The sequence below is a fragment of the Saimiri boliviensis genome, chromosome 7, assembly GCF_048565385.1.
Source record: "Saimiri boliviensis isolate mSaiBol1 chromosome 7, mSaiBol1.pri, whole genome shotgun sequence".
NCBI classification, from domain to species: Eukaryota; Metazoa; Chordata; class Mammalia; order Primates; family Cebidae; genus Saimiri; species Saimiri boliviensis.
The window spans coordinates 52,702,587-53,856,019 of record NC_133455.1 but is presented as its reverse complement, the minus strand read 5'-3'; the positions used below and the strand labels follow the sequence as shown (position 1 = coordinate 53,856,019).

Genomic DNA, 1,153,433 nt, shown 5'->3' with positions numbered 1-1,153,433 from the left:
ATGAACATAGCCTCCAAGGTATATGGGACTATCTGAAAAGACCAAATCTACATTTGATTGGTGTACCTGAAAGTTACAGGGAGAATGGAACCAAGGTGGAAAACAGTTTTCAGGATATTATCCAGAAGAACTTTCCCAACCTAGCAAGGTAGCCCAACATTCAAATTCAAGGAATACACAGGACACCACAAAGATACTGCTCAAGAAGATCAACACCAAGACACATAATCATCAGATTCATCAAGGTTTATATGAAGGAAAAAATGTTAAGGACAACCAGAGATAAAGATAAGATTACCCACAAAGGGAAGCCCATCAGACTAACAGTGGATCTCTCAGCATAAACCTTATAAGCCAGAAGAAAGTGGGGCCAATATTTAACATTCTTAAAGAAAAGAATTTTCAACCCAGAATTTCATATCCAGCCAAACTAAGCTTCATAAGTGAAGGAGAAATAAAATCCTTTACAGAGAAGCAAATGTTGAGAGATTTTGTCACCACAAGACCTGTCTTACAAGAGCTCCTGAAGAAAGCACTAAACATGGAAAGGAATAACCAGTACCAGCCACTGCAAAAACATACAGAATTGTAAAGACCATTATCATGATGAAGAAACTGCATCAACTGATGGGCAAAATAACAAGTTAGCATCATAACGGCAGGATCAAATTCACACATAATATTAACCTTAAATGAAAATTGGCTAAATGCGTCAATTAAAAGACACAGACTGGCAAATTGGATAGAGTCAAGATCCATTGGTGTGCTGTATTCAGAAGACCCACTCATGTGCAAAGACACACATAGACTCAAAATAAAGGGATGGAGGAAGATTTACCAAGCAAATGGAAGGCAAAAAAAGCAGAGGTTACAATCCTGCTCTCAGATAAAACAGAATTCAAAGAAGGGCATTACACAGTGATAAAGGGATCAATGCAACAAGAAGATCTAACTATCCTAAATATATATGCACTGAATACAGGAGCACCCAGATTCATAAAGAAAGTTCTTAGAGACCTACAAAGAGACTTAGACTCCTACACAATAATAGTGGGAGACTTTAACACCCCACTGTCAACATTAGATCAACAAGACAGAAAATTAACAAGGATATCCAGGGCTTGAACTCAGATCTGGACCAAGCGAACCTAATAGGCATCTACAGAAGTCTCCACCCAAAATCAGTAGAATATACCTTCTTCTTAGCACCACATCACACTTATTCTAAAATTGAACACATAATTGGAAGTAACACTCCTCAGCAAATGCAAAAGAACAGAAATTATAGCAAACAGTCTCTCAGACCACAATGCAATCAAATTAGAACTCAGGAATAAGAAACTCAATCAAAACCACATAACTACATGGACACTAAACAACCTGCTTCTGAATGACTACTGGGTAAATAATGAAATTAAGGCAGAAATAAAGATGTTCTTTGAAATCAATAAGAACAAAAGATACAATGGACCAGAATGTCTGGGACATATTTAAAGCAGTGTGTAAAGGGAAATTTATAGTACTAAATGCCCACAATATAAAGCAGGAAAGATAATGCTGACACTTTAATATCACAATTAAAAGAACTAGAGGAGCAAGGTCAAACAAATTTAAATGCTAGGAGAAGACAAAAAATAAGAGTAGAGCATAACTGAAAGAGATAGAGACATGAAAACCCCATCAAAAAATCAATGATCATGTCATCTGCAAATAGAGACAATTTGACTTCCTCTTTTCCTAATTGAATACTCTTTATTTCTTTTTCTTGCCTGATTGCTCTGGCTAGAACTTCCAATACTATGTTGAATAGAAGTGGTGAGAGAGGGCACCGTTGTCTAGTGCCAGTTTTCAAAGGGAATGCTTTCAGCTTTTGCCCATTCAGTATGATATTGGCTGTGAGTTTGTATTAAATAGCTTTTATTATTTTGAGATATGTTCCATCGATACCTAGTTTATTGAGAGTTTTTAGCATAAAGGGCTGTTGAATTTTGTCAAAGGCCTTCTCTGCATCTGTTAAGATAATCATGTGTTTTCTGTCTTTGGTTCTGTTTATATGATGGATTATGTTTATAGATTTGCATATGTTCAACCAGTCTTGCATCCCCAGGATGAAGCTGACTTGATGGTCATGGATAAGCTTTTCAATGTGCTGTTAGATTCGGTTTCCTAGTATTTTATTGAAGATTTTTGCATCAATGTTCATCATGGATATTGTATATTTAGAAGACCCCATCATCTCAGCCCAAAACCTTCTTAAGCAACTTCAGTAAAGTCTCAGGATACAAAATCAATGTGCAAAAATCACAAACATTTCTATGCATCAATAACAGAGAGCCAAATCATGAGTGAACTCCCATTCACAACTGCTACAAAGAGAATAAAATACCTAGGTATAAAACTAAAAAGGGACATGAAGGACCTCTTGAAGGATAACTACAAACCACTGTTCAAGGAAATAAGAGAGGACACAAACAGAGGGAGAAACATTCCATGCTCATGGTTATGAAGAATCAATATCATAAAAATGGCCATGATGCCCAAAGTAATTTATGGATTCAATGCTATCCACATCAAGCTACCATTGACTTTCTTCACAGAATGGGAAAAAAACACCTTAAACTTCATATGGAACCAAAGTGGAGCCTGCATAGCCAAGACAATCCTAAGCAAAAAGAACAAAGCTGGAGGAATTATGCTACCTAACTTCAAACTATACTACCAGGCCACAGTAGTTAAAACAGCATGGTACTAGTACAAAAACAGAGATATAGACCAATGGAACAGAACAGAGGCCTTGGAAGTAATGCCACACATTTGCAACCATGTGATCTTTGACAAACCTGACAAAGCAATGTGAAAGGGATTCCTTGTTTAATAAATGATGAGAAAACTGGCTAGCCATGTTCAGAAAGCTGAAACTGGACCCCTTTCTTATAACTCACAAAAATTAAATCCAGATGGATTAAAGATTTAAAGATAAGACCTAATACCATAAAAACCCTAGAATAAAACCCAGGCAATGCCATTCAGGACATAGGCATTGGCAAGGACTTCATGACTAAAACACCAAAAGCAATGGCAACAAAAGCTAAAATAGACAAATTGGATATAATTAAATTTAAGAGCTTTTGCACAGCAAAATAAATAATCATTAGAGTGAACTGGCAACCAACAGAATGGGAAAAAACATTTGCAAGCTACCCATCTCACAACAGGGTAATATCCAGAATCTACAAAGAACTAAAAGTTACAAGAAAAAAACAAATAACCCCATCAAAAAGTGGGTGAAGGATATGAATAGACACTTCTCAAAATAAGACATTTATGCAGAAAACAAACAAATGAAAAATGCTCATCATCACTGGTCATTAGAGAAATGTAAATCCAAACCACATTGAGATACCATCTCATGCCAGTTAGAATGACAATCATTAAAAAATCTGGAGACAACAGATGTTGGAGAAGATGTGAAGAAATAGGAACATTTTACACTGTTGGTGGGAGTGTAAATTAGTTCAACCATTATGGAAGACAGTGTGGTGATTCCTCAAGGATCTAGAACTAGAAAAACCATTTGACCTAGCAATCCCATTATTGGGTATATACCCAAATGATATAAATCATTCTAGTATAAAGATGCATGCACATGTATGTTTATTGTGGCACTGTTTATAATAGCAAAGGCTAGGAACCAACCCAAATGGCCATCAATGAGAGACTGGATAAACGGATATATAAACCATGGAATACTATGCAGCCCTAAGCTGGAAACCATCATTCTCAGCAAACTGACACAGAACAGAAAACCAAACATGGCATGTTCTCATTCATAAGTGGATGTTGAACAGTGAGAACACATGGACACAGGAAGAGGAACATCAAACACTGGGGCATATTTTGGGGTGGGAGGGGCTAGGGGAGAGATAATAGCGGGTAGGGAGATTGCAGAGGGATAACTTAAGAGAAATATCTAATGTAGGTGACGGGGGATGGATGCAGCAAACCACCATGGCATGTGTATACCTGTATAACAATACTGCACAACCTGCACATGTACCCCAGAACTTAAAGTGTAATAAAAAAAAGAAAAGAAAAAAAAAATCAACGAATCCAGGATCTGGCTTTTTGATAAGATAATCAAAACAGATCACTAGCCAGACAAATAAAGAAGAAAAGAGAGAAGAATCAAATAGATGCATTAAAAAATAATAAGGGGATATAGCCACCGATCCCACAGAAATACAAACTACCATCAGAGAATACTATAAACACCTCTACAGAAATAAACTAGAAAATCTAGAGGAAACGAATAAATTTCTGGACACATATACTCTCCCAAGACTAAACCAGGAAGAAGTTGAATACCTGAATAGACCAATAACAAGTTCTGAAATTGAGGCAGCTATTAATAGCCTGCCAACAAAAAAAGTCCAGGACCAGATGGGTTCACATTTAATTCTACCAGAGGTACAAAGAGGAGCTGGCACCATTCCTTCTGAAACTATTCCAAACAATAGAAAAAGAGGAAATCTTCTCTAACTCATTTTATGAGGTCAGCATTATCTTGATACCAAAACTTGAGAGGAAAATAACAATAAAAAAGAAAATTTCAAGTCAGTATCCTTGATGAACATCGATGTGAAAACCATCAATAAAATACTGGCAAACTGAATCCAGCAGCAAATCCAAAAGCTTATCCATCATGATCAAGTCAACTTTATCCCTGGGATACAAGGCTGCTTCAACACATACAAATCAATAAACATATTCACCACATAAACAGAACCAATGACAAAAAACATGATTATCTCAATAGATGCAGAGAAGGCCTTCGATAAAATTCAACAGCACTTCATGTTAAAAACTCTCAATAAACTAGGTATTGATGGAATATATCTCAAAATAATAAGAGCTATTTTTGACAAACCTATAACCAATATCATACTAAATGTGTAAAAACTGGAAGCATTCCCTTTGAAAACTGGCACATGACAAGGATGCCCTCTCTCACCACTTCTATTCAACATAGTATTGGAAGTTCTAGCTAGGGCAATCAACCAAGAGAAAAAAAAAATAAAGGATATTCAATTAGAAAAAGAGGAAGTCAAATTGTCTCTGTTTGCAGATGACATGACTGTACATTTAGGAAACCTACTTGTCTCAGACCAAAAGCTCCTTAAGCTGATAAGCAACTTCAGCAAAGTCTCAGGATACAAAATCAGTGTCCAAAAATTACAAGAATTCCTATACACCAATAACAAACACAGAACTAAATTATGAGTGAGCTCCCATTCACAATTGCTACAAAAAGAATGAAATACCTAGGAATACAACTTATAAGGGATGTGAAGGACCATTTCAAGGAGACCTACAAACCACTGCTCAAGGAAATAAGAGAGGACACATACAAATGCAAAAACCTTCCATGCTCGTGGATAGGAAGAATCAATATTATGAAAATGATCACAGTGCCCAAAATAATTTATAGATTCAATGCTATCCCAATCAAGCTACCATTGACTTTATTCACAGATTTGGAAAACACTACTTTAAATTTCATATGGAACCAATAAAAGAGCCTGCATAGCCAGATAATCCTAAGCAAAAAGAACAAAGCTGGAGGCATTACGTTACCTGATTTCAAACTTGAAGCTACAGTAACAAAAGCAGCATGGTACTGGTACCACAACAGATATATAGACCAATGGAACAGAACAGAGACCTCATCTACAACAATCTGATCTTTGATAAACCTGACAAAAACAAGCAATGGGGAAAGAATATGCTATTAATAAATGGTGTTGGAAAAACTGATGAGCCATGTTCAGAAAGCTGAAACTGGATCCCTTTCTTATACCTTATTCAAAAACTAAGATGGATTAAAGACTTAAATGAAAGACTAAAACTCATAAAAACCCTAGAAGGAAATCTAAGCAATACCATTCAGGACATAGGAATGAGGAAAGACTTCATGACTAAAACACCAAAAGCAATAGCAACAAAAGCCAAAATAGACAAATAAGATATAATTAAATTAAAGAGCTTCTGCACAGCAACAGAAACTATCATCAGAGTAAACAGGCAATCTAAAGAAAAGGAGAAAATCTTTGTAATCTATACATCTGACAAAGGGCTAATATTCAGAATCTATAAAAACTTAAACATATTTACAAGAAAACAAACAACTCCATCAAAAAATGGGTGAAGGATATGAATAGACACTTCTCAAAATAAGACATTTATGCAGAAAACAAACATGAAAAATGCTCATCACTGGTCATTAGAGAAATGCAGATCAAAACCACATTGAGATACTATCTCATGCCAGTAAGAATGGTGATCATTAAAAACTCAGGAAACAACAGATTCTAGAGAGGATGTGGAGAAATAGGAACACTTTTACACTGTTGGTGGGAGTGTACATTAGTTCAACCATTGTGGAAGACAGTGTGGCAATTCCTCAAGGATCTAGAACTAGTAATATCATTTGATCCAGCAATCCCATTATTGGGTATATACCCAAACGGTTATAAATTATTCTACTATAAAGACACATGCACAGGCATGTTTATTGTGGCACTGTTTACAATAGTCTTTGCAAAAAATAAAATAGTATTTACAATACTATTGGAAATAGTATTGTAAAAAATAACCAACCCAAATGTCCATCAATGATAGACTGGATAAAGAAAATGTGGCACATATAAACCATGGAATATTATGCAGCCATAAAAAAGGATGAGTTCATGTCCTTTGCAGGGACATGGATGAAGCTGGAAACCTCAGCAAAGTGACACAAGATCTTCCTCAGCAAACTGACACAAGATCAGAGAACCAAACAGTGTATGTTTTCACTCATAAGTGGGTGTTGAACAATGAGAACACATGGACACAGGGAGGGGAATATAACACACTGGGACCTGTCAGGGGTTGAGGGTTAGGGGAGGGATAGCATTAGGAGAAATACCTAATGTGGATGATGGGTTGATAGGTACAGTAAACCACCATGGCACGTGCATACCTATGTAACAAACCTGCACGTTCTGCACATGTACCCCAGAACTTAACATATAAGAAAAAGAACCTTAAAAAATTAAAAGACTAAAACCAAAAAATTGTGTGTCTGTGTATATATACATATATATATATATATATATATATATATATATATATATATGACTAAGTAAAAACATAAATAATCTTCAAAAACAAATATACTGTAAAAAATATCTTTGATGTAGGAAAGAGAGAATAAGCAGACTAGATTTTTTAAAAAGTTTGCATATAATATAGGAAATGAGAGCACTGACTTTGGTTCTTCCGCAGTAGTTTGAAGCCCAGTTCACCTATTTACCAGCTGTATAGTACAACTTTGAGAGAGTGTTTCAACTTCTCTAGGCTCAGTCTCATTTTGTAAAATAGAAATTAAAATATTACCTACCTCATAGAGTTGTTCTAAGGTTTAATTCAGTTCATATTTATCAAGAGTTTAAACTGGAACCTCACACATAATAACCACAATACGTGTTTGTTAAATAGATGAAACCACTAAGAAAATGATTTTTTTAAAAACCTACTAGAAAAATGATAAAGCACTCTTAGAAAAAGGTCACGTGAGTAGTTAGTAAAAATACAAAGACATGCTCAACCTAAGCTAGTAATAAGAAAAATGCAAGCTAAAACTCTATCAGACTGACAATAAATTTAAAATACTGACAATATTTTGATATCTTACATATTTTCTCAGATGGAAGAAGAGAATAGTTTGGAAGTGACTTTGGCAGTTTCTATTAAAATTTAAAATAGTACAAAATTTTACTACCTAAGGGAAAAACTGGCACATTAAAAAGTACGAAGATACAAATAGCAGTATAATTTGTACTAACAACAATGAAACCAACTCAAACGTCCAAATGGCAAGATATAAAATGGTACATTCAGGATATTACATACTGTGTAATCTGGGGAGATGCTATTCACATCTTTAACATTAGAATTTAACTTAATGAGAAAAAAATCAAGTAAAATTAAACTATAAAACCTCACTGATTAACATGAAGGAGGACTTGTTTAAATAAAAAAACTATACTACAAACACTTAACAGTAAAGATAGACTTTCTCCTCTAATGCCATCTCAGTTAAAATAGTTATGTTAATATTGACCTTATAAAATGTTTATAAAGTTTATCTGTAAAAAACACGAATAAAAATAACCAAGATAAAACTTCTAAAGGAAAATATGTTTGGAGGGTGTGCACTGCCAGATATTGAAATGTATAATAAACACACAACAATGGAAACAGTAGAGAGGAGAATGATATTGTCTGTTAACTGCATTAGTTTTCTGTTGCTACTGTGACAAATTACCACACACTAAGTGGCCTAAAACAACACAAATTTACTGTCTACTAGATCTAGATGTCAGAAGTTCAAAATGGGTTTTCTGGACTAAAATCAAGTATTGGCATACTGTGTTCCTTCTGGAGGCTCTAGGGGATCATTTATTTCCCTCCTTTTTTGGGTCCTAGAGTCTGCTTAATTCCTTGACTCTGGATCCCTTCAACATCTTCCAAGCAAGCTGCTTCAAAGCTAGCAGCATCGTCGAATCTCCATGGCATCATTTTGATGCTCTGTATTTATTCTCATAGCTTCTCACACAGGGCTCATCTGAATAATCCAGGCTAATCACCCATCTCAGAGTCTTCTCCTTTCCTTAATCACATATATAAAGTCATTTTTACCTTTTTCTGGGATTCCTGGGATTAAGGGTGAACATCTCTTGGGGTCATTATTCTAGTACCTGCCAAATTATACAACACAATTTATGTGTTTTTTAAAATGTTTTTGTAAATAGCATATGACTATGTACATAATATAAAATATAAATATTAAATATTGTAAGTTTCATATTAAACATAAAATATGTAGTATCCCTCACCCCATCAAGATAAAGGGCATTCCTCTCATCCCAAGAGTTCTATCATGCACCATGTCAGTCAACTTCCTCTTCCACCATCCCTACAAAAACAGTGATATTCTGTCACTGCAGATTAAATTTGTCTTTAACATTTCATAAAAATAGAATCATACATCATGAACTCTTTTTTATGTCTTGTCCCTTTTATGAAGCAGACTGTTTTATAGCTTAACTATTATTACATGTATCAGTAGTCTGTTATTTTTTATTCCTGAATAGTATTTCATGGTACAGAATTATCATTGCTTACTAATTATGACAGGCAGACTTCTAAGAATGGCTCTCAAAGATTGTCACTCTTGTAAAAATTCCCTCCCTCCTCTTTGAGTGTAAGTGGAACTTCAACATATGAGGAGATGTAACTGTTACAATTATGTTGCATTCCATGGCAAAAGGGCATTCTTTCTGAGAGTCAAATTGAAGCACAGGAGTCTTTTAAGTGGAGGTTTTTAATGGCTGGTTTACGGAAGTCAGAGATTTAAAACACAAGGAGGGTGTACTTATCATTACTATCTTTAAAGAAGAAGTAGACATATAGCATGGATTTAGGGTAGCTTTTAGGAATCAACAAAAATCCGAAGTCAAAAGCTAGCTAGGAAGGAAAAACCTAATTCCTACGACTACAAAAAACAAAACAAAACAAAACAAAAAAACCAAAATTTTATCAGCTTCTTGAATGAGATTGGAAGCAGATTCTTTCACAGACCCTTCGGATGAGAGTCCATCCTTGATTTTGGCTTTGTGAGACCTTAAGCAAATAATGTAGCTAAGTCTGTCTGGACTTCTGACCTACAGAACTTTATCATAATATATGGATAGATACTGCTTTACACAAGAGTTTGGGGTACCTTTTATGCAGCAATAGTAAACTAACATACTCATTAACCTGTTAATGAATATTTGAGCTGCCCTCAGTTTGGGCTATTATAAATAAAGGTACAATAAACTCTAGTTTAAATCTTATTTTCATTTTTCTTGGGTAGATGTGTAGAAATAGGATTGCTGAGTTACTCTGTAACAGAGTATGTTTTTCTCGATAAAAAATTGTCAATCAGTTTCAAAAGTGGTTGCATTGTTTTGTATCCCCATCTGCAATGCAAGAGGGTTCCAGGTATTCCGTATCCTGAACACTACTTTATATTGTCACTGTTTTTATGTTAGGCTTTTTTGTGGGCATGTTGTAAGAATCATCATGGTATTCTAGAGGAGGAAAAGTTTACCACACCCTCTTAGAGTTTCTAAGTAGGCCAGAGGATTTAGTTGACATAAAACAGATAAACAGGAAAAAAAACTCTCTAAAGAAGATCTATTAAAATATACAAAATTTTACATGTATGTGGGAGTGCCCACAGGAAAATGAAGACCCAAACAAGCAGTTATAGCCAAATATTTACATACTAAATTGGACCAAAAGTAATAAATTGTGAAAACCTGACAAAACACAGGGACATGGGCTAGGATATTTAATTATGGAGAAGTGACTAGAGATACTGAGAGTTAATTTACAAAGGTTGCTTTGTGCAGATTTTCTTTGGTCAGGACTCCCCATCTTTGGTGATAACAGTATATTTCTTCCTCCTGACATAGAAATACGATCTTTCACATGGGGATTTCATCTCCTGCTTTCAAGAAGAAAAACGAGGATCAGAGTGCCCCCTTCTTGCATCTGCTATTTTCTGAAGTGCATTTAACTCAAAATGAGTCTTAGGTCAAAATGGAATAAGTAAAAATTCTTATGTCAAAATGGTCCTGGCATATTTGGCCACTTTTCAAAATAATTACTATAAATATTTAATTTTAGCATCTTTTCCTGTACTTACTGGACATTTGTATGTTTTATGAACATATAATTTGATATTCTTTTATTATTGAATTATGAGTTTTTATATAGTTTTACTACATGACCTTTGTCAGATGTATTGTGAATGTAATTTTTCAGCTTCTAGCTTGCCTTTTTTTCTTAATGTCTCCCAACAAGCAGAAATTAAAAACTTTAATAATTTAAATATTATTAAAGTCAAATGTATTTATTAATAAAATCATTTTTTTCATTTTTTTAAATTTAAGGTTAGTATTTTAGTGTATCCTTGCCTTAGAAATCTTTGCTTCCCCTAAGACTAAGAAGATTTTCTTCTGTATTTCCTTCAAGAATTTTTAGAGTTTCACAGTTTATATGTTTTACAGTTAGTGTGAAATTTAGTATCTTTTGCCAGGTATATTAGGCAGGATTCTAAGCCTTCCCTGAAGATTTCCCACCTCCCTGTGAACTTGATATACTTTACTGCTGTTATTAAGTTATATATATGGTACAGTTGACTTGAAAATAAATTACTTAGTGAGTCTAACCTGATCACATGCACACGTTAAAAGCAGAGAGTTGGTTAGTGCTGCCAAGGTGGCCAAATAGGAACAGCTCTGGTCTGCAGCTCCCAGGGAGACCAATGCAGAAGGTGGGTGATTTCTGCATTTCCAACTAAGGTACTGTGTTCATCTCATTGGGACTGGTTAAAGAGTGGGTGTAGCCTATGGAGAGCAAGTAGAAGCAGGGTGGGGCATCACCTCAACCAGGAAGTGCAAGGAGTGGGGGAACTTCCTTTTCCTAGCCAAGTGAAGCCATGACGGACTGTGATAACCAGCCTCGGTACTATGCTTTCCCCACAGTTTTTGCAATATGCAGACCAGGAGATTCCCTCATGTGCCTACACCACCAGGGCCCTGGGTTTCAAGCACAAAATTAGGTGGCTGTTTGGGCAGACACCAAGCTAGCTGTAGGAGATATCTTTTTTCCCATACTCCAGTAGCACCTGGAATGCCAGCAAGACAGAACCATTCATTCCCCTGGAAAAAAAGCTGAAGCCAGAGAGCCAAGTGGTCTTTCTCAGCAGATCCCATTCCCAAGAAACCCAGCAGCCTAAGAACCACTGGGGTGAAGTTCTAGCTTCAGGCACAACAGTTTGAAGTTTACCTGGGATGTTCGAGTTTGGTGGGGGTAGGGGCTTCTACCATTACTGAAGTTTGAGTAGGCAGTTTTCCCCTTACAGTGATAAGGAGACTGGTACGTTTGGACTGGGCAGAGCACAACACAGTGCAGCAAAGTGGATGTTGCCAGACTGCCCCTCTAGATTCCTCCTCTTGGCAGGGCATCTCTGAAAGAAAGGCAGCAGCCCCAGTCAGGGGCTAATAGATAAAACTCCCAACTCACTGGGACAGAGCACCTAGGAGAAGGGGCTGCTGTGGGTACAACTTCAGTGGACTTAAATGTTCCTGCCTGGTGGCTCTGAAGAGACCAGTGGATCTCCCAGCACAGCACTTGAGCTCTGCTAAGGGACAGACTGCCTCCTCAAGTGGGACCCTGAGCCCATGCCTCCTGACTGGTAGCCACCTTTCAACAGGGATTGATAGACACCTCATACAGAAGAGCTCCAGCTGGCATCAGTCTGGTGTCCGATCGAGATGACACTTCCAGAGGAAGGAGCAGGCAGCAATCTTTGCTGTTCTGCAGCCTCCACTGGTGATACCCAGGCAAAAAGGGTCTGGAGTGGACCTCCAGCAAACTACAGAAGACCTGCAGAGGAGGGGCCTGACTGTTAGAAGAAAAACTAACAAACAGAAAGGAATAGCACCAACATCAACAAAAAGGACATACACACAGAACCCCTATCCAAACTACACCAGCCTCAAAGATCAAAAGTAGATAAATCAATGAAGATGAGGAAAAAACAGTACAAAAAGGCTGAAAATTCTGAAAACCAGAATGCCTCTTCTCCTCCAAATGATCACAACTTCTCTCAGCAGGGGCACAAAACTAGACAGAGAATGAGATCGACAAACTGACAGAAGTACACTTCAGAAGGTTGGTAATAACAAACTCCTCTGAGCTAAAGGTGCATGTTCTACCCAAATGCAAGGAAGCAAAGAACCTCGAAAAAAAAGCTTAGAAGAATTGCTAACCAGAATAACCAGTTAAGAGAGGACATAAATGACTTGATCGAGCTGAAAAACACAGCACAAGAACTTTATTAAGCACACACAAGTATCAACAGCCAAATTAATCAAGAAGAAAGGATATCAGAGATTGAAGATCAACTTACTAAAATGAGGTGTGAAACCAGACTAGAGAAAAAAAGATTGAAAAGAAATGAACAAAGCCTCCAAGAAATATGGAACGATGTGAAAAGATCAAACCTACATTTGACTGGTGTACCTGAAAGTGATGGGAGAATGGAACCAAGTTGGAAAACACACTTTAGGATATTATCCAGAAGAACTTTCCCAATCTAGCAAGACAGGTCAACATTCAAATTCAGAAAATACAGAGAACACCACGAAGATACACCTCAAGAAGTGTAACTCCAAGAAACATAATTGTCACATTCTCCATGGTTGAAACCAAGGAAAAAATGTTAAGGACAGCCAGAGAGAAAGGTCAAGTTACCTAAAAGGGGAAGCCCATCAGATTAATAGCAGATCTCTGCAGAAATTGTATAAGCCAGAAGAGAGTGGGGGCCAATATTCAACATTCTTAGAGAATTTTCTACCCAGAATTTCATATCCAGCCAAACTAAGTTTTATAAGTGAACGAGAAATAAAATCCTTTACAGAGAAGCAAATGCTAAAGGATTCTGTCCCATGATGCCTGCCTTATAAGAACTCCTGAAGGAAGCACTAAATATGGAAAGGAAAACCTGGTACCATAGACTGCAAAAACACACCAAAATATAAAGAATAAAGACATTATGAAGAAACTGCATCAACTAATGTGCAAAGTAACCAGCTAGCATCATCATGACAGGATCAAATTCACACATAGCAATATTAACCTTATATGTAAATGGGCTAAATACCCTAATTAAAAGACACAGGCAAATTGGATAGAGTCAAGACTCATCAGTATGCTTGTATTCCAGAGACCTATCTCACATGCAAAGACAGACATAGGTTCAAATAAAGGGATGGAGGAATATTTACAAGCTAATGAACAGCAAAAAAAAAAAAAAAAAAAAGGAAAAGGAAATAAAAAAATTCAGGGTTACAATTCTAGTCTCTGATAAAACAGACTTTATTTATTTTTATTTATTTTTTTTTAGATAGAGCTTCACTCTTGTTGCCCAGACTGAAGTACAATGGTGCAATCTTCACTCACTGCAACCTCTGCCTCCTGGGTTAAACCAAATCTCTTGCCCCAGCCTCCTGAGTAGTTGGGATTACAGGCATAAGCCACCAAACCTGGCTAATTTGGTATTTTAGTAAAGACACGGTTTCTCCATGTTGGGCAGGCTGGTCTTGGATTCCTGACCTTGGCCTCCCAAAGTGCCGGAATTACAGGCATGAGCCATCACACCCAGCCTTAAAACAGAGTTTATACCAACAAAGAACAAGCTGAAATTACAGGCATGAGCCATCACACCCAGCCTTAAAACAGAGTTTATATCAACAAAGAACAAAAAAGACAAAGAAGGGCATTACATAATGGTAAAGGGATCAATACAGCGAGAAGAGCTAACTATCCTAAATATATATGCACTCAGTAGGATCACCCAGATACATAAACCATGTTCTTAGAGACCTACAAAGAAGCTTAGCCTCCCACACAATAATAGTGAGTAAATTTAACACCCCCACATCAATATTAGACAGATCAATGAGATAGAAAATTAACAAGGATATTCAGGTCTTGAACTCAGCTCTAGACCAAGTAGACTTAACAGACATCTATAGAACTCTTCACCCCAAAACAACAGAATATATGTTCTTCTCAGCACCACATAGCATGTGTTCTAAAATCAACCACATAATTGGAAGTAAAACACTCCTCAGCAAATGCAAATGAACAGAAATCATGACAGCCTTTCAGACCACAGTGCAATCAAATTGGAACTCAGGATTAAGAAACTCACTCAAAACCACACAACTACATGGAAATTAAACAACCTGCTCCTGAATGACTACTGAGTAAATAATAAAAATGAGGAAGAAATAACAAAGTCTTTAAAACCAGTGAGAACAAAGACACTACCAGAATCTCTGGAACACAACTAAAGCAGTGTTTAGAGGGAAATTTATAGCACAAAATGCCCAAATCAGAAAGTGGGAAAGATCTAAAGTCAACACTCTAACATCACAATACAAAGAACTAGAAAAGCAAGAACAAATTCAAAGGCTAGTAGAAAACAAGAGATAAGTAAGATCAGAGCAGAACTGAAAGAGATAGAGAAACAAAAATAGCTGCAAAAAAGAATTAGATACAGGAGCTGGTTTTTTTAAAGATTAACAAAATAAACAGACCACTAGCCAGACTAAGAAGAAAAGAGAGAAGAATCAAATAGACACAATAAAAAGTGATAAATGGGGTATCACTGATCACACAGAAATACAAACTACCATCAGAGAATACTATAAACACCTCTACACAAATAAACTAGAAAATCTAGAAAAAATGAATAAACTCCTGGATACATACACCTTTAGAAGAGTAAAGCAGGAAGAATTTGAATCCCTGAATAGACCAATAAATAGTTCTGAAATTGAGGCAGTAATTAATAGTCTACCAAACATTAAAAAAAAAAATGACCAGAAGCAGATGGGATTCACAGCTGAATTTTGCCAGAGGTACAAAGAGGAGCTGGTACCATTTCTTCTGAAACTATTCCAAACAATAGAAAAAGAGGGACTCCTCTCTGACTCATTTTTTTGAGGCCAGCATCATCCTGATTCCAAAACCTGGCAGAGACAGAACAAAAAAAGAAAATTTCAGGCCAATACCACTAATGAACATCAATGCAAAAGTCCTCATTAAAATACTGGCAAACTGCATCCAGCAACATATCAAAAAGCTTATCCACCATGATCAGACTGGCTTCATCCCTGCGATGCAAGGCTGGTTCAACATATGCAAATTAATTGACATAATCCATCATATTAACAGAACCAATGAAAAAACTACACGATTACCTCAGTAGATGCAGTAAAGTCCTTCAATAAAAGTTAACACCCCTGAATGCTAAAAACTCTCAATAAAATAGGCATTGATGGAACATATCTCAAAATAATAAGAACTATTTATGACAAACCCATAGCCAATATCATGCTGAATGGGCAAAAACTGGAAGCATTCTCTTTGAAAATCAGCACAAGATGAGGATCCCCTCTCTCACCACTCCTATTTGACATAGTATTGGAAGTTCTGGCCAGAGCAGTCAGGCAAGAGAAAGAAATAAAGCTTATTTACCTAGGAAGAGAAGAAATCAAACTGTCTCTATTTGTAGACAACATGATTGTATATTTAGAAAACCTTATCATGTCAGCCCAAAAACTGTTTAAGTTGATAAACAACTTCAGCAAAGTCTCAGGAACAAAATCAATGTGCAAAAATCACAAGCATTCCTATACACCAATAATAGACGAGCAGAGAGACAAATCATGAGAGAACTCCCATTCACAATAGCTACAAAGAAAATAAAATACCTAGGAATACCAATTACAAGGGACCTGAAGGACCTCTTCAAGGAGAGCTACAAACCACTGCTCAAGGAAATGAGAGAGAATACAAACAAATGGAGAAACTTTACATGCTCATAGATAGGAAGAATCAATATTGGGAAAATGGCCCAAAGCAATTTATAGAGTCAATACATATTGCCCACAGCAATTTATAGAGTCAGTACTATTCCCATTAAGCTACCATTGATTTTCTTCACAGAATTAGAGAAACTACTTTAAATTTCAAATGGAACCAAAAAAGAGCCCACATAGCCAAGTCAATCCTAAGCAAAAAAAAAAAAAAAAAAAAAAAAAAAAACCACACACAAAAACAAAACAACAAACAAACGAAAAAAAAAAAATAACAAAGCTGGAGGCATCATGCTACCTGACTTCAAACTATACTACAAGTATACAGAAACCAAAACACCATGGTACTGGTACCAAAACAGAAACAGATATAGAAAAATGGAACATAACGGGGCCTCAGAAATAATGCCATACATCTACAACCAGCTGATTTTTGACAAACGTGACAAAAACAGCAATGGGGAAAGGATTCCCATTTAATAAATGGCGCTGGGTAACTAGCTAGTCATATGCAGAAAACTGAAACTGGACCCCTTCCTTACACCTTGTACAAAACTTATCTCAAGATAGATTAACGTAAGTTCTAAAACCATAAAAACCCTGGAAGAAAACCTAGGCAATACCATTCAGGACATAGGCATGGACAAAGATTCCATGACTAAGACACCAAAAATATGGCAACAAAATCCAAAATTGACAAATGGGTTCTAATTAAGCTAAAGAGCTTTTGTACAGCAAAATAAACTATTACCAGAGTGAACAGGCAACCTACAGAATGGGAGAAAAGTTTTTGCTATCTGTCCATCTGACAAAGGGCTAATATCCAGAATCTACAAAGAACTAAAACAAAATTACAAGAAAAACAATCCCATCAAAAAGTGAGCAAAGGATATGAACAGACATTTCTCAGAAGAAGACATTTATGCAGCCAACAAACATGAAAACAAAGCTCATCATCACAAGTCATAGAGAAATGCAAATCAAAACCACATTGAGATACCATCTCATGCCAGGTAGAATGGAGATCATTAAAAAGTCAGGAGACAACAGATGCTGGCGAGGATACAAAGAAATAGAAATGCTTTTACACTGTTGGTGGGAGTATACATTAATTCAACCATTGTGAAAGATAGAGTGAAATTAGTTGAACTATTGTGGAAATTCCTCAAGGATTCAGAACCAGAAATACCATTTGACCCAGCAATCCCATTACTGGGTATATACCCAAAGGATTATAAATCATTCTATTATAAAGACACATGCACAAGTATGTTTACTGCAGCACTAGTTACAATAGCAAAGACTTGGAACCAACCCAACTGCCCGTCAATAACAGACTGGATAAAGAAAATGCGGCTACTATATACCATGGAATACTAACAGCCATAAAAAAGGATGAATTCATGTCCTTTGCAGGGACATGGATGAAGCTGGAAACAATCATCATCAGCAAACTAACACAGGAACAGAAAACCAAACACCGTATGTTCTCACTCATAAGTGGGAGCTGAGCAGTGAGAATACATGGACACAGAGAGGGGACTATCACACACTGGGGCCTGCTGAGGGATTGGGGTAAAGGGGAGGGAGAGCTTAGGACAAATACCTAATGCATGCAGAGCTTGATAGGTTGATAGGTACAGCAAACCACCATGGCACATGTATATCTATGCAACAAACTTGCACCTTCTGCACATGTATCCCAGAACTTAAAGTAAAATAAATAAATAAATAAGAGGCAGAGACTTTTCTCTGGTAGAGAAAAGCTGAGGAAGTCAGAGGGCATCATTGTGTGAGCAACTAGCGGGGGATGTGACTTGAGGAAGGTTCTCCTTTGGTGAGATGAATATGACGATGAAGCAAGGGTTGGAGACTGACCTTCAAGAGCTGATTCTGTTCACTTCTTTTCAGACAAAGAATCTGTTACCCCAAGAGATAAATGAGCTTATCCACTGTCACAGTGCTATTAAATAACACTGATTACAAATTCAAAATCATTTTTTGCTGATTACAAATAATGTCTTTCCATTCTGCCACATTAGCTTCCACGGGTTTCATCTGTCAACTCTGATGTCTAAGATGCGATCATCAAGAGCTAAACATAATTAAATTTTTTATAATATCAGACTATTGCACAGTGCAGTGAGATACTAAATTAATATTTGAATACCTAAGAAAGAGTGAATAAAAGAGTCTAGAAACTCTGTTTACTAAGTTTTAAGTCCCCATATTGCCTACCATATGATGTTGCACACTCCTCCACTGGCTCTGAGTTTCCTGTTAGAAAGAGATAGTTAAAACATTTTAAAAAAATTACATATTAATTAACTCTCTTTGTTCTTTAAGGTATATATTTATCACCTGAGGCTTTGGTTAAACTGCATATTTGGATTTCATAGTTTAAAGATAGGCCTGGGTCTGCATTTCTAATAAATTCCTTGCCAATGGAGATGCTACTATTCCACAGAACACACTGAATTAGTGCATTTGTTAAAAAAAAAAAAAATAGGGAATTTGAATTTGACATAGAGTATAGTAATAGCCCAACAGAAATAAAGCCATTCAGTGGTCCCAGTGATACCAGTATACCCATGTAGGAAGAGCTCCAAATATTCAAATAATTTATTTATATAGATTTTTTGAAACTCACCTATAAACACCAAGTTTCACTAGAATGAAATTGGTGGTGGCAAAAGACCTATTTATAGTACCCTGAGATGGTTAGGACTTAGGATCATATGAAATATAAAGTTAACCTTCAGAGAAAGGAACCTCTTGTCTACTATCAGTTTAACTTTTCAAAGTTTTCTACTAGAAACTTTTAAACTTTTCTACTATCAGTTTAACTTTGAAAAACAAACAATATTCATTCATCTGTTTCACGGCTGACTTTTAATGACAAAGTTAATAAATTGCCAATTTGTGATATAATTAATAGCTTCTAATCCTTAGATTAGACAAAGATTAGTTTACAAGGAGTTCATTAAGCTGTTAATAAATTCAATCCCTAGATTGTGCTTTTAGTTTGAAATGCAATATGGATTTCCATCTCTCATTTAATCAAATGCAGAAAAATGCTGCCATACTTGAAAACTCTTGAATATCTTTTTTGGTTGGTTGATTTTTTTAGACAAAAGTCTAGTAAACTGATGTACAAAGCATTCTTAAAACTTGCAGATTTGTACAATGGAGTGTATTTTTCTTATTTTGATGATATATTTATTGGAATATATTGGTTTTATGGAAAATGTCCTAGGAGATGTAAATATACATTTAACATAACATCTTCAATGACAACATCTTAAAGTTTCAGCTGAAATGTACTATGATATGAAGTTTTATTATATTAAATATATTCGTGCCGGGCGCGGTGGCTCAAGCCTGTAATCCCAGCACTTTGGGAGGCCGAGGCGGGTGGATCACAAGGTCAAGAGATCGAGACCATCCCAGTCAACATGGTGAAACCCCGTCTCTACTAAAAATACAAAAAATTAGCTGGGCATGGTGGCGCGTGCCTGTCATCCCAGCTACTCAGGAGGCTGAGGCAGGAGAATTGCCTGAACCCAGGAGGCGGAGGTTGCGGTGAGCCGAGATCGCGCCATTGCACTCCAGCCTGGGTAACAAGAGTGAAACTCCGTCTCAAAAAAAAAAAAAAAAATATATATATATATATATATATATATATATATATATATATATATATTCGTGAATACAACTGTATACATTTTTCTCTGGAAACTCAAATCCTGAGTCTCTCAAATTGATGCAATTTGATTAGTCTCTTAGGGAGAATTGAGGGCTTAGGTCTTGCTGGGACAAGAACTGTCTCTGGGGAGAAAATTTGACTTACATAGGAAATTTAATATAGAAGAACTTGTTACTTGAATGAAGATTTTGTTTACAAGCAGTGCCTCAAAAATCCAGGTAGAGTGTTATTTAACAAGAAATGAAATTTTAGGAAGTAGTTTATGATGTTTAGAAAGTAAACAAAGACAGATAATTTCTCTTATTTGATCACTCTCCTTCATGTCTTTGTCATGTTAGCTTTCTATTTATGTTATTAAAATTGAAGTTCAAGAATGCAAATTAGATTGCCAGGGATGAAAATGTATTTTTAAATTAAATTTGAACTCTTGGTTCAATTTATTCTCTTAGCATTTGAATAATTAATATTCCTTTTTATGACAATTCTCTTGAACATGGCAGCTGACATGTCTAAGACTGTAGTTTTCTCCGACTCCTTTAAGAGTTTTTAGGTCTATTTAGAGATCATTTCGCTCATTGTCACTAAGTGGCAACAAATGCCCTAATGGTAATTTCCCATTAGCCTTATCTTTAGTGGGTCAGTGCAGTACAATTCAAATAGCAGTTTTAAAGTCAGAATTTTATAAATTTCCCGTTTACCAACCGCATGGACTCAGATAATTCTTAATTGCTTGGTTGTATCAATTAGTAATAATGATACATACTACATATGTCTTACATAATAATGAAGACTATGTAAAATTGCATATGTAAAAGGACATCTATAAAACACCTAGCACATTTTCTGATCCATAATGATGTGTGACCAATGTGCTTATAGTCTCCCTCTTTTTCCTTTTGTTATTTATTTCCCTTAAATTTAAGAAGTTCTTACTAAGATAACATATTAGTTGTCAATAATCTGTATTTGGCAAAACACTTTGTAGGTTTATTTTTTAGTCCCTCAGAATATACTTCCCATTCTATAGCAAAAGAGAAACAAAACCTGATCCAAGTATGAATCATGTTAAAAGAAAACCATGTTCATGTGAGGGATGGGACATTCACAAACTTCCTCAAACACATTTACTTTATTTATGAACATAATTTTGAAATATTTAGCTTTTCTCTTTTAATCTATTTTATTGAACAGATGTTTCTTAGTTGTTTTGATGTCAATTCTATTCACATTTTTTCTCCCACTTATTTTGAAATAACAGTAAACTTGTCTCAATAATGGAATTTTTTTGGAATACAGTACCTATTTAATAATGCTATTTTAATGCTAAGAAAATATTTTCATATAGATCATTGGTAGGTATGTACAAGGATCATCAGAAGAACACCTAAATAATGGCCAAGTATTTAGTAGAAGACAAATAGACTAGTGATACAGATTTTCATCTTGCTGTAGCATATTTCTATTTAAAACGCCATTAGGAACCATTCCTTCATAGGTCCCTTGGAACCACAAAAATTAATTGATGTGTTATTTGGAAATTCATTCATTCAAAAATATTTATTGAGTCCTGACTGTGTGTCAGATACTGTTGGAGCACTTAGGATACATCAGTGTCTGAAACAGACTATAACCTGTTATAAAATCTATGAAGCTTACATTTTGCGGGATAACAGTGAGATAAGCAATAAGCAATAAAAAAAGTGACAGATGCATTGAAAAAGAAAGAACAACACCAAGGAGTGTACACAAACACTGTAAAAGCAGGTGGGCTGCAGTTGATCAATGGATGATGACTTTAAGATTATATTAAACAATATACTAGGAAGTCAACAAATGAGACCAGAACTAGAAGACTATTCAAACACAATGGAAAAAAAAAATCATTCCTTAGTATGCCAGTTCATATACTCAGTTGAAAACAACTCAGAAATTTATTAAGGTACATTAGGTAGCCCAAAGTATCTTCTAGCGATCCAAAACTCAGCCAGGAAAAATTCCTAACCATTTCATGTGATGTGTTGTAGAAAAAAAAAAAATGCCATCGCACACAACCAGCACACAAATAGCACAGTTGTTGGAGTCAACACAGTTCGTACTGATAATACTAATAGACTAACCACAAACTTCCATCACTACTACCTTCAAAGGGTCATACTCCTTCACCACCATGCTCATAGAAAGATGGATTCTGTGCATGCCTCTTTGTTTCTCCTGCTTGTCCCATAAGGGTTCCCATTGTTTCTTCTAGCTGCCTCAAATAGTTTAGTCTAGTTGGCAGAGCTACTTCCCTGTGCTCTATCTGCAAGTGGGGCTGGCACAAGAAATCCTGGGATCTACCATAGCAGGATAGGACTCAGAGCGTGGGAAATGCCCTGAATACCCAAGAGGCATTTAAATGATTTGGGGCAAGCCAAACATGACAAACATCCACTACAGCTGAAAATCACTCATCTACTTTTGAGTCATATAATTTTTATGTTTTATCTTATGCTTAATTATAGTTCCCTCCTACCCCAAACTCATAATACTGTATCTCTGTATATTTCAATAGCAAGGTTTTAGAATATTTGAGTTTTCAGGGAACATGGATTTTTCTTTCACAAGGATAAAGATACAAAATCGGTTGATATTAATGATGACAATAGTTTTCATGGTTATATTTGAATATCTAGAAAAAGGTGAGGTAATTTTTCTTGAGGCATACAAACCAGTGGTAGGTTAAACAAAAAACTCTAGAGTTTGATAGGCTATTGAAAGTAGGTGCTCAAGTTGAACAATCTCCCTTTTAATATATTCGTTTCTTCATAAAACAGATTAATAATATATTCCTCTCGATCAAAATTTATACTATTAAACAATCATTAATTGGAGCATTCTTTTAAAAAGTACATAAAATTATTGTAAAAGTCAGTTATAGAATTATATACTATAAACCTCAAAGTAGGTATATTAGTTATGATTTATAAACTATGTTTATTCATTTATGAATATTTTTCTATTCTCAAAGACCTTAGCTTTTTTCATCACTTACTTCTAATTTTAATTATTTTTATCTGTAAAATATCATGAATTCTTAAATATAGTATGCGTTTAAATACCTACATTTATAAAGAAGTCAAGTGGATAAGTAATAGGTTTTATCATAATGGTTTCACCTCATTTAAGTGAAATGAAACTGAGCCAAAAACAGCAGTGAAATCTTTGTTGAAGACAATAGCAGAACAGTTTGCATTATATAGATCATCATTAAAGTAAGGCAAGAAGGGAGACCAAGACTGTAAGTCAGCAGTGGAAGAGTGGTATATGTGAATATGTTGAAGAACTGCAGGTAAATCACATTGGATGGAGGCAGATCATTAAAGAATAAACTGTTTAGTACAAAATGAACATACTGAAATATGGAGTATGTTTTTTGAAGACAAATTCTTCTATTTCATTTCTAAGCCCAAGCCCTTAGGGGGTGCTTTTGTTTCCTGCAGATTCACCCCTTTGCTCTCTAGGTTATTCAGGCCATGGCACCTGACTCTCCAGAAAGGGGGAATTCTAATTTTGGCCTTTGAGAGACTGTAAAGCAAATACTACTCACTTCCATAGATTTATTACTGGATGTTTCTATGCAAGACTGGCAGAAAATTGCGCCATGCATGAGTTCCTTTTAAATTATCCAGACTACAACTTACCACAATTGAAACGACTTTGCTGCAGTTGCCAAGGATATCTGGACAAGCCACATTTCCATATCTTCTCACAGGGGAATGCTGACACATTTGTCACTTCCTAAATCAATCGGTAGCCTTGTTGTTTTGCAAACTTTACCAGTGGCAGATCTACTCTCCTGAGAGACACTAAGAGCCTGGCTGAGAAGGGTGGGCAATCTGCAGAGATATGTACCACAGCCAGTTCTTCCTAGAGCTAAGAAACTTCAAACACTATTATGATTCAATGTCTTGGACTGTAAGCAAAGGAAGTTTCAGAATAAAGCATCCTTATATGTTTGGCAGTATAACAGATACAACATGCAGAGAGATTAATCTGGTCATTATCCAAAGAATGGAAAGGAAGAGAGAGCCTTGCCTGTCACACCTTTAACTGTGTCAAACACAGTAACGAAATAAAACAACATCAATTTATTTGGAAAACAATTTACCATTCTTAGTGTTTTCTCACATGTATCAGGTCATTTGACTAGAACAACCTTCCAAGTTGAGGCAATATAGTATGTGATTGAGCACAGAAGTGAGGATCATGAAATATAGGTCTAAGTCATAATTATATGTGTGTGTCATTAGCCTCTGTCACATTACCTACAAGATAATGTGAGGATAAACGAGACGATGAATGAGCAAGTGCTTTGTAAAAGGCTCTACACATAGAAAGTGATGCTTTTATCATTGAAGTGGACAATACCCTAGTAAGCGAGGGTGGATACTATGATTTATCCAGCCTCAGACTTAAGTGAAGATTCCCAGAAATATTTGAAGAAGGAAACCCAGTTAAAAAAAAAATAAAAATAAAAACGCTCTGTGGACACCAGGGTGAGGTTTTGAACTATTCTTATTCAGGCTTTAAACAAAAAGACGACCCTTGAAGCCTGGAGAAATCTAGGACATCTGAGTTACATAAGCTACTCTTTGAAATGCAACAATTATTTTTGGTCAGATAACACTAAAGGAAAGTTTTTGTAATTCTGTTGTACGTGGAACAAACAGTACCTGTTCAGGTACTGGGAATTGAATGATGCTTCTCTATTTGTAGAAATAGAAGCTATGAGGTGGCAGTTTTGACACGATTATAAAGCTATGAACACAAACAGAAAGAGATGATTATCTGACAGTAATTTTATTTTCAGACCTGAGAGCAGTTGAGTCTCAATTTCTCATGAAAATATTAACTGTGTATGCATTCACATGCCCATATATCACCAACGGAAAAAAAATGCTTACTATAGAGCAATGCTTAGGAATTTGGATGAAATTGTGAACACTATTGAAGCTGCTCTAATTTTAAATTCCCTCTTGCAGCTGCAGCATCCTGCCCTAATCTCTATGAATACAACACATCCATTTAAATAAAAATAGTTATCTGCACCATGCTTCCCTTTACCAGCTGCAGAACTATCATAAGCCTTTGTTTATTCTCTATTATAGATATAGAAATAAAGTCATTTAAAATTAAAATAGTAATGTCCCCTTTTCTAGTCCCTAGATCCTGTCAATTTTAACCTAATGTAAATGAATGTGACTGGTTTTATATTTAACAAACCAATAAATCTGTTCTTTTTGTGAACTGGAAAGGAAACCTTTTCTGAGCAGGGGGCTTTTTCTCTGTTGTTCACAGGTTTTTTTCTACAGTCAATTGGCTAGTTAACATCCTTTATAGTAGTTCCTAAACACCCTAAAGCCTTTCTTTCTTCTTATCTTTGTAAAATGTCTTCCTCTTTCTCCTATTCATCTCTGGAAAATCTGTCTTAACAACACTCCATTACATGGTTACTGCGTAGAGACAGAAATCACTTTAGGTGCCTCTCTTTTGTGCTCCCAAAGTACTATAAGCCTCTCTCTACAGGAACATGCATTTCATTAGAGCTCAATTTGAGCAGAAGTCCTATCTGTATTTTCCCCAGCATTGTACCCTTGGCACAGATCACACAGTAGATGCTTGATAAAACAGTTGGACAAATAGAAGATGGGAAATGAGTATGTCATCTACTGTCTTGCCTGTCTGCTCTAATGCCTAGTACTCTGCTAGCACAGAGAAGGTGCTTAATAAGAGATACGTGTTGGCCATAAGAGAAAGACACTGTGAGGGCACAAGAAAAGATAATTCATCCATTATTCTCATTGTCATTACAATAAAGTTACTAGTACCAATGGCTGTTAAAGTTCGTCTTGGTTCAACCCTTGCCTGTCTCCCCTGCTTCATCTTTCACCTCTTACCAGAAAAAAAAATCCATTCATTATTCTCATTGTCATTAGAATGAAGTTAGTAGTACCTATGGCTGTTAAAGTTCATCTTGGTTCAAACCTTGACTCAATCAAGGCACAAGAATATTAGACATTAGTAAAATCTTTAATACACATAATATGCTTTTCAAAAGTCTGATATCCTGCAGATGAGTTATAGATTTATGTGCATGGTATAACACTTCTCTCTTCTCCTCCATTAGTCTGTAACAGTTAAGACCCAGAGATTTGTCGTTGTTGTCTCCTTATATCAATTAAATCCTTCAACAAGGATATCAAGGTATTTACAAGGGAAAATGTTGTTTAGCCCACTGGAGTTGAGAATGTATAAATTTAATGTCCACATCAATAATCACTGTAAGCTTATATTGTGGACAAATTGAATAAACTAGATGCTTATTGTTTTAATTAAGCTCCAGGGCTATTCCAATTAAGATAGCTGTAGAAAGATATGCAGGGAGAGAAAAATGAAAGTGGGGATTTTGAGTGTCAGAAGAAAAAAAAGGATAATGAGGAAACTGAATAATCAATTCCATATTATGTAACAAAGTCCGTTTGAGAAGTCAGATTGCAAGAACGATTTTTCTCAATTTTCTATACTGCAAAAAGCATACTACATGGTTTAATGAGCTAGGTCTCCTTTGTGCCTGGGGAACAACCTATAGGCAAGACTAAGAGCTGCTTAGTAATCCTGCTGTGCAGATACATGGAATGTTAGGAATACAAATTAAAATGTTACACAAAAGGTGCTGGTGAGTCAGTGAAGTGATTGAAAAGAAGAGATTAATAATGTGTGATTATTTTGTTTGAGATTTAAGCTGGTTGAAGTCAGGGATAATTAATGATGTCTCAGAAAAAGATTTAGACTCTTTTACAGATATAAAAAAATGACAGTATTCGTATTCAGATCAACCACATATTAAGCTCCTACTGTATGTCAGTTCAACTATTGCTTTTCTGTATTTTACTCTAATCTTCTCACAATCTTATGAAGTTCAATAGATATCATTATTATTATTATTACCATTTTAAAGATGAGAAAACTAGTAACTGCCCCAGTGTTATACACACATTATGGGTCAGAACTGGAATTTTAATCCAGGACACTGCATTCCAAAGACCAGGCAATTTTATAGCCACAAGTCATATACTATTTAATTTATTATTCCTGACAATAATCATATTGAGTCAGTGCCATTGTCCTCATTTAATAGGTGAGAAGATGGAAGCCCAGAAGAGTTCAGTAACTGACATAAGGCCATACCCTCGATCAATGGTAAACCTGGAATTTAAACCATGATCTTTTTCAGTCTCGGACGGTCTTTTGTCTTTTAACTTAGCTTTAATGTGGTAACTCTGTCCCACGCTTCAGTAACATTGTGGGTTAAATGGCAAAGAAACATTCATTTTTATATAATTAAGGAGAGTTATCTTAAAATGAGTAAATACTGTATCTGCAAGTTGTGGCTACACATGAAAGATCTCTTAAAGTTAAGCTCATAGACAGGCTTACATTTCAGTCTGATTTTGCTCTTTGCAAGTAATCTCCACTTTAAGCATTTGAAATAAGTTGGTGCTGAGGACAGTTGGGTCAAGTTGTTGAAATTTTGACTTGATTTATTGATTAATTTACAATAGAATCTCACCTATTTTAACTAAAAAGATCTGCCTTCTTTCCAGCTATATCACTTTCTAAGCATGTAGCATTTGGGAAGTTTCTTAATCTTTTTATGCTTCATAATTTATTTATGATTCTTAGACCAGTGTTGGTACAAAGAAAAGGTTCTTCTTTTTCTTAAACCCTCCATCATCTCAGATACTTACAGATGAAAAAGATGAAACATTTTATGTGGTCTAGTAAGTTAACCTGACTCTTCAAAGTGTTTTTTTCAAAGATTCTGCTGAATCTTTGAACTTGTAAAGGGAAGCCCAGACCTGAATTGACAGCAGGGTCATTGGAGAGTCAAATTTCTTGACATGAGGAAATGAGAAGGATCCTTGGGAGTATCCTTATGAGGTTTATGTTTGCATGTTTTTGCTTTTAACAGAAAAGAAAAGAGGTGAATGAGTTACATAGAATCACTAACTCTGGCAGTGGCCTAAGCACAAGAAATAATGATAATATTCAACTGAAACGTGTTGTTGTCCCTCTGATGTAAACAATATTGATTTCCCTCAAATTTTAGTCACACAGAAACCTTGGATAAATATAAGTGGAATATAGATATGATGAAAATGTGCCATTGAGCTTCAGAGAAGAGACTGATGACATCTACATGGGATTCGAATGACTAGTAAATATGATGGGAGGACACAGGCATAGGACATTACGGGACAGGAATAGACTGATGAAAGCAATGAAAAAAGGGAGTGTATACAAAAAAAAAAAAATACTTTGCTGTTAGTGAGAACTGGAGTGCCTAAAAAAAAGTAATCAGAATTAAAATCAGAAAAATTATGTAGGAAATACTGAATACCACGCAAAGACATTTGAGTTTGTCCATATTTCACAGAGAACCATTGGAGATTTTTAAAAAAACAACTGATAGGGTCAGAATTAACTTCCAATATACAAGATGATGAAATCTTAGAGGTCAACTGTATACACAACGTCTGTGGTTAACATACTGTATTATATACTTAAAATTTTGGTAAGAGGGTAGATTGAATGTTGTGTTATTTTCACTTCTACTACTAATAATAAAGAGGGTAGAAGGAAACCTCTGGAGGTGATATATAAGTTTACAGCATAGATTGTAGTACTAGTTTCATGAGTATATACAAATCTCCAAACTCAACCAATTCACATATGTTAAATATGTTCTGCTTTCCAAATGTAAATCATGCCTCAGTTAACTTTAAAAAGAGTTAAATTTCAATAAGATTAAACTGACAATAAGGTTTTGAGTGGGTTGGAGAGAATCTGGATAAGACAAGTTATAAAACTGGAGCAATCGGGGGAAGATAAAGAGAATACCAACAAGTACAAGATGCAAGAAGGAAACGAGAATCAGAATGAGAACCAGCAGGACTTGGTCACCAAGTAGAAATTGAAGGTAAAGAAAGGAAGGGGTAAGAGATGACTTAATCCTGGTGTCAGTAAATAGAATTAAGAAAGTCAGAAAAAAGTGAACAGGATTGGGAAAAGGGAACTGAGTTCTGTATACACTGAATCTAAGGCTTAAGAAAAATACCAAAGTGAAGAAATCTAAGATAAATTAGAAGTATAGTCTGGACTATCAATTTCTTTGCCGAGGAGCACAAAAAGAGTTTCTTCTCCTTAGAGGTTTTTTTGAGGGTGTGTGTGTGTGTGTGTGTGTGTGCGCGCGCGCGTTTTCTGGAAAAGATTCAGTTTGCCGTACTCAAAAAATACAAATGTTTACGAAGGGCAAAGAACAAAATTATTTTAAAATAATGGTATTATATAGCTGATCAGTGTGATTGAAAAATACTTTTAATGATTACAATGCAAATTTTTCTATTCCTAAATCACAGACATCTCTCATATATATCTGTTGGAAGGCAATTTTAATTCATGCTTGAAAATGGAATGGTCTTCCATCTGAAACTATTTCAAACAATAGAAAAAGAGGGTATCTTCCTTAACTCATTTGAGGAGACCAACATCATCCTGATACCAAAACCTGGCAGAGACACAACTAAAAAAGAAAATTTCAGGTCAATATCCATGATGAACATTGATGTTAAAATCCTCAATAAAATACTGACAAACTGAATCCAACAGCATATCAAAAAGCTTATCCATCACAATCAAGTAGGCTTCAACCCTGGGATGGAAGACTGTGATTCAACATACATCAAATCAATAAAGGTAATCTATCACATAAACAACCAATGACAAAAACCACATGATTATCTCAATAGATGCAGAGAAGGCCTTCAACAAAATTCGACAGCCCTTTATGCTAAAAACTCTCAATAAACTAGGTATTGATGGAATGTATCTTAAAATAATAAGAGCTATTTATGACAGACCCATAGCCAATATCATACTAAATGGGCAAAAACTGGAAGCATTCCCTTTGAAAAGTGACACAAGACAAGGACGCCCTCTCTTACCACTCCTATTCAATATAGTATTGGAAGTTCTGGCCAGGGCAATCAGAAAAAAAAAAAAAAAAAAAAAGAAAGAAAGAAGAAAGAAAGAAAAGAAAAGAAATAAAGGGTACTCAATTAGGAAAAGGGGAAGCCAAATTGTCTCTATTTGCAGATGACGTGATCGTATATTTGGAAGACCCCATTGTCTCAACCCCAAATCTCCTTAAGCTGATAAGCAACTTCAGCAAAGTCTCAGGATACAAAATCAATGTCCAAAATTCACAAGCGTTCCTATACACCAATAACAGACAAACAGAGAGCCAAATAATGTGTGAACTCCCATTCACAATTACTACAAAGAGAATTAAATACCTAGGAATACAACTAAAAAGAGTTGTGTAGGATCTCTTCAAGGAGAACTATAAACTACTGCTCAAGGAAATAAGAGAGAACACAAACAAATGAAAAAAACATTCAATAAACATGGCTAGGAAGAATCAATATGGTGAAAATAACCATACTGCCCAAAGTAATTTATAGATTCAATGCTATCCCCATCAAGTTACCATTGACTTTCTTCACAGAATTGGAAGAAGTCACCTGAAGTTTCATATGGAACTAAAAAAGAGCCCACATAGCCAAGAGAATATAAGGGGGAAAAGAAAAGTAATTGGAGGCATCACACTACCTGACTTCAAACTATACTGTAAGTGTACACTAATCAAAACAGCATGATACTGGTACCAAAACAGAGATATAGACCAATGGAACAGAACAGAGGCCTCAGAAGTAATGCCACACATTTATGACCATCTGATCTTTGAAAACCTGACAAAAACAAGCAATGGGGAAAGAATTCCCTATTTAATAAATGGTGTTGGGAAAACTGGCTAGTCATATGCAGAAAGGTGAAACTGGATCCTTTCCTTACACCTTAGACAAAAATTAACTCCAGATAGATTAAAGATTTAAACATAAGACCTAACACTATAACAACTCTAGAAAAAAAACTAGGCAATACTATTCAAGACATAGGAATGGGCAAGGACTTCATGACTAAAACATCAAAAACAATGGCAACAAAAGCCAAAATAGACAAATGGGATCTAATTAAACTAAAGAAACAGCAAAAGAAACTATCTGCACAGCAAAAGAAACTATCATTAGACTGAACTGGCAACCAACAGAATGTGAAAAAGTTTTGCAATTTACCCATCTGACAAAGGGCTAATATCCAGCATCTATAAAGAACTAAAATTTATAAGAAAAAACAACCCCATCAAAGAGTGGGTGAAGGATATAAACAGATACTTCTCAAAATAAGACATTTATGCAGGAAACAAACATATTTTTAAAAAGCTCATTATCACTGATCATTAGAGAAATGCAAATAAAAACCACATTGAGATACCATCTCATGCAGTTAGAATGGTGATCATTAGAAAATCAGGAGACAACAGATGCTGGAGAGGATGTAGAGAAATAGGAACACTTTTACACTGTTGGTGGTAGTATAAATTAGTTCAACCATTGAGGAAGACAGTGTGGCGATTCCTCAAGGATCTAAAACTAGAAGTACCGTTTGACTATCAATCCTATTACTGGGTATATACCCAAAGGATTATAAATCATCTATTACAAAGACACACACATGTTCATTGTGGCATTGCTCACAATAGCGAAGACCTGGAACCAACCCAAATTCCCATCAATGATAGACTGGATAAAGAAAACGTCACACATATACATCATGGAATACTATGCTGCCATGAAAAAGGATGAGTTTATGCCCTTTGCAGGGACATGGATAAAGCCAGAAACCATCATTCTCAGCAAACTGACACAAGAACAGAAAACCAAACAGTGCATGTTCTCACTCATAAAGCGTGTTGAACAATGAGAACACATGGAAACAGGGAGGGTAACATAACACACTGGGACTTGTCGGGGGTCGGGGGCTAGAGGAGGGATAGCAGTTGGTGGGGGAATAGGGGAAGGATAGCATTAGGAGAAATGCCTAACGTAGATGACGGCATGATGGATGCAGTAAACCACCATGGCAGGTGTATACCTATGTACCAAACCTGCACATACTGAAAATGTACCCCAGAAATTAAAGTATAATTAAAAAAATGGAATGGTCAGAAATGACCATTATGACTCTTAAAATCTAAATCTCCTCTGTTATAAGACTTTTATACTGTGCAGACACTTTCTATTGTTAAATTGCATCTTTTAGTCAAATCTTATTTGTGCCTTACTATAATCCATAGATCTGCTTTTGCATTAATTGCCTTCAAATTTCTATTTCACTCTTAAATTCAAATTTTCTGAGATTTACTGCCAGAATTTTCCCACTATTTCTTGACATGTTTTAAAGATTTTGATTCATTTTTGTATCATTGTATTTATAGCATACTTTGGCATAACATTACTTTGATGTCTGCTTGAAATCAGTTGGTACTACACAAATTTAGTGGAGATATTAATGACAAAATCCAGAAAAATTCTTTTAACATTTTGTCTCAGAGGTTTGAGGGTGTAAGGTAAGACTACTTAAGAAACATTAAAGTGATATTTGGGAATGGTTTTCTTCTTATGGAGATCTGGCTTTAGGTATACATGGTAAACTATTAAGTTGATTTAAGTCTTCAGCATAACAAGTGTCTTAGTCACTTTGAGTTGCTATCACAAAATACTGTAGACTGAGTAGCTTATAAACAACATAAATACATTTCTTAAATTTCTGGAGGCAGGAAGTATGAGTTCACTTGGGTGCCAGCGTTGCCTGGTTCTGGTGAGGGCCCTTTTCCAGGTTACAGATAGCCTTCTCTTTTTATCCTCATATGATGGAAAGATGGGTAGAGAACTCTCTCCAGTCTCTTTTATAAGGACACTAATCCCTCCCAAAAGTTTCACCTCTGAGTGTCACCACATTGTGTGTTAGGATTTCAACATATGGATTTGGGGGAGACACAAGCATTTAGTTCACAACATCAGTCTCCTCCTTTTCTGTATATAGCTTTATGTTTTTTTTATGTGTTAGACAAAAATGTAGCAACTTTATTTGGAAGTTAACTGTTAAGGTATATATAAATATACTGGAAATATTCTAGTCTCTTCTAACATCTACTTATAATTTGCTTTTCCTTGAACACAATTCTACCTGATCATGTTCAGTTTTTGTTTTTGGTAGGTTTTTTTTTGTTTTGTTTTGTTTTTATTGGCCACATTTGAGGCAATACTGTCCTTCACTTTCCTTTTTCAGAAATTAGTTATTGCTTAGGCTTCAGTGATGCTGAACACTGATGATTTTGCTCCTATCACTGAACAACCTGGTGAACACCTGGTTGATGTTCTCTTTTCAATCTACATACCAATGAAATGTATCAACTTCCATGGCTTTACCTAGTCTTCTATAGGGATTCACCCATTTTCCTCCTTGGGTTATATATTCTACGTAGTCATTCTTCACTTTTTATATTTATTCTATAACCAGATTCTTCCCAATCTATGTCACAGGACTACTTCCTGTGTACTTTTCACAGACCCCATTACTGCTATTATAGACTACACTACTATCTTCACTTTGTAAATTGTTGAAATAAACTTCTATCCTATCTCTCATTACCTACCTTCCTATGCCAAAGATGTAGTCTAAGGCACACATGTGAATATGTACACTTTTTCCAATACTTTCTTAGCATGCTAGCCAAGGCCCTGAACAAACACCATAAACTCCTTTTCAGAGTAAACCCAAATCCTCTCACCCTAGCAATATGTACCCTTTACTAATGAGAGTACACCTTGAACCTTGTTCCTATTCCTTTGTTCATGCTTTTTCATCTATGTATTTCCACTCACTTATATAAGTTCATACCCATTTTTAAAAGCATAGCATAAATATCACCTCCCGTAGCTTTCTTTGCTTCCTCTGTTGGAATCACTTTTTATCTTTCTGTGTTTCCATAGCTATGTGTATTCACCTCAATCATAGAACTCATCACACTTTTTTAAAGGAATGTGTTTTGACACCCAGCTGCTTATAGAAAACTGAGAGCTGCTCACAGATAGATATGCTTTATTTCCCTGTGACCTCAATGTCAGATATAGTCCTTAGTAGACTCTCAATAATTGGATAATGACTTTTTCACTAGAAGAGGCACAGGAAAACCATCTCAGAATGAGAATGTGGAACCAGACCCAAGAGGATTAAAAGTTATTTAACTTTAATATTGTTTACATAAATATTACTACGATCAAGGAAAATGTCATTAACAGGATTGGGTTGGGGGAAGAAAGCCTCGACTCTTCTGGAGTGCTAGTTGCCATTGAGGATGTAGTCCTAAGTTTATTGGTAGGTAAAATGGGAGCCAGAGTAAACAGATGAAGGTAGAAGTTAAAGTAACAAATCAGTTTTGGCAATAGAAGACAGCCTTTAAATTTTAAAAGGCTACTAGTAAACCTGAGATATCTTGAAATTCAGGACATACACACTGATCCTAGCCACCCACTCAATGAGATCAAGCCTCTTTGCATTTACACATCTCCTTTCCCTGTAATATTTTAGTCTTATTTCTTCTTTGTTCTTCCTGTTTGTGTTCACATAATTCCTCTAGATATAACAAAAAATGTGTATGAGGTGGGAAGGGAGTAAGATTAAGAAGATCAACTAATAACTTCTTGAGATATATATGCTTTTCTCAGATGCATGTTTATTCTGTATCAGAGATAGTAGTGCTGGGTACCTTGCCAGGTCAACCCCCAAACCTCAGTGGTTGAATATAATGGAGGTTTACTTCTTGCTCACATAAATTCCAGTTGGCACTGGGGGGCAGTAAGTGTGTGTGGTATGTGCAGTGGATGGGATTTCTGCTCCAGACAGTCATTCAGGAACCCAATCTGTTAGAGATTTTGCTTTCTTCAGCATAGACCTCAATCAGCTGGACATTTGTAAGTATAATGTAATCTAGAAATGAAGTCTAGCCATATACACAGGAGAAAAGAGAATAGCTAATCTCTGCCACAATACATAAAAGTGATGCCACATAGAGTGGCAAGAAAAAAGTTTGAGCTATTATATCTATAAACATCTACACATATACCTATATGTGTATGTGTCTATATGTGTATTTACATATAAAGCAACAAAAGAAATTCGGACAGAATATTTTTTAAAAGCATAACAATATCTAATAACATACTTTTTGAATGTCTCCATATGACATCAATAGGCTATGCTTCAGTAAATTCATTTTATAGTTTGGAAGCAATGACTATTATATTACATATTTTTTTTGCTCATTCCTCTAAAAAAAGAGTAGTGAGAACTTTAAATCACACTTTCCTAAGGATTCAAAAGTAAAGTGGGTGGAAGTGATTTACACATCATATAAATAATCTTATTTGTGTTTTGAGGCACTGAAAACAGTATAAAAAAGCAATACAGACATCTTATTGAGGGAATATAAAAAACCTTATTGTGATTGCATGCATTGCTGGAGCATTGAAGAGTAAATAATACAGATTTCCTTGACGTTTGCATAGCTGAGGCTGCAATTCTACAATGAGCCATTATACAGAAAAATTAATTTTTCAAAATAAAAAATGGCTTTGTCTAAGTCTAATAAACATAATATCAGATTAACCTATTTTTGTCTTTCTAGAATACATTTATGTGTACATACACATATATGTAAATATATACACATGTGTATGTGTATGTGTGTGCATGTGTGTATACATACACATACATATATGTATATATGTATATATATTGTTTTGATATATAAATGTTGTTAGACATATATGTATATATATATTGCTTCAATATATAAATGTTGTTAGACATATTTGGATCTACTAGTAACTACATATATATACACATATATACACACATATATACATATATATACATACATACACACATGCATACACTCACACTACCTTCTTAATTGTTGTATCTCAACCCTGGGAAATCAGTAAGCTCTAGTAGGAGGACCTAGCATCCAAGTTTGCAGTTGATGAAAATGAAACACAGGCCTCAGACTATTTTTCTTAGAGGTAAGTAGAGGGAAAGAAGCCTCAACGTTTTTATTTTCTTCTGCTTTGTTTTGTTTTGTTTTTAAGTATAATCCCAGGACTTGCTCTACTGTTGTAGCAACTTCTCCACACACCACACATACTGAATCACACATACTTAATCATACTGTGATTAATCATGTCCCAATTGCTGTAAAGGCATTTTCAATAACTGTGATTAAATATGTGTGGTGTGTGGGGAAGTCTCTACAACAATAGAGCAAGTCCTTGGCTATACTTAAAAAAAAATCCCAGATTTATTTATTTATTATTATTATTTTTTATTATTATTTTTTTAAGTAGAGCAAGTCCTGGGACTATACTTTAAAAAAATCTGGGATTCCAGATTTGTTTATTTTATCTCTGCAACAAATCAGCAGTATGACTCAACTGGGCCAATCTGTGTGTTCCAGAACTGAAAGATGCTTGCCTTCAAAGTGGACTTCCTCATGCCTTTCCTGTCGGTAACTCTCTCTGCATTCAATATGTCAACCTCAAGTTAAATTGTACCCCAACAGCATAAATGCATTTGATGCCTAGAGTGGTGAATGTCAATTAGTTACAAGTATTGAAAAGGCTCCTGACTGGCAAGTTACATTATTTCTGAATGAGGATTTCCAATTGCTGTAAAGGCATTTTCAATAATGTCAACAGGTGGCAAAACTTTTGAATTATTTTGGCACTTATCTTTGCCAGCATCCCATTAGAACCCTAGGCTTATCTACAGTGTCTAGCAAAGCCTGTGTGTCGCAAAAATTTTCTTTCCTTTTCCCCCTCTTTTTTATTCTCACTGAAAGTAGTAATATAACTAAGTATAATATAACTAATATAACTAAGTACAAAGAAAACCTTTAATCACTTTCAAGGAAGGGCTTAAAAAGTCAAAATAACTTAGAGCAGCTTCTCAAATTTTCATGGACATAAAAGTCAACTTTCACCTTTGTGAAAAGGTGCATTATGTATGATTCAATAGGTGTTGAAATCACCTTAGATTTTATATTTCTAATAAGATCCCAGATGATGCTGTTCTTTCAGGTCTACTAATAAAAAATTGGAGTGGCAAGAAATAATGTAAGTGACCTCCAAGGATAAAACTTGGGCACCAGCCTAAAACATATCCACATATTTAGGCCTCTTATTTGCTGATTAGAAGAATAAGATCCAATATATTGTTTCAATATATAAATGTTGTTAGACATATTTGGATCTACTAATAGCTACTCATAATTGCTGAAAGCCTTAATCCTTGGCAATTAACAAATTATGACAGAAAAGGTCAGCAGTCCCAGGAATGCAGCCTGGGGAGCTTTACTCCTAAAGTCTGGAGAGCAAATGGAGCAAACTAGAAATTTGGTATAATAATTTACTTAATGGCTGTCTTATGGAAGAACCACAGTGAAATGTAGATCTATTTGTTCATCCCTAGAATTTAGCATAGTTTCTGTAAATGCTAAACAATTTTTTTAAAGTATGGTGATTTTTAATTGTCAAGATATGTTAATAACAGAAGGCCTTTTTCATTGGCCTAAGTGGGCTAGAATAGGTTACTGTTCCTGCCAGAGATATTTCCCCAGAAATCTCACCAGAGATATACGTATATTAAATAAAATATGTGCTTTACATCTTAGCTAATATGAATAGGTTGGCAAAAGGCTCTTATTGGAAATTATGTGTCCTCAAGAAATAATGCAAGGAAGAAATCACTAAATGGTAGCCAGAGAAGATAATTAATTAGTGGTAAGTTAAAAATAGAAAAAGGTAAAGTAGAGAATAAGATAATAAATTAGAATGAAATAAATGTAAAAAGTATTATGTCTGGCATAAACTACATATTAAATACTTTAGTAGATGAATGAACAGTTGTGATTTTTCTCCATAAAGTTGAATCCATCTTTTTAGAGAAGAAACTCACTAGTTTTATAGTAGAGAAAGCAAATAAATTTGACTTCAGGAATAATAAATATGTATACAGTGTAGTGTGTGTTGTTTCAGTGCAAAAAATTAGATAAGTAACTGCAAACAGTATACAAGAGAAATGTTCTACTCATAACAGCACACTTAAGCTACTAAAACTTGTGTTACATCATAACAGGTTCAAATCACCTAAAGTTTATAAAAGACCATGCACTTTGAGACACTCTGGGACACCAAACTATTACTGGAACTAAATAAAGACTTTCCTGAGCAATGAACCATGGAAGCTGTTTTAATTAACTGTGTTCAAACATATAGACTCATCTGAGACACCTGAAATGCAAATTTTTAATCCTTAATTTACATAATCACCATGAACTAATTCTAATACTTTAAATCCCTTGAAATTTCCCTTTGCCCAAGAGGTTAATAAACTATTTTTAATCTCTGGTGTTCTTTATTACTCTTTAACAGTTGCTGGATTGGCCAATTTCCAGAAAGCTGTATCTTTGCTAAAGAGGAAGAAGGTTTATCCCAGCATCAGGCTGGGAATGGTGGCCCACACCTATAATCCCAGCACTTTGGGGGGCCAACGTAGGCAGATCATTTGAGGTCAGGAGTTCGAGACCAGCCTGAGCAAGATGATGAAACCCCATCTCTACTAAAAATACAAAAGTTAGCCAGTCATGGTGGTGCATGTCTGTAATCCCTGATACTCAGGAGGCTCAGACAGGAGAATCACTTTAACCTGGAAGGCGGAGGCTGCAGTGAGCCGAGATCACACCACTGCACTCCAGCCTGGGTAACAGAGCAAGATTCTTTCTCAAAATAATAATAATAAAGTATCAATTTAGTTGACAGTGGTCAGAAGGCAGAGATCAACAAATTTGTTGATGTATCTAACGTGGGATTTGAAAAAATGAGAGAAGTTAAGCATCACTCCAAGATGTTGGGGCTTAGCAAATAGAAAGTTGGAGTTGTCTTGGATGTGAGGGTGACCTGGCTGCAACATCCATAACTCCATTGATTGCCAGGGTTGATTCGGCGGATCTGGCTGGCTAGGCGGGTGTCCCCTTCCTCCCTGACTGCCCCATGTGCGTCCCTCTGGAAGCTGCACACTCAGTCGAAGAGGACGACCATCCCCGACAGTGGAGGACCGGTCTTCAGTCAAGGGTATACCAGTAGCTGCACTCCCCTGCTAGAACCTCCAAACAAGCTCAAGAAAGGTATGCGACATTATCAAGGTCATTCAGGTATAGAGAACCAAAGAGGAGATGGAAGTAGCAACTAGAATTCAGATATCAACAGGAGCAGAAAGATATAATTTTTACATTTAGAGCACACATTTTAATTAATGTTAGCCTGGTAGAGTAACATACATTCAGCAATGTTAAATATAAGTACAGTTTAAAGAATGAGTATACTGCAAATATTAGTATATCTATCACCATGGTATGAAACTGAACATTTTCAGAATTCTAGAAACTTCTCAAGTGCCCTTGCAGATCAACACTTCCCTACTCATCCCAGAAATAATTACTATCCTGGCTTTTGGGATAAGGATTTGTTAGTCTAAGTAACTTAACAGCTCCTAAACTATGTAATCATTTTGCTTGTTTTTGAACTTTACAAAAACAGTCATTGGAATGAACTGAATCTGTGTGTCTCTTCACATTTATATGTTGAAACCCTAATCCCAATGTCATAACATTTGGACATGGAATTGTGGAGAGTTAATAGGGTCATGAGGTGTAGCACTAATCTCTCATAAATGGAAACAGTGCAGTTAAAAATAAGAGGCCAGAGCTGGCTAGCTCTCTTTCCACCATGTGAGTATATAGAGAAACTGGCAGTCTTTAACCTGAAACAGGCTACTAACCTCTTGACCATGCTAGCACACTGATCTCAAACTTTCCAGTCTCTACAACCATGAAAAACAAACTTCTGTTATTAATAAGTCCCCTAAGATATGGCACTTTGTTATAGCAGACTGAACTGATGAAGACATTACTATACTTTTCAGCATATTAGGGTGAGAGTTACAATCAACTGCATCAAACATAGATATAGGACTAAGAACTGAAACTGAACATTGTCAACATGAGTTAGTTGTTTGTACCCAGGAAATCTCTGCTTAGGAAAGATAAAACTATACATTAATAATGCCACTGCTTGCTTCAGAAAACTTATGTAAAAAAATTAGACAACTTCTCAAAACTTAATTCAAGATTTTCACTTCGTTATGTCTACTAATACACAAGTATGATGTCACAGGCTTTGCATAATTCCAATTCATTCCCTAACTCCAAAGCCTCACCTTAAACTACTTATGTCAAGACCTCAAAAGACTTCTGATTTTCGCCTTCTGAATCACTGCTAAGCCCTTGCTAAGGTGGTGCTTTCCCTTACTGCAGTTAAATTCCAGTGAATTTAACTTTTGTCATTAGCATGCTCTCTGGTAATACATTAGGGAGTTCACCAAGGTAGGGGAACTTCTGGGAAGTCTTACTGAGATCCATACAAGATTTCCTCACTACCATGGTCCAAATACCTTGATTCAGAAATATTGTCCTCTACGGAGGCCTTTTAAATCTCTCACTCAGAGGTCTTCTCAGACATAATTGTGAGATCATTCTCACAGTGGGGCACAGCACTGATTTCTGTTCTTTGAGCTCCAAATGTTAAATTTATTTTGTATCCCAACAGGTAGGCTATCCTTATAGAATCTTTTGGTTTTCTGATCAGATTTGAAAACTCTCATTCTTGGTGGAAATTTACCATTTGATTACAAATATTACTGTGTGTATTGTCTGCCCATGGCAATTTACATTGTAAATCTATAAAAATGATTCTATATGGACAGGATGGGCATAAGCTCAGCAAATATGTCCTCAAACCAAGTCCTGAAAAATCTCTTCAGAACTTTCACGTCTTTATAATAAGACTCTCCTCCATTGTCTTTGTAACCGATTTGTTTAGTTTTGTATTTGAAATATTTATGCGGCTCTTGATTGGTGATAGACAGTCTGTTGGTTAATTTCTGAAGACACATTTTTGTATGGGCACAATTCTTAATGATTGTTGCAATTCTCCTGGGCCACTCACACTGAGGTCTTTAATCTACATGGAGCTGGTTTTTATGTAGAGTGTAAAGTAAATATTTAATTTCATTCTTCTTCCATATGTATACATAATTTCCCAGAAAAGTCTGTGTTTGCTACTAATTCAAAATGTCATTCTGTCATATGGTGTATCCATATATGTGTGCATCTCTTTCTATTGTGTTCTTCTTGTCTTTTTGTGCAGGCTAAAACAACCACCACACTGTTCCAATCATATTTGATAATAAGCATTTAAATATATTAATATAATTCTATCTAACTTGTTCTTCATGAACATTTTGGCTGTATAAGCCCTTTTCATTATTTTGTACATTAAAAAATAAGCTTGTAAAGTTTGACCAAAATAGTAAAGATTTTGATTGGGATGGCACTGAATCCACAAAATCTGGGAAGAACTTACAGTCTTATGATATTAGGTATTTCTGTCATAAATATGGTATAGATCTATATTTATTTGGGTCTTCTTTAATGTCTCTGAATTAAATTTTAAATTTTATGTAAGTATTTTATATATTTGTAGACATAATCATGGGTATCTTATATTTCTGACTATAATATAAAAGGTACTTTTTCCAAATTTTTTTTCTAATTAGTTGTTAATGATACTATTAAAAAGCAACAAATTTTTATATTTTGATTTTTCTCTAGCAAACTTGTTAACCTGTCTTGTTAATTGTAATAATTTACTTGTAAATTCCTTTTATAATATAGATCACAGTTACTTAACAGGTACAATCTCTAAACAATTGGAGTTTTGTTTTTAATTTCTTCATTTATGTATTGTTTTTGTCCTATTTGTAGCAAGGACCTCCCAGCTAAATGGTGAATAAAAATGTTCCTGCTGGCATTTATTTCTGGCCTTAAATAAAGAGATAGCTCTCAGTGTTTCACTTTTAAGTATGAAATTTGTTCTTAATATAGTGAAGGTACCATTTAGTGGGTTAAGGGAGTTCCTTTCTACTCAAGTTCACCAGGAATATTAATTGTTAATCATGAATGTAAACTTTTATCAACAACTCCTCTCTTCAAAGTATCACAAAAGCTTGACTTATTTTCCATGCTTTAATATCTGGTAGTCTCTGAGTATCTGATGGTCTCTATCTTCAAAGTATCAAAAATTTGACTACTTCTTGCCATCACCAACTGTGATGAGGCACCAGGTTAAAGCTATTATCATCAACCACCTGATTATTCAAAAACCCTTTATCCTACTTGGACTCTGCTTTCATGCTTTTACAATCAGGACAACATATTTAACATATAAATAAATCAGTCCACATGACCTTTCAGCTTAAAACCCTTCAATTGCCATCCACCTCACTTAAGGTTAAAGGTTAGAGCCCTGACCAGGACTTTCAGGCTCTTCAGGATCTCCTACTCCCTCCCTCTCCTACCCCATGTGTGACCTCTCTCATTTCATTCTCTTACGTTCTTCCCTATCACTCTAGACTCTGGCACATTCGCTTTCATCCTGTTCTATGAATATTCCAGGCTTGTCAAGACTTTGATACTACTGATAAATCAAAATGTCTATAATCATTTTGAGATGATTTCAGTTATACTATTGTATTGGTTCTCGATGACAGTGTCATTTCTTTGTGTGCGTGGTTAGTTTTGACCATGAGCTGTTTATCTTTTTTGGACTATTATTTTTATGAATTCTTTGAGGTACAGAATGAGGTGCATTTCACCAGGGGCACTTGCATTTATTTTCTGACAAGCAACTCCAGCACTATTTCTTTAGATTTCACTAAATTAAATTTGTAACTTGAGGGGGTTTTCAGAGTACATAGATTATCTCATACAGATCCACAAAGAGCCATCCAAGGGACTTTTACCCTTTTCTCTCTGCTTGAAGCCAAGGTGTTTTTAAAATTCAGTCTCTCAGAGTAGAGATGGGAGAAGGTTATTACTGGTTTATCATTTCCCTACAAGGGCAGACATTTGGAGTTCCAGCTTTCTCTTCTATCCTACCCTAAGCTTGGCCAGTCAATGCATTTGATTTTGACCTTGTTCCCCAACAGGACATCATAACTAAAGCTCCATTTTTCCAGTGTGGCATATGTTCTCAGTAAATGTGGTTTCACAGATATGCTTACCCCTCTTGGTTCCCACTTTCCTTGGATTTACTATGTTGTCATGTATTTAATAAGTTAAAACAATATTAAAAGCATTTTAGTTGCTTTCAACACAAGAGATAGTTCAAATAACTTACCTCATCAACAAGAGATAGTTCAAATAACTTAGCTCATCACATCTATTGAAGTAGATTTTAAACATCTTTTTTTTCAAATATGTCAAAAAGAGAGCATAAAAATATTATAAAATTTTTTTAAAATAAGGAATGAAGAAAAATCACCTAACAATGTACAATACTAATACAACTTATATTAGCATTTCAATTCATACCATACAATTTCAATTCATGTGTTCAAATAGTATTTTCAAATTTTAAGCACAATGCTGCATTGTTTTTATCATGTAGCACCTTACTAGAAATAGTGAAACTTGACGCTATATTAATAAATCATTTCCCTATTGTAGTGTTACGAACTCAAGAAACTGCTTATCTCTACGTGATCACTTTTACTATGTGATCTAGAATAAGCCATACAAACTATTTCTCAGTTACCTCATTGGTAAAGCACCCAGAATTGCTATAAGATGACTTAGTAAAACAATTTACCATGTAAATCCCTTAAAACAACATTTGTCACATAAGAGGAACTTAGCGAATGTTTAATTATATCTTATATTCTAATAGTCATTTATTTATTCCAAATTAATAATCATAGTTAATATACCAAGCCTCATAATGACCAACTCATTTATAATTATTTTTACTGATGGTTTACTTCAAACAATTCTAAATTGCTTTAATTAGTATGAGCAATACTATGATGGGCATCATTAAATACCAGCTCTCGAGGGAGGATCTAAGATGGCCAAATAGAAACAGCTCTAGAGTGCAGTTTACAGCAAGAACAACACAGAGGGTGAGTGCCCACCATATTTCCAAACAAATTTTCACTGCCCACAGACCAGGAGATTCCTGGGCCAAAAAGCACCATGAGTTTTCAGCATGGTGCTGTCAGTGGGTGCTAGCTTGGTGCACAGAAACTCACACAAATCTGGGCGGCCATTTCAACTGGCACCTGGAACATCTGGGAGACAGAGCCATCCATTCAACTGAAAGGGAGGGGGAAGAGACAGGGAGCCAGGTGTGTACCACCCCCACAAAACAAGTAATCTGAAAAGCTCTGGATTGAAAGTTTTGCAGCAAGCACAGCTGGACCCAGGATGGTCCAGCTCAGTGGGAGGAAGGGCAACCACCACTACTGAGGCAGTCTGCCACTACCGAGGCAGTTCACCCAGCAGCTGGGCAGAGCCTGTGACAGCTCAGCAACACCTCCTCTGGCAGACTGACTAGACTACTCCATGTGGTGCAGGGCATCTATGAAAAAAGGCAACAGCACCACAGGAACTTATAAAGAAAGTAGACCTTCCTAGGACAGAGTACCTGGGAAAAGAGGCAGTTATGAGTTCCACTGCAGGAGACTTAAAAGTACCTGCCCAGCAGCTCTGCATGGAACCATGGAACTCCCAGCACAGCACTTGAGCTCCTATAAAGGACAGACTGTCTCCTCAAGCAGCTCCCTGACCCCCATATACCTAGAGACACCTCAGAAAGGAAAGCTCAGGCCGACATCTGGCAGGTACCCTTCTGGGATGAAGATACCAGAAGAAGAAACCAGCAGCAACCCTTACTGTTCTGCAGCCCTCGTGGGTGATCCCAGGCAAGAAGGATCTAGAGTGGACCTCCAGCAGTTTTGCTAAAGAGGGTCCTGACTGCTGGAAGGAAAACTAAAAAACAGAAAGTAATAACTTCATTATCAACAAAAAGGATGTCCACACAGAGACCCCATCCAAAAGTCACCAACTACAAAGACCACAGGTAGATAAAGCCACTAAGATGGAAAGAAACCAGTGCAAAAAGGATGAAAACACCAAAAACCAGAATGCCTCTCCTCCTCCAAAGCATCGCAACACCTCAGCAGCAAGGGATCAAAGATGGATGGAGAGTGAATCTGATGAATTCACAGAAACAAGCTCCAGAAAGTGGATAATGAACTTCTCAGAGCTAAAAGAACATGTGCTATCCCAATGAAAAGAAACTAAGAACCTAGAAAAAAAGGTTAGATGCGATGCTAACTAGAATAAACAGCTTAGAGAAGAATATAAACGACTTGATGGAGCTGAAAAACACAGCACAGGAACTTCGCAAAGCATACACAAGTTTCAATAGCTGCATCAACCAAGCAGAAGAAAGGAGATCAGAGATTGAAGATCCACTCAATGAAATAAAATGAGAAGGCAAGATTAGAGAAAAAAGAGTGAAAAGAAATGAACAAAACCTCCAAGAAATATGGGATTATGTGAAAAGACCTAATCTACATTTTATAGGTGTACCTGAATGTGATGGAGAGAATGAATCCAAGCTGGAAAACACTCCTCAGGATATTATCCAGGAGAACTTCCCCAACCTAACAAGCCAGGCCACCATTCAAGTCCAGGAAATACAGAGAACACCACAAAGATATTCCTCAAGAAGAGCAACCCCAAGGCACATAATCATCAGATTCACCAGGGTTGAAATGAAGGAAAAAATGCTAAGGGCAGCCAGAGAGAAAGGCTGGGTTACCCACAAAAAGAAGCCCATCAGACTCACAGTGGATCTCTCGGCAGAAACCCTACAAGACAGAAGAGAGTGGGGGCCAATATTCAACATCTTTAAAGAAAAGAACTTTCAACCTAGAATTTCATATCCAGCCAAACTAAGCTTCATAAGTGAAGAAGAAAGAAAATCCTTTATGGACAAGCAATTGCTGATAAATTTCATCACCACCAGGCCTGCCTTACAAGAGCTCCTGAAAGAAGCACTAAACAAGGAAATGAACAACCAGTACCAGCCACTCCAAGAACATACCAAATGGAAAAGCCCATCAACACAATTAAAAAAAAAAAAATGCATCAACTAACAGGCACAACATCCAGCTAGCAACAAAACAGCAGGATCAAATTCACACATAACAATATTAAAATTAAATGTAAATGGGCTAAACACCCCAATCAAAAGACACAGACTGGCAAATTGGATAAAGAGTCAAGACCCGTAGGTGTACTGTATTCAGGAAACCTATTTCACATGCAAGGACACATATAGGCACAAAATAAAGGGATGGAGGAAGATTTACCAAGCAAATAGAGAGAGAGAAAAAAAAAAAAGCAGGAGTTGCAATCCTAGTCTCTTTAAAGTCCATAAAATGGATTTTAAACCAACAAAGATCAAAAGAGACAAAGAAAGGTATTACATAATAGTAAAAGGATCAATGCATCAGGAAGAGCTAACGATCCTAAATATATATGCACGCAATACAGGAGCACCCAGGTACATAAAGCAAGTTCTTAATGACCTACAAAGAGACTTAGACTCCCATTCAGTAACAGTGGGAGACTTTAACACTCCACTGTCAAAATTAGACAGATCAATGGACAGAAAATTATCAGGGATAGTCAGGACTTGAACTCAGATCTGGACCAAGTGGACCTAATAGACATATACAGAAATCTCCACCCCAAATCCAAAGAATATACATTCTTCTCAACACCACACTGTACCTACTCTAAAACTGACCACATAATTGGAAGTAAATCACTCTACAGCAAATGCAAAAGAATGGAAATCATAACAAACAGTATCTCAGACCAGAGGGCAATAAAATTAGAACTCGGAATTAAGAAACTAACTCAGAACCACACAGCTTCATGGAAACTGAACTGGCTCCTGAATGTCAACTGGAAAAACAATGAAATGAAGGCAGAAATAAAGATGTTCTTTGAAACCAATGAGAATGAGGATACAACATATCAGAATCTCTGGGACACATTTAAAGCAGTGTCTAGAGGAAAATTTATAGCAATAAATGCTCACAAGAGAAGCGAGGAAATATCTAAAATCGACACCCTATCATCAAAATTGAAAGAGCTAGAGAAGCAAGATAAAAAAAAACAAGCAGAAGACAAGAAATAACTAAGATCAGAGCAGAACTAAAGGAGATAGAGTTATATATATATATAAAAAAAACCTCCAAAGTATCAATAAATCCAGGAGCTGGTTTTTTGAAAAGATCAACAAAATAGACTGTTAGATTAATAAAAAAGAAAAGGGAGGAGAATCAAATAGATACAATAAAAAACAATAAAGAGTATATCACCACTGATTCCACAGAAATACAAACTACCATTTTTTTTACTACAAACAACTCTATGCATATAAACCAGTAAACCTGGAAGAAATGAATAAATTCCTGGATACTTGCACCCTCTAAAGCCTAAACCAGGAAGAAGTTGAAACCTTGAATAGACCAATAACAAGGGCTGAAGTTGAGGCAGCAAAGAAGTCCAGGTCCAGATGGGTTCACAGCTGAATTATACCAGAAATACAAAGAGAAGCTGGTACCATTCCTTCTGAAACTATCATTTTATGAGACCAACATCATCCTGATACCAAAACCCAGCAGAGACTCAAAACAAAAAAAAGAAAACTTTAGGCCAATATCCATGATGAACATAGATGCAAAAATCTTCAATAAAATACTGGCAAGCCGATTGCAACAGCACATCAAAAACTTATCTGTCATGATCAAGTAGGCTTCATCCCAGGGATGGATGCAAGGCTGGTTCAACATATACAAGTCTATAAGTGTAATCCACCACATAAACAGAACCAAAGACAAAAACCACATGATTATCTCAATAAACGTAAAGAAGGCCTTTGACAAAATTCAACAGCTCTTTATGCTAAAAAAAACTCTCAATAAATTTTATTGTTTTGAGATACATATCAAAGGAACAAATCTCAAAACAATAAAAGCTATTTATGACAAACCTACAGCCAATATCATACCGAATAGGCAAAAACTGGAAGCATTCCCTTTGAAATCCGGCACTAGACAAGAATGCCCTCTCTCACCACCTCTATTCAATATAGTACTGGAAATTAAGCCAGAGCAATTAGGCAAGGGAAAAAAAGGGTATTCAATTAGGAAAATAGGAAGTCAAATTGTCTCTATTTGCAGATGACATAATTGTATATTTGGAAGACTCTATCATCTCAGCCCAAAATCTCCTTAAACTGATAAGCAACTTCAGCAAAGTCTCAGCCTACAAAATCAATGTGCAGAAAACACAAGCATTTCTATATACCAATGACAGACTAACAGAGAGCCAAATAATGAGCAAATTCCCATTCACAATTCCCACAAAGAGAATTAAATACCTAGGAATACAACTAACAAAGAATGTAAAAGACCTCTTCAAGGAGAACTACAAACCACTGCTCAAAGAAATGAGAGGACACAAACAGATGGAGAAACATTCCATGCTCATGGTTACAAAGAATCAATATTGTGAAAATGGCCATACTTCCCAAAGTAGTTTATAAATTCAATGCTATTCCCATCAAGCTACCAATGACCTTCTTCAAAGAACTGGAAAAATACCACCTTAAACTTCGTATGGAATCAAAAGAGAGCCCGCATAGCCAAAACAATCCTAAGCAAAAAGAACAAAGACAGAGGCATCACGATACTCGTTTCAAACTATACTACAAGGCTACAGTAATCAAAATAGCATGGTACTGGTACCAGTACCAAAACAGAGATATAGATCAATGGAACAGAACAGAGCCCTGGAGGCAATGCCACACATCTACAACCACCAGATCTTTGACAAACCTCACAAAAACAAGCAATGGGGAAAGGATTCCCTGTTTAATAAATGGTGTTGGGAAAACTGGCTAGCCATGTGCAGAAAGCAGAAACTGGACCCCTTCCTAACATCTTACACTAAAATTAACTCCAGATGGATTAAAGACTTAAACATAATACCTAACACCATAAAAACCGTAGAAGAAAACCTATGCAAAACCATTAAGGACACAGGAATGGGCAAGGACTTCATGACTAAAACACCGAAAGCATTGTCAACAAAAGTCAAAATAGACAAATGGGACCTAATCAAACTCGAGAGCTTCTGTACAGCAAAAGAAACAATCATCAGAGTGAACTGGCAACCCACAGAATGGGAAAATTTTTTTTCAATCTACCCATCTGACAAAGGGCTAATATCCAGAATCTACAAAGAACTAAAACAGATTTACAAGAAAAAAACAAAGAAACCCATCCAAAGTGGGTGAAGGATATGAACAGATACTTTTCAAAAGAAGACATATATGAGGCCAACAAACACATGAAAAAAATGCTCATCATCACTCATTATTAGAGATATGCAAATCAAAACCACATTGAGATAATACCTCACATAAGTTAGGATGGCAATCATTAAAAAAATCTGGAGACAACAGATGCTGGAGAGGATGTGGAAAAATAGGAACACTTTTACACTGTTGGTGGGAGTGTAAACTAGTTCAACCATTGTGGAAGACAGTGTGTCGATTCCTCAAGGATCTAAAAATAGAAACTCCATTTGACCCAGCAATGCCATTACTGGGTATATACCCAAAGGATTATAAGTCATTCTTTTATAAAGACACATGCACATGTATGTTCATTGCAGCACTGTTTACAATAGCAAAGACCTGGAACCAACCCAAACACCCACTGACGATAGACTGGACAAGGAAAATGTGGCACATATACACCATGGAATACTGTGCAGCTATAAAAAACGATGAGCTCTTTTTCTTTGTAGGGACATGGATAAGTCTGGAAACCATAATTCTCAGCAAACTGACACAAGAACAGAAAATCAAACACTGCATGTTCTCACTCATAGGCAGCTGTTGAACAATGAGAACACATGAACACAGAGAGGGGAGCATCACTCACTGGGGTCTGTTGTTGGGGGGCCAAGGGAGGGACAGTGGGCAGGCGGGGAGGTCATGGAGGGATAACATGGGGAGAAATGCCAGATATAGGTGACGGGTGGGGTGGAGGCAGCAAAACACACTGCCATGTGTGTACCTATGCAACAATCCTGCATGATCTGCACATGTACCCCAGAACCTAAAGTACAATTAGAAAAAAAAGAATACTGTAAGGTTTAAAGTAAAAGGATGAAATGAGGAATCAATTTCAATCACTGTACAAAAGAAAATTTAGGTATTAGTCAATGGTACAAGGGCCAACTCATTAGGAAAAAATGCATATTCCAAATTTGTATGTAGCTAATAGCATCCAAAATATTAAAAAATTTTGACAGGTTAGAACTACCATTTGTCCAGCAATTCCACACCTGGGTATCTACCCAGAGGAAAAATTATTGTATTAAAGATACGTTCATGTGTATGTTTATCACAGCATTATTCACAATATTAAAGATATGAAATTACTGAAATGTCCATCAATGGATGATTGGATAGACAAAATGTGACATATACTACTTAGCCATTAAAAACAGCTTTGATTTTTTTTTGTTTTTTGCTACAACATGGGTAGTACTGGAGTCCATTATTTTAAGTGAAATAATTCAGAAACAGAAAGTCAAATACTGCATGTTGTCACTTATAAATGGGAGCTAAATAATCTGTATGCATGGCATAAGGTATAGATTTACAAGGGTGGGAAGATAGAAGGAGTGTGAGGGATGAGAAGTGAGTACAATTCACAGTACTGTGGTGATGGTTACACTGAAACCCAGATTTGCCCACTATGCAATATATCCATGTATTAAAACTGAACTTGCCCACTTTAAATTTATGCAAAACAATTTTGGCAAGAGATACTGTTTGGGTCTGTGTCCTCACCCAAATCTCACCTTGAACTGGAATCCCCATGTGTCAAGGGTGGGAACAAGTGAAGGTAATTGAATCATGAGGGTGGTTCCCCAATTCTGTTCTCATAATAGGGAGTGAGTCTCATGACATCTGACGGTTTTATGAGTATCTGGCATTTCTCCTGCTTGGCACTCACTCCATCCTGCCACCCTGTGAAGAAGGTGCCTGTTCTTTGCCTTCTGCCATGATTATAAGTTTCTGGAGGCCTCCTTATTCATGCTGAAATGTAAGTCAATTAAATCTCTTTCCTTTATAAATTAAAAAAAAAAATACCAGCTCTTATTTCTTTAGAAAAAACTCTCAAAACCTTTTTACCAGTACATGCATGTATTTATTGCTCTGATTTGTAATGCCAAATATAAACACAAAAAATTATATTGGACTATATAAAGTGTCTGCCTAGTTTAAGTTTTATAATGCTTGATTACTGCTAGACTAATATTTAGTTTTCATTTTGACTTGTGTGTGATTACCTGTAAAAATAAATTTTCATATGCTAGTTTATCCTTTGTATTTCTGCTTGTGAAATGTATCTATTAATATATTCTCATTTATCTTTTGAAATAAGATTTTTTTCTATTGATTTTTTAAACTTTTTATATATTAAAGAGATTTTTCCTACTCTGGCTTTTAATTCTGTTTTGTGTTTTTGCATGTAGAAATTTACACTATTTATATCTTTATAGATATTCTCCTTTGGGATTTCTTCTCTTTCTAAACTTAGAAAATTTTTACTTTGAAGCTATTTGATAGACAGTATTTTTCTTGTTTGGTTAAAGTTTAGTGTTTACATTAGCTATTTGATTCAAATTCTACTTATTTGGTATATTATGCTATGGAAAGAACCAAACGGAATCTTTTCTCATTTGCTAACTATATACTATTAATTAAGTAACTACTTCTTCATTGATCTTAAATTACTTTTATTATTCATTGTGCTAAAACATAAAATGTGATTTTTTTGTTTGTGTTCAATGTAAACTAATAAGTTTATGATTTCTATCTATAAGGTATATTATATTTTTATAAAGCAAAAAAGTCCTTCTTTAAAAACAAATTAACAAGAAACAGATTTGGGAGTTACCAATATATTTCAGCTGAAAGATAAGTATCCTCATTCTCTAATAGCTGTCAAGTGGGAAATTTATCAGCTCATCTAGTTCATCTCTAACGTTACGGCCAATTGGATTGGAACATAAAGAAGAACTCTCACAATTGGAGCTTTTCAACTGGAATTGAACATCTCAGGAAGCAATGAGTTCCCCTTCACCAACTACAGTTGAAGAAAGTAGTTAAACGAAGGCTTGCTGCCAATTTGAGAATTTCTATTGAGTTCTTGTTTTAGTTTAAAAGACTTCAAGGTCCATTTCAGCTTTAAGATTGCATGCTTCTTTGAATCCATCTGTGAATAAGGTTTTTTTTCACAGTGTAAGAGTTAGAAGTAGGAGTATTGGGTTAACTTTTGAGTAGCTCTTAAACCATAGAGCAGTTAATTTGTTTCATTTAACATCTATTTGAATGATCAAATTTACAAAGATTCTCAGCAAGTTTAATGTCTACACTTACTGTACTCTGTCTCGTAAGTATACAATGAAGTTCTAGCAAATTGAGTTCAGACCTAAGAGAAACACAGGGGCTTATTTAGAAGCCTCCAGGTGGTTTTAGAAGTTGAGTAAAACAACCAGCTAGACTTCCCCAACAGTGGCTTCATGCCATTACTCAGAGGGTACAAAAGATATTACTTACTTCAAGGAGGATAATGATGATGAATCTATAAAACCATATATAAAAATGGCACTGAAAGCAAAGCTATGTCTCATCCATTTGGATATTGAGGAGACAAACATATTATAGAATTATAGGTTATTTTAAAGAAAGATGTATAAGACAGGAAATCAAAAGTTTAACAACATATGACCTGATAGAAGCAAAACTACAAATTTTTCTATGAAAGATATTCTTTCAACAAATAGACAGGCATCATTATAATTAATATAACCATTAAACCTATATAGATGTACTTAGGATTAAAAAGTTTGGTTTCCCTCATAGTTTAAAAAACGTTGATAGAACTGTAACCTATTAATATCCTTAATGTCTTTTCTGTGATAATCTACATTAGTCTTAACCTTAATCAAAATATTCAAGCAGGTGATTTTCTTTACGAAATTGTAATACACTGATAGCATTACCTGTAGAGCAAAGAGAATGTTATAGAAATATACCTCACAGAAGAGTGAAACTCAAGACTTTATAGAGAGTCTTAAAGGAGGCTCGGTCTTGAAATTTCTGCATCCTTGACAACAATAAACTATTTATACAGATCACAACTAATTGCACATTTTGGTACTTCCCATTCTCCTGCATGGCTGCGAACACAGTCTGAGCTGTTGACATGGCACAGATGGTTCACAGTTCCTGGAACAAACTCAGAGGAATTTGTAATGAATGATCATCATTTCAAAAATGTTGCATTTATTTTCTCCTTTGCTGGAATCATTTAGGACAATAATTTTCATTGTAAAACCCAAATGCACACACATATACAAAGTAGCATCACACATTTGAAAACATATTTTACAAAAAAAATTGACATCAAAATATAAACAAAGTGTATCTTAGCATGATTAAATATTTTATAAGAAACAAGACGAATATTTTCCTGTGTCTCGCTTTACTAAAATATTCAATGAGAAGGATGATAATACCCACCTCACTGGGTATTGAAAAAATGAATAAACAGAATACCTAAGGGTTATGTTAAATGTTAACACATGTTTTCATTATTATTGCTTAGAGATTAATTCAATGAGATCTATTTAGGTTAAATTTCATATATAAGTATAAATTTGTAATAATGTAGGGTCTCAGAAAATGATGTCCCAAAGTGTAGCTCCTTGATATGCTGAGTTAACTTTAAACTGAAGGGACTCAGGAAGACCTCAGAGGTGGCAGTCTCTCTGACCTTCTCCTAGCTCCTTTTTCTTGCACACTCCTTTATCTTCCAACATGGATCATAGAAATAATACCTTCTTTTCCCTAAGGCAAGTCACAGAAACTATCCTTGAATGCAAGCTATAAAACCTAATAATCACTCTTCGACCTGCCTCCCCTGAAAGTAGGTCATACGACCCTTGTGTGACAAGTGTACTGTCCTATACCTCAGGGGAAAGGATGCTACACAGAGAAGCTAAGAAGAATCTGAACAAACAGGTTTTGCTTGGTTTACCCCAGTTTATTACCATTATATCATATTCTTTTTGTCCAATCAAATTTCTCTGCAAATATCCATGTGTTTTATCAGATCCACCATAAAATATATACAGTATTCCCTGGATCTGTGTGTCTTCATTTCTAAAGTGTCCTATGTCATGTGAAACTTTGTGAAATAAATTTACTTTTTTTGCTCCTATACTAAGCACACTGGTAAATGAGAGAATATATATGTAAGATAAAGACATGAGTTTAACCAGTAATAAGGTCAACTGTGACATCAGAACAGATTGATGGTGGTAGTAAGTTCCACACTGGCAGTGCAGGACAATTGAGGAAAATGATTTGGGAGACAGGTTTAAATATATCCATGTTGCAGGGTCCCCTTGACCAAAAATACTCCACATTCGCATAGTCCGAACTTTCCCCCAGAGTACTCCCTCAGGTACTCAGATGTTCTATCACTACAGCAAAACTTATTTGGTTCAGAAGCTTTTAAAACAAAAGTATTGTGGATAAGAGAGTAAATAAATGATGGGATTCATTTTTCTATTTTTTAATCATATTTGTTTTCTAGCATCTTTTAAATCTTTAGTAGCCTTTCTTAGCTCTAGGCCTTTGAAAATACAATTCTCTGCTTGGAATGCACATTTTCTCTCCCTTCCTGTTGACTACAGAATTTATCTGAAAAATGTACTCACCTTTGAAAACACAGCATAAAATTACTTCCTCTGTGGACCTTTTCCCAAATCCCCCAGAATGGTGAGCTGCCTTCCTCAGGGTTTTCACAGGGCTTTCCTTTAGTCTTTTAATGCATTTAGGAGACCATATATTATAATTTGTCTATACTTGAGAGTAAGTTACATAAAAACAAAGACTGTATCTTACTCATATTGAATTTCCTAAAATTCCCTTATCTGAATTGTGTTTCCAACAGATGTTTTTACTTCGTTTGACAGATATAATAGTTTTATCATAATAACATAATCTGCTAAAATTAGCATAGAGACAAACATAACTGCAGGAGTAAGACAGGGAAATTAGAAATAATGAAAAATTGTTAGAAATGGTAGTTCTAGGAAGGCATACAGAAACAAGACTCCAGTAGCCTCCAGTTGAGAAAAGGGGTTTCCAGGTGATAGAAACGGCTGTAGACTTTTAAGAGAAATCAAAAGCCAAACTGCCGACTTGTCAACTCTGCTCAAGGCAGACTCTGAGAAGAGGGTCCTCAAATTTTAGTTGTGCTTTGAACTCTATCTTCTCCAAAATAGCCACTGAAGCACATTGTAGTAGTCTTTATTGAATTTTATTATTTCTCTCTCTATCTTACTCATTTTACTCTCCAGCAGTTTAGTTAATGTGCTAAGTTCAGTTTTTAAGTTGTCATGCTTTTTACAGCTAACTTTTCCTTTCCAGGGAAATTTGCATAAAATTTTCAAAACAAAACGCTTACTTTTATTACTATTAGTTTTAAGACATGGATTTTATCAAATGGAAGTTCTGTACCAGACTGTACTACATCTGACTATGAAGGGGGAGAATCATAAAGTTGTGTAAGATGTCAAAACATGGTACCTGCTTCCAAGGAACTCTCAATCTTATGAAACACAGACACAAGGAACTCATCACACTCTCCCAAGAAGAAAACTTAGCATGCCAGAACTGCAGTCCATCCCTTTGGCGTCTAATTTTACTTTTTGTATGTCTGACAATGTTTATTGAAACACTGGACATTTGCCTGTCTCACATGTTAAACTGAGATGTCTGGGCACAGGCTTTATCAACTTGACTATTAACAAAGAACAAAGAATGTTATTGTCCAAAAGATATGTGATTTATAGTTATATATCCTCTCCATGTGGAAAGGAAGGGGAATAAAAATTTAGAATCATAAACATCCATGGAAATTGATTTTGTGACTAGGGTGGGGAAGAAAGCAGGATGTAGGATAATTCTCAGGTTTGTGGCTTAGAAAACCAAAATGGAAGACCTTGCTATGTACTGAGACAAAAATTTGGGCCATGTCTCAAGAAAAGCTATGTGAGTTTAGGCTGGCATATATTTGATGTCAGTTATCTTTGGGGTACTCAAGGAGAGGTGTATCAGGGAACAGTACAAAATCAATAAATACTGAGTCAGTTGAATGACCAAATGAAAATCTTATACAGTAGATGCTGAGCAAACAGTGACTATAATTATCATATATGAGACTGGAGCTTAGCAGAAGGCCAGGGAAGATAATTATACATATAATTATTCTATGTATGGATTAGCGTAGACCATTCTATAGAGTTTATACACAAAACTCAGGACGTTCTTGAGAAATAAAAATTTTAAGGAGTAACCCTGAAAGGAAAGGAATCTATGCTATTATGACACTCAACTTTGCCTAGCTGTTCTAAGTTCATCAAATCTAAAACTTTTAATTTCAGAACTTATTCTTGGTGATGCTCCTTCCTTAGCCATTAACACCAGATTCAGCGCCATGAATTATCCCTTGATATGCATTGTTCAAGCAAAGCTAGGTCCCACTCAAAACTGGAGTTTTCTCCTTCAGGCAGCCTGCTGTTCATCTGTCTTCTGAGTTGCAGAGTTCCAGCAGCAGCATTCGAGAGTGCCATTGGCTCTAGCGGGGGTAATGTAGAGCACAGACATGAGCAGCTGTTTTTTCCATGCATTCCTGTATATAGCAAGCTGTAGGTGTTCCTTCTATTTGGATTCAGCTCACAACTTACTTCTGTGCTGCTGCTATTAAAATGGGAGACAACCATGACATCTTTAGATGGGAAAATCTGATTTGTTTTATGCTATTCTAGATTAAAGTTTCTAATTAGACTCAGGGAAGGTGACAACATGGTGGGTGTGTGAAGCTGCCTTCCTGCCAGCTGAGTGTATCTCCTTTTTGCCTGTGGGGAAGGGAAGGTTGTGCTTTGCTTTTTAACACTGCATGACAGATACTTTCTCAGGTTTTCTGTCAGCAGCTGGCTATTTGGTATATACTTATGTATTTTTCAATCAGATGACAGAAATGTTTTGAGGGGCTTCTCCAGTCACAACCAAAATAGTTTTTCTAAATATCTGATACCAGCAACAATAACACTCATATTTTATGACTGTAAGTTTCTATAAGATTTAGAACATGAAGAAGGAAGAGAAAGTAAGAAGGGAGGCCTAATAAGGCGTTTCTCCCTGTGATGTAGGTAAAACGGGATTGTGGCCTGCATTAAATGGGTGCAGTGCTATTGGAGGAAAATGAAAGGATTTAAATACCTAAGGACCTATGAATTACGTGACATGGTGCTAGATTTGTCTTTATAAAGACAGACACTAGAAACTGTGCTTTATATCTCTCTCTCCACCCTGTGGAAAGATGACAGTGTGGATGTGGTAGACCATGTGGAGATACAAGGCGATGACAGTCATCTCTAAACCAGGAGAAGGTCCTTCACTAGATGCCAAATCTTCTGCACACTGGATCTTTGCTCCAGAATGTGAGAAATGCATTTTCGGTTGTTTATGACACCCAGTGTATTGTATTTTTGTTATAGTATCCAAAACTGACTGAAATACAGTCTATGCAGAAATTTTACCATGAGAGAAGACTGTTAGAACTCTGAAGAATACTAAGAATTAAGGAATAGTAGAGAGAAACTCATTTATCTTTAAAGAAATTAAGGCCGGGCGCGGTGGCTCAAGCCTGTAATCCCAGCACTTTGGGAGGCCGAGGCGGGTGGATCACAAGGTCACGAGATCGAGAGCATCCTGGTCAACATGGTGAAACCCCGTCCCTACTAAAAATACAAAAATTAGCTGGGCATGGTGGCACGTGCCTGTAATCCCAGCTACTCAGGAGGCTGAGGCAGGAGAATTGCCTGAACCCAGGAGGCAGAGGTTGCAGTGAGCCGAGATCGCGCCATTGCACTCCAGCCTGGGTAACAAGAGTGAAACTCCTCCTCCTCAAAAAGAAAAGAAAAAGAAAAAGAAATAAAGTAAACTGAAGAATTAAAAGTAACCTTTGGGTTTAGTACTAAAGAACTAATTGATTGCCTTCATACGGGGAAATTCCATGGAATATTGGCAATGAATTGAGTTTGTAATAGATAATATGGCTTCCATCATCATCTATTTTGGAATGGCTATTGCCTTTTATGCTAGTTAAGAGTAGTTGTCTTTCTCTCTCCATAATTGCTCAGCATTTACACTTCAAGTACAGAGCTCTTACTAAATTTATTCCTAAGGGAATATGTTTTCCCATAGGACAGGTCTTCTAAAAATCCTATCTTTTTATCTGTGGCTGTTTTTTCCTTCTGATTTGTGCATTCCTTTTCTATCAGTTCAATTTGATTTATAGGTTTTCTGTCTAATAAGTATGGTGGAAAGAGAGGAGTCCAAGCTGATCTACAAATGACTTGTTCATTGTCATGGTTTCTGAAATTTTGAGTTGTAATGTCATAGACAGCTTTACTGTAGAAGCTCAGTATTTCTCTGTCTACATTTTCATCTCACATAAGTGTAGGCTATGCAAATATATCACAAATTGTTTAGCCTAAAAACAGAAAAACAGAAAGGACTAGCACCACCATGCCAGTCACATCTGAACCAAAATAAAAAAGTATCTTCAGTAATCTTGACATTTAAAAATTCCATCATCTACACAACTAGGCTCAGAACAAATTCATCACCAAATGTCCTGTGAATGGAGCTGGAGAATCTGATGCAAGGAATAATAAGGTCTGTATCAAAGAGCTAACAAAGCATGACAAAATCATCAAGGTAAAGATTTACTGGCAAAGATCGCCAAAGAGCAATAATCTCTGTCCTTGATATGCAGCAGGTGTGCATATTGGACAGGAATTAAGTCATCTTCTGATGCCAGCAAAGGGTCTGGCCCCTGCAATGCTAAAAGGGAATGCTGACTTCCCTTAGATCCCTGGAATGTTGCTAAATTGAATTTGGACTGCCATTGTAGCAGATAGAGCCTGAATTATTTGTAAAACTTCAATTATTGTGGGCATACCATGGGGCTTGAAGAAGAGATTATTGGGCTCCTAATGTTGTAAATTTAATTTTCTTTGTGAACACCTGCTAAAGGACTAAATCATTTGCCAGTGTGAAATACATCACACTGAAAGTTGATTTTATATTTATTCTCATGGATCCATACTCCTTAACAAGTCTGCCTCAGTCTGCAGAGTCAGAAATGAATTTCATAATGGTTTTTACAATAGTTGAATCTTTTCAAGCTATAGAGAATTATTAGGTATTTTCAGGTTACACATACCAGTCAGAGTGTTGATTAAAATGGAGAATGTTTTTAGGGTTTTTCTTTTTCTTTTCAAATTGTCTCCCTTTGTAAAGTGTCTTAATTATAAAATTATCATGTGCAACCATCACACTTTTACCAAAGAAGTCCCAGTTGCTTCCTCCCTGACAGTCTCTATGAATGGTGCTGATAATTAATAGGTAGAAAATCAACTGTCCTCCTACTGCAAAAAGTAGGACAGAATTAGGGCAGAAATAGTTTTGAGGGGAGACATAAGAACTTTTTATTGCTGTTTGAAAGAAAAATATAGTTTCTACTTCGCACTTTTGATATTTTCCTAAAGTAAAAATTTAGAAAAATAAATTATTAATACGTGTATTAATGTTTGTACTTAAAATCTGTTGGAGTAAAGTAAAAAATTTATACATCTGGTAGCCTTAATAATACAAATAAACTTAGGAAAAAATTTATATTTTAAATATACAGTGGAAAAATCCCATGATCTGTAATTTTTTTTTTTACAAAATGAAGTTAATGAATGCAAATCTAACTTAGTATTGTCACAAGATTTTAGTTTACTTATTTACTTTGGGATACATCTGACAATAAAATAATATGTTTTGGGAATAAAACAAGGAAATCTATTTCTAAGTTGAAAGTGATCTTTTAAGTCATCATTTCGGGAATACAGACAGTTTGGTGATACTTCTTTGGAAATACCTCAGAATCAGCCTACATTATAAAAATTCAGATTTTATAATGTAGCATTAATGTAGAACCCTAAACTGTATTATCAAGATTTGTCATATTATTCATTTAATTTGAGAAAATTCTGTTTACTTATATAAACAAGACTACTGTACTCCCCAAGTACCATATTCAGTGTGGCCTAATTGGATAATTCAGAAAATTTGCACCTCCCCTTTCCCCTCCTTAAAAAAGTGTCCAGACTTCAAATTACAAAGGCCAAGTCAGTCAAACTTAACTCAAAACAAATCAGGATTAGTGTTCATTTTCAAGCAGTCTAACATAAAGCAATGGACACTGGGGCAGGACTCCTACGTCACAGTGTTTCTCGAGGTTCAGCAGAAGGGTAGTAATGATTCTTGGAGCTCTACCTACCTTGATGCCCGTGTGTATACATGTCTGTCTTCACAATTAGCGTTTAAGCTTTTTAAGGGCATAGGTCATGTTTCATTGAAATTTATATCTTTCATGTAATCTGAGTGGTTTTTGTATTTGCTTACATTTAGTTTTAAAATCTTGGGGCATATCAGAATTTACATAGATCTAAGGACAAGGCACAGAGAGAAAGAGAAAGGTGGGAAGGTTGTGTTGTGTCGCACCTTATAAATGTATACAGGCTGTTTTTCTAGGCAACCCAAATTAGTAACAATTCTTTTCCTAAAAGAGCTATGTTATTTGTAGTTGCTACTGTCACCATTTAAAAAGGAGAGGGAGCTCTTAGAAGATCTTTTAAATTTGTTGCAAGAAAGTCACAGAAAGCTACCTTTTAATGTCTGTTAGCTATAGCCGAATGGAAGACAGGTGGTACACTGACCAACAACCAAAATGAATTACGGATAAACTGAGAGCCAGTAAACAGGAGGAGTTAAGAAGATGAGCATGTACATGCCAAAGGGAGAGGGTAGAGAAACCATTGCTAGCAGTCTCGGAGCTCCTGATTTCCACGATTTGACAAAACAGGGATCTACTAAGAAGGTGTGGAGCTGCCCACCACCTTCATCGGGTTAGAGTTCTTTATACCATGAAAGTTGTGCTAAGATGGAAATAGAAGCATGAATTGTTTATGTGTAAGTGACTTCAAGCCGAAAGCAGAGATTTAAAATGCTCACGCAGAGGAAGAAATAAAAATATCTATCAGAGAGTCAAGTGGCATTGACAGTGATTGAAATATGACCAGGTTTTCAGTTTTCAATTGCAGAAAGGAGAAGAGGGAAATATCTGGAGTAAAGAAAGGAAAAAAGCACACAACTCTCTCTTAGAAAAGCCTAGTAATGAAGTGCTAACGTTTTATTATTTGCCACCAAACTCCTTAATTGAATTAGAATAGTTACCGGGTTTCAATATTTACTTTTTATTTGAAATTAAATGTTATCCATTCCTTTAATTTTCTTATCGTTTAACCTCTCTTATTTTCAAAACCACTAAATTTTGATTCTTTTTATAGAAAATAACTGGGCTCACTTTAGCTTTTGTAGCTCTGTTATAGCAGGCTGAAAATGGATTATGAAGATGTTTATTCATGAACAACCAAATACCTCATTCTTTGCTGAAATTACAGCTTTAGTTAATTAATTACATTCCAGGCATTTACAGTCCTTCTGTGGGAGGAGCACAATAGCACAAGTTGCTTACAGGAGCAGCTTCAAGAATATCATGCTCATAATACTCACACATTATAAGGATGTCAACCATTTAAAATGTGTGTTTCTTTATTACTCACGTTAATTTGCTACCTTCTTTAGCTTATCCCTCTGGGATCTTTGCCAATGTATACCTAAATGACCAGAAGTTCTCACCACAAATACTGAATGAAATAGTTCTCTCTGAAAATATCATTGTTTCCTAAGCTTTTAGTTTCCAGTGTGTGCCTGAATTATTCACTCTTTACCTTTGAAACATTCTCTTACTTTCAATTTATGTCAACAATTCACCTTTCCTAGTCAATCTCTCTTGTCTCTTTTGTTGCAGCAACTGTCATAGTAGAAATGGTGGATATAAGATTCAAGATTTAATTTCCAATTCCATATGCTCTTTGACCACATCCTAAGAAAGCTGTGAGATTTCAGTGTCCCATTTTTAAGCAACCGTCTGTTATAAACAAGTTTGGCAGATGGCCACAACACCTGGGACAATTAAGCCCAAGGGATGGTTTAGTAGTTTCTAAGGCAAGCAGAATTTTCCATCTGGTCAAATGGCACTTTCGGGGTTTAAGCAAGCTAGTGTTGGCTGCTCAAGGTGTATTCCTTTCACAAGCCTACTCTTCTGTCTCCAGATACTTACTGGCTGCCCCTCTAGAAAGCAGAGAAAACAGGAAAATATTTACTCTCTTTTACAGCTGTCTGACTGCTGTGAATGGATAACTTAGCTCTGCTGCATTTATCCTTAAGAAACAAGATCAGACAGTTTTCATGAAATTCCACTCAGATTTTAAATTCATGACTTATTTTGGTTTATTCTGTTCTGGAATATTCCAAAGTCAGAATTAAATGCTAAAGAATAAATTTGCCCATTTAAAAGATATTGGTGCACTATGTAACAGATTGTGGCTACCAACGTTCTGAGTCAATCTTTCCCCTCCAAATGCTCGACCTTCCCCTACACATATTGAACCCACTAATTAATTTTGTATGATGGAATCTTACCAAATTGGTATGAGGAACATATTATCTGGAATCTATGAAGGTTTCTTTCCTATGAAGGTTGATGTTCTTATAAAACACAAGAACATTTTCACAGAATGTGCAGGGTTTTGTTTGCTTGTTTCTGTTTGAGAATGCACAGTAAGTTGGCTAGTACACGGAAGCTCCTACATTCCTGCAAACTTCAGTCAAATTGCCATGTAAAGTCATTGCCAAGTTTTCAGAACCCAGTCTGGACTGCTATTCCAATTCACCACTGTTCCGCCTCCATAGCAGATGGCGTTCGCTTATGCAGGGGACACAGATGAAACGGCGTGGTGAAGGTGTCATTCCACTGCTAAGGTTTCGGATTTTCTTGCTCTGAAGAATTCAATGCCAAAGAGTAACAACTTCTTCATCTTCACTCTCTGTCCTCAGCTAGTGTCCATCTTTTTCCCCCATTTCCTCCATTCCACTCACTCCCCCAAATCACTTCTGGGTTACAACTCTTCCCCTCTGGACTTTGTGTTATTTTGCAAGTACATGGATGTTTTGCTGATAATTCCTGAGTATGCATTTTCAGTCCTGAACCTCGGCGCCTTTCTGGCTTTCATATGTGGACAACCTTATGGTGTAACTGGAAGAATCTCCTAAACACTAAGACTGGTTGATATCTGTCCAAAAGTTGAAGTAGCATAAAGAAGTAAAGGAGTTGGCTCTTGGATTCAGATGAGACTCAGATTTGATCTTGACTCTGCCACTTGCTATCAGTGTAGCATTGGGACATACATTTGACCTATGCTATTTGTAAAACGGAAATAATTATTCAGAAACCTCACAGGGTTCAGAGAATTAAATGAAACTGAATTTATGTTTGGTAGAGTAAGTGACACATGATTATGCTCTTCTCACTGCTAATTTCCTCATCGTCATAAGCTCCCAGCATTAGAACTGCTGCCTTTGCGCCTTTGCCTTCCAAATCAAATCCATCATCATGTTCTATTATGATGTCCCTTTATTTTCTGCATCCAGGTTACAAGCTCGGTCCAGACCATTGTCTCAAATCTGTATTTTGTATCTAAATTTCTTTACGTTGTTCCATTCCTTTAACATAATTAATTTTTCTTTCAATATTGAAAACAGGATTTTAATTCAACCATGTGCCATAGAGATTGCTGGGCCACATCTTCATTAGAGTTGCTTGACTTATTTGTAAAGGCATTACTATTTAAGGCTTGAGCTCTGGAACCAGACTTACTCAGTTAAAATGCCACCTCAATAACTTACTAGCTATGTAACTTTAAATAATTTACTAATGTCTCTTTATCTCAGCTTCATCATCTCTAACAAGGATATAATAACAGTATCTTATCTCATAGTGGTGGTTGTAAGAAATAAAGGGCATAATGCATATAAACCTGCTTAATATGTAGAAAGCACTTGTAATTTTGTTAATCATTGCTATCCTCAAATATTTGTTTCAGCATCGGCCTCCCATTTTGAGCATCCACAGTGACAACCCCTTCATTTTATATCAAAATGAAGCTGCTGCATTCTAGTTCTTCATTCACTTCCTTTTCATCGGTTCACAGTAAGTTCTTCGACACATGCCTACATCCACACATTCAGCCTGCATATCGACTCACTTACTCTCCTCTCCACCACGGTCCTGAGGCCCCTAGTCATCTGCGTGATTTCTGCCTCGGTAAATCATTATACATATCCATGTTGCTTCATTTTCATTTGATATACCTTCAGATTTAGTGCATTTGCCTAAATCATTCCCACTTTTTTTTCCTAATTTCAAATATCCTGCTTAGAATTCCCTTTCAAGAATCTTTCCCTTTGTATGTGCTTCTAAACAAATCATTCTTGTATTCCCTCTGTCTTCAGAACAATTATGTTCTGCTTGGGCTATATTGAATCTGTTACTCCATTAGCTGGCTTGCATCTTTCTACTCCAGCCATACTGGTCTCCTGCTGTTCCTGAAACATGCTAAACACCAATCCATCTTAGGGCTATCGCTCTGGGTTTTCCCTTTAACTGAACACAGTGCTTTTCTCTAGATATCTGCATGATTTATGCTCTCACTTCATTCGGGTCTTTGCTCAAATATCACCACTGCAGAGAATCACCATGTCACCCTTACATGATTTCATTTTTCTTTCTAGCATTTGACATACGTAGCTCTTACGTTCATTTGGTTATTGTTTGTTTCTACCACTAGAGGGCAGAACCACTATCTGTTTTGTTGACTGTTCTATTCTGGGCTCCTAGCATAATGCTTTTTACATAGTAGACGCTCAATATTTTTGGAATGGATAAATGAACACATTGTAACGTAGCTTCACCTCCTAAAATAATTCTAAATACTTAAAACGTAGGGACTATGTATCGTATTTTTGTAACATTCTTCCATATATTTTGATGGAAAAACATGCTGGTTTTAGAACAAGATCGGCCCAAATCCCCAAATTCTCAGTTATTGCCTGAGCATATTCCAGTAATTTTCTCTCTAAGCCTCAACCTCCCTATATATAAAATAAGCACAGTAATACTCATTATTATGGACAATTTTATCTGTTAACTATGGTTCCCAGTTGTTTGGTGAAACATCAATCTAGATGCTGCCGTGAAGGTATTTTTGGGATGTGATTAACATTTAAATTAGTAGGATGTTGAGTCAAGCATTAACCTCCATAAAGCGAGTAGGCCTCATACAATCAGTTGATCTTCAGAGAAAAGAAAGTTAAGTAATTTTGCCTCAAGACTGCAACATAGAAACCCTGCTTCAGTTTCCATTCTGCAGATTTAGCACTCAGGATTGCAATATCAACTCTTCCCTGAATTTCCAGCGTGTTGCCTGCTCTATAGATTCCAGACTTCCTGTCCCACATAGTTGCATAAGCCAATGCCTTAAAATCTCTGTGTGTGTGTGTGTGTGTGTGTGTGTGTGCGCGCGCGTGCGCGCACGTGTGCACTTATATACATATATACCACATCATATTGATTATTTTTCTCTGAAAAACCCTGACTAATAAAACAACTTTACTTGAAGTTAGGATTAAATGATGTAATATGCTTTAAACTCTTATTAAATAGTAGCAATTATTATTACATGGTCAGTTAATTCTTTTGCCAGGTTATTATGTCTGTCAGAAAGCAAGTGCTAAACAAATATTTGATGAATGAATGAATAAATGAATGCCAGAAAGTGGACGTCTTCTGAACACATATTATTCCATATTACTGTAAAAGTTCATATGATTTGGTCAGCTTTACTCATTTCTGAATATTATTTGAAGCAGAACGTACAGCACATTGCATTCCCTGTGAAGGTCTAAAAATGTTATATACATATGCAACATTATTCACTGAAAATAAGTCAGAATTTCTTTTATGATAGCAAAAGTACTGTTTGAGAATGAAAGTCGGATGCCAAATCACTCCATGAATCTTCCAGCAGCTTTGAGATAAGCATAATTTTATATATCTGAACACCCTTCATCAGAGTGTTTTGAACGCTAGTTAGCTAATTGGGGCAATGTTCTTTGGGGAAAAAACATACAAATGTTGAGTATTTTAGTTCGGATGGAAATGGGAGATGGTAAGGGACTGAAAAAAATATTTAAGGATCTGGAAATTAAGTATACAAATTTTAAAAATATATAAATTCAGATGGTACTCTGGTGACAATGTATTATTTTCTAAATAACTAAAAAGACTGAAACAGTCACTGCTGAATTTTAGCAGATTTGTATGTATTGCAAGGTATTTGGCAGTATACCTTGCAATATATAGAGAACTCAGAGACCTATCAGATGTCCTCACATTTGGGGTCTCCTTAAAGATATCAACTAGAAGACTAAGGGTAGACTTATCTGGGAGGGAAGGCAAGGCAAGCCCCAGGAGGGTGATAAGGGTCTTCAAGTGCCAACCAAGCATATTCTCAAAGCTTCTCCTCTATAGAGACATTTAGGGAGTGGATAAGAGGAGAAGATAACGACTGAAAGGACAAAAACAGGATGCTAGAAACTAAGTAGCTTATCCTCAGTTTTGCCTAACTTCTCAGCCAGAGTCCTTCAAAAGAAAATTATATTTTTTTTATTTCTACTAGAATTTTTACTGTGGTAAAAATATCCTGAAATTCAGCAGCAATGCTTGTTATCTTCCAGCCTTAATTTAGAACATGGCTCAACCCTGTTGCCCCTGTCTTTCCAATGCCCTGATTTTGTATTTGGGGATAAATGCTCTAAAGAGAAGATATTTGTTAATTGAGATCACAACCTGCCTAAATTAGGAAAATATCTCTACTACTTTTATATCTGCTTACATCACAGACCTACTCACCGGAATAACCAGATATTTAAGCATTTTTAAATGCTTATTTAAAAGTTTATTTTAATACTTTTATATTATACTGAGTTTGGCTTATTTTAACAGATGCTGAAGTCAGCCTACCAGTTCCATGGGAACTTTAGCAATAAGACAGAGGAAATATCTGGATTTCAATTCCTTTCTCAGTATTTGAAGTCAAGCCATCTACAGGTATTGACCTCTAGATGTGTTCAAGCTGTCACTTTTTTTTTTTTTCATGAAAGTTACGCAAATTAGAACATCAATGCATTGGAGACATCTGAGAAAAAGAAAGAACAAAATTAAAGGAAACAAAACCAGTTCATGGACTTCTGCCCCATAGAATCCTAGATTCCCTAAGTGGCATAAAATGCCTTGGGGCAGTGTGTGGCTGGCAAAGTAAAGTGATGTTTTGGACATAAATTGAATCCCTTGTTTTGAAAAGAAGTAAGATTTTCCTAGAGCAACAGAGCTTGCAAAAATGAAGCTCTGGAAGAGGAACCATATTTAAAATTCACAGTACCTGTGTAACCATGTCTTAGCATTCCAGAGTTTTCTCTCACATTGTCTCTTGGCATAATCAATGCTTATTTCACTTGTAGTAAGCCCATGGCTTGGAGTGTACCACTCAAGAGCACACAGGGACTGGCAGTGATATTTAGGAAGAGCCATTCAGGAATCTGTTCTAATCAAAGTAATCCGTAATTTGAGGGATTCAATTTCTAAATGCATGCCAATTATATTTTAATTATTCATTAAGCAAAATGGAATTTGTTACAAATGACTGTTGTATTGATATACACAGGTCTAACATGCATTCGAGCTGGTAACACCATTAAATAAGCTGTGATACAGGTCTCAGCCTGTGAATTTTTCTTTTCTTTTTTTTTTTTTTTTACATAGAAATAAAAATAGTTGTCACCAAAACTTTAATCAGAGGAGAGGAACCTCCCCACTGCCTGCCTCAACCTATCTAGTTTTATATCTCCAAGCTACATTAATATGTACATAGACCTTTTAGAAAGTCTTTTAGACCTTTTTAGAAAGACGTGCTATCAAAGTTAAAAATACTTACCAAACTAGATTTTAAAAAGAAAAAATGCATGTTTTTACTAATTTATTGCTTATTTTCAATTTTGATAAATTTAAGATATATAATTCTCCACACAGCTTATCACAGTGCTCCTTCAAATGTTTTCCCTCCCAGAAATATGTGTGTGTGTATATATGTGTATATATATACTATATATTATATACACATATACACACATATATTTATATTTACATATAATATAAATTGTATGTACACATGTATACATTCATATATCACATGTGTGTATATATAACATACACACTTGTCAAATTAGCATTCACCAAAACACATGCAAAAAATTATCTTCATGAAACATTTTTATGCTTCCAAGTGAAGTGACAGGTCCGACTTCAGAAACCTGTCACTAAAGAGCTAGATAGCCTGGCAGTGCTTCAGATTGGCAGCCAACATGTTGGCCTCAGGTTTTATTGTCCAAATCTGCTCAGTGAAACCCCACAGCAACAGTGGTCATTACCAATAAGGCTACTAGATATTGTCAGAGAATCTAGAGACCATAAATCGGCAAGCTGTATGCATAAATTTGCATATGGAATTAAAAAGATCTTCACTCCAAGTGGGAAAATTAAGTGACTTCCTGAAAGCAGAGTTCTTATGTTTAATCTCAATGGTCATGTCGTGACATCTGAAATTTACAACACATTGTGTCATGATGCTTTAGAAGGAGTATAGTAGAAATGTCTATTTCTAGTGACTAGCAGGGAGTCAAGCTTCAGATCATGCATGCAGACACAAATGGGCAGAAAATATTGCTGCTGTTCCCATTGGCTCCTTTTGCTACAGGATGAACAAGATTAAAAATTTAATTTTATATATCTGATTAATCTAGTAAGCACAGTTCAATCTTGGCTAGAGGTAGAGAAAGATTTCGACAAATCTTTCTGACTCCTACTATTTTGTAATTTCTTTTCTATCATACCACTTTAATATAATAAACCATAATTAGAATGAAATAAAGAAGAGAGAGAAAAATCACATGATGTTGCAAGTATTTAGTAGAGCCTTTTCTGACCCCACAGAGCTGTGAGAGATGCTCATGGAAGCTGAAAATAGCCAAACAGCCAATGACTTGTGGTTTATACTACTCCTGAGAAAAACTGCTTTAGAAAAAGGCTGGCTCTGGCTTTTTCAACATATAAACCTAATCATATTAGTTTCATATGCAAAAACAATTTAATGAAACTCTTAAACACTCACTTCCCATGGGCTTCCCATATATACATAGAATTGAATTAAAGATTTTTGAATATTATTTATTTTCAGTCATTTTCAACTTAGCCAAATCAAGTAATATTGACATTTATAAAATATAACTCTTAATCATTAGAATGATTAAAAATGACATATTGTATTAGAGTTCCTCAGAAATACACAGCCAATAAGATAGACAGACAGACAGACAGATAGATAGATAGATAGATAGATAGATAAGAAAGATGATTGATTGATTGGTGGATGAGAGGAGATTTAATAGCATAATTAGCTCATGTGATTATGGATCCTGAGAAGTCCCAGAGTAGGCCTCTGCAAGCTGGAATATGGGGAAAGCTGATAGCATGGTTCAGCCCAAGTCGAGACGTCTTAGAACAAGCAATTCCCATGGTATAAATCTCAGTCCAGATCTGGAGGCCTGAGAAACTTAGGACCTCCTGGTCCAAGTTCTGGAGTCTAAAGCCCCAAAATCCTGGAGTCATGATGTTCCAGGGCAAGGGAAGAATGGTATCCCAGCTCTAGAAAAGACGGAAATTGCATGTTTTCTCTTCTTTTTGTTCTATTAGAGACCTAAGCCAATAGGATGTTGCTAACTCGCACTGAATGAGGGAAGATCTTCCTTAGGTAGTCCACTGATTTAAATGCTAATACCTTCTGGAACACCCTCACAGGCATACCCTGAAATAATGCTTTACTACCTATCAGGGTGTATCTTAATTTAGTCAAGTTCACACCTAAAATGTACCATCATACATATTATTCTAAACAATGCTCTATATTCTTTATTTTATAATTATAGACCTTAATTTAGTCATTTAACACATACATATTGAAAATGAAGTATGATCTAGGCATTTTGAAAAACTCCGGGAATAGGCTTTGCTGTTCTGCAGCCCCTGCTGGTGATTCCCGTGCAAGCAGGGTCTGGAGTAGACCTCCACCAAACTCCAGCAGACCTGCGGCAGAGGAGCCTGACTGTTAGAAGGAAAACTAACAAACAGAAAGAAGTAATTTCAACATAAAAAAAAGGATGTCCATTGGAATAAAATTAATCCTGAATAGATCAATACTAAGTCCTGAAATTGAGGTAGCAATTAATAGCCTACCAACCAAAAAAGAGTCCAGGACCAGACAGTTTCACAGCTGAATTCTACAAGAGGTACAAAGAGAAACTGGTACCATTCATTCTGAAATTACTCCAAACAATAGAAAAAGAGAGAATCCTCCCTAACTCATTTTCTGAGGCCAACATCATCCCAATACCAAAACCTGACAGACACACAACTAAAAAGGAAAATTTCAGGCCAATATCCCTGATGAATATTGATGGGAAAATCCTCAATAAAATACTGACAAACCAAATCTAACAGCATCTCAAAAAGCGTATCCATCACAATTAAGTCGGCTTCATCTCTGGAATGCAAGGCTGGTTGAACATACTCAAATTAATAAACATAACCCATCACATAAACAGAACCAAAGACAAAAACCACATGATTGTCTCAATAGTTGCAGAGAAGGCCTTTGACAAATTCAACAGCCCTTTATGACAAAAACTCTCAATAGACTAGGTATTGATGGAATGTATCTCAAAATAACAAGAGCTATTTATGACAAAACCACAGCCAACATCATACTGAATGGGCAAAAACTGGAAGCATTCCATTTGAAAACAGGCAAAAGTCAAGGATGCCCTCTCTCACCACTCATATTGAACATAGTATTGGAAGTTCTGGCCAGGGCAATCAGGCCAGAGAAAGAAATAAATGGTATTCGATTAGGAAAAGAGGAAGTCAAATGGTCTCTATTTGCAGATGACATGATTGTATATTTAGAAGACCCCATCATCTCAGTCCAAAATCTCCTTAAGCTGATAAGCAACTTTATCAAAGTCTCAGGATACAAAATCAATGCAAAAAAAAAAAAAAATCACAAGGATTCCTATACACCAATAACAGACAAACAGAGGGCCAAATCATGAGTGAGCTCCCATTCACAATTGCTAAAAAAAAAAAAAAGAATAAAATATCAAGGAATACAACTAACAAGTGATGTGAAGAACCTCTCCAAAGAGAACTACAAACTACTTCTCAAGGAAATAAGAGGAGACACAAACAAATGGAAAAACGTTCCATGCTCATGGTTAGGAAGAATCAATGTCATGAAAATGGCCATACTGCCCTAAGTAATTTACAGAGTCAGTGCTATTGCCATCAAGTTACCATATGGAACCAAGACAGATGAGACAATACCAAGCAAAACAAACAAAACAAGAAACAAAGCTGGAAGCATCAGGCTACCCTGACTTCAAATACATGGCTACAGTAATCAAAACTGCCTGGTACTGGTACCAAAATAGATATATAGACCAATGGAACAGAACAGAGGCCTCAGAAATAAGGCCACACATTTACAACCATCTGATATTTGACAAACCTGACAAACACAAGCAATGGGGAAAGGATTCCCTATTTAATCAATGGTGTTGGAAAAACAGGCCAGCCATATGCAGAAAGTTGAAACTGGATCCCTTCCTTACACCTTATACAAAAATTAACTTCAGATGGATTAAAGACTTAAATCTTTAATACATAAGACCTAACACCATAAAAACATAAGACCTAACACCATAAAAACCATAGAAGAAAACCTAGGCAATACCTTTCAAGGCATGGGCAAGGACTTCATGACTAAAACACCAAAAGCAATGGCAACAAAAGCCAAAATAGACAAATGGTATCTAACTAAACTTAAGAGCTGCTGCACAGCAAAACAAACTATCATTACAGTGAATCAGCAATCAACAAAATGGGAAAAAAATTTTGCAACCAACTCATCTGACAAATGGCTAATATCCAGAATCTACAAAGAACTTAAAACAAATTTACCAGAAAAAAACAACCCCATCAAAAAGTGGGCTAAGGATATGAACAGACAATTCTCAAAAGAAGACATTTATGTGGCCAACAAACATATGAAAAAACGCTCATCATCACTGGTCATTAGAGAAATGCAAATCCCAACCACAATGAGATAGCATCTCACGCCAGTTAGAATGGCGATCATTAAAAAGTCAGGAGACAACAGATGCTGGAGAGGATGTGGAGAAATAGAAATGCTTTTACACTGTTGGTGGGAATGTAAATTAGTTCAACCATTGTGGAAGACAGTGTGGTTATTCTTCAAGGATCTAGAATTAGAAATACCATTTGACCCAGCAATCCCATTACTGGGTATACACCCAAAGGATTATAAATCATTTTGTTATAAAGACACATACACATATATATTTATCGTAGCACTGTTCACATTAGCAAAGATTTGGAACCAACCCAAATATCCATCAATGATAGACTGGATAAAGAAAATGTGGCATATATACATATACACCATGGAATACTATGCAGCCATAAAAAGGTCGAGTTCATGTCATTTGCAGGGACATGGATTAAGCTGGAAACTATCATTCTCAGCAAACTAACACAGGAACAGAAAACCAAATACCATATGTTTTCGCTCATAAGTGGGAGTTGAACAATGAGAACACATGGACACAGGAAAGGGAACAGCACACACCAAGGCCTGTTGGGGGGTGGAAACCTGGGGGAGGGATAGCATTAGGAGAAATACCTAATGTAGATGACGGGGTGATGGATGCAGCAAACCACCAAGGCATGTGTATAACTATGTAATATACCTGCATGTTCTGCACATGTACCCCAGAATATAAGATGTAATAAAAAATTAAAATATGAAAAATGGCAAAGTATAGAATGTAGCACTTACTCTCTTCAAAAGAAAATGCTCAAAGTTAAAGGAAAGCCTATAAATTAATGGAATATCATACATTTTTAAAATACATATATTAGAGCTACATCATTTGACATTAAAAAAAAAAAGAAAAAAGAAAAGAAAAGCTTCAGGAATTCAAAAAGTATTCTCCCCAAGTAGTTCAAAAATCTTAGTGCTTAGAACAAACTGTAAATCCAGTTTGTCACAATATTCCTCATAGTTGCTGTTGCATATTTCATGGAAAAGCTGTATACATGATGTCAAAAGCCTCAGTAGGGAAATCAGTGGAACTGAGTTCGAACACTGACTCTGCTTCTGCTGAGAAGCCTTGGATAAGCCAGGGAAGAGTCAAACTTTTAATCTCATTTATTCATTTATGACATAGAGATGCAATAATACCTATCACTTGGGGTTATTGTAAGAATGAAATGAATTAGGATCATTTCAAATTTCTAAGAGTGGCCTGCATTGAGTTGATATCACACATGGTAGCTGTTTTCAAAGAATTAATGGTCAAATGAGGCAGCTCTTTTTTCCAACAGTTTTAGCTGTCACATAGTTCTGAAGTCTGCCTCCCTGTAAATTCCAGCCATTGGAACTCATTATGCCCACTGGAGCAGATAAGCTTAATTCCTTCTTCCACATGAATACCTCTAAGATATCAGGACACAGTTTCCAGCCATCTATATTTGTTCCCAACTGAGCAACTGCAATGAACTTTTGTTGTTCCTTAACTATTTTTACTTAAGTGTAATGAATATATTAGAACCTTCAAAAACTATTCACACTAGAGTGGAAATCAGAAAAGAATGAAACATTTTGTACCTAATTCAGACCTGTTTAGTAAAAGAAACCAGAAAATAACATATCCTCCAAGTTTTACTTACAGGATAAACTCTCATAAAATGTTACCAAGGTGTTCATCTCCTAGCCCATCTACAGACTGCTGGCTGAGCAATGTTCTTTATACAAATATATTATTTTACTCATCACCATATACAAAACTTCTTAGCTTAGTACAGTGATCCACAGACTTTCAGTCTCTTGACCACTTTACCACTGTAGAGGCTGAAGGAAAACTTTCCTTTTACCTGGTGAAGTTTCATTGAAAAAAAAAAAAAATCAACCCACGAAAAGCAGATTAATTGGAGAAAATTTGGATTAATTAGATTAAAAGGAGAAAAAATATTTGATCATGTACTTTTATGTGACATAGGAACCTTCGTAATGAAGATCTAAAGATACAGGACAAATTGTCCACTTTCATGCTTAGGTTCAGCTAAGTATGGGCAGCTATGTAGAAATACAACTGGACTAAAAAGGGTATAATTTGAGGCTAACAGACTGGGGAAACCCCCAGGTGGCCTCTCTGTCTAGACTCTTCTTGACCTCTATGTGCAGCACTCCTTCCTCTGGGTATGGGACAGGACTCTCTCTGGAATGGACATCTTATGTCCTTACAGTCGATGTAGGTCAGATAATTTCTTTATGGCTATTTTTTTTACACAGAAAGGTGGAGTGAAAGTTAGAGTAACATTTTTTAGGTTTTTAGGCTGGCTTTGGGGAAAAGGGGTTCTGTTTACTATGACCTGCCTTAGTAGGGAAGGATTCTAGTTTCTATGGCTAACCTTGAGGATTAGAATGGAACTGATAGAGAAGAGGGCAGGAGAAAATCAGAAACAAACTTTTCCCTCTGAGGCCTTAATTTGGTGGTATAGTTTTCTGAGTCCTAACACCACCAAAATCTTACTGATAACCCCCAAAAGCTTTGCTTATATAGGTTAAATCTATGTTTATCTGCTGCATTAGAAACTAAAGCTGAGGTGGGTGCAGTGGCTCATGCTTGTAATCCTGGCACTTTGGGAGGCTGAGGCAGGTGGATCACTTGAGGTCAGGAGTTTGAGACCAGCCTGGCCAACAAAAAGCCGTCTCTACCAAAAGTATAAAAATTAGCCAGGTGTGATGGCATAAACCTGTAATCCCAGCTACTTGGGAGGCTGAGGCAGGAGAATCGTTTGAACCTGGAAAGTGGAGGTATCAATGACCTGAGATCATGCCACGGCACTTCGGTGTCAGAGTGAGACTCCGTCTCCGAAAAAAAAGAAAAGAAACTAAAGCTGAAATATTAATTTAAAATAACAATAGCTTTGTTGTGTATTCATACAAATAATATTTTTAAATGAAAGTATCTTCTACAAAACAAAAAAAGTGAACAGAAATCAATATTTTTGTAAACCTTTTTGATACTTAAAAGTCAACTGAATTTAGCTTCTGCAAGTAATCAGCTGTGATACGTTGTTTTAGTTGAAGCATGTAGCAAAAATCATGTCGCTATGTAGTTACAGAAATCTTATGTAGTTGGAAAAAAAAAATACTTTTGTCATCTCTTTTAGGTAATTGTGGATATTCTTTGCCACTGCACCAAATCTCAACAAATGGTAGTTTCTCACAGGATCATTGGAAGATATAATCCAAAATATCAATGACATTTTCGCTCTGTCAAGTTAAAATCCATTGGGCTAACTCACACTTTAAAATAAATTTTATTTATGTATTACTTTGTAATATTATGCTTTGATTATATGTAAAATGCTGGTTCACTAAATACCAATATTCCAAATGTTGATCCATTTCATTACACAGTATTTTAAAAATTCACATTCATTGATAACACCCCAAGTCTCAGTAGAAAAGTTTTAAATAAGAAGTTGTCAAGCTCACAGAAGCAGATATACGTTTTCCAAAATTCTAATTTTTTCTTGAAAGTTTGAATTTTAGCATTGGCAACAATTATTGTCAGCTGTTTTTCTTGCAGTTGACAAGTTTACTGCATTTATTTTCATGATAACGTCTGCCAAATATGCCTTAGTATTCTAAAACCAGCTTCGACATTACAGACTACCCAAAAGAGTCCTGGGACACAGGGATCCACAGACTCTGAGAACTGCTGCTTTGGCTTTCAACACAATCCCCACAAGTTGCAGCCTGCCTTCCTCCCTTGCTGTATCTCTAATCTGCTTTGGCTTTCCCACTACTTCTCTCTACAAGTCCTGAACTCTAATGTCTGAATATCCTGGGTCCCTCTCACACTTCTGCCCTGCCTTGAGTACCCTGTTAAAGACTCATTTTATTGGCCAAAATTCATGAAACCTTTCCTGAATCTTTTCATGTGTTTATATTAACAATTCTAAGAGTCTCTGCTGTACACCCATTGTACTTACTTTTAGCACAAACCTTCCACAATCTTACAGCTTTTCCTTTTAGGCAATTACTCAAATACAGGGACTCTGTCTTATTACTATGCATATCAAAGAAAATTCTAGCTCTACCAATTATTAGGTGGAACAAGGTTCTTAACTACTCTATGCTTCTGATTTTTCATCTGCAAAATGGAGCATTTATTACTTAACTCAGAAATATTGAAGTTAAAAAAGAAAATGCATGTCTGTCAAAACATTTAGTAATATACAATCATTTCTCTAAACACAATAACAAAATATTATAACCATTAATATATTCTAGTAATGTAAGTTTATATAATTTATAAAACCATACAACTTGTTTTTCCCCAAAGCAAAATAGAAGTATCAATACTTTTTGAGGGACTATCCCAATGATGAGATAATTCCTGTTTCAATGTCAAAATAACTAGACAGATTCGAGTCTATGATCCATGAAACTGAGTTTACAAAGGTTTCTTGTCTTGCAGTTTTCTATCTATTACTTAAATTCTAGAAAATAGTTTATTTGGTTAATGTTTTATCTTTCACGAACTCCTGTGGTAAACAAACACACTAAGATGTATTTACAGAAACTGTCAGTCATGAATTCTTCTAACCCTCAACTTCTGCTGTTTAAAGGTACATGCCTTAAACTACACAATTCTGCTCTCCTGGCAGGTCTTCTGACCAGGAATGTCCAACTGACCGGGAGGCAGTAAATCCAAAGGAAATTCAGTGACCTCTGGCTTTACGGCCAATGACGTGACAAATGAAAATATTTGAGCTAGGCTGACCAAATTTGCCTGGTAAACTGAGTTGGGAAGAACTGAGTTACAGCCCTGTATCAGTCTGTTCTCATGCTGCTAAAAAAGAAATGCTGGAGACTGGGCAATATATAAAGGAAAGAGGTTAATGGACTCACAGTTCCACATGGCTGGGGAGGCCTCACAATCACGGCAGACAATGCAGGAGCACGTCTTACACAGAGGCACGCAAAACGGCTTGCTCCGGAGAACTCCTATTTATAGAACCAGCAGATCCCGTAAGAACAGCGTGGGGGGAACGGCTCTGATGATTCACTTGTCTTCACGTGGCCCTACCCTTAACACGTGGGGATTGTTACAGTTCAAGATGATTTGAGTGAGTACACAGCCAAACCATATCAAACCCTAAGGTGAAAGAATTGCTAGGAGTATTTTCATGACTCCCCACCTCCAAATCTATTCACCTGCCCACCTGTGTGCCCATACACTCTGCCTCACTTTCTTTACCACAGGTGTCCCTACTAATCATTCTTACTTAAAGCTAACCCGTGGGCTAACCCATCCACTGCTGCATTCAATCCTATCCTCTCACATTTATTCAAGAATTTCAGTCTAGCAATTCTCTCCTTTTTCTTCAACATCATTTTCCCCTCTGTTAAATCATTTTCATGAACATCTGAATGTGCTGTAATTTCTATCTAATGATAAAACAAGTCTCTTGACTCCACATTTTTTCTCTAACTACTATCCTATTTCTCTTTTTCCTTGTGGGACAAAATTTCTGGGAAAAATAATCTATAAAAGATGTTACAACAGAGTTCTCTAATTTCCCAGGCCCTCAAGCTTTTAACCCACCACCCCAGAGGGGAACTTTTAGACTTCCTCTTCCTCTACACTGGCAGTCAGGTCACTCTTTTTAAATACGTACTTTCTTGTTCTGCAGGAGAAAATACTCAGCTGAGTCTCCATTTCTTGAATTTCTTTTCAAATTTCTCTGTTTCCTTCTTGTTCTCATGTATTAAGTCAGTTTTTTTTTTTCTGTGTATATTGGTTCTGTTAATATATTCATCTAGTCAATTTTATATAACATCTGTATGCTGATGATTTCCATATATTTAATCTTCAGTTCACACCATTCCCCTTATCTCCAGATTTCAAAGGTCCACCTGAGTGTCTCCCTACTTCTGCCCTTATGCCTCCAAACAGCACTTATATCAATGCAAAATTCAGAGTCATCCTTTTATAGAGTTGGTCAAAGAACTCTTTCTCTGAAGGTCTCTCATACAGAGTAAAAGTCAAAATCTCTGTGGTGACCCAGAAGTTTCTACATGATCTGCTCTATCTCTTCCCTCTTATTTCTCCGACTTACCTGCTATTCTTCCCCTTAGCATGATTCTGATACAGAGGTTTTACAAATATTCCTACCTCTGCTTGGAATTCTCTTCTCTTAGGTATTTATTTGACTTGCCTTCACGTCCTTCAAAACTTTGATCAAAGCTTACTTTATTAGTGAGGATATCCAAGATCCCCTTATTTAAGATTGCACTCCCTACCTTCTCAACCACTGTGGTCTGCACCTTCTTCAGACTTGCTGTGTTTTCTACCCTAACACTTAACCCAATTTGATATACTCTTTGTTTAAACTTCATTTATCTTTTCATTAACTTCGGCTTCTAGAATATGTTTCATGACATCAGGGTTAGTTTTAATGCTCTCCCCAGCTTCACTAAACTAGACAGCTTTTTTCCTGACTTTAATCCCTGGCCTCCCTTTTCACAGAACGTTTACTTTAGAAAACTCGCAATTGTAAATTGTTTCTCTGCCCCTTTTAGATGTAAATTTTCTCTTAGCCTCTGGCGGGTTTTATAACCCAGGAAATTCTTTCTCAAGGACCTGGGAGCCATTCCTTTGAAATGTAATCACCAAGAAAGATACAGCCTCTCTTTCCCATTCTCTGTGGGAGGGTAGGAACCTAACTTCGATAAGCACCAATTAACAAACACAGATGGCCTAATTACATTGACCAACCTCTTCCCCAACACCCTCTAGTACTTTTCCACTAGCTTACCTAAATCCTTAACATTGAGAGTTTTACCTTAAAAATTCTCTTGCTTTTTGTTTTAATGATGTTTAGTGCCCTTCTATACTGAAATCTCTCTTCCCTACTCCAGTGGCATGAATAAAATCTGATCATTTTTAGTAAGTGTCCAGTGCAATTTTTCTTTAACTTTCCCTGTGAGGAAAAGGGTACATGCACATAGTATATGCTCAAAAAATGTTTGTTTAGTGAGTGTGTAAATGAATGCAAAGCTTTCTGGGAGCTAAAACTTTTAGAGGGTAAGACAGAAACACAGACAACATGGATCCTAGCAAAAAGAGGAAGAATGAAAAGCATATGCCTGAGAATAAAGAGAGGGAAGAACAGCGAAGGGAAAGAGAAGCAGAGACTGTGGGCTGCCTCTGTTGGTTCCTGTTCTAGTATATACATTTCTTTACAATAAATCTGCTTTTTCTTAAATATGGTAGAGTAAATTTCTAAATTTCTAATCCTTGTCATTAGATAAGCCTAATTAGACTTTTCTATTAGACTAAAATCTCCTATTTAAGACTTTATCTTTGAATCTGGAATGCCCGGCATGGCACTGTACCTAATACAAATCAGGCATTCACTAGCAAATTTTTGAAAAAAAAAATCATCTTTCCGTTCCACCTTCCTCATAAATGAGACTTCAAACAGTTAATGAGATTATAGATAAGAATATTCTATGTGATTGATATTGGAGAGATTGTTTTTCCTCTAGATAGAAATACAGTATGCTCCCTTATCTGCTAGGGATATGTTCCATGACTCCCAGTGTATGACTGAAATCATGGATAGTACTGAATCCTATATATACTATACTTCTTCCTTTACATACATACCTATGATAAAGTTTAATTTATAAATTAGGTATGAAACCACCTTTGCAAAATTATGACTAAGACAGTGAAAGAGCTCTAACCTGACTGACTCCATCTTACTTACACCCTTTAAGCAGTCTTTGTTCCTTCCCAAGTGTAGGTTAAACTAACTTTGCGAAGAACTTAGTTTACAATTTAAAACAAAGATGATAACAGCCCTTTCCCAAAACAAAACCTCCTTCTTGCCTGGGCATTAAACTGCCTTCGTAAGACTTACAAATTAGCCACAAGTTTAGAAATTATGGTTTAGGAGTCATGCAGCTGGAGGCCTCAAGATTCTCACCTTCCATAAACTGCTCCTAAGGTCAGTGCTTGAGATATTTTGCAGATCCTGCACTTGATGGATCAGCTGGCACCGCCCAGATTGATAAACTGGCTCATCTGATCTTGTGGCCCCCACCTAGCAACTGACTCATCTCAAGAAGACACCTTCAATTCCCTGTGATTTCATTTCCTACCTAACCAATCAGCACTCCTGATTTACTGGCTTCCCCCAACCCACCAAGTTGTCCTTAAAAACTCTTTTTCCCCCAATGCTCAGGGAGACAGATTTGAATAATAATAAAACTCTAGTCTCCCACACAGCTGGCTCTGCATGAATTACTCTTTCTCTATTGCAATTCCACTGTCTTGATAAATTGGCTCTGGCTAGGCAGTGGGCAAGGTGAACCTGCTGGCTGGTTACAGGCACAACAGAAGAGTAACAAAAATAACTAATAATAGAAACAAACAATTATAACAATATACCATAAAAGGTATGTGAATGGTGTCTCTTTCTCTCTCTCAAAATACCTTATTGTACTATAACAAGGGTAACTGAAACCATGGAAAATGACACAGCAGATAAAGCGAGACTACTGTACCATCTTCAAATACCAGCAGAAACAAATCAAAGTCCTTTTGAAGCTGGTAATTATTAATTGAGTCTAACACCAATTTTCAGTTATTAGAAGTCAGACTGGAGGCAGTTTGGCAAACTCCTAGGCCTACTAGAGAAAAATACATTTATACTTGAAGTTCCCATTTTATTATCATTTCTTTAAATTTTGCCAACGTAGGATGGCTGGGTTTGCTGGCAAATTCAATTAGAGATCTCAAAGCCAATAGTCAATATGTAGAGAGTATAGAGATAAATGTTTGCTCTTTTCAAATGACTCTGCTACCCTCTAGCTTTTCCTATTTCAACCTTCCAATCAGACACTTTCTTAGAGCTGAGTGAATTGCCTTATACTATAGTTGTCAGAAGGCAGCAGATATCCTTGTACTCTTCATATATATATATATATATATATATATATATATACACATACACACACACACTCATTTTATATATACTTATATTTCTTTCTTAACTTCTATAAAAAAACAAAACTTATCTGAAGGATTCACAAGTCTCCCATGCTAATTATTTTAGCAACTTGCCTGGTAGAAGATAGATTTTATGCTTCTATTTATTGATCTATTTTAACTGAAAAACTCTTTGTATGAAATAATTTCTTTTTTAAATGGTCAAGTGAGATGTAAGGAAAGCATCTGCCTTTGACTTTTACTCAGGGTTGCTTTAGGACCAGGTCTAAAGGAATGTATATCGAATGATTCACGATAAGACTACAGATACGGAATTTGCTTCTTTTTCTAAGGACCAAATGTCAAAGCACAATCCAGATTCTTAAAGCAGTCTTTAGCCATAGGGTTCTAAAAAAATGCTCTATATTCAATTCTCAGCAGATGAGATCTGCCCTAGCTAAATGCTAAATAAAAGCCAAGCACAGACTACATGAACAGGAGCCGGAAGGGATATGTTGTTCTATAAAAGGGTCAAATACATGGTTCGAATCAAAGTCCCAGGGCATACTTGTTTCTAAGAAGAGGGAAATATCTGTACTGAGCACTGTGGATTGTCTAGTGGGACTACAGCATGTTTTATCGGACCTCTATTATATACAGGATTCACAGAAGGTTGGAAACATAATACATATAAACCACCCACATGGGTGCATGCACACACATTCGCTTAATCATGTAACAATCTGCTTTCATTTGGCAAAAGCAAAGCTATTTAATGGTAAAGACTGAATGACCTCTCAGGAGACAAGCTTTGGAACATCATTTATTAATATTACTGTGAGATGCTAAAAAAATGCATGTCTTTTATACTCTATGGGAAATGTGATCAGATTGTAGCAATAAGAAATGGGATTTTCCCTATCATGACTGCACGCTCTTATTTTTCTTGCTTGTTTTATTTTAGTTCTTAATATTTAACATTTATTAATATATGTGCACAACTAGGTAGGGCCTATAACCTGCTGAGACATACTACATCTGCTCTTGCCTAGCAGGATTTCTCCTGACATTTCAAGTAAACTATGTGGATGCGTTTTCTACTTTTTAATTTTGGGGGAAATTACAGGAGAGCTAATCCATTGTGGTTTGACTCAAGATATGCATAAAGAAAAAGTCTCACAGAAAATGTCTTAGTTAAAAACATTAAAATGACTTATTTGTTGCAATTATGATTAGAAAGGGTTGAACTTAGCTGTGATAAGTGCTTTTTAATAATTATTTTAATAAACTGCACCATGCTGGAAAGTATGGTAATTGGGTTTAGAATATTATTTGTAATCCTGATTAGCATTCTGGAAATAAATGAGTCATGAGCAAGGTGTGAAGCTATGGAGACACTAACAAGCTCTAGGACCATATAAGTGGAGAGTGAGAATGTGGGCAATAATCTACAAATTTGCATACCGGATATCACACAAAAAAATACTGCTATCTTGTTCTTCTCACTGATGGAGTATAACATTGGTTCAAAAATCAAAAGTCTGCTAAATTCCTCCACTGAAGTCAAGTAGATAAATCACTTCATTGACTTTCCTCCTTGACACCTTGCTTGAACTGCAAGAGTTTCTTTTCGTATTCTTGGTAATTCTGGGACCTTTCTTAATTTAGGGCTTCTGTCTAGGCTCCTCCTCTTCCTGGTCAGCTTCTACCCTGATCTCTTCATGACCCCCTCCACTCATCATTCAGATCTGGCATAACTGTCATAACCACATTGTGGTTTTCCTTGATTACACTGTCAAGGCATGCTTCCCCTGTCAGTTTCTGTGCCTCTTCTTTGTGTATTAGTTTCATCAGCACAATTCATAATCACATGCTTATCTATTCATTTATAGGCAACTCTCTTTTCCCATTCTAAGTTGTAAGCTTAATGAGTCATTACATTAAAAATCCCAGTATGTAGTCAGAGCTCAATAAACGGTTTGAAAGATAAATGTGGAAGAATGAAAATTTTCGTGAGAAATTTCAGAGATTACAAGATTTTTCTCATTTATCAATTTCAACATTTTTGGTAGTTTTCAGAAATTTTGTGGGTTTTTCTGCTTCTTGAGCAGCAACTTTACATATTCTTCCAGTCCAAAGGAATAGAGCTAAAATCCTAAAGTAGCATCAAAACACTGGTAAAGCTCTCATAAAGATCTGTATGTGTATGTATATATGTGTATTCATATATGTGTTTATGTATGTATATGTGTGTGTTATTTATATGTTACACACACACACACACACACACACACACACAGGACCGATATCTCTCACTATATACAAAAATAAACTCAAAATGGATTAAAGACTTCAATGTAAGACCCAAAATTATAAAAATCCTAGAAGAAAACCTAGGAAAAACTCTTCTGGACATTGGCCTACGCAAATAATTTATCACCAAGTCCTCAAAAGCAAATATAACAAAACAAAAATAGACAAATGGGACTTAATTAAACTAAAAAGCTTCTGCACAGCAAAATAAATGATTAACAGAGTAAATAGACAACCTACAGAATGGGAGAAAATATCTGCCAATTGTGCATATGATAAAGAGCTAATATCCAGAACCCACAAGGAAGTCAACAACTCAACAAGGAAAAAATCAAAAACAACCCCATTAAAAAGCAGACAAAAGACATGAGCAGACATTTTCAAAAGAAGACATACAAGCCTCCAACAAACATGTTGAGAAATGCCACCATCACTGGTCATCAGAGAAATGTAAATTGAAACCGCAATGAAGTAACCATCTTACACCAGTCAGAACGATTATTATTAAAAAGTCAAAAAGCAACATATGTAGGTGAGGATGCAGAGAAAAGGAAATGTTTAATGCACTGTTGGTGGGAATGTAAATTAGTTCAACCTCTGTGGAAAACACTATGGAGATTTCCCAAAGAACTAAAAATAGAACTATGATTATACCCAGCAATCCTACAACTAGATATGTACCCAAAGGGAAAGAAATCATCATAACAAAAAGATAACTGTACCCATATATTTATTGGAAGCACTATTCACAACAGCAAAGATGAACTCAACCTAAGTGTCTATCAACAGATGATTGGATAAAGAAATGTGGTATATATATTTACCATGGAATAGTTCTCAGCAATATAAAAGGATGAAATCATGTCTTTGCAACATGAATGAAACTAGAGACCATCATCCTAAGTGAAATAACTAAGAAACAAAACGTCAAATACTACATGTTCTCACTTACAAGTGTGAGCTAAATAATGTGTGCACATGGACATAGAGGGTGAAATAATAGACGCTGGAGACTCAGAAGAATGGGAGGAGGGTGAGGGATGAGAAATGACTTAATGGGTACAATATACACTGTTTGGGTTACAGGTACACTAAAAGCCCAGACGTCATCACTATTGAATGTAATTGTGTAACAAAACTCCACTTCTATTCCCTAAGTTTATAAAAATTAAAAAGAAAAACACCTGCACACACACATAAATAATAAACACTAAGTGTACACTAGTAAGAACAGTAACCATAATCATGTCTTACTAAGCACTGTGGAACAGCAAACGTTTGTGAAAAAAATACCCGCCACAGGGCAGGAAAGAAAGTGCCCCAGAGAAAGAGAAAGAAAGATAGTTAGGATTTATCACTCCAGTCACTTTGAAATAAGCGGGAAGAGGAGCACACTTCTACCTGACCTGCATCTTTTACTTTTTGAAAATTCCATCCGTCACAGCTGTGATCCATCACAGAGCAGGAAATATGATCAACCAGATTCAAATTTCTCTATTTTGAAGTAGAACAAGGGAAGGAAGGAGAGATGAAAAACAATATTCTCTTGTAGAGTATGTCTAGCAACCCTCTTGCACTTGAGGAAATGCAGATGAAAAATTATTTATGCTAAATCATGTATCTATTTGTTCATTCTATTTTCAAATCCAGTTTTCCTGCCTTCATAATACAATCATGTCTGATACCACTATAGAAAACGCTGGGTGGAGTCCAAACGGATACAAAATTCTCAACATAAAAATTATTTAGAATATTTACAGTAACATTGTTATTAAAAAGATAAGGTGGCTATTGCAAGGATATTTTTGTATATATTGCAACAAAAGAAAGTGCAAAAATGCACTTGTTACCTCCAAGTCCTTGGTGATTAATGTTTGAGGATTTGGCAAGCAAGGAAGATGCGTCAAATAATATTGTTTCCTGTTTTGGAGCCCTCCATAGAACAGGAAGTCTCCACTTACAGGTATTCCATGCCTGAGGATAACTGGAAACTTCACAGAGTTTGGCCTTGTGCAGCAAAGCATTTGAAATATTGATTTTAAAAATCTAGACATTGAGGTATTATTTAACTAAATATCTCACCTTTACAGAAATATATTTTATAGAATGATGTTTTCTTGATGAAACCCATAAATTCAGAATATCCTGCTATTGAAAGGTGTCTGGAATTTCAGAAACTTTAGAAGTTGTAAAGTTTGCACATCCCAGTTATATAGGATATGCTTTGCTTTTGATATTTTTTTGTATAAGTTTATCTTGTCACTTCACTATCCTTTATATTTTATAATGTAAGTCTAAGTTACAATTTTGTTACACTTCTGCCTTTTTCTCTTTTATGGTAAATGCTTCATAATTCTTTGTAAAAATCCAATCATTTCACTTGTCCATATAAACCATTTGCTCAGAAAACGCTATTTGCTTTGAGAGCCCACATCACTCTTAAAAAACTTTGCTTGTCTCTCCCAGTAGTTAAAGATAAACTGTTATGCTTCTCAGAAAACAAAGCTGCTGAAATCCTAGCTTGTAAGTAAAATAGTAGGACACTGTGACTTTCTGATCTGAATGATAATTTCAGCACACCTATTTAGATAGAGTACATAGCATCTTGGATAATTGAAATGAAATTTCAAATGTTAAAGCAGTTGAATTTCAGCAAAATTTTGAAGAAAATTATGTAAGTTTTTCTATAAAGAAGAAAACTAAATTCCATCTTTAAATAGTCTGCTCTTATAGCAAAATAGGATTAGGGTGAGATAGTGAATAAAAAAGCAAAAATAAGTGATGGTGCCAGTTTTAAAAATCAGCATGTTATTGAAATATACAAACAGTTGCATAATGTCTAGAAGTCACAACATAATTTTTTCTGGAAATAAAAGTGACCTCTTGGCTACCAGACCAGCCTTTCTGGAGGCAAAAACTGGAAGGGTTTATGCGTCTGTTTTCTTATGCTTGTTTAAAAACATGATGCTAATTTATAACTAAATTTATAATTGCTCATGAGGTTAAAAATAAAAGTAGATTATTTCTGTTCAAGAAACATATGTTGGATTATACAGAAATTTTCAGACCTGAAATGGAAAAAAATAAAATACACAACACAGATTATCTATTGACAATGGGGAACCTGACATCAAGGGTTTTGGTAAGAGTCGTTGGTTGCAGTAAGAAGTAAATGCAGATACTAATGGGGAAGAATATACCCTGTAGTGGTATCAGATAGGGTTAAAATAGCAGGAAAGAGTTTCACTTCCCTTCTAATTTGGAAAAAATAAATGATGAGTGAGTTTGGCTGGGACAGATCAGAATTCAACAGAAATAAATGCAAAATAGTCAATGCATAACTTCAGGCTTATTGAGAGCAATTGCAGTCAGATCTGGATGATAGACTCCTATCTCAAACTACTAGAGATGTGTGACCTCACAGCCACCATCCAGGGAAGTTGCAGAGAAAGACAATGGCTAAACAGTTGGATCCAGGTTTGCTATGTCCCTGGATTTAATACAAATGATGGTCTAATATATGAGTTTCGCATCTAATGGGAACAAAAATAAATACATATGTGTGTTTTTCAATTTTTTTACAGACTTGTATTTTTAATTCTAGGATACTGGTGTATAAAAGCTAAATCAATAATAACTTTTTTCAGAAAAAAAGTTATATTTTACTTTCAAGACATAAGGTATACCTCTTATTTAAGAAACAATAAAATGTGAAAAACATGGACCTTAAAAGCTACAATTTTTTATTGTTTATTTTTTGAGATGGAGTCTCACTCTGTCACCCAGGCTGGAGTACAGTGGCATCATCACAGCTCACTACAACCTCCACCTCCTGGGTTCAAGTGATTCTCCTGCCTCAGCCTCCCAAGTAGCTGGAATTCTAGGTGCCCACCACCATGCCCAGCTAATTTTTGTATTTTTAGTAGAGACAGCGTTTCAGTATGTTGGCCAGGCTGGTCTCAAACTCCTGGCCTCAAGTGATCAGGAGGTTCTGGGATTATAGGCATGAGCCACTGTGCCCGGCCAAAAGGTACAATTTGTTATTTGTTATGACAGGAATTCTGTGCACAGTAATAACACCATCTAATGCAAATATAAATTGTAATGCAGATTATATCAATAAGATTTACACACCATATTTAATTTTTTCTTTGGATTTATGAACTATATTCAAAACAAAAATCCTATTTCTCTTGATAGAATAATTCCTTTCCATTCCCTGCTACCCTTTCCTCTTGGTTTCCACAACAACTCTGTTACTATGCCCAAGAACAAGTGCGAGGAAAATGTGTTCCCTCAAGAATGCCTAGCCTCCTCCATTTTAAGAAGTCAGAGAATGTGACTCTTTCTGGGACAACTTATACTTTCCAGAACACATTTCCCCATAAAAAATTTGTCTTCCCTTTGCCAAAAACCCTGTGCTCAAATGAGAAAGGGGATGATCTTTTTGGTTTTCGCATGGGCATACAACAAATGAGACGTAATGAATAAAAGGGTTTTCTTCTCATTTTTGATTTTCTGGAAAAGTTTATGTAGAATTATTCCTTACACGTTGGGTAGAAATCACTAGCGAAACTATATAGGCCTGAAAGTTTTCTTTGTGGGAAGGTTTTTAACTATTAACCTAATTTATTTAAGAGATTTAGTGTTATATATGTTATCTATTTCTTCTTGAAAGACCACTGGTAGTTTGTGTTATTCAAAGATTATGTATTCTCATGGGTGCAAAATGCAGTTAGATAGAAAGAGTAAGTTCCAGTATTCAATAATATGGTAGAATAACTATAGTTAATAATTTATGGTATATTTCAAATTAGCTAGAAGATTTGAAATGTTCTCAACACAAAGAAATGACAAATGTTTGAGATGATGGATATGCTAATTACCATAATTTAATCAATACACATGTATCAAAATATCACATGTACCCATAAATATGTACAATTATTATGCATCAATAAAAATGTGAAAAGAAACATAAACATGGTTTAACTTGGAGTGATAAGGTGATGAGCAATTTATGTTTCTTTTGTTTTGAATTCTTCCACCAGGGGACTTTCAAAGTTGTGCAATAAGAAATGGCTAACCCCTCAAAAAATATGGTCTTTGTTTTCTAACTTGTCAAACTTACTGGAATAAAGTTGATGAAAATATTTCCCTGTTATCCTTTTAATGTATATAAGAATTGTACAAATAGCCCTCTTACATTTCTGGTAATATGATTTTTATCTTATTCCTTTTATCCTTATAGTCTGGCTAAAGGCATATCAATATTATTTTTATAAAAAACAATTTTAATTGCTTAATTTTATATTTATTTTTGTTATTTTGTGTTTTATTTTATTACTTTTTTATTTAGGTTTCATTTGTCCTACTTTTTCTAGCTTCCACATATTGAAATTTAGATTATTAAACTTAGAGTGTTTGAAAGTTAGATTATTAGAGTGTCTATATTTTCTGACATAAGTATTTATTGCTTTAACTTTTACTTAAAGCACTATTTTAACTTCATTAAATACATTTTGATATTTATGTTTTAATTTATTCAGTTCAAACTACTTTCTAATTTACCTTGCAATTTTTAAATTTGACCCATAGTTTATTTATAAGTGATTTGTTTAGTTTCCAAAGATTTTGGAATTTTACAGTTATTTTTTTCAGTTTTCAATTCCATGTTTAATTTCATGTGGTGAGAGGACTTAGTAGTTCTAATTTCAATCCTTTTAAATTTATTGAGTTTATAGCCCAGAATCTAGTATATATTAGTGAATATTTGTTTGCACATGGAAAAATGTACATCATGCTGTTTTAGATCTAATGTTCAATAAATGTCAGTTAGGCAATGTTGAAGAAGTCTTATTCAAGACTTCTATATGCTTACTATTTGCTTACTTTGTTTAATTAATCAATGAAGCTTTTGCAATCTCTAACTATAATTGATTGTGAATTTGTCCATTTGTTCTTCCTGCATTATCAGTTTTTCCTTCTTGTTTTTGGTAGCTCCATTATTTGGAGCTGTATGTCCTCTTGATTAATTGACATATACTTCATTATAAAGTGTTCCTCTCTATCACTGGTAATATTTCTTGTTCCAAAATATAGTTGGTTTGACATTAATATAGCTACCAATGCTGCTTTTTGATTGAACTAGAACTGTATATCTTTTTCTCATATAGTCTGTGTATCCTCCTGAGGTCTTCCCCATATTCATAGAGGCCAGATTGCCAGGCCAACTTGGAGCCCTTGGGAGGCTTGCAGGAGACTTGGGCTTAGGGCACCTTCTAGTGCTGAAATGGCTGCGATGGTCACAGTCTTAGGGAACCCAAGTCAGTCTACTTAGAACTTCTGAACTGGCCTACTGAAGAAAGACAGAAGCAAAGTCAGACTCTGAAGAATAAATAAATATATAATAAATATCTTCAGTACACAAAAGTCAGCTCCATTTACAAACATCAAAAAAAATATAGAAATTGACATTACCAGTCTGACAAAATAAGGTGTCAATAAATAACCTTAAATGGATAAAGGCATAGATCTGTCAAAGAATTCAAAGGAGCTACTTAAGGAAGCACAGCCATCTTAAAGAAAACACAAAATTACAAATTTATCAGAGAAATTTAACAGAAAGGTTAAAATTATTTTAAAAATCAAATAGAAATCCTGAAAATGAAAAATACAATGAACAAAATAAAAATGCAACAGAAAGCATCAACAGCAAAACTGGTCGAACAGAAGAGTCTATAAACTTGAAGACAGATTATTTGAAAATACAAAGAGTACTTAAACCTATTCGGAGTTTTTTGAGCTTTCTGTATCCAGGATTGTCGCATAGGTACACACATGGCAGTGTGTTTTGCTGCCTCTACCCTCCCTGTCACCTATATCTGGCATTTCTCCTCATGTTATCCCTCCATGATCTCCCCGCCTGCCCACAATGTGTGTATGAAAGCATGGAAAATGCAGATTTTTACACTTAAATGATTTAGACACATTATCTTGGGCTTCTGGTTATGAGTCTCATGAAGGGGAACATGGAGGATAGAATTGAGAGAAGAAAAAAGGAAGAAAACAGAACTATATAAAAAAAGAGCATCAAAATTGTACATATAATTCTGTTCATGTAAAACTCTGTGTGTGTGTGTGTGTGTGTGTGTGTGTGTGTGTGTGTGTGTGTGTTTAAGTATATATGTGGATAACAGATCATTAGAGGTACCAAAGGTAGGGTTAAGTTTATGTCTACTGACTAGTAGATAAAGGTATGACAATATCAGACAATCATTCAATATTGGTTGTCTGACAGCTCTATAAGAGTGGAAATGGGAGGCAACATTTAGCTTTGTCTTTATACTATTATTTCATGTATATTATTTTGATCCAGAGACTTATTCTTCCATTCTTACATACATTCATGTATACATCATTCATACTCACAAAAGAGAAGCTGTAAATAATTATTTTTACCAAGCACTTAGAACAGGTACATAAGCCAGCTGACTGAATTTTCATATAATATGATTTTGATGAACCAAAGGAAATCTTATTTATATGAGAAAATATACGTAAATATTACATGAACATTTTCTATATCATCACCTATAATCTTTTTCATAGGTTTGATCATTTCTTTTCAGTTGGATGTACTTTTCAAAGAAGCTAATCAGTAACATATCGTTTATCAAGCTTTGAGATGATTATCAAATAGAAGACATGAATATGAGTCATAAAATATTAGTTTTATAATATTGAATACAGTCTAATTATCTCTGTGTTCGCTTCTTTCCTGGAAGCATGTTTTCCTTCTTACAAAGTCATTAATTTTCACAAGTACGAATCTAAACTGTCTCAAATTTATTTTCCTCTTGGTATTCCACACTCCCATGAAGAGGATTATCTAATTTGATGACATGAGAAGAAGAACCTGAATTAATTACTTTCTAGACAAATACAATAATAATGTATTTAGTTGTTTTAAGGAATAAATAAAACCTCAGATATGTGTAATGGAAATGAAAAATATATTCTACTTATCATGTTATTCCTCTTCCTATGTATAGTCATTTAAGACCTATAGATATTATTACACAAAATAAATATACATTGGCTAACTTTAATCAAGGAGAGCATAAAGAAAATGATTTCTCTTATAAGTTAGAGTGTACAAAATTGTTAGACATATAGCATTTAAATCTTTGTACCTTAATAACAATTACTTTCCAATTTGTAAAAGTATATGAACGGAGTCTCCAGTATAAACCTTATAGCATGTATTTATATTAATTTCTAAAAAGATGATAGCTCACTAAAAAACATTCAGGAGGTTATGTATACGGCATCACTTTTCTTTTCATCTTTACTATGTATGTTATTAGAAAACCAGTTTCCAGTTGGATTTGCTGATTCTATTTTTATCATGTTACAAGTAACTGCTTTTTTTAAAAATATATTTTTATTGTACTTTAGATTCTGGGGTACATGTGCAGATCCATGCAGAAAAGTAACTGTTTTTATATACTGATGTAATTATTTTTTTAAATTCAGGGTCACCAACAGTAACTATCATGAACAATAAAATATAAGCAATGCTCTCTGCATGGTGCTGTGTTAGGAAAGAATCTTAAATATGGGTACACAAGTCAGTCCTAGAAAATAAACATATTCATCAATAGTAATATAAGTAGATAACTGACCTCCATCACAGGGAGAAAAATCCTTTCCCCTATTCTCTCCCAGTGCATGCTCTTGGGAGGAAATGTTTCCCCCATGAAACAGAGTAAGTAGGGCTCTGATGTCAAAGAATCTATTGGTAAATCCTTGTTAACATTAACTCAGTGGGAGGACTTGGGCAAATCTCAAAATCAGTATCATTTTTCTCCTTTCCTGAAAAATGGGAGCAAATATCAACCTCACAGCATTAGAATTTTTAAACAATGTAATGTATCTACATACAAACACATTATGTCTTTCTGTCTTAACTAAGTCCTTTCTCTACTCCATTTATACTTGTACAAACTTTCCCATTTCTCTGTACCCCTTTACAGCAGCACTCCTTGAAAATGATTTCTATGTTTAGTATTTTCAGTTACTCTCCATTTTCTCTTAAATTCTTTCCAGTAAGGCTTGAATCTTTTTCACAGAAACTGCTTTTGTCACATGGGCAATGATGGCCAAATTGCTAAATGCAGTAGTCAATGCTCAGCCTTCATCTTGTCACAGTTGGTTTTTTTCCTATTCTGGAAACACATTTATTTACCTATTATGACACCAAAACCTTGTGTCTTCCTTCCTACATTACAGACTGCTTATGCTTAGTATCTTTTGCTTATTCCTTTTTATCTTAACAATTTCTTAATTTTGAAGTGCTTCCAAATTCAATTATTGGGCCTCTTCTCTGTCCACCCACCCTCTTGCTAATCACACCCAGTGACATAGTTTACACATAGTTTTTATGCTGCCAACTCAATTTTTTTCTTTGTAGTCCGTGTTCGCTTTTGAGCTCTCTGGATTTGTATATGCAACTGCTTTCTGGACATCTCTAGTTGGGTATCTAATATGTATCTTAAACTTAACCAGGCCAAAAATGTACTCCTGATCTCTCTTCTTTGTCCAGAGTTCTTTCCATCTCAGTTAATAGATGCACCATCTTTCCAGTTGCTCAGGCCCAAACATTAGAAGTCACTATTGACACATCTAATCAATTGGAAATCCTTCAGCTCTTATGTAAAATATAGCCAGAATAGATATAGCATCACTTCTGCTGCTACTACTCTAATCCAAGCCACCGCCTTTCTCTACTAGATTATTTCTGTATCTTCCTAATTGATGTCTCCATTTCTACTTTTGGCCCACTACATTTCTTCTTAATCAGTAGTATAGTAATTTTTTAGAAATGACAATCCAGATTATGTCATTAATCTGCTCTGATCTCTCCAATAACTCCTATATCACTCAAAGTAAAAAATAAAGTCTTCAAAATAGTCTTCAAACCCTACATAATCTGGTCTGACATTAATTTTTGGACTTCCTTTCCAACCACTGTTTCTCTTTCTTACATATTTCCATCTTTGTTGGCTTGCTTGTTGTTTACAGATATCTCTACAATATTCCTATCTTAAGATTTTTATATTCCTTTATCCATTCCATGGAATGCTTTTCCTCTAGATATTGGTATAACTTTTTCCCTTATCTTCTTTGTACCCTAATTTTTTAAACTTACTCTTTAAAATTGCAAATATTAGCACTTCTGCCCTGCTTGGTTTGTTTTTATTGCAATCAGAACATTATACATTGCATCATTTATTTTTCACAACTAGAATGTAAGTGCTCTCAGGGTAAACAGGTGGTCTGTCTTATTCACTGTTATATTTCTAGAACAGTGACTTATATTTAACATGTGATTAATAAATATTTATTCATGAAATAAAATGAATAAGCAAGCACTTTGTGAAATAGAAAGCAGTATAAAAATAGAGGTTATTATGTTTATTCCTGGTACTATAGGAAATACTATTAAAATCGCTAAGCATCCATGTAACTAAGTAGTAAGAACATAACTACCCTTGTCTACTATATTTGTTCAATTATTAATAGCAGCCGACCTTGCTTTTAGAATATAAACATTTTGTGAGCAAAGACTATAAAAAGCAAGCCAGGTCAATGTCAGGCGACAGTATGATTAGGTGTTGGTTTTACCATTGTGCCCCATTAAGTAGGAATTTATTAACAAAAAGTACTAAAAATGTAAGACAAAGCTTAGAAGAAACAAAACTAAAACTTACAGTAGGTTTAGGAGAAGAAATGAATGAGCTTCCTTAAAAGTTATTAAAACTAAACCTTTCAGAAAAGAAGCTGCACTGGTTATGAGATTGTGTAGTATTAGTGCAGTCTGAACCACGTTCATATGTTTACTGATTGTTTCTTATCTGTGGCCACATGACTCTAAACTCATTTTTGTCAGATATTATGTACTTAACCTTAAATAAAGATTTAAAGGTAAAGTTTGAGGGACAGACATCCATTATGCTGTATTTTATATTTACTTTGGAAGCCTCAAACAAAAAATTTCCCTGACAGAAGATTAGCTATAACATGATATTCTGAAATACAGTGTAATAAAGTTACTGTTGTAAGAATGAGGCTTGGAAGAAAAGATCCACAGTATTTTCTTCTTTCTCACTGTAACCACAGCAACCTTAATTGTGACTTTGTATTGGATGCCTTCCATAAACCACTTAGAAAAGAGAAAAATTAGACATGACACCCTTCTCTCTATCTCAATTCTTAGTGCGTTAGTCCTGCAGCCATAGCTTTCCAAGGCTGGAAATGTATTGCCACTGTCTTCTCACTATTTCCACCGACTCAGTTATCTCCAACTTCCATGATGCTGCCAGAGCGATTTTTCTAATACATGTATCTGAGCTTGCTTTTTCTCTGCTTTAAGGTTTTTTGTTTGTTGTTTGTTTTTTGAGACAGAATCTCACTCTGCCGCCCAGACTGGTGTGCAGTGGATCAATCTTGGCTCACTGCAACCACCGCCTCCCCAGTTCGGGTGATTCTCCTGCCTCAGCCTCTCAAGTAGTTGGGATTACAGGTGTGCACCACTATGCCCAGCTAAGTTTTGCATTTTTAGCAGAGACAGGGTTTCCACCATGTTGGTCAGTCTGGTCTTGAACTCCTGACCTCAAATGATCCACCCCACTCAGCCTCCCAAAATACTGGAATTACAGGTGTGAGCCATCATGCCCAGACCACTTTAAGTCTTCAGATGTCTCCTATATCACTCAGGGTGGAGGTCAAGGACATACATGAGTCTAATTCTCCAATTTGAAGGTGGCAATGATGATAAGAACGACAATAGCTATCATTTATTAAGCATCTTCTTCAGCTAGATACTATAATATATTTTAGATTCTATTTCCTTTTAACCTTCACAGAAACCCTAGAAAGTAATTATTATGCTCTCCTTTAAAATAATAAGACTCAGATACATTAATTAACATGTTCAAAGTCACATAGCTACTTAGTGGTGGGCAGGAGCTATGAGACTAGGCTTATCTGACTTCAAAGCTCATGTTCTTTCCTCTACGATTGTAACTTACAGCTTAGCCAGATGAATGCATGTGGAGCTCCCCAGATGCTTCTTGGTATTCCTACTCCCTATGCCTTTGTTCCATTTGTTCTGTCTGAAAACTGCCTCTCCTTGATCACTTGGAAAATCATTATTCATCGTTCAAACAACTAAACTCTCCTTTCTCTCTGAAGCTCTCCCTGCTATACTCCTTGCTTAGAGGCACTTAGGTAGGTAATCAACTCTGTCTAATGCCTTTAGTGAATCCTGTATGTAACTCTATTACAACACCTAAATTATCACATTAATGACTAAGGCTTGCATATCTGACTCAATTTTTGCACTATAATTTATCTTATGTGTCATAAGAGAAATTACACATTTTATGCATTTTCTAAAATTAATTTTAAGTAATTCCAAAAAATTATAATCAAAATATAAGAAAAAAAATTTTGGAAAAAGTTTCAGATTACATGTTTTGTGCATTGTACCTCCTGCTACTGAGAGATATTTGTCTATATTTAGTCATGAAAACTCCTATTTGTCTTTTTTAATAGACTCATTTAGCACCTCTGAATTGAATTATTCAAGGCTCCCTTTCCCTGCTGGTCTGTGCTAACCAAGATGTTTCTCTTGTGTTGTTGTTTACCCGCATTTGCTTTTGTGGCTAATGATGGGCTAGAGATCTACAGTCTTCCTGTTGCTTGACTCTAATCTCATTTTTATCAAATAGTAAGTACCAAATCTTAAATACCTGATTAAGTGTAAGGGTTAAAGTTTGAGGAACAGGCACTCATTATATTTTATACTTACTTTGAAAGCCCAAAGCAGAAAACATCTGTATTGCTAAGGCCAACTGTTAAGCTGGCTTCACTGGGGAAAAGAAGAAATGGTATCGTTTCAGTTAGCACAGAAACTTCCATATAAACTGAGAGAATATGTGCATTACTGTACATAGCATGTTGCTCATGTGTGTATTATCTTTTAGATGATAAAGGCAGAAATAACGTTGAGTACCTCTGCTTGGTTATGCTCAGTTGCCTGCTCCTTAGATACTAGGTCTGTGATTATAGTAGACACGTCCTGTTTTTGCTGACCTAACTGTGAATTTCCATTTTCTCTTTTTTTGTTGAAAAGAAGCTTAAAGTTCCTAAAGTGTAGGCACAAGAAGAGAGCAAATTATCTTGCCCCTGAGATTTGGAACAGAAAGGAATAGACACTGTTACGAAGAAGGCCACCTAGTATGACTAGTAAACTTTAGGTTATGATCTATCTTTTTTATTTTTATTTTTTGTATCCTAAGTTTAAAAACCTATGCAAAACTGCTGAGCAAATGGTAAAATATTTAATACATAAATGAGACTCACATTCTAAATCCTGCTGTATACAAGGAAGAAAATACTAATATTTTATATTTAGCATTTTTCAAACTATTTAGGGATTATCTAGACAGATATTTATAGTCTTGGATATGATGCATGCACTTAAGATATAAATTGTAATAGTTTATGAGTACTTACTATGACCCTGGCACAGTGCTACCTCTTGTAATTAGTAAAACAAATAAAATTAATTTCTTCCCTCAACAATCTTGGATTGTAATTGATGAAGCAGACATGTATATAGATAATTATGACACAATGTAGAGAAAACTGAAGTATGATATCTTATTATTATGATGATCAGTGCCTCCAGAATAATATTGAAAATAAAAACTAACCATGTTACACTTTAATTTCAAACCCTAGAATATTTCCTCTATGTTTAATGGATAAAGGTCAACTTCATCATGATGTCTTCTGTGATCTGGACCCTGAATACTTTTCTAAACCTATTTCTTAAAAGAACCATTTTAACACCCCATACTTCAACCTTATCAAGATATTATGCTTGCATCTTCTCTTGTTCTGAATGTATTTATATATGAAACTATTAGACATATCAGTATATAGTGGCTATATATGTGTGTGTACATGCATGATGTGTGTTTATGATTTTTTTTACTCCCCAACTAGATTTTAAATGATCAGAAAAACAAAACCTAGATTTTGTTTGAATGATCAGAAAAACAAAACTTAGATTTACTGTGTCCTGTTCCAAAAGATAACAGTACTAACTACACATGAAATCACTACAAATTTTTTTTTTTTTTTTTTTTTTTGAGACGGAGTTTCGCTCTTGTTACCCAGGCTGGAGTGCAATGGCGCGATCTCGGCTCACCGCAACCTCCGCCTCCTGGGTTCAAGCAATTCTCCTGCCTCAGCCTCCCAAGTAGCTGGGACTGCAGGCACATGCCACAATGTCCAGCTAATTTTTGTATTTTTAGTAGAGATGGGGTTTCACCATGTTGACCAGGATAGTCTCTCTCTCTTGACCTCGTGATCCGCCTGACTCAGCCTCCCAAAGTGCTGGGATTACAGGCATGAGTCACCATGCCCGGCCTGGAATGTAACATTTTAATAAGGTAGACATGTTATCTAATCACATGCATACCTCTTCTCAAACATGTCTGCTTTAATTGGCAAAATAAGACTTGACAGCCAAAGGAGGATTGCTAGTCAAAATGTATCACTTATAACCACCTGTTCTTTAAGAGGCAATTAGTTACATAAAATATAACACATTGTAAAAATATACCTAATGTTAGGGTGATAGATTTCTGACATACATACCAAGTTTTCTATTTCTTCCATTACAAAGATTAAAATAGGCACTCAATGCATCAGAATAATCTATTTGTAAACACATGAGAGATAGAAAATTTAAAGTATATTCAAAGTGGCATGATAATTGTGATTGTCCTTAAAAGAGTAAAATAGTAAGCCTTATAAAAATCTTGAAAGAAATATACCTTTAGGCAGGCATTCATTAAACTAGTATTTTATTTCATAATGTATTCAAGCTAATACTATCTCTGACAGTGGACATATTTTAGAAAAATCAAAACAGTTAAAGGACTTAGCAGTTTTGGTAAGTATAGTCTTAAATCTGCCATCATAGCAAATGTCAAAACATTCCCAAAAGATTCTCATCTTACTTGAGAAAATAAGAAGATTTGAACATATGTTAATGAAGTGTTCACATTCAAGCCATTAGGTGTTTGAAGTACTTTCTTTGCAGGGAATTGTGGTAGATCAAGTTAAAACAATATTTATCCTAAGTTATTTAGATGAATGTTATTTCAAGGATCACCTGTAGATAAGTAATGATAGAACAGACTGGTTTTAGGGGTTGTTGTGAAAGAAAAAAGGTAAAAATAGAGTACTTCAAAATACTGAATCTGAATTTTACAAATATAGTCCTACTTGTTTTGACAGTTGTGAAATTTGTAGTAACTGTTAATAAGGTCATCCTAAATCAGATACAGCTTTTAATGTTGAATGCAGTATTTGTAATTTGTACATATTAGATATTAGACAAACTGAAAGAGTGAGTTTGTACTTTACATGTTCGGGTTGACTACACTTTCGAAATAACTTTTATCTTGTATTATTGTTCTGTGATCCTTTTATTTTTATTTAAAAATGCATTCTATGGTAACATTTAAAAGAATCATAATGGATATTCTTTGGGCTGTTTTTACAATTTCTATTGTATTTTTAAAATATTCACAATAATTTAATTGACTGTACTTATGCCTGTCTCTGAATTGAGAGCAATGGTGGACTGAGTTCTGCACCCCTGCCCCATTCTTTCTTCCTCTCTTATTTCTTTTTTTCTTTTTAATGAAGAGTTAGGGAATATCTACTTTGTGTCACAAACTGTAATAGGTGTAGGGTTATTGACTATAAAGCAAACACCATTATTTACCTTCTTGGAACTTATAGTACAGAAGAGATAAACTAAAAGTTTATAATGCAATGCAAATATAATTCTCACATCATGCTATACTATAGAGGCAAATTAATATGATAATTAATACAAGTTATAGCTACCAAAGTAATCCACTAATATTCTCTAAATTAGCTTATACACTATGTTATTTAACTATTATTTGCAGTCAAGAGAAAGTTCAAGTCAATTTTCTTTCAAAACAAAGGGTTAAATTAGCTCTAAAATAAAAAGTCCAGAGGGAGAGTGTATTTCCACCAATGCTCTCACCTCTGCTTTATTCTTTGCTAGCATCCTTTATGCTGCTCTTATTCTTGGCCTGGAAGCATCACATCAGACAACCAGAGATGAGAGGAACGCTTTTAGAAATCCTAATCAATTTTTGTAATTCTTAGTAGTCTAAGCTGTATTAAAAATTCATCAATAAAATGCAGAGCACAACAGCAAAGAAGGGAGGTCCTTGGAAGCTAATAGAGGTAGGCATTCTCGACAGAAAAAGAGGCAATAGAAGTTGAAGAGGCTATCAAGATCCATTCTTTGCAGCATACCTTGCAGTTCACTGAACATCAAATAACATCATGCTACAGTCTAGCTTTGAAGGTGGGGAAATGAAGATCAATACTTTTATAAAATATTTGGTTTTATGGTCCTCTTATAGAAAAAATAGTGTACTTATATTATATTACATGTTTTCCAGTAAAGTTTTCACCATTTTTAAACATTCATTTTTCTCTCCACAGTTTCTTGGCAGGCATTGTAAGTAGAGAAACTCTGACATTGGACTAATAGAAGACTTAACCCAAATCAAAACTTGTTGATACTAGTACCTTTCATGATTACGTATGTTTTACATGTTTGTATGTGTTGCAATGTTGTCCAAAATCTCATTGCCACATCTTAATAAAAACTGGAAATGGAGAAACACATCCAGTGCTTTATTCATAGTAAGTAAACAATGTATTTTTCTTGTTGACGCTGACATTTTTGTTCTTGCTTGGTCATAAAGTAACTGCTTTTTACTAATTTTCTTAATTTTTATGTGCTTCAGTTTCTTGATCTCATAAATGGGGGCAATGAAGCCCTGCTATTAAACTAAAAAAAAATTGCAATGAGAATAAATCATATTAACAGATATAAAGTGACATGCACAAATAATATACAAATATGAATTGGTAATATTATAAAATAATAAATAATTTCTAAAACATGGCTATCAAGTGCTGGGAAATGTTTCTCACATACACCAAATATTATATATTATAATCATGGAATTTCTAAAATTAGCTTGCAAATAATTGACACAAATATCACTTATCTTTTGTTTGTTCCCCCTCAATCTTATTATAAAAAGATTCACTCAGTAGTTCTAAATGTGTAAGTTAGAATTAAATTCAGTATATTTTCAGTGCAAAATATTCCACTCAAGGTTCCCAAAATCACTTCTTATCTATGCACAAGCAAGAGCAGCAGGAGGCCATTTCTCACTGAAGGAGTGAGGACAGGAAGAGTCATTCTAGTGGAGAATTTTTCCTAGGTCAGATGCCATATGGTTCTACTGTGACATTTGAAAATGCAGCAATTTGTTTTATATTCACTCAGCTCTTTCTTTTCTGGCATTGAAGTGTTATATTCATTTCCCTAAGGAAGCAACAGGAAAATGAACTGTAACAAATAATGTTTATTTCTGGAATGAACCCCCTCAAGTCCTAGAGAATGGCCTGGGATTAGAGGAGTCACTGATATTCTTAAGATCTCTAGTCTCCACTGAACAAAGATGAAGAAAGCACAATGGTTGTTATGAACAACAATTATGATTTTAATATTAAAATTGTCTAATTGAAGTGGTTTGAGTTCTTTGCAGAGATAACACAAATTTTGACAAAATAAATTCATAGGGATAAATGTAGTTCTAGAAAACATTAATGAAAAACCTACAAAAAGACTAATTTCGTCTTCCTCAGAAAACGGCTTCAGATCAGATGGTTAATGTTTTTTAATTGATCTTTGACTAGAACCCTGGAGCATAAATCCAATTAAGATTTGCATGGATACATGCTTAAAAATCAAATAAATTTACCTTATATATGATCACAATGAGAAACTGTTCTCAAATTTTAAAAACTGAATGTAGAGAAATGTATGTCTTTATATTTCTCAGTTATGAGCTGCTTAAAGTAATTTTTAATAACATTGCTTGTTATATATACAAAATGTTAGTATATATGACTATAAACAGTTCAGTTATAATTAAAACTATACTACTAAAAATTCATTGTAAAGGTAATATATCCAAATTACTCTCCTATGAAATGAATTTTTCTCATTTTTTCTTATGTTTTTCTTAAAGATCGAATTATTACTCTTCTCTCAAGTACAAATATAATATCATTAATTAATTTTTAAGGAAGTAACTTATTTAATAGAGGTAAAGTAACTTTCAATACAAAGTTGAAGCACGTGGCCTAATTTAGTCAGTTAGTAAATATCATAAACCAAGAACAAGTATTCAAACTCCCAGTTTTCTGTTCTCTAGTCTACCATATGTTGCCACCCATAGAACAGAACTAGAAATAATTTAGGTCTTCCCCAGTATTGAGTTCCAAAATCAAACCAGTAATAAAAGCACAATAGTTTTTGTAAAAGACATTAGTTGTTGTAAAAACCATTAGTAATAAAAGACCTACTAACTGAAAAAGGCCCCAGACCAGATGGATTCACAGCCAAATTCTACTAGATGCAAAGAAGAACTGGTTCCATTTCTACTGAAACTAATCCAAAGATTGACAAAACCAGCATCAAATTGTTATCAAAAACCTAGCAAAGACACAACAAAAGAAGAAAGCTACAGAACGATTTTTACATAGATGCAAGATTCTCAACAAAATACTATCAAACTGAATTCAACGGAACATTAAAACCTTAATTTATCTGATCAAGTAGGCTTTACTCCTGGAATGAAATGTTGGTCTAACACAGGCAAATCAATAAATTTGATTCATCACATAAGCAGAATTAAAAACAAATCCATAGGATCATCTTGTAGATGCAGAAAAACCTTTGATAAAATACAACATCCCTTCATGATAAAACCCTCAAGAAACTACATATCAAAGGAACCTACCTGAAAATATTAAGAGCCATCTATGAAAGACCCAAAGTGAAAATCATATTGAATGGGCAAAAGCTGGAAGATTCCTCTTGAGAACTGGAGTAAGACAAGGATACCCACTCTTACCTCTGCTGTTCAACACAGTACTGGAAGTGCTAGCCAGAGCAATTAGGCAAGAGAGAGAAATAAAAGGCATCCAAAAAGGAAAAGAAGTCGAACTATCTCATCACTGATGATATGATTTTATACTTGGAAAACTCTAAGGACTCTGACAAACAGCTGCTAGAGCTGATAAATGATTTTAGCAAGGTTTCAGGATACAGAATAAATGTATAAAAATCAGTAGCATTCCTATACAACAATAACATTCAAACTAAGAGCCAAATCAAGAATACAATCCCATTTCCAATAGCCACACAAAAAAATAAAATATTTAGGAATACATCTAACCAAGGAAGTGAAAGATCTCTGCAAGGAGCACTGCAAAATACTGCTGAAAGAAATCATAAATGATAAAAACAAATCGAAAAAAAATTCCATACTCACGGATTGGAAAAATAAATATCATTAAAATGGCATATGCCCAAAGCAATCTACATATCCAACATTATGTATATCAAGCTATCAGACATTTTCCAAGGAATTGGAAAAAATGATGCTAAAATCCATATGGAAGCCCAAATAGCCAAAGAAATTCTAAGCAAAAAGAACAAAGCCAGAGTCATCATGCTACCCTGCTTCAAATCATACAAGAAAGCTGCAATAACCAAACAGTCTGGTCCTGTTACAAAAACACAGAAACCAACTGAATAGGATATAGAACCCTGAAATCAAGCCACACACCTACAGCCATGCAATCACCAACAAAGTCAACAAAAATAAGCAATGGAGAAGACTCCCCATTCAATAAATAGTGCTGAGATAGCTGGTAAGCTGTGGGCAGAATCATGATACTGGACCCTTACTATTCACCATATATAAAAATTAACTTAACATGGATTAAAGATTTAAATGTAAGACCTCAAATTATAAGAATCCTAGAAGAAAACCTAGGAGGTACCATTCTGGACATCAGCCTTGGAAAATAATTCATGACCAAGTCCTGAAAAGCAATTACAACAAAAATAAAAATTGACAAGTGGAACATAATTTAACTAAAGAAATTCTGCACAGCAAAATAAACTATCAAGAGAGTTTGAACTATTAAACTACCAAGAGAGAACAGAGGCTCTCTGTTTAAATAGAGAACCTACAGAATGGGGAAAAATACTTGCAAACTATGTATCCAACAAAGGTCTAATCTATAAGGAACCCAAATAACTGAACAAGCACCCAAATAACCCTATTGAAAAGTGGGCAAAAAACACAGATACTTCTCAAAAGAAGACACACAATTGGCTAACAAACATGAAAGATGTTCCACATCCCTAATCATCAGAGAAATGCGAGTCAAAACCACAATGAGATACCATCTCACACCAGTCAGAATGGCTATTATTAAAAAGTCAAAATACGACAAATGTTGGCTAGGCTACAGAGAAAAGAGAACAATTATACACTGTTGGTAGGAATGTAAATTAGTTAAGCCACTGTATAAAGCAGTTTGTGGATTTCTCAAAGAACTTAAAACAGAACTACCATTTGACCCAGCAGTACCATCACCTGGTATACATGCAAAAGAAAACAAATCATTCTACCAAAAGGACACTTGCACACACATGTTCATCACGGTACTTTTCACAATAGCAAAGACATGTAATCAACCTAAGTGCCTATCAATGGTAGATTGAATAAAGAAAATGTACATATGCATTGTGAAATACTATACAAACATAAAAAGAAATAAATAATGCCCTTTGCAAAAACATGAATGCAGTTGGAGGCCATTCTCTTAAGCAAATTAACACGGGAACAGAAAACCAAACACCATATGTTCTAACTTTTAAGTGGGAGCTAAATATTGGGTACTAATGAACATAAAGATGGCAATAATAGACACTAGGGGCTACTAGAAGGATGAAGGAGAGGGAAGGCGAGGGTTGAAAACTAATTGTTGTGTATATTATGCTCACTACTCTTATGATGGCATCATTTGTGCCCCAAAGCTCAGCATAACACAATATACCCAAGTAACAAATCTGCACCTACACACCTGAATCTAAAATAAAAATTGAAAAAAAGGTCATCCTTCCCTCAATATATGAATCCACATTACGGCAGCTCAAGAAAAAGGCTTAATCCCAGAAGAAATGTCCTTTTTCTTAGGCTTCTGTAATCAGTTCAAGAAAATTTGGTAACTTGGTACACTGTCACTCTTTTTGTTTTTAAATGGTTCTAGTTAAGTTCTTTTTAATATTAAAGTGACAACTTCCATTTATTACTTGTGCATTTGTAATCTGTACAAAAAGAAACACATACTTTCTCTTCCAAAAGGTTAAAGTCAGTTCTTGCAATACCCCTACTCCTCACAATTTGACATCTTCATTTTTCAAGACAAAACAATTCCATAAATCATTCTTTATCCATCAGATGTAGAGGAGTCTCAAGTAAAATCTGTTGAATCTAAGTGATTTGTTTACTTGGTTTACTTCATGATTTCTTAATTATTTAATTATTTAATTGCCCACCTGAAATATTACACCAACAGTAAAAACAAAAACATAATTCTTACACATTTTGACTAATAAAGGTATGGTAATATTTGCGCTCACTTTTCTTGGTTTTGTTGTAAGAAAATAAATGTTTTTGCCTGATACCTTTGTGATCACTGACGTACATCTGCCAGATGACTAGCTGTTCTTACAGAGGTGATCTTTCGGCATAAAACAGAGAAGATTTAGATATGAAGTGACCACAGGACATATTTCTTTTAAATTCATCAGTTATATTATGTCCAATACCTCTTAATATTTACTATTAATATATTAAAGACATTCTACAGTTGAAGACCATTATAAAAGGCATGTCTCACAAGGTTTGTTGGTCGCTAGCTTGCTTCTGTACACCCAGTTTATTATCTCTCACATCAACTAATATTATTAGAACCTAGACAGCTTGTTTTCCTCAATTCATTCTCCACATTGATTATTGGTTTCTTTTTAAAATGCACCATCTTCTTATGTTTTTGTTATAGGTAGAACTTCAGCTAAACTTACCTAAAAAATAAATGGGACTAGGCGCAGTGGCTCAAGCCTGTAATCCCAACACTTTGAGAGGCCCTGGTGGGTGGATCACAAGGTCAGGAGATTGAGACCATCCTGGCCAACATGGTGAAACCCTGTCTCTACTAAAAATACAAAAATTAGCTGGGTGTGGTAGTGTGTGCCTGTAATCCCAACTACTCAAGAGGCTGAGGCAGGAGAATTGCTTAAACTAGGGAGTCGGAGTTTGCAGTGAGCTGAGATAACACTACTGTACTCCAGCCTGGTGACAGAGAGAGACTGTCTCAAAAAAATAAAAATGAAAATAAAAATAAATGGAATTCATAGAATTGGCCAGATTGTGTAGTGCACTGAATGTCAGCTCAAAGAATAAGAGAAATCACATAGATAATAATGGAAGGTCACTGAAAGTTTTAGAGCAGGAAAATAATGATAATTTTTTTTTATCCAGGAAGATCGTTCTAATAGTGCCTGGAAGAAAAAAGAAATTCACAAAGGATAAACTGGAAGCAAATCAAGAGAAACTTTTCACTTTTCTTTTTCCTCTATTACTGACATAGTAGGGCAAAAATTATTTTTAAAATTTCCATTTGCTAGTTTATGAAACAGGTGTGGTTATACTATTTTTCAAAAACAATTATTTAGATTTAGGTGATGTTTCAAAACAAAAGTTTTGACACCTTCAAAGAAAACAAAAATTATTGTGAGAATACAATGAACTAAAATGATTAATATCATTATGTAAATACACACACTTAATGGTTTCAACATTATAGTTTCTCAAGTACTCTCTTAGAATTAAAAACAATTAAAATCTAATAATGAAGTCTATATTAATGCTTTGATTAAGGTATGTGACATTTACCAGGCATAACCTATTGCTTTGTTGATGGTGACTGGCAGGAGAGAAGTTATAGGGTTGGTATGGTAGTATAATAGAAAATAACCAAGATAATGAAATATTGGCTGTACAGCTTTTAAAAATTGTCATTCAATTATTGATCACATCAGTTTAATGTAAAGCAATGCACAACATAGTCACAAAACCAATTCATACATATAGAGAAAGCCAGTTGCAAATCATTATTTCAAACATTCAGTTGTTAACTCAATCAGCTTTGGCTAAAGGATCTACTGTATTACAAAGGCAATTAATAACTACCACGAAATAGCCAAATGTTTTGCATACTTTTCTATTAATATGTGTCAGCAAATACTTTGACAGTGTTATCTACATACCATTATCCATAATGAAGTCACCTGTAGGATAGTAAAATATTCTAGTAATAAGAAAAATGCATGTCACAAATCATTAACCTATTGTTTTAAATGTATTTTATAGATAGGATTACAGAAATTGACAAATGATGACCATTCTTTCAACTCTCTTAGTCACAGTGACTACCATTATTTTTGAATAAACTTATTACTCAAGTTGAATAACAGCAGAAATTCAAACTTAATGCCAATATTAGTATAAAATAAACTTTCATCAATAAATATAATGTATTGATTTGTTTTGCTTAAAAGTGACACTATCAATATAACCAAAAGTTCTCTCTACACTCCAGTGTGTGTGTGTGACCAACAGCTGACACATTCATGTGACCCTATGTGTGTGTGTATGTGTGTGTGTTGGACTTAAGATTAACAGAAGATGCAGGGCTTATATTAATTGTGATGAAAATATTAGTACCTCGAACTCCAGGATTGTCTCTTTTCATCATTATTATCCCAGCTGTTATCCCCAGTGAGACACAGAGTAGAATCATACAAGATTAATAGCCAAAATATATAAGGTCCTCAAACAACTTAACAGCAAAAAATAAACAGTTCAATTTTAAAATGGGCAAGTTATCTGAATAAACATTTCTCAAAATAAGACATACAAATGGTCAACAGGAATATGAAAAATGCTTAACATCACTAATAATCAGAGACATGATCATCACAACCACAATGAGATATATCATCTCATCTCAAAATGGCTTCTATCAAAAAGACAAATAATAAATACTGCTAGTGAGAATGAAGACGAAGAACAACACTCATACACTGTTGATGGGAATGTAAATTAGTAGAGCCACTATGGAAAACAGTAGGGAGGTTCCTCAAAAACCTAAAAATAGAACTGCAACTTTATTCAGCAATCCCACTGATGGGTATATATCCAAAAGAAAGGAAAGCTAAATATCAGTGAAATATCTGAAATATCGTGATTATTTCAGAACTATTCACATAGTCAAGTTGTAGAATCAACCTGTGTCCTCAGTAGATGAATGGACAAATAAAATGTGGTTCACATACACAGTGGAATATTATTCAGCCACAAAAAGAATGAAATTCTGTCATTTGCAACAACATGAATGGAACTGAAAGTCATTATGTTAAGTGAAATATGCCAGGCACACAAAGACAAATATATGATCACACTCATATTTGGAATCTAAAAATGTTGGTCTCCTGGAGATAGAGAGTACAATGATCATTACCAGAATCTAAAAAGGTAGTAAAAAGGAGGGCTGAAAAAGGATAAAGAGGTTTTGTTAATGGGTACAAAAATATAGTTAGATAGAAGGAAAATAATCTGGTGTTCAATAGCATAACAGAGTGACTATAGTCAACAATAATTTATTGCATATTTCAAAGTAACTAGAGGAGTAGATTTGAAATGCGCTCAACCAAAAGAAATGGTAAGTGTTTAAGATTATAAATATCTCATTTGCCTTGGTCATTGCACATTATAAGATTGTATCAAAATATCACAGGTACCCATACAAATGTATAACAATTATTTATCCATAAAAATTTAAAAAGAAAGATATCTGTTAAATGAGTGAAAGGAGAATATTTCATTTTTAAAAACATATTTCTAAAATAAACAGTAGTATTAGTTCCTGTTGGGGTTTGCACTTCATTTCTTAATACAATTTCAAAGGAGAATTTCATGAATGTTTTAGGCAAAAATGGCTTAGTGCATATGTTGACAGAACAATATCATTTGTATATGTAGGCTCTCATAAGTGTACTTTGTAAAAATAAAGCCTCATTTATATTTAAACACGTAACTAGTCTTTAATCTACACTTTAAAACGATTTTGTTAAATGCCTTATAAAAGAAAAAGCAATGATCTGGCAAGAAACAATAAATTACTGACTCCATCTGGTGAAATAACCAAAATACATTCTTAAACATAGATATCTGACTTGTAGTCAAGATTTTGGTGTCCAGAGCTGGCCAATTATTCTTCAGGATGCCTTAAAAGGCAGAAATTAGTTTCTCAATTTGTTTCACCAATGTATAAACACTCAAAATTTTCCTACTTATAATAAATTAGATATGGGTTTTGCTATAATTTCTAACAATTTTAGAACTTGTCCATTTACTTAATCGCTAATTTAATAAATAAGTATAGAGCCATCACTCAGCTTGATGCTGCATATTCAAGAATAAGAAGGTCTTTTGGTCTAGTTGGAGGAGACAGGTAATTAAATAGCAATTTTTGACCCTAATCAGAAAGATTTGTGCCTGAAGAAAGGAGAATGTAAAAGATGAGTGGTGAGGGCCTGTAAGAACTGAGGTTTTAAAGGTTACAGGAGACAGATCATAAAAACCATGTAATTATTTAGGTAGTTTTCAATAACCAGCAGGTTGCAGAAAATGGCATGACAACTAGTTTAAGAAATAAAAATATTGCTATGGCAATGGTGTGGATGATAAGCGAAAGGGAAAAAGACTGGAGGTAATCTGACAAATTAGAAGACTATTTTGGTAGATAAGTTAAAAATGATGGGAGCTTTACTTAAATAGAAGCTGTGGAAATGCAGGAAAGAAGATGACCATGATAGATGACAAGCTGATGTGATCAACAGTACTTGATCATCATTGGTGGTTGTTGACAAGGAGGAATATAGAATAACTTGGGACAAAGGATAAATGACAAGAGCATTCACTAAGAAGAAGATAAAAGACAGTAAGTTTTGGAGGAAAAAAAATGTATCCACTTTTAGACACATTTAAGTTGCCAAATCACAAGTAAAGATTTCTGAGAGGCAGCCAAATGTATAACTCTGGAATTCAAAGAAGGGCATGGCTAGAAATAAATTCATAAATCATCAGCATAAATGATAACCAGAGAAATGGGAGTGATGAGGTGATATTGGAAGAATGATGAAATGCCATCTATTTTTGGTTTTGTTTTTGTGAAAAATGTCAAAAAAAATCATGTAGAGGTCAGGTTTTAGGAAAGTTACGTGTTACAAATACCAGAACTACTCAAATGGCTTCTGAAAATCTATACAGATATTAAATGTTTAGAGGATTGCAGAGAGATTGCTAGGTATATTTGTTCATCAAGTAGCATGCAATTGCCTGTTCCTTCCTTCAGGTTTCCTCCTTACTGCAGTACAACAGTCAAGTAAGACTATCCTGAAAGTTTCAAGGGAAACTCCCTTACCCTAGCTTCTAATTGGAAATGGATTTAAAAGGTCAAAAAATGTTAAAAGATCATTGACTTATTTTTATATTTGCATAAAATATAATTATCCATGCCCTATACAGCGTATATGAGTTAGAATTTGTCTAGCTGCAAATGACAGAAAACCAAAATCAAAGTAGCTTGGCTGGACATGGTGGCTCATGCCTATAATCCCAGCACTTTGGGAGGCTGAGGCAGGTGGATCACATGACATCAGGAGTTTGAGACCAGCCTGGCCAATATGGTGAAACTCCAGCTCTACTAAAAATACAAAATTAGCTGGGCATAGTGGCTCATGTCTGTAATCCCAGCTATTTGGGAGGCTGAGTCAGGAGAATCACTTGAATACAGGAGGTGGAGGGTGCAGGGAGCAGAGATCTGCCATTGCACTTCAAACTGGGCAACAAGAGCAAAACTCTCTAAACACACAAACAAACAAACAAACAAAAAAGTAGCTTAAACAATGAACTGTATTGACTTAATTTCCAAAAGCTCCATAGTAGAAAGGTTTATCAGAGGCTTAGTGATAGCGACAAAAACCATGTGTTTTCCATTTATATGCTCTGACCTTGGCTTCCTCCTGACTCAGGTTCTTCACATGATTCCTCATTGTGGTGAAATGGCTGCCAGGAGCAAACAAGGTAACATGCTTCCACGATCACATCAGAAGTGTAAAGAGAGGGGCTTTCTGAGCCTCTCTTTTAAGTATGAGAAATATCACTCTTACAAACCCCCAACAAACCTCCTTTTGTGCGTCATTAATCAGCACTGGATTACTTGAAGGGAATTACTATTAGACAAACCATACCCACTTAGGGTTCATAAGTGAAATCAATCTTCCTTGGCCAATGTCCACTTTGTTCTAAATAATCATAACCCTAACACATTTAGAGTGATTTAGTAGCAACAGTATTTCATATGATTATTACATTTAATGGTCATAATATAATACCTCAGTTTAGATGACCTGATTCTATCCATTTGCCATTTAAGCAATGGAAGTTTCTAGAGAATATTTTTGTAGTTCAACAAAGATAAAACCTGATTCCAGCTTTGACTGCCTCCCAAGCTATTAATCATAACGTTTGATTTAATCTCAAGAAAAATTCTTTTTCTGCCTCATTTCCCTTTTGGTGATGAAGATATTGTTTCCTTCCAAACAATTGCCCAAGGCCGGCTTGGTGACCTCAAATCCTCAGGTGTCGGAGGAGTGTCACTCAAATAAGAAATCTCTTCTTTTTCATTGTGACCTGCTTCCATCTCATAGGTTCAGGAGATTATTATGAAATCATCTGCTGCAGCTAAACAATGTGAATTCTTGGAATCTCTTGTACCAAACAGGACACATGGCAGCAGTTATGCTAAGAAGCAGGCACAAAAAGAATTCTCTGAAGGCTTTTGGTATATAGAGGTGGCCAGAAAGAGACATGAGGCTGAAGCTACTGGGACTGCATTTGTTTCATCAATTAGAACTAGCAAGGTGGATCAGAATTTAAACTTAGGCTCCTTTATGAAAGCAAGTCTTCTAGTTTAGCAAAACTACTTGTGGAAGGCAATCTTTTTAAGATCATGAGATAGTAGTGAAATACTATGCTTTTTCACCAGCTGTACATTAAGCAAAGTCTCAAAAAAGAAAATTTTTTATATCTGACCTGAGAAAAATGGATGTAGAGTTTTTTGTGAAATGTGTCTCTTCATTAAAATATTTACACCTGATGAAAGGGACCTGAGAATGAAATGACCAATGCTGACTATCAATGCCCTTATTTGAAGATGCTTTTTATATTCTAATTTAATCAGTGACTAATGTCATTAAATTATCTGACCAAACATCCATTTATCAAAAATTTAGATTAAAAAATCTTTAATTATAATTTTAATTGAGGTTGTTAGGAAATGATGACAGGAAAATTTCAACCAGTAAGCATATACAAAATTCCTATTTGGGAAGGAAATAAAACAGAAAATAAACCAATATCAGAGAGGAAGATGAATACATTATTTTTTTCTCTCAATAAATATATTTAAATATAAATATCTAATGGAAGTTATGTTCATTCATTTACATGCATTTATTTATTTATTTATTTAGAGATGGAGTTTCACTCTTGTTGCCCAAGCTGGAGTGCAGTGGCATGATCTTGGTTCACTGCAACCTCTGCCTCCTGGGTCCAAGTGAGTTTCCTGCCTCAGCAACCTGAGTAGCTGGGATTGGAGGTGTGCACTACCACTCCTAGCTAAATTTTGTATTTTCAGTAGAGAAGGGGTTTCACCATGTTGGTCAGGCTTAGTCTTGATCTCCTGACCTTAGGTGGATCCGCCTGCCTTGGCCTCCCAAAGAGCTGAGATTACAGGCGTGAGCCACCTCACCCAGCCTAATTCATTTACTTTAAAAATATGTAAAATATATAAAATGCATGCACAGATGAGATGTGAGTCATCATAAAATGGCATAAAGTAGAATAGAGAACTAAAGATTGTATGTAAGTGATTAAAATACTGTGTAAAAAGTTTAAAATCCTGTATAAAAGATGTCAAAACAATGGTATTATCAAGGAAAAAATAATACATGGAATCAAATATTAGGGAAAATTTGATGGGAGGTAGACTCTGAGCTGAATTCAAGGTTAGATAGACAAAATGCATTTATGAAAATAAAGGGTACTTTCAGAGAGTAGGAACAGTAGAATGAACAAAATAAGAAAACAGAGAATATGAAAAGCTAGAAGCTGGCAGATCAGTTTGGCTAAGGGAGGATTTTTCAGGTTAATGACTGAGCCCTTGCTCCTTATTGAAGGAAGGATCTGACCTCATCTAAGAAAGTTTTTTTTTTTTTTCTTTTTCTTTTTTTTTTTTTCTCATCTGTGGCTTAAGAGGTGGTGAATACGTCCCAGGATCAAGTGTGATCTCCGTCAGACACATAGACAAAACCCACAAAGACTTTTGGTCTGCAGAATGAAAGGGGTGTTCCAAGTAGCTATTTAGCTGAGCTGGAACCAGTTGCTAGGGAAACTGGGTCCAGTATTTTGCATGGGGGCGGATTGCGTGGGGTGGAATCGAGAAAAGCAGGATGGTGGGAAGTGGTCCTGCCATGGTGTTTCTGAAAATCCATGTATCTTTCCTCCGGTGGATTCTATTTGCTCTATCTACTTAAAGAGTTTTTTTTTTTTTTTTTTTTTTTTTTTTTTTTTTTTTTTGAGACGGAGTTTTGCTCTTGTTATCCAGGCTGGAGTACAATGGCATGATCTTGGCTCACCGCAACCTCCGCCTCCCGGGTTCAAGCAATTCTCCTGCCTCAGCCTCCTGAGTAGCTGGGACTACAGGCATGCGCCACCATGCCCAGCTAATTTTTCTATTTTTAGTAGAGATGGGGTTTCACCATGTTGACCAGGATGGTCTCAATCCCCTGACCTCGTGATCCACCCGCCTCGGCCTCCCAAAGTGCTGGGATTACAGGCGTGAGCCACCACGCCCAGCTACTTAAAGAGTTTTGTTAGGAATATTGGATTGAAAAATAAAGACCATTTGTGGAAAAAAGAAGGCCTCATGTCACTACAAATGAGCATGTAACTAGTATACAATTGTTCTTTCATCTTTAACAAGAATGATACATTGCACATTCTTGCACAGATACCTAGCTGAAGAGTTTAGCCATCTCAATTTTTGGTAGCTCTTGCCACATTGTCTTTCAAATAATAAGTATCAATATAAGCCTTTTACAAATATACAAGCAAATATATAAAGCAGCCTAACCACAACTTCTTTGCTCATTATGACTTCAACAATAAGGATTTAGCTATCTACGCATAACTTTAAAATATTATAAATAATATTTTCTGTATGAAATCTGAAGAAATGAACAAGTATTTTCTGCATGGAGTATATGCCAGACCATCTTTTTCCTTCAGTTTCCATTCCTTATTCTGCTAAAGCAGACACATTCATTAGAAGATTTGGGCTGATTGCAGTTAAATAGTGTAGTGCTGTTGTGGTGACTCTAAGAATATGCAGAGTTGGCTACATTTGATAAAACTGGTATTCTAAACAACAATAGTAAATTTCATGTTACTATTCCAAATTCAATGTTATTTAAGATATATTTCTAAATTATACACTTTAAATAAAATACATCTGTGGACCAGATTCTACCAGCAACCATGCTGGTTTTGATTCAATTCCCGGTGGTGATTCTTGGAGCCCAAACTGGTTCTGACTAATTCACACCCTAATCAACGACCCAGATCCAAAAACCCTTGACCACCAGACAGAAGGGAAGTTCTAGAAAACTTCTTCCATGACTGCAAAGAGTCAAAAGGGATCTCCTTTGAAAATACAGTAGTGCATCTATGTATTTTATATTTATGAGATAATTTTCATTTAAAAATACAAATCTATTACTCTAATTTTCATAATCTATATGTGTGTAAATCTTGTATCACAATTGTATTGTATAGATAAGAAATTTAGAGGCCTAGAAAAGTAACTTGCCCCAAGTTTACATGTAAGTAAGAGGTAGAGTATGCCTCTAAACTGCAGATCTAGTATTCTAAGATACCATAATTATTCCTGTGAATGCTTGAACTGATTTCTAGAGTGAAATTCTTTGGAAAAATCCTAGATGACACCTCAGGCTTCTCTGTGTAGCATGTCTGAGTATCAGGAAAATAAAAGGCCTAAATGGTCCAGCTCTGTCACCTTAGAGGCAGGTCTGACTGACAACCTTTCAGGGTAATTCATTGACCCGACATGGACACTGGAGTGTTATGTAATGTTCACTAGGAAAAATGAACTAAAAATAGCAAGGATTCAACATTTAAAATGTGTATTCCTGTGAAAAGTGAGAAATAACAAGCAAGTTACTAGGAACACGAAAGTGACAAATGTACATTTGAAAATGTCACAGTCCTTTGAAAGAGCAGTTACAGAACTTTGTAGGAGTTACTTGAAATTAGAATTTTTGTGAACAATAAAAATAAATTCCAGGTTGATCGATAAAGACAAACAAACCTTTTAAAATTACATTGTAAAAAAAAAAACAAGCACTTAACATATCTAATCTCGTTTATATAATCTTGTCGATTCTGACACTTCTATTTATCCTAGGTTCACAAGTAATTCTAAAACTATTGATCCCTAACATCTGTAAAATTAGTTTCACTGCTGATTGAATTTACTCAGATCACCTTTATCCTCTTATTCACCATTCATATCCCTTGCCCACCTTTCAACATCAAGAGGAATCAGTAAATACCTAAAATGAATTTAAAAAGTAGAATCAAAATTAACTACATTTGTTTCAGATTACTTTATATTTAAAGCCAATCTCATTTGTTTTTCAATATTATCACAAACCCATTTAATATTTAATATACATAAAAAGATATTTATTTAATTACCGTATGCTACCTACTATAACAAACCATCGTAAAATCTTAACAAGTTAATAAGTAAAGTTAAAATTTTTTATATGTCATAGACTGTTGTGGATTAGTGTCTTTTGCTCATGTCTTTCCTACTGAGGGCTTCTGGAAGCAGTTGAATTTCAGTTTCTCCATTTGAGAACTAGAATAAACAGGCAGTTACTTCTATTGGACAAAGAGCTTTCAATCCATCCTGTCTGACCTTCAAAACAAATTCCCACTTCCCAACAGGTCTTGGATCATTGTTTTTCATGCCATGAGTTGTGCATGGTTTATTTTTTAAAAATCTTGAAATCTTAATGACTTAATACAGCAAAATTATAATTTTTTATGTCATGATTTAATCCAAACAGTCAGAAAAAAATATATAATTTTTTTTCTGACTGTTTGGATTAGTGGGGAGAGTGAAGGCTATGCTTCACATGTTCATTTAGGGATCTGGACTTATTAAATCTATGGCTACAACATCCTTCAAGGCCTTGGAGTCTTCCAGAAGGTACTTTATATGCAAGTAACAAACCAGGAAAGAGGGTGGGCACAGTATCTCAGGCCTGTAATCCCAGTGCTTTTGGAGGCAGAGATAGGATGACCACTTGAGCTCAGGAATTTGAGACCAGCCTAGGAAACATGGTAAGATCCTATCTCTCCAAAAAATAAAAATAAAAAAAATGAAAATTAGGCAGGTATGGTGGCATGAGCCTGTAGTTCCAGCTACTTGGGGCACTGAGGTGGAGGACTGCTTAAGTCCAAGAGTTTGAAGCTACAAGGAGCCATGATTGCACCACTGCACTACAGCCTGGGTGACAGATAGATCCTGTCAAAAAAAAAAAAAAAAAAAGAGAGAGAGAGAGCTAAAGAAAAGCAAAGAAAAGCAGGAAGGGAGGAGAGAAAGAAAGAGAGAGAGAAAAGAAAGAGAAAGGGTGGGAAGGAAAGAAGGAAGGAAAGGAGAAAGAGAGAAACAGGGAGGGAAGGAGGGAGGGAGGGAGGGAGTGAGGGAGGGAGGATGAAAAAAAGAAAAAAAGTGCGAAAGACAAAGTGCATGAATGATCACATCAGGAGATGTTTGTCAATCATGCCTGAAAGTGGCACATTTTACTTTTATCTAAAATATGTTCATTGCAAAACTTAATCAAGTGGGCTCACCTAAAACATACAGAATATTGAGAAATATAGTCTAAAAGCACACTAAGGAGAGACTCAAACAGGCTTAAACTTTGTGCTAACAATTTCCACCATACTTAACTACTTGGAATATATTTCTCAAATATCTGTCTCATTATGATTGACTTTTAATAAGCATTAATAAAGTCTTTTTTTAATTATGAGGAAAGACATTCTACAAAAATATATATCACTGTTTTTTTCACCTGTTGTAAAACAACTGCTAGATTCTCTAAACATTAAAAGCAACTTGCTTTATTATAATATATTATATATAATATATAATATATAAAAGCAATTTATATTTTGTTGTCATTACATTAAGAAAAGATATTAAATAAATGGAGTGTGGCAGGGGAAATGGTTATATAAATTATGATCTAGTCACATGGCAATACTTATGCATGAATTAAAGTGATATTTGAAAAAATATTTAATAAAGTGGAAAAATGAGGCTTATTTTTTGTTAGCAGCTTTCCTAAGTTGTAACTAGCATATATCATACATATTTAAAATGTACAGATTGATAAATGTTGATTATATAAATGTACCATGAAACCATCACCACTATCTAGGCAATAGACAAATCCATAACCCTCAAGTTTTCTCTTGCCCATTATAATTCTTTTCACCACTCCTGCTTACCCCAGGCAACAAGTTAACTACTTCTGTTACTCTAGTTTGCATTTTGTATGGTTTGCTATTAAAGGAATTAAATAGCTGTGCACTTTTTGTCTGCCTCTTTCACTGAGCATAATTATTCTGACATTAATCTATGTTGTATCACGCATCACAGTTTATTATTTTTTACTGTTGAGTAGTATTCCTATATGTGAGTGTACTACATTTTATTGATTCATTGATCTGTTGAAGGACATCGGCCTTACTCCCTGTTTGGGACTACTGAAAATAAAGCTGCTAATAACATTCCTGTACAGGTCCTTATATAGATTTATGCTTTTATTTCTCTTGGATAAATAATTAAGAGTGGAGGACTGGATCGTATGGTGAAGATTATGTATAACTTTTTAAATGAAATTTACCAAATTTTATTCCAAAGTGGTTGTACCGTTTTATATACTCATTACTAGTATATGAATTTCCTGTTTATCTGTGTCTTAGTCAATTCTAGCTACATAAAAATACCATAAACTGTGTGGCTTATAAACAATAGAAATGTACTTATCACAGTTCTGGAGACTGCAAAGTCCAATATTAAGGAACTAACAGATTTGATATTTAGTGAAGCTTCTGTTTCCTAATTCACATACAGCCATCTTTTCACTGTGTATTCATACGGTGGAAATGGGGAGACACTTCTCCACAGTCTCTTTTATAATGGTGCTAATTCATTCATAAGGGCTTCACCTTCATGATTCAATTACTTTCCAAATTCCTTACCTCCAGATATCATAAAATTAGGGGTTAGATTTTAACAGGTAAATGTTGAGGCGAATGCAAATGTTTAGTCTACAGAAATCCACATCCTCACTAACTTTTGGTATGGTCCATCTTTCTACTTTTAGCCATGCTAGTAAGTTTGCAGTGGTATCTCATTGTGGTTTGCATTTCTTTGAAGACTAATAATTTCAGCATCTTTCTGTTTCTTTTTCCTGTTCAAATATCTTCTTTAGTCGTATCACTATTCAAATTTTATATCTATTTTTCAATAGAGTTTTAAGAGATGGTCCCTTCCTTTGGGCCCTGGGCAGTGGCTCCAACCCCTTTAACTGAAGAGGTAGCTCAGCACCCTGTACCTGTGCCCTCTGGTCCTGTGGTATCAGTGGCAGTCCTTCCAGCCTCAAAGCCACCCTTGGAGTGACTCCTTCCTTTTCTCGAAGAACAACATATTTTGTCAGCAGAGCAGCTCTATTGGTCCCTGTCATGCCTGTATAATCCCAAAAGTTAACAGCCTTCATTTCACCCGGCTTTAGTCTGAGCTGACAATATTTCTGCTTAGGTGGTTGACTGAATCTATGAGTTGCATACTTAGCTCTCTGGCAAAAGTTTATGCCTCTACACCTTGGCCCTGTTTCCAGAGCTCATTATGTGGATAGTCTGAGAATCTTCCAAATCATCAAGCTCTGGTTCCCTTTTGCTTAATAGTTCTTTATCAATGTATCTGTTTTCTCTCACATATACCATAAGCAGCAAGAAGAAACTAGGGCACATATTCAACAATATTCCAGGAAATCTCTTCAGCCAAATATCCAGGTTTATTGCTTATAAATTTCCCTTTCTGCTCAACAGCAGAAAATAATTCAAGTAAGATCATTGCTACTTTCTAACAAGAAAATATATTTTTCTATATATGTAAATACATATGGAACTTAAATGACATTATACTGTACATAAATTTCTCATTTTTTTCTTGCCAATAAACTGCAAACATTATCTTTATATATATGTGTGTATACATATATACACACATGCATAAACACACATACCTACAAATATATAATTATTTTTATTGTTTACATGTTATTTTTATATTTGGTTTTATGTTCTGTCTCCATCCCTTAACACTTCTGTGATCTTACAAATATCTACATTTCTCTATATTTCAGCTTCCTTAAGAGACTGATGGTAAAAAAAAAAAAAAAAAAAAAAAAAAAAAAAAAAAAAAATACTAACCCCACAAATTGGTTGTGATCATTCAGTTATGTCCCCAGTGAAGCAATTGGATTAATACCAGATGGATGATAAGCACAAAATAATTGGTAGCTGTTATTATTACTTCGAAGATTGTGTTCCAGTTTGTACAGTTGTAGCCAGAACCTGGGCATGAAATATTTCTTTTTGCATTAAGAGTGAGGTATTCTTTCTATATCTAGTCTCTCTACTCTACTTTAAATCCTCATTTATCCACTGCTTTAGCCAGTCACTCAGATTATTATAAAATTTACCTCTGACAATGTGGAAGAGTAATTACATTCTAAATTACATGGTTGTCACTTTTCACTGTCCTCGCTACTTCTGTCTTCATCCCCACTCCACTCAGCACCCTCTGAAACTGACAGCATCTGACACAGTGCCCAGAAACATCTTGCTATAAAGTAGCTATGCCACTTCCCTTGGCCCAGATCTTCAATCCTGTAATATGACACCCTCCGAGGTCTCCATCCTAAAAAGACCAATATTTTTTTTAAGTTCAAATTACAATTTTTAATTCATTTTTTTTATTGTTGGTTGGTTGGCAGAGAAGGAGAAAATGAAGTTGACAGGAATGTTAAGAGTGTAAAATCTCAGGCCGGGCACGGTGGCTCAAGCCTGTAATCCCAGCACTTTGGGAGGCCGAGGCGGGTGGATCACGAGGTCGAGAGATCGAGACCATCCTGGTCAACATGGTGAAACCCCGTCTCTACTAAAAACACAAAAAACTAGCTGGGCGTGGTGGTGCGTGCCTGTAATCCCAGCTACTCAGGAGGCTGAGGCGGGAGAATTGCCTGAACCCAGGAAGCGGGGGTTGCGGTGAGCCGAGATCGCGCCATTGCACTCCAGCCTGGGTAACAAGAGCGAAACTCCGTCTCAAAAAAAAAAAAAAAAAAAAAAAAAAAAAGAGGGCAAAATCTCAGAAGGTAGTAAAACATTGTTTTTGAGAACAGAGTAAGAAGACATTAAAATAAATAATAATAAATTAAAATTAATTAGTAAAACTTTGATTTGTCATTAAATTTATCAATTTGATTCACGAGCTTTCAGCCAAACAAGTTGTCAGTGAAGCAAAACTATATAGGCTGATTCATAATCTGATAACCTAATCAATAATCAAGATGTGAATTTTTTAAAACATCTACAGTTTAAATTATCTAGTAAGAATTATTTGGAAAGGAATGGAATATGACTTGATATGGTTAATCTTTAGTCTCTACTTACACAAATATGATGCTGTTTAAATATGTGACAAATTTAGAGAAGAATGAATTCAGAGAGTATTCTCTTCATTGTATTTGGTGTTTATGAAACTGGCACATGTTTTTAAGAAAGAAGATGAGATTTTGCTCTGTTTTTGAAACCAGATGCAAAACAATTTGAGGTTAAAATTGCACTGTGCTCCTTGGGTTTGGGGAGAATTTTTCTTTTTTTTTTTATTGCATTTTAGATTTTGGGGTACATGTGAAGAACGTGCAAGATTGTTGCATAGGTACACACGTGGCAGTGTGATTTGCTGCCTTCCTCCCCTTCACCTGTATCTGGCATTTCTGGGGAGAATTTTTCTAGAGAAGTTTGCTTTTGAGAAGTTGGCTACATAAACGTGTTTCCCCTTGTCCCACAGCAGCAGTTAAAAATCCATTCAGAGGTTTTAAGCAGAATTCGCTTGATTGTAGGTCAGTACCCGGTGGATAAATCACAAAATTGCTTCAAATAATGTATGTGATTTGCTTTCTTCCTGCTTAGTAGAAGCTCTGAACTGAGCGAGCATGAAGTAAGAATTGTTTCCTCACCCCTAAGGTTAATGCCCTGTCACAGCTGAAGTCACTGTCAAGCAAACACAAAGAAGTAGCTTAAAATGCAACTGTTCTCATCAATCTGCCACAGGCAGCAGAAAACAAATGGTTGTGATCCCCATCTTTGCCAGTGGCAGGGCATTTGTTAAAGTACAATGATAAGAGAAAAGAAAGGAACAAGAAATCCCTTGGCAAAGAGCTTGAATGAAATATGCCACAAAAAGCACAGGGCTTTTCGAAAGCAGTCTTTTGTAATCACTGAGGCATTTTAAGGTGGCAAAATGTAATTTTGTTTTAGTGTATGTGTTAGGAGTAAATGCTCCCCTTTATAGTGTTAGACTGTTGACCCCCTACCATAGGAATAATCTTTCTCAAGCACCATTTTCATCATGCCATTCCTACTCAAGGGCCCTTAGGGAGAGCACCCTACTGTCTACCATATTAAATCCAAACTCTTCAGCTTGGCTTGCCCAGAGGTCCTCCTTCAGCTGATCTTTGCCTCTGCTATACCAGCAAACAAGCCCTCTTAAGTCTCTTGAAATAGATTGGCTTCCTTTTCTCTGCATATATTTTTCATAGAAACTAACTATAAAATTCTCCTCCTTATTCTCCAGCCTTGAATGTGCTCCTTATCCACAAATGTATGCCCTTCCACATATAGCCTTATGCTATGGCCCTCTGAATTCTTTAAGACTAGCTTTGAAATTATATTCCTCTATTCAATTCTACTTTGCATAATTTTTAAGTATGCATTCAGCATCACGAATTTCACTTCTGTAAGTTTGTTGTCCAAACCAGAGTCAGAATGATGCAGAGCAGGTTCTTGGCCTCACTGAGATAGGAATTGAAAAACTAGCCAGTGGTAATAGAAGGCAATTGTACTGAGGCAGTAGCAGGGTTACAGCTCCCTTACTGCTCCTGCAGAGCAGGGCTACCCCACACATAGTGTGCTGAGAGTAGCATCCAAGGTCAACTTTGTCAATATATTCATTTTTAATGGTAATACTAATTAAGAGGCGAGGTATTCAGAATTAGCTAGAAAATGAGAATAACTTCTGGGAGTTGCCATGACAATAGTAAACTGGTCATGGTGCTGGTGGGCCTGTATTATGATCAGTGCTTTTGGTGCCTCTTCCCAGCTTCTGCCAGTCTTCAATATGATCGAGTCCCACCTGTCTCCTACCTCAAAAACCATAGCAATGACAGTATTTTTTACATATGTTTTTCCAATGACTTGATAATCATGCATCCTTTTAATTATTCAATAAGTGCTTATTACTTGACTATGCATTGAGTACTGCCAAATTCTGAGTCCAGAAATGGGCAAAAAATGATTCCAATTTGGGGGAATATTTAAATTCTATTTTATTTCAATGAAGATCAAAGTACTGTGCATCCAGAAGAGGGTCAGGTAAGGCTTTCTGAAAGAAGCAGCCTCATTTCATGTGTGATTAAACTAGGGATAATCACAAGGAGTTTCCCCAAAGGAGGAAACAAGATTGAGAATCTCATTAATATAAAGTAATGAAAAAATTTTATAGAAGTTAGAATATAAATGTGGTTCTTATAAACTTCACCTTTAACTCAATATTAGCACAATCTCTTTTTTTTTTTTCTGTCACAGGCAGGTATGCTGAATGAAAGTTTATTTCAAAAATTTGAATCCTATAAATAAATAGTATGATAGGTATTGAATGTTATAGAGTTATTTAGAATTTACCTGGTTGGTGGTCTTCAAAACTAAATAAATGCAATGACTCTCCTTTGACCCACTCATATACCTTTTCCCATTATTCTAAACATTTTAGCAACATTCTGGACTATTAATCGCTTCATCATGAAATTCTTTCTTATACCAACTCACAATACTCCTGTACATCTCTTACCTTACAGACAACTTAATGTCTTTGTTTCCCTTTTATTCCTTGTGAAAGTAAGGAATTTCTGTGTTTTAATACTTATGGTATTTTTCTCTATTTGTTCTTACCCATTTATGGTCTGTGGAGAGGGGTATTTTTCCTTTTCCCAGCTCATACTCAAGAGAGGAAAAACTGTTTAATCATTGAGAATTTGAAACACTCATTGGGTCACCCCATGTGCAGCTTCCCTTTTGCACTGCCCACTGCCAGCCTTCTTGGAGTGAAGAGTGGTAAGCAGGGCCTAGGTCTCCATGGCAGATGTCTCGTCCTGCATGCTTCCATTTCTGCCTCCTCTGAGTATATAAACAGGGGGATAAGTTTATCTAGCATCCACTCTTCAGATTCAGCTACCTTGTTTCCCAATGCTTCTCTGACCTTTTAAATCTTATTGATTACCTGGATCCATGCTTGATGCTGTAGCTGGAAGACCAGGGCTAAGTTTCTTCAATGGAAGAAGCCTTCCCCTCTCTCTTTTCTCTTGTTTGGTAGGGCAGACTCTCTAGGCCAGCTTAGAATCAGATTCCTATGATATAACACAACATCAGAACTGCTACTACTATTATGTTATTGAGAAATAAAGTATTTTAAAGTGAGAAAAATCTTACATAATAAAACTAAAGTTTTGGCTCACGGCTGTAATCCCAGCATGTTGGGAGTTCGAGGCAGACAGATCACGAGGTAAGGAGATCAAGACCATCCTGGCCAACATGGTGAAACCCCACCTCTACTAAAAATACAAAAATAGCCAGGCATGGTGACATGTGCCTGTTGTCCCAGCTACTCAGGAGGGTGAGGCAGGGGAATCACTTGAACCTGGGAGGTGGAGGTTGCAGTGAGCTGAGGTTGCGCCATTGTACTCCAGCCTGGTGACAGAGTGAGACTCCGTCTCAAAAAGGAAAGAAATATTAAAGTTTTAATATACAGACTTTTTAGTCTGTATGGATAGATAGATTATGTCTAACAACATAGTTTGATTTTTTTCCTTCTTTCTTTCTTTAATCACCTGCAGGCCATCTTCAAAACTAGATAAGATTTGTATTGGCGGTGAATGCTGGGAAGATGGCTGCCTAAGAACAGCTCAGGACTTCAGCTCCCAGTGAAAGTGCAGAGGGTGAGTGGATGCCGAATTTCCAGATGAACTCTTATTGCCCACAGACCAGGAGATACCCAGGCAGAGGGGTCGCCAGCGTCGCAGTCCCAGCCGGTGCGGCTGTTTTGGCCCCCGCGGGGCTGATTCCGCCCACGCAGCTGCTGTGACCACGCCCTGTTGCTGCGGTTCTCCGTACAAAAGCCACTGGTCTGGGAGCCCTCTTAGCTGGCGATCAGAGCCCTGAGATGGCAAAGGAGCCGGCGCCGCAGTTCGAGCTGACTCCGTGAGTCGCAGCACGGGAGATCCCGGCGCCTTTTCAACAAGCGACTGGAACACGGGGTCCTTCAACTTAAAAGAAAAGACTCTGAGTCAGGGAGCCAGGTGATCAGGCTCGGTTGGTCCCACCCCTCCACCCCCAACAACAACGAAAACAAAAACAGTAATTGGAAACCCTCTGGGTTGAGCCCTTCAAACCAAGCACAGCTGAACCTGGACAGTCTGGCTCCGTGGGGGAGGGGCTTCCGCCATTACTGAGACTCTCCACCGCTACGGAGGCAGGCTGCCATTGCCGAGGCAACCCGCCGTTGCCGAGGCAACCTGCCAGAACAGAGAGAGTTCACCATAACAGAGGCGGGGCCACTGTTGCCGAGAGTTCTAACTACGCCCATATAAACAGGACTGCAGGGAAGAGCTCAGGGCAGCTGGGCAGAGCCCACAGCAGCTCAGCAAAGCCCCTGCGGGCAGGCAGTGGCTAGGCATGCTGCTAGCTGGGCAGGTCAGACCTGAAAGAAAAATCAAAAAAGGCAGTAGTGCAACGGAAACTCATAAAGCTCCAACTCCCTGGGACAGAGACAGACAACAGGTGGATAAACCCACAAAAATGGGAAGAAACCAGCGCAAAAAGGATGAAAACTCCCGAAACCAGAACACCTCTCCTCCTAAAAGGGATCACAACTCCTCACCAGCAAGGGAACCAGACCGGATGGAGAAGGAGGGTGATGAAATGACAGAATCAGACTTCAGAAGGTGGGTAGTAAGAAACTACAGTGAGCTAAAAGAACATGTTCTAACCGAACGCAAAGAAAATAGGAACCTTGAAAAAAGATTGGACGAACTGCTGACGAGAATGGACAGCATAGAGAGGAGTATAAGTGAATTGATGGAGCTGAAAAACGCAACACGAGAACTTCGTGAAGCATGCACAAGCTTCAACAGCTGAATTGACCAAGCAGAAGAAAGGATATCAGAGGTTGAAGATCAACTAAATGAAATAAAAAGAGAAGGCAAGAAAAAAATGCAAAAAGGAATGAACAAAATCTTCAAGAAATGTGGGACTATGTGAAAAGACCTAATCTACGTCTGATAGGTGTACCTGAATGTGACGAAGAGAATGAATCCAAGCTGGAAAACGCTCTTCAGGATATTATCCAGGAAAACTTCCCCAACCTAGCAAGGCAGACCAATATTCAAATCCAGGAAATACAGAGAACACCACAAAGATATTCCTCAAGAAGAGCAACCCCAAGGCACATAATCATCAGATTCACCAGGGTTGAAATGAAAGAGAAAATGCTAAGGGCAGCCAGAGAGAAAGGTCGAGTTACCCACAAAGGGAAGCCCATTAGACTCACAGCAGATCTCTCAACAGAAACCCTACAAGCCAGAAGAGATTGGGGGCCAATATTCAACATCCTTAAAGAAAAGAACTTTCAACCCAGAATCTCCTATCCAGCCAAACTAAGCTTCATAAGTGAAGAAAAAAATAAAATCATTTGTGAACAAGCAAGCACTCAGAGATTTCATCACCACCAAACCTGCTCTACAAGAACTCCTGAAAGAGGCTCTACACATATAAAGGAACAACCAGTACCAGCCACTCCAAAAACACACCAAATGGTAAAAGAGCATCAACACAATCAAGAATCTGCATCAACTAACCAACAAAACAGCCAGGTAGCATCAAAATGACAGTATCAAATTCACACATAACAATACTATCCCTAAATGTCAATGGACTAAATGCCCTAATCAAAAGACACAGACTGGCAAATTGGATAAAAAGCCAAAACCCATCAGTGTGCTGTATCCAGGAAACCCATCTTACATGCAAGGATACACAAAGGCTCAAAATAAAGGGATGGAGGAAGATCTACCAAGCAAATGGAGAGCAAAAAAAAAGCAGGAGTTGCAATTCTCATCTCTGATAAAATAGACTTTAAAGCAACAAAGATCAAAAGAGACAAAGAAGGACATTACATAATGGTAAAAGGATCACTGCAACAAGAAGAGCTAACGATCCTAAATATATACGCACCCAATACGGGAGCACCCAGATACATAAGGCAAGTTCTTAATGACTTACAAAGAGACTTAGACTCCCACACAATAATAGTGGGAGACTTTAACACCCCATTGTCAATATTAGACAGATCAACCAGACAGAAAATCAACAAGGATATCCAGGACCTGAATACAGACCTGGAACAAGCAAACCTAATAGACATTTACAGAACTCTCCACCCCAAATCCACAGAATATACATTCTTCTCAGCACCACATCACACCTACTCTAAAATTGACCACCTAATTGGCAATAAATCACTCCTCAGCAAATGCAAAAGAACAGAAATCATAACAAACAGTCTCTCAGACCACAGTGCAATCGAGTTAGAACTCAGAATGCAGAAACTAACTCAGAACTGCACAGCTTCATGGAAACTGAACAACTTGCTCTTGAATGTTGACTGGATAAACAATGAAATGAAGGCAGAAATAAAGATGTTCTTCGAAACCAATGAGAACGAAGACACAACATACCAGAATCTCTGGGACACATTTAAAGCAGTCTCTGGAGGAAAATATATAGCAATGAGTGCCCACATGAGAAGAAAGGAGAGATCTAAAATTGACACGCTATCATCAAAATTGAAAGAGCTAAAGGAGCAAGATCAAAAAAACCCAAAACCTAGCAGAAGACAGGAAATAACGAAGATCAGAGCAGAACTGAAGGAAATAGAGACACAAAAAACTCTTCAAAAAATCAATAAATCCAGGAGCTGGTTTTTTGAAAAGATCAACAAAATAGACAGACCACTAGCCAAATTAATAAAAAAGAAAAGAGAGAATAACCAAATTGATGCAATAAAAAACGATAAAGGGGATATCACCACAGATTCCACAGAAATCCAAACCATCATCAGAGAGTATTACAAACAACTCTATGCACATAAACTAGTAAACCTGGAAGAAATGGATAAATTCCTGGACACCTGCATCCTCCCAAGCCTAAATCTGGAAGAAGCCGAAACCCTGAATAGACCAATAACATGGTCTGAAGTCGAGGCAGCAATAAAGAGCCTACCACCCAAAAAAAGCCCAGGTCCAGATGGGTTCACAGCTGAATTCTACCAGACATACAAAGAGGAGCTGATACCATTCCTTCTGAAACTATTCCAGACAATCCAAAAAGAGGGAATCCTTCCCAAATCATTTTACGAGACAAACATCATCCTGATACCAAAACCTGGCAGAGACTCAACAAGAAAAGAAAATTTCAGGCCAATATCCATGATGAACATAGATGCAAAAATCTTCAATAAAATACTGGCAAACCGATTGCAACAGCATATCAAAAAGCTCATCCACCATGATCAAGTAGGATTCACCCCGGGGATGCAAGGCTGGTTCAACATACGCAAGTCCATAAACGTAATTCACCACATAAACAGAACCAAAGACAAAAACCACATGATTATCTCAATTGATGCAGAGAAGGCTTTTGACAAAATTCAACAACCCTTTATGCTAAAAACCCTCAATAAACTAGGTATTGATGGAACGTATCTCAAAACAATAAAAACTATTTACGACAAACCAACAGCCAATATCATTCTGAATGGGCAAAAACTGGAAGCATTCCCTTTGAAATCTGGCACTAGACAAGGATGCCCTCTCTCACCACTCCTATTCAATATACTACTGGAAGTTCTAGCCAGAGCAATCAGGCAAGAAAAAGAAATAAAGGGTATCCAAATTGGAAAGGAGGAAATCAAATTGTCTCTATTTGCAGATGACATGATTGTATATCTGGAAGACCCAATCATCTCAACCCAAAATCTCCTGAAACTGATAAACAACTTCAGCAAAGTCTCAGGATACAAAATCAACATGCAAAAATCACAAGCATTCCTATACACCAGTAATAGACTTAAACAGAGCCAAATCAAGAACGAACTGCCATTCACAATTGCTACAAAGAGAATAAAATACCTAGGAATACAACTAACAAGGAACGTAAAGGACCTCTTCAAGGAGAACTACAAGCCATTGCTCAACGAAATAAGAGAGGATACAAACAGATGGAGAAACATTCCATGTTCATGGTTAGGAAGAATCGACATTGTGAAAATGGCCATACTGCCCAAAGTAATTTTCAGATTCAACGCTATTCCCATCAAGCTACCAATGACCTTCTTCACAGAACTGGAAAAAAACACCTTAAACTTCATATGAAACCAAAAGAGAGCCCGCATAGCCAAGTCAATTCTAAGCAAAAAGAACAAAGCAGGAAGCATCACACTACCGGACTTCAAACTATACTACAAGGCTACAGTAATCAAAACAGCATGGTACTGGTACCAAAACAGAGATATAGACCAATGGAACAGAACAGAGGTCTCAGAGGAAATACAACATACCCACAACCATCTGATCTTTGACAAACCTGACAAAAACAAGCAATGGGGAAAGGACTCCCTGTTTAATAAATGGTGTTGGGAAAACTGGCTAGCCATGTGCAGAAAGCAGAAACAGGACCCCTTCCTGACACCTTACACCAAAATTAACTCCAGATGGATTAAAGACTTAAACATCGGACCTAACACCATAAAAACTCTAGAAGAAAATCTAGGCAAAACCACTCAGGACATAGGTGTAGGCAAGGACTTCATGACCAAAACGCCAAAAACAATGGCAACAAAAGCCAAAATAGAGAAATGGGACCTAATCAAACTCCACACCTTCTGCATGGCAAAAGAAACAGTCAGTAGAGTGAATCGGCAACCAAAAGAATGGGAAAAAAATTTTGCAGCCTACCCATCTGACAAGGGGCTGATATCCAGAATTTACAAAGAACTAAAGCAGATCTACAAGAAAAAAACAAACAAGCCCATTCAAAAATGGGCGAAGGATATGAACAGATACTTTACAAAAGAAGACATACAGGAGGCCAACAAACATATGAAAAAATGCTCATCATCACTGGTCATCAGAGAAATGCAAATCAAAACCACATTGAGATACCATCTCACACCAGGTAGAATGGCGATCATTAAAAAATCGGGAAACAACAGATGCTGGAGAGGATGTGGAGAAATAGGAACACTTTTACACTGTTGGTGGGAATGTAAATTAATTCAACCATTGTGGAAGACAGTGTGGCGATTCCTCAAGGACCTAAAAATAGAAATCCCATTTGACCCAGCAATCCCATTACTGGGTATATATCCAAAGGATTATAAATCATTCTACTACAAGGACACGTGCACACGAATGTTCATTGCAGCACTGTTTACAATAGCAAAGACCTGGAACCAACCCAAATGCCCATCGATGATAGACTGGATAGGGAAAATGTGGTACATATACACCATGGAATATTACGCAGCCATCAAAAACGATGAGTTCACGTCCTTTGTAGGGACATGGATGAACCTGGAAACCATCATTCTCAGCAAACTGACACAAGAGCAGAAAATCAAACACCGTATATTCTCACTCATAGGCGGGTGTTGAACAATGAGAACACATGGACACAGGGAGGGGAGCACTACACACTGGGGTCCGTTGGGGGGAATGGGGGAGGGGCGGGGGGTGGGGAGGTGGGAAGAGATAGCATGGGGAGAAATGACAGATACAGGTGAGGGGACGGAAGGTAGCAAACCACACTGCCAAGTGTGTACCTATGCAACAATCTTGCATGTTCATCACATGTACCCCCAAACCTAAAATGCAATAAAAAAAAAAAAAAGATTTGTATTGGCTACAGAACTGAAATATGTAACATTTTTGGCTTAAATGTTAGTGTTGGGCATTTAAGTTGATGGCCTCATTTTGGAAGCCGTATTAGTCAGAATATTTCAGAGAAACAGAACTGTGTGTGTGTGTGTGTGTGTGTGTGTGTGTGTGTGTGTGTGTATACATACATACACATACAGAAGGAGAGAGATTTATGTATTGGGTCATGTAATTATGGTGACTGACAAGTTCAAAATCTGCAGGGTGGATTGGTGTGGCTGACAACTCAGAAAAGAGCTAGCGTTGTCATTCAAGGCCAATGCAGTGGCAGACTGCTACTTTTTAAGGGGAGGTCAGTCTTTGTCCTATTTAGGCCTTCAACCGATTGAATGAGTTTCCACATTGTGGAGGACAATATGCCTTATTCAAAATGTACCAATCTAAATGTTAATCTCACCCAAAAAACACTCTCATAGAAATATCCAGAATGATGTTTGACCAAAATCTGACCACTGTGGCTCCACTAAGTTGACATATGTAATTAACTATAACAGACATTAAAAGTTTTCTACTTTTCCTTATTTTAAACTTCATTAAAATTTAAGGAGGTAACTATGTCCAAAACTCATCTTTTGAATTCACATTACTTGAACACAGATTCATGAATTAAAGCCCCCCAACCACTGCCACACCATTATAGTCACCGTATACCCTAACACTGGCTCTATAGTATTCATTACTGTGTTCCTAATTATGGTTTATGAACAAATATACATTGAGTGCTTAGAAGGTGCCATGTACTGCTCCAGGTGCTGGCCATAAGAGCTGGTTTTTCCAGAACTTACATTCTACTGGGGACCATAGACATTAATAAATAAATAAGTGAACATAATATAAGGCAAAGTAACAATAACTAGTATAAGGAAAAATAAAGCAGCTTACTGAGAGAGAGCATAGCAGCAAGAATTATATTAAATAGTGTGGTCAGAGAAGCCTCTCTGTGGATCTGATGCTTCTGTTTCAGCAAGAACCTTAAGTAGCATTGAGTCAAATTACGCAGATATCTGGGGCGAATGTATTCTATTGAGAAGAACTAGTAATTGACAAATCCTGAAGTCGCAGTGCCTTTTTATGTTCACAGAACAGCAGAGGCCAGTGTGGCCAGAGCAGAGTGAAAGATGGAGGTAAGAAATGAGGCCAAGAGGATCCAGGAGCAGGTTGTCATTAGAGCATTTCAGGGACCCAAGCTATCTATTTAAGTGCAATACTACAGTAAATTTACAAGAGGAAAAAAGAGAAAAGAAATTTTGAATCTTATTTTAAAGGATACAATTTTCAAGTGTAAATGCCTGTCTGGGTTGGCCAGATAAAATGCATAAGCTCATGTTGGTAGAAATGGGTGATCTGGAGAGTTAAGACCTTCTAAAAACTGAGTCTAAGCTATGGCTAGGTAAAATCACGCAGAAAATTCAGACTATAAGTTATGAATTTGCAACTTCTGATAAAATTGATTGCTGCATAAATTATTATGTGAATTGGGGAAGGAAGCGGGCATTCTAAAAATCTCTTTTCTATACTGAGTTCTACAGAAGTTTTCACATACTATCTCATTAAATCCTCAAGATAAAATTATATCATAGGTACTTTTCAAAGAAGAACATAGCCAGGTCAGAGTCACTTCCTAACTAATTAGCAACAGCCATGGGGATAAATTGTAACTCTTAATTGACACTTGGTTTGCTACACAGTTAAGTCAATGAAATGGATGTTTAAATAAGACTCATCCAGTTTTGTCAGAGCCACCCCAATTTGATATAAATCAGGTACCAGACTTATTGCATAGATTATTATGTATAACTTTCAAAAATATTTTCCAAGAACTAGTAGAATGCTATTAAACTCCTCACATACATCAAAGGTATAAAGTGATTGAGGGTAAGAAGGTTATTTTGCAAAGAGGATGTCTTTCTTGTAAACTATGTTGTAAGCCCTACTCCCAGAAGAAAAAAAGGGTGGGGCAATTAGGCTATCACCAAAAGCCTAGGAAGAAAGAATGGCTTTCTTCTCAGAAGAAAGGATTAGCCCAAGAAACATTTGTCTCCTGAATCCACTTTGGAAAATCTCAAAAGCTAGAGATGCCTTAATTGATAGCAGGGTGAAGTAGAAGTTGCTGCTGCCATTATGTTGTGGAAAATAATGAGTAGATCAATTGTAGCCACATGAATGAGCACAGTGACATAGGTTGTATTTGAGCCTGTACAAAAAAGATGGGCAACTCAACATTGTAGAAATGTATTGACCATATGAACACTAAAAAATGAGCTGACGGAATACCTTTTTCATCAAAAGAAATGCAGGTGAGATGGTCCCTGCATTTCCTGAAGAACATGGAAAAGTTTTTCCATATGTGTCAGTTTAAATATTGTCCAGGCTAAGAGAACTTGAAGCCAGCTTATGCCATTAGAGCCAAATAAGAACATAACTACCCCTTATAACTCCCTTCTTTTTATCCCCAATCAGGGAAAGGACAAACTTCCCCCATGACAATAATGTTACTGTGTAGAACACACAACTAAATGTTATTTTCAACAATAACTTCAAAAACTTTCAGTAGGAATCAAATCATTTTTATCAAATTAGTATAATTTAACTCTTTCATAACTTGTCTCTGCCTAAAAGTAAAAATTTTCCCAAACGCTTGCACAGGCTTTCCCTAAGCCAGAAGTTGGCAAACATTTTCTCCAAAGGACTAAACAGTAAATATTTTATACTTTGCATGCCAGGTGGTCTCTGTCACAACTATCCAGTTCAGCCCCTGCAGTGTGAAAGCTTCAATAGACAATACATAAATGAATGAGAGTGGCCGTGTTTCAAAAAGGCCTTATTTACAAAAACAAGCAGTAGGCTAGATTTGTCTTATGAGCCACAATTTGGCAACGCTTGCCCTCAGTTGTAGAAGCAATCATATCCTTCAGTTTTATGTGTGTATTCTTCTTATAATATATTTGAAATAGTGAGGAGCCCAATTGCTGAGTCAAAAAAGTTGTAGCTGCTTAGTTTCGCATTAATTACAACCTTAACATTACTTGGTTAAACTCTGATTTGTTTGTTCTATTATTTCAATGGTAATAATTTGAAGGTAATTTATTTTGCTCCTTCCCCATAATATTTTGTTTGACCTGTATTGTTTCCTATGATTTCATTTGTATAACTATTTTCTGCTAACTCAACTTTTTATTGTTCTCATTACCACTGAAGTAGATATCCATTTGAATCAACGCTACACTTCTAAATCAACATAACTTTAGATTTCTTACATGAGTTATACTGGTAGAATAGTCAAATATATCTCCAAGCATCTTTATGATTTGCTAAGTAATTAATTGCTGAAAAGGGTCACTCTGTTCAGTAAAATTTTTTCATGCCTAATGATGGGAAGCTTTTACTTCTGGCTGTTTGTCACATTGGCCTGACTGTCTAAAATCAAGGAAACAAATAATAGTTATACTAGTGGTTTTTTTAAAAAAAATAAGCAAAAGAAACAAGTTTAATTCCTATCATTTGCAACACTGACAATCTTAGTTTTATTAGTTTATTAGGTATTAGGTATAGAATCTAGTTAGGCATTTGATTAACAGATATTGAAGCTGTTACTCAAGGTAGAATTATTTACTATACAACTTGGTGGATGTAACAGTAAAATCATCTCAGAAATACGTCAAGCAGATAAAGGCAATTAGCAAATCAATCATTAACAGAGTATTTAAGCAAGTTATTGGAGAGGAAGATTATTTTCTCAGAAAGTAAATTTCTAACGTGCTAGTAACTTATCCTTTATTCTAGAGAGATCAAAATATATAATAAAGAAAACAAAATGAATTAATAAATTGTTTATTTGTTTGTTTAAAGGGAGGAACCTACCAGCTTGGATTTGTTATTATTGTACTGTTATTAACATTTGTGTTACATAAAAATTTTAAAAATAAATAATTGATAAAATTATTCAATATAATATTAAAAGTTATAGATACCATAAAGAAAAAGAAACATTTGTGTTATAGTAAAATGTTTTTATTTTATTCTCAAAAGTAAATGTTAGGTCTAAAGCCCACATTGTGAGAATTTTAAGAGACAAGTGTTTTTCCATCAGTACTATGGCAGACTACTTTTCTAAAAAATATTTTTTCCTTTATAAACTATTTAGAAATATAATAATCTTCCAGATACACAATTGAGTTAATAGGAAAATAAGATAAAAATATTTAGGGTCCAAAATCAAAGAAGAGTCAGGAAACCAGAGAGATCATTTGGAACTGAACCTGCATCTGCTCCACAGGTCAGTATAAATCTTGGAAACCTAGAACCGTTGCCTCTAAAGTTCACTCAGAGTCAAAATAAAAACAAAAAGAAAGCAAAAAAAAAAAAAAAAAAAAAAAAAAAAATAGCACTGCACCTATGCAAGGAGGATAAAGCACTGAGGTTCCTAGGGTCCTTGAAAGACCAGAATCAGTGAAATGAAAGATTGAGAAACAAATCTATTTATTGCCTTAAGGAGCTGACAAGGAAAAAGTGTGTGTGATTTGCAACATGGAATAAAAAAAGAATTTCTGCGAATTAAAACCCATAGTAATACTCTGATGCAAGCTTGAAGCTTACATTTATATTACCTACAAAGTACATAAAATTAGAAAAATAAATAAATAAATTATAGTGGATACAATTTAGTAGCCCCAGGTATGTGGCAGAAGTAAAAGTAAATCTTTTCTCAAGGGATATACCTACATGCTAGATCTCAAAGAATTTACACAAAGTCCCATGAAACATGGGTTTACCACCCAAAATTACAGAGAACATAAAGAAACAGCCACTATGAAAGGAGTCATCAGAAATATCAGACAGTATAATTAAACCTGCAAAAAATATCGCATAATTGAGTATATCAGAAAAAATGTTAAACATAAATATACACATAAAAAAGAAAAAAACTATAAATGTAAGCAGATGGATCTGAAAAGAACAAACGAGAAGTTGTAGTAATAAAATTTCTAATTTTGGAAATTAAAACTTAATGAATAAATAAAATATGTGTGACCTAGCTGAAGATAAAGTTAGTGAACTGGAAAATTAAAATGAAGAAATTACATAGGACATAACAAAGCAAAGCAGAAAAAAAAAAAGAAGAAGAACTTAACCTAACTATTATGAACATGTATTCCTCTCAAATACACTTGGAACAATGCAAAATATTCTCTAAGAAGAGTGTAATAATTTAGAAAATAATAAAAGCAATTTAAAAAGAACATCTGAAAATTTAAATATACGCTCTAAAGTCTTACAACAGAAAATATTCTGAACTATACAATTATTTATAGCAAACCTATAAAAATAACTGAAGTGGAAAAAAAAAGAAACCACACTTTAACCACTTGCATTGAATAAAATTGTGAGACAAGCATTAAACCAAAGCACTTAGAAACAGGCCAAGTTTGGGGGTGTACACCTGCAATCCCAGCACTTTGGGAAGCCAAGATGGGAGTATCACTTGAGGTCATGAGCTGGGAACCAAACTGGTCAACATAGTGAGACTCTGTCTCTATAAAAAAATTAAAAATTTAAGAAATTAGTCACATGGTGTTAAACCTATAGTCTTAGGTATGGAGGGGGCTGCTGTGGGAGGAACCCTTGACTACAAGATTCAAGGCTGCAGTGAGCTATAAAATAAATTCAAATAAAATAGAAGAATTGAAAAAATGAAGATAAAAGCAGATATTAGAAATTAATAAAGCCATAACTTTCTTTTTTTAAATGAAAAGACTATCATAATAAATGAATTTTGACAACAATGATCAAGGAAAAAAAGAGACATGAGTAAATATTGCTTAAAAAGGAAAAGGAAAATGTAATAGACTAGCTTCTTATCTTACACTACACACATACACACAGATGCACATGTATCAAAATTATCAATTGATTAACATATGAATAAAAATGAAATTTACAGAAAACTCGTGTAATGGCTTTTGTTAGGAAAAGATTTCTTAAGACACAAAAACCAGTAACCATGAAAGAAAAGATAAATTTTGCTGCATTAGGATTAAAAATTTCTATTTATAAAATGTGACCATTACAAGATAGACAGAGAAAAAATATGTCGCAACAGATCCTACATTGAATTTTACATTCCAGGTACATTGGATGATGGTCCCTGTAATGGACAAAGGTTCAGTACCTAGACTTTATAAACACTATCTCCAAATTAATAAGAAAAATAAAAAATACGTTGGAATTTGATCAAAAGATAAAAGATATTGCCCCCAAGCCCAAAATAAGAAAATAAAATTTAATTAATAACAAAGAAAATCCAAGTTAAAACAACAATAATATATAATTTTACACTGAATTTGTTGAAGAAAAGTTCCATGATTCAAAAGAATGAATAAATTAAAACTACATTGCTGATAGGAATGTATTTGGTACATCCTCCTTAGAGAAAAAACTGACTACTGTCTGGTAAATAAGAAGTGCATACGGCCTATGAAATCACACTTTTAGGTTCTAGTCCAGAGAAAGTCTTTAACAAGGTGCCATGCATGATTGCACTTTTATAATAGCCATTATAAATTAAACCATATTTGGCCAGGCATCATGGCTCATTCCTATAATCCCAGCACATTGGGAGGCCTAGGTGAGAGGACTGCTTGAGCACAGGAGATTGGTACCAGCCTGGGCAACAGAGTAAGATCTTATCTCTATGAAAAAAAAAATGAAAAAATAAGGTGGGAGGATTAGGCTGCAATGAGCCATGATTGCACCACAGCACTCCCACCTGGGTGACAGAGCAAGACCTTCCCTCAAAAAAAAAAAAAAAAAAAAAAAGTATAAGATATTTACATAATAAAATACCATATAAGAGTGCAACTAAATGACCTACAATCATTGATGAATTTCCCAAATGATACTAAACATTATTGCTTAGGGATAGTAATAAAGTACCAAAGAATTACAGATAAAACATTAGATTGGTGCTTTCTTCTGTGGAATAAAGTATCAAATAAGAGTATTACACAGGGACCATTAACTCTGCAGTAAAATTGCCTGATGCATTCACTATATTATTTATATATTTCCCATTGTCTAAAAATTTGTGAGTAATATATACAAAAGAAATAGAAAAGATCTACTACATATTTTAATCTCTTTTTCACTAGTATTATATGGCCTACCAGTATACCATAATCTGTTTTCATCTCCAGAAAAATCTTGGCTGATTACCTTCTGGAGTAACTACTCCACTATATGAATGTTTTGTCTATATAGTTCTATTTTTACTATCTTATTTTTAAATTGTTCCAGAATCACTATGCTTCTTGAGCAAATAGTATGAAAGAAAAAATGTCATGTTTGCTATAAAATAAATACTAAAGAGCACTGTCACTATCTTTCAATTCTTTTTTTTTTTTTTCTTTTCTTTTTTTCTTTTAATAAGTTTCAGAGAGCATTTGGTATCAAGAATGGTTTGGACTTTCAGCTCTACAAGCAGTTTGGCTTTTTAGAGAAATTCTTAAAAGTCCAAAAGCAAAAAGGTCCAAAAAAAAAAAAAAAAAGATTTAGTAGAGTCCAATTCAATCATTCACTATCATTAGGTGAATTACAGAATGTATGCATAGCACATCCTGCCTCCATTTAATTAAAGGTCGTAAGTATATTCAGTGATATAAGCAAGAAAAGAAACTTGGTTGCTGTCGGAACTTAGGAGATATGATATAATTTTCTTTGAAAAAATATATAGAGAGAATACAGGCAACTAGAAACCATGAAGGTAAGAATAAGACATATGTAGGCTAAACTGAGGAATTTGGCACTAAAAAGGCACTAAATGTTGCCACCTAGGTGAATAATTACAAAAAGCTAGACAGAATAAACCTTAAACAAGTATTTTTAATAAAATAGCAGTGTCACTAAAGTTGTAGTAGGGAAGAGGTTATCTGTGGTGTATGACTCTTAGGAGATGATAAAACCATTTATTTGAAGCACAACATTCAAAGGAATTATGAGATTTTTGTACAATAAAATTATATTTGAGTTAAATCCTGAATGGAATGAATGAGGTAAGGAAATGAACCTAAACAAAGAATATCTTAGACAAAGGAAATAATACAAAGTCTGAGCCAGAAGCACTCCTGGTGTGAATATTTACTACACACAATAGCATTTTAAAGGCTCTGGTAAGTCCATCTTTCAATTATCATTTTAAAGTGTGCGTATCTCAATTACTCTAATTTGTTTGATTCCAAACTGTGTTTGTTATTTTAGAGTTGTTTTTCCTTAATCACCTGTTGTGCTATGCTAGGCATTTCAGGTAAGTGTCTCCATCATTTTGCAAGTTTTTCTTTTTTTTTTTTTTAAGGTAAAATATAAATGCAAGTAAAATATCAATGCCTAGTGTATTCCCTGGATCATTGTAGTAAATTCGTGTAAAGTACTTAAAATACCAGATGTTATGATAGTTTCATTAGACTCACGGGTACATTTTTTAAAAAATTTCCACTGGTATTGCCATTACACTACTTGAATCAACCTTAACTGGGCCCAGATTACCTCAAACCAAATTGGTTTCTGTCTTCTGCCCCTCTGGTTCCATCATTTAAAAATCTCTGCCAAAGTAATTTTATAGATTTAATCTTGTTTCACTTTTGGTAAAAAATTGCTTCTGTATTGGATACATAATAAAGTTGAAATTTTGTTATCTAATATTCAAAGTTCTTTTTCTGATTGGGCTTCAATCTACTTTCCAAAATTATTATCTCCCACATTAGTCCCACTTGAAATTTTCTACACACTTCCTGTTATGTGTTCTGTACCACCTAAAATAATATTCCCCTTCCCCAACAGAAATGCAATCCATGCTATTTTAGTTCAAAGCCCATTTCAAAGCCTATGATCTATAAGGGAATTTCAGCACCACTGAATCTCACAATTGTCTCCCTTCCCAAATTCGATGACATTAGTTGTCTATACCACTAATGTGAGACATTATATAGATAATTTGTTTATTTTATAATTATCCTAGTTATGGAGATGAATACATAAAAGTCATACTTATAGAATCATGGGCTTCTGAAAGGCAAGAATGTTTTATTTCTTTTATCTATTAGCACCAGTAGTTATCAGCTCATAATAAATACCCAACGAATATAGGTACAGAAATTGATAAAATGCCTAAATATAAAGTATAAATACACTGAAACTCACAAATGTCTCCTTCACCAAAAATCTATGTTATAAGTTTTCTTCAACTAAAATATTAAGTGAATGCTTTGCAAATTTGACTGTATCCAGGTTTATAGCAGAAAGCAAAATTGAATAATACTTGATGCAGAATCTAAAATTCTCATTTCTCATTATGTTTACTTCTAAGAATATAGCATAAAAGGAACATTTTTTTTTTGTTTGAAGCGAACTACAGCTGTGCTGTGAAGAGAGTTCTTTATAAAGACTGTAGATTCTTACAACTTTGGTTTAAAATGTGAGATAGGAAAATGTTGGATAGTTGAGGCCATGCTTAATATATTTCTATTGCAGTATCCTTTAAAAGCAAAAAAAAAAAAGTGCATTTTTTGTCCTCTGTAAAAGTCCTTATTTATATGATACAAGCACTCTGTTCTATGCTGAAACTCTTCAGAGGAGTAGCATCAAAGTTCTCGGGGAAGGATTGTATATGTGGGTCCCTTCCCTAGAAGAATGGTTGCTGATATGGCTACTACTTCTACATTTCAAGTTTTTAAATTCGCTTTTTTTATACTGTAGCATTGATACTGCTTGATTTAAGTCTGGTGCTTTGCCAAGTGTGTTAATTTTAATAAATACTTTGTGAGTTTGATTAAAGTGAAAAAAATTATATAAAGACAATTAATGATTTTGCTAATATAATTGTGCTTATTCTATTCACATTGTTAGTCAATGTTTGGCTTGTTCTACAATACTTTCCTATTTTCTCCTCTTATTCCCCACATACTTTATAAAATGTGCTTTGTATATATTCTCTCTTTCCCTACACATACATATGTATAGTAGATATATATGTATATAAACACACATACCTATGTATATACATAGATGTGTGTGTATATATATGTATTTGCACATACATACATACCACTATGCAAATTATCCCCACATGTAGCATATATCTAATTTTAAATACATATGACACAGAGTTAGTTTAGCAACATAAAGTCACATTTACTACTATTGCATATGCTATCACCAGTTCTCATTTCTGATAATTAAATAAAACGAGGGATAAAATCTGGCCCACCAGCTGTATTTAGAAGTACAATTTTATTGGAACACAGCCACACTTATTAGTTTATATATTGTTCATGGCACTTCACTGCTGAAAGCCCAAATTGATTAATTGCATCATGGAGCAGATAGCACCACAAAATCTACAATATGGATCATGACCCTTTACCTTAAAAGTTGCTGACACCTGATTCAAAATAAGAAACAAACATGTTAGTGGTTTGCCTACTTCTTGACACTCAGGTGTCGTAGGTCCATTGATAGTCTTCTTCTTGATGTCTCCCTTCAGTTCAATAGAATATTGTTTGTCACCCACTCTTTTGTTGTCTGAGGCATTTAGTTTGAGATTATCTCCTCTTGAAAATATGAAAAACGTTATAAGGAGATCAAACAAGGTGTAGAAGTTGAGCATAATTCAGAATTACTTTCTTCTAAAGTTCTTTTGATTATGCAAGGCCTAATTAGCAAGCTAAATCATAACACGAAGAATGTGTTTGCTTTGCAAAATCAAATCAATTGCACAATTTATGTTCCCTGCAGCTGCTACTTCCCATTTTTATAGCAGCAGATCCATTCCAGCTGTGGTTATGAGCAGCTCTTCCTTCTACTCTTTGACAGCTGAGATGTTTCAAACTCATCAATACAGATACCAAGATGCCAACAATCAAAGCTAGTAAGCAAATTTCTTTTAAAGAAATCAGTGTTTTGAAACTGAAAAATGACTAAAACTTAATATGTGTTTAGCAAGCCTGAGGAAATAGAATAATTCATAGTATTAGATATTAATGTATCAATTTCAAGGTTAATTCCATTAACCTGAGGATTTAGTCATATTAATATTTGTATGCATCTCAAACCTGACACGTAAAATTTGTGTTTTATGATAAATTCTAAAAATTAACATTGTATTATTTTTATAGCCTATAACCATAAGCAACTAAAGAGAGGATATACCTCATTTTATAGAGACAGCTTTTGTTAGCAAGAAACAAACTCAATTGCTAATTCTCAGTAAATTTTGTTGACTGTCATTTCCAAGCATTTACATCTGTGTAAAGTCTATTGTGTGGGTTTTTGCCCAATCTTATCAATGTGTGTTTTGCTTAATAAATCTCTGGCAAATTGTTATGTTCTACTTTTTAATTCTATCAACCTTTTTTTTTTTGGTATTATTATGGCGTTAACACCAGAGTAGCACAAACAGCAATATTAAACAATTCTGGAATTGTAAGAATATGAGTTATTTCTAAGCAAAAGCATTAGATTAGAATTCCATGTAGTAAATGCAAATGAAATCACACAATTGCTTAGATAATAAGTATAATGTATCCCTATTCACAGACCACTAATTCTCTTTATCTTTTCCTATGTGTTAGGAAGTTAGATGGATGTTGAGAGTTTAGCCAAAATTATATTTTATACTTTAGTATAAGCATATTGTTGCTGTACATTTGCTAATTTTCATTTCATTTTTCTAAATTTCTCAAGAGAACATATAATAGTATGCAAGATTATTTGAAAGTCTAATAGAGTTGGAGCTCATGTATTAGCCTAAAATTTTTATTTGTGCAAGCAGCAATTATCTTTGAACCACTATATTTATTAAAAATTTAATTCAAGAAAGAATACTCATATGACATGTCTTACAATACCATCAGCACAAGTTAAGGAAAAGTTCCTGAGCTCCTCTCAGCACCTGAATAGTGCAAGAAGAGTTGTATATATGAATAAGAGAACCGTTTGACGGGGGTACCTAGGAGTAGGGATAAATTCCATTGTATTTATTCACCATTGCTAAAATGTATTCCTCAAAATAGCAGTATCTAGTGTCCCGTTATAAAAATATTTTTAGAATAGTTTTCATAATTTAATAATTTTTAGAAAATATTACATAGTGTTTCCCTTTGACATTAAGTGTTCATTTGTATATTAAAAGCTCTGACAAATCCTAACACAGAAATCCTACATTTGTTTTGTTTTATTTTATCTTTCATTCTCCAATGCCAGTTGATAATAAAAAAATTTTTTAAGTAGCAACTATTGACATGCTTTGGGAAAAATATGTTCCAGAAAACACTTTGTGAAAGATACAAATAGGTCTTTGAAAAAAAAAAAGATGAAAACCCACATGGAGATATGGAGATGAGGTATACAGTTCTTATGTCATACTGGCCAGTCTCTCACAGATGCCTTTTTAGGGAGATGCCAATTCTAGGTTCACTTAGGTATTCTTTGCTCAGAGATGACCTATGCAAAAGAAAACTCTCAGAAAAGCACTGGAAGCACAGTGACTCTGCCACTTCTTAGAAGAATCTTCTACAACCATCATACATGTTTCAAGGAATTCTCCATTGTTCTCTATAATACTTTCTGGAAATTTCTATCTGCTAAGAACAATAGGCTTCCTACAAACCACAACCCTTATCAAAACATAGCCAAGGACCAATCATACCATTTAACAAGTGAACCAGAACAGCTGATAAAACACATTTCTTCCCCAACTAGTGGCCTTTGGCCTTTTGGTAATTAAACAAACATTTGTGGAATCTTTACCATATATATATTTATTTCTGTGTTAAGGTTGGATATAGAAAAATTATAAAGGAAAGGCTTTAAAGGAGTAACAACCACAACAAAGTATGATAAATGCTTTACAATAGCATAATTAAAGCATAATCGGTACACCAGGGTGTTGGGAAGATTACATTCTGCTTGTGAAAGACAGATGTAGAAGATGGACAAAATTTTATAGAATAGGTTACATTTAGGCTGGGGATCAGAAATAATTTACTCCATGAAAAAGAACTTGGAGAGCTGCTACCTAGTACTGCACAGAGCCACACTATTAAGTTGGGCCACAAATTGTCAGGAACAACTCTAGCAGGATTGGGAACAACTCTAGCAGGATTGGGAACAACTCTATCAGGATTGGCACTGTGTTACCTACACCAAGCAATGGTCTTGAGTAGTAATGGCTCCTGAGATGCTCATTCAATGAACATATTTGAAAATTTCCTATATTTAAGTCATATATGCAATGAATCCATATCCACATTACAAGTAAAGCTCCCTGGTTAATCTCTAGTTTGCTAACTACTGGAAATATTTTCTCAATGTGTTCTGTGGATTTTGTACTTTTTCTGTTGTTTCTAGATCCCTCAATTTAGAGATAGATATGGGATAGGTAAATGAAGAAAACTTATATACGCTATTATCTCCTTTTTTAGGAAATTTGCACATGGGTGCTGAGATGGCAATAATGCATTTCATTCTTCAACTCTTTCATAAGTAAAACCTTGATACTTACTAAAGAATTTTACTTTTTCATAAGTAAAACCTTGACAGGAAAATGCAGCTCCACAAGTGAGCTATACATATTTAAGTAGAGTAATATAAAAATTGAGAATTTATCTTTAAATTCAGTAATATATGTGTATGTGTGAATAAATCTAGAAAAAAATTTGAAATACCCATACATATAAGCATACATAAACACACACAACCATTATTAGGATGAATACTTTGTTTCCCTTCAAAGCACAGTTCAAAAACAATTTATTTAGGTTAGGGGGTTCATCTTTGTAAAATTTCAACTTATAAACAATGTCTCACCTATCCCGTGATCCTTAACATAATAAACTAGACCTGCTGCACAATTAAAACATGGTATCTGTGTTGATGGACACTTTGCTCTCAAACGTTGCAGAAACACTGTGTAGTATGGTACAGTGCATACTATCAGGGAACAGAAACATTCTGCACAGATGTTAACAAGCGTAGAAGTCATACACCATCCCGCACCAAATTCTTAGCAGTAAATGTGTGGCTGCCTTCTAGGCTGACTGGTCTGCCTTATTCCACACACACATACTCACTATGATACACTCTCTGATACTCTCTGGGAATTTTTACACACACCTCTATCCAGCCAAATATCAGATAATTTCTGAACTTCTCTGACCTTCTAAAATTTTTATTATTGTTATACTTTAAGTTCTGGGGTACATGTGCAGAATGTGCAGGTTTGTTACATAGGTATGCATGTGTCATGGTGGTTTGCTGCATCTGTCACCTTATTTACATTAGATATTTCTCCTAATGCTATCCCTCCCCTATCCCTTTTATGTATTTTTTAAAGAAAAAAATTACAATTTCTTAATAATCATCTACTAATTAATAAAGTGGCTGAATGTACCAGTGGCATTCAAAAACAACTACCCTACTAAGAGGAGAGTACCTGCTACATCTTAATTCATTTTGCTTATACTTGAAGGTTACTGTATTCAAGTGGGAAAAGTAAAGTGAAACAATAGTTGATTACCAGATGGCATCATTGAAATTATAGAAAAGGAATCTTAAAACTTTGCATGATACTGTGTACTGACTGGAACGAAGTTCTCAATACTCTCATGTATTCCACTTTTGTTTAAAAGTTACTGTTCATTACTAGAATGTAAAGATAGTTGCACCTGAGCAGTTGAAGACAGCTTTTCTGGAACTAAAATCTTTATCATTTCAAAAAGTCTGCTTCCTTATTTTTGTGTTCTTTACATAATATACTTTCATGAATTAACGTATAATACAAAGTGGTGACCATTTTCTCCAGCTCCTTTTCATTAGATTCTTTCAGACAGGATTCTTAAGATGCAAGAACTCATCCTGAACACCTGAGATATAGCTCCAGAGCAGCTGTTGTTTGTTAAACTTCCTCTTGTTTTCTGATTATTACATTTCAAAATTAATAGTAGCCTATCATATTTCTGATCATGATTCCAGTAAGCCTTCACAAACACACATACAATTAATAGGTTTCCATTTTCATGAGGCTGCTAATTTTTCTATTCTAGTACTCACTGTAGTCATAACCAGGGTCATTGAGGAATGGTCCATAACACTTACCTGTATAGTATTGGGTGATTAGGAGAAAATGACTACATATTGTGAAATTCATAACAGTAAAGAAGATAGAAATATGTCTTAGAATTTATAAAATAGGTTGACAAAGATTGTCATATTCCTTCCTCCTGAAAAACCTTGGAAGGAAATAAGTTCAAGAAGTATCAGTTGATCAAAAAATAAAACTTTGATTCTACAATTAAAATATTCTTATTAAGGAAGAATTAAGTTTTATCCAAACAAACTAAAATGAAATTTTAATTAAGATTCTCAGATTTGCACATGCTATTTACAAACAAGTTACTATATGTAGAATATAGTTAGTTAGGACCTGTGGTGGTCTAATCTTTGGAGTCTGGGTTTGAAATTCTCTCTTCTCCCCAAGTCTTTGACCTTGAGTAAGTTACTTAAGCACTTGAAGCATCTATGTCTTCCTCTATAAGTGCAAATAACAAAATTACCTATCTCAAGGGTTTTTGATGATTAGACTGAATAGTATTATAAAGCAATTATCTCAATGCCTTCTTTGTAATAAGTATTTTATACTGGTAGTCATAAAGAAGTAGGAGAAGGGGCACTTGAAGAATAATAATTATAAAAATAAACAAAAATAAGATAAGAAACATTGAAGCATCAAAGATGGTGAGATTTTGAAAATATTCTACAGAAAATACAAGGCCGATAACTTCGTTCATGTTTTAGGGTCAAGACTCTGCTGACCACTGATTTAATATTGTAAGTATCCCTCTTTCACCTTTAAACTTCCTATTCCACTTCCCTTCTTAAACTTATCCATCAATCAATACTAGACCAGTTCCTGCCTCACGATAGGTGCTAATATTTGTTGACTAACAAAATGAATAAATGAATCAAATGAATGATTAAGTGGAACAAAGATGAAATAAACTCGTTGGCTAGGGTAGGTGCTATAAAGTTAACTGATAAAAGAAAGCATATTTACATTTATCTTTTTCCATAACAAAGAATGTTTTCAAAATAGAAAGGAAAAACTAAGTATTGAAAAGGAGATTAATCTTTGCACAAATGAGGACAGACCAATCTGTGCTGGAGTGAAAATAAAGGCTTCAATTTTACAGTCCAAAGTGGGCCTGAGATTTCTTGGCAGGAGACATGGCTTTATGTGCTCTATGTTGTGTTGCTGGTGTCTTAACCACAGGGTGATCAAGTTCCCTATGAAAGGGAAGAGTAGAGAATTGCACAAAGATTTTATGCCCAGAGTTATATTTCTACTTCTCTCTCTCTCTCTCTCTCTCTCTCTCTCTCTCTCTCTCTTCTTTCTCTCTCTCTCTCTCTCTCTCTCTCTCTCTCTCTCTCCCCCACACACACAGATTACAGGTAATGTCTCACCAGTTACTGGCTTTTAAAACATAGTAACATGGTTCATATGATGCAATCACATAACTGCAAGGAAGGCTGGGAAATAGTCCTCTAATATGCCCAGGAAAAGGAAATGGTTTGGTGAAAACTCCATACTGTCTCTGACACAATGGTCAAAATACATAGTCATTTTAAGTGAACATGAGTTCCAAATTAACTGTCACATGGAAGGAATCTGCATGTTTAATTGTAGAATCACTAACAGTAATTATATTTAAACTTTGGCCAATAGAATTAATGTCAAAAAATTAAGGTGGAAAATGTTTCCTCAAATTTTGTTTTTAGCAGGGTGAAAAAGAAGCTCTAAAAGACTTCAGACTGAACAATATGTAAGTTATCTGTATAACTCTAGAAAAGATGAAGAATCAGATGGTTTATGAACTTCCCAAACAGAAGTAAAGAGAGCTAGGAGTTAATGTGGGTTCACTAAGGAATCACCAAGTTGGCAAAATTATCAAATTAGGTCATGACCTAAGATGGCCAAGGCAGACAACAATGGAGTGAATAAAAAGGTAAAGATTTACACTCTGTGAATTTGCTGAAACAGGGAGACAAAACTATTATCCGATGTGAAAAGACAACAAGTCTAGTGGCTCATGCCTGTAATTCTGACATTTTGGGAAGCCGAAATGGGTGGATTACTTGATGTCAGGAGTTTGGGATCAGCCTGGCCAACATGGTGAAACCCCGTCTTTACTAAAAATTACAAAAATTAATCAGGTGTGGTGGCATGCACCTACAATCCAAGCTACTCAGGGTGGGGAGAGGTGCTGAAGCAGGAGAATCGCTTGAACCCAGGAGGCGGAAGTTACAGTGAGCAGAGATTGCACGACTGGACTCCAGCCTGGGGGACAGAGTGGGACCCTGCCACACACAAAAAAAAACAGAAAACAGAGATATTCGTAAACTATCAACTCAATGTAAATCAACAATGTGAAAGATATGATAAAGAGATTAATCTGGGGCCAGGTGCAGTGGCTCACGCCTACAATCTCAGCACTTTGGGAGGTGGAGGCAAGAGAATCACTTGAGGTCAGGAGTTCAAAGCAGCCTGGCCAACATGGTGAAACCCCCGTCTCTACTAAAAGCACAGAAATGAGCCAGGTGTGGTGGTGCCCTCCTGTAATCCCAACTACTCAAAAGGCTGAGGCAGGAGAATTGCTTGAACCCGAGAGGTGGAGGTGGCAATGAGCTGAGATCACCCCCACTGCACTTTAGCCTAAGCAACAGAGCAAGGCTCCATCTCAAAAAAAAAAAAAAAAAAAAAAAAAAAAAAAAAAAAGAAGAAGAAGAAGAAGAAGAAAAAGAAAAAGAAAAAGAAAAGAAAGTTATCTGTTCTCAGACTACTATATAGTGGTAAAATAACACTGAGTTCAATATAAATTGTTTACTAGCTCTACAAGAACACTGCAAGCCCTGTCATGTCAAAATGTTATTCCATTTAATTTTTCCAACTAGCTGAATTTGTTATTTTTCTGTTAAAACCTTTCCTCTGTAATCACAAGCCTGATTAATGATCTCACTATCCTACAACTGAAAACATGGGAATTGTTTTCCCTTCATTCCCATTTCACCTTTATATTTATGGGTCACCGTATCCTTTGATTACATTTCCTGTCTCCTGCCCTCCTTGCTTTATTTTCTTCTGCAGTATCACGGTAGTCTGTTAAGTAGGCTTATTACTTCCAATGCCAACTCTCTGCAATTTAATCTCCACACTGCTTGTAGTAATATTTCTAAAACATGATCTGACTACGTTAGTCCCTTACTTTAACTCTTTCACTTGCTCTCCATTCTCTGTAGGATCCATTCTGAATTCCTCAAAACGGCATGCAAATTATTGCACAGTATAGTATTATTCAAGCAGTAGACTATTAGTATCTACTAGCTGTAAACCAGGCGTCCCTAAACTATGGCCCGCGGGCTGCATGCGGCCCCCTGAGGCCATTTATCCAGCCCCCACGCCGCCGCACTTCAGGAAGGGGCACCTCTTTCATTGGTGGTCAGTGAGAGGAGCACAGTATGTGGCGGCCCTCCAACGGTCTGAGGGACGATGAACTGGCCCCCTGTGTAAAAAGTTTGGGGACGCCTGCTAAACTATCAATTAGTGGCTGTAAACTAGATTTACTCTTTTAGGACCAACATTTAAAAAAATAGAATATACTGGAATAGAATTATCCAAATGCATTATGCATAAGGGAAACTATAATTTTGTGGAACTTGAGATACGCACAAACACACACACTCAACCATACATAGATAATGCATATACTAATTCATGACATAAAATACATTTCTTACTGTGGATTGAGATTTCTTAAACATTGCTTTGAGAGATGCTTGCAGAGTAATTAAGAGGAAGATGAACAGGGCTCAAAACTTAATTCTTCAATTTGCTAGTTTTGTAACTTTTGGTAAACTATCTAACATCTCTCTGATTCAGTTCCCTCATTTTTAATGACACTAAATAATGTCTATATTTAGTGTTATTTTGAATATATGAGAATATATATATATATGTGTGTGTATGTATATATATATATATTTATCTCATAGAAAAAATGCCTGACTCGAAGTGTGTATTCAATAAATATTAACTATACTGTGGGAGGTTTTATTGTTTTGTTACTTTTTTAATGAACCCTGATCTGGTTTGGTTCTGTGGCTGCACACAAGTCTCACCTTGTACTGTAATAACCCCACATGTTGTGGGAGGGACCTGGTGGGAGGTAATTGAATCATGGTGGTGGGGTTTTCCTGTGTTGTTCTCATGATAGTGAATAAATCTCATGAGATCTGATGTTTTTATAAAAGGGCATGGGCACATACCCTCTTGCCTGCCATCATGTAAGACATGACTTTGCTCCCTGTTCACCTTCTGCCATGATTGTGAGGCCTCCCCAGCCATGTGGAACTGAGTCCATTAAACCTCTTTCCTTTACAAATTACCTAGTCTCAGGAATGTGTTTATTAGCAGCAGGAGAAGAGTCTTCTACTAGCTCTATATCTTTACCTCTTATGCTTCTCTACATCACATGCTTCACTACAGTTTATTTGAGCTTACAAAGACATACTTAACATTCTTTCCATGCCCCATCAAGTTTAGCACCTCGTATATGAAGAAACTTGGCAGAGAGAAATTGCATACTTTCCCCAAGTTCACAGAGCCAGTTACTCTTAAGTCCTGAAGGCTAGTCCTACTCTGGCTAGGGGAAGACTAGCAGGGGTTGGGGGGATTGGAAAGGGATAGCATTAGGAGAAATACATAATGTAGATGACGGGGGCATGGATGCAGCAAACCACCACCACAGCACGTGTATACCTATGTAACAAACCTGCATGATCTGCACATGTACCCCAGAACTTAAAGTATAATGATAATAATAATAATAATAAGTACCAGGCTATACTGCCTCTATTACCTTTGCTTGTAATCATCACTACAACCATCTACACGACCATTCTTCTCACTCATCTTTTTTGTGCATGTACTTATTGAAACATCCAGTTACTTCATTATATATCTGTCTTTCACACTGGATTTTATTCCCTGTGCTTGAAATGCCTTTTTCTCAAAAGTTTTTTTTGTTTTAGGAAAGTCCTACACACCATTCTAGGCTCTGCTCACAAGTTTCCTCTTGAATGCAACTCCTAGCAAACACAATTAGTTACTATTTCTTTGTATTCCAAAAGTACTTTGTGATTTCTTTCAAAGCATTTTTCAATTTGTGTTATAGAGGCCAAAAGTCTTACGAGATGTTTTCCAAAACAGGTCATTGTTACCAAATTTTGGGAAATACTGCATAATGTTCCTTCTTTGTCTTTGAAAAAAATAAAAAAATATATTAATAGTTTAAGGGCTCGGAGAAGACCTGGCAGGAAAGTGGTAATTTTTCTTTCCTTTAAACCATTGTCCTCAGATTTTAAGAATACATTTTGAGCCACACTTTTGGTGTAATACTTATTAGAGAAACTCTTTTAAAAAAGACTTCACTGTTAGCACTTATTTGACTAAGTTGAAATCATTCATCCATGCATGTAATTTCCACTAGAGTATTGTAGTGGAAATTTATTGTTTTGGTTACCCAATATTAGGATGTTCTTATTAGTTGAAAAATAGGGATTTATTTACCACCATTGCAGAAAATGCAAGGATATTCATTCCTACTATAGCAACCAAAGTGGCTGTCAGTGTCTAGTACTATTGGGATAATTGTTTTCCTGTGTCACTCAGCTTTTATTGCAGAACACCCAATCAAAAAATCTCAGTGGCATACAACAAAATAATTTGCTTCTCACTCACATGTTGCTTATTAACTGGAGTTCAGCTGATCGAGACTGGCCATAGCTAGACCTGGCTCCAGGCCATGCCGAGTGTTTAAATCTTGTCCATATGGCTCACATTTTTTTTCTGGGGAACCAGCAGCAAACCAGGGGCATGCCCATTCCAGACACATTCAATGTCTTTGCTATTTCATGCCCACTGAGATTCCATGGTTCACAGCAAGTCATATGGCCAAGCACAAAGTTAAAAGGTTAGAAAATACCTTTTTTTCTATTATGAGACTATGATAAGACTGTAAATGTAAAATTACATTTTACATTATCTATTACAAGAAAAGACAGAATTGAGAGTATGATCTGCCATATATTCTAAGCATATATTTTTGTTGCTAAATCCTGATTAATCTTTAAATCTTACTGTTGCTACTGGAGAGTGCTTCTCAAGTCTTCCTGTTAATTTGGTGAGCTGCTTCACACCTCTAGCAAACAGTTACCTTTCAGGTTATGTACAATCATATGAGCACCTGGGAGAGGGTTTTAGGGCACAAAGATGATGTCCTCAAAGGACATCAGGAGGCAGTAGCCTAACTTATACCTGAGTATAACCAAATTCTGATTAATAAATATCCATGATACTCTCATCAAATATTTTTTGTAGGAAACATTGATCATTGTGCAGGATAGGATATTTTTAGAAATGTAGTTTTAAAATAATGAACATTATCTGTGTTAGGACAAAGAATTTTTTTTTCATTTTGAATCACTACTTAGTAAAATATTTTAAGCAAGTTTTCACCATAATATTCACTTTTACAAATATAAAAGATATAAGCAAAGGTATGTTTATTAATCCATTCTCATGCTGCCATGAAGAAATACTTTAGACTGGGTAATTTATAAAGAAAAGAGGTATAATTGACTCAAACTTCCACAGGGCTAGAGAGGTCTCAGAAAACTTATAATCATAGCAGAAGGGAAAGCAAACATGCCCTTCTTCACCTACTGGCAGGAAGGAGAAGAATGAAAGTAGTGCAGGGGAACTGCCCCCGTGATTCAATCGCCTCCCACGAGATCTCTCCCCCAACACATGGGTGTTACAACTGAGATTACAATTCAAGATTAGATTTGGTGGGGACACAGCCAAATCATATTATTCTGCCCCTGGCTCTTCCCAAATCTCATATTATTACATTTCAAAACTAATCATGCCTTCCCAAGAGTCCCCCAAAGTCTTACCTCATTACAGCATTAACCAAAGTCCAAGATTTCATCTAAGACAAGGTAAGTCTCTTCTGCCTATGAGCCTGTAAAATCAGAAGCAAGTTAGTTACTTTCTGAATACAATGGGGGTACAGGTGTTGGGTAAATACATCCATTCCAAATGGGAGAAATTGGCCCAAACAAAGTGGCTACAGGCCCCATGCAAGTCTGAAATCCAATGGGATCGTCTTAAAGCTCCAAAATGACCTCCTTTGACACCATGTCTCACATCCAGGTCACACTGATGTAACAGGTGGGCTCCCAAGGCCATGGGCAGCTGCATCCCTGTGGCTTTGCAGGGTATAGCAGCCCCTCTCCCAGGTGCTTTCATGGGCTGGCATTTAGTGTCTGTGGCATTTCCAGGCATGCGGTGCAAACTGTGGATCTACCATTCTAGAGTCTGAATGACAGTGGCCCTCTTCTCACAGCTCTACTAGGGAGTGCTCCAGTGTGGAGACTTCAACCTTACATTTCCCTTTCACACTGCTTTAGCAGAGGTTCTCTATGAGGGCTCTATCTCTACAGGAAACTGCTGAAGCAACTGGAACACAGCGTGCCATATCTCAAGGCTGCACAGAGCACGGGGGCCCTGGGCCCAGCCCACAAAAGCATTTTTCCCTCCTATGTCTTCGGGCTTTTGATTGAAAAGCTTTTCTTTTCAATTGCTTTGTCGGCCTGCAAATTTTCCAAACTTTTATGCCCTGATTCCTGTTGAATGCCTTGCCCCTTAGAAATTTCTTCTGTCAGATGCCTTAAATCATCTCTTTCAAGTTCAAAGTTCCATAGATCTCTAGGGCAGGGGCAAAATGCCACCAGTCTCTTTGCTGAACCATAACAAGCATCACCTTTGCTCTAGTTCCCAACAAGTTCCTCATCTCCATCTGTGACCACCTCAGCCTAGACTTCAATGCCCATATTGCATCAATATTTTGGTCAAAAACATTCAACAGGTCTCTGGGAAGTTCAAGATTTTCCCACATCTTTGTCTTCTGAGCTCTCAAAGTCTCTAGGAAGTTCCAAACTTTCCCATATTTTCCTAACTTCTGATTCCTCTAAAATGTTCCAACCTCTTCCTGTTACCCAGTTCCAAAGTCACTTTCACATATATGTGTATCCTTAGCAGCACCCCACTCTGGTACCAATGTACTGTATTGGTTTGTTCTCATGCTGCTATGAAGAAATACCCAAGAATACGTAATTTATAAACCAAAGAGATTTAATTGACTCAAAGTTCCACAGGGCTGAGAATGCCTCAGAAAACTTATAATAATGGAAGAAGTAAAGCCAACACAGCCTTCTTCACATGGCAGCAAGAAAGAGAATGACTGAAGTACAGAGCAAAGGGTAAAAAAGCCCTGCCAAAAACCATCACATCTCATGAGAACTTACTCACTATCATGAGAACAGCACAAGAACCTGCCCTCATGATTCGGTCACCTCCCACAAGGTCTCTTCCCCAACATACGGGGATTATAATTCGGATTACAATTCAAGATGAAATTTGGGTGGGACACAGCCAAACTATATCATTATGTAGGATTTTTAGTTGTTATTCTTTTCCCATTAGAAACCAAATTTGGGGAGGCACATCCAAATACTAACATTGGTAAGTAAGATATAACTGAGTGGCGATTGGCAGAGGTTTTTCTTTAATTTTCACATAAAGGTAATATTCCTCTTCATTGCTAAATATGTAACTGATACCTTATGAGTTTAATATTTAAAAGAATACTTCTCTACCTCAGAGTTGACTATATGTATTAGAAACAACAGAAGGCTAGTTAACAATGAATTATGGAAACCAAGGCCTAGAAGGAAGATTTCTAAATTATGTGGGAAAAACAAACAAACCTCATGATCAATCGATGGGAATTATTATCACTGTTCTTTATTATGGTTAGAAAGTTGACTATTACAGTTAATGCACCTGCACATCTGTGACTGCTGGAGGGAACTGAGTAAAAGCACTACTGTCTATTCAAAAAGAAAACAGCATTTAAAAATACTTTGTAATGCCAGATAATAAGTGGATATGATTACAAGCTAATAGACTTCATTACAGTACATGGCACCACTTTGGGTTCAGCCTGATATTCCTCTTCTTACCCTCCAGATGCTACTCTACTACTGATTTGTCTATCTCCTTGTATTGTTAGTGTGCAGTTTCACTGTATTTTGTGTGTTTAATTTTGTTCTAATTTTTTTGTGAATTATGGTTTAAGTTGTTATTCCATATCTGAAAAGTAAGTACAAAATCAATGCTTTATAAGCTCCGGAAAAAAATATTGACCAACTCATAAGGAGATGCGTCTTTGAGAGATATAGTCAGTGGCCTACACTCATGCCACCATCACCACAAAACAGCACTGCTTCTCCAAACTGCATTTTTTTTTTTTTTCTGAAAGAGTAATTCCTTGTGGCAAGTTATATGCTCCATGAAAGCTGTATTGGTTAAGGTTTGTGCTTAACTGCATGTAACAGAAAATCTAAACATATCACTCTTCTAGCATACCTCCAAAGTTGTTGCCAAAAGTAAATTCAGAGTAATTCTGGTCTTGGAGGTGGAGATGAACATCTCCAGAAACAGACAAGAAACCGAAGGCAGAGGATAAAAGCAGCAAAACCCAGTGGGTGGCTGTGCTGTGGATCTAGAATTAGGAGGTGGTGGCCAGAAACTTGAATTCTGTGGAGAACTACACCATCCTAAAAGTAATCTCGTAATCTAGCACCCTGAGTCCAGGATCTACTTCTAGGCCTGGGACTTAGACAGCTTGCTCTCATTAACGTGTGTAAAAGATGACTTAAACGAACAATAAATTTTTCATGTATAGAAAGACAAACATAACCAGCCATTAGAATATAATCTGACCAGGCTTGGTGGCTCACGCTCATAATCCCAACACTTTGGGATGCTGAGGCACTTGGATTGCTTGAGCCCAGAATTTCAAAACCAACCTGGGCAATATGGCCAAACCCTGTCTCTACCAACAACAACAAAAATATTAGCTGGGTATGGTGGTGTGTGCTTGTGATCCCAGCTACTCAGGAGGCTGAAGTGGGAGGATCTCCTGAACCCAGGAGGCAGAGGTTGCAGAATGGAGGCTGCACCACTGCACTCCAGCCTGAGCGATAGAGGGAGACCCCCCCCCACTGCCGTGTGTATTTTATATATATATATATAGGGTCTCCCTCTTTTGTGCATATATATATATATATACACGTGTGTGTGTGTGTGTGTGTATCTGTGTGTGTCTGTTTGTGTGTGTATAATCTTATTGAACTATGGATCACCAGGTGGCTGTGAGAGTAGAAGTATTTGAATTGCCAAAGAATAATTATATAATACAGAGTTAAATAAGCAAGGAAGACTTTATTCAAGATAATTGCAATAGTGGAGAGAGTTCAATCTCTCTTCCTTATTTCCACTGAAACAAAAACTGGGAAATGACAGTTTTTTGTTGTTTGTTTACTTTTTAAAAGGTGATTGATTGTGTAGCAAAGGTTAACAAAAGATAGACTATATAAGACATTTTTATAGTTAGAAAATGAAATTTTCTAACTATAAAAATGTCTTATATAGTGCTTAAAAGCTCTCCCACCACTGTATATGTGTGTATATATACAGTGGTTAGGGGCTTATAGTTTTGAAGAAACCTGAAGTTTAATCAAGCTGAGAGAAACGTTAAGATAATCTAAGTGGATTCTACTGATGTTAGAATTTCTGGACCATGGTGACTATAAAAAGCAGATCAAATTTAAACTAACTTTTAAAATTTTTCTTTAAAAGACAGGTGAACAGTCAATACACACCCTTATTACCTGTACCTCAGGGCAGACTACTCTCAGTGCCCACCAATTGCTATCCTACTGTGGGTGAGATTAATTTATAAACTTGTCAATAAGAATTTTAAATCTATTATTGAATATTCTCAAAGATACATATGAAGTCATGACAATGAAATGAACACAAAATTACAAAACAAAGTAGGTAGAAGTAAAACAAGAATAGGTGTACAGGCCAGGTGTCATAGCTTATGCCTGAAATCTCAGCACATCGGGAGGCTGAGGCAGGAGGATCAATCACCTGAGGTTAAGAGTTCGAGAACAGCCTGACCAACATGGCAAAACCCTGTTTCTAATAAAAATACAAAAGAAATTAGCCAGGCATGGTGGTGCACACCTGCATTCCAGCTACTCAGGAGGCTGAGGCAGGAGAATCGCTTGAACCTGTGAGGGAGAGGTTGCAGTGAGCCAAGATCACACCACTGCACTCCAGCCTGGGTGACAGAGTGAGACTCCATCTCAAATAATAATAATAATAATAAATAAATAAAAGATGTACAGTATATAAAAAGAAGCAGTTAGATGTATTATAAATGACAATGATATTTCTTGGAATAAGTATTCCATCAGGCTCAATTCTAGAGAATTGGTGAATTGAAGAGTAGTACTATTATTGAGACTCAGAAAATGATACCCCAAAATGAAGGCTGCTTCTAATGATGCTGCCTCTCAGGCCCATTCTTTCCCAAGGTTACCCTCCCCCAGGTAGGTCATACGAAGCTGACTCCCTTTTCCCCAAAGCCAGCCATAAAACCTAAAAATGTTATTCTAACTATTCCTCTATCTTTTTGTGTAAAAACTGACCATAAGGAAATTATCTGACCTACATTGTTTGATCATAAGATTCCATTTAGGAGATGGTCCTGTGACATACCTAGAAGAAGAAGTACTGCACAGAGAGGCCAAGAGGAACCAAAATAGACAGGCTCTGCAGGGTTCCTTCACTCAGTCTATTAGCATTAGTTCATACCACTTTTTGTCCAATTATATTTCTACACAGCTGTCCATACTTCATTGAACCTAATGGATAATTTCTTCTGAAGTTCTGTATCTTCATTCTGAAAGCTCCTATGTTCATGTTAATAAAATTTATATGCATTTTCTCAGATTAATTGTCTTTTGTGGGTTAATTTTTCAGCTAAACTTCAGAGAGTAAAAGGGAAGTTTTCCCTTGGCTTCTGCATTGTGATACTACTAGATATTTGGCACAAAGTGATAGAATAGTTATTTGAAAGGTAGCTTGTGATATTCTAATAAATACCTAACAGGAATTCTTGAAAATAAGAATGGAGGAAACAGTAGAAAAGTAATCATTAAATGGCAAATAATCACCTTTTTTCACAAATTAATGACACACATTCTCAGATTAAAAGTTTACTCTAAGTTTTTTGCAGGATCAGTCAAGTTAAATTTACTTCTAAATGTTGTATTGAAATCTAAGAACATCAGATACACAAACAGAAATGCTTAGAAAGTTACCAGAGTAAATTCAAATGACTTCCAACAAAAAACAATTACAATCAACACATACCTCATTAAAAACAAAAAGAAATATCTAAAAGTGCTGAAGGATAATAGTTGTAAAACTGAGAGATTGTAACTTGGTAAGTTATAAGTTATGTGCACAGGTAAAATAAATATATTTTTAGTCATATCATGTCCAAGAGAGTTAACACACAAGAAAAGTGAAACTGGGAAATAAGAAACAATGTTGAGTACATAATTGATAAAATATCTTGAAAGTTAAGTATAAAATAGTGATTTTTAAAGTATAGCTAAGATTTAGAATATAACTGCAAAAATATTTCTGTTCTTGTACACTGTGAGAATATAAAACAATTTAAAATACATCATCACATTTTAAAATTAAGCAGTCCTATTTCAAGAGGTAACCAAAAGTTAGAAATACAATATATAGCTCCCAGAGCAGCATCAGAAAAGCAGGAAGAAGGGAGATGACAAAATTTTATCAAACCACCAGAAGAAAAAAAAAAAAAAGTCCATATGTTATTAATTAGTCACCAAGATAGGTAAGCAATAAACTCACTTATTAAAAGAGTGGTGTAGATGATTAGATTAACAATCCAGCTGCATTTTACTTATGTTTAAAAAATCCAGGATAATTTATATTAAAACTACAGGAAAAGTTCAATATAATTACTAGGTCAAAATAAACAATTAATAATTTTTCTGTATACCAGTAAAGATCTAACTAGGAAATATAGTTTTAGAACACTGTTCATAGACTCTTACATTTCTTAAAAGTAAATCCAGCAAAATATGCAAGGTTACATGAAAAAGTTATAAAATATTAGAAGCATAACAGCATTCCAATACATGGAAATTACAATATAGTTATGAACAGAAAGACTCAATATCTTGAAGATGCTAATGTGCCTCAATCTATAAATGCAATGCAATGCAGCTAAAAAAAACACACAGGAATTTTCATTACTAGAACAAGCTGACTCAAGAAAGTATTGCCATGTATAAGAACAGCTAAAGTAATTTTTAAAAACAACCAGATAGAATAACTTTTTTCCTGAAAAGCATCAAAGTATGCTGTTAAAGTGTCATCATAATTAAAACAGTTTTACTTAGACAGATACACTGAAGGAGCAGAATAGTGAGACCGGAAATAAACCCTCATCTGCATGGGAAGTAAAGTGTGAATCAGCATTACCGATCGGTATAATGCTAAAAATGAAAAAATGGTTTACTCAAGAAAATATTGCCAATGGTAATTTACCAAATGGAAAAAAAGCATTAAAATAGATTATAATCTTGTTGTAAACCTGTTTGCATACACAAAATTTGTAACTGATTAAAAACTTCGAAAAACATTGAAAATTTTAGAAAAAAAGGATAATATGTTTATGATTTTAAGAGGAAATGTCTTCTCTTAAAAATTCTTCAGTAGCAAGCATCATTTTTAAGAATTTTAACCACAAAAAAGTGTGAAATAAGAATTAGAAGTTTTTAACCAACAAACAAAGGAAGAGCATCCAGAATAAATATAGAACACTTTCCAATTATAAACATACAGACATGCCCCCAAATAAGAACATTTCCAAAACGGACAACAATAAAACAAATTGACAATCCATGTAAGCGAAACATAATTGGCCAACAAATACCTAAAAAGAAGCTAGGAGCTAGTCACAAAAGAAAAAACTATTTCACCCATCGAAGTGGCAATGTATAAATTGCTAACAAAAATAAGTACTGGTGACAATAATGGAGAAATACCTTTATTGCTGATGCATGTGTTCATTGATAATTTCAAGGCACAAACAGACAAACTGGTAAATTGAAAAAAACCTATATCTTCCTACCTAGCAATTCTATTTAGAGGTGTACTTCTGAGAAATTCTCCAACTCACGTACATGTAGAGACATATTACAATGCTTATTACAGTATTTTTTATAGCAAGAAAAATTGGAAACTTGTTGGGCATGGTGGCTCTTTGTTGTGATAGTAGCACTTTGAGAGGCTGAGATAGGAGGATAGCTTGAGCCCAAGAGGTTAAAACCAGCCTGGGCAACATATTGAGACCCCTGTCTCTACAAAAAAAAAAAAAAAAAAAAAAAAGTCATGTGTGATTTGTGCCTGTGATCCCAGCTACTCAGGAAACAGGTAGAAGGACAGCTTGAGCCTGGAAGGTCAAGGCTGCAGTGAGCAGTGATCATGTCACCACACTTCAGCCAGGGCAACAGAACAAAATCCCAACTCAAGAAAAAAATTGCAAACACCCAAAATATCTATTATCAGAAGACGAAATAAGTCAATTTTGTATATTTACATATAAAGATATTAAACAGCATTTAATGTGAGTAAATTACAGTTAGAGTTATATATGTCAACATCAATAGATCTCAAAAGTATAATATTGAATAAAAGAAATTGATTACAAAGTAAGTGTAATATAGTTCTTAAATAGAAATTGAAAACATGCCAAATTTATATCTTGCTTATGAATTCTTTCATATGTAAAATAGCATGAAATGATGAAAAAAAATTTTAAAAATTCCACTTGGGAAGGAATAAGTCATTCAAGGAGAATTACAGAAAGGCTTGAAGAAGATTTGTCATTGTTATGGGTTGCCCTTTGTTCCTCCCGAATTCATATGTTGAAGTCCTAAGCCCCAGTACCTCAAAATATGACTTTATCTGGAAATAAAGTCGTTGTAAATGTAATTAGTTAAATTAAGATGGGGTTATAATGAATAGGGTGATCTCCTAATCCAATGTAACTAGTGTCCTTAAAAAAATGAAAATTTTGGGCAAAGACGCATGCACACACACACACACACACACACACACACACGCACAAACACACACACACACATGGAGAATGCCAATTTCACTTCAGCAAGCCAACAAACTACCAGCAACTAGGAAACCGGCCTAGAGAAGATTCTTTCCGAGCACCTTTAAATAAGAATCGTCCTGCCGACATCTTAATTTCAGACTTCTGATTTCTAGAATCATAAGATGACAAATTTCTGTTGTTCAAGTCACTCAGTCTACGGTACCTTTTCAGGAAGCCCTAGTAAATTAATACAATAATGCTTAAATTTTTCTTTAAAATTATCTATGGCAACCATTATATAAATTTTAAAATTGATGTAGATTTATTCTCTATGCTTTTTTCTGAACTTGAAGTGTTTTTTTATTGCATTTTAGGTTTGGGGTACACGTGAAGAACATACAAGATTGTTGCATAGGTACACGCATGACAGTATGACTTGCTGCCTTCTTCCCCTTCACCTGTATATGGCATTTCTCCCCATGCTATCTCTCCCCAACTCTCCACCCCGCACTGTCCCTCCCCTATTTCCCCCTGACAGACCCCAGTGTGTGATGCTCCCTCCTTGTGTCCATGTGTTCTTATTGTTCAACACCCACCTGAGTGAGAACATGCAGTGATTTTCTGTTCTTGTGTCAGTTTGCTGAGAATGATGGTTTCCAGGTTCATCCATGTCCCTACAAAGGACACAAACTCATTGTTTTTTTATGGCTGCATAGTATTCCATGGTGTATATGTGCCACATTTTCCCTGTCCAGTCTATCATCGATGGGCATTTGTTTTTTTGCTATTGTAAACAGTGCTGCAATGAACATTTGTGTTTATGTGTCCTTATAGTAGAAAGATTTGTCATCCTTTGAATATATACCCAGTAATGGGATTGTTGGTTGCTGATTGACTCTAACGACTGTTTCTTTTGTGTGCAGAAGCTGTGGAGTTTGATTAGGTCCCATTTATCTATTTTGGCTTTTGTTGCCAATACTTTTGGTGTTTTTGTCATGAAGTTCTTGCCTACGCATATGTCTTGAATGGTTTTGCCTAGATTTTCTTCTAGGGTTTTTATGGTGTTAGGTCTTATGTTTAAGTCTTTAATACATCTGGAGTTAATTTTAGTGTAAGGTGTCAGGAAGGGGTGCAGTTTCTGCTTTCTGCACATGGCCAGTCAGTTTTTCCAACCCCATTTATTAAACAGGGAATCCTTTCCCCATTGCTTGTTTTTGTCAGGTTTGTCGAAGATCAGATGGTTGTAGATGTGTGGTGTTGCCTGTTCCATTGTCTGTTCTGTTCCATTGGTCTTTATCTCTGTTTTGATTACTATAGCCTTGTAGTATAGTTTGAAGTCCTGTAGTGTGATGCCTCCTGCTTTGTTTTTTGTTTTTGTTTTTGTTTTTGTTTTTTTTCCGCTTAGAATTGACTTGGCTATACAGGCTCTCTTTTGGTTTCATATAAAGTTTAAGGTGGTTTTTTCCAGTTCTGTGAAAAAGGTCATTGGTAGCTTGATGGGGATAGCATTGAATCTGTAAATTACTTTGGGCAGTATGGCCATACTTAAAGTTTTTATAATTTTGAAAAGTAAAAGAAAAGTGAATCCAATCTAAGGGCATAATTAATAAAATGGAAAAGTTGAACTAAGGTGTTCAACTGAGGAAGCTAGAATATGAATACTAAAAAGTCAGCTTTACGAAAAGCAAGAGCAAAGCTGTAAAATTTGTACATACAGAATTAGTAAACAGAATCACAATACAATCGATAAAATTATTATGGTTTTTTTTTTTTTTTTGAGATGGAGTCTTGCTCTGTTGCTATGCTGGAGTGCAGTGGCATGATCTAGGCTCACCGAAACCTCCAACTCCTGGATTCAAGCAACTCTCCGGCCTCAGCCTCCTGAGTAGCTGGAATTACAAGAGTGTGCCACCATGCCCAGATAATTTTTGTATTTTTAGTAGCAACAGGTTTTCACCATATTGGCCGGGATGGTCTCCATCTCTTGATCTTGTGATCCACCCACCTAGGCTCCCAAAGTGCTAAGATTATAGGTGTGAGCCACCACACCTGGCCAAACTATTATTTAATTTTTTTTATTGCATTTTAGGTTTGGGGGTACATGTGAAGAACATGCAAGATAGTTGCATAGGTACACACATGGCAGTGTGGTTTGCTGCCTTCCTTCCCCTCACCTGTATCTGTCATTTCTCCCCATGCTACCTTTTCCCACCTCCCCACCTCCCCGTCCCTCCCCCATTTCCCCCCAATGGACCCCAGCATGTAGTGCTCCCCTCCCTGTGTCCATGTGTTCTCATTGTTCAACACCTGCCTATGAGTGAGAACATGCGGTGTTTGATTTTCTGCTCTTGTGTCAGTTTGCTGAGAATGATGGTTTCCAGGTTCATCCATGTCCCTACAAAGGACGTAAACTCATCGTTTTTGATGGCTGCGTAATATTCCATGGTGTATATGTACCACATTTTCCCTACCCAGTCTATCGTCTATGGGCATTTGGGTTGGTTCCAGGTCTTTGCTATTGTAAACAGTGCTGCAATGAACATTCGTGTGCATGTGTCCTTATAGTAGAATGATTTATAATCCTTTGGATATATACTCAGTAATGGGATTGCTGGATCAAATGGGATTTCTATTTTTAAGTCATTGAGGAATTGCCACACTGTCTTCCACAATGGTTGAATTAATTTACACTCCCACCAACAGTGTAAAAGTGTTCCTATTTGTCCACATCCTCTCCAGCATCTGTTGTCTCCAGATTTTTTAATGATCGCCATTCTAACTGGTGTGAGATGGTATCTCAATGTGGTTTTGATTTGCATTTCTCTAATGACCAGTGATGATGAGCATTTTTGCATATGCTTGTTGGCCTCCTGTATGTCTTCTTTTGTAAATTGTCTGTTCATATCCTTTGCCTATTTTTGAATGGGCTTGTTTGTTTTTTTTTCTTGTAGATCTGTTTTAGTTCTTTGTAAATTCTGGATATCAGCCCCTTGTCAGATGGGTAGACTGCAAAAATTTTTTCCCATTCTGTTGGTTGCCAATTCACTCTACTGACTGTTTCTTTTGCCGTGCAGAAGCTGTGGAGTTTGATTAGGTCCCATTTGTCTATTTTGGCTTTTGTTGCCATTGCTTTTGGCAATTTGGTCGTGAAGTCCTTGCCTACGCCTATGCCCTTTGAAATCTGGCACTAGACAAGGATGCCCTCTCTCACCACTCCTATTCAATATAATACTGGAAGTTCTAGCCAGAGCAATCAGGCAAGAAAAGGAAATAAAGGGTATTCAAATAGGAAAGGAGGAAATCAAATTGTCTCTATTTGCAGATGACATGATTGTATATCTAGAAGATCCCATCGTCTCAGCCCAAAATCTTCTGAATCTGATAAACAACTTCAGCAAAGTCTCAGGATACAAAATCAACGTGCAAAAATCACAAGCATTACTATACACCAGTAACAGACTTAAAGAGAGCCAAATCAAGAACAAACTGCCATTCGCAATTGCCACAGAGTGAATAAAATACCTAGGAATACAACTAACAAGGAACGTAAAGGACCTCTTCAAGGAGAACTACAAGCTACTGCTCGACGAAATAAGAGAGGACACAAACAGATGGAGAAACATTCCATGTTCATGGTTAAGAAGGATCAACATCGTGAAAATGGCCATACTGCCCAAAGTAATTTATAAATTAAACGCTATTCCCATCAAACTACCAATGACCTTCTTTACAGAACGTGAAAAAACCACCTTAAACTTCATATGGAACCAACAGAGAGCCAGCCCACTTAGCCAAGTCAATTCTAAGCAAAAAGAACAAAGCAGGAAGCATCACACTACCGGACTTCAAACTATACTACAAGGCTACAGTAATCAAAACAGCATGGTACTGGTACCAAAACAGAGATATAGACCAATGGAACAGAACAGAGGCCTCAGAGGAAATACAACATATCTACAAGCATCCGATCTTCGACAAACCTGACAAAAACAAGCAATGGGGAAAGGATTCCCTGTTTAATAAATGGTGTTGGGAAAACTAGCTAGCCATGTGCAGAAAGCAGAAACAGGACCCCTTCCTGCCTGACACCTTACACCAAAATTAACTCCAGATGGATTAAAGACTTAAACATCAGACCTAACACCATTATTTAATTTTAAGAAGCAAACTCTGAAAATTCAATTAATTGGAAAGATTTGTAAGCAGAAAACATAATAAAAATGGATTATGTCAAGTTTTACAGAGATTTTTAAGGAATAAGGATATAATTAGCAAAGTTGTATTCTAATATACTTTTTTTTTTTTTTTTTTTTTTTTTTTGAGACAGAGTCACACTCTGTTGCCAGGCTGGAGTGCAGTGGCATAATCTTGGTTCACTGCAACCTCTGCCTGCTGGGTTCACACGATTCTCATGCCCGAGTAGTTGGGATTACAGGCAGGTACCACCACACCCAGCTAATTTTTTTATTTTTTTTAAATAGAGATGGGGTTTCACCATGTTGGCCAGGATGGTCTTGATCTCCTGACTTTGTGATTCACCCACCTTGGCCTCCCAAACTGCTAGGATTACAGGCGTGAACCACCATGCCTGGTCTCTAATATCCTTAAATATCTTGAGAAAGAAGATGGTTTCTTTTTTTAACTGTAAAATATCTAATATACAATTTTTTAAAACTATAAGACATCTGATGTACATCCAGGAGAAAAATATTAAAGTCTCACTTTATAAATGTGTAAAATTTATATCGTATTATTTATGAAAGAGAAAATATGTATTTTTTAAAAATAATAAAAGCTAAACATCACCTAAATGCAAATTAAAATGATGAAATATATTGTCACCTATAACCCTTTGCTTCAATAAATCCTATAGAGGCATGGAAATCTTAGATACTGTAGTTGGTTGAATCCTTAAATGAAAGGGGAAATGATAGAGGATTTTTATATTACAAAAGTAGAAACATTATCCTGGAAAAGTTCTCGGTACACTGTTTTGTAAATTCATATATATATATATATATATATATATATATATACACACACACACACATACACACAGATAAATATATACATACATATATGTGTACACATGTACGCATCTATACATGTGTATATATGTATGTACATATACCTATATATATACATATGTATATATGTGTCTATATACATGTTTTTGTGTATTATGTACATTTATATGTATCTATGTGTGTGTGTTGCATATATATGTATGTATATATATATGTGTATATATATATGTGTGTGTATACCTATGTATACACACAAATGGATAATGATGGCAAAGTTGTAGGTAAAATGTAAGTGTATTACACGGTTGGGCAGAACGTACATTGAGAAACTCTTAGAAAAATGGTTTTGAAAAGTTATCAAAAACCTTCAAAATATTCTTTTTTCAATAAATCTATTTCATGTAATTCAGTTAGGGAAATAATCAGGAAGTTAAAAAATGTTTTTGTCAACTACAGTCATCATCTATAATAGTAAAAAAACAGAAAACAACTAGAAAATTACTATGTAAATTATGGTGTAGCACATTATTCAATCTTTTAAATAAACTTGATTGAGAGCTTTAATGATATAAAAATGCTTATGATATAGCATGAATCAGTTCTTCTAACTTTACACAGAGAATGAAATAAAGTATGTGAACAATAATCAGAGAGGGAAAATACATCAAAATATGAAGAATGCATATCTTCAATTGGCCTAATGATCTATTTTTATTCTTTTGTTGATATTGGCATAGATATTTTATATTTTGCAAGTCTTCTTGAAAACAATGTATTATCTTAGAGTTATGAAACACACTTTTGAAAAGGTGACTTTTAGTTTTTCATCAGTGTTAACCTTTGTCGTGTTATGAAATACTTCAGGAAATATTGTTAGGTAACTGCACTGCAGTAGGCAAAAAGTTGTTAGGAGAATGAATTTGACAGCAACTCTTCAGACATGTTAGTAATCTAGTTAACATAAAGACATAAAGCAATAAAAAGTAATGTTAAGAGCTTATCATCTCTTACCTGGATTATTACAACAGACTTTCACTACATCTCTGTCTCCCGTATCCCACCCTTCAGTTTATTTTCTGCACCGTTGCCAGTGTCTAAAGCACCAATTTGATCATGCCTTCTCCTTGCTAAACTTATTTGGCTCCCCTTGGCCTGAAGCACTGATTCTCAACCATAAATGCACATTAAAATCACCCTGATGAGGCTTCTCTAAAGCTTCAGTGCCCAGACCTTCCTCCCCATCATAAAGCCTTTGAGTTGCTGATTTAACTAGTCTTAAGTAATGCCAAAGCACCTATGTTTCAAAGCTACCAGAATTAAGCATCTTAGAATGACATATAATGTCATTCTAGGGAAAGGCTGTGGCTATTTTTCCAGCCATCTCTTACTACTTTTTCTAAGTAGACTCTGAATTTTAGCCGGTTCTTTGAAAATATCATAATATTTCACAATTCTGTGTTTACCTATGATTTTTCTTCCCATTGTTACCTGGAGTTCTCCTACTTATCTTTCAAAATTCTATCCAGTCACTCACTGATAAAGCCTTCTCTGTCTTCTCTAAGTTAGAGGTAGGTACCTCTATCCACAGTAGGGGAAGAAGGAGCCCATATACAGCAAAACATGGAGAGATTGAGTCCTGCAGCACAGTGTGCTGCTACAAAAAAGTGGAAGGTGATAGAATGATAGAAGATTTTGATATTTCAAAGGTAGAATCATCACTTGATAGAGCCCTCAGTATACTGTTTAGTAAATGTTCTTTTATGTTTGTTTTTTCCACACCATACTGGAAGCTCTCTGAAGGCAAGGATTTTATCATGTTGATCTTTCTGTATCTTAGCACTTAGTCCAACTTCAGGCATTTTGTAGGTACTCCAGCAATGTTTTTAAAAGTAAATATAAGAAATAACCATTAATCCAGTGTATAATAAATGCCAAATGTATGGTACAAAAATATGGTAGGAATTTGAAGGAGAGCAAAATTTCTGGGCAAAGTCTTCATTGCATCACAGTACAAGGGGAAGCTTTGGGTTCAGTTAGAATAGGGTGCCTTTTACTAGATGGGTAACTATAAACAAATGACTGAATCTTTCTAAAGCTTCATTTCCCCAAGTGTTGTGAGGATAGCCATCTTGATTTCACAGGTTGTCTGGACAATCTGTAACGGGCCTGGCAGATACAGGTGATCAGTGAATGCTAGCTCCTGTTCCTCTTCTTATTGTTTATTCCATTGTAATTCACACCTTCTCTATAAGCTATATGCTCCTTGGAGGCAGCGACAATATGTTACTTACAAGCACTATTTCATAATATAGAACACTACTTACCACAACAATTTTTGGAAATAAAGAGAAATTATACAAGGTTGAAGGATGGGTTCCTTTTTTTTTTTTTTAGGTGGAGTCTCATTCTGTCACCCAGGCTGGAGTTGCAGTGGTGTGATCTCGGCTCACTGCAACCTCCACCTCCCAGGTTCAAGAGATTTGCCTCAGCCTCTGGAGTCACTGAGATTACAGGGGTCCAGCACTACACCTAGCTAACTTTTTGTATTTTCAGTAGAGACAGGGTTTCACCATGTTGGCCAGGCTGGTCTCAAAATTCTGACCTCATGATTTGCCTGCCTTAGCCTTCCAAAGTGCTGGGATTACAGGCATGGGTTGCATTTTTTAATATATAAAATGCAGGCTGGAATGCATTTTAATACATAAAAATGTAGCAAGATAGTGAGAAGAAGTAATATTGACAATGAAGGTGAAAAAATAAAGTGTGGAGAGTAAAATGTGGAGGTCCCAGAGGAAAAGTCAACTCAGTGAAGGAGATGATTCAAGTAAGAGATCTAGCAGAAGAGTGTTCAGAAAAGAAGTGGTAAATCCTTGTTGTGAAATTATAAAAAAAAGAAGAATTTGAGCTATTAATCATTATATAACAGGGAGCCATAGAAGTATTTTAAGCAGAAGTGTAACATGCTCTTCAGCTCAAGGTTAAAGATTATTCCTAGGATGTGTGGAGGGTGAAAGGGAGGTAAAACAGATTTTAAGCATTGAGAATACTTGCAAGAATTATCATTAGTATTAATTATTGATATTATGTAGTCCTGAAATAAAGTGGCATCAAAAGAAATAAACATGAAGCATTGGACAATTAATATTACATTTATAGGGAAAGACATAAAGAACATGCAAAGTAAGAAAATTGAAAAATAAGCTTCAGAACTGAGAGGGAAGATCAGTTCAGCATTAGACATGTAGCTGTTGTATATCCAAATAAATGACCAGTAGGCATTTGGGGAGGAAGAACTAGATGGACTCTGCAATTACGCAATTATTACCTAATTAATAAGTTGCAAGATAAGAGTACGTGAGGACACTGACTCAAAATGAAAAAGACAATGGAAGCAGGCCAAAGTATATCTTTCAGGAGAACAAACTAATAGATGTTAGGAACCAATATAAAGCATATAACCTTTGTGTGTTTTGCCGAATTCTGATCTTTGTTTCATTTTGTAACTAGAAACAATGCTTCAGGGAAAAGCTGAGTCCCATCTTTGGGTCCATTTAAGGCAATCATTTTAGAAATTTGATAAATGATTTCCTATCATGTATAAGAACATGCTAGAACATGGAATTCTGCCATGATGATCCATGATCTACTTTCCTAAAACTAGAGTGATTTTTTAATATTCATATGGATAAAAGTTCATAATGAGTTAATGATGTTCCTTAAGTTTATCTCCTATAAAATAATTAGAATTACATAGAAATTTTGCCATATGCTTTATAATAATTCTTAGTTAATTTCCTTGGATATAAATGAAATTAAATGGCAGCAATATTATCATTTTAATCTGAAATAATTATAAATTATTCAAAAAGTACCATTTTCAGCATTCCTCCATCTGTGCCTTTGATCTGGAGGAATTGATGGGCATTCCATCCTTTACAAATTAATCTCCAATTAAAAGTTCCTTCTTGGGATGTGGGTGCTGATAACTTTAATAAAGAACCATGAAATGAATTATTTCATTACTACTTGGATATAGCAGACTTTCATAGGCTTTCAAATGTAGGGATTTTTAAAATAAAATTCAAAGTAACCCAAAACAACTGGATATGTTACTTAAAAGTATGTTACTGAAATGAAAATATCTTTTCTGTGCACATGTTCATGTCAGCTAAAAATTAAATGCATAGATATTTCCTACTGAATAAATACTCTAGTCTGTCATTTCTTTTTCTTTTCAAAAAGATTATATCCTTTTAAAAATGAAACATCCTGTGTAATATTGGAGTGCTTTTTATAAAAAACAAACAAAAGGGCAATGGAAAATTACAAGCTTGCAAACATAGGTTATACAACACAGAAGTTTCTTAAATTTATAAAAAGTGGTAAAGGAAGAAAGAGAGAACATTTTCTCTGAATTGTACCATATGTGCAAACTCAGTTTCGTGGAAAACTGTCTTAGACTAGAAGCTGCTTTGACAAACACAAAGACTCCTGCTTAAACGCCAAGAGACTCTGGCAATCTACTCATAGTACTGCAGTTAGCTGACAGACAGATGTTAAACAAAGCTCCTTCACTCCGTGACTTCCTATTGATATGCTTCATAAACACCTTTCTTCCTAAAACAATAGGCAAAGAACAACCTGGAAGCCTTCTTTGCAATTCACATATGATAATGTTGACAGTCTTAATCCTAGCTCCTTAAGGGTGTTTGTCCATCAACTATCAACCTGTAAAATACACAGTTTACATCATAAAATTTTTGCTTCCACACATGCAAGTCACTGGTGAATCAGTAAACAAGAAAATTTCCTATATTTTGAGAGAAATAGTAGAAACATGAATAAAAGCCTTTCGTAGCAAGATCCCACTTGAAAAATGTTTGGGAACTAAGGTGAAACTAATCCTCATTAATGATTTTAATTAAGTCTCTAACCATCGATTTATTTTCATTGCAGTTAAGTGAACAGATAGATGCCCAGAGGCGGAGACTGTGCTTGTAAGTACTGTGGCTATGAGATTTGAGAAAGATTCCCACAAACCCCGCTCTGTGCTGGTACCTTCCACTTCCCTTCGAAGATGGTCTTCTCAGGACTGTCCAACTTACTCAGTGTTTAATGGGCCTCTACTTTGAAAATGATGTTGCAGGGGATCCAAGGAATCATCTTCCTCACATCTTACCTGGAGAAAGTCATGTTCTATAATAGATTCTACGTTTATCCAAGCACAAAGGAAAAATGATTTTCCATACTTAAGAAAGCCATCGGGATGGAGGATGGTAGGAATGAGCAAGAAAGATGCACTCACGCCCTCCTGGCGTGACATCAGTGTAGGAGCCCACAGAGCTGAGGCCCTTAAGAGGAGCTCTCATTGTCACTTGCCTCCCACACATTTCTAAATAGTTTTCTTGCATATGCAAAGCAGATATCTTTCATTTTTTTCCCCAAGAAATAAAGGTCAACTATGCTGGAGACAATATAAGTGTTCTTAGGTAACTGCTTTTTGATAAAAGAAAAATAATTTCATATATATATTTCTTTTATTTTTCTTAAAACTTTTACTTCTACATCTGAGAGATGCTTGACTTCCGAGCAAACTTAAAGCTACTAGGAGCTGAACCAGTTAAACAGTAGAATATGTAGAAGCATTTCTGTTTTCTTGATTTTATATTACTGATCTAATTCACCAATACCTAAACTTAAAATAGAGAAAAATTAGTAACAGGAGAAATATTTTTTGGAAATATTTTGCAATACATTCTATAAAATCCCCTAACTGGTAAAAGATTAGCTGGTCTTTAAAAATTGGGGGGAAAATCAGAATTGGGAAAATAAAATATCTCCATAGAATCAAAGGCAACTGTCCTGTATTCCATAACTATGTAAAGCAGGATTAAAAGCAGACTAGAGTTGAGTTTGAAATAATTGATCCATACCCTTGAGATACCACTACTGAATATTTATCAAATGTTTTATCTCTAAAGGGTACATTGATTTTTTCCTGAAAAATTCAGTAGCATCATCACCAAGCAGACTAAAATGACAAACTAGCAAAGGCCAGACTATTGTTTCTCTCTTCAAAATCCTAAGTGAACGCTGACTCTCAAAGTAGTCACTTTCTCCTTAGTCTTAGAACTTTGTAACCTGAACTTTTCCTGACACCATGAGGACTACAACAGCACTGCTTTACACGGTTACCAGTGCCTTCCTAATTGCTCATCTAGAATCTGACCCTAAAATAACCAAATCTTTGGGGATCAAAGCAAGTTTGAGGTACCCCTGAAAATTAAAGGTGAAGTGAAGAATCAAGAAAAGTTGAGAGGGATAACCCTTCCTACCCAATCCCTTTTATACAAGCTCTAGAAAGGTCGTCAGTACTATGAACCAAGGACTTGCAATTCTATTGGCTGTTATGCTTATAGGATGAGTTTTGTTTAAAAAGGGGTAAAAATCCAAGGGTATATAGGAATGCTGTCTCTTCTCTGGAGCAATGCTTAGAAGGATGTTGGGAAAATAAAATGAGGATAAAGAAAATTGTTTTCCTGTATAGAAGGCTAGATATTTTATTGTCTATCTTCTCTCTCTCTCTTTCTCTTTCTCTCTTTTCTCTTTGATTCTCATACTAACTTCAAAATAGAATGGATCCTGAAGGTTTTCTCAAGGCCTTGGGAAGGAATGCTCTGTCTAGTTTTCCATCTATCCCACCCCACACTGTTTGTTTGTTTGCCTGTTTATTTATTTATTTTTGTAAGAAGACAAACAAGTTCTCTCAGGGAAGACCATTTCCTATGGAACTGCCTTGAGGATTGAATATAAAGCCTCAGCGTGGAACAAAAACCATTATTCTCCATGATTATTTTTCTGTTGGGAAGCTTATATAGATGTGTAGTTAATTTAGAACAAGTCTAAATAGTACCATTTCATTGAAACTTCAGCTTCCTCATGATGACATTTGTACCAGGAACCTAAGCCTACAAATAGCACCTGAAGCCAGCACAGTCAGAGACCAAGGCCCACAGTGAGTTACTGGTTATCACTGTTGTTATTCAGGGTCCAGGAACTCATTAGTCAGGAGGTCATGAATCCTGCCGGGGCTTCACTGCAACAGGGCAGCACTGAGTTCAATGTGAAGTCCCCCAGTTGCTGCCCTCTCCCTCTCCTAAGTGCATATATTTCTCCATACCACTTGGCTGCTGCAGGGGTGTGGGGGGAAGGGATGGCAAAAGCACTTGAAGCTGGTATCTCAGTATAGCACTGGCCCCCACCAGTCCACTGCCCTTGCACCTCGCTCAGCACTAGGACTTGCCTAGGAATTGCACTCCCTGTGTCCTAGGCCTGAAAAAAATGTTCATTTACAGTCCCAGAGCACTCCAGCTTTCAAGCCAGGTATTGCCTTCCTCGCTATAGCTATAAAAGTCAGAGGCCGGGCGTGGTGGCTCACGCCTGTAATCCCAGCAGTTTGGGAGGCTGAGGCGGGCGGATCACGAGGTCAAGAGATCAAGACCATCCTTGCCAATGTGGTGAAACCCTGTCTTTACTAAAAATACCAAAAAAATTAGCTGGGCGTGGTGGCGTGTGCCTGTAGTTGCAGCTACTCGGGAGGCTGAGGCAGGAGAATTGCTTGAACCCGGGAGGTGGAGGTTGCAGTGAGCTGAGGTCACCCCACTGCACTCCAGCCTGGCGCCTGGTGACGAAGTGAGACAGTCTCAAAAAAAAAAAAAAAAAAAAAAAAAAAAAAAAAAAAAAAAGTCAGAGATGGCATATTCTTTCAATGGGAGGCATTTTGCCTCTATTAATAATTTGTTGTTTAGTGTAGCCATCTTCATCAATTCTCTTAGCTAGATCTTCTGGTTAACTTGCTCCAGCTTCTCCATTGGCACTTTCTGCTTTACCTTGCACTTTGATGTTATGAAGATGGTTTCTTTCTTAAACCTTCTGAACCAATCTTTGCTAGTTTTAAATTTTTTTATCCAGCTTCCTTGCCTCTCTCAGCCTTTATAGAAGAGAAAAGAGTTACGGCCTTGCTCTGAATTAGGCTTTAGCTTAAAAGTATATTGTGGCTGGTTTGATCCTCTATCCAGACCAATAAAACTTTCTCTGGATAACTGAGAAGTCTGCTTCATTTTCTTATTATTCCTATATTCACTCGGTGGGGGGAAACTTTTAATTTCCTTGAAAGACTTTTTATTTACATTTAGAACTTAGCTGTTAAGTGCAAGAGGCCTAGTTTCAGCCTATCTCAGCTGACGACATGCCTTCCTCAGTAAATGTAATCATTTCTAGTTTTTTATTTAAAGTGAGACATATGTGATTCTTGCTTTCACTGGAATATTTAGAGGCCATTGTAGAGTTATTAATTGTCCCAATTTTAATAGTGTTGTGTCTTAAAGAATAGGAAGGTCTGAGGCAAGAGAGAGAGACAGGGAAACAGCTGGTTGGTGGAGCAGTCAGAACACACACAACATTTATCAATTAAGTTATTCACTCAAAGCAATTACAATAGGAACATCAAAGATCACCGATCAGAGATCATCATAACATATATAAATAATTAATAATTTGAAATATTGCAATAATTACCAGAACATGATACTGAGAAGTGAAGTGACTGCATGCTATTAGAAAAATGGCATTGATAGACATTCTTGACACATGGTTGCCACAAACTTTCAGTTTGCAGGAAACTGTCTGTGATGCATGATAAAGTGAGGTGCAATAAGGTTAAGCATGCCTGCACTGAATTAGGCCCTGAGAAAATGTAAGATAATACTACCCACAATGAAATTACAACCTATTTAAGAAGATTAAACATACACATAAATATAATAAATAGTATTAATATTAAGTGGAATGAGAGAAGTAAACAAGACTTAAATCCTTACAGTTTCCCTGAGGAGGAAAATATTTTTTCCATTTAGGGTTATGGAAGAGGGTTCTAAGAAAGAGTAGACTTTGAGCAGAGTCTTGATGAATCAACATGATATCAGCAAAGTTCACATTAATAGTTATTTCTTGTCATAAGAGTGATAGAGGAAAGGTATGTAAAGTTGAAACTTATGAGTATACTTTAAAAATGGAAAAAGAGTCTAGTTTGAGAATACTTAGTGGAAAGACAGGATTATAACTCTAAACATGGAATGGCGTCAGTTCCTGAAGAACTCGAGTACTCATCTGAGCTCTTCGTATTTTAGTCTGAAGAAAATGTGGGTCTGGCCATGATTTTGGAACAGAGGTTCAAATTAATGACACAGAATGTTTCATTTGACAATGTGTGCTTACTATGACTTCTGAGACCACTATTACTTCCTAAATCTAGTATTAGGAGAAATACCTAATGTAGATGATGGGGTGATGGTTGCAGCCAACTACCATGTCACGTGTACACCCATGTAACAAAACTGCATGTTCTGTATATGCACCCCAGAACTTAAAGTACAATAAAAATAAACAAGAAAAAAGGAGAGCCTCTTTGTTTGCTCATAAATGTTTCCATAGTACTTCCAGAGTAATCTCCACATAACACAAAATGGACCATGCCCTCTCCAAACCCTTCAATGGTTCCTCAATATTTATGGGATGAAGAAAATGACTTTATGTGACTTTGCAGACCTTCCATAGCTGGGATCCTACCTCTGCTTCAGTATAATGTTGTTTCACTGTCTACATGAAGAGTAAATGATATATTTGGGAGAGAATGTAATAAAACAAAGGAAAATTGAAGTTGACATTATGCTGGGTGATGCTAAAAACAGTGGTAATTATTTAAATAACTAAACTAGAAGAAAGAAAGATGATCCATTAGAAAAAAGTGATAAACATTTTGTATTTCCACTTGTTGAATGCGAGAAACTAAAAATTTACTAGGCTCAAATCTTTTCATATGCAATTAATATATGGGGTCCAGAACTCATCTGTCAAAGAAGTAGATCTAGAAATTCAGCATTGATGATTTTCTGCATAATGATGAAAGGGAAAGTTACACGCTTATTAAAATTGACAGGGGGCCAGGAATGGTGGCTCACACCTGTAACCCCAGCATTTTAGAAGGCTGAGTTGAGAGGATTGCCTGAGCCTGAGAAGTTAAGGGTATAGTGACCCATGACTGCACCATAATACTCAAGCCCAGACAGCAGAGCAAGATCCTGTCTGAAAAAACAAACAAACAAAAATTTAAAAATTGTCAGAGAAATTATGTAGAAAGTAAGAGGAGCCAAAGATTGATTGACTATAATGTGTACAATTAGTGAATGGATGTAAGATGTACCTAGGAAAACAAACAAACAAAAACAATCTCCTTACCAGAGAGGATTTCTCTAACAAACCTCTCTAAACTAGAATGCTACACACACCACACACCTCCAGGTATGCACTCACTAGCAAACACATACTACTCCACCTCCCATCTCCCTGCCCTGCTTTATTGTTCTTAGATGAACTTTTCACCATCACTTATTTATTCTTACCATGTGTAATATATGCCTCCCTTCATGATAACAGAGACTTTGCTTTATTCTCACAATATTCCTTCTTCTGGAAAAGTGCTTAGTGCATGGAGAGATTTTAATATATCATTGTTAAAATGGCCAAATAAAAAACAAAAAGCATAAACCTAGATGATACTGAAATCTTTTCTTCTATTTTTTTTTTTTTTTTTTTTTTTTTTTTAACACGGGGTCTCACTCTGTTGCCCAGACTGGAATGCAGTGGCTTGATCATGGCTCACTGCAGCCTCCTGGGCTCAAGCAATTCTCCCACCTCACCCTCTCAAGTAACTGGGACTACAGGCATGCACCATCATGCCCAGCTAACTAAGACGTTTTCTAGCAATACTATTTCAGCATTTGGGAATGGAGAAAATGAATAATTCACACAGAGTCACTCAGGATTCTGCATGGAGAAATTCTTAAGAACTATCAGAGATATTGTTGAAAAGATGGGTAATGAAACCAAACTAAGTAAAGAGGCAGATAAGACTAGAAGGGGATGATGGGCTTGGAGAGAAAGGAGATTGAAGAACTTGAGACCAAAAGAAGAACAAAGAATAGCATTTGTAAGCATGAGGACATGAGAAAGGAGACAGTAGGTAGACTGATTGTAGTGAGGTACAAGACATGTTAAATTCAAGACACTGCTTTAGCTCATTTTTCTTCCTCCAGTGATTTATTTTTTAACTATTTCTCTGTCTTCAACAGTTTCTTACTTAAATGAAATATATTGAGTGTCTGCCTCTAAAGAAGAATTCAATGAAATTCAATGCAAGTTAGTTACTATCTTTTATGTATATTTGCAGAGGGCTTCTCCACAAGTTTTCTGACTTACTTCTCTATATTACTCAAGATTTATAATTCTAATGCTGACCTCAGGCATCTCAGATTTAACTTACTCAAAATAAAATTTAGCAGTCTTCTTCAAGAAAAAGTTTTGTTCTTTCCCGGTGTCACAGTAACTAGCATCGTCTACCTAGGTATACAAGTTAAAGGATAAGAATGATTTATTATTTTCTTTTTTGGCCATAGTCATACTCAGTCACCATAGCCTACCAGTTCCCATTCAGAAATCTCTCCAAAATTGGATCCCCATTTACCCGTTCTACTGCCTATCTCATTTAGGCACCCACCATTATTCTCATAAACTATTAGAGCAACCTTTTGTTCCAGTCATCAGCTGTATATACATGTCACTGTCCACATGAAGAATAAATGATGTATTTGGAAGAGAATCTGATGAGCATTTTAAAATGTGAAAACTTATTTAAGTACATGGAATTCAAAGAAGGGAAACTGCAGTTGACTTTATGCTGGATCACTCAGAACCCATTTTCTACACTGTTGTCATTACTATTTTTCTAAAATTTCCATCATGTCACTAACACAAGATATCTGATGGCTCCCAATTGGCCATGGGATAAAAACCATTATTTCATTTACTGTATTTACTCACTGTGCCAGTGCCAAGGGACTATGATGAACAAGGCGGTTGTGATCTGCCCTTCCTATCTTAGCTTTCCTTTACTTCATGCTCATTTATAGTACTTCATTGCCATGCCCTCTCTTTTCTTCATGTTGTATTTATCAATATCCAAGAACATTCCAGGACTTTGCACAATTTATTGTCTTTGTACATGCTGATCCCACTATCTAAGAAATGGTACCTGCCAACATTCAAATGAGAAATGTCATAAATTCAAATATACGTACATACAGATATATAAATATATATGTTTTACAGAGTGAATAGCCTTTGAGATATTTCTCAAATAACCAAGATATTTTTTTCTTATCTATCCCACGACTCTACTTATGCTATTATAATACATAATCATGTTTATCTTTCTCTTTCCACTTTAAATCTCCTGCCAAAATTTATTATACCCAAAGTCTTACACAGTGCCTGACACAAAGTATACACTGAATGAATGGGAAGCATATGAGTATAGTGGTGATAGGATAAAGCCAACAGAAAGTGATAAACACAGATTTTGGGGAGAAACATCACTAATTTGAATTCTAAAATCACTGCTGCAATTTGGTTGTAATACTTGAGCTAGTCACCTAACGTTCTTTTTTTTGTATGTGGGTTTTTTTTTTCTTATTATGATAGAAATCTTGCCAACGGAGTCAAAAAGAATAGTGTTATGAACCATTGCCATGCATTCATCACCCATTATCAGTAATTACGAATACATCTAATCTTATTTAATCTACACTCAATGTATTTTTTCTTCCCTTCATCTGAAGGGGTGTGTGTGTGTGTGTGTGTGTGTGTGTGTGTGACAGAGTCTCTGTTGCCCAGGCTGGAGTGCAGTTGCACAATCTCAGCTCACTGCAACTTCTGCCTCACGGGTTCAATCAACCACCGCCTCCTGGGTTCAAGCTATTCTCCTGCCTCAGCTTCCCAAGTAGCTTTGATTCCAGGCACGCACTACCACCAGCCTAATTTTTGTATTTTAAGTAGAGTCAGGGTTTCACCATGTAGGTTGGGCTGGTCTTAAACTCCTGACTCAGGTGATCCATCCACCTTAGCCCCTGAAAGTGCTAGGATTACAGGGATGAGCCACCTTGCCTGGCTACCCAATGTATTTTGAAGCAAATCTCAACTTCATAAACTTTAACTCACAAATACTTTAGCATGTATCACTAAAAGATAAGGATTATCTATGTTTTATAAGACCTTATCATGTCTCAAAAAATTAATAATTTATTAATATCATCAAATGTCCATTTAGTTCAGATTGTCCCAATTATCTCTAAATAGGCATACATGTTTTCTAAACCACTAGCTTGTTTGAATCAGGATCCTAATGATTTTCACATTTTATGTGTTGATATGTCTTTTAAGTATATTTTGATTTGTAAGTTTCTTCTTTTTCTCCTTTATATCCTCCTCCCTATTTATCTGTTGAAGAAACTGGACTTGTAGAGCTGTGCTTCTCAAACATTAACGTAACTGGGAATAATCTACGGGTATTGTTAAAATGCAGATTCTGACTCAGAAGGTCTGGATTGAGACCAAAAAGTCTGCTTTTTTTTTTTTTGGAATTAAAAAAAAATTATTAATTTTTTTCTGCAAGAAACACATTTCAAGTATAAAGACACACATAAAGGGATGGAAAAAGACATTCCATGTCAGTGGAAACCAAAAAGGAGGAAAAACAGCTATAATTATATCAGACAACATAGATTCCAAAACAAAAACTGTAAGAAACGACAAGGTCACTATATAATGGTAAGGGGGTCAATTTAGCAAGAGGATATAACAATTTTAAATATACATGCACCCAACCCTGGAACACCCAGACACACAATGCAAATATAATTAGAGCTAAAGAGAAAGACTCCAAAACAGTAATAGCTGGAAACTTCAACATCCCACTTTCAGTACTGGAAAGATATTTCAAACAGAAAATCAACAAAGAAACATCATACTTAAAATGCACTGTAGACCAAATGGATCTAATAGACATTTACAGAACATTTCTTCTAATGATTATAGTGTAAATATTCTTTTCCTTAGCACACAAATAATTCTCAAGGACAGACTATATGTTAGGTCACATAACAAGCCTTAAAATATCCCCCCAAAATGAAAATAATATCAAGCATCTTCTCCAACCACAATGGAATAAAACTACAAATCAATTTACAATAGGAATTTTAGAAATTATACAAATACACGGAAATTAAACAATATGCTACTGAATGACGAGTGGGTCAAAGAAGTCTGCATTTCTAATAAGCTCTCTTGTAATGCCAAAGCTGCTAGTCCATGGGCTGTATTTAAGAAACAAGACTGTAGAATATCTCACATTCTGGATTTTGCTTATTTCATCTTCTTAATCTAATCTGCCATGTTATTCAGTACTTTGTGACACCCTGTAAAACAATAAACCTAGAGTTGCTGGGTACAGTGGCTCACATCTGTAATCCCAGCACTTTGTGACGTTGAGATGGGCAGATCACCTGAGGTCAGGAGTTTGAGACCAGTCTGGTCAACATGGTAAAACCCCATCTCTACCAAAAATACAAAAATTAGCCACGTGTAGTGGCATGCACCTATATTCCCAACTACTCAGGAGGCTGAAACAGGAGAATCACTTGAATCTAGGAGGCAGAGGTTGCAGTGAGGCAAGATGGCATCATTGCACTCCAGCCTGGGAGACAGTGAGACTCCATCTCAAAAAAATAAAAATAAAAAACCAAAAAACCCTAGAGTTGTTGTTCTTGACATTGGCCTCACAATAGAATCTGCTGTGGTACATTAAAAAATCATCATGTCCAGGTCAAACTTTACACAGGACATTCAGAATAAAATTCCTTGATTTTTTTTTCTTTACCAGTTTGAAAAACAATGAGTTATTTTCCTAGCATCTTTTAAAGTATTTTACTTAAATGTACTTATTTACATCAATATGTTCCCTATTTATCTATGTAGACATCAAATAATTTTAATAGAAAAGGAAATACATATCTTGTAAGATACGTATTGATGAACCATATAAATACAAAATATATTGCTTTCTTCTTGGTGGTGGTGATGGTGCTTTTTTTTTCTTCTTCTTTTTTTTGGGGGGAGGGGCAGGGAAGGTGTAGGGGCTTTTGTGTTCTCTACTCAGGAGCCCTAAGAAAACAAAAGTCTCAGTGAAGATTTGCCATCATCAGCCATAAGTACATCTTGTAATTTGGTACTTATATCTCTGCAAAGGCCTGGACTTCCCCAGACCTGGGGTTTTGCCTCCCAGCTGCAGGTATGGTTTACTCCCTGCATCCTACAAGCCTCAGGCAGTGCCAGAGCTGTTGTGGCTCTCTGCTATCACTAGCAGGATGAAGGAAATTATTTTCCATGCGCCCAGAACTTCCCTTACTGTTCTCCATTTTGAGGCTGAGTATAGATTTTTATCAGAAACAATCAAATAAAATATTTATTTTCAAACGGTGCTGCTTTTCTTTGCAAAATTCCACAAAGCAAGGAAACGGTGGGCTTGGTTACTCGCTCAGAATGGAGAGAATAGGTAGAAATATGGACAACAAAATAAACTAAAAGTTTTCCTTGTGACACTTAATTATCATTGGCACAGGTAGCTTGTCTACTTTTTCACTTTCTTAATGTAGTTTGCAAGAAAGCATTTAACGTTGAAACCTAGTCTTAAATTTTACTTTATAGAAACATAACTAACGATTTCATGGATGTGGATCATTCAATGTCTATATTTATGGGTCACTAAAAATTTATAGTTAATCTGAAAACCTTTAGAAAATATTTTCTTATGTTTATTTGTCTATTACAGGGCTAAGAATTTTGATCTGCAGTCTGTCTTCTAATCAGAGAGTTTATATTTAAACAAAGTACTCAAAATAAAAATAATCCACTTGAATATAATGATCAATTTGAGTGGGCTCTTTGTTTTTGCAATTTACAATGGGATTTTAAAAATAAAACATACACAAGATCAGGGTACTTTGGAATATTTGTGTAAAGTAGTTCTGACTTTTAAACACAGAAGCTAAAAATATGATGAAAATTAAAAATATTGTCAAAAAGTAAACTAAATAATGTGATTGGATGGAGGCTAATTTTTCTTCAACTTCTGCTGTTGATTTATATCTATTTTCCTTTCATCATTGTATCATGGAATACATTGAGGAGTGGGTGCTTTGACATCTACACTGGTATTATAATTATTACAATTAGCATCACACTAAATAAATTACAAAATGCATGTGAGTGTATATGTACATGTATACCTACTTGAAAACTCATTAAAACCTTACAACACCCCTGTGAGACAGGTACTACTTATTAGGATCATTTTATTGAGATGGAAAACTGAAGTTCAAAAGGATAAAAGCTCATGGATAAAAATCAGTCTTTTGCAAGCTAGAACTCAGATTTTCTGATTGCAAATCATACTAGATGATATTTGCTCTGAGAAGTATAACTATGTTTAAACCAATTATATATATGATTAGGTATTCAAAAATGACTTGCTAATAATGTTTAATATACAAATAATTGTGCATTTTGATATCACATTAAGAACTTAAAATACTGTTATCACTTTGATACTTTTTTTTTTCTTTTTTTGCCTGTGAGATGGAGTCTCACCGTCACCAGGCTGGAGTGCAGTGGCGCAATCTTGGCTTACTATAATCTCTGCCTCCTGGGTTCAGGAGGGAACCTCCTTTGCCTCAGTCTCCCGAGTAGCTGGGATTACAGGCAAGCACCACCACGCCCAGCTGATTTTTTGTATTTTAGTAGAGACTGGGGGCGGGGGGGTCACTGTGTTGCCCAGGTTGGTCTTGATCTCCTAACTTCGTGATCTGCCCACTACTTTGATATCATTTTAGCCTGCCAAGAGTGGGTGAGTTAGTACTTGAACACCCAACTGACAAGTTCATAAGCAGAAGTCTAGTAAAGTTACAGATCAAAATTACTAATTCATATTGCAGCAAAGCCAGAAAAAGATTCTAGTCCTTCTGATTCCACTAGAACTACTTTACTTATAAATATTTATCTGAATTAAAATTTAGCAACAAAATCAAATTTAGTCACTTATACTCATTTCAGGACTACAAAGCTGTTTAAACTACTGTGGAGGGAAAATATGCATATGAATGAGAGAGTGAATTTTCTTTTAGAAAAAGAAAACAGCTATGTTTGCAACTTGCAATTATACAAATCTGCTACACTGTTTTATATGTACTGCAGCTAACCTTTACCCTACTAATTGGTTTAATCCTTTTGCTCAATATTTAACCATAAAGCAAATTATAAAATAAACATTTTGTGCAAATGAGAACAGACATATTTTGTTTCCAAAGGTAAGGATGTTAACTTGCTTACAAATTATTCTCTGAGATACATCCTACATCATTAAGACTTTGACTGTTATCAACATCATACTTCCAGGATTTTCTAACTCTCAGACAAATTTTGCACAGAGAAAATGAACATATTGTGCAGTAGAGTCCCTAGGGCCCCTCAAGCCACACAGCTGTAAAACGCTCTTCTTTTGAAATGAGTTAGGCGAAAGTAGAAAGGTTTATATAGGACCTTATATGAGATAATTCGGGACAAAAGTCATTTTCAGCCCAATTACCACAAGCTGAATTGGGAAATCTCTCTTGATAACTTTATCCAAGAGACGAGTATTTGGAAACCCAATGTTTAATGGAAATTGAGGAGAGTGCTGATACTTAAACAGCAAAATATTCAGCCAAATCTCACACTAAAATTTTAAGTACTTCTCATGGAAGAAAGTAACTGCATAGCTTACAGTGACACGAGAGGTTCAATGTGAATCAAATATGTTTTGAAGATTATAAAAGTCTGCTGGAAGCTTCAGACAGCCTGTCAGAAAACTAACCATGTGACTAACCAGAGGTAGCATCAGAACTGCCAGTTTCCCAAGCAGGAAAGCCTTCCAAGAAGCCATATGCCACTAGAAACGTGTCTGTCAAAATTAAGCCTCTGTATCTAATGCTTGATTTCAGCTAAAAGATATCATAAAATGCTTCAGCTTTCTACTGAAATTCTCTTTCCTTCAATGAAAATGTTATTTAGTGCCCAGTGGGTATAATGAGTAGTATGAATTATTTTTAAAAAGTCACTAAGAAACAGGGATCTTAAACTTTGAAGCAAATAACCTTATCGAAATATAGTGGACAGTGTTATGATACACAACACTGCCCCAAGCCTTCTTAGTTCCTTCAAGGTCTTAATTCTTGAATAATGAAACCCAGGTATAAGAAGGATACTGAAAATATCTTGCATACAGGTACAAAATATAAATATGCCTATGTTTCCAGGGCTGTTTGAATGTTAACAGGGACCAAGAAACCTTAAGTCAAAATAATGACACTCTAGGGAATTACCTTCAGGCACCAGTGACTGGAGGGAGAAGTATATTTCAGGGCACTGGTCCCTGTTTAGCATCCCAGAAATCATAGGACCTAATAGATGAGTACTCAACTATCTGCAAGTTTATTCCCTAATTAGACTGTATTAGTCTGATTGCCTATAAAACAAATATTTCTTTTGCTTCAATAATAATAAACAAAAAAATAACAGTAAAAATATGATTAGCACCGTAGGGTATTTATGCATCTATTATTTAATCTCAACAACCTTGAGTTACGAAAAGAACTTATTTTTATATACTTTTTTTTCAGAAGTGAAAAGGCAGACTTAGGAGGTCTAGATTAGTTGCTTATACATGACAAGTCTTATGAATTAGAATAAACTTCTGAGCTGATGAAGCTGAGTCCTCATCGATTATGGTAGTGTGTCTAATGCCATGAACATTTTTATTCAATAAAAAGTGATATTAGTAGCTATTACTACACTGGAAAGTGCTATGAGCATGAAATGTGAGAAAAAGCAATTTCAGAGAACGGCAAGAAGACTATAATAAAAGGGATTAGTGAAATTAAAGGAAATAATGAAAGAAATGAAAATAAAATCAAAGGTAATAATAAAAATATCCACAGATACTCTAATAGCATGTTTCTGTTATTTGAAAAGGGGAGAAAATTGATTATGAATATCATATATAAAGATTTTTCTTGACCCATCTCAATGAGATAAAGAATTTAAATTGTGAAAATTATGAGAATCTTCTAAAAGATTCTTGACCAAAGCACCCACAATCTTGACCAAAGCACATTGTAAGTTGCTGCCAAATGATTAGAGGGAGAGGCAAGAAATCATTTCTGACCACGAAATAATTTCTGCATGAACACATAAAGTTTCTGCCTAAAGATCAAGCCTGTGAAGATGATTACCTTGATTTCATTTTATAATATTCTTCAATAATGACCACCAATGAGACATATCCATATATCCAAATAAAACTGGGGAATGAATGGAGTACTCAGAATAGCTAGACAAACCACTTGAAGCAAGCATTAGCAATAGAATGCTGAGCAGGGTAAATTATTATATTTATTTATTATATATATTTCAGGGCACTGAAATAAAAGGTTTGAAAAATTCAGACTACTTTGGATATTTTTGATAACCCACTTCCTATCTAGTTTCTACCATATTCCTAACAAATGTAAAATATTATTAGGATAAATCCTATTTCTAAGCCTTGATAACAATGTAATACTATGGAGGAGAGATTAAGGCAATAGAAGTTCCCACTTCGTTTTTCCAATGTGCTCTGAGGTAAGCTCAAATGTGCAATATCATTAGGAATTATGACAATATGTTTCACAAAAATTGAACTAAATTTATGTAAACATGATGAAAAGTACACATTAGGAAACTGTTTCATATTAGATAAAATGAGCTCCTCCATTTTTACCTTCACACTTATCTAAGATTTGGGGTAAACTTAAGGCTTACATTAAATGAGAGCCTAATTGGTTAACAAAATTATTGATATTGCTCATTTTCTGTTGTGCTCATGCCAGACTCTTAAGGGAATAATAAGATTAGTTTGATACAGAGAAATAAAAGGATTTCTGAAGGTTAATGAAACCAAGGATAGCAGAGAAGGAAGATGTTAGTTCTGACGCACCAGCTGCGTATTTCAAGTACAGAAGCATCTGTCTCCTGTCTGTGGGCCTATTACTATTAAATTTGTCAAAGCAACAGCACTTAATGGAGCCTTGTGTATTTTTTCAGGGAAAGGGCATTTGTTTGACAAAGTCAAAAAAGGATTCTTGAGTTTATGGAAAACTTACACTTTGAAAACATAGTTTCCTCTATACATTCTGAACTTAGGTCTTTTATTTCTTGACTTCATCAAGTCTTATAGACAAGCTTGGCCAACGTAGTGAAACCCTGTCTCTACAAAAAATACAAAAAATCAGCCAGGAGTGGTGGTGGGCACCTGTAATCTCAGCTACTTAGGAGGCAGAGGCAGGAGAATCACTTGAACCTGGGAGGCACTCTAGCCCAGGACAGTGCAAGCCTTTGTCTTGAAAAAACAAAAACAAAAAAGTCCTGAACAGATCTGTGTGCAGATGTTCAGGACAATCCCATTAAGAATACCACATGTAAGAAACCACACAAATAAAAGAGTAAAAACTCCACATGGCCAGGCTATACAATTACTGAACACACACAGTATTTCTTAAGTTTTACATCATTTGTGGGTACAGTTTGTGCTACCCCAAAACAAGTTCAATGTAACATAAAGGATTACTGATCATAAGTCACCACGGAAAATATAATAATGATGAAAAAGTTTGAAATATTGTGAGAATTACTAAAATGTAACACAGAAACTCAAAGTAAGCACAGGGTTGCCACAAAACTTCAGTTTGTAAGAAACACAACATCTGCAAAGTGCAATAAAGAGAAGCAAAATAAAAAGAGGTAGACCAGTATACCCAATACTTTAAATGTTAAAAAAGGCATAAACAATAATCAGTAGGTTTCCTACATACTGGGGAGAATATATATATTTCCTATGAGAAAATTTGCTTCTTCATATTTTCCTGATTAGATTATAGATGAAAATATTTTGGAAAGTAACTTTTTTGACCATGTATTTCTAGGAAATTCTCCTATACAAAAAAAAAAAAAAAAAAAAAAAAAGGTAAGTATAGAAAAAAGCAGCCTTAAACACATGATGTTTATCAAGCTTTATCTATACAAGTGAAAGACAGGAGGCAACATAAATGTTTAATAATACTAAATGGGTAAATATCCTCTTGATGTAAGTCACACTACTATAAACAATGATGGTTATGTTTATTCAAAATAATATAGAATGTGCTTATGTTGCTAGGACAAATTTTTTAAGTATACCAAATTATTTATATAATAGCAACAACACATTATTTAACATAAATCAAACCCTAAACATAATCATAGAAAACTAGGATACATATCAAGTATCAATTATGGCTATTTTTATGTGATGAGAAAATAGTTGTTTTTGTCTTTATTTCTTTAATTGTCTAGGTATTTTTTCTCATAATATCTTGCATATATTTTATAATGGAAAATATTTGACCTTTTAACTCAATGAGTGAAACAGACAATTAGACTTATAAAAGAAAGAGTGATTAACGCAATTATTGCCTGCAATCAGTACTCTGGGCATAATAGCTTTTATAACCTACTCAATAAATGCACAATCATAAATGTCTTTGTATGTTTAGCAGTTCTTTAAACCCCATTTAAGTATACACCCCCTATATATTTTATTTTTAACTGGTTCTATTGCTTTTTCCTATATCCAAAGTTGAAGTTCAGAGCTTTTAAACTATTACAATAGGACATCATCATCATCATCATCCTTATCCTTACCACCATCATCCTTATCATCATTATCATCATCTCACTTTAGGCAGTTAACACAGATACTCAGAAAATATCTATGTGTTATTCCAGGCTAGCCCTCTAATAAATTCAAAGATTTCTCATGTGCTTTTACATTTGGTGAACTATCTTAGACAACTTTGTTTTATAGTTCCATCCAAATTTTTTTTAGGTCAACTTATTCCATAGACAGAATTCTGTTTCTTTAAGTCTCGAGCTGTCACCCAGGCTGGAGTACAGTGGTGCGATCTCTGATCACTGCAACCTCTGACGCCTGAGTTCAAGCAATTCTCTAGTCTCAGCCTCCTGAGTGGCTGGACTACAGGTGTGTACCACCATGCCCAGCTAATTTTTTCGTATTTTTAGTAGAGACGGGATTTCACCAGGTTGGCCAGGATGGTCTTGATCTCTTGACTTCCTGATCTGCCCACCTCAGCCTCCCAAAGTGCTGTGATTACAGGTGTAAGCCACTGTGCCCAGCAGAATTCTGTTTTATATTAAAAATATGCGTGTCTGCCAGGCGCAGTGGTTTGTGCCTGTAATCCTATCTCTTTGGGAGGCTGAGGCGGATGGATCACCTGAGGTCAGGAGTTCGAGACCAGCCTGTCCAATATGCAGAAACTCCATCTCTACTGAAAATACAAAAATAAGCCGGGCATGGTGACATGTACCTGTAATCCCAGCTACTCAGGAGTCTGAGGCAGGAGAATCGCTCAAATCTGGGAGGCAGAGGTTGCAAGTTGCAGTGAGCTGAGACCACGTCACTGCACTCCAGCCTGGGCAATGGAGTGAGACTTTGCCTGAAAAGAAAAAAAAGGGGGGATGTCTCATTGAAAGACTCAAAACACAAACAATCATTCGTCATTTTAAGAATCCTTGACCCAATAGCCACTATGCATTTATCCCTCATTTTCTTACTTTATAATGAATAATTATCACCTGCATCCTGGAGAAAGACTTGATAAGAAAAGCTAATTTCAAAATATGCTATAGGATCTATTTGTTCAATACTTCCATTTTTATTTTTATCATTTCTTTAATTATTATAGATCAAGCTCCTGATTCACATCTTGTTTTAATCAAATCTTTTAAAAAATCCTGATATCATCAACAGAAGAATAAGCCAGATTCTATTTAATAATAAAATTACATTGTTATCGATATACAAAAAATTGAATTATGATTCTTTCTACTGTCAAGTAACATACAATGATGCAGTCCACTCTTCCATTAAAATTTCACATTTGTTTGTTTTTAAACCCAAACGCTTTTATGCTCAGCTTGATGGCAAATTATCATATGATTAAAATGAAAGTACCCAATGCTTCTACCCAAACCATTATTGACCCAGACATAAGTCACATACCAAGGAAAATGACCATTACATTAAATTCATGAAGATCCTAGACTCTAAGGTCATGTCTATCTATATGATCCTCTGAAAAGTGTTATCCTGGCTACAAAATCAATTTGTCATGCCTGTTCTCATTGGGAAAGCAATCAATTCTGAGGCCTTTAAGCTTTAACTGTCTGATACCCAGTAGCATAGTCCCATTATGTCTTCGTCAAACTTGTCAAACATGAGTAATCACTTGTACATATGGAGATTGCTTAGTCTTACCTCAGGCCATATAAGTTATATGTATAAGATATAAAAACTGTACAATTATGAAACAGGAGACTACTGTAATATCTAATGTAATGAAAGAGGTTAAGATTCAAAGAAAAGCTTGATTGGTCCTTTTGTTCTGTGTTGCACCTTCAGGTCTCCAATCTATTCTTCACCCTGTTCAAAGGAAGAGAGCTGGGAGAGGAGCAGGTACAAACTCCCTCAAATGACACTAAATTCTGGCTTCAGACTCATGAAGAGAAAAGTCCTCTGGGGATACAATAGCCAATGAGAAGAATTTGGGTAAATATCATCTAACCAAACTCTTGCATTCTCTGAAAATGTTAACAGTATAGTGGTCACAATCAAGTCCTGCATTCTCTGGCCTTATTTACCACAATTATTAATGAGCTAACCCTGAAAATACTCTATCTGACATAAAAGGGGTAAGGTTCCTTTAACACAAAGTGTGTCAAAGAGAGGGCCCAAAGTATTATCCTGAAACTCTAAGGAGACTTTCAGTATGGCCTAATGCTTCTCTCTCAGGGAGCAAGCCAGAAGCACTGCATTTTCTCTAAGAACCTCTAACCCTCTTAGCAGTCTATCTCCTGGGCCTGGCCTTTTGTTTGTTTGCCTTAAGCCTAGACCTGATTTAGTTAAAAGCAGCCTCAGCCAGATTCTTGTCATTCAGAATCTCTTCCTGAGCTGTTTTTATTTTATTAATATCATTAGCCTGTTCCTAACACCCTGCAAAGACTTTCTCAATTATCATGTTCCTCGTATATCAACATTTAAACTCCAAGATCAAGGTATAACAAGCTACTTTGGGATGCAAAGTACAACAAATATACAAATACATTTATTATACTTAAATGTATTTAAAAGTCACAACAAGCTTGCAATTTAAAAGAAATGTATTGGGAGTTCTTTTATAAGGCAGAAAAGGTTGAAATAAGGAAGTGAGAAAATGTGTATTGGAGTAAGCATGGGTTGTGAGTTATCAGAGTCAGATGTGTGTCCCAGCTCTCCGAAAGGCTTATTGTATAATCAGGCAAGTAAATCATTTAACCTTTTAACTTCAATGTTTTGTTCTTTATAACTGGAGTGTTGGATTATATAATCTCTATGTTCCCAGTAGCTTTAAAATTTTACTAAATTATGTTTGAATTAACCACCTGTGTTATAAGCATTCGGCTTCTGCTGAGCTTACCAACACAAATGACCCCCTGCATATGCAGTGTCCACTTCTACCCATGAACTACTTCGCACACCTCACATGCCACCCACACAAAAGTTTTAGGCTTTTGCTCTAAACAGACAATTGTAACTTAGGCAAAATGAAACATTGTCTGATTTTGCCATCTTCTGTATTTAGGCAAAATAATTCCTTAGCTTTAAATGGTAGGATAATTTTTTCCTTTGTCACAGTTACTGTAAACATTCAATAAAATAATGCATACGCTGATGGTAGTATATCTGGAGGAAAAAAAAGAGATTGTTTTTAACATTTAGATAGAATTAGAATTGCCTATAAGCCATTGGTTATTCTGGCCTCAAATCATGAGAGATACGTAACTAATGCGAAATTGTTTGTAGTCACATAATTTATTGATCTATCTTTTGCGTTTTCCGCTTTACTCTCCCTCATCCCCAGCAAGTCTGTGAATTTATCCGTAGCAGAGCCCATGCTCATAATTAAATTCACTGTCGTGTCTGCCATGTTTGGCAGTGTATTTTGCACATTTTAGGGCTTCATGTTTGATGAAAGTGATGGTAATTTTGGTGATAGACAAGAAGTAGATTCAGAAAAATTTAGAGAGAGCAATTAGAAGGCATTAAAGTAATATAAAAGAAATGTTCGTAACTTAGAAAACAACATTAGCAGTGAGGATGCAGTTATGTGGATGGATTTGAGAGGCATTTATAAGGTAGAGTCATCAGTACCAGCTAATGAAGTGGATGTGAGGGGGAGAGAGAGAACAGTCAAGGACAATCACCAGCTTTCTAGCTTGAATCGGGTGAAAGGTGGTGTCATTTACAAAGAAGAGTGGAGGTTTTGCACATATTAAGTCTGAGATGACTGTGAGCTATCCAAATGTCAAACAGATGGTTGAATATGAGAATCCTGAAATCAGAAGCAATATGAGAGCTTTAGAAATACAGCATTAAGATTATAAATTACAAGTGAAGTCATGGAAGTCCATGGAATTCCCTAGATGAAAAGACATAGAATTGTGAACCTAAAAAAGAATCCTGATAATTTCTACCATTAAATGACCTAGTTGAAAAAAGTAAACTTATAATGAAACCAAGGAATAGATGACAGAGATACTGGAGCAAAGTCTGGAGAGAAGATATTATGAAAACCAAGAGCAAAAAATATTTCTAGTAAAAAAAAAAGTTACCAGCTGTATCATATCCCACTAAATCAGCCAAATCATAAAGAACATTTTCAATATTTATACCATTTTTATATTATACTATTGTAAATTGTTTGCAAACTACAGAAAACTAAAAAGGAAGAAAATAAAAACACTCATAATCCTATAACTCTGCAATAACTCCAAATAACTTGGTATTTAGCCTAGTGGTACTTCTTTGATATACACCTCATAGCTATTTTAAATACTGCAATCATAGAATATTATTTTTCATAAAAATAATGTTACTATAGCTATATTTGGCATAAAGTTAAATCAGTCATTGAAAGCCTCTTATCTGTTTTAGGCACAGGAGATATCAGGGCAATCCCAATAATGTGCAAACTGGTAAGGTATGAGTAAATACAAAATAATTAAAAAGATATCAATGAAATAATGGAAAAACAAATAATTAACTAAGGAAAAGCACCATAAAGGGAGAAGTACTCTTCTAAGATCATCATAAGAATTGACTCCATTTTTCTTTGCAACCATCCTATGAAAGCAGCACGATTGTTTCCCTAAATTCATAGATAAGAAAACTGAGACATAGATGATTAATAACTGATCGAGATCACACAGCTATTATGTGATACAGCTAGTATTCAACCAAAACAATCCGATAGCAGAGACTGTGCTCTCCATCACCATGTGATGCTGCTTCCGATAGGACTTTATTTAGCAGAAGGTATGCACAAAAGCTGGAAGATAAAAGTCCATGATCTATTCAAAGAGCCAGATGTTTTCTGTAGCAGTACAGAGTGTCAGTATAAGATAGTGGAAGAGCTTAGCCTGGGAGAATAGGTTGCAGTTAGATTATAAAAGCATTTATGCTGTATTAAGGAATTTGGACCTTATCCTTGAGGCAAGAGGGAGCCACTGAATGGTGTTAAGCAGGAGGAAGACAAATTCTGTGTGGACTTCCAATTCAAAATATTGCCATCCCAGTTATAGTTTTAATGTGTCAGAAATCACTTGTTAACTTTCTCTTCACAGCATTATACTTTAACTTGTCTTTAGAAGCACAGAGGTATTAATAAGAAAATTAACAGTAATAACAGCTTAGATGGAACAAAAAGCCTGTGCCTCACTCCAACGGGCAGTTGGGAGAATGCTAGGACATGTACCTTTGTTTAGATATAAATAGCTTCAGAGCATTTATGACCAATTGGAAGGGCCATCTTCCTCCTGTTGTGTTGCCCAGGTAGCAACTGAAGAAGGTGCAGGCCAATGAGACATTAACATTTAAACTTAAGAGGATACAACTGAGTAAGTCAAGGAGCACAAATTTACTACTGGAGGTAATAGCTCTGATTAAGCTATATATTTTCTAGTACTTTGCTACAAAGTCATTTTTTACCACTTTATGACCACAGCCAAATTAATGGATTCTTTAACTTCATTTTTATGTTTTATAGAATACGCATGATGTTAATAGAAAATACAGAATTTCAAATCAAGGATATAACTTAACATATCAATTTCCAGGTCCACAAAATATTTTTAATGCACTTAGGAATCTGTCAGTTTTTCAAGGTGTTTGATGTAATATAGAGCAGGTGTTTTGGAGATGTGAATATAGTCTTACATTTTAAAATTGATGTGAAGACTATGTGACCATAAGTCTTACATTTTAAAATTAAAGGTATCAATTTAATGGATATAAATGGTTTTCTATAGGAAAATCTTTTCCTAGAATTATTAGGTGGTTAAAAAAAAAAAGTAGGTTGAAGCTTTAGACCTTGATTTTTATTTCTTCTTTTTAAATGGGAGTGCAGAGAAAACCAAAGTGACTAAAAGATATGAAAAAAAGGCATAAAGTGTAGAGCTGAATCATTTTCAGAGCACTGGTAATAGGATTTGTTCATGCTCTATTTTAGCAGATGAACATGGAAGGGACAGGCGATGTTTTCTTATTTGGCAAATTAGACCATTTCCTTTCTTAGTTAACTGTAAATAACCCGTCAGATTTTATGAGCTTCCTTTTGTGTTGAAGCTGAAATTTGTAGAGCTATGGACTCTGTTATTCTGCTTCCTAGAGACCAAAGGTAATTAGTCATGGTTTGCAAAAATCCAGTCTCACAAGCAGAATATTAAATTAAGGTGAATAACTATGCCCCCACATTTAGGAAATTTAAGCAGCAGAACAAATAAAAAGGGAAAGGAGTTTTACTCTATTGGGTAGATTAAAAGCTAGCATTGAGCCTTGAATTCTAAGGCTGAGCTCTGCCTCTCCTTTGTTATCTGTTTACAAGAAACCGTTTAAGCTTGAAAAATCCTAGGCAAAAATCTCACTTTATCTCTTTATGCTCCCCTCCGTCTTCCTTCAACACACTATGCCCTCACACTCCAACCTCCCACCATCAGTGCCTCTTTTTTTTAATCTGATTCACATAAAGGTAAAAATAAGCTGATATTGGTGGGTGATGTGTAGAATAAGCAAAGTTAATCCCCGAGGAATAAGTTTCTAACAAAAAACATTAGGCTATATAACTCTTCAATCAGCACACTATTTTGAAGCTTATGAATCGAGGTAGTTTTCCCAGGTCTTACTGAATGGTAATTAGACAGCATGACTTTGCTCTTCCTGAACTTGAATCCTGGATTCTCTGTATACATATACTTGGACATAGTTACAAAACCCCTTGGGTATAATACTTCATCTCTCTGCTTTAACTTTTCTCATCTCTACAGCTGAAATGACAATAATAATACCAGCTTCATCCCAACCACCCTATAATACCTCCTGAGTAGCTGGGACTACAGGTGCATGCCATCATGCCTGGCTAATTTTTTAATTTTTAGTGGAGACAGGGTCTCCCTGTGTTGTGAGGGCTGGTCTGGAACTCCTGAGCTCAAGTAATCCTCCTTGATTAAGAAGATTGTCCCAGACCAGGAGGTATTACAGGGTTGTTAGGGGGAATAAAAGAGCTACAGGTGTCTTGGCCACAACAAGCACTCAATAGTTGTGAGCTGTCGTTTCCTTATACATTTTCTCACTGTCCTAAGGAAAAAGATAAAAGCTTGGCATCAGTTTTGTTAGCAATTTGCCAAAATCATTATTATTATTATTATTAAGAGTTGGGCAGCATGGTGGCACACACCTGTGGTCTCAGCTACTTAGGAAGCTAAGGTGGAAAGATCACTTGAGCCCAGGAGTTCTAGGGTCCAGTGAATGATTTGTGCCGCTGTACCCCAGCCTGTGTGACAGAGAAAGACTCTCTCTCTCTCTCTCTCTCTCTCTCTCTATATATATATATATATATATATATATATATATATATATATATATGTCAAACTTGTCATTTATAATTTGTGGGTTAAAATATTTGCAATTTGTTTTGCCAGACTTACAGTTTTTGTAGCACTCGCCTTCTCCTCCTCCTCCTTCTTCAACAGAGTCTTGCTGCTTTATCACTCAGGCTAGAAGCTCATTGATGTGATCTCGGTTCACTGCAACCTCTGCCTCCTGAGAGCTCACGTGATTCTTGGGCCTCAGCCTCCCAAGCAGCTGTGATTACAGGCATGTGCCACCCTGCCCCTGGCTAATTTTTGTACTATTAGTAGATACAAGATTTCACCATGCTGTCCAGGCTGGTTGTTAACTGCTGGCCTCAAGTGATCCATCCATCTCTGCCTCCCAAAGCACTGAAATTACAGACTTGAGCCACCACACCCAGCCTAGTACTCCCCTTCTTACAAAGAGGTTGGTAGTAGTAGGATTGATATATCATGATGTAGTAGAAAAATGCTTGGACTTACAAGACTTTGCTTCAGATCCTGGCTCTGCCCCTTAAAACCTTAGCAGTTTATTAAATATGCCTGAATCTTATCTTGTCCACTTTGTTGAGTCACGGTGGTATAGGGAGGAAATTAGTTACCAGATTAATCAAATAGCATATTAAAGAGGAAGAATAAGGCTTGTGAATGTATACAAATTCAGCCATGGTAAGATGTCTTCATCTCTACTTTTCAGAAAATATAAGTTTCTACCAAGTAATCCATTAAGTGTCTTAGTCCATTCAAGATGCTATAACAAAATATCATAAACTGGATTATTCATAAACAACAGTAATTTATTCCTCAGTTCTAAAAACTGGGAAAGTCCAGGGTGAATGTACCAGCAGATTTGATGTCTGGAGAGTGCCTGCTTCCTAGATTGCTGTCTTTTCACTGCAACCTCACATGATAGAAGGGAAGAGGGAGCTCTCTAGAGTCTCATTTAGAAGGGCATGAGAAAAAGAAAAGAGAAAACAGCTCAGAGCAATCTGGGCTATGTGAGATATGCAGGTTCACATGAGTGTGGGACTTCAGACTTCAGTCATCTCGCCCTTGCCCCTGCAGTGGCCCCATTATCTTCATGTTGCTAGAATTTGTAATACAGTGAGCAATGTATAGTCAATCAATAGCTTATGTTATTTCAATATAAATTTTTGGCAAATACCTCGGGAACTGTCTCTTTTTCTTTTTCTTTTAACAGTTTACTGGCAACTGCTGCTAATCAGAGTTTATATTCAGGGCAATAGAATCTATGCTTCTGAATTGTTAATTCTCAAGATTGGCCCAAGTAAACTCTCTACTTATATTAATTTTTGCCTGAGCATTTTCCTTTTAGGTTGACATATCTGTTGTAGCTGGTAGGACTCAGAGTGACTCCCTCTGACTATCCGGTACTTCTCTCTTTTTTTACTTTTTGAGACAGTTTCACTCTTGCCACCCAGGCTGGAGTGCAGTGGCATGACCTCGGCAAACTGCAGCCTCCGCCTCCCAGGTTCAAGCAATTCTTCTGCCTCAGCCTCCCCCAAGTAGCTGGGATTACAGGCATATACCACCCATACCTGGCTAATTTTGTATTTTTAGTAGAGTTGGGGTTCTACCATGTTGGCCAGGCTGGTCTCGAACTCCTCATATCAAGTGATCTACCCACCTTGCCTCCCAAAGTGCTGGGATTACAGGCATGAACCACCGTGCCTGGCCTGGTATTTTTCATGAAAATGACACTTGGAACAGCATAAACTCTTCATCTGCAGAAGTTTCATTGGGTATTTCAGGTCAGTTCTCCTGAATTCAAACCCCCAACTCTTTGATCGGAGATCTAGACTTTATTAGAACTGTTTTCAAACCCTCTCTTTTCCTTAAGAGTGAGACTTTTGGTCTCTGTCTTTAGACTAGAGATTCAGGTAAAGAGCTCTGCAGAGAACCAGAGCTTTTTATTCTGCCTGTGTCTCACAGCAGACATTTAGGTCAAGGGTTTGGCAAGTAGGCACTGGTGGTTTCATTTTACTTAGCATGCTTTTAAGATTGCAGCTGTTTTCTATTGTTTGAAACTTCAGACTTAGCTTTTCATTTGTGACCAACTACTCTTAGTTTGTAACTGAAAAGTGTGCCCCCATTTGCTCTTCTCCATAAGCATAACATGAGAGTCTTGTCCTCCATACCTTGAGCACTCTGCTACTGTCTGGCAGTTAGAGGTAGTCCGAGATACATCACACCTCAACCCTAAATATACTTGTGGCCTCAATCACTTTTGAAAAGCTTCTGAATTATGAAAAATCAAACTTCAAAATCTAAACACTTAAAAAAAATTAGATAAATTTATGTATAACATTATGGGGCATCCTTTTGTAAATAGGAAAATAAAGCCACTTAACCCTGAATAGTCATAAGAATCAGAGCCATAATATAGATTCGTTGAAATGTCTGAAATAATTTATTTGCACACACATTTAGAAAAACTGGTTTTAGAACCAAACTTAATTAGAGACCTAGTTCATATTTGTCCCTCCTAAAATCTGATAAGAGATTTGAAAAGATTTTTTTTTTTAAAGCTCTATGAGAAGTCAGCCTAATTAAAAGCTGATTTTAGGCTCTAATTTTAAGATTCTTCTGCTTTTCTTCTCTTGGATCCTGTTTCTGGGAAATTTTTCTTTTGACTAAAACCCCTTTTAAATGTTTTTCACTGCTCTGTTTGCTTACTATTGAAACTGCCTTTGCAAAATTCTGAGACAGTGAAAAAGATTTAACTTACCCAACCATCTTGCTTCTAAACTCCAAGGCATCTTTGTAAATTCCTGGGAGTAGGCTGAACTAACTTTGGGAGAAACTTAGTTTATAGTTTACAGTTTAAACAGAGATGGTAACAGTCCTTTCCCAAAGCAAACCTCCTTCTTATTTCAGGACTTGATTGCTTTCATAGGATAAACATTACCCACAAGATTAGAAATGATAGTTTAGGAGTCATGCAGCTGGAGGCCTCAAGATTCTGACCCTCCCTAAACTGCTCCTAAGACCAGTGCTTGAGATATTTTGCAGACTCTACACTTGATGGAGCAGTTGGCACCACTCAGATTAATAAATTGCCTCATCAGATCTTGTGGCTCCCACCCAGGAACTAACTCAGCACAAGAAGACAGCTTTGATGCCTATGATTTCAGCACTCCTGGCTCACTGGCTTCCCCCAACCCACCAAGTTATCCTTAAAAACTGCTCCCCAGGTCAGGCACGGTGACTCACACCTGTAATCTTGGCACTTTGGGAGGCTGAGGTGGGTGGATCACGAGGTTAGGAGTTCAAGACCAGCATGGTCAATATGGTGAAACCCCGTCTCTACTAAAAATACAAAAAATTAGCTGGGAGTGGTGGCTTGTGCCTATAATCCCAGCTACTTGGGAGGCTGAGGCAAGAGAATCACTTGAACCTGGGAGGCAGAGTTTGGGGTGAGCCAAGATTGTGTAATTGCACTCCAGCCTGAGCAACAAGAGCAAAACTCTGTCTCAAAACAAGACAAACTAACAAAATAACAACAACAAAAAACCCTCTGCTCCCTGAATGCACTGGGAGACTAATTTGAGTAATAATAAAACTCTGGTCTCCTGCACAGCTGGCTCCCTGTGAATTATTCTTTCTCTATTGCAATTCCCCTGTCTTGATAAATTGGCTCTGTCTAGGCAGTGGGAATTGTGAATACCTTGGGCGGTTACACTCTCTTGTTGGCATGATTTTTGCTGAGAAAAATGTAAAAGTGTATTGATGTTTTTTGTTTGTCTGTTTGTCTTTGAGATGGGATTTTGCTCATTACCCAGTCTGGAGTGCAATGGAGTGATCTCGGCTCACTGCAACCTCCGTCTCCCAGGTTCAAGCAATTCTCCTGTCTCAAACTCCCTTCTAGCTAGGATTACAGGTGCCCTCCATCACACCTGGCTAATTTTTGTATTTTTAATGGAGACAAGGATTTACCATATTGGCCAGGCTGGTCTCAAATTCCTGACCTCAGGGGATCCACCCCACTAGGCCTCCCAAAGTGTTGGAATTACAGGCATGAACCACTGTGCCTGGCCTGTACTGATGTTTTAGAAAGCTATCTCCCAAAATTAGTTCCTCTAAGATTTGTTCTTCTATTTTCTTTCCCCACTTCCAAGCTTCTCCTTCCTTTTGTCATTTTGATACCACATGAAGAAATCTAGAGGAGGCAACTAATAACTCTTAGGTACCTTGAAAAATAGAGAAGAAATCACCACTCACTGCTCCCCCCTACTCTCCTCCCCGCCCCCCACTTTGTGAGGTTTTCTGTTTTCTTTGTAAAGTTTGAAGAGTTCTGGGGAGTTTATTCTCAGTTTAAAAATAACTCTGCTCTATTTTGCACTGTTACCTGATCTCCAGGGATTACTTTGTATTGTAAGTGATAACTTGACTTTTTTGTGTGCAATGGCTGACAAGTCACCTGTGAAAGTAGCATTTTTGAAAATGGCTGACAGTGGTTGCAATGAATGGATGTAACTGCAGGGGGGTGGGTACCTATGTCTTTGTGCACTTAGATAAGAAAGGCACTGCTTAAACACTTATAGAAATGTCTTTTTAGTGGCATGTACTACAAAAGCTTGTGTAGCCCAGTCTCATGGCCTTTCCCTCTTTTTGCAACCCAAAACTCAGTGTAAAAGTGGGATCCTTGATTTTTAAACATGTAGATTATTTGCCTTCCAACTGTACCTACTTTTCAAATTTAAATATTAGACCCTGGAAACTATAAATGCTTTCTTTGCCCTATACATTAAAGTGCTCCACCCTAAAGTTAGTAATCTAATAAAGAAACAAACTAAGTTGAAAAGATCACCTATCCAACTAGATTGGTCTCCAAAATATGACTTTCAGGCATTTAGCTGGTTATTTTGAAGCTTTTTGTAAAAAAGAAATTTCCAACTGTAAAGGAAATCTCCATTTGCAATAGCATTTCCCTGCACCCAAGCCATTAGAAACTTCGTTGTTTTTCTTGTTGTTGTTGTTGTTGTTGTTGTTGCTTTTTTTGAGACAGGGTCTCACTATGTTGCCCAGGCTGGTCTTGAACTCCTGAGCTCAAATGATCCTCCCACCTTGGCCTCACAAGTGCTGGGATTACAGGCATGAACCACCACGCCCAGCAAACCTAGAAACTTACAATGGGAGAGTCTTTGGTTTTAAATTTACATGCCAAACTTTACCTCAGTTTAAGCTACTTTTCCTCACAATTTTGTTTTGACTGTTCATTTCTATTTCCACAAATAGAGGTGTTGGTGTTTAGATCTAAGTTCTACCCCTATGGGATGTAAATTTTCACCGGAGTCATGTCTTTGGAAATGCAAATTTAGGGTTGCCCAGCTAACAATTATTTAGAGCAAGCGTCATGCAGCCCCCTAGGCCATTTATCTGGCCCCCCGCCGCACTTCAGGAAGGGGCACCTCTTTCATTGGTGGTCAGTGAGAGGAGCACAGTATGTGGCGGCCCTCCAACGGTCTGAGGGACAGTGAACTGGCCCCTGTGTAAAAAGTTTGGGGATGCCTGATTTAAAGCAATGGCATAGGTAGTCAAGAAATTGGTAATCTAAAGGGGAAAGGAAATTATTTGAAAATTGCCAAATGAAGAACCCTACATAACTATAAGATTTGCTTCTGTGTTCCTATATGTCTGTTTATATAGGTCATGTATATAATATTTCACTGCCAAAATACATGAAAGAACCCTAATTAGTTGGCTTTAAAAAATAAAGAAAAAGTGCTTGAATCGAATATTTTATCAGAAAAATAGAAACCGATTCAAACGTCTTTTAGTTCACATGACTGGTGAATGTTTGGTAAATAAAACTAGTTTGTTGGTTTAAGGAAAGCAGCCGTGCCTTCTACCAGTAAAAATATGTATGCATTTTAACTTCAGGGTTTTACAGGCTGTAGAAATGATTAACAAAGAAATAACTTGAGTTAATGTCTAGCTTTTTCAAATAAACTATTCAAGCATAATTGTTAAGAATTAATAAATTGGCAGGGTCCAGTCCCTCACGCCTATAATCCCGGCACTTTGGGAGGTTGAGGCGGGCAGATCACCTGAGGTCAAGAGTTAGAGACCAGCCTGGCCAATGTGACTAAACTTCATCTCTATCAAAAGCACAAAAATAAGCCAGGCATGGTGGCAGGCACCTATAATCCCAGCTACTCAAGAGGCTGAGGCAGGAGAATCACTTGAACTTCGGAGGTGGAGGTTGCAGTGAGTCAAGATTGCACCACTGCATTCCAGACTTGGCAAAAAGAGTGAGACTTCCTCTCAAAAAATAAATAAATAAATAAATAAATAAATAAATAAATAAATAAATAAAAAGGGATAAAAGCTTTTACATTACCTATTCAGTTTTAAAACTCTTTTTGAATAACTTAAAAAGTTACGTTAAATTAAGTTTAAAAAGTCATAAAATGGTGGGGAATGGTGCCTCATACCTGTAATCTCAGAACTTTGGGAGGCCAACATGGGTGGATCACCTGAGGTCAGGAGTTTGTGACCAGCCCTAGCTCTACAAAAACAGAAAAATTAGCCAGGGTGTGGTGGCATGTGCCTGTGATTCCAGCTACTCTGGAGTCTGAGGTAGGAGAATCGCTTGAACCCAGGAGGCAGAGGTTGTAGTGAGCTGAGATGGTACAACAGCACTCCAGCCTAGGCAACAGAGCAGGACTCCATCTCGAAAAAAAAAAAAAAAGATGTCATAAATTGTCTGAGTTATTTATATGATATAGAAAATCTAAATATATTAAGATCTTTAAATAAACAAAAATTGTGAAAACATCTTTCTAGAAATTATGGAATGATTTTATCTATAAATTCTGATATAAAACAGTTCACAGTTCAAAATTACCTACTTTTGGGTTTTTCATTGGAAGATAGGATTACTAAGAGTTAAAACTGCAGTTAATATGTGTAATTAAAATTATGTATAAAAGAAACAACTTTATATAGGGTGTATAAAGAAAGTAATATGTAAAGAAAGCTGAAGAGAGATTAAAGTTTTTTGCTTTTATGTGAGAGACAACTGTGTGTTTGAAATTATAAGAGGAAAAGGGAAGTACATTTTATTTCTAAGATAGAATGCCAAACTAAAAAGGAAATATAGGATAAAACTGATGGTTTAAATAATTTGTAGAAAGTTTGTGAAAGATTAATCTTGTGAAAGGTTCAGTATGATTCAATTGGCTAAAATTACAAGATGAATAGTTTTTCTAAATATTTATAATTAATATCAACATCATGCTGACAGAGTCTGAGAGCCTGTGTTAGAATAATAGGATTTTCTTAGAGTATTGATCTGCTCTTTAATTGAAAATTATTAGTTTTGCAAGGTTTGTGAAAATCTTATCTTTTTTGGTCAAAGCTAGTTGAGATTGGATGAATTTGTTTACAAGTTTTTGCTAATATGCTGATGCAAAGAGAGAATTTGGTTTTCTCTTTTGTACAGAATTTTCACATAATAGTCATAAGCGATCATAAAAGACATTCACCTTTTGAGTAAACTGCAAAATAAAAAATAAAGTGAAAAAGACAGATTCTATTGATCTCCTGCTGTCTTTATTAGGTATTTTGATTGTTTAAAAAGCTGATTATTCTATCAAAGATAAAAGTTTTTGAAGTATCATTTTTGTTAATTGAATCACTATTATTTTAGAGTGACCTAGGATCCTACTTTTATCAAGTGTTTTAAACCTTTAATATTTGATATGTTTCCAAAAATAAAATTTTAAATTCTAAAATTAAGTCTTTTCTAAAACAACCCCTGGAAGACCAAAAGGCTTATTATGCTCTTATTAGGTTCTTATTAGACTTATATGGTATGTTAGAATCTTATTAAAAACATTGTCAAATAAGAAATTGTGTTTAATTGAGTTATATTTTATGGATGTTATTAATGTGTTCCAAACTTTTATTATATTCCTAAAATTTTGATATGACTATATATGTTGTTAGACATTAGTATAGTTATTATTAGAAATTGTTATATGTCACATAAATGACCAAATTTTCTTGTTAATGGTGGTTTACAATTGGCTACAGTCCAAACTTTGCCTTTTTTTTTTTTTTTTTTTTAAGGAAATTCATAGTAAAGGACCCTGAAATGTACTCTTGAATACAAGTTTTAAGTTTGGAGATTATATAATAAACTGATTCATTCATGAAGCTTGTTAACCCAACATCAAATGGAACAAAAATTAATTACATGAGACTAAATTGATTGGGAGTGACATGATTTTTATAGCTTTTCATTTGAAACTTTGCTGATTATTTTTATATTTTGTTTTCCAGAGCCAGGAAAACATTTTCAGTTGAGCTATTTATAGCTTATAACTATTGTATAAAATATATCTTTGTGAGCAAAATTGAAACATTTGCCTCTATCTGATTTTTCCAAAACTTGGAAACATTTGTGAGCATTCTGATTTTATGATAATCCAGTTATTTGCGTAAGCTCAACATGAAACTGTTTTCTGTAACAGGACATAATTGGAAACACTGGTTGTTTTATCAAGGCCACTTGACATGACTTTGATAAAAGTGGCATATTTTCTGACCAGACTGCTTTGAAGAATTGAAGTTGATTTTTATAGACCTGATAAAAAGCCCTGTGTAAAGCCAGGTGTGGTACCTTGTCTTCACAATTCTCTTTCAAGTTTTCTGAACTTGCAGTAAAATAGACCCAGAAAGCTCTAATATTTTGGGGACCTAGAGAAGAGAAGAATTTACCCAATTCATATAGTACAAGTACAATTTAATAGTATATCTGGGCTTGGGTTCCTAACATTGAGGCTTTTAAAAGTTGAATTTGAAATTCCCTATAAAAATTTTTACAACGCCAACTTTAAAAGTATATATGATCAATCACTCTTCTTATTGAACCTTATGCAAATAATCAGGCTAAGTATAATACTAATACTTATTTTGCAAGTAAATTGATTCTACTAAGATTTATTTTTGGTGTAAATGGGAACTAGAGAAAATACAATTATGTGCATTTGTTAATAAATTTCAGCCCTAATCATTGTTTTTGAATTTTTATTATTTTACTTAAATCTAATCTCCAGTGGAGTAGATGTATCTCTCATTGTTTTACTTCTTCTGAGAAAATAAAAAAAATGTGAAATTCCAAGACTAGAGATGATTTAACAAGCAATAGCAATTATATAAATCAGTGGCTTGACTGAGGGCTATCCAGGAATGAGACTTCCCAATACCAAGCGATCAGAACCTCTATCTCTATAACCTAAGAGGAGATTTATTATCGATGCTTCCATGGGAAGATTTTTTTTTTTTAATCAGTGGAAGGGAAATAAGAAAAAAAAATAGCTTACAGCAGTTTGAATTATATGGGTTATGGACACCAAGGGAGACAGGAGTATAGAACTTTAGTCATGCCCCTCCATTTCCATCACCCATGCCTGGGAGAAACTATTTAAAAGAATTGTTATTCCCAACTAGCTGCCTCAGCAGTTATCTTCATGTTCCTGGAATATGTGATACAAAGAGCAATATATAGCCAATCAATCAATCATTTTGTTTTGCAGATTCTTAATAAACAACTCAGGAACTTCCCCTTCTTTCCCTTTAAAACTCCACTTGTAACCGATTGCTGATCAATCAGAATGTATATCCAGGGCAACTTGAATCTATGCTCCTGGATTGCAATTTTCAAGCTTAACCCAAATAAACTGTCTACTTATAGTAATTTTGCTTCAGCTTTCTTTTAGGTTGGCAGGCATTAATCACATTCCTGAAGGCAGTGCCCTTGTAACCTAATCACTTCCCGAAGACCCCATTTCCTAATATCATCATCTTGAGGGTGAGGATTTCACATATGAACTTTGGCAGGGCACAAACATTCAGGCAATAACAGTGCTAATCTGGGCTGCATGGACCCTGCTTTCCTAATGTTGGTTGGGAAGATGAATCAGCACATGTGCAGCATTGACTATCTCTGCTTGTTTCTCCCTTGGCAGCTTTTACATCATTTCTGATTTTCCTCCTATCTTAGTGGTCATTATATCTCAGGTTGATTTTTATTGTCTTATCTTTTTATAACTCCCTCATTTAAAAGTACAGGTTTAGTATTCATTCGTTGCCCCACTGTTATTCAATTGCAACATTCCACTTGGATAATCCCAGTAGATTCAACTACCATTTGTAAATGGGTTACTCCCAAAATACACCTATCTCCAGTCTAGCCTTTTCGGCTCACTTTGGACTAATCAGCTACTTTCTATAAACCTCCATGAGATATTCCTCAATCATCTGACACTTAGCCCAGCACTGAACTTAACCTAAATCCCAGGTGAAAAGAGTTGTTTTTTACACTCTATCTTGGAAAATGACAATACTATAAACCCAGTCACTCAAGCCAGAACCTAAAAGCCCTCTTAGAAAAGTGCTTTGTATGTAACCTTCATTATCACCATTTATGTCTATTCTTCCTTAATATTTCACACATATCTCCAATCCACTACCCTAATTTAATCTAGCCTCTCTGGTTTCTTGATTGATTGAATATAATAGCCATAAAGTTGTCTCCCTACATTTGATATTCACATTCTTAAGCCTTTCCTCGCTACGACCAGTGATCCCTCCGATGGCAAACTGAACTGGTCTTTCTGCTTAAAAGTCGTAAGAGCCTCCCATAGCTTTCAAGATAAAATTTGAAATATATAGGCCAGTACTGGGTATTCACACTCTGGCCTTGACTTTTTGTCTATCATTGGACTATGCATGCAGCATCCACATTTATCACTCCGAGGTCACAGGACAGTTTCTGACACAGACATCAAGATCAGCAATTGAATTAAGGCAATGCAACGAATTCCACTTGAGACACTCTCTCTATTCCACCAAATTACTTCCAGAAACAGAGGAAGGAAGTAAAACTGGCTTTCCAATATTTACGAGTAGCTGGCCATGGATGTGGAAAACACAGTGACATAATGCATAAATAATGCTAGTTGGAATCTACAAGCTGGTTTGAGCTAGATAGAGTAGAGAGTACCCAGGCTAATTAGTAGTACCCTTTTCAGACTTGAATACTGTGAGTATAGAAATCATCTATTAATGGACTTTGTATACATGGTGGTTAATATAATGACTAGCACACGTTAAGCACTCATCAAATTATCATTTAGGGAATAAAAGAAAAAGCAGTGGGGGAGGATGTAAGTTGGTACCTCACTTCCTACATTTCTTTCTTTATGATAGTATTTGATGTGATAGAAGATGAAGAGAGGAAAGGAAAATTTTCACCAGAATTTTAAAACATTTATTGAGGTAGAATTTACATATGGCAGTGCCTCCTTTTCTGAGGTTTCATTCTTCTTCAGTTTTTGATACCTGCAGTCAACCTCAATCCATACATAATACAGAGAAAATTCCAGAAACAAGTAATTTCTATGTTTTAGATTATTTGCAGTTATGAGTAGTGTGATGAAACTTTGTGTTGTCTCCCTCTTTCAGGGTTTGGTTCCAGGACCCTCCTTGGTTATGAAAAGCCAAGGATGTTCAAACTCCTTATATAAAATGGGGTAGTATTGGCATGTAACCTATTCACATTCTCCCATGTACTTTAAATCATCTCTAGATTACTTATACAGACACAGAGTGTCAATTATAATAGCCTAATGCTACATCAAAATGCCTACATCATTCACATGACTTCATCTCATTATGTAGGCATTTTATCATCTCACATTCTCACAAAAAGAAGGCTGAGTATAGTGCAGTGAGTTAGAGAGAGATTACATTCACACAACTTTTATTATAATATATTGTTATAATTGTTCCATTTTATTATCAGTTATTGTTGTGAATCTCTTAATGCACCTAATTTATAAACTAAACTTTATTACAGATATGAATGTACAGCCTTAATGTCACTTTTTTTGTTGTTTGTTTTTTGAGATTTAGTCTCACTCTATTGCCCAAAATGGAGTGCAGCAGCACAATCTCAGCTCACAGCAACCTCTACCTCCTGGGTTCTAGCAATACTCAGCCTCCTGAGTAGCTGGGATTACAGACATCTGCCACTAAATCCAGCTAAATTTTGTATTTTTGGTAGAGATGGGGTTTCATCATGTTGGCCAGGCTGGTCTCGAACTTCTGACCTCAAGTGATCCAGTCACCTTGGTCTCCCAATGTGCTGGAATTACAGGAATGAGATATCGTGTCTGGCCCAGTCTTAATGTCACTTAACAATAGAAATACATTCTGAGAAATGCAGCAGTAGGTGATTTTACTGTTGTACAAACATTGAAAACTGTACATACATAAACTGAGATGGTATAGCCATTATACAGGTAGTCTGTATGGTACAGGCTATTTATTGCTCTGAGGCTACAACCTGTACAGCCTGTTGCAGTACTGAAAACTGCAGTCATTTATAGCACAATGATAGCATGTGTGTATCTAAACATAGAAGAAGTACAGTAAAACATAACACATGAGGCACTCACCATGAATGAAACTTGAAGAACTGGAAGTTGCTCTGGGTGAGTGAGTGAATGAATAGTGAGTCAATGTGAAGACCTAGGACATTACACTATATTACTATAAAATTAGTGAACACTGTATACTGAAGGCTACACTCAATTTGCAAAACAATATTTTTCTTTCTTTAATAACAAAATAATCTTAGCTTATTGTAACTCTTTTACTTTATAAACTTTTTCATTTTTTAAGCTGTTTGGCTTTGTTGTAATAAAACTTAGCTTTACATTTACATTATACAGATGTAGAAAATATTTTTACTCTATTTATTCTATAAGCTTTTTCTATTTTAAAAATATTTCTTTATTTTTACTTTTTAAACTTCTTGTTAAATAGTAAGACACAAATACACACATTAGCCTAGGCCTACACAGGGTCAGGCTCATCAGTGTTAATGTCTTCCAACCTCCCATCTTACCCCACTGAAGTTCTTCAGGGACAATAACACTCATGGAGTTGGCATTTCTGTGATAATAATGCCTTGATCTGAAATACTTTCTGAAGGACCTGACATCGGCTGTTTTACAGATAATGTTTTTTGTTGTTGTTGTTGTTGTTGTTTTCTAATAGGGAGAAGGAGTACACTAGAATAAGGATAAAAATATAGTATAGTGAATATCTAAATCAGTAACAGTCATTTATTATCATCAAGTATTATGTACTGTGCATAATTGTATGTGTTATACTTTTATACAAGTGGCAGCACAGTGGGTTTGTTCGCACTGGCGTCAGCACATACACATGAGTAATGCATTGCACTACAACATTACAATGGCTATTAAAATCACTGCTAATAGGAATTTTTCAGCTCCATTATAATCTAGGGGATCACCGTCATATATGTGGTCTATCCTTGACTGAAACTTTGTTGTACAGCTAATGACTACATAGAAATATATAGGGTTCAATACTATCTTCAGTTTCAGGCATCCACTGAAGGTCTTGGAAGATACCCCCATGAATAAGGGGGTACTATTGGGCAGTAAATGCACAATTTTTAACTGTACAGTATAATGCCTTTTCGCAAACATATATTTCCATGTAACCACCTCTCCAATCAAGGTGTAGAAAATTTCCATCGCCCTAATTCTTTCACGATCTTTTTCCATCAATCCTTCACCTCAGCCCAAGCAGCCATGTTTATTTCTAACACCATAAATTAATTTGCGTGTTTTTGAGCCTCACTTAAATGGAATCATTCAATGTACACATTTTAATTTCTGGCTTTTTTACTCATCATAACCTTTTAAGAATTGACCGATACATTTCAAAGTTTCAATTGTAAGTCATTTTTTATCATTCAGTAACGTTTCACTAGAATAATGTAAATATACCCAAATTTATGTATACATTCACTTGTTGGTGAACATTTCCACCCTCCAGCACTCCATAACTCAGTTTTTGATGATTATAAATAAAGTTGCTGTGAAAAAACTTACACAACTATTTCAGGTGACATATGCTTTTATTTTGTGGAAGTAAAAACTTAGGAGTAGAATTGCATTGCTTGTTCATATGGTAAATATATGTTTAAATTGATAAGAAATTGCCAAACTAATTTCTAAAATAGTCATTGATTTTATGGCAGCAGCTGCTCCAAATTTTGGTAATACTTGAAATTAACGGTGTTTATAATTTCAGCCATTCTAATGAATTATAATTGTAGTTTTAATGTGAATTTTCCTGATTATTTGTGATGGTGACCATCTTATATGTTTATTGTCCATTATATAATTTCTTTTATAAAGTGTCTCTTCAAATCTTTTACCCATTTTTATTGTTTGTTACTTTGTTTTTGAGTTATACATGACAGATTATTTAGATAATGAATATTTATAATACATTTATAATACAAATATATATGTATTTTTCTGAATAATATTAGGGGATTGTGGGTTTCTTTCCTTAACAATATCTTTCGAATAGTAGAAATTTTTAATGTTGGGGAAGTCCAATTTATTATTATTTTATATTTTGATTAATGCCTTTTTGTTCTAAGAATTCTTTCCTACCCCAATATTATCAATACATTCTCTTACTAATTTTGAATTAACTTTTGTGTATGTATATACATTAGAATTAGATATGGGTTAGAATTAGATATGACTTAGTGTTCATTATTTTCCATGTGGATATCCATTTGCTCAAGATAATTTGTTGAAAATTTTTCTTCCCTCACTTAATGGTTTTGTCACTTTGTCATCTATTGACCATATATGTGTTTGTATATTTCTGGACTCTCTATTCTGTTCTACTGTTCCATTTATGGTTCCTTACACCATGCCACATAATTTTGATTGCTGTAGGTTAATAGTAATTTGTGACATTAAGTAGTAGACATCTGTCCAATTCATTGGGATTATTTTGGCTATTTGGTGTACTTTGCATGTAATAATTTCATATATGTTAGAATCAGCCTGTTTCTACTAGGAGAAGAAGAGAAAAGAGAATAAAAGAGAGAGAAGAGAAGAGAGGAAAAAGAGAAAGGAGAGGAGAGGAGAGAAGAAGAAGGAAGAGAGGAAGGGAAGAAAACTTGCTAAGATTTTGATTGGTGAAATTGACATCTTAACAGGTTGAATCATCAAAAAAATTACAATATTTCTTCTCTTGTTAACTATAGTTTCTCTCTAGTATTTTATATCTTTTCAGTGTGGAGATCTTAAACATTGTATTAAATATATTCCTTTTTTATTTTAAAAAACAGAAGAGGTCTTGCTTTGTTGCCCATAAAATAATGAAGGAATATATTCCTGGACCCAGGCAATTCTGCTTTGACCTCCCAAAGTGCTGGACTTATAGATATAAGCCATCACGCATGGCCTATATTCCCCTTTTCATGATATTATAAATGATAGAAGTTCTAAATTATATTATCTAACCATGTTGGTTTCCAAAAATTATGTTGATTTTTATAGATCTTGTAAACCATGTAACTGACAACTTGCTTAGTAATTCCATCTTTTCTTTTCCTTCTTTTTTGTTTGACAGGTTCTTTTTTATTATTAATTCAGTATGAATACAGTTGACTATAAAAAAATAAACATTTCACTTTTTCCTTTCCAGTCTTTACTATTTTTAACTGTTTTACTTGCTTTATTGCACTGATTGGTAACTCCAGTGCAGTATTATTAGAAATCATGAGAACAAATCTTAGCTGTTTTTATTAGAAAGGAAAGCATTTTATTCTTTAGGTATGATGCTAACTGTAATTTTTTAAATAGATGACCTTTGTCAGATTGAAGAATTTTTTTCTATTTCTATTTTATTGAAATTTTTTTCATGAATAGATATAAAATTTGATCAAATGCCATTTTTGCACCTATTGAAATCTCCATACAGTTTCTTAAATGTTTCATAGAATTCACCAGTGAAACCATTTGGGCCTAAAGTTTTCTTTTTTTTTTTTTTTTTTTGTGGGGGGGGGGCCTAAAGTTTTCTTTGCAGTAAAGTGTCAAATTATGAGTTCAAGTGACTTAATGGATAGAAGGTTATTAAGGATCTCAATTTGTTATTGGATTAGTTTTGGTAACTTGTGCTTTTCAAGAATTTTGTCCATTTCACATGAGTTGTTAAATTTACTGGCATAAAATTATTCATAATGCCCCAACGTTATTTTTGAATGCCTGTGGAATCTATAGTAATTGCTTCCCTTTATTCTTGATATTGACAATTTACGTCTTTTCTCTGTTTTGTTGTTCATTGTAGATAGAGTTTCCTTAACTTTGTTTCTCTTTTTCAGAAACAGGTTTAATTTCATTGATTTTCTTTATTTCCTGTTTCTATTCCATAATTTTCACTTATTTTTAAAAATTTTCTATTCTGCTTGCTTCAGGTTTAATTTGGTCACCTTTTGCTAGCTTCTTAAAGTGGAAACCTACATAAAAGATTTTAGAGCTTTCTTCTTTTTAACAACTATAAATTTTCTCTCTAGCAGCTGTGTAAAATCTTTCAGCATACTCTGTTCAATTATGGAGGCTGGTTTTTCCCTGTAATTTAGTTTGTCAAGATTCCATTGCAAAGGCTGTTTTTTCTTAAACTCACACAAAAAAAGTATGCTTATTATTTTTTCTTAATTTTTCTTGATTTCAGCATGGGAGAAATGATCTTTCAAATTCTTCTACATCTGGCCTGATGCAGTGCCTCATACCTGTAATCCCAGCACTTTGAGAGGCTGGAGTCTGAGACCAGTGCAAGCAACACGGTGAAACCCATCTCTACTAAAAATACAAAAAAAGTTAGCTGGTGGTGGTAGTTTGCAACTGTAGTTCCAGCTGCTTGGGAGGCTGAGGCAGGAGAATTGCTTGAACCTGAGAGGCAGAGGTTGCATTAAGCCCAAATACCATTGCACTACAGCCTGTTGACAGAGTGAGACTCTGTCAAATAAAAACAGAAAAAAACAAAAAAAAAACCAACAAACCTTCTACTTCTAACCTGGTTACCTGGTAGTGAAAGCTTTATTTAATGACTTTAAAATACATAACCTGAACATACAGAGGTTCTGCTAAAATCTAGTTTATGAAACATTCATATATTCTTAACATCTTTCACCATTTTCCTGATTTACTCCTAAGTAGAATCCTGGCATATTAATTTTAAATAATCTCAGAAAAATTACTTTAAAATACACAATGATAAATATTAGAGATGTAGTTAGAGGCTGAGCTTCCCCAGGCAAGGAAACAACCAGTTATCATTTAAATTCATTTCTCTAAATATGCTACTAATTTTCTAACTTCCAAGGTAGGTTACTCAAAAGAATCTCTTTCACATCTTTTTATTTCTGCTTTAAATTTTTTTAAGTAAAAAATGCACTGTATAGTGATTGTTAAGCATAAAATATGCTCAAAGGAGAAAGAAAGAATGAAGGAACATTTTATGCTATCATAAGACTCATTCAACAGATACTAAATTCTTTCAGGTAAATTTTCTTTTTGGTCTTTTCAATAAATGACAACTATTACTTGTATTTTAGAACATGTAACATGTATATTTCAATATTCAGAGAAATTGCCAGGGATCTCTAAATGGTCACCTTTTTTTTTTTTTTTGAGACAGAGACTTGCTGTGTTTCCAAGGTTGGAGTACAGTGGCCTGATCTTGGCTCACTGCAACCTCTGCCTCCTGGGTTCAAGCAATTCTCTTGCCTCAGCCTCCCAAGTAGCTGGGACTACAGGCACATGCTACCATGCTTGGCTAATTTTTTGTATTTTAGTAGAGATGCAGTTTCACCGTGTTGCCCAGGCTGGTCGTGAACTCCTGAGCTCAGGCAATTGGGCTCCCAAAGTGCTGAATTACAGGCATGAGCCACTGTGCCCAGCCAGGGTCACCTTTATCAGTGTGGATTAATTATATCAGATCGCCCTACTGTTAGAAGCTAAAGCCAAACCCACTGGATGATTTTTTTCAATAAATTTCATTTTCTTCTAACAACCACTTTCTCTCTGGTTGCATTAGAGTAAAACATAGTTAAAGAAACCACGTTGTGAAGAGAAACCAGGAAAAAGCTTTGCTACAAGGCAGAAGCTAATTCACTATATTCTGTAGGGACTGATATTCATCTATCTTTCAATAAAAGCTAATGATTCAATAGGCCCAATGCACTCAGCTAATCTAGAAAGAAGTTGATGCTTGGGAACAGGTATTCAATCAAGATTGAATCAAGATTCATGCATAAGTGCTATTACTACATATAAAATATACTTACATCTACTTGATATAAGATATGACTAATTTAAGAAAATAACCAACTGGCTTTAGCCTTGGCAACATTGAATAGACATTTGAAAATGTGATGCTACTGAATATATTAGTTTGGGTAATATAGCAAATGTTAATCTCTAATTAGAAAATAAATAAATAAATCTGTAATCTGGAAATCAGCTGTGCATTCCCAAGGTCCCTTAAAAGGTTGAAAATATTTAAGTGATGCCATTTAAAAATAACTCAGTGACTGCTGTTTACTCTTCAGTATTCAGATATTTTAATAAAATGAAATAAGCTTCCCTGTGAAAGGTATTTTTGCTGAACATTCCCAAGGGCAAGAGCAATTTCCTTTTTAAATGAGTAATATGTTGGTTAAAGGCACGACTATGCTATGCATATCAAGCTCTGTAAGTAGACAGGAATTCATGAGCAGAGAAAGAAAGCAAGTGAGAGAAATCAGGAGCATAAAATTCTGAGACAATTAAAGTTCTTACAAAGGTAGGAAATATAAATAGTAGTTTCTACATGAGGAACCGCACGACTTGGGGATAGCACTGGGTAATCAGTGCAAAAATTAAAAGTCTCCTGAAATACATTCTTTTTACTTAATTATATACTCTTTCTTTAGATGGTTAATTTTAGTTAGCACAGAGAAAAGATAATGTTAAATTTCTCACAAATGCATGATGATTAGGTGTTTAAAAATGTGATTTTTATTTATCAGATACTGCCAATATAAAAATCACATGCTACTGTTTCCATCATTTCAGCCACAATAATGTCAACTTTCAATTTCATTTGTGATTTTGTTTTGCATCTAAAGGCAAAAAGTTAATTTTTAAAAGGGGTACAATGTCCTCATGATGTGTTAAATGCAATTATATTAATGTATAGTTATGTGGGATTTTATGTAAAGCACATGCATTTAATTGATATATATTCACTTGACAGCTTACTCACAAGTGTTTGAGTATTCTCTGGAATTTGAGTATAATTATATATATTTAATTTTAATGGTATACTTACGCTGAAACTATTTTAATATTGGTCTAAGCAAGTAGAAAGTGTACCTTTGTGAATTATTTCTTAATGTAACAGAAATTAAATTAAACCCTAAGAGTTGTATTACATATTGAACGCCCATTGTGAAAACTCTCTACTAGGATTTAAATGTGAACATTGGAAAAATGATGTGTGATCTCTATGATCTCCTAAGCCTTTTCTTCTTTCAATACTTTATGTGTTTGTACCTGTAACTTATTATAAAGGATAGAAGTAGCCCCAGTATCTTAATGCAGGGAAGTCCTGTGTGAAAATTATAGATTACCAGAATCATCTCTAGATAGCTGTGACCTTTGAGGCATTCAGAAGCATCAGGAAAAATTGATAGTTTTTTTTTTATTATTATTTAAGGTTAAAATGCATTGCTTATTTTCTATAAAATTTAAAGAATGAACTTTAGCATTCTGTAAAAGCTTTGTTCATCTATAATCCAAAATGGTTTGCAAAATAGTAGCTATTTGGCTTGGAGGCACATCTTTTTTATTTGCAAATCCTAGGATGAAACTAAACAACCTCACAACAATTACTGACCACTAAATACATGCCAAGAATTCTTCCAAATGCTCAAATATATGAACCCACGTAATCCTTACAACAATTATTTGTGATAGGTATTATAATTGTTGTTATACTCATTTTTCACATGTGAACAATTAACTTGCATGAAGAATAGTAAGTAGCAGAGTGAAAATTCAACCCATTCTGCATCCAAAGTCCACACTTATAATTAACATGCTACAGTGTTTCTATGTAATAAATAAATGTTAAATTGAACCCTATCATCTATAGTTCTACATCACTGATTTTTTGGTGGTCTGCAACAACTGAGACCTGCTTGAAAATGAGGTCATAGGAACCCAAGGTCTTTTCTTTCCAGACCTTTATTTATTAATGTATTCATTTAAATATTAGCCAGTGTCTTAATCTGCTTGGGCTCCTATATAAAAATACGAGCCATAGACTGGGTGGCTTAAACAGCAGATACTTACTTTCTCACAGCTCTGAAGGCTGGGAGTCTGAAATCAGGGTACCAGCATGGTCAAATTTTGATCCCTCTTCCTGGCTCACAGGTACTACCTTATCACTGTGTCCTTACATGGCTGAGAGAGAACGCTGTGGTGTTTCTTCCTCTTCTTACGAGTGTGCTAACCATTGAAACCTAATTACCTCTATAAAGGCCCACTGTCTGATACCACTACATTGGGGTTTAGAGATTCAAGTCATACATTTCAAGGGTCACCAACATGGAGCCTATAAGAGCCAACCACTGTTCTAGGCACTGGGGATGCAGTACTGAACAAAGTAGACAAAAATGCCTTGCCCACATGGAATTTAAGAGTCTCATAGGGAAGACAGTAAGATAAATGAATAAAATAAATATGCTATTTGATATTAGTAAGTGCTACAGCAGAAAAAAAGAGAAAAGGAATGCTAGAAAATATAATGTGCAATTTGGATAGGATGGTTGAGAAAGCCTTTCTGAGAATCTTGGTTGACTCAATCTGAACAGGCTATTCTGGGTGAAGGCCAATGCAAAAGGCTTGAGGGGAGCACAGGGGGCCTGTTCAAGACAACAAAGCAGGTGGCTTAACTGGTGTGAATTAGACAGAAAGTGTAAGGGATTTGGTTAGAGAAGTAAAAGAAAGGCCCAGACCATGAAGGTCATTGCAATTCATAATATGAACCTCATATTTTATTTTGAGTAAAATGGAAGCTATTGAAGGACTTTGAGCAGAGAAGTGGCATGATCTGAATGTTCATTTGAACAGAAAAATTCTGGCTGCTCTGCTGAAAATAAACTGAAGATAGGAACAAGAGCTGAAGCAGAGAGACCAGTTAGGACGCTAACCTGTTAAATCATTAAGAGATTAGGCAAATGGGTGCTAATCATGCCTCATATGAATTGACCACATGTTTTATTTGTTGCAGAGAGAAAATGTGAATATGATTTTAATGCTAATTTGGGAAGACGTCCAAGAAAGTTGGCATAGTGCACAATGCATTAATCTCTCTCAAACTCTGACTGAACAAAAACAACCTTGAATTGGATTTAAACTACATATATGACGAAACTAAACTGGCAGCAAAGTCCATATTCAACATTCTGAAAGTAGTCTGCTAAAAAATATAAAAAGAAGACATAAATGAAGTATTCGATTATTGCAATAAATATTACTTGTGATACTAAATGTGAAAATGAGTTTAAGAGGTAGATGAGAACATTCTGAAGAATGCTACTAAATTCTCTATCCTGAAGATCAATAGTGAGAAGTGTTTGTGGATACATTTGCATTCTGTAGAACAGGACGGATAGTGAGCAAGAAACCTCTTGACCATACAAAATAACTTTGATTCCTAATGTAAAAGAAAAGGGAGCAGATTGTAGCAATAGCCAGATCAGAGGAGAAAAAAGGGAACAGAAGGTAGAAACATTAGGGGTCAACAAAAATATCCTGTGTGTAAATTCAATAGCAAAATTCTGTGGGCCACAGATATTCAAATTGGATGTAACTTTTGTGAAGATTTGTATTCACTTTTGGAAGTCTAGAAATGCCAATAAGAGATGTGGTTCAATAAACCTCTAGGAAAAATCAGCAAAAAGTTGTCTGCAAACTACCCTTTCCCCTAGTACCCACTCCTCCAAACAGCTAAATAAACTTAACAATAGGACAAAGGTTAAAATTATCAACAACACTGAGCATTCCAATATAAGATATTGAGTGATATGATGGAAAGAAGAAAGAAAGTCCAAGAGAATTTCTGCACAGTGTTTGGAAACAATTATTGGCCTTAGTGAAACTGTCTATGCTAAAGCCAAGATTACTTTCATACTTTAATTGATACAAACGTTTTTCAAGATAGTGAAAGAAGATAAAGTTGTACTCAAAGCATACATAAGTCAGCTTTTTGAATTTTAGAAAAGAATTGCTTACTCTGGCTAGTAAAGATATCAAGGACAAGATGCAAAACACCAAATAAATTATCAATGGAAAAGAAGCTACTACAACTAATAAACTTGATAATTTAAAAAACATATTGAAAAGAGCAAAAACTTACTGTTAGTGTTTCTTAAATGGCATACCAGACAAATGAGAAGAGTACAAATAGAACACTAAGAAAAAGGGGAAGAAATTAATGTTCTCAATACAAAAACTTGATTGAAAAAAATTGACTGAATAAAGTTAAACAAGTAAGGAATATTTTATTCAAAGATACTGCAAGAGGGGAATAAAAACCAGAATGGAATGTGACCTTAACTCTGCTAAAAAAGGAGCAAGAGAATTTTTAAGTTCTGGAGTATGGAGATCATAGTCTATCTGTATATGCTAATTGGATCATCCAAAAGAAAAAGTAAGTTTTCTCTTATCTTCATGATGGGAGACAATTACACAACTTGGGGAAAGACAAGCTAGTCTCCTACCTTCCTACAAAGATTGGGAGACAGTGGTTCTATCTCTTTTAATGATTACATATCAAAGGGATGGCTTCCAGGTCCATGAGAAAGACAGTACTGCGTTGTAACACAGGCAGTAAGATTTTTTAAAGATTTAAATTTCAAAGAATCAGAGAAAGAATTTACAATGAAAAAAATTAAGTAAATATTTTAAGAAAAAGGAAAGAGCTAGTGACTGGGTTGAGGAGAAAATATCAGGAAGAAACCTGTTTAAAGTATAGTCAAGTTTAGGGCAATGTTGAGCCCATGTTGATCCATATAGATGATATAATTAATATGGAGGCCAGACAATGAAGCTTCTATGCACAGATAAGCATAGAAAAAGCTTTAACAGACAAAAAGAAAGAATAATTCCTGAAATTAAATAATACCTGAATCAGTACATCAAAATATGACTGTTCTAGAACAATTTAACACCAAGGTTTATCTTGATGAATCAACTAAACTTTGAGCAAAAACAGTTGTCAGTTCCTACAAGTTGCCAGGAGCAGTGGGAGCATGATGAATATAATACAGTTCCAAAGAGACAAAATATTTATCCAGGCCACCTTCAGACCTCTGACATCAAAAGGTATAGTCCAATGTTATGAGTATTTCCAGAGACTAGTAGATTGCAGAGAGCAATAAATGTCAAGACAAATAATTTTGGTTTTATTTTATGGAAAAAGTCAATTTTACCAACTGGAAATTCCAAAATCAATGCATGTTACAATGTCTCTTCACTCCATCTTTTAAGATTTGGTTAATACATTAACATATTAGAGTCAAGAATTTCCACACAAGCATATGTAACTTTTGATAACAAATATTTTCCAAATTATTTGACTGCCAAAACATGTGTTGAGGAGCAACTTTTAACGCTGCATAAATTATAGTAATGTTCCCTCAAAATACTGCCTTAGGTCATTTGATCAAAAGATCGACATAAACAGATGGGTGTTTGGGGGAGACTAACACAGTAGTTTTGAATAGAATGGATTGAAAGCCAGGAGCACTCACAAACTGGAAAGCCATTGAGATGACTATTGCAATAAACCAGACAGGGGGAGATGGTAGCCTAGAGAGTTATAAAGAAAGAATTGCTAAAATGCTTTCCTGACTTTCTTTTGCTGAAATGCCCTATTCTCTGGTCTCCAGCATGGATTCTAAAGAATTGCTTTTTTTAGAAAAATAACTTAAACAAGGATAATATGGTACTAGCATTCACTACTTGAGAATCTGTAATCACGAGTTTTCCCCTTATGTCTTCAATATTCTCACTTTTGTTATTTGAATTGACACACAGTCTTTTAAGAATAGATTAACTAGTTAAAATGAATATAATAATCATTTTATAATAAGCAATCAACATTAAAAATCAGTGTTGGTAAGCTCTGCCCACATATGCCATCTCTAAAACTTGCTGATTATTTTAATAAAAAAGGTCAAATCCCACTGATTTACCTGGAATTCCCAGATCATGCTGTCACATAGTAACTCTGTCATCTCTGAATTATGTTGGCATTTACTTCCTCAGTTACTGAAATACATCTTGCCTTAATTTGTTTTCTTTTACATGTTTATTCTTCTTACTCATCTATATTGTTACCTACTCTATGGAAGGAATCTTCTTTTGCTTTTTATTCAGTACCATCTTTTAGTACTGAACCTATTGCACAAAGCACAAAAAAGTAATAATTGATTATTTTACATACTCTACTTCCCCTGATTTTCTATCATACATTAGAGAGATGATGAATTTCAATAAAGTACTTTCTGTACATTGGAGAGAAATGGAATGGAATAGGGTACTTTCTCATGTATGAAAAGTTTTTGCCATCCAAAAATATAAACTCAAAGCATAGTTATATACACAGTTAGTTGGAAATTATAATTTTTGAACTTTCTATTACATTTATTACAGATGGTTCCTGATATAGTTTGGATGTGTGTCCCCACCCAAATCTCACATTGAAACATAATTCCCAATGTTGGAGGTGGGGCCTGATGGGAGGTGATTGGATCACTGGGACAGATTTCTCATCAATGACTTAGTACCATTCCCATTGATACTGGGCTTGTGATAATGAGTAAGTTATTATGAAATCAGTTCATTTAAAAGAGTGTACCATCTCCCCCCAGTTTTCTTGCTCCTGTTCCCACCCTGTGAGATGCCTGCTACCCCTTTACTTTCTGCCATAATTGTAAGCTTCCAGAGGCCTTCTCAGGAGCTGAAAAGATGTGAGCATCATGCTTTCTGTATACCCTGCAGAATCGTGAGCCAGTTAATTCCCTTTTCTATAAATTACCTAGTCTCAGGTATTTCTTTACAGCATGCAAGAACAGTCTTATACAGTACCAGACTTACAAGGTTTTGACTTTGTATCTATCAGGGTAGTAAATGCAGTTTTGACATTTTGACAATGGGTTTATTAGAAGGTAACATCATTGTAAGTAAAATAAACTTTGTATATTTCAATGTAAAACAAGATAACTGAGAATATATCATCAAAAACATTTCACCTTAGAGCTTGTATGGGACCAAAAGTTAATATTCATTTTCTTCTAGGCCATCAGAAGTGAATACAAATCAAGCAATAAAGTTGCCTACTTACCTTTTTAAAAAATATCAATTTTTTATAATGATATAGTATAATTTCTGGAGCCAATGAACTCAAAAAAATTTAGTTTTAGGGAAAAACTAGGCAAAACCATTCAGGACATAGGCATCGGCAAGGACTTCATGACTAAAACACTGAGAGCACTGGCAACAAAAACCAAAATAGACAAATGTAATCTACTTAAACTCCAGAGCTTCAGTATAGCAAAAGAAACAATCATTAGAGTGAACGGGCAACCAACAGAAGGGAAAAAAAAATTCTGCACTCTACCCATCTGACAAAGGGCTAATATCCAGAATCTGCAAAAAACTAAAACAGATTTACAAGAAAAAAAACAAACAAAACCATCCAAAAGTGGTTGAAGGATATGATCAGACACTTTCCAAAAGAAGACACTTATGAGGCCAACAAACATATGAAAAAATGCTCATCTCTGATTATTAGAGAAATGCAAATCAAAACCACATTGAGATACCACCTCACGCCAGTCAGAATGATGATCATTAAAAAATCTGGAGACAGGCCGGGCGCGGTGGCTCAAGCTTGTAATCCCAGCACTTTGGGAGGCCGAGGCGGGTGGATCACGAGGTCGAGAGATCGAGACCATCCTGGTCAACATGGTGAAACCCGTCTCTACTAAAAATACAAAAAATTAGCTGGGCATGGTGGCACGTGCCTGTAATCCCAGCTACTCAGGAGGCTGAGGCAGGGGAACTGCCTGAACCCAGGAGGCGGAGGTTGCGGTGAGCCGAGATCGCGCCATTGCACTCCAGCCTGGGTAACAAGAGCGAAACTCCATCTCAAAAAAAAAAAAAAAAAAAAAAAAAAAAAAAAAAAAAAAAAATCTGGAGACAACAGATGCTGGAGAGGATGTGGAGAAATAGGAACACTTTTACACTGTTGGTGGAAGTTTAAAGTAGTTCAACCATTGTGGAAGACAGTGTGGCACTTCCTCAAGGACCTAGAAATAGAAATTCCACTTGACCCAGCAATCCCATTACTGGGTATATATCCAAAGGATTATAAATACTTCTATTATAAGGACACATGTACATATATGTTCATTGTGGCACTGTTTACAATAGCAAAGACCTGGAACCAATCCAAATGCCTATCAATGATAGACTGGACAAGAAAAATGTGGCACATATACATCATGGAATACTATGCAGCCATAAGAAATGGTGAGCTCATGTCCTTTGTAGGGATAAGGATGAATCTGGAAACCATCATTCTCTGCAAACTGACACAGGAGCAGAAAATCAAACACCACATGTTCTCACTTATAAGTGGGTGTTGAACAATGAGAACACATGGACACAGGGAGGGAAGCATCACATACTGGGGTCTGGTGGGGGGTACAAGGGAAGGACAGTTGTGGGGTGAGGAGGTCAGAGAGGGATAGCATCGGGAGAAATGCCAGATGTGGGTGACAGGGGGATGGAGGCAGCAAACCACATTTCCATGAGTGGACCTATGCAACAATCCTGCATGATCTGCTCATGTACCCCAGAACCTAAAGTATGGTTTTTAAAAAATTAGTTTTAATCACAGCCTATGTTTTACTAGCTAATTGACCTAAAGTCTGCCATAACAAAATACCACAGGTTGGGTAGCTGAAACAACAGAAATTTATTTTCTCACAGTTTTGGAGGCTGAAAGTCCACACTCAAAGTGTTGGTACATTTGGTTTCTCCTTAGACCTTTTTCCTTGTCTTGCAAATACCTGCCTTCTTGCTGTTGTCACACAATTTTTCCTCTGTGTTCATGTGAATTCATGGTATCTCTTCATATTGGATTAAGGCTCGCATTTATGGCTTCATTTAACCTTAATTCCTCCTTTAATGTCTTATTTTCAAATGAAATTATATTGAGAGCTAGGACTTCAACAAATGAATTTGGGGGAACATCATTCAGTCCCTAATAATCAACCTCCTCCATGAGCCCCCCACTTTATGTCCTCTCTCATGCAAAATACATTCACCCCTCCCAATAGTCTCAAACATCTTAACTAATTCTGGCATCAGATCTAAGTTCAGAGTATCATCTACACATATAAGTTAGGTAGCCATGAAACTTGAAGTATGATTTATCCTGACATTAAATTCCTCTCTAGCTCTGAACCTGTAAAACTCAGTAAGTTATATGCTTCCAACATATAATAGTGAAACAAGGATAGGATAGACATTCCCACTCAAAGGGAGAAATTGAAAAGAAATAAGGGGTTCCAGGTCCCCGGTAAGTTCAAAACCTAGCAAGGTAAACTCCATTAGATCATAAGGCTCAGCATAATCCTCTTTTTCTCAATGCTTGTGGCAGCATCACCCCCAATGCCCTAGAAGATAGAACTACCACAATCATTCTGTGCAGCAAGGTTTGTTCCTGAGGCACTAGCTGGCAGTAGTATGGCCTGCTGAAACCAAGAATAAAACAGGCTTCACTTCTGAAACCAAGAAGAAAACAACCTTGCACCCTCTGCCTCCCTAGGCCCAAGCACTCAGGTCCGGTGGTGGAGATTTCAGAACTAAAGATCTCTGAATCACCTTCTGAGTCATTCTGTCCTTTTAGTGAAGGATGGTGCACATTTTTAGACAAATAGCTCTATTGCCCCATCCCTTGGAATCAGAAGACTGCTAGCCTTCTTTTATTTTGTTCTGTTTCTGTTACCTTTTGTCCCAGCTGGCAATGTTTCTATAAACCTATCTCTGTTCCTAGTTTCTGCTGATGAAAGATTAAACCCATGAGTCACACCCATCATCTCTTTATCAAATGATTTTTCCAGTCACCTGCCTTGGAATTCTCTGCAAAATACACTTTCTCCTTTTTTGCAATATACATAGGTTGGGAAGTTTTCAAATCTTTACATCGGACTTCCTTTTACTTAAGAATCCCTTCATTTTATCTCCCTCCTCTTACATTTTACTATAAGCAGTAAGGAGAACAAGACAATCTTCAACACTGCTTAGAAATCTCCTTAGCTAAATATCCAAGTTTACCTTTTGTCCCAGCTGGCAATGTTTCTATAACTATATTTCATTTTTAATTTTTGCTTTTCTTAAAATATTAGAAAACAATTGAGCCAAGTTATTTGCCACTTTATAATAAGGCAAGCCTTTCCTCCAGTTTCCAATGACTTTTTCCTCATTTCTATCTGAGACCTCACCAGAATCACCTTCAATGTCTATATTCCCACCAACAAGCTCTTTAAGACAATGTAGACATTTTTCAACATGCACCTCAAACCTTTTCAACCCATCACCAGTTCCAAAGCCACTTTTACACAGTTAGATATTTGTTACAGAAGTATCCCACTTCACAGTATCAAAATCTGTATTAGTCAGGGTTCTCCAGAGAAACAGAACGAATAGAATATATAAATAATGAATTTGTTATAAGAAAATGGAGGCCAAAATCTGTAGTGTAGGCCAATAGACTCAATACCCAGGAGAGTGAATTCTGTAGTTCCAATGAGAAGATGGTGGTAGCCTGGAGACCCAGGAGACCCAACAGTGCAAATGAAATCCAAAAGCAGTCTACTGAATTCCCTCTTGCATAGGGAGGCAGGTCTTTTTGTTCTAGTCAGGCCTTCAATTGGTTGGATGAGGCTCATCCATATTATGAAAGGCAATCTGCTTTACCCAGAGTCCACTGATTTAAATGCTAATCTCATTCAAACACAGCCTCCAAGTTGGCATATAAATATAACCATCAAAGAGTTAGATTATGTTCATTTATCTTGATTGTGCTAACGGTTTCGTGGGTGTACATAAATATGAAAACTTACCAAATGATATATTTTAAATATTTACAGTTAATTATATGTCAAATGTACTTCAATACAGCTGTTAAAATATTATGAGAAACAAATAAACTAGTCTTTATGTTAAAGAGCTGTTAAAATATTATGAAAAACAAACTAGTCTTTATGTATATACAAAATAACCATATAACTTACTGATAAAGATCACTATAATTTTTCAAGGAAAATTCATAAAGTACAACATTGGTAAGAAAAATTAATGAGAAATTTGTTTAAGAAAACTGCATCCCTAATGAACGGGGTCATCTAAGGAGTAGGGATTGGCCACAAAAGATCAGCAAGTTTGCATTTATCTTTGTATTCACTTGTCATGCGATATATATTACTCAAAAGACACATCTGAAGTCTAATCCCCAATTAAGAAATATTTTTAAAGTTTGCCTCATTGATTTTTACCTATTTTAATTAAATTTGTTTGTTCCTTTACTTTCTTAATCCAAAGTTTTAAAAACTATGTTTTACATCTGTAGTAATTGAATCATTTCTATTTAGTTTGAACAGATTGGTGGTTTTACAAAATAACTCTCTAACAAGAGATAGTAAGATCAATACATAGAGAAGCTGGCACCAAGTGCCACAAGTCAAAATGTAATGCAAAGTAGATTCACTAAGTATCTTTGAGATGTAAGTTGTTAAATTCTGTGACGTTCTTCTAATTCACAACTAGCTGTTTCTCCCAAGTTGTATGAAGCTCTGCCTGCTGTTTGTTTATCACTCTGAGCAATATACCCGCCGACTGTTAATAAGTCTTTTGACTTGGTATGAAGTGGGTGCTTACACAAGTGACAGGTCTGAATTGCATAGCACAGTAATTAATATGCACTGATATAGTCATTAGGATGCAATTAGTAAGTACAGTGAATTTAAGGGAAAAAATATCGTCACTTGGGGAGCTCTCTGTATCCGACTCCCAACAACAAAAAGAGTTTTGTATTTGTCCGTTAATTCTTCTTTTGAATTGTCTGTTTTTGGTTCTGAGATATTACTTATAAACTTATTACTATTTAAGTCACACACCTACTTATTAGGGGAATTAGGGGATTATATTATTTTTCATAAACAGAAGGTTGCATTCACATAGAAGAGTAAATAATTATGTGAATGAGATATAAAGTATTTTATCAATAAATGCAGCACATGAAACTTTCCTTCTTTTGTAGACACTACCTACTTTGCTTTTTAAATGTCATCCACATTTATCAAACCATGTGGTTCTTGACATTTAGGATTTTTAAAAATCAAATTGTAACTGAAACTTTGACAACAGTAGCTAATTATCAAGGGAGTGAAGAGTTGTTTTTTTTTTTTTTTTTCAAGCAGTAGGCTATGGTAAAAGTGTGAATTATCATCCATTTGTGATACTCTTTAGCTGATAATTTTTGCTCATTATCATAATGTATTTAATTCTTTCTTAAAGCACTTAATAGTTCTTGGAAAGTTCCATGGAAAGTTGTAGGAGTTAAGTTAAATTTATTAGCCAAGTTATTCTCCCAAGTCGTCTGTGTACATCATATTAGAAACTTGTTGGCTGGGCATGGTGGCTCACACCTGTAATCCCAGCACTTTAGGAAGCCAAGGTGGATGAATCCTGAGGTCAGGAACTCGAGACCAGCCTGGCCAATATGGTGAAACCCTGTCTTTACTAAGAATACAAAAATTAGCTGGGTGTGGTGGCTGGTGCCTGTAGTCTCCACTACTTGGGAGGCTAAGGCAGGAAAATTGCTTGAACCCAGAAGGCAGAGGTTGCAGTGAGCCAAGATCACGCCATTGTACTCCAGCCTGGGTGACAGAGTGATACTCCATTTCAGAAAAGAAAGAAAGAAAGAAAGAAAGAAAGAAAGAAAGAAAGAAAGAAAGAAAGAAAGAAAGAAAGAAAGAAGAAAGAAAGAAAGAAAGAAAGAAAGAAAGAAAGAAAAGAAAGAAAGAAAGAAAGAAAATTGTTCTGAAAATCTTCCACAAACAAAAAGTTTTACTTGAAGTATTTAATGAAGATAATTATTTCTTCATAAAAAGTGAATTACAACAAATGTTAAAATGTGTTTGATTATTCAAATTTATTTCTTAAAAGCCACATTTCAAAGTATTCTAATGACTAGTCAACACTTTATTAACTTTAATGTTTCCACTAGATATATCTTTAAATTATTTATCATCAATATTATAATTATTTTTCTGCTCTCAAATCAGTTTATAATAATATCCTCCAACATGTTTAGAAATCTCATGGACCACATCTGAGGGGGAATATTTACTGGGAAAATTTTGGTAAAAATAGTGGATTTATCAAGAATTGTGAAGGGATTACGATTTTACCCTGTTTCAAGGAAACAAGTTAGTAGACCACAGTTTATATTGCAAAATATAAATGAGCAAGGAAAACATCAGTTCACTTTTTGAGTACAGTATATCAAGATAACAAAACCATATAAAAATATCGCAAGAAAATAAATGTACAGACCATTATCCCTCATGAATATAGACACAGAAATCTTCAAAGAACAGTGGTATTCAAAATGTATTTCTAAATCAAGAGCAGCATCTCCTGAGAACTGATAGAAATGGAAATACTTGACCCTATCCCAGGGCTGTGGAATCAAAACCTTCAGAGTAGGGAGGGTAGCAACTGGTATAAGACATAAAACTTCTGGATTAGAGACTAATAATAGTTTATTTCTCATAGCAATGGCTTTAGACAGAGTATCATTAATTTTGCTTTGTTTCTATGAGACTTGATTCTTATATGGCAATATGAAAAGGACCAATGGACATCTGCATAGGTAGTGGGTTGCATCATAGGAGAAGAACACTGAGGTTAGAGAACTTGAATATTTTATAATGGGCAGTAATTGTGCTTGGCCTGTGCTCTGGAAGGAAATACTATCTTTATCTTCTAAGTTTATTTGCTTCTCTGAAAAATATAGTCTGGTTACATGGTTGTCAAGGCTTCTGACCTAAAGGCAGTCTATTTCTGAGAAGAAACATGAGAGATTCATAAAGAATTGTCTGTCAGTAATATTTTTTTATTTTTATTTTTTCTGGATGTATCTTTATTCACTTTACATAGGAACTCCTGTAATGAGTATTTATCACGTGACTAAGAGGAAAATTTGTAAAATCTCTATATATTGAGACTTATCAAATCACATATTGATATAGTACCAATTCACTTATCATAATTTAGGAATGATGTGTAAAAATCCTAACATTGCTACATCAAGGGAAATTTTATTGCTCTGAATAGTATGTAAATCAGCCATCTTTCTTTGGTTTAAAAATTCTGGCTTCTATTAGCAATTCTCTTGTTTAAGAAATCCAATTCATTTTCTTTTTATTAAAGATGTTATTAATGCAGTTTTTCATGTGTAGTAAATATCAAGACTCTAGGATTAAAAGTGGTCAGTGATAGATAAAACAATGGATAGAAAAGGAACAATCCAAAATCTACCACCATCTGCTCCTCTATTAATGGACTACACTTCATAAAGGCTCTGCTAAAAATTGTTTAAGCTGATTAAGTTATCTTAGATGTGAATCTTTAGAAGAATGCTTTTATTAATTTTAAGATAATGCTGAGCAGCAGCTATGTAACTAGAAAAAAATGAAGCTGAAAGAAATTGTATTAAAATCAAAACATAGTTTACTATAGACCCAAATAATAAGGTATAAATAAAAGCTAAAATAGACATTGGGAAAAAATAACAGAGCCTGAAAATGGCCAATATTTGATATTTTGGGGATAACCACAGGAAGTAGGATTTAACATTGTGCTAGGGACGGAGTAGTTAGTACTTTGTTTTAGAAAGCTTCAGAGTTTGCTGCTTCTAATGATATGAACAGATGTGCTTCTTGTCATAAGATTTAACCTAAAATTCAGTATTCTCCTGCCTTAGTCTTGCCCATAAAATATAATAAAGTAGTGGGTACCACAAGGAATACCAGCACTGAGCCATCACCAGAGAGTGGTGTTCAAGCCAAACACGCTAATGCTGGGGAAGACAACTGTCCTTAGGATGCTTGGTCAAAACCTGTGCTCAATAAGTGCGGTCCTTATTAGGTGGACTTAAAAAGACTCAGTTGGATGTTCTCTTGTGGAGATTTTCAAATTGAGATACACACAAGTTTTAAATAGATGACTATTGATTCTAAGAAAAATGAACCATGATGAGGTTATTTGAGTTGTCATTTATCTTGAATCACAGTAAAACTTTTTTTTTTTTCTGTTCTTCTTGAGTCTGGTATTTATTCAAGGCATGGAGCTGTAAGTAGGATCCAGTAACTACACAACTAAAGATGCCTTTCTATGCTCACTCCCTTCTCCCTGCATTGATAGAATACATCTTCACTACCTAAAATAAACTGAGTACATATATTCCCTTCAAGGAGGAAGAGTTTCCTTTGTACACAAACATAGGATTTAATTATGAGCACAGTATATAGCTTACAATAGGGTTAATGTAATGACAATTATGTGCAAAATTGCTTATGCTACATAATGCAATTTTCTATGGATATCTCATGGAGAATTCATTTGTAGAAATTAGTGAAATTATGTGTGACTAACGTGAATAACGTCTGTGTTGACCAAGTGTAGTCCAGACTTTTATTACCTGGGTTATTGTCTATATCTATATAAGTTTTTCTAGAAATACATTTAATATTAATTTGAGATAATTCTGTCTCTGAATCTGAAGTGGCTCAAAATTTAATTTTAACCAAGGAACTCTTATAGATGGAATTTTTTATAGCTCTGGGAATTCCATTTTTAATTTTACTTTTAATTGCCTAGAAGGTAAAATAGGCTTTTTCCCTTTCAATATAGTTTTCAAAATGCATTCAGTATAGTTTTCAAAATGTATTGCCAATTTGACCCCAAAAAAGTCTTGTTGGATACTCTATATGACCCTATGTCTTTCTGTTCTTTCTCTATATATAATGCTTTGCCTATATTTACAAAATCACTGCAGCAGCTATGTATCCTGTAAAGCTGTAATCTACCTATGCTGCAGTCTATTGCAGAGAGTGGCAGGAAGCAGAATTTATCCTTCTGTGACTATTTCTGAGAAGATGGTTCAACTTGAAAATACTTCCTGTGTGCATGAAGGTCTGATTTCTCGTGCATCACTATTTTTTACAAATCTAGTTTCAACGCTGTCTCCTAACCTTCACAGAACTGGTTTTATTAATTATTTCAAGATCAATGGTGTGTAGACTACATACGTATCTATTTAAAGGTAGTCCAATAAGGTAAAAATTTAGTTGTAAAACTGCTTTGTAAATATCTGGGGATAAAAGGAAACATATGAGTAAATCTACTAATGTTAAAAATTACTTTTCTATGTAAGATAAAATTGAAGGTTTGATATTTCGTTTTCTTAATACATTTAGGGAGTACAAGAACAGATTTCTTATATGTATGTATTGCATAGTGGTGAAGTCTGGGCTTTAGTGTATCCACAAGTGAATAGTGAACATTGTATCCAATAGATAATTTTTCAACCCTTACCCCCTCTCAACTTTGTAAAAGGAATTACTAGCTATTAGGTTAGTGCAAAAATAATTCCTGTTTTGCAATCACTTTTAACGGCAAAAATGACAATAACTTTTGCACCAACCTGATAGATGATCTTTAAGGTTTCTAATAGTCCTAGCACTTTAAATTCATAAGATCATTTTAATGCCATTCACTAGCCAGTATATGAAAAAGAAAAAGAAAAAAGAAAAACCCTTCTACTAACCACTTCAAAGCTCTATTTTATTTTAATATTACAGGTGAACAAAGAATATGAGATAATTTGTCATAGGAAGGATCTGTTCACCTCTCTATAGCATGGCTCTAGTCCACAGACACCTGATGGGCCTCTCTGGACAAAACATTTATCCACAAAATTCCCAGATTTTTACTTGAATCTCTCTGTGATTTATGAAATTAGTTTATCCAGTCTACAAATGATTTGATGGGAGAAAGCGACCATGAGAGAGGAGAGGAAACTGATGATTCCAAAACAGATGGTGGATTCTACTGTTATCTTGGAGACAGCGTCTCCCTGTTTTATTTTGTTTCTTGATATGTACCCATTTTTCTTGCAGAAGAGCACACATACTGAGAAATGAGCTGAATGTTTATTATATAACAAATTCCCAGAAGAGGAAAGACTAATTTTATGAGTGGGTGTTAGATATGGGGTGAGGAGTTTGGGTAGTTGGAGGTACTAAGACATATCTCTCTGCCTATACATAGATGCATTGATAGCCCCTTCTCTTTTCCTGTGTATCTATGGAGAAATATTTGTTGGCTAAAATGCAGAGAAAAAAAAAAAAAAAAACAGATCAGTATAGGATGGTTAGCCCTGTTCCCTGGTAATCTGAAGCATTCATCAGAGCTATCATTTAAAAGTTCTTCATGGAGAAAGTGACTAAATGAGGCTTGAGAAAGTAGGCTCAAAGAGAAAGAGAAGAATTAAGTTTTTATCTAATAAATCAGCAGCTGGGGCCCAGAGCAGTGGCTCTCATCTGTAATCCCAGCACTTCGGGAGGCTGAGGTGGGTGGATCACCTGAGGTCGGGAGTTTAAGACCAGCCTGACCAATGTGCAGAAACACTGTCTGTATCAAAACTACAGATTTAGCCAGGCATGGTGGCACATCCCTGTAATCCCAGCTACTCAGGAGGCTGAAGCAGGAGAATCACTTGAACCCAGGAGGAAGAGGTTGCAGTGAACCGAGATTGCACTCCAGCCTGGGCAACAAGAACAAAACTCTGTCTCAAAAAACAAAACAAAACAAAACAAAACAAAACAAAACAAAACAGCAGCCAGCCACAAGTCTAAAACCTTACCCTTTCCTTATCTTCAGAATTTGTAATAAAGCCACAAACATTTGAAATGCTTGAAGCTCTTGTCATGGCCAATGATAGGAATAGTTGAGTGACAAAGAGTACACATGAGTCTTCATGAGGTGGGAACTGAGACCAAAGGAGTTTTGAGGAGTTAAGTTTGGATGCTTACAGGTGTGGCAAGGGAGTCGAGTGTTACAAAGATGTTATAACTTGTGATTTGAGGGATGCTTATACATCTCAAACTTTATGAGGCCTCAGATGACCTAAATACATTTAGTCTGCCCAGTTACATAAACACATTTAGTATACCCAGTAATTATAATACTACGTAATTCATAAACAGAGTGATGTAATTTATTTTTGCACTGGGAAGTATCCCAGAGACCATCCCATAGCTGAGGGAAGTACAGGACTCCACTCCCTCTGCATCTCAAATTATTCCTTTCTTTATACTTCCTTAAATAATACATTAAGACAAAAGGGTACTTCATAGTGTTGAGCAATTTAGCTGATTTTATGTATTCGAAGCACAGTTGACCCTCCCTATTTATGGGTTTCACACCCATGGATTCAACCAACTGCAAATTAAAAAAAAAATTAATGGATAATTGCCAAACATGTACAGACTTTCTATAATCATTATTTCCTAAACAACAGTGTAACAACTATTTACATAGTTTTTACATTATATTGGGTATTATAAGTAATCTACAAATGATTTGAAGTGTACAAGAGGATATGTGTAGGTTATGTGTAACTATTATGCCATTTTCTATAAGGAACTTAAGTATCCATGGGTTTTGGTATCCGCAGGGATCTTAGAATCAATCTTCTATGAATATTAGGGAATGACTATTCTTAGAACTGTTTGTAGCACAAAATAAGGATTCCATGAATTTTAGGTGTTGTTGATATTATCTAATCTGTGCTCTTTTGTAGTACTCACAGATTAATAATTTGAATCAAATGAAAAATCTTTACATCTTATAAAGTGCTTTTTGTTATATGAATAAATAAATGTTTTGATCAAAATATATTCTAGATTGTCATAGAGGCATTGTTAGGAAATATTTTATTTTTTGTTAGGGTAAAGGAAGCATGAAAGCATAAACAACACTAAAAGCTAACCAACTAAAAAACTCAAATACATACTGAAAAGTAGAGTGACGTTTCAACAACAAAAAAAATCACTTGGTTTAACAATTTCATTTTGCAAATGAAGAAACTGAGGCCCAGAGAGTTTGAGATTCCTTCTTAGAAACAAAGTGACAAAAAAGGTCCTAGAACTGAAGTATTTTAATCTCTAGAAACTTTGATTACTACGCCACATACAAACTGCAGGGAATTAAAAAGGGATCAAATGACTTTTGATTCAATGGAGAAAAACACACCAAAACAAACAAACAAGAAAATGAAAGAGTATTTCCTGTGTGAGATATTAAGTGGGAGCAGGGAGCTTCCAGGGGTAGTTAATTAATAACCTCTTTCTGCTTCCCTAGACCCCCATTAAACATTATCCTTGTGGCTGATTTTTCAAAAAGTTAAATGCAAAATCACAGGACAGTTTATGTATTTTGATTCCACATGTGCCTGTGTGCACATACAAATGAGACATCTGCATAGAAGACACAGCAAATGAGAAAAGTTGCTTTCTCTGGAAAACAGCATAGTGGTTAGAGGAAAATGCAGTTATTTTAACTTTATACAATTATAGACTGCATGTATTTTTGTAATAGTATGTCACACTTTACTATTAAAATGATATATAAACTAACACAAAATGCTAGTTTTGTCTTTCACCCTTTGACTCCGAAAATATGAAATTTCTTAACAACACCAACTATCTTTAAATTCATGCAGACACAGCTACTTCTTTGCTCTGGACCATCTATCTTAAATCAGAAGACAAAAATCATGTTATTTATTATTTTATGTCTCCTTCTGACTCAATTGGAATATTTATTATAAATCCCTTACCAGGAAGACTTTTACAAAAGAAAGAAAACATGAAACTCAGTCTAATGTGAATACTGAGATTTATTACAGCAATAATAAACATTGTACAGCATGATTTGCTGTATTTAGTTAGGATGTGATCATAAACAAAGAACTGATCTCACACAAGCCTACTTATACTTCCTATGAATCCAGAGAGACATTGTAAAACAGCAACTACAGTAAAAAAAAAATTTCAGATTCAGTGTGTCTTTAATAACATATTGTAGTCTTGTGATCTCCAAGGAGCCTTTAAAAAATAGATTTTCTTTATGGCAGGCTTACCTATGCAATTCTTTTTTTATTACAATTACCTTCCCATTCTTTTTTAAATCTTTCAAAAGCAGTAGCAACTGAGTTAACAAAACAATTTCATTCCTATTTTTTTATTATGTATTTATAAATAACTTTGTATTCTCACATTTTATGACTAACCTATATATGTGCAAAGTAGAACTGCTATGCAGCCTATGTGCATAATGTACAATCATTTCAGAAGTCTTAGATGTTAGCATGTTTGAATATTTCAGAACCAGCAGAAAAACAGCCACAACCCTGAGTTCCCTCAGTACCTCCCCCAGTGTTTTGGTCATCCTGTCAACACTGCAGCAAGATCTAGAACTAACATTTGAAACAGTGGGGAATCCCTAGGACTCTGCCTTAGCCCCTGTTGATTTGTGACATAATCCTTGTTAAATATTTTGAATATCAAAAGATGCTGATTTGAATTTAAATGTACATTGCATACTATTTTTGTTATAATTTTTATAAGAAAGTAGAAGGGAAAAGTTGCATTTAAGTCCAAGAATGTGAGCTATACCTTATCACATTGACCTATCTGGTTGGGCCTAACTGGGGATTGTTTCCTGGAATAGTTGGTGGAGATCAACTGATGATTCCTTGGACACCACAACCCAGTTTTTGTAAAAAATGCAAGATCAGGAGTTAGACTATCTGGATTTGAATCTTGGTTTTGTCATCCCACTAACTGAAATCTTAGATGATTTTAAACTTATCTATCCCCTATGTAATGACAATCATAAAGATTAATGTTTATACATATTTGATAGCATATTTAAAGCATATTTTATACAATTAACATAAAGCACTTATAAAGGTGCATAAAAATATTATGTTCAATAAATATTACTCATCACTCTTGTGTTGATGGTCATTATCAGTATTACCAGGTCATAGTGCCATCATTCAGCAAGCCTGAAAATTTTTAGTGATTCATAAATTTAGACCCAGTTTTTAGAAACAATAAGTGTTTTATACACCCTATTCTGGCGGAAGCACCCCCAAAGTAAAACTTATCTTTCAGTCTACCAAATAAAATCATTCTCCAGAAAGGCACTTATCAATTAACCTTTAATTTAACAAAGTATAATAATGGTATGGTATTACAATAATTCAGTTACAATTCTATCTCTATACTTAGCCTCCTTCTTGTCTGTTCCTTGAAAAAAGAGAATATAGTTGACGAACTTTTGCATTCTGCACAGGTAGAGCACAGTAAGAAGCAGAACTACCTATATCTAAGTCTACTATCTTGGTTCCTCACAGCACTCTAAATAGCAGCTATCACTATTTCCATTTACGATAAGGAAAAGGATGATTAAGAAAGTTAAATAACTTTTCTAAGATTACAGAACTAAGTTGCATAACTGTATTCCAACGTCAAATATTTATGCCATTTGTAAAAGTGTTTAATAAATAAATAGCCATGATGAGAGCTGGATAGAATGATCTATGGCAACCCTACTGCAGTATATCTTCATAATCTTAGGATGCATTTTTAAGCAATGTTTAAGAAATGGAGGCTACTTTTTTTCACCTCAAAATTAACTCATGTGAAAACTATATACATCACAGTTAAAAAGGTTTGTCAATACAAGCATATTTTATACTTTCAAATTTACAATACATTACTGATAAAATCCATCATTGAGAATAAGTGAAGCAGTTTTGGGTAAAAACAAACTTTTCAACTAAGGGGTTATGGGTGTCAGTTGAATTTGTCACCCCTGACATCAACTTCATTTTTTCACTTGCATTCACAAGAAAAACGTTTGTTATATCTTTATTACTTTTGCCTATGGAAACAGTCCTTCAAGTAGGTTTTGTAACCTCAGGTTATCTTGCACTAAAATGGATCTAAAAACCTGAAATAGAAATAGAATGATACTATAGTTTCCAAGTGAAAAATTAGCCATACTTAACAGATAAATTTTTTGCTTTAATAGTTCTTATTTATTTATTTATTTTTGAGACAGAGACTTGCTCTGTCCCCCAAGCTGGAGTGCAGTGATGTGATCTCTACTCACTGCAACCTCCGCCTCCTGGGCTTAACAGATTCTCGTGCCTCAGCCTCCTGAATAGTTGAGATTACAGGCATGTGCCATCACACCAAATTAATTTTTGTATTTTTAGTAGAGATGGATTTTCACCATGTTGGCCAGGCTGGTCTTGAACTCCTGACCTCAAGTGATCCACCCACTTTGGCCTCCCAAAGTGCTGGGATTACAGGCATGAGCCACTGAGTTTGGCCTGTTTTAATAGTTTTTAAATAAAAGAAATATTCATAAATTATAAAACCTTTTTAAAAATAAAATCACCTAAGAGATTAAATATTTATTTGACATGTAACAACTCACATATAAAATGATGAAGATTCATCTAACTTTTACCTGGCGGTATAGTTATTAATCTTCTTTGCTTTGCTTTACTTTTTTTCCCTTACCTTCTCTTTCTTTAATCTTTCCTTTTATTCTCCTTGCCTCCACCTTTTCGAGCACCTAATTGTGCTCTATTCTTTCTAGTGCTCTATTCTATCTTTGGAATAGTCTTGACAACTCAGCAATTTCTGATGGTGCTGAAAATAATGCATCTCTCTGATAAATATAAGATTTAATTAAAACCAAGAGAATAAGTCCAAAGGAAAAAGACTTGAATGTCAAAGTGAAAATGATTTCTTTTCTAATTCTGAGGCTATCTTAGTTTATTGTTTAATTAAAAAAAAATCTCAGATGCAATAAAATGGGAGCTTCAGCATGTATTATAAATGACTCTGCCATTTAATTTGTTTTATCTTTACCTTGCTTCTCAAACAAAAGAAAGATTAAATCACATAATTAAATCAAACCTAACTACAAAGTTTGAGCTAACTCATACTACATATGCCCTAAAATGACCAGGGCTTTGTACCTATTTATATCATGAAGATAACATTAGATGACTTCTCTAGTTTAAGGCAAACATTCAGCATGGAATTAGGGAATGATTATTATTCATGGAAAAAGTCCACCTTGCAAAACAGAGTGGCTTCCCAAATTGATACTATTAATTGTTGCTTCAAAACAACAACAAGAAAATAGTTAATGGTTCTGCAATTGCATAATTTTTCCAGTAAAATTAGCTGGTGCAAACTCTTAAATTTCTGAAATATTCTGCTGTTTGAATATAAAACATTCTCTCAACTGCCAAAGTTCAGCTTCATGCCAAGACAGTAAAGTGCTAAAAATTAAATGCCATTCTCATTTTAAACAATTGAAAAGAAAAGCCAGCTCATATTGAATAAATTTAACAAAAGACTTTGACATCAGAGCATCACTGAGAAAAATCCCTAAACAAAAGCATGTTCAATGTTAGTCAGTAAATCCTTGAAAAGCCCTAACCAAAGAAAAAAACATATTATAGTACTTTAATATACTGTAAAGTATTTTCAACTTACACAAAATAGATTAAAAGGGGTTGAGCTGTAGGTGTCTTCATGCAAGAGTTTGTCTTTGAAAACAACCAATGAAAGACTGACATCTCTGTAAAACTTACCTTGTCACAGAAATTCAACATTGTACAAATCTAGGCTACTTAAACAGATTGTAATTCACGAAGATTTTGATTCAGCTTGACTCTGTAGTAAGAAGGATATGCTGCTGTACCATGGTTGTTCATCAAACAGTTCTCTTTGCCCTGCCTAACAACAGTTTGTCCATGGCAATGCAATTAGTACAGAGCCATGTGAGATCAAGGAATGAGGAATCAAGCTACAGTGCTTCTTCAACATTCTTTGCACCATGCAGTCTCTCCCTATAATCTTGTATTTGAAAATCAATGGGTAGAACTAAATTATTAAATGGCTAGCCTCAAAAATTTACAATTACATTAGAATCACTAATCAGTCCTGACAGTAGCTTAATCTCAAACGGAGTGTTACTCAGCTCCAGACAAAAGGTATTGAGAGAAACAGACTAAGTTGCAAGTTATTATGTATTCCCTAAGTTCTCAAGGTTTGTTCTCATAAAAGCAAAACCATCAGGCACTCCTTTTTTAAAAATTTTGACCTAGGGAGGCTATATACGAGTCAATCATTTTATATGTTTTTTATCTTTTGCATCCTTTGCAAATCATCTTCTTCATTTTTTACATTGGCCATTAATTTGTTCATTGTCCTTAGAGACAGCATTGAATACCAGAAATTTCAGTGAAATGTTTAATAAGAAAATCTAGATTCCTGTCCCAGCTGTGATACTTATAAGTGGTATATCTTTTACAAGGCATTTGACCTATTTGAGGCTCAGTTTTCTCTGAAAGATAAACAGGTTGGACCAGGTAGTTTCTACGACCTTTTCTAGGTTCAAATCATCATAAACTTCTGATGATAGTTTCTCTAACATAGGGTGATAGGGTGTGTCTGACATCTACCTAGTCACTCAGCTCCAAACCCACCTTCCTATGCTCTGGTTCTGTGATGCTTGGGGCTGGGACTCTACAAACCACAATTCTCCTTTGCCATCTGATTTTCTCTTAGATTTTGTTATTAGGAAGCACTAGAGGGAGACTGCAAGGCTGAAGGAAGGAAATGGGACTTGCTCCTTTCTGTTTGCTTCTTGTTCCCTGAGCAGTATCTATTAATTATAAAGTTGTCCCAGAAATTGGTTTCTGTATCCAGCGACTTTCAACACTCCTACTTCTTTTTCAGTCCTCTATCACCATTTAAGCCATTTGTCTATATCATATTCTGCACTACCATTTCCAATTCTCTGTCTGGACCTAGACTGGTACTGAGAGCATGGTGCAAGGGGTAGAGCCACAAGGATCAAGAGGTCATGAATCTAACTTATTTACTTTATTATTCACTGTTGCATTTATGTTTTACATTACTAAAATAAACTCTCAATACATGCTGACTAAGTGAATATGAACTTTTAGACAGGTAACCTTGATTCAAGTTCTAGCTTTACCACCTAAAAGTCCTGTGATCCTGGGAAACTTTTCTAAAATTTCTGATCATCCTCAATTATACAATCTATAAAATATACAAGTAAAAACTGTGTTTAGTACTTTCTGATTACTTACAAAAGAAAAGTTTCTTTTTTTATTTTTTATTTTTATTTATTTATTTTTTTTTGAGATAGGGCCTCAGTCTATCACTGAGGCTGGAGTGCAGTGGAGTGATTATGGTTCACTACAGCCTCAACCTCTTGGCCTTAAGCAATCCTCCTCTCTCAGACTCCCTAAGTGCTGGGATTACAGGTATGAATCACCATGCCCAGCAAAAATTTTCTTTTGTAACATACCATCCTTAGCAACCAGTAGATGATCTGGCTCCCAGTTGATTTTCAATAAATGTATGTTGATGAATAAAGTGAAGTGTGAATGTAATAAACAATAGCAATTTTTAAAATTGCTAGAACATGGTAGGTATTTGACACATTTTGAGTATATCATCATTATTATTGTTTTGTGAGAGTCAGGTTTCCCCAAAGAATAGAAAGTGTGTGGGTAAGGACTGTATTTTACATATCTTTCTGATGTCAACACCTAGCATAGCACCTTGGCATTATTAACATTTATGAATAAATTATTAAAGCATATTGTGAATACTGCTCAACTACACTAAGTACCTCAACCTGCTCTCAGTTGTAATCATCAATATTTTTATTACTTTAGCTGCATTGCATATGGACATGGTAAACTTTTGCAATTAAGAGCTTAGGTTTCTTGGGTTCAAAATCCATCTCTACAAATTACTAGCAGTTAACATCTCTGCTCCACACCTTTCTCATATGTAACTGAAGATTATAATAGTACCTATCTCTTAAAGTTAACTTGAAGATTAAATAAATTACTGCATTGAAAGCTTTTAGAAAATGTGAAACACATGATAATCATTAATAATCGTAGTTATTGTATAGAAGCATTCACTTGGAGCAGCTGATAGGTTATTTCTGAAATAAGTAAGGTAGATATAAATTATCAATAAACCAATTACTGAGCTTATAAGAGTATTCAGTTGATCATACAAAAATATATTGATACTCATTTTTTATAATATTATTTTATCAAAGGATGGTGAAGGGGTAAAAAGATAACCTTAAAAATATCAGGTTCATATAACACCCTGAAAACTGGAACATACTACCTGAATCCAAGAATAAAAAAATATCTAAAATTATAATTCTCATTTTTCTACAGCTTAAAGATGAGACATAAAATAAATGTTATAGTTTTAAAAAATGCTACCCCTGCTGCCTCTGAACTCTGTTTACCTATTTCTTTATCTACTTATAAATACTTCTTAGCACCTACTAAGTGTTATTTATTTTGCTTGTGAACATACAAAGTTGTATCATGACCTAACAGAAAATCGAAACAGAAACTTGCTAGCCTTTTCTTCTTCTTATCCTATACATCTAACTGCTCACTGTGCGCAATAGAAGAATAAACAAAGATGGCCCTTTTACATTGTTTATTTATTTTACATCTAATTTTCAAGTCTCTATGGTATACTAGGCTTTGTGCTTGGTGCTGATATTAAGACAGGTAGAATAGATCTCTGATCTAAAATAAGTTTAAGGGTATTTTTTTTTTAGCAGGAAAAAATGTATACAATTCTATGGCTGGGTGAAAATATCTCTACAGGGTTTTGTTAATACAAGATATAGGTGTGCTTCAGAGCACAGTGCCTCACACATGTCATCTCAGCACTTTGAGAAGTCAGGATGTGAGAATTGCCTGAGCCCAGGAGTTCGAGACCAGCCTGCGCAGCAGAGCGAGACTCCATCTCTACCAAAAATTAAAAAAAAAAATTATCTGAGCATGGTGTTGTGAGCCTGTGGTTTCAGCTACTCAGCAGGCTGAGGTGGAGGAATTGCTTTTGTCTGGGAGGTTAAAGCTGCAGTGTGCCGTGATTGCACCACTGTACTCCAGTCTCACATGCAAAAAAAAAAAAAAGTAATAGTTATTTGCTGTAGAAATTTAACACATTAAATTTACTTGTAACATTGTGTATACATTCATTTAAGGTGGTATGAGATAATTTGTGCTCATGACTAGCCAAAGAGGACAGCAACATATAAATGGCCTCTACATCCTCCAGCCCAAAAAGTGAGTAGAGGTGGAGCAGAAGCATGGTTTGAAAGGTGCAGAACTAGAAGCTAGTCTGTGAAAAATCCTTCCAATCTTACAGCTCATCCACAAAATAACTTGACAGCTTTCCAAAATTAGACAGTGATTGTAAAAATCTGTGTGGTATTGCCTAACATGGCTTCTAAATCTAAAGCAACTCTTTCTTCCTTTCCCCTTTCCTTTTCTTTCTTTCCTTCCTTCTTTCTTGTCAGAGTCTTACTCTGTTGCCCAGGCTGGAGTGCAGTGGTGCAATCTTGGCTCACTGCACCTTCTGCCTCCCAGGTTCAAGCGATTCTCAAACCTCAGCCTCCCGAGTGCCTGGAATTACAGGCACCTGCCACTACACCCAGCTAATTTTTGCACTTTTTGTAGAGATGGGATTTCACCATGTTGGCCAGGCTGGTCTCAAACACCTGACCTCAAGTTATCCACCTACCTTGGCCTCCCAAAGTTCTAGGATTATAGGTATAAGCCACCATATCCAGGCTAAAGCAATTACTTGTAAACTCTCAATAAAATATTCAATCTTAAATCATAGAGGAAGAACTAAATTGTTTTTAAAACTTACCTCTGTAGAAAGTGATTTAGGAAATCCCTGTTCTAGGAAAAGCCAATCAGGAAGTCTGCAGCCAAGGTTTGTAGAAAAAAAAAAATTATAAAGGTAATCAGTTAATGAATACAAATATTACTTTATTTTTTAAACCCTGTGAAACCATGGTCTCAACTGGCTTTTAACTAATTTTACCTTATTTTTATTTCTTTTTTATTCTTAATAAACATATACTTTGCATCTATTTTTAGCCCAAATTGTTTTTTTATAAATTCATTTTTTCCTGTAACTGCAATAGGTGGTTAGTGTGTGTGTGTGTGCATGCCCATGTTTTTAAGCCCCTCAAATTGTCTAAGTTCAGGGTCCCTTTCCCTGAATACTGTTGTTATCTCCGGTTTACAGGAGAGAAAGCTGAGTCATGGAGCCAAGTCACACAGCCAGTAAGTGGCAGAGTAAGATTACAGCTAGGATGTGCTAAGTATGATGAGAAATGCAAAGGTTACAACTATGAAGAAAAAAAAAATCCAAAGCAAACAGCTCAAACAGCTAATGTGAAGGAGAAAAGTAAAAAATACCTAAGTATTTTAAGGTCTGAGAGGTGCATGTGTCCTGAGTAGATTGAGGGGTAGAGAGGAGAGCTTCAGAAGTTTTGAGATTAAGGAGATGCTCTTGACAGTCTGGGAGGAGGTAGGGAAGTAAAGCCAGAGAAGAGAGAAGGAAAGAGAAAGACGAAGATGACCAGAGAGCAAGAGTCAGAGAAAATGAAAGTTCTGGTTTGACTGAGCAATCTATTAGGGTTCCACCTTCAAAGAATAGACGCCTACTTGAAAGTTTGTTTTTGAGTTTGTGTGTGAGGAAAATATGTGAAGTATCTAGTGAAAATGTATTATTTAGCTCTCTTAATGTTAGCTTACAGTTAAAAAAAATTATAAGAATAAAGAACCTTGAACAAAAAAGATGAAATAAAAACCGTATTCCAGGTCTGAATAAAATTATATATTATTATTCCACACATAGTAATGTACAACAAAACAACACTATTACAGTTTAGAGAAAGTTTTAAGTTAAAGCTCTTGACTTCAGGGAAGCTTTATTGCATGCTTTGGCTCTGTGTCCCCACCCAAATCTCACCTCTAATTGTAATCCCCATGTGTTGAGGGAGGTGTCGGGTCTGTCCTGTACCCTGGCCAACAAATGAAACGAGTCCTTAGACACAAGTATGCAGTGTAAGAGCAGCTACATGACTACCTGGCCCAAGTGGCCAGAGAGCAGCCCACAGAAGCCAGAGCTGCTTGCCTTTATTCAGTGCAGGCACCATGCTGAAAACCTGGAGCAAACATAACCTGTAGGTAATTAACATTTTACTGTTCCCCTTTCAGGGAACCTCACACATGCAGATGATCAAAGATTAGTTCCTGGTCAAGAAAAGTAAATAAACCTGTTAAAGATAAATTCACCTATACTCCCTTGTACCTACTCCTTGCCCTCTGCAGCAGGGTTACAGAACGGCTGCCATTAAGCTATTCTCTCCCCGGGCTCTGCAAAACCCTCCATTTGCACTCTGATGGATCCCTGATCCGTGGCAGGGAGGGACCTGGTGTGAGGTGATTGGATCATGGGGGTGGTTTACCCTATGCTCTTCCTGTGACAGTGAGAGAAATCTCACGAGATGTGATGGTTTAAAAGTGGCAGTTTCCCCTGCACTCTCTCTCTCTCCTGCTGCCTTGTGAAGATGGTGCTTGCTTCTCCTTTGCCTTCAGCCATGATTGTAAGTTTCTTGAGGCCTACCCAACCATGTGGAACTGTAAGCCAATTAAACCTCTTTTGTTTATAAATTACCGAGTCTCAGGTAATATCTTTATAGCAGTGTGAAAACAAACTAATATACTTTATTTGCATTGAAATAATAAAAAATAGACTTTTAAAATAAAAAGGCTTTAATCACTTAATTACATTTCCACATGGCACCACCAAAACAAAGGTAATCTGCAGTTGTGAAATATTTTATCTAGATTGTTTATATTTGCATCTGTTTGTTATATATTTCCACCAAGTCAGAGTATGTAAAATGTAATGGGGGGTGGAGGGATGGTGGTGGGGAGGACGGAGCATTATCTGACGTCTTCCCCGATGTGCCCAGGTCCTTTGGCCTCTCTTACCCCAGGAATAGGGAAGGGGTCCTGGAGGCCTGGTGAGCTTACCATTTGAATAAATATCACAGACTCAAGGAGTTTAGCAGTGAAGTGATTTATTAGGCAGAGAGAGAGAGAGAGAGAGAGAGAGAGAGAGAGAGAGAGATCCTCCCCCATTCCCACCCCCCACCCCCCCTTCCCCTGCCCATTCATGTTTTTCTCATCCAATGAGAGGAGTTCTTTTAAAGGTACTCTGGAGTGATTGATCTTTGACTCTGATACTGGATTGGCTGCTACCTTCACAGCAAAGGCCCTTCCTCCCAGAGCTTTTCATGGGCTTTTTGAACAAAGAAGCACGCCTGGAATTTCTACCTAGCCTGCACTAGGAAAGTCAGACAAAGAACTTTACCTTCCTAGACGGATGTGTGAATGGAGGCATGACACTGGGAAGTTCTTGCCTTTGAAACCATGCCCCTTGTGTACTCGGTTTTCATTAACACAGCCCCTCATAAAATATCTGTCTTAGCCAAAGGTTGAGCCATGAACCAAAAAGCTGTTTGTAATATTGATAATCATTCCTTCTCTCATCTATTGAAAAACTGTTCAATGCAAATTGTGTTCTGAGCACTGTGCTTTGCACCAGGCAAACAGTGGTAAGGAAGTTGAGGAACAATCACTGCAATCAAGGAATATACAGAGTCATAGGGGAACAGACATTAGTCAAATAACTACATAAATGAATATATGAATTCATTGTGAGATAAATACTTTCATGAAAAGTAATAAAAAAGGAACATTCCTGAGGATGTGTCTTTTTGAAGCAAAAGTAACGTATGGAGAATGTTATACTCAAGGGATTCAGTTATGTTAAGTTTCCCTGTGCCTTAGCCTAAGAACTAAAGGAAGTATTTTAAGGGTGGAGAATGGATAGAAGAGGAGAAAAGTGTGAATGAAGAAAGAGTAGGTATAAGTGACAACTGAAGTAGGACAGAAGACAAATGGGGTATCATGGGTTAGATAGTAGTGTTGGAGATTTGGAGAAATAAATATGTAGGAGATAAAATATGAAATATTTATTGATTAATTAGACATGAGAGGAGTGGTGAAAATGAGGGCAGACTCATGAATAATTCCCAGATTTCCAATTTATGCTTCTGGATCGATAGTTTGACTTATTAAGATGTAAAACACCAGAAATGATGGAATATATAGGGTGGGAGGATGGTAGTGATAAGGAAAGTTACTGGGATTACATTGGGCCATTCCAAAGATCTACTGCTAATACAGCATTATTCTAAGACTCAAAGCTGTATGCTGAGTCTTACAATTACCTCTAATGATAAATAGCTATAGAGGTATAAATTGCTTAGTAGTGAGCAGTATTTCATCTTCTTCACAGATAATTCTATAATAGGACCAAGGGAAGTATTACAGCACAGATTACATTTTGTTCTTTAATTGGGTAGCTTCTTCTGGCTCATATAATTGTTAATTTGGTATCAGAATAGAAACAGCATATGTAAACATATACACAAGCACAAAGATGGCCTTCGAAAAATCTATGCTAAATGTTTTTTCTCTATGTTATTCCTAAGTAGCCTTTCTGGAACATGTAATCAGTTTAGTATAATCAATTTATTGATCTCATCTCTCAACATAATTTAAACCAGAGTGAAAATATTTAACAACAACACAACAAAATCTGGTAAACTTTTATATTTTGTCAAAATGTATATTTCCAAAGAGTACCATGGTTAAAAAACATTCTTGCATATCCCAAACTGCATTTCTACACAATTTGCATTTTAAAATTTTTTTGACAATTGATGGTACATAAAACAGATGAGATTTATTCATATTACATTTTCAATAGATTTTTGCTTCCATCAGAAGATAATAAATTTGTTAATATGTTATCCTGAATATAATCCTAATTATTATAGCCTCATAACTTTGTAAATTTATTTTCATTCTTTGTGGATTCTAGGAACAGATGTTGAATACACATCAGATCTTGATTGAATCATCTTATTCCCACAGTGTTAAAAATGCAACGGCTCTTGGAATTTAAAAAACTAGAGCTAATTTCAGATGAGAAAATCAAAGACCAGAGAAGTGAAGCCATCCTTGTACAATCACATAGGAAGCTCCTGACCAGAGGAGGACTTAAGTTTTAGCCACATGCATCCAAGGCAGTGTTGTTTCCACATCACTATGCTCTGCTTCTCCACCAACTGGCTCTTTTATTTAACACCTACCAGGTGCGATATAAACTACTTCATAGTACATCCAATGTTTAGTCATCTCTTATCATCTCACTTTTATAGATGAGGAACTTGAGGCATAAGGAAATTAATAACCCCAGTACAGGGTCACTCTGAATTCCAACCTATGCCAACTGACTTCTGCATTAGTGCAGTTAATCAATACACTATGCTGCCTTTTAGAAAGGCTTTTGAAAAAAAACAAATTTGACAATGCTTCTTCTTTTTTAATGATTTAAGAATTAATTTTGTATAAATATATAAAAATGTGTACTTTATTTTTTATGTGAATAACTTATTTTAAATATTTTCAAAGAAATATTCTCTTGCCAAATTCTAAGAAATGATTATGAAACCTTAGTCAATAATATCCCATAAAGTTAATTTAATATATTTACTTCTTTATATGCTAACGTTAATTATATTCTTTGGAGGAATTCTCATTAATATGACTATTGAGTCAAGTGTAAAGTCAGCAGAGAATCTCCTAATAGTATTCAAAAAGAATAATGTAATTCAATATAGGTTCCAGTCTGGTTAGTTTCCTTCTTTTTCACAGTGAGGAAGTGGTAAAGTAGTAAAGAAAGTCCAAAATGCCTTCACTTTCTTATTATAAGCTTATCATAATGTACTTATTTGCACAAAATTCTGCCCTGCTTTTTTTAAAGCTTTCTGTTTAAACATTTGCTTTTAAACACCAATATCTATTCTCATCAGATGTGATAGAAAAGAATACTGAATGAACTGAGTTAAGCACACTTAATATTTCATGGGATTTTCTACCTTGATATTCTCTATAGACATTAAATCTTTATTAGAACTAGGGAGAAATGTATTAAACAAAGAGGAAAAACATTGTTGAAGTAGGTTCTAGGTATTTTCACATAGGTTGTCTTATTTATCTTTTATTACAGCTCAGAGATAGCCATTTGTTTTCTTTATTTTACAAATAAGAAAACTATGACAGCAAGACCAAAAATACTGTTCAATATGGAGCCAATTATAGGCAAATTCATGGCCCAGATTCAGAAATACCTAAACTATTGCTGAATCTTTTCTCAGTAGTTTGTATCAAATAGCCTGCAAGGGTAAAAAGAGGAGAGACAGAGAGAGAGAGAGAGAGAGAGAGAGAGAGAGAGAGAAGCAAGATGGAAAATTTTGCTTAAAGAATCAGAAGTATTTTATTGAAAGGTAGGTAGAAGGGAGAACTGAGGTAGAGAACAGTATGGATGTATGGTAATAGCTTGGGAAAGAGGTTAAAAAGAGAGAGAGAGAAGAGCCAGGTACTGGGCAGGCAGAACAGGGACAGGGATGGGGTAACGGAGGGAGAGGAGAGAGAAAAGTATTTTCTAGAAGTTACTCTATGGCATAGGTGAGAGACAGAGAGAAAGAAGATTCTGAAGAAGATGTAAAAAAAAAAGTTTTCAGAATTTACTGTCGTTGGAGTATCTTTTAAAAGCTAAAGCAAAGATGTATATTTTCTTCTGCTGGAATTATGTTACTTGTTTCAGAGTAATTTCGCATAAAATCTGGAATGCATGGGACCTCGATTTTATTAGTATTACAGATGAATGATCTATACTGATAAATTTTATTCATAACTATTCTTCTGTATTACCGTCAGTCTTTTTCCGTTCTTTCTTACTATGAGGGAAGGGAAGAGAAGAATATAAAAGACTTAAAAACATGTAAAAACAGTTCTTTCCACTCTAGGAATAAATACAAATATAACATGTTAGCATTTAGCATTTTTGCTAAATTGAAGTAAGTTGAGTTTTGCGATGTTGCGAATCATTTAATTTAGGCACTAGTGACTAAAAGTGTGATTTTTAGCTACTGCCATACACCTAGATGCACATGGAACGTATGCTTCTCTTATGCCCCAATATTATTTTTAGACATTCATCACTACACTGCTATGCTGTTTTTCTCTACTTTCCTATGTGCATTAATTATATGTCCATTTTGGAGTCCAAAATATCCTGATTTTGTTCATTTACCTACTTAACAAAAACGGTAAATATCTACTTTGTTCCAAATTCCAAATGAAGAATTGCGTCTTATGTCCACGATTTTTGTGCTGCTGCCTGAATGGGTGTGTCATGTATTACGGACAGAGTAATATAATTACAGTAGATCTTAGGAGTCCCTTCCTTCTCCTAATGCAGGACTACCTACCATGTCACCCTAAGGAGATGGTAAAATAGTTTCAGGCCAGGAAGGTATGTTCTATTTTTAAGCAAAAATTATAAAATAGCTATTAAAATCTTACTCCTTTTCATATCAAACTGCCTCTCTAGACTAAAGCTTGAAAGTGGCTTAGAAATTTAAAGAGAAATATTCTGTCTAAAACAGAAATGTAAAAGGTTGAAAAATCCTTCTCCATTTGTAAATTATATGGGGGATAAAAAATATGAGTTCCCCATCTGCCATCAGCTGACTTTTGGCCCCTTCTCATTCAGTGTGTCCTTCTCATTCAGTTTTGCTCTCATTCAGTCGCAAAACACCCTTTCTCTCCATCATTGGAGGATATCTCAGGGTACTAGCAACCATCAACTCTTATTTATTTATTGAATTTATTTATTTGATGGAGTCTCCCTCTGTCACCCAGACTGGAGTGGAGACTCGGCTCACTGCAACCTCTGCTTCCCAGGTTCAAGAGATTCTTCTTCTGTCTCAGCCTCCTAAGTAGCTGTGACTACAGGTGACTATCACCACACCCAGATAATTTTTGTATTTTTAGTAGAAACAGGGTTTAACTATATTTGCCAGGCTGGTTTCTAATTCCTGAACTCGTGATCTCCTTACGATGGCCTCCCAAAGTGCTTGTTCCTGGTACAATCATTAACTCTTAAAGAGACTTATATTTGAAAAAAATCTCAAAAAATATAACAGTGCCTAGGAAAGCATAAATTACAAAAATTACCTCAAAAATTTGTTAAATGTTCATGTTAATCATTAATAGACACCTAAAATACAGATCAAATCAAATTTTTATAATAGATAAATATTTGGGTATTTGAAATTTCCAGAATAGTAACAAAGGTTAAATCCTCCCCAAATTATTTTAAAGCTCAAAATGGTTTGTATGTAAACTTAAAATGTTATACAAAGAAAAAAGTACAGTTTACTATAACTTACAGAAGGATAATCTTGTGGGCACAGTGGCTCACGCCTGTAATCCCAGCACTGTTGGAGGCCAAGGCAGATGGATTACCTAAGGTCAGCAGTTTGAGACCAGCCTGGCCAACATGGCGAAACCCCGTCTCTACTAAAAATACAAATATTAGCCGGGCGTGGTGGCAGGCAGCTGTAATCCCAGCTTCTTGGGAGACTGAAGCAGGAGAGTCACTTAAACCCAGGACGCAGAGGTTACAGTGAGCTAAGATTGCACAACTGCACTCTAGACTGGGGGATACAGAAAGCAAGACTCTGCCTCAAAAAAAAAAAAAAAAAAAGTCGGGGGGAATCTTGAGGAAAAATCCTTAAGAATTTCATACAGCAGGATGAAATACCACAAAAAGTTGTGTTTATTCCAAGGAAAGAAGGATAAGTAAACATTAAAACATATCTTTTTTTAAATTATACTTTAGGTTCTGGGGGTACCTATGCAGATCATGCAGGATTGTTGCATGGTACACACATGGCATATAATAATATTTTTATTAACTCCATTGTACAAAGACCTGTATGAGACTTTTTAAAAACTATAATCAATTTGAATCATTTAATGAAATTTAACATCTTTTCCCTAATCTCAGAAGCACTCATAATCTAGTGTTTCCCAAAACATACTTCCTGTAACATGAATAAAAATTTTCCATTTGGACCAACAGTAAACATCAACTTTAATGGTGAAATTCTATAGCAACGCTATCCAATAGAATTTAGATCAATATTGATAATGTTCTCTGCACTGTTCAATATGGTGGCACTGGTCAAATAAGGTTGTTGATCCATTTAAATATTAATAAGAATTTTAAATTGCATTTAAGGTAACATAAATATATATGTAAATGTCACATTTCACTTAGTGGCTATTATATTGGAAAATGCAGGCCCATATACAAACATCTTAAATTCATGAATAAAACAAAGATAAATACTATCATTTCAGGTTTTTTTTACCACATTCCCTAAAAATTTCAGACAATGCAATGAAACAAGAAAATATGTATAAAAAGAGTTGTTAAAGTGAAAATAAAAAGATGAGAGTTTAACAATGTGATGCTTGTATAAGAATAAACAAACCAACAAGATGGAATAGGAATTTAGGAAAGAATATAAGGATTATGTAATAGCGGTCATAACTAATAATGAAACTTTTCATTGGTGAACATACACTAAGTAGCTCAATAAATGACATTAGCAAAACTGGTATTTGGAAAACCATTTAATATACTTACATCACATTTTATAATGAAATATGCAGATGAGTTATAGACATAAAACTTAAAATCTATAAAAGTACTAATTCAAAATATATTTATAGTGCCAACTAAGTATCAGGAACTCCTGTGTTCTGAGGATACAAGAGTAGATTTGAATAGATCTAACTCTTTCCCTTATTATATTAACATCCAGTTTATCTCAAAACAAGCAGCAATATTATTAAGAGTACCCACAGATCTCATTTTGGCATGCTGGTTTTCTGAAAAAAAAAATGCAGAATTTAAAAGGAAAAATATAAATAGATATTCACTTCTATTTTATATAAATAAAATCCCACTAGAATAAAAGCTCCTTGGAAAACAGACTTTATTTTGTTTACTATTGCATGTCCTTGCTAAGAATAGGGTATAGCAAACAGTGGACATTCAAAAAGTCTTGAAGAGAGAAAGAGAAAGAAGAAGGAAGGAAGTAAGAAAGGGAGGGAAGGAAGGAAGGAAGGAAGGAAGGAAGGAAGGAAGGATGGATGGACAACATGGTTTTTCTATTAAATCTTAAAATGCTGGATTATGGCATTGATGTTAAATTATTTGATAACACTGATAATAATGTAAGAACAGATTTAATGAGATTTTTCTTACCCCTGGGCCATTTCTAATGCAAATTACATCACTTAGGCCTACACAAGATTGCTCCAAATATTTAATAAGGTGTGTTGGAGAGGATAAAGAATCTTTTAACATTTTTACAAAAGCAAATGTATTTCAAGACTCCCTACTGCTATTAATTACCAATTTCATGTCATTCTAGGCAGTGACTTGCAAATCAGTAGGAATTATAAGTATCTAATATCATTATATTAGAATTGAAAGAGTTTTGTACTAAATGGGGAAAAAGAGAGGGAAAGCAAAATTAATAAGTCAGCTGACGGTTTTGGTCTCAAGACGAACTGATTCCTGGAGAAACAAAGGTCTAGTGACCATGCAGGTGACACTGAGAGCAGGATTCCTGTCCCTTGAGCTATATTACAGGGAAAGAAGGTGTGCTTTAAAGTCAGATTGATCCAGATTCCATTTTTTTTTTTTTTTTTTTTTTTGCTGAAAGTACTAACTTTGTGACCCTTCAATTCTCCAGGTGTAAGTTTTTATGAAAATAATATTTTACTACACGTTGGATCCAAGATGGCCATTTAGGAACAGCTCAGGATTGCAGCTCCCAGTGAAAGCACAGATGGTGAGTGGATGCCACATTTCCAGACAGATTTTTATTGCCCACAGACCAGGAGATGGCTAGCGTGGCCATTTCGGTTCCCGCGGCTGTTTTGGCTGGCACAGCTACTTTGTGGCACCCCAGCACAGCAGTTCTCTGTACAATATACACTGGTCCGGGTGCCCTTTTAGCTGGTGATTGGAGCCCCGGGAAGGCACAGTAACCCATTCATCTGACTAAAAAGGGATCTGAAACAGGGAGCCAGGCCAGGAGATTCCCGGGCAAAAACAAATAAACAAAAAGTCCCATGAATCTCAGCATTGCTGTTTAAACTGGCACAGTGAGTCACCCCAGGGGAAATCACACAGATCCCGAAGCCCTTTCAACAGGCAACTGGAACACCTGGGAGAGAGTCAACCATTCAACTGAAAAACAAAAGGCTCTGAGGCAGGGAGCCAGGTGATCAGACTCGGCTGGTCCCACCCCTACAAAAGAACAGCAATCAGAAACTCTTTGGATTGAGAGTTTCACAGCAAGCACAGCAGAACCCGGGATGGTCCAGTTCTGTGGGGGAGGGGCGTCCACCATTGCCAAGGCGCTCCACCACTATGGAGGTAGTCCGCCATTGCCAAGGCAACCTGTCATTACAGCAAGAGGCCACCATTACAGAGGCGGGCCACCAATGCTAAGACAGTTCTAACTACACCCATATAAACAGGACTGCAGGGAAGTTCACACGAAAGCTGGGTGGAGCCCACAGCAGCTCAGCAAAGCCTCTGCAGGCAGACAGTGACTAGGCTGCTTCCTTGCTGCACAGGGCAGCCCTGAAAAAAAGGCAGCAGCACAGTGGAAACTCATAAATAAAGCCCTAACTCCCTGGGACAGAGCACCCTGGGGGTGCGGGGAAGGTGTTTATTAGTTCTGCTGCAGCAGACCTAAACGTACCTGCCCAGCAGCCCTGAATGAAACATGGACCTCACAACTCAGCACTTGAGCTCATGTAAAGGACAGACTGTCTCCTCAAGCAGCTATCTGACCCCCGTATATCCAAAGAATCACCTCCTAAAGGAGAGATCAGACTGACATTTAGCAGGTATTCTTCTGGGACAAAGATAGCAGAAAAAGAAACTGGTAGCAACCATTACTGTTCTGCAGCTGCTGCAGGTGATCCCCATGCAAGCAGGGCCTGGAGTGGACCTCAGCAGTCCTACAGCAGAGGAGCCAGACTGTTAGAAAGAAAACTAAGAAACAGAAATAACTTCATTATCAACAAATTGGACGTCCACTCAGAGACCCAATCTGAAAGTCAGCAACTACAAGGACAACAGGTGGATAAATCCACAAAGATGGGAAGAAACCAGTGCAAAAAGGATGAAAACATCCCAAACCAGACCACCTCTCCTCCTACAAGTGATCACAACTCCTCATCAGCAAGGGAACAAGGCTGGATGGAGAATGAATGTGATGAAATAGCAGAATCAGACTTCAGAAGGTGGGTAATAAGGAACTTCTGTGAGCTAAAAGAAAGTGTTCTAACCCAATGCAAAGAAACTAAGAACTTTGATAAAAGATTTGACAAAACGCTAATGAGAATGGACAACATGGAGAGAAATATAAGTGAATTGATGGAGCTGAAAAACACAATATGAGAACTTCACAAAGCATGCACAAGCTTCAACAGCCAAATTGACCAAGCTGAAGAGAGGATATTGAGGTCGAAGATCAACGCAATGAAATAAAACAAGAAGGCAAGATTAGAGAAAAAAGGGTAAAAAGGAATGAACAAAGTCTCCAAGAAATGTGGGACTATGTGAAAAGACCTAATCTACGTTTGATAGGTGTACCTGAATGTGACGAAGAGAATGAATCCAAGCTGGAAAATACTCTTCAGGATATTATCCAGGAAAACTTCCTCAACCTAGCAAGGCAGGCCAATATTCAAGTCCAGGAAATACAGAGAACACCACAAAGATATTCCTCATGAAAAGCAACCCCAAGGCACATAATCATCAGATTCACCAGGGTTGAAATGAAGGAGAAAATGCTAAGGGCAGCCAGAGAGAAAGGTCAGGTTACCCATAAAGGGAAGCCCATCAGACTCACTGCAGATCTCTCAGCAGAAACCCTACAAGCCAGAAGAGAGTCGGGGCCAATATTCAACATCCTTAAAGAAAAGAACTTGCAACCCAGATTTCCATATTCAGCCAAACTAAGCTTCATAAGTGAAGGAAAAATAAAATCCCTTGCAAACAAGCAAGTACTCAGAGAGTTCATCAGCACCAGGCCTGCTTTACAAGAGCTCCTGAAAGAGGCACTAAACATAGAAAGGAAAACCAGTACCAGCCATTCCAAAAGCATACCAAATGGTAAAGAGCATCAACACAATGAAGAAACTGCATCAACTAACAGGCAAAACAGCCAGCTAGCATCAAAATGGCAGGATCAAATTCACACATAACAATATTATCCCTAAATGTAAATGGGCTAAATGCCCCAATCAAAAGACACAGACTGGCAAATTGGATAAAAAGACAAAACACATTGGTGTGTTGTATCCAGGAAACCAATCTCACATGCAAGGATACACAAAGGCTCAAAGTAAAGGGATGGAGGAAGATTTACTAAGTAAATGGAGAGAAAAAAAAAAAAAAAAAAAAAAAAAAAGCAGGAGTTGCAATTTTCGTCTCTGATAAAATAGATTTTAAAGCAACAAAAATCAAAAGAGACAAAGAAGGACATTACATAATGGTAAAAGGATCAAAGGATCAATGCAACAAGAAGAGCTAATAATCCTAAATATATACGTACCCAATACAGGAGCAACCAAATACATAAGGCAAGTGCTTAATGACTTACAAAGAGACTTAGACTCCCACACAATAATAGTGGAAGACTTTAACACCCCATAGTCAATATTAGACAGATCAACCAGACAGAAAATTAACAAGGATATCCAGGACTTGAACTCAGACCTGGAACAAGCAAAGATAATAGGCATTTAAAGAACTCTCCACCCCAAATTCACAGAATATACATTCTTCTCAGCACATCATACCTACTCTAAAATTGACCACATAATTGGAAGCAAATCACTCCTGAGCAAATGCAAAAGAACAGAAATCATAACAAACAGTCTCTCAGATCACAGTGCAATCAAGTTAGAACTCAGAATTCAGAAACTAACTCAGAACTGCACAACTTCATGGAAACTGAACAACTTGCTCTTGAATGTTGACTGGATAAACAATGAAATGAAGGCAGAAATAAAGATGTTCTTCAAAACCAATGAGAATGAAGACACAACATACCAGAATCTCTGGGACACATTTAAAGCAGTCTCTAGAGGAAAATATATAGCAATGAGTGCCCACATGAGAAGAAAGGGGAGATCTAAAATTGACACTCTGTCATCAAAATTGAAAGAGCTAGAGGAGCAAGATCAAAAAAATCTCAAAACCTAGCAGATGACAGGAAATAACTAAGATCAGAGCAGACCTGAAGGAGAATGAGACACAAAAAACCCTTCAAAAATTAGTAAATCCAGGAGCTGGTTTTTTGAAAAGATCAACAAAATAGACAGACCACTAGCCAGATTAATAAAAAAGAAAAGAGATAATAACCAAATTGATGCAATAAAAATGATAAAGGGGATATCACCACAGATTCCACAGATATTCAAACCATCATCAGAGATTATTACAAACAACTCTAGGCACATAAACTAGTAAACCTAGAAGAAATGGATAAATTCCTGGACACTTGCTTCCTCCCAAGCCTAAACCAGGAAGAAGTCGAAACCCTGAATAGACCAATAACAAGGTCTGAAATTGAGGCAGCAATTAAGAGCCTACCACCCCAAAAAAGCCCAGGTCCAGACAGGTTCACAGCCGAATTCTACTAGACATACAAAGAGGAGCTAGTACCATTCCTTCTGAAACTATTCCAAATAATCCAAAAAGAGGGAATCCTTCCCAAATCATTTTATGAGACCAACCTCATCCTGATACCAAAACCTGGCAGAGACTCAACAAGAAAAGAAAACTTCAGGCCAATATCCATGATGAACATAGATGCAAAAATCTTCAATAAAATACTGGCAAACCAATTGCAACAGGACATCAAAAAGCTTATCCACAATGATAAAGTAGGGTTCATCTGAGGGATGCAAGGCTGGTTCAACATACGCAAGTCCATAAACGTAATTCACCACATAAACAGAACCAAAGACAAAAACCACATGATTATCTCAACTGATGCAGAGAAGGCCTTGGACAAAATTCAACAGCCCTTTATGCTAAAAACCCTCAATAAACTAGGTATTGATGGAACGTATCTCAAAATAATAAAAGCTATTTATGACAAACCCACAGCCAATATCATACTGAATGGGCAAAACCTGAAAGCATTCCCTTTGAAATCTGGTGCTAGACAAGGATGCCCTCTCTCACCACTCCTATTCAATATAGTACTGGAAGTTCTAGCCAGAGCAACCAGGCAAGAAAAAGAAATAAAGTGTATTCAAATAGGAAAGGGGGAAGTCAAATTGTCTCTATTTGCAGACGACGTGATTGTATATCTAGAAGACCCCATCATCTCAGCCCAAAGTCTCCTGAAACTGATAAGCAACTTCAGCAAAATTTCAGAATATAAAGTCAATGTGCAAAAATCACAAGCATTCCTATACACCAATAACAGACTTAAAGAGAGCCAAATCAAGAACGAACTGCCATTCACAATTGCTACAAAGAGAATAAAATACCTAGGAATACAGCTAACAAGGAACTTAAAGGACCTCTTCAAGGAGAACTACAAGCCATTGCTCAAAGAAATAAGAGAGGACACAAACGGATGGAGAAACATCCCATGTTCATGGTTAGGAAGAATCAATATCGTGAAAATGGCCATACTGCCCAAAGTAATTTACAGATTTAATGCTATTCCCATCAAGCTACCAATGACCTTCTTCACAGAACTGGAAAAAAACACCTTAAACTTCATATGGAACCAAAAGAGAGCCCACATAGCCAAGTCAATTCTAAGCAAAAAGAACAAAGCAGGAGGCATCACACTACTGGACTTCAAACTATACTACAAGACTACAGTAATCAAAACAGCTTGGTACTGGTACCAAAACAGAGATATAGACCACAGGAACAGAACAGAGGCCTCGGAGGCAACACAACATATCTACAACCATCCGATCTTTGACAAACCTAACAAAAACAAGCAATGGGGAAAGGATTCCCTGTTTAACAAATGGTGTTGGGAAAACTGGCTAGCCATGTGCAGAAAGTAGAAACTGGACCCCTTCCTGACACCTTACACTAAAATTAACTCCAGATGGATTAAAGACTTAAACATCAGACCTAACAAAACCTAGGCAAAACCATTCAGGACATAGGTGTAGGCAAGGACTTCATGACAAAAACACCAAAAGCATTGACAACAAAAGCCAAAATAGAGAAATGGGACCTAATCAAACTCCACAGCTTCTGCACAGCAAAAGAAACAGTCATTAGAGTGAATTGGCAACCAACAGAACAGGAAATACATTTTTGCAGTTTACCCATCTGACAAAGGGCTGATATCCAGAATTTACGAAGAACTAAAACAGATTTACAAGAAAAAAACAAGCCCATTCAAAAGTGGGCAAAGGATATGAACAGACACTTTACAAAAGAAGACATACAGGAGGCCAACCAACATATGAAAAAATGCTCATCATCACTGGTCATTAGAGAAATGCAAATAAAAACTACATTGAGATACCATCTCATGCCAGTTAGAATGGCAATCATTAAAAAATCTGGAGACAACAGATGCTGGAGAGGATGTGGAGAAATAGGAACACTTTTACACTGTTGATGGGAGTGTAAATTAGTTCAACCATTGTGGAAGACAGTGTGGTGAATTCCTCAAGGACCTAGAAAGAGAAATTCCATATGACCCAGCAGTCCCATTACTGGGTATATATCCAAAGGATTATAAATCATTCTACTATAAGGACACGTGCACACAAATGTTCACTGCAGCACTGTTTACAATAGCAAAGACCTGAAACCAACCCAAATGCCCATCGATGATAGACTGGACAGGGAAAATGTGACACATATACACCATGGAATATTATGCAGCCATCAACAATGATGAGTTCGTGTCCTTTGTAGGGACATGGATGAACCTGGTAACCATCATTCTCAGTAAACTGACACAAGAGCAGAAAATCAAACACCACATGTTCTCACTCATAGGTGGGTGTTGAACAATGAGAACACATGGACACAGGGAAGGGAACACTACACACTGTGGTCTGTTGGGGAGAAATAGGGGAGGGACAGCGGGGGGGTGAGGAGTTGGGGGGTGGCATGGGGAGAAATGCCAGATATAGGTGAGGGGGAGGAAGGCAACAAATCACACTGCCATGTGTATGCCTGTGCGACAATCTTGCATGTTCATCACATGTACCCCAAAACCTAAAATGCAATTAAAAAAATAAAAATTATAATAATAATACTTTACTACAATAGTACAGCTGTTTAATATAATGATAGAAAGCACTAGCACTGAGCTTGATGAATAGTGGGCACTTAATAAATGCACAATTCAACATGGAGATCATCTATCCTTGCTCAGTATCTTGGTACACATCTTAAAAATGTTTTATTCCATGGTCAGCAATTTGCATCGTTGTAAAAGAAGAGTTTTACATACACCCAAAATGTCACTAGTGATACTTTTAAACAACAGTGTTTATTGTCACAGAAACCTCAAATTTGCTAATATGATTAGGCTTTTTAGTGCCCTGGACTCTTTTATTGAAAGTTCTCCTGTTTTTGTAATTCCGGTCAATGAAAGCGGGAATATTTCTTGTTCTTCAAAGACCAGTTGTAGATAAATTACAAGTAAGAGACCACACCTAGTCTGATAGAACTTTTTCAGTCTAAACAGAAATCTTTTCATGTAACCTAAGCTCCATAAAATAAGTGAGCTACATTTAATTCATAGATGTTTCTCAGCAAGTTTCGATCTGCACAAAATCCCTTTGAAAAACTTTCATATTGACCTTGACTGACTTTTGCACTATTTCTGTCGCAGACCCTGATTAATCACAGGGAAAAGTAGGTTGGGATTGAAAAATGAAAGATGAAGTAGGACTAGAAGGACATTTTGGCCTAATTTTACTTAAAACTGCTATCCCCCAGCTTGCAGGAAAAATGTAAAATGCCAAGTATTCCTTTAAAAAAACATTTCAATGGAATAAAAAAATATGATATGCTAACTTTTCACTGAGATGTTAAGAAAGTAAACTTGAACATTATAAATGATACTGGGTGGTCCTTGACAAGCTCTTTTATCTCCTTTGCAGGAGGACAAGATTAGGAAACCTTTATTTGATTTTGAGAAGCTCTGTTTCATTTCAATGTAGATTCAGTTTTCTTTTAAGATTGACAATATGGCCTAGCTTTACAGTGCATTTCTTCCAAAAGCAGTGTACTGAAACAACATTGCAGTATTGATTCATTCTACACGGTTGATAGTGTGATTGTATAATTAGAAGAACTGTGAAAACAGCTTTCACAGCTCTGCCCTTGTTGAAGAAATAAACAGCTCCATAGGCTGAATCTTTAAAACATTAAAAGATTTAAAAAGCAAGTGCTGCGTTTGTGATTCATGCAGCCCATAATAATTAGGCTTACAATTATTATTTAGTTACACAGAAAGATACTTGAGTGAACAATAGAAGGCTTAGCTATTTCTTGACTTACTATAGGTAACAGCAGAAGTTAATGATTAATGCTTAAAACAGTAGTTCTCAAAATTTGGCATGTATATAAATAACCTTAGTATCTTATAAAATTTCTATTCTCTGGCCTCCCTTCCTGATTTTCTGTTTTAATAGACAGGGTTTGGGTCTAGGAATCCACATTCTGAATAAAGATCCAGGTTATTTTGTAATGAGTTCTCTTAAGATCACATTTTGAGAAACACCAGAGTAGAACAAAACCTCTCTCTTATATTGGCTAAAAATATTTGTCTTTCCTTCACCAAAGACAACTTTTTAATTTACCTAAAATATAGATTTAGTGCATATAGATCTACACTGCAAATAGGATCTAGTAAACAACCCCCCAAATATATATTATTATATGTATATACATGTATAAAATAAGATATAGTAAGATATAGCATAAAATAAGATATAGTAAATATATATACATGTATATATACATGTATACATATAGTAAATATATATAAAATATATAAACTTTATATACACATGTATATATATTTACTATATCTTATTTTATACTATATCTTACTATATCTTATTTTATATACGTACATACATCTAATAATACAATATGTATACAATGTAATATGTATATACATGTATACATAGATGTCTTAATATATTTATATACATGTATACATATATCTAAAGTTACATATTCTATATAAATATATAAAACATCTTACTGTATCTTTTATATATATACTGTATCTTATACTATATATATATATATTTTTTTTTTTTTTTCTTACTGTATGTATGTACTGGGGAAAAATCCAGTGACACAGAAATCACTGAGGACATGAAATTATTTCATCATAGCAATGAGGAGACCTAAGACCTTAATCAGAAATCCAGGAAATACCAGTGAAAATCAGATACAGTGGTTTGGAGGGGTTTCTTCTAGTTTCAAGTCTGACACATAAAGAACTTCAAAATCATCACTCCAGTCATTATAACAAGGATACACAGAAATCAGCAATTATTTGGACCCATTAGAGAAATTAGGTTTCAGGGTAAACTGACACACTGAAACTTGGAGAGACAGAACAATATAAAAAGTCACATCAGAGATGAGTTTACTTGAGGTAGAAAACTTGGAGCCATAAATTAACTGGTAGTAACACTTGAACAGTAATTTTGATGAATCACTAGAGGTTGTGTGAGTGAGCATGAGAATGGGAAACTCTTTGGGCTACAGTCTCAGCAGTTCTCCCTTCCATTGTGGGCTTTACTTCTAGGAACCTTACTAAGTTCTCATATTGAAGATCAGAGAAAGATACCTGCCCTAGCTCTGGCAAAGAGAAGAAACAATAAAATACAGAACAGATTATTCAGGAATGGTGGGACAATTTAAAAATATGTGATACATATGCTTTTGAAATGCAAGAATAAAGAGAGGCTGGAGCAGCAGAACTATCTGACTTAATAATGTCCAAGAACTTTCCAACACTAAGGAGAAGCCCCAAGAACAGTAGAATAAATATATAGATACTAGCAAGTTAAAAAACTGATGCATTTTTTAGTTTTTTTTTTTTTAATTGGCAGATACTGTTGTATATTTCTATCATGTATACGTGATGTTTGAAATACATATACATTATGGAATGGTTAAATCTAGCTAATTAACAAATGCATTACTACACATAATTTTTGTGGTAAGAGCACATAACATCCACCATCTTTACATTTTCTAAGAATGCAATATATTATTAACTACAATCACTTTGCTGTACAATGAATCTCTTGAAATTTCTAACTGTAATCATATATCTCTTAACTGACACCTCCTCATCCTCCCTTCTCCACTAACCACCTCAGTCTCTGGAAACCACTGATACACTATTTACTTCTATACTCAACATTTTTAGATTCCATATATGAGTAAGATTGTACAGTGTCTTTCTGTGCCTGCTTTATTTTACTTACCAAAATGTCCTCCAGGTTCATTGCTGCTGTTTTAAATGGCAAGATTTCTTACTTTTTTATAGCTGAATAGTAGTCAATTGTGTGTATATACATTTTCTTTATCCATTAATCCACTGATGGACACATGCTGATTACATATCTTGGATATTATGAATAGTTCTGCAGTAAACATGAGAGTACATATATCTTTTTGACAAACTGATTTCCTTCCTTTTGGCTATATACCCATGGGTGGGATTGCTGGATCATATGGTAGTTCTATTTTTAATTTTCTGAGGACCTTTTATACTCTTTTCCATTATGGCAGTACTAATTTACAAACCAACCACAGTTTATGGGGTCCTTTTTCTTCGTAAACTCATCAGCACTTTCTTTTGTCTTTTTGGTGACAGCCATTCTAACTGAAGTGAGGTGATATATATGTAATATGCATATGATTTTCAAACTGCAGAAAATCAACCACAAACTGAAAGTCTTTATTGAAGCCATAGTATAAAAACTCTTTGTTCCTCTCTGGAAGAGAGGAACAAAGAGGAAAGTCACAGTGGGCTTCAGACTAGAAAGTAAGAAAGTAATGAGTGGAATGAAACATTTAAGGTGATTCGGGGAAAGACCTCACCAACTTAGAATCTTATAGACAGCAAAATTATCTTTCCAAGTGAAGGGAAGTACAAAAATTCTAGGAGACCTGCTCTGCATTGAATGCTAAAAACAATTCTTCAAGCAAAAGGCAAATGATGTAGGTCAGAAATTTGAATCTATACAAAGGAAGAGTACCAGACAAAGAATAAAGAAAGGTGAAAGATTTTTACTTTTTATTATTAACTTAACTAAAATATAAGCCTTTAACTAAATTAACAATTTACCAATGTGCCAAATGATTGTAGAATATGGATAAGTGACTGATAGCAATATCGTAAGATATGGGAAAGAATTGGGGACATAGTATTCTATTAATAAGATTCCTCTTCGATAGGTGAAGAGTATAGGGTGATTTCAGAGTATAATTAAATTAGTTAAACATGGAGCAAATATATATAATAAATTCTAGAGCAACCTCTAATTAATGTGTTAAGGAAGGGGATTAAAATGGATTCATCTAAAATATTCACTTAAAACCAGAAGAGGCAGAAAAAAGGAGAACAAAACAAAAACACCATGAATATAAAACAGTTACAAACAGGTAGATATTAATTAAACTGAATTAATAACTAAAACTAATTACACATTTTCTAAATGTACTAATTAAATAACAGAAATTTCCCAAATGAATCAGAACACAAGACCCAATTGTGTACTACCAGAACATGCATTGAATATAAAGACTATATAAAGGTAAAAGCAAAGGGAAAGAGAAAGATGTGTTATATTCACAAGAATCAAAATAAAGCAGTAGTAATTAGTTTTATATCACAAAGATTTCAGAACAAAGAAAAATATCAAGGATAAAGAGTGGGCATTACATAATGACAAAAAGGTTAATTCTCCAAGAAAGTATAGCAATCTTAACTGTATATGCACCTTACAACAGACAAAATTTGTGAGGCAAAAATGGATAGAACTTCATGTTAATGTAAACAATGGGGTACAGACCCCTAAATCTTCTTGCCTTCATAATAATAAGCACCACCAAGAAATAACTGGCAAAAGTTTTTAAAGTCAACCTTTCTAGAATGCTGGAAACCAACCAGAGTGTGGAAGAAACTCAGGGAGCATTCATTCAATAAACAAACCAAACAGTTAAATCTTGGAAATAACAGTGATTTTTGTGACATTTATCTTGCCCTAGTCTCATCTCTTCTTTCCAGCTATGCAGTAGTTTTAAAAATTAACACCCCAAATTCCTAATGCAGCCTGGAAGTTGTCTGAGGAAACAATTTGTCTACAGCACTTTAAAAGCCTTATGCCAAAAAAAAAATTGTCATTATTTAACCTGCCTGGGGTTCCCTGGAAGACCCTAATGCAAAGCTGCTTGTATCTTACCTAACAAAGCATATCCCAGTGGAAAAAAGCCCTTTCTCCCACAGTTGTTTTTTGAAAATAATTACAGCAAGCATTTTAACTTTATAACTGTCTGGAGTGGTGAATGACAGTGCAAACAATAGACAAACTGTAAAGTTTCAGAGGAAAACCCAGAGAATAGTGTGCCTAGAGTCATTTTGAAAAATTCTGACATGTCCTTAGTAATTTAAAAATTCACATGTGTGCTTGTATACGTACTGAGGACTGTGTGTGCATGCCTAGGAAAAACGTGAGAGACCCTGAACATTCACCTCCAGCTAATAATCAGGCAGATAGTGAAAAATAAAGGCTAAGATAGAGATGGCAACTGCTTACCTGAGAGTTGAAGGAATGCACTAACATGTACAGAGAGCCTTTAGCAAATATTGGGATATTAATTGGTTCCAAGCAATAAAGAAAATGTCTGTTTGATATTAACTGACTAGTAAATTAATTGAGCAGAGATTTTAATGGTCATAACCATAAAAAATACATATTTTGCAGAATTAATTCAGAATTATCACTAAAACAAATGTAAACTGCAGTAAACAGCAACAACAGCAAACTATGGTGAAAAGAGAGAAACTGGTTTCAAAGATTTGCCACATTATAATATTTTAGATATCCAGTGTTCCATATGGAATTATAACACATAAAAAGCAACAAGAAAGTGCAGCTCATAAACACATAAAAGTTAGTAAATAAAAACTGTTCTTGTAGAAGCCCAGACAGTTGACTTACTAGACAAAGACTTTAAGACAGCTATTTTAAATATGTTAAAGAGCTAAAGCATGCTTCTTTTAAACATGGTTTAAAGAAGCACAGGAAAGTATGAGAATGATGCCTTATCAAATAGAAAATATTAAAGATACAGAAATTATTAAAGGAAACCAATATAAATTCTGGGGTTCAATAGTGCAATAACAGTAACTATTAAACTATGAAAAAAAATCACTAGAGGAGCTTAATAGCATATTTGAGCAGACAGAAGAAGAAATCTGGAAGATTGAAGTTTCTTTTTTTTCTTTCTTTCTTTCTTCTTTTTTTTTTTTTTCTGACACAGTCTTATTCTGTCACCCAGGGTAGAATGCAGTGGTGCGATCTTGGCTTACTGCAAATTCCACCTTCTGGGTTCAAGTGATTCTCCTATCTCAGCCTCCCAAGTAGCTGGGATTAGTAGCATGCACTCCCAGGTGCATACTGCCATGACTGACTAATTTTTTCTATTTTAGTAGAGATGGGATTTTAGCATGTTGCCCAGGCTGGTCTCAAACTCCCCTTGCCTCAGCCTCCCAGAGTTCTGGGATTACAGGCATGAGCCACTGTGCCTGGCTGGAAACTTGCAGTTAAATGAGATTGTTCAGTTTGATAAAAAGAAAAAAGAATGAAGAATAATAAACAGACCCTAAGAGACCTGTAAGATACCATCAAACATATCACAATAGGCATAATGAGAGTCCTATGAGGATAGAAGAGAAAGAAATGGGCAGAAAGAATATTTAAAGAAACAATAACCAAAAACTTCCTATATTTGATGAAAACATTTTATATTCAAGAAGCTCAAGGAACTCAAGTAGGATAAACTTAAAAGATCCTCTCCTAACCACATCATGTTCAAACTGTCAAAAGCCAAAGGGCAAGAGAGACTCTTAAAATCAACCAGAGAGAATGACTCATCACATATAAATTATCCTCAATAATATTAATAGCTAATTTCTCATTAGAAACCATGGAATCCAGAACACAACTGTGTAACATATTCAAAGTGCTTTCAAAATAAGTCAACCAAATTCCAATAATTTAAGAAACTGTTCTTCAAGATTAAAGGAGACATAAGAATTTTATCAGGTTAAAATAACACTGAGAGAATTCATTGATAGCATTGTATCAACATTATTCATAATAGCTGAAAAGTGAAAAACCTCAATATTCATCAACTAGTGAATGGATAAATAAAATATGAAATATTCATACAATTTATTGTTATTCTACCATAAAAAGTAATCAAGTACTGATATGTGCTACAGATGGATGAACCAAGAAAACATTATGCTAAGTAAAATAACCAGACGCAAAGAATGACAAATTACATAATTTCATTTACTCAAAATACCCAGAATGGAAAAACTTATAGATATAAAATGTAGGTTAGTGATTGTGAGGAACTAGAGTGTGAAGTACAGAATAGCTGCTAATGAGTACGTGGTGTGGTTTTTTGTTTGTTTGTTTGTTTTTTGGTGTTGCAGGGAGGGGTGATAAAAATATTTCAGAATTAAGTAGTGGCTACTATCATTGCACAATTTTAAATATAATAAAAATCCCTGAATTATATACTTTAACTGGTATATTTTATGGCATATCTCAATGTAAAAGTCTTGCTAGAACTAAAAATAGAAATAAATTAATCCACTCTTAGAGACTTCAATACTCTCTATAAATAATTGATAGATGAAGCAGGCAGAATATCAGTAAGAATGTAGATTATCTGAACAGCTCAATCAACCTATTTAATCTAATTACTATTTATCCCAACAATAGCAGGATGCATATCTAAATTATTTACTAAGTGAATCACAAAAAGCTAAAATAATCAAAGCTATGCTAAGCAAAAAGAAAAAAAGTGGAGTAACCACATTATCTGACTTCAAATTATACTACAAAGTTATAGTAACCAAAATGGTCATGGTACTGGCATTAAAAAGACACATAGTCTAGTGAAATAGAATAGATAGTCCAAAGATAAATGTATACATCTACAGTAAACTCATTTTTGACAAAGGTGTCAAAAACATATGCTGGTGAAAGGACAATCTCTTCAATAAATGGTGCTGGGAAAACTGGATATCCATATGTAGAAGAATGAAACTAGACTCCTATGTCTTACCATATACAAAAATTAAACCAATATGAATTAAAGACTTGAAGCTAATACCTCAAACTACGAAACTGCTAAAAGAAAACACTGGGGGAAACTCTCCAAAACATCAGAGTGGGAAAAGGTTTCTTGAGGAATAACCAGCAAACACAGGCAACCAAAGTAAACATGGAAATATGGGATCACATCAAGTTTAAAAGCTTCTGCAGAGCAACCCTTTGCGGAGAAAATATTTTCAAACTTTCCAGCTGACAAGGAATTAACAACAAGAATATATAAGTTCAAACAACTCTATAGAAAAAAATCTAATAACACAATTACAAAATGAGCAAAGATCTGAATAGACATTTCTCAAAAGAAAGTATACAAATGGCAAACAAGCATATGAAAAGTTGCTTGACATCACTGATTATCAGAAAAATGAAAATCAGAACTGCAATGAAAGGTCATCTCACCCCAGTTAAAATGGCTTTCATCCAAAAGTCAGATGATAACAAATGCTGGTGAGGATATAGAGAAAAAGGAACCCTCATACACTGTTGGTGGGAATGTAAATTAGTACAACCACTATGTAGAACATTTTGAAGATTCCTCAAAAATTAGAAACAGAGCTCCCATATGATCCAGCAATTCCACTTCTGGGTATATACCCAAACGAAAGGAAATTGTTATATTAAAGAGATATCTGCACTCCCATCTTATTGAAGCACTATTCCCAACAGCCAAGATTTGAAAGCAACCTAAGTGTCAATCAACAGATAAATGGATAAAGAAAATGTGGTACGTATACACAATGGAGTACTATTAAGCCATAAAAAGAATAATATCCTGTCATTTTCAACAACATGGATGGAACTAGAGTCATTATGTTAAGTGAAATAAGCCAGGCATAAGACAAACATATGTTCTCATTTATTTGTGGGTGCTAAAAATCAAAACAATTGAACTCATGGAGATAGAGAGTAGAGTGGGTTACCAGAGGCTGGGAAGGGTAGTGAGGGGTTAGGGATGGGGAAATCAGGATGATTAATGGGTACAAAAAGATAAAAAGAATAAATAAGACCTAGTATTTAGTAACACAACAGAGTGACTTGGTAAAAAAAAAAGTGTACATTTAAAAATGACTAAAAGATATTAAAAAGGTAATAATTGGATTGTTTGAATCACAAAGGATAAATGCTCGAGGTGATGGATACCTGATTTATCCTGATGTGATTATTATGCATTGCATGCCTATATGAAAATATCTCATGCAACTCATAGATATATGCACCTATTATATGCCCACAAAAATTAAAAATTAAATGTTTACCAAGATAGACAACATTTGGGCCATAAAGTATAACTTCATAAATTTAAAACCATAAAAATGATACCAAGCATCTTCTCAGACCACAGTGGAATTAAACTATGAATCAATAACAAAAAGATAGCTGGAAATTTTCTAAATATTTGGAATAAAACAACATACTTCTTAATTCATTAGTCAAAAAACAAGCATTAAGAGAAATTTTAAGAATATTTTAAACTCCATGAAAATGAAGTAAAAAAATTGTGAGAAGTGAAGAGTGTAGAGGAAAACTTATAGAACTGAATTTATGTACTTGAAAAAAAAGATATAAATTCATTAACCTACATTTCTAGCTTAAGAGCCTAGAAAAAGAAGAGTAGTTTAAACCTAAACAAAGTGAAACAAAGGAAGTTTAAAAAAATTAGAGCAGAAATCCATGAATTTGTAGACCAAAAATTAGAGAAAAACAATAAAACTGAAAGCTTGTTATTTGAAAAGGTGAATAAAAATAAACCTTTTGCCAGACTGAGAACAAAGGAGATAATATACAAACTGCCAATAGCAGATATGGAAGAGGGTTATTACTACTGATATAATAAACATTGAAGAATAATAGATACTTTCGCAGGCACAAATTTGATAACACATGAAATGGATCAATTACTTGAAAAATACAAACTAAAAACACTCACACAAGGAGACATAAGTAATCTGAATAGATCTATATCAAAGCAATTGGATCTATAATTAACAACCTTTCAAAAAAGCACAAGGGCCAAATAATTTTACCAATTAATTCTGCAAAACATTCAAGGAAGAAATGATACCAATATTCCATAATCTCTTTCAGGAAATAGAAGCAGAAGGAGTATTCTCTAAAGTATTCCATGAGATCAGCATTACCTTAATAACAAAATTTGCTAAAGACATTATGAAAGAAGGAAATAACAGGCCAATATCATTAATAAACATAGATGTAATAATTCTCAATATAACATTAGTAGATGTTAAAAAATGCATAAAAAGAAATATATACCAAGACCAAGTGGGATTAATTCCAAGTATTCAAGTCTGGTCTAACATGCAAAAATCAATCTACCATACCAAAAGGCTAAAAAAAAAAAAAAAAAAAATTCTGTCCCATAATTGATGCAGAAAAAGGTTTTGACCTTTTAATGATCAAATGTCCAGCAAACTTCTAATAGAGAAGAACTTCCTAAAGTTAATTTTTGAAAAATTTTATTTAAAACCTACAGCTAACATAAAATTTAATTATAAGAGAAAGATATTGAGAAACCTCTGGTATTGTTAATAACACAAAGATATCCTTTCCCAGAATTTTTATTCAGCATCATACCTGAAATTCCACCTAGTGGAATAAGATATAAATTAATAAATAGCATAGAGATGGAAAAGAAAGGCAAAAGAAGTTCCGTTCCCAAATTGCATGATGGTCTATGTAGAAAGTCCCAACGAATATTACCAAAAAAAGAAGAGTACTTAGGTACTAATCTGAAAAAATATGTACAGGATCTATATCTATAAAATTGCAAAATACGAATGCAAGAAATCAAAGATGAATTGAATAAATGAACTACTTCTTGTTCATGGATCGGAAGGCTCAATGCTATTAAGACACCAATTCTTCCCCTATCAGATCTTTACATTTAATCAAAATTCCAGAAAACTATTTAGTTGACAAGCTGATTCAAAAGTTTATATATAAAGGCAATACCTCGGCTAGTCAAACAATATGAAATGACAACAAAGTTAAAAGGCTTACCCTACCTGTTTTTAAATCTTACTATAAAGGCTGTGGTAATCAAAACAGTGTGATAGTGGAGAAAGAATACAGGTAAATGAAACACAATGAAGAGCCCAAATTGACAAACTCACAGTATACTGACTTCGGAAAAATGTACAAAGTCATTTCAATAGTAAAAGGTTAATATTTTGCACAAATGATGCTGGAACAATTGACCATTCATATGCCAGAACTTAGATGCAGACCTTACACCTTTCAAAAATATGACTCGAAATGGAGCAAGGACTATAAAATACTGAACTATAAAAGTTCTGGAAGAAGACATAGGACAATTATATAATCTTGTGTTTGATTCTGAAGTTTTAGATAAAATATGAATAGCCCAATCAATGAAACAACAACAAAAAAATGGACTGAAGTGAAATTTTCCGCTGTGCAAAATTCACTTGTAGAAGGCTTAATCATCTCAAAGATGTAGGGTCCTAATCTCTCAAACCTGTAAATATTACTTTATATTTGGAAAGGGGCTCTTCACAAATGTGAGTAAATTAAAGATATTGAGAAGGTAGACCTTAAACGTAATCCCAAATGCCTCTATAAAAGAGATGTAGAGGCTGGGCACAGTGGCTCATGCCTGTAATCCCAGCACTTTGGGAGGCCAATGTGGGAGGATCACAAGGCCAGGAGATCAAGACCATCGTAACCAACATGGTAAAACCCTGTCTCTACTAAAAATACGAAAATTAGCTGGGTGTGATGGCACGCACCTGTAGTCCCAGCTACTCAGGAAGCTGAGACAGGAGAATTGCTTGAACCCGGGAGGTGGAGGCTATAGTGAGCAGAGATGGCACCACTGCACTCCAGCCTGAGTGACAGAGTGGGACTCCATAAAAAAAAATGTAGAAATAAATTGTATACAGACAAAAATGATCACAGTATAACCACAAATGCAGATATTGTAGTAATGTGGCTATAAGCCAGGGAATTCCAACAGCCTCTAGAACTGAAAGAGGACAGTAACAGGTGCTTTCCTTGAGCATCTGGAGGGTATGTTACCCATCCAACACCTTGCTTTTGGCCCAGTGAAGTTGATTTTGGAATCTGATCTTCAGTAATATGAGAAATTATATCTCTACAATTTTAGGCATTTGTGATAATTTGTTACAGCAGCCATAGAAAGTGAATACAACACAGTTGTCAGAATGAAAAAAGCCGAAGACTGGGCAGAATATTTTTAAAGTGTGCATCTAATGATGAACTTGCATCTGGAGTACATGAACCCCTTATAACTCAATAATAATAACCATCCAATTAAAAAATGGGCAAAAGATTTGACCAGACAGCTTACATACATATATATACACACACTTATATATATGTCATATATACATATATGTGATATACATATACATCATATAAGTATTTTAAAAGGTGCTCAATATCATATACTGTTAATAAAATGCAAACAAGGACTGGGTGTGGTGACTTATGCTTGTAATCCCAGTACTTTGGGAGGCCGAAGCAGGCAGATCACCTGAGGTCAGGAGTTTGAGACCAGCTTAACCAACATGGTAAAACCCTGTCTCTACTAAAAAAAACAACAATTAGCTGAGGGTGGGGGTGCACAGCTGTAGTTCCAGCTACTCGGGAGGCTGAGGCAGGAGAATTGCTTGAACCTAGGAGGCAGAGGCTACAGTGAGCCAAGATTGCATCACTGCACTCTAACCTGGGTGACAGAGAGGGACTCTCTCTCAAAATAAATAAATAAATAAAAGACAAACAAAAGTATCAGTGAGAAAATACTACACAGTTATTAGAATGGCTACAATAAAACAAACAAAAAAACCTGTCAATACCAACTTGGTAAGGATACGGAGCAATAAGAGTTTTCATTCGTTACTTTGAGAGGAAAAAATGGTACAACCACTTTGGAAGACAGCTTGGTAGTTTCTTACAAAGTAGAACATAGTGTTTACGTATGATCTAGCATTGTACTTCTAGGTATTCACTCAACTGATGTGAAAACATATGTATATATAAATCTGCATGAAAGTGTTTATAGCGGCTTTTTTATAATCACTCAAAACTGTTAGCAACCAAGATATCCTGCAACTGGTGACGGATAAGCAACCTGTGATACAGCCATATAATGGAATGCTTTTTTGCAATAAAATTGAATGTGCTATCAAGCCACACAAAGATATGGATGAATCTTAAATACATATTGCTAAGTGAAAGAAGCCAGCCTACAAAGGCAATGTATTTTATTATTGCATTGAAATGGAATTCCTCAAAAGGCAAAACTGTAGAGACAATAAACAGATAAGAGACTGTCAAGGGATTGGAGGAGTGAGGAGAAATTAAATAGGTGAAGCAAAGGTGGTTTATTTTTGTTGGTGAAACTATTATGTGTGATATTGTAATGGTGAATACATTACATTGCACTATGCTTTTGTCAAAACCCACAGAACTTTACAGCACAAAGAATCAAACTTCATGAATGCAAACCTTAAAAATATTTTAGAAGTCAGAGGATTTCAGGATAGGATGCTAAACATGACAAAAGGACCTAATTATTTTATGAAAGTATGAAGCAACTACACTTAATGGGGTAGGGAAATAAAATGCTGACCTAAGTAGCTTTAGAAATGAATGGAGTCTTAAAAAAAAAAAAAAAAAAGACAAAAGGAGCTATACATAGCACTGTATTTGATAAAGTTGGTTTCCAAAGGGTTACTTGTTAGTGATTCTGAAATTATATATATTGCAATCACACAGTGTAGTAAATGGAAAAAGTTGGGAGTCAGTTTTCTCACTGAGTGGGAGCAGAGGGTAGAATAACTCATGTGCTAATGGACTAAAGTGGCAATATCAGTATCAACTCATATCTTGCTTAATGTCAGTAGGCATATTTACATCTAGAAATATTTGTAGATATGTATATATACACAGGTTAATATACACATATTTGCTTTGCTTTCTCAGCTGAGAGTGCTTTTAAAGAAATAGTCAAATTTTTTTTTAATTTTTTTATTGCATTTTAGGTTTTGGGGTACATGTGAAGAACATGCAAGATTGTTGCATAGGTACACACATGGCAGTGTGGTTTGTTGCCTTCCTTCCCCTCACCTGTATCTGTCATTTCTCCCCATGCTATCTCTTCCCACCTCTCCACCCTCCCATCCCTCCCCATTTCCCCCCAACGGATCCCAGTGTGTAGTGCTCCCCTCCCTGTGTCCATGTGTTCTCATTGTTCAACACCCGCGTATGAGTGAGAACATGTGGTGTTTGATTTTCTGCTCTTGTGTCAGTTTGCTAAGAATGATGGTTTCCAGGTTCATCCATGTCCCTACAAAGGACGCGAACTCATCATTTTTGATGGCTGCGTAATATTCCATGGTGTATATGTACCACATTTTCCCTATCCAGTCTATCATCGATGGACATTTGGGTTGGTTCCAGGTCTTTGCTATTGTAAACAGTGCTGCAATGAACATTCGTGTGCACGTGTCCTTATAGTAGAATGATTTAAAATCCTTTGGATATATATCCAGTAATGGGATTGCTGGGTCAAATGGGATTTCTATTTTTAGGTCATTGAGGAATCGCCACACTGTCTTCCACAATGGTTGAATTAATTTACACTCCCACCAACAGTGTAAAAGTGTTCCTATTTCTCCACATCCTCTCCAGCATCTGTTGTTTCCAGATTTTTTAATGATCACCATTCTAACTGGTGTGAGATGGTATCTCAATGTGGTTTTGATTTGCATTTCTCTAATGACCAATGATGATGAGCATTTTTTCATGTTTGTTGGCTTCATGTATGTCTTCTTTTGTAAAGTATCTGTTCATATCCTTCGCCCGTTTTTGAATGGGCTTGTTTGTTTTTTTAATTTTGATTTCTGAACTTCCTTTTGAAATTCAAAACATTCCTATTGTTTATCAGTGTGATGTAGCCCTGATTATTGGCTTTATTTACACCTGAATTAACAAAATAAGAAATCTTAAACAAAAGAGTCTATTCATTCAGCTTGTCATTCACTCGTTCAAAAAGTAATTACTATGTGTTCATTGTGAACCAAGAATGTTTAACACTAGGAATATAAAATCAATAATATTATTGACCTCATGGATTAATGAAAAGGCCATTCAATAAATCTAATAATGATATATGTACTATAGATTTATATCATTGATATATCAAAATATTTCTAAAACAAGTAAAAGAAATATGTTCTTATCCTGGAACATAATTTCAGAGAAAGAAAAAATTCATTTCTTGGCTTGGTATTTGACAATTGCCTACATATTTTTTCTTTTAACACCCAGCCTGATGGTTGCAGTGTCTTCATTAATCCAATTTTGCACTTAATTCAACAAATACTTATTGATGTCTAACATAACATATTCATTCCCTTGTTTAACATTTTTGGAAGGTAACTATAAACCTGTCTCTAGGAATTTTCCAGATGAGTTAGACTATTACTTATCCTTAAATAGGCTAGTACAATGGGAGAGAAACACAATTTAAAAAAATGCGCTATGTCAAGATATGTGCAAGGCATCATGGGAATATAAGGCATTCCACTTAACCTAGCCTGAAGGGCAAAGCAGATTCCTGTTAGATACATTTTTTGAACTGTCAAACTGAAAGTTTAAGAAGGCACATGGGCTCCTGAAGCAGGCAGAAAAAAATATAAAAATTGAGAAATATACTACATAAAGAGCATAAAAACTAAGAAAATAATAAGGTGAACACACAGGGAACTACAAGAAGTTTAGGGTGTCTCTTAGGTCAGGCAGAAATGACAGGAGATGAATCTGGAGAAAGAGGAAGAACAAGATTGTGGAGAGTCTTACGCCATGTTATAGAACTTGAATTTTATTCTGTGGAATGAGGATAGCACATGAGCTTTAAGATGGAAAATTATATGAGCAGATTTAGAAATGAAAGATGTATTCATCTTGAAAATGTTACAGCCTCAGAAATCAACTTTCTAAGAGATCGATTGTGCTTAGTCTTCGAAGAAACCTAGAGTTTAGGGATAAAGAAACAAATTCTTGACATTATACCAGTGGCAAGGAGAGATACCAAAGATTCAAAGAAAAATAAATACAGTGAGAGTTCTTATTCTAGTAAATTTTCTCTCTCTCTCTTATTTTATTTATTTATTTTTTTGTATAAGAAAGTTGGAACTGTGAATTCTGAGTTCTGAGTCTGATCTTTAGAAATATCTATTTTAAGAACTGGAACATTTGAAGAGCAAGACATCTCTACAGCAAGTTGGCATATGTAGGAGAACTATATTTTGTATACTTTTCATGATCTGAGCAGGATCACTCTAATGGTCACAAGCACAGATTATTATATTGACATTAACCTTTTGGTTTATTCTTGTTAAGAATGTACCTTTTGGTTGGCATTGTAAAATGCTTAACACATGAAAGCACCTTCCTTTGGAGTTGCTACAGTGATTACAGAAAAACATAACTTTCCTCTTAGTCAGCCAAATGAAGCAAATTATAGTGAGAGCTGCAAAGAAGAAAATTACATGTTGTCAATAATTTGGGCAATAGAATAATAATTTTAATAAACATTTTACCTATTAATTTTGTCAATTGCTTTCTTCCTATGTGTTTCTGTTGGATGACTAATACTTCCAATGGTCTAGACAGGCTCAAATTAAAAGTTTTCTTCTTTAGCAAAGGTTTTCTTGGAACTTTCATAGCATTTAATATTTTTATTCATTTTTCAAAAAGTATAATGAAAGTGGCTAGTAATAAACTCGAAGTTGTTGAAAAGGGAGATAATTTGAAAAAAAAAATCTGACAGTGCACTTAATCTCAGATTTCAGGTGTCACAGAATCACTTATGAAGATTATTTAACATATAATGCCACTGGCTACATCTCCGTGGATCTCAAGAGGGTAAGTAACATTTACATTTTTGATACAGACATTTCTGATGTACCCTAAAAACCTGAGAATCAAGGTTAGAAAATAATACAAACTTCATGTATCAGTTTAGAAAACTGACTTAAAATTTTATACCAAGAATAAGAGTGACTCTTTCCAGCATGCTTACACATAAGTTTTAAAATGCTGTTAAATTCTCTGTTAAAATATGCATGTCATCTACAATTAAAATTTAATACAAGGTGCTATCTATGCATTAGCAAGCTGCTTAAGCTACTTAAATCTTGGGTTCATCTTCTATAAAATGATCAATAATAGTATTTCTATCATAGAGTTGTAAGGATTAAATGAGATAATATGTAAGATGTTGGGCATTGAGCATGGTACAGAGTCAGCATTCACTGAACGTTACATATTGATTTTATCATTACTATTTTTGTATATATATGATGATGATGGTTCTTATTTAAGTTACAAAATATAACATACAGTAAAAATTTGTAACTTCTCACTCATAAATATCAGAATTGGTTTTAATTGGTTTCTAGAACTCTTATATCAGACTAGAAAAACCAGAACATGTAGAGTGAAAGGATTCAGACTTTTTGTAAATAACTAATCTTAGTATAACCTGGCCAACTTTGAGAAGGAAAGCAATACAATAAGAGAGAGAGAAAGGGTACAAAGGAAATAAGTTTGCTTTCAGGACTGTTCCTTTTATCTATTGCTGCATAACAAACCACTCTAAATTTAGTTGTATTAAAACAACATTTTGAAAAAATTGTCTCATATTCCTGCATTTATTGGGATCAGCCAAATTTCTCTTTGTTAGGATTTATCACGTGATGGAAGTCAGTGACTGGAACTGGAGACATATCAAAGGCTTTTTAAAAATACTTTTTAATGTTCAACATAATTAATCATCAGATATGCAAATCAAAACAACATTGAGATGTCATTGTATAGCAGTCTGAATGGCTTTTATATAAAAAGTCAAAAATATTGGGAGACCAAGACAGGAGAATCACATGAGACCAGAAGTTCAAGACCAGCCTGGTCTACAGAATAAGACCCTACTTCTATGAAGCGTTTAAAAAAAAAAAAAAACTAGCCAGGCTTGGTGGCATGTGCTTGTAGTCCTAGCTACTTGGGAGTCTGATGCAAGAGAAAGAAGGATCACTTGAGCCCAGAAGTTCCAGGCTTTAGTGAAATATGATTACATTACTACACTCTATTCTGGGTACAGAGCAAAACCCCATCTCTAAAATAAATAAAAATAGAAAAACAACAGATGTTGGCATGGATGTGGAGACAAGGGAATACTTACACACTGTTGGTGGGAATGTAAATTAGTTAGTTCAACCTTTATGGAAAATGGTATGGAGATATCTCAAAGAACTAAAAATAGAACTACCAATTGACCCAGCAATTCCACCACTGGGTATCTACTCAAGGGAAAATAAATTGTTATATTAAAAAAGATACCTGCCCTCAAATGGTTATTCCAGCACTATTCACAACAGCAAACACCTGGAACCAATCTAAGTGTCAACCAATGGTTGACTGGATAAAGGAAATATACAGACACTATGGAATACTATGCAGCCATAACAAGGAATGAAATCGTATTTTTTGCAGCAACATGGATGGAGCTGGAGGCCATTATCCTAAGTGGACTAACTCAGAGGCAGAAATCAATCAAATCTAATATCACATGTTCTTATTCATAAGTGGGAGCTAAACAACAGATACGCATGGACATCAAGATGCAGGTAATAGAAACTGAGGCCTCCAAAAGGCAGGGGAGTAGGAGGAAGTGAGGACTGAAAAATTACCTGCTAGGTGCAATATTCAATATGTGGGTGATGGGGACACTAGAAACCCAATCCCAACTCTGATGCAATATACCTATGTGACAAACAAGCACATGTACCCTCTCAATCTAAAATTAAAAAAATATACATTTTCTGTTGTTTTAAAAGTTTCATATTTAGAAATTATTACAAAATAGTTTTTTACATCACATACCCTGTTTTCACAATCATTAGCAATTTACATTAGTATGGTACATTCATCACAATTAATGAACAAATACTGATATACTGTTATTAACTGAAGTCCATACTTTATTCAAATCTCTTTAGTTTTACCATAATTTTTTGTTTTGCGATTTCATCCAGGATAACACATTACATTAACATGTTAAATTATATACTATCTTAGACTGTTTTCTGCTGCTATAACAAGACACTACAGACTGAATAATTCATAAAGAAAGGAAATTTATCTCTCACAGCTCTGTAGGCTAGGAATTCCAACAGCCTGGCACTGGCACCTTGTGAGGGTTGTCTCAGGGAGGAAAGGTAAAGGCAGAAGTGAGCACACTAGACAGAGAAGTAAGACTGACTTATTTTTTTTTATCAGTAGTTCACTCCCTCATAACTGACTCACTTTTGTGATGATGGCATTAATCCACTCAAGAGGGCAGAACCCTCATGATCTAATCAGCTCTTCAAACCCCTACCTCTTAGTACTGTTACAAAAGCAATTAAATTTTGACATGAGTTTGGTGGGGACGTTCAAACCATAGCACATACATAGTCATTTCTCCCTAAACTCCTTAAACAATCTTCAGACTCCCTTTGCATTTGATGAACTTGAGAGTTTTTAGGATTAACAGTCAGGTCACTCATATAATGTTCTTCAATTAGGATTTGTCTGATATATTCCTTATGATTTGACTAGGAGTATGTGTTTTTTGGGGGAAGGCCATGGAAGTAAAAGGACGTTCTCATCACAAAATGTCAAGGGAACAGTCTATCAATATGGCCTCCCACTGTTGATTAGCTGTATTTATTTTCTATTACTGCTGTAACAAGTTATCAACAAATTTAGCAGTTTAAACAACAGCAAAATCTTACATTTTTATAGGTTACAAGTCCAACATGAATCTCATTAAAATCAAAATGTCAGAAGAACTGTGTTTTCTTTCAGAGGCTCTAGAATAGTGTCAGGTTCTAGCCCAATCTAAGGTCCAAGGGGAGTTGGTGGGCAGGAAGCTGGAAAAACACTCAAGGAATCATAGGCAATTTCAACATGACTTTATTATCTCTATGTGCATTAGTGGTATGTACAGAGTCAGCAAAGTAATTATATCCTTTGCAGACAATAGTGGCTCCAAGCCAAGCACAAGCTCACGCGAGTGGTCACTTAATGTGCCCCACGTGGTGTGGTTACATAATGTGCTGAGTTGTGTACCTGTGCTCCAAACCTGCTGAGTCATGTTGTACAGGAAGGCTGCTTGGCCTACTCCTGACTAAAGTTCAGCCATTTCCCTTACAAACAGCACCCATGTTTTTCCTTTTCTGGCTTCAGGAGGCTACCCTCTTTCTCCCACCATCAAAATTAGCAGTGCTGCATCTCTCTGTGTCTTTTCCATTGTCACATCTCCTGACTCCTCTTCTGTTTCTTTCTTTCATTTTAAAGGTCTTTGTGATTACATTGGTCCCTCCTGAGTAATATAAGGTAATCTGCCCATTTGAAGGTCAACTGATTAACAATCTCAATTCTTCAATTCTTTCTGCCACCTTAACTCTCTCTTGCCCTGTAACAAACATATTCACATGTTCCAGGGACTAAGACATGCACATTGTTGAGCCAGTATTATGCCTACTGTCATAATCTTGATTACCTGGACTGAGGTAATATTTTTTACGTTTCTTCACTTAAATGCATTCTTTGTTTCCTCCCTTTCTCCACTGTACTCTCTAAAAGAAAGTCACTATGAACAGGCCACAGTTAAGGTGTGAGAAATATATACTCTACTTCCTTAAGAGCAGAGTAATTAAATTATTTATAAGTATTTGTCTGTTTTCCCCCATTTGTTTATTTTTGAATCATTTTTATAATTATAGATGCATGAATAGTTATTTTATGCATTGAGTTATGATCAAACACTACTTAGTTTACTTTGTTTTTAAAGTTTTTTAGCTTGATTCTTGGGAGTCTATTCAGGTGTCTCCAGTAACCCTTTTACATGCCCTCATAATACAGAGTTTCTTTTTATTTTTGGAGCACTTTCTCCCTTTCTAGAATTACGTAATGCTCCAGCATCTTCACGTATACTTTTTGCTCTAGTCCAAGAATCAGTCATTTCTCTAAAAAACTCTTGCTCCTTTTATGAAGTCCAAAGTCTGAGTGGTAGGTATATTTTTTGCTATTAGAGTATCATTGCTTTTAGAAGCTTTCAGCTGATAAAGCAAAGAGACATGTGTATGTTAAAACTATGCATACACACATATCTATAAATATTTTATATTTAACCACCTGCATCTATGTTAAGCTAATGATGAGTTAATACTGACATCTCCAACTCTAATTGATTATTACATGGATAATGCTATCTTTTTCCCTTGTGTATTTATATTATCCAGCTCCAATAATTAGAAATATGACTCTGTATTAGTTCATTTTCACACTGCTATAAAGAACTACCTGAGACTGGGCAATTATAAAGAAAAGAGTTTTAATTGACTCACAGTTCCACATGGCTGGGAAACCTCAAGAAACTTATAATAATGGCAGAAGGCAAAGGTGAAGCTGGCACAGTTTTTTATGATGGTAGGAGAGAGAGTGCTAGGGAGGAAGTGCCACTTTTAAACCGTTAGATCTCATGAGAACTCACTTACTATCACAGAACTCCTCTCCCATGATCCAATCACCTCTCACCAGGTCTCTCCCATGACATGTGGGGATTACAATTCAACATGAGATTTTGGTGAGAATACAAATCCAAATCATTATCAGACTTTCACCGTCTTGTTCCACTTTCTTCATTGTTCAATTTCTCTATACCATATATAATGGTTTTAGAATTGTTAATGCCTATGCCCATGGAAAATAATTTTATCATCTAGAGTGCAATTTTTTCTTTTTCTTTTTCTTTCTTTTCTTTCATTTTTTTTTTTTAGGCAGAGCCTCACTCTGTTGCCCAGGCTAGAGTGCAGTGGCATGATCTCAGCTCACTGCAACCTCTGCCTCCTGGGTTCAAACAATTCCCTGCATCAGACTCCTGAGTAGCTGGGATTACAGTTGAGTGCCGCCATGCCTGGCTAATTTTTGTATTTTACCAGGTTGGCCAGGCTGATCTCGAACTTCTGACTTCAAATGATCCTCCTGCCTTGGCTTCCCAAAGTGCTGGGATTACAGGCATGAGCTACTGCACCTGGCCCAGAGTGCACTTTTTTATGTATACTTTATTTTACCTTCAGTCTAATAATCTCCACTTATATCCATATATCAGTGCTTTATTCTGACACTTCATTTGGTGAGGTTATTTTATGTATTTCTAATATAGTCATACTCTTTTATTCCATTTAGTATTTTACCCCGCAATTCCGTCAACCCCTAAATGATTTTTTAAGCATTGGCATACATAAAGGTTAACTCTTTGTACAGTAAGGTTTATATGTTTTAACAAATGCTTAATGTCCTATACTTACCATTAGATTGTCATATGGAACAGTTTTCCCACCCTAAAAATACCTTCATGGTTTACCTATTCTAACCACTGCCCCCTGAACACCTGGCAACCAATGATAGGTTTGCTCTCTCTAGTTTTATCATTCCAAAATGTTACATAAGTTGAAATCATGCAGGATGTGGATTTTCCAGATTGGCTTATTCCCTAGAAATATGCCTTTAAGGTTTATCTATGTCTTTGACTTAATAGTGCTTTGTTTTTAATTGGTGAATACTGTACCATTACATAGATACAAATCCACAAAACCACAGTTTATGTATTCACCTATTATTGCAGAACAGCTCGGTTGCATCCAGTTGTTGACACAAATAAAGTTACTGTAAACATTGATGGAAGGTGTTTGTGTGAACATGCATTTTCAAATCACTCAGGTAAATACATAATGGCACACACATGAAACTGTACAGTAAGACTATGTTTAGCTTTATAAGAAACTTTTAAGCCATTTTCTATAGTCATGCCATTTCTTATCTCCACCAGCAATAAATGAGAATTTGTATAGTTTTGAATCCTCACAAATATTTATGTTGTCAGTGTTTTTAGATTTTTGCCATTCTAATAGACATGTAGTGCTATTTCAATGTTGTCATAATTTTCAATTTCTTGATGAAAAATGATGTTGAGCCTATGAGGAAGGAAGAAGTGTAATATTTCTACAAGTAAAAAGAATGTTAAAGTCTTGGACAACAGTCTAGGACAGGGAAAGCCAAACTCTTTCTGTAAAGGGTTAGATAGATACTTATACTTCTGGCTTTATGGATCGCATGATCTCTGTCATAGCTACTCATCTTTGCTTTTGTTGTTCAGAACAGCCATGGTCTATGGCTATTTATTTTACAAACAAATTGTAAAATTTATTTACAAAAACAGGCAGTGGGCCAAATTTCACCCATGGAACTCGTTTACAGACCTCTGGTTTAGAACAGTAATATAAGCAAAGTTGAAGAGGAAGAAATTCACAAGTGCTATTTTTGAAATAACTAATTAGGGCATGTTGGCTAGAATAATGGTTTTGGGTAGGAGAAAATGAGTAAGACTGAAGAGAAATCTGTGAACAGATAGTGTAAATTCTTGAGAAAAATCGAGGGCACAGAATTTATTATGTTAAAAAACTTACAACGTTCAAAAACAATTTATTACATATTTATCATTGAATAATAATATAACAATATAAAGAGCATGTTAAAATCTCACCATAGTATCATTTCTTTAATGCAGTGGCTCTGTGTTTTTTTGTACTTTCACTGTGTGTTCCCAGAGCTTTCTGACTTTCTCATGCTGCCATACAGTAATCTGTATATAGGCCACTTGGTCCCCTGCATGGAGACCGAGACCTTCTAGAAGTCAAAGAGTTTAACTGTTTCTGTATCCCTGATACTGATCACAGCATCTAGCACCTTAAAAAATTGAAACAAAGTCAATATACATACATATATACAAATATATATATATGCATATGTACATAAAATGTGTATATTCATATTACCAATGCTTCTCCACTTAAGGTGGGGTTACATCTTGAGATAAATCCATCATAAGTCAAAAATATTGTATGTCAAAATGCATTTAATACCCTGATCAGTCCATCATAAAGTAAAATAATCACAAGTTGAACTGTTATGAGTCCAGATGCTTTTTGACTTAGTCTTACAATGAGGTTACAACCCCCCAAAAATCTGTCATCAAGTACAAAAATTGTAAGTCAAACCATGAGGATCATCATAAATTTTCATGTCTGTATATACATTGTTATGTAAATGTGTGTAGTTTTTACTGGAGGGATGCCTACTTATGGTTAAAAACTAGCAATAAAGAATATACATAATCAAAAGTAAAAGGTCTTCATTCCACAAACACAATGTTATTAAGAATTTATATATACTCTCAGACATTATTCTCTGTTTACCCTAACTTCATGTCCATATAATATTTAAAAATATGTGAACCAGATTTTACACAAAATATATTTTACACATTTAAGTTCAATGTAGCATAGTAAGCGTAATTCATATTATTGAATAGTGAATGTGATTATTTTTGCCATTTCTGCACCAAAATTAATTGAACTGATAAGCCCTAATTAACCTAATGATTCTTCTATTATAGAGCATTTAGTATCCTTCCAATTTTTGCTATTATTAATAAAGCTTCAACAAGAGTCTTTAAGGCTATAGCTGTATACAAATTGAATTAGTATTTTAAAATACATTTCCAAGAATAAGATTAGTGAATCCAAATATGTATTCCAAGTCACCAGTTATGCAAATGTGACTTTATACTAATATCAGCATTGCATATATACGTATATGTATACACATACACACATATACGCAAATATATATATTTAAATTCGTCAATTTATATAAGTAAAATTATACCTGATTATTACTTCTTCTTGTGCTTATTTGATTAGTAGTGTATATTTATAATGAATTGATTTCTTATTTGTGGTTTTCATATCATTATCCCATTTCTTTATTGCTATCTTAATGTTCATATAAATGTGAATGGACTCTTCATGCAGTATTAACCCTTTTAGGTACATGATTAAGCTTTTTATCATTTGACATCCTGTAAGTGATATTTTTGTAGCATCCCTTAAAGATTTTACATTGTATTTTCATTGTATGTTTCTGAATAGTGATTTGGTGTATTCCTGACCTACTTCCTCACTAATTTGATACTAGGGGACTGTAAATTTATTTTCAAATGATTGAGTTTTTGTTCGTTAAATATATGGTTATATTACTTTAAATACAGCTAGTGCTCGACTTACGACCATGATTGGTTCAGACAGACCGGTCATAACACAATTTGGTCGTAAGTTGAGTAGGCTATATGTACAGTACAGTACTGTGAAATGATGTTATAAAAATCTTTAAGTCATATTTTATCATAATTTTCTTTCATTATTGTTATATATCATAATTTTCTTTGTTCATTTTATGTCGTTTGTATCATCTCTACACCATTTTGTTTCTTATTTTTACATTCGTCAGGTTTAAGTAAAACACTGCATTACCAGTACAACTGGTTTAATATTTGCAAAACATACAAAATTACAAAATACAGGTACATACAAAAATACAAAATACAGGTGTAAAAAATACCATAGGAAACATTTTCCCAATTGTAAAACATATCAAAATATATAAACATGTATAAAACATTTTATTGGCCACTGCTGCTTGGCTGCAGATTGTTGATGTTGTCATCTGAGGCAGCAATTTCTCCATTTCATGAATGGGCCCGCTTCGTTGCTTTGTTATAACTGTTGATAGCATGGGCACAGAACCTTTCACAGCTTACGAATTCTTTCTTTATCTTTCAAAATCGTCGACACAGTCGAGTGTGATAACTTCGTATCACGTGCGATCACATTCACTTTCTTTCCTCCTTTGTACTGCTTAATTACCTTCATTTTCGTGTCGAGATCGATGGCCTTTGTTTCCTTCTTGGCAGGCTGAGGTGTAGACAAAGACAGTTTCCTCTTGGTAGACATCTTGGGAGGGGTTTGATGAAAAATATCCAAGATATAAAACACAAATTGCTGTACCGAGTCTGGGATAACAGTTGAAATGGTTCACGCGGAGATGGTAGTGCTGCCGGAAGCTGGTCCGCACTGTCATATGCCCAGCTGGGCAGCGTTTGCACTGCCAGACGTGGAGCAGTCATGGCTAGCAATTGTGGTTGTAAAGTCGAATGGTTGTAAGTTGCATAGATCATAAGTCGATCAATACCTGTATACATGGCAGTCAGGAAAAATACTCTGTGACACAGAATATTTTCTGTTTTTATGCATTAATCTAAATCTCATGTGTAGATTATTTTTTGACAAATTTTTACAAATATCATTTGGTCACTAAAGGTAATGTCTATTAATTATCTTATTATGGGGACTGTTGTTAACTTAATTTTTGTCTGATTTCACCACTTTGATCAATCGTAATGATAAGAGATCTAAAATAGCCAAAATGTCTCACTTCAATTGTTTTTTCATATACGTTTTTAATTATCCCTTTATTCCTCTTTTATGCACATTTAGCATTGTTTGGTATAACTAGATTTAATGTTTCTATGTTTTAATTATTTTCTACTCATAACATTATTTAACAGTATATAAACCACAAATTTTGGAACATAGAACTTGAAAGTTCTAAATATATCTACCGCTAGAGAAAACCAGTGTTAACCATTTGGCGTACAGTTCTTCCATTTCTCTTTCTTTTAAATGTACATAGTAATGTTTGTAGAGCTATATCTTTTTTACAAATAAAACTGAGTTTATATTCAACATGCTCATTTTTTTAAATTGCAGTAAAATTTATATATGTACAATGTAGAAATCTTGAATGTACAATCCTGTGCATTTTGATGAATATCTATGCAACTGTGTAACCAATGTTGCTGTAAAGATTTGCAGCCAAATGTCTTTTAACAAAGGTGCCATGGTTTCAATGGGTTCACTTGTGGCAAGTAAATCTCTCCCCACATACTCATTTATACTACCATAGATAACATTGTGTATACTTAAATTTCATGTAAATAATATTATACAACATGTATATATTTGATCTGATTTATTTCACTCCAATGTTGTTTTTGAGATGCATATATATTACACGTAGGACAGATGTATCAGAAACTCAATTTTTCCTATTGTTGGAAATAGTTACACAATTGATATAAAATGGTGTTTATCCATCGTTCCAACAAAAGATATATGAGTTTTTTCTACGTTTTGGCTATCAAAATCATTAGGAAAAAAGTAACTGCCAAACTATTTTTTCATAATGATCTTGCCATGATACCCTTTCATCTCCAACATATAAATATTCTCTTGTTCCACATCCAAGGGAACTTTAGTATTGGAAATTATTTTATTTTAATTATAATAAAATACATATAGCATAAAAATTACCATTAGTGACATTTAGTTGTCTAACTATTGCTGCAATGTTGTCTAACTATTGCCACTATCTAGTGCCAGAGTATTGTCATTATTCCAAAGGAAAACCCCATACCCATTAATGAGTAACTTTGTCTCCTCCGTGCTCTAGATAATGATCTGTTTTCTGTTTCTGTGTAGTTTTGGCAGTCTCTAATTTTAGCTCTTCTACTAATGAAGTGACAGCTCAGTTTGCTTTAAATTTTTATGGTTTTTTTTTTTTTGGTGAATAATGATGTTAAATACCCCTTTTTATGCATATTGGCCATTTGTATACATACTTGTATAAAGTGACTGAGTAGTTTATTTAGTTTGGATACAAGTTACAGGGCAGGTCAAATATGTCAGGGGTCCCCAAATCCTGGGCTACAGACTAGTCCATGGCCTATTAGGAACTGGGCCACACAACAGGAGGTGAGCTGTGGAGAAGCAAACCTTCATCTGTACTTAAAACTACTCCCTATCACTTGCATTACTACCTAAGCTCCACCTCCTGTCATAGCAGCAGCATTAGATTCTGAGAGGAGCAGAAATCTATTGTGAACTGAGCATGCAAGTGATCCAGGTTTCATCCTCCTTATGAGAATCTAATGCCTGATGATCTATCAGTCTCTCATTACTGCCAGATGGGAACATCTAGTTGCTGGAAGAAAAGCTTAGATCTCCCATAGATTCTATATTATGGTGAGTTATATAATTATTTCATTATATGTTACAACATAATAATAACAGAAGTGAAGTGCACAATAAATGTAATATGCTTGAATCATCTGGTAAACATTCCCCCACTGCTCAGGTTTGTGGAAAAATTATCTTCCACAGAACCAGTGCCTGGTGCCAAAAAAGTTGGGGACCACTGAAATACGTGTATTCAGAATATTAATCTCTAAGTTTGTAGCTTATACACAATTTTCATTTCTTTTGATGAATGAAAGTTTTAATTTAATATAGTATAATTTTTCATTTTTTAAGATTGTTGCTTTTTGTATCTTTTCTAAGAAATATTTGCATATCCCAAGATCATGAAGGTATTCTACATTTCCTTCTAGAATTAGAATTCTTTCATATATACATTTTTAAACCTCACAATACTGTTAAAATATGGATACTAGCCAAAGCAATCTATAGATTCATTGCATTTCTTACGAAAACATCTATGATATTTTCACAGAAGTAGAAAAAAAGTTCTAAAGTTTATGTAGAATCACAAAAGACCCTGAATAGCCAATGCAAATTTGAGTAAAAATAACAAAGCTAGAGACATTACACTGTCTGACTTCAAAATACACTGCAAAGCTATATAATCAAAATAGCGTAATTGAAAATAGACACATAAACCAATGGGACACAATAAAGAACCTAAAAATAAAGCCATAAATTTACAGCCAACTGACGTTTAACAAAGGTGCCAAGAATACACAATGGAGAAAGGACACTGTCTTTAATAAATGGTGTTAGAAAAACTGGAAATGCACCTACAGAAGAATAAAATTAAACCTTTATCTTACGCCATATACAAAAATCAACTCAAAATGGATGTCTTACATTTAAGAGCCAAAGCTGTAAGGCTATTAAAATAAAACTAGCTGAAAAGCTTCATGACATGTGTCTGGGCAATGATATTTTGGATATGACCCCCAAAGCAAAGGCTACAAAAGCAAAATAGACAAATGGGATTACATTGAACTGAAAAGCTTCTGCACAGCAAAGGAAACAATCAACGGAGTAAAAAGACAGCCTATATAATGGGAGAAAATACAAGCCATACATATGATAAGTGGTGAATATTCAAAATATAGAAAAAACTCAATTCAATAGCAAAACAACCTGATTTTTAAATGGTCAAAGGTCCTGAACAGACATTTTTCAAAAAAAGATATACAAATGTCCAACAGGTATTTGGAAAAAAATGTTCATTATCAAGAAAATACAAATTAAAACCATAATGAAACATCACCTTTCTCCGGGTAAGACAGCCATTATCTAAAAAACAAAAGATAGCAAATATTGGAGAGGATGCAAAGAAATGGGAATTCTTGCACATTGTTGGTGAGACTATAAATTAGTATAGTCATTATGTGAAACAATATGGAAGTTTCTCAATAAACCAAAAACATAACTATCATGTAATCCAGCAATCCCAACTGTGTATTTATTTAGTGGAAATAAAATAATCACATTGTAGATATATCTATGCTTCCATGTTTACTGCAGCATTATTCACAATAACCAACTTATGGAATCAACCTAAAATGTCCATCAACAGATGAATGAAGAAAATACGGCATACATACTCAATGGAATACTGTTCAGCTAAGAAAAAGAAGAAAATTCTCTCACTTGGGGCAACATTAATGAACCTGGAGGATATTATGTTAAGTGAAATAAGCCAGATACAGAAAAACAAATATTGTATGATGCGCATTGATTCTAAAAAATAGAACTTAAAGAGAGTAGAATGATGGTTAACAGGAACTTGGATTGTGGTGGAAAGTTTGGAAAATGTTAGTCTAAATTTACAAACTTTAAGGATGTTAGGAGTAAGTTCAAGAGATCTATTGTACAGCATGGTGACTATAGTTAAGAACAATGTATTATGTTTTACATTCTAATTTTTAAAATTATGTATTGCACTCTTGAAAAATTTTAAGGGAGATCTTATGTTCTCACAACAAAAATTTTAACTACGTGAGATAATGTATAGGTTAATTAGCTTGATTTAGCTTTTCCACAATATATACATATTTGAAAATGTCATGTTGTTCACAGAAAATATACAATCCGTCAATTTAAAAATAAAATGAAACTTACAATAGTGTAGTTCCAATTAGTCCATTCTCGTCATTGTGTTGTTATATGTTTTATTTCTACAAAGGTTACAAACTTTTCAATAATGTAGTTTTTTATTTTTTAAATAGTCAAGTGACTTTTGAAGAAATCAAGAGAAGAAAAAATATATTCCCACATATATTCCCCCCCCCCCAAAATATATTTACCACTCTGGTGCTCTTCGTTCTTTCTGCAGATCTGAAGTTGTATCTGGTATCAGCAACTTTCAGTCTAAAATGCTTTCCTTAGCCTATATATTTTAATGTGTACTTCAATAGTAACTAATTATCTCATCTTTTATCTGGAAATTTTAATTTTCATTCTGATCTTTGAGAGATATTTATAGCACATACAACATTTTTGGATTTTGACTGTTTTGTGGTATTTTTGGTCCAGCACTTTAAAGATATCATTACATAATGATACCACATAGACAATATCACTCTACTATCTTACAGCCTATATTTTTCCTGCCAGTCAAAAGTCAGCTGTGATGGTTTTCCTATTTTTCTCTATTCAGTGTATCTTTTCCTTTATACTTAATTTTCAAAATTTGGCTAAAATATAGTATGTATGATTTTCTTTGTATTTATCCTTCTTTGAGTTCACCAAGCTTATTCATCTACAACTTGATATTTTGAACTGAATTTATAGAAATTTCAGATATTATTTCTTCAAACATATTTTTCTTTCCCATTCTCTCTCTATTCTCTTTCTTGGACTCCAGCGTGCAATGATAAACTTGCTGACATTGCCTTATGGTTACTGAGGCTGTATTCCTTTGTTTTTCAACCTTTCTTTTCTCGGATCTTCTCATGGAATTATTTTTTTTAGTTTGTCTTTAAATTCTGACCTTTTGTTTTTTAGTCTCAAGTTTGTTATTATACTCATTTAGAACATTTTCAAATTGTCATATATTATAACTTTTAATATTAAAATGTTCATTTAGTCTTTGTTTATGTTTCCTATTTCTCTATTGATATTTTCTATATATTAATTATTTATACATTTTATTTAAATCATTGAACATATTACTAGTAGTTATACTGAAGTCTTTGCTAATTCCAACATCTAAGTCATTCTGGAGATCTGTTTTAATTAACTTCTGTCTTTATTTCTGGCCACATAGTCTTGTTTCTTTATACTTCTAATAATAATTGTTTTAATTATGTTCTGGACATTGTGGTTGATAGGCTGTAGAGAATCTGAATGTTGTCTTCCTTAAAGAATATTACATCTTATTTATTTGGACAAATAAATTACTTTAACACTACTTTATCAATTACACAATTTGATAAGCCACAAATTTGTCTATGAGATTCCTAGTAAACAGAGGAAAGAAGAAAAGTGAACACAGTATCCATAACGGTAAAAGAAAATCCATATATTTAGGAGAGATAATTATTTTTGACTTGCCAGAATGGTGTTTGTGTGTGTGTGTGTGTGTGTGTGTGTGCATGTGTGTGCGTGCGTGCACGTGCACATGTGCGTGTATGTGCATGTGTTATTGGAGTTTTATTTTTCCTTCTTTGTGCATATCCTTCACAGTTCTCAGCCAAGGACATGAAGGGACCCCTATCAGAGTTCTGTGACCATGTCTCTGTCCAGTTGTCTCCTATTTGGTACCTTACCCAGTACATTCCAGCCACCTCAGCACCATTTCCGATATCTGCCTCTTCAACTTAGCAAAACTTCTGTGCTCTGCTTGGCTTCTATATATTTGTATCACCACCTAGAAAGAGACCACAGGCAGAAAGCAAGGGTAAACGTGCTGTTTACCTTATGTGTCTCTCTTCTCTTGAGAATCAGAGTTTTTCACTTCCTATGGTTAATGCCCATTGAGTATATTATCCAGGTTGCGAATTGTTTGTAAATGAAGGGCAAATCTAGTACTAATGGGTGAGAGAAGTCTTGACAGTTTACAATCACACTGTATTGCAAAATAATGATAATTTATATTCATAACAATATTGCTCTCTCCTTCAATATTTTTGTTCTAGAGTAACATATTTACCTTAATTTTTAGCCTTGTATATTTTTAAAAATATTTTTCTATGAAGCATATTGTTTGTTAAAAAATCAATTTAGAAAGCACTTGAAGGGCCGTAATTAAATTCTGTTGCAATAAAATGTTAAAAAATGTTGAATATGAGTAGTAAGTTAAAAAAATTAGGGTGACTTGGGAAGTAGTGTTCACGGGACTGATATAACAAAAACCTAGTGAAGGCAATATATTTTGTAGGTTACCGCAAGTTCCAAATAAGATAGTGACATGGAAATAGAAAAAATTAGGTGGTAAGAGATATGGAGGTTCTGATGACTCAGTGTACAGTATTTCAAAAATCTGTTTTATATATAGGTTACAGAATTGTGAACACTAATGTACAATAACATGAATTACAAAATCAAAGATAACAAAAAAATCAAATTGAAGTCAAAATGCTCAAATCCTAGACCACAAGTTCAAGGACGACAAATTTGTCTATGAGATTCCTAGTAAACAAAGAAAAGAAGAAAAACACAGTATCCATAATGCTAAAAGAAAATCTATATATTTATGAGAGCATCATTAATTTATTAGTTAGATAGTTTGTTTTTTTCTGCACCAGTTAAGAAAAATTTCTCTGTTGGGTTCTACCAAAAGTAATATATTTCAGCATGCTCTCTGGAAAACCTTTATTTTAACAACAATGATATGTTTGTTCAAGTCACAAAATTACATATTCTGATGTGTGGAGGTAGTGTGCTTTCCTTCACCTTGCTCATCCATTCCAAAAGAAGTATATTCACAAATATTATGTTTTATTATAAAAAGATTGGATGGTATAATGGTCTGGATCTGCAGTCCTTTTCCTTGATATCACTCATCAGTGCTCCTTAACTTTGCATTTTTAATCATAGTAATTCTTTCTTCTATGTGTAATTCTGCAGAACATGCAGGTACATAACTGAATGAATGAATGAATGAATGAATGAAATAGGAGAAAGAAAAATACATCAGTTCTAGATGATAGCCTTCTATATTGGAAACAAAAATCTATTTGTTGCAATAACATCCATCTACCAATGTGCCCGTTCGTCAAGTGGGAGATTTAGGAGCAATAATCTTCTAGAAAATACTGGATCAAGGCTTATAATTGACCTTTTTGATATTTGTTCGAGTTCAGTCTTCCTGCTTTCTATCTTTCTTTAGACTAAAATGTTGGATCTATGCTAATCTCAACAGGAACTTTTCAGCTTTAGCCTTTCCAGATATAAGAGATATTTGCGTAGTGTGAACTTTATATTTGTTCTTAGGATTCCTCAGATAAATGTCATTGATGTATTTAAGAATGAATAAAATCCATCTCATAAAACTGACATGGAAAATTAAAGAAAAAATGTGATTTTAACTCTAAACTCAAAAGTCACTCTCTTATAAGAACAAGAAAAAATTTAAAACTTCCTATTTCTATATATGTTTGGTGATGATCCTTAAATGAATAATCCTACATTGCAAAACAGTAAGAATACTGATTTTGATTATTTTATTTGTTCATGAACTTCCTTCTTTGTTTTACTATCACACATAAGTATGAGTTAGTGTTGTTATGACAACTCAAATTAGAAACAGCAAAAAGATCAGGTAAAAAAAGGAGATGAAGGACTTCAGTAACTGGAGAGAGGTTTTCACACACCTTTTCATCTGCAACTTTCTATATAAGATTGTGCTTCAAATGATTTCCTGCTCATAATTATAGAAAATAAATAAAACCTTTTCAGAGCAGATTACAGTGAAGTTTATGTCATGATAAAGTGACTAAACAAGAGACATGGAAAGAGGCAGAAAGTATAATCTAAAACAATTACTTTAAGTGGATTTATTTATTATTATTATTTGAGATGAAGTCTCACTCTGTTGCCCAGGCTGATCTTGGCTCACTGCAACCTCCACCTCCTGTGTTCAAGCCATTCTCCTACCTCAGCATCCCAGGTAGCTGGGACTATAGGCATGTGCCACCATACTCAGCTAATTTTTGTATTTTTAGAGACGTTGTTTCAGGATCTTTTTTTTTAAGGAAAAAGAAAATAAATTTGAAAAAAACATTTATGTGTATTGTGGGATTAAGTATGTGGCTCAAAAAGTCACATTTTCCCCTTACTAGAAGAATAAATATTCAGGGCCAAAATTTATGGAATCTACATGAGAAAGCTGAGTAAATCAAATTATTTCCCAAATTCAAGAACAGAACTATATTAAAACTTAAAGTGTTCTTGTATACCACAAGTTTTTAAATTTTTTTTATCTTTTTTTTTCCAGTTTTTCTCTATAAATCACCATCAGGGTAGGATCAACCTCCTTTTTGATCATCAATTTTTTCCCAATACTCGGAAGAATACTCAACAAATATTGTCAGATTAAACAAAATATTTGTCAACTATAACAAAAATCTTAAAGTTTTATGTCACCATATTCTGTGTGTGTGTATGTGTGTACATATTCATCCCATGTTCAGTAAGACTACAAAGGTGGCATGTTTTCTAAGCCCTTGAATGGCTAGAAATTTCATTGTCCTCTAACATGGAAGAAACTTTTTTCTAAACTTCTTGGGTCCTAATTGTCCAGTACTCTTTCACTATTAATCCATTGCCCTTTGACTTTCTATTATGTATGGTATAAAATTCAAACTGCTTTTTTAAACAAAATGTTTATAGACTAGGGATCTCATCTCTTCTTGAAATTAAACCCTTCTACTGGATATGTCTTGATAAGGATCCTATTTGACTGAGTTTGGGAGTAGTACAGTGATTCCCTTAAGTTATATAATGAATTACTATTTTAAAAACATTTTTCTTCACTTAAAAAAATACTGTTTTTGCTCTTATTTATTCTTCTGGAGAAGTCAGGCAAAGCCACAGTCCACTCATATATCTGAGAAAGGTAAATCAATGTTTATTGTAAAAGCCATTTAATTTTGGGTTCTTTGTTATTCACCATTATTGAAAAAAAAATAAAAAATAAAAAAAATAAAAAAAAAAAATAAAACCCTGATCAATATATTGAAAAACTTATTCATTGAGAAAACACCAGAGGCATTTCTTTAAAGTCTGAAATGAAAAGATACCACTGTTGTCATTACTATTTAACATAACACTGAGCTATTAACCAATAAAATTAGATAGAAGAATGCAGTTCACTGATGGGTTTTGGCTTTTTATCCAATTTGCCAGTCTGTGTCTTTTGATTGGGGCATTTAGTCCATTTACATTTAGGGATAGTATTGTTATGTGTGAATTTGATACTGTCATTTTGATGTTACCTGGCTGTTTTGTTGGTTAGTTGACGCAGATTCTTGATTGTGTTGATGTTCATTACCATATGGTATGTTTTTGAAGTGGCTGGTACTGGTTGTTCCTTTATATGTGTAGAGCCTCTTTTAGGAATTCTTGTAGAGCAGGTTTGGTGGTGATGAAATCTCTGAGTACTTGCTTGTTCGCAAAGGATTTTATTTTTCCTTCACTTATGAAGCTTAGTTTGGCTGGATAGGAGATTCTGGGTTGAAAGTTCTTTTCTTTAAGGATGCTGACTATTGGCCCCCACTCTCTTCTGGCTTGTAGGGTTTCTGCTAAGAGATCTGCTGTGAGTCCAATGGGCTTCCCTTTGTGGGTAACCCGACCGTTCTTTCTGGCTGCCCTTAGCATTTTCTCTTTCATTTCCATATCAATTATTTTTATGTCTTAAAAACTGCTCGGTTTAAATAAAAATACAAACACATGAATTGTTCAGCTAGGAAACCCACACATAAGCAGAGAAATAAGAAAATTTTAAAAATAATAAAACAATTGTAAGCAATATTCATTGAATAGATGATATGAAGTTCTTAATTCTTTCATCACGTCTTTCATCACAAATGTTTACATTAGACATGCCAAGACATTTGTGGTAATTTTGATAAAATCTTTAAGAAAGCTTCTCACTCATAGGCAGGTGTTGAACAATGAGAACACATGGACACGGGGAGGGGAGCACTACACACTGGGGTCTGTTGGGGGGAAATGGGGAAAGAACAGAGGGGTGGGGAGGTGGGGAGAGATAGCATGGGGAGAAATGACAGATATAGCTGAGGGGGAGGAAGGCAGCAAATCACACTGCCATGTGTGTACCTATGCAACAATCTTGCATGTTCTTCACATGTACCCCAAAACCTAAAATGCAATAAAAAAAGAGAGAAAGAAGAATGCAGTTAGAGGAATGAGAATAAAAATTGAAAGTAGTTTTACAGATGACATGATTTTATATCTGGAAAATCCAAGAGAATCCAAGAAAAAACTACTACAAACAATAAAAGAGTATGGTAACATAACAAGAAATTATCACATAGAAATCAATACAATGAATGACTAATTAGAAGCATAGCAGAGGAAATCCTATTTTCTATAGTAACAATAACAAAAAACAACAGAAAGTCATAAAAATGTTTACGTACAAACTTAATACAGCTATGCAAAATTAAATGAGAAAAACTTTAAAATCCAATGAAAGACACATAATATATTTAAACAAGTAAAAAATGTCAGTCCTTTCTCAGTTATAAATTTGCATAATTTCTGTAAAAATGACAACAGGCATATTTTTCTGCATTGACTATAAAGTTCATATAGAAAAATTAACAAGCAAGAATTACAGGGAAACTCCAGGAAAAAAAAAAAAAAGACTACTGGGAACTCAGTCCTCCCACATATTTAAAAAAATTATAAAGGCCCTATAACTAAATGTTTTTTATTGGTACAGATCTACCAATATAACAGGGTCCAAAGCCCAAAAGTAGATCCCGATGCATATGGAAAAGTAATATACAAAGAATAGGACATTTCAAGTATGTAGAGAAATAAGAACTTTTTGGTAAGGATTATTAAGGCTAGTCATTTTGAAAGAAATAATTGAATCTATATTTCATATCATACTGCATTGTAAGTTGCAAATGGATGAGAAATGTACATGTAAACACTAAAATCATCACGTTCTTAAAAAACAATAGATAAATTACTTGAATACTTGATGTAGAATACTTTTACTATGATTAAAATAATTAATAGATTTGCAAATTAAAAGTTGCATTGCAGAAAACACCATAAACAAAATAACATACTGACTGAGAAATAATATTTAAGGCATAATACACACAAAATTTAATTGTTCTAATATACAAAGATGTTAAAATTTGAGGAAAATAACAATAAATTTTTAACTGCACAAAACACATGAACAGGCTATTCAAAGCAAGAAATAAAAATGGTCCTTAAAACGTTGAGAATAGATGTTCACCCTTACTCATGGTAATATAAATGAGCATTAAAATTATATCTCTCAACTATTTATCAAAAATCTAAAACTTTGACAACAGACTCAGTTGTATGGAAACAGTAATATTCATGCATTGCTTATGGAAATGCAACAAGTTTTAATGCTTATGGTGAAGAACACAGCAATATCTGGAAAAATTTTAGGGAATTTATTACTCTTTCACCCAATAGGCCACTTGTAGGAGTCTATCCCAAATATATACCAGCAAACATATACAATTACTTAGGCACAAAATTATTATTTGTGGTAATATTTGTAGTGGCACATGATTGTAAACAAATATATCTCAATATAGAACTGATTGGTAAACTCTAATCACCTACATAATGTATTATTAGATTGGGGCAAAAGTTATTGCCATTTTTGCCATTACTTTTAATGTCAAAAACTGCAATTACTTTTACACTAATATCATAATACTACACAACTACAAAATGTGAAGAACATATCCCTAAGCTGATATGTAGTGATCTGCAGTATATAACATGGAATTTTAAAAAAAGCTGAGAAACAGTGTACAAAATATGCTCTTTTGTGTAAGAAAAAGGAAATAAATGAATGCATGTTTTCTTACGTTTCTAAAAACATTCACCAGGTGGATAAATTTTAAAATAATAAAATAAAATATATTTGATACCCTTAGAAGAACTGAGGAAATAAGGTCAAGAATAAAAGATCAGACAATAAAGTATCTATTACAATACTGTTTTTGTTACAACTCTTACATTTCTGGACTAAGCATAACATCGCTGGAGAAAACAAGGAAAAGGCATCTATCCCTACTTTCTATAAGGTAAAAATGTTTGCATCATGCTTAGGTCAGAGTACATTTCGTTTTTAGTTGAAATATTATTGACACTATAGCTACTGAAAATTCTTCAGAAAGTACCAGTATTTTGACGATGAGTCCTGCTTTTTTCAATCTGGCAATTTTCTTCCTTTTTTTCTTTCTATATCTTTATAGGGATCTTAAAGGAAAAGAAAATTCAGAAACTGCATTAGACTGCTCACAAAATGTACACATTAACTAAATTATGGAATTGTACTGTTAGTATTTATTATATTTCTAAAATCCAACAAGGTATGTACTACTTAGTCTTCTTAAAATGATTTGGCTAATCTTATTTGTTTATTTTATTCAGCTGATATATTCCAATTCAATCCTGCAAAAGAATAGAACATTTTCCACTTGAAGTTTTACTTAAAATTGCTTAACTCTCTAATTATTAAAGAAGACTTTAAAGAGTTCATTGTTCTTGCAAGTCCAGATCGTGGTGTACCTCTTCATTTCTAAGGTTTATAGCTCAATATTTTAAAATAACTTCCATAATATAATTTTATAATAATTATTGTTAATTCTTTTCTCAATATTTCATATTTTTGTACCAGTTTTTATATAGGACAGCTATTTATTGTGGTATATTTAGTTTTTATCCAGACAGTGCTATCCAGTTAATTCAAATAAATGAAAAGGCATGTTGTCTGTAAGTATTTATGATTATGATGTGAGGTTTTCAAAAGTTATAACCAACATATCTGATTTGTGGATTATTGACCTAATAAAATATCAGGCTAGTAATTCTTTTCTCAATTCAAATTAGAATGAGAATGCCTTCAGAGTTGCATTTAAATATGATGCTGGCAATTCTTTGAATTAAGAGATAACTTATCTATAGTTTAATATTGGAGATTTTCTGATATTCTATTCTTTGGACCCACTTTAAAAAGTGGGAATTCCAGCAAATCTCTTAAGAACACATCTCAATAATTAATCAACCTAATTATCAGGAAATGTATGTATAACTCATTTGAATCCCTAGTGCTTCACTTCAAATCAACTACATCTAATATATCCCTCAAGAATCAAGGTAGTTCATTATCAACATTTTTCTCTATAGTAACCCAGCTGACACAATATTGGAAAGAATTATTATATCTGATCTCAGCCTCCTCTCTGCTTGGATGAAAAATAAATAAAACTTACTTCATATGTTACTTATATGTCTCTGAACCATCACCAAATTTTTCTTGGATAATTTTTCAGAGCAAGGTAAATAGTCATATTCTTTCCAAATGCCTTAGTGATCTGTATGTGAAATGTTACCACAGGGAAATTTCTAAGTGATAGCAATAATAGAGAACTTGAATAATGAGATCAGTTAATTTGAAAATCCATTCTATTTAAACGTGTGCATACATGAGTTAAATGTTAATATAGCTAAAAGAAAATCTAGGGATGCTAAATTTGAGTGGCTTTTATAATGCCAATAAAAATATCTTACTAAAGGGAGAATGTCTATTTTTTGGTGGAGTAATTTCAATGCAGGTACAATAACTAAATAAAAAAAGAGAACTATGAAGACATGGACTTTAATAAATAATATTCTTAATAATAATTTAAAATAATTTACTGTAATATTTTAATAATATAATTTATATATTTATATTCTGTTCTGAACTTCAAATAACTAAGGAGAGTTGAGAATTTCTATATACATATATATATATAGAGAGAGAGAGAAATATATATATATATATAGTGTGTGTGTGTGTGTGTGTGTGTGTGTGTGTGTGTGTGTATGGAGAAAACAGGTGAAATTTAGACAAAAGTAATTTAACTTTTAGGCAAGTTGCATTCTTTTAAAATATCATATTGGATTCCTGTAATTGACCTGCATCTGAGATTAAGCAATTTGTAAGTAAAAGATGTAGATATCAAGAAACACTGACTTTATCAGTGAATCCCAGGTTAATTTTGTTCTAACTCTCTGTGTTCGTTATTCTTCATATGAAAGTTATTACTCCTTCAGTTATTCTCCTATATGCTTCAAAAATATTCAGTGAAGAGTATGCTAATTTGAACAAATACATCATGGGATAGGGTACAATTACTGTTATTACTTCCAATTCCTTATATAACTATATTTTTATGCATAAAAAATGTTCAAGTGTACTCTTGGCCTGATGCTGCAAATAATTTGGTATTAATTTTTAACTTTATTACACCAGAAAAATGTTAATCAAATGAGAATATTCTAATTTTACTCTAAACAATCATTAGGTAAAAGAAAATTATTGGGAAATGAGATTTCTGACTTGAAAGTAAATACGCTTAGAAAATTCGTTTAGTTATATTAAAAAAATGTTAAGTATGCTGCATAAAAGGTTAAATTTGCCCATAAAATATAACCATGGATTCTGATTACTAAGGATAATGTTAGATGATTAGTCAAAGGTAAATATAAACATTGGAAAGTATATATTAATTAGAATGGACTTTGTTCAATTAGTAGTTAAATGCATAGCAGGGCGGTAAAAATACAGATTATGAATATATGACTATTTGGTCTGATGTTCTCACCTTAGAAAATGAGGTAAAACTTTTTTCTAATTATCAAAGAGCACTATTTTTGTATGCAAAGATTGGGAAGCCCAACACACACAGACACACACACACACACACACACACACACACACACACTTGGTATATTGCTTTCAGAAACAATTCTCAAGACTTGAGACAGAAACGTACTTTGTTTTAATTCATTGCTAGTTTTCCTGCTTGGTTTGGTAGATTCTAAATAAAGCTGATTTCATGAATAAACATATGTATTTGTTAAAATCAGCTGAACGTATTTTTGATCAGTGCAGATTTTAAAACTAACTTTAATAATGAAACACTTAGGGTAATATTAATCTTATTTCAAAATTTTATTTTTATTTCAAAGTTGTTTAGCTTTATTTGCCTTAGAAACTAAAAATTATAAATCTCTGAATCATATTATTTAACTAAAATTTTCAATTTGATGAAAGCAATGACTTATTCTCTTGGTAGTTTTCTAAATATGTGCATTTTGCTTCAATATTTATCTAGAGAAGCATTTTATAAGTATCCCAGGACTGTCTTAATCACTGGAAAGTAGTAAGTTAAATATAAACTCCTATCCTAAACTAACATTGTTCATCCTGGGTCCAACTCTGATAGACAGCTACTCCTTCTTCACAGATTGTCAGTGACCTGGCAAGACATGCAGAAGTTCTAGCAATCAAGCAGAAGAATTAGGTTTTGAACTCCTAAACACTGAGTGTACAGTGATCACCCATCATGATTAAAATAAAAAATCTTTCAAGTGTCACTAATTTAAATAGGGCTTTGTTGTTTTATAAAATTCAACAGACCATTCAGAATAGCTGAATGTTTTTTTTCCCCTCTTATTACAGCACCAGTAGTCTAATTCAGCCATTATAAAGCAATTCTTCCTATTTTCCTATGGCCTAAGCAGAGTTGAAATATGAGGGGAAAATGGATATTATTGATTACTTTTGCTTTTTGTCCTTCTAATTTGGGTTTTTCAGTGAAAATGGAGTGGGAGAGCAGTAGTTAGTATGCTTTTTATTTAATGATATGGATGAAGTACTGATATAACTGATAGTTAATTCTGCTTTGAAATGTAAAAGCTTGTCTCACAATTACAGGCCATTTGTTTTTTGGAACAAACAAGTGAGAGTATAAGGGCAGTTACAGGTAATTAAGGCTGATAGTAAGGATACATTTAATTGGTTTTCCTGATTTCCAAAACAATGCATTTTCACCTCTAGACTCGCCGGCTTCTGATAATAGAAGGAAAGAAAGAAAGAAACAGATGGCATTTATCTGGCACATAGATATTTTACATGAACCTTGAATATTTGCTCATTCAACACAGATTTATTGAGTTCTCACATGACAATTGCTGTTAAAAAACACTTGCCATATAATAATGAACAATACAGATAAACTTCTTACTCTTAAGGAGTTTATAATCTATAAGGAGAAGACGGGAATTTAACAAACAAACTAGAAAAAGTTCTACATAGATGGACTTCTAATTTTGTCTAAGATGTGATAGCCTGCAACAGAAAAATGCTCCACTAAAGATCAAAAAGACAATCCTGATAAAATAATTTTTACACTATAGGAATTAGAGAACTACTGAGATAACCAGAATTAGGGGGATGTAATCCCTGAAAAAACAAGCAGTTTCAAGCTTAAGCAAACCAAAATTTTGTAGCCCGTTTGCTTAGGATTCTAAACACAGGCCATAAACTAATGAACACATCATAGACTCAGAGAGAAGGCCTCTATTACTAGATCAAGAAGGAGCATGTAGCTATTATTGTTCCATGGAGAGACACAAAATAAAAACTTAGATTGTTAGTAAGATGCCAATACCATCTCAATTTTCACACAGTATATTTGCCAAATTTTAAAACCACGTAAGATGCAAGATTGAGAAACCAAGCATAAACGCTAAAAAATTAAAGAAACTTTTCAACAGTCTCCATGTTAAACAAATCAGGATTAAGTTTCAGAGCTCATCTGTGAACACGCCAAGTGTGGCTGGAGAGTTACATCCAAGAGTATAGATAGGTAAGCCACAAGTAGACAAAACCTTAGTAATACTGAAATCCAGCTTTAAGCTCAACCTTGATTGGATTACAATAACCTATCTGCATTCTATGTGTTTAGCAATAGAAAAATTAAACACATTTTGGAGAATCTCCAACTCCTTAACAATTTTTCATACATAATATCTAATAACTTGTAAAATCATATGCTCTTAAAAAGGCAAAGCTCCAGCCAAAAGGAAGAGAAAAAGTAGATAAAAGACTCACAAATGACATTGATTTTGGAATTAGAAGACAGGAGTTAAATATAGCTATGATTAACATGTTCAGGAAAATAGAAGACACATTAGAAAAATATTTTCCTGAGATACTTGGAATTTATGCTGTCCAAAACAAAAATTAGTTGAATCGGCTTTAAAAAAAAAAAAAAAAAAAAAAAAAAGGACCAGTTACCCCAGTGGGAAAACTATTCAATTTCGTCATTTTCTACAACTACTACAGCACATAAGATCAAAGGAGCAGACCGTGTGACTTTTTAGATCAGCTCCACACTATATGAAAATGTTTTCAGAAGTTCCTGGATCTGTAATCCCCAGGAGTGAAAATAGAAGAAGGACACAGCAGCAGAAAATTAGAGGAAATGAATCCCACAGAAGCCTCTACATCCGCAGAGGAAAGAATCAAGATCATAAAGTCCAGAAGGCACTCGACTCCTATCTTTTGCACCTCAGAAATATGAGAACCTTTTGCAAAAATCCTTTTGCTCACTTAACAGAATTTCTTTGCTTCTACTGTTTTGTACTTGTAGTGTATGAAATAGCTTATGCTTACATACACTGAAAATGATGATAGTTGTATGTCTATGTGTCTTTGAAGGTAAAATGGAGCTCTCAGCTAACCTAAAATATACGTGCTGCGAGACTTTTGCCAAGATGGCCAAACAGGAACATCTCCAGAGTCCAGTTCCCAATGAGAGCAACACAGAAGATGAATGATCTCCGCATTTCCAACCGAGATACCAGCTTCATCTCAATGGAACTGGTTGGACAGTGGGTGTAGCCCAAGGAGGGAAAAGTGAGGCAGGATGAGGCACTGCCTCACCAAGGAAGTGCAATGGGCTGGAGGGCCCTCCTCCCCCACCCAACAGAGGCCACTGGGGACTTCTCTGGCCATTCCAGCACTCCAGTTCAGATACTGTGCTTCTCCCATGTTGTCTACAGCCTACAGACTGGGAGATTTCCACTGGGCCAGCAAGTGCTGTGGGTTTTCAGCACACAACTGGGCAGCCATTTCAGCCAATGCCCCAGGTTTCCAGCACAAAGCTGGGGAGCAGTTTTTGTTGGTGCCTGAACTGCCTGTGAGGCACAGCTGCCCTTTCCACGGAAATAAGTGGGGCTGAAGGCAGGGAACCTAGTGATCTGGCTCAGTGGGTCCTACCCCCACAAAGACCAGCAAACTGAAACTCACTGGCTTGAGAGTTTTGCAGCCAGCACAGAAGTTTGAGCTTGATCTCAGTGGGGGTAAGGACGTCCACCATAACCAAGACAATTTGCCATTACCAAGACAGTCCACCATTATTGAGGCAGTTCTAACCTTACCTGTGTAAAAAAAAACCTTCCCAAGGCCAGGAGCGGTGGCTCAAGCCTGTAATCCCAGCACTTTGGGAGGCCGAGGTGGGTGGATCACGAGGTCGAGAGATAGAGACCATCCTGGTCAACACGGTGAAACCCCGTCTTTACTAAAAATACAAAAAATTAGCTGGGCATGGTGGTGCGTGCCTGTAATCCCAGGTACTCAGGAGGCTGAGGTAGGAGAATTGCCTGAACCCAGGAGGTGGAGGTTGTGGTGAGCCGAGATCGCGCCATTGCACTCCAGCCTGGGTAACAAGAGCGAAACTCCGTCTCAAAAAAAAAAAAAAAAAAAAAAACAAAACACCTTCCCTCTGTGAAAAAGTTGTTTACACAGTAGCTGGAAGGAGCCTGCAGCAGCTCAGCAACACCACTGCAGGCAGACTGTGACTAGACTCCCTCCTTGCTGACAGGGCATCTCTGAAAAAAGGCAGCAGCCCATCAGGGACTTATAAATAAAGCCCCACCTTCCAAGACAGAGCACCTGGGAAAAGAGGCAGCTGTGAGTTCCACTGAAGCAGACTTAAACATCCATGCTAAGCAGCTCTGAAGGGAGCAACAGATCTCCCAGCACAGCACTTCAGCTCTGATAAGGGACAGACTGCCTCCTCAAGCATCTCCCTGACCCCTGTATACCCGAAGAGACACATACAGGAGAGCTCTGGCTGACATTTGGCATGTACCTGGGACAAAACTATCAGAGGAAGGAACAGGAAGTAATCCTTGCTGTTTTGCAGCCCCTGTGGGTGAATTCCCGGCAAACAGGGTCTGGAGTGAACCTCCAGCAGACCTGCAGCAGAGGGGCCTGACTGTTAGAAGAAAAACTAAAAAAAAAGAAATAGCTTCAACACCAACAGAAAGGATGTCCACTCAGAGATCCCATCTGAAAGTCACCAACTTCTAAGACCAAAGGTAGATAAATCCACAAAGATGGGAAGATACCAGTGCAAAAAGGGTGAAATCACCAAAATCCAGAATGCCTCTCCTCCTCCAAGAAATCACAACTCCTTACCAGTAAGGAAACAAAACTGGATGGAGAATGAGTTTAATAAATTGACAGAAGCAGACTTCAGAAGGTGAGTAATAACAAACTTCTCAGAGCTAAAGGAACATGTTCTAACCCAGTGCAAAGAAACTAAGAACCTTGAAAAAAGGTTAGATGAAATGCTAACTAGAATAACCAGCTTAGAGAAGAATGTAAACGACTTGATGGAGCTAAAAAATAAAGCACAATAACTTCACAAAGCATACACAAGCTTAAATAGCTGAATCGATAAAGCAGAAGAAAGGATTTCAGAGATTGAAGATCAACTCAGTGAAATAAAATGAGAAGGCAAGATTAGAGAAAAAAGACTGAAAGGAAATGAACAAAGCCGAGGGATTTGGGATTATGTAAAATATGGGATTATGTGAAAAGATCTAATCTACATTTTATAGGTGTTCCTGAATGTGCCTGTCACATTCAGGAACACCTATAAAATGTAGATTAGATCTTTTCAGGGAGAATGAATCCAAGCTGGAAAACACTCTTCAGGATATTATCCACGAGAACTTCCCCAACTTAACAAGGCAGGCCAACATTCAAATCCAGGAAATACAGAGAACACCACAAAGATATTCCTCAAGAAGAGCAACCACAAGGCACATAATCATCAGATTCACCAGGGTTGAAATGAAGAAAAAGATGCTAAGGGCAACCAGAGAGAAAGGGAGGGTTATCCACAAAGGGAAGCCCATCAGACTCACAGTGGACCTCTCTGCAGAAATATTACAAGCCAGAAGAGAGTTGGGACCAATATTCAACATCCTTAAAGAAAAGAACTGTCAAGCTAGAATTTCACACCCAGAAAAACTAAGCTTCATAAATAAAGGAGAAATAAAGTCTTTATGAACAAGAAATTGCTGAGAGATTTTATCACCACCAGGCCTACCTTACAAGAGCTCCTGAAGGAAGCACTAAACAGGGAAAGGAACAACCAGTATCAGCCACTGAAAAAACATACCAAATGGTAAAGACCATCAACACAATAAAGAAACTGCATCAACTAATGGGCAAAACAACCAGATAGTATCAAAATGGCAGGATCAAATCCACACATAACAATATTAACCTTAAATGTAAATGGACTAAATGCCACAATCAAAAAACTCTGACTGGTGAATTGGATAAAAAGTCAAGACCCATTGGTGTGCTATATTCAGGAGACCCATCTCACATACAAAGACACACATTGAGTCAAAATAAAGGGATGGAGGAAGATTACCAAGCAAATGGACAGCAAAAGAAAAGCAGGGGTTGCAAACCTAGTCTCTGATAAAATGGACTTTAAGCCAACAAAGATCCAAAGAGAAAAAGAAGGGCATTACATAAGGGTAAAGAGATCAATGCAACAAGAAGTATATAGATTCACCAAATACAGGAGCAGCCAGATACATAAAACAAGTTCTTAACAACCTACAAAGACACTTAGACTCCCACAAAATAATAGTGGAAGACTTTAACACTCCACTGTCAATATTAGACAGGTCAATGAGACAGAAAATTAACAAGGATATGCAGGACTTAAACTCAGATCTGGACCAAGCAGATCTAATAGACATCTACAGAACTCTCCACTCCAAATCCACGAAATATACATTCTTCTCAGCACCACATTGCACTTACTCTAAAATTGACCACATAAGTGTTAAGTAAATCACTGCTTAGCAAATGCAAAATAATGGAAATCATAAAAACCAGTCTCTCAGACCACAGTGCAATCAAATTAGAAGTCAGGATTAACAAACTCACTCAAAACTGCACAACTACATGGAAACTGAACAACCTGCTCCTTAATAAGTACTAGATAAATAATGAAATGAAGGTTGTTCTTTGAAACCAATGACAACAAAGACACAATATACCAGAATCTCTGGGACACATTTAAAGCAATGTCTAGAGGGAAATTTATAGCAATAAACACCCACATGAAAAGTGAGGAAAGATCAAAAATTGACACCCTATCATCACAATTAAAAGAACTACGGGAGCAAGATCAAACAAATGCAAAAGCTAGCAGAAGACAAGAAATAGCTAAGATCAGAGAAGAACTGAAGGACATAGAGAATTAAAAAAAAAAAAAACCCTTCAAAAAATCAATGAATCCAGGAGCTAGTTTTTTGAAAAGATCAACAAAATAGACAGCCTGCTAGCCAGATTAACAAAAAGGAAAAGAGAGAAGAATCAAATAGTTGCAACAAAAAAGGATAAAGGGGATATCACCACCGATACCACAAAAATACAAACTACCATCAGAGATTACTACAAACAACTCTATGCACATAAAGCAGTAAAGCTAGAAGAAATAGATAAATTCCTGGACACTTACACTCTCCCAAGACTAAACCAGGAAGAAGTCAAATCCCTGAATAGACCAATAACAAGGACTAAAGTTGAGGCAGCAATTAATAGCCTACCAATCAAAAAGAGTCCAGATCCAGACAGGTTCACAGCTGAATTCTACCATATGTACAAACAGGAGCTGGTACCATTCCTTCTGAAACAATTCCAAATAATACAAAAAGAGGGAATCCTCCCTAACTCATTTTATGAGAGCAATATCCTCCTGATACCAAAACCTGGCAGAGACACACCTTAAAAAGAAAATTTTAGGCCAGTATCCATGAAGCACATCAATGCAAAAGTCTTCAGTAAAATACTGGCAAACTGAATGCAAGAACACATCAAAAAGCTTATCAACCATGATCAAGTAAGCTTCACTCGGGTATGCAAGGCTGATTCAACATACACAAATATATAAATGCAATCCACCACATAAACAGAACCAAAAGAGAAAAAAAAACTACATGATTATCTCAATAGATGCAGAGAAGGCCTTCAACAAAATTCAACAGCCCTTTATGCTAAAAACTCTCAATAAACTAGGTATCAATGGAATGAATCTCAAAATAATAAAAGCTATTTATGACAAACTCACATCCAATATTATGCTGAATGGGCAAAAACTGGAAGCATTCCCTTTGAAAACTGGCACTAGACAAGGGTGCCCTCTCTCACCACTCCTTTAAAACATAGTCTTGGAAGTTCTAACCAGAGCAATCAGGCAAAGAAATAAACTATTATGCAATGTAAAGATATGGAAGAAATTTTACACCCATTACTGTGTGAATAAGCCAATCTGAGAAAGGTTACATATTGCAGGATTTTAACAATATAACATTCTGGAAAAGGCAAAACTGTGGAGGCTAAAAAGATCAGTAGTTGTCCAGAGTTGAGTTGAGAGTTGAGGAAGGCAGAATTAGCAGACAGAACATAGAGAATTTTTAAGGCAGTGAAAGAATTTGGTATGATACTATTATGGTGGATACATGTTATTATGCAGTTGTCCAAAACCACAGAATGTATGACAGCAAAAGTGAACCCCAATGTAAACTATGGAGTCTGGGTGATTATAATGTGTCAAGCCAGTTCATCAGTTGCAACAAATGTACCATATTAGTGGGAGAGGCTATGGTTTTGTGGGGGCAGGGGTATATGGACTATCTCAGTACCTTCAACTCAATTTTGCTGTAAATCTATAACAGTTCTCAAAAATGAAGACTATTTTTAAAAAGTCCTGCCCTCATGGAAGTTATGTTGCAGTGGAAGAGAAACAAAATTTTCTTTAAAAGAGAAAAAATATAGTACGTTAGATAATGTTAAATTACATGTGGAATAATTAAGCCAGGGGGAGGCAGAGAGATTCTGTTGAGACCATTGAAATGTTAGGTGACAGTAGGGGAAGCTTCATTCAGAAGGGGATTTTGACAAAGGACATGGAGGAAGTGAGGGATTGATCCATACAGATGGAAGGGCATTACAGCCTTGGGGTGTGAAGATCAAAAGTCTTGAAGCAGAGATGCGTCTGGCTTGTTTCAGGAATAACAAGAAAACTAATGTGTCTAAAGTGGTGCACAGCATGGAGAATGGGTGTATGGCCAGATAATTTTGGGAAGTGTATCAGACTACATGTGAGTAACTCACAGTAACATAATCTCAGAGGCATAAGGCAATAAAGGTTGAGTTTTTACTCCTGCTGCATATATATATATATATATATATATAATTATACTTTAAGTTCTGGAGTACATGTGCAGATCTTGGAGGATTGTTACATAGATATACACATGCCATGGTGGTTTGCTGCCTCCATCTCCCCATCACGTACATTAGGCATTTCTCCTAATGTTATCCTTCCCCAATTTTCCCATCCCCTGGTATCCCTCCCCTGGACCCCCGCCCCCCAACAGACCACAGTTTGTGATGTTTCCCTCCCTGTGTTGATGTGTTCTCACTGTTCAACACCCACTTATGAGTGAGAACATGTGGTGTTTGTTTTTCTGTTCTTGTGTCAGTTTGCTGAGAAAGATGGTTTCCAACTTCATCTATAACCCTGCAAAGGACATGAACTCATCATTTTTTATGGCTGCATAGTATTCCATGGTGTATATGTGCCACATTTTCTTTATCCAGTATACCACTAATGGGCATTTGGGTTGGTTACAAGTCTTTGCTATTGTAAATAGTGCTGCAATGAACATACATGTGCATGTGTCTTTATAACAGAATGATTTATAATCCTTTGGGTATGTACGCAGTAATGAGATTGCTGGGTCAAATAGAATTTCTAATTCTAGGTCCTTGAGGAATCACCACACTGTCTTCCACAACAGTAGAAATAATTTACACTCCCACCACTCTCCTTTAATGTATGATTATTTACAGGAAAATGGTTTTGTACTAGAAATGTGTTCGTGTGAGTTCACTTCTTAAGTTTGTTTTTTGTCTAAGAGCTAAAAGCAGGAACTTTGAAAAGATGGAAGATTTAATTAAGAGATGAGCATGGGAATAGTTGAAAGAGAGAGAGAAAAGTAATGTGGCCAGATAACTCAGGAATCAATTTTTTCAGTCCTGAAAGCCTTTATGGCCAAAATATGCTAAGGACTCAGTACTGCACCAGCTTTCTAAAATACAAATATCTCCAAGAATGTCAAATTCTGGGTTAGTGAGTTGGATCTTGGCATGAGAGTCTGTTGGTTTTAGATGAACAAACAAGGTAACACTCATCTTACTAAATAGTTTTAGACTAAATTCATATTCATTAGATAAACTTTGCGGAATTCTTATTATGTTCTAGAAAACCTACTAGACATATTTTCTTTAATTGTGTCATTCAATCTTCATAAAAATCTTGAAAGAGACAGAGCCGGGGTGAAATTCAGTTCTGCCTGACTATGGAGCACAGAGAGTTTGTCAGATACAGTCTTTTGATGGGCAGCACAATGTCCCAATAGGCCACTGAGGATGGTTTTTGTTTTTGTTTTTGTTTTTGTTTTTTTTTCATTGGGAAAAGAGGTAGAAGGAACCCTCTTCAGTACCAAAATCTATACACAAAAACCTACAAACATATTATTATTTCTATTTTTTAAAAGGAAGTTTATTAGTCTTGAAATGGCTCAAATTGCAAATAAACAAATTGGATAGTGGTATCAGCCTAAGACACGTGATGTGTCTTTGTCAGTTGGCTTCATAGCACCTCAGTACCCAGGAGAGGAAAGATATCAAAGCAAAGTCACCATGTTAGTAGTTAGGACCCTTAGTTAAATAAGACTGTAATGAGTACACAAGGAGATTGCTGGGCATGCTGACCAGTGTTCAATTGGTTAAAAATTCTGCACATGGCACAGCCTATGAGAAATATGAAAGATGTACATCTCAAACCCTTTAAGAACAAATATTTAACATGAGAAGCTGGATGTAATATCTAAAGAGTGAGTTCCTAAAAAGTCTATATTAATTTTACACACACACCTGTTACCTGGAATGCCTGAACTCATCTTTGACCTGCTGAAAGTAGGACTGAGCAAAAAGAAAAAAAAAAAAAAACACTTTGCTGAATCATCTGTCCTAGCCCCACTGCAAAGAGGAAAAAAAGAACCTGACAGTGGCATATTTCCCACAGAAATTATGTCCCCAAATAATATGCTAGAATTCTTCCAGCAGGAACACAGTGGTGACACAGCCTAATGTTTGGTCAGCGTGTGTCAAACGTATTTTCTGCACTGTACCCAGGTTTGACTGCTTGATGTTATGTAGCTCCAGTGTTCTTCATTATGAACATAAATAGACAAGAATTACTCCTAATAATTCCTATATCAAACTCTAACTTCATGAGTACAAACTTAGAAATGAACAGATGGCAAGCATGAATATTTTCCTGAAGTGTTCTAGTGCAAAATGCACTAGCACTATTGACATTTTCTTCCTCTTCCATACTCCCAGGAGTTTAAAAACTTAACACTTACATGCTCACCACAGGAAGAAAGTGATTTCCAGGGACCAGAATCTTAGAGAAAAACAGGGTTCTTTCAAACACGACTGGTGCTGAACCCCCACGGTCCAAAATTCTCTTACAAGTGCATGCCGGTCCTTCATTTTAGAAAAACTTGTAGTTCATTAAAAGTGATCAAAGAGCTCTGGAATATTATTTTCAAGAAACAGAGTATGGCACACATTTTAAATTTGAACAGACTCCTAGCAGACAGTTACTTCTCAGAAATCTTCAGTACAAAACTACTCCATGCTGGGCATATGTTTTCTCACCATGACACATGAGGCAGTGGAACCCTGGTGTCAGTAGGAACACATTCAGAGTGATATAACTGGATATTTTTCAGTTTCTAAATTAAGGTATATTCAAAAATGTCCATGAACAAGTTTACACCAATTTTCTAAGTTAATCACCAGGTAATTAAAGCAGATTCACAGATGAATTGCTGTCACATTAACTACATGCAACAACCATACCAATAACCTTTTTGCTAAATTTTGCATAACAGTGGTTTTAAAAAAGTGGTACAGTTTAACTATCATATTCACAATTGTCATTTTTTAAAGTAGTAGAAGACCAAGACATTTTTAAATGATATAAAAGTTAAACTTTATAAAAAACACAAGAGAAAGTCACCTTTCCTCCCATTCCCCACCCCTTTCTCACCTCTTTATTTAATATTTCAAGAAAGATTGCCAGAGAAATACAAGCTCACATGCTACATTTAGGACCATGATAAATTTTGGCAATAATGAAATAAGTTGAACTTTGCTCTTTGGTGAAGCCACTTCTTTTTAAAGTCAACTTGGCTTTTATTGCAGTTCCAATTTATGCTTTACAACAATTTCCAAAATGTTGAAGTAATTTCAGTTCAATTGAGCCTTCAATGGCAATGTTTATAAGTTATATTTATTAGTATGGTCAAGATAAGAGAGGAGTTTGGGCATTGATTATAAAATGCAGCATCTTTCTCTAATTCTCTTGGCTGAACTTTTCGTCTTCTTTTTTCCATTCTTTTCTTTGCTGTCTTCCATGTTTCTCACCCAAATTTCTCTCATTAAATCAAAAAAACACCTTGTCAGCATTAGCTTGTGTTTTAGCAGATGTTTCCACATAGTTAACGTTCCACTGGTCAGCTCTGCTTTTTGCCTCTTTAACAGAAGCCTGCCTTTTATCTTCCAAATCTGATTTGTTACCAACCAGTAGAAATGGAATATTCTCATCTTCTTTTGCTCTTAAAATCTGCTCCCTGAAGTCAGCTGTAGCTACAAAGAATTCCGTTTCTGTAATAGGGAAGACACAGAGGAACCCCTCCCTGCTTTGGAAGTAGCTGTCTCTAATTGCAGCCTAGTCCTCCTGCCCAGCTGTTTCTAAGATATCGATCTGTACTTCGTCTCCATCCAGTGCTATTTTCTTCCGATAGCTGCCTTCTTTGGTAAGCTCATAGCCCTCCACAAATTCATCGTCCATGAACCTTAGAGTTAGAGCTGCCTTGCCCACACAGGCACTGACCGCCGTGATGCCTTTGTGTAAGGCCAGATTATTCTGACTCTTAGGCTTCTTTGCGGCCGTCTTGTGTTCCAGTTCTCACCAATGGGTTAGGAAGAATCTGCACCTCCAGCCAGTCCACCGCCCCGAGGGCTTGGGAAGCAGCGGGTGCATAGCTGCGGCTGGTGGAGCTCTGCCCTTGTCACCTGGGAGGCCCCGCACTGGGAGCAGCCAAAGGAGGAGTTTCTATTATTCCTATTTCACCTATGATGAATGTGATCCTCAGGTTGTCAAGGTCACTAAGTTTTTAAGAGGTAGAACCGGAATTCATACCCAGATAGTTCTTTTGGTGTAGTGCTTTTCAAATATTGTGCATGAGATTGACTAGGATGTATTATTAAATGCAGATGTTTATTCCATAGGTCTAAAGCGTATCTGAGATTGTTTCTCACAAACTCCCAGGCGATCTCGGTGTTGCTGCTGGTGTACTCCACTTTGAGTAGCAAGGTCCTAAAAAGTTGAATGCTGAGATATAGAAAGGATGACAAATACAAGAGTAGACTGGTTGAGCATTCGGTATCACTACAAAAAGAGTAATTAGGCTCTTGTCTTCTTTTTTTCTCCTACAAGGTGCAAATCTCAGTAAGCATCAAGACCATTTATTGCATATCCTCTAACATAGAGAAACAATCAATAGTTGAACAAAAATAATGGTATAATGGACATAAGCAACCAGACCATATAATTCTCTTCTAGGGAAGCGGGGGTGGTGGCAGAGAGCCCTTGGGTTTCAGCAGCCTTTTACCTATAGTTTCTATATCAGTTAGCTGTGAATTTGACCACACCTTTTCCCCTATAAACCAGGGTGGTGCTATGTTGACTATTGAGAAAGGAAGTAAAATGGAAAAATATTCCTTTTCTTTTGTTTTGCAGAAATTCAGCATAACTTGCAGGAGAGTGCCTAAATCATTTTGCTTGACTGTGTTTAAAAATTTTGCATCTTGATTAGATGTCACTCCTTACCTCAAGAGAAAACAATATATTAGGCCAAGCAGTAATTCCTCAAGGGCTTCTAAGTGTTCAAATGAAGGAAAGAGCGGCTCATCTCTTTCTTTAAATCAGAGCTAGAAATCATTAAACTTAATCAGGAAGGCATTTAAAAAGCCAAGAAAGGCCAAAAGCTGGGTCTTTTGCACCAAACAGTTGGCCAAGTTGTTAATGCAAGGAAAAGATTATTGAAAGAAATTAAAAGTGCTACCCGAGTGAATCCATGAAAGATTAAGGGGGGAAAAAATAAGCAGCAGCCTTACTGCTTAGCTGGGAAAGTTCATTTTTATTTTTATTTATTTATTTTTATTTTTAGTGTTCTGGATAAAAGATGAAAGCAGTCACAATAATCCCTTGCCAAAGCAGAATTCAGAGCAAGGTCCCAATTCTCTTCTATTTTATAAAGGCTGAGAGAGGTGAAGAAGCTGTAGAAAAAAATGTTTGAAGCTAGCATAGGATGGTTCATAAGGTTTAAGGAAAGAAGCCATGCCCACAGCATCAAATGCAGGGTAAAGTGGCAAATTCTAAAGGAGAAGCAAAAGCAAATTGTCCAGATCCAGCTAAAATAATTGATGAAAGTGGCTACAACTAAACAACAGATTAATGCAGATGAAACAGACTTTGGGGGGAAAAATGCCAACTAGGACTTTCATAGCTAGAGAGGAGAAGTCAATAGCTGGTTTCAAAGTGTGAAAGAACAGGCTGACTATCTTGTTATAGACTAGTGCAGCTGATACTCTAAGTTGAAGGCAGTACTCATTAACCACTCCAAAAATCCTAGGGCCCTTGAGAATTATGTTAAATATATTCTGTCTGTGCTCTATAAATGGAATGACAAAGCCTGGATGACAACACATCTGTTTATAGCATAGCCTATTAAATATATTAAGCCCACTGTTGGGACCTACTGCTCAGAAAAAAGATTCCTTTCTAAATATTACTGCTCATCAACAATGTACTTAGTCAACCAAGAGCTCTGATGGAGATGCACAATGAGGATAATATTGTTCCCATTTCTGCTAACAATACCTATTCTGAAGTCTGTGAATCAAGAAATACATTTTGTAAGGCTAGAGCTGCCATAGATGACTATGGATTGATCTGGATAAAATAAATTGATAAACTTCTAGAAAAGATTCACTATTTTACATGCCATTAAAAGCACTTGTGATTCATGGGAGGAAATAAAAATATTAACATTAACAGAAATTTGGAAGAAGTTGAGTCCAATCCTCAGGGAAGACCTTGAGGAGTTCAGACTCTAGTGAAGGAAGTAATTGTGGATGTAGTGGAAACAGCAAGACAATTGGAAGTGGGGTCTGCAATGTTACTTAATTGCTGCAATCTCAAAACTTGAATGAATGAAGCATTATTTCTTATGGATGAGCAAAGGAAGTAGTTTCTTGAGATGGAATGTACTTATGGTGAAGATGCTGTGAATATTGTTGAAATAACAAAAAGGCCACGCACGGTGGCTCACATCTGTAATCCCAGTACTTTGGGAGGCCAAGGCAGGTGGATCACTTGAGGTCAGGAGTTCGAGACCAGCCTGGCCAACATAGTGAAACCCCATCTCTATTAAAAATACAAAATTAGCCAGGCGTGGTGGTGTGCACCTGTAATCCTAGCTACTCAGGAGGCTGAGGTGGGAGAATCACTTGACCCTGGGAGGCGAAGGCTGCAATGAGCTGAGATCATGCCACTGCACTTCAGCATGGGCAACATAGTGAGACTCTGCCTCAAAATAAAAAAAAAATAGAAATGAAATGAAAACAAAGTATTTAGAATGTTCATAAATTTAGTTGATAAAGCAGTGGCACGGTTGGAAAGGATTAAATTTAAGTTGAAAGAAGTTGTGCTATGGGTAAACTGCCATCAAACATCATTACATGCTACAGAGACATTTTTCATGAAATGAGGAGTCCATTGATGTGGCAAACTCAATGTTGTCTTATTTTAAGAAACCTGGCCTTCTGCAACCACCATCCTGATCCGATCTGTCAGCAGCCATCAGCTTTGAGGCAAGACCCTCTACCAGCAAAAAGATTACAACTTGCTTAAGGTTTAGATAATTGTTAGCATTTCTTAGCAAAAAATATTTTTAAATTAAGATATGTACATTTTTTATATATAATGCTACTATACACTTGGACTAGAGGGTAGTGTAAACATCACTTTCATATGCACTGGGAAACCAAAAAATTTATGTGACTCACTTTATTGTAGTTGTCTGAAACTGAATCCACAGTATATTTGAGGCATGCCTGTACTATGAATTATACTTTGCAGTAATAGTTAATGAACATTTGCAGTATAACATATTCATGACATATTACTTGTGTTTCAGAAATTTTATTAAATTATATTTAATTGATTTGCATAATTAGAAAGTTATTCATTTGATAATAGCTGATGATCCATAGTATGTTAGAGAATAATTTTGAAGAACTCAAAACTGATTTTTGAGAGCTTTTACATTATATTAGCATTTCAGTGACACTTTATTTTAAAAATTGTGTTGAGTTGCCTTCACTGGTTACTTAACAATGGACATAACCAAAGCTTTTAAAAAGCCTATATACTCTTGAGAAGCCAAAAGCAAAATTGATACAAATAACAAACCAAACATATGGTGTTTTGTTTGAATTGTTTTTAAATTAAGGACTGTATTTATACTTGCTGCGTTTGAGTTATTCATATGCAACTGAGAAATTGAATTTTATTTTCCTTCATTGGTTATTATGATCAAAACTACAAAGTTATTATTTTATTTTTAATTATCTATTTGCTTTCTACATTACATTTCTCTTGAAGCTTATAGAATTTACCATGCCAGTCTTCTCCCCATGGTGACAGTCTCATTTTCTAGAAATTCTGAAAACACATGAACCATATTTCTTTGTAAGTTTAAAATGTTATTTTATTTTGATTTGCCATGTGAAATATCACAAATAATAGTAATAACAATCCCATTTCTATGGAAATGTTGTTGATATTATTTAATTAATCTTGCCAGATGCTGAACGATTCATGAACTATGGATCACCAAGCAAAATTCATGAATACTTGAGAGATTCTGTTTTGTTTTTGTTTTTCTTTCTTTAAGTCAGAAATTGGTAAATACCATCAGTGACAAATATTATTCTATCGAATTCAAACTGGTTATGAAATATTTCAGTTTTTAAACTCATCCTGAGTGCACTCACAACAGTGAGAAAGATGAGGTGTGACTTCAAGGTAATGAAATTCATTTTCTTAGATGGTTTGTAAAACCAGCTCTTGAACACAATTCAACAAGAGGAATTCCAAAAGTGTTTTAAGCCATGGTAGCATCTTAGCATCATTATAATCAACATACAGTCTTCCAGGGCAATTTGTAAGAAGGTCAATACTCATCATGGTATTTGTTAATAATTGTTTTTGTTATTTCATTGTCATACTTTGTAAGTTGGTATAAAGGGACTTTGAAACAGAAGAAATTCCTCTCAGCCCTTGGAGAGCATGGCATAAGGAGCCCCTTTCACATCTGAGTATTAAAAAAAGAAAAGTCACTCACCTTGTGTATCCGTATACATCCATATCCTGCTATGGATACATTTTTAATTGTTCTCCTTAAAATCTTGATCCAAAAGCCTTTGAAGTAAGCAGCTCTCTACTTTTATCCTATTACAATTGAACAGCCTCTCAATCCTGCCCTGATTTTGAGAGAGAGGGGAAGAAAAGCATTTGGAAATTGTTCTGAAATATACTTCTACTACCATTTTCCTATGGGTGATCTTACTAGCCTGTTAAACATTTGTAATCACACAGAGCTTAAAATATGGAAGTGCAAACATGTTAGCACAGTATGTAATCTCAGTGCTCAGAAGGGATCCGGCACTCATGGTGATCTTATTTCCAGAACTCTAGCTGCACTAGCTCTCCAGGGAGCTAAAGCTGCCAGTCCACCCTCCTAACTCCCTTGGAGGAGAATAGGTGGTGGCAATAATTCGTGTGGGCGGAAACTGAAGAAATGGAAGAATATAGTAGGAGAGGAGGGGAAGGGAGTACATGCATGACAGTGATGGAATAAATGACACAGCTTGAATTCAGTGATGCTTGTGTCCCTGTTTTTAGACTAAGGATGTGTATAACTTCCCCCTCCCTCTTTTTCAATTAGCAAAATAATCCTTATTAAGCACCTGGCTGCCTTGCTTCTAGACCACATCAGTGTTTGTCTCCTTTCATACATCATTCTAATACAAAATATGAATGCAGGTTCACTGCTTTAGAGATTCACTGGGAGTCTACTGACATTTTTCCCAAGCACGAGAACACTTAAAAATACATCTTTGTATCAGAATTTCAAGCACTGGAATAATAAAGGGATGATGACAAGAATGAGCAAATGGTTTAGGAGAAAAATCACAGTCTACCTACAAAGTAGCAGTTTTAAAAATCCTGTTTCTAGCACAAAGTCATGATTAAAATGAAATGATAGATTATGTTAATTAAATGTTATGTTTTCAGCTTTTCTCTCTCTTCCTCCAAAGAGGATAGGGGGAATATGAAATGTAACATGATTTGTTTGGGATGACATGAATAGTTCAATTACACAAATATATTTCTGGTTGGTTTGGCAAATATTGAAAATTTTGTTATATCAACATATTAGTATGCCCTTTTCTTCAACAACACAGATGTTTAAATCCCCTTTGACTGCTCATGCAAATTCAGCCTAACCACCAGTTCTGTACCTTGTTGCAATTAGCTTTAAAAACACAATTCCCAAGGTACACTGTTTAAGGCTGGGTGGAAAGGTTGCTCTTAGTATTTCTTACACACAGTCAGATAGATTATTGTTCATGTGAAAGCCTGTGAACCCTCCCACCCAGGAGGGTGATCTATCCACAGCAGTGATGTTTCTGACTGTAGCTACATTCTTCAGAGTATTGTTTGCTATTATTACCCATTATTTTAGCTCAGACTGTACATAAAGCAAGATGGGAAGATGTGGAAGCTTTAAATTCTGTTTCTTTTGGTTCCTAAAGACATTCACAAAAGTGGTAGCTTAGCCAGTTCTGTGTGTATGGCCTAAACCGTGAATCAGAACAAATTACTTTATACCTCTCTTTCACTTCCGTGTATGTGAACGCTTGCATACAAAAAGAAGGGACGACACTATACAGGAAGGAGGACAGGCACATATAAACATAGAAAGGTAGACGAGATAAATGAACTCTTTCAGGACACCTGGTAACAGAAAAATTATCAGAGTGCAAAACTGATGTAATTAAACAGTGTTGCATTCAAGAAAATGTTGAATTACATGTACGTTTCAGGATCTCCACTCCAAGTGTAGGTGTAGATACCATCTTATTGTACTTTTGATAAGTGCTTTTTACAAGTTTCATGTTTCAAATGTGTTCTAAACTCTATACTGCAGAGCTAATGTGAAAATAGCTTATTCTAAAATTGTACTCCTGTTACTGTATGTATCCACTTTTGAAAATAATTAGATAGCTTAATATCTTGAAAACTTATGTTGAAAAAAAATCTCATGAATAAAATACTTAATAGGATTGCCATTTGACAATGTGTGATAATGAATACCAGTATCACAATAACATTATCAAATTGTAATCTCACATTTGATGAAAAATATTCCAAATGCAAACTAGAGATCGTTGACATATCTTATTATTTTAGCTGTATTGTACACCATCAAATCATCAGACATTCTGATAAAGATGACTCAGTTAAAGGTCTGGCTCTTTATGTAAAAGCTTTTGGTTTATTTAAATTCTTAAAAATTTAATAGATAACTTGAGATTCAAATAAAATATACTGCAGTTTTCAAAGTAGTTATCTATTTTAAACACTAAAGACTTTTTTAGCTTTAGTCAGGAAGATATTTTGTGAAATAATATATATTATTGGTTAAAATCAAGAGATACGAATTCAGGCCAACCTGAATTTTACCCTATATTCTTCTATCATTTTGTTGCTTTTGGGGCCTGGACAAATAATGAAGTCACAAAGTCTTGATTTTAAGACTTATAAAATGTAGATGACAAAAATTGATCCCATAGGAATTGCTCTGAGGATTTAAATAATATAAGTAAGTTGTTAAGAACAGTACCTGTGACATGAGTTGCTATTATTATTACAAATCAAAGGTAAAGTTTAAATTGCTGTGGATTAAATAGCAATCTCATTAGAGAACATCAGAATGATTGCAAAGTCACTATAGAATATCGTTATTCTGCGTTTGGGAAATTACTAAATACCTCTTAATAGCCAGTGCCCAGATTTTTAGGATAGCCAAGAACCAAAGTTACAAAACCTTGAGGAAACCAGATTATCTGCTAAATACATGCATTAAACTAGCTGGTCTCAACTATCAACAGTAGTATTGACCTAAATCAGGAAGTTTAAATAGTTTATGCTCAAAAGAAGATTAAAGATATCTAAGATGTAAGGGCAATCACGTCAGTCCAAAAAACAATTTTATATTCATGAAATGAAAGCAAAAATGTCAGAGGCATTTGAGATGAGGTTTTTCCCTCCTCCAGTAGAGAAAGTAAAAAAAAAAAAAAAAAAAAAAAAAAACGCAGAGAAGAGGAGAATCTATGTATTACATGATTCAGCAATTCTTACTGGAAGTTTTTCATCTTTTGGTCAGTACATCAAATGATCTCAGGAACTACAGAGGACTAAATATACCCATTGTTCCTGCTGTGAAAAAGACAGAGTATGATTAAGCTCTCATAACACCCAGGTCCACATACCAGACTCGGCTCACCCAGGAATGAGTCACTCACTGCTCTGATGGACTGATTGCCCTGGGCTGAGCCAAAGCAGTGATTAAATAGCTTAGAGCATTGGAGCTGAAGGGAACCTCTGCACTAATTCTCCTTCATGATTAAATGAAAGCCGATCCTGGAAGATATCCAGTGATGGCTGGGATTTAGGAGGATGGTCTTCTGCAAACCAACCACAGGAACTGATGCCAACAGGCTCTCTGAGCAGATGAAGTGCGGGCTGGGGAGCTCTTGGGCTAATTTGTTTTCCATGTATAGTGAATGTTTTCAAACATAAATTATTAATTATACTTTAAAAGTTGACTGTATAAAATGAATTTTCAGTTAACCTACACTCCAAATGGTCTACAACAAATAACTAAAATACCAAACATTTCTTTACTCAACATATGACTAAGTTATTCCTTTAAGTAAAACACTACTCTTTTTTTTTTTCCTGGACTCTGTATTATAACATTTAACATTTATTTTTCCCATGGGAGAACATTATTGTAATGATCCAGAAAGACCCTTTCTAAGCTACTCAAAATAATATATTCTAAATTAATTGTTCAATAGTTTATGGTGAATGCTGGTTAGTTTCATTGGTTGAACTTTGTGATGCTGCTGCCAGGGTCACTGACTTATGTCCTGTGTATCCAGTTGAGCCACAGATATCCATTCACTGCATTTCCAGGTTATTCATAGATATTCATGCACCTCATGTCGAGGTGAGCCATAAGTATCCATGCACCACATGTCCAGGTTATCCATAGATATCCATGTACTGAATGTTCAGGTTAGCCACAAATATCTATGTATTGCATACACAACTATTCATAGAGAAAATTCAAGTTCCATCCCCTCATTTGTGTGCAATTTCACATCTGATATGAATTTTAACATGTCCACCACCACTTAGATACATTAAATATGTGAGAAGAACTTGATTCAATACATCACCACTGTGAAACTGCTCAAAGTGAATATATTTGGGAGAGTTATTAGTTTAAAATGCATTTACAAACAGTGACTCAAATGCATAGATGGATACTGGACTTCTATAAGTTTATAAGCAAAAGCAGATTGAACTAACTGACTTTCCATGCAGAGTATCTATTGTTATCATGGTGAATATGGTCATTAAAAATGCATTAAACAAGTGGAATTTCATTTTCAGTTATGAGGTAATGGGAAATGTATTTCTTCTTCTGGTAGAAATAGGACTATAATAAAAGAAACAGTTCATCATGCTTAAAATCTTCCATTCTGATACTGTTCCTCTCATGCGTTCATGGTTCTGTTTCTCCAATTTGATTCAAGGATTCTTGAGCAGTGAGCTCAATACCGACAGACATAGAGTTGAATTCAGAGCAGCCTTCATACTCTGGAATCCTCATTCTAGCTATCTCATTCGAAAAATGTGTAACTCTTCTGAGTCTTGGCTTTCTCATTTGACAAAGCAGTTTGTAAGCCATAGGGTGCTTTTTAAAAGAAAGCAGTAGTAGTCTCTGAAGTCCCTCATCATGTCTAGCAAAATCCCAAACACTTGGTACATGAGGACACATTGCTAAACCACCTTATTTATCCTTTCTAATTTCATATTTAAAATTAAAAATGGCCTTATATTTATGTTTACCTTTAAAAAATCAAGAGTAGATGTTATATAATTGGCCAACATAAAAAGTACAAGATAGAATAATAAGAAAGATTAAAAAACATATTTCAATGGTTAATAGAAATTAAATATTTATTTTATTTACTGTAGTCACATAAAGTTTTTAAAGGTTTTTGAGCACTATTTTACTTTTTGTGAGAGCATGTTTTGACAACCCTGAAGAACTGAAAAAAAAAAAAAAAAAAAAAAGACCTCACAAAATCCAATTAAATTTTCAGTAAAATTTACAAACAGATTTTCTTCTCTTTTGGTGTCTTTCAGCACCACACAGTTTATTTTCCATCACATACAACTCTATCGAAATAAGTTTTATGAGTGAGTTTGCATGCTTTATGTCAATTACTGTTTCTGTCTGCTTATTCTATTTAACTGAAAGGGTAATCTTAATTGGCAGAAATTTATTTGTTAAAATAATTTATTAATTTTTTCTAACATTTTTATCCTTCCATGAGAACTACAAAATGGGAAAGAACAGAGATATTTTTATTCTATTCATGCCTCATCACATAGTAAAATATGAAAGTCATATTAATTTGCACATCACATCTAAAATGCCACACAAATTGCATAACCATATGGAAGATTTACCATCTGAATTAAAATATATTAACAAATTGAAATATTGAAACTATAAATGTTTTTTAAACTTAGTGAGATGTTTAGTTTGTAATGTAAAAAGAATTTAAAAATTAAATTTTAATTCAACTCAGTGAAATACAATAGAGGCATATTAATATTTTTAATTTGGGACTTCTGAATGTATTTATTTGGTGCCACCTTTAATTCCTGTTTCTATTTTTTCGTATTTTTAAAACTTACTCTTTTACATTATGTGTTCATCTATCTAACTCCCCAGCAAAAGCCATGTCTTTCTCATTTGGTATTCCCATGTGGCCCATTATATTGTGCCTTACATAGTATAGGAGTAAAGCCATGTTTACTAAAATAAAATAAATAGTTTAATAAATAATATCATGAATATATAATTGACTATTTTTAGATATTAAAACTATGAAAAAATATTTAATAACATGGGAAAATATTCACAAAATAATTTGAAAAGATCTAAAGCAGGATATAAAATTTGTGTAATCATAAACATAATCCCAATTTTACGTAGAAATGTGTATATATACACCAAGAAAAAAATGTATGTATATACACCGAGAAAAATGCTGGAGGTTAATACACTACAATCTTTTTTTTATATACTGAGTGTGTTGGGAGCTAGAAGGTGAGATTAGAGATATCTTGTTCCTTTCTCATATATTTCTGTATTTTTCAAAATGTCTACAGTGAAGGTAGGTTCATTGTACAATGAATATGCACTTAATCATGTCTCAAAATAGATTTTGAATAATAAATTTATTTTTTAAATGAGTAGAATTTAGCATTAAATTTTTGAGGGTCACTGTCTTACTTTGTCCATTTCCAATCTGATGTTATACCCAGAGATAATAATGTTACTACTATACCAGGACAAAAAATACACTGAGTCCTTCAGTTACTATCATAAATTGAGGAAAGATTATTCCATGTTCTTTTAATTATACATTCAACTTAAAATTACATATAATAAATAGAAAAAAATAATAAAATTTATGGAATATTTCAGTATGAATAGCAATGTCAATAAAACTTTATTTTAGGGTTACTGGTGTCCTGCTTCAGTAGTAAAAAAAAAAAAAAATTGTTTTTTGTTTTTGTTTCTTTTTGTTTTTACAGGGTTGATAGAATATGAAAGAGAATAATATTTTTTCTTCGATCTTTTAAACTTTAATTTGGGTTTTATATAAGTTCACAGAACTTCAATTTTTATGTATTTTTTCACTTTGAAAGTAATAAATGTTGAAAGGTTCTATAAAATATAAGTACTGCTTGATACACTGATAAAATAAAGCTACAAAGGAGCATACTGCATAGATAAGACCCAATTGAGCATGAGTTTTAATGATAATCTTAGCTGACACTTACCTAATACTGTCTCTTACTTTGTCATGACACTATTACAGGTACAAGTTTGAGTGGCCCATAAATCAGAGATTCTCTAATTCTGTCTGAAAAATCAAGGCTGATTTATTTAAATTTATCTGAAATCCTAAGGCTCTTAAAGAATGGAATATTAATAGAGATACATGACTCTCTAAGAGGTGGCAGACGTTGTGTTAAGGTCTATAAATGCTCTTAACCTGCTTGGACTTTCATCAAGGTTCTCTATTTCAGAATAGGATGTATAAGAAAATAATCTGTACTTTATCAAAAGTTTCAATATATCATGTTTCACCCATAAAATTTCTCTTAAACTGACCTTGAGAAGCTTTCTAAGAGAGTGCTTTTTTTTTTTTTTAATGTGAAATCTTCCACTTAAGACAGTGTGGCGATTCCTCAAGGACCTAAAAATAGAAATCCCATTTGACCCAGCAATCCCATTACTGGCTAAATATCCAAAGGATTATAAATCATTCTACTACAAGGACACGTGCACACAAATGTTCATTGCAGCACTGTTTACAATAGCAAAGACCTGGAACCAACCCAAATGCCCAACGATGATAGACTGGATAGGGAAAATGTGGTACATATACACCATGGAATATTACGCAGCCATCAAAAACGATGAGTTCACATCCTTTGTAGGGACATGGATGAACCTGGAAACCATCATTCTCAGCAAACTGACACAAGAGCAGAAAATCAAACACCGTATATTCTCACTCATAGGTGGGTGTTGAACAATGAGAACACATGGACACAGGGAGGGGAGCACTACACACTGGGGTCCGTTGGGGGGAAATGGGGGAGGGGTGGGGGGTGGGGAGGTGGGAAGAGATAGCATGGGGAGAAATGACAGATACAGGTGAGGGGACGGAAGGCAGCAAACCACACTGCCAAGTGTGTACCTATGCAACAATCTTGCATGTTCATCACATGTACCCCAAAACCTAAAATGCAATAAAAAAAAAGAAGAAGAATTCTACCCAGGAGGCAGATGGTTTTATCTCTTACGTAAGTGGAGATTCTGCTGGTTAGGTAAATTTTCTAGTCTGTTTTATTGATCAGTGCCAGATCCTTGTCTCTCAATTTACCACTCTAATAGTATTTTCTCATTCAGCATACACAGTTAAGAGGAAAATGACATATACTTGCATATATTAAATTATTGCCATCCTTTATTAGATTTATATCTAAATGTTTTCATTTTAAAAACAAAGAATTTATGCCTTTCAAATAGCATCCAAAACAAATTAATGATTACAAAACTTAAATTTTAACATAAGCCTTAAAAAAATATGAGGTTGAATGGTTACCTGGATAATACGTCTTTATGGTTTCTCGGTTGCCTGATACATTCATGTCTAAAATTTTGATTCAAATTTAATATATCTTACTACACAATATTTTTTTCATATATTTATATATTTTTAATTGTACTTTAGGTTCTGGGGTACATGTGCAGATCATGCAGGATTGCTGCATAGGCACATACATGGCAATGTGGTTTGCTGCCTGCATCCCCCCATCACCTATATCTGGCATTTCTCCCCATGTTATCCCTCCCCAACCTCTTCATCCCACGTTGTCCTTTCACTAATGCCCCCCAATGTGTGATGCTCCCCTCCCTGTGTCCACGTGTTCTCATTGTTTAACACCTACCCTTGAATGAGAACATGTGGTGTTTGATTTTCTGTTCTTGTGTCAGTTTGCTGAGAATGACGGTTTCCAGATTCATTCATGTCCCTACTAAGAACGTGAACTCATCACTTTTTGTGGCAGCATAGTATTCCACGGTGTATATGTGCTACATTTTCCTTGTCCAGTCTATCATTGATGGGTGTTTGGATTGGTTCCAGGTCTTTGCTATTGTAAACAGTGCCACAATGAACATATGTGTGCATGTGTCTTTATAATAGAATGATTAATAATCCTTTGGATTATATAAAAGTAATATATATAATATATATAAAAGTAATATATAATATATATATATATATAAAGTAATTTCAGTTGCTTTGTAGTTCACTTTGTGTCTCAGTGAAAACAGAATATACTAACTGCAAAACTTCCAGAAAGCATTGTTTTTTCCTGCCTCTAATTGTACCTTTAAAACTTCAGTCCATAATTTATTCTTTTGAAGAAAAGTACCATTTATCATATAGTTGTTAAGATTATGTAGTAAAGTAAGGTAAAATAAACAAGGTTTTTAAATCTGAAATTATCAGCAAGATGAAATTACAGAATTCACAAAAATCACCTCTATCATGAATTATTTTTTAGTAAAACAACTCCCAAAAACTTATTTTCACGAAGACTTAAGAAATACTCTAGTTGTAGTCATCCTTCATAATAGTTACAGGGACTTAAAGTCTTCCCTTTGTAACAACACTATTTTAGTGCTGGGACATTTGTTGACTCCCTCCCACAAGGTCAATGTTGTATGAAAAATGGAAAACACTCAAAATAGAGAAAACCTCACAAAGCTTATGGGATTGTGTTTTGAACTAGTCTATGTGTTTTGTGTCTGGGGACGGGGAGGAAGGGCAGAGAATAAAATATTGAGCATGAGGCATGGCAATATCGTAGAAAGATAAAGGAGAAAATAACTCTTGGGATTCAGTTTCTGCCATTGCCTTGCAGAAAAAAAATGTGTGCCCCCTCCACTGGCCATAATTTGGAGCACCAGTCAGGTGTTTATCAGGAGTAAAATCTGAAGCCCTATGCATCTGAGAGTCTGAGTAAAACAGGTGAAAATAACCAACTTTAGGCAGCGCTTTCACACCCCTTTTTTCTATACTTAGTGGACTGATAAATTATATTCTAAAGAGGGTCTTCTCCTAATGATCTTTTGTAGGGGTGGTGGTAAAGGCAAAACATTTTCTGATTTTAGGAAGTGAAAAAGGGAATTCCTGTGGTCTTCTGATGACTTCAATCTTTGTCCTAGAGCTCATTTTTGCTCCCTATTCCTTCAGCTCCTCAGAGCTGTATTGATCTTTCCAAATTGTCTGCAAATAGCTAATATTCTCACGGGCCAATAGGTTTACTGGGTAAAATAAAATAAACCCACTCTTCTCCCAACACAACATGCTTACATAAACTGTTCTTCACTGTGAAGAAGTTAATCTTGAACTAATAGACAAAATAACTCAAAAACTTTTCTTTTTAGATGGAGTCTTGCTCTGTCGCCAGGCTGGGGTGCAGTGGCGTCATTTCGGCTCACGGCAACCTCCACCTCCTGGATTCAAGTGATTCTTCTGCCTCAGCCTCCCAAGTAGCTGGGATTCCTGGTGCACGCCACCACGCCTGGCTAATTTTTCACATTTTAGTAGAGATGGGGTTTCACCATGTTGCCCAGGCTGGTCTCGAACTCCTGAGCTCAGGCAATCCACCCACCTGGGCCTCCCAAAGTGCAGGAATTACAGGCATGAACCATGGCACTCCACCACCCAAACACGTTTATCTTCCCATTGTAGAATTATCTGTTATTGTAGGTCTATGAAAATGTTATGAAGTTTATCAGCAACAGTAAAAGGAGCACATAGAAAGCTGTTATGAGAAGAAAAGATACAGTAAGAATCAAAACTTTTTAGCTGAAGCAACACTCCCAAAACATGCCAACCATGAATCAGAGGAAAACTTACACACATCAACATAAACTTAATTAAATCAATTGTTAGAGATAAGATACATCACAATGAAGTAGAAATTCTTAAAGTAAAATGAAAAATATATTATTTACTAGATTAACTGAAGAAAAATAAGTCAAATCTGAAGTAAATATTAAAATAAGAAGTGGTCATAGGAGAATAAACATGATTGACTACACAGTGATAGATACAGAGACAATACATGCAAAAAGCAGAAAATAAAATTTCCAAATATAGATTAAAATATGAAAAAAGATATAGGTCTAGAAGAAGGGCACAGGAGATCTAACATGTCTATAATTGGAATTGGAATATGTAAAACTAAAACAAAATAGTACAAAAAAGCTAAATGTTTTTAAATGTCCTGAAATTAAAGAAGACCTAATCTTTCCATTAAAAGGGTCCATCTTTGTACTTAGAAAAATTAACCTGGAAGGTTCAAGTCCAAAACATATCACAGTAGAAATTTTAGAAAATCTGTGTTTGACCAAAAAAAAAAATAAAAAAAGAGCTAAAATGACAACAACAAACACAAAGACAAATCAAGTCACTTTTTAAAGAAAAAAATGGGTTTAAAATCTCCAAGAGAAAAGTACAAACTGTGTGGAGCAGTATTTTTAAATTACTGGGAAAAAAAAAGTGGTCTAAGCCAAGCATTTTTTTTAAGCCAAGCTTTTTTTATTAGATAAACTGATTTTCAAATGTCAGAGCTAATAAAAACTGACTTAAACATTTTAAAAATACAGAAACTATTTTACTAGAGGAATAAATAAACACAAGGGACAAAGAGAAAATAAAAAATACAATGGTTAACATGTTCTCACTTCTAAGTGGGAGCTGAACAGTGAAAACGCATGGACATAGGGAGGGGAACAATGGGACCTGTCATGGGGGCGGCGGGACGGAGAGCGTCAAGATAAATAGCTAATCCATGTAGGGCTTAATACCTGGGTGGTAGGTTAATCTGTGCAGAAACCACCACGGCACACATTTATTGATGTAACAAACATGTACATCCTGCACATGTATCCTGAACTTAAAGCATAATAAATTTTTTAAAAAATACAGAAACTATTTTACTTATGAACCAAACTGAAGTATTTACTGATGGATAAGCATTGTCTCACCATGATATGATTGGAGAAATTTCAAAAAAACGATTATTTTTCAAAGAAAAGTTCTAATGAAAACACCTAGAAATAAAGCCACATTGCTGTCAATAAGCCTAACTAGTGAAAATGTTCTGAGTATCACTCACAACACAAAATATGAGGAAACCTTGCAGAAATGGCTAATTCTGAGTCTGGAGCAGTAGAAGTGTGAGATATTCTGAGCCAGAAAGTAGGGAATATATCAAATATTAGTGTACACAAAAGCTAGTTTTATGAAGAAAATTTAACCAAATTTAAACAAGTTTAGCTTAAAAGAAGGAAAGTAATACTGTAATTGGTATGTATTAAGTAAAATATGGACTTTGTGGTGTGTGTGTGTGTGTGTGTGTGTGTGTGAGAGAGAGAGAGAGAGAGAGAGAGAGAGAGAGAGAGAGAGAGAATAATTATATTCCATTTCCCAGGAAGGGATCATCAAAAGCTACTAAAACTCTAAAACCATTAGGCGAAATGATATTGGAAAAGATATCCACCAGGTACAAAAGTATCACCCAAAATATGTATTGCAAAGGAGAAAACAGTCCTTTACAATAGAGACATTTGTCAATCATAATCTTTACATCACTAAGCTTAGCATCACTAACAGTGGGGCAAGCTGATATGTTTCCTGTTATGACATTTTCTAAGGTATATATTACCAACTATAAAGTATGTTTTCCAAGAATGCTTAATTTAAATCTGATAAAGTCTGCAGGCATATAACATCCAGTTTATAGGAAACACGGAGCAATTTATTATACTATATTAATTGGAACCAAGAAGTGCGAATATTATGATATTTACATCTTACAGTTAAATAATACAAGTGTGTGTAGGCAAGACAGAAATCACAATTTTGTTTTAGTTGTTTAATTTAGATAAAGGGTAAACAGGTGTTTCTGTATTATAGTTTATAGTAGTATCTCCTTGTAGTTTAATTTACATTTCCCAAATGATTAATGATATTGAATTTTTTAATGTGCTAATTGGCATTTATATATCTTCTTTTCTGAAATGTCCATTCAGAACTTTTTCTGCTGTAACTAGACCAAATCTTTTGTTGTTGAACTGTAGTTCTTCAGTCTATAGTAAAATACGTATTACATATACTTTTTCTTTTTTTTTTTTTTTTTTTTTTTTTTTTTTGAGACGGAGTTTCGCTCTTGTTACCCAGGCTGGAGTGCAATGGCGCGATCTCGGCTCACCGCAACCTCCGCCTCCTGGGCTCAGGCAATTCTCCTGCCTCAGCCTCCTGAGTAGCTGGGATTACAGGCATGTGCCACCATGCCCAGCTAATTTTTTGTATTTTTGGTAGAGACGGGGTTTCACCATGTTGACCAGGATGGTCTTGATCTCTCGACCTCGTGATCCACCCGCCTCGGCCTCCCAAAGTGCTGGGATTACAGGCTTGAGCCACCGCGCCCGGCCACATATACTTTTTCAAATATTTTCCCCCAGTTTATAGATTGCTTTCTACATATGGCCATTGAGCACTTATAAGTTTAGTAATTTAAATTTAAACCAAATAGACATGTATAGATGGCAACTACCATTTTGGAAAATGCAGAACAATTATATTTAGTCTGTGAGTTTATAAGTAATGTTTTTATTTTTATTCAGTTTCAGAGTTGTTTAATTTCTACAACTTCCTTTTTGAAGAATTAATTGCTTATCAATATATTTTCCTTTCAATCTCCAAAGTGTGAAAATTTTAATTTATATTTTTATTTTGAACTTCTATCATAATTGCCAAGAAGGTGAAACCACAGTCTTTATATTTTGCACTTTCTGAAAAATTTTTTGAATTTGTATGGCCTTTTTAATGACCTAGTATTTAACAAGTTTTTATAATTTAATATTTAATGAGTATTTGAATAAAAGCTATTCTCTCTATATATGTATATACACACACCTATATACACAGATATAGGTGTGTGTATGTATATATAAACATCACAGTATGTATATATATACATTTTCCCCTCGATACCAAGACTTAATTGTATTATTAGGTGGTAGCTTTTCTATATCTTTGTCTTTTCCCCATAAGCTATCAATAATAGAGAGCGATATTGAAATCTTGAGGCATGATGGTAAAATACTCAAATTCTTTCTTTAGATGTATCAATATTTACATGAAACTTTAAATTTCTTACATTTTTAATTGATATGATATCTTGCTGTATATTCACAATGACCATAGGCTGTAAATCCCAATGCCGATCAACAAAAAGATAAACAAATTGTGGCATAAATATACAAAATAAATGACTGTGCTTACTAACAACAGAAGCATTATCCTAAGTTAAAGGCTAAAACAAAAACAAAAGAAATTTATGTACTGTATAATTCCACTTATATAAAAGTGTAATAAAGGAAAAAGTAACAATCAATAATTACTAGTGTTAAAATGGGTAAACAGAGGGGATTTACTGCAAAAGGGTATGAAGTTACTATTAAGGGTGATAGAAATATTCTGCATCTTGAATGCAGTGGTAGTTATATGAATACATACATTTGTCTCTACAATTCACTTACCCTACAATTCACTTTACACTGATGAAATTTACAGTGTGTAAAATATAGATCAATTAAGCCGATTATGAATTCCCATGAAATAATAATTGTGATAGTAGAACTTATAAAAGCTCAGAATGCAGGAAAAGTACTTTGTGGAAAACTTATGGCATTAAATATTTACATTAGAAAAGTAGAAAGTATCATAATGAAGAAGTTCAAACATGCATATAAAGAAACATTAACGTACCAAGATATTCAGGGCCTGGACCCAAAATTAAACGAAGTGGATCTGATAAAACTCCACAGAACTCTCCACCCCAAAACAACAGAATACATATTCTTCTCATTGCCACATGGCATGTACTCTATATTAACCACACGATAGGACATAAAACAACCCTCAGCAAATGAAAGAAAATTTATATCATACCAAACACACTCTCAAACCATAGCGCAATAAAAGTAGACATCATAACTAAAAAAAAAAAACATTCAAAACCATGCAATTACATGAATATTAAATGAGCTGCTCCTGAATAACTTTTAGGTAAATAATGAAATTAGATATAAATCAAGAAGTTCTTTGAAACCAGTGAGAACAAAGATATAACAGAATCTCTGGGACACAACTAAAGTAGTGTTAAGTGGAAAATTTATAGCACTAAATACCTACATTAAAAAGTTAGAAAAAAAGTCAATACTAAAACTTATTTCTTCTATCTAACTGTATGTCTATACCCATTAACCAACCTCTGTTTTTCTTCCCCCAGCCTTTCCCAGCCTCCGGTAACCATGATTCTACTCTCAAACTCCATGACATCAATTTTTTAGGTCCCATATAAGAGTGAGAACATGTAATATTTATCTTTCTGTTTTATTTCATGTCTGCGTGGCTTATTTCACCTTATTGCAGCTCTATTCATGCTGCTGTAAACGACAGAATGTTATTCTGATTTTATTTCCTTTGGGTAAATACCTAGTAGTGAGTTTGCTGGAAAGTATGGTAGTTCTATTTGAGAAACCACTATGTTTTTTATAATCGCTGTACTAATTTACTTTCCTATTAACAGCAACCTACACTGGCACATCTTACATAGAAGTAGAGCTTTAAAACTTTTTAGTTATCAGTTAGTCATGACACAGTAAATATGTGTCAATATAACTAAATCTATATTTTAAATTACACTTATATCCTCAATTTTTATGTGAAAACAAGAGTTTTCTCTCACATCTAGACTCTCTGTAACAGCACCTGCATGGATTTTTATTGGAATAGTAAATTTGGGTGCTTAAATATTTAGATTCCAAGTAGTCAGTGATAATTCAAATGAGATATAACACAAAGCTACAGACACAAATCCATCAACAAAATTTTAACAACTCAAGCTCAAGAAGGTTTATTTCTTGCTCACTTAGCAGTTTAAGCAGTTAACCCTGATCTCGAAGTAATTAGGAGACCCAGGTTTCTTCCATCTTAGTTCCACTTTACTGCAGAGCCACACTGTCATTTCCATCGTCCAGCCACTTGCGTGGGAGAGAAAGGGTGGAGCAGCCCCACCCATCTTTTTAACTCTAGTTAAAAAGACACTTTTTAATGTGTCTCTGAGACCTAGCCAGTGCAATGCAGTGGAATACGCATCGGATATGGCACTTCCACTGCATTGCTCTGGCTAGGTCTCAGAGACATGTTCACATTTAACTGCAAGGAAGCCTGGATTGTAGTTCAATTGTATGCCTGGCCCAGAAAAAGAGCAAATAGACTTCAGTAAACAGCGGTTTTTGATGTAGAAATTCATTCCAGTTTGTATTTTAACATTTGAATACTGTTAAATGAAAAACTGAGTTCCTTTGGTGAAAAATGCATATGGCACGGTGTCATAAACAGATGAACAAAGAATCGTTACACTTGGCCCCTAAATATCTCCATCTTTAACAAATGAGCAAATAGACAAACAATAAACTTCTGTAAATTTGCATTTTGAGCAGTTTTCTGACTGGATTATCTCTAAGCTTAGCTACCGCTTCAAAGTGCTATGATTATACTTCTGACAGTTTCTGTGGAATTGAACGAGGCTTAAATGTGCAAAACTCCAACAAACTGAAAAAGTGAAGAGCACATTCTGAAACAAATATTAAGGTTCATATGGATGATTTTTATTACATATCAAAGTTAACCTATTCTTTCTGTAGAAAGTAAAGTGAGAGTCAAAGGGTAGCTATATTATATACCAATTTATTTTAATGACAATTTTTTAAATTTTATATTTTTAAAAATATTGTGTGATGACACTACTATTTCTGGCACATAGTAGGCACTCAATAACTATGTGCTGGATTAATAATGCATGAATAAGTGGACAAAATGAATTAAAATAAAATTTAGCTATCGTATCCTGTATTCATATCAAAAATATCTCTTACCCTTGACTTCGTCTCCATGATTAATTGAAAAACATATTGAAAAGGCTCCTAAAATGCAATAAAAAAAAAAAATACAAAAAGTTAGCTGGGCATGGTGGTGCGTGCCTGTAATCCCATCTACTCAGGAGGCTAAGCCAGGAGAATTGCCTGAACCCAGGAGGCGGAGGTTGCGATGAGCCGAGATCACGCCATTGCATTCCAGCCTGGGTAACAAGAGCAAAACTCCGTCTCAAAACAAACAAACAAACAAACAAACAAACACATAACTATATCATTATCATACCCAAGAGATTTAGCAGTAATTCCTAATATTACCAAATATCCAGTCAGTGTTCACGTTTCTAGTTGTCTTAAAATTTCCTTTCCAATGTCTTGGTTTATACTGAATTCATGCTGCTACTTTCAATTCAAATTTAGTACTACAGGGTTTTAAATTCTCTTGTTTCGTCATTCTTTATAATGGAAGTATTTTTGGTCAGATGGAAATATTAAAATGGAGAAGGTTAAAGTGGAATTCTATGAGCAAGGACAGTTGACTCTACATTAGGGGGCCCCAACCCCAGGGCCATGGACCAGTACCAGTCCAGGGCCTGTTAGGAAGCCACCGCACAGCAGGAGGTGAGTGGCAGGCAAGCAGCATTACCCCCTGAACTCCTCCTCTGGTCAGATCAGCAGTTGCATTAGATTCTCATCGGAGCCTGAAATTATGCATGGGAAGGATCTAGATTGTGTGCTCTTTATGAGAATCTAATGCCTGATGATCTGAGATGGAACAGTTTCATCCTAAAACCATCCCCACCACCCTGTCCATGGAAAATTTGTCTTCCATGAAACCCATCCCTGGTGCCAAAAATGTTGGGGACCACTACTCTACCTGCCACCCTTTGGGTGACATGAACTTTCTGATGATGCAGAGACTTCATGCAGTTAAAGATTCAGTAACTGAGACAGGAACGTTATGGTTCATGGGTTGATAAACCCACCAAAAAAGGGAAGTGCACCATTGTCACAAAGAAACAAAATATATTTTAAGAGCACTGGAAATTTTGCTGTAACTAATTCATAGTTCTGCATAATTTTACATTTTGGAATAATGGGAAGTCAATATAGTAACCATATTAATAATAAAGCAATAATTAACCAATAATAAAACCAAAAGGTGCTCCTGTAAAAAAAAAAAAAAAAAAAAAAAAAGAAAAGGCTCCTATAACATTTAATACTTAAAAGGCAATGCTTTCTGACATTTTCTTCAGAGAATGTTTTTAATGAAATTTGTATTGGTCTAATAATTAAACTATCTCTAACAAAAATTTAAAAAAAAATGTACTTCTACAACTGGGAATGGTAAATGCATAGATACTATGTAGTTCAAATGAAAAAGACTACATTTTCCCACAACATATTACATACCATAATTGATATTTTTGGAGGAATTTCCTAAGGGAAAGAAGTAAATAAAGAAATGTAATATGGAAGTGTTGGGCCTATTTTCATTCATTATTTAACTTAAACCTAAAAATATAATAGCAATACAGTGGTAGATAAATGAGAAGACTTTGATTCTAAAGCTGTCATAAAGCTTCAAAACATTATGAAACAATTGCCACATTTTTTTCTCAACTGTAACTATCATCCTGCTCCCACACCAGCTTAGAAGGCAGTTTTCCTTTATTCGGTACTTATGGGAGAGAAAAATTCACTTATATTCATGTAAATAGGGGCACCTTTCCTCCACAATTACATATTCTTATCTAATTAATTCTCACCTTTGTTTATTTGTCCAACAAATATTCATCAAGCATTTCCTTTGGGTCAGGCACAGCTCTAGATCTGAGTACAAACTGGTGAGATGAAGACACATGGTTCCTGTTCTTTTTCAATTTGTACTAAAATAATACAGTATTGCCCAGTATGTACTCTTTATCTCACCAGTATCCCCAATAGTAAATGCTACACCACTGTATTTGCTGAATTAAAAGATTGGATAATTTTCCACTCACCAATTATAGAAAAGCAAAACATTTAAAAACTAAAAATATGAAGAAGAGATTAATTCCATGTAAAAAGATAAATGAAGTTAGATAAAGTAGGGTTCAAATCCGATTTTTTTCTTTTATTATTCAGAAGTGTGTAGAAATGCTAGAAAAAAAATGTCATAGAATATCTTTTTTCTAAATTTATTTATTATACTTTAAGTTCTGGAGTACATGTGCAGATCGTGCAGGTTTGTTTCATAGTTCTGCACATGCCATGGTGGTTTGCTGCATCCATCACCCTACATTAGGTATTTCTCCTAATGCTATCCCTCCCCAATTCTCCCACCCCCCACTATTCCTCCCCTAGCTTCCCACCCACCCCAGGCTCCAGTGTCTGATGTTCCCCTCCCTGTGTCCATGTGTTCTCATTGTTCAACACCCACTTATGAGTGAGAATATGCGGTGTTTGGTTTTCTGTTCTTAGTTTGCTGAAAATGATGGTTTCCAATTTCATCCATGTCCCTGCAAAGGACATGAACTCATCTTTTTTATAGCTGCATAATATTCCATGGTGTATATGTGCCACCTTTTCTTTATCCAATCTATCACTGATGGGCATTTGTGTTGGTTGCAAGTCTTTGCTATTGTGAATAGTGTTGCAGTAAATGTACATGTGCATATGTCTTTATAATGGAATGATTTATAATCCTTTGGATATGTACCCAGTAATGGGATTGCTGGGTCAAACAGTATTTCTATTTCTAGATCCTTGAGGAATTGCCACACTGTCTTCCACAACGGTTGAATTAATTTACACTCCCACCAACAGTGTAAAAGTGTTCCTATTTTTTCCACATCCTCTCCAGCATCTGTTTTGTCTCCTGATTTTTTAATGAGCACCATTATAACTGGCGTGAGATGGTATCTCAATGTGATTTTGATTTGCATTTCTCTAATTACCGGTGATTATGAGCTTTTTTTCATATGTTTGTTGGTTGCATCAATGTCTTCTTTTGAAAACCATCTGTCCATATCCTTTGCCCACTTTTCTATGGTTTTGTTTGTTTTTCTTGTACCTTTGCTTAAGTTCTCCATAGATTCTGGATATTAGCCCTTCGTGAGATGAGTAGATGACACACATTTTTTTCCATTCTGTTGGTTGCCGTGTCACTCTATTGATAGCTTTCTTTTGCTGTACAGAAGTTCTTTGTTTTAATTAGATCCCATTTGTCTATTTTGGCTTTTGTTGCCAATGCTTTTGATGTTTTAGTCATGAAGTCCTTGCCCATGCCTATGTCCTGAATGGTATTGCCTAGGTTTCCTTCTAGAGTTTTTATGGTGTTTGATCTCATGTTTAAATCTTTAATCTACCTGAGGTTAATTTTTGTATAAGGTGTAAGGAAGGGATCCAGTTTCACCTTTCTGCACATGGCTAGCCAGTTTTCCCAACACCATTTATAAAATAGGGAATCCTTTACCCATTGCTCGTTTTTGTCAGGTTTGCTAAAGATCAGATGGTTGTAGATGTGTGGTGTTATTTCTGAGGCCTCTGTTCTGTTCCATTGGTCTATATCTCTCTTTTGGTACCAATATCATGCTGTATTGATTACTGTAGCCTTGTATAATTTGAAGTCAAATAGCATGATGCCTCTAGCTTTGTTTTTTGTTGTTGTCGTTGTTTTGTTTTTTGTTTTTATTTTTGTTTTTTTGTGTTTTGTTTTCTTTGCTTAGGATTATCTTGGCTATGTGGGCTCTTTTTTGGTTCTATATGAAGTTTAAGGAGGTTTTTTCCAATTCTGTTAAGAATGTCAATGGTAGCTTGATGGGGATAGTATTGAATCTATAAATTTCTTTGGGCAGTATGGCCATTTTCATGATAATGAGTCTTCCTAACGATGAGCGTGGAATGTTTTTCCATCTGTTTGTGTGTTCTCTTATTTCCTTAAGCAGCGGTTTGTAGAGGTCCTTGAAGAGGTCCTTCACATCCCTTGTTAATTGTGTTCCTAAGTATTTTATTTTCTTTGTAGTAATTGTGAATGGGAATTCACCCTTGATTTGGCTCTCTGTTTGTCTATTATTGGTATATAGGAATGCTTGCAATTTTTGCACATTGATTTTGTATCCTGAGAGTTTGCTGAAGTTGCTTATCAGTGTAAGGAGACTTGGGGCTGATATGGGGTTTTCTAAATATGCAATCATGTCATCTGCAGACAGGGACAATTTGACGTCCTATCTTCCTATGCAAATACCCTTTATTTCTTTCTCTTGCCTGATGGCCCTAGCCAGATCTACCAATACTATGTAAAATAGGAATGGTGAGAGAGGACATCCTTGTCTTGTGTCAGTTTTCAAAGGGAATGCTTCCAGTTTTTGCCCATTCACTATGATATTGGCTGTATCTTAAAATAGAAAACAGCTACTTTGTAAGGTAGATATTATATATTAATTCATTTCTTCTCTTTGCAAATATTTATTGAATTCTCACCTTAGGCCAAACATGCAAAGATTCAAAATACAGATCAAGGGCCTGGTTCATAGCAAATGTTCTATAGTGGTCTCTAGTGTCAGACTCACTTACAGTCTTAAGTTCACCTAAGAGTAGTCAGCGATGTTCCACATAAAGAAGAATACAAATGGAAAAGCAGGACAATAGAATGTCTTTATATCAGGTCCCAAATAACATTTGAGAAGCTTATAGGAAGTGGGTTGAACTGAGAAAAAGTAGTAAAAAATAACTCTGGGAAAATAGAGTGGTAGAAGTTTGATAACTAAGAACTCGTATAATATGCTACAGAATGAGGCATAACAGGTTTGTATTATGGAAAGTCATTCCAATAGCAACTAGGAGGTGAACTGGAGATGAAACAATACTTTGGTTAGAGAGATAATTTACAAAGCATTTGAAAGCACACATCCATTTCCTTTATGTACCAGGCACAATGACAAGTGACATTGATGCATAAATGAAGAGACATCCACTTGTAAATTCAGCAGAGAAAGGATGAGGCTTAAAATACAGTGGAAGAAGAGGGAATTGTGAGACATGAATTTGAGAAAACATTAGGAGGTATGATTAACAAGAACATATGACCAAGTACATGTGGGCTTTGAGGAACAGGGAAGCATCCAGGATGACTCTCAAGTTTCTGACTAAAGCAGCTGGGTAGGCTAGTGGCAGCACGGGGCTGGTAAAGTGAGTAATCTCTAGAAAAATGACTGTTTGGGTTCAAATCTGGACTTCATGATTTCTTTAGCCTACATATTTTGGATGAGTAGCTTTTCCACTTATTAGCCATGTGCCTGAAGTGGAACAGGGAACACTTGAAGGTCAAAAAAGGAGAGAAATCCTCCCAGAACTTGGTTGCTTTTCTGGAGGGAACTGAATATGTTTGGGGTTTAGGGTTAGTTTTGTTATGTCAGAATACTGTTTTTAGAAATGTACATATAGACATAAGAATATATGTGGAAATCAGACAGCCAAGGGGTAACAGTATGAAAATTTGATGGTTTGGGGTAACATCAGCACTAAACCCTTCCCTTTTTCCATTGGTAAAAGAGGAAATAACATGGAAAATATTTGTTCTATTTTCTTCTATGGAGACTGAGAAAAATTGCACCTAATGGCAGCAATGCTTCGTACAAGTATGTAAAGCAGAGCCCTGGATGTTGAATCTGAATCTGAAGCCAATGATGTAAACACATTAAGATGGTTGGAATCATTAAAATTAGCTGTAACTAAATCCAGAGACAGAAATACCTTGGCTGTTTATGTATTTAGTAAGAGCCCTTATATTTCTTACTATGTCTCAGGTCCAGTTCTAGGTGTTTTTAAAATATTCACTTATTAGGCAATTAGTTTATTAGTCATTGGCACTCTTCATCAAATACTCTGAACTCATGGTAAGATTGTACTCCCTGACAGCCTTCTGGTTGAGTGAAACCAAATAACCAGTTTTGGCCAATGAGTGAAGTGTCAGTAGTTCCTTCTTCAGCTTAGATATAGAAATGAGAATGACAACATGTAGAGCTGTCACCCAATAACCCATAATAAACATGTACCATGAGCATAAAATGTACATTTATTTTAAAATTGTTGAAATTTTGAAAGTTGTTACTAGAAAGTAGCCTTCCCTAACCTATCCTGCCCAACACAAACCTCTCTGAGGTAAATATGTTATTATTCCCATTTTATAGATGAGAAAACTAAGCCACACGAAGGTTACCTAAGAGTAAGTTTACCTAAGAATAAGCAGCAGACGCAGGATTCAAACCCAGTTACCCTGGCTTCTGAGCTTATGACTGTTAATTGATAAACTCTGCTCTCTTTCTAGACTGTCAAACATAAAGGATGATTTCTGTGCTTTCTAATTTTTATACTTCCAGACTTGCCCTATACCTGTGTGCCTTTTTTATTAGCTACCCATTATTAGTGTGGGCCCTCAAATAAGTTTATTTTTTCTCACCTAACATAGAGTTGTTTTGGTGATTATAACCAAAAACTCAAAAAGACATATTTATACATGCATGACTTTCTATCTTAAAAGCAATAGGGATTCACTGAACAAGTTAAAATGCAATGTCATAATCCAATTGTATTAAAATAAGATGAATATCCTTTAGAGTGAACTTACATTCTAATTTTATGAATTTGAATTGCAGTAGAATAAATTTATTTAAAATAAGGATATTAGTAAAATGTCTTCAAGGTCCCAATAAATTGAGTCATGAATCTCATAGAATTTTAAATATTAGGGAAGGGTAACACAGGAATCCTGTGCTCTCATTATGATGCAAATATCAAATAAATTCTAACTCTAAATATTCATTCCAATTTTTAGAAACTGATTTCTATAATGTTATGACTAAGAAAATATATTCTGAAAGTCCCACAGAACCACTTTTCTATTCACTATTATGTTAAAGTATTTCAAAAATTCTGGTTAAACATTTGGCACTCTATTTTAAAGATAACAAAAGAAGATTTGAAAAACAAAGGTTGGATTTTACATTTGATAAGACTGCCAATTACTTTTCAATTTGGCAGCTAAAAAATATTTAGATAGTAGATTGAAAGTTTTTATATCTACCACTACAAAGTGGTGTTCATCCTCAGAATCTCTGAGATCAAAATATGTGATAATGCAAAGGCCTAAGAAAATATTTTGTTACAGTGGCTGGAACCCAATATATATCTCTAAGAAGAAAAACAATACATACTGTCAACTTTTATTATTTCCATAACTGTTTGCCTTTTTATATCATATTTTTAAAATCTGACACTAATTGAAACAAAAAAACGGTTTTACCCATTATACTTGAAAACTGCAGATAAGTATTATTGTCTGTATATGTTAAACCCCTCCTAGAAAACATAGGACTGATGTTATTGCACAAAACTCACCATAATTTCTTAGATTTTTAGGGTTCCCAAGGCAGTTAATAGAGTGGAAGGATGGTAATTTTGTTTTAGGTAATATAAAAGAAGTTATTCTTATAAAGATTTTTCTTTTATCTTTTTACGTAATAGCTTGTTTTCGTTTCTATGTGTGCCTGTTTATTGTAATTTGCTATCTTTTTCAGTGATCTCAATTGCAATGACTTCTTTCTATGTCAAAAGAGGATATTAATAAATTTAGGACCATTGTTTATAACTTAGATTTGCCAAAAGGTCAATACATTCTTTTCTGCAAAAATATAATTGCATGTTTATATTAAGAAAGGATGAATTAACATATGCAAATCCGATGACATTTTTACTGGAGATCTTGCTGCATAACTCTATTATTTTAATCTACTTAAAGTGAAGTTTGTCCTGTTGTTTAAGTTCTAATATGATTGCTAAGCAAGGACCTTGGCTTAAGAAGTACTCTTGGGAATATAATTCAGAGATTCTGTGAATAAATTTTTATCATTAACTTTGCCAAGTCACAATATAAATCTTTTTTTTTTTTTTTTTTTTTTTTTTTGAGACGGAGTTTCGCTCTCGTTACCCAGGCTGGAGTGCAATGGCGCGATCTCGGCTCACCGCAACCTCCGCCTCCTGGGCTCAGGCAATTCTCCTGCCTCAGCCTCCTGAGTAGCTGGGATTACAGGCACGCACCACCATGCCCAGCTAGTTTTTTGTATTTTTAGTAGAGACGGGGTTTCACCATGTTGACCAGGATGGTCTCGATCTCTCGATCTCGTGATCCACCCGCCTCGGCCTCCCAAAGTGCTGGGATTACAGGCTTGAGCCACCGCGCCCGGCCCTCACAATATAAATCTTATCATAACTTCTCTCCATGGTGGAGTAGAATGATCTGGAAATTTCCTGCCAAGGTAAAACTGTAGGCCAAGAACTCCCTAACTTCTAGTTTGCCCCAGCATGAGCCAGCCTGAGATGCACAGAACCACTAAGATGTTGAAGGTGTTAACTGTCAGGGAGAGAGCTGAAAGCCATCGTAAAACACCTAAGCATGGCTTGAATATTACTTCTAAGCAAAATACAAAAGGTGCTTGGCCTAATCAGAAAGTACTGTCTTGTCAAGTTTGAAGACTCCAAAAATGAGTTACCAGAGTCAATTTAGAATCCAGGAAAAGACACCTAAACTGTGAGCAATTAGGAAGATTTTTATATTTTTTTTACTATATTCCTTCAACAGTCAATATGAAAGAAACAGGCTTGCATTGCTTGTTTGGAGAATCTCACTCTTTATTAATGTCCTTATTAACCTAAGTGCTTACTATATAAGCATTGTATGAAGTTATACATACAGCAATAAACCAGTAGAACGATAGAAAGAAAATGTATGATTCTAAACTAAGGTTATCTCTGAAGTCTGTCAATTATACATTTTCTTATTCCCCTAGATGAGGAGACACTATTACTTATAATTATATTATTTAGTTACTGGAAAGAACAGAAAGATCTAGACGTAAGGTTCAAAATCATAATTAGATGGTTCCTTGCAGTGAGCTGAGTAATCCATAATAATTTGATACAAACTGACATTTGGCTAAACCTGTGACAAAGAAAAAAAAAACTTTCACTGGAAAATAAGTAAATAATCTCCTAGGATCTTGAAGTATCGGCGAAAATTATAGGGTTTCTGGCTGAAGATAAACTGATAAGTGCTACAGTACTTTCCTTCAGACTTTCAGCAAGCCCACAATCTACAGCAGTCCCTAGCACTCCTTTTATTTTGCCCTATCACTGGCTTTTCTTTTCTTTTTTTTTTTTAAACTCCCCAGTGACTGCAGACATTTTTCTTAACAGGTGATTTTTCAATGAAATGTCATTTTGGCTTTGTGAGTATCCTTAGTGGCGTGTACCAAATGACTCATTTCATTTGTGACCAGAGCCAAATTCAAATTTAATTTTCCAGAGGGGACAAGTTAATGTATAACCTATTGTGCCACCTGGCATCTTAAATTAAATTTCCTGAACTGTTTCACTGAGAACAGAATCAGATATATTGTTGTGTAAAGGCATTTTCAAGTGTCAGTTGTGACTTCAATCACTTTTATAGTAATATATATAACCTTTTTGTTATAACTAATAAATAGTAAATACCCAAGATTCTTAATTTTGTAAATAACAATTATTTGGCTGCATGGAATTCCAATTGCCTATATGTTGAACATTACAGAAATACTAGAAGTTTTCACTTGGACTTTCATTAAGAATAATATATCCAAATGATGTGTTTTATGAAAACAAACTTTGAGTGAAATTTTAAAGTCAAAACCAAACAACTTTAATTCCAAGGATTTCAAAGCCCATGTTCTTTCCACCACATATTAGAGTTGCAGTTATTTTGTTAATTTTTATGGAATGTGTGTATATCATTAAGTTAAACACAGAGAAAAGCATTTTAGACCATATCAAAATGGCATCTAGACACAAAGCCCTGGTAATATTTTATATGTTCAGGTTAAAAAATGAAGTAATATTCTATAAGGATCCTGTGTATATGAAATTCTGATTTACTAAGGCCACTTTTTGTCTGGAGTAGGCTGACATGTCACCATAACACAATAATCATCTCTAGCATAATATATATCCTGTAACTTACCAATTTACATTCCAGTAGCAACTTGCTCATTTTTGTCCAAATATTTAATTTTTCTCTATATGTTTGACTAAGCCCAAAATTAGCCATTTCAAATAGCTAACAAATATTACAGTTTTTTAAAATTAATTAAATAAGATTTGAATTTATGAATAAAATATTTTCTTTATTCTTATTTCAGAAGCAGTACTCCTTTCCTTATTCTTAATTGGAAGTTAAGACTACAGATTCTGAGTTAGACCAACCTTCAAATTCCATGTAAGCCATTTGTTTGCTGGGTAAACTTGGAAGATAATAATAATGATTTCATTGGCCAATTATGAGAATTAGGCAATTTCATTTGACTAAAGCACTTCAAACAATACCTGCACATAGTGAATATTCCAAAAACATCGAGAAATACCTGTCTATAATACTTGATTTCTAGTGTATTTATTTTCTCTTTTCCTTCCTTTTTATTTTTCTGACAAGTGATAAATAATAATTATAAAAAATTAGAATTTACAAAAAATAAAACTTGTGACATCTCCATCTAAGCACATATACTATAAATATTTGGGAGTGTTGCTTCTTTCTTTAAATTTTATTTTAGGTTCAGGGGTTCACATGTGGTTTGTTATATAGGTAAACTTGTGTCATGGGAGTTTGGTGTACAAATTATTGTATCACCCAGGTACTAAGCCTAGTACCCAATAGTTAGTTTTTCTGATCCTATTTCTCCTCCCACCCTCAACCCTCAACTATGCCCTGGCATCTGCTATTCCCTTCTTTGTGTCCATATGTACTCAATGTTTAGCTCCCACTTCTAAGTGAAAAAATGTCATATTTGGTATTCTGTTCCTGTAGTTGTTTACCAAGTTTAATGGCCTCCAGCTCCAAGCATTTCCTTCAAAGAACATGATCTTCTTCTTTGTTATGGCTGCACAATATTCCATCTTGTGTATGTACCACATTTTCTTTATCCAGTCTACCGTTGATGGGTATTCAGGTTGATTCCATGTCTTCGTCATTGTGAATAGTGCTGCAGTAAACATACACATGCATGTGCCTTTATGATACAGCAATTTATATTCCTCTGGGTATATACCCAGGAATTAGATTGCTAGATTGAATGGTAGTTCCATTTTTAGTTCTTAGAGGAATCACCTCACTGCTTTCAATAATAGTTGAACTAATTTACATGCCCACCAGCAGCGTATAAGTGTTCCCTCTTCTCCACAACCTCATCAGCATCTGTTTTTATTTTATTTTATTGTCTACTTAATAATAGCTATTTTGACAGGTTGAGATGTTGTCTTCTTGTGGTTTTGATTCTATTTCTCTAATGATTAGCAATATTGAGCATTTTCATATACTTTTTGGCCACATATATGTCTTATTTTAAAGTGTCTGTTCCTGTGCTTTGTCTGCTTTTCAATGGGGTTGTTTAATTTTCATTTGTAAATTGTTTAAGTTCTTTGTAAATTCTGGATATCAGATCTTTGTCAGATGCATAGTTTGCAAGTATATTCTTCCCTTCTGTCTGTTTGCTCTGTTGGTAGTTTCTTTTACTGTGCAGAAGCTCTTTAGTTTAATTAGATCCCATTTGTCAATTTTCTTTTGTTGCAATTACTTTTGGTGCATTCATCATGAAATCTTTGCCAGTTTCTATGTCAAAAATGATACTACCTAGGTTATCTCCCAGGGTTTTTATAGTGAGGGGTTTTACATTTAATCTTTAATTCATCTTGAGTTGATTTTCATAGATGTTGTAAAAAAGGTGTCCGGTTTCAATCTTCTGCAAATAGCTATCCAGTTATCCCAGCCCTATGTTTTGCATAGGGGGGCCTTTTTCCCATTGCTTGTTTTATCAACTTTGTCAAAGATCAGATAGTTGTAGGTGTATGGCATTAGTTCTGGGTTCTCTTTTCTGTTCTGTTAGTCTATGTGTCAATTTTTGTATCAGTACCATGCCATTTTGGTTACTGCAGCCCTGTAGTATAATTTGAAGTTGGGTAACATAAAGCCTCCAGGTTTGTTCTTTTGATTACCTAGGCTATTCTCTTTTCTCTTTTTTGGTTCCATTTGTATTTTATAATAGTTTTTTCTAATTCTGTGAAGAATGCCATTGTAGTTTGATAGGAATAGCATTGAATCTGTACATTGCTTTGGGCAGTATAGCCATTATAATCATATTGATTCTTCCTATTCATGAGCATGGAATGTTTGCCCTTTTTTTGTGTATCATCATTGATTTCTTGAACAGTGTTTTATGATTCTTCTTGTAGGGATCTTTTACTTCCCTAGTTAATTGCATTCCTAGGTATTTTATTCTTTTTATGACAATTGTCACTGGGATTATGTTCTTGATTTGGCTCTTGGTTTTGATGCTGATAATGTGTAGGAATGCTACTAATTTCTGTATGTTGATCTTGTATCCTGAAACTTTGCTGAAGTTGTCAGCTGAAGTAGCTTTTGAGCAGAGATGTTGGAGTTTTCTAGATACAGAAACGTGTCACCAGCAAACAGGGATAGTTTGACTTTTTCTCATCCTATTTGAATGCCTTTTATTTTGTTCTCTTGCCTGATTGCTCTGGTCCGGACCTTCCAATACTCTGTTGAATAGAAGTGGTGAGAGAAAGCATCCTTGTCTTGTGCTGGTTTTCAAAGGGAATGATTTCAGCTTTTCCCCATTTGGTATGATGAGGGTTGTGGGTTTGTCGTAGTTCTTATTATTTCAAATCTGTTCCTTCACTACCTAGGTTATTGAAGGTTTTTAACATGAAAGGATGTTGAATTGTATCAAAAGCCTTTTTTGCATCTATTGAGATAATCATGTGCTTTTTTTTTAAGTTTTGTTTCTGTGATGAATCATATTTATTGATTTGTGTATATTAAACCAACCTTGCATCCCAGGAATAAAGCCTACTTGATCATGTTGGATAAGCTTTTGATGTGCTGCTAGATCTGATGCTAGTGTTTTGCTTAGTATTTTTACATCAATGTTCATCAAGAACATTGGCCTGAAGTTTTATTTATTTCCTGTATCTCTGCCAGGTTTTGGTATCAGGATAATTCTGGCCTCATAGAATGAGTTGGGAGGGTGTCTCTTCTCCTCAATTTTTTGGAATAGTAAGTATCAGTAGGAATGGTACCAGATCTTCATTGCACTTCTGGTAATATTTGACTGTGAATCTGTCTGCCATTTTTTTGGTTGGCAGACTACTTATTACTGATTCAATTTCAGAACTCAATGTTTGTTGAGGGACTAAATTTCTTCCTGGTTTTTCCTAGGAGTGCATACATACACTGTTATGATCATATTGCAAGTACAATTCTTAGTCTTATCTTATTCATATTACAACAACAACAAAATATTTTCTAAGAGACATAGAGACATCATTTTAAATATCTACATAATGGTTTAAATTATTAATATATAGTAAGTTATCTACATTTCTATTGTAGAGCATTTAATTTATTTTTATCTTTTTATCATTATAGTTAGTGTCATGATTCAATCATTCACCAACTAAGAGTCTTCTCTAGCCAAGTGATGTAGTAGAAAACAAAAGATGGAAAATCCCGACCTTTTAGAAATGAGTATTTTGACTGGGGAAGAAATAATACAGACAGAGAGAAAATGTCTATATACATATAAAGAAATGTCATGGGCTACAAAAATACTAAGTCAAGACATAGATATAAAAGGTGATGGGGAGGCTCTCTTTTAGATGGGTGAATTTGGAAGGCTTCTTTGAGGAGGAGATATTTGAACAGACACCAAAATGCAATCCTGATGAATTATGTTAGTGCATAAAATGTGTCATATAAGTCTTTTTGAACATATGTACATTTATGCATAGATTAAAAATCAATAGGTGCAAAAATCCTAAATATTTTTATGCCATATCCTAAAGTCACTCCCCAGGAAGCATTAATGTAAGAAAATCAATAACGTGGTAACAGCAAAATAAACATATTTGACTCACTGGTTGATAAGATGACCAGGTTCAAAATATGGCTCAGAGAGTTACATGATTACTCAGGCCAATTTTCTTGTCTGGCAGGTTACAAGTCATAGATCTGAAAAGAAATTTTGGCTTTGTATTTCTCAGCAAAATCTACAACACCTATTTATAAAAAATATGATCAACATCCATGGATGTGATTCTAACAGGCTGATCTGCTTGGATTCAAACTACTGGCAACAGCATATCTACATATTATTATACTTATAAAACAATCTAAAATTTTCTGTGGAACCTCAGTAGACAGAAACCTGTTATATTCAGCAATCTGTAACCTGCAAAGAATTTCTTCTGACAGTCAGGGTGCATAATAGAGGCTGCCTTTGCTTAGAATTTTACATAATCACTGACAGTCAGCCTTCCTGCAGAAGTTGCCATATTCAGCACTATAGCCCTTTGATCATAATGCAGTAGGACACATGTCAGAAAATATATTTCTATAAAGTGAAATAAATCTTTTTCTTTAACCCAGAAATGACTATAAACATTACCTTCATGGAAATTTCACTCATATGCATATATTCAGCATCTGTAAGGAGAACACCGAATGACAATTAGGTAGTGGTGTTTTTAATTGAAGACAAGATTAAACCTTACTTAGCAGATTCTTACATAGCACAAGCTCATAACTTTCGTCTGTATGCTATAGTAAAAACATGACCCTTTGACCTCAAAGCATTTGAGGTTTTTAAATTTTTCTTCGGCTGAAAGAAAAAGTGAAATTAATTTGGGTAAATTCTCTCGATGAGAGAAATTCATACAATATTTATATATCTGTTCTATTCTTTAGTAGTGTGTTTATATATTTACACGTAAAACCCAGTATTTCTTTTTTAGTTTTTTTGTTTACAATATGGCACTATAGAAGCTCAAAAAACCTAAACAAAGCCTTAGGTGCATATACAAGGCTCAAATTGGAGATACAATGGGTAAGACCGGGCGATGGTAAGAAAGAGGAAAAGCAATGAAATGAGAACATAACTAAAAACCCTAGAGAAGAATTTGTGATAAGAATGGGTAGATAAAGCCCAGGCCTGGTGGCTCATACCTGTAATCCCAGCACTTTGGAACGCCAAGGCTGATGGATCACATGAGACCAGGAGTTCAAGACCAGACTGGCCAACATAGTGAAATCCTAGTCTCTATTAAAAATACAGAAAATCAGCTAGGCATGATGGTGCACATCTGTAATTCCAGCTACTTGGGAGGTTCAGGCATAAGAATTGATTGAACTCAGTAGGCAGGGATTGCAGTGAACTGAGTTCGGGTCACTGCACTCCTGCCTGGGTAGCAGAGTAAGACTCTGTCTCAAAAAAATAAAAAGTAATTGATTAATTAAAAAAAGAGAATGGGTAGATAAGAATCAGAAGTACCATGAGAAGGAGAAAGCAGAGAAGGAGGTAGGTAGAAAAAAGAGACATAAAGTCTTTTTTCTCAATAGATAGAAATAGAATCAAGGAGAAAGTGTAGAGAAAAGAAGCGTCTAGAGAGGATTATATCAGCCCTCAACAAAAAGGAGCTCTCAGAAAGGGCAAAAGGAGAAAGTTAGAGGCAAAGGAAGATAAATTCCAAGATTGAAAGTTGCAGAATGCCACTGCAACTAGGGATGGATAGATAGACAGACAGATAAGACAGACAGACAGATAGATAGAATGCCACTACAACCGGGGATGGATCGATCGATAGATAGATAGATAGATAGATAGATAGATAGATAGATAGATAGATAGACAGACAGACTATCTCATAAGGATACACAAATATTTCAGAGAACACAATGTGTGGAAGTTCAACCAGGTCTTTCCAAGAGCTAACACCAGGACTGGAAAGCTGAAAATGTCCAGATCTTTTCTTACAGTCTTAATTTTATGGATTGTTCCCTTCTTCTCCTTCTGTGGATTGGCTTCTAGTTAGAAGTTTTGTTTTCTCACCATTGCGAGTTTTTATCTACTTAGTACAATTAACATCAGAGACTCGCTAGGATTCTGAATTTTTTTTTTTTTTTTTTTTTTTTTTTTTTTGAGACGGAGTTTTCGCTCTTGTTACCCAGGCTGGAGTGCAATGGCGCGATCTCGGCTCACCACAACCTCCGCCTCCTAGGTTCAAGCAATTCTCCTGCCTTAGCCTCCTGAGTAGCTGGGATTACAGGCACGCGCCACCATGCCCAGCTAATTTTTGTATTTTTAGTCGAGACGGGGTTTCACCATGTTGACCAGGATGGTCTCGATCGCTTGACCTCGTGATCCACCCGCTTCGGCCTCCCAAAGTGCTGGGATTACAGGCTTGAGCCACCGCGCCCGGCAGGATTCTGAATTTAATCCTAGAATATCAAGGGAATTTGATCCAGTTGTATCAAGAATCCACCTTTGGTACAGTGGGTTTAATCTGCCTTCACTAGGGAGTTAAAATTAAATTGAGATTAATTAACCTCCCACCTATTAATTGTGGGAGAGTTCCCAGGGAAGTAAACCATGAAATAAAAAAGTTTAAAGATGTCAACTTCTTAAAAGTAAAGATAATTACTTTAAAAATAAATGAAAGAAGAATGCCTATAAGTCGGTAATGTAAAAGTAGTTATGAGAGTAAAAACAGAGGAAGAAATAATGGGAGGGAAGGAATATTATGTTAAATGGGAATCTTTCGAATTACAACCAGAGTGCTTCATATTAACATCTGTGTTGGTAAAAATGTTATAATATCATGAAAAGTTAGTCTAGCTCTACGTTCTTAGGGAGAACAGAATGTCAACTTATGAATTCACATAATTTAACCTTCTACAACTAATACCTATTGAGGGCAAGGATTAAGCCTTAACTGTTTTTATGCCAGCACTTCACAAATTTCCAGGCACTTAATCAGTGATTGTGGAGTTAATGTACCTCATAGTCAAGGTGAAGGTAAAAAAGTTTAGTTAGAAGTATAATCATGAATTTATTCATATCTGTAAATAAACTAAGAATGTACTGTAAGGTATTTCTAGAAAACAGGAAGATTGATGATATTAAATCATACACTGTTAAGACTTCGATGCTATCTACTGATTCAATAAATTACATATTCATTAAAAAATAACTATGTGTCTTCTTTTTACCATGCTCATTTTTTCCCAAACTTGCAAGAATATCCATTAGGAAAAATGTGAATAGAATGGCCAATTTGATATACCTGATGCTCAGAATGCTCTAGGTTATGTTTCTTGAGGGAGCCCGATAAAGAATGTCCTTCCCTTCCTGGATCTTGAACAAACTGGGGAGCAAGATAAGAGACCAGCATGTGGAGAACCAAAATTTCTCCTTTATTATTGACAAAGTTTGAGGAAGGATAAAATGGGGTTTTGGAAAGAAAAAATTAAAAAAAAGATAGAAAAACAGAAATGAGAGAGACATAAAGAAAGTTTAGGATTAGAAGAAATTCAGCTAAAAATACATATAAAATTTTGGAAAGAGGTAGAAAAAGAAAAATAAATCAGTAGGCTTAGGATGTTGACTGATTTTTCCTAATGGCCTCCAGGGCAACTCCTCAAGAACCCAGAGGCAGAAATATCATTTGACCCAGTAATCCCATTACTGGGTATATACCCAAAGGAATATAATTCATTCTATCATAAAGGTACATGCATGCATGTTTGTTGCAGTACTCTTTACATAGCAAAGGCATGGCATCAACCCAAACTAAATGCCCATCAGTGATAGGATAAAGAAAGCATGCTATATATATGCCATGGAAAACTAAGCAGTCATTGAAAGAAATGAGTTAATGTCCTTTGCATTGACATGGATGGAACTGGAAGCCATTATCCTCGGCAAACTAACACGGGAACAGAAAACCAAATACCGCCAGTTCTCACTTATTAGAGGGAAGTGAATAATAAGAACACATGGACTTCTCACTTATTAGTGGGAGGTGAATGATAAGAACACATGGATGCATGCAAGTGAACAGCATATACTGGGGCCCGTGGGAAGGTGGGGAATGGGAAGAGGGAGAGTAGCAGGAAGAATAGCTAACGGATACTGGGCTTTATACCCAGGTGATGGAATGATCCGTGCAACAAACCACTGAGGCACATGTTTGCCTGTGTAATAAACCTGCACATCCTGCACATGTACCTCTGAACTTAAAATAATAGTTGGAGAAAAAAGAACCTGCGTAATGCAAGGAAAATGAAAGAAAATGAAAAGGTGTTTTACTATGTTGTAGTGGAGCATGTGTTTTTACATCTTTTAATTTTTTTCAAAAGAAGTGACTAGAGAATGGCAGTAAGCAGAAAAAGAGAAAAGACACGACAAAGAAAAAGAAAATGATGAACATTACAAAGAAATTGAAATAATTACTAATTATAATTAGAGATGGGCTTAGTTATTCGGTTAAAAATCAAAGCAGTTCTCAGAGGAACATGTATAGCTTCAAATGTTTATGTTTAAAAAAAAAAAAGTAATGATGATAAATTCGAGGCCAAGTCTTTACTACTTTCTCCTTCCTTCTGCTTCCCTTTCGGATGGCCACAGATGCATCTGTTTCATGGTTTCTCCCTGAGGTCTCAGCTCTCTCTGGACAGCCTTCACAGCAACGGGAACCAGGGAGCTTGACTCCTTACAGGTGGTAGTTGTTTCCTGATGCTGTGGAACTGCAGATTTTCTCAGCTTCCCTGTATGGCCTTTCAAGCCTTTCAACCTTTGCAGCTACTTGGCTCTTTGAAATTTCTGCTGTTGACCTACTTGGCACACACTCTAGTTTTGCTGACTGGATCCTTACAGATAGAAGAAGGATTTTCCGCAATTATTTTCCCCCCAAACCCCACAAAATAGTCCACAGGTGATTGTAAAATTCAACACATTAAAATGTATATATCTGTTTATCAAAAACGGTGAAAATAAAAGACAAAAATGACAAGATATATGTAACACATATAAATGGTTAGTACCCCAGATATGTATAAACATCTATAATAAGCCAAGTTAGTAACAATATAAGAAAATGCCATCGATAGATAGGGGAATTCTAACCAAACATTTTTTGAATGGCCCATAAATATATCATAAGCTTAAGTCTATTAGTAATCAAGAAAATACAAAATAAAATAGCATCATTTTTACTCTCTAGATAGAAAAAAAAAATTTACTCTCCCAGTATTAACTGTTGACAAGGAAGAAAAGCAACCTGAAAATTATTATACAGTGCTGGAGGCAGTACAAACTGGTTTAACCAATTTCAAAAACAATTTAACATTATCTAGTATGTACCCTCAGTCCAGTGTTTCCCAATTTTTAGAAGTACATACTCAAAAAAATCCTCCATGCTTGCAATAAAAAAATGTGTAAGATTGTTCCCAACAACAACATAGCAGTGGCACAAAAAAGCAAATGTACATTATTTGAGAATGACACAATACATCAGGGTATATTCACATAATCAAGTAACATACAGCAGAAAATAAATGATTTACAGTAACACTCAATCGTATGAACTGATCTCAGCAACCCAAAATCGAGTAGCAAAAATAAATTATAAAATGATAGAGAAGAAATTCAATTATATAAAGTTGTACAAAATTTTTTAATGTACAATTAAAACGTATTATTTAATGATATGAAGATGCGGTAAGCTGTAAAGAAAACTATAAAGATGTAGGCAGCAACTTCTGGGAAGTCGTTATCCTTGATAACGAGGGGAATGTAGTGGCTTGGGTAGAGGATGGGCATACAGAAAGCCTTAAATGTAATATTATTTGTTTTGGTCAACTAAACTAGTATATAAAAATTAGATGATAGTTTCATTGTATATTATTATAATTTATGTATGCTTATAAATATTTATCTGTATCTATGCAACAGATCCCAAAAAGTTTTTTAAAATGGCATAAAATTGCCAACTTATGCTAATAATTAAATTCTAAAATTCTTCATACATTAATGTGAGTTATTAAACATAATTATTCAATAATTCACTAATATTGGACATCATATACTTGTACCAAACATCCTCTCCTGTATAAATTAGGAAAGATATAGTATTTACAATCAGTGTCATTGTGGCTATTTATAAATATATATTATATATCGTGTTTATATTATATATTTACAATTCAGAAAATGTCTATAGTGTCTTCTAAAATCTAAAATAAGTAACATTTCTTAAGTTAAAAAATATTCTGTCAGTAAAAGATTTAAAATGCTGGTCCTCTTTATGTTAGCAACATTAAAAATATAATTTTATAATAGTTGAACTTTACATACAGACAAATTTATCTTGAGGTAATGAACTCACATTTTATTTAACTTCTTGCTCATTTTTAATCCCAAATAAGTTTAAGGAATTCCTATTTATACACTGTAACCCTTTTTCTGAGTTACTTCTTTTAAGGAAATGCCAAACTTACATATAAAAGTCACAGTAAAATATTCCAGAGCTTAATCTTTGAAACTGATTCACTTGTTTTTATTGATGTGAGGTGGACTAAAAGCTATACTGACATTCAGGGTTGCAAGTTTTATTTTCTTGCAGGATTGCCTTCATGGCAAGAGAAATAAGTGAACTGCATATCTTAACACATAAAGAAAAAAGTCATCATTTTATGAGCTATTTTAATATTTATCTGATTATGAAATAATTAAAATTTAGTAATTTGTTGAAATGCCTAAACTTCTACATGTCTTCAAAAACTAAAATTATGTTATGTTTCACTGGAATGTTTCCTCTGTTGCAATGCTTCCTGAAACGTTTTTTTTCTACTTTCTTCTCCATTCCCCATATAGTATGCAACTTAGCCAGTAGCAGTTCTCTTATTTTAAATAGAAAAACATGAGTATCAAGGGGTTCTTCATTTTAATGTCAGATTGTGCCAATTGATACCAATACCAATTTATGTTTTTTAATTATAACTGAGCAATTTTCCAAGTTCAACTAAAAGCACTTATTCTAACCCTTGTCTTTATTTTTCTATTCTTACACTTCTTAAACAATTTACCAGTATCAGTATCTTCCACTTTATGTTATTAAGTGAAATTAAGTAATAAATGTACATAGCATAATTACTTGATGATGCTCAATATGTTATAATTTTATTATTGATTCCAATGCTGAAAATAGTGGAGGTTTGTTTATCTGGGAGTCTAAATAAAGAGTGCATAGTATCAGGTATCATAATCATGCAGACTTTTCTAGTCTATGAAGTGAGGGGAAAATATAAATTAATCATACTATTTACATCACTTTTAAACTTGGAAACATATAGGAAAGACATTTATGTGAATGGTATGTTCAACAAGGAAATGAAATGAATATTTACTGTTTATAATAACATAAGGTTATTTTCTAATATATGAGAAAGCTTATTAAAGAATATGCCTAAAGATCTTACAGTAGAAAATTTTTTTCACAATCAATTTTAATTAGAAAACTTCCCACAATCCAATTGGAAGGGAAGCAAAAGAAGTGAACTTCTAAAGTGTTATATGTTCGAGAACAATGAAATCCCTTCCGTCCAAGCCTTAACAAGCATTTTTGAGACTATAAAATAGTACACTGTTGGCATACTTTAAGAATGAACTTCTAGTTACACAGAAGATTGGCATGTATGTGTTTCTCCATCTTTCTTCGAATCATATCAAACATAAAATATGCCTTATTTGTATAATCCTGTAAATAAAAAACTTGTAAATCCAGAGGGTTTGCAATAGTTTAAGTTAAAAATAACTTTAAAATGTCTCAGAAGTAAATGATTTAAACTCTAATTTGGATTTAAGAGCTGCTTAGCTGTACAGAGCTTCCACAGGTGCTGAACAATACAATTTTGAAAGCACATAAAAAATTTGGAGGAATCGAAGATGATTAAGAGGTGGAAAAGTAATACTGGTAAGAGGAAATTAAAGGAAGAGGGTTATAATGTAAAAAAAAGAAAAAGAAAAAAGAAAAATAGAAGTAGTAATTCCTTTACATACATTGTTTGTTTAAATTTGTAGAAACTGAGGCAATATGCTGATACTTTATTGGGTAGGGGTATCTCTACTATTATGTCCTGAAAAAGTATCAGACATTAACCATAGGGTTAGAGAAGACAGATTTAGTATAAAATTGTTTCAGTAAATTTCCTGTAACTGTAAACAGCTTGCCTTTTTTTTTTTTTTTTTTTTTTTTTTTTTTAAGACAGAGTTTTGTTTTGTTGCCCAGTCTGGAGTGCAGTGGCACCATCTCGTCTCACTGCAACTTCTGTCTACCAGGTTCAAGCAATTCTCTTGTCTCAGGCTCCCAAGCAGCTGGGACTACAGGCGTGTGCCACCACATCTATCTAATTTTTATATTTTTAGTAGAGACAGCATTTCACCATATTAGCCAGGCTGGTCTTGAACTCCTTACCTCATGATCCACCTGCCTCAGCCCTCCAAAAAGTGCTGGGATTACAAGTGTGAGCCACTGCGCCTGGCCAAAACTTTCTTAAAAAAAAAAAAAAAGTTCAATCTGGCACCTCATCAATATTGAAATGAAGTTATATTTCAAGGATCTCTCAATCCCTTTTAACTCATGAGCTCATGACCATCAAAAGCAATATTTTTAATACAAAAACATACAAATGTTATTCTCTTTTTCCACTGTCTCCTTCTGAGAACATGGAATAATTTGTCTTTTTAAGTTTTTTATTATTAAAATTTATATAAAATAAAAAGTTTACCATCTTCTCTATTTTAAGGTATACAATCTAGGGGCATTTAATGTCTTAATAATATTGTCCAATCACCCCCACCGCCTCGTTCCAGAAGACCTTTGTCACCTCACAAAGAAACCCATACCCACAAGCAATCACTCTCCGTGGATTGTCTCTTCCCCAACAACCCTTGACAAATATTAATATGCTTTGTGTCTCTACGGATTTAACTATTCTGGCTATTTTATCTAAGTAGAACCATGTAATATGTACCCTTTTGTGTCTGGCATCATTTACTTAGCATAATGTTTTCAAGGTTCATTTATTTTATAGCATTCACCAGTACTTTATTTTCTTTATATATATAAAACATTCTATCATTTGTTTATGCCACATTTTATCTGTTCATCAGTTGATGGACATTTGAGTTGTTTCCACATTTTGACTATTGGAAATAGTACTGCTATGAATATACAATATAGAATTTTTTGTTTAAACACTTGTGCTCTATTCTTTGGAGTATGTATCTACAAGTGGAAATGCTGGGTCACATAGTACTTGCATGTTTTACTTCTCGGTTTTCCACAGCAGCTACACCATTTGACACGCCCACCAGAAATACATATAAAGGTTAATATTTCTCCACATCCTCATCAACACTTATTTTCATTTCTTAAATGATTATAGTCACCCTAGTGGCTCTGAATATCACTGTGGTTTTATTTCTCCCTAATGACTAATGACATTGAGGAGTTTTCATGTACCTGTTGGACATTTATGTATTTTCGTTGAAAACAATGTCTACTGACATTTGCCAACGTTTTAATTGGGTTGTTTTTATTTTCATTGGTGATATGCAAATGTTCTTTACATATAGAAATATTTCATTTTATTGCATTTTGCAGATGTTGCTTCTTCTATTTGTCTCTTCTTTTCTTTCTTTCTTTTTTTTTTTTTTTAACAAATTGAAGGTTCATAGCAACCCTGAGTCAAGCAAGTCTACCAGACCCATTTTTTTTCCCAACATGTGCTCATTTTTTGTCTCTAGGTCACATTTTAATAATTTGTACAATATTTTAAATGCTTTCATTGTTATATCTTGTTATAGTAATCTGTGATCATTGATATTTAATGTTACTGTAGTAACTGTTTTGAGGTACCACAAATCTCAGCAATCTTCACTGATAAATATTGTGTGTGTTCTGACTGCTCCACCAATTGACTGTTCCCCTGATTCGCTCCCTCTTCTCAAACCTCCCTGTTCTCTCAGACAGAACAATATTATAGTTACACGAAGTAATTAATATTCTGACACTGGCATCTAAACGTTTAAGCAAAAAGAAGAGTCATGTGTCTTTCATTTTAAATCAAAAGCCAGCAATGATTAAACTTAGTATGAAAGACATGTTGGAAGCCAAGCTAGGTCAAAACTAGGCCTCTTGTGCTGTGAATGCCAAGGAAATGTTCCTGAAGAAAATTAAATGTGCTACTCTAGTAAACACATAAATTATAAGAAAGTGAAACTATTTCGTTACTAATATGGAGAAAGTTTTAGTGGTCTGAATATAAGATCAAACCACCCTCAACATTCCTTTAAGCCAAAGTGTAATACAGAGTAAGGTCCTAACTCTTCAATTCTATGAAAGACGAGAGAGGTGTGGAAGCTGAAGAAAAAAAAGTTTGAAACTAATAGAGGTTGGTTTATGAGGTTTAATAAAGGAAGTTGTCTCTATAACATTGAAAAACAAGGTTAAGCAGCAAGTGTTGATGGAGAAGCTGAAGCAAGTTTTCCAGAAGACTTAACTAACGTATTTGATGAAGGTGGCCACGCTAAAAAGTGTGTCTTTCATATAAATGAATCAAACAGCCTTATATTGGAAGAAGATGTCATCTAAGACTTTCACAGCTACAGAGATTTCTATACCTGGCTTCAAAGTTTCAAAAGACAGGCTGACTCTGGTTAGAGACTAATGCAGCTGGTGACTTTAGCTGAAGTCAATACTCATTTACCATTCCAAAAAGCATAGGTCCTCTAAGAATGATGCTTTATAAATGGAACAACAAAGCCTAGATGACAGCACATATGTTTACAGCATGGTTTATTGAGTATTTTAAGCCAACTGTTGAGACCTACTGCTCAGAAGAAAAGAATCCATTCAAAATTTTATTGTTCATTGACAATGTGTCTGGTCCCTCAAGAGCTCTAATGGAGATGTATAAGGAAATTAATATGTTTTCATGCCTGCTAACACAACACCCATTCTGCAGCCCATAGATTAAGGAGTAATTTTGACTTTAAAGCCTTATTATTTAAAGCATACAATTTGTAAGGCTATTGCTGGCACAGAATGTGGTTCTTCTGATGGAACTGAGCACATAACTTAAAAACTTTTCTGGAAAGGATTCACCATTCTAGATGCCATTAGCAGCAATAGTGATTTGTAGGAGGTGATCGAGATATCAAGATTAACAGGAATTTAGAAGAAATTAATTCTAACATTTATGGATAATTGAAGGGTTCAAGACTTCAGTGGAGGAAGCCACTGCAGATGTGGGGAAAATAGCAAGTAACTAGCATTAGGAATGAAGTCTAAGATGTGATTAAATTCCTCCAATATCATGATAAAAATTTAACAGATGAGGAGTTGCTTTTCATAAGTAGCACAGAAAGTGGTTTCTTGAGGTGGAATATGTGCCACTTGAAGATGCTGTGAGCATTATTGAAATAACAACAAAGGATTTAGAATGTTACATAATCTGAGTTGATAGGGAAGTGGCAGGTTTTGATGACTGATTTCTGATTTTGAAAGAAGTACTACTGTGGGTAAAATGATACTAAATATGATGGTATAATACAGAGAAGTTTTTCTTGAAAAGTAAATTTAGTCAATCTGGCAAACTTCATTCTTGTCTTATTTATTTATTTTTTTATTTTATTTTGCATGATTGGCCTTTCTTCTTCTTCTTCTTCTTCTTCTTCTTCTTCTTCTTCTTCTTCTTCTTCTTTTTTTTTTTTTTTTTTTTCTATATTCACTTTGGTAGTACATTGTTCAAGAGTTTTTCAGCTATGGAAGTAAGGGATATTGGCTTGTGTTCTTATGATAGCTTTGGCTTTTTAACAGGTTGGGCACATGGAATGAATTAGAAAGTATTCCCTCCTTTTCTAATTTCTGGAAGAGTTCAAAAAGAATTGGAGTTTATTTTTCCCTAAAATTTTGGTAGAATTAACCCATAGAATGATCTACTCTGGCACTTTTCTTTATTGGGAGGTTTTGTAGGGATATTTTACATTGTTTTAATTTGCAATTTCCCAAACATAAATGCTTTCAGCACTTCTTAATGTACTAAACATAGTCTTTTGTGACATGTCTGTTGAAATCTGTTCCTCATTTTTTTAAATTGCTTAACTGTATTTTTATTATTGGGTTTTAGGAATTGTTCATATCTCTTGGATACCAGTGTAATTTGCCTATTCAATTCCTTAAGTATCTTTTGAAGAGATTTTTAACATTGGTAAAGTCTAATTTGTCAATCTTTTCCTTTAATAGTTATTATTTTATGTGTTCTACACATCTAAGAACTCTTTAAAAGCTTTGGATTTCAGTCTTTTGTCAGATATGTACAGTATAAATGATTTATCTCAGTTTGCAATGTGCTTTTAAAATCTTTCAATAGTGTTTTCTGATGAACAGAAGTTCTTAATTTAACAAAGTTCATTATGTCAGTTTTTCCATTAATGCTTAGTTATTTCCATTTAAGAAATGTTTGCCTATCTCTACCTTGTGAAGATATTCTTCTCTTTGTTACACCAGAAGATTTACTGTTTAACTTTCACATTTAGGTCTATGTTTCAATTCCAATTATCCAATTAGATACATACATCCAATTGGTTTAGTATTATGTATTAAACTTAAATTATTTTCTCCCACTGAATTGTAGATGTGCCTTTGTTATTAACCAGATGACTGTACACTTATGTGGGAGTGTTTCTGGACTCTGCTTTCAAATCTATTGGATTATTCACATATTCTTTTACCAGTAACAGTTATGATTACTACAGGTATATAATAAATCCTTATTATTAGTATAAGATCTTCAATTCTGTTAAAGTTCTTCAAGAATTTTATGGCTAATATAAGACCTTTAGAGCTCCATATACATTTTTAATCAGTTTGTCAATTTACATTAAAATTGGTATTTAATTGTGCTATAAATCATCATGAGGGAAATTTATATTTACTCCTCTAATACAAAAATTGGATATTTTTTCCATTTACTCAGATTTTCTTAATTTTTTCTCAGCAATGTTTATAATATTTAATGAAGATGTCATAACCATCTTAGGTTTATTTCTAGGTATTTAATATTCTTTGATGTTATTTTAAATACTATCATTTCAAATTTTATTTGTAATTATCTGATTCCAATATAGAGAGAAGTTATCTAATTTACATATTGATCATTTATCCAGAAAATTTGGTTAAGTTTATTTATTAAATACCATTTATCCTTTTAAAAAAATTTTTGCATACAAAAAAATGTAATTTGCAAATAACATATTGATTTACTCATTATTCATAAACACACAGACACACACACAAATTTCTGTGTGAATGTAATTAGATGTGAATTTTATTTTCCAGAATCTCCTCCTATGTATGATATAAATAGAGAGTTGATTCAGCATTACTTGTGTAATATTTGAAAGACAGAAATGAAGTTGCACTGAAGGTCCTCATACTCAGGTGTGATATCAGACAGACATTGACAAATGTATAACATAAAGAAACTCGGAAGTTTACACATTTTCCTTGCATCTCTCCATCCTATACCCAGTTCATCTTCCTAATAATGCCCTCAGACCCATAACCACACCCTTGAATGCAGACCCACAAAGACACAACCACTTTCTGTAAATCTCTCTGTAAGTTTTGTGTGTGAGATCATTACTAAATGCTAAGTTTACAATCATGAAGAACAGTTAACTTAAACCTCTAACTATTTTGTAAAAAAGCAAACAAACAACAAAATGTATTCTCAGGCATTCAGAAGAAAAAATTTTAATATGTAGAAAGGATATAAAATAGGTTTATATTTTATGATGGGTTGCCTGGAAAACAAGGATCAAAACTAGAGGAAGTATATAAGGAAATAGTTGTTTCAGATAAATCTGAAGAAAACAACACTATTATTAAATCATAAACTATTTTATATTTAAAAATGAATTTTCCTTCAACTTCTAGAGACATTAACAATGTGAACTGTTTAATTTTAGCACTATTAAGTATGTAATTTGCAAACATATAAATTGCTACAACATATTTTAAAGTACTATATAACAGTTAAAATCTTACACATTAAATTTGAGATTAAAATATACCTCATTGTATTAATGACATTTAATTTCCAGATCAATTATTTTTATGTTTTAAAAACTGCTCAGTTTAAATAAAAATACAAACACATGAATTGTTCAGCTAGGAAACCCACACATAAGCAGAGAAATAAGAAAATTTTGAAAATAATAAAACAATTGTAAGCAATACTCATTGAATAGATGATATGAAGTTCTTAATTCTTTTATCACGAATGTTTACATTAGACATGCCAAGACATTTGGGGTAATTTTGATAAAATGCTTAAGAAAGCTTCTCACTCATAGGTGGGTGTTGAACAATGAGAACACATGGACACAGGGAGGGGAGCACTACACACTGGGGTCTGTTGGGGGGAAATGGGGAGGGATGAGGGGTGGGGAGGTGGGGAGAGATAGTATGGGAAGAAATGACAGATATAGGTGAGGGGGAGAAAGGCAGCAAATCACACTGCCATGTGTGTACCTATGCAACAATCTTACATGTTCTTCACATGTACCCCAAAACCTAAAATGCAATAAAAATTTTTTTTAAAAAAAGAAAGCTGTATCTTGAAGATATATTTTAATAAGATAAAACCATAGAAATCTTAATTGTATGCACCTAAATTTTTAATAAAGTTATTCTTTGACCAACAAATACCTAACCTATAGTCTTAGGAATAGACAGCAAAACAAAGTTAATTTCCCAAATTTTAGACCAATTCAAACTCATTTGAACCACCATTTTTACTAGTTCTTTGCAACATGTCCTCTGAATTTTCTTTCAATTCACACCATATTCATTCTCATTGACCTAGTTAACCTTCTCCTAATCAATTCCAAAATCATCTGGTCTGTTAGATATGCCCAGAATCAGCTCCCCATCTGATCCCCCCAACACCAGAATGTCAAATTCTTACTATTTAAGCTAACAACACCACAGTTTTTTCTTCCTTTGGGAAAAGCTTTTCTGATCATTAAATTGAAATGGCTGCCTTTGCCTAGTTACACCTAGTTGTGGTTTTTAAAATTGTTTTACTGGCATGATCTGAAACTATTCCTAGCTACTTCATTCTGGATTTTGCCTGCCATCAACAGTGTGCTCTAACCCTCCCAATGTAGACAATACAGAAGCAAACTAGGTAAAGCAATAGACATAACATCAGTAGAACCAAGTTACACTCCTATACCCTTAATTGCTCTGAAATGTTTATCATGCCTTTTAAACAATCTGATTCTTAATTTCATCCTCTGTAAAGTGGGACCAATGGAAATGAGATCAGAAGGCAATGAGAATAAGATGATATGTGTACAAATATTCTATAACATACAAAGTATTCCCATTCTAAAACATGCCAATTTTGAAAATATTTTTGAAATATTCTGACATATCGCACTGATGTTTTTCTCCTGCAGAAGCAATATTAGATATAGTGGTTAGGAATAGTTAATATGAATTATTATTATTAACATTTAGGTATATAACAGATTCTATAGACCTTTGTGAATTCTCTAGAGGAGCATTATGACAATCCCTCTCTCTGTCTCTCTACCTCTACCCCCATATATATATTATGTGTGTGTTTATATATATAAATATATAATAAGTGACCATCTTACAAATAAACTTTTCATAAAAATATATTGTTTATTATAAAGGTACCTGTTTTTTTCTTTATATAAAATTATGATCTAAGAAGTTTTCACAAACAGGGTTAATGTTGAGATATAAGTATTCTACCTTATTGCTAAAAATTGTATACCAGAATAGTACAAATGGCAAGAGACTTTTTTTCTTATTCTGTTCCATGAATTTGATCACAAATAAACAACCTCTTCAAAGTGTAATCTCTAACCTGTACCTAATTCTCAGAGCTGAATATTTTTGATCTATGCAACATTGTCATATCTCCTTTCCACAGGCAATTTAAACTTCACGATTTCCACATTGAACTGACATTATTTTTAAAATGTACTTTTTCTGTATTTGCACCCTTAATTAATAACTAATTTAAAATTTTCAATTAACTGACTCAGAAATCTGGTATCCTCTTATATTTCTCCTTTATCACTTCTGCCCTCAGACCTGGAGAAGTCTTAATTTTATCTGTCAAATATCTCCCTAATGTGTTCCATCTTATCCATTTATTATCACTGACTTTATTAAGCCCACATACCTGCTGAGGCTAAGGGCCAGTACACTTTTCTTGTAAAAGATCAAAAGGTAAATATTTTAGGATTTGGAGGACATATAACCTCTGTACCAATTACCTACTTCTGCTGTTGCACCCTGAAAGCAGCCATAGACAAAACATTAACAGTGGGTGCTGTTAGGTTTCACAAAATTTTATTTACAAAAAGAGAAAGTCAGCCCTCAGACTGAGATCCTTGAAGTGGTAATTCATGTCTAATCCTGTAATCTTCTTCTCAATTCCATATTCTACATTTTATTTTCTTCATTGAAAAGAATCTGTCTGTATTTCTCTCTTTTAGTGGTTCTTTATTACTTATAGATGCTGAAGGTTTGTCCCTCAAAATACAAGTCCTGGGTAAAATTTCAAATTTATTTTGAGAACCCTGGTATTCTCAACTCGAGTTCTAAAGTTGCTAAAGTAATAGCAGTTCTTGGCTCCTTACTAATGGATTTGGTAAACATTTATTAAGTACATATTATTTGTCAGCAAGGACTATCTTCTTTCGTGTGAATCTCTCTCTAGACTGAACACCTGGGGTGTGTCAATCTGGTAGGCCAAATGTGCCTCCTTCAGTTCCTTTGTCAGTTTCACTTAAGGGCTTCACATTTTTATTTATTTCTTAATTTTTTTAATCTTACCAATGTTTCATTTTCAGTTCTTGATTTTCCATCACTATGTATTTGATCTAGTTTAGCACTTCAATGCTCACTCATAGTTAGTGGAACCTAAAATGCATATTTCTGGTTTAAATTTTTGCTTTAGTTTCAATTTTGTATTTATGACTGTCACATAAAAACCCTTTAAAGACATCTCCAACTGAACATACCCAAAACCTGAGCCATTAGCTTCGTTTCTTATCTTAACACTATTAAATCAATTACCTAAAGATTCTCAGTTGAATGTAATAAAGACTACATCTTAAGGGTGACAGGAATACTCATCCAAATTTGAAACTCAACTTTTATTTATTTCAGCTCATTAATACATTAAGATGAACACCCCCTGTTCTATCCACCTATCAGAGGAAAAGGTAAATTCTCTGTGGATAAATATTTTTTGAGGTTCTACATTTTTAATAAAAAATGTGATGCATTCTAAAGAAATATAATATCAAGGTATGCTGAGAGAAAAAAAAATGAATGACAACAATCCAAGGTTAAAAAAAATAAAAGAAAAAGTAGGAACACAAAGATATTCACAACTGATACAAATATTATAATTAATGGTTAAGCATTTTAAAAATAATCATAATTGATAGTCAAGGAAATTAAAAAGGGGAGCATGAACATATAGGAAAGGTGTGATAAAATAGAATTAGTCTTTGAAAATGAATGAAATGGATGTTCTAGAACTGAAAAATACAATAATTAAATTAAGTATATTTTATGGATTGAACAACAGATTAAATAGAGTAGAAGATAGAAATTGTAAATAAGAATTAAATTTAATGTAATTCCAAAGAGAAAATAAAGACTGCATATAGAGAGAAAAAGAACAGAAAATACAGAAAGACTATAATACAGAGGTAGAGCACAGTAAAAATGGTCTAGCATATATATAATGGGAGTCCCAGAACAAGAGAAGGTTAAAAAATACAAAGCAATATATAAAGATATCGTGAGTGTAAAATTTTCAAAACTGAGGAAAGGTACTAAGCCATAGATTAAGGAAGCTCTGTAAACACAAAGTAGGACAAATCAGTGGAAACTACAATTGAATTAAGTTTATAAAATTACTGTAAAACAAAAACAAAAACAAATTTAGAAGTGACCAGAGTGAAAAAGAAACATTTCAAGAACAACAATAAAATAGATAACTTCTCAACAGAAAACAATAAAACAAAATATTTAAATGCTGATAGAAAATAACTGACAGCAGAATACTAAAGCCTGTGAAAACATTAATTAAAATGAAGGCAAATATGAAAAACCCTTACTTCTAGACGTGACAAAAGAATGAGTTCCCAACTTGCATTCTGTTCATACAACACTAGAAAACTGGACAAAATACATGAAGTAACTATTTTCAAATAGTAAACAAGAAATACATAATTACATTACCTAAAATAGGGAAAGAAAAGTGTTACAATCATCCTGAAATTCTGCCTTGCACTTTCTGCACTGCAGTTTAGAAAGGAGAAACTGAAGCAGAACATGTAAGTCTGCTGAGCTGCAAAGACAGAGACAAACTCAAATCACCTTTGGATTTGTCTGACTCAAAAGAGACCAGTTTGGACAGTCAGAAGCAGCTGAAATTAACAGGAAAGGTTACTGGAAACGGCACCAAACAGAAAAAGAACAGAGATCCTGAAGTCAGCATAGAGATTATTCTGATTCTTTGGCTGAAAACTAAGATCCACATGATGGAAAAAGGGACCTTTCCTGAGGGTGTGAACTCAACAGCTCACATAGGACTGACATAATCAGTTTCTGACCTTCTCAAGTGGGGGAGCCTTCCTGAACACACGATGCATTTAGTAGAGACCTCAGAGATGTCATGCCGTAGGAAGAAAGCTACTATAATCCTATAGTAAAGGCTACTCTAGATACAATCTAATGAAGCTGAAAGAAGCCTTAAAATGAATAAATTAATCTTAGATAAATTAATCTTCATGCCAGTATAAAATTCAATACATTTCAAAAAGAAAGACAACACCACTCAGGTGCTCAGCAATATAATATTCACAGTGCCCTGTATTTTTCTTTCAATAATCAGGAAGAAAATCAGTTAATAGAAAAATAACAGAAATAACAGAGACGATAAAATTAGCAACAAGGACTTCAAAAGAGTTATAGTAAGTTCAAGTATTGGTAAACATACACATAACAGAGAAAGAGATAGAAGATAGGAAACAAAACAACATTCTGAAGTTGAAGGCCCAATATCCAAAAGGAAAATTGAAAGGATAAATAAGTATCAAATAAGATACTGAGAAGAAAAGAACAGTGTATAAAGTGACATAGCAACAAAATTATCAACACCCATACTGAAACAAAAAGAAAAAGTTAAATATCTGAGTTTTGGTTAACTGTGAGAATATTAAGTCTAACATATGTGTAAGAGAAATCTTTCTTTAAAAGGAAATGGGTTTAAGGTGGGCAGAAGAAATATTTTAATGATTAATGGCCCTGATTATAGATTGAAACTCTAAATCCATACATTAAAAAGACTCAATGAATCCAGCCAAAATAAACAAACGAACAAACAAAAAACCCGCACACACAAAAATTATACTGCCCTTGGTAAAAACAAATGATAAATACTAAACCCTAAAAGCAGTCAGACATGAGAGACTATACATGGCATAGTTTGCAGGGGGGCAGATGATGAAAAATTACTTAAATGTGTACAATGCATGTTATTCAGGTGATGGATACACTAAAAACCCAGCCACTACCACCTCAAAAAATATCCATGTAACAAAATTGCATTTGTATCCATTACATTTATACAAATAGGAAAAATGAAAACATTTTATGAAGGTCAACAAAGAAAAGAAGTTCCACCCACTTCTATCAAAACCAATGCAAACTATAAAATAATAGAATAAGGCTCTAAAGGACTGAGAAAAACCACATATATTTATCAGTCTAAAATTCCATGTTCAGTGAAAATATTCTTGAAAAATTAAGAATACTTTAAAGATATTTTTCAACAAACTAATGCTCAATTTGTGAACAGCTGACCTGTACTAACACAAATGTGATGAGATGTTTTTCAAGCTTTTAGAAATATGAACCCAAATGAAAATACAGAATTGCAGAAAACAATAAAGTAAAACAGAAAAAAAAATGTGGGTAAAGATAAATGAATATTGTAAAACATTAATAATAATAACCTATGTGTTCTAAATCTTTGCATAATTATAAATGAATTGCTACAATTCTACTAAAGGTGTCCTAAGGACAAATAAAGTTGAACATTCCTATTTTGTAGCATTATTGAAAATCTGGTAAATATAAAATATATAATGCATATTAGATTGTAGTAAGCAAAGAATAAATGTTCTATAAAGCAATCACTAAAAGAATAGTAAGAATAATGCCTAAATAGCAAGCAAATAGATAGAAATAAAACAATAAACATTTTGTTTTCCACAGAAAAAAAAATAAGGAAAAAATAGGAAAAAATTTTTAAGGTAAATATAGATTAAAATGTATACATAATTACATTAAATATAAATGGATTAAACCCTTAGAATATTTTTTAAATTGGACAGAAATAAATATGTACATGTAGCAAAGCATATATTAAACGTAACAGCATACATGGAATGAAAGTAAAAATATGGAAAAAATATATACCAATAAAGTATTAACCAAAAGAAAGTTGGTGATATTACATGATTTTTTTATATTACATAATTATTAAGCAAAGTAGATATAACATTGCTAACAAAAATAGTTATATTTCATAATTCAAAAAAGGAGTCCATCCATTTCTTAATAGAGGATAAAACAATTTTAAATCTGATTATTTCAAATACATAGCTTCAGAATATCTTATACGCACAATCAACTAAATTCACAATCTGCAATTCATATCCACAGTTGTAATTCAAGTATTAACATCTGTATCCATTGTTGACAAGTAAACAGACCATAAATATCAAATATTTAAATCATAAAATTTATAAAATGAGCCTAATTGGCATAAGTAAAATATTGCTAACAACAGACTATATGTTATTTTCAAGTGGTCATGGTACTTTTATCAAGATATGTCATACGTTGACCAATAAATCAAGTTTCAGCATGTCTTAAAAGATTGACAGTATCCAAACATTCCATTTAAAATAAAGCTACAAGTTAATAAGTAATGAAATGTCCCAACGACTCGAAAATTAAGAAATATACTACTAAATAATCAATGGGTCAAAGAAGAAATTACAATACAAATTAGAAAATATTTTGAACCGTAATGTATGGAAATGTAGCTGAGGCTGTGCTTAGAGGAAAACTTATTTTCTTAAATGTATATGTTGGAAAGAATCAAATACTAAAATTATTTAAACAATTACTTTAAGAGTTTGGAGGAAAAAGAGCATGTCAAAAACCTAATGAAATAATAATAAAATTATTGTACTAGCAAACAAGTGTTCAAAGGAAATCAAACAGTTACTATTTTCAAAATATAATCAAATTGATGAGTATATATCAAGACAGTTCAAAGCATAGGAAAATAAAATACTACCAACAAGAAATGAAATTAAAGAATATTAATAAGGCTCTTACTAGTTATTAAAAATACAATGGAGGATATGACTAATAACTTTTTGCCAATACTTAAATTGTTTTATTAAATCAGTAAGTTATTTTAAAACACTATGTACCAAAATAGTTTTTAAAAGAAATAGAAATCAGGAAGCCCTATAACTCTTAAATAAAATCCATTAGCAAACTTTCCTGTAAATACTTCAGTTTTAAATATGGTTACTGGTAAATTTTTTCAAACATTACAAAATAAATAGCAGAAATTAATATGCAACTATTCCAGGGAGAAAAAAAAGAAAAAATATTTTGCAACTCATTTTACAAGACCATTATAAATTTGATACTAAAATATATAAAATATGAGAATGCAAAATTACAGAATAATTTTTCTCACAACTGTGTATTCAAATATAAAATATATCTATATATTAGCAAACTGATTTTAGCAATATGTAAAACTACGATCCCTAATGCCAAAGTAAAGGATATTCTGGAAATGGGAAAATGACTGAACACTTGAAATGAAATCAATGTAATTTACAAAATATAAAGGAGAAAATCATATAATCATTTTTATTAACGCAGAAAAGCCATTGGTAGAAATTTGTCCTCAAATAATTAATAAAACACTTTCAAATCACCACAAACAGAAACATTCTTATTCTAATAAACGTTACCTACAAAAGTCTCCCCAAAACAGCATGTTTAATTCTAAATTCTTTCACATTTTCTCTGAGTTTGGGAATAAGAATATCTACTGTCAACACTTTTGAAATTTTTTGCCATGCAGTAAAATAAGAAAAAGATTAAGATTGGAAAGAAGTTATAAAACTATTACAATTTACAGATAATTATACACATAAAAATCATTTTAAAACCCTGAGATATTTATTAGTATCAAAGAACATTCAATGTATAGTAATAAATCCAATAAAAGTTCTGTGTGATCTCTACCTGAAAATTTTTAGATATTATTAATAAAATTAGGGAACATCTAAGTAAATTGGGGCATTTACCATATTAATAAATTAGGATTTTTAAACAATATTATGAAAATGTCAGCTGTTCATAAAGGTAAGTATAAATACAATTCACTTAAAAATTCATACATCCCACAACAAATATATTAATTACGATAGATAAAGTGATAATGTCATAGTGGAAAAACATGATAGACACTACCTTAGCAGAATGATCAAAGTTAATATCACCAATAATTGAGCAAATCAACAGCATAGCCTCCCAAAGTGGTGCACTGAGAAGAACAGAGGTTAACTTCTGTGGTATTACTGCCAAAGATATGTAATTTGACTTGAGAAAATGTCAGACAAGCCCTGATTTTAGGGACAGTCCACAAAGTAATTGTGCTGTACTCTTTAAAAAATGTCAGTGTAAAATTCAACTCACTCTTAGATCCTGGCATTTTCACAGAAATGTTCACAGGTATTTTTCTGGTGGTATTATCTGTGGTATTTTTCACAGTTATATTTCTGTGAAAATTGCCAAACTAATTTGAAAAAGCATATTGAAATGCAGAGGACTAATAATTGTTAAAGTAGTCTCGGAAAAAAGTCAACAAAGTATGAAAACATTATATTACCAAATTCAAGACCTATGATAAGGCAGCAATGTTAAATAAAATAGTGCAATATTGTCATAAGGATAGACAAAGAATACCAATTGAACAGGATATAGATTCTATTAACAGAAGAAAACCTATGGTATATTGACTGATGAAAGTTGCTACTGCAGTGAAATAAGCACAGAATCATTTTAATAAATCCCGCTGGGTCACCTAGATATTCATATTGAAAAAAAAATCTTTATCCCAACTTAACACCATACATAAAATTTAATTCCAGATGGAGTACATAAGTGAATGTTAAAAGCAAAAAAGCAAACATTTTAGATGAAAACACAGGAAACTCTCTTTATGATTTTGAAGCCAAGGAAGATTTCTTACAATAGACACAAAACAAACCAGCCATAAGGGCAAAATGTGAAAAGTTGTACTACATAGGAAAAAAAATAAAAACATATACCGTATATATTTTATTATGGTGCTACAGTAACCTTGATATCAAAACCGACAAGTATAGCTCAAGAGAAAAATTTTAGTGAACAATAGGAATGCAAACACCTTAACAGAATATTATCAAAACAAATCCACCAATTTATTTAAAATATTAAATTATATTAGAGTTCATTTATTTCAAAAATGCAAACAAAATTTAATTAAAATATACATTGCCCAGGTGCAGTGGCTCATGCATGTAATTCCAACACTTTGGGAGGCTTAGGTGGGAGGATTCTTTGAGGCCAGGAATGTCAGACCAGCCTGAGCAACATAGCAAAAACCCTCCCTTAAAAAACCAAAAAATTAGCCAGGCATGGTGGCACACACCTACAGTCCCTGCTACTTGCAAGCCTGAGGAAAGAGGATTGCTTGAGCTCAGGAGTTCAAGTCTGCAATGAGCTGTGATTGCACCACTGCACCAGCCTGAGTAACAGAGGAGAGTTTGTCTCAAAATAAATAAATAAATAAAAATATGTGTTGATGTAAATCATGTAAACTACATTAATGAATTGATAGGAAGTTTCCCTCTCAGTATGTGTAAACAAAACAACAAACATAGAAAAAATTCAACATTCATTCATGGTTACAATAATTAAAAAGTAAACCCCAAAAATAGAAGAAAACTTTCTTACCTTAAAAAAGAATTTTGTCTAAAACTCTACAGCAAACATTAGATTTATTGGTAACATATTATAGCATTTTTCTTAAAGAGAAGATAATAAGAGTCCTTCCTTTAAGTGGATAATCCACCCAATGCACTAAGTAAGCATAAAAACTGAAAATAATAAAAGTTGGGAAAAAATGAAAGCTACTTTTCATACATTACATGTTTGGCTCTAGAGAAAATTTTTAAAATCTGCAAATTATTATTATTAATTAGATAACAGAATTGCTAGATATTTAATCCCTCCACAAAAGTTAATTTATTTCATTTTTATGAGAAAATGTAAGTTTTTTTTTTATTGCATTTTAGGTTTTGGGGTACATGTGATGAACATGCAAGATTGTTGCATAGGTACACACTTGGCAGTGTGGTTTGCTGCCTTCCGTCCCCTCACCTGTATCTGTCATTTCTCCCCATGCTATCTCTTCCCACCTCCCCACCCCCCCGCCCCTCCCCCATTTCCCCCCAACGGACCCCAGTGTGTAGTGCTCCCCTCTCTGTGTCCATGTATTCTCATTGTTCAACACCCACCTATGAGTGAGAATATACGGTGTTTGATTTTCTGCTCTTGTGTCAGTTTGCTGAGAATGATGGTTTCCAGGTTCATCCATGTCCCTACAAAGGATGTGAACTCATCGTTTTTGATGGCTGTGTAATATTCCATGGTGTATATGTACCACATTTTCCCTATCCAGTCTATCATCGTTGGGCATTTGGATTGGTTCCAGGTCTTTGCTATTGTAAACAGTGCTGCAATGAACATTCGTGTGCACGTGTCCTTGTAGTAGAATGATTTATAATCCTTTGGATATATAGCCAGTAATGGGATTGCTGGGTCAAATGGGATTTCTATTTTTAGGTCCTTGAGGAATCGCCACACTGTCTTCCACAATGGCTGAATTAATTTACATTCCCACCAACAGTGTAGAAGTGTTCCTATTTCTCCACATCCTCTCCAGCATCTGTTGTTTCCCGATTTTTTAATGATCGCCATTCTAATTGGCGTGAGATGGTATCTCAATGTGGTTTTGATTTGCATTTCTCTGATGACCAGTGATGATGAGCATTTTTGCATATGTTTGTTGGCCTCCTGTATGTCTTCTTTTGTAAAGTATCTGTTCATATCCTTTGCCCATTTTTGAATGGGCTTGTTTGTTTTTTTCTTGTAGATCTGCTTTAGTTCTTTGTAAATTCTAAATATCAGCCCCTTGTCAGATGGGTAGGCTGCAAAAATTTTTTCCCATTCTGTTAGTTGCCGATTCACTCTACTGACTGTTTCTTTTGCCGTGCAGAAGCTGTGGAGTTTGACTAGGTCCCATTTGTCTATTTTGGCTTTTGTTGCCATTGCTTTTGGCGTTTTGGTCATGAAGTCCTTGCCTACACCTATGTCCTGAATGGTTTTGCCTAGATTTTCTTCTAAGGTTTTTATGGTATTAGGTCTGATGTTTAAGTCTTTAATCCATCTGGAGTTAATTTTGGTGTAAGGTGTCGGGAAGGGGTCCTGTTTCTGCTTTCTGCACATGGCTAGCCAGTTTTCCCAACACCATTTATTAAACAGGGAGTCCTTTCCCCATTGCTTGTTTTTGTCAGGTTTGTCGAAGATCAGATGGTTGTGGGTATGTTGTATTTCCTCTGAGACCTCTGTTCTGTTCCATTGGTCTATATCTCTGTTTTGGTACCAGTACCATGCTGTTTTGATTACTGTAGCCTTGTAGTATAGTTTGAAGTCCGGTAGTGTGATGCCTCCTGCTTTGTTCTTTTTGCTTAGAATTGACTTGGCTATGCGGGCTCTCTTTTGGTTCCATATGAAGTTTAAGGTGGTTTTTTCCAGTTCTGTGAAGAAGGTCATTGGTAGCTTGATGGGAATAGCGTTGAATCTGTAAATTACTTTGGGCAGTATGGCCATTTTCATGATGTTGATTCTTCCTAACCATGAACATGGAATGTTTCTCCATCTGTTTGTATCCTCTCTTATTTCGTTGAGCAATGGCTTGTAGTTCTCCTTGAAGAGGTCCTTTACGTTCCTTGTTAGTTATATTCCTAGGTACTTTATTCTCTTTGTAGCAATTGTGAATGGCAGTTCGTTCTTGATTTGGCTCTCTTGAAGTCTATTACTGGTGTATAGGAATGCTTGTGATTTTTGCACGTTGATTTTGTATCCTGAGACTTTGCTGAAGTTGTTTATCAGTTTCAGGAGATTTTGGGCTGAGATGATTGGGTCTTCCAGATATACAATCATGTCATCTGCAAATAGAGACAATTTGATTTCCTCCTTTCCAATTTGGATACCCTTTATTGCTTTTCTTGCCTGATTGCTCTGGCTAGAACTTCCAGTACTATATTGAATAGGAGTGGTGAGAAAGCGCACCCTTGTCTAGTGCCAGATTTCAAAGGGAATGCTTCCAGTTTTTGCCCATTCAGTATGATATTGGCTGTTGGTTTGTCGTAAATAGCTTTTATTGTTTTGAGATACGTTCCGTCAATACCTAGTTTATTGAGGGTTTTTAGCATAAAGGGTTGTTGAATTTTGTCAAAAGCCTTCTCTGCATCAATTGAGATAATCATGTGGTTTTTGTCTTTGGTTCTGTTTATGTGGTGAATTACGTTTATGGACTTGCGTATGTTGAACCAGCCTTGCACCCCCGGGGTGAATCCTACTTGATCATGGTGGATGAGCTTTTTGATATGCTGTTGCAATCAGCTTGCCAGTATTTTATTGAAGATTTTTGCATCTATGTTCATCATGGATATTGGCCTGAAATTTCCTTTTCTTGTTGAGTCTCTGCCGCGTTTTGGTATCAGGATGATGTTTGTCTCGTAAAATGATTTGGGAAGAATTCCCTCTTTTTGGATTGTCTGGAATAGTTTCAGAAGGAATGGTATCAGCTCCTCTTTGTATGTCTGGTAGAATTCAGCTGTGAACCCATCTGGACCTGGGCTTTTTTTGGGTGGTAGGCTCTTTATTGCTGCCTCGACTTCAGACCATGTTATTGGTCTATTCAGGGTTTCGGCTTCTTCCAGGTTTAGGCTTGGGAGGATGCAGGTGTCCAGGAATTTATCCATTTCTTCCAGGTTTACTAGTTTATGTGCATAGAGTTGTTTGTAATAATCTCTGATGATGGTTTGGATTTCTGTGGAATCTGTGGTGATATCCCCTTTATCGTTTTTTTATTGCATCAATTTGGTTATTCTCTCTTTTCTTTTTTATTAATCTGGCTAGTGGTCTGTCTATTTTGTTGATCTTTTCAAAAAACCAGCTCCTGGATTTATTGATTTTTTGAAGAGTTTTTTGTGTCTCTATTTCCTTCAGTTCTGCTCTGATCTTAGTTATTTCCTGTCTTCTGCTAGGTTTTGAGTTTTTTTGATCTTGCTCCTCTAGCTCTTTCAATTTTGATGATAGGGTGTCAATTTTAGATCTCTCCTTTCTTCTCATGTGGGCACTCATTGCTATATATTTTCCTCTAGAGACTGCTTTAAATGTGTCCCAGAGATTCTGGTATGTTGTGTCTTTGTTCTCATTGGTTTCAAAGAACATCTTTATTTCTGCCTTCATTTCATTGTTTATCCAGTCAACATTCAAGAGCAAGTTGTTCAGTTTCCATGAAGCTGTGCGGTTCTGAGTTAGTTTCTGCATTCTGAGTTCTAACTCGATTGCACTGTGGTCTGAGAGACTGTTTGTTATGATTTCTGTTCTTTTGCATTTGCTGAGGAGTGATTTATTGCCAATATGTGGTCAATTTTAGAGTAGGTGTGATGTGGTGCTGAGAAGAATGTATATTCTGTGGATTTGGGGTGGAGAGTTCTGTAAATGTCTATTAGGTTTGCTTGTTCCAGGTCTGTATTCAGGTCCTGGATATCCTTGTTGATTTTCTGTCTGGATGATCTGTCTAATATTGACAATGGGGTGTTAAAGTCTCCCACTATTATTGTGTGGGAGTCTAAGTCTCTTTGTAAGTCATTAAGAACTTGCCTTATGTATCTGGGTGCTCCTGTATTGGGTACGTATATATTTAGGATCGTTAGCTCTTCTTGTTGCAGTGATCCTTTTACCATTATGTAATGTCCTTCTTTGTCTCTTTTGATCTTTGTTGCTTTAAAGTCTATTTTATCAGAGATGAGAATTGCAACTCCTGCCTTTTTTTGCACTCCATTCGCTTGGTAGATCTTCCTCCATCCCTTTATTTTGAGCCTTTGTGTATCCTTGCATGTAAGATGCGTTTCCTGGATACAGCACACTGATGGGTTTTGGCTTTTTATCCAATTTGCCAGTCTGTGTCTTTTGATTGGGGCATTTAGTCCATTGACATTTAGGGATAGTATTGTTATGTGTGAATTTGATACTGTCATTTTGATGCTACCTGGCTGTTTTGTTGGTTAGTTGATGCAGATTCTTGATTGTGTTGATGCTCTTTTACCATTTGGTGTGTTTTTGGAGTGGCTGGTACTGGTTGTTCCTTTATATGTGTAGAGCCTCTTTCAGGAGTTCTTGTAGAGCAGGTTTGGTGGTGATGAAATCTCTGAGTGCTTGCTTGTTCACGAAGGATTTTATTTTTCCTTCATTTATGAAGCTTAGTTTGGCTGGATAGGAGATTCTGGGTTGAAAGTTCTTTTCTTTAAGGATGTTGAATATTGGCCCCCAATCTCTTCTGGCTTGTAGGGTTTCTGCTGAGAGATCTGCTGTGAGTCTAATGGGCTTCCCTTTGTGGGTAACCCGACCTTTCTCTCTGGCTGCCCTTAGCATTTTCTCTTTCGTTTCAACCCTGGTGAATCTGACGATTATGTGCCTTGGAGTTGCTCTTCTTGAGGAATATCTCTGTGGTGTTCTCTGTATTTCCTGGATTTGAATATTGTTCTGCCTTGCTAGGTTGGGGAAGTTTTCCTGGATAATATCCTGAAGAGTATTTTCCAGCTTGGATTCATTCTCTTCATCACATTCAGGTACACCTATCAGACGTAGATTAGGTCTTTTCACATAGTCCCACATTTCTTGAAGATTTTGTTCATTCCTTTTTGTGCTTTTTTCTCTGTTCTTGCCTTCTCTTTTTATTTCATTGAGTTGATCTTCGACCTCTGATATCCTTTCTTCTGCTTGGTCAATTCAGCTGTTGAAGCTTGTGCATGCTTCACCAAGTTCTCGTGTTGCGTTTTTCAGCTCCATCAATTCACTTATACTCCTCTCTATGCTGTCCATTCTTTGTCAGCAGTTCGTCCAATCTTTTTTCAAGGTTCCTATTTTCTTTGCGTTGGGTTAGAACATGTTCTTTTAGCTCATTGTAGTTTCTTACTACCCACTTTCTGAAGTCTGATTCTGTCATTTCATCACCCTCCTTCTCCATCCGGTCTGGTTCCCTTGCTGGTGAGGAGTTGTGATCCCTTTTAGGAGGAGAGGTGTTCTGGTTTCGGGAGTTTTCATCCTTTTTGCGCTGGTTTCTTCCCATTTTTGTGGGTTTATCCACCTGTTGTCTGTCTCTGTCCCAGGGAGTTGGAGCTTTATGAGTTTTCGTTGCACTACTGCCTTTTTTGATTTTTCTTTCAGGTCTGACCCGCCCAGCTAGCAGCAGGCCTAGCCACTGCCTGCCCGCAGGGGCTTTGCTGAGCTGCTGTGGGCTCCGCCCAGCTGCTCTGAGCTCTTCCCTATAGTCCTTTTTATATGGGCGTAGTTAGAACTGTCTCGGCAATGGTGGCCCCGCCTCTTTTATGGCGGATTCTCTCTGTTCTGGCAGGTTGCCTCGGCAACGGCGGGTTGCCTTGGCAACGGCAGCCTGCCTGGGTAGTGGTGGAGAGTCTCAGTAATGGCGGAAGCCCCTCCCCCACTGAGCCGGACCGTCCCAGTTCAACTGTGCTTGGTTTGGAGGGCTCAACCCAGAGGGTTTCCAATTACTGTTTTTGTTTTCGTTGTTGTTGGGGGTGGAGGGGTGGGACCAACCGAGCCTGATCACCTGGCTCCCTGACTCAGAGTCTTTTAAGTTGAAGGAACCCGCGTTCCGGTCGCTTGTTGAAAAGGCGCCGGGATCTCCCGTGCTGCGACTCACGGAGTCGGCTCAAACTGTGGCGCCGGCTCCTGGCGGATTTTTTCCCTAGGAATCTCCTGGCCTGGCTCGCTATTTCAGATGAATGGCAACTCTGCCATCTCAAGGCTCTGCTCGTCAGCTAAGAGGGCTCCCAGACCAGTGGCTTTTGTATGGAGAACCGCAGCAACAGGGAGTGGTCACAGCAGCCGCGCCGGCGGAATCAGCCCCACAGGGGCCAAAACAGCCGCACCGGCTGGGACTGCGACGCTGGCGACCCCTCTGCCTGGGTATCTCCTGGTCTGTGGGCAATAAGAGTTCGTCTGGAAATGCGGCGTCCACTCACCCTCTGCACTTTCACTGGGAGCTGAAGTCCTGAGCTGTTCTTAGGCGGCCATCTTCCCAGCATCCCGGAAATGTAAGTTTTTAAATGGTAGAATTTACAACTATAAAAATTGGTATTAAATTAGATCTAGGAAAAATGTGCCTTGCCTTTATTAAAATATATATTAAATTTTTATTGGAATGCTTAGAGGAAGAATTAAATAATGAAACTATAAGCCAGATGGATAGAGTCAAAGTAAAAATAATGCCAGTTTTCCTCCAAATTAATTTTAAAACATAATAAATGATATCAATAGATAAAGCAGATTTTTGTTTCACTGGAAATTTATGAGGGGACTTTAAAATATATATGACACATGTTAAAGATGCTTCTTTAACATGTGTCATATATATAAACATATAAACATCTTCTACTCCAAACATTTTGGGAGTAGAAGGAAGAATTAATGGGAAAGTGCTCTTTCAGATATTACATTATTAAGCAGTATGCTATTATATTAATACAGGAATAAAGAGATCGATTAAACAGAATGAAGACTTTAGAAACAGATATCTGTATACACGAAAAAATGATAGAGCTAGAATTGCAGGTTGACAGGGAAAGGAGAGGCTCTCAATAACTGCTTGGAAACTGGTCATTAGTGTAGAGAAATGGTATTAGATTCTGTCTCATAGCATAAATAAAAATTATTTTTATAAAAAGAAACCAAATATAAAATGATTAAATTTTATTAACTTATGATAATATGAAGAAAAAATTATAGAATTGGACTACACTGAAATAAGTTTCTCATATGAAAAGAAAAACACCTCCCAAAAATTTAAAATAAGAGCCACAAGCTGGCAAAGGTTACCTTAATACTTGATATCTGAAGCTGGATTGTGGGTATATTGGCGGCTTTATTATTAACCTTTACAGCACACAACCTTTATTTATACTATTGGCCTCCTGATACTCAAATCTAGTTCTTCAGTTCTACTCAGGATAGATGTGGGGACACACATACAGGACAACTATAGTCCAGGAGATGTCGTTTTTGTTGCATCCACAATAGGTTCCGCCCCCTGGAGTGGAAGCACACCCACAGACAGAAAGCAATCACTCACGTTTCTATCACCTCTGTCATGTCTTTGATATCCAAAAGTCTTAAATATGCAAATGAGAGTATGCCCAGATCCATGACAGACATTTACGCTGGGGCCAGGGGTAGAAAACCTGGTCTCCCTGCCCTTTTTATTAGTTCAATGTCCAATAAATGAACCTTCCTTTAAGAGTCCACCAATTTGTGGGCCTTATTTAGTATTAGGTAAACTAGAGACAAATAGTACTGATGGCACAAAATATTAAAGCAAACCCATATGGTCCACTTTGCAAAAGGTCATCCCGAAGTGTCCCGGAAAGAATCAAATGTGTTTCTTTCTCAGCCTTTATCAGAACGCTAAGAACCACTGCAGAATCAAATTTTGAAGTGGAGGTTTTGATTGTCTACCATCCTTCTCTCCACAATTATATTATTAAAATAGTTTTGTTTTGTTGAAAACACAGAATCTCCTTTCACCCACACCTAGCCCTCTATGGCTTTAGGTCATTTGATGAGTCTCTCTGGACACACTTCAAATACGTTGAGTGATGCAGCTGAACTATTATTCTCTATGTGTTCAATTAGATAAAAATCCTTCCTCTGATTTCAAAAGGAATTAATGTAAATTTTAATGTTGCTCTTGCTTTATTAGCAAACTGCTTTTCACCACAGTATATTCCTTTTGTGATAGAGTATTTGAAACATACATCATTTGTTTCCCTTCTAAGATCTTTAGCTAACATTAGCTCAAACCACTTTTATTTTGCCCCTGAGATAGATTCACCTAAATGATATTTTCCTTGCTAACCTCAACAGCCTGACATAGTATATTACTTTTTGAGTCACTGTCCTCCTTTTCATTTCCAATATTTTCTTAGCCATATCTTTGAGAAAAGGCTTTTGTAAAGCCACACGGAAAATGACTACCTGGTTATTTTCCTTTCTTTGGAAATTGTAAAGTTTTGTTGTTCAATGATGGGGCTCTAACTATCTGCTCCGGAGACTTGACTCCCATCAGTATTCTTTTCTTTTTCTTCACCCATTTCTAGATTCTCTTTATTAAATGCCATGGATGTTCAGTAAAAAACTCCACATGGCTAATTTCTTATCTAATTCTGATATAGGGAGCCTTCGTGTTTTTTTCTTTACCAATTGGTTATAAAATCACTAGCAGTAATTCCAGGACAACTGATCTTGAGGAAGATGAGTGGAAGATAAATCAAAATGATGGCTCTACTGTCTTTAAGGATACTTTCTAGAAAACAAACAAACAAAAATAGTGTTCATCAATTTTTCACCACCAGAATTGGATATTTCTTAATTTTAAAGAATAATATAAACAAACTTTTTTATGAAAAAAAGCTTGAGTACACAGTCCCTAAAAACTATTCATTTCCTAGAAGATTACAGTGTAAGAATATTACATGCAAGACAGATGAGTTTGTCATTTTACATATTAAAAAACTTCTGCATCCAGATATGGTGGCTCATACGTATAATCTCAGCACTTTGGGAGGCCAAGGTGGGAGGATCACTTGAGTTCAGGAGTTCAAGACCAGCCTGGGCAGCATGGGAAATCCTGTTTCTATTTTTTTAAATGCAAAAAATTGGCCTAGCATGGTGGCACACACTTGTAGTCCCAGCTACTAAAGAGGCTAAGCTAGGAGAATCACCTGAGCCTGGGAAGTCGAGGCTGCAGTGAGCCACTTTCCTGGAAGAGGTGTCTCCTTCCTCCCCACTAAAATGTCAAATAACCTATGGAGGGTCTTCCTGAAACCCCCAGAGGAAAATTCAGGCAATGCCTCACATTGATCCATAATGAGATGACATCAACATCAGTAAAAGATACCCAAGGAAGAAATGACAAGAAAGATTCTCAAGGAAGAAGTAATAAGGCATCACATCTGAAGAGTGATGCTGTTAAAAAGACATTTGGCCTTACTAAAGATTTGAGAGTGTGCCTTACTTGAATTTCTGACCATTTGACCTCTGGAGAAGGTTTTGGTTCCTTTAGCAGTTTGGTAAAGAGTGGTACTTACAAAGAGACAGAGTTTATGGTGAAGGAAGGAGAGAAAACAGCAGAATTTTCATAAGAAAAGAAAAGCAAAAACCATATGCAACAAACTTGCATGTTCTTCGCATGTACCCCCAAACCTAAAACGCAGTAAAATATATATTTTAAAAAACAAAAATAAAAAAAGAAGATGGATCACATAAAGAAGAGAAAAACAGAGAATGCTTCTAACACAAACACAAATGGAGGAGTTAGTGTCACCAGTTCTCAAGCCCTAAGCAGTATTTTACCAACTTCAGATGTGTCACAACGTAATACTCACCAGTCGCAGCACAATCAGACAAGAAAAGAGAATTGAGATACAATACTACAGCCATGAGAAGCAAGAGAAAGGCACGTTGAATTCAAAGCAGCTTATGAACAAAGTCATTCCTTCCATAAAAACTATACTGAAGATGTTTTCCCAATGACACCACTAGAGTTAGAAGAAACCATTCCAGATGAAAAAATAAGAAGACTTAAGCAGGTACTGAGGGAGAAAGAAGAGCTCTTGAAGAAATGGGTAAGAAGATGTATTGCACTATAGCATGGGCTACAGAGTGAGACCTTGTCTTCTCCTACCAAAAAATAAATTAAAGTTCTTATAACATGAATTAACACCCTTCTACCTTTAACACTTATAAGTGAAGAATCTATGGCTCACTATTGGCGTAAATGGATGAGATGATGGGAGGAAACCCCATAACCCAGAAATCTGAAAAAAGAAGCAGTGGCAGAAGTAGCAGCAATGATAATGATAAAATGATAATAACAGTCATTAAGTTCTTGCTACGTGCTTGGAACTAGCACTTTATGTGCATTGCTTTTTTAATACAAAAAAAATGATAAATGTTATGTTCTTATGTACATATTTTAGATGAGAAAACTGAGGCTTGGAGGGGTTTTGCACATTTTTCAAGGTGACAGCAAATTAGTGGTGAAGCGAAATTCTACCCAAATTCTGACACCAGAAAACATTTAATTAATTATCTATCCTGTAGAGAGAGCAAAAGGTAAGTATCTTGAGAAACACAGATATAAAGTGAAAAGAATAATAAGATATGCATCTATATTTTTTAAAAAGATAGAAAAATTTAGAGAAATTAATTATTTTTATTTAAAAAACAATTCTGAGTAATGATATTTATAAATAGCTTTTACCAGACAACTAGTGTGGCTATTAAAGATATAAAGTTTAATGATATATGAGCCTTGATTAAATGTAACTCTTTGGTATCATTGATCAACCAGGAAATTCTGGCCTTTCCTACAATATGCGGAATTTTCTTGATACCTCTCTCATGTTAAGTAGTCTTTCTGTGGTTTACAGAAACCTTGGCTAAGTTTCTACTTAATGAATTTCTAGTTCTAAAGTCCCTAATTCCCACTCTTGCCATAAGACACATTTTTCTCCTCAGTGCCCCAATCCAATTTAGTTTCTATTCTGATCCTGTAGCCTAAAATAGATGGCAAAGGAAGCATAAAAGTAGTAAATAGATGAATCCAATAAAAAAGGAATAAAAAGAAAATATTGAAAATGAGATCTTGATCAGAGCAAAATTTAAAGACAAAATTAACACTTTTTTTAACAAAGAGGAAACAAACCATTAAAATTGATTTTTTAAAAGTTCTGAAAGTAATCTCTTTTAAATACCATACAATCAGGGGATAAGCCAATTCTCAATAGCAAAAGACATAAGAATTCTAGATATAAAAGTACTTAAGAAATGGGATAATAAGAGTGACAAAGGGAAAAACAGAACAATTGATCCGATTTTCCGTTTAATAAAAATGAGTCGGCTACAATAGGCAAAAAGATGATACATACTCTCTGCAAAGTATGGTGTTGTGTCAGCCCAGTAGAACCAGTAGAACATCTTCAACCTATTCCCAAGAGCTTGGGGAGAAGTTGAGAATGAGAGCAAGAGTTAAAAATATTAGTATATCTAGAGCTACTCTTTAAATAGAGTTTTCAAAATATTTATGTACAGAGAGTGCTATTAATTCTAAAGTTAAGCACAATATACATGTAAAACCCATTTCTTAATTTAGCCTGCAGTCTCCCTCAAGTAATATTGGGATACAACCTCTTATACCATTCGTGTTGTCAATGATTCTGGCCACTGAAAGAGAATGATGCTAGGTAAGATGTGAAGTAAACAGGAAAAGAAATTGATTAAAATATTGATGATAGGATCAGGGTCTGGAGCAGAAATTTTAAAATCTGTATTTGTATTCTGATGACTAATTTTTTCTAAAATAAGCATACATTTTTTTTCTACATGCAGCTATTGGTAAATAGAATAATCCTTCTCCTCCCATTCCTCCTCCTCCAACTGCTTCATCTCCTTTTTATCCTGTCATTTTTCCTCCTTCTCACCTTCTTCTCTTCTTCTTCACTAAATAATTGAAACAAAATTTAGATCAACTTTTATTATCTTCTTTTCTCCAACTATGAAATTATTTTAAAATAAGGTTTGGAGACTGTTTTGGAAAATGGAAAGTGAATATTCACATAAAGTTACAAGTCTGGGGTGCATTATTTTTACACTTCTACCTCTAATGTTAAACTTCCTATTTTTCAAGCATAACCCAAACTCAAGTATTTGTCACTTAGAAGGATACATTTATATCATGTTGCCTTCTTTTCTCATATACTTAGAGTAAGGATCTTAAACATTGCATAAGTAGAAGAGATTTAATTAAAAACCTGAAGAAATGTGCTACTGTTAATTGAATTCTTGCTACATTTACCTTTGCACACCAATGTTAATAAAACTCCAGTTCAAAGTGGATGGGTTTGGGGAATTGAGATAACTATTCATTTCCCTACCTGAGATGCCAAGATAATCTTCTCAGTAAAATAAAGAACTCAACTAGGAGAGTTCTCATTTGTAGCTATTGATCAAGTTTACACAAAATGCTAGGATTTCTAAGTAAAACAAGTAAGAGGTTCAAAGGCCTTTAAACGAGGTTGAGGGAGTGAGAAAGGGAAATAGTTCTCTGCGTTTTGAAAGCCTTTCACCTGTGGAGCAGATAATGGACGGACCCCCTCAGAGCTGGGCTCCGCTCCCGCCCCTAGCCTGGCGCGCGGTCCCTTCCCCCAACCCGCTGAGCCTTCCTGTTCGGTATCTCGGTATTACCGAGCTATAAATTGCCTGAGAGCTTAGAGACAATCAGGTCACCACCACCCTCACAAGGGAAAAGCTTCTTACTTCCGAGCAGAACGGTTCAGCCGGGAAGGGAGGAAGCAGGGAGAGAAAGAATCTATGCTTTAGCCGTCACTGCTCTGGCAAGGGGTCGAGAGAGATGGGGGAGGGGAGGTGGCAAAAAATAAAAAATAAAAATAAAAAGCATTCCTAACAATGTCCGCACTTGACCCAAGTCTACAAACTTAGCGGTCGCCGCGATGGAAACTCCCAGTGACTCTCCCCGGCCTGGCAGCCGCCGCTGCTGGGCGGAGTCGCGCTCCCGGCCCCACCTACGGGACGGGGCTGCTTCTCCCCATCTCGCTCCACCGCACCCTTCTGGGGAAGTCTCCAGGCTTCCAGCAGAGCCCAGCTTAAGCCACCCTCGCTTCTAACCCCGAACCCTGGATGGACGGCAGGATGAGCCTCCGATAGGCTGGCGGGCCACCTCCCCGCGGCTCAGTTTGAGGACACTTGCGCGGAACCCTTTCGGGTCCCCACCCCGCCCAGTTTTCACAACTTCGCCGGGTTAAATGGCCAAAGACAAACTTCTGCCTCTCCCGCCCCCGGTCCCAGCTTTTCAAAAGCCACAGGGGGCGAACCCACACACGTCGAAACTCCTAGGTCGCTGTTGCAGTCTGGGCATGCTCAGTATCAGGGCAGGTTTTGATTGAAAGTACAAAAAAAAAAAAAAAAAAAAAAGCTCTGTATTATGCTCTCTTTCTCCTGTGCGTATGGCTTGCTGAGCAGGTTGTGGGGCTTTCCTGAGTCTACCCAGAGGTTTTATCAGATGCCCTTGATTGTGTCTCCTTGGGGTCGGTTCCCCTGTGACTTCGCCCCCTCCCTCCACCCGCCTCCACCCGCTTTCCCAAGTCCCTGTCCGCTGTGGGGATGGAGAGACACTAACAGGACTGGGATGGGCGCTGCTGGCTGAGCGGATCCACCTATTATGAGTGCGCTGGGATTGGCTCCTGGGCGCAGCGTACCCGCGGTGGAGCCAATCAGGATGCTGGGGCTGGGAGGTGACGGGCGGCCGCCTCCTCGCGGGAGGGATTCCTGGAGAAGCTGCAGTGTGGGGATGCTCTAGACCGAGTACTGCCCCCAGTGTCTTTCCACCTCCTCCTGCGGCAGCGGCAGTTAGCGGCGCCAACTTGAGGCTGCACCCCGGGAAGACCCCAGGGTGGTGCTCAGCCGAGAAGGGGCTCGGCGCCCCGAAGGGGTGTGTGAAGGGTGGGGGCGGCCAGCTGGGACCAGCTGGTGGCCCTGGAAAACCTCCCACACACCCACACCCACACACCCCTTTTGTGTTGCAGGCTGCCCCTCCAAGAGCCGAGGCAGCGAGAGTACGCGTGTGCCTCGCGCCGGTCCACGCGGGGAGAGCACTGGGGACCGAGACCCGGCACCGCCTCCTGGTCCTCCCTCCAGGTAAGGAAGCGGGACTAACGGCGCGGCCACCTCGGCAGTGCCTATCTGCTTGAATCCATCCCAAAGATTTTCCTTTCGATATACTTGGGTTTTAGCGGTGGGAGTCTGAGACCTAGGGAGGCATCCCCGGGTGGCCTATTGTGAGAAATATGAGACTACATGTGCATCTCCTGGAAAAGCACTTTGCACAGCGCCCGTGATTTAGAGCCTGGAGTTGATGCTGGGCATCCCCCATCTTCTTGCTTCCTCTTTCCTTCTCTTGTTCTTTCTCCTCCGTCCTCCACCCCCAATCTCAATCTTCTCTCTTTCTTTCCCATACCTCCCCCCTCGCCCACCTCCCACCCTAAGCAGGCACAAGATTTCTTTCTCCTCCTGGAGAGGATTGTCTTTCTTACAGGAAAGAGGGGGATTGAAGAAAGGAGAAAGATTTCTTTCTGTTGGGGAGACGGATGGGGGGCCTAAACAAAGTAGAATACAACCTCTGAGAAAATCAGAGCACAGAAAGCAATTAAACTGAATAAGGGGTGTAGACGAGACATCCAGCTTGGGCTGTCAGGGAGAGGAAGCGTCAAGTTTGACTTGATTTCCTCCTTGCAAGAGGCTATGTCTCTCACTTGATTCGTTCAAATGGAACGAAAATAAACCGACAATTCAACCCACTTTCAACTGCTTAATCGCTGTTGCTTTTGAGTGCCAACCATCTGACTTTTTCTGTTTCCATCTGTCCTGTGGGGCTGACAATTTGGTATTGCACATCAGTGTTAATATCTTAACTTTGAAAGGTTCCTTGAGTAAGAAAAATAAAAATAAATTATTACTTTCCTGAGGTTCCTTGGTATGGCCTGTTGTTGGGGGATCAAAAATGTAAAGTTTCAAAACATTTGCAAGGGACAACAGTTTTATAGGGAGGCTTAGATTTCTACTTTGAGAAAGCTAATCTAGTTAGCTTTGCGTACACGTTGATATTAACTTTCTCCAGTATTAACCCTTTGGTGAAATAAAGCAACTGTTTGTTTAACTTTTGTGTGGAAGCTAACTTGTGTACAAATTTTCACTTTATTCCTCCTTTCTACTATCTATTTACATTTTATTGTCTGGATACCAAACTTATGCCTGGCTTTATTTTCTTTTAATAGGAGAATATTTAATGGATGTAAACATGATGTTTATACAATTTCAACACTCCCTTTAGAAGGCACATTGAGGGTCAGTTGGACAAGAACCTCTGTACTGGAACAAAGTTTAAAAAGTAATGCTAGAAAGATAGCCTAAATTTTAAAAATCCCGAAGGGAAAAACATTTTTGTAATGTCTTGTTAAAAGAAGGAAAAATATATCAAAACAGCAACATGCTGCTAGCTGCCTGCATAATAGATCAAGTACATGGTACTTGTTGGACAGAGCCCTCTTACAACAGCTTCAGCAGTCTCTAATTCCATCATTGGAGATATAAGCTTTGTTTTCCTATTATTCTACAGGGACAGCTAAGCGATAGGACTGTCAGATGGAAGGAGGTATAGAGAAGTGCCTCATTGGATGTAATAGGAAAGCATCCCGAATGAGTCTTACCTAAACACAGAAAAATCAGATGTCAGTATACAAACCACTTCTTTCTGTTTATCAGGGGAAATACAGAGTCTTACTTTTTTTTCTTCTAGATGTCCACTTGATATAAGAAAAGGAAATCTTCTATCTTAACTCTGACCTTCCACGCTAATTTTATATCTCAGAAAGTATTTTTTCACCAGGATCTTTAATATGTATGTTTACACACTAACTTAGAAAACAGCTGGATTCATTTGCCATCAGTATAATGTGTACTATTTTCAAAACCATTTTCCATTTGAGGCAATGATCTCTCCTACCTAAGCAGAATTACCAAGTCACAAAAAAAGATTTTCTTTCTAGGGATTTGACATTTCAATTACTTTTTTAAAAAAACATAGTGTCTGTTGAAAGCTAACTCTGATTTTTAGAGGTACCACCTTTTGGTTACAAGGACAAAGGGATAATAATCACTTAATTACCTCATGTGTATGTACAACTGAATTAACAAGTTTAGACATGAAAAGATGTACAAAAAGGAAGCCAGCTGCCTCTATGTGAGAAAAATAAGATTTTGTTGTCTCATTTCTCCACCGTGTTAGGAAAATGTGAAAGTTTAGGCTTGATTTGTGACATTTATTTTCATGATTCTTTGCAAAGGTTAATTACAGAAATAATATGTAAAAAGATGGATATGACTAGTTTTTCACATACTTCTGAAAAATTAAACGTCTATATATTGGAAATCAGAACGAATTCCAGTATATAGTAATTGGAATGCAGAGAGACCTTAAATGATGTATTATAGAAAAGTATTACTCTGTTATCACACAAAATAGTCTAATGTCACAATTTCATACAATCTTTATTTTTTCTCCCTCTGACAAGATATTTCAGTAAATCTCATTAATGTTTCAGAGTCAATATGATAATTATGTCTTAAGGTATTTTTGTCAGAACTGAAGACTGCTAATATATAGGGAAAATCCTAATTTCACAAAAATAACCACATGATTGGGAGCTGTTGCTGAGTAGTTTTGAACTTAATTTCACAATGGAGAATATTAGTTATTCCATCTATTATCAGATAGTTCTAATCAAGAAATATGAAAATGAATAACAATGTATTATATGATTTGCATATTAGACTGAAAATAAAACTAAAAACTAGTATTAATTATATGCAAGATGAGCTGGAAGATTAATAAAATAAAATATAGAATGTGTTGGAAATCTGAAAGTTAATTTGAACTTCCCCTTAGCCTAATAACACAATTGACATAATTTCAGTTCATCATTTTGATGTCAGTATATTAAAATGATTTTTAGTAAATTCCCATAATGGATTTTTAGAGCCATCTAATCTTAAAGAACACACACTTAATGCAGACAATTATATGAGCCTGAAATACAGTTTTTATGATTTCCAGTTTATGCAACAGCCAAGAAGAGATATCATTAATTCTAAATTGAAACATAATATTTATTTTCCTAATGGTAATAATTAAATAATTTGGGGAGAACAAACAGTAAAACAGTTTGATTATATAATGGAGCAAATCTTTGTCTACTATTACAAAAAACCCATACCAAAGTTAGACTTTCTGCCATTGTATAATGTAGGTATGGGTCTTACATGCATTCTGCTGAAAATATAATATTTTTTAAAAATTAAATATCTTGTGTAGTTGTAATATTTTTTAATTTTTAAGTAATTTATTTGTCATGAATATATCTGTGCCAAAAGTTTAATACTTGATGTGCCTGATTTTAACTGAATTTTTTTTTTCATTTAAATTGGCCAAAGCCATTTAAACAGAGACAAAGTATTTGGCAATCTAAATAATAATTTCAGTTAGGATTTAAGGATATGTACACATATATGTTTGCAAATATTTGTGTGTGTGTGTATATATATATATTCTAAAATTATGTAACTTTTTCAAAAAGGATTAGAAATTCATGGACAGTAGAATATAATTTGCTGAAACTAGGGGGCATTCATGTACAAAGTACCATTTACAGAAAGGTGATGGTGTCTTGGGAATGCTTTTAGTGGTTCTTTGGTTGAAATTCTGGGAATGCTCACAGATAATATATTCATGGGGACCTAGATTTTTTATTTTAAAATGGGGTGCTATGGCTTTGGGCAGAAGTGATTTTTATATGTGTCATGATTGAAAAAACTCTCAGTACAAGATGACGCACTTCTTTATACAGGTAACAAGTTGAAATCATAGTTTACATGGTTTGGATATGAATATCATGGCTGATAAAAATTCTATCTTTCTAAGGCTTTTGCTAGATGTTTCTTTCAATATTTGCATTAAGGTAAACATTCTTAAATATTTATGTAATTGAATGGCATGATTATTATTGAATTGGGTGGAAGAATGTGCATTGGTATGTTTTCATTCAGTTCCTCAAGAAATGATCAATAATTTTCCATAATCTTTTTGCAAATTTGATTTAAACTTTTCCACTAAGTGGGCCCATTTTCTTAAGCAGAAATATAACATTTCCAACAAAAAAAAATCTTCTTAATCTTTTAAAATCTTCTTTGTCTTTTTAAGAGGAGCTAGTTTTATGTGTACTGTAAGATAAACTGTGGTAGCTGGGCATATGAACATTACTCCATTCATATGCATTAGCGACAGTAAATAAACTTATTTAAAATTTCAGTGCAAATGTATGCTAACTGTTACAGGTAAAAGAGCATGCCATCATTTTCTGTCTATGTCAATACAATTTGCTTTTGTTTTATTAAAAAAGGAAAACTTTTCTTTAAAGTGAACAATAAATATATAGTTATGTTGTAGAAATGGTAAACACTAGAGATGCTATTTCTGCAATTTTAAATATAATATTAGATATTCTATTGCAAAGAATCTTCCTTTTAAAATGGCATCTACATTACATAATTTTTTAAAAAAGCAATATTTAAGAGACTTTCAAAAGAAATTAAAACCTACCTTAAAGTAAAATAACATTTATGGTAGTGTTATAAATGAATTTTCTAACATGTCTTTGACAAATGCAAAACAGATATTTTAAAGAATTGTTTCTATAATTGCTCTAATTTTTATATTTATTTAAACCTCAAGTTCTAATTTCCAATTGCTGATTTCCATACTTTACTAATGGTACAAATGAAAGGTGAAAGTTTATCTTTTCTGGTTACTGCTATTGTGGAGATATAAAGAAAGCATAGTGGGTACTCCCATAAATGTCTCACATACAGTATGTTTAATGTCTTACTTATGCACATAGAAAGGCATTTTGTGAAAGAGGAGCTCTAGAAAATCATAAAGCAGATGAAGATAAAAAACATGCTTCCTATTTCTTAGCTGTTTGTACAAACCGAGAGCTGGGGAATTTCCATGTAGAATGGGATTGGGCTATAAACTAATGTAAGAATCTGGTGAAACTATTTGGTTAAGATATGATTTCCAAGAGTTCATAGCAGCCTTGTTGGACAACATTTCATCACAGATACTAGCTTACAACAATGCTACAGCAACCATAAATACTGTACACAAGACATTTAGCTAAGTGCCTCAATTAGAAATTAATTTCTGATTGAAATATCCAATTAATTAAATTCAGGTATGGTACTGAAACTTGGTCATACCTTAGCTCAAAGAACCTGTTTCTCTACTTGTAAAATGTAGCTTTGTTAATAATTCTAAAGTGCTTAGAGTTCCGATTTATTTTTTTTTTTTGTCGAAGGGTATTATATAAGTAAAAGTAATTGTGTCTTATTTCCTGTGATACAAAAATGCTTTCTTTTTCTTTTGAAACAGTTTAACTAAAATCAAAGATAAAACGCACATATGCGCTCAAATACAAACACATTTGAAGACTTTGAAATATGAACGTTCTTATTCTGCAATTGCTTACATGAGAAGTACTGTCTCCCGTCCTCTTCCATCATGCTCTGTGACAGTAGCCATCATTTCAGTCCCTTGGGAATAGAAGGGAAAGCAGACAAGCCCACCTGAAAACTCTGGTGAAAGTTTTTATGGTGTGGCCTCTGGGGAACAGTCTGTTGTTTTACTTGAGGCTCATTTCCTCTGGGCCAGCCTCCTTGCGTGTCACTCCATGACTACTGTGGGTAGGAAGCAGGTACTTGGATTGACCGATGGCTGCTTTGAGATTCCTTGACATCTTTTTTCATCAACATGAAGGCAAAAGGACATGAATACTCAGTCAAAACATGCAGAGCTGTAGCAGAATTATGTGAACACTTTCAAAATACCATACTGAATCATATAATTTTAGGATAATTTATGAAATAGCTTTTCTTTCTTGGAATTTCTTTTGTTTACTTACAAGTGATCCAAGCAAAAGATGAGGCTGTTAAACCATGAGTCAGTATAGTATTTTTTTTTAACTTAACACCTGAGGCTAAAGCTGAAAGGATTTTTTTCAAAAGAGTTTCAAATTATACTTTCAAATCCATCTATGTCTTGCTTATGGAGACCCTTAAACAAGCACATACTTCATGGTCATTATCCCAGATAATTGACAATTTGCTTTTCTACAAAATCTCTAGATATTGTTGTGAAACATCACACTCGAGTTTGCTTTTAGGATGGATTATTAATAATGTATTTTCAGACACAATTGTATGTGAGAGTTTCTGGAAGTGTAAACAAGATAACATCACAGCAGCGGGCAACACTCACTAAAGCATCAATTTAGAATTGTCTGCTCTCTCTTTGAGAAGGAGAAAGAACTAATTGAGTGTCTTTTTCCCTCATAATATACTGGTCTCCAATATTCCATTCCATACAAACAGCACGGTCCTTGCTTTCCTCCTACGAAATATGGAAACTGCCTATCTGCTTATTTATTAGGGGGAAAAAAAACATCTAGAAAGCTTTTAGACAGATGACTTAATGGCCTTTGAAGCAAGGACAAGTGTTATAACAGTTTATTAAGGCATAGTTGAGCTCTAGCAATCTGGTTTTGAGTTATCAAGATTATTAGGAAGAAAAGTCGACACAGTTTCTCAGGAGGAAAGACAAGGAAGCAAAGCACTGAAATCTGCTTCTGACTTGGAGTGTCTGCCAGATCCTAGTTTACAAGGCTGGCTTTCTGCCTAATCCCTAGCATTTTCATCAGATTTGAAGAATGAATAAAGTGAAACTTTGGGCATTAGAGCATATTTCTAGAGCACCGAGACCTCTTCTATAAATAGCATAACATCACCCTTCTATTTTAAACAATGTTCAGAATCCAAGGCCACAGGTTTTTATATTTAAATATATATAAACCAGATCATTCTAGGCCTGAAAGTACCAGGGTTTTATCTGTCTGTGTACAGGAAATTCTTATGTTAAAAGCTTAGTTAACAACATGGCGTTACCAATAATGTACCTATTTTTAGTGGTTTTATTAAATTATAATGTTAAATTTTAAAAGCCAAGCATTCACCTTGAGCTACATCTGAGCCTGATAATTCAAAAAGTGACATTTATATAGAGAGCCAACATAGCCTTAAATTGACAAAACCGCCCTGCTTTTAAATTGTTTTGTTAAAAAGTATCTGATATTCAAGTTTCCAATGACTTTTTTCCTGGAGAATCTTAGATACTTTCTGAATCACTCCTAGACAACACAGAATGAATATTGATGACAGGGGAGAGCTGACTCCTTCAGGCAAAAATGGATGAGATAAGTTCTGTTAGGCCTTTGAGAATCTATTTCATCATCTGTACGTTGAACACATAGCAACAGTTTTATTTCTCTTGATTTCTGGACTTTTAGACCTGTATGCATCGAAGCATATTACAACTCACAGCCTGAACAGAAAAGATTTGTTCAGTTCTCAGGCTATAAGAATGATATAGGAATTCCTTTGTGTTCCCTTCCTTTCTGCACATTTTATTCCTTTCTCATGTCTTTCCTTCCTACTCTGCCCTTCCTCCTTATTTTCTTCATTGTTTTACCTTTCCTTTCTTTCTTCGTCTCTTAATGTACTATTTTCCTATATAATCACTAAATGAAGGTTTGGTACTGTTGACCCATAGTAATCTTCACTAGCTGGATTTATTTTATGTCAACAACCAAGAAATGTAATTTTTAGTTTATATACATTTTAGGTTAGCTTCACAAAATATATGTATAGATAAGTAAAGGAGCAGCCTTTTAATTTGTTTATGTAATTGGCATACTTAAGTGGAATGTGTCATGATTTGAATGTTTTTAAATTTTTGCATGTAAAGGCTGGCTTGCCGATAATTTCTAAACCATAACTGTTTGCAGAGAGACAGAATAATGATGTTTTAGAGTCCAAAAAAGTGGCATGTACTATTTGGCATGTTTTTCTTTATTTTCTATTTTGCCATTGCAATGGTAATAAGTTATTGTTTTCATGACAGGTGTACAGCACTGTATTTTTGTTTATTTAATTTATTTATTTTATTGACTTATTTGATCTTGATAATAAAGAGGTTTTCTGTCTTACAGATGAAATAAAGGAGACTCAATGTTGTTACTTGCCTGCAATTACGCATTTAGAAAGCCTCTTGTATTTTTTGTCTATTGGAACTTACTGTCTCAGCACTTAATAAAGGGGGGGGGAGTATGTTTTGTATTTCTCTTAATATGTCAGAACTAGCTTGCCTTTGCTTATCTAACATCATTACTGAGTATAGGATACACAGCCTTTATTTATCTCTTGAAAAATTAAGAAAGATTTGATATACTTTCATATCTTCTGTGACTCTAATTGCGAAATAAAGTTTGTGTTTTAAAATTATTCAAGGGGCATTTTTGTAATCTACCAAGAAAAGACACTAAGCTTGAGTCACTAAGCTAAGATGGCCTTTAGTCACTGCTATATCACTGTGATGTCAGATACATCATCTTATTTGTTTTCTTATTTGTAAACTTTGTAGTTCCAAGCCACCCCGTAGGGTGCAATGAAAAGTGACTGGAATCATAAGTACTATAGCTTTATCACTAGCTTTCTGACCCTGTCTCTCGTTATTCTCCTCACTGATACTCATACACATCTTCCTACTGTTTCTTCAAATAACATTAATGGAAGTTGTTGAATCTATTGATACTTTTTATCTTGTATTCCAAGGTGGTATGGTTAAACATTCTGCTCTAAGTGAACATATCCATCCCACAATTATTATTCAATTCAAATATGAGGTCTATCACTTGGCAATTCTTTGTAATAAGAAACACATTTGGGAGCAAACAGTTAATAGCCATACCATTGCAATATGAATTAATATAAGTGTGTTTGTAGCTAATCTGATTTAAGAAAACAGGAATTTTAGCTGGGAAGGGCCTATAGAAAGAATACAAAATTATATGAGGCATAGGATAAGTATTAATGGAGATATTTGAATGAATACAGGTAATGATATTGTTTCTTAAACTATGTCAGGCACTTTTCTATGTACTTTCAATGCTTCACTCCATTTAATATTCTCAATAAGTCCTTGGGATTTGTGCTAATTTTTTCATAATTTTGAGGTGAGAAAGTTGTGGAAAAATAATATTTGAGTAACTTTCCCAGGGTCACATTATATAGTAAGATGTAGAATGAAACCTAAACTACCTATTTACAGGGACAATCACAAGTAGTCACACCATCAATAAATTTGTAAATTGCAGAAGAAGAGGAACAGATAGTGGCAAAGAGGTAGAAGTACCCAAAAGAGATTAAAGAGTGAAAGGCAAATTGATCCACTTTATAGTTTAAGTCAATATGATCATGACGGCAATAAGATAAAAGTATGAAACTTAGAGAGCTGGGTTCAGATAGCCAACTCTGGAATGGTGAACTTCAATAAGATATTTCACTGCTAAATTTACCCCCCCCCCCACCCTGCCAGGAATGAAAATGCAATAATGTTTGCAAATTGGCTGGTACTCTGTTTCTATATGGTGGATCTGACCACCTTTGCTCTCTCTCTTTCTCTTTCTGTTTTAAAATTTTCAGAAATTCTTTCACTTTTAAAAATGCCACCTGACTCAAAATGGCTTAAGCAAGAAAAAGAATTGTGGAGCTCATGTAATCATAAAGTTCAGGACTATTCTGGCTTCAGTCATAGGTGGAAATGGAGACTCAAGCCATGTGGTCAAAACCATGCCTATTCTCCCTCCCACCACTGTACCACTAGTAGTCAATAATTTAACAACTGGTATGATTATAGCAGTGTGAAAAGTCTATCCACCAGAGGCTATGGTCTGAGTTATTTAATTCAACTCTTGTCCTTGCCTTACACTCTATGATGTCGTCTCTTTTTAATATAGAAGGGTAGATCATCTTCATTCATCTCATTGAAAAGATAAGAGGAAAGTCCTTTACAGGACTTTAAGAAATTCAGCTTAGTAGAGCTAAGAACAGCAAATTGCACAGCCACTTGTGTATAGATGAGAATTTCAAACTTTTATTAGTTTTGTAAGGAAGGAAATTTATTTCAAGGAGTTTACAAAATTTTAACCTATGTATGCTACAGACTAAACTATCAATTTGTACAAATATGCTACACATTTTTATATTTGCTATACCCCAAACTGAAGAAGAAATATTTGGGAATAATGTATTGTTTCAGTAAGTATGATGATGTACCTATTATATGCCAGGCACCATTTGGATGCTGGGGATACAGAAGTAAAAATAGCACACAGGTTCTCTGCATGTAGGAGGTTATATTCTAAGGAAGAAGACAGACAGTTAAAAATACAGTTTTGTTGGTAGTTCTATAATAAATACTATAAAATCATAAAATAAGCTAATAAAACAGAGCAATAGTGGGAATATGGTCAACCAAAAGTTGAGCCTGAAAAGGAAAAGGAGCCAGCCCTGTAACTATCAGGGGAAAGCACTGAGGTCAAATGAAGCAACCAGTGCAGAAACTCTACAGTGGGAACGAGTTTGGTCTACTTAGGTGTAAAGATGCTGGTTTTATGTGTTTACCTTGCCTTAATATTTTAATTAAAAATAATCTGCAAACATGATTCAGAAATTTTCAAAACAGTATAATCATGTATAATCTCACCATGCTCTAAATATATGCTGTCTCATTTCTGTGTTACATGTTTTTTGTCTGTGTTCATATGCTTACATTTTTTATGGTGACAATCATGAAATATGCACTATTTTTACTTTGACTTCTAAAATGTATTCTCAGGTGTCTCACAGACATATATTTTTATCCTCCAGTTTTATCTTCAGAAGAGTTACTGCTTTTCTTTTGTTCTGTATATTTTTTAGACAATTTCTGTGTATCTTTTTTTCTTAAATCTTAATAATTATTTCCCTTTTTCCTCATTTCTAAAGAAATTAAATACATAGCTTAACTCCAGTTTTATGATTCCTATAAATTTAAGTGAACACCTTAACTTTTTATTACAGTCATGACATTTTTCAATGTAATTTCCTTTTGAGTATATTTTTGATTATATCCTACAAAACTCTAATTTAGATTTTGAAACAAAAGTAAATAAACATTGAAAACATAATGAAACAAATCATTTTGTGTCGATTATCACTTAGACAACACAGGTCTTATAGCATTATCCGGAAATTATTTTTCCTCTATCTAGTCTCATATCCTGGTTTCAAGAACTCAATAACATAAGTCTACCCAATTTGCTATATGATAGCAAACCAGTTGCTTACAAAGGCATTAACTTTTGTGAGACTGCAATACCACTCAATCTGCTACACAGTAATGAAGTAATAATTAAAGCATCAATCTTAAATGTCCCTCTTTTTTTTTCTCCTAATGCTCTCTAAAGATGTTATATTCTGATAATAACATGTTTGAAAATGGAGTTTTCTTTGCTAAACTACTCTGCTCTATAAGGCTCTTTTGTATTCTAAATATTTTATGTTATACTACGTATATCACACACATGTATATATAGTATATTTTGATTTTTTAAATCCATCTGGTTCCTCTACTAAATGCCAGGTTTTCAGAATTTTGCAATGACAATTTTATCTCTGACTCTTCAGTGCCTGACAGATCTTAGAGAGTGAATATTTTATAGAATATTTATTGAAGGAGTATATTAGTCTGTTCTCAGTCTGCTAAAAAAGACATACCCAGGACTGAGAAACTTATAAAGGAGAGGTTTAATGGATTCACAGCTCCACATGGGCACAGAGGCCTCACGATCATGGCAAAAGATGAAGGGAGAGCAGGGAAAGAGAAAGCATGTACAGGGGAGGTAAAGAGAGAGCATGTACAGGGGAACTCCCCTTTATAAAACCACCAGATCCTGTGAGACTTATTTATCATGAGAACAGCGTGGGAAAAACCTTCCCCTATGATTCAATTCCCTCCCATGACACGTGGGAATTATGGGAACTGCAATTCAAGATGAGATCTGGGTGGGGACACAGCCAAACCATATCAATGAGTAAATCCACTAAGTCTATATTTTCTAACATTTTTAACTGGCATCCAAATTTAAAACACACCTGTATACAATATTAGCAAAAGTTCTATGAAATATTACTTGTTATGCACTTTCAATTATCGTTTTCTATTTTCTTAAAAAAATGACTGGTCATGATCAACTAAGTTTATATTACAGTCTAACAATACATAACAACCTGTAGTTTGATTTTTTTTTTCTTTTTGAGACAGAGACTGGGTCTGTCATTCAGGTTTGATTGCAAGGTCATGATCCTCCTACACTATCTTCCTGAGTAACTGGGATTGCAGGTGCATACCATCACACCTGGCTAATTTTTGTATTTTATGTAGACAGGGTCTCACTATGTTGTCCAGGCTGGTCTTGAACTCCTGCCTGAAGGAATCACCCTGATTCAGCCTTCCAAGGTGCTGGGATTACAGGATGAGCCATTACACCTGGCCCCAAAATTATAATATTCTTGCTATATTTACATATAGGTAATTTTGTGTGAATTTATAATGCATTATTTTAAAGTCCACAATCTAGCAATCTAGGACCAATGCTGTTATTGGCCACTCTTAAGGAGATTCATGTCAGTTGGCTACCTTTTAAGGAGTTCAGCTAATAGCTCTTAAGCTTTCTTTTGGTTGTCATGGGGTTGTTATATTACACTCTTTTTTCTTTTTCTTTCTTTCTTTCCTTTTCTTTTTTTTTCTTTTTTTTTTTAGTTGTGGATAAACTTTCTTGTAGATCAGAAAAGAATACACAGAAGGAATAAGGGATTACTTCTCTTCCTTTAAAATAATGAGTGGAGAACTAGTCTATGGAAAAAAAATAGACAATGAAGATTGAGCATAGGTATTTAGAGTTTTGTGTTCAAATTAAGAAACAAACAAATAACATACAAGCCCTCAATCCATCACCAACTTCATAATGTGGGAATTTTACTAAATGAATCTCATTGACACCTTTTAGTGCTAACATGTGAAGTTCTGTAATTGACCATGATATTTTGCTGCAAGAAAATTAGACAGGTAAGTAGCCCAGCACATAAAACCTTTGGCTTCCCTTCTACCATTTGAGTATTCTCATAGTGGTGAATAAGGTTGAGATTACATCTTTCATCTTTCAGTCATTCTTTAATGTACTCAAAAATATTTAAAGAACACAAATAAAATCCAAGACACTATTAGACACACATAGAATAATTGAGTACCATCTAGTTAAGAGTGAAACCATAAGCAAGTAATGATTCACTCACATGTGAGCTGTAAAATAGCATTGTGTAGGATATTCTGTGATAGCAAATAATACAAAAGCCTCAAGGGCTTCAGCACAAAGGTTTATTTCTCACACATACTACATAGCCATTGTGGATCAGAGTGTTTGGAGGTTATGTGGTGGGAGAGTATCCTCTGATTTACAGTCATTCAAAAATCTAGACTCTGAGAGCTCCAGTGCCCCAGTGTCTTATAAGGCTGCCATCTCAATGTAAAGTTTAAGGGATTCATTGCAGTAGATCAAAGAGCACCAGATAGTTTCTCACCAGCAATTATCTACTTTGACCCCATGAAAGATACATAAAATTTCTGCTCACAGTCCATTAGCCAGACCCAGTCACGTGGCTCCTAATTACAAGGATGTAGAAAGTATAACACACCCGTTTCCCACTCTAGGCTTGGAAGAAGAGGATATTGGCAAGTACTTGATGAGATAAGCTGCATCAGGAAAATGCTAAGCTTTCTGCAAACACATGAGAGTGAATGACAGCTGAGACAGCAATGGCTTCATATAGGAGATGATTTGTAAGATATACTCTGAGGGACTTTGGTGTTATTATGTTAAGTGTTCAGTTCATTCATCAATGAAAACATCTATTTTTAAAAATTTAAGTCTCAAACAATGATATGTGTTTGGTTCAGAATGCCAGCACTCCTGGAAAATTTAGAAGCTGAAATAAATCGTTCCTGTCTTACTAGGATTCCTGACACACAGTCCAACCACCTACACGGCAGATCTATTTAAATGGCTGAAAGACATCTCAAACTCACCACATTCACACTGAACTTATTATCTTCCTCAACATATCTAGTCCTTCCCTAGTGTCTTCAATCACAGTGAATGATTCCGCCATTCATCTAATTGTGTTTTCTAGAAACCTAGGAGTTATATTTGTTTCATATGTCTTTCATCTTTAATCTCAAATTCAGAATGTATAAGTCTTAATAAAATTTTTAACTCATAAATATATTTTGCCTATGCTTACTTTTCTCTATCTTCTTTGAAACGCCATGATTGAAATCAACTTGCCATCTCGAATCTGCTATCCTTAACTTGACTTTCAAGTCCATGTATTATCTGATCCCACCTATTCACCAGCCTCATTTATCATACTGTTCTTTTGTTCTCATACTCTAGCCACATTGGCTTTCTTTATGGTTTTTAATATTACAGACTTCTTTCTGCCTCAGGATCTTAGCACATGCTGATTCTGATGTTGGAGTGCTTTCTTTTCTCTTTTATCTGGTTAAGTTCTATGCAGCCTTCAGATCTCAACCTAGGTTATCAGTTATTCAGATTCAGAGAAGATATATCTGACTCTTAGAATCCCTCAGAACCTTCCATTGTACCTCCTCATAGTGACCTGTACTTTCTTTTTACAGAATTTATCAATTTATGATTATATATTTATTTGGGTGATTATTCAATTAGTAACTTCTCCTTCTACCAGATTTGGAGTTTCAACAAAACAGGCATGATCTGTTTTCCTCATCCGTATGGACCAGAGCCTCACAGATAATAATCAGTCATTATATTACATTTCTACTTCAGATCCTTTGTTCTTCCCCTTTTCACTGGCTGGAATGCTCTTCCTCTGTAGTCTCCTTTGATTACTTCTTCAAACCCTTTGTATGTTTGCTCAATTTTTGTGTGGTCTTTCCTGCCCAATCTTATAGTGCTTTTATATCTCTTCCCCTTTCCCAAACATTGTTCTTTTTAGCACTTATCACTACTTGAATACAGTTTTTAAATTTATTTATTTATTTATCGCCTCCTTGTGATTATTAGAATATAAATTCCATGGTGACAGAGATTTTTATATTTTTTATTTTCTGCTCTCCCAATGCCTAAAACAACACATATTTGTTGTTCTATAAATATTTGCTGAGTCAATGAATCAATGAACTGTGAATTACCTTTCCATTAATTAGAAGAGGTCTATGCATCTCATCCAATGAAAAGAAATATTAATTTACTAGTCTGAACAATTTGCATGGAGATGACAAGCTTATACCTTTAAAGTGCTTTTAGGAAATATTTTATTTGTAGACCAAGTTACAGTTTACAATAAGAAGGCCAAAATGACTTATTTGTCTGTTAGGCCATACATGGAAGCTTAAACTTTCTAGCAAAAGAGTTATATTTATTATACAAATAATTTTCAACTTAGCTATTTTCTGTCATCATCCAGTCAACTCCATCCTACTGAATTTTTCCTCCTAACTATTGCTGATTTTGTCCTCTAATCTCACGTTGGTTATTGTAAGAAAAAGACAGAAACCTTTTTCTAACTGGTTTTTCTACTTTAGGGTCCTACTTTCTTCCAGCCCATCTTCCTCAGAGTCACCTAAGTCACTGAACACAACTCTGATCAGATTATTCTTCTGTTTGACATACTCATGCGGCTTCCTCAAAATTAAATAAACAAAAGGGAATGTCTCTTATTACCTATGTACCCATTATAATTACCTTTGCTGGCTCATCACGGTACTTGTCTCCCCTGAATACTTCCCTCCTGTCCCTCTCCATGAACAACTTCCATCTCTAACCACATCCATTTTATATCGCTCCCTTTATTTCTAATTCATTTTTTATGTCTGTTTCTCAAGGAAATTTTTCCCAACCCATCTCTGTAGTTCAAAGCTTAGGTAATACTCTCGGCATAGTTCCAGCATTACATTTGTCATGTTGTTTTAGGATTATTATTCATATAACCACCCCCCTGCTGGTTTTGAACTCACTAGGTTTAAAGATTATGTCTTATTCTTTATATTCCCATTTACTGGAGGAATGTCTGGCACATAATAGACATTATCAAACCTCGTTGAATAAAAAAAAATGAGCATATTTAGCCTTGATGGGGAAAACTTCTAAAACATGCACAAAATCAGGCATTTTCTAACTGTGTTTGTAATGATAAACTTGATTATATCGCCAGCCATTTATGCTTTGGAAAGAGTAAGCTTCATGCAGTCTAGGGAAACCAAGTAACCTTCACTTGGTAATTTTCTTTCAAAAAAAGAAAAGAGGAGGGAGATGAGGAGAGGACTGAGGAAGGAAAAGATAGGATAAAGAGGAGATAAAAGAAGAAGAGTGTCAGCTGTCTTTGAGAAGCTTATTCTAGGGCTCATCTTTGACAGCAGAAATGTTAAGATGATTTTTTTTCTTGCTAAACTTGACTTATCCCTCAGGCATCAACTTAAATCAGAGAGGCTATTTCTAACTTCTCAATGACAATTTTGTCTCCCATTATATTTTCCATAGCACCCTGTATTTTTTGATAGCACTTGCACAATTTGGAATTATATACTTATTTATTAGACTACTTATTAAATGCCATGAGAAGCCAATAAGAACATAAACTGCAAGAGGTCAGGGGCCATGTACACTCTATGGAAGCAGCCACAATGCAGTCATACACACAACACCTGACACATGATAGATGTTCCAGAAACGTTTGCTGAATAAATGGGAAGATGATGAAGATGCATTGGAGACTGACTGATCTTTAAATGGGTGCTTTCTTTATTCCCTAATCTTTAAAGAAGTATGAAGTTTTCTATATTGGGGAGGAAACAGAAAATAATATTGTAGTTTGGTATATTTGAGAGAGGATGAGCAGGCTTGGTTAAAATAGAAAGCTGAGCTTTGCACAGTGATTGGATCCCATCTGAATACAAATTTAATCACCCTTTGAATGTATCTACTATCATAAGACCCTAAAATTGTAAATTCAGCAATGTAATATGGCTGCCTTTTTAAAAATAAATTTTTATTATTTATATCTAAGAGTAAATATTCAGTTTTTTCATATTATAGTAGTATAAATAATTTGCTTTCTGAAATTTCTCCAGAACTGCCAAGAATTGGCAAACTCTGTGTGGTAGAGAGATTTGAATAAATAATTGCAACAAAAAAATATTTCAATAAACCCTAAGTAGACATTAAGTTTGAAAATGTTGAATACTTAACTGATTTTAAAGAGGAAATATATTTATAAATTCATATCTCATAGGTGAGGGTACTGATGAGACTAAATTTAGTTGATGGAAATCTGAAGTGGGATGCAGAGAAATGCTTTAAATATATATTGCTAAAATTTTAAACTTGAGGTTTTTTCAATTATTTTGATAACATGTTTTCTCAGAATCAGAGCATCACAGAATCTTTTCTTCTTCTTTGCTTCTTTTCTTTGTAATGGGAACAGTCTGTGATCTTACATCCTCTGGGTGTGAAAACACATTTTCAGAAACTATCTAAAAAAGTACAGTGAAAAATAAATCTTCTAGATAAAGATAAAATAGAGATTGTTACTGAAATACAGACTCAAATGATTTTTTTAAAGTCTCTTATTACTTGATTACTCAGTTGAGAATAATTGTGTCAAAAAATCTCTGAGATTATACATGTGCATTTCTACATTTTCTTCAAACAATAATACAGTAAATTATAAACTTATAACAGTGAAGAAATAATATTTATTGCCATAATGCAAAAATATAAGACTGAATTTAAGGGCTCTATGATTGTAGGAACTATTTCTATATTGTTTGCAATTTTATCCCCAGTGCTGGCCTAGCAATACATGGCACTTACTAAGTAAGCACTTAAAACTTTTTGGTGGATATTGCTGAATGTATCATCTTTCTTGATATTTTTCAGTTGTTTATCACTCATTTGCATATTTCTTATGAATAAGTATTATAATTTAATGTGTGGCTTTGGTAATAAGTCTTCATCAACTGAAATTAGATGCAGTCAAGTCTACTCTTCCAAGGGGAAATATGACTTTCTTTGTTTTCTCAGTCTTTGCTTCCCTAGATTAAATCACAAGGTAGCTCACAGTTAAGTTTCAAATAAATATGGCAATTTAAATGCTCATTTTGTGGCAGACAATTAAGAGTGAAGAGATGATACATAATAATATATTCCAATTCCTCTTTAATGGGACTAACTAATGTTGTGGATTATTTGAGTCAACGTTACCTGTCTCTCAAACAGATAATCATTCTTGACTTTCTCTTTTCCCTTTACTTTCTCTCTGTTTTTCTTCTTTCTCTATTTTTAACCATTTCTTCATATATATTATAAATCTCTATTGCATCCAAAGTGCCAAGGACTTCTGTTACTGAAAAGGTTATTTCTATAAAGATGTTCAATATATATACTTAATACTATACATGAGAAGTGATATTTTTAGAAAAAGTATGATTCATTGCTAGTAAACAGCAATGTTTTAAAATAAATATTTTAGCTTGTTTTTTAAATAAAAATATTCTATAAAATTATTTAAAATAAATAATCTAATAATATACAAATGGAAAAGTTAACCTTTTTTCAGACATTATTTTCTTCCAGTCAGCCACTGTTATTAACCTCTTATATTCTCTAACAGAAATATTAAAATCCCCTAACAGAAATATTGCATTTGCAAACATCACATTTAAACTCAGTGTTCCATGACATTCGCAATGGTCTAAACATTTTCAGTTACATTATTTTATGTATATTGGATTATATTTTACTTATACAAACTACAGTGATTTTTAAATGCATAGTTACATATTTTATATATTAGGAATAGTTTTATCTATTGCTTTTGGTTAATGCAGCATTAAGTAATTGTGTGAAACATGTTAATTTGAATTGATTTTTTTACTCTAACTGTACACTAATTCAATTTGATAATTTTAGTTTTCTTTCTAGTAAAATTTGTGATGATAGTAACAACGTGCATGAGGTTTATTAAAGGATTTTATGTATTTGATCATGTTTAAAGATTTTTGTAAATGTTCCACTTTGTTCGTACTTCAGAGTGTCCTTGTGTTAACATCTTGTTTGTTTAATATTTTTCCTTAATAATTGATACTCTATATCATAATCTTATAATTTTAATGTTTGCATTTCTATATACATTCAGGCATTATTATAAATGCAATTATATAATTATATTTAAAATATCTTTGGTTTGGGGCTGCAATTGTTAAGCTTAAGAATATTAAAGCATTTGAAAATGCAAATATGCTAAGAACAAGCTTGCATATGTTAGCTACATGTAAAATATTTTAAAACAAAAAGAAAAAATATGGAATATGTCTGAAGAAATATGAAGTTTTAACAACGTTTATAAAATTTGGTAAATTTAATAATCATAATTTATATGTTTAGAGTTTTCATTACATATCAGGTGCTGCGTTAACTGTTTTTGTATATTAGTCATTTAATACTTCAAAACCTCTGTGAAGTTTCAATTATTATAATTCTTACTTTGGAAATAAGAAAATTGAGGCACAGAGAAATGATACTATTTGCTTTAAGGTCATATCTGTTAAATGTTAGGGGATTTGGATTTCAATCCAGTAGGATCTAGATTATTTATTACTTCATTAAGGAAGGAAGGAGGGAAGAAGAGGTGCTATTAATAAGCTTTATTTTCATGAATGCTATCAAAAAATAAAAATAAAAACAAGAAAAGGGAGTAGAGAGTGCCCCAATTTGGGGATATGAAGGCAGAATACATTTTTAAATAAAATTGTCATTGAAAGTCACATTTCAGCACAGATTTGAAATAGGTGAGGAATTAAGTGAGGATTAGAGATCAGGCCATGTTGGTGATTTCAAGAAAAACGAGGTGTCCATGTGGGCCACGTGATGTGGGCTGAGGAAGCACTAAGAACATTTTTCAGAGAGGTAACACAGAGCCAGATGGTGTAAGGCCTTGGGGCGACTTCGGTTTTGTTTGGAATGAGAGGGGAAACCAGTAAAGCGTTTTGAGTGTATGAGTAACACATCAAACTTTGCTTTTCTTAAGGATCATTTTGAATAAAGTGTTCTTGCTGAAATAGATTGAATGGGGCCAAGGGTAGAAATAAGAAAAGAATTTGGACTTTGTTGGTTTTTGATGGAAGCAAAAGTGCTCCATATCTATTCTATGTATTTCCTTGGTTTTACGGCCTGTAAGCATATTAAAAGGGCAGTGGAAAGCTCAGAAATACATTCCTATCAATTTTTTATGAGAAATGGAGTTTACCTTCCCTCATACGAGGCAGAGCTTATTATAACACTAATTTTTTTAACAAGTTATACATGCTTCCTCAGCCACTTTCCCAGCTAATTTGTTATCTTGGGGCAGATAAATAAAAGTTGGGTTAACTTCAAGACATTTAGGAAAATAGCAGAAAAATATCTTTTTATTTTTTTCTATGATTGAAAGACTTACTAATGCACTCAAACTGGCAGAGAATGAGAAGAATTGTTAAGGGTCCATGAATATAGAGTGAGTCCAGTTGGCTCTAAAAGCTATCCCCCAAAAAATTCCTGGAGTGGCATTGCTTTTCAAGTAAGTTATTTTGAAACAAGATGCTTTTGCTTGTCAATATTTACATTTAATTTCATTTTAAACAAAAACAGATTGATACCAACGTCCACAATGATACCTACTATACTGAAGGGTGAGTTAAACAGTTATAAGACAATATATGAAATTCTTCGAAATTAATCATCACGTAAATGTTGCTTATTATAGTCAACTACATAGCAACAAATTTATAATTAAAAGATGTTTATAACCATATGCCTGTGATGTTTTAATCAGTACATACTCCTGATGTTTTTAATATATAGTCAGCAAGCATTTACCTATTGCTTGCTCTAAAATGAGCCTGCAGCCACATTTGAATTAAGACATTCAAATTCAGTTTAGAAATGTTTTGAAAGGCTTGGGTTGTTTTCAGGGAGGATATAATATAAACAGCTAAGAAAGACCCACAAAATACTTTTGGAGAAGAGTGTATGATAATTTGTTATTTGTTGTTCAAATAAAGGCAATGGATACTTAAATAAAATCCACAAGAAATAAGCAGATTCAAGTTGTATGGGGTTAAGTCATTCAACACATTTTCATGATCTATATTTAGGCATGAGATTAGACTGGAAGCCCACCAGTCAGTGTAGCATGGAACACCACTTCATGTATGAAGTTTTAGAAGGAATGTTTTTCTTTGGGATTAAGGAAAAATGATAGCCCATGATACTTGCACTTTCTACCTTTTACAGGAGTCCCCCTTACCCACGATTTCACTTTCTGTGGTTTTAGTTAACCATTACTATGTATGAAAATATTAAATGGAAAAATTCTAGAAATAAGCTATTCGTAAGTTTGAAAATTCAAGTTGTTCTGAGTAACGTGATGAAATCTCACACCATCCTACTCCATCCTGCCCAGAATATGAATCATCTCTTTGTCCAGTATCTCCATGCTGTCTTGTGTTATCCGCCTGTTAGTCACTTAGTAGTCCTGGCAGTTGTCACACTGGCTATCGGTATCACAGTGCTTGTGTTCCAGTAACCCTTATTTTACTTAATAATGGCCAATAAGCATATGAGTGGGGGTGTTGGCAATTAGGATATGCCAAAGAGAAGCCATAAAGTGCTTCTTTTAAGTGACAAGGTGAAAGTTTTTGAGTTAATAAGGAAAGAAAAAAGAATCATATGCTGAGGCCATTAAGAGCCATGATAAGAACAAATCTATTCATAAAATTGTGAAGAAGGAAAAAGAAAGCCATGCATAGTACATATAATGATTAGTACTAGCCATGATTTCAGGAATACCCTAGGGGAGCTGGAATGTAACCACCAGGATAAGGGAGGATTTCTGTGAGGTAAGTGCTTTTGTATATTATCTTCCCTATTAGAAGAATTGCTGCTCATAAGTAAAGAGGATATCTTAATCATCTTTATATCCCAAATTATATCTCATAAAGTTAATATTCAATAAATGTTTATTGATTGGATGAAGTAGGTCATGAAATACTAAAATATAATTTCAGTATCTAGCCCTTTTTTGGGAGAAATTGACTATTAATACTTGTTTTAAAAACCGGATTGTGTTTCTCAAGTATAATATTCTTGGCTTATGGAAAGCAGATTTACATTTTTAAGATTTAAATAATTAAAACAAACTAACTGAATGTTATTCCTAAAGAGTACTGCTCAAGTTTTGTACCCCAAAAACTGTGATAGACAATTTTAACTAAGCTATTTTAAAGTTATAATTAATAATCGAACACATTACATGAGAAAATTAAGATTTTGTGTCATTGGTAGTAGTAATAAGGAATGTAAATTTGTAGAACCACAGATATTAAAATATTTTTATATCATTTCATAAGAAATTTATATTTTTAATCTATGATTTTTGAGGACTAAGTATTGTAGGTATTGGCTTTGTTTATAGAAGACTACACATATAATTGTATGAAGTTGTTGTAAATGGATTGCTCATATTTCAATTCTTAGAACTCATCTTTATTTCCTCTCCTGGAAATTCTTGTGTACAATTACCCTGGTAAATGAATGGACCCATTTCAATATTTTATATTTAATTTCATTTTACAGAAAAATAGACTGACATAACATCCCCAATGATACCACTTGGCTAATTTTGAAAGTTGTAAGATATTTTATGCAATCATTTAAAATTAATCATCACCTAAATGTTCCTTATTATAGTCAAATGCATAGCAGCATATTTAGAATCAAAAAGAATTTAGCATAATGCTGGACACAAAGAAAGTCCCGTTAATATTTCTATGATAGTTATAATCATCTTTACTAATCTTGTTGGAGTTGTTCACTTTCAGGAGTGCTTCAAAGATCACTTCTTCCAGCCACCTTCTGAACTCCTCTTTACTTTTTATAGTTCAGCATACCTTTACCTGCTGATTGGTTAATATCTTTGATAGCTTCTGAGTCATGGTTCATCAGGAAGCCAAGGGTGCGATTTGCATTCCAGCAAATCCTCCTCCTTCCTCCTGCTCACTGTCACTTCTATTTTTACTTTGAAGCACAAGGTTCTTTAAGGCATCTTGTATTCTGAGGCTTCCTGCATTTACAAATTTACTACCTCCTTCTCTATAAGAAGTGTGTACCTGGTGACAAATCTTTACTAGTAAAAGACAGTTGTAATTAGATTAATACCTAAAGCCAAAGGTTTTCTGTGCACATAAACCCATATTATTTCCCCCTTTTAGACTATTATCAATTTTTATCCCAGTTCCTTCAGAGTGCCTGTTGTTGTTTTTTTAAGAAAAATCAAAACTTATTTGAGAACCTATAGTTGATGCATTGACCAACATGTATTGTATTCCTACTTTGTCCAGGAATGTTTGTTAAGAACTAGTTCAGGATTTCTTATCCTGGCATCCATATTTCTTCAAGTGTTTCAGAATATTTTCTCCAAAATCATATACAAAATATGGTGCATATATTTGCATATGCATTGTTTTTCTGGGAAATGAACTTATAGCTCCAATCACATTGCCAAAGGGTTGAGACTCCAAAGAAGTTAAGATTCATTCTCTACGTAGTCAGAAATATGAAAAGCACATTCCTTTGGTTGAGGAACTTGTAATATAAGTGAAGCCGACACCATAAATGGCAGCGTAAAAATAAAGGTGAAGTGCTCTAGAATAGGTAAAAAGACAAAAATCACTTAATCATCATTTTGGAGAGGAAGAACTGAGAATTGTTCTGGATTTAGAAATGTTGCTTATGAAAGTTTGTGGGACTTCTATCCAGTGTGGGAAAGAGCATGAGCAAAGCCTTGGAATTAGTATTAATTAGAGTGCATGGCACATAACGAAGAGCCCATGTCTTGAATAATATTGATTTATAAAGACAGAAAAGCTATTGAGCATATGAGATATTAATAATTCCCATGGTTTAAAATGTTGACTAGTACAATGATACATTTTAGATAATATTTCAGGTACTCACCCTTAGATTTAAACACCTTTGGATTTTGAAAACCTTAAATATCCTTCAAGAATGTTTTGTAAAATGATTCAATCACAGTGACAATCATGATACATAATTAAGAAAGACAGTGGTCCATTTCCCAAAGGGGCCAAACACAGTTTTCCAATAATAAATCATGTTATAGCAGTTTACACTGACCCAGACTGCCCAAACTTATTTATAGTTGAGTATTATTAAGTATATTCAGTGCATTTTATATCTGGGCTTCTGTTTTATTTGATTTCTAAAAAGTGTTCAAATTTTATGTCTAAAGAGAGCAGACATATCCACTTGAATTTTTCACTGTCACCTGCAAAATAATATATCTTAAACTAGACTGTTCAGGATGCTCTCCTCCCTTCTACTTATGTCATCTTCCTCCTTGTTCCTTTCTCTTCTGAGCTTCACAGTTTCTGTCCATTGCAACTGGTCTTTCATTCTCCAACTACATCATCCTTTTCAAAATTGACTCCTTTTCTCCTCAAAATTACTTTCTTCATCTTCTCCTTATACTGTCTTTCTCATTTTCACTCCCCACTATAACTGCATTTCTGTTACCTCCAATCTACAATCCAGAGTGATACTCTCTCTTCCTTTCACCATTTTAAATATTGCTCTAACTTCAAGGCTTGGCTGAAGAGTAATCATCTACTAGAATGTTTCTGAATTACAACTGTGCATAATTGTAATAATTATGCAATAGAACTATGCCCCTAACATGAATCTCTCTAGATTTTACATAAAGAGCTCACTATTTTATTTATACTTAATCCTACTAATTCCTCATGTATGTTTATATTGCCTATCTTCTCACCCAAACTATAATCTTCTTGTGGGCAGATATAAGTCTATTTATTATTGATTTATTATATATTTTACTTTGTTTTGTTTTCATCTATCGGATCTTTGGACACAAAACTAGCTCTTGATATGTAGTTATTTGTTAAGAAACTGGCAAGATTTTAAGAGGGGAATGACATATAATGGCTAACCACCAACATATAATTTACTGTGTAGAAAGCACTTTTACATGCTCATTCTCATTTACTAATTGTAACAATGCTATTATATATTATCATCCACATTTTGCAGATAAGTAAACAGGTTTAGAGAAACTCACTGACTTGGTTAGGAATAGGAAACCAGTAAATTGCTAAAGTGAGCATTAAATTCAACATTTTTACTCCATAGCCAGCTTTCCATATTAACATAGTGGTCTTCTAAGGCTGTATTTTGTAGAAGAAAGTTAAAAATGAAATTATTTCTAATATCTGTTTGATCAAAGGAAAATATCTGGAACAAATTTTTCAAAATAACAAACAGAATTTCTAGGTGTTACTGAATTATAAAGTCTCCACAGTGAAATGATGGTTAACTAACATTTATTTACATATGGAAGAAGGCATTTTTGTCAGCTTTTTAAGGTGTAAAACTTAAGACACCTCAGAACATGTAGGAAAAAGGAAACTTCGTTAGGTACGTCTTGAGAAACCTGTGACAATTTGAACTGTGCTCAGGAGGAAGGGCACAAGTCATGGCTGCGGTGATAACTGTTAAGTAGTCTTCCCTCTATAGCCTACCTTTAAAAGCTAAGTAATGGGTGGCAAAATATACCAAACTCAAACAGATACATGTCATCTCATTAGTGTCTTCTTAAATCCACAAAGCTAGAATTGATAAGCTCAAGTGCTGAGAATTGTTCAAATAAATCCTATGTGCAATAAATAGAAGATCTAAGAAAATTATGAATAAGTTAATCACTATAATTTTATATATTAAGTTTTTCATTTTCTTCCTCTTGATATAAATTTTTTGTCTCAATTCTTACGAATTGAGGACCAAGTTCTGATTATCTTTCCATATCATATATGGTCTACCTGAACTCTAGATCTGGCAAGTCTTTGAACTATGCTAAGTGGTTTAAGAGGGATAATACTTAACATACTTTGATAAAAAAACAGGTGGTTTCCTTCCCTTATTAACCTCTTGGATTCACTAATATGGGAAACATCATCTTACCAAGTTTTTAACATGAAAACAACCTACCTACTGCCTACCACTAATTTTTAAAATAATAATCTTATCACTGAAGTCATAGAACATTTTAGATTCTGCACATGATGTTACTCAGAAATTAGCTTAGTCACATACACCCAGGGGATCTATTATAAAAGTTCAAAAAAGTTATAAACCGTTCTTCAATAATATAAAATAGAGAAATTATTTTAGCAATATGAAAAATGACCAGTATAGACCTAAATAATCAGTTGTTTCCCTTTCCCTACTTCTCTAAACACACACTCTAAAATAGGAGCCCCCTCAAATTTTAAATTTTGACAGACAGAAGACTTCAATCTTCCATAGAAAATAGCATTCATTTTATTTATTGATGGTCTGATTTAGAATTAAGTAAAAGAAGAAATGCATACTAAGAAATTGGTCAAAAGGAAGACAAGATTAATTTGATAGTGGTGGAATGCAAATATATATGGATATTTGGTTTAGCAATACATTAATCACCCAAAATTATCTCAAAGAAAAAATTTAATGACAACAATAAAGAGAATTATTTTTTGAGAATTACACAATAATCACTAGATATGAATCCTAATTTGAGTAAAGGCATTTTTACAGAGAACTTAAGAGAAACAGTCACATTCTTGAATTAAAAAATTGGGACGTATAAGTAGCATTATAATGCTTACATAATGGCTTGGATTAGCTCCTAACTAAATTGCCCAAATAAGTTGATCTACTGCTATCCTTTGCCATCAAAAATATTTATCAAGCTCCACTAGGGTTGTGCAGATAAATGCAATGGCTGCCATCATTATAATCAGTATGCATGTACTGTGGAGAAGTCTACAAGTGAAAACCAATTCCTGGGAATTTTTGAGCAATTCCAGTATCAAAAGCAACAGTGACTAACAGTAAACAACAGGCTACTTTTTTTCAATTTGCTAATAATGATTATTGCTTTAATTTTTTTATTTCCATTGGCTGATTTATCAAAATATATGGATTATTAACACTGACCATAACATTATAATCTAGATGAATCATTACTTCTGAATACTAAAATGCATATTTTTAAATTAAATTTTTCAAAAATTCAATTTTTTCTCCAAAATTTGAATCAATTTTAAGCATAACTTTCCAAACCAACTCACCCAGTCAAATTCTTCTCCATCTATATTAAAGAGGACAGTCTCAGTGCCAATAATCACTGAATATTCAAAAAAATTAAAAGCCAACAAATTTAGATTCTCATGAAGCCTGAACTATAAGAGAATATCATGAAAAAGTTGAGGCAAAGATTTTAAGCCTTCTATCTGAATAAAATTTATTATGCTCTAATTTCTGCCTACAGTAGGCTGGTAGATGACAATGTGTTAATGAAAACAAACTTAGGAGAAACTAAAACCTTAATTAAAAAGATAGGTTTAAGGCTAAACTTTATCTCATGTTTTATAGGTAAGCAAAGAAATAAAAACCATGGTGCAGTGTTAACAAATTAGAAATGAGTTTAATGTATATTTTTTATACAGATACTTCTGCCATAACCAAGGCAATGATATAAAACATCATACAGTTGTTCTTTGCATTGCCATGAAGACCTGACTTTTGGAGAATCTCATGTGCACAGATGCTTCCAAGGACCTGGGGGAATCAGGAGGCTAGCAATGGATATGCTTTGTTTTGGAAAATCTGCAAAAATAAGCTATTTTAACAAATATTGATGAGAGCACTGTGTTCTTTCTACCTAACTTTGTATTCATATTGCTTTTACTATTTTTTTTTCAAAAAGGTTCTGATAATTGTACAAGTGTTGGGAAACTTAACACCTGGACCCACCCCTACATAATTTTTCTCTGCTTCAATATTTCTCCCCGTCAGTCCTGCTCACTGGAATCCTTCCTAGCAGTCAATGCCTATCCTAAATACCTCCTCTTCTAGGCAGTTGTAAGAATATGTTTACAGTCCTTTGATTGTATCTATTTTCAGTTTTAATTTTACTCAGTTTTAATATATGATTATGTTCTTTTATCTGTTGTGTGTGTGTGTGTGTGTGTGTGTGTGTGTGTGTGTGTATGTATGTGTGTGTGTGATCAGCATAATCTAGTAGCAAATGTCTCTAGCCTAAATCAGGCTGGCAGAGACTTGTATCCAAGCCTCATGACTTTCTGGCTGTGTAACACAAAGAAAGTCACTTATTCTTTTACTCTGATTGAACCTCAGTTCCCTCACTATCCAATAGGCATCAGAATAATAGGATCATCTTCATAGACTCCTCACGATTAAATGAAACAATGCATATTAAGTGTTTATCAGAGATTTTGGACAAGGATGAAAACTCATTATGAGCTAGTTCTTACAATTATGGCTATTTAAAGCCAGGCACAGAAAGCCAAATACCAGATGATCTCACTTATATATGGAATCAGAATGGTGGTTGCCAAGGGCTGGGAAGTGGGGATGGGGAGCTGTTGGTTAAAGGATACAACATTTCAGTTAGACAGAAAAAGTAAGTTTAAGAGACCTATTGTACATCATAATGACTGCAATTAATAACCATGTATTATATACTTGAAAATTGCTGAAAAATAGATTTTAAGTGTTCTCACCACAAAAAATAACGATTCAGTGAGGCAATGCATATGTTTATTAGCTTCATTTAGCCATTCCACAATATATACCTATATCAAAATAGCATATTGCACACTATTAACATACACATTTTTATTTGTTAATTAAAAATTAGAGAAGGTAAAATTTTAAATTTTAAAAATTTATGACCAAGCCACTATTTTCAATGTATTCTATTCTGAGGTTTTCCATAGCATTCTGCAAAATACTTTGAAAATACATATTTATTGAAATGAGTACTTTATGAGAAAATTCAATTTTTGAAACATAACATTATTTTGAGTACAAAATGAGAAAAGACAAAAAAGTGTTTTCTCATACAACTAATTGTGACATTTAGGATTATAGGATTAAGTAATCAGTTTTATTAAATAAAACAACCAAAAATTCTTCAACTATAATGTTTATTCTGTCAAATGCATAATGTAAAATAATATTTGTTTTGGCAATTACTGAAGAGTTAGCATTTGTTTGCCTCCCACATAATAAACAGACTAAAAAACTACATTTGGTCGCTTGAAAAATGGCATCTTCATATGAAAAATAAAAGTTTCTAAAGATACATTGTCATTTCTTTGTGATTAAGATTTAATTTTAAGTATTTTTAAAAGTATTCTATTAAGGCATTCCATTTGTTATTGTTGATCCATTTATCTAGCCATATGTAAAATATTTTAAATAATAACATATTTGAAGCCACAGGGCACAAAAATGAATGATTGTGAAATGTGCAAAGTATTTGAATATTGAGAGCTACTTTTAGACTATTAAGCACAATAAAAAGTGCAAGAGTAATAGTAACTGCTAAACTCATCTTTCAGGTTTTAGTCCCTATTCTGATCTGTGGTCTAAAGTAAAGTTTATTGCTTTTGTAACTCATTGGAGTTCCAACCTAGATAAGTTAGTCACTGTATTATACTGGGGAACTCATAAAAAGTATAACGGTGTAGGAGAAAGAAAAGTGGGTAAAGGAAACATAAGGACAGGAGGCAAGCTCAGCTATTTAGTCACCATGCAATGCAGTTATTTTGGGGCTTTTTCTCAAATGTAAAAATGGAAATAATTATACCTACTTCAAAGCTAGGTGGTGCGTAGAGCACTTGGGTCCATTTCTGGTATACAGTCTGTGACTGAGCTATGTAAGTAAATGAATGAATTTATATCTAGAAATGCAACTCTGCATACCACAAAATATCTTTATTATTTTCTTTTTCCTAAGCATTTAATATAAAGTTTGAACTGTATTTTTCTTCTTAATTTAAATTGGTGCTTACCCTATTTGAATTTAAAATTTTTTTTAAAAAGCCTATTTTTATGGTTTTGCTAAATAGTGAATGAGTAGTGCCCTCACAGGGATTTCAAGAAAAACACACTGAAAAATATACTTAGAAGAAGGAATATGTGGAAATATTTGATAAACAAATAACTAGGAAAATGCCATAGGATAAATTATGAAAAAAAATTTTAGCTACCTTTTTTTGTTGAATAAATGAGAAAATGTGGTCAATAAACAAGTACAAATCAATTGAGAAAAGAAACTTATCTCCTACTACCCAGAATTTTATTTTATTTTTAAAAATCTATTTATTATACTTAAGTTCTGACGTACATGTGCAGCTTGTGCAGGTTTGTTACATAGGTATACACGTGCCATGGTGGTGGTTTGCTGCATCCATCACCCTGTCACCTACATTAGGTATTTCTCCTAATGCTATCCCTCCCTAATACCCCCAGGCCCTGCTATTCCTCTCCTAGTCCCCCACCCCACCAGGCCCTGGTGTGTGATGTTCCCCTCCCTGAATCCATGTGTTCTCATTGTTCAACACCCACTTATGAGTGAGAACATGCAGTGTTTGGTTTTCTGTTCTTGTGTCAGTTTGCTGAGAATGATGGTTTCCAGTTTCATCCATGTCCCTGCAAAGGACATGAACTCATCCTTTTTATGGCTGCATAGTATTCCATGGTATATATGTGCCATATTTTCTTTATCCAGTCTATCATTGATGGGCATTTGGGTTGGTTCAAAGTCTTTACTGTTGTGAAACATGTTTGTAAGAAAAGGCAGAATAAATATATTCTGAAACATAGAAGTGAGTTTAACTTGAAATTAAGAGCAACCGCCCTTCCCAGAGGAAAAAAATCTCCAAATCCAGTCTCCTCATGTAAACAGAGACTGTGCAGTCTCTGTCAATCAACAATATTTTTCTTATTTTTAATGTAGAAGGCTAAGCCATTTAATTCCATTTTCATTTAAAACACTATGAAATACAATATATCTTAAAATACAAAATTATGTGAAAAGTATTTGAATTATATTGATATCTTTTTGATGAATACAAAAAAAGAAAAAAAGGAATTAGTTTTAACTTTACAATTTCTATATTTTTAGAAACAATAAGGAATCTTAACATCCAACTTATAAAATTTCACTTTCTACAGCAAAATTACTTTAAGTAAATAGAAACCTATAATTAAAAAATTTACCTTCCTTGAGTCTGAGAACCTCACAATCATTTTGATGTAACTCTTCAATCCTTTTGACCTAATAAAATATCTAAATAAATGTATGACAGCATCAGTAGTCAACCAAAGACAACATATTCAAGGTAAATTTTGTTTTAAACTTTTCTTCTATTTATTATATATAGACTACGAAGTAGCACACCTTATATTTAAATACATAATTCCTTCAAATCAATTAAACTAAAACATGTCATAGGTAGCTTTTATGCATTTCTTATTGAAATAGCACTTGGAAAATATTCAGGCTAATTTATCTTTAAAAACGTCAAATATCAGGATACTTGTAATGATTTTTGAGCATGAAAGAAAAGCAACTTTCCTTTCTCTGTGTTTCAAAGTTACCAACATAGTAATATTACCTAGTAAACTATCCTTTGTGTAGGATTAAATGTTCAGTGAGCAAAAGCTAGATTGTTTTGTTTTGTTTAACAAACTAGGCTCAAACACTGTCCAAACCTGAAAGCGGATCTTCATCATTAAGTAAAAAGCCTAAAAAATGACTGCCCAAAACAGTTGTATAGAGACATATGCAAGACTTTAATCCTGATCCTTTAAAATGAATAATCAGAAAATGCCATAACACTGATACCAATTAGAGCTCATATGCTGATTTGCTCAATAACACTAACAAGGATCTATATATAATTTATTAAGTGCCACAGGAGGAACTTGTGCTAAGGCTTTACATCTGACACTTCAAATGCTCACCAAAATCATAAGTAACCTATTAATAAGTTTGTACTGAAAACTTAAAATTTGGAGACATTCTTTTTCCAGTGTTTTCTGAAATACGTTCATTAGAGAATACAGTGCTGAGCCTCTGATGCTTCTGTTGGTTTTTATTTCATGAAGTTAGTGTACACAGCACCTCTCCCTGAGAAGAGCTGAAACTCCCAAGTTAGGACATTAACCAAATACAAGAGCCCACCCAGAGTTTGGGTTTTGACAGCTTTCCTCACCTTTAGCTCCTAAAGGGTGAAACATATCACATGAAAATCCTCACTAACCAAAACTCCTAATTACTAAATAAAACTTCTCTTAACACATTCATAAATGCTTAAATGTCTGAAATTGCAAGTCTACGCAGTTGAAAATGCATTTTTGGAATTCAGATTTTTGCCCTTGCTATTTAATAACTGTAGAATGTTGAGTAAATTACTTCAAGTCAGTGTCTCATTTTCTTATCTGTAAAATTGGAATAAGACTAACACTACCTCGTAGACTTGTTTTGAGGGTTAGAGTGACTTAATAAATGTCAATATTCTTGGAATGGTGCCTGGTAAAATTATTGTTGTTTTACCTTGTTGTTATATAGGTTGTCCCTATACCATGCCAAAACCATTCTGTCACTTTGAGGGGGAATAATTAACAGTCAAAATAGCAAGTTGATGCCTGAACATGTACTTTCCTTCTGGTTATTTTATCATTGTGTCAAAGAATTACAAACAGCATAATCCCTATTTTCAAAACTTCCTCAACCCTCTGATCTTCTCAGAGTCACAGAAAGTAGTATTTGAATGGCTTTAATCTAGTGTGTCTTAGTAATAGACCCACAGTCTATCAAGAAACAAATGCCATTCTATGGCCCTAGTTAAGCAGAATTCATGACTGTTTTTTTCCCCTAGGACTGCACTGCAACCTCAGACAAGAATGGCAGACAGCCAGCGGGTTCTGCCAGCTGGCTTTGTACTGCACTCTGGGTTTTACAGAACAGGAGCACAGATATTTTTGATCCTGCAGACCAATTCAAGCACAATTTACAGTGAAGAAGAAAACCTTTAATAGTGATTTCACATGTAGAGAAATTATATTTTTAATATTAAAAAATCATAATTTCTTAACATGCATGCTTTTGAAATGGATACTGACAAATTATCAGCTAACACATAACATTTCTTTAAAAAGAATGTTTTCCAACAACTGATTGCAAATCCAGTAAAGATATAAAATGATGTAACTTGAATTTGAAATATTTTATTCATTCATCTCTTCAATACATCTTTAGTGAGTGCCTACTATTTGCCCGACACTGGCATGACATCGTATTAACTTTATTATTGACAGCTTTGATGTGACAAATTCCACTGAATATTGTTGTTTATACTGTACTAATACTAGAAACTATTGCTCCTGAACTATAACTAGTTTCAAATAAAATCTGAGATTAAAATCTAGCATTTAATTTTTGTAATAATTGAGATTATTGCTGAATTCATTATGAATGTTTTTAGTGTGGGGAACTTTACCTTGTCCCCCAGTATCCTGAAACAGTGCCTTCCAGTTAAGAGTGAAATGTAATAACTAATTCAGTAAATAAGTATGAAAATCTAAGAAATGCAGAATGTCAATTAGAGGAATTAAGCTAATGATGAAAGGCTACAAACTCTGGAAAAATATTTTCATTTAAAAAATCTACATAGTGTTCTTGAAATATAATTTTTATTTATATTTTAAAAGATGTGTGATATGTATTAAATAGGTATGAATGTATTATAAGATAAAAGATGCATGCCTACATTTAAGTGTGAGTAGAGAGAAATACAGTCTACTCTATTTAAAATTTTCTAAAATATACTTGTGAGATATTAATATTTTTCACCTAAAAGAGATTTTTTCTTTTTTCTTTTTTGTTATTCAAGAAGATTTTCTCTTTGAAATGTAATGTAACACTTAAAAATATTCAGTGCTTTGTTTAATATGCAAACTTAGTATAATTGGATTCTCTGAGCCTAGCTCTTAAAATACTATGTGAAAACTTTTCCTCTAATACACTTAGTTCAATATGCCTTACACTTCTTATCAAAATGTAATAAATTTCAAAAATAATCGTATAGCTAGATTATTTTATAAGTAAAAAAGAATATTTTCCAAGATGAAGTTCTTTGAAGAGAAGTCATTAATTTTGTTATGTAATTGAATTTGGCTCTTACTTTTTAATCTAAGTTAACTTTTAGAAATATAAATTAAGAAAGTCATATGAATAGATAGACTCCTTATCTAAAGTAAAGATAGCATTATCTTGTACTTGTACAGTAAGACCAAACACAAATGTGGTGAACCAGGTTAATCAAATAAATGGTCATTGATAATTGCTAATAAATGCATAGGGGTGACTAAGAGAGGCTGGAGTAATCAAATTATATTTCCGTAGTTTTCTGACAAAATAGATGTTTTAGATGTAAAAATCTGAAGTGATGTTTATTTACTTATCATTTTATACTTTCATTTAACAAATATTGATTTAAATTGGACGCTTTGCCAGACACTCTTCTATTACTAATACTAGATTTTCGAACAAATCAGATAAATAACTGCCCTCAGGGAACTTACATCTAAGAGGAGAAGGCAGATGTTAATACATTGTAACTATGGTGAAATCAGATGAATTTAAGTGTAAGAAGAAAATAAGAAACACCAGAGAATGATTTGGGGAGACAGGGCCAATTTAGACTGAAGAGTCAAGACAGTCTTCTTTGAACTGATACCCAATGACAAGATGATGCCAGCCATTAGAAGATTGTGAGTCCTATTCTCTAGGCAAAAGAAAGAGCCAAAGGTTCCAAGGGAGAGGACTGATCTTGGTGTGTCTGAAAAATGGAGAGAAGGCAAATTTGACTGGAGCATGTAGAACTGGAGGAAGTAAGTGAGGAAAAGGCTAGAGCACATGCCAAGTACACCACATAGGGCCTTGTAGGTCATGGAAAGATTGGACTGAACTCCAAGTGCAATGAATTGTGAACAGCATATCGGTAGTATCTTTTTTATAATTTTAGGAATTTCTTTCATGTGAAAGAATAGCTGTTTCTTTTATGTGAAGGGAAAAAAATAACTTTTTATAGTTACATGACTTTGGACTCCTATTGGTGAACATTCTTATTTCTTATTTTGAATACTCACAATCAAAATGCATGTAATTTTTAATTCAATGTGGTTTGTCAGAACACTAGAGGCAATTAAAATCATTTGACATAATATTTTCCGTTTTATCTTTTTTCATGAATGCATTTTCAGTTCTTTTAAAATTCAATTAAACAAAATCTAATCCATTTATTTAACTATATCCTTCCTAAAATATCACACTTTTTAAAAAGTGTATAGATATGTATATCTGGTTGATTTTATATTAATCCATTGCTTCTCTATCTAGAAAGAATAGTGATGAACAACATCTTTTCAGGTTAATGATTTAATGTATCATGAATTTTTTATGAATTGTATCATGAAATATTTCATGATGGTAAAACTACTTATTTTCTTAAAAAAATAAATTAACTTTGAATTGAATGTGGACCTCCTAAAATAATTTTTTGTAAAAAGAAAATCTTCCATGAATGATGAAGATTAGTATTGGTCACTGAGTTCGAGATTTTATTTTAGTGTAGTATTTTTTCCTTTTTCTTCATTTTCCTGACATGAATATCTGCCAAGCAAACACTATATTTAAACCCCTGAGAAGTTCAAAAGGGATTGGAGACAGCAAAGGGAGGTCTTTATATTTCAATATCCTCTGTAATTAACATTTCCGTCTTAGCATTAATAAAACTAAGCTTTTGCCTGCTTTTGATTTTGATTTTAGTGGTTGAAGCCATTATTATTTGTGCAAAAAGACAATCTAGGAACACAAGTGTAAATTGGAGGGAAATGGGAAGAGATAATTTGCTGTTATGAAAACATGTCCAAATATTTGTTCATGTTGGCAAAATTGTGATCATAAGATCAATCCAATTCTCCTCAGACACCAACTGGTTGTTGTTGAGTGCTTGGCCTTCACAGTAGTCATGAGATCAAACTCCATCATACACACTTGAAACGTCTTAAAAAATGAAGAGTACTCTTAATGAACAAAATATGAGTACTGCCTCTTTACCACTACATTCCTGAAAATATAATTTAGTCCTAATTCACACTGATAGTATAAAGATTCTCACAGTTACACACATACTGTTAACCTTATGTATGTAACTATGCCCACTGATTATTGAAAAAATAAATTGTTAAGAATTCAATTGAAAGCAAGCTCAACATATAGAGTAGTAAAAACATGAAGTTTATCTTAGGGACATCTCTGTACCTTTCACATAAGGCAATATAATATGTCAGAATTTATAAACAGCCATTTTCCAAAGTGTTAGTTCCTTATAAACAGTGATGCAAACTAGTATAGGTAATATGAACAGAAAATATGGAAGAGAAAAAAGATTTATCAGCAGTAATAGCCCTCAAATTGAACTATAGCAATACTATTGATGGATATCAGCATGCCTGGATTTTTTTTTCCCCAGGAGCTTTCTCATTGTTCTAGAAAGTGGTAGACTGAATTTTTTTAAAAACCAAATAAATATGCAAAATCAAATTAAGGATAGACAAGAAATTTAAGTGTATTTTTTCATTGATGTGGGTACACACACATTAACTGTAAAGCAAAAGTAAATTGATAGTTGGTTATTTCACTAGCAACTGTATTTTGTTTGATCTTGACCCTTTCAGAAAGAAAATATTCTTTCAGCTGTTAGTCATGGAATTTGAAGCCTGCCGTGAAAGACTCTGACACTATTAAAAATTTGAAGCTCTAAATAAATATACTGGATGCATCATTTTCTGGAAGTCATTTATGGAATTATGTGCTAAAGCAAGGACCTTAAATTCAAGTCTTACTCTCCAAATTCTAACATAAGTATGAAAGCTAAATTAGAGTCATAATATTAAATCAGCTGGATATGGCCACAATTATACAGAATCAATTCTAAACTCAGAGAATTGACAAAAGTCATTTATATTATACCTCGTATGAAAGTAGTATGGCAGTTCGAAGTTAGAAGTAAAATAAAAAATTGTCAAATCTGAAATTTGTCTTTCAAAGTAAATGTAGATACCTTTTAGTATTTTATATTTTAAAAGTTTTGTGTTTTATATTAAAAAAGAAAATATCAAAATATTTGTATATTTTATGTAACACTTGTATTATAATTATCTGTAAACTTCAATAGGCTTTTATTCTTTCTTCATTTCTTAAAAAGTGTTTCTTTATTGAAGGGATATACATATATTATAATTTCAAAGGTTTTTCTTCATTGAAGAGATACACACATATTATAATTTCAAAAATTGCTGAATGAAAATGATAATTTACAGTATTCTGAATATTTAAATTATAGGTATGCATATTTAATTATCATAATCTTGAATGAAAAATTATAAAATAAATTTATAAATGTGTCAAAAATTTTCTTACAGTTTTCAACCATATTTAATAAAAATAAATTTTTGTACTCTTTAAGCTAGAGAGTGATACTCTTACCTCATTATTTTTTCCTATTAAAAAATAACCTATTATTAAAGAACCACGATTGAAGCTATATTACACAAAACTTGATCTGTCTCATTAATAAACCAAATTATTATATTCAGTAATAAAAATATTTAAACATCCATATATCATAAGGATTATTGTAATCCCTACTAACCAAAATTTAGTCATAAACCAAAATTACTATTTTTGTTGACATAGTAAAATATTACAACTTAAAAAACAAACTGAAAACACCAGTGTGTATTAAATTTGATTTGATATTTTCATAGACAATGTTTGCCTGTAAATATTTGTAATATTTCAAATTAGTCATGATTTGCATATGACTGAACCTTATGATACTTTTATATTGTTACTTGTGATTTACCCATTGGAATGCTAATGTCAAGCTTAGATACATCGAAGAGAGATAGTGTTAAGCTGTAAAAATATAAAATTTTAATTTTTTTCCTAAGTAATGCACACCTCAAAAAAATAATGTTCTGGATCTACGCAGAATACAGATGTATAAAACATTGTAACCTATCTTCACCAGTTTTCAAGTATCTCTACCTAACTCTGCCCAAAGATGAAACTCATTAATTCTAGAGTAGCTCGTGATACACAAGTCAGCCTCACACACAGAAAAACTATCTTTGTATAGAAAACTTTTAAAAAGGAAAAGTGCTGCAAATAATGTTGTCATTTGACCCTTGAGTGGAAGAGATACATATTCCATTATTCAAAAATGATGCACATTCAGCCTTATTATGTGAGTAATATTATATGACCCATAATTTATACAACATAAAAAAGTATACAAATGGACATACTTAGTGTTCTAATAACATATACACAATTTTAACCTGAAACATCAAATTATATATATATAATTGTCATTGTATTACCTTGGCAATTAGGCATAATAGAACTAAATGTTTTGGAATAGATTTTATTTTTTTGGTAGAATATTTCAAAGTTCAAATAGAATCAACTTTTTTACTGCTCAAATCTATTTGATAGTTTTTAATATTGTCCTATAATTCTTAAGTCTCAATTATCATTGTATTTAAGAATCTTATAATAAGAAGGCCAAATGTGAATTAAACAATTTCCTAATAAAGATGCCTCATATAACTCTAGCATTTATTTAGTTAGTTAGTTAGTTTATTTATTTATTTATTTAAGTTCTTGCCTGAATACATCCAATAGTAGGCACTGATTATTTTGTGACGTAATATATTGTTTTAGGGCCATTCTAATCTTGAGAAATGTCTTCCAATTTTCTGTGGGCCAGAAAAGTTTATTATTTTTCTTTAGTAACATGTTGCCATGATTTCAAAGAGATTAGTTATCTGGGCCAGCCCATAGTTTCTTCTTAGTAGAAGTAAAGAAATCCCAGGGTTGGGGCAGAGGAGAACTGACTTCCATATAACATAAAATGGGTTTTGGCATTATAATCAGCTTTAGGACTAAGTATCCACTGATTTCATGGAGAATTGGAAACCTTCCCTATCCAAATTATCTAACTTGTATGTTGATAGTGGTGGCATGGTGGTAATTGAAAGAAAATAGTTGTAGTAGTAATAGCTAAATTGTCTTGAGCACTCATTAATATCTGATTTACATTCAGTGTTTCATTCAGAGTCATACAATTTATGTTTGTTAAAATTCCTCAAACAGGAATAGTTTGGAAAAAGGTAATCCATCCATTCTTCTCCCCTAAACTTTTATTACATGGCATCTGCAATATATTAGATTTTGCTTTTCTTACTGTTATTTATTTTCAGTTTCAATAAAATAAACAAATATCTGAACATTGGACTATTATTCCTTTTAAGGGAAATGACCTAGAGTTTTTTAACATATTCAATTTTTTTAATTACAGCACATTACAAGGCTATTAAAAGTGTTGTAAATAATGTAAAACCTATTTAAAACTCTAATATGGAGAAAAATTACTCTAATTATATGTAATGCAGCATCAAGGAAGTTTTTTTCCCCTGAAGGGTTTCTCATATTTCATAAACACTGATGAGTTTTTCCTTCACTGAGGTAACATCAAAATTATATTTGTAATTTAGAAGTACTTCTCCTTGTGAATATATTACAAGGAATCTGAAGAAATGAAAGCACTATTTGTAGCATACTCCAGTCAAGCCAGTAAATAAAGATATGGAATATATAAATATTAGGAAATTTGTTAGAAAGTACAATTATAAAAGTTGTTTCTTTCAACAGAAGATGACTTACTGAATTATTTTCAATAACATTAAGAAAGTCTTGAAATAGAAACAAAAATCAAATCAAAGCAAAGTTATGGTGACTTTTTGATGTAAATTATTTAAAGATGAGATTTTTGTGTTGTATTTATTAAAGTATACATTTACGGCAAAGTATGGCTAGGCAGGGAATTTAGCATTTATTGAGGTCCTCCTTTTGTTTGTGTTTGTGGTAGGTGCTTCATGTACATTACCTCATAAAATCAGTAAAATATTATCTTGATTTGGGTGTCATGATTCACATTTTAAAAGAAGAAAAAACAAGATATCCAAGTTCATAAAGCAAGCAAGTGGCAAAGCAGACAATTGAATCTTAAGTCTTCATTTATTCTTTCTGTCAAAATAGGATGTCTACAAAAAACACCCCATAAAATAAATTCATTCTGTAGCTTGAAAATACTATAATTGCCTAAAAAATATGGAAAAGTCATTTAGTTTATATGAAAATACATTAAATCAGAATATATTTCATAATATATTATAGAATATATAAATAGATTTATATGTAAATCAGAATAAATCACAATAATATAATATATATATATTAGTTATTTAGAATACCACTTTTCTATTGAAGGACCAAAAGATTGAGTCTTTGTCACAAAGCAAACTGATCAAGTTTAGGTGATGATTCTTAGAGATTTACATCGTCAAAACAGTCTTTCTTTCCAGAAGTTGCATACTTATTAGAGCATTCAACACTAAATTCTTCTTTTATGCACTGATGAAAGTATTAGATGATGAGCTGTCTGAAGCCAAAATATAAAATGCCATGTGCAGTTAGGTCAAACACTCTGATCTGCCTCCCAGTTATTACTGTCATGAAGCTACTTTTTATTTTGTCAAATGAAATAAAAATGTGAGTTTGCCTATGCTTTGCAACCAAAAAAGCATCATCAGAACCTCAAGTTCTTAGGACTTAGTAGAAGCAAAATAATCAAAATGGCTGTTTATACAAAGCATTGATTCAGTTCTCTGCTTTATGCTTTGAAGGTAATCAGTAATTTTAATTGCCTCTCAGATATATACAGAAAAGTTTTCCTCCAAACATTTCTTAGAGTCTGAAATATCTGGAATTGATCAGTCAGCAGCCATGTTATCACATAGAAAATATACAAATTTTGGTTTTGCCTGACGTAAAAATAATAGAAAATCACACCAAGCTATAATAATCTTAATTTTTTCTGTTTTTCTCATCTTGTCAGAATTTTCAGAAACTCAAGGACAATAAACTCTTGAGGATTCTTCACTGGCTGATCATCCTGAGGCAAATAACTTCATCTTCCTCAGCCTCAGTTTCCTTATATCCACAATCTCCACAATTCCATGAAAATCCTACTCATTCAACTAATATTCATGGAATTTCCCATTTCTAAGCACAGAGGGTCTTTCTTATTCCATTATTTTGGTTGAAATACTGAATTTAAACTTACAAATTTTGAAGACCGGTGAGGTGTTTTTTTTTTTTTTTTTTTTTTTTTTTTTTTTTTTTTTTTTTTTTAAGTACTGGTTATGTTATTTCTAAATATAATGTTACCTTAAGGGCACATGGTACAACTTTAAAGAAACCAGAAGCTCAGGCTATAGTGTCATTTTTGTAAGAACATGTCTCAACAATATAAAACTGAGCAGAACTCAACAGTTCACTCTTAAGACTAGAATCTATGTCAATCATTCTACTCTATCGATCAGTACTTAAAGTCAAGATACTTTCCCTAGTCACGAAAACATGATTTTTCCATATTCTAATGGTTATTTGATAATATTTCCAGTTTACCCTGTATTATAACTTTCTATATTTCTACAAATTAAATAGGCTTAATAAAATATTGCAGTGGAAATGAGTAAAAAGGACTCACAGAAAGAGTTGGCAGAGTCCCCTATTTTGGCCGTTAGTAAAATTACGACATGCCCAGGTTTAACCTCTTACCTGGAATATTGATTTTTTTTTAACTTTACTTGGGATTGATTGGGTTCTGGGACACTAATCTCTATTATATGCTTTCATAAAGAAATGATTTAAAAATCAGATCATGTTTTGTTAATGTATAATTAAGGCATTTCAATCAACCAAAAGATTCCTAATCTCTGCAGGACAAAGAGGGCATGGAAGTTCCATTTTATGACAGACTCTCTACTGCTTCTGCATGTGAATATGGAGTGATTTCTGTCCAGAAATGGCTATCTTATTGGTGTTACGCTGAGAAAATATATTATAGTCCTCTTTTACTCTCACCTCCATGAATTTTTTTGTGCTCCTATTTACAATTTTATTAACTTATTGTAAATATTTCTAAAGTGAATAGTTATCTAATATACATGTATGATTAGTTTAATGACTTTATGAAATTAAAGTATGCTATGATTTATCAGCCATTTATTTATAACATCTGTCAGGGTAAGTTATTTCTAAATTGCTTTGCTTCATCTGTTTCCTTATTTTGTAAATAGGATAATTATTTATTATTTCTTTCTTATTATGTCTTCAAATTGTTTTCAGGATTTATAATTCCTTTTTACTCTTAAGATTCTAATTAAATTCCAACTGCAACAAAAATAACAAATATAAGCTTATGCTTTACCCATAGAGAAAAAAATCCAGTGACATGTATACTTCCTTCTTTCCAAAGAGAATTATTATAGAAACCATTCTAACCAGACTTATTTGCTGCCGTATTTTTCTTCCAGTTAAATTTTGGTCCTCTTATAATCTAAGCCTAAATAGACATAGATATAGATAAAGATTTTGTCTTCATTGTCCTCCATGAAGGAAAATTATACAAATAATGACTAGTCAATATATTATCTACTTGTCTTCTTGAACATTGCCAACTCTAAACTAGTACTTTAACACCTATGTCAATATAATCCATTTTACTTTTGGTTGTCATAATTCATCTTACTACAATTTGATACCTTGTTATTTTAATTTTGTCTTCACAGTGTCAAATACCACCCACAACAGGTTATTCTTTTAATTTTTAATAAATATGCTCTCTCTTTAAACAACAGTCATTCATAAAATTATCAGATATTACTGATGGCCTGGTACCATCTCCAGTATTGTTTGACTGCACCCCGTCTTCCTCCTCTGTTCACATATATCCAGCTCGGCATTATCAGCCCCAACCCTGCTGTTTCTGCTTTATTCATGTGCATCCCAGAATCACTACATTTCATGTCTAGAAATAAATTGGAAGTTCCTGCCTCACCATTGAGTGGGTTTCAGAACCATTTATCTACTAGATTATAAACTTCCTAAGGACAGTCACCCAAATGCCTAGCATACTCCATGTGGCATAGTAGGTGTTTAATAAGTATTTGCCAGGTAAATTGGTGAGTGAATAACTGAATAGACAAAAGCATAAATCTAAGCCCTGACCTCCTTGCCTAGTTCTTACTAGTTCCTTTATTGCATATCCAGCATCTGAGTTCCTAAACACTCAATCTGTGCCTAATGCCTTCTACCAAGCCTGAGTTAACTTTTTTAGACTCCAGATGTAAAATAAAAAAAGGCTTAGGGATTTTTCTGCCCTTTTAATTGATTCCTCAGCTTATCTTAAATCCCTGGATATTTATACCCTTCCAGTTCAGACTACAGACATTTATTTGTTGATTCATTCAATTGGTGTATATTGATTTTTTTAATGTAGGCTGTTGAATTTTGCATACAACAGGGAGTAAAAACAAGCAAAGCCCTTGCATTCATGAAAATTGTAGTCTAGACAAATAATTAGATAATTATCACAAAAACATGCAAAGTTACGTCACTGAAAAATTCTACAGAAGAGGGTAAAATATACAGAAGAATCTAGGCTTTCCCCAGTAGGGTACACATGAGCTGACCCAGAAGGACAAACTGGAAATAACCTAGATGATGTCCATGGGAAAGAGAATCCAGGCAAATTATGGAGAGGGCAGACAAAGGACTGAAAAGTCTCCTATATGTGGAAGTTCAGGCAATGCAGAAAAGCATGCATAAGAAAAGATAAAAATAGAGATAGGTCATGTAGGGCCTTTTAGGTTATAGTGAGATTTGTTTAAGAGTAATGGGAAGCCTCTGAAAGGTGTTGAACAAGGGAGGAAAGTGATCAGATTTGATTTTTAAATTATCATCCAAGCTTCAGTGTTGTAAGTAGATGAAAGGAGCACTAAGGTAGATGTGGACAGATTAGTTTGTCAGGGTTAGTTTTCTGGCTTGTACAACTAGATGGATGTGGTTGTTAATTCATTGAGATAGAAAACACAGAGTGTGTGGGAAGGCTGTGAACTTGATTTTGGACAAGAATATGTGTTTGGAAATAAATCCTAGGAGAGAGATCTCATAGAAAATGAAATATATTGATTGAGCGCTCAGAGGAAATAATTTGTGTTTAGGTAGCAATTTAAGCTGTGGATGTGGAAGAAAGTATACATAAAAAGATGGAGAGCCTAAGACTGACTCTTGGGGTGCTGCAACATTTCATGTCTATGTACACGAGAATGATCCTGTAAACTGATAGAAGAAAGACTAACATAAGGCAAATATGTGAGAAAAGACCTGGGAAGAACATAGTTTAAGAGTGAGAAAAGGCATTGTATCAAAAAAAAAAAAAAAAAAAAAAAAAAAAAAAAAAAAAAAAAAAAAAAAAAGTCTGCTCTGAGATCACCTAAAAACTGAAAAATGTTCATTAGATTTAGCAATACGGAAGTCACTGGGGATTCCAGCAAGGGCTGTTTCAGTGGAGCCATGGGACCAGACAGCACAATGGTGTGGAGTGAGGAGATAAGTAAAGACAACTCCAGCCTCTCTGAGATTTTTTGGTGATGATGCTGGTGACTCCTTGGGAAAGTGAGGAGACTTAAATGCTGGGGAAACATTTGTCATTGCCTCATTTCTTTTTCTTAATTCCAAACTTGGTAGTGATAGAGTCCTATAGGCTTCCCACTGAAACTAGCCATTTTGTTAAAATTACTAAATGTGATGAATATGTGCTGACAATAGTACCTAATTTGTATTAATAGAATGATAATGTCTTCTACAAGGCTCAAGGGCCAACATAATTGATGACATCTGTGTCTGACTTCCAATATTCATGACTTCCCAGGTGAGTTTTCATATTTCTGTAAGTTTTCTCAGTAACATTTGGAAAATAGAATTTAGAATTGGGATATATAAGAAAGATAATATCAGGGATGGAATGTTAGGTGTGTATCTGTCATTTGTGATATTTTACAAAGTGACAATGGATTCATTCACATATTTTTTACCCCATTTCCTTCCTTTCTTGTTCTTTTTTTCTTCTTGTTTTCTTTATGAATACCTAATGTTTATTCTGTACTGTACAAGGCACTAGATGATAAATAGAAAAAGGAAATTATGAGATAATGATAAATACACTGAAATTGCTGAAACAGAAAGGCTATGTCAGAATGAATAAAGATAAGGTTAAAGAGAATGGAATTGAGAAGACAGGTATGATAGATACTTTTGAATGCAAGGCTGAGATGTGGTGGTGAATAAAGCAGTATTGAAAAAATAACATTTAACAGATTTCTTAGCAGCTCTGTGAAGGTCTAAACATAAAGAAAGGTTGGTATTGTAATAAACCTGGATATCAAATTTGGGGAGTGAATATAAATGAAAAGGATTATGTAATGAAAGTAGTCTGAAAACTCAGTAATAAACAGGGACATGTAAAGGTAAAGGCACTAAATTTGAAATCAACAGGAATTTTTTAAAAAGATACTTTAAAAGGGAGATTTTTAAAATAAGTAAAATTATAATTATTGGCTTATTGGGGATCATGTGTTGGTAGGACATCTAAGTGTTTGTATAATAAGGCAGGAGAAAATGTTCACCCACACGGCGTTGCCCTCAACTAAGTTCAAATTGTCACTGGGAATACTCACTCAGTAACCAGCATTTTCTAAGAGATACTCTACATTGATAAAAACAAATGAAAATGTCCATTGATTGAAAATATGTTACAAATCTATTAGATTTATTTACGTAAGACCAGAAAGTTACATTTTACTTTTGATTATAAGTAAAAATATTTTAAATGTATTCACTTCTACTAGACCTTATTGAGTCTATTCTTAGATTACCTAAATAGAACATTTTAACTTTATCATAAAAAAAATGTGCACAATAATCTTGATTTTCCATTTAAAATTCTTATTTAAAAAAGGCTTCTTTTTAAGGAACTACATTTGAAAGTTTATTTACTTATTCTTCATAGATTTTTTTTAATTATTGAATTTTCAGTTCTCTTTTAAAATAATTTTAAGCATATTTATTTTGCTTCAATTTATACACATTGTAAAATCTAACATTGACTTAGGACTAGTAGGTAAATTTGAACTAAGCAAAATATACTGCTTTTATCTTATTAAATGTGTAAGTATTTGAGAAAATCCTTAAACTTTGAAAAAATAATATTTCTTCAAGAAACAATTATTAAATTTCTATACAATGCAATGTCAAATACTTTATTGATAGTTAAGGAACTTTATATATTTTTTCTCTAGATATCATAATAATTTAAAATCCATGCATGCTTGAAAAATACTTTAGTATGCTCATTTCTTCAATTGTTTAGTTGAAACATGTCCGCTGATGATGTCAGTGATGACTTTTATAAAATGCAGAATTCCTCATTCATTCCTTGCTCTGAATAAGTCTTTAAGTAGATTTTTTCAATATGAGTTTTTTGTTTTGTTTAATTTATGCTTTGCTTGATTGATAATCAGATTGATTGCAATATTTGGTCTGATAAAATATGTGATTTATTTGACACTATAATGGATACATTAAATGATTAAACTAGTAGTAATTACAGTCTAACCATTAATCAATGATATAAATGGTGAACAAGTTAACCTTATATATCACTAGTCACATACATTGGAAGATTGGAAGAGTATATTGCTACCCAAAATATTTATTGTGTCTCTAGGAGTCTCATAAAAATTTAAATATATTGGAAAAAACAGACATGTTGTAAAGGGCATTGAATTGGATTTGCCTTGAGAAAATCAGTTAATTTCATTTAGTGTCAGTTTCTTCATTTGGGAGATATAGATAATAATTTTTATCTTTTGCACAATGTTATTCTGACTATAAATTAGATAACATATTTATCTTTTCAAAATAAAAAGATGACATAAATATTCAATTAATTATTCTTTTGATCACTTATCAAATTAATCACTAATCAAAATTCTGAGGAATTATCTATATATGTGTGTGTGTGAGTAAATGTAAAAGGAGCATTGGGAAAAGATTGTAGATATTTTATATAGGAGAAATGAGTTTTGTAGTGAAGATAACCTGGAAATTATTTCTGTGAGTGGGAAAAAGAAGGCTTTTGTGCTAATAATGAAGAGTGAGATGCATAACTGGGACTAGAAACACAATGGAAAACTTCTATTTCCCAGATTGTCCTGGAATCTATTCTGGTAACAGTCTATGAATTCTGCACAGATGTTTTTGTATGGCGTAGCCACCAAGCACTTTAATGAGTTAGGCCCACCATAGCAGCAACAAATTATATGGTAATTTGTTTTTATTGATGCATATGTTATAGATAGATGATTGATAGATAGATAGATAGATAGATAGATAGATAGATAGATAGATAGATGATGTGTGTCTGTATATACATAGATAGATAGATAGATGTTTCCACTTTAATGCCCTCATTTACATAAGTTTAAATAGATGTATGAATTACAGCTCAGGCTGATTTGACTTCATTAATGGGTTCTTATACCTTTTGATGTTAGCCAAAATATATATTCAGCTTAAATGCTATATTAGGAATATTGGTTTTTCTTCCTATAAAATCTCTGAATTCCAGAATATTATTTTATTTTCTATGTCTTTTCATGTATTAATTCATATAATTAAATACCTACTCTTGTGTAATATGTATACAGAATACATTTTGTACATATGCAGACAATTATAATACAAAAGTGAAGATTACAAATGCCTTATGAGTAATACAGAATGTTTGGGGATTCCAAAGAGAGAGTGATATCTTGTCACAGTGGGCATCTTGGAGGAAGTGTCTTTTGAACTGTGCCTTGAAAGATAACTAGTTATCTCTTTAAAAAGATAGATTGGAACTCAACTATGAGCTATTGAAGGTTTTAAAACAGAAAGGTAATATCATCAGAGAGATGCTTTAGGAAAATTAAAGTAGTGGCTTGAACCAGGTGGTTTAGAAGGCAAGGGACGATTCTGCAGGTAAAACATGCAGTCAGATCGCTATTTTAATAATAGAACAAATGTTCCAAAACACTGAACCCCCTGCTACAGAAGCATCTGCAGAGACTTTTAAACTGCAAATTTCCAGGTCCCTCCTCAGAGCCCAGTTCAGTTGGTGTTAGATACAGCCTCAGAAGTAATACTAAAAACCTACAGAGTGATTTTGATGCATAGGCAAGGTTAAGAACCACAGGCTGCAATGAGAAAGCTTCTGACCTCACTGATAAAGATTGCAAGCAGGGTGAGAAGACAATGGAGTCAAAAAAGAAAAAAACAAATGAAGTAATGACATAGAAGGTATCTTAGTTTCTGTTAACTGCCCAATGTTCAAAATAATAATTTCTGCTGTTATTTTAATTTAATAAAAAGCACTTGCCAAAAAGTTTGTCTTTTAGATGCATTTCTCTATATTTTACCTATAGATGTACTGAATGTTTCTTTTTCTGTCATTTTTCTATTATTTACAAAACAACAAATTTTTGTCTGAATAAGCTTTACATATTTATTTTTTTTCTATTTATTCTGGCTAGAATTTTGAAATTGTTTTAATACATTATGTTTTTTTACAATGACACTGATATTTAAAATGACTCTGCTTTCTACCACAGATATTTTTAAGAAGAAAAATACCAGTTGATGAGAAAGAAAACCATTAGGTTTGAGACCATTTTCAGGGCTTTGTTATCTACTCTTCATCCCAAATTCTATATATTTTTGTTAAGATTCCAAAATGCATAAGAATAGAAATTATAATTTATTTTTAAGTGCTAACTTAAAATATTAGTACTTAATTATGCTATGTTAATAGGGATGTTTTGTTCTGAACTTTAATCAGATGTTTCTGTGCCTAAGTGAAATTTAGTCTTATTTTAATTAAATGGCAGAACATGCCATTTAATGATAGAAATGATGGGTAAATCTACAAGAAATGAACCCCAACAGAAGACTCAGGTTTCAGTTATCAGTTTTGTAGATGTAAAGTAGTTAAGCTCTGTAGTGAACCTGCCAGACAGGCATTAAAATTATGGTATAGGATTCATCTGTTGAGATAAGATTTTCTCTTTTACAACTTTATTGAAATATCTGAATAAATAACTAAGCTAAATGTATGGTGTCTTGTTTAAAATGTATAAAAATCGTGGCATAAAACAAAATTCCCATATGAAGTAAATAATAAAAATAATTGTGAATAGGTCACCCAAAACATTTTTTCAATTAAAAAAAATTGAGGAGGGCTCAGATTTGGTTATTGAAACCAATATTCCTTTGATAACTTACTTCTCTTTTTTCTTTCTAAGCTCAGACTAGCTAAATTGACTTATTTCCCTCTTATTCTACTCTTTAGTATTCTTGCAACTAAGTAAATTTAGTTGTTTCTTATTAATCTGTTTTCTTGAAACATCTGTCTTTTTTTCCTATTGTGTATGTATAAAATAAGCAAAGTATTCTTTATTTATAAAGGCCTTGGTTAGTTGTACCCAATGAAACAATCAAAACGTATTTTAATTACTTCTAAAACTCTATTCTCTGTTCAAGTCTCTGTGTTTAATATTTAATATTGAAACCATCATTTTTACTGTTTTGCTACCTAATTTCTTTTTGAAGACTTAATTTTTTTAGAATACTTTTAGGTTGACAGGCAAAATTGAAAGAAAGTTACCGAGATTTCCTATGTACCTCCATCCTCACACATTCATTTCTTTTTTAAAAGTATAAACTTGAAAACTTTTCTTTTTACAATCTTAATATAAATTCTCAAAGCATTTACAGTTGATCTTGTTCTTTATTAGAAAGTTCTCACCCAGGCTGGAATGCAGTGGCATGATCATGGCTCACTATGGCCTTGGCCTCACAAGCAATCCTAATTAGCAATCCTAATTCAGCCTCCTGAGTACCTGGGACCACAGGCATATGCCACTATGCCCAGCTATTTTTTGTATGTTTTGTAGAAAATAAAAGAAAGAAAGTTCTTTCCTCTATTGAGTTGAAATGTTTTCTTCTATTTCCACCAATAGTTCAATCCTTTGTGGCTACACAGAACAAATCTTACTCTACACAACCAGCCTTTCAAGAATTCAAAGACAGCTATATTTATCCTCCTACATCATCTCTGCTCTTGGCAGTTTTTTATGAATCATAGCTTTGACTTCTTTATCATCCTGTCTTCTGACTATATCCCAATTAGTTTCTATACCCGAAGTTGACTGCAGGACCCAGTTTTAGTCTGAACATCACAGCAAAAGGTAAAACCAATTTTGTTCTTGAGAATATATTTCCATTAACACCCTTTGCTGCCCACCCACACATCCCCACAAACCTGCCTGATCAGATTAGCTTTTCAGATGATTGTTTCATAATCTTGACTCATATTGAATTTAAGGTTGACTAGAATTGGGCTCTTAGATAGAAGTAAAGCCTACGTTGCTGGATAGACTAAAACACAAAATTTGTTAACTCTTAAGAATTCATGTTTTATATGCAGCAAAATCTTTTAGGAATTCTAAAAGTCATATATCAATAAAGAGATTTGTTATGTCTTTTCTAAGGCTTTTAAGTACTCTCATATTAAATCCACTATATTTTAGCTCAGAAATATACAAACAATATTAAAATAAATTTTTTTTGCTTAAATAATTCATTAGCCTCTGCACCTTTTAGAATCTACAAAATAATGCCAGGATTTTTTTTAGATGTCTTTAAATCTGCTAGCAAGCTAAAGAAAAGATTAAACTTTTTCAGACTCTATGCTTTAATGAAAACAAAAGCATATATTTTATTGCAAATAAGTGGACAACTTTTCTATTGAAATTTGGAGCAAGACTGTGCACCATACATGCTCCAAGTGGGCTTGACTCCTCCAGGGAAGAGGCCAGGAAAGCATTGATGTGAAACAGCCTTTCCCTTGCCATTCTCTCCATTCCAGGCAGGTTATCTGCCAAGAAGCTCATCCCTATCTGTAAAACTGCCATCATCAGTTCATGCAGCATTCATGTGTAATTTGCTTTTTCTGGAGAGCCATACCAGGGCAGAGTTGACTGATTGAGGGAATTAAAAGCTACAGAATCTGGGAAGGGAGGGCTGCCCTGTGGGCATATGAGCTGGTTACATTTTGGTCCTGTTTCAAACCAGGGATATACAACTCTTGGTATGTATGGGAAAGGCAGAACTGTCTATACTGACAGCACCCCTGAGCAGCACAAATGATCCACATGGCAAGCACATCATTCAGAGGACTCATCGGAGCAGCACCCAGACAGAAACCAAACAAAGCAATACACAGAGACCAACTGGGGCCAAATTTTGTATATAAATCATTCCTCATAGAATGACTTATAATGGGAAGAAAAAGGAGACAGTACTATTATAGTACATCCATACAAGGAAATATTATGCATCTATGTATGATAATGGTAAAGAAAATCCTTTAAGATCTTCAGAAGAAATATTTAAGAGATAGTGAATTAAATATCAAATTTCAATTCAATATGTATATTGGTACCTCATGTTTAAAATACTTAACTAATGTGTTCGGAAAGAGAAGTAGTAATTGAGATCAAGATGCAGAGACAGGACAAATGAAAGAATATAATCAAAATTTTAAAAGATTTATTTTGAGATGACCGAGTTATTGATGACTTTTTATGATTTTTAATTCCTGTCTTTGTGCTTCTATGTGTTATGCAAATATTCCACAGACAATAAAGTTACTACTTTTGTAATAACAGTATGTAATTAAAAATTAAAAAACAATTTGATAGGTATGAAAGTTTCTAGTTTATGAACAATAAAAACTAGCTCTGGGGACCTTGAGCAAAATAATGATGGGTTAGAAGGTTATTAAGGAACTCCTGGAATCTGCTGGGTGGCTGGATCCAAGCTTCTGAAAGACGTCAAGGGAGGCTCAGTACCAGGTGAGACCTGATCCAACACAAAGCTGGATCAGGCAGATCAAGTGAATAGTCTACCTATAACTGGTGCACTTGACGGTCAATCTGTGCCACAGCCGTTTGACCCTTGGGCTCTCATGCCCTGAATAAACATTAGTTTTCCTTACATTTTTTGCTTTACTTTGCAAAGATACAAAAATTGAATATGATGTGGTATATATTATTACCCCATCGCCCATGGCATATGCCCATGTCTGAGCTTCCAGGGACTTGCGTGTATATTTACTGCTCCCTTTGGCTTCTAGTGAAGGCACATCTCATATTTCTATAACTCCCTGCCTCCAATAGAAAGGTATTGGATGCTAAGTAGTGGCAAATGTCCTGCATATGAAATAGAATGGTAACATATTGTGTTAGCATATCTCTGGATATTCTTAAAAATCTTTAAAATAACTGTTTACCTGTGTAAGAAAGTCTAATTATGTGAGCCACAATTTCTAAGCATCTAGAACATTTCAATAATTTGTATTATATAGTTGAGACATAATACAAATACATTTTCCAAGTGATCAATATATGCTCTGATTTATATATGCTTTGCCAGCCTCAGACACCATATATTAGTAGCAATATATTGTAGAGTTCCATTAGGATATTTTTTTGTTCAAATAGCTATAATATTTAGTCTTTTTGAAATACTAAGACAGAAAAAATACTAAGCTAACTACCAAAATTTAAATTTAAATATATATATATAAAAATAAATATTTTCAGTTTTTAATGATATGTAGTAATTTGTCTTTTTATTAATGGATTTCAATGAAATGTGCAAACTAAATTAAAATCATGGACATCCATAACTAGGTTAATAATCTAGTGATGACTTCTTACCAGAGAAACAATAACATTTAATAGGATATGCTTTTTTCTTTCATAAGATATTTTACAAGATAAGAAATAAAGTTATAGTCTAATAACTGCAACTGAGTTGTCTTATGAGCTAATAGATAACAGTCAACAAATGAAAATGAAAAGACAAAATATGCATCATAGATGATGCCATCACCTATGAATGTGCATTATAGGTTATTGAAATGGCTTTAACACATTGAAGTTGTTCTAATAAAATTTCAAGAAGCAGTTTAGTTTCTAATTCACATTTTTTAACTTCCTTTTTTACCCATTCATGTGCCTGCATTTTTGTAAACTTTTATAACTAAAAGTTCTCTAAATAAGCATTTTTTAATTAAAATAATCACATTGAGAATAGAAAGAGCTCTTTAAATATTGCTATTACCTTGGTATATACAAAGTAAGTTTCAACTGGCAATTCAAAACCTTCTATGATCTATTCAGTGAAATTAATTCCCTTCCTTTCCCTTCATGTTTCCACTAAACTTTGCTTCTACCTGTATTATCTGATTCAAATTTGCATTATATGATGCTGCTAATAATGATTATAATAATGAAATTTTAGTGATTTGCAAATCAAAGATTAGACAGGTTAGCTAATTTGTTCAAGACTATACAGCTGATAAATAAGTTATTAATACTAAGATTCAGTCCTGAGCAGCCAGACTTGAGTCTACAGTTTCCATTTTTATGATATTGATAGATTATCAATTTTCTTCTCTGCATCAGCAGTTTTTTTGAAGGTTAAGTATTGATTTTATTTAGTATCATAGCTTTTAAGATACTTAGGACCACAATGACCACCAAATAAGTAAAATTAAAAGAAAATATACCAAAATTTTAGTACAGTTGTTATACAGTGTGATAAGTACTGTATCATGCTTTTACCACTTTATGTTTTTATTATTCTATAACGAACAGAAGTCAGCATAGGGGAATAATTAAGAGTGGATGAATGAAACATCTCTTTTAATTTTATTGCAGTCTATCACCTAAACCAGCACAGTCCAATGGAACTTTCTAATGTGAAGGAAATATTCTCTATTTGTGCTATCCAGTATGGTGCTTAGTAGCCACTTTTGCCTTTTGAGCACTTGGTATATGGCTAGTGTGATTGAGGAACCAACTTTTTTATTTTGATAATTTTAAATAAGCACACATGGCTGTTGCACATGCAAGCACTTATTGGGCAATGCAGTTTAAGTTATATATTAAAGCTCTTCAATGTTTTCTTTATTGGCATGTGTGACAGCTCCTACTTACATGTGAGACACTCTCCCATAGATATAGGCTGACAAGACAGTAAACTAGTAACTAAAAGTTTAGATGCTGAAGATACTTAAGTTTAAATCTTGGCTGTGGTGCTTACTTAGTATGTTACTCTGAGTGTAGAGCTGACTTACCCTTAAATTGGGTTGATTATTAAACTACACCATAGAACTGTTTTTAAAAAAACATTTTATTGTGACATAACTTCATATTTCAGACGTTCAGAAAAGAGACAAGAATTATACATAGGATAACTGCATGAACTTCACTTAGAATCTCTATTTCTGAACTCTCTCTCTTTCCCTTCTGTCTCTCTCTCTCTCTCCCTCCCTTCTCTCTCTCTCTCTCTCTCTCTCTTTATTCTATCTCTTTCTTTCTCTCTCTTTCTCTCTCTCTCTGTGTGTGTGTGTGTGTACACTTCATTATTTTCCTGAACTATGTGAAAGTAAGTTGCTGCCTTACTCCTTTTCTTTTAGATGGGTTTTTTCTAAAAAACAAAGACATTATCTCAAATAAATCAGGAAATTAACATTCACTAGCCTTAATGCTATTATCTACCCTACAGACTTTATTCAGATTTCATAGATTTCCCAATAATTTCTTATATAGCTAAAGAAAATATCATCTTATGCCTTGCATTCCATTTTGGTGTCCTTGAACTTCTTTATTCTAAAACAGTTTCTCGATCTTAATTTGTGTTTCATGACATAGACATTTTCTAAATAATGTAAGCCAGTTATTTTGTAAACAGTCTCTCAATTTAAGTTTGTCAAAAGTTTCCTCACAATGAGATTTATTCTACGCACTTTTGGTGGCAATACCACGGAAGTGATGATGTGTCTTTTGTAATGCATCATATCAGGAGGCACATGACATCCATCGCTCCATTATGGTGATGTTAACTTAAATCACTTTATCAATGGGTTAAGGTGGTATCTGTCAGAATAGTGTTCGCTAATTAAGGTGATGTCTGCCAATAATTTTAGTGTATTTATTATTTTTTCCCTCTGTAATGAAAGGTATTTTGGGGAAAGTTACTTTGAGAATAACTAAAAATCCTATTGCTGCCTTGAATTTTTACCCGCTTATTTTTGCAATTATTGATAATTCTTGTGTATATTCTGACAATGATTGCTAGAGATTTTCTCATTCCATATTTCCTTTACATTTATTAGTTGAGTTTCTACCTAAAAAAATGCCTTTTTTCCACCTAATTATTTATTGATATCTTGGCAGACTTGCATTATTCAATGGGTTATAATCCTTTTTATCATTACACATATGTGAACATATGTATCTATATAGATAGACAGATATAGATCTATATTTCTTTGTATCTTTTCTTTGATGCTCAAATTGTCCTGGATTTAAACTAAGGGAGCTCTATCAAGCTTGCTTCTATGTTCTTGTGATTTCCTTGAATAAATCACTAATTTCTGGCACAAGATAAGGTTTCATACTGTTCTTCTGCTTTTCCTCACTGGCCCTGGAATCAGTAATTTCACCAAAATTTCTTGATTTTTTTTTTCTCTTTTAGTGAATAAAAATATTTAGAAACCGAGATCATGAGGCTGGGCCTTCTTGCTGCTACTGTCGTTGCTTCTAGGCCTTCTCAGCAGATAGCCTGGAAGTAGGACAGAAATATTCATGAATATACAATTATCTATATAAATAAATACACATACAGGCATATATATTTATATACATATATAAGTATATGTATCACTACATACCTATGCCTATTTTTATGCCTATCTATATATCTAGCTATCCATCTTTTTTTTTAATTAATTTATTTTACTTCAGGTGCATACTGTATCTGGCATGGGGAGAAATGCCAGATCTAGCTATCCATCTTAAAAGTCCTAAATTCAAACTGACACCTCTAAAATCAACACCTTGGAGTTCATTCTATCTTCTGCCTTTCCATATTTGTAATCCCCTTCACTAATTTAGTAAAACTTAGTTACCATTGGCCACAATTTATTTCCTTTATTTGTTCATCTAACAATATGTAGAAACTAGTTTTCAAATTGTTAATCTATGAATCTAAACAAAGGAAACTACTTGCTAGAATTGAATATTTGTTCAGAGTTCTCGGTCTTCAGACTGATAGTACATAGTTCAAATAGTCAAAATTCATATAGTTCAACAGTTACCTGAGTCTCCCCCTATGCTGTGTGGCCATGTTATTCATTTGAAATATGACTCTGTTCACGTTTTTGTTTTAGGATTTTAGATCTAGGAGTTTTTTCCTTCCACGCTTGTTGGTTCTCTGTTCTTTTTAAAGTAGGTTTGTGAAACATTAAAAATTCCCAAAAGTCAGAACTATACAAAAATTATACTAAGAAAGTGTTATTCCGTCCTCCCTTTCTCAACAGAGCCACTTTGAAGAGTAAATAATATTTTAAATGTTTAGATTTTGCACTACCTGTCACATATTTAGGTCTGAAAAAGTCTAATCTAGCTATTCATCTAACAATAGTGCTTTTTCTAAGTTCAATTACACACTTACTAAGTACTTCATATCTTTTTCTCAATTTATGAAACCAAACTAGAATGCAAATATGTGAGAAAAACTCTTCTCAAATTTTGGTATTTTAACTCTTACTAGCAAAATATTATTTGCAATCTTTCTCACAATTGATCACAAAACAAACTATTGTGTCTGATTTCCCAGCTAAGAAATAATGGCTTGTTTTATTACTTAAAAAGTGGACCATGAATGCTGCATGTGGCATAAGCATAATGTTATTGCAGGAGTAATATAGGAAACATATCAGGGTCAGAACTCATTTAGTGGTGCCTTAAATGTGAAGTAAATAGCTGTAATTCTGCATAAATGTTATAATTGTTAGATTGCAGTGAAACAAATGAAGAGTCCTGAGGCATATCTGAAGAAATGAGCAGATTACATGCTTAACTAATTCTGGAAGATAAGGTTTCTAGATTAAGTCATGCTCTGCAAGAGAAACAAATAAAGCAAGCACTACATCATTAGAATCAAATTTATTTTAATGTATTTCTTTAAAGAAAAAGCTTTGCTTCTGGAAATGTCTAACATTGCTCTGTTTTCCTCATGAAGTCTTCTGTGCATGCTTAACTAGTGATTCTAATATGTATACTTTACTAGTGATATTCAATAAATATGTCAGAGAACAGATTTCTTCTCTTAAATGCTTGCAATAATATTTCTGGATAAAATTTTATTTATTTTCCTATTTTGTGAATCATATATTCTTAATAAAGTATCTTTTTACTTCTTTTTGAGCATGTATAAAAGTTATTTAATATAAGAAATTTCAAAATATTTAATTTTATTTTAATCTCATAACAGAAATAGAATTTTAAAAAGTATATTAGAGAACCCTTGAATGACAAAACAACCATAAATCTTAAACAAATAAAGATGATACATCAAGATCAAAATGTAACATCCATATAAGTATCACCAGCATGACAATCTTTCTAAGAGGTGGTTACTTTCAGCTATACTCTCTATATTCTTAGTATATATAAACATTTTCTTGTCCATATCTTTTTTTTTTTTTTTTTTTTGAGACGGAGTTTCGCACTTGTTACCCAGGCTGGAGTGCAATGGTGCAATCTCGGCTCACTGCAACCTCTGCCTCCTGGGTTCAGGCAATTCTCCTGCCTCAGCCTCCTGAGTAGCTGGGACTACAGGCACTCGCCACCATGCCCAGCTAATTTTTTGTATTTTTAGTAGAGACGGGGTTTCACCACATTGACCATGATGGTCTCGATCTGTTGACCTCGTGATCCACCCCCCTTGGCCTTCCAAAGTGCTGGGATTACAGGTGTGAGCCACCGCGCCCAGCCTGTCCATATCTTAATAGCAGGGTGAACTTAGAATTAAGTTACGAGTTGCATACATTCAAATGTTAATTTTAGTGCACTTTTGGTGTATTTTATATTTCAAGTTGAAGGAAAATTTTAATTCTGTAACAAATATCTTAGAAGATGCTTATTCAAATATCCAGAGACTTTAATAGATAACCAGTTTTACCAATAACTTTTGCAAAGGAATATGCAGATGTTTAATGATTGGTTAGTACTCGTCTTTCACATTTCTGAGATCTCATCTTCTAAGTGAGGTAAATTCAACAACGTTCCCCAGATGTAGCAACTCAGAATCCAAGTCCTCTCCGTGCTGTGGCTAGGGCTTCCAAAGTCCCTCATTCCCCACATCACCACTCCTCTTTAAGATCTCTTTCTTTCCTGATTTTTCATACAACCGTTTTATACCCACCTCTGTCCTTGATGTTGGAGGGATAAGTGCAGCTGCCAAACGTCGTCACCAGATATGTATGAAGTCCAGCCTCATACTGAACCCTAGATTTCCTTGGGCTGTTTTGAACATCGAATCTTTGTGTAAGATTATATTTATGAAAATTTGGTTTCAGCTTTCTAAACAATTGAACTGTAAATTTTACTGTAAGATTACTGTGAGTCTTTTTTAAAATTTTATGTCTTCCATGCGTTATGAGATATGTCCCATTCTGCAACCTCTGACCATGGAATCAAGCCTAAATTTTTATGAGCCTTTTTGAAATTACATAAATGTCTTGAGTTCGTTTTTAACTAATATTCACCCACCCTCCTTGTTGGTCTAAATGAAGGGGAAATTATCCTAATAGCTTTATTTTCCTTCTTCAGATGGAATTAGTAGCATGGCAAGGAAAATAAATGTATTAGCTTTTCCACATGACAAGGAAAAAATGTATTAGCTTTTATTCCAATAAGATTTCCAGTAACTATCAGGATAATTTAAGGCTTCTGTTGCTACAATTGCTTGCCTTTCTCTCATCTGATTTTGAAATTATCATTAGGAATAAAGCATGTATACTTTCTCCTAGCTAGCTGTCTATAGCAATGTTAAACATCCCTTTAACACGATGCTTCTGTTTTCATTTCTGTTACTTCATTCTACTAATTTTCCCTATTCTTTCACCCAAAAATCTATGGATTCCTCCATATTTTGTTTTTCATATTTCTCCCCATGTTCATCTACTGGAATTTGACAATATGCACTTGAGCTTGAAATAAATAATAGTAATTGACACAGTGTAAGAAATATTCTGCTATTACAGGATGGAGAGAGAAATAACTTAGACATAATTTGTAACAATAATAAAAGTTTTGAATATTTTTCCTTCTTGGCTGACTTCATTAGTAACTATCATAGAAGCATTTGACACTTCATTTTAAAGTATAGGAGTCCCCAGTTTTTCTCCAGGGGATATGTTTGAAGACCCCCTCGGTGGATACCTGGAACTGCAGATAGTACTGAACCCAACTGCTGTCAATCAGTACACGTTTCTGTTCATCTTCCAACTGCAAATTTAATACTTCTTCCACCTTAAGTAAGCACTTATCATGCATTCTAGCCATAACTTTTATAGTGAAGTATGACAACAAAACTTGCATATTTGTTTTCCTTCTTCACGATTTCATGAATAAAAAATGCATTTTTTACCATACACCTTAGCAATCTTAGCATACTTTTTTTTCTCTTTCCTTAAGTAAAGAATTTTCACCTTTTCCCTTAAAGGAAGCACTTCCCAGTGTCTGTTTGGCATATCCAAATTCTCACCATTACTCTTGTGCTTTGGGCCATTATGAAGTTAAATAAGGGTTCCTTGAACACATGCACTGTGATATCACAGACAGTCAATCTGAGAACAGAAATGGATTCTAAGTGACTCGTGAGCAGGTAGTGTGGACAGCATGGATACACTGGACAAAGAGATAATTCACATCCTAAGCTTGTCGGAGCAGAATGGCCTGAGATTTCATCAGCTACTCAGAATGATGTGCAACTGAAAATTTAGGAAGTGTTTGTTTCTGAAATTCTTTATTTAATATTTTCAAACTGCACATTGACCATGAGTAACTAAAGGCATGAAAAGCAACACCTTGAAAAAGCAGAGAATGCTATGTAAATATCTGAATCATACTCAATTGGGGATAATTTACATAAGATATACAGCATAGGTATATCTGTATAAACAGCACAGGTTTCACTGTGCAAATCTTATACATGAGCTTAAGATTGTTAACTAAAAAAATGGTAGTAGAAAATTATACATAGTTTTATTTGATATCTTAAATAATAATAATCAGGAAATTGGGATATATATACTAAAAGCTTCAACTGCTGGGCATAGTAGCTCACACCTGTAATCCCAGCACTTTGGGAGGCTGTGGTGGGAAGTCTGTAGTTTGACACCAGCTGGGTCAACATGGTGAAACACCATCTCTACTAAAAATACAAAAATCAGCCAGGTATATAGTGGTACATGCCAGTAGTCCCAGACACTCAGGAGGCTGAGGCAGGAGATTGCTTGAACCTGGGAGGTGGAGGTTGCAGTAAGTGGAGATCACACCAGTGCACTCCAGCCTGGGTGACAGAGTGAGATTCCATCTCAAAAAAAAAGTTATTAGCAGCAATTAATTTGATAAAGATAGGAAGAATCTTTATTCAGTAATTTTACTTTCTAACTTCACAATTTATGCATTGTTTGAATGATTTACAGTTAGCAGTTATTACCTATCTGAGTAGCAAAAGATAGATATTTTCAAAAGGCAAACTATTTTTAAAAACCCAATGATGTAATGGAAGTTGTGGAATTTACAGTCAGAAAATGTAGCAGCCGTCTAACCATGTGACTTCGTAGATGTAATTTATTCCTTATAACCTAAAAGTTTGTTCTGCAAGCAAAATATGATAAATGCAAGCTGCAAATAGCAAGATACATCTTCTAGTTTTGTATGTGATTTTATACTGACTTGTAGATACTTATAATTCAGAAATAATGTGGTAGGGAGGGGTGGTAGTGAGTAGGCCCATTTGTAAAATGATAACAAAATTCAATAAAGAAAGCTCATGTTTCTGGGAAGTGGGCTTTTTTAGATTACACAAATAAGTGAGGTCATAAGAGGACAGATGGGAGGAAGAGGTATGGAGAAAGAGGAGCTGTTGATCAAGGGATAAAGTTTCAGTTAAACTGGAGGAATAAGTTTTAGTAATCTATTGCACTGCATAGTGACTACAGATAATAATGTGCAATATATTTCAATATTGCTTATAATAGATTTTAATGTCTTCACCACAAAAAATTAATTGATGAGGTGATGAATACATTAATTAGACTGGTTAAATTTTCCTGCAGTGTATCATTGGATCAAAATATCACATTGTACTCTATAAATACACACAATTATTAATTATCGCTTAAAAATAAATTAGTGGAAAAAGAAAGCTCATGTTAAAAATTGAAGGCAGAATAGGAAGGAAAAATACAATGCAAATATACTGTCATACATTTTCAATCAAAGTAAAATAGCTATTCAGTGATGGAAATAACAGGAAGGGAAATTGAAGAAAAAGTAACATAGTAAACAAAAAAGTCAAAAGTTGGGAAAAATATAGGTAGAGCTAATGACTCAGAAACTTTTAGAAATAGCACCAAGGTGTGAAGCCCAAGAATGGTCATTTGATTTGGAAAGGATGATGGAGGTCTCTATCACTTCTGTCGATAGATAATGACAGGATTAAAATATTTTTAAAGACTTAGTTATGCTACATAGTTGGAAGTTGGGAAGTGGTGAAAACTTAAACATAATCAAGTGATGTAAGCAAAATTTGATCTACTGAATGTAATGCACCTCTTCATGGCTTCAGGTTATGGTCAGCAACAGATATAAGCTAAACTTTATAGTAAGATAGAGATTTGTAATCTTGTGCAGATTGCTTTTCTTTCTTGAGCCTCATTTTCCTCATCTGTTAAATGAGGTTAAAGATAATAGCTATTCCATAAGGCTGTCAGAAGGAAATAATGTGGTACAATACTTAAGACTGAATAAATGGTAAATATTGTTACAGTTGGAAATTCTCCAGACATTGTGCATCACTGATTTAAGGAGTTAAATATTCAGGCTGGGTGCAGTGGTTCACGCCTGAACTCCCAGCGTTTTGGGAGGCAGAGGCAGGTGGATCACCTGAGGTCAGAAGTTTGGGACCATCCTGGCCGAGATGGTGAAGCTCTATCTCTACTAAAAATATTTTAAAAATTACTAGCCGGGTTTGGTGGCGGTCGCCCGTAAACCCAGTTACTGGGAAGGCTGAGGCAGGAGAATGGTTTGAACCCAAGAGGCGGATGTTGCAGTGAGCCGAGATCGCACCGTTGCGCTTCAGCCTGAGCAATAAGAGTGAAATTCTGAAAGAGGAAGGAAAGAAGGAAGAAGGAGGGAAGGAAGGAAGGAAGGAAGGAAGGAAGGAAGGAAGGAAGGAAGGAAGGAAGGAGGGAGGGAAGGAAGAAAGGAGAGAAAGGGAGAAGAGAGGAGAGGAAGGGAGGAAGGGAGAAAAGAAAGAAAAAGAAAGAAAGAAAGAAAGTTAAATATTCAGAGACCTTCCTTATGCCCATAGAACTCAGACGTTAATTCACGTCTTGGGAATCCAAATTGATTACTTAGAACTGAGTGAACAAGTGTGTAGGCATGATGTAGATTTATCTATTTCTCTCTCAGCAGTTATTTTAACAATTTTGTTTTGAGACTTACAACAGACTTTCTGGAGCTGCCCTACCAGCTGCTATTGTTCTGTGCCCCTTGCTGGCAAGTACTGTCTTTCAATAGAGATGAGCCAATTTATTTGATGCTGCCTCTGGAGAAGAGAGAGCCCCTTTGGGTATTAAGTGTGCCGGTCATGCAGATGACTAATCTAATGAGGTAGAGAGCTGAGCAGTCAGGATAGGATGGAGTGTTGGTAGAAGCAGAGTCTGTTCTCTGCTCCCACTTCTCCCATCTATATATGAATAGCTAGTACAAGAGCCAATATCTACAAGAATTTTTAAAATTTGACATGACTTAACAAGGATGACTATCCTAGAGATGGTCACATTTGAGTATGTGCATGGCTGGTGTATCAGTGCAGTCTGTTTAGACGGCCATTTTCCTCTACTGCAAGGTGTGTTTCCTTTTTATTCTTCGTGACAGTTCGGCTTATAAATTCTACCCTTATTGGTGCAGTTGTGAGAGACTAAATTTCATTCTTCACCTAAATCTGTAACATCTTTAGAATATAATCTGAATATCCAAATTTAGGTTTCTGGTTTGGTTTTGTTTAATTAATTTTATTTGACCATAGACGCTTCTTTAATGAGAATCCAATTGTAGCTTGTACAATAACCTGATATTGTTGATGAAGGAGACATATGTCTGCTGCCTTAATGCTTTCTGTGCCTCAGTTTCCTCATGCATATAAGTGGGAAATATGTCACTATCTTTGGTCTCATAGGATTATATTCAATGACAATTATATTTGTTCTATAATACTTGAAATGTTATTTGTGCCTTCAAAATTATCTAATATATAAAAATGCAAATTTTGAAAGATGCGGTTGCAATGAGCTGTCAGATTAAAATACTTTGATTTGAACTTTATTGAAAAACCAAAACCCAGTTTAGATTTTCTATGTGAAATGCTTAAAATTTGTGTAAATATTAGCATCACAAGGAAATCATATTCTATTTAATTTTATAGCCATCATTTATTTTTTATCTGACGTTCTTTATAATTTCCAATTGCCTTCAGGGAACAATATGCAAACTCTTCAAGAACTCATTTAACTCATATCGATTTGTACCAATAAAAATCAAAGCTTCTATAGTATTATGCAAATATTTTATTCACTTGGATAAGAGAGAGTCCATTCAATTCTACTAAGTCAGTTCTTGTATTAAAATAATTATTCATTTTATTTCATCATTTCAATTATAGGTGCATAAACTCATATCTTTTCTCAAACACAAGATCTCAGAACATCTTACTTTCATACAAAAAAATTATGCTCTAAATTAAAGCAAATTTCTATCACCTTACAATGTCCAAAATTATAAAGGTTATTGGACATCACTCCTGGTATCCTTGGAAATATTTGTTTGATTTTGAAGAAAGCCTCTAAGCAGTCAAGTTGAGTAATATTTTTGACTTACTTTTCTCTACTTTGAAAGAGTGCGCCTGTGAAGAAATATCTAGGGCGTAGATATTTCCTCATCTCTCTTTATCATTTGCTTTCTACCCTGTTGGTCTACATGTGGTTAGATGAATCTGTGTGTCTAATATTAGAGCAATCTTGACCCCAGTGTATCAACTTCTGTGAGCCTGGCTTGTCTAAAATGAATTGTTGGCTGAGTTATAGAGACTCTAAGAAACTCTTACTAGAAGAAGGAAGCCAAAAGTTTGTGGTGGGCAAGTGAAGAGGTCAAAAAAGGAGCCAGAACTTACTAAATAAACATTTTAGCATATATTATCAATATAAAACGAACTCAGGAGAACAGCTGTTATGGCTTCTCTATCCTTGAATTTAGTGATAAAAATAATTTGATTTTGCCTTAAGTGTAATGTTCTATTTCTTAAGGTCCTGTTTATCAAGGTCCCATTTCTTTTCACTCTAAACTGCTTGTCAAGCTCAAGACCGTTAAAAAAAAATTTTCCTAGTACAGTTTATTAATAACATATCATTTAAATGAATAGAGATATATGTCAGATGCACTCAACTTTGTTTCAGATCACCTTGTATACTATCTGTTTTCGCATTAGTTTAATAATTTTTGATAATTCATCATAAACTTCTATCACAGATATTAGCATGAAATCTACAGGGCAATTTTTTTATAAGTCCTTGTTTAACCTCATCAAGAGAGATATAAAGAGTCAGAGAAAAGTGAGAGAGAATGATGTGGGGTAGAATCCAATAAGACTTAGATTTAAGGGAACATGTCTGCTTTATGTGTTTGCTTCGTTCTTTCCAGAAATATAGGAAACACATTAGGGGAAAATGAATATAATGTTCTGTATTAAGGGATGCACTTTATATGCCTTTCTGGTCAATACAGTTATTCCCTTTATTCAGGGGGACATGTTCCAAGACTCCCAGTGGATGCCTGAAATCATGGATAGTAGCAAAACAATATATGCACTGTTTTACACACACACACACACACCCCCAACATACACACACACAGCACCTGTTGATATGGTTTGGCTCTGTCCCATCCAAATATCACCTTGAATAATCTCCACGTGTCAAGGACCCAGCCAGGTGGAGATAATTGAATCATGGGGTGGATCATTTGAGTCAAGGAGTTCAGCTCAGCCTGGGCAACAGGGCAAAACCCCATTTCTACAAAAAAATATAATTAGCCAGGTGTGGTGGTGCACACCTGTAGTCTCAGCTACCTGGGAAGGTGAGATGGGAAGATCACCTGAGCCTGTGGGTTTGAGGCTGCAGTGAGCCATCATTGTCCCATTGCACTCCAGCCTGGATGACAGAGCAAGACCCTGTCTCAGAAAACAAACAAAATAACAACAGCAAAAAAGCTTGTCTTATATCATGTATGGAATTGAAAGCACCTGCTAAGTGGCCAAAAACTGGATTAATTGTCTATGTGGAATATAAAAAAATAAAACAAGAAGTTGAAGTGAAAAATCTGGAGCAAAATATTTAGATTAAAATAAATGTGAGCTGTTTTTTGAAAAAGATACACTGAAATTTACTACACAAATAAGTCAAGGCTCTCTCTGTATAATGTGGCATATAATCTTTGTCTTTAGAAAGTGCTAGAAGCATGGGTATGGCTGTACAGCCTCCACATCCTCTGCATTTAAATGAAATCTTGAATTTAGGAATTCTAGCTGGTCATGCTCTCTTCCCTTAGAGAAAAGGTATTACATGTTGGTAACTGAAGTATAAAAAAACAAAGCCCAGATCTTGTCTTGCACTCGACAGAAACCATGCCTTGCCAAAGTCTATAATGGGCTGAATTCATTTCCAATGAATGAAATGCAAAAACATGGAAAAGACTAAAATTGAAACTGTTATAATATAAAAGATTTAAGCTGTAAGGATAGTATATCCTGGACCTAGAGAACTTTAAATTTGTCTTTCAACAGGTGGGCAACCATAGGAATCAAGTAGGTGTCTGGAGATGGTTACAGAGACATCCCATCCCCTGGGTAGCACTGGTTGCATTTTTCATGAAGATTCCTCTTAAAATCAAAGCAGACACTCTGCTCAGAAGGCTCTGAGAGGTTAGTTCTGGGTCTCATTGATTCAGTTAATCATTTATTCAATGAATAAATTTTGAGCTCCTGTTGTGAGTCAGGCAGTATGCTAGGCCCTGTTGCTACAATATAGGCATAGTTTATGTTTTTAGCAAACCACATTTTACTGCTTTGGTAAAAATAATAATTCATCAAAAGAAAGGCTATATGCTAAGTTACAGAACGTAACAGAACTAAGACCCCTCCAAAAAGGAATACAAATATACAAGAATGAATATGGATACCCTTACAAGTATGGGTTCAGTTTGGATAAAGAAAACTATGGGATTAGTTGCTCTTACTTTATGCTGAGAATTAAGAAAAACAAAAACCTTTCATGTTAATCCTCTCTAAAGTAAACATGCTTTTATATTCTGCTTTTTTATTTTCCATTTACCAATGAAAGGTTCTTAGATAGCAGTTAAAAGAAGTCTATATAAATTAAAACAAAAAAGGAAATTCTTCCTAGATTACTAAGTATTTAGAGCTACAAACATATATAAAAACTAAAAAAAAATGTTGTAAAGCCATTTAAAAGGGAATATATTTATCTGTAACCACCTAAGTTATATTGTAGGGCAGAGTAAGCCCATCTTGATCATATAATCTTGAAACCATAATCATGTTAGCCTCATAAAATATTCCAAGTATGAAGAGTTTTTTTTATATATATAACAAAGGAGAGATATAGCAATTTTAAATCCAAGGCAAGCACTTAGATATAAGATTTTTAAAAGCTTAAAGAAAATTATCTTATTATAATAAAATCAATTATTGAGAGCCATTGTATTTATGTCACTTCTTTTAGAGTTACATAGAAATTTTAAACTTCGTTTTCAAATAATTACAATTTAAAAGAAAAATTTCAGTGTAGCAAAGGTTAACTAAAGGAAAGATCCTATCATATTTGGGAATGTTTGCTTAGATAAGGAAATAGTATTTATTGTTTCCTCATCTGTCATATGGTGGTTTAATGAGCATTGTCTCTAAGTTTCTAGGTAACTTGAACACTATGATTCTTAAACTCTAAGGAATCAGAATTTAAATGATGCCTTGCGTACTTGCTACCACGTAATTGAAAAGTTAAACTTTGGTTATTTACTGTTTCTTAAATCATTATATATATGATACATCTTTTAAGCAGCTTTTAGTATAATTCTTGTAGATTGACTTCGTAGGTATGCCTGTTTATTTTCTTTATTTATTCTTTAAATTGAGGATTTATAGGTAATTAGGAAGTAAGATTAATTATAATTTTTCCCTAAAAAGGCTACTTTGATGTTCACTAAATAATTTAAAAATCATGTTCTTTATTTCTTAGTATATGTAGACTGTATTTTTCTGACTTTAACGCAGTTTGGCAATTTTTCATGAACAAGCAAAGAACACTTTATTCAAGATTATTGCAATAGGAAAAAAAGGCCAGACTTCAGTCTTAGCTCAACTCCACTGAAATAAAAGGCAGATATGTTCTTAAGAGCTGTGGTAGGGGAATGTTAAACCATATGTGTTTGTAAATTGTCTTTACCAAATGGAAAGCAAAATTTTCTTGTATCTTCCAGTCAAGGGTCTAGGGATGGCTTTACTAATTGAAGCAAGGTACTCCTGAAAGTCAGGCTCCTACCCTCCAAAAGACAGAGGAATAGGAGCTCTATCTTCCTTGATGACTGTATTTCAAAAGGATGACTCCAAGGTTCTTAAGAAAGATATTTCTGGGTTGTAAAACTGACAAGAAGCTTTTTAAAAAAAGATTTACATTTCAAAAGGAGGAAAGATTTTGCAACTGTAAGTTTTCTAAAGCAAATACTCTAACAAAAAAGAGATCAAGGGCCTAGAATCATGAAGTAGCCTGCCTAAAATTTAGTGGAGCTGAGGGGAATGTTTAGTCCAACTCAGCCAATATTTTATGCTGTAATTAAACTTTTTTCAAGGATCTGTGATTGTGGACCTTCTGGATATGACTCATTTGGACTCTTGGAGATGGGTGGAAAGTAGGGACGATGCTTTGAGTACGCTCCTTTACTTCTGCTGTCCGCTATTTATTTCTAGAGAAGTTTTTGTGGCCTTCAAATTCTATTAGTTGAATAGAAATTAAATATTTATTCTGGTAACAAGCAATGAAAAAAATCAGTGAGACTGCACAAAATTATCATTGAAACGCAATCATTAATAGTATTTTTAGTACTTTTTAAAGAACATAACCATGATGGAGAATAAAAAAGGGAGGTGGTTATATTACAAAGATGAATAAATTCAAAAGTAAGTCATGATAAGCAACTAGTTAAATAGAATAACCATTTTCTTATATTAGCTGCTTCTTACCTTCCAATTGAAGTAAAAAGAGAAAAGGTGTTTATATCATTTTATTAAGAAGACTGTGATCATTGCAAATTCTTTTTTTCCTTCAAAATCTTCTCAACAAAAAGCCACAGTTTCTGGAAAATTCTATATTATGCTATAATGCTGAAAGTAATTCAGAATAAAGTTGCTCATAAAATGTCAGTAAGAAAAGCTAACTAGATAATTTTTATTTCTCTGAAAGCCAGAGCTCTCTAATATCTACTTTTGGAATGCTGCTTAGGGTAATTAGGTATGATTTTCCAGTTACTTGGGGATGAGCAGATGTGACTGGTATTGCTGAGATCCTAATTTTATACTGCTAATGTAAAGCTTACCATACAAAGGAATGTGAAGCTGAGATAGTTAACAGTTGATGTAAAGATCGGAAACTGGGAGTCTTTGAACTATATTTAAAATAATTATAACTAGGGCTAAAAATAATTTTATTTTTGCATTTCTCTTTTTTCTTATTTCTTTGTTTCCATCAACCATTCTCATAGCACTGAATTCTCAGGACACCTCCTCTCCCTTTCCACCCTTTTCCTTCTATTTCTTTCTCTTTTAACACGGCTTTTCTCCAGGAAAATAGAACACAGAAAGAATATCTACCTTCAAACAGCCATCAGCGAGTAAGTCCTAATCATGCCAGTACTCAGTAAGCCATGTCTGACAACTCACCCTTTCCTCGGAGTTTAATAGGATAAAGCTAGTAGCGGAATAGAAATTGAGAAATGTGGCTCTACTGATAAGGAAACCTTGTCGTAAAGTGTGAATTAGCAGCAGTTGAGCAGATTTACTTCGGGAATTTTTCAGTGCTATTATATTCCCTGTTTTAGCCTTTGGCGTCTATAGACATATTATCTGAGATAATGACCTTCCATCTATTTGCACTGGTGCAAGTAAAAACGTCCTAAAATGGACACATAAACTCACACACATACACACATCCAAGCATACTAAATTATGGTAACAAATAAGTCATCAATAAAGTAAATGTTATTAAGTCTTGTGACTCGTCATTCATGATTTACTCATCACACAAATTAAAAAATAATTTTGAAATAAGTTGACAGACTAGGCTATCCAGGAAGTCTAACTCTGTACACTAACACTAAAGGAACAGCTGTTGTCTTGAGTAGCTCACACACAGGCTGCTTTTATAGACCCTAATGAGGACAAAACTGATTAGCAGATTAGAAATTGCCAGAAATCAGAGACTCTCAGTTTAAGAATCATTACAGGTGAATAGTATTTTGGCTCATGCTATTCTTTGTTCATCTAAAGATTTATGGAATGAGTGTCTTATGTATAAACATCTGCTTCTTCAGGGGAGCATCTATCATGCAGCCACCAAATACCATGACAGATGTGTACCATGTGCATCTTAAAAGTCTTAAGATCTGTGGTATTGCTCAAGTTCCACTGCAGATGAAAACTTTTAATCAGGTAGTTTCTTTTTTAATAAAATAAACCTAGCTCATAAAATGAACTGTTGAATAGTTTAATGTAAAAGAAAACATTTCAAAGGATATTTCATTTAAATGCAAATGTGGACTATGAGTTATTAAGAATGGAGCATTTCATATTCTTGTTTTTCTAGACTCCTGGAATCAAAGTCACCTTTTGAACTTGCAAAATAAGCTTCTAAACTTATATCTTGCTGTTGGGATTTAAGTTCCTTGTTTTCACTATTAAAAGACAAATGCTACCTGAAGCTTTATCTGCAGCATTAATTGTCCTGTAAAGGCAAGGGAACTGAATTAACAGGGGAAAGGGTAGGACTCTAGAACATTTAGGTCATGGCTTTGGAATCTGAGCTCTCAGCAGTTTCGTGCTTTGTGGATAATTAAAATCGATACAAAATAATTACAGAACTAGAAGGATCTCCAGATACCTAATCCAGTCCCTTGTCTCCAGGAGAAACAAGCTCATCTAAACTAAATTCCGCACAGACACTCAGGTTGTGTGAGAGAAATTGGGACCCCAGATTCACTTTCTGCACTTACCAAGAATATTGCAAATGTTTCTTAGTAACCAGTGTTCAAAAAGAGAGTATGATTTTTATAAGCATGACATTGGTATCATGAAACTATCTTCTACAGTTTCAAGATAAGTAATGGAAGGCAGTGATAGCCAAAATAAGATTCATCTCTCACATTACATTTGCAGAGATATTAGGGTTTCTGAGAATGCCCCATCTGCTAGGTTGTCTTGTCATTTTTTGTAGATCTTATACCTTAAAAGTTCAGATCGAGTGCTACTTTCTCCATGAAGCTAACCAATCTCAATTCTCACTGGTTATTTTATTTTAGTTCCTTTATTTAATAAAGCTTTAGAATATATACATAACTCTATAGCAAAACTATAAATGACCATATAAAGCATCATTTGCCATCTCTCTACTTAGATGAGATGTGCTTGAATGCTAGTCCCCAAAGCCTAACACAATACTCTTTACTTAGTCACTACTCAAAAAATGCTGGTTGATGATATTTCTTTCTAAATCTGGTTGAAATTAATTCTCTTTATTATTCTGTTCTCAGGGAAGATGAGGACAAGAATGAGAAGCATTGAGTCTCCTGATTTCAATTCCCTATTCCAACATTTTATTTCTCTTTATACCATTTTTAAGGCTCCTTTTTGTTATGAACTCAAACATTAGAACAAAGTGAAACAAATATTTTCAAATACCATTAATATTCCATTTCTTTAAGTCCTTTTAAAGAAACAGGGTCTTGATCTATTGCCCAGGCTACAGTGCAGTGGTGCAATCATGGCTTGCTGCAGCCTCAAACTCCTGGGCTCAAGTAATCCTCCTGCTTTAGCCTCCTGAGTAGCTGGGACAACAGGTTCCTGCTGCCATGAACAGCTAATTTAAAAAAAAAAATTTTTTTTTGTAGAAGTGAGGCTATTGTTGCTTGGGCTGGTCTTGAACTCTTGGTCTGAAGCATCCTCCTGCCTCAGGCCTCCAAAGTGCTGGGATTACCGGCATGAACCACTGCACCTGGCCACTTTAAGTAAAATTTAATGTGACAATATTACTTTGCAACAAAAGTTTCTGGATGATTCCTTGGAGTTTAATTTTATTTTTAGATACATTTTCTTCCTAAAGAAAAGGGCCATGGTTATTGAAGTATTTTGTAAACCAGTAGAATACAAAATGCGTAAGGTAATATGTCCAGTTAGACTGGTGGACTTGTCCAACAATACTTTCTCTTTCAGAAAGGTCAACATTGAAAACGTATGTGTATCTGCATTACTGAATTGAATTGGCGAGTTGAATATTTAATTGTGTGCTGTATGAGAATAACTGCAGTGAGGTACATGTCATTTAAAACATTTCTTAATAGAATCTACACACACACAAATACACACACATTATGTAACACTTTACAAGAAAGAGATGGATCATTTTTATTGTTAGAGAAAGTCTTAAGAAAATTTTATATATTACATCTACTTTGCAAAATAGAAGAGAGCTTCGCAAAAAGAGAGAACAGATTTTAATCAAGAGTTAATATTAGGCAGCCGTATGGAACTGCATCCTATTTCACTGAATCTTGCCATCCTTGACTACTGTTCAAAATGAAAGACTGCTATTACAGGAAATGTTTCCCATTGATTATTTCTACAACCAACAGTCTCCACCATCATTTTTCCATGTTCTCTGACTTGCATCTTACATTTCTTTACAAATGCTTCTTCTTCCTCTTTGAGCTGATAGACACCTGATTAGTTCATCTGCCAAAAACTCAAACCATCCCAGAAGGAGTCTATTCATCATTACACCAGGTGGAGGTGAAGAGAGGGTAGGGCTGAACACAGAAATGACATTCTCCTCAGTTCCCATTGCAATTCAAGGACCATCACTTACCTCTCATGGAAAACCTTTCCTCTGCACACACATCCCAGCACTGTCTTCTAATCACTGAGGACACTGAAATCTGGCTTGCCATTTTCATTTTAGCCTCTTTTGTACAACTTTAGTGTCTTTGTGGAGAACCCTTCAATATGCCAACCTCCTCTACTGACATGACATTCAGCAAACATCAAAACTAAGGTCCAAAGAAAAGAATTAACCTTTATTTGATTCCTTATTAAAAATCTCTCTTTCTCCATTCAGGCTTTATGTCCTTTAACCCTTTCTGACCTTTAAAATTATCCATTTACTCTTCCAAAGCCACCACATTATTGCAGACAATGACTGCTTCCCATTATCACATGTCCAATCTTCTTATCCTGGAATTCAGTTAGCTTCAAAATTGGTTCTTAACTGCTGTCTCCAGACATTTCTTTAATTACTTGCATGAGATTATAACTCCAAACATGCCTAGCTTTCCAGACTCCAAATCTTTCTCATGGCCTCTTCCATATTTCCAATTCTCTTCCTCCCCCACCACCCTGAATAATTATTCAAAACCCACATTTCCAGGCATTCCATGACCTTTCCATTTGAAAGCGTTCATGTCCTTCTCTAAAATTCTACAGAATTGTGTCCCACTGTCTGAAAGCATTTACTTTCTTGCTTTGTGGTTACCTGTATATTTATCTAAGTCTCCTTAACCACCTGAAAGATAGAAGCAGCTTACTGTATTAGTAAAATAGGATATTAGTTCAATTTCTTCTTTTAATTAGTATTTCTGATTTATCTCTTCACTCATATGAACTACAGTTGTAAAATATATCATGCAAGGATACTGGTTACAGTGCTTTGAGTTCTGTATGTGTTCTAAGAAATCATCAGAAAACCGGACCAGGGCTTTCTTTCCACATCACTCTCTTGTGTAGTAGCCTAATAACAGTAGATATTCAATGAGTGTTCATTGACTAAGAAGAAGGTATTTACTAAATTCCTTTGTATAGAGCACAATAATTTATAAGGGTTTTCTAATCTATTCAAGTGGCTAGTTCTTTGGTCATCTACTACTTCTTTTATCCCATCTGTGGTTGGAATTTCTCATGGAGCCTCATTGTGTTCAGCTGTTCTTGTACTGCTATAAAGAAGAACCTGATAGTGAGTAATTTATAAAGAAAAGAATGTAATAGGTTCATGGTCCTGTAGACTTTATGAAAAGTATGGTCTTGGCATCTGCTCAGCTTCTGGAGAGGCTTCAGGAAGCTTACAATCATGGCAGAATGCAAAGGGGAAGCAGGCACCTCACCTGGCCACAGCAGGAACAAGAGGTGAAGGACGAAGGAGGTACCACATGCTTTTAAACAAATGGATTTCTTGAGAACTCATTCACTAGCTTGAGGACAGTACCAAGAGTATGGTGCTAAGCCATTCATAAGAGATCTGCCCCCATGGTCCAATCATCTCCCACCAGGCCCCCTTTCCGATACTGGGGATTACAATTCAACATAAGATTTGCCAGAGACATATATTCAAACTGTATCATTCATCTCACAGACCACAGCTTTAGCCTATGGTGAATGCAAAAACTAGTAGAAAAAGCATGGCATGTCAGATTTGGCGAAACAGATTTTTAAGTAATAGTGACAAGTCATACCATGTTACAATGCCATGGTTGCTTTGAAAATACTTTGCAAAACTTCTCAACTACAATTCATCATATAGCTCTTATACCTTGCTAATATTTCTCTAATAAAATGACATAAAATTGGCAGTGTTACTCGCCATTGCCAAGGCTCCATCACATGATCTATCTGGCTTGAACCTTAGTTACTAAGTCAGAAGTTGTAACTTCTTTCTGTTGACTTGGTTGCCTATCATCACTAATTTTGCATAATTATATAGATGTTTCTTTAAATGATGATATGTTGTAAACATTGCAATTTATATTTCAGAAGCTTATACCTTTTGGTTGTATGTACTGATAAATAATATTTAAAATTAGTTTATTATTATAAAGATTTCAGAATTTTAAAATCTCTGAGAAACAATATAAGCTAAAAGATGCTTAATGTTCAGTGTAGCTGAAATACATCACATACTTAGAGGAAGGTTTTTCTTTTTAAATGGTTTAATAATGGTAAATTTGGCAAGTACTGTTCTTGCCATGTGTAGCACAGGAGTGGTAATAATGTTAGCTATTAGAGATACTAATTTTATTTACCTTTGTTCTGGAGATAAAGGCTAAGTAAAAGATGAAAATATTTCTTATAAGTAAGTTACTACAAACAGCATAGTTTTTATGTAAAAAGTGAAAAAAACTTCTAACTCAGCCTCAGGACATCTATTTTATTTGTATACCATCTATTTTTTTTATTTTTTTATAATATTTCTTTTTTTATTGCATTTTATGTTTTGGGGTACATGTGAAGAACATGCAAGATTGTTGCGTAGGTACACACATGGCAGTATGATTTGCTGCCTTTCTCCCCCTCACCTATATCTGTCATTTCTCCCCATGCTATCTCTCCCCACCTCCCCACACCCCCGTCTTTCCTTTTTTTTTTTTTTTAAATAAAGATGGGATTTTACCATGATGGCCAGGCTGGTCTTGAACTCCTGACCTCAGGTGATCCACCCACCTCGGCCTCCCAAAGTGCTAGGATTACAGGAGTGAGCCACTGCGCCCGGCCACCATCTAATATTTGTAAGTGGACTTCATTATTTTATCTTGGGAGTTCAGAATGCAAATATAACAACAAAATTCCTGGGGGGAAAATGCAATTATTGAAAACTCCCTTAGAGAATTATTCAAATGTTACTTTATTTATTACAATAAATAAAAGAATATTGTGATCACACATACAAAAATGAAAATAATCCATATTTGATGCAGAACAGAAATAAAATTAAGTTGTAATAAATTCAAAACAGAAATATGCCTTATTTGTAATTACCTTATTTATGACAGCATTTAATTTTTCCTTTAAATATAATTTTGAAGAAACTAAATTTTTTGATTAATTTTTTATTTTAATCAAGACATACACACAGTGTAGCCTTATGTCATAATAAGATTTATATACAGTATGCCAAAGTACTTGAGATTAATGTAGAATAATTTTGAAGAAAAAATGTTTTTTCCTTAGATGTGTGACATGATTCAGCATCTGATACTTAGAATTTCCTTTAAAATGCTGCAGAGACAAATTGTACTCAAATTCAAATAAGAGCAATTTCCATTCTTCCATGCCAATCCTGGAAACATGTGTGAGAATTACAACTTCGATCACCACCACATCAGTCTCCTTTCTTGTTGATTTCTTAGTAAAACCAGTATTAAAAAACAAGTGTAGCTACAGGTATGTATAGACAAAACTGAACTTAAAAATAACACAGCAATTCAGCTGTTTGATTTGTTTCAGAATAAATAAGTAAATATTTAATTTTTACAAATTATTTCTAAACTTTGGAAATAAAAATGAACCTTGACTTCATTTTTTTTCTTACCTGAACATCTGTGGCTGATTAATTAGATATTTAGCCTAACATATTCTTTTATGTATGTTTTTCTTTGTAGGAAGTTATAAAGCTATGCACAGATACACATATACATATATAATCACACATATTATATGTATATGTTATACATATGCATATATGGATATAATATATTCATACGTATCTTACATGTATATTATGTCTGTGTATGTGTGTATATGTGTGTGTGTGTACATATATATATATATGTTTCTTTTTTTTTGTAAAATAACGCAGTTTTAGGTTAATCAGTGATGTGATTAGGTAAGTGTTTTCAAGCCAAACCTCTCTCCTCTGTTCAGGAAATGAGATTAGATTAGCAGTGCTTATATGACACACTCCTTGAATCATCAGTCTTTGGTACTAATTTAGTCAAATTAGTGTTATACTTTATTATTAATGCAGATTTTGACAGCGTAATCCACAGACATGCATCTCATAATATTAATAGGAAGTCAATTCCATTTGTATAGAGAGAGTAAAGAATGGACAATTTCACGGGCCCACCCTTATTCAGTCCCTTGTTTTGCCTCCCACAACCAGCATGCCTCACACATATCCTACCTGTAACTGAAGGCAGCCCTTCTTGGTTTTACCACTTTTTCTCAGTTCTTTAGCCTTGGTAGAAGAAGGTTTAAGGGGAAATAAAAGATGTCTAGTTCTAAATATCCAGTTTCTTCTTCAATGGCACCACACAAACTAATACTGTTGAAAGAAAAATTCAGGACCCTTTAAAAAAAAAAAAAAACACACACACACAGTAACATCCATCAGAAAATTTTAGGCTTTAATAGACTAATAATACTGCAGCTGATTAAAAACACACAAATAGTTATAAATTAGAGAAGTCTTAAAACTCCTTTGCTTTTATTTCAATAAAATGTCCTTTAAAAATATTTAAAATCTGAAGCCAAAATTTCCAAAGGATCATCTCTTCCAATGAGGGAGCGGGTTTAGTCAAGACTCAAGAATTTTTAGGGCATCTGGTGAATATTAGGTGTCTCCTAACTGAAGATACAGCAGGAAACAAGAAAGACAAACGTCTTGTCTTTGAGAAGTTTGCATTCTAGTCATACTTAATGGATAAAAGCATGTATTTGTAGCCAGGGCACAGTGGCTTACACCTTTAATCCCCGTACTTTGGGAGGCCAAGGCGGAAGGGTCTCTTGAGAACCAGAGTTTGAAACCAGCTTGGCCAACGTGGTGAAACTTCGTCTTTACTGAAAGTACAAAACTTAGGCGTGGTGGCACACACCTTCAATTCCAGCTACTCAGGAGGCTGAGGCAGGAGAATCACTTGAACCTGGGAGGCAGAGGCCAAAGAATCTCTTGAACCCAGGAGGCAGAGGTTGCAGTGAGCCAAGATCATGTCACTGAACTCCAGCCCTACAGCCTATGTGCCAGAGTAAGAGTCTGTAAAAAAAAAAAAAAAAAAAAAAAAAAAAAAAAAAAAAAATTATTTGTAAAACTCAGAGCTGTACTAAACTCAGTAATTCTATAGTGCCTCTACCATTATACTAAATAAGTGGTAAATAATTTTCTGATGATACACATACACACCAAATTTGATGACCAGTGAAGATATGTTTTTAGCCAAAATACTCCAGCTTTGGGATGAACAGTAAGTGCACTGGATTGGATTAGAATGCAGTTTAGATATATCTATTTGTTATAAATCTACCTCTTAATAAAAAGTATATTTTATACCACTCTGTTTTCAAAAACACACCAAAACCCAAAACCCAACTTTTGTTTCCTAAAAATGTTTAATGACATTTATTATATCTGAATGATTTATTGCTGTATTGTGGTACAGCATCACTTAAAGTTGTTTGGATTTTTTAAAACTATTACCGAAAGATTTGCAGCTACTTTCTCCTGCTCTCTTGGTTTCTTCCTATTCTCACTGTAATGTGAATGATGTCTCTCATGTACTGCTGACTAATTGAGCTTTTAGGTACCACTTGGCAAGTAGATCAAACGACAGAGAGGAAAAATAAAGGTATTTTGACACTGAATTTTTTTTTTCAATGCAAAGCTCTTTTCCTGAAGGAAACATCACTCATGTTTAGGTTAGATTATGTGTGCATCATGACCTGGAATTGGAAACCCAGTGGCTACTGAATTGGGGCTCTTCTAAAGCCAAATCAAACAATTTGAGCTAGAATTATGGACCATTCACACAGGTTATTAAGTTTAGCCAGATGAGAAAGACAGTGTCTGACAAAAGTTTGAATCTAGTAAAAAAAAGATTCACTTTGGAGAAAATGGCTAATACAAAATTAAAACTTAAAAATATGTACTACATTAGTGTTCTCTGGGCCGATAATATTCTGTGTCTACAGAGTACAAAAAGCTAGAAATAGCTAACGTAGCTTTTGAGGATAGCAGGAATTTTGATTGGTTTTGTTATTACGTTTTCTTCAAAATTTGTATTTTATAGAAGTATTTAGGTTATTTTCAATGGTTAAAAAACCTCGAGTCGGCCAGGCGCAGCGGCTCAAGCCCGTAATACCAGCATTTTGGGAGGCCGAGGCGGGTGGATCACGAGGTCAAGAGATCGAGACTATCCTGGTCAACAAGGTGAAACCCCGTCTCTACTAAAAATACAAAAAATTAGCTGGGCATGGTGGCGCGTGCCTGTAATCCCAGCTACTTAGGAGGCTGAGGCAGGAGAATTGCCCGAACCCAGGAGGCGGAGGTTGCGGTGAGCCGAGATCGCGCCATTGCACTCCAGCCTGGGTAACAAGAGCGAAACTCCGTCTCAAAAAAAAAAAAAAAAAAACAAACAAACAAACAAAAAAAACAAACAAAAAAAAAAAACTCGAGTCTATTCCAGGAGGGATTGTTTAAAAAAAAAAAAAAAAAAAAAAAAAAGATTTTAAAAAGTTTGAGCCTCTACATGAATGAGAAAGAAATAAGTCAATATTTCTTTCATATAAATCAACCTCTTAAAAAAAATTTTTTTTTTTTTTGAGACGGAGTTTCGCTCTTGTTACCCAGGCTGAAGTGCAATGGTGCGATCTCACTGTAACCTCCGCCTCCTGGGTTCAGGCAATTCTCCTGCCTCAGCCTCCTGAGTAACTGGGATTACAGGCACGCGCCACCATGCCCAGCTAATTTTTTGTATTTTTAGTAGAGATGGGGTTTCACCATATTGACCAGGATGGTCTCGATCCCTTGACCTTGTGATCCACCTGCCTGGGCCTCCCTAAGTGCTGGGATTACAGGCTTGAGCCACGGCGCCCGGCCCTTTAAAAATCTTAATATTTTATTTTAATCTAATAAAATACCTTCATAGCCTACTAGCATTCTAAAATACCAGCTATAAATTTTCAAGTTCATTTTTTAGAGCTTTGAAAGAATAATAGATATATTGTATGAGAAAATTGATGAACTTACTAATCCTTATAGAAAAAAGATACAAATATAACAATGAAAGATCCTGGAGATTATTTTAACCATTTAATTAAGAAAAAGAGAGAGCCCCATTGCTCAGATAATTTTTTAAAGTCAATATTACTATAACTCACTATATTAAAGACTTTCAAAATGAAGGAATTAGTCATGGAATAAAATTTTGTAAAATTAATGGTATTTAATTTTTTTATTTCCTCATAGTGCTATCTTTACTGCTAATCAAAATACAGTTTACAGAATGTATTATTTTGTCTAGAAATTAACAGCTGGCTTGTAAGAAACACTTAAGTTAGGTTAATTACTGCCTTTTACATTTTTATAATATACTGTGACAGAAAGTTAATGATGCTCACAGTATTTAGCGTAGTTCATAACCCATATTTTAATGAAAATATAGTATTATTAATGATACAGATATAATATACTCTAATTGCTGATCATTTTATGTCTGTTCTATATAATTCTATAAAATGAAGCCATATTCATTCTGCTTATTAATTTTGACTTCACAGAGAAAAATTTGCATTTGATATATTCATGTGTATATTGGATTATGTGAATTTAATCAACCTAAGGCATTACAAGTGGGGTTTGACTGACAGTTTCTCAAGATTCTAATCTGGTCAAGAATTCATTTTTCTTTCATCTTATCACAGTCATATGAGAATCTTAAATTAAACTGAACATGTTAGCATTTTAAGTAGTATCCATTTTCTTCCTGTGCACTGTGCCAAAAGTGAGATAACTACTTGCACAGTGTCCATGAAGAGGTGTTTCCATAACATGCCCTGATAATAAATTTGTGACAACTCCGGTTCTGGTGTCTCAAATGTAAGTTTCTTACAGAGGCCTAAGTTAATTTTTTTTTTCTTTTTCTGTAGCAAAAATCAAAGTTCCTTATATTATATCAATGGCCAAATTTAAGTTTCTTGAATTGGGTGACTGCTTTCTTTAGTCCCACTAAATTCGGTGACAATCTTTATGCCAATGGCCAGTGATTGGCTATAGGACCTCTCCAAACTAAGGACTACAATTACAGGAAAGAAATGGTGTACCTCTGAGCTAATATGAGAACACATATTTTTAGAACTATAGGCAAGAAATACTAGGAAAAATGTCTTAGTATTTGTACTGGAGAAGATAATTTTTGAAATATAGGACTGCTGTGAAATGCCTGCAGAAAATTTGATAAATATATTTCATGAATAGTCAAGATGACTATATTAATAATGAATGTGAAAGCAAGTTTTATTGCTCTTGTAAATTAATACCAACAAACTTCTGTGCAGGGCAATGATAATGAGTAAAATATGTCCATTGGTTTCAAGACACTTCCAAGTAAATTTAGAAGATGTGAGTTCTCACAAGATAATATAGCTCATTAAAAAAAAGTTAAATAATATCCAGTTTAAGAGACTTCAAGTACCATTACATTTCTAATTCACTTTGGAGTATCTATATTCCAGAGAATGACTGACAATAGAAAGTGTTTCCGAGTCATTGCTATAGAATATACCCAAGATGGGTTATTGCAGAAATAAAACTTCCCCTGAAAGAAGAGAATTCAAAGGAGCCTAGTAAGGAAATTCATTTTTAAGCAAGAAAATAAAACAGATTTTCAAATTTCTCATTTTGGCTTATTGAGCATATTGAGAAAGGTGCACATCAGAAAAACAGAGAAGCCACAGAGGATAGTAGGGCAGTTCTGTCCCATTAGGATGAAAGGACAAACAGGAAAATTGTGAAACTTGGCAACCTAAATTCCACTGGATTATCTGAACTATGAAAGCCTTTAAGATATGCATTTCTCTGTAATTGAATAGGATGAGTAAATAAATATTATAATCAATGTACATAGCAGCAGAATAACTTTTTTTCACAAGTTACAAATATTTTAGCATTTTTCTGTTAAGCCACAATTTTCCAATTATTTTTTCAAAAACACAAAGAAAGTAAAAGCTTCCCTGTAATTATTAGTATATACTCTAAAACAACTGCAATCATCAGTTTGGTGTGAATCCCTTCAGACTTTATATTCAGTGCATGAATATATAGTTTTACATTAATGACATTTTTCTATAATACTCTGCTGTAGACTAGTTTTTCATTCAATCATTCATTTCATTCAAACATTTTATATTATTACATGTAAACCTACCTTAACATTGTCACTACAGTGTTTAATTAAGGAACTGTTTCATAATTAAATTAATACTCCTTATTGAAGTATCTTTTAATATAGTAATATAAATTATCATGTAATGTTATGTAAATGAACAATCATGCAACGTACATACTTCTAGTGGAATTTATATTTTTACAGTTTCTAATAAGCCTCTGTGATAGGAGGGGACTAGTTTCAGTGAAATATATACAGTTCCAGGGACTTTTTAATATTTCGTAAGATTACAACATTTATTTGTGGAAATTGTGAGCACTGTTTTACAGTAGAAGACAATATGTTTCAAAGAAAGTTGAAAAGTTTGTTGAAAGACACATCTCTAATATCTGGCAAAGCAAATATTCAAAATCAGTTGTGTTTAGATGATTCCTTGCTTTTTCTGGGTCAACAAAGTGCAAGAAAGGCTCTTTAAATGTGTGTGTATTTATTTGATTCGTTCATGCTTTTTTAATCAGATGGTTTGAGTCTCAAACTGTCTTCCTTAATCACAAATCTCTGATTTGCTTTTCTAAACAGTACAAAAAGTGTACCGTTCTGATTTTCACCTAACATCCTTAACAGGAAACTTGGCTACTCAGACAAAAATGGAGTTGCTATTGCAGATTGCAGTCTAGCCAAAAGTATCAGCTGGCAAATTGTCTCAGCAGGAATGATGGGTTTCTATATCTTTACATTTTAAATACAAATTGACATCATCATGGGCATCAGAGAGAAGGTTCTTCCATCCAATGCATTTTACAGTATATTGGAACTAATTGGTTTGGTTGGAAAATGAGGTAATCCTCCATGTAAATGAAAACATGTATTCTCTCCAGAATAATAGTCAACTCCAAACTCTAGTATATGGATTAAATCTTTTCTCTAATTCAGTAATCCCATCGTTTTCATAATAAATCCTTACTTCTAACTTTTTACACAACAAATTTTTTTTTTCTTTTGAGTAAAATGTGTTCATTACCTCCTAATATGTCAGGCATTGTGAGACCATGAATTAATCTATTTATTAATTAAATAAAACTTATGAAACAGTTACTATTTCCTAGATCTATGCTAGACTCTAGGGATATAAAAACAAATTAGACATAGAAACAATATCTTCATATAGTAGTTACCAATATAGTAGGTAGGAAGGTTATATGGACAAAGAATTGTGATAATAAAGAATATAAGGTGAAATTATAGTCCAAAGTTCATTTTAAGCTCTAATACAGAAGACATGTGAACACCAGTGTTATTTTGGTTTCCAGGACAACGTTAATATGATATTTAATAAAATAAAAATGTTAAAGTAATTGGACTACTCCAAGATGGGCAAACACTACTTCAAAATATATCATTTAATATGTAATGTCAATGTATAATTATGCAAAGAAATAAAATGCCAGGTTAACATTAATTTAAGACTCTTTGTGTCTGTATTTTGAGTTAGTAGTGAACAAGTTAGTCAGCCTACCAGTGAGCATCATGTTAAAAGCCAGATGAATGACCAGATTTTTTGTTCACCTGAGTGGGTATTTTGCCATTGTCTAGTCGCAACCTCTATGCAGCTCCCAGTGATTTGGCTATGAGAGTGCTTTCTGGAGCTTATGTGTCATTCAGGGCATCTCTGGTGTCTGCACTTCTGTCTGTTCTAATGACCACACTCAGCAAGCACCAGCTTTCGAAGGAGACTCCACTAATTAGCTTAGTCGACATAGCATCTGGTAACTGGTTGGTGGGATAAATAGAAAAGACTCCTGAAGCGAAGGATGGAAAAATGAATTCTCCAGGCCACAAAGAGCAAAATGAAATTATGAGCATACAACCCAAAACCATGAAGAAGCTTGATCATTTACATTAGCCGCATCTGTAACATTGCCTGGCACAAAATCCTGGGCCAAAATGGAGATAATTGGAATTGCACAATACTCAGTGCTTCAGTTTGGCATCAGTTTCATAATATAATAAAACTTATCATTTGTAAGCCTGTCTGCTTTTTCAAAAAAAGACCTAGAACAATTTGATCTGTCCTGCTACAGCAGACACTGATGCAGGTGGTTTAAAAACAAAGCATTTAATCAGGCAGGGTTTTACTTAAACTACTTGATGATTCATCATCCAGCCTCTGCTCATTGTCAATTGTGCCTCTCTGAGCTATTATTTATAGAATATTTAAAGAGCCTGGACTGCATGTGTCTCTGTCTTGGGTTCTATTGTACTATAAATTATAGGTCCAATTTGTTTCAAAATCGGCATGGACTGTCATGATGCCGTGACTCATCCTCTGTTCAGATGACTACTGTATATGGCTAAACCAAAAAAGTACTCTTGTTACTATCAGTTTATTGGTAATTTTGGAATACTTCTAGAGTACAGTTTTGTCTTGTTTTAGATCCATGGAAACACTCTATTCCTACATTCCCTTATATTCTTCTTTCCCCAGGGTAAAAATAAATTAATGGCTTTATGAACACTATGTACATTCTCATCTCCAAAAATGGCCACTGCTAAAGGAGGTTGTTCTGGATGACACAACCCTTCCTCCATCATGAAAACAGACCAGCATTTCCTAATTAGAGACTGCATGGATTTCTTGAATCACATTCTACATGCTGAGGGATTGTTGTTTTGTTTTGTTTTTCTTAAGCTATTAGTAACAAAGTCAGTCAGAATTGGATTAAAGAAAGGAAAAATTGACCTTAAATGAAAAAACCATGAGGACAAATTTTTTTATGCTTCGTTGTTATCACCTAACAATTGCAATTATATCAATATTTGGTTTACTTCATCCCCACAAGCTTCTTGAAAGCGTAACTGTCTATTTTCTTCATTATTCTAGCCTTTAACACGTAGTAAGGGCACAATAAAAAGAGTGGTGTTAGGAATTGATGCATGAGTGAATGAGTACAAGATAAGTTGTGTGGCTAGACTATTGTGAAGCTAGAGAAAGTGGTTTATTTTTTTAAATATTAAAGTGGGAGGATAGAACTTTATGATATAGGAAAGAGATGAAATGGATATGTTTGTATCTGGTCTGAGCATCCACTAAAAATGAACACCCACTCTTCAGAGCACACTTGCATTGCTCATGTGCTGCTATTGCACCCATCATATTGATTTGTTATAGCTCTTAGGGGTTACTTAGATGGATTAGTTCATCTTTTTATTTCCAGCATAGACTGTAGCACATTGGAAGTATTCAAAGTGTGTTTATGAATGTACTGACTCATATTAGATGAACAATATCGTCATCAGCCAATCCTTAAAGTCTTGTTCTGTTTAAGGAGCTTTGAGGTATTGTCTTGAAAAGTCATGTAAAATGAAATAATGCACCAGAAGTAATGTCTGAAAGAATTTAGGCATTCAGCAAACACAAATTTTAATGAAATTTGAAAATCTAAACCACAGTATGACATTAAGAAAAAACAAATATTACTTATCCAGAAGAAAAATGGTTTTGAAATTTTTCATAAAATATTTAGGAAGAAAGAACTTGGAGCATGGAGCAGAAGAGTGAGAAATAAGGAAAGATATGTGGGAGAGAAGAGAAAGAAAAAAGAAAGTGGATCTGATTTTTTTGTTAGCACTAAACCGGCTTTCTTTGAGCCCCTAGCGAGGGTTGATTTTTAAACCTATCCAAATATTATTTTAAAGTCCTCAGTGATATTTATATGCCCACTAACATTTCAGTTATTTTTATAGGGTCAGTGATATGAAGGCAAATCACTCAGATTCACATGCCTAACAAAGGCACTTCATAGAATTTTTGGACTACTTAGAGAATCAGAAAGATATTTTCTCTCACTGATACTTCATTTGTGGCCTTAGAGAAATAATGCATTAATCTGCAATTAGATCATGTCATCTTTCAGGATGTTTAGCTAAGGTGAAATGTGTAATTAGACATTTTAAATTGCATGTCACCTCCACCCACAGGGTTGACACATGTTTTCTCTTTGATATAGCTTTGTGTAAGGATTTACTCAGCATATTCAGAAGTCACCTTGACCATGAAAATAGATCTGCTGCAAATACACCCTCACAATTAACTCAAACATTATGTTCTATTATTTGTGTTCTCTGACTTGAGTGAGCATGTATTTGATAATTTTTTTTTACTTTTTACTTATTAATTCAACATAAATTTATATTTGAAGATAAAATGATTTGTTAAATTATCACAATCATAGTATTGAGTGATAGTCTTAAAAATGATCTTATATAGTACCCTGTGTACCTTTTCTTATGATAAAAATATACATGGAACGTCAGAGAGAGAGAGGAAGAGAAATATGTGTAAATATCTTTTTAATATTGAGCTAATTTAAGTTTCATCAGTTTGTTGTGCATATGGTATTACCCTACAGATTTGTTTTCAATAATGGCATGTTTGTTATTATGAATAACTTTAAATATAAGTATTTTTCATTTAGAATTTTGTTAAATATTAGCACATGAGGAAAAAATAAAATATGTAACTCATCTATCTGTGTAAACTAATGAATGCTAGATCTAAAAGAGCCATTTGCTAAAATGTACTTAAATGCAGTATTGCCTGCATTATATTTCTCTGCTCTTTTATTGTACTATTAATCAGAAATTTAAATTTCATTTTTGAGCTTGTGATTATCCTGAGTACTATATGAAAGGGAAGTGATGATGGAATTTTTATTTTAGTGTTATCAACATTTTTCAAGGGAGATAATCAAGATCTTTATCTGAGTCTTGAAGATGAGAAAACTGTAAATCCATGTGCTGAGTTCATTTGCCTTTTGCAATTTGCTTTTCAATCTTTTAATTTCACATTTCGGGTTTTTAAATTATGTATCCTATAAAAGAATTTTTTGATGTCATTAATGCTGATTCATTTTGAAGTGATGGTTAAACAGAGTAATAATTTAACAGTTCTGTTTGGTTTTGTACAACATGTTATATTCAGGTGATATCTGAATGATCAGCAGGATCAAAATTCAGGAGACAAGAAAAGTGTTGTTCAATCAATTTTCAAACATACATTCAGGTTTTGTCAGTAGATCTTAAATGCCATAACACCAGTTGTGCCTCAGGGAAAAGTGTATGCTTACTTGTCATATAGATTTTTAGTTGGTATCTTAAGCCATTTGGGTCACTATAATAAAATACCTTAGACTATTTATTTAGGGTAATTTATAAATAACGCAAATGTATTACTCACAGTTCTGGAAGCTGGAAAGTCCTGGATCAAGGCAATGGCAGATTCTGTCTGGTGAGGGCCCATTCCTTATCGGTGGCAACTTCTATGAGTCTTCCCATCACAGAAGGGGTAGGCAGGGTTCCTGGCCTCTTTTAGAAGGGCACTAATCCCATTCATAGGGCAGAGCCCTCCCAAAGTCCCCACCTCTTAACGCCATTTTTGGAGACACAACCATTCAAACCATAGCAATTGGTGGAATTGGTGGTTTTAGTGTCATTGAACTACAAGCCTTGTAATGATCAGGAAGAAAACTTTTTTTTTTTTTTTGCCCTTAACCTAACAGTTTGCTTGGTCCATGCATTTTATTTTCTGCAAGAGATTGTGTGTGTGTTTGTGTGTGTGTGTGTGTGTGTGTGTGTGTGTGTGTGTCTGGAGAGAGAGAGCGAGAAGCACTCAAATACAATGTCTGCACTATTAATTGCATTTTCTTCTGTCTTTTGAAATTTCAAGATCAAACTCATAGTTTAAGATTAATATTTCTCTTTGGCTGAAAATAAATGAGTTGATCTGTGTCGAACAGGATGATGATATAAGAGGTCAGGGTGTATGGGTAAGGATGGAAACTAATGTAATATGAAAAAAATATTGCAAAATGAAAGTGCTATGCTCTATTGATATTCTGTACAGATACTTTTTTAAATGGAAATGTAGTATGTAGTAATTTAGGAGAGAGTATCTTAGTAATAATGGAGTACCAACATTGACAGAATGACTGGTATAAGGGGGTGGAATGTGTATTTAATAAATATTTCACAAAGTACAATAACATTCTGAGAAACACCTGGAACATTTTAACACAAGATATTAATATGAAGCACATAGCCAAAGAATCTGGAGACACACTTATTGAGTTTGAATCTTAGCTCTTCTCCCTTATTTTTTTATGACAGGTAATTTATTTAACTTCCCTGAGCCTCAGTTTCCTCATGGGTAAAATTGAGGAAATAGCATCTATTTCATTAAATTTTCTTGATGATTAACTGAATTAATATCTTTCCCACTTCCCCTGCTAGAAAGAAAACTTCGAGAGGTTTTAATGTTTTTCAGGGATGTGGCCCAAACACCTGAGGCAATGACGACAATCATTTTAAGCTTAAAATACCCATCAAAAATGAAAAAAAAAGTATTTATTATCAAAATTAATGGCATTGTGCAGAGGTTCTGTGTTTTAGTAGCTGATTACTCTATATTTATTGAGATTTGACCTCCTATATATAAGGGGGCTTCAAAAAGCTTATAGAAAATGTAGTTAAAAGATAATATTAAAAATATAGACCTTATTTCTTGACATAAATTCCATCAAGTTCGAAATACTTTTGTACATGAAGAACTAAGGTTCCTGGGAATTCAAATGTACTCCAGTGCAGTTAAATGGAGCCTATTATTCAAAACCCATGTAGGCCATACAGCCTTTCCTGACTTAAAAAAGAAAGATCAAATAGGATAGGATTCCCACATCAGTGATTTTATGAAGAATGCACAGAAGATTGAATGTGCACTGTATCCTGCAGCCATTTTATCAAAGGATCAAGGAGATTAGGTCAGAATTAGAAAAAGACTGGCTGTTGAAAGTTACATTCCTGGATTCCGCTGGGTGTCCACTATTTGAGGTAGACTGATGGACAAACATCTGCTTAGTTTTTCTATTGATTGTCAATTTACTGGAAAATATACCTGTGTACCTTGATTATTAAGAACACCTAAAACCAGTCACAGTCACTCTGCCTGTAATCCCAACACTTTGGAAGGCTCAGGCAGGAGGACAACTTGAGCCCAATGGTTCAAACTATCCTGGGCAACATAGTGAGACTCCATCTCTATTTTAAAACAACAAGAATATCTAATAAGTGCTTACTTTTTTTTTTCTACTTTCACTTTATACTTAAATAAAAGTACTTTCTAAGTATTTTAAAGAAAAGTCTTCTTTCTCATCCTGCCTCTTGCTGAAGCACTTATGAAATTCAGGAATTAAGCATTATGCTTATATTATTTCAACTAATATAAAAACTCTTTGAGATGAATTTTGTTGACTTTTTTTTTTTTTTTTTGAAGCTTTAAGATGAACCCAGAAAGATTAAGTAATTTGCCTGTGGTCATATAGCTAGTAGGTGGACAGAGGCCAGGGTTGGATCCTGTTTCTTTTTAGAGGAAAAGCTTATGTTTTTTGTATTTCTCTTGGAGTCAAAAGAGCATGCTGACCTGAATCACTACATGCTTTTGATTATTTTTATTGTGTTATTTTGGGTTGTTAAGATCCTGTGCACGTTTTTTTTTTTTTTTTTTTTTTAAACCTGGAGATCTTAATCTTGTAAGGTGTTTTCAAATAATACTCTCAAAATAAGTAACTCTAGAAATCCTACAAAATGAAGAAAATCAGCAACATTATACCAAATTGTTTGGTTCAGGAATCGCTTAAGACTTTAAAATCAATTGACCCAGCCTGCAATTTTATTTACATTCTAGCACTCAGATAATTTTCAAACATAAGAAATAACTAAAAAATTTAATTTATCTTTTCCCTTAAATTCTTACACAGTTTCATGTGAGATCATAGCCTCTTATAATTCTGTTCAAACTAATTTTTATGGAAAAGAAAAACCATTTTGAGTACACTTTTTATGTTTCTTTGTGAAGAAAGGTATAGTGTAAGATAAAGGTTTATCTCCCTTCTCCAAGTACCCTTTAAAAAATGGACTTTGCTTCTGAAGCCCAGGTAGTTTCAAACAGCAGCACAAACATTGCACATAAGAGCTGTCACTTAGAAATAAAGTAATCAATAAACACTTCAAATTTCTTTTTAAAATTTATTTCACAAATCCAAACAAAACAAGTTTTTTTGTATGTTCCTTTCCATTTTTCCCCCTGTTTATATAATTCTTATTTAGTCTCTCTCTGTTATGTTCAGGAACATACCTAATTTCAGTCAAAATATCAGGTCAGTCATGGTGATTCACACATGTAATCCCAGCACTGGGGAGGCAGAGACGGGTGAGTCACCTGAGGTCAGGAGTTGGAGACCAGCCTGGCCAACATGGTGAAACCCCATCTCTCCTAAAAATACAAAAATTTGCTGTGTGTGGTGATGCAGACCTGAAATCCCAGCTACTCGGGAGGGTGAGGCACAAGAATCGCTTCAACCTGGGAGGCAGAGGTTGCAGTGAGCCAAGATTGCACCACTGCACTCCAGCCTGGGTGTTGACGGCAAAACTCCTTCTCAAAAAATAAATAAATAAATAAATAAATAAATAAATAAATAAATAAATACTATGCATTATTTTTATGGTAATTAAGTTTTATTACTTGCAGCTGTAATTTGAAATAAAGGAAACTACACTATGCTTACTCTCACTTTGGATCATATGTGCAAATGTGGAATCCTTTCAAGATCCATATGATATCTGAGAAAAAATATTTAGAAAACTTATGAATCTACTATATTTTTATGATACCTGAAATGATTTCATATATAAATATTCTTATATTATGCTAACTCAAACTTCATTCTGTCATTTTTCAGCAAATGATTCAGTCAATTCATTTACTTTTTTACAAACTGATAGAAAGGTATCAATATATACAAACTGAAACAAAGCTATAAAAATACAGCATATAGGAAGTCCATTTGCATTCAGCTGAATTTAACTTGAATACCTAGATAACTTCTGGGACTTGAAGAAGCTACCTAAGCTGGAATGTACAACTGTAGCTACCTATTTACCTCACAGTAGTTGCTAGAAAGGAAAAACTAAAACCCTAAAAAATGCAGCACGTATATACTGATATGCATGCTGTATTGAGGGAAACTCAGGAGATGTTCCAAAGTGTTGAATCAGCTAGAAGAAAGATTCTTCAACTAAATATATATGTTTATAAATGTTTTTACAATAAAACCATAGGTAACTGCAAATGTAATAGCTTAAGATGTTTGTTTAGAGTTATTGAGATTATCTTATTTTAAAATATTTGTAATTTAAGAGCTATGTTACATAAAAATACTGGTTTATTTTGCTTCAAATTTGTTCTTTAATCCTTTGTAAACATCTCATATCACAAAAACATTGTTTATGAATTGGCAATGCTACTATAAAATGTAAATGAGGATGAACTTCACCATAGATATCCATTGTTCTGTTGGATAATTCTAGCAGGAGACACTTAAAAAGGAAGAATAAACACAGAGGTTCTCGTCCTTATTACAAACAGCTGCCAGGGCTTCTTAAAAATTATGTGCCCATCAGAAGGCTGCCGAGTTCTACCCAGTCTGAAATTAATAAAAACGCAGTTGCAGTGCCAGCTATGTAAGCTAGGGAGGAGCTCAATGGAAACGTGAGATAACAGTGGAAATGTTTTTATGTCTTTTGGAGGTGTAAGTGCATTTGAATGTTATGCTGTGATCAGAAAGGCCATATGAAGCAATTCTGTTTCTAAAGAATGTGGTTATAAAGAGTTGGAACTACAGGTATCAATAAACAAATAAATACTACTGGTGATTTTGAAATTGATACAAAGCCAAAGTTAGGAAAAATTGCATTCCAGAACCGTTTAAAAATGTCATATAAATTCAAAGTTTCAAAATTTATATATTTAAAAAATCGTATCTTTTTAAATTTTACAGTCTAATAGTCAATACATCAGTAAAGAAATTGAATAAAAATGACAACTTTACCGTTTATATGCTTTGCTGGTAGTTTTGCTGGTTTTTGTTTTAACCCCACTTGAACTCATTATTTTACGTAGATTTTTTTCTAACCATTAGCCTTTTCAGATATTCTTTTAAAAAGCATTTCTAGTAATGACTTGAATTTCAGGAAATTTTGGGCACATTTTCTGCCACGGTTTAAATATATACAGCAATCTGGCAGTACAATGACTTGCAAAATCAATGCTCATTCTTGAGTGAATAAGTAAATATGTTAAAAATTTGAAAAATATAAAGACTTTTCTGACTCAATTTTTCTCCCCAAGTTTCCCTTAGCTTTTTTTAAATTTTTTTTTTTATTATACTTTAGGTTCTCGGGTACATATGCAGAGCAAGCAGGATTGTTGCATAGGTACACACATGGCAATGTGGCTTGCTGCCTCCATTCCCCCATCACCTACAGCTGGCATTTCTCCCCATGTTATCCCTCCCTGACCTCCCCCCCCAACGCTGTCCCTCTCTTGGCCCCCCAACAAACCCCAGTGTGTGATGCTCCCCTCCCTGTGTCCATGTGTTCTCATTGTTCAACACCCACCTGTGAGTGAGAACATGCTGTGTTTGTTTTTCTCTTCTTGTGTCAGTTTACTGAGAATTATGGTTTCCAAATTCATCCATGTCCCTACGAAGGACACAAACTCATTTTTTTTATGGCTGCATAGTATTCCATAGTGTATATGTGCCACATTTTCCTTGCCCAGTCTATCGTCAATGGACATTTGGGTTGGTTCCAGGTCTTTGCTATTGTAAACAGTGCCTCTGTGAACATACGTGTGCATGTGTCTTTATAATAAAATGATTTATAATTCTTTGGGTATGTACCCAGTAATGAGATTGCTGAGTCAAATAGAATTTCTATTTCTAGGTTACTGAGGAAGTCCCACACTGTCTTCCACAATGGTTGAACTAGTTTACACTCCCACCAACAGTGTAAAAGTGTTCCTATTTCTCCACATCCTCTCCAGCATCTGTTGTCTCCAGATTTTTAATGATCACCATTTTAACTGGTGTGAGGTGGTATCTCAATGTGGTTTTGATTTGCATTTCTCTAATAGTCAGTGATGATGAGCATTTTTTCATATGTTTGTTGGCCTCATATATGTCTTCTTTTGTAAAGTGTCTATTCATATCCTTTGCCCACTTTTGGATGGGTTTGTTTGTTTGTTTCTTGTAAATCTGTTTTGGCTCTTTGTAGATTCTGGATATTAGCCCTTTGTCAGATAAGTAGATTGCAAAAGTTTTTTTCCCATTCTGTTGGTTACTGGTTCACTCTAAAGATTGTTTCTTTTGCTGTACAGAAGCTCTGGAGTTAAATTAGGTCCCATTTGTCTATTTTGGCTTTTGTTGCCAATGCTTTTGGTGTTTCAGTCATGAAGTCCTTGCCTATGCTTATGTCCTGAATGGTTTTGCCTAGGTTTTCTTCTAGAGTTTTTATGGTGTTAGGTCTTTTGTGTAAGTCTTTAATCCATCTGGAGTTAATTTTAGTGGAAGAGGTCAGGAAGGGGTCCAGTTTCTGCTTTCTGCACACTGCTACCCCGTTTTCCTAACACCATTTATTAAACAGGGAACCCTTTCCCCATTGCTTGCTTTTGTCAGGTTTGTCAAAGATCAGATGGTTGTCAATGTGCGGAATTGCCTCCAAGGCCTCCGTTCTGTACCATTGTTATGTATCTCTGTTTTGGTACCAGTACCATGCTGTTTTGATTGCTGTAGCTTTGTAGTAAAGTTTGAAATCAGGCAGCATGATGCCTCCAGCTTTGTTCTTTTTGCTTAGGATTGTCTTGGCTATGCGGGCTCTCTTTTGGTTTCATATGAAGTTTAAGGTGGTTTTTCCAGTTCTGTGAAAACAGTAGCAACAATAAAACTGAGTTCCTTTAGCATGAATGGAACCATTTGGTGAACTAATTGTAACAGATGAATGTTTTCCCATGCTCCCTGCTCTGGGACATCCTGGGATCCTGAAAAGGACCAAGTACAGAAGCCAGTGCAGAGTAGCACCATTAGTATCATGTTATGACGGGGGTTGCAGGACGCTCAGGTACCTAGGAAGGATTCTCACTTAAATCAGTAGGGTTAGAGGCGGCTTCTTGGAGATGTTACCTGGAGATACTTTTGAAAATTTTCAAGTGGAAAAAACTTAACCTACCTAAGAGTTTTAAAGAAGGGCCTACCATGTTTTTTTTTTCCTGTAGAACTAAAAATATTAGTTTATACTTGAATTGCAAGAATGTCTATTAGCCCAGTGGATTGTGTCCACATCTTAGCCCTTCGGAACATATGGTAGAGGTGGAAAGCAATATAAAACTATCAGAATTGTTTTATATAGCCCAATATGGCTCTTTCATCCATTAGTTTCTTAAACTTTTCTTCAGAAACACATATATGTTCATTCTTCCTTTCTGAAGTAGTTTATTTCTGTACTCAAAATATTCATTGTATTGAATATTGAGTATTTCTTTTGTTGCTGTTTTCTTAAGTTTGCTACTTCAAGTTTTATTTTTTTTTTTTAATGTTTTTTAGAGACAAGTTCTCTGTCATACAGACTGGAGTGCAGTCGTGTGATCAGAGTTCACTGCAGCCTCCAACTCCTGGGCTCACTTTCCAACTTAGGCTCCAGAGTAGCTGGGACTACAGGCATGCACTGTCTACTCCTGGCTATTTTTTTGAATTTATATTTTGTAGAGACACAGTCTTTTTGTGTTGCCCAAGCTAATCTTGAACTCCTGGGCCCAAGTGATCCTCCTACCTCAGCCTCTTAAACTGCTGGGACTACAGGCATGAGCCACTGCTCCCAGCACACTTCAGGCTTTAAACAGTTCTTATCCTCTTAAATTCTAGTGATACAAGATTTCTGTGAGTGCGCTAAAATTGAACCAATCGGCTGCCTTCATGTCTTCATGAAAATTGATTATACCTCTTTGTCTTGGTAGAAGGATAAGATTTTATCTTTGTAACTGTGTCTCCTGTAGTAGGTTGGCATTTCTCTGGATCGCAAGCAGTATGGCATATAAACATGAGAAGGTAGTTATAGGATACATTGCTTAATAATGAGCAGTTCTTAGGCATTACTAATGGCAACTTGAAACTATTTAGGCAGAAGGGCTCTTAGTACAGATAAAATGACAATCCTTTCATAAGATGTAAGCTGTATAGTCGAACTGGAATAATTGTTGAACATGGTCTTTTCTGCTTAATATGTCACATTTTGGTAAATGGACATAATCATTTACTAAGTAGCTGATATTATACTTTAGCAACTTCACAATGACACCTTTTTGACTCATAAGTTACTAAGAACCTATCAAAGATGAAGGGTAATAATGTAATACTCTCATAATATTTTAAATTAAGAGAGTATTACATTATTCTTATGACATTAAAAAATATAACTACAACACAATCTCTTCAACTAAATTGTATTGGGATGAATTTACTGGATTATGTTGTTTGTTGTTTCATAGGTTTCTTCTCTTGTTTTTGTTTCTGGTTTTTGTTGTATTTTTGCTCTGTTTGGCTTGGTTTGGTTTGGGTTAAGTTTAGTTTAGGTTTGCTTACTTCAGTGTTTTGTATTGTGTTGACATAGAGAGTCTACACAGAAGTTTGGGTCACTCAGCTAACTTAGGGAAATATCTCAATGAGGTTGGGCATATAATGGACCAAAAATACATAGGAACTATCTAATATGATTGTTACAAAGATTAAATAACTTAATACAAGGTAAAATATTTTGACCACTGCTTGGCACACAACAGTAACTCAATAGCATTCTTTTATGAGTTTTATAATTAATAATATCTTTACTTCATAGGTCACATACCTTTGCTTTTCTTTCATGTAAACATGCTGTATAGTCTAATGATCAATAAATATTGGACATCACTGTAAGAAAACTATCTGAGTGTTTATGACTGAATTACATCAACCAAGTGGGTAAATTTGTGAAGAGATTGGAACAATTGAATTAGTATATATATTGAGGTGTGTGCATGAGCATCTCTTGTAGGAGAGAGAGAGAGGTTGACCTGTGTGTATTCTCATTGCTAATCTCTATAGGATATTCTAAATCCAAGCTGTCATTCAAATTATTTTTTAATAATGTGGCTCATAAGAACAAGGAATTTGATTAATCAGAATTGGAAAGAAAAAATTGTGTAGCTTAACTCGTCCATTATTTTTTCCCTGAAATCTACTCACCATGACACAGCCAAAATGATATTTCAAAAATTCAGGTCTGATTAAGTAGAACTGCTCACCTGATTAACAATTTTTAATGGCTTTCTTTTTTATTTTATTGTGGTAAGAACAGTTAACACACGACCTCTAGAATTAAGTCATTTTCATAAACTGAAACTTCATAACAATTGCCCAACTCCCCAGTTACCCTTTCTCCTAGTCTCCCGCAACCACCATTCTATTTTTTGATTCTATGAGTTTCATGATTTTACCTATCTCATAAATTAGAATCATGAAGTATTTGACCTTCTGTGACTGTCTTATTTCACTTAGTATAATATCCTCAAGTTTCATTCATGTTATTATATATTGCAGGAATTCCTTCTCCTTGAAGGCTGAATAATATTCAATTGCACACACACATATATATATATATATATGTGTGTGTGTGTGTGTGTGTGTGTGTGTGTGTGACTTTTTTAACCCATTTATCTGTATTCCTAAAATAAATACAGGGAAAAACATCATGACATTGGTCTTTGCAATGATTTCATGAGTAGGAAAATAAAATAACAGGCAACAATAGCAAAAATAGCAAATATGACTACATTTAGCTAAAAAGCTTCTGCACAGCAAAGGAAACAATGGAGTGAAAAGGCTGCCTACAGAATGGGAGAAAATGTCTGCAAACCATAGGTAATAAGGGGTAAATTTTTAATGTAAGAACTCCAACAAATTGATACCAAAAAACCCATTGACAACCCAATTTAAAAATGGCCTAAATACTTGAACAGACATTTCTTTAACGAAGACATACAGATACCCAGCAAATATATGAAAAGATGCTCAACATCACGAATCATCAGGGCAATGAAAATCAAAACCACGAGATACACCTAACACCTATTAGGATGGTCATTATCAAAACAAAAACAAAAGAAGAACAGAAGCTGGTAAGGTTGTGAAGCAATTGGAACCTTTATATGCTATTGATGAAAATGGAAAATAGTGCAGCTGCTAAAAAAGCAAGAGGAGGCCCCTTGAAAAATTAAGAAGAGTACTATCATATGACTCAGTAATATCACTTCTAGAATTTAGTCAAAAGAATTAAATCAGGATGCCAAAGAGAAATTAGCACTCCCATATTCATAGCAGCAGTATTCACAATAGCCAAGATGTGGAAATAACCTAAATGCCGATCAGCAGATGAATAGATTTTTTTCAGGTGGTATGTATATGCAATGTACTACTGTTCCACTCCCACTTTGCTTTCTGTGCTTCAGCTGTCCTCAGCACATGCTCACTCATTTCAGAGGAACCTTGGTGCATGCTGAATCATCTTCTTTGAACACTCTCCTCTCCAGTCCCCAACCAACTAACTTTTTTTTTTTTTTTTTTTTTTGAGACGGAGTTTCGCTCTTGTTACCCAGGCTGGAGTGCAATGGCTCGATCTCGGCTCACCACAACCTACGCCTCCTGGGTTCAGGCAATTCTCCTGCCTCAGCCTCCTGAGTAGCTGGGATTACAGGCACGGGCCACCATGCCCAGCTAATTTTTTGTATTTTTAGTAGAGACGGGGTTTCACCATGTTGACCAGGATGGTCTCGATCTGTCGACCTCGTGATCCACCCGCCTCGGCCTCCCAAAGTGCTGGGATTACAGGCTTGAGCCACCGCGCCCGGCCCCAACTAAATTTTAATCATAATTTAGATCTCAGTACAAAGGCTGGCACATAGTAAGTCCCATAAATATATGTAGGATGAATTTAAAAAATGAATAATTAATTAGATGTGCATTTTCTCAGAGGCTCTGGAATAAAGGATAATTTGAAAATTTTTCCTTAGTGGTTTTCCCTCTATTTGAGTTAGTTTTATATTAGAATTACATGAAAACCCAACCTAAAGCTTCTCTTTCTTATATTTCATAATAATGTATCTGAATTTTTAAAAGATTCTTAGCAGGGTAACAGAAAAGAAATCCTTTATCTGCTATTATTTTCTTTTTAAAGTTAGGGTTAATGCATAAAGCAGGGGAGGATAATATATACTCTCTTTAGAATTTTGGAAGATCTGAGGTAAGGCCAAAAACTTAGCTCACTGAAAATGTAATGACTGCATGAATCAAACCTACCCTGAATGGTCACAATTGAAATAGTGAGTATGCTGTATATGGCATAAACTATTTTACTGTTTGTGCTCTAAAGGTGTTATAAAACTATAGTCATACAAAGATAATAAGACTTAAAAATCTTAAAGTAAAAGAATTCCTGTAAGCGTTATGACCTTAATCTCCAGCAACTGTCTCAGTCCCCTCTCACAGAAGCCTTGGTTGTTTAGAGTGAGTAGTCGAGACCAAAAAAAATTCTTTTGAAAGAAAAAAATATTTGAGCCCCAAATGCTGATAAGTTTTCTTCTCCTCTTAGAAGAACAAAAAGAAAGAAAGATACAATCTCTCAACTTTACTTTTATATATAACAAGGTTCTTGTGGTCAAATAAATGTGAAGAGTTTAGAATTCTACAAAATTATAAAATAATGATATAAATAATATTTTATTATTAACCACTACTAATGCAAATATATTCTGATATGCCACTGAGGAAAATGATACATTTTATCCACACTAAATAAAAATAGACCCAATCTGACAATGAGAAATTATCCCTAACCTTATTTCTAAGCTTTGTAAAATTTGTAATTTTAAATCATTCAAAATTTTATTTTCACTTTAATCTTCCTCCATTTATTAGTTCCTAACCGTATTGAAAATCAATACTTGTTGTCTGATCTATTTCTTAAATGATAGGAATTAAATATCATGGGATGTATTAGGCCTTTAAGAGATGTCACTTCTCCTTTTCAGTTTATGAAAATGCTGGTTGTTATTTTACATATACAGATTAGGTGGCTACTATGAGCACAGAACAATAATACTAAGCAAGTGATGCACTATCTCTGCTCTCCTGGAGCATATAGTCTATAATCCTCTATTTTCAGCTTCCTACTAGATATTTGTGTTTGGTTTTCCTATTGGCATTTCAAATATCAGATATTTAAGTCCAAATCAAATACGTGTTTTCTCCTCAAATCTACATCTCATAGTAATACTTAACATCTTTAAAACTATAACCCAGTAAATCAAATATTACTTTAACTAGCTTTCAAAGGAAGCAACTTTTTCAGGGTTTTCACAGGTGAGAAACAGGAGGCTTAGTGGGCTCAGCCACTTGCCAACAATCACATAGTTAATAAGTCCCAGAGCTGATACTTGAACCAAGATCAGTCTCTCGGCCCCTTCTCCATCATATGATACATTCTCATCAAAGATCTCATGTTGCCTGGAACCTAGTAAATCATCAAAAATATTCTTGAATAGACTGGGCCTGGTGGCTCATGCCTCTAATCCCAGCACTTTGGGAGGCCAAGGCAGGCAGATCATGAGGTCAGGAGTTCAAGTCCAGACAGATCAAGATGGTGAAACCCCGTCTCTACTAAAAATACAAAAATTAGTGAGGCACAGTAGCAGGCACCTGTAATCCCAGATACTCAGGAGGCTGAGGCAGGAGAATCACTTGAACCCAGGAGGCAGAGGTTGCAGTGAACTGAGGTAGCACCACTGCACTCCAATCTGGGGACAGAGTGAGACTCCATCTCAAAAAAAAAATTTCATGAATAAACAAATATAATCAACTTTTATTAATTCAGAATTCACATTTTTACTATATCTATTTTCCATTTTGTTGACAGGGCAGTAGGAAGAGACCAACATTTGCTGAACATCAAACATTTATATACCTGAATCATTTATTTCTTATATATCATCCCATTTTACCCTTATACCTCTAAATTGGTACCATTATCACCATTTTAACAAGTGAAAACCCAAGAAATTGAACCATTTCCTCAAGATTCCTGGGCCAGTGTGTGCTAAAGTCACAATTCAATTCCAAGTCTGTCTAATTCTAAGAACTTACCATTTCTGCTATACCATTTTGCTGATCCATTTTGCCTGGCAACCTATAGAGAGTAGTTTCCTTCTTCACATGTGTAGCTTTTCAAAAGATGTATGTCAAACATTTCTGCCATATCACTTACGTCAGATAAGTCAGAATAAAAACATTGATGAGATTTCACCTACTTACAGTGCTTCAACCTGAACCCAGAAGCATGATTCAAAAACTCAGGCATGTGTGTTAATTTCCCTATGATATTGGAGAAAGTACTTATTCCTTCTATATCCTACAGGTACATATGAAGCATACCAAAAAGTCAATACTGATAAAAGTATTTTCTTGCCAAAAATAGTAAGACAAATTTAAGGGCAATAATCACTGATTTTTCAGTTCTCTTAGTCTATTTTTGAGTTACATGTAAAGTCAATATATGCTTCTAAACTCTCTTTAACTTTTCCAGTATGTTACAGTTTTTAACAATCTGTTGTTCAAAAACTAAATAATAGAGATTTATAAAATATTAGATAATAATTGAGCATAAACTGTTGACAGCAACAGTGTGATTATCTTTCTTTATGTCAGAGGGGAGCATCGCATCTCAGCCAGCCTAAACCAATGATGACATATTTTCTGTTGTTTTTAACCCACACGTTATACTTAATTTAACAAATATTTATTAAGTGCATAATTGGCAAAGTGACACTATGGAGGAGAGGAAAAAAACTAAGATATCATTTGTGTCCCTCAGGAATTAATAATCTGATGGCAAAAGCCAACATGTACACAATCAACTGTAGTATTTCAAAGGATAAATCAAGTCCTTTAATAGCAATATAAAGTGATCTGCTAGTATTGAGAGAGCAAGGCTAGAGGGCAGAGCAATGTGGAGCTTGGATTGAAGTGGCAGGATATTAAAGGCAAGACATCAGTTACGAAGCTAAAGCACATATAGGCAATAACATGATAACGGCCTGAATTAGTCAGTGGACTGATAGAATAGAAGGAAAAGGAATACCAGGGGCATTTCAGTGGAAGAATCAATAGTATGTGACAATCAGATGTGAGAGTGGAAATTAGGAGGTGTCAAAGATGAATTCAAGTTTTCTTATCAGATACTGAGCTAGGGAACACAAAATTAGAAAGCTGTGGGAGAAGTATACGACATTTCATTTGAGGTTTGTGGGTTTAATATACCAGCAAGCCATCTGTGAGCAGATAGCCATCAGTGGGAAATTGAGTCTACAGTACAGTAAAGAGACCAGCACCAAAGATATACAGCATAGCAGTAATTGGAGTACATAGAAGATTATAGAAATAGAAAAGTGCTGAGGATAAAAACTCAGGGGAAATTAAACACAAATATGATAAAGGAAGAGTAAGCAAAAAAATACACTGAAGTAAAACACAAAACTAGAAAAAACAAAATGTGTGTGCATTGACACAGAACCAAAATTTTGAAACAAAGAGTGAAAAGAAGCTCAACAATATTAACAATGTTGAGAAGTTCAAAACTGAGAATGAGGTATGGGATTTGACAACCAGGACTTTTGTGATGACTTTAGTGGATAAATGGGAAGCCTAGATTACTAAAGATTTTATATATATTATAAATTATATATATAATATATATAATATACACATATTATATATATTTAATAATATATATAATATATATAATATACACATATTATATATCTAATAATATATATAATATATACATATTATATATATCTAATAATATATATAATATATTACATATTATATATATTTAATAATATATATAAAATATATTATATATTATATATAAGTATTATATAATATATTTAATGATATATATTACATATATTATATATTATATAATTATAATTATATATATTATATAATCTATATTATGTATATACGAAGAATTGTAGCTAGGAGGTGCTAGAGCCTAGATTTGAATGCAAAACTATCTTTAAAAAGAACTCAATGACAACCAAGAACTAATAGCTTTCTAATAAATCAATTAATATGCTTTTAATTGACAGTTTTTAAAATACTGTAACTATAGCTCAAAAGATTCTTTTCTTTTCTTTTTTCTTTTTTCTTTTTTTTTGAAATGGAGTCTCACTCTTGTTGATCAGGCTAGAGTGCAATGGTGCAGTCTTGGCTCACTGCAACCTCCACCGCCCAGGTTCAAGCAATTCTCCTGCCTCAGCCTCCCAGGTAGTTGGAATTACAGGCATTTGCCACCACGCCTAGCTAATTTTGTATATTTAGTAGAGACAGGGTTTCACCATGTTGGCCAGGCTGGTTTTGAAGTCCAGACTTCAGGCAATCCACCCACCTCAGCCTTTTTCACGTGATTCCATTCATTATTTCTTAAATGGACTTTATAGTAAAATGATAATTATATGTAATAATATATTGTTTCAAACTATTTAAAAGTTTAACTCTATTAAATAGCATAAATATTAACAAATTATGCTTCGTGGAAAAATTTATTAAAAGACATCTTTTGAAAGAAGAAACTAAAAAATTTAAAAACATGTCAATGCTCTTCTGGTTCTCTGTCGGGGACCATCCGGGACGGGTAGGCACGTCTGCCGGGGTTCTCTCGACCTGCAAGAGGGTCCCAATACCTGGAAGAGAGAGTGCACTTGAGCGGGGATCTGAAGGGCTGATAGGCCGTGCCTAAACAGCAAATTTTATTTTTCAAAGGCCAGGAATAAATACACTTTCTTCTGCTCTGATTTACTTCATAGCAAGAGGAAATGCAAATGTATACCTTACATGGTCTATACAATAGAGAAATCAGATACACAATGGTTGCAAGAGGAAATGCAAATGTATACCTTACATGGCCTATACAATAGAGAAGTCAGATACACAATCAGTGGTTGTAAAAAGTAACAGAATTTCCTGTAATCACAAAGCTTGTTTACATCCAAACATTATTCCTCCTGGCTGCAGGTATCTCTGGTTTGATCTTGTTTTAGAACTGAGATGTGAAAAGGTTTTCTAGTTTTGCTCATCAGAATATCTTTTAACCCGATTCTCCTTTGTCTACTCCTGACTCAACTTATCTCAACTTCCCCATTCAGGAGTCTCTGAGTCAGAAATCAAAGCCATCCCTTATGGTTAAAAGCAGGAACCGGTTGCTGGCAGGGGGTCACTCGGTCTAGCAGCACTGCATAGTTTTAGGCCCGAACAATATTGTGGTTGATATTAGAAACTGATCATCCATCTTTAAGTTCCTTTTTCCGGATAGCTCGACTGCCTCCAGTAGGAAACTGTGTTTGGGATCAAACTCACCGCATAGTGAGACTCACGCCTTTTGGGGGTCTCGCACGGGAATGTTCCCCACAGTTCTCAAGTCTCCTTTCTCTAGAAATCTGAAATTGCCTACAAAGTATTGCTCTTGTTAGTTACCCTGTACAGTTACACATGTCAGAAAGTCTGCTGCGCTTGGAGCAACTGAATCCTGTGCAGAGTAAACTTCTAATTTCCTGGCTTATTCAATCCAAAAATTATTGTTAAATGGAGGGTTATGACTGACAATTACTCTGACTTTAGTTTCCTAAAATGTGTGTGTGTGTGTGTCTATAGAGAGGGTGAGAGAGTTTTTTCATGCTTTTTTGCTTTTCCCAAATTTATTCTCCCAGAGATTTTTTCCTGCACTTGAGACCAGAGTTTACCTAAGTTCCTACAGTGGTCAAAACTGTTTCCAGTATTGGTGTTATTAGCTATCTAGTAACCAATATCCAATATACCACTCTTCACTGTTAAATAGATCATGTGCCTTAAAAATTATCTCTCATGATGACTATTTTTAACAAATCTCCAGACTAGATCCCTTTCTAACCAAATTTATCTTATAAAGGAATCCTAAACTCTTTCAAATAATTTAAAATCAAATTTGAAACATAAATTTACAAAAGATAAAAGAAATACATTCATCTGTCCTCACTAACAAAGGACTAGAGAAAGCAAAGTCAATCAGTTGAACAAAAACAGGTTGTTAAAATTCACAGCATAGTCGTTGTTGAGATTTTGAAATAATGAAAAAGTGAATGTAGCTGCATTGTTCCAGGGATTAAATCAGACAAGAGAGCTAAGCTTTTCAAATTCACTTTTCTGAACAATTCAGAAAGAAAAATTATATAAAGTTTCTTGTGCCTTTCATTTCACATCGAATAATATGGTAAACATTTTTTCCCAACATTTTTGATACAAAAATCAAACAAATTCTAATTTTAATAATAAAGCAAAAACTTGTTTTTCTAAGTATCGTATGCTATTTTAACTTTGTGATTCTAGAGGCAAGTAAAGTTCTACGATGGCTTGACTTGAACTATATATTATAGCAGAGGCAATATGTAGTCTACAATGAAAAGCGTACTTTTCACTGACTAGACTGAGAATCCATAGATATGAATGCTACTTCAACTATGCTACTAATAAACTTTAGGCAAGTAAATTCCATTTCTGAACACTTATTTTGAGGAAAGGAATCATTGACCTATTTTAAGAGTCTGGTGAAAATGCATACACACATATATTTTTATAAAATATTTCAAGAGGTTTGTGGACTTCTAGGAATTAAAGTTCCCATTAATGAGTAATTAAGTGAAGACATACATAATCCTAAAGTGTGTTTACATTCTGTTTCTAAAACAATTTGTAATTATTTAGTTCCTAATTATTTCTTAAACTAACAATAAACAATTGAGTGGTGTAGGTAAAGCCTTGCTCTTCTATTTTCTCCTCCATTTGCTGCCTTTGCCCTTTGAAACCAAGATTCTTCTTATGTAAATATCATGTAGGATATCTCACCACAAAGAATATTTCACTGTAATTATTCCTTAAATATTCATGTCTCAGGTAATTAGCTGGTATATCATCTGTGATTTGCTTATACATAAGGTCAAAAACCTGAGGTAGTGCATCGTAAACTAATCATTTCTACTTTCTTTGCCAAGGTTCACTGAATCTTTTAACCTACATTGACTATGATAAAGTTAATTTTCCATATTAAAGTAATATTCAAATTAGCCTTTTAAAAATTATACTATGGGAAAAAATGAACACACGTAAGTCAAATTAAGGGTGCCATAAGCAAATAACTTGGCAGGTTTTCTTAGCAAAAAAAAAAAATATATATATATATGTATATATGTATATATACATATATATATATACATGAAGCACATTTCTCTAAGTTATTTAAGTTAGTATATTAAACCAATTTATATTTAATCCAGTGAAATTTATGGCACATATGCTAATTAGGGTAAAATAATTGATAAATTAAGAAACATTTCACTCTGTAAAAACTCTTAACATTTCTATCTCATTAGATTTTTCTTGCATCTTTAGTTTTTATGAACTTATGTATATGCCACAAAAATATCATATTGATATTAGAAAATGTAAAATACATACATTTGGAGTAAGTTATATCCCCAATGTCTCTGCCAAATAAAGGGTGCCAGACAGTCCACTATCTGCAGCTATCTCTTAATTGATAATAACTAAGAGTCCGAATTTTATATAACCATCAAGAGAATACGCTGAAAATAATTGGCTCTTACTCTACAATAATTGAACTTGAAGTCTCAGAGAAATAAGTGAAAACTAATGTATTTTGCTTTCCCATTCACCTCTTTATCTTCTATTTTTTTAACCATTTGTTTTGTCCAATCAGATTTTATTTATACCTTTTTAATAAGCTGCAACTCTAACAACTGTTTATTTTAAATGTATTTTTTTAATTCACAGGTAAAATTATATGCATTTACACATACAACATGATGTTTTGAAGTCTATATGTATTGTGAAATGACTAGCGTTACCTCAGATAATTACTATTTTTGTGGTAAGAACACTTTACATCCACTCTTAGCATTTTTATGACTACCTTATATTATTAACTACAGTTACCATGTTGTACAGTAGATCTCCTGAACTTATTCTTTCTAACTGAAATTTTGCATTATTTGACCAACATCTCCCCAACCACCTGAGGCCCTGATAACCACCATTCTATGGAGACTTCTCAAAAATTAAAAATAAAACTACCTTATGATCCAGCAATCCCATTACTGAGTATATATCCAAAGGAAATGAAAACAGTATGATGAAGAGGTATCTCCATTTCCCTACATATTGCAGCGTTAATCACAATAGCCAATATGTGGAATCAACCTAAAGAATGTTTTTAATGACAAATAACCAGGGACACATTTTATTAATATAATATGCTACACCTTACTACACAAGTTGACCTTACATAAAAGCAAATTTACAAGAATATTAGCAGTAAATAATTCCTAACATCTTGGAGACAGCTTTTAAAATAATACATTTGTTAACTCATTCAAGATGTATTTACTAAGCTACTACTGTTCTATGCCAAGTGATATTCTAGGTCCTACACATGCATCATAAACCAAACTGAAAAAAAAATTAACTCTTGCAGATTTTCAAAGTTACTATAGTAGCGAGAGGAAGAGACAAACAGACAAAAAAAATACATGTAGTCATTCCTTACTTAACGACAGGGATATGTTGTGAGAAATGCACCATTCAGTATTTTGTCATTGAACGAACATCATAGAGTGTACTTACACAAACCTAGATGATACATGCTAACTATACATGTTGTCTAGATGGAATGGCCTCTTGCTCCTAAGCTCCAAACCAGTATAGCATGGTACTGCACTGAATACTGTAGGCAATTTTAACACAATGTTTGTTATTGAAACACAGTATAGTAAAAATATGGTATTACAAGCTTATGGGACCATCATCTTAAATGCAATTCATCGTTGACTGAAATTTCATTATTTGGTACATAGCTAGGTTAGATAATGATAAGTATTATGAAGAAAAATATAGCATTACTTACACATTAAGAAAACAGATCAATCTACTAAATATCAGGTCATCCAAAAATTATTTTTTTAAACTAATGTAATAATTACTCCTGAGTATAGGTTCAAGAATTTTTTTAAATCATGATTAATGTCATCTCCTACCCCTCTTCATTCCTGCCTCCATCTCAATCCATTCTTCAAAGAGCAGCTAGAAGAATTAGATCCTCCAGAGGCTTCTCATGATCCCCCTTACTTAGACCTCTCAGCACAAACTCACCCATGCCTGCCTCCAGCTTCATCATCCTCTGTGTTTCTCTAAACTCACTATATTTGAGCCGTAATAACGTTTTGTTTTTTAAAGTCTGTCAAACATATAAAGCGTCTTCCTGCCTTAGGTCTTCATATACATATTGTTCCCACCTTGGGCCCACCCCCACCTCCCTAATCCCAACCCACCTCCAAACCCATGGGGCTCTTGCCCCAGACTCTGCTGGAAGTCCACTGCTCACTTGTAAGCTCCTAGTCCCAATGACAGATGGTTTTTAATCTTTGCTATTTGGCTTCTAGGATGGGTATGTCTTACTAACTCATGTATTTTCTCTAACATGTAGAATCTGATTCTGATGGCCATTCCCTCTGAGGAATAAGATACTTTCTGGGATTTGTAGCCATGGGAGAAAGGTTTAAAACACTTTCAGATAGTTGAGGAGAAGCCACTTTATGCTTGGAATCATTGTTGAAAAAAATTCATTTATGAAAAACCACAAATGTGTAAACCATCAAATAATCCCAGATAGCAATAGCTCAGGGAATTATTATTCAGTCGCCTCATGCTAAGTATTCCAAAGAACATACACACATGGCACACACAGGGTTGGTGATGTTTTCAATGTCTTTCAGACTGAGAAATTAGATTTATTTTTGAGGATGAGAAGAATATTTTTAGAATGACTAACATATCCCAAATTTCCACCATGACACAAATTTATAAAAATATTTTATTTTATTTCCATATATGTCACCCCAATTTTTTCAGAGGCAAGAACCTATCTTTTCTTTTTTTTATCCCCAAGACCTGGCCAGAAAGAAAAAAAAAAAGCTTAAAATAGATAGTCGATTAATATTTATTAAATAAATCACAGATAGTAAAGAAGTATTAGAAGCAGCCTGAGCTGAATCTAACTCTCCCTTGTCTCTATCAGCCAGGCAAATTATAGCTCAGGACCCACTCAGGGAATAGAACTCTCTTGTGAAGCATCTATTCCTTTAAACTAAGGCCTTAAGTTTTCCCAAACCCTGTAAATTCCCAGGTTCTTCTATATGGATTTATGCAAGAATGATTCCAATCCACTGGTTGGCAAAGAGAACAGTTTAATAACTGCAGAGGAAATATAAAATTCTATTCAGAATACAATGAAAGCTGTAGGGGATTATGTATTCATTTATCTTGTAGTACAGAAACGCAAATCTTCAAATAACAGAGTGTTGCCATGTCAGCTTCCTCTGGAGAGTTGAAAAATAAACTGTGAAGACAGCAGAATGATGTGATTTGTATCGGAGTCACTGGAATTGACAAAACCTAAATTCTTTTTTTAATTTATTTATTTCAGTTAACAAATGACAAATTTTATAAACTAGTAGCATACAATATGATTTTAATGTATGTTCTGCTATGCAAAGCCTCAATTCTTCATTGATCTACAGGATTCAGCTGATAACGTGAAGTCTGTCTACCTGTGTTTTTACATTTGTGAAAGAATTATACTACTTTATTACTCAGGTTTTTTTTGAGATTCCATATTCTAAAATTATGACTTTCAACCATTAAATATAAGGTAGTAGAAATATGGGGCAAAAGTTTTTGCAGTTTTGTAACAAAAAAGTAGATAAATGCAATAGGGAGTGCATTAAAGAGAATAGAAAGATTTTTTTTTAAAGGAACAGGGAAAAAAAGAAGAGAAAAGAATGTAAAAGAAAGGAGAGAGGAAGGGAGACTGAAAGAGCAAAGAAAGTGAGGAAAGAAGGGAAATATTAAAGTATTTGATAGAGCTTCCCTACCACTCAGATGCTTCTGTATGTGCAGTATTTCAAAGCTCTTCCTAGGTAAATAGCAATGTCTTTCCTTTATATTAGCACTGCTGCAGCTGCTGTTGCTCACAAAGAGATTCACAAATCAAAATAGAATCAGTTAGCTTTTCAATAATTCTGAAAAGGTAGGAGAACATTGCCAGAGAAGGATAGCACTCCAGTATCCTAACATGGAGTCTTGTTAGCAAAACAAAGTGTGAATTGCTTAGATAATTCCCTGCTGTTGGTAATTCCACTGGGTGCCGCCTGTGCTATTTCCTCTCTATAGACCAATGCCATTGAACAGGAGATGTCAGAATAATATGAAAAAGTTGCTCTTTTGAAATGTTTAGTCTTTTGGATTTTTTTAAAATGTCAGCATGATTCATACCTATTGGTTCTTAGCCTGGAGCACCCATCACACCAGGAACTGAGGAAGCTAGACCAGGATGTGAATAATGAATGGGCTGCATAAGCAGAAGTCTATACCCAGTCAATAGTAAAGGCATGTGCAGAGTTGCAGGCCAGCATTTTCACAGATTCTTACTATTATTCTCTCTCTCTCAAGGGAAAACAGGAAAACTAGGAAGAGCTAGCAAGAACTAGCAAGAGCTTGAACAAACGCCTGGACTCAGATTAGAAGACTGCTCATTTGTCTACTGCTTCATTCCTGGAAATCGCACTGGAACTGCCTGATTAAGGTATTTGGAAAAAACAAATTTTGATGCATTTTGTTGATTATCGACCTCCTTTATCCATCCATATCTTTTGATATGTGGTGACAGAGCGGAGGGGGTAGTATTTGTGCCGAAGATTAGAAGATTGAAAAAATGTATCTCTTTCAAAATTTTTGTAACATTAAGGGGAAATTAGTGTTTGTCACATCTTCTGAAATTATCACTAGTATTAATGTTTTTGAAATGCTAGTTTCGTTGGTAGGGCACTGGCTCCTTGTATAACATGTTTGCTTTCTCCCACTGTCATTTTGTACTACATCAAATCCAAAGTTGTCATGGTTCATTATCTGTAGATGATCTTGAGCAGCCTTGCATTCTAAAAGAATATGCCATGGCAGCTGCCTCTGTGCTTTTGTGGCCTGATGCACGGATGATATTTTAGCAAGAGTATTGGGGGAGGGGCTAGAGGAGAGAGCAGAATTTGTCTCAGACCAATGTTTCTTTGCACCATGCTGTGTCTCATTCTTTCATACATGCCTAATTCAGCAGTGAAGTACATATATCACACTGTGACTATTACATACCTAAGAGTACATAATTGGGGTTGTAAAGTATCCGTTGAATGTCTTAACTAATGAATTCCATCAAATTCAATTATCATTCTTAGACTCTTCATTAACCAATCAAATTACTCCTTTGGTATAAGTCATTTCTAAGACACGTTTATTAGACATAAACACAATTCTATGAAGTAAATGTGATGTGATTAGATTATCTCACGATCTTTACTTTGAGTCCCGTGCTACTGAAGTTTGGATTTCTAAAGAATAGTCTTTCACATTGCTTCCATTGTATACAGGAGAAATAACACTGCAGTGTGAAGCTCTGTCCTTAAGACTGTTTTACTACTCTATCTTAAACTTTTTCTTTTCCCTGAGGAAGTTTGCTACAGTGAGTCACCAATGCAAAAATACATAGAAATATACCAATCATATATGTCTGTAAAATTAACCTGCTTATTAAATAAATATATCTATAGACATGCCATACTGAATCATAATGTTCTTCACCTTTTAGGAATAAATAATTTCAGTATTATTGTTGAAACTTTTTTTTCAAATTATCATTTCTTTACAAGTAATTCTGGAAATGCATATACCCAGTATTGATAGTACTGAAGTTTTCTAGGAAATAACTGCCACATTACTAATTTACATTGGATATTTCAATCATTTTACAATGAAGGGCAGGTGCCTAATGTCCTTGCAGTATGATTCTTACCATACAGATCTTAAAATATTTCCACTTGTTCTCTTCTACTTTGATGTCTTTTAGGAACATTTTCATCTTCTGTCCTACAACTATTTTGAGAAGCATCTCAAAATGTGATCTAAAGCCAACCTACAAAAATATGTGCCTGGGTTCCATGCCAAACTTAAGTCAGAATCTTTGGGAGTAGGCCCTAGGACCAGAATTTAAAATATGCTATTAGGTGATTATAATGTACTCCAAAGTTTAAGAACCACTGCTTTACGAAATGAGAGCAAGGAAACAACTGATAGAAGAGCATTGTAAAACTACAGACATATAACTGATATCAAAAATAAAAACATGAAAATCAAGTTAAATTTGGATTTTAACTTTTTTCTACATGTTTTCATTTCTTGGGGCTGCACTAAGGATTCTAGGATGTTTATTTCCTCTTTAATATAAGTCTTAAACATTTTAAATTAAAATTTTAAAATTTAGTGTTAATTAAGGATATTAAGGATATGTATGTCTCTTATTTAAAAGCTTTTCCAAGTTGCCTAACAATGATTGATATTTATAATGGTTAAAGATATTAAATTCACAGTTTGCATAATTCATTATTATTTTCATATTTGAATCTTTAGTTTTACAAAGCTTTATAATAACAAGTCTTTTAATATCTTATGTATCTAATAAACACCACTTTTTAAAGAATTTCAACCTATGTTTTTGTTATGGTGTCCATTGTGATCAACTACCTGGGTGTCTTACTTTCAAAAGATGCTTTATTAATACAACTAAATTGAATTCTTTGAGCTTAGATTTGAATATTTCCATGTTATCTAATGTTAGTAAGATAATTTTCTCAGTGCAACAAGTAAGACATTGTTTCCCAATTTAATATACCAAACTCTAAAGTAAGTATATACCCAAATGAGAGTTAGGGGACAAAGAACTGTCTTCTGAACCATGAAAAGACAGAATGTCATGATTACCTCAGGCACTGAAAGGCAGCAAATATCAACATTAGTTCTAGTAGAAAGACTGCAGAGAATGTTTGACCCATAAAATTAATTTTTGCTTCCTGCATAGCCAACTCCATGGAGATAAAGTCTAAAAAGGGAAAATGGTCAAAATCTTTGGTTTGTAGGTTAACTTACTTTGTAAACTAAATATGTCCTGAAAATACTGGAATAATTTAAATTCTTTCCATGTCCATAAGAATCATTTTATAAATCAAAAAGTCTTTTGTTTTGAGCTAGTTTTAAGGTTGTATTTAGATTATGGACAGGCACTACTGTAGTTGGGTTGTGTTTCAAAAGTTTTATTTAGAAGTTAAATATTTGGGACTCAAAACTTATTTTCAAATAGAAAGAATGCTATACATGATGTTTCATGCCCAGATTCAATATTATGAAATCCAAAAAATTATATATAGTAAAATTATATTATTTATAAAACTAGAGAATGGAAGTGAAGAATCATTTAAAACAATACTATATGATCCTCAAAATTAAGCCAATTAGATCAAAAATATTAAATTATACATTTACTTTGAATATCAATGCTAAAGGAAAGTAAATTTGCTTATAAATAAATGAGAAATTAAAAGAGATGGTAGGATATTTTTCTAAAACACAGAGAAAGTGGGGTTCTAGCAGAGCAGTATTATTCCCCTGAACAAGGGAAAATGAGATGGAAGGGAGAGATGCCAGGTAGATTTAGAGAATCAAAAGCAAAAGGATCTCAAGTATGGGTGGCCAGCAGCATCGAATTAGCTATTAAATAGAAAATTTGCTTGTAAATGGTATGTTTATAATCCAGAAGAACAGGTGGATTCAATTCTTTTTTGTTGTTTGTTTGAGACGGTTTCACTTTTGTTGCCCAAGCTGGAGTGCAATGGCACGATCCTGGCTTACTGTAACCCCCACCTCCCAGGTTTAAGTGATTCTCCTGCCTCAGCCTCCCAAGTAGCTGGGATTACAGGGATGTGCCACCACGCCCAGCTAATTTTGTGTTTTTTGTAGAGACGAGGTTTCTCCATATTGACCAGGCTGGTCTCAAACTCCTGACCTCAGGTGATCCACCGCCTTGGCCTCCCAAAATGCTGAGATTACAGGCGTGAGCCACCACGACCAGCCTCAATTCTTTAAAAATGAGTAAATAACAGGCTGGGCGTGGTGGCTCATGCCTGTAATCCCAGCACTTTGGGAGGCTGAGGCAGGTGGATCACAGGCCAGGAGATGGAGACCATCCTGGTCAACGGTGGATCACGAGGTCAGGAGATTGAGACCATTCTGGTCAACATGGTGAAACCCCATCTCTGCTAAAAATGCAAAAAATTATCTGGGCATGGTGGTGGGTGCCCATAATCTCAGCTACTCAGGAGGCTAAGGCAGGAGAATTGCCTGAACCCAGGAGGCAGAGGTTGCAGTGAGCCGAGATTGCGCCATTGCACTCCAGCCTGGGTAACAAGTGCGAAACTCCGTCTCAAAAAAAAAAAAAAGAGTAAATAACACACCCATTTAGAAAGCAGCTGTGTAGAGGAATGGTTAAAGAGAGAAAGTGAGCATGCATGCTAATTCAGTGAGAGCTAATGCACCTCTGGCCTTCTATCAGTGGCTTTTTCTCTGAGTGGATTAACTCCTTACTCAACCCTTTAGTGAGCTCCATTTTCTACGGAATTCTACCCTTTGTTTCTTTCTAAAAATTCTGCATCAAGTGAGCCACATTTACCAATTTGCTGCCTTTGTCAGCACAGTTGTTCATTTAATTTACGAAATATTTATTGAATACCTACTATGCAGTCAGCACTTTCCAAATTTTGTTACTTTTAGCCCAGACTTTAAGACACAAAGAATATTTTGTTGTATTTGAATTTTAGTGTTTTGTATTTTACCATTTCTCTTTATTTTTTGTTTCTTAAATTTGGATAGTTGAAGGGAACAGAATGGAGGGCTAGCAGTGTGGATAACCCCGAGAAGAAGACCAAAAAAGGAAGTACCTGTCTTATTCCTCTATTCTTCAGATTTTAAGGAGGTCTTAGCAGTGCTCAGTAGAGCCCCCAACACTTCCACTTAACCTTAAAAACAATTGTTAGAGATGGAAAGACAAAGAGAACTATTTGCTCATGATAACAATTCTCTATTCAAAGTGAAGAAAAACTAATACATTCAAAATGAAGACCTGCAATACAGAGCACTTTTTGAGCCGATGTATCTTACTACTAGGCTAATCTATGTATAAGAAGCAAGAAGTCAGAAAGGCATCCTGGAAAAATGGCCCATAATTCTGCATCAACTGTAATTTTCAGTAAAATAAAAGTCTAAATCTCCATTACTAGTTAGTTTGAAGTATAGAAGATCATCATGTAAGTTTCCAAAATTCCTTCTAACTCTAGAAATTCTGCTGGAGAGACAGATGAATAAGACTGGGAAAAAAGAATGGCTCATCTTTTATTGAAGAAAGATGTTTAGAGGAAGTTTTAAATATAAAGCACCCCTTCTTTCCGTTCCATTTTCAAGATACAAGAGCAAAGGATGAGTGTCGTCAACATTCAAAGAAGTGTCTTAGGGCAGGAATGAGCAATGTCTATGTTGAGTTATCTGAATCTATTTGGCAGCTTCTGAAAGCTACTGTACAAACTTGGACTCAACAAGAGGATGATGGTATATTCCGACAGCCTTATGTGAATTTTCCAAATGGTTTTTTCACCCGAAGCCTTAGAAGTGATACTTCAAAATTGTATGACTGATGCTGTAACATCAGTTATACTTATGTATAAACTTGCTTGATAATATTTCCCATACTTAAGTTTCCAGTCAATCTGTCTTTGTTTCTTACACTTCCCTGATCCAACAAATCTTACCCATCATGCAGCCTGAGTTCACACCTTTGTTTATTCAACAATTTTATTAAGCATCTACAACATCAGTCATTCTTCAAAGCATCTTGTCCAGGCCTCTGACCTCATGGAGATTACATTCTAGTAGAGAGGTAGACCATAAACAAGGAACAAATATACAAATAATAACACCCACTAAAATCTTGTTTATTCAATAACTTTAATCATGTTTTTGTTTAAATTTTCTTCCTCCAAGTTGTTTTCAGTAAGTAATCCTACTCTTCATTTTAGTCTCATTGATTCTTACGGTTTTTAACATTGCACTCAAATAAATATAATCCACTTATTTTAACTCTTTTAACATTTTCCATCATCTTAAGTGGAAGGGACAAAGAAATTCATAAATTTGCATATTACATAAGATGAATTGCCTGAGAAATCTAATACATATAGCTAGACGTAAGTAATACTAGAGTGGCTCCAATGCGGCCATTTTGGAATCAAATAACTCACAGCTCAGGCCTCAAAGCCATCTTTTCTTATCATGAGATATTTTCTTAATTACATTTGCCAGTGGCTAAATGTCCCATTTCAGCACATTGGAATGCATTTTATGTAGTAAGTTGTCCATGATCATAAACTATCTGGCAAGAATTTATTCTAATTATCTCAACAACCTCCTCCAGGATCTCTAGCTTAACCATTCTACATTTACTATGTGTACTTGGCACAAAGACAGTATAAAGCTTTAGCCACTAACCTGTTTATAAATTTTTCATACTATTCCAGGATATTAGAACCGGATAGTCATTTACATGTGTACACATATAAGTGTCTGAATGTACATCCTGAAAATGCAATAGGTTATATCTGATGATGGTTCAAGAACTAGAAGGATAATCTTAAACGAACACAAAAATTTTACATTTTAAGTTATTGCTAAGAAGAATAGCAATGTAAGAATTTAGATAGCTGAAAAAGTAAAGACTCAAGGCAGTGCAAAGTTCCTATATTTTAGGGTACTTAACTAGCTGTTAAAAAGGGCACCTCTCTGACGTCATTGAAATTTCAAAAATTTGATACATAAAGATGTATCAGTAACAAGTTTGGTCTTTAGCAATATTCCATTAATGATACTGTCTTTTTCATTCAGTGAATCCAAGAATAATAGTTTTCAGGCCTAAATATTTACAACCACAGTTTCATCAAAATGCAGAGAACATATATTTTATTGAGTATGCCTTTATCTAGGACAAATCTTAATAGCATCTAGAGACAGAACAACTACTAAGACAAATTACTGAGACAATTATTAAGAAATTTGTGTAAATAACTTTATTACCTCTTAGATTTTAAAAATTCTCAAAACAATTACAACTTTTACATACCTGTGATGGTTTTTTATTCCATGGACAATTTTTCAGGAAATTAAAAATTCAGAGCACTCTAGCAACACAGTAGTATATTTACTGTTATGGTATCCCCATTTGATTTATTTTTTATGGAAAATACCCTAATGTTTTTATTTATTAACCTATGCAATATTGGCTGAAGTATAACATAACTACAGTAAAGTGAATAAAACATACATTTTATGTAGCACAATGAGTCTTTTTTTCTCTTGCTTTTTGGCCATTTGATCTTGAAAATTATTTTTTTAGTTATTATGATGATGATTTAATATCCAGAATATACAAAGAAATCCTACAACAAAAACCTAATGTGTCTATTTATTAAGATAATTACAAATTAGAAAACAATGAAGAATAGGATTTAATTGAATGGAAAATATATTAAATGTTTGTATTCATGGAAGAAACACACAGAAAGATGAATTATAATTTTCTATCAAATATACAGAAAATTAGATGGAGTTTTTGATTCAGAATAGCTGACAAGTTGACAATATGCTAATGTTAAAAATAAGCATTCTTCTGAAGTATTTAAATAGAAACATAACAAAAATAATCCTGGGTATGATCACTTTGTTAGAGATCTGGATTCAAATTTAGATTCCACAGTAGAAAAATAATTAACAGCAAGGTGGAAAGAGCAACAAAACCACAGTTATTTACAGTTTATAACATAATCTTGTAAGAAAAGAAGTTCAAGGTGCTAAAATTAGAAACAAGAAGGAAGCATCAAATACCATTACAAGACACACTGTACACTGAGGACCAAAAAGCAACTTATTGAAATTGTAGAAAAGAACAATGAATGACATAATGCAATATTCTGAGAAGATAATGTTGAATTTTCTTCTTGAAATTTTTTAAAAGACAGCTATTTATCATTTGTGAAAAACTGTAATACAGTTCTGTTTAACAATGAAGAACTACACACTCTATTACATCCCAATTCTCACATATTTGCAGATAAGTATTGAAACTATAGTTGGTATAATAAACCTAAATTTCTGAAATGTGAGCACTATCACAATTTTCTAGGTGTTATTATACAATCTTGTTATTTAACTGTAAGCAAGGGAGAATCTGAGAAAAAACTCTTTCAGAAGAATGTATTCTCTTTCTAAAATGACTCCCTTTAAAGATGGCAGCTGAGTAAATAGAATAATCAAATTGGTCATTTGGGTTTGGTGGTTATTTTTATGTTATGTAGAAGGAGAAATGACCATTCTCTGATGGCATCTAAGAAAATGCCTCTGCGAGGATAGAATTTTTACCCCAATCACAATTGCTCATGAACCCCTTTCATATCAATGGGCACATTCCAAGTAGAAGATACGATAATAAATTCCTCATGTTCTTTTAGGACTTTTAATTCTAAAAATATTGGGACTTCTTATATACTGCTGGTTAACTTCTGAGTATGAATGTAAGGAAATTCTGTTTTATAATTTAGTTTTATATTTTAGGGTCTTGAATAAGACTTTATAAATCGATTTATGATCAGTATCCTTCAAGTTTACTTTGGATATCAAATGTTCACTTTATTGAATCTACTTAAATGAACAAAAGAAGGAATTTCAAAAAGTATTCATCCAATAAATTGTAGTTAGGAAAATGTACATTAATCTAATTTTATTTACCAAGAACTTTGTCATGTTCTTCAGAAAACACAGTGAAGGAGGGAAAAATGAAAAACAGAAGGAAAGGGAAATTATATACAAATATAAAAATTATGTGCAGTTTTGCATGCCTTTTATGTAACCTAGTATTCAAAACGTATCTGGTTTTATCAGATTCCATTATGTTATGGACACACAGACTAGTTTCTTCTAACTAGGAAGAACATTCAAACTGAAAATCTAAGTTAGTGTTTTTCTACTGAAAGAAATGTTGCTGGTGAATAGGGAAAATGATTTATGTGCATAAAACTGACCTTATAAAAAGAATTTCTGTGTTCATTATAAAGTTGAATTTTATTGCTCTGAAACATTTGTTCCAGTTTCTTTTTGTAAATCTCTGATATACCATTAGTCTGTAGATCTCTGATGCCTTAGAATATATAACAGTTTAAAAATATCTATTGTGCTTTCCCAAAAATTCTTTTATTAGTCAGTAGTTTCTTGTGATGAAACAGTGACAAGAATTTCTTCCATGGTTACAATTTTTTTCAGTGTTTTAGCTAACATGTTTTACAAACTGAAAATTATCTTTGCCTTTGATTCAGAAATTAAAAATTAAATATATTTATTAATTCACAATTATATCTCCAAAGTAAAATAACGGTTATTTGGTTTCTAATGCTAGCAGTTCTTGTTTATATTTAATAGAATTCACATTTCTCCTGACAGGGAAAAAAAATATTTCTCCACGTTAAGAAAGCCTTTGCATTCATGTCTTCAAACTAGATATTTTTGTTCTGGAATATAAATCATCTATCTATTTTATATATATGCTGAAATTTAGTTTGCGCAACAGAATATGTATCTATCTATATGTCTCTCTGTAATAGAATTCTGAACTGTAATGAGTTGTTCTCCATATACATGAAGGATTAGATACATATCTTTCTTCTTTCCAAAAATTCCATCAGCATTGTCAGTCTCAGAAAACAGGTGGAAAATTGCCTTAATGTTTCTGATATCTCTTATTAAACATAGTCACAATGCAGAACTGAAAAATACTTAAGTTTTATGAAGCATAACCATGAAATAATAATTTTTTTAAACAAAGGACTCATGTATCGAAATTTATATCCAAATGAGTGTTGTCCTTCACTGTGGTCACCTTAGATTTCAGAAATGCTTCCATCTTTCAAAACATTTTGCTATCTGTTTGCAACTTTCAGAACCAGTTTATGCACCAGGAAGCAGTCTTTGACAAACACCATTGTGAAGATGTTATGTCATTATGATCAGTACAAATGAGGAGGCGGCCTTTCTAAACATGCAGAACATTTCTTTTAATGAGTCTGTGCCCTCTCCAAAAGAAATACGCATTCATCAAGTACACTTTAATTCGAAATGGTGTGTGCTTTTTAGACAAAAAGATACATCTTTCACGAAGGAGGAGTACTCTGAGGCTGATGGACTCAGGAAGTCACGTGTTAGCTAAAAGACCTGATAGGCTATCCCCAGAACATTAGTTAAACCTTTTCAAGGTTTGGGGAAAAAAGAAAGTTTTAGGCTGAATCAATAAGACCACTTTTTACTCAACTCTTGTTATATTACATAGTTATATCCTTATCCCAGACAGGATATAAGGTCCTTTCAAGAACCCATGAGGCTATATATGACCTTCCCCTGCTACTTCTCTTTATTGGAATATAAAACTTTACTTGAGCCTCCAGTACTCTGCATACATAGTTACCATTTGCTATTGACTCTCCATTAGGGAAAATAAACCCTAAAAAGCCAGCCTCTGCCAAGCTCAGATGGGCTCACTAATGAATTTTACTAAACATTTAAAGGAGAGATTTTACTGGTTCTCTACGATCTCTTCCAGAAGATAAAAGCAGAGGGATTATATACTAACTCATTCCATTAGGACAGAATTACATGAATATCAAAACCAGACAAAGGCAATACAAGAAAAGAATAATAATAGACCAGCATTTCTCATGAACATAGATGCAAAAGTCCTCCACAAAAGCCAGCCCATAAGCCATCATGCCCTGTGGAAAGGTAGTGAAACTGTAGAGGGATGTTCTGCTTTCCATATCAAACCATTCATTTATTCAACCAATATTTACTTTTGTGAGGTTGATTTTGTGTGGTCAAGAAATCAAACTTGTCATACCTCTCATTCAGTCAGTAACTAATTCACTTATTGAATCAATATATATATATATTTTTTTGAAACGGAGTTTCACTCTTGTTACCCAGGTTGGAGTGCAATGGCGCGATCTCGGCTCACTGCAACCTCCGCCTCCTGGGTTCAAGCAATTCTCCTGCCTCAGCCTCCTGAGTAGCTGGGATTACAAGCACGTGCCACCATGCCCAGCTAATTTTTTGTATTTTTAGTAGAGACGGGGTTTCACCATGTTGACCAGGATGGTCTCGATCTGTTGACCTCGTGATCCACCCGCCTTGGCCTCCCAAAGTACTGGGATCACAGGCTTGAGCCACCGCGCCCGGCCTGAATCAATATTTTTTTAAAGTGTACAATGCATTAGCATTATACCTTGTGCTGGGGGGATACAATAGTCAGCAAAATAGCCAAATTCCTGTCATCATGGTTTTACATTATATTAGAGAAACAGACAAATAACAAGATATTAAGCAAATACAATAAATATATATATATATCTTACTTATTATCTATTTCTCAAACATAATGTAAGAGATATAGTAAGATTTATATTATGTATAATAATATTATATAGATGTATAATGTAAAGTATGCTAGTGATATATGCCAAGAAAAAAGCAAGAACTTCACATGTACATAGGGGTGAAATTTATGTAGATTGTTCAGAGACGGCCTCATTGAGAAAATGACTTTGCATAAAACCCCAAAGGCAATAAAGAAAAGAGGTTTGATAATGTTTCCTGGAAGAGCATTGCACACCTAAAGAATAAGACAACAACAGAGGCTGGTGTAGAGCGAGTGTGGAAATACGCTTGGAGCTACAAAGTCAGAGATTTAGATGCAAATCAAATCATGCAGAGCCTGTGAGAAATGGCAAAAAGTTTTTATTTTCGGCCAAATGTAATGAACAGCCTTTGGAGAGTTTTCAACAGGGAAATGCTATAAAATGATTGACTATTGTAAAAAAAAATTATTCCAGTTTCTGAGTAGAAGACAAGATTTATATGTCGAGAGTACAGGCATATAGAACAATAGGAAGTTACTGCTGTACTCCAGGTGAGGGAGCTACCAGAGTTGGGAATTTTGATTAGACTTGTAGCTCTACAGTACTGAGAAGATAATAGACTTGAGATATATTTTAAAAGTAGAACCTATATTTTAAAAGTGGAATCTAATATGATTTATTGATGGATTGAATATGGGAAATAAGAGAGAAGGAATCATCAAAATAATTACCCTACATTTTTTCCTCAAACACTTTGGTGAAGCCATTTATTCTGATGGGGAAGACTCCAACAGAAAAGGGTAGGGGAGGAGAAAACAAATTCTGTTTTTATGTGTTAGGTTTGAAGTCATCCTTGGACTTCTAAGAGAAGTCAGTTAGGCAGTTAAAATATAGAAGGCTGAACCTCAGGGGAAAAGACGGGGATGAAGATATCAGATTGTATGAAGTAAGATAATCTCAATAGCAAATTAAAGAACACCTTTCAAAAGTTTGTTTAAATATTACTGATATTTTTTGTCACTTTATATCTATGTATTAAATCCAACTCTAGGGAGTACCAAGATTTATTCAGTAGATAATTGATATCAAAACCCTAGGTCAGCCTCTCTGGGACTCTCTGGGCCTATGCCCAATGTCTCCAGACTTTGTGCAGCATCTCAAGCATCATATCCTCCCACAGCAACAGATAAGGCAGAGTCACTGCAAGGAGAACATGCAAAAGAAAATGGTTCTTTTTAAAGTTAGCTCTCTCTCCTAATTGCAGAGAAGAGAGAAAATGTCTTCCAGAAAATTACCAGTGGATTACCCTAACGTCTTCTTCCAGAGCTACATCAAATGTCCATCTCTATATCATCCTCTGCAAAAGGGAAGTGTATTATCTAAATTTGAGAGGACAAGTATGAGTTATTACTTGTGACTGAGGTTCCGTCATCAAAGAAAAATCTAGGACGTATTGGGAAGGTAACCATCCACGTCTGCTACAGTAGGCATCCTTTTATAGATCGTTTTTAAAATCAGGACCAAATGATGTCCCCAAAAATACACCAACTGTGCACTCAAGATATCTTAATTCTCTGCATATAAAACTCTTTAGGGCTACTGGAAGAAACAGATTATATCAGCCTGAGAAGGGAATAGATAGATCTATTGAATCATAAGTAGAACAAGAAGAAATAATAAAAGAGCTTATAACATTCCTAGAAAAGTAGAAGAAACTGAATTTCAGACACTAAGTTTCTGGGTTTTATACCATAATTAGAGATTGTGGGATGATATTTGAACATTAGCTAGTGCACCTGAGTATCTTAGGTGCCTGTGAATGCTGCCATTTACCAGAAGCCTCTGTGAGAAGGGTTAATAGGTACCAACTGTTCATTTTTTCCTGAGACTCTCCAATATACCAGGTGCTGTGCCTGGAGCAAATAAAAGGCAGGCCTCATTCAAATCTCTGATGGTGATCTAGGTAAATAAGTAATACATTAAATATTTTTTCCAAAACTCTCCTATTATTGTAATTTTTTCTGACTTTAAAAACTATAACCCAAGCAATCTATTGACATTTAAATCACAACTATCTGGTTTACACTGACTTTCCAGACATTTACTTTGTTCTATTTGTTCTATTATAGAAAAGACAATGTGAGTTGATATCTGCATGTGTTTTTAAGTACAAATTCTTATCTGTGTCTGCCATGTCACACTGTATTGTGAGAAGTCCAAAATTTAGGTTCTTTCTTAAATTTAATTATCTGGTACTTTCCTACAAAACAGTGTGTCTCCTATCAACATTTCAAATTTCATTTTGTTCACATATCTTGTGTGTGTGTCTCCTTGATACTGATAACAATGCCTGAAGAGCTTATCTCCTCTTGATTCTGAAAATGTAATAAAGAAGGAAAATGCAAAGTAACAGCCATATGTGCCAGTTATTCAAGCAACCATCCAACTTCTGCATGAAACTAATATTGGGGGAATATGATATGCATGCTGCGGCTCAGGCTCATTCATGTCAAAGAGAAATACAGATGGCAAGGGTGGTGCTGCTTTGACACATACATGAAGGAATAAAGTATTGAAATAAAATAAATGAATGTGGTCTTATGAGAACCTTTGTTTTACTTAGAAGGCAGTTTCATGCATGTGGTCTTGTTTATTATATTACTCTTTTTACTTCAAAACAACAGCATTTGTATTCTTATCTAACAGTTTATGAATACAAATAACATGAAAATCAGGAGATATGTTTACTCTTTATTTTGATTTTTATTCCACTTACTCCACTTGAATATATATCCAAGTAATCATCAAAAGTAAATGGATATTTGAGGAAAAAAATATAACATGAAAGAACCTCTGAGAAGTTGCATAGTTCTTGCCTGGCTCTAGGCAAATTTATAATTTGTAAAGATCTTCTAAAGAAGAAGTTTGTATAACCTATTGTAGAAATTCTTCCTTATTTCTAACTCAAATTTTTTATACTTTATATTGTTTGTTGAAGTTTTTTCTTAGAAAATTTATAATAAAGCATCATATCTCTTTGGCCTATAGCAAATGAAAAAAATCTTACATTTAATTAATGCAGAGATTTTAAAATTATAGATCTCTGGATAACTCATTTTGTTTCCCTTGTATTTTACACATAAAATTAAACATTGATTTATAATTAAAAGAAGGGAAGAATTTATGATTTGCAATCATTTTCTGTAAAAGAAGAATAGAATTAAAGATCTGTCACTATTTAAAATTAGAGATTAGGCATTTTTATCAAAGAAAATTCTCGAGAAATGATTTTGATTTTTCAAATATGATTAGAAAAACTCAAACATCCAGCTTTGGCCTTTCTTTGAACTCTTTTTTGCTAACAAGTTCTCCTACTCTCATAGTTTTAAGTGCTGTTTACAAAATTGATAGTTGTACATTTATAGATTTTTTAGAAATGTGTTCATTTTGTGGATAAGCATCTTTATACCAAAGTTATTTGGCTTTGTGAAGATTACTGTTTGAAAAAAGACTGAACATTTTGTAATGAGTATCATTACATGAAGAGCTATTATTTCCTGGAACCTTTATTCTGCAGCCTCAGAACATAGATCAGGGGCCCTAGCAAGTTAAGGGCCAGGCTCCTCATCAAGGTCATTGTCGTCTTTATACCACTGCCCTTTCCCCAACTCAAAGTCAGCCTAATAGGAAGATTCACTATAGGGAAAGAAAAGGAACAATGCCTTCTTTACTAATGCCCTGCATAGCAAGTAACAAATTCCAGGTTATGATTACCTCAAAGTCACTGTGGAGACTTGGAATATCCAAGAGTTTTAGAAATGGTTATGATCAGACACCTGCATGTGACCCCAGGCAAAGTAGCTGAGCTCTCCAACATATTGTCCTTTATACACAATTATTAAAAAGTGTGCTCAAAACATCTCTAAGATAAGATACGAAGGTAGTTATTGTGTTTCCAAACTGTTTTGACTTGTACTTTGTCAATAGCCTGAGGCTATATTAAGATATAACTTTTCATAAACAGTGGATGGCCAGGGAATCAAATTAGTGACTTGTGATTGGTATTTTGAATAAAATAAAATAGAAAAAATAAAGGTCATAAGTTGCACCAAATGCAGTGAGAATCAGTATTGCTTTGAGAAACTTTGCATATGAAATTGTGCTATAAAATGTATTTCTTACCATATGTAAAAGTTTTCCAAAAATGTTTAAAAGATGTCTACGAACTGGACCAGCTAGTAAAACATGAAAACTCCTAAAAAAAAAAATACCTCTCAAAGATACAGAACACAGACTAGCATTGAGGACCACTAGAAAGAAGCAGTGCAGTGATGATCTTCAGGGTCTGTGATAGCTTTGGGTAGTCTTCTTGTTGCCATGTTGCATTGAGAAAGGTAGCGGAGGTATAGATGTCATGTGGGTGTAATAAATAAAAACTCACATATGTACACTCTGTTGGACACTTATGGGAAAAAAGCAAATAGAATAATGTGTCCTTATTTAGTTTATGTAAGAACTGCTTTTAGGTATCTTTCCTCAGAATTCATGGTACTAGGATGACTGCAGAGAAAATTATCTATGTGTTTCTTCTACACACTTTTACATTTGCTCTCTGGCATTTTTTTGTTTGTCAGCAAAAAGATGGCTACTGTATACTAATAGAATCCCTGTGCATCTACCCACAGCTCATCCCTTCTGATGGCTTTATATCTAATTACTTAAAGCCTGTATTATGTTTCTCTATTTTCTAAAATAGAATATGAAACTGTCAGACCTAAATTATCCTGAATCCCAATCTATGAAAGGACACACAATGATGGGAAAAATATATTCCTTATCAGAACAACCAGGTGTTCTCAAATATTGACTGAGCTGCCTAATCATTTGGGCAAAGTATATCTTGCGAGAAAAGACAGTAATGTTCAAATTCTTACATTTTTATTTTCCATGAGTTTGGTGTTTTCCTTTCAGAATAATAATTTTTCATGTTCATATAAAATCAAGTTGATGCGTCAAGTCAGCCATCCTTAAAGGTATGAAGCCTGTGACATTAGGTCCTGTGATGTTGTTTACATGTTGATTACTGGCATGGGTGCCCATTCAGAAATTCTGCTGTTCAACCAGGACTCCACTTCTGTTTTTCTAGAAGCAATTGCATCTCCATAGAATCTATCTTCTGGAAAGAAAACCTTCAAACAAAACACAGTCCACACTTGTTTATGTTAAGCCACATTAAAATTTTAAAAGGCAAACAACAGTTTAAAAGTATGTACATGAATCATATGAAATTGCTGATATTTTAGTTTTTTTGACCTATAAAAATGATGATTTCATATAGCTCAATCTCACATTACTTTTCTAAAAGCAAGGCAATATTCTAAACCCAATAGGCAATTGCTTTTAAATATCCAAATTCTTTCAGTTCAGCTGGTATTAGAAGCACTCTGATGCTTTTCTTCATTCTCATATTTAACAAATATTTTCCCAAGTTTCTACTATGTTCAGAGTACCAGGCACCTGGTAAAGAAAAAAAATAAAGCTGACACAACTTAGTAATTATGAAACATTTTTCTGATGATAGTAGGTTGTTGGCAGAACAAAAAAAGTTATATGTTTCCTTTGCTCATAAAATGACCCAAAAATTTATAACTCCTTCAAATGTGTGTTTTTTCTTAAGCATTTCCTCAACTTGGTATTGTTTTTATCAAATTGCCTTTATTTCCTCCCGAGTAGATTCACTCTGAATCGACCTGTCAGTGTACTTTAGTCTCTCCCAGGTGTTGTTCCCCAATTTTTAATGTAAGAATTAGCCTGTCTCTTGAACATTTTTTTGAAACATTAACAACGCACTTAAGTCTTTATCATTTCAATTGCACTAACCATGATAAATAAAACATTTGTTCTCATATGTTATTGTTCCTTCAGTTTTGAGGAGAGAATAACAAGGGGATGTCTATACAGTTTGTCATTCACTGAATAGTCTGCCTGATGTTTTATCTAGCTCTTTCACATGTACTTGAGAAGTTGCATCATATTTTGTTTTCTCTTTTCTTTGCTTTCTTTTTCTTCTCCCTTTTTTTATTTTTCTTTTTGATTGGCGAGCATTCTTTTTTCTAAGGATGATATTTTTGAAACAAATGCATCCCACCATCAATACCCGATGCTGCAGAGCTTCTGGGTTTTGTTTTTGTTTTTGTTTTTGTTTTTCAGAGCTTTCACTTTGTTTCTCTAAACGTGGTTATCTCACCTGTGATTACTGCACTGACGCTCCCCAGTCTATATGCTGAATACGGTAGGGCAATTCATGGAAGCCAGCGATTCTCCACCTTCACTTCACCCTGGATCACCTGGGGAGTTTTAAAAATACTGACACCTGGGTTTCACTCCCAAGATTCTGATTAAGTAGGTCTGAGCCAAAGCCTGGACATTAGGATTTTTAAAATCTCCCAGGAGGAGCTTAATGCACAGTGAAGCCTGAGAACCACTGATTACGTTTTAACAAGAATCTCCAGGCATAGCCTTGTGTCTTTGACCTCATTGAAACCAGGCACAAACTTTGGAATAGGCTAAAACCTCATGTCTATGTCCACTTTTAGAAGTTCATTTTCATAATTTGTTGGCTACCATTTATTAAGTGTTTTCTATCCGCCCAAAATTCAACAGAGTGGAGTTCAGATCTCAATAGGGGTGAGAAACAAAAACTATAATAGTCTTGAAGTCATTCTTTGGTATCCACTGCCAGATTATGCTACTCACCTGACAATTTGGGCAGCTTTCTCCAGAGAGTAATTAGCATCTGTGTAAAGATGTAATCACCTGAAGCAGCTATGTAAGCAAGAACGATCTCAAGAGCTTTCATTTCTAGCAGGAAAGAAATTGTATTACAGCAGCATTTTGCCAGCATATCTTAGAACATCAGTGTAATCAGTATTAGAATGAAGCATTGTAAGAATGAATAACAGAAGGAGATTAATTTCTATTAAATATCTACATCTGTTGGTTCCCCAAGGTAGATTAGGCGGGGACAAACTAATGGAGGATTTTCTTTAACCCGGCTTCCTTTCACTCCGTGCCCAATTCCTGCGGTTGTTGCTGAGGTTCACCAGATGGGTTAAAAAAATAAGAAGTGGCCCCAAACACGTAAGTAATCCCCAATTCACTGCTGTTTGAGTGAACTGTGGTGCTATTTGCACTTAGTCTTAATTTACATGGAAAATGACATCTTTTTGCTTAGAAACAAAGATAGTTTTCTTTCTCTAAGTAACATTACTCACTGTAGGATCAGAAACTTGCCTGAAGTCTCTGAACTGAACTTATCGTTGTCCATAATGTCACTAATAGCCCATGTCTATCTCCATCCACGATTGTTACACTAAGGTCTACAGGTGAAATTATGGGTATAATTTGACCTCTTTTTTACTACCTTCATACCATTTACTCGAAGAGGGTTGAAAGATCTCTGTAAATTTTTGCTGAACTTTATGCTTCGCTGCCTCAGCGCATTAAGTAAACCATAAAAAGAGGCATTAGTAGTAATTTTCAATGAAAATAATATCCAGCTTCTCTGAAGAGAATCCCTTGATCACCTCTATTGCCATGATTTTGGCTTAGAAAAAAATTAAGCGCTGACTTCTACCTTAAGGAAGGGTTGGTTTAGGATTTTATAGGGGAATCTTGCAAAGGCACCTCTTCCCTTTGACCCGTGTATATTGAGACCAAGTTAGAGAAAAGCATGAAATGGGAACTCTGCTAGGTTGCTGTTCTGTTTTGTCAGAATTTTGTTAAAGCCCTAGGGAAGAGCTTTAAACTTCCCTTGATGGTTATTTTAGAGACTAATACTCAAAGATATTCTTCAAGGTCCTCACAGTTCAGAAACGCCACATTGACACTGTTACCTATCAAGAGTTAGGTTTCCTAACACATCAAACAGCATATGCAGAATGAGCCCAGGAACAGTATAATTTGAGGATGCTATAGAGTTCTATGCCACACCCTACGAATCCATATACCTGCTTTTCCTACTCAACTCTAGTTTGCCAAAATACAGAAAATGGGTCAAATAAGTCAGAGAGATAAAGAACAAAAGAAAACTAACAAAAGCAGCCTGGGAAATGCAGTGCTTTAAAGGAAACTCAGAAACCGGGTTTGGATTATTCACAGGATAAATATAGACTGGTCACTGTTTGAAGAATCTTTTAATGCTAAGTCATAGAAACCATGTGAGCTAATCTCAGTGATTTTATCAAAAAAGTCACTGGGATATCTACAGAAGCCAAGGAGGCATTAAGCTTTAACATCTCAAAAAGAGAGAGATCAAAAGCAAATGCAGGGAGCTCAGCAGCAGGAGTCTGGTCTCCAGGTTTCTGGAAGTCTCCTAGAGACCCAACAGCCTATGCCTCTGCATCTCTCAGTTCCAATTCCAAACTGGCAGGAGAGTCATTTGATTTTTCTATTTTGGATAAGAGGCCCATCCTATATTAATTAGCAATAGCCAGGAAAGCTGTTCTTAGAACAAAAACATGGCCCTTGGGAATCATTCCTATGGACAGTGTGGGCAGTTCTCACTGAGAAGGACCTAGATAGATAACTGTGGAAGATTCTGTTATGACTATTTTCACAGTCCTTAAAATAAAAAGAGGTCATTAAAATATAGGGAAACTTATGTATCACTTTATTCCCAATGCCTTGGGCTTTTCTATTTTACCTAAATTGCCTTATTTCTTGACAGCTAGATATTAAATAATTATGCATTGAAAGAAGGTGGTAAACTTTGCTTTCAAAAATAGGATTGAACTGGTCTGTGAGAAACCTTGAGTTTCTTTTCTCTTGAGTTTCTTTTCTCTTGAGTTTCTAAGTGATACTTGAGGAGGAGAGTGCCCTGAAGGGATCTTCTGCCCTCCCAGAAGCCTTACCCTATTTATGTATCTTTCCCCTTTCTCTTCTTTCTCTTTTTTTTTTTTTTTTTTTTTGAGACGGAGTTTCACTCTTGTTACCCAGGCTGGAGTGCAATGGCGTCATCTCGGCTCACCGCAACCTCCGCCTCCTGAGTTCAAGCAATTCTCCTGAGTAGCTGGGATTACAGGCACGTGCCACCATGCCCAGCTAATGTTTTGTATTTTTAGAAGAGACGGGGTTTCACCATGTTGACCAGGGTGGTCTCGATCTCTCGACCTCGTGATCCACCCGCCTCGGCCTCCCAAAGTGCTGGGATTACAAGCTTGAGCCACCGCGCCCGGCCTTTTTTTTTCTTTTCTTTTTTTTTTTTTTTAAGAGAAATGGAGAAGCAAACAGTGAAGTTAGGATTAGAGGATAGGTAGTAAAGGCTGTGAGAAAGAAGAGACACATGGGGAAAAAAAGACCATGTTTAGCAGAGAACACTATTCTCAAACAAGGTATCCCCTCACCTAGCAGCCTCAGGGAAAGAGAGCCACTGCTTCAAGGAATAATTCTGGAGAAGCCAGACTGACTCCACGGTCACCCCTGTCTTTCTCTTAGTGTCCCTATTTCCTGAAATGACTTTACAAAAGCTCAGACCCTCAGTCCACATTTAACAAGGAAAGACTGGGTTGATTTAAATTCAAAACAAGTGACAAATTGGCTCATATCAGATCTTTGCCCCAGACCAGGTTTTGCTAAATCTGGGAACAAATGAAACAAAAGAATTCCAATAATCTGAAACAAAAGAATTACAATAATCTGAAAAGAAAAAGGAAAGAAAGAGCAGGATCTGAGACCCTCCCTCCAAAATGACTCTTGCTCTCTTCATAGTTTTTCTGATGCTGTCCTTGATTAGAAGTAATTTTATAAAGTGTCTGTTTATATCCTTCACTCACTTTTAAATGGGCTTGCTTTTTTCTTGTAAATCTGTTTTAGTTCTTTGTAGACTCTGGATATTAGCCCTTTGTCAGATTGCAAAATTATTTTTCCCATTCTGTTGGTTGCTGATCCACTCTAATGGTTGTTTGTTTTGATAAAAAGGTCTTGTTTGTAGATAGTAACATTGATGTTCTAAGAGCAGCAACACTGCGCACTATGTGACAGAACATGGCTTATTTTAGTTCTCTGCCCTATCAACTAACCAATAAATAAATTATAAAATTCAAATAGAAAGCTCTGATCCATCAGGTAATTTTTGGAAATCCGTATCTGGTGTTTTTCATCTACATTAGCACCATGCAAGGAGCAGTAGCATACTCTTGGCTGTGGTCCTAAGTGTTTTTGAACCTTCATTTGTAACACTCTCTCTAGAAAGGCAGCAAACCATTTAGAGGCAACATGATGACATTATTTATAAAAGGTGATTTTTTTGTATATCTATAGTTTCACTTTGGGGGGGTTGTTTTTAAAGAGTCTAGATCTTTGAGGTGTTTTCTATGTTTTTGTCTAAAAGTGGGAGACTAATACTGCTAATCAAAACCAGAAAAACCGTGGTGTAAACTGCTTCTGACAGCCCTTCTAATGACAAGTTCAATTCTGATTTATTTCATCCTTCCTCTTCTTTTGTAATCCCTCCAGCCTGGAAGAAATAGACCATTTTGGATGAAATGTATGTCTGTCAGAACACATGTGATTAATAGCAACTGGACTTAAATGAATCACACCCTCAATATTTGAATTTGTTTGTTATAGAGAGAATAGGTATATGTAATGCAGGATCCACTGTAGTACTTTGGCCGCTGAATTGAGGTGATTCAGGAATCCATCACTGTCATTACTTAATGTATTCCATGTTAGTGAGAATGGGGGAGGGGATCATCAGAAGGTGTAGAATGTTGCTAATATCCTTACAAAGAATTCATTAACAGCAATGTGATGTGATTGGAAAGAAAACGTTCTAATCTTCTAATCACACATTTTAAATAAGCACTTGCACTTAATTGGTGCCATGGTTTTGATTTTACAACTGGATATTATTTCATACTGAGAAATGCTGACTATTTGAAATGTATTGGTGAAGTTCAAGGAAATATACAAAATGTTTGAAGTGTGAAATAAATGCAAACATTACAAATATTAGATCAGATTATATTAAATTGGATTGAGGTATGTTAGAATATAGGACAGAGTACATCTCTAAAGTAATTCAAAACTAATTCACCATTACTAAGCTGTGATTTAGCTGCAAACAAAATAGATAGCAGAGTGCAATTTTTTTTCAGCTAAGCAATGGAAAGATAAAAATTGTAAACTTCTTGGAAACAAAGCACCTCCCTTGCTTTTTAACATAAGTGGTATTTAAAAATGACTTTTTAGAATTGCTTTAACTGCTTCTTTTTTCTTTTTCCTTTTCTTTTCTATTTTTTTTTTTTTTTTTCTTTTCTTTGAGACAGAGTTTCACTCTTGTTGCCCAGGCTGGAGTGCAATGGCACAATCTTGGCTCACTGCAACCTCCACTGACTGGGTTCAAGCAATTCTCCTGCCTCAGTCTCCCAAGTAGCTGGGATTACAGTCATGTGCCAGCATACCCAGCTAATTTTTTATTTTTAGTAGAGATGGGGTTTCACCATGTTTGTCAGGCTGGTCTCGAACTCCACCCACCTCAGCCTCCCAAAGTGCTGGGGTTACAGGCATGAGCCACTGCACCTGACCACCTTAACCACTTCTTAATTTGAATACATAAAGCTCTTAACCCTTAAAGGGTAATAAAACTTTGCCTCTGTAGTTGAAGCTGTCAAGACTGAGGTTGGATTTTCTAATGGTGCCTTACTCATATACATTATTTTGGGGCCAAAGGGATCCAATCAGCATTTTGTTTGAGAAGAAAACTTTTTGTCATCATGATTGAATGAATTAAATATTGTTGTTAGACCAAGTGGTTTATCTTTTACATCAACATCTACTAGGGGCTGGGCGCGGTGGCTCAAGCCTGTGATCCCAGCACTTTGGGAGGCCGAGGCGGGTGGATCACGAGGTCGAGAGATTGAGACCATCCTGGTCAACATGGTGAAACCCCGTCTCTACTAAAAATACAAAAAAGTAGCTGGGCATGGTGGCATATGCCTGTAATCCAAGCTACTCAGGAGGCTGAGGCAGGAGAATTGCCTGAACCCAGGAGGCGGAGGTTGCGGTGAGCCGAGATCGCGCCATTGCACTCCAGCCTGGGTAACAAGAGTGAAACTCCATCTCAAAAAAAAAAAAAAAAAAAAAAATCTACTAGTCAAATACCTATATACTCAGATTCTCCAAGAAATGCCAATTTAAATTCCCTAAAATATCTCTACTTACAAAAAATAAACAAAAACAAACTTAGCCACACTGTCAACAGGAAGTTTCAGATAAATTAGATAATTGGACAGTGCCTTTTCAAGAATTCTGCAAGTTTACAGTTCTAATGTGTTTGCCCATGCGATCCTTTATCTGTCCATACTCTAATTCATATGCTATTCTAGTATAAAACTTACAGTAAGCATAAGGGGCTCCAAGAAATTACTAGTTTAAACTTCAGTAGCTAAAAATTGGCATTATGTAACCAGTTAACCTATTTTATTGGACTAAAATGATGATATTTTACAAATTCTTTACACAGTATGAAATTCATATCTTAAAAAATATGTCCCTACCCCTTTAATGAAGCCACTGTCAGTAGTACAGAAGAACATTATGAAGTTTCATCATTCAGAGATAATTTAAAGAACATTAACTTTAGTTCCTATTATTAATTGGATTCAAATATCAATATTTAGTTGTTTTCTCTTCCTTTTGTGCACGTTTTAACTCTATTTTATAAACAAGAATACAGTTCAAACAATGCATTTAAAAAGAATCTCTGACTAGAGTTGAGAAGACTAAAGATGTTACACTGCTCTCTCTATAATCCATTCTAATGATTGGAACGATCGTGTGCTATTAGTGACTATATAAAGGCTCAAGGAGTCAGTACACCACCATTATCTGACTAATTGCTTTGCGAAGTGCTTTTAGAAAAACTGGAACTGAAAGGCACTCCCTACTACCAATTTATTGTTCTATTCTTAGTGTCAATGGTGCTTGAGAGAACAGCATATTGTGAAGTATGTTTTTCTGGTGATAATATTTTTGTCAAAGTGATGCAGATTTTAAAATATCCTCTTACTGAAAGGGACAAACGTATCATCTGTCTTTCCTGATATGAAGTTTATCCTCTGGATGTTGATTTCTTCAACTTTCTTCACTCAAACTAGTTTTTTTGGCACTTACTTTGAATTTAAAAGAAGCTAAACAGAGTACATGGATTAATTTCAGTGGTCGAATTAACTGAGACATTTTGCTTTTGGTGATTTCAGGGTTTTATGATTCTGTTTTGAGAGCATTCTCTGCTTTAATCATCTGCATGATAAAATAACTAAAATATTTAAGGAAAAAAACATTGCTACATGTTACGTAGAAATGTTTACAGATCACTTTTATTAAAACGTATGAAAATACGTATTTTGTTTCTCATCTCTTTCAAACAATTAATTCAATTGTATTATAGATTTACTACAATCCTTTGCTGTTTAAAAAAAATTAGCAGAAATAACATGGATAAAGTAAGCTTAAGCAAGCATGAAGTGCATCAGTGCAGCGTGCTCCCTCCCCAGTCGGAAGACTGTGAAATAAAAGCAATCATGGCATATGCTTGCCGCTCCTTTGTTATAATTTTCATTTATGAACAACTTACTTGCTCTTAGCTGAAATTTCTTCAGTAGGAGGAATAACAATGTACTTGTGATCTCAACATGAAATATTCCTCTTTTGGTTTTTTGCTCATTGCCAATTTTTTTTATTATGAAGGGAAATTTTGCTTAAAATAATGTCCCATCATTTCACATTTTAAAAAGTTTTTAAAATGAATGAATATTTGGCTTTTGGACCTCAATTTCAGTATCCAGATAGGGAGCTACACAAAAAATGTTCTTGTGCTGTTTTTATCGAAATGCCCTGAACTCTTGCCCTGAGCTTATTTCATTTATATTCCAAGTCTCCTGCAACTGTGAATCCAGTTTAGCATCACTAATGACTATATATTCCTTGACTCTCAAATTCAGTGAATCACTCCTTTGTGATCTTCCTGTTGTTGTTAAGGAGATGAGGAGGTAAAATAAGGCAGAAGGAGAAAAATGGGAGCCCCCATTTTGTTTGGAAATGATTTTATGAGATTTAAAGTATTGGATTTTAAAAATATATCTGTTATATTAAGATCAGTATGTAGTTTCCTTTTAAAATGAATACAAGATCTCACCTTTATGCAGCACTTTTCATCCCTAAGGAATGTTACAAACTATACAGAGCACAGAAATCACTTGACCCACCACTGGAGTGGAACACAGCAGTTGTTTAACAGATCACAACAATACTGCAAAATCATTTAAGAAAGGAATTGAATGAGAGAGTACAACATCCAAAAGAAACTACAAGGAGACTTAGAAAAGCAGACTACAATCTCTCAACTTAGAATTTGGCTAAAATATTCAGGCCAAACATTTTACCTATTTTTTTTCCCTTAAAAATTGTAGTGCCTTTGACCCAATGATTGATATCGTGAAATTTAAGTGTCTCTATCACATGGCATCTCCTAGACGTAGCCCCTTGGAAATTACTTGTCTAGAACTGATCCATCCCCAAGCAAAAAATAATTCCACTTAATGACTTGCAAACTTCACTCTTCTAGTGTAGCTGGCTTCCTACCTTCATGTATCCTTTCCAAACATCAGCAGTCCTAGTCAACGTTAGCAATATTACAACACACGTGTTATTTAAAACCCACAGAGGCAGAGTTGTAGCTTCTCAAATGTCTCATAAATATGAAAAGACACACACTTAAGACCACTGCAAAATTAGAAATATTTAGACAGATTCAGTGAAGTTAAATCAATAATGTAATAGTAAAATAAAACTAATATGCATCATTGATTGATTGTTGCTTCTTTATTTCTGATTACAAAAGGGTATACTTTAATTTATAGTATACTGCAGATCTTTCTGAACTCCTGAATATGGCCTATTCATACTTTACATTTTGATGATGTAGTCTCTTTTCTCAATTTGTAAGTGTTGGATAGTTCATTTCATTTTACGTAATTCTATAGAAACTACTTCCACAAAGAAAAACGTAGGCTTTGAAGTCAGATTAGAACTTTTTTTTTCCAGTCTGGCAGGTTTGAATTATTACTTTCTCTATAAGGGTTAATTTCTTTTGTTAGAATTTTAAAACAACAATTGTCAGCATCTTGAAAAGCATAAATTATGTGGAAAAACAGCCCTGAGCAGAAACAATAAGAAAATAGTTCACCTCCATCTTTAGAGTGATTGTGATGTCACTAATAATTCCATTTTCTCTGTTCCCAAATATCTAATGATGCTGCTTTTTAAAAATCTAATACTCTATTCAAGAAAAGGTAATCACATGTACTTTATATGTATAAGAAATGATAATGAAAAAGCATTCATATTTACTGGAATTTTGTTTGATTTACAGTTATTAGTGAAAGTTATCAGTTGTCTAAAATTCTTAAAGATAGCATAGTTGGACATTGTAAAGTATGCTACATTATTATTAAAAACAAATTATATCATATATATAAAAGTAATGACAATTGCAATTTTTGTCAAAGTAATTATAGCATGTAAAAATTCAGCTAATTCTCATTGACCTCTCTTATATACCTGATCCATCCCAGGGTTTGGATATGAAGTGCTGAGAACAGTCTTGGGAAATACTGAGCTCTATACAAATGTTGCCATTTTTGTCATACCATTTTTTTCTTCAGTTGCATAAATAGTTGGATAAATTACCTTAGTTAGCATAAGTAATTTGAATGAAATTTCAATAAAATAGCTATTTTGTTTTGTTGGCTTGGGGCTAAAGATAAGAAATATTTGATGTTGCAATTGCTTTTGGATATTTCATTAGTATAGTAGTAATTGTTCATAAATACAGAGTAAAAATAATAATGTAATTGTGATATAGATGTGAGAAGACTCTATAGGCCAATATTTTGTGAGTATCTAATCTGTCTTAGGATCCTTTAAGTACTTTATCTCATTTCATTTCATAACAACATTACTGAGAAAATATTATTTCCATATTTAGATAAAGCAAATGGAGCAGAAAGTGGTTCAGTAACTTGCCCCAGGTCACATGGTTATAAGTGATAGATCACTATAGCTAACTCTAAGATCCTTTCTATTAAACAATAATATTGGTTTGCTGAATAATATGCTCACGTAATTTCAAACTTTCAAAGCAGAGTTTACACAAAAACATGAAGCTTAACTTTCCTTGTTTAGTAACTCCATGAAACCCTGGGGTTCCACAGGAGGTAACTTGAAAGCCATAATAGACAGCATCTTATAACAAGATCCTTATTGTGTGGGCACAGTAAAACTTTCTTTTAGCACTTTCAGTCCTAGCAAATAAGGCTTCTCTGTGACCATGCTAATTTTATTTGCCCTAGCTATACATGAAGTCAGCAGAGAACCTTATTTCAAGGGTGCAACCAACATGTGTTACAAGCCAGCCATAGATTTTTGAAAGAGAGTATGAATGAACTCATAACATATCAGAACCTATTTATTAATAATGTTTAACATGACAATATTTTATTCATATTATGAAATTCAGTTATATAAATGCATATTAATAGAAAGCATACCCCCATGAATATTAAAAACAGGAATTTAAGGTTCCACAAACCTGGATTGCAATCCCAGTTTTCCCTTTGCTAGATCTAGATCTAGGACAAGTAATATTAATTCACTCATCTACAATTTCCTTATAGGAAAACTCAGGCTAAAATAATGTTTATCTCAGGGCTGCTGTACATTAATCATGTATTAAATTAGATAGTATATGTAAAACACTTGATGGGATAGGAAGCCCACAGAAATGATCTTTATTATTTTGATATATGCAATAGCATTATTATTGATATATCAGATACTAGACAAGGTTCTTAATAATAAATAGACATGGCCCTTACATAGACATGTAGGTTATGGACTGAAAAGACAGGTAGTTAAACAAGCATTGGCCATGCAGTTTACGCCATTACTTTGCCAGAAAAGAATTAAAATTGTCAGAGTTCCAAAAGTTTCACTGAGTTCAAAAGTCATTTCAAGTTGAGAACTGGTCACATTGAAGGTATATATGTCATGAGGGTCCCAGACTAAACTCACATTTGCAAATTGTCCTTGCCACCAAAGAAACACCTTACCACTCATGTGTGAGACTCATATACCCTAATTTGGACAGGTGCTCAGTTTGCCTACATTTCTTTTTCTTAATTGGCTTGCATTGAAAGGTTCTGGTACACTATTTAAGATGCCAAAAGACCAAAGGTGTCATCTCCTAACAACCAGATGTGAGGACCAAAGTCTTGAAATTGACTAGAAATGCAATTTCTATTTTAGCTTGGAGAGGACATGATGGCATTCATTACTTTCAGATTTCCTGTCTCCGGCAGGTCAACTTGTGACCATGTATGAAGATCACTTATATCAGGTTTGGGAATTAAAGTATTAGATCTGATCATCAAAGGAATGCTTGATTAAGACTAGCCTATGGACCAAGTTGGCTACTGTATGACTGAAACTTTCAAGCCAAAGGGTGGCTAGTATGTAAGGAGTGGTTCCCATAAGTTGTCAGTGGAATGCTATATGAGGGGAAAAGCAGAAGCAGCAGTGACTGCAAATGAGGTCTATGCAACAGGTGCTTTTCTTGAGAAACTGGTCATGTTACTAAGAATGATGATGATGATGATATATGTTTGGCTTTTCTTGTCTTTTGGCAGTCAGTAGGAATGAGTAATTGGTGTCATCTGAGAGCCCCTGAAATGACATCTGTCCCATCTGTTTTATTAATTTGTGTGTGTGATTTCTTCCTTTTGTTTTGAGTTTTCTAATCTAAAATATACTATGTAGGGTGATAAGATATTTGTGAGAAGATATTCTCAGAAAGTTTCAGATCTTTACATAGTAAGTCTGATTGCAGTGGAGGAAAAGGGGAGGATCCTGCAGCGTCGTTCAGGCTTTCTCCATGATGAGCCATGCTGATGCTTTTGGCAAAACACATTATTATCACACTTAATGGCTTTGAAACACAGTTTATTTATAGGTAATTAAGATGCCTTGCATTGATTATTGACTTCGGTTGATAGCTTCTGATATTTTCTTGCTTTGTAAATTTTTTCAAGCCACTAGCAGAGTTCTAAAGAAAGAAGTAGGTTTGTATCCTTACAGATATACTCCTAGGCTGCTCTGCCCATTAACATTTCCGTTTATGGAAGTTTTCAATGTTTCCAATGTGAAATTATTCAGTTACCTTGTTGGCCATTTTTCAGCAAAAGGACCACTGCTCCTGCTGACAGGCATGACAGCCAGCCAAGAGGAACTGGGCATAGAGAAGAAGCAAATCTCCCCTCAGTATTAAGTGAGGGGAAATTATATAACTAAATATAGCCACAGTTTAAATTCATCCATAGTTCAAAGACCACATCAAGTGCCTCCTCTGTGGTGCTTCTGTAATTACTCCAGGCCATGTTGACCACCCTGTCCTCTGGACTTTGATGGTTCTCACTTTATTCAGGTATTTAAAATTAAAAGTAAGACATATTAGTCATTAAGCACATGAAAAATATTTTCCCAGAGGGTGAAAACATGCATGCTTTATGTGATCATTGTATTTTTTTTTTTCGTAGTCAGCTTCATTACCATTATTAGGAAATCATTGTCTGGATCAGTCCTGACCAAAGTCTTTTAACTGTCATGTAGTAGTAACAGTACTGCAGGAACTTGATGCACTTAAGGACCTCTATGTTCAAATATCTGGAAGTTACTTCTCTTAATTTAGTAGATCATTTGAACTCAGAAGGTAATGGAAGGTTAATTTGGGAGTGGAAGGCAAAAGCTAGATCATACTTATACCTTTTTTTGTTCCCATACGTCAACCTTTCATTTCCTGGGAGGTGTCAAGAAAAGGCTTTGGGAACAGAAGGTGAATAGCAGATTTGAGAGCTCAATTCTCATTAGAGAGGTAATGAAATAATTTCAGTGCAAAAGTTCATCAAAGACAGAAAAGCATGTGGGAAGTAGCTGGCATCAGAGAGTGAATGCATGTGGATGAAAAGTATGAGTAATGGCCCCCTTCAGTCATTCAACATTCAACTAACAAATGCTTTCTAGGTGTCTGGCACTGGTTTTAGGAAGCACTTGGAGATACAGTAATAAATATGTCAGCCAGGATCACTGCCCTGAAGGAACTTGTACTCTAGTGAAATAAAACAAGAAAATAAACCATATGACTATAAATAGTGATTACTGTGGTGGGGGAAACATGAAGATTAAAAGGGAATAATGAGGAGTAACTTGGGAGTAGAAGGTTCATTTGTATGGGATGGTCAGAGAAGGGCTCTCTGAAATGGTCACCTCTTAGCTGAAACCTAAAGAATAACAACCATCCTGGAATATCTGAAGGAAGAGGGCTCCACGCAGAGGATTCAGCATATGCAAAAGTCCAAAGGCTGGAGTGACTCTGGTTTGTTCTAGGAGCAGAGAGAAGGAGTGTATGGCTAGAGTTTAGTAAAAAGAAGAGAATATTGTATGAAAGCATCAGGAGCACAGCATGTGGAATCCTATAAGCCATGACAAGTGGTTCAATTTAATTCCAATTGCAATAAAAAGCCACTGAGATGTTTTCAGGAGAGAAATACTATGACCCTAGATTATATTTAAGAAATTTACTCTAGCTATTGGGTAGAATATGGACTATAGGGAGAAAAGTTTAGAGTTATAATAGTGAAGCATTCATTCAAGGGAATAATGAAAGTGATTTAGACTATAATAGTGGCTGTGAGAATGATATGAAGTAGTTAGATTTGGACCACTTTTTAGAGATGAAATACATAGGTTATGATAATGTACAGAGTGAGAGAAAGAACAGGATCACAGATTATTTCCAGGATCCTTGACTCAGCAGCATGTTGGATATGTAAGGTGCTCCAAAGACCTTCTCGGCCATCTCCTATTGCTTATTCTTGCTTTTTGCTAGCCTTGTTTTCCTGCCTACTGTCCTTCTGGATGAATGCCCCCATTTCTTCTCTCCATGCCATGTCTAGCATAGCTTGAAGTACACACCAGGGGTTCAATTACAACTCCATGAATTTATTTTCTATACCACCTGGAAAAGAAAATATGATTCAGGAATAATTTTCTTCTATAGAAAAAACATTTTGGTAAAATTTAGCTTTGCTGTAAACATGTTTATGCTTCCAAGATTACTTGGAACACTGTTGTTCTGTTTAGTGCCCTTGTATACAATTTAAAACGAGTTATTCACTTCCATTACATACTTAACTCGCACGAAGATACCTCTTTTTGTTATTATGTGACAACTTCTGTTGTGGCTGTTATTAAATACAAGATAATATTTTAAGAGTTCTATAAATGATTAGTACTTTTTAATAAGAAAAGACATCTCCATGATTACTGTGTATTGTATTTTCCTATACTAATACTTTAAATCCTAGTGACTTTATTTCTACAATTTAGATAAAGAGCCCTCTGGTTGTTTGTTTGTTTTGTTTAGGAATTCCAATTATTTATGCAAGGCTATATGCTCTTTAGATTGTCTACAGCAGTAGGCAAACCTACTTTCAGTCTTCCCTGACCTCCAGAATAATCTTTGATTGTTTGCACACTCCTTATGGATGAGTATTAGCAAACGCAAATCATAGCTATTAATACTAAATTACATGCATTAAGTTCTTACTTGCTCCCTGGCACAATAATAAACACGTGTATGTTTTATTTCATTTAATCATGACATAATTATCCCCATTTTACTGATAAAGGCTGAGGCTTAGAAAGGTTAAACATTGTGCCTATTATCATCTAGCTGTTCAACCAGAACTGCAGTGAATAAAAATTCACAACTCAAACTCTTAACTGTTTAGATTTCCATCATTTGAGATTCTATGTGCTCTCACCTGCATCTCTTATTTGTTTCCCCATCAATGTCAATTCCATTTGTTTTATTATCCTCCTATGTTTTCTTTCTTTTATTTTTGTTTCCAAACCTAGATTTGGTGCTTTACTCCACAGGTACGTAGAGCTTAGCACAGAGCCAGCCTCCTCCATATTTCAAGGCACCTGTCCCTCATTGCTGTCACCATCCTCTTTCCTGGATTCACAATACTGAGCTCTGATAATATTGCCAGCATTTCTTACTTGCCTTCAAGTGTCTGTGAACGGAAAACTGCTGTGCGAGTCTGAGGTTTGTCCTGGAGGTTTTACAGGTTTCTTGTTATTGCTAGAAGAATACTGTAGGTCATTATTATTACTGTAGGTTAATGTTTCTTCATCCTGTTATTTCAATATTTTCCAAGTATGATGGAGAGAGAGGTTGAAAAAATCGATAGAATTAGAATTGAAAAGAGACCATGACAAGATGAAAATTGGATAGAAACAAATTGAATGATTTTTTTTTTCCAAGTTGAAGTTCAAGATTAGAGTAAGGAGATATCTCCAGCTTCTCTCAGAACGCAAAAGGTGGGGAATGTCTCACACATATCTATCACATTCCCTTTTCTGACTTTGGTTGCCTACTATGGAATCCTCCATCTCAATCTGAGCAAACTCTCCTCTCAAAATGCCTCCTTATGTGTTCATAGCAGGGACCAAGTTGTTTGTAGTAACATTTCCTACTGCCTCTCTTCATGAAGGTCACACCTCTCTATATGAAAGTGAGGAGGGGAAGTATCTATATTTTAACCCCTAACGTATTCAATAAAGCCCACTAAACTATTCTCTACTATATTTTTAAATTAAACCTGTATTCCTGATTTAAAACGTCAATTCCTCTTTAATGCCTCCAAAACACTCATATCTTCTGATCTTTTGATTCTCACTGATTATGCCTTTGTTCCTTCAGTACAGACTCATAAAGTCCTTTCTTGCTATCAGTTTTCAGACCATCCCTGTGGAAGTTCAAAAATGTTTCTAGAGCCCATCCTAATCAGTTTTCATTTCTATCTGTATTTTTTTTATTTATTTCATAAAGACAATTTTCTTCTAAATCTAGATCCTCTAAATGTACCCTTCATTTAGTATTTACCTAATTCCTCAGCAATCCTGCTCCCATAAAAGTTTTTCATTTTCCAAGCCTATTTTACTTCCCCTCAAAGAGAAGGAAGGACAGAGGTGTCTTGGTCTAGGATTGTATCCTTGCAGAGATGATGACAGATAGCCAGATTTATATCATTATGCCAATAATTGTTAAGAAGTTCTTCCAGAATCTGCTTTCTATTTCTATTTTTGTTTGTTTTTGTTTTTATTTTACTTTAAGTTCTGGGGTACATGTGCAGATCTTGTAGGATTGTTGCATAGGTACACACATGCCGTGGTGGTTTGCTGCCTCCATTCCCTCGTCACCTACATTAGGTGTTTCTCCTAATGTTATCCCTCCCCAATTTCTCCACCCCCTGCTCTCCCTCCTCTTGCCTCCCAGCCCCTAATAGACCCCAGTGTGTGCTGTTTCCCTCCATGTGTCCATGTGTTCTTATTGTTCAACACCCACTTATGAGTGAGAACATGTACTGTTTGGAATGGCTAAAAACTTGCATTAGAATCTAATATGAAACTTTATACAAAATAATATACTGTCATTAGTGAAGAGAAATTTAAAAAAGAGACCACAGTCTTCAAGTAATAGAAACATTTATCTAACATTTATTGCCTATTTTTTTTATGTAATAAGTATTTATTGATCGCTAGGTTCTCTGGTAGATATTAAAGATTCTGTTGAGTACATAATAAACAATATCTCCTTGACTTTACATACCAGCTCAGAAGAAGGCCAATTAATCAGTTTATTACAAGGAAATGTGATAAGTGACCAGATTGGGAAATTACAAAAAAGTATGTAAACTTATAGTAAGGCATTCTATCTAGTCAAGAAAAAAATGACATTTCATCAGAAACCCTAAGAATAAATCCTTTTCTAAGAGTTAATCCTATCCTAATGTTAAGGAGACGAAGTTGAAAAAGAAAAAATGCCCCTGACCTCAAAGAACTTACAACACAGGAATCTATATACTTTCTGAGAGATTTTGCTAGAAATAGTTTGAATAACCTAGGAAGAATTTTTAAAACAATAGCTGCTAATTTTGCTCTTAACATTTACCTGAGCTTTGTAAAAACAAAAGAAAAGAAAAAAAAAAAAAAAAAAAAACACCTGTGACCAATCACCATTTTAAACCTCCTGAATTAAAATTTCTGGGTGTAGATCCTGGGAATCTGCATTTTAAAAGCTCCCTGGGTGATTCATATATGTGCAAATAATTGGGAAACATTGCCTAAAATATAAACATAGGTTTTCTTAAGAATCACCTGTGGGTGTTTTAGGCTGGCCATGGTGACTCATGCCTATCTATAATCCCAGCACTTTGGGAGGCCAAGGTGGGTGGATCACCTGAGGTTAGGAGATCAAGATCAGCCTGGTCAACATGCTGAAACCCCGTCTCTACTAAAAATACAAAAATTAGCCAGGCATGGTGGTATGCACCTGTAGTCCCAGGTACTCAGGAGGCTGAGGCAGGAGAATCACTTGAACCTGGGAGGCAAAAGCTACAGTGAGCCAAGGTCATGCTGTTGCACTCCAACCTGGGCAACAGAGTGAGACCCTATCACAATTAAAAACAAAGGAATCATCTGTTAGTGTATTATATCTACATTCTCAAGCTATACTTGAGAACCTGGAATTTCTAGAAGTAAGAGGCCCAGACTCTATTTTTAGGAATCAGCAGTCAGTGCTGCTTGAGGCGTAGATAGACCACACATGGTAATTGAATACTCAAGTTCTACCACAATGTTATCTATTACAGAATACAACTGTGGACTAGATACTGATATAAGTTTTAGAGGCAGATTGGATCCAATCACCTGGATGATGCCTTACTTTATGACCACGCCTAGCACAAACCGTCTCTGATACACAAATGGCAAACACTCCTTTGTTCATAAAAATGTAAATATATGTAGAGCTGTCAATATGTAAGGAGAGAATCACTTTTCCAATTCTATTGTTATTGCAGCACTTCTGGGATCTATGTGGTCATATCACCAATATATAGCCCTTGCTTTCAAAAAGAGCTGGAAGGAGATTTTATATAGTAATTTGTGAAGTGTGTAGGCAAAAACATATAGCTTTCTATAAACAAGCGTTCAGTGCTTCTGAAAAGAGCAGAGTGCACCTTGTAACTGCTCCCTGTGCCTCCTTCCAGACTGCCTCTGCTTTGTAGTCAGAAATTTTCCTTCTGTGGTTTCTCATTACGGTTTATGATGAGGTAACATCCTTAATGTGGCCTGCTGTGCTTTCCAGGATGTACCCCAGCCCACCTCCAGATGCTTCCCCACTCTTTCTCTGCTTCATTAACAGTGCCACACCCTTTTCTATTACAAGGCCCCTCCTCCCATGCAATCACTCCCACCTGGAGGCCTCTGCTACCTCTGCTTGCTTCCACACCAGCCCAGCTAACACTCGTCTTTCACATGTCAGCTCAGGAGTCACTTACTAAAGAAGCCTGCCTTGATTCCCGGTCAAGGTCAGTTATTAAACACTATTTCTGTCTCATAGAGTGCTCTTCTCACTTTTTATTATACTGGCTTTCATGAGTTTATTTGCCTAATATCACCTTAACTAGATTGAATGCAGGGATTGTGTGTTGGTGTGTGTGTGTTTGTGTGTGTTTACCATATTGCCTAAGCATTGTAGGTATTCCATAAGTATTTGTTGAAGAAGTGAATGAAGGGTTTAAAACACTCTGAGAGCATTAGGTTTATGATTTCAGTTCATTGAGTGGGTTCATCAAATAATTGTTCAATATTTGCTATGTGCTGAGTCTAGTAATGGGCACCAGGAACTCAAAGAGGGATTAACTGTTTGTAAACTTACTACAACATGCACCCTGAGTTTTAGCCAACTCTCTTACAAGTAGATGCTGTTGGAACACCCATTTGTATAAGTGGTAGTGCTTTCTCATTAACTCATCTCCCCATCTTATCTACAAGGATCTTAAGCATATTTTACTATATTTCTTCTGTTTCTTTCTCTGTAACTCCTAGGAAGTCTTAATAAAAATATCCAGTTCAGTCCAGTTATAGAAAACAAACAAAAACATAGATAGGTTCTTCATTTACTATATAAAACCACTTTGATTCTAGATAGTTATAGAATATAAAGGCTAGGAGAAAATATTAGAAGGGTAAGCTTATAAGATTTTCTTCATATAAGACCAAGATTCTACCATTTCCATTTTGTTATAAAATAAGCCTTGGGTGTTTGTGACAACTTCTAAAGAAAAACCAGTTCAAATACTTTCAACAGCAACAACTCTCAATAGTTAGTACTGTTTGTTTTTTCTGAAATTTGACCTGAAACCTACATTCAGATATGTTTCCCACTCTTTTCAAATACTTTATACTGCTTAGAATAATGTTTAGAATTCTTCCCTTTAACCATTCCTATTTTAGTGCAAATATTTCTTCTCTTTGAAAATGCATTCTAAAACTTTGATATTAAATGTAAGTTAAAAGTTTCAAAGCTAAACTTGCACTCTAATATAAGCTTAAGCTGCACAGACCTGACTCCAATTTAAATATATTTGTAATATTATCCTTTTAAGTAACAATAAGTAACCGACTTTTTAATTTGCTTTTCCTATTTTTAATAGCTGTGCACATCAATTTATACTACATATTGTCTCTTTGACAATTTGTTTTACCTGATTCTTGTTGTTGCTGTCTGCCTCACTTACTACTTTGCTAATGGTTTAAATGGTTTAAACTAAAAGAATCAGAGCCTAAATCGCCAGAAAAATAAAAGTTTATGCATTAGATATATTTATCTAAACAAGCTATGCGACCAGAATGTATGTGTCTAATGGGCCAAACTAAATATAATCGCTACCATTTGCTTAAATGAATCCAAAGTACCTAGTTGTCAAAACAGTTCTGAAGTTCAAATGAAAGCAGTTTGTTTAAAGGCTTATGTGAAAGACACAGTAATATTCTTATGCCATCATGTTTATCCTTTATATCAATAATCCTCCATGTACGTACCTATTTAATGTATTCTGCTGGTGTTTATTTTTGCCAGGCTAGGTAGGCAGGGATTATCTGCACTTCTTCTAAATGAAAAATCTGAGGTAAGGAGAGGTTAAATGACTTTGCCAAGGTCGCACAGTGAGTCTACAGCAGACCTAAGATGAAAACAAAGTGTAATGAGCCATGGTGCCTCCCTTCCTGGAAAATAATTTATCAAGCACTTATCCCAAATCAAGATTAATAGGGTCAGATGATAACTCTTCCTTCACTGAAACACATTCAACTAATACAACAGAGATCTGTTTTTATGTTACCATTTCTCAATTTTGTGTGTAATGAAACACAAAGACAGTTAAAAACAAGTTCTTTCTCTCTAATAATATCAAAGATTTCATATCTTTTCACTATCACAGCATCTGTGTGAGGTAGGGCATGTGTGGTGAATTTATCACACATATGTCCAGATAGAAGCTAAAAAGAAAAATAGGTCCATGGCTCCTCAGTGCTCTGATACCATACTTGTTTCTAGAATTAAGGCTGCACCTAGTGTGTTTCTGCAAGCATTATGCTTTCCTTTGGTTCCTGTTTAAACAGCTGTCCTCAGTGCAACTGCTTTCATACTGGTTGTAATTGTATTTCAACAGAAAACCATTGTTGCATTGTTATTTATAACTTGGGGAGGGAAAGCAACTTAAACTAGACAGAGGTCAGTTTTTCAGAACTAGAATCAGTTAAATTATTTACCAAGGGCGCCAGTGTCAGAAATATTATCCTCTGGTATATTTATACATTTAAAGGGGACAAACTCAATTATAAAATCCCTGAGCATTAAATGGGTAGCAATGCTTTCTGCAACTTAATTTGAAGTGGATTTTTAAAATCGGTGGAAGTTGTTGCTAATAATGTCATAGGGAAGGCACAGTGATTAAGTTAAGGTCCGGTATGTGCCCAGGATTTAAATATCTGCATTTGGTCTCCCATTCAGTTTGTAACAGCTTAATAAATAAATACCAACAAGGTATAAATTTGGGGAAAATGTCATTTTTTATTTGAAATGTAGTGCAGTATGAGGGATAAAGGCCACCATAAATCCACTCCACTATATACTAACTATGATGACTTTGGACATTTTAAGAGGCAAAGCATTGGTCTGTTTAATTGTCTGCTCCTAGATATGGACAAGGAGCTTTTTGTGTTTACATAAACTTTCTTACAACCGTCACTTATTGACCTATTAGAAATCCCTGATGGGAATGGAGAAAAATATTGTGACTCCCTAATATGGCACAAGACTGCCAAAGGTGGCTTTAAAAAACAACCTGAAGTCAGCTACCTCAGAACTGGGAGCTTCTCTGCTTTATGATATGTAGATATTCCCATTAAAGAAAAAAAAATGACTTCAGATTAGAAGACAAGAATATTAGAAATAATTGTAGTATGTTCATTTTATACTTACTTGGGTACTGGGCATTTATTTTATATCAAGCATTATGCTAAGTGTTAAGCATACCAAAATAATTAATCACAGCCCTTGTCTTCAATGAGTTGTCTAATAAAATAACCAGATATGTAAGCAAATAACCATAGGGCAGTGGCAGAGTCTCTAAGTGAGGCACATAGACCAGCAAAGAAAAATTAACTGGGATATTTCAAAAAATATAATAGAGATGTTGCTGAAGCGATAATGGTTTAATGGTTTTTCAAAGTATTTTATTTACCAGCAAACTGATGGATGAGGAGGGGGTTGTCAGCAATGTGTGTGACACAAAATTGGGAAATCTAAAAGGACATGACACATTGTGGGGAGGGGATGGACTTCCAGATAGTCAGAACATGTAAGAGTTGGGAGTCAAAACTGGAGGAAGAGGTTGGAAATAAAAAAAGAGGTTAGGTTAATAAAGGTCTTGCATGCTCTGCTAAGAAATTTCAGGAAGCAGCTGTTGAAGATTTTTAACCAGAAAATTGACATGATTAGATTGTACTTTGATAAAATGTCTCTGTCAACAAGGAAATAACTGGATAGGAGTAACATAAGTCATATAAATCTAGTAGCAAAGAGTCTAGTATAGAAGCCATGGCAATGATCCAGGCTGAAGGTGAAGAGATCAGTAGGGATGGTTTAAAAAGACTGGTTTGAAATAAAATTGCTTATTTTTGTTAAAAGAGTGGTGTTGCATGGATGGCAATGGATAATGAGGGCAAAGAAGCAGACAAATATTTCTTCCATCAATAACGGGAGATCTAGGTTTAGGGCAAAAGATAATGTTTTTTAAAAGTTTTACATATTTATTAAAATCTTTCCTCTCGTATGACACAAATTCTAAATGAGAGACAACTGGCAAGAAAAGAAAGAGCTGCTAGAAGTGGATTTCCCTTGGTTGGATGGGCCAAACCTAAGTCCCATAAAGCCCTAAAGAAAAACAATTGACATTTGGGGGTAGAGTTTTTTTTTTTTTTTTTTTTATCATACTTTAGGTTCTGGGGTATATGTGCAGATCATGCAGGATTGTTGCATAGGTCACACATGGCAATATGGTTTGCTGCCTCCATCCCCCTGTCGCCTACATCTGGCATTTTTCCCCATGTTATCCCTCCCCAACTCCCCCACTGCTGTCCCTCTCTTGGCCCCACCAAACAGACCCCAGTGTGTGATGCTCCCCTCCCTGTGTCCATGTGTTCTCATTGTTCAACACCTGCCTATGAGTAAGAACATGCAGTGTTTGTTTTTCTGTTCTTGTGTCAGTTCACTGAGAATTATGGTTTCCAGATTCATCCATGTCCCTACAAAGAACACAAACTCATTATTTTTTATGGCTGTATAGTATTCCACAGTGTATATGTGCCACATTTTCTTTGTCCAGTCTATTGTCAATGGGTATTTGGGTTGTTCCCGGGTCTTTGCCATTGTAAATTGTGCTGCTATGAACATACGAGTGTATATGTCTTTATAATAGAAGGATTTATAATCCTTTGGGTATATACCCAGTAGTGGTATTGCTGGATCAAATGGAATTTCTATTTCTAGGTCCTTAAGGAAGTGCCACACTGTCTTCCACAATGGTTGAACTAGTTTACACTCCCACCAACAGTGTAAAAGTGTTCCTATTTCTCCACATCCTCTCCAGCATCTGTTGTCTCCAGATTTTTTAATGATTGCCATTCTAACTGGTGTGAGTTGGTATGTCAATGTGGTTTTGATTTGCATTTCTCTAATAATCAGTGATGATGAGCAATTTTTCATATGTTTGTCAGCCTCATATATGTCTTCTTTTGAAAAGTGTCTGTTCATATCCTTCGCCCACTTTTGGATGCGTTTGCTTGTTTTTCTCTTGTAAATCTATTTTAGTTCTTTGTAGATTCTGGATATTAGCCCTCTGTCAGATGAGTAGATTGCAAACATTTTTTCCCATTCTGTTGGTTGCCAATTCACTGTAATGATTGTTCCTTTTTTTGTACAGAAGCTCAGGAGTTTAATTAGATCCCATTTGTCTATTTTGGCTTTTGTTGCCAATGCTTTTGGTGTTTTAGTCATGAAGCCCTTGCCTATGCTTTTGTCCTGAATGGTTTTGCCTAGGTTTTCTTCTAGGGTTTTTATGGTGTTAGGTCTTATGTTTAAGTCTTTAATCCATCTGGCATTAATTTTAGTGTAAGGTATCAGAAAGGGGTCCAGTTTCTGCTTTCTGCACACTACTAGCCAGTTTTCCCAACACCATTTATTAAACAGGGAATCCTTTACCCATTGCTTGTTTTTGTCAGGTTTGTCAAAGATCAGATGGTTGTAGATGTGTGGCATTGCCTCCGAGGCCTCTGTTCTGTTCCATTGGTCTATATCTCTGTTTTGGTACCAGTACCATGCTGTTTTGATTACTGTAGCCTTGTAGTATAGTTTGAAATCAGGTAGCGTGATGCCTCCAGCTTTGTTCTTTTTGCTTAGGCTTGTGTTGGCTATGCAGGCTCTCTTTTGGTTCCATATGAAGTTTAAGGTGGTTTTTTTTTTTTCCAGTTCTGTGAAGAAGGTCATTGGTAGCTTGATGGGGAGAGCATTGAATCTATAAATTACTTTGGACAGTATGGCCATTTTCACGATATTGATTCTTCCTAACCATGAACATGGAATGTTTCTCCATCTGTTTGCGTCCTCTCTTATTTCCTTGAGCAGTGATTTGTAGTCTCCTTGAAGAGGTCCTTTACATCCCTTGTTAGTTGTACTCCTAGGTATTTTATTCTCTTTGTAGCAATTGTGAATGGGAGTTTGCTCATTTGGGGGCTCTCTGTTAGTCATTATTGGGGGTGGAGACTTTCTAGAGTTGGGCAGCAAGACATTCCTGGAAGAAAAGTTGTTCCTTGTGGGTATCTTTATTTAGCTTCAATAAGCATAGAGACTGGATTCTTTGAGAGTTAACGAGTTTCCCTCTAATAATTTGGGAAAAGCATATGTTAATCCCAGTTCCATGAATTACTAGTTATAGAACTTGGTATAAGTCACTTTGATTCTGAAACTCAATTGTATTATGCTTAAAATGGGAGGAGAATATTTATCTCATAATTATTTCTAAAATTAAATGAAATAGTATAAGTTGTTTTATAGTCTGCTTAGAACATATGTACTTTGTGAATGGTAGCTATTTGTCAAATTCCTATTGAAAGTAGTACACATGTCCATTAAATTAAGGAGTTGCCAAACCTCAATTTTATATTTCTTTATATCTTGGTTCTCTTTTTATTCAATCAACATGCCATTTTTGAACTCTTGTCCTGTATGAAGGGGTCACGGATTTCCTGGCTATGGTCTTAAAATCTAATAGACAGAGAGAAATATTGTCAAATAAAGACAGTATAATATGATTTCACAGTCTACAAATATATACAAATAATATTTCATTCATAAGTATTCTGTTAATGTCCTTCTTAAAATAACGTAATTTTGGAATTTGTCCTTAGAACTTTTGCAAAAATTTGAAGCCACATTAAGTTACCCTATGAGGTAACTAGTTTGAATTACTATCAGAATTTCCAGGGTTATTTTGCAAAACCTATAGATAATGTAACTACATAAACCAATATACACAGTAATTATATGATAATAATCATAATGAGGGTAAAAATTAATGCAAACATAATTCAGGGTGCCTACCGAGCACAGTTACTATCTATACAGATGTAATGATCAAGAATAATCAACATGACAGACATTGTATCATGATTCATCTGCCTAGTTGGTACTATGTTAGTTACTTTTAACTTTAATGGGCAAAATGACATTAGGCTGGGAGGAAATAGAAGTAAAGAATCATCCTACAGTTTTGTTTCTCCAGCATGAAAGGAATTTAGTAAATAAATAAACTTTATTTATTTATTTACTAAATAAACCTTATTTATTTATTTACTAAACTCCTTTCATGCCAGAGAAACATAAAACTGCTGGCTAGAGAAACCAGGAGTAGAATCTGTAAGTGAAGCAAAACAAATTCTAATCAATTCTTGTTATAGTATTAAAATGCTTTCATTTTCATAACCTATTTAACAAGTAGATGTTTCCTATGATGCAAAAATACATTTTTTTCTTTCCACACCTCTACAAATTGCTTTTGTGTGATATACTGCACCACAGGACACTTATCCAGAGAGCTAATGTAAAAACCTCATTTTGAGAAACAATAGTAGTATCAATTTATATGTCAAGAGAATGAATACTGCATTCCAAATCGATGTGGGATCTGACATATCAAATCCAAAACAAATTTGGAAGACCCACTATCTTTTTCCCTGATCTCTGTATTAACAGCTTTTGTGATAAATGCAAATGAAGTACAATACTAAAGATGTTCTTCATCAGTATGAATTAGAAGTTCCTTAATGTATGTTTCTGTGATCATCAGTTTATTTTCCAACATTTTTTTTCTCCCTAAATCAGTTTAACCAGCAGCATGTTGCAAATGTGACTCATGTCATCTGTGCCTGTGGTTAACATTATGTTTCAGCAACAAGTCCACCTGACAGATTTTTTGAGCCTAGGAAGTTGTCCATTTCAATTAACAGGATGCCCAGGACATTTCCCTGGCAGAATAATCAAAGTGCACACTGGTTCTCCTCCTCTCTGAAAAATAAGAAAATATTATGTACTATTAGCATAAAGTCAACTTTCTATTTTTTTAAAGCCCAATCTTAGCAGGAAACCAATATAAATAATGAAAAATAATACGTATGTGCCAAAACTTAAAGAAGTGTGATTTGTTTATTCTCTGCATTATAGCATACATGCCAGGCATTCCTTTTCTAATTCTGTCTCTCCTGTAGAAAAATAGATGGGTACATCTATGAATTTATATTGCTGCTATTGCCTGCTGTTCCCTGTCCATTACAATAGGTCTGGATTTTCTGTGCTCTGGAAAGTACTTTGAAGAAAATACATCATCCTAATGCTTAAATAATGTTTACTCTGTGAACTCTTTGAAGAAACCTGTGGTGTTTAATTCCTAGGCCAGTGCTAAGCAAGGCTACCTAATGGGTGGCAAAGTAAAAACAGTGTAATGATGACTACAAATGGCTTCATGAAGAACTGATGCAGCTTCTCAATAATACTTTAATGAGATAGGAAACACTGACATTGTCTCACGTTTAGTCGACACTGGTCTAAACTTTTAATAAAATTGCATTGTAAACCATAACTCTTTAAGTCCAACTCAATTTCTCTATGTTCTATTCTTGATTTTTATTAATTTTTTTTTGTAAACCTACATCAGATAGGAGACCAAAAAGAAAAAAAAAGAAACTGAAACAAAGCTCTATTCAGCTATTAAAACGTCCTTCCAAATGTATGCAGGCACTCCTTAGATATACCATTTTGTATGGCTGAGCTTCACAAACTCATCTCTGCAGCAGGCTGCACATTTGGCCGGGAGATAACTGAGTTATAAAATTGGTTTTGGACCGTTGAGAAAAGAAATGGAGCTAAAGGACAGAGATTCTGTCGTGAGCCCCATAAAGTAGGAACTATTTCTTCTGAAAATTTCTCCTCTAATATTGGTTTATTTTCTTTTATATGAAGCCTGATCATTATCAAGTTACCTCATCCTGTTTCTCCATGCACAGTGATCCGCTATTAAAATTGTGCATATATAGTAGAGATGAGATGAGCCTAAAATAATGCAAATATCTCCTTTCTTTAAAAAAAATCAGTTATTACTACAGATAGTATGATAGTATTAAACAATTGATAAATTATAGCATTAGGAAAAATAATTATAAAGAAAAAGAACCGTAACATCATTTAATTTGGGAGCTGAAAGGATGATCAGTTAACCCCTCCAAAAAATATTTTAAAGATGAAAACCACCATGCACAAATGTCGATTTGCACCAAATCAGAAAGCTAGCTAGTATTGGAAGAAGTTTAGAAAATTTATAGTGCTCAAACCTAGGCTTTTTAAGAAAATAATTTACTGTAATTCATTTTATTTTATTTTTAAAAGAATTGAATTTTGTCTAAGTAGAAAATTTAACTCATCCATTAACATTTTTATTCTGTTGCCAAAATAAATGTACTTTTTTATATTTGAATGCCCCTTTTATTTTTTCAAAGCATCTTCAAATCTATTATTTTTGTCATCATAGCTATTCTTTAAGGTCACTATAAAAATTTCTGATTTACTTTTTCCCACTGAGGACACTGAAAAACAGAGAGATAAACTATAACTCTTTCAAGTTCACAAATCAATGTCACTACAGACATTGACTACATAATTATGTATTAAGTGAAAGTGAGTTTCCTCCTTTTTTTTTTTCCTCTGGATAAGTGTCCTGTGGTGCAGTATATCACACAAAAGCAATTTGTAGAGGTGTGGAAGGAAAAAAATGTATTTTTGCATCATAAGAAACATCTACTTGTTAAATGGGTTATGAAAATGAAAGCATTTTAATACTATAACAAGAATTGATTAGAATAATATAAAAGAGTTGAAGTAGGAAAAGACAAGTTGTTGGAAATTAAATAATTTATTTGGTTGTGGCTGTCACTGTGCTCTGAATCTTCATGGGGGAGGGAAGAAGAAAGCTTCTCTCTCCCACAAAACCTGAGGAATGGGGTTTTAGAGAGTCCACCTGGAGATTCTCAGCTGTAACACATGATGTTTCTGGTGTTCCACTGCAGATATCTGACCCACCGCAGGAAAAGTCAAAGGTGGGATATTGTGGCTGGGTCAGCCCTCAAATGAAGGAACATGTATTGGAGGCTTCATTGAGAGCAATCTGTACTTACAGAGACTGACAGCCAAGAATGATGTTTCCTCTGGAACCAGATATTGAAGAACTAGCCTGTAGCCATTGTTCTTAGTAATTTTTATTTTTTATTATATATTTTATAAGTGATAATATTATATTCGTTATGATTACATAATTATATTGCATTTTTCATGCCTGAAGAAGAGTTACAAGACAAGCACAAAAAAATTCCCATATACTCTTTTCCAAGCTTCATCAATTGTTTCTGTTATCTCATTTGCTTTATTATTTTACCCATCAATCAATCTCTCTCTCTCTCTCTCTCTCTCTCTCTCTCTCTCTCTCTCTATGCATGAACATTCATCACACATACACTATTGTTGTCCGAACCATTCGCTGAAGTGTGTACTTCCTAAGAATAAGCACATTTTCTAATATAACCACAGTACAGTGGTCAACATCAGAAAATTTCACATTGATGCAATAGGATTACCTAACATATAGCTGGAGTTGTTTTAAATTCTTCCCAAGACTGCCTGGAAGGGCATCCTAACCTCACAGAGGGAGAGAACTGCTATTTTTCCCAAAGCTTGAAGGAGGAAGTGTGAAGGGCAAACAGATGAAAATGCATAGTGTTCTAACTCAGTCTTGAGTGTGTAGCAGCAATTCTAGGAAACTGAGACTGGAAATAGAACAGACTCATTTACCAAAGGACAGTTCAAAGACGTATTTGCTGGGTAATGGGATTGAGAGAGGTACGTGGCCAGCAAGCAGCAAGGCAAACTCAAGAATGGGTTGGAGAGCACCTACCCCAAGCTCCTGTCTGTGCCTATTGACTAATGTCAGAATTGGTGGTAGAACCCAGGATTGTGCTGCTTCGAAGAGTAACGCACTTTTGTGTTCAGCCACCAAGATTAGCTACTATATTATTATTCAAATTCAGAATTTTGCTTGACAGTACATTAATATAATGTGTAATGTATTTTACCATTCTAGGACCATAAACTCATTTATTCATTTAATAATCAAATATTAAGTGAATGTCTACATGGTAAAGATTCCTGAGCAGTTTGTTCAACATTCATTCATTCCACAAATATTTACAGATAAGAATAATGTACCAGACTTTCTAATTGCTAGGAAAACAGTATTTGACTAAAATGGGCAAGATCCCTGCTCTCCCCTGGAAACTACTTTCTAGGGTACATTCTGTCATCCTTGTTGAATTTAGCAGTGTCATTACTGTAGGGGGATGCCGAAATGATGTTTTGGTATATCTGGCATACTATAGTTTTTATTTTACAGTTATTAAGGAAAGATTTGGATTGGGGAATAACGCTAAAGAAAATTTTGATCTAGCTTTGTTCCTCTGAATGATCTAGTATCTTCTTAAAGTCCTGTTTGTTGGCTGCATATTTTGTTATTTTAAAATAGTTCCAGGATAGTAGGTACTTTATGCTGCATTTATTGTGACCTTTGATAGTCTATGGCAAAGCAGAACACTCTTATTTAAAATGTGCTTATAGGATGCTTCTTTAGGCAAATAAAATTTATACATTCTTGTGCAAAAGCTCACAGATGTATACATTATTGTTAATGGATTAATTATTGTGAATACCAAGTCCCAAGCTTGATTTTATATCCAAACTTCCATGTGTGTTTTTAATATTTAAGCAGTTATGATTTGTCTACAAGTATTTTGACATGCACTCAAGCCCAAATTCAGAGTAATTTTCTTTTGGAGGTAAAAAAAATATTATCTGAACCATCATTTAGTTTTACTTCAATGTGAATTATGAGTGTCATCAACATGATTCCATTTCCTCTAAGTTGACTTTAAGACTTTTAAACTCAAAGCCAAAGCTATAATGACATTTGGTTATTGAGCTTTACAGAAGCATTGGGAAGCCTGAAAATGATGCTTAAATTATATTGAACCTTGATATTTCTAGTAGCCATTTTTTAAATCATGAGAAACTAAGTTTAGTAGCTTGCTTTGGGGATATTATTTCTAGACACACAAATCCAGAGAAAAGTACACTGTGTCAGATTTCTGGCTATTACACATTGTAGAATAAAAACATGATTGATAGCTTAGGCATACACACACGTATAATACATATGCATATAGGTGATGTATATATGTATATTTGTTATATATGTATATTTCTTCTATACATATATATGTTCTGTATTTTGTTCTGCAGTACATGTAAAGTATACATATATATATATATATATATATATATATATTTGTTTATGTATGTGTGCATAATAGCTATTAAGTGGTAGCACGTTATAAAGCCTGTTTGACTGTAGAGCTTTTTAAAAAAATACCAGGCATCATAACTGTATAAGTGACCTTTTCAGAAGGTTGGTAATATTGACAACCTCATTGGGAAGGGTGTTTTGATTTTACTAAATAAAAGTAGATTATGTTTATATATGAATGTGTAACTAAAGTGAATCTTTTCCTTGGTGCTACATATAAGATACTGAAAATAGCTATTTTAAAAGATCCTTGAAATACAAATGCCTTTGGCATAATATTATGATAAAGCATTATGTTTTAAACCCTGATTTGTTAATTTTATGCATCATTTATTTGAATTTTATATAATTTTAAAGGAAATATTACTATTCAAGTGTTTTAAATCACTTCCTTTTATAATTCTAAGTTAACAGATTGCTTACAGCAGTTAATGATTCTAGTCAAACACTTTAAAGACAGAAGAAAGTTATTAACTTTTTGGCCAAAGAAATTATATCTGTTCCATAAACATGTTCCAAGTACAGTACACAGAGTTATTATTGCTTCTTGATCAAGGAGGAGTTCATGTCCTAGTTATAGAAATGAAGAAGTAAAGATTGAAGAATTAGTTGCATTATCTGATGTGTAATGCATTTATATATTGAACATTGGAAAAAATTTTCATTCTTATCCATTTAATGTGTTTTTTCTTGATAAGAAAATGCCATTATGCAGTTTAAAAAGGCAAAAAGTTATAATAAATAAAAAACTATACTTTTGTGATATTGGAATCACATGGTTTATTTATTTATTGGTTTTTAGACATAAAGATATATTTAAAGCTAATTGAAAATCCACACAGAACTGCATACTGACTTGATCCTTTTATACCTTTTAATAGACCACTTGAATTTATTTCAACAATAATCTGACCTTAACATTTGGAAAATACTTAATATTTTTTAATGTTTAAATGACACAGATTATATATATTTGAGATGTACGATGTTATTTCATATATGTTTACCTCGTATGATAATTACTACAATGAAATTAATGAACACATCCATCACTACCCATGCTGTACCTCAGATTAGAACTCATTTATCTTATAACTGAAAGTTTGTACCCTTAACCAACATCTCCTCATTTCCCTCACGCCCAGCCCCTGGTAATCACTTTTCTAGTCTCTGTTTGCATTAGTTCAAACGTTTTAGGTTTCATATAGCAGTGAGATCATACAGCATTTTTCTTTCTGTATCGGGCTTATTTAGCATAATGTCTTTGAAGTTAATCCATGTTGTTGCAAATGGCAGGATTTCCTTCTATTTTTATGGTTATTCTTTATATATATATATATAAAATATATAGAAATTATATTAATGAACACATCCATCGCCACCCATATATATATATTCTGATATATATAAATATATATAAGATAGATTGATCTTTTATATATATATATCAGAATATATGATATATATTTTTATATATATCATAATATATATTTTATATATATCAGAATATATGATATATATGTTCTGCATTATTAAATAATTGCAGCATTATTCACAATAACTATGATACGGAAACAACCTAAGTGTCCACTCTGCTGCCTCAAGCAGTACACATACTATATATGTATATATAGCATATATATAGTACGTATACTGTATATATATAGTATGTATACTGCATATATATATGTAGTATGTATGTATACATATAGTATGTATACTGAGGCAGCAGAGAGGCAGTATACATTTTATATATATATATATTTATATGTATATCAATATATATACTGATGTATATATCACATTTTCTTTATCCATTCACTATCAACGGACACTTAGGTTGTTTCTGAATCTTAGCTATTGTGAATAATGCTGCAAGAAATATGAAGGTGGGGGGGCCAGGAGCGATCACTCACGCCTGTAATCCCAGCACTTTGGGAAGCCAAGGTGAGCAGATCAAGAGGTCAAGAGATGGAGACCATCCTGGCCAACACAGTGAGACCCCATCTCTACTAAAAATCCAAAAAAATTAGCCAGGAGTGGTGGTGTGTGCCTGTGGTCCCAGCTACTCAGGAGGCTGAGGCCGAAGAATCACTTGAACCCAGGAGGCGGAGGTTGCAGTGAGCCGAGACTGTGACACCACACTCTAGCCTGGTAACAGAGCAAGAGTCCATCGAAGAGAGAGAGAGAGAGAGAGAGAGAGAGAGAGAGAGAGAGAGAGAAAAGGAGGAAGGAAGGAAGAAAGGAAGGAAAGGAAGGAAGGAAGGAAGGAAGATGGAAGTGGGGATATATCTTTGAGATACTAATTTCATTTCCTTTGGATTTCTCAAAACCACACTGATATATCACCTCACACCTACTAGGGTGCCTTCTATAAAATAAAATAAAATAAAAAAAGCAATAACAAGGGTTTGCAAAGGTATGGAGAAAAGAGAATCCTGTACACTGTTGATAGAAATGCAAATGGTACAGCCATTACAGAAAACACTGTGGAGGCTCCTCAGAAAATTGAAAATAGAACTACCATACAATCCAGCGTATCCCACTTGTGGATGTACTCTGCTTTATTTAGAGAACTGATGTTCTTGCTATTTCTTGAACACAAACAACTCTGTGCTGCCTCAGGTCATTGAGCCTTCAGCTCTCTCCACCTGGAAGTTGCTTACCTGTATCCTCAGCTGAATGTTTTTCTTACTTTATTCTGGTTTCTGCCGAAGTCTTTTTCCAGAGATACCTTTGCTGACCACCCTACTTTAAATGGGCTCTCCTCCCTGTCTCCTGTTTACTTCCATTAAGCTTTACCTGCCTATATTTTTCTTCATAGCCATTATTACTACCTAGATTTATATTGATTCACTTTCTCATTGAGTCCATGAAAGTGAGGACTTCATCATATTTAACGCTGGAAAAACTGTCTGTCATTAAGGAGGTGTCAAAAAGTAAAGCATAAATGCATATCTAAAGCATATATATGTATACTTTTTATTATATATAACAAATAATACGTAGATATAATTTAGATATGTATACTTTTCAAGCCCTCTGTAGAATAAGTGCATTGGGCATGTTGAAAACCAAAAGCTATTAGGCAAGTGACAACCATACATACTTGAAGTCAATTTGTGATCTTAAAAAAAAAATTTATTTTTTTCCACAGAAGAAGTCAAACTAAAACATAATATTCTATGGATGTTTTAATGTGGATAAATAGAAATAAATTATTTAAAACCACAAATAAGAAGTTTTATTAAGATGCAGTCTGTCTGCAGCAATATAAAGGCATAGCACCACACCAGTTACCTTGAGTCTGCTTTAAACAGATGAAGACCAGCCATAGAATTCACATCAACCACTGGCCAAGTTTTCATGATCTGATAGCCAACTGTGGATGGACAGTTTGCCTTATACATTCCCAGCTTGTACACATTTGAACTTGTCTATTTCTTTATGCAGTCATTATAGATTGATAAAGATATCCACATTTGATCAGAATAAAGGAGGAAAAAAGAGGATACTGAATATGGCTAAATCCATAAGATGATATTATCACTTGCTTGTTCAAGTAATATTGTAAAAACACATGATTAATTTTGTCATCTCAAAGGTGTTTCTATGATGAATGTGTTCAAAAACCAGAAAAATCACGTACTGTGTATTGAAAGCCTCTTCAATTTTCTGTCTGTTGACTTATTATTTATATTCTACTAACCCTGTCAGACCTTTCCAGATATTACTTTACTTCAATAAAAATTTGTTTTTAAGCATACATTACTGTATGCTTAAATTACTTACATTACTGTTCTAAAATTTTAAGTGTAAATGCTACAGAATAATGTGTGTTCCTGACTAATCTAATACTATAGAAGTTCAAAATTCAAAACACAGAAATAAAGTAATATGGATAGAGCTAAGTGCTATTCAAAGTTTTTTCTGTAGAGAAAATTAGAGCCTGCATATTCATTGCAGAGACTAGAGACTATAAACACCACGAGAGTAAAGTCCCAGTATGCACCATGGGCCTTGTATCCAGGCACTTAGTACTATATCTGGCACATAGTAGACACTCAATACATCTTTGTTGGATAAACAAAAATTTGATGCTATGTAAACGATCTTTTCTCCCCCAAAATTAAAATAATAATAGCACAGTATTAACCATTTATGTATAATTGATAAATAGTTAATATAGTCTTACTTTGGTCTAAAATGTGCTTGCTCTTCTGAATGTGATATTGGGAAGGAATGAACTATGTTCACTAAGCAATGAAATATATAAGCATGATGATTGTATAACTGAGTGAAGATGTTATGCCATTCCTTAAGTAAAAACTGCACTTTACGCATGACCTTGTCTTAAAAGCAATAAAATAGTTGAAATGGGACAAGATATAGAAAATGTATGTAGAGGTTCCTGCCATTTGAGGTGGAATAACAGCAGTAATGAATTTTCTAAGGGCATTATTTCAAAGGACTTTTATGTTAACAGTAGTCATACAAATATTTCATTTTTCTATATCTAGTGGTGGGGGCATTAGTCTCTTATGCAGAGATATGCACAAGACATATTTTTGCTTTTGAAGTCCTACATGGTAGTAGGATACTTTCTTGTTCCTAGGTAATTTCTACTAATGCTGATATCAATTGTGCCTTCAAACTATTCAATATCTCACCCTTGTGTGTTATGGGTAGTGCAGGTTGTTTTTGTTTTATAGCCTTTGTTAATGCATTTGCAGACTGCACTGAAAAGAGCCTGAGAAAATTACTCCATATATCAGCATCAACAGTATAAATTGCTTTTGTTTCTTTTCCCTTTTAATCCACACACTGTGCTAGTGTGCCATATTGTACAAATCCGTAAAATAATAATAATAATAATAAGTGATTAAAACTGTTGTGGAAAGTTGTAGTACTGAAGCAAATATATTTTTTCAATGTTTCTCAAAACTAAGCAACAGAAAGTTTACAGAAAATAAAATATGAAGCTGAGCATGTATTCTGCCCTCTTCCAACCACAAGGATTTGAAACATTTGCAATTTCTGACTTGCTGATTAATTTCGCATCACTTGTGAAATTAGTGAAATTAAAATATTTTTCATGCATATAATGCTATTCTCTAGCTAATGAACCTTGAATGAAATTTTATTTATGTAGATATGCTAAGTGTGGACATAGGAGGTTACATGGTAATTATAAGTTATTAGTAATAGTTGTAATAAATGATATTTTAAGAAGTCTTACAGTGACATTTTACAATTAAAGATTATTTTGTAACCAATTGTATTATCAAGATAATGATTTTCTTTCTCAAATGTAGACAGAAGAGTAAACTAAACTATATGTTGCTAACAAGTATTGTATAAATTCTAATACATTAGTTTTTATGTCAGACTTGCTTCATCATTCACACTTTTTCTTTTCCTCCTTTAATACAGATCATCAGTGCCATATAGAGTAAACTATGTGAAATTTTGTGATTTTAAGTTAATCATGTTTTCGCTTTAACGTGTGATGAATTTCAGTGTTAAATACACTTACTTCTATGAAAGAAACAAAAATGTTATATACTTCATAATTCACTTTTTAAATTTTGCCTTACAATATTTTAGTTTATTCAAGTATTGTGATGCAACATTAAATGAAACATTACCTGATCAAATAAATGCTACCAAATTCTCAGGCTACATTAATCTTCTGAGTTTATCACTGTTATGAGAAACCTGAATTTGCTCTTTGTTGCCCTCTGTAACTTTATTATAAGGGTGTCTACAGAATGGTCCAATCTCCTTTTCCAGTCTTCTTTCTCTCTCCTTCCCATACTTACTTTAATCTCCTGCCACACTAACCTACTGTCTAGAATCCAAACATGACCAGTACTTTTCTCCCTCTGTAACTTTGCTCCTTCATAACTGAAACACTTTTCTTTATCAAAACGCATAGAAAGAATGGTCACTCTTCAAGGACCATATGCCATAAGTCCCTTTGCTGTTCCACTGAGCTTTCATTTGTATGCGTGGAAAACTCATCATAGTCTGCCTTGGGTAGAGTTATAACTGGGTTTAACTCTCTGTTTCCCACTCCATCTTCTGGATTAAAAATTTTTTAAACCAGAAATTTCTTGAGATTTCTCACTTTTCTATTTTAAACAGCATTTGTGAAAATTCTTTGCCCAAAATATTCTGTCAGCAAAATATTTTGACCCAATATATATTATAAGTGAATTGCATCAATTACTTTAGTGAGGCCATTCCAAAATAAAAACAATAGTTCTTTACACAGTTTTATGTTTAAATTAAGTGAAGGGGTAGAATGATGCCATCAGCTCTACTTTGTCTTAGAAGTATACCTACGTTGTCTTAAATAATTACTACATTTGGATGAAATAGGTTGAGTTTTCCTCAGAAATATGTCATATCTCCACTAGAGGTATAATATTCTTCAATTCTTACCTCCAATGTGTACTCACTCCCAACAACCGCCATCTAAACTTTTGGAGCTGCTCATTTATATATATTCCAGAAGGAATAAAATGCACATGTTTAAATATATAACAAACATATTTTAAATAGTTTATATAAATAATATCTATTAAAATTAGCTGCTTAATAAAATCTATACTAATTGAAATAATCATCAAAATAGTATTGATTATATTGATATTAACTATTAATGTCACAATTATTTGATTTCTCTCATGTTAAAACTCTATCCTAGAAAGTAAATAATAAGAACATTTTCCTGACTTAGTACATTAAATAAATGCAAATTTTATTTTATACCTTCTGCAAGTACTGCTGATTTTCCCTTTTAAGTAATAATATAAAATTTGAAGTTGTAGTAAATTGTGCCTAATGTATTTATCAGGGCTTACATGTTAAGTTATTTTCTTGGCTTTGCTTCTTTTCAATAAAGAAACATGAACAATGTACAACACAGAAACGACTTCTCGGGCTTGTGGATAATCTGTGATAGCTTGTCAGAAAATGCAGGGGAATTTTATATTTGTGGCTTGAATATCCCTAAATCACCAAGTCATTCAGCTCTTACTCCCTGTTAAGATGATAGTTCTTGTCAGTACCCTGTTATGTAACTTTCACATTAAATACATCACAGAATTAATCCTGGCTTTTCCCTATAGAACTTAAAAGAAAAGTGAATGAGGTCATAGTTAATGGGCAGTAAGTTAGTAAGGTTTGAGGTATAGTAATTAACAGACTGGGAAAGAGAATAAATGAGATACAGAATAAGATATAATAATATTCTACTTTTGGAATTCCTAATCATGGAAATGTCTAGAATATATTCCCCACATATGGCAAAATATTTTCTGTACCCCTTTTTCTTTCTATTAATCGTCACAAAGTATGTTTAATTATGCAAGCTGGCATGTAAGCCTTTATGAAAATATATAGGTTATCAATCTAAATAAATAAATATCATGGGAGATAATTGAAAATTACTTTTATGTCCCACATAATAACTAAATATCTTGTAGAAATCAAGTAAGTTTTTTCATGATTACATAAAAATCAGGAGCATAGCTAGTATCAAGCCTAAGTGTAATTGTAGCTCCATGATTCAACTGTACCAACAGATTGGCAAGATAAATTCTGAGTGAGAGGATGCTGTGTTAAGAAAGGAGACTGATTAAGTCCTTTATGCTTTTAGTTCAACAAATATTTATTTATAACGTTTTATGTATGTTCCAGGCAATGTGCTAGGTACAGTGAACTAAAGATTAGTTAGATAGGGTTTCTTGGGGAGCTACTATTGCCATAAACAACAATAAAAAAAATGTCAGTGTCATGCATTATGTGATGTATGATAAAGATACGAGTTTTATAGGCAGGGACCTTATCTCATACAATTTTTTTACACCACACAACTCCTGGAATAGTACCATTGAAAAATTTATTGATATTTGCCCGTTTTAGAGATCAAACTTTGGCTTCACCAGGGGCTAATTCCAGTGTATTGACAGTGAGAACACAAATCACAGTATTATTGTGACAGTATTTGTCACAATAATACTGTGACTTGTATTCAGCTAGAAGGGCTGAGCTTCCCATCAACCTCTGCCAACCAAGTTTGCTACTCTTAATGCAGTTCACATTTAAATGATTTCATTATGTTGACATTTTAGTTCATGTTACAATAGTTAGTAAAATTAAAAATCCACATGTGGTAGATGGTGTTACAAGATTCCATTAAAGTCTGTTAAAGTGAATTATTATATGATTATTTTCTGATTATTCCCTATTTCAAGGATATGAAGTAATTGTAATAGTCAGTTTCTTGTCAAAAATAATATAAACTTAAACTATAGCAAAAGAGAAAATTAAAATGCTAAGGGATTCTATGGCAAATACCACAATGATGACACTGAGAAACAAAGCAAAAAATCACTTGCTATAGTATATAACTCCAAAAGAATTTAATTTCAAATTGAAGTCCAGTCAATTTAGTTGAGTTTTATATCAGAAGACGAAAAATTCAGATCCTTATAATCTGCCTTGAGTTGTACCTCCCCGGAAATTTGCTTGTTCTAAGGAATTAATTTGACATTTATCTTGAATATCTTCTTTTGTCGGTAAAAATTAGTTGTCATTTACATTAGACACCTAAAGATCAAAGATTGGAAGCTGAGAGAACAGCTCATCCATGCTATTGCTTCACTTGATCTGCTGTTATTCTATTCATTACATCATTTCATGGGTAAAATGAGAGTCTCCTTCAAACCAATCAAATAGTGTCAAAATTGTAAGTGAAATTGCATTGAACTCTTCCCCAAATCTCTCACCATAGTGCACCCAATTGCTTCCCCTAGTGAAAACTTCAGTAAGACTTAAGTATACATTCCTCATGTAATTTGTTGAATGCTGTCCATTTCTCTCAAATATAATTATATTACTTTAAAAGCATCTTGAATTCTCCTCAGACTAAATCATTGATTTAGAATTTCATAGATTTGCATTTATGCTCATTTTAACATTAAAGAATAATTTGATCAGAATTAGGTGGTTGGTTCTTACTTTTGGTGAGCTTCTTTCTTGCATCCCCTCCTACCTTTGGTCTTTTTTGTTTATCAGTATGTTTTCATCCATTGAGGGGGTATCTAGAGTCTAATATTGTGAAATTATGGCTCCACAAGTACTCCAGCTTCTGAATTTCTAAGTCTAAGAACTAGCTTTAAAAACGTGTTTTAGCTGCTAAAGTAAATTTTTTAAATTTTACTTGTAGGGCTTTTAGATTTAAATAAATGCTGTGTATTTAAAAGGATTGTGACTATTCGGGTTAACGTGGTCTTTTGTGATTTCAAGTCTCCATGTAACGTATCTCACCCATCTCTCTAGTACTTAGATTTCCACTCATATTCTATGGACTATAATTAAGATAAAACATATCTCTAGACCTCCATAGCCATGCGGTTTTATTTTCTGCCTAATGTAATTCTATGTGAACTATGTGGAAATAGATGTTCTGGAGTTAAAAGTAGTATGACAAATGTTTTGTACTTCTTGTAAATTTATCCTGAAAGCAAGCCCACAATGTAAAATCATCATATGTAGATGAAGCTGTCGTGTTGATTTTGAATTTTTTTTATTTAATATAAGAATTATGCTGTTCAGGCAAAAGCCCCAGGAAAACTGATCAATTTAAAGATGTTAGTATCTTGAAAATTCCTTGGAAAGCCTTTTTGCTTTACGGCTTTTTTTTTTCTCTAAGATTAGATAAATGATTTTCAGAAATCTAAGATACCTCAATAAATTAGCAAATCTAGTCTCTTTCCTTTGGGTAAATATTGCTTTCTCCCCATTTTACACATGAAGAAATTAAGATGAAGTAAACATGTTAATATGAAGGTAATATATCTAATAAGTGGTAAGGAATGTCTAGAAAATATATTTTCTACCCTTTCAAAGTCCATTCCAGCATTTCAGAGACTTTTTTGCAAGAGAAAAATAGGGTTTGGATACAGACAGAACTGAATTTAGATCCCAGCTCTACTACGTATTAACTCCAAAGAAGTTATGAACTGAGTTTGTTCATATGTAAATAGAGATACTTAATGCCTACTGCACCATTTCCTTGTGAATCTGAATATGATAAACAAATGCAATCTGCTGAATGCAGCTTATTAAATAGCAGTTATAATTTTTTTAAAACTATGCTTCTTCTCCGTAAGTAGGCATATAGCCTCCTCCAATGAATCGCTGTAAAGGGCAATTTTCATGTGAATATAAAGGTCCAGGATATCTGTGAACCAAGTTGTATTGCTGTTTATAATCTGATGCCTTTTTAAAAAGTATTATTCTATTTTTAATTGACATATGCCCTTTTGATATACCTGTAAGCTGGTGTCTTAAAGACAGGGATAAATAAGATGGTGTCTTTAGAGTAATTTAGCATGAGAAGTTGATTATTTCTTATTTTATTTGTACAGTTGTTCTCTACATTAATGTTCAACAGTGGAAACCAAAGACCACTTCCTCTAAGCTGTAATTTTTGTCCTTCCCACCATTGTCATCACAGGGTATGGTGCTGAACTAAACTCAAATATAGCAAAGCACCTGAAGAGCTGCTAATCAGCTCAGAACTATAAAAATCTCATGCCAAATCCGAACATATCACTTTATTATTCAATGACACAGTGCTGGCTTTGAATACGGAGCAAACCAAGGTTTAAATACATCATTTTCTCTTCTTCAGCCTTCAGCATGTATTAGATAATTGCTACCCTATTCTGTCTACCTCATTTTCCCAAAATTTGGGAAAGCTGAGTCAATTTATGTTCATTGTTTATCATTTTACCAACATCCTCCATCCTCTTAGGAAATGTGCAGAGTCTAGGCAACTACCCTCGAGCACTCTGTAAAGATTTTTGGTTGGCTTCTCCTTTTTATAAAGCCAAAATTATGTATCTGTTTTATCTCAGTATTCTCCAGTCTCTAACTGTTGGGGCATCAGCATCCGTGTAGATATCGATACCTTCTAGAAGTGAACCGGTTCCTTTCATTCTCTTTCCCTTGTGTATTCCTCCTCTTCTGCAGCCCCCTTCACTCGCCCACCACGTCCTGCCCACAAAGCCACCCATTCTGCTGTCACTGCCCTGCCAGCTTTCTTACAGGAATATTGCCATGGTGGTCTTGATTTGTACACAGAATCATAAGAGACATGCTGCTGTTTTGATAATGCTGAGAAAATGACTGTTGCTCACCCCTGTGGACTCAAATGACAAGAACTTGAAGCCTTAGCTTCAGATGCTTTTAAGGCTTTTTAAAAAGACCTTTCTCATTAAAGAACTATACACCTTTGAACCTCTTACATTAGGTGTCCTGGCCTCTCTTTCCACAAACACCTAAGAGAATATGACAATGAGGGAAAAAAAAATGGCAGAGGCATCATGGAAGTCCAGGGTCACCATCCAGGCTTCATGCCTGAGAAGTCATCTTTGGCAGCTGCCAATCCACATTCCCGTCCAGTTTTTAAGCTCAGAGTATTTTCTGCTCATCTTCATTCATTGATGAGAGTTTATTTAGCAACTACTCATTTTAAGTACAATAAAATGGAAGCACAAATATATAGTGAATGGCCTCCTCTGGTTGTCACAACAAAACCAGCATTGATGAAACTGAGAAAATAGAGGGACCATGTATAGATAAGTGCTGAATTTTAAGTTACAGAATGTAAGTACCTGACAAGCTTATAGGAAAGAAAACACCTGAGGAAGCCACTGTTGGTATGGAAGGCTTTATGGTGGTGTCAGCAATTGCCACCTGAGTACTGAATTAGCTCTTTATGGAATTAAATATAGATGCTAAGAATTTCTTCAGCTCTCTCTCCTCTGCAATAGACAGTCTCAATTCTATGACCTTGTGGTAAAAGAATGTTTACATAAATTCCTACCATTTTGTAGCGTCTTTTGAACACTCTTCATTACTCTTCACTTGGGAATGCTAAATGTGGAAGCAAGAACTATGCAGAGTCACTCTGTAATAAAAAGAACAGATAAAGATTTCTACATATGCATACTTGTATCAATAGTACATGTGAATGTCACTTCACTGCATACAAAAACCATAAATTACCTTTTGCATTCTCACTTTTAAATTAAAGTCTCTTTCAGTGGTACTTATTTTTCATTATTTGAATCAGTGTATTGATTCTTTATTCATATTTTATATTTTTTCTCACATCTCTTTATATAACTCATATCAGGCTATTCCGTTTCATGAGAGTGTTCACAATGGTCCATTTTAATAAGTGGACCTGTATACAGAAATATTTAGAGGTAGAAGTCACCTTGGAGAATCACCTTTTCCCACCCTCTCATTTCACAGCTAATGAAATCAAGGTCAAAATAGATTAAGTGATTTGCCTAAGGTTACGGACTGAATAGAGGCAGAGTCAGAAATAGGATTATAAGATACAGAATTTTACTTGTGTCATTATGTAACCTTATTCACTGAATAAACATCTATTTATATGACAGGCACCATTCTAGGGACTGGAGGCCAACCAAAGCCCACCCCTAGGCACAGTTCTGCTCCTAATAGTCACATTTTTGCAAAGTTCTGTTAGACGTGCTCAGTGTGACTTTTTCTGCTATACCTTTTGGTAAATAATTTTGTTTCTTCATGCTTTGATAGTGCCCTTATCTTCACTCAGTCCCAATTAACTTCCCCAAGCTTCTCACTTAATTAGTTCACATCCTTTTTTGTTTTTCAAGGTACATACTGGCTCTCCTGACTTAGTGCCATCCTGCCTCATTATCATCCCCTCTTTCTAAAATAATTATTTTGAGTATAATGAAATGTTAAACATGATTGAACCCAATATGTGATTGTTGTAACTCTGGCTGCCAACAGATGTTTTCATACTTATTGACTTGTATAATAAAGTGTCACAACAGAAAAATGAGTAGTTCCTTCATCTCTGCCCCCTCCCTCTTTTTAAATTCTTTGTTGGTAAATATTTGCTTCTATCATAACAAAAGCAGGCTGTAGACTTATGCCTTTTAAATGGTTGTCAATGGTTAGACACAAAAGAGAAAAAATAGAAAAATTATTCTGCTCTAAATAGGAGGTACAATCCTTTGGCCTTCTACCTTCATTTTCAAGAAAGTCCATATTCTGTAGCATTGCCTCGCATACTGTTCCTACCAGCAACACCACAGGTACTTCCAGTGTTACCTGTAACTACAGAACATTTCTTTGTTTACTCTATGACTTGCTGGATTCCTTTTCTTTCACGGCCTAATACTCTTCATTAGTTATCCAGATAAACATTATTATCTTTTACAGCTGTAGACACAATCAGATAATGTTGTGCTTAATGAACAAACTAAAATAGCCACAGTTGTGTGTAATACAGTATTGATAATGAAAATGGCATTTTATTTTTGTTTAATATTTTTAAAGGGTAGTTATATGGTCTTTTTTTTGGTAATGTTTATTACTCTACAATTTTAAACTCTCACAAGAAACTACAAGGATAGTACAGGTTCTCATATGCTATTTACCTTGACTCACTAATTGTTTACATTTTGTCATATATCATCCTTTCTCTTTATTCTCTCTATATATGAATATATTATATATAGATATATAATATAGTATATAATTATATGTTATATATGTAATTTTATATATAATACATAATTTATATATATAGATGTGTGTGTGTGTATATATATATATAAGAGAGAGTTCAAAAATTTTTTCTGAATCATTTGAGAATAAGTTGGAGAAATGATATGCCCTATCTTAAATATTTAAAAGTGTATTTCAGTATATTCCTAAGAACAGGACATTTTCTTACATTACACAGAACAGTTGTCCAATATAGGTAACTTATCTTTAAAATAATACTATTATCTAAATCACACTCTATATTCAAATTTCATCTACTGTCCAAATAGTGTTCTTAACAGCTAACTGTTTTACTCCCCCTGGTCCAGGATCTAATCTAGAATCATGCAGTGAATTTAATTGCCATACAGTGCTTTATTTTTGTGTTGAAAAGCTTACATTCACAGTAATGATCTGGACAGTGTCCTTTAAAAAATAATCTCTGCTTGCTGACTGCTGTTCCAAGAATAAGAATTTAAGCCAATAGATACAAGAGCCCCTAGGATTAGTGACATCTGTGCTAAGGGTGTGTGTGCACATCAACCTTGTAACTATTTTCTAACCACAAGTTTTGGCATTTCAATGGGAGAGGGTCTAAGACAGAAAACTCTGAGTTTATTAATATCTTACAGTTTTGAAATATAAACCTTAGGATTGCCATTCTAGTCCATTATGGGTTAAATGGATAGTGTTTATAAGTAGCTATGGAACAAGGGTTCATAATGCATTATTTAAAACCAATCCTAAGTAAATATTTAGCTCAGTGCTATGCTACTGAAGCCTCAATTAAAATCGGTATTTTCCCCAAAAGAAATGCTTGCTATATTTAAAAGCAAAACCTGGATGTAAATATGAGTTACTTATTAGTCTTGAAATTAAGTCCTCTTTTCAAAAACTTACAGCTATGCACTTTTGAATGTCTAACAGTAAAATGAATATAAATAGTTGTCTCCCTCCTCCAAAATGCCATAAAAATTATTTGTATATTTATGATTTGTAAAGCTTACAGTGTTTTGCTTAATTCTGTAAATAGACTATGGTTAAGGCTACAGGGTATGAGTGGTTTGCTTTCTAGACCCTGTGAAAGCAATAATAATCCCTAAATCTCAGATATTTTTTCTCAATGTCATGTTTTATCCTGCTTCTAAAACTGGATTTAAAAAACACTAAAATGTCATCCGCTTTACCAACTATGAATGTATATAATATTTTGTGAAAAACACATACAGATTAATGTTCTTTTAAAAGTATTGTACGAAAACCTAAAAGTATCAAGCCTTAATACGAGAAAATTATCGGAATCAGTTAATACCAATTACGTTACCGAAAAGTCAGGTAGATGATGGGAGGTGCAAAATAATCCTGTGCTACGTTCACTTTTTCTCTAAAATAAAGAGAAAGCATTTATACATGCAAAAGACAGAAATTCGCTACCAGAAAAATGCTGTGCACATCCATATTCAGAGCATAGATTAAGAATAAAATAGTTGTTTGTCCCCTACAGTAGAACAACTTTGCCCATTCATCCTTGTGATAGATATGCATGCACAACCAAAATGAAATCAAATCCCTACAGATGGCTCATAAGTCACAAAAACTGTTTAATCTTTTCACTTCACCTCTTTGGGAAGCCTGGCCCTTGGTAAGTAATGATGTACAATGTATGTAGTGTCAACTATTCTCTTATTTTTGAATAGAATGCCCTTGTCATCTTTAACAGGGTTTTCCCCCATATTTCTTGTAAACAACTCTGTGTCACTCTATTTACCTTAATGTGTGTGTCCACAGAATCTTGCTGTAGTTTTTATTTTAATAAAAAAGAAACGTCAGTATACTAAAGCTATACAAAGCATATCTAAAATTGATTGTGGCCCAAAGTCATGTTTTAAGAGGCAGTCAGGCCAATTTAAGTGCATTTTAACATTGTTCTTCCTAATGGATTTTACTGGGAAACAGTTGAGTTTCAAGCAGGAACAAAGGAAAAGCAGATCTTGGAGATTTAAATATTGAACAGATGCAGTAAATGCGGCTTTGGAAATACAGCTGTCACTTCAGATCTTTTCTGCTGAGTAGCTATGTCAGCCAACAGCTAGAGCTGACATTAAAATATTTTTGTAATTCTGTTGAAAATAGATGCCTTGAGAACTCTTAAAAACAGAGTAACATACCTATTAATAAAACCTATTTTAAATATTTTATTCTTTCATTTTCATGATACCTAAATTTTTTGAAGACTAAAAATGATGAGAACTTACATGAAAAGGTACTTGTCTCTAGCACCATGGAAATTTTCATTTATGAGTTGTAAACATGTCAAACCAAATCAGAAATTCCTCATATTTTTATTACATTAAAGCAATTCTTAATCTTGCCTATTGAGGATTTAATTTTTTTCACTCTTTAAACTGAAAGTTGATCGTTTTTATGTAATGATGTACAATTATTTTTCTCATAATCCCTGATGGGCTTCTAATATAAACATATTTGTGTGCGTGTGTGCGTGTGTGTGCGCGTGTGTATGTACACACATAGCTATTAATGTATATAAACATATGTATATTTAAATACATGTATGTTTATCCTATGTACTAGAATAGTTAGTAGGTTGTATCCAAACATTGATTAGATTCTTAAAATAGGCAAATATGAATAACATATTGAAGTATTTCTAATATCAGTGAAAAATATAAAATTTTAAAGTAACATGGGCTATACAAGGTTGATTTGTAATAATTATATTGATACTCGAGACAATACTAGACATTTACTTGACTAAGAATCTTGTGATTTATTTTAATGAATGTAATATTCTCAATAATATCTGCCTAGATTAGTGTTATTCTAATTTCAATTTAAAACAATATAGAAAGCATAATTGACTTTTCACGAATCAGTATATAAACTATCCACAGACTCCTGATCTCCAGCTTATCAAACAAATTTAAAATCCAACCCATATGTATTATACTATATATACCAAATATGGGTATACATGACATTTTTATTGGAATATACAGTAAGATTTTAAGTAGAAATATTAAATAATAAAATTAACATATGTATGACAATCTGAAATAATAACGAACTATGTGTAGTCAAGTAACCATTGTATATATTTTTTCCTTTTAGAAAAACAATAATTCTGAAAGAAAGAACACAAAGAAAAACATACTCCAGAATTCCTAACACAACAGTAAGTACTTTAATGATGCAATGATGATAATAAATCTGTAAAATTAGAGCTTATAAATGTCTTTTATAGAAATACTAACCTTTCTATCTTCTAAGATAATAAATTAGCAGAGTAAGCAAGTTGAGCTGTCTCTCAATTCACTGGAGTAAACTGAAAATCATTTGTCCTATAATCCTCTTAAATAAGAGGACAAGGTAATCTTTGTGATACATTTATGGGGCAGAAAATGTTTATGGTGACTCCATCATTTCTTTTGGCTAGCATAGTATCATCTTAAATTCTAAAGAAGAAAACAGTAATAAGCTAGTTGTAATCAAAGTGCCTCATTTCCTCCATATGTGATAAAAAGTTTTACTTATTTTAAACAATATTTTAAATAGCATTGTTGTGCTTGTTTGTTTATAATCACTAAATTGGAATTATTTTTAAAAGGCAGCTATCTGCAGGCTTAATCTGCAGCATATTCTCATTAGTACATTTGTTTCTAATCTCACAATGTAACTAAAAATGTATTTCCTAGAAACGTATTTCCTTATTATTGTTTGATAATGATAATAGTTTTCTGAAATATGTTTTCACTAAGCAAAGTTAAGTACATGTTGGTGTCAACCTTTATGATAAAATTGGTGAAATTATAAAAATGTCAAGATGCAGGCAATTTTACATTTTGAATATGTGATTATGCAGAATAATAACATAAAGATAGAAAAGCAAAATCCATGTTGATGGCCCACGTTGTATCACATTTAATACCACTGAGTTTGAAAATGCAGTTCTCGAAAATTAGAAACAAATATTAGAGTAAAACATAGTATAATAAATTAACAAAATGAAAACTCTTTATATTAAAAGATATCAAAATAGAGTCAAGCTAAATGGAAAGAATGTAAGTTTGATATAAAAGTAGAAATTTCTAAACAATTTTTGTAGAGTATATACAAGTTATTCTTACATAATAAAATTTTCTAGCCCCGAAGAACTTTGATGCATAAGTCACATCTTAATTTTGAATGATTAGGTATAATTAAGCATCATTATGATGATATAAATGAAATGAATCTGAAATATATTTTATTTATTTATTTCTCTCTGCCTCTGTGAGAGAGGCAGAGAGAATACATTTTTTTTTATACCTGCCTGTCTGAAGATTATTATGTTACAGCTTCACACAAAGCACTCTGTCAGTTACTTTTTGGTGTAGTTATGAATGGCCATTTATTTTAAATCAGAAATCTAAAAAATTTGTAATTTGAAATGTTCACACTTTTAAAAACTGTTCTTTGATTTAAACAATTAGCTCCAAATGTATGAAAGTTTATTTTGAGTTTTCAGAGAAGGTTATAGGCATTTTTACATCATTCTGGGTATAAGGACAATTTAATAATCAGATTTTTCTGTCATATATAATAATTTTTTTAAAATCTGAGTTACAAGATACCAAATAAGTGAGAAATTTCTTTTTGACATAGAAATTTTTTATCATCTTAATAACCTAACATAGTCAATGAAATCATTCAGCCAAAATAAACATTTTTCAACACCTAAAAGTCTAGACTGTTTAAAGTTTTGTTTTTATGAATGTATTTCAGTTTTTAAACATAATTTAAATTCTGTGCAATATTCATTGGAAAATGGTTGAAATTTTTTAAATGACAGGACCAGACATATTTATTATAAGCTCTTTATACAAGAACCAAATAATATCTACTTCACTCCCTTACAATTTCTCTGCCCTCTGAGTATACTTTCATGTGAAAACAATCATCAGTGACTCCCTTTCTACTCTGATTTATGTATAAATTTTTTGGTCTATGGTTCAGGTGTGTCCTGTATAAGTTATTTGGTTGGAACTGCAATTTTCACAATTGTATTGAAATAGAATTTAGCATAGCATACATAGGAGAGATGTCATTCAAGTAATGAAATACTCTGTTCATTTGGAGTAATCTTAAAAAAAATAACATACATGTTTCCAAAGAAGAAATCATGCCTCTTTTTGATGAATTTTTACATAGTTTGAAGCAGTTTTTCATCTCAGATTTTAATTACCTATTAATTAATAAGCATTTGCTAAATCACTCATAAATTGCATGCCAAGAAAAATGACTCAATTCAACCTCATGTAATAAAAATATACTTTATTCTTTAAAAATTTTATCAGATATTTAGGAAAAGGAATACTCCGAATTAAATGAAATTGTCAACATATAAGAGTTCTTCATATGTCTTAACCACTAAAGAGTTCATGAGTTAGTGTTAGACAATACATGGAATAAAACATGATATCAGATGAATATAATAGATAATACAGTGACATTTTATCTATAGACTGTGTATGCGTGGTTAGCCCATGAATGAGTTTTATGAATTGCACGTGAACCAAACTTTATAAATGAAAGATTTTTAGTATAGGAAATCTCTACAAACTTCCTACAATTTTGCTTTTAAATCCATAGCTTAAGAACAAGTTAATAATTAATTAAAATATTACTATACTGTTACTAAAGAAATTAAGAGCACATTGCATTTATTGCTCACAAAAGGTTTTGGTTCTTAAGAAAGATAAGAAATATAAGATAAAGATAAAAATATAAGATGCATTCTTATAAGAATAGAAGAATAAAAGACCATTGGAAAGTATATTCCAAAATACAGCTAACTCTTGAACACCAACTCCCACGAAGTCCTAAAATTCCACACCTAACTTTTAAGTCTCCCAAAACTATTAATAGCCTAGTGTTGAATGGAGGTTATCAACAACATAACTAGTTGATTAACTTATATTTTATATTTTATGTATGTTATATACTGTATTTTTAACAATAAAGTGAGAAAAGTTAAGAGAATATTACTAAGAAAATCGTAAGGAAGAGAAAATGTTTTTACTAGTCATTAAGTGGAAATGGATCATCATAAAGGTCTCTATCCTTGTCTTCACATTAACTAGGCTGAGGAGGACAAGGAAGAGGAGGGATTGGTTTTACTGTCTCAGCAGTGGCAGAGACAGAAGAAAACTTGTGGCTAAGTAGACCTGCATAGTTTCGACCCATGTTGTTCAAGTGTCAACTATAGTCATTTTTCTCTTGATTACTGAAGCTCAGTAGTACTTTCAAGAACTTTATAGTCTGCTCCTTATAAACTATAATTACACCGGATAGTAATAATAAAGAGGGTGTGTTTAAAAAAACATTCAGATGCTCAGACATCCTTTTTTGGAAACTATTCATATTACTCTAGATTTCCCAATCCTCTTTAATACAACTGGGAGTTGATACACTTATACAAAATGTGACAACTATTAACAACCTAGCTTTCCTGGAAAACCAAATACAGCAAAAATTTTCAGTAAGAGTATTTTTTTTATTTTTTTTTTAATTTTTTATTGCATTTTAGGTTTTGGGGTACATATGAAGAACATGCAAGATTGTTGCATAGGTACACACATGGCAGTGTGGTTTTCTGCCTTCCATCCCATCACCTGTATCTGTCATTTCTCCCCATGCTATCTCTTCCCACCTCCCCACCCCCCCGTCCCTCCCCTATTTTCCCCCAACGGACCCCAGTGTGTAGGACTCCCCTCCCTGTGTCCATGTGTTCTCATTGTTCAACACCCGCCTATGAGTGAGAATATGCGGTGTTTGATTTTCTGCTCTTGTGTCAGTTTGCTGAGAATGATGATTTCCAGGTTCATCCATGTCCCTACAAAGGACGTGAACTCATCGTTTTTGATGGCTGCGTAATATTCCATGGTGTATATGTACCACATTTTCCCTATCCAGTCTATCATCGATGGGCATTTGGGTTGGTTCCAGGTCTTTGCTATTGTAAACAGTGCTGCAATGAACATTCGTGTGCACGTGTCCTTATAGTAGAATGATTTATAATCCTTTGGATATATACCCAGTAATGGGATTGCTGGGTCAAACGGAATTTCTATTTTTAGGTCATTGAGGAATCTCCACACTGTCTTCCACAATGGTTGAATTAATTTACATTCCCACCAACAGTGTAAAAGTGTTCCTATTTCTCCACATCCTCTCCAGCATCTGTTGTCTCCAGATTTTTTAATGATCGCCATTCTAACTGGTGTGAGATGGTATCTCAATGTGGTTTTGATTTGCATTTCTCTAATGACCAATGATGATGAGCATTTTTTCATATGTTTGTTGGCCTCCTGTATGTCTTCTTTTGTAAAGTGTCTGTTCATATCCTTCGCCCATTTTTGAATGGGCTTGTTTGTTTTTTCTTGTAGATCTGTTTTACTTCTTTGTAAATTCTGGATATCATCCTCTTGTCAGATGGGTAGACTGCGAAAATTTTTTCCCATTCTGTTGGTTGCTGATTCACTCTACTGACTGTTTCTTTTGCCGTGCAGAAGCTGTGGAGTTTGATTAGGTCCCATTTGTCTATTTTGGCTTTTGTTGCCATTGCTTTCGGCGTTTTGGTCATGAAGTCCTTGCCTACACCTATGTCCTGAATGTTTTTGCCTAGATTTTCTTCTAAGGTTTTTATGGTGTTAGGTCTGATGTTTAAGTCTTTAATCCATCTGGAGTTAATTTTGGTGTAAGGTGTCAGGAAGGGGTCCTGTTTCTGCTTTCTGCACACAGCTAGCCAGTTTTCCCAACACCATTTATTAAACAGGGAATCCTTTCCCCATTGCTTGTTTTTGTCAGGTTTGTCGAAGATCAGATGGTTGTGGGTATGTTGTATCTCCTCTGAGGCCTCTGTTCTGTTCCATTGGTCTATATCTCTGTTTTGGTACCAGTACCATGCTGTTTTGATTACTGTAGTCTTGTAGTATAGTTTGAAGTCCGATAGTGTGATGCCTCCTGCTTTGTTCTTTTTGCTTAGAATTGACTTGGCTATGCAGACTCTCTTTTGGTTCCATATGAAGTTTAAGGTGTTTCTTTCCAGTTCTGTGAAGAAGGTTATTGGTAGCTTGATGGGAATAGCGTTGAATCTGTAAATTACTTTGGGCAGTATGGCCATTTTCACGATGTTGATTCTTCCTAACCATGAACATGGAATAGAGTATTTCTTATGAAAAGCAGGTTTTAACCAATAAAACATCTTGTGGCTCATTAGAAAATAAAAATTATTTGCAAATACCCCAGATGTTACCTGCAAATGCTCCTGACAAGTTTTACTTTGTCAATATTTCCATGTTAGATTAATAACACCCTGCAATAAAAAAGTATAAGCCTTTGAGTGTGTGTAATAGTGGCATAAAGCTAGGAGAAAATTTAGAAATCGCCTATGTAATATTTTAATTTTATAGTGGTTACCTCCTCTAATATTCTCATTTATATATGGCCTGCTAGGTCATTTGTCCAAGCTCTTACACCTAGTGATAGAACTGAGGAAAAAAATCTGTTAACCATCCACCATTTTTTTCTATATGCCATATTGACTGAAAGTGTGGTTGTTAAAATACAAATGTGTCTGAACTGTTAAAAAAAAAAAAAAAAAAAACCTCTTCTCCAAATTTAATCTTTCTTCAACCAAAATGTTGGTGAAAATTAGTGGAAATTGTTTAATGTCTAGTAGCCTAAAATTGTATTTTGGTATAGTTTTATTAGGATGATGTTTATAAAAGTTATATATCTCCACTATATAACACATATATATATATATACACACACATATATATGTGTGTGTATATATATCCACTACATATGTATAAGGAGAGCTCAGGTATATACATATCGATTTATTTATTTATATTTAGATATATATATCCACTGTATATGTATAAAGAGAGAGGTAATCTGAGTCTTGGCTTAATCCAACTCCCCCTACTATGTATTAATGATAAGTAGTAAAGAAAAATAACATGTGCACATTAAGCATTCATGTGCAGAGAATCCGTAGGAGAAGGTGAGGACATTCAAGATTACACTGTTAAAAAAAACTACTGGGTAATAATAATAGATAATAATACATACATGCAGTCTGCCATCAGCAACACATAAGCAATTACCTCAGTGAGTCTTTCTTTTCTCATCTGAGTAATGAAAGATGTCTGCCCAGCATACTTCCCAAGATTCTCTGAGATCCTATTAAATATATGGAGATCTCAATAGTGGTATTTAATTAAAAATTCTTATATATATATTTATATATATATATAATATAAATTCTTATGTATAAAATAATGCATACTAATGTTACATTAAATTATCTTATATTGACAAAATTATTAAAAATATATATCACTGATAGTGTTTATTTTTAATTAAAAACAAAATTTATATATAATAATTAAACACTTATTTTTAAATAAACATTATTACATAAAATCTTAGACTATAGTATTATAAAAAGAAGTTCTTTTTGTGAACATTTGCTTTAATTGTTTTTGGAGTACCATGTATCATTTTATAAAGGCATGTTTCTGAAAAAAAAAAAAAAAACAAAGTTGTTGGTTGATTTTTGCTCTAGGTAATAATGATCATCCAAAAAAAAGTTCTCTTTTTCTTGAATTTAGAATGTATCTTTAATCCTCATCAGTGTTCTCACACATAAGCCTAAGAGAGATCAGATGTAGAAGGAAGAGAGTTGGGAAAGGAAAGGAAGCATTTATTGAGCTCTCATTTTATGTCAGGTATTTAGTAGGCATTGAACTAAATTCCATTTAATTATTCAAAGAACTCTTCTGATGTTATTAATGGTTTTACGGATGATAAAAATGCGATTGAAAGCTTTATAAAGTTAGCCTACTTAGTATGCAACAGAGTTACCATTTAAACTCAGATCTGTCTATTTTTCCCTTTTCAAGTTAGGATTCAACTAAACAGGGGCAACTAGTGAAAGTTAAGGCATACTTCATCTTCCTATATGAGTGTCTATGCAAACTAATGTGTGCACGTTACTCTTCTTTACTACTTATCATTAATGAATATTAGATCGCATCATGCATATTTGTCCTTCAGATGCAAAAAAAAAAAAAAATGGCAGGAGAATTTAATTATTAAAGACAGCAATCTTTTGATAGAAAAAGTAGAACCAAAATCAAAATGAATTATAACCATAAGTATAAAAATTCACCTAAAGGAGAAAAACAATATTTATTTTGTTTTTAAATAATGATGCAGGGATATTCACTTAGATTTTTATACAAACTACATTATCTGGATTTATTCTCTTTAAAAACTTTGGTACACCTTTGGAAATTTATTCCTTTATCCTTTATTCTTTATTCAACAACTGCTATTAATTACCCACTGTATACATAGTTACAGGTGTTTTAGATATAGGAATAAACAAAGCATAGCCTCTGTCACCAAGTGGTTTATATTTTGAGTAATTATAAACATAGGAAAGTTTGCTTCATAAAGAGAATAACAGTTCTATTGACTTATAGTCATAAATTTTCTATTGAAGCTACTCATCTGATTAACCATGATCAGATTATATTTTTATTTGTCAAATTATTCAGTATTTTGTCACTTTCCTTGAATATTGAGTAAAATGTGTTTCCCACAATCATCATTATTCATGATAAAGCTAAACCATATTTCACAATTTATAGTATTTTTGATACACTAATAAAGAGGTCTATTATAATCTTATTACAGCATAGTACTGGCTTTGAAAATTCTCTATATTCAAATGCGAGCTCCACTACTTATTCACCATGGGATGCAGGACAATTTTGTAGACCTCTACGTGTTTTGATTTCTCCATTGAGTAATTGTGATATTCAAATGAGTCAAATATATGCAATGCTTTTGTTTATATGACAGTGTCTTGTTAATGGTAGGTACTGTATTCAAGTTGGCTATTGTAATTAGTTGATAGAACTCACTCCATTGTTTCTAAAACTTCTTATTTGACTTGGAAGCTCTCATTGATATTAGTCTTTATTTTATTCTGAAAAAACATTATCATCTTTCATGATTGATATATAAATTGTATAGTTAAAAGAGATACAGTGGAAATTACTTAAAACCAGCAATTACAATTTTAAAGAAATCATGTTAAGTCCAAAGTTAATAAGAATTTAAACCAAATGATTTACCTATACAAATTATTAGTTTTGATCTGCTATAACATTATGATTTTTTTACTTGTCTACACCAGGGTATTGCTTTGGGTTGCATTATTCTCTTTTGTAATTAAGAATGTTTGCACTGGATAAAAAATCTGTGTTCAAGTGCTATTTCTGCCACTTATTATCTGTGTGTCTTCAGGAAGACAAAATAAGCTACTTCAATATCCTCATTTATAAAAATTAAAATGAATCCTATTTTATATGTTTCATATGAGAATAATAACATGTTTATTAACTGCTTATTATAGAAATTAATATAGTAACATAAATAAAAATTAATGTTGTTATATTTGTTATTTAAAACATCTTAATAATATCAAAAGGGCATTCTTGTCTTTCAAATTTATTTATTTATTTATTTGAAATTGTTGTGCCACCTAACATTTCAGACAACGATGGACTGCTTATACAGCAGTGACCCTGTAAGATTATCACATGAGATTTTTACTGTATCTTTTCTATGTTTGGATACACAAATACCATTGTGTTGCAGTTGCCTACAGTATTCAGTACCGTGACATGTGCAGGTTTGTAGCCCAGGAACAATAGACCAAACCATACAGCCTAGGTGTGAGGTAGACTGTACCATCTAGGTTAGTATAAGTACAGGCTATGGTGTTCAACAACAGCAAAATTGTCTAATGATGCATTGCTCAGGATGTATCCCTGTCGTTGAGTGATACATAACTGTATATATTAATATACTTGGAATAAGAAGAAAGGGAACATGTGAAGGAAGGAAGAAAAGGAGAAAAGTCTGGTTGGAAATTTTGGAAAGAAGATGAAATTTGGATTTGATAGCATAGGATGCAAGATTACTTTGGGAGGAGTCCACCATGAGCCCTCTCCTTGAAGGCCGCTTCCCCCTTAAAGCAAATACAGAAGTTAGACCATCTTTATAGCATTACTCCCTTTCTAAAAGGTCAAGAATAAGGCTTGAGACATTTTGACAATCTTCACGGCCCTAGAAATAGGCTGAATCACTATACCTTATGATGTGAAGGGTAGCAAAAATGCTTTCTATCTTACCATGAAACTATTTCCTTTGGAATCACAAAGGGGCCCATTTTCTCCAGAGAAAATAGACCTAACCAAACTGTAGGCTGAGTAGATATCCAGAAATAAATTACATCCCAGACACTGTTATTACATGCACCATTTTAAAATTAATGGCAGTATGATGCCATTACATGGCAACTCTCACTTTAAAAAATAATAAAATTTTGTATGTGGTGCCTGAAATTGAAATCACATCATTATTCTTTTACCAAAGAAATCTCAGTCGACAAAGTTGCTTATTTTGCTGCATTTCCCCCCTCATGATACAGAATACTTTGTTTCTCCTTATTTTAAAATCTCAATTAATTATCTTCAGATGAAAATTTTCGTATTCGTCATTCTAAGTGGCTTTGTTGTTTGAGTCATTCTTTTGCAAACACCGTAAAAATCCCTTTATAATACTGACATAGGCTATCAATCCTAACACCACTTCTCCTTTCAATACAAAATCTTGTTATGCCTCTAAAGATGAGTATATCCCAATCTTAATAAAGTAATTCATAATGAATGTTTTAGCATTTTCCTCTTTTCCTTGGAATTGAATCATTACAAATACTGACAATTTTATTTCTTTTCTATTCTTAAAGATGAAAAATCTGGTTCAGCATGTGCTCCATTGTACATTTGAGCAATTTATGTTCCCTGTTCTTATGGTTAATATGAATTGCTTAATCCTGTGATTGTTTTTGTTTTCTACTTTCAAAGGGATCCTGGCAAAGCCTATGTTTATGAATTTGTACAAAATGTTTCAGACTAAGGAAAATGGCTCTAAACAAATGCTCAAAATACATTGGTTTCTAACTCATATGACCCCCTCAAAGTGATATTATATGCTTATTCAATAGTCTGAAATATATTGTAAGAAATAGTTCTTAGCAGTAGTTTTGCAAATTGTTCAGGATTTGCGTGTAGCATTGACATAATTTACTATAACATCTCCTAGGAAGTTGTTTATTTTTTATTATGCATATATTATTTGACCTATGAAGGTTAGTCTTAGATGTTCCTTCTCTTTTGTATTTTAATTTTTTTTTTTAATTTTAGACAAGGTTTTCATAACATCCTCTAGGTCTTAGATTCACTCCTCAGGAGTGTCCAAGGGAGAGAATACAGTCATGGGTTCTTAGTTTCTGTTTCTGGCTGGGCCAGTAAAGCCCCTTCCTCTTCCCTCTTTTCTGCTTATCATTAGACACAGAAACCGAAAACTATGGCTTCAGGCTGCTAAAAGCCTGAAACAGAACAAAACAGAACAACAACAACAAAATAAGGCAGGTTGGACAAGCTCATGAGCATTACATATGTCACTGCCTTTATAATAAATACCATTTTATTACAGAATGCAACAGATATTTATTTGAATTATGCCCAATTCCAGAAAAAAAAATGGGTTTTCACATTTTATAATTATAGATATATCCATTGTTCCTATTTTAGGAATTGAACAATAATTAGTGTGGGTTTTTTTGAAAGGCAAAGCCAGATTTGTCAGTAAGTGAAACAGCTAAAAGAATGGAAGCAATACAGCCAGTCCCCAGCTTATGAATGAGTTATATAACAAAATTGCTTTTAAGATGTTTTATTTCCATTTTAAAAGATGGATATTTATCCAGAGTAGCCACAAAAACAAACCTGTGAAAATGCACAGCTTATACTGTGCATTGGTTTTGGCGACTGTGTGAGAGGGACATAAGGAAAAAAATGTTTCTCCATTTTTCCTGATATTCGATTGACCTTGTCCAAAATGTGAAAAATAACTAAAGCTGGCTTTTCACACAGCCTTTTCTCTCTCACACACCTGTGTGTTCCTCCTGAAGTAATTCTGCTTCCCATCTGATATTCTCTAGCTGCCTTTTCTTTAAAGTGGTTCTGGCTTTGAATTTTCTAACCTGGCTTGTCTCTTGGTCAAAATGACTCAGTACAGCTGGTTTGGGGAAATGCCCAAGGAAAAAGTAACTGAACCCAAGTGTTCACACCAGCCCTGCATCCTGCATCCCCTCTGCTTCTCCATTCTGCCACCCCCACCCCACAATTGTTAATTTCAATAAACAAATAACTTAAGGAATCTTTGGCAATGTGGGGTCCTGGAGTGATAAATGTAGATGGTATGGGTGAAGATATTTGCAGACAGGAACTGAGATAGGTGGAATTTCAGCTTTAAATGCAGCATCCCCTGCACTGCTCTTAAAGTAATACATCCTCTTCAATTCTATACTTAGGAGCCTATAGTTTCTTTATTTTAACACATACACATTTTCCTAGTGGGTCTCATCAAGCTTGGATAGAAGCTTTGTTAATAAGGTGTGTATTCGTTTGTTCTCACACTGTTAATAAAGACATGTCCAAGACTGGGTAATTTATAAGGGAAAGAGATTTAATTGACTCACAGTTCCACATGGCTGGGGAGGCCTCACAATCATGGCAGAAGGTGAATGGGGAGCAAAGGCACATCTTATATGGTGGCAGGTAAGGGAGCTTGTGCAGGTGAACTCCTTTTTATAAAACCATCAGATCTCATGAGACATATTCACTATCACAAGAACAGCATGGGAAAGACCCACACCCATGATTCAATTACCTATTATTGGGTCTCTCCTACAACAGGTGGGAATTATGGGAGCTACAATTCAAGATGAGATTTAGGGGGAGACACAGCTAAACCATATCAAGATATAATAGGCTAGAGATAACAGTGCTTTATTTTTTTCTAAAATGTAAAAGTAAATGTAAAATACATGATTATATAATATTGTTTGCCTGTATTTTAATTCTTTTCAATGCCACAAATATAAAACTATCCACTCATAAAGTAAATTTTAAGAGTACTTCTATATGAAGGAAATCATTTGTATTAGCTATACCATTCCTTGTACCTGACCACCCAAAAGAAGAAAATAATCGATTTTAATTTTCAATTTTCATTATAACACTGAAAATAAATATAACTAAAATGTTTTCCACAATGACCCCATGCACAATGATCAAACAAATACTGTTTGATCATTGTGTGCTGGCATCAAAAATCATGAAAGTTGCTTGGTGAAGCCAGGACAGACCTTTGTACCCAGACAGACCCAGACAGCCCATCCCTCTGATCCAGGGCTTATGGAAACAGTGCATGCTGGTAATTGAACATTTACCCCCTGCTGCATGCTTCCCATGTCATGTGAAGTATATATTCATATCTATATTTCATAAATGAGGAGACGGATTCTGAAAGGCAAACCAACTTGCTCAAAATAAAATAGCTTATACATTTTGAGCCAGATGCAGTGTGGTCAGCAGAGCATCCTCATATCTCAGAATCTGACACACCAAAGGTGCTCAATGCTGATTGAACCAAAGTGACAACTTTTTTACCTAGCTCTATCAAAGCAGTAACTTAAAGTTCTCTGTTCCCTTACTTTTTCTCACAAAAGGTATCCATGTCTCCAAACAAAGCCTATGTCCCTGTATCAAAAAAGCTTTTTGTTTTCAAGAGCTGTATCTTTAGCCTTTTAAAAATTGTGATAAAATATATACAACATCAAATTAACCATTTTAACCATTTGTAAGTATACAGCTCAGTGGTATTAAGTACAATCACACTGTTGTTCAGCCATCAGCATCATCCATCTTCAGAATTTTTTCATCTTCCCAAGTTCACTTCATACATATTAAACCGTAACTCTCCATTCCCCCTCCCCATAGCTTCTGGCAGCCACTGTTCTACCTTCAATCTCTATGAACTTGACTATTCTAACTACTTCATATAAGTGGAATTATACAGTATTTTTCCTTTTGTAACTAGGTTTCATGTTGTATGATGATATGATGTCAAGGTTTATCCTTGTTGTAGCATGTGTGAAAAATTTCTTCCTTTTTTAAGGATGAATAATATTCTATTGTGTGTGTATATCACATTTTGTTTATCAATTTATCTGATGATTTACTGAATAATGTAGTTGTCTGAAATGGAATCTTTTTGCCAATTCTTTAATGGAAGGATAAGATTCAAATATAGAAATGTAATGAGTTCATGATTTGTAGAACATCTCTCTTTTTATATCATAAGCCCTAAAATTAATCAGGGAAAACTTGTTCAGTTTAGGCAATTGGCAAAATAAATAGATGGGTTTAAGATAATTTAGGATTTATGAGTTATAAATATGCCACATTTTAACTACTCAGGCTGGAATTAGCCTGTCTTCATTTGATTGTCTGTTTTTATACATTGACTGTTCTTGAGAAGATTTGTGAAGCTAGGGGTATTTTTAAATTGCCAGTTCTCTAAAATTAAATAAAATAATAGGGAGGGGAGCATTGATTCTAAATAAGAATGCAAATTTATAGCTGTCGAATTTTCTAATCCTATCATTTAACTTCTAATCAGTATATTATGGAATATTCTTGTTCAAGAATTGGTGTCTGAATATTAAACAAATAAGAAGGAAGTAATCTATACAGTTCTTAGTATTTTCAACAGCTTTCCTTATGTGCTAACCAATAATGTTTTAGCTGGGATTTATCAATGCAAGAGACACATTCATATACACATATGTATATATCCTCTAATACAGAAACATTATCCTCTAATCCTCTAATCCTTACACTGAAGAGTAGACATCGTCACCATTTTACAAATGAGGAAGCAGAGGATTGGAAAGGTTAAGTGACTTTCTCAGTTAATAACTGGCAGAGTCGGCATTTGAGAACAGGGCTTCTAAATAGATACAAGGCTGCTGCTCTCTCACCTCACACTTCCCCTACATCTGTGCATGGTGCTGGGGCACAAAAATGGAAGGGACAGTCTCACTCTGGAATGGATGGATATTTTTAATTAATTAAAATATAATAGTATGAGGATTAGAAGTGCTTTTGAAGCCAGCAGGTAGACATAGCTTAATAGTGCCTGAAAAGCTTTGCAAAGGAAAGAGCATTCCATCTTGGCCTTACATGACTTCCTTCCATGCTGATTTTCCATTTTAATTAGTAAAGAATTTAGTTAAGCACATGGTATGATTGGTTACAGCTGAAGCTCTAATGAGATCATGAAGGTTAAACTTAAGTGTTTGAAGTTTATCTCTTAGCAGTGGAAAACAAATGTTTTAATGTTTTTGTTCATGTTATTTTTTTCTGCTTAATCTACCAGGCTGTAGAAGCCTTAGCAATAAAACAATAGTAGAAGAAAAAGATAAGTTTTTAAAAAGAATCCTTTTATGAGCCTATGCTAGCTTGTTTTAATGTTCTTGCATTATAGACATGATTAAAGATTTTAAGTGTGTGACTTAGCATGTTGATCAGAGTTATCATCTTTTTCAAGTGCTGCTCAATAATACGATCCATAATGACATTTTGTTGTTATTTTCTGAGCTGTTGGGTGAGGCACTAAAGCTAGCTTTCCTAGGTCTATGTTGCTTTAAGTTACTGTAGTGAGGAAATTTCACAGTGCTGTCATGCTTTTGGTTAATACAGTTTTGTGTTTTGCTTGGGAAAGACAATTCTGAGAGTGTCCTATTGATTCAGATGTTTTCTGACAGTAGCTGCCTACCAGGTTTGCCTTTATTGACTTTTCAATGTTCTGTTACAAATAACTTGCATGTACAATTTGATATTGAAGAGCCTAGAAGGTTCCCCACTGTGCATGAAGTTAGAGCAGCCCTGAGCCATGAGGTAGTGAGTGCTTATTATCATTCTGAAAATCATCCACTTGTCCTGGGCTGTTGCCATAAAAGAGTTGTGTTTTCTCTGTTATTCTTTTTTTCTTTTCCTTCTTCTTTTATTCTTCCAGACATTCCAATGCACTTCTTATTCTTGAACTATTTAAACTTCACTCTTAAATATCCCCTATGGTGACTGAAACTTGAAATATAAAGTCACAGGTGTTTTCTGATGTTTTTGAACACAGGAAATGCGAGATGGCTTGGATTGCAAGTACTTACTTTGTTAGTAAAATTTAAAAGAAATCTCTTCTGTGAAATTTTTCTAAAATGGTGAATGGTTAGAAACGTATTTTATAATCATAAGAAAAATACCATTTATTGAATGCCTACCATCTGCCAAGATCTGTGCTTAGCAACTTTCATGTTATCTATAATATCGACAACTGTGTATGGTAGATATTATTAAACTATTTACAGTTAGAAACTAAGACTTGGAGAAATTAAGTGACTTGTCCAAGAGTGATTAATTCTATCTTTCTAACTGTGGTTGACTTTTAGTTATCAAAAGTGATAGTAATATCATTTTGATTTGCAGAGCGCTTCACAGTTTACATAGCAGTTTCACATATGCCACCTCCTTTAACCTCACAAAACTCATAATTATATTTTGCATTTCATCGTAATCTTTGTGAGACCATCTTGAGACTCCAGATCAGAAATGGAGTTTGGATGTACTTGTGCTGAAATATAACCCTTTGTTAATTAAGTTGGCCTCATTTGCAATAATGGTTTCATTTCTACCATTACTAGTTTATGATTGCATTTTATCAGGGGAGAAGGCAGCTGGAGAACTTGCCTGTTGATGCCCTTGAAGAATTTGTGGGACTGTGTTTACTCAGACAATAGCTGCCTTTAGCAAAAACATAATAATATTTTTGAGACCCAACTGCTTTGCCCCTGAAAACTATGTAGGAAATACTTAAATAGCCGCTCTTTCCTGCTGTCTCCTCCCAGGATCCCAGCCTGTGGCATCTCTGCCTTTCAAAGACATTCTACGGTGCAGTCTGTCCCTATCTCTTCTTGTAAACCAAGCATAATGTTCATTTATACATAAAAGTAGGGGAGGGAGATGGAGAACCTTATCGTATTACAAATAACATTAACATGATAATGAGTAATAAGTACATTTCTGCCTCATCACCAGTATTTCCAAAACCCAATGGCATCAAATTCTCTGAAATAATTTAGGACTGTGAAGTGGGAATTGACTGAAAAAAAAGATAAGTAAAAAGGTTGTTGGATTCAAAAGAGAAAAATAATAAAACAAATACAGCAACATGTACACTACCCTCTATCCCCCATGGAAACACCAAAGCAAACCACTCACTGTTCCAAAGACTATCATTTTTTTCAAATATCAGAGCTTTGACCCAGGAGTCTGACCTTACTTTTCCTGACCTAGCTCCTCCTGGGTGAGGCTAGTTTCTCCCTCTCTTCCGTATTCTCAAAGCACCTGGGACATGCCCCTGCTTCAGTATCCATCTCCTCTACTGAACATGAGCAAAATGAGCCTCCTCCTCATCTCTACTATTCCAGAGAGCAGTCCATCACTTGGAGCACAAAGCTTAATGCACAGTAGATGATTCTATTCAGCCATGCAACAGAACCAGACCTTGTGCTGGTACTGAGTGCTACATTTGGAGAATGTTTAAAGAAATGAGGAAAGAAGAAAGGGAGTGAAGAAGGTAGGGAATGTAGGAACAAGAGAGAGAGAAAAAAAAGACTAAAGGAGGAAGGAAAGAGAGAGGGAGGAAGGAAGAAAATAAGAAAGGCTGGCCTAAGATGTGAATAAGTATGTGATGGTTTAACTTATCACATAGTATTTCACATAATATCTATTGTTTACTTTCAGCAAAGAAATTTATTTTGAGAATATGAATATTTCAGAGGGATAGTCCACAGTGGAGATGGGGGAAATGGTTTTGTAGAAGACTGGATGTCAGTTCTTAAATGTTTCTCTTTCCACTAATTTCAAAGTTTATTTTTCTTACTACTAAAATATTTCCACTTTTATGTATGTGAAGATAAAACTTGCTCACTCCTTAGCTAATACATTTTAGAAACTGTTTTATATGTTTTTATAATATAATATATGAAATGAGAATACTAAGGAATTTTATCCACCACCTACATGTTACCATATTAAAATATTCCTGAATAAACCTTACCATAAATGTGGAGGATGGGCGACGGGGGTATGATTTTTCTTTTGGGTCTATGAAACAGATGATACTAATTTACACTAGCACTTCTAATAGCAGCTAACCCTTCTGTACCCCAAACACACACACCATCTACTCTTCTCTCCAGCACTCTGTAATGTTAGTTTAGTTTCCCTCTTTTATTCCCTAGCTCCACCCTCTTCAGACCCAGAAAAGAGAGACAGAGAAGAAGAAGAAAACCTCTTCTCATTTCTAGGGCTCCAAGCCGTCACATTGCTGCCACTCTACCATTCTTCACACATTCAAATTGGAAACCCAAGGGTGGCCAGCACAGTGGCTTGTGCCCATAATCCCAGCACTTTGGGAGGCTGAGGTGGGAGGATCGCTTCAGCCCAGGAGTTGGAGATCAGCCTGATCAACATGGCAAGGACTTGCCTCCACAAAAAATACAAACAAACGGCAACAACAAAAGTAGCGGACATTGTAGCACACACCTTTAGTTCCAGCTACTAGGAGGCTGAGGTGGGAGGGTTGCTGAGTCTGGGAGATGTAAGATAGAGGCTGCAGTGAGTCCTTAGTGTGCCACTGCACTCCAGCCTGGGCGACAGGCTCTGGCTCTGCCCCAGAAAGAGAAGACAGCGGAAAGGAGGGGAGAGTCAGGGAAGAAAAGAAACTCAAGGGTGCCATGTATATCAGAGGAAGCTTTCTTGTCTGCTTAATCTCAAATCTGGCCAGAAATTTCTCATTTTCTTCCTCTCTGCTACTGAAAGCAAACTATCCCAGTAACAACAGTTAGCAGTCACTGCAGGCAACAGGATAAACAGGAAAATAAACAATGATCTTGAGGAAAAAAATGTCAAGGATGATTTTGAATATTTATTGTAGTATCTTGAAATCCATCGTAACCACTTCACAACTTCTTAATCAAATCTGACCAACATGTGCTCCCACTATTTGTTGAGATCTATAGGAAAGTCAAAATGAAACAATTTCTCATCGTATCATTATGTTTGTGCACTCATGTACACAGAAGCTACTGTGAATTGGTTTGAAGTTTCCTTCTTTTCATTATCTTATGGCTTAATTGGTAATGAGCAGTAAATTTTAAAAGACTAAAAATTGCAGGAGGGAGGGGAGAAGAAAGTTAGTGTCCTAGATAGAGTGACAAAAATTACAAAAGAACAAAGTAATTATTCACAAGGTGGGGAAAATATATAAATGAATTGAATTGTGAGTCAGACAGAAAAGACCACACATGTACACATCCACATGTACAAACATTCACAAACCCAAATACACATACACACACACACACACACACACACACACACACACACACAAAGACATGCACACACGGTCTACACTATATACATATCACCCACGCAAATGCAGAGAGGACACATTTGCACATCTGCTCACAAACACACTCACCCAAACATGGCAAAATTTTGCTCCCAATTTAATTAGCAAAGAATATATTTTACCAGAAGCAAGGCAAAGACCACACAGAATAATAGCATGTATCAGAGTAGCCTCTCTTGATCCCAGAGTCCCTGAGGGGACTCACAACCACCTATGAATGGGACATGTAAGCAGACCTACAAGCCTAATTCTTCCTGCAACACTGAATTTTTATATGCCAGATATCCAGCATGATGTCACAAAATCTTAAACTTACAATCTCTGTGCCTCTGACTAACATTAAGTAAGCATCACATCTCTTGGTTCTCAAAAAAAAAAAAAAAAAAACTTCAGTGACATAGAGGCCATGTCATCATCTGGGAAGAGAGAGCAGAGTCAGTGAGCAGAAGCCATGAGCAAAATGGCATTACCTTGTAATAAATATTGTGAATTATACTTAATCTCATATTCAATTTATAAATGGGAATAATTAATAACTAGTGCCTAATGAGAAATAAATGAAATAATATTGATAACAGATAATACAATGCTTGGCACATAAAGATGCTTAAAAAACCCGTAATGAGAACAGGTGAGACAGATTTTCATTTCTTTGTTATAATTGATGATTATCCAGTTGCTCTTGGTCTGGTTGGTATTTCTCACAAGATCCGTTAGCTTAGACCCTAAATAAGTAATTGCATTTTCCAACTTGATCACTATTTAATGTCACAAGATGTATTAATATGGGCAACTGGATCTACATTAATATGTCTCTGAGACCTGAATAAAACCTTAAAACTTCCAGGGATAGGTTAGAAATACAAATTATGTGAGTGTTACTATACATCGCTTCCATGCAGTATGCTTTGGGATCATGCGTCAAAATGGCGGGGAAATCTTCCTGCCACAACAAGCCAGTTAGTTTGTCCCACTGTGAGATTCACCCCAGATTACAAAATAGACATGCTTTTTCAAAAGAAGTGGTTTTGTTTAAATTTGTTGAAATTTCAAAAAGAGCCTAATGTTACAGATTTTGGTAAAAGGTAGTTTTCCATTATCAAAGTCATACAGCTCATACCTATTTTTTTAATGTCTATTGTACAAAAATAGTCTACAAGTATTGAACTCCTACAGTTGACTTTAAATTCTGCTCTCTGTATTGAGCAGAAAAATAGAGTCATGGAACTGTGGAATTGTAATTTGAAGGTATGTATTTCAATGCCATTTAAATATTAATAAGTAGGAAACTACATCAATAAAAATGCAGTCATTTTCGAGAGTCAGGTTAGTTCCTAGAGGCTTTTATTTTTTAACATTCAAGATGATTTACTTGGAGTTCCTTAGAGAAAAATTTCTTCAAAAGTTGAGATAATATAAAAACCATAGCTTTCCAAAATTTTACATAAGCTTTGAAACAAATAACTAGCATGGTATGAATGCAAGTGAGGCCAAGGAATTAGTCTGTAAGAAGACCTTGTAATGCAGAGGTGTAGGGGATTCCAGGTAAAACATCAATACCAACTGCACTTTTATGCTCTGTGGTGTAGGAAGGCAGATGAGAGAAGTCAGGATACTGACATAGGTCCCGGACTTTTAAAGATTCACTTAAATTTCCCCACTTCTTTATCCCGGCAGACATCCTCCCCTGTGATCAAACTGTCCTGTGCTAGAAATAAAAACTCAGAGTATATTTGTCCAAGATCACACAAATGAAGTAGAAATCATTATAGAATATATTATGTGCTTCCATGTTTCAGGGTTGAATATAATCATTTGGCAATATCACCTCTACGTTTTTATTTCTACCAAGACACATCCATGTGACAAGCCTTAAAGAAGGTGGCAGCAATAGATATTATTCCCAGAGCTCCTGCTGTTTAGAGTCACTCAAGGTGGTTGGCAAAATATTAAAGGAAATATGCTTTGGATTACAACCTTATCAATTTGGCTTGAAGTTGCAAAAAATGCAGGCCAAAAAAGGAAGTTTGAGTATTTTACGAAACCCAAACACACTTTGCATGGTTAGTCAAACCTAACCATGCAAAACAGCACAAATTAAGTCAACTTTCAATCTGGTTTTGTGCCAAATGGAATGAAACCTCTGGTGGGCTGGACAGCTCTATTTCCTGCTTTCAATTTTGGAGAGTCCAATTAGTAAATCAAACTTTAAAAAGCTGTCTAAAATAATTAATTAGGTCATAATTACTCAGAAGCATATTTTATAGTGTACTCTAATCTAGTATCTAGTCTAAATACTTGAAAAGGGTATCAATTTCATTATTAAAGAATTAATTATAATTGGGCCTAATCCTTTGGTGATGAACGTTGAAAAAATACTCTGGGGATAGACTGTTCACATATGCGAAGTGGATAAATTCTTTCAGAGCTCAAGCATAATAGTTATGCTCTGGAATTGTTTTCTGCTTATATTAATTTCTTTATTAAAATCTTTACAGATATCACCCAACAAACAAAGAAGCTCTTTTTCCTCTTTTCATAGAAAAAAGAGCCCTCTGTTTAAATGAATTTATCGCATATGGACAACTGATTTTCCTCCTACTCTATCCCAAAAATTTTCCATAATCAGTACATTGGTACAAAAAAGGAGAAAAGAGAACTAACCTGCCAGGCATGGTAGTTCGTGCCTGTAATCTCAGCACTTTGAGAAGCTGAGCAAGAATTGTTTGAACTCAGGAGTTCAAGACCAGCTTGGGCAACATAGTGAGAACTTGTCTCTACAAAAAAAAAAGTTTAAAAAAAATAGCCAGAATAGCCAGGTGTGATAGTGTATGCCTGCAGTCCCAGCTACTTAGCAGGCTGAGGTGGGAGCACTGGTTAAGTCCAGGAGGCAGAAGCTGCAGTGTGCTGAGATCACACCACTGCACTACAGCCTGGGCAACAGAGCAAGACAATGTCTCCAAAAAAAACCAAAGAACCAACCTTTGTAAGTGCACATATTGCATCAGTCACTCTGCTAAGGAGTTTAACCTACATTATCCCTTTCAGTCTAATGATATAATAATTATATAATCCTGTGATAAATATATTATTTTTATCTATTGAGGAATTGAATTTCAAGGAAGATAAATCATTTTCGTCATTAATAAGGATAAGACCTAGGGATTGAAGTCAGGCCTATCTATTTTCAAATCTCACCGTAAGTTTTACTATTTCAGCATTTGTCATACGTCCTACTAGCATGTTTTCCTTGGGGTTTATAAGCACTATGGAATAATTTTTTTTTAATTATGCTCTCTCATTTCCATTACAATCTAAAAGTGTATATATTTCACCATTTATGAATACAAAACAGCTATGTTAATATAAAACAGTTAGGTGATCATTCAGAAATGAAAAACATCTTAATAGAATAAAACTTTATTCGTTAAGCCATGACTTCTCAAACAGAATTCTCAAGCCCCACTGTGTATTCTCAGTGATGTTTTCCTTTGAAAGACACTTGTATATGACTCATACTTGCAAAACCCCCAATATTCCTTACAGACTTCTGAGTATTTTAAATTAATTTTTCAAATTCCAGATTGTGGGCTTTTTTGTTTTAATTTTCACAAGCACCAATGATCTTCAAGCCCCTACATGTTACAATATCAACAGGTATGAAGAAATATCTAGTTATGAACTATTGAATTTGAGTTATATAATTGTAAATTATGAAAAAATTTTATTTAATCAACCACCAGGAACCAATATAGGTGTCTGAAACAGAAGCAGATTTTTGATCAAATGATTCTTAAGACAATACTTGCTGTTTTATGCATTTAATGTTTTTATTAATATTATCCAATTTCAATCAGACCGCTGAGTTATCTTTTATATATTGTTTATTTGCTCCTAGTTTGCATATGTTTTAATGAGTTTCATGAAGCCTGGCATGATAATATCTTTGTCTCTTTCATATGCTAGTACGGTATGCTCTTATTTGACAATTAGTTTTTATCAACAGGATTTTAATGCCACATTCACAAGTGTTCTAGCAGAAATGCTAAATACAATTTGTTTTGTCAGTGAGGTGTGGTTATGAAGATATTTCCATCAGAAAAGATATATGAAAGGGATACTGTATGAAAAATAGGAATTATAATTACCTTACATCCTAATATTGATACAAAATAATGTAACTTCTTACCAATTGCAAATAGAAAAAAAAAATCTCTTCTTTAAAGACAATATTATATCTTCCTGTAGAAAATAATTCACAATTTTAATTTGATAATAGAAATCCTCTTTGTAAATTAATCTAAAATTTCTTTTTTGGAAAAGCAGCTTTATGTGTGCGTATGTGTGGGAACTTACGTAAAGATTCATTTTCCCTAATCTTTTCTTTCCTGTACTATGAAAAAGAATGCCAAGAGGGAAAAACATTACTAGTTCTTCAACTTCTTTCTCATTTCTTCCTAATGTTCTTTTATAATCTAGCAAATCAAATTTGAAAACTCACCGTATCATAAATAATAATACCTGATATCAGTATAGCTTACCTGTTTCAATCTACATCAGAGAGAATGAATGAATGAATAAATAAATAAATAAATAAATAAATAAATATAGACCATTTCAATATCCTTCCTGTATATGTAGGTCAACGAAAATTATAAAGTCAAAACTCTAGAGTTCAATAAAGGGAAGTCAGCTAATGATTATACTTTCAGGGGTAAATTGTTGTAGTGAATTAATGTGTTTTTCAGAAGAGAAATGGCAGGTGTTCATCTATAAATGGCGATGAACAATGTGAAACAAAGACCACAGGTAGTATTTCTGGTAAGGATTTCACAAGAGTATAAACCACAGCAGCTAAAAACAAAACTTAAATCCGTAAGTAGACTAGTTAATCAAAAACATATTTTATGCAATGTTTCATTTCTATTTTTAGACTTCACAACATATAATACATACACGGCTAAGGCCACAACGCTGACTTAAGCTCTTATTTAAATGTGTTTTTTGAAAATAATTCAGAAACTTTTTCAGAACTTATGTTAATTTTATATTTGTCTATACACATTTCTATTTTTTTTCAATTGTGTTTTACTGTTGAGACTCTAAGTGATTTCTTTATTTGTGGATATTATAATATTAATTTTAATACTAATTCAAAAATTTTAAAACATAAAAAGGTATCTAAAAATCCCTGTTATGTAGAATGATGGCTACTATGGCTCACATGTGACTTGACATTGACTGAAAAATATTCAAGTATGTCTACAGATGAACACATAATAAGTATAAACTAAGAATATTGTCAGATGCTAAAATCTCTTCCTGGATTCTAGTCCTCCTAGCAAACATAAATGTTGTGTTACTCTTTATATTTTAATGGGAGCAAAGTGTTTGGGTGAAAGAATAAATTTTACTTTTATCTGTTTCCAAAAATGCATGTACTGCTGTTTTCAGATGCAAAATGGAAAAACTGAATAGAATAGAATTAAATCTCATTGTTCAACAGTCAATAAATAATAAATAAATGAGAAAAATAAATATAAAGAGATGTTCAAATATAACCTTGAATATAATGCTTTTTGCAGGATTGTAAGACTTTTTAAATGCCTTTCATTTTCATCCTCTTAAATTTTTCAAAAACTACTTAAGGTGTTGTGAGTAAATAATAATGCTTCCATTATAACCAAAGCCTATTTTTTGAAGGCTGTATATCGCCCATTTCTGCTATTTTATTAACCATAATGGACCTACCAATAAGATACAATGAGTGGCATGCATACACATTGATCAAGAGAGACCCAGGAATCTAGATACACATCCATCAGTGTAAGAATATCATTTGTCAAATCAACATTTTTGCCTCCAAAATCCTTCCTAGATCTCAAGAAATTCTAGTAACACTCGCAAGAGGACATTTACTCTTATTAACAATTTAATTGCTAATTACTTTGCCCAAAGACAAAGAAAGTCAGATTATGGTTTTCAGGTTAAATTTTTTTAGTTCAATTGATTATTGGCATTGCATTATCTCTTTTTTAATCTTGAAGTCATTTCATTCTCATAGAAATGTGGCATTGTTTGGTACTGTGAATCTATATTGTGGCTATACTTATGTTTGAGATTGCACTGCTATTTTAAGTTCCTATTTCCAATATCAAGTTTTTAGACATTTTTCTCCTCTCTTTTTCTTTCTTTATTTTTTTTTTAAGTTTTACTTTATGCTGGAAAGCTAAACTAGAAAGTTGTACTAACAGTTGTTTGGCATTGGGTACACATGACCATAAACATAGGAACGACAGGCACTGGTGATTACTGAAGAGGAGAGACAGGGATGGAGAAAGGCTGAACAACTACCCGTCAGGCACTATGCTCACTACATGAATGATGGAGCATTTATACTTGAAACCTCAGCATCATGCAGTATACCTTTGTGACAAACCTGCATGTGTGCCCTCTGAATCTGAAATAAAAGCTGAAAGAAAAAAAGAAAGAAAATGGTTTGGTTTTGTTCCAATTAGCCAAAATTTGAGATAAGTAATAGCTACAACTAGTAAAAAATACTTTATGCTGTGTGTACCTAAGAGTAGGTAACTCAAACCTTGGTTCCCCTCTAAACACAAACTCTAAGTAAAGGAAAAGAGGTCTGCCTTTCAAAAGTGAAGATACGTAGATGAAAGAAACCAATAACTTGAAAGGCTGAGCCTCATCCTTTTCAAAAAATATTTAAGTAACTAGGAAAACAACATAAAAATAGAATTCATGTGTGTGTTTGAGAGCAACAGACCCTTCTTCAGTATATTTTTGGCCGTTAAGTGTAGAGAAGTCTTTGTAAATTTTATTTAAAAGCAATTTATTAGCTAATTCAACATTTTATTTACTACCTTCTATTATGCTAGAACTATTATGAGTTCTGAAGTTACAATAATAAATTATATGGATCTTCTCCTTAAAAAGCACACAGTCTAAGAGAGTGGGGGAATGCAGATAATAAATCTGTGCTGAAAAAGTTCAAGGGAAGAAGTAATGATTAATACTTTCGTGGAAAATAAACATTATTATAGATCAGAAAACTGGATCCCAAAGCAAAAATGTGGTTAAATGCCTATTTTATTTGTTTGGTAAGACTAACATAAGACACCACCAATTTGCATAGACTCAACAAAAGAAATGCATTCTCTCACAGTTCTGAAGGCTAAAAATCCAAACTCAACATGTCAGTCAGGCAGTGCTTCCTCTGAAAGCCTCTGGGGAAGGCTCCTTCCTTGATTGTTCAGCTTCTGGTAGCCTCGGGCACTTCTTGCCTTGTGGATGCCTTGTGGAAACGTAACTCTAATTATTCTCTCTGTCTTCACATGGCTGTCTTCCCTCTGTGTCTGTGTCTCTTCTCCTCTTCATTTAAGAACATCACTTGTGTTGGATTTAAGGCCTACTGTACTCAGGAATGACTTCACCTTAATTACATCTGCAAAGATCCTATTTCCACATAAAGTCATATTCATAGATACTGGGGATTAGGACAACATATCTTTTTGAGAGGTACAATTCAATACAAAACACTTACTCAGCTAGATGCTCATTTAAAACACTGGATTTCTGCCCTTCTGTATTCAAAAGGCAATGATTTAATTAAAACATCAAATGATAAAATGACATATTAATGTTTTGCAGTTTACAGTTCTATATATAGGCATATATATACACAGCTGCCATTATTTCATTATTATCTATAGAATTTCTTATTTTGTCTTTAAAAATAAAAGGATTATCTTCTCTAAACAATAAAAAATGATAAACTAAATTTAATTACCAATTAAAGATGGGGGTAATAAAGAGCAACAGCACCTAAAACAGGGTAATCATGGATATTGTGTAATCTCTCTCTCATAGCTTGTTTATACAGGGAGATTAATGAAATAGAATGATAAAACCATGTCCAGTGATAAGGAGGGGTATTAAATGACATCCTGTTCATTTAATATGAATATCATAAACTTCAAAGGCAAAAATGTAAATATAATAAAGTTTGAAATTTTTGAAAATGATATGACACATAAGCATAAGTATGTACATAAGATTAACATATTTTATATATGTTATTTAAATTTATATACATATTCAACCTGAAAACTGTTTAATATTTGAGTTTCTTATAGTCTCTAAGAATGCATAAATGGTATGCAAAAATATTTTTGATTTTTTGCTTACCATAGCTGAATGTTACAAACTTACTGTATCCAGCAAATTTCAAACTATATACTAGAACCTACAGAGAAAACAAAATGTTTTCCATGACACCAAGAGATAAATAACTACTTAATCATTATACTAAGAGATTTCAGCCAGATGAGAATTAAGAATGGGATGAATATTCCAGAGAAACAGAACGATTAATTCATTCAATTAAGATCTGTTGAGAGCCTGCTTTATAACAGGCACTAGTCAAGGTATTGGGAGCACACCAATGAATACAATGTTCCAACTTTCTTCCTCAACTAGCTTAACCTCAAGTAGCTTAAATTCTAGGTGAAGGAGTAAGGGGAAGGAAGGGAAAAGGGATGAATTCTAGATAAATAACAAATTTTTAGTACAAGTATATTCCATGCAATATTTGGGACACTTAAATAAACAATAAGTTTTCAGTATAAGTAATGACAAGGAGACGTAATAATATTTTTCATATGTCTGATGCAATAGTTAGAACATGATTATCATTTTTCTTAAGACAGGACATCTCACTCTGCAGCCATGCTGAGGTGTAGTGGTGTGATCATAGCTCACTGCAGCCTTGAACACCTAGACTCAGGCCATCGTCCCATCTCAGCCATCCTAGAAGTTGGGACTATGGGCACATGCCACCATGCCCAGATTGGACATAACTAACTAAAAAGTTTTTTATTGTTTGTCTAAAGTTCACATTTAACTGGGTGCCCTATTTTCATTTGCTCCATCAAACCATCTTAGTGGGAAGAGATAGCAAATAAAGGCATTTTTACAAGTAGTATGCCATATGGTGATAAATGCTTTGGAGAAAATAAGGCGAAGTTAGGAGAATTCAAAATGTTGTGAGAAGTGAGGGATCCCTACTCCATACATCAGAGGGATGACCTCTCCAATAACGAAGCATTTCAACAGGGACTCAAAGGAAGTGAGCAGGTGGTTCAAGCCACCAAAGCCTTCCTGGCTAGAAGGACAGCAAGTAAAAATCCCTGAGGCAGGAGAATGGTGGATCTCTCCAGGAACAGAGAATCCAGTGGACTGGAGCAGAGGGAAGGAGGAGAAAAGCAAATTTTTGCTTACCCTTTCAGTATTTGTTGTTAGCCAGAATTAATTCTTCTACATTAATCAAAACATGACCTTCAGCTGTATGTGTCCGCTCACCTCTGTCTGCCTGTCTCTCTTTTTCTGTCTCTCTCTTTATCTCTGCCTCTCAGCACAGGGACCTATCCATCTTCATATATAGCTTACTTATAGACCAAACACAAAATAATGTCTGCTGCAAGAAAAAATAATGAGCAACTTAATTAATCCAGGCCTTATTTACACTTGTGTTGTCAATTTTGATCATTTGCTTATTTAACTAAATTGTTCTGCTTTCATTCCAGTCATTAGCTTCCGTCTATAAATAATAATGTGTTCACATTCCATAAGTATGTTAGAGTTTCACATATTTTGCATTTTGCAAAACAGACCAAGACTCTGGAGTGTTTTTATTTCGTGAACCTGAATCAGATCCTGTGGATTTACTAGTAATTAATCTGTAAAATAACACCATATACAGGACTTTAATACTCCAATTTGTTAACCTCATCTTTCGTTTTGAAAATCGCCCTCCATTTAACATTCTAACACACTGTATGCTGCCTCACTTCTGCAGCCTTCGTCTCCACACAGCTGTGGTCCACGTGGCTCCAACATGTGGATTCAGTACTGGCCCTCAGTTGTAAATGAAAGGTTTAAAAGGCTCCAGGTCCAAGTGACACATGCAGCATTTGTGTTCAGGTTCTGCCTCCATCTTTGTGCCTAAATCTCTGTGTAGCTTCCCACAACTGCGTCTCTGGAATCCTGGAACTCTACCTTTCTCCTGTTAGTAACTCCCTTATTATTAGTACCTTTCTCCTGTTAGTAACTCCCTTATTTCTAGCCCAGTTGCTGATATAATTTCACCTGCTGATAAAATGTTCTGAATAAAATGTCAGAATATGAATCATCCTTCATTTTTGAGTTTTGCTTACTCATGAACTGCGACATCCCAAGTCAGCCTCTTAGACTCCCATTGTTGACTTTTCCCTAGTCTTGGGCTCTGCTGTTGTCATGCTTCTTGACACAGGCCACAGTTTGCCTGATAGACTAAACTTTCTCTGATCATCAGCTGATGCTCTTGGGCTTCACTCAAGCCTGATTCAGAATGTGATTCCAGATTCGATTGTCCCTGTCTGCCCTCATTGGATTTGGCAGAGCTGAGACACTTAGGGATAAGGTAACCTCTGTACCTCTTCTCAATAATGGGATTGGCTGGATATTGCTTTTTATGTCCTATTTTCCATGCATTGGGAATATGACCAAAAACACTGTGTACTTCTGAAGTCCCCAAACAAAAAATATCATCAGAAATATCCTGGATCTCAAATTAGATGTACCACACACATATTGTATCACTCTTCCAGACCAGGAATTAGAAGAACAAGCTCTATATTTGCAAAAATACAAATCTTAACTAATTTTTGTTCTTTTTTCTTTTTTCTTTTTTTTTCTTTCTTTTTTTTTTTTTTTTTTTTTTGAGGCAGAGTTTTGCTGTTGTTGCCCAGGCTGGAGTTCACTGGTGCAATCTCGGCTCACTACAACTTCTGCCTTCCGGGTTCAAGTGATTCTCCTGCCTCAGCCTCCCAAGTAGCTGGGATTATAGGCATGGGCCACCACACCTGGCAATTTTACATTTTTAATAGAGATGGGGTTTCTCCATGTTGGTCAGGCTGGTCTCAAACTCCCTACCTCAGGTGATCTGCCTGCCTCGGCCTCCCAAAGTGCTGGGATTAGAAGCATTAGCCACCGCGCACAGCCTATATTTCTATTCTTTTTAATTTTACATACTGATGCAAAAGAGATACCAGGAGTTCCTCCATCACTTCATTCAATTTCTTGCTTCTTAGCCAAAGTCTTCAAGGCTTTTGAATTTCATAGTGAATTTCTCTTTTTTGGTCTGTGGACCCACTCTTTCTCTTCATTGCATCTCTTTTGAGGTTTTCCCCTTATACCAAATAGAACTTCTTCTTTTTAGTGCTAATTCAAATAGACTTTTTGGCCTTGCCCTAGCAGACATTTATCATTTTCTTCCCAGCAAGTGTCTGTCTCTAAAGCTTGATGCATAGTTGCCAAAGAACACTTACTTAATGTAAGTAAACAGAACCAGCTTTGATTGGGCTTTCAGATGAAACAGAGAATAGTCCTTTTCACTGTGGTGAAGTACATCTGATGCTTTAACATTTATATTCTAGATCTACCATTTAGACTATCAGTTGTGTGACCTTAATCCCCAAGTTTTGGTTTCCTTATTTGTAAAATAAGAATATTGGCTATTTGGTCTGCAAGGTCACCTACCTCTCTGCAGCCTGTGACACAACTATTTATCACATTTAGCAGATGCTCTTCTCTTCAGAAAAATCTCAAGCCTTATAGAACCAGATAGAATTTAAATGATCCCAGCCATCATTTTGCCCTCTCAGGATTTCTATCTCCATAGTCATATACACATTTTTTAGAAAACCCCAAGAGAGAAAACCATGCAAATTAGAGGTAAATGTGTATTAGATGGTTATAAATCACAAATTATATCAACCTTGTAGGAGAGAAAAGATTTCTTTTCTCACCCATAGCTAGGTTCATGGCTGAGACCTTTATAACAAAAGTCATATTAACAAGAGAAAAGCATACATTTTTTAAATAAAAATTTTATGACATGTTACAATATTACATTACATAACACAGGAACCTTCAGAAGTAAACAGCAAAGGAACAAGAAAACCTATGACCTTTATGCTGAGTTTGATGGAGACATGGATAGTTGTAGAAGTACGATGTGATCTAATGGTAATAAGCTGGGGGGAGTTTATCGGGGCCTATTTGTTCAGATTCTCCTCTGTATCCCTGTGTCTTCAGAGATAAGGATGTTTCTTTCCTCTGGAAATAGGGAGGCACCTCTAGAATGAGGGTTTTATGACCTGCTTCAGGGGAGAAAGATCAGGGGAAGGTGACAGTGACCTTCTTGCTTCTGTTGTTTCCTCAAATGCCAAGATAACAATATTTTGCGGTAGTGTGTCCTGAGCTCCATCATATTTAAAAATAGAGAGAATGTTACTAAAATTTTCTGAAAAGAAATATCATACCATTTTATATATTGTTACTATTTTATTTGGAGGTGAATATATAAAAAGTTTCAGAATTTTCAAAATTAACCAGGTCAGGTGAAATGCAGTTATCACCCCGGCCCTTTGTTTTTGCCTTTCAGAGTAGTTATTATAAATGTAAAACATTCAGTGTGAGCATATTTATAAGACTATAAAGTGTAAAAGTCGGGCAGAGTAGCTCACTACTGTAATCCCAGCACTTTGGGAGGCAGAGGCTGGCATACCACAAGGTCAAGTGAGAGACCAGCCTGGCCAACATGGTGAAACCCCATGTCTACTAAAAATACAAAATTTAGCTGGGCCAGGTGGCGTGAGCCTGTAGTGCCATCTACTTACGAGGCTGAGGCAGGAGAATTGCTTGAAGCTGGGAGGCAGAGGTTGCAGTGAGCCGAGATTGAGCCACTGCACCACTCCAGCCTGGTGACAGAGCAAGACTCCGTCTCAAAAAAAAAAAAACAAAAACCATATATGTGTATGTGTGTGTGTGTGTAATAATTGTATCATACAGCTCACACTCTTTATGACACAATATACTCTAATTTACAGACAGGATTGTCTATAAATTAATATTGTTTAACAAATATATTAGAATATGGAAACGACCACTTTAAGAGATCTGAAATAATTTTGTAAACTAATGTTTAAAATGAATTGGGATGATTTATTAATCTAAATAAATATACATGGTTTATTAGTGGGCTTGTCATTGCAGACTTCCATGCCTAGATTTCACTAGTATTTACAGTGCTGGTTTTTAGCCTGACTTCCTTCCTACCCCTAACTCCAACTCTTCTCTGGATTTTTCACTTGCTGGATGTACTTTATCAATTACTGAGCCAATCTTGACAAAGTTCAGGTGTTTTTATTGCACACCATAGCTCAACATGCACAAGGTTTGGAATGTCTTGAAGAATAACTTAGTCAGTTCTAGCTCTGCCTTTATTCCCTTGTCCCAGCTGCTGCATTAACCACCATTAAGTTTCTGCTTTGTTCTGCTGCTGAGCCTGAGCTCTCTTGGATAAAGCCTTATTTCCACTTGGTTTCTGTCAGCCCCACCTGTAGAGAATAAGAAGCTATTTATTCCCACAACATTACTATGTTCCTTCCAGAAATGGGCTACTTTGCCCAAATACAAAGCACTGCCATCCACCTAATTCTGATATTAAACATACTGCTGCTTTTTCCATGACTATAGTGTATTCACACTATTGGATTCAACACACCCAGTAACCACACAGAGATCTACCATTTAATACTGGATAGGACCAAGGGCAGGTATACTTTCCAGGTTCCAGTTGCTTGCCCATTTCCTTCCCATTGTCTCTTGATGAAATGGCTCTCTGGACCATTCTGACAAGTCCAAATAGTGAGGAAAATTAGGTAGTTCTTTGGGTCAATTATCATGTTCTTGGACAACTAATGGGAAAAGAATTGAGGCAATATATGAATATTCCTCTTTAAAAATAAAATGATATTAAGCAATGTATTGAAGGGTCAACTGCACAGTATTTCCAAGAAATAAATGAGAATTAATTCAAGATATAAACTTTTACAAGAGCGTTACATATTTTCTACTTTTCAATGTGTTGTTGCAGTTTCCTACAAATTGGTAGCTGAAAGGAACTATGAAAAGCTGATTAAAAATAATGTGATATGGAAATAAGCATTGGGCTGTTCAGTATGTTATCATGACTATCTTGCTGGTCCTATTAGAAATACTATGCCCTATTAAAAAATTGTACACTTCTTTTTCTGGTTTGATAAATTTTTGCATTTAAATTTTAAATCATTAAAAAGTACTATTCACATTTTTTATGATACATTTTCTGAAATATTTTTACATTAATTTATATGGAGAGTCCATTGTACTCAATGGTAGATGATATATTCAGCTATATTAAGAGGAAGAATTTAAAAGGCACATGAATTTAAAAGGATGCATGAAATCCACCTAAAAATTCTGTTCTGACAGGGGACTAATTTAGGCTACAACCCTGAATCTCCAGTATTTTTAGCTCTTCTGATGTTAGGAATACCCTATAACTAAAGAATGAATAGAATATATTTAACTTGCAATCATGGTAAAATAAAAGTCTAATATAGAAACTATTGTCACAAGCTGGCAAGAACATGAGAAAAAAATTTCAACTGATTTTCACCTCTCCCTACACAGAGATTAATACAGTAATAATTTTACTTTGATGTATAATCCATATTAAAATACACAGAGTGATTTAAACGATTCCTATACTATATGAAGCATTAGCTACATCAAAAGCCTCTGAATTGAAGCTGTAAAAGCCTTGAAACTTTTTAAGAGGATTGACATGTATTTGTGAGATTATTTTTTAGAATGTAAAATAGGAAATTTTACCGAGCTAAATTTAAACCGCCACTAACACAGATTATCATCTCATTTAAATTAAGATATATAGTTATTTCAATTAGTTGCCTAGATATTTTATACATAGATATGTCAAATACAATTAATGTATCAGAGTATGATAGTAGAAATGACATTTTCAGATATTTGAATTCCTTTGTTTTTTCTTGTATTATAGCAATTTTCTGTATCAACCACAGAAACTTTGAAACATAAATGTTATGTTATAAATATGCATGTTATGTTATAAACATATAAATAAATAATTTTATTCTTTTGAAAGGCCACAATAATTTCAAAGAACCATTTGCAGTTGACATTGACCAAAATATAATACACTGAAGTAATAAAACAGATTTTAGGTCTTAAAGTTGTAGCTGCTGTTGTTAACATTGAATAGATCCATAAACATGAAAAACAGGCCATCTGTCCTTTTTGCTGACTCAAGGAGAATGCCTTAAACATAAGTTTAATACTTTCAGATAGCTGCTGATTGTTATGGATAAAGAGAATCTTAAATTCAAAATACAAGATTTTCTATTCTTCATCTATGAGTCATTGTTACCAAAGTAAAGCCTTTACTTCTTCAATAGCAAACGTTCTGCTCTTTCAATGAGATTAAGTATTTGACTAATCCTTATTTTATATTTAATATTAACTTATTGGTCCTATAGGAAAACAGCCTGTGGATTTAGTATATAGACATTTACCCAATGATATAACACCTATGTATTTGGACAAGAAAGAAAAATTTATGCAAATTACTTATTTCTTTTTACATTAGACAGCTGCATATTTGGGACATCTGGATATTTGATAACCATGAACCTCAATATGATTAAGCATTTCATATTTTATCTAAATAATCTGGCACCAAGGCAAAACAGACTTAATAATTATTAATTAACCGTTAGGTCAAAGGAGAGTTAGAGAAAGTTCTGTTATAAGATAGAAGAGAAGCCATTCACTACACTAAAATTATACTGCCTAAATCTTAATCTGAAAGGAATCACAATGGATTGTGGTGGATATACATATAAATACATTTTCTTCAATCTTTCAGACAAAAAACATCACAAAAAGGTGGTGGGATTGAATATTTAGGTTTTATAGGCTAAATGTCGCAAGCAAAAATTGAATGGAAAGATGTACTGGCTCCCACATAAATTAGCAGCAATTATACCGGGCAATATTTAGACTCTGTTATCTTAAAGGCATTCGGAGTTTACCAAGTCCACAAGGTGTCTACTTGGATGTAATAGCTCCGAAGAAGCTGCCTAGCAGCCACAAGGATGCTGTTAGACTAATTAGGTTAGTACCTTCCACTTTGAAGACTTTGTCAAAACAGTTTAAGATGACAGATGGGGTAAGGAATTTAAGAATCCAGGTAATGGACATGAGATTGGACAGTGTTTACAGCCAAGTCATGGGTTAATGACAAAAGCAGATTAAAGAGGATACTATTGTGACTGGACAAGGATTTAGGTCATGCTGTAAAACTCTTCAGATGGTATAGAGATATATGTTAGGTCAGTGCGGAGGCTGAGGGTAGTAGGAATGAGTCTGTAAAGGAACTGATAAAAGTTTGGAACTGAAAAGATTTTAAAAAGACAGACATTTAGGAAGCGCTATATGTTATGTCAAACAATTGTGTGCATGTACATATGCATGTGTACATGTGTGTGCAACTTGCACACATAACCTGCTGCTTACTCCTCAGCTCTTGTCTTTCATCTCCCCTTCCAGAATCGGCCATGTACTTATGAACGTTTTAGAGATCATATATAAAATTTACAAAAAAGAGGAAAAAGGAAATTACTACATTTTTACCTCCACAATAGAATCTGGGATACTGTTATGTCACACAAATTCAAATTCACGTTTTCTTTTCTTTTCTTTTCTTTTTTTGAGACAGAATCTCACTCTGTTGCCCAGGCTGGAGTGCAGTGGCATGATCTCAGCTCACTGCTACCTCTGTCTCCTGGGTTCAAGTGATTCTCCTGCCTCAGTCTCCTGAATAGCTGGGATTACAGGTACCTGCCACCATGCCCCACTAATTTTTGTATTTTTATTAGAGACGGGTTTCATCATATTGGCCAGGCTGGTCTCAAACTGTTGACCTCAGGCAATCCACCCACCTTGGCCTCTCAAAGTCCTGGTATTACAGGTGTAAGCCACAGTGCCAGGCCCAAACTCTCTTTTTCTACAAGTGACACTTGAGGCCTATTCTGTATCTAGTCATTTGTCCTCATTTCTCTCTGTATTCCACAGTTTTTTCTTCCTATCAAATTTAAAATTAACAATTTGTTCCTCTGAGGGAGTATATTCTCTGTCAGTTCAGGTATTTCTGCTCTTCTTTCCCCAGGAGCTTCTAAGACCACAGAGGACTGCTTTACCATTGAATTCATTTCACTGTAAAGGAGCGTTTGTCACTATATGGCTCTTACTTTCATGCATGATAGCTGACTGATCATGTGACATTACAATCTTGGTTTTCCTGCATCTCAGATAGAAAAATAGAAGTAGTTCACTGTATGTACTATTTTTATTTTGTAGAAAATAATTTTCTATGCAATAGAAGTAGTACATATATTGACATAAAACTTTTTCCTACTGAAACTATCATGGCCAAGATTAATAGTGTAGTAAGCTAGACCTCAAATACACCTCTATTGAAAGGCTTGTGTGGATTCAACAGAGATTTTGGAAGGAATTTTGACCCTTTTGTAAATGCTATCTTAGAAAGGAAGTTATGTAGACTTTTTCAGACTTTGTCCTTTATTTATTTATTTATTTGTTTATTTATTTATTTATTTTATTTCCAAAAATTTTTGTGTGTAGGTGTCTTTTGTCTTTTATTCTGCATGTTTCCACAAAGGCTTATAGACCCATCTCCCACTCAACAGTCTGCAAGAAGTAGCTTCAATAAGCATCACAGGCTAGCAACTTTCCAGGTGGAATAAGGAAATCTAATCATTCATTTATTAGTTCATTTAACATAAATTTTTGTGTATCTCCGGAAGTACCCTAAGCACAAGGATGTTTGCTCTGAACAGACATGATCCCTATCCTCAAGAAAACGGTACAACAGAGCAGAAGTCAGACAATACATTAGTAAGAAATAATATATACATAAACATATACCTTATAATAAGTATGACAGACAAAATAAGTTCAGCAGTAATAGGAAATAGCTATCAGAGAATTATGGGAAGAAGATGGCTTGAATATATCCCTGAACACTTGCTGCTGCTGTATCTGAGCCAAGCAGCTGCTGAGGCCTCCTGCACTGCTGAAGTCTTGAAAGAAAGAGCTAGGCAAGAATTTTTACTTCATGAGCCTAGGAAGAGCAGGGACCAGTTAGGGGAGGTCTAGGGAAAGGCCACAATGCATGTGTTAGTTCTGAAAATGTCTGGCCTAAAGGGTAAAGTGAGCAAAACCCGCCTGTGAGAGTGGTCCTTGCCAGGTGAACAAAAAAGCTCTTCAGGCTTTGAGCAGCTTCCAGGAAAAGGAAGAATTTTTTAATGAAAAAAAAACAAAAATAAAATAAGCAATAAAAGAAATAAGCAATATGATTGTTAAAGATAACTCCAAGAGGATTAAAAGAAAAAAATATATGTATATGTAAAAGAAGCTAAAAAATATGAAAGGACAAGTCAAGACTAAGAAAATATATTTAGAAAACAAATAATCCAGAAGAAAAAATAAATAAAAGAGAACATCAGCTATTTCACTGAGGAAAATTAGAATGTCAACAAATATATCAAAATATGTTAAAGCTCACTAGCAACTTCTGAAATATTAATAAAGGAGGTTAATCAAAATTAATTAATTTTTTAAAGCCAAGATACTAATAAAGATGTGAAAAGGTAAGACTTACATACATTACTGACTGAAGTATAAATTGGTACCACTGCAAAGGAGAGTATCTTCAAAACACCTGGTGAATTTGAACAGGCTCATGAGCTATGACTCAGCAGCTTTAGTAGATGAATTCCCTAGAGTAGCTCTCACACATTTTCCATAGGAATTACGGTCCAGGATGCTCAGGCCAGCTCCCTTTGTAGAAGCGAAACATAGCAACAACATAATTATTTTTCAGAAGGAAAATAGATCAATAGTATTGGCTGAAAAAAATTATGCTAGCCATACGATTTTTAAAAAGGAAATTGCTAAAAAAATAAGAGTATTAAAGTATTTAAAGTTGTAGAACATATATTAAATGTAAAAAAGCATTTATATACAAACTTTAAATCTAGAAAATAGCATTACATATATCATTTATATAGATATCCATACTTTATGAAATATAAAATTATGCAGATATGTAATATATACCAACTTCAGCAAAATGATTGCATTTGAGAAGGAAGGGAGGATAAAAGGATAGAAGCTTTAGCTGATGTCTAATATTCGATTCTTGGAGAGAGAGAACACAGATGCAAAGACGTCAGCTCGAACATCTTTATGATCATGAAAATGGACATTCTTTGTAACATTTTTATATTTCATAAAATCAAAACTACAATGGAAGATTCACAAATGAGCATATATCCTAACAAGAATAAAGACTGCCGTTTGTCAAGGAGAGAGGCAGGCTGAGGGTGTCCAATGTCGCAGAAGTGCATACATATAGAGTAGCTGCTGGTGTGCTTTGGGATCACTTGTGGAACAATTCAGATGTAACTATTTACCAGATGTAAACTTTTAAAAGACTCATTTCTCCTTTTAATGATTTGATTTTTTCATTAATAATGTGGAGATAATAAAGGAATCTACTTCACAGTATTCTGAGGCAATGTACTATCACCTATATAAAACAACTGTCACTGTACCTAGAATAAATGCTCTATTAATGTTGAAGGACACATAGTTTATTCATTCATCTAGATATTATTAAAATTTCAAGAATAAAAACATAATTAGCATAAAGATATAATGAGGGTAAATGGTAATTTAATAGTTAGAATTAGTTGAACGTACACTAGTCTCCAGCTACCTTACATAATTTACCTGACACCCTCCAAATAATCACACAGCGGTGACTCCAGCATTCTATGTAAGGAGACCAAGACTCTAAGAGGCTCAGTGTTTTGCCTAAATCTGAGGTCCAGATTAAAGTCCGTATCTGGCTGCTGCACTCTTTCACTTATAGTGATATTCACACTGGACTTGCAAAGGATATGACAGCTTAAACATATTTGAGAAGCATAATTCTACACTACATTGTCTTTATGAATACTAGTAGATGTTTGCTAAGGTTTGGAGGAAGGCCTACACAATTGGCCAGTCTACAACTTTGATGCCAGTATAATATATTGAGTATATAATACAAGTAAGATTAAAATTGCTCAACCTTAAGCTTATAGTTTAATTTTTTTTAATATAGATAAATTAGCTACCCAGATATATAAAGAAAATAATACAGGTTGAATATCTTTTAGCCTAAATGCTTGGGACCAGAAGTGTTTTGAATTTTGAATTTTTTCAAACTTTGGAATATTTGATATACAATGAGATTATCTTGGGTTTAGAACCCAAGTCTAAACATAAGATTCATTTATATTTCATATAATACTTATACACATGACCTGAAGGTAATTTATACAATGTTTTTAAAAATGTTTACATGAAGCAAAGTTTGTGTACATTGAACCATCAGAAAGGGGAGATGTCACTGTCTCAGCCACCTATGTGGACAACCTGTAGTTGTTTGGAATCACCATCATTCCTGACTCTGAATTTATATGCTAATGATAAGCAATCATTTTCTTACAGTTACTTACACATAAGTATTAGCAGTAAGAAATATGATATACCATTAATGCAAAAACTTAATGTGTCAGGGTAGAATTTTCCACTTGTGGCATCACTTCTCTGCTCAAAAAGCTTCAAGTTTTGGAGCATTTCAGATTTGGGGATTTTGTGTTAGTGATGCTCAACCTATACAAAAATGACTATTATACTTGAAAATCTTCACGTCTTCTGGTTTTTAAGTCATCTGGGAAGTTTATATGTGGCAGAAAATGCAGCTAACCACATCCCAGGGCAGAGGCCTCCTCCAGTGCTCACAATGGAGGCCACTGAAATGTTATGACCTTGTTCTGTCAGTGATGTGTTCCTTTCTTTGGGCTCACAGTGGCATAGAAAGACATGACCTAAGTCCGGGGAGTTGGGTCCTAATCAGAGAACTGCCAGTAACCAGGAGTAGGACCATGACACTTGGGACTCTCAGCTTCATTTCTCCAGGTCTGTTTTGAATCCTACAGCCCTTTATTCAGTTGAAATTTTAAGCAAATGTCAAATATGTAAATTCTAGCCTGAGAAGGGACTTTTGAGTACTCTCCCCAAATCCTCAGAGACATTTCAAGAAGCATTTTGGAACAACTCAGAGAAATCTTTGTAAAAATTAGTGGACAAGATGAATTCTAAGATTGAATTAATTATGGAGAAAATTGAGGGTCCCATTATATGATCACCAGGCTTGAATTCCAGATCCTCCAGTTACTAGCCAGTCTGATATTGACTAAATTACTTTATTCTACAAACAGTTTGCTAACCTTTAGGGTTATTGTGAATATTAAATAATGTAATTCATGTGAAGCACTTAGAAAATAACTTAGGACAAAAAGAAGATATCAATAAAGTGATCTGTGATCAATTTACCACCACCGTCATCACCATCATCATTATTGTTATTATAAATGTAATCAAATGTATGAGAAAAATCTAGCAGTTGTCTGGCACAAGGGAGCTACCTATATGTATATGTGTGTGAGAGAGAGCCTGTGAGTAATTTTTTAGCCTCTGTCATTTTTTCTATTTTCCTGTCAAGATATCTACTCTCTATCAGGCACTAGAAATATAAAATGTTATTAGTTTGGATTAAAAGGTACAAGAAATGAAGTACCAATCTCAGAACACAGCCATGAAAAATATTTTCTGCAGATTAAAATGAGTATTGAACTAATATCATTTTTGTTAGAAACTTTCCTTCATCCCCAGAAGTTTAGTATTCCCTTTTCTGAAAATTTTAGTGGTTGAATCATTCCTGGCTACACAGGATATGAATTGATCATTAAAAGAAGCATCATGGTCGCTGCCTTGCAAAGATGATTCTAACAGCCTAGTTCCTTCAGAACTACTTGTATGTTGGCTGGCCCTGACTTTGCACAAGTTGGCCACTGAAGCAGAAAAATCACCGCCAGGGTTGTCAAATATTATTGGTGCAAGGTGCCTTTCTGTGTGCCTGGCTGAGCAGCTTCCAATGACATGTGATGTGGGTTTTCTCCCAAGGCTGTGGCATGCTGTGTGCAGCATTTCTAAGCTGAAAGACTAGTGCATGGCTGGGTATTCTTGGTAGGCCTCCAGGCATTTCACATTCATTTATAAAATGCCTTTTTTCTACTTCAAATTAATCTTATGTTCTTTCCAATCACCACTGTAATACTCTTTTGACTTTATATTCTGACAAGCTTGAAATAGCCATATAGGATTGAACTGAAGTATAAAAAACCAGAGTTATAACAGTCAGAAACAAATGGAAAACTGAAACCAAGTCTGCAGAGTTACCTCCACAGCTGTGTTAGTGCACAATTCAGGCCTTTTCTGGCTTTATGATTCTAAAGCATGTCTTTGTTTTGAATTAGGTTGCTGGCATTATGTTTGCAGAGCAGTTAATCCATCTCCAAAATCTGTAATGCTCCTGGTTATTCCGTGACTTTCACTTCAAATGAAACTTCAGTGTCTGGTTTTTGGGAGAGCTATTAAAAAAACAGAAGGAGAGTTATCACAAGTCTCTTATGGAACTCGTTAACTTATGGTAATTAATCTAAATAGGACATTTATTTGAATTCTTTTTTTTTTTTCTTTTTTTTTATTGTACTTTAGGTTCTGGGGTACATGTGCAGATCATGCAGGATTGTTGCACAGGTACACACATGGCAACGTGGTTTGCTGCCTCCATCCCCCCGTCACCTACATCTGGCATTTCTCCCCAGGTTATCCCTCCCCGACCTCCCCACATTTCCACTGTCCCTACCTTGGTGCCCCCCAACAAACAGTGTGTGATGCTCCCCTCCCTATGTCCATGTGTTCTCACTGTTTGACACCCACCTATGAGTGAGAACATGCAGTGTTTGATTCTGTTCTTGTGTCAGTTTGCTGAGAATGATGGTTTTTGACACAAATATTTCACTCTACTCTCTTGCTTGCACAGTTCTGATGAGAACTTCTGATGTAATTCTTTGTTTCTATATAGGTAAAGTGTTTCTTTTCTCTAGCTATTTTTAAAGTCTTTTCTTTGTTTTTCGGTAGTTTGAACATGATATGCTTAGGTGTAGTTTTGGTATTTATGAGTATTTGGTATTTATCCTGCTTGGTGTTCTTGGAGCTTCCCAGATTTGTGGTTTGTTATTTGCTATTAATTTTGAAAAATTCTCAGCCATTATTACTTCAAATATTTCTTCTCCTTCTTTTTCTCCTTTTGGTATTCCAATAATATGTATGTTATACTCTGAAATTGTCCCATAGTTCTTAGATATTCTGTTTCTTTTTTTTTTTTCAGTCTTTACTGATTCCTTCCTTGGCTGTTTCCAACTTACTGATGAGCCTGTCAAAGGCATTCTTTGCTTGTTACGGTGTTGTTGATTTCTCGCAACTCCTTTTGAGTCTTTCTTAGAGTTTCTCTCTGTTTACATTAGCCATCCAGTCTTGCATGTTATCTACTTTCATTCACAGCCTACTTAGTATATTAATTGTGGTTATTTTAAATTCCACATCTGATAATTCCAAAACCTGTGTCATATCTGAATTTTGTTCTCATGCTTGTTTTGTCTCCTCAGACTTTGCTTTTGTTTAGCATACATTATAATTTTTTTTTTGTTTTAAACTGGACATGATCTGTCAAGTAATAGGAACTGAGCCAAAGAGGCTGCTAGCATGAGGTTTTATGTTAATCTGACCAGGAGTTGGGCTGTGCTTAACGTTTGCTGTCGCTGTAGGTATCTGAAGTCTTCATTTCTTGTAGTGTCTTTTTGTCTCCCTTGTTTCCTTTGGGCTTGTTTGGTTCCCCTGGATTATATGAAGAAAACATAGGAATTTTTCGGATCTCTTCCTCTGACAGACGATTTCTCTGGATTTCATCTTCTGGGACAAATTCTATTGGCTGCGTCAGCTTCTTAGGCCCAGTCCAACACTGCTCAGGTGAAAAATCAATAACTTTTGCCACATGGAGACTGGGACCTTTACCCTGTGCTGCGTGTTTTCCCTTGTCCTCGAGTAATGATGGGTTCTCAGCTGTGCCACTATCACCCACTGATGGAGCTGAGACCAGTGAGTGGGAAGCAAAGGGTTCACCTCTCATAAGTTGAAACTCTTCAAGACGTTTTTTCATTATCATCTCTTGGTAAAAACTTTCCAGGTTGTTCATGGGATCACCTTTGTTCTTCTTTTGGGGTTCATCTTGGTAATAAAGAGCCTTAAGGAAGGAGTGACGATCAGCTCCCTGAAATAAAGACTTTTCTATTTCCATTTCTCGCCGGGTCAGCTGTTTGCTCTTTGCAAATCTCTGTGGCAGGCAAAGAATGCGCTGACGCTCCGAGATCCTTTCTTCAATATCTTGAAGACGGTTCTGTATTGCTTCAGGAGTTGCCCTCAGTCTTGTTTTCTTTTCACCTGTAACATGGCTCTTCCAGATCAAGATTTCTGTTTCATTAAGCCCTAATTCCCTGAGAGAAGCAGTTTCCTGGTCCGTCTCGTGCAGTGTCTGGAACTGGGACAAAGTCATAGTCCCAGCTGCTTCCTTCCCAAAGGGCTTGTACATAGTACCAGGAGCAAAGCTCTCTTTCTTAGACATACATTCTTCAATAGAGAGAGAAGTATCAAGTTGATGCTGAAGGAGGCTTTTCAGCTGTCTCTCCCCTTCTGTTTCCAGCTCCTCCAGGACATGCTCATCACTCTTCACACAGCTGTTGACCCTCTTCATGTTTCCACAGGCCACTATCTGTCCATTTATTTGAATTCTATCTAAGCAAACCAAAGTAAACTTTCTCTTCCTAGATGTGCATTTTAATGCTCATTTATGTTCAAATATTATATATTTTTTAAGTTGTTAGTCACAATTTGTGTTGCTGGGTCACCCACTCATTTAACAAGCATGTATTTGGCACTTCTTTTGTGCCTGAATCTTAGAACTGAGAGATGACTGCAACTAGTTCCTGTCCTCAGAGAGTTTCTAGTCTGGTGGAGGAGAAGCTACACAAAGAAAGACTGAGTAACATGCATCAAAGCCCAATGGGAGTAACAAGTACCAGACATAGGGATATCAGAAGAGAATGGCATTAACTCATTCTGGGAGTTCAGGGAATACTTTTTGAAGAAAGTGATGTCTGAGCTGGATGAAAAGGAGTAAGATAGTGACAATCCATAATAGAAGCTCATGTTTGATAATTTGTTTCACAAGAGATTCCCAGTAATTGAAGTAGGGTATCTGAATGATTTGCATGGAGCTTTCTGTTTAGCACTTTCCTATTTTCACCTGTTCATTTTTTCCTCCCTCTTATAGAAACTCCCTGAGATACATAAATTGATACTTCTCTGATTTTTCAAGTTGGAGAACTGGCTCTCAGGGTACACTCAGTGACTATTAGTTAAATGAGATAACACAATCAATATTTATTTTTATTGAGTCCCTACTGCCTCTCTGTGCCTTAATTCTTTATTTGTAAAATTTGCATAATAGCCATATCTCTCTCCTATGATTATGGTAAGGATAAAATGAGAACTATATGTCATATAACATAGACTAGCATTGGCTCAAAATCAGGATTATATAAGCCAGTTATTATTACTAGTAATTTTCTAGATAACAAAGAATTGGTTTAGGGGTGAAGGGAATCTTCTTTACCCTCTTCTTAAGTTTCAATAATTTGAGTCTATAAAACAAACTGACAATAGACTGGTTAACAGGAAACAGGCATACAAAAGGATACTAGTTGTGATGACCAGTACAGACATGCCACACACTGTTTTAAGTACTGAACGTCAGCAGAGCAAAGTCAGGCTTTCATGCAGTTTAAACCACGGGGCCAGAGTGGAATGGCTGAGGAGGGAGGCAAATGAAACAAGTTGAAAGACTTGCTGGAGGAGAGAAAGGCACAGATTGCAGAAGGATTTGTAAGCCATGATGAGACTACAAAATTTTAAGAACAGAAGAGTCAGAAGGTTATTCAGATCATAGTGGCTTTGGGTCAGAATGTGTGTGTGAGGCAGTGGAGAGAAGAGGTCAAAATCTGGATATATTCTGAAGGTTTACTAGGCAGACTTCACTAATGGAGTAGATATATGGCATTCAAGAAAGAGAGATTCCAGAATTTTGGCCTAAGCAGAAAAATAGAAGCTTCCATTTCTTGAGATGGGAGAAGATTTATGAGAAAGAAAATTGGCTTCAACAAATGAAAATTTCCATTTTAGACATGTTAATAATAAATCAGTGAATATAATATGGTATTGCAAAAGACCAAGAAATTAACCTGGGTTAGGAAAGATGGATAGAGATTTTTTAAGAAGAATGAAAGAAAAATGTTACTAAGTCTTCAAGATCCAAGGTGAGAAGTGGGAGACAACAACCCTCATAAAAGAGAAATGCTGTTTGGATCTGAATCAGAAAGATCACACAGGATGATAATGAGAATTAACTGAACAGAAAAAGGGTTTCTAAGGCTAGCATGAACAGTTTGAACTCATTTACTAGTACCTTGGCAACAATTAAAATTTTCAAAACAAGTTGATTTGAGCTAAGTATCTTAGCATTTGCCACATTATACTGAGTTATCTATTTCTGTGTTTTGCTCTCCCACCAGACTATAAATTCTGCTATGTTTTATTCATCTTTCTACTGCTCCTGTGTAGCATGGTCCCTGGTACATGCTTGGCACTCAGTAGTTGCTTGTGGAAGTGAACTGCAAAAAACAGTGGCTTGTGCCCAAACAAGGACCCAAATTGAAATAATAGGATAAGCTCCATTAGTTCAAATTCAAACCATTCCCACATGCAAAGGATGCAAATTTGCTGAGACCCCATATCCAGGGCCCAAGATAGCTGTCTTAAGATGATAACAAGGGGTTACAGTCCCTCACATATCCCAAAAATAATTTTTAGTATCCTGCTACTACCTCATTTTGTCTCATACCAGAATTGAGGGCAACCATTCAATGTTTCTTTTTCTCTTACATTTAATTTGCTAAACTCCAAGTCAAATTGAACCCTGGTCTGCTTGAAGAAAATACAGTGATGTAGTTTCTCCTCCCCTGTGCAGGCTCATTTATCTATACTTTAATTCACTCAAAACTCAGAGGAAAAACACATCTGTATTGAAACATTTGTATGGCATTGATTGTTCCCATTGTGATTAGTCCAACAACTATGTAACAATGTTAGGGTGAGAATAATCTCTGTAGCTTGTTTTGTGTGGGCTAACACCCTAGTGAGATGGGAAAATAGCCTAAAAGTCTGTCTACTTTTCCCTGAGACTTGTCTTTTCAATAAGAGCTTATTTAGTATACATCTTGCTTGCTTTTAGTCACCGATATGTTTTGAAGATAGAACAAATTATCTTTTCTACTTGAAAACACAATTTATATTTATTGTAGTAAAACTATCCCAATAAAAATTTTTAAGATGTGGAGAATATATCTCCTTTTAGGTTGGTACAACCTGTTCAAATTTTGATACAATAAATCAAACTGAAGGTGTAGGATAGCAAATGTTTTTCTCCAGTTACACTTAATAACCAAAACTACATCATTCCAATATACCTGCCTCCATTTGATTTCTTGCTGTTTCCTATCTTCCCCCAATTACTTTGATCTCTCAAAACACCTCTCACACTTCCCTGTTTTACCCATCAAGCCAATACTCCCTCATTCCTGAAAAATTAGGCCCACCAGAGACCCATTAGTAGTACTGGAGTTCATGTAAATCATAATTTTCTAGATAACAAGAAGTTGGTTTAGGGGTGAAGGGAATTTTTCTTGCCCCCTTCTGAATGTTAGGTAATTTGAATCTATAAACCAAACTGACACTAGACAGATTCACAGGAAAAAAAGCATACAAATTTATGACATGCATGTGCACAGGGAGCTACACAAAATATGGGACTCAAAAAAGGGCCTAAGGTTTTTATATGATACAGAAAGAGAGCCTGCAGCTCCTGGGGGCTGTGGTGACAGGTTATGGAAGGGTAAAGGGAAGAAATGCACTGTGAACAAGGACTGTTGTTTCATTGTGCAGATAAAGCCTCTCAGGTAATAGCCCTCAGAAAGAAGAGATGGGAACCTGTGGTAGTATTTTCTCTGTCAGACCTTTAAAAGTGTCAAACCTGTCTTTAGCCTCTTTTCCTGTGAGTTAATCTTTCCTAGATTCAGATAAAAGGACCTCAGAGAAAGCATCTGTCTGCATCCCTTGTTTGCTTTATTAATACATAGATGTAAATTTATTTTACAAAAGGATAGATTTTCAGAGCCATGCTTGTGTCTGCAGACCCTCTGAATAGTCATATCGAAATATGCCAAAGAGGCACACTTTGGGGTGGCATGTTTTGGTTTCCCACAGCCCCCTCTTTGAAATTTATTTCCAGAAAGTTTTGTGTATTAAAATAGGATTGATAGCAGTGGAAAATTTAAGTTAGACATTTTGTGATAAGACACCAGCAAAGGGAAGAAAAACATAAATTGGAATAAGTAGAAAATGTCTCAATTTAGGAAGTGGTGTTTTAGGATTCCCATAGTTAGGTCACTACATGGTGTAAATAAACAGGTTTTTAATATGAGGCATCTCTAAGGAAACAAAAGAAAAACAAAAATTAATAATTGGAGCAGCGTATAAGCTAGTTCTGAGTCCAGCAGTTGAAAAGATTTCTAGATTTGGCCTCAAAACATCTTCAGTTGAAGTGGGGATAGGCAGTGACAATCTGACATATTTTAAGTTGTTACTGAGATTTCTCTGGAGTTTATCAAGTCAACCAGCTTCAGCTTTCAGGGCTTCAAGAAAAAGGCGCATTTAATTTCAGTGATTTCAAGTCAGGAAAAAAAAAGTGAAAATGTTAGTTGAGAGAGTTGCAGCCAGACATTAGAGGAAACTAAACAATTTCAGAATCCAGCCTAAATCATAGGTAAACAAAATCTCAAAAATAATGAACAGACCTAGAATCGAATAGCAGATACATTATGGTTTTCTTTTAAATCATAGTATTTCTCTCTCCTGTTCCCCACTTTTAACCAAAAATAATCACAGTAAAACTAATTTATTTGCAAAATAAATTTTAGGCTTATTATACTTTGCCTAATAATTTACATAAGTACAGCAAAATGATGATTAATCGTATAAGCTCATTTTCAATTTTACTTTGCTGGAACTTTTCACAAGGAATCTCAGATTAAGCTTTTGACAGCCTCTTGAGGCTGGGAAACCAATCCAAAGAGTCACCCTCAAATTGTGCCTGTAATACCTCTAAACTTGGGTGAATACTTCTCTTCTCAAAGTTCCCAAAAATATCTTCAAGTTTCAGGGCCTCTCAGGAAGTGTCAGTTTTTACCCACCTATAAAACAACCATGTTAATTATGTATCCAAGATATCAGGATAGATTTTCCAAGGGGTTTTAATTGGCTTCATAAAGTAAATTTTAATCCCTTAGAGCAGTCTGGTCACACGTGAAAATAGGACATCTCAGGCAATATATAGCTAATGTTTCCAATTGTGTCCTATTACAAAGAGAATAGATTCTTCTTGAATGTAAGAAAATAACTATATTGCTTTTGAAATAAAAACACAAATAGCTTCCACACTCTGGAGAGATCAGGTAAGTAGAAAAAAGAAGTTTCAATTCTGCACACAAAAGTACACCTTCCTATATTCCTAAAAACTATAGATAGCTAAAAGAAAAAAATTTAATGTGGAAAATGAAATATAAAATAAAAAGCCATATTTCAAACAAAAAAGTCATAAAATCATAATCTTTCATTATTTTGGTCCCATGTAATAATTCTTATCCTGCTTGATGTTGGGTTAGCAGTTTTATGAGTCCAGCTTTTTCATTAGAGTTCTGGATTTCTTACTCTTACCCAATCAAATAATATGATCTCAAAATCATCAGAATCCTATTTTCAGTGGTACTTGTCAGAGTCTTTTCTGTAAATTTCATTGAAGAAAAGCAATTTGGGCCTATAACTGATTGCAAGACGCTTTTAGAGAAGAAGCAAAGCTACTGTCTACCTATGACAAAAACTTAACAATAGCCATGGTTAAAAACCTAATGAGAATTAACAACAAGTCCTTGACAAGGAAATGTGTTTGTGGCATATAATTTCTTAACGTATAACCATAATTATTACTGATAATGTGCAACAGGACTATAAATTTCTAGAAATTTTACACAATTTTGGAATATATATGAAGAGCATATCTATAAAAATATAACTCAGAGAAGGTTAAACATCATTTGCTATTTGGAGTGCTTACCATATAACTTCACCTATTAAATAGGCCTAACTTGTTTAATATCTCACTTTTGTACTTTTAGGGGTCCTTCTGGAATACCCAAAAGTTAGTTTGAGATCAAAAAGACTTAATTTTGATTTGGGGAAGATTGTTAAAAACAAAGCTTCAAAGCATTACATCAAAAATAGGATCACAGGTTACTGTGAAATAGTAGTTATTCATTTAACCAGAATGATAATTAAAATACTTCAAAAGAAAATACAGGAAGTAACATAATTAGAGAAAAATTTTAAGTATTTAACCCAGTTTTTCTAAGTAATCAAAGACCTAATAATGACAGTATAAAGCACAGGAAATTATTTTGATAAAGTATAAAATATCTACCAATACTTTGTTTTTGAAAGAGAAGACCAAATTTAGTTTTGTATCAGTGTACTTTTTCTATTAAAGCTCATTTCTAAAACCTTTAATTTTATTCACTTTTAGTCAATATTTTCTCTCACTCTCTTTTCCAAACTCTCTATGAACTGTCATTCAGCTTTTTATATATGATTTCTTCATTCTGAAACAGCCTTTAAATAACCTTTAAACTAAAAGAATTATTTTTTCTTCAACAACAAAAAAATCCTCCTGCCTTCCCTATAACCTTTCTCCCCAAAACACCTCCTCATTTCCTTGTACGCTTACATACAGAATTGTTTCTCTTATCTCTAGTAGTTTTAATTACATATGTTAATTAGAATTTTAATTCTTAGTAATCTTATTTTCCAGTGAAAATCTGAGAAGTAAGCAATCTTGAACTGTCATGTACCAACACATGTTATCAACACAGATTTCATAATTTCTGGAAACATAAGCTTTCTCATAAAATAATTTTTCAATATGGATCAGGGTATATTTACTAGCTGACCCAAATATATTTAGTTCTCTTGTAATAAGAAGTCAAAGTAAATAAGCTTAAATGTATGGTCACCAATTAATGTTCCAGTATTATGTCTTATTTGGAAATGATCTAAGTATTTAATGAATATTCATTATCTAATTTAGTTTTACTTTAAGGATGTAGTTACCTAAAAGATTTGAGAAACCTTTAAAAGTACATATTGTAAAAGATAATTATTTTTAAAAAGTAAATTTATGAAGTTTTATCCCACTTACATCTGTTTAATTTACTTACTTTAAAACCAACAGCATCAAACTAGTCCTATTTGTGAAAGATTTACCCAAGTCACATGAACTTGAATAACCTTTGAGTTTCTTACTATATTTCTAGCATTTTAAAAGTATTTAATTTATGAGGACTAATTTATCTTTAAGCCAATTTGAAACTCTTCCAAGGAATTTTATCTCATGTAGATATAATTTTACCATACATGTACACATGTATAAACATATACAAACATACGAATACGATACAAACAAAAATATTATAGTTTTTATTTTAAAACTTTAGACCAGTACAATAGTATAAAACTCACCAATTATAAAGCATTAACCAAGTTAACACTATCTGTTTACATGGTCAAAACTCTTTACCAATATTAATAGAAAAGGCCTTTAAGATTTTTCATTTCCTTTGAATTTTTAAATAGCTTTTTTTTTTTTCCCTGAGGATATAGTTCCATTTTAGCTTAGGAGAGATGGCAAAGAAATTCTTATCATGCTCTGAGTATGAACCAGAGTTCTAAACCAAAGATATATCTACAAGAGACTCAACACCAAAAATAATTCTCATGACCTAAATTAATGAGCCTTTAACCAAGTGGCTAACATTAGAGCAAAAAGATGCAGGCTATTGAAAATCCAAAACCACTCCCAAAAGAAAGGCAGTCAAAAAGAAAGAAAAGCTTTGCTAGCCAAAAATAAGGTACAACCCACATTTCTGTCCAGCTATATCTGTGGGGCTGTCAACCTTTTGGTAGGCCACCCACACATGAAGGCATGATAACCTGTGTGCCCTCAATAGACAAAAAGTTTAAAAGAGGCAACAGTAGGTAAGACAAACAGGAAAACAAAAGCCGTTCATCCAAGGGAAAAGGATCATTATCAAATGAGTACCCCAAAAGTCAATAGTTATACAAATTCAAAACAAATAATTCAAGCAAATTCTTATAAACTAATTCTTACAAATATTTATCTCCTGATCTAAAGAAATTTGCTGAAAAACATGGAGGTGGATTCAGAGAAGGGAAGTTTTAAAAATCTGGAGCCCAGAGATCCAAAAGATTTTCTCATTTAAAAATATTTCAACTTTATTCTAAAATTAATTTTTATTATTTTAATATTGCTAAGGGAGTCTTTAAGGTTAACAGTTATATTTACTTATGTCTCTTCTTTTTTAAAAAATTTGATCTTTTTGTAGCTACAAATAGTTAAGATTAGAGTTTTTCTAAATATAGCCAATTTATTACAAAAGTGATTCAAAACAACAAAACACCTCATTTATAGACATGTTTTCACCAGCAAATCTAAATTTGAAAGAAAAAGCGATGAGCATGACTTTTACCACTCTTACTCAACTGGGTATTAAAGGCAGAGATCTGGGAATACTGACCTTGGTAAAAATTCTTACCTTTCTCTGTTGGCTTTTTTGCCAGTCGTCCCAGGGTCCCATTTACAGGCTCCGAAATGAGCAGAGTGATTTGTTCTCCTGGCCGGACTTACCAAACTGCTAGAGATAAAGGGAAATTTTCCCCCTCTTCTTTCTGAAGGGTCAATAATTTGGGTCCATAAAACAAACTGACAAGTGGCGGACTAACAGGATAAAAATGCATACAAATTTATTACATGCACGAGCATGAGAGTAACACAAAATATGAGACTCATGAAACAGCCAGATGATAGCTGGTGTTTTTATATTGTACAGCAAGAATAGAGGCTTGGAGATCCTGGGGGCTGTCATGACAGGTTATGGGAGGGTGAGGGGAGGAAATGCACTGTGAACAAAGACTGTTGTTTCATTGTACAGATAGTCTCTCAGGCAAGAGCTCACAGAAAGAATCGATGGTAACCTATAGTGATAGTTTCTCTGTCAGACCTTTAAAAATGTCAGACCTTTCTTTAATTTCCTTTTCCTGTGATTTAATCTTTCCTAGTGTTGGAAATAGATGCTCAGTGCCACAAAGAAAAATTAGCACTGAGACAAAGGCCCTTTCAGCAACGCAATTTTTACTTCCTGGACTACAGGAAGGGTACCCTTCCTAGCCATCATGCCACCAGAGTACAATGGACAAAGGAAAAACAGACAAATTTCCCTTAGATATTTGGGGTCGTCCTTACTGCTGAGTCTGATCTCTGTTGGCTGGAGCCAGACCTCACAATCTAAACTAAAACCCAACTGACTAACAACTTTAAACTATCCTAAACAGGTCAAAGCAATGGAGAGCTGGAACATGACTGTGAGCACATTCAGCACAGATAAGCACAAGGACTTAGAATGCACTACATGCCTGTGAATATGGCATGTCTAACAACTACATAGGAAAGAGCTTAGCAAAGAGTTATTAGCACACTTAATGATTTATTTTTTAACAAGAAAGGAAACTTTAAAACTGAACTTTTCTACCTCCCACACCTAGGTTTAGAAACAAAGGACCTCAGAAAAACTCTCTGCCTGCAAATTTTGTTTTCTTTATTAATAGAGATAGGTGTAAATTTGTTTTGCCAAAGGAGAGATTCTTCAGAACTATGCTTGTGTCTGCAGCCCCTCTGAATAGCCATCTCGAAATATGCCACAGAGGTACACTCTGGGGAGGTGTGTTTGGTTTCCTGCATTGATCAGGTGGAACCATATACCAGCTAGCAGAGATCTTTTGATCTCCTGAGAGACAGGCCATGTAAATAAACTTTGCTAAGTGGGATTAATACTCAGAGGACTTGTTTCTTAACATTTCCTGGGGCAGCTGAGGAATATCACATGCAGAGACGATGTTTAGTTGAACCTCGTAGGATAAGAGGGAGTATGCCCATGAAAGGAGGCATTTTAGGTGAAATAAGCCGTATGTTAAAAGGAATAGAGGAATGCAACAATACGACTCACTGGGAGAAAAGAAACTAGGTGTGATTGGAAGGAAGAATCCTGAAAGATCAGGGGTAGATGCTGGCGGGGCAGCTATTAAAGGCATTCGAACAGGAGCATGACATCCTCACGTTGGAAGCAACGTGGAATTCAAATTAGCTTTAGTACCCAGTTCAGATGAAAGTCCATTGCCATATTCACAGTGAGGTAAAACAAAGGCAGAGTCAGAGAGATTAAGAGGCTGGGAAAGATTCAAGAGATTTTTAGGAATCAGAATCCACATCAGTTGATGACAAGTACAGAAGGGCAGAATAGCAAGGAGAGGAAGTAAATGATAATTCCTAAGTGCCTTATTCACAATCAATTGTGGAACAGACATTGGCTGATTTTGGAAGTGTTGCAATTAAGGGGACTTTGATTTGAGCTAGTTATGTACTTGGGAATCTTTACAAAAGCAGGGAGATTGAAGCCACAGATGTGGATGTAATTACCAAAAGTAGGGAAGTAGGGTGAAAAGGGACATGGAATGAAGCAAAAGCAACATTTGAGGCTGTCCAAAGAATACAGGTATATTCCCTTACTGCAGTAGTCAAAGTCTGAGAGACATTGAGTAGGCTGGTCTCTCTTAACTACTCTGAGGGCTACCAGCCATAGCTCTGGGAGATAAGCATATATTCCTTGACTTAAAAAATTAAAATAATATATTATCATCCACTAAGAGGCATGAGACTGCCAGAATGACCCATTAGCCAAAGGTCATTGATATCCATCCACAAGGATTTAAACCTCTGAGGTCTTAGAAAGTAGTTTTTGGAGATGCTATCGAAACAAATGTTTCCCTTTTCTTATGATTCTATGGCAGGAAATATCACCATAAAATGCTATGTAATCTTTGAAAGTCCCTCTAGAAAACCAACATACTCCCAAAATAAAGCTAAGATTTTGTCAAATGAGGCCTTACCGAGCTTTATTCAAGAAGGAAAGCAGTCCTATTGACCTCTGGTAAATGACCTATTTGCCTTCCCCTCCCAGGAATAGTAGTAAAATTATAACAACTGTATATTTATATTTGATAATGATAGAAAATTTTAACTTTCAAGTATCCTGCTTAGAAATGAAAAGGCAGGACTCCCAAAGCTACATTGCCAGTTCCTAACCAGGGAAAAGCTGACTTTCTTTTCCTTCTTTAGTACGAAACAAGAGTTCATTTTGGGTGTGTGCATGTGAGTATGCATATTACTCACACATACGTGTTTACCTGAAATCTAAACATTGCATGGTCTTTTTAAAACTTGTTTTCTTTTCCTGAAATGTTTTCTATTTTGTTTTCTCTTAGTCTCTCTGGACTTACGTTTTATCTCAGCCACCATTTAATCAGTTTCTATGCTGTTCAAAATCATAGAAGTTTCACATTCTTCATATCATTTCATTTTTCAATATTTATATGAATGAGATGTTAACATCCAGTTTTATACATGAATCTCCCTCTGCGAAAGGTTCAACAACTTGCCCAAAGTAAGTCTTTCTGACATGAAAGCCATCACTTCTTCCACAACACTCTCATCTCCAAATGAGCTGGATAGAAAGTGGCCCCTAGTCATTCTAAGTTAACTTGAACCTTTTTTTTTATTGCATTTTAGGTTTTGGGGTACATGTGATGAACATGCAACATTGTTGCATAGGTACACACATGGCAGTGTGCTTTGCTGCCTTCTGTCCCCTCACCTGTATCTGTCATTTCTCCCCATGCTATCTCTTCCCACCTCAAACTGACACAAAAGCAGAAAATCGAACCTCTTTATTCTAGAATTCATCACCTAATACAAAATTTTTGTATGCCAATAATAAAACTAGAAGTAAAAAATTTCAAAGTATTAGCAACAAAAGTCCAATAAGTATGAAACACCTGGCAAAAGAAACTATTTATATTGGCTAAATCTAAACTTGTCTATGTTAGTTAATATTATTTATGTTATCCTGTCTCAAAGGATACACTAGAATTTCATGTTATGAAGATGTGGTTTTAATTAAATATTTTAAAGTAGTTCTCAAAACAGTTATTTTACAGTGTCCAGTTATTCGCTAAGAAAAAAACATTTAATGTTCTCGTTAGTGGCGACTTAGCACAAGGTTTCCATCCTTGGCCTCTTGGCCCCTTGGCCCCAGTCCAATAAAAAACATGTTGTATCCTGCAGTGGTACAACAGGAGAGAACCACCTGTTACGGAGGCTCCTATTAAGACCTTTGAGGAACTGAATCTCTTTGTGAATAAGCAGCTCCTAAGAAAGATCTGATCTAAACATAAGATGAACTCAAAATTGGTGCCTCTCCACGTGTTATTTCAGAACCTGTGAACAGCACACTAAACAGCTTGGTAGAAGAGCAACTTCAATTGGTCCAAATGTATGAGTATCGACTTTTTATCCTTTAGAGCTTTACTGCTGCCTCTCAAGGGCAAATTAGGAAGTAATTCCAAAAAATGCAGCCAATGGTAATTTTCTACATTGTGAGCACAGGAAAGGAGAAAATAAAAGAAAAGATAAATCGGTTACCCTAGTACTATCCTTAGTAACTCTGTCCAAACTTGGCAATGACAAACCTATGTAAACTTGAACCAAATAAAGGCAGTGCAGCCTGAAGGTGAATTTTGCTACTTGGCTCACAGTCCTGATCCTGAGAAAATTGTTAATTCCCCTGATGTCCCTAAATACTCCCTACCAATTAAGAAATGTATTAATTCAAAAAAATCCATTTTCCACATAAAAGAGAAGCTTCAGCACAATGATGTTCTTTTTGTCTAAACATTATTTATTCATTGCTACTGAGAATTTTAAAACAATGCAATTTGGAATAAACATATGCCTGGTTAATGTTATCCTTTAGAGAGAAATAAAAATTAATAATTTAAAACCACATAGTTATAAGGCATCTGGTTTGATAGAAATGTACTCTTGATGTAGAACAGTGAACAATTACTCAAAAAAGTTAGAAATATTGGAGGAATCACAACTTCTTGGACAGTTAAAGTAGTCTGTCTGTAAATACAAGGTAGAGTTTTTAATCCTTATATTGGTTGTCATTTCTAAAAATGTGAAGAAATGTGTTGATAAATATCTTTAAAAGAATGAGTTTTTTTAAAAACTTCTGGTTAAAAACAGGCCAGGCACGGTGGCTCGAGCCTGTAATCCCAGCACTTTGGGAGGCCAAGGCAGGTGGATCACGAGGTCAAGAGATCGAGACCATCCTGGTCAACATGGTGAAACCCCGTCTCTACTAAAAATACAAAAAATTAGCTGGGCATGGTTGTGCGTGCCTGTAATCCCAGCTTTTCAGGAGGCCGAGGCAGGAGAATTGCCTGAACCCAGGAGGCGGAGGTTGCGGTGAGCCGAGATCGTGCCATTGCACTCCAGCCTGGGTAACAAGAGTGAAACTCCGTCTTAAAAAAAAAAAAACAAAAACAAAACACTGGTATACTTTGAAAGAAATTGTCAGTAATATCCTGTGTGATTTTATATAAATAGCATAGACACTAATCCCCAATTACAGCAATGACTGGCTTACTGGATTCAATTGGAGATTAATCTAGTTCACATTTTTCAAAGCACAGCACTAATACTCTGGACTCCTAATCAGGATCTTCCACATTAGAATCCCAGGGGAAGCATTTCCATTCAACATTCCAGGTAATTGTAGGCATGATAAAGCTTTAGAATCACAGTAATCATACGTTACTGTAGAAATTTCCGAAGATTTGTCACATTATTTAACACTCAATTAAATAATTGTACATGATCTTTCAACTTTAAAGTAATAAAATAATATATTATTCATATGTTCTATATGAGCATATTCAAAAATAGATTTATGTTATACAATAATAACAAACACTTGGAGTGCTTCCTTGTTGTATTGTTTTAAGTAGTAGTTCATTAATATGAATTTGTTGAGTGCTCACAGCAACTGTATGAAGTATTATATTTGTTCCCCCTTTTTATGATGAGGAAAAGAGGTAACTAATTTTAATAAATTGCTTAAGGTCACACAGCTAGCAAGTAGCACAGCTAACTTTGGACTCATGCAATCTGGCTTCCAAACCTCTTCTTAACCACCAGGTCATACTATATCTTAAAGGTTTTCCATTGAAAACTGGTCTACTTAGAAAGTCATAATACTAGGAAAATGCTTGTAACACATTATCAGTGGAAAACAAGAGGAAGTAAAGGGGAGGAGGAGGGAGGAAAGGAAGGAAAGGAGGAAGAAGAGATAGAGGATCTTACAAAACAATATAAACACAACTGTTTTGCAGTGGAAATATGCATAGAAAAAAATAGACTAAAAAGGTATAAACCAAGATAATTATTATCTGATGATGGAGTTGCAGTAATTTACTGTTTGCTCTGTTTTCCAAATTCCCTGTAATAAGAGAATGAATGATCATGATTTCTTTTATAATCAGAAAACAAAAATTGAGTCAGTTTACAGACTGATTACATATGTCTTAGTTGATCTGTTTCATAAATATACAGATTGATTTAGATTTTTAATTATACTTATTACTTAGCTACCTTTAGAACTATATAACTATATAACTAATAACTTTTTTAAAATTGAAGAATAGTTTAATCCTTATATAAATTTTATATATTTATGTTATGTTCATAGTTGCTCCATGAAGAAAAAAATGCAGAGTGCATTGTGCCATTAAAATAAGTATGCTATTTCTACACCCCTTCAATGGAAAACATTCCAATCTTATTTTGTTCTCCAATATTATAGACATACATAAATATGATTTTTATTAATACCTTTTATGTTATATGCATTTCATTATTCTGATCAGAATTAATTTTGTTAGAATCAAGAAAAACTGTACCTTAAAATGAAAGAACAAATATTTGTATACTCATGTTCATAGTAGCACTATTCACAAGCGTCATTCACAAGCAAAACAATTCATAGCGCTATTCATAAGTGCCACTCAGTGGATAAGTGAATAAACAAAATGTGTATAACTGTACAATGGAATATTTTTCAGACTTAAAAAGGAAGGAAATTCTCACATATGCTACATGAACCTTAGAGACAGTATGCTAAGTGAAATAATCCAGTCACAAAAGAACAAATATTATATGATTTCACTTCTATGAGGTGACTAGAGTAGTCAAATTTATAGAGACAGAAAATAGAGTGCTGTATACCTGAGGATGAAGGAAGGAAGGAATGGAGAGTCGGAGTTCACAGGGTACAGAGTTTTAGGGAAGGTGAAAAGTTCTGAAGATGGAGAGTGGTGTTGGTTGTACACTGTGAATGTAATTAATGGTTTAGAACTGTTCGCATAAAATGATTAAAATAGTCAAGCTTGTGTTATATATAATTTTCACAATAAATAAGCTTGGTGTGGCAGCTTGTACCTGTAATCCTAGCACTTTGCAAAGTTGAGGTATGCAGACCACTTGAGACCAGCCTGGGTGACATGGCAAAACTCTGGCACCACAAAAAGTACAAAAATTAGCTAGGCATGGTGGTACACGCCTATAGCCCCAGTTACTCGAGGGCTGAGGCGAGAGGATCACTTGAGCATGAGAGGTTAAGGCTGCAATGAGCTATGATCACTCCGCTGCATTCCAGCCTGAGTGAGTGAGACACTTTCTCAAATAATAATAATAAGTAAAATTAAAATAAATTAATAAAAGGTATCAAATATTATTTTTTTCATTTGCTATTGTGTTCAAGACAGATCGCACTCTCAAAATCTTATAATTACCTATTCAAAAGGGTTGTACTCCTAAAGACTCTTTAATAGATATCTGTTTTAGAAACCTTGCATTTATCTCCTCCTAATTTGTTTTCGATCATAATATATCCCTGCTTATTGAACTCCTCCTGTGGCTATCATTAACATTATAAATAAAATCTGAAGTCAAAGATACAAAAGATGCTTTATAATATTGGTTTCTGTACATATAAATATACCTACACATGTGTCTCCTCCCTCTTTCCTTCTCTCTCTCTCTCTCTCTCTCTCTCTCTCTCTCTCTCCTCCCCGCCCCCCCCCCCCCCCATTCCCTTCCTACACTGCACAGGCTTCTTGCTGTTTCTGGTACCTACCAACTTTTTAACATTGTCAAAGACGTGACACTCAGTACTTCTACTCCTAGAAAACTTCCCCTAGACTTCTTGTTCTTTTGCAGCAAGGTCATTCCTAAAGGCCCCATCGAAAACAGTGATGCTTCTAAGATGCAGCCACCCTACTCTCTAGCCTTCTTTCTATGTTTCCTCTTTAGCACTTCATTAACTAAAATGCTGTATGGTTCGCTTGTGTGCTTTCTTTCTTTCTGTAGTGGAATGTGAGCTCCAGGAGAAGACATTCCTTGACTGTATCTCCAGTGACACAGCACTTAGCACAGTTCCTGGTACAAAGTAAATATTCTGCAAATACTGGGTGTGTAACTGTTTGTATAAACATATTTAAGATGCCTCATTGGCTGTCATTGATATTTGTGGTATAGATAAAATGAGATTGAGGATTACAATAGTAAGGATGAGACATTTCTGAATCAACAAATTGTTAAGTAGGTGGTCATTTGTTCTCTGAGATAATATCCTGATTGTAGGTAATAGAATTTCATAAAATCGACCCAACCTTTTTCTCCACTGAGAAATAATTTGAAGACAGACATCTGTTATGTATTTTCTTAAATACTTTACATTCATTGTAGCAGTTCATCCTCACAACACGATAAGGTAAATATTTTTATTACTATCATTTTACAGATGCAGAAACTGAGGTACAGAGAGCAATTTATCCCAGATCAAATAAGTATTCAAATTGGATTTCACCATTAGCAATGATTCCCAAGCCAATGCCTTTAAGCAGCATTCACTGTGGCTTCCCCTAAACACAGATAAGTTTTATTTATCATGGCATTTTTTACTACTGATTACATTTAAGATGTGTGCTCATTCAAAAAAGTGAAGACATGAATATTCAAATAAATATACAAATCATTCCTAATCCTTTAATTAGACATTATCACTTTTAAAATAAATTGTTCTTATCTTTGTGCTTTGCATAGACAACTTAAAATAAATCAAAGTGAAAGAGGAATGAAAATACTGAACTAGTAAAATTCCAGAGTAATATCTAAAAGATATTTTTTTCATTTGACATGTTAAATGTTTTTTCAATTCTATTTATTTATTTATTTTTACCTGATGAACTGGAAAGAGGAGTGAAAGTTCACTTGCTACAAGATTTTATTTAAAAAGTGACCTGGCAGACAGTAGGTGTATTCTTTTATGTAAGTAAATATAAAATTATTTAAAAGGTTTTCAAAAAGTTTTCATTGAATAATATAGTATAATATTTATTCTATATAATAAAAATGTTTTAAGTAGTTATTGATGTTAGATTAGTAGCGGCTTCTAATATCTTTAGGGAAATAAGAATGCTGTGACCTATTAGTGTCCATCTCAACTTCCCTGGTTTAACTGTATCTGTGAGAATTAATCATATTTTGAACAGATTTACTCTGAGCAGGCATTTTTTCATATGTGTGAAAATGAGCTACAAGAGTTTTAACAGATAATGGCAGTGGATGGGCTCTCTTAAGAACATGTACTTACCCACATTAGTAGTGCAGTCTTACCCTTGGGTCTGTAAATTTAACTTGATAGATATTCCACATGTATATTGTAGGAATATAAGGCATGAAATAGAGAAAAATTAATGCAAGAATGCTCCCACAGTGACAAATAATAAAATTATATTAAAAATAGCTTCACAGGGATTGTTTTACAGTATTATTATAGGCTGTTGTCACTGGAAAATAGGGTTTGTCTTGCGACACATTGCAATGTTATATGATAGGTTATTATAAAAAAAATGTTGACGTTCAATGCAGTCAAAAAAATTTTTGGTCTACATTAGACAACACTCATCTCAAAATGTACTTCAAAATACAAAGAATTCTTTTTTCAAATTTAATAGAGATTTAGTGAAAACTACAGTAACTATATAAATAAGGATTTTATGGTGCTTACAAAACTGGATGAAAGATCATACTTCCCTTTTGAGAACTTACAAATTAGGAGGGAGTGGGATTTTTAAAAACATAGTACATGATATATACAATGCGTATATAGCATGTTCCCTAATAGCTACAAAATGTAAAGGCAATTGAGAGGAAAAATCAACCGTAACAACTATGATTAGGAAAAAATGGGAGACACATAAATCCTGATGTTTCATCAGACTGATGGCTTTAATTTGGATCCTGAAGTATTAGTAGACTATTAATAGGCAAGGATCTCTTTATTCCTTACACACATACTAATTTAGCATCATACTATGAACTTGTCCAAGAGCTAGACAGAGCAATTGAACAACACTAATTGAACCCCTACTCTAAAGCCTTCCAGTAAACAAATAATAGATAAATTAGGTAAGTTCAAATACTGATAAATTCTATTACAATAATAAGATAGGATAATAGCAGAGTGAGTAAGTTGCTTGAAAGAGGGCAGAAAGGGGCCTTTTTTTGAGGTAGGGCTTTCTGGAAACACAGTATCTGAATAAATATTAAAAGCCAGTCTCAAATAGAGCATTTCAGAAAAGGAAAATAGCAAATTTAGAGATTCTGAAATTAAAACAATGTTGGTCATGAGTTCAAGAAACAATAACTAGAACAAAATGGAGGTAGTACAGTATGAGGTCAGATTAGAGAGGTAGACACAGGTCAGACTGTGCAGGATCAAGAAGATATTCACGGCAGAAAGAACAGCAAGAGCCCAAATATAATTCAGAACACATAGAGCACAATGGTTGAACATATGTGGCTATTGGGATCGAATGGCTTGGCTTCGAATTCTAGCTCTTCCACTTCCTGGTGGTTTAGCATTGACCACATTATCTATTTTTTTTTTTTTTTTTTTTGAGCTTCAGCCTTCTCAGTTTTAATGCAAAAATAATGATGATGCTGGCTTCCCATGTGTGATGAGTACTACTTGGTATAATGCATACTCAGGGCTTAGCAAAGTGTCCAGCACTAACAAAGTAACCATTCTAGTGTATTTTGGAGAACAGAATTCAGTCCAGTTAGACTGTTACATATAAGGAAGAATAATGGAAAATGAGTCCTCAAGTAAAACAAGAACTAGAGTAAGCAGAATATGAAACATCAGATTATTTCAGATTATTTCATAAGGAGAAAATCATTGCACCCCTTTTAGCAGGAAAGCCATGTGTCAGCAGTAGGCTTTAGGTAGATAAAAATAGCAATTGTTGATAGATTAATATAGCAATTGTTTTGGATATTGGAGATATGAAAATAAACAATTTAATTAGTTCTAAGGTAGAGACCAAAGAGAAGGACTGGACTACACACATCTTGGAGGTTAACGTGGCAGGACTTTGTGACTAAATAAATGAGTACAGTCTTAGGAGCCTGAGAGAATACATAACTGAAATACAGATGGTGGGGAAGGAACCAGTTTGAGTCAGAAGAAAATGAGTCAACTGTAGACCTGCTGCTCTGAGATTTCTGCAGCTATCCAGCAAGCAGTTGGAAATGCAAAAGTAAACTAAGGGGAAAAGTATTGGTTGGAAATGTAGGTTGGAGAATTACTAACATTTAGATTTTAGCTGCATTTTTCTGATTGTCGGTTGGATTGTCAGGAGAAAAGAATGGAGATAAAAGAGCAGAATACTAAGGATATAACGCCAATGTCCAAGTGTATTTCACTAACAAGACCAGAAGAATGAGTTTATGAATGAGATAGGGGAGTGATCCACATGTCCAAGGAAAGCCAGAACAGGGATCATATTCTACATGTCAATTGCTGGACATAAATGTTACCTAAATAATGAATTTAAACATTTTAACTCAGATATTCAGTTTATGGGATGTCAAACTATTTATTTTTAAAATATTTATAATATTCCTTGCTTATAATGAAATGATGCAAAAATTCCTGAACTCTGTGTCTTTTTCCTGTATGTATCTAATTTACTTACAAAACTCTCATAGGGAACTTTTTTTTTAATGTTCCATTTTTAAAGCCTAGAATAACTTCCTAAGGAAACTGTGAAATATTCAGACCCAGAATAGCTTCCTAGAAAGTAGGTCTTACTAATAGGGAAAACTTTTTCTTTGACATAACAGCTAAAGGTGATGAAATTATTTTTTCTTTAAATGACTCTAGTCCTATGGTTGCATTTAGAAATGGATTTAAGTGAAGTGTTATCACAAAGTCTTTTCTTTCTGATAGTTTTTCCACTACTTTATCTTTAATCATAGCAGAAACAAAGTATAAACAAAATCAGCAAATATAAATAAAATTTGTATACATTGTTCTATTTTACTTGTTCAACTCACGCCTTACTTTGCATTGTATAGACCAGAATTCAGGTTCATAGGGAAAAAAATTATTTCTTCAAATAAGCAGCTTATTTATATAAATAACATTATGAATGAGATTAAGAAGTAATATAACTGATTTAAGATATTGAAATACTATGACAAATATATGTGAATAAACTTGAAAATATCAGTGAAATAAACATCTCAAAAGCTAGAAATGATCAAAATTAACTCAAGGCATATAAAACATAAAGAGTTCAATAAAAAAGAATTAAATTTTACTTTTTACCCAAGAACTTCAGGGCCAGATATAGTTTACCAATAATATTTTAAAATTCAAGTAATAGCTTGCATAATATAGACAAAGTGAAATGGCTATTATTGTTTCTGATGATTACAAAATTTGATCAACAGTATGAATAAATATAGTACTATGATAATGCTATTAACATAGATGAATACCAACAAGGTAATTCCAATAATACATTAATGTATTGATGACATAAGACAGGTTTGTTTCAGAAATTTAAAAAATATTAAATCAATGAATTTGAAAATTTGTAATATTCACACTAAAAGTATTACTATTAAAATCAAAATATGGCATACTTATTCTCTCCATTATTTTTGAATAAGAAAAAATTATTCTTTGCAGAGCTCATGATTACATGTATAGAATACCCCAGAGAGATATTTGAAAACTATCAGATATTCTTGAAGACTTCAGCTACAAGAATTTAGATAGTATAAATAGCCTAAAAACCAGCAACATGAATATCACTGATGACTACTTACGAGATGGAAATAATTTATTATCAATTAAGAAAAAAAAACTAAAACATATCCAGAAAGAATCCTAACAAATCTGTGGGAAATTTACCAAGAAAACTATAAAGCTTTATTTAAAAAACAAAAAATGAAATAAACAGAGAGATGTACTAGATGGGCTACTGAATGAAAACAAATATTGTAAAAATATGAATCATAAATTTAGAGATTCAATGCAATCTTCAGCAAATTACTAGAATATTGTAAGAACTTAGCATAATTCTAAAGTACATTTGGAGCAATAAAAGTAGAAAGATACAATTAAATGACATTACTTTATTTATACAAGAAAAAAGAATGAATGATTTTTTAAAAGAGCAAAGATGAAAATATGCACCAAGCTGATAATGATACTAATCTCTTGGGGATGGAATTAAAAGGAATTGATGGAGGGGTGAGGCTATTTGTTTTGCCCTGTATTTCTTTAGTGAGAGCAATTTTTACTTTCTTCTGACTGTATTTTTCAACTTAAAAAAAGTTATTAAAGCAATAAGAGATGAAAATCTAGGAACTATTCATAATCAATATAATGAATGTTTAATATCGTTGATGAATAAAGATATGTATCAGCTATAGTACTGAATATATTCTAATAGAAAATTTTATAAATATTATCAGGTAATTGGCACTGAAAATAAATTAAAAATTTAACATAACAAAAAATACATTTTTAAAGTAGAGATAGCCATTTTATCTTCATAATTTTGTGATTTAAATGTTAAGACTGATAAGGATACAGTGAGAGAGACCCTCCTGTGTCCTTTGGTTAGTAATATAAAAGGGGAAATGAAAATCTCCAGTTGTTGAATCCTAATACATTTTTATTTTTCTTCTCATACATTTGTGAATTTAAAAAACTTCTATAATACCACACATTATTTCTATATTAAGGAAAAAAAGTATTTCAAATTCAAGAAAGTTATGTTTTATGTAAATGCAGCAAGCTAGAACTTTTAAATATAGTACTTCCTCAAAACACCACTTTTCTTAAATTTATTTATGTGTACTGAACATGGTTATGGTCTCAATTTTTGTCTCCAGTAAGTTCATGCCTAACATTTTAGTCATTGAAATGGAAATACACAGTGTCTTCTTGTAAACATAGTGGTATGCATAGTAATAATTATCATAATGTTAGTAATATTGAGGGAACTTTTCCATAGCTCAACTGAAGACGGATGTCCTTATCACACAACCACAAGAAATCAGGCTTGCAGGAAATTTGAAGCATGAGGAGGGCAGGGTTTACTGGGTGAAAGGAAAAGAGGGAAAACAGGGACTCTGCAAGGCCAGAGGCTCTGCTAGAGAGCTTCCCGCCTGGCAGATGGAATCCCAGCTTCTACCCAGGAAGAGGAGGGCCAGGCTCCTCCCTGCTGCAAAAAGCGCAAACTTCTGTGGCCTCAACCCAGTATGCACCCCTCCCAATATGCAGGCCAGCTGGAGGCTTTGCCAGGGAGCCCTTCCCACCTGGCTGTCTCCGTAATCGTCAAAATATTGAACGTTATCATATGCTGGATACAGTGTTAAGCTCTTCGGAGGCATTAATACAGTTAAACATTGAACCTTATGTGATGGATATTATTGCTTTCACCAAAAGAACTGAGGGTCAGAGAAGTGACATAAATGTCCAGGATGGTGGGCCTTGGAGGAGGAATGGCAACACCTATGCCCAGCCAGATCACTTATTTGTTTTCTGTCTTCCCTGAGAGGCCATTTAACTTACTGGAGTCAAAAGCTTCTCAACTCAGCTGTAAAATGGAAACAATAACACTTGACAATGTTGTGAAACCCAAATGATGTAATACATGTGAAAGCATTCTGAATAACAAATTCTATAAATGTAAAGCAAAATAGAGATTAAGTATTTACATAGTTTCCCTTTTAAAAGTATCTTTCTTATTTAACCAGTTATCTTTGCCCCAAACTTTAAAAATTGTGATATTTAACAGGGGAAATTATTTTTTCTTATTGAGTCCAGTATCTGAAATTTTGTCTACCCAGCGTTGCTAGTTAATGTTTTATTGCAGACTAACCTGTTAGTGGCCTCTTTAAAAGTAAATCCCATTCACAGAAACTGTCTTCCTGCGTAGGACTTTAGATGCAGCAAATAATAATGTTATCTACAGAAAACTTTCCACTGTATATTGCTACTGCCAAAGAATACCAGATAAGATATGAGAGAAAATAAATTTGTCTCTATGACTCAAAATGTAGTGAACACTTTGCAAACAAGTATTTTTTAGCATCTTAGATAAATTTTGGTTGAATTGCATCTTATTTATAACACCACGTTTCATCCCGATTTCAGTTGTTTTCCATATTGTCTCCTCTTTACTTCTCCGTTTCACAAAAGCAGTAAACCTTTTTTTCATTTCTGAATAGAACATTGAAGGAAGACCCTGCCATGAGTGTAGAATCCTACACATAGAATAGCTAGAGATGTAGTTCAGTTATTACCAATAGGAAAAAAAAAAAAGTGAGATAATCTCCAATTTTTTCTGTTAGGTTTTCTCTGTGATATGGCACAGGAAAAAATAAAAAACAATTTGAACAAAAAGGCAGCTTTTTCAGTTCCATAGCAATTTATGAATAGGACATAAGAAATCCTTTTTTCCTTCTAAAATAAGGACTGTATGGGGTTTTGATCTTCTTTTTTTCAATTAGTGGTTGGAGAATCTGATCACTGAAGTAATAAGAAACAAATGAAACTCTAGAAAACGTTTTACATTTTGTTACATATTTACAAATAGCATGTTTTTGCTTTCATTCTAAAGCTAATTATTATCAGAAATTTGTATCTTATCTACATCTTTAGTTAATAAGACAGTTTTTTTAATTTATAAACTTTAATTCTTCATATAGCCATCTGATTGAACCAATACATTTTTAAAATTTTTATCAGCTAATTGAAGTATAACTTGAATTAAACACACATAGACTTGAAAATAAAGCATGAAGAGAAGTATACAGAAAAATGAACCCTTGATTTGTTCTTAGGAAATTAATAATAAAGGCCAACATTTGTGGAACTCTTACCAAGCATGACATGCAGTAGCTAGTTATAGTATGCATTACTTCTTTTAATGTTTATAATAATTTTATAATTAAATACCATTGCTATTTTATAGTCAAATAATTAAGTGATTTGCCCAAGGACACGTAACAAAAAAAGTAATGAACTTGGATTATGCAGGGACTGGTCAAACTCTGCAAGCAGTGTTCCTTACCTCTCATCATTACACTGTGGGTAACATTTATTTTTCAAAATATTAACTATATAAAGTATATCAATGAAAAATGAAGAATGTTCTAAATATAAATTATCCTCACTTAAAAATGTAAAAAAAAAAAAAAAAACAGCTACCCTGAAAAGAGAATCCTTATGTGTCAGCATGATCTAGCGTAGTATTCCTAACAAAGTTGAGGCTGGGGGCAGTGGAACAAAGAAGGGAAAATCCCTAGAGGAATCTATTAGAATATATTAGAATTAAAAAGGAGCATTTTCATACGACGCACACATCACCTCCCAGCTCTAGAATTTCCCCACCAGTTTTTCTCATGCCTTACATCCCCATTCAAATACTCTTTCTCTTCCTGAAACACCTTTTCTACCTCTCCCTCACTTCAGGGCTAAGTTCTGCAAGTTGGTCTCTTCTAGACTGTCAGAACCTTCTAAGCAAGGACAACAAGATTTTATTCTTCTTAATGTAATAATAAACTGTAATAATAATAAATTATAAGTTATAACAATTTTTAAAACTATCATAATGCCTGCCACAGACTCAACACTCAACAAGTATTTGTTGAATAGACAAATATATTTCAAAGTATCTCATAGTTTGCAAAGCATCTTCTCATAATACCTCATTTAATTTTCATGGCAAGCCCCTATGGTGACTATAATAATCTCATTTTTAAACAAGAAGAAATCTGAGACACAGAGAAGCTAAGAAACTTGTCTAGAGTCACAAATCCTGCAACAATAAGAACTGAGGCTCAAACTCATGTCTTTCAATTCTGTATCCAGTATTGTTTCTCTCATAGCTCAGGCGAGAAATAGGTCTGGCAAAGCATAAGGGCTACCTCTCAGCTATCAAATTTCATGCTCTAAAAAATTTTAGTACACGGAAGTGGTTACATTCCACAGAAATTTTTTAACTTTTCATTTCAAGTTAATTGTTTATTGCAGAACACGGTGGTAGTAAATAATAGATAGAATCTTTGCCCTTGGGAGAATTTAAAGTTTACTTAGAAAGAATCGGGGAAAAAAACACACACACAACTGCAATTCGAAGCAAAAAGGAGATGCTATAAGAGAGTCAACACAAATTTTATTAGGTAACTAATTCTATGTACCAACCTTAATTCAACGTGCTAGTACATGAGGAATTCAAAAGAGGGAATTGTGGAGTCAACAAAAGGAAATATTAACAGACTCATGGATATGGTAGAATCTGAGACAAAACTTGAAGAGCTGGTTCACTTTCAAAAGACAAGTATAAAGGTAGTCAATCTGAGATAATAATGAGACATTAAGTAAAAGCTTCAATGTGGAGATGTGTGGGGAGTGTTTTGGAGAGAGCCAGTTTAGTTAGAGTGATACCAAAAAAATATTCTATTTCTTAAAATATAAGAGTGAAATATTAGGACCTTAAATGCCAGACTAAGGAATTCATTCATAATTCAATAAGCAATGTGCAGTCATTGAGAGTTTTGAGCAGGGGAGTGACAATATTGAAGCTGAGGTTTATAAAGATTAACTTACCAGTGAATATAGGACGTTGTAAGCAGCTCAAAGTTGGGACACTAGTCAAGGTTTCAAAGATAAGGATGATGAAGTAGCATCCCTTAATTACACCATTATATCTCAGAAGATACTTCAGTGATCTAAAATAAGCACATTTTTTTAGTTTATTCCCTCAAACAGATAAAATGATTTTAAGAGAGTCCCCAGTGATGAGTTTTTATACTAAACAAAATGTTTATTTGGGTGAGAGATTGTAACTCAGTATGGTTAAATTAGATTTGTTATTTCTTAGAACTACACTCCCTTTGGTACTTGTAGAGAACTTCTATTCCAGATTTAAAAGGAAGAACATAAAGCTTATGACCATTTTTCATAGTTATTACAGCTGACATCTAAGCTGGTAGAGTGCAGACAAAGGAGAGGCATATAAATTAGACAAATGAAAATTTCTTTAGATTCCTCCACAAACACCAACAGAAGTGGATAAGGAGATAATGAACTTGCTTCGGGTTGCTGCTGCTGAATGAACAAGCCCAGATATCTATCAATTCCAAAATGTATTTGACATAATAGTCAAGTTATTTTTTATTGCTGTTTTCAAAAGCCACCATTTTTAGAATATTTGTGTTTCTCATATAAGTTAACCAAAATATTTTATGTATGGTGTTCATTTTAATGCTGTCAATACTAAGTATATTATTCTAATAATGACCATAACAACTAGCATCTCTAAACAACACAGAAATCAATTTCATTGATTTAACTTGATGTTTTTAGCAAATAAAATAGGAGAATATTTGCCTTGGTGCTATTGAGTGTGGCACTTACTGGCACCGAATAAGCAATTTTTTAATAACTCTCTTATACTAGAGAGATATGACTTTCAAACTACATTGTATCCATTGGCCAAAAAATTTACAGTTATAAATTTTGTTAAATTATCTACAAAAATCTTCTATTGTCAATTGAATTTTGGAAATTTGTATATCTTTTTATTTTGGAGATACATACTGCATAGTCGCATATTAAAGTCTAACATGTGCTATGTAAAAATAAAACCTACTTAGCTTTCTTTAACCCAGTGCTTTCCAAACTTATTTGACCATGTAATTCATTTATCTTCCTTGAACATTTATTCAGATTCCATGGTGGCTTTTGGGAATACTGCGAAAGAACAAGGAAGCAGTATTACATGCCAGAGGAAAGTGAAATTTTAATAAAAGATCTGTGCACCACTGATCCTGGTTCCCCCAAAAACTGCTATAGTGTCCTGGTCTGACTCAGCCCAATAGGTGTTCAAATTTACATCAAAACATAGGTGTCTACAGGATTTTCATAGTCCTACCCAATTATGCCTCAAAAATAGAAAATTATCTCTGATATTTTATCTCCCCATCTCTGCTGCTTCCCTCCATTCATTCAATCAGGGCTTTTGTTCTGACTCCACAACAGGAAGCATGATATATGCTTGAAATGAACTCATGAACAGACCTCGTGATCCTCACCTTCACTTAACAAGCTGGGTAGTAGAAGAAAAAGACAAGGAAAGAGCCTGATATGTCTTTGCTAAGGAAAATACCTGTGTTATGGGAACTGCCTTTGTGGATAAAGGTAGTTCTGTGAATAAACCAAAATCTGAAGGATGAGTAGGTATGAGGGAAGGAAGAGTTTCAAATCAGGTCTTTACGTGGGAGAGCGTAAGTGCAATAATTCATTCCATCCATGCAGTACAGAGCCTAAGGGAAAATATTTTTTACTATTGGATTTCTCTTGTCAGGAAAGCTTAGAAACACTAAGCAATACCTGTAGGGTAATCTGGAGGCAGAGTGAGGTGGCATCAAACCTCTTACAAGCTTGCCCTTTGGCTCTTTAATCAGGTAGCCACAGTTATTAGGAGGTAAGGGGGCTGATGCTCAACTCCTACCCCTAACTCCCATGTCTTAAGTCCAGAGTGGCAAAGGGGACCCACCTACATCACAACTCCTCCTACAGTGCTTTTCCTCTGGAGTTTTATCCAACCTTGGAGAAATTACTTCATGCAGACTCCGGGTCTTTGCAACCATACCTTCAGGCCAGAACACTTCTTTGTTGAGATAGAATACAGCCTTTGAAGTATGTTCCCAAAATACAAAATATGTTGGAATACTTCTGGCCAGGCCTCTACTGATCTGTTTACTTCTTGTCAAAATATTAATTTGTCTTTGAGGAGAAGAGCCACCAGATTTTGAAATCAATGTGTATGCCACATATAAGCAAAATTAAAGAGTTTCTACAACTGAAAATTTCAGCATTTTTCATACAAGCTCAAAAATACCAAACTGGCAACATTCCAGTAAAATGAAGATTAAAATGTTTTTTTTAAAAATGAAAAACTGGAATATGTTAGTATATGCAATTATTCTACATTTTTAAAAGGAAACATTCAGAGGAGAGTGTGATCATTTATCATCCTGACCAGACCTCTCCCACTCTTTTCTCTTTAAAGTTGAAAATGCTGCAATTATTCTGTTACGCCTCATAAAATAGTAAATTATCTCCAATTACTGTAAATTCACAGTAGCAGTAAAAAGCTTGTGTAGAACAACATACTCCCCATAGTCATCTTGAAATTTATTACAATATCATAAAATTATAACTCAGAAACAAGTTTCAAAAACATGTATAGTCCATTTTTGTTACCTCTGGGCAGGACTGAGCTGCAAATAATTCCAGGAAACTATCTATCAATTACTCTTGTTAGCTAGAGGATTCAATCACACTCATGTAGTGATAAATATTTTTCCTATATGATACATTTCTTAAATGTTTCCTCATGTTCATATGCAGCCAAATTCTCAAAATTCACATTCTACCACCTCAACACAAGTGAATGGCCTCTGAGCAATACATACATAAATAATTTTACTCTTACGAACTCAGGAAAAACCTTTCATTTGTTTGCCTTCATATTTCTATTTTCATCTAAAAGACAGCACTACCTAGAGAAATTTTTAGCCCTCTTAGAGGAAATATCAAAAATACTGTTTTAAGAGCATGACGGTAATCTAGGCTCTGCACAAAAACATCTTGTTCTTCCCACAGAAACCACAAAGTAAGCACAGCTTCCACCACTAATAGAATATTAAGTAACTTTTTAAAATTATAATTACTAATTTTTGTTGGGCATCAGAGTAATGCCAGATACCCCTTCTAAAACTTTAACACAACCAACTGTTCCTTTATTGCTCTGCATGCCATCCAGGCTCTATCCCAGGGCATGCCCTTTCACAGTTTAGGGTTGCTTTGAATATTTCTACAGGAGTTTTCAGACATTAGCCTGTCAACCAAATGTGTAGTAAGTTCTCACAAAATTTCTTACTTCCTCACACTCTGAAAGCTATAATGAGAAAACAGAGTAGACTCTAATGATGTGAACAGGATAGCATAAAACATTTGAACTTAGATCTTTGTTTGATACCTGGTTCTGTTACTAACTAGCTGGACCTTGGAAATATCATGTCATTTATTTGGAAATAAATTTCAGGTGCCTTGTCATTAAAATGGGTATCATGATGGTTGCCTCATAGGTGAGAATAGGATTCGTTGAGATAATTAATGGAAAACAAATAATAGCTGGTCAAGAAAACTGACCGTCAGCCCATGTTTACAGTTACTATGGCTGATGTTCTTGTTGTTCCTAGTACTACTATGTCTGTTGGGTGTGCCAGAGGATGGTGGCCTAAAAAGCCTAACAAGAAGTTTAGGACTGGTATTAGTGTTCACTAGGAGAAGTGCTAGGGGTTTTACACTGGCAGGGATGTACACAATATTCAATAGAGGAAAAGGTAAGTGAAAATTAAGAAGGCCAAGTATTTCCTGTACAGGTTGATGAGGTGTTGACTTAGGATCCACACAAAATCTCTAATCAAGCAAAACACTCTCTTATTTGTATCTTGCTTCATAAATAAGAAACTCACAACACAGAGTATTAATAAAATATGCCCAATTGTGCCACTGCACTCCAGCCTGGGTGACAGAGAAAGACTCCGTCTCAAAAAAAGAAAAAAAAAAAAATCCACGTCCAACACAATGTTCTGTTTAAGAGAAAGCTGTCTTTCATTGAATTTAACTATCATAAAAATATGAAAATAAAAATTAAAATTAAAATTAAAAAAAAACATGCCCAATGTGACTGAACAAAAGGATTTAAACTTAGGATTTCAAAGTCCAAAGTGAATGCTTTCTTTATTCACTTTTACCAGGCTCGCCCTCTGCCCTTTACAAGACCAGTCTTTCCCATATTCTTCCCTATGCAGACAACCATTTAGTCCTTTCCTATATTGAATTCCCATAGTATGCTATACTCACTTTATTATAGGATAATTACTTGCTGTATTCTATCACTTTCTACTAAATTGTGAGCTCTGGGAGGTCAAGGAGAATTTTGGATTTTCCATTCAGCTACATACCTCAAAGCCTACACCAAAATCCTGGGTTTCCCCTTAGTTGCTTCTCTCCCTCTCCAGTGAGGAGGGCAAGCGGGATTCTATCTGGCCTCTCTGAAATCCACAAGCAGCTCTGCAAATAGAGAAGCGTTGATGTAGAGACTGATTGGCAATAAAATTAATGAGACAGCCATGGTACCAAATTTTATAGCCTTTCTGTTCTGAACTAAAGTCAAATTCTTGAGTGTAGGAGTTTCTTCTTTAAAGCCCTGTTACTGGAGAGATTAATCTACCAGCGATACACAAAGACAGATTAGTGAGAGGTGGTGGTCCCGATAAAATCATTCATAGGCTAATTAAATTCCTTTTTCACTCAGTTTTACTACAATTAAAATATAAAAGGTCTGTTTATATTTTTGGTGCCTGGATGTGTATTGAGAAATACGATATTCTTAAGCAGGTTTTCACTTTACATTTCTCTGCTTTAATATAACGAAGTCATTATCCGTGTGGGCCCACAGTGCTCCGTGTTAAATTCACCAACTGCTGTTCTGCACATTCCCTCAGCCAATTTATTTCAATTTCAGAAGGAGCAACCAACTCCACAGTGGATGACTGCTGACTGCAGTTCCACACCATCACTCTTCAAGAGTAAACTCAAATCAAGGGAAAAGCTTCCACATGTGAGCATGGGTATGATCGATCTCCTGTTAGCAGCAGCCACAGCTTCAGGCTGATAGACCCCAGCTTCTGCACGTGGGGTGCAAAGCTACAGACAGCTCACCTGCCTCTACTACAGGACAGGCTTTGTGTGTGTGTGTGTGTGTGTGTGTGTGTGTGTGTGTGTGTGTGTGTGTTTTACATTTTATATGTGTATTACACATACATATATTTGATTATTCTCAAATCCATTATTTTCCACTGTTACCTTTCTCTCAACCTCAGATCCAGATATCCATACACATACACATATATATTATATTATTATATGTATTGTGTATATGTGTATATATATACATATATATATACACATATACACAATACATATAATATACATATGTATATAAATATATATATATATATATATATAAAATGTAAAAGAAAAATAGGTTGTATAGAGATTTTCAACCCAATCATTAACACATATAAGAGCTAGGTCATATTTATGGCATTGTTGGTGGTGGCCAGATATCATAAATTCTGTATCATAAATACTTTTAGATGAAATTATATAACTCTTAAGATAACAGCTTAAAACTCATAATTTGCAGAGTTAGGGGGTTAGAGCCTAAATGTTCAGAAATTTTCCACAAATGGCTATCATCAATTTAAAATAGCTGTGTTTACCAAATAAATTATACTGAGCTAGACATGTGGATTAGCAAATCTATAGCACAGAGCTGAGAAAGGAAGCCGTTGGTCCTCTTGACCTCCCTGCTCTTGTCTCTGATTTTCTCTGTTTGCTGATTCCATCAGTTCATTTGTTCTTTGTAGAGCTGATCTAGCCTGTTGTTTGACAAGACCCTTTTCTCTTGAACTACATTATCACTTACCCCATTACCATGTACTTGTGAATAGCATATTAGAATGAGTGATTTTGCCACTTAACATGTGGTTATGAATTATTGGTTGTGTATTGTCATACGGCACTAAAACTATGATTTCAATATAGAAGCTGATGTTTTGAGAAATCAGTAGTCTCTCTACTGTCTTGGGTTTTTCAAAATTTGGGTTGTGCATGATCATAAGGTTAAACATTTTTCAAGTGGAACATTAAGAACAATGTTTTCATATAATTTGCATAGAGAAGCCATTTTGTTCAATCTATATACAATTTTCATGTGCTAGTCTTGGTGTAAAAACTAACGGTAGACTGTCTTTTTCTGCTCTTGTTTAAAATGATAGTAATCAAGTTTACCATCTCCACCATTTAATGAAGCAAAGAGCACTAGTGTAGAAATTAGGAAGGAAATAAAAGGAGCATTTAGTGAATGTCGGTGTTTGATAACACGATGTTATACACGTGTTAGCACCTCTAGTTTCTGCAAAGCAAAAATGAAGTAGTTATTGTCTGAATTTTAGAGGTATTAAGAAATTTACCAAATGTGCGCTGCGAGCTCTTTAAATGCTGTATTCCACAAGCTCCCCATCCTAAGCACTCTAATTTTCTATGGGACATAATTCACCTGGGTGATCTCATCTCTTTAGTTGGTTTCAATTGCTACTTATGTACTCTGATTACTCTCAAATCCATTCTTTTCCACTGTTACCTTTCTTCTCAACCTCAGATCCAGATATCTAGCTGCCTACTAAACATCTCTTTCTTGTCCCTAGACACTTCATCCTTCAAATATCCACTTTTGAATTCCCTATTCTCTACTCTGTTTCCTGTATTCTTCAGTGGTTGCTGGTACCATCCAGCCAAAGTAGGAAAGAGCTGCCCATTTTCTTTTTCTCCATTTCCCCTAATATATTACTACAAATTTTACTTCCTCAATAATGTACAAAAGCAACTAGAGAATCTGTGTCTGTCCTCTCTACTGTCAGTAACTTCCTATTGTGTCTATCATCATCTCCTGGCTGAACTTTTAACAGGTCCTTGAGTCTTAACATCCTGAACTCTGTCCTCCATACTACTGCTGGAGAAGTCAGTAGTAAACAATGCACGTATGCCAGTTTGCTTTTTAAAAACATTTAATGGTTCTTCATTTCCTGGAGAAAACAGGCCAAGCTCCCTAACAAGGCCCTCCTTGATCTGGTTCAGGCTATCTTCAATAAAACTTCACCCCTCTTCAGTTTTTGACCCATGACTTTTTTTCTCCAGACACACAACCCCTTATATTTTTTCTCACATGATTTTTCTTTAGTCATAACTTTTCTTCAGCTGAGGTCTTATCTGCTCTTTTGCTTTTCCTATCTGACTCTTCCTCACCCTTTAAGATTCAGTAAATATCACTATCACCAGAAATCCTTTTCTGATCCAGTTTTACAAAAATGTGGAAGGATCTTAAATTTTGAAAGTTGTCACTATCACCAGAAATCCTTTTCTGACCCAGTCTTACAAAAATTTGTAAGGGACTTATATGTTGGAAGTTGTTAACTAAATGTCTAGGGAGTTGTCTAGATCAGTAGTGTTAGAACTTAGTGAGCAGAAATATATGCTTGCAAATGAACTCAAAAAACCCAGGACTCACTGAAACAAAAAGGAACATTTCAAATCATTTTGGAAGATTCCTTTGCTTCCTGAATTAATTCATAAGTTTTTTTTTTCTCAACTAAATTACTTAAATAGCTTTATTCTCCTTTTGAGTAAGGACGGAAGCTAATTAGGCATCCTCCAAGGCGCAGATGGGAAAAACATCATCTCCCTCCTCTTTTCGTAATCCCCAGTATAGCCAGACATAGTGAAGGTCTCAGCTGCCTTCTAAAGACCTGCTGTGGAACAACAGGATCTAAGAGACTGGGCCAGCCAAATCAAGCTCAACATTTGCATGTGAAGGCCTCCCAGAAGCAAGGAATTCAGCTCCCTGGCTCCATATCTGTTCTACCGCTTATGGGCAATAGCATCACACAAAGAAATGGGCCTGTGCTTAGGAAAGAAAAATATTTACCCAAGTCAGAATGTTCATATGTGGTGATGAGAAGCCAATCAATTTAAGAAGACAGAACAATTAATTTATATATTCGTTTAAAAATAAAAATTGACATAAACATGGAAAAATAGACACTGTGGACTACTAGAACGGGGAGAGAAAAAGGGGGCATGGGTTGAAAAACTACCTACTGAGCACTAGGCTCACTACCTAGGTATAATATTCCTATATTCCCATATAGATCTGCACCTGTACCCACTGTATCTAAAATACAGTTTAAAATTTTATATATATATATATATATATATATATATATGCAAAATTTGAGAGGGAGAGCTGCTTAAAGCAGCTTCAAGGATTTTTATCTTTCTTGAATTTCTATTCAGCAATCAATGTTTCACACCCATAGTACATAAGTATCAAAACTAACATATTATCATTAAAACGGGATTTGGATGGCATAACTTATACACAGTATCCTCTAAAACATGGTTGTTCCCCACGTACATCAGCTGAGTGAACTATAAGTATCAAAGAAATCTACATGAAAAATGTATGTTTATCTAAAAGTTATATGATGTTTCACATGATTATATTCTAAGAAAATGTTCCTAAATGTCTCATTCTTACAGCTGCAAAGCAGTGTTGACATCATCCGATCCAAATTCCCTGCTTTGTAGCTGAAAATCCAATGCATGTAGCAGTTCAGTTAACTGCTAACAGCCACTGTTAGCCTAGAAACCAAGGTGCCTGACCTTGAAGGAAGTTCACACATACACACACACACACACACACAAACACACACACATCTATATATATTCAGGTTATATATATATATGATTGGTGATAGATGTATGAACATGTGCATATATATATATATATCTAGGTTAGGAATCTGTTTTCCTTCAGATTACTCCCAGCCACTGCCTTCTCTCTTCCTTCTCCTCTGGCAAACCCACTTCACAATCACAAGCATCCCATTGCCCACTTACACACTGCTCACCACCCAGAATCCAGAATGTCAGGATTGAGTCCTACTCCCAAGAGACTCACTTCAAGCCACCTCTTTCCCAGACATTGCTGGACTTGGCATCTGAATGTTTTTGTTCTGCAGTAGATAGCCTCATATGCTAATAGAAGGTTAAAGTTTTGTCTGTTGGGTTTCCTCTAACATCCTATGAATAATCTTCAGTGAAACATAGGGAAAGCTTTCAATGGCATCAAAAAGGCACACTGCTATTCAACATTGCTAGCCTCTGACTGATTCCAGAAGTAAAGCCTCTGTAATAAGGTATTCAATTTTACACTTCTGTTCTATCTCCACTCAGGACTTGCTAATCACAATCACCCCCTCATTCCACAACCTGCTCCCATGCCTATTTCTTAGTATGGGTATAAGGTCAAGCCACAGACAGCCAACAAGCAATGAGTTTGCTACACTTGTGTACTGAGCCACCAGAGGGGCTAATAGAAAGGAAATTTTCTTATTAGATGCTTTCAAACAATAAAATTCTGGAGCCTAAGTATTGTCTTTAATGCCCTAAGGGCAGATCTTGTATAGAGAAGTCAAACCTTGTACTTGCTTTAATATCAAGAACCTGTCAATGTATTGAATGATCACACAGTAGATGTGATTCAAGTCAGCTAGTGCTTATTGAGTTCCTAACACAAGATAGCCTAATATATACAAAGAAATGAAAAGCCCTGCTTCCATGGTAAAGAGGATCTAGGAAAAGCTGTATTTAACCGCACAGTTTAATGAAAATGTTCTGCTCTTGTCATTGCTTTCAGCACTTTTTGAAGTAGATGTCTTCTGTTTATCTTATTTCCTGGCAAGATTTATAAGAGTCTTCAAATTATAAATCTTTAGCACAAGTCTTGAGTACACTCTCATTTCAAACTCATCATCACTCATATAATTAGATGTAAAAGACTGTAGAAAAATATAGAATTCTTTTTAAAGAAATCAATAAAGAGATTCATATTTCGAATGTACATGAACTGTTAACTAGTTATTAAAATTTTCCAATAAATTGAGCTATTACTAAACTAGAATATACCTAATTCAGATTCTAAATGTGAAGAGTAAGGCACATTTTTCTGGTCATAAATAAGTTCCATTCATTGTATTTCCTATAAATTGGGTCTGGTAAGTTTGAGTGAGAGATATTTGAGCATTATGATATTTAAGATAATGCTTTGTTTCCATCAAGTTCTTAAGAAATAATAAATTCTCAGTTATTCTGAGAAAGATGGCTTTTATTTTCCCCATATTGCCTAAGCCTCCAAGTTATAATTCTAACTGTTCATCCAACTCGCCCTATTTTTTTATATAAATGATGACACCTCCTAAGTAAAGTGATCATTAACATCCATCATGTTTAAAAGCAGTTCCACTGAAAATGAAGAATTATAATGAGAAGAGAACCTAGTTTACAAGAGGGAATTTTACCTTTTCTGTAGAGACAAGTTCTACAGCCACCCACAGAAACTTGTATGTTTAATTCAGTTATGATGGAAAGAATAAAATATCTTCTAAAAGCTCCAAACTAATTTACCGTTTTATCGACAAGTTTCTAGTAAGCTCTAACACTAAGCAAAACAGAAGCTAGTAGATTTCTAGGCAGAACGTACCTTAACGGTCCATCTATCTAAAAATGTGCGTTAGGGTGCTGCCTCAGCATTACAATTCCTATCAATGGGTCTGGTACTCAGTAACACTCTGTTATTTCTGAAAATCTGTAAAATGCAATGTGTGTATCGGGTGTGTGTATGTGTGTGTGTGTGTGTGTGTGTGTGTGTGTGTTTAGCAACCATCTCAGAAATCAGGTAAGCAAATCCTTGAGGAAACAGAATAGGAAACTATGTTAAAAATAATAACAACTAATATTTATTTCTTTTGGTCCTCTAGGTACTAACATCATCTTTATTCTACAGATGAGGAATCTGAGGCTCATAGGGACTGAGTAACTTGGTCAAGGTTATGCTCTTAACCACAGCACTGCATTATTGTATTGAAATCAGTTTGTTTACTTACAATTTAGAAATGCATTTACTGCATAAATCCAGTGCTGCTGTGCAGAGAACCTTATTATACTTTTTTCCTCTGGCTAAAATAAAATTGAAGCATTTTACATTTCCTTAATTTTCAGCAGGTGTCTAAAGTTTCCTTTTTTCATTTTCTGTTGTTAAAACCGAACGAGCTCAAATTAGTGATTCCTGATAAATATGGAATAAATAGAAATGCTTTTTAAAAATTAAAGAATATTAGTTCTTTATTTCATTGACCAGTAAATTAGCAAAAAAGGGGAAAAGTCTTGAAGAGCTTTACTCTTCCCCTTAAGTGAAGAAGAGGCTAATTAAAAACTCTCTAATGCCAATAGGAGAAATATATTTCCCACGCTGCTTCTGTTTTTGTGTTGCTCTTGTGTTTTCGGCTAACATTTATCAAGCACATACTATGTGCTAGGCACTGTGACAAAAACCTGCATATAAATATGTAATGCTTGTCACAACCCCATGGGGATTTTCTGAAATAAGCCACATTAAAATTGTCAAAAGGAAAACCTCTTGCAAATAGCTGATCAAAATGTATTCCCCAAACGCCATCCTCTAACTCACACATTTTGACTCTGCCCTAAACATAGCCAGAAGTATGTTGTCTTTCAAAATTATGTGGCCTGCCATAGGAAAAAATTCTCCAGTACCAATATGATGTAATTGGAATAACATAGATTCCTAGTGTTTGAATATACCCTTTGTAACTTTCTTGCTGTATGATCTTGGAGACAATACCAAACCTCTCAGAATCTTCATTCTCCTATCTGAAAAAGGATTATGCCAACTCATAGTCTTCTGAGATTACAATTTATGACTCTTCTTTGGCTTGTCATGAGGTAGGATACAGAGAACATACAGATAACCTGGAAAAAAAGAGTGCCCAACAAATAATTGGGTATTACTCTCACCATCATCATCATCATCACCATCACCATTGTCATCATCAGCATCATCACATGATACATTCTTAGATTTTTGGGGGGAAAAATAGGTAGGAAATGAATAGAAAACAAGACTCCTCCATGTGGTAGTTGTATGTATTATACATACACAACAATATATGAAGTCATTTCATGTTTGGTATCCCTACTCTTTTTTAATATTATTAATCAGATGTTCAGTACATAAAGTCTAAAAATTAAGTATGGAGTAATTTGAGAATAATTGAAGAACTTAATTTGTTTCAAATGAAACTAAGGGAAAAAAAAAGCCTGGAGGAAAGCCAGGAAAGAAAGGATGGAAATTGAGAGAAGGGAAAAAGTTGAAATGTCAATTTTTTTTTATAAAATCCAAATTTCTATATAGAACATAAGAAACCTGTTATTATCATACTTATATTACTAACTTCTGTTCCTGTCAGTACTTCCTACTCTTCCAGCCAAGCTGAATTTACTGGTAATTCCCTAAACGCATTATGGTTTCTACATGATTTCTATATGCTATTCTTCCTATAATTTTGTGTTTGAGTTTAAAAAAGTATGGATATAAGACAAAACAAAAAAATTATATTTATATTTTATAGAACAAAAGCTTAAAGAAACAGTGGAATTTTATGTTAGAGAAGCATGGCTGTGGGTTAGAGTCCCCCTGACCCTCCTGATGGTAACCTTTTTCTCCCCTTTGCCTTTATGTGTACTTGGGTGAAAATTTTAGAAATGTGTGGTTAACCAAAGGACTGCAATAATTGGTGTGGCCTGACTCATAAAGCCTTCACAAATTTTGTTTTATTATGCTTTTATTTTAGCAATGTATGAATTCATTTTTGCTAATACTAAATATACCTGCTATTAAGGTGATGTTGATCAGATGATATGTTCAGCAGGAAGGCAATGAGATGCAATGGAAAACGGAGCAGTTTGCTATGGGCAGGAGATAAAAGGCATAGATGCATGCTAAGCCAAAGAAAGATCACATGCTCAATAAACCCATGAAACTTTCCCTCATTGGTCTATAAAAGAGCATGGTCAAGCTGATAAATGTCCTACTGAAAGGAAGAGTCACTGTTGAAAGGAGATCAATTGAGTAGTGTATTGACCAAGGATGCAATTTTCTACAGCTTTGTAGAAATATTGATGTACTCTAGGAGGGATTACATTATAAAATGTGCTGCCTCATTCACCATATTTGAGTACTTTAACCCCACTAAGTATGAGTGTCAGCAAAGATTTAGTACTTGAAAGTGTGCTAAGAGTCCCAAATGGTTAAGAATCTCCTAGTTAAATTTTGCATTTTATATCAAGAGACTTACCAACACCTTTTATCATCGTACCAGAGCCAGAAAATCAGGGGTGGGGAGGAGGCAGTGGCTTTTAATATAGTAAACCTAAGTATAAATGTATAAAATTCCATTTAAGTCACAGTTCTTGCATGGAATGTAAAGTTATAACAAAGATGATTAAAATATGGGTATATTATAAACATTTACAGAGATGTAGTATTTTGCGAATGATAAAGACCTCTGCAAATGGTCAGATGGAGATAATTACACATATACAAAACAATTAAGTAACATTTTTAGATTAAAAGTTTGCAGATCTTTATCACAAACCTTTATAAAAGCAAGTAAACTTTTTTTCTTTATACATAGAAACATGGAAAATTAGCTAAGTTTCAGTTGGAATGTGGAGTATACACTTTTAGCCATGAAAGCAGAATTTTTATGCTCATCTGGAAAGAATTTCTTTTCAGGTATAAAGTATTTTTTCCACAGTAAGCTGTAACTGAGTGATTATATATGTATTCATGTGAGACTTTTTTGAGAGCGAAGGTGCTAAAACAAATTTTAAAATATTAATTGATCCTTGGCAGGCTTTGCCCAGGCTTTTCTATAAGCAAACTGGAACACACAGTTAATCAAGGAATAATAGCTACTGCCTCAATATCATTTGCCATTGTATGTATTATATTGTCCACCATCTCTAAACTCTCTGAGTCTCACCATTGTATTGTTGAGAGACAATTCTCCATGGATGTCTGTTTCCACACATCTTCAGAGCACAAGAATTTGGTGCCTTGATTCCATATGATCTTTTCAAGAACTTTTGTATGGCAAAGAGCTTCAGAAGCTAGAAATTTGATGCAAAGATCAAGTTCATTTGTTTGTATCTTTTATAAGATTTGGATTTTCTGAGATTAGGATTTCTCAGTTCTGACTTAAAACCACCATTTGAACATAATCTGCTTGGGCCATGCCGTATTACCCCCGTGGGACTTGGGACTTGGGGTGTCAAGGGGAACTTGCATAAATATAAAGTTCATGCTACTTTTTATGTCATCAATAATTAGGTCCTTTGTCTTTGAACCAGGAGTCTTAAGTCTTCTGCTAGCATCAATGAATTTATAGCATGCTAACTTGTGAACTAAATAGGTCAGAGCCTCAGTCCCTTCATAGTTCTTAACACACATCTACAGGGCAAAGGTAAAACAAATAAACATTATAATAATGATATTCAATCCAGTTGCATGTTAGACAGGGCACTGAACAGGGATTTGGAAATAAACTGTAATCTCACTGGATTACAACCATTTTGAGTTACTCTGAGCAAATTATTTCACTTCTTTATGCTACTCAGTTTTTTTTTCCTTTTTTTTTTATAAAGGAACTTTTGCTAAAATGCAAATATGTGCATGTGTGTATTCTTTTTTCTTATTTACCCATTTTTAAATTATACTTTAATTTATGAGATACATGTGCAGAAAGTACAGGTTTGTTACATAAGTATACAGGTGCCATGGTGGTTTGCTGCACCCATCAACCCGTTATCTGCATTAGATATTTCTCTTAGTCTATAAAGTTTTTGAGAGAGGATGGTGGCCCTGTAAGGTATAACTCTAAGTACTTAAAAGTTCTTATTTTTTCAGTGTTTTTCATAACTCTGTTTCTTACTCCTTGCACAAGGGGTGTGTGTGTGTGTGTGTGTGTGTGTGTGTGTGATAACTTAAAAATCAGAGAATATTAGATATGGGAAGCTCCTAAGAGATTATGTACTTTAGAGACTTCCATAATTATGTTCTGATGAATCCTAGGGTTTCTTCAGAAAAAAATGTTGGGTCTCCAAAATACTTGATTAAACTTTAATTTATATATATATATTTTTTAATTAATTTTTAAACTAATAAAACAACGTGTGTACTTAGATGTTATAAGCCAAGTGGTAACACATAGAAGACCATCAATGAGCCAACTTATATATTCACTGACCTTAAAAATGCAAATGCCATAAAATTCCACTTCTAAAACAAATATACCCTGTATATTTATTTTGACTGTTTTTCTATGGAAAGTTTAAAACAATAAATCACTTCAAACAGCTTATTTTACAAATCAGAAACATGAAATACTAACAGGAATATTAGTATGATAAAAGAAGGTAGTTAATTCAAGTACAGAGAAGACAGTGGAGGCAGGAAGTTAGCTGTACAGGTATGGAGCTGTGATCATTTAGTTGAAGATTTTTATTCCTTTTGAGTTGAGGGTCATATTTTGTTTCTTTCAAGTTTCTGTGGTTAAATCCTGCAATACTTTGGAATGCAGTTAACCAGAGTGAGTTTTCTTCCTATTAGAAATTGTTATTAAAGGCTTTGTTATAACTAAACAGCAAAGAAATGAATAATCCCATTAAAATTATGCAGAGGACTAAATAAACATTTATCAAAAGAAGACATACAAATGGGCAAGTATATGAAAAAATGCTAAACATCACTAATCATGAGACAAATGCAAGTCAAAGCCACAATAAGATCATCTTACCCCAGTTAGGATGGCTATTATCAAAAAGACAAAAAATAGCAAATGCTGGTGAGGATGTGGAACTCTCATACATTCTTTGTGGGAATGTAAATAGAACAGCCATATGGTAAACAGCATGGAGTTTTCTCCAAAAATACCTGAAAATAGAACTATCATGAGATCCAGCAATTTCATGACTGGGTATCTATCCAAATGAAAGAAAATCAGTATATCAAAGGGACTCCTGTACCCCCTATGTTTATTGCAATACTATTCACGACAGCCAAGGTATGGAATCAACCTAAGTGTTCATCAGTGGATGAATAAAGAATATGTGGTATATTGGTATATATATATATATATATATATATATATATATATATATATGTGTGTGTGTGTGTGTGTGTGATGTGTGTGTGTGTGTATATATATATACACACACACATATATATACACACACACACACAAAATGGTATTTCATTGCATATATATATATATATATGCAATGAAATACCATTCAGCCTTTAAAAAATGATGAAATCCTATTATTTGCAGCAACATGGATGGAGTTGGAGGTCATTGTCAAGTGAAATAAACCAGAAGCAGAAAGACAAATATCACATGTTCTCACTCACATGTGGAAGCTAAAAACATAGTTTCTCTCATGGAGGAACAGAATAGCATGATAGTCACCAGAGGCTTGGAATGTGGCAGTCGGGGTGGGGTGAAGAGAGGGCGATTAAGGAGTTAGTTAGAAGGAGTAAGTTCTAGTGTTTGATAGCACACTGAGGTAACCATAGTTAACAACAATATACTGTGTGTTGTATATTTCAAAATCGCCAGAAGAGGGTTAATTGCAGTGGCTCACACCTGTGATTTCTGCGCTTTGGGAGGCTGAGGTAGGAGAATCACTTAAGCCCAGGAGGTCAAGGCTGCAGTGAGCCTAGGTGGTGCCACTGCACTCTAGCCTGGGTGACAGAGTGACACCCTGTCTCAAAAAACAAACAAACTACAAGAGAAGATTTGAAATGCAAATAAATGATAAATGCTTAAAGTAATGGATATCCTAAATACCCAGTTTCATCATTACTCCTTGTATGCATATATCAAAATATCACCTATACCCCATAAATGTAGGGCTAAGGGCACCACAGTGTCGTGGGTTGTCCCTTATGCTGTGCTGAGGCATAGGATCCGAGAAATAAAGAGACAGGACACAGAAGTACAAGGAAAACACAGCTGGGCTCAGGGGGGCCACACAACCTATAAGCGGAGACAGGCAAGGCCCCAAATGTCCAGATGCATCTGTATTTATTGAGTATAGGTTAGGGGGAAGGTAGTGAGTGAAATCATCTTTAAGGATAGTAATAGGGTCGTAAGCAATAAAACAAGGGGACCACCCCGATTAGGTCACCTAGGCTAGGAGGTGGACAGTGCACAGCAAGGGGTCCACCCCCATTAGGTCATCGAGGCAAAAAAGTGGGCCATATGAAATAAGGGGTCCACCCCCCTTAGGCCACCGAGGCATAGAGGTGGGCCGCGCGCAGTGAAGAGGGTGCAGTGTGCAATATCTCTATCTAGGGGCATGCTACTCCTAAGAAGATCTGTAGGAGGATGCTTTAGTCACACAGCAGACAGAGCTGTCAGGGTCTACCGCCACCTGCTGGCAGCTTCCAATGAGCCCTACGGGAGGATGCTTTTTGAGCCAGCACTGTAACAAGAGTTGATAAAGTTCACAGTCACCAAGGTGCGATTATCCAGAGGGGTTTTGAGCCCTCAGATGCTCGAGGGATTGCCAGTCTAAGGGCAGCCTTCCACAAGAAATGGAGCAAGGTCCTATAACTCCTTTATCAGGAGGAGTGGCTCTTGCCCCAAGCCTACCATACAGTGGGTATCTTTAGGATAATGAATGCTGCCAACCTGGGCCATGGATTCTTGTCCTAGCATAACTGTTTTTCCCTTAAATCATGCTCTGCACTGTGTCTGATCCAGACATTCCTCCAACTATAAGCTGCTTATTCCTTAATTCATGCTCTGTACCATGTCTACGCTAGGCATTCCTCTGATTATGAACTAAGATATAGTTTTATATATATATATATATAACCGAGTGGTAAGATATTCCTTAGGCACTCATTCTGTGAACTAATATACGATTACATATAGAGGATTATATAAAGAGAAATAACTGAGTAGTAACACTATAAACTGAGATATTCTTCAAGCCCTAATTGTATAAACTAATATATGATTATATATAAAAAATTATATAAAAGGAAATAACTGAGTAGTAACATTATAAATTGAGATATTCTTCAGGCCCTAATTCTATAAACTAATATATGATTATATATAAAGGATTGTATAAAAGGAAATAACTGAGTAGTAACACTATAAACTGAGATATTCTTCATACACTAATTGTGCCAGGATCCTGCTTAGCTCTCTTCCTCAGTACCTATATGATGGGTTACCCACACATAAATATTTACAAATATTGTGTACCCAAAAAAAGTTAAAAGACTTTTATATACATCCTTCTTTGGAATTGCTACCTCTAATGGTGAGATGATAGATCTAAACTTGGGAGAAACCAACTAGAATGAGAAAGAGATATGTATAGAAGACAATACAGAAGAAAAACCACAGAACTTAATGGCAGGTACAAGTACAAAAAAATTTAAACATTGCTCTTGCATCCTGATGACTGGGAAAATGATTACATTGGTGACAGAAATATGAAAGTAAAACAGAGTAACCAGTTTTGGAGGGAAAAATTATGAACACAATTTCAGAAAGATAGGAGTTTGAAAAGATAGCAGAATGTCTGCTATAAATCCCCAATGAACAGATCAGAATTGAGGAGAAAGGCCTAGATAGAATTATAGATTTGGCAGTCATCTGTGTCCATAGATTGCAGGCTTCATATATCAGAAATTATCTGTTATTTTTGAATCTGGACGTGCCGATCATGTGGCAATTTTCTGCCACTCTTTCCAATAAAAAGTCAACATTCTGATTTCTCTATGACTCAGTAAATTGCCTCAAATCTCATACACTGTTTTTCTTGTTACTGGGTGTCAAACCCAAATCTACCTTCACTTTAAGTGTAAATGTTTTAAAACTATGTTGTGTATATGCAAACTGAATCATTACATATTTCTTTACCTGAGAAACATGAAAGCATGGAAAAAACAACAATAAATCATTTCCCTCAATCAATGTAAGGAATCCAGGTTTACAAAGGCATATTTGAATTACTATAAAAGAAAAGGAGACCTGACAATTTCTGTTTGATTGTGGGATACATAGCATCATCAAAATGACAAGGTAAATGCTGAGGAACATTTTTCTGAATGTTGGAAGAATTGACTGGGTATTCAGCAGAACTGAATGAAAATGTCAGGGTAACAATGGCGATTTTACAGTTTATCACACTCTGATGACTGGTACATATCAGGATTTGATCATGGCTTCATAAAATAAGAAATTGAACTTTCAAAGACATTGCTAGCACTAAAATATACTGGAATGCTCCTTTAGTACGTATTCAAGTTTTTTCAATAGTATATTACTTGGTTAATATTTATATCTCTTTCATCCCTTAAGTCTATATACTTTTAAATTTATTTCTTTGCACATATAAAATTATTCTAAGCTTACCTCAGACACTAATAAATAAGTAACAAGGGCTTGGTTAGTATCAATTACATGCCTAGCACAGGCATTTTAAGTTTAAGACATTCTAAGAGAATAGAACGGTGGTTGCCAGGGGCCAAGAGATGGAGAAAATAAGGAGATGTTGGTGTAAGGGTGCAAACTTTTCATTACAAGATGAGTAAGTTCCAGGAATCTAATGTAGAGCATGGTAATTACAGATAATAATATTATATTGTACACTTGAAATTTGCGAAGAGAGCAGATCTTATTCTGACCACACACACACACACAAATGGTAACAATGCCTTAACTAACTTGATTGTGATAATTATTTCATTATATATATATGTATATATATATATATACACATATATATGTACTAAAATATCACGTTGTACACATTAAATTCATACACTCTTATTTGTCAATTATACCTCAATGAGGCTAGGCTGGGAATGTGAGCCAGGACTTCTAGCATCATGCTAGTCAAGGCATTTATAAAATGTTATGTAATTACTGTGTTCCTTTTGTAAAGACCCAGTTTCAATAGTTCATAAATTATTTATTCATTATTGGTATCTCTGACAAGATAAATAAATATGAAACAGCAGTGCACTTAAGGGGGGAAAAGCCTATGAAAAAATTACAAGCTACTTGGGAAGCCTTATTTGGATACTAATAAAGTAAGTTGCTTCAGATTTATTCTGTAATAAGGAAGAGTGAGAGAGTTGGATGATTTACAGGAGCATCTTGCTTTCAATAATAAAAGGCACTCATTGGAACATCAGCTTGTTCAACTTCATGCCTTTACTTTTAGAACCACAGGAAACAGGGGTCAATGATGGTGAATGTATGCTTTTCTCTTGACAGAGTAGGAGGATTGAAAGATAATGGTACCTTAAATGTGGGTGAATTTCTGAACAAATAAGACCCTTGTAAGAGTCATTAAAATAAGCTGCTAATTAAAAGCTTTGGCCATTTGAGCTTGGGGAAGCAAATCAAAGTGGCAAACGTTCACTCCACGTCATCTCGTTGCTCTGATGCCCAGAAGGGCAGCTTGAGACAACATTACCTAAAAATTTCTTGAATGCCTGAAAGGAGTTGATTTGAGTTCAGCTTAGAAGTTTAGATTGGAAAAGATGTCTGTGTTTAGACAAAATCTTGGATTTTTATATTTAACATTTAGATAAAAAAATTACTTAATTTTGATTATTCTAAAAATATATCTACCACTCCAGTTAGTAGAATAGACATTCTTTCAGCTGCCATATATTGAACTCTTATTAACAGCCAGACATCTGCTAACTGCATAAGCTTAGTTAAATCTCACAGTAGTATTATGAGGTTGATATTTTAGTTATCCCACTTTTATAAAGAAGAAAAAAAAAAGAATGAATAAGTTAAGTAACGCCAAGATTCATTAACTCACAAGGATGAGCCTGGAGTTGGAACCCAATGTAATGACTCCAAAGCCATCGTCTTTACTGCCATATTGTGCCAAACCTGACCAGCAGTAAACTTCAGGAATCATATATGAATGTGCTGGATAAAATAGTTTCCAATTACTAAAAGACTTCTAATCTCCATTTTTTGTACTACATATTGCTATTACACTTTTTTTGTAACTTCCGACATACATAACACTCTAATAATTATATTGTAATTATTAATAAAAATTGCTAGTGCAACTCCATAATTTTCTATTTTAACATGTTAACTAAAGCATTTTTTGCTTAAATGTTTCTTCTTGGTCAATGATTTATGGCTCTTGCTAAACTCAAAGAAAAAAAATGTGTTTGATGAAGTTTTTTCATGTAAATGGTAAATCCTTTTCATTAATTAGAATAGCAATGATCAATTTAAAATATGGCCTCACCTGCATATTAAAATTGATTTCCTTCTCAGGTTTAGTTCTACAAGTTTTACTTATTTGGGAGACAAGAAAACTTATCAACTGTTTTTATTATTCCATGTTTGCAAAGTATGGGTAGTCATTTCCAAAGTTCAGATATTTGTTCCAAAATACTATTCCTTTGCTTCCACAAACACCAATAATAAAAAACAGTTAGGTCTATAAGTTATTATTCAATAAGCTGACATGTTCCAAATACTATACTTGGAACTTTTTTTTTTTCCAAGACGGAGTTTTGCTCTTACTGCCCAGCTTGGAGTGCAATGGCGCAATCTCGGCTCACTGCAACCTCCACCTCCCATGTTCAGGGGATTCTCCTGCCTCAGCCTTCCAAGAAGCAGGGATTACAGGCATGCACCACCACACCCGGCTAATTTTTTGCATTTTTAGTAGAGACGGGGTTTCACCATGTTTGTCAGGCTGGTCTCAAACTCCTGACCTCGGGTGATCCACCCTCGGCAGCCTCCCAAAGTGCTAGAATTACAGGACTGAGCCACCAAGCCCGTTCGGAACTTTTTTATACTTAGAACTTTATATCCATTATCTCATTAATACAACCATCTTATAAAGCAGCTACCATGCACAATTATACAAGAGCAATAGGGCTTAGGGAATTTAAATAATTCTCCCACATCATAAATTACAAGAGACAGGCCAGACGCGGTAGCTCACCCCGTAACCCTAGCACTTTGGGAGTCCGAGGTGGGTGGATCACGAGGTCAAGAGCTCGAGACCATCCTGGCCAACATAGTGAAACCCCATCTCTACTAAAAATACAAAAATTAGCTGGGTGTGGTGGAGCATGCCTGTAGTCCCAGCTGCTCAGGAGGCGGAGGTTGCAGTGAGCCAATATCACGCCACCGCACTCCAGCCTGGTGACAGAGTGAGAGTCTGTCCCAAAAAAAAAAAAAAAAAATTAGAAGAGACAAATACTGTTCTGAAACCAGGACTACCTGCTTCCTAGTACAAATTTTTTACCCTATCACCTTGCTGCATCCACAATACCTTTGAAAATATTAAACTGTTATAAAATAAGACCTTGAGTTCATTTAATATTTGGTTTGTTCTTCATAAGCATTTAATGCACACTTTTAATTTTAGATGAACAAGAATTTGATTTGGCTGTAATTCTATAATGTGTTTCTTTACATAATTGGTATCATATTAACTCTTTGTTGGCCTTGCTGACCTTTCCTAGCACTGGTATTTATGTATATGAGCCTGCTTTTGTATTGACTATGAGTATTTCTTTCTTTCCTATTCCCCTTGCTTTTGTATTGACTATGGATATTCCTTTCTTTCCTATTTCTCTGCACAAATCTCTTTGCTGTCATGTTGTTAGCTGATATTTATTCCATTCCTGCAAGCAGTCACGCATAAAAATATGATAATAGATATTCATGTCCTTTCTTAAGCTCCAACACATACTGACTTAGCCATTACGTCATTCAACAATATTTATTTCACCATGACAAGAAGGGCAACATAAATAATTAATATTGATTTCCCTAATCTTGGCTCTAACCCATACAGCTTTCTCAAGTACTGATTGATAGAAAAATACTTTACCTTTAAAGCGCTCTCACATTTAAATATTTAATTCCCATCTCATAGTTCATGAAATATTACTAGAGTACACAAAAAACCTACTAAAAAAGCAGTAATTCAACTATAAACCTGAATCAACTGACACCAATGAAAAAGAAACCTCTAGAAACTTACATTCAGAGCATCAAATTTATATTTTTAATCTCCATGAAAGAGGCAAGAACATTATTGCTATTTAATAAAACCTTGAATGATATTTTGCTGCATTTCCCAAATGCAGTAAGAACTATCACTAGTAGTTTATTGGTATATAAAAAGCACTATCTTAATTCATAAATAGATTACTCTCTCTCACTTCTATTCACCTCCTCCCTTTGACCTTTCAGCTCTTCAGCTTTGGGTAAATTACCTCCTTGAGCTTTCCTCGCTTCATTTATAAAAAGTAAATGTAATTCACAGGATTAAATATGAGTACACACACATAAATATTCTTTGTGTGTGTGTATGTGTGTGTGTGCATGCACATATATAACAAACTGCCTGGCTTACATGTAGTAAGTTCTCAAAAACTGTGGTCCCATCCTTCTTTCCCCTTTTTGTATATTTATATCACCACCTGTGTACACACCTAGTTAAATACTTTATATTTTGCAAAGTTTTCACATATGGTAGAGTTAGGGTAAGGCAAGTGTGCCAGTTGCCTTATGCACAAAATTTAAGACGGTAAGAAAAAAACTCAGTAATTAAGGTCAAATAATATTTTTAAGCAATATTTTTAAAAATCAGAATTTATCCAAAAATTTCTGATGAACAAAACCTCAAAATATTAAATAAAGGCAAGGTCAGCACGACTGTCATTTCCTTCACCTCAGACTCCAGTGTGGCTTAGCCCAGCTCTGCTTTCACCAGTATTATCTATGCATGTCCCATAACCCTGGCCCACACACAGAAACAACATTCAAGACATCTGCATCCTTAGTCCCAGGCCTCCTGCCTCAGGTAGCTCACAGCCTCATTCCTTATTCTTGGTTCGAGGTTGAAAAGTTTAAATCTTGAATTTGGAGATAGGAATGAAGGCAGAACTCAAGCTGAGAATTTGAGAGCGAGTAAGAATGGGAGAGTCCAGAACATCACAGAGGCCTAGCAATGAGGGAGCTTCATTCTGAACTTAGTATGGTTGAAAGGCTGTAGATGAGCACTGACTGTTCCCTCACTCTGCAACAGCTTCTTCATCCAAGAATGATTTTTGATGATGACATTGAATAAATATCCATGTTTCTCTAATAGTTTTAGGAGGCACGAAATGAACTTCTGGTTTCTCTTAGGCTTATAAATGTAATGGAGTATTCCATAGTTACTTTTCCTCCTATCGGCATTGAAAAAAATACCCTATTAGTTTTCTAAGTCCTCATCATGTATAGGTGTAGAGTCAATGTTAATAGTACTTTCTGAGAAATAAAAATGATTTGATTACCTCCTGTTTCTATAATACTTTCCTATTATGTCATGTTGTTTCATTCCCAAATATTTAAATACACTTCTACTAAAACCAAATCATAGACTAAGTCGGAGTGCTTGGTGTTACTTGGTTTTGATTGGTTCTCTCCTGAGACAGGATGCCTTTTTCTCTTTGATTTACCCCAGGAGAAAGTCTTGTCACCACCGGACAACACAGTGAACTGAATAACCAGGTTACTGAGCAGAATGAGTGAGTGATGGTGTTTCTATCCCTCCATTACCAAATTGTGCACAAAATATGTCTATAGCTGGTGCTGCCATGTATGCAGCATTCCAGGTGGGCTATGGACTGCCAGGAAAGAAGTATTCAAACCTACAGAAAGTCCCTGATTTATTTAACAAGTATGCTGAAGTTAATGGAAACAGGGGCTCTTCATGGCAGGAAAAGATTGACTATATATGGTTTCCCCTTTGCCCCTGGGTTGCCAGAGGGGCACATAGCTGCCAGAAACTCGCTTCATCTGGGAAGACTATGCTAATGTTAAAAATATAGCTGAGTTCTTGCTATGCCACAGTCGTTTAAAATGTGGGGCATATAATAACCACATAATATTCCAGGAGAATTTAGGCTAAAAATCTGTAGGCTTCTAGTACAGAAGCATTTACAAACTTCAGACTCTACAGGTTCTTCTACAAAATCTGCACACAGGAAGCCCACATCCTCTTCTGGAAGAGAAAGCAGTATCAGGTTTCCCTCTACAGTATATCTGCCTTTAAAATTCTTGTGTCTATAAAGAACTCTTTTCTAGCAGAACACTCCTTGATACAGATTTAGTATGCCTTTACCTATCTGCTTTCCATATATAGTGTGATCTTAAGATAATGGTAACTTCTCTGAAAGTTATTGTCTTTACTGTGCGCAAAGTTAAATATTTATTGAGATTTTAGAGCCAATTGATGTGTTTTATAGTCAGGCCTACCTGACTATTAAAGACCATGTGCTTCGTTACCATACAGGGTTCTACAGATTGCATACATCAGAATCATTTGGAGTGCTTATCAGCACCTCATTGCATCTGGTACTGAATCTTTGTCTTGGGGTATGGGGCCCAGGAACTGTTAGTTTTACAAGCTCCTAATTGACTCATGCATGCTGAAGTTTGGAAATTATTGCTTTAATGTTATACTGCATCCTGGTTGCACTAATTCCTTCACAATTTGAAGTTCTGGTTGTCTTAAGAAGAGAAGCTTATAAGATAACAGATTGCCGGCACTCCTGTGACCATTACTCTTTGCTTCCCTCAAAAAAGCCACATTGTTGATTGGCATGAGTCCTTTAGTCACTATCCCACCCTGAGCTCAGCTTACTGACATCTGAATGAACTGGCAGTCAAAGCTGTGCAGTGTCAAGGAGATAAGCTTCCTAGGAGTTGCTCATGAAAAATGGAGGCCAGGTTTGCCCCCTTGCTTTCTATCATGAGTTTTGTTAAAACAAAAACTATTTTTATCTGTGGAAACTAGCATGTGTGCCATCTGTTTTCTTTGAGATATTGAAGTTCTGTATTGTTTTTAATTCAGTCACAAATATTTATTTTGCCCTTCCATATGATGTTTATTCATCCCCGTCTCCTTTACCCTACCAGATTTATCTGATTAAATTCAGTCTATACATTGGTACATCAATATTGTCTTTGTGTTAAATTTTTTCCTAATTAAACCTAAGTAATTTTATATTTTAAGGTATTGTGACACTCTATGGATTCCTTATTTCTTCAAAATTATACTCCTTTGGAAGTATACAAATAAAACATACTCGTACCTCTGCTATTACTTAAATTTATTATTTAGGCACATTTTATATATATATATATATATATATATATATATATATATATAATATTAAACATGCTGGAATGTGTGGTTTAACTAAAATAAGCTACTTATTTTGTTTTCTTCCATTTATATTCTTGTGGTTATACAGGTTAACATACTTGAAAAACATGAGAAATATATTATAATTAAATTATTTTGCATTCCATAGTCCACATAAGTAAAACTGATATTGTTCTAGCATTGACAATGAGAAAAAGAGGGGTCATTGAATAATTGGGAAAAAGATTAAAAATGTCTTGATTAGTAATGATTATTTAGACATGAAAGACAAGATAATATCTACTAAAAATATAGATAAACTGATATTCAGCCATATTCCACTTGTCATAATGAATTTGAGCCTTGGGTATAATATTTATTGCTTCTAATGCTCTCATAATTTTTTGTGTCTTATTGAGCCCATATTTTCTAAGAAACATCATAGGGCCATATGAACACATTGCTTTCAGATGCATAATTCATTAGGTTAGCAGTATATGTCATTGGCTTGGGTTTCTTTCCTCAGGGTGCTGCTGAAGTACATCAGAACCCAGTTTAACTGGCAACAATTTGAGATGCAGAATTAGCACACTGTTTCTTGGGGAATGCCCTTGAATGTGCTTGAGGAGCTGGTTGTGTAAGGCATGAGCAAAACTGCTAAGAGCCAGAGAATAAATGGATTCAGGCATCATGCAGTAATCGTGTGTGCCTGTGCCTAGTTTGGTATCTCAGGAAAGCTCCTCAAGAAATGTCAGATCATTGTTGAATGATTAATGTACAAACAGTGCAGACCAGAGTTATACCTGGGGACTCACAGCTCACTCATATTACAGCACACCTGTGCAGAATTCCAAAGCAAGGCATCCCTGTGGTGCCAGGTAAGCATCTCACCTTCAGGGCCAATGCTCTAAAGTTACACTTAAGAAATTATTGAGAAGTTAAGCTGCAACTTTGCTACAACTTGAAAACTTAACATTTTTCGCCTTTGTGGGGCTGTAGCTTAATATATTTGTGTCCTGGGAGAGACAAAATACAGAAATAAATACAGTGCTGGCTTGTATAAGTATACTAAAAATTTGGCCAGAAAAAGATATAAAGAAAAACAAATCAACCTCCATTGGACCAATCATGAGAGCTTAGCAATATGGCTTTTTATTAATCTCACATGCCAAGAAACCGTCCCTTACTAAAATAGACGGTATAGAATATTTCCATTTGGCAAAATGCTTGCAGGTGAAGCAAAATTTAATCAATCAAATGCAAATATTAGTAAAAATGAGGAGAAATAAACTCTAAGCAATTCACAATTTCATAAGAACTTTCATTTGTCTTTTGAGCAAAGAATAAAATGGCTATCATTGCTTTTAATCACTGGAGAACCAGAATTCTTTTTAGACTTCTATCACTTATTGTTGAATATGCTTGTATCTGAGTCCTCCAGTGTTCTGAATCAGAGAATGGTTTATTTATGGGATTTGTGTCTGCTGCAGAATGCTTGGAGAAATATCACTTTTGTTTACAGAAAATTGTAATAGGTATGGTAGGGAGATACTCCTGTGTCTCCAGTACATTTTAAAGTAGGAGGTGAAGCCCAAGTCCTTGGACAAGTGAGAAGCAGACATGATAACAAAACTTCAACCCCTAGATTGTCTTCATGTAACCTTGTGGGTCTATGATTCTGAGAAAAACTTACACTTAAAAAAAATGGGTGATTAGATATAGAGAGCAATATGCAGTTTTCTCTGATGATACTCCAAAAATGGATTCTTAAGAACAGATCTTGTTAAGATCTTTTCATGTTGCTAGGAGCAATTGTTACCATAGGAACAATGGTACTAGTGAGCATCATTTATATACCCCTAACATGCAACCCAGAAAATAATTTAATTAAAATACCTTTAAAATTACATACTGTTGTCTTTTTCAGAATTTTCATGTGTATGGTACAACTTACTAGGCCCTCTTTTAGGCAAGCACATGTAAATTTGCTCACCGGTAACTTTTACTGGTTTATATCCTCACTCGTTTTGTTACATTGAAGTTTAGTCTTTCTTTGGCATAGAAGAAAAAAGATTTAACATTCTGAGCTTGATTGTCATTTTTGTAGGGAATTTTGAGTCACAGCAGTGATGGGTGCTCAGCCCTGATGGGGCTGCCATAATGAAATAAGAAAATCAAAGAAAACATTGACACTGCTGCAGATTTAAATTGTGCTTCACCCACAACCCAGTTATCTTATCTTGAGTATTATTTTGAAAACATAAAATCAGAACAAGTAGTCATCCTCAAATTCTTTTTTTTAAGTTTTTCGTTAAAAATCACATTCTCTGATCGAACTGAAAAGAATTCAGCTCAAGCAATGTTGGGATATGCTCCTCTATTTCCCCCCTTAAAAGAATAATTAATTAGACTATATTACACAGATATAGATTACGGGCTTGTGGTTTGCTGTTCAAAGAATATACTAGCTCAGGTTACAGATCTCTCTAAAGTCAAAAAATAGAAGTCTGAATTCAGGTTGTAAATTGTTAAAATATTGCCAGAAAACAAATTGGGAGATGTTGTCCGTGGCTGTGGATGTGGATTTGTGCCATGATTATGGATTTCCTGAAATACTCTAAGTAGAGAGTCTTAGGTACTGGAGAAGATAAAGCACACCACGCTTCACTGCAACAGGCTTCTGCTAATGGCACATCCATCCTCACCTCCTTGACCAATCATTTCCTCCAAAATTAGCTCATTCAGTGTACAATACATCAAATTACTTTTCAGTTTCTATCAATGAAATGTGCTATCTATTATTACAACTGTGTAATACACTGACAGGGCACCAAACTTATTACTCCTGAATCCCAAAAGTGGACAGGAAAAGCAGAATCAGTAGCACCTGTTAACAAGGATTTTGCGTTCAGCAATGTATATAAAATACTGGGTTCTTTAAAATATGACAGAGAACAGAAATGTCAGTCCCTGGGCTCAAATCCCTTCCCTGACATTTTTCAGTGAGAAGCTTCCTTTTTTTCCCACTGCCCAAAAGAGCATGTCTTACCAGTTTCCTCAGCCCACATTGGGATAAAGAAAAGAAGCTTCTGATTTTCTGTGTGAGGACCCTTTCCAAGAGCAGTATAGGCCCCAGGCATCCATGGCCCAGGATGCACAATTTCCATTTGCAAACAACTAGGTTAGACAGCACCAGGAAGTGGGTAGTTCTTGCAACAAGACCCTTCATCTGGGTCAGCCATTGCCACTATTGGCCCAGCACTAGGAAGACTTGGATACCTCTCAAACCTCTTCATATGCTGGCTCATTTCGTTTAAGAGACTTATTTCCCAAGAAATTGGTGTGGGATAAGCTTCTAATCAGCTTTCACTTTAAACCACCAATAATTCTGTTTTACCTTTGCAGGGCAGAAATACTCTTGAATCCATCTACAAAATCAAAATCAAAGCACTGTTTCATCCTATTTAGCTGTAGCCTGAAGGCACTTTCTAAATTCAACACATTCCGAGCTTGGTACCCTCAGTAATGAAGAGTTTCAGAGTGTGACCTTGCCCTGGACAATTTTTTTTCCCCACAAACATAGAAAGAGCAAGAACCCTGGTATTAGCAATGTTCTAAACTTCAGTTTATCTGTATGGAAAATAGCGAACATCACTTTACTCCATAATATTTTAATATTAATGAGTATCAAGCTAGATAATGCATATAAAGGTATACAGCACAGCATCAAAAATATAACTCTTGTTCATTTCTACTCTTCCCCCAAATGCTTTAGATGATAACAAATCCGCTTAATATTCTGAAATGCATACTATATATGCCTATTAATATATTATCTGATTTTATAAATCTCTATAGCTTTGATTCATCTTGATTAAGAATACATTTTTCTAATTTTATTTAGAATGTCGACATTTTTTCAAAAAATATGAATTAATGAAATTTGTCATTTTCTTATATGTGAATTTTAAGGATCATGATCTTCATAACTCATCAGAAACATTTAAATTAGTTTATTTTTATCTGTTTTTTCCATGATTTTAATACTTTTTATCTAATTCTTTTTATGCAATAATTAGTAATAGCAAACATGTATATGGTATGTGTGCTTACAATGTCCAAAACATCATAACCATTTTTAATGATTTTTACATATTAAAAATTACTCCTCATGACAACAATCCAGTGAAATTGACATCATTATCAACAGCCTTGTTTTGCAAATGTGTAAATTGTAGCACAAATGTTTTATGTGACTTCCCAAACATAACAGAACTAATTTTTCAAACCCAGATAGTTGGACCCCAGAACCCAAGCTTCAGACATAGTGTTTTAAGTCCTGTGAAGAAGGGGGAAAAGGAAATTGCCTAAAAGCCAAAAGCTAGCAAGCACAATAACAAAACAAAAACCACTTCAGACTTCAAGGAGTTTTAATCATGAGAATGTACAGCCTGTGTCCTAACCGTCCTTTCATCCCTAAAGATATTCCTACAGACAGGCATCACATTCACACACCCTTAGCCAACTCATTACTCCATCCTCACACGTCATAGTAGAATGAAAGTTACGAGAGAATGTAAGGTAATATTGTTGTAGAAAACAGTCCATTGGAAGGACTGGGACTAACATAGATTGTCAGCTATATGACCGGATATTTCCCTGTACTGTCTCATGTAATATTCATCACTTTAGAGAAAACCGTGACCTAAGAAAGCTCATTACCTTTCTGAAGACCACATAGATGATGATGAAAGTTCTGGAATTCATACCTCATTCTGACTTCAAAGCCGGTAACACCACCACGCCACAGTACAGAGGCCCTAACCCAAACTTCCAGTTTGAGAAGACAATGCTTTTAGTAGTGTCAAATGCTTATCTTCTCCAGACATTCACCTCAGAAGCCAGGAGACATTAATAATAATAATAATAAGAGTGTCTGTACTTCAACAATTCTAGAAAATAATAAAATTTAAAACATGACCTTGCAAAGTGGCATGGTAGAAGAATGAGCAGAGGTTGTTGAAGTTCATCAAAGGATGTTGTCTGAAAGTTTTTAGATCTGCCCTTTTTAAAAATTTATGTAGTGTCTAAAAGGTAAAGGAGATAAAAGGCTAAACACCATATATCTACTTTTAAAAATCAATAAATCTTCCATATGTGCTCATTGTTCATAAACTGAATCTTTGCAGTCATTACCAAAAATTAAGCTGCCTACTCTTCATATTTGCTCCCTTCCTCTACCTCTTAGCTAAAATAATATTTATTCTTAGCTATCATTGTCTTTATTTTCTAAGTACATGAAAAGGAAAGACAGGCCTTTAGAAAGTATATTCTTAGTGTTCCCTTAATCACAGGCTTTCTTGAAAATTAAAAGACAAAGGAGCCAAGTTATGTTTAAGGTGTACAGCCTGGGTTTTTTTTCTAGACTTACACTGATTTTTAAAATATTTTTGTGAATTTTGAAACTTGGGGAAAGAGAGTGTTACAATGCTCATCACAATAATTATAACTTAGACAATCTTAAGTAGGCTTTGTGAGATTAAACCATATTAACAGACCTTAAATTCAAAAGTTTGATAACTAATAACAACGTTTCTTACATTATTCAGTACCAAACACAAGTAGCTAATAATTAACTTGAACAGTCCCATCACAATGATTAAAAATATGTCAACTGATATAAAGGAACAGTTACACCTAATGAATTCATGATAGTCTGAGATTATCTACAGGAAGAAATATCAATACTGAATGTTTTAATGTTTTAATATTTCTAAGTCAGGATGAGGATCAAACTTAAAACTTTTCAGGGATGTATAAGAGAATTTGTATTTGGTGAAATAGCAATGAATTTCAGCACTAACATATAATTGGTTTGAAATAGGAACTTTTGATGCCACATCTGGAGAAGAGAATAATATAATCCACAACAGGTAGTAATTACTGAAGGTAATTGTAATGCAGCTTGAGTTGTAAACATTAATGAAAAAAAGATTTCTAAGCAAATGAAATCTCAAGCATCCAAAAGACCAAAAGTTTGTGATAAATGGTTCATTTAGGCATGCAGTGCTGTGTGGGCAAAATTGGATTGCAATCATAGCCATTTCAAAAAATGAAAACATTAGGAGAAAAGAAAATGGGACAGAAATGGCAGGGAAATTACAGCCTTTGATCCATTCTGAAGAACCTTTTTTTCCTGAAGCATCATCATGAGTGGGCAGCAAACTCCTTCCAATCTTCTGTTAAAACTTTTTTGAAACCTTGGAGACCATGAGGTGAAAATGATCAATTTAGGACAGACCATGGATATATTTTCAGTGATAATATTTGTTTCCATAAAGTTATACAAAACTAATTCCAATGTTAAATTGCTATCTGATCTTGAAATTGACACTTAATTTCAGGAGAAGGTCTTTCCTGAATCATTTTGACCTGTCCAATTAAAGATCAGTTATTAGACACATGCTTCATGGCAACTTATATGGAGATGGCACAATTTCACAAAGAGTATTGTAATGCTTTTATTGATATATCATTGAGAATGTTATGGGTCCAAGAATCATACTCTGAATAATCACACCTTGAAACATAAGTGGGCACTGTGCTATGGAAACGGATCTTTGGCTCTTGTAAATAATGAGCTATAGTTTCCGAAGGCCTGTGGTGCTGTATCTGTAAATGCAGAAACTTAAATTAATCCCTACAGCTTTGAAACAATGATGATCATAGACTTGTTCAATCATTATTAAAATGTCTGTAATTTGATTGTAAACCATTAATATTTGAAATTACCCATTGGGTTTCTTTATTAAATACTGGTAGTTATTTCATGAGGTTTTTTGACCTGTATTGTTAAATCTAGGTTTTTAAATTAGCTTCCAATATTATTTAAATTAGTTCTTGCATATAAGATTATTTTAAGTTGCTATCTTTGGAAGAATGTTGCATCCTAAAGTTAGAAAGAAGAATTACTGGCAAATAAGTATAAGAACATTACTTTACATTTGAGTAAATAGTAGCTTTATTCTTCTGAAAGGGCTGTTTAAATCAGATTTACAATGCCTGAAGCAGAATCTTGATTTATTTTCTTACTTTATTTGACCTGACTACATTCTGTTTTCATTAACATTTTCTATTTGACCTTTTGAATTATAGACCCCTTCTAACCTAAAAAGATGTTATTATGAAAGAAGAACGTGTTTGTGTTGTATCTTTAAAAGTAAATACTGGTTTTGTTGCTATTTGAAAATAAAATATAGGGATGTGAAATTTTAAATGATATGACTGAAATATGTTTATTCTGTCAAGATTTGTAATTCAACTATGGGTGAAGTAGTTTCTTTCTAGGATTTATTAATCTTCAAATTCTATAACTAAAATGAATCATTTGTATGACACTTTTAAGGTTCTAATGGTAATTTTTCTAAATGATCCCTAACAACGTTTAGTAAATATTTCCTAACTGGCAGTTTTCTTAGGTCATTGTAATATACAACATATTTTTTTAATCTGAAAGAGATGAAAATCCTTGCCCTTGCCCTTGAAGAATCCATACTTAATGGAAAAGATAGATAAGTGATAAACTTAAAACTAGTGCAACGAGTTCTGTAAGGGAGGTGCTTAAACATCACTGCCTCAGGGACCCCTAGACTAGATTTTATCTGCTATGATAGACTGCCTTAGCACACTGAACTTCCCCTGCTACAATGTTCCACATACTACATGGCAATTACATTTTTCAAATCTGTATTCATAATAGACCGTAAACTCTACACAGGCCCCACACCTTCTCTCTTGCTCACTGTAGTATCTTCAATACCAAGCATCATTTCTGACACATAGTAGCTGCTTTATACATACTCACTGAGGAAATAAATGAATGAGGGTAAATGAATGAAAGGTATGAAATGGTGTTTTGCTATTTAAACCAGATTAGACTAGTTTTGAATTTCTTATTTTTAAATGACAAATAATAATTGTACATATCAATGGAGTCCAGTGAGATGATTTGATATTTGTATACAACATGGTATAATTAAATCAAGTAATTAACATATCCATCAGTTCATATTCTTACGTTTTCATGGTGAGAGCATTTAAAATCTACTCTTTCAACGATTTTGGACCATACATTATTACTAACTATAGTCTCTAACAGATGAACGGCCAAAGAAAATGTGGTATAGCTACGCAATAGGATACTAGTCAGCCATGAAAAAGGAAATTCTGTCATTTTCAACAACATGGATGAACCTAGAAGACTTTATTCTAAGTAAAATAAGCAGGCACAGAGAGATAAATTGTGTGGTCTCACTTGTATGTGGACTCTTAAAAAGTCAAACTTGTAAGTAGAGAGTAAAATGGTGGTTACCAAAAGCTGTATTGAAGCGGAGGGGTAGTAACACTTTGGTCAAAAGGTACAAAGTTTCAGTTAGACAGGAGGAAGAAGTCTTTGAGATCTAGTGCACAGCATGGAGACAGACCATACTTAATAATAATGTGTTGTAGATTTCAGATCAGACCATTTTTAAATGAGCATTGAACTGTCATAAAAGGAAGTACAGGTGAACATGATGAGGGGGCACAAAAGCCAAGAAGATAGTCATGCCAAAGTACAGAGGTGAGAAAGAGCACAGAGTAAGCAAAGTTAACTGCAGGGAATACAGAATGACTGGCCATCATAGAAGTTGTGAAACAACTTTTCAAGCTAGGAAAGGGGAACTAGTTTGTCAGGACCTTAAGACAATGGTAATGACTATGCCACAGACCCAGAGGCTGCTGGCTTCTCCTGGGAGTCCTGTGTCCCCATGACAGAATGAAGAAAAGGGAGGATGGGGTGAGAAACCCACTGAAGAAACCATGCTGGCTAAGAAATTGAAACCATGCTGGCTAAGAAATTGGGCGTCTCAGAGGTGATAAGGGTTGGCAGATGAATTATGATCAGAGGAACTTCCATTTCTGTTTGGCATTCAGTAAATTCTGGAGACTTCAGAACAACCTGGAGATTATAAAATTCCATATGTACTAAGATCGACATTCCCACCTGCCAGGAAGAATGGAAACTTGGAGTTAGTTTTAGGATAATTGTTTTTATTGCATTTTAGGTTTGGGGTACATGTAAAGAACGTAAGTGTAGTATTTTTCTCATTTGAATTTGAAACTTTAGATTCATATATGCTACCTAACTGAGAGAGGATTGAGGCACATCATTGAAGGACATCACATATTGAGCTAATACATGTGAAACTGATTCTGCAGAGAGTTGGCCATTAATGGTTTTTAATCAGGAGAATAATAGCAAACATCACCCTAATGGCCACAAAAGGATGGACTGGACAGCAATAAGACTAGTGGGAAGTTGACCAGGTACAGGCAAGAATTCAGTCGAGTTGATGAGATGGACCTAAGATCATGAAAGGAGCTGATGGTTTGAGAGATATTTAGGCTATAGAATCATCTTGATTAGATGTCTGCAGTGAAGTAAAAACACACCTCAGATAGCTCCCAGGTTCCTGGTTCACGGCAGGGCAGTATGGGAGAGATGTAATACTATCATTTGTCCCCAAAGCTGTGAGGGATGCGCTGGTGAGAAAAGGAAAGAAATGATATGGAGCTCAGGAGAGAAAAATTGAGGGCTTATCAGCAAAGTTGAATGGAGAAGCACATAAAAGAGACATGGTCCAGAAACATATATATAGTAAAAGGGCTGAGAAAAGAACTGTGAGTATTCAGGAAGTTTCAAAGAAGACTGATGAAGAGTGAGCACAAAGCTAGGAGAGCAGTAGAGGATGATGTCACAGGAGAAACGAGAGGAGAAATTTTCTGGGAGGAGAGAGAAGTCAGCTGTGCCAGATACTACTAAAGGGAGAGAAACTAACATAAACCTAGAAAATTTGAGTGATAAGACCTTAGATGACCTATGAGGAAAGAATGTGAGGATGTGGAAACTGAACTTCAGTGGGTCAGAAAGGCAGTCTAAGTGATGATGTAGATATGTTACAAAATTTGATGAGAAGGAGAGAGGGGGAGATGCGGGACCCTGAATAGATTTTAGACATAGGAAGTTGGCAGCAGAAAGTGGGGGTGAGATACAAACAGACACAACTCTTCTATTGGCATGGAAGAGGAGTTAAATCCTTATGAAATCAGAATCATTTTGCACTTTGTACAGGACAGTTAGAAGTGGAAGGAAAGTGCCAGCTATCAAGGAGATTATTGTTTGCCTCTATTTTCTGAAATACATGAGAGAGGAATTATCTGTTATATAAGGAATATTATGTGAGGAATTATCTATTCCTAATATAATCTCATATTATCTAAATATTTATCCATTTTATCTATTCTATGAGAAATTGTATGGAGGTATCTCTATTAAATGAGAGAGGAATTATAGGCTGAGAGTGAGGACATAGCTTGGAAGATTAAGGGTTTGAAGTAAGCATAGTAAGTATTTGAAGAATAGAGTGGAAAGGGAAGCTTGACTAGGAACAGGTGAAAGGGGGGTTATAGAAATTTTTGCCAGGAGCAAAGCTGTCCTTTTGGATCCAAACTATGGAAATTAATTTACTGTTGATCCTTCATAAAAGCAAGAAAAATGTAAAAAATAATAATAATAAAAGTAAGAGACATTAAGCCCTAGAAGAAACCTTAGGTTTTACCCAGCATTATTACCCTTCTCATTTATATGTAAGAAAATTCAAGACCTTACAGGTAAACTACATTAATCTTGGCAATAAGCTATAAACACCTATTTCCCAAGTTGTTATCAATGACCCAAAAGCAACCCAAAAAAATGCATTAAACTCAAAAGGAAGCCTCACTGAGAGAGGTTGAGGGAGATGGGGCTGAGTTCTAGCCCAAGACCTAGGTATTTGCAAAATTATTTAATTTCATAGGTTTCTCAGCTTTTGTCATCTAGAAAATAAAATCTTTAAACTTAATAGCACTTATGATCCCTATAATCAATAGGATGCAATCAAACCAAATTCACCTGGTTTCAAACTTAACAATAAACCAATGCCTCTAGCTAACTTTCTGGAAAATTATATATGGGAAGAAGATCCATTGAACATGTTAGAAAACTCTGTTCTGTTTCACTATCTAAAAGAAAAATTGATTTACAATTTTAATGGTTTATTGGCTACCCTAATGCATCCTATGTTATAGAATGCTGTGATTAAAAACAGAGTTGATAAACAATAGAGACACATTAATTATGACTGGAAAAAAAAACATAAGCACAGAAGATATAATGCATTTTATATATAAATTATTCCACCTTGTGATAATCAAACTATGTAGCAGTGGTAATCCTTCTTTCACTATAATGGTTATTTTCAAATGCTTTTACTTCACTGAGTGGACTTCATAGATGATAATCTCTAGCATGAAAAATCATTCAATTATCATCACTATTTCTTCAGAAAATTTGGGAGCTCATAGGTCTTTACCTAAAATGAGTCATTATGATGATTCTATTTTTCTTTCTATGGTTTGTCTGACCATATATTCAATCAGACATTTGAGGTTCAGAAATAAAGTCAAGTTGAATGTTTATCAGTTGAATATAAAACATGTACCACATGGAAATTACTGTTGCTAATAATATTGCCCCTATTTTACAGTCAAAGAAATTGACATTCGGAAAGATTAAAGAACTTATGAAAAACAAGCAGATTTTAGTTGGCAAATCTGAGAATCAAGCCCCTGACTTTATAAACTTCAAGTCCATTGATGTCTACTCCACATCTTAGACTTTGGCTACCTTCTGCCAATCATTAGTGTGAAGTTAGGCTGAGATCCACCAGCTCATGTTAACACTAACCTGATTCTTGGTTAGATTTCTGTGATGTATATCAGAGTTAAAATATTCAATGGTATGTTAAAGAGCCAATGAAGAGCTAAAATTTGAGAAATGTTAAGAGAGATGAAAATAAAGCAAGGCATTATAAAGAGACATAAGAAAAATCGTTTTATTGAAGAGCTAATCAAATATTAGAATGGGCTGCCAAGAGGGATTATAGAAGCTCTGTCTCTGAATATCAGAAGGGAAGCTGTTCATCCTTATTAATTAAAAATTCAGATGTCAGAAGGCAGGGACTCCCTAGGATCCCACTGTTAATATGGAAATCCATACTCAGCTGTAATAATTGTCTCTGAGGCATTAACAATCCAAATATGCTTGAACTTCTCTGCTGACATTATGTTCTTTTAAAATAGGGTAAGACTTTCTTCTCATCTAGGCAACAAATCAACTGTACATATTTTGTTTAAAATCTGTGAGTAATTTAGTAGTGTCCTAGATTCACAGAATGATGTCCCTAAATAACACAAAATATTTTAATGTACTTTGTATATCATGAAAGACAGCCTATTACAGTTATGTTTCCATTAATGCACTCTGTATCACAATTAGATATATCTAGCTTCACTTTTAAAATGTTCATTAGAATGGAACAAACTTCTCTGACAGACTTTTAGTGATGACTTCATTTCAGAAGGAAAAAAGCCAAAGGGAATTCTTCCGTTGCCTTCCATCCCCTCTTGTGGATTTCCTTTTCACAGAGTAGAACTTGAGTACTTTCAACCAACCAAAGTGAGATAGGAATTTGTTAACAATTACATAAGCTCAGTGGATAACTTGATTTCCTAATCAGCCATTGTTACAGTGTGGAACAGATTACTAAATCATGTACTCAGTCTAACCAATCTTCCTGGAGGAAAAACATATTAAAATCTACTTGGGTCTAACACCTGTTATTTTTTTTTTTTTTTTTTTTTTTTTTTTTTTTTGAGACAGAGTCTCACTCTGTCACCAGGCACCAGGCTGGAGTGCAATGGTGCAACCTCAGCTCACTGCAACCTCCGCCTCCTGGGTTCAAGCAATTCTCCTGCCTCAGCAGCCTCCCGAGTAGCTGGGACTACAGGCGTGTGTCACCACGCCCAGCTAATTTTTTTGTATTTTTAGTAGACACGGGGTTTCACCATGTTGGCCAGGATGGTATCGATCTCTTGACCTCATGATCCACCCGCCTCGGCCTCCCAAAGTGCTGGGATTACAGGCGTGAGCCACTGCACCTGGCCCGTCTGGTCATTTTATACCTATCAAGTACTAGATACCAAGTATGTTACATATACGACCTCATGCTAAGAACGACCCTGGAAAAAGAGTACTATTATTATTCATTTTATAAATGACAAAACCAGGACTCCATAGGGCTTCACCAATGAACTAGCAGAATTGTGAAGCTAATCCAGAGAGTTTTATCTAACTTAGAAAGCCTACCATCAGTGCATGAGGCCATGTGACCTCATTTTAATTAGAGAAGCTCACTGGTGTTCCCTGTAAACACAGATGGGTTTCATGGGTAAATTATCTGTGTATGTGTGTGTCCCTTTGAGGTTGCTTGTCTTCAGTGACTATGCTTATACCCAAACTGCCTGAAAAATGCAGGCTGTTCAGTTCATTTTTAATTCAATTATTTAATCAAAAAAATCATCAAAATTTAACACAACTTAAAAGTTCTGATTAGATGTGCTCAGTGACTTCACTCAGAGAAGGGTCCTGCTTAGTGAGCATTACTGTCAATTGCCACAAGCAAACATTTCCAGGTCAACTTTCCCCTCACCAACCCAGGTAGGAAGTGTCCAAAGCTCCACTTCTAGGGTTGTCTTAGGCAAGAGAGAGACAGACTGATGGGGAGAAAGAGAAAGAAGCGGGAGGGAAAGGTGGTGTCAGAGTGAGGTACAGAGAAGAGAAAGTTGAAAGGTTCAAGTAAACTGCCTAGACTGATCCTGGGTCTGGGTCATCCAGCCCTGCTCCTGCCACCTTTGCACCTGCTGCAGTTAGTACTCTGTCCTTTCCACTGTCAGGCAAGCTTGTTTCGCAAGACGAAGTGAACTGCTTGCCGTTTATTGCAAGGGAACTTTTTAGCAGTGACCTTTAAAAGCACCGTATCCTATAGGCATGACTGTCATTCACCATTCGCATAGATGCAGCTGGCTGGAAGTATGACACCAGGTTATGCACCTTGGGCAATTAAAAATTGCAAAAGACAGACTGACACAAGGTGAAAAAACTAAAATAGCTACTTCAGAATCAACCTCCATCCTGCCGCTATTTTAAGACCTCCTTTTTGAAATAGAAAGTGACAAAAAGTCCCCCACTTTAAATGAAACCTAAACATGTTTAACTCTCTCTGTACAAAGAATCTGACAAAAATAATTTACCCATTTGACCTTATATGATAAATCTGTGCTTCTATTCCATGTTGGTTTGATGGTGCTGTTCATCTAATAAATACTCATGAAGTATTAGACAAATGTCAGGAGCTAGATTGGGTATTTAAAGTGTAAAGAAAAAACAAGATACTGTTTCTGTGAGGGAAAGACTGGCTTTTCAATTGGGAAAGCAAACAATTAGAGGACTTTGTACTAAGAGCTTTAACCTTACTATGCACTGGAATTCTTCTAAGTGATTTAAGTATATTAACTCAATAATTCTCCCAACTTTTTACATGGTTGCTGTTATTATCCCCATTTTTCTAACAGAGAAAATAAGGCACAGAGAGGTTAAGTGACTTACTAATTAATTTACTAATACCTGCTGAAACTAGGACTCAAACTGAGGCAGCTGACTCCAGAGACCACATTTATATCCACCATGATGTAAATCTGTGGTCCCCAATCTTTTTAGCATCAGGGACCAGTTTCATTTAAGACAATTTTTCCACAGACCAGTGGGGAATGGAATGGGTGGTTTGGGGATGATTTAAGCACATTACATTTATCGTGCATTTTATTTCTAGTATCGTTATATTGTAATATATAACGAAGTAATTACACAACTCACCATCATGTAGAATCAGTGGGATCCCTGAGCTTATTTTGCTGCAACTAGATGGTCTCATCTGCGGGTTATGGGAGACAGTGACAGATCATCAGGCGTTAGGTTCTCATAGGGAGCACACAACCCAGATTCCTCGCATACACAGTTCACAGTAGTATTGGCCCTCCTATGAGTATCTAATGTCACTGCTGATCTGAGAAGAGGTGAGGCTCAGGCAGCAATGTGAACGATGAAGAGGGGCTGTAGATACAGATGAAGCTTTGCTGCTCACCTGCCACTCACCTCCTCCTGTATGGCCTTGTTCCTGACAGGCCACACACTAGTGCTGGTCCATGGCCTGGAGTCTGGGGACCCCTGCCATAATCATCTAAAATTAGAGAGTGACTCTTTCAAGGGAACCAGGAAATAGTTTTGAGCAATGATGTTAGATGACAAAAGGCCAGGCATGGTGGCTGATACCTGTAATCCAAGCACTTTGGGAGGCTGAGTCGGGTGGATTATTTGAGCTCAGAAGTTCAAGACCAGCCTGGGCAACATGAGGTGAAACCCCATCTCTACAAAAACATACAAAAATAGCTGGCTGTGGTGGAGCGTACCTGTAGTCCCAGCTATTTTGGAGGCTGAGGCAGGAGAATCACTTGAGCCTAGGAGATCGAGGCTGTAGTGAGCTGTGATCACACCACTGCACTCTAGCCTGGGTGATGAAGTGAAACCTTGTTCAAAAAAAAAATTGATGAAAGATAGGTTGAATTTAGTCAAACAAAATTATTTCAAGGCAAAACATGTAGCTTGTTCTGAGGCAACACAGTTTAAGGAAACTCAATAAACTCTGTTGAAAAAAAAAAAAAAAAAAGAGCCAGGCACAGTGGCTCACGCCTGTAATCCCCGCACTTTGGGAGGCCGAGGAGGGTGGATCACGAGGTCAAGAGATGGAGACCATCCTTGTCAACATGGTGAAACTCCGTCTCTACTAAAAATACAAAAAAATTAGCTGGGCATGGTGGCGCGTGCCTGTAATCCCAGCTACTCAGGAGGCTGAGGCAGGAGAATTGCCTGAACCCAGGAGGCGGAGGTTGCGGTGAGCCGAGATCGCGCCATTGCACTCCAGCTCGGTAACAAGAGCGAAACTCCGTCTCAAAAAAAAAAAAAAAAAAAAAAAAAAAAAAAAAAAAAAAAAAAATGGTATTTAAAGTGTGTAGGAGAAATGAAGAAAGGCAGATAAATTACATTAGGACCAGATTGGAAAAGGTCTCTTATGCTATGCTGAGGAGATTGCATTTTTATCCTGCAAACAATAGAGAGACAGCCAAGGTTTCCAAAGCAAGGAAGGAGAGGTGAATGGTAAGGTGGAGCACAGGCTGGTGGGTTCTCTCCAAATTATAGAAAACGCAAATGTAGAAATCTGGTAGGTTTCGAGATGATGCATACATATAATATTCTGCATTTTGTTTTCTAAGACTTATTCTGAGGACTGATAAACAGAGTACTTGGGAGTGAAGATAGAAAGGAAACAGAAGACAGTGGCTGGGAAGGTCGAGTCGTCGCCCCTTATCTGTGGTTTGCTTTTGGAGGCTTCAGTTACCTATTGTCAACCACAGACTGAAAATATTACAGTATTTTGAAACAGAGAGAGAGAGAAACAGAGGGACAGAGACCACATTCATGTAGCTTCTATTATAGTATATTATTATAATTATTCTATTTTATTATGGTAATTGCTGTTACTCTCTCATTGTGACTAATTTATAAATTAAACTTTATCATAGGTATGTATATATAGGAAAAAAAATCATAGTATTTATAGAGCGTTCAGTACTATCTATGGTTTCAGGCCTCCACTGGGGAACTTGGAACATAACTCTTATGGATAAAAGGAGGTTACTGTACACAGAAAACCGTTAGCATGTTTCATCAAATCTAAGGCACCATCAACTGTGAAGTACATTAATGTTAGAAATTCTAAGAAAAATATTTCCAGTTAAACACTACCTATTATTAGATGAATTCCAATTTCTCGGATGTTGAAATGTAGCAGTGAATGCATCTCAGAATCTGTGAAATACTGTATAATAACTTAGGCAAAAGTAGAATTGATCACTGGCTCCAGTCACTTAGTAAATGAGAACATAAATTAATTACAAAAATACTTATTGAGTGTTGCAGAAATACTTACTGAGTATTATATAGAAATATAATGGAGATGTTAAGAGTAAGTGGCAGTTGTGATTGAGGGGAAAAAATGATAATGATTTAAGGTATTTAGAAAATTAAACGATTAGGCTTTGTTGTGCTACTGAATGCAGATGGTGAGGGAGAGACCTTTAAGTGATGTCTAAGATGGCTGACTAGCTAATGTCTTTAAGACCAAAAGGACAAAAAGAAGAGCGTGTTGGGCTATGATATCGAATTTGGCTTTGGACAGGTTGAGGTTGAAATAGAAGTAGGACTTACATGTGGGATCCTCAGCAGACTGTTGGAGTATTGGCCCCAGCTCAGAAAAGAAGCTAGGACTAGAGGTATTGATTTAGGACACATCTAAGTGATGTATGTGGTCAATGAAACCATAGAAGTGGATGAAGCCACTTACAGTAAAAAGTCTGGCTAAGAGATTATGTTCACTTGAATTAAAGGAAAGCATTAGCAATAAATGAAAGGAGATAACTGACGATCTTTGGGTATTAAGAGAAAGATGGTTCCAATAAGAGATATAGGGAAGTTAAGAAATAGAGCAGTTTAGTTGGAGAAGAGTGAAAATTTCAGTTCTAGATGTACTGTGTTGGAAGTTCTGCCAAGACATCAAGTGAAAATGACCCAGGAATAGTTGAAAATATGTTCTGTATTTCTGGAGATGGGGCAGATCTAGAGATTTAAATTTGAAAATCATCTATTCATAGTGAAAGTTGATGCTGTGGCATAAAAGATTGCCAAGAGAAAAATATAAAGAAAGAGTAAAAAGCATTCAAGCATAGAACCTTAAAGTAAGTTCTACTTCGCAGAAGTCATGTGGTGCATAATGACATTTTGAACCACAACAGACAGCATTTATGACAGTGGTCCATAAGATTATAAGACTGGGCCAGGCACAGTAGCTCACACCTGGAGTCCCAACATTTGGGAGGTTGAGGAGGGTGGATCGTTTGAGCCCAGGAGTTTGAGACCAGCCTGGGCAACATAACAGAAACCCATATCTGTTTTTTAAAAAGCACAAAAAATATTAGCCAGGCATGGTGTGGACACACCTGTAGTCCCAGATACTCAAGAGGCTAAGGCGGAAGGATCACTAGAGCCCAGGAGGCAAAGGCTGCAGTAAGCCAAGATTGTGCCTCTGCAATCCAGCGTGAATAACAGAGTGAGACCCTGCCTCAAAAAAGTAGGGATTATAAGACTGTATTTTTACTTTACCTTTTCTATATTTAAATACATGTAAATATACGAATGCCATTGTGTTATCGTTTTGCCTACATTATTCAGTACAGTTACCTGCTAGGTTTGTAGCCTAGGAGAAAAAGACTGTATCATATAACCTATCTGTGTAGAAGGCCACACCATCTACATTTGTATAAGTACATGCTATGATGTTTGCTCAGTGACAAAATCACCTAGCAATGCATTTTTCAGACTGCATTCCATTGTTCAGTGATGCATGCCTGTGGTTCGATCTTATGCTAAATGATACTATTTAATAAAATACTAAAACTACTACTATATAGTGAATGCTGATAGGTATAAAACATTTTACATCTGGTTTACAATACTTATAACTGCAAAACAGATAATCAACTGTCTATTTCACAACTGAGGAACATCTGAGTTTAGTAACTTTCCCAGGGTCACACAACTAGCAAGTGGCTGAGTATGGATTTGAACCTGAGGCTTTTGCTTGAAAGTCCTCATGTTTCATAATGCATCCAGCCTATACAAAGCCTATCCTCCTCTAACTTTTATACATTGCTCTTATGTCTTTATAGAGTAAACATACCAAACCCAAATTCTTACAAAAGACACAAGTAAGTAACATACGAGAGACGCTAGCTGGGCCTTTCCCTAAGGATATCTGGAATTGTATGCTTCTGACGTTGGCATGCTTCTTTTAACTATGAAGATGTATTCTTCAATTACACACACACACACACACACACACACACACACACACATGCACACACACAACAGGGTTTTCTTGGAATATGTGATCTTCTTACTCTATTCTCAATTTTCCCACTTTTGACTGAAACATGGAAACAAGTATTTCTCTACCATAATAAAGCAACAGTGTAAGATGATGGATGGTAAGAGCACCAGATATTTGAATTCAGTTTTGTGTACCATAAGGAATGGTGAGAATTGTTGCAAAATGGAGAGTAAAGCCCAATCTAAAAAGGTGGCAACCCCTCAAAGTTCTGTGTTGCTAAAATTTCAGGTTTTGTAAGGGAAGGTGGAAACTTAAAATATTAGGTGAAACCTCCATTTATATTGTGACTCATTATTTTAAATAGTATGCAAGCTAAAGAAAAAAATGCCTGTGAGCAAAATCCACTTTAAAAGATGACACTGTGTGTCACTGCACTCCAGCCTGGGCAGTAAGAGTGAAACTCTGTTTAAAAAAAAAAAAAAAAAAAGACACCACACTGCCTTATATTCTCCAATTTTAATATTCCCAATTCCCTCAAGTGTTTATGTTGCTTGATTTACAAACTTTGCTCTCCCTTGAACAGAGACCATTCTGTCAATGTTCCTCTTAAAATATGACACCTAGAGCTAAACAAAATCATGTAGCTTCTCTCTGGCCTTCTCAGAATTCAGTGAAACCGCTACTATTTTTGTGCTGAGCATTGTATGCTAATGTAAACTAGTATTGCATTAGCTTTTTCCTTTTTTAGCATTTACATTTTACTGTTGCCTAATGAGTTTTAGTCCATAAAAACCCTTAGTTATTTTTTCACATTAACTGCCGAGATAAATCTTAACTCATCTAATACTTATAAAGAAGCAACAATTTTGTTTTGAAATTAAATGCAAGACTTTACATTTTCTCTATTAAATTGTTTATGGTCTAGATAGAGTTGAATAAACTTTATTTTATTTATTTGGGCTCATTATTCTAGATTTCAGGCAGAGTTTTCAATCATCTGTCTCTTTCCACAGGTTCAAATATAAGGATCTACAATTCATTATATGTACTGTTCACAGGCACAAGGAATGTTCCTGAGAAATCTCATCCACCAAGGTGCACACAATTTTAAAAGGTCCAAATCAGAATTGACCCATAATTAGAATATTACATTAGCCTTTAAGAACTATCCCCACAGCACCCTACAAATAACGACAGCATTATCTGCATTTGCCTGCATTATTTATTTGCACCCAGGGATGCCACATTGAGTGGAACACCTACTGCACACAGGATATAATTTCAGTAATTTCAGCTATTTGGCTGCTTCTGCTATTATCCAGAACTTCAGCCTTACGTCCTCTTCAATGTTCATCTTAATTATGAAATTTTCTTTCTGGCAACTGTAAACATATGTTTGATGGTAAAGAACATTCTCTTTCTGTTCCTCTGTTTAAAAGAACAAACCAATAAACATCAATTTATCTGACTCACTGGGGCCTTGCACTCCACACGGTTTCCTTTCAGGGAACTGTGTAGGCTACAGTATCAATAATGATAGCAACTCATGCATCCCAAAGGGTCACTATGTGCCAAGCACTATTCTGTACACTTTACGTAAGTCATTTCCTATATTCCTTGATAACATGATCTAAAGAAGGATTTAACAGCCAAGGAACTCAGACATACAGAACTTGAGTAGCCTCACGAAGTCAGTAATTGTCAGGGTCAATTTTCCAGTAAGTGTCTACACTGAAAACTCTGCTCTTGATATTACTGTTCTCGTTCTTACGCAGGTCATCTGACCTTTCCTTCGGTGTAGTCAAATAAATTACCAGGACAGCAGAATCCACCATTACCAAAGAATGACCTGTGTTCTGTGTTCTAAAGACCTTATTTGGCAAGCATGTATCAAACCCTAAAGTAGAGTTCCCTGATAGTCCACTACTAGGTCTATACATTTTAACCTTTTTAAATCAAGGAGAGAGTTTTTCAAACATTTTTCTCTTTGTTAGGTCTGTGCTTTAGAGGTCAACATACATCTTTATTTCTTCAATCAGGTTGTTGGTAAGATATTGAATGAGAAAGAATTCTGGGCTGTGCCATTGCTATATGACTATCTTTTTTCCACCATGATACAGATAATTGACATAAATATCTGTATCAAGTTCACAATCCCCATTGCATTTCTAATTCTGAAGCTTCTTTTCCATTAAAAAATAAGATCACAAGCATAAAATAAAGTAAGCATGACACTATCATAGGGACAACATCAAATCAATTTTACTTTTTAAAGGAAATAATTAAGAAATGTTGGTGCTTTACTATCAAGGATAAATTACTGGTGTCCCAAGACACTACTGCAGAAGACCATTTAGCTTGATGCATTCACAGAGAATTTAGTGGCCATCTTTTTTTTAAACTTCCATGACTCCATCAACTATTAATTCATCTAAACTAGATTGCCCTCTGATTCTTCATTTTTCCACTTGTTTTTACAAAATATATTGCAAGAAGTTGTGTAGATGCCTCACTAAATTAAAAAAATATGTGTATATGAATATTAATTATTTTTCATCCATATCAGGCTTTGCTGCCATGAGATGAGAATAAAGAGAAAGAACTATGTCCCTTTAACTGCCTTAGAGCATTCCCAGAAAAACACAATATAGAGAGAAATACTTAGTAATTGCTTCTATCAATGGCTGCAGTCTCTGTTGAGCCTCTTGTTTTGTCTTTGGAAAATTAATGTTTAATAATTTGTAATATGTCAAAATTTTAGTTTCTAGAGAGAGGCTGTGCAGTAACAGGCATTTGGAGATGATTGTTTGCTTTGCAAAGTGGATAGATTAGATTTAAATTTTTTTATTGGATCAAGAAATATCCAGCTTTTACATTTAATAAGTAAGAAATGGCAAATGAACAAAGAGAAATGGTGATGTAGACAGAATGCTGGTGCATATCTAAATTTCTGTTGGAGGAGATGTATCCCTCTAGTTTAAGACTTTGATATAAAGTAAAAGGCAAATATCTGGAGAGGTGACCTTTTGGCTATCATTAGTCTTTTGTGAAGAAGTTGGACGCAAATTTTGGTTAAGAAGTAGACAGAGAAGAATCTTATACTGCAATCCTTGTGGAAGTGAGAGGAAAGGAATAATAGGTTTTTTCCCCATTATCTTCAAAATTTTTGCTGACTAGTGTTAGTGTTTAGAAATGTACTTTTTCTTAGGCAAATATCAGCTAAGCTCATTTAAAAGAAGCTTGTTCTTGGTGACATTTTTGCTGCATTTATCTTTAGAAACAATTTTTAACTCTGTTTTTCTATGTCATTTATGGCTGAAAATTATAATTGAACAGTTAGAAAAAAATCTCTGTTGATTAATTACATAGTGTATGTGGTATTTAAATAGCCAAATTTATTACATATTTGTAGCTTGAGAGGATTCTTCACAAATAAAAGCTTTTTTTCTGGGCTGGGCACCATCCCAAATCAGATTTAGAATAGTGTTGGAAAGGTTTTGTTCACTAAATGTATTCCAAAATTCTAGTGTTCTTTAAGGACGATATGGTTGCTGATTTTATTTGATGGTTTACTGTGAAGACTCTTCGATTAAAATGTGTTTCACCGAAAATTTATTCTTCAAGCAGACGCCTTAGAAATTTATCTTGATTGCAATGGAAGATGACAATTTAGAACAATTATTTATCCTTATAATGACTCAAGAGCTTTTATCATCAAGCACTTGCTATTTGAAAACCTGACTCCCATTGCTAAATAAGTGAATATTCATCTGATTGTTTTTTAGTCCTTATAATATAACTTAATCTTTTGCTAGCCTATTGCATGAACAGAGTAAATATTAAGTGGGACCTGAATTGTCCACCTTCTCCACTGTTTATAAAGATACATATTAGATATGTTACAATAGAATGAGTGCTAAAGCACATTTTCTTTTGAAGAATAATATTCTAGGAAACGTAACTTTCATTACTTGCTAAAGCTCACCCATGAAATTCAATTTCTTCTTAGTTTTTCTCATTTTAACTACCTGCCTCATTACACAAAAACATATTACTGTTTATAAGAAATCATTATCCTTTATTTTCAAATGGAAAAGGCAAACCAAAGACAACAATCAAAATTGGATGTAATGCCAGATTCATCATCTTGAAGTTCCAAGATTTGATTATTCAAAATGTGGAACAGTACCTATAATTTTTTTTTTTTACTTTTGTAATCCATCTGGAACTCAAAAGCCATCAGACCTGCTTTTGCAAAACACTGTTTTATACAAATAATTTTTCAGAAGGCAATTTAGAATTTTGAAATACATATCAGTTGTATCAGTTGTCAGTCTGTCAAGTTCTGCTTATTATTAATTTTTTTAAAACTTCGATTATGGGTAAACTCTACCATAATAATTGTAATAGAATACATCACTCATGAACGTAAAAGCTTAATGCAATGCATAGAATAGAATTTGTAAGCTGACAATAAGATTGGTCACTTCATAGTCTATTCAGGGAAGCCCAAGCACTAAACTGATATATATGCTGCAGAGACTAGGAGACAAAGGTAATATTCTGAAGAAGAATATTTTAGGAAGAAAAAATGAGAACTCGAATAGCCATCTAGGTGATTTTTAGACCAAAATTTTATTTAATTTTATTTTATTATGTAATGACCTAGTAATGGTTCAATAGCATCATAAATAGTCCTAAACCTTGGGTGATAACATATTCTCCTTCTATTTTTAGAAATGCAATTGACATCAAAATAGGTATAAAAATACCTACCTCCCTAGGTCTTGTGAGGATCAAATGAGATTATGTGAATGAGAGACTTCAGATGCTATACAAATGTTAGTTGGAGTCTATGGGAAGGCTTCAGAGATGCCTTTGCACAGTGGAAGGATCCTTGGACTTGGTAGTTGAAAACTCAGTTTTGCTAGCCATGTTATCTTGAGTAAATCATTTAAATTTAATTCCTCCAGGTCATACTTTTTACATGTAAAATGGGGATAATAATTTCTACCATAGGGCTCTTTTGTAAATCCCCTCAAACAAAATGATATCTATAATGAAAGTACTTTATAAAAATGAAGCATAATGCTAATAATGTAACAGATTGCTAATAGAGTACTTCTTAAATATGGCATAAGTAAAGGAATGGCATTTGCAACAAAATAAATACAATTGTTTAAGTGAAAACTATATGTAGAAAGGGTTGAGAATTGAACTGAGTTCTTCCATTGAATACTTACCATATTGCAATCTCAAGGTCCCTATGAAGAGGACAAAGTCCTGGCCCTGCAAATGTTAGGATTTCAAGAAGAGGTAGGGCAGACTTTGGGTATCTACATGATATAAAGGAAATAAACCCAAAACTAAAAGTGGCACTTTAAGCCACTTTTATGATTAAATCTCATTCCTAGCATGACTTTTTACTGAGAATTAATTGTATAGAAAGTATTGTCTTATGTCCTAATTTGTGGGTGAGTGTGTTTGTGTGTGCTCTGTGCAGCGGAAATGGATCTGAAAGGTACACTGCAAAAGAATGTAAATATGTTTGCTTCTCTTTCCTCAAGCTTATATATTTGAGAAACATAAATTTTGATAATACAAAGAATCACAAAATAAATATCAAATGACTTACACTAGGATGTACTATTGAGACTTACTAAGCCTATATGTGGAAAATAATCTTTAATTGTTTTTACCAAAAAAAAAAAAAGTGAGGGTTTAAATGTCAGGGACTGAATATTTGTGACTATACTTTCCCCCAAAATCTAATAAATTGGAATTAAAACATTAAGAATTAAGAATAATTATGCTTAAGACAGTGGTCCCCAACATTTTTGGCACCAGGGACTTGTTTCATGGAAGACAGTCTTTCCCTGTGGGGCACAGGGGGCTGGAAATGGGCTGGTTTGGAGATGAAACTGTTCCACATCAAATCATCAGGCCTTAGATTCTCATGAGAAGTGCAACAACCTAGATCCCTCACATGTGCAGTTCACAATAGGGTTCACTCACCATAGTGTTCACACTCCTACGAGAATCTAATGCCTCTGCTGAGCTGACATGAGGCAGAATTCAGGCAGTAATGCTAATTCGCCTATCTGCCACTCACGTCTGCTGTACAGTCTGGTTCCTAACAGGCCATGGACAAGTACCTATCCATGGTAGAAGTTTGGGTGCCTCTGGTCTAATACATATGTATGTACTTAAATTCTTCATCTTCCAGTGATTCCTTTAGAAATGTGAAGAGCCCTGGAGCTTAGGAGAAACAACTAGATCTGGTTAGAGCCTTATTTGAGTGAAAGTTATCAGATTATCTCCCTAAGCCTCAGTTTCCTTATCTGGGGGGAAAGTCCTAATTCACTGGGTTGTTGTAAAGATTCAGCATTATAATGAACACAAGTGAACCAAAATTGTGCCAGGCAAATGCTTGAGTCTCAAAAAAGTGAGTGATTATTCAGTGTCTATGTAATCTTTATTCTTAATAAACTCACCAAGTGATAGTTTGATCTGGCAAAGATGGAATGGGACACCCAGCACTAAACTCTTCTTTCTCACAGAATATTGCTCATTTTTACTGGTGAATTACTAATATTTACAGACTAAAGACACCTGTTTATTACATTTTTGTTTAAATTTACATTTTAAATTTTTCTGATATAATCACTGGAAAGATAAATGACAATTTGTTGTAGTTAGAAAATAACACAATTTTCTGAAGTCTCTTTCATGAAATGTTTTAAACTAGAGCTTTGTCTTGGGAAATTCCTGCTCTTGGGCATAGTTATCATGTTGTTTGAGGTTAGCAAGGATGTGATTTTTGAGGTCACAACCAGCTATTGTTTACTGAATGTGTATAAGATAAAACGAGATGAGAGGCTAATTATCTATAGGTTTGCCTTAATTAGCAGATAACATTTTCTAATTTAATGAGGACTCCATGATCATAATCAACAGTCAAGTTTCTAAATAGCTTTCCCATATCTTTGTGGGCCATTAATTCCCTCATCTTCAAGTTTTCTACATTCTTTTCAAGGCATCTTGAATACTTGAGCAGCAATTTTCCCTGTTTGCAGCAATCACCAGTTGAATGCTTTTGTGAATGAGAAATTAAATGGGTCTTCAACAATGTAGATAGTTTTAAATGAGAGTCCCAATGAAATTATGGATGAATCAAGGGACAGCAGGAAGTCTGTGATTTTCTCCATTTGCAAATGTCTTTCTAAAAAATGCCATCCTGAGAACTCTTCATAGATATTAACCTATTAATGCCAATGCCTCATTTTTTTTTGAGGAAATTCTTATTCTTTTTTTATGGCTCCAAAAATTCACAGAAGAATAGTTAGTAAAGCAGCAGTGAACTATACTCACCAAATTTCATAAAGTGCATTAAATGTACGACTACTCACTGGAAACCTCTTTCAAAATGTATACATCCATGACTTCCAAAAGTATCGATTATAAATGGTATGAAAAATGCTTCAACGTTTAAAGAGAATATAAGAACTTCTGTAGGGAAAAAAAAGAAATATGTACAATCTTATTTAGTGATCTGCTTATTATCGCATGAATTTGTGAGCAGAGTGATCTAGAGAAGTCTTACAAGATGTAGTGAGACAAAGAGAATTTTGAAAACTCCTCTGGAAGAAGATGGCATCAGTGAAGGTACAAATTCACCTGCAAAAGTTACAAGCAGATTTGAACTATGTGACCTAGGTATGAAAGGACACCATTGGGATTTGCCATGTATGATTCTGAGACGGAGAGTGGTATGAGTAGAACTATTTTCTTTTCTTAACTTTTAAGTTTAGGGGTACAAGTGCACATTTGTTTCATAGGTAAACTTGTGTCATGTGTGTTTAGTGTGCAGATTATTTCATCATTTAGGTATTTATCCTAGTATCCATTAGTTATTTTTTCTGATCCTCTCTCTCCTCCACCCGCAGTTCCAAAAGGCGCCAGGGTGTGTTGTTCCCCTCTAAGTGTCCATGTGTTCTCGTCTTTTACCCCCATTTAGAAGTGAGAAAATGCAGTATTTGGTTTTCTGTTCCTGTGCTAGTTAATGATCTCCAGCTCCATTCATGTCTCTGCAAAGGATATGATCTCATTCTTTTTTATGGCTACATAGTGTTCTGTGGTAAAAAAAAATGTACCACATTTTCTTTGGCCAGTCTATCTCTGATCATTTAGGTTGATTCGATGTCTTTGCTAATGTGAATAGTGCTGCAATGAACACACACATGATGTGTCTTTATAATAGAATTATTTCTATTCCTTTGAGTATATAGCCAGTAATGGGATTGCTGGGTCAAATGGTAGTTCTGTCTTTAGGTCTTTGAGGCATTGCCACACTGTCTTCTACAATGGCTGAACAAATTTACACTCCCACCAACAATGTAAAATCATTCCTTTTTCTCCACAGCCTTGCCAGCATCTGTTATTTTTTGACTTTTTAATAGCCATTCTAAATTGGTGTTGGATAGTATCTCATTGTGGTTTTCATTTGCATTTCTCTAATGATCAATGATGCTGAACTTTTTTAATATAATTATTGGCCACATGTAGGTCTTCTTTTGAAAAGGGTCTGTTCGTGGCCTTTGCCCACTTTTTTTATGGGGTTGTTTGTGGGGATTTTGTAAATTTGTTTAAGTTTCTTATGGATGCTAGATATTAGACCTTTGTCAGATGCATACTTTGCAAATATTTTCTCTCATTATGTAGATTGTCTGTTTACTCTCTTTATAGTTTCTTTGGCTATGCAGAAGCACTTTAATTAGATCCTATTTGTCAATTTTTGCTTTTGTTGCAATTTCTTTTGGTATCTTTGTCATGAAATCTTTGCCCATACCTATATCCTGATTGGTATTGCCTAGGTTATCTTCCAGTGTTTTTATAGTTTGAGATTTTATACCTAAGTCTTTAATCCATCTTATGTTGATTTTGTATATGGAAGGGGTCCAGCCTCAATCTTTTGCATTTGGCTAGCCAGTTAACCCAGCACCATTGATTGAATAGGGAATTTTTTCCCCATTGCTTGTTTTTGTCAGGTTTGTTGAAGATCAGACAGTTGTGGGTGTGTAGTCTTATTTCTGGATCTCTATGCTGTTCCACTGCTCTATGTGTCTCTTTTTGTACTAATACCATGTTGTTCGGATTGTTGTAGCCCTGCAGCATAGTTTGAAGTTGGATAGTGTGTTGCATCCAGCTTTGTTCTTTTTGCTTAGGATTGCCTTGGCTATTTGGGATCTTTTTTGGTTCCATATGAATTTTAAAATTTTACCTAGTTCTGTGAAGGATGTCAAGAGTAGTTTAATAGGAACAGCAGTGAATCTATAAATTGCTTTGGGCAGTATAGCCATTTTCATGATATTGATTCTTCCTCTCCATGAGCATGGAATGTTTTTCCATTTGTTTGTGTCATTTCTGATTTTTTAGAGCAGTGGTTTGTAGTTCTTCTTATAGAGATCTTTCACCTTCCTAGTTAGCTGTATTCCTAGGTATTTTATTCTTTATGTGGCAAGAGTAGAACTATTTTTAAGGAAGATGATTCTTGCTACTACTAAATAACCATAGAAGAGAAAGAATCATTTGGCTTTCACATGAATCATGTATTATAAATAAAATAGATCTTTCAAATTAATTCTATGTTTTATATTTTCCTTCCATAATTCGACTATTGAATTCAGTAAAGGCTAAGTCTGCCAAAATCACTGCATGATTTTCCAAAGGAGGTATACAGTAGAAAAGTGATTAGAACCATAGGTTCTGGAGTTGGACCACATGGGTTTAGATCTTGGCTATACTTTTGGCTAGCTGTGTGGCAAGGATGAACTAGTTAATCTCTCCAAACCTCAATATCCTCAGTTCTCCTATTATTAATAAAATGGGTATAATAATCATGTCTTCCTCCTTATTTTAATGAGAGGATTAAATGACAGCATGTTGAGAAAGCACTTCCACAGTATCTAGCATATTATAAATGCCCAATAAGTACTAGTTATTGTTAGAATTTCTAGATTTAAAGAGATCATTTATTTTTAAGGTATCTTGATTTTTACTACTACATCATGCAAATCTTTATCTCTTTTAATTATTTATTTAATAACAGAAAAAGAAAAACTGAAAAATTCAAAATTAATTTTCCAAGTGCCTATGTAATTTCTAAATAGAGATATAAACACTTTTAAGTTCACAATAATATTGCATTTTATTTGGAGTTGTACATCTACTGCTTGGTTCTAAATTCTTTTAACTAGATAGTTAAACTTCTCACATTTTAAACCTTCTTCCAAACATAAAATACATGCATTGAATAACCTAACTTTAGGTATATTGAAACATTATTTTATAATGAACAGTTATATGAAGAGTGCCTGCTCCCAAAAAAGGACTTATAATGCTTCAGTTTTAAGTCGTAAGACATTTATTGAGATACAGAGTAAAATTATAGTGAAAAATGTGAAGATGCTATCTGAGTAATGATAAGATAATTTTATTGTCTTCTTAAAAATAGGCCTTGGTAATTGAAAAATATTCGTTAAATCTCTTTTGAGATTTTTGCTGTTGTTGTTGTTTTTATTATTTTATTAGTTTTGCTTTCTGTTTTTTATCTTATAATGTTTTCCCTAAACAGTTGGAGTTAGTTACATGGGGCAATCTAATATGATGGTATTTATAATGCTCTGAATTAAATTTTTGAGCTAAAAAATCCTAACACTTAAGATTTGTCAATTTTATAGTGAATTATAAAATTTATCTCTGTAAAGAGTTCTGATTATGAAACTTCTATGAACTCTCATTATTTTGCAACTTCTTTCCCATATTTATTTTATAGAGTAAACCATTTAAGCCTATGTTAGCAACATCTCCCCTTGGAAATACTATGATCATTTGATAATACTGAGTTTCAAACTCTAGATGCCTTTTTCACATTGCCATCATAGTTCAATTCACTAAGTTTGTGTCAAGATACTACTACATCTAAGTCAGATTATTAAGAGCTCCTGCTCTCAAAAAAAAAAAAAGGAGTTTTGCACATCCAGAAATAAAATAATGTGGCAGAAAAGATATACAAAAACTCTTGAGATTTTAGGGAACTGATTAACAGCATCTCTACCTTTTCATGTCAGAGTCCTGAACCAACTAAGAGGTAGAACAAAGTATCAATCAAGCTGCTGCAGTTCAGAATAGTAGCTTTTTGTACTATGGGCTTAAATGTGTAGCCCCAGTTTGGTTCCTTGAATTGAGCTTACAATTCAGATCAGCAATGCTCCCTGTAAGCTCCCTATCAGCAAGTTCCCTGTAAGCTCACTATGCATCTGATAGAGCAGCATACAGCCTCTCAGAAGGTAGACATATGAATAGTAAGAACACTAAATGTCCTGGACTAAGCATGCTTAATTTCTCCCCCCATATGTGTCAGTCAGGCCAGGCATCCTTCCCATTGCCCCACCTGGGGAAGATGGATGAAGAAAAGGACCCCAAAAGATGTAAGTGTTCTTTCCTTTTTTCCCTTTAGTGCATGCAGTGGAAATTCCCCATCACTCAGTTGGAATATGCAGAGTAAAAATAAGTGTTCCCATCCTAAAAGAGACGACATGCATTGCAATTCAAAGAAGAAAGATTCCAGATGGTTGGAATGATCAGGAAATAATTCAGAGAGAAGATAGTGTCTGAGAAAGACTTAAAAGAGGAATACAAATTATACAGGAAAGATGAAAGAACAGAGAGATACCATAAGGAGCCTGGTAAAAAGTCCAGAAGAAATAACTGGAAGAATTTCCAGGCATCAAAAAGGACCCTGTTAACACTGGAGTGAATTTTTAATGAATTTAGTCAGTATATTTGAGACTTTCTTTATTAATGTTTAGAAGGCAAGGATAAGGCAGACATCATAAGGTGTTTACAGTTAACAAGTGCTATAATATATATTTAAGTTAATGTGGCACTCTAAGAAAGTAGTGTGTCATTACAATAGATGTTCAGTTCGCGCTTCATTGCTGGACAAATGAAACTAGTATTTGTGTCAGTCTAGGAGGAGTAAAGATAGGAAAATAATGAACAGATTTAAAGGGAAAAGTAGACAGAAGTCTATAATGAAAGAGAAATTTCAAAGTGGATGATATGGAAAGTAGATCAATGCCCAGAGATAAAACCCACACTATAATTATGATAATCATTAGAATTATAACAAAAGGAATTTTGAGGGCTAAGTAGCAGAGGGTCGTCAATTTATGCTGAAATCACTAAGGACGTTTCTAAAAGTTTTGGCAGAATGCGGTGCAAGCTAGTGGAGAAAGATGGATACCCATCCCAGAAGTTGTTGGTGACACTGATGAAAAATTTAAATAGCATAAGTACAGAAAAAAAAAAGTGGCTTCCATAAGTGCTGTTGGTTAATAATCTGGAAGTGGTATTGGGTAATAAATAATGTGCTGATCCATTCTCCTGGCCTTATGGAAAAATAGGCTAGGAGGCATCAGGGAGAAATCAGGTTTCAACTAATAAAAGGTGTAAAGAGCCTTGAAAATGATTTAAGAATTTATTACAATGTGTAATAAAATGTAGGTAGTCAATAATATATGATGTATGAGATACTAATAAGGAAATGGGCCAGAGTATATGTCACCTGGGAAACGAGAGAGATCTAGGTAAGAAAAGGGAGTTGGGAATTATCAATAGCAAGGATTAAGAAAATGGGTTGAGAGAGAAGCTCCAGGAAAATGCTGACAGTACAGAAGGTGGAATAATGTAATCACTTCAGTCCTTTGGAATAGTATTGCCAAGTCACTTTGGGATGTTAAAAAATGATATTCCTTCAACACTTTATAATTAGGAACAGGAATTGGCGTCATTCTATTGGAGCTTGCTGCTAACAGTGTGGGAGTTTTTAGAGACAGATACGAGGTCTTGCCAACACATTCTAATGTAGTCACAATGCCATCCAGTGGTTGGTTTGGTTACTTTACAGGTACTTTCCATTGTTCTTTAAGAATAAATTTTATTTTCTAGTCAATATTCATCAAAGTTTTAGAAAGCTTGTAGGGAAAGTGTTTTATTATACCTTCAAAAATTGCATAGCAGGGATTTGATTTGCTATGTACTTCTAAGCTAATGGAGTTATATCCAGCTTGTTTTCTATATGTGTTATGCTCTGGGAAACATAATTTAGCCTGTCCTCTGTCGAAATTAATGCAATAAGGAACCATGAAATAATGAGACTTACACTGTATTCAATTTTAGTCCTAATAGAAACACAATGGAAAATAACATCTGCGACATAGGCCTGGTTGATCAGAGGACAGTAATGGACATTTGTTGCTGTGATTTTATTGGTGCTACGGGCTTTATCCTTCACGGTATGCTCATCAGTATAGAGATAATGTAATAAATACTTTTGACTTGATTTGTAGTTAGTCTCAGTTTGTCTGTAAGGTCATAATGGACACACTTAAATGGTAAACTTTAATTTGGCAGCTGATGACGTAAAATGAATCTAGCTGCCATTAGCAAAGACCTTTCTTAAATTTTTTGTAAAAGCACAGCTTTCAAGTTAACTGCACATCTCTTTAAAAACGTATTTAGAAGTAATTTCAGAGACATCTATTTGGCACACTCAAACTTTTGATGATGAAATTCCCTGTTGCCACAAAAATTCATTATTTGAATCTCCATGGTAAATTAGCTTTATGAGTTAGCCATTGTAATTATTTTTCTGTGAAGCAAAGGCATGAGTAGGGACAATTTCATCATCTTAACCATCATTTGTGTGTGGAATCACTAAAGAGTTTGCCCATGCAGAACCATGAAAATCCCTGGTTTACCCCTCTGTCAGTAGGCATAAACATATCTAAATCACCCTAGAAAATGTACATTAATATTGCTTCTAAAGGCCTGTGGGTTGGGCATGGCATCACCACAGTCAACAATGTTAAATTCATCAAATATTTTAAATAATTTTAATGTCAAAATTATTGGAGCCATTTCTTGTTTGATTATTTTCACACTGTTGGTTCTTAAACTGTTTAAACTTGGTTCAGAAAATACAGAAGCAGGCCAGGCATGGTGGCTCACAATTGTAATCCTAGAACTTTGGAAGGCTGAGGTCTGGCGTTCAAAACTAGCCTAGCCAGCATGGTGAAACCCCATCTCTACTAAAAATACAAAATTAGCCAGTTCTGCTGGCACATGCCTAGAATCCCAGCTACTGGGGAGGCTGAGGCTAGAGAATTGCTTGAACACAGGCAGAGGCAGAGGTTCCAGTGAACCAAGATCACTCCATTGCACTCCAGCCTGGGCAACAAGAGTGAAACTTTGTCTCAAAAAAACAAAAACAAACAAACAAACAAAAAACGGAAGTGATTTGGAAAAAACGATATTGATGTGAATGATGGCACATCTGCAGATTTTCAGGGGTGTAGGAGCAAGAGATCTAATGTTACCCAGACCAAGGGGCAAAACTGAAGATGATGACCACAAAAGAGACACTATGATTCACAGAAGTTACAGTATTTTATCTTCACTCATATTGCTAAATACTCCATGTTGATGTTAATTTACCAATACTAAATTAAGCTGAGTAATTTTTTAATAAACACCATTACTCTACAACCTGCTTCATACAATACAGTTACTGGGGGCTTTGTTCTTGTTGTTGAGTTCTATATTTTTTTTAACTTTACATTTGCAAATGTTTTAGACTTACAAAAAAAGTTGAAAGAGTAGTATAATGAACACATATATACTTTTGCTTACACCAAATGGTAACCTCCTTGCCACATTTGCTTTGACTATCAATTTACTTTTTTTGAGTAAACTAGATAAAAATAAGTTGAAGACACTTCCACCTATAACCCTGTAAACCTTAGGGTTTATAACCCTAAGTACTTCAGTAATATCTTCTAAGAATAACAGTACTATCCTATATAACCAAAATGTCAATCACACATCCAAAAATTGAACATTCATGCAATAATATTATCCAGTATAATCTCTGAATTTAAATTCCCCCTGTTGGCCAAACTTTCCTTGATAACTTCATTGTAAAAACATATTTCTCTTCCTATCATTAATATTCTCTTCCCCAGATATCTTCTGCCTAGTATTTTCAGCATAGTTGGCCCTTGCCTGAATCACTTATTACATTGATTATTGCAAAAATGTGATTTTCTAATTCTATCATTTCCTTTACATTTTGAGACCATTTTTTTCTGTAAAGAAAATTATCTTCCTTTTACTTAATAGTATCAATCAGCCATATAGATTCCTTTCTATTTCAATTTTTTGTAATCTGTTACCATCAGTTTTCTTTTTTATGCTCATATTGTCCAAAATTTAGCTGGTGAGAGCTCCTGAAAACCAGCTTCTGTGTCTTTTTAACATGTCCTCAACAGACTTTGGGCATGTTCTTACTTAAAAAATAAGATATTCTAGGCCCACGTTGTACCTGGCCTGTTCCAGACTTAGAAACAAGAAGTCCTGATTTTTATTTTTGTTTTTTTCCTATGGGCAATGACATTTGGAAAGCTACATGTGCTCATTTTTACTGTAATATCATTTTTCTAGGCTGTTTGACAGAGTTATATTTTTTTCTTAATAATGAGTACATAGTTATCCTTCCAAGTCGAATCCAATACCATAGGATGCTTCCCCACTTTTCTTCATTTCATATGTTTGTCTCATATCTCCCCCTGGGAAAACGGTGGTTTCTAGCATCATTGATCTATTTGCCATTTGCTCGGGCCTAAGTTTTAGATTTTTAATTATTCATTTTTGTCCTTGGACAATGTACCACTAAGGGTGTTTCACTTAACAATGTATATTGAAACTAACTTTATATCAGTTCATAGAGATATGCTTAATTCTGTTTTATGGCTTCATGGTTCTTCATTTTACGGATCTAATAGAATTACTCAACCAATCCCTATAATTTGATATTTGGGATTTTCCCCAATATTATGCTGTAATGACTTACTTTGCGCATGTTATTTTATATTCTTCAAGATGTATCTTCAGAGTGAATTTCTAGAAGTGGAATTGCAAAGGCAAGAGTTGCTAAAGATATATGCTTTCATCAGATATTGCCAAATTTCCCACTATAAAAATTGTACCATTTTGCATTTTCACCATTATACTTCCTAAAATAACCAAAATCATTATTTCTCTTTGAAAATATGAACAATATTAATTAATTAATGTTAAAAAATAAAGAGCTTTTCTATAACAAGCATAAGAATTTCTTATACACTATCCTCACTTCCTGATTCCAAACTCAAATTTAAATTTTATAGGTAGAATATGCCACTGCAGAAACAGAGAAGACTATAATTCTAGACAAGCCTCAATATATGTAATCATTTAAAGCTTTAGTATTGGTATTAGTCCATTCTTACATTGCATTAAAGAAATACCTGAGACTGGTAATTTTTTTTTTTAAAGGGAGGGGCAGTTAACTGGTTTGGAGTTCTACAGGCTGTACAGGAACCATGATGCTGGCATCTACTTAGCTCCTGAGAAGGCCTCAGGAAACTTATAATTATGGCAGAAGTGGAAGGAGGAGCAGACATCTCACATGGCAGGAGCAAGAGACAGTGGAAGGGGAGGTGCCATACGCTTTTAAATGAGCAGATCTCAGGAAAATGAACTCACTATCATCAGGACAGTACCAAGAGGATAGTGCTATAAACCATTCATGAGAAACTGCCCCTATGATTTTATTACTTCCCAGCAGGCCCCACCTCTGACATTGGGTGCTAAGGTTTGGCTGTGTCCCCCAGCCAAATCTCATCTTGAACTATAGTTCCCCTAACGTGAGAGGGACTCAGTGGGAGGTAACTGAATCTTGGGGGCGGTTACCTCCGTGGTGTCTTCATGATAGTGAGTTAGTTCTCATGAGATCTGATGGTTTTATAAGGGGCTTTTCTCCCCTTCACTCTGCACTTCTTACTGCTGCCACGTGAAGAAGAATGTGTTTGCTTCCCCTTCCACCACAATCGTAAGTTTCCTGAGGCATTCCCAGTCCTACGGAACTGTGAGTCAATTAAACCTCTTTCCTTTATAAATTATCCAGTCTTGAGTATGTCTTTATTAAGAGCATGAGAATAAACTAATCCATTGGGGTTTGCAATTGATCATTAGATTTGGGTGAGGACACAGGTTCAAATGATATCAGTATTTATCATTGCATTTCTCTTGAGCTAATTAAAAATATAAAATAACACGAAGTCATTCATTCTATAGAAATTTGGAGTGGAAAAAAATTCTCGGGGATTTACTTTTATGGATCATATTAGCAGAAAGTGAAGTACTGACAATATAAAAATGATTGAATGCATATCACATTGTTTTAGAGTATGGATCAATCCATATAGCATTTTTGTCACTTTCTAGTCAAAATACAATCTCTTCTTCCTTTTTTTTCTTCCAGGGCCCTCATTGTCCTCCATATCAACCCTATACCATTTTAAATGTCTAATATATTTAAACAGTTCCTGAGATCCTATAATCTGATTTCTCAGTTTCCATTCCCAAGTCACTAAGTGTGGCAGACTCGGTCATGTGATTGGAACCATTAGAGATTCTCTGCATGAGACATCCGTGGGCTTTCACTGCTACTCAGTACTCCTGCTGCTCCAGTTTTCAAATGGCTGAAATTCCCCCAATTCCTCTAATACCTTCTATTTCAGCTTTTGTTCTTGGTTTTTACCTCATATGAAGACCAACAACATCCTGTTTGTGTTGCTATCAATTTTATCATCCCTTTTTCAGAACATCTTTATTTTCACTCTTTTTTATCTTTCTCCAAGATAACCCCACCCCTACCTCATCTTCCTTGCTCTTCCTCTGGAACTCTGTTGTCTCCTTTTTAATTTGTAATATTTTAAATCTTTCTCACTTCTGGTAACTTCTCTTTGTCTACACACATGTATAGGTCTCTAACATTCTAAAGATACCTTTCAACCTTGTTACTCTGAGTTACTACTTCGTCTTTGTCCTTTCAACTGCAAAATTCTGTACTATTTTAAAATCACAGCTTTTTACTTACTCGTCAAACCCTGGTAATCCAGCTTCCACTTCATAATGCTGTTCTCTTAAAAGTTTCTAGTGGCCGGGCGCGGTGGCTCAAGCCTGTAATCCCAGCACTTTGGGAGGCCGAGGTGGGTGGATCACAAGGTCGAGAGATCGAGACCATCCTGGTCAACATGGTGAAACCCCGTCTCTACTAAAAATACAAAAAGTTAGCTGGGCGTGGTGGTGCATGCCTGTAATCCCAGCTACTCAGGAGGCTGAGGCAGGAGAATTGCCTGAGCCCAGGAGGCGGAGGTTGCGGTGAGCCGAGATCGTGCCATTGCACTCCAGGCTGGGTAACAAGAGCGAAACTCCGTCTCAAAAAAAAAAAAAAAAAAAAAAAAAAGTTTCTAGTGACCTCTGATCTCTAATTTCAATAGTCTTTTACTGGTCTTCATCCTCTGTAAACTTACTTTAATGTTTGGTACTACTGATTGATTTTTTTTCAACTCCCCTTCTGTGATTTTTCAGGATGATTTCGTATAGTTTTCTTCCTAAATGCTCTTATTCTCTCTTGTTAATTAGTATGTCCCAACTCCTAAAATTAAGCATTCCCTGAAACGGGATGCTTAATTTTAAACCTATTTGAATAATTCACCAGATGAACAAGTTGAGCACCACCCATGAGGATATACTACTGGATTGTGAAAACGGCATAATGCATCCTGGGGAATCAATTGACAAAGCCTCATAGTAAAAGGAGAAAAAACTATAGATACGGGTAGGTCCAGATCATATGCATATTGGTTCAAGGACTTTATTTTTTAGGACAATACATATTACAGTTAATCATATCAATAGTTTTTAACTGACTGAAAGCAGAGATCTTAACTATAATTTAAAAGCGTAAATGTTTACCCTTCTTCTAGCATTTCTGCTGAAAAGATTTTCTTTCGATCTAATAACCTAAAGCAAATTCCATAATATTAATGTGTCTAAACTGCCCTTAGTTGGGGCATTAATAATCATCTGTTAATTCTCATTAGAAATCAGTTCGTTCTGTTTCCTCATTTTTAAAGGCCTAACAATTTTGTATAGTTAAATATTGTGTACACATAATAATACTGTTATAGTTTCATTTGATGTAGGTCAATTTCTGGTGCAACCTTATCCTTTTAATAATCATTCAGAATAAGAACCAAATGTGTTATTTTTTTTTTAATTAGGAATTTAAGAAATATTTCATCACACATTCATTGCCTAAGTCAACAAATGTTTATTGTGCACTGATTATGTGAAATTCACTCTTCTGAGCATTAGGGATTCGAGCTAGACAAACATTTGCTCCTGGAGCATGCACATTTCATCTGAATGAACTGAACTGGCAGAGCTGTTATGGTATATGTAGCTTATATATGAAGCACAATTCACTTTGGGAAGAGCCAAATCTTCTGCAGTGAGTGGTGCTTCATAGAATGTACCAGCTTTTAGTGAACACACTAAGTTGGGCGGACAGGAAGATATTTGTCTTCTGTAGAGAGGAACTGATTCATTTTGGCCAGTGGCTCTTAACCAGGGATGATATTGCCCCCAGGGGACATGGGCAATATCTGGAGATATTTTTAATTGTCACAGTGCAGGGGAAAGGGTGTTACTGGCATTTAATGAAGCTGCTAAACATCCCAAAATGCACAGGATAGCTGCCCCCAACCACCAAACAAAGAATTATCTGGTCCAAATCCTCAACAATGCCAAGGCCGAGAAACCCTGCTCTGGGCTAAGGGGTCATGTGGCTTAACTACTGGATTCTTTCTTAGAAGAACATACACCATGTTTCTCCCACAGCCCCTCTCCTCCCTCTGACCATATAGATCTCCTTTCAAGCTAATTTTTCCAGCCATTTTTTATTCCATGGGTTAACAGAGAATGTTCAGTTTAGATCTGTACCTTCTATTTGTTTTTCAAGCTGTTCTCAAGGGTCAATCAATGCTTACTGAAGTTTTAGAGCAAGCACTAAGGTAGTAAGTTCTGTGCCTGCTGGGCATAATTATAGGAAACAACTTTGTTTTTAAAATCTCATAACAAGAAGCACAAGCACAATCCTCAAATTACAATTCCTTTGCAGTGTGTTTGTACCTTTAGCAACTCACAGCAGGGCCACATCATCGTCTCCAGGAGCCACCATTTTTCTAGCTACCTTCCTAAAATATCAGAAACAACAAACTTCCCAGGGTGAGGAAACATTCTGCAGTTTTGCCCACATGGATCAGTATTTTTCCCATTCAGTCATTATGTTGCTATAAAGTAGACAATAAATTATTATGAAAACATGAATAGAAAGAGGAAGTGAGTCATGTGAATTGTTATTAGTATTCTATTTCATGTGGTGGAAAACTCACAGGGATCTTGATGTTAGTCCAGAATTAACTCATGCTTTCCCTTTCTTCTAAATGCTGGGGAAAAAATTGAGTTGTAATGTTATCATTGTACTTGTAGAACTATATGGCTAGGTATGAACTAAGTTACTTGGCAACAGTTGAGCTCCAAATGAGACTTTTACCTTTATTAGTTATGTAACATTAGATACATTGTTTAACCTTTCAAGGGCTGAATTTGGTAATATGTTAAATAAATAAATAAATAAATTGAGCTAGTATCTGGCATGAGAATCCTGGATTTGAATTTGGCATCATCAGTTTCGGGCCATGTGGCCATCAGCAAGCCACCTACTGTGCAGAGAGATTATGATGAGATGAGTTTAACATGGGCATTACAAAGATTTTTGCCATTGCTGTTGTCACGACCAGATAATTATCTTGCATGTGTCTTCTATAACACAACTTAAAATCACTGTAAACAATATTAAGAGATACTATCCAGCATTCAGAATATCTAAGTTTGTCAGAATTTGGTAGATTTTAAAACTGTATGTTTCAGCTTTTTTCCAAGTCAAATATGAATAACTATAATGCACATCTAGGAATAAACATATAAGAATGGAAATCTAATTTGCACCCCAGTGGTTCTTGACATCATCTTTGTTAACATGCACACTCTAAGTATTTTAGATTCACTGGGAAACTGTTGATATTTAGAAAGAGAATATCTCTCTTTAAACTGGTAAACCTTAAGCATCTCCTTTGAAAATTCTTCTATCCCAGGATCTCTTCTTTCCTGATGTAAAACTGCATGAGCTGTGTTCTTATAGCAGTAGCATCTTCACTAGCAAACAGAAATTTTACCTAGCAAAAGGAGGTTTCAAGAAGCCAGTCAGTTCTCTCCACTAGGAACTCCCATTTTGGTCTGCATTTACTGATCCTCAAGAGCACTAGTTATGCTCTGAAATGGAACTTCAGACATTATTTGCGAATTCTGTGAATTTCTAATTACCTTTGTTCACAAGAAGTCAAAAATGCTTATGAGGAGTCACTTGTTTGAATGACAAATAACTAAGTGCTGGGGATTTATTTAAATGAAATTAAACGCTACTTCATTTATCTTTCCTATCCATTTGCATTTCTATTTTTCCAGACTATTTTTCTAGCACTTCTTTTGCGTTTAGTAAGGTCTTCACTTCCATCAGGCCCTTTTAGGGTTGAATGCACTTTGGAGTGATTCTAGTGTGAGATTTTATGGAACTATTCTACCTTTCCAATATCCCTTCTGTGTTAGATTTATCCAGAGTGCACAGATAATAAGTGGCCACATTATGTCTTGTTACATAAGTTTGCACTGCAGAAGGAATGGTCTGAGTCTTCAAGGAGCTGACATCTTTATTAGAGATAAAAGACAAATACATGTAAAAAAGAGTAGCCCATTCAAAAGACATCAGTCCATTACAGCAAATCATCATTATATCAGCTAACTACTAGCAGTATGGAATAAAAATGTGGAACAGTAGTATAAAGAAGTGATTTGAAAATATCCATGATTATATACCAGTTCCACTGAACCAAGTGTTGTATCAAATAATGATTATTTTATAGCAAAGTTAACTATACAGGCTTTTTCTATAAAGTATGTCCTATATTTTCACTAACTGACATTAGAAAATGAGAGATATTCTCCATTTTTTTAATCTTCAACATTTTTGGCCAAAACATATTTAAATGCAATCCTGCAGCATGTAACTGCTTTACTTTCTGACATTTTAATTCTCAAAAAGAGTTCATTTGGTGTTATAGCATTTTTAATATCATCTTTCTTTGTTCAAGAAGCTCCTTCTATCATCTTTTCCTCTGAAACTAAAGGATTTTCTTTATGTTCAACGATCCCCTCAAATTTACATCTTCAATAACTTTCATGTGATTTTCTAGTGTCTTTCAAATTTTACTTATTTCATAAGTATAAAATTTTTATAAGTAATATGACATAAAATTCAATTACTTTATCAAGTCTGTACATTCAGACTTTCTCTTATCTATTCTGCCTCACTTGCAAGATACCTATTTTAGTTTGTATTTTATTTATATTTGTTGCACAAAGCCATTGCTTTGTAAAAAGTATTCTTATGGTATACTGGAAAGAGTATAGAAAACCTGGGTTCTAGTCTTACATTGCTTGATATTTTCTTTCCTCAATATTAGAATGGGAAGATTAGACTTGACTGTGTTCCTTTGCCTGCAACTTTTATGTGTGTTTCTTTATTCATGTGCACTTCAATTTATTATCCTCCCCAGGTCTAGAAAGAAAATTGAACTTTTGAAAGTTTTTCCTTGAGAGAAAGGAAGTAATTTTATTCATGATGTCCATTTCAGTTAGTAAAAATGTCTTTAAGAGGCTAAGTGGCTCCCCAAAGATTAGATGTCCAATAAGCAATAAAGTTGGAAGTGGACGCCTGGCTCCCTGATTTCCCACATCGAAGACTAGCTGCCACACATATTTCCTCTTACCAGATTTCTCTTGAAATTGTAATTTGTCGTCTTCTGAGTAGTAGACAGTGAAGGTCTAAGATTTATTTTCCTTGCAAATGAATAATTAGTGAATGTCAATTTCATGATTTCTTTCAGTCTATGTGAAAGTCAAAAATAGTCATGTTAATTATACTTAGCAGGCACTTTTCTGTGATGAGACACCAATTCCTGGAGATTACATGTAAATATTATTGTTTTCCTCCTTAACAGATAATCTAATCTGGTATTAAAAGTTCATTTAACATTGTCTTTTTTATAGATAATTTCAAAAGTGCTGCTTTGCTAATTAGATAGAAGAAAGACAGTTTCCTGATCTAAACGTTATTTTATATACACTTGCTTTTAGGTTTTTATTGTTTCTTTTTTTTTTTTTTCTTCTACACCTCCTTATAGCACAAGGTATCTCAAACCTCAAGCAGCAACCATCTGGCTTGTTTTATATAACTCTCTCAGCCCATTCAAGTGGCAATATACCAGTGAAGAATAAAAAGATATATATTGGATGGAGCCCAAGAACTGCAACCAAAATAGCTTTTTAAAAGTCATTGAGCATAACAGTGGGAATAATAGGAAGGCCTTAAGCGGCAGCTGCTCAGAGAGCACTGGAATATTTCTCCCATCATCATGCCGCAGGTATTGTCCAGAAAGCAATACTCCTAGCACCTCCACTTTCTCCTTTATTTTTTATGTCTATCACTCAAATTGCAACATCTGACAAGCACCTGGGATTTAATTCCTGCCGGATTTCATACATTCACATTAATTTTGGTAATTTTCCAATTGTAACACTGAGAACCTTCTCCAGTTTAGGTGAGTAGCTTTAATATTTCATTGCATATTCATGTATCACCTCACGTTATTTTTAGTTTCTAATAGAGATAGCAGATGAGGCTTCATAAAAGATTAGCGGGAGCCCTAGAAATAGCTTTATCTCTGTTCCAGTATATTTCTTTTTTCTTTTCCTAAGAGGGCAGTGAAGAATTCCCTTCAAAGAAGGCATATTTGGTAGTGAACAAAAGGGAATCTTCCCAAGACCACTAGCAATCTCACTGATAATGTTAGAATGTTTAATTTTGATTCTCTCAATACAGACTACCACAATGCCCCTGTTCAGCTATTGTCGGGCACAAGCCCATCTTGACATTTGGTTTCCTTCCTCCCAATTCTTCCCATTTGAATTATTTAAAGACTATGTCATGTTTCATTATTTCTACATTTCTTTTACTGAAATATCAGGACTTGAGAAAGAAATACATCTTTTTTAAACACACACATATACAGCACAGTTTATTCATTTTCTATTTCAAATAATTTATTCACATTATATTGGTGTCTTGTAACTGTGCTGCTTTTTAAAATAATTTTTCAAAATGAAATTCCCTATATCATTTCCCTTATTCATCCAGAGAGTTTTATAAGATCGTATAGCATGTAATATGGTAAAAAGCTCAACATACCAGAATGTATTTTTAGAATAGAGATATTCTACAAATGGCAGGGGTTTTTTTTTCCATTTTATGCCTTATGAAAAATGGATTTGGAACTTATAAAAAATGTATCTGGAACATCTGAGTGCAAGATTTTTGATAGGATTTTAGAATTCAGATCTATGATTTAAAAGCAATTTCTTCCTTTCTGAAAGTGGCCATGTCAAATTGATTTTTAAGGATAAAGAAAGGGTGTAATTTGGATTTTGAACCCTTTCCTCAGGACTTAGATTGTTTTCATTTATGTTGGCTTCCTTTATCCTTATTGCATCCTCATGGAGTGGGAAAAGCATGTGTTTTCACAACTTTTTTTGCAAGGATTGACCACAGGCAAAGCCATAAATAAGGCTTAATTCTTCTTTGTTCCATTTCACCTTTCTAACTATACATCTATTAAATGCCAATGTGGCTTTCTAGCTAATACTCTTTTTTTCTATCTTGAAGGGAAAGTCTTAATATTTTGTGGCAACACTCCAAAAAAGAATTTGCTTTCCTCCCACCAAGAAAGAGTAAGGAAAGGAAATAGTCAACACAAATGAATTAATCACTAATGGCTGACTTTCAAGTAAAAATCCAATGAATGTGGAGTAGTTGTCTAGGAGATGTAACTGGAAATTTTTCAAGTATTTGAAAATGCACAGAACAATACAGAGTCCCACTTTATCATTTGTATAAAAACCAAAGATCTAAGTATCAAATCACTAACCTGTTTGTTTATTTTTATCTTGATTCTTAAGTTCTGAAAGTAGTTCTTTCTCAGTCAGGCTTCTAACTTCTATGATGGTTGCATCAACTTCAGTGTTCTAATTTTTAGCACAGATAATGGAGTAAAAAGGTAATTGAGTAAAAAGATGACTAGAGCACTCTAGTTTTCTGACTTTTGGAGGCAACCGTCCCTTTCTGAATGTTATTTGCCTCCTCCAAAATTAGGAGGCACAAGCATATTTTTTAAAATACCTCTGCGATAAGCTTCTTGGGTTTTAATTCGAATTCTATTACTCTACTAGTTCTGTGGTCTTGTTACAAACTATTTAATCTGTCTACAATTTACTTTCCTTACTGTAACATGGAGATCATTGCAAAACCCACAATGGAAGGAATTCTATCGAATGATGTACATGCTTAGTTGGCTTTCAATAACTTTTAGCTATTATTTGATTCAGAGGTATGTTAAAGTCATTATAGCTATGTAAAACAATTAGAATAACTGACAAATGTAAACCATTCCTAAATATTTGTAATAGCTAACATTTTATTGTTTATTAAATGTAAAACATGAAGTTCTTTGTGATTTAAATTATTCCTCTCAGTAACACAGTATAGAAGATATAATTATCCCTGGTTTACCCATGAAAAAATTAACCTAGGCAGAGCATGGTGGCTCACACCTATAATCCCAGCACTTTGGGATGCCAAGGCAGGCAGATCACCTGAGGCCAGGAGTTCAAGACTAGCCTGGATAACATGGCAAAACCTCATCTCTACTAAAAATACAAAAATTAGCCAGGCATGGTGACACTTTTCTGTAGTCCCAGCTACTCTGGAGGCTAAGGAAGGAGAATTACTTGAACCCAGGACACGGAGTTTGCAGTGAGCCGAGATCACACCACTGCACTCTAGCCTGGGTGAGAGAACTCTGTCTCAAAAATAAAAATAAAAATAAAACCTAAATAAGCACATAGTCACATGAGTGAAAGAGTGCTGGGAGTGTCATAAATGGAAATATGTTCTCCCCAGAGTTCACTCTTTTAATCACTGGGCTGTATTGCCTTCCACTCTGGTGTCCTCTGCCTTCAGTCTAGATGACTAATGCATAATTAACTGCAGCACTACATTCTACTGAATACCAACCTGTCCATCTTTCTTGAATCATTTTTATAATTAATATCTGATTTATATTACTTCTTTTCCAAACTTGCCAGAGAACTTTAGAACATGTTGTGTATGTATTTTTCAAGCATGCAAACCCACGAAGTCAAAGAGAGTTTTCCAACCACAGCTTGCTACTCCTCTACCTTCCTTTCCTGTCAAAATCACCTATGAAGAATCAAGTTTCTCAGAAAGCTCAGCAACGTGTTGAGATTTAGCCTGGAATTCACATAAAACTAGATAAAATTAGTGCTAAAAGGCCTCTAAGAGCACCATAAAAGAATTGACATCAAAGCACACACAGACACACACATTTTCATTTCAAATGTAAGAAGTCAGAGCTCTGACTCCATTGCTTTCCATAACTGGTGAAAAATACGACTTTTGAAATCGATACATTTCAATCTCCATGTTATCATTCTAGTACAGTACTCCACAATGCTGGGAAGAAACATCAGTGTTTCATTCTCCAGATTAATGCTCTTCTTTCAGAGAAATGACTTTCAGCTATTTTAGACTATATGCCTTTCATTTGAGAAGCAGTTTATATTCATTTACTTACAGTCACTATTCACTAATATCATGGATTGATGGAGTTAAAAAAGGCTTTCATTAGTTCTGTTAGCAAGGCCAATTTTTATAGTATGTGATCATTTTATTTCTAGTTGCCCCCCTTTTTTTAAGGACTTTGTGTTTCCCTATCATTCTTTTGATAGAGTAATATATTACATGTTTTTATCTATAAAGATGTGCCCATGTCCCCAGTAATGAAAGAAGCTACTCACACACACAAAAAAGGTTCCTGTTCCTTGTACTAATTATGCACAGAAAGTTCTACCTCTCACTTACCCACGAGATAATTGAAATATGAGCCTTGGAGCAGAGGATCAGAGGTTTGGATGCTTGTATAATACATATATTACTAGTAATTTGTACAGAAAAAACATAAATATAAATATATATGTGTGTAAACTCTTTGCTCCATTTCTCAAGTATCTTATTACTTGCTTATTCTTGCAGAACTTGTTATTGCTAAATTCAAATTAGTCACAAGTTAATTCAAGATAAACACTATTCCATGGAACTGCATACCAATTATAAAAATAAGGAATGTCTTGATGAAACTTAGATATGGATACAGAATAGATATTCCTGATCTCTAAGTGTACATCAATAGTGGGGTTCTTTCCTCATTAAATGTAACTTATTAATAACATATGTAAAAACTCTATTCTGCTATTCAAAGACATTCACACAAATTTTTTTTTTTGTGAAGTCGCAGATCTGAGTACATGAAGAGCCTTGGGAATAAAGTAGAGACAAAGCCTTATAATAATAATTCCTGCTAGTAGAAATATTTATAATTACAGTATGACATCCTGTTTTTAGTTGTTATGCAATTAACATTGTCTCTTTTCTTCTACTTCCTCTTACACTTATACACATGAAGATATGTGGGTTTCATTACACCAGGATGATCAGGTAGAGATATTGGTTGATATTTTAAGAATTTTAGGACATTTTCTAGACTTCTAAAATGAGTGGGTAGTTATTTCTTTTTTATTGTCAAAAACTTGTAGTAGACATTGCTATGTTTCAGGGACTGCGCACATACATAACATCTTCTTTAATCCTCATGCAAGCTCTGAGGACTTGCTGGTCTAGTATGGAATATGGGATATACACCTGAATCACCATGAGCAAAGTACAGAGATAAGTAACAATAACCAGAAGAAAATGTTGCTTCTACCTGAAGAAATATAAAAGGCTCCATTAAGAGGTGACATTAGGAGCTGGCCCAAGGGGGGCGAAAATGGTACTTTTAATATCAATCTAACTCCTAAAATCTCCCCTTAACTTTAGATGTATATCATTAGCATTATTCTTGTGCTTAACAAACAACATTAGGAGGATGCTTTGGCAAGAAGCTGAAATGAAGACAGGGGTGCAAGTAAAAAGGAAACAGATTGAAAGCCAGAGAATGTCAGAAGCACCTAGCAAGGACTAGGAATGAGAAGGAACAGGAATGTGTGTTTTAGTGAAAAGAAACTACATAGAATGAAAGGAACCAAAATCTATTTCTAATGAGTTAAAAATAAAAGGATGGAGAGTAGGAACATGATTGTTGATGCTCCTTTGATACAATCACCAGATGATATCATTAAGACAGTCTAGTTTATTTGTTGCCTGAATTGACCTATTCAGACGCCAAAGGAGACTTTGTCTTCAGAATGGTAGTGATAAAGTGAGAAGAGTTTAATTTCTGACCCCATGTATAGGATGTTGGAGGCTCAAATGCTCATTACTTGGGGAATACCTATGAGGATGAAACAAGAGGTACATCATCTACTGAGGGTCTGGAAGTTTACTATTGTTAATACCTACAATGTGGAGGGTTGGGAATGAATGCAAAGGAGGAAAACACACTTGTTTTGAAGGTGGCCAAAATGACCTTTACCCTATAGCTAAGCTGAATGACCTTGCTTGTAGGTGAAGTATTTTGTGAAATCATTCTGGCTCACTTAGGAGCCAGCCTTGTGAATTGTCATTATTCATAGAAAGTTACAGTGTTTGTTCCCAACATTGACCCCACAGTGTGAGAGTTAGGTAATGTGAATGAATTATTTATTACTTATTCAAATTTAATAGAACCAAAGTGAGAAATTTTTTTCTTCCTTCTTTTCCAATAAGTTGACACCAATATCTATGCTTCTCACTAATGAATTCTCTAAAATCAAGTGATTCCTTTTAATACTGTGGACTCTCAAACTGGCTAACTACACCTGAATTAAGATCAGTCCCATTCAGGTGGATCTACATTTTATTTTATACAATGTCATAGCTAGGATGTCCCAAAACAATTTCTTAATAGCCTGAAAGAGTTCCTTAACTTTCCAACAAACTTCAGGAAAAACACATAGGATAATTAAATAAATCAGGGAAACAATATTTTAAACATTTTCTTTATACTAGGGTTGAGCAAGACACTACCTAACTTCCAAGGAGTTTACTGTATGACTTTTTGAAGCATTATTTTTACAAATATGAAAAAGATGTGTCAATAAATAAATATAATACTAGGCAATAGGACATAAGAGATGTACTAGGGAAATAAATAAATTTTGACTTGGCTGGCTTAGAGAAGAAGAAAACAATTGACTTAGAACCTAAACCATTACAAGGATTAGGATAGTCAAGAATTAAGTGGGAGTGGAATTTGTATAGAAAGTTTGCCAGGACTGAGGAAAACTGAGCTCCTATCAACATGGTGAGTTAATTAATTTAAAATTCAGGTGCATAACCCAATAATTTACTTTCATTTCCTGGCTTATCATTACTTATTTCCATAATTTTTTTTAATTGCATTTTAGGTTTTGGGGTACATGTGATGAACGTGCAAGATTGTTGCATAGGTACACACATGGCAGTGTGCTTTGCTTCCTTCCGTCCCCTCACCTGTATCTGTCATTTCTCCCCATGCTATCTTTTCCCACCTCCCCACCCCCCCGCCCCTCCCCCATTTCCCCCCAACGGATCCCAGTGTGTAGTGCTCCCCTCCCTGTCCATAATTTTTTTTTTGCTATTATTAAGATTCATCAAAGCTAAGTACTGTGCCTCACACCAGTAATCCCAGCTATTCAAGAGCCTGTGGCAAAAGAATCACTGATGCTCAGGAGTTCAAGACAGCATTGAGCTATGACCATGCCACTGCACTCTAGCCTGGGTAGTGAGATCCCCCCATCTCTAAGATTCACAAAGTTATCATAACCAAAATATCTTTTGTTTAATACCTGAGAAATGGATGAAGCTAACATTAAATGCATTCTTATATATTTCTTCATCAAATTCCATATTTTTTATTTTTAAAACAATTCATTTTGTATTGTTTTATTTTTTCTTACTTCTTAGGTATTTTTAAATCCCAATATGCTCTGATAAATAATTATCATAGAGCATATGATTCTAAGCAAAAGTGTAATTGGCTTTTAAAAATACAGACCCATCACTGACATCATCTAACTTTTGTTGAACCCCAAATTTCAAATTTTTGCTAAGCACTGCAACTCATTTAAAATTATTCAGAAAAGCAGCATTTTATGCAGAGTGAGCCTCTGAAAAAAAAATTATCTATAGTCTAAAAAACTTTTGTAAATAGGCCTACTATAAAATTCAGTGGACTGACTTTTCCTGTCTCTCAGTAAATCTAATGTAACATTGAAAAAGATCACTATACTTGGTTTTAAATCTAAATGAAATAATAGGCTTGAATTAAGAGCCATATTGTATGAAAAATATAATTGTCTTTACTATTTTTTCCTGAGTGATGGTGTCACCTATGTTTTATAATGTAACTACTGTAGTGTTTCTCAAAGATAAGACATATCAGAATCACCCAGAGGGCTTGTTAAACTCAGTTGCAAAATTATTCACTTAGTAGGTCTAAAGTGGGGCTTAATAACTTTTTTCTTTTTTTTTTCTTTTTTTCTTTTTTGTAGAGACAGGTCTTACTATGTTGCCCAGGCTAGTCTTGAACTCCTGGCCTCAAGAAATCCTCCTGCCTTGGCCTCCCAAAATTAGAATACAGACATGAAAGGATTTTTATTTTCAATGAGTAACCAGTGTTGCTGATGCTGCTGGTCTAGGGGACCCACTTTGAGAACCACTGTGTATACACACACATGCTTGAAACACATAAATATCTATATCTTAAATTAATTTGTGATCATGAGAGGTATATGTGTATGTTTAAATACCTGTGTGGATGTGCATCATTCAACCAACTACATTTTTTAATCATTAGTCATTTCCTAATTACGTGGCAGTGAATATAACCACTTCTAATCTATATAACTGTTTTGATGTGCAAAGCTTTCAAAACCAGTTCTCAAATGCTGGGAATGCCTTAAACACTAAGGTCAAATTGTCAGTAGAATCCTGCCTGTGTAGATTTAACACCAGTAAGATAGGTCTAAAATTGGCATTTCAATAAGCTATTTTGCTAAACTTTAATAACGCGAATTCTGTTAACCTTGAAGCCCTGATTAAAACACAAATAAGTGAGAAAATTCCTATTGTTAACTGAGCCCATTTTGCATATTTTTTGCTACACCTTTTAATTTGCACAGCCATGGCAGACTGTATAAACTATTTTCTAGTTGCTAGGTCTTTCGTTTTGTCTTTTCCATATTATATTACATGTAGATGCTGGATGTAAGTGTAGTAACAGCTTACCTATATTTGGAAAAAATATAAAAATATTTGAAAAAGTGTTATCATTCTGTCATTTCTTCTTAAGTCTAATTTTTTCCTACATTTGTCCATAATCTTTTTTCAGATCCACAAAATTTTAACTAGTGTTTTCACTCCACCAGAATGAAAACTGTAACTATATTTATTTAACTATTTATTTTTTAAAGAAATACTGTATTTTGTTGGGTTGAGTAGTATGTAGAGTCTACTAAGTGCTTTGATTAATTCAGAGTTATCCTTTACACAATCATATACTTGAAAAAAGAAAGATAACCCTGAAAAATAAAAAGAGAGAATATAATGTGAATGAGCTGCGATTGGACAGTATGAGAATACTGAAGTTTAGAAACATCTGGACTATTTGGCACCCAAGAAAATAAGCACATAATCATCATCAGGCGTTGGGACTGTTTATGGAGAGGAAAGAGAATGCCCAAAGTAGTTTAATGAAACACTGAAAATGGTGATTTAGGAACAGATCAAAAGGTGCCAAATTCATTATTTCATCACATGATCTGACTTTCTTTGCAGTCTAACTTGGGAGAAACTAAGGAAGAAAGCATGTCAATCAAATTACGTGCTTTTCCTTTTTTAATAAAATTATGTAAAATTATAGACAAAATTAAAACTACATGTCTCATTTCAGCTACTATATCTGTTGACCTCTTATCAAGAACTGTCTCCAGTGTCACAAATAATTTTAAATTGCTTGCATTATTTATATTTAAAGATGATAAATTCTACTTATTCCTTCATTCTATAATATAATATTTGTTACACAACTTCTGTGTGCCAAGTGTTAGCTGAAAGAAATACAGTTATGAACAGATATCTCTTGCCCAGTCAGGTAGTTAAGACATACTAAGAAACACTAATAGCAATAAGATGTACAAGAAACTGTGTACATTTCTACTTTTTTTTTGTTTTTTTTTTTTTTTTTTTTTTTTTTTTTTGAGATGGAATCTCACTCTGTCACCAGGCTGGACTGCAGTGGCCATCTTGGCTCTCTGCAACCTCCACCTCCCGGGTTTAAGTGATTCTTCTGCCTCAGCCTCCTGAGTAGCTGAGACTACAGGCACATGCCACCATGCCCAGCTAAGTTTTGTATTTTTAATAGAGATGAGATTTCACCGTGTTGGCCAGGATGGTCTTGATCTCTTGACTTCGTGATCTGCCCACCTTGGCCTCCCAAAGTGCTGGGATTACAGCTGTGAGTCACTGCACCTGGTTGTTCATTTCTAATACTATAATATCAGGATACTCCTCTCAAACTCAAAGAACCTTTGTTTGGAATTTAATTTTAATTATATGGAGGCAAAGGAATCAGTCTAACCTCTATGCCTTTTCTTTTAGTAACAACTACAGAGCAGAAATGTGTCCCTTTAACCTTTGAAGAGGCTATTTTTCCTTTCAACACAGGGGAAGAAAGCTTCAGATCAGAACTAATTGTTCTGTGATTGATTGATAGTTTCCTTCTTGTTACTACATACAGCACAATGATATGCATTGTACACACAACAGGAGGTAAGAGAGTCAATCAATTAGGGAAACAATTAGTTCCAGTTTCTACAATTCATTTGATGTACATGAAATTGCCTGAAAATATTAAGAACATTAAAGATCAGTGGTGAAACTTAAATAAATACATTTATATTCAAATTTTAGAGGCAGATGCTAAGTTGATGCTGCTCTTCTGCAGATAGGCAATGTTAATGCAATAACAATTACAGTTTGGCAGTGATTAATAAACGGACTGTCAAAATCAGTCAAGTTGTGTTCATGGTTTTGGAAGGCTGCTGATTTTAGCTTTGACAAGATTTGGCTGAAGTGTTGCTGAAAAACTCAACATGATTAATTAATTTAGAAGATATAATTCTGTGACTCCCCTTCTATGAGTAGTAGTTGGAAATGAGGGAATCCAAACATTTAATGCAACCTGATGCCTTCTTTGGGGTCCATATTTAATTGGTATTTATTTCTAGTAAGTACAATATATAGGAATATCTAAGATTTATGAGATTGACTACATTGCAACCAAGAAAATATGAGTCAACTTGGAGTAATATAATTTGATGAGATCTTCAGGTAACAGAGAATTCTAGATTTAGAGCTTTTGTTGTAATATTAGGACATAAAATTCAGGGTGGGGAAGAAATTAGGATGGGCTGGGGTGATGGGCTAGATCTAAGTGAACTCAAGGCTATGTCTCATGCAGAACAATGTAAGAGACTGAAGTCCCTCTCTTCCTTGGGATAAGAAAGTAGAAAGTTAATAAAAATGATCAAGAACACTTCATTCAAAACAGTGGAAAAGGGAAAATGCTTAAGAATTTTATATTTATTCTAAAGCAAAATGTATAAATGAGTTTAAAGCCATAATTCCATTCATCAAATTTTGAGTTTATATGTTAACTAATCCTTAATAATGATCAAAGCTGCCTAAATCTAGAAAGTAAATACTGATTAGTTTCACGTTATCTATTAGTTTGTTCAACAAAGAATAAAGAGAATATTGGTGTTAACGTGTATGTCTACAGTGTCTAAAATCTAACACATTCTGAGAAAAATGTTCTAGAGTGGCTCAAATTCAGTCCCTCAGAGAAAATTTATATTTTTTAAAAAGTAACACTGTGACTTTGATTAAATTTTTTGCTAAAAATCTCTGGGTACAACTAAGACAGCAAAAACATATGGAAAGCAAATAAATCATCACTATCACCCAGAAAAAACAAGGTTAATACTAACAGAGAAAATTAATTCTAAATATTAAATCCATTTCTAGACCAAAAAGAAAAGAATTCTCATTACCTTATTCGGGTTTTTCTAACCTTTCAATGAAAACCTTGTAGAAATTTGTTATCATAGTTCATTCATTTTGTAATTTAATATTAGGAATTAATTAGGAGGAAAAACAAATTGATATTCTCAGCTCCTTATCTTTGGTGTTTTAGTACTTATATTGTCTTTCATGTTTTAATTAATTTTACTAATCCCTTTAGTTAATGAATAAGTAAATCAGGACCAGGGGAAAAATTCATCAATTGGAAGAAAAGTGTAGAAAATTGTTAATTCAGAAGTAACCCATAACAACCACAGTGAACTTGTCAGTATTGCTTTGCTCTCTTGCTAATATTCTAATTTCTGTTTTATTGTTCTTCATAGAGCAAAATGTTTCACAGTTAATCTTTACAGTATTTTTGTTTCTAAGCCTTCTAAAAAGCATTGATTTGGGAATAGCCAAATATTTGAATATAAATTGATTGTATACAATACACAGAAAACAAGTATTTTATTGATATAAATGGTTTCTTTATTTGTAGAATTACACTTAAAATTATTTTGAAGCAGGATGAACTCTCTCTGGACGGTATTAGAATTTCATGCCTAAATCAAGTTGAACATTACTTTTATATGAGCTTTTTGTCTTCTGCAGTAGCATAAATGCCTATGGTTGGAAGTGTCAGGGGAGTAGAGATGGAGATAAAAGCTTCAGGAAACAAGATGTAAGTGTGAAAGATGACAGAATGTTCATGTGGGAAGAAATTGCCATAGCTTTTCTTTCCTTCATTCCTCTTTCTAAAAGAAATACTTTGATTTAAAAACTTCAGTAATTTTCCTTCGATCTGGTTAAAAATAGCAGGAGACTCAGGCTTAACTTACATATTAATTAACACAGAAAATGCCCAGGTATCATAGAGACAGACATGAAGAAGGGGAAGCCTGTGTGAATTTTTGGAATGACAAATCCTGTGTGCTGATACTCTGATATCAGTTGACATTCTGACATTGATTTTCCTTCACTGATGAAGTAGTTATAATCTTTAACCAGCATGGCCGAGAAAGGAGTCTCAAGGGCAGTGGAGACTTTCACTATTGTCTAAGTTCTTCTTATCCTCTTTAATGCCACACCATTCTTGCCCCTTTGGAAGGTTGTTTCTCATTCACAACCATCTCAATTTAATTCAGTCTCTGATGATGGACTTCTACAAAGTGCATCTTAATCAGCAGATTTCCACAGAGACTTTTTCTGTCTTTAACATCCTCTGCAAAATGCTGGCTGAAATTCTTACTTGTTACCATGAATAACAGCATGATTTTGCAGCTACATGTTTCCCTCTTTCAAAATTGAATGCTCTATATCCGTTTTTCCCTACCAGCTGCCTTCCCTCTCTCCACTGTCAGCATTTTGTGATGAAAAAGATTCAGTTGCAATATGTGCCCCATATTGTGTAGGGTTTATATTCACTTAGGCTTTGAGTCAGGCTTCCTTTCTCACCATAGAAATGCCCTATCACCTCTCCAAATACCAATTCTCTCTAAAATTAAATTTAATGTGATATAACAGGCAAAACCTAGAAATGTATTCAAAACCTACTTCTGACACCAGAGAAAAATAAAAAATCATGAGCAAATTCACCTAAGTTTACCCATATTTATATGTTTTACTCCCTTTTAACAGAGTAATGCAATATTAGGTTTATACCAATATAAATACATATCATAAGCACTATGAAATTTTATACTGTGGTAGGGATTGAGACATTGTGGTGAGTATTTCAAATACAAATGTGAATAAAATCCTTTCCCAAAACTCAGGGAGCTCAGAGCTGATTGATGAAATAGATACATAAGAAGACAATCATGATATATAATTCTAGAAATGCAGTAATCATTCATAAAAGTTCTGATCTTTTCCTTTTCCCAATATAATGGTAAGGAAGTTTGTTTAAGAAAATATGTTTAAGAATAGGTAGTATAAATTTTTTTTCATTAGAATTATAAAGAGGGCTTCTCTTCCTGGTGACATCTTAACCACAAGAGATTATTTATGCTTCCTTCCAAAAGCTACTAAAATAGTATAATAGAAGAGAGATGAAACAAGTGAAGGACATAAAATTCTGGGCAACATGAAAGTACCTTAACAAATCAGAAATTCTGAATTGTTTTCAAAACATAGAAAGCATTTTATAATAATTAATAAAGATACCAGATCTGAGAAAAAAAACTGCAACCCAGAAGTGCTTGAAAGAAATGTGCTACAGAGACAGTAGCCATTTTCCCCAGCTGTCCCTTGATAGTCTAACAAATTGCCAAAGGATTTCTGCCTGGAGGGTAATTACAGTGGAGTAATTTATTAAAGGAGAATTGCCTCCTCACAGCTGGACAACTGGCTTCAGTTTACAAAGAGGCACTAAGAGCCACTATGAGGGCTCTCTGAGTAATGTGGACAGGGTGTAGGACCAAACAAGAAGGAAACCACAGTCCTCCGAAGCTCTAAAGGGTAAAGAGTAAGAATAGGCCCTCTGCCAGACAGAAAATCCTGTCCACTCAGAGAAATGCCTCCCTTACCTTGAAAATTGAGGGAACTCCTAGCCTATCTACTGCTACCTGCCCAGGTATTTAGAAGAAAAGCCTGGGTAACCAGGTATACCATGCTCTCAGTCAATACTTTCATTCTGAGAAGAAGTTAACTGGGGAAAGAGATTTGCCCAATTAACAAAATGTATACCAGTCATAAGATTAATCAACATAAGATTCCAGCATAGAGTTCCTAGCTTTATAGCCAATGCTGTTATCCAGATCATAACTGAGCCAGTCTATATAATTCAGAAACATAATCTGTCCACCCTCCCTGTCATATTTATCTTGATTAAAGGGAATTTTTTTGTAAGTCAGATTAATATTCAATTGGTGAATCACCAACCTGTACAAATAGTGAAATGGTAAAAAGTTAAGGAAATGTATTTTGAATCAGAGGGTTATCACATGGGTCAGCCAGTCATTTCATGGAGCCATCCTTTGATCATCTCCTGGCTATTTTCAATTCTCAGAACTTTTTACTTCCTTCATTGCTGATGCTGCGGAGCCTCTAAAAGGCTTATAGTTTTTTAGGATAACATTCTTAAGAGCTGTTGTGGAATGGCCCATGCTAGGCAAGGAGTGATTTTTCACATGTGTATATACTGGAAGTTGGGTCATGTAAATAGTTGACTACCTCTCAGTGCCATGTAAAGCTAAGCCAGAGCCAATGAGAGAGTCTAGCCAGTTTCACGAAGAATCCTGAATAATTTCTTCAGCAGCAGCTATTATTTTAAAATTTGATAAATCTGAGAATATTTTTAGACCTTATTCTATAAAGAAAGGCAAACAGCCTTCATCAAGAAATCGACAAAAATACTTTCAGTTGTTTATGTTGCTATAAGACCATTGGAGTTGCTATAAGACCAAAGGATAGTGAAGTAGGGACAGAAAAAGTTGCCATATTCCAGGATCTGACCTTCAAAGTCAGGCTCAAAAATTTGTTTAAAGTCATCTTTTGGTATGACTCACACACAAGGGGCTAATGTATAAGCCATAATTCTAATAATTGTTTAGGGACTAGACACAGTGTCTTTAAATCTGTGCATTCTCTCCTAGTAGAAAAATCTATAGGAAAACACTGTATTAACCTTTATAAAATCATAGTAGAGCTCTATTCTCTAGTAAAGTTATAGTGTGCATATGCTTTCTACTTCTAGTATGGGAAAACTTCTAAGTTACCTTTGTAAAAATCTTTCTCTTATATTTCAGTTTGATTTTATAATTTTACTCCAATTATTTTAGTGGTGCTTTGGTAGCATTCCTGCTTTTCCTCTTTCTTTCTTTCTTTTATGCACAAAATTTTGACACAATCTTTTGGGATTCTTTTTTCCCTTCCCATTGATTTTGTCTTTGATTGCAAAAGCCCTTGAGTGGTTTCTAAACTTAAAACTGCTGGTAAACAAGAGGAATTATATTGTCATATCTTCTATTTTATTCTATATTTTACCTTCTATAATATAGGGTGAATCTTTTAGTTGATTAAAATCAACACTCATGTTTTATTCATGCTATCAGTGTGCTTTTTAGCTTAGTACAATGTTAGTTTATCTGCAATGTAATATTCAGTTATGAATATTATTTGTAATCGTGTGCCCTCACTCAAATATGTCTCCTTAGCCAGTTGGATATTAATTGAGATTTAGCTACTTATATTAGCTATTTTAAGAAAAAGCAATTGCATATGAATGGCATGGAAGAAAAAATATCTGAGTAAATATAAACATATTTTCTTCCAACAATGCATCATAGTTTATATAGTTTATAACTAGACTGATGAAACAAACATGGAGTCCTAGTCATCCACAATCTTGAGCTACACCATAGGAAAAGATGCAGATCTTCCATACATCCATTGCTTTACAGTAAGGTAGAACTGACTTCTACTTAAGAATATTTAAAAATATAATATGGCATTTAAGAATAAAAGACATCTAACAACTTTTTTTTTTTTGAGACGGAGTTTCGCTCTGGTTACCCAGGCTGGAGTGCAATGGCGCGATCTCGGCTCACCGCAAACTCCGCCTCCTGGGTTCAGGCAATTCTCCTGCCTCAGCCTCCTGAGTAGCTGGGATTACAGGCACGCACCATCATGCCCAGCTAATTTTTTGTATTTTTAGTAGAGACGGGGTTTCACCATGTTGAACAGGATGGTCTCGATCTCTCGACCTCGTGATCCACCCGCCTCGGCCTCCCAAAGTGCTGGGATTACAGGCTTGAGCCACCGCGCCCAGCGACATCTAACAACTTTTAAAGTAGAAGTTTGGCACACTCAGTACAAGTACTTTAGATCATGTTTTAGTTTTCTTTTAATGTCATAATGTCAAATTATTGATCAATAAGTATGAAGAAAGTCCAAAGAGATGAAGCAACTGCCTGTAGAATGACTTCATATCAATGAAATTATAGTATCTATAATTACTGAATAAAACATGAAAATGCAATTTAGCTCCATATATTGCTCTTGTCAGTAAGCCAGCATGCCTGTTGATCATGCAAATAGGATAGTATTTACAGATCATGCTTCAAATCAGAAACTATGTTCTTTCTAAACTTTTTCTTTGAAGAGCTGAGATGCAAACTGTGATATATTCGTCAGTCTTATTAAGCCATTCAGATGGAAATGGCATTAAGTCCAGGCGTTGGCCAAGTGAAAATAAAAGTTAAAGAACCAGAAATAATGACCTTTTATTAAAGTTACTCATTTCACAATGTTCAATGTGATGCTCCAATGTGAGATGGTGACTCAATGGTATTTATAGGAAATCTGTTCTGAACCCCACTTTCTTTAAGTGGTCTGATCTGGATTTGTCAAGATGGAAGAGAAGACGTGAAAATTCATCATCGACATATCCTTAACTTTATTAAAGCGTGACTTGTTGAAGAAACAGAAAATAAACTGTTTCCTGTGAAGAAACAAAAGCAAAGGAGAAACAGAAGGAGACAGAGAAGAAGCAAAAGAAAAGGAACTTACAAAGAAACACATGGAAACTATGCCACATAAGAATCACAACAGGGCACCTGCCTTTCAAATATGCTTTCCAGTCCTCCAAGTCCTCCTGATTTATTTGTACAGTTCTCCTGATAGATCAAGGTGTAGTTGTCCACTGCCCCCTCACTTGCAGACTTTGATGAATGATGGACACACTAAAAGGTAGAATATTCCATTGGAATGTAATATATAAAATTGAACCCTTACCTAAACATTTCACATCTTTAAATCAGCTTAAACCAATCACAAAACCATTTTTTTCTTTCTCTTTCTTCCTTCCTCTTTTCTTTTCTTTCTTTTCTTTTTTCTTTTTTTTTCTTTTTTTTTTTTTTTTTTGGACGATGTTTTGCTCTTGTTGCCCCGGCTGGAGTGCAATGGCTGATCTGGGCTCACAGCAACCTCCGCCCCCAGGTTCAAACAATTCAAGTGATTCTCCTGCCTCAGCCTCCTGAGTAGCTGGAGTTACAGGCATGCACCACCATGCCTGGCTAATTTTGTATTTTTAGTAGAGAGAGGGTTTCTCCATGTTGGTCAGGCTGGTCTCAAACTCCCGACCTCAGGTGATCCACCCGTCTCAGCCTCCCAAAGTGCTGGGATTACAGGTGTGAGCCACCATGCCCAGCCTACCAATTTTCTTATAATTCACATCAACTCAATTCATATTTATCCAACTCCACAGGATGCAGAGTGCTGAACTTCACCATAATTTACAGAATGTAGGGAAGACACAACCCTGTTTTGAATAGGAAAAAAATATATAATGAAAATCTCTTAGACCTACTAGGAATCAAATGCTTCAGGCACACATAGGTAAAGAGTATTAGCAACAAGGCAAGTTAGCTTTGCCTAGTAGAAAATAAACCTAAGGAAAAAATAATTTTTTATTGTGAAAATAAGATCATAAAGTATTTGTGTATGCTTGTTTTTGGCTACAAGCAACAGCAGATGCAATACAAAATGAATTAAACCATAAGGGTAATGTATTATTTTCCATTATAAGAACTCCCAAGGTATGGTGGTCGTGGGTTGATTAATGCAGCTGCTCAATGCCATCGTGAGGTTATGCTTACTTTCTGTTTGTAGCTTGCTGTCCATAGTGTATCTATCTGCCTTCCCTTTCACCAGATTCTCTCAGAATCATGACATGGCTGCAAGCAATTCCAGGTACCACATGCAAATGCACACCCAGCAGAGGAGACATTACTTCCTCTGTATGTCTTTTTTAAGATTAGAAAAACATTTCCAGAAATCACCCAACAGAATTCCCCTTGTATTACTACAGTTCCAAATTGACTCATATGCCCTTGCCTAAACCAACCATCGGCAAAAAGAATAGGATTTCCGTGATCGATATATAGACTAATAAGATTTTCTCACGAAATAGGAATAAGGCAATCTCCCTAGAGCAGTACTTGTCAGAAAAAAAAAAAGGTTTGTCTTAAACTGAAAGGAAGGAATAGCTACTAGGTAAAAAACCAACACACTGTTAGGTAAACAGCCAACAGTCTTGTTTGTTATTGTCTTGTAGATTGTTCATTCTTGTCTGATGTCGCCAAATTAATTCACTGGCACACAATAGAAGGTAGAATTTCAGGAGAAGTAAGACAAATCACCACTTTTTACACTTCATATTAGATATATTTAGCATATAAACTTAATTGCAGGCCCTGCTATACTCAGATATTTTAAATCTCAGTGGTTTTCTATGTGGTGTGTTCTCTCAGTACAGTCTCCTCTAATTATTTATACTAGAGTATATTTTGGATTTTAACCATCTGTGTACATGGCTGTATCCCCAGGCATTCAAATGGTGAATGAATTACTTGAGAATTATTCAAAGCACCTAGTATAATATTGGACACATTGTAGACACACAGTTTATTCATTCGATCAACATTTATCTATTCATTTATTAGTGAGGCAGACTTCCATGGACTCAGAGCTGGCCTGTTTCAATTTAAATCCTGGCTCCACCACTTACTAGCTGTGCAAACTTTGGCAAATTCTCCCATCTATAATAGAGAGACACTGTAATAATATTGCCTGACTCATGGGGTTTATTTTGTGACCATTATATGAGCTTAGATGTTTAAAGCACTAGGTAATAGTATCAGCTTAAACGTTAGATATTTGTATTTATTATTATTTCTAATGGGTAGATTGTAGCATTTTCCATCATCCTATTTATCACATTCTGAACTGTGTATGGATGTATTTTAAGGTTTTGCTTCACTGTGTGACAAAACAATGACTGTTTGAACACAATGTGATAAAAGAGGGCTGTCAGTTGCAAGCTCAGATTTTCTGTCAAGTGCCTGCAGCTCAGACACAGCAAGAATTCAGAGATGAGTTTCAGCAAAGCAATGGAGAATGGAAATTCCAAATTGTTTATTTGTAACTTCTAAAAAAAAACACTATGAGAGCCAGTTGGATTGCTCCAGCTAAGCTGTGTCTCTTCATAACTACCAAAAGCATCTAGTACCATCTTACTATACAAAAGTTAGAGATCACTTCAATTAATATGCTATACAGTGAGCACAGTCACTAAGAAAAGCTATGTCAAATTGATCCACGGAAGATTTCAATTCCATCTCTAGGCGTTAAATCTACCTTTTCTATCAAAGGCGGGTGTTGAACAATGAGAACATGTGGACACAGGGAGGGGAGCATCACACACTGCGGTCAGTTGTGGGGGGCTAGGGGAGGGACAGCAGGGGGGTGGGGAAGGTGGGGAGGGTTAATGTGGGGATAAATACCAGATGTAGGTGATGGGGGGATGGAGGCAGCTAACTACCTTGCCATGTATGTACATAAGCACCTATCCTGCATGATCTGCACATGCACCCCAGAACCTAAAGTACAATAAAAAATGGAAAAATAATAATTAATTAGAGACACTTGAGTTGTAACATTTTTTAAAACACTACAAAATACACCTGAAGTTTTTATAATGCATCTGAAAAGACTCATATCTTTTCTTGATTATGAACCTGCCATTCTTACTAAAATCTTGGAAGGCTTTTTAAAGCCTGAAACATTCTACATCATTCAGTGGCACTTTAAAAATAAATGCGGTTTTTGAAACTGTAATGATAAAATATTATATTTGTAGAGAAATGGATGTGTAATAAATGGATTATTAGCAAAATGATAGTAATTTTGTACATTCATCAATGAACACGTTTTTAGTGACAACTCTAATGTACCATATTTTTAAGATTTATGTCCCTATTGTAGGTGGAAAATTTTCAGGTTTGTATAAAACCTTCTAATTTTCTGTATATTATTATAGTAATTTAGTACTTGAGTTTTCTCTTGGATATGTTTTTGCTTGTTTGTTTCCATTATTTTATTCTCTATAATATATGTCTAAAGGGGAAAATAACATAGCAATGAATATAGTTTTCACTTGCTTATGGATTTATTTTTATTTTAGCTAGTTCTTCTGAAATTTATGTTGACTGCAATTGCTAAATATAATTGTAATTGATCTTCCGAGAATGAGAAACACAGTTAGTTTAAAAATTTTTTAAAGTTTTCCCTTTCCAATACGTTACTCATAAATAATACTCATATTTCTCCTCATTCTTTAGGAAATATGTATTTCATGTACTCTAAGAGATCATTAATTATAAGATGCATCATTATTTTATATAGCACTAAGAAAAAATGTTGCAAAACAATTCAAGAATGGTTTTATGTTATTTTGAGTTTTATTTTACATTAAAAGATCATTTAGACAGTTACACATTTTGTCACTCTTATACACACACCAAAAAAAAATAAAAGCAAAATAAATTGGTTAATAAACTTCTAAAATTTCTAAATCTGTTTTCAATACTCTGATTTGATAATGCCCTTTTTTTCACACACCATTTTTGCAAATATTGCTTTACTGTCACCTCCAAAATCTTCCAAATTGCTTGCATCTCATTCTGCTAGTTCTGATGGTACAGCCAATATTGGAAGGTTTCAGACAACAACCCAGATGCAGATCCCTTCTTCAAGTCACCTTTGACTGATTTATTGACTGGAACATCAGTAGGAATAACAACCGTGTTGAGTGTACATCGAGCAAAATGACAACTGAGCCTGGCAGACAGTGATAGTAAGATGCCACATACTGTAAGAAAAATCCCCATTTCAGAGATGTAAAAACTGTGAAAAAAAAAATATTGCGAAAGAATGTGTTCAGTTGAGTGTTCAATCCATCACTCAACTATGAGTCTCCATGGCATTTTCCTTAGCTTCCATGATGGGATCCCGTATCACTCAATGCTGTCAGTTCCAGTAGTCTTCCATATACATCAGTTAGGAGTGCAGAGTGAAGACTTACTGACAAAAGTCATCATTTCTGGCTATAAATTCAAATGATGCAGAAACTAACAAGACTAGTGACTCCACACAGTAGGTTTTGTTTCTTATAATACTTTCTCGATTACAAGGTGCATATATGCTCAGATCACCATCAAGTGTGAGAATCTGTGGGATACTGTGTACTGAAACTCAGATGGAGATGAAAACCAGGTCAATGGAAGTGGAATAACTGTGAAGATGACATTGCATAGTGATCATAGATGTGAGCCCTGGGATCAGATAGCCATACTGGAATCCTGGCTTCACCACTTACTAACTCTGTGATGATGAGCATGTTTATTTTTTTCTCTATGCCTCAGTTTCTTCAAAGTTTTTCATAGCTTAAATTCCTAGGGAAAGATTCTTATTTGCCTGATTCACCTTTTCATGCCAAACAGTGTCATTGGCCTCAATCCAATGAGCTGCCTTTGAATCAGGTACACATTCCTCCTTAAATTTGCTGTGACTGTGCTGTAGGGCATGGTCACACAATGGACATGAGCTGTTTCCCACCTTTAGAGCTGTGAGAACAATTTTACTGAAAAGGAGCTAACGATGTGCACACACTGGATTTCGTACTTTGAGTACATCTCCCACCCACCTTGATTACGATCAAGGGTTAGATCCATCTCTCCTTAGAAAAAACAAAGTTTTTTGTTTGTTTGTTGTAATTTTATTTTATTTTGGGTTCCAGGATACATGTGCAGAATGTGCAGGTTTGTTACATAGGTAAATGTGTGCCATGTTGGTTTGCTGCACTCATCAACCCATCACTTAGGTATTAAGCCCCTCATGCATTAGCTGTTTGTCCTGATGCTCTCCCTCTCCCTGACCCACCTAATAGCCCCAGTGCATTGTTCCCATTCCTGTGTCCATGTGTTCTCATTGTTAGCTACCACTTAAGAGTAAGAACATGCAGTGAAAAACAAAGTTTAAAGAAAGAAAAAAAGATAAAGAGATGTTAAACCAGTTGGGCCAGCTTGGAAATAAATCTAGAAAACAATGACACTTTTTGACACAGGACGTTATGATTTTTAAACAATGAAAATTAGAGTTAGATGGGAAAATAACTAAATTCTTAATATAACTTGTCTCCTTCCATCTTTAAGAAAGATGGCTCTTGAGCTTTTGCTCAGCTTGAAGAGACAGGGATTGGAGTGGATGGACACTGGAGAATCTGGAAAACTAAATTGCCTCACATAAGAAAAAGACAGGAAAGAATTCTCATTAACAATACGAAATTTGCAAGTTGGTAAGTCAGTTTTCCAACCTCTAGAAGTAGGATTAGCTAGGTACTTAAACATTTAACCCCTAGTTTTTAACATAGACTTTTGCTTTTTAAGCTATTTGTCCATTTTGAGAAACTTACAGCTGCATGTCTCTGTGCTTATCCCTTTTGGGCCCAAATTTCCTAATTCCTCATCCTATTTGTTACTTCTTATTTATGCTTTCTCACCTGCTTCCTGGAAATCAGAGTCATGTTCTCAATTGTCTAAATATGTCAAAAAGATAACTATGTGTTGTAATTTACCGTTATCGGTTTCGGGAAATGCCATTGTGGGGGTATATTTGAGTTTCCATAATGGGAGGAAGAAACTCATGGGCTGTTTTAGTGGTGTGAATTGATATCTGATTCTGCTATTCTCAACTCCACACAAAGCATAAACTTCACTAAATTCTCATTACTTACATCAAGTACTTAGTACATGATAAGTAAGACCTAACTAAAAGTGATTCTTGTTCTCCCCTTAGGGAAAAAAATCAAAGAAAGAAAGGAAAAAGTTAAGACAAGGAGGGGTTATAAGAGAAAATGGAGATTGAAGCATTTTGATCAGAATGAGAAGAGAGAGAGACAGGAGAGAGGGATATGAGAAGGAAAGCTAAAAGAGCTAAAAGGGTTGTAGGAGGCTGAAGAGAAGTTCTGAAGAAAAAAAGAGAGAAGACACATAGTACCTTCAATAGAGCCAGAAACCAGAGGAACAGAGATGTTTAAAGGGGATTCTTAGGCAAGGCAGCTGGTGAGCGTGCAATATTTCCTTCTGCTTACATTCTTCCAAAGACACCTTCAGCATAACACCTCTACACACCTCTTCAATGTTTGTATTGTGGGATTTATGAGATTGGGGAAGAATGTTTGTTTGTTCTATTCTTAAAGTAAAGCTAAGAAGGTCGAGTTATATTCAATTTGCAAAAGCACTATGAGAAATACTTCCTGAAAGGCATACTCTTTAAAAAAAAATTCTCCGTACACCTCTGATGAAACTTCTGTGACTTGTTAAATGAGTACAATCTGGAGGTAACTAGATCCATTTGGAAAAAAAATGAAGAAGAACCCAGGCACCTGTGTGCTTTATGTTAGGCCAACTGCTGTGCTTCCGGCTGTTCCAAGGTCTGAAAAACAACTTTTCATCAGTAGTCTTTTCTTTGGAACCACCGCTGTAAGTCGGCTCTCCTCCATAGTGACAGGGCTGTACAGTCTCTTACTTCCCTCAAGAGAAATTATATTTGAACTAGAGAGAGGATATATACCTCGAGCCTGACATTCAAACATCTGCAAACTTGTGGAAGATTTTGATATGCTGCTAGGCTTTACTTAACTGCCTAAGGATCTTTGGATTTGGAAAGAATTTAAATGAAAGTTTTGACAATGGTTCATTTTTTTCAAAAATATTTAAGAGTAGGAGTTATAGGTCAGATTCTTTGGGAACCTGTTCTCAATCAGAGATAGTTTACTAGGAAATGTTCTCTGTGTAAAAAACTGAAGGAAGCAGATATATGAAAGGGGAGATGCTTGCTGAACTAATATGCCATTACAACAGGCTTTAGCTGATCCTACAGTGTCCCTCAGACATGAACTAAATCGAGCCAACATCCAACACTCATTGCATGAGGTCTATTCCTGGGTAAGGGGCCTTAACCTTTGGCAAAGCAGCTGCTTTTGGCCAAGGGCAATTTCTTCAGAGTGACTCCCTGGCTGTGAGCAATCAGCAGGCAGCACTGCCTGAAGCTGAGAGGAGAGGCTGAAATCCTTATTCCTGAAAGCCACAGGGCATGCAAAGAAGTGAATGAACATGGCCCTCATTTATGGATTCTAGCTATACCCACAGCAGATCAAGGAAAACTTGGATGTACTAAAATCGCTACATTCTGCCCTCCACCTCAAAATATACTCTGACACCTTCCATAGTATCTCCTAGATTCTTTTAAATAATTATTCCAATAGTTAGTTTCAATATGGGGCTTTCTGCATTAAAATACTTTTTTTAACAATAATATTTTTTGACCTTCTCCTATAAGTGATTTAATTTTGCATGCTATTGTTATAAAATGCAATACTTAAATAGAAATGGAAGTAATGCTTTGTCTAAAAATCATGATGCTATTGCAGTACAGGAGATTTTCTTACTATGTAATCTGAGAAATCTATGTCAATTTGTAGATCTAGAGATAGGTATAAATAAAGTCCTACTAAGAAGAATAATTCTAAGGGGACAGAGGGAAGTTGTCATAGCAACCAATGTCCAGATTTGCCTCATTTTACACCACAAAACTATAAACTTTTTTTCATATCTCATTTTTTTCATAAGTTATTGGGGTACAGGTGGTATTTGGTTATGAAGTTCTTTAGTGGTGATTTGTGAGATTTTGGTGCACCCATTGCCCAAACTGCATACACTGCACCCTATTTGTAGCCTTTTATCCCCCACCTCTATACCACTCTTCCCAAGTCCCCAAATTCGTTGTATCATTCTTCTGCCTTTGCATCCTCAAAGCTTAGCTCCTACATATCAGTGAGAACATACAATGTTTGGTTTTCCATTCTTGAGTTACTTCACTTAGAATAATAGTCTCCAATCTCATCATCACTGTAAATGCCATTAACTCATTCCTTTTTATGACTGAGTAGTATTGAATTGTATAAATGTACTGTAGTTTCTTTATCCACTCATTGCTTGATGGGCATTTGGGTTGGTTCCATAATTTTACAATTGCAAATTGTGCTGCTATAAACATGCGTGTGCAAGCATCTTTTTCATATAATGACTTCTTTTCCTCTGGATAGGTTCCCAGTAATGAGATTGCTGGATCAAATGTAGTTCTAACAAAAGTATAAACTTTAATGATACCTTCATATCTTTTCTATATTTTATTTTAACCAGTGGCCACTTTACATATTTGCTAAATATGTAACTGCATCATTCATTCTTGAGATTCAGCTTCTGATTACATTTTAAAGTATTTTTTGAAAATCTGGCATAGGAAATTAAACTTCTGCTGCAAGATCCAGTTTTCTCCAGAATAGACATTTTGAAGATTTTTTTCTTTTTCATAATTTAAAAAAATCAAGTTTACAGCATACTGAGAATGTAGACATTTAGGGGGAAAGTAGATATTCTACCACAAGGTTAAAAATTTTCAATGCATCCTTCCAGCGTCTTCTCTACAAAAGATTTTTTAAAGAAAAATGGGACACTTTATGTACTGTCTCATAATTTGTGTTTTTACCTAACATTCCCATGTATTTCCAGGTTTATAGATGGCTACCTTTTAGTAATTTTTAGAACATCATTTTATAGATCACTCTAAGTTTCTCTGTTAGGTAATTTCTGGTACTTCTAATGTTGTAAATAATGTTACAAACATCCTGATAGTAAATTGCTTTTACATCTATCTAAGATTAATTTTTATTGAGAATTCCTAGAAGAAAAATGACCCTTTCTAAAGCTTTCGATATGTTCTGTTAGTTTGGTAACTATAGAATATCTTTCTAATCTAGTCTCCTTCATAATGGCTCATTTTCTTGTACCCTCACCTTCATTATCTATATTTACCCAGATTTCTAAATGAATATGTCACTTCACTGTTATTTTATTTAACTTTCAGTTCTTTATTTGTGAAATAAAATTGTTTATGGTTTTGCTTTTAGTTTTTGTTAGGAGGCAGAGGAGTTTGTGTTTCTTATTTTGAAAATTGCTTGTGCTGCTATTTACAATAGGAAAGACTTGGAATCAATCCAAATGCCCATCAATGATAGACTGGATAAAAAAATATGGCACATATACACAATGGAATACTATGCAGCCATGAAAAAGAATGAGATCATGTCCTTTGCAGGGACAAGGATGAAGCTGGAAACCATTATTCTCAGCAACTGACACATGAGCAGAAAACCAAACCCTGCATATTCTCATAAGTGGGAGTTGAACAATGAGAACACATGGACAGAGGAAGGGGACCATCACACATCCAGGCCTGTCGGGGGTAGGGTACAAGGGGAGGGGGAGCATTAGGACAAATACCTAATGCATGCAGGGCTTAAAACCATTATAGCACATGTTTACCTATGCAACAAAACTGCACGTTCTGCACATGTTTTCCAGAACTTAAAGTAAAATTTAAAAAAAGAAAAGAAAATTGCTTGTGCTGGACTTTCTTTTAGAAGATAATTTAATTTTTATTCGATAATATTTTTCTTGACAATTTAATTTTCTATTTAATAACTTTTTTGGTATATTTCAGGAGGCTAAGTTCCACTTTAACAAGCTAAATGACTGTGCCTCTAAAATTAAACTTCTAGTAGGATGACTTGTGTCTTCCATTTACTGGCAAGCAGATTCAAAAGAAAATCATAAATACTTCTTCAGTACTGATTTAATTGTTTAATGATGTTTACATGTTATTATTAAAGTAGACCAGTGGAAAGGAAGCTTGGATCAGGCTAAATCTGTGTAGGACCAATCACACTACCCTGGGAAAACCATAGTCCGGTTTCTTCTGTAAAATAAGATTGAGTTACTTTTCAGAGTTGTAATAGGAATTGAGAATTGTCTCCTTCAATACCAACAACAGTATTTTGGCACAAAGTAGGTGTCCAATAAATGAAATCATTAGTTATTATTAGCCTCTTTTGGTGTTATTTTATTTTAACATGTCCCTTATTTTACTGGTTTTTCAAACTGTAGGTCTCAAATCATGAGTGGATTGTGAAACTAATGTACACAACTTTGAGATACAGCTAGAACTTTTTAGAAAGAACATAGCAGAATTAACTATATCTAAGTATTTCGCAGAAGTGTTTTTGTGTGAAACTTTTCTTCGGTATATAATATCTAGGCACAGAGAAGTGTGTACACTGGATGATGATGTAAAGTGACCTCTTACTATGAGTTGTATCTAAAAACAAACAGGATTATATTAGATATTTGTCTCACAGTTTGCAAGTCTCTTGATGCTATAGTGACTAAGACACCTTGGTTCAAATTCCGACTCCATTAATTACTACTGTATGACTTTAACTGCCTGACTTTTACTGTATAACCTCCTATGCCCTAGTTTCCTCGCCTAAGAAAGGGGTGATAATTATTCATGGGAGTACTATGAAAACTACTGTATGCTTTAATACGTGTAAACCACTTAGCAGGTGCTCAATAACTGTTAGCTTATTTTATAAAGACTTATTAGAAGAACTTTTTTTTCTGAATAAGCAAACAGTATACATAGAAGAATATAAAGTCATCAGTCTGGGCGTGATGACTCATACCTGTAATCCCAGCACTTTGGGAGGCCAAAGTGGGCAGATTACTTGAGGTCAGGAGTTCAAGACCAGTCTGGCCAACATGGTGAAACTCTGTCTCTACTGGAAATACAAAAGTTAGCCAGGTGCATTGGTTTGCACCTGTAATCCCAGCTACTCAGAAAGCTGAGACAGAATTGCTTGAAGCCAGGAGATGGAAGTTGCAGTGAGCAGAGGTTGCCCCACTGCACTCCAATCTGGGCAACAGAGGGATACTCTGAAAAAAATTAAAAATGAAAACGTCATCACATTAGCCAGGACTGAAGAATCAGGTAGTTTTTCCATCCACAAAAATGATGCTTCCTGATAAGCATCTTATTTCCATAAATATGAATTTTCAAAAACCAAGTAACTATTCTTAGTTTTGCTATTTACAAAAAATATTATCTCTCAAGATATGAAGGAATAAAAATAAAACACTAATCAATTAGTCTTTGTCAATATATTAGATCCTCAATTACCTATTATATTTTGTTGTTTTATGAATTTTTTAAATTTTGCAGTGGTATACACTAAGTAAAAAGAACTTTGTCTATATTTAGCCTAACAACAGAGCAAGATCCTATCTCATAAAAGAGAGAGAACTAGTCAATTATAAAATAAAAATTCTTATCTATGTATATGTGTTAGTCTCAGCAATGATCTCCCGGAAGTAGATACAAAATCTCTGGTTTTGATTAAGATTTTAATAAGAATCCTATGCACCTGAGATTACTCTATTTTCAGTTGTACTTTTACTAAATAAGTGTGCATAGCTAACTCACAAATCGTTTGAATTTCATTTTAAAAAAAAATATTTGCTGATTATCTCCACGTCCTTGCAAAATAAAAGGTTTTTATAAGTTCAACCACTTTTCTGTTGAGAATATGAAGTGAATCCTGTTCAGGCCTCTTTACTTACCTATTTATGCCCCAAATCATGCCCATTCTCTCATCAGAAAGCCTGAAATCTTAAGTTGTACAGGAGAATTACCAAGTCCAGAATATTTTTAGATTGAAGAATATTCATTTCTACTCCTTTAGAATACCTTCCTTACAATTGTGCCTTCACATGTTCTAAGAAAAATCTAGGAAGGGCAGGTTTTAATCCTTCATATTTCAGAAGGTGGACAAATTATGAAGTCAAATGGCTTGTTAAAGTTTAGTTAGCTAGTGAAGAGGATGAGAACTGATGTCTTCTGAATTCACAGCTATTTTTATTGATCATTTTATTAATTGTTTTGGGATATTTGGGAGGTGAACAAATACTTAAAATAATTGGATAAATTAATAAAATAAAATATTCAAATTAAATAAGCTAAATAAAGTAAAATAATGAAACTTATAAGTTATGTTTTATTAGCAGAACTTCAATGTATATAGTCAACCATGCCATATTTATAGTGACTTAAAAAAATTATCCAGCAAGACAAGTGAATTATTAATCAGAGTATTGTTTACAATAAATGTCAAAAAAGTGATTGGGGTGAAAACTTACCATCAATAAATAATATTCAAGAACCAATTATTGTAATATATTCATAACATGTTTGAGTATCAATACTATAAATAGTATATTTATAACCATTTTAAAGTCATTAGCATTTTGAATGTATGTTATCATTTATTAACATTTCCAATACAAATATTACATCTCTTTTTTCCTTTTAAAAAATACAAAATATTTAATATAGAGAGCATGTATTTTTGTCAAGAATTGTTTCATACACATTTTGGTAAGATATGGGTTAAAAGTTAAATGTACACGGCAAATAATTGGCTCTATAAATAACTAATAAATTTGACAGTATACATAGTATTGTTGGGAGAGAATGCTGTTCAGTAACTATGTCTGGTCTTACCTTCTGGGGAAGAGGTCTTTACTCACTGTGGTTCCATAAATATTTCATGAACCAACACAAAGCAATATGCTAATGATGGACTATTTACCCAGTGAGCAGGTGCCACCTCTGGTGTTGTTTCATCTCTGGAATACCTTTGATGTGGGAGCAGTTAAGCCATTTTGAATTGTTCTATCTTTGCTTCCCTCCCCTCACAGCTTCACCTGAACCTAAAATGGTGAGCGAGAGTCACCATGAGGCCCTGGCAGCCCCGCCGGTCACCACTGTCGCGACTGTTCTGCCAAGCAATGCCACAGAGCCAGCCAGTCCTGGAGAAGGAAAGGAAGATGCCTTTTCTAAGCTGAAGGAGAAGTTTATGAACGAGTTGCATAAAATTCCATGTGAGTATTCTATATTAGTACTTGAGTAAAAATAAGTGGTTGAAAAATACCCTATCCATTGGAAAGAAAGCAGAACTCCTTTTAATATACTATAAATTTACATTTAATTTATTACTATAGGAATGATAATATCCCAGTATAAAATGAAATATTCTTGGAAATGGAATATTCTTCTTGTCTTTAAATATACTTCATAAATGAAAATCCAGTTTATTAAAAAAATCTGCTGCTTGTCTTCAATGTAGGTAGGTTCTTTTCTTCGGTGTCTGTTTCTCTCAAGAATATTAATGTTTAGGGTTGTGTTTTATGTATTTTGGATTTGCATTTATGAAATTATTTCATTGTAAAGATTGTTTCTGCACAATAGCTAAGGTTTGCTTTCCCAATATCACAGGTTTCATTTTCTGTCACTCGTTTGTCAACATTTAAAAATCTTATAGTGATTTTTTAAAGTTTCCTTATTGTGATTTTAAAAAACTGCACTTAAGTTTATTTGGATGAGTATAACACTAAGTTCAATAAGTGACATTTAACTTTTTTATTTTATTTTTATATTGACAGATAAAATCATACTGTTATACAAGATAATGGCTATCATTAATAATATATCTATGGTGTATTCCAGAAAAATGTTAAGAGAGTGAATATAAAACGTTCTCACAACAAAAATGATAGCTATGTGAGATTACACATATGTCATTTAGCCAGATTTAGTTATTCCACAATGTATCAAAATATCATGTTGTAGACAGTAAAGATCATGTTGTACAAAAGATCTCTGGAACTTATTTCTCCTCTCTAACTGAAATGCGGTATTCTTAGACCAATATCTCCTCAATTGCCACCTTCCCCGAGCCACCACAGCCACTGCTAACCACCATTCTGCTCTCTACTTTTATAAGATCACCTTTTTTAGATTACACATGAGTGGATAATGTTGTATTTATCTTTCTATGCCTGGATTATTTCACTTAACAATGTTCACCAGATTCATTCACGTTGTCACAAATGCCGGGATTTTATTATTTTTATAGCTAAATCATATCTCATCAAGTGGATGTACCACTATCCATTCATCCCCTGATACACACTTGGGTTGATTCCATATCTTGGCTATTGTGAATAACACTGCAACAAACATGAGAGTGCACGTATCTCTTTGTCATATTGATTTCATTTTCTTTGGATACATACACAGTGGTAGGATTGCTGGATCGTACTGTAGTTCTAGTTTTAATTTTTAAAGAAACCTCCATGCTATTTTCCATAGTGGTTGAACTAATTTACATTCCCACCAACAGTGTGCAGGGTCTCACTTTTCTCCACATCCTTGCCAATACTTATATTTGATTTTTGATCATAGTCATTCTAACATGCTTGAGGTGATATTTCACTGTGGCTTTAATTTGCATTGCCTTGACAATTAGTAGTGTTGAGCACTTTTTCATATTTCTCTTGACCATGTAAATACCTTCTTTTGAAAAATGTCTATTCAGGTGATTTGACTTTCTTTTGATTGGGTTTTTTGTTTTCTTGCTATTGAATTATTTGAGGTCCTTATATATTTTGGTTATTAATCTATTAACAGTATATAGTTTGCAGATATTTTCTCCCCTTCTGTAGATTGTCCCTTTATTTTGTTGATTATTTCTTCTACTGTGCAGAAGCTATTTAGTTTGATATAATCCAATTCATCTGTTTGCTTGTATTGCTTGTGCTTTTTTGGGTCATATCCAAAAAGTTGTTGCCAAGACCATGTCATAAAGCTTTCTTCCTGTGTTTTATTCTAGATTCATAATTTTGAACCTTATATTTAAATATTTAATTCATTTTCGATGATTTTGTATATGTTGTGAGATAGAGTATAGTTTCATTCTTATGCATTCAGCTATCCAGTTTTCCCAACACCATTTACTAAAGAGACTGTTCTTTCTCCTTTGTGGGTTCTTGGCTCTTTTGTTGAAAGTGAGTTGGGAGTAAATGTGTAGCTTTCTTTCTGGGTTCTCTATTGTTTCATTTGTCTGTGTGTCTGTTTTTATGCTGGTATCATGCTGTTTTGGTTACTATAGCTCTGTAGTATAAAACTGTAACTCTGTACGTAGTATATTGAAGTCAGGTAACGTAATGCCTCCAGCAATGTTCTTTTTGCTCAAAAAAGATTACTTTGGCTGTTTAGGAATTTGTGTGGTTCCATACAAATTTTAAGATTGTTTTTCTATTTCTGTGAAGAATGTCATTGGTGTTTTGTAGTATCTTTGTCTGGCATTGCTATCAAGGTGTTGCTGGCTTTGTAAAATGAGTTTGGAAGCATTCCTTCTTCAATTTTTGGAAGAGTTTGAGAAGAATTGGTATTAGTTCTTTAAATGTTTCATAGAGATCAGCAGTGAAGATATAAGGTCTTCACTTATGGGAGATTTTTTATTACTGATTCAATCTTTTTGCTTATTACTGATCTATTAAGATATTCTATTTCTTCATAATTCAGTCTTGGTAGGTTGTAAGTGTCAAGGAATGTATCCATGTTTTCTTGGTTATACAATTTGTTGTTACATAATTGTTTGTAATAGTCTCATGACCCTTTGTATTTCTATTGGATCAGTTGCAATATCTCCTTTTTTGTTTTTTATTTATTTGAGTCCTCTCTCTTTTTTTCTTAGTTAGGTTTGCTAAAGGTTTGTCAATTTTGTTTAACTTTTCAAAAAACCCGTTTTGTTGATCTTCATTTTGTTGATCTTTTCTGTTGTTTCTGTAGTCTCTATTTCATTTCTCTCTGTGCTGATTTGTATTGTTTCCTCCCTTTACTAAATTTGAGTTCAGTTTGTCTTTGTTTTCTAATTTCTTGAGGTTCAATATTAGGCTATTTATTTGAGATTTTTCTTCTTTTTGTGATATAGACATTTATTTCTATAAAATTTCCTCTTAGAATTGTTTTGCTGTATCCCATAGGTTTTGCTATATTGTGTGTTCTTTCATTTGTCCTGAGAAATTTTTTTTGTCTCAAGAAATTTTTGTTTTCTTTTTAATTTCTTTAATGATCCATTGTTTATTCAAGAGTGTGTGGTTTAATTTCCATGTATTTGCACATTTTCTAAAGTCCCTTCTGTTTTTGATTTCTAGTTTTATATCATTGTAGTCAGAAAAAAAAATCATTTGATACAGTTTCAGTCTTCTTAAATTTATTAAGACTTGTTTTGTAGACTCACCTATGATCTGTTCTGGAGAATGGTTCATGTGCAGTTGAGAATAATGTGTATTCTGCAGCTCTTGGACAGAATAATCTGTGTATGTCTGTTGGGTTGATTAGATGCAGATTGTAGTTTAAGTGATGTTTCCCTACTGATTTCTTATCTGGATGGTCTGTCCATTACTGAAAATGGGGTGTTAGGTCACTGTTATTGTATTACAGTTGATCTCTCCCTTCAGGTCTATTATCATTTGCTTCGTATATTTAGGTGTTCCAATGTTAGGGGCATTTATGTTTGCAATTATTACATTCTCTTGCTGAATCGACCCTTTTTATCATTATATAATGATCTTTCTATTTCTTTTTACAGCTTTTGTCTTAAAATCTATTTTATCTGATACACATATAGTTATTCCTGCTCTCTTTTGGTTTCCATTTGCATTGGATATCCTTTTTCATGCCTTTATTCTGCATGTCCTTACAGGTGAAATGTAGGCAGCATATAGTTGGATCTTTTTAAAATTCATTCAGTCATTCTATGTCTTTTGATTGGAGAATATAACCTATTTGCATTCAAAGTAATTATGAATGGCTAAGAACTTACTTCAGCCATATTGTTAATTGTTCTCTAGTTATTTTGTAGATTGCTTATTCCTCTCTTTGCTTTTTTGCTGTCTTCCCTCGTGGCTAAGTGATTTCTCTAGTGATATGTTTGATTCCTTGCTTTTCATTTTTTGTGTATCAATTAGCAGGTTCTTCTATATGGTTACCATGAGGTTTTCAAAAAACATCTATAGTTATTAGAGGTTCTTTTAGGCTGATAACAAATTAACTTTGATCATGAAAAAACCTCTACAATTTTACTCCTCTACTGCTCACATTTTGAATTTTTGATGTCAAAATTTACATCTTTTACATTGCATTTTCCTCTAAAAATTATTGTAGCTATTATTATTTTTAATCGTTTTGTCTTTTAGCCTTCATACTAAAGTTATAAGTAGTTGACTCACCAGGATTACAGTGTTACAGTATTCTGCATTTGACTGTGCACTTACTTTTACCAGCAAATTTTATACTTTCAAATGTTTTTGTGTTAATCATTAGCAACTTTTTTTTCAACTTGAAAAACTCATTTTAGTATTTTTATAAGACAGGCCTGGTGGTAACGAGCTCCCACAGCTTTTGTTTGTCCAGAAAAGCCTTTATCTCTCCTTTATTTCTGAAGGATAGCTATGCTGGGTACACTATTCTCTGTTGGCAGTTTTTTCTTCAGCATGTTGTACAATATTCTACTCTCTCCTGGCATTTTCTTCAGCATGTTGTGTGATATTCTACTCTTTCCTTGTGCAATGGTGCAATCTCAGCTCACCGTAACCTCTGCCTCCCAGGTTCAAATGATACTCCTTCCTCAACCTCCCGAGTAGGTGAGATTACAGGCATCTGCCACCACGCCCAGCTAATTTTTTGTATTTTTAGTAGAGGCAGGGTTTCACCATGTTGGCCACGCTGGTCTTGACCTCCCAACTTCAGGTGATCCACTCACCTCAGCATCCCAAAGTACTGGGATTGTAGGTGTGAGCCAATGCCCCTGGCCCTGACTTGGGTTTTTTAAAGATCATACAGGGGGGAAAAAAGGCAGAGGAGGGAGATCGAGAGAGGCAAGGACAGAAAAAAGATTCTTGTGATCCAGATGAGAGACTTACAACCTGTATAAGAGAATTATTCTATAAGGACACTGAAAAACTAAATGAAACATACAAGGAATCAGTTTCTTATTCCTCTTATTAATGAGGAATAAGCAACTTGTTAATTTGTCTGTCCATTTTTAAGAAATTCAAATTGATCTAAGACATACTCTTGGCACAGTTGTCAGTAATTGCCATTCTTAACAGGAAGATTGGTAAGCCGGTAGAGATGAAGATGATCCAATACATGGAGCCCATCAACTGGGAAACACAAAATCTCAATTGTTGTCCTTGCTCTGCTGCTGAGTTAATGGACTGACATACAAACTCCAGGCACTTTTGATATAACTTTGAGGTCATAACTACATAAAACAAATACATATATTATGGGTGTAAATGTTCACTTAAGGAATATTTTGTCAAAATGTTTACATAGGATATGTTTTAGAGAAGCAGAGAACACAATGAAGACCATAAATCAAATCCATATCCTGCCTTTTGTTTAACACCATCTTCCTCTCTGGAAGAATAAACAATATGAGACATATGGCAAAGCTGATTAACTATAGGATTTAAATGCTCACTGTATACAAACCTAACTCATTTACCCATTTCCTTTCAGTTTTGGCCCAATATTAACACCTCCCCAACCACAATATTTACAATTGCAATCCATTCATCTCTCCCTATCTTTGCCAGTATTTCCTGTCCCCCATCCTTGCTTTATTTCCCACCATATTACTTAGCACCATTTTAAATAGCATCTATTTTATTATTTTTTAAAAATTATTCTAGCCTCCTCCAAAATAATGTAAGCTCTATGAAGGCAATATGTTGAATCTGTTTTATTCATGGTTATATCCACGCTGATCCCTGGCATATAATGAGGAAGTAAATATCTATTTGATGAGTGGGTGGATTAATGACTACCAATTTAACTTGTATCCTGAATCACTCCTCTTAGACTTTGAGGCCTTCATATTCTGAAAAATTTAAGCATATTACTAAAACATAAATTTTAAATTTCAAACACTTAGGAAAGCATCATTTTGATGCTTGACTTTGCAATAAACATTGAAAATGCAATTGTTTCTATCTTTAGTGTCAACTCTTCCATCTTCTAGTCTTTCCCACTTAGAGCCAGCTATTACTTTATTTTTTCCTCTCTATTTGTTAGTAGAAAAGCAATCAGCTGAAAAAAATATCTATGAAACTCTTTTCTTTCTTTTGTTTCCTTTGGGTAATCTCACCTCTTTACTTCCCAAACCATTGTCTTAGTCCTGTGTCCCTTTATCAGGCACTGGAAATCAGACCAGATAAACAATCTGCTTGTCCATGGAGATTTGCCTTTGACCAGCAACCTAAAACAACAGAATGTCAAAGAATTTGGGTACCACCCCTAAAAAGTATTGTTGCTAGCACTCTCCTTTATTTAATAGGAAAAAATAAATAAGAGAACTAAAGTCTTAAAGTGGTGTGGTAAATCAGTGTTAGAAAACACTGCATCATAAATACAAGCCATGCCATTTATTAAAAATGTGTAATAGTACATATTTTACACTTTTACTTTAATCCATCACAATTTTTACTGCCTGTGTGACTGACATTTCTAATAGGATTTATATGCAGGAAGCAACACTAAACAAAAATAAAACACATCCTTAAAATCAAATTTCTTTAGGACCATATGTTATATAAAGATTATCACTTTTGACTTGGCATAATATAGTGTGATACTAATGACAGGTAACAAATTAGAATATTAATCGATTTCAGTCTCTGAACTAAATATTGGCTATCTGGCAGATGTGTGTTTTGCAAAATTGATAGCAAACAGCTTTAGTCTGTCACTTGAAATTCCCACTTGTAAGAAGAGAGGTGTCACAATGGCAAGGAGTGTGCATGTCATTAGTTGGTTAATCTGCACAGTCCAGCATGAAACATATTCAAACCAAATTGCCTGATGATATCATCTATAATACCACAGAGCTTAAATTTTTTCAAAAAAGGAGAAGGAAATGGTAAATGCTTAGCATTTTTATCTTTCAATTCATTCTGCACACTGTTATCTAAATGAAGCAGACAAGGTTTTTCACAATGTTTTTTTATTTTGCAACTTTGATTTTAATATGACTAGGGCAATCGTTGGTTTGTAAAGCATGAACTCATGTCATCTGAATAGCTGTGATTAAGGCTTTGATATTCATGAGCTTCTTGAAGTAGAGTGCACCTTTCTTTAAGCACAGTAGAAAGCCAAATAGACAGAACCTGACTCTTAGTCCAGAATAAGAGCAAGTGGATTAAGAGTAGTTGTATAATTCGTGCAGAAATGTTATTGGATAGACAGTTTAATTCAGAAATTAAAAATACAAGCTCTAGACATAGACTACCAGAGTTCAAATCCTAGCTCCACTGCATACTGGCTCTGTGACCTTGGGCACATTAATTAATTTTTCTGAGTATCAGTTTCCTCTTATATAAAATGGAGATGAAAATAATATTCCCATCATAGGGTTGTTTGGTAAAGGTGTCAAGGCATATGAAATGCTTAGCAGTGTGTCTGGCACTGAGTAAGCATTCTATAAATGATAGCTATTATTAAACTCAAGCTGTCACTTTAACAAGTCTATTTCTATTTTAGAAAAACCCTCTATTCAGGTCAGTCACCCAAATTGAGAAAATTCTGGAAACTTTGCAGCCAAATACATGTGCATTGCGTTCTTTAATCCCACTCCAGTGATGTCTGTATTAGAGAAGGTAAATTCCTTCTTGGCATTTCCTCATTTCATCTTCTCCTTTAATTTTTTTTTGGGGGGGGGGGGTCCTGTAATTTTACTTTCTCCCTCTTTCTTTCCCTTTAGCCTACACACATGATCAAGTTTCACATATCTGAAAGTGCCTGGCAAAATTCCAAGCATAGTAGATACTTAAGAAATGCCAGTTTTCTTCCTTTATACTCTAAAAATTTCTTCCCCTACTTTACCTCTCCCATCAAGCTATCATTCTCTCTCTTTACTTCACATCACCACCACACTTATTTAAAAACATAATCTGGACCCTGACATCTGTTTTTTCCACTCTCATTAACAACTCAATTCCTTCCACTCTAATTTCCATCCTTTGAGTACTATTAAAATTGATTTCACTAAAGTCCCCAGGTACTTCCTGATATACAGTTATGAGGATTATTATCAATATTCAGTTACTTAGATATTTTCTCATTATTATCACTATTGGCTTCATCTTCTGAAAACTCTTGAATTCCAGAACAACTCTCCTTTCCTCCTCTTCTTTCCTCCCCTCCTTATTCTCCTTCACTGACTGGTCCTTCTTTTTTATTATTTTTCTCCCCTAGGTATTAGAGATCCTTGTTTTCTGGGGCTTCTCTTTTAATGCTATTCCATTTTTATTTTGCATGCTCTCCTTGGGCAGTTTCATTCACCTAGCCATTCAGATAAAAGGGCTCACTATCATTCTTGACTCCTTGAACTGTTTCATCACCAGTTCTGTACCTGCATTTAAGTTACATGTACTATCTTGAACACCTTTCAAAACCAGCCAGCACTTCATTGCAACAGTGTCTCCCCTCATGATTTTCTCTCTTCCTGGGATAAATTATAAAAATTAACATTATATCAGTGTGGTTCTTGTGCTATGCTTGGAGGAACTGTGATCTAGAAAGCAGGAGTTTTTAAACCGTTTTAGCCAAGGATTGCTATGTTCAAATGCAGTATTATACAGATACTTGAATGTATAAGGTCTTATTTTATTATCTTCTTTAGTTTATAATTTTAGTTAAATTTTGACTCAAAATATAGCAAGTGTGTATCTGTGTGTATCTGTGTGTGTGTGTGTGTGTGTGTGAATACTGTGTATGTGTGTTTTAAGAGTTACCTTAAAAACAATTTTATGGAAAGTCTGGTTCATCATCTAGAGCAGTAGTTCTTTTTTTTTTTTTTTGAGACAGAGTTTTACGTTTTACTCTGTTGACCAGGCTAGAGTGCAGTGGCACAATCCTCGCTCACTGCAACCTCCACCTCCTAGGTTTAAGTGATTCTCCTGCCTCAGCCTCCCAAGTAGCTGGCATTATAGGCACCCACCACCACACCTGGCTAATTTTTTATATTTTAGTAGAGATTGCATTTCATCATGTTGGCCAGGCTGGTCTTGAACTCCTGACCTTGGGTAATCCACCTGTGTTGGCCTCCCAAAATGCTGGGATTACAGGCACGAGCCACCACACCCTGACGAGCAGTAGTTCTTAATAGAGATGACACTGCTCCTACAACATATGGCAAATATTTTGGGATCATTTTCAGTATATTAGAAAAGTGGGCATGCAGGAAACTCCTGGCATTAAGAGTACATGTTCACAAGACCCTACATATTCTGCAAAGTGTGGGACACTTTCACAAAATGAAGAATTTTTCTGCATCCCACATAAATTTCAGAAGCCCCATAGGACATACATATAGATGAAAACCGTTTCTATAATTATCTGAACCTAAAACTCTTTTCCATATAAACACAAAGTATTTTTGCATGGCTCTCATATATTAACACATGGAATAGTCTAGCTTGTATTCTACTGTCCACCTTGATTTTAACCTCCAATGTTCTTTTGATTTTTAAAAAATCATCTGATTGTCTTCTCTAAATCTAAACATACTTTTTAGTATTAAAAAGTTTCAAGCATTCGATTATTTCACTGTCTTATTGTCTAGTTGCACCTGAAGATTTTTGTACTGAAATATAAATATTTAAATAAATTACTATGTTATTTCTCCATTATATTATACTTGGCACATGTTATTAATTTTAAAATTACATATGTAGGTATGTTATATTATTATTTAAACTTGGAGACAGAAAAAAGAAATATTATAAAATATTTGTTACGAACTGGGGTATTGTGTACAATATGTGTTGGAAACAGATGCTCGGTGCTGCAAAAAAAATTAGTATTGAGACAAGGGATTTCTCAGAAAATCAATTTTTACTTTCTGTACTGCAGGAAGGGTATCCTCACTAGCCATCTTGCCACAAGAGTATAATGAACAAAAGAAAAGCAGACATACTTATGCATTTGGAGTCATCCTTACTGCTGTGTCCTTACTGCTGTGTCTGATCTCCATTGGCTGGGGTCAGACCTCATAATCTTAACTAAAACCCAATTGGCTAATAACTTAACTTTCCTAAACAGGTAAGGGGCATAGGCTGTGAGCTGGGACATGCCATAGAGCACGTCCAGCACAAATATCTTGGTTAAAGTACAAAGACATAGAATGTACTACATTCCAATAAGCATGTCTAACAGCTACATAGGATAGGGCTTAACAAAGTTAATAGCACACTTATGATTTATTCTTATACAAGAAAGGAAACTTTGAAGAGAAACTTTTTTAGTTTTCACAATATGGATTTTTAAAAAACAAATGTGAGAAAGGACTCTATCAAAATTCCATATTCAAGGTGGAAAGCTAACATTCTACTGATGCTGCATTTCAGGAAAGGTTGTTTGTGTGTGTCCTTGGATTTTGCTTTATAAACTAGTGTTGAGGGGATTTTATAAATTTCCAAAGCATAGGTAATAATAAGCATAGTAAGCACACAAAGGCACCAAGCAGATTAAAATCACAGCTACATTTCTAAACTTGATTCAGCTGTATTCCATTAGCATTTCAAAGATATTAAGCAAACAGAAACACACCTGAGGAAAATGAGGGACTTGAATAAGACTTTGGAACTATATCCAAAATGACTCAGTAATTATCTTGCTGCAATACCATATAAATGTACTTCAAAATGGCTTTAAATGTCTACTTTGTTTTTGCCACGTAGCAGATAACATTGCAAACTACAGACTACATTTTCACTAAGCAAAATCTGACTACAAAAGCCAATCTGCTAAGACCACAGAGTGAGAGAAGCTGGGAGACTGCTGCTTTCTCCTTACTCATAACTATGTAGATCTCTTATTGCATTGCTGACCTGTCAGGTTTGTGCCAGTTTCTATTAAACTGAGTAAAGAATTTAGAAGCAGAAACCAGAGGGAATTTATGAGATGTACCACTATATTTTTAGCACTTGGCTTTATTTTTCTTTGTTTTGATATTCATTTATGAGAACACTATAATAAAGAGATTTGTACTTGATATCTTCTGAGTCCATGTGTCTCCCAGCCTATCTTTTGAGTGAACCTAAGTAACTTTGAAATAAAGATTAAGAAAATATTGGCCCATTTAGAGTTCCTCACTAAGTAACACTTTCATTGACACTGCTCCCCTGGAAAAATTTCAAAACAACCCTCCTTTTTTTATCTCCTCTTTCAAGTTGTTTTCACACATACAAGTTTTTTTTAAAGGTTAATAGTAGACAACAAATAATAAATATATATGTGAATTGATAAATATGCCATTTTCCAAAAGTAGTTTATGCCTGTTCATAGAAACTCAGAAAAGAACCAGGATCTCAGGACAATAAACCATAACTGTATAATTGACTGAGTCATATTGTTCAATGCCTTGAAGGTAAAGTATTATTGTAAAAAATTCATTTTTGTAAGGATTTGGATCAGATTATTTTAAATCAGAAAACTATTACAGTGGATTTAAAACATTGCTTTTACAATCATGCAAATATTACTAAATTATTTGGTACACTTCAGTAGCCCAAAAGTGGTGGCAATTTATCTATAATGCTGTCTTGGTCACTCAGTGACTCTGACCCAATATTAGCAACTAACTCAGGTCAGGGAACATAGTTCGCTAGGATGAGAATCTATCAAATGAGGTCATTTGTAGTATGAGCTACAAAGTTGATCTTCCCAAGTTCAAAATTCTGAATCTACCATTACTAGTGTATGTTCTTGGGCAAACCATGTAATTTATCTGTAAAATAAAGACAATAATAGTACTTTACCTCTGGGAAGATGTGAGCAGTAAAGTATTCATATACATAAAGTTCTTAAAACAATATCTGGAATATAAAAGCCACATTCAAAATCCATAAGCTTCCACTGCATTTATAAAGCACCTACTATGTGCTATGCTGTATATGGCATGGTAAGGAGTTAAATCAAAGCACATAATTTTTCTGAACCTCAATAGCATTATAACTCAGAACTTTTCTGCTAGAAAGACTTCTAATTTAAAATATCTTAGCAAGAAAGCAATGGCTTCTTATGATATGGCCCTTGCATATGCTCCAGGCTCCTCTGCAATTGTTGGCCCTCACACAGTTTGCTCCAGCACGAGAGAACCTCTTAAGAGTTACTCAATGTATTATCCATAGTTTATCTTGCTTCCAGATCTTTATACAAACTATCTCCTCTGCCTGAAATTCCTTGCTTGCCATAGCTTGTCTACCTAGATTCCTTCTAGTTAGCCTTCAGAACTCTACTTTTGCTTAAAGTCTTTCCTGCTTTCTGTTACCAACTTCCTAATCTACTATTCCTCAGCAATTCTCCCTCCATAACAAAGTTTGTACTTTGTATATGCTTATAATTTTTACTCTTACTATTTTGTATTTACTTGAGGCCAGGGACACACTGTCTTCTCATCTTTGTGTCTCCAGTCCTAGCACAAAATCTGGCTCATAGGTAGGAAGAATTATTTTTCTCCTTTAGCTCAAAGGCCCTCATATCAATTTATAAAGAAAGACTTCCAGAGAGCTCTTACGGGAAAAGAGTGAGAGAGGGCATAATAATCAAAGGCGACATTCACCGTGAAACTGAACCCAGGATAGGCAACCTTCCAGGGCCATTGTGCCTTGCCCTCGACCCCACTCTACTCTATAATCCATCCTTTCTTTTTCTCTCTCCTTTTATTTTTTTCTCCCTTTACTCGACCTTTCTTTAACATTATCATCTTCTGTTTCCTTTCTTTCCTCCTTGCCCATGCTGATTTAAAATGTTCATTATTTATTTTGTTCTCTATCTGCCTCGTGGCAGCCCCGTCTAATTCAGGCTCAAGATGAAAGCAGCCACCAAATTGGTCCTCCAGCTAAGCAGTGTCCCCACCCTCAAGCATGTTTATTCCAAGTGGAGATCAGGGACGCAGTGATAGCTTCATCTTTTTGTTTTAAAAATAATGGATTGTATTAAAATGTCCAGGAAATAAGATTAGTTCATGTCATATGATGATTATTATATAACATAGCCCAGTATCCTGTGTTTTCACTGAGAGAGTTCAAAAGATGGCTGAATACACTGATACAGTATCTTTTCCTCCAATGGGTACTTGTGTGAGGTTTGCTTTGCTGAGTAGCTGTTTATAGGAAACTTGTGTTTCTGTGTTTCACCCTATCAGGACCACAAAGCACAGCAGTTTCTCTTTTCAGCTACGTTTTCGATATCATCACAACTGTGGATATCATTTGAACTGGTGCTTCCACATGCTCTTGACAGCCATCTTCTGCCCACATTGATTGGAACTGTTCTGTGTCACCTCACCTTTCTACAGCTGCTGTCATTCATCCACCTTTCTTTTCCAGATCTGCTAATGTGGCTCTAATGCGATTTACCTGGCTGTCTTCCAAGCCCTCATCAGTAGTGAATCTGTTTTGCTATTTTGCATTAAGTAGTCTTAAGCACCAGTGCTACTGATGTGAAAAGCAAGGTACTTCCATAAGAGCTTCAGTGTAATAATTTTTCTAACAGTTGAGCCCTGAATAATTTTACCAGTGCTGAAATTACAGAAAAACATATAGGCAGTTTCCCAAAGTCAGTTCCACTACTGTTATCTTCCTCTGCAGTTTGATGCTGCCTTGCCTCTAATCTGGATTACTTGATTTGGCCCCTTAGGTAGGGATAGTTGGATGTATATGTACAAGGCACCCAACACAATGTATCTTACTGTTATTAAAACTCTCCTCTCCCTTGGCTTCTGATACTCAATTCTCTAACTCTTTCTTTCCTTCTAACATTCTCTTTCAGTCTCCTCCAATTGCCTACAGGTGGGTACTTTCCAAGGTCCTGCCTCTGACATTCTTCTACCCCTATGATTTCTTTATAATCTCAGAATTTTCAATACTATCTTTATGTAAATCACACTCAAAACTCAGTAATCTAACTTGATGTCTCTATTGAACTCTCCTCTTTCATTACCTTAACTTTACTGAAGAATGATTTACATACAGTAAGATGTACCCATTGAAAATGTATAGTTCTGTGCTTTTAGTCATATACAAGCAATGTAATCATCACCCCCTAAAATTGCTTCTAGTTCCTTTCTAGCAATTTCTGCCCTACTATCTTTAGTTCTGGGCAATTATCAATCTGCTTTCTGTTACTACAAATTAGTTATAACTGTTTCAGCTTTTCATTAAAATAGAATCATGCGCTGTCTTCCATGTCTGATTTCTTTCACTTAGCACAATGTTTTTGAGATTCATCTTGCCTGTTTCAGTAATCCATTTCTTTTTATTACTGAGTAGCATTTCATTGAGTGGATATTCACAAGTCGTTTAGCCATATATCTGTTAATAGACATTTAGGTTATTTCTAGTTTGGGGCTCTGAAGAATAAAATTACTATACATATTTTTGAGCAACTCTTTAAGAGAACATATATTTATTTATGTTTTTGTTTCTCTTAGGAAGCACTTAGGTATAGAATTGCTATAGAATTGCTATGTATGGTAGTATAGAAGTATATTTGCCTTACTTTATAAAAAAAAATCTGTCAATCTGTTTTCTAAAGTGTTATATTGTTTATATCTCCGCAGGTGATGTATGAGAGTTCTAGTTGTGCTATATCCTTGCTAACACTTGAAATTATTTAGTCTTGAAAAAGTTTTAGTTACTCTAGTAGGTGTATAGAATATATCATTGTGGTTTTAATGTTCAATTCCTTGGTAACTCACAATGAATTGCAGACTAAATGTAAAAGTTAAAACTGTAAAACTTCTAGGAGAAAACATAAACAATAATTTCATGATTTTGATATAGACAAAGATTTTCTTAAGAGGTCACTAAAATCTGTAAGTATGAAAGACAGACTTGGTAAGTTAGATTTTTTCAGAGCCAAGACTTCTGCTTTCTAAATATACAACTAAGAAAATACAGAAAAAAATGCAAGTCACAGAATGGGAGAGAATATTCATTTTATGTATATATATATATATATATATATATATATATATAATGGAAATAACTTCTATGTCATTATATATATGTATATGAATTTATATATAGAATATATGTAATGGCATAGAAGTTATTTCCATTATATATGTTTTAAAACTTCTTACAATTCAATACAAATATGAGCAAAAGATTTTAATAGACACTGAATTTTCATTTAGTGAAATAAATGAAGATATGAATGGCTAAGTTTATGTAAAGATGTTCAGCATTCTTAGTAAAAAAAATGTAAAATGACAATGAAATGCATTTTTAAAGCTCTCTTTTAGAGATTTGTTCATCTATATACCCATTAGCAATTGAAATTCAGTATGCCCAAAACTAAATTCACCTTCTTTCCTTTTTCCCCCAACAAAACAAACAGATGCATGTTTCTTGACTCTGAAGCTCAATTCCAGAGCTTGTATTTAATTCTACTCACTTTGGACCCCATTGTCCAACTAGTTGGCAAGTTATATTTTCTGATGTTCTGTTTTCTCTCTACTCTCAATTTCCACTGTCATTATTCTGTTTCGAGCTCTCATCTATATTGTAAGAGTCTCTTAGGAGGTGTTCCCACAACAATTTTCCATTATAGCCAGCCCATTGTACATAAATCTTTCAGATGATTTTTCTTAGAGCTCAGCTCTGAAAATACAAGTCCCTTGTTCAGAAATCTTTAGTACTTCACCTTTGGCTGGCTTTTCAACTTCTTTATTTGGCATGCAAACCTCTCTATAGTTTAATCACAACCTACCTTTCCAGCCTCTTTCCAGCCTCTTTTAAGTACTCAGTACTTTGTGAACTGAACTAATCACTGTTCTACAGATACATGCTTCCATTTCCTGTCTTTTTACCTTAGTCCGTGGTGTTCTCACGTCTGAAATGGCATTACCCTCATCTCTTCATATTCAAACCTCCTGTCCTAGAAGACTAAGCCTCAATTTAAATGCTAGCTCTTCTATAAAGCACCTACTGAATACCAGTATTACTCATTTAATATACTTTTTCTCTTCCACCGAGTGGTATTATTATAAGCTCATATCTTCCTTACTAGATTTTTAAGATTACTGTAGAAGTTGACCCATTCCTACATAGTGCCAACTACATGATGTAAGCCCTATGAGGAGAAAACAGTCAACATGTTTGTAGCATGGATAAACAGCTTGATGTTGGGATATAAAACAGAATAAGTCATCATTCTTATAATCTGATAAGAGAAATAGGATATGCATGGAAACAATAACAACATAAGAATGTAATGCATAATAAAATTTGTGACAGATGTGTAGAGGAGTCATCATAGAGTAATATGCAATTAGGTTAGAGAGGTCCATCAATATCAGGATGTTTAGACTTTATTTAACAGTTAAAGAGGAGCCAGGAACCATTCAAGATATTCAAACACAGAAGTAACATAATTACAGTTTTGTTTTGGGAGCGTCAATCTGGCAGCAGTGTGTGGGTAGAATGGTTTGTGATGGGGGAACCTGGAGAGAGAGACAGTCAGGACAGAGGGAATTGAAGGAACATTAGCGTGAGATAATGAAAGACTAAATTGCTAGCAAAAGTGCAGATGTGACAGACTCTGTGAACATGCTGTTGACAAGCGCTGTGTCTGGGTCTGAAGGTGTGTAGAAAAGAAAATGAAATATAATTTCAGAGAAGCTGGGTATCTATTCCAGGGTCATGCCATGTAGGGATGGGAGAATACAAGAAAGAGTTTAGCATTAGAAATCGAGATTTCTTTGACCACATACAAGTTTAGGTTGTATTAAGTAAAAGTGGATATATGTTATTAGTAATACTACATAGAGGGGGGGAAAGAGAGAAATCCAGTGATAAATTCCTAAAATACAAAACTCATGGAAGAGTAGAGAAGTTGATGAAGAGATAAATGAACTGTCAGAGACTGTTAGGTAAAGTAGAACAGCAGTGTGTCATGGACACTAAATAGAGAGTTTCAGAGAAACAACTGTCATTTCAATGCGAAAGAATGTTTTTGAAAGTACTGCTTAAAGTTTGAAAGAAACAAAAAAAGGGGAGTCTCTGAGCCTACTTCGGCTCCAAAGGCTGCCCATTAAAAATTTTGAAATAAAAAAAGAAACAAAAATGATTAAAGCAGGCAATCTATTCTTAGAGTTTTCAGTCTCATGGGGCAGAAGGACCAGACTTCATTGTCATCATCACCATTCCCATCATTTTCCAAGTGCTTAGCACAGGCTGTCATCTGTATATTGAATTATAATTTTGCTAACCCTATACATTTATGATCCCAATTTTATAGGGGAGTAGAAAGTCTCAAAGATGTTATGCAGAATATATTTTAGTACAGGGCTAAATGAGGTAAATATTAAAGAGAGATACAAGTGAGTTGAGCTCAAATAAAATAGAACTGGTATGGGAATGACAGAAAAGGAGTTAAATGGGTAACCTCTAGACTATGCCTTGAACCAAAGAAGAGTTTTCATAACCAGAGAGTTGATAAAAAGTCATTCTACACTGAACGAGGTGAGTATCATCAGAGTTTTGTGCTTAACAGTGAGGTTGGTGTGATTGCTTGATGTACAGTATATTGTATATCCTGCAACTTACTGTAGGATACATTTAGTGGTATGGCTAGAAGAGAAAGCGTGTGACCCCATTTTCTAAGAACATTTAATGCCATCCTAAGCAGGATTTATGCTGCAAGCTCTAATCATCTGTGGGCTTTAAGGAACAGAGTATGACCCAACTTAATGTTTTTTCTTTTGGGACCATTAAAGAAATAACTAGACATATAAGCATTCAGGCGTGGCAAATGCTTCAGAGAGATCACAGAAGATTATGCCGGAAAAAAAAAAAAAAAGAGCCAGTGGATTTAGAGCTCTTTGTTGACCTTGGAAAGCCTTGTTTCATTAGAGAGCTGTAATCAGAAGCCAACTTGCAGGGTGCAGGGTGAGGAGTTAAGAAGTGAGAAAACAGAGTGAGAACATGAAAGCAGTAAGCGTGAACTGTTCATTCCCATAAGAGGACAAATAGGATTACAGCTCATGCACTTAACAAGATGCAGGGCAATTGGGTAAATGTTGCAGTAGTGAATAGAATAAAATGAAAATAAACAGGTTTTTATTACCAAAGGCAGAACTAACTCTCTTGCCTACTTCCAAATGCCACCATATATCCACACCCTTGATGTCATTACTAATCCCTCTTTTTTGTTTTTGTTTTTGTTGTTTTTGTTTTTGTTTTTGAGACGGAGTTTCGCTCTTGTTGTCCAGCCTGGAGTACAATGGCGTGCTCTCGGCTCACTGCAACCTCTGCCTTCCAGGCTGGTTCAAGCGATTCTCCTTTCTTAGCCTCCCAAGTAGCTGGGATTACAGGCATGTACCACCATGCGCAGCTAATTTTGTATTTTCAGTAGAGATTGGGTTTCTCCATGTTGGTCAGGCTGGTCTCAAACTCCTGACCTCAGGTGATCTGCCCACCTTGGCCTCTCAAAGTGCTGGGATTACAGGTGTGAGCCACCATGGCCAGCCTTAATCCCTCATATTTTCTGCAACAGAAGTTATTTGTGAACCTGGGACAGAAATGTTGATGACAATCTAACGGATAATCTTGAATGTGAGAAATCCTTTTGGAGATATTCCTATGACTAATTTGCTTTGACTATAAAGTGCGTTGCTCAGACCACATTAACATATTTGTGATATTTCCCCAGTTTCTTTGATCACAGTCTCCCTGTCTTTGGAATTCTCCATAAGCCTCATGCATATAACAACACTTGCCAATTTTATTTTTATGTTCCAGTTATTTGCCTTATTCTTCCAGATTATCCCACATTCTTTGGTGGCAAAAATGGACATTTAATATGTACTGTTCCTATAGAGCAGACACTAAATAATTACTTTTGAATTGAAATAATTTTAGAGACTATGTTTCTCTATTATAAATATGTGTAAAAAATTGACTTGTGGAGATACATTAATTTTCTATTGCTGCATAAAATTTTACCACAAACTATATATAACTCATAGCCTTAATATAATCATGAGAAAAATATCAGACAAATCCCAATGTAGAGACATTTTGAAAATACTTGACCAGTACTTCTCAAAACTGTCAAGGTCATCAAGAGCATAGAAAATCTGAGAAACTATTATAGCCAAGAGAAGCCTAAGAACACATGACAACTAAATGTAATGTGGAGTCCTGGAATGGAAAAACCCAGAAAATCTGAATGAAATATGGACTTTAGTTAATAATAATGTATTTATGTTGGTTCATTCATTGTAATAAGTGTGCCATATTAATGTAGATATTCATAATAGGGAAAACTAGGTATGAAGTATATGAGAAATCTCTGTACTATCTCAACGTTTCTGTAAATCTAAACCTATTCTAAAAAATAAAATTTGTTAAAAAAAACATTTGCTACAATCTTAGTGACTTAAAACAACATACATTTATTATCTCACAGTCTACCTGGATCAGGAATCCAAGCACAGTCTAACAGGGTCCTCTGCTCAGGGTCTCACAAGGCTTCCATCAAAATGTCAACTAGACCTCAAAAGAGGAAGTCAGGGCATTTTTCCAAACTCTTTCAGACCTGGTGGCAGAAATTCTCTTCCTTGAAGTTATAGGACTGAGATCCTCAGTTCCTAAAGACAACTCTTCCTTATGCAGTTTACAACATCGTGACTGCTTCTTCAAGGCCAGTGGCACAGCTCTCTCATCTCAGGAAGGGCCTAGCCATGCTTTAAGGGCTTTCAACTGGACTCACCCAGGACAGTCTCCCTTTCGATGAACTGAAATACGATTTATTTGGGACTTTAATTACTTCTGCAAAATCCTTTCACCTTCGCCACATAGCACAATCCATTATAGTCACAGATCTTTCCTATACTCAAGGAGAAGGCTTACATAGGGCATGTATGCAGGAGAGGGTGGAGTCTTGAAAACCATCTTATTAATAGAATTCTGCTTACCAAAGATTTGGAAAGAGAATGAGCATATGAGAGGGAACAAAAGGATTTTTTACTTTATGAAAAGGCAATAGAGATTACCTTTTATCTAAATAATGCCAAATCGCACTACTCTATCTTTTACAAAATTTAAAGGATTTGAACTGGAAAGCATCTTATTCTCATTTTCTTTTCTTCTTCTCTTCTTCTTTTTGATGTCATTCCATTGTAGCCATCAAAATAGTGTATTTTTGCAGGGTTAGCAGCAGCATGATTATTACAGTGGCAAGCTCTTCCAGTGCAGATTCCTTAGAGTCTGAGCATTGTTTAAAAAGAATACGAAAGCTGTATCAGTTTACTATTAATCATTCTCAGTCTAGTGAAAACTTCAAAGGTTGTATTTTGCTGCTGGTGATCAGTTCACATCAACAGGTTCTGGAAAGTCTATGCTCAAGACCATGAAAACAACACAGATTCCAGATTAGAGAGTTGGTTCCAATTCCAAACTTTTGCTTAAAATAAAAAGTGATTAGGAAGAAGTAGAGTTTCTGTGCTTAATTTGATTTCAGATGTACAACTCGAAACTGTGAGCTAGTATACATGGGATTGGTTATTAGAAATTGCTAGCTTGACACATTCACTTTTTAAAAAATAATTATATATTGCAAGGTGTTGATACTGTCTTTTATAAGAAATATGCATCTAAAAAAACAAAAATGTAGAGGAGAATATTTTATTTAAAAAAGAAAGGGCTGGGCACAATGGTTCACACCTGACATCCCAACACTTTAGGAGGCCATGGCAGGAGAGTAGCTTGAGCCCCAGAGTTTGAGACCAGCCTGGGCAACAAAACCCCATCTCTATAAAAAAATTTAAAAACCAGTATCATGGGCACACACCTTTAGTCCCTGCTACTCAGGAGACTGAGGTGGGAGGATTGCTTGAGCCCAGGAAGTCAAGGCTGCAGTGAATTGTGATAGTGCCATTATGCTTCACCCTGGGCAACAGCGTGAGACTGTGTCTCAAAACAAAAACAAAAACAAATGGTAAGTAAAATCCTGAGGAAAGATTCTAGAAAAAAAAAATGATTTGTTTACTGAGGAATGATTTACACTGGCAACTTTTTTTCCTTGTTTTTTTTGTTGTTGTTGTTGTTGTTTGTTGTTGTTGTTGTTGTTGAGATGGCATCTCGCTCTGTCTGCCAGGCTGGAGTGCAGTGGCATAATCTCAGCTCATTGCAGCCTCCACCTCCCTGGTTCAAGTGATTCTCCTGCCTCAGCCTCCCGAGTAGCTGGGACTACAGGTGCATGCCAGCACACCTGGCTAATTTTTTTGTATTTTTAGTACAGTTGGGGTTTCGCCATGTTGGCCAGACTGTTCTCTAACTCCTGGCCTCAGGTGATCCACCCACCTTCGCCTCCCAAAGTGCTGGGGTTACAGGTTTGAGCCATCATATCTAGCCTATGCTGGAAACTTTTGAATATGTTTCCCAAAACATAAAAATTCACATTTTTATAAAGCATAGGAAAATGACTAAGTGCAAAATAATTGCTGCTGGTAAAAAGAATATGCTCTTTAAGGAATTAGAAATGTATTTTTTAAACTCAAAAGTAGATAATGTGTGCTGCAGGTCAAATCATGTGCCCCATACCATATGTTCAAGTACTAACCCTTGGTACCTGTCTGCAAATGTGACCTTATTTGGAAATAGATCTTCAAATTTTTTTTGAAGATCTAGTCAAGTTAAGGTGAAGTCATAATGAAGTAAAATGGCCCTTAATCCAATATGACCAGTATTCTTAGAAGAGATAGAGAGATGTAGGGAGAAGACCATGTGGCAATGGAGGCAGAAATTAGAGTAATACATCTATAAGCCAAGGAACACCAAGAATTGTTGGCAACACCAGAAACTAAGAGAAAGGCACAGAACAAGTCTCTCCTAGAGCGTTCAGAGACAGCATGGCCCTCTAATACCTTGATTTCAGACTTGGAGCCTCTAAAACTGTGAGAGAACAAATTTCTGTTGTTTTCAGCCACCCAGTTTGTGGTCATTTGTTACAGCAGCCATAGGAAACCAATATAATGGATGAGTTGCATGTGGATCACCTAAGTCCTTGTGTACAAATGCTGAGATAACTTTACCACCTCTGCCCAGGATCATTGTCAATAACTGCTCCTAAAGGAGAGAATGCCACTTAAGAAGAGGGTTATAAAGCGGCTTGGGAAGCTAGGCTTCATCTACTTATCATCTTCTCTTGGATTACTTAGGTCTACTTTTGATTGTGTGAGGACAAGGAAAACTCTGGCCAGAAGCCCTTTTGCAATGAAAGGCTCCTCCTCTGTGTGCTTAAAATGCCAATTTATGCACTTGCTTGATTGTCCTAATAGCCACCATTGACTGAGTGTGCACCTGGTAATGCACAGGCAGAAACTGACTTTTCAAGCAACAAGCAAAGTGATATTTTTTTAAAGCATGGCTTCTACACAGAAGTACAACAGTTTCAGAAATTGAAGACCAGAAATTGAAGATCAGAAATTCAAGATAGATTTATTAACCAAGAGTATTCAACTGCTAAGTAGCAGGGTAGGATTCAAAACTAAGCCAAAACTAAGTTTTTGAACCAACGAAGTTCTCTGCTACTACAGGCTGTTTACTCCTCCCAAAATGCCAGTGGAAGACTGTGTGTCATATTTAATATGTAACTTGTATTGTACTTGTGTATAACTTATGTAACTTTTCATTGAATATTGTACCTTGCTCCTTTTTCCCTAAAATGGCGTATTAGTCCATTTTTATGCTACTATGAAGAAATATCTGAGACTGGATAATTTATAAAGAAAAGGAGGTTTAATGAACTTTTAGTTCCATATGGCTGGGGAGGGCTCACAATCATGAGAGAAGGCGAAGGAGGAGCAGAGCACATCTACGTCTTACATGGCAGCAGGCAAGAGAGTGTGTGCAGGGGAACTGCCCTTTATAAAACCATCAAATCTCATGAAACTTATTCACTATCACAAGAACAGAAGGAGAAAAATCTACCCCATGATTCAATTACCTCCCATCAGGTCCCTCTCACAACATATAGGGATTATGGGAGCTACAATTCAAGATGAGATTTGAGTGGGGACACAGCCAAACCATATAAAATGGTCTCCAAAATGTTCCCATTTTATCATTTTTTCATGTTTGTTTTCTTTATGACTTATTAAATAGAATTTCTTAAATTACCCTAGCTAAGCCACATGCTTTCTCATACTTCAGTGTCAAGCAAAACATCAAGTACAGGGCATATTTTTCACATTGATGCAACTTTGCTGGTAAATTAAGATAAGAATAGTTATTGGATCACTTTTGTGTTTATGTATTAAAATAAATTATAAAATAAACTCAGCACAGTTAGAATAAATTTGAGGACCTTCCTTGGGAGCAAGAATTGCCGTAGTTGGAGACTCAATGCAGAAAATCAAATTCTTTTTCTCTGCTTCCAAATTCAAGCATCATAAAGCATTCTTACCGGCAAACAGGAGTTCTCCAAAACTAAATTCACTCCAGAGTGGCCGAGTTGTCACTTTAAAGATAGTCCTTAACTGTAATGTTGATTTCAGACCTCTACTCCTTAAATGTACTAAGTATCCTTATCTCTGAAATGGAAAACAAAGTTCACAGGGTCTTCCAAGTAGAAAAAAAGGTAACATTACAAATTTGCATCACATAAAAAGTAAGAAAGGAGGAAAGGAAGGAAGGAAAGGAAGAAAAGAAGGTGAGAAGGAAGGGAGGGAGGGAGGGAGGGAGGAAAGGAAAGAAATACAGGATGGGGTGGCTAAATTATACTTAATAAAGCTTAGAATGTGATATAAATTTTTTGACATGAAAAGCATAATCCTGTATACTCTATCATAAAGTAAAAGAAAGTTGTTATATGTTTTACCAGTTTCATAACAAGCTCTTACACCACATTTTTTAACTATGTTGAAACAATTGATCACCTTGATTCCATTCTGGGCACTATGAAGTACTGCATTGAAAGACTGCATACTGATCATTATTAGTGTTCTCTTTTCCTGGCCAAAAATTAGGGTGCTTTTATTAATACCTTCATGATTATCATTTGGCTTTTCACATGCCATACTCTCATTTACTTTACAACGTGCTATGACTTTTTTGTCTCTTTTGGTAATCTTGATCCTCAAGAACTTTCCACATTATTTCTTTCATAGTCCTTTTGCATTTTTTTTCCTCCTTAGAAACTTTCATTTTTTTCTACACTGCCACAAGAAACTTCAAATTTTGATCATAAAGCTAAAGTGATGGTCAGGTGCTGTGGCTCACACCTGTAATCCCAGCACTTTGGGAGGCCAAGGTGGGCAGATCACCTGAGGCCAGGAGTTCAAGAACAGCCTGGCCAACATGGCAAAACCCCATCTGTACTAAAAATACAAAAAAAATATTTGCCAGGTGTGGTGGCGCCCGCCTATAGTTCCAGCTACTCAGGAGGCTGAGGCAGAAGAATCACTTGAACCCAGGAGGCAGAGGTTGCAGTGAACCAAGATCACTCCACTGCACTCCAGCCTGGCTGACAGAGCAAGACCCTTTCTCAAAAAAAGAAAAAAAAAAGCTAAAATGATTCACAGTTATATTGGCCTTCCCCATAAGTTTCTATACATCTCGATTCAGTATTCGTTGAGCTAGGGAAGCTGGGCTTCTAATTTGACTTCTGAATGGCTCTTTTTTTCAACTGAGATTTCTATCTTTAGTTTCTTTTTCTATGTGACAAGAATGGAATGAGAACCTTCAAAGTCACTCAAAAACTTTATCTGATGAAGTTGGTAGCTGTCTTGGCAAGTAATGCAATTCCTCAAAATTTTTTCCACTAGAATGATAGCTATTATGGCTACAAGATAAGGTATGAGCAATGAGTCTTCTTGCCAAAGGAATGGCTCTGAAATTGTCATACCTCTGTGCAGAAGCCATGCTTTAAAAAATATCACTTTGCTTTTGCTTGAAAACTCAAACATAAATAAAAAACTTCTAACCTGGCTTTGACTTCATAAGAACTTCATTATATATGTATTTGTGCAGAACTTTTGAGAAGTAATGTTTATCAGAAGAAAAATATAATCCCAAAGCATTGTAGCAAAAAAGGAAAAATAACACAGAAAATTTTAGAAAATTTTAGAAAATTATGCAATTTTGGTAATCCTATGACCAAAGCAAGCTGTTTTGGGGAGTAACTCAGGAGAAATCCCTCAAACTAGCTTCTATCACTGTCTAATTACATTCAACATGATTTCTTACAGATCACATAGTTGGATAAATATAGGTAAGATACTAGATGAACATAGTACATGATTTCATCAGTTCTACAAATGTTTTACAGAGTAGTTCAAGAGGATTTCATGAAAAGTAGAAAGAATATATACCAGTAGACTAACACCTTTTTATTTGAGGAAAGGAAACATCAGCAAATGCTTAGATGCAGCCTGAACAGGGCATAATTGAGAAACATAGAAAGATCAGTTTGGTAGCAGGAGATCAACCCCTGCACCATAGTATGGGACATATGTTTAGCATCTAAACATAAAGTACTTTTAATATCAATTTAGAGTAGATTATTTTTTATTTTAAAAATAGGGAGTTATTAAAGATTTTTACTGGTATTTTAATCATGAGATTAAAATATTTTATGGAAATTATGCAAAAGACTTAATGGAGAACAGATTCTGAAGACCAGTAGATGTATTAGTGGTCAATTCCAAAAGACAAGGCAATTTGTACGAAAGATATTGTTCTCTTTTCCAATATGGTATTATTTTCACCTCTGCTCTGTTATTCACATTGCATCTCTCTCGCCCACCAGCTTTGCATGATATTACCTTTATAAGTCCATTCCAGTTTTCCAGTTCTTCCCTTCTTCCTCTGAATTTCCACATTTTTTTAAACTTTTGCCTTTGTCTTAGTCCATTCCTGCTGCTACAACAAAATATGTTAGACTGAATAATTTAAAAAGAATATAAATTTATTGCTCACAGTTTGGGAGGCTGGTAAGTCCAAGATCAAGGTACCCACAGGTTCAATGACTGCTTAGGGGTCTGGTCCTTGCTTCTAAGATGGCGCCTTGAACACTATCTCCTCACATGGTGGCAGGTAGAAGGGCAAAAGGGGCAAATACTGTGTGCAGCCTCTTTTATAAGGCATTAATCCCATTCACAAGGGAGGAGCCTTCCTGACTTAATCACTTCCTAAATACCTTGCCTTTTACAACTATCACACTGGTGATGAAGTTTCAACATATGAATTTTGGGGGACACATTCAGATCATAGTAGCTTCTAAGGCAATTATCACTGATTCTCTCTGGAATTTATCTCTTATTTCAACTATTACGATTTTCTGGAAAATTAAGATGATGTCTTGATTTCTTTTTATCACCCTTATCCAGCCCAGTGGCTGGAACATAATGGTTCAATATAAGGTTGACAGAGTATTCACATGTTGGGGGTGTTACAGAGGTAAAGTGACAGAAGTAAAGATGTACAGTTGCTGAGAAGTCAAAGAATAAAAGCAAGAGATTCAAAGGATGAAAGATTTTTTTAATTAAAAATTTTTAGGCCGGGCGCAGTGGCTCAAGCCTGTAATCCCAGCACTTTGGGAGGTCAAGGCAGGTGGATCACGAGGTCAAGAGATCAAGAGCATCCTGGTCATCATGGTGAAACCCCGTCTCTACTAAAAATACAAAAAATTAGCTGAGCATGGTGGCATGTGCCTGTAATCCCAGCTACTCAGTAGGCTGAGGCAGGAGAATTGCCTGAACCCAGGAGGCGGAGGTTGCGGTGAGCCGAGATTGCACCATTGCACTCCAGCCTGGGTAACAAGAGCGAAACTCCGTCTCAAAAAAAAAAAAAAAAAAAAAAAATTTAATTGGTTTCTGATTCCAAGTGTCATAGAGGTTGGGAAAAATACAGATAGTTACATTTAATGATTTGTTTATCGCCTGTGACTTTCCAGTGTATGGTTTTTATAGAGCAGATATTAAAATTTTAGGGAGGATATTCAAAAGTCAAGTATGATCAGGCATCTTTTCTCACCTGTATAGAAAATGCATCCTCATTTGTCCCATTTGCCAGTACTGTCAGTTGACTGCTTTTAAAAAGATATCTGAAGTTAAAAACCATCTAATAAGTATTACTCATGAGGCAGGGATGACTTTTCTTATAATTAGACTATATAATATTGTTTTTAAACCTTCTTGGCCTAGAACTAACATGCCACTATTGGGATATATAGAGTTTAATGCAAAGTAACACAAGCAAGGACAATGATACACAATTCTTCCTTATGAGAGAAACAATTTATGGAAAATTATTAAGAACTCCCAGTATTATTAGCATCCCACCTACAATTGGGATGGATGTTAATATATTCCCTTAACACATGGTAGACTGTTTTGCAACCATCTACACATTGGCCATGGATCAGTAAACATTTAATGAGTGCCTGCTGTGTACTAAACAACCTTCTAGAGTACACAATAGCGGCAGGGGAAGACATCTACAATACCATAGATGGTTATAGCACACACACATAGATGCTCAAAAGGGTCACAGTTACACAAGAAAAGAAAATATATACATGAGAGTTGAAAAACAGCTTCCAGAGCAGTATTTCAAAAACCACAGGAAGCTACAGTATAAATCTAGGAAGATGCACAATGAAGAAACACAAAGTATAAAAGTAATAAGAGCCATTTTGGCTGCTAAAAATATTTCTCTTAAAAAAGAACGTCTTCAGTTGGGTGTTCAGGAAATGAAGGTCAATAAAGACCTTATTGGTTAGAACAAATATCAAAGAATAGTCCAAGTGGTTAATTCAATTTTTTAAAGTTCACTTAGACAGAAAGAACTAAGCCTGTTTGACCCAGTTAGCACAGTCCATTTAAATCTCCCTTAGGGTGCCCCACATTAAAGCAGGTGAACTAATTACATAACATTGGTGCAAACCAATGACATTTCTGAAAAAAATACTTTAAGTGAATCCTCCATTAATGGAGAGTTGAGAAGATTATTTTTACATCCAAAAGACAGAATTTAATAGTAAGTGGAATAAGTGAGATGGATAAAGGGTACAGTAAGATTAGATTGCTTAAAATAACAATACATTAAAAAGAAACTAGGAATCAATAGAGGGAGAGATTGGGTTGTGCAGGTGATGGAGAATCTCTATTGTACCTGACATTCTTAAAAAGGAAAAAATAAACATATTCAAAAACGAAAAAATATTTTGACAATAGTATGAAAGCTAGGGACCTATCTTGCCTCCTTGTTTGGAAATTATTTTTTTTTTACATGTCAGTGTACTTTATCCATCACAAAATCAAGGTCTACAAAACAAATTCTCACAAATAATAACAACAACATTGCACAAAATATCACCATGTATAGGAAAACACAGAATAGTCTCCAATTAAATTAAAAGAAAACTAACAAGAGAACTTTTTGAACATGATAATAAATATATTCAAAAAATTTATAATCATTTTTAATCAAGAAAAATGATAATTTTCTTGTTACAGCTTTTTTTATTTTACTTTAAGTTCTGGGGTATGTGTGCTTTGGAAATTATTATAGCAATTTAGGCATAGAATTATCAAAAGGAAGGAGGAGTATGGTGTTTGCAAAAATGAAAAAGTCTTACGTTTCAAAAATGCCATGGAGAGGAATTTGGCAGTGGATAGAATGTAAATGAGTACCAAGGAAGATGGAGAAGGCTAAATTAACCAAATACTAAAATGAGAGACATGAGTAAATGATATGTTTAACAAAATGCAAATAGGCAAGAAAGGCTTGATTCTGGAACATATCAGATTTCAGATCTTACACAAACACCTCTGGGCCAAAAGTTGAAATCAGCTGAAGACCCTTGACATTCTAATTGAGAGTTAGCCTTGCAAAGGGGGTGATAGATGAAATTGATTCTAACACATAACTGATTGTATAGAAAATCTGAGAACATTGATCCTTTAAAAATTTATGAAATTAATTCTATGTTTTTAGAAATAGAAGATCTTTGACAGAATAAACTGATTTTATTTCTCTGCATGTGTTTTAGCTACTTTTGACTTTCAATCATGTTCCATCTCTCAAGCATATGGCTTTTCCAGCTTAGAGTTGTTGAAGGGCAACCACTGTATAAATTATTCCCTCTTTTCTTTCTTAATCTTCCATCCAAAGAGTTGGAAGTATGAGTGGTGAGAAATCAAATGCATCCAGAGGAGACAGGCTATGTAGCACATACACAACTCTATGGAGGATTAGACTAGCTGCCCAGTCAGGTGGTCGGAAAAAGACCAAAAGTTATTGGCTTTTTTTTTAGGGAGATTGCATCAAAACATTTTGAGCCAGAAGTAAGTGATAGTAACTCCAGGAAGAAGGTAGAAACAAGGGTCTGGTCATTTAGAGATAGACAGGCAGGTAATGTGGCAGCCAGTAGCAGCAGCCTTGGGGATGACTTTACTCCTATCAATGAATCAACAAAAGGTTTTGTCCCTAGTCCTGGAGAAACAGAATTTAAGACTTTTCATATTAATACCAGTTTAGAAGAATAAAGCCCATTTTAGTAATAAGACTAGAATGTAAAATATCAAAGTTTTGAACCCCAACATCAGAAGTGAATCTCCAAATCAGAATAAGGCAAATTAAGAAATCTAGAACTCCTTAAAGTCCCCAGACCAAATTAAAAATAAAAAGGTTTGGGTCCGGAACTTGTATTATGATCATTATCATTAGTTTAGTGATTATTAAGCACTTTACCTGAATCATCCACGCAATTCTTTAAGATAAATATTATCATTATTTCTGTTTTAGAGAAATTAACTTACCCAAAGTCTTACAGGTAATATGTGTCTAGGAAGATACAAAATCTATCTATAAGTGGGTGACAAAAAATACTGCTGTGTAGATAAAAGGAGGATTCAGGACAAGAGCTGAACATCCCTTCTAGTGGTCCTTCCAGAAAAATAAGGGCCATGTCTGGGTGTGTCTGACTTCCAGAATATGATACCTCCCATTAAGGGAAAGATCTTATTTCTTGTTCTTTCTCACCCTTTATTAATAAATACAATTCCAGTGTGTAAACATATTCCTCATGTTCTTATTAAGGGCTTTTCTGGAACACTCAAGTTGAATCACTCTCAGATATGTCAACTTTCTTGAGTCCAGCAAGAATAGATCACTTAAAATATTTTAAATTTGAGAGTAATTCTCATGAACAACTTTTTTATCTCTGAGATGTTTTTATATCTTTGGAGTTGTATTTACAATTTATACTGCAGCGATAATAAAATATCTATGAACAACATGGTCAAGTCAGTTATTTTAGGATGATATAATCTGGTCGTTTTGTTATAGTAGACCAGAACTAGGAGCATCTTCATATGATAAATGGGCTGATCTATGAATTGTATTTTAGGTGGAAGGAACTCAACTTCAACCTGTGTAAGTGTTAAGGGGATTTTTGTTTTGTTTTGTTTTGTTTAAGAATTAAGAAGTAGCCACCTACCCTGGCTTCCACAAAGCTGGACACCAAATATCAAATTATGTTATCAGCATTTAGTTTTTACTATTTCCATCTTTTGGCTTGGATTTCTTCAGGTCTTAATATCACTCTTAGGCAGGTGTCCTCTACATGGTGGCTGACTGGCAGCTCAAGGTTTCCATTCAACCAGCAGAGCAGCTCAGCATAAAGTGACTTTTCATTCGCACAACAAATATGTTGAGTGCTTACCATGTGCCAGCATTGTACTCTACTTGAAAATACATCAGTAAAGAAGACAGCAAAATTTCTACTCTTCTGTTGCCTTTTCTAATTCTAGAATTTGTCGCAATAGTCTCAAGTCCGAGTACTACTAATATTGACTTGGGTCATGTACTTATCTACGGACTAATTATTTTTCCCTGGAGGAAGGAATGTCCTGATTCACCAGACCTGAGACTTATATCCACCCTTAAAAAAGGGAAGAATCATTTATGCTCTGATTACCCTGATTAGCAATGAGAAAGCATTATTTTTCCAGAGAGGGATTTGAGTGCTTATATCAAACAATGTATGTGAATGTGGAGAAAAACAAAATTCAATTAAAACTTCAAAATCCGAATTCAGGAAAGTTAAATGAGGAAATCTCCCCAGAAAATAAATAGAACCTGCTCCGATAAGGGAAATGAAAATTTGAGTCACAATAAGCCTCTAGAGTCATCAAATCTAGATGCTCCCTTATCTAGTCAACAAGCACAGGTAGGAAAATAATCTTCCAATGAGGAATAAGTTGGTGGGTGAAGTTGTACTTCCATGGATAATCACTCTCTATGGTCATTGTCTGAATGCATTGTCTGAGGTTTATAACTTCTATTTATAGAAGTTCAGCACTGAGCCGGGCGCAGTGGCTCAAGCCTGTAATCCCAGCACTTTGGGAGGCCCAGGAGGGTGGATCACAAGGTCAAGAGATCGAGACCATCTTGGCCAACAAGGTGAAACCCCGTCTCTACTAAAAATACAAAAAATTAGCTGGGCATGGTGGTGCGTGCCTGTAATCCCAGCTACTCAGGAGGCTGAGACAGGAGAATTGCCTGAACCCAGGAGGCGGAGGTTGCCATGAGCCGAGATCGTGCCATTGCACTCCAGCCTGGGTAACGAGCGAAACTCCGTCTCAAAAAAAAAAAAAAAAAAAAAAAAGGAAAAAAAAAAAGAAGTTCAGCACTCAAGTGAAGAGATCTGGGCTATAGATACTTGCTTCTTTCCATGGACAGTAAAAAGTGTATTCAATCTTGACTTAACCCCAACTGAGTAGAACACAAGCTGTTAGTGGTTGAGGCCTCAGGATTTTTAATTTATAAAATATACTTTGCTCTTCTGTGTTATGGAGGAAAACCTGCCAACCTCTATGCTTTGGAAAAATTGATTCAAATTTGTCTAACATGCTGACTTCAACTAATTGTATAGTTACTGATAAATATCTTCTAATGGAGTTTTATCTTATTTTTTCCAATAACAGTGTTATGGTAGTTGAATATTATTTTTCTTAGCAAGATACATGATAGATAGATAATAGACAGATGTGTATCTATATATCTATGTATGGATATGTGAAGAGCAAAAATTTACAGATTTATGACATGGTAGAGCATGTTAGTTAAGAGCATAAGTTTCACAGCTACATGGCCTAAGTTTAGACATAATGCGATTAGATACCTAACAAGATACAGTATAGTGTAAACAGAACTTTTATATGCACTGTGAAACCAAAAAATTCATGTGAGTCACTCTCTTGCAATATTCACTTTATTGTGGCGGTCTGCAACCGAGCTTGCAATAGCTGTAAGGTATGCCTGTACAAAACTGATTTAATTTGGTCATAATCCATCCCACACATCTGGGAAAAGGGCCTACTATTCATGAGTAAATGAATCTTGCATAATAATGGAACAAAATGAGCATTCTCTTAGCAAAGAGTAAGGAAGAAGAATGTCTATGTAGCCAGGAACATTGTTCACAAGAGTAATGGCCTTCTATAAGACTCTTGGTAGAACTGAAAGATTTCTTAAAATGAAGTGCCCTTGCATTTGCTGTATATGCAGTTTTGTCCCAGGAGAGTGTTGGATCTGCTGAGAAGAAACTGACGTATACTGATAAGCCTCACTCCTTATGTATTATAGTGGATAATGTGAATTTCTAAATAGATTTGCTCAGCCACATTATTAGACGGATGCCTAATAATATAATGTCCACTAAAGTATGTTAATAGGAGAATGTGTAATCATAAATTAATTACCAAGATTATGATTATCCCAACTTTAAACAGTGCTTGAATTAAAATATATCCCTGGAATACAAAATGAATGGAGGCTGAACTGTGTTCTATGGTGAGAGATAAGGTTTCTGCAACCCCTGGTGGCTTTGGAAAATGACAGATTTTGCAGTTTGAAAGCATGGATTTCAGTTAAACGTTAAAAGCAGATGACTGCCATGACTTTCTATAACATGATCATGCAGGACATCGAGAGACACAGAAAAACAATTCTGCCTTGTGGCACATACTTTCCCTACTAATATTTGCAATTCCAATTTTCAATAGCACAGGTGTATTTAATTGCCTCTGAATATGTGATGCAAACCCATTCAGTGTTGAAAACAGGAACCCAAAAAGGAATCTCAGGCTTTGTTGGCCTGCAGAATCTTGTAGCTGCAGATTGATTTTAATATACCCAGGGAATGTTTTTTTCTTTGTCATTGTGCTTTCTTTAGAAGGGCATTTAAATTATCAAACTATTACCTTACCAAGCACAAATGTTCTGCCAATCCTTGTGATTTCTGAGTTATTTGTGCTAAAACTACATGAGTTCTATTGAATATTTTTATCAAGTCCAATGACGGAAACATGTATTTTCTAATGCTGTAAAAAGGATTGGTCAATAACTCAAAACCATTTTTTGATGAAGAGATATACACTACTAATAGTAGAAACCTTTCCAAAAGCTTTTAACAATAGGAATACTTCTAAAATTTTTAATGCCAATTACTCTGCCTGATGTAGAAGAAAAATGCTATCTATTCAAGTTAATTAATCCAGTTTCTCATTTGAGTTTTATCTGAGTAACAATATTACAAAATGTTTTTACACAGAATGAAAATTTTCTATTTTTCCTTGGGTATACCCATGATTCATCTTTAAATTAACTTTAGGAAATCTCAGATCAAAACTTGCTAATGTTAGCTTCAACTCCATTTCCAAAGGAGACCATGTTGCTAATAAAAATAGCTTCTAGCAACTTGATAAGAGAGTCTCTGTGTGTTCACCGCCAAGATAAATTATCTTAAAGATTTAGGGCACAAAAGACAATGTTGTTGAAATTAGCCTTAACAGATATTTAGTGGCATGTATCAAAATTCAATTTTGTCTGAAACTGAAGAAAAGCCATCAGATATTATAATAAGACAATCATTCAATTCAAACTTGTAAACAAAAGTGATATCAATCAATTGAAATGCGGAAAATAGTCAACCTGTATCCTTCTTATACCGTAAATCAGCATGTTTGATCACTGGAAGCTTCATTTTGATGATTAGCAGACACATCTTGAGGCTAAATGATATGTTTGTCTCACAGCTAACAATAACTAAAACTATTTATCATCTTGCCAGTGGTACTACAGTGAGGTCACACTTTTGGTGCAGAACAAAAAGAAACCAGGAATCTGTCAACAGCATCCCATTGTAACATTAGTGTTGAATGAACCAAGAAAGAAAGAAAAAAGCATCTGACTATTAACCTCGTATACTTTTGGAAATGGATGTCTGTGTCCACATCCCCTTTTATATACTGGTTATGGCCTTGGCGGTGAAAATCCCTTACTGTATATAGAGGGTCAAAAAAATAGGATGAATGTTAACAAACATTTTAGGATGCATCACAGCATCTGAATTCTCCCTTCTGATGCTTGGCATTTTATTTCACAAAAGGCAAGGCTACCAAAAGAATAAATGAATCAAGTCTTTCGATGAGTAAGCAAAATTAAGTAGTAAATGTAAAAAGTGATTATTTGGGTTTTGCTATCACAATAAACAAGATATTTCACTCTCAGAAGAAAGTCAGCTAAAGTATACCTTTATTATATTTATTTCTACAGGTTACACATTTGAGAATATTAAGGAATAGTAATTCGGATTTATTTCGTTTCAGAATGACTGTGATGGTGTTAGCAGGATTTTTGCTTCTTTTCTTGTGTTTTTCTTAGTATCTTATCTGACTTTCAAACAGTTCCAAGGAAAGAGAGTACCAATTAGACAAGGGAAGAAGGTGAGAGACTACCTGAACAGTATCACTTTCGTAAACTGAGAGTTACTCCAAGGATAGAGTGTGTAACTGCTGACCTACATTAAACACAAGTGGCATGGATTTCTGGGCATATGGGATGGCTTGGTAATTTGAGTCACAAATCACATATGGTGCATTTTCTACTCTTTTGTGGTTTTAAAGTTAGGTGATTTTGACTCTACAGCATGAAAGGTCAAAGAGCTGTTAAGATTTCTCTGTGATGTATGAGGGTTTTCTTAGGAAGACGAAGTCTAAAAAATTCCCAAGAATACACTTATGTGCAATAAAAGCATAAAGAAATGTGCATTAAAAAAAACACTCGATTTTATGTAGAGGTTACCTCTTTGAAAGAAAGCAAAGAATGCAATCAAAGGTAGTCATATGTGGCCTCAGCAGTACCCATACTTTTTTAGTTCTTCACTACGTGTGGGTAAATAAATATCATATTTTTTTACTTGACTTTAATTTTAATAACATTTGAAAGAATTAAAGAAGTCCATGAGGTAATGTGAAAATTTATAATGAAAAAGGCTGAATACAAAATTGTGTATGTTATGAAGACAACTCTAAATATTTGTGTGGAGATGGAGACAAGAAGAAAGAGCTAACTTTCTAAAGTGGCAGAATTATGAGAAATTTGGACAGAAACTGATGAGAAAAGTGATTTGGTGATGAAGAAAGGGAGACTATAACCTAAAGAAAATTGAAGCTTCTTTCACATAAAACTAGGAAATGTTTAGCATAAATCAGTTTCACCAATTTGAACCTGATCTTCGTCTGTCTTCTCCCTTATACTCACCAAATCATTTTACAATCTTCCAATTAAGAAAAAATACTTCCTTTGGTATGAATGTCTAGAATTAATATTTATAGTTCTATAAAAAAAAATCAGAAGTCTAAACCTAAAACAAGTGAAAGTACATTCACAGTTTTTAAATGTTACAAAGACAATACCTGACATTAAACTGTATTTGTTCTATATTGCATATTCTAAATTTAACATTGTCTAACACCTTTAGGCTTAAAGCTTAAATTAGGCATGTAAAACAAGATAATAACATAAGAAAAGAAGGCCGAATGTGGTGGCTCATGACTATAATCCCAGCACTTTAGTAGTCAAGCACTAGAGAATGTCTGAGCCCAGGAGTTCAAGACCAGCCTGAGCAACATAGGGAGACCCCATCTCTACAAAAAAGAAAAATATTAGCCAGGCATGATTGCACACACCTGTGGTCCCAGCTACTCAGGAGGATCTCTTGAGCCTGGGAAGTAGGGGCTACTGTGAGCTATGATTGTGTCACTGAACTCCAGCCTGGGTGGCAGAGAGAGCCCCTGTCAAAAACAAAAAACTCAAATTTATTTTCAAAAGGGACTTGATTATATGGAGCAAAGTGAAAATATACCTCAAAACTACTTAAAAATACCTATTATTTTTTCTATAACTATCCACTGCAAAAAGAGCAAAACTTGCTGAGTATGATTGGCAAAAAGATTTTCTTTTGTTTTGATTCCACTGTTCCTTCTATTTCAGGCCTTGAATAAAGTCAAATAGAGCACTGTTATGAAAAAATTCAGTGTAGAACCTATAATTTAGCTACTATTGTTCTGTTGGATTTATTTTATTTCGACCAATTTCAGTCAGATTCCCTTGATTTCTCTGAAATTGGAGAGTATTGTATTCTAAATGAATGACTTGTCTTTACTGGTTGAAATAAATAAGCAATTAGAGCAAAAGGCTACTTCATAGAACTTCAAAGAAATTTGCTTTTAAGATTCTGTTGTTCTGTGGCCCTTAAATGTAGACAGTCATTATACTACAGAAATCTGTCAGAGAATAAATTTTTATTAGTGGCTAACTTTACACACACACACACACACACACACACACACACACACACACACGACTTCAGAAGCAGAAGCACAAGGTACTTCCTCAGAGAACCACAAATATCATGAAAGTCTTATTTTGACATAATGCTACTTTAATAAGAAATTCAGATTTATGAAATGAAAATTGCTGTAGTAACAAGTATTTTGAAACCCACTCTAATACCCAGAAAGTGACAGCAAATCCCAGTGCTTCAGTAACTCTGGGCCAGTTAAACTGTAGGACAAAAATTCTGCTGTGTTCTGGTATTACTGTCTTTCTGAACTAAGACTGTGTATTGTGCTTTGGATGATAGAAAGCAGTGAGGGTCCTACCTTTCCCAAGTTTGAACTCTCTCAAGTGGTTGAGATCTTCCTTGCAACTCCTAAATTTCATTATATTTTTCTCTATTCCATAATCCCCATCCAGTAATAAAAATCTATTCGAAAGCTGAAATTAGAGATTCTTCCATTTACATCTAAGTGTTAGATTATTTTTCTAAGGAAAAAGTTAAGTTTCTGTTTTTACAGAAAGTCTGATTTCTTTTTTAGTAGACTTGGGTATCAAGCCATTCTGTTAAAGGGGGAAAAGAGTAATATCATTATATTAAAATATCCAACCATATCATGAGGATAAAAACATCTTGAGGATCATCTGGTGAGTCCCTCTATCTGCAGAAACCCTGCATGTCTGCATTGCTGTGAACAGCTCAATGTGGCCCAGGGATCACCACGCTGTTGGAAATTCAGTGGTCCCACACAGTCCCTAAACCCAAACCACTCCCTATTCCCACCTGTCATTGTTCTTTGGCATTGTAAAGGCCATTAAGTGCTCAGTACTCTTATAAAAACATGTGGATTCCTCAACAGAAATAATAGCTTAATTTAGTATACTCTAGAACTGTAAGTTTAAAACCCAGTGGGAGAAAATAAGTGATGGCCCAGCAAGAAAAACAAAACTCCCTGCCAACCTTCACTGCCTACAAAACTTAATGGTCTATGCCAGATCTACTCTCTGTAAAATTCTTTCAGAAAGTATCAATTCTCAATGTCAAGAAATGTCTACCTTCCTTCCTCCAATATTTTCAATCCCTCTGCTACACTATGTTTATATTCTCTTACAATTCTGGTAGATCCCGTTGTCCAAGGCTTAAGAGCTGTGATTTTACGCTGGATTAACTTTAATCATCTGAATTTCCTCTAAGTTGTAGAGATTACATTGGGCCAGTTTTCTTTTTTTTTCAATTTTTAAGAGATGTAAACCAAACTAAGTCTTTAGAGGAAACATAACAAGTCTTATATAATTTTATTGTTTGACTCTAATTATTTTAAATATGTTACCAAAGAAAAAATTAATTAGGATAAAAAAGTTAAATTTTAGAATAGAATTTGATATATATTTCTTATTATTTAAAATGGGAAAGGGCATTAGCATTTATTAAATTTCATCTGTATGCCAGGTATTCATATGTATCATCTCATGTAATTCTCATTTTATTATTATTGTGATATTATTTCGATTTTCATGTAAACAAAAAAAGTTCAAAGAAGAAAATGACTCACTGAGTTCTGAACACACGATTCTCTGAGTCCAAACCTCTAGCACTTTCTAGAATACCATGAAGACTGGAAGTAATATATAACATTAGAATTAATGTTTTATTGTTTTATTATTAAATTACACATTTATTAAAATCCACACATAAACATTTTTTTTTTTTTGAGACGGAGTTTTCGCTCTTGTTACCCAGGCTGGAGTGCAATGGCACGATCTCGGCTCACCGTCAGGCAATTCTCCTGCCTCAGCCTCCTGAGTAGCTGGGATTACAGGCACATGCCACCATTCCCAGCTAATTTTTGTATTTTTAGTAGAGACAGGGTTTCACCATGTTGACCAGGATAGTCTCGATCTCTGGACCTCGTGATCCACCCGCCTCGGCCTCCCAAAGTGCTGGGATTACAGGCTTGAGCCAGCGCGCCCGGCCTTCATAAACATTTATTTTAATTTAAAATCAAATTATACGGACATAGTGCCAAAATAACTGCTCTATGAGATCAATAAATCTAATCTATTCTGATGTAGAAAGGCAAAACCCATGTGTGTTGCTTTATAATAGTAATCAAACAGTCATTATGTTTCAGCCATTTCAGGAACTTATTTTTAATTATTGTGTATTGAATATGATTCTGATCAGTTGTGATTAACAAGTCTTTTTCTCCTTATACTTTGCTCTTTTCCAAAAAGCCTATTTTGTTTTATAGCATGGTTTGACTTTTGCCTAGAAAATTACAAATGTATTCAATATAAGCAGTATTTATCCCAACTTTCTGAAGAAAAAGAAACTTCTATTTAATTCCAACCTCATAACTCTTCTCTGATATTTCTCTAGCCGTAGGTGTTAGCATCTGCTGTTGTAAAATCTTTAGTGTTGATTGGTGAGGACTGAGGTGAGGACCAGAGCCAAGATCACTTTTTACATAAAATATTATACAATTCTGCTCCATGTCCAACTCTGTAAATTACTGGAGTCTTATGAAAGAGTGTACATCTTCAAGCTTATCTTAATCATTTCCACATTTGTATTCTTGAGATTATACCTGAGATTCTCATCCACAAAATCCTTAATTAAAGCAGCTGACTTGCTTCTCAACAGTATAGGAAAATGGGGGTGCCAACTGCCTCTGCCAACTCCTGAGCACTGTTGAAGCTGAACTAGCTCCTCAATGCTTCTTCTCTGGGAAATGTACTGCAACTCTCATTCTACTTATCACCTCCTTTCCTCATTTCAAAAATTGTGCTGCTCAGAGACATTCAGAAAAAGTCCAAAAGAACAAAACAGCTCCAAATAGCTTTCTGCAGTTCTGTGCTGTATTCTCCCCTCTGTTGAATTTCCCTACAAAGCAAATAGGCATAAAGCGGCTCACAAAAGAGAATACATAGAAAAGAGAAAACCAAGGCATATGACAGCACCATGTGCTTCAAAAAAGACCCGGAGTAAAGCTTGGAGCACAAGGTTCAGGCAAGAACTGACCTAGGTTAGCATAAACATATGGTCACTTACTGCCCCCTCTGCAATGACCACAGAATGCATTCCTAATTTTCATTTCATTTGTCTCCAATTCATGATAGGATTTCAAAGACTCTTGATTAAAGAAGTCGTTCAGTGCAATCAATCACCACTTATAAGTCGATGAGCTCCTACTCTGGAGTGAGTGCTAAGCTTTTTCAGTAGACAGTAGCACACTGCATTCACTTCTTTGTTGTTCTTTCTTAAGATCCTTCTTCTGGTAATTTTTTTTTAATATCCAGAGGTCTATTATTTTCTTCCTTTCTGCCTGATAATATTTAACTTAAAATAAATACATCTTTTTCAGAGACAATAATTTAATCCCTAGTAAAAACATTTACCGACATCAGCCCACTATATTTTGTGTTTTATATTCTTTCATTTAAAAGTACTAAGATGAACTTCAATTATAAAATTTTATATTACTTGAAATGCATTTGCCTAAATATGCTATGTGTCTACTGTAGTTTTTCAAAGAACTTTGACTTAAGAAGCCACAAGTATATTAAAATAATTCTATTTCTTCCAGGAAATGGCTGGATTTAGTTATCCTACAAGGTTATAAACATTATAATATTTGTATATTGACCAGGCTCTTGATTTGGATAGTTACATATAAGCAAAATACCAAATGAAGACAAAAAAACATAGCTATCCCTTTTATTAAGTTTCATCGCTTTTAATCTCCTAAGGAAATCCTTTAGCTATTTCACTCTTTTACTAAATCATATTAAAATGTAAATTTCCACTAATATTGCAATTCTAGTCAAAGCCACAAAAAGAAAAAACGGGCTCCTAAGTGTTTAAAAAAGAAAACTGTGAGCACAAACAGCAGAAAATAAAGGTTTCCTATAAACGAATATGGCATCTACATTGGAATTATGTACATGGTAAAGGACTAAAAATTGTGTAGTCCTAAGTAAGTTTAAATCCTATCATCATTGATTGAATAAAGACAATTATCAGAGACTGGATTAATAAAAAGAGCTTGACAGTTCAAAGAACTAAGCTTGTGAATGGGCCATGATTTTTTCCAAGGATTTTTGGGTAGTCATATTATTTTCTGTACCTTAAATTTGCCATCTGCGAATAAAGATAATATTGACTACATGAAAGAATAAACCCATCTATTTTTTATACTATTCAGTGGAAATATGATAAAATTGTTTCTCAATTAAAAATGATCATTATCATGTAAATGGGCAAGTAAATACTTACTGAATAATAAAAGTTGAACTCAAGGCAGCTTTTTCAGCCACTTAAAATACTCGGCCAATTTTGAAGGAAGAGAGAAAGCAGAACGCAAAAGTCTATTGTTCTGGATGCACCATAGAATTGAGAGTGTGTTCAAGCAAAACCTAGCATTTTGCCAATGGAAAGATAGTAAAAATCTTGCTACTAACGTCTGTATTGCTATGTTAAAACATTTACCTCAGGTGGTGTTTGCTGGGATGGCTAATTATTGAAAACACAAAGCAGTGCATATTGTTTATTTCCATTAGTACAAATTTAATATTACTCTAATGCTGCTTGCATTATCTGAATAGGGTAAACAGTTGTCAGTCACTGTGGCTTCAAAGGACTATTCTTTATTCCCCCCAAAGTTTGATTTACTCATTCTATTATTTATTCATGAATAGCTGCATACTACCAAATGTCTTGCCTTTCAGTTTTTCGACAACAATCTTGATTTTATAATGTTACTCTGACCTTCCGATATATCATTAAGTTTGAACATGTTGAATGCTTTGGGGGTTGTTTTATACATGTAAAATTGCTTGTGTTTCATCTTTTATTTAGATAGCTTTTATAGTTTGGTTTTTTCAGCCAAGATTTCAACAGTTTTAAGTTAGGAAGTTTACTAGGCATTGCTGACAAACAGTAATAACAGGCATTTTTAAACTCTCCTCAATATCCACTACACTAAGTACTTTACATATTATAAATCTATATATCACAAATCACTTACATGTTTTTTAATATACTTACCTCCTCTCTCCACCCCTTTCCATTTTATAGATAGGAAAACTAAGGTTCAGAATGTTTAACTAATATGATCAAATTTATTTGGCAATTTAAGCGGCAAAACTAGGAGTCAAAATCCATGAATTTTTTTATACTTGACATTGCCCTATTGTTGTTATGATTAATAGAAATTATGTTTTTGGACAAATGATTTTCACTGATTTGGAGTAAATAATTAAAAATTGTTTCATTTAAATTAAGTCTGACAGTCCTATACTAACTGATATGCTACAAAACTAAACTCTTCTTAGCAGTAACATCATTAGCATTTGCTCAGTTTTCAGCATGAACACAAAAGAATGCCAGAATCTGTGGAAAGAGTATGAAAGCTGAACCCCGAGGACTTAAGTCTGATCCCAGCTTTCATAGGAATCACATTACAAGAGCTACATTTTAGATCCTCAGTGTCATAATCTGTAAAATGAAGATAATTTTAGCCACTTTAGTGGTTCTCCAATTTGGTGTTTAGGATCAAATCAGTTGAGGTCATGTGAAAGGGTCTCAGAAAGTGAAGAAAACTATAAGCAAGAGAGAATTAGTCAATACTGCAAGTGCTGCATGCAAGAAGAGTAAAACTATTAACATTACTAATACGATGTTAAGAAAACATTTTCAAGAGAATCTGCTATGCAAAAAATATTTAGAAAAAAAATAATCGACAGAAAACAAATAAGTCTCTCTGTCATTTCCATAGTCTACCTAGAATAAAGAGTAAGGAATACTTGCATAGATTTTCTAAATAATCTGGAAAAGTTGATATATCTCTGAAGTTTTATTAGGATTTTATCCATAGTATTTTTTAGGTGTACCATTTAGATTTTTTTTTATTGCATTTTAGGTTTTGGGGTGCATGTGATGAACATGCAAGATTGTTGCATAGGTACACACATGGCAGTGTGCTTTGCTGCCTTCCGTCCCCTCACCTGTATCTGTCATTTCTCCCCATGCTATCTCTTCCCACCTCCCCACCCCCAGCCCCTCCCCCATTTCCCCCCAACGGATCCCAGTGTGTAGTGCTCCCCTCCCTGTGTCCATGTGTTCTCATTGTTCAACACCCACCTATGAGCGAGAATATACGGTGTTTGATTTTCTGCTCTTGTGTCAGTTTGCTGAGAATAATGGTTTCCAGGTTCATCCATGTCCCTACAAAGGATGTGAACTCATCGTTTTTGATGGCTGCCTAATATTCCATGGTGTATATGTACCAAATTTTCCCTATCCAGTCTATCATCGTTGGGCATTTGGGTTGGTGTACCATTTAGATTTAATAAGGAATCCAATGGAGTCATGCTTACACTATAGGTAAACAATATTTGAAAAGAGCTTTCTCTGCCTCTGATTATATTTTTAGGTATTCAATAAGCATTTGCTAGACTTAGCATGTACCCAGCCTAACTGACACTTCACAGAAGGCAAAGCAAAGGAAGAAAGCAGTATCCTTCTTCAGGTAGCCTTCCCCATATTAGAAGGACAAGTCACAAAGCTACTAGAAAGCAAGGATTGATATAATAAACAACAAAAGGCGTGAATACATGCAGATAAGAAGCAAACAAAATAAAGGGCTCATATATGGTATTACTTAGGTAGACATTTGGGAGAAATATTTTGGGAACAATGTCTTATTTTGGCAAAGAAAATAAAGGAAATTCTACTTCGTTAGAGGAGATCTGTGAAAACCCACAGTAGCAAGAATCATGCAGGGCCTTGTAGCAATGTGCTTATAGTTTCAGTGCTTAGAAGCACAAACTCTAAACAGAAGAGCCATGTGATGGTAAAAGAAAAAAGTCACCAAGAAAAAGCCACTGTGTGTGAGACTGACAGGTATAGGGAAGTCCCTTCAGATGTAAGAACAGACAATAAATCAAGGATCATGGGAGTTGTAGAATGGAGATGACAGTTTAAAAGCCAGGAAACAAAAAGAAAAAAAATGCTACTACCAATTGGGGATTGGACAGATAATATTGCCGTGGAGAGAAACTTATTGACAGAAACAGAGCAAACTACAGATGAGGAGGAAAATTAATAAGCTTGGTCTGTAGCAGCAGAAATCCATTGCATAACCAAGGAAAAATGTCCCGTAGATACTCAGACAAGGGAGGGGCTTTGTTTTCACTGTTGCCTACCTATCACTTCGTATAGTAATGAAATTAATGAGCCTGACTCTTCCCTTTCATGACGGTAAAGATTCAAACACCCTGTTCTTCTCTACTCAAGCACAGCAGCCATACAATTCTCCTGTCAGTGCAATCAAATCTTTCCAAGTTACAGAGAATTCTAAAAACGCACTCACTTGTTTCTAGAATCTTAAAAGAAAAGTAGTGGAGGAAAAAAATTCTTCCAGAAAACAAGTAATAAGGCATTTTTGTTTGCTTATTGCTTATAGCTGTTGGCCTTAAATTATAAAATAGCAGGGACTATATCTGCCCGTTTAGCTGATAATCTTTTATCATAATTGAATTTAATCTCAATAACATTAAATTGCTTAAAATAGAAACAGGTAGATATTCAAATATTGAATTATTCAGAAGTTACCAACAGTGACCATGTTCAATTCTTGGAATGAATTTCTTTTTCTTGGGCATCTTTGGCAAAATTAGAAAACAGGTTAACAAAATTGTTAACAAAATTGAAAGCATCAAAATAAAGCCAAATATAAATTGAGTCAGAATCCAAGAGCTGCTTATTGTGAAGTCTTCTAACATAAAAGTTGAGAGGAAAGTCAGCTTCCTTGACAAGAGAAAAAAGACTGATAGGCGATGTGTTTTTAGTTTTGAACTTAGAAATCAAAACTGAAGAAAGACACACTGAAAATTTCACAGGATAAATGGATTTCCCTTTAACCACAAAACTGTGTTGTCCACAGAATGATTGAAAACTGTTACAAACTTCCAGAGGCTTCAGATAATTAGCTTGTGAATAGCCTTCACCTCTGCCAACTTACCTGGCATCCTTTATGTTTAGCAGCGCACTTCTCCCTGGAGCCTGCAGACAGCAAGCTCCTGGGCTGACTGTGGAGCCTTATCTAAATCCTCTGAAAGTTGTGCTGGGGTTTATCTCTGCCTGAAGACCCATCATTTTGCATGTCAAATTTCAGACATTCCAATACTGTGAAGATATGGATGGCTTTGCCTTATCATTTAAAGCAGACTAATATTAGTATAGGCATTTTATAAAATTGATTATTTGACTAATACATGTGCAAATAAAATGTCCTTTATTCAACTAACTTTCATCATCAAGACTAATCACTGCATGTAGTGAAAAGCATCAGTAACCTTAATAAGTTACTGAGTAGGGACTGTGAATTTGTTCAACATCACAGGAAATACAGAAATCAGATCAAAGGGTAGAGGATCTGGTAAAAATTTATTGAGACTTTGTGTATAACAAAACAACATAATATACTTTACTAAAGTTTTGATGTATTGACAGTTGAGTTTATGGGCAAAGGAAGGCAGATTTCCCATTATATTAAACGTTAAGATTTTTTTTCTAATCATCATAGAAAGCGTATTCATCTGACGTGTAAAATAAGGTTGCCATGACTATATAGCAGAATCAGAATCCATTAACCATGGATTAACCATTAACCATTTGATTTGTAATTTAACACGCAATGTGGCATTTTTCACAATATTTAATATATGTTAGTCAAATCTGCCCAAGTAGACCGTAAACTAATAAATTATTTCAAACTTGTTCAAATGGATGAGCAAATCAATCAATGAATGAATGAGTCTCTCTTCTAGATTGCCACTAATCACAATTTATCTACCCTGAAAAGTCACAGGTAACTGACCCGAGTCAATGGCTTGGAACATTTTTACAATATTTTTGCACAGACACTCAGTTTCCTCTTTGTCAGGAACATAAATTGAAAAGAGAAATAGAACTACGTGGGAGGAGAATGTGACACGTATTCTTAAGGAGACAATTCTGAAGGCTATTTGGAGAAGGCTAAATGAATTTACTACAAGGAAACATTTTTTTCATCTACTATGATTAAAAAAAAGAATGCAGATTTTTTATGTCTGTGTCATAATGAAAGCTCTGTTTAACGGAGTAATCACTGGGTGATAAATTAGATTAAAAGGAGTCTGAAAACCAAAGGAAAGAAAGAAGGAAAGAGAAAGGATGAAAGAGAGACCGGAAGGAAAAGAACTGAGGTCTTCCAAATATCATTTTCACTGTGGAGCAAGCAAGGCTTTGGAGCGTACCTCAGAACTCACCCCCTCCAAGAAGTCTTTTTTGAATTCCAGGCCCCTTTTATCTTGCCCTTCTCTAACCAGCTACCTATAAAGACTTTCTGCTCCACTGAATTTTGTGCTTAACTCTGTATTGCCTCCTATCTCTAGTTTTTTATTTTTTGTTTTTCCTGAGTTAGTCTTTCTAAGTTCCTAGGGAAAGGGAACCATCCTTTCTTTCTGTGTTCTCTGTTCTCTCACTCCACCCTTACATATTTTAAACATAGAGCAGATTGTCAATAGGAAAGAAATGAATGGTTAAATGAACTGATGAAGGAATAAGTTTTTCTTGGGCCTTGGTGCATCTTGTCCTGATGCTCTGAGAAATGGGTTTTTAATTTGGAGTCCAGTTGTCTTCCAGACCCGAGGAACAATGATCTGCACTCAAGTACCACATATTACCAACCGTATGAAAAAGTAAAGTACACACACACATGCAATGCACACACACACACATATATGCAATTTCCCATGAAGAGTCCATAATTTTTTTATCATATTTTAAAATGGACCTATGGCTCAAAAAAGGTTTAGAACTATCATTCTGAATAGAAAAAGATACTTCAATACCCAAGAACCTAGAATTGGTAGTCTTCGAAGCCATTTTAGGCTATAATGAGAAATTCTTCATTTGGATCTCTGACTGGTTGATTTAATCTTAAGCTATGTTCTGTAAGACTTTATACACTTTTTCAAATATGTGTTTAGTATTCTGTCTCCAGAGGTGGCTAATGAGTATATTAATGCACATATTTCCAGAACTTTTTCCATTTGTACTGTACAGTTTAGAAAAAAAGATTTTGATTTTTGCCAATTTTTGAAAAATTATCTTTGTGTGTTTTTGAAAACTAATCATAAACAGTCCCAAAAGCAAGACTTTGAAATAAAGATTAGCTTTTGTACTAGCTGATAGCAAAATAATTATTTTCATATTATATTCTGCACCTTGCATCTACCTATAATGATCCAGAAAGATGATGAATTATTTTGGATAAAACTAGAAATTGGCAAAAAGCATCAGTAAATGTAAGAGTGAAGAAATATGTATATTATTCATAAAATGAATAATGCAGACACTCATTCAGTGGTGAAGCATTCAGAAGACAAAATAGAGATATGTTGAAGGTAGAAAATGCTTGAAGTTACTGCTGAATTTTTGTAGTGACCATACCAATGGTATTACCTGTGTTGTCTTGAGGCTCTTAGCTGAAATATCTGGGACTGATGCAAGTGTACAAGCTTATATCATTCTGTGGAAAAAAAAAATATGGATTTAAGGTTGTTTCTTAATATGATGAATGCAAATGGAATTCATCATATTGCTTAGCAATACAAAGCTGTCCTTAAAAGTGAAACCAAGGCAGAAATATAAAAAACAGTAAATTATGACATAAATTAAAGCAAGATCCCGGTACCTAAATCTACCAAAGTTTCCCAGCCTGGGAGACAGAAATAGCTGACTATGAATGGGAATGAGGAAGAAGAGGATCAGTGCCAAGGAAAAGCCCCTTGGCGTGGCGGTGTACTTCAAAGACTGCCCACTCTACTTCTACTTGAGCTTGAGAAAATGGCTATGTGGGTTTCCTTCAAGTCATCTAATATTTATTGAGCACTGACTCAGGCATTTTAGGAACTGCAAAAAAGATCCATTTAGAAGTAAATTCTCAGAACCACATACAGCCTGCCTCCCCTGGGCCATAGGCACATTGTATCAACTAGAAAAAAGGTTTCTTCCCAATTGTTCATTCAGTAAGTCTGACATTCAATGAACATCTGATGAGCAGGCCTCAGATTTGAAAGCGTAAACTTAACAAGCACAGCAGCTAGTCTATAATGCCAAAGATTTTCCTTTTTAAAATGTATGCTCTGCAACAGACTGGCTCTTGGTGAAGATTTCATCTTTGTTTTCACAATGCTCAATTTAAAGAGAAAGACATTTGGAGCATTTACTTTTAAAATATATATAGGTCAGGACTTCTTAAGTAAATAATTTTTTAAAATTTCTATGTGGTGCCAAACTCCCTGGAAGAAAAAATAATGATGTTTTTCTATTTGAGGGTTATATTTTTATTGTAGAAAGAATATTTATTAGTTGATTTCATCTATAGTTGTATCCCTGAAACGCTAAATTTGTATACAAGAGCCTCTTAAGCCATGTAGATTTCATTTGAAAATGTACCATATTATGTTGTAAGAGCTCAGTTTAGCAAATATGAGAAATTTAGTTCTTTTAGTAAAATAAATAAGACTGAGATTTTAACCCTTGGGAAATAAATAATAAGTTTCATGATTCATAAACCATCTTTAGCACTGTATCCCGATCCTGAGAAAAATGCCTTGCACAAAGTAGATGCTCAATAAATATATTTGATTAAATAATTTTTAATGGCTCGATTTATGCCTACTTGTCATGAAAAAGCAGACTTTCTTGATAAAGGAAAATCATTGTCTTTTTCCAACAAAAAACTTGCTAATGCTAATTTATTCCTAAATGGTTCCAAGTATTTCTATTTGTTTGTATTAATATCAGTGCTCATGAATAATCTACAGGGAGCCAAGTTTAAGTCAGAAAGAAATAAATTTATTGTTTAGGAAGAGAATTTATTAAAATACATTTTATACATTTGCACACATTTTATCTCTTCTTTTCTTAATGCATCTTTTTATACCAGTCTAACAAACCAGTCAATGTATTGTACCACATAGTCAATATTTCTACCAATGGGGTCAGATTTTAATAGATGTATTCAATATTTTTATTTAAAAACTATCATGATAAATGAGACTTGTGGTAAGCCTTGAACAGGAAATATTATTTGAATGACTGGAGAGGAAGAAGAACAGCATTTGAAAAAAGGAATGCCCTTTAGAAAACACAGGAGTAGAATTGAGCAGGAAACAAGTTATCCAGTCTGATATGAATAGAGGTGAATGTGGGGGGACAGTGAGAAATAAACACAAATAAGTAAGATGAGCTAAATGACAGAGGACTCTGAACACTGTGCACAAAATAATTGATAATTACATATTAGAAAGTTTTATCTGATTACAATGAATGGGTAAAATGAACAGAGAAGATAATTGATGGGAAAAGAGATCAGATGGGAGATAATATCAGGTCTACACCTTATAAATAGACATAAAAGAAGAGTAAAACACATTGAAGGAGAAATGGCAAAGCTTGCCAACCAGTTGGATTTGGGAATAAATATTTCCCCATTTTTCCAACGTGGTAGGAAATGACAGAAGCATTGACAGAGCCATAGAGCTGTTTTGGAGAACTGGTTTGGGGAGGAGAGAAAGAATTTGTACAAAGCATTCTATAGACATTGGAAATGCAATCCAATATGGGTATAGAATAGAGAGCAGAATGGAGTAACTGATCAAACAGTAAGGCATGGGAAAGGATGTACTCAATAATGAGTGAATGGGAAGATAAGCAAGAGGCTAAGAACCACCTTAAATTACACATTCAAGACTGGAGAATAGAATGGGAATGAGAGGGGAAAAATGTAGAGATGTAGCAGGACATGCTGGCAGGGAACACTAACATAAAAAATAAATGCAGAAGAAAATTTCAAGAAGGATTAGGTGGTCAAGATTTTCTAATACCACAGACAGTGTTGGGGTTTGGCCAAAAATGCCATTCGTTATCTTTTGGAGAATCCCTTGAGAATAGTTGCTAAATGAATAAATAGAAAGGGTGGATAAGAAGAAAAGACAGTTTTTTACCCCCAAGATAGCAGATTGAAGGCTTTCTTAGTATGCCTCAGCCACTTGGAAAGAGTGAAATAGTGTGTGTTAACTCTTTTTTTTGAGACAATGTCTCACTCTGTTACTCAGGCTGCAGTGCAGTGGCACAATCATAGCTCATGGCAGCCTCGAATTCCTGGGCTGAAGTGATCCTCTCACCTCAGCTCCCACATAGCTGGACTACTGGTATGCCAAACACTCAGCTATTCTTTTTTTATTTTTTGTAGAAATAGGGTCTCACTATGTTGCCTAGATCTTGAACTCCTGGGCTCAAGTGATCCTCCTGCCTCAGCCTCCCAAAGTACTGGCATTACAGGCATAAGCCACCATGCCTGGCCACACACTGTGAACCTTTACAGAAGAAGGAACACAGAAACTTAACATAAAAGTGAAAGAAACTTCAAAGGAGTGGTAGGCAGCAATTTGCATCAGGAGTGTGGCAGAAAACTGTGAGTCTCCAGAGTGCAAAAGGGCGAGAGAGCATCACATGGTTCTCATTTCCACTGGAGAGTCTGGCAATCCAGGCCACAGGGGAGCACCTTAACCCTAGCCAACACTGAAGCTGATTTGTGAGCAGTGAGGAGTAGTTGAGAAGGAGCAGCATCAGGACATGCTTTGCAGGCACTCCTAGACCCCAGTGAAACAGAAGGAAGACATCCTGATCCTAACTGGCCAGCTAAACTCAGCTGGTGCTTACAGCTTGCAAGAAACTCCTAACTGAGATTTGCGATCTAATATCAAGTGGGGATGAACCCCCAAGGCCAGAGCTGAGCACAAGTGGGAAGTGTGCTCTTGCTACAGGTATGGGAGCTGGACACCCGTGCTCTGCAGGTCAGTCCAGGAGGAGTATGGCTTGAGAGCTGTGGTTTGTGTCTGGAGTGGAAAGTCTTGCATCCTGGGGCAGTTTTGTATTCTGAGCATAGACTGCCAGGGATTCCACTGGTAGTTACAGCTCTCTTCAGCAGAACTCCGCAGTTTTGAGACATACCAGGTTAGGGGCATGGGAGCTGTGTGGGTCTCATTGTGGCCTGCTGTACCTCTCTTTCTATGCAGACTCTTGTGCAGAAGAAACAGTTCCAGCCCTCTCTGGAACATTACCCCAGTGGCCAGGGAACTTCCTTTCAACCTTCGCTGCTTGCACCTGCACTTGGGGAGCCAGTGCACACTCTTGGCTGACCCAGCCCCCACACAGCCTTGCCTCCTTTACATGCCTTGGTAGCAGACTGTGGATAAAGACTTTTGAGAGTTCCATGGCCCCACCCATCACCTGAGATATATGAGTACTCTTTCTGGGTAACAGGCCGTGCATAAATCCCACAGTCACAGCGTCACAGCTGGCTCTCTCTTGCAAGTGCCACCTCTAGCAGGAGGTGTCAAATGGCACAGCTTATTACATCTGCTGACACAACAGTGCTCAGAAAGAAAACTTTTGTGCAACCTCAGCTGGCACTATTGCCCATACCACCCCTGCTACTCAGGAGGTGTGGAGCCTGTTCACATGTGCAGTGAGCATGTGAACATAATCGCGATAGTTGGCAATTCAGAAAGCCACCACACTAAGGCTGTTTATAACCAAGAAAATCTTACAGCGTCTACATCACTTCCCTTTCACCCCTATCAGAGCTGGTGCTTGCACCTGCCACTAGGAGACCAGATGACAGATCAGCCTTGTCCAGCTCCACACCCCACCAGCATGGATTATGGCAGCCTCACCAGGTGGCTAGATCCAGAGGAGCAGGAGGATTCAGTTTTCTGACCCTAAGGGACTGCCACTCCTAGGGACAGGGGGAGTGCACCACACCAACAGAGCACCCTACAGAACAAAAGAAACCAGAATGCCAGCTTTTCTCTATACCAGAACTTCCTGCTTATGGGCAGGGAAGAGCTGCACCTCCTTAAGCAAAGGCACAAGCACAGTGCTGGGCTCAGTGGAGGAAGACTGTGGCTCTGTGCAGCAGTCAATCAGCCCCGGTGCTCACGAAGAGATTTGGAGAAGGGGACTTCCTGTCCCCCTCAGCCATTGCTGCAGTCACAGCCAGCGATTCTCCTGAAAGCTCAGTGAGAGTACACCTGTAGACAGCCTTTCTGGAATATTTTGGGTTGACTACATCCCTAAGGGAGCTGTGCCCTCCAGGTTCCGGCTTGCATGAGGGGTGGAATTCCACTCCCTCTCTACATGGATATTGCTATTCCTGCAGATGGACTGAGATGCCTATCTGATCTGAATACCAAAAATCTTGGGATGGGGGCATGATAGGAAGGCAGGTCGCTTTTGTGCTGGCCTCATAATGAAACTGAGATGACTCCTTTCCTTCCCCTGCAAATACCTCAATGTATTTTGCTGGGAGCTCCCTCAGCCCCCTCTGTCAGAGCCAGGACTTTTGCTCACTATTTGGGCATTGCATTTACGCACCTGCTTCAGCTGCAGGTAGTCCTTACCCTTAGCTGCCTCCTACTGGCCTGAAGGCTGAACTGTTCAACACAATGAAAAAATACTGGTAGGGAAGGGAAGTGCACATGACTGGGTTATGAGGTGAGCTTCGTGAGACCTCTGCCATTCTAGCCCCTAGGAGACAGTGAATCTGTTCACACACCCAGTACATCGCTACTACAAGCAGCATGTGAGAAAGCCATTGCACAAAGATTCTCTGTATCTCAGAAAACTCATGAAGACACTGCCATGGAAAGCACCCAGAGCCAAAGCTGGCAGTCATAAACTATACACATTATAGTAACAACTTCAAACTGGAAAGAAAAAAAAACCTAGCTCAATCAAAATAAATTCTAAAATAATAAGAAGAAATGATATCCCCAGATGAGAAAGAACCAGAAAAATAATTCTGGCAATATGGAAAAAAAAAAAAAAAAAAAAAAAAAAAAACAGTTTTACAACACCACCAAAATATCACACTAACTCTCCAGCAATGGATCTAAATCAAAATGAAATATTTGAAATACCAGATAAAATACTGATTGCAAAGTTGCTCAGTGAGATCCAAGACAAATTTGGAAACCAACATAAAAAAATAAAATTCGGCCGGGCGCGGTGGCTCAAGCCTGTAATCCCAGCACTTTGGGAGGCCGAGGTGGGTGGATCACGAGGTCAAGAGATCGAGACCATCCTGGTCAACATAGTGAAACCCCGTCTCTACTAAAAATACAAAAAATTAGCTGGGCATGGTGGCACGTGCCTGTAATCCCAGCTACTCAGGAAGCTGAGGCAGGAGAATTGCCTGAACCCAGGAGGCGGAGGTTGCGGTGAGCTGAGATGGCGCCATTGCACTCCAGCCTGGGTAACAAGAGGGAAACTCCGCCTCAAAAAAAAAAAATAAAAATAAAAATAAAATAAAATAAAATTCAGGATATAAATGAAAAAATACCTAAAAACAGATATTTCTTTTAAAAAAAGAACTTTTGGAAATAAAAGACTTGCTTAGGGAATTATACAATGCAGTTGAAATTTCTAACAGTAAACTAGACCAAGCAGATAAAATAAATTAAGAGCTGAAGACAAGGCTTTTAAGTTAAACCAAATCAGACAAAAATAAAGAAAAATTTTTTTTTAAATGAACAAGTTCTCCAAGAAATGTGAGATTACATAAAATGTTCAAACCTAACAATTACAGGTATTTCAGAAGAAGGAGAAGAAAAAGGAAGGAAGAAGGGGGAAGAAGAAGGAAGAAATAGGAAAAGGAAAAAGGAAGAAGGGGGAAGAAGGAGGGAAAAAGGGGAGGAAAAAGGAGGAAGAAAGGGGAAGAAGAAGAAAAAGAAAAAGGAGAAGATGAGGAGGAAGAGGGAAGGGGAGGGGGAGGGAACAAAAGGAAGAGGAAGAAGAAGGAGAAGGAGAAGGAAGCAGCAACAAAATGTTTAGAAACCTATTTGAGAGGACAATTGAGGAAATATTCCCTGGTCTTGCTGGAGTATTAGAAATCCAAATACAAAAAAACTCAAAGAACTCCTGGGAGATACATTGCAAAAAGGATATCACCACAACATGTAATTATCATGCTATATAAAATCAATGTGAAGAAAAGAATTCTAGGAGCAATGAGACAAAATAACTTATAAAAGAAATAACTTGTAAAGGAATCAAGTAACTTATAAAGGAAAACTTATTAGACTAAAAGCAGACTTCTCAGCAGAAACTGTCTAAACCAGAAGACATTGGGATTCTGCCTTTAGACTTCTAAACAGAGTAACTGTCAGCCAAGAATGTCGTATGTTGCAAAACTAAGTTTCATAGATAAAGAAGTAAAGTCATTGCCAGACAAGGAAATGCTGACAGAATTTGTCACAACCTGACCACCTCTACAAGAATTGCTCCAATGAGTGATAAACATCGAAACAAAAGGTTGATATGCACCAGTATAAAAACACTCAAAACTATAAATTCATAGAGCTTATGAAATAATAACACAATGGAGAATACAAAGCAATTAGATAATGATCCACATGATGAATGGGACAGTAACCCACATATCACTATTAACTTTGAAATGTTCTAAATTCTCCACTTAAAAGATATAAGTTGGCAGAATTGATAAAATGCATAATTAAAATATCTACTTCCTTCAGTAGATCAACTTAACACACAAAGATTCTTATAAAGTCGAGAAAAAGAATGGGAAAATATATACTATGCAAATGGAAACCAAAAGCAAGCAGCAGTACCTATTCTTACATCACATAAAACGGACTTTAAATAAACAACAGTAACAATGACAAAGAAGGTTATTATATAATGATAATGGATCAATTCAACAAGAAGATATAATAATCATAAATACATATGGACCTAACATCAGAGCTCCCAGATTGATAAAACAAATACCACCAGATCTAAGAAAACAGATAGACAGCAACACAGTGATAGGGGAGAATTCAACAACCCACTAACCACAGCAGATTGTCAAGGCAAAGTCAACAAAGGAACGCTAGAGTGGCCTGTGGAAAAAATTGACCTAACAAATATTTACAGAACATTCTGCCTCAAAACTGCAGCATATACATGCTTCTCATCAGCATATAGAAGAATATTTTCCAATATAGACCATACGATAGGCCACAAACCAAGTCTCAATAAATTTTTAAAGAATTAAATCATATCAAGTATCTTCTCAGACCACAGCAGAATGAAACTAGAAATCAGTTTTAAGAGGAATTCTCAAAACTATAAAAATACATTAAACAACCTGCTTCTGAATGATCTTTGGGTCAATGATGAAATTAAGATCTAAATTTTTTAAATTTTTCAAAGAAATGATAAGAGTAACACAAGATATCAAAATCTCTGGGATACAGCAAAAGCAGCACTAAGAGGGAAGTTTACAGTGCTAAATGCCTACATTAAAAAAAGAAAGATCACAAATTGACAACCTAATGTCATGCCTCAAGGGACTAGAAAAACAAGAACAAACCAAACCCAAACCTTGCAGAAGAAAAGAAATAATAGAGAGCAGAACTAAATGAAATTGAAACCAAAAAAACAACACAAGGATCAATGAAACAAAAAGTTGTTTATTTGAAAAGATAAATAAAATCAATAGATCAATAGCTAGATTGACCAAGAAGAGAATTTAAATAACCTCAATCAGAAATGAAAATGAAGACATTACAACAGATACTACAGAAATATAAAATATTATTCAGGATTTTTAAGATTAATATGAACACCTTTAAGCACACAAACTAGAAAATCTAGAGGAAATGGATAAATTCCTGAAAAAATACAACCCAAAGCCTGAATCAGGAAGAAACAGAACTCTTGAACAGACCAATAACAAGTTGTGAAATTGAATTAACACTAAAAAAAAATCTCCCAACAAAGAAAATCCCAGAACTAGATGAATTCACAGCCAGATTCTACCAGACATTTAGAAAACTGACACCAATCCTACTGAAACTACTCCAGTGGGTCAAGAAGGAGAGAATCCTCCCTCATTCATTCTACAAAGCCAGTATCACCCTAATACCCAAGCCAGGAAAGCACACAACCAAAACATCTATGTCCCTGATGAACATAGATGCAAAAATTCTCAACAAAATACTAGCAAACCAAATCCAACAGCACATGAAATGATTAATTCACCATAATCAAGTGGGTTCCATCCCAGGGATGCTAGGATGGATAAATATATGCAGTTCAGTAAATATGATTCACCACATAAACAGAATTAAAAATAAAAATCATATGATCATATCAGTAGATGCAGAAAAATATTCAATAAAATGTAACATCCCTTCCTGATAAAAATTTTCCACAACTTAGGAATAGAAGGGACATAACTCAAAATAATAAAACCCAAATGCAAAAAGCCCATAGCCAACATCATACTGAATGAGGGCAAAGTTGAAAGCATTCCCCCTAAGAACTAGAACAAGATAAAGATGCCATTATCCTAAGTGAAATAACTCATAAACAGAAAAACAAATACTGCATATTCTCACTTATAAGTGAAATCTAAGCTATGGGTATGCAGGGGCACACAGAGTGGCAGAATGAACATTAGAGGCTCAAAAGTGGGAAGAGTCAAAAGGGGATAAGAGATTAAATATTACCTGTTGAATACAATGCACACCATTCAGGTGATGGGTACACTAAAAGCCCAGACGTCACCACTGTACAATTCATCCATGTTACCAAAATTACCTTTACCCATAGAGCTACTGAAATAAATAAATAAGGAGGAAAAGACAGCAGAAAATATATGAACGGCCCACATCAATATTACTATTGTATAGTCATCTATATACGGCATATATTACAAATTTCTTGACGTCTTCTTTGTATCACTTGAGTTCCTATTGTTGCTATAATGAATTATTCCAGGTTTATTGGCATAAAAAACACACATATTTATTATTTTCCCATTCCGGAGGTCAGAAATTTGTTTCACTGAGCTAAAATCAAGGTGTCAACAGGGCCAACTCTGTCTTTAAGGAGTAGGGGAGAATCCATTTTCCTGCCTTTTCCAGCTTCAAGAGGCATCTGCATTCCTTGGCTCATGGTCCCTTTTTTCATCTACAAAACCAACAACAGACACTTCAAATCTCTCTTTCTTGAACTCTGACATTTCTGCCTGGTAATGTCAATTCTACCTGGTAAAAACCCTAGTAATTGCTTGAGTCTTCTCAGATAATTCAGGATAATCTCTCCATCCTGTGATCCTTAACCTAATCACATTTGCAAAGTCCCCCTTGCCAGGGAGAGTAACATTCACAGCTTCCAGGAAATAGGATGTGGACATCTTGGAGGGGCCATTATCATGTCTACCAAAAGGTATAAATTAAAACATCAGAAGTCATTTTAAATTAATTTGCCTTGGACTTAATTCTTATGCATCAGTTTACTTTGGATCAAATATATATGTTAGATTGATTCATTAACTAGAAAATGAAAATAGTATTTTTAATAGAGTTCTTATACCAATCTATTATTTTCTGCTGAAAAGCCTTTAAGTTAAATGTTAAAATTCTTATTATAAAATTGCACATAATGGTAGTTGGGTAGCAATAACAATAAACTGATATTTTCTGCCAGTAGCAGTATTTTGATGAGGCTATTTTTGACTGAAACTCTATTTTATATTTAAAAAATCACTTTTGGCAGCACTTTATGCTGTTATTTATTTGCTTCACCAGATTTTTAAGTTTGATATGTTCTATTAAAGAGGCTTCAAAGCTAGATACAATTTTTTTCTATGTATACTATGAATATTCTATATTCACATTTTTTAACCTAACGACCTAAGGATATATTTGAATTTCTCAAACTATTCAATCTATAGAGTTTTTCCTACATAAAACTGAAATGATACTGAACAAAACTGCCTCAAAGACTAAGTTTTTCCGTGATTATAAATTACCTTCAAATTGCATTATTTCAAATTTCTTCCTGTAATCTCATATTCCTAGCTCTTTAACTCCCTTTGATTAAATAATGTTCCTTTGCTTTCACTATTTTTTTGTGAACTTGTCAAATCATCTTTGTCTTGTCTTAGTATAATTTAAGAGACTTTTATGTAGCTCTCTGAGCAACTATCACCACACAAGTCCAACAGGAAGAATAATTTACAAGGTTCAAAATGAAGGGTCATTATGAATGCTGTCTTTCCTGCAATGAATATGAACACTCTCTTGTTCATGCATGATAGGATTTTAACTAGATCAAGGGAGATAGATGCTTTTACACGAAGTATTATGAATTATATCATTGGTTACATAAAATACTTTTTTAATATTTACATTGTTTAATAAGTTTAGAGAACTGGAAGAAAACATCTTTGGTTGTGGGTTTATCTATAACTTTCATGTAAGTATTCTTTTGTTGAAAACACAGTTTCAAAAGTGGTAGTTTTGTGTCCTTAGGTTAACGTCTAGGATCCAGTTATAAGCTGGAATAATATGCATAGTAAGTATTCTGCACAATGATACTAAATGCAGAGGAAAGCAAAGAGAGTAAATTTTCTCAGTTTTGAAGAGATGTTAATTCTTAAGTATTTTTACTTTATCAAAGTACTCCCGACTGGTGTTCAGCAATCATTGGTTCTAGTAATGTTTGTTTGGCTATTTTTTTTTTATTGCAACAGACAAATCTAATTACTTCTGATTAATCTCAATAGTTGTGATTTATATCATGAATACCTCCCTTCCAATCTAACTGAAATCCTAAATGTTTCCATGTCACCTTATTTTTTACAAGCACATGGTCTAACCAAAATCCTAAATATTTCCATGTCACCTATTTTTTTATAAGCACATGGTGTAAGGCATACCAAATAAGAAAATATATCAACCTCTAGCAGAGGGAAAACTGTAATAGAAAACTAAATGTTTATTTGAGTGTTTTTATGTATATATATATATGTTCATTATTTTAAACAGCCTGGAAACCTACACCTCTCCTCTTATCTAAAAATCATCTTTCCTCCTTTCATTCCCTTTGCATTTTCACTAAACTTTCCTCAGTGTACTTATCTTGCATTTGACATATTTATCCCGAGCTCTCTGCCTTACCCACAATGCCTTGACTAGAAAGAAATGAAAGCTAACATTGGCCAGGTGCCGTGACTCACACCTGTAATCCCAGCACTTTGGGAGGCTGAGGTGGGCGGATCACAAGGTCAGGAGATGGAGACCATCCTGGCCAACATGGTGAAACCTTGTCTGTACTTTAAAAAATACAAAAACTAGCTGGGCATGGTGGCGCGGGCCTGTAGTCCCAGCTAGTTGGGAGGCAGAGGCAGGGGAATCGCTTGAACCTGGGAGGTGGAGGTTGCAGTGAGCAGAGATCGTACCACTCCACTCTCCAGCCACGCCAAGATTCCATCAAAATAAAAAAAAAATGGAAGAAAGGAAGGAAGGAGGGAAGGAAGGGAGGGAGGGAGGGAAGAAAGGAAGAAAGAAAGAAATGCTAGCTAACATTAATTGAGCTCTTGCTGTGTTCCGGATGCATTCAAAGCTTTTTAGCATATTAATCCCTTTAATCTTCAAGCCAAATGAAATGGGTACCACTATAATATTCACTGTATAGAGGTGAAACAGAAACTCAGAACAGTGATGCAATCTGAGCAGAGTCACAGAGCCTCTAAGTGGCCATGCCAAAATGCAAACCTGGATTAAGAGCCACTGAACACATGACCATCACCCACATCTAGAGAACCTCAGTGCATACATTTCCCCATGACTGACTTTCAAATCACCAGGTACTTTTTCCGAATCTTCACTATTGTTATGATTTTACATTTGCTGTTCTATGTATGTGACTCATATCTGCCCCCAACCATGCCGGAACATAGGAATACAACACCTAGTATTTTATAGATGAGTAATAGCAGCTACCATTTATTAAGATTTTGCCATGTACCAGGCACTGTATCTTATTATTTAATACTCAGAAAGATCTATGGGGCACCTACCAGTTTACTTCCACTTTAGAGATGAGTAAAGTGAGGCAGAGACGGGTTAGAGGACATGCCCATGATCACATAACTAGTAAATCATGGAGCCAGGATTTAAACTCAATGATTGAACTCTAAAGCTTGGGTCTAAATGAGTGAAGAGATGCATTCATAGAAACCTAGCTTGGAGAGTCAAGAAAAGCAATAGGGAGGAGATGACATTTGACATATCTGGAAGGGTATGTCAAAGTGGGAAAGAAAGGAAGCAATACACTCATTGGAGAAAACAACATGGATAAAGTACTGAGGAATGGTGTACCTGGAGCATAATGGGTGCTCAAAAATGCAAATAAAATGACTATCTTTATAGCCCATGAGTTAAAAGCTTTATGCACATCAAAGTGTATGACTAGTGCTCTCTGTGCATTTCTTTCTTTCAGTGCCACCGTGGGCCTTAATCGCAATAGCCATAGTTGCAGTCCTTTTAGTCCTGACCTGCTGCTTTTGTATCTGTAAGAAATGTTTGTTCAAAAAGAAAAACAAGAAGAAGGGAAAGGAAAAAGGAGGGAAGAATGCCATTAACATGAAAGATGTGAAAGACTTGGGGAAGACAATGAAAGATCAGGTAATGTATTTCTTCTACATTGCTTCTTATATTATTTTGTTTAGAAAAAATAAACAAATGGTTTATTATTTTATGCCATATATTATAGAAATAAACAACTTCTGGACCCATATCATTGTGAGATGCTTTGCAAGCCTTTGAGTCACTGTTCTAGATCCCAAAGCATCGTGGAGGCATTTGGCAGGGTTTTCCAATCTCCTGAGCAAATGGACCAGAAAAGGGCATCCATGATCATCAGGCTTATCTTGATGCATTTGGCATAGAGAATGATGCCCGAATATTTTGATTACATCTGTTTAACCAGTCTTCATTCTGTTTAGAGTTAGAGAAATCAAAGAGTGCCTGAGTGTTTTTGCAACTGGGCAGGGGATCTTTCTGATTTCTACTGTTCATAGTCACCGTTAAATAACTGAGTTTCACAGCTGTTCATCAAACTTGATGAAAGCTGCCTTTCCTACGTATCCATCCAGCTGAAAAATTAGTTCTCAAGAATAATGAGTTGTATGGGAGAAGGAAGAGAAATATAAGCCAGTTCTAAATATCAAGATAGGACAGAATTTTTCCCTTATGAGAAAGTTTTCTTTCCTATTTCTTATAAGACAAAATTCTTATTTCAATTTAATAAGGACAATTAAAACCATAACACTTTGTTACGAAATCCATTTGGCTGGGTTATCTTTCCAAGCCCAAGAAAGCTATTTGGATGTCTTTCATGTTGCTATCTGTTTTTGGCTAAATTAATTGGACAACTTGGTTCAAGATAACATTTACTATTACTAATGATAATTATTAAATGCCTCTTCATTTTTGAAATGATATTCATACTGAATATTTTTAAAGAATATTTAATTCATATTTTAAAATTAAAATGTAAATGTACAAATTTTTCATAGAAATAACATTTTCAGTTATCAATGTTTTTCATCAAATATGAAAGTTTTGTTTATTCCCAAATAGAAAAATATATAGGCACTTTTTTTAAGTTCCTCTTATAGTATTATTATTAATCTAATTCTTAAACCTGAATCTCCTTAAGAACAATTTAATCAGGTATTACAACAGGCATTTTAAATACATTTGCATTGTTTCCTAGTTCATTACACATTCAGGACACTAACTTCCCTTCCCAGCTTAAGTATTAAACTCTTTTTTCTCAAAGACACTATAGTATCTATTGGTAATAATTTCACAAAGGCTCATTTTTTTACCCTCTGCATTTGTGTTTGGTTTTTGGAGCTATGGAATGGATGGAATGCCTGTACTCACACTCAAGAGAGTTTTGGCCTGAGCTCAGAGTAGCAAGGTTTGATTTTTCTGGCAATTTCTTATCACAGTCACAAAGCCCATGCACAAATATCCAACTACAGATGTCTAAAAACGATTTTTCTCTTCAGTTAATTTAAATAGAAACTAAAATGTTAAATCCTGTCTTACTTTATTTCCAAACTTTTCATAGTAAGCAGGACTTGATAAAGATTTCTTTAAACAACTTATTGGGAGAAATAAGTACAGAAATAACCTACTAGATGGACATGGACTGAATAATATGTATGTTAATTTTAGCAATATTGTGAAAACAATAATTTGACAATAGATTACTATCTTTTTCATAATTATCATAAAATTTGAATGTGGTTTCCCTGTGTTCTAGAATTATTTAAAATTACTGAATAATGTAAAGTGATAACTATCGCATCTCTTCCTAGGACAATAAATCTATAATATTTGTGGGATTTGTTCAGTATGATGTAAGACTGTAATTTACAGCATAGTGGTGGTGTTTATTACTTCTGTTATAACCTGGATAAATGACCAAGATCTCAAATATAGAGAATTAATGGGGGTTAATTTTTCATTGATGATCTATTTTTTGGGTGGGGAGGGACAGAGAAAATGATTCAAACAAAGAAATACTAACAAGTCAGAGATGGTTTATAATAATCTGTTATCACAGATTATTTAGAATTTCAGCCACTCAAAAAGATGTTTTCAGTCATTTTAAGTAGTCTCAATTTTACTAAGTTATGAACAATTAAATGCACAAAATAAGATACAACTTGGACAGATGAATATATACTCCAGTGATAAACATTTATATAACCATAGCTTATGTTACTTTTTGAAGCAGACAAAAGTAGCTAATAATGGGTTCCATCATTTTATGAAGAGGAAGGATAAAAAAGCAAAACAGAATGTGCAGATTTTAAGTGGATGTTTCATCACATGATGATCACCAGATCACCCAAAATGAGAAACATCGTAAATACAAAGTAAATTATTATTAAATAATTATATTTTCAAAACAACTTAAGCAGAATGTTGAAATGAACATGGGGAAGAAAATAAAGATGGCTTATGCCTCTCTCATTTAAAAACCAGACAGATGTGATGGGCATTTTAGATATAATTTCTTAATCTTAAGAAATATATATATAGGCTCTATATACAAGATATAAAGGCTGTAGGACAATGAATACATTTTTTACCTTTCAATTCATACCAAAGTCACAGAAATTCAGATTTCAATATTCATGGCTACATGTCTCTTTAGGAAGGTTTTTTAACCAAGGAAGATTTTTTAAATATTCTGCAATGACTACAAAAAGTATAGATACTTTATGTTGCATAAGATATATATTTTTGTGTTCTTTCATATGCGTTAAAACTGGAGAACACTAACCAGACAGAGGGAAAATATTCACTTGTAAAGTCATAGGTCTGGAAAGGTCATTTCTCCATGGTTTTCACTAATGTGTGTGGATATTTTAATTTTTATTTCTTCCTTCTATGTCCTTATCTGTGTTGTGTCTCATGACTGTTCTGGACTGTCCCTTGCGGTAGGTTTCCTCTGCTACTTAGACATCCCTAGTCAACGCTCAGATACATTTAGTGGCCTTGGCACCTGGGGCTCCACAGCTGAGGGTATATCATTCTGACACACATCAAGAGGCTGAACTAAATTGATTTTTTTTAAGATAAAGAGTTCTTATTTTGAACATGCTAACGGATTAAATATAACAGTATTAGAAAGCTCAAGTTTTAAGTTGATGGATACTGAAAGAAATTCAGTCCCTTGTACTGCTTTTCTAGTGTGCCTTATTAAATCCAAATCTGAACAATGTAACTTACAATGAACAAATGCTCCTTCTGATGGTCGCGAACAAAGCACCTGTTGAATGTCAAAGCAAACCATAAGCATGTGCACTTATCTTTGAAATTTAAAATAAGGTCTGATGTTCCCAATCCAGCTTTTTCTACTGCAATTTATTAAACCTCAGAACTACTGGGTTTACAAGATTTTTCTTCCAAATTTTGTTCCATGGAGGGGAAAATAGTGCTCTTGAGATGTTATAATAGCAACTGATATAATAGGTCTGAATTTAATGTGATGGTACAGATAATGTCTTGCTTAAGCTCAGCCTTTGGGACAGGAATAGACTTAATCACTTCAGTGATGAACAGTGGCACCGAGAAATTATCAAAAATTTAGTCCTATTTTATGCAGAATAATTGCAGAGATGGTCCTGCCTTCTATTCAGGCAAAAGCCACTTAGGGAGAAGGAGATTTAATATCTCAGCTATTTCAAATTGCACTGGGCCTGAAACATGATACATGAATTGGCAGTTCTGAAAGAGACTTTTGAAAAGGTATTTTAATCAATAAATTGTTTTATTATAATGATAGAGTTACATGCAGATTTATCAAACAGAAATATGTGTTAAATAGTTTGCTATTATTTTTTAAAAACAAAATCTTCTAGGGAGGCAAATTACCTAAGCCGCAATTTCCTAAGCACAACTACGGCAGTGTTAAAGACTTAGACACAGCTAAGGTTTTGAAAGGGCAAAGGGATTCCACTACCTAAAGTTCTCTAATTAAACTCAGTCTTTTTTTTTTTTTTGTCACTTTACTATCATATGTTCCCTTTAGTGACCAAGCCCCCTGTGCACAAGTTAAACAATTAATATAAACTTTAAAATATTTTCATGTTGTCTCCTGTCTTTAGATATTAGTAAGTCAACATTTTATATTCAAAGAAACAACCAAGTGTAGATTAAACTTTCCAAATGAAACGGTTTGTAGCTAACCAAATTTGAAAATGTTTCTACACAGCTGTATATCATGATGGCAATTTTCAATTTTCCAAACTCACTGTAGGCTCTTAAGAAATTTCCAGCCAAAAAAGAGGAGGCATCTCTGACAACAGCTCAATTCTATTTATATGATCTTCCCACCTGATACAGATTAATCTGTGATACTGATTAATAGAACTCAGTTTTTTAGAATCAAATTAGAGTTAACTGGGTGAAGCTAAATTAGAAAATCCTGTAAATTCAAGGACTGAGGGTGCCATTTGAAGCACCATTGAAGGTCCCTGAGTAAGTGGGTGGATTGAACAGAGAATCTCCTTCCTGAGAAGGATGAATACAGCAGAGAAAAACGACTATGTAGTCTTGGATGTGAGGGTAGCAGAGTGAAGGAACTGCAGTCTGACTGATGCCTCTCTACAGCCTGGTTATACTTCTTACATTTGAATTCTATGAGAATTCTTAGATTCAATTTGAGAACTAACACGAGTTAAGATTCCTTTACTTTGTCAGAGATATAAAACAGTCCACCACTGGTATGTCCATGTTGATTTCTGTGAGATGCTACAGTAATACACGCATGCATATACATATACAAAAACAGCAATTAAAATGCTAAACCATAAAACTAGAAGATGATAATTGTTATATGGAGCACGACAACAAAGCTGAAATATTTAAAATACAAAGAGCCTTTGTAGATCAATAAGTAAAAGGTGAACAACACATAGACAAATTAGCAAAGGATATTGCTAATTTCAGGCAGTCCCCAGAAGAAAAAATACAAATGGTTAATATAAAAGTTTTTAATCTCTTCAACCCCACAAGTGGTCAGGATAATGTAATTTTGTATTATTTTTGATTTTGAATAATGATTGTGTGTAAATTTCTAATTAATTGTTCTAATTACTTGAAGCAATAAGAATTGCACATCCCTAGAAACAAAGCTTCATGTACTTATAACTTTTGTAATCTTTGATATTTTTAGAAAAATTTTTGCAAGATAGGAAAATACATCATATATTTTGATTTTTTTTAAAAGAAGAGCATTTGAATGTGACTTATGAGATAATGAGCTTTCTAGTATTTCCATTTATAGTACACTTAAGTTTTAGGTTGTAAATATTCAATTGGTTAGACTGAGTTTTGAGAGTTCAATACAATTGATTTTGTTCTTAAATGCAAAATGGATTTTTATAACAATTTGTTTTTGACAAAATTGCAAACCTCTTTTTATCTTTTGATATCAAATAGACTCTTAAGTCAATTTAATTCAGCCCAGCTTTTGGTGGAGCCGTTATGAAAATAAAGTGGTAAACTGAAATTGGAAGTGGGGTGAACTTTCCTCTAAACATGGATTTGCTGGTGGCATGTTTTTTTTCCTCTTTTTCATACCATTATAAATGTATATGTGAAACAAAGGGAATTTAAATTTTCTGAGGATCACTTACTGAACTATCTTTTTCATAGGAAATAAGTCAACAAAAGGACATGTCTTTTATATTAATTATTCCACTGCATGTAGCAATGATATTTTATATGATGCTGAGCATCTCTTTAAACTACATGAATGTGAAATCTGGCCTGGTTAGTAGCATGTTTATCTTTCCTCAGAAAGCAGGGTTTTATCAGAACCAAATACAACACCAAGATGACACTTTCTTTGCAACAATGTTACATTTTTTGCTTGCAATATTCTGAGGGGCTTCTTCCATCGCTTCCATTTTGCTTGCTGATTGGGGGGAAAAATTCCGTGCACAAATGGAATTTAAAAAATATGTAAGCAGCAAATGTGAATGTTTGTCAGACAAACAGATTTCCAGCATCTCAGTGCTTGCTTCAAACAGCTTGGAAGTATGACTACAGGCCCAGTTAAATTTGAGTTTTGATGAACTTTAGTGGAATTTACATGTCATCCACTTCTCTACACATAGGCCCTCAAGGATGATGACGCTGAAACTGGATTGACTGATGGAGAAGAAAAAGAAGAACCCAAAGAAGAGGAGAAACTGGGAAAACTTCAGTATTCACTGGATTACGATTTCCAAAATAACCAGGTCTGAAGTGGGGAAATGTCTTCCAACTGCATCATGTTTTCTGAAATTACCAAGTAGAAATTGAAGCAAGATACTTTTTAAAATATTTTGTTTGCTGTGAGGGAAAATGCAATTATCAAAGCTATTGATGAAATAATTTCTAAGAACAGGCAGTCCCCAACTTGCTAATTTAACATCTGGTAATTAGAATTTACAGTATTCAACCGATTACATCTACTTGTGGCACTTTCAACAGGCAGACAGAATACAAATTAACTTGAAGCGGTCGGTCTGCTTCTGAGAGCTTCTAGCCACTCTCCCTGCCTCAGCTCCCTCAGCCTGAGCTACAGCAGCCTTCCTTGGACTTAACAGATTTAGAACTAGACAGGCCTAGGGGCCTTTGAATTGGGCCACTGTTACAGCCAAAGTTTTGAAAAATCATCTAATGGTTTGATAAGGAATCAGAGATGAAAAATTGACTCTGGTTCATTAATTTTAAAAACAGGATTGCCTTATATAATGCAGTTGAAACTCCTAGTATTAATGAGATAGCAATTCTGAGTGGGAAGACCAGAGACTAGATTTCTAGTGCCTAGGAATATTGCCCCAAAAATGACAAAAAAAAAAAAAAAAAAAAAAAACTAAAGAAGGTACCAAAACAGGAATTTTTGCTTCAATTTCTCAAAAAATCGTGAAATGTCACCCAGGTGCATCATAATATTGGCTACCTTTTACTGACTGCTGGCAAATAAAATAGAGATTGCTGAACGATAACTGTTAGAAAACTCTTTGCAATTTATAAAGTGTAATAATAAAACCTATGAACCCCCCGCCCCCCAAAAAAAGAAAACTCTTTACATTCGAAGACATTCCCAGATCCACAACATTGATGAAAATGTTCCTTACCTTCTGAATTGTTAAAGAAATGTAAAAGTTGGATAAGAATTAGGAGAATAGGCTAAGTTAGAGATCAGGTTCTTAAAAATCTGTAAGACATAGCTCTTCTCCAACTAAGAAGGTTTTAAACCTCTCCAGTTCATTTTGCTTCACTCATCTTTTTGGGCAAAGAAGAACTGATAAATGTAAAATAAATACAGTTACTAGCAATGCAGCATGTGTTAATGATTTCCAGTTTGACGAGGAATGAACAATAAATGAGTAAGACACTAATGCTCATCTTTGATGACTGTCCAGTCAGTAATGCTGTGAGAGCTCCAAGAAGTTGCAGAAATTCTGTGCTTTATTTAGGAATTGACAGTTCAAATAATGCCTTGACTTTCTGAAATTTCCAGAGGGTTCCTCATAAAGAATGTATAAACATGCTGTCATATTAAAAGTAATTTTTTGATCAGCTTCATTAGAACCTGGCTAGTTATTACATAATACATTCTAGAAAACTATGTTATTGGCTTACAGGTACAGGTTTATAGTTATACCATTTTTAGTTAATTACATATGACATTTGTGGTCATGTCTATCACTTCTACCAAAATTTGAGCATGAGGATTTGGTTAGGAGCAAAATCTCTTGTTTACATATTCTAGAAAAGATCAAGGACAACTTATATTGGTCTTAATACGTAACGTGTTTTCCAAAAATTTAATCTGACTTTCTATATTCATCCAGTATTTTTCTCTTCATTTATTGTCCATTCATATTTTCAAATGAAAAATTTACTGGTGTCTCATCCTGGTTAGTCATAATTTTGAAGCTTTTAATTAGCTTTAATTATGTATCATTTTATAAAGCAGTATTTTTAAGAAAATAAATAGCACAACTTTTTTTTTACTAACTATAGTGACAGTACATTTACTGTTCACTTTCCAGCAAACATCAAATCTAAAAAGATATTTTATTCTGAGAAACCGATAAATTTTAAAATTATTATGCATGGATTTTTCCCAAATATTCTCAACTAACTTGATTTATAAAATGATTCCTAAGAAGCAGGAAGGTAAAGTCTGAAAAACTCCATAAACTTTTGATCAAATACGTATGTTTTCTTACCAAAACTAAAAAACCCTAATCTATTCTCATTAAGAAGCTGTATGGCAGAGATAAATGTGACATTTATCTCTTAGGCAGTAGTCAGAATAAGGTTGGAAAAAGTAACTCCATTCTTTCTTAACAGAATATCCAAAAATCTCTAAATTATAAACCATCTAGTTTCCAAAGAGTTTAAGCCATCTCTCTGTCATTTTCCCTACTCAAAAGAAAATTGGTTATAAAAAGGATGAGGAAATAGAATATTGCTTATTTGCATTGCTACATAAAGGCAAATACCAAATACCAATTTAGCAAAGTGACAGACTATTTGCTTTACTAATCATGTCTGTTTAATCTGATGCCTATTTTTTAGCTATTTTCACTTTTTAATCTGATGTCCAGTTTGTAGCTTTTTTTTTTTTTTGACCATCTGTCTGTGTTTTGTGCACCTATGATCTAGCACTCTTGTTGCTACTGTTGCATCATGATGCCACAAAAAAGATATTGAAGCATTAAAATAGAAAAAAACATAATCATTTGGGATATTGGTCCATGTTAAAAATCAAGCCACCTAGCCAAAATGCACTGAAGAATACAGTGGGTCACAATGAAAATGGATATGCATTTTTTTTAAGGAGGTGAATTGCTTTTTTACTCTGCTAGCTAAAAAGGCATGAACTTAGATTTTCAGACTGTGATGGAAAAACCTGTGATGTGACTGCATTTATTGAATAGCATATACCTTGAATAAAAATAATAGTCTACTTTGTTTCCTGTGTTTATCTAAATCAGTCTGTTGACACAAAATCTCTAACGGCAGAGTATCTATAATAGTCTACTCACACCTTTTTTTCTTTGCAAAAATATTAACAATGCCATAATATGTTAATATTCATAATGAGGCTTAAGAACTTATTGGTAACAAACAGACTTGAAGAAATGTAGATAGTTCTGTGGTGTCTGGGAAAAATAAGAAACATAGTTACTCACCATTAAAAAACCACACCTCTAGTGTCCCTTCCTATGAGGCTGAAATTACATTTCTTTCACTCCATGTCCTATATTTAAACACAGAATCTCATAGATAATAATCATTCTATATAAGTTAAAATAAATGTAGCCAGCACACAAGTGAAGGTCAAATATAACAGAAACTAGAAGATCTTATTTTTTTATCTCAAAATGCCACCCAATTTCTAAGAAATTTCCATTCAGCTGGTCTGAGGCTTTGCTAAAGAATAAAAGTTTCCCACCTTATAATTTCAAACTTGTGACTGCTTAACAACGTATTTTCACTTACAAATCATGCCCTGGAAAGAAAAACAATGCACAAGGGCTTTTAGCAACTGGAAAGTTATTTGATTCCAACTCTTTTATCAAAAAAATGAATTCCATATTTAACTGCAATCAGCAACCTTTTAAAAGCCTCTTTTGTGCTTAAAACTAGGCTTCCCAGAGCCTGCATCTGTCATAATTGGATTTCTGGAGTCTACATAGTTCACATCATTTGCCTTCTGTGTTCAGATTCACAAGAGAATAAGAGTTTATTAAAAATAAACAGAAGTGGGAGAAATCACAATATGCATCATTGTGAACAAATCGATCTTTTCCAAAACCTGCACTAATATTTATGTTTGCTCCATTCTGTCATTTATTTCAGCTGCTGGTAGGGATCATTCAGGCTGCCGAATTGCCCGCCTTGGACATGGGGGGTACCTCTGATCCTTATGTGAAAGTGTTTCTGCTACCTGATAAGAAGAAGAAATTTGAGACAAAAGTCCACCGAAAAACCCTTAATCCTGTCTTCAATGAGCAATTTACTTTCAAGGTACTTTTTAATATTTACTTATAACTTTTCCTTTGTTGTTTTAGTAAAAGACTGCTCTTGTCCTGGCACATACATAGACATGCACATGAATGCTTATTCAGGGACTCACAATAATTTCAGTCAGAATATGCAAACTTCTTATCTTCACTACAGTCAAGATTCAATATTGCCTTTCAGTGTGTTCAGAGTAGGATTCACTTCAGTCATTTCAGAATGGAATGGACTAGAACATGACTAGGATGTCATAGTCACAGCTAAAAAGTCAGGTCGCTTCCTAAAATAAAGCCAAAGGAATGAAATCATTGTTTTCCTGAATTTCAAAGTTGGTGAAAATAGGTACATCTGTTGAAATCTCAGGATTCAGTAAGCTATGTCCCGATGCTTAAATGGTACAGATAGCTATGATCTTGTTACAATATTCTATGTGTAGAAGGGCAGTTTGAGCACTTTAAAGTCATTCTTCTTAACTAATCAATAAAAAGAATACGAACATACTGTTTTATTGCATTTCTAGCCTTTTTCCTTTACTCTAGGCTCTGGCCTGAATGTTCTTCAATTTGTTGAGGCACCTCAGTTGACAGACAATAACAGAGAGATTCTAGCCATATAATAGCTCATCAGGAAAACATGCCCTGCAGGTCTCCAGGATCTTTGTGGATTTGTGGGTCTTGTTTTGAAATCATTCATAAAAATAATTCTTTCGTAGATATCTTTAACGTGAGAAAAAACTTTTTAATGCATTACTTAGATAATATGTTTCTGAAAAATGGATGTCTGTAATACCAGCAGGCTAATTCAAAATCACCCTGTCCATCAGCCAGGCTTAGCATGTGCTTTGTGTTGGCAAACATTCTGGGGCAAAATAAATGGAAAATGAGGACATGAGTCATTTTCTCAAACCTTGTTTTCAATTATGTAAAGAAGTGTCTTTCTATTCACTCTAAAAATTCTGAGTTTTCAAGACAAAAGTCTCTGATGTATTGTTAGTAATCTTATTTAAAATCTGCTTTTTCTGTACCTAGACAGTGAATTTAAAGTAGCAGTAAAAATATTCTGGAATTACTCAGCTCACAAAGAGCTTAATCACTATAGTCAACATACCACAAAACATGAAATGGAAACAAAATTTTAAAAATATTGTAATAGTAATCACAGTTGTTTTATTCATCAGCAGTTTCTGATCAAAATTTAGTAAGGAAATTCTTAAATTATATGAGCTAATGTATTGGCTCTTTGTTTTGCATTGGCTTACCTGCATATTATTTCTAGAAAAGTTGCTAATAATGTTATTGTAATTTAATAGTATCAAGTATAATTATTGAAATGTTTGAATTCTCCATAAATTTTATCAAGTCCCATTTTATATCAGAAAGGTTGATAGAACTATGTATGCATAAATCCAAAGTATGATATATTCTGCTATATTTTAAAATACTTCAATTTTTCTAGAGAACTGGTTAGACATTGTAGATTACTCATCTTGAAATGCCAAGAGGCAATATGATATAGGAATGGAAGCATAAGAGACTTAAAAGAGGGATGGATGGCTTTACAATGGATTTCATTCACTTAACAGGAACTCAAGATGCCTGAAACTAAATTCATCTTCTTTTCCCCGAAACAAACTGTTATCTGAAGGAGCTATTAATCATTCAAACAATACATATTTCTTAAGTGCGTCCTCTGTGCTAGGTGTTTTACCTATATTCATTTATCCTCAAAGCAGCCTCATGAAGCAGCCACTACTACAGTATTATCACAATTTAATAGATGAATAAACGATGTTTAATCACTTGCCCCAGGCCCTTTAGTTGGAAAGTCCAGAAATCTGGTACAAGGTCTGTCTGACCCCAAGCCGAGGTTTTTGACTTTTGCTCTTTTAGTACAATCATCAAAAAGTCTAGAGAGATTTTAGATACACAATAAAATTTTCAAGGGTTTATCCCTACTCTAAAATATTTTGTTTCTTTCTTTGAGAGTCAGCTCTTTGGAAAGGTTTATTTTCCATTCCTTCTAAAATGGAAAAAGTGTGATGCTTACTTTTTAATCATAGCATTTTAATAAAATAATCAGATTCCAAATAGATGATAAATTACCAAAAAGAAAAACTCTTTGGAAAACTAAAATTTCTTGTATGTAGATGGTTCAATATTCTTCCTTTTCTTCCCTCCTTAATATACAGAGTTAATTGAGAAATGTTTGCTGAAGCATAAGACAACCATTTACACTGGTAAAATAATAGGAAGTATATGAAAATTGATCAAACCTTTAAGACAAGTCTAAACAATTTCTTAATTAGATATTTCTACCCAGTTACTGAAGTGTAGCTTGCTTGGATTGCACTGCTTTCACTGAATATGAAAAATGTCACTAATAAACATCCCAACCCATAGCATCTGTCCCAGATATATCTTAACAGCTGGAGAATTCATCAGTTCTTGGCCTTTTGCCACCACTCATCCTAAAGCATGTCATACCCAAGAATGAACTTCAAAACCCATATTATAATGCACCTCTGATATTCAAAGCATGAATTTCCTAGTCAGTTCTTGTCAATCAGCAAATTATTTTAAGGAGTAGGTGAGGCACTTGTGAATATCATTTCAATCCTTTCAGACCCCTAGCATAGCCTTTAATAAATCATTGCTCCATTGAACTGTGGCATTTATATGCCTTGAAAGAGTTAACGGAACATTTGAAAAAAGTTATTTGCCCCTCAGTAAGTTACACCTGGACAACATAACTTATAACAACAACAACAAAATATTCTACAAGAAAAACTTATTTATAGTCAAATGCAATTGTCTTGTTTGTTCTTTTATTAAAGTATTTATAACATGACTAATAGCAGGATCCATTATTAATAATGCTAACAGCTTCTAGAACTTTGAAATAAAGCAATAAATCACTATAAATTCCCATTTTCTCTCAAGTAATTTTAGCCTTAAGCAGTTTGTCAAAAGTCTCAATTTAAACAATAACCAAAACCAAAATTATCTCCCTGTTCTGTTTATGCAACATAAATAATAAATTAAGCACTGTGAACAAGTAACATGTTTTAAGCATTTTTGTGACTGGATATTTTATCCCCATCTCTTTTTATTAAGGTGCCATACTCGGAATTGGGTGGCAAAACCCTGGTGATGGCTGTGTATGATTTTGATCGTTTCTCCAAGCATGACATCATTGGAGAATTTAAAGTCCCCATGAACACAGTGGATTTTGGCCACGTAACTGAGGAATGGCGTGATCTACAAAGTGCTGAGAAGGAAGAGGTAAGGCAATTATTAGCATTTCTAACATCACAAGCTGTACTCGCCAGTTGCTGCTCATATAATAACTTATTGAGAGATACTCTTTACAAAGGGGAACGTGGGCCTCTAGCTGGTAGAGCTGGTAAAATAGGACCAAGGGCATTGCACCACCTCATTAAAAAGTGTACAGGTCTTCTGACTGTTATTTAAAAAGAGAGAGAGAAATCTGTGTACTGGATCTATAAACAGCAATCCTGGACACACACAAACACACAGGCACACAGAAACTCTTTCTGAAAGCTTACGAAATGCCACACACACAAACTACTGCTTTAAAAGAACAACGAAAAATCATTTTATTCCTCATATTTTCCACAATCATTTTGTGCTTTCTACATAGGTTATTACACGAAAATAAAATGGTACCTTTTCCCTTATTGTTTCTGCATATCACCGACAGTTCATTGTTTCTCCTGAAGATATGAGAGCATAATTGGTGAAACATCAAATATAATTCACAAAGCCTGATATTAAATCCACTTTTTTAAATGACTCACATTTTTATACTACTCCTCACATTGTTTATTCCCAGTTTTAATAGTTTAGGCTAGTATTTTTCCATGACTTAATATGGGCAGTTCAATATTTTTGTGCACTTAAGCTTCATAATCATTGATCGTACCTGATTATGTGACGCCTGTCTGACACCAGCATTTTTGTCTGCAAACATTTCAGTAGACCAATACCAGAAAAGCAAAAACCCTCAGCTCTCCAATCCTTAAAACAACTTTTTTCCCAGTCCCTTTATAGTTCCTGACATGTAGCTATAATTACCCAAGGGACTGCCGACAGCTCAGTCATTTAGGATCTCCAGATCCCTAGGATTCCCTGTCCTCTTGGGGTTGCCAGGAAGATCACAGAAATCGCCTTCAGAGAAACTCAACCAAGCCCATCATCTGGGAATCTTCTCAGCCTAAGGTTTTCTGTGACCAGTCTGAAGCTATGAACTTCATACCCCCTATAGGATGAAATGAGGTTTTAGAACAGGCTTATTAATTCCCATGCTGAAATTAAACTTTTCATTCTAAAATTGCTATTTTCTATTTGATTTTACAAAAGGAGTCCAAAATACTTAAGCTCTGCTTTCTTTTTGGAAGTAAGTATATACACTACTTTCTAAAAGGAACCAGAGCTTAAGTATTTTTGTGTATAATATACATGTATGCATTGTTTGTGTATGTGTATGTGTGTGTCAGTATGTGTGTGTGTGTGTATATATATATGTATATATACACACAGATAAACACACATACCTATATACACACATATAGGTGTATATATATATATATATATATATATATACATATTTGTGTATGTATATACCCATATATGTATATATGTGTGTGTATATATATGTATATATACATATATGTGTATATATGTGTGTGTATATATATGTATATGTGTGTGTGTGTATATATATATATATATATATATATACTGTCTCAAGATCTAAGAATGTTAACTAACCTTTCTTAGATATTGAGACAGATTTCGTTCTACTGTGGATATTCAAGAATAACCAAGAAAAATACTGAAATTACATGATTTCGTGGATACTTCTTCCCTTAAGTGAACTAATAGTAATCTTATGGACATCTTTATGAAAAAAAATTCAGTCATTCAATTACAATGTTTATAATTATTTAACAAAGTAGTGACATGTTTTGCTGAGTTTTTTATTGAGGTATTTGACTTTGCATAAATTCTTTGGGTGATAAAGTAGGACCATAGCAGATGTTTATTAACTGATTGGTTTTTATTAATTGGCTGGTATTTGGTTGACTTGTTGGTTGAGTATCAGAACATGAACCACTGGTACTTCATAATACCCACCTGTGCAGGGTGCATGGCTCACACTTGTTACTTTCACCTTGATAATTATCATGTGGTAATGGCATCCAAGATCACACCCAGTAGGTTTCTGAAAAATTGTGAAATATTTTTCTGAGGTAAGGAAATGTAGGCCATTGAGCAAGTTTTCTCATTCAGAAATATTTGAGTACAAGCATAGTTTGAAACTTAACACCAGCCTGATAGGTTTCACTCTGGAATCTACGGGGTTAGGTACACACCTCATTCAGTTTTTTAATTTAGAAAGTGGCCTAATGTAATTTACCCCTTATCTTACTTACCCATGAAATAGAATAGAATGTGAAGCACCCAGCATAATGTCTGGCATATGGTTAATGTTCACTGTGTGAGAGGTCTCTCAAGCCTTTTTCTTGGTTAATTTTGTGTGTGTGTTCTTCTTCCCCTTTTTGTGTGTTCATCTCCCCATTTTTTGTGCCTTTTCCCTCTATTTTTGTCTACTTCCCGATCCTTTTTCTCATTATTGCACTTACTGAATCGCTGTAGGAGTTATTAATGGGAAATATTAATTTTACCATTAGAGTTGTAAAACTGAGGCTTTTCTCTTTGATTTCTAGTCAGGAATAGAAATTTTTGGCTTTCAGTTGAATGACTATTTCTCTTTATCAAGATATATAGGTTATGTAAAACTGTATAAGACTAATGTATAGCTTACAAAGTATCTCTGGATGACTAGACCCAGTTAGAAACTTTTTCATAATAGGGAAATAAGATTTCAATTATATTTTGTATCTGAAAAATTATATATTCTCAGTGATGTGTGCTCTGACTTTTCATGCCACTGTCCATTAATTGCAGAAAATTATAATTGTGTGAATCAATTGAAGTCTTAGATTGACTTTAGTTTTATGATTTTAAATTAGAAATCATTTTTTCACTTTACATGAGCAATTTTGCTCATGATTTTAGTTTTGCTTTCATCTAACAGTGTTAAGCATTATTTTTAATGTCATAATGAGATGAAAGATATCAAAGAAAGTGAGAAAAAGGAATTCAAGGAACAGCTTTGGAATCTAGAAACAGTACTGCTCATCACAGTAAGCTGTTCTCCCAGAGACCTGGGTTTAAACAGGTTAAATCAGACCTTCTGACAGCCAGCTCTGTGATGTTAATTAAATGGAGTAAGGTTTTGTTGCCAGAAAGTTGACAACTATAAGTCATAATATGATGAAGCAATTGTGTAAGTTAAAGAATTATGTACTAGTTTAGTGACCAAATAATGCACAAGCAATTTAGAAAGAAATGGGAAGGAACATTGATAGTGTAAGAACCATATTTGGAAGTGACTAGGCCCATGTTTAAAAAGGAAGTCGTGTGGAAGAGATAAGCTTACCAGGAAGAGCCACAACAAAAAAGCACATGGTTCCCACTATTTGATCCTATCTCCAGGTGGAAATATCACTGGTGAGGTCTCCATTTGGCTTGGTAATGTTCCACAATTCACATAATCAAAGCCACCTCACTGGTTTCCGTTCACTTGCCAGGTTTTTTAAATGATGCATGGTCAACTACTCTCTTCCTCCACTTCCCCACCTTCTAACAGATGAAGGTGGAATTTGACCTTGGAGACAAGTCAACCTTTGTCTTATTTTTGTTTCTTTAAAACAGAAATATGTATTCACTGAGTTTCTAGAGATGATTATATATAACATTGTTGTTCCTTAATTTTTTTTTCTTTCACAGTATATGGCTTCAAAATCATCCTTTGTAATCAGTATATACAATTCTTCCGTTTGCAAAAGGCTACCAATATGTATAGCCCTGAGTAGTCTATATTGAATCTTTTAGATTTTTCTTCTTTTTAATCTTTCAAAAAATAAGTATTTATGGTACACACAAGTCAAACCTGAAACCAATCTTTATCCTTTTAGAACAATCTATTCATTTAATATTTTGACTTAATTATTTCAAACATTACAAGCAACAGCTATGACTCTATTTTTCTCTTACAAATTTCACTTATGTCCATTTTTAAAATTGTCTCAGTTCTGCACCCCAAGATCAGGTACATCATCAAGTATTTAAACCCTTTTTATTCTAACATTTTGTTCCTGTTTTTAAAATTTCTTTTTATTTCCATGCCTTCCACTGATGTTTGTTATCTCTAAAAACAACATAAGGAATAGATAGCACCAGAAAAAAACTGGGCCTTTTTTTTTTTAACATTCTGCCCTGATATGCTGCAAGCTCTCACGACTTGACCAGTACTGTTTTGTTGTTTCGTTTTCATTAGAGAATAAGTCTGTCACCTCTGCTTTGTGTATAATTTGGTAAAGAGTGATTTTTAAACGAGATTCTGTAATCCAGTGCAAATGGAAAAAAATTGATTGCAGAATTAAAACAAGTTTGAACATAATTTAATTAGTATCCAAGCAGAAGGGGAGAGAAACTACTTTAGTGCCTTAATGGAAAATCAATTTTGCAAGAAAATTTCACATTTCTAAGCTTAATTAGAAAAACATTGACTTCACAGAAAAGCATGTGAAGAATACATATTCAATCAAATGACAACAGTTTTTTAACTTGCAATGGTCAATTCCTTGGTACTTCTTCAGAATGAGTTAAAGTCATTATTCCTTATGGCATCTTTTATGCCCAAGGATCATGAAAGAAGTGATGATGTTTCTAAGTACATTTAGCAATTAAATGGCAAATATGCTTTCCAAGAATCTCCACTTAACAGTCAATGCCCTGATTGGAAATCCTTATAAAAGGTTAATTGCTGGAACTTTAAACATGGATGCCAATAAGAACCTTCCTGGTCATTCACAACCTATCACATTTGAGAAATGTAACAAAAACATTAATTTGCATCCATAGCATTTCAGGAAGTTACACTTGTTTCTCTTTACTTGTTCATTATTTATCTTCCCCACCATCCAGGCAGCAGCCATGTCTATGGTTCCTCACCAAGTTTAATCACAGAGGCAAAGCACACAGTAGGTGTGCAAAAATATTTTTGAATGAATGAATGGAGATGTTTATTATACTGCAAGAAATGATTCCAAATGCCCTTTTTAAAGTCTGTATTAATGGTCATTGTGTTCCTATTTTACAAACGAAGATTAAAGTATTCTGAAAGCTAATCAGCAAAATGTCCTAGCTCTGAATGCTGAAAATAGTTTAGTGCCTCTTTGGGGTTTTTTTGATATGTTTCTTTAAAGATAGAGGCAGTACAGATGCTTAGCAAAATCAGCCTTGTTATCGTTTATGTTTATGTTTATGATTTTGAAAATAATAACAGATTTTTTTAATCACTTTGTTTGTTTATTAAAGGCTTATTCAGTGTCTCCTTCCTCTCTGAGGAAGATTAGCTTAATTGAACTTTTGTTTAAATTTAAGACTTAGGGCTATGGTGTAAGTCTCTGCTTACATCATGGAAATTGATCCAGAGGAAAATGGGAAAGAATTACTTCTAGGGATAACTCAAAGAATGGGAACAAAATCTAAGTTTATCATGCCTAGAATATTTGTTGTTAATCAATTTTATAATATAGTAGATATAGTTTAGTAGTACTGGATTATTTTAATTAGTATATTAAAGCTATAATATTTATTAGTGTACCTAATATCTATGTGTCCATATCATGGGACTTGGAACATACTGATTTCCCTTTAAACTGCCACAGAAGTATAGACATATTTCATTTTTTATGGTATCTTGGGCCATAGCTGTGGTTTATTTGAGTTTGAGTGTTTGGTTAGAATTTCTGTCACCAATTATAATTGTATTCTTATGCATAATCAATGTTATCCACTTTATGATATAGTTTCCAAGAACACTATAGGCAAAAGCAAATAACTTGAAATATCTCTCTAGTATGCAGGACTGTAATTTGATTACCTAAGTTAAAAAGACTTTTCAGGCACAGGTAGAAGAAATCCAAATTCTTACTTCAGAGTTTCTAAACAAAAATATAATATTTTTTCATTTTAAATTCCCTAGAAAAGTAATACAAATTAGACTCCAATTTGAAGCAAGAATTAAAGCAAGGAAAGACCCTGGGCATTTTCAAAATGCACTCTTACTACCTTCCTTTGTTCTCCCTCCCATTGTCATACTTTAGCCCCAGTGCACCTGCCTTCCCTGTCATAGTGACAACCACCCAAAGTTCTTGGCTCACAGTCTGTCTCTCTAGTTTCCAAAGTTCATCTTCATTAAAGCTTATATTAACTTATCTACCTATGCTATAAACACAAATAATAGCTACCATTTACTAAGAGTCTAATGTATGCTGACAAAAATAGAAAACAAAATTCTCATAACATTCTTCAAAATTGGCATTATGAAATCTGTTTTACAAAACAGGGAAGGAGGGGACCTGAAACCCAGGAAAGTTTAAGTAATGTGTCCAAGTTCACCCAAGCAGTGCCAGAACTAATTCAAAGACAGGTCTAAAAGCCTAAACTTTCCATTTTTTGAGACTGAGTCCCGCCCAGGCTGGAGTGCAGTGGCATGATCTTGGCTCACTGCAACCTCTGCCTCCTGGGTTCAAGCAATTCTCCTGAGTAGCTGGGATTACAGATGCCCACCACCACACCCAGCTAATTTTTGTATTTTTAGTGCAAATGAGGTCTCACCATGTTGGCCAGGCTGGTCTCCAAATCCTGACCTCAAGTGGTTCATCCACCTCAGCCTCCCAAAGTACTGGGATTATACGAATGAGCCACTGCACCCAACCCACACCACCTTCTTTAAAGAGTCTCTTGTTTTTTTCAGATCTGTCTGGTTTCCAAACCCATTTTCACTCTACATTGTCATACTGCCATGAAGAGAGTGCAAGGATATTGTCTGTTTTGTTTATCTATTTATGCCCAGCACATTGCACTGTGACTGCAACATCCAAAGTGCTTAAACAAATACTTTCAAGTAGACTGGTCAAACAAATTAGAATTTAACAAACATGTATTCTAATGTTATATCACCTTCAAGAGAGTCATCTTTGAAAGATACCCAGTTATTCCAGTTGCACTGCTTAAATGGTAAATGGAATTCAAAACATTTTTGAATTCCAGTCCCTCTCTCCAAATATCTTTCTTAGTGTATAATGTATTAGTTTATCTACTCTCAATAATGATTTGTCTTTGTCTTGAAAAGATAAATTTCATCGAAATGGTCATAACTGTGTAGGGTCAAGTGTAGGCTATTAGTTGATGATCAAATTAGATAAAAGTTTTAATTACTATGGTAAAGTGATGAGATGGATGTTCTTGTGAGATTTATATTCTGACTCTGTCCTAAATGCTTTGTGCATTAACATCGTTACATGGTCTCTCAAATGGGTTGCCATGGGGAAAATTCTCATTAGGAGATATAAATTCTGATACACGTAGTACCAAGAAAATATAATTGTTTTAATAGAAATCAATGTAAGTATTAGATTTTCTTTTTATCCAAAGAACAAAAGGTCTGAGAGTTTTCAGTTGAATTTTAAATAAAGCAGTGGAAAGTGGTTTGGGGAGCCTGATTTCATGTACATAGTCTGGCAAAGCAGAAACCGAGAAGTGGGGGTTGAATTAGAAACAAATATAAAACAAAAGGAGAATGAGAATTATCATGTAGACAAGAGCAGTCTTGCCTACATCTGGTTTTTCATATTATTGAAATAATGAAGAGGATTTTGAGTGGGAAGCAGTGTGAGCATCGCAGAATGCCTTGTTCTGTCTTCCACAGATTTAAACCTTTTAAAATGTAATCTTTTCTTTTGAATTCATCATATGCTTGGGAGCGATTTTTTTTATCTTGTTTGTGAATCTTCAAATTAGATGTTTTTACCTTCTGTCTTACTCCTACCTACCTTTGAGCAGGCCAAATGTTTGTGCTGTAAAATCTTTAATCCATTACAATCTGTTACTCTGCAATTAGATGAAATGTCAGTGATTGAGTTGTACTAGCTGTACTACAGAATAAGGGAGGAGAATGAGGACTTGCTGAAAAACAAGAGCTTGAGTAACTAAAGAATCCAAGAGAGAGGAAACATACACAGACACACAAACTTACTTGCTTTAAACATGACTAAATTCCTGCCAATTACGAACAGGAACTTGTAAATACTGCAAATTAATTTTATTTATTCATTCTTTCATGGATTCATCATATATTTTTTAAGCCTCTTTGATAAGCCAGGAATTGTGCTAATTTCAGGAAATATAGTGGTGAATAAGATAGACACCCAGGTTTGGCCATCTGACCTCCTGAGCTGGCGGGGCTGTGGCATGCTCCTGCCAGGCGCCATGGGGTAGTGAAGTTCGAAGACTCCCGGAGCACCCAGCCCTGGGCATTGGGTGGGCCCGGGAGCAGCCAGAGAAGCCCAAATGCTGCCTGCGCTAATACAGTTATGGTCACCCAGGTGATGGGGCAGTCTTCTGAAGAAGGAGGGCTGCTTGCCCTCAGTGGCAACTTTGGAGTGGCCTTGCCTAAAGACATGTATGACTTGCATGACTTCTCCAAAGCTGAACTGGCTGCATCTGAGCTTATCAGGCTGGCAAATGTGGCCTTCACTGCGGAAGTAAGTGGCAGCTGCTGTGATTACCTGGTCAGTGAAGAAAGACACATGGAAAAATTGATGCCTGTTGGGCATAACAACTTTTCAGATAGTGAAAAAGAAGAAGGACTTGAAGAGTCTGCTGAAATAAAAGGTGAATTTCATGGACTGGAAAACGTGGAACTGAGAAGTTCGGAACTCAGTGTTGTAGAAGCTCAGCCTGTATTTGAGGCATCAGCTGCTCCAGAGATTTACGGCTCAAATAAAGATCCTCCTGAAACACCTGGAGCAGAGGACAAAGGCAAGAACTCGAAGACCAAATCCTTTCACTGTAAGTCATGCCAGTACGAAGCAGAATCTGAAGAATGGTTTGTGCATCACGTCAGCGTTCACAGTGCCAAGAAATTGTTTGTGTAAGAAAGTACAGAGAAGCAAGCAAAAGCCAGGGAATCTGGCTCTTCCACGGCAGAAGAGGGAGATTTCTCCAAGGCCCCTATTCACCATGACTACTGTGACTACAATACCAATCAATATGATCCCTATACTGCAGACCTGAAACACCACACCAGAGCTGGGGCTAAGGAGCGAGTCTACGGGTGCATCGCATCATCTGCACATACACAACAGGAAGCAATATTTGGAAACTTCAAACCTGCAATTAGGAGACATAATTATTCCTTCAAGTTTTATAGAATATCACTTGGGAAATTCCAAAGCCATAGTTATTACATGGCAAACCTAGGATAAGGGAGGTAGTATATATATATATATATATATATATATATATATATATATATATATATACATACATATATATGCTGGTAGACCAGCTGCAACTTTCCTATGCAGTGAAAAAGCCTAGTGAAACACGTTCAGGCCAGATTTTTTAAAGTCATACTTTCTCAGGGATCTCCACAAACTAGTGGGCGTCCTAGTTGTCTCTATGATAGCCTCTTTCTACAGTTGAGGACTCAAATGAATTGCAGCTATCCTGGTGTTCCCGTGGGGGCATTTTGTATGAAAAAGGGCATGCACTCCAAAACATTTTTGTCTTTGTCCCGTTGCCAAAGAGTATGAAAGAATCCAGTGTAGGATTTGTCTTACTGATAGCAGTTATTCACTGCAGTAAAGCAAAATACGATTCCAGTAGGGAATCCTGAATTCTGACTTCCCATTTTCTATTTAGAAATAACCACTTTGTTTCATTTTTTTAAATCTGATGATCCCTTTGAGGCAGGTTTCAGATTTTGGCAGTACAACACGAATGATTAGGAAAAACATTAATAATCTGTGGGTGGAAAACTTGTTAAAAATCTAAGAGTGAAGCTTGTTTGAACATAGAATTGACTGGGAGATGAAAGATTTTTAAAAAGCAGAAGATTCTTCTCTTAAGACATGAGGAGTAAGTTGTGTGATAATGGTGTGTGTTTTGTGGTGAACAAATGGAAGTTGTAAATGTTGAATTCTAGGCTCCAACAATCACTGTCAACAGAAGATGAAGCTGCAAATATTTATGCTTTAAAACTTAAATTATAAAGGTAGTTCATTCTTTCTAACAACCAGTTTTAATGTTCATGGGTACATTTTATCTAAGTGACTGTCCACATTGCATAGAGAAAGATTTACCTTAAGCACAGATTGGCTATCAGGAATTAGTTTGGGGAGGCGGTTTCTTGTGGATTCCTTCATACTGCAAAAGAAAAACCATTTGCCTTCTGGGGAATTGAACTAAATTCTAATCTAGTCTTTAAGACTGGAATGCTAAGAATAAAAACATGAAGGAAATAAAAAACCTTTATTATTAAATCAGTTGGTTAAAAAACATTGTTACTGGAAATTGATTGGACTTGAAGCCTTCTGCCAGAAAATAAGGACTTGATTGTCAGGCCTGTATTAGGTTCTAAACCTTAATGCCATGTAGTTGTATTTATTAAAAATCATTCAATGGAAAATATTATTAGCAGTATGAATTTCTGGTCCAGTTGGAAGTTCTTCCATTTGTAAAACGTGGTATTTACATGGAACTGTTTGCATCTTTTTGTTTTCTAGTCCCACTCCCCCACACTATATAAAATTTAAGTTAGAATTTTCCCTTTTGATGAAAGAACAAAAAATGAATGTGTTATTTGTAAATTGATGTTTAGTAACTAGTGATAAACTTGAAATATTAGAATACATTATAAGCCTTACTCTTAGGTAGTCTTATGAAAACAAATCTCTTAACTATCTTTTGAACCTATATTGACATTGGTTTTCAAGATTTTTTTTTTTTTTTTTTTTTGAGACGGAGTTTCGCTCTTGTTACCCAGGCTGGAGTGCAATGGCGCGATCTCGGCTCACCGCAACCTCTGCCTCCTGGGTTCAGGCAATTCTCCTGCCTCAGCCTCCTGAGTAGCTGGGATTATAGGCACGCACCACCATGCCCAGCTAATTTTTTGTATTTTTAGTAGAGACGGGGTTTCACCATGTTGACCAGGTTGGTCTCGATCTCTCGACCTCGTGATCCACCCGCCTCGGCCTCCCAAAGTGCTGGGATTACAGGCTTGAGCCACCACGCCCGGCCGGTTTTCAAGATTTTTAAAGTTACTATTTTTTTCCTCTTTTCTTCAGAGCTGCTTCTTATTTTGTGGCAACTTTTTTGTTTATTGTGTAATTCACAAGGGGCTGCATTTGTTTTTTGATAAGGCCTATAATAATGGCTGGATGTTTTGCTCTAGTCTTCTAAGAAGGGCCATTTTATTTTTTAGAGCCACTTCTAAAGTCATGTGTAATTAACTTTGGAGACTATTTTATATATGAGTGCTGATACAAATTAAAACTCAAGTAGACCTCATTGCATATCACCCTATGAATGCTGACAACGGAAGGAATACCTTGCTTGTAGTATACTGTCACTTCTGGACTGAAAAGCTGAGGAAGAAACTTAATTTTCTTTTTTGCATAAGTCAGAAAAACTTAACAGCTAGTGATCCCAGTTTCCTGGTTGACCTCAGTGGATGAAATGAACAGATAGTGTTAATTCAGATTGAGGAAATTATATGAATCTTGGCTTGTGTAGGTTTACAATCAACATACAATGCTAACTAAATCAGATAGCTTTTACAGTTTCGCATGTGTATATAGGTTCCCTCACAGTCTCTTCCATACCCATTAGTTATTGAAATTTCTAATTCTAATTCTATTTAAGCATTACAAGAGTGTTTTGTTGCAAATTTTATAAACTTATGCAGTGTAATACATGTTATTTTTCTGAGGCAAACCAAAGGTAAATTTCTCAAGGTTCTTGCTGCCTTCTTTAGCAGCATTTGAGGGATGATCTTTTATACATTTGTAATAGATGAAAAGAAACCAGATTACAAATCTATTTTTTAAACCTTAAACCATGTACCAAGTTTTTCGTCCAAATTGTGTAGGATAAGTTAAGCTTAAATTGCATTCTATAAACCAATATATGTGTATTTCTTTAAGCATAATTATGTTGAAATAAAGTTTAAAAAAAAAAGAGAGAGAGGTCCACTAAGCTTAGTCAATTATGAATTAATGGTGAGACAGAACTGCAGGGTAGATTAAAGCTCAGCCTATGTGGATCACTATGACCCCACTTACTACTGATGTGTCCTTGGACATGTTGCTTAATCCTTTCATAAAATGAGATAACATTAGTCACCTTCCTGAGTTGTGGCACACTCTAAATGAGATAATTCATGTAAAGCACATAGAACAATACTTGGCAGCAGATAAGCTCTCAAAAAGTATTAGTGGTTTTTGTTATTGAAAACGTTGGTCAGAGCACTTATTTCCAGCTGAAAAGCATTGCTCCGATGACTAGACTTATATCCTTCCTTTTTTGAGGACACTGGGACAGCCTAAGTGTTCAGAAGGCATTGTCAAACATGGTTTTAATAAAAGAGTAGATATCTGAACCTAGATCCCATGTGCAAGAGTCTGTGGGGTTCACAAAGATTTCACAAAGAACAAACCCAGTGTAAGGCTCAGCACGTGTGAGTGGAAGGTAGTGCTACCCTGGTGTGACCTCAGTGACTGTGTACCAATTAACTCCTAAGCTCTGACACCACACAAAGAAACACAAAGTTTCAGGTTCTGCTAATATAAGACAGACAATAACAAGTGTTGGTGAAGATGTGAAGAAATTGGAATTCTTATACTTTGCTACTGGGAATGTAAAATGTTGTAGCCACTTTGGAAACCAGTTTGACAGTTCCTCAGAATAAGTTGCCAATTCTACTAAACAATTCTACTAAGTTCTACCCAAGAAAAATGGAAACTCATGTACACACAGCAAAAAAAATTTACAAGAACAATAGTAGCATTTTTTATAACAGTCAAAAAAAGTAGAAACAACCAAAATGTTCATCAGGTGATGAATGGATAAACAAAATGTGGTCCATACAATAGAAAATTACTAAGCCACAAAAAGAAATGAAGTGCTGATCCATACTATAATACTGATGAACAAAAATAGGCAAATCCACAGGTGGAAAGTAGATTCATGCCTAAGGGTAGGGGTAGGATAGGGAATGGGGAATGACAGGTAATGGGTATGGGATTTTTTTTTGGAGTGATGAATATCTTCTAGATTTAGATAGCAATTATGGTTATATAACCCAGTTAATATACCAAAATTCACCAAACCGTACACTTTAAATGAGTGAATTTTATTGAATATGAATAAATACCATTTTTCTCAATAACCTGTTTCTTATTTTTTATTTTTCTTATTGTTTTTAAATTAAACTTGATTTACGTTAAAAAAATTTTTTTGAGACAGCATCTCTCTTTGTCACCCAGGCTGGAGTACAATGGCACAATTGTAGCTCACTGCAGCCTCAAACTCCCAAATCCAAGGAATCTTCCCACCTTGGCCTCCCAAGTAGCTGGCACTGCAGGCTGGCACCACTATGCCTAGCTAATATATATATTTTTATAGTTTGTAGAGACAGGATCTTGCTCTGTTACTCAGTTTGTCCTCAAACTCCTGGCCTCAAGCAGTCCTCCCACCTCAGCCTCGTAAAGTGTGAATCACTACACCCGGTCCTAAATCTGTTTATTAAAAAACAGTTTCCAGGACAAAGATCCTAAACATCAAAGTGTGATGCTCCAGGCTGGCTGGGGTCCCATGTGAAACAGCACTCAGGTATGCTGGGACTGCCTTCCTGGGACTGTTTCAAAAGTTTTGGGATATTTATTGAAAATACTCTAGTCTAGTAAACCAGAACACTTGTCTCCAAAATCACACTCCTTATTACCATTTCTACTGATGTAAGGTCAGTACTAAGGTTCCCTTTTCAGAAATGAGGAACCCAGGCCTAGGACATAGGCTAGCCAATGAGAACTCAGGATGTAAATGCCAGTTTTTCTGACTCCACAGCCATTTTCTTCTGTCTACTCTCCTTTAGGATAAGTTTTATGCTTAATTGTCCTGTAAAATTAAGTTTTACAGGAAAACAAAGTTTTAAACATGAGAACCAATCTTTTTGCAGCTTGTTTTCATACTGTAGCGTCTCAGAGATTCCCCAGGTTGCTCTTTTCTGGACCTTTTTTCTAGCAACATCATGACTTTTTAAATTGAGATAAAATTGGCATGCAGTAAAATGCACAGATGTTAAGCATACAGTTCGATGAGTCTTGACAACTCTATACACAGTGTAACAACTCTATGCATGGTGTTACACCACTGCTGTCAAACTACAGAACATTTCTTGCCCCCAAAAAAGTTCCTTATAACTCCTTCCAATGTATCTTAGCCCAAGCCCCTAGAGTTAACCTCTGTTCTGATTTTTCTCACCATAGATTAGTTTGCCTGTTTTGAGCTATATGCCATGGAATCATATTATTTTGTGTCTGGCTTCTTCAGCTCAAGATGATGTTTTTGAGATTCTTCATACAGTAGTATTGTGCTCCTTTTTATTGCTAAGTGGTATTCTATTATGTGAATATATCAAAATTTTTCCATTTTCCTATTGGTGGACCTTTGGGTTGCTTCCAGTTTGAGATTGTTAGAAATAAAGCTGTTGTACATGTACAGCTTTCTATGGACATATGCTTTTATTTCTCCTGAACTCCTGGTTCATAGGTAGGTGTATGTATCACACTTCTTAAAGCTAAGATGACCAGGACCCCAGGTAATAGTCTATATAGGAATGTACTGTGATACCTGCGGTATGGGCTTCAATCATGTTTTCTTTTCATTAGCACTAGACTTCTTGATGATGTTCAGCACTGCCTTGATCCTTGAGCTGGGTATTATGTTGCCTATCCTGCCCTATCCAGCTGGCACTTCATTATACACACGATTATTTTTAAGTGTCGGTGCGTAGCAACACAATGCTGTTACATAAAAAGATGCCTTGTTTACCTGTTTCCGCTGTCTCAATAGGTAGAATAAGCTTTTTGTAAGTGAGGAAAGTGTCTTAGCACTTTTTCACATCACAGTAATTAGCTCTTAGGAAAAAGTATGGTGTAGATCAAATGAGCATAGAACTCAGGGTCTAAATCATATCAACTCTGAGCCTTATTTCTTCATATATTAAATGCTATTGAAAAATGTAAAATAAATTATGTACTTACATGTTTGAAATTTAAAAGTTATTTGTCTAGCACAGGTCTGTCCATTGCCAAATGAATTCCTAAAATAAGCAATCAGATCCATCAAGTAGCCACTCACTTTCACTATTTTCCAAGGGGAAAACAATCCATTGTTTCCAGAACCATTTAAAAAGTTGAGGAGTATTTTCACCCTCGCTGCAGGGCTGGTGAACATCTCAGCATCTTTATCACCACTCCCTTCCATTCTTCCCAGATTTCAAGTGCCAGAAGGCAAAGTGGAATGACCCTTAAGCTTTTTTTCCGGAAAGCTGATAAAAGAATTCCCTGTCAGCCTACTTTATGCAAAACAACTTCTGGCACTGGCTGTCACCCTGCCAGGTTTATCTCCACTCTTCTTACTTTTTGCTCTACTTTAAACATCTCTCAAATCATTAATTATATGCAATTATTTTCCCCCGGGACAGGCCACAGTGAGATTGTGAACCAGAGATGGCAGAGTACTCACTGGGGTGCCTTGCTCCTGGGCTTCAGGAGCTGGCAGACTTCTGGCTTGGAAAACAGCAGAACATTGCACAGTGGGCAAACCTGGGACACACAAAGCCACCTCACGCCAAGCTTATCTACTTACAACTTTAAAACGCTTACAGGCCAATGTTGTCAGAGGTGACTGCTGGGCAAGTTGTCAGTGCCCTGGCATCAGGAAGCAGTCAGCTCATGTGCTGGTAAAAAGAACTTACTGACAGCAGCATAGGTTGTTTATTAGAAAGAAAGAACACTGCAGAGGAGGGCAGCGGTGCACCTCGGTGAGAGGATGGAGCACGCTGCCGTGAATTTTTCGTGAGGGTTATTCATGGACCTTAAGGCGGGACCGTAAGGGTAATTTGGACCGTATTAGCCCCATAGGTCATGATAAATGATTACATTTGTAGATATTTGGTTGTGTTAATGTCAGCAAAAGTTGCAAAATGAGTTTTGACATGGCATTCCAGAGGTAAGATACTGAGCTATGAAGAATTGATCAAAATTTAAAAGTTTTTAAAGAATAAGAAAGCTACCAAGATGTAAGATTCCCTAAATGTACTGCAATGTGAACTGTGGCACTGACCATTCTCCTAAATCAAACTTTCTATACATCTGATGTTTCTATACATCTCTGTATAGAAATTTTAATTACTTAGAAAGGTTGAAAAAGGCCTGGAACCAGAGGCCAACTGTAGATATTAGGGAAGTCTAATTACTTCTAATTTTCCCAGATAAGGAGTTTTGCCTCTGGTTGACCAGCTTGATAGTCACCAGATGGTCCTTGCTCCCTTCTAAATTCCTCAGTTAAGGACTTTTTTTCTCGGGGGCCTGTTCAATGGTCACCAGGTAATTTTCACTCTCCTGTTTCCAGCATCCCCTCTGAAAGCCTTCTACACCAATATTTCTCTTTTCGTGTGGACTATAACTAGTTTATATGCAAGAACAAATTTCTGGACCCTGGATGACACTAGAATACAGACAGGAACATTTATGAGTGAAGTGAAAGGCTCCACATACAAAAGGAAAATTTGAAACTATCTCTAGTCAACTTTTCTCATTCTCAAAGCTGCAAATATACTCTGGAATGTGGTCAAGAGGTTATGATTTGCCACAAGTTAACCAACTGCTTTTCCCTTTAAGCTGTGATTCTACATGAATAAATCAATATTCCAAGAAGGTGCTTTCCTGAATTTTCACATTCTGCTAGTGTTTTAAAGAGAGGAGGAAAAAATGTCTTTCAGAAACTAACATAGTGTCAGAAATAGTCTGCTCTTAATTGTATCTCTGTGTCAAAAAACAAAAACAGGGTGAGATTAGAATATTAAAATAGGTAGACAGTGTGGAATTTTATGTTTTTATTTTAGAATATATTTTTGGATAGTCTAAGTCATAAACAGTGAATATAGAAAGCAGCCTTTGAAATGCTTGCCTGAGATAAAATCAACATTAATGTTTAACTTAGAATCTGAGGAGAGATGCTTGCTTCTTTTCAAGGTCATTGACTTTCCAAGCTGTGTATACTGATGTGTTTGTGCTGGGGCCATGTAGCCATGTTTGAAGATAACATAAGGCAATGGAACCTATGTGTCGCAGTAGGATTGCCTGATTTTGGTTTAAAAGATGCCATTTTTGTTTCTTTTTGGTAAACAGTGCTCTCTGTTATCTGGAATATCATGTATTTTGCAAATTTTACCCATGTTTAAGCTCACATCTATTAAGTATCTGTTTAAGCGAAGCTTTGTGCTATATGTAACTCATTAACTTACAACACTGTGGGGTAGGCACCCTTATTATCCCCAATGTATAGACAAAGAAGGTGAAACTCAGAGAAGCTGGAATTCCCTGTGGCCAAAGTAGCTAATAACAGGAGGGCTGAGATTCAGAATTTTGTCTGACTGCAAGGTTCTTATCCATCATGTTAAATTTCCTCTAAGTTAGAAAGACGTCACAGGACCTATGCTAGGGAGGATGTTTTGGTCTGCGACATATACACTCTGCACATGCCCTGTGGTTGTGCGTTTCCTTACTCCAAACCACCAACAATTCTGCCAGCACCACACCACCACATGGTACCAAGGGAGGGCTACAATAGCCAGCATCCATTCAGCACCTTTTCCAAGTCTCTTAGCTCCTCCCAAGATTTCTGGGCCACTCTTTCCATGATACATATATGCATGAAAAATCCCATATAAAATTCAAATACTTCTGTTTTCAAATCCCTCTATTCCCCATCCTTTGGTTTATTCCATTCCACGATATTGCAAGTTCCTGAAAAAGGGCAATAATCACTTCCATCTCTTTCATCACCTTTTTTTTTACTAGATAGGATGAGGAGCATGGAGTATAATATCCATCCTTGTAATTATACCTAAAATACTAAAGATCAGTGAAGTGTATATTTTAATGTTCTCCAAATAGCACTTAATTAGGAGTACTCAAATATATGAGAAATGTCTTTGCAAAGTAAATGTTCTGGATGCTTAGTTTTCTAAGCCCCTGTGTTTCATAATGCAATATAAGCTTTTTATTAGTACCATCGGGCTGGGGTAAGATACTGAGCTGTGAAGATTTGCCCAAAATTTTAAAATTTTTAAAGATTAAGAAAGCCACCAAAAACATATGGTTCCCTAAAATGTCCTGCAATGTGAACTATGGCACTGACTATTCTCCTGAATTTTCATCCCAAAACCCTACCCCTCTTGAAAGAAAGAAAGAAAAGTAGGGAGAGAAAAAGCACATGCTACATTTTACAAAACTAGATAATTACTAAATACTTGTCATTTGGTCCCCAAATTATCCTTTTTTGAAATCCTAATCTTTAATATTTTAAAGAATAAAATTCCTGGAGGTTTCTATGTCATCATTACAGGAATTCTTTTGACCAATTTTACATACAACTGAGCTAAATTTGTCAATATATTTTGGGTTAGATCTGAATCTTGCAGCATAACTAGTCTATATTAGATGAGGAATGGTTGTTGTCAGTTTCAGTTATGACTCTCAAAACTTCATGTCAGCTGGTGCTAGCCCTGGTGTCCTGCATCAGCAGCACCTTTCTTGGTTAATTTCTGAAGACTGATTCTCACCACCACTGCAAATTCCCAAACCCAACCCCTTCTACCTGCTGGCTTGTGTTCCTTTTTCAGAACTTTCCAATTTTGTGATTCTAATTGCTGGTCAGTCCCCTTGAGAAGAAAAACAATGAACAATTCAATTTAAATCTGAAATAACTAATTAGTTCAGTGAAATCTCACAAAATATGTTAACAGATATTATTAAGCCAAATTTGCAAATGAGGAAACCGAGACTCACAGAGGCTAAGAAACTTATCTGGAATCATATAACTAAGCAAGTAATGGCAGAAATTTAAATCAAAAGTTTGCTTTATTCCAAAGTCTATGTTAATTGCTATTTTCTCTACTTTTAAATTCTGTTAAAGCAGGGGCTTCATGTTAAATTTCTAGGATTTGGGAGTTCAGGAAATGTTCAAGAAAAGTATGAGGGAACCTGGTAATGAACTTATGAAAAAAAATGTATCATGTGACTATGGTGGTCTTTCCTCTTTTAAAAAATTGGTTGAAGGTTTTCCTGAAAAAGTGATCAGGGATAACTTTAAAAGGTGCCTATTTACATTAGCGTACAGGCAGTTTGAATTCTAATTCTTCCTCTTTTGGTATGGTAGAGGAAATAAAATAGTTTATCCCAGTGACTGCTCCTCCATAGACCACTGAACTGAACCTGGAGATAGAAAAGGGATGGGACATAGCTGAATTTTAACAAGGCTAGTTTAGGCCAGTGCTGCTCTTCAGTGCACTGGGTTTGAGTCTGAGACTAGTATTTACCAAAATGTGTTGTAGACGTTATCAGAAGGTACATTCATGGAAAAACTGAGTACACAGCACAAGAACCAAACCGTCTTTCAGATCCTCATGTTCAGCACATAATGAATTCAGTGCCCTGAGCTAGAACTTAAATAACTGGGAGCAGAAACCAGTTCATCATGTGTAATTTCTACAGGAAGGTAATGCTTCAGGTATCATGTGATCTCCTCCAAGTGGAGCACAGCCGCTTGCCCAGCCCTTAGAGTGCCTGGACGAAACGAGAGAAGGCAGAGGCTGGGAACATAACAGGGGGGTGCAGTTGATTGTTCCTCTCAGGCCAAAATGGGGTGACCCACCATTTCCCACCACTCCTCCCATTGTCAGTAAACAACCTGGTCGATGTTCTCTAGGAAAATGGGTCATTCAGCATGCCCCTTTCCAGTTGAAATCACATGCACTTGACTTCAGAACTGAGAACAAAAATGGTTCTTCCTAAATGTAAGTTCTAGCATGCCTAAACAAAAATTTTGTAAATAGTAAGCTAAAATCTCCCAAAGAGTTTAAGACATAACTTATTCAAATATATTATAAGACTGTGAAAATTGAGGACTCATCTATCCTCAAATGGAAACTGCTGCTGGCATCATCTTCTGTGCCTTATCCTTCCTTTTAAAAAACTCAGATTTATCACTTAAATGTCTGCATCTGTTTGGATTTACGTTCATGTTCCATATATTTCTATTTTTATTAGTCCATATTTGTCCGCCAAATGTAGATCATCATACAAGTGATAAGTTTAAGTAAGATTCACATTCTCTTTTTTCTTATGGGTGTATCAGTGAATATTATTAGCATTGTCTCACATCTGCAGGACACTTTCATGTGCTATAGAAGCCATTGGAACCTAGCCCTGTATTTCTGAACCAAATTCTCTCTTCCTTAAACCTCAGGGCATTGGGCATTCCCTCAATTATGTGGCATATATGGTAGTTTCTAATCTGGTTGGGGCTCTTAAAATAGAACCAGAATCTCTTTTTCAGAATGAGAGAATGCAGTGATGAGTATTTATTAATTAAGGGAAAAACCTCCACTTGAGGCAACTGGGAATGACTTTCTAAAGACACTAAAATCCAAACAAAAAGAAAGGCATTCAAGTGTGGGAAGAAAAGGTAAACCCAATTAAGACCCTACTGAAAGTATTAAATGTTGAAATGGATATCTGAAAGAACCAACTTCTTTGGAGGATTTTTAAAAATAAGAATTGGGGCATGGATTTGTAGTCTTGCTTCAGGTAAGGGAATAGACAAGGTGATCTCCCGTGGGATCTCACAAGCCTGTAATTCATCAAAGAAGGTATTTGAAAGCAAAGCCATGGGGGAAAGAACAGTAGCATCAATCTAAATCAAGCCTTACATGCATTTTCTCTTTTTTGTTCACTTCTAATCTCTCCCTGCATTTTTGTAAGTCCCATCACAGTAGGGCATACTCTCTACAATTACTTTGACAAACAATGATAACAGCACTTGGGTTTTTAGTGTCTTCCAAAGTAATCCACTTTTGACACTGAAAAATAGAGGAAACTAATTCCTGTTGCTGTGGACTACAATGACAGATTTGGGGATCTGATTTGCCAGAGTGGGTTTCCATATATCAGCCCTGGCTGACATTCTTGGGCAAGTATCCACAGCACAAACTCTCAATGGAAAGTTAGATAAATGTAATACGAACAATAGTCATAAGTTGACTTTCCTACCAGGTACCTTGTAAAAAAAAAGGAACAAAATTTTAAAAATCTTTTATTTCAATGAAGTTTACTTGACACCAAAAAATTCAGTCCAGCAATGTGAAATTTTACATTATAAAGAATTATGGCAAATAGAAACAGTAACAAACTAAGCCTCTAGCTGTCATATCTGAAATACTATACATACTCGTATTCATGGATGCCGACTTGCTCTAACATAATTTTACGTATTAAAACAGGCTCAATTTTCAACAATAATAAAATGGCTACTTATACTATATGGAATATTAGATAGCCACTAGACATACTTATATGGAAAAATGCTTTAGTTTGTTAAATAGAAAAAGCAAAATATAAAATTATCTATAAATTATATATATGCTTTTGTAGCGGTTTTTAAAAAACATTTGCATATGTATAAAAATAATTTGGAAATCTGAAATGAGAATAGTTATCTTAGGAGGCTAAGATTATGGTATTTTTGTTCCCATTTTCAATACACACAAATACAAATGCACACACAGAGGTCATTTGTTACATTTGATGTAACAAATGACCACTCTTTCAGAACTCAGTCCATTATATTATGGTTGAAGAACAGACTTACATTAAGTGCTCTGCCATGAGTTTTAAGAAAAAGTGAGTAGACCCACATGACCCTGTCTTCATTCCCTTTTCTCCTCTCAAGACCTCTGCCAGCAAGAGCACACACATTGAGTGGGCCATTGTAACTTAGATCCATCTGGTAAGATTCTTTATCTTTTTCCAAATTAGTTTGTTCCAAAAGCATCCACTAGATTGTTCAGGAGAAGCATTTAGTAAATGAGAAAATAGAAAGGTCAAAATGAATTAGCTTTTAAAAATAAGACCTAGCGCACCCCTGTGGTGCATTTGTGGGGTCTGAGATGTGCAGCATCATGCATTTATCACTAGAAACTGACACATTTGGAAACAGCTAAGAAAAGTCATGTTGCTGGAAATAATCATGACTGGCAAAAAAAGCTTTTTGTGAATATTCCCTACCCTACAAAGAACGGGACAAAAATAAATACATAAAGACTTATACCCTAGAATAATACAGCAGAAAATATCTTATTAAAAGATTTCCAATACCTTTGAGATACCATAACACAATCATATTAATCCAAAATACTTTCCTGAAGCATGGATTTTTAAAGCTTGCCTTTTGGATGCCAGTTGGGCTGTATTATAAGTAGCCTTCAAATTTTTTGTTTCCTTTTTCTGGCCATGTCAGAAAACTCTTTGGTAGTTGGTAAGTTTGCTCTATTGCAAAAAAAAAAAAAAAAAAAAAAAAAAAAAAACAAAAAAAAAAAAAAAAAAAACTGTTAACCTTAGGACATTCTGCTGTAATATATGAGTCCCATTTAAGTATCTTCCCAGGAAAAGCATGGGGATTGTAGCAGGGGCCAAACCATCTGCTTATTTTAACAAGGTCTTTGGCCTGTTTCTGATGATTAAGGAGAGTTAACGCCCTGGCTTGCCAACCAGAAGCTCAGAGAATGAGAGTTCCTGGTATTTACAGTGTTACTTTTTAAATCAGTTTAAGAGTGTGACTAATACACCTTCCTAGGCAGGAAAAAGCTATGTTACGGCTGAAGAGAAAAGAAGCAAATAAACTTATTTTTGGTGGATGTGGGAAAACAAACCATTTGGATGCTGAACAAGGATTAAATACTGTTAAACACTTAATTTCATACATAAAATATATAGCGAACTTATTTTAAGCTTTCTATTGCCTTTTAGATGCCAAATTCAGATCTAATTATAAATGCCTGCTTTGAGTAATTCAAAAATTTATATAAAATCATTTCCATGAAACTTACAGTTTATGGAAAACAGAGAAAGGATTGCCCATTTCATGAAAGGCCTGTGATTTCCTCCTTTTACACTGATTTAGCATGGCTACAGATAAGGTTCATAGAATATGAAGGTTTCTGTAGTCAGACCTGGGTTCGGATTGCCTCTGCCATTTATGAGCTGTGCAAACTTGAAGTCAGCCTACCTCCCTGTGCTTTAATGTTCTTATGCATAAGATAGAGAATATAAAACCTCATCACAGTGTTATTGTAAGGATTAGATGAGAGGCCGTATGCAAAAACACCCAAAACCAACAAGCATCCAGTGAATATTAGGTCCCTTTTCTCTTTTCCTTCCTCTAGGCTCCTGGGCTAATGAATTTACACATTAATTGTGTAACTTAAATTTCCTACTACCTCTTTAAAATAAAGACCATATTTATTGATAGAGGGAAAAATATGCGAAGCTTAAAGCGTGTGCCATAAACTAGTTCCTTAAAGGGTAGTACAGCAAAATGGAACACATTTTCTTGCCCATTCACAGAAAGACAGTGAATGCATAATTATTGAAAAAACTCAGCTACTCTGACTTTCTATAATATCTAGTGATCAAGAAAACCTTTAGATCATACTACTTTTCCTCTCAATGTTGTAGTTAGGCACTCAGAGAGGCCTGTGACAAGCTATAGTTAATAAGTTTTCCATGGTGTCAAAAGTAATAATATTAACGCGCCATTGTGAGTTAAATTAATTTTGTTTTGTGCACTGGCCTGCATAAACGTGAATGACATTTCGAAATATGATCAGGCAGGAGCTGAGAAGGAGCCAAGTGGCAAGGCAGAATGAGATGCGGTCATTAGCGCAGAGCAGCCAGCTGCAAGCATTTGTGAGTGCCGGCAAAGAGGCACAGGGTATTATTACAGCAGACTTAGGAGGGTTTCTTTCCATTCATTTTGCCCTTTTTTAATATATATATATATATATATTGATTTTGTCTTTAGAGGAAACTAGAGATGTTTGACATCCGGGCTCCATGTTTGGAAATGAAAGACCGTCTTCCTTCTAATCACTGATTTCAAGTGTCTTTCAACCCACAGATTTTTCATCTCTGCCTGCAAGAGGCAGCTGATTGGTAATAGCTTTTAAACTGATGACCAAAAAGTGGCATTTAAAAAATCTTCATGGTTGTGTTGATTTCAGAGACTTCTTCAGATTCCCCACCACAACCACACACAAAGGAACATGCCTCCTGCCAATAGAACAAATAAATATGCTGTCTATAAGCTGTTAAAAGATACAGGTTGAGCCTAGGAAGAAAATACCTTAGGATGACTCAGGGATCAGATAACCAAAATGGCTGGTGTCATAAGTTTTATACTTACTACAAAATAGATGGACAAGTCCTTTTCCACTTGAGCGCTAGTATTTTAACTACCGTAGTCAGAAATCAAATTATAAGAAAAATAAAGATGTTCCTATTAAGGCAATCACTGTAAACAAGAACTGGATAATAATTTAAGGGGTGCTGTACCTCTTCATATGTTAAACTTGACAATTTAGTTTAGGCAACATCCCATAGTCATGAGCGTCTACATTTCTTTCATACATCTAGTATCACAACAGTTTTTGTGATTGTTCAGTACTATTCAGAAGTGCTACACCTGGACCCGCCAGTTTTTAAATTTCTCTATTTTAATCAAATAAAGAGCACTATATTCAGTGCTGTACATATTGTTTAGTATCCACAGCAATCCTACATGATGTGAAAGCATTGTTAGCCTCATTTTACAAAGGACAAGTAAAGGAATTTCCTGAAAGCCATATAACTGTTAAGCCCCAGAATCGTGTATTAACTCAGATCAATCTAACTCCAAAGCCTGTGCTCCATGTGACATATAGCCACAAATATACATGGCCTATTTCCTTCCAGCAACCAATCCACTGTGCCTTCTATGGTAAACAACTGTGTTCTGTAGCTTCTGCATTTAACTATCTCAAATGAAAAGGCCCCAGCAAAGGAAATGGTATATTCTGGAAGATTTTGCATTAATTGGGTAATTCACTTCAACAAACTTACATCTGCAGATCAATTCTTGCTGGGCACTGGTGATGTAAAGATGAATTAGACAGTGACGAGGAAGGGATGATGCTATATGGAAGTGAGGCGTTCAGGAGAGATGGCCAAAATGTGAATTTGAAATAGGTTATAAAGGATAACTAGGAATTCAACAGGTTGAGAATAAGGGCTTCTAAGAAGAAGAAGCAGGGCAAGCATTGGAGCATTTAAAAAACAAGATGTCCAGATCTGATTAGGTTCTAGTACTGTACATGTGAGAGGTGGATGGTGTGAGTGGTAAGCCAGAAAAATAAATAAGGGTAATATTTTAGGGCCTTGAAGGTGGGAGTTGACATTTTAGTCTCACATATGGCAGCCAGTGAGGATAATAAGGCTGTCAGTGGTTATATCAGCTCTGTGTGAGAGAAAGCGAATTTTTTGGCTCTTGCCTACATTTAGGAGTCTATGAAACTATATAGCTGTAAAGATAGAATATGAACTTGAATTTGAAAAAGTATTTTCAAAACGAGAATTTACAGAATTTTGTTATCAATCAGATAGAGAGGTGTGGGGAAGAGAGGGCTATTGAAAAGATTTTCGATTTGTTTGGTTGACTGAGAAATAAGCAGAGCAATAAATGAAATTACAGAAAGATGCACTAATTTTAAGGGAAAACAGTACATTCTGTTTTGGACATGTTGATTAAAACAGAGTTCATTTCTATACTTGATATTAACATCCTTTTTTAACCCTACCACAACTTGTTTTTAATATTTTATATGCAGTGTTTAATTTTCTCCTAAGTGGTACCACACCCACAGTCAAGAAACATTGCTTAATTTTTCTGATTCCTCTGTCTCTTTACCAACCTAACACTTTCTAAAAATCACTCACAAAGAAATCCTAAAGCCATATTTTCTTCTTTTAAAAGAATTCCAAAGGAAAAAATATTCTGAAGAATAGCAAGCACGGCCTTTATCTTTGCAGCTGAGGATGGCATATTTTCAAGTTTCCTCATGGACTTTGTGATTTCCATTTCAACACATCCCAGTTAGCAGCCAGGTGTAATAAACCGCTACACCCATCTGCTCTTTACTGTGCTGGTCCAAGCTCATGGCCACAGAGGGGTTAAGTGGAAAATAAAATCCAAACTATGTTATCCAACCACAGAATTCAGTGGACTTCAACTCTGAAAGACCCATTGGGTGATGAGGCCCTAAGCCACCATGCAGAAGGAGAGCCTTGGAAAGGGCCCAAGCGTGGTAAAATACACCTCTCCACATAGATGTCTTACGAGGCCTCACTCCATGTGCTCCTCTGTGTGTCTAAGAAAAACCTGGTAAGAGGGCTGACTTAGGGAATGTCTCTATATAAACACATGACATTATCTTTCCATTAATGAATATACTGAAAATATAAGTGTCTGTTATGTGCCAGGCACTGGCTGAGCAGGAAACACACAAAGTTGGATAACACATTTAAAAATTATTCTTAATTATCTATGGATGGGAATGCTACTGTACTGGAATAATAATGAAATAACTAGCATGCATGCAGACTTTCCACATTCTAGGCACTGTTCTGAGCACTTTATATATCTCATCTCATTTAATCCTCACAACAGATGAGATCAGTACAATTATTATCTCCATTTTATGCAAAGGAAATTGAAGCTTAGAGAAATGAAACAATCTGCACAAGGTCACCTATCTAGTAAGTGGCAAGCCAGAGTTTCCAAGCTGTGTCTGTCTGATTTCAGGCTTCAGCTCCAAACCCCTGCTCTGTGTAACCTAACAGGTGCTTCAGTCACACAGCCATCTCTACACTGTATCCATTGACCTTCAGCCATATGAAAACAGAGAATAGAGTACTTATCACTTGTTTAGAGAGGGTGGCTTGCTTTTATCTTGTTCTAATTCATGCCTTAAAATTATCTCTTTCTTGCATTTATGTATCCTCTTTTTTGCAGAGAGCTTACCTTTCCACCTATTTTATCTTATTTGACCTCATTAAGTCCCTATAAGGAGAGAGGAATACATTTTATTACCTCTCCTGAGTCAGGCACTGCAATACATCTACTCTTAGTCGATCTATTTAACTCAGGCAACCTCAGGAACACAAAGGAAAATCGGGAGCTTGTGTTTGGACATGCTTCTGCTCCTCTGAGAAGCACTTTCCCCTCAACAGTCTACAGATTTCCATGGAAGACCTTGAGATGGTCATTCAGGAATTGTAGCCTGCTGTTTCCTGTGCATTCAGGAAGACATGAAAGCAATTACAAATTGCTTAACAGATGATGCATAATATTAGAGATGAAGAATCTGGCTGCAATCACTTACACCAGGGAAATTCTGCCGTGTGATTTTTTTTCCAGATCAGCACCTTGTGCTAACAATATTTCACTGGCATAATGTTGAGTACTCCTAAATAATGATTCAGTATAAAAAGAAAATTAATATTTCGGAAACTTTCACTACATAGAAGAAAGAGCATGACATCTGTGCTTAACAGACCTGTTTTCTGAGTTCTAATAACCTTAGGAAAATTACTTCACAGGGCTGACCCTCAATTTGTTCATTCACAAAATGGAGATAACTATATTTCAGTGCTGTGAAGATATGAAATAAATTACATTAAATACCTAGCACATAGAAGTTGTTCCATAAGTGATAGTCTGTTACGACATTGAATAACATTTATTGAGCACTTGGTATATGTGAGGTGCTATTGTATGCACTTCATGTGTATTAATCCATTAAATCCATACAACAGTCCTTTCGCTTAGGTACTATTATCATTCAGATTTTCCTGATGAGGACACGATAGTCCATAAAGTTTAAGAATATTACCAGATCACATAGCTAATAAGTGATAAGCCAGAATTTTTGAACCTAGGAGTCTAACTCTAGTCTTACCTATGGCCCTTGCTGTCTCTAAAATTCTTGAGACGCTAACATCTTTCAGGCATACAGACTTAACCTCCAGTACATTTTTATTTCTTGCAGTTCCCTATTAGTAAACTTAGGAAATATTTCTCAATGACCCCAGGAAAAATTGCCCCAGCTTAACTCTTTAGCCTTTTCAGTTTTACCCTTACATGCAATTGAGAAGTATTCTTTTTTTTTTTTTTTTTTTTTTTTTTTTGAGATGGAGTCTCATTCTGTTACCCAGGCTGGAGTGCAATGGTGTGATCTCAACTCACTGAAGCTTCCACCTCCTGGGTTCAAGCAATTCTTTTGCCTTAGCCTCCTGAATAGCAGGGATTACAGGCACTCACCACCATACCTGGCTAATTTTTGTATTTTTAGTAGAGATGGGGTTTCACCAAATTGGCCAGGTTGGTCTTGAACTCCTGACCTCGTGATCCTCCCACCTCAGCCTCCTAAAGTGCTGAGATTACAGGCATGAGCCACCGCACCCTGCCAGAAAAGTGTTCTTAATTTAAAACAGCAACAGATTCTTTCAGAAAGCTTTCCCACCTAATTCTACCAATCTCACTTGTAAGTGACATCACTGGCTCATTTCCCTACCTTGAATTTCACCCTGGATAAATTTAGAAGTCACCTGCTACAATTTTACACATTTTCTTTAAATTTTTCCCACAACATAAACCTACAAGATTCTTCTTTTTCTCCTTAATAGCTTGCAAAAGTAGTCATATATATCTATGATTCATCTCCTTCAGCCAAATGGTCTCAAATATTCCAGGACTTCAACTGCCTAAAGGCTTTTTTCAATAGCACAATTGTGCACATACTCTTTTTAGCTTTAAATTCAAAATGATTTCCCTTATATGTTTTATATTCTCCTAGTTTAAACATTTTTGGGACATCTAAAATTTGTTTGATTTTTTAAATTTATGTCTTCTGAGTTATTTTCTTCTTTCATTTTGCCAAGAATTAATCTGCATTTTAAATCAATGAAAATAATTTGTGCCTTTGCAGCATTTTTTATCCTTTTGCAGAATTTATTAAACAATAGTTACTACTTTTATGAAGTAGATTTTCCATGGACATCTACAAACTTCTTTAAAGTACAGTGTTAGTAGAAAACAAGCTTTTATGAGATTCCACATGTGGAAAAAAATAACTTTATTAAAATGTTTAATTTGATTTACACCCAATAGGATATCATATAATAAAATTATAGGTAAAAGTCAGGCTGGGCACGGTGGCTCACACCTGTAATCCCACACTTTGGGAGGACGAGGTGGTGGAGAACAGCCTGACCAACAAGGTGAAACCCCATCTCTACTAAAAATACAAAATTAGCTGGGTGTGATGGCACATGCCTGTAATCCCAGCTATTTGGGAGGCTGAGGCAGGAGAATCACTTGAAATCAGGAGGTGAAGTTTACAGTGAGCTGAGATTGTGCCATTGTACCTTGTACTCCAGCCTGGGCAACAAAAGCAAAACTTCGTCTCAAAAAAAAAATTTATATATATATATATATATATATATATATATATATATATATATATACACACACACATATATATATATGTAAAAGTTACAAATAAAAATAAAGTCATAAAAAAATTATAAAAGTTATCTGTTGAAATTGACCTGGAATTTATGGATCAATTTTCTTGTGTATATTTTTCTAAAAACTTATTAATTTTTCTTCATCAAAATGTGATGCTCAAAAGTTGAAAGCCAGAATGCCATGACAAATAAGGAGAAAAACTGTCATAGTTTAGAATGCCTAAAGTTACAATTGCATAACATACGCTGTTAAAAAAATCCTCTATTAGTCATTTCTCATAAAAATCTGTGATGAACTTTACATAAGCAAAAATTCTTGGCATCTCAGCAGGGTCATTCCAGCTGTCAGTGTGAATGCTTTCAAAATGAAACATACAAGATATACCTATTTGCTTTTTTTGTCTTAAAAGGATGACTTTCATTCAAATTCACATCATACTCATTTGCAGATAAACTATATTTTTGCACTGTGTGATTTAGTGACATCACATTTTCATGCAAAGGACCATTGAATTCCCTAATGATGTTCTGATTTTCTTAACAATGAACACCAGCAAACTTTCCCCTAGGCAAACCATATGGAAACTAAATTGTTTCTGCAGAATGAACAATTTGTGAAATCTTGGCAAATTGAATTCCAAATATACTTAGAGATGATCTTGACTTTCTCTGTAACTCCACCACAACATGCAATGCATTTAAGGCCTACATGGGAAATACACTAATTACTTGCATAACCTTTAAACAGAAATGAATGAGAACAGAAGATCACCACTGAAGAAATAAAAGTCAAAAACTCTGAAAAAGAAGTAATATGTAGATGGGATATCTTCACTAAGAAAGTATGAGTTTAATGTAGATATTGTGGGAGGTGTTCACTTGTCAGCTTTGAATTTGTGCTTTTTAACCTATTTTGTGAAGGAGGTAACTCAAGCAAGTGTCTTCACATTGTTTCAAATACATTATTTAGCCAGTTATATGAAAATTTGAATTCAAATTCCTAATCTATGTCTCTATATTTGCTACTTCACACATCTCATATATGCCCCAAAATGGAATTAAATGGACTGTGCATGAAAAAGATTTTGTTTCTATTACCCACAGTCTGATTATATTATTTTCATAGTTATCTTATGAAACTATCCAATAGACGCAACATGCTTGTAGCACAAAAGATAAATTGTGCTTTCTTCTTGACTTCAAGTAAAGAATCCTTACAATTCTCATACAATTCTCATCTACAAAGGGTTATAATTTCCTCAGATGTGACTAAACTGGCATGGCCATAGTTATCATTAGGTTTTATATCTTGTGTTAGTCCATTTAGACTGCTATAACAAGATGCCATAAACTGAGTGGCTCATAAACAACAGTAATTTATTTCTCACAGTTCTGGAAGCTGAGAAGTCTGAGATGAAGGTGCCAGCAAATTCGGTGTCTGGCGAAGTCCTGCTTACTGGTTCATGGTCTTTTCACCATATCCTCACATATCAGAGGGGCAAAGGCATTCTCTCTGGCCTTCTTTGCAAGGATACTCATCCCATGCAGGAAGACTCAGCCCTCATCATCCAATCACCTCCCATTGGCCCCACTTCCTAATACCATCACCTTGGGAGTTAGGATTTCAATGTATGAATTCTGCAGAGGAGACACAAAAATTCACAGCACAGTGTGCCTATTCAGAAATTCAAATATTCTACCTCAACTACTATGTCATCAAGTAATGAGGGCTTTTTTGCATTTTTACGGAGTTCACTCATATCTAAATCTAAATATAAATCTAAAGAAGGTTATTTTGCATTTTTGCAAGATTCAGCCACTCAATGTCATTAAAAAATAATGAGGCAAAGTCAGGGAAATGCTTTTTAGAAAGCGTAATTCTATTGGCATTAAACTAGCAAGAAAAAAATATTGGCATCTTTCATTTATAGAACAGGTTTAATTTACTAACACTTTTATATTTTGATTTGTTTATTCTTACCAGCTCTTTATTATAAAAGACAGTTATATGATTATTTATAAATCTAACAACAAACAACAAACCAGCCAAATTCCCAATGTTATTTATATATCATTTTTCAAACCTATTCATTCCTCTCAAATTGTGATTCTCTACTTTTTGTCTCATTTACATTTTTATCCTGCCTAGTTAATTCTCCAATAATGTCTGTGGCATTTCTATCCTCCCAGAAAGACTGATACCCAAAACCCTGCTTCATATTTTTTCCTTTGCTTTTAATAAGAAACCCAAATGTATCTTAACTCTTAAAAAAAAAAAAAAGTTACTGAGTATCAGCTATGTGCTGGGCAGCTTTTACTTTTTAATGTCACTATTGCATACAGCATAGCTTTTCATTTTTTCCTCACAGTCTTGACCAACTAACTACAAACTTTTCTTACCAAGGTACAAAAACTAACAATGACTATTTTCTCTGTCCTATGCATTTCCCACAGTAAAAAAAAAAAATCTCATTCTATATTCACCTTTAGCTGTATGGTGCACATGGTTAGGCAAACCAGTTAAAACACGGGACATGTTTAATGAAAGCGGGAGAGAGGTGAGCAGACATTTACAGCACAATATTGCAAGTGCTATACTGAGGGTTTGGAAAGGTGTTATAGAAAAGTGCAAAGAAAAAAGGGCCAAACTCTAGTGAGAATGGTCAGGGAAGGCTCAGTGAAGAGATGATAGTTGAGAAATAAGTAGGAGACCAGTAGGACAACACGGGGAGAGAAGTTATACCAGGCAGATGAAGCAGCGTGTTCAAAGGCTTGGAAGCACAAGAACTGGTGCAATTGAGAACATGCAAGCGTCAGCTCTCCTTTTTCTATTTCCTGCCACCCTATGTGAATTTGCTTTGATGTAGTAAGATTTCTGTTGTGTAAGCTTAATCTCCCTTGATATTTCTTTGATAATACTTTCATCATTTTTCTTTTTATGTCCATAGCCTTTATTTTCTACTCTGGCATCATCTTCACAGGTTGTCCTTGTGTTCTCAAAAATCTTTTCAAGTGGGACCACCTTTTCCAAGAGGCTGTCAAGAGGTTAGGTTATGTTTAACTTGGACCCTCCCACGTCTACTGTCTTAATTTTTCTTGCTTATAAAGATTAGGAGAGCCAGGAACATTCACAAAACTGATCTTTTTTTATTTCTCATGACACATTGACACATCGAACTCACTTTTTCCTTCTCCCACAATTCATTCCCCACCACAGGTCACATGCTTCCCCTATTGATGAGTATCACAAACCCCAAGCCTATCCCTTCAAATGTGCTGAACTCCCTTACTTTGTGTTATTGTAAAGTGCTTATGCTTAATTGTAAATTCCATTCTGCTTCCAACACTGCAAGCAGCACTTTCCCATGCTTGTACGATTTTATTTAGGCCCCAAGTCCCTTTCAACTAGATCTTTCTTTCTAGGATCTACTGTCTCCTCTTGTCTGGTAGTCCTTTTTTCCGGAACTTTTATCCCCAGAAAACCTGTTATGTTTGTCTGTTTTTCCAGCCTTTCTCTGTATTTCTTCTGTGCTTTTTATGCCCTTCCTTGTATGCCTTTCCTTGTGTTCTCTGGTGCTTTTTTTTTTTTTTTTTTTTTAACTCCCACTCCTTTCTTATGTCTTCTGTGGACTTCAAACACAGGTGTGTGTTTACTTGTGTTACCTTTCCTCTGCAAGAACCATCTTCTCAAGGCACTTTTATCTTGGCTCTTGCTCTTTATAACTAGCTTATTTAGATTCCTGCTGTACCTTTAAATCCGTTCTGAGAAAAGAACAAGTGATATGTAACATTGATAACATTTTCCTCCATTCAATCAATGGTAGTTTACCCACACACATACCCAAAATACCCAATGACAATCTCTTTTTAGGGTCCTTCTATCCAAAAACCTATACCTTGTGCTAAATTTCTCATGCTACCTTGTCCTTATCTGCGACTCTTCCCCAAGCACTTTATTCTCATGTGATCTGTTAACACACATGTAAAGGACATCTCTGGCTGTTCCAGCAACAGCCAGAACTTGTTTCTGTTCTGGATTAAAAGCAGCTGGAAAATAGGATGCCCGTGTTCACCTTGACAGCTTTCTATTCCATACTTATGTTTCCCTGTCCTAACGCCAAATCTCTCTGCTGCTGTTAATGAAACTTCTCTACATCATAATGGGATTTTTCAGTGAAATTGCCATATGACCTATCTCCTGTGTTACAATCCCTGAAGAGAACTAACAGCCTTTGGCTTTAACTTGCTTGGGGAAATCACCAGTGCCTCCTGCTTTTTCTTCCGATACAGCCCACAAAATATATCCATTTTCTCTGTCATCTGAGGTTCACATCAAATTCTTTATATCTGTGGATTTGAATTACTGCAAATACGTCTCTTGGGTTCTTCCCAATTGAACTAACAATTAAGGTCCTATCACTAGTCCCTCTCCAGGCAGCAGCTCTCATCCATTATGAAGTAAATCCACAAAAAAGGTCTTTCAAAATCCTTCCACTGCTTTCTCCACGATTCCCAAGTTGACTTTCCTTATCTTCTCTCTTCCTTCTGTTCTCTTCCTAATGGAAGATAAAATAGACAAATTAGCTCTTTTCCCCTTTATTCTCTTCCTCAAGCTTCTTTTTTCCCCTCTACATCTTTCTCTATTTTTTCTACTGCTTTGCCTCCCTAACTACAATTCTTTGCCTTTTGTTTCTGTCTTGTCTCCTTTTCTAAGTGTGGCATTTGCATTCGCTATTGACAGACGCCATGGAGAGGCCGGCTTTGGCCCCCTCTAACCTCCCTGACACTGCATTCATTCATTCATTCATTGAGACAGGATCTCAGTCTTTCACCCAGGTTGCAGTGCAGTGGCAATCATAGTTCACCGCAGCCTCTAACACCCAGGCTCATGCAATCCTCCCACTTCAGCCTCTGGAATAGCTGGAATGACCAGAGCACATCACCATGCCGGGCTAATTTTTTTTTCATTTTATGTATGTATTTATTTTTATTCTTTTTTATTTTTGTGGGCAGAGACAGGGTCTTGTTTTGTTGCACAGGCTGGTCTCAAACTCCTGGCGTCAAGAGATCCTTCTGCCTTAGCCTCCCAAAATTTTGGGAGTACAGCATGAGCCACTGCACCCAGCCCCTAACACTGCTTTTAAATAACTCTTCTCACTACATTCTGTGTGACTTGCCTTAGTCTATCCCATGCCTTTTATGTACTCCTTTTTGGTTCTCCTCGGACCAGTGTTGGGCTTGCCTTAGCTCACAGATAGATCGTGTGCCATCCTCACTACTAGGTGAATAGACATTTACAGTCAATATTGCAGTAGACAAAGCAGATATTATTTATCCATTTTGATGATGGGAGGAGCACATGCTCAGAGTGCCCCTAGGAGCAGATTAGTGCAGAACTGAGGTCTGCTGGCTATTTCCCCTGCTACTGTTTTACCCACTGCTCCCTAATGAGAAGGAAAACTTTTCTTGAGTAATGGCATCTCCAAATTGCGTGGCTATTGCCATTCCCTCCATATATTTCTTCTTGGTTACCATTGTCCAAGAACTAAAAAGAGAAAAGTGTTCTTTGGATAGAACAGCATCCTGGCTTCTGAGCTTTCTCCATCAAAACCCCATTTTCCCCATGATATCCTGTCAAGTTAATTAGGATGCACCAGCAGAAGTAGCTACAGAGTGACAGAACTTCAGGATACAAAGTCTTTGTAGTCATTGAATATGATTGGTAAAAATGTAATGCCTCTCTGTCAGGAAGTCTGTGTATAAATCATTCAGATACATATCTCTGCCACTAAAGATTATGATTCTCAGTACTAAACAATGCCTTCCAAGGCTTATCTGCCATTGTTTTTCATGAACACTCCAGAATCAACAGTCCACTTCCTGGCATATTGCTTTAAATGCCCCCTTTCTAACTGCGCAGGTCAAATCTACCTCATTATTTAGAAATACATGTTGCCCATATTTCAAAAATGACTTGGTATCCACATTTACATTTTAACAGAGGATAATACTGGTTCCCATCATCCAAATCCCTATGAGGCAACTTTATCCCAGAGCCTCAAAGTCAGGTGAGGACAGGAAAGTAGAATGTTTAAAATTGAATTTGACCCAGAAAACTGAGGACGTGTGGTTGACAGAGGGAGAATGTTAAAGTGTCAAAGCAACTGGGTAAAGGCTTGTCTTTGGACACTGTCCACAAATTGTTCTCTGTTAGTTTCCTTCCACTTCACACGTCTTTAGGCAATTGGCCATTTACCTGGATTCCTACTTAGCCCTCTACTGAGAGCAGCACCCAAGCTATGGGGCCAGCCTACCATCTTCCCCATTTTTGGCCATTTCCATTGACTTAGGGAAATCGTTCATATTCCAAGAAAATGTCAACCAAAAGTTTTTCTTTTTTTTTTTTTTTTCTTGAGACGGGATCTTGCTCTGTCACCCAGACTGGAGTGCAGTGGTGCAATCATAGCTCATTGCAGCTTCAAACTCCTGGGCTCACAAAGTCCCCCTACCTCCTACCTCAGCCTCCAAGTCACTGGGATTACAGGCGCACACCACCACACTCAGCTAATTTTCTTTAATTTTTATTTTTAGTCGCTTTGTTGCCCAGGCTGGTCTTGAACTCCTGGGCTCAAGTGATCCTCCTGCCTTGACCTCCCAACACACTGGGATTACAGGTATGAGCCACTACGCCTGGCCAACTAAAATTTCCCACTGTGATAGATGTCATGTCACCCATTAGGGAGCAAAACGGTGTTTCATATTGTTTTATAGGATCTGTAGAGATCTAAAGCTTTAGCTAAAGGTAATATATGGTAGAATTTCAAGTACCTCAGCACACTATAGCATGAATAATCTTTTGACAAGGACATTTTTGGAATTCACTTTTCTCTACTCTCCAATAAAAAGTCACTTAAGTAATTATTTACAAATTCCTCTACCTTCTCTATATTGGTCCCTCCTAATACATGTTTCTACAGTGGCACCTACAATTTCATGTTGAATTTTTGTTTATATGCTTGTTCACCCCAGCACTGAAAAAGCTTCTTAAGGGCAAGGACATGTTTTAATCATCCTTTGTTTCTAGTTCTTTGCAGCGTGACTGGCATATGGAAAACACAAAATAAGGGTTTGACATATAAGACTAAGCTTTACTCATTTTCTATAAGCCGCAGATTGTTAAGTGGATCACTAATTATACTTCTGAAAACACTGTTTAGAAGTCATTTATTTATTTGTATTAATTATGTCAGGCTAGGCTACAATAACAAATAAGCCCAAACATGTAATGAGTTCCACAAAAGAGAAGTCTATTTTTCACTTGCTCAGTGAGATAAAGCGGTTCCAGCTTGGCAAGTAGGGCTCTGCTTTATTACATCTTCAAGGATCCTGTCTCACTGAACCTCTGCCATCTTCAGTGTGTAGCTTCCAAGGTCACGCCAAGGTCACTGTCACAGACATGGAAGAGAAAAAAAATCATGGGTAGGAATTTTAGGGGGTTGGGTCTGGAAGTGGTGCGCACATCACTTATGTTGACATTCCATTTTCGCTAGAACCCAATCATAAGACCACATGTAACTACAAGAAAGGCTGGGAAATGTAGTCCAGCTGTGTTCTCAGGAAGAAGAGAGTGGACTTTTGGTAAACTACAGAGACTCTGGCAGAGTCTTGGTGGCTCTGTAATCCCAGCACTTTGGGAGGCCGAGGCGGGTGGATCACGAGGTCAAGAGATTGAGACCATCCTGGTCAACATGGTGAAACCCCGTCTCTACTAAAAATACAAAAAATCAGCTGGGCACGGTGGCGGGTGCCTGTAATCCCAGCTACTCAGGAGGCTGAGGCAGGAGAATTGCTTGAACCCAGGAGGCGGAGGTTGCAGTGAGCCGAGATCGCGCCATTGCACTCCAGCCTGGGTAACAAGAGTGAAACTCCGTCTCAAAAAAAAAAAAAGGTATTCATTCTTTAGCTTCATAAATATGTATTCATAATACACGTGCCAGGTCATCTGCATATAGATAAAAGGGCATGACGCAAAGGAGGTTACATTCATCGAGGTGAGATATAATCGAATAATCACGCAAATTAATACATTATTACAAACTAATAGGTATTTTAAGAGTACAAATCACTACTAACAAATCTATTAAAAGGTTCTGATCTAATTTAATGAATCATTTGAGTCTTCTCTAAATAAATGAATTTTGAGGAGACGTGAAAGATGAGTAAAAGTTCACTAAATAAACGGGAGGGTGGCAAGAGGGCAGGATGTCAAGCAAAAGGAACTGTTTATATGAAGCCTCTGAAAGTTAGGTGACATGGCACAGTTAATGATACAAAGAAGGTTTTCCGCTTGTGGCTGTTGCACAGAGGGAGAAAGAGGCAGGAGACGAAGCAGAGGAATAAGCAGAAAACAGAACTTGAAGCTATTATAAATGATGGTAAAAATTTGGGCCTTTGACTCAAGACAGATAGGAGGCCTACTTAAGGTTTTTAAGATCTGGTTTTTTGTTGTTTTGTTTTTTAGCGACAGGATCTTGCTGTGTTGCCATGCTGAAGTGCAGTGGCACAATCATAGCTTACTGAAGACTCAAACTCTCAGGCTCAACTGATCTTCCTGCCTCAGCCTCCTGAGTCAGTTGGACTACAGGCATGTACCAACATGCCTGACTATTTTTTTGTTTTGTGTAGAGACAGAGTCTGGCTTTCTTGGCCTGATTGGTCTCAAAATCCTGGCCTCAAGCTATTCACCCTCCTTAGCCTCCCAAGGTGCTGGGATATAGGGGTGAGATACCGTGCCTGTTATTTAAAAGGTGACTTTGTCAATTGTGTTCCAAGAGTAAATTTCAGGAAACCAATTAAGAGGCTATTGGAGTAATATGTATGAGCGATTATTCACATTGTGAAGACAATAAGGATGGAAACAAGTGAACCTATTGAGAGATTTTATGATAAATAAAATCAGAACTCGAAAGAAGTCAATGATCAATGATATTGCCCAGTTTTCTGGCTTAAGCAACTTGCTGGATGCAAGTATCATTTGTTGAAATCAAGTGAACCAGATTTAGAAGAAAGATCATAAATTCCGTTTTTGGTATTTGAGTCTAAAATGAGTGCGAGATATTCAATGACTAGTGGACAGTTGAATATAAAAGTCTGGGGCTTAGAGAAAATATCTAAACTAGAGATATGAACTTGAGAATCACTTCCATATTATAACTAAAACCATGTACTGAGATAAGATTAGTTTATGAAGAAAAGAAGTCAGCTATAACTACACCTTGCAAAAGGAGACCAAGAGTGAGTAGCCAGAGAGGCAGAGAAACTAGAATCACGAAAGCATTGTATTACAGAATCCAAGGAAGAGAAGGGAGTCAATATATTCTGCTGAGAATTCATAGAAATGAGACCTGCAAAATATTAATGGCTCAGTAATATGAAATCTTAGTAGCAGCCATTTCAATGAAATGATAAAGCAAGAAATCAGTAGAACAGGAAGAAATGGGGACAGTGATTGTAACCAATTTCTTTAAGAAATTTGGCTGTGAAAAGGAGCAGAGAGACATGGTACTATGTAGAAAAGAGGTTGTTGAAATAGAAATTTTGTTATAATAATAGCGAACATTCACACAGCACATTTTGTGAGTCAGGAACTCTTCTAACTCCTTTATACATACAAACTGATAAAATTCTGCTGACTCCATTGCTATTCTTGCACTTTAGAGATGAGAAAAGTGAGGCACAAAAGAGAAAGTACATTTCCCAAGGCTTAGTAGGTAATAAGAAGCAGACCTGGGAATTGAACCTGAGTAGCCTGACTACAGAGTTTATGTTGTTACAAAGTCACTGAGGAATCTTCTAAGCATATTTAATGTTGAATAAAAGATCCCAAATGTTATTTTGTCTTTTGTCAGTAATAAAATATTTGATGCATCCTCCCAATATTTCTATCTATAAATCATATACACATTGTCCTATACCAATATATGATGTGCTTAATAAAACATGTAAATGAAACACAATTTTAAAATATGAGATAAAAGTTAATATAAATAGAAGGTCTAACATTTTCTTCTCATACTCCAATGGATTGCCTTATGAAATCTGCGACGAAGATAACTAAAGAAGAGAGGGAAAGGATAGAAAGAACTGAGTGCATTTACTGGTTTTGATTGCATGTGACAAATTTCCACAAATTCTGTGACTTAAAATGCCCATTTATTAGTTCACAGTCCCATAAAACAGAGAGAACAACCAGAGAGGTAGCTATAATAAAGTAAAATCATGGAAATATATGATTTCCCAGCCAGAAGAACCTTCAGGACCATGTTATCCAGACCTGTTTTATAAAGACAAGGAAGGTGAGGCCCAGATGGTTAAGTAGCTGACCATATTTCACCTCCTTCAAATCCTTCTTACAGAGACCTTCCCTGAACTTCCTGTCTCAAATTGCTCTCCCTTATCCCCCTGGCTACTTTACATGTTTCCACAGCACATACCAGACCAAACATGCTTTTTATTTTACTGCTTATTTTCTTCATTGACTTTACATATCTTACTGGTCACTGTGCCCAAGTGCCTAGAACAGTACCTGGTACAGAGCGGGTACCCGATAAATATCAGTTGAACCAAAAAATAGTGAATGAATACCCATGGCAGTCCAGTGCACTTTCCACCACTCTATACTGTACTTTCCTGTCACTGTTTATTTGTTTTTATTTTTGAGACAGGGTTTTGCTCTGCTTCCCAGGCTAAAATACAGTGGCACCATCTCTGCTCACTGCAACCTTCACCTCTTAGGCTCAAGTAATCCTCCCACCTCAGCCTCCTGAGTAGCTGGGGCTCTAGGCACACATTACCACACCTGACCATTTTGTTGTATTTTTTTGTAGAGACAGGGTTTTGCCATGTTGCCCAGGCTGGTCTCAAACTCCTGGGCTCAAGCAGTCCACCCACCTCAGCCTCCCAAAGTTCTGGGATTACAGGCGTGAGCCATCACACCAGGCCTGCTGTTACATTTAAGAAACACTTTGATTTTCTATTTTAATCCTTATTTTGATCACATCAGACTATCCCCTTTTCTGTTAATTATTATTTCTATTGGGACCACAAGTATATCCATTAATCAAAATATAAATTATGGATATCATGAGGAAATTTTGAATATCTAAATCATAAAGTAGAAATCCATTTTCAATTAAATTATATGAGTAACTTAATTTAAGCTTATTACATGAGTAACTTAGTTTAAGCTTATAGAAGTTTAAACTTATAGAAGAGTAACTCAGTTTAAGCAGTTCAAGGGGTAAAGTACTGCGTACATGTATTCCTTTGCCTAGAACACTCACGCCCTCTTGTGGACGGGGTTCATCCTGACTGCCTGCTGAACCTTCCTTATCTCAGCCCAGGTAACAGCTCTTCTAAGGACACTTAAATGTCCCCTGGCTTCCTCCTCCTCTCATAGACACCGGTTCTAGTTAAATGGGGAAAGCTAGAAGGCTGGTCGTAAAGTTACATTTGTATGGCCAGCACGTTGGTTTTACAAAGAACATGCATTTGGGGTGGCTTGCAGAAATTTATAATCATTATTGGGGGAATAAATCTCTAATTAAAGTCCCCCTCTCAGTTCTGTTACTAGACCCTGGAAAGTTTCAATCTTCAACTCCTATAGCATTTGTGCCACCTCTGTGGTACAGCCAACACATTATATTGCCACTCATCTAGATACCTGTAGAGTCTAAACTAGAGCCTGGGAGAGTCTATGGTGGAATTCAGTAATTATTTTTAATAAGAAATGAACGAATATAAATCAATGAATTATAGGGTATCCCCAAAGAATAAGCATCCAAAGATACACTCTCTCTTTCACCTGAACAATTTACTGTACATTTGTACGCTAGGCCAGATTCAGTCTTTCTAGCCTGAATACATTACACAGCAACATTTCACACTGTGACCATCTGGTCCATTAGATGTAAATACCGATTTGGCAGATACTTCAGGAGTATGAGAGTAGTGTGGGAATAAAATAAAGCTGAAAAATACTACCATATAAAAGATATGTTTAAAGCTACCCATTATCTTATTAAAATTAAAAACATGACATTGTCCTTTATATAAGAGAAGAATGTCTTAGTATTTTTACAAAGAGGACTATGCAAATGGTCTGAATTGTCTTCTTCTTCTTTTTTTTTTTTTTAAATAGAGTCTTGCTTTGTCCTCCAGGCTACAGTGCAGTGACTTGATCTTAACTCACTGTAACCTCTGCCTCCTGGGTTCAAATGATTCTCCTGCCTTAGCTTCCCTAGTAGCTGGGATTACAGGCACCTGCCACCACGCCCAGCTAATTTTTGTATTTTTAGTAGAGATGGGGTTTCGCCCTGTTGGCCAGGCTGGACTGAAACTCCTGACCTCAGGTGAGCCACCCGCCTTGGCCTCTCAAAGTGCTGGAGTTATGGGTGTGAGCCACCGCGCCCACCTGAATTTTCATTTCAGAGATAAATGGGCCTCCATTTGTTTGTCACCTCTAAACAGACTCTCAATCTCAGAGAAAAACCATCTACTCATCAAAGAATCTGTTGCCAATTTAACACATAGAAAAATCTTCCTACAATTCACATAAATAGAATGTCCTTTTAAAATGTCACAGCATTAATTCAGGTACTTTTGAAAAACTCACTCAAGAGTACAGTGTTTCCATCAAATGTATGAACTTAGCCCCATTTGTAAAGGTCACTAAAATGAACCCATCTTTTTACACGTAAAACGATGTATGGGGCTACAGAAGCCATCAAATAAATGATCCATTTTAAATCAAGCTTTTTATTTATCCATTGATGATGACCTCTATTCTAATTCTCTATAATGCTTTTCAAAAAGGAAAGGTATTTTTGTCATTGTCTAGTAAATCATTAATTTGTCTTCCAGCTCCGGAATTCCCCATAGAATTGACTTAGGACTTTGATGTAACTCTATCACAGCACAACTTCTCCAGAGGGGTTGATCTAAAGGACCACCCTATAAACCTCATGTTGAAAATCTGCCTGAGTCTCCTTCCTCAGAGAACTCAACTTGTGCCAAACAAAGATGCTGAAAAGACCAACCTGACTTATTCAGTTGTAGGGAAGCGGCATGTTCTCATTCAATAGGCATAGACACTATTCTAATGCTGGGAACACAGCAGTAAGAAAAGCAAGTCTCTTATCTTATGGATCTGACATTCTGGTGAGGAAAACCTAAATAGACATAATGGAATGTCAAGTAATGACATGTACTGAGACAAAAAAGAAGCAGAGCAAGAGGAGAGGTAGTACTTATCTTTAGGACAGCACTGGACTATGTTAGATAGAGTGGCCATGGAAAAAGTCCTTAAAGAGGTAACATACAAGCAGAAAGCTGAACAAATTAATGAAACAATTCACAGCAGAATCTAGGAGAAGAATATTGCTGACAGAAGGAACATCAGTGCAAAGACCTTCAGACAGAAGTGTGCTTGGCATGTTTTGAGAAGAGGAAGTGAGAACTGGAGAATAGTGGTGGAATATGAAGGGGTCTGATCATATCAGGCTTTTTAGAATAAAGAAAAGATGTTATTCTAAGTAAAATGGCAAGATATCAAAGGGCTCTGAGTGGGATTGTTCCATGTTCAGGTTTCCATTTTAAAAAGATCATGCTTTCTTTTATGTGAGAAGGAAACTAGAAAGGAGCAAGAAGAGATGCAAAGAAGCTGTTACGAGGCCATTACAGAAGTCTAGCCCAGAAGGGACAATGCCATGGACTTAAGGTTGCCACTAGTCATGGCTTGCCTGGGACTGAGGGGTTTCCCAGGATACAGGACTTTAGATCTTAAACCAGGGGGATCTTGAGCAAATCAGGATGTTTGGTCACTTGGACTAGAGTGATAACCTATGAATGAAGACGTGGTCAGGTTCAAAATATATTCTAAGGGTTGAAGAAGCAGTGAAGCAGGAGAAACTGGTTTAGACATTTAGGGCAGAGGCAAAGTATAAACTTTTTGAAAGTCAGGAAGAGGAAGAGGGGTTCAGACCTTTCAAACATTCGCTTGGCTTAGTATGCGGTATGCACTGAATTTTGGAAAGACCATAACTAAAGAGGTTTTTAATAAGACTATTTCAGAAAAAATGACAGAAATGTCAGTAGGGCTCAAACACAATGGAACTGATGGTAAAACTTGGAGGTGGAGGTGATTGAGGTGGTGGTGTTAGCAGCAATCCTAGTGTAGGGTGGAGAAGGTGATGGTGATAGTGGCAAGTATTATAAGGAGATGGTGGTCACATTGAAGTGCATGTGGTGAGGGCAGAGGTTCGTTGCTGATGATGGACAAAAAAGGAAAGAAAAAAGGAAAAAAATCCAACCTGAGAGATACTTACAAAATCAGAAATATCAGGACTTGTTGGTTAAATGAACAGAGGAAAACAGAGAAAAAAGAATAGGCCACTAGAAACAGATGAGTTAGTGACCCTGAGGGAAGGATGTTGGAGAGAATAGTTGAGAGAAGGGATTGGTGTTGAATATTAATTTCGTTACAGAAATAAAGTAAGAGTGGAATAATCAAGTGGATGGCCAGCTGGAACGTTAGTTTCTATCATTTACAGACAGCAGTGTCCTGGTAAAGAAAACTCATGATTTTGAGTCAAAAGAGCCTGCTCCAGTTCCTCTCTGAGACAGCTTTGTAACCGACAGCCTCTGCATCTCAAAGTCTTTATATATAAAATGGACATAACAGTATCTAGTTCACACGGCTATTCTAGAAAAAAAGTAGACAAAATTGTCAAGGAGCAGCAAGGATCTGATTTGGGTATCTTCTTTTTTCTTTGTAAATTTTCCAGGAACCTTTTTAGTCCCCATCACCATAATCCCACCAAAGAAAAACTTTTTTTTTTTTAATTTTGAAAATCTTTATTTTTAGAACTTTAGAGTGATAAATAATTTATATTAAATGTTTATAAATTACTAAACATCTTTCTTCCAAACTGGAATGTCAAAACTATGAAATTAGAGTTTGATGTAAAACTGTTCATGTAAAACTATCAGGTTCCTCTATGTTGATGGACAAGAGTTGTAGTAAAGCCTTCACATGCTAGAACAAGACTCTAGGGACAGACATGCTTTCCTTCTCATCACAGACATTCAGGGAAAGACTTCACTGAGAAAATGAAAATATTTGTTTCCAAAAATTCATACTGGTATGAGTCTTTAAATCTGATTCAGTGTGACAACACTGGCTTACTATATAAACCACAGACACAACCCTTCTTTTGACTGGGGCAGAATAGAATACACCTTAGGGGTTGACACAGGAGTCCAGAATCATCCTGCCATGAGTAGGATGCATATTCTGGCTATGTTTCATATGAACTTCAAGTCCCTCATCCTCCACAACATGTGAAAAACACATGACAATCATATTTGCAAATGTCCTAAATCAGTTAATCATTTATCAAGCCATCAGGTAGTAAAAGAAAGTTGCCCTAATTCTCAAACTTTTGGTAGAAAATTGTTAAAGCTGATTCTTAGAGCATTAGGGAAAGCATATACTTAGACCTCCAAAAATTTCACCAACAAGACAAAAGTTCATATAAACTGGATATTTTCCTTGCCTCTTTCTGAAAATGAGTTTTTCTCTACCTTGTTGATGCTCATAAAGGACATAAATTTCAGGAAAATCAAGGGCTGAATTTTAAATATCTTGGAGATCCAGAAGTAATAAAAGTTAATACTTTGAAAAGTAACTTCAGTTAATTAATATAAACTACACTTTCAATTTGGCATACCAATTATGATAATTTTATGAGCAAATGAAATTTTACATGTTAAATTTCTTAAACTAATGAAGCAAATGTAGATCTATAAAGGGTGCTTTAAAAAAGTCACTTTTCCACATTTCTCTTTTTCCCAAAATGCCCATTTTTTTTTCCTTTCAAAGACTCATTCTTCCCCCATCCCATAACTTTAAAATTACAGGTAACATCACACACTTGCTGCTTCAGGTATGCTTTTTCAAACCATACAGATACTCTCTTCTAAAGATAAATATTATGTAAAATCTTTTAAATTTCCTATGTGTCATAAGATAGAGGTATAAAAAGATATTGGAAGAAAGACAAGTTGTAACATTTTTTTGTTTAAAACAATTGCAATGCCCCTAAATTAATCATGGAATTAGATTATGGCCCATAAAGGGAGATGTTATTTAAGAGAGAGCAATCATGTCTGAAATTCCTAATTAGAACAGTTAGAGTAACCTGATTCTGCAACACAATTAGTTCTCCCAGGAGACTGCTGTGGAAAACAGATAGAATTCTAAAAAAAATAAAAATAAAAATAAAAATAAGGAAAAAAGAAAAAAGAGCCCTCCTAATGAGCATTTTAAACAGCAATTTTGTTAATTTACATTTCTCTTGTCCCATAAAGTTCAGATGAATTTGTCCATATTTTATATTAATTTCCATGATATTGTCTCCCATTATTTGATTTCAGAGACTCTGAAGAGTAATTTATTCCACTAGCCTCTCTTGCTATATAAATTAATTCCTAGGAGTGAGTAGGCACATCAGGTGAATTCGGCACATCAGAAGTAACTATTATTTAAATTAATGAAAGGAGGCTATGACCTAGATAATTCAAAACAGGTATTTTCTAAAGTTTCTACTTATTTAAGTTTTGAAACTGTGTGGAAAGTGATAATTTAGTCGTGGATCCTGTCTTCAAGGAGTTTACAGTCATGTGGGAGAGTTAAGACACATACACACTAAGACAAAAACAAAGTTCTTAGTAACAGAGAGATGTATGGTAAAATGCTACGGGGATTCAAGAAGTGAAAGACTTGAAGCCATAAACATATACGGTGATGTTTCCAGCACAGGCATTACTTTAGCAGAAAGAGGCACTATTTCTCCCTCACATATTGAATGTATTACTTCTCAATTATAGATAAATTATAACCTTTCTCTTTTGAAAAATGGATATGAGTACAATCCTCCCAAAAAAGGGGGGGAATTATATTTCCTTACCTTGTTAAATACATCTAGGTACCTATTTCCACACTGGAGACTCTGGCCAACTTAACACATATGTCAAGTTATAGATAAAGATACATGTAGTCATAATAAGGGTATAACTTAACAGTGCCTTAGTATACGGCCTTCTTTACCTCATTCCTTTATTAAAGGTCTATCTGCAGCAGTCTGACACAACTGTTGCCTTCTTTAGAACCAGAATTTGCATTGATTGGGGAAAACACTAAAATAAATCCTGATTTGCCGTATAGCTAATTCTGCATGTCAGAAAGCACTCTAGAGCCTCCAGTATTTGAGGGACATGCAACAAACTCTTTCTCTCTCTCACTCTCTATCTCTTATCTCATGCTTATAAATATGAATGCAAATTCTACTTATGTTGAACAATAATATGGTTCTCAATTAGTCATCTTAGAAAATAAAACAAGGGAGGAGAATCAGTCGGAGTCTTTTCTGAAAAAAAAGTAAAAGTTCTATATACCATCATCATTGTAAACACTTGATCGGTTGTTCAAAAATGCCTCAGTACAGGACTGACTGTTGAATGTTCTTTGGGACTAAAGCATGGTACCAACAAAATAACACGAGAAGTTATGAGATGGGTTTGCGTTGTGTTACTGTGGGTTTCCATTTGCTAGCCTGCTGCTCAGATGTTTAGGATTAGGAAAAAAAGTCAGACCTCACTTGAGATGAGTAATACTAAAAGTTCAAAAACATATTTTGCTACATTTCAGTTATTAGGAATTCAGAATTTCTCATCAATGGATATAATGGAGATAATTTACTAAATAATAATATAGTAATTATAAATAATAATAGATACAATAAATAGAATTTAATGAAACACGAATGCAAGTCTTTTTTCCCAAAAACCTAAATATAGAGTATTAGTCATAATCCTATTTGAAATGTAAAAAGACAAAAACAGGTAGATTGATTCAACTAAAAAAATGTTAGCCTTTTTTTGAAGCTATTTAACAAAATTATGAAAATTTTGCCAAGAGTTTTGCAGTGCTATTCAGGGCACAAAGTCTCTTTTAAAAGTCATGTTGTTCTCATTTCCTGCACCATTGAATTATAGATATATTTTGATGAACATTAAAGTATAGCTGATCTCTGTCAAAAACTGAAATACATGGTCTTGGGAAAAAATAAAAATAAAAGCCTTTATCACTCTTGATACCTTAATCAATGAAAGGCCACTGTGTAAATCCCAATGGACCTAAAATTTTCAAATTCTAGTCAACATAATTCTCCTCTTGAAGAATTTACAATGTATATGTTAAAACTCTATTTACTTTTATTTGAAAAATTACTAATACTTTTTTTTGTTTGTTTTCTTAGCAAGAGAAATTGGGTGATATCTGCTTCTCCCTTCGCTACGTACCTACCGCTGGTAAACTGACTGTTGTCATTCTGGAGGCAAAGAACCTGAAGAAGATGGATGTGGGTGGCCTATCCGGTAAGCCTGCGGTGTTTATTGATTTTTTTTAAATGCTGTTTCATCGTGGATACCAAATGCATGGCGCACATGCTGCGACTCCCCACTCCTTAATTGATCACAGTTCCCTTTCCTACGGAGCCTGGAAGCAGTCTCAGAATTCATCCCAACACAGTGCCCCAGGAAGCCACTCTCAATTTATAGCAATTGGCATAGAAGATTAAATCTATTTTCCTTCTTTGGAGCCAAAGTATCAATTGTCTTTTTGATGGCATTGAAAGCTGAAAATGTTTGCTTCTTTTCTGAAAGAGAGTACTTATGACAGATTATAATTTTGTTGAGGTTAGGGGGGGGTTTTGGTCAAAATTCATGCACAATATAAAAAATAATATTTTCTCTGAGACTTATTTATTAGGTATTTGATAGTTTAACATAGTCCCTACAATACCATTTATTAAAGACACAGCATTTCAATATATATGCATAATAAAATCTCTGTTTGAGAGTGAACCCCTATGGTAATGCATTTAATTCCACAGCTTATGTTGAGGATGGGGGAGATGTGGGGATTGAAAGTTCTATACAATCCAACCTTAGTAAGACATGGTGAATAGAGTACACCCTTGCTCAAAAGCAAAGTCAACTCAAGGACTTGTCACTTCCACGGTTAAACATAATTTTTCTTCTTCTCTGTATGATTAAATCAATTATATTTTTAATTTTCCACTAAATCATTAAAGTGTGAGGAATTTTCTTGATATGCCACAAGGTCATCATAAATTGACTGCAGTTGTCATTGTTTGCGGCTGAGGAATTACAACCAACATTACTGGTTACTCAATGCTTTCTTTAATAAAAATATTGCAGATTTCAAAAGGTTATCCTAAGGCAGCATAGTGATTTTTTATTCTAAAGCATAACAGCTAAAAAGTGCTACAGCTGAGCTTCCCCTCATCCACTCATTTGTCAACCAAATTCTCCTGGTACCTGAGTTTATTTCTCCTTATAAATAAGTCACCTGGGGAAGCCGTACTGATTCTTTCATGTCACTAAGACACTATTAAATAACTTGCTGTTTTTACTGTGCCTAGTAGTGTAACGCAGCAAGTTTAAAGCAATCAGCACAGTTTTCTCTAAAAATATAGAGTATTTAATGTGACTGTAAGTGAAAAACATGCAGAGAAATTTTTAACTACAATAACAGTTTACTCCCAGATTATTATTCAGTATCCTAAGGTAACTTCAGATACCTTTGACTTTTCCCTGGCGTTTGGTTCAACAGCCAACTCTCATGACGTGGTTTCTTTGCATCCTCTCTCTTAGGCTTTATCCCAAATGCCCATGCCAACCATCCCCTCATCACCTATGCCTAGTACTCTTCTAGACTTCCTAAGTCATTCTATACGCTTCAGCAGAATTCCAGGGCAGTTTTACCATGAAGCCAAAAAAGCTTCAGGGCCCCTCATTTGTCCTGGCTTCTTCCAGGGTCCCAGAAATGAGTTCCCCTAATCACAGACAGATGTTTCAACCAAGATTTGTTCATCCCAGTTTGCTGTCTCTTTCCACTGTGGCTTCTCCACTATCTATTTCTTCTTGTTGAGTGGCATCAGAGAGGCTGGGTACAGGTATTTTGGAAACTTGGCTAAGGGAAGTTAGGTCTAGCAGGTTAGTTTTATGCGACTTACAGTCATATCATGTATAGTCAGGTTATTGCTAGCTATCCCAGAGAAGGAAGGGTACCTGAAATGCACTGACTAACTCACCATTGTGGCATAAATAAGGACAGGCCGGAGGTCATACCTAATTTAGTATTCATAACTTTATATTCTTTTTTTCTAAAGAGAACTGGCAAAATTGTATTCACTTCAGGATCCACACCTGAGTTCACCCCTGCATTTGAACTGCCTGGAATGATTTTAATTATCAAGAAAGAATATTTAAAGAGTAAATATCCTGAAAAAGCCCTAATTTTAAGGGCTCCCCACTGTCTGTGGAATTAAGCCATAATCACTCTAATCTCTTGAGTCTAAGTAATGTGGATATGTCCAGCCTATGTCATGTCATATTTTATTTTCACCAAATTGACCAGACACTCTTTTGCAAACAAACAATACAACTTTCTGCCTCTATCCTTTGCTTAGGTCATCTCCTTCACCTGGAATTCCCTTCCTGCCCACAATGTCTATCTAAATGCTACCCATTCTTTAGGTCCAACTTAAGTATTATCTCCTCCGTTAATTCAATAAGCATATATTGTGTTCCTACTTTAAATCAGCATTGTTTTTAGCATTAGGATAAAATAACCTTTTTACATTAACGGGTAAAATAACCCAAAGACCCTCCCCTCCTGCAGCTTGCATTCTAATGTAAGGAGACGGAAAAGAACCCAACTGATAGCAAAAGCATGAGTACCCAAGAGGTAACAGATGCCATGAAGCAGTAAAGCAGGAAGTAGGATGAGAAGTATTGGGGATTCATTGTAAATGGAGTTCAGGGAAGCCCTCATGAGTAGGTGGTATTTCAGCAACAACCGAGAAGACATGAAGAATTGAGCCATGGGGTGTCTGGGAGAGAGAACAGATACCTCATGGCTCACTTCTTCACTTCCTCCAAGTTGCGGCTGAAATGTCAGCTACTCATGAGGTCTTAAGATCTCATGGTTTTAAGATCCATCCCAGTAGAACAAATCTTTGCCTTTTTAAAATGCCACTAGCCATTTGTTTACACCCTCAAATATCATGCTTCTCTCTCACTAGACTGTGTTCTGTATTTATGCCTCCCACAATGCTCTCAGTGACGGGCAGCACTAAGCATAGCTGTTGAATGAATAATGAATTATTTACAAAGGAGCTATGTCCTGAGAAAACAAACCTTGCATTTCAAATGTGTTTAACCTACTTACCATTAAAATAACTTTAAGCACTTGGATGTTCTGTCTCAAAGTATGTTGACCTGTGTACGAGGAGACCAAAATTATATAATAAGATCATTCCAGGTAATTCAAATGCCAAACTGCATTTGCTGGAAATGGCTAGTTAATTGGAACTAAAGTGGGTTGTTTTGCCAGAGTTTAAACTCCATCTGCCACTAACTAGCAATTTGACATTGCACAAGTTATTTATTTAACTCTTCTAAGCCTCAGCTGCATTATCTATAAAGTAGGAATAATGAGAGGACTTTGTTGATGACGCTATGAGAAATAAATGAAAGCATAGGGCCTGGCACAACTAAGTGCTCACTAAATACTATTGTAGTCATTTCTATTAGTGATTTTGTCAAATCTTGGGCTAAATATGCAACATGGGAAGGCAACCAATGGATGATTTAACCAATTACGTGCTTCAGTGGAGAAAAAAAATGTTTATCTGACTGTTTGATGGAATTAGCTGATTAATTCAGGCAAAAGTATCAGTAGGCCCACGTTTTGCATAGACCCTATAGTGAATTAAGATAATTAACAAAACAATTGAGAAAATAAAACATGGAAACATATATAAAATAATTTTCTTATTGCTCTCCAACAAGGTTATCTCCTTCCTGTGGTATTCATTCAAAATACATTGCACGAAGATTTTGCCTCTATTGTATATCATTATGACAAACAATGCAAATCCCAGCCCTTCATACTTTGCAGTGTCAAGCTTAATTGGACTATGCACATCTCTACAGTAGATCCTTGCGCTTGCATTGTTAATATCCCAACTTTCAAGTGATTGTGAGCAACAGTGAGGATTTCTAAATTTAACAGCAGTCATGTGTTGATTAACGAAAGGCATACATTTTGAGAAGTGTGTCATGAGGTTATTTGATCATTGCACAAACATCGTAAACACAAACCTAGATGGTATGGCCTACTACACACCTAAGCTATATGGTTTGGCTTATTGTTCCTAGGCTACAAATCTATACAACATGTTACCATACTGAATACTGTAGGCAATTGTATTTGTGCATCTAAACATAGAGATGTTACAATGAAAAGATGATATCATAATCTATGAGACCCCCATTCTCTAGGCAGTCCACCCTTGACCGAAATGTTATTTACACAGTGCATGACTGTGTTTGTATCGAGATCCTGAATCTTGCAGGCTGCAAGACTGTTCTTCAGGAGCAAGTTGGTGCTATAGAATATGTGTAGGTGTTTTTGCTTTGTACTTGGAGAGAATCAAGCCTTCTGCCTAGTAAACATGTCTCAATAGCTTTGTTATCGTTTACACATCTCTGTGTGGAGTAAGTCTTCCTTCAAATAATAAATGTTTTCTACTTGGGAAAAATGTGGAAGAGAATAGAGAGGTTAAAGTGAAGGCACTGGAAAACCGAGGATTCCCAACTGTATGAAGTTGTGTATCTCATAGTTTTGAGCTAAAGTATATATAATTTTTATTCTTGAATTTATATCTGTGTAAGCTCCCAAGTCAGAGGCTAATCAGATACTTGGCTTTTTGTCCCTATTTGTGTCACAGAAACCACTTTCCTCAAATTTGGTGGTTTTTTTGTTTTTGTGTTTGTTTTTGTCATCTCAGAAATGTGAGAGTTCTGATTACAGCTTTAAGAGGAATGTCAATACTGTAAGTTTAGTTTAGACTTTCTATTGTAAATTAAATGAAATTCTGAAAGTTTTCTATTTTAGGACATGGCTGCTTAAAGAAGGAAACACTAAACTTTAAAATCAGCAAAAATTGGAGTGATTATAGCTTTTAAATTTTGATCTATTCAGTAGAAATTCTTTTTCTATTTCAATCTGAGAATTATTTTTAACTGATAAAAAGTCACATTATCAGTTATAGAACACTACCTAATTTAGAAATCTTTTTTTAACTTGATTTTCTCATGGGGTTCTCATGATAGCCCTATGAGGTAGTTTCTGAAGATAATATTTATATCTTACCAGTGAGAAAATTGAAGCTTAGAGACGTTAGACAATGTACATAAACTATCTTCCTGTATGTGCCACGTAGATGGGGGTCTTCAGTACTTGCAGTTGCTCTTATCACTGCTGACATTTGAAGTCAGCTGATCTGAGGGTAGGACTGAAGTTCAGATCCCCTGGTTCTCAATGCAGAGCACTTGAGAGTATAGCATTCAGCCTTGCCCACACCCTCACCTTCAAGATGGGAGAGTGAGGATTCCTCAGCTCTAACCTGTTAAGGTACTGCCCCTGCCCAAAGCTGAAACATCAAGATGAGGTCCTCACAGTAGGTAAGACTAGAAATGGAGTCTTTGTGGATTGTTGGAGATGGAGGGATTCTTGGAGACTCAGGAAAAAGTTCGTAAATGTAAACCCTTATGGATACTCCCAGTCAAACAGCTCGAGGGCACCCCCTTTTCTTGCCTTCTCAGAACTACAAATTGATTTTCTTGCTTCACTTGTGGTTTCTCGCAGATTCCTCCTCTTGCCCAGACCAAAATGAAGCAAAATGTGTTCTCATAGACCTGTTCTACTTCCCTTATTTCCTGAAGCCAGCATGTAGTTCTTTTGAGACTTTTTTCTGTGTTTGTACTGCTAGTAGCCATGGCAAATCTACAAGGGCAGAAAGTGTGCAGTCCTGTTCCTTTGATGTGGTTTGCATTCACCTAAACTGGGGGAGTGGAAAACATTAAAAAAAAAATGTCAAGCATGGAGGCAAGCTGGAAACCCATATGATAAAGGGCTGAAATCACATGTATCTATTCCAGCAGTCTCCTGAACATCAAGGAGCTAGAGGGGTGTCTAGGAGGTGAGATGAGATCAACAATGGTTGCAAAGTTCTCTCCTTCATCATTTTTCCTCCCTTTCACTCTCTGTTCTAAGCTCCACCCCTAGTCCTCTTCCTGGCCATCGCTAGTCCTGCCTTGTCATTGTGAAATGAAATCTGAACTGTGAAAAGCAACATTTGGGTCTGTAGAAGAGATTCCCTGAAAACATCTAAGTCTCCAAAAGCAAAGACAAATGAAATGTTGGAAAGCAGCATCAACTACTTGAGGGAAATGATAAGCGAGGGAACAGGGGACTTGTGGTGATGAAATAATCACCATCACTATATGTCACACTGCCCGTATGTGGCTTATCTGACCTAGGACAGCAAAATTTACCGTCTCTCTCCCTCCACCCACACACACTCCGTTTTCTAGAAGGTAGAAGGTACCATTTTTAAAATGTGGTTCATGGGTTTGTCTTTTCTCTATCTGCTTTTCTACTGTCCCAGAAATGTAATTTGGGAAATGCGAACAGATTTAAATATTTGAGATCATTTAGGGAAGAGCAACTCACCCAACCTCAGGTAACTACTAGATTCCAAGAAGAAACCACGAAGCAGCAGAGGTAGGTCATTCCCTCAGGCAATATTTATCAACGTGGCATTTTGCATAACCCCATCAGAATCACCTATGGTACTTATTAAAAGCTAAGATTTCAAGGACTAATTCAAACTGAGCTGTAACTGAGTATCTAGGAGTGAAAACCTGGAAACTGAATTTTAAACAGATCCTCCCCATCCATACACACACATACAGCCATGTTATTTTTATGCATCTTAAATTTGAAAACTACACTTCAGAGGCTTAAAACACTATGTCATAATTTTAACTGAGGCCTAGATCAGCCAAGTTCTGAGTTAGAATTTGTTTTTTGCACAGTAAAATAGAATACATCTTTTGCTTTATATAATGGAATTTCCTCAAATAAGAAGTTCTATTTCTTTCATCAGTCCAGTATCCTCTTCCCTGAAAAACACCATGCCCACATGTCTAAATTATTGTCTTTTTTCCTTGAGTTTCCTCCACTGAAAGAGGAAATAAAAGCAGTAGCTGTTTCCTCTGTACATTCCAAAGTTGTTTCTAATATCCTTGACTACCACCCTTATCTGTCCTTCCACTGGTGCTGAAAGCACAACAAAGAAAAACACTCCAAATTCAATTGATTTGAACTAAAAGCCACTAGTCTGGGAGCCGGGCCAATAAATAAAATGGCAAAAACTTATTTGAACCAATTAGATAGGGATATGCAAATTAATCAGCCATGATATCAGGGTCAAGCAATAATATGCAAATAAACTGGCATCTTATTGAGCTAATGGGACAGGAATATGCATAATAAGTTGGCTGTGATGTCAGAAGCTTCATCATAATGTTAGGCATGAATGTTACAATATAATATTAATTCTGGGACACTTCAAAATGCTTAATTATAATATTGATAAAATAATCTGAATTCCTAAAATGTGAACAGATTGGTCTAAAAAACAAATGACAGGTCTTAAAATTGGATCATCCTAGAAAACGAGTAATTAGAAAGGATTATAGCCAAGCCCAGTACAAGTTGGGACCCAAGCACAGTTACTTGTTTCCAGAGAATGGTTAGAAATGCTGTGCCTGAAGGACTAACAGTTTTAGAGAAATGAGCAGATGTGAAATCAAGGGAAATAAGTGATAGACTGAAATGTATTTGTTCAGAACAGTTAGCCCAAAAACTCCCAAGTAAGTTCTTTAGCCAGCAGGTATGTATCCAATCAGTCAACAAACATCATGTGAAAACTCCTCTGTGCCAGGCACCATGCCAATCCTTGGGAATATGAGTAAAAACAGCAGACACTTGCATAGCAGAATATGAGCCAGACACTGTTCTAAATGCTTTGCATATGGCTAACTGATTTAATCCCCATTACAACCCTGTGAGGTAGATACTATTTTTAATGTGATTTTATTGATGATGAAGCTGAAGGACAGAGAGGTACATAACTTGCCCAAGGTCACAGAATTACTATTTGACAGAGCTAGGATGTCAACCCAAGCAGACTGTCTTCAGACTCCAATGAATAAAACATGATGTCTAGGTCCTTAACATTTCTCACCAGGTTCAACCTGGAGAACAGGTGGATAACTACATGTTGCAGTTTGAAACATGTGCAAAAGTGACCTAATTCCAAATATCCTCTATACTCAAACTAAAATTCTATCATGGAAGTCACTAATATAAATCAGTTGGTTTACTGTTTAATTAGTTCTTTGGCTACTTAGACAGCAAAGGTGAGATCAACAAGTCTGGCCGGACGCAGTGGCTCATTCCTGTAATCCCAGCACTTTGGGAGGCCGAGCAGGCGGATCACCTGAGATCAGGAGTTTGAGACCAGCCTGACCAACATGGAGAAACCCCGTCTCTACTAAAAATACAAAATTAGCCTGGTGTGGTGGCACATGCCTGTAATCCCAGCTACTCAGGAGACTGAGGCAGGAGAATCGCTTATAACCGAAAGGCAGAGGTTGTGATGAGCCAAGATCATGCCACTGCTGTACTCCAGCCTGGGCAACAAGAGCGAAACTCCACCTCAAAAAAAAAAAAAAAAAAAAAAAAAAAAAAAAAAAGGTCCATAACACCAGACATTGAATAGTCATAGAGGACTTTTATGCTGGAAAGGATTGTATCAGTTTCTCCTTAATGTACACACTGGTATGTTATTTTAGTGACTAATCCTTCACACACAAAAGAAGATGAGACACAAAACAGTGACATTTCAGCTGTACCTGTGGTGCAGAAGAGAAGTTGCTGAACATGGTGGAAGAGAGTCTGAGTTTAAGCGATTTGAGTGCCTTTCAGGTGGTAGAGAGAGATTAAAGAAAAACTTCACCTACAACTAAATATATCAAAAGCTGATTCTGCTAAGGAATAAGTGATATGATTGGGAGAGGGGCAGTATGATATAGGAGTACAGAAGCTTACTACCCCTGTAAATTGTTATAAGTCTCTTTGGGTCAAAATTACATACATAATTATTAAAATTAAAGAAATTTGAATTGCATTAGACAGACTACCAGGAAAATACAGCTCAGCTAGATAATGTTAACAAGGGAATTCTACAGATGACAAAGTGGAAATAGGGAGTTCCAGAGAGATCTATTATAAGGCACTTTGACTAATCACCTTAAAATTCATAATTTTGAAGGTAAGATAAATGTTTCTAGCCGTTGAAATGCAAAGCTCAGTAAGTAAATAAAAAAATCTAGCTAGGCTGAGAAGGCCAAAAAATGTGGTAGATGAGCTTCATTAAGTCAAGCTAAAAAATAATACACTGAAAGGAAAAATTGACCCAAATTAGAGTATAAAGTAATAGGATCAATTATAAATGAAGAACAATGTCACATAGAGCCATCCATTGAAGACATTCATCAGTGAATGTGTCTTTTTTGCTATCCAGCAAAAGGCTCGACGTTGTCACAGATTTTATACGTAACAGGGAGGGAAAATGCCAAGTCCAGAGCTCATCCATGTGTATAATACACATAGTTTTGGTTGTCCACCTCAGGAAAGACAGTGGTGTTAGATGACTATCTGCTGGAGGAAGGCAGCTACAAAACGGGCTGTGTGAGGGCAGGCTAAGGACAGTGGAACTTTGTGGTCTGGAAAAGCAAGGCCGAATATGATGAAAGTGTGAAAATCATGAAAGGTAGAGCTAGAGTAATGCCTACCTCTTTATCGCATCCCACAATACTAGAATCAGGAAGTAACCTTGATGTTTGAAAGAGAACAGATAAAAGGGACAGCTATTCAGGGTGATCTCAAAGGCACCTTTCTACTCAAAAATTCTTTGTCAGATTTTCTTTACTACTTTACAATTGGGTTGTAAATACGTGTTGCTCCAGGAAATGGAACAGACTGAAATATAAGGCTGACATAAGTGTATGTCTGTTTTGTGTTACAGGCTTACAAGGACACATTTCTAAACCTTTGTGTTGTCTTGTAGGAACCCCTCATACCTTCCATGGGTAACCGTAAATAGCCCACAGCTGCATATCTCACTAATCCAACCCAGAATGCTTACATTTGCATCCCTGAGTCCACCACTTCTATTTCCTTCTCTTCATTCAGTATACAGGAAAAAAAATAAATAAAGAGAGTCAGAATTTCTAATAAGTGATTGTGCTGGGAAGAATAGAGCCCCATGTATTCCTATTTTTAAAAAATTATATTTAGTGGGTTATTTCAGGAGGTATTTGGGATTTCTAATAAAACAATTAAAAAAATATAGCAAAAGTCTGTGCTTTTTTCCCCTTTCTTTTATAAAGCTATAGATTCCTGTTAGAAAAACCTATAATAAGTGAAAAAAGCATGAAAAGTTTTGAGTCTCAAACACTACAATAATGCTCAGAAGTGGAAACATCAAAAACAGTCCTTTAAAAAAAAAAAAACTGTACTGGCCAGGTGCAGTGGCTCACATCTGTAATCCCAGCACTTTGGCAGGCCAAGGAGGGGGGATTGCTTGAGTTTGAGATCAGCCTGAGCTACATAGTGGGACCCCCATCTCTACAAAAAAAAAATTAATAAAAAAAAAATTAGCCGGGAATGGTAGCACATATCTGTGGTTCCAGCTATTTAGAAGGCTGAGGTGAGATCTCTGGAGCCCAGGAGGTCAAGGCTACAGTGAGCTGTGATTGTGCCACTACACTCCAGCCTGAGTGACAGAGTGAGATCCTGTCTCAAAAAAAAGGGAAAAAAATGTACTTTATTATAATCACCTCTGCTTCCAAAAGTATATACTGGTTCTACTTGGTTCCTTAATCCCTTATTCTTAATCTCAGTTATAAAAGTGTCATTCTTGTTACCTTTACCACATAGTCTTGCCACCTGCTGCACTATGACCTATTTTGAGAGCAGGGATTGCGTCTTCTTATGCTTGTGTTCTCAGAGTCCCTAGCATATATGCTGAAGAAACAGACCTTCATATACCCTGCTTAAATAATCAGTTATGAATTTTAAAATTCCACTAATCGAACTGATTATTTTGTCTTCACCTTCCAAATGGTCTGACTTAACTTCATCACTTAATGCAATTATTTTGGCGTCATATAATAGAAATCCTATTATAATAGAAATAGGGCTCATAAATAAAAACCAGATAATGGAATTCTTAAAATCAATTGGTTATTTTAGCCATCATTTTCAGAAAATTTTACTTCCTTCCTTCATTTCCCCCCCTCCCTACTCTCTTTAGTGGTTAAAAAAAAAAGAAAAAGAAGCAGACTATCTCCAAGAGATAAAAGAAGAGAAAGTCTCACAGAAATTCACACATTACAGTAGTTATACCTCAATGACAGTCATAAAGGCATTTTCAAGGGAAGAAGTAAAGACAGAGAATGATCCCCTGGTCACCTTTTGCCCAGCATGAACAGATCAGGCAATGATTCAGCATCTTACTTGTCCACTGTTTTAAAGACTAACTCCTTATCAAAGAAAGTCAAAAGACCACACCAGCTGACTGCCTTTTGAATTACTAATGGCCTAAGTTTTGTGGCACATCATTTTCAGTGATGACTGGAAAACTAGGAGGCCTCCTGTCATTTTTTCTTTCAAAAATAAATGATCTTATTTAACTTTAAAAAAAGAAATAAACACATTTATTTTATATCCTCAGAACCACTGAAAGTGCTTTTATCCGAAACTAAAGCAACATGATTAAGAAATTAATAGATTTCAAACTACTGATTTCAGTCAACAATATGACAGTGTAATTAACAGTTAATAAATTGCCCCATTAACAAAAAAAAAGAACTGAATGCACATTTTGTGATAGTGTACTTGCAGAATTACTACATATACATGTGAAACTGCAAGATTACCCAGTAATCTACTGTTGCAGCTGTCATTTGTCGAGAATATTATGAACTTTCATATCCTTATTAAGGAAACAAATGCTTTCACAAGTAGCATGTGTTTAAATATTTCTCTACAATTTTAGCTTTAAAATTATAGGAAAGCTCAAAAAATAAAGTAAACCCATACCCCACCACTTCTTTTCATATATAAGTGAAAAAGTAACTCAAATCAGCCCCCTCTAATCCCTTTCCATTCCTGAGAGAGAGTTAATTGACTCAAGAAAATAATTTGAAATTTCACATCCTTCCAGATTTTCTTTCTGCTTATTTCAATTCATATATATACAAATATATATGCATCTTACAAAAATGGGATTTTAAACACATTATTCTTTGATTATATTTCACCTAGCAATATGTAATAAAGATCCTTTGGGCCAACATATAGATCTGCCATATCTAGTGGCTGCACAGCATCCCTTTGTGTGAATGTATTGGAGTATATTTAGTAATACTCTTATAAATATAACTATGAGAAAAACTATATAACGTCACCAAAAGACTTCAAATGAGACCTAAATAAATAGGAATATAACATGTTCTTGGATAGGGAACAATATAGTAAAGATGTCATTCCTCCCAAATAAATGCCGTAAATGAATTTGAAAGATAAGTAACACACTAAAAGAAAGCTTTGCCTCACATAAACAGATCGAGTATTAATATCCCCTATAATGCAAAGAGTTTCTACATATCATTGAGAAAGAAAAGCAATAGAAGAAAGTCTCCATTTTATTAATGTTCCTAAAATTTACTTGCTGCTGCTTCTGCTACTGGCTGATCTTGCTGAGAGGTAAAATGTTACATTTATACAATGTAATTATGCATCTAAATAAGAAAGGATTTTAAAGTAAGATGTAATTACCCTAAATTCAAAACCTAAAAATGTGGGTTGTTTAAAAAGACAACCTAGACTGATTGCAAAGAGTACCAGGAAAAAAAAAGAAAGCAAGTCATTAGCTTGTAGATTTTCAAATTTTCATCAACTATATTTTCAGGAGTTTGAATCCATTAAAACACTCAATCCAGCAGCATTGTTATGATAACAACCTGAAAACAACTTGAACAGTCACTAAAAGTCAAAGTAAAAATATATACCGCTATGAAAGTCATTTTTAAGGGAATATTCTAATTTCTAGACTTTACAAAAACAAACATTTGAAAGCTGCTTTTACTATAAGTTGCCAATTCAATTTGTGTATCTAGAAAACACTCCTGAATTTTACAGCACTGTCTTTAATGTAGTGAAAATATTGTGAATGAAACTAGACTAAAGAGCAATGGTATATCACAGTAAATCTCCAGTCTACTATAATTAGGAATCTGCTTTAATCTTACCTGAAAGATGTGTTCGTGTTTTATGTTTATAAGGATTTCACTGAAATTTTTATAAAACAGCTTAATAGAAGAAATTTTAAAAGAGGCAGTGAATGTTTATGAATTATGCAAGTCTGAACTTTCATTTTAATAACTTCATTAAAATATAAAAACCTTAAAAGCTTCCCAACAGGAATTTAACCTTATAGAAATGCTTTATATGTGCCCTGACCTTGCCAAGAGGTAGGCCTAAGACGTGATTTAACAGTTACTACAGGGCAAAGCCTAATAATAAATACCTATCTGAAAATGCCAGCATTTGTCCTTGCCTCCCTGGCCCCCAGTGGGGTTGCAGCTCAGCCATAAACAGGCCCTCTCCTAAGAGACAGCAGGGCGCAGCAGAAAGAGAACATCCACTGGCCTTGGAAAACCTGGATCGGAAGCCTTTAACCTTTCTGATCCTCAGTCTGCTCTATAAAACTGGGGTATTAGAGACAGTCACGTTGTTGAGTAAACAAATGAGATAACGTTTAGTGGAAGCTCCAAGTAGGAAGCACTGTATAAATGTTTATTATTTCTAAGCAAAAGACAGTTCTTGGTTAACTCTTAATTTTTCTCACCATATCCTGGCTCTAGGAGAATGTGGGTTCCTATATAACTGATATAAATAATACTCGTCTGTGTGTGTGTGTGTGTGTGTGTGTGTGTGTGTGTGTGTTCAAAGAATGCCTCTTCATTATTTAGATGGCAGTCATCTGCTTTGACTAACTTATGTTCGCATCCTGAAGCTACCAGCAAATCCTCTTCCCGTCTCCTGTTACTATGTGACCACAAGACCCAGATATTTTATAAGAAATCAGACCAGTAGTATATTTCTACCACCTTCAGCTTGTTAAGCTATTTATTTGAGTTAAGACACTGAGTTATCTTCCAAGTACTTCTTTTATGATACCAGATCCAAGACAAACACAGCTAATTGGGCCAACAAATAGGAACAAAGGGGAAGAACAGAGCCTCTGTCATCCTAATTATCAAGTTAATGCCTGGTTGCTGGACAAACTCTCCCTCTCTATAAAATGAACCACCACAAAATGGAACCTGATGTTGCAATGTTAATTTGACTAGAAGTGGCAAGACCTGGTCCCACAGCAGCTTCTGGTTGTCTTTCCAAATAATTTAGCCCCAGCTAATAAATACCTAACTGGATACAATATGAGTCAGTATTTGTTGTTCATTGCTGCATAGAGTGGTCAAGATTTCAACTTTCACCTGTCTCTACAAATTCTCGATCTCCACAAGTAGTCAACACCAAAAATAAGAAAATTACCCATGTAAATTTCTACATCCTTGCATTCAAAGACCCTTTGACCCTGTTCGGCTTCCTTTCCTCTAGCTGAAATTTCATTGTCTATATTAAACAGGTCCCAGTCTGTGCCCATTTGACATTTCAAAAACAAATAGAAAAACCAGGTTGGATTATTCATCTGCCTTCTCCTTAAATCAGATGAATTGCTCCACATGCCGATAGGAAAAGTAGCTCAGTTAAAGCATATACTAAGAATCTAGGTAAGAAATGTGAAAAATTATTGTTTGTTAGTCCTACAGCAGAGATGATAGTTTTATACCACTTTTTAACCATTTAGCATTGTTATTTAATGCTAAATTTACCCATATCAGTCATGTTGAACTGTGCCTCTGTCAAACAGCTAGGAAGACTGACCTGAGGTTGAACCAATTGCTTAGGAAACCCTCTATGAAGCTATGAACCTGAAAGCTATCTATATTTCAGTCTCTAGAAATGAAAGTGTCAGAGCTGGCTGGGCATGGTGGCTCATCCCTGTAAGCACAACACTTTAGGAGGCTGAGGCAGGAAGATTGCTTGAAACCAGGTGTTTGAGACCAGCCTGGGCAACATGGTGAAATCCTGTCTCTACAAAAAATATTAGCCAAGTGTGGTGGCATATGCCTGTAGTCCTAATTACTCAGGAGGGTTAGGTAGGAGGATTCCTTGATTCCAAGAGGCTCAAGCCCATGATCACTCCCACGCTGGACTCCAGACTGGGTGACTAAGTGAGACCCTGTCTCAAAAAAAATTTTTTTTAAGTGTCAGATGAATTTAAGAGATATGTTTCAGCCTGATCCATATTGAGATTAAAGGGCTGCTTTCTTTTTAAATAAAGGTATGTTTAGTATTTCTACATCAGGATTCAATACAATAGAATTGAAAGTATGTGTAAGTTTAGCCCAAAAATAAAGAGAAAGATACTATTCTCAAGCCAAATTACATACAGTATGTTGATGTGCCTGTATCTTTATCTTTTTTTTTTTTTTTTTTTGAGACAGGATCAGATACATCTTTTAAAATTAACTTGCCCTCACACTTTTATAGCACATACAGATTTTGATTCTGGTAACTGTCACTTGAAATTTTGTTTTTTGAAGCTAAATTAGTCCAACCATCTTTAATGATGCAAGAAGAACTAGTTATTCAAGCTATGGGAACTTAGTATTTGCTTACAAGCAAGATAGCAAGAATGGAATCTTTTTTATCTTGGATGGGTCAGCAAGCAAAAAGACATTTCTTTTTATTTCCGTGTGCTATTGGTATGGGTGATTCTTGTCATTGCCTTTCTAACTTTCCATTTAATTTTCAAAATGATTTAATCTGAAATGTAAAACAACTGTGAAATCTTATTACCGAGATTATTTATTTCAAAGATGAGTCTCCAGCAACAGAGTTCCTATACTCTATGCTGAGAGGTCTGGAATATTGCATTCATTTCTGCAAACACACTTAAGAGGAGACACATTAACTTTCTGAAGCAAATCCAGCAGGAAATCGGGGTCGTGCAGAGGGCAGATACAGTCTCAGTCAAGGATCAGTTCAAGGAATTGGAGATGTTTAAGCTGCAAAATATAGAACTCGAAGAGGATATAACCGTCTGAAAAATGTGGAGAAAGAATTAAACCTACTCTTATTGACTATAAAGATCTGAACTGGGATTCATGAGTATAAGCAATGGAAATCCATACTTGGTTCTTCTTATTTTTGTTCTCAAGCAAAAGCTAGAGGAAAATTAATCAGAAATACTGAGTTAGGAATGGTACCCTACCTACCTGCCATAGGTTAGAGAATTAACCTATTAAATCACTCCAAGCTCCTAAAGTTTCATTTTAAAATTCTAAAAGATCATGCCCAGCCTAAAGATAACATCAGCCCTTGAAGAACACATCTATTAAAGACAAATGTATCCTCACCAAAAGTGATTATTTTATTTTTTCCTTAAGAATGAAAGACTACTACTGCTAGTAATAATTACAGTTTGAATCTAGTCAGTGCTTTCTCTGCTGTGCACTTACTAATTTGGTCTTGTTTAATCCTATTCACACTTTTATGAGATAGGTGTGACTATCCCCTTATGTGAATGAGAAAACTAAGGTTTGGAAAAGTGACTTGCTCAAAGTCACAGGGTAAAGAAATGGTGAAGGCCCAGCTCCTCCCTGTGCATCTGTTACCTAAGCCTGCCCACTTACTCCCAGCGTCCCCCACCTCGACTGTGCACACTGTAATTTCAATTGGCCATAATTCCCAAATCACAGAAACCTCAACTCTAGAAGATAATGAATGCTCTTGAGCAGCAAAATGATCATCAGTTGACTCACAATGAATACTCTCTATAGATTATTTTGACAAAGTAACGCTATCCAACTGTGCCTGCAAATGCCAACACATGCAAATCCCTGCGACTTCATAAACAGCAAATGCCCTAATGAGCTAAAGAAACAATTGCTCTTTATTCATTTCTTTCAGTGTGTTTCTTATTTCTGCTGGAAAATAGTGTCCAGAAGGAATTTGCGTTCTATTCAGTGACTATAAAAAAGAGGAAGGTTAGTGTTTACAAGTTTACATAATACAAAAAAGAGTGGCCATGAAACGGTGAGCTGTGGCTTCCTGGTGGGAAGACAATCATATGCAGCCTGTGAATTCCTGGGCAGTTTTAATTTACTTTTAATCATTTCAGAAGTCGTGCCTCAGAGGTTTGAGATGAAAAGGTTCATAGCCTCTTGTCTTTTTCTTTCTTTTTTGCCCCTCCTTTTTTAGCTTGGTATAAGGTAGTCCGAAAAAAGGTGAAGGAGAAGAACCGGTTTAAGTATTTGTTCCTCCAGGAAACTTCCTCACATATCCTAAACCCATCTTTGTTCGTCCTTACCTTTATACTTTCCACATTTTTTCACTTGATCACTGACTGTTGTGTTCCTTTGATTGTGTCCTGTAAATGCCTTTTCTCATTTATAAGACGGAATTGTTTAATCATCAGGGTTGCCAACACCCTCATTATTTGATTTTCTGTGTTCGCACGGTCCACTGGAGTTATCTCGTCCCATGATTTATCACACACTGTAGATATCCGTGGCTCTTGCTCTGTGAACTCCTTTTGCAGAGACCCAACTTAATTTACTTTTGCATAGACATCATCTAGCATCGTTTAGCACATAGTAGGCCCCCAGGAGGAAATTAAATTAAATGAAAACTCTAATGGTTCATGTAATCCCCAGTGTTTGACATAGAGTATGAACTGAATTGAGTTGAAGTGAATTAAACTCAATCAGAACAAACCAAAATGAATGGATGTGACTATATTAAGACATTATTATGTTAGATAAAATTATCAAGATTATATTTATAATTTGTAGAAAAATTGATTAGCACAGCCTAGCTATGTTGTGTGATTCCAGTGATGGACACTCCAGATTGCCCATTACGTTACTACCATAGAAAGTTCAGCAGCCTTTAGGCCCAATATTGCAGTTTGTTCTTTAAGCCGAGGCTCTAAGGGCAGACGCAGTCTAAATCACTAAGTATTTAAAGAATGGTTGAGAAATGTAGACCAACCTCTGGAAGGCTGACATTATTTCTGAACAAGCAAATGATGTTTAAAGTGAAATGATGCTATTGATTATACAGGAGAATTCCCAACAGGTAGATCTAAACTTTCATTTCCAGGGCTAAGTCACCTTCTTGGTTCATGGTTTGCTGTGATCCCAGAAGGAGAGGAAGCCAAACCCACAGCCGCTCTCCTCCCTCTCCTCTCTTCTTATCTCTAGCTTCTGAAAACTAGTCCATCAGCACACACTGTGCACCCCTTCAGGGTTCAGCCCTGTGTTAGGCACCTGAAATTCGGTCAATAAGACGAACATTATCTCTCCACTTTTGGGTCCTAACACCTCAAAAAAGAGACCAACAATAAGTACCAAAAATATTAAACATAAATGATCACAAATTCTATCAGGATATGAAAGAGAGAAATGAAAAGGTATTTCCCTCATCCAAAATGTGACTCTGATTTAGGAGTATAGGCAATTCTTTTCTCAAAATTATATCCCTTTTCATGGAAAAAGTAATTAGTTGTAAACCAGATAAATAAGCATTTTGTAAAAATGAAAATGACTAGGAGAGAGAGGAATAGCCCCCTATAATCTGTGCTTAACTAGCATAGGTTTGTCTAATGATTTACTACTATAGTAACATAAAATAGACATTATAAACTTTAAAAGTCAAAAAATGTAAAAGATAAAGCAAAAATAAACATTTTTACAATTATTTTATTTGGTCTGTGAATGATCAAAATGTTACTCTCCCTTTAAAATATAATTCCTATGTTAATAAATATGCCTTATTTTTCTTCAAGATATCAATTTAACTTTGTAATGTAACAATTCACAAGTATAATATTAGATTCCATTTATATCAACCCTTAGTTTTAAAGACGGTCACATCTGAAAAAATGCCTCACAAATGCACAATATTCATAATATTTAATGTGAATTTAGTTTGGATTTTATAGAAAATATGTCAGCATATCACATTGAAGGTTTTGATGTTTTTTTTAAATTTTAGCCAGCTTCTCTAACCTGAAATAGATTATCATTCTTACCCGTAGACATGACTGATACAGAGCACAGTTGAAGAAGGAAGAGATGCTCGCTCTGCTATATTCTCATTTCTCATTCGTGTTTCCATTATCAAGTTTTCTTCAAGCCACAGTTGTTGTTCAGGACTCATTTTAGGCAACATGCTCAATTTGTGAGGATTAGTTCGGTTACAATTAAATAACATAATCTATAAACCAATTTAACTGGGCTCAAATAAAGTACAATACATAGAAAAATGCTAACATTAAAGTGCAGGCCCCGCTGGCACCCTGCCGCATGGTGGCGCTTCCATGCCACCCTCAGGAAACCTTGGGTACTGCATGTGAATCATGCCTGAACGGGTACCACTGTGGTACTGTACATCAGATCTCATTAAATTTTCAAACCCTTATTTTTAGAAGAAGAGAGTAAAGTAAAAACTCTGATATTTTCTACTGGGTACCAGAAGTAAATATTAAGAGTTTCCATTTTGGGCCGGGCGCGGTGGCTCAAGCCTGTAATCCCAGCACTTTGGGAGGCCGAGGAGGGTGGATCACAAGGTCAAGAGATCGAGACCATCCTGGTCAACATGGTGAAACCCCGTCTCTACTAAAAATACAAAAAATTAGCTGGGCATGGTGGCGCGTGCCTATAATCCCAGCTACTCAGGAGGCTGAGGCAGGAGAATTGCCTGAACCCAGGAGGCGGAAGTTGCGGTGAGCCGATATCGCGCCATTGCACTCCAGCCTGGGTAACAAGAGCGAAACTCCGCCTCAAAAAAAAAAAAAAAGAGTTTCCATTTTATTCTTTCCACACTGGAGATCAGAGAAAGTAAAGATTTCAAGTTCATAAACCAAAAGTCAGCCAGCAAATACATTTTCCTTTTTTTCTCCTACCAAAAAGAAAAATGTTATATTATATAGATTGTTTTGTCTTTATAAATCAATTACTCATTAACCAGACAGATCACTGTTATTTATTAATGTGATACCTGATTCTTATTTTAAAATAGTACACATTCTAACAAATGGTTAAGTTCTTCATCATTTTCAGAAATAATGCTGGGTTTTCAAAAGAAAAACATATGTGAAAAGGTACTGAACCAGATTAGTTTCAGGACACTCAGTGTCACCAGAAGAATAGGAATGCCTGGCTGTTTCACCTGTAAAGGAAAAGACTGGATGGGTAGCAGGATGACCACTCACAAGAATTTGAAGAACTGCCCTATGGACAAAAGTATGGAATCAGACATTCAGCAAATAGGTATTAAATGCCCACTTGCTAAGTACCACAGTTAGGAGCTGGAGAGCTGGCAGTACTGAGATGGACTTTGTGATACTTGCCTGTAAGGAGCTTGGAATCAGCTCTGAGAGATCCACTTTAAAATACTGCATGATTTAGATTAGGAGTAAACAAACTCTTTTTGTAGAGGAGCAGATAGTAAATATTGTAGGCTTTGAGGCCACATGATCTCTTGCAACTAAATATTCAGCTCTGCTACTGCAACACGAAAGTAGCCACAGACTGTCCTTAAGGAGTAGGCATAGCTGTGTTCTAATCAAACTTCTTATTTATGGATACTGATATGCAAATTTCATATAATTTTGTATGTCATGAGATAGTAATCTTTTTTATTTTTTTCCACTCTAAAAATGTAAAAACATTTTTAGCTCATGACCTACAGAAATATGCAGGGGCTAGATCTGGTCCACAGGTAGTCGTCTGCCAAGAGCTAATTAACAGGATTTCACAGAGCTAATTAACAAGAACTCGGAAGAAGAGTACTTAACCTCAACTGGAGATTTCATGGATGCTTCCTGGAGACACCAAGAACTAGGGTGAGGGATTGTGCAGGGCAAGGGGGCAAGGCCAAAGGATAGTGAGAGCAAAGGCATGGTTGTACAAAACAGACTGGGGAGTGCAGAGAAACTGCTAAGAAATGAAGTTAAAGACTGGCCAGAGCCCAGTCGGGAAAATTAAACTCTGTTCCAGAGGTGGTAAGTAGCCACCGCAGGAAGTTTGTGTTGGAAAAGGTACTGTAACATCAATTCCAGCTCAGGCTGTGGAATCAGCTTCGTATGCTTAGGATTCCCGTTCTGCCACTCACCAAGCGTATGAACTCAAATAATTTTCTTAGCCTCTTCAAATATCAGTTCTGTCATCTGAAAACCAAAGATAATCCCTACCTTACTGTTTGTTATTCTCTATTCTTGTACCTGTCCACTTCACTTATTGCTCAAAGTGCCACAACTGGTAATACGAATTTCACGGCTAACTTATTGCTTGACTGATACCCCCTCTAGATTGTGGGACCATGTCATCATCCATATACACCAAGTGCCTCACAGGGGGCCTAACGCAAAAGTACCTGATGAATAAATGGAAAAAAAAATCGACTAAGAATGATAAAGCCAATGAATGATCTTCCACCTTGTAGTTCCATCACTATCCATGCTTGCTTCTTGCTTTACAAGGATAAATACGTTGTATCATTGATTTAAAACTTGGAATAAAGTCATAAAGAAAAATGATTAATCATTGTCTTTGCAACTGTCTTATCCATGTTTATTTTCTTGAGCAAGTTCTCATTACATTTCATTTTGGCACATGGCTTTTCCCTCTTCCACTGAGATGCACTTCCTCCGAGAAATTTTCTTAATCTAAATGTTACAGGAAAGGGGTCCCAATCCAGACCTCAAGAGAGGGTTCTTGCATCTTGTGCAAGGAGAAATGCAGGGTGAGTCTTCAGTGTACAGTGAAAGAAAGTTTATTAAGAAAGTAAAGGAACAAAAGAATGGCTACTCCATGGTTGCCCATTTATGGTTATATCTTGACAATATGCTAAACAAGGGATAGATTATTCATCCCTCCATTTTTCAGACCATATAGGGTAACTTCCTAATGTTGCCATGGCATTTGTAAACTGTCATGGTGCTGGGGGTAGCATAGTAGTGAGAACGACCAGAGGTCACTCTTGTTGCCATTTTGGTTTTGGTGGGCTTTGGCGGGCTCCTTTACTGCAACCTGTTTTATCAGCAAGGTCTTTATGACCTGTATTGTATGCCAACCTCCTATCTCATCCTGTGACTTACAATGTCTTAACCATCTGGGAATGCAGCCCAGTAGGTTTCAGCCCATTTTACCCAACTCCTATTTAAGATGGAATAGCTCTGGTTCACACGCCTCTAACGTAAGTGAACAATTTTCTAGTTTATATTGCAGTGAGCTGGAAATGAAGCAAAATCTTTCCAATGCATAATTGAGGCTAACTTTTTAACTTAAACTCACAGGTAGGATAAATGGCCCATTTCATTAATGATCTATAAATGTCTGCATGCCTCCTTATCTAAATTACCAAAATACCTTTATATTTCAATGCCAGATATCACATTATAAATTGTAAATATATGATTTATCTATTCATTCGATTTCCAAGACTCTTATTCTAGGGCAAACAAGAAAGCAATAAAATCCATGTTGAATTTTAGCTCATATTGCTCCTTATTATTCAACTTCGTTCATTTGTTTAACAAATATCTATTGAATGCTTACTGTGTGCCATGTAGTGTTAAATCTTCCCTTTTGGAGATATTTATGGAACACTTTTTAAGGTGCTTATTTTCTAAATAGCTTAAATCTTAACCACCAATTTACTTTTTAATTCTATATGTGTTGGTAACTGTGGCTAGATAAAAGCCCTAGCATTTGTAGTGACAGGGCAAAATATAAAAATTTTCAGGGCTATTTAAATTATAAGCAGATTTTAAGAAGCACTGTGTTGTTTTCTGTCATCCTTTCCGAGAGAATATATCTGCATCCTGAAATCTAATCGAATTTACATATGACAGAGTTACTTTTGGAAATTCAGACTTTGTCCATATTGTCTTTGTTGTATAAACAAGTTAGCTTCCCTTTCTCTCTTTTAGTTCTAGAATTCTTTGGGACTACTTATAGATTGAGAATATTTAGGGTGCTAAACTTATGTACAATTTACTCAACATATCCAATCTGCTACTTAGAAAAACCCTGGCATTTTTTAAGGAATGCTTATACTTAAATTCTAACTTTTTTTTATCACTCCAACTTGAATAAAATTAAGCAGGGGATCATCTGTATGAGAAAATAGATAATTTAATTATTTTTCTAGAAATGAGTTATTTCCAAAAAAACTCTTTTCAAATATGACAGGATCTCCTGGGATTTTTATAAGTTTTAATTTTCAATTACTAATTTGTTAAGCCAAAAAATGGGGACATATATATTCATTTAATGCTGTGGATCAATTTTCTATAAATAGACATATTTTATGTGTATATGCATCTTCTATTATATATGCTGTAATTATTATCCAAAATTCTAAGGACAATTTAGCATTTTAATAAAATATACATAACATACATAGTATTTAAAGCCTTAATATTCAATTAGGCACATGGTAAATACACAAAAATAGCTGTTGAATTAGTCCACTAAGAGTAAATTCCATTTAGTATTGTTTCACCTTCCTCTTTCTTCCCTGATAGCTTTATTCACTCATTAATTCAAAAAATATTTATAGAACACCTGCTATACGGTAGGCATGCCTGCAGGTTAAGGATACAGCAGTGAATAAAACAGGCAAAAATTCCCTCTCACAAAGATGGCATTCTAGAGGGGAGAAAAACACTAAACAAAATAAATTACCAAAATACAAAGTATGTTAGATAATAAGAGCTTAGAAGAAAAATAATGCAGGGAATATTGATGAAATGTGGTCAGATTCTGGAGATATTTTAAAGGAAGAGCCAACAAGATTTGCTTCTGACCATGAAAGAGAGTGAGGAGCGGAGGATGCGTGAACCGGTTTTGCCCTGAGAAGCTAGAAGAATGGAGTTGCTAAACCCCGGGACGCAGAAACCTGTAATAGTCCAGTTCAGAAAGAGTGGACAGCATGGGCTTCGTTGGGGACATATGAAGCCTGTGATACCAATGAAGACAACAAATGAGCCGTCTCCACAAATGGAGATGTCTAATATGCAGTTAGTCACCAAAATTATAACTTCTTATTTCTTAAGTTTTTCAAACTGCCATGGAATAGTCCCTTTCTCATTATCTCACCCATGACAAATTTCTCCTATTTGTCACTGCCAATATATTTGAAAGGTGTTAGCTATCTTGCTCACTTATTTCTCATATTATCTAATTCTTAAAGCTCTTAACTATGTAAAATGCAGGCCATAAATCAAGGAGTTTTACCTCATCCTTATTTTTATTCACATTCTATATTATCAAATTCAAATTCCCTTCCATTAGAAATCCTTGCCTCACTAACTGAAAGAAGCTCAAGGCTTGATTCCTTTATGAAATCGTTGCAATCCAACCCCAGTTTACAGATGTATGCCTTTTTCCAGCATAAATTTGGAAGCCTTCAGAAATATCACAAATATGACCAACTTTGAAGGATCTTCTATCGTGGTTGTATAATCTGTGACACATAAACACAAACTCTTAAAATTTCTAAGGGATTAGTCCACTGGAAGCAACCTTTTTATTCTTCTTGCTACCAAACAGGCTGAGTGACATAGCCCATAAAGCCAGTTTACAGAAATGAATTTGTAAAGAAAATTGCTGTTTTTAAAGAATCAACTGAAGAGAGGTTAGTTTAGTGGCCTCACATACTTCATTAAAAACAAGTCTGGATCCTGATTTGGCAGTGATTTTCAAAATATTCGGATTCAACAACCACTTGTGAAGTTCAAAAGCACAATTTACTAGCTTCACTGACTATGAAAACAAACAAAATATGATCCCCAGTTGGGTAAAGGCTTTTGAGGAGACACTAGCATTAAATCACTAACTCATTCCAAAATATAAAGATTGGAATCTAGGTCAGTAGGGATTAATACAAGGAACAAGCTGGAATGAAACAATCTAAGGACCCTACTAGGGGAAGCACTAAATATCATAACTAAAAATGGTCATTAGATGAGTTTACAGCCCAAATTAGAAAAGTTCTTCCATCAGTTACTTGCATACAGAACTTAGGAAATTTGTGGAAGTCATGACGGTGACTTCCAAAATCGATACAAAAATTAGTGCATGTTTTGAAAACAGACTTTGGGTCAAAGTGTTGCTTTTCAAAATAGGAGTGGCAGTTGGGGATGTGTTACCCTCTAAACTCTTCCATAGCAGTTTCTCAGGAGGAAACTACTATGGAAGATTCCATAGTAGTGGAAGGAAGTAGTAGGAAGTTCCCCCTGAGAAACTGCTACGGAAGATTTTAGAGGATAATAAAAGAAATTCATTTCATTCTAGTGTTCCTATCATGTTTTTGACAATTTACATCCTCATTTTCAGTTCTGAAAGCACGGTTTAGTAAATGGTCCTCAGACCCAATAAGCGTATCAACAGAGAATTTTTTAGGAAGTTAATCAAAATACAGGAAAAACAATGGGATATGCTTGAAATAACGAAACAGTTGATTACTTAATTAGGTTAGCAAGACTACCAAAATGGAAATGCTGTCGTTTTTTAAAACCTTGGCTGAAAATATTTCTGGGTAATTATTCAAGGATTGAAGAAAATTGGCCTTTTCGAAGGTTACCAAAATGTACCAGCTGTGTACCATTCCAAGGAGTTTTCTGTGAACCCTGAAAATAAGTATGGGTTTTTGTAAATCGTCTTAAAATCTCAAAGAGCGCTCTGCTACACAAGAATACACGAAATCCACATGAAGCTTCCTGGTGTTTTATGGAAAGTCCTAGTTAGGCCAAGCTTTTTGGATTTGGTTGAGATCCTTATTTCCAAGCTCAGTAGCAAACACGTGAAAGCTGTGATTTCAGATAAACTCATCTGTTGTGTCTTTTGCCTCTTCATATAGTAACCATGTATATGTTTATATACTGAAGTATCATCCAACAGAAGTCTAGCTTTGTTAAGTAGGTTTACTAAGAGGATACTAAAATTACCCATGAGATAATTTAAGGGAATTAATTACCCAAATAAAATAATATAACAATAAAAATAACCATAGACATTGCTGAGAGTTTACTTACTGTGTTGAGAGTTTACTTACATGCACTATTATGGCTAATTTACCTTGTTGAAAAGATGAAGAAACAAGCCTAAGGAAATTAAATAATTTGCCAAAGGTTACACCAGAGAGTAAGCAACTAAACCAATCATCTAACTCAGGCCTTCTAACTCCATTTGGATCATGTTTTCTGGTTTGTGGCTCTAAGATCGCCTTTCTGGAAACAATCTGAGATTTTTAGAAAACTTCCTTTAAAATTGACCTATTTTACTAAAAAAGATTCCAGTTCTTTTGAAGATGAACCAGAGATTTTAAGGCTAATCTTGGCTTTTCTTTCAACATTTCTTCACCACTTTACCCCCACAAAAAAAGAGAGAGAGAGAGAGAAAATAACAGTTTCTGTCATTTAGATATTTTGAGAAAATATTAACAGCAGAAACAAATTCGCACACTCCAAAAAACAAGTCTCGGAGTTTAGAGAGACTCTGACAAAGATGCAATTTGAGTGTGTTTCTCAAGCACAATCATTCCCATTTTACCTTATTCACAATCAGTCAGCAAATGTGGCAGTGTCTGGGATGAAGGCTTTTTTGTTTATTTATTTTAGAGACAGTCTCGATCTGCCACCCAGGCTGGAGTCCAGTGGCATAATAGTAGCTCTCTGGAGCCTTGAAACTCCCCTTTCCTTAGCCTTTCAAGTAGTTGGGACCGTAGGTACCAGCCACCCTGCTCTGCTAATTTTTTTTTAAGAATGAGGGTCTCTGTCTTAAAAAGGCCCAGGCTGCTCTTAAACTCTTGGACTCAAGTGATTCTTCCACCTCAGCCTTCCAGGTATCTGGGATTACTGGCACGAGCTACCATGCCCAGCTGAACAAATTATTTCCTAAAAGTGAAGAGGGCTTGTTTAGAAGGACTGGAATAAGCTACCCTTGCAATTCTCCAAGTGGACTTTGCAAAATGTCCTCCTGCCTTCAACTCTTCCACCTCCTAGAAAACACCTATTCATGCCTTCTTCTTCTTCTTGGAACCCCTAGGAGTCTCCTGGGGTTCCTTGAGCTATGGCAACCCCATATGTCTGATTCCAAATTTAGACAGAGGAATGTAACCTGTGTCCTAGAGTGCCAAGCCAGGAAACAGAATTTGCACCAATATGTGATACTTTGTGTTCCATTAGAGTTGAGATAACTGCTACCTTATTCAGAGCTTACTATGTGCTAGGCACTGTGCTAAACACTTAACTCTCTTTCCCTCATTTAATTCCTATGACAAATCTAGCTAATTCTGTCATTATCAACAATTTGCAGAAGGGCTTAGAGACTTAGAAATCTAAAATCCATGACTTTGGCTACTTCACCATAATTTCTCCCGGGATTTAATAGTTTTTATTCCTTGAAACATTGACAATGAATGGCCTACTGTACTATTAAGCTGAATTCCCTGATTCCTACTTTAAAACACAACAGTTCCATTTTTGAAAGATTATAGCTACATCTCTTTTGCTTGCCCGAAAGTAACCCATTCTTTCTTCAACGGTAAAACTGTACACCTAAACTTTGTAAAACTCTGTAGTCGAGACTGTCTCAAGTTCCTATTGAATCAGATAATTCTTATCAGATCTCCTTGAAAAAGGTAAAAAGGACCACCATGGTTACAAAGTACAGAGTAACAAAAGCCAAGGTCCAGTTAGCAGCACTTCATTGAAATGCAAGAGGCATCTCTGTGTACTGGCTTTCCATCTTAGCACACAGCAGAGCAGGGGGGTTGAAGGATTTGAATTCTGAATTTCTGTTATAATAACATCTGCCAAGAACAAGCCCTGAGTATACTACTTGTCCCTGTAGAGAAAAATGAGGAGCTTATCAGGCAGGTCTTTGTCAAGATAATACCTACACCTGCTGTCAGGCTAAAGATTTAGATACTCCTGGATGAAATTCCAGGTCTGCTGTGTGAGGGTCAGGGAGCATGGTTGAGCTACAAATTGCCTGGAAGCAAGCTGATTTTAAGTTGCCATGGCAAAGAAAATGCAGAGAATGAGAAGCTTTTACATTAATATTTTCTACATCTTGTTATGATAAGATTGTCCAGCTGAGGGGTGCTTTTTTGTGCTTCTACTGACATGAATGGATAAAATAATAAACACTAATTATAGAGTATTATAATGATTTCTGGGCTTGCCTCAGAGGGGCGTCTATCTGGCTAGGTAATTACTTCCCTGACAGATAGATTTTTACGTGAGAATGGAGCATGATGAGCCTAGTTTATTGCCTGCTGATGAGACCACGGGGGAGGAAGGTCATGCGGTATGCTTATTAAGACCATTTTAGTCAACCTGTTTTTCAGTCAGTCATCAGGGTACCCACCCCTAGTTAAAGAAATGCTGCAGATGAAAATGGCACAGTGATTCTCAGTCGTGCGAGTCTGTTACTTTAGGGAAGTGACTAAATGGTAAGAGACTTCTCAGGTTGAAGTGGAAGGCATTTCTTACAAATATGATACTTTTGCCTATAATGCTCAAAAGTTGATCCCTAGTGTGAAAGAGAGGGCTGGTTTCTTTATGATACTTTATTCCCTGAAAGATTATTTCCCCAGCTAATTCAGATTCAGGTTTCTACGCAATTCTGGATAATGTTTAGGAGGTATCCTGACTTCAGGGAATTTATATTCGAAAGTACACAAACACATGCAGTTTTTTTCTCTTCTCCTATACCCTAACTGAATCTGCCAGGAAAGGGGGGCAATGATTCTCTCCCCTTGTTATTTACTAATAGATAATAAAGAATATATAGTAGGGTAAAAAAAGACAGAAAATCAGAGAATCCAGTGAGGAAAAGAAGTAAAAAAAAAAAAAAAAAAAAAAAAAAAAAAAAAAAAAAAGCGGGGATGGGGAGAGATGGGGATGGAGAGAGGAAAAAAAAAAAAAACTAAATAAAACTAAATGAAGCTTTGACAAAAATATGCTAGTGTACACGTGCTGCCCTTCTTGAAATTACCCATCTTATTCAATGACCTGATTTCAGTGCTTACCTCTTGGTCCTGCTAAACCTATGGAAATTCAGAAGAAAGCTAGGTTTATCACTTTTTAAATGATGGAAGAATGTTACGTGCTCCAAACGTTGAGTAGAGATTCTTGGATTGTCACAAAACATAAAAGCGTAGTGCAGTCCCCACTTTGAATTACTAAACAAACTCAAATATTGTAAAAAGGCGGGCATTTCTTGACTGCTCATACAGCATAAACTTTTCTCCCACATAGTATGTGTCATGTATGGAACTGTAGATAATAAATCTAGAATTGCTTGCCATGTCTTCTGTGAATGCTGCATAGGAAGTTTATCCACACCTAAACATAACGGTTCAAATATTTATTGGCATGATATGGTAATAGAGGCCCTTATAGTGCTTTGTAGAACTGACACATATACAATCACAAGGAGTGGGGATATGTTTTGAGAAATGCACAATTAGGCAATTTCATCATTGTGCGAACATCATAGAGTGTACCTACACAAATCTAGATGATATAGCCTGTTGCATACCTAAATTATAGGATATAGCCTATTGCTCCAAGGCTACAAACCTTTAGAGCATATTACTGCACTGAATACTGTAAGCAGTTGAAACACAAAGGTAAGTATTTGTGTGTCTAAATACAGAAAAGGTACATTCAAAACGCATTATCATAATCTTACAGGACCACCATAGAAAACGTGGTTCATCCTTGACCAAAACATTCTTGCATTTTCACTTCCTCCCTAACTATGGATACTTTTATCCTGATAAATATGGTACAATGGCAAAATACGTTTATCCAGTATAGATGGCTAGCCAAGATATAGTCATTTAAATAAAAAGTAAGGTTTTTTCCTAAAAACAAAACAAAAGAAAATCTCCTCTTGCTTTTAACTACCCTTTATGTACATTTTGTTGTTGTCTTTTGCAGAATATACAGTGTTAGACAAAACACATGGTAAAATGATCAGAATTTAATTAGGTTTATTTGTTGTTGAAACAGCTTTCAAATTCTTTCATCTTATAAGGAGTGAATCCCTAGATTCCTCACAGACACATGAAAATAAAAAACTACAGAGGAATTTTCACATTGCACTTCAGTTCTTAATCATGTAAAGCACCTGGGCCTTTCTAAAAGACACAAATCCTTCTTTATTATTTTGATGAGCTAACAAGATGAATTCATCGCTAGAACACTATGAAAACTAAATTGTGAAAAATGGCCCCCAACCATATAACCTCTCCTTGATCATACCTATTATTTGGTAATTCTCTGGGGAAACTAGAATCTTATAGAAGTATTATTTGTGTCCTAGCTATTTAAGTGGATGATTTGCCCTCCTCTAGGAAACTTAATATTGAGAGTACGCTGAGAGTTGATCATCTTAAGCTGGAAAATTTTTTATAAATTAAGGAAATTGAGTTTAATAGTTAGAGCAAATTCTCCATGTGCATCATTTTTCTGTACTGACTACTGCACTATACAATAAATACAGCAACTGAAGACACATTTTCAGCTTTGAAAATATCTAGCAGATTCAAGTATTGTTATTTGGCCTAACAACCTCTTAAACATATGCTCATTTGCAATTGCAAATATAAAAGCATTTGTGCAAAAGGCTTTATAATATATTCTATACACAAAATATAAACCAAATTTTATATGATTAGATTTGTATGCCAAAAAGAATTTTTCATATATATAATTCTCTGATTCTTAGATATCAAAAATAAGACTATTTGAACAGTTTAGTATTAAAATAAGTGGCAACTTACATTACCTATGGGGGCATGTAACCAGAGTGGCTATATCTGAACTAGGTATAAAAAATGCTTAATATGCAGCTTAACACTAGCATGTAAAATGTATGTGAATTCAACAAAAGAGATTTTCAGTGGCTTTACATTACATTACTATATGGGTTATAGACACAAAGTTATGGCACTGAGATGAATCACTACTTTTGACAAACATTTTTGACACTCTGACCAGGGAGATCTGAAGCAGCATCCACTGAGAGCCAAAATGATCTTAATTTATAGTTCCATCATTTTAAGGCTTGAATAGAAGTAAACAAGAATAAAAGTTGATTCCCTATTGTTGGTAGATGTGAAAAAAATATCATCACTTATTATATGATAGGTTTGGTTGGCTTTTTCCTGAATTACATAAGATATATTCCTGATCCGTTTGGGTATAGGTGTTTAATACGTTAAATACCCAAATCTTTAAATTATTGTTTGATTATTTACTGTCTTTTGTTAGTGGTTATTCCCACCAAGAAATTTATAATAAAAAGCTAATGGGAGAGACCACTGTATTTTTTTTTTTTTTTTTTTTTTTTTTTTGAGACAGTTTTACTCTGTCACCCAGGCTGGAGTGCAGTGGTATGATCTTGCTTCACTGCAACTTCCACCTCCCACGTTCAAGCAATTTTCCTACCTCAGCTTCCCGAGTAGTTGGGATTATAGGCACCCACTACCACACCCAGCTAATTTTTGTATTTTTAGTAGAGACAGGGTTTCACCATGTTGGCCAGGCTGGTCTCAAACTCCTAACTTCAAGTGATCTGCTAGCCTCAGCCTCCCAAAGTGTTGGGATTAGAGGTGTGATCGATCCACTGCTCCTGGGCAGGACCACTGGACTTCCATGTGGAACAAACTGCTATCAAAAAGAGAATTTTTTTTCCAAATTCTACATAGATAGGGACTATATAATCGGTTATTTAAAATGCATTCTCGGCCGGGCGCGGTGGCTCAAGCCTGTAATCTCAGCACTTTGGGAGGCCGAGGCGGGTGGATCACGAGGTCGACAGATCGAGACCATCCTGGTCAACATGGTGAAACCCCGTCTCTACTAAAAATACAAAAATTAGCTGGGCATGGTGTCGCGTGCCTGTAATCCCAGCTACTCAGGAGGCTGAGGCAGGAGAATTGCCTGAACCCAGGAGGCGGAGGTTGCGGTGAGCCGAGATCGCGCCATTGCACTCCAGCCTGGGTAACAAGAGCGAAACTCCGTCTCAAAAAAAAAAAAAAAAAAAAAATGCATTCTCAGGATTGTCTGCATAATTTATTTTCTATGTATTTGTTGATGCTCTATCAAGCTTTATGTATATTCATTGATTTTTTTTTCCCAATATGATTAGCCTTTTAAAATAATGTTATGCATGCTCATTCTCCCGAAAAATGTCAGCCATAATTAAACTTAAAATTATGGGCCAGGCAGGGTGGCTCACACCTGTAATCCCAGCACTTTGGGAAGCCGAGGCGGGTGGATCACCTGACATTGGGAGTTCAAGACCAGCCTGATGAACATGGAGAAACCCCGTCTCCACTAAAAATACAAAATTAGCCAAGCATGGTGGTGCATGCCTGTAATCCCAGCTACTCAGGAGGCTGAGGCAGGAGAATCACTCTAACCCAGGAGGCAGAGGTCACAGTGAGCCGAGACTGTGCCACTGCCCTCCTGCCTAGGCAACAAGAGTGAAACTCTGTCTCAAAATAAATAAAAAATAAAATTATGATACCAAACTGACTGGTGGTAGCATGCTAGAATTTATAATTCAAGATGGTATGAGGGCCACATTATATACTAAACTGATTTTGCATACGCAGGTCATCATAAAATTTAGAACAAATTGGTATACTAGGCCAGAGTTACCAATTGAAATGAGCATTAACCAATTGTGGTTAAACAGTCAATTACCTTTTTTTTTTTAATTCAGGAAGATGTGTTGCATATGAACAAACTAAATAAAGGAAATGAAGCCATTAATAGTTTGTGCCACTGGTGTCTTAGTTATGAATATACCAAGATTCATAACTCCACTAAGATTGTTATTGTCAGTTAGCTAGAGAAAGTGGTCTATGACTAAGTTAAAAAGCTAGGAAAATCTTGCAGTCAAAAGGAAAACAAACTTTGCTAAGGCTACTCAGGCTGGTGGGACAGACGACGGTACATGGCAGTGCTGGTGAATATCATTGCTGTGGTCTCACACTGCTGTAGTGCTGCCCAGCTGCTACTTTAAAGCAGCATTGGCTAATTGTGGACCTTGAATTAACCCTTAAAGGTTGTATGATCCATTACCCTGCTGTTAGATAAAATTACTTTAAATCATTCCTAAAGAAAGATATCACATCCTTTTCAAGAGATTAAGTTATTAGATTCTTTTTTTTTTTTTTTTGAGATGGAGTTTCGCTCTTGTTACCCAGGCTGGAGTGCAATGGCGCGATCTTGGCTCACCGCAGCCTCCATCTCCTGGGTTCAGGCAATTCTCCTGCCTCAGCCTCCTGAGTAGCTGGGATTACAGGCATGTGCCACCATGCCCAGCTAATTTTTTGTATTTTTAGTTGAGACGGGGTTTCACCATGTTGACCAGGTTGGTCTCGATCTCTTGACCTCGTGATCTACCTGCCTCGGCCTCCCAAAGTGCTGGGATTACAGGCTTGAGCCACTGCGCCCAGCCTAAGTTATTAGATTCTTAACAAAAAAAAAAAATACGTATTTATTGAAATAACAAATTTCCAACAAAAAATTCACTATTATAAGAGTTCTTTGAAAATTGCCATGGTTTCCCCCAAATACATTTTTGGGTTTTTTTTTCCTTCCTTATTATTCATTAGTTTTCTATCATATGGACATCTTCTATGCTTATTTTGCTTTTATTAAAAATAAGAAATCTGTATCCTGGTATTCCCTGGTGTTTGAATCTTTAAATACCTGTTAGAACCATAATTTCTGGAACATAATAATGCTTTACAAAAAGTCTCAGTGCCCGATCCTGAAGTTCATAGTTTCCAAGCCTCCTCGATGCCTAGCTTTGTGTATCCATAGATCTGTGATTGCCCCTGTAGCATTCTCATTGCTGCTTCAGTTTCCCTGTGACCTCCTACTTCTCTTCTCTACAGTTGTGCACTCTTCTTATCCTTCTTACTTTCTCTCTCAACATTGACTTCACATACGTGAAACACATTCTACAGGAAGAATAACCTACTCCAGCATTTAATAGAGCCATTCTAAACATGTCTGACATAAACATGTCTGCTCATCACCTGCCTATTTGGGATAAAGGAAATAAGCTTGATTGGAGATACACATACTATTGCAAACCACAATCAAGGCTAATATCTTAACCTGACTTTTCCTAATTTATCTCTATTTACCTTCGTTTTCAGCACTTCTGCTATTTCCACCTTCTCTTACCCACCTTATAATCTTTGAATATTGTATCTAACTGATATCCTTCATAAAGGGAATATTTTGGCACATATTATGTATCACTTGAAGAATAATCCTCCAAGACAGCAGTGGCCCAGAACAGAGACTAGAAATGTAGTGATAATTCATAAGTCAACATCTGCCTGTCTTTTCTACTTTAGTCAAGTTTAATGTAGAGAACATTAATTACACTTCGTTCTAGTCTCAAGTCTACCACAATTAGAACCATAATCATGGGTAAATCGCTTAACTTATCTGGGCATCAATCTCTCAGTGAAAAAATTAAACTATTTGACACATATGGCCCCTTTTATGTTTAAATCAATTTTATTGTTTTTTACTAAATGAGGTTTAGAATATTGGCCTTTACAAAGTCAAATGAAGTCACTGTAAAGAATAACTAATAAAACTTATAGTTAAATAGCATTTCAAATATGAAGCTATTTAAATGTCAATTGTGCAGGCAGTTTTTGAATATTTCTAGTCAATTGTAATCACTCTTTTCTCAGTCTTTCTATTCTACCTACAAGCGTTTGATTAAAGGTGATACACAAAATTCTCTCTTAATATGCATTCTATTGGGGATACCAATTAAAATTTCTTTAACTTGTTTACTTTAGAAGTTGTGTGTAATGTCAAACAATAGTTGTTAAGAGGATAACTTTCCCAGTAGATGGTCTTGAAAAGTTCTGTAATATCTAATTATATATAGATCCAGACTGTTCATGTTTGGCATACAAATAATTGCTGCGAGTTAGAATGGTTTGACTAATACACGCAATTAAGTGCACATATGTTAACCTTTTTCTTTAAAAGTTACTTTGTTATATGAACATTTATTTCTTAGGTGATATATTTAATCCCAAATCTTTGCTATCTCATGAAGACCAGTTTGTCATAAACATTTAATAAATACCGTTTTGTTGAATTGAAACAGAAGAGCATGTACATCCTATGCATACATACTTTTTCTTCTACTACATTGTACAAACATTTAAACCTGTGTGTGTTTAGCTTCAGGAAACTATAGCTGGAGCTGGGGCAGACAATGTCTGCAGTAGCCTTGCAATAGTTTTCTAGCTCCTTGGTCATTACTATGCATCACTAGTGCCTTTACCTGTGTCCTTTTTCTCTTCAACATATATACACACAGACTTGTTCCTGCTTCTTTAAGTGGAGAAAAGCCTGCTAATTCAGGTGAAGAACTATGTGTTTGAAAAAGTATTTTCAAATAAAATACTTAGCCAGTCATGATGGCTGACATCTGTAATCCCAACACTTTGGGAGGGTGAGGTGGGTGGACCACACGAGCCCAGGAGTTCAAGACCAGACTGGGAAATGTGGCAAAACCCCATCTCTACTAAAAATAAAAATAAAAAAATAGCCAGGTGTGGTGGTGCACATCTGTAGTTCCGGCTACTAGGCAGGCTGAGGTCAGAGCATCACTTCAGCCAGGGACGCAGAGGTTGCAGTGAGCCAAGATCAGAACACTGCCCTCCAGCCTGGGCAACAGAGTGAGACTGTGTATCAAAATAAATAAGTAAATACATTTTGTAGTGGTAGAAGTTTCTAAGCAGGGATTTCAATGTTCTGCTCATAGGGAAACTTACAGAACAAGCAGGTACATTAAACCCCAACTTCTAGGGCTAACTGCATCATAAAAATTATTCTATAAGGACTTGATCTACATCATTTACATCACATATGATTCCAGCCATCTTTGTCTAAGCCTGTGACACATACTTAAACCCTACCGTTTAACAAACTCCAAGGGAACCCATCTTTGATTGTCGTTAAGGATGTATATCTGCAATGCTAAAAACTTTGTTATCCCATAATGTTTAGAAAAATCTGCTTAATGAGTAGATGTATTCCCCTTGTTTATTACTCTGCATGGGTACTCTCTATCTACTTACAACCGAATTGTATGTAATCACTTGTTCTCATTCACATGTACAAACCGTGACAAGAAATAAATATGTGGGAATATCAGTTCTCTGCATCAAGAGACATCTTTAATAGACTATAGAATATCTTACTAATCAGATATCCTAACAACATACATCTTAGCCATAATTTCTGTACTAAGACACTGAAATTACATCACATTGTAAAAATTCTAGTATGAGGCATTTATATGTTCCTAGCATTGTATCCTACTTAAAAACCCTAAATTAAATAATACACCCAATGAAGTTGAGATTATTATTAGTTAATTTAAGAAAATAATGTCAGATACTTTCAGTTGCTAAGCATTTGATATGAATAAGACACTGGTGCCAGGTACTTTATAGAGAGTAGCCCATCTAATCCTCACAGTTACCCTATAAGGTAAATACTGTAATTAATATTATTTGACAGGGAGGAAACTAAAATGTTAAAAGCTTAAGTACCTTGCCCATGATTATAAGTGGAGCTAGAATTCAAATCAAGTTTGTCCAGCTCCTGAATTATTTTTTATGCCACCCCCAACCAGCACAATTATATTCAAGTTTCTTTGGGTATCTCACCATGAAATGCTGCCACCCCATTTTAATGGTTGAGGAGATTCAACTCTCAGTTCTACCATAAGTAGTAGCATGCAGTTTTAGCTTTAACTCTAGAAGTATCCAGGAGTAGTTAGTTCAATTTCCCAGCACTTTAGGTTAAATTCATAGCCTTAATGTGTTTCACTCCAGCTACCCAGTGCAAATTATGTCACTAGAAACAAAGGAATAGTCACTACTTTTAAGATTAATCATAGACTCCAGACCAGTGGCTAAAGCAGTTGTTTCCAATTGGTAAAGTGCATTAGAAGTTCTGGGGGTGTTTGTTAAAAATGCAGGTGCCCAGGCCCAACTCAGTGATCCTGATTCAATAGCTCTGTAATAGGGTCTCAGGCATGTGAATAATAAAAACACCTGGAGGTTATTCTGATGCAAAGTCCTGAAGAATCACTTTTTGAGAAGCACCAGCTCAAAGATATACAACAAAAAATAACAATAGGCAGCAGTAATTTCCAAAGCCAACAGCAAAAGAAGCTTTCAAAAATTCTTTCCCAGTTCTAAAATGTATACATTGGGAGATGCCAGAAATATATTGCTTAAGATTTTTTGAAAAGTTCCCTGGGAATGAAAAAAAAAACCCTAATTTAATAAAGAAAACATAGTCCATAGGTCATTAACTTCAAAGCATGTGTTAGGAAGATGGCCAAGAGCTAAAGTGGCCCATTTTCATTATTTTCTGAATGTGGGAAAGATGTTGCCAAGAGCAAAGAAAAGAAAACATTATCTTTTGTAATCATTGAAATAGAATTTTTAGTTGATTCTCCCCAACAGTTTTGAGTAGACCGTAAGAATTACATATGATTACACCACTTAGAAAGGCCGGAGAAAGGAACAAATGGATTTATTTTTATTCAGAATGGCTGATATTTTGTGGTCAGAAATCAAAAAGTGGTTTCTGGTCTTCTCCTGGGACAGAGAAGACCAGAAACAGCTGCTGTCAATTTACACCTAGAAGCTATAGCAGGGGCTGCATTAAAGACGTAAAATATTATTCGTCTGTAATCTGCTCTAATGCTTTGGCATTTGGTCACATGTATTATTTAAAATAAGACAAATTAATAAACTGTTTATGTAGCCCAGATAGCTCGGTGATAGCACCTGGTAAATGCCGGGGGTATGTAGCTGGGTATTAACTTAAATTGCAATGGGCCAGCAGGTATGAAAATGATTTGGGATATTACCACAACAGTTGTTAAAATGGAAATCATATTGCTTTCACTGGGAAGAAAAAATTGAAAATAGTAAAAATGCAGCTACAAAAAAATTACAGGCAGAAGCTCTATAGTATGTCGAGTTTAACCTGTGTAGGCAACTGATAAACGCTGATAAAGATAGATTGCTATGACAGCATATAAAAGAGTCTACAGGATGATTCAGTATCCAAATGTGAACCCATTTAAACTAATAGAGATCAATATTAACCAGAAGATGATGATGTATAACCCATCCTTTATTCCTATGTCTCATATTAAAGGTTAACACATTTCAAAATCCATATATTTAAAGATGCTTAACTTTTAAGATAGGAATTGATTTGGCTTATTTTATGTTAAAGAAAAGTGTTTCAGCTCACATCAATAAAATATAATACTTAACTAGAATGCATCAAAAACAGGTTTCTACTGCAACATATAAAAAAAACTAGATGATATGTTTCTGCGCTTATTAATCACTCAAATGCTAAAACATCTGGACTGTAAATTTAATCTTCCAATGAAATAGCTACACAATGGCGGGATTTTTGCTATTGAGCATATTTGGTTATTACCCTGTTTATCTAAAATTACCTCCATAATTACCAATAGAATTAAAGTTAAGTAGATAAATTTCATGGGAAATGAATGTTTGAAAACTATTTTCACACAACACAAGTAATTTTATTATATTATTTTTTTAAGGCCAAGATAATTTTAAAGATAATGCTTGATATATAATAAGCATTAAATACATTTGTCTAAGAGATGAGAGAAAAGGAGGAAGGGAAAGAGGTAAAGAGGAAGACTGATGAAGAGACACAAATCAACCATATCTGCAGTTTTAAAATTCCTCTGAATAGGGCTAGGCGCAGTGGCTCAGTCCTGTAATCCTAGCACTTTGGGAAGCTGAGGCAGGTGGATTGCAAGGTCAGGAGTTTGAGATCACCTGGTCAACATGGTGAAACGCTGTCTCTACTAAAAATACAAAAATTAGCCAGACATGGTGACAGGTGCCTGTAATCCCAGCTACTCAGGAGGCTGAGGCAGGAGAATCACTTGAACCCAGGAGGCAGAGGTTGCAGTGAGCTGAAATCACGCCACTGCACTCCACCCTGGGTGACAGAGCAAGAATTTGTCTCAAAAGAAAAGAAAAGAATTCCTCTCAATGATTCATTATAGATTCATTACAGAGATTAACTTTTTTTTTTTTTGAGATGGAGTCTCTTGTTTTGCCCAGGCTGGTGTGCAGTGACATGATCTTATCTCATTGCAACCTCTGCCTTCCAGATTCAAGCAATTCTCTTGTCTTAGCCTCCTGAGCAGGAGCTTACCACCACGCCTGGCTAATTTTTGTATTTTTAGTAGAGATGAGATTTCACCATGCTGACTATGCTGGTCTTGAACTCCTGACCTCAAGTAATCCTCCAGCCTCGGCCTCCCAAAATGCTGGGATTACAGGCATAAGCCACCATCCCTAGCCCCAGAGTTCAACATTTATTACAGATTTTGTTTTTGTTTTTTGTAGAGACATCGTCTCACTGTGTTGCTCAGGTTGGTCTCAAACACCTGGACTCAACCAATCCTCCTGCCTTGGCCTCCCAAAGTGCTGAGATTGCAGGCATGAGCCACCATGCCTGGACTATTATAGACTTTGATAGTAGTCCACTTGATTTGTAAAAATTTTTTCTCTCCTAGTCTACGTGTAGTAAACATTTTACTTACAATGTAATAAAAGGAGCAAAAGAATATAGAAATAATATCAAAGAAGAGAAAAATTAATTTAAACTGATGCATATCATGTTAAAATAAGTTTGAAATAACATACTCAATAAAGAACTATCCATATTTTCCTAATTTTCTAAATTAATAAATTTAGGGATACATCTTTATAGTTTATAAGACACCCATTGACTATTTTGTTATCATACTATTGCTGCAAAACACTCAATAATGCTCTGTATCCTAAATTAGTTACTACATCTAGGAATATCATTTTTAATTGCTTAATGCTTATATACAAAGTTATCTATAACCATTTTTTTTTAAGGCAGAGTCTCACTCTGTCACCCAGGCTGGAGTGCAGTGGCATGATCTTGGCTCACTATAACCTCCACCTCTTGGGTTCAAGTGATTCTCCTGCCTCAGCCTCCCAAGTAACTGGGACCACAGACACCCACCACCACACCAAACTAATTTTTGTATTTTTAGTAGAGACAGGGTTTCACCATCTTGGCCAGGCTAGTCTCGAATTCCTGACCTTATGATCTTCCTACCTCGGCCTCCCAAAGTGCTGGGATTACAGGCATGAGCCACCGTGCCCAGCCACCTATTACCGCTTCTAAACTTAATACTTTAGAAACTGAGTGAGGTATTTAGTATGCTGACATTTTATAAGGTCCAAAGAGAATGCTAATGGAGTTCCAGGTGAGAACAAGAAATTTTTATAATGATGGTCAATTTTCATCTGGGAACCCCCTCAAAACAAAGGGATTGGTTGATGTCATGTCTGCCCTAAATTGATACTATTTCACTTGAATACAAATTTAGAAAAATATGTTGATAATTCTGCAGCATATTGCAAGTAAATATTAATTTAAATATTGAATATGTAAGTATTAAATTAAATACTAATCCAGCCTTTCTCAACCCTCCCAGTACCTCAGAATCATCATAGTGGATTTTTAAAATACAGATGCCAGAGCTCTATTCCAAGAGAAGCAGTTAGTTGAAGGCTATAGGAAATAATGATTTTTTTTTTAAATTTCCCCAGATGATACTAATTCAGTACAAAGCAGGATTAAATGAAATCATCATATTCCTTTTCTGACAGAGTAAATGAATAGAGCTTCATTCAAAGAATGGAAACTCTATAAATTCTATATCTAGGCTAAAGGGACATAATCATAGGGTAAGTGGAGAAAACTGTGGCTCAAATACTTTGTGTGGCTTGGTTGAAGGATGATATTTTCAGACAGTATGTCAACAAATATTTATTGAGCATTTATTTAGTGCCAGGCATTATCATGCTGGTACTAGGAATAGAGAGATTAACATGATATTTGCCCTTCAGCAACTTATATTCTAGAAGAGAGAATTAAATAATAAACATAAAATAATTTTGGGTACTGGTAAGTGCTACAATGAAGACAAATCGAATAATGTGAAAGGTAAATGAAGGGGTGGACTTAGCTCTGATAAACAGAGAAGTTTCTTTAAAAAGGTAGCATTTGAAAATCTAGAGGAAGAATGTTTCAAGCAATAAGAAAAGTGAGTGCCAAGGTCCTGAGAGGGGAAGAAATTTTATATATGCTGGAGGAATATCCGGGAAGCTGGAATGGCTAGAACTTGGTCCAACACTGGGAGAGTGGAAGGGATGAGGTCTGAGAGGTGGGCAAGAACCAGCTGCTGTAGAGTCTTGGAGGCCACGGGAAGGGGGTTGCTTGTATTCCAGTTGTGCTGGGGAGCTAGCCATCAGAGGTTTTATTTTATTTTGTTTGAGACAGGGTCTCCCTCTGTCACCCAGGCTGGAGTGCAGTGGCACAATCACGGCTCACTGCAGCCTCAATCTCCTGGGCTTAAGCAATCCTCCCACCTCAGCCTTCCCAATAGCTGTGATTACAGCCTTGTGCCACACATCTGGATAATTTCACTTTTCTGTAGAGACAGGGGTCTCCCTATGTTGCCCAGGCTGATCTCCAACTACTGGACTCAAGTGATCTTCCCACCTCAGCCTCCCATAGTGTTGAGATTACAGGCTTCAGGCACAGTACCTGGCCCATTAGAGTTTTTTAAATAAAAGGAGAACTGCCTGAATTTTGGAATGTTACTCTGGTTGCTGTGTGGAAGTTGTCCTGAAGAAGGAGATCAAATTTGGAGGCAGGATCCCTGATGCTGCAAAACTATGGTAGCTGGGTACTGGGAAGATTCCAATTAATCACCTAAGTCTTACCAATAATGATTTTTCTTTATTATTCTTTTACTTCAAAGACGCTATACTACAAGGTTTAAAGATGTGGGGAGGATGTGATTCATATAAAAAGGAAGCATCGTGATAGATTTTTCCAAGTATATGAGATGTCCTCATCCAAAGAGCTTTTCATCCATGAGGTTTCCATCAAGTTGTCCACTCTACACTGTAAATTCCATATCACTGCGTAGAACCATAATCCCTGAAGTGTTTGTGTTTCTCAGAAAATGTTGGTGCACCCTTTTAGTCTTGTAACTGAATGAGGTTAGGTTATGTTCATGCCACAAACATTAGATTCCAAATTACTGCTTAAAGTTGAAAGTTAACATTCTAATTGAATTAATTTCTACATATATTTTTCCTGTTCCACCAATTATATTCCATTTGTCATTTGTTACATTTCAGGAAAAGTGTTCAATATGAAAGGTCAGTCTGATCCTCAGAATAAAAGAACACAGAATAAGTGTAGGAGGGCTCTTACAACATCATAGGCTGAGCTCCTCTGAACTCATAGGAGCTAGCATCTGTTCAAATGCTACTAAATGAATATTATACTTTAAGAAGGTAGAATAGTAAGGACCATGCTCTGAGTTCATAGCAGTAGCTATCTCATATTTAATAATAATTTGGCTTTTAAATACTGTCTTAAAATATCTTCTGAAATATTATGTTTAATTCTTAACTTATCCTGGCTTTGTACTATTAGCCAACTTAACTTTAAATTTCCTGATAACAAGGACTAGGTGTTATATGTGGCCCATGTGTGTTAAGCGTATTATGGCATAAAATATGTAATAGAAAGTCAGTAAATATATGCCAAATAAAATAAACATTTAATAGAATATGGTCCTTATACTCTAGAAGTCAAGAATAAGGTCCTTATACTTTAAACTTTAAAATAGATTTAAAATATGATTAATGTTAACTTATACAAATCAACATGTATAGAATTTGTCAACAGTAGACATGTATCAAAACATTTGCAAATAGGATTTATTGATGAGGAAAATGTTCTGGGATAACATCTAAATTGCTATTTTAAAAGGAAAAGGATTGTAATCTATAACATGGACATGTTTTTTAAATAGTGCATTTTTAGTAGGAGAGGGTAGAGAATTTTATATCAGTGGCTAAACAATTTTCTTTTCAACAGTGATACCTTTTACAGTATTTTTGTCATGACTCTTGTAGCTGATTCCTCTCCAATGCCTGCTCCAAGTCACTGTCCAGCTCAACACGACCATACAAATAACCAGTACAGTAGATGAAAATAAATCATGTAGTTTCAGGAAGTCTTCCATGTTCCTGTCTGCTTAGTCAATGTTGACACCATTAATACATAGTCCAGTATTGTTGTCCCTGGTCTCCTTTGAAATGCTACAATTTTAAAATTCCATTACTTCAATGACATTTATTTTCTTAAGGGATTGGATTCGGGCATGAATAAGAAGGAATATTTATCTTTTCCTTGTTCTTTTCAAGTTGGTGCAGATTATTATATGACATTGAAACAAGTCATCTGCAGTAATTTGAATTTTTTTTTTGCCTTTCAAAATTCCAATTATTGTCTTCAGTAGGTAATCTCCAAGAATATTATAATAAAAGTAACATAAAATGCAGATACAATATTCCTGTTATTTAGAGTTTAATTTTATTTTTCTAGTGAGACAAGGTCTCACCCTGCAACTCAGGCTATAGGCAGCAGCATAATCATAGCTCACTGTAGTCTCTAACTCCTGGGCTCAAGAGATCCTCCTGCCTCAGCTTCCCAAGTAGCTAGGACTACAGGCAGTAGCCACCATGTCAAGATAATTATTTCACTTTTGTGAAGTCATCGTCTTGCTGTGTTGCTCAGACTGGTCTCAAACTCCTGGGCTCAAGCAATCCTCCCACCTCAACCATGAGCCACCAAAACTCAAAGATTTTTAGGCGAAAACTCAAACTTTTTTAGGAAGAGACTAAGAAGGTGGCTGCCCCTGGGACTTAGTAATTGTGTAAACCTAGCACTGTTTGCCTAGTGAGTGTTTTAGCACTTTCAGAATCTCAGAGCCCTTCACAGATCCTCCAACGGGAGTTGACCCTTGGGCTTGAGTCAATCTATATTTCACCCCTCACAAGCTCCGATAGTAGAGATTTCTCCCATGAAAAGTTTCCATAATGCTACATGCAAACCCCTTGGGAATAGTAGCTCCTCTCTTGCCTGGAAGTGCAGGCTACTTTCTGGAGCTGCTATGTCCCACGCGGCCAGTAAGTGCTGCCATGTAAACTTATGCAATTTCCCCATCTCAACACAAAATCAAAGCTTCAAGCTTTGGAAGAAAAAAATCTGGGTTTCAAGTTTGATCAAATCTTTTTCACAGTAGTTATCTAGGATTGATCAATTCTGAAAGCTCTAATTTCTATTCTTCAAGCTAATTTAACACAAGGCAGCCTGAACAATGCCTCTCTTGGATGGGCAGCCTAAGATACAGATTTTTGCAGGTGTTTCCTCTGTGCTGCAAACCTAAATAACCCCCTACATTCAATCACATGGATGCCAGAGGCAGGAAAAAATACTGCAATAAAAGAAAAAAAGAGAGCAAGCTCAGTAAAGCTGACTCCTCAAGAACTGTTTTGATGTAGAGATCTCTGTGAAAGCTCACTAAATCCTCAGTGTGTGAGGCAGGGCTTAGGGAAAATCGAAATAAGGATAATAAGACACCATATCCATCCATACTGACATATTTGTAGAGCATTCATTAATTAAAATACTCCAAGAAAATTCCACATGACTTCTCAGCATGTTAAGGGCCTGAATCAGCTCTTCTGGTTAAACTATAGTCCAGATTAAAAGGTACATACTTGAGATATACAGGTAGTTTTTGTTTTGTTTTTTGTTTTGTTTTTCATAATACCACAAAAAAAAAAACCTATTGAAAAAGCAATTCAAAGCATGGTTCCCATAATGAAGGACCAGTTGGGTCTTCTTCAAGAGGAAAGATGGCCCTATACACTATTAATATCTAATATATTTGAATAAATGATAATAGGTCATTAGATGACGTGTGTATATGAGAAAAGCCCAACGTATTAAATTAGGTCCCACTGCTTTTATTTTCCAGAAAACATTCATAAGGAAAGGTGTATCTTCATGCTTCAGCCAAAACCTGAATGGCAGTAAGACCTTCTATTATTCAAGATTCCCCAGAGAAACAGAACCAATACTGAGGCGGTCAGGGGAAGAGGCAGTCGAGAGAGAGCGGGAAGAGAGAGAGGCTTACCTTAAGGAATTGGCTTATTCAGCTTTAGAGGCTGGCAACTCCCAAATTTGTAGAGTAGGCCAGTAGGCTGGAGACCTAGGAAACACTTGATGTTCAGTCCAAAGGCACTCTGCTGGCAAAATTCCCTCTTCTTCAGGGGAGGTCTTTTTTTCTCTTAAGGCCTCTAACTGATTGGATGAGGCCCACCTAATGACCTCATTGTAATTTAATTACCTCTTTAAAGACATTATCTCCAAATACAGTAGCATTCTGGGGTGCTAAGGGTTAGAACTTCAACATGTGAATTTAATGGGACACAACTTAGCTCATAAAATACCTCCGTGGGTTTTATTGTGATCTAGATATTAGAGAGAGAGAGAGAGAGAGATGGGAAAGGTTGATAAGGACATGTATTTCTCTGAGTAGTGATTCTCAAAATATGGTCCTAGGTCCAGAAGCATCAGTATCATGTGGGAATTGGTTAGAAATGGAAATTCTCAGCCCCCACCCCAAATCTACTGAGCCTGTGCATAGGGCTCAGCAATTTGTTAATAAACCTTTCTTCCTGGTGGTTCCAATGAAGGCTAAAGTTTGAAAACAACTATCTTAGAAGTTGCTTGATTACAAAAATGATGCCACCTAAGAAGTTTTTCAACAAGCACGAGTGTAAATATTGTTCAATCTATGTGATTTCATTAAATATATCAAGCTGAGTCATATTTTATTAGTGTGCCTTGGATCTATTTTACTCTTGTAAATTAAAAACGAAGCTGGAGTTCCAAGGATAAGCATCACAAAACTGCAAAGAAACTTGGCCTCTGAGTATGGATTTCACAGGGTAAAAGCAAAACTGTGAGTACCCAATAAAGCTAATTTATCAAATACCAGAGCAGTCTAATTGCTGTCTGTCTGGTTGGAAGCCTCAATTATCTTATGTAATTCCCATGAATGGCAGACTAAATTATAAGGTGGAACTTAATAAAATTCATTCTACACTCTTCTTAAAAACAAAAACCTATAAATAGAACTACTAAGTGGCCACTTTTGAACAAGAATGTAGTTTATATTATGTCCCAAAACCCCTTCCACTCCCTCACAGCAGCAGCGTTTGCAAATACGCTGGCATTAAACAAGCCTCTTCCTCACGGTCTCAGAATCTATAGTACAGCAGCAAGAGCAAGAAGTTTTAATACACCTGTAAGTTATTTTCAAGCCTTGCTGGTCAGATCTGTGAACAAGAATGCACAAGACCAGCTTATCTGGAGAAGTCAGCTTCATTTGAGCAGATATTCTACTTGGTTGTCAGGTACATATCTCTAAAGGTAAAGCCTATATCCAGGAAGCTTACGTGACTTGCCGAGCACAGTTCTCAGTGCATAAGATGCTAGATCACATTGCATAATGCAACGAGAACTAACACTTATAATTACTTATGTAAACTATATGGCAAGAATTTCCCAGGCCTTTAGGGAAAAAATGTTTATTTGTGGAGCCTAATTTTTTTTATATCAGCTATCAAGAAAAAGATTGCCAAGGAGCGTATTTGATTATTGGACTTGGATGTAGATGTACCCTATTTGTAACATTGTCACATAATGACAACCTGAAGGTTAATACATTAGGGCAGCTTCTATGTGAGTGAAGGTTCAGAACTACTTGCAAGTTGCACTATTTAACTGTGTCCAGATGGAATAGAGAACATTCTCACACCAAGCAATTATATCAGCATGCCATTGATTGGGAAGTTGATGTTTGTCTTTTCCAAATGAACAAGGGCTGTCCCATAGCTGGAAGCTAGTGCTCTATCATTTTTAAATAAAGAGAATGTTTGTCATTAGCATTTTCCAAAGCATTGGAGATACTTGATCTGAATTTGCCTTTATTTCTTCCTGATCAAATGAAATCTGCAAAGCCTCCATATACTCTTGTGCAATTTTGGCACTTATTTAAATCATAGAAGCTCACAGAATCAAAATTATACTTTTCATAAAAATTGTTAATCCCCCAAATTCCAAACAGGCAGAAATAAACATTACCTAGAGTTCTTACTGGATTTTTCAATGGGTGCCTTCCCAATCAAAGGATTATAATTTAAAATTTGATTAATTTAACTAGAATTTTAGAAGTTCCTAATATCAACTCAGCTGTAAGGATTACAAAAATAGATCATTAAACAAATATTTTATGACCCTTGCTATATCTCAGCAATTATACTGGAGTTTGACAAATAAATTTCTGACCACAAGTATTCATAGACCACTGCCCTTAAGTCTTCACAGTTGGGATATACCCTAAGCAATATATATTTCAGTTAAGAATGCTTTGGGCTGCAAGTAACAGAAAACCCAGTGTAAACAGTAGAGTAAGCAACTTGGGAATTATTTTTTACATGTAACAAGAAGTCAGAATGCAGAATGGTTTGCCTACTCTATGATGCCATCAGGGACCTGTGTTCTTTCCTTTTTTTTCAGCTCCTCTATCCTTAGTATGTTGGCCCCTATTCCTGTGATTGTCTTCTCATGGTGCAGTTGAAGACAATGGCTGTCCCAACCCAGTTTTTCCTCCTTATCAGTAAAGCAAAAGGCTTCTCAGAACTTCACTCAGACTTTCCTTAGATCTTATTAACTGGAGAGTCACAGGTTCACTTTTGTCTAAAAGGCTACATGAGAACTAGAGGGACAAGATCATCATGGCTGGCTTTTAAGTACAAGAATGACATAGGAAAGAAATAGTTTAAAAAAATTAATGTGGAACTGAAAGAGGACAAATGGAGTCAGTAGGACCAAGTGGAGCATTGTTAATATAATTCTGGCATGAGAACATGAAGATCTAGGTAATGGATCCTCTTATGATGGCTTAGTTTGTAATACCCTTCATGAAAGAAAAAAACATGATAAACAGGTGGTCAGACACTTCCTAAACAACAGTCACAAGTTGTGCTAGGTTATGACTAGTATGTCTATAGCGGCAGGTTAAGCACTACCCCAAGCACAGAGGTGGCCCTTGGGGAAAGACAGTGCCTCTGAGCTCCTAAGGGTTATATGTTATAGGACCAAAGCCCCTGAGAAAAGTCTAAAAACTACAGATCTGACATGGGTGCATTTCTGTCTACAAAACACGGTGTCTGCTTACATATATCTTTTTTTTTTTTTTTTTTTTTTTGAGACAGAGTCTCACTCTGTCATCCATGCTGGAGTGCAGTGGTGTGATCTCGGCTCACTGCAGCCTCCACCTCCCAGGTTCAAGCAATTCTCCTGCCTCAGCCTCTCAAGTAGCTGGGACTGCAGGTGCGTGCCACCATGCTCAGCCAATTTTTTGTATTCTTTTAGTAGAGATAGAGTTTCACCATGTTAGGCAGGCTGGCCTCAATCTCCTGATCTCGTGATCCATCTGCCTCAGCCTCCCAAAGTTCTGGGATTGCAGGCATGAGCCACAGGGCCCAGCCCCATATATCTTTTTCAATGTTATGTGCCCTGATTTCAACCTTATTCTATACACTCTCTGAAACTTCCAAAGATTCTGCTGCATAAATCAATCTCATGCCCAAGTTGGTGGCAGCAGAAATGAAGCTTAACTTAGTCCAAAAGGGTTTGAAAAGAACCAAAAGATAAAGCTAGAACCAGATCCGGCACTATCATTATTCTCATGCTACTTTTTAAGGTCTTGTCCACATTAGACAGTAACAGAAAACTGATGTTAGAAACACTGAGCACTTCAGTATCACTCTGATCTCTAGTCGCTGCTTCTGATAGTTTTCACCAATTAGCACAGGCTTCAGTGTCAGACTGTCTGAGTCTGAATACCAGTTCTGCCACTGAATAGTGGTATAATCTTGGGGAAGTTCTTAAATTATCTGTATTTTTCTATACATCATTGATCATAATGGTACCTACCTCACAGAATTGTGGTGAGAAAGAGAGTTAATATCTGAAAGTCCTTGAAAAGTGTGTGGCACATGGCGGCACTCCTCGAATGTCGGCTATTTTTATTACTGCAGCCGTTATTATTCTGGTGTAGAGGTTAACCACCCTGTTTTGGAAGTCATAAAGACCTTGATTCAAATCCTGACATTATCACTTACTATCCTTATGACCCTGGACAAGTCAATTAATGGTTCTAAACCTCGATTTCTTTATCTGTTAAAAAGGGATAATAATGCTTGTTTTATCGGGCTATAGTAAGTGTTAAGATGACATGTGACCGTGCTTAGCCCCGGTTCTGACAAATAAGTAATTTGTATTCTTTTTTCTCCTCCATGATTCACTCCTTTCTCTGGGTTTATCACTAGAACTCCCCCGGGATGATCTGTTATTTGTGACTAATTATACTCTGTGCATTTGTCCCACTAATATTATTTGAGTGAAATAAAGGAATTCAGCATCGGAAACTATCTTGAAAGGAAAATAGATTCATGAGAATAGTCTCTTACAGTTTTAAGAAGAAAAGGTACCATCTTACAAATATGGTAAGGGTCTTGATGAGAGAGGTAGGACCCTGCCGCCTACCATGATTCTTTAGCATCAGGTGGTAGTCCCACCACACCTTTGTCTCACTTCCCCACCAGAACTAAGTGAGCTAACCACCCTCTAGAGTTGCTTACCCACCATTTGTTGGGAAGCCGTGAGAGCAAAAGAAAGTTTGAGACCTGGGATAGTTGTCCCCATTTGTCATACCATTGGGATAGCTCTGATTGTCACATTCTCAGAAATGTACATACTAAGCCCTTTTTTGTGAATCACCAACATCCCAATTTTTGACCTCACTTTTAAGTGGGGTGTATCTACAGCACAGAGTCTGTAATTCTGAGACACATCAAAGCCTATTTGGTGGCCCCTCCTGAAATCAGAAGAGGTTGTAATTTTCTATGGTTTCTGCAACTCGTTTGCACACAGTCCAAGCGAAGAAGGTTTTAGTTTTAGAGTGGATGTGGCTGTTCTTTCTCCAGTAAACTTACAGGAGAAGGACATTGCTGTCTTCTTTCCTTCTGTCCTTGACCACATCCCTTCTGTATTGCTACTTCTTCTTCCCAGGACCCTCCTTCCACAAATAACAGTTTTATCCTCTTAATCCTGTTCAAACTGCCTTCTAACATTGACCACCACCAAAAGACATTGCTTCCAGAACAGGCTGAGTGGAGAATCTTAAATGCCTGGGGAATATTCCTGACTCTCACTTGGAATCAGTTAGCCTGGGTTTTACACTTGAATTTAAAGCAATGTATGCACAGGCGATCCTGAGTGAGCTACTCTGAACAGGAGATGGCAGTAGCAGCCAAGGATTTGGACACCCCTTTCTAGTCCTAACAGATTTCCCATCGACTGATTGTCAGTTCTGGACTGCAGTTTTGCCTCACCAAACCAAGGTAGCTAAACAATATGCCCAAGATCCCAGACCTTGCTGAATCTCACAACTATTGAAGAACTAGAAATTGCTCAAATTGAAGGCTGAACAACCAAGTGAACACTGTGGGGACCTGTTACTGAGTCTCACTGCAGAGGAAAGGAGGAGCCCTGCAGGAAATAAACAGAGTGCCCACTTAGATTGGCATTAGTGGGTTTATTGGAAGGAGCAAGGATCAGAGATCCAGTGTACTTTCTTACTGAGACTTTGAGCAAGTCATTTAGCAATGTGATTGAACCCATCCTCTCATGTGGATTCAGGGGATAAGGAAGTCTTTCTCACAGACTTGACAAAGGGTTAAGTAAGATAACATCCAGGAAAACTCATTTTATATGCTATGATATGCTATAAAAATACAAGAAAGATATTTTGTTTGGTTTTAGGTCATTTCTTCGAGTTTGTCTTGGCACCTCCAAATTTCCTAGACCAGATTTCTTTTTTTTTTTTTTTTTTTTTTTGTCCAAGTAATATGGTCAGAAGCTGTTTGACTATGAGTCTATTACTTCTCCAATAATTATAATTTCCTCAAGAGTTATGGCACACAAATTACTTTGTAATAGCTCTGAATTCTTTGCTTTATCCTGAGTCTACAATTATGCATTTATCCCTGCTCCTGTCTTCTGTGGTACTGATTTATGGAATCTTCTGTTCTCAGATCTCATTTCTTACCTCTGCCTCCTTTAAAACTCAAGAAATGTGGCAGCAAGGTCAAATTTCTCATCTGTCCAGCATTACATTCTCAGGTGTAATTATTACTCTCTTAATAAAGCAAGCAGTTAGTTCCACAACGGTCTGTTTAATCCACTAGATAATTGCTAAGGCTTCACAATATAACTTCCCATCTTGTCCCTTGCTATAATTCCAGAACCATCATGTTGTGGTTTGAAACATCTATTAATTTGGTGCACATATTAATTAAAATTTTATTTCTAGTGAAGAATATGATGGATCAAGTGCCACGTTAAAAAAAAAAAGGCAAATATAATTAATTTTAACCAATTTTACTTGGAGCAAAACCAATGTAACCAGAAAGTTTTCCAGTAACTGCCACACACTCACAGACTTTTTTATCCAAAATTTGAAAAAAAAAATCTAAATTTTAAAGTACTGCAGAATCAGTTTGGTATTATGGCAGAAGATTTACAAGCCATGCAATTATACAACATTTTTGATACAGTTAATATGGCAAAGATATATGACTTCGCTTTGTTCCACTTGTGATCTAGAGTGAATTTTATTCACAGTAAAATTAGATCTTACTAGGTTCTTATACCTGAATGGTGAAGAGGTAGAGAAATTTCCAGCACAGCCTTATTAGAGAGTGGGATACATGACAAGACCATAATCTAAAGCCAGTTCTCAGTTTTATTATTTAATTTGCTGCCTTGATCATTTTTTTTGCACTCATTTGGCTTGAAGGCATAGACATTCCCTGTTGATGATCTCGGCTTGGCAGTGGGTTTCTGCTACACATTTTGATTCCTAATATGGTAGTAGGAGAGGATTTTGTATGAGTTCCAGCGAGTTTCTCTGGGCTTGTGGAATGCAGCAAGGAAAGAATCCTACAGAGATGAAAACATGAACATTTGCATTGATAAAGAGAAAAATGAAAGAAAGAAAGTGTCACTCTAATTTTTTTCCTTTTCTTACTCTGTTCATTTTCACTTCTAAAAATGTCTTACACTTTTGGGGTGGGAGGAATTAATGCTGTGTTTTTTTATTGCCCATACCTTCATGCCTTCATGGCCATTTCAAAAGTTACTTTGAAATGCCTGAGTGTTTTTTTTGTTTGTTTGTTTGTTTGTTTGTTTTTTGAGACGGAGTTTTTGCTCTCGTTACCCAGGCTGGAGTGCAATGGCGCGATCTCGGCTCACCGCAACCTCCGCCTCCTGGGTTCAGGCAATTCTCCTGCCTCAGCTTCCTGAGTAGCTCGGATTACAGGCACGCGCCACCATGCCCAGATAATTTTTTGTATTTTTAGTAGAGACGGGGTTTCACCATGTTGACCAGGATGGTCTCGATCTCTCCACCTCGTGATCCACCCACCTCGGCATCCCAAAGTGCTGGGATTACAGACTTGAGCCACCGCGCCCGGCCTGCCTGATTGTTTTTACAAAGGCAGTGTTAACAAAATAGTTTTCATCATCATCAAGGTTTGAATCCCTGAAGCACCCTATTCCACTGTTTTGCACATTAGCCACATGAAGAAAACTGAGAGAGTAAGTTTCCTGTCGCTAAAAGAGAATAATAGGTTGATCATGTATATTCACAGGGTACAAATTACATTGTCTTAATTTTGCAGCAATATGAACTATTGCTAAAGAAATACCTTACTTGCTTATCTATCTATTGATTGTGTTGGAGTTCAATGCAATTTTTCTCTCATGGTCATCAAGTCATTCACAGAATCGGGTGTTCAAGGGTGAGAATTCAGTCATGGGGTCTTAGTTTCTGTTTCTGGTTGGGTCAATAAAGCCCCTTCCTCATCCCTCTTTTCCACATATCACTAGCAACACAAACTTAAATTGTAATAAACCACTCCACTGGTAAGGGAAGAACACCTCAGGTAAGCATGTGTACAACTCCAGTAAACACACTGTGCAGGCAGCTCTCGCAAATGCTAGCAGGCCACTGTGCATGCAGACGGCCCACCCAAGGGAAGAATCAGGGAAGAAGGGACACAAGACCGTGGAAGTATGCCAACCTATAACACCCCATGCACCTGATCTTTCTTTTTTTTTTTTTTTTTTTTTTTTTTTTGAGACGGAGTTTTCGCTCGTTAACCAGGCTGGAGTGCAATGGCGCGATCTCGGCTCACTGCAACCTCCGCCTCCTGGGTTCAGGCAATTCTCCTGCCTCAGCCTCCTGAGCAGCTGGGATTACAGGCACGCACCACCATGCCCAGCTAATGTTTTGTATTTTTAATAGAGACGGGGTTTCACCATGTTGACCAGGATGGTCTCGATCTCTTGACCTCGTGATCCACCCGCCTCGGCCTCCCAAAGTGCTGGGATTACAGGCGTGAGCCACCGCACCCAGCCCATACCTGATCTTTCAAGTCACCTGTTTGGCCCTCTTCCAAGTGTACTTTACTTCTTTTCATTCCTGCTCTAAAGTTTTGTTAATTAAACTTTCACTCCTGCTCTAAAACTTGCCTCAATTCCTCACTCTGCTTTATGCTCCTTGGCCAAATTCTTTCTTATGAAGAGGCAAGAATTGAGGTTGTTGCAGACCTGTATGGATTCATTGCCACTAACATACTGGCTGCCTCAAAGAAAGCAACTAGGTGGGATCCTTAAAGGGCCACAGACTGATGACTTATGCAGGTGGACAAACTGCTTCAAAAGCCACCAAAAATTTGCCATTGGAGCATAACAGAGAAGAAAAGTGTATGGTAAGTCATAGGAGGTGGCAGAGCCAGGGTTCCCGTTAATATCTGTCTGGGCAATGAGCCAACAGATGGGGAAGGGTTGAAGGTCATCTGAACTGGTAAGGTAAAAACAAGTATAAATCTCAAAGGACAACTGCAAGGGAACCCATATCTTTGCTGCCAAGCAAACGCAGCAAGAGCTGAGGCACAAAAATAATAGGGATTGTGTGTTTTAACATGTGAAGTGAAACTATAGAAAAATGCAGACTTGCCCCCAAGGCAGACAGTCTGGTGGGTGTGCAAGGCCATTGCAGAATACATACAGAGAAAACAGACTAGGCAGTGCAGGTTCTTGGGGAAGAGCACCAGACATTGCACAGTGTTAAGCTGTAGCCCTACCACTCTCGCACGTCCCCTGTCCAGGAGGGTTGTTAGTGCCTCCATCCTACTCCTACTTGGTGCAGACATCAAGGTCCTTCCCGCCCATCGGGCTGAGCTGAGAGATCAGCCAAGGGGGTAGAGCCACTGTGGCAGAGAGGAATCCTTCTGGCAGTTGGTTAGTAAGCAGGAGAGCAAAAAGGGAGAAGGAACCCATGTATGGGGGCTGAATGCCTCTGCTGAAGAAAGTAAGGTGTAGAGGTGCCTTACTACTGGGGAACATATCTGTGTCGCACAGAAACACAGTATGTCAGCAGCAGTGAATCCATACAGGTCTGCAGCAGCCTCAGTTCTCGCATCCTCAGAAGAAAGAATTCAACGGACTGATATAAGGCAGAGTGAGAGACTGAGACAAGTTTTCAACCAGGAGTGAAAGTTTATTTAAAAGCTTGGAAGAGGGCCACACAGGTGATTTGAAAGATCAAATGCAGTCTGACCTTTTGACTTGGGGTTTGATACACTGGCATGCTTCCAGGGTCTTGTGTCCCTTCTCCCTGAGTCTTCCCTTAGGGTGGGCTGTCCGCATGCACAGTGGCCTGCCAGTGCTTAGGAGAAGCTACATGCATAATGTGTCCACTGGAGTTGTACGCGTGCTTACTTGAGGCTCTCTTCCCTTACCAGTCAAGTGTTCCTATAAGGTAATATCCCAGTTAGACTCCGCCATCTTGCCTCTAAGTTTGCATGCTTCAGCCCACTCCTCCAATTCCTGAGATCTTATCAGGAAGTTGATCACCAGTCTCAGGTTTTTCTATCTATTGGGAGACTGCCTTTCCCTGGTGCTGTCTGCAGCCAGGTATTATTTTGGAGAGGCAGTTAATACTTGCCTGACCATTGTCTGACGGTTGCCTGACATTCATGGGATGGGGCAGCAGAAGGTCTCTCCTGCCTTGCTTATGTCTGACCAGCTACCTACTGTAACACCGTTGTTAATAATCTTGGGGTTTTCTGTATTAGAGGCCACAGTGCAGTTAACATCTTTGTTACTAAATCTTTGCTCATATCCTTAATTACTTTTCTTAGAAGATAGTTTTTCCGATAAAATATTATGCATATCTTAAGGCTTTGATGTGCCAAATTCCTCTCCAGAAAAAATAACATTTTACATTGTTACCCTTTCATCTGAGTATATGCCAATAACTTTTGATCAGCAATGAACATCATATAATTTTTAAAAATTCTTTACCAATTTGATAGACCAAAACATCAGTCTCAGTTTCACTATGCCTTTGATCACTACTAAAGTGGAACATTTCCCCTGCCTTTATATTTAGCCTTTTTTATTATTGTGGAAAGATAAGAGAGGAGAGAAAGTAGCTCGTGGGCTCAAATTTGAGAACACTAACTTCAGAATGAATAGAAAAAGTCTCTGGTTCTAAAGATAAGTCATGTATGCTAACTCATAATGGCAACATAAAAGGAGAGGTTATCCTTCCATTTCAAGGCATTCAATGAAGCTGTCACTCGACCTCTTCCAGTAAGATACCCAGATTTTTTCTCCGTTGAAAAAAGAAGCCGCCATGATCTTGGCTCACACTGTGTTGAGTTTGAAGGACGCTCTTCATATGTGATTTACGGATTTTCTCCCAGCACAGTTACTGCCTTGACTTGACTGTCAAGCTCTTGTCTCTGCAGAGTGGTGAGTGAAAATACTCCAAGGGGCTCAAATTTAATTCAGATAGCCAGTAAACCACAAGATCTGTCTGCTCAACTGTTTTCATACCAAATAGGATATTTCTCATCTAAATTTGTAACTGAGCTGGAAACAACTTTGTGCCTTTAAATGTTTGACGTTGTGTCATGTTTCACTACATTTAAAGCCAATACAGTAAGTAGCCAGATCACAATATGCCAAACAGCTGTTTGTATCATGACCTGATATTTGCTAAGTAGAGAATTTCAGATACCCTAGGCACATGCTACGCGTGAATGGGATTGATATATTTTCTTGCTGATGTGTTGTATAAAATACTCTGGAGTAGTTAATTCTTTGCAAGTTTTTAAACCTTGTCTCATGCTCAAAGGCTAAATTGTAAATCTAGAATTAATCTAAGAGAGAGTTAATTAATTAATTAATTCCCTGTTAGATTATAAGGACAAACCCTCCAATAATTGCAATCCTAAATAGTAAGGTACAAATAAAAATAGGAAGAAAAAAATAAACTTCAACCTCTATCAGCACAACCAAAAATTAAATATTGAACCATAACTATCTCTTTTCCTCTATAAGCCTACCAATTCTTTTCCATATAGGTAAAGAAGGCAAATATGCATCTTTGTTTACAATTTAGGCTGGTACTGCTACAGTGACTCACCTGGAGTACACCCCAGTGAAAATTTAGTGGGCAGTAACACAGAACACTATAAGCCCATAAAATTGTAAAACATTACTGGAGTTTGCCCATCCTCCAATTGTCTTGCTGAAGTCTACTTTTCTCTTTCTATAAGAGAAGCTTTTTAGAGTCAAGCATCATTAAATCAAAATGCAAAGGAAGGAGAAAATGAATGTGGGTTAATTGCATTCTGAATGCAACTGAACCGCAGTTGGTACAAATTACTGGAGTATAAGAATGCATTGTGCATACCAGGAAGACAAGTAATTAGGTGAAGCCAGATTAGGTGTGTACCAGGAAGTGGCAGCAGATAAGGATTCTGAGTGTGTTTGTGTGTGTGTATATGTGTGTGTTGGCAGGTGGGAACACATTGGATCCTTGTATGTTGCACTAAGAAGTTGGGACTTTATCCTGAAGCATAGATCATCCAGGAGAGTTGCAGCTGCTGTCTAGGAGTGTCCCATTCTATGCAATTTGGCACACTCTGTGTAATCTTCTCTTCTTTATTTCACAAAGAAGTCCTATGCCTGCAATCTTGCTAGAGAAGTAAAACCTGTATTCCTTACCAGTAGATCTGCAAGGTAATAAAGGGAACATTCTGATGGGAGCAGCTGCAATGGAATTGAAGACCTCTTTCTTCTTGCCATCAATTGCCTGAAGATAAAAGGAATATAATTAATATAAATAAAGGGCAGAAAGGCACAGACTCTAAAGCAATTAATTTTTTGTAATAGGAGTGGAAAGAAAGCCGACCAATGAGGGCTACAAGAATCACAACAGGCTCCTGGGAGGAGATGATACTTGCTGTCCCTGCCAGACATAAAGCATAATCTTCTTGGTCCCCAAGAATTAAGTGACAGTTGGACTCAAAAAACCATTTCTCCAGTAGGGATATAGTGATGTGCAAAACAAACAAATCTCTGGTCCCACAGCTCACCACAGAAAACATAAGTACCTGTATTTTTTTGCAGGGCCTTGTTAGGTTACCTGTACCCAAAGGACTTAGGTAACTGTTCCTTTATCTTTTTTCTGTTTTATTTACTTATTTATATAGAATTATTTGCTTGCTTATTTACAATTTTTGTTTGTTTAAATTATAAAAGTAATATGTGTTTAGGACAGAGAAGTAAAAGCAGACCAGAACTGCAGTCCTCCCCTGCCCCACCCAATCCTTCCATTTGGAGATAACCAATGTTAAAGTGTTGCATGTGCAACATTTCAGAAATTTCATACATATGCATGCATGGATTTATGTTATGTGTAAATATTATCATACTATTTTACTTTTTCATGTAACCGCATAGTGATAGCACCATAATGTTGATATAGGGGGGACCCCACCCTCTTTCCAATCTGGTTAGAAAGAGGGTCTTGAAGTTCCATTGCAAAATACTTATGTAAAATAGAATATTGATTTTTCATATCAAAGAAAGGAAGGTGCTAGAAAATAGGAGACAGTAAAGTCCCACCAAGTAAATCTGTGGTTTTGCCAATTAAACATGTTTGTATAATAGCACATGGTTGCCTATGATTCCCTTGAGTGAATGGACCAGAATTTCTTGATCATTCTCCAATAGTAGACATGTAGAGTATATGTAGAGTTTTTGCATTCATAAACAATACTATTTTGAATCCCTTTATACATAGCTTATACTTAGGCTAGGGAATCTATAACATCAATTCCTATAAGCAGAATTTCTGAGTGAAAGAGAATATGCATTTTAAATGTTGATAGATGCTGCCAAAATTAAGCCAATTTTCCAGTTTACAATTAATGGCAGAGAACATTGTTTTTTAAGAATGTCCTTGTAGAAAGAAAGTGCTGAGTAATGCGGCCACAGAACTAGTTCTGCTACCTAACGTTTCAAAGTCTACCTACCTACCCATTTGCAACTAGGATCCAAGCCAGGCTTTACAACTGCAGCTTTCTCTGAGCATTTAATAACAAAGCTGTTTACATTAGCAATGCAACTAAACTGTGGAGTGGCATAGTCCCATTTACATTGAGAATCATTTGGTTTTAGCTTGTGGGAGTGTAAATTACTACTAAAGGAGTTCCATTTCAAATCCAGAGAACATTCTATTGTGGAAAAAAAACTAATGAGAGAGGGAGCCATGAAAGCCAAGTTTGAGATGCTGACAGCAAGGCAGATAGAAAGAAACAAGGCAAGGCAGAGAAAAAAGCTCAGGAAATTAAATAAGAAACTGTGTCACAGTCACATAACCATTTAGGTCTTGTGAAACAAAAGGTATGGTAGATATTTGCCTGGAAGTCCCTTGGAGAAAGGATGGCAGGAAGACTAAAAGGCAAACGCAAAAAGTTGAACATCTTTGCCATTTTCATCTCATGTTCAAATGCTTCTTAGGAACATACAACCTTATCTGCATTAACATTTTGACATTTTATGTACAGATCCTCTTCTAAATAGAGTTTAGGTTTATATTCATGTTATTGTAGTAAAATAACAGATGATCACTGTTTTTTCAAAGATTAAAAAATATGACTCATAGAAAAATGCGAGCATTGGTAATTTAGTTTCTGGCTTTATCAAGTATATTTTAAAAACTCAGCTAATAATATACTAAGGCTTCTCATACATAATTTATATTATTGATTAAAATCTAAGAATGGAAGGAAAAGGCCAAGTCTTATTTTTTTTGCTGAAAGAACAAGTAAAATATAATTAGCCATGTTAATATTTCACACAGCAAACTTTGAAATTCACTTCTGCTTTGAAAGAAAAGTTTTGAGACTAATAGTTCTATTACACACTATTGATAAAGAAGATATAAAAGATATAATATACTCTTAAAAATGATTATATTTTCAATAAAATATAAAAGAATAGCTACCTTTTTGGTCAGTAAGAAAACTATTTGAAACCCCGTGTAGTCATAAATAGCAAAAATACAATGAAAATACTAAAATGTATGTGTGTATATGTGTGTTTTCTCTTCTTCAAATTTCCTATAATATCTGATATATTTTTAACTTACTCTGAATTGTAAAGCATGCATCAATTGTCAGTTATCAGTTGTTATCAATTGTCAGTTATCAAAAGCATCTCTGATAATTTGAGGTAGCAAAAAACAATATAACAATGAACATATTCATTTAGTCTTCCCTGCTTTTACAATTTGTCTTTGAAACCTGTGTCTTCATCCTAATCGTGTGTTCTTAAATTTTACATTTATTTAGGATTTGGTGATTGAGAGTTTGGGTTTTCTGTTTGCTGGTTGATGGTTAGTTGGTCAGTTGGTTGATTTTTCTTCATCCAGTTGCGTACAATGTATTTCTAAAAGGATTTTTAAGGAAATGTGGAATGTCGTTTAGTAATACGCCCTTTGGCCCATTCCTCCTAAATATCTCTCCTATCTCCACCTCTTCTTCTTTCCCAAGGCCGGCCTTGGTTTAGGCACTCACCACTTCCCTACTGATGACAACAGCCTCCCAAAGCTCAGCCCTCTCGGCTTCTGCCTTGACATTACTGCCAATGGCCTCGTCCTAAAGCAAAAATCTCATGCCACTCTCCTGTTTTAAATGCTTAATTGGTTTTAATTAGCTTCTCACTACCTTCATGATGAAATCCAAATTCCTTAGAATGCTCTGCATGCCCTTTCATGACAAGGCCCAGGCCTGCTTCTCCAAATGGCATCACTTGTAAATGGCATCATTTACTCTATGCTGCAGCAGTAATAACACCATGCATTTCACACCGGGGAGCTTTGGTGGGTGTCAGTGCTCTCCCTCAACTGTCATCATTGTAGCCCCCTACTCCTGCCCCTCACTTCAACCTGGAGAACCTATAAAGTTGTGCTTTTCTGCTTTTCCTGTGTGTATCATGTCCTGAGAATCTTGTTAAAAAGAAGATGTTACTTCTGTGAGTCTAAGATGGGGCCTGACATTCTGCATTTCTAACCAGCTCCCAGGCAATGCTGGGAACACACACTGAAGACAAAGCTCAAAAACCTTACTTTGCCATCACTCCCTCTGTGAGAGACTCTCCTACAAAGCTGACCTACACAAAACGTCCTCTTTCCAGCGTTTATGACTTGTATATAGAACATGTACGATGCTCTTAGATGTCTCACGCCCTATTTAATTACCTGGTTACAGGGCTGTTCCTGTAATCACTAGCCAATTATCAAGGGCTGGAACCATGACTGCTGCTCCTCGTAGTCCCAGCACTAACAGTTGGTGAGCGAATGATCATCTGATAAGGTGTTGTTAAAAATGTTAAAATAACATTTAACATTATTTTAACATTCCTGGATGGAATGTTAAAATAACATTTAACATTATTTTAACATTCCTGGATGGAATGTTAAAATAACTTCTTAGTTCTCAAATTTATGGGTTTTTTTTAATGTGATTGACAATCTCTCCAATGGGGATTTGGTTAGGGAGAGGCTTAAAAGTAATTGATTTAAATTCTTTTAACCAACTTGTAAGTCAAGAGGCTGGCCAAGAGTTTGGAAAGCCAAGACCTGTTAACACAGTACAGCCAATTATCTTTGTGACCTTGTGGGTGACTTCACCACCCCATATCCCTGACTGTCTCCAAAACACCTGGCCTTGCAGAAAAGAATGAAGAAAGAGCCAAGGCACAGCGAATATTCTCCAGCAGAGTTTGGGCAACAAGTGACACCTCAAAGCTGTCTGAGTAGAGAGAGAATTAGTGGAAACTGCCAGGCATGGTGGTGCATGCCTGTAGTCCCAGCATTTCGGGAGGCTGAGGTGGGAGGATAGCTTGAACTCAGGAGTTCTGAGCTGTAATGTGCTATGCCAATCGGGTACCCACAGTTCAGCATCAATATGGTGACCTCCTGGGAGTGGAGGACGGGACCACCAGGTTGTCTAAGGAGGGGTCAACTGGCCCAGGTTGGAAACTGAGCAGGTCAAAGCCCTGTGCCGATCAGTAGTGGGACTGCGCCTGTGAATAGCCACTGCACTCCAGCCTGAGCAACATAGTGAGACCCCCATCTCAAAAAATAATAATAATAAATAATTTAAAAAAGAGAGAGAGAGTGAGAATTAGTGGAAACAAACATCTATCCAAGGTTTCTCCCATCATATCACAAACTTGACAAGAAAGGCCAGCAGTAACTGTCCCAACCATGGCAACCAATGGCCCTGAAATTTGGTCAGTATCAGGTATATGAGAGCCTGAGAGATAAGAGTGGTTCTCAACACTATATGCACATTGGAATCACCTGGGAAGTGATATTTGTAAAATATGAACATCTGAGGCCCCACCCCAGAACAACTAATTCAGAATTTCTGGGGGAATGGCCAAGGGGTCAGCATATTTTAAAACTCAGGTGATTCTACTGTAAAGCCAAAGCTAACAGCCACTGATAGAGGGTAGTACCTTCTTCCCCTATAGGTGCCTCAGAAGTGAACATCTAGCTCCAGCTCACACATCCCACTAATTGGCCACTGAGTCTTACTTATTTTAGGCCAAATAAAACCAATAGAAAGTTTTGACTTTTCTCAATGCAGAAGGCACTAATGAGTCTATAACTAAGAATTTTTAAATTTCTACTCACGTTCCTATCACAGAGTTGTTGAGAAATTGAGAAAAAAAATGTGAGATGTAGAAAGAAGGAAGCTGAATTCACTTAGAAAACAGAATTCCAAATGAGCTTAATTTCCTTTTATCTAATCTTAATAATCTACCTTGCTTTTCTTCTCCTTCCACTGCACCCATTCTCCACGAATTCATCAGTCATAGTGGTGCGCTCACAGTATCCAGCAGCAGATCAGGTGGGATCACACTGACTAACAAAGGATCTGAAGGTACAGTGCAGAAGTTGCCAGATAATGGGATTCAATTACATTTATAAGCATAGACTTCAGTGTTGGCTGTTAGCTATCAACGCTGCTAACTGTGGAAGAGCACTGTGTTATCTACATGGCAGGCACTTCATACATTTTAGTTGAATTTGACTTGGAGTACCTCAGTTTTTTTAATGAAATATTTGAGGTCACAATAATAAGTATAAATAATAATACAATGAAGACTTGTACCTACCACATTAAAGAAATAAAACCTAACATCTATAATCAAAATATCCTATGTCCTCTTAATCTCCTTTCTCCCATTCTCTTCTCAGAGGTAACTGTTGTCTTGAATTTATGATTCCTAACCCTGTTTTCTCATTTTGTTTGTCATTCCGATGTATGTTTTTATGACATACACACACAATTTTGATTTTGTGTGTTTTCGGATATATAAATGGCACTTTACTGTTATGTATTTTGTGCATTTTCAAGCTTTATATAAAGTTTATCATATATCCTTCTGCAACTTGACTATTTCTCTTGAGATGTATCCCTGTTGATTAAAGTAACGCTGTTACTTTTCATTACTGTATAACATATCATGGTAGGTAAATATCCCAGTTGGTCTGCTAATGGATTTTTTAGTTATTTCTAATCTCTTGTTGTCACAGACAATACAACTTATCTTCTTATGCAAATGTGGATGAGTATCTCTAAATATTTATGTAAGGGTGGAATTGCTGGAATGTAGGGTATGCACATTTTTAAATTCCCTAGATGTATTAAATAACACCCCAACCAGAAGTATGTGAGCTTTCCTATTGCTCACATCCTTGCCACGTTGGTATTTTAGACTTTTAAATGTTCGTTCAGTTTTAACTGGTGAGTTTTTCCTTAAATACCCTGAAGAGGGCAGCATATCCTGGCAATTGCTGTATCCTATTCCTGCATTCCAGTTTATAGATCCCTCCCTTCTTCACTGCTTGAAAATCTTTGACCTCAGTTACTCTTCAACCTGCTGTCTCACCTCAATCAGCTCTGGGCAGTGTCTTAGAAGGACAGACAAATATAACACTATCTCAAAGCTGAAAGTTCCCTCCGGCTTTTTCATTCCACATTCCTGGCACACTTCTGTCCTCTGACAAGGAGGTAGGGAAACAGAAACAAGTCAGTCTGGAATTAAAGCACTTTTTCCAGTTCAAAGTAGCACAAGAGAGACATGTATGATGTGAGTAGAGAGCAAACTCTTCCACCATTCTAAAGCAGTGGTTTGTAATCTCAATAGAAGGGCATGGCACACTATCATAAACTATGCTTATGTAAACGGGAGAGATACTGAGAAGTAGGAAAAAGTATTGCAAATGGCATTGTTTTTCTTCTGGAATAAAAGCTATGTACTCCTTTGCCTTCTCAGTTACACTGTTCCTGGTTCCCTAAGGAAGAAAACAGTGTTAAAGCTTCAGAATATCTCCTAGAATTTCTCTCATTTAATACTGAGCTAAAGTCCTGCCACTTTCAGAGTTCTACAGTGGAAATGCAGCCTTCATAAAGATGCTTTCCTTTAAACAAAGCAGATGTGAAATTGAGCCGTACTTAAAGATTTGACATGGCTGCTTTAAGAGAGAATTTATTGTTAGTACTTTCAAAGTAGACCTGCAGCTACCACTCTACCTTTTTATTCCTGAAACCAGATTTTAAGATTGTATTGCTTTAAAATAAATGAATGAATAAATAATAAAACTTCATTGGTTGGGGAGGAGGAAGTAGGCAAAGGAATATGAATTGTTCTTGGATTGATTGCTATTTTGGGTTATTAAATCTTTTTCCCCTCCATTGCGGTAGATCAAACTTTCTCCAAATGAGATCTGCTGCTTTTTCATTAATGTCTTGGAGTCTTTTATATGCTGGTGTGTTTTGTAAATTTCTAAGGTGTGCCATTTAGAGAGTCTGTGCTTCTGAACTGTTTGACCAATTTCCTTGTTCAAGGAACACTTCGATGGAGTTAAAAGGTCACTCTTCGGAAACTGCTAGTGTAGCTGTTCTAAAGTTGACTACGCCATCATTACTAACCATGCTGGCCAGAAATTCACAAGACCCAATTATATGTTAGTCTTGACTGAAATTCTTTCATGGTAGAATATCTGTCTTGACATGTTGTTTGGTATACATATTGCTCTTGCATTGAATATTGTTATGGAGATATTTGAAGCCAGTCTAATTTTTGTTTTATCCAATGTGACTTTTTTTTTTTTTTTTTTTTTTTTTTTTGGCTCAAATCCCCAAGGAACGTCTTTGTTCTTGAATTTTAAGTATTCAATCAGGGCTGTGTTAAGCATGCTGTTACCAATATTTTCTAAAATGTGTTGTGCTCTGTCAATCTATAGATGTGGTTATTCTTCTCTTCTGTGACATTTCCTTCTGTGGTATCTGTGAATACTTTTCCTGTTACATTTACTGAAACTTCTCCTTCAGGGACATCAATTTCGTCATGTTAAGTGCTTTTGAACTCCAATCTGTCGCCTTCTAATTCCTTTGGTCCCCATGTATTTACAAGTCATTCCTCAAGGCCAGTAATTTTATTTGCAGCCATGTTTATTTTGTTCCTTGCTCTGTCACCTTTTAAAAATTCACTCTATAATATTGTTTTTGTACTCAGCTTCCTTAGTTCTGTAACCTTCCTGTGGTTCTGTCAACTCATCTTTGAGCTCTTGTTTTTCTGAGTTCATGTTCTCATTAACTTGATTCATAGTACAAAGCACTTCTGAGGAATTTTGTTTTGCTCTTTGGACTATGTTTTCTTTAAAAGTGGGAGTTTTATCTTCCTTTTGCATGCTATGTTCCTTTCTTTTAAGGTTGATTGGTTTTGTTTGTTTTTATTTGGGAGCATTGCCTTAGCTTGTTTGGATATTTGTCACTGGCTTCCCCCATTTTATTCATACCTGAACAGCTTTACCCAGACCTTCCCTGTTCTATCTAGTACAGGTAACTTATTGACTAATGTTTCCCCCAAATTTATGGTTAAAGAACTTGATTTTGGATATCATACACCTAACTGCAGCCTAAGGAAATGGTGCAGGGAGTAAAGAGGGAAAGGAGAGCTCTGCTGAAGCTGTGTGGTATCTGAGTTAGAACCTCTGGGCTCTGCATTCTTGGTTTCTCTCTCTCTCTCTCTCTCTCTCTCTCTCTCTCTCTCTATCTATCTATCTCTTTTTCTCCCCCTTCCTCCCTCCCTCCCCGGGATTCGTTAGGTGTTTTGAACTACATTTTAATCCCTCTCTTTAATCAGAATACATGTCCATCCTGAAGGGAAACAGTCTAGGATTTTTTAAAATCATTCAGCAAATTTTTATTGAGTTCCTTTCCTTTGCAAGGCACTATTCTAATCTAGGTGCTAGAAATAAGCATTGTGGACAAATGAGACAAGATTCCCCTTTCTAATGAGTTTATATGCAATGTAGTATCTTGACTGATACATGTGGTGTCAGAAAGAAGCAGCCCACTTCTGTCCAATACCCAATCCACTACCCTTCAGACAAAAATGAGAAAAATAAGGATAGTCATTTAGTTATTTTCTCTCTAGATTCGAAGACCATAGTGAGGTCTTAAGATTTCAGTAATTCACCAGTAAGTTTCCAGGGGTAGGGAGGGAGCTCAGGGTTAGAAGCTACACTGTGCCACTCCAAGATCTGTTCTTTTCTGAGCCAGCATTGTATGTGTATGTGTGTGTGTACACCTGCACATGTGTGCACACATGTGCATGCGTGCTTTGTCTTTTAATGTCCATGTTATTAGGTTACAGTCTTTTCCTTATTTCCTTGCTGACTTATTACTAGAAAGGAGGGAACTAGTGTTTCTTGTTTTTAGTTCTGAGAGAAAGAGAGAGAGAGATTCTATAATCTATTTTCACTGTATCACCTGAGGCTGGAGGCCTCAACTAGTTCTTTTAACTATAATTAAACATCTTACCATAGAGTCTGCAAGTATAAGATTGTTATGAAATAGCTCTGTTCTCAGAATTTTTTAAGTACTTTAAGACACACACACACACAGACACACACACACACACACACACAAACATGAAGCTGAGGTGGTTTGGTTTGGTTCTTTTCCAGCTTAGCCTCTTACTGTTGCCTAAAAAACATTTCAAGGACTTAAACTGTGGAATACTTCTAAGGAATTGCTTAGTCATATCCCTGGACACCGCAGATTGGATTCCCTCAGATTTAAGAAACACATTTATTAGAAAAATTCTTCAATTTCATGATACATTATACTCAAGATGTTATTGCACAATCCCACAGAAATGCAGTCCCTCTTCTAAATATGACAAACACATACACAGATTGAGGCAAGCAGAGAGAGGAAGTGAGAATGAACACCTGTTCCTGAACTCTACCAAGATACCAGCTCTGGGTTAGCATTAGGAGGCCTAAGCACCTGGATCCATTAACCTAAATAGAAAAGGAAATAACCAGATACTTATGGGTTATTGTGTGTGTGTGTGTGTGTGTGTGCACATGCACATGTGTGTGTCTTCAAGTACTTAAAAAATTCTGAGAGCAAAGCTATTTCATAGCAATCTTATACTTGCAGACCCCAAGGTAAGATGTTTAATTAAATGTTTAATCAATAAGTATTTGGTTATTTCTTTTTCTATTTAGATTGATAGATGGATCATTACCTGCAAATGAGATGAAGCATTACCTACAAATATCCCTCAAACAAGTCATACTTAGTTCAGATTATAAAGATAATATTTGATAAATGCCATACGTATAAGGGAATTTGAATGACACTAGCTTGCAGCTTCTTGTGTCACCACCATGCCTCTAATGTAATTTCCCCCATCTAGAAATGTAATCCTCAGCCAGTTGCCTTGAAAGCTGGTTACCGTGGAGACGATTATCAGTATTATGATGACCTATTTAGAAGAATTTCTGCATTGCCAGAAAACAAATAACCACAGAGAGAGCCTTTCAAATGAATCATGCTCTTTCTCTGAAAGTGCCTTTACAAACAAATGCCATGGATGTAGTGTGTGTGTGTGTGTGTGTGTGTGTGTGTGTGTGTGTGTACATATCTGCTGTGTGTGGATTTATTCATTATTTGGATTTGCAAAGGTTTTAGTGAAATTCCAGTTGTCTTTAAGTATTTCAAGAGTAGAGAGGGTAGTACAAACAACAGGCATAAGCATATAGACATCTGCCCTCTACCTACAATTTGAAATGCATGGCCATGGCTGTATTGATTTCTCAGCAATGTTAACATTTCTTTCATTTGTACAGTTTTTCTTGCTCATCCACTGTTTTTGAGCATTTTCCAGGAGTGCTGGAGTGTGGTTAGTAGGTAGTTGGTAAAAACTGGTTTTTAAAAACTGATTGATCGGCCATTCATAGCTCCTAAACATACTATGACTACTTGACGGTTATTTTGATTTTCTCAAAATTATGTCATGAAATCTTCTCTTAACTTCTACCTGGTCTCCCATTTTTCTGTATGATGGTTTTCTGTGTGATTGTATGCAGATCTACCTTTTTTTATTTTTTTTGTAAGTTTTTAAGTTTGTCATCCATTAATCATTGCCCTGCTCCTTGTAGGAAAGACTGATGTTTCAGCTGCTGCCCTTTTTGGTTTTGTTTTGCTTTTGGGTATTCTTTTTCTTTACTTTTCTTTTCTACTTTTTTTTGAGACATTTAATTTGCACTTGTAAAAATTTCAGGGATAAAAATTAAACTTTTATTATGTTCACAGTAGCCGCAAATAACAATATAAGCCAAATGTTACCCCAAATATGTCAAACAAATCTAATATTTTCCTTCCAGTCTATGAAGGTCATGTATTATGGCATTTTATATTTGTTCTTATTGTATTTTCAGGCATACTCCTTTTTCTACTCTCATCCTTCCACTCATTGTCACTTCCTCCAAGGTAATGGCAGGAATGTTCATATTTTCTGCTGTAATTTCATATCATCTAGCAAAGTGCTGGATAACAGATGTTTAATAAACCTGACCCATCATATAACTTCAGAGGTTTCAAACATTCTTTAACCAGATAAACTCCATTTTCATCTGTTCATGTTCACAATGGCCTTCCAGTGAAAATTATCTAGGAATCTCCATTTTTTAAACCATGTGCAGGCAGTCTGTTTTCCACAGAACATTTTGGGTTCAAGTCAATTAATTAATTTTGGCTCCATTTTCAATATCTGTACCATAGACTTTTCCTTATGCCTGAAATCACATTGCTCTGAACTGAGGGCAAATATCAAATTTATATTAATTACCTCACTAATATTCTTAGGCTGATCTAAATGCTATGTAAATCCAAATAAAAATCTCGATAGGAGAAAATTTTCTTCCATTCAACTAAATACAACTCTTTCTCTTTCGGTATTTTTTAGAAAGAAGTACATTGACATTTTAATTAACAAGTTCTTAGTTACAGTTTAACTCCAAAAAGTCTAGCAAAATATACTTAAGTTGACTGTGTAAACTGTTGACTTCTGTCCATCTAACATAGTTGTATAGGCACAGTTTTACCTGCAAAGCATTAATAATGCATATTGGCATATGGCCTTTGACTCATTTATACCATTTCCCAAAAGAGGCATGAAAGACACAGAGAACTTTTCCATGTAACTCAGAGCCCATAAATGGTAGCTCCTCTTAGAATATTATGTCTACTCTCTTATTCAATTATTCAATAAAGATTGTTAACTCTCCTTCTAAAGTGGCCTTCAGATTCAGTAGCAAGTTGTGAGATGTTTGAGTATATTCACATCCAGCACTGCTTGATAAAAAAATAGCCTTTCTGAAACCAGACTTGGAATCCTAATCACCCAGAATAGATCTAGGCAAGATTTAGAATCAGACCTCTGACTCTACCCAACAATTCCTCTAAATTAATTCCCTCTGCACTCTCTTGGCTGGACTTGGAAGGCAAATCATGAGCTTGCTTTAGAATATTTCCTCTTTGTCTCATCTTCACTCGGAGAGATGACAGTGCTTAGCACTTAGCACTTGTAGTCCTTCCCATCCTGAAGCTAAACTGGGAAGAATGAGAGTAGAGTGTTCTAACCTTATTCATACCACAGGCAGTTATTCAAGGAAAAAAAAACATATTTCACAGCCTCTCAGTAGATAAACTTGCTTTGTGAATAGAGCACAATCTTCAGAAGAATGATGTGGAATAACTTTTCTCCAGAAACATTCCATGGCTTTATTCTCTCTTCTTTTTTTTTTTTTTTTTTTTTTTTGAGATGGAGTTTGGCTCCTGTTACCCAGGCTGGAGTGCAATGGCATGATCTCAGCTCACCGCAACCTCCGCCTCCTGGGTTCAGGCAATTCTCCTGCCTCAGCCTCCTGAGTAGCTGGGATTACAGGCACGCGCCACCATGCCCAGCTAATTTTTTGTATTTTTAGTAGAGACGGGGTTTCACCATGTTGACCAGGATGGTCTCGATCTCTTGACATCGTGATCCACCCGCCTCGGCCTCCCAAAGTGCTGAGATTACAGGCTTGAGCCATATTTCCTCTTCTCTAAAAAAATTCATGTCCTTAACTGCTAGCTATCCAAAGCAAATTATTAGCACCCCATGTGTCTTGCAATGTTGTATGATAACGATAATCTAATATTAATAACCTGCAGACCTGCTCACTCCAGGAAGCTATCAAAAAAATAAGACAAGTAAAAAAAGTACGGCCGCATAACAGAAAGTTAAGATTTGTGTTTCTAATAACATTTTTAAAGGTTTCTAATTAGTGGGAATATATTATGATATAGTTTGGCTGTGTCCCCCTGCTAAAATCTCATCTTGAATTGCAATCCCCATAATCCCCACATGTCAAGGGTGGGACCAGGTTGAGGTAATTGAATAATGGGGGGAGTTTCCACCATGCTGTTCTCATGATAGTGAATGAGTCTCATGATATCTATGGTTTTGTAAATATCTGGCATATCCCCTGCTTGCACTTCTCCTTCCTGCCACCACGTAAAGAAGGACATATTTGCTTTCCCTCTGCCATGACTGTAAGTTTCCTGAGGCCTCCCTATCCATGCTGAACTGTGAGTCAATTAAACATCTTTCCTTTATAAATTACCCAGTCTCAGGTATGTCTTTGTTAGCAGCATGAGAACAGAGTAATACATATTAACTCACTACAATTATTCTAGCTAATAATTTTTGTCAGGTTCTATCCAATCTGGAACAGTACCTCTTAGGGTATGTTCCAACAGTACTTTCCCTGATGAGAAGCTCAGGGAAGGTACTGTTGGATAAATGAACTATTTACAGCAAGTTCCATTCACCATCATTTTAGTGTCCAGTGAGTAAACGATGCCATCTAAGATTTCCAGGGACAGCTCTTATGGGGCTGTGCCCAAGAAGCCCCACAAGGTTTAGAGCCCTCATTCCAACATGCTAAGAGCATAAACCAAAAATCACATATTCATTAAACAAGTGCTCATTGAGGATCCACTGTGTGCCATCAGGTTCTCCGGTAGTACTGAAGATACGGTGGGATGAAAAAATAAAAATGGAAATGGTCCCAGTCTTTATGAGGCTTAGAGCTTAGTGAGGGAAAAGGACATTTAAAAATCACACAAATAGAAAGGATGAATTGGCATTTTATACGAATTATGAAAGGAAACTCTGCTTTAGAACAAGGAGTCCAAGGAGTTTCCATGAAAAAATCATGTTGGAGCTCAGCTTAATTGAAGAAGTGTGGGAAAGTGACATGAGGAGGAGGCATCCCAGGCATGAGGCCCCAAAGAGGAGTGGAGCACATTCCAGGGGCGAAAAGGTCACTGAGGCTGGAGCGGAAGCAGCAAGCGGGAGCGTGCTGAGCAAAGAAACTGGAGAGACAGTAGGAGTCAGATCATTCAGGACCTGTTAGTCTAGTTCAGATAGGTCTGCATTTAACTTATGGTATAATTACTGGATTAAAACCAATATAAGGAGTTATACCATGTTTCAGTCCTTTCTTATACAATGTATACAATCTAAAAATGGTAATGCTTATGAATGTTGAATTACAATGAATGTTGAAAGTCATAGGACTTCTGTGACAACTAATATTCAATGTATGACCATGGAATGATAACTTTTATTCTTAAGAACCTCATCTGTAAAATGGAGGTCATAGTACCTACCTCTCAGTGTGACCATGTCTTCACAGACAAATTGAAGAGACAGGGTGGTGCAGTGCCTGGTCAAAGACTTTTAAAAATTGTCGGGAATACGCAGTACAGCCCTTATACCTGGGAAAGAATGAAACCCATCCTGGAACCCAGCATTTAGAGGGTCCTATTCTGGTCCTCCCCTAGCAACACTCTAGCGGGGTAAAGAGTCTTCAAGTCCAAGAGAATATATTCACTTGGAGGCCACACTAAGCTCCATATTCCAGATCATGCTCTGGATACCTGGACCCCCAAGTTTCTTACCAAAATGATTCCATGATGATTCCCAAGGTCTTTAAGGGTCTTTTTCCCAAGCATGAACCATCTGAAGGCAGATGCATATCCCATGACTGAGGGATGGCTAAGGAGCAGTGGTGAATGGAACTTGCACATGCAGGCGGAGTGTCCCCATATGTATATGTGAAACTTCTTGGAATACACATTGTAGCTCAGTGTGAGAAGAGGAGGCGGACATGGCAGGGCCAGTAATAAACTTTACCCACACTAGCAGGTACTGTTGTGGGATCCCAGTCTGAGAATTATAAATGTGAAACTAGATTCTCTGGTCATTATGAACATTTATTTGTCAAGATATGAGAACAGAAAATACATATTGCCTTAGCCCACTTGCATTGCTATAAAGGAATACCTGAGGCTGGGTCATTTATAAAGAAAAGTGGTTTATTTGCCTTATGGTTCTATAGACTGGACAAGAAGCATGGTGCCAGCACCTGCTTCTGGTGAGGACCTCAGGAAGTTTCCAATTGTAGTAGAAGAAAGGGAGCAGGAGTCTCATGACAAGAGAAGGTGCAAGAGAGAGATGGGGAGGAAAGGGCCAGGCTCTTCTTAAAACTCAGATCTCATGGGAACTGATAGAGCAAGAACTCACTCATTACCACAAGGATGATACCAAGTCATTCATGAGGGATCCACCCCCATGACTCCATGACCCAAACACCTCCCACTGGGACCCACCTCCAACATTGGGGATCAAATTTCAGTATGAAATTTGGAGGGGAAAAATATCCAAATTATATCACATGTTAACAGTTTGGATATTTTTTTTAAAAAAACAGTCTCGCTCTGTTGCCCGGGCTAGAGTGCAGTGGTGTGATCTCAGCTCACTGCAACCTCCACCTCATGGGTTCAAGTGATTCTTCTGCCTCAGCCTCTCACATAGCTGGGACTACAGGTGTGCACCACCATGACTGGCAAATTTTTGTATTTTTAGTAGAGATGGGGTTTCACCATGTTGGCCAGGCTGGTCTTGAACTTCCGGCCTCAAGTAATCCACCCATCTCAGCTTCCCAAAGTGTGGGGCTTATAGGCCACCACACCCAGCCTGGATTTTTAATTTATAACTTTATTAGACATATGGCACATGGACTTGCATTTGTAGTGTTAATCTGAGCAAGTAAAACAGGCAGGTCTGAGCCTGTGATTTACAAAATTCTATATATCACAGAATTCCATTTCATTTTAATCATCTTAAAATATACGGATTTCCTATATATGAAAATCACATTAGGTTAATCATCAGTTTTTATTATGCACGGGAAGACTAGAGAAAGCTAAAGGAAAAAGTAAGTTCAAAGGAAGACAGTCCCTCTAGAGACCTCTTTCCCTCTCTACCTAAGCGTAACACTATCCAAATATCACTGAATTTGTGTCTTATGAAACTGTACATCTCTATGTAGAGATGGAAGGGGAAAAATCATGAAGATGATGTTTAGAATTAACAAAAGGTTAGTTCTCTATCTGTAAAACTTTTTAGTACTTTCTAACTATAGAGCCTCAAATTCAAATTAGGCATTTCCAGCTGAGTGAAAGTGCATGCCAGCTGAGTGAAAGGTTCCTCTCACAGTTATTGCTGTACCAATCATTTAGCAAGAAAACATACATTATCTTAGGCTATCTTTCCTACTACAAAAAATATAGACTAATAGAAATATAATTTTTTTAGGAATTGATGTCTTTTATTCCCAACTGAACAAATTGGAGTCTACAGTTTTCTGTATCTCTTCATTCTCTTGCAGCCCCTAAGAGTTGCTCAGGAAAGCCAGGCATGAGTCATCATGCCTATAATCCCAGCACTTTGGGATGCCAAGGTAGGAGGATCACTTGAGCTCAGGAGTTCAATACCAGCTTAGGCAACATAGCAAGATCTCGTGTGTACTAAAAATCAAAAGAATTAGCCAGGTGTTGTGGTGTGCACCAGCAGTCCCAGCTACTCAGGAGGCTGAGATGGGAGGATCATTTGAACCTAGAGGTTGAGGCAGCAGTGAGCCATGATTGTGCCACTGTATTCCAGCCTGTGCAACAGAGCAAGACCATGTCTCAAGACAAAACAACAACAACAGAAGAGATACTCAGTAGATGTTTATGCTTAACTGGTTCATTCAGTTATCTAGCAAATATTAACTGGATCCCCACCGTGTGCCAGGCTCTGTGCCAAGCATGGGGATATGGAACTGAACAAGACACTGGCTGAAAGATAAATACCTGGCACATAACAGACACTCATCAGTAAATAAATAAATGAATGAATGAATTCTGTACCACAAAGTAAAGAGAAAATATCAAGAAAACTGGAATCACCATTTAAGTTATCTTACATTCCGAGTCATCAAGGTGAAAGATGTCAGCCTGGCGGAATGCTCGCAATTTTAGAAAATGAAAAATCTAAGGAAAACAAGACAGTCCTATCATTTGTTCCTCTGGATCATCTCCATGACCATTTAGTATGTAGTGCTAGAATAGTGCAAAGATTTAAATCTTTTCATAGAAATGAAATTTTCTATATAAGGAATTTAACTAATACCCCCACTCTGACTTCTAAGGGACAAAGCAACTTATGTAAGAAATTTCTTTTGCCAAAAATCAGTGTATACAATGACATTATTGTATTTTTTACTGAGATCTGAAATACTGTTGTGCGGTGATTGACTTTAATCACAAATTTGCCTCATAAAAATCTGTGAAATCAGCACAGAATTATATTATTCCATGTTACTTTCCTATATGTTGTATAATATTAAAGGCATACTTTATTCCTTTTTATTTTTTATTTTTTGAGATGGAGTTTTGCTCTTGTTGCTCAGGCTGGAGTGCAATGGCACAATCTTGGCTTACTGCCACCTCCACCTCCTGGGTTCAAGCAATTCTCCTGCTTCAGCCTCCCAAGTAGTTGGGATTACAGGTATGTGCCACCACACCTGGCTAATTTTGTATTTTTAGTAGAGATGCGGTTTCACCATGTTGGTTAGGCTGGCCTCAAACCCCTGACCTCAGATAATCCGCCTGCCTCAGCCTCCCAAAGTGCTGGGATTACAGGTGTGAGCCATCAAGCCTGGCCCTGTAATGTATTTTTATTTTCTCCTTCTAATATTGTAAGAAAACTAGAATACCAAGGTAGAAGTTGATCTCTCCTGCAAAGCTCTTTGCCTTCTTGATGTGCAGCATGCCAGCTGATCTTAAACAGAACTTCGCAGCTTTACGAAAAAGAGCCATATTGAGTCATCAATGAATTAAAATGAAATATCTCCCTGAAAGATAAGGAAAATCAACATTCAAATATAAAACCTTGACAATAAGCCAACTAACATGTTCAAAGTTTCTATTTTTAAAATATGGACTATATTATTAATACTACAAAATTTCAAACCAGATATTAAAGATCTTAAAAAACATTATCACTTTTTCTAATGGGAGAAAACAAGTACATTGTTCATCCTCTTCCAGGTCCATAGACTCTACAAAGCCACTTAAGGATAGAAAGGGGGTAGCACAGGGAAAGAAACTCCCTTAAAAAAATAAGTTTCTTTTTTTTTCTCTCTCTGAGGCAGAGTCTTGCTCTGTCTCCCAGGTTGGAATACAGTAGTGTGATCTCAGCTCACTGCAACCTCTGCCTTCCGGGTTCAAGCATTCTCCTGCCTCAGCCACCTGAGTAGCTGGGATTACAGGCACACACCAGCACCCCCAGCTAATCAGAGACAGGATTTCACCACGTTGGCCAGGCTGGTCTCCAGCTCTTGACCTTGTGATCCAACTGCCTTGGCCTCCCAAAGTCCTGGGATTACAGGTGTAAGCCACTGCACACGGCCTTATTTTCTTTTTCAAGCAGAGAAAAAAGCACTGAGACATTTTCAGCTAAGAAAACTTAGAAGCCATTACCCAAGCCCCTAGGTAATATACCCAAACCCTTGAAAAGTACTAGAAATAGTTCACAATGAGGAAACGAGAGTGATTTTTCCACTTTCTGGAAGCATTTCCAGATCTCTCCCTCAATTATCCTTAGATTATCTCAGTCCATACACTGCTTAATTCTTAGACGGTAGAATGTTTAGAAAGCATGCAGATATTTTAAAGCAAGTGCATTCAAGGAATACAGAGTTAATGAAAGTAAAATTGATTCTGGCCAAACCAGCTGTATAACTGAGTAAGCCTGAGTAACTCCATTGCAGAGCCTGAACCCCGTGTAGTAATATGATATATAAGATACCCTCTATTCTCACATTGTTTTCATTTTGTACTCATGTTAAACTGTCTAGAGACTGTCTCTATGTGGATAAGAAGTAGCATTAATTCATCACATTACATGTACATTTATTAAAAATCCTAGCAGCAATGTTACCAAGTAACAATGTTACTGATATTATTTCGTCAATTAGAAATGCTGAATTATTTTTTAAAGAAAAATCTCACTAGTGACCTTTCATCTGATGTAAATAAGAAGCTAAGTCCATATCTCAAAAAAAAATCATTTGCAATTTTGTTTGCATTACTGAATCATTTGACTTGTTTTTGTCTTCATGTTTATAATCAGCTTATACAAACAGTTTATCCTTGGTCATTCCACCAAACTCTTTGTAGTCATCTAGAAAGAATCAGACATTACTACTACTGTTCTTCCTCTCATGCATTTGCCCTTCCTGAAAGATTTTCCAAAGAAAAGGAGAAACAGGTTTGAATTATACACGAAGAATTTCACCATAAAAGCTGAATGGAAAAGATCCAGATTATACAAGCATGATGTACTTGCCTCTCTACTAAGGATGCTGCTGCAACCCTCACTCAGATAATCTCACCTGCCCATAACCATGCCCCACCTGAGAACTCTTTCTCTGCCATATCCTTGTTTTTCAGCTTTTATATAAGCATTCCTACATTTTTTGTCAAGAAGCTGACAGTCACAGGCAGTCCATTTGGCAATGCTGGAAATGACTTGGAATTCCCTGGTTTCCTCCACCACTGAGAAAAATGCTTTCCATTTATTTATACTAGTAGCAGTTTGCATTTATGTTTTTTATCTGTTTCAAAGCACTCTGCCACCATTAATGAACTAAATCAGCCTTTGCTATTTTATGATGTCTCATTAAAATGGAGTTGATTTTCTCTGTAGTAGTCACTTGCGTAATGTTTTCTTCTAGCAAGCACTGCACTTAACTAATGTAAATTCATTTTTAAATTGTGTGTTTACATAGAAAATTTTCCCAGAATATATTTTTAATGCTGCATCCTTACATTACAGGGAGTATTTTATTCTATATAGACATTTTAAACTATAAAGACACTTAAATGCTTTAATGTAGTCTTCTCTAAGTACTTGTAAATTATTTATAAAGACCCCCCTCAAGTAAATGTGTTGAAGCCGCCAGTGATAGAAATGGAAATTGTTTGCTCTGTAAGCTCTATTACTACTTAATTATTTGTATACTATTAAATGATGGGCTTACTGATGAACTAAGGCTTACTCAATAAGTAAACAAGAAAACCTGCAGTTGGCAAAGAAACTCTGAATGTTAGATTTATTATGTTTTAACTCTGTCTCTGTTACTGCTGGACCACTTTATACAAGTACTTGATGGCTCATGCCTAGGAATTTAATCTAATGTGGGAAGAAAATGTCTCTCTGCAAATAAGTGCAAGCACACACTTCCAAGTTTAGGCAGAGATGGTGTTCTAGTGACTCTAGGTTGAGAAACTCTATAAACATCGGTTGGTTGCCACCCACCTTCCATCCTCCCTTCTTTCGGCTAGAGCCTTCTGGTTTCTGCTTGAGGAACCACCCTATTCTACTCTAGCCTTGTGCTTAGAATACAGTTGAGCTTACCCCAAGTTCCAAAGGAAGGTTTACCTGCCCCTCCTAATGATTTAGAGATAGACACATAACTCTAGGCCGGGCGCGGTGGCTCAAGCCTGTAATCCCAGCACTTTGGGAGGCGGAGGCGGGTGGATCACGAGGTCGAGAGATCGAGACCATCCTGGTCAACATGGTGAAACCCCGTCTCTACTAAAAATACAAAAAATTAGCTGGGCATGGTGGCACATGCCTGTAATCCCAGCTACTCAGGAGGCTGAGGCAGGAGAATTGCCTGAACCCAGGAGGCGGAGGTTGCAGTGAGCCGAGATTGCGCCACTGCACTCCAGCCTGGGTAACAAGAGCGAAACTCCGTCTCAAAAAAAAGAAAAAAAAAAAAAAGATAGACACATAACTCAACCTACCTCATCACATTCTTTTAGACACAGGGATTCAGGGATTAATGTAGAATAAGCATTTCATCTATGTTAGTCCAATCAGAATACACTTAGGACTTTCCCTGGGAATTCTGGATATAGACTGTCTTTTCCCTTGGGTGATATAGTGTGATGATATAAGACTTGTAGCTGGTGCAGTCATTTGTATCTATAAGAGAAAAGCCTAGAATGGTTGGAAAGGCCAAACCTGGGACTTTGCTGATACAGTTGGATTTGTATTAGATAGGGAACAAACTGCTATAACAAAGAGTTTCCAAAATACAGGGACACAAAAAGATAAAATTTCCTTTTTTAAAATTCTTTTTTGTCTTTTTTATTTTTTCTTGTTGTGGAAAATGGGGTCTTGCTATATTGCCCAGGCAGGTCTCGAACTTCTGGGCTCAAGCTATCCTCCTGCCTCAGCCTTCCTAAAAGCTGAGACTACAGGTGTGAGCCACCACACCCTGCTAAATTTTTTATCTTCCTTACATCTCCTTTTATCTACCTCATAACTATGTGGCTGGCCAAGACTGAGAAGCAGTTTGGGGTTGTGAGGTCAGCTAGGGACCCAGGATCGTCCTATCTTGTATTGCTGTCCCGCTAGAGTATTGTCTTCATGTTGCAAAGCCAATGATGCTTCACCACTCTCCCATCACAACCATGTTTTAGTTACAAGAAAAAAGAAAGGAAGAGTTGAGGGCAAGAAGCTTATTCTAAGGCAGGGCTTATCAATCCAAGCTTTATTGACATTTTGGGCCTGGTAATTATTTTCTTTGAAGTTGTCTTGTATATTGTATGTGTAGCAGAATCCCTGGCCCCTACCGCCTAGTGCCTGTAGCATTCCCCTCTCTAAGTAATGACCATCAAAAATGCCTCCAGACATTGCCAGCTGTCTGAGAGGGAAAACAGCGCCCCCGCTGAGAACCCCTGCTTTAAGGATATCTATGGAGGTTACACATATCACTTCCATCTAAGAGTCAGAAGGTAACATGTGGACACACTGAGTCATAAGACAGTCAGAGAGAAATGTTTCTAGCGGGGTGAACTTTTGTCTGGGTAAAACTTCAAGGGTTCTATTGCTAAAAAATGAGGGAAAGTGGATTTTAGAAGACAATTCACAATCTCTTCCACACAGCTGTACTTTTTCAATCATATCAGCCAATACCTTACCTTTACAATTTAAAGAATTTGGAATAGGTTTTTCAGTCACTTGAAGTTCAGAGCCCTAATTGATACCAATATTATTATCTTTATCCAACACTGTAAGTTGAAAATAATGAACATTATCCAAAGGAAAAAAGATGAAAGGAATAATACCTGAAGATACTCAGATCTGGGTATGATGTGAGTTAATACCTGAAGATACTCAGATCTGGGTATCATGGGTACTGGCTAAGATGGGATTGAACAAAACAGCTGAAATGAGGCTATTTCTTATGAGAGAAGTTTGGTTGAAATGAAAAGGCCATGGTCACAGGACCCGCGGTCACTGTAGTAGTTAAGAAAAAAGGCAATATAATTATGCAAAATTACCAAAATGAAAACTGCAGGCATCTTGCATTATTTGGCTTTGAAATGCTACTTTCTAGTTCTCATTGTAAATACAAAAAGCGTTTAGTGGATCCTTTATATCTCACACAAAAGGATCATTGCTTACAGCCAGCTGTTTGGCAATTATATTTCTATGAAGTTAGCATAATTTGAGATTGAACTGCCTGAGAGAAGAAGGGGGTGGGGATAACATTCCAGGGCATTAAAGTAGGGTATGGAATAGTGATGGGGGAAGCTCTGGTTTTAGAAGTGAATGGCCTTTCCAAAGTTCATCTCAAAGCCAACAGTTCTGAATTCAAAACATATTTTCCCATAGGAATCTTAGTTTTCAAGTTATTAGATTACCACCAAAGTCCTCCCATACCAGAAAAGAAAGAGATATGTAGTTTACGGTGGCACAAAAGAAAATGCTGCAGGGCAAGGGAAGATTTGTCTGAAGGTTCAGACTGAGGAAATCATTAGTAAAATCTTCAGGGAAGAGGTAACTTTTAAACTAAGCTTTAGCTGAGGAAAGAAAGAAAGAGCATTTCAGGCTGAAGCACAGCCAGTTCAAAGACATGGTATTTAAAATTCTCTGTGCGGAATAGTAAGTGTCTACCATGACTATAGCATAATGTTTGTGGAGATAAGACAGTAAGTGAGTTAGGATGCAGCCGTGAAGGCATGGTAGAGTCTGGATTTTTTTTTTTTTTTTCAGTCCACAAGCCACTAAAGAGTTTTAATGAGGAGGATAGTATGATTAAATATAGCTTTAATAATTATATGAAGAATGCTTTGAAATTGAGGACATTACTGCAAGATAATTGGATTTCTGATCTTGAGACGTGGTGGTGGGTTAGAGAGAGAGAAATAACCACAGAAACAGTGTGAAGATAAATTGGCATGAGAAGTAGAGAAGAAAGAATCAAATCAAATATGGCTCCAAATTTTTAGGTCTACGAGGTTGGAGTCACAGCAAAAGGACAGGCTTAAAAGGGAAGGAATGAGCTTGGTAGGTCTCTGTCTACAGGATAAGAGAAGAGGTAAGGTGGTTGTGGCCTTATCGTTTAGCACATGGGCTGCATTTACATTTCTGCAAAACTTGCCCACTGGGTCCCTATAATTGGAGAAAAATCACTTACTAAATTTTGTACCTAGTTCCAAAGTCTTCCTCCAAGTTTACTTTATATGATTTGTTTGGGATATAGCTCCCCATGTCGAAACTTTGCCCATGACACCAGTGTCGGTGAAGACATTGCAATCCACTGCCAGATTCTGTAGTCAGATATTTTGTTTAACAGAGGCAGCAATAATACTAGAAGCATAAGGTTACATTATAGAGTGTCTGCAAAAAGGGATGCAGAGAAAAATCCTATCAAATGTGTTAAAATAATGTCAAAAGTGATATACTCATTAAAATATGTCCTTGAGCATCCTGGGGCAGAGGAAGGGATGAGAGAGAATAAAGGAGGACATCTCATGCTCAAAGAGAAAAAAAGAAAGCAAAGGAGAGTTTAGCAGGAAGGGTATTGTAGAAGTGCCAGCAAAGGTGGGATCAAGAATTACCTGGAAAAGAGAGAATTTCTGGGGTATCTTTTGATCCACATCCAACTTCCTTTTTTCTATTCCCTCTAGACAGTTGAAGTCATCAAACCAACCAAGCCTTTGTACAGCATGGTGGGTGATGGAGACGGCCAGTAATTGGAACAGCAAGGAAATAGAGGCATATGTCAGATGCCATATAATGCCTATATATCATATATCATCTCTTCTTACTCCCTGGCCAAAAAAGATGACAGATTCCTTGTATCCAGAGTATACTAATGGAGGCAAGTAGGATGGAATGCCATGCCTGAAGGACTAGGTGGAGGTGATAGTTCACGCCACCTAGAGCTAGATACTGGAGCATCAGGGCTAGATCAACCTGTGCTAGGTACTGGTTGCTGGAAAGAAATGAAACTCCTAACCAATTAATATGAGAGAGCTATGTTTCTCTCAAAATTAATGCCAGAATGTGGACTAAATAAACAAAAAAGAATGGCACCAGGCGACAGGCTGTCTACCCCATGAATTATATTCAGAAGGGCTGCCCATTTGTCAGAGTTGTAGAATTGATAGTTTAGAGTTGCTCATAGACTGGAGAGGATCAAGTAACTCCAAAACCAGTCAAACAAGGTCTATATTCTCATCCCTGAAAATAACTAGTGAGACCAAAGTAGTCATCTGGTCTCCATGCTAGGGTTCTCTGCTGCCTTCTCACATGGCATACTCAGTGTTCTAAGGCTCCACTGTCTTGGAACTGAGGAACAATTTGATTTGATTTGATAAGTCATATTGCTGCAACTTTAACACAGTGACTCCCTATTCCTCATTCTGAATAGGAAAGGGTTTGGGATGGGGGTAGCTTTACAGCTAATAGGAAACCAGAAAGAAGAAAACAGACTGTAAAATTTTCTCACAGCAGAAGGGAGTCAAGAGAAAAAGTAAGGGAAGAGGTATGGATATCACCTCTCTCCAACACCAGCACGCATTGCCACATCTCTAACAACAAAAACAAACCTCAAGCCTGAGGTATTCTTTTTCTCTAATTCCTCATTTTCAGGAGAATATGGAAAGTAGATAATTCAGGCATAATATGTCTAAGTGTATCAACATTAGCTGGCCTCAGAATCTGGAAAGAAGTTCAGCAAATCAGTACTGATTCAGACTATCCTACAGCCTCAGTAATAAGATTTCACCTGGAACTCCGAGTTTAACTCTTCAGCCCTGTATGATTTGATCTATTCATGTCAGGAGTGGGAGCAAACTGTACAGGATGTTAAATCAGTTTCCCATCTCACGCCGCGAGACCACCTCATATAGGCAGTGATGAAAGAAATGCTCCCTTTGTCTTTTATCTCATACATGATTACAATCTTCAAAATGAATCAGTTGTTTACAGTGGGTATGCTTCTTTCCCGAAATAAACTGGGACTGGAATAGCTTGGCTTACTTGTGCAGCAAACGAGAAGATGTTTTCCCATTAGCTAATGGTGGTTACCAATTCAGCAAAGTGAGTTGAAGGAGAATCTGATTCATATATGCTGACTTAGATGTTAGCCCTTTCATAAAGCCATAGTAATAATTAACAATGAAATGTGCCAGCCACACTTTGTCACTTTCCATGTGGTAATTCAATTTAATTTTAACAACTTTATGAGCTAGGTATTATCATTTTCACTACTTTACAATTGAAGGAATTATGCCACAAAGAGGCAAAATAACTTTTCCAAGACCACACAGCTAGAAAAAAGCAGAGCCAAGATCCAAATTAGGCTGGCTCTAGAGTCTGTACTTGTAAACACTGTATTAAATTGTCTCTCTGACATATCACAAAGAGCAGCAGGTTTGGAGTCAGAATAGACTGGTTTGAATTCTTTTTTAAAAAATCAGCCTTTTTGGCTGGGTGCAGTGACTCAACCCTGTAATCCCAGCAGTTTGGGAGGCCGAGGTGGGCAGATCACTTGAGGCCAGGAGTTTGAAACTAGCCTGGGCCACATGGCAAAACCCCATCTTTCTCACCACAGCCCAGAAATGTTCTCTGTTTTTAAGGACTCATGTAGTTTGATTTTGCCCTCCTAAATAATGTAGGATGATCTCACCTCACGATCCGCAACGTTAATCACATCTGCAAAGTCCCTTTTGCCCTGTAAGTTAACATATTCACAGGTTCCAAGGATTACAATGTGGACATCTTTGGAGAGCTATTATTCTGCCTCCCATAATTGTAACTGGCAGGAGCAAATAGCCCAATTTGGTATATTAAAAAGGCTTGACAACATACAAAAGTTTGAGGATAATTTTATTACAGTGTCATGAAAAGCTTCCAAGTCATAACAACTATTATGACAGAAAGGAGATAAAGCCCAGCAAGGCTGATTTCAGACAAAAAGAAAGCCTGACAATGGTGAATAAAGGATAGCAGTGCCACATCAATAACGAAGCCAAATGAGAGCCCTGAAATTATCCAAGATAAGGCCATGTATCTACATTCACTGTACCTGCAGTGTGTTGTTGGGAATGAAGAACTTTTTTTCTGATCTCAGTTCATCATTTTTCAGAAGTGAACAAACATTACTAGAAACTAGATAGACATCAGAGAACAGATTTCCCTTCTACCAAAGTTTTTTTTTTTTTTTTTTTTTTTTTTTTTGAGACGGAGTTTCGCTCTTGTTACCCAGGCTGGAGTGCAATGGCCCAATCTCGGCTCACCGCAACCTCTGCCTCCTGGGTTCAGGCAGTTCTCCTGCCTCAGCCTCCTGAGTAGCTGGGATTACAGGCACGCGCCACCACGCCCAGCTAGTTTTTTTTTTTTTTTGTATTTTTAGTAGAGAGGGGGTTTCACCATGTTGACCAGGATGGTCTTGATCTCTCGACTTCGTGATCCACCCGCCTCGGCCTCCCAAAGTGCTGGGATTACAGGCTTGAGCCACCGCGCCCGGGTTTTTTTTTTTTTTTTTTTTTAAAAAGGGCTCAACTATTTTTTTAAGATAAGTTAAACAAAGGAAGTGAAGAGTCTCACGTCTTGCATCTATTTCAGTGGCAACAGGGATTATCTACATGACATTGAAGATGGGGTGTCAGTATTTAGATGATGAAGCATTCCATGAGTTCTTGTTTTGGGAAACAGAGTAAATCCATATAGTTGCAGAGATATAGAGGGCCTAGAAACAGTAGCCCAATTTTTTGGTTGCAGGTTTCCTATACTACTTACATGTTTCGAAAAACCTAGTGAATATTTAGATGTCATGCATGGTGTCCAGCAGTTGTACTCAGGAAAAGCAAGAGCAACATTCGTGAGTTTCATTACATCTTATTTGATTATTTGCATAAAATTGTGTTTTATTATGCAATCATGAGGACTTCTAAGCCACCAAGAAACTGACAAGGATTTTGCTTTGCAGAACAACCCCTAAAGCAGAACAAATTTAATTATCCAGAGGCCTATTTTGTAGGAGAGCTAATCTTTGCTTTAGAATTTTAAAAAGTATGTTCTTAAAGCACAAATGTGACTCAGAGGTGGGTGTATTTCCATTTAGAGAACTCAGCCACTAGCTAGGGATATAGGAGCAAGGTCTATGTCTCAGAAAAAGTTACAAACAAGCTAAGCAAGAGATTAGGGATATTGCTAAAGGGACCCAAGTTCAGGACAAGACTTCAATACAATGAAAGAACTGGAAGGCACTTAGTTCCTGGCAATCAAGACTGGAGAAAATTGAGAAGCAATCTAAGACTTCAGATTGTTGAGCCAAGAAGATGCTCAAATGTGCCCATTCCAGGTACATATGTCAAGACTTATCCAAGCACAAAAGCTGATAAAGAACTGTAAGTTACTTCCAGCTTTTGTCATGATTACGATGGGAATTTTGCCTGCAAAGTAAGTGCTTTAGTACCTGCATCAGAGTCAATCTCCAAAGGCAAAGATTGAGACTACCCATTTATAGCAGCTCCAAACCAGCTCCACTTTCTTTGTTCTCTCTCTGTTTTTGTTTGTTTGTTTGTTTGTTTGTTTGTTTTCTTTGAGACTCTGGCTCTGTTGCCCAGGCTGGAGTACAGTGGCATGATCTTGACTTACTGCAACCTCTGTCTTCCTGGTTCAAGCGATTCTCCTGCCTCAGCCTCTGGAGTAGCTGGGATCACAAGTGTGGGCCACCACGCCCAGCTAATTTTTGTATTTTTAGTAGAGGTGAGATTTCACCATGTTAGGCTGGTCTGGAACTCCTAACCTCAGGTGATCCACCTGCCTCGGCCTCCCAAAGTGCTGGGATTACAGGCATGAGCCGCCGCGCCCGGCCCTCAACCCTCTGTTCTCTTTTTTATATATCATGAAATTGTAGAATACACCTGAATCATCAGAACTGGCAGCTTCTGCTTACAAAAGCAACAAATCAGCAGGTCCTAAGTTACCTCTTTGACCTCACCATCTACCTCTGTGCCCCTTGCCTTCTATTGTTTCACAAACATGCAGAATGAGGGGCAACTTAGGGCCTTTGCAGGTACTGCTCCTGGCTGGTACAAGCATCCACCATACAGCCAAATGACTGATTCTTTCTTGTCTGTCAGTTCTCAGCTGAAGTTTGCCATCTCAATGAGGACTTTCTTGATCAATCTTTTTAAAATTACCCTATTCTCCCCAAGGCATTAATAACATCATGTCAGAGTCTTAGCAAAATCTGAAACTATCCTGTTGGGTTTTTAATTTGCTTACTGAAATGGCAGATGTGCAAGGCTTTTTCTTATCACTTACTGTGTTAAATGAATCAATGGATACTCAAGAGTGCTTCTCTTGAGAAAACCTGTGCCTCAATTAGGTTGATAAAGTTTCAACACATGAACACAGGAGGCATGTATAGTAGATATGTGTATTTCATCAGTGCCAAAGAACAACTGGAGACATGATTATCTTTGTAAAAGTGTAAGGGGAGCCAGGCACAGTGGCTCATACCGGTAATCTCAGCACTTTGGGAGGCCGAGGCGGGTAGATCACGAGGTCAGGAGTTTGAGATGAGCCTGGCCAAGACGGTGAAATCCCGTCTCTACTAAAAATATAACAATTAGCCGGGCACAGTGGCAGGCACCTGTAATCCCAACTCCTCGGGAGGCTGAGGCAGGAGAATCACTTGAGCCCAGAAGGCAGAGGTTGCAGTGAGCCGGGATCACGGCACTGCACTCCTTCTAGCCTGAGTGAAAGAGCAAGACTTCACCTCAAAAAAAAAACACAAAAACAAAAAAATACAAGGGGTTTGATGGGGGGCTGGGGAACTTTATAAGACAAACAAGGTCTCTGAACCAAATCAACATTGGCTGTGAACAATAACATGGATTATCAGTGACATTTTTTGTTTCCATTTACAACTGTTTACAGTGGATTTTTTTTTTTTTTTAACTGATCAACTTGAGTTTATGGAGCTGGTTTCTCATCTCTAGGCCTGGATTTGTTTGTTTGTTTGTTTGTTTGTTTGTTTGTTTGTTTTGAAATGGAGTCTTGCTCTGCCACCTAGGCTGGAGTGCAATGGTGCCATCTCGGCTCACTGCAACCTCCGCCTCCGGGATTCAAGCAATTCTCCTGCCTCAGCCTCCCAAGTAGCTGGGACTACAAGCACATGCCACCATGCCTGGCTAATTTTTATATTTTTAGTAGAAACAGGATTTCATGGTGTTAGCTAGTAGGGTCTCAAAGTCCTGACCTCCTGAGTCACCTGCCTCAGCGTCCCAAAGTGCTGGGATTATAGGCGTGAGCCACCACACCCAGCCTCTAGGCCTGGTTTTTAAAGATATTCTTAATTTTGATGAAAATCTTAATTATGATCCCCTTAACTGGATGTAACATTTTTAAAAAATCTCCCAACAACATTATCCTAGCAATGTAGACTTTAGAGGAGTGGGAAAAAAACAGGACTGGGAGTCAAAAGACCCAGACTGAGGCCCTAAATAAGTTCCACTTACTCAACAGAAACTGAATATATGCCAGGCACTGTTTTAGCAAATTCAAATAGTGGATATGACAGACAAAGTTCTGTCCCTTAGGAGTTACGTTCTACTGGGGATAGGGAGAGGGAGATAAAAATACCCTTTTCTCATCTGCAGTTTTCTCTTCTAAAAATAGGTGGGCATTAGACTAGATCATCTGGAAAGTTTCTCCCAGCTCTACATGTTCCGAGAGAGAAGAAAGAAATTTGAAAGGTTTAGCAGTAGTTATTTTGGGGAAGTAAAATCCTAGATTCAACATTTTTTTTCTTTTCGGTCATCATTGCTTTCTGATATTTTTTCTATAATGAGCATGCATTACATATGAAATGGAAAAATGTTTAAGAAAAACAGTAGAGACTTTCCTTCAACTGCGAGCATTGGTTTCTAGTGACCTGAAGGTACAATATTCATCCATTAGTAATAGGAGCTGTAAAAGGGAATTGTCTTGTCCCTCCAGTGACTTATTACTTGACCTTTGCCTAATGAGGCTTTAGGGAAACTGCTCAGGGATCTGTCTGCTCCTTTTCCCATTACTTTGGTGTGTACCGGTCTCTTCTCTTTTCCTCGAACACTTGAAGTTCTTCTCTACCTAGAAATATTCAGGCTCAGCTGGCCTCATCTCACTCTTCAACCTTCACATCTCAGTTTAAATTTTACTTCCACAGATGCCTTACCAGAGCAATCTAAAACCTAAATTGCCTTCCTACTTTACTATTCACCATACCATCCTTGGTATTTCCTATATTATCTCTATTCTGCTTTTTTCTTACAGAGCACTCTTGTCAACTTGTAATTTCATGTATTTTGTTTCTATACAAACTTAGTTTATTTCCTCCACAAACTGAAGTTTAACTTCAAAGACAAGGATAGTCTATTGTGTTGCAGCTATATTCCTAGGGCCTAACTGTGCCTATCACATCATACACACTCAACTAATATTGATTAAATGAATAAATGAATGAATGAAATGGCTCCTTTGTTCTCTCTCTGTTAAGAGTTTTATTCTCATACAGTGTTGTGCTACAGGCAAGCCCTTTGACAACTCACAAGAGCGAACTGTTAATTTTTTAAGCCAATTGTGAAGCTTAGTGGCGTGACATTGGCCTTGGTTGGGATATATATATATATATATATATATATATACCATAGACATAGGGAAATGCCACATGTTAATCCTTTTTTTCCCCCAAAGAGCTGGTTTACCAGCATACCACTACTCTCATCTTTTAAATCAAACTATAAATATTGAGCTATCATGGCAAAAAGCATGCCCCATAGGTACCTTAAACTATTTCAATAACAAATTATTTAATTTAAAAAATACTAAATACATGCTATATAATTATTTACCTGTGGAAGATACTTCATTCTTTTATAAGCAAAATTATAATATAAAATATGTATCTCTGATCTCCTAAAGTTTTTGTTTCCTGTTTTTCATTCAGATCCTTATGTGAAGATTCATCTGATGCAGAATGGCAAGAGGCTGAAGAAGAAAAAGACAACAATTAAAAAGAACACACTTAACCCCTACTACAATGAGTCATTCAGCTTTGAAGTACCTTTTGAACAAATCCAGGTAATGTCAAACATAATTTTATCTTCCCACTCAATTTCATTCCTTCAGACCACATAAATTATACACACAGATCTTGTAAGTTATCAGTGCACATGCCTTCATTAGAACTGCCATTCTTTCTCCCGTGCACATTTGATGGCTGACCTACATCAAGAAGGATAGGATAAAATATACAGCACAGGACGTGCTGACTCATCAGCCAAAAACAGCTGGCACTGTGTTGAGCAGAAATAAAGCTGGAAAAAGAAAATCAACACAACAACTCTGCTAACTCAAAAGTGCATCTACAAAAGTTAAAAAGCCAAGAGAAAAATGAGCTTTCACTATTTACTCCTAGGCCGTAAGTCAGTCTCCTTGTCAGAGCAAAAAATAGTGATAAGAGAAATATTTTTGATTGATGCTAAATATGCAGCATATTGAGTCTTTATTAAAAGATGATTAGCAATAGAAAAATTAGGCCAAGTTGCATTTTTAATTATTTAAATTCAGCTTCCTGTGTCTGAGGTGGAGTGGATGGCTATTTTAGTAAAAGTGGAGCCTCAATTTGCCAGACAATATTTAGGATGGGAAGTATTCTATTAAATGTCCTTGTGGTTAACATGTTCAAATTAAATTGCTATGTGGAGCCACAGTGATAACATGCAACCTTATCATTTAGAGGTTTTTTTTTTTTAATATATTTACATTTTCTCACCCCATCTCCATAGTTAGCCTATAAGAATCCAAAGTTCATATCCAATAATTTTGGGCCATTTCTTGCACATCTTTAATGGGCATCAGAGAGTCAAACTGCATAAGGCAACACTCTTTTTACATTTTATTAAATAATTGGCAAAGGTGTATATTTTAAGTGATATGAAAGTACAGGTATTGATCAACTTACAGCCTATACAACTTACGACCATTCGACTTTATGACCACAATCGCTAGCCACGACTGCTCCACATCTGGCAGCACAAACGTTGCCCAGCTGGATGTACGACAGTGCGGACCAGCTTCTGGCAGCACTACCATCTCTGCGTGCACCATTTCAACTGTTATCCCAGACTCGGTACAGCAATTTGTGTTTTGTGTCTTGGATATTTTTCATCAAACCCCTCCCAAGATGTCTACCAAGAGGAAACTGTCTTTGTCTACACCTCAGCCTGCCAAGAAGGAAACAAAGGCCATCGATCTCGACACGAAAATGAAGGTAATTAAGCAGTACAAAGGAGGAAAGAAAGTGAATGTGATCGCACGTGATATGAAGTTATCACACTCAACTGTGTCGACAATTTTGAAAGATAAAGAAGGAATTCGTGAAGCTGTGAAAGGTTCTGCACCCATGCAATCAACAGTTATAACAAAGCAATGAAGCGGGGCCATCCACAAAATGGAGAAATTGCTATATATTTGGATGGAAGATCAAATTCAAAAACGGACACCATTAAGTCTTTTTACTGTGCAGATGAAGGCGAGAAGTCTATTTCAGACTCTGAAGGAGCGTGCTGGAGAAGATTACAGTCAAGAATTTGTAGCAAGCACTGGCTGGTTCCAGAGATTCAAGAAAAGATTCCAAATGCTTAGTGTTCGAGTGACTGGAGAAGCAGCGAGTGCGGATGAGCAAGGAGCACCTAAATTTGTTGATAGTCTGGATGAATTAATTACAGATGAGGGATATCTAGCAGAACAGATTTTCAATGTTGATGAACTTACAAATGAAGAGCTAATCGAACTGGAAGAAGAAAGAGTGGCGGAAGGAGAAAGAAGAGAAGCAGAGAAAGAAGAGGAGGAGCCAGAAAGAAAGTTCACCACTAAGGGATTATCAGATGGTTTATCTTTACTGAATAAAATTCTTATACATTTCAAAACAATGGACCCAAACATCGAACGATTTGCAAGGACTGAATGGATGGCACACGATATGTTTCATCTGTATCGTGAAATTTATGAAGAAAAAAAGAAACATACAATTCAGACAAAGCTCACCATGTTTATGAAAAAACCAACTCCGGTAACCCCTGCTGCTGCCTCAGATGATGACATCAACAATCCGCAATCAAGCACCAGCAGCCAATAAAATGTTTCGTACGTGTTTATATATTTTGATATGTTTTGCAATTGGGAAAATGTTTCCTATGGTATTTTTTTACACCTGCATTTTGTATTTTTGTATGCACCTGTATTTTGTAATTTTGTATGTTTTGCAAATATTAAACCAGTTGTACTGGTAATGCAGTGTTTTACTTAAACCTGACGAATGTAAAAATAAGAAACAAAATGGTATAGAGATGATACAAATGGCATAAAATGAACAAAGAAAATTATGATATATAACAATAATGAAAGAAAATTATGATAAAATATGACTTAAAGATTTTTATAACATCATTTCACAGTACTGTACATATAGCCTACTCAACCTACTACCAAATCGTGTTATGACCGGTCTGTTGGAACCAATCGTGGTCGTAAGTCAAGCACTAGCTGTATGCTCATAACTTGAAGGAGAAATGGAGAGCAGACATCAAACCTACAAAAAAAGAGCCTTCTAAAGGTCCAGAATAACAAATACTCTTTTTTTATTTTATTTACCAAATAATAGTTGTACATATTCACAGGGCACATAGTAATGTTTTCATATATATAATGTATTATCAAATCAGAGTAATTAGCATATTTATCATCTCAAATATTTATCATTTGTTTGTCTTGGAAACATTCAATATCTTTCTTGTAGCCATTTGAAATTATATCCTATGTTATTGTTACTATGGCCGTCCTATAATAGTACAGAACACTAGAACTCATTCCTCCTATGCAGCAGTGATTTTGTATCCTTAAACAAATCTCCAAAGATGGCTGTTTAGGAACAGCTCAGGATTGCAGCTCCCAGCGAAAGCACAGAGGGTGAGTGGACGCCACATTTTTATTGCCCACAGACCAGGAGACTCCCAGGCAGAGGAGCCCCACGGGTCACCAGCACAGCTGTTGTTGCTGACGCGGCTGTTTTGGTCAGCGTGGCTGCTTTGTCGGTGCCCCAGAGAGGCTGCTTTGTTAGCACCTCGGCGCAGCAGTTCTCCGTACAAAATACACTGGTCTGGGTCCCTTTTAGCTGCCGATTGGAACCCCAGGAAGTCACCCATTCATCTGATTAAAAAGGGGACTGAACAGGGAGCCAGGCCAGGAGATTCCCAGGCAAAAAAAAGTGCCACAAATCTCAGCACCACTGCGCAGTGAGTCGCCACACAGGAAATCACTCTGATCCCGGTGCCTTTTCAACAGCTGACTGGAACACCTGAGAGAGAGTCAACTGTTCAACTAAAAAAAAAAAAAAAAAAAAAAAATTCTGAGTCAGGGAGCCAGGTGATTAGGCTCAGCTGGTCCCACCCCCGCAAAAGAACAGCAATCTGAAAGGCTCTGGACTGAGAGTTTCACTGCAAGTGCAGCTGAACACAGGATGGTCCAGCTCTGTGGGGGAGGGGCGTCCACCATTACTGAGGCACTCCACCACTACAGAGGTAGTCCGCCATTGCTGAGGCAGCCTGCCATTGCCAAGGCAACCTGCCATTACAGAGAGAGTCCGCCAGTACAGAGGTGGGCCACCATTGCCGAGGCAGTTCTAACTACACCCCTATAAATAGGACTGCAGGGAAGCTCACATGGCAGCTGGGTAGAACCCACAGCAGCTCAGCAAAGCCTCTGCAGGCAGACAGTGACTAGGTTGCCTCCTTGCTGGGCAGGGCAGCCCTGAAAAAAAAAAGGCAGCAGCACAACAGAAACTCATAAATAAAGCCCTAACTCCCTGGGACAGAGCACCTGGGAACAAAAAGCGGTTTATGAGTTCTGCTGCAGCAGACCTAAACGTACCTGCCCAGCAGCTCTGAATGAACAACAGAGCTCACAGATTAGCACTTGAGCTCCTATAAAGGACAGACCTGTCTCCTCAAGCAGCTCCCTGACCCCTGTATATCCAAAGAGTCACCTCATAAAGGAGAGATCAGACTGACATTTGGTGATATCCTTCTGGGACAAAGATAGCAGAAGAAGAAACTGGTAGCAACCCTTACTGTTCTACAGCTGCTGCAGGTGATCCCCAGGCAAGCAGGGCCTGGAGTGGACCTCTGCAGTCCTACAGCAAAGGGGCCAGACTGTTAAAAGGAAAACTGAGAAACACAAATAACTTCATCATCAACAAACAGAATGTCCACTCAGAGACCCAATCTGAAAGTCAGCAACTACAAAGACGACAGGTAGATAAACCCATAAAGATGGGAAGAAATCAGCGCAAAAAGGATGAAAACACCCGAAACCAGAACACCTCTCCTCCTACAAGGGATCACAACTCCTCACCAGCAAGGGAACAAGGCAGGATGGAGAAGGAGGGTGATGAAATGACAGAATCAAGCTTCAGAAGGTGGGTAGTAAGAAACTTCCGTGAGCTAAAAGAACATGTTCTAACCCAATGCAAAGAAACTAAGAACCTTGAAAAAAGATTTGACAAAATGCTAACAAGAATGGACAACTTAGGAAAATAAGTGAATTGATGGAGCTGAAAAACACAATAGGAGAACTTCACAAAGCATGCCCAAGTTTCAACAGCTGAATTGACCAAGCAGAAGAAAGGATATCAGAGGTTGAAGATCCACTCAATGAAATAAAATGAGAAGGCATGATTAGAGAAAAAAGGGTAAAAAGGAATGAACAAAGTCTCCAAGAAATGTGGGACTATGTGAAAAGACCTAATCTAAGTTTGATAGGTGTATCTAAATGCGATGAAGAGAATAAATCTAAGCTGGAAAATACTATTCAGGATATTATCCAGGAAAACTTCCCCAACCTAGCAAGGCAGGCCAATATTCAAGTCCAGGAAATACAGAGAACACCACAGAGATATTTCTCATGAAGAGCAACCCCAAGGCACATAATCATCAGATTCACCAGGGTTGAAATGAAGGAGAAAATGCTAAGGGCAGCCAGAGAGAAAGGTCAGATTACCCACAAAGGGAAGTCCATCAGACTCACAGCAGATCTCTCAGCAGAAACCCTACAAGCCAGAAGAGAGTGTGGACCAATATCCTTAAAGAAAAGAACTTTCAACCCAGAATTTCATATCCAGCCAAACTAAGCTTCATAAGTTAAGGAAAAATAAAATCCTTTGTGAACTAGCAAGTACTCAGAGATTTTGTCACCACCAGGCCTGCTTTACAAGAGCTCCTCAAAGAGGTTCTACACATAGAAAGGAACAACCAGTACCAGCCACTCCAAAAACATACCAAATGGTAAAGAGCATCAACACAATGAAGAATCTGCATCAACTAATGGCAAAACAGCCAGCTAGCATCAAAATGGCAGTATCAAATTCACACATAACAATATTAACCCTAAATGTAAATGGACTAAATGCCCCAATCAAAAGACACAGACTGGCAAATTGGATAAAAAGCCAAAACACATCAGTGTGCTGTATCCAGGAAACCCATCTCACATGCAAGGATACACAAAGGCTCAAAATAAAGGGATGGAGGAAGACTTACCAAGCAAATGGAGAGCAAAAAAAAGCAGGAGTTGCAATTCTCATCTCTGATAAAATAGACTTTAAAGCAACAAAGATCAAAAGAGACAAAGAAGGACATTACACATTGGCAAAAGGATCACTGCAACAAGAAGAGCTAATGATCCTAAATATATAAGTACCCAATACAGGAGCACCCAGATACATAAGGCAAGTGCTTAATGATTTACAAAGAGACTTAGACTCCCACACAATAATAGTGGGAGACTTTAATGCCCCACTGTCAATATTAGACAGATCAACCAGACAGAAAATTAACAGGGATATCCAGGACTTGAACTCAGATATGGACCAAGCAAACCTATTAGACATTTACAGAACTCTCCACCCCAAATCCAATGAATATACATTCTTCTCAGCACCACATCACACATACTCTAAAATTGACCACATGATTGGAAGTAAATCACTCCTCAGCAAATGCAAAAGAACGGAAATCATAACAAACAGTTTCTCAGACCACAGTGCAATCAAGTTAGAACTCAGAATGCAGAAACTAACTCAGAACTGCACAGCGTCATGGAAACTGAACAGCTTGCTCGTGAATGTTGACTGAATAAACAATGAAATGAAGGCAGAAATAACGATGTTCTTAAAAACCAACGAGAATGAAGACACAACATACCAGAATCACTAGGACACATTTAAAGCAGTCTCTAGAGGAAAACATATAGCAATAAGTGCCCATGTGAGAAGAAAGGAGAGATCAAAAATTGACACCCTATCATCAAAACTGAAAGAGCTAGAGGAGCAAGATCAAAAAAACTGAAAACCTAGCAGAAGACAAGAAATAACTAAAATCAGAGCAGAATTGAAGGAGATAGAGACACAAAAAGAGCTTCAAAAAATCAACAAATCCAGGAGCTGGGTTTTCGAAAAGATCAACAAAATAGACCACTAGCCAGATTAATAAAAAAGAAAGGAGAGAATAACCAAATTGAGGCAATAAAAAATGATAAAGGGGATATCACCACAGATTCCACAGAAATTCAAACCATCATCAGAGATTATTACAAACAACTCTATGCACATAAACTAGTAAACCTGGAAGAAATGGATAAATTCCTGGACACTTGCCTCCTCCCAAGCCTAAACCAGGAAGAAGTTGAAACCCTGAATAGACCAATAACATGGTCTGAAGTTGAGGCAGCAATTAAGAGCCTACCACCCAAAAAAAGCCCAGGTCCAGACGGGTTCACAGCCGAGTTCTACCAGACATACAAACAGGAGCTGGTACCATTCCTTCTGAAACTATTCCAAATAATCCAAAAAGAGGGTCCTTCCCAAATCATTTTATGAGACTAACATCAACCCGGCAGAGACTCAACAAGAAAAGAAAACTTCAGGCCAATATCCATGATGAACATAGATGCAAAAATCTTCAATAAAATACTGGCAAGCCGATTGCAACAGCACATCAAAAAGCTTATCCACCATGATCAAGCAGGATTCATCTCAGGGATGCAAGGCTGGTTCAACATACACAAGTCTGTAAACGTAATTCACCACATAAACAGAACCAAAGACAAAAACCACATGATTATCTCAATTGATGCAGAGAAAGCCTTTGACAAAATTCAACAGCCCTTTATGCTAAAAACCCTCAGTAAACTAGGTATTGATGGAACGCATCTCAAAATAATAAAAGCAATTTATGACAAACCAACAGCCAATATTATACTGAATGGGCAACAACTGGTAGCATTCCCTTTGAAATCTGGCACTAGACAAGGACGCCCGGCACTAGACAAGGACGCCCTCTCCCACCATTCCTATTCAATATAGTACTGGAAGTTCTAGCCAGAGCAATCAGGCAAGAAAAAGAAATAAAGGGTATTCAAATAGGAAAGGAGGAAGTCAAATTGTCTCTATTTGCAGACGACATGATTGTATATCTAGAAGACCCCATTGTCTCAGCCCAAAATCTCCTGAAACTGATAAGCAACTTCAGCAAAGTCTCAGGATACAAAATCAATGTGCAAAAATCACAAGCATTCCTATACACCAATAATAGACTCAAAGAGAGCCAAATCAAGAGGGAATTCCCATTCACAGTTGCCACAAAGAGAATAAAATACCTAGGAATACAACTAACAAGGAACATAAAGGACCTCTTCAAGGGGAACTACAAGCCACTGCTCAACGAAATAAGAGAGGACAAAAACAGATGGAGAAACATTGCATGTTCATGGTTAGGAAGAATCAATATCGTGAAAATGGCCATACTGCCCAAAGTAATTTACAGATTCAACACTATCTCCATCAAGCTACCAATGACCTTCTTCACAGAACTGGAAAAAAACACCTTAAACTTCATATGGAACCAAAAGAGAGCCCGCATAGCCAAGTCAATTCTAAGCAAAAAGAACAAAGCAGGAGGCATCACACTACCAGACTTCAAACTATGCTACAAGCCTACAGTAATCAAAGCAGCATGGTACTGGTACCAAATCAGAGATACAGACCAATGGAACAGAACAGAGGCTTTGGAGGCAACACAACATATCTACAATCATCTGATATTTGACAAACCAGACAAAAACATGCAATGGGGAAAGGATTCCCTGTTTAATAAAAGGTGTTGGGAAAACTGGCTAGCCACATGCAGAAAGCAGAAACTGATCCCCTTCCTGACACCTTACACTAAAATTAACTCCAGATGGATTAAAAACTGAAACATAAGACCTGACACCAAAAAAAACCCTAGAGGAAAATCTAGGCAAAACCATTCACGACATAGCGTAGGCAAGGACTTCATGATCAAAACACCAAAAGCAATGGCAACAAAAGCCGAAATAGACAAATGGGACCTAATCAAACTCCACAGCTTCTGCACAGCAAAAGTAACAGTCATTAGAGTGAATTGGAAACCAACAGAATGGGAAAAAATGTTTGCAGTTTACCCATCTAACAAAGGGCTGATATCCAGAATTTACAAAGAACTAAAACAGATTTACAAGAAAAAACAAGCCCATTCAAAAGTGGGCAAAGGATATGAACAGATGCTTTACAAAAGAAGACATACGTGAGGCCAACAAACATATGAAAAATGCTCATCATCACTGATCATCAGAGAAATGCAAATCAAAACTACATTGAGATACCATCTCACACCAGTTAGAATGCTGATCGTTAAAAAATCTAGAGACAACAGATGCTGGAGAGGATGTGGAGAAATAGGAACACTTTTACACTGTTGGTGGGAGTATAAATTAGTTCAACCACTGTGGAAGACAGTGTGGCGATTCCTCAGGGACCTAGAAACAGAAATACCATTTGACCCAGCAATCCCATTACTGGGTATATATCCAAAGGACTATAAATCGTTCTACTATAAGGACACACACACATGAATGTTCACTGCTGCACTGTTCACAATAGCAAAGACCTGGAACCAACTCAAATGCCCATCGATGATAAACTGGACAGGGAAAATATACACCATGGAATATTATATAGCCATCAAAAACGGTAAGTTTTTGTCCTTTGTAGCGACATGGATGAACCTGGAAACCATCATTCTCAGTAAACTGACACGAGAACAGAAAATCAAACACCACATGTTCTCACTCATAGGTGGGTGTTGAGAGCACATGGACCAAGGGAGGGGAGCATCACACACTAGGATCTGTTGGGGAGAAACAGGAGAGGGACAGCTGGGGGTGGGGAGTTGGGGAGAGATAGCATGGGGAGAAATGCCAGATATAGGTGATGGAGAGGAAGGCAGAAAATCACACTGCCACGTGTGTACCTATGCAACAATCTTGCATGTTCTTCACATGTACCCCAAAATCTAAAATGCAATAAAAAAATTTTTTTTAAATCTCCCTCTATCTTCCCTTTCCCAGTCTTTAGTATCCTTTGTTCTACCTTTTACTTCTATGATATCAACTTATATTTAACTTCTACATGAGTAAGAACATACAGTATTTAACTTTCTGTTCCTGGCTTATGTCACTTAACATAATATCTGCCAGTTCCATCCATTGCCACAAATGACAGGATTCATTCTTTTTTATGGCTGAATAGTATTCCATTGTGTATATGTACCACATTTTATTTATTCATTCATCTGTTGTTGGACACCTAGGTCAATTCCATATCTTGGCTGTTGTGAATACTGCAATACGACTCTGAATATGCCCAATTGTGTGTTCATTTACCTTTAACCAATTCTTAGAAGACAGTATCTTATGAATTAATCACAGCTTTATTCCATGAAGAAAGCTAATATAATTTCTACACTTAATGTTACATATATAAAATATATATGCCTGTGTGTATATATGTACACACACATACATTTTGTATATAAAAGATATATTTTATATATATAATAAGTATAGCTATATAATATATACATATACAAAATAAGTATAGCTATTATATTAGCTTTCTTCATGGAAACATTAATGTAAAGACATATATATATAGATACATATAAATATGTATGTATAATATGCCTAGGTCCAAGTTAACCACTTTATTTACATAATCTCATTTAATCCTTAGAAGAAGTTTATGAGAAAAGTACCATTGTTATTATCTCAATTTCATATGTAAAACAAACAGGCTTAGAATTTCTTTACATATAAAATATGAATGATAACAGAATCCTTGTCAAAGTGATATTATGCATATAAAAGTACTTGGGACAGTGCCCAATACATAGGAATACACAGTAAATGGTCCTATTATCATCATCATTATTATTACTATTATTCACATGCTAATGTCCTTTTTCAAGTTAACATTTTATTAGAAAATGGATCTAACAATAAGTTTAAATCAATATATAAATTAATGCTGTCCAATAGAACTTTGTGATGATTGAAATACTCCATCATCTATACTGTCCAATAATATGATAGCCACAGGTGGCAAATGAGTACCTCAGTCACTAATGTGACCAAGAAACATTATTTAACTTCCGTGTATTTAAATTGAAATTGAAACAGCTAGATGTGGCTAGTAGCTACTGTGTAATATAGGGCAGTCTTAAATGATCCAAAATAACCAATAACTCCACCATCTTCGTACTGGTTGATAGTTTTAAATACAACATTTATCATATAAATTTTCACATGGTGGCAAATTATACATACTTACTTACTTTAACCTCTGTTATATAAGTAAATGCAGAGGACACTGGTTCCCTGCTCCCAGTAATTTGTTCACTAGCCTGAACCAGTGGGCCCCCTGCTTTGGACCCCCTTGCAAACCCTTAAGACATCAACTTTTTCCAACAATTTATTTTGTAATATTTCTTCAGTGAACTCTTTAGAGTTCTAAGACCTTATTCTTATGGAAACTAACACCTCCTGGTATTTTTTTAAAATTCCACAAAATAATATAAAGCAAGGCATTGAGATGAAAACTCCCATTGAGCTACAATTCTGACTTTAAAATAAATAATCCTTTTCAACTACAAGCTGCAGAAAATGCAAATATATTGAAAGTGAAAAACATTAAAAGTAAAACACATGTTAGGTTTCTGGGCATCATTTTAGAGGCAATAACATTTTGTCAGAACAGACAGAAACTGAGCCCAGTATAGAATACATTAAACATGGAAATAATGAGCATTCCTTTGTCTGTATCCCTCTTTCTCTGTTCCTTGAGTCAGTTTATTATTTTTCTTTTCCTTTTTTTTTATAGGAGGCAACTTTTATAGTCTTTGCCTTTTTCTAGAAAATATAAGTATTCCACGTGCTAAAATAGGGGTTTAGGTTTCCCTTATCCTGAGGTAATAAAACAATATGCCTGTCCTCTGTCTTTCTCTATCCCTATAAAATGTATTATGAAAGAAGCAAAATACACTCATTTCCAAATGCATATGAAAATGTAACCCCTCCTCCCCAAATATAGAAATAAACTACATATGTAACTGGAAACATTAATCCAAAGCCTTCACAAGGATATTTTGTTTTGAGTGCTACTAATTAATGCATTCCTAAGTGAAAGAATCAAACTTTTAAAACTTCTGTTACCTTTGTGTATACTGTATCCCTGATACATTTATAATGATTGTTTCCTGATAAATTTGCTTAGGACAAGTTCTTAGAATCAATATATCCCACTTCTTGGTTCCAGAAACTACCTATTGGATAGTTAATTCCTTTAACAGTGGAATCACTGCAAGGGAAGATTGTCTCTTTTATTGCCATTATGTTGCATTTTACATTCTAAATTCCACTTCCAGAAGGGATTGTTTTCTCTGTTCTGAAGCTGTATATGAATGACATTTCTCATTTCATTAATATAATAATTCAGTCTCAGCATATAAAGTCCACTAAAGGGCTATAACTCAGCTGTATCCTCATCTGGCCCTAGCTTTTATATTTTCTGCTACTTTAACTCTGGCCATAAATGTTGCATATTCCATTTATTTTAAACTCTTATCTTTACACTCAGTTGCTAGATTGAAATCATCACATAGTCTGCTAAGTAAATTCGTTACTCAGGAAATAGAAGTGAAATGTGCTTTTAAAAAGTGTATCTTTCATACCATAATGGTATAGATTTGCTTTCATCAGTTCAATCATTCAGAAAAGGAAGTTATCAAATTTTCAAAGTCTGATAGAATCACTGAAGTAAATCCTGTATAGCCTAAAAGGATATTTCCATTTGATATCAATGCCAGATACATAGTAGTTACTCAGTAAATGTTTACAGAGAGAATGTATGGATGAGAAAAAAATATCTTTATTACTATTTTGAAAGACTTTCACTGTATTGTCACATTTTATGCTCACAATCATATGATTATTTGAAATTCAATACTAATTTTTTTGTAACATGCTGTCGCCCCCTTGAAATGAGATTATTGCACACGGTTGCCATGGGAATTATAATCAAACAGAGTGGCCTGAACACCAATGCCAGAACTTTCACTGATGAGGCTATTGAAGCAAATGAATTTAGAGGTTAGCACAAGTTGACGCAGACTCCATGGCACAGAGGTTTACAGGATAGGCTCTGAAAACCAAACAACTCAGTCCTTAAACAACCTCAGGCAGGTTATATAACTTCTCAGAGCTTCACCCATCCTTATCTGTATAATGGCAATATTAATAGGATCTGTTATGAGAAGTAACAGTTCGTTCAGGTAAAAGACTTAGTGCAAAATATATAATAAAAAATAATGTTTGAATATTAAGATGATGATGGTGACAATGATGATATAGTAATGGAAGAAGAAAGCCATTTTCGTCCTCATCCTAGTGGTTGGAGATTGATTATTTTATTTCCAATTCCTTAGATCTCAAGGAAGCTTTCTAGTTGGGTCTTCTCTCTAGAGCTAGATAATTGATATTCATTTTGTGTCTCCCTTCAGAAAGTGCAGGTGGTGGTAACTGTTTTGGACTATGACAAGATTGGCAAGAACGATGCCATCGGCAAAGTCTTTGTGGGCTACAACAGCACCGGCGCGGAGCTGCGACACTGGTCAGACATGCTGGCCAACCCCAGGCGACCTATTGCCCAGTGGCACACCCTGCAGGTAGAGGAGGAAGTTGATGCCATGCTGGCCGTCAAGAAGTAAAGGAAAGAAGAAGCCTTTCTGCATTTGCCCATATAGTGCTCTTTAGCCAGTATCTGTAAATACCTCAGTAATATGGGTCCTTTCATTTCTCCAGCCATGCATTCCTAACACAATTCAGTGGTACTTCAAATCCTGTTTTAATTTGCACAAATTTAAATGTAGAGAGCCCCTAAGCCCTTCACCATACCACTGCCCTCCAAATCTACTCTTCTTTTAAGCAATATGATGTGTAGATAGAGCATGACTGAAATTATTTATTGTATCACACCGTTGTATATACCAGTATGCTAAAGATTTATTTCTAGTTTGTGTATTTGTATGTTGTAAGCGTTTCCTAATCTGTGTATATCTAGATGTTTTTAATAAGATGTTCTATTTTAAACTATGTAAATTGACTGAGATATAGGAGAGCTGATAATATATTATATGGTAAATATAGTATCGTCTGCATTCCAGCAAAAATATCAACTTGTAAGGCACTAGTACAGTTAAACTGATATCTTAAAGGACAACTTAAACCTGAGCTTTCCAAGATAAACTTACACCACATACTTGGTAGGTGAATCCAATTTTTTAAAAATCCTGCACAGGCAAAATAGAATGATCTGAGCAGCAGCATCCAGGCTGACCTCAAGGAAGCATAGCCAAAAACCAGAATAGCATCTGTCTGTACATATTTACGAAGTTAAAATAATGGCTTCACTCTTACATTTGAGGAAGCAACTGAACAGGAGTCAATGATTTCATATTACAAGGTGTTCCGTGTGTGTGTGTGTGTGTGTGTGTGTGTGTGTGTGTGTGTGTGGTGTGGACACATTTGTTTGGGAATAGGGGAAGAAGAAGCTGAGGGGAGAAGTCAACATTTATGAAATATTGCCTGACTATTTAAAAAGAAAAAAGTAGCTCTCCATTATCACCTTTATACAAAATGTGCATCCTGTGAATTCTGTTCCAGATTTCACACTTACAATAATTCCAAAAGGGTTGCACATTAGAATTTGTAACAAAATATTTTATTATATAAAACCAGATTAGAAGGAATGCAGAATATTTTTAACACATCAATCTGTGCTTATTACACAAAATTACTTTGTGGTAAATAGACAGTATTGTGATCCCACCAAAAGATGGAAAAAAAAAAAAAAAAAACAACAACAACGATTAGCCATAGTTCTGAATGCACTTCAATTAAGCCAAAACAGACAGCTAGTGATCTTTTTATATACTCTTTTTACTTTTAAGTTTCAATTTGTCCTTTAACAAAAGGTGAAACAAACCAAGAACAAGTTCTAGAAAACTGAAGCAACCTCTTATGTATACTAGATGCTTGATTTAGGAGGAGTTTTTAAATGTTTTCAATGTTATTATGTAGTAAATGGCACTATTATGAAGCTACTAGTCATTCCATAAGAGTCTTAAAGGACTGCTCTGTGTAACACTGTGACTGCCGTGTGTGCTTAGACACGTAGTTTCCTCAGTGGATAGCGCTCAATTTATCCCGTAGTGATATTGTAACAATACTGCCATTCCCTTCTACTGCACTGCCCAAGGTGTGTGTAGCACAAACAGTTCTCATTACAAAGGACCAATTCAGAACTGAAAAGCTATGCATAGGACAAGGAAGATACAAAGAATGGGGTGGAACACAGCATTTTGTCAAGCACTGTGCAATATTCCATATTTTTCCCCACTATGGTAGACAACCACTTTGTGGAAGGGCAGCCTGTTATGTCACATTGCATCTACTCACTTTTCTCCCACTCACTTCTGTGACCCATTTTAATTTCCAGGCCACAGACAGTAGTGATCCTCTGAAATGAGAGTTTATCTTCACAAATACCAAAACAAAATGGAGGAAAACTAAGCATTGACCTCATGTTCAGACTTCAGGATATCACACCATGTCTTTTCAAAAACTAAAGAGAATTCAAAAAGGGCTGATGGTAGGCTTTGAACATGGGGCTGGCTGTTTCCCAGAAAATCTGGAATTCCTGTCATTACTGTTTCCTTATCAAAGAAGGGGCAAATGCTTTTGCCTTTTAGCCCAGACATAGCAAACACTTTATAATTGGGACAGACACAAAAGACAAAAGAAAAATACCATCTCCTTCTGCTGAAGGACCATACATCTAAAAAACATAGAAAATGTACACAAGTCAGATTGTGAGATTAAATAATGGCTTGAATAGAAAATTCAAACAAGACTCTTTTCAATTTAAAGGACCAAACCCTTCCAAAGAGAGGGAATTGATTGGCTTTTAAAACTTATTTAAATATCAGAAATGACATTTAATTTCACTGTCTTCAGCTTTAAGTTGTTCACAATGAAACAACACTTTAAAACAAGCAGGTTCAAGCTGCTGAGCAGATATTATTTCTTGCATTAAAGTACTGCTAATGTATTCTCTTGCGACACTGCCAGACATGTTGTCACCATAGAATTAGTTGGTACTATGCCATCTTTCACAAGTCAGTGATGGAACCTGCTTTATGACCAAGATTCATCCTCAAATAAGCCACATGTACCTTTCTGACGAAGCTGTGTAAAGTATTAGAATCCGATACTCTAGAAAGATCCTAGTTGCCTTTGTGTATATTTACTGCCTGCTTGAGTGTTTCTCTGTGTGGGTTTTTTCTGTATCTTGTAGAAATGTTGGGGTGTTTTCTTCTGCCATATGGCTCGTGGCCCGCGAGCCAACTACTTCAGCTGTATTTTACCTTCATTTTTGATGAGGTGGTTTAAATTTTGTTTCACTTTGTGTAGTGAATTCCACAGTAGTTTTCTGATTGTTGTTAAAAATGACTTAACATATTACACAGATATTCAATAAAAATGTTTTATTTCCTGTTGATGTTGCCGCCTTCCCACTCTTTTCCTTGCCTGACTCTGGTGGTAAGCCAATGGCCTATTGACTTTGGGGGACTCCTGGAAACAGCAGCTAAACAAAAGTTTGCACTGAATGCCAGCGTCTGAGTCACTGATGACTGATGACTACAGAATGGCTGGAGGGAAAACAATGCCTGGAGAGCATTTGACCATGGCTGCTTGGTGTTCCTGGGCAGTTCCTGTTTGTGATCAGTTCATCTGACATCCTCTGAGGCTTTTCACTTTGCCCCAACATGCATCCTTCAGAGTTTTCACTCCAGAACCCAAGCCACAAAGCCTTTCCATAATGGGACTGCAAACAAGATTGTTTTAACCCCAGTTTCAGAGAACAGCATGATACGTTAAATTCTATACCTACTGCAATTGCCAGGAGAAATAAGTAAACACTTTTTCTCCATTAAATTTAACATTTATCAAGTTCCTACTTTATTGGACGCTGGAGCCCACAGTCTCAGGCTGATGTAAATACACTATCGCAGAGCACTGTGATGTGCACTTAAAAGTAAGGATCTTAGGCCGCTGAGGACTTTTACTGGATCAATCACAGTAGAAACCATGGTGTATCACCATGATCCTCCTGCAGCAGAGAGGTATTCTTGCTGCAGCTGCTAGAAGTGGTGTTTGCTGATAGCTGACAGCTGTGTTCCTCTGTGCTCTACAGAAGGAAGCTATCTCACCCAAGTTTATGCATCCGCCCTGGGAGCAGCCCACATTTGGCTGCTGATGTGGGATCTCTCTGAAGTGCCATCTCAGTTTCATAGCCCCAGGGGTTAGTGGAGACTGCTTTTGCAACTGCGCTGCAATTCAGCTTCTTTCTCTGCCCTGTTGGTTTTCCTCATTGCTTTGCAGGTGTTGTTCCTAAGAGAACTTCCTCCAATATAACCCCTTTTTGCACAGCTTAATCTCAGAATCTGTATCCTCAGGATCCAGTCCCACAGCACATTCTTTGGGGAGGAGATATCAAGAAGAGTTTTCTAGAGAAGATAACGTAGCGAAGTACAAAAGGAACTGGCAGGAGTCACTCAAGTCAAGAAGTGAGCAAGACTTCTGCAAAATTTATCTCACTTACAAGTGTATTCATGATAGGGTCTTTGAAGGTTGGCTACATACATCATACTTCTTTCCATCAGCTCTCAGTCATGGCCAAATAAAAATAGGAACGAAACCCAAACTGCTAAGACAACCAGGAAAGATTAAGGAAAGATGGCTTAATTACTATTCACTGTGAGGAAGCTGTTGGCAAAGGGTTCTAAATCTAAGTTTTTAAAAGGAAATGTCAGGCACAACTAGGGTTACAAATTTTTTAAAATCAACATTAAATAATCACAATTGTTTGGTTTTCAATGGTGAGGATTTTGTTTCTTAAAATGCTCTCAAAATTTGGCCCAAAACTATTTAAAGAATATTTCTTAATGAATTCTCAAAAAGAAAAAAAAAAATCACTTCATCCATTTTCAATGTTATTTTCCCAAAAGGTTTGAAGGTCTAATATAAATACATTTAAGACATTTATTTGGTATACTAGCCAGGAAAACAAAACCATATTTCAATGAGGGAATTTAACATAGGAAACTGGCTGCAGAAGGGAGAGCTGAGAAAGCAAAGCAGAGGCAGTGGAGTAACTCAGAGATGAGCAGTTATCACCTCCCGGGCTGGGAGAAGAAAATAGAGAAGGTAGTGTTCATGGAGTCCGGGACTGAAAAGGAGGGGCTGGAATCTTGGACAACGTTGCATGGAGACTGCATAATTCTAGGACCACAAAAGGGTATTGGGTGCCGGTCCACCCCAGAGGTGATCGGAACTGCCAGAAAACCCGGATCCATTAGCTGCTCACTACTGCTAGAAGGAAGCTGAAAGAAGCTGAAAGCAGGAAGAGGATCTCTTCTCCTCTCCTCCCTTCCACTTCAAGTGCTTCCCATTGGCAGAACCAGCTGGTAAGGGATTCTAGGAAAAATAGTCTAAAAAGCCTTCGACCCCACCCCAAGTATATAGCAGAGTACAAAGGTAGGAATGAGAACAGCCAGACAATGGATCAACACATTAGGAAACCTGTTACCAGCTGCAAGCACTTTTAAATGCTTTTCTTTTTTTCACAGAGGAGTCAGATGTTTCTGTCTGAGTCACACAAGTCATCCCCCACCTGATAAAACATGCATAGAAATCATATTCTTATTCTATTTATGCAGAGTTTACTCTTAACAGATTTGAAAATTCCAACCATGATTGTAGTTACCTCCCACCCCCACTGCAACACATCTTTATTACATATGCACAGGACTCTTTGATGTTTAGCAATTGATTTAGGCTGCACACAAATCTTTACCATAAAACAGTCACACGATGACTTTGGAATAAGAAGGTAAAAAAAAGCAGGAAAATAAAAATGAGAAATAGCCTAGTACTAAATGTACAAAGAAATTTTCCAAAGCATACAGAGCAATAATTATGCAGGAGGAGCCATCAAGAGAGACCCAGAAATAAAAGCACTATGCAAACATGCTGGTGATTTGTGTAATCTAAGTTCTGAGGCTGGCTGTTACATGCATTTTCAAATCCACATTTCAGCTATATTGATTTCTTCACCCCCCGCTGCTTCCCACCAATGAATATCCCCAAAGTTCTCACATTCATCTTTCCTTGACAGTAATTATCCTGCCAGCTAAGCCTATCCCCTGTGCAAAATATTCTTGCCCCTACTTGGGCACACACAAGGTTAAGAGGTATTTTATACTTAGCAAGTTGGGACTCACTTTCTTTTCAGCTGTCCACTTTAACTCTGTCAAATTCCTTCCCCTCTGGACTCTGCAACAAAGTGTTGACACCTTTTATAGGTAAGAATGTTTGAGTTGCAAATGGAAGAAATCTAAATCAAGTTGTATTAAGGGAAAAAGAGAAAGAAAGGTAAAAGAGGAGAGAGGGAGAAAGAGATCAACAACTGGCTCACCTAACCAGGAAGTTCCAGGTGGGTGATTACTTTTAGGAAGAGCTGGATCAAGAGCCACAAACAGTGTCATCATTTTTTCTCTCTTTCTCCTCCTTCCTCCTAAACTCTGCTGTCCTTAGTATTGACTTCATTGTCAAGTTTCTACATCCCCTTGCAGCAATAGGGATGATCCTTGGGAGCTTCACACATATTCTTCCAGCTTAGCATGATGGCAGAGAGTGTTTGATTCACAATTATACCACCAGCTGGCTGTGGTGGCTCATGCCTGTAATCCCAGCACTTTGAGAGACCGAGGCGGGCAGATCACCTGAGGTCAGGAGTTTGAGACCAGCCTGACCAACATGGAGAAACCCTGTCTCTACTAAACATACAAAAATTAGCTGGGTGTGGTGGCACATGCCTGTAATCCCAGTTACGCAGGAGACTGAGGCAGGAGAATCACTTGAACCAGGGAGGTGGAGGTTGCAGAGAGCTGAGATCATGCCATTGCACTCCAGCCTGGGCATCAAGAGCAAAACTCTGTCTCAAAAAAAAAAAAAAAAAAAAAAAATTATACCACCAAAATTCCCAAACTTGACTGGTATGCTTAGGTCACATGCTCTTAAAACAATCACTATAGCCAGATGATGATACAGTATTTGCTTCAGCCAAAACTAGGCCATGTCTCTAGACCCAGAGCCAAAGAGATGGGGGAAGAATAGCTCCACAAAAGAAAATCAAAATGATATGAACAAGAAAGAAAAGTAGACACTGAGCAGACAAAAACAGCAAACAGCTACTCCTCGAGTACTGGTATACCTCCAGCCCTAAGAGGAGGGACAAACTCAGGTGATAGCAGTGTCCTGGTATCCTCCTTTTACTAAAAACACTGTTAGGAAATTTTTAAAGGTGTACCACCTTTCAATTATCTGAAAACTTCCACTTACTTTCCTATTTGTTGCCAGGAAAATCGATCACTTGCTGTATATTTTAAACAAATTTATTATTATTATTTTTGGAGACAGGCTCATGCTCTGTCACCCAGGCAATCATAGCTCACTCCAACCTTAAACTCCTGGGCTCAAGTGACCCGCCTCAGCCTCACAAGTAGCTAGGACCACAGGTTCACACCACCATGACTGGCTTTGTATTTTTTTGTTTGTTTGTTTTTGTTTTGTAAAGACAAGGGGTCTTACTATGTTGCCCAGGCTGGTCTCAAACTCCTGGGCTCAAGCAACCCACCCACCTCGGCCTCCCACAGATGCCTTTTTTTTTTTTAAAGCACTGAGACATTAATACAATTTTAGAGTCTTGGCTTCATGAAAAGAATGTATTGTTATAGAAACTTAACAAGGCAAAAAGGAAAGAGAAAAGAACAATAATCACTCTACACAGCACTTTACACTTTTTTCTTTCACATACATGCTCACATTCTTGGACCACATACATCTGCCTTCTAGTTTTAATCACAATGTGCATAGAATTTAGTATCAATTTTTTCACTTAACATGAAAAATAAACCTTTTTTTTTATTGCCACATAGTTTTTATAATTTTTTAATGGCCAAATGACTTTCCTTTTCAAGTGGATTAACATAATTATTTCCCTAATATCAGATATTTAAGTTATTAGTTTAATTTTTACATAAATACATTGCAGCTGATACTTTAGTGACTATGTATAAGAAAAATAGCTAGCTAGATGGACAGACAGATAGATAAATAATAGATAATCCTTTCTACTTATTTTCTTGGGATGAGTTTCCAGAATTAGAATTATTGGGGAAAATATAATTTCACAGCTGCCACTATGGTTTCTTGGAAGGTTCCATCAAAACACGGCCATTGGTATTACACATTCCAGTTTCCTCACAGGCTCTCCAGCTGTGGGAGTGGTGACTCTGATGACTGCCAACTGCATAGGTCATGTACCTCGGTGATGACAGGTGTAGAGCTGGAGTATGAGTCTCTCAACTCTGGAGCCACAGTTCTTTTCACTACTCCCGGCATCTTTGTTGGAAAATCAATGACATGAGGAAAGCTTTGGCAGAAAGCCTGAGAAGGGAGTGCGGGAGGAGAGAATCTAAAGGAAAATAATGTGTACAGATGTGACTCGTCCTTCTGCCTCACCTTCACAACAGACCCCACGGACATCCAGCACTGTGAGCTTTCCCAGGTCCTGCCCTGCTCAGTTTGCCCATCGCTCCCTTAGACTTGCAGCATCCTCCCCTTCCGTGCCACAGAAGCTGCCTTTGGTGACAAGTGTTCAGCTGGCTCACAACAGCTGCCCCACCCTGCTCCAGCTCTCTCTCGAGAAGGGAGGAAGTGCCAGCCTTCAAGCCAGCAGCCCTGGGCCAAATCCTGCTTCATTCACATAACTGTATAACCCTGAACAAATCACTTCACTTTGAAAATGAAAGATAATGGACATTAAAACCTCGTATAAAATAAGCATTCAATAAATGGTAGTTATTGTCTTTCTAAATCTAGCCCAGAAGTCAGCAGACTTCATCTGTAAAGAGCCAGAAGTAAATATTTCAGGCTTTGTAGGCAATACATTCTCTGTCACAACTCTCTGTCCATCAGCCCACTCTTCCTTTCTTTCCAATCCTTTACAAATATAAAAACCACTCATAACTCACCAGCCACACAAATACAGGCAGGTATAGTTTGCTGACTAGATTCAAGTCATGTCACTCTGTGTCTAAAAAAGCTTCAGTGTTTTCTATTCCTTAATGATTAACGTTGAAATTCTCTAGCGTCACAAGAATAATGAAGCCCATCCCAGGTACTATTTCCCTCTCTCAAACCCTGACCCATTTTCTAGCAACAAAATTCTCTAAACAAGCCGCATGCTCTCACATCCCCATGCCTTTATAATGTCATCCCTTCCACCTGAAATTTCCTGGCAAACTCCTCCAGGTTGGTGAGTGAGGTGGGGAGGAAGGGAGGGTGGGGAGGTGCTCAGGCAGTTTGCGGGAGGAGAGAGACGTGCCATTTATTTCCACCGCACTGCACTGCCACCCTCTCTGGGAAGCATAGCCCAAGTTCTCAGGCTCGCTCATTACTGCTGCGTTCTTCTAGCCACAAACAGTTCCTTCATTTCCAGATGCCTCTGATCCTTAGGCAAACAGCAATACTTTTTAGAGCAACAATGCCTGAAGAACGCACCCACTTTCCTTGAACACATTGCAGATTTTTTTTTTAATTCAGGGGAAAAGAAACATATTTCAGAATATGTAAGCAATGCTTCCTCCAGCAAATGTGAGATAGCGGGATGCCTTACAAATTATAGAAAGGAATCGGAAGATAGGTCCCTGACTCATTTTCTGTCAGTGCCACAGTTGCTTAATTTTCTCACATTTCCCTAAAAATACGTGCTTCTGGGCTTCTCATAGCCAAGACTCAGACCCAGATGACTCCGATTAGGCAGGTTTGGGAGAGTAATTATGGACTACACGACCCACTAACCTTTGCTCTGCCTTAGTCTCTACCACCATTGCTGGTGTCCCATGGCCAGGAGGGGAAGAGATGAAGGCATCCTCATTTGCCTCACCAACCTCAGAAGCCACTGTGACTTGAGCTCACCCAGGCCTGCATTTTTACTCTGAAAGATTCTCCTAGTTTGCTGAGAATTCTTTAGGAAGATGTATGCCATCTCCACCTATTTAGTCTTTGAACACTTGCTCTGAACTAAGTGTTTATCTTTTGGTTGGGATTCTAAGGCAGTCCTAGGTGGGGGTTACAGGGGCCTGTTATTGACTGAATTTTCTGTTCCCTCCAAGTTCATATATTGAAGTCCTAACCCTCAGTACCTCAGAATGTGACTGTATTTGGAAATAGGGCCTTTAAAGAGGTCAAATGTGGGCATTTGAAAAGTTAAAATGTGGGCATTAGAGTGGGCCCTAATTCAACCCAACATATGTCCCTATTACAAGAGGCAATTAGGACCCATAGTGAGCCACCAGAGGCACCTGGGCACAGAAGGATGCCTGTGTGAAGGCAGCAAGCAGGTGGCCATCTGCAAGCCAAGAACAGAGGCCTCAGAGAAGCCAAACCTGCCAGCACATTGGTCTCAGATTATCAGCCTCCAAAACTGTGAGCAAATAAATATCTCTGTTTAAGCCACCCAGTCTGATATTTTCTTATGGGGGGTCTTAGACAAATCCAGGACCCATCTCTTTGGCCCTTGACAGAATTAAAAATGCTTCAACCCAAGCGAAACTGGCTTTGCTGGGACTGTAGATCAGATCTCTCTGGCCCTCTTGAAACAGAATATACTCTCTCCTTCCAAAGTCAACATAGACCCTTTCCTTCGCACTTCCCCTGCTCCCTTCCTCCTCCCTCTGGACAATATAGAACCTCTCCTCCTGCCTCACTTGCATACTCCCAAGGCACATACTTCTCTTCCTACAGTGACCACTATTCTGCAAAACTCTGGACTCTGGAAATGGGGCAGGGAGGTGGAGTAGGGGGTTCTAGATATGCCGTGTGTCTTTCGTTTGTCTCATGCATGTTGTATTAGTCATGTTTCTTCAGAAAAACAGAACCAACAGAATGCGTATATGTAACAAGGAGAGAGAGGGAGACATGCATTTTAACAAATTGGCTCAAGCCATTGTAGAGGCTTAGTAAGTCCAAAACTTTATGAGCTAAGCTGGCAGGCTGGAGACAGAGAAGAGTTGCAGTTTGAGTCCAAAGCCCACCAGCTGACAGAATTGCTTCTTACTTGGGGAAGTCTGTCTTAGTTCTAATCAGGCTTTCAAGGAATTGAATGAGGCCCACCCACATTATGAAAAATAATATGCTTTACTCAAAGTCCACTGATTTAAATGTTAACCTCATCCAAAACTACCTTCACAGAAATATTCAGAATAGTGTTTGACCAAATATCTGGGCATGTGGCCTAGCCAAGTTGACACATAAAATTAACCATCACACATGTTATTCTTGTACTAAACTTCTTTGCCCCATTCTCAATGTACTACTTAGAACTATATTGTCCAGTATGGTCACCACCAGCCACGTGGTGCTATGGAGCATTTGAAATGGAGCCAGTTCAAGTTCACGTGTGCTGCATGTGTAGGATATACACTAGGCTTCGAAGACTAAGTACAAAAAAGTAAAGTATCTCATTAATAATCTTTATATAGATTTCATCTAGAAATGATAATTTGGGGAGTATATGGAGCATAGTAGCTTCCTAGAGTTGCCATACAAATTATTGGAAACTTAGTGGCTTAAAACAACACATTTATTATCTTACATTTTGGTAGTTCAAAAGTCTGAGTCAGGTCTCACTGTGCTAAAATCAAGGTTTTGGCAAGGTTGCATTCCTTTTGGAGATCTTAGATGAGAATCCTTTCCCTTGCCTTTTCCAGCATCTAGAGGTGGCTCATACTTTTTGGAGTGGCCCCTTGCTCCATCTTCAAGGCCAACAATGTCTCCTCTCTAGCCCTTCCCCATTCTCACATCTCCCTGACCACAGATTGGACCCACCTATATGATTCTTGATACTCTATTCTTCTCAAGGCCCTTAGCCTTAATCACATGCAAAGTACCTTTGCCATGTAAGAAATATATTCACATTTCAGGGATCTTAGACATTTTTGAGGTTACTATTTTGCCTACCTCATTGGGTTAAATAAAAAAAGTTATTGAAATTAATTTCACGTTTTAAAAAACTTTTTAAGTGGCCACTAAAAAAATTTTAATTACGTATGTGGCAGGCACTTGTGGTTCTCAATATATTTCTTTTTTTTTTTTTTTTTTTGAGATGGAGTTTTGCTCTTGTTACCCAGGCTGGAGTGCAATGGCGCAATCTCGGCTCACCGCACGTGCCACCCATGTCCAGCTAATTTTTTGTATTTTTAGTAGAGACGGGGTTTCACCATGTTGACCAGGATGGTCTCGATCTCTTGACCTCGTGATCCACCCGCCTCGGCCTCCCAAAGTGCTGGGATTACAGGCTTGAGCCACCGCGCCCGGCGGTTCTCAATATATTTCTATTGGACAATGCTAGATTCGAAACTGAAAAACAGAGATTACAGGGCTTGTCAAAATTTAGCGATCACATCAATAATGATGCTAAGAACTTTGGGGATTTTTGGTTTGCTTGGTTTTTTTTTGTTTTTTTTTTTGTTGTTTCTTGTTTTTTTTTTGAGATAGGGTCTCACTCTGTCGCCTAGGCTGGAGTGCAGTGGCACTATCTCAGCTCACTACAACCTCTGCCTCCCAGGCTCAAGTGATCCCCCTGCCTCAGACTCCTGAGTAGCTGGGACTATAGGCATACACCAACATTCCTGGCTAAATTTTTAATTTTTTTGGAGAGATAGGGTTTCACCTTGTTGCCCAGGCTGGCTTCAAACTCCTGGACTCAAGCAATCCAGCCGCCTTCGCCTCCGAATGTGTTGAGATTACAGGCATGAACCACCACACCCAGCCCTTAAGAACTTTGAAGGGCCTCAGGGCTCAGACCTCTGCTCTTTCCACATTCATCTTGTCTAATTACTTTAATGCTGCTGCTGCTATTGTTGTTGTTGTTGCTGAGACAGGTTCTCACCCCATAGCCCAGGCTGGAGTGCAATGGCACCATTACAACTCACTGCAGCTGCCTCGATCTCCTTGGCCCAAATAATCCTTCGCCTCAGGCTCCTGAGTAGCTGGGACCACAGGTGTGTGCCAGCATGCCTGAATAATTTTTTCTATTTTTTGTAGAGACGGGGTCTCGCTATGTCACCTAGGTTGTTCTTGAACTCCTAGGCTCCAGAGGTCCTTCCACCTCGACCTCCCAAAGTGCTGGGATTACAGGTGTGAGCCACTGCACCCAGCCAACTTGAATGCTATTTACATGCTATTTTACATACTCCAAAATGTTTATATTTAGCCCAGGCCTCACCCTTGAAGTACCCTGACATCTGACTGCCTACTTAATGTTTCCACTTGGATGTCTGAGAGGCATCTAAAATGGAATGTGTCTCAAAAGGAACACTTGCTCTTCCCAGCACCCCTGCCACTCTTCATCACCACCCACTACTCATATCATTTTCCCCATCTCAGTAAGGCCAAGAACAATCTTGACCGCTCTTTTTCTTTCACAACCCATGTCCAATTTATCAGCAAGCTCTGTCAGCTGTGCCTTTGAAATATATCCAGTATCTCATTATTCACCACCTCTGCCCCTCCCACTCGATCCCAGCCACTACTGTATTTCACAACAGCGAGTACCACAGCCTCTTAAACAGACCTCTGTGCCCTCAACCTTCTCCCATTTAGTATATATTCAATTCAGCAGCCAACGTTATTGCTAAAACACACAGATTGTGTCATTTCTCATCTTAAAGTTTTCCAGTGGTTTTCCTTCATACTCAAGAGAAAAGCCAAATTTTTAACCATGTTCTACAAGACCTTACACTGTCTAGCCTCTGGCAAATGCTTTGACTTTTCTACCCAGCACTCCTTCCCTGGCTTGCTCCACTCCAGTCAGGCTTGCCTTCTTGTGTTCTTCAGACATGCCCAACATGCTCCCACCTCAGGGCCTTTGCACCTGCTGCATCTGCTTATCTTTCTAATTCAACAGTCATTCTCCAGAGAGCTCTATATCTAATTCTTTCACTTTTTAAGATCGTTGATTAAATATCAACTTGTCAGCATCCCTATTCCATCACCCTCTATCCCCCTACCCTGCTTTTTTTTTTTTTTTTTTTTTTTTAATGGAGTCTTGCTCTGTCACTCAGGCTGATGTGCAGTGGTGCGATCTTGCTCACTGCAACCTCCGCCTTCCTGGTTCAAGTGATTCTCCTTCCTCAAACTCCTTAGTAGCTGGGATTACAGGCACCCACCACCATGCCCAGTTAATTTTTGTACTTTTAGTAGAGACAGGATTCTGCCATGTTGGTCAGCCTGGTCTCGAACTCCTGACCTCATGTGATCCACCTACCTCAGCCTCCCAAACCCTGCTTTTTATCATTAAACATCAATACCTGACATACTAAATATTTTCTTGCTTATCTGTTTATTGCCTATTTCTTTTCCTCAAACCCTGGGGACTGAGTCTTTCAACTGCTTGTTCATTCCTTTATCTCATGTATCTAGAAAACTTCCTGGCTTTGCAAGCCCTCAATAAATATTGACCAATAAATATATGAACTATCTGACTCAGTAACAACTAGTAATATTAGGCTGAATAATTAGGAATAAGCTTGATAATCATGTGTTCAATATTATTTTTTCCAGAACTGCATTATTTAGTTTGGAAGATATTTAAAGGCAAATTATCAATCATACTAGCCAATTTTCAGATGTCAGTCTTATCCACCAAAGATCTAGTGGTTTCAAATCCTAGTTGCCCTTTTGCTATTCAAGATCAGGTTTTTGTTTTTTTTTTTCTACATAGATAATTGTTTCAGTCTAGTCTTTAGAACTGGCAGAAGAAAAATGCAGATAATTGCTGTTACAATAAATGGAAAAGCAGCAAAAATTACTGATTTTTTTCAGTTCATTTAATCCCTAATCAACTGTCAAACAAAACGTCCTTCCCAACTGACAACCTCAGTTAGCAAATTTAAAGGGCCTGCTTTTCTCAGGCTCCTGTCACATTGCAAGTCTCAGAAAGCAAGCTAATTGCTTATCACTTACGCAGAATGGGAGTGGGGCATTATATTTTCTTACTACTGTGCAATTCTATCTCCTTATTGGCTAATATTTTTAGAGGTGTTGATTTCAACTTTCAAATTCTATGTTTTCCCCAGCCCATACCAATACCAGATGTTCATGACCTTGAAATGCAATCCTCTTTTGCTTTATTTTTCTTAAAATCATATTGCATTCGACACTATTATCTACATGTGGTATTGTCATGTTTTAAAGAAACTTCCAAACCCCCACTAATAGCATTTTTCTTCTTTCCATAAAACCTTGAGCTAATGTTTACATTTTGCTAATGCTTGCATTTTTACCAGTCCTATGACCCTTAAGGACATTAAGAAGTAGAAGGAGCTGTTCTACTGAATCATTTTAAAAATTACAATGAAACTGGACCAAAAAAGAGAATTAAAAAAATTTTTTAATCATCATAATCCATAAATGAGGACAGTACTTACTCTTGCTCCACCAGATATTAGAAAGTTAGATGGTCACCACACTACACAGATATCCCAATGGCATAGAAAAGAAAGTCCAGAAAGAGACTATATATATATATATAATGTAAAAAAGGATTTGTTATATGGGAAAGTAGCCATTTATATATATATATATATATATATATATATATATATATATATATATATATAATGTATAAAAGAAATTGTTATATGGGAAAGTAGCCGTTTCAGGAGTTTTTGTTTTGTTTTGTCTTGAGACAGGTTTCACCTTGCACCCAGGCTTGACTGCAGTAGCATGATCTCAGCTGCAGCCTTAACCTCCTGGACTCAATCCTCCTGCCTCAGCCTCCTGAGTAGCTGGGACAACAGGTGCATGCCACCATGTCTGGCTAATTTTTGTATCTTCCTAGAGATGGGGTCTCCCCATGTCTTGAACTGCTGAGCTCAAGTGATGTGCTCACCTCTGCCTCCCAAAGTTCTGGGATTACAGATGTGAAACACCGTGCCTGGTCTTCAGTAGGTATTTTTTTAGTGTTTTATAACTGTCCAATAAGTTGAAAAACAAAATCTTTAAATTCCGCAACAGTTTAAAATGCTCTGGCTGCAAATAACAAAACAAAAACTAACAAAGGCTTAATAAATAAAGATGTCACATGTTATATAATGTGAAGTCCAAAGTCAGAAAGTCCCAGGATTGGTTTAATACCATAAAGAAGTTTTCAAATACCCAGGCCAGGGTGGTGACACAGAGAGCATACTCCTTTAGTATCTCTTTCCTTTCTTCGGGGACTAACATTGTTTATTTAGAAGCGACTCAGAAGAACTCCTCTTATCTCTCATTGGCTACTCTAAGTTGATGAGCATTACTTGCTGTAGAGAATGCAGGTTAAACCAGTGTCTGACTTTTTCAGTCTCTGCAACAGGTGATGGACAAGGGAAGGGGCACTGGAAATAGATATTTGGTAGCCAATCAGATTGTCAATTACATATATCAATATCAAATGTATACTTTTGTCTTTCATGAAAGTTAAAAATCCACCCTCTCTATAACCACCTTCTCTGTTGTGTAATACACTAAACCTGCTTTAGAAAAATTTGGAGTCCAAAAGTGCCAGAGAATTTAATTTCTCTTATTTGGTTTCTAAATTTCTCTGCCGTATTTCTTTGTCTTCATTCTCTTTAGGAATTCAGTTGTTTTACTGACTTGTGATTTATACAGATTTCTACTCTTGATTTTTTTTTTTTTTTGGCGGGGGAATAGTGATTTTTCGGGGGAATCTATATAATGGGTACATTTATTTCACTTTCATTTAGCTTTTTATATAGCACTATGTTTGGAAATTTAAAAGTAATATGATAAAAATAAGATCTATCTATCAAGAAGCAAAGTGAAATTCACTCAGATGCAATTCTGTACATACCAGGACTTAAATGAACTTTTCATTTTGTCTTACCTTGTATTAAAGTTATTTTTGATATACTACTCATTTCCAGCTGACTACATTCCAAATATATGTCTGAAAAAAAGGACAACTATCTTTTGTACAACCAGAAATGCACCAATCCCCAACCCAAATACTATTACATAGAGTTAACAGTACTTCAATGCCAATATAAAGTCAATAAAACTTATGTCACATAATAACAATTAAAGGAAATAAAATGAAGATATTTTCTTAGTACAAGTGTATAAATGCACAAACATGTTTTTAACAAAAGAAGGGGACAATTCCGGTCCCCTCATGACAATTACAGTCCCTATTTCTGCAGCTGGTCACGTAGTCATAGCTGGTATTGATGACTACCTTCTTCTACTACCCATTCTGTATGCCCTTGGCCTTCAGCAAGCACCTCAGCAGGTTGTGGGTTTTTTTTTTTTCCTGGTGGAGCAACGCAAACCCTCAATCCTAAAGGGTCTGGCCATTTGTAGTCCTGCCTAGATTGGGCTGTTGTAGTTTCCCATTGACCTTTATCATAGGGCACAGGAATACTAAGAGACACCCTAATGGATCTCTGTCTCACTCTCTCTCTCTCTCTTTTTTTTTTTTTTTTTAAGTTTTGAAGTCTTTAATTTCAGCCCTCCAAAAAAAACAAAAAACCAAAAAATTAACTTATTTTTATTGTTTAGAGACAGGAACTCACTATGTTGCCCAGACTGGACTTAAACTCCTGGGCTCAAGTGATACTCCCGCATCTCTTGCATTCTGTGCATACTCTTCCTTGCCTCTGCTGTGGAGTAGTAGACTGATTTCATCTTGACAGTCCGGGTCGATCACCCCAGTCAACACTGTAACTCCCTTCTTAGCCTGTTGGCTTAAAGGTAGGAGGACCCCAAAGTGTCCAGGTGGCAATCTTAACTTCCAGTTTAATAAAATTGTTGTGTCTCCTGGTGGCAGCATTCCTCCCACTGGAACTCAGACCTCTAGGCTAGCAAAACATAATGTCATGGGAACAGGAGGTAAAAATTTTGCTAGTGGGTCACTAGGGGTGATGGTAAATGGTGCCACTTCCACTTCCAGCCCTTGATTCCTGGACCCATGAATCCTGGCTATGGGAGGAACAGTACCACATATTGGACACTGATTCAGAGCATGCATGGCCTTCTGGAGAATTTTGCTTCAGCCCTGCACAGTATTGTCACTTAGTTGGCGTTGTAATTGTGACTCCAAAAGGCCATTTCACCGTTCTGTGAATCCAGCTGCTTCAGTATGATGGGGCACATTGTAAGACCAGTGAATTCCATGAGCATCAGCCCACTGCCACATTTCTTTAGCCATAAAGTGAGTGCCTTGGTCAGAGGCAGTGCTGTGTGGAATACAATGACAGTGGATAAGGCATTTCGTGAGTCCACAGACGGTAGTCTTGGCAAAAGCATTGCATGCAGGATATGCAAACTCATATCCAGAGTAAGTGTCTGTTCCAATGAGGACAAACCTCTGTCCTTTCCATGATGGAAGAGGTCCAGTATAATCAACTTTCCACCAGGTAGCTGACTGATCACCCCCAGGAATGGTGCCATATCAAGCACTCAGTATTGGTCTCTGGTGCTGGCAAATGGACACCCAGCAGTGGCCGTAGCTGAGTCAGCCTTGGTGAGGGGAAATCCATGTTGCTGAGCCCATGCATAACCTCCATCCCTGCAACCATTGCCACTTTGTTCATGGGCCCATTGGGTGATCACAGGGGTGGCTGGGGGAAAAGGCTTAGTGGTGTCCACAGAATGAGTCATCCTATCCACTTGATTATTAAAATCCTCCACTGAAGTCACCTGTTGGTGACCACTCACATGGGATACAAATATCTTCACAGTTTTTGACTACTCAGAGAGGTCCATCCACATATCTCTTCCCCAAATTTCTTTGTCACCAATTTTCCAATCGTGCTTCTTCTAAAACCCTGATCATCCTGCCAAACCATTGGCTACAGCCCATGAATCAGGTTATAATTGCACAGCTGGCCATTTCTCCTTCCATGCAAAGTGCACAACCAAGTACACTTCTAGAAGTTCTGCCCACTGGGAAGATTTCCCTTAGCTGTTGTCCTTCAGGATGTCCTAGAAAGGGGTGTAGTGTTGCAGCTGTCCACTTTCATGTGGTGCCTTCATATCGTGCAGAACCATCTGTGAACCAGGCCCTAGTCTTCTCTTGCACTGTCAGCTGATCATAGGGAACTCCCTATGGGGTCATCCATGCAGGCTGGGGGAGAGAAGGCAGGGTGGCAAGAGTGGAAACCATAGGCATTTGAGCCACTTCCTCACGTAACTTATTTGTACCTTCAGGACCTGCTCCAGCCCAATCACTTATATACCACTTCCAGTTGATGATGGAATGCTGCTGTGCATAACTCACTTTATGGCTAGATGGGCCAGAAATCACCCAGTTCATGATAGGCAGTTCAGGTCACGTGGTGACTTGATGACCTGTAGTCAAATGTTCAGTTTCCACCAAAGCCCAGTAACAAGCCAAGAGCTCTCTCAAAAGGAGAGTAGTTATCTGCAGAAGATGGCAGAGCCTTGCTCCAAAATCCTAGAGGCCTCCACTGTGATTCACCTATGGGGGCCTGCCAAAGGCTCCAAACAGCATCCCTCTCTGCCACTGACACCTCAAGCGCCATTGGATCTGCTGGGTCATATGGCTCAAGTGGCAGAGAAGCTTGCACAGCAGACTGGACCTGTTGCAGAACCTTCTCCTGTTCTGGATCTCACTCAAAACTGGCAGCCTTTTGGGTCTACTCAGTAAATAGTCCAGAGTAACCCACCCAAATGAGGAATGTATTGCCTCCAAAATCCAAACAGGCCCGCTAAGCATTGTGCCTCTCTCTGGGTTGTGGGAGGGGCGAAATGCAGCAACTTATCCTTTGCCCTAAAAAGAATATCTTAGGCCGGGCGCGGTGGCTCAAGCCTGTAATCCCAGCACTTTGGGAGGCCGAGGTGGGTGGATCACGAGGTCAAGAGATCGAGACCATCCTGGTCAACGTGGTGAAACCCCGTCTCTACTAAAAATACAAAAAATTAGCTGGGCATGGTGTCGTGTGCCTGTAATCCCAGCGACTCACATCCTGGTCAACATGGTGAAACCTTGTCTCTACTAAAAATACAAAAACTTAGCTGGGCATGGTGGCGTGTGCCTGTAATCCCAGCGACTCAAGAGGCTGAGGCAGGAGAATTGCCTGAACCCAGGAGGTGGAGGTTGCGGTGAGCCAAGATCGCGCCATTGCACTCCAGCCTGGGTAACAAGAGTGAAACTCCGTCTCAAAAAAAAAAAAAAAAAAAAGAATATCTTGACAGACCCCCCACACCACTGGACCCCTAAAAAATTTACTGAGGTAGAAGTTCCCTGAATTTTAGTTGGATTTATTTCCTATCCTCTGGCATGCAAATGTCTCACCAACAAGTCCAGTGTGTTTGTTACTTCTTGCTTACTGGATCCAATCAGTATAACATCATCAATGTAATGAAGCAAAAACCAATCAAGATCTCTCAGAATAAGATTATGACACAAAGCCAGAGAGTTGATATACCCCTGAGGTAGGACAGAAAGTTGATATACCCCTGAAGGTACGTTCCTAGCCTTGCCAGCCAAAGGTAAATTACTTCTGGTGAGCCTTATGGACAGGAATGGAGAAAAAGGCCAAGTCAATGGCTGCATACCAAGTACCAGGAGATATCTTAATTTGCTCAACCAATGAAACCACATCTGGTACAGCAGCTGCGATTGGTTCCATTCTCCCTGTCATTTTCAGGTACACCAATCAAATGTAGGTTTGATCTTTTCACATGGCCCCATATTTCTTGGAGGCTTTGTTCATTCCTTTTTCATTCTTTTTTTCTCTAATCTTGTCTTTATATTTTATTTCATTAAGTTGATCTTCAATCTCTGATATTCTTTCTTCCACTTGATCAATTTGGCTATTGATACTTGTGTATGCCTCATGAAGTTCTCATGCTGTGTTTTCCAGCTCCTTCAGGCCATTTATGTTCTCTAAACTGGTTATTGTATTTAGCAATCCTCTAAACTTTTATCAAGATTCTTAGCTTCCTTGCATTGGGTTAGAACATGCTCATTTAGCTTGGTGGAGTTTTTTATTACCCACCTTCTGAAGCCTACTTCTGTCAGTTCATCAAATTCATCCTCTGTTCAGTTTTGTTCCCTTACTGATGAGGAGTTGTGATCCTTTGGAGGAGAAAAGTTGCTCTGGGTTTTGAAATTTTCAGCCTTTTTGCACTGGTTTTTCCTCATCTTCATGGATTTATCTACCTTTGGTCTTTGATGTTGGTGACCTTCAGATGGGGCTTTTATGTGGCCGTCCTTTTTGTTGATGTTGATGCTATTCCTTTCTGTTTGTTAGTTTTCCTTCTGTCAGTCAGGCTCCTCTGCTGCAAGTCTACTGAAGTTTGCTGGAGGTCCACTCTAGTGGAGGCTGCAGGATGCAAAGATTCCTGCCTATTCCTTCCTCTGGAAATTTTGTCCCTGAGGGGCACCCACCAGATACCAGTCAGGGTTCTCTTGTATGAGGTGTCTGTGAACCCCTGCTGGGAGGTGTCTCCCAGTCAGGAGGCACGGGGGTCAGGGACCCACTTGAGGAGACACACTGTCCCTTAGCAGAGCTCAAGTGCTGTGCTGGAGATCCGCTACTCTCTTCAGAACTGGCAGGCAGGAACGTTTAAGTCTGCCCCTTCCCCCAGGTGCTCTGTCCCAGGGAGATGGGAGTTTTATCTATAGGCCCCTGACTAGGGCTGCTGTCTTTCTTTCAGAGATGTCCTGCCCAGAGAGGAGAAATCTAGAGAGGCAGTCTGGCTACAGTGGCTTCACCAAGCTGTGGAGGGCTCTATGCAGTTCAAACTTACTGGCAGCTTTGTTTACACTGTGAGGGGAAAAGCACTTACTTAAGCCTCAATAATGGCAGATACCCCTCTCCCCACTAAGCCGAAGCATCCCAAGTCAACTTCAGACTGCAGTGCTGGCAGTGTGAATTTCAAGCCAGTGGATCTCAGCTTGCTGGGCTCCTTGTGGGTGGAATCCACTAAGCTAGATCAGTTGGTTTCCTGGCTTTGGCCCCCTTTACAGGGAGTGAATGGTTCTGTTTTGCTGGCATTCCAGGCACCACTAGGGTATGAAAGAAAACTCCTGCAGCTAACTTGGTGTCTGCCCAAATGGCTGCCCAGTTTTGTGCTTGAAACCCAGGGCCCTGGTGGTGTAGGCACCCGAGGGAATCTCCTGGTCTGCAAGTTGTGAAGACCGTGAGAAAAGCATAGTATGTGGGCTGGAAGGCACTGTTCCTCACAGCACAGCCCCTCACAGCTTCCCTTGGCTAGGGGAGAAAGTTCTCAACCCCTTGCACTTCCCCAGTGAGGCAACACTCCACCCTGCTTCAGTTCATTCTCCGTGGGCTGCACCCACTGTCTAACTGGTCCCAATGAGATGAGCTGGGTACCTCGGCTGGATATACAGTCACCTGCCTTCTGTGTTGATCTCACTGGGAGCTGCAGGCTGGAGTTCTTTCTATTCGGCCATCTTGCCAGCCACACATACCCCGGCATTTTTCAAGTCCTTGATGGTGGCACTAATCTCCACAATCCCTCCAGGGATGCGATATTGTTTTTAATTTACTTTTTTGTTTATATGAAGCTTCACCCTGTTGCCCAGGCTGGAGTGCAGTGGCACAATGTCAGCTCATCACAACCTCTGCTTCCCAGGTTCAAGCAATTCTCTTGCTCCAACCTCCTAAGTAGAGTAGCTGGGATTACAAGCATGTGCCACTATGCCTGGCCAATTTTATTTTTGATTGTTAGTAGAGATGAGGTTTCACCATGCTGGCCAGGCTGGTCTTGAACTCCTGACCTCAAGTGATCCTCCCATCTCAACCTCCCAAAGTGCTGGCATTATAGGTGTGAGCCACCATGCCTGGCCCTACTATTTTTCTTAGTAGAGGCAGCTCTAATGGCTTCCATTTGGCCTTTCCCACTATAGTAGCACATATCCTACCAGTCAGGGAACCAATATGGGGGTTCTGCCAGCTGCCAAGTATGTCTATGCCAACTATGCATTCTGTCACTGGGGAAATGACCACAGGATGAGTCCAGGGACCCACTGGGCCCACTATAAGTCAGACCTGAGCTAAAACTCCATTAATTACCTGACCTCCATAAGTCCCCATTTTGACTGGAAGACCACAATAACATTTTGGGTCCCCAGAATCAATGTCATCACAGATGCAATGTCTAGTAGTCCCCAAAGTGTCTGATTATTTCCCTTTCCCCAGTACACAGTTATCCTGGTAAAAGGCCAGAGGTCTCCTTGGGGAAGGATGGGAGAAAGATTCACAGTATAAATTGTAAGTAATATAGTGAGGTCCTTCTTCAAGGGGACCTGGCCTCCCCTTCATTCAAGGGGTTCTGGGTCTGTAAAGTGGTTCAAGTCTGGCTATTGATTGAGGTCCCATGATTCTGTTTTTATAATTCATATCAATCTTTTGTCCATTCTACTTAGAAGTTTTCTGCTTGTATAAATTACGTAGGAATGCAATAGGCTTCATATCAATTTCACTTCTAGGAATATGATTAATTAGCCAGTGCGCATAGCTCTACACAAGTCAGACTATTCTGATTGCTGCTTTGCCTCTGCTGTCCATTATGGTAGCTACACCCACCCTGCCTTTGACAGTTCAGGGCCACCACTTGGCCCCTGCCACCTCAGGATCCAGTTATTCCCACTGTATTCACATTTTGTAGTTGAGTGACAGTGATTCCTACTGTTAGGTCTCACATACAGAGAAAAGAAATTACAAGGATCTTCAAAGATGCAGGTGCTGCCTTCACAAATCTATTCTGCAAGTCATTGGTCAAGTGTATATCTTCTGAACCCATTGAGCTGGGATGAATAGGTCTAAAGTGATTAATCCACTCAACCATACCAATCTTTCTAAGCCTTTGGATCCCTTCCTCTACATTAAACCAAGGGAGATCAAGCATTTCTAGCTCACTCATAGTGAGCCATCTTTTAATCCATATTTCAGCTAACCAAGCAAATACACTATTAGAACCTTTTTTTTTAACTCCCTGAGCTGCAATATTAAATAAAAAGTCCCTACTTATTAGGCCCAAATGAAAAAATTCAGAATGATTTAACTCTATGTTCCTTCCACCATTGTCCCACACCCTTAATAATCCATTCCCATTCCTGTTGTCTAGATTTCTATTGATATAAATTAGAAAACTCAATCAGTTCTTTTCAGGCCAGGACTTAGTCTAGTTATAGGTCTAGAAGCAAACAGGGGTGTTGGGGTGGCTCCTAAGGAGAACATTATCTTGCCTGGAAACTGCCTCAGGGGAGGCCATCACTGTTGCCTCAGGCAGCACAGAGTTTATCTCCTCAGACAAAGGCAGAAAGGCCAATGGCAACATGGGTCAAGAAGGGGATGTTGTCACTACCAAAAATGGGGAAGCCATTTCTTCTGGCAAAAAAAAAAAAAAAAAAAAAAAAAAAAGAAAGAAAGAAAGAAAGAAAGAAAAAAGGTTCATCAGTTTACAAACTCAGTATCCCCAGCTTCACTGGGGTCTTCCCACATGCCCCCATTCCAAGTGCAGAGTCCTATTCTTTTCCAATCAATGCCCTCACTTTAAAGTAGACACCTGGTGAGGCTGTGTATGCACCATTTGTTTGTGTCTGCTTCAATTTCTTTCAATGGTGTGTTTAGTTTTTCTTATAGAGATCTTATATCCTTTGGTTAAACTTATCCTTAGATATTTTATTTTTGTGGCTATTGTAAATGAAATTGCATTCTTAAATTTTTTTCTCAAGTAGTTCATTATTGGTGTATAGAAATGCTACTGATTTTTTTTTTTTTGGTCCTGCAACTTTACTAAATTTATTTGCCAAATCTTGGAATGTTCTGGTGGACTCTTTCCTATTATTTCATTATCTTGTGTGATTGCTCTGTCTAGAATGTCCAGTAATATGTTGAATAAAAGTGAAAGTGGGCATTCTATCTTGTCCCAGTTCTTACAAAAAAGACTCTTGGGCTTTCCCCATTCAATGTGATAAAGTCATGAGACTGTTGTATCTGGAGGCATGGTCCTTCTATACCTAGTTTGTTGAGAGTTTTTACCATGATGAGATGTTGAATTCTCTCAAATGCTTTTTTTGTATCTACTGGGGTGGTCATGCGATTTTTGTCCTTCATTCTGTTGATGTGATGTATCATGTTTATTGTTTTGCATATGTTGAACCATCCTTGCATCCATGCAAGAAATCCCACTTGATCATGGTTTATTTTTTGTTTGTTTGATGTGCTGTTGAATTTGGTTTGCTAGCATTTTGTTGATAATTTTGACATCTATGTTCATCAAGAATGTTGGGTAGGTCTAGCCTATAGTTTTATTTTTTTGTTGTTGTTATGTCTTTGGTTTGGTATTGGGGTAATGCTGGCTTCATAGAACAAGTTAGGAAGAATTTCCTCCTCTTAAACTTTTTGGAATAGTTTCAGAATAAATGGTGTTCATTCTTTTTTGAAAGTTTGATAGAATTCAAGCCAAGCATGTAGCATGTACCTGAATTCCCAGTAACTCAGGAGGCTGAAGCAGGAGGGTCTTATGAGCCCAGGAACTTGACACTAGCCTGGGCAACATAACAAGATCCTGTCTCAAGAAAAAAAAAATATGTAAAGAAAAGAAAGTTTGGTAGATTTTGCAGTGATGCCATCTGTTCCTAAACTTATCTTTGTTGAAAGATTTTTTATTACTCAGATAATCTCATTGCTTATCAGTCTGTTCAAGTTTTCTTTTTCTTTGTGATTCATTTTTGGTAGGTTACGTGTGCCTAGGAATTTAACCATTTCTTTGCAGTTTTCCAGTTTGTTCGTGTATAGTTATAATAATATCTTATTATCTTTTTAAAAAATTATTGTGAGTACATGGTATGCATATATATTTATGGGGCTACATGAGATGTTTTGATACAGGTATGCAATGTCCTGATGATATTTTGTATTTCTATGGTATCAGTTGTAATGTTTCCATTTTCATTTCTAATTTTTTTAGGGGAGGCAGTCTTCTCTCTTTTTTTTCTTGGTTAGTCTAGACACTGGTTTATTAATTTAGTTTACCTTTTCAAAGAACAAACTTTTCATTTTGTTGATCCTTTATATTGATTTTTAAGTTCATTTTGTTCTGACCTGATCCTTATTATTTCTTTCCTTCTATTAGTTTGGGTTTGGCTTGTTCTTGTTTTTCTAGTTCCTTTTGGTCCATTATTAGAATGTTTATCTGGAATCTTTCTACTTTTTTAATGTAGGCATTTGTTTTAGTTTGTTTGCATTACTATAGAGCAGGCATCCCCAAACTTTTTACACAGGGGCCCAGTTCACTGTCCCTCAGACCGTTGGAGGGCTGCCACATACTGTGCTCCTCTCACTGACCACCAATGAAAGAGGTGCCCCTTCCTGAAGTGCGGCGGGGGGGGCAGATAAATGGCCTCAGGGGGCTGCATGCAGCCCATGGGGCCGTAATTTGGGAACGTCTGCTATAGAGAAATGCCTAAAGCTGAGTGTTTTGAAATAAAAAGGGTTTATTTGGCTCACAGTATTGCAGGCTGTGAAGGAAGCAGGTACCCACATCTGCTTTGAGTAAGGACTTCAAGAAGCTTCCAATCATGGAGGAAGGGGAAGGGGAGCACACATTACATGGTGAGAGTGGAGGAAACAGAGAGAGAAGGAAATGCCAAGCTCTTTTTAACAGTTAGGTCTCATGAGAATTAATAGAGTTATTCAGCACATTACAGACTAAAACAAAACAAAAATAACAAAAAGAGAATTAATAGAGTAAAAACTCACTCAGGGGATCATGGCCAAAATAGCCAACTAGAAGCAGCTAGGGTGCACCAGTGTCACGGAGAGAAATGGAAGGGGTGAGTAAAAACAGCACCTTCGACTGAAATATCCAGGTAAGTGCTTTGAGACACCTCAACCCATGGAGAATGGAGAAAAGCAAGGCAGGATGACCACCCACCTGGGAGCCAAATGGAGCAAGGGGAACCTACACTGTCCAGGGAAGTGGTGAATGAATGAGCAACTGTAGGAACCATGCTTCTCCCATGGAGAAGCCTTTTTGTAACCCTCAGATCAGGACACACCCTCATGAACCCACTCCACAAGGGTCTTCAGTCTAACACACAGAGCTATGTGGAGTCTCAGCAGAGCAGCCACTCAGGCACACACAGAGCCCAAGGAGCCTTAGATACCCAGGCTTCCTGGCAAAAGCAGCTGCAACTCTAGCAAAACAGGACATTACACCCCTGCACATACCCCTGAAAAACGGGACTGACTCCAGGGGGACTTAACAGTGACATCCTACAGGCCCTGCTTCCATGGCACTTCAAAGGGTAAGATCCACTGGTGTGGTACTCCAGTCAGTCACCAGTGGCAGTGTTAACCTCCCTGAGACAACATCTTTGCTGTTTAGCCAACCTAACCATTCTTGCCTTCTGGCTTTGGAGAGTCTGAGACAACCAGGGATTGGGGCAGACCCCAGCACAGTATAGATGCTCTTCAAAAAGGTGGCCAGACTGCTGTTTTAAGTGAGTCCCTGATCACATTCCTCCTCACTAGGTGGGACCTTCAGATTAAGGTTTCTAGCTATTTCTACCAGTTTTTTCTGGCCAACAGAAGTTTCAAACTTCCCTGGAATGAAGCTCCCAGAGGAAGGGGCAGGCTGCCATCCTTGATGCTTGGCTGACTTAACCATTCTTGCCTTCAGGCTTTAGAGAGTCAGAGACAATGAGAGCTGGAGCAGACCTTCAGCACAACACTGCTGCCCTACAAGAATGTGGCCAAACTGCTTTTTAAAGCAGGTCCCCAACAGTGTTCTTTCTTACTGGGTAACACCTCCTGAATGGGTCTCCAGCCACCTTCGAAAGTGCATTCAGGCTGGCAACAAGTCCATACCTCCCTGGGACAGAGCTCTCAAAGGGAGGCGCAGGCCATCATCTTGGCCATTTCACAGGCTTTACTGTTGATACCTTCAGGTACTGGAAAATCCAAGGTGACTAGAGACTGGAACAAATCCCCAGCATGCCACAGCAGCCCTACAGAGTGTTGGGTAAAAAGGGCCCATTCCCATACCTGGGACCCTAGCCCATCCCCTCTTGCCACATGGCTCTTCCTTCTTCTTTGTTAGCCCACCCCCTCTTGCCACATGGCTCTTCCTTCTTCTTTGTTTAACCTCCACCAATCACTCCATGACACCTCACCTATACGGGCTACCTCTAGAGTTCAGCCTACCCAGCAACAAGGCAAGCCAATCATCTCCCACTTTAGCCCACCAAAGCTAAGCCAATCCCTGCCCCTATAAAAACCCTCTCCGGCAGCTGCTGGGTGCAGCTCTTCCCTCTCCCGCTCGAGTTGCCCGCAAACCCCAATAAACCTGGACTCGGCCCAGCGGTTCCTTGGACTGAATTATTTCGGGAAGGGTCTCTGCGGGTCGCACACAGAGAAGCGGCCAGATTGTTAAGTGGAAGCCCATTCCCATATCTTCTCACCAGGCAGGTCCTCCAGGCCTGGGCCTCCAGCCATCCCCTGCCAGGACTAACAAGTCAGTAGCAGCTCTACAACTGGACACGGCTCCCAGTGGGAGGGGTGGGTTGCCATCTTCACTATCTTGCAGCCCTTTCCCTTGCTGTCTCCAGGCTTGGAAGAGTGTGCAGGAAACAGGGGCTGGTCTGGACTCCGAGGACAGAGCAACCACCTCTCAGAAAAGTGGCCAGACTCTTCTTCGTATAGATCCCAGTCCTCACTTCTCCTCATGAAGTAGGGTGGCCTGACCTGGGACTCCAAAACAATCACCCTGTCTCCACTTGATCACCACAATCAGAGGCAGCCAAGCATCTCTCCAAGGAGGAAATCCAGAGTCAACCCACAACCCCTCCACCACTACAGTTGCAGAGGTACAGCTGTAACATCCCTCAGCTGGGAAGGAACAAAGGTCCTAGTAATTACGCTGGCACCTCCAGCACAATTGCAGCCACCATACAAAGAGGAGTCCAGCCTCTCTTTGCTGGGAACCACCACCCCTACTCTTCACCAGACAGGGTCCCCAGCTCATGAATGCAGAACAGTTGTTCCACCCATAACTCAAAATACTCACTGGTAGTGGCTCAGAGTTTCCCCTGAGAGAGGCTCCCAGAGGCATACAGCAGCCCCTCTACCACTGCAACAGTAACAGTTCTATCCCTTCTGCCCTTGATCTGGGAAAGAAACAAAGAACCTGAGGACTATACTGAAGTTTACAGCACACCACAGCCACCATATAAAGAGGAGACCAATCTCTGCTTCCTGTGAACATCTGACCCCCCTACTCCCCAACAAGCAGAACCCTAAGCTCACATAAGCAGTGCAGTCACCCTACCACACTAGCTTAACACCTCCATCAACAGCCACTCCACGTCTCTTGGAAATGGAGCCCCCAGGGGCAACTGAAAGATTCTCTGCTACTACTTCTTTAGTGAAACTGTCCTTGCTACCCTTGGACTAAAGAAGCAAAGACCCTAAATGCCTTAAACACACCTCCAACAAACTGCAGTCAACCCAAGGAGAGGAGGCCAGTGCATCTCCCACAGGTCCCATCTTGCCACTACTAATTCATCGCCAGATAGGAAATCCCTGGCTTGGACCACAGCACAGATGCTCCACCCTGGAATAATTGCACTGAGCAACTTCTGACCTTCATCTCTCAGGGGGAGCCTCCAGGAAACAAACAAGAGACCCTTGGCCACAACCACCACTAAGGTTCCTTCGTCTGTTGCCTCCAAGTTGGGGAAGAAATATAAACCCTGAGATTTCCCCAGAGCTGCAGTGGATAGCACCAGGAGCACCAAGCCACAATCTACAGCCAGGACTCAACTGGGAGATGAGCCCATACTTTCAGAGCATTGAGAGGGAGCATGGCGGCAAATGTGAAGAAATATAGGGGAGCCACACAACTGAGCAATAGCCTACTGACTGACCATATGCCTAAACACCACCTACTGGATTACACTGCAAAGCTTCAACACCAAAATACCTTGCTAACACATGCACCTGTGAAAGAAAATACAAGAAAATACCTACAAATAAAGACCCTACACCAAGCCTCAGCCCTGTGAAAACATTAAGAAAAGATGTTTATTGATTGTACTCCATCTACACTGAAGTTAAAGGAACACCCACATGCAGAGATGAGAAAGAATCAATGTAAAAACTCCAGTAATTCAAATGTTCAGACTGCCATATGTCCTACAAATGACTGCCTCTGTGCTCCAGCAAAGGTTCTTAATCAGGCTGAGCTGGCTGAAATAACAGAAATAGAATTCAGAATATGAATAGGAAAGAAGATTACCGAGATTCAGGAGAAATGGCAAAAACAACCAATCCAAGGGAATCAATAATCACAACAAAAATGATACAGGAGCTGAAAGATAAAGTAGCTGTTATAAAAAAGAACCTGACAGATGTGACAGAGCTGAAAAACACACTAAAGAATTTAAAATGCAATCACAAAAATTAACAGCAGAATAGACAAAACTGAGGAAAGAATCTCAGAACTTGAAGATTGGCTTTCTGAAATAAGATGGACAAAAAAAGAAAAGAAAAGGAATGAACAAAACCTCCAAGAAATACGGAGATTATGTAGAGACCAAATCTCTGAATCATTGGCATGCCTGAAAAGGTTGAGGAGAAAGCAAAGAACTTGGAAAGCATATTTCAGGATATCATCCATGAAAACTTCCCCAATCTTGCTGGAGAGGCCAACAGTCAAATTCAGAAAATACAAAGAACCCCTGCAAGGCTATATACAAGAAGATCATCTGCAAGAGATGTAATCATCACATCTTCCAAGGTTGAAATGAAAGAAACAATGTTAAAGGCAACTAGAGAGAAAGGGCAGGACACCCACAAAGGGAACCCCATGAGGCTAACAGCAGATCTCTCAGCTGAAACTCTGCAAGCCAGAAGAGAACAAGGGCTTATATTCAACATTCTTAAAGAAAAAAATCTTCAACCAAGAACTTCATATCCAGCCACAGTAAGCTTTCTAAGTGAAGGAGAAATAACATCCTCTTCAGATAAGCAAATTTCGAGGGGGTGCATTATCACCAGACCTACCTAAGAAGAGATCTTGAAAGGAGCACTAAATATAGAAAGGAAAGACGCTGGGTGAAGTGGCTCAAGCCTGTAATCCCAGCACTTTGGGAGGCCGAGGCAGGTGGATCACGAGGTCAAGAGATCGAGACCATCCTGGTCAACATAGTGAAACCCCATTTCTACTAAAAATCAAAAAAAATTAGCTGGGCATGGTGGCGCGTGCCTGTAATCCCAGCTACTCAGGAGGCTGACGCAGGAGAATTGCCTGAACCCAGGAGGTGGAGGTGGTGGTGAGCCGAGATCGCACCATTGCACTCCAGCCTGGGTAACAAGAGCGAAACTCTGTCTCAAAAAAAAAAAAAAAGAAAGAAAGGAAAGACCACTACAAGCTAATACAAAAGCACACTTAAATACACCAGTGGCACTATAAAGCAACTACACAATCAAGCCAGCATAATAGCCAGCTAACAGCACAATGACAGAAGCAAACCCACACATTTCAGTACTAACCTTAAATATAAACAGGCTAAATGCTACACTTAAATGGCAGAGAGTGGCAAGCTGGATAAAAAAACAAGCCCTAATGGTATGCTGTCTTCAAGAGACCCAGCTCACACATAATGACACACATAGGCTCAAAATAAAGGGATGGAGGAAAACCTACTAAGCAAATAGAAATTTTAAAAAAAGCAGGGATTGCAATCCTAACTTCAGACATAACAGACTTTAAAACAACATGGATCAGAAAAGACCAAAAAAGGGGCATTACATCATGGAAAATGATTCATTCAAAAGAAGATGCAACTATTCTAAATATATATGCACCCAATACAGGAACATGCAGATTCATAAAGCAAGTTTACAGAGACCTACAAAGAGACTTAGACTCCTACACAATAATAGTGGGAGACTCAACTGACAGTATCAGACAGATCATCAAGGCAGAAAATTAACAAAGATATTCAAGACCTGAACTCAACATTCGTCCAAATGGATATGACAGACCTCTACAAAACTCTCCACCCAAAAACAACAGAATATACATTCTTATCATTATCACATGGCACATATTCTAAAATAGACTACATAATTGGATATCAAACAATTCTTAGCAAAAGCAAAAGAACCAAAATCATACCAACACACTCTCAGACCACAGCACAATAAAAATAGAAGTCAAGACTAAAAAAAAAAAAAACCCTCAAAACCATGCAATTACATGAAAATTAAATGATATGCACCTGAATGACTTTTGGATAAATAATACCATTAGGCAGAAACAAGTTCTTTGAAACTAGTGAAAAAAAAAAGATATAAAATACTAGAATCTCTGAAGCACAACTAAGGCAGTGTTAAGAGGGAAATTCATAGCACTAAATGCCCACATCAAAAAGTTAAAAAGATCTCAAATTAACACCCTAATATCACAACTGAAAGAATTAAAGTAGCAAGAGCAAATCAACCTTAAAGCTAGCAGGAAAAAAAAAAATTACATAGCCAAAATCAGAGTTGAAGTGAAGGAAATTGAGACACACAAAAAAAATCAAAAGATCAATGAATCCAGAAGTGAATTTTTCAAAAAAATTAATAAGATACATAGGCTACTACCTAGGCTGATAAAGAAGAAAAGAGAGAAGATCCAAATAATTACAATTAGAAATGACAGAGAAGATGTTACCAGTGACCCCACGGAAATAAAAATAACCATCAGAAACTACTACAAACATTTTTATGCAGACAAACTAGAAAACCTAGATAAATTTCTGGACACATACACCTTCTAAGACTGAACCAGGAAGAAATTGCCTGAATAGACCAACAATGAGCTCCAAAATTGAATTAGTAGTAAATAGCTTACCAACCAAAAAAAGCTCAGAATAAGATGGATTCTCAAGCTACTTCTACCAGATGTACAAAGAAGAGCTGGTACAATTCCTATTAAAACTATTCTAAAAATCTGAAAAGCAGGAACTCCTCCCCAGTTTATTCTATGAGGCCAGAATCATCCTGATAACAAAACCTGGCAGAGACACAACAACAAAAAAAGAAAACTTCAGGCCAATATCCTTGATGAACATTGATACAAAACATCATCAACAAAATACTTGCAAACCTAGGGCTGAGCTCAGTGGCTCATACCTGTTATCCCAGCATTTTAGGAGGTCAAGGTGGGTGGATCACTTGAGGTCAGGAGTCCAAGACAAGCCTGGCAAACATGGTGAAACCCTGTCTCTACTAAAAATATAAAAATTAGCTGGGCATTGTGGCAGATGTCTGTAATCCCAGCTACTCAGGAGGCTGAGACAGGAGAAATGCTTGAACCTGGGAGATGGGAGGTTGCAGTGGGCTGAGATTGTACCACTGCACTCCAGGCTGGGCAACAGAGTGAGATTCTGTTAAAAAACAAAACAAAACAAAACAAAAAAAAAAAAACAACAGCTGACCTGCCATGATCAAGTAGTCTTCATCCCCAAGATGCAAGGTTAGTTCAATATGCAAATCAATAAATATGATTCATCATGTAAACAGAACCAAAGACAAAACCACATGATTATCTCAATAGATGCGGAAAAGGCTTTTGATAAAGTTGAACATCCCTTCATGTTAAAAACTCTCAGTAAACTAGGTATTGAAGGACTATACCCCAAAATAATAAGAGCCATATATGACAAACCCATAGGGAACATCACACTAAATGGGGAAAAGCTGGAAGCATTCCCCCTTGAAAATTGGCACAAGTCAAGGATGCCACCTCTCACCACTGCTATTTAACATAGTATTGGAAGGCCTGGCCAGAGCAATCAGGCAAGACAAAAAAAGAAGAGAGAAAGTGAAACTATCCTTGTTTGCAAATGACGTGATTCTATATCTAGGAAACCCCATAGTCTTGGCCCAAAGCTTCTTCAGCTGATAAATAATTTCAGCAAAGCTTCAGGATAAAAAAAAAATCAATGTACAAAAATCCCTAGCATTCCTATACACCAACATTCAAGCCAAAGGCAATCAGGAATGCAATCCCCTTCATGACTGCCACAATAAAAATGAAATACTGAGGAATACAGCTAACCAGGGAGGTGAATAATCTTTACAATTGGAATTACAGAATACGGCAGTATTTGGATAAAATGTTTTATAAATGTCTATTCAATCCATTTGGTCTAAGGGACAGTTTAAATCTAATATTTCTTTGTTAATTATCTGTCTAGATGATCTAATGCTGAGAGTGGGGTGTTGAAGTCCCCAACTATTATTGTATTGGAGTCTATTTCTCCCTTTAGATCTAATAATATTTGCTTTTTATATTTGTGTGCTCCACTGTGTGTGCCATATGGTTTATAATTGTTATATCCTCTTGCTGACTCGATCCTTTTATCATGGTATTTTTTGTCTCTTTTTATTGTCTTTCACTTAAAGTCTATTTTATCTAAGTCTAGCTACTCCTGCTTACTTTTCGTTTCCATTTGCATGGAGTACCTTTTTCCATCCCTTTAGTTTCAATCTATGTGTTTCTTTACTGGCAAGATAAATTTCTTACAGGCACCATACAGTTGGGTCATGTTTTGTTTGTTTGTTTTTTTTTTTCCCTCCATTCAGCCAAGTCTATATCTTTTAAATTGAAAGTTTAATCTGTTTTCATTAAAGGTTATTAATGATACGTGAGGGCTTATTCCTGTCATTTAATTAACTAGTTTCTGGTTGCTTTGTATATCCTTTGTTTCTTTCTTTCTCTTATATTGTTTATCATTGTGTTTTGGTGGTATTCCATAGTGGTAACATTTGAGATTTGGTGAACAACACCAAATCTTCCTTGTGTATTCACTCTACCAGAAGTTTTTGTATTTTCATGATGGTAGACATTGCTCATTTGCTCCTGTGTGTAGATGTCTCTTAACCATTTATTGTAGGGCTGCTCTAGTGATGAATTTCTTCAGTTTTTTGCTTGTGTGAGAAACACTTTATTTACTCTTCATGTATAAGAATAATTTTATCGGGGACAGTATCCTTGTCAAGCAATTTTCTTTTTCTTTCAACACTTGGAATATATAATTCTATTCTTTCCTGGCCTGTAAGGTTTCTACTGAGAAATCTACTGTTAGTCTGATAGGTGTTCCTTATAAGTAACTAGACACTTTTGCTGTTTTTAGAAGTCTCTCTTTGTCTTTGTCTTACGATATTTTGACTATAATATACTGTGGTGAAAACCTTTTTGAATTGATTCTATTTAGGGGATTCTGAGTCTCCTGTATCTGGATGTTTAAACCTCTTGGTAGGGTTGGAAAGTTTTCACTTATTATCATTAAATAGGTTTTCTAACCCATTTGTTTTCTCTTTGCCTTCTGGGACACTGCGAATTGAAATATTTAGTCACTTTATGGTATCCCATATACCACATAAGCTTTGCTCACTATATTTTATTTTTTCTTTACTTTTGTCTGATAGGGTTATTTCAAAAGACTGTCTTCAAATGCTGAGCTTCCTTTTTCTGCTTGGTCTAGTCTATTGATAAATCTTTTGAATGTATTTTGTATTTCATTCAGTAATTTCTTAAGTTACAGAATTTCTATTTGGTTTTTATGATATCTACCTCTTTAGTGAATTTCTCATTCATATTCATATTCTCCATTGTTTTTTTCTAATTTTTTTGATACTGATTTTCAGTACTCTCTTGTATCTCACTGAGCATTTTTTTTTTCCAGATAGGGTGTCACACTGTCACCCAGCCTTGAGTACAATGGTACAATCTTGGCTCATGACTCACTGCAGCCTCAACCTCCCAGACTCCACCAATCCTCCTACCTCAGCTGCCCAAGTAGCTGAGACCACAGGCATGCACAAACATGCCCGACTAATTTTTAAATTTTTTGTAGAGACAGGGTCTCACTATGTTGGTCTTGAACTCCTGGGCTCATAGTGATCCCCAACCTGGGCCTTCCAAAGTGCTAGGATTATAGGTATAAGCCAGCATGCCTGGCTTTGAGCTTTTTTCATATCAATATTTTAAATTCTTTTTTGAAATTTTATAAATTTCTATTTGATTGGGATCTGTTGCTTGAGAAACACTGTGTTCCTTTGAAGATGTCACATTTCCTTGCTTTTTCATATTTTTTTGTGTCCTTACAGTGATATCTGTGCATCTGATTTAACAGTCACTTCTTCCTTTTTTTTTTTTTTTTTTTTTTTTTTTTGAGACAGTCTCTGTCACCCAGGCTGGAGTGCAGGGTACAATCACACCTCACTGCAGCCTTGACCTCCTGAACTCAAAAGATCCTCCCAACTCAGCCTCCCCAGTAGCTGGGACCACAGGCGTGCACCACCATGCCTGGCTACCAATTTTTAAAATTTGCTTTTGTAGGGGAGGACTTTTTCCTGAAGATACATCTATGGTGTTGGTTGGGTAGGGCACTTTGGCTTTGATTCTGTGTGCTTACAGTAGTGTAGTCTCTGTGTGATTTCTTCATTTTTAAACAGTATTAGTGGTATCTGTGATTTCCTTGGTGTCTTAGGGTGCAGTTATTAGTGGAGGCTGTGGTAAAGATTTGCTGGGATCTAGGATGCCATGTGGCCAGTCTTTGGGTCCCAGTGGTGGTAGTGGTGGGCCAAGCATGCCTGTCCTTATGTCCCAGGGTGGCATACACTGCTACCGTGTTTGTGGGTCCACACAGGCCAAAACTTGGGCCACTAAGTGATATGCTTGGATGCTGAGAATGGCAGTGATAGGTTGGGTGGATGGATAGGTTATCCAACCCATGGGCAGTGGGCTCTGCATGGAAGACTGCAGTAGTGGTGAAGGGACAGCCCTCTGGGACCCAAGTGGTCCCTGCTGGTGTTGGCAGTGGTTGTGATGGGCTGGGAAGACCAGTCCCCAAGCCTTCAGGTAGCATGTGCGGGTGGGTTCCAGCTGTGGTGGTAGTGTCAGGTTGGGTGGGCCCAACTTCAGACCTGAGGAGGAGTACTCAGGTGCCATTGGTAGTGAATTGGATTGGGTGATCCCCGGGCTCCTGGACAGCATGCTCAGGTACTGGTGGCAGCCCTAGCCAGGCCTGTCCTTAGGCACCCTGCTGGTGTGTGTAGGTGCTGGCTGTGGGAGGCAGAGGCAGCATGATACGTAGGCCACAAGCAAAATGCTCAGATGGTAGCAGCAGTGGCTGTGCTGCGACTCTTCTACTGGAGAAGGTAGGAATACTTTCAGTGGGAGCAGCCACAGGCAGGTGGCTTGGGGGCACACACTTTGCTTGCACCTCAACCTTGCTGCAGCTTGCAGTGCTGGAGGCTGTGGGCAGTAAAATTTGTCCTTGAGGTGTGTAAAAATGCGTACCAGTCACCCCTTTGCTTGGGGGTGGCGGAGGCAGGGTTGCTACCAGTGGCTCCCGCCTCAACCCTGGCTGCAGCAGCTGCAGGCAGAGAATGTTAATGAATGAAGCTCCAGGAATGTGGAGATGCCAGGGCTGTCAGGCCCCAAGGCAGCATGCAGTCTAGTAGGGGCTGGGCTCTCAAAATGGTGCCATGTTGTAGCAGTTTAGGCCTCCAGGGTTTGTGGGATTCAGCAAGAACTCCCTCTCTGGTGCAATGCCATTGCACGGTCTCCAGGAGGCTCCCTATGTTAGTTTTGGGCCTGTGACAGTCAAAGTTTTCTCCTGTGGCTAGGATTGTAGGAGTCTGTGGCAGGAATATGGACGACTGGAGGTCTCTCCTTTATTCTTTGCTTGCATCATGGAGCCTTCAAGACTCTCAGCCAATCCTGGCCAAGCAGGCTGCATCACTTCCCTCTCCTTCCCTTGCTTTTGGTGCTTCTTGTCACTTCTGTTTAATTCCAGTGTTCTGTCTTAGATGGCCTGTTCGAAGAATGCAAACTTACTTGCTGGTTTTGTTCCTCTCTGTGGAAGAGGCAAGTAGTCAGCCATCTACCTACTCATCTAGTCAGCCATCTTGAAGCCCCTCCTTGGGCAGTTTTTCTCCATACACCTATATCAAAAATCAGTTATTGTAACAGACATCTTATTGTTATATCCATTTTTCTATCTATCTTTACAAAACAAAACAAATTCCTTTTGTTCAATGAAGAAATGTACTCAGCTAAAAACACCCACTTTAGATTTCCTTATGATCTTGTGACCAAGCTTTAGTAAATGAGAGCTAAGCTGAAGGAATGAGGTTATAGTTCATAGGACAGAAATTCAAGAGGTACTAATTCTATTGATGTGTCCATTTTGCCTTTTGCCTCTGTCACTTTATCCTACCTGGAACACAGTCATGGTGCCTGAAGTATAGCCAGTATTTTGCAACTATGAAATTGAAACCCACACTCTAAAGAGAACAGAGCAGGAAGATGGAAGCAGCCTGGTCCCTGATGGCATTATTGAGCTGCTTAGGCTCCAGAACTTCTTTTTGTTTCAGAAAAATAAGCTTCTTTCTTATCTAAGCCAAGTTTTCTTTTAATTTTAACAAACACATTCCTAACCAACAGTCACATTTATGATAACATTTTACATAATTTTTTATCTTTGCAATTAGTTGATTTTGTTTAGGATTTATAATTCTCATAGTTTTATTGAATATCACCTCAAGCCCTTCTTGAAAGTAGGTATGCCTGAATCAATAAAAAAAAGTATAAGTATTATAGGTTCTACACTGCAAACTTTGCAGAACAGCAATTAGAAATAAAAATACAAGTGACTTGCAATGATTTTTCTAAGCCACAATGTTGATCAAAAAATCTAAAGCCATTAGTTTTTTAAAAAATTTTTGTAGCAATCACCTACTACAAATAAGTTTGCATTCATAATTTAAATACATGAAAATAAATTTTGTAGTGAGAATTTTATTATACCCTTTGTAAAACTATAACCACCCTTAAGTATTATAATCTTGAAGTTGAGATGCCAGAACGAGATACATATCTGTATCTACTTTGTTCTCTTTGCATGATGAAAATCTGACTTCATTCCAGTTTCCAGCACAATCAGACTTGGGAATGCTGGGAAATTGATAGCTCTAAAATATGAGGTAAAATGAAGGGAATATAAATTGCTAAGTATTATCATCATCTTGATGGCATTGTCATCTTTTTCTTTTCTTTAGACACAGATTCACAGGCTGGGAAAAGAGGTACAATTGAATTCTATAAGTCTACATGAGAATGGAAAGGTAATAACCCAAACTACTCTCTAAGTTCTATTGAAGATGGGTTGCTTTGCAGTTATGGCAAATTGCCTTGCAATTTTCAAAGGTAACTATAAAGACTTGAGATTTTTAGAGTGGAAAAGTCATGAGACAGAATCCAGGCTCATTTAGGAAGTTTCACCCGATTGAAAAAGGGTCAAGGAGACCGGGGGCAGTGGCTCATGCCTGGTAATCCAGCACTTTAGGAGACAGAAGTGGGTGGATCACTTGAGGTCAAGAGTTTAAGACCAGCCTGGCCAACATGGTGAAACCCCGTCCCTACTAAAAACACAAAAAGTAGCCAAGTATGGTGGTACACACCTGTAATCCCAGCTACTTGGGAAGCTGAGGCAGGAGAATCACTGGAACCTGAGAGGTGGAGGTTGCCGTGAGCCAAGATCATAACACTACACTCCAGCCTGGGTGACAGAGCAAAACTTTATTTCAAAAGAAAAAAAAAAAAAAGCCAAGGAAATCAAGCACAGTTTTGGAAATTTCCATGCATATTAGTTCTTCATAATTGCAAAAGGAATTCTATGGAATGCTGAAGCTGTCGCTTAAAAGCCTTCTAAATAACCTGCCATAAAGAGAGAAAGATCAAAGAGGGCAATGCTTAAACTTTGACAAGACTCACCTCAAATAAATTACAAAGAATGTACCTTTTAACTTTGCATGCAAAAGCAATCTCCTTCAGGTAAGTAATTAATTGACTCAAAATATATTCTGAGCAATTGATAAATGTAACAAACTCTATTTAGTGCCTATCATTTGTTATCACCGAGATTCATCCTAAGAATACAAAAAAACATTTATATGGCAAAAGTATGTAACTTTAAAAGTTTATAACAGAAAAGGAAATATAAAACAAATACAGGGAAAAAAATGATGGTACAAAGACTAAGTATTCTACATCCAAGTGACACAGCCAGAATGACTACAGGAATCCAGCAAAATAAATAAATAAATAAACAAATATAATAAATAGAATGCCATGGGTAAGAACTCTGTAAACAGAATGGGCTTGAATCCCTGTTCCATCCACTTCACATTTGTGACTGGATGCATGTTATACAAGCTGTCTATGCCTCAGTTTCCTCAACTGTAAAATGGACTTAAGAACTGTACCTACTGCACAAGGATGCTGTAAGGATATTTATGTAAAATGCTTCTGATGAAGTCTGGCAAGAGTAAGTACATGATAAATATTACTTTATATTACCTATTATAAAAATTATCAGAAGAATGATAACAGAGGACTGGCTCTGCATCTGCATTGGAAGTCTTTTTTAGAGATGTTGCAAAGGATTCAATTTAAACAAGTAGTGGACACGGAATCACTGAACACGTGGACTAACATGAATAAACACAGGAAAACAGGAATACATGGGGAATGCTTTGGAATTAATAAATTTGCATGCAGTTGAGCAGTAGTTTTTTACTTTAAAATGAATATTACAATGAATAAAGAAGCAAAGGGTATGAGTGGCAAATTAACAAATTAGGGAATGATTAATAAATGAACATGGAAAAAATGTATGTTTACAAAGAATCAAAAGTGCAAATTAAAACACAATGAAAGAAGGAGCTTGAGTCAAGATGGTGAATTAAACACACAAATCTAATTATTCTCTGGACCTGAAATCCCAAAAATGACAGGTGTGATATCAAGAAAATAGAACAAAGTGCCACCAGCAGACTAGAAATGTTGTGAAATATTTTAACTATAAAAATCACACTGTACTGGACTGATGGAGAATACTCAAAAGAATGCGTGTAGAAAAAGACCTCTACTGTGTAGAATGCATCCCTTCTGGAGGTTATCCAAGTTCACAGGTAATTAAAACATGGAGGAGCTGGGATGAATAGTTGTGGGAATTATTGGGTAGCTGCTGTAACAGACACATCCTGAAATCTCGCTGGTTTAATACAACAGAAGCTTCTTTCTCCCACTTGCATCATGTGCCATTAGCAGAAAGGATGAGTGGGAGCTGCAGGATGGGGGCGCTGTTTCACACTGCCCTTCGGTCTGATGGCATGCTCTGCCATCTTTATAACTTTAGGTATTTCTCTGGAAGGAGAGAAAGGGAGGGAAGCAGTAATGCCTTTAACCAGGGCAAGTGAGGCTTTTCTCCTGAGTCATGCCACTCAAGGATCTCTGTGCTTTGGAGCATCTTCCTTGACATTTTCTAAACCTGGTGTCTAGAACTGCCCAGCCAGCCAGTATCTTCTATGCAGAGCACTTCAAGTCTGGACCTGTTCTAACATGATCATGGTCACCAGAATCTCTCCTCTGAAATTTCCTAAGCTCACTCCCACGACTGGGAACAGCCTGAGCTGGAAGTATTATCCAGGTGAGGCACCCTGGGCCAGGATTGAGTGGGTTTCAGTCCAGTCTCTCCCCTTCAGACTGTTCTGTGACTACTTCCCATATATTTGTTTTTTCTCTCATGTGTCTTTTTTATTTTCTGGTTGCTTTTCAGAGTTTTCTCATCACTACCAATACCCGACAGTCTCAGGCCTCATGTTCAGGAAAGGCAAGAGGTCTGACGTAAGTTGGAGTGAGTAATTAAAAGGCCTGAGGTCACTGGGACAGGGTGGGGACTGGAGGTGTCAGTATATACGTCAAAGAAATTCTAAGTCCCAAACTCAATAGGTCTTGGGTCTCGGGTCAGTCCAAAATTAGGCCAACCTTCTTTTGCCTTGAAATAGCAGCAGGCTGCTTAAATGGCTACTCACTAACAGTACTCATGCTATTATTCTATACTAAGTTCAGTGATGCAGGAATTTTGGCTTACCACTTCTCTGTAATTGAATTTCCCAACAGTTACCCCTAAGTTGGCCCCATGGCAGGAGAAAATAATTCCAAAATAATCATAAGAAAAAAATAATAATTTCAATGAGAAGAATAAAATTATTCCTCTCCTATATGCAAACAGAAAAAAAATGTCCTACCTTTTCCCCTACACCCATCCAAAGACATATCTGAATCAATGGTCTTTTGAGAGCCAACAATAACTCCCAGTTGTTAAGGAACTAGAATTCTACTAGAATAAATCATTTTCCTCACATTGCCATGCAAGGAACTGAGAACTATTTGTTGCACTCTTTAGTTGTCTTAATAGGACATCATTAAAATTCCCTTTTCCATTCACTACTTGAGATGCAAAGCCAGGGAAATGGTCCACTACATGTGGGTAAAGACACTCTAATTGGTGTTATTGTAACCCGGGTTCCTGCCCGTGGATATGCTAAATCATGTGAACTGTGTGAATAGCTAAATACAGTGGCAAGTGTTTCAGGTCTGCCTGCTGTGCTGAATCTATATTCTGCCTCTAATTAGAGCTACAAAGATTTCCTATATACAAGCCCACATTTCTAACTCCCCACCTGTTATTGACTCTTCCTTGAAGCTACCTCACCCCACAGTCCTCTCAGCAATGCTCACTCCTGTGTATGTTTTTTATTTCCCTGGAACACAGTCCATTTCTCCTGGCCAGGAATTCTCACTAACAATACCTGGAGAGCAGAGTTATTCTCAGACAACAGCTTGCCCAGTGCCAGGCTTCATTTGTCTTTCCCTGTGGGTCATTTATCACAGGAAGGTGGCCTGTCGAGGTAAATCCCAACTGAAAGCCAGTATATTCTCCTGTGTGCAACCTGATTCCAGCACTGAGCAAAGGAAATTATTTTGCACCCTGCATACAGGGCGCATCAGTACAGAAATGAAAAGCCTCATCAGCTGACAATAACACATGCCCTATCAGTGTCTTTGGAAGACAGTCTTCAGTTCTCAGAGCAATCACATAGCATGGCGATTTACATATGCTACCTGAGATTTCCTCCATGCCAAAGGCTTTCTTCTCCAGTAGCTTTAACTACCTTAACATCAGAAACCAGTGCCAGAAGGTCAGGTTCCTAAAGTTAGGCATGTTCTTACATCCATTTCCTCACCCTTCCTGACCTTCTCTTCACCCTGTTGAACTTGACATTACAGGTAAAATCCATTTGTAAACAACGCGAGTACATTTATTCTTGATTCAGTAATCATCTGTAAGTTTGCTGGTATGCACCAGGCACAATGGTAATAAGCAAATCCAAATCATTGGTGAGTAGAATTCTGATTCTAAAGAATTATACATCACACTAATACAAGCATTCATTAATGATTTTCAATTTTTAGGGTCAATCTATACACAAAACTTCACCTAGATAAAAATATACAGAGCAGCATGTGAATGTTAGCAAAAGTGACAATGTGAAAAACCTAGACGACAGAGTCTGGGAAGTGGAAGGTAGGGATCGTTGCTCATGGGGTGTGTTGGGGAATCAAGAGATAATTTCTAGGGTCAATGGAAGAATTTTAAAAAAGACATAAATAAATTAAACCTATGGAGTTCATTACAGCAGACGTTATTTGTGCCTGCTCTATTGTTACCTCCTCTTCTCCCTCTTACTACTGCTCTCCCCCTTCCTACTGCTTTCTTTTGTTAGCAGAGACCAGATTTTCACTCATGCGTCCACATTAACTTCTGGGGTCAGTCATGAGCTTAGATGGACTCAGGTAAATCATGACTATTGTAGATGATAGTAATGGCACACCCCTTGTCAGTCATTAGTAGTGGCTATATGGCTGGTCTTAGTCAGAGACATGAGGAGGAATCTGCACTGGGCTTCCAGGAGTGCTATAAAGGCAGAAGCAGCCTCTCATATTCTTTTAGACATTATCTGAATTAATTAATCTTACAGCTGACTTATCTTGGGACATGTTATTGTGAGAAACTACATTTTCCTTACTGCTTAAATATTGAAATGGATTTTCTATTACTAGTAGTGAATGCACCTTTACATAAGATAAATCACTGAGGAGTTAAAATGATGATTTAACTATACCGGGAGGAAGGAGAAAAGATGGGTGAGGAAATACAAGTAAAGAAAATTCTCATGTAAATTGTAGAAAGTCAGTAGATAATAGACATATAGCTGATTTTTTTTAAAGGAAATGAAGTAGTGGTATAATACTATTTAGAGAGATGGAAGTAGTCATCAAAATAAACAAGAGTTAAAAATGGGACCAGAGGAGGGGAGGGGTGGGTAAACGTTGCTTTTCATTATTAAGCCCTTTCTCACTATTTTATTTTTAAACTATGTGCATGTGCATGTATTATTTTGATAAAAGTTTTAAAATTGACATTAAAAAGAAAATGAATTTAAAATCACAAACTGATTTCCTCTTCTGGAGGCACTAGAAAGAAAGAAAATAAGAATTTTTCTCTGAGACAAATCAGCAAGTTAATAGAAGTGCTTTTAACCCAGGAAGAGTTCCAAGCGCGCCAGTGCTTTTTCTTGTGCTATTAGTGCAGTAGTGTTCTCTTTGTGCAGATGTGGATTAGGCTTTTGGCAGTGAAAGTGTTTAAAACAGGAAGAGATAAAGGAGCTTGGAGGGCAAATAAAGAGAAAAATTCCCTAGCTACAGTCTAATCCATTTTTCTCTCCCCATCCAAATAATGCAAATGACATAGATTCTCAGATTCCATTTTGTGTTTGTTTGCAACATCACTACGTTGCCTCACTATGTTGCCTCACTACATTGTCTGGTCTGGAGGGCAGTGGCTGTTCACAGGTGCAATCCCACTACTGATCAACACGGCAGTTTTGAACTGCTCCATATCTGACCTGGGCTGGTTCACTCCTCCTCAAGCAACCTGGTGGTCTCCTGATTTGGGAGGTCACTACATGGTGGCCGAATGTAATGTGGACATGCTATCAGCATAGCACCCTGTAGCCCAAAACTGCTGGACCCAAGTGATCCTCCCACCTCAGCCTCCTAAGTACTTGTGATTACAGGCATGCGCCACAGTGTCCAGCTTCATTTTGTTAAAACAGTGTTATATGAATCAGATAATTCAGCAATTCAGCATGCTGGATTTCTGCCACTAAAGTAACTCAACAATTTTCTTCAAGCTAAATTTACTCTTTTTTTTTTCTTTTTCTTTTTTGAGACAGAGTTTTGCTCTTGTTACCCAGGCTGGAGTGCAATGGCATGATCTCGGCTCACCGCAACCTCCATCTCCTGGGTTCAGGCAATTCTCCTGCCTCAGCCTCCTGAGCAGCTGGGATTATAGGCACGCACCACCATGCCCAGCTAATGTTTTTGTATTTTTAGTAGGGATGGGGTTTTACCATGTTAACCAGGATGGTCTTGATCTCTTGACCTCGTGATCCACCAGCCTCGGCCTCCCAAAGTGCTGGGATTACAGGCTTGAGCCACCGCACCCGGCTAATTTCACTCTTAAAAGTACAACAGAGGCCGGGTGCGGTGGCTCATGCCTGTAATCCCAGCTGATACTTGTGTATGCTTCCTGAAGTTCTCATGTTGTGTTTTTCAGCTCCATCAAGTTGTTTATGTTCTTCTCTAAACTGGTTATTCTAGTGAGCATTTCATCTAACCTTTTTTCAAGGTTCTTAGCTTCCTTGCATTGGGTTAGAACATACTGCTTTAGCTTGGGAAAGTTTGTTATTACCCACCTTCTGAAGCCTACTTCTGTCAATTCGTCAAACTCATTCTCCATTCAGTTTTACCCCTTTGCTGGTAAAGAGTTGTGCTCCCTTGGAAGAGAAGAGCCATTCTGGTTTTTGGAGATTTCAGCCTTTTTGCACTGGTTTCTTCTCCTCTTCGTGGATTTATATACCTTTGGTCTTTGAAGTTGGTGACTTTTGGATGGGTTCTCTGAGTGGATGCCCTTTCTGTTAATTTTGAAACTATTTCTTTTTGTTTGTTGGTTTTCCTTCTAACAGCCAGGCCCCTCTGCTGCAGGTCTGCTGGAGTTTGCTGAAGATCCACTTGAGACTCTGCTTGCCTGGTAATCACAAGTGAGGACTGCAGAATAGCAAAGATTGTTGCCTGTTCCTTCCTCTGGTAGCTTCATCCCAGAAAGGTATCCATTAGATGCCAGCCAGACCTCTCCTGTATGAGGTGTCTGTCAGCCCCTGCTGGGAGGTGTCTCCAAGGCAGGATACATGGCTGTCAGGGACCCACTTGAGGAGACAATCTGTCTCTTATCAGAGCTTGAGTGCCATGCTGGGAGATCCTTTGCTCCCTTCAGAGCTGTCGGGCAGGGACACTTAAGTCTGCTGAAGCTGAACCCACAAGCACCCCTTTTCCCAGGTGCTCTGTCCCAGGAAGGTGGGGGCTTTATTTATAAGTCCCTGATGGGCTGCTGCCTTTTTTCAGAGATGCCCTGCCCAGCAAGAAGCACGTCTAGTGAGTGACACAGTCTGTCTGCAGTGGCCTTGCTGAGCTGCCACGGGCTCCGCCCAGTGTGTGTGGAAACCTCCCGGTGACTTTGTTTACACAGGCAAGGTTAAAACTACCTACCAGAGTCTCAGCAATGGTAGACACCCCTCTCCCCACCAAGCGTGTATGTCCCTGGTCAAGCTCAGACTGCTGTGTTGGCTGCAAGAATTTCAGCCATGGATCTTAGCTTGCAGACCACTTGGATCCCTGGCTTCAGCCCCCTTTTACAGGGGAATGAGTGGTTCTGTCTCACTGGAATTCCAGGTGTCACTGGGGTATGAGAAGAAAAAAATAACTGCTACGACTAAAATGGCTGCCCAGTTTTGTGCTGGAAACACAGGGTGCTGGTATCGTAAGCACCAGAGGGAATCTCCCAGCCGGTTGTGAAGACACTGGGGAAAGCACAGTATCTGAGCCAGAGTGCCAGAGTGTCAGGAAAAGTCCCTAATGGCTTCCCTTGGCTAGGAAAAGGAGTTCTCCAGCCCCTTGCGCTTCTCAGGTGAGCTGATGCCCCACCCTGATTCAGCTTGCCCTCCTTTGGCTGCACCCACTGTCTAACCAGTCCCAATGAGATGAATCATGTACCTCAGTTGGAAATGCAGAGATTACCTTCCATCTGTGTCGCTCCTGCTGGGAACTGTGCACCAGAGCTGTTTCTATTCAGCCATATTGGCAGAAGTCCTCCTAATTTTTATATTTTTAGTAGAGACAAGGTTTTGCCATTTTGGCCAGACTGGTCCCAAACTCCTGACCTCAGGTGATTTGCCCAACTTGGCCTCCCAAAGTGCAGGTTTTACAGGCATGAGCCACCTTGCCTGGCCTACTTTCAATTTATTTTTCAAAAATTACCTCAGTGAAGTCTCTCCAAATTCTCTAGGTTTTTCTAGACTTGATACCTGATCAGGGATCTATAATATTGAAGAATATCTCATAACTTCTAAAAGTTAAGATTGTATTCATCTATCTGAATATCCTGCAGGTGTGGTGTTATGTTTTGTACATTAACAAAATAAAAAATATTGCAGACTCATAGTCATTTAACTCTAATACCTTTTTCAGCTCGACTTGCATATGGTTTATCATTCCTGGCCTTGAATTTGTAATATTTGTTAGCAACCCTATGGGGGGAACAGTAGTCAACAATTTTTACAGGGTAATACTCATTACAGCAAATGACGAAAACTCAGTAGGGTTTAGAAAATGCAAACCATATTAAATAAGAAATGGGAAAATACACTAGACATCAGAGAGGAGGTAGCTCTGTTCCCTATTGTGTACCCTAAGATGTGGCTGAATTTATTACTGATGCTGTATTCTCACACAGTTTCAGTGACCAGAAATGCTTTTCATCCCATCTCTGACTGGTCCAAAGATCATACTCCCCAGGGACCTAGCACTTCATAATAATGATTCATTATTTATTCTAGCCCCAGGACATTTCAAATGAGTGTTTCAAACCACTGCTGGTTATTATATTGGATTTAACTCTACAGATGCATTTATTGACACCACAGGAACCACCGAAATGCAGTGGTCTCCATAGCACTTTGAAAGCTGCATCTTTATTTGATTTTCTTTCTTGAATCCTGAACCCCAGTATAAGATTCTTTTTATAATAATCAAAAGAAACATATTTGGTAAATCAATTAATAAATGAATATTTTAAATAACAAGCAGAGTAAAATCTAATGACTTTAAAGTTTTAAGGAATTATTTTTCTTTTTTTTTTTAAATTTTATTTTACTTTAGGTTCTGGGGTATATGTGCAGGTCATGAAGGGTTGTTGCATAGGTGCATACTATATCTGGCATTTCTCCCCATGTTATTCCTCCTCACCCTTCCCACCCCCTGTTGTCCTCCCCTAGCCCCCCACAACTGCCCCTTGTGTGTGATGCTCCTTTCCCTGGCTCCAGGTGTTCTCATTGTTTAACACCTGCCTATGAGTGAGAACATGCGGTGTTTGGTTTTCTGTTCTTGTGTCAGTTTGCTGAGAATGATGGTTTCCAGATTCATTCAAGTCCCTACAAAGAACATGAACTCATCATTTTTTATGGCTGCATAGTATTCCATGGTGTATATGTGCCACATTTTCTTTGTCCAGTCTATCATTTGGGTTGGTTCCAGGTCTTTTCTTAATGAGCATACCAAACATTTTCCAAGCCTATGCCAAGATAACTGTGAAGGTAGGAGTGGCATCTGGTGTTACCTGGCATACTGAAGAACTCAATTTATGGTTACTGAGAAAATCAATAACAAACTAGATTACCAAAACAAGTTATCTTATTATTTTTTCTGATATTATACAAATGCTATGGAGTAGAAATTGTAAACATGTCTACTCCTTTTATATCTACCTTTAACCTTTCTGCCTGGGGACATTACTACCTGAGTCACAGTGTCTATATATCCTGCAAATAGAAAGATACATAGGTCATCAGAAAATTCAGAAGGGTGCTTCCAAGTCATTTCCAGAAAACCAATCTTCAGAATCAACAGGAGAAAAGGAAACAAAATAGCACACCCCCATCCCCACCCCATATCTCCGAAAAGCATAGATACTGCTAATTGGAAAGGATGCTTTATATCCTGGAGAGAAAGCTTTTCTGGAGTCTACTACAAGTAAGTCTTCACATTTGCATTTGTTTGAGCCCATAAGAAAGGAGGTAGAAGAATGAAAAGAAGAAGCTGTTGGTGTAAATGGTCAACCACATACAGTCCTGTGCTACATAACATTTTGATCAATGACAGATCATATTAATGATGGTGGTCCCCTAGGATTATAATGCCATATTTTTATGACAACATTTATGTTTGGATATACAAATACTTACCGTTGTGTTACATCTGCCTACAGGATTGAATACAGTCACATGCTATACAGGTTTGTAGGAACGGAAGGCCATACCATAAGAGCCTAGGTGTGTGGTAGGCTGCATCATCTAAGTTTGTGTCAGAACACTCTGATGTTCGCACAGTAGAAACACTTAACAACGAATTTCTCAGAATGTGTCCTTTCATCAAGAAACACATGAGGCCAGATGCGGTGGCTCACGCCTGTAATCCCAGCACTCTGGGAGGCCGAGGTGGGCAGATCACAAGGTCAAGAGATCGAGACCATCCTGGCCAACATGGTGAAACCCCGTCTCTACTAAAAATACAAAAAAAATTAGCTGGACATGGTGGCGCATGCCTGTAGTCCCAGCTACTCAGAAGGCTGAGGCAGGAGAATTGCTTGAAGCCAGGTGGCAGAGGTTGCAGTGAGCTGAGGCCACGCCACTGCACTCCAGCCTGGAGCCTGATGACAGAGTGAGACTCTGTCTCAAAAAAAAAAAAAAGAAAAAAAAAAAAAAAAAGAAACACATGATTATACTTCCTTGGAATGTCCTTAGATTAAAATATGACTTAAGTCATATAATAAAGCAAATGAATTATCAGATTTAAAAGTCTACTCGTATTAAATGGTTAGGAAATTTTCTTACTCTGATCTATAAAAATTTACTTATAGAATTTCAAGAAGGCACATATGAACCTATCTTTCCTAAGAGGCACCAAATACACTAACGGTGGCTAAGTCACAAGCCTATGTATACAGAGCGAGCTGGGTAGGAGGAAACAGGTCTGGGAGGAGGGGTGAAGGGTACTGCTATTTATTTACTTTCCATGGCGATACTGTTACCATAGCGACCTAAGTAACTCCCACATGGAAAACCCTTCAGTGGCTCCCCACTACCCTGAAAATTACTCCCCTAATATGATGTCTACCCTCTTTCAGGATCTGGCACAAAAATTCTCCATCTGGGATTTAATCAAATTAAACTTGTTGCTATTACTCATTTTAACTATGAGAAGAGTTAATAATAATTGCCAGAAAATACTAATAGGCCAGGCACAGTGGCTCACACCTGTAATACCAGCACTTTGGGGGGCCAAGGTGGGCAGATCACCTGAGGTCAAGAGTTCAAGACCAGCCTGGCCAACATGGTGAAACCCCATCTCTACTAAAAATATAAAATTAGCCAGGTGTGGTGGTACATGCCTGTAATTCAGCTACTTAGGAGGCTGAAGCGGAAGAATCACTTGAAACCAGGAGGCAGAGGTTGCAGTGAGCCAAGATCACACCATTGAATTCCAGCCCGGGTGACAAGAGTGAAACTCTGTCTAAAAAACCAAAAACAAGCCGGGCATGGTGGCTCAAGGCTGTAATCCCAGCACTTTAGGAGGCCGAGGCGGGTGGATCACGAGGTCAAGAGATCGAGACCATCCTGGTCAACATGGTGAAACCCCGTCTCTACTAAAAATACAAAAAATTAGCTGGGCATGGTGGCGCGTGCCTGTAATCCCAGCTACTCAGGAAGCTGAGGCAGGAGAATTGCCTGAACCCAGGAGGCGGAGGTTGTGGTGAGCCGAGATCGTGCCATTGCACTCCAGCCTGGGTAACAAGAACGAAACTCCATCTCAAAAAAAAAAAAAAAAACCAAAACCAAAAACAAACAAACAAAAGAACTAAACTAATAGACTATATAAGTTTTTGTATCAGAGGAGCTAATACAGTGCTTAAAACAGTAGATGCATAATGACTAAATTAATGAATGAATAAATGAAATAACAAAAAAGAGACATTATTCTTATGTAATTCTGTCCAGTTGTTTTGATAAAAAATTTGCTAGTTTATATTCACAGAAGGAAAAAATATAAAATATATCTACATATGCTAATATTCACAGGAATAAAGAACATATATCTATCCATCTATCCATCTGAAAGCCCAACAGAATCAGGCATTAAAGATATGGTTATCTTCAACAATGGGGATTGTTGAACCCAAGAAAGCAAGGGATTTACTTGTGTTTACTTTTTCTTTTTTTCTTTTCTTTTCTTTTTTTTTTTTTTTTTTTTGAGACAGAATCTTGCTCTGCCGCCCAGGCTGGAGTGCAGTGGTGCAATCTTGGCTCACTGCAACCTCCGCCTCCCAGGTTCAAGCGATTCTCCAGCCTCGGCCTCCAGAATAGCTGGGATTACAGGCACACACCACCGTGTAAGGCTAATTTTTGTAATTTTTTTTTTTTTTTTTTTTTGGAGACAGAGTTTCGCTCTTGTTACCCAGGCTGGAGTGCAATGGCACAATCTCGGCTCACCGCAACCTCCGCCTCCTGGGTTCAGGCAATTCTCCTGCCTCCGCCTCCTGAGTAGCTGTGACTACAGGCACGCGCCACCATGCCCAGCTAATTTTTTGTATTTTTAGTAGAGACGGGTTTCACCATGTTGACCAGGTTGGCCTCAATCTCTTGACCTCGTGATCCACCTGCCTCGGCCTCCCAAAGTGCTGGGATTACAGGCTTGAGCCACTGCGCCCGGCCTGTAATATTTTTTAGTAAATATGGGGTTTCACTGTGTTAGGATGGTCTCGATCTCCTAAGCTCTGCCCACTTCGGCCTCCCAAAGTGCTAGGATTGTAAGCGTGAGCCACCACACCCGGCCTGTGCTTACTTTTTCATCCTCAAGGCTAATTCTTTTTTTATCACTCAACATGCCAAAAGTCCCTGGAGCCAACTAAGCCAACCATATGATTGAAAATGGAATTGTGCCGGGCGCGGTGGCTCACGCCTGTAATCCCAGCACTTTGGGAGGCCGAGGTGGGTGGATCACGAGGTCAAGAAATCGAGACCATCCTGGTCAACATGGTGAAACCCCGTCTCTACTAAAAATACAAAAAATTAGCTGGGCATGGTGGCGCGTGCCTATAATCCCAGCTACTCAGGAGGCTGAGGCAGGAGAATTGCCTGAACCCAGGACGCGGAGGTTGCGGTGAGCTGAGATGGCGCCATTGCACTCCAGCCTGGGTAACAAGAGCGAAACTCCATCTTAAAAATAAAAAATTAAAAAAAAATAAAATGGAATTGTAACCTGGTCATCTAGTGACTAGGGAATTAAGCAGGATTCCAACTTACTTCCTTAGTACCATGTTAATCTGAAAAACAACAACTAAAGAAATCACATGCCAGGAGTGGTGGCTCATGCCTGTAATTCCAGCACTTTGGAGGCCAAGGTGGGTGGATCACGAGTTCAGGAGACCGAGATCATCCGGGCCATGGTAAAACCCCATCTCTACTGAAATACAAAAAATTAGCTGGGCTTGGTGGCATGTACCTATATTCCTAGCCAGTTGGGATGCTGAGGCAGGAGAATCGCTTGACCCGAGAGGCAAATATTGCAGTGAGCCGAGATCGCGCCACTGCACTCCAGCCTGGCAACAGAGCAAGACTCCATCTAAGAAAGAGAGAAAAAGAGAAAGAAATCACATATTTCTGGTATTAATGCATGACTCAGATCACCCAGGTCACAAATTGCAGGCAACTGAGTATCAGAAAATGAACTGCCATCTAAAAATGTCCCCTGTAGATGTCATTAGTTAAAAAAGTATTAATGCAGCTTTCTAATTACATTAATGAAGTTGTTTAGAACAGAATGACTAACTTCTTTGCACAAATATGAAGAGAACTCTAAAGAATCACTTTGCCATAAAATCTCCCTTTCTTCCCAATACCACCAGCAACCTTAATAATAGCACCACTATCTACTCATTGCTCAAATTAAAAACCTAGTAGTCATCCTGGGCTCTTCTCTTTCACATCCAATCAGTCTGTAAGTCTTGAGAGCCCTAGCTACAATAAATGTCTCTAAACTGACCATTTCTCACCTTCGTTGTTACCACTCCATTTTAAAGCAACTAATAGGTCTTCTTGACATCACATTTGCTATCACATTGGCAAGGAGACCCATTTGACCATCTTCTTGACAGCAGACAAATTGATTTTTTCTAATTACATCAGGCCTTATCCCTTTCCTGCATAAAACACTCAATGACTCTTCATTGCAACATGACTAAACACCAAACTCCTTACTACGGCCCAAAACACCTTCAGTGACCCAGCCTCTGCTTTCCTCTTCAACCTCATCTCTCTCTACCATTCTCCCTTGTTCACCACATCCAAATCTACTGGTCTTGTTTCTATCAGACATGCTGAGCTCAATCTCTTTCTCCTCAAAATTGTCAAATTGTTGCCTTTTCCACAACATTCAGACCTTAATTTAGATATCATTCTTCTGAGAGAGATTTCTTAACCAATTTATGTCAATTTGTAATGCATCACCCTATTTTATCTTTTCATGTCTGTACTTTTATTATTTGTCTCCCTCCACTAAAGTGGAAGCTACTTATGGGCAAGGAGTCATCTGTGCTTATCCTTTTCCCTGTCCTCATGAACAGAACAGTTCCTAGCACAAAGTATGCATTAGTAAATATTTGCCAACCACCCAGTATCATCAAAAAAGGATATTCTCCTCCAAATAACAAAGCTTTGTGTTCAGAATTAGCACACTTGGGAGCTCCATTTTGAAAAACAAACAGCTTATCTCTTTAAAAGGAATATGCCAGACCACTGTGTGATACGATTTGCATCCCAAAGTAAAGAAATGACTTGTCATGGGCAGACACTATAGGTAGTTCATCTTTCATTCTCATTAGATTAAGATCTAAAAGTCTGATTTCATCATCCTGAGACCTTCACACTAAACTTGATGAATTATTTCCCTTCTCTGGTCAATGGATAAACATAAACTTCTTGTCAATTCTCACTATAGTTTACTCAATCTTAAATCTTTGGAAATCTGTTTGCTCCATCTTAGTGCAGTTATAGCTCCACTCTGTGGAAAAAACAAGGAAGATAGGCAATACAATAGAGGTATGTTACCTAGTGACTAGTGAGAAAATTTGGGAAACTGTGCACAAGAGATTATAATCTGTAAAAACATATGCACAAAATAGCAGAATGATAGAGTATTCTTATCTAGAGTTCATATGGTATTTCTAAAAATTAATTATGAATCAGGGACCAATAAATATTTGATTATTTACATGCTGTCTTTCCCACCTTCTCGCCTTTTATTTCCACAGCATACTTGAAACTGTTCAGCAATTTTCTCTTTTAACTACTGCATCTGTCAGTAGATACTTTGACACATATAAAAATCACAAATACAACACACAAAATTCATTCTAGTCAGATCCAGAAATGAGACAATTTAAAGTTATAATTCCCTGTGTGTAGTTACATAGAGATGCAGCCATGGAAACTGGCAGAGGCAGCACTCCCTTTTCTGAAAAGGAAAAGAATATTTTTCACTGACTTGCATCCATTGACCTTTGCCTAGGAAAAAAGATCCTTCATAAAACTGCCAATAGTTATGAGTGACACTAAATCAAGACCTAGTCAATGTAAAACTGACTCAGTTTCCAGGAGATCGGGTGCAGAAATAAGTTAATAATCTCTTCCAAAAAAGCTCAGAAATATTTTCAACATCCCTTAGGATTTAATACATTGCAATTTGGGGTCTTCAAGGCACCAAAGCATAGTCTGATTTCTAGTAACACAGCAACACCCAAATGAAGAGCTACACAGCTTCTACTGGTTTACCATCTAAGACTTTAAAACCATTTCAGACTCAGTTTCAACATATGATTTATGGAAATAATATAATCCTTTCCTTCCCTAGCTTCAGTGAGTAGAATTTGAACTCCACTATATACTACTTCTAATGAGTTAGTCTTTCACTGGACTAAGTCATTAGAAAGCTTCAACTGTTAGTGAAATTAGAAACTAGGCAAAGTTTCTTTAATCTTTGGTGACTCAAGCAAGATAAACCCTCATCTCCACTCTCCCCCATGCTCCTGCTACTCTTTAGCTGTCAAGTTCTTTTCCTATCAAAACATCCTCTGTGCAAGAGATCTCAACACCTTAACATTAAAATAAATATTTGCTAGAAGCTTAAAGAATGACCTTTCTCAAGGAGCTAAGGAAACAAAAGAGCTTTGAATTACAGTATGTTTTCCAGAATAACAGAACAGGTAGGGAGATGATAGGGGAGTTTTCCCTGAACCTGTAAAATTGCACAACACAGCAGCCACCTGCTTTGTCTACACTGTGCTTATCAATTCAGTTAACTTCAAAATCAGACTCTTCTCTCAAGTAGTTCGTAATTCAGACAAGTAAACAATTAATTTGCATTCATGAAATAATTGCAAGAATATTTAAAGGAGATAATTAGTACAAAAAAAGGTTAAGTTTTACAGAGGAGGCAATGATTGAGCTTGGTTTTCAAGAATGAGTAAGAATTTGTCAGTGGTTGAGGTTAAAGGACATTTTAAGCAATGGGATCAAAATGAGCAAGGTAAGATGAACTGAAAAGCATTGTATTAGTAGCATGGACTCTAATTCACCTCTTTTCCCCCTCCAGAAGATTCTGACCTTAAGTATTATGAACTCCGCTTATGACTATCAGTGCTCAGTTTTAGAACATAAATATGTGTTGAGAATATTATTGATGGATATTCACTGTGCAGAACTCAATGACGAGTAAGGTACAGCCCAACCTCAAAGCAGTTTACAACATAATGGGTTTAGACAGAAATGTATGCAAATAATATAAGATCACTCGAAACGAAATTCAGGAAGTCTAGACATGGTTCTCTGTATGGCTGCCAGCAGCTGTCCATCCCTGCTTAGACCAGCCTTTACTCAGCTATTAGTCTGCAGTCCTGTTACAGTAAGGAGAGCACAGCTCCAAGTGCTGACAAATATCGCTCCCCCTATGGCTAGATCAGCCTGCTTGGTCATCCGAGATGAAGGCTTCACCAGGAAGCCTTGACTCCTTTGGCCAGATATCCAGCTGATTGTTTTCAGCAATTATGAATTGGGCAAATATTTTCTTCAGGCTGAAATTTTAACAGTTTGGGTAAATGCTCTCCAAAGCTTCAGGTACAGAGTCAACCACACTTTTCCTTTAAAAAGTCTCATCTCTCTTTTAACGTTTTAAAGCAGTATGGGCAAGATTGGAATTCACTGCTGCTTTTCTTTTTTCTTGTTTGGTTTTCTTGAGTGCAGAAGCATGGAAGACCCATGGTAAGAGGTCCTTCTCTCTTGAGAAAGCATCTGAAGTCCAACCGCCTGCACTGAAATTCCCACTTATGGAATGATATGAGCCCCTCATGTAAAATGAATGCAGTAACAAAAGATGAAAGCAATCTCGGTAAACACTGAGATTTAATTATATGAAAAAAATGTGAATGAGGTATTCTGTAGTTTAGACACAGAATCATAAGACTCAAAAAGACCTCAGAGGCCATTTCATCTAATTTCTCATTTTATGATTTAGGGAATTCATTTTCATTCATTTACTTATTCAAAACTCAAATGATTCATCCTAGGCCAGCATTCATCTTACTGACTCTCAAAGTATAATCCCAGCAGCATTAACATCACCTGGGGTGCCCTAAACATGAAAATTCTTTAACTTTAATTTTATTCACTCATTTATTTATGAGACAGGGTCTCACTTTGTTGTGCAGGCTGGTTTCAAACTCCTAGCTTCGAGTGATTTTTCCCACCTAAGCTTTGCAAAGTGTAGAGATTACAGGTGTAAGCCACTGTGCCTAGCCAAAAAAAGAGAAAGTTATTGAGTCCCATCCCAGATCTACTGCATTGGAAGCTACGGCAATAGGGCCCAGAATCTGAATTTTAACAAATCCCCCAATTTATGATAGTGCATGTGAAAGTATGAGAATTAGTGCCCTATGCCTTATAAGTGAAATGTATTAGTGAGGGCTGTATAGTTTAACTGGATTAGGCAAAAAAGGGAACCAGTGCTCTGCATAACTATTAAGTTCAGGGAATAATACTTTCTCCAGAATATCTGTGAAAACACCATCTTTTTTCAATGACTTGCAATTTCCTTCCCCATCAACTACATACTCCTCTGTTACAGTTGTACATGTCTTGATCCCAAGTTGCCTAACTGGATTTTCCACTGCTCTTCCACAGGCATCTAAGCGAGACTTTGTGGTCTCCTCTCCATGCCTTGACCATGCCATGTCTGTCTCCCTCATTCCTATTTCATCCATGAAGTTCTTCTTGATGGCAACACTTTCCATTCCTTCCACCTATCAAAAATCCTGCCCAGACATTAAGATTTAAGCTCACATTCTACCACTTACATAAAAAACCCTTTGTCTGCTCCAACCCTCTCTTATAACTTTCTTATGGACTCCCAAAACATTTAGTTTAGGACTCATACGATGTTAATTACATTTCTGTCTTAGGGACTGTTTTATTGTTAAATAACCCATCTATGTTAGCTAAATAAATGTAGAGAGTGGTAAGGATTTGGATTGATTTCCCATAATCCAATTGCAGGATAATTAGCTAAACCTCAACAGGTTTGAGAGTCTTAATAATTAGATAAGAGTACTTACTCCTCATGTTGCAATATGAATAGACTTATACTGGCCTCTTTCTTTAACCCTCAATCAATCTTGATCAATTATCTGACTGGTGAATTTGGAGGAAGAAACTATACATGCTTTGTGCTGCCCTTTCCTTTCTTCTCCCTGGGGATCTTCTGTATGGGGCATTCAAGGGCAGGTCCCCACAGCAGGGAAAAACCAGGGTGGTACAGTAGGCAGCACTGCATGTTTCCAAGTTTGCCTTTGATTAGGTAGATAAGTTTATTTCTGCAGTGAAGTTGGTAAGTCCCTTGATATCGCAAGATTAAAGTTGTTCTCCTGGCTGCGCAAGGTTGCTCACGCCTGCAATCCCAGCACTTTGGGAGGCCGAGGCAGGCAGATCACGAGGTCAAGAGATCGAGACCATCCTTGCCAATATGATGAAACCATGTCTCTACTAAAAATACAAAAATTAGCTGAGCATGGTGGCATGCTCCTGTAGTCCCAGATACTCAGGAGGCTGAGGCAGGAGAATTGCTTGAACCTGGAAAGCGGTGGTGGCAGTGAGCCGAGATGACGCTTCACTGCACTCTAGCCTGGCGACAGAGTGAGACTCTTTCTCAAACAAAAAAGTTGTCCTTCAAATGGCTCAAACAGCAATAAAGGTGACACTTTTATTTCCATGTGCATAACTTAATTATCTGTCCCTCAATTGGTTTGAAACTCAGGAGAGGAAAAAGGGGGTGTTATCATTGGTCACACTAAAATTTAGATAATAGGCAGTGATCCTGTCTCTATGTGGAGCTATAAACTTATGATTTCTGCAGTAATCTACTCCAATTCATCTCACTCTAAAAACTAACTTCTTTTTAATTGGATCTTCTGGTTCCTCATTAACTTGGGCTTTTACATGGAACTAGTGTTATTATTAGTGACAGAGACTACTAATTTTCACCAAAATTTAATTTCCTCTGCTCCTTTAGTAACGGAACACCCAAATTAAATGGTGAATCGTGGCCCAGAATAAAGAATATATTTCTCACCTAGGTGTGATCATGTGTTAAAGTTCTCACTAATGAGATTTAAGTAGAAGAACTGTGCACAACTTCCAGAAGATATCCTAAAAGGGAAGGAGCTTGATCTTTTCTTCCAATTTCTTCCATCCTATTGATTGAAATGCATTTTTAACGTCTGGAGTGCGAGTAGCCATTTTGGACCACGAGAAAGAAGCAAAGGTGTGCTAGCTCTGGCTTATATGAGCTTGGAAGAGCAGATGGTTAAAGAATAAAGAATTCTGCAAGCTGGTTGTTAAACCACTGTAGCTTGCAATTAGCCATGGTGGGAGTGTTTCCACCATGAAAATCAGGCAAATGCTACAAATCAAGCCTTTTTTTTTTAACAGAGGGCCAGTTTATCAGCCTACCACTGGATAAAAGCCACATGTTGAAAATGGTAGAGCAGTAAGACGGAAGGGGTCTGCGTCCCTGATGATCATGAGGTGGCTAGCCGGATGGGCCTGAAAGAAAAATAAGTTTTCATCTTTTAGGCATTGTAATTTTTGCTTTCTGCCTCTCAAATCCAAATTTAATTGTAACTAATGCTCACTTGAGGCACCAGGCCCAACTCAACAATATCTAAATAAAGTTTTGGAGTCATTAAGGAAACTGAGAAAGAAAATGTAACTAGTTCAGCGTAGGTCAGGTGTTCACATTCCTCGTACAATCTGTGGGGCCGGAGATGTGGGTTCCATGGTACAAACCTGGCCACCTAAACCTATCCTTTCAGCAGGGACTATTGATTCACATCTGAAAAGGAAGATATGGGCTGATAGACATCCTAACTAGTTTACTATGCTACAATTACTATATTAGCATATAGTAAATGGTAGTATAGCACAGAGGTTTTTTTTTTCTTTTTTTGAGATGGAGGGAGTTTCATTCTATTGCCTAGGCTTGAGTGCAGTGGCGGGATCTTAGCTCAGTGCAAACTCTGCCTCCTGGGTTCAAGCAATTCTCCTGCCTCAGCCTCCCGAGTAGCTGGAATTACAAGCATCCACCACCACGCCCAGCTAATTTTGTATTTTTAGTAGAGATGGGGTTTTACCACATTGGCCAGGCTGGTCTCAAACTCCTGATGTCAGGTAATCCACCCACCTCAGCCTCCCAAAGTGCTGGGATTACAGGCGTGAGCCACCGTGCCCGGCCCTTATCTAATATCATTCTATGTAGCAGCTATTCCTTTTAAGCCTATTTGTCCAAATTATTTTCCAAAAACATTTTATAAATCATTGTTTATTTGCATTTTTCCTTTAATTGCTAGATATAGATTTTCTGTTTTGCCATGAGTGCAGTAGACTTTTTTATACTCTCTCAGCCACTGAGCACTCTACTACGCTGCCCTGAGTTAAGTATCTTGTTTATTCCAATACGGTCTCTCTCCAGTTATTTTATGTTCTAGCAAACCATTTTGACCAATAATGCCTGACAAGAGCTGTTCAAATGATGGTGCTGTACCTGCTTAAAGGAACAAGAAAGAGTACCACAGGAGACCTTCAAATGCCTGTTTTACTGCAGCTCTAAGCACCTTCAAGGAAACAGAGAATAAAGATCCTTAGGGAATAAGAGACTTGTAAAGATCTTTTGACTATAGGAAAACCCTCATAAACATGACTGCATACAAGGAGGATTGATCAATAATCATGTGAATATGGAGCTAGAAGAAGACATAGATGGAGGCATATCAGACTTTAGGAGATCTGAAGAGACTGGAAAAGTTACTGCAACTGTAGTTTTTCAGTGGAAATGCATTCCCAGTGGACTTTGCTATAATGACCTTTTATACTGCTGATTCAGTTAGGGCACCCAAATTCAAGGACACGATGCAACACTAAAATGCATCTATTTAAACTGTATGTGTGTGTGTGTGTATTTCATAGCCAACTTGATAATATTATATTGCTAACCAGATTATAAAGTCCTGGAGGACCTGGAGAGAAAAAAATGAATAAGACAGTATCCTTAACCTATTAAACAGAAAAATAAAGAGAATACTACAAAACACTCTAAAAAGTGCCATGAGAGAGGTAAGCAGAGTGTAGTGTTCATAAGAGTTGATGTTCCAATATTCATCCCACCGCATATGAACAGTCTAATTCCACCCATGAGAATCCTATTTCCTTCACTGGCAATAAGTTTCAAAAGTGAACATATGATTCAGTCTTGGTTAATGAGACAGAAGGAAGTGGAAAGTTTTCTGAGAGTTTTCTCACTTCTAAACTGGAGACACAAAGAAGAGATGCTCCCTCTCTTGCTCTGAACTTCGGAGGCAATCACCTCCCCAGTGGGCTTACTGTAAGGCAGTAGACATTATTTTAGCAGATGGAAAAGAAGGCCTAGAAAGAAAAAGGTATCTGAGTAGACAGACTTTAAATGCCACAGGAGGAAGAACCACCGTTCTCATGGCCAGGAGCTGAACCTTTTAAAAGAAGCCAGATCAACTGCTTTGTATAATAACTAATAGCAGAAGTCTTATCCATATTCCTATGTTATAGGGCTAGGAGCAAGTCTAAAGCAAGATCACAAGCACAGCACCTGTGATAAGAACAAAAATTCCAGTTTTTTTTTTCTAAGAGTGAGATTGAGTATTTGATCGTCAGAAAAACAAAATGATTAGTAGGAAACTTTTGGGGAAGAAATGAAACTACTCAATGATCCCTTCCCTAAACTCTTCATCCCCAAAACTACTCATACAGGACTCTTGCTTTCTTTTTCCTTTTCTTTTTTTTCTTTTTTGAGACGAAGTTTTGCTCTTGTTGCCCAGGCTGGAGTGTGATGCTGTGATCTCGGCTCACCACAACCCCAGCCTCCTAGGTTCAAGTGATTCTCATGCCTCAGCTTCCCGAGTAGCTGGGATTACTTGCATGCACCAGCACGCACAGCTAATTTTGTAGTTTACTAGTAGATACAAGGTTTCTCCATGTTGGTCAGGCTGGTCTTGAACTCCCGACCTCAGGTGGCCTCCCAAAGTACTGGCATTACAGGCCTGAGCCACCGTGCTCAGCCTAGGAGTCTTGCTTTCTTCAGGTGCACCTCAAGAAACACGTTTCTCAAGAGATTGGTATACTAACTAACCTCTGTAATTATTTCTAAGTACTGTCCTTTCAGAGTCTTGTTCTATTCTCCACTGGTCATGTGAGGTTCTTAATCCTCATTGTGCATTAAATCACTAGATTAAAACAAACAAACAACTACTGGTCATGTGAGGTTCTTAATCTTCACTGTGCATCAAATCACTAGATTAAAACAAACAACCACACACAAAAAAAGCTTAAAACTACAAAACCCAGACCAGTTGAATCTAAAATGAAACCAAGTCTGAAAACCACTAACTCATTGTACCGGGGGCCAAACGTCAAGAATTGCAGAGGAAGTCCCGGAGCTAAGAATAAAACTTTACCTTATATTCTATGTCTGGAGAAGTTACAGATGTAGGGGGCAGACATCCTCATGCAGGGATTAAAGGCAGTTAATACTTCAGCCAGCACTCTTCTCTGATTAAAGACTTAGAGAAAACAGAGGTCATGTGGGCAGGTGACACACACCTGTAAACCCATCACTGCCAAGGGAGGCGGATCACTTGAAGTCAGGAGTTCAACACCAGCCTGGCCAACAAGATAAAATCCTGTCTCTACATTAAAAAAAAAAAAAAAAAAAAATTAGCTAGATGTGGTGGCACACACCTGTAATCCCAGCTACCGCAGGGGCTGAGGCAGGAGAATTGCTTGAACCTGGGAGGTGGAGGTTGCAGTGAGCCACGACTGCACCACTGCTCTGCAGACTGGGTGACAAAGTGAAACCCAGGAACAAATGAATGAAAGAACGAAAGAAAAAAAGAAAGAGAAAGAGAAAGAGGGAAGGAAGAAAGGAGAGAAAACAGAGGTCATCCTTAGGGAGATGCATTTTGTTTTTGTTTGCTTGGTTTTCTTTTCTTTTTTTTTTTTTTTTCCACTCCTGTTGCCCAGGCTGGAGTGCAATGGCACGATCTCGGCTCACTGCAACCTCTGTCTCCTGGGTCCAAGTGATTCTCCTGCCTCAACTTCCTGAGTAGCTGAGATTACAGGCATGCACCACCAAGCCTGGCTTAGAAAGATGCATTTTGTAGAGAGCTGATTATCCCTTCTACCATCTCTTACTGTTTGCGGGGTTAGAATGTGACCTAGGCATTCCACATGAACTGAAATGTGCTTCCCACCAACACCACTAAGTTGGGGATTGGAGATTGGCTTTGATCTGAAAGTTGTCACATCATTGACCTGACACAGCACCTGATCCTTGGGAGAGGGAGGGAGGAGAGAGGTGCTGAAGCTGAGAAGTGCCAGAAGGCAGACTGCATTGCCATTCTTTGCAGTAGCAACAATAAAGGGTTTCACAGGACACTGATAAACGACAAGGAAGGTGGGGGTGGGTGGGGGCTTAAGCCTTCACGCTTTCCCAAGAGACTGTGTACAATAGTATCAAGAAGTTTATTATACCTGAGGGAGGTCTCCACCTGGAGCCTGGCCAGAAATTTCCTATAGAGTCCACTGAGGAACCAGCACATGTGTCTCAAGAGAGACCACATTCAGACTCCTTCCCATGGATTCAACCAAAGGACAATCTGTTGGCCTAATAAACAGGCACAACCTACGGAGAGAAGTGAGGACAAGACAACCTCACTAGAGGCAGGCAGGTAAGAGGAGTCAATGTCAGCTTCAGTTTCTACATCAGAGGGTAACCACAGGAAAGGGGGCTAGGATGTGAAAGAACAGACCAAGACCCCCCACTCCACCCTCTAGTACTTAAGATTACTATACTATTCTGTGGGCAGATAGAGGAGAAAGAAGACTTATGGATAGAAAATAATTTTTATACTTATTATTATTTATTAATATTATTATTATTATTTTACTCAGAATTTCACACCGTCACCCAGGCTGGAGTGCAGTGGTGGGATCTCGGTTCATTGCAACCTCCACCACCCAGGTTCAAGCGATTCTCCAGCTCAGCCGCCTGAGTAGCTGGGATTACAGGTGCCCACCACCACCCCCGGCTAATTTTGTATTTTTAGTAGAAACGGGGTTTCTCCATGTTGGTCAGGCTGGTCTTGAACTCCCAACCTCAGGTGATCCGCCTGCCTTGGCCTCCCAAAGTGCTGGGATTATAGGCATGAGCCACTGCACCTGGCTACACGTTTTAAAAGAACACTTCTGACTCTTAAGATTCCAATAACAGCATTTTTAATAAACTGGATGTGAACAAGTTATAGAACTAGGCTGAGACACCATGAAGGGAGCTTACTACCTGGCAGGCAAAGAGTTTTAAAAGAACACAGTTAATAGCAATCATGGGAAAAATAAAATCCTTTCATGTTTATATCTTAAGGAAACATTCCCACTAAATTGGTTAAGAATGGTAATGTTTGCACTCCTTGAATATGAGTTGAAGAGTTGCCTCTCCTAAGTAACATATTTATGTTTCCAAGGTGGTTTTTATGGAGACAAAAGGTGCTGAAGGACAGTCCTGTGAAGTGGCTGCAACATTTGAAGGTAACAATAAGTCTTCACCAAGAGTCAGACATGCCTCAGGATAAAGGTAATAAATAATTCAAAGCAGAGGCCTCACATTACCAGACTCAGTCCAAACCAACCAAATCATGTTCCTCATTTGAAATTCCTCTCAGTGTCACAAAGGTTATTGTGTTTGTGATGTGGGTCCTCATTTTACCAGATAGGGGTCCCAATCTAGACCCCAAAAAAGGGTTGTTGGATCTTGCACAAAAAAGAGTTTGAGGGGAATCAGTAAAGAGAAAGCAAGTTTACCAGGAAAGTAAAGGAGTGAAAGAATGGCTACTCCATAAGCAGAGCAGCCCCAAGGGTTGCTAGTTGCCCACTTTTATGGTTATTTCTTGATAATATGCTAAACAAGGGGTGGATTATTCATGCTTCCCCTTTTTAGACCACATAGGATAAACTGTCATGGCACTGATGGCGGTGTAGCGGTGAGGACAACCTGAGGTCACTGTCCTCGCCATCTTGGTTTTGGTTTCGTGGGTTTTAGTCGGCTTCTTTACTGCAAGCTGTTTTATCAGCAAGGCCTTTATGACCTGTATCTTGTGCTGACCTCTTATCTTGTCTTGTGACTTAGAATTCCTGTCTGGGAATGCAGCCCAGTAGGCCTCAGCCTTATTTAACCTAGCCCCTATTTAAGATGAAGTTGCTCTGGTTCAAACGCCTCTGAGTTGACTAAGAAACATTCAAAGAAACCAAATAAAAAGCTTTATGTGGATAGAGAATCAGAAAGACTGTGGTGATAGTTCTGAGTCAAACCTTAGCCATTTTCCCTTCCTTTTCTGTAACGAAATTAGACTCAGGAGAAGTTCCACGATTTATCAAACCCAGGAATAGTAGTCCACATTTCAACTCTGAAAAGTTTTCTTGCTTTGTTTACCAACTATGTGGACCATGACTAATTATTACAAAAAATAACTCATGTCTCATGACTCAGAGCCAAATTAATTTCACATATCTATAGTTTGCTACACAAACAAACCCTTTCCCAGAGGCCTCTGTTCCTAGGTCAACAAACAGGAGATGACTCCAGGATGAGACTCCTTCAGACAAGTCCATAGCCTTAGGCAATTATGATCTGAGGTGGTTTTGAAGCCCCTCTTACACACACACACCAATCCCATCCCTCCCACCCCCTGCACCTCACCCCATCTCTGGACCAAAACTTTCCTTCCAGTGGGTCAGAAAAGTACTGCCTGAAATTCTCAGCATTCCTGTCATTCCACAAGGGCTGAGGGAGCTCTCTAAACATTCTTTCAGGCACCTGAGGAATTGGGCCACCAGCTCTTCTGCGGGAAGCCAGCAGGAAATTAAGTATAAAGAAAGGGCAGCAAAAGTATTTGGGAAGGTGACATGAGGCATAAAGGAAACATAAAGGGTGAGCATACAAAAAAGGAGCCTGGTCTACCTACACCCTTTGCCCTGCACTTTGCCCTGCAGACGGTTCTACCTCTCAGCACTTGTGATGACCTACCTAGGAATGGAATGTGGGCCAGGGGAGGGGAAGCTGGTACAAAGCTGTGGAGGCTGGAAAGAAACCCACAGCCCTAGAACAAATCCTGAATAGTGACTTTTAGCCAGAATCACTTGCTAGAAGGCTGAAGAAAAAATGTTTTCACTGAGGGCCTAATTGGATGCCAGAAGCCCTCTACAGAAAGCCTGGCTCCTAGAGCTTCCTAGTTGCTGAGATGGGCTATCCTGGCAAGAATCCTCTCCCTCCTCCTTTCTTTCCCTCTCTCTCCCTTCTTCTTTCCCCTCCTTTTCTCTTTCCACACACAATCTGGCAGTTTATTTGGGAAAATTATTTGGAGAACTGGGGTGCACCTTCAGTATAATCATTTTTAAGCCACGGACACACCACTAGAGGGCAATGTTATCACTAGTCGCTTAAACTTAATCTGATTTCCTCTGGCTTCAGCATTCAGCAGGCCTATCCACACATCCTGTGACAGGATGTTTCGGAACTTTTCCTTCAATTCTCATTGTAACTAAACAGCCTGGGGTGAATACATCCAGATGGACATCACAGCAACATGCAGGATGAATTGTGCAGGGCACCGTCTCTGGTCTATCTGGAACAATCGTGCCTAACATGCACCACACTTCAGAATCCAGAGCTTAAACTGGCATTTTCATCTTGAATTTCTGCCTGAATTTTGGAATTTCTCTCAAATGCTATCCCTAAGGGCAAAAGGAGCCCTTAAAAGAAATAAAAAGTCAAATAATATAGCATATCCCATTTGTAAAGGATTCTAATTTGTTTCCACATTCAAGTTACAAGTATTTGGGTTGCTTAAATGTGGCATTGCCCAAATGGTCAAAAGCTATTAGTAGATTAGTCATTTATACAAGCATGGGGACCCGGGGCCACATGTTTCTCTCTGCTTGAGAAACTGTGTGTATAAACTGGGTCCCAGTAAATTTGGTCCTACCTGGGGTGTACCAAAGAAAGCAAAGCTAGCCAGGGGTGGTGGCTAATGTCTGTAATCCCAACACTTTAGGAAGCTGAGGCAGGAGGATCACTTGAAGCTGGGAGTTCAAGGTTAGCCTGGGCAACGTAGAGGACCCCATCTCTACAAAAATAAAAATAATTAGACAGGCATGGTTGTATGCACCTGTAGTCCCAGCTCTTCAGGAGGCTGGGGTGGGAGGAATCTTTGAGCCTAGGAGTTTGAGGCTCCAGTAGCTATAATCACACCACTGTACTCCAGCCTGGGTGACAGAGCAAGACCCTGTCTGAAAAAGAAAAAAAAAAGAAAGGGAAGAAAGAGAGAGAGAGAGACAGAAAATAAAAGGAGACACAAAAGAAAGAAAGAAAAGAAAGAAAGAGAAAGAAAGAAAAAGAAAAAAGACAGAAATAAAGAAAGACAAAGAAAGAGAGAGAGAGAGAGAGAAAAGAATGCTAGAAATCTAAACTCGGCCAGGCACACTGGCTCACGCCTGTAATCCCAGCATTTGGGGAGATCAAGGTAGTCAGATCACCCGAGGTCAAGGATTTGAGACCAGCCTGGCCAACATGGTGAAACTCTATCTCTACTAAAAATACAAAAATTAGCCAGGTGTGGTAGCGGGAGCCTGTAATCCCAGCTATTCGGGAGGCTGAGGCAGGAGAATTGCTTGAATCTGGGAGGTAGAGGTGACAGTGGGTAGAGATCGTGCCACTGCACTCCAGCCTAGGTGACAGAGTAAGACTTTGTCGCCTCAAAAAATAAATAAATAAAATAAAAATAAATAAATATATATTTGAACTTTTTTGGCAGACTTCCTATGAGTTCCACTACTGTTCCTAGGCATACACTCTGCACTCCTGTATAGGGGCAAACTAGCATCTGACTTTTCTGAGATTAGTATTCAGGAAGTTATGCAAACTAACCTACTAAAGTTAGACTTAAACTGAAGATCTGGGTAAAAATGTAAATCAGACAGTATTCAAGAAATCAGGTAAAGGACATACAGGCTATTCACGGACCGGGATACTGCTGCCTCCAGCACCGGCTCTGTACTTCTTCAAATATTTGCTGATGTCAAGCTTATCCTCTATTTATCAGCGGAGGGAGATAAAGTAAGGAAAATATCTGTAGGCAGAGAGATTTCTGGAATTTTCCTACAGTGCTGAAATACCATCCAGAGTTCAAGTGGGCCATATTTGGACAATGATTGCTGTTATTTTTTTCTATCTCTTATATTTTCACTGCTATATAATAACATTAACACTCTTTACACAAGGTCAGTTCTATTTACCTAAGACTTTTCCAAAGCTTTCCCATTCTGTCCCCTCAAAGGGTCATGAACACATTCTATGTTTCTGAAAGGAAAAATATAATAGAGGAAAAGTTTATTGAAATTAGTCAGGTGGGGATTATAATTCACCAAATCAGCATTTACTAGGAGGAAGACAGAGCAGAAAACTAGTCCCAGGGTTTAAATATTACAATCCAACAGAAGACTCCTATGGTTGGGCCAACACTGCATTTCATAGCAGGTGAAGAGAGAGAAAGTCCAGAGAAACAAACAAGAACGGAAGCTTGGTGTAGGAGGGTGCACAGTGAACGAAAGAAAATACTATAGAAGACTACTCCACATAGAGCAAAACCTGACTAGGTGGAATGTGGACTGAGGGTCGAGATGAATTCAAGAGTTTTACAGAGGGCACCTGTCACCTAATCACAGCCCCAATGACGTTATCAAGAAAGCATCATGGCCTTTTCTTTTACAGGCACTTTGTTTACAGGACTGCACCCCAGGAAATCAAGGAACAGGCACCTTATCTCTTCCAGATCACTTTTAGAATCCAAGCTTTGGTACACTGGGACAAATAAAAACATATCGTTAGGAAAGGGTAAATATTAGATGAGATCCCACTTGTAACTTGGCTAAATATAGCTGTTTCAGTACCTGACAACTTGAGTTCAATCTGTATTATTCTAAATGTATAATTAATGTGGCCATCAGTTTCCAGTAGAGGAACTTTTGTTTTGCTTTTTTTCCCCCTCTTTCACTCAGAATGAATGGCTTTCTCATTAGGAAATGTTCACATGCCCCAGAAAATGTGTTTGGAATAGAAAGACTCCCCGGAATCACAAATTAAAATGCCAGCAGAGTTGAGTATGTTCTTCCCCATTTTGAGCTAGTTAAATGGGAACTCATGCCGTTTTCCATGCAGGAAACTTCTCAGGTAAGACTGTTAAAGCCATGGAATCAAATACTTAGTGTGGTTATTAAATCCTGTGGCGCTCTGGTGAACAGTGGTGTGGACTGGCAGCCAGAACATCTTTGCCAATTCTAGCCCCTGTATTTCCTGGATTTACAGAAGCAAAGCAACTAGGAAAGCTGTAGGTTTTCTCACCCATTTTGTAGATATTTATCAATGTTTCAGGCACTGGAGTACACTAATAAACGAGATCTAGCACAGTACTTACCTTCACAGTTTAGAGTCATGAAGGAAATAAGTAAAAAGGCAATTGTAGGGAGGAGAGAGATCCAAGATGGCTGATTACTAACAGCTCCGGATTGCAGCTCCCAGTGAAAGCGCAGAGAATGAGAGGACACCACACTTTCAGATGAATTTTTGTTGCTCACGGACCAGGAGATTCCCAGCGGAGGAGCCCCAAGGGTTGCCAGTGCGACTCTTGTGGCCGGCGCAGTGGTTTTGCCGGAGTGCAGAGGTTCTTGATGCAGAGTAAACGGGACCGGGTCCACCTTTGGTCAATGTTTGGAGCTCCGGGAAGGCAGAGTCACCTACTCAGCTGATTGAAAAGGAGACTCAAGAAGGAAGCCAGACTGGAGATTCCCAGGCAGAAAAGCACCACGAATCTTAACGCCGCTGTTTTGGCTGGGACAGTGGGTTGCTCAGATTCTGGCGCTGAGAATCAACAAGTTGGACGTCCACCCAGAGACCTAATTTGAAAGTCAGTAATTACAAAGACGACAGGTGGATAAATTTACAATGATAGGAAGAAACCAGCGTAAAAAGGCTGAGAATACCCAAAGTCAGAATGCCTCTCCCTCTACAGGGGATCACAGTTCTGCGTCAACAAGGCAACAAGGCCTGATGGAGAACGAATGTGTTCCATTAACAGATTTAGGCTTCAGAAGGTGGATAATAAGAAACTTCTGTGAGTTAAAAGAACATGTTCTAGCCCAATGTAAAGAAACTAAGAACCTTGAATAAAGGTTTGACGAAATCCTAACGAGAATAGACAATCTAGAGAGGAATATAAGTGAATTAATGGAACTGAAGAATACAATACAAGAACTCTATGAAATATGCACAGGTTTTAACAGTCGAATTGATCAAGCAGAAGAAAGGATATCAGTGGTCAAAGACCAACTTAATGATATGAAACGAGAAGACAAGATTAGAGAAGAAAGAGTAAAAAGGAATGAGCAAAGTCTCCAAAAAATATGGGACTATGTGAAAAGACCTAATTTACATTTGATAGGTGTACCTGAATGTCATGAAGAGAATGAATCCAAGCTGGAAAATATTCTTCAGAATATTATTCAGGAAAACTTTCCTAACCTAGTAAGGCAGGAAAATACTCAACTTCAAGTAATACAGAGAACACCACAAAGATATTCCTCAAGTAGAGCAACCCCAAGACACATAATCGTTAGATTCACCAGGGTTGAAATAAAGGAGAAAATTCTAAGGGCAGCTAGAGAGAAAGGTTAGGTTACCCATAAAGGGAAGCCTATCAGACTCACAGCAGATCTCTCAGCTGAAACCCTACAAACTAGAAGAGAGTGGGGTCAATACACAATATCCTCAAAGAAAAGAATTTTCAACCCAGAATCTCATATCCAGCCAAATTAAGCTTCATAAGTGAAGGAAAAATAAAATTTTTCGCGAACAAGCAAGCACTCAGAGATTTCATCACCACCAGGCCTGCTTTACAAGAGCTTCTGAAAGAAGCACTATACACAGAAAGTAACAACCAGTATCAGTCATCCCAAAAACTTACCAAAAGGTAAAGCATATCTCCATAATGAAGAATCTATATCAACTAATGGGCAAAATAGACAGCTAGCATTAAATGACAATATTAAACTCACAAATATCAGTATTAATTCTAAATTTAAATAGATTAAATGCCCCAATCAAAGACACAGACAGGCAAATTGAATAAAAAGTCAAAACCCATCGGTTCACTATATCTAGATCCACAACATAAGCAAGGACACACAAAAACTCAAAACAAAGGGTTGGTGGAAGATTTACCAATCAAATGGAGAGCAAAAAAGAAAACAGAAGTTGTAACTTTCGTCTCTGACAAAATAGACTTTAACAGTAACAAAGACTAAAAGAAACAAAGAAGGACATTACATAATGGTAAAAGCAATGCAACAACAGGAGTTAATGATCATAAATATATATGCACCCAATATAGGAACACCCAGATACATAAGACAAGTTCTTAATGACTTATAAAGAGACTTGGACTCCCGCACAACAATAGCGGGAGACCTTGACACCACATTGTTAATATGTGACAGATCAACAAGACAGAAAATTAACAGGGACATCTATGATTTGAACTCAGACCTGGAACAAGTAAATTCAGTGAATATTTATAGAATTCTTCACCCCAGGTCCACAGAACATACATTTTTCCCAGTATCATATTACACCTATTTTGAAAGTGACCACATAATTGGAAGTAAATCACTCTTCAGCATTTGCATAGCATTTCACAGCCTTAAATGAAATATTGGTTGGTTGGTTGTTATTTTCTTCCCTTACTCCTTCCTGTCTCTGCTGTTAAGCACACTTACAGGCATAAAAGAGGTTTTCCATACCTATTTTTAGATTGCATTCCAGCCTGGGCAATAGAGCAAGACTTCTGTTCTCTCTCCCCTTTCTCTCTCTTTCAAAAAAAAAAAAAAAAAAAGGCAATTGTAACTTCATCCATTAGCATGGCCATCATGAGAGAGAGAGAGAGAGAGAGAGAGAGAGAGAGAGAGGGAGGGAGGGAGGGAGCGAGAGAGAGAGAAGAAAAAAAGAAAACAAAAGAAAAAAAGTAAACTGTTAGTGATGATGTGAAGCAATCAGAACCCTCATACAGCATTGGTGTCAATGTAAAATGATGTGATTACTCTAGAAAGGTCCTCAAAAACCTCAATACAGAATCAGAATAACTATACGATGTAGCAGTATCACTGCTAGGCACATACCCAAGAGCACTGAAAACATATGGCCATACAAAAACTTGTACACAAATGTTCACAGAAGCATTATTTATTAATAGCCAAAAGGAGGAAGCAATTCAATTGTCCATCAGCTGACGAATGGACATACAAAATGTGGCATATACATACAATGGAATATTTTAGCCATAAAATGAAGTACTGATACATAATACAACATGGATGAACCTTAGAAACATTATATTTAGTGCAAGAAGCCAGACACAAAGGGATAAATATGGCATGATTCTGTTCATATAAAACAGACTAGGGAAATAGAGATATAAAGTAGATTAATCATTGTCAGGGGATTGGGGGAAGGAGGAACAGGGAGTGGCTGTTGATGGGTGTGTACATGGGTTCTTTTAGAAGTGATGAAAATGTTCTCAAATATATAGTAATTGTACAACCTTGTAAATATATTAAATCCACTGAATTGCACAACTTAAAAGGGTGACTTTTCTGTTATGTAAACTATATCTCAATAAGACAAAGTAATTATAATAAGATCACGGCCATATTAGAGGGTGCCAGTCTACAGGTGTGGAGGTAGTGTTGGAGAAGAGGTTCAGAAAAACTTTCTGAAAAAAAGGACTGTTAAGCAGTGATCACAAAAGACAAGTAGGAGTAAGAAGGACAAAGGATCGATGCTAAAGGAACAGAACGTGCCCAAGGCAGAGGGGAAAGAGCACATGGTACATCTGGAGGAACAGTGGTCCTTCTGGGCTGAAACATGGTGTTCACAGTGGACGGTGGAGAGGTAAGGCTAGGGACAGAAGGAGCTAACAAACCACGCTAAAGAATTTCTACTTTATCCTAATTATCATAGGAAGTCCTTGAAAGAGTTAAAGCACAGGAGCAACAAGATCTGATCTGTTCCTTGGAAAGGTTGTTCTAAATGCAATGTGAAGAACGGACTGGAGGTAAAGCAAAAATACAGGCCAAGAGATTAGTTAGGAGGTTATTGCACTAATACAAGTCAGAGCTGACCAAGTAGGGAAAATTGGAAGGTACTGGGGAAGTTCTTCCAAGCTCACTGTAATGCTCTGCCAACTATAACATTACTAGGCTCTGCCAGGAAGCAAGATGTGGTTTAATAAGGAGGTGGCGTCCATGCTAAGGCTGCTAGAAAGCCTTCCAGCAGATTCTATTCCTGCTTTTGGCCCAAGCTTTATACTCAATCTCCTCTAGACTTGAGTTCCCTTTTCCCTCCACAATGAACATAAAGATCCTCACCACGTGCAACAAAGAGACAGTCTACTGTAAGAGTATGGATTTGGGCATCAGAAGCACCCAACTTCAAATTCCTACCCTGCCATGTCCAAGCTTATGTGGTAAGATATACTTAACCTCTGATCTCAGTTTCTCCAAATGTGAAATTAGGAAGATATTAACATAGCCCAGTTTTGTGCTGAGGATTATATGTAATTACAGATGTAAAAAAGACTTGCACTAGGCCTGCCATTTAGAAGGTGCTTAATAAATATGGTCTCTGTGCCATTCAAACCCTTTGGATCACATTCCTATAGTTACAATCATAATTCTTCAATGCAAGCATGACACCAAAGGATGAGGCCTGCTACTGTCAAAATTTTAGTGAGCTAGGTAAGGACTATTCCATATCATTCTAGAAACAGGTATTTGCTAGTTGACAAACATAAGTTATTTGTATCCATGGTTCCTTAAATACCATTTCAAAGTCAAATGTATTTAGGGCCAGGTGTGGTGGCTCATGCCTGTAATCCCAGTACTTTGGGAGGCTGAGACGGGTCGATAATCTGAGGTCAGGAGTTTGAGATTGGCCTGGCCAACATGGTGAAACCCCGTATCTACTAAAAATACAAAAATTAGCCCGTCATGGTGGTGGGTGCCTGTAACCCTACTCGGGAGACTGAGGCAGGAGAATCGCTCAAACCCGGAGGCAGACATTGCAGTGAGATGAGATCATACCATTGCACTCCAGCCTGGCCAACAAGAATGAAATTCTTGTCTAAAATAAATAAAAGACAAAAAATAAGTCAAATGTATTTAAATTAACTCCTAAAAGGAAAGATCTGAGAGCACCTCAGACAAGTCATCAAATCAGGGTTGTTTATGCTCAAGCAGGAAGGCCAAAGTTCCAGGTAAAAGCTCTCCTTTCTAGAATCAGCATAACTGCAAGGCAGCAGACCATATAAATAGTTTGAGGCGTTGAACAAATGGAATGCTGTCTGGAATGATAATGTGAAAGAGTTCATGTTAACACAGCAGGCCATTTAATGTAAAGAAACACATTTTAAAAGCTACCTAGAGCTTTCTAGGCACAAGTGTTTTATTCAGGTTTTTATACAGACAGAAACACAGTTTAAAAACAAGCAAGGATAGAAGGTATCAAAATGTGTTTTAAACCCTATCTTAAGGAGCTGATTACTATCAGCACTAAAAGCCAGTCTTTACTCTTCTTAACCAGGATTTGAAATAATTAGTATAGAACCTTTTAGCAATCAACCTGAATGCTAAAAACAATTGTATAAATCATTTGGTTTAGTCATTTGCTTTAAACAGGTGAAAAGCTATTATTAGTCCCTTCTATTTATAGGCTCAAGCAAATTCCTAGAACTGATCTAATATAATATAGTAAACAATCCTCAGACCTTTGGAGATTTATCCCTGTCTGCCTCTCTCTCTCTACACACACACACACACACACACACACACACACACACACACACACACACAAACACACCAGTTTTATATCTTTCATGCATTCCTCACCCCCTCCTTCCATACTATGAAGTAACAACTCCTAAAGAAGTAACAACGTTGTTAAGGATGTTTCCTTTGCTAATCACTGCAATGGATTTCAGAAAACACAAGGTGGCAGAAGCACACTAGAAATGCAGCTGGAATAAAAGCCTACGGCAATTTGAACATCATGAAAATAGCAGCACACTCTATTTTTTATAAAAATGAGTGCTTTTTCATCATAATATGCTCAATAAAATTTTGACAATATGACAGGTAGAAAAAGGAAAGAAGATTGTATTACCCAGACATATGGACAAATGTTTAATTTTTCCTACAATTATTAGTTGTGATTTTATCATATATGCCACTTTATATCCTCCCTTTTAAACGTTAACAGTGGGAGCACTTTCAAACCTGATTTATTGAAACATCTCTGTTTCACAGAATATTTAAGGCACCTGCATGTGTCCATATTTTTATAAGCACTTTCAAAAGATCACCGATTAGAACACAGCTAGTTTTATCTAACCGTTTTCCCATTAGCAATGATTACTTTAAGTTAAACATTATCAATGATATCTGAGCCAGTAAATTTATGTTTTAAGATTTCATTTCAAAAAACAAACAAAACAGGCTGGGCGTGGGTAGCTTGCACCTGTAATCCCAGCACTTTGGGAGGCTGAGGTGGGCACATCACCTGAGGTCGGCACATCACCTGAGGTCAGGAGTTCGAGACCAGCCTGACCAACATGGCAAAACCCCGTCTCTACTAAAATTACAAAAATTAGCCGGGCTAATTTGAAATTATTAGTTCCTAATTATTATACTAATAACAGTGGGTGCCTGTAATCCCAACTACTCAGGAGACTGAGGCAGAAGAATCAGTTGAACCCAGTAGGTGGAGGTTGCAGTGAGCAGATATTCTACCATTGTACTCCAGCCTGGGTGACAGAGCAACTCTGTCTCAAAAATAAATATAATACAATAAAAACAGCCATCTGAGAAAATCAGACCTGAACAAATGAAAACATTTTATTCCAAAACAGAAAAAAATGCTTCCTTTCTGTTTACTTTTTGCACTGGCCTGTAGGTACTTGGACATTTGTTTTCTTATTTTACAAACCTATATCTACAATGTGTGTTTGGGTGTATTTAGAAAATCATTTTATATGTCAATAACAAAATAATTTAAAAAATACTTAAGTATTGTGGTAGCAGTCAAAAGTTATTTATACTTTTAAAATTGCTACTAACTAGATTCATCCCTGGTAAATTAACCAAAGCCATAATTCCTTTGCTGCTTTGGAATCAACCTGAATGCTAAAAACTAAAATCATTTGGTCTAGTCATCTGCTTTAGACAGGTGAAAAGCCATTATTATTCCCCTCTATTACGGGCTCAGGCAAGTAAAGCCAACATCAGTGGGAGACAGGGTGCTCAGAACCTGGTCAAGTATGGGAAAAATTCTGTATCTCCGGATGTCTTGTGACCTTAATTTAGACCTTTAATCCACAGGTCAAAATATGCAAAATTAGAAATAATGTAACGACTCTTCCCCTTTTTAACTGAAACTCAGTTTTCTCCATTAAATGAGCAAAACAATGACTTCCATGGGAGAGGAAATTCAATTGTCAGGAACAAATGTTATTACATTCCAGCAACTTCTGAATGGTTAGTCTTGAGTCTTTCTTAAGTACTAAGAAATCATAGGGAATTCTATTCAAGGAGCATTCTCACTCTTGATTTTCTCCAGGCCCCCAGTAAGAACTCTAAATTAAAGGGCTCTTCACTCTTTATGGCTTCACTTGCTTCTTCCTGGCTTCTTCTTTCCTCAGTTGTTTTGAAGAAATTTCCGTTTTTATTCAAATGCTCTCAACTAGTTCAGAGAGGGGATTTCCTGAACTCTTAAGCATCAAGGTTAAATTTTCCATGGTCTAACACCTTGCAAGTTGCAAATAATTGAAGAGGGGGAAAAAGCTAACCTTAAAGAAATTATTAGTATAGAACCTTTCTGCACTTTCTCAACATCTCTTCTCCTTAGGCCTGCATAAGAAATTCATGACAAAGTCTGGATAATTCAACTATTAACGCAGCATCAGAACTTTTTCGTCTTCCTATTTGCTAAGGTTTCCCCACACTGGGCTTATCCAGTCCTAGAGCCCTGGAAAAGATTTGAAAACATGAACCATATTAAAAATAATGTGCCTTGTCTAGAGAGCATTCACATTTTAAAAGCCTAGAGATCCTGGCTTGGGAAAGCTAGAAAAGTAAATACCAACTATGATGACTGGAGAAGCTAATCTAAATTCCTTTGCTGAATCTTGTCCCCAAACTTCCAATAAAAATAATTTAGGTTTTGGCCCTCAGAACTATTCCTTACAAAAATTGCTTATCGTTATACAAGAATAGTTTCCCCTATTTTTTTGTTTATTTGCTTTTCCTCTAGTTCTATTCTTTCCCACATAGATTAAACCAAAATAAGATTAGCCAGACCTAATTTGATTCTAATCCAAGCCACACACCCTATGTATTCCATTACAAATCAAGTTTAATTTACTGACTTTCCTAGGTCCCAACTGAATAACCTACTGGAAGCTATGAAAGGGGTCACAGAGTAAGACTGCAGGCCAAAAAAAGAATGTGAAAAACAAAAGCAAGCCTGGAAACAAATTCACCCAAAAACATAACTTGGTTAAGATGTTTCTTGTGGAATTTGAATGCTAAAAGGTCAAGTCTCCTAACAGAAAAAGCAGCCAACAGAGAAACAGATGCATTCACATTCACTCATTCATTCACTCAACAATTATACATAGACCTCTTATATTCATGAATTTTAACAACAGTAGAAACTGGCCAGGTGTGGTGACTCATGCCTGTAAGCCCAGCACTTTGTATGTTGTAAAATATGTGAACATAAACTTTACTTTTTATCTGCTTTTATTTTTTGGTAATTTGGAAGCTGAATTAAAAACACCCTCTTTAATTTTGGCAACCAGTAGCTTTTAGATTCTTTTAATCCAAGGGATTTTTAGACCTTCTGAAGTCAAGGTTTACTTCTAAAGAATAAGGTAAATTGTGTTTGCTAACAATGTGAAAGTAAGAGCTAATTTAATAGCTATATATGGTCTTATACCAGTGATAAGTCATTAATGTTATTGTTGCTTATGTTATAAACGTTCGCAATATTTTTGATCCTCAAAATCACCCTCATGACAGCAGTTATTACTCCAGATGAGTGTGAGGAGATGAATGGAAAACCCACAAAGAAGAAAAAGCAAAAGCCCCAGGAGGTTCCTCAGGAGAATGGAATGGAAGATCCATCTATCTCTTTCTCCAAACCCAAGAAAAAAAAAAAAAATCTTTTCAAGGAGTTGTTGAGCAGCGATCTTGAAGAGATGGCTGGCAGCACCAGTCTTCCCAAGAGGAAGAAGTCTTCACCCAAAGAGGATACAGTTAATGACCCTGAAGAGGCAGGCAACAGAAGTGTCTCCAAGAAAAAGAGGAAACCGTCCAAAGAGGATCCCGTCAGCAGTGGACCCAAAGAGGCCGCTGGCAGCAAGAGCAGCTCCAAGAAGAAGAAAAAGTTCCACAAAGCAGCCCAGGAAGATTAGAATGCAAATGGACATTCTCTGGGATGCGGGACAGACCATAGCCCACAGTGACATTTCCCACCCTGTCCTGTTCCCCAATAAAAATATTTACACACCCGCCCCAACAAAAAAAAAACAAAAAACACCGTCATGAAATAAGACAGAAATTATGAGGATACAAAATCAACGTGCAAAAATCACAAGCATTCCTATACACCAGTAATAGACTTCAAGAGAGCCAAATCAAGAACGAACTGCCATTCACAATTGCTACAAAGAGAATAAAGTACCTAGGAATACAACTAACAAGGAACGTAAAGGACCTCTTCAAGGAGAACTACAAGCCATTGCTCAACGAAATAAGAGAGGACACAAACAGATGGAGAAACATTCCATGTTCATGGTTAGGAAGAATCAACATCGTGAAAATGGCCATACTGCCCAAAGTAATTTACAGATTCAACGCTATTCCCATCAAGCTACCAATGACCTTCTTCACAGAACTGGAAAAAAACACCTTAAACTTCATATGGAACCAAAAGAGAGCCCACATAGCCAAGTCAATTCTAAGCAAAAAGAACAAAGCAGGAGGCATCACACTACCGGACTTCAAACTATACTACAAGGCTACAGTAATCAAAACAGCATGGTACTGGTACCAAAACAGAGATATAGACCAATGGAACAGAACAGAGGCTTCAGAGGAAATACAACATACCCACAACCATCTGATCTTCGACAAACCTGACAAAAACAAGCAATGGGGAAAGGATTCCCTGTTTAATAAATGGTGTTGGGAAAACTGGCTAGCCATGTGCAGAAAGCAGAAACAGGACCCCTTCCTGACACCTTACACCAAAATTAACTCCAGATGGATTAAAGACTTAAACATCAGACCTAATACCATAAAAACCTTAGAAGAAAATCTAGGCAAAACCATTCAGGACATAGGTGTAGGCAAGGACTTCATGACCAAAACGCCAAAAGCAATGGCAACAAAAGCCAAAATAGACAAATGGGACCTAATCAAACTCCACAGCTTCTGCACGGCAAAGGAAACAGTCAGTAGAGTGAATCGGCAACCAACAGAATGGGAAAAAATTTTTGCAGTCTACCCATCTGACAAGGGGCTGATATCCAGAATTTACAAAGAACTAAAGCAGATCTACAAGAAAAAAGCAAACAAGCCCATTCAAAAATGGGCAAAGGATATGAACAGATACTTTACAAAAGAAGACATACGGGAGGCCAACAAACATATGAAAAAATGCTCATCATCACTGGTCATCAGAGAAATGCAAATCAAAACCACATTGAGATACCATCTCACACCAGTTAGAATGGCGATCATTAAAAAATCGGGAAACAACAGATGCTGGAGAGGATGTGGAGAAATAGGAACACTTTTACACTGTTGGTGGGAATGTAAATTAATTCAACCATTGTGGAAGACAGTGTGGCGATTCCTCAAGGACCTAAAAATAGAAATCCCATTTGACCCAGCAATCCCATTACTGGGTATATATACAAAGGATTATAAATCATTCTACTACAAGGACACATGCACACGAATGTTCATTGCAGCACTGTTTACAATAGCAAAGACCTGGAACCAACCCAAATGCCCAACGATGATAGACTGGATAGGGAAAATGTGGTACATATACACCATGGAGTATTATGCAGCCATCAAAAACGATGAGTTCACATCCTTTGTAGGGACATGGATGAACCTGGAAACCATTATTCTCAGCAAACTGACACAAGAGCAGAAAATCAAACACCATATATTCTTGCTCATAGGCGGGTGTTGAACAATGAGAACACATGGACACAGGGAGGGGAGCACTACACACTGGGATCCATTGGGGGGAAATGGGGGAGGGGCGGGGGGGTGGGGAGGTGGGAAAAGATAGCATGGGGAGAAATGACAGATACAGGTGAGGGGACGGAAGGAAGCAAAGCACACTGCCATGTGTGTACCTATGCAACAATCTTGCATGTTCATCACATGTACCCCAAAACCTAAAATGCAATAAAAAAAAAAAAAAAATTATGACCGCTTTGAGGATTAGGAAGTGGAGGCTCAGGAAAGGGAAATGTTATGTCCAAGGTCACTTTTTCTAAGTGGTGAATTCAAATCTTTTTTTTTTTTTGACATGGAGTTTCACCTGTCACCCAGGCTGGAGGGCAGTGACACAATCTCAGCTCACTGCAACCTTCCCTTACTGGGTTCAAGCAATTTTCCTGCCTCAGCCTCCCAAATAGTTGAGATTACAGGGGCCCGCCACCATACCTGGCTACTTTTTGTATATTTAGTAGAGACAGTGTTTCACCATGTTGACCAGGCTTGAACTCCTTACCTCAGGTGATCCATCTGCCTCAGCCTCCCAAAATGCTGGGATTACAGGCGTGAGTCGCCACGCCTGATCCTCAAATCTTAAGACTATCTGATCACTGCTCTTTTCTACTTTTCCTCCAAGTAATATTTAGTTTAAAATTTAAGCTTTTGTGTATTTTGTTCTAGGGGTTGGGACTATAAAGCTATACACATATATAAAATTCCTCCTTGGCCTAGGCAACATGGCAAAACCCTATCTCAACAAAAAAATACAAAAATTAGCTGGGCATGGTGGTGTGGGTCTGTAGTCCCCATCACTCTCTGAGGTGGGAGGATTGCTTGGGCCCCAGAGGTTGAGGCTGCAGTGAGCCAAGATCATAGCACTGTACTCCAGCCTGGGCAGCAGAGCCAGACACTGTTTCAAAAAAAAAAAACAAAAATTCCTCCTTATGATTCAAAAGATTCCTATATAGTCTTCAAACTTTGGTTTTGCTTTAAGAACGTATCTACCCCATTAGGCTTAAAAACAAAAATTAAAGACAGAATACAAACATGAGACTACAAATGCATTAGACTTCCAATAAATTGAACAAAAATGTTCACTGTTTTGTTACAGCATGTCATTTGGTGAACAGAAAATTAGAGAAATGATTTTATTCCCCATTTCAGCATTATTTAACTAGACAACCTGGGGTAAATCCCTCAAGTTCTGTGCCTCTGTTTGAATACACTATCAAATGGGTATAAAAAATTGTCCTTCAGGGCTGGATATGGCAGCTCATGCCTGTAGCCCTAGCACTTTGGGAGGCCACGGCAGGTGGATCATGAGATTAGGAGTTCAAGACCAGCTTGGCTAAGATGGTGAAACCCGTCTCTACTAAAAATACAAAAATTAGCTGGCATGGTGGCAGATGTCTGTAATTCCAGCTATTAGGGAGGCTGAGGCAGGAAAATCACTTGAACCCGGGAGGCAGAGTTTGCAGTGAGCCGAGATCACTCCACTGCATTCCAGCCTAGGCAACAGAGCAAGACTTTGTCTACCCCCACACAAAAAATTGTCCTTCTAATTTTATAACCACTACAAAATCATTATATCTGAAATTGCTATATATTTCCTAGTATTACTGGTATAAGAATTCTGAAAAAAAGAGAAGAAAAAGCTCACTTTCAGTTTCGTCTCACGCAATAGTTTACATGGCACTTCCCCCCCCCCCACCCGCCGCTTGTTTAGTATCTAGAATATTGTGTACACATTCATTAAATTCCTGAAATTCTTTTTACTGATATCCCTTTGGACCCTGAATCCAGAATTATGTAGCCATTTTCCCTATTATATAAATAGACTGGTTTGCACAGGTAACACAGTAAGTTAGCAGCAGAATCAAAGGTCAAAATGTCTGATCGATATACTAACCTGCCAGGATCTTCAGGTCACACGACTGCTAACAAGACAAAACTGTGACAGTCTCTCTAATATCACCAGAATTCTCTAAGCTGAACCTTATTTTAGCTATCAGTTTCCTTCAGTTCCCGTGCTAAATTTTTATCAAATCTGCTTCTTTCTCATTCTCTATTCATGCCCAATAAGCAAAGAAATAAAAAAAGAAAAGCTGTAAAACGCAGAGCACAGCATTTGGATAATCCACAAGCCAGAAAACCTGACATTTAAATAAGGGCTAACTAAATGGATTTTTTTGTGGATTTGTTTTTTTGTTTTGAAACAGGGTCTCACTCTGTTGCCCAAGCTGCGGGCAAGTACACAATCACAGATTACTGCAGCCTCAACCTCCTGGGCTCAAGCCATCCTCCCATCTCAGCCTCTTGAGTAGCTGTGACTACAAGCATGCACCATCACACCACTCTGATGTTTTGTTTTGTAGAGACAGGTCTTGCTATTTTGCTAAGGCTGGTCTCAAACCCTTGGCCTCAAGTGATCCTCTTGCCTCGCCCCTCCAAAGTGCTGGGATTATAGTCATGAGCCACTGTGCTTGGTTGGATTTCCTGTCTACAGTCTAGAAAGTGAATTTTCTTTAATCACCTAATGAGTCTCACGATATAACAGCAAGATATAATGTGAGTTTGTGATTAAATTTTATTTTCATGAATTTTTTTGCATAGCCAGAATCACAAAACAAAAATATGAGGAAATGCATAATTTGATTTACAAAAAGTGAAAGAAAAAAACACACCCGTGGGAATTCCATCACCACAACAAAACAACAAAAAACAAAAAAATCACAAAAATCTTTCAGAAAAGGCAGTCTAGTCACCCAAAGAAATTCATAAATTGACTGGCTAGAGAAGATCTATTAAAAATATACATGTAGTCCTTACAAATTAAGAAGTAACATATGGAGTAAGTCATCAAAGCATATGTGAAAATAATAGCAATAGTTCTGTATTTACCATGTGATTTATAATGGACTATGCATTTTTTTAATCTATTATTTTACTTAATCCTTACAAATGCTAGATTGAGTAATTTTCAAACTTTGGGTGCATAATAACCATGAGTCAATCCTGCTAAGAGGGCAGATCTCTATAACCCAAACCTCCAAAAACTTGACTCAGTATATTATCTGAGTTTGATCTAGTGCTTATGTGAGATATTCAATATTTACTAAATTATTTTATGCAGTATGTATTATTAAACTCAATTTTACAGACATGGAAACAGAGCCATGAGTATATAAAGTAACTTGCTAAAAGTCATAAAACTTAGATTAGTCAGCATAAGTACAATAGACAAGGTCTCTCACTTATTCGTTCCTATATTCACTTATTCAACAGGTATCTGAATACTTCCTATAAGCTTTCGCAAGGAAAGGGCATTCAGATGACAAAAATCAATTATTTCCGTACCATTAGCTGAGAGTCCTGAAAAGCTTCCCTCTACCAATGTAGTACTGGAGTATATACATCAAAAGGGATGCAAATCAAGAAGCAAGAAAAAGGGGATGTTCTAGTTTTATTTCTAGAGATAGTAGCAATTATTTTAGAAATAGCTGTTTCCTGTGGATACTAAATTTTTTTCAATGGGGAATATTTTAAAAGGTGTTTTCTCTAGGCCTGGCACAGAGGCTCACACCTGTAATCCTAACACTTTGGGAGGCCAGGTGGGCGAATTGCTTGAGCTCAGGAGTTCCAGACCAGCCTGGGCAACAAAGTGAAACCCCAGCTCTACAAAAGATACAAAAATTAGCCAGGTGTGGTGGTGTGAGCCTGTAGTCTTGGCCATTTGGGGATGCTGAGGCAGGAATATGAGTTAAGCCTGGGAGGTCCAGGCTGCAGTGAGCTGAGATTGCACCAGAGCACTCCAACTTGGGTGATAATTTAGGGAAGACCCTGTCTCAAAAAAAAAAAAAAAAAAAAAAAAAAGTGCCTTTTAAATGTCTTTTTCTGTTTAATATCTTGGTTGTCTTTTCACTGTCAGAAAATTCATCTACCTTTTAAAATCTATATTATCTTTGGTAATCCCTATCAATCTGTATTAAAAGTTTCTAATATTTTTATTAATAGTTAAAAAGATTCTGTTTTCTGCTTTTTCTCTTTAATCTCACTCATGGAAAAAATGTTCCTACTATGTCTAAATTTTTTTTTTTTTTTAAGACAGAGTCTCACTCTGTCACCCAGGCTGGAGTGCAGTGACACAATCTCTGCTCACTGCAACCTCCACCTCCCAGGCTCAAGCAATACTCCCATCTCAGCCTCCTGAGTGGCTGAGGGACCACTATGCCCAGCTAATTTTTTGTATTTCTAGTAGAGATGGCATTTCACCATGTTGCCCAGGCTGACGTCAAACTCCTGGGCTCAAGCAATCCACCAGTGTTGGCCTCGCAAAGTGCTGGAATTGATTACAGGTGTGCACCACCCTGCCTGGCTCTGAACTTAAAGACTGAGATTAAACTTTACTTTTTATATTCCACAAATTTCATAAAAATCACAAGTAAATATCTCATGTTTATGCTCAGCAGAGTACTGACCTACTTACCAGAGAGTACTTATTAGATACACAAAGTCTAAGAATGGTAAGTATAAGATCCAACATATTTAAGGAAAAAATACAACATGAAGAAATTGTCCTGTGTGTATAATTTCAAATTAACACATATAATTGGACAAATAAAATATCCATTTCTCAGTTAAATTCTTTTTCTAGGTCATAAAATAAACATTACTTTCAAACTCGTAAAATTCAGCAGAAAAAAAATATTTTATTTTAGACTCTTTCAAGTGCCCCTGTGACCCTCTCCTGCAATGATTTAAAAAAAACAAAACCCTATTGCCAACACCTATAATTGCTGCTGTAAAGCATGCACATCCAAATCAATAAAAATTGCTTCTTGTACAGGAGGAAGTCAGTAGACAAACAACTTCCTGCTTTGGTAATGCTTCCTGTTTTCTGCTATCAGGACATACCTGTAAGTATGTAGTAATCAGGTTCACTGAAAAAACAAATTGAGAAGTAGAGAAAGAAACTGACTAGATGCCAACTCACATGAATTCAAGCTAATTCATCCTGTTTAGTTCCTGTTTCAGCTTAGTTAATGACACTTCTCTGGAATATATTTGTTTAGGAGTCCAAGCAGAGACATTTCTTACTAGGAAAAAAGGCCAAGGTTGAGCACAGAGATCTGAGAGAAAAAGAAACCTAACTGGGAAACATTTTGAGCTTCTCAAGTAAACCAACTTAAGAAACTCTTTCTTTCTAAAAGATGTTTTCCTTTACCCAAGATTTTGTTCAATGTTTCTTGCATAATTTACAAGTGACTACAATTTACAAGTGACTACAGAGATTACATTACATCTGTGTCAACACATACTGCATTCTTTTTTAGAACAGAGTTCTGATTTACTTCAATTGGGTTTCTAAGGGACATAGAGTCTTCCTAGAAAACAGGAAATTTAAGACCAGAAGGCAGTTTGTTAATAGCCCAGAAACTTCCTTATAACCCCCTTTTTTTAAAAAAAAAGTTTTTCAGGAAAGACCACCATTATAATCTTGTCAATTTCATTACTGACACAAACCATACTATCTATGAAAATGCATTGTGTCACACGATTTACATACATTATCTCATTTGTTCTTCACAATGACCCAACCAAGTTAGGTCCTATTTTGTCTTTGCTGTAGAAGAGGACTCTGTAAAGCAACTTGCCCAAGGTGACACAGCTAGTAGTGGTAGAGCCAGGATTTGCATTCAAGTAAGTCTAACTTAGAAGCTACTGCTCAAGTGGATCTGATTTGGAAGCTACCACTTCATTAGGTGGTGCTTGTACATAGAGCCTTAAATGCAGCACTCAAGTATAATAACCATGGTTCAGTCAGATGTTGAATGCATTTTTCTAAGTATTTCTATGATTGAAACCAATCTTTCCACCTCAATTCCTTCAAAGCTTGCCTTAAATGCTAGATCCTAAAGAAGTCTCTCCCAGTCGTTTAAGGAATGAATGAATCTCTCTCTTTTTTTTTTTGCTTGTACACATTCTGTTCTCTATATGTAACTATATGTAAGCTTTTTTGAGAATGGAACCAGGCTGATTTCCTTTGAGTATTCCTATGCGCTCCTAGTGCTTCTGATGCAGAAGTAAAAGGACTACATCACACTTAAAGAAATAGGCCTCCAACTGTTGTTTGTAATACTGAATTCATATCATGTTCTAGACAGGCAAGAATAAATAAGCATTAATTTCTACTCTGCTCAAAAATAATTTTTATAAATTCCTATATCATATGGCTTCATAGTATTTTTGTTTTGTTTTGTTTTGTTTTGTTTAGACGGAGTTTCGCTCGTTACCCAGGCTGGAGTGCAATGGTGCGATCTCGGCTCACTGCAACCTCCACCTCCTGGGTTCAGGCAATTCTCCTGTCTCAGCCTCCTGAGTAGTTGGGATTACAGGCACGCGCCACCATGCCCAGCTAATTTTTTTGTATTTTTAGTAGAGACGGGGTTTCACCATGTTGACCGGGATGGTCTCGATCTCTTGACCTCGTGATCCACCCGCCTCGGCCTCCCAAAGTGCTGGGATTACAGGCTTGAGCCACCGCGCCCGGCCCGGCTTCGTAGTATTTTATAATTCCTAGTTTTTCTTCTAAACAGACTGTGTTGCAGACTAATTTTATTAGTGGCTAGATAACTCAATTTTCAGGAACTGGCAGATATCTGATTTAGTTTATATCATGTTACATCAAAATAAGTAAAATATCTCCCTCAGTCTTATTTTCCCATCTACAAATAGATTAATCAACTTTTTAAAAGTCAGGAAGATGTTATAAACTCATTTGAGGCCAAATAAGAAAAACTACATAAGTATCCTAAGGAAGGAAAGTAGCTCTTATCAATTTAAGTTGTTTTAAGAGTTTTTAAAAAATCAATGTATAAAAAGCTAAATAAATACTATTCTAATGATCCAGGTATAGTAAATCCTCCAAATTAAATCTAATTCCCCTATGGTCTCAAATGAAATAAATCTTTACATAAGAATCACAACAGGGCCGGGCGCGGTGGCTCAAGCCTGTAATCCCAGCACTTTGGGAGGCCGAGGTGGGTGGATCACGAGGTCGAGAGATCGAGACCAACCTGGTCAACATGGTGAAACCCCGTCTCTACTAAAAATACAAAAAATTAGCTGGGCATGGTGGCACATGCCTGTAATCCCAGCTACTCAGGAGGCTGAGGCAGGAGAATTGCCTGAACCCAGGAGGCAGAGGTTGCGGTGAGCCGAGATCGCGCCATTGCACTCCAGCCTGGGTAACAAGAGCGAAACTCTATCTTAAAAAAAAAAAAAAAAAAAAGAGTCACAACAAAAGAACAAAGTGTTTGGACTAATCAATTCCCGCCCCCCACATCAAAACAGTAAAAGGATGATGATTTCAACCACAGTGGGAGTATTCCTCAAATAACTAGATACAAAGAGTTCGTAAAGTATACTGTACTTAGTTCCACCTCAACTTCGGATCTCAAAAGCAAAGAAAAACACAGGAAGAATAAATAGATTTAATTGTGGGTGACTGGGAATTTTATGAGCTATAGGAACTCAGGTATTTGGAAATCCATTATAAAATTAACAGAAACTGAGTGTAAATAATTATAAATGTTTTAGAGGATCAGAATGTATGAGAAAATGTGGGATTCTGACCTACCACCAAGTACTTAATAGCACTGGCCATTTAAGTACATGACTTTTAGGCAAAAATGTAATTCATCTATAGGGGATGGGCTTCAAGATGGCTGATTAGAAGCATTTCATGCTCATCTCCTCCACTTACAAGAACCAAAACAACATATAAACAATCATGCTTCAAACACTATCCAAAAGAGAACACTAGAATTACACAGAAAAGTGTCATGAGATACCAAAAGCACAAAAGGAGAAGGAAGAAAGGCAGTCTGTTTGGCTGGGAGCCATGAGTGATTTCCCAGTATAGGGAAAGATGAGTGAGAGACTTTTAGAAGTACACATCTCCACCATGGAATTATGCATTCCTGACCACAGTAGAACCCCTTGATCCTTCCCTTCCTTGAAACTAACATAGGGATATGCCAGGAGACCCTGGGACAGAACTGCTATCTTACATACCTTCTGAGCCATAAGTGGCTACAGCAAGGCCTCATATTCAAATCTGGCCATTGGCAGACTGTACTCTGTGCTGGATCCAAGCAGCACTGGTACTGACTGATGAATTAGGGAAACGCAGTCTGTCGTTGCTAGGACTGGGGCACAAACTGACAGCACTCCTGCTGGCAAGGCTGAGCAGTGAGTAAGGTGTGAGCTGCAGCTGCCAGTCCTATGCCCTTTTAGGACTAGGACATGAGACAGATGCACAGTCTTTACCTGCCAACCAAGGTTGTGGCTGAGGCCAGCTTTGCCCTCTCCAGTGGCAGGGTCTCAGTGCAGCTGCTACCACTAATCATGCAAGAATTTTGCCTGGGATCTGAGATCACCTGGTCCCAGTTCACTAAGGCTGGTGCAGACTCTCACCATTGGGGGACTTCAGCAAAAGCCTACCCAGTCTTGTTTGACCTCTACGCCCCAATGAGAAACAGAACACTGCTCAAGACCCAGAAAATTGTTCCGCCACTGCTACTGCCATTGCCCACACAATGCTCAATGCTCAGGGGCCTGATAATATGCCCACCTGCCTGGTCCACTGCTGCCACTACTGGAATACAAATAAGCCATCTGGCAGACCAAGAATCAGCCCACTGGTAACTGCCAACACAAGTGACAGCATATGCCATGCTGGGGCACAAAGATAGCCATAGTCAGCCTAATGCTGCTACCACTAGGGCCTGAACACTGGCTTACCTGACATCCCAGTCCCCAGTGCAACTTCACCAGAGCCTTCACTAAAAACAGTACCCTAACCCACAGAGGAAATTACAGATACTACTAATGCTGTTTATAGCTGAAGAAACAACACAGAGTACATTACTGCATACACCTAAAATCAAAGCCAAACTGCCCTAACAAAACCAACACCATAGATATATCTTAAGGAAAAAGTTCTCTCCTACAAAAGTAAATCCAGGCCAGGCACAGTGGCTCATGCTTGGAATCCCACCACTTTGGGAGGCTGAGACAGGCAGATCACCTGAGGTCAGGAGTTCCAGACCAGTCTGGACAACATGGTGAAATCCCGTCTCTACTAAAGATACAAAAATTAGCCAGGCATGGTGGTGTGCTCCTGTAAAAAGAAAAAAGAATGAAAAGTAATGAGCAAAGTCTAGGTGATACTTGGGACCACATAAAGAAATCAAATTTAAGTCAGGAGCGGTGGCTCAAGCCTGTAATCCCAGCACTCTGGGAGGCCAAGGCAGGAGGATCACTTGAGGTCAGGAGTTTAAGACCAGCCTGGGCACATGGTAAAACCCCATCTCCACCAAAAAATACAAAAATTAGCCAAGCACGATGGCACGTGCCTGTAGTCTCCAGCTAATCAGGAGGTTGAGGCAGGAGAATCGCTTGAACCCAGGAGGTGGAGGTTGCAGTGAGCCAAGATTGTGCCACTGCACTCCAGCCTGGACAACAGAGCAGATTCCATCTCAAGAAAGAAAGAAAGAAAGAAATCAAATTTAAAGGTAATAGATGAAAACTGCTCAATTCAAGGAAGAGATTTAGATATTCAGATACAGAAGGCTCAGCAATACCCAGGTAGATACAATGCAAAAAGGTCTTCTTCCGTGTCACATTGTATTCAGATTGTCTAAAGTCAAAGAGCAAACCCTAAAAATAGCCTAAGAACATCCAGTCACCTCTAAAGAAAACGCCATCAAACAGCAGATTCCTCTGCAGAAACTTTATACACTAGAAGAGAATGAGATAATATATTCAAAGTGCTGAAAGGAATACACAAAACTGTCTGCCAAGGATACTATATGTAGCAAAATTATCCTTCACAAATGAAGAAGAAATTTAGTATTTTCTGGACAAGCAAATGCTGAAAGAATTTATGTATTACCACTAGACTACAAGAAATGCTCAAAGGAATCCTCAACTTGAATGCAAAAGGATGTTACTTACCATTGCAAAAATACACAAGAGTACAAAACTCACTGGTAAAGCAGTCACACAAAAAAGAGAAAGGACTCAAATGGTACCATTTGAAAAATCTACCAAACTACAATGACAAACAATAAGAGAAAAAGAAAAAATATATATAAAATAGCCAGGAAACAATGAACAATTATGACAGGAACATAACAACCCTGAATGTAAATAAATGAATTAAATTCTCCCTTTAAAAAGAATAAAAAAATAAAAATTCTCCCCTTAAAAGATACAGAATAGCTAAATGAATTAAAAAACATGATCGAACTTTATGCTGTTTACAAGAAACTCGTGTTAGCATTAAAGAAACAGTTTGAAAATAAAGGGATGAAAAAAGATATTCCACATAAATAGAATTAAAAAGAAAGAAAGAACAGCTACACTTCTATCAGATAAAACAGACTTTAAGTCTAAAACAGTAAAAAGAGACAAAGGCCTTTATATAAAGATAAAGGTATTAAGTCCAGCAAGAGGTTATAACAATTTTAAATATATATGCATCTAACACAGGAAGCACCCAAATTCATAAAGCAAATATTACTAGATCTAAAAAGAGAGAAAGACTGCAATACAACAACTGTGGGGGACTTCAAGACTTAAGTCTCAGCATTAGACAGATGATCTAGACAAAAATTCAACAAAGAAACATGGATTTCAACTGGATGTTGAACCAAATGTACCTAACAGACATTTACAAAACATTCTATCTCCAAACTGCAAAATATACATTCTTTTCATATACGTGAGACATTCACTAGGACAGACCATACATTAGGCCACAAAAGAAGTCTTGACATTTTTATTTTTTATTTATGTATTTATTTTTAATTATACTTTAAGTACTGGAGTACATTTGCAGAATGTGCAGGTTTGATACATAGGTATACGTACACCACGGTGGTTTACTGCACCCATCAATCCTATTTTTTAATTTTTTTTGAGATGGAGTTTCATTCTGTTGCCCAGGCTGGAGTGAAATGGCTTAATTTTGACTCACTGCAACCTCTGTCTCCCAGGTTCAGGCAATTCTCCTGCCTTAGCCTCCCAAGTATTATTATGTATTATAAACATGTAACAGAATTTCAAATGCACTCCATATATTTGTGCAAATAAAGTAATAAAATTAATTTAACAAATTAATGGAAACACAAATTTGTGCCCCAAATCCCCAATCATTCTCAATTTCTCAAGATTAAGGGAATAAATCCATCTTTTCCAAACATCAGATCTATCAGCATAATTTTTTCATCACAAATTATGACCCATGATATGTACTGACACCATTTCTGTTGAGAAACAAGTGGAGTTCCATTCTCATCTTTTGGAAAGGATCAAAGAGTATTTTAACCAGTCCTCAATTCTGTGTCAACACTCTTTCATTGAGTAACTAAAAATTAAAATAGTGCCGGCTAGGGTTTTTTTATTCACTGCTATGTTCCCAGTACCTAGAACAGAGCACCAAGCAGGCACACAATAAGTATTTGTGAACCAATACAACAGACAAAATGTCGAAATGTTAGGTTTCAGATGCTTTTCACATTCTGGAAGATAACAGTGGATCCTTCCTTTTACCAAAATTATAAAGTGGTATACCAAGTGATGGCTGCCAGCAACTGGGCTTTAATCCAAGCACTGCAGAGGCTCTTGGTGGTTCCATCAGGCAAAGGGCAACTTCACAGCCTGCTTTGAGCCATCAACCAAGGCTTTCCTCATCAGGACTGCCTCACAATCAGCTGTGAAAACTTAACAATGATCGGCACCTCCACACAAACCCTCATTCAGATGTGACTAGAGATAAGTATCTAATCAGGAGCACAATTTGGGTACCACTTTTAAATTATGTAATTTACATAGCTCTGATATCTTTTCACATCTATACATTTTTACATAGTTATATGGCGATCTACAAATCCGTACAATTTAATTCATATCTATATATATGTATACTACAGAAATGTACATATACTATATACCTATAGTATCTATACATTTTTACATAGTTGTGTGGCTACTACCTAATTTGAACACAGCTTTTAAGTGCTTTTATTTTTTTATTTTATTTTATTTTTTTTTTTTGAGACAGAGTGTCGCTCTTGTTACCCAGGCTGGAGTGCAATGGCGCGATCTCGGCTCACCGCAACCTCCGCCTCCTGGGCTCAGGCAATTCTCCTGCCTCAGCCTCCTGAGTAGCTGGGATTACAGGCACGCGCCACCACGCCCAGCTAGTTTTTTGTATTTTTAGTAGAGACGGGGTTTCACCATGTCGACCAGGATGGTCTCGAACTCTCGACCTCGTGATCCACCCGCCTCGGCCTCCCAAAGTGCTGGGATTACAGGCTTGAGCCACCGCGCCCGGCTTTTAAGTGCTTTTAACTATCAAAAAAAAAATCTTGATTTTTATAGCCAATCTTCTGAAGTCCCTAACATACATGTATAGGTTTAAATAATAATAATAATAAAAACTAGATACAGTCATCCCTATCTGTAGGGGATTGGGTCTAGGATGCCCTACAGATACCAGTATCTGTGTAGTAGTTGCATATACCCCATGCATACCCTCCTGCATACTTCATCAGGCCTACTATTACTTATAATACCTAATACAATGTAAATAGTTGTTATACTATTTTAAAATTTGTATCCTTTTAAACTGTTGCATTGTTAATTTTTTCCTAATATTTTCCATCTATGGTTGGTTGAATCCATGCATTCAAGATCCATGGATATACAAAGCCAACTGTGTATCTAAGATCTGCCTGTCTTGCACAGAATATGTGAGAAAATAAATTTTAAGAAGGCAAAGAAACAAGCAGACTTGTCATCTTCTTAAAAATTTTCAGTGAAAGTCCAAGTTGGAGGCCAGGCATGGTGGCTCATGTCTGTAATCCCAGCACTTTGGGAGGCCGAGGCGGGCAGATCACCTGAGGTCAAGAGTTCAAGACTAGCCTGGCCAACACAGTGAAACCCCATCTCTACTAAAAATAAAAAAGTTACCCAGGCATGGTGGTAGGCGCCTGTAATCCCAGCTACTCAGGAGGTTGAGACAGGAGAACTACCTGAACCCGAGAGGTGGAGGCTGCACTGGGCTGAGATCATGCCACTGTACTCTAGCCTGGGCGACAGAAGGAAACTCCTCAAAAAAACAAAAAAAGTACAAGTTGGAAAAAGTTTCAAAAATCTTATAGACTTTACAGTTAAGCACTCCATAAATGGGCTGGGCGCAGTGGCGCAAGCCTGTAATCCCAGCACTTTGGGAGGCTGAGGTGGGTGGATCACCTGAGGTCAGGAGTTCAAGACCAGCCTGACCAACACAGTGAAACCCTGTCTCTACTTAAACACAAAAATTAGCCAGGTGTGGTGGTTAGCATCTATAATCTCAGTTACTCAGGATGCTAAAACAGGAGAATTGCTTGAACCCAGGAGGTGGAGGTTGCAGTGAGCTAAGATTGTGCCACTGCACTCCAGCCTCGGCTACACAGTGAGACTCTGTATCAAAACAAAACAACAAAAAAACCCAAACAAAAATTTAATTACCTGAGAAAGAAGGTAACTCTTAATTCCAGGCCCTCAAAAGGGTATGTACAAGATGATACTGGAACATCTTATGCCAGAAAACAAGGAAGTTATTGATAACCAAAAGATATAGGCGCCAACTGGCCAAGATGAGACAATTTGGACATAAAAAAATAATTACCGAATGGATTAAAGCTCATGAAATAAATAAATAAAACAAGCTCATGAGTTACCTTTGGAGATTACCAAGGCTCTAGCCCATTATTATAAAACCAGTAAATAAAAGAATTAATATGATTTTATCTTTCTTGTATTTTAGGGAAACCAAGCAGTTGACGAAGAAAAGTTTCTCTAAAGAACGTCAACTACTCATGTAAATGAATCACAGAATTCGAAAACTATCACTGTGCAATACCTAAAGATACAATGGATGTGGGCAATAATCATAGTTTGCCAAAATTATTACATAAAAGGTTGATGGGGAGCTTTCAAATAGAGCAATAAAGATAGCATCTGAATCTGCTTATCTATCTTATCATTAAAAGTGAGACAAGCAGACATTATGTGTCCTCTGATGTGATTCAATTAGAAGTACCATTTATTGAATCTAATAAAGCTTCTACATCTAACAATTAGCAGAAAATAGAGGATAGAGGAATACATTAACACCATAAAGATACAGTGAAATCCAGAATGTGGGAAATTCTATACAGCAAATGATCTAATTTCTTCAATTTGAAAAATGGTCTAAGAATGGAAGAAACAGAATAATTTATAGTTTAAAAAAGATTCATGAGACACGCTAATGAAATGCAATAGGTGACTCTTATTTGGATCCTTAAGTGAATAAACCAACACTGAGCTCACAGAAAGTACATTTTGAAGATTCAGTTTCCTCGGGGACCATCCCAGTATCCATACATACAAAACAAAATTCTACCTCTGATGAAACATACATTTATTTGTTCCAATCAAGTCTTAAAATTTGACTAAAGTGTATTATTGTTACCAAAAATCTTCAGGTAATAACAGAGATAAACCTTAACACAAAAAAACAAAGATTTCATTCCACAGTCTCTTGTACCTGAGAATCCATTTGAGTTCCAGAGAGAATACTAAACTAACAGGGTTATGTCAGGATACCAATGTCCATGATGAGAATTTTCCTGATACAACTTTTGCAATGTAAGCAACAAAGATCAGGTGCCTTAAAAAAAAAAAAAAATACAAGTTCATGTTATGTTATTTCTACAATGTCCAGAAAGCCAGAAAGACCAAGATATTTGCTTAAAAATAGAAATGTGGCAGGGCACGGTGGCTCATGCATGTAATCCCAACCCTTTGGGAGGCTGAGGTGGGCGGATCAAGAGGTCAGGAGATTGAGACCATCCTGGCCAACATGGTGAAACCCCGTCTCTAATAAAAATATAAAGATTAGCTGGGCATGGTGGCACGCACCTGTAGTCCCAGCTACTCAGTAGGCCAAGGCAGGAGAATCGCTTGAACCTGACAGGCAGAGGTTGCAGTGAGCCAAGATCGCGGCACTGCACTCCAGCCTGTCGATAGTGCAAGACTCTGGCTCAAAAAAAAAAAAAAAAAAAAAGAAGAAAAGGAAAAGAAAAATGCATACTGCAGTGGTTCAAAAACTTCAGCCTGCATCAAAATTATATGAAGGGCTTATTAAAACAGCATGAGCCCCATCCAGAGTTTGTGACTCAAGTGTCAGGTGGGGCCAATAATTTGTATTTCTCTTTTTTATTTTCCCTTTTGAGATGGAGGTTTGCTCTTGTCTGGGCTGGAGTGCAGTGGCATGATCTTGGCTCACCGCAACCTCCGACTCCCAGGTTCAAGTGGTTCTCCTGCCTCAACCTCCTGAGTAGTGGGGGTTACAGGCATGCGCCACCAAGCCCAGCTAATTTTGTATTTTTAGTACAGACAGGATTTCTCCATGTTGATCTCCAAGTCCTGACCTCAGGGGATACACCTGCCTCGTCCTCCCAGAGTGCTGGGATTAAAGGCATGAGCCACTGTGCCCAGCCAAGAATTTGTATTTCTAACAGGTTTCTAAGTGAAGTCAATGCTACTGGTGTCAGAAACACACTTTAAGAACCAATGGCAAAACATTTAATAAGACAATAATTGTCATAAAAGTATATTGTAGCCTAAAAGCACAAAACTTTGCAGTCGAAGACTAGCTTTGTGATACGATGTCACCTCACCAGTCTGTACACTCCGCAAGTTTTTAAAAATTAAACAAAAATAAAGCACCTAACACAGCCTGGTACACATGGCTACTGAATTACTAATGAACGCTATTATGCTATAAGTTATGATTAAAGTTATGCTAAAGTTGTTACCTAAAATGCTATGCTTCATTGAAACTCTTTTGATTTTCATTTATTTTTGAGGCTGGGTCTCACTCTGTCACCCAGGCTGGAGGGCAGCCTACCAAGCAGCTGGGACTACAGGTGCATGCCATCTTGCCCAGCTCACTTTTTATTTTTTGTACAGACAGGGTAACCCTATGTTACGCAGTTTGATCTTGAATTGCTAGGCTCAAGTGATCCTCCTGCTTTGGCCTCCCAAAGTGCTGGTATTACAGGCATGAGCCACGGCACCCAGCCAGGTATACTGATTTTAAATGGGTTACAAAAAACAAGATGCACTTTTAGACTTCCTATAATCAATCAGCATTTCTAAAGCATACATTTATTCATCTCGTTAAAATTTTCACTGATTTAAATAATAGTTAATATAAACAGACTGACATAATTTTACTTAAAATTAATGTTTATTGTCCTAAGCTATCCATACATAAAATGTTCAATCTTTTTTTTTTTTTTTTTTGAAACAGAGTCTCACTCTGTTGCCCAGGCTGGAATGCAGTGGCGCCATCTCAGCTCAATGCAACCTCTGCCTCCCAGGTTCAAGTGATTCTCCTGCCTCAGCCTCCCGAGTAGCTGAGACTCCAGGCGCATGGCATCATGCCCAGCTAATTTTTGTATTTTTTAGTAGAAACAGGGTTTCACCGTATTGGACAGGCTGGTCTCGGACTCCAGACCTGGTGATCTGCCCACCTTGGCCTCCCAAAGTGCTGGGATTACAAGTGTGGGCTACCGTGCCCAGCCTTCCAACTTTTCTTAATACTATCAGATGAATGCATTCTTACCAAATATGATTTACACATTTTTCAAATGTGGATTTCTTAGATCTTTGACATTGATAGCTTTAGGCTTTTGCACTACAAGAAAAAGTCAGACACCTTTCTATTCATTTCTTAATAATTTGTTTCCATAAAGCTAAAATGTTCACTGATGACATCATCTATCTTTGGTTAATCACAGCAAATAGTTCAATTTTAAAGGAATGCAGGTACTTATTTGGATAGAAGCCTCTAACAATGTAAATATTGCAAATTTCACGTTCCATAGTATTTCAGGTTCTAAACAGGGATAGCAACTGATTATATGTGAATTAACAATATATAGTGAATAACTGAGCACATTTTAACATGAACAACATACACAGCAGTCAAAATTTATCCTGTTATTCATATGTGTAGTATATTCAGTCTATCTTTCTTAACTGGCTCATATTGTTTCCATGTTGTTCAACTACCTGACACAAAAAGAGCTTTTTCCTTTCTTTAAAAGGATTTTGATTCAGTCACAAGAGATTTTTGAAGTGAGAGTAAAATTATGCATTTGGTCCAGGATTAAGAGGGAAGTTTCACTTGCTAGTTTCCTTTTTAATTTGTCCAGTTAGACATCAGAATAAAATGAATGGACTGTAAAAGATCTTATAACCAGTCTATCTCATATATGAAGGTCCAACATTACACAGTTCTTTACAAGAGTTGATCAGGAAAGAAATGTTAACATCTTTTAGAGATGAAGAAAAACTGGAAGAATGAGATTAAGAAAATATGTGGGTAGGTTACAGCTGCTAATAGAATTGTGTGTGCACATGCGTGTGTTCAAAAGTGAATCTAGAAGGAAAAAAATAGGGTTTTGTGAAGTCTAAGATAAAAGGTTCCAGTTTCACTTAACATCACGAGATCTTGGAAAAATTTACAGGCTTGCTACTGGAATATGTTCTTACATAAGGACTTGAAGCATTTATCTAAACAGACTGACTTAAGGATGCTTATTCACTTGTTAGACTTCTATGATATTACTGAGTAGATCAGAGTTCTAGCAGTAGGGAAAACTGATTAGCTTCTGCCTGCGTATGAAGAATGACACATTATGTAAACCCACTTAGTAAAACGTCTAAATTTTCATATTCCTAGTTCCCTACGTATCTTTTACAAACTTTGAATGACCCGAAGTTCTTTAGACACCATCAGATTTAGTTTACAATAGTTCTGATTTTGAATTAAGAAATTATTCATGTAGTTTTAAAACAACTAAAATTTTCAGTCAGGCTGAACTTTTGTGCACTTTCTCATTTATTCAAGAAGCCCCACCACTAATATATTTAGATCTTAATATGATGGTTTTGATTCTTAAATCATTGTCCACCTAATATACCAAATAAAGATTCAAAAAGTACTGCATATGGTTTCTGTAACAGCTAAATAGATTACTAGCATTATCCTTTAACTTCAAAAGTCCAACTCATGGTCAGGATTTTATTGATAGTATAGGAAGAAAAAAATAACCACTGTTGAAAAATAAATGAAAAACATTTTATTGAGTATTAATTTACACATGCAAATTAAAAGTGAAATCTACATTAAGTTGACTATTCCACAATAAACATCTATGCAATGGGAATGATCAAAACTGTCTACACAATACTAATGTGTTCCATAAATTACCCAGATGTTTTTCCACAAATATTTGAATTACCTGAATTAGCTGATTCAACAAAAGTTAAATTTTGCTTTAATATGGTAGCAGTGGCCTGCTACGAAGAAAAACATATGAATAAAAACCCTGAATAGCATAGCCAAATCTTTCACGAAACAAGTTCACCAAAAAAGCAGCATACACCTATTTGTTATCCAGAGGAGGAAACAAAACAAAACAGAGGCACTTAATCAACATCCATCAAGTGATCATCACTAACATTCTATTATTATCAGAGCAACTGTCTATATGTGAACTGTAGAGCAGAACAGACTTAAATGTCTAAAACCAGTAATCAATAATATATACAGAAATATTAACTTGAAGTCACATTTAAATACCATCAACAGTTTGGTGTATCTGATATACACTGAACTCATCACTGCTATAAATTCCTTAAAAGTGTTCTTTTCCTAATGTAACATTATCTTTTTTTAAAAAATGGCATATTTCCCAATATGCATCAGTTCTTTCACTCCACCATTCAGTAAACATTGCAGCAAATTAAATAGAACCTATTAACTAGATCTAAAAACAATGGCTAATGAACAGAAAAAAGTACTTTTGAGTGAACTAGTCAGATTAGACAGGCTAATGCTAAATATGACTGCATTTTGTGCTACTGACATACACTATATAGATTGTACACTACTAGATGGAAGGTTGCTCCATGTCTATTTAAGATTCTGTAATACCTATAACAGTATTTAACACAGCTCCTACATACAATATTCCTCTTACATAGACATAATTATTGTTAGTGAGGATAAGGATATGACTTTAACATGCTATGAGATTCTAGCTAAGTAAAATGAAAACAATATGGGCTCAGGTTTTCTTAGGTAATATTAGTTCAAGTTTTTAAACTGGGAAACAAGCAACTTCCATATACCCAGGAGAAACTTAGCATGGGGGAGGTGCCTTAGTTGATGTGCCTGATAAGAAAACTGTTAGTTGTCTATTAGTATTATGTTTTCAGCTTAATGTAACAACAAAAGAAAGGTGTCACATTACTTCTCATATAAGTGATATCAAATACAATCTTGGGGATTGTAATTGGGATTACAATTGGTATTAAATTGGGATTACAATTACAATCCCCTGGGATATGCCTTATTCATGAACGCATAGTTCCAATGCAGAAGTCAAGTTTTATGATTACATATTAGGATAGTTTCAGATCAAATACAACAATGTTTAGCACTAACTTTAACATGTTAAGATTCTGATTCCTGAATGTTTTTCTCACTTGGTATTTTCCCTCCAACGACAATGTGGTGTGTTTGGCTTCTTATGCTGAAAATATATGCCTGAACCCTATAACAAGTTAACAAAATCATGAATAGTTATTAAATAAGTGCCAACACTACCTGAAACTTACTGGTCACCAACTCAGAACCATAAAACTACATACACACGCACAAAGAAAACTCCAAAGAGACCGGGCAAGGTGGCTCACACCTATAATCCCAGCACTTTGGGAGGCAGAGGTGGGCAGATCATGAGGTCAGAAGTTTGAGAACAGCGTGACCAACATGGTAAAAGCCCACCTCTGCTAAAAATACAAAATTAGCTGGGAGTGGTGGCACATACCTGTAATCCCAGCAACTTGGGAGGCTGAGGCAGGAGAATTGCTTAAACGTGAGAGGCAGAGATTGCAGTGAGCTGAGATTGAGCCATTGCACTCTAGCCTGGGCAACAAGAACGAAACTCTGTCTCAAAAAAAACAAAACAAAACAACAACAAAGAAAGATAACTATCACTGTACATATGAATACCGTCCAGGATATCAGATCAATTATCAAATTCAAGGTCTCTGCTATTTTGTCTTACAGTGTTGAATATATGAATGTTTTTCTATTACACTGACTTGTATTATTTTCACCAGATTATTAACTGGACTCAAAAATCTTACATTTTTATTTCTAATTATAAAATCCAGATTAATCCAGAAAACATAAACCACATATAACTGAGGTAGGTTTTGTACCTTAAGAATACATTGCTTCTACAATTTAAAATTTAAAAAATTGAAGAAAAAAAACTACACGCTCCATATACCTGCCTCTAATACTTAATTTTCTACATCTGAAACTTCTTGAACAAGTGTGACAGTGCTAATCTATTATAGTTAGTAAATCCCTTAGTACCTAGAAATACACACCCAAAAAGCCCTTCCCTGCTTATCTAACGGTAACTGTTGTATAATAAAATTACCAACTCTAGAAAGATGAAATAAAGATTACTATAGTAATTTTCAATTAATGCATTTCAGAAATTGAGGAAGCAAGTCATGTTCATTTTAAAGATGACAAACTTACTATTTTGAAAATGATCTCATAGACACATTAGAACTTTGAATGTGCTTTATTATGTCATAAATTCCCAGGAGATTTAAGAAATAGTATTTCTGAATAGGAATAATAACTTCACAAATACTATCACTTTATTGACAATAGGCAAGTTGTCTAGGGTAGTGCATGTGTACTTAAAAACTACCTTCTAACAATCTCAATACTTTTAATAAATTTTCGGGGAAACTCAAGCAGATCCTACTTTATTTTTCAATAGTTAGTGTACAAATCTGTATGTAAAATAAATACATATTTTAAAGAGATGGGAGAAAGACTGCATGTGAAATGCTTTGCCTAAGTTGTAAGGATCCTGTCTTTATACTCAGTATCATTATGTTAAAAAGGCCCAAAAAAATCACTACTAGAAATGTTCCCCAAAAACTGAAAAAAAAATATTAACAGCTGTCTTTAAAAGTATTAATAACTGATATAACATTTTAAAGTGAAGTGAAATGTTTTTATTTAATGTTTTTATGAATTAAGTAGAAAATTCAAAGTAATTATTTTAATAAAAACCCATATATTAATATATTTTAGGGTCAGATACTGACAGCATTTTCACGAGATCCAAAGTATGGATGATGAACTAGGCAATAAGGACATGTATGCCACATAACTAAGGGTAATTAAAGATGAGTACAACCAAAGGCAGTAACTGTGCCTGGCATACCACCCTGTCATGTGGGCAGCAGATCACTGTTCCCATGCTGGCTAAGAGTCTCCAAGAAGGGAAGCCCTTATGCATTAATTCTACAAGTATATTAAATTAGATAATCTAACATTAAACTTTTTCATGAGCAGTGAATATATATATACATGGACATATGAAAACGGCCCTGGAGACCAGGTTAATTATTAAACTGAAAGGGGGGAAATGTTGGTAGATAAAATTATGTCAATTCCAGGGTTTTCAATGAAATAAAGATACAACAGCAGCTACTTCAAAACTAGGCTATGATCAGTGATAACCTTTAAAAATTCTGGAGTCCAGAGTCTCAATCTAAGCCTACATAGGAACTACAGCCAAGGAATTCTTTTTAAGTTTCTCAAGTGATTCTGACGATCAGCCAAGCTCGAAACTTCTGAGCTGGGGAAGGCAGAGAGCCAGTCCAGGTAAATGTAGAGGCTTTTAGAATTCAACATCTGCTGTTTATCATTTACTCCACATTTCCCCGCAGCTGTCTCACCTTCTCTGTTTTTCTAAAAGTGAATAATAAAAGAGCTTGGCAAGTGAAGGAAAAAGTCAGTAGAGTCCCCAAAGTGGATCTGACTATATTCAAGCCACTTTCATATATTAACTAGATAAAAGAGTATCATACTGCTGTTTGAAATTCAATCATCAGGCAAGAATTTCATAATGTTCATGTATTTTAAGGGAGGAGGGGGTTCTTAACATGAAAATGTAATATAAAACAATTCTAAATAATATTTAATAGAAGAGAAAATTTGTATAATTCTTTAGAAGTAATTCTGTTTTAAAAATTTAAATGTTAGGAAGAAAATCCTCTAAATTTGAAATAGGAGAATACTCTCTCACAGGAAAAAACTGTGTCACAGTGTTATTCTTCAGCTTGGAAATTAGGCAAAATATGTTAGTACTATTTCTGCTTACATACTGTTTTGTATAAATGCTTTAAGTATGAATAACATTTTGGTTTTGATTTTAATACATATGCTAATATAATAAAAATATGGATTTTTCTTTTACACTGACTTTGTACACTTTCCAGGCCTAAAGAGTAACTTTTAAAATATCTTATGTTCACTATCAAACCTTGGAAAAATAAAAAAAGGTAGTACCTACGTAAGAAATTTTACATTAAAATTACAATTGTATGTTTTTCAGGAGTTAAAGTGATTCAATTTTTCAATATTCAAACACAAAACAGTAAATTTTTATTTACTATAGCACAATTCAAGTATTCTCTTAAATTTATATTCAGTCAACTAGAACATGACAGTGACTTTATAAGAGCTTTGCTTTTAAAAGGTTACTGTTTTTTACAAAAGTATGACTGTATTACTCTAAATTACTTAGAGTATGTGGAAAGAACAAATGACAGTAGACAAAAACCTTTATGAGTCAGTCATCAACACACAAAAGGTTGCACACATCAGTAATAAGGCATTTGTTAAGTAACATCCCAAAAGTATTTGAACTCATGTAAACAACGACTATGTATATTCCTTTAGGGAGAAAATGTACTACCAAAGATAAAATATTCAAAAGCCTGTGACTTTAAACCATATATTAGTTGAATACCACACAAAACCAAAAAGGCATTACCTATCATTTAATAACTGAAAGATATTACTTATTGAGATAAAAGGTTAATGCTTTTTTGAAACCAATAATGAAAGAGAAGTATTTTGAAAATAAACAACCGTTTTCTAGAAATAAATATACATGCTTAGTTATTTTAATGTATTGCAGCATAGGAATATTGTTCTAGCATTGACCATAACATTCAGTAGTTTAAAATATTTTTTCAACATTGGGTCTTGAATCTTCTACCTTGTCAGCTGACCAACAACTTTCAAAAGAGTTTTATTTTCCTGCTTGAGTTGTTCATTTTCATCTTCTATGTCATCTAGGTCCTTAAAGAAAAAAAAATCATACTTTAAAAGTACTTAAAAATATTCTAAGGGAGATGAAAACACTACACATTCAAAAATAATTCATACAACCAATTAATTTTGAAATGAGGGCAAGCTCTGAAAACAACTTTAGATGTAATATGTCCCACCTAAAACGACTATCCATTACTTGAATGTTTATTCTTACAGCAAGTCTATAAGCCAACTCTTAAGATCTTTCAGCTTTTCAAAAGAAGCCAAAAGTCAGAATTTTAAAACTGTGAATCTTCCAATTTTCAATCATCATAAATAAGTTAATTTTTTAGCTAAACAAACTCCACTTCCCTTCCCTAAAATTGAGGCTAAAAAAAAACTACACATGCAAGCCATATGTGGTATTGAGCCCTAGGTTGCAACCTTGTGTCAAATTAGGCATCAACAGATGCAGGTAAAAGTTCTAGATGCACTCCTACCACTTTGTCTGATCTTTAAAGGTGTGTGATGAGGATAACACTCTGGAGAGGTGACAAAACTGAGGCCTACAGAAAAGGGTATCTGGAGAAATACTGAGTTGATCTGGTTCAATTTATATGCTGGACTATTTTCTATGACATTTTGAAGGAAAGGTTTTAGAGCTAAAAATAATTCAAAGCCACCAAATTAAGTATGCACTCTCCAGCTTAAAAAGCATATGATTCAGCTCTTTTTCCCCTATATTAATCTTTGTCCCAAATACACAACCATCTGATTAAAAACAATTCACCATAAGTTACAGTTACAAGAAACACTATTTCAAGACAGACTCTTTACTGCTAAAAAAAAAAAAAGTAGACATTTATAGATTTATCCTTGCAGTTTAAAATAATAAAGCTTGATGTCATCAATTGGAATCACTGCTAAAACAGCTTTCTAATACATTCAGTATATTGCCTTTGGATAATCAGATAAATGATTTTAAAATTTATAAGATCAGAATTTGCATTTATTCACAAACTAAATGAATAATGTTGGAAAACATTTGTTAAAACAATAAAAAAATTGGGGATTTCTAGTATTACTACAATTGAAATCTACCCAAAATTTAGAATTAAATGATAAAACACATTCATGTACCATTATTAGATTATAAACTGTATAAGGGCAGGGTTTTTTTTTATTCTTATTAAGGCCTACAGTGCCTAAGACAGTACAAAGCCAACAAAGACATCAAAAATATTTGCAGACACAGGCCAGGCATGGTGGCTCATGCCTGTAATCCCAGCACTTGGGGAGGCCAAGGCAGGCGGATCTCTTGAGGCCAGGAGTTCAAGATCAGCCTGGCCAATGTGGTGAAACCTCATCTCTACTAAAAGTACAGAACTTAGCTGGGCGTGGTGGCTCATGCCTGTAATATCAGCTACTCGGGAGGCTGTGGCAGTAGAGCTGCCTGAACCCAGGAGGTGGAGGATGCAGTGAGCCGAGATCATACCACTCACTGCATTCCAGCCTGGGCAACAGAGTGAGACTCCGTCTCAAAAAAAAAAAAAAAAAAAAAATTACAGAAACAAATAACCTATAGAATGGAAGAAAATATTCACAAACTACACAAACCATGCATCCAACAAAGGCCTAATATCCAGAATCAATAGGGAACTTAAATCAACAAGATGACACAATTCTATTAAAAAATGGGCAAAGGACATAGACAAGACACCTCTCAAAAGAAGAAATATGGCTGGTCATGGTGGCTCATGCCTGTAATCCCAGCACTTTGGGAAGCTGAGTCAAGCAGATCACTTGAGGTCAGAAGTTCAAGACCAGCCTGGCCACCACAGTGAAACCCCATCTCTACTAAAAATACAAAAATTAGATGGGCATGGTGGTACACGCTTGTAATCCCAGCTACGTTGGGGGCTGAGGCAGGAGGATAACTTGAACTCAGGAGGCAGAGGTTGCAGTGAGCTGAGATTACACCACTGCACTCTAGACTGGGTGACAGAATGAGACTCCATCTCAAAAAAACAAAAACAAAGCCCATTGATGACAGACTGGACAGGGAAAATGGGGCACATATACACCATGGAATACTACGCAGCCATAAATAACGATGAGTTTGTGTCTTTTTTAGGGACATGGATGAACCTGGACACCATCATTCTCAGCAAACTGACACAAGAACAGAAAATCAAATACCGCATGTTCTCACTCATAGGTGGGTGTTGAACAGTGAGAACACATGGACACAGGGAGGGGAGCATCACACACTGGGGTGTGTCGGGGAAATAGGGGAGGGACAGCAGGGGGTGGGGAGTTGGGGAGAGATAGCATGGGGAGAAATGCCAGATACAGGTGATGGGGAGAAAGCCAGAAAAATCATACTGCCATGTGTGTACCTATGCAACAATCTTGCATGTTCTTCACATGTACCCCAAAACCTAAAATGCAATTAAAAAATAATAAATTAATTAATTAAAAAAAACTTCAACCAGTGTTCCAGGAAAAGTAACTAAACTGAAAATAGAGTTTTTACCAATGTAAAAACAAACAAAACTAACAAAAAAAGGCATACAAGTGGCTAAGAAACATGAAAAAATACTCAGTATCACTAATCAGAGAAGTGCAAGTCAAAATCACAATGAGATACAGCTCACACCAGTTGTGATGGTTAATGTGAAGTGTCTACTTGATTAGCCAGTCAAAAATGGCTATTATTAAAAAGTTAAAAACAAAAACAGAAACAAAAACAGATGCTGGTGAGGCTGTGGAGAAAAGGGAATACTTATACACTGTGGTGGGAATGTAAATTAGTCCAGCCACTGTAACAAGCAGTTTGAAGATTTCTCAAAGAACTTAAAACAGAGCTACCATTAAACCCAGCAACCCCATTACTGTCTATATACACGAAAGAAATGATTCTATCAAAGACATATGCATGTGTATGTTCAATGCTACACCATTCACAATAGCAAGGTCATGGAATCAACCCAGGTGTCCATCAATGGTAGACTGAATAAAGAAAATTTGGTACATATATACTGTGGCATACTATAAAGCCACAAAAAAGAATGAAATCATGTCCACTGCAGCAACACAGATGGAGGTAAAGGCAGGAATCCTAAGCAAATTAACTCAAAAACAGAAAACCAAATACTGCATCTTCTCACTTACAGAGCTAAGCATTGAGCACACATGGATATAAATATGGGAACAACAGACACTGTGGACTACTAAAGGGTGGAGGAACGTGGTATGGGTTTAAAAAAGCTACCTGTCAGGTATTATGCTCATTACCAGGGTGATGGGATCTGTATTCCAAACCTCCTAATCACAAAATACTTCATATAACAAATCTGCACATGTACCCCCTGTATCTAAAATACAAGGTGAATTTTTTTTTAATTTGCAGAATTTCTTAGATCAAATTCTAGCACCAATAGAGGAGTACTTGTGTTGGAACCTAAGATGAAAAGCAGTCCATAAAAAGTGGAAAGACTTAAAATACCTGAAGTCAAATACTGGCTAAGCTGATTACTCTAAATGACTTTGAGCAAGTTAAATTCTGAGTCCCACTGTCCTCATCTACAACCTATAGTTAATGCCTCAGAGCTTTATTAGGACAAGTCTGCATATAATGAAGCTTCTTTATTTTTTCCTTCTTTCAGGTTGGAGTTGAGATTATTGCAATTATTAAAAAGTCAAAAAACAACAGATGCTGGTGAGGCTGTGGAGAAAAGGGAATGCTTATACACTGTGGTAGAAATTTGGATAGGAGATTTGCTACAGCTTTCCCTGAGCAGACTTATTCTTTACTCCATCTTAGCTAAAAGCCTTCTAAAAGGCAAAACTATGGAGTCTTTTCTCATCACTGTTAACTAATAAGCAATTATAACTGCTTCTTAAGCAGCAAATAAATTCTGGGGCTGAAAACAAAAAGGAGAGCTAGCTACAAAGAATATAGAGCTTAGGCTAAACCTAAAGTTGGGGATGCATTAAGTATAACTGGAGAAAAAGAGTGGTGAAGATGCACAGACATTCAGAATTTCTTATAGTGATAAAGTATCAATTTTAGGAACAGGCATGCTGGCTCACGCTTATTAATCCTAGCACTTTGGGAGATCGAGGCAGGTGGATCATCTGAGGTCAGGCATTTGAGACCAGCCTGGCCAACATGGTGAAATTCTGTCTCTTCTAAAAATACAAAAATTAGCTGGGTGTAGTGGCATGTGCCTATAGTCCCAGCTACTCAGGAGGCTGATGCAGGACAATCACTTGAACCCAGGAGGCGGAGGTTGCAGTGAGCCGGGATCACACGCCACGGCAGTCCAGCCTGGGCAACAGAGTGAGACTCCATCTTAAAATAATAATAATAATAATAGTACCAATTTTCGTTATTTCTTTTTTCTTTCCGACGGAGTTGTGCTCTTGTTGCCCAAGGCTGAAGTGCAGTGGTGTGATCTCATCTCACTATAACCTCTGCCTCCTGGGATCAAGCCATGCTTCTGACTCAGCCTCCCGAATAGCTGCGATTACAGGTGCCTGCCACCACACCTGGCTAACTTTTTTGTTGTTGTATTTTTAGTAGAGACAGGGTTTCACTATGTTGGCCAGGCTGGTCTCAAACTCCTGAACTCAGGTGATCCGCCCTCTTCAGCCTCCCAAAGTGTTGGGATTATAGGCATGAGCTGTAGCACCTGGCCAATTTTAGTTATTTCCTGAGGCAATTCTGTGCCAGTGCCCTTACACATGGTGGTGACCAAGTGCCTGTCACCTCTAGACTTTAACAAAAACAGAACAAATCCATAAATCAGTCTATCCCCAAAAGAATAAAATGAAGTGAACTAAACTGATAACTGCCCAAAGGAAATCAGTTTATAGAAGAAAATAACAGTTCTTAATACTACAAATTAGTATTTCACTAACAAAAGCACAAAGTAAACAATGCAATTAACAATTTCTTCATATTTATATATTTTCATCCAATTGCCAAAAAAATCCTCCAAATCTGAAACATGGTAAAATACTTACTCTATTTAATAAATCAATTTCTTCTTTGAGTTTTCCAATCATTTCCTCTTTATCTTGCATCAGTCTCACAAGTCTTAGGTTTTCTTGTCTTTCTCTTACTACTTCCTGGTAGATACAATTACAAAACAGTAATTAAGAAGTAACTGGTCATTTATAATCTTCCTAAATGGCATACATCTGCCAAGTTCGGTAAAATGTATTACACACATGAAGATTTCCAATGAATTCCTTAAGATATTTGGTGAAGGAACAAAGATCCCACCACAGAAGGAATCAGAGAATGAGGGGAATATAGGAGCCGTTAGAATGCTCTTGAGTAAACCTATGTGTTCATATAAGTCTTTAGCAAAAGTAATGTAATAGACTCAATGATCTAACCTTTTTTTTTTTTTTTTTTTTTTTTTTTGAGACAGTGTCTCCCTCTGGTCACTGAGGCTGGAGTGCAGTGGTGTGATCTTGGCTAAGTGCAACCTCCACCTCCTAGGTTCAAGCCATTTTCCTGCCTCAGCCTCCTGAGTAGCTGGGATTAGAGGTATGTGTCACCATGCCTGGGTAATTTTTGTATTTTTAGATGGGGTTTTGCCATGTTGGTCAAGCTGGTCTTGAACTGCCGACCTCAAGTGACCTGCCCACCTCAGCCTCCCAAAGTGCTGGGATTAAAGGTGTGAGCCACTGTTCCCAGCCTATGATTTAACTTCTTTAGCTTATCATCACTATAAGTTATGAACTACCTAATTTCTTAATGGGTATCTTCTTTGAAATAATTCAAAGTTAATTTTTCTTTAAAGTACGAAGTTACTGGAAGATGGCGGTTCCGGCCGAAAGGACGAACACAAAGGGAAAGAGGAGAGGCACTCGATACATGTTCTCTAGGCCTTTCAGAAAACATGGAGTTGTTCCTTTGGCCACGTATATGCGAATCTATAAGAAAGGTGATATTGTAGACATCAAGGAAATGGGTACTGTTCAAAAAGGAATGCCCCACAAATGTTATGATGGCAAAACTGGAAGGGTCTACAATGTTACCCAGCATGCTGTTGGCATTGTTGTAAACAAACAAGTTAAGGGCAAGATTCTTGCCAAGAGAATTAATGTGCGTATTGAGCACATCAAGCACTCTAAGAGCCAAGATAGCTTCCTAAAACGTGTGAAGGAAAATGATCAGAAAAAGAAAGAAGCCAAAGACAAAGGTACCTGGGTCCAACTGAAGCGTCAGCCTGCTCCACCCAGAGAAGCATACTTTGTGAGAACCAGTGGGAAGGAGACTGAGCTGCTGGAACCTATTCCCTATGAATTCATGGCATAATAGGTGTTAAAAAAAAAATAAAATGAAAAACTTCTGGACTGTTAAAAAATAAAAATAAAAAAAAATAAAAAATAAAATAAAGTACGAAGTTTAAGAAAAGGAGAGGGCCCAACAGAAACTCTAAACAGAAAAACAATGGTCCTCAATTTTACCTCTGGCTCTGCCAGTTAACTAATAATGGATTAAAAGAAGAAACTAAAATAGATTATTGATTCTTATTTTTTTTTTCTTTAAACAATGCAACACCTTTTTCAAAGAAATCTTATTTAGAATCCAGAGCATCAGACTTGGTGAGCCACCATGGGGGCAAAAGGGAAACAGAGCTAAAAGGGCCTTGCCCAGAACCTGGCTTCTTTCTTACTAAACTTCCCAGAGAGCCACCAACCATCCATATCCCTTAGCTGCTGCCAACTATTAGCAACTCAATCCAAACTCTTGTGGAACTCAAGAAACCTTTCTGGGTTACTCCCTTCAAAACTATTAAATTACATATTGTCTAAAGTTTTCAATTTAAAATTAATGAAATAATAGGCTGGCAACAGTGGCTCATGCCTGTAATCCCAGTACTTTGGGAGGCTGAGGCAGGTGGATCACCTGAGGTTAGGAATTCAAGACCAGCCTGACCAACATGGTGAAACCCCGTCTCCACTAAAAATACGAAGAAAATTAGCCAGGCTTGGTGGTGCATGCCTGTAATCCCAGTATTTGGGAGGCTGGGGCAGAAGAATCGCTTGAACCTGGGAGATGGAGGTTGTAGTGAGCCGAGATTGCGCCACTGCACTCCAGCCTGGGCAATGAGAGTGAAACTCTGTCTCAAAAATAAATAAATAAAAATAAATAAATGAAATAATAATTCTAAGAAGAAACTATTGCTAAAGCTTAGAAATGTGACCTCAAAATAATCATAAATGTTATAAAATAGAAACAAGTTTGAAAAATTAAGTTTCTTTATATAACATATAAATTAGATCTTTTATAGAGAATAATCTCAAGTAAAAACACATTTTCAATAATTACAAAAGAATTCAACACCATTACTATTTTTAAGGGTTGAATGTCTATAGCACAAACCTGAGACCCTATGCTTAATAAATTTGTGCCAATAGTCATTTGAATTGTACTGAAAGACACTTTTAAACAAGCATATTCTTATATAAAATTGTTTCAAATAGCAAAGATGGACCTAACTCAGATTTACTCCTATAATTTTTAGTTACAAATGAAAATCTGTTCAGACAATATAATAAATACACAGTAGTATACATTGCCAACTCAGACTTCTAACCACTTCAAAAACAAAGACTGTAATATATTAAAGGTAACACTTAGCAGAAGTGCACATAGTAAATATTAAGGAATATTATTTCTCAGTTGCTATGAAACTAAAAAAAAAGAATTCTAATGGTATATTAATTTCATCAATCTTAAAAAACTTATAATCCATACCTTTTCAAGATCTTCAATTTTCTTTTCCAATGTGCTATTCGAAACCAGATTACCTGAAACATTTGCATCCCTGTTATATCTAGGGAACCCACTTCTATCTGTTCGAGGATATCTACTTGAGACTTCTTCTTCAGAGACACTGGTTGTGCTGTGGAAATACGAACATTTTATAAAAATCCCTTAGTATTCAACAAGAAAAATGCCAAAAATATTTTCTATTCAGCTTAAAAAAATTAACATTCCCCAAGGACATATGGTTATAACAGCAACTTATTTATAACTGTAGAAGTTAATCATTATTCCAACACAATGAAAAAAAAGTAAAAGTAACATTAATTCTTTCCGCCAATATCTGCTGAGTAGCTGCTAAGTAATGAACACTGTTCTGGATACTGAATATGTAACAGCAAATACACACATGGACTCTGCCTTTCATAGAGCTTTCAGTTAAGAGGGAATATAATAATAAAGCAAAATGATCATTAAAATAAGGTCAGTGACAGACACTATGAGAACTATGACAGGATAGGTCTCCCAGATTATTATTTTGAAATGGGGTCTCACTCTTGCCACCCAGACTGGAATGCAGTGGTACAATCATGACTTACTGCAGCCTCAAACTCCTGGGCTCCAACAATCCTCCCATCTCAGCCTCCTGAGTAGCTGGGACTACAGGCATGAGGTCACCACACCTGGCGAATTATTTCGTATTTTTTTCAGAGACGGGGTTTCACCACGTTGTCCAGGCTGGTCTCAAACTCTTGGGCTCAAGTGATCCACTCACCTCAGCCTCCCAAAGTGCTATGATTACAGATGTGAGCATCTGTGCCTGGCCTAGATCTCCCAGACTATCTGTGTTGAAAAACCACTTTCCTTTTTCAAAATGCTAATCTTTCATGGACCAATACTTTTATAAAGTAAAATAAAAATGAACTGCTGGAAAAATAAAAGTTTAAAAGGTCATACAAAACACAAGTCCAAATGTTTTATTAGATTCAGACCCGTAACATTATAAATAGAAAAAAAGAAAAGAATTACATAAAGTGGCAAATTCTTCACTATAGGTATGCATACAGGCAATTAATACAGAAAACTGCTACCACGCTGATAATCTTGTCATGCCATAATTCTAATTGAATCAAAAATTCTAAGTAAAACAGCAATTCTTTGAACACCAATTCATATCCTCTGAACAGCACATGTCAGTATTTAAAGTTTTTAATGTTAACAAATGAGTTTGCTCTATTATTACTTCATTAAAAGTTACCCCCAAACTTACTTTTTTTTTTTTTTTTTGAGATGGAGTCTCACTCTGTCACCCAGGCTGGAGTGCAATGGTGTGATCTCAGCTCACTGCAACCTCCGCTTCCCAGGTTCAAGCAATCTCTGCCTCAACCTCCCAAGTAGCTTGGGAACTACTACAGACTACCACACCCAGCTAATTTTTGTATTTTTAGTAGAGATGGGGTTTCACCACGTTGGCCAGAATGGTCTTGATCTCTCGACCTCGTGATCCGCCCACCTTGGCCTCCCAAAGTGCTGGAATTGGAATTACAGGAGTGAGCCACCTATCAAAGTTTCTGTTGTTCAGGAAATGTAGAAGTAGCTTAGGTGGGTGATCATGATTCAAGGCTTCTCCCTGAGCTTTTAATCAAGATATTGGTTGAGGCTTCATTCACTGGAAGGCTTAACTGGGTTGGAGAATCTGCTTCTAAGCTCACTCACGTGAGTGATAACAAGGGCCTCAGTTCCTCACTATGTTGGCCTCTCTGTTGGCCAGTTCATTACATGGCAGCTGGCTTCCAGAGACAAAGTGACAGAGCAACCAAGACAGAAACTGCAGTGTCTGTCATAACACAACCTCAAAAGTGACACACTATCACACTGACCTTATTCTACTGTTCACACCTATCAACCTGGTATAACATGTAAGAGGATTATACAAGGTATAAACATCAGGAGGTAGGGTTCATTGGGGGCTGTTTTGAAAGCCAGTTACCACATTTGTTAAGTAATCTAGGTTGGACTCATGACAATGCTACTCACAAGGAATATGTGTATCTAAAATATTTCTGTGTTTTAATAGCACTCAGAGAAAATAGTCTCAAAGGACAAAAATAGAAGTGATTTTAATGCAATTTTAGCAAACTCATTCATTTAAAAAAAATGCAGAAAATTTGCTTTTCAAAATTTGTTTTTAATCTTTACTGACTGGTATTCAGTTTGAATATTTTATCCAGCAAATTTACAGTTAAATGTAAAGTGACTTCTGGTTTTAAAAAATTGATTCCTCGTCTACGAATTTCTTTTTTTTTTTTTTTTTTGAGACGGAGTTTCGCTCTTGTTACCCAGGCTGGAGTGCAATGGCACGATCTCGGCTCACCGCAACCTCCGCCTCCTGGGTTCAGGCAATTCTCCTGCCTCAGCCTCCTGAGTAGCTGGGATTATAGGCACGCGCCACCATGCCCAGCTAATTTTTTGTATTTTTTTTTTTTTTATTTTTTTTTTATTTTATTTATTTATTTTTTTTTTTTGAGACGGAGTTTCGCTCTTGTTACCCAGGCTGGAGTGCAATGGCGCGATCTCGGCTCACCGCAACCTCCGCCTCCTGGGTTCAGGCAATTCTCCTGCCTCAGCCTCCTGAGTAGCTGGGATTACAGGCACGCACCACCATGCCCAGCTATTTTTTTTGTATTTTTAGTAGAGACGGGGTTTCACCATGTTGACCAGGATGGTCTCGATCTCTTGACCTTGTGATCCACCCGCCTCGGCCTCCCAAAGTGCTGGGATTACAGGCTTGAGCCACCGCGCCCGGCCTAATTTTTTGTATTTTTAGTAGAGACGGGGTTTCACCATGTTGACCAGGTTGGTCTCGATCTCTCGACCTTGTGATCCACCCACCTCGGCCTCCCAAAGTGCTGGGATTACAGGCTTGAGCCACCGCGCCCGGCCAACGAATTTCTTACCCATGGATTTTCTTTTGATAGAAAATGTGCAATACCAAGATTATCACCTACTTTACTGATAGCTGTTACTATATCGTAGAACCTTTTACAATAAGCTAAGGTAACTTTCTCCTCAAATATCCAACTTTCATTTTTGTCACCTGATCTTATCTGCCATTGGAAAGCCTTTGACATTCCTTCTTTGCATGGTAAGCTAAGATCACTCGAAAAAGAAAAAAAGAATAAAGCTATCAGACAAGTAAGTCTAACTCACATGTTTTAAAAGTTGGGGGCCAAACTGGTTTCTTATCTTGCAAAAACACCAAGAGTTCATCCCAAAGTTCAAATACTCTTGACTGAAAGGTTACTCTGAAGACCAATGTACACCCTGGCGTATGGTAACAGTTGATCAGCTCAACTCCCAAACTACAGTATGTAATTTTTTAGAAACCTCAAATTTAATGAATTAGTGTTTGTTCACTCACACTTTTAGTTCTATATTGTTAATTCAGCTGATATAGCAAGAACACTGTGTAGTTCAGCTGACAATGCAAGACTTTCTCAATGAAAGCAGCAGGACACTGATTTACATTCTGGTACAAGCTTCAGCATGTTTTTCTTACACTGTGCCTGCATAATTAGAATATACTCCTACAAAAGTAAAGCAAAACTCCAAACCACATTTGTTGATATTATAACCCTTTGCAAGTGTTACATACTTCAGAGCGAGCTGTATTTGTCAACAATGAAGTTCAAAAATAAATTCTTATTTCCTATCATTGTCATGTTAGCAAAACCAATGTGCTCATCAAATTGTAACAAAAATTCCTTTGCTATCCTGAGAGTTAGTCTTCTGTATCACTATCCTGTTCCTAAATACATCAAACTATGGCATTGCCGGAAAGTGGCATATGAACTATCTTCTTTACTACAGGATTCATCCAACATTTCCAAGTAAACATATTTTATCATTTGTATGCAGCTTTTTAATGTTAGCAACCTCAGGTGAGACTATCAGAAACCCCCAAAATACTAATGATTACATGTGAAATCCTGAACATCTTCTCCTGTCACCTTTGTAATATTCTTTCTTTCAAATAATGAATCTGACTTTGAACATATTTGATGAATTGGTCTTGAATATACCATGCCTACAAATACCAATTAAATTTAGATCATTTTATATTGTTTCATTAGCCAGTATATCTCCAAATAACCAATTTTGCACTGTGCTCATCAATTATGGCTAAAAACTAAACATAAGACACATAGTACTTTCCAAGAAAAATAGTACAAACTCTTTTATCTGTATCTCTTTGAAATTACTTCCTTTGTCATCTGGTTTACTACTGCTATTCCATTCAAAAAAGTTCAGTAAATTCTGTTTGTCATCAGTAAATCAGACTTAAAAATAAATAAATTTTGCTTCCAGGATTTAAATACTCGTAAAAGAGAAAAATTTTTACATTTTATTTTTATTTACTATATATTTTTAAATTATTTACGGGACAAGAATAAGCATGATTATGAGATTTTAAAAATAAACGCTTTGCTTTTTTTTTTTTTGAGACGGAGTTTCGCTCTTGTTGCCCAGGCTAGAGTGCAATGGCGTGATCTCGGCTCACCGCAACCTCCGCCTCCTGGGTTCAGGCAATTCTCCTGCCTCAGCCTCCTGAGTAGCTGGGATTACAGGCACCCGCCACCATGCCCAGCTAATTTTTAGTATTTTTAGTAGAGACGGGGTTTCACCATGTTGACCAGGATGGTCTCGATCTCTTGACCTCGTGATCCACCCGCCTCGGCCTCCCAAAGTGCTGGGATTACAGGCTTTTTTTTTTTTTGAGACACAGTCTTGCACTGTCACCCAAGCTGACGTAAAGTGGTGCCATCATGGCTCACTGCAACCTTGAAACCTCAAAACTCCTAGGCTCAAGTGATCCTCCCACTTTAGCCTCCCAAGAAGCTGGGACTACAGGCATATGCCACCATACCTGACTAATTTTTTTTTTTTTTTTTGGTAGAGATGTGTCTTACTATGTTGACCAGGCTGGTCTTGAACTCCTGGCTTCAAGCTATCCTCCTGCTTTGGTTTTGGGATCACAGGCATGAGCCAGCCACAATTTAATTCTTAAACATTTTGGATTACAAATGACTAACTTCAAAATATCACACATTGTAACAGTCCTGCTGGGCATGATTAGCATGCAAATCACCATAGCACTTGAACTAGTCTATGTCCTGTTGACAGAGTAATCCACTGATTATGCACTTGGATGGGATGATGACAAGTCAAAATGCAATTCAAGTTTCTAAATGCTTATTCTGAAGTTCTTTTCTTGTCTTGGACTGACAACAAACAGTTCCAGGACTATGCTTTGAGTACCACTATATCAGAGAAGGTTGAAACTTAATAAAAAGGACAAGAATGTGCAGAAATTCAGAAACTGTGGCCCATTTGAGAAACAGAGAGGTCCAATACGGCTAAAGCACAGAGTGTAAACGTAAGAGAAATAAAATATGAGGCTGGAAAAGAAAGCAGGAAACCTGTTTGGTTTTTTTTTATTTTATTTTTTATTTTTTTGAGACGGAGTTTCGCTCTTGTTAACCAGGCTGGAGTGCAATGGCGCGATCTCAGCTCACCGCAACCTCCGCCTCCTGGGTTCAGGCAATTCTCCTGCCTCAGCCTCCTAAGTGGCTGGGATTACAGGCACGCGCCACCATGCCCAGCTAATGTTTTGTATTTTTAGTAGAGACGGGGTTTCACCATGTTGACCAGGATGGTCTCGATCTCTTGACCTTGTGATCCACCCACCTCAGCCTCCCAAAGTGCTGGGATTACAGGCTGTTTTTTTTTTTTTTTTTTTAAAGAGACAGCATCTCACTTTGTGGCCCAGGCTGGAGTGCAGTGGACAATCATAGCTCACTGTAAACTCAAACTCCTGGGCTCAAGCAATCCTCCCACCTCAGCCTCTGGAGTAGCTACATGTGCAACCAATGCCCAGGTAATTTTCTCTTTTTTTTTTTTTTTTTTTTTTTTTTTTTTTTGAGGCAGAGTCTCACTCTGTCACCCAGGCTGGAGTGCAATGGCGTGGTCTCAGCTCACTGCAACCTCCACCTCCCGGGTTCAAGCGATTCTCCTGCCTCAGTCTCCCAAGTAGCTGGGACTACAGGTGTGGGCCACAACACCTGGCTAATTTTTGTATTTTTAGTAGAGATGATGTTTCACTATGTTGGCCAGGCTGGTCTCCACTATGTTGGCCAGGCTGGTCTCAAACTCCTAACCTCATGATCCACCCACCTCGTTCTCCCAAAGTGCTGGAATTGTAGGCACGAGCCACTGTGCCTGGCTATGCCCAGCTAATTTATCTTATTTTTTTTTTCAGAAGTTAGATCTTGCTACATTACCCAGGCTGGTCCTGAAGTCCTGGCCTCAAGCGATCCTCCTGCCTCAGCCACCCAAAGTGCTTGGATTAAAAGTCTGAGCTACCCACTGAAAGCTATTTTATGGAATAATTTAAACTAAGGGTCTCCATATATTATTCATAATTACATACCCATGTTGGTATGTATGTTTATTTATCTACTATTTTTATAGGATTTACAATATGACAATATAATATAATCACCTGTATACCCAAAACAGAGCATATAAAATATGAAAAAGGCTAAAATTTGATTTACGGTACAAAATTTTGTTCTCAAAAGTATTTTAAATGAAAGAATAATTGAATATGCTTCATTATTTCTGAAAATCTTAACACTGTGTGATACAGAGATTCAAAGATCTAGTTCTAACATCAGTTTGAACATTTTATTTTTAATGGCTATCAAAGCAGAAAGGATGCCTTACAACAAAAATGAGAATATTTTAAAGGTTCCACTTAAAACCTTAAAATCAGCATAATAATTTTTCTTAATTTATGAGAGCAGATTTGATTTTGCATAGCTTACCAGCTGAACAACGTTATCTTATCTGCAGTTAGACACTTGGCTTGATTTTCTCCATAAATTCCCTAATCCAGACTTACGTATTTTGTGAGTCATAAAGTAAATAATTCATAAGTCCATGTAGATGGACATTCAAATTATAGTATTGTACAACAAGCAGAAAGTGAACAAAGCATGCTTCCCTCAGGACACCTTTAGTAGCAAATGACCATCTGACATGTAAAGCAAAGAAGGAATGACTAAATAACTATTACATAGTAATAGCTTTTAACTATAAATGCCACCTTTAGTAGCAAATGACCATCTGACATGTAAAGCAAAGAAGGAATGACTAAATAACTATTACATAGTAATAGCTTTTAACTAACTATAAATGCCTTAGTGTTTTTCAAATAAAAAGAGAAATATGAATAAAAATTCTAATATTTTCCTCCTGCACTCAGTAGATTATCTTGCATATCACCCCATTTTGGAGATCACTGATTCAGACTCTACTTAAAGGTAATGGTAAGCTATTAAAGCAGGGAAAGTAACAGTATCATTTTTATAAAATATATTGGAGATGAGATAAACTGGAGTCAGGGAGGCCAATGTGGAGGCTATTGTAATCACCTATGTAAGAGATGATGGTGTCCTAGATTGGTGTGATGGCAATGAGATACTCAGAAGATAAACTCAACAAGCCTTGGTGAATGAATGGATATGGGCAAGATAGTGAGGGAAAAAATGCAAGTGCCATAAATAATGTCCTGGTTACTGACTTGAGCAAAAGTAGATGTTGATGTCAACTACTGAAATCCATCAGGTTTCACAAGCTTACTTTAGAAAATGCTTAGTTTAGTATGCTTCTGAGATATCTAAAAGCAGATATTTAATAGCTGTTGATTATATAGGTATGAAGCTAACAATGTGAAGGCATCAGCCTTACGTACAGATAGTAATTGAAGTCATTGGAGTGAATGAAATTTCTAGCACAAACACACAAAACCAAAAGAGAATTAAGTCTAAGATTAGCAGCTGAACAGGCTGAGCATCGTGGTTCACGCCTGTAATCCCAGCACTTCCGGAGGCCAAGGCAGGCGGACTGCTTACATTCAGGAGTTCAAGACCCATCTGGACAACATAATGAGACCCTATCTCTACAAAAATAAAAATAAAAAATTAGCCAGGTATATTCCTGTAGTCCCAAAGCACTTGGAACTTGGGAGGCTAAGGCAGGAGGATTGCTTGAGCCCAGGAGGTTGAGGCTTCAGTGAGTGATCTTTGCAGTGAGTGATCGCACCACTGCACTCGCGCTGGGTGACACAGTAAGACCTTGTAAAAAGAAACAAAAACAAAAACAAAAATCAAGTAATAGCAATAAATAAAGAAGAGGTACAGGAAAGAAAGAATTACAAATAAGACTAGGAAATAACCAACAAAGTGGTAAAAAGAAAATCACTAAAGCCATGCTATATTATACAGAAGGTATCACTAAAGCCATACTATAGAAGAGCATTAGACCCATTTCAAAGGACCCATTTTTTACCAAAAAAAAAAAAAAGAAGTCCAACTTTTTTGGATCCATCCATAACTTTTTAGGTAGAAACTACAATGATGACAGCTACAAACAATCCATCTAGAAATACGGATATCCCTTAGTAGTCATGTATTTGCTCGATGAACAAGTTTAAAACAATATTTCAAAAAAGTTTAACCTATTAACGATTTTCAAAACCTTCCATCTTAGGCTTGTCAACACATAAATGGTGTTCATTATGCAATTTTTGTTGTTGTTGTTTGTTTGAGACAGAGTTTTGCTCCTGTTGCCCAGGCTGGAGTGCAATGGCACTATCTTGGCTGACTGCAACCTCTGCCTCCTGAGTTCACTGCCTTAGCCTCCCAGGTAAATGGGATTACAGGTACCCATCACCACACCCAGCTAATTTTTAGTATTTTTAGTAGAGACAGAGTTTCACCATGTTGACCAGGCTGGTCTCAAACTACTGACCTTAGGTGATCCGCCTACCATGCCTCCCAAAGTGCTGGGACTACAGGTGTGAGCCACCGCACCTGGCCTTCATTATGCAAATTTAAAGCCAGGAGTAATTATTAGTGAAAAACAAAATCATTACTTCATTCTCAATACATATTATGTTTTTAGGGAATACTGTCATAATTGTGAAGACTTGTGTTGCTTGATCTTATTGCCAAATTTAGCTGTTTAACCTATATTGAAGGCCAGATATACGCAGTGCAAAATACTCAGAATAGAAGATTGCTTCATTAACTCCAAACTGTTTATAACATTCTACTTAGGAATGTTAACACAAATCTCTAATATGATCCAAAAAGAATCTTCCCTTTGCTCTTAGCTATGAAAACATGAACTATAATGCTCAGAAAAGGGAAAAGAAACAGTATCATCAAAGATAAATGCCACCCCTTACTGGAAGTTCTCCCCCTCTGGGAATTTTAGCATCTTATGTGGAAAGACCAGATGGTGTTGTGTTGGGAAAAATTATACTATTATTCTAAAACTATCATGAGAATCAGATTGGCAGCATTAAGAGATTATAGCTAGAGGAATTTTCCACTAAAATAGACATTATAAAGCTTAGCAATGAGAAGAAATACGACACTCAAGGGCAAATCCTACTTTTAGAATAAGTATCAAATACTCAGAAGTACAGGATGTATTCTGAAATTCCTAAATAACCAACAAGTATATGACTGCCTTCCATCCTCTTAATATCTTTCACTGCCCTTTCACTCCCACTCCTTGAAACGGCTACTTGCTCTGTGTAGGGTTTCTCTCTCTTCTTCCTTTAAGTACAAATATACACATAAGCACAAACACCAACAACTAAAAATCAAAATCAACTCTCATTAAACTCTCATAACTTTATTAAAATTGATACAGATTTATAACAGAAAACAGAAAATATAAATGAGTATCACCAGTAATTCCACTAACCCAGAGATAATGTCCATTGACATTTTATAACATATTAGTAAATTTTTAGCCTTTTGGATTAAATTCCTTTTAAAAATCTTTTGAAAAATATGTGTCTTCTCCCAGAAAAATAAACATTATCTTCTTTTACACAAAATTTTAGCAGTTTATCACATGAATAAGCTGTACAATTATACTCAGATAATACTTCATATACATTATAATACTTTGTTTTGTATCATATTTTTTGTAATATGGTCTCTCCTCCATTTTACATAAACAGGTAATAATTTTCTTATGTAATATTTTTCTGTAGCATTTTAATGGCTGTGTTATAACTGTTTATAGCAATATATTATAGTTTTTAATCTATCTCATTAAAAATTTAAGTTGTTTCAGTTAGGGAATATCATACATGTTCACTGCTGGTATATTAAATATAGTAAATTATCCTAAAGAGATCAAGTTTATCTGACTGCTCAAATTTCACCAGTTGAGAGCTAGACAAAACAAGTCCAGAAAACACTCTCCAAATATAGTTTACTATATACAGTAGGAACAGCTAAAATTACACGCTCCTCATTATCATCTTAACATGGGTGTCCTAACAGCCATGCATAGTACTTTGCATCTTTGATCTAGTCAATAAATATTTGACATACAATGTATATTTTGTTGTTTTTAAAAAGCCTTCAACTAAGCAATATGAAAAATGTCTGTGTACTAAGAATAGGGGTCACACAAAAACTTGTACATGAATGTTCACAGCACATTGTATATTATATAATACTTCATATTAGCCAAAAAGTATAGATAAAGAAACTAACATACCCATTATGCTAATCCAAATGGTAAAACATAATATAGCATATCCATGCAAACTACAATATGGAATCATCTTGAAAAAAATTATGCTTAGTAAATGATGAGACACAAAAAGCCACATACTTGGCTAGGTGAGGTGGCTCACACCTGTAATCCCAGCACTTTGGGAGGCCAAGGCAGGCAGATTACTTGAGTCCAGAAGTTCAACATCAGGCTGGCCAACATGGTAAAAACCTATTTCTACTAAAAACACAAAAATTGGCTGGGCGAGTGGTGCACACCTGTAGTTACAGCTGCTTGGGAGGCTGAGGCACAAGAATCACTTGAACCTGCAAGGCAGGAGTTGCAGTGAGCTGAGATCGCACCACTGCACTCCCCACTGGACAACAGAGCAAGACTATGTCTCAAGAAAATCCCCAAAAAGCCATATACTGTATGATTCCAGTTATCTGAAATACCAACAAAGACAAATTTATAAGGACAGAAAACATGTTACTGGTTGCTGGGGGATAGAGGCAGAATAAGAATAGATATGAAGGGTATGAAGTTTCCTTCAGGGTAGACAGCAGTGATGGTTGTTTAACACCGAATATCCTAAAAATGCTGAATTGTACACCTTGAAAGGGTGAATTTCACGGCATTTGAATTACATCTCAATGAAAATAGGGAACAGTATGATCAGTCCAGTGGTTAATTTCCAAATAAATACACAAAATGCACTTCAAATGACACCAAATATTACATGGTTTATCTTTCATTATAATGAAGATAATTTAGATGCTGTTAGACTTCATAATTCAGAACAAGTTGTCTGACACTGCATTATAGCTAAAAAAAAGTAAAAATCTGAGTGGATTTGTGAATTCCAGAGCCATATATCCAGAAGTTACTTTTCTGGAAAAAAATAAAACTCTATGTTAAACAGAAAAAAACTAGTTACAGGTACCATCCAGTTACTCAGAGTTTAAATAATCTAATCAAACTACCACACTGTACTCATTTCGTACCCATGCTAGGCAAATTAATATTACTACCATGAGGTAATACAACATACACTGACAAAATCTGTAAATTACTACCTATTTAATCTCATACAAGTCAGTAAACTTCACTGTTACTGAGTTTACTCATTTGTAAATTGGGAACAAGAAAAGCATCTCCCTAGGACCATCAAGGAATTAACTGAATGTAAAGTACTTTGAATAGTACCTGGTACACAGCAACATTATATAAATATTAACTAATACTATTTATGAACCAGAAAAGTTCACAAATCCACCAGTCCACAAAATGTAAAGAATCTCAATTTATTTTAAATGATCATTTTTTGACTTTCATGTACTGTTTCAAAATCTATTAACTAGAAGAGTCACTGCTATTGCATGCCTGGCAGGATTGGGTAAAATATAGAACATATTCTGATATAGAAATAATAGATCTTGCCAGGTGTGGTGGCTCATGCCTGTAATTCCACCACTTTGGGAAGCTAAGGTGGATGGATCACTTGAGGTCATGAGTTTCAGACCAGCCTGGCAAACAGTGAAACCCTGTCTCTACTAAAAATACAAATACTGGGCGTGGTAGTGTGCACCTGTAATCTCAGCTACTTGGGAGGCTGAGGCAGGAGAATCACTTGAACCCAGGGGGTGGAGGTTACAGTGAGCCAAGGTTGCACAACTGCACTCCAGCCTGGACAACAGAGTAAGACTCTCAAAAAAAAAAAAGAAAGAAAGAAAGAAAAGAAAGAAAAGAAAAGGAAAGAAGGAAGAAAAGAAAGAAAAAGAAAAGAAAAAAAGAAAAAGAAAGAAAGAGAAAGAAAGAGAAAGAAAGAAAGAAAGAAAGAAAGAAAGAAAGAAAGAAAGAAAGAAAGAAAGAAAGAAAGAGAGAAAAATAAATAATAGATTTTGAAAGAAATAGATTTCATTAGGGTCATATACAGCCCAAGAGGACTCTCTTTCTACAATTACTGAAAGATACATTTAGTCTTCTTTAGTTTGGATTTCTTACCTAAAGAATCTGGCTGATTTCTGGCCAGGTGCAGTGACTCACATCTGGAATTCTAGCACTTTGGGAGACCAAGGCAGGCAGATGTCTTTAGCCTATGAGTTCAGGACCAGCCTGGGCAACACAGAAAAACCCCATTTCTACACAAAAATTAAAAATTTGCTGGGTGTGGTGGCACGTGGCTATAGTCCCAGCTACTTGGGAGCCCAAGGCTGGAGGATCACCTGAGCCTGGGAAGTCAAGGCTGCAGTGAGCCATGATTGCACCACTGCACTCCAGCACTCCAGTCTGGCCATCAGAGTGAGACCCTGTCTCAAAAAAAAAAAAAAAAAAAAAAAGAAAGAATCTGGCTGATTTTTCTGGTTTTGACCCTTGACCAACAAACCAAGGAAGTTTCAGTCTACTTGGTGGTTCCCAAAACAAGATCTACTTAATGATTAAAACAATGATCATAAAGTTCTATTTAGAAAAAAAAGTTAACATTGTGTTGCAACATCTTACTTGAATGAAAACTATGTTTCTAAATAAATTATTCATAGCTAAACTTGAACAGGTTCTAGTCAGTTTCTTAAGAAAGAGCTTTGAGAATGAAGTTGAGAACTAAAGTACTGGCCATCCCAACCTTTTTGGCAACAAGGAGCAGTTTGATAGACGATAATTTTTCCATGGACCAGGAGTTGGCAGGGAGGATAGTTTCAGGGTGAAACTGTTCCACCGCAGATCATCAGGCATTAGATTCTCCTAAGGGAGCATGTAACCTAGATTCCTCACATGAGCAGTTCACAGTAGGGTTTGCACTCCTGTAAGAATCTAATGCTGCTGCTGATCTGGAAGGAATGAGGCAAAGCTCAGGCAGTAATGCTCACCTACTGCTTACCTCCTGCTGTGTGGACTGGTTCCTAACAAGCCATGGACAGGTAGCAGTCCACAGCCCGAGGGTTGGGGACACCTGGCTTAAAGTATTTCACAGTGTCTCAAATTAAATGCATTTATGTTATATAGAAGTCTTATCATTTAAACATGGTAAACATCTAGTTTATTGAACCATCTACCCAGAGTTAGTTCTGCTATAGTACAACATAGGTGTTTCTAAAAATCAATGTGCCATGCAAAAATCACCCAATAAAAACATAAGGGGGCCAGGCATGGTGGCTCATGCCTATAAATCCCAGCACTTTGGGAGGTCAAGATGAGTGAATCACTTGAGATCAGGAGTTTGAGACCAGCCAGGCTAACATGGTGAAACCCCATCTCTACTGAAAATATAAAAATTGACCGGGTATGGTGGCAGGTGCCTATTATCCCAGCTACTTGGGAGGCTGGGGCAGGATAATTGCTTGAGCTCAGGAGGTGAATGTTCCTTGAGCCCAGGAGGTGGAGATTGCAGTGAGCCAGGATCAAGGACCGCACTGCAGCCTAGGTGACAGTGTGAGACTCTGCCTCAAAAAAAAGGGAGTGGTAATACAGAAAATGGGGTTACAGGTACAATGTTCTAAAACATCATCAGTGACACATTAAAAAAGGAGCCTAATGTAAAAAGTAGTCCAGTTTTATAGGTTAAATAGCTATGAAATACATAAATACAGCATTTTAACCTTGAAAAAGAAGTGACGTTTCCTCACAGAAGATGGTTGGCAGCAGAAGAGTTGTAGCTTGTGGGTTAATATGAAGTGTGAGAAAGAAGATACCTGGAATTAGACTTGAAGTTGTAACATCACCTGTGGAAATAACGGACAGGAGGCAGGGAAATTCCGGGCAAAAGAGGGCGGTCCTGGCAAGGGTCCCACCCTCAACCCTTGAACCATGGCCCAAAGTGAGAACATGCATTCCTGTTTTCCTGCTCAAATACTGCCTTTTCCAAAACCACCCATGGCCCGCCCTGCTTCCCCTCCTGTGCCCATAAAAACCCCTAGCTCCACCAGAGGAGTGAGGAGAGGAAGAGAAGCAGCTTGACTTGAGAGGAACAGCTTGATAGCGCTGCTCCAGGGAAAGATTATCTTCCATCCCCTTTCCAGCTCCCCTTTCATTGCCAATATCATCCTCCATATTCACCACTCTTCAATTCGTTCATGTGACCTGATTTTTCCTGGACACTGAACAAGACCTCAGGTGCCGTGAGTGCAAATGCTAAAGGCTGTCACACTGACGCTCTGCCACCACTAGCAGAGAGCAACAGCCTCACATGAAAAGGCAGAGGACCAACTGAACTGTTTAACACTTAAACTGTCCATAGACAGCAAAGGTAAAAGAGCACTAACTGTAACACTCCTTCTGGGACTTCAGGGGTAATGAGCATCCCCCCAGATACTGCCATAGGGACAATACAGAATTCCTTACTGCCAGCATCCAAAAGGTTCACCCCTGTTCCTGCATCTGCTCACCTGCACTCCCCCTCCCATGAGGGGAAGAATGCAGCGGGTTTGAGTGAGTGGAATTTGCCCCTGTCGCACCAAAGCGCCCAGTAGGTCCCCTGCCCGTGCACTCCAGTTTCTGCCCGCAAAAAGGTCAGGGAAACTTTCCCGCTTCAGAAGCAAAGCTGTAACTCATACCGAGACACCTGGTAGATGTTTACCAGGTATGCCTGAGTGAATTTTGTGTATTCCTATGTAGCTTGAGCTGGGTAAGGTTTTCAGCATTTACCCTAGCATTTATGGTGAACAAAATCGTGTATAAGCAAAGGCAAAATTTGAGTTAGGGTCAAATTGTTCCCTAATGTGTCAATTAGGACCAATTTGCATTTTTAAAACAAGCATTATAGCAGAATTGACTTTGCAAGAAAATTCTGATCCTGAAGAAAAAGAATCTGAGTCATGTTTTATCCAAATAAAGTAGACAGAAATTATGGGTCCCCACAGCAGTGACAGTGAGGATTTCTGTTATATTTATACTACATTTCATTTACAAGGCAGAAATCACTCAGTTGATACTAGCCGTTATTTAGAGAACTTAAAAGGTAAAGATACTCATGTTACATTAGGTGAAGGGCAAACCAGAATGTGAAACTGTACATCCATTATTCTCACAGTTATACATATAAAAAGCCTAGAAAAAAAAATGGAAAAAATAAAAGCAATGCTAATAATGCTTGACTTAGAGTATAGTGAGAATTTCCAATCCTAACTTTCTGTACTCCTTAAATCTTTGATAGTGGGTATGCATTACTTTTTAAATGGAGAAAACAATGTTTAAGTTGTATAGTTTCTATCTTGATCATATGGAGTTGTTGCAAAAAGTATTAAGAAAAGTCCTGATGAAGCTACATGAATTATAAAACTATAATAATACTGTGAAACACTGCAGATATAAAATAAGGCTTAACATCAACATTTTGGCTAAGGTAAATTTTTTCTGACATTCGTATCTTGATGTGTCCATGCTCTTTATAAAAACAAAAACTAACAATATTTCCTCTCTTTCTGTTCAGAGAGTATGTGGTAAGCGTTCACTGAACTAAACAAAGCCTTTTCCCTCATCTGTCAAAGACATGCCTGCCCTGGCTGCCACCTGATGAGGCTAACTATTGGATAATGTATGTGAAAGTGCTTTACAAACTACTAAACCTATTAAGGTTACTTGGAGGGGGGAAGTGGGAAGTGCTGAGAATCACTTATTACTTTGCACAATTGTTTCTTAATAAAATAATTAATACTGAATTAAACATATTTGTGAAAACAGAAGCCAGTTAATAACTAACTGAATGATAAAACAGTATTTGTCTTGTTTCCCCTTGTTGTTTATTTTATTTAGAGTTGGGATCTCACCATCTCATGGGAGACTCAGGGGCTCAAGTGAGCTTCGCATCTCACATTTCAGTCCCTCTAGTGTAGCTAAGACTGTAAGCGCTTACGACAGCACCCGACTAATCTTTTCTTTTTTCTATTTTTTTTTTTTTAAGAGATGGAGGCTTGCTGTGTTGACCAAGTTGGTCTCAAATTCCTGGCCCTCAAGCAGTCTTCCCCCTTAGCCATCTGAGTTGCTGGGATTACAGGCATAAGCCACTACACTAACCTCTCCTGTTGTTTATGAATAGAAAGTTCCCATACCCTGGCTAATCCTGCCCTTTGTAAGTCTTTAAGACTGTCTTGCCTTCTCTTTTCTTTTTTAAAAGTCTTTAACCAATGTACTATAAACTTTCCAAATAAAAATTCTGTTAAAAAAATTACACACTAACGCCAGGCACAGTGGCTCATGCCTGTAATCCCAGTACTTTGGGAGGCAGAGTTGGGAAGATCACTTGAATTTGAGACCAGCCTGGGCAACACAGAGAGATCCTGTCTCTACCAAAAATAAAAAAAAAAGAAAATTACACACTGAAGGAAAAAAAAAAAAAAACTCACCAATTCATAACACTGATCCATCTTTACTAAATCTTGAGTTTCAAAAATTGCATAACCCTCACCTCCAAATAGTTCCCTAAAGTTATTTAAACACATTTTATAAGGAAAACCAAGAATATGTAAGACATGTTCTACGTAAGTCAATTCAAGTTTTAAAATACAGCATAAATAGATTGGGCATGTAACAGACTCAAGGCTAAAAATACACATTCTTATCTGTGAGAAAAAATTATTTAATTCATAATTTATAAAAGCATACATTCAAATAAGTCTTCTGGGTGTTTGAACCTCCTAATGACTTTAAGAGTTATTTCTAGCTATATACATATATTTATATATATCTAGATATTTACAAATATCTAGATATATATAATTGCTCATAAGTTATTTGGTTTACTGAAAATACTTTCTATTTTCAGTTATACATATATATATGTTATTAGGTTTACTGAAAATATTTTCTAACATATGATGCCAAGTTTCTTTTACTCTATTCTCCCTTTTCTTCATTCCCATTAGTTAGCAGACACCCTCACAAAGAAACATTTGTTCTCTAGTCATTGCTGTAACTTGCTGACAGATCAATGAAAATAATGAACTGTTGATATAAAGCATAACACATTTCTACTAGTTAAGAGATAATTTCATATACAGATTTTAGGTTTTTGTGGCTTTTTAAGTTTTTGTTAGTGTCTTTTTTTCTTTTTAGATGGTATTAAAATGGAGGTGTAAACCAATAAAAAATTGATGAGAAACCTTAAGATATTTATAACAGTAATAAACAGGGGTAAATCTTTGAAAACTGAAGAGTTAACAAGCCACATGCTCTAGGCTATGAAAATACAAGTACGAAAAGTACAAATTCACGGAAATGTCACAAATAATGGTCTCAAAAGTTTCACAAAACTTTGTACCAAAAGAATAATTTTCTTTCTAACACAATGAAATGATAGAATTTATAAAATTATTCCCCTCTTGATTCTGAGAACACATATTTGAAAAGTATCATTCTTAATTTAAGATTATTATTTAATAAGAACTAAATGTGTAAGATCCATACAACCAACTTGGTAAGTTGCCATAGGTCATCTTTCATTTCCAAACCAAAAACTTGGTTTGCTAAAAATTTTTTGGTTTGAGAATGTGGTTTAGGAATGGGCCACATCAAAGCTATTTCATAATTATTTCTGGAAAAGAAAAAGGATTTTTTCCAGTTTAAACTATTAATGGTAAGTAAAATTATCAGGCAATGTACATGTTAAAAAGCTTTAAAAACAAACAAACAAACAAAAAAACAGGTTTCATTATACCTACATCAAAATTACCCAGAAATGAAAATAAAAGTAGTAACAGTAGCAAATGTATTGAGTGTTTTCCCATGTGCCAGAAACTATTTCAGACTTATTCACTGTTGCTGATTATTTTGGACTTCTCATCTCTTTCTATGGCTAATAAATACTGCAGCCCTTGACAAAAATTAAATTTTATTTTTACTTAACAGCATAAAAATCAGAGTACTGGTTAGTGTTTTATTTTAGATAAAACAGCTAAAATATTTTAAATTTCAACATACAAACACAAATAGATGAAAATAAGGGGTTTACATGTATAAATCTAGGCAGATGGTCTCACACAGTTAATAAACATGTGGATTCCAGAGTCAGGTTGCCTGAGTTCAAATCCAGATTTTCCTGTTGACTAGGTTTATAACCAGAAAAATTATTCTACTTATTTAACCTCATGTCTCTCATCTATAAAATGGAAATAAATATTATATCTGCCTTTTAAGATAATCATGAGAACTGAAAGAACTCTATGTAAAGCACTCTGGACACAGTAAATATTCAGTAAGATTTATCATTCTACGATTATTAGCACAAGTATGACCATATGCTTCTGCAAACTTTATGGCCTCAAGTAGGAAGAAGGAAGTTAATATCCTAGACAGCTCCACTGAAGAACTTTTCGCACCCAATTCTGATTTTCTTCCTATACATATACACTCACAAACACATTCTGTGGTAGAAGTGTTCCTCATTGTGTACAGGTGGTACAATGGATTCAACTGTGTCCTCCCAAAATTCGTATGTTGAAGCCAGGTGTTTAAAGATGGAGCCTTTGGGAGATAACTGGATTTAAATGAGGTCACAAGGATGAGGCCTTCATGATGTGATTAGTTCCTTTATAAAGAAGGGACCTCAGAAAGCTTACTTTCCCTCTTTGTCCCTTTTTCTCTCTGCCACGTGAGGACACAGTGAAAAAGTGGCTACCTGTAAGGCAGGAAGACGGTCCTGACAATAGTGGACATGTGACCTCCAGAAATGTGAGAAAATTAATTTCTGTTGCTTAAGCCACCAGTCTATAGTATTTTGTTATGGCACTCCAAGCTACCTAATACAGATGGGTCTACTTATATTTCCAATGTTCAAATATATGAGAAATAGCAATTCTAGGCATTTATTTTACAAATTTCATCATACCTTTACAAATTCATGGTGAGTTTTCAAAGACTGTTGGCGTGTCAGAATAAGCCATAGTCAGGCAGACATTATACTCCTGCTTACAATGTAATGTATTTTTAAGAGAACAATAGTAAGGTTTCTTACTTTTCAATAAGCTGCTTTAAACGGTTCTAGTTAAGCCAATGTCAGACAGACATTACAATCATGTCTATAATATGTTTAAGTCATAAGGATTCTTACCTTTTATATCTGCCGGAAACTGTTCTAGATGGGTCCTGTAAAGTAAAAATAATTATGTATCAGTTTGAGTATGTATGTATACAGTTACTGACTATATAAAATAGCTGATAAAGAATACCTAATTTTGAAAAGACCAACTTGAAGCAATAACTATTTTTAAAAATTCACATTGCTGGTGAAACAAAACAAGAGTCTACATCTGATTTTTCAACCCAAATCAATCACTTTTTAAAAGTTATGTTTTTAACACAGAAGTATTTTAAAAGCTCAGAAAATTGAAACGGGTGGGAGCATCATTCATCACCCAGTCAGTTTAAATCCTTTTGAAAGTCAAGGGGCATTAAAAGGTACCACCATTATATTCTTTATATACTCCCCTTTTGTCTTTTTTATGCCATCAATTTTTCTAAAACTTACAACTCACCATATCTATATAGCAATTAGTTATTTTTAAAGACTATATACACAGTTAAAAATGAAAAGTGAAAAAGTACATTTTAATACTGTGCTGATTCTAAGCTACTAGAAACAAAGATTGCTGAAAGTTCACATTAACCATCGGGGTGGAAAAATTATTACCTTCCAAATAACTGGGCAGTCATTTCTCTGTTCAAACTTTAGACAGTCTAGGTTCTCCAAACACTTTTGCAGTTTCATTGTAATAAAACAGGTCAAAGTCAAATGATGTCTTTAAAAACTATATTAACTTTTTTCCTAATTAATCATAAGGTTCCCAAGAGAGATCCTACCATTAAAGAAGTTCTCATCTGATTAAAGTAAAAGAATAAGCTACTTTTCTTTTCTTTTTATTTTTTAATTGTACTTTAAGTTCTGGGGTACATGTGCAAAATGTTCAGGTTTGTTACATAGGTGTACACGTGCTGTGGTGGTTTGTTGCATCCATCACCCCAACATCTACATTAGGTATTTCTCCTAATACTATCCCTCCCCTAGACCCCGAGCCCCGACAGGCCCCAGTATGTGAGGTTCCCCTCCCTGTGTCCACGTGTTCTCACTGTTCAGCTCCCACTTATGAATGAGAACATGCAGTGTTTGGTTTTCTATTCTTGTGTTAGTTTGCCGAGAATGATGGTTTCCAACTTCATCCATGTCTCTGTAAAGGACATGAACTCATCCTTTTTTATGACTGCATTGTATTCCATGGTGTGTATGTGCCACATTTTCTTTATCCAGTCTATCACTGATGGGCATTTGGGTTGGTTACAAGTCTTTGCTATTGTGAACAGTAAACATATGTGTGCATACATCTTTATAGTAGAATGGTTTATACTCCTTTGGGTATATACCCAGTAATGGGATTGCTGGGTCAAAAGGTATTTCAGGTTCTGGATCCTTGAGGAATCACCACACTGTCTTACACAATGGTTGAATAATTTACACTCTCACCAAAAGAATAAAAGTGTTCCTATTTCTCTACATTCTCTCCGACATTTGCTGTCTCCTGACTTTTTAAATGATCACCATTCTAACTGGCATGATATGGTATCTCATAGCAGTTTTGATTTGCATTTCTCTAATGACCAGTGATGATAAGCTTTTTTTCATATGTTTTTTGGGAGCATAAATGTCTCCTTTTCAGAAGTGTCTGTTCATATCCTTCACCTACTTTTTGATGCTTTTTTTTCTTGTAAATATGTTTCTTTGTAGATTATTAGCCTTTTGTTGGGTGGACAGATTGCAAAAATTTTCTCCCATTCTGTAGCTTGCCTGTTCTGATGATAGTTTCTTTTGCTGTGCGGTTCTTTGGTTTAATTAGATCTCATTTGTCTATTTTGGCTTCTGTTGCCATTGCTTTTGGTGTTTTCTTCATGAAGTCTTTGCCCATGCCTATGTCCTGAATGGTATTGCCTAGGTTTTCTTCTAGGGTTTTGATGGTTTTAGGTCTTACATTTAAGTCTTTAATCCATATTGAGTTAATTTTTTTTTTAAAGGTATAAGGAAGAGATCCAGTTTCAGCTTTCTGCATATGGCTAGCCAGTTTTCCCAACACCATTGGAAGTTCTGGCCAGGGCAATAAGACAAGAGAAAGAAATTAAGGGTATTCAATTAGGAAAAGAGAAAGTGAAATTGTCTCTATTTGCAGATGACATGATTGTATATTTAGAAGATTCCATCATCTCATCAGCCCAAAATCTCCTTAAGCTGATAAGCAACTTCAGGAAAGTCTCAGGCTACAAAATCACAACCATTCCTACACACCAATAACAGAGAGCCAAATCATAAGTGAGCTCGCATTCACAATTGCTACAAAGAGAATACCTAAGAGTACAACTTACAAGGGATATAAAGGACCTCTTCAAGGACAACTGCAAACCACTGCTCAAGGAAATAAGAGTGGACACAAACAAATGGAAAAACATTCCATGTTCATGATTAGGAAGAATCAATATCATGAAAATGGCCATACTGTCCAAAGTATGGGCATAAATTACTATAAAGTAATCTATAGATTCAATACTATCCCCATCAAACTACCACTGACTTTCTTCACAGAACTGGAAAAAACTACTTTAAATTTCATGTGGAATCAAAAAAGAACCCACATAGCCAAGACAATTCTAAGCAAAAAGAACAAAGCTGGTGACACCATGCTACCTGGCTTCAAACTATATTACAAGGCTACAGTAATCAAAACAGCATGGTACTGGTACCAAAACAGATATATAGACCAATGGAAAAATAAGCTACCTTTAAAAGATAACCAGTTCCAGAGTAAAAGAGTAAATATTGACTGCAGGATGCAATAAAAGACTAGCAATGTGGGGAACCAGTAGAGCAAACCATATGATTAAGAGGATGGATCAGATCAAAGTTCCAACCAGATGGGCTACTCGGTAGCTAGAAGACTATGGGCTTAACCTCTATCAGTGTTTCCTTATCTCTAAAATGGAATAACAGTACCTATTTTACTGAGTTGCTGTGGAGATTACATGACATAAGTGAGTAAAATTAGCATAATCCCTTCCAAACAGACTTTCAATTCCAATTTGACAGCTAAAACAAACAGAAAACTAACTAGGATATGGAAAAATCTTTATTAAATTTTCTGCATGCAATTTGAATAAGTCTGTCTTAATTTTTCCAAGACAGTAAATTCCCATTACAGAAGCCTATATCACCTAGTTTAATGTAATTTTTTTTCTGAGGCAGAGTCTTGCTCTGTTGCCCAAGCTGGGAGTGCAGTGGTGCCTTCTTAGCTCACCACAACCTCCACCTCCCAGGTTCAAGCAATTCTCCTGCCTCAGCCACCCAAGTAGCTGGGACTATATGTATGCGCCACCATGCCCAGCTAATTTTTTTTATTTTTCATAGAGACGGGGTTTCACTATGTTGGCCAGACTGGTCTCAAACTCCTGACATCATGATCCACCCGCCTCGGCCTCCAAAAGTGCTGGGGTTACAGGCATGGCCCTTAATTTTTTTTGAATAGAGTCTCGCTCTGTTGCCTAGGCTGGATTGCAGTGGTGCGATCTCGGCTCACCACAGCCTCTGACTCCTGGGTTCAAGCAATTCTCCTGCCTCAGCCTCCTGAGTAGCTGGGACTACAGGCACACAACACCATGCCCAGCTAATTTTTATATTTTTAGTAAAGACAGGGTTTCACTATGTTTGCCAGGCTGGTCCGCCCGTCTCAGTCTCCCAAAGTGCTGGGATTATAGGCATGAGCCACCATGCCCAGCCTATAATTTTAATCTCAATTTTACATGTATATGTCTTATTTTCTAAGTAAAACATCAAGTGTTTGGCAGATAGGGACCCTCCACTACCAATTCCTTTCTTTCTCCTCCCAAACCCCAGCTCACCTAGTATGCAATAAATATATACTGACAACTCAGGGAAATAACTTCTTAAGTAATCTACAGTCACAAAAAAGTACCACTTGGGAAGTAACCAGCTGCAGGTCAAAGAATACTCGAGTGACTGTGTGTGGGCTTGACGCCATAAACAGGCTTAGCTCTGGGGAAGCCAATCCTTGACAGTTGATACAAAGCCATTTTAACCCTTTCTGAGCATCAGGTATTCTTACAGCAGGGACAACAACAAAACCTGGCAAGCAAACTTTAAAGAGTTTCCTTTCTGCCTGTCATTAAGCAGGTATCTGTTAATCTGTGCTTTTGTACCAAACATGTAAAACAAATCCCCTATATAGACATTTAGATGGTTAAAGTAGAAAGAAATATTAAGCTCATGTGTACTCACACAAAGTATACACTATTAATGTGAGTGATAACAATTCATATAGAAGTTTTCCCAGCTGGGCACAGTGGCTCATGCCTGTAATTCTAGCACTTTGGAAGGCTGATGGAGGTGGATCACTTGATCCCAGGAGGTCAAAATCAGCCTAGGTAAAACTCTGTCTCTACATAAAATACAAAAATTAGCTGGGCTGTGGTAGCATGCACCTGTAGTCCCAGCTATTCAGGAGGCTGCAATGGGGGGACTGCTTGAACTCGGGAGGCAAAGGTTGCAGTGAGCTGAGATCACACTACTATACTCCAGCCTGTGCAACAGAGCAAGATACTGTCTCAAAAAAAAAAAAAAAGTTTTGCCCCTGCCAGTTTCACAAACAGTATTTGGATTAACATTTTGCAAAGAGCTTATTTTATTAAATTCCCTAAAACAACCCTATATGAACTAAAACTAAGGCATATAATTTCTGTCTACACATGCATGAGAAAAAAATGCCAGAATCTCTAAAATAAAGTTCTAAAACATCACATATCATTTCTCTCACATCTCTCTCATTTTGGTTATATTTGAAACATCTCGGAATATGCCACATCAGCTTGATTGCCCAGATTGCCTTTTACTGAAATGAAGTCAGCAGAACTGCTAAATGAGAGCAACCCTTACTAGATTTACTGATTTGTGAATTACTGGTATATCAACTGAAATGGTATGAATAACTTGGCAACAAACACGATTCTGAGGTTTAAAACAGACATTTTCCATAATATGGTAAAACCTAAGAGTAACAGAGATGTAGAGGAGAATGTTAACAAAAACAAATGTAAAACGGAGGGCTTTTTCAGCAACTCTAAATTGCAGTGGCATTATAATAATTTCACACTTTGACCCAATCATAAATGACTTAAAAGTCGGTATCAGACAAGTTTTGAGTTAAGTATGCTAACCAGAAGTCATGTAAAAATATCAGATTTCTACATTTCTCTACAGTTGTTTGGTTTTTTTAAAAAACATTTAGTCACTTAAACATACCTCAGTAAGTTTTACACAGTATTTTCCACACTGCTAGCTTGATGCAGTTGATAAAATTAGAAATCCCATATACTAGGATGGTGTGAAAGTAATTGCAGTTTTTGCCATTATAGTCATTCCATGCTCATGTCTGAGTTGTATGAATAATCAGAATTTAAGCTATACGTAACTTGTTGTATATAGCTAATATTTCAATAGTTAAGATTTTGATTGAGACAGACAACATTTAAGTTTATTCTTTATTGATGGATTTGAATATGGTCTTTTATTAAAGATTATACATCTTGTAGCTAAATGTTATTTTAAAATGATTCCTGTAATCAAAGTATAAACTTTAGGCCAAGCACAGTGACTCGCGTCTGTAATCCCAGCACTTTCGGGGGCCAAGGTGGGCAAATCACGTAAGGTCAGGAGTTTGAGACCACCTGGCCAGTGTGGTAAAACCCTGTCTCTACTAAAAAGACAACGATTAACCAGGCATGAAGGTGGGTGCCTGTAATCCCAACTACTCAGGAGGCTAAGGCAGGAGAATCACCTGAACCAAGGAGGTAGAGGCTGAAATGAGATAAGATAGCGCCACTGTACTCTAGCCTGGGTGACAGAGCAAGACTCCATCTCAAAAAAAAAAAAAAAAAAAAAAAAAACTTTTAACAGTAAAATGTTCTGCACACTGGATAGATTATATTAGTAAGATTAGAGACTGGGAGGGACGGTAGCCTTCTCATGTGTGTTAAAAATGGGCAATTAGAGGTGGAGTTTAAAGTAATTTCTATACCCTGGTCAAAAAGAGAAAACTGTGCATATCTTAAATTAGAGATGTTAGATAGAAAAAACAAAATTAACCTATATGGTAGAGTAAAAGAGCCCCTTATAATTTTTTTATTTTATTTTTAATTGACAATTATATATGTATGGTATACAAAGTGTTATTTTGATTTCAATACATGTATACATTATGGAAGGATCAAATTACAGTAACTAGCATGTCCATCTAATATATTTTGGATGTCCCCTCCAAATCTCATGTCTCCTGTTGAAATGCAATCTCCATTGTTGGAGGTGGGGCCTGTTGGGAGGTGACTGGCATGGCAGTGGATTTCTCATGAATGGTTTAGCACCAGTGAGTTCTGGCTAAGAGTCTGGGACCTGCTCCCTTTCTCTCTTGCTCCTGGCTCCTGTCATGTGATATGCCTGCTTCCACTTTACCTTCCACCATGAGTAGCTCTCTGTGGGCCTCATGAGAAGCTGAGCAGATGTTGGTGCCATGCTTGTACAGACTGTAGAACTGTGAAGCAATTAAACTTCTTTTTCTTATAAATTACCCAATCTCGGGTATCTCTTTATAGCAATGCAAAGAATAGCATATACAGCCAGTGCTCGACTTACGATCACGGTCGGGACCATGGAATGGGCGTAACATGATTTGGTTGTAAGCTGACTTGGCCATATGTACAGTTGAAATGGTGCACGCGGAGATGGTAGTGCTGCCAGAAGCTGGTCCGCACTGTTGTACGCCCAGCTGGGCAACGTTTGCACTGCCAGATGTGGGGCAGTTGTGGCTAGCGACTGTGGTTGTAAAGTCGAATGGTCGTAAGTTGCATAGGTCGTAAGTTGATCAATACCTGTACAGAATTACCTTAAATACTTACTACTTTTTTTCTTTTCTTTTGAGACACAGGTTTCTTTTCTTTTTTCTTGAGAAACAATCTGTCACCCAGGTTGGAGTGCAGTGGTGTGAACTCAGCTCACTGCAAACTCTGCCTCCAAGGTTCAAGTAATTCTCGTGCCACAGCCTCTTGAGTAGCTGGGATTACAGGTGAGCACCACCATACTCAGCTAATTGTTGTATTTTTAGTAGAGACAGGATTTCGCATATTGGCCAGGCTGGTCTTGAACCTCTGGCATCAAGTGATTCACCCATTTCGGCCTCCCAAAGTGCTGGGATTACAGGCGTGAGCCACCACGCCAGGCTCTTATCACTTGTTTCTGGTGAGAACATTTAAAATACTCTTAGCTATTTTGAAATATACATTATTATGAACTATAATCACCTTGCTGGGCAATAAAACAGAAGTTATTCCTCCTATCTAACTGTAACTTTGCACCCATTAATCAACACTTCTCCTTTCTCCAACTAGCCTAGCCTCTGGTAATGACCATTCTACTTTCTACTTCAATGAGTTTGACTTTTTTGGATTTCACATATAAGTAAGATCACTGCAACAAAATGGATGAGGGTAAAGGACATTATGTTCACTGAAATAAGTCTCTAGTAATTTTAAGGAGGAAAATGCCTGACATTCTTACATGTCAGAACAAAATTCTACACAAATATAAATGTCACCTTAGAGGTCTTAACTATATTTCTGTAGCCACAAAAATTTCTAGGTAAAGGAACAATTACATAATTATTAGGCACTTTAATAATTGCTACTCCATATTAAATAGGGGGAAAAATGGAGAAATACAGTAGTCCTTTTTCTCTTATCCAAGCTTTCACTTTCTAGTTTCAGTTACCTATGATCAAGCCTGGTCCAAAAATATTAAATGGAAAACTCAAGAAATAAACAACTCACAAACTTTAAATTGTGAGCTGTCCTGACTAGCATCATGAAACCTGGTGCTGTCCTGTTCCATCCTGCCCAGGGCCTGAATTATCCCTTTGTGAAATGTATCCACAGTGTCTATGCTCATACCTGTTAGTCACTTGGAAGCTACCTTGGTTGTCAGATTGACTGTTGTGGTATCCCAGTGATCATGTTCAAATAACTTTTTAGTTTTCTTCATAATTACTCCAAAGTACAAGAGTAGTGACGCTAGCAATTCAGATTTGCCAAAGAGAAGCTGTAAAGTGCTTCCTTTAAGTGAGAAGGTGAAAGTTCTAAATTTAATAATTAAAAAAAAAGAAAAATCATATCCTGAGGCTGCTAAGATTTATGATAAGAACAAATCTTCCATCTATTAAATTGTAAAGAAGGAAAAAGAAATCTGTGCATAGTATATATAGCGTTCAGTACTATCTATGATTTCAGGCATCCATTGGAAGTTCCAGAACATAACTGCCTTTGATAAGGGGGGGACTGCTATATAAGTATCATTGAAACTGCTTGTAAAAAGTACAACTGTTAAGATTGGTACTGGTCTTAAAACTTTCAAAGACTACATAATTAGATCTTCTCAAAACCCCTAAGTCTGTTATACAACTGATTTCAAATATACTTTTTCTGAAATAATCTTCCTTGCAATGGGATGGTTTCTATTACTAAAGAGAAGTGGAAAGATCTATGTAGAGCTGAGAAGATGTTGGCAAAGCACAAACTGTTTTGTGTAAGTTTAAATAAAACATTCTGCTTTACTCAGGCTTATAATGATCAATAAGGAAATCCCTATGAACACAGTCTTTACAGGTGCAGTGGCAGATCAGAACTTGCAACATATAAACAAGTATAATAGCGTAAGTGAAATAAGATCAGACAAATACAAGCCCAGATGAATACAGTAAAGTAATACTGATGTTATTCAAATAACCTAGCAACAAAGCCACAGCCCTCAGTAAAATTATGGCATAACATGTTAACTGGCCCTCAGGACTAACTTAAAATATCTATATTGGCATGTATAATTTAGTATGATATACTGTTGAAGAATATATGTGCAGAATATGACTGCAGAATAAAATTTCTATAATGTATAACTGATAAAGTAAGAAAACGAAAAATAAACAAGAGCTTTATCAAATTAACAAAGATTTTAAAAGGAAAAACTCATCCTTCCTCTTCCTTTCCTGAACAATTAAGTGCTAAAGCCATTAGGTAGGGCAGAGCAACATGGAGAGGGAACACAATGGCTCAGACCAGGGTATCAGAATATGAGAACCTGTCATAAAGAAGAGCTGCTTGGCATAAAGAATTCAAGTGCAAGCAAACTAAGGAGACTGCCCACATAGCAGAGCTCATTCAGTCTGACCTAAGAAATCAGAGCCTGAGCAAAATAAGGAAGACTTGTCCAAAGCAGGGACGGAAACACTTCATTTCTGAGGCAAGGTCAGAAAGGGAGTCTCATAAAGGGGCAGCCAGAGTCCCAAGTGGGACTCTTTTCAGGAGGGTGGCTTAGGAAAGAGTGACAGAACTTTAGAAGGGTAAAGACTGTCTACCCTTCAAGAGGCAACCTGGCATGGGGTATTCTGTGCCAGAGCCCAGGCAGGATGAAGTGAAGGTCCACATGGAGTGGCAGTCTGGCCTGGAGGTCTCAAAACCTAATCATGTTGAGGAAGGGTCCCCATGGAGGAGCAATCCTACATGAATTCTCCAAATCTCGGAAGGAACAAAGAGAGGCCCTATGGCAGAACAGCCTGACAAAAGACACCCAAGCCAGAAAAGGGTGAAGAGAGTGAAGACATGCTTAAGGGGAGCCCAACATGTGATGTCAGAACACACTTTGGTAAGGAAGGCATAAGAGGGAGGAAAGATGGCAATGGGAGATACGTTACTACATACAACTCAAGAACCATAATTGAAAAATTGCCATTAAAATAGATAGTGACTTCTTGGTATTTTAAAATACTCACCTGTAGCAGATAGGAACTGCCTGGATCTAGTAAGTTTACAGCTTCATTCTGCATAGTGTTCTGTTGTGTAATTGCATCTTCTCGTTTCCGCTCTTTCTGCCCTGCTTCATCATCTTCATACTCATCTAAGCACTGAAAGAAAAAAAGTTTCCATTTTATTTCCACTATTAATAGACTGTTTTGATAGTATGTGAAAATATATTTTGATAGCATTAAAGAAATATTTGTGCATTCAGAAATTAGTTTACACAATGTTTTTCTTTCAGCAATATATACATTTAATTCCTATAAATTAAATTATCTGCTTAAAAATTATACTTTCATATCCATACCACTGCCAACAAATCTTTTCCCTAAACTCCAACCATCAGTGACAGGGTTTTCTTAAAGGAAAAGTTCATTCATTCTTTATCATTCATTCAGTAAATTAACTACGTCTACCTTAAACAAGGCATTCTGCAGAAGGTAACAAAGATACACTAAAGAAATGAAATTTATATTCTAGTAGGAAAGATAATACATATATAGATAGATAACACTGAAAGGCCATTTTCTAGCTTTATATTCTATGAGAATATAAAGGAAGAGTATCTTTATGTGGTGAGTTAGGAAAGAGTATAAAAAAATCTTGTAATTCAAAGAATGGTTACAATTTGGAATTGTAGATACTAAAAAAAAGAATTACACATGTAACAGCATACAGTATTGAAAAACTTACAAGAGAGGGTTGCTAAAAAACGGAATCAACATCAGGAATTATCTAACTCTACACTTTTTACATGAAAAAACAAAATAGAAACAAATCTCTATCCATTATACACATTATGGACTGGATTATTTGTTTCTTGCAACTGAATACATTCCTAACCAATACAATGCCCTAAAGGTTTCTGTAAGAGAACCCAGGCCCAGTCCCCCACCCCTCTACACACACACACACACACACACACACACACACACACACACACACACACAAAACTAAAAAAGCCCCACCTCTTTGCAGAGACACGAAGGCACTGATCATAGCACAGTATGACAGTATGTCAGTAAAGACAACAGGAATCACACACACATACACACAAAACCAACAACTCTGCAGAGAGAAAACACTAAAGCCACTGTGCAAACCAGGAAGGTGCACTGGAATATTTGGAGATAGGAGGAACATACTGAAAGGGGTACCAAGCTTGATAAGCAGCGTATTCAAAGACAAGGTCTACAATGGAAGACATGGAAGAAAGCATCTGTCTGAGATGGAGTCTTATGACATTAGAATGACAAGGAGAAGAAGTCTGAGGGCAGAAATGGAAAGGGCAAATGAAAGGAGCAAGCAGGTTGAGATTCAGAGTTCTTCCCCTGAAATGCAGCAGACTGCTTATATGGGTGTCACCTGGCTCTTGAAATATCAACCTGGGAAGAATGGGGCTTGGGGAAATAGTACAAGAAAATTATGATTCTGTAGCTACTGTTATTGCTATGAGTTTAAACTGTTCTTGACTCTAACTAACCCAGGAAACTAGTATCTTTTCCCAGGATACACAAGCTGACATGTTAGTTTGCAAGTGGGGTGTGATCTCAAAGCCATCACAGTTTTTGAAGAGGTGACGACTGGAAAGGCACAGATGGAACATAAATAATAGATAACCCAAGAGGTTTAGACTCACTCCATAGCTTGAAAAGATGTTACAATGCTATACAATTCCTTGGGATAAGAGCAAAATGATCAAAATTCTTTTTGGGAAGAACCTGGGTATAACAATGCAGAGTACAGGAGCAGGGAACTAAAGTGAAAAGACTAGTTAAACAACATAGTAGGCAATTTCATCCTATGAAATATGATGTATCCTAGGTGGAAACAGAGTCAATGAAAAAAATCTAGTATGGGGCATTAAAGTGTTAAGAAATCAGTCCTCATTAAAAAAGAAAAAAAAATCTCTCCTAGGACTTTTTCAAAAACTTTCTCAAATCAATAGACAGTATCATGTTTAATGACAATATGCCAGCAAAATTTAAAAGTAAAATCAGTCTCAAGGCATTGATGTCCACCATCAACATAATTATTAACATCATTCTGAAGTGCTAGTTGACAAAACTAGGTAAGAAGAATAGGAGATTTTAACATAAGAAAGGAGGCAAAATTAACATCATTTTAGAAGAAGTTATTTTTGTAAAAAAAAAATTTTAGAATTTTAAGATTTTTTTTCAGTAAATATGGAAAAATTTCCCAAAGTAATATCAACAGCCAGTTACAAACTTTTTAGTAACAACCATAAAAATAAACTAAAAAACAGAGTACGTGTATGAAAAAGCTATAAAACTTTATTGAAGAATACAAATTAAAACCTACTCTTAAATTAAGAAAATCCTAGTAATGGCTGGGTGAGGTGGCTCACGCCTGTAATCCCAGCACTTTGGGAGGCCAAGGTGGGCGGATCACGAGGTCAAGAGATTGAGAACATCCTGGCCAACATGGTGAAACCCCGTCTCTACCAAAAATACAAAATAAAATTAGCTGGGTGTGGTGGTGTGTGCCTGTAGTCCCAGCTACTTGGGAGGCTGAGGCAGGAGAATTACTTGAAACCGGAAAATGGAAGTTGCAGTGAGCTGGGATCCTGCCAATGTACTCCCAACCTGGCAATGGAGTGAGACTCCGTCTCAACCCAAAAAAAAAAAAAAAAAAAAAAAAAAAAGGAAAAAGAAAAATCTTAGTATTGTGAAGGTGTCAAAAACATCTTAACATGTAAATTAAAATTCCGATCAAAATCATGATAAAATTTATTTGGAAAGTAGGGGTCCATGATCTGGAAAAATAAATACATAAGATAATCGATAAAATTACTTTTAAAAAGAAGAGATATGACCAAATGCTCTAGTTAACATTAAAATGTATAAAACCACAATTATAAAAATACGTGACAGAGGTCATAGAATAGAAAGGATAAAACAGCACACAAGGCAATTTAAATCAAGAATTTCCTTAAAGAAGTTGGGGGAGGTCAATTATTTCGTGAACAGTAGGGGAGGCAAAAGTGTAAGACCTGGAAAACAATAAAGAATGGTCTCATCTCTAGTCTTCTACTCTGTGAAAGTAATCATCACTCATTCTCCAGCATATGGACTCAAAAATCCCTCACCATAGGATCCAACATCATTAGCTTAAAGTTAGAATTCTTAAATTATCACAGATTAGTGTAAACAGAAAGCAAAGTTGAGGCAGATAACCATGAACTCCCAGAGCACTGGGATGCTATTTTACTTATCTTTGTTTTCATTTTCTGAGACCCAGTCCCACAACACTAACTTTCCCTCCTCCTACTCCCTCAACAAATATAGACTCCTTTACAAGCACATTTAAAAGAAAAAAGGAAGAAACAAAACACTCAGTAAATGTTTCATGAAAGAATGAATGTATTACCAAGATGAGACAAATCATCTTGGAGATTAACTGGGAGATGAACTGTAACATCTCCAGTTAAAATTCTGAATGCTCTTTCCCATGGCGACACTGTTATCCCCTGACCTGGGAACCTATTCATCACACATAGTATGCCTGTGGATACAGTACGAATCTAACATTCCACGCAGCTTTTAGTATAGGGATTACTTGATGAATCACAACTTCCCTCCAAAATTTTGTTAGTAACCACTACAGTTCTTTTAGCAACAAGCATCCTAGAAATTCTTAAGCAATCTATTGTAACTGGAATAAATACATTTGGAGGAAGAAGTTGGTAGAAATCATGAGAAATAAGAGAATTCCTGTATCTGCTATACCTAAGGGCAGACGTGGATTCTCCTCATTCCTTTCTTCAACTGCACATTAATTTTATTAAATACATGCCCCTACCATATTTTAATCAGAGCTTTACTGATGAACATTTGGTTTTTTTACACTTTCTAAGAAACACGTCTTAGAAAGTCTTACATATGTACAATTTCTGTATATATGCAATGGATTCCTGGATAGATTCTTAGTATTAGGATTGCTGGCTCAAAAGGCAAATGAATATGTCAATTTGGCAGGTACTTCCAAACTCCACTCAGTAGGGACTGTATCATTTTAAATTTCCTTCAGCATGACATTACCTGTTCTCCCAACAGAGTTTTCATATTTTTGCAGTTTTTGCCAATATAATAAGTGGAAAAAAGTTATCTCGGTGTAATTTTAGCAGCTGTTGCTATGGTTAGGAGTCATTTACATTTCTTTTGAGGTCTCTCTTTACTTTTCCATTTCTCTGTAGGTTAATCTTTTCTTTTTCAGTTGTTTATATATTAGGAGTATATAAATTAAAGTGACCTGTAAGAGAGTATCAAGCAGTCTAACATGTGTAACTGGAGTCTCAGAAGGAAACGAGAGAGAAATAAGTAGAAAAAAGCAACTACCAAATTTGATGAAAATTATAAACACACAGGTGTAAGCTCAACAAGTCCAAAAAGGATAAGCAAAAAGAAACCATACACACATTATAATCAAATTTTTTAAAAAAGAGAGAAAATCTTAGAAGTAACAGAGGAAGAATTAAAAAACTAAAAATTTAAGTTTAAAAAGACGGGTGAAAGCAGATTATATGCTAAAGTATATAAGAAAAAAAAAGTACGAAGAATTAAAGTGAACTTATCAACAGAAATTATACAAGCCAGAAAACAATGAAATGACAACGTTTAGGTACTAGAAAAAAAAATTTGTCAAATAAAGGTTCTAAATGCGGTAAAATGTTTCAAAAAGAAAAGAAAAATAAAGACTTCTAAAGTAACAAACACTGAGCAGCAGACCTTCAGTATAAAAAAAAGGTTAAGTGAAGTTTGTCTGTAAAAGAAAGGGGTACCACAAGGAAATGTGGAACTGCTCAAAGGAATGAAGAACATCCAAAATACATGAATAAATACAAGAAACTGTTATTTCTTATTTTTTGGTAATCTCCTTAATATATAAGTGAACAGAAAAAATGATGACATTTGTAAAATTTATAACACATGGAAAGGTAAAATGTATGGCAATGGCACAAATGCAGGAAATAGAAGTATACTAGTGTAAGGTTCTTACACTATACATGGCAGTATAATATTACATGAAAGCAGACTGTGATAAGTTAAAAGATATATATATCTCTTACAAAAACTGAGCAGCAGACCTTCAGTATAAAAAAAGGTTAAATAAAGTTTTGGAAATCTGGGACCACTCAAAGGCATGAAGAACATCCAAAATGATAAAAAAATGAATAAATAATAAGAAACTATTATATATGTATATATTAAATGTTTTATATATATATTTTATATATGTGTGTGTATGTGTGTGTGTGTATATATATATATAAACACACTGTATGTTCAACATGACAGAACATATCGTGGTGCATAAAACAGGATTTGTGCAAACATAAGTTGATGAAATTATACCAAGAATGTTCTTTGACCATTATTGAATTAAAATCAGCAACAGAAAGCTATCTGAAAAATCTTCTAAATATTTGGAAATTAATTCACAAATAATCAAGTGAAAGAAGAAATCACAAGTAGAAACTATTTTCAAACAAAGTTTAAAAGCAAAATATAAAATTTGAGATCCACCTAAAAGCAGAGCTTAGAAGAAAATTTATAACAACGCATGTTTATTTTATTAAAGAAGTTTCAAATCAATGATCAAGGCTTTCATCTTTAAAAGCTATAAAAAGAGCAAATGAAACCCAAAAATCAATGGAAGAAAATAAAAATAAGAGTGAAAAACAATGAAACAAAGTAACAGAAAACAATTTATGAAACCAAAAGTGGGTTCTTAGAAGTAACTGAAAAAATTAGTAAACCTCTTGGCAGACTGATCAGGAAGAAAAAAGACAAGACAGAAAATCACTATAACAAGTAAAAGTAAATGATATTGTATGGTATTAAACGATTAAGAAAAAATTATGAAAAACTTTGTGCCATTAAATTTTTTTTTTTTTTAAGACACTCTCCCTCTGTTGCCAGGATGGAGTACAGTGGAGTAATCTCGGCTCACTGCAACCTCTGCCTCTTGGGTTCATGCAATTCTCATGCCTCAGCCTGCCAAGTAGCTGGAACTACAGGTAAGCATCACGATGCTTGGCTAATTTTTGTATTTTTAATATAAAAGATGGAGTTTCGTCATGTTGTCTAGGCTGGTCTTGAACTCCTAGCCTCAAGCAATCCAGCTGCCTCGGCCTCCCAAAGTGTTGGGATTACAGGTATGAGCCACCACGTGTGGCCTATGCCAGTAAATTTGATAACTTTTATAAAATTGACAAATTCCTTGAAAGACTGAAGCTACCAAAGTTCAATAAAGCAGGAGTACATAAGCTGAATAGCTCTCTATAGTAAAGTAAAGAAAATTTCAAACCATGATGGTTCGGTAAACTATCAAAATTTTAAAGAAATACCAACTGTTTACAAATTCTTCCAGAAGGAAAAAATATTTCTCAACTTATTATAAGGCCAGCAATGCTCTTGTACCAAAACTGAAAAAAAAAGGACATTCTAAATAAATAAAAAAATATAGATCAATGTAATCTGACAAAGACAGACACAGAAGTCTTTACAAAATTTTAGCCAAACAAATGCAAAATATATAAAAAGGACAATCATGACCAAAATGGGGTCTATCCCAGTAAAACACTTCGTTTAACCTTTAAATCAGCGTGATTCATCATCTTTACAGAATAAAGGAGAAATATTTTTGGGTGTGTGTGTATATATATTTGCCAATACATTAGTAACAAGCATGACACAAACATACCCTCGTGCCAAAAAAAAAAACTTAGTAAACTTAGAAGAGAACAGCCTTAATCTGATCAGAAAAACCCATATCTAACATCACATTTATTGGTAAAAGAAATCAATCTTTTCCCCTAGGACCAAGAATCAGATAAGCTGCTTTTACCATTTTTGTTCTCACCATTTCTACTTAATATCTATCATACTGGCAGTCCAACCAGGACAATAAGGTAAGCATAAGAAATAAAGGGTATACTTACTGGAAAAGAAAAAGTGAAATATCTTTACTCATAGATGGTGTTGTCTTCTATAAAGAATATTATAAGGGCTTATTTAAAAACAAACTACTAGAACTGACAAATGAGTTTAGAAAGATCACGAGATACAAAAATCAACTGTATTTTTATATACTGGCAACTAATAAATGTGAAAATTCAAATTTTAAAAAATGCTATTTAGAATACAAACAAAAATAACAAAAAACATACTATACCCTTGCATTAAAACTACAAAAATGTTGCTAAAAAAATTTAAAAGACCTCAGTAAATGGAAAAATATGCTACGTTAGTGATCTGAAGACTCAATTTTGTCAATATGACAATTTCTCCTCAACCTGATAAATTCAAGGTAGTCCTAAAATCAAAATCCTAACAGTTTTTTTTTTTTTTTGTAGAAACTATCTAACTGATTCTAAATTTAAGTGGAAATGAAAGGGATCTAAAATAATCTGAAAAAACATTTTTAAATTAAAAAAAAGAACTTACACTACTTGATTTCAATACTTATCAGAGACAGTGATCAAGACAGTATGCTATTAGTGTCAAGATATTCATACAAATCAGAAGAATGCACTCGAGTCCAGAAATAAGACTATGCTTTTTTTTTTTTTCTTTTTTTTGGAGACAGGGTCTTGGCGGTCTTGGCTCTGTTGCCCAGGATGGAATGCAGTGGTGCAATCATGCTTCATTGTAGCCTTGACCTCCTGAGCTCAAACCATTCTCCCACCTCAGCCTCCCAAGTAGCTAAGACTACAGGTGCTTGTCAGCATGTCTGGCTAATTTTTGTGTTTTCTGTAGAAATGCGGTTTTGCTACTTTGCCCAGGCTAATCTCGAACTCCTGGGCTCAAGTGACTTGCCTGTCTCCTAAAGTGCTGGGATTACAGGCATGCACCACCATGTGCCCAGCCTGGCCCTTTAATTTTCAGCAAAGATGTCAACTGGGATAGAATGATCTTTTCAACAGATGCTGCTGTAACAAAGATATCCATACATTCCCTCTCACTAAAAGAAAAAAGTTAACTTCAATCCTTTAACTCAATCAGTTAGAAAAATTACCTCAAAATGTACCATCATAGGCAGGAACAGTGGCTCACGCCTGTATTCCCAGCATTTTGGGAGGCTGAAGTGGGCAGATCACTTGAGGTCAGGAGTTCAAGACCAGCCTGGCCAACATGGTGAAAACCCATCTCCACTAAAAATATGAAAATCAGCCAGGCATGGTGGTACATGCCTGTAGTCTCAGCTACTTAGGAGGCTGAGACATGAGAATCGCTTGAACCAGGGAGGCGGAGGTTGCATTGAGCTGAGATTGTACCACTGCACTCCAGCCTGGGCAACAAAGGGAGACTGTCTCAAAAAGATTAAAAAAAAAAAAACTATCAAACTTAAACACTTTTGCTATTCAAAAAATATTGTTAAGGAAATAAAAAGGCATGCCATGGACTAGGAAAAAATATTTGCAAAAACACACACCTGATAGATTTGTAGCCAGAATAGATAATAAGCTCTTAGAATGCAATAAAAAGAAAACAACCCAATTAAAAATGACCAAAAATGTGAAAAGACATTTCACCAAAGAAATGTCAAATAAACACAAAATAAACACACAAAAAGATGTTCAACATCATGTCATTAGGCAAATGCAAGTTGAAACTATGATGAATCACCTACGAGAATGACTAAAATTAAAGACTGATGATACTAAGTGTTGGTGAGGATTCAGCAGCATAAAGTCAGGTGGTTTTCTTTTTTTTTTCTTTTTTAAATAAACAATCCTTTAAAACTACAAAAACCACTCCTGGATCTCTGTCTTATGAAAACAAGCCTCTGCTGACCAAATGGCTCAGTTTCTCCAACTTATAAGTTGCAAAAAGAAGGGAAAGGAGATGTATTAATTTGAAACTCAAAGGACATTTGAACCAACAACAAGGCACTCATCTCATTTGCATCCTTATTCAAAGAAACTACTTCAAAAAATATTTAAGAAACAGTTCGAACAATGAATATATACTTGATGAGATTAATGAACTACTTTTTAAAACTTTTTCAAGTGAGATAATGACACTGTCCTTTCAGTTTAAAAAAATCCATATGTTTTAGAGCTGTATACTGAAGTATTTACAGATGACATAACATGCCACCTGGGATTTGCTTCAAAATAACACAAGAAGTAGGATGGGCGGTGTGCTGGTATAGATAAAACAAAACTGAACATGAGTTCACAATTATTGCAACTGAATATGAGTACAGAGAGACTTCATTATATGATGCTCCTTACTTCTCTATATAATTAAAATCCCCAAATGCAGTATTTTTAAAATAGCAATAAAATTATCTATGTTTCACTAAATAACTAAAAGTAGATAAATATTTTATTCAATTTATCCATAACACTTCTGCCTCTGGAGAATGGAATATTATTTGAAAACAGTTTTCAAAATAATGCTGGAAAATGCTTCCAATTTAATATATGAAAATACGTATGAATGATAAGGATACATTATCTCTTGGTATTTTTCTTTTTTAAAAAAAATCTTCTATAACATGGGTGTTGGATTACACAACTACAAGACAAAAACTTGGATTTTAGAATCAGAAATCTAGATTCAGATCCCATGTCTGAAATTTAAGATAGGGTACTATTTAGCACTAAAATCCAGTATCTCATAATTCTTACAAAAATTTTAGGAGGCAGACACAATGTACATGCAAGAAGACGAGAGAAGAATTAATGCTTAAGGACAGAGTTGCTGAATGGTCCAGTCAGAACTCGAACCTACCCAGTCTAACTCCAAAACCTGAACTCAGTTTTCCAACTGCCAGGTGTAACTATTTGTCAGTCATGAAATCAATGTACTGCACTGAAACACAATTTTTATAAAGAAACAGAATAGAAAATAGCAATGAGCAGTTTTCAAAACTCTGGTTTCAGATTACTTATGAGTATACTGAGTCACTTTGTAGAACACAGAATTACTGAGAATTGCAGCCAAAAAAGTGACTATTGGTTGATGATTATTATTGCTGGATGACAGTTATATAAGGATTCATCTGGCTCTATAGCTTTCTGTATGTTAACATTTTAAAATATTTTTTAAAAAATTTAAAGGGGCCATCTGGAGGAATTGTGTCAGGTCTCATTTCCAAGTTTACACCTCGGTCACTAACAGCAGACCCAGCTTCCCCAAGTCTCATCCATCATTGCACATATTCTCACTTTCGTGTTGCTCTGTACATATCCCAATCTGATCCAATACTGCATTCTTTCTCTCCCTTCCAAATTAATACATTCTACTGCGTAAAAATCCTGCTCAGTGATTAACATCTTGCTATCCTCAGATGCAGACTGAAACCTGGCTGGCTCCCTGAAAAAGACTCCCTGAAGCCTCTCAAGTGAAAGCTTTGTTTTAATTCCCGTGATAGTTTGGGACTTGGTAGCAGGGTTAGAACCTTCCAAGAACATCTCAGAAGCAAGCCTCTACTTTGACCATAATGCTCTGGGCTCAATGATTCTTGCTGAGTCAGTCCCATTCCCTAAAAGGCATTATGAAATTTTGTGGAGGCATTTTGGTCACCTTGATGACTGAGGGATGTTACCAGTTTATGGAGAACAGAAACCTGGAATGCTACCTATCTTGCAATTTGAAAACACAGTTCTGGTTAGAAAGAACTGACCTACATCTTGTTTAACTGGAGAATGTAATACTGAATAGGCAAGAAGGTGAAAAATAAGTTTATAATTATCTAAGCCTAACCACTTATTAAAACAAACCAGGAGAAGTACTGGATTTTAAAATACATATAGATTTATTTTTTTTCCCAGAAAACAGCCATCCTGAAAATCCAGAAAATATTTTGTTCGTAATCTTATTTTTAAAAGTTGTCATTTTGGAAAATGTCATTAACAGTAAAACTATTCATATTAGCATCACCAATAAAGCACAATTTTATCTGTCCAAAAAAAGTCTGAAAGCCACTGCTATGTTTTGATAGTTTTACGACTTTGCTTGGGGCAATAGATTGCACCATCACAATATTATCATTGCCACAGTATTTCATACTCCTATTATAAAACATGGTAGATGTTGTACATATTCAACAAATGTTTGCTGAACTACTAGGGTGTTTTGTGGAGAAACCAGACTGACTGGACCATATTACAGAGACAGTGAGGCTAAACAGGAATTTGGACATGAAGTCATAATACCAAAAAAAAAAAAAAAAAAAAAAAAAAAAAAAATCAGCCAATCAGGGTAATTTCTTGAACAAATCAGATAAAATATAGCTTTTGAAAGACTAACCTTGCCACGATATATATGTTAAATTGCAAATAAACTTGACTTAGTAATCTTAAAGGCAATAGTTTCTTACTACTAATATTTCTATTACTACAGCTCAAAGGTTTTAATACAGAAATTAAATAAGTTCATAGACTGAAATAATAAAGATTCATCTCACGATAGCTTTTTCCTAACAGTTTTATAAAACAGAATTCCACAAAACTCAGTTCAGAAAAAGCAATCAATATACCATTTGCCTATATTAAACAAAAACTGTATTAACACGTTTAAATGTTTCTAATATATGGAGAAGACTAACTTTTTACTTATATTACTAAGAACTCAAACAGTAGGGGTAAAACCTAAGTACCTAAGACAATCATCACTCACAGCACTATTATTTATCTAAAACACATCACTATTATTTATCTAAAACTATGCATATTGAACTAAACAAGAAAATACGATTTTTAAAATTTCAATATAAACATTAATTGTTCAAATTAATTTTTAATAAGTGCTCAAGCCAAAGTTTTGATACTTTGATCGCTTAAATTCTGTGATCTACTATTTCTTTAAAAAATTCAACTAGGCATTGTTTCACTTTCTCTATTTTCCCATTTGTTCTCCTCTCATAAGTAGTAAGTCTTACAAATGAATGCAACAACTTACTCATTCTATTTATTCATTTCTATTTTAAAATAGAATATATTTACAAAAGTTCATAAAATCCTTTAGATTATATTGAAATTCCTTATAATGCTTGTTTCTTCAATTCAGAAACTTAAAAAAAAAATTAATCTCATTTTCTTCTATCCAAATAACTATCGATGCAACAAATGCACATCTTAAGAATCCACACAAATTTCTTAGGTGTTTTAATTTTCTAACAAATTTTTGCAAAGTATAAACACTCGTTAACAAGGCTCTAATACTAATAAGGGAAATATGGCAACATTTAAATTACAAATCAGAATGACAATAAGTAGAACAGAACTAAAATGAAATACAAATTTTAAACAGCCAAGTAAGTTTAACTGCATTTATGTACAAAAAAATTATATAAATGTAGTTCAAAAACGATGACTGCCTACTACATCTAAAAAATAATCAAGTAAACAATCTTTGCAAAGCTTCTTGAGGGGAGAATTAGAGCTCCCTAAAGGAGGGTAGAAGGGGGAGAGTCTGTATTTGGAATCACACAATCGCCAACCGTGTGTATGGATTAAGTGCCTGTGCTTTCCAAAATGAGTTACTAAAACCATGAAAGGTATTAGGGAAGTTAAGATAGATTCCACTCATTTTCTTCAGGGAGACCATGTCAATCCTATCAGTACTGCTACTTCTTTATCCACCTCCTTCTCTGGAAATATCCTTTTTATCTATCATTAGTCCTTCTTTTATCTAGCATATATCATTCTGTCATCACTCGACCTCTGCCCTAGCTTTACCTTACCTTCCATCCTTGGTCCTAAGCCAAAAGTTACTTTGAGATGATGAAACAACAAAAACACTGAACATTTTTTTTTAAAAGATAAACTAAAATAAGGTCAAATTATTAAGTATTTCTATGAAAAGAACTGGGCAAAATAGTATCTTCCAGAGAGTTTCCCCAAGACCAAGTGTGTTATTTTCAGGAAGGAGATTGAGGAGGCGCCAGCTCTCTCTTCTATTGAGCTGCACAGTGGATGACAGAGGGGGAGGGAATCCCAGATGCCTGGGTTTCCTTCCTCATTAGCAGAGCCTACTCCCTGCCCACCAAAAGAAAGACTCCTCATTTTCTTTCCTTAGCAATCCCTTAGTCCTAAATCCTCTACTTCTCTCTGGTCCCTCCACCCCAAGACTCAAGGACTCAGTTCTATTTGCCGTAACTTCTTCCTTTACTGCAGACCTTCAATCATACTGTAACCCAAGTAGGCAATTCGACCTTTATAACGAAGAAAGACTTTGTCTTCTCAAGCTCATTAATACTTTGAATAGGGTGGGTGTTGTGGCTCACACCTATAATCCCAGCACTTTGGGAGGCCAATGCAGGCAGATCCCTTGAGCTCAGGAGTTTGAGACCAGCCTAGTCGACATGACAAAACCCTGTCTCTTCAAAAAATACCAACATTACCCGGGTGTGGTGGTATGCACTTGTAGTCCCAGCCACTTGGGAGGCTAAGCTGGGAGGATCACTTGGGCCCTGGAGGTGGAGGCTAAGGCTGCAGTGATCATGCCACTGCACTTCAACCTGGGCACTAGAGCAAGACTCTGTCTTTTTTCTTTTGAGATGGAGTCTCACTCTGTTGCCCAGGCTGGAGTGCAGTGGTGCCATCCTGGCTCTCTGCAACCCCTGCCTCCCAGGTTCAAGCGATTCTCCTACCTCAGCCTCCTGAGTAGCTGGGATTACAGGTGCATGCCACCATGCCTGGCTAACTTTTTGTATTTTTAGTAGAGATGGGGTTTCACCATGTTAGCCAGGCTGGTCGTGAACTCCTGATCTCATGATTCACCCGCCTCAGCCTCCCAAAGTGCTGGGATTACAGGTGTGAGCCACTGCATCCGGCCAAGACCCTGTCTTTAAAAATAAAAGTAAAAATTTGAATACACATATGCCTAGCATGTAAAAGAGAAGATCTTAGGAGAAGACTGATTAGTTGGGAGCAAAGGGATATATATTATAGAAACTATGTCCTATAATAGTTTGATGGGTAAGGTTCTTGGATGAGAGCTTATGAGTTATGTCTCTGTATATCTGAGAGTTTGATGTTAGGAGAAATAACCAAATTGTATATTCTATTACGTTGGCAGTGGCTACATACTAAAGAAAATAAACAGAGAACTAAAATTTTAATCCCAATTTTATCTAGTTACCATACAACATACCCATCATTAAATGTTAGGTTCATTTAATTTTAACTTTCATCAGATAAGATTAAATTCTATTTTACCTTGAATTCTCAGGTTTTGTTGCTTATATAGAAAAGTAATTAGTACTTTTTTTAATGTTTAAGAGAAAACACTATTGTTAACTCAAGTAAAGGAACAACAATAACAGCAGCAGCTAACAATTACATAGTACCTATGTGACAGCCATTGTTCTAAGAGCTTTTCAGAGCAAAACTCTTAACCTTCACAACAACCCTATAAAATAGGTATTATTATTATCCCTACTTTATGAATTTGAAATCAGTTAAGCATTTGCTTAAAGTTATGCAGCTAACAAGTGATGGAGTTGTGATATGAACTCAAGACATTCTGTCCACCTATTCTCTTAACTATGAAGCCACACTTAACTGTTTTATGAAAATTAACTTATTCTCTATTTTTAGCTAGGTAAAACAAGGTTTCAAATACAGCAGATATTTCAGACAATATTTATTAACAGAATTAAAAAGTCATATGAATTAACTAAAAAAAGCTACACAGTAACTCTTTTCCTGATTGTTGTGAAGAATTACAAATATTTGAGATGCTACAAGGGGACCTGGAGTGATGGGATATAATATAAAATATGTATCTCATTCAACCTAAGATGCCACTGATTGAAAACATACCTTTATTTTATGTGCCACTGAGAAAGGAAACTGCCAAACTATAACACATTACCATTTAAAATATACTAGTATATAAAAACGGAATAAAAGTATAAATAAATAAATGATTAGAGTCGCTTACCAAAGATACCTTCAATTTAAGGCTGCTTAATAGGTAAGACTATGTACAAGAAAATTAGTATTTCTTGAAAGCTGTTATACCTTCTGGAAATCGATGTATTTGGAAGAAATCAAAGACTTGAGAACAGCCCAAGATTGAGGTGTGAACTGTGGTTGTAGAGAACTTCAGGACAAGAAAAGTCGGTTTATCAAACACATGCCTACATTAGGTCATATGTATTATTAAATAATTTGCTATGCTGCCATTAAAAAATAACACAGACCAGGTGGGTTACATCACAGAAATTTATTTTCTCACAATTCTGGAGGTTGGAAATCCAAGATCAAGGTGCTGGCAGGTTTGGTTTTTCCTCTTACCTCCTTGGCTTGCAGATGGTTACCTTCTCATTATATCTTCATTTGGCCTTTTCACCCTGTGTGTGCATCCTTGGTCTCGCTATCCCTCTCCTAATAAGAACACCAGTCATACTGGCTTATAGTCTCACTCTTTTTTTTTCTTTTTTTTTTTTTATAGTCTCACTCTTAAGGCCTCATCTAACCTCAGTTACCTAAGTAGAGGTCTTATCTGCAAATCTCAAAATGCAGTTCATATTGGGGATTACGGTTTCAGCATATGAATTTGAGAGAGACAAAACTTAGTCCATTAATAACATAATAGTTGATCATATTGGAACCAAATATATAACACTTGGAACCTGAAATACAAAACATCGTTTCTGCTATAGCAAACTACTGTTGAGGTAATAGTATTAAATACAAAGTCATTTCTACACTAGGATCAACAACTCAAAGAAAAAACAAAATCATACCAGCTCTTAATTTAAGACTAAAATGAATTACTATAGGAAATTTTTTTTTTTAATTGTTTAAGCTTAAGACAGCGTCCTTATTTTTGGTTCCTGCTATATTCTTATATACCAATCAATTCACATTTTGTATTACAAAGGCAAATCTTGCTTTTGGGCAATTTTTGCACACTCTTTTCTATACTATGTAATAAGAGCCACTGTTAATCTTCGACTCACCTTCAATGTGTGTGCCTTCAATGTGTGTGGCGTAGAGTAGCTACTTAATAAATATCAGAGGGAGGAAAGAAAAGAAGGTAGGAAGGAAGGGAGGAAGGAGGAGGAAACTAAGTCAGACATTTACTAATTTCTATAGTACCTTGTATTTGCTTTAATTTGGCACTCTGCAGATTATGTGAACCAATATATTTAATATTCAAAGTCATGAAAATACACATAACAAATTTAAGGTACAACACAAACTTTATATCACAGCTTATAAAAGTAGAAACCAAGAAAATCTTCTGAATAAAACATCCAAGTACCCGCCTCCCTGGCCATGAATGAGTATTCAAATCCTATTTGAAAGTATAAAGACACCACTTAAAAGACACTTCAAAGCCTATATAAAACTGCCAGAATGTACTCTAGTGTAGTTTTTGAAACCAGCTAATTCTGATGTTTCAGCAAGAAATTTTTACAAAAATTCCTCCCTCACCTCTTTCTTGGTTATGAGAAGCAAAAAGGAAAAAAAAAAAAAAGAAAGAAAGAAAGAAAATTTCCCCCCACCACCAAAAAGCGAAACCTACTCTATATCCTAGTTAATCAGAAATCATCCACTGAGTAGTCAGTTCATTCAGAGTTTATTTATATTTTGGCTCTCATCTACAAACGGAAAAGTAAAAGCAGTGTCAGCTAGAGCTACGTGAAAAGAGACACTCAAACATTTACCTGTTATTTTTCAGCTGTCAGGGAGTATCAAAATTTTACATAGCAAAAATAAAGCAATATCTAAATGTTTGGTTAGGTGTTAACAATATAAAAAGTATTTCACTGACACTAGACTAAATAATAGCTATGTGAACAAACATAGATTTTTGTCTACAACCATGTTGCTCTATAAATTCACACAAGTTAGTATGAAGCAACTGGTAAGACAGTAACACTATTGATTTAGATGTGTCAAATCAAACATTAACATACAACGGCTGTTTAGAAGGGAAAACATTCCTTCAATACAAATGTGCTTATTATATGGTTTCTCTTCTTTGCAACTGAAATTTTAGATTCATTTAAATTTTCAAAATGTCACTGGGTTTTACTTTATTTTAAAAGGACCCAAAGTTCTTGATCTCATGTCAGAAGGACAGAACGGGACTTCTAGAAGAGAGAAAACAAAATGTCTACATAAAACAAGTTAATTGGGCTGGGCGTGGTGGCTCATGCCTGTAATCAAAGCACTTTGGAGGTCAAGGGGCAGATCACCTGAGGTCGGGAGTTCAAGACCTGCCTGACCAACATGGTGAAACCCCATCTTTACAAAAAATAAATAAATAAAATAAAAATAAAAAATAAAAAAGTTAATTTGTCTCATTTTTGACATTTACCAAAAAATGTTCTCATGCAGTGTTATGTCTCAAAATCGTTTAAAGAATGATAATCATATATCTTTCTCATTACACAGTTCAGATCAAATTATATGCCTAACAATTACAGCCATGAAGTATTCATTTATATACCACCCTTTAGTGTTCAAAACACGTTTACTGTTGACCCAATCACCTAAGTGGAAGATTTAACTAGATACCAGAAGACAAATGTTCCATTTCTCTCTACCTCAGTTATTTCCCTATTCCCTTTATCAAATAATTGGTACTTAAATAGTGCTCTGCTTCAGAAAGTTTAAATAAATGAAAACTTTTGTCAATGATTCTTTTTAAAAAATCTGTGAGCAAAGATAGAAAGCTTTGTGTTTTTTTTTATTTTGATAGCAAAAACATTTTCACATAAAGCAAAACTAAAAATCCAAGGTAAAGAAAACACAACTTTACTTGAAGTCTAAGCTGAAACTAGGCTTTAAAATTCCCTTAGATTCTAAACAGGTTTGTGTTTACATGTCCTAACCCTTAAGATAGTTTCCAAACAGTACACCAAAGTGCAGTGAACTCACAGACACCTCAGAAACACTTTAAATTTCCGAGGGAAACCAAGTAATTTTAGGTATCTGTGGATTACTGTATGAACCACTAACTCAACAGTGCACTAGATCCTATTATAATCCTTTCCACAGTATCACATCTTTATAAAACTGAGTTTCTGTAATGTGAAAAAGAAAGAAGAATCATGCTTCTTCTACTCTCACTGCAAAACAAACAAACAAACAAAAAACCCACAATGTGGAAGAAGTTGTACAGTGTCCAAGAGATGCACACATCTGCACACATCTCATTAGAAATGTTGGTTACTTAAGAATGAAGAAAAAACAGTTATTCAAATAATTCATATATTATTTATTCAAATGGCTACTAAGTTGTTAGGACATAAATACTTATGTTGTTTGGACCTAACTACTAAAAAAATAAAACTATTTGGTATTTCTTTAGCTCTAAGGATATCATGAAAAGATCACTGGCCTACTAAGAGTGTGATGAATAGCCAAAGTTCGGGAACCTTTGCAAATGGGTAGAAACAGAAATGACACTAGGGCTGTCACTAAACTTAGTGAAACATTAACTGGCTAGCTTATATTATTACCCAAAGGCCATTAGTGCTGTGTAAAGGCTAGTATACTCTATTTACAAATATCTGAGGGCTAACTAACTGAAATCCAGCTGTAGCCTAAGGAGTCCAGTTTCTCTGCAGCTCCCTCCAGGAAGAGATGCTCCTCTGTTCTCATCTGGGCCTGCAAAAAGTCATCTTCCTTTATCAGTACTTAGGAAAAAACACCCAGTGTTACAGGTGTAAAACTCTTAACAAATTAACAGAGATCCTGGTAACATTACCCTATCAATGGTAACATTATTAATATTATACAGAACTTTTCCAAAAATACTTTCAGAGCCATTAGGGCCTAACTATACCATTTCATTGTATAATCTGAAGGCCCACTGGGCCAGCTCACTGTGATTTGATTATCACAATTCAAAGAAGGAACAGCTTTTAGTAGATAATGCCCAGGATTCACAATTAAGAACAAGTGTTTTGAAATCAAGTTCTGTTACCATGTAACTTTAGGCATGTCTCTCCATCTCCTGGACCTCATTGTCTTCAACCATTTTTAAAAGAATTGTTTTTATATTAATACAGGTACAGGCCGGGTGCGGTGGCTCAAGCCTGTAATCCCAGCACTTTGGGAGGCCGAGGCGGGTGGATCACGAGGTCGAAAGATCGAGACCATCCTGGTCAACATGGTGAAACCCCGTCTCTACTAAAAATACAAAAAATTAGTTGGGCATGGTGGCTCGTGTCTGTAATCCCAGCTACTCAGGAGGCTGAGGCAGGAGAATTGCCTGAACCCAGGAGGCGGAGGTTGCGGTGAGCTGAGATCGCGCCATTGCACTCCAGCCTGGAAGAGCGAAACTCCGTCTCAAAAAAAAAAAAAAAAAAAAAAAATACAGGTACAGTCTCCCTTATGTGAAATACTTGGGACCAGAAGTGTTTCAGATTTGGGTTTTTTTCAGAGTATGGAATATTTGCATAATATTGACTGAGCATCCCAAAAATTCAAAATCTTAAATGCTCCAATGAGCCTCTCCTTTAAGCGTCATATCAAGTGCTCAAAAAGTTTTCGATTTTGGAGCATTTTGGATTTCAATTTTTTTGATTAGGGATATTCAACCTACATAAGTTTTGTAATGTCCAAATGAAATTAAGCTTACTAAAGGAATTCATAAAATGCTACTTGTTATACAAACAACCTAATGGATATGTCATTCAAATATTTATACACAAAAACTATTATCACCAATGAGGACAGAGTAGTAACACAGAAATACTCCCTTTTCATGGAATTTAAGATTCTAATGGGAGCTGGGTGCAGTGGCTCATGCATGTAATCCCAGCACTTTGGAAGGCCAAGGCGAGTGGATCACAAGGTCAGGAGTTCAAGACCAGCCTTGCCAATGGTGAAACCCCATCTCTAGTAAAAATACAAAAATTAGCAAAATATACAAATTAGCTGGGCATGGTGGCGCACACCTGTAGCCCCAGCTACTTCGGAGGCTGAGGCAGAAGAGTTACTTGAACCCAGGAGGTGGAAGTTGCAGTGAGTAGAGATCATGCCACTGCACTCCAGCCTGGGCAACAGAGTGAGACTCCATCTCAGACAAAAAAAAAAAAGAAAGATTCTAATGGGGAAAATAATATAGTTAATCTTAGTTTCCTTCCACTAAAATGACAAGAAATTTAAAAAATATATTAGCACATAAAAACAAAAAGTCTGCACGTAACAGAATGAAAGAAGACAGCTAAATTTTGGACTATAAAAAGCAAACAGATAATTGGTGATTTAATAGAGCAGAAATTTCAGACCATTGAAATCTAAACACTAACCAAAAATGGCAGTGGTTGGGGAATTATATCAGAAGCTGGGGAAAAGGCTTAGGAACCAGAAGTACCAGAAGCCCTAAAAGCAAGAGGAAAGGATGGGCAAAAGCAAAGGCAAGGGGAAGGGATGGGCAAAAGCTGAAGAAATGAAAGTCTGCAGGAGGTTAGAGTATCATAAATCAGTTGATTAAGAAAAGGTGATAGTAGCAGTAGTAGCAGCAGCAGTGGTAGTAGTAGTAGCAGTAGTAGTAGTAGTAGTAGTAGTAGTAAGGACACTCCTGCCCCATATACCACCTCAGTCAGGTAACTAACCTATCCCCATGGAGATAGTTTATTCTCTGTAGATATTGAACTACATGTCTGTAGTAGTTCCAAGACATGTCTGACTTGGAAACATTAATAGTCAAGAGTGGAGGTAGGGAGCAAACCATTTGAGAAATAAGGAGTGAAAGTCTATATACAAAATACTGGGATTTCCAGTCCCCCTCCCCAACATGCGTCTCCAAATATTAAAATGAAAAAAGGGTAATACTCCCATATGTTCATATTTATCAGATTTACTGTATACAACAAATATTTATAATGCTTCCTGTCCACCAAAAATCCACATCTCACCATCAAAGAAAAAGATTTACTGTGGTCAAGTTTTAGACAGAAAGAGAAAAAAGGAGAAAGAGAATTATATTCAGAGGTTTAAGTAATCTTTAGGATATGCTTGAAGCAGTAAGTAGATAATTCAATACAATTAGGTAGTACACAAAGTGATTATGTAGATGCTTTAATATATATTAGAAAAAAACATATAGCTAGTATATAGAACCTGTAATTTCACAGATATTATTGCTTAGCAAGGCAAAGTTTTTAAACTATGAAGTAAATATTAACATAGGCACTTTGTAAGAAATGGCAGTAGTATGTGAATGTCTAAACTTTCAGGCACACTACTGCAGAGACAATTATTAAATTGGGTGGTAAAGTTAAGGCCAGATAAACTAAAATTCCTTCGAATGTGATTCTAGAAACTTTTAAAAATTGATAAAATATTATGCAAAGTTTAACTTTTTGAAACCAGAAAGCAAGTTTTATTGGGATTTACATTGGTATAAGATGGGTTGACCACAGATATGCTTTGTCAGGAAAATTTTCCCAAGATAGGAGTTAACATCAAGCAAAATTAATTACTGAAGTTATTGCAAGTTTAAAATTCTAAAAGCAGTTAACAGACAAGATGAAGAAATAAGAAAGCAATTAGATAAAACAGAAAGGAGGATAACTAGCAGTTATACTGACAGAACTACCATTTTGTTTGGGCTTCTACTATATGCTAGGCACAGAGTTAGGTAACCAAAATAGGTAGTCTTTATGCATATCTGCCTTTTACAGATTAAAAATCTAAGACTCAAGTTAAATAATTGACTTGTAGCACCAGTTCTGGGGAAAGCTAAAGGTGAAAAAAGTGTAACATAAAGGCAAAAAACCCTTTGATAACCAACTAAGTATCACAATTAAATGCCCTATGTAGTTTTCTAACACAGCTGTCCCCAACCTTTTTGGTACCAGGCACTGGTATTGAGGAAGACAAGACGGGCAGGGGGATAGTTTCCGGATGAAACTGTTCCACCTCAGATCAACAGCCATTACATTCTCATAAAACAGCATCCAACCTAGATCTCTGACATGCACAGTTCACAACAGGGTTCACACTACTTTGAGAATCTAATGCCCCCGCTGATCTGACAGAAGGCAGAGCTCAGGCAGTAACATTCACTTGCTTGCCAGCAGCTCACCTCCTGCTGTGCAGCCTGGTCCGTGACAGACCAAGGATCAGGGAATGTTCTAACATTCCTAACCTCAAAATCCTTATAAAATCCATAAAGTAAATAAAATGACTAAAGATGACTGCAGACTGGTAGGTTAAGAGATGGTCAGTAAATTAGATTTGGTGCATTTAGCTTTCCAAGAAGGTACTGTAGCCAGAAAAAAAAATCTTGAATTTGATAGGACAGATTCATAACATTCCTCTTATCCTAGCTGAAGACTTAATTACATTGTTTCTTCAGTAAATGGAGTCATACCCAAAACTTCTTAAATGGCCACATTTCCACTTTTCAATTAAACAAAGTCAGAAGTTATTGAGCAACCCAAAACAATAACACCACCACAAACACATTTGGATACATGCTTTAAACTTCTATAATCTGTATAATTTGTATAAAACCGCTGTGTGCAGTAGCACACACCTGTAATACGAACACTCTGGGAGGCCAAGGCAGGATGATCACTTAACCAAAAGAGTTCAAGACCAGCCTGGGCAACATGAGACCCTGTCACTACAAAAAGAAAAAATTAGTTGGGCATGGTGGCACACGTCTGTAGTCCCAGCTACTAGGGAGGCTAAGGTGGGAGGAGTCGCTTGAGCCCAGGAAGTTGAGGCTGCAATGAGCCATGACTGTACCACTGCACTCCATCCTGGGCAACAGGATGGCTCTAACTGGAGCTAGATAGACTGTGTCTCCAAAAAAAAAAAAAAAAAAGGTAACAGGTCATTTAGCAATTAAACTTAAATCCTCTAAGTTTTTAGAAATCCTCCTACCCTTGTAATATCATAAAAAGTAGTAATTTTATTAAACTGTAGGGAGACTGCTATTCATGCTTTTAAAATGTGCTTTTAATTTCTCTGACTACTAAAGGCTACAATAATGTCACTTGGAAAACAGAAGGCTGAGTGAGCATCTGAGAGTAAAAAAGAATGTTTTCACTGACTCACTTGGTAAATACCACTAGCTCTAGCTGAACACTGTGATTCCTTAACTGGAAGCCAATCACAATCTTAATTTTAAAAGTCTCCTTGTTACATAGGGCAATGGGCAGCCATATTATCTCAATTACTCCTTCACATAAAACCCAAGGGTTGAACTTTAAAGCATCATAAACATCCGTTGCTTTTTACCATATTTCTAACTGAGTCCATAGGAAGAGGTCAGATTTAACTGAACTAGTAGTCAACAGGCTCAGATGTTAGTCTAGTTTGGGTACTACAAAAGGCAGCTTTTTCTTTATGTTAAGGGTATTGATTATATATTCTATATAATAGAAAATAGAGAAATAAATACAAAAACATATGTCAAGAATATATCTAACATCTAATACGTGTATGTTAGGATATTTACTATAGCACTGTCATATTAAAAAGTTGGAGACAGTCTAAATACTCATCAGTAAGGAAATAGAGCCAGTCTCAGTGGTTCATGCTTCCAATCCCAGCACCTTAAGAGGCCAACACAGAAGGACTGCTTGAAGCCAGGAGTATGAGAGCAGCCCCGACAACACAGCAAAATACTGTCTCTACAAAAATTTTTTTTAAAATATAGCTGAGCACAGTGGTGTGCACTTGTAGTCCCAGCTACTTGGGAGGCTGAGGTGGGAGAATCCTTTAAGCACACGAGTTTGAGGCTGCAGTGACTCCAGCCTGGTGACAGAGTGAGACCTAGCATCAAAAAAATAAATAAGTAAGAAAATGGTTAAATCAGCAGTCCTCAACCTTTTTGATAACAAGGACTGGTTTCATGGAAGACAGTTTTTCCACAGACTGTGCTGTGGTAAGGAGATGGTTTTCGGATGAAACCGTTCCACCTCAGATCATCAGTCATTAGTTAGATTCTCACAAAGAGCATGCAACTTACATCTGTCGCATGCACAGTTCACAATAGGGCTTGTGCTCCTATGAGAACCTAATGCTGCTGCTCTGACAGGAGGCGGAGCGCAGGCGGTAAACCTCACCAGCCACTCACCTCCTGCTGTGCAGCCTGGTACTGGTCTGCAGCCTGGGGTTTGGGAACCTGAGTTAAATTTGCATACCCATAAAGTAATACAATGTACAATCATTTAAAATAATGAGGTTAGATCTATAATGTACTGATTATTTCACAAAGTTTATTTAAAGCATTTCATTTTATGACAGATCTTAAGCAAATTTTTTTAGAATTCTTGCAGTTTCTGCTGAGTTGCAAAGGAAGGCTACAAGCTACACTGGCGTTGTACTTTTTACCAACAAAATTGCTAGTTATTAAATTTTTCGTGTTTGTTCTCAATGAATACATGCTCAAATACTAAATCTTCAGATTCATCTGCATATTGCCAAAGGACTGCATGTGAGGATTCATATTCCACATAAACATCTCAGTATATTCAGTAAAACTTATTAAAACACATCAAAGAATCTCTGATCTACTAAACCAGGAGTTGGCAAACTTTTTCTCTGTAAAGAACAGATAGTAAATATTCTAGGCTTTGTGGACCATAAGGTCTGTGTTGTTGAAATCACAGACAATATATGAACATGTGGGGCTGTGCCGGTACAACTTTACTTACTCAAGTCCAACAGAACTTAAAGGTTAAAAAAACAAAAAAAGAAACAACAACAACAACAACAAGACAGGCAGTGGGCTGCACTTGGCCCACAACCACTAATTTGTTGACTCCTGTGCTAAAATCAAGGTGCTGCTAATGCAGTCAATCTTCTTTTTAGCAGTACCCTACATGCATGCTGTTATCCTTCAAAGGCAGACCTTTATAATACATGCTTTCATTTTCATTTTTCAAACGTTCACTTTGTAAGTTAGAATACAAGTGCTTTAAGAGAGTAATACCTTGAGGATCTCAATACAGAACTTCAATGTCAAAGCAATTCTTCATTGTATTAAAGCACAGTAGTGTGAATAAGGTCGGTATAATGGAGGAAACAATTCTACACAAATACATCCTATAGTAATAAATCTGCAATCAAGAAATCCACTTGGGTGCTAGAGTAAATGGCCTTGAACAGAACTAGTATCTAGGAAATGCGTAATCACATTAACAAAAATTTCTTTAAAAAAAAGCAAAAGGTTACATTTCTAAAATATAAAGTATTTTTCTTTCTTCACACTTAAATTTTTATGCTAAGTGACCAAACAGAAAATACACCATAAAGATGAATAGGCAATTCAGAAAAGAAATACAAACACCTAGTAAATAAGTATAAATATATGCAATCTCCCCAAAAAAGTAAATTATAACCAGAAGAAACAATTGATTTAAAAAATTAGGGTGCATAAGTTGCTTCTGAAGCTTTCCCTTACAAGACTGAATTCTCAATCCCAGATCTTCATCTTCCATATCTCAACTTAGCCTCTCCAAATATAACTGTTCATCAGGTATTTCAGTTTAGATCTGGCCAGATCATCAGGCTACTCCCATATCTAGTCTGGGCTACAAAAGACTCAAGTGACACTAAAAAAAATGAAAGATGATGAGCCAGCCATGGTAGCTCATGCCTCTAATTATCTGGAGACTGACTGGGGAGGACTGCTCGAGACTGGGAGTTCAAAGCCAGCCTGGGCATCACAGCAAGACCTCATCTCAAAAAAATGGTGGAGGGAGCTATAATTTCAATGCTTAAATTCCTTGGTCCCTTCTGTAGTGGATTTCTAAACCATTTGTAAGGCAATAGAAGGCAATGGCACAATCAGTATTTTAAATCTGTGCAATAAAAGAAAAAGCAAGCCAGTATCCACCAACCTAACAATGAATGGATGAAGTGTTAGATACATATAATGGAATATTATTCAGCCTTAAAAAGGAAATTCTGACACATGTTGTAACATGGATGCACCTTTGAAGACATTATGCCAGAGGAAATAAGCCAGTCACAAGAGAACAAGTATGTATGATCTCCCTTCTACGAAGTACCTAGAGTAGTTAAATTAATATAGACAAAGTAGAATGTTGATTGCCAGAGGTGGGTGGGAAATTAAGAGTTATTGTCTAATAGATATGTAGTTTCAGTTTGGAAAGTTTAAAAAGTTCTGGAGATGGATAAGGGTGATGTTTACAAAACAATGTAAATAACGCCACTGAACTCTACACTTAAAATGGTTAAATGGTTAAGTTTTAGATTATATATCTGTTACCATATTAATAAAAAAGAAAAGAAAAGATGAAGGCATTAAGTTTACAACTGCAAGGACCCTAAAAACTTTTCAACAGCATTAGTGTAATTTAAATCTTTAATTTACTAGGTAATACAAAGATACTCATTGGCTAAATATACCCTGCAACGCAGACCACAACCTGATAGATGTGACCAGATTAAAGAAGGGCTTTCAATACAAGTCACTTTAAAGTTTTTATGTGAAGAAGCTTCAGATTTGTAATTCTGAAAGGTATGTGCCTTTTCAAAAGTTCTTTGGAAAAAGTTCAGTCATAAAACAAGACAAAAATATGGAGCCTCATGTATTCGACTTTCCAACCTCTATATTAACCTGCTCCTAAAATGTATTTTAAAAGAACGCATATTCTTCAGCAAATCTTTTCATCAATCACCATGTGAAAACCTTTGGCAGGGACACTGTGCATTCCTGGAAGGATTTAAATTAATTTGTGAGGGACTGAAACCTGGCTTATAAACTAAGAATTGGATTTAGGATTTGACAAAGAGTTCTTTTCTGAATTTAAAATGTTGTATCATGAGTTCACATTTATGTACTCCATCACCAGTAAAGTAACAAAATAATATAGGACTTAAATTCAATTAAAACTATAGTTTTCTACATATTTATTGTTAGAGCTTTATCTGTCTACAACAACAAAGTATTTGAAATCACATTTCTACTTTCAGAAACAAAAAAAAACTAAATTAAATAGTCCAACTGTTAAGAAATCCTATTTGTTTTTCAGTTGTTTATTCATTTTTGAGATGGAGTCTCACTGTTGTCACCCACGCTGGAGTGCAACAGCTCAATCTTAGCTCATGGCAACCTCCATCTTCTAGGTTCCAGCAATTCTCCTGCCTCAGCCTCCCGAGTAGCTAAACTTACAGATGCCTGCCACCACACCCAGCTAATTTTTGTATTTTTAGTAGAGATGGGGTTTCACCATGTTGGCCAGGCTGGTCTCGAACTCCTGTCCTCAGGTGATCCACTACACCCAGCCCAAGAAATCCTGTTTCAATTCATTTTAAAACTCTTACCTGATCTAATTCTAAAAAACAGAGGAGCTTTCTACTAAAAAGCAGAATACATTTTTAAATTGTTGTAATTTTCAGTTTTCTTAAATACTTTTCACTTGAATGTTTGCAGTGCTTATTTTTTAAGAAACCACCTCCTCACTTTATTTGTATTTCAAAATCAAATTCCTCTTTTAAAAAATATTAGACAAACTATTCTAACTGCAGACAACAGGAATGCATTTAATTCTGCAACTTTTAGTTAAGGCCTAAGAACTCAAAGTGATTTATAACATCATTATTTGTATTGAGGTAAATCACAGAAAAAAATCAACCCCAACTGGAGGTACTACTGTACCTGAGTGACATAAAATCTTTCTGTAATAGCCGAATTGTCAGATCAATTTAAAGTCGTGAAATATGTTAAAACAGCTGCTGTAAACATGAGAGAGCAAGATAAAAAGATTAACAAAAATGAAGTGATGATCTTTAAGAGAGAGGGAAAAACCAAAAGATTTTTGTGAAAATACCGGAAGAATATTTCAGTTTTATGACTCAGGTAAATAACAGACTATTGGCACAACAACAGTGATTCAAATATGGACAGAATTTTCCCCACATTGGCACGCCCCCATTCAATTAGCTTTATGCTTGGTTACATCAAACGATTAAATTTTAAATGACTGCCTTTAAAATTTATACTAAGTACAAATGCTATTCAAAGCATTATCAAAGTGTGGGGGTAGGGGAGACATGGACTTGTCAATCTAATGGTTATAGTGACTAAACATAGTAACAATAAGGCAGTAAATGTGATCAATAAATTTTAAAAGGGGGAGGGATGTGCTTCCATATAAATACAAAGCTTGCATCATATATAAGACATTGGTTCAAAAGACAGCTTTTTTTGTACCCTGTCCAAAAGCAATCAACCCATCAAAGCTCTAGGAAAGCTGGCTTCCCTTCTTAACATGGGAAGCTGTTCATAAAGCCTAGTTCTGGTAGACGTTTTCTACCTCTATTAGTTCATTTTCACACTGCCACAAAGAACTGTCCAGTTTATAATAACTGAATAATCATAAATAAGAGGTTTAACTGACTCACAGTTCCATATGGCTGAGAAGGCCTCAGGAAACTAACAACTATGGTGGAAGGTGAAGCAGGCACTTTCTTCAAAGCTGGCAGAAGGAGAGTATGAGCGCACAGGAAAAACTACCATTTATAAAACCACTGGATCTTGTGAAAATTCACTATTATGAGAACAACATGGGGAAACTGCCCCCATAATTCAATCACTTCCCCCCCTCTATAAATGGGAATTACAATTTGAAATGAGATTTGGTGGAGACACACAGCCAAACCATATCACCACCCCATGGAAGAGGGAGTTACCACTTGGATACTGGGGATTGCCAGGAGTTAAATGCCCTTTATTCTTTATTCTGTTCAATAACAATTAAGGAATTCTTTCAGCTTGCTAAGGTGCCAGGTACTGCTGTGGTAATCAAAAGGAGTACCTTTTTTTTTTTTTTTTTTTTTTTTGGCTTAAGTGTAGCATCTGTGTTAGTTTTCTAATGCATTGTGTGGAGGCTTGTTAAGAATGCAATGTCAGGTCTTTAAACAAATCCTAGTCCCTTTAAACAAAATCTGCATTTTAACAAGAGCCTCAGATGATTCGTATGCACATTAAAGTCAGAGGCATACTTGTCCTATAGCGGCCACAGCTGTCGATCTGACAGCCCCAATTAGCTCCAGGCCCCCACTCTCCAAACATTTAGGCTTTACAATGAATGTGTGAAAGCAGCTCAAAATCTAAATATAAACTGACATTTTCTCAAATTCCAGACTAAAAAGCAAGAGGAGTTAAAATGAAAACAAAGGTTCCTATTCCTGGCTCTCCTTAGAATTCCCTGGGCACTAGCTTTACCAAAATACTGGTGCCAAGGACCCACAGCAAAGGATTAAATACTGGGCATCAGTTCCCCAGGTAATTTTAACATGTAGCTAAAAAGGATAACCAATAAACTCAGAGCATGGCTTCTTAACCTTTAGAACACCCCTGCACGACCTGTGGATCGGATAAAATGCAGATTCAGTAAGTCTGTATTGATGCCTCAGATACTGCATTTCTAACAATATTCTGAAAAAGAGCAGCTCAGCCTCTGCCCTTGTGTTCCATAAACTTAGAATCAGGTTGTCAAAAAGACTTCAACCTTTTGCGCTCGGGTCATGTTTCTCTACAGTCAAGTATGATTATAGCCTCCAATTCAGAATATTAACATATGTGTCCTAAAATGTTTTAGATGAAGCCAATACAAAAATTAATATGACATAAATTCCTACCCTTGTGGAGCATGTAGTGTAAAATATGTAAAAGAGACAAATAAGCAATTAAAACAGAGTGCTGATAGAAGGTATCTAACCCAGATCCGGGATCAAGAAAGATTTCTGGAGCGATTATCTAATAGAGAAAAGTAAATGTGGGATGCAATTCCTTCAGTCAAAGTGTAGTAAATCTCAAGATCTGAAGATGAGGAAGAGAGTATCACATCTGAGGTATCCAGTATTTCCAAAAGTCAAGAATATGAAGGATAGAATATTTGAGAGGTGAGACTGAATGGGCAGAGAGAGCAAAGGCCAAAACATAAAGAATACTGTAAACCACCTTAAATACATTTTGGACTTTTTCTAAAGAAAACAAAATTATATGAATAGACTTGTGTTTTGAAAGCTAGCTCTAACTGCAGGAGAAAGAACAGACTAGAAGCAGATTAATTAATTATGGTCTACTACAGTGATTCAACTGGTTGACATTGGTAGCCTGAACTGATGTGGTAGAAATGAGAATGGAAGAGAAGTAGATGAATCTGAGCAATATCTAGAACTAAAATTGATAACATATGGTGAACGAATGTGTAAGATGGAGGTGAGAGAAGGAAAATTCAGAACATTCATGGCAATGACTTGGAAAAACTAGGTAGATGGTGCTACTATTTACAAATTAGGGAATACAAGAAGGTTCAGCAGGAGAAAATCATGACATTTTAGAAAAAAAGCAGAAAACATCCAATAGGCAAACTAGCACCCAGGTCTCAAGCTCAAGAGGAAAATATGGACTGGAAATACAGATTATTAAATTCAATGACATCCAGGTCTTGCCAAGTTGGAATAATTGGGACGAGATTTACCACAGTCCCTGAAATAACAAAAAAATAGATCAAATATACAAAATAGTTTTCAGAGACTGAACATACCACAGCACAAAACAATGATCCTGAGAGACAGAAAACAAACCAGGTGAGCTCTACAATTATTGCAGGTTAGTGAGGGACAGCCTGGGCAGAGACCAGGACTCTCCCTGAATTGAAAACATGGAAATGAGAGTCCAGGAATGCCAAGATAGCTAGTTTCGTCAGAATTCTGAAGTGGAAAATCAGCAGAGATCTCTCTCTAATCTAAGTATTGAACAGCATATTATGCAGATAAGAAAATACTCCAAGGCTGGGGAGAGAGACATCTGAAAGGTTGAGAGGGAATAAACCTAAACAAAGCCAAAAGGAGCAACATGAATGAATCTCAAAATAAGTATGCTCAATGAAGCCAGATTTTAGGGGAAAAAGGAGTCCATAACGCATGCTTCCATTTATATAAAATTCTAGAAAATGCAACGTACTCTATTGTGATAGAAAGCAGTTGCCTTGGGCTGGGGAAATGATTACAAACGAACACAGGTAAACTTTTGGGGGTGATGAATTGTTCATTCAATACTTTGACTGTGGTGGTTTCATGTGCCAAAACTTGCTGAATTGCACACTGCAAAAAAATGCAGTTTATTATATGTCAACTACACTTCAATATATTTTAAAAACTATCAGCATACATATAGCAACTAAGTTATGAGGGTGGGTTGAGACTGCTGAGAATCCTGTGTAGATTCTGAAGGAGGGCCCGAATAGGACCATAAAGAATACCAACTTTGAGGAAGTAATATAACAGAGATTGTGAAAGAATGTCCAAAGAATTGGAGGAGAAATCTGAAGAGTATGGCATCACTGAAGCAAAGAGAAAATTTTTTTTCTCTCAGGGAGAGAATACAAAAGATTCACAATGTCAAACAACATAAAGCCTTAAAACGTCCAATGTGGCCGGGCGCGGTGGCTCAAGCCTGTAATCCCAGCACTTTGGGAGGCCGAGGCGGGTGGATCACGAGGTCAAAAGATCGAGACCATCCTGGTCAACATGGTGAAACCCCGTCTCTACTAAAAATACAAAAAATTAGCTGGGCATGATGGCGCGTGCCTGTAATCCCAGCTACTCAGGAGGCTGAGGCAGGAGAATTGCCTGAACCCGGGAGGCGGAGGTTGCAGTGAGCCCAGATCGTGCCATTGCACTCCAGCCTGGGTAAGGAGCAAAACTCCGCCTCGGGAAGAAAAAAAAAAAAAAAAAGTCCAATGTGCATATGGCAGAAAGACTATGAAGTAGGCATGATGTAGGAAGAAAGAACCAAGGCAATCTCAACCTTTATCCAAAAATTTGTGTCACTTTACCTAGAAAGACTAAGAAATCTAGAGGAATTTTTATTTCAGATTTGATATTTAAAAAAAACACATGAATCCTAGATGCCAACAGATTTTACAACTGGCATTGGCGCACTCCTAATATGTTATATTCACTATAAACAATAATTAATTGTCCTTAAAAAGTCTCCAAAAGAAATTAAGCCAGAATCATGCTAAGAGTTATTAATGCATAGAACTCACTAAGGATAAGGAAAAGTTCAACTTAGAGGTTTATCATCCCATCTGAATTTAATAAGAAACTAAATTCTTGAAATTCTTTCAGTTTTTCTTTTTTTGTGAGTAATAGGTTATTTACGTTCCTCTTATCGGACAAGGAAGCAGAAAAACAAGATTTTTGCCTTGTTTTTGTGTTTGCTTAACATCATCCCACTTATGGCCACTTATTTTGTGTCTGTCTTCTCAGAGAGGAAGGACTCTGTAAAACCCATCATTGTATGCCTATAATCTAGCACAATGCCTGATATAGCATAATATTCAAATATTATTTACTGAACAAAGACTATTTTCAAACACATGGAATATATATAGAACAGAAGTGAAGGACAAGGTGTAATAAAAGGTAAATAAAAGTACAAGGACACAAAGAGAAGGCTCAATACAAATTCACAAGTATTTATAGGAAGGACTACCCACATCTTAATGAGAATGACAGTAACTGAACACTAATTTCATAAGGAAGCAACAAACTTAAGAGAAATCTGTGTGACAATGCTGCAGAAAACGCAAAAAAAAAGTTACAAGAAAACTCAGAGAAGATTCTTATATCATTAAAAAAATATTTCAAAATGAAAAGTGTGGTGAATTAAAGTGGACAAAACAATCTTGTAGATGTACTATCTTTAAACATCTATGATACTAATCATCATCATTGCTAAAATTCATTAAGTATCTATGAGTCCGACACTATAATAACCATTTACATTTAACCAATCCCTCCAAGGAACTATTCTCTACGTTTTACAGGTGAGTAAACCAGGCTGCTTTATCATATTCAAAAAGTAAAATAAAAAAGTAACAAAAGGTAAAAATAAATTAAAACATCTCAAACAATAACCTAAATGTTGCCACTTTAATAAATGATTAAAAAAAAGATTCTCATACCAAAGAATAGTATTTTCAAAAAGCTCTATTTCAACTTGGAATTCAGGACACATTACCTAAATGACAGAAAAATCTCAGTCAATAAACATGGTAGCATTTAGCCAGGCACAGTGCCTATGGTTGCAGCTACGTGGGAGGCTGAGGCAGGAGGATCACTTGAGCCCACAAGTTCAAGGGCAGCCTGGGCAACATGGTGAGACCTCATCTCTTTAAAAAAAAAAAAAAAAAAAAAAAAAAAGCATACTAATGCTTAAAAGATCCAGAACTTTAAGGGCTGGAAACAGTAATACAAATCATTTGTAGTTCACATTTGCCAAAATAATTTTTACAGATAATATCTTGTTTAATCCTCACAATCACCCTGGGAATAAGTTTTGATGTATTCTAACAACAAAATAATCAAGGATCAGAGAAGTTAAGTAACTGCTCAGAATAATCAAGCTGCAGAAAAGTCCTAAGTCTTTTAGTTCTTTGTCCGTGACTTTCTACTTTATCTGCTATGGTAAGAAATCTAAATATCCTGCAATTATTAATCTCTTGCTTCCATTCACATTCTAGTTCTAGACCCTTCAATAATGAACCACACTGCCAAGCTGACCTAGAATTCAGTTCAGCTCGCTTCCTTCTACAAGGCAAAAGTATCATTCACACATAAACACAAAAAGCAGGAGCCCAGCTCTTTATGGATTCCAGACTAAGAAATGCACAAAAGTTTAAACCAAATCACATAAAGCCCATTTACACAAATCCTTCAATGAAATCACATAAAGCCCATCTACTTTTTCTTTTATTTCTCAGGATTACTAAACTCCTAGCACTTGGCACATGAAGATGGAGTAAGAAAACAACAAGAAAATGCTATTTTTAAAGTACTAATTATTAATCACAAGGAAATAATTAAAATGATTCTATAGTGACATATTGTCATTAAAAATAACTATCCTTTGAGAATAAGAACCTCTCATATGGCAGATATTTTGAGTAAATGCTTTTAATTTATTTAATTCTAAGTCTAAAGATAGGTAGTTGAACCTCCATTTTACTAAAGAGAAGCCTGTCCACCTACCTAATTTTATGCAACAAATAGTTAACTATCTCACTCCGAAGTTCATTCAATCTTTCTGTAACAGGAAAATGAGTGGCTAGGATGCTTAGTAGCAAAAGGCCTGCTCCCTGGGTGGGGCCAAAGAACCCAGATAGGGTTAAGATGGGGTTTCACCATGTTGGCCAGGCTGGTTTTGAACTCCTGACCTCAGGTGATCCACCCACCTCAACCTCTCAAAGTGCTAGGATTACAGGCGTGAGCCACCGCACCTGGCTGGGTTTTGTACATGAGATAAGATTTTTATTGGTGCTTTGCCTTTTTCTCCTATCTCCTGTATGGTTTTAAGTGTTGATGCACACATTTTAGAACTATTTCTTAATCTTCTCTGTTCTTTAGGAATAGACCCAACAGAAATGGGTGCCACTTTTGACTTTTAGTTTACACCTTAATCAGAATTACCTGGGAAATGTAGATTAATCAGTCCTGTCATAGATTCATTAAAGTTCCCTTCATAATTTTGAGGCAAATAAAATTTAAAACTTCGTTTACTTTACACTGTGGGAGGCCGAGACAGGAGGATCACTTCACCCCAGGAGCTTGAGACCAACCTGGGCAACATGGCAAAACTCCAGCTCTACTAAAAAATACAAAAAAATTAGCTGGGTGTGGTGGTGCATACATGTAGTACCACCTACCCAGGAGGTTGAGGTGGGAGGATCATTTGAGTGTGGGAGGTGGAGACTGCAGCGACCCATGATCTGCACCACTATACTACAGTCTGGGCAATGGAGTGAGATCCTGTCTCAAAGAAAAGAAAAAACTCTACTTATTTTAAATCGCACAATGTGAACTTCTGACACAGAAACTTTCAAGAGAAATAAATGAAAAGTTGTATTACATGCAGTGATTTACTAACATCCCAGTTAACTGAAGAATGGTAAAATTAATCAGGCTATGTGTTTATAATGTAATAAACGAAAATAAATCCAATACAAAGTATATGCCAAATAAACATTTTATGAAACGTACTGAGTATTGGCAAATATGAAACTGCCAATGTACCAATGAGAGAAATAGCTTATAATAAAATAGTCCATCTTACATTTCAAAGAGAAATTTACCCATTAAAAATAACTAGTCATAGTGAGAAATTTGGGACTACTTACCACTGTTCATAAAGATTATTTTCTTAAGAGGTGTACACAGTAAATCTCCTAAGACAGTCAATGGAGGCCACAACTTCAAGGTGGGACTGCAACCAGACCCAAACTATTTTAGTGAATTTCACTACTCAAAAAGATTTGGATATAAAGGATGATGATCAGAGTGATCTTCTTCTTTCAATCTGCCTCTGCAAAACCCTCCCTCGATTAAAAAAAAAAAAATTATATAATGAATACTCATTTCTTTACTATCTTAGAGTCTTCTCTAATTTTTAGAACTTTAGGATCATGCCATGCTTCCAGAGCATTAATTACCAGAAACTTTAGTTATCAAGTTCTTACGCTAAACCTGTATTTACTAAAACATGCCCTGAAAGGACATTTTTCTTTTTAAACCCATGTCCTTATCTTGTTTGGGGCCACATATTGTTTTATCGAAAATCAGTGTTTCACAATGTAGTATTAAAAATAAGGTCCTAAATGTGCTATCAAATTATTTTAAGCACAGTAGATTCTTTGGGGGAGGGGGGAAGGGGATGAGGAGAGGGGGGAGGGGGGAGGGGGAGAGAGTCTTGCCATGTTGTCCAGGCTGGCCTTAAACTCTTGAGTTCTCAAGTGATCCTCCTGACTCAGCTACCCAAGTAGCTGGGACTACAGATACATGCCATCATGTCTGGCTGTTTTTTGTTTTTTTGTTTTTTTGTTTTTTAAAAAGCTCCAAGGCCTACACTCAAAGAACAACAAAAAAATGAGAACAAAAAACAGTGATTATTGTGTAAGTATAGTTAATATGCAACTACTATTTATGCAAACTGGAATCGTAGTGAACATTCAGTCACTGCATTCATCATTTACAACTAGACAACACCTCTTTAATTTCCAACTTGGAAGAAGGAGCAGCAATTGACTAAACCATTTTCCAAAAGTCAACAATTAGTTATACTTTAAGGTTTACTATGTACCTCTACTAAATATGAAAAATCAGACTATAACAATGAAAAGATTTAATTTGAGTATGTTTCCATAGAATTATGGTAGTACTCTTAATATTCCCCAAAAAGTCTGATTTTTAAAAAAAGTTTTATAGGGATAAAAATTATTTCAATTTATTTTTCTTATAATCTACAAATATGTGACTAAAACAGATATCCTGAAACCCTAACTATGCTATTAAGTTCCAATCTCTAAAACAACTTTCATCAGGTCCAAAAACAACAAGAGATTAAGTTTAATTGCAAAGGATTTATTTCGCTGACAGATTATTCTATTTGGTTCAGCTTCCTTCCATCCTTCAACTCACATCCTTCCCACTTCTAACCCACATTAAATAACTATTTAAACTGCCAAATATTTTAAGATGTATATAGATAGTTGGCTCAATAAACTTGTCTCAACATATTTCTATTGTATCATAAAAATTCTGTAAGTCAATTAAAATAAAAATTGTTACATAGAAGAAAACTGACCTCACATTTCATCTCAAGTATATACAAGTAAGGAATTAAGACGACCTTCCCCCTTTATTTGTGCTTAAGAACAAGAATTGAAATTTCATTATGCTTAATTAACCTACTGCTTACACTACTCTGATACACATCTCCTTTCTCTAGACTTCATTCCAAGACTTAGTTTCTGGGTTGTATCATTTATGACAGCTTACAAACTCCCTGTCTTGCTTCAAGAGCACTCAAGTTTTTGAAGTAATTCTGGAAGCAAATTAGCTGAGTTTTATAAAATAAAACTGCAGCAAAACTCAACATCCCATAACAGAGCCTGATTTTTCTCTTCCATGGAGTTAACAGTAATATTCACAATAAATAAGCAATTTAAACTAATCGCAGACATTATCATGTTAATCTTTATATTTCCATAAGGAAACAAATGGGTGAAAGTATCACATAACCTGAAAGCTTCCAATCCTTTTTAGACTTCTCAAGCAAATTTCTTAAAGAGACTATGTAGTGTTAGTTGGCACAGTACTAAAATAAGCAACCTGTAAGATACAAATGGCATCTTAATTTAAGAAGGCAACTGTATTAGCGGAGGCCTTCCTTTCACTTGTAAGTGGAGGTGGTTTCAATTAGTACAAAGGGGGCTTAAAAGTAGTCCTCTCATCTCTTTCTCACACAGTAGAGTGAGTGCAACAAAGCTTCTGTCTTCTTAAGGAAAAGAATCAAGCATCTAGGCTATCTTATTTGGGCAAATTGTATCTCAAGGTAACTAAACAGTTGATGAATGGGTATTTCTCTATATAAAATACTCGAGCTAATAAATTACAAAGAAATTATAGAATAGAATATCACCGGCCGGGCGCGGTGGCTCAAGCCTGTAATCCCAGCACTTTGGGAGGCCGAGGCGGATGGATCACGAGGTCGAGAGATCGAGACCATCTTGGTCAACATGGTGAAACCCTGTCTCTACTAAAAATACAAAAAACTAGCTGGGCGTGGTGGCGCATGCCTGTAATCCCAGCTACTTAGGAGGCTGAGGCAGGAGAATTGCCTGAGCCCAGGAGCGGAGGTTGCGGTGAGCCGAGATTGCGCCATTGCACTCCAGCCTGGGTAACAAGAGCAAAACTCTGTCTCAAAAAAAAAAAAAAAAAAAAAAAAAAAAATAGAATAGAATATCACCATTTTGCAACCAATAATAAAATAGATCTAGATTAGCAGTAAGCATAGTCCAAGCACTCCTGTGAGTCCCCAAGACCATTTCAAAGGACCTGCAAGGTCAAACTATTTTTACAGTACTAAAACCTTACCTGCCTTTTCCCTCTCCTCATTCTCCCATGAATGTACACAAAGTTTCCAGAGGCTACATGATATGTAATACTACAACAAATTAAACGATGAAGCAAATAGGAGAAACAAGATGTTTTTAGCTAGACAGATTTACAACAATGTAAATCAGTGGACCAATTTTCTAAATGTTTGGAAAATAGCTTTCACAAAAATGTTATTTATATAAACATTCAATGAGCTTTTTTTTTTTTAAATAAATAACAGGTATTTCTAAAATTTCTTGTTTTTAATTTCTAATGAAGTAAATCCTCATATGTACAGTGATATTTAAAAACAAAAACCCTTTAGGATACTCAACAATTTTTAAGAATGTAAAGTCCCTTTACATTAAGACTGAAAAGTTTGGTGTGAAAGAAAATAAATCTTGGGACCCCCAAAATCACTAAGCTAAAGAAAAAGAGTGAAGCTAAAATTGCTTAGGGCAAACCTGCCTCTGACCTGGAAGCCCCTTCCCTCCTTCAGGTTGTCCCGCCTTTCCAGATGGAACCAATGTACACCTTACATATACTGACTGATATCTCATGTCTCCCTAGACGTACAAAACCAAGCTATGCCTGGGACACATGTCGTCAGGACTTCCTGAGGCTGTGTCACGAGCACATCCTTAACCTTGACAAAAAAAAATTTTCTAAACTGACTGAGACCTGTCTCAGATATTAATATTTTGGATTGATAGCTGATCTAGTGATTCACCAGTGATTGCTAACTTTTACTCCTCCTGGTGGAAGTACAAAATACCATATATAATGTATCCTTGCCCCCCAAAAAGAAAATATTGAATGGATCTGATCAAACCTCTAGTTTAAATTTAAATTTACCAAATTATAGGAAATAAAGAGTTTACAGGATTACATTAAATAAGACCATGGGGACACATTCAGCAAAATCCAGACTGTGAGAAACACTACAGAACAAACAAGCTTTATTCAACAAATAAACTGTGAAAAAATAACACAGGAAGAATGTAAAGATTAAAAGAAAGTTAAGACACACTGCAAGCAATTATAATGTATAGACTTTATTTGGACAAAATATAAAAGACATGCATGAGACGTTCATGAAAATGTGAACACTGATTGGATATTTGATATGAATGAATTATTTACATGTAATAGTGGAATGTGGTTATCTTAAAAAAAAAAAAGCCCCTTTTATAAATTCATACTATTTACAAATGAAAGGATATGATATCCAGTACTGCCTCAAAATAATAAAAATTGGTAGAAAATCAATAAAGTAATATGGGCCATAAACTAATGATAACTAAAGCTGGTTAACATGTTCACACATAGGGTTGATAACATTATCTTGTTTTCTTTTGTTCATTTGATTTTTCTATAGTAAAAATTTGGGGTTTTTCTTTTAATGTTTCAGGTAGAAGAAAATGTACTTACATTGAATCATTTATTCTTAACCGTAAGGGCATTAACAATGTTTCTTTCTCCCACTAAAACTACCTGATGAAGTCCTGTTTCTGCTTCACAAGATAGTCCTCAGGTAGTCTGTCTTTGGCTTTCTAGGCTCTTACTTCTGAACACTATACCTCTAAAATATTAGAAACGAAAACAACTGGTTAAGTAAGGAAAGTTTTAGGGCAGTGGTTCCCAACCTTTTCAGCACCAGGGACCAGTTTCATGGGACACAATTTTTCCACAGACCAGGCGGGTAATGGTGAGGATGGGTTCAGGATGAAACTGTTCTACCTCAGATCATCAGACACTGATTAGATCCTCATAAGGAGTGCACAACTAGATCCCTCACATGCGCAGTTCACAACAGGGTTGTGTTCCTATGAGAATCAGGTTGGCGCTGATCTGTCAGGAGGCAGAGCTCAGGCAGTAATGCAAGTGATGGGGAAGGGCTGTAAATACTGATGAAGCTTTGCTCTCTTGCCCACCGCTCACCTCCTGCTCTGTGGCCTGGTTCCTAATAGGTCATGGATCAATACAGGTCTACGGCCCAAGAGCTGGGGACCCCTGTACAGAGAATACAAATATAAGGAGAGTAATCCAGACAAGTTGGGGAATTCCTACTGGAAGGAAATACTCTCATCTTAATCAAATACAAACATATTTACACTTCGAACTGTGTGCTGTTATTAAGGAACAGCTCAAAACAAAGCCAGGGAAAGGAATAATGGAGTACATTTTTAAATAATTTTACTTATCTTCTTCTATTCAGATACACCAAAGACTTTCATTAGTCTTCACATTTCAGTTTGAATGACTTCTGTCTTCGTGATATTTTAAAAACTGCCCTAAAAGTTACTGGTGTGAGCTATGCAGAAGATTCCCTATACAGTGGAGATTATGTAAAGATTAGGAATGTAAGATCAATGATATTAAATTGAAGGTTTCTTGTACAATGATCTTAATATAACTTCAATTTGCAAAATTAAGAATCAGAGAAGGCCTCAGAACTTTCCCTGCATGGTAGGGAATAAGCCAAATCATAGAGTAGGGCCATGTCTATTCTTAGAACTATGCAAATTTCAAAATATACTGTACTGTATTTTCAACTTGCCATATTATCTTGTATCTTGATTACTGGTTTGGGAAATAGAATTTTCATATCCACAGATCTTTAAGAAACATATTTTTAAAATATCTCCTCTTCTAATAACTGTCTTAAATTATACATACTTCATTTTCAAGTCCTCCAATGAAAGCAATTCTAACAAACATCTAGATAATCTATCCTTAATTGCGTAATTCTCAAGTGTTCTTTAAAAAAAAATTAAATGATATATGGAAAAATATTTCAGTAATATATGGGAACTGTTAAATAATTTATACAATGAATAAACAGGTATTCTTTTTTTGTTTATTGGGTTTGTTTTTTTTAAAGGACAGTGTCTTGCTCTGTTGTCCAGGCTGGAGTACAGTGGCCCAATCTTGGCTTTCTGCAACCTCTGCCTCCCAGTTCAAACATGCTACAGGCATGCACCACTATATCAAGCTAATTTCTGTACTTTCGGTAGAGATGGGGCTTTACCATGTTGCCCAGGCTGGTCTCAAACTTGTGAGCTCAAGCAATCCACCAACCTCTACCTCCCAAAGTACCAGGATTACAGACGTTGAGTCGCCATGCTTGGCCTTTTTTGTTCTTAAATGGGTTACTTTTCTAAGAAGAATGTTAATATTTTTAGCATATGGGTATACAAAATGCTAAAGATAGGTGGATGTTTGAAATAGGAAAAAAAATTAAGTTGTTAATCACACTGTATTCATTCCTTGCACCACAACATGTTTTCTATTTTTTTTTCCCCATTTTAAAAAGCAACATAAACAGTTCTAACAATGACAAAAAGTTTTAAGCAACTAGTTGGTAGCATATAAGGAAAGTCTTAGAGAAAAATGCAAGGAAGGTTACTAAATTATATAAAAAAAGGTTGGTTGGTTGAATTATACTTTCAAAGATTATGGAATCAGGTAACGTAAGCTTAAAAAAACAAATGATCAAATCTGTTCCTGAAACCAAAATAAAATCAAACGAGCAATATATTTTACTAGGAGAATGCCCATCTTATGTGTTACTATTACATATCATTTTTTCTTGGGCAAAAAATAAATAAATAAATGCAACAAGAAAGAAAATTCTTCACAGAAAAATAATTACGTTTCAAAATGCCAAAAGTATCTCATTCAATTCATTCTGAAAATTCCATCTGACATTAAAAATATATATATATATATTTCCTGAGACAGCAAATGTTACAAAGAGAGTAATCTGCAGAATATCAAGATAATAGCAATTACTATAACTGAATCTCTAACCACACAAATTTATAGACAGGTACTCTCTATTCAAATATTAAAACTTCAGTTCACAATTTTAAAAAAAGGCTATCATAAGCTGAACTTCAAATTTCAAGTGTACCTCAAGATTTTGTGATTTTTAAAGCAAAACCTTAGGAGAAAACACAATTTATAAGTGAAATAATTTCCATATCAGGATATATTTGTCTTGTTCTTTGTTTAGGGTTTCTTTTCCCATTATTTCCCTAATTAATAGAACCACTTTCTTTTTTTTTTTTTTGAGACGGAGTTTCACTCTTGTTACCCAGGCTGGAGTGCAATGGCGCGATCTCGGCTCACCGCAACCTCCGCCTCCTGGGTTCAGGCAATTCTCCTGCCTCAGCCTCCTGAGTAGCTGGGATTACAGGCACGTGCCACCATGCCCAGCTAATATTTTTTATTTTTTAGTAGAGACGGGGTTTCACCATGTTGACTAGGATGGCCTCGATCTTTTGGCCTCATGATCCACCCGCCTCGGCCTCCCAAAGTGCTGGGATTACAGGCTTGAGCCACCGCGCCCGGCCCCACTTTCTTAATTCTACATGTCAAGCAATGAGGTAAGTATTGAGGATGCTAAAATAGACTGTCAAGAAAAACCTAGCTTAAAAAGGAAAAACATTACCCAGGCACAGTAGCATAAACCTGTACTCCCAGCTACTCTGGAGGCTAAGGCAGTGTAGCTGGGCAAAAAGGAAGACCTCAGCTCTTTAAAAGAGAGAGAGAGAGGGGGGTGGGGAAGAAGAAGAAGAAGAAAGAGAGAAGAAGAAGAAAGAGAAGAAGAAGAAGAAGGAGGAGGAGGAGAAGGAGGAGGAGGAGGAGGAGGAGGAGGAGGAGGAGGAGAGGAAGGAGGAGGAAGAAAGAAGAAGAAAGAAGAAAAAGGAGGAGAAAAAAGGAAGAAGGAAGAAGAAGAAGAAGAAGATTACATTCAAATACTAATTTTAATTTCCACTACAGCCTGAAGTTGTTTGGTGTTGTTTAAAACTTTAATTCAACAAAATGGAAAGTACTAGAAAACATCACTGAAATCTTTTTTCTTTAATCCATTTACCATCTAAAATATCCTACCAATTTCAAGATTAAATCCCTTTCACTAGGAGAATCATGTGGCTAGATTTCATCAAAACAGGAAAGGTTTTAATCAATTTACTATACTGGAAACACAGGCCTTATGTGTAGTTAGGGTAGAAGTGGCTTCTCTGAATTCAAATATATGGCTATAGATTTTTGTAGATACTCTTGGTCAAATTGAGGTCATTTCCACCTATTCCGAGTTTACCAAGAAGTTTTACTGTGAATGGGTATTGGATCTTGTCAAATACTTTTTCTCCATTTATTATTATGATGAGATTTTTCTTCTTTAGTTTGTTGACGTGATTGATTACATTAATTGAGTTTCAAATGCTGAACCAGCTGGTATATCTGGGATAAATTGTACTTGGTCATGGTGTATACTTTTTTTTAGGAGGCAAGTTTTTTTAACCATAATTGTTCAGTTTCCTCAATATGAAGGATATAAAGACAAATAGTTCATATAATTGTTGAGGATAGTAAGTGTATACAAGTCATGAACTCAGAACAATGCCTAGCATATAAATACTCAAAATGTTAGATTATTTATAAAGAGCCACAATCACAATTTCTATAAAAAGGCTACAGCCAAGCACAGTTGTGCACCTGTAGTCCCAGTTACTTGGAGACTGAGGCAAGAGGATCACTTGAGCCCAGGAGCTCAGGGCCAGCATGGGCAACATAGCAAGACCCTATGACTAAAAATAAAAATATTAAAAAGCTATACTTTTGCGTGACATCCTTTTACTGCAAGAATAGCAATATATTGTTAGTTAATGGCATCACCATCCACCCAATTGCTCCAAAGAAAAATCTATTTATCATTTTGATTGCTCTGCCTCTCAAAGAAAGTGCTGTCAGCTCTACCTCTAAGAGAACATATTCCGCATGCACTCTCGCCTCTCCAAGGCCCCTGTCGTTCACCTGGTCACTCTCCCTTGTATTGCTGTAGTGGTCTGACATCTCTTTCCTGTCGTTCACCTGGTCACTCTCCCTTGTATTGCTGTAGTGGTCTGACATCTCTTTCCTATCTCCTTGTTCTATCCCCTCCAAGTTACTTATCACCAAGTTTACTGTGTGCATTAGATTACATACATACCCCTCAACTAGAATCAGTTTTATTAATTTGAATGTATCACAAAAAATGATTTTATTTTTCTGGAAAATTCCAAACATACATAGCAGTAAAGAAAATAATAAAATAAATCCAAATTTATCTATTACTTCAATTTCAACAAATATCAATTTCATTTATGCTTCTATTACCTTCCCACAACCAATTATCCTATATTATTTGGAAAAAAATCCCAGGCATTTCTTCTATAAATATACCAATATATATCTCTAAAACAATTATTTTACAACACACACTACACCATTATCACAACTAAAATAATGAATAATGATTTCTTAATATTATCGAATATCAAGTTCGATGTCAAATTTCTCAATTATCATAACCATTATTAAGTGAGACAAATTAATCATATTTCTGTCAGTCTCTACCAATACAAAAGGAGAGAAGGAAACTGCAAGGCTGGAGAAGGAAGAAGTGATTTGTTCTTCAAGTTTGCTTCCTGTTCCTGTCAGTTTCACCTGAGCCTCACTTATTCACTATGGTAGCATTCACTCAGGTAGTAACAGCTGAAACCAGTTTTATTGTGCCCCTCAGTGACTCCATTACCAGTCAGTTGGAGGGCTCTCATTCAAAGAGCTGAGTCTGAGCTCCGCTTTCAAACTCAGTAACCCAACACCAGCCAAACCGCACCCCCTTCTCAGAGGTCTGAGATTTGCAAGAACTTAAAATAAGAGCTGAAAATAGGTAATATACTTCATATTAGCATTTTTTTATTCCTCATATAAACACTTCACAAGGTTAAATTCTTCTATTAGGATGTAATCCCATATAATAACAACCACCACAAAAAAGAATAAAACACCTAGGAGAGTAAGCTAACTAGGGAAGTGAAAGATTTCTATAAGAATTTCTAAACACTGCTGAAAGAAATCAGAGATGACACAAACAAATGGAAAAAAACATCCCATGCTCATGGAGAGAAAGAATCAATGTTGTTAAGATGGCCACACTACCCAAAGCAATTTATATTCAATGCTATTTCTAACAAGTTACCAATGAAATTATTTGCAGAATTAGAAAAAAATATTCTAAAATTCATCTGGAAACAAAAAAGAGCCCAAATAGCCAATATAAACCTAAGCAAAAAAAAAGAAAAAAAAAAAAAGAACAAAGCTGGAGGCATCACACTACCTGACTTCAAACTATACTACAAGGCTACAGTAACTAAAACAGCATGATACTGGTATAAAAACAGACATATGGACCAATGGAACAGGTCAGAGAACCCAGAAATAAAGCTGCATACCTACAACCATCTGATCTTTGACAAGCCCAACAATAAGCAAAGGGAAAAGGACTCCCTGTTGAATAAATAGTGCTGGGATAACTGGCTAGCCATATGCAGAAGATTGAAACTGGACCCTTCTTTTCACCAGATTAAAAAAAAATCAACTCAAATGGACTTAAATGTAAAACCTGAAACTATGAAAACTCTAGAAGAAAACCTAGGAAATATCATCTGAGCATCAGCCTTGGCAAAGATTTCATGATGAAGACTCCAAAAGCAATTGAAACAAAATTAAAAATTGACAAGTGGGACCTAATTAAACTAAAGAGCTTCTGCACAGCAAAATATCAACAGAATAAAAAGACAAACTACAGAATGGGAGAAAATATTTGCAAACTATGCATCCCACAAAAGTCTAGAATCTATAGGGAACTTAAGCAAATCAACAAATAAAAAAAATGACCCCATTAAAAAGTGGGCAAAGGACATAAACAGACACTTCTCAAAACAAGACACACACGTAGCAACAAGCATATGAAAAAATGTGCAATATGACTATTCATTTGAGAAACGTAAATTAAAACCACAATGAAATACCATCCAGTCAGAATGGCTACTATTAAAAAGCCAAAAATTCACAGATATTGGTGAGGTTGCAGAGAAAAGGGAACACTTAATCATTGCTGGTAAGAAGGTAAATTAGTTTGGCCACTGTGGAAAGCAGTTGGGAGATTTCTCAACGAACTTCAAATAGAACTACCATCCAGACCCAGCAATTCCATTATTGGGTATATACTCAAAGAATTATAAATCATTCTACCATAGGCCCAGGTGCAGTGGCTCATGCCTGTAATCTCAAGGTGAGGAGACTTGGGAGGCCAAGGCGGGTGCATCGCTTGAGCTCAGGAGTTCAAGACCAGCCTAAGCAACATGATGAAACCCCGTCTCTAGTAAAAACACAGAAAATTTTAGCTGGGCATGGTGATGCACCTGTGGTCCCAGCTATTAATGGGAGGATCACTTGAACCTGGGAGGTGGAGGTTGTAATGAGCCAGAATCACGCTGCTGCACTCCAACCTGGGTGACAAGGCAAGACCTTGTCTCTCAAAAAATAAATAAATAAAAATAAATCTTTGTACCATAAAGACACAGGCATGCGTATGTTCAATGAAGCGCTATTCACAATAGCAAGGACAAGGAATCAACCTAGATGCCCATCAACAGTTGACTGGATAAAGAAAATGTCATACACAGGCTGGGCGCGGTGGCTCACGCCTGTAATCCCAGCACTTTGGGAGGCCGAGGCGGGTGGATCACGAGGTCAAAAGATCGAGACCATCCTGGTCAACATGGTGAAACCCCGTCTCTGCTACAAATACAAAAAATTAGCTGGGCATGGTGGCACGTGCCTGTAATCCCAGCTACTCAGGAGGCTGAGGCAGGAGAATTGCCTGAACCCAGGAGGCGGAGGTGAGCCGAGATCGCGCCATTGCACTCCAGCCTGGGTAACGAGCGAAACTCCGTCTCAAAAAAAAAAAAAAAAAAAAAAAAATGTCATACACAAACACCAGGGAATCCTACACAGTCATTAAAAGAACAAGATCATGTCCTTTGCAGCAACATGGATGGAGCTAGAGGCCACTATCCTCAGAAAATTAATACAGGAACAGAAAACCAAATACTGCATGTTCTCACTTAAAAGTCAGAGCTAAATACTGAGTATACATGGACACAAAGAAGGAATAGTCACTGGGCCTACTTAACAGTGGAGGGTAGGAGGAGGATGAGGATACTATGGGTACTACGCAATTACCTAGGTCAAAAAATTATCTGTACACCAAACGCCCAAGACATGAAATTTACCCATGCAGCAAACCTGCAAATCTACCTCCTGAGTCTAAAAGTTGGAAAGAAAAAAAATTAGAGCAAGCTTAATATATTTGTTTTGCTCAGGCTAGCAATTTAAAAGGTGAGTGACACTGACTCCATTGTCAAGTTGGAAGCACAGGAGAAAAAAGTGACACTAATCCCATTATGAAGTTGGAAACAGTAGAAAAAAAAAAGAATGGAGGCAAGCGCAACATTAGCAACTAATTTCTCAAATCAGAAAGCTGAACTTCTCGATGCCTTGCTTTCCTCACCTGCAAAATAGAAATAATAATAGCAGTGGCTCATCTAAAGCTGTTCTTAAAGATTTAATGAGTTACTACATGTGAAGGACTTAGAATAGCACCAGGCTCAAAGAGCACACAAATGTAATCTCTCATTAATATGGCCTGCTTATTCAGAAATATAAATGCTTTTCTTCACCCATAATTAAAATAATAAAATATTCTAAAAGCCAGGTTGTAGTATAAGCAATTTCTGATTTAATTAGTCTTTCAAATAATCATGTGACTCAAGATAATAAGCTGCCCTCTGTATTCCAACTGAGGACAATAACAGTCAACTAGTCATAAAACTGAAAACATATTAATAAACTGTTTTCTACTATAGTGTTCTAATGATTTCACATATAATGTCTCCCTAACTAGAGAATGGCAACAACCTCCCAACTAATCTCCTTATTTATATTCTCTCTTTCTTCTAATCTGTTCGGTGTACCACAGTCCAATAGCTGATCTTATTAAAATTTTGTTCTCACAATATGAACATATCCTGCTCAATTTCTCCTGTAGCCGGACACATCAAACCAAAAACCTTCAGGCTTGTTTTTAAGATCCTTCACTATTCTGCTCCCTCAATTTTATCTGCTATTATTATTTCCTAATATAAACCCTCTACCCCAATCAGGTTACTAATTCTCACCTTTGTACCAGTGCCCACTCTGCTTTCACAGTCTGAAATAGAACTCTCCTCTTCACCTGTCCATTTCTTATCAGTCCTTCAAGATTCAGTTCAAATCTCAACATTCCCTCCACAAAATTACCTGGACCATTCATTCAATCCTCCAGGGCTCTCTCAAATGTCTGTACCAAGAATATGACCTAACATTTAATATTTTATTATACTCATTTTTTAATGTTCAAGAATTATCCTATATAATCTTGTTTTTCTGAGTTAGATTACAAAGTACTCAAAGACAAATATTAGTCTGTCCAAATTCTGGCAGTGCTAATAACAGAACAGCTATATTAACTCAACAGTTCAAAAAGCCTAGCACAGTATCTAACATGTACTAACAAGATAGTAAATGTATGCTAGCTACATTGGAACATCCAAATTACAGAATATTCTGTAGACGTTAAGAATAACACATCTATGATATTTGTAAAGATACTGGAAACAAAAACCTTGCAACAATGTCTGTAGAACGACTAAGTTTCTAGATATATAAATACATTTATTTTGTGTGTGACATCAAAGAACTGTAAAATATAAAGTACTAGTTATCACTGGATAGTCAGAATCACTATCCAATGATAATGATTATGAAACAAAAGTGTTTGAAACAACAAAGAAATAATTAACATTTATTATGAAACAACCAAGAAATAATTAACACTTCTTTTTTGAAAAAAAGCTTAAAATGAAATCATAAGACAATGTCAAGTTTAAAGGCAGGTTATAAGACTGTGCATAGAATATAATCCCAATATATAAAAATAAAAATAGAAGAAAATTTGTTAAATTTATAAATAATAATCTATAGCTGATTTTTGCACAATCCTAGATTTGCTATTTCATTTCAAATTTTCTAAACACTATTCCTAAAACATGGTTTGGAGATGCCACTGAGTTCCTCTAAGATACTGGTGGAGAAAACATTTGTAGAAGTTAAACAAATAACACGTGAGGAAAAATTCAAAAGCAATGCCTATCCTTAAACACCTGTATTCCTACCATCTATATTTCAGAGCAAACTGGAAGAAACAGAATGCAATAAACATCTGCTTTTATATTAAAGCACAGGGCAAAGTACAAATTCAGGGATAACATTAAGCTATAAACTTCTCCGTGATTACACTAGAATCAAACACTAGCAATTTAATATCACTGGAGTTCCCCATCTCCACTGTGTCTGCCCTCTACCCTAAAACGCTCATTCTCAAATTTATTTATTACATAATTATTTTTGTAATCAAAAGAAATCACTTGATACAACTTTGTTTAGATCCTATTCTCTAGTTTCTTTTCAATCTGTACAGGAATTTTTATTTATTCTACTATACGTATGTTATTTTTACAGTATTCTGTGTTGTTTAATACTTTTGAATAGATACCTGCCTCCGAACAAGAAAATCTTTTTAATGATTTCAAATTAAGCAGACAAACTGTTTTCTTTCCAAACCCTGAGACAGTTATTTTATAAACAGGTATGGACAGAGGAAGGAAGTACCCAGCCAACAATACTGAACAGCAGAATAAGGTCTGAATTCCTCGGCATGCCATTAAAATCCAACACAATTAGCCCATATCATTCCTCTTGTTCTCCATTCACTCCCCACCATGAATTTTCTTAACATCAACATTTTCTCTGTTAGAACATATCCTGCTTATTTCCAACAATGATAACCAATGTGTGGGCATTGGCAGCCAAACAGACCTGAAGTCAAAGCCAACTTATGCCAGTTTGGCCTTTGGGCAAGTCAAAACTTCTTTGAGGCTCAACTTCCTCATCTTGTAAAATGATAAATACAAAAAACCTTCCTCATGAGTTAATGTGAAGATTAGATGTAACATATGGAAAGCCTCCTGTGCAGCACTGGACATACAGTAGACACACAATATAAAGTTATTATTTCTGTTACTTCCCAGTTATGTGCCTTTGCACGTGCTATTTGCTCTACCTGAAATGTTACTCTGTTTCCTTCTTGGAAAATCCTTCTTACCAACTAAGACCTAAAGCATAATACCACCTCATCTTATATAAAGCCTTTCTCGACTTCTTTAATTAATGGCTCCCTTTAGGGTTTTTTGTTTTTTTTTTTTGGGGGGGGGAAGGGGGTGATGGTGGTGGTTAAAGAAAAAGTCTTGTTCTGTCACCCATGCTGAAGTGCAGCAGCATCATCATAGTTCACAGCAGCTGGCCTCAAGTGATCTTTCTGCCTCAGTCTCCCAAAGCGCTGAGATTACAGATGAAAGCCACTGTGCCTGGCCCATGGCTTCCTTTTCTGTGCTAATTCAGTAATTTGTTCTTTTCACCATAATTGTTCTTATTATACTAAACTATACTTACTTATCTTTTTCCCTGAGAGAAGATAAGAAGTTCCTTAAAGACTGGTGAATATTTTCTATCACATAGCACTGAGCCTGGGGCACACAGTAGGCATTCAAACATTTCTGAAGAAACCAACTTTTAAAAAATGTTGCAACATATGAGAGGAGTGACAAGGGCAAATGCTACAGAGAGGACAAATGGGATGAAAGAAGCTGTCACATTTGGCAATTAAGAGGTCACAAGTTTATGACACTGGTATTAAAAAAAGGTCACAATCTTAGAAAGATGCATTTCAATACAGTAGTTAAGAAATGAGCAGTCAGCAGGTGAAAATGTTGCCTTTAAGAAACTGACCAATTATGGGGAAAAAACAGTAAGCCGAAGGTAAGGTAACGCAACATTAAGGAAACATTTCTGCATGACAAGATGAACCAGGAGACAGAGGCTGAGTATTTAAGTAAGAGGTAATAAAATAAACAAAATCCCTGATACAGAGGTAGTATTCACCTGGTGGGGCCAGAAGCAGTGGGGAATATGCTAGCTAGAGGAAAATGGTTGAGGTTGAAATGCAACTTAAGTTTTGAGGTAAATGCTTTCTGGAAAGTCTACGTTAATGTTTTGGTTTTTCTTTTCTTTTTTTTTTTTTTGAGACCGAGTTTTGCTCTTGTCACCCAGGCTGGAGTGCAATGGCGCGATCTCGGCTCACCGCAACCTCCGCCTCCTGGGTTCAGGCAATTCTCCTGCCTCAGCCTCCTGAGTAGCTGGGATTACAGGCACGCGCCACCATGCCCAGCTAATTTTTTGTATTTTTTGTGGAGACGGGGTTTCACCATGTTGACCAGGTTGGTCTCCATCTCTCAACCTTGTGATCCACCCACCTCAGCCTCCCAAAGTGCTGGGATTACAGGCTTGAGCCACCGCGCCTGGCCCTGCTTTGGTTTTTCTAATGGGCTAGGTTATCTCTAAAAGATTTTTCCAGCTCAAAACATCCAGTTAAGTAATTTTTAATGCCAATGAAATATCTCTGCACTCTATCCCTCCTTTCCTTTTCTAACACCATTGCCCTAGCGATCATTATTAGTATAGTCTTACATGAGTACTCCCATTTCTCTGCTTCCTATACTCCCTCTCCTCTATGTCATTACTTGGATCGGCCTTCTCAAGCCATTGTTTTCTATGTTTTCACAATGTTTTACATATTTTAAACACGTTGATAGGGATAGAGATATCTATGTATGGATAGACATATGCGCTATAACATTTGTTTAGAAAAACATGAATCTGTCCCAATGCCACTGATAAAAACATATGTCAGGGAACAAGTTGCAAATAACACTAATTTTCCGTTTGCTTACATGCAAATACAAGAATGCTCAGCAGGCTCAGAAAACTGCAACCCAGCCATGTAGAACTATATGCATATACACCTCAAACATCTGCCAGTTACCTTAGTTAACTGCATATGTTACGTGCTACACCCATCCATATCTGGTGTAATACTCACTTCAATTCCAGATAACCTTCTTCCTATCACTTTACAGAAATTCACAAGCACTTTCCAACACACTTCTTTAAAAGTTTAGGTATTTTTCAAAGTAAAGTGTCATATTTATTGTAGTATTTGCGTATTTGTTAAGTATTTAACATGCGTAAAACTGCTAGTTCTTATCAGGTTTCTACTTTTTAAATGTTTTTGAGTGTTATGCCCCAAACTCCATCTTCATATATGCCCTACAGTTTTTACTGAGTAATTTTGCATACCATGATGAGTTTTAGGAACTTATCTCAACTATAGCATACATACATTTATAATTACTGCAGCTTTAACCACCAATTTCCCAGTGAAATCAAGGGTTACAGAGGTTTAAAAAAAGAAAAAACCTGTGATCATCCTTCACAATTACCTAAAGGACTTATACCTCTGAGCCATTTTCAATGGCACAAACACTTTTCTTGAGGAATGTTTCAGGAAATAAAATATATGAAAAGAAAAAAATCACGCCGGGCGCAGTGGCTCAAGCCTGTAATCCCAGCACTTTGGGAGGCCGAGGCGGGTGGATCACAAGGTCAAGAGATCGAGACCATCCTGGTCAACATGGTGAAACCCCGTCTCTACTAAAAGTACAAAAAATTAGCTGGGCATGGTGGTGCACGCCTGTAGTCCCAGCTACTCGGGAGGCTGAGGCAGGAGAAGTGCTTGAACACAGGAGACGGAGGTTGCGGTGAGCCAAGATCACGCCATTGCACTCCAGCCTGGATAACAAGAGTGAAACTCTGTCTAAAAAAAAAAAAAAAGAAAAAAAAGAAAAGAAAAAAATAGGCCAGGTGGAGTGGCTCACACCTGTAATCCCAACACTTTGGGAGGCCAAAGCAAGAGGAGCATTTGTGTGCAGGAGTTCAAGACCAGCCTGGGTAACATAATGAGACATAATCTCTACAAAAAAATAATTTAAAAATTAGCCAGACATGGTGGCACAAGCCTGTAGTCCCAGCTACTCAGGAGGCTCAGGTGGGAGGATCTCTTGAACTCAGGAGGTTGAGTCTGCAGTGAGCCATGATAGTGCCACTGCACTAAGCCTGGGTGATAAAGACCCTGTCTCAAAAAAAAAAAGAAAGAAAGAAAGAAAGAAAAACAGAAGAAGAAAAGAAAGAAGTAACTGTTACCTAAGACTATTTACGGGCTAATCAAAAAGCCACACAATAAGGCAGATAAGCAGTAAGGTCCTTTCCCAATGAAGCAATTGTTAAATTTTTTTTTTTTTTTTTTTTTTTTTTTTTTTTTTTTTGGGACGGAGTTTAGCTCTTGTTGCCCAGGCTGGAGTGCAATGGCGCATTCTCGGCTCACCGCAACCTCCGCCTCCTAGGTTCAAGCAATTCTCCTGTCTCAGCCTCCCAAGTAGCTGGGATTACAGGCATGTGCCAACACATCCGGCTAATTTTTTTTGTATTTTTAGTAGAGACGGGGTTTTACCATGTTGGCCAAGATGGTCTCGATCTCTTGACCTCGTGATCTACCGCGTCCGGCCCATGGTTAAATATTTTAATATCAAACAGGACAAAACATATGCATCCAACTAGACGTGGTGGCTCATGCCTGTACTCTCAGTTACTTGGTAGGCTGAGGCAGGAGAATTGGCTGAGCCCAGGAGTTTGAGGCTGTAGTGATTACACCATAGTACTGCAGCCTGGGGAACAAGCAAGATCCCTCTCTCTAAAAAATACAAAACAAAAAAATTCACATCAACCCCTATTTTTGAAGTTACAGAATAACATCATAAAAATGCCCATGATGAGTGGTTATGTACACACACAAATTGACAGTGTGGTTCAATTTCTCAAATAGATACATAGAAATAAGATTAGGAACACAAATATTAACATGTATAAGATAACAGCATAACATGTATAAGATAACGTGTATAAGATAACATGTATAAGATAATTTCTACCTTTCCTTGGCTTTATTTCCATGAGGGAACTACAATGAACACACTGCCTTTTCAACACATTACTTCTGCCAGCTGAAAATATTAGGATTATATAAATTTGATTTGCATCAACTTTCGCTTACATTACAGGATATGGAGAAGTCTATCAAGAATTTGAAACCTAAAAGTAACTTATTTCAATATAATCGTACTTTTTATTCCTATTCCTCAAGCACCATCTTCCAAACGTTCACTGGCTTCTGAGATTTATATTCTTTTTAAACATAACTACTAAAAAATATTCTGGAAAAAACTCCAAAAACAGAAAATCAACCGATACTTTATGTAATCTGCAAATTCTAAAATATTAAGTAGTTTGCTTATATGAACATAGATAAAGCTTAATCTGAAAGACGTCTTTTTTTTGAGACGAAGTCCAGCTCTGTCACCTAGGCTGGAGTGCAGTGGCGCGACCTTGGCTCACTGCAACCTCTGCCTCCCGAGTTCAAGCGATTCTCCTGCTTTAGCCTATTGAGTAGCTGGGACTACAGGCACGTGCCACGATACCCAGCTAATTTTTTGTATTTTTAGTAGAGATGGGGTTTTACCGTGTTAGCCAGGATCATCTCAAGCTACTGACCTTGTGATTCGCCCAACTTGGCCTCCCAAAGTGCTGGGATTACAGGTGTGAGCCACTGAGTCCAGCCCAAAAGATGTCTTTTTAAGTTAATTTTATCGGTTTCAGTTCCATATTTCAAACTCTATTTTATTATTTTCATTTATCCTATTCTCTTAGTCCCCCTAGAGTTTTGCTTTGTTTGGTTTTTCTGAGCCAGAGTCTCACTTTCTTTGTCCCCCAGGCTGTAGTGCAGTTGAACAGTCACGGCTCACTGCAGCCTCGACCTACTGGGCTCAATTGATTCTCCCACCTTAGCTTCTTAATGTGCTGGGATTAGAGGTGTGAGCTACAGTGCCTGGCCCCATACAATTTATTATGAAGAGCCTGAAAACAGTTTCATCTGCTACAGAACTGTAATCTACAATATAAATTCTCTCCTATCTGTTCATTTCAGCAAAGTCTAACAAAACATTAATTTTCAAAATACAACTGCCCTATTTCCTCAACTACTTAAAATAAATGAGACTATCATTGAAAAATACACTATGACCCACAAAAATTTGTTGAATAAAATCTCCAAAAACTATCACAGAATAAACATGTAATAGTCAACTGACATGCTAAGATTTGAAGTTGCTGGGGTTGTTTCCACCTTTGAAGTGTGTGATTTTGCTGCTTTTAGAAATTAAGTATTCCTACAATTTTGTTCAGCCATGGTGCCATACTTTTTTTACATAGCCTAAGGAAAATGTAACAGGTGGCTGAGGCTCAATTCTATACAAGTAGGTATATGGCTGTAACACAACTGACTAAGACCTAAACAGAAAGTGAACTCGGCACTTACACAAATATGTTTAAGATCAACTGCCAGTCAAGGACGTCTATAGGTCTAACATAAAAGATTTTTAATCGATGGGAAAAATTTTTGCACTTGATATTAGTTTGATAAGATGGCAAAAAACAATGCTTTAAAAATATGAGTTGCTAATTATCAAATACATTTATAAATGCAATTATATGCTATTACTTAAAGATACATAAAACTTAAAAATGAGTGAAAGTAAAGTTCTAATTACACATTTAACTATTAGAGGTGTTTCTGTCACCTAGACTTGTCTGAATTCTGGAAAAGAGGCAAGGCAGACACAGTATTTTGCACTAAGTATGCGACATTACATAAATGTTTAAAGTACTTTGAATTTCCAAGTAGCTCAAGTTGTCTGTTAAAATATGCACAGTTTTTAATTGGAAGAAAAAAATGAGAATGTTTACAATCTCATAGAAAATTAATCTCTATAGTAACTACAATTTATTATTTGGGTATTTTTACAACATTTTCACAAGCATCATTTTATTTTTCATATAACAATCCTGTTAATCAGTATCTATTTCATTTGACGGATCAATAAACTAGTACAGGGTGTTTAAGTTAGTTCTTCTCAAACTTTAGTGTGTACAAGAATCACTCAAGTTAAAATGCAGACTCTTAGGTAAAATCCCTAACCCAGACTGGGGTGGATCCCAGAAATCTGCATTTTAAATAAATAACACAAGTGATACAGGTAGGGGTGGACCCTACCCGCCTCCATGCAACACATCTTTTAGGACACTAATTCTAGTAATACAACTGAAGTGGTAAGCATTGGAAACTCCTTTTTACTCTGAATCAATGTTCCCAAATGTTTAGATAACAGAGCTTTGCAGTTCTCCATGAAAAATATGTAAACATTTAAGTAAACTGAAAGCATTACACACTGTTAAATTATTAAGTTTGTGCAAAAGTTATCCAATTATTAGGTTGGCATAAAATTAATCCAATTATTAAGTTGATGCCATTACTTTCTTTTTTTTTTTTTCTTTTTGAGACGGAGTTTCACTCTTGTTACCCAGGCTGGAGTGCAATGGCGCGATCTCAGCTCACCGCAACCTCCGCCTCCTGGGTTCAGGCAATTCTCCTGCCTCAGCCTCCTGAGTAGCTGGGATTACAGGCATGCGCCACCATGCCCAGCTAATTTTTTGTATTTTTAGTAGAGACAGGGTTTCACCATGTTGACCAAGATGGTCTCGATCTCTTGACCTCGTGATCCACCCGCCTCGACCTCCCAAAGTGCTGGGATTACAGGCTTGAGCCACCATGCCCGGCGGTGCCATTACTTTCAATGGCAAAAACCACAATTACTTTTGCACCAACCTAATAAATACATATTATACTGCAAACAAATGGTAGTAGGTGCCCAAGTTTTAAGAAACTTAAAATTGAAGAGATCTTACCATAATTTCATCTTTTCTGTAAAATGTGGGAAAGACTGATATTAAATTATTTTAAGTTAATAGCTTCTCATAATTTGAACACCATATCACTTTACTGAAAGGAAAGCTAGAACTTAGGCACCACAGAGTCTAGGAACATAACAAAAGATAAAGATGAAAATATAAAAGCACTTAAGAGCACACCATGTGAATATTTAAAAAAATTGAACTGTACACTTTGAAAGGGTGAATTTTACTGTATGTGAATTGTATCTCAATTTTAAAAAAGGAAAAAAGGCACTGAGAAAATGTCAAACCTTAATATTTGCCAATAATTTTATACTTGTAAAACATTGTATCAACCTTGCTATTAAATGGCATAATTATTTAGCATTACAGTGCTTAAAAAAATGCAGAAATAATAAATAGCATAAACAGGGTGGGCATGGTGGCTCCCGCCTGTAATCCAAGCACTTTGGGAGGCCGAGGCAGGCGGATCACTTGAGGCCAGAGGTTGAGACTAGTGTGGCCAACATGGTGAAACCCCATCTCTACTAAAAATAGAAAGATTAGCTGGGTGTGGTGGCGCACACCTGTAGTCCTAGCTACTTGGGAGGCTGAGGCAGGAGAACCACTTGAACTCAGGAAGTAGAGGTTGCAGTGAGCTGAGATCATACCACATGCCACTGTACTCCAGCCTGAATGACACAGCAATACTCCATCTCAAAAAAAAAATAGTATAAACAGGTGACTAGCTTGATGATTTTAAAGAAGAATTTTAATTCCAGTATCTATATATTCATTTGTTCTCAAAATTTTCCATTAAAGTCTCACTTCATCCATCCTGCATAGAGCTATTTTCAAATTCTATAGTCATATACTAACAATTTAACACTAAAATATTCTTTGTATTTCTTAAACTAGATACACATTACGTAATACACTGAGGTGTAGAGTTAAGATGATTTATTATGCACAAGACTGTGAGTGCAGACTATCTCTCATCTACTTCTTACTACATACATGACCAGAAGCGAGTAAGTAACATACCCACTCTGTCCCATTTTCCCATAGGGCTGTGGTGAGAACTAAATGCACTAATATATGTTAAGTGCTTAGAAGGGTGCCTGGTACTTAATAGGCACAACATAAATGTCATCTACTTTAATTACATAATTACTATTTTTATGAGAAATGGCATCCCAGCTTAGACAACTCAGTACAAATCCTGATAATATTAAAATTTCAACTTACTTTACCAGTGAGCTAAAACATTTAGGAAAGCTGGGCTAATATCAGCCCAGGCTTTATACTAAGCAGACTCAGTGTTAACACTATACCTACCTCATTCACAAATCAAATTTTCTCCAACTCTGAGTCATTATTAGTTTCTCTCCTGACTCATCACATAGAAAGGTAGACAGTCTGGAGCATAATGGGAAAAACAAAAGGCATTTCTTAATCAACCTGGATTTATAAAGTTTACTAAGTGGAACTTGTCCTATATCATGTTCAATAAATATATTAAATGATTATGATATAACCTATGTTCACTTAAAAGTGCTTTCTATATGCTTAATGCTCCTTTATCTTCCTTTTTACCATCCCAAATTCAAATTATGAAGTAGGTGTTATGATCCCATCTTCATAGAAAAATATTTCACTTAAGTAAAATCAAAGATCCACATTTTCTTACCACTAGACAAAAATAAATTTACATTTTGCTGAGAGTGTGGTGTTCGAAATTTTGCTAATTTAAATTAGAGGGTCAGAAGCAATCTCTGAGTCCACTAATTTGACCTGAAATTCTACTCAATTCCATACCTTTACTGTTTTCCTTATTCAGATGTTTAAATTACTTAAGGTTTAATTTTTAGTAAAAAGTTACATGAAAAATCTAGGGAAATATGCTGAATAATAAAAGCTAGGCTAATTCTTAAAAACTTTTCTTTCCCTAGATATATACGTGCACACAAAATGCACAAAAACATTTAAAATATTGCTCTGTCACTTACTTTCTATGTGATCTTGAATCATTTAAGCTCTAAGTCTCCATTTTCTCCTCTGGAAATGGGGATAAACAGAGTAACTATAACAACCACATGAGATTACTGTGAGCATCAGGATAGTACATAAAGCACTTTAGCCAACCACTGAAGCTAAACCACTTTATCCAACCACTATTTTAAAACAGAAGTTTTAAATACCTTATGTTAACTTTCATACTTAAACCAAAACTTCAGTGCCACCTCTCCCTGTTGAAAGATTGTATTTTCTATGGCAACCACCTCCATTAACCCATTCATACAACCCTATTTATGGCAAAAGCTTCACAAGCACCCTGAAAACAAGTATATAACTGTCTAGGAAGCTTTCTTCAACTATCCCTCCTCCTCCCTGGGTTAGGTACCCTGCTCAGACACTAAGCTATACTTACTACTCTGCTTTTCACATTTCCTTTTATTACCTGAGAGCACCTTGTGGGCAAGGCTTACATCCTATTCATTTCTATGCCCAGACTGCAGCCCAATAGCTCTTAACACTGACTCACATTTGAATCAAATGGGAAACTTATAAAAATATTAATGCTCCCAGGCACAGTGGCTCACACCTGAAACCCCAGCACTTTGGGAGGCCAAGCTAAGTGGATCATCTGAGGTCAAGAGTTCGAGACCAGCCTGGCTGACATGGTGAAACCCCGTCTCTGCCAAAAATACAAAAATCAGCCAGGTGTGGTGGCAAGCGCCTGTAATCCCAGCTACTTGGGAGGCCGAGGCAGGAGAATCATCTTCAACTGGGAGGCAGAAGTTGCAGTGAGACGAGATCGCTCACACCACTGTACTCCAGCCTGGGTGACAGAACAAGACTCCATCTCAAAAATAATAATTAATACCTGGGATCCATCATAGATCCATTCAATTATTAGAGAGTGGGGTGAAGGGACAAAGAGGGCAAGAAATTAGCATGAGCAAACATTTTTTTAAAAGATCCCAACATGATATTAATGTGTTGCTCCAGTTAAGAACCACTGTATGCTGATACTTAATATACTTACAAATAGTTATGTATACATGTACCTATGTGAGAATATATGTAAAAATATACAGGCATTGAAAAGTTTAAGACTCAGGTCAAGATTCTCAATCTCAATAGCTTCTCCCAGCCCAATCATCTCCTCCCTTTAAACACACACTATTTCCAATAAATAGTTACATGCTTCATTAAGACGGCTTTTGGCTGGGTATGGTGGCTCATACCTGTAATCCCAGCACTTTGGGAGGCCCAAGTAGGAAGATCACAAGGTCAAGAGATCAAGACCATTCTGGCCAACATGGTGAAATCCCATTTCTACTAAAATACAAAAATTAGCTGGGTATGGTGGCGTGGGCCTAAAGTCCCAGCTACTAGGGAGGCTAAGGCAGGAGAACTACTTGAACCCAGGAGGCGGAGGTTGCAGTGAGCCGAGATAGCGCCTCTGCACTCCAGCCTGGCGCCAGAGCAAGACTCTGTCTCAAAAAAAAAAAAAAAAAAAAGATGGCTTTTAAACTGTTAACTCAGTACTTAAATTTTTTCATGTAATCATGCCTTATCCTTCCTTCCTAGTTTACAGCCTTGCTTCTTGAAAATATACACTGCCATATTCTTGTTTTCTCCAGTGCTTAAGGACAGTGTCTTTAACAGGTATGTAACAAACATTTGACCGATCTGATAAACACACACAAAAATTATTGGCAAGAAGTATGCCACGTCCAAATTATGCAACGCAGGTGAATTACTATCAAAAAAAATTGAAAATGTAAAAATTTAGAAAAAAAGGATTAAAAAAAAAACCCTTAGTAAATTTTATCTCATTAAAGCAGCTCTGGATATTTCGACTTTCCATTCAACACACGCAGTAACCACCCAGTCTCCTGCCTCCCAAATCAACTAGTTTCAGTTTTTGACCTGGTTCCTCGTCTATAACTATCTTCTAGTCGCTTCTGCTATCTTTAGCTGCTTTCAGGTACCTTTATAACAGTATTATATAATTTATAACTAGTAAAATGAGGTAATCAAAGTCACAATAAACGTATCACACAGATGTTTCGTAAGTACTTCCTTGAAGGAGCTTCATGTTTATCAACCATTAAAATAAGATCTCTACATACGAACTACATGTTACTCTACTAATACAAACATGGATAGGAATCATGTCTGAAAATAAGAGTCTTACTCAACATTAGATAAAATATAAGAATGCTTCTGAATATAGATTGGTCGTTTTCATCCTTTTACATATTTTCATACCTGAAAAATTTGCAAAATATATGTGACTTTTTAAAACAGGAGTGCTAAACTCAATATTACACAAGAAACTCCACAGCAACTGGTATTCTCATTGTTGAAACTACTAGGAGAAATGGCACGCAATCCTAAAAAAGCAACAATATAAAGACATGAAAATGGCTCAACTTAAAAGTTTTGCATCATATATTTTACCAGTTTAAAATAATCTGAAATACTTAAGTTGTTTTGAAAAAAACGCAAATACAAAGAGGAGGCATTCAAGAAATATGTCTGTTAATTAGAAACTGTGGTAAAACATTATTATGTTTTGTTGGATCCTACAGATTGAAACGGATAGAGCCATAGTTACCACTAAAAGAAAGCAGTCCTCAATTCCCTATTCAATAAAAAGGTTCAAATTCCACAGACCAAAAAAAAGGTACCCTTGGTTTGTTTGTTTTTAAGGAAGATTAAATTTAGGAGTTGCCAACACCCAAATCAAAACATTCCAGAGTATTAGACTCCATTGTGGTGGGGAGTCATCTACATTCTCAGCACTATGTTCTCTTACTCAAAAGCAGGGGTATTAACAAAAGATGTTTCTTAGGATCTCACAAGATACACCCTACTTCCTTCCCTCAGTAAACATTATCCTTGCAAAAAAAAAAAAAAAAGTGCTTGAAAAATAATTTTAGCACACGCAGCCAGAAAAAAAGTGAAGTTTAACATCTGCTGAGTTATTTCCCAAAATAAGACCCCTGTCAGATGAACAATTAGGAAAAGACTGAAAATGACAAAATCTTTTATTTGGACTATCAGCTACTTTTAAAAATAAAGTTGAGGAATGTAGCTTTCCCAAAACTTTGTCTTCAATTTCCCCTTAATCTTCATATTTTTAACTAAAAAAAAAAAAAAAAAAAAGGAAATTTGATTACCACTCTTATGAATTCCTTCTAAAGCAATTTAATGAATAACAGATCTTTTGCGCAACGAACAAACCACAAAGGACAGTTTTGCTGGCTGATAAAAATCACTGAAATACTCATATAAATATAGACCCTACAAAGATACACTGATTTTCTAGGTATGGAAATCATATTAATTCAAAAATTTAGGTGTATTTAATATACACCCTAACTTATTGCAAATGCTTTTATTTAAACCGCAACTAAACTTAGTAAATTCTTAATAGTTATTTACCAGGTGGCAAAGTTGAGTAAAATCAGGACGTCAGGAAGAAAAAAAGTGAAAGCTAAAGGGTCAATGAGAAAAAGATGCAACTATTTTAGGCGAAAGAAGGTAGTTGAGACACTTCCTCAAATCCGGGAGCTACTATTAAAGTAACCAAAACTTGTCTGAGATTGTTTTATCTCGTTTCTGATAGAAGGAGGTGATTATACACTTAGTAAAAATGTTTTACCAGTCAGTCTAACGGGAAGATGCTGCTACCTGTAGCAACATTTTGAAAACGCTCAAAAATGCAAACAACCCAAAACAAACAAAAAACCCTGCCAGATACGTATTTCAGATACAGTACTCAAAAACAAGAAGAGATGGTCTTAGCAAACAGAACTGTAGGTTACTAAAGGATCCCTATTGTCCTAAATATCCCTCAGAAAAAACCTATGTATGTGTCAGAAAAAACCGATGTATGTGTTTAGGAGCACAACTTATAAACAGCTGATTTATGTATGAAAGAGTGCATGTATTCATTTAGATATACTCAAGTTCACTGGAAGATAAAGCTGTCTTGGATCACTGCTAAGGCCACATTTTCTTTACAGGTCCTATTAAACATTGGTAAGAACGAGATAAACTGGCAACTTCACATGGGCAAGTGGGACCCTAGAAACTGTCGTCACCACCATTAATCAATTTTCCTAACTGATCAAGCATAAACGGCCAGGTCCAGGTGGGCAAGTCCTGGAGCCACAAGTTGTCTTTCCACCACGGCAAAGAAAGATTCTGGATCTGAGACCCGGCCAGGAAGCCTGAAGAGGGCACACGTCCCACTCGGAGTTCGGGGAACTTCCCAGGAAGCATTTGTTGAGAATAAAACTCCATCACCCCCTGCCTGCCTAACTCGGTGAAGGGACAAGTACGAGCCAGAGGAGGAACACTCCGGCCCCGGGACTCCCAGGAGGAAGACCGCGGAGGCGCCTGCCCGCCCCGGCCCGGCGGCGGCCCCCGCCCGACTCACCTCTGCGGCGGGGATGTTGACCACGCCGGTGGAGCGCCGCTTCTCCCGCAGTTTCCTCTTCTCGATCTGCCCTTTGCCTTTCCTGGCACTAGGGCCCGAGCTCTTGCCCTTCTCCGGGGCGCCGTCCCGCTCCTCCTCGTCACGCCGGGGCGGCAAAGCCGCGGAGGAAGCGGCGGCAGGGGGCTCGTCCTCCGACCGCCGCGGGCCGGGAGCCGCCCGGGTCAGCATGGCGGAGCCGACCGCGCAGTTCACGCCCCCGGGCCCGGGGGCGGCAGGTGCGGCCGGCGCGCCGCCGGGGAGGTTGTTGTTGAGCTCGTTGGCAGCGGCGGCCGCCGAGGTGGCCGGCGCCCCCGCGGGGGGCTTCCCGGCGGCGTCGCTGCTGCCCCCTCCCGGGGCGGCGGGGCCCGGGGGGTTCTGCTTGGCGCGCATCTTCTCGCGTTTCGCCTTCCACTCCTCCAGGAAGTCTGTGGTGCTGCCGCCGAGGCCGCTGCCGGTCCGGTAGCCACCGGTCGCCATATTCCCAGCGGGGCCGGCCGGGTTCTCACCTCAGGCCGCCCACCAGGGCTCCCGCCGCTACCGCCTCTTCCTTCCCCCGTCCCGGAGGAGGCCAGGGAACGACCGCCAGGAGCGGGGCGGCCGCCGCTCCCCCGGCAGCCAGCAGGTCTGAGGGGAAAGACAAAAGGGGGCGGGTAGGGGAAGCGTCAGGCCCCCGCCCCTCCAGAGGGTCTGCCCCCGGGCTGCGCCCTTCGGGGCCCTCGAGCGTGCCCACGAGCCCCTGCCGGCGAGAAAAGTTTCTCCCACGCACCTACAACGAGGACCCCGACGATCGCCGCCCCTCGAAGGGAGGAGAGAGGACTGACCCCACCCCCAGGTTGGCCAGCCCGCCCCGTCCCCACCGGGGTCCGCGCTGGAGGCGGTCGAGGTACGAGGGCCAGACCCGCCACCTGTCGGCGCGTCGTATCGCCTGCTCCGCGCTCTGGCCGCCGCCGGTCCTAGGTCCCCGCCAGCGACACCCCCACACCCAGGGCGAGGCGCGGAGCTCCTAGCCGGCTCGCGGAGGAGGCGGGGACCCAGCTGTCCCGCCGAGCGGGGAAGGGGACGAGTGTGAGCAAGCGGCCGGGCAGCCCCTTACCTCGGAGGAGCTTGCAGGGGAAGAGGCGTGGGGCTGGGATCTGGCGCCCAGGTGAGCCGAAGCCGGCGCACTCTTCCGCCGCGCCGAAAGAACCGCAGCAAACTAGCGCCGCGGAGCTCCAAGCAGTCCCAGGACAAGAGGGAGGGAAACGAGAGAGGGAGGGAGGGAGCGAGGGGCGGGAAGGGAGCCGAGCAGCGCCGAAGCACGACCGGAAAGGGCCGAGGCGGCGCACGAGGGGCGCGGCGCGCGGTGGGTAGGGTCGTGGCCGCTGACGCCCCGCCCCCGGCTCTCAGGTGCGCGGCGCCGCGTCCCGCCCGCGGCTGCCGCCTGCTTCAAGCCCGCCGTCCTCTGCTCCGCACCCGCCGCCGACCACACCGCGCCCGCCGCGCTCCGCCCGCCGTCGGCGGGTTAGACCGCACATTCCTGGGCTAGCAGCCTCGCGGCGTCCGGCCTCCCGGCGCCTGCGACTCCGGGGCGGGAACGGCACTCCACGCCCTTCTCCTCGCTCGTCTTCTCCGCCTCTCTCTTCTCCTATCACTCTTCCTTTTAAGTACAAGACCGTATTATTTGAGAGAAAGTCTCGAACGCTGCTGGCTAAGGGGAAAAGTGCGATAACTTCTGATGATTCAGGGAATGACTAGACAGGATGGGAAAATACCCACGTGTCTCTTTTCCTAGTCGCTGCTCCCTTTTCAGATGTACTTTGGGCAGCGGGCAGGAGAATAGAAAGAACGGAAGCAAACTCAGC

General features: G+C 35.9%; 2 protein-coding genes and 4 pseudogenes across 6 annotated transcripts; 3 read left to right on the top strand and 3 right to left on the bottom strand.

Moving 5' to 3' along the window:
- Positions 1-310,705: 310,705 nt before the first annotated feature.
- On the bottom strand, positions 310,706-342,565 carry LOC101040024 (ras-related protein Ral-A-like; annotated as a pseudogene).
- A 37,381-nt stretch (positions 342,566-379,946) lies between these two features.
- On the top strand, positions 379,947-380,740 carry LOC101040350 (ligand-dependent nuclear receptor-interacting factor 1 pseudogene; annotated as a pseudogene).
- A 3,669-nt stretch (positions 380,741-384,409) lies between these two features.
- SYT1 (synaptotagmin 1) lies at positions 384,410-950,986 on the top strand. Of its 5 annotated transcripts, none has more exons than XM_010338453.3 (11): positions 384,410-384,789; positions 493,862-493,994; positions 558,093-558,156; positions 724,801-724,983; positions 785,075-785,259; positions 791,292-791,405; positions 795,031-795,198; positions 798,306-798,473; positions 846,259-846,376; positions 934,904-935,037; positions 947,928-950,986. In XM_010338453.3, exons 4-11 carry the CDS (start codon positions 724,818-724,820, stop codon positions 948,132-948,134), a joined length of 1,260 nt encoding a protein of 419 aa, XP_010336755.1. In that variant the 5' UTR covers positions 384,410-384,789; positions 493,862-493,994; positions 558,093-558,156; positions 724,801-724,817; the 3' UTR covers positions 948,135-950,986. The 5 variants fall into 5 exon arrangements, with proteins under 5 accessions (XP_010336755.1, XP_003927876.1, XP_074258618.1 ...); XM_003927827.3 differs by having other exon boundaries at positions 384,411-384,789; positions 791,283-791,405; XM_074402517.1 differs by lacking the exon at positions 384,410-384,789 and adding an exon at positions 404,211-406,672 and having other exon boundaries at positions 791,283-791,405.
- On the bottom strand, positions 600,256-601,276 carry LOC104651379 (RNA-binding protein 41 pseudogene; annotated as a pseudogene).
- On the top strand, positions 799,915-807,616 carry LOC141585097 (RE1-silencing transcription factor-like; annotated as a pseudogene).
- A 95,086-nt stretch (positions 950,987-1,046,072) lies between the features above and the next one.
- On the bottom strand, positions 1,046,073-1,152,364 carry PAWR (pro-apoptotic WT1 regulator). The gene is made up of 6 exons (XM_039472279.2): positions 1,151,554-1,152,364; positions 1,088,449-1,088,580; positions 1,078,641-1,078,675; positions 1,058,945-1,059,092; positions 1,056,193-1,056,297; positions 1,046,073-1,051,209 (listed from the first exon to the last, which is right to left on the bottom strand). Exons 1-6 carry the CDS (start codon positions 1,152,067-1,152,069, stop codon positions 1,051,123-1,051,125), a joined length of 1,023 nt encoding a protein of 340 aa, XP_039328213.1. The 5' UTR covers positions 1,152,070-1,152,364; the 3' UTR covers positions 1,046,073-1,051,122.
- Between the last annotated feature and the right edge of the window lie 1,069 nt (positions 1,152,365-1,153,433).

Coding starts and splice junctions, on each gene's coding strand:
- SYT1 (XM_074402518.1), top strand. CDS start 695,564: ATGTCTATCACTCAAATTGCAACATCTGACAAGCACCTGGGATTTAAT. Junction 798,474..846,258: donor AAAGTGCTGAGAAGGAAGAG/GTAAGGCAATTA, acceptor TTGTTTTCTTAG/CAAGAGAAATTGGGTGATAT. Junction 935,038..947,927: donor TACCTTTTGAACAAATCCAG/GTAATGTCAAAC, acceptor GTCTCCCTTCAG/AAAGTGCAGGTGGTGGTAAC.
- PAWR (XM_039472279.2), bottom strand. CDS start 1,152,069: ATGGCGACCGGTGGCTACCGGACCGGCAGCGGCCTCGGCGGCAGCACC. Junction 1,059,093..1,078,640: donor GTTTCCGGCAGATATAAAAG/GTAAGAATCCTT, acceptor GTATTTCCACAG/CACAACCAGTGTCTCTGAAG. Junction 1,051,210..1,056,192: donor AAATTGATTTATTAAATAGA/GTAAGTATTTTA, acceptor TTTTTCTTTAAG/GACCTAGATGACATAGAAGA.